Raw genomic sequence first — 1,153,433 nt, 5'->3', positions numbered from 1 at the left:
ATAATCACATTCACCGATGTCTACAGTTTCTATAATTGAATTGAAAGTTGCAAAGTGCGACATGGAATTTGTTTTTAAATGTCCAATTCGTAACTTTAGTTTCAAAAAAAAAAAAAAAAAATGGCTCTGAGCACTGTGGGACTCAACTGCTGAGGTTATTAGTCCCCTAGAACTTAGAACTACTTAAACCTAACTAACCTAAGGACATCACAAACACCCATGCCCGAGGCAGGATTCGAACCTGCGACCGTAGCGGTCTTGCGGTTCCAGACTGCAGCGCCTTTAACCGCACGGCCACTTCGGCCGGCTTTAGTTTCATCTGCAAAGCATTTGCTGTACTTATTGTGGCTGAAATATTACGATTTTTCCACTGAGATTGGAGGTTTGGTTCACTTAACTTTGAGGCGTCAGGCTTATCTGCCAAGAAAACCAAGTCTAGGAGTCAAGGTATCTCGACAAGATCTTGACGAAATTGTCCAGATGATGGTCTCAGAAACTCTCGTATCTTATCCGGAAGAATGCAGAATCGTTCCATAGTTTTGCCCCTACTAAGCTAACTTACATTTGCATGGAGTTTTATGTCACCATGCTCAAGATCTGATATATTTCTGAAGAATCGGTGACATGTAGAAAACGATCGAATGTAACTTATTGCATTTGTTAACAACTTTCGAATTCTGTGCACTTCAAAAACTGTGCATGTAAAGCGTCCTGGTGGACAATACAGCCATAAGAAAGAAATTTTAGATGTCAACAAGTTTAGAGAGTGAAAAGTTGCTACCTTTCGCAAATTTCAAGAACGCATTAAATATATCTTCTCCCCTAGTACGTTCATGAAGTGACCGCACTTTTACAAACTTAAACACGAAATCATGAAAGACCATTCTAATAAATAAACACAACTCTCCAGTGCACGCTTATTTTTGTATAAAAACCGATTTCGGAGTTTTCCTTTGTGCGAGATCGCGTGTAAAAGTTTCGTGTGGCCCAATTTGAAGTACTCGATTCTCATATTTTACTGTTTGCGTGTTTCTGCGTAATCTTTCATTGATTGTATCAGTACCCGTTTGTATTGTGATATACTCTGAAATTACTCGTAATATTGTCGTTAATTGTAGGCGTGAACATAATTGTGCCCTTTTAAAATTTTTGAGAACAGTAGGCCTATTTCATCGTTCAATTACATGAGAAATAGGTTATATTGAGAATTTTCGGACGCTTACAAAATTACATTTTCGAAAGTTACTGGTACGAGTGTTTTGGATACGAAAATTATTTCGTAGCAAATAAACGTTCGTGGTTCACAACTCTGCCAAAGAATACATCACCCCTGAACTTCATTGTATATCATCGCAAATAAACTTGCGTTTTTGAGAATTTTCGGAAGCTACCATTGATCTTCGTAACTTGCGTTTTTGAGAATTTTCGGAAGCTACCATTGATCTTCGTAAAATCAACGCGCAACTTATTGCAAATAGGCGTTTGTGGTTAAGTTACTGTAGCAGATTTTCTAATTAGCATATTGTGTTACATCTAGTTTTCCCTTAAAGAGGAGAAGCCCTACGTATGTTCTGCATTTATCGTAAATTAGGTCTGTTTTCGAGTTTGCTAACAATTATAATTAACCTCAAAACATTTTAGAAACTTACACTATTGGCCATTAAAATTGCTACACCACGAAAATGACGTGCTATAGACGCGAAATTGAACCGACAGGAAGAAGGTGCTGTGATATGCAAATGATTAGCTTTTCAGAGCATTCACAGAAGGTTGGCGCCGATGGCGACACCTACAACGTGCTGACATGAGGGAAGTTTCCAACCGATTTCTCATACACAAACAGCAGTTGACCGGCGTTGCCTGGTGAAACGTTGTTGTGATGCTTCCGACTTTGATAAAGGTCGGATTGTAGCCTATTGCGATTGCGGTTTATCGTATTGCGACATTGCTGCTCGCGTTGGCCGAGATCCAATGACTGTTAGCAGAATATGGAATCGGTGGGTTCAGGAGGGTAATACGGAACGCCGTGCTGGATCCCAACGGCCTCGTATCACTAGCAGTCGAGATGACAGGCATCTTATCCGCATGGCTGTAACGGATCGTGCAGCCACGTCTAGATCCCTGAGCCAACAGATGGGGACGTCTGCAAGATAACAACCATCTGCATCACAGACACACAAATCTGGAATGTTTATCGTGCAGTCATTCGGTAAATACAGATCTCGTCGTGGCAAAGTCCGCTGCTTGACATCAGCGGCGATGCAAGGTTGGTCCGAAGATGTGGCGAACAACGAAGGCATCGTCGCAGTACTGGTGGATACTTAGCGATTTTGCTCATGAAATGTTCGTGGAATTCACAAGCGCTTGTTCAGAGATGTTGTTGACATTGGTGAAGAAACAGTGAGTTTGTACCGTTTGTAAACCCAGCGTTCTCGATAGCTTAACCGAAGCTGCAGATTTTCGGCTTAACAGCAAAATCATGGCGCGACATGGAAATTTGGGGTCATCGCTGTGGGAAATGAGGTAGCAGAATAGTAACACACTATAGAGATACGATTTTCACGCTATGTATTACTGAGCAACATATACATAAGCGTACAGAGCGTACTAGCTCTCCTTGCCTCTCGGGGCAGCAATGTTGCTTTTCTCCAGTCAGAGGTGTTACACCTTCACTGCTTTTTTACTGCTTCCTCATCACTGAAAGGTGGAAAGTCATTATCAAAGTCTGTGTGACACACTGAAAACACGGGTCTCCCTCTGAAACCGACAAAATAATACTGCTCCTCCCAACACTGTTAAAATCACAGAATGAGAGTTTCACTCTGCAGCAGAGTGTGTGCTGATATGAAACTTCCTGGCAGATTAAAACTGTGCTCTACCTCATGCCCGCGAGAGGCAAGGGTCCCGAGGTCGAGTCTCGGTCCGACACACAGTTTTTATCTGCCAGGAAGTATCATATCAGCGCACACTCCGCTGCAGAGTGAACATTTCATTCTGGAAACATCCCCCAGGCTGTGGCTAAGTCATGTCTCCGCAATATCCTTTCTTCCAGGAGTGCTAGTTTTGCAAGGTTCGCAGGAGAGCTTCTGTGAAGTTTGGAAAGTAGGAGACGAGGTACTGGCGGACGTAAAGCTGTGAGGAGGGGGTGTGAGTCGTGCTTGGGCAGCTCAGTTGGTAGAGCAGTTGCCCGCGAAAGGCAAAGGTCCCGAGTTCGAGTCTCGGTCCGGCGCACAGTTTTAAACTGCCAGGAAGTTTCACTGTTAAAATTGTAATTTTTTGCCTTTTAGCCACATTGTATTAAGAATAATCGCGCACATGACTCGTAACTGAATGTACATTCACAAACTCCCCAGTTATATTAGACAGCACAAAAAACATTGCACAGGAAGAAGCTATCAGCACAAACATTAATGTTCAGAAACGCCGAACTTATTTGACTCATTGTTTGTGGCAAAGCTTTGTTGAGATTTAAGTGACTCTGTCACCAATTCAAAACAACTGATAGCTAATATTTGCTCAGGGAAATAATGAGTACAGCTCTGGGTGTATAAAAAAACACTTTTGTTCTGAAATTTAATTTAATATTAGAAATCTGCTTATGAAGGGCGCGAGGCTAATGTATCAGAGGCACCATGTCGCCCCCGACACTGCGTTGGCCAGCCCTGTGTCTACAAGTTAAAGCATCGATATCAGTCTGAAGCAGCTTTATTACTTCGTCTTTTTCTCTAATGGCATTCATTATTTCTTCTCGTACATGTATTTCTGCGATATAGGTTTGGCATGACCATGTAAAGTCGATCGTTACAAATTTTATACAAGCTTCTGAGCATTTCTCATGGAACCAACGTCGATATTCATTACACTCAATTCCTTTTTGATCTTTTTAGTGCAATCTTTACATGTATTGCCACTTTTAATTACACTTTTATTGCAGTGATTTTCAGCTGCGATGTTAACTAACGCCATCCTGACCTTGTCCTCACAACGAAGGGTAGAGCAACAGTATCAGACGTACTTATCAGTTTTGTTTCATCTAAACCGAATTTGAATGTGTACTGCAATTCTTTGTATTTACCACTTCTATAATTAATCAAAGTTTCAGAAAGAGCAAGACAAACAGTAGTAAGTGAAACATCATTATCATTTTGCATCGGTCATATATGGTTGTAAACTTTATCATGATATCTCTACGTAATCTTCTGTTTTGATGTTTCTTGAAACAAGTTCTGTCCCTTACAGAGGTCATGTTTCACATTAAACAGCACAAACACAGAAGACCAACAACAAATCGAATTGTGTCACTGGTGAAATCTCACCCGAGAATGAGATAAGGATGAGAATTAATAACGACATGGTGTTGGTTACAACGCTCTTTATGTACCATAAGGTACGAATACAAAAGCACATTACACTGATTGGCAGCCAAAGAGCGAAATGAGCCAACCTTAATTGGAGAGAACATAATGGATGCCCAGAGTTGTACAAGTCTTGTGGCATCCCCACAGAGGTGCCTTGCCCCCACCCCTGGTAGTGCAGAGCACTTGGGGGAGAAAGTAGCCTTGATCCATTGTTGCAAGAAGACCTCCCACGTGTTCATGGCAGAGAAGTGGTAGACTTGTAGGTGGGGTTTGGGGCCGACAGGAGTGGCCATAACGAGAATGACTGTAGATGTCTGACGTCAGGCTGAGGCTGGTGAAGTGGCGGCATTGGAGTTGTTATAGTGAGGAAACCATCGGACAATAGGCATGACGTGATACTGGCTGGGACAAAGTCATTAGGTATGTTGTAACTGCATGACAAATTGACAGGTAATGAATCTGTTCTGTTTGTCATTTGGCATGCTACCTCTCGCCCACCAGGAAACTGTCAACTAGTTTGATGTATAGATCAGCTGGCACATAGTGTTGGACGTTGAGGCACACTTCAAAGATGTCCGATGTGGAGGGATTGGCAGCCATGGCATCCATGTATGTAGTCATGGGCAAGTCGGTGTGGATCGAAGCAGGTAGTGCATGACCGATCAAAGTGTTGTTGCAGTAAGGCCCACATTGGCTTATGCTGGTTGTTTCTGATTGCCATAGGCTTCCCAAGAAGCAGGGTGTCAAACATGTGGGCCCTACGTTTTAGAACCTTGTGAGGGCTGTGTACAGTGGCTAGAGTACTGTCTGAACCATATTGCCAAGAAGCATGACGAAGTCATATTCGGCCAGTGCCTGTGGATGAAGGTTCTCGGAGTGCTGTGCGGCTACGGAGAGGGCAACCGAAGGCGTGCAATGTGCTGTTTGACATGTTTGATGAGGGTGAGCAGCTATGTACTCAACATCAAAGGTGCCTGGAACACGAAGTCTGCCAGCAGAGTGAGTCCTTTACCGTATATGATCTCTGCCAGAGAGTCATCATGGTCGTCCTTGTGCATAGTGCGAACGCCCAACACTACTCAGCCTCAGTCCACTAGCTCCTATGGCACGTAAGGACAGCTTTCAAAGTATGATGCCAGTGTTTAACAAGGCCATTGTTTTGTTGGTGTATGTGGAGATAAAGTACTGATGAACGCCGCAGGGATTGTATAGTTCATTGAAAAACATCTATTCAAACAGCTGACGTTGATCAGTGGCTATAGAGGCCGTGCAACTGAAATGAGAGATCCAAGTGTTGTGGACTGGCAAGACAGCCAATCCACTGTGACGGGTAGCCGAAAGGCACGCGTTTAAGCTCACGCAGGCTGGTGTGAGGTCTGGAACAGTTAAAGGAGGTGAGACTAGTAAAAAAAGGTACGTGGCTTCTGGAATACTTAACTTTAATCCATAATTGGTGAACATCGGTCTGACGGTACATGCATCATAAGATAAATAGCAAATGATAATGGCGCCTTGCTAGGTCGTAGCAAATGACGTAGCTGAAGGCTATGCTAACTATCGTCTCGGCAATTGAGAGCGTAATTTGTCAGTGAACCATCGCTAGCAAAGTCGGCTGTACAACTGGGACGAGTGCTAGGAAGTCTCTCTAGACCTGCCATGTGGCGGCGCTCGGTCTGCAATCACTGATAGCGGCGACACGCGGGTCCGACGTATACTACCGGACCGCGGCCGATTTAAAGGCTACCACCTAGCAAGTGTGGTGTCTGGCGGTGACACCACATTCCTCCCCCGCAAATCGGCGTACGGTTGTGTTATAAGGCTTCCGCCCGCCATGGGGAGGACCCCATGTTGACGTATGCGACGAGGTGGGGAGCCTAACAACAGGCGAGGCTGTGCCACCCGCACCCTGCCATTCGGTCCGAGGGGAGCTAGGAAACGCCTGGAAACCTAGTCCAGGGTGCACGCCAACATGCGGCGTATGCGCCCGTAAAGAGACAGGAGGGGCCGAAGGGTCGACCTCCATCGGGTCGGGGCACCCAACGGGCGAAGACGCCATGTGGTCCGGAGCGGGTAAGAAGTCCATGTTGGAGGACAGCTGGTCACGGGAAGCGGGAAGCGGGAGGTGCCCGGCGGCTGCAGCGACGCGTCCACGGCGGGCGTCGCCGGCGGGAGAACAGGCGGCCATGGGGCAAAATGGAAGGCAGCGTCGGTAACACCTGGAGATGAGGCGAGCCAGTAGATGGGTCCCCAGGGCGCTGACCGGACGGCACCGTCGCTGAAAGCAGACGGGGAGCGGCAGAACCCGTACGACGACAGAGGCGCAGCTGATTGAGATGCCGACGCACCTCACCAGACGCCCCCAAAACCAGATACATAGCGCGGCCGATGCAGCGAAGAATGCGCCCTGCGAGCCAACGCCGTGAACCTCGATAGTTGCGATAGTATACAACGTCGCCCGGAGCAAAAGCAGGTGTGCCGCTGCACAGGAACCTGATGCGGTGGATGTAGCAAAGACATCAAGGTTCGATGAGGGCGACCGTGTAGCAACTCAGCCGGCGAGCGACCATCTCGAGGCTGAGAGCGAGAAATCATGAAACTTAGTAACACCAAATACGAGAGCCAATGCTTCTTTCTCGATCTGTGAATAATTTCTTTGCGCAGACGAGAGCAATTTGGACGCAAAGGCAATAGGGCGATCGTGCGAACCATCTTTGTGCGCAAGCACAGCACTGATACCGAAATCCGATGCATTCACCATCAACAAAAGGGGTTTCTGGGGATCGAATGGCGTAAGGCAAGTATTGGAAAGCAACGCCGATTTCAACTGGTGAAAGGCGCGTTCGCATTCCGTCGTCCAGACGAACGGAACACCTGTATGGCGTAAGCGATGAGGCGGAGCTGAAATGGAAGAGGCATGGCGCACATAGCGATAATAATAATTGATTTTTCTCAGCACACTCTGTAGCTGCTTCAAATTCTGCGGCAAAGGCAAGTCGTGTATGGCACGGAGGTGCTCTGGACTGGGATGTATGCCTTGGGCATTGAGTACATGGCCCAGATAGTGTAAGTCATGAGCAAAAAACACACATTTGTCCTTCTGCAAGCAAAGAACATTTTGTCGCAAGACCTGAAATAATGTTCTGAGATTGGCTAAATGTTCTTCTTCCGTCTTTCTGGAGATCACAATATCGTCCAGATAGTTTGCTGCAGTAGGGACCGACGCACAAACAGTTTGCAGATATTGCTGAAACAATGCAGGGGTGGATGCACACCCGAATGGCAGTCGTTTGAAGCGGTACAAACCAAGATGCGTGTTAACCACCAAAACGTGCTGGGATTCTTCGTCCACCGGTATTTGCAAGTACGCATCTGCTAGGTTCAACTTCGAAAAATATTTACCCGGGCACAATTTGTCAAAAAGATCTTCCGGGCGGGGTAAAGGAAAAGTTGCAGTCACTAGTTGTGGATTCACTGTTGCCTTGAAGTCCACACAAAGTCTCAATTTTCTGGAAGGTTTTGGCAAAATTACTAAGGGTGATGCCCAGAGAGAAGCCTGCACATGTTCAATCACACCTTGTGATTCCAAATCGTGTAATGTTCTTGCGACCTCATCACGCAATGCATGGGGAACATTGCGCGCTCTGAAAAATTTCGGTTGTGCGTTGACTTTTAGTTCCAAATGTGCTTTATAGTCCTTAGCGCAACCGAGGCCCGGTGCAAAAATGTCTGCAAATTCTTCACATAGACGAGAAACACTGTCTGAAGGCACAGTCTGGTTCACTGATAGGACCTGATTGACTATAGACTAGTTAAACAACTGAAATACATCGAAACCAAACAAGTTCACTGCAGAAGAAGAATGAAGGACGTACATTGACACAAGTTTTGTTTGTCCCTTGTATGTTGCAAGAAGGCTGCACTGTCCTAACACAGGGAGCCCGTGACCTGAATATGTAGTTAGCTTAACATTTACGGCACGCAGCGGAGGTGTGCCCAGCTGTTTGTACGTGTCTTGATTGATCAGTGAAACTGCAGCTCCGGTATCGAGCTGGAATGGTATCACTTTGCCATGCATGTCCAAGTCTATAAAAAGTTTATTGTCCTGTTGACGACAAGAGCGACTGTCTCGTGCAACGTGAGCTGACACTGGTAGAGAATCACATGCGACTTGACGGGATTTCCGGCGATGTCGACGCACACTTTTTGTGGGACGAACACAGTCCCTGTGTGAGAGAGGAGCACTGGGCAGAGTGGAATGAACTACATGAATTTCCATGGGCGAAGGTTCATGAGCCTGAGTATCCTTGGTTCGCTCCGATTCCGGCATGAAGCAAAGGGCCTGGAATGGTTCTGAGTGTCCGATCTGAGCTTTTTCTGGCAAACACTTTGAACATGGCCTTTTTTATTACAGAAAAGCAAATAGCCTGGCGTGACAGGCAATTCTCACGAGAATGTCTAGTAGCACACCGCGGGCATGATTTTAGCACTGCAGTTGCTCGCTTGCGCGGCACACGTGGCTGAGAGTTTGGCGGCAGCTGCGCGGACGGGCGCGAGGACTGTTTACTGTTCCTCGCAGCTCACCCGGCGGGCCGGTTAACCTGACACACGGGTGGCGAAGTTTCAAATGATTCCTGAGCAAAGTCAAGTGTGTCCTGTCGATCCAATATGTCTATCACTTGTTGAAGGGAGGGATTGACTAGTTTCAAAATCTGTTCCCTTATACAAACATCAGAAACGTTCTGTGCAATTGCATCACGTACCATAGTATCTGAATAAGGGAGTTCACACTCACACTCAAAAGTACAATCCCTAGTAAGGCCTTGTAAGGTTGCAACCCACTCCCAATTAGTCTGACCTGCCGTACGTTTTGTACGAAAGAAGGTATACCTTTTTGCAACTACATTGACTGATTCTTTGAAATATGCATCTAATGCAGACAAAATTTCGTCGTAGGACAGAGTTGCTATGTCGCGTCGGGGAAACAATTTCACTATCACACGGTACGTGGCCACGCCGACGCAAGAAAGGAGAAAAGGCTGCCGCTGATTACCTTGAATTCTGTAGGCGGCGAGATGGAATCCAAATTGGCGTGACCACTCCGTCCAGCTTTCCTGTGCCGCATCAAAAGGACGAAAAGGTGGTGCAACTGCGTGTTGTGGCTGCGTGAGCGGTGGAGCGGCTGCCGCCGCATCGGTTTGCATTGCACGTTGACCCTGGACGAGCTGTCCAAGGGCATCCAGCAAGGCCTGCGTCTGCTGGTTCTGTAAGCGATAAAATTCGGACAGTACATCTGGAGATTGTGGCGAAGCCATTACACAAGTAATTTAGGCAAGATCAAAACGAACGCAAAATCCTCGTCGTCCTTCCTCGGCGCCACCAAGTATCGACAAAAGCTCTGGCTATCGATTCTGCCGTGACGTCTCTACGAGGTACAGCCTCCACTCACCGTATGACACAGTCAGGGACCGAGAGTATGTGTCAGTAGACATCAGAGTGACAGTGGCGCTACAAGGTGGAGGTGTACATGTTCAAAGCATCCTTTTGATGTCACAAACGAACCAAGTGATGGCTGTGTGTGACATCCACTTTGCTCCATTGACAGGCTATGCACACACGTATCCACTCTCTGCAATCATCTTTTACATTATATCGCACAAAGCATTCCATGACCGGTCGTGTCGTCAGGCAGATGCCAGGGTGTGACAAGTTGAAAAGCTGCTCGTAGATGAATTTCCACAGTGACTTGGGTACAAGGAGACGGTGCGATTTTGCAAACCGTCGCACAAGAGACGTTTCTCTGTACCTGAAACTGATCAAAGCTCCAGCCATAGGTTAGTCGTGACATTGTGAAGCACATCCTTGAGTAGTTGATCTTGCGGCTGTGCCTCTGCAAATGAACCATAGTCCATCAGTGCAGAGAAGATGTTGATGCATGACAAGTACTACACAACAATATTTTTTAGGCCTTGCAGAGGTCTAATGTCAATCATGAAATGCGCTATATAACAGAAGTGGTGGGATTGTGAAGGGCATATATCCTTCAAAGGATTACAAATCGAGTCCGCTAAAGCTCAATGGTCAGTACAGATGACGCGTGGTGTGCCCTCCAGCTCGTCACTGAAATGATGAACTGCTTCGCACACTGCCAGTAGTTCGTGGTGATAGGCCAACTAATTGCTCTGTGAAGTTATCAGTTTACTCAAAACAACCAGAGCAGTGCTGTATGCCTGCCACTTCTTGTTGCAGAACCACTCCAGTAGCGTAGTTGCTCACGTCAGTAGTAATCATGAGTTGAGGATGTGGAAGTGGATGCGCCGATGTCATGGGTTGTACAAAACAGTCTTTTATTTACTCAGAGGCGGGTGAGGGGTCCATTCTAGCTTATGTTTTCTGGTAGTATTCTTGCCCACAAGAACTTGTGTGAGTGGCTCCTAAATGGTAGCTGCATGAAGGAGGTGATGATGAAGACAGACAGAGCGTAGGGGACGATGCGCGAGACCCGCACTGCTGTACTAGACCAGATCCTAGAGGAGGCGGTTTGCCATTGTCTTCATCCGACCGTAATTGGGACGAACGATGATGATGAAGACGACACAACAATACTCACATCTCGAGGCAGGTGAAAATACCTGACCCCGCCAGGAATCGAACCTGGGACCCCGTGTTCGAGAAGAGAGAACGCTACGGCGAGACCACGAGCTGCGGACTGAACGAGGTGGCAAGGATGCAAATTTATCATCCCAAGGAAGTGACGTAACTCGTGAAAGTCCTGTGGTTGCGGCGGCTGGCAGATGAGGTCAGTTCACTGTGGTGTAGGTCGAATACTGGCTGCATTGATGATGTGCCCAAGAAGGATGACTTCGTGTTGCCAAAGTTGGCATTTGTCATCGTTAATTACTACACCATTGGCAGCAAGCGCATCGAGCTTGTTTAACAAGGGGAGGCCGCCAATTGTGAAATTCAGATTCGATTCATACTGCGCATAATAAAAGCTCATGGCCAGAGGTGTAATGTGGCAAAGCACCAAGATGCACTTCTCAGCCGTTGTCGAGAAAATCGACAGTTAAAAGAAACCGTTGTGGTGAAATACTCTCTACGATTTACAGCTTCCTACAGCGTCGTGGCGCAGCGGTAAGCGCTCGGGTTCGTAATCCGAAGGTCGCCGGATCGAATCTCGCGCCATGCAACCTTTTTTTTTTAGTATTTGTTTTATATATATATATATATATATATATATATATATATATATATATAGTGGGGTCTCTACTCTAATTCGAACGTTTGACTTACACTATACGTATTCGTTTCGGAATATCGTTTCTACGTCTTCCGTTAACTACACGTGTAAACATTATGAAGACAATTAATAACATTTGTGAAATACAACTTTGTTTGCGGAAAACATAATCATGTTCGAAGTCGCCAGTTTTTCCACGACAAACGACTTTCAACAACTTATTATATGCATAATTGCTGCAACTGATTGCCGGGAATTTTGTATTTGAATCACAGAAAACAAATACTAAAAAAAAAGTTGCATGGGGCGAGATTCGGTCCGGCGACCTTCGGATTACGAACCCGAGCGCTTACCGCTGCGCCACGACGCTGTAGGAAGTTGTAAATCGTAGAGAGTATTTCACCGCAACGGTTTCTTCTAACTGTCGATTTTCTCGACAACGGCTGAGAAGTGCATCTTGGTGCTTTGCCACATTACACCTCTGGCCATGAGCTTTTATTATGCGCAGTATGAATCGAATCTGAATTTCACAATTGGCGGCCTCCCCTTGTAAGATGCAGTTTTCACATTTCTTGTGTAGGGGAGAAGAGAATGTCGTCCTGGTAGGCGTAGCAAAAATGGAGTTCGAACAAAACACTGTCAGCAAGCTGCTGCCAAGTTTGAGCCTGTTTGTCATTTACAGAAATTCATATAAACCGGAAGGTTTGATAATCACAGTTTTGTGAATGTCTTCCGCAGTTATTGGTATCTGGAGGTATGCTTTCTTGCAGCCTGCTGAAAACTGAGGTGCCAGCAAAGTAATGCAAGAAGCCTTGTATGTTCGGCATAGTGTATTCCGTACTTAATCGGTGGTTTCTGGAACTTTTGACGCGAACACGCCGTTTCTATGAGGGAGCACTGTCATGCTGTATAATGACAATGTCCCAGTGCTAATGGCTAAACATTGTCTTGGCGTTTGTGGGGACGTCGGTATTGAGCTCCCATATAAGGTAGTCAAGTGCAGAGGCACCACAGATAAGTAATGTGCAGAATTTGGTAGGAACTGGAATCAGTTATTAAAATGAGTTACGTCGATTCGGAAAAAGGGAGTATTACAATTCTTTTGCGGAAAGGCATGTGGGCTTAATTAAGAGATTAATGGTTGATGCAGTGTCGTGTCTGAGAATCAGTAATTGTAGTGGAGAAACACTGATAGTAGGACATACATGAAGAGGCTTCCGTGATCAGTGATTGCCTGCTTAATTAATATGGAAATGCAATATACCAATGGTTGCTTCTGTGTGAATGAGAAACGAACATAATTGTTAAACGAGACTGAATGTATGTAGGCACTAATACGGAAGCATGTTATGTGCAAAAGGAACAATAATTCAAAGTAATTTAACTTGTACTGCTATTACTTCAAAGTGACGTTTATCATTCTAAAATTAAATAACTTCAATATTTGCACTGTATAAGAGACAGGTATTCTCATTAGGCACCTGGTCAGGCTATTTTCATTAAAAAAAGTGTGATCTCTATGTAACGCTACCAATACTTGAGTTCAATAGTCAGATAGCCACAAAAGTAAACAGGAAAGACAATAACGAGAGGACATTTGTCATTGTGACAGGGGCAGTAACTTTACAACTTGTGATTCAGCAATTCATATTCAAGCGAAATCATCACAAAATAAATTTGAGGTGGGAGCCTGACAACTCTGTGTGTGTGGTCTGGTTTCAGTTTGAAATCCACTATACTCTGTTCATCATAAGAATAAAGCTGATTTAAACAAATAATCGCGATGACTGGACAGAAACCGTAGCACACGTACACTAGTGTTGCTACACTCTTCGAGGTAGGTCCTTCTTATGTATTAGATATCTTATTACTAAGTTACCTTAAATGAAATTTTAAGATATTCTAATTTATTAATAGCCATCAACGTTTTTCTTAATCGTGCTTTAGCTATGTGGTCTTTATTTCAAAAATCGTGTACAGTCACAGTCTCTGTAGGCCACTGTTGTGCTCTAATTGTTGTTCTTAGTGCTTTTCATAAATTTATAGGAAAAATCTGTTTTCCACTTTTCCGTGGCACTATATTTGACACAGTTGAGATACAAATGCGCACTAGATGTAGAGCAGAATCGGTAGCGTTGTTGATTAAGCTGGTGTAATTCATAGCTGGTTGAAGTTATGCAATGGTCGTACTTTTTTCTTCGTAAACAGTTCAATTTTTAGGACAAAAATATTCTTTAATTGGACTGTGTCTATTGTTCTATACCACAGATGTAGTCTCACACGAACCAGAGTGATGAGTGTCGTAGAAACATGAAGAACAATCATTGTCACAGCATCGAGTACACTGTATAAACGCTGCATCTTTACATTTGCCGCTGTACTATTACAATGTGAACACAACAGAACTGATTTGGAGCCAATTAATGGATTTGTCGTGAGAAATAACAAGACCCTTAAGCTGCCAGGCGTACTGTAACTAACGCACGCAGCTTTTTCACTTGTCACTGCCGAGACCTGGCAGAATGTAGAACGGCATGTCACAAAAGAAAACGCGAAAATGCGTAGCTTCGTCGGGTCTGTTGTTGATCTCGACTTTTAAAACGTAGCAGATGACAGTTTCAGAACTGAAACGTATTTCTCGGATTCGGGTAAGGTAGGAGCTAAGAGATTACCAAACGACTGGCTCTAATTAATATCTTCAGTGGCTTCAGTATTCAGCAACACGATGAAATCCCTGCAGTATGCTTTTGCATCGTACATAGCTCGCTCAGAAAAATTAGCCTTTGTTTATGTTAGGAATTATCGTCACTGCTGTTTGTATTTAGAATACTATGTTGGGTAAGATCGATAGCATTTTATGCTTTCTGTCAGGTCACCTAAGAAGCGTGCTGTAGTGCTGGTGCTTTGCCGAATATTTTTCGATCTCTTTAAAAATTAAACAACATTCGAAGCTATATTGTTTCTCCGCTCGTCTCGTTTTATGTCTGAACTGCAACTGCTCACATCATTGCAGGTTAATTGGAGTAGCTGGCTGGCCAGTGCTGCCCAAATTAAATGCGCCGGCAAAGCTGTTGTCCCACTTTATCAAATGGTTCAAATGGCTCTGAGCACTATGGGACTCAACTGCTGAGGTCATTAGTCCCCTAGAACTTAGAACTAGTTAAACCTAACTATCCTAAGGACATCACAAACATCCAAGCCCGAGGCAGGGTTCGAACCTGCGACCGTAGCGGTCCCCCACTTTATCGCTCATTCTATGTGCGTGTAACACAGCATGAAACGTATGCTTCTGATCGTTCTTGACTGTGCAGGACACAGCTTGACTTCCTCTCCAAGTGAAACGAATTCCAATGAGATTGAAGCAAACGTGGAAGAATACATGGTGTAATGTTTACATTAGGTTTGTTTTTTGTGATGAATACAGTATAGTGCATGTAAATGGCACCAGAGCTTGAAAGCATCCTGTCCTCCAGTTGTTCGTTGTACATAACTTCTTGTAACTGTTGCTGCGGTATCTGGGAGTGGCGCTGGAGAAGAGCAAATTACATGGCAAGGTACTTATTATCAGCTGGGAGTGAAAGAATAATATTACTGATCACATCTGCATGCTCACCGAGGTGACTGAATAACGTGACGAATTTCTCACTTGCTATACCTTATGTGGCGAGGATGCCCTCAACAATTGCGAGCCTGAAACTGAGTTGATCTGGGCGAAATGGCGGCAGTTTGAGCACTGTAACGGACAGTGAGTCATCAATGAATAGTCGTGCTAATGACGGTGGCAAAATCATATACATTAATACAGGCCCCATCTCCACACGATCTGTGAGTGCTGGGCATCATGTCGCGCCAATACAAGTACCAGACCTTCATCACAACATCGCGGCTGTCATTTCTGCACAGTTGATGCCAGTGGATGCTACCTCTCCTAACCCTCACATAGTCCGCGATCTACAAACTCTGCCGGCCGGTGTGGCCAAGCGGTTAAAGGCGCTACAGTCTGGAACCGCGTGGCCGCTACGGTCGCAGGTTCGAATCCTGCCTCGGGCATGGATGTTTGTGATGTCCTTAGGTTAGTTAGGTTTAAGTAGTTCTAAGTTCTAGGGGACTGATGACCTTAGAAGTTAAGTCCCATAATGCTCAGAGCTATTTGAACCTACCAACTCTGCCACAAGCTCTGTCTCCAGGCTGTTTTCCGAAGCTGCCGCCAATACAAATGGACAACCCTGTGATGTGGTTTACCTTGGTGGATAAATTGTTGGACATACATGGAATCGTAGGCGACGGCACTCACAATTTTTTTTTCATTTGGTGAACCATTTGCATGACCACCCTCATTTTATTAGTGACTTGTTGCTACCTCACCCGAGCGTAATAAATACATTTCCGCTCATGCACTCCTCATCAAACGTCCTTCACGTACACCAGCAAATGCAATCCATGGCACCATTTACAATGAAAGTCTAGGTGAGAGAACCTTTTCCCAGCTGTGTCAACACCTGCGTGCTCAGGTCATGCTGGACTTTGCACTCCAGTCATTGTGGTTATTTACACTGCCACAGGAATTACAACCACAGTTGCTTCCTCATACCTCATCATCATGTGAGGATAAACTTCGCCATTATTCGACATTGCCGCCTACTTCCCTCACGCAGTGCAATGTCTGCTAATGATGTCGGTACACCAGGGCCTATACTTCCTCTGTCGGTTGGTAGAGGTTGGGCACAGGTTCACCTTGAGCAACATAATGAACTGCAGGCTCCTAGTGGCCAGCAACGTGAACCATCAGCTGCTTTTCGCCGAAGTTCACGGACTGCAGCCAAGCAAGCATAGGCCCCTCCTAAGCTCCCCTCTCTTGCTGCCATGGGAGGAGCAGCAGTCACAGCTGACTCACATGCGGCCCCCACCCCGTATATCCACTCTGCTGATTGTGCACAACTTTCGGGAACGCCACCCACTACTGCCAACTGCTCTGTGCATTCCCTGGTACTTTACGCGGACTGCAGTAGGCGTCACGGCTCATGAAGATGACGAAGGGCACCTACGGGCATCGCATTCTGTTCAATGCTTTACATCTTTGATTTATGCTCCCTTCGTCATTTCCTTGTCGGTACAGGAGCTGACATTAGTGTTGTCCCACTCTCATTCGCTGTAGTGGATGTAACACAAACCAAACTTTTTCTTTGAGCGGCGAACAAATCGACACTTCACATCAAACGCATGGTCGTGTTACCTATTAAACTCATCTCCGGTGAACTGTCCATGTGCCGGCCGGGGTGGCCGAGTGGTTCTAGGCGCTACAGTCTGGAACCGCGTGACCGCTACGGTCGCAGCTTTGAATCCTGCCTCGGGCATGGATGTGTATGATGACCTTAGGTTAGTTAGGTTTAAGTAGTTCTAAGTTCTAGGGGACTGATGACCTTATAAGTTAAGTCCCGTAGTGCTCAGAGCTATTTGAACCATTTGAACTGTTCATGTGGTCCTTCCGTGCTGCCGACGTTTAAGATCTGATACTTGGAATTGATTTCCTGATTCATTTAGGCCTGTCGCCTGATCTCCTGTCGTCTACTTTAGTGCACCACACTTTGGGTATGCATATAACATCCTCAGTCACTTCTTCAGCTCCACTTCACCATCAGCCATCCAATGATACTGACGCATGTCTCATCGAGTGCTCTTCTCTGGCGAACTGTCGTGCCACTTCTGTCATTCATCTCCAGTCTGCTCTGTGGCTGACGGTCTCTGCCCAACTTCTGTGGGCAAGCATTGTTCGACCATCAGACAGTGGTTGGTTTTCCCTCATTCACTTAGTTCCGGAGAATAATGGCAGAGTGTGCATCTGCAGTGACTCATCACCTCAATGTGAGGACCATACTAGACAATTATCCTATCCCACATATTCAGGACTTCACCCAACTACTTAGTGAAACACACATTTTCAGTGTTTCAGTCTGCTGCAATGCATATTTACAAATGCCTATGGAACAGAATGACATATTCAAAACAGCCTGAATCACCTCCTTTGACCTTTACAAATTTTGTGACATGTCTTACTGCCTCAAAAATGCGGCCTAAACTTGGTAATGTTTCAACGAATCACTTCTCTGTGATTGCTCCTACTGCAACACATACCTGGACGACATTCTCATTTTCTCCTCCTCTGGCGAGGAATCTGAGCAACACCTAGCCACGGTACAGGACTTGCTGGCATGTAATGCAGTAGAGATTAATCATGATAAATTACAGCTTTGACTCACCTCTGTTATCTTTCTTGGGTACATTGTGTATATCCTTCAAATTACTGGATCCACTGCTTTCGTGGTCTACCACTCCCTGTGACTTTTCACGAATTGCGCCGGTTTTTGGGGACCATAAGTTTTTGCAGACGCAACCTGGTGATGGCGGCAGCTATCCAAGCCTCCCTTACAAATGCATTAGCTGGCAAATAATTTTTTGGTAATTACCAGGTACATTGGTCTGATGATATGATGAAAGCTTTTGGGGATCTCAAAACAACACTTGAACGTGCTGTCACTCTTGCCCAATCCTTCACCAGACGCTCGCATCTCTATTATGGTGGATGTAAGTGATTTTGCAATAGGTGCGGTTCTTTGACAACACGTTGGTGGCACAACTCAGCTGCTCTGTCTTTTTTTTCCAAAAACTGGCTCGACGTAAGTGGTCGGCTTTTGACAGACAACGTCTCGCTGTGTTCGGGTCCATCAAATGTTTCCTCACAGACATTGAAGGAAGGAATGTAACAGTTTTTATGGGTCATCATCCCCTTGCAGACACTATTCGCATCTTACCAGTAAGCCTTCCTCACGCAGGTTTTGGCAGATGGATCTCACCTGTCAGTACACGACAGATATCCAATGTACCCATGGAACAGAAAATGTGGTGGCTGATTGTCTGTCAAGTGTCAGTGCTGTTTCATCTCGTATTAATTTTGACAAACTGGCCTGCTTACAGGACAATGATATCGCTGCAGAATCTACCTCAGGACTCTTTCACGTCCCTACAGATAGTTTTGTGCAACCACGGAGCTCATTCAGGCTGTTATGGTGTGCTAGTCTATGGGCGTTGGTTGTCCTATTGTCCCAGCTGCTTTACATTGCCATGTTTTCGCTGTTTTGCATAATCTTTTACACCCTGGCACTAAGACTACACATGTCTCATCACGGAACACTTTGGGGGGCCAAGCATGAAGAAGGACTGCCGTGTGTGGACTTGTGCTTGTGTGCCATGTCAGCGCAGCAAGTCAGCAGACATACGCAGCCTCAGCTAGGCAAATTTGATGTCCCTAGAGGCCGTTTCTGACACATACACCTAGACCTTGTTGGGCCATTACCTGTGTCTGATAGTTTCAGATACATCTTGTCAATCATTGATCATGAAACACGCTGGGTATAGGCAGTCCATCTTGCGGACATTACAGCAGATTCTGTGGCATGAGCATTTGTACCTTCCTGTATAGCTAGATTTGGATGCCCTACATCCATCACCACTGATTTTAGTAGGATGTTTGAATCACTGTTATTTAGCAAACTCTGCATGCTCTGTGGTGTGTATAAATTTTGCACTACAGCGTACAACCTTCAGAGAAATGGGCTCATCAAGCGTTGGCACAGGACTCAGAAAGCGGCCCTCATGTGCCACAGAAGTCAGTAGTTCAACACTCTCCCCTGGGTCATGTTAGGAGTCCGCACAGCTTATAAAGCAAACCTCCAGGCGGAACTTGCTGAGGTCTTGTATGGTGAGACACTAGTACTCCCAGCTGAGTTCATCAACGATGCTGCAGCCGTCGAGCTATTTCATCTCCTTGCTCTTGTTGAGCATGTCCAGTCGCACATAGACGGTCAAACTGTCCCCCTCCCTTGCCACACTCAGATTCTATGTATGATAATATGCTGCCAGTTCAAAAACACATTGTGTTTGACATTACATCATTGCAAGTGCTGTCTCCTGCTACTCCCCCAGTGCGTTCTACTGTTTCTCCTGAGCTACAATATTTTCCCCCTCTACTCCCACAGGGCCCACTATGCCTAAAATCGAAGAGATTTGGTTTTCAGTCAACACTTCTCGGTGTCCAAGCGACGACTTTTGTTACTGCTCCAAGATGGATGACTTTTCGTCCTTCGTGTGAGGGGCAATTCACCCAAGGACACACAAACACACACACACACACACTTCACATATGAATATCATGTGCACAGTCCCCATTCCAGATGAGGTGGATGCGGCGGGGATAACAGTGACACTCGGCGCCAATGGAATACTCAAGATATGTGTCTCACTCTTTGCCACTCCTCTGACACTGTCACCAGCTGTGCCGGTCCAGTTCACATGGTTGGGGCAACCAGTCCACCCTCCTTACTGGATAGTAGATTATACTTTCTCTAATTCACCCAGTGTGCACCTCCCTGACTCTGTGAGAAATGATTCACCCATGCCTTCGATTCAAACCAACCCTGGCATGGGTGGTCAATGCTACCTTACACAACCAACCTACACCCATCAAGTGGCACACAACACCTCTGTATTCAACACCCACTTCCGCTCCGCACTCCTAGGTGGGGCGGGAGGGTGGGGGGTGGGGGGGGTGGGGAGGAGATCTCTGTGGTGACCACTGATTGCCAATGACTCTAGAAAGAGGACAGATCTATCTTCAGATTCAGTGAGCTTTGGATCATGTTTTGAACTATGTTTGTTTTCACTTGATGTGTCTGATTTTCTGATTGTTATGCATGAATAAAGAGTGGAGTGCTTGATTTTAACTGTTGGTTATTTCTATCCAGAAACTCATCAATGTTGATAGAAAATCCACTGAGTAATACAAAAAATTGCGTTATTGTGGATTTGAACCAAACACTGCAATCACACTGTTGCTTTCTACTGCCCGTTTGCACCTGCACAACTTCTCATTGTGCCCCAAGTGCTACATTTTTGAAAATATTATGATACTAACCTAACCACAATGTGTTAAGCAAGATCAAACTAAACAATATATAGATTCTAGATACACCATGTGATCAAAAGTATCCGGACAATTGGCTGAAAATGACCTACAAGTTAGTGGTGCCCTCCATCGGTAACGCTGGAATTCAGTATGGTGTTGCCTCTCCCTTAGCCTTGACAACAGCTTCCACTTTCGCAGGTATATGTTCAATCAGTTGCTGGAAGGTTTCATAGGGAATTGCAGCCCATTCTTCACGGATTGCTGGACTGGGGTGAGGTAGCTATGTCATACGGTGAGGCCTGGCATGAAGTCAGCATTCAAAAACATTCCAAAGGTGTTCTATAGGATTCAAGTCAGGGATCTGTGCAGGCCAGTCCATTACAGGGATGTTGTTGTCATGTAACCACTCTGCCACAGGCCATGTATTATGAACAGGTGCTCAAACGTGTTGAAACATGCAGTCGCCATCCCCAATTTGCTCTTCAACAGTGGGAAGCAAGAAGGTGCTTAAAACATCAATGTAGGCCTGTGCTGTGATAGTGCCACACAAAACAACTAGGGGTGCAAGCCCCTCCACAAAAAACACGACCACACCATAACATCACCGCCTCCGAATTTTACTATTGGAGCTACACACGCTGGCAGATGACGTTCACGAGGCATTTGCCATACACATACACTGCCATCGGATCACCGCATTGTATACCATGATTCATCACTCCACACAACATTTTTCCATTGTTCAGCCGTGCAATGTTTATGCTCCTTACACCAAACAAGGCGTTGTTTGGCATTTACCGGCATGATGTGTAGCTTATGAGTACCCGCTCGACCATGAAATCCAAGTTTTATCACCTCGCACCTAACTGTCATAGTACTTGCAGTGGATCCTGATGCAGTTTGGAATTCCTGTGTGGTCTGGATAGATGTCTGCCTATTACACATTTCAGCCCTCTTCAATTATCGGCGGTCTCTGTCAATCAGCAGACGAGGTCGGTCTGTATGCTTTTGTGCTGTACATGTCCCTTCATGTTTCCACTTCACTATCACATGGGAAACAGTGGACCTAGGGATGTCTAGGAGGATGGAAATCTTGCATACAGATGTATGATGCAAGTGACACCCAATCACTGACCACATTCAAAGTCCATAAGTTTCATGCAGTGCCCCATTCTGTTCTCTTATGGTGACTACTGAAATCGCTGATATAGAGTACCTGGCAGCAGGTGGCAACACAAAGAAACTAATATGAAAAACTTATGTTTTTGGGGGTGTTTGGATACTTTTGATCACATGGTGTATATTTCTACGTTTAACTGATTTAAATTAATACAGACACATTTTTTTTATATGTTACACGAAAAATTACTTTTCGTGTCTTGAAAGAAGTGATGTAATTTGATCCAAAGAAATCCAAACATTTATTGTTCAAATCTGGGTAGCTATGTTCCTAATTAATTCCCCTTCCTGCCACAAAGGAATCAGCATTGTAGAGCTGGTAATTGTAGAGATAAGAGATATCTCTAACTGTGACCCATTCTGCCCTAACTCAGGCCCAAGCTTTGTTGCACTACCTCCTCTTGCATCTCATCTTCCAGAATGAAACCCTGCATACTCTGGGAACAAGAGCAACGTTCGCAATACCACTTCAAATAACTGTCCAATCAAATGACCTCATGCTACCATCTTGGACTACTGCTATCCATCATCAGTGCAAGGTTGTTGTTGTTGTGGTCTTCATTCCTGAGACTGGTTTGATGCAGCTCTCCATGCTACTCTATCCTGTGCAAGCTTCTTCATCTCCCAGTACCTACTGCAACCTACATCCTTCTGAATCTGCTTAGTGTATCCATCTTTTGGTCTCCCTCTACGATTTTTGCCCTCCACACTGCCCTCCAATGCTAAATTTGTGATCCCCCAATGCCTCAGAACATGTCCTACCCACTGATCCCTTCTTCTTGTCAAGTTGTGCCACAAACTCCTCTTCTCCCCAATTCTATTCAATATCTCCTCATTAGTTATGTGCTCTACCCATCTAATCTTCAGCATTCTTCTGTAGCACCACATTTCAAAAGCTTCTATTCTCTTCTCGTCCAAACTATTTATCGTCCATATTTCACTTCCATACATGGCTACACTCCATACAAATACTTTGAGAAACGACTTCCTGACACTTAAATCTATACTTGATGTTAACAAATGTCTCCTCTTCAGAAACACTTTCCTTGCCATTGCCAGTCTACATTTTATATCCTCTCTACTTCAACCATCATCAGTTATTTTGCTCCCCAAATAGCAGAACTCCTTTATTACTTTAAGTGCCCCTTTTGCTTATCTAATTCCCTCAACATCACCTGACTTAATTCGACTACATTCCATTATCCTCGTTTTGCTTTTGTTGATGTTCATCTTATATCCTTCTTTCATGACACTATCTACTCTGTTCAACTGCTCTGCCAAGTGCTTTGCTGTCTCTGACAGAATTACAATGTCATCGGTGAGGCTCAAACTTTTTTATTTCTTGTCCATGCATTTTAATACCTACTCCGAATTTTTCTTTTGTTTCCTTTACTGATTGCTCAATATACAGATTGAATAACATCGGGGATAGGCTACATCCCTGTCTCACTCCCTTCCCAACCACTGCTTCCCTTTCATGCCCCTCGACTCTTATAACTGTCATCTGGTTTCTGTACAAATTGTAAATAGCCTTTCGCTCCCTGTATTTTACCCCTGCCATCTTTAGAATTTTAAAGAGAATATTCTTCACAAAACCTGATTCACATCCCCTCATGGCCAGCAAAAGCTACCTTGTGGACCTACTGCATCTACCACACCTTCAAAAACACCCTCCTGCCACGCTAGAGAACCTAAAGCCCAAACAAGCCTGTAACACAGTTATGAACCTGTTCTCAAAAATCCTCTTCCCCTCCCCCTCCCCCCCCCCCCCCAACAAAATTCAATCACCCTAGGCTCGTTAAAGACCTTCTCGCCTTCTCCCAATTCCTGTAGTAAAAACGCTTTTTTGCTACCAACTCTACCAGTTAGGCCTAATGTGAAACCATTATTGAATCCTTCCTTACTCAGTTTCCTCCTCCATCTACCTGAATCCTCCCCATTCCTCCTCAATCATCCTCAATAACTTTTCAGAATTTCTGAACCTCAAATCTTGCTTCATCACCATTCACCAAATCCCTCTACATGAAACCCTCAGAAAAATCTCAATTCACCATCTAAAAACTGATCCCAACCTTATAAGCCTATATGCCAACAAAGGTTCCTTTACTGTGGCTGTGAACTGCAGGGGTTATTTGGCTGAGGGAGCATGCCAGCCATCATGCACATCCACCTACAAGCTCTATCACAGTGACCTCTTTCCAGAAATCCACCGTGTCTCCAGTTCCTCCTCAGATCTCTAGGTTCATCTTGAAACTCTCCCCTGAATCTATCTCCATCCTCATCCTCACAGTCGTACCTTCTACATGCTTCCTAAAATACATAAGCCCAACCACCCAGGATATCCTATTGTGGCTGGGTACTGTGCCTCCATCTCTGCCCTTGTGGACCAACATCTGCAGGCTCTTACCCCCTAATCCGCTCTCCTACAAGGAAGACAATATTCAGAGTCTCTACTGACTCTCCATAGTTCCTGTCTTTTTAGCACTTGGTGCCTTCCTCATCACCTGATGCCACCTCCCTCTCTCTACGCCAACATCGCCAAAGCCCACAGCCTTGCCTTTCCCAGTGATCAACTGACTCCAAACCTGTAACCTTTTCCTAGTCACCATTACCCACTATATCGTCAACCACAATTACTCATCCTTTGAAGGCATTACCAAAAAACACATCTGCACTACAGCCATGGGCACTAATATAACAACCATTCTATGCCAACCTATTCAAAGATTACCTACAGGAATCCTTCCTAACCACCTAGAATCCGAAACCTCTCATGTGGTTCTGGGTGACGTATTCACTATCTGGGCAGAGTCAGTACACCCTATCCAAATTCCTCCAGAATCTCAACAACATCTCACCCATTCACTTCAACTGGTCATCCTCGGTCCAATAAGCCACCTTCTCGTAGTCAGCCTCCACCAGCAGAATTGCTCCATCAGTGTTTCCATCCACATCAAACATACCAACCACCAACAATACCTCCATTTCAATGGCAGCTATCCATGCCACAGTATGAAGTCCCTTCCATGCAGTGGACACCTGCAATATTACATCTGAAGTGACAAGTAAAACTGTCTCCAGATATGCCAAGCGTCTTGCTGAGATCTTCACAGACTGACATTACCCTCCCCTCCTTGTGCAAAAACCATCTCCAGCACGTTGTCTCACCAGTCATTTACCATCATTCACCACACACTCAAAAGTAATGTTCCTCACAACTCAGCACCAACCAGGGCTGCAGCGACTGAGACACATTTTTCACCAGTGTTTCGACTACTACTTGTCAAAATTTCCTCCCCATCTCACAGTGTTATTTCATCATGCACTCAATCCACACAATATCCTTATCTGTCCCTATTCCAACCCCTTGTTACACAGTTTGTATCCCTGTATTGTCCTAGATGAATGACCTGTCCTATAGATCCTCCCTCTAACACCTACTTCAGTCCTGCCACAGGCATCCTACTCTACTACAAGTAGGACCACCTGTGAAGGCAGCCATGTGATCTGCCATCTTAGCTGCAAGTGCTGTGTGGTATTCTGCATGGACACAACCACAAACAAGCAGGCTGTCTGTATGAATGACCACTGTCAAAAAGTGGCCAAGAGATGGCTAAACCTCCAATTTACCAAGCCTGCCATCTAACAAAGTGTGCTTGACTTCAATACGTTTCAGTCCGTGCCATCTGTATTCTCCCGCCAACACCAACTTCTATTAATCATACACATGGGAGCTCTCCCCACACCATGTTCTTTATTACCATATCCCCACTGGTCTCAACTTTCTTTAATCCCCCCCACCTCCACCTGCCTCTTTCCCTGCTCACTCTCAAGCCTCATACATGCCTGCTATCCCTCCCTCTCCTCTACTGCACCAGCATAAATCTTTCCCCTTCTCTCTCTCTCCCCCCCCCCCCCAAATTCCTGATGCTGTGCCTAATAGCCCTCCATTCCTGCACACTCCCACAGGCAGCACTACTACAGCATCCTCCACAACTCCTACTCTGCCATCCTTCCCTGTCTGCACACCATGTTACTTCTGTACCATCACTATCCCCACTCCCTCTCAAAGCCTAGATCTTTGGTCACTGTGGTTTGGTCTTGGTGTCCAAAGACGACAGTGGCTGTGAAATGTACATGTAGGGTGGGGGGAGGGAGGGAGGGAGAGAGAGGGGGGAGGGAGGGGGGGGGGAGAGAGAGAGAGAGAGAGAGAGAGAGAGAGAGAGAGAGAGAGAGAGAGAGAGTTATCCACAAGTGAAAATGGCTTACAGAGATTTGTATGCCAAAAGTACCATATACTGGGGATTCTCCTACAAGAGTGTACAACACAAGTCCACAGTTCTGAGATATGTTATAGAAATTTTATCCTATGGCAGTTACTAGTGTAAGAAACACTGTAGTTGGTCTGTTTGCTTTACTGACCACAGCTTCATGTCCTCTACTGCCAATCGTTCTTTGTCTCATGGTTGCACTAGACTCTCACTCAACAGCAGGTTGACAATCTGCAGGTGAATGGCACATTGTCATCTCTATGGCTTCACAGTTATGCCAGGTTACTTGATTCCTCAGTTACCCAAATCTGGTGTCAGCAAAATTATACATGCTTGCAATTGTAGAAGTGTATTCTACGTATTTTGGGTTAATTTCTCTGTTGTATATGTTTGTAGAACACCAAGGGAATGGAAATAGTTTTAAACATTTTATGGCAGCTGACATGTAAACTGGTTAACTACTGTTTAGGAAGCTCACAATACTTACCTGTTTAGCACACCATGCCTGATGCAAACCGTAGGCCAATTACAATAATTACATTTGTATAAAATATACATTTTTTTAGTTTTGCATGGATTTTTTTCACCTGGGCAGTGTATATAAATTTTCTGTACACTGAAGTCCATTACTCACTTATCTTATGTTGTTATTGTAAGTCATTAATATGAAAAATAGTTACTGGCAGAATTGTACCTGGATAGCTCAGACGATATGAGCATTTGCCCATCAAAGCCAAAGGTACAAGTTTCAAGTTAAAATAGAACCATCTTTCACAGCTACCAGAAATGGATACTCAACTTAATGTTTCTTGAAGTTCATAACTGAGGTGTGTATGTCTTCGCTGCATTATACACCAGGTGTACTGAAAGTCTGGGATCTTTGTAATGTGACGATCAACACATCAGATTAACTACTTCTAGTAAATGATGTGGGTGCAATGAAAATGTACTTATTAACTTCTACATTTACACTGCAAAGCTGATGTAGCACTGACCCAACAAAATCTGAGACAATACTAGCTATACCACGACTGTTGTCACTGGTCTTTATTTATGTTTTAACAATTGAAATATGAAAGTGTTCATTGTTTCAAACAGTAATTTTGAAGTCTGCACTTAAAAGTGGATTGGTTTTCTAAAACAAGTTACAGAATTTAGACTTCCAATCTGTTACAATACTTTCAGAATAATTAACATGCTGGAATATTACAGTTTTTCATAGCCAAATTTCATGAGATGTCTTTCGACAATATTTTTGATTTAGAAATCTTAATAAAGTTTTAATACAGATTTGATTTTGACATGAACCCTATATTTCAATATTTAATGGTAGCTGAACAATAATTACAATCAGGTTTCTGTGTATGAATTTTGTAGGAACGAGTTGTAACATTTGTTGTACATATTTTCTGGTAGTGGTTATATACTATCACATTTTTATTATACATTATCATAATTATGTTCCACTTATTCTAATCACATCAATATATTGAATTTAGGGAATTACAGTGCATGCTCATGTGTTAACATTACTTCACGTACACATAGCATGACAATATCGGGTATTCTGATAGTTAGAATTGCAATTTTAGTTAAGAATTTCCAGATTCTGCAACTTTCAAATGTTCTGCCAGAACATTTCAAATTAATGCAGGGCAGTAGAAGTGATCTACAAAACTAAAGTAGAAGTGCTCTACAGCACTACCTTCCAGTATACTTGACACAGATTTGTTGTAGAATCTTAGCACATATTCTGAGCTCAAACATAATGAGGTATTTTGAACAGTATGACCTCCTCAATGCCAACCAGCATGGATTCCAAAAACATCGATGGTGAAACCCAACTTGAACTTTCCTCACATAACATACTGAAAGCTTTAGAACAAGGCAGTCAGGTAGATGCAGTAATTCTTGATTTCCAGAAAGCATTTGACTTAGTTCCACATGCACGCTTATTGTCAAAAGTACAATCATATGGGGTATCAAGCGAAATTTGTTAGGGAGGATGCAGCGTGTTATCTTGGATGGAGAGTCATCATCAGATGTAGAAGTAACTGCAAGTATGCTCCAGGGAAGTGTGTTGCTGTTCATGATGCATATTTGATGCAGTTATCTATAATGAAGTTCTATCTGAAAGAAGTTGTATAAATATTCATTCAGATCTTCATAAAATTTCAGAGTATTTCAAAGATTGGCAACATGCTTTAAATCTTCAAAAATGTAAAATTGTGCACTTCACAAAATGAAAAAGCACATTTTCCTAAGATTGTATTATCAATGAGTCACTGTTGTTATTGGCCAACTAATACAAATACCTGGGTATAACACTTTGTAGGGATATGAAATGGAATGATCACTATAGGCTCAGTTGTGGATAAAGCAGATGGTAGACTTTGGGTTACTGGAAGAATACTGAGAAAGTGTTATCATCTACAAAGGAGATTGCTTACAAATAACTCATGCAACTGGTTTTAGAATATTGCTCAAGTGTGTGGGACCTGTGCCAAATATGACCAACAGAAGAAGATACTGAATGTATACAGAGAAGGGCAGCACAAATGGTCAGAGGTTTGTTTGATCCGTGGGAAAGTGTCACAGAGATAATGAAGAAACTGAACTGGCAGACTCTTGAAGATAGTTTATGTCTATCTCAAGAAAGTCTGTCAACAAAGATTCAAGAACCAGCTTTTAATGATGACTCTAGGAATGTACTGCAACCCCCTATGTATCGCCCAAATAGGGATCATGAAGATAAGACTTTTATAATTACTGCATGCACACAGGCATTCAAACAGTCATTGTTCCCATGCTCCATATGAGAATGGATCAGGAAGAAACCCTAGTAACTGGTACAATGGGATGTACACTCTGCCATGCAGCTTATGGTGGTTTGCAGAGTATAGATGTAGATGCAAATGTCGATGTACATGTAAATGTAGATGCTTGCTGAGTGAAAGTTCATTCTAGCATCCATTATGTAATGGTGGTACTGGAAGTAGTAGCACTGGGTTGACCTGCGAGTGGACATTGGAATTTTGCCATTTATTTACTAGCCACATAAAATCTATGTTTGCAAAATTTCATTCAAATATTTCTAACGTGGTATCAATTACCTGGATACTGAAAACAACAACACAAATTTATTGGCAAGATAACACTACTTTGTCAGAAGCCAAATTCAAGAAACAACAGTGAGTAATTTAAATTTGTGGTGATTGTGCAAACACAAAGAATACAATCAGTAATAATTAAAAATATTAAAATCAGATAGTGAATTCACACTATAAAATAAAAAAAAGAAAGAAAAAGCAGAAACCTGGACAGACTTCCACTATACAAAATATACAGTTTACAGTAATAAGTAAAATATTAAAAGCAGAAAATAATTTTAGACTATTACAGTGAATGCAAATTAAAGCAGAGAACCAAACAAAATTAGCAAATAGAATATACAGGAAGTTCAGTATCAACTAATAGAGCCCAAGGCCCTGATGAATTATACACTGCAAATTGATCAGAATTGCCACTGTGCCTCACATATGTCAAACAGTCTATTATTGAGATATCTACATCTAAATCTATACTCTGAAAACCACTGTGAGGTGCTTGTCACTGTATCAGTTATTAGAGTTTCTTCCTGTTCCATTCACATATGGAATGCGGTAAGAATGCTTGTTTGGATGCCTCTGTACATGCAGTAATTATTCTAATCTCACCCTCACGATCTCTATGTGAGCAATATGTCAGTTCTTGAAACTTTGCTAACAGAATTTCTCAGGATAGTGAACATCTGTCTTTAAGAGTCTTCCAATTCAGTTCCTACAGTATCTCTGTGACACTCTCCCCTGGATTAAACAAGCCTGTGACAATTCGTGCTGCCCTTCTCTGTACATGTTCAATATCCCCTGTTAGTCCTATCTGGTATGGGTCCCACACACTTACGAGCAATATTCCAGAACCAGTCATACATGTGATTTGTAAGCGGGTCCCACACACTTACGAGCAATATTCCAGAACCAGTCATACATGTGATTTGTAAGCAATCTCCTTTGTAGACTGATTGCACTTCCCCAGTATTCTACCAATACACCAAAGTCTACCACCTGATTTACCCACGACTGAACCTATTTGATCATTCCATATCATATCCCTACAAACTGCTATACCCAGGTATTTGTATGAGTTGCCCAATTCCAAACATGACTCACTGATGTTACAGCCATAGGATACCACTTTACTTCATCTTGTGAAGTGCAAAATTTTATAGTTAACATTTAGAGCAATTTGCCAATCTCTGCACTGTGTTAAAATCTTATCAAGATCTAAAAGAATATTTATGCATATAAAAACAAAGATGAGGTGACTTACCGAACAAAAGCGCTGGCAGGTCGATAGACACACAAATATTTATGCAGCTTCTTTCAGATAGCACTTCATTATAGATAACTACATCATCTGCAAAAAGTCTGGTTTTACTGTTAATATTGTCTGCTCGGTCATTAATATACAATATGAACATCAAAAAGGATCCCAACACACTTCCCTGGGGCACACCCGAAGCTACTTCTGATGATGACTCTCCATCCAACATAACATACTGTATCCTCCCTGCCAAAAAGTCTTTAATCCACTCACAAATTTCACTTGACACTTTTGACAATACATGTACGTATGGTACTGAGTAAAATGCTTTTCAGAAATCAAGAAATGTTGCATCTACCTGGTTGCCTTGATCCAAAGTATTCAGTATGTCATGTGAGAAAAGTGTGAGCTGGGTTTAACGTGATCAATGTCTTCGAAATCCAAGCTGGTTGGCATTGAGAAGGTCATTCTGTTCAAGATACGTGATTATTGTCAAGGATACTGGACAGTAGTTTTGTGTATCACTTCTACTCCTTCTGGTAGACAGGTGTGACCTGAGCCTTTTTCCAAGAACTGGGCATGGTTTTTTGTTCGAGGGATCTACCATAGATTATAGTTATAAAAGGGGCTAACTCAGTTGCAAATTCAGTATAGAATCTGACAGGGATTCCTGGAGCTAAATTCAGTTTAATACATATGCTATGGTAAGGCAAAACCAACTTAATCACTGAGCACTGCCATGTAAATCTACGATCCAACTTCAAAGCATCAGCTCAAAATCAGTCTCGTAAACATTGAACAGCAGTGTAAATTAATACAGTCAGACTCACACACAACAATTGCATATGTTGGCTGTATAGTTATGGCTTCTGCTTCCTGTAAATATGATGCTGCCCAAGTCACAGGCAGACTTACAACTTGCACCAGGGCCTGCAGAGTGCTGCATGAGAAACAGGTGCACACATGCAGCTCAAGTCTAACCTCAGTTTCCATACTCCACTCCAGTAAGTGGACAGCAAAGACTGCTTTATTTACACCACACTGCGTATGCTGTACTTTCTTCCACCAAACAACATGTTGTGCTTCACAGTCATCAGCCAACCAACAGCTACCCCAATGTAACTACTAATGCTTCCTGCTCGACTGTTCCACTCTGCCTTGTATTGGTCAATGTTCTTCTCTTTGTGGCACTTCACGATCTCTCTGTAATTCACAGCAGCCTCCACATTGGCTCTGCGAGGCACTGGTGTAGCATCAGTCCCACTAGCAGTGCCCTTATGTTGAAATGCTGGCATGGCTGCAGCTCTGTTCATGCAGCCTTTAAAATTTGTCCTGGATGCATGACATTTAGTGATGGTCCATCTCCATCACAAATCAACCATCCATCCTCCTCCCACCACCCGGAGAGAGACACACACTGCCTGTAAAACCTTGAGATTATATACATACGATTACAAAAAATATCTTAATTTGACTAAATAAACTAAACTCTGTCCGAACAGACCATTAGCAATTTCACTAAGTAGTACCTAAATACCAAGAAATATCGTGGTACAGGATCCCTAAAGAATACATACAGTGAGATAATTTGGGTAAAATTTTTGTTACCTTTAAAACAGCCACCATCAAATATGGCATAGTTGCATTTAAAACAGCCTCCATCAATTATGGCTTAGTTAGGGATACATGGACCCTACTTATGTTTATCCTTTAGATTCCATACCAGTAAGAGTGGAGATTAACCAACAAATGCATACATGCTTCCCTGCAAACTAATGTGCATCGGATACCCCTTCAAAATAGCCTAAGAATACCAAACATTCCCTAAGTGGGGATTAACCAACAAAATGGGTAGACACCTCCACACCAACCAGCACAAATCAGTTTTTTTCTTTTTTTAAAATAGTTTATGGACTCTTGTTCCTTCACTAGTTGACATTTGTAACTATTTTGTAGTCATTTGTTTAACAGGACCATTTTCCTTCAGAAGAAGACAAATTTATATTTGTTGAAACTATGGTAAAGGGTTAATAAACTTTTATCGTGCAACTGGTTGGCTGTTACTTTCCAGTCCTATCAAGTTTCTATGCAGACTGCAGCTATGCTTAAAAAAATATGATGAGTATTAGTAATTGATTCATCCAAGGTTGATTTTACAATGATATAGCACTCGTTAGCTTAATATAGAGAAAGTCATATATACAGACATATGACTATGAACACATGTTTAATGAGGAGAGGATAGTGTTTGACCATGGTCTTGTTGGAGAAATCATCCTGGCTTTCACCTGAAGTGATTTAGAAGCAGCATTGAAAGCCCAAACTGGGGTGGCCAGACAGAGCACTAGTCTCATTCCTCCTAAATCTGAGACCATTGTTCTAACAAATGTAGTGCCTAATGTTACATCTAACATGCAATTTTATTATGTTTGTATATCATTGGAACGAGTTACCATAACAACACAAAAACCAATAATTATATGCTGTTCATTTGGTCTCTGAACACTAACACTTTTGTTACTACAACATGTCTTCCCTTCTACGTGTATATGAAACCTAATTAGCACTCATAATGCTGAGTGACATTCAGAACTTGGATAAATGATGAGACATTAATATTATATACAAGCAATCTTTCATGTTTGGCTTCCTTGTAAATAGGATTACAACATTATGATATGTTACTATGCGACACAGGCGTTTTAGTTATTACTTCATTTATGTTAATCTCTGCTCTTGAGTACTTCAAGTAATTGTTAATTTTGTAGGGTACATTATATAAGAGGTACACTTTAACACTGCAAACAAGTAAAAAATGACAAATGTGTACCAACATCTAAATCACTGGGCAAATATTGGATGAGACACAGTATCTAGGAATCCAGACAGCTAATAAACTGAGGTGGCACCAGCATGTGGTTAAGATTATCAAAATACTCAGTTTTGTAGTTACAACCCTCTCATTGTGTTGACCTGTAAATTTTATGTCTGGCATACTTTGACCCAATGCTAACAACTGAGCAAGGTCAGAACAGTATGTTATTTATTATTCACTCATCCAGGGCTCATCTTATAATTACATGGGATTTGCCACCATAATACAATGAAAATCAATAGCTTAGAAAATATACAGACACACACAAAATGCAAGGATGCTTTAAGAGGGTAGGACTGGTGGTAGGCCATAGCCTTGATGAAGGAATCATCCTGGAAGTTGCCTAAAGTGACTTAAGAAAACCAAAGACAAACCTAAATCAGGATGCCCAGACAGAACAAGCACAATCATACAGAATATGAGGCCAGTGTCTTAATGACTGCAGTGTTTCATCCATTGGTGACATCAGGACCTTGATCTTGCTGCCATGCCTCCTGTGCTCCCTTCTGCCTATCTGGAAAACCAACTCCATGACTATTACGTGTCATACACATCTCCATAACTTCCTTGCAGCCAGCCTGAAAAAACTTAGCCAGTGTCTCCCTCCCCCCCCCCCCCTAATGATGAGTGAAATGCTGAACTCAGGAGAACAGCTAGGCACTACTACATGTGCTGTAGATCTTGGCATACGATTTCTTGCAAAAGTGCTCTGAGGTGATGTAGTTATTCCCTTTCATTATTAACCCACTACTCTAAATACTCTAAGTAACCACTGACTGTGTAGTATGAATTACTTATAAAGAATATTTTAGCTGCCTTTTTAAAAACACGTTTTAATAATATTTTTCCCTAACTTTGGCGATTTGTTATATAATTTTATTCCGAAAGAAAATACTGTTGTGAGCTTGTTTATTTGTCTTTCTTTGGTAACTGTAAGTCCAGATTGGTTCTTGTTCCGTGATTAAGAATAGAGCTGTTACTGAAATGCTTTGTGATGTCATTCCTTGATATTCACAATAGATTTGTTGATGTACTCACTTGGAACAGTAAGGGAATCCAGTTTTAAGCAATTATTTAAAGTGTGCCCAACTACTATTTCTAGTTATTATTCTTAGGCCCTTTTCTGCAGTTTAGAAACTATATACATATTTAGTGCCTTCAATCCCCTGAAAAGAATCCCATAGCTAAGACTGAGTGAATGTAAGAATAGTATGTCACAACAAGACATTGGCTGGTGCAAGCAGATGATCAAATCCTAAGAGTAAAATATGCAGATGACATTCTTTTCTTCAGTGCCTTTATGTGTTCATTCCATGTTGTCGGTCATTCAATATTGATCCCTGAAAATCTTGTGCTTGCACACAATTTATAAATTTATCACCTATGCTTAATGTGACAGAATTGTGTTCCTGCTTCATGCTAATGAGCATACTGTTTGTTTTCTTTATGTTCAATGTTAATTTATTACATACTGTCCAATCACAAACATAACACCTTCAGCAGAAGATGTGTGAGATGAAATCACTCACTTGCTGGTCGTCTTACACAAATTGCTTCTAGCTTGTGTAGTAGTATTTTATGGTTAACACAATCAAAAGCCTTGGACAAGTCTAAGAATATGCCTGTGATAAATCGCCCGTGTCAAGAGCTTCAAGTACCACTTTTGTGTATTCTGTAATAGCCAATATCGCATCTCTCCCACTTCAGAAACCAAACTGTGCTTCATTAAAAAGGGTTTATTTATTCATGTAACTCATTAGTCTATCCTTCATTACTGATTAAATTATCTTCAATAATGTATATAGTAGTGAAGGTGGTCTGTAGTTTCCAATATTCTCTGCATTACCTTTCTTGTGCATGCTAAAGCACTTTGGAAAAATACCTGCACTGAAAGAATTGTGTTCCTTCTTTATGTTGAAGTGCATACTTTTTCGTTTCTGCATGCTCAGTGTTCATTTATCACATCCTGCCCAATCATTATAATCTTTAGAGCTTTTGTAAAGAACTGTGAAATTTAAGTGTCTGGGAGGACTTTTTAACACCCACAGTTATCCATCTACTAGAGTGAACCAAAAAATATTTGCTTCTATCCTTTTACCCAAAATACAGCTGTAAATGTGAAGTCAAAATATCCATTCCCAGCAGTGGACCTTTCTTGGACCAGACCACCGTTATTGCCAGTAGTTCCAAAGCATGGCCCTCCTGTCGATTGTTGAAGATGGTGGGTGTCCTCATGTCAATGGCATATGAGCAATGAAATATGATTCATTTTCAATGGAGCAAGGGATGAAAGTCCTTCAAAATCCACAGTAAAATGCAGCCCACATATGAGCAAAAGTGTCTTGTTTTGCAAAAAGTGAGATGGATATCATGTTAGTATGCAAAAGGCCATGAAGACTTGCATGACAATGAGCAATCAGCGGAGCTACATTCGTCACTGACAGTTAACAACATTTCCCGTCGGATGCTAAGGTGAAAGTGCATCAGTGTGTGCACTTCAAGAACATTTCCCCAGAGCTTGACATTTTGCATGGGAATGTTTCAGTATTGCTTTTGGGTCCTTAGAGTACTGGACGGTTTTATATCGGTGGGTGTCTAAGCAATTGAACTGGATGATTAAAGGCAAGAGAATGATCGATTCACTGAATCATCTGTAAGAATATGCCAATGAGGGTAACAATTTTCAGGATCACATGATGATGAAACATGGATATTGAATTTCATACTGTAATCGAAGCAGCAGAGCATGGTGTGGAAACATATGGGTCCGTATGTGACCCCTCCTACCAACAATAAATAATCGTTTACACTGGGAAGATGTCTGATCCTCCCGGCCGCTCCCATCCTTTCACTCGCCTCAGGGCGGCAGCTCAAGTGGCGGATGATGCGACTGCTCCCGCTGCAGTCTCCGTCCCACTCACCACCTTCCAGGAAGAGGTTGACTTGTTGGTGTAGAAGTGGTCTGTTCGCGGCGTGGACTGACCTGCTGCCATGGTCCGTCTCCTGTGTTTTGTGTGGCTTCTGGGGTGTCCGGTTCCGGTGCTATTACCGGAGTGGGAGACCTCAGAGGCAAGAGCGAGGGTAAGCTAGTATTGGCAGGTTGCACTGTGTGCGATGTGTTCATGTCTTTGTGTGATATGTCAGTCGCCACCATCAGGTCAATGATCGCCTGCTGCTCGGCTCCCAAAAACTAGTCAACCCAGTGTGCGTGCTCGTACACTGCTGAAGGGAGGGGGGGGGGGGGGGCTGTCGACTTGCAGGGTGAATGAGTGAGGCTAGGCCACCAGTCTCCACACTGGCCCTCTGCCTCGAGTGATGCAAACACATTACCACCTGCCACTCACACTGCTGTGAGGGTAGCTCCACTGTGTTGGATGCACTAGGAGGTGCCCCGGAAGCAGAGCCCGTGGGCAAAACATGCGACACCTGAGGTGTCCCATGCGATGCGCCAGATACTCGGCCACCGCTACACCTCGAGGCAGCAGCCTGAAAGAGACTGACTGCAGCCAAAAGCACATTCAGCTGCGGCCAGCCTCTCCTGCCTCCACATATGGCAATCACACATCCTAGCAACACTAACTGAAGAAGTGAATCATAAAATCAGACAATTCTAGGTATGCAACTCGCCACCCTCTTGATGTGTTGCCAATGGACACTGATGCGTTAATGAGCTATGTAGCTGGCTGTTCAGTGAGCACTATTTTGGTACAGACTGAATGAATTTACACTTACAAAAATGCAAGATTAAACCTCTTACATAAAGAAACATGCATGAAATTTAATAAATATACTATGAGGAAAAAACAACCAAACAACTTGCCACTCTGTAGTTGTACCAATACATCAGCTGAGAGCTGGGGCATCTGACAGCAATGTTCAGAAAGGCCAAGATCTATTATAAATACTTTACAAAATCCCCTGTTGATATCTGTAAATACATGGTGTAAGACCGATGCTGAACTTTAGGTGCCCTAGTAGCAGTTGTTACCGTACATGCTATGCCAAAAGTGTTGAAAATATTCAGTAAGCTATTACTAGTGTCATCCTCGACATCTGTGTTAATATTCATGTCTATATGTGATATGATGTCTGTTTTGGGGACCGAGACTCTTTCCAGGACTTCGTGTTTTTTTTTTTTTTTTTTTTTTTTTTTTTTTTTTTTTTTTTGGGGGGGGGGGGGGGGGGGGGGGAATGCACCCATACACCACTTCAGAGTGTAATGCCAATTATGAAGATATGAATTTAATGACAACTCAACATTTGGTCACAGAGTGGAGAAAATCTCTGCTCCAATCAGGGATTGAACCTGTGCCCATTTGCTTAGCAATCTGATACCCTGGTCGCACAGGTACCGAGGCAGACATTTCCAGAGCTTCACTTAATTTATTAAAGAAAGTGTCCACAGCACTACTAGGTGAGCAGTACACACACAAAAAGGTTAACTTTTTACAGATTCCTAACTTTGTAATTTCAGTGGTCACCAATTTAATTTGTTTACCCACACTAATTGTGATCAGATCTCCTCTGACATAAATACATACCCCCCACCATTTGAGGTAGTCCTACAATAGCAATCTGCACAGTCATACGACAGTAGCACTATATGCTGTGTTTCATTATATCTACACCAAAGCTCTGTAATGCGTACCATCATGCTGTTCAAAGACTAATTTATTCTACAGACATATGCAGTAAGAATAACTTTGGGCATCTTGAAGAAGCCTTTACAGAGATGTAAGGATTTCCTACACTAACTTGCCAGTATTTTTAAGGATAAGCTCAAGGAACAATATGTTAATCATCCCCTTAAAAGACCACATTTACAATTTTGGAGCACTGTAGGTGGTGCAGAACTGGTACCAGGTTGTCATGGGATCCTCCACTACTGATTTAAGTCATGGTGATGAGGTGGTATCTGTGTACCGGTCTATCATATGGTGGAATAAGCAAAGTTAATCAATCAGTGGAAAATCCCGGATGGAATGTAACAATATTATGAATGGTGAGTAGCAACTTTCCTTCTCATAAGCAAAGTTAATGTTAACTGATTGGGAGACATGGAAACGAAGTTGCCTGTATCAGCACGGACTGTCCAGTGTTTTTACAAGAAATTTTGCACCCCTCACACCCAGGCAACACGGCAGAAGAACAATGGTTGTGCAAAGATCTTAACTCACCGGGATCAGAGACAGATGTCATACCTTGGCACTGACAGTTGGTTTCAGACCATACCAGCATTGCCACTGTCAGTGAACAAAGGTCCTTTTTGACCAATTTCTGAATGAATACTGTGAAGGGAACTGCATGCAGTGAGCATTTGGAGTTTGGTACCATGCTAACTGTCACTGCTCACAGTGACACAAAAGGCCGTGCATTTTCAATGAGCCAAATTACACAAACGGGACAGTTGCTGACTGGAAGTGTGTACAGCAGTCTGACAAGTTGTGATTTTGCCTGTTCCCAAATGATGGAAAGCATTGAGTGCACTGAAAGCTCAAAAAAGCATTTAACCCACAATGTGTGGAAGGTGTGGTTAGGCCAGAGGTGGTTCATTCATACTGTGACTTTGGCCCTGTCATCAGGTTACCATGAACATGAGCCACGATACTGTGTACACTCATTGGTTTGAGAAGCACTCAGCCACCATACTCACTTCAAATAGCCTGCTATCTTACCCAATCTTAATCCTAAAGGAAAGTCTGTGGCAGCAAATGTAGCAGTCAACATCCTCGCTGTTTGGTAGCTCTAAGGCCCACATTACTGTACTAAAGTTGTTTGACAAATCTTAAATAAAAGCAGAATTATGCACTAACTTTAATAAAAGATGTGATACAATAACCCAGTACACCAACAAAGATTTTACGAAACATTTTTTATAAAAGATATTAGCAAAGATCCATAGAGTAATATGAGCCTGAGAAATGTTATCACCAGTTTGTGGCTTTGGCAGGATATCGCATACCTGAAGAAACTTTTTGGATGCTCTTGAGCCCATTATCAAGATTAGAGGCAGTGTTACACAGTATTAGTGCGATGTCTCCTGGGGGTGACTAATTTTTTGTCCATTGAACTTATTTGTGATGAATATCCAGCACGAATTTAGGGTGAGCTGTGCAATTTTGCAGTTTTAATACTGGAAGTAAAAGTAATTTCCATACTGGCTTCATTTCCCTATCTAGGATTCAGAATGGAGTTTTACACATTCCAGTCACATTAATGCGATCACTTATCAAAAGCCTGAATAACTACCTTTTGAAGTGTGGATTGTTACAAAGCATGCAGGAAGAGAGTCAGTGAGGTTCTGGAAGGTACAGACAGCAATGTAGAGCCATGCTGACTCCAGTGCGATGGCCAGCTGTGCTAGGTTTCTCAGGTGAGGATCCATGGCACAAACAGTGCAGTCAAGGTGGTCCCACAGATTCTAAATTGGGTTTAAATCTGGGGAGTTTGGTGGCCAGGTGAGTACCGTAAACTCATCTTAGTAATCTCTGAACCTTTCATGTATACTGTGAGCTGTGGGACAATTGCTTTGTCCTGCTGGTAGATGTCATTGTGCTGAGAAAACACAAACTGCATGTAGGGGTGGACATGGTCCCCAATGATAGGTGCATACTTGTTTTGATCCATTGTGCCTTCCAGAATGATGAAATCACCCAGGGAATGCCACGAAAACTATCTCCAGATCATAATCTTTCCAGCGATTGTTGCAGGATGTTTACCTACAGACATTTCACACTGTAAACACTGACAACCATCTGTCCGCTGGAGCATAAAACTTGATTCATCTGAAAAGGCCACCTGTTGCCATTCTGTGGACATGCAGTTGTGGTATTGGCATGTAAATTCAGTCTTCATCGCCAATGAACTCTAGTCAGCTTGGGTGCGTGAACGAGATGCCTGCTGTGGAAGGCCATACACAACAACGTTCACTGAACATCCACTGAGGCGACAATGTGGGTAGCCCCTTTGTTCATCTCAGTGGTCAGTTGCTCTACATTTGCACGTCTATTTGCCCATACCCATCTCTGCAGCTGTTGTTCATCCATCATCTACAGACCATGGTGCATCACAGTTACCTTGGTACTGGTTTTGGATAGTGCCATTTTGGCATGCACGGTACACTTCAACCACAGCAGCACGCAGACAGTTTACAGACCTAGCCGTTTTGGAAATGCTTCAACCCCCGGCCCAAAAGCCAATGATCGTGTCCTTTTGGACGTCAGATAAATCACTCCATTTCTGTATTACCACAACTGCACTGTTTTCTACATTTCCCCGGCATGCTTTATACACCCTCCACTGCTAGTGCTGCCACCTGTCAAATTAATGTGACTCGACCATGTATATTCTGGTGCAAACGTCTGTAATAGGTTAGTGGCAGAGATGAGGCTGGAAATCAAAAAAATTCCCATACAAAAAACAGTTGTAAAGTATACATTATTAGTGACTTATTATTTTCACTCACTGATGTAAATCCCACTTAACTTACATGTTTGTATTAAATGGGTTTTTATTTTGCTAGTATATACATAGCTGAAGATGTTTTCTGTAAAGTTACATGAGTGCTCTGTATCAAATAAAAACAGTAGCTGTGCAACATAAGAGGAAGGGAATTGTATTTTCTACAGGTAGCTTGGTTTTCCTCATAGCATGTGTACATAAAGTAAACTATGAGTAATTCACAGAGTATGATTAGATTGACACTAATCACAATTTGCAGTTAGTATACTTTACAGAAATTGTCTGCAGTGACTGTGTTTATGGGTGTTAACTTGATTTGTTTCACATCCATAAAGGGGAAGGGATTTCATGATTATATTTACAGAACATGATGTGTGATTGCTATTGAAGAACCCACGTTAGATTTACTTAAAACAGTTCTGTGCAAGTTAAAAAGATAAAACATTAAAAAATTTAGATTCTTAGTAGAATCTTAGATTATGATGTACTGCAGAGAGAACCTGTGCAAAGTGGTGTATACAGAAAAACCTCAAGGAGGGGGCAGTAAACATATCTTGAGCTACCTTTACTTTTACCGTAATAAAAAAAAATCAAGTCAAATGCAAAGTTTAAGAAAGTTTTATTTAAACTGATTATACACTCATACAAGACAATGCTATCTTATGATATAGGAAAGTTATGATTGTGGTTCTCTTCCTTAAATGATGAATGCTATGTGCCTATTCTTTCTGGCAAATTGGTTAATTACATTGTCAATGGGACAATCAATGTCAGGATGAGTGTTCAACAGTGCCAAGCCATTAAGTTGATCCTCCTTCATTGTCCACTTCAGCCACGTCTTTGTATGCCACAATGTTGAAACACTTCTTCCTACTGTAGCAACAGATGCAGGAAGACAAGCAAATAGTTTGTACAGCATGTGCAAAGTAAGATAGTCAGATCTATGACAAATAGACAACGCTTGAATGCTCATTTGCTTGTATTGAAGAATCTGTCCCATTAGTCTCTTTTTAACCACAAAGAGTGATTCTTCTTCAAAGAACAGTAGTTCCAGTTAAGCAGTGATTCGGTTTATGTGCCAGATCATTACTGTCACGTTTCAGTAGTTGTGAGGGCAAAAGTATGTTGAATTTTAAAAGATAAATATTTTCTTCAGTAAAACGTTCTCTCATGTCAGTTGTAACATGGTCCAGTGTTGGAATAAAAACAGTTCTTTTCCAATATTTCATAGCATCATCATTATGATTGTAGTTTTCCCCGTGTCATTGGCTGCCTGTAAGACGAGGAAAACTCGTCTCCATGTCTAACTCTTCCACTACTGCCTTCGTCTCTTCAACAATACGAGCAAAGTGGCTACCTATCGGTATTAGCTCTCAAGTGTGCGGGCTGACTGGCGGGGGTGGCGCATGCTCCCCATATGTATTCACCACTGCCTGTGCATGTTGCCATTAATGGCAGCTCCCTGTCTTTTGCTAAAATTTGTACTAATGAACTGCATAGCTAATCAACATTAAATGGTAGATTGCAAAATAATAACATTTTATTCTCAAAGATTCATTTCTTTCCTTTCTGTAATTCCTGTCCTACAAAGATGACCTGGAAACCTTAAGGGCTTCTCACCACAAAATATGGACGATTAAACAGAGTTCCACATTTTAAATGCCTGGGGGAAATTTTGGAACCCACTGGACTGAAAAGAAAATCTCAAGGAGCTCGAGCACAGAAACTAAAGAGAGCCTAGGTCGAACACACCAACTTTACAACAAAAAGTGTATGTCTATGCATGCAAAAATCAGGCACTACAGCACAGTCATTAAACCAGAGATGCTATAAGCAGCAGAAACCTTGTCACTCCGTGACAAGATGCTACTACAAAATCTACAAAAAGAAAAATGAGAACATTAGGAAAATCCTCGGACCATGAAAAACTAAAGCTGGATATAGACAGCAAACCAACAAAACCACAGAGGAAATTTCAAATATTGCTGCTGACATTAGAAAAAGACACCTTAAATTCTATGGACACATTCACAGACTTCCTGAGTATAGACTCACCCGCCAGATACTCACAGCCACTGAAAACCTTAAAGGTATGATATGGTCCGAACAAGTACGAAGAGACCTTACTGCTGCTCAACTTACCATTCAGGACACTGCAGACTGTAACATCTACCGAAGCAAAATAGACAAGTGGGAAGTCCAGCCAGAGACAAGAACCAAAAAGACTGGTACAAAATGGACAGATGAGCGAGAAAATGGTCTTGTGGAAAAACCACAGGAAGAACTGTAGAAGATTCACATGATCCACAAAGGGTCTAATAAGTGTACAATAAATAAATAATAAAATATTGTATGTGGTTGATACCAGGACAGTAATAAATGCCAAAAACATATTAACCCAAAATATAGCTGGGATGAACACGTAAACTCTAATGTGGTCACAGACAATAATTTTACTCTTAACTGTAATGAAGGCAAATGATTGCTTACAGACTATATGCAAAGTTTGGGTGAAATCTGCCAAGCCACTCCACCTTGCCCTCTGCATGTCCCTCTGGGAAGTAGTTCTTACCTAGATGGGTTTCTCCTACAATCAATGAACTTAAAATATAGAAAGATGAACAAAATAATAACTACACATTTTATGGCCGTGCTGTCATTTATGCCTTAACTCAAATTTGTTTTATCCACTTCCTGGTTGTGTGTACTCATGCCATGGTTCCTAAAACTATATGAGTGATTTTCAAGTGTGTGAGTGGTTGGGTGAACAAGAGGATGAGATTAAAAATTATTTAACAAACAGTCAAGAAACAAATGCCACTCTTAAACACTTTTGGTATCACACCACACACTTATTCCTGCAATAGGGCTGGCCACCTCGTCTAAATTGGCCTGTGTACTGTCATACCTAGGATGTATATTAGTTTGTGGTGATTACTTTCTTGCTTTTGCTTAGAAATTATGCACTGACTGACAGAATCTGTTCTGCAGAAGTGGAACATCCACTACATAATGAAGCAGTGCTGCGGTGAAATCATGTCTCAGTTGTGTTACTCCACACTACCACTGTGCAGTCCGGTACAGGACTGTAGGGTACCTAGAGGATGGTGCCCATCCTTGGTGAAATGTCAATATGAGATTTAGCAGCATGAAAGGGACCACAATCGATCCAGTGCTTTTGTTCACAGCTTGATGGTTTGTTGGCACCATCTGAGGCCCCTACCAAGTGTCACACAACTGGAGTGCCTTGCATGCTTACCAGCTACAGCTTGGTAGATGGTGACTGCCTGTATTTTAGTGGTGTTAGAGAACAGCTGCTACTCTGTTGCCCACTCTGTCACAGGCTTTCTGAAGTCTTTCTGTGTAAATGCAAATCATTCATACTCTTGGCATACATGGGTCATTCTGAACGCAAAGAACATTTTGTTTTGATGAGCCATCCAATTCTCACCTTCACCCCTATGGCTATGTCATAGGCCTCCATAATTGTTGACGTCAGTATGGTACTAAGAATGGGTATAAGCAGTCATTTACTGTTTATTTGTGCTATTTTGAAATGTGTAACAAAATTAACAATCCCACCAAGTGTGAGGCTTGTAGTGTAATAAAGTTTCTGAATGCAAAGGAAGTAGTCCACCCTACTGTAACTTGCAAGCAGTTGACCACAGGTTGTAGAATGTGATGGATGAATCATCAATTCTAAACTGGTGCATTATATTTAAAAGTGGAGTATGTTTGCAGTGAGTAATGATCAGGCTGATGAATAGAGACTGCACTTACTTTTTACACTTTGTACAACAAGGATGACAAGGAGTTTTTGAACTAGATTTTTACTAGTGACAAGACATAGGTTTTGCATAAAAGTCTAGAAACAAAATGCCAGTCAGTGGATTGGCATCATTCATGATCCATAACAAAATGAAAGAAAGGCATACAAATGCTAAAGACCAAAGATGTTATGGCCATAGTGTTTTGGATTGAACTCACATCCTACCATTCAAAACAAACAGTGTGGACTGCCAACATGTGGCATTGTGCCTATTATTGATAACATTTGCCCACATTCTGCTGTGTTGATGAAGAATTTGCTTCAGCAGTTTAAGAGGGAAGTCCTTGAAAATCTGCCTTATAACACAGACCTGGCCCAAGTAATTACCATATTTTTCTCAAACTGAAATATTTCTTGGCTGGAAAGCATTACAAAAATGACAATGAACTAAAAGAGGACATTAGTGACTGTTTCAATAACTCTGCAGCAACTCGGTATACAGGAGCCATAGGAGAGCTCATAGAGCATGACGACAAATGTTTAAATTTGAATAGCAAATATGTAGAAACTAGCTAAGGTGTCAAAATATGTTGTAAAATTAATTTTGTTTCATTGTCTCAAATAAAACTGTCTGGTAAAACAAGCATTTCTTTTGCTTTTAAAAATACCCTCGTACATGGCTGTGTCATCTGTGTAGAGCCCTCCATCTCCATTCCTTTGGAGAGGAGGAGAAGAACTGTGTGCAGGGGGAGGTTTTGAGTGCATTGTGAATTTGTGTCCGGGCAAGAGATGTTCTTAGGCAGCCTAACATTAAAGTAACTGCTTGTAAAAAAGCAATTAACCCAATTTGGTATTGACACACATTTTTAGATAGCACTTCAGACACGCTAGTAGGTGCAGTTCATACTGCTTTGTTCACACAGGTATATTAGACTGTGTTAAGATCTGTCATTGCTTATTCTTGGAAGAAAATTTTATGGAGTAATCATGACAATGAAAGTGTGATTTTGTGTTGGTAAGTAAGATATTTTCACGAGAAACTGGAAGCTTAGAGCATTGTGTTCTTGTTTGTATTGAATACTGTGGTATAGATAATGAATTGATCATGTAGCAGAACTTGCAGACCAAAGTAAACACAGCAAACAGTGGCATTAAAATAAATTAGGTCTGTGTGCACACAATACACTTAAGATTGTTGTGTATAAATTTCTTAGTTATCAGACAGGCTGTGTTTGTAGTTATACTATTCAGTCATTGTTTACATGTTCACCTTTACATTTGTGCAAAAATATTGACAGTTGTTGCTAATATGTAGTTAATGTGCGCAGACTTGATGTTCTAAGAACTTTATTCCTTTCAGTACTAACCAGTGTTTGTGGCCCCATGTTTCAGATAATTTACAGGATTGGGTGACAGAATAGTCCATTCTCAATTACCACCATTATTAATTACTACCAAAGGAGTTGCAGCATCATAGTGTCTCCTACATGTCAAAGTGGTGGACGCTTAGCTATACCAGAGAAAAGTCTGGTACCAATTTTTAGATTAAAATATGATTCACAATTTTCCCCTATTCCTTATTCTTGGAAACAATTACACTAGAATCTGTGGAAGGAAGATAAATATATTCGTTTTTTGTTAAATACAGTCTTCTTTCTTTTTGTTTTTGTGAAATTGTTGTTGTGGTCTTCAGTCCCGAGACTGGTTTGATGCTGCTCTATCCTGTGCAAGCTTCTTCATCTCCCAGTACTTACTGCAACCGTGTCAGAGTCCACATCTGCCCCTGGAAATGTCTTCAATTTAAACCCTGGTTCCTAAATATCTATCTTACCATTATATAATCTATCTGATGCCTTCTCGTATCTCCAGGATTCTTCCATGTATACAACCTTCTTTTATGATTCTTGAACCAAGTGTTAACTATGATTAAGTTATGCTCTGTGCAAAATTCTACCAGACAGCTTCCTCTTTCATTTCTTACCCCCAATCCATAATCACATACTATGTTTCCTTCCCTCCCTTTTCCTAGTCTTGAATTCCAGTCACCCATGACTATTAAATTTTCGTCTCCCTTCACTACCTGAATAATTTCTTTTATCCCATCATACATTTCATCAATTTCTTCATCATCTTCATCAAGGGCTTGGAGACAACCTTGGAAGGGTAAGGGGGGGGGGGGGGGGGGAGGGCGGCTGTGACAGGAGTTTCCTCCTTCTGAATTCTGCAAGGACGGAAATCTCGTCTTGAGGCAACACTCTCTCCGACTTGCTAACAACAGTATCAGGCATAACTATATTGCTTGTAGCTGCTACATTAGTTTGTAACTTTCCGAACTTTTTCTTATATCTGCTAATAGATGCTGAAATAAAACATCTGAAGCAGGCCTTTGAGAAAAATGGTTACTGAGGGGGAAGAGGTAAAGAGAATGTTACAACCAAGGAACAAAAGACCGAAGGACGAGGATGAACCACAACGACAGAAAAATACAGTTTCTCTCCCATTTATTAAAAAAGTAATGGATCACATTGGTAAGATTTTACAGAAACATGACATCAGAGCAGTCTTTAGATCAACAAAGAAACTAAGTCAAGTACTTCAATCCATGAAGGATAAACGACGTCCTCTGTCGACATCTGTGTATACAAAATTCCGTGTATGTGTGGTAAAGTTTATGTTGGAACTACCAAGAGGAGTGTAAATACACGGCTAAAGAGAACAAAAGTCTTCGTCGACCAGTAAAAATAGAGAAATCTGCTGTAGCAGAGCATGCTCTTCAGTCAGGAAACCACAAAGTGAAGTTTTCTGAAACAGAAATTTGATCTACAATTTCAAATTATTATACACGACTATGCAGAGAAACCATTGAAATTTATAAGCATCAGGATAATTTTAATAGGAAAGAGAAGGCAATTAAACTTAGCGACATATGGGTAGTGGCCCCGCAGAATAGCTAGACAATTTTATCTTTGAGAACAATCGGTAGTTAAGTTTTATCGCTGACAAGGATTATCTCTGCTCAGCATGTGTTACTTTGACCACGCCCCCTTTTCCTTCAGTATATATGTCGCTCTCGGACTTCCGACTTGTTAGTCAGTACGACTCAGCAGAGGAGCACCTCTGAGGATGTCCAGCAGTCCTGGACAAAACGTGAGGAACAGAAAGAGTTTCTTGGACTACAACCTCACATTCTGAAAAGTTTACCAAAGATAATGCTGTCATCCTGTTATGCCTTAGTCCTATCATCAGTGTGTAACAGCCAGTGTCTTGTGGTCACATACTACTTCCATGTACACTTAATTCATAGTATGGGATTCTTTTCTGGGGATAAAACACAACAAAACATGGACATAATTTCCACAAACTGCAGCAAATGGCTACAAGAACAATAACTACAATCTGTAGTAGAGCTCACTGAAAGGGAAAATTTAGAAAATTGGGTATCCTTACTGCTTCAGTTAAGTTTATCTTCCACTACACTGTGCATAAAATCAGGGTAAACTTAAATAAGTATTAAATTACTGGGGCTTTTATAGACACTTGCTAACCTACTACAACCCACACCATACCACTCCCATAGGGATTGTGAGGATACGATTACATTAATTACAAACATACAGTCATTTTTCCCAGGCTTAAAATGTGAAGAATCCCTAATAACAAGTACAGTGTGATGTACTGTCTGCCATGCAATCCACAGTGGTTCACAGAGTACAGATTTAGATGTAGATATATTATTTGCTGGTTTCTGTGTTCAGTTCTTTAGCCGATGTTTGACTATTTTTCTTAAGTTTCACCAGGATGAGTTTTGACAGTGGCAGCCACTCATGCAGGCAAAAGCCAGAAAAATCATCTAACAGCAACCGAAGAACATAAGACAGGTGCCAACATGTAATGTATCATTAGTAATTAAGTCGCACATAGTTCCAGACACTATATTCAAACAATAGCCAGTTTGGACTTAACATTTACCATGGAAATACAAACTACGAAATCTAAACAGAATTTTTATTAGGCATCAAAATTTGCTCAAGGAGATGTAAGAAAACTAAAATAGATTTGTTTTAAAAAGGCAGTAAAAATGCACACATCTTAGATAATGCATAATGAAAATTAAAAATTACTTTGAGAACTTAAAGCAGTGGTTAATTAAAAATGAGAACTAAAACATCTCTGTCACATAACAAATGGTAACAATGTTAGACTTCTTACATGAAAATCATACACACAAGCTTGTTATTGTACGCAGTATGAATAAGATTACTTAAAAAAATCTCATTCATGTTTGCTAATGATACAAGTCTTGTCGTCAATGGCCCCCAACTCCACAATACAGGATCCAGTCCTGACAGTCACTAACCAAGCACACAAATGGTTCACAGCAAATAGGGTAACCTCAAATTTTTCAGAAACTAATAGGATACTGTTTTAGAGAATAAATAAAAAGCTTCAAGTTCTTGAACTGGATATTAACAATTACAAAATTTATAAAAGCTCACGTACAAAATTCATAGGCATCCAGATAGACAGTTGGCTATGATGGAAACAACAAAATAGATCATCTGGTAAAAAAACTTAGCTCAACATGCTTTGGACTAAGAGCCATTTCTCATTTTGTTGAGAGAGAAGTAATGCTGTAGTCACATGTTGCATATTTCCATTCTATACTCTGCTGTGGTATAATCTTCCTGGGAAATGTTGCACGAGTTCAAAAACTCTCAAACTTCAGAAACGAGCAGCAAGATAAATTTATATGGAGTCTCTAACAGACATCTTGCAGGGGTCTCTTCAAGTCTCTTAGGATATTTGCTATTACATGTCGAGATATACAATGACTGATGAGGCTTGTAGCCAACAACAGGGAAATATTTAATAAAAATTCTGACAGTCACAGGACAAGTGAAAAATTTCCTCAAAGGCACTGCAGTTCTCTCAAAAGTACTCAGGGGAGTTACTGAGTCAGACATAAAATTATACAATAAGCTTCCCATCAATATGAAAAATGAAATTAATACTGTACACGTATTCAAAAGGAAATTATAAACATTGCTTGTAGGACAAACGTTTTATAAGATGAATGAATTCTTAAAGTTATAAGGCACCCTTTAGTTTAACAGCAGAGGACACCACTTAGTTAAAAACATATTTTTAAAAGACAAAATTTTGTATTTTAATTCAAATTATGATGATAAAATGTAAATTTCTTTATACCATTAGGATAAAATATGGACTCTCAGACAAAATTTTGTATTTGAATTTGAACATAAATTATTTATTTATGTATGTCATTAGGGTGAAAAGTGCACTTTCATTAATTTTATTATTTACACTGCAGGTTTCAATTTTATAAGCAACCAACGGTTCTTAGAAAATACATAAAATAGTATACCGGCTGCCCCTCCTCTTCGTCATCAGGTTCATTTTCTCTCATGTTTCTGCAGATATCGGCAATTCTGTTTTTGCAGTGTGTTGCTGGAGTCAGCCCGAACAAATCTTGAGCATCACACCTTTCATACAACATCGTCAGACAGCATCGGTCTGTTTCCCATTACAAACAAAATAATTTTTAAATTGGAATGTTGTGTGTGTATTTGATAACACGGTCCCATATTAGTCTAGTGTATTATTCGTTTTAGCAATATATATTACCGGGAACAGTGAAACACAAAGAGTAATCAGTACACCAGCAGCAACTTAGCAGAGCTTCTGCACGCTGGTAGCAGCCAGCACAACCAAGGCAGTGCTGTCACTGCTGGAGTTATGGCTATTCATTGTTTTTCACTGTCCCAGTTAATACACGTAGATACTACAAATATTGCACTAGACTAATTTGAAACTACTCTATTGAATGGGCATGTAAAATTCCACTTTAAAAATAATTTTGTTTGTGATGGGAAACTGATATTTTCCGTTGATGTTGGGTATTGCATGAAAGACTTGACGAGTAGTATTTGTTTGTGCCGATTCCAGTTACATACTGCAAAAGCAAAACTGCAAATATCTGCTGAAACATCAGAGAAAATGCATCGGACGATTCTCAAGACACATCCTGTGTATGCAATGTACTACATATTCATGTAATACTCTAAAATGGGGGAAAGGCAGTAACTCACCTATTGCAGAGCAATTCGTGGAACACACAAACACCCAACAGAAAACAGCATTCACACTAGCGTTTTCCCCGTGGCCACAGTAAGATTACTTATTGATCCTCTTTTATCATTGGAAGTAATTACGTGAGCTGATGGAGATGGTGGGAGTGGGCTAGGGGAGGATGCAAGCAAGGCACAGTGGGAAAGAGACAGGTTGTGGACAGATGGCTTCATGGCTGCACAACATGATGAAAAGAATACAAAGGATACAACAAAAAGACGTCTAGGAAGGGCCATAAGGGGCTCTGGGAGGGGGAAAAGGAGAGAAAAGTGAAAATGAAGTGGGAGAAAGGGAGGGGTGAGAGCAGGGAGAGGGGGAAATACGGAAGCGTCCGATCCCGCCCGTCTGCTTTGACCCATGACGTCACAAATATGGCGGAAACAAAAACAAACACACACACTTTCCACAAGAAGCCTAATGACACTAACGGGACAAGCGTGGAAAATGGGGTGTTTTGGGTGGGGGGTAAACTAAATATAAACAAATTTATACGCCTTGCATAGCTACAACGTGTAAGTGAAGACAGCCATGCATGAATACCCACCCACCTCCCCAGGGGTCGTAACCCCCGCAACCCATAGAAGATAAAGATGCTTCAGTAGCTGATTAGTGTTTTTTGTCTTTAAAAAAAAAAAAATCTCACGGGATAGAACGAACAGATCAGAAAGATAAATATAATAAACTAAAACAGAAATTGGAGGAAAAATAAGTAATAAGTGTTTTTAAATTTAAAAAAAAAAATCTCACGAGATAGAACGAACAGATCATAAAAGTAAATAAAATAAGATAAAACAGAACTGGAGACAGCCACACTCAAACCAAACTCCACGCCGTCATGACGTCACACACGACAACACCCTTACGTCACGGGTCAAAGCCGACGCGTGGGATCGGACGCTTCTGTCGACCCGGGAGAGGGATCTAAATGAAGGAGCGGGAGAGTGCCCACATGGGGGAGGGGGAGGAGAGGAAGAGTGGTGGGAAAATGCAGTGCACAATTTGTGCAAAAGAGGAGTGGTATGGACGGAAGACAGAAGGATAAAGGCAAGGTCAGGCAGTGGGAACAGGGTAGTGGAGGTTTAGACCAGGGGGACTGCAAGAGTGAAAGTTGCATTGGAGGGGCAATTCCCACCTGTATAGTTCAGACAAACTTGTACTGGAAGGGAGTATCCAAATGGCCCAAGCAGCGAAGTAGGTGTTGGAGTCATTTGTGTTGTGGTGTGCACGAAGTTTGGCAATTGGATGGTCAAGTTGGTGGCTTGCCACAATTTCTCACTGGCCATTCGTGCAAGTAGGCAGCTGGTTACTTTTCACAAATGACATGGAATGCTGTACAGCAATTGCAGCATAGTTGATATACACTATATTATTTCACTTCACTTATACTGTATTACTAGTACAATATTTGTACAGTACATAATCAATAGACCCAAATACACAAAATAACAATCAAATCTGATTTTCGTCATTTTTCAGAGTACAGAATCTCGCTCAACATGCGAGGATGTTGACTCAGTTTTTCAGACAGCAGAAAAAAGACATGAAGACTTAGCAGAACTGTGGCAGCACTGTTGTGGTCCTTAAGTCATTTGCAAGTGTGTTTGTATGGGGGGGGGGGGGGCACATACGGTAAAAAGAACAGACTAAATGAACAATTATTTTTATTTTTCACTTTACTAAGCTACCTTGTTTGAAACATACAAAGAGAAGACAATCGTATGTTAGACTTAACTGAATGTGATACTGGTATTTGTTAGGAGACTAATTTCAGTCTTGAGAGGATGGAGGCTCATGTTCTGTGTGGCCATCATGATTTAGGTTTTTTAAATCAGTTCAGGTGGTTTCTTCAGAAAGGACACAGCTGACCACCTCTCCTCAAACATGTGTATATACTCTTGTGTCTATATGTGTGACATATTTTTCCCCCTGCATTAAGTTGGCAAGTCCTACAACATTTGAAAATGATCCTTGGTTGAATAAACTATTAATACTAAGATCAAACTCATGCAGAACATACACATTTATCAGAAACAATGTGATTACACTAAAATGATCTGGTTTAAAGAATGATTAACACCTGAAGCCCAAAGAAACATCCATGTAGGCAAAATTCTTGAATTTTTACACTTCAAACATTTAATAACAATTCAAATTTAATAGGAGAAAAAATATAGATTGTAGATATTACCCATGTAGTCTGGATGGAACAATTGTTATGCACTGGCAAATTATGAATGTCTGTTTGACCTTTATAAAAGGAAGGAGGTTCTCTACAGTCCACTTCCCTGGCACAGGATGATTTAAAGACAACAATTACAAAAAATACTTTATTTCATGAGACCAGTATAGACATAAAAGCAGCTATTTGTTACTGCAGAATAAATTTAACCCATACTTTAGAAGGATAAACATTTTTGCATAATTATTATTTATACAACTCTGCAGTAAGTTATATAACAATTATTAACTACAGGGATAGACGGCAAGAACTTCTTAAGAGCATAATCTTTCTTTTTTCCTCCAGAGATCATTACATGTAATCTCTCTCTCTCTCTCTCTCTCTCTCTCTCTCTCTCTCACACACACACACACACACAAGTAACCCTGCAGCCAGTATCAAATGACTCCAAACAGTTTTCTTTCAATATAAAATAGACCAGTAAAACATGGTTAATTACGAATTAGGAGATGCCATTTTGACATAATAACTTTATGAACAGCTGAAAGTTTTAGCAAGAGTCTTATGCAATGAATCAATGGAAACATGATATCATACACAATGTCAGCTATATGAAACAGTATCATAGCAAATGAGAAATAACAGGAAAATAGTATGTGTTACTGTAAAACTGTCTCCTTGAGAGTTTTAAGATTTTTCAAAATGCTAACTACTTTCGTGATTTAGAAAAGCACTTTTACATATGATGTTAAAAATTGGGAACTATACCAAGGTCCTTATATATGGCAACGAAGCTCTATGTGACTGCATCAGCAGTTAACCTGTGGACTGATGAAATAAACTTCAAATAAAATTTAATTGATATAATTTTCCCCACTGTGGCTGGCAGACAGCTCTGTTGAAAACACTCAACTTTTTCTTGACATTTAAATGAATAAATTCCAGGTACACATATTCACACTTCATCACTGGTCTTCACTTTAAGTTGTAACAATTAATTTCAGACTTTTACTTCTCTGCAGTTTCACAGTTCAGTAATGTCACTGAACACTAACTTGTTTCTAAACATTAACAACTAACACACGCATGCCATTTATCACAGGGTGTACAAAAGACATAGCTTTGGTGTAAAGTCCATCAGAACATTATACAAAAATATATATGAAAACAAATAAATATACATAAATATGAAATAAACTTGAAATTAATTTCAGTGTCAGTATCAATTGATTGCACCAGTTTCGTGTGCATCAGCTGGCTGATTAGAAACAAGAGGATCTTCTAAGTCAGCATTTGACGACTGTGTCCTACAGATCATGGCTTTAATTTTGTTAAATGCTTGAGGAACAAGTATGTTGTTGTAAAGACACATCCCCAGAAGAAGAATAATGAAACCAATTACTTGCAGGTAGTGGAATGATTGCCACCGAAAAGATACTGAACCAATCCAGATAACAAGTGTTCTAACACTATCCAAAATCATTCTTGTAGTTGCAGATATTTCTTTAGTTGTGCTGATGCCAGCAAAGTTGAAAAATGCAATGCTCACAACTGTGCCTAACAGAGCAACAAGTATAAGATTGTTATCAGCCATCTGTGCAAATGCATCTGGTACATCTTCTAAACTAGAACTAGCATTGTCACTAAACGGCGGTGACACGTGAATGTAATAAAATGGAATCTGAAGCAAGCCCATTATCACCAAACCGAAGACTCCTTCCCAGCCAACTGCTTGCATAGGTGGTATATCAAGTCCAGAAACAAACTTTTCTTCCAAAACCATTTGTGTTGCTGCTATAATCTGGGCACCAATAATCAAAACGTCACCTAATATGACATTTGTTGTACCACCTGTGCTACCTGACGAGTCGCTGCCAAGGTCTGACAAACTTACAACCACCAAACCAAGAATAACAAATAGTATTCCAATCCACTCACGGATAGTCAATATGCGATGTAGGAATATGCGGGAGAATATCCCAACGAATACTATCACTGCACCACGTAGCATCTGAAAGGATGATGCATTCGTAAGATTGAGTCCGATGTACATCACTGACGTTGCTACCATATCACATAATGCTGGTGGAAGAAGAACAAATGGATTATAATCCCTTCGACCTCTCAAAATTGACGGTTCTTCGACGTTTTCAGTTCTTGAATAATAAATGCAAGAAATAATTTCAAAGGCTAATAAACATAACATTTCACCAAGGAACATGGCACATGACTGCACGAATGGATGATCGAATTTTCTTTCCACGCCGTCCGAGCCCTTCGCTGTCATACGATCAGCCCACTTTGTTGTCAGTGTGTTGATGGATCCGGTGACTACCAGAACGACGGCAAGCACAATTTGATATTTTGTCCAGGCCATTGTAATTCGTTCAGAGTTTAATTCACAATGATTCCACTAGTGCTTCACTATGCCTGTCCCATCCACTGACATCACAGTCACAAGACAATAGTATTACTCATTCGCTCACAATGAGCACTGTACTTCCTTATCATGTAACGGGAATCGACCGTAACATAAACACAGATAAAGCGTAGCGTCTTTAGATCAGCTGTAACAGTGGCACCAACTGGACATTGTAATCTCATGACTTTGGCGTAAAAATAAAAACGCTTCGCCCTTTTATTCAGCTGTAGATATTGGATTAAGTTGAAATCGTGTTTGAATGAAAAAGAAAAGCGCCGAAATCTTTCATACCCTGAGTCGTGCCACGTAGAAAGCGGTTGACATGAATCATATCGATTCGCGTTGGCGAATATATAATGAACGCCTCCTCATATAGTCCAGTCAACAAAGAAAAATTACAGGAAAATCCGTGTAGTCACAAATTCGTGTACATTAGTACACCTGCAGTACCTATAAAAACCGTGAACAATGGGGGATGAGCGTCTGGGAGTATATAGGGAGTGGTGGTGGAGGTGGGGGAGGGGAGCGTTTAAAGGTCATTGTTTTATGTATTTCTTGAATAACCCGACAACTACGGCCACTACCAAAAGTGTTTCTTAATACAAAATTAGACTACATTAAATTTCTTACAAAAAATTTCCTATTCATTATTAATGGGTTTCACATGGAATGTAAAAATGACAGATTATAAAAAAATATTGTTTTAACTGTATAAAATTAATGTTTATCTTTAAATGAAGTGGATTAAGAACAAACATTATACGTTTGACACATCCTCAATCACAGTAGAGCAGCATTATGAAATAACCAGCACTCCTGTTGTGTGCCAGGGTGGAGGGCGACGTAGAAGCTAGGTGGAATGTAAGCCGCCGGACTCGCTATTCTCCACAGCGTCACTCAAATAACGCACATGGCCAGAATCAGTACAAATCTCTGCTAACTGTTCAAGACCGCTGGAATGGAAATTGATTATTAGACATCCCATACGGCAGCTTGTGCACATTCTTCTGGGAAACATGACTTCACCCCCCCCCCCCCCCCCCCGCTTGATTATTAGACATCCCATACGGCAGCTTGTGCACATTCTTCTGGGAAACATGACTTCACCCCCCCCCCCCCCCCCCGCCCCCACCACCACCGAGTGCTACCTGATTTTCAATATACAGATGGACTTCCTCCCTACCACGTCCTTCCCAGTTCTTTTATGTGAACAGACAAAATAACTTTACTTAGAACGAGCATATGGTGAAGTTATTTTCGGTTTATTAAAACGAGTATCAGTATTTGTTTGCAGTTGTAAAGTGAGCTTTTATGTATAAAACGTCCCTACAAGCAATGGCTGTGAAGTGTTTAATTTGTGTGTGATGTTGTTAGTGACAACACTGTGATAGTGGGAAAGGGAATGGCCTGGTAAATGTGAAACTTTGCTGCTGCCTGTTGTTGATAGTGTATTGGACAGTTCTGTAATTATATTGTAATCACTTGGTGATGAATTAATGAATGATCAGAAAATTACTGCACATCTCCCACCATTAATTGTGTTACTGCAGACGGCATAAATCTACATCTGTCTGCATCTACATCTGTATTCAGCAAACCACCGTGAAGAGGGTACGCGAATGGCGGATTTACATATACACTATGTGATAAAAAGTATCCGGACACCCCCAAAACATTTTTTCATATTAGGTACATTGTGCTGTCACTTACTGCCAGATACTCCATAACAGCGACCACAGTAGTCATTACACATCATAAGAGAGAAGAATAGAAATAACCTAATTAGTGATGATCCTGCAGAATGGTGTGTCTGTGAATCAACAATCGACATTCTCTTACAACATGGCATTAATCAAAATTGTAATGGTGATTTTTCTAATTCAAGTAGATCAACATGTGATAAAAATAGATACCTGAACAAAAATGTATTTTATCGTAAACTTTAAAATGGTGAATCAACTTTGCATGATTTTCTAGTATACTCCTGTGGCGCCGACGCTGTTTTTGTGCACCATGTAAATTATGCAAAGGTAAGGCCACGATTGCTACTAATGGTATTGCAGATTGGAAAAATATTTCTAATATTTTATCTCATCGTGAGAATTCACTGGAACACAAAAATTCTTTGTCATCACTCTTAAGAAGAAAAAAGTTACTTGGAACAATAGATAACCATTTCGAGTCAGACGTTGAGACAGAAAAAATGTACTGGCGCAGTATGTTGAAAAGGATGTTTGCAGCAGTGAAGAAGCTAGAAAGTCGTGGACTTCCTCCAAGTGGACACGTTGAAAGATTCCATTCATTACATAATGGTCAATTTATGATGCCTCTAGCACTTATAGCCGAAACTGATCCTTTTCTCGCAGAGTACATTGACCGATATGGAAATCCAGGGCAGGGACATACAAGTTATCTTTCAACAATCTGTGAACAAATAATAGAGCTTCTTTTGAATGGAGAAAAAGAATTATCATAAGTGAAATAAAACACGCCAAATATTTCTCTATAATAGTACATGCTGCTGCGGAGATTGCACATATTATCAATTATCTTTCATATTAAGATATGTGAATAAGAATGGTGAACCTGTTGAACGTTTCCTTCTGTTTTTACCAAACCCGGTACACAAGTCCGAAAACTTAGCTGCCACTGTCTACAAATTCCATTGATATTACTGACGGTAGAGGCCAGTCATATGACAACACAAGCAATTGTCAGGAACCTACACTGGTTCGCAGGCATGCATTATGTGCCTTGTGCAGCACATTCTTTGAATTTAGTCGGCACTAGTGTTGCAAGCTGTTGTCGGGAAGCATGTTCATTTTTCAATGTAGTGCGAAACCTTTACAATTTTTCTCTGCTACTAGGAAGTCCTGAGATAAACTTCTTTCTTTCATGAAACCAGAAAGCAAGACGCTAAAAAGTTTATTAAAAACACGTTGGTCAGCAAGAGAGGAAGCGTGTGTAAGTCCACATGAAAACTGGGTGGGCGTTATCAATGCCCTCACACATATTGCCAATAATACGTTTGAAAAATCAATTGTACGAAATGAGGCTTGAGCTTTATTGTATCAACTCAACAGACCAGAAACTGTATTCATGAGGACAGTTTGGAAGGAAATACTCCAGAAATTTACTAGTGTAAATCTGATATTGCAAAGTGTAAATACTGATACTAAAATAGTGCATGAATTATGACTCACTTGTAGGATTTACTGCATTTATTCGTGGCATGTTCGACTATCATGAAAATAAATCCATGGAGATTGTGACTGATATAGACTATGAATGCACATATAAAAGATCACAGAAACGCATACTTCATGATGACGAAGAAGTGGACTCTGAAGAAGTTTTTCTGTCTGGAAGGGAAAAATTGAGAGTCGAGACATTTGTCCTAATACTTGATAACTTGTATGCCGAATTAGTGAGGAGGAAGGAAAGCTATAGAACACTGTTGGACGCCTTCATGGTTTTCAGCAAATTTAAGAACAGTAACCTGACGATATGGCTGAATGTGCAGCAAACTCGAAGTGTTATATGACACAGACTTAGAGCCTTCCTTCCCTGGTGAAAGTGTACATTTTGCTGTACTTTTGAAATCTACTGAGATTAGTGACATACCAGTCGAAATGAGTAAATTTTTACGAAAAGAGGGGTTACAGTCCGTGTTTCAGAATATTGACATTACTCTTAGAATATTTCTATGTATGGCACTTACAAATTGTTCAGCAGAACGCACGTTTTCGGCTCTTAAAAGACTGATATCGTACCTACGTTCTACGTTGTCTGAGGAGAGATTGAACGCCTTAGCCTTTTTCCTAACTGATAACCATCTGAACTATGAAGATATGATCAACGCATTTTGTGCCGTCGAACCCGGATGCAAACTTTGCTGACTGGTGAGTTTGTTTATTTATTCATATTAGTTTTAAAAATTTAAGATTATAATGTGATTTTTATTATAACTTAGAGCACATTATTGGACTTCCAAACTACGTATTGCATGTTAACGCGGGACTAAACCTCGTTTACCTGCAGACGTGACCGAAGGCGCCCGACAGTACTGAACAATACCCAAATGACTCAGGCCGCTCTTCGTTGTACAGGCTGCTGCAATGTACAGTTATCGTGGAAATATACGTTATGAGAAAGTACGCACAGATGAAAAAGTCTTAATAAATAACGTAGTTCAGTTCTGTCTATAAATACGTAAAAGCTCTGCTACCACCATTAGAAAGAGCTATGGTGAGAGCAGTAGCTGAAGTGCAAAACTGTTCAGCTCTTACATGGATTAAAGGTACTGTGTGTATTTATTATGCAGCATCTAGCTACACAGACCATAGTGCTTTACACAACTATTAGATAATAAAACAAATTTGATTTTTCCAAAGTAGTCTGTAAAATTATGTAACAGCAAATACAGTTCTGTGTTTTTTTCGTCTTTATTTCGTTATTAGTTTGTGCACAAAAACCTCTATTTCATTGTCATTTCTTATGCTTTCCTATAGATTCACGTATTAATACCGAACGTGTTTGTTTTATCTGCTACACATTCAAGTTATTAGATCGTAAAACGACAGTTTACTTTTAATTTTGAACGCATGTATGAGACGTTCGCTTCAATTTTTAGATCGTAACACAACTTTTTTATTTTCATTTTCAATGGTTTCGTGTAAAAGAACACATTAAAAGTAAATGTATAACAAAAATCCGTTGTCTCCTACACGCTCTGCTGAATTTTTAGACCATAAAAGAAAAGTTATTTTCCTTGTGTTCATGTCTGTTGTCTTTCGGCAGAAGTCCGCCCCTGTTACCTGAGCAAAAGTGAGGTAATTGTGGTATTATTTTGTGAATAGAAAATTTCCAACGAACTCCAGACTACATTCCATTCATCTGGCTGATTCCCTTTTCTGTATCATTTGCAACCTGATTGACACAGATGAACATCAATTTGTCTGTGGAAATGCAAACAACATATGGTTGTCAATCAGAAAAAAATAGCAACTATGCAGAGAAAACCGCCGCATTTGATATCGCCAACATGCCTTTTATACCCGGAAGAAGAACTATACCCCGCCTCGAAGAACAATGCCGTCAACTGGTTGATGGGACACGCGGTGTTCTACCTACTGTCCAGTAAAGAAAGGAGCGCAGGACATCTCCGACCAGCATCACAAGCTACTTCGCATCAACAATTACTATGATACATACTTCCTCAGAAGAACCGTCATGTGAACTCCAGTTTTCGATGATGCGATTCAGAACATGGAGAATCGAGAGACAATCCGATCTTTGTAAAACACATACGATCAAATGACGGACATCACATTCTGGTCTAGACTTGGGTTTCTTCTAAAATGTCAAGGAATGTGTAATTAATTTTAGTTTGTTTTATTACTTTTAAAAACCAGTTGAAAATTGTGTACTACTGTAGAATGTTATGAGCAATAAACTTAACATCTTTCTAAAAAAAAAAATAACAGTGCGACGGAATGCCATGCCAAGGGGCCCGGGTTCGATTCCCGGCTGGGGTAGGAGATTTTCTCCACTCGGGGACTGGGTGTTGTGTTGTCCTCATCATCATTTCATCCCAATCTCCAACGCGCAAGTTTCAATGTGGCGTCGAATGCTATAAGTACTTGCCCTCGGCCGCCGAACTTCCCTACTGGGGGACTCCAGGCCCACAATGCCGTATGCTCATTTACATTTCGACGGAAGAATGTGTTAACACAATGCAATTCTAAGTTTGTTTTATCCACTGCCGTACACCAAGTACTGTTAGGAACCATATTAGGTTTTGATTGAGGTTGACTAGATGGCTGACGCATCCTTCAGAACAAAGAATAGCAGAGTACGGAAACAGCTCACAGTGCTGACACCCAAAACGGCAATTGTGAAGTGATCAGGTAATATTTATTATTTAAAACATTTTTTTTTTTGGGGGGGGGGCATATAATATGGTGTGCCTAGGGGCACAAAATTTTTAAATCCGCCAGTGGGTACATCCTATTTTACCAGTTGTTAGGATTTCTTCCAGTTCTGTTCACATATGGAGTGCAGGAAGAATTATGGTTTGAATGCCTCTGAATGCATGCAGTAATTATTCTAATCTCATTCTCATGATCCCTATGTGAGCAGACTGTAGGGGGTTGTAGTGCATTCCTAAAGTCATCATTTAAAGCCAGTTCTTGAAACTTTTTTAGTAAACTTTCTCAGGATAGTTTATGTCTATCTTTAAGAATCTGCCAGTTCAGTTCCTTCAGTATCTCTGTGACACTTTCCCATGGATCAAACAAACCTGTGACATTAGTGTTGCCCTTCTTTGGATACATTCAATATCCCCTGCTAGTCCTACATGGTACAGGTCCAACACACTTGAGCAATATTCTAGAATCGATCAGATGAGTGATTTGTAAGCAATATCCTTAGTAAACTGATTGCAATTTCCCTGTATTCTACCAAGAATCTGAAGTCTGCCACCTGCATTAGCCACAACTGAACCTATGTGATCATTCCATTTCATATCCCTACAAAATGTTACACCCAGGTATTTGTATGAGGTGGCTGACTCCAACAATGACTCATTGATATTGTGGTCTTAGGATACTATGGTTGGTTGGTTGTTGTGGGGAAGGAGACCAGACAGCGAGGTCATCAGTCTCATCGGATTAGGGAAGGACAGGGAAGGAAGTCGGCTGTGCCCTTTGAAAGGGACCATCCCGGCATTTGCCTGGAGCGATTTAGGGAAATCACGGAAAACCTAAATCAGGATGGCCGGACGCGGGATTGAACCATCGTCCTCCCGAATGCGAGTCCAGTGTCTAACCACTGCGCCACCTCGCTCGGTGATACTATGCATTCTCGTTTTGTGAAGTGCACAATTTTACATTTTTGAACGTTTAAAGCAAGTTGCCAATCTTTGCACTTCTTCGAAATGACTGAGTATTTGTGTAGCTTCTTTCAGATAGTAATTCATTATAGATAACTGCATCGTCTGCAAAAAGTCTGAGGTTACTATTAATATTGTCTGCTACATGTCTGATAAACAATGTGAACAGGAAGGGTTCCAACACACCTCCCTGGAGCTCACCTGGAGTTACCTCTCAGTATTGGTGCAACCCGCATACAGGGCCACTCTGCATTGTTGCTAGATGTATCCAAGATGGCTGCTAAGTCGTCATCCAAGATGGCGGGTGTAGCCTTGGCAACAGTGCATGACGTCATCTAAGATGACGGCGATGACGTCATTCAAGATGGTGGAATTCGGCGGGAAGTTTGAATTTTTGTGGGGAAGTGCCATGCCCCCTCCCCCAGAAAAATGGTGGGAAGTTCAAATTCCAGCAGGATAATGCACCATAACCCACTTATCTCTATTAAGTAAAGAAAATCTCGGGAAGATAGGTCACTTGGGCTACCTCCACTAACGTAAGTCACCCGACCGGCACTTCCTGCTACGAACTGGCGCCAAGTTTGGGTTTTGGCAGTAAACAAAGGCCACTTGGGCTTTCGCTGCTAATCTAAGAAAATGGCGTGAAAGAAAGGACACTTGCACTAACCTCAGTCGCCTGACCGCCGTCTCTTCCTAAGGATTCCTGGGATAAGGATTTGGAGATAATTTTTTATTTCAAAAATTTCATGCAGGTGTGTTCGCCACGAGGGTCCGACTCCAACTGACTTAGTACACATCGCCACCACCAGAGGGCGCCCTCATCTGTGACATAATCCATGATGGCGACATCCAGTGTGTTCACCATGAGATCCGGATGCCAACTGACTTAGTATATATTGCCACCGCCAGAGGGCGCTTCCGTGATGCCAGGTGATGATGCAAGTACCGTGATCCGAGATGGCTGCATACACTTTGTTCGCCACGTGGCCCAGTACTTATCACCACCAAGACAACAGGTGATGACGCAAGTACTGTAATCCAAGATGGCTGTATACATTTTGTTCGCCACGTGGCCCAGTACTTATCGCCACCAAGACGTCAGGTGATGAAGCAAGTACCGTAATCCAAGATGGCTGGATAGATTTTGTTCGCCATGTGGTCTAGGACACATCCACTGCACGATCCCATTATGTAATTGAAGATTGTCCCTCGCAGTTCTTGAAACACACGTCACCCTGTAGTCAAGCACTTAGCGAGAGAGATGCTCCAATGCTTTCTCTCACACACATTTATAACGGGGTATGAGGCGCGTGTATATCCCATGAGCACGCGAGTCCTGATGTCATAACCTCTAGCCCACACATTCATACTAGCACCACAGATAGTCTTCTGGAAATATGCTAGTGAATATAACTGAACACATGTGGCACCCACATCGCACATCTAACATATGAATTATGTAAGTACTTAATTCCAATCGAATTTTAATGATAGTCCGTAACTGAATGTACCATTTCTATATTCAATGATCAATTGAGAAGTTCGAGATTTTCCCACGTCATTCATTCATGACGTAGCACCCCCCCCCCCTACCCCTAGAATGCTGCATTCCTATTGGCTACTGCTTAGTAGCATGATTCGACGTCATAGAACCTATATAAATCAAACTACAACCCAATTCGCCCTGACTCTGCTTCTGTACTTGATTCAGTGCATTCAATCTTATGGTATTTTCAGTTGCATCATGAAGCAATCAGGCTTCACCAGGAGCAGCGATAGTGTCAGCAGCAGCAAGCACTCCCAAGTAGATGAAGATCAATTACCTGATAAGTACATTTTCAGTGTTCAAATATCCGTTTAAGCCACAGACCATAGACTGCTGCATCCTTTAGCTGATTATATGCTTGTTATATCTGTTTTGGACCGCACTCTAGAAAGAATGCTGTGCCCTTTAATGGATTCTGCATCTGTGTGTTCAATGTCTCTGTGTTCATTGTCTCTATGGTATATCCGTTTTTGGACCGCATTCTATCCAGATTGCTGCGTCCTTTAACAGATTGTGTGTGTGTGTGTGTTAAAGGTCTATTTGTTCAATGTCTCTATGTTACATTTATTCTTGTACCGCATTCTACCCGGACAGCTGTGTCCTTAAACAGTTTTTGTGTGTGCTATATATGTTTTTTTTTGGACCAAAGGCTGCTGCACCTTTAACTGTTTGTGTGTGTGTGTGTGTGTGTGTGTGTGTGTGTGTGCGCGCTACAGAAATTTTTTTACATACTGGATATTATACTCAGTCTTTTCCATTTTTCTAGAATTCATCCCACGGATGTTAGCAGACCTAGACCAACAGCTAGAGGTTGACAGGACTGAAGCACAGTGTGAATGTAAGTAAATTTGAAAAAAATGTAGTTCTTACATAAAATAATTTCCTATAATATATATAGTCGTTTTCCAAGTGTCTAGATTGAGCTTTCTTACACATATTCCTTTCTTTTCTTTCTAGATGATTCCACGCATAGGGAGGGGTATGCCGAGGATGGTGTGCAAGGAGCCATGGAGCCAGAGTGGAGAAGGTGAATATTTTTGAACTTTATCATTACAGCAAATAATTACCATTATTTAGCCTTATTATTTACTACTCTTTTAGATCTAGATAATTAAAGTTATTTTTTTAATTTATGTTACAGGTATATCACACAACGTGCGCCGTATACCTAGAGCGGTGGTTGCGGGGCCGGGAATTGGGAGTACAACACCACAGAGGCATGCTGGGCTGTGTGTAGCCCCAATCAGAGCTGCGCGAGAGGCAGCAGCCCCAGTGCCACCCCCGCACCACCGCACACCCTCTGGTGCTCATGGGCAACACAGCTGGTGGAAGAAGAACAACAGATGCATTGGTCTTCCACCCCACCGGTCGGTAATGGGAACATCACACCCCAGGCTCACCCCTGCTGCCAACGAAAGGTGCGTGTACCCATCTGTATACCCCTCCCTACAGATGACGTACCATCTTCGACTGGCTGGACACCTAGCTGTAGTAGTAATAGTAATAGTGATTATCCTGTGGCTAGTGGCTGGAAAAAAGCATTAGTGTGTGCCTTTCAGAGGCACAGGTAGAAAAAAAAGGGGGCCATTATCCTCGCTATTGACATTCCTTTGTAGAAAGCATCGCAAATACGACACGCTCAAACTTGAAAACATATGATAACACTATGGAGCTCTTAATTTATGATATTTACTGAAATGCCTAATGAAATGACGAGAAATATTTTTATGTCTATACACCTGATTATGACTACTGTCTTTCTAGTTGAGAGATTTTTTTACTACCTTATGAAATGCCATATTGCTAATGAATGATGTTTCATGCCTTCCTTTGTACATATTTGCTCATTTTCTTTAATATCTAGTTTCTAGCTGCACTGCAGCATTGGTTATTATAAAATTTAATATATGTACTAATATCACTATTTTCTGTCTACAGATCCAGTAAAGAATACGTTTAAGGTGTACTTTCTTAGAAAAGAGAGCACAAATAGAGATTTCCCTTCACAGGAATTGCATAAATAATTTTTTTAATGACTTGGTAACTTTCTTGCAGAGTCAGGTTTTGTGATGCATCACTCTAGTGTTAAGATGTGACATAGGTATTAAACATGGCCATTTTACTGTAATATTTTTTCTGCTTGAGCTATGTCATGTTTAGGTATAAGTTATTTCATTTGCTGTTGCTGTTTGCCAGGCATAATGTTACTGAATTTGACTTTGTATTACTCTGTTAAGCCAGTTTTACCACGGATTTATTTTTCTTGTTTGCTGCACATTGCCTTATATTAGTTGTAATATTGCATTTGCTTTGCTAATTTATGCTGCTTCCTTTGACAATTTCCATTTTTTTCATTGCTGTTTGTATTAATTGTTTTGTGCTGCTGCATTGCCTCGTCCCTTAGTTTAGCATCTGACCTCAGTAGATTTAAGTTAGCTTAAGATGGGGTAGGGTATATAAGAGAACGAGTTGTGATGAATGGAAAGAAATGCATTGAGAAGCTATAAGAAAATGGTTTGGCCAAAAAAAAGTAGTGTACAGTGGAGAAAAACTATTTTTAAAAGAGGATGTGAACAGAATACAGAAAGCAGGTTTAGATATGACTTTTTGGGAATAATGATGAACGAAGGGAGATCTCCATGCAAAATACTGCAGTAAAACAAACCCTGTCCTTTCCTTTTGTGTTATCCTTCTATGTGTTCGTGTTCCCTTGTGTATTTGTGTTTTTCCTGTCTGTATGTGTCTAGCTAATAAGATTTATGTTGTAGAATTTTTCTGATAATATGTTATTTACCTTGTAAATATGCTTAGACAGTATTTATTCTATTTTGTTTTAATGCTCATGTGTGAAGTTGATGTTTCGAAAGTTATTCTGATCTTTTATGTATGTACTCATGTCATAATTCCTGTAACACTGGTGTATATGTTATTTCGATTCTTTTGTAAAGCCTGTAGTACAAATGTTATCTGTATTGTTATGTTCTTTAATGATGTATTTTGTACCTTTGTAATTGTATTCTTATGTTATAAAATTGTAATTGACACCATATTATTAACTTGTAAGTTCCATTTCACTGCACACGTTTCTGTTGGTCATAGTATATGGACAATATGTGAGAAGTAGGGACTGATAGTGTTTGCACATGTGTTAATAATTCAGCAAGGGACTGGATAACAGCATTGCTGGTTCTAAGGACAATTCCAGAAACTTTGTGAGTTCACAAGTGGTGGTTATGGACTTGCTATATTCTCCGCAAGACTCTTCGATGGTGATTGTGCACCTGCACAATCACAGCAGATGGCAGCTGGCCATCTCTACAAGAACTGCAGTGGGTCTGCATCTTTGATGACCCACCAATACCATTATTTCTACAAGGACTACAGTGGTTCTACACTGTTGATGACTCACCAATATCATTATTTCTACAAGGACTGCAGTGGGTCTGCACCTCTGGTGGCCCACCAATACCGTAATCTCCAACAAGACTACAGTGGTCTGTTCTGTGATGACCTACCTACCAATATTCTTCAAAACTTCGACTGACTCTGCGGTGGGTTTGCTCTGTTGTGGCCCATTACCTGTCAGCATGTCAAGAGTCAGCACTGTCTTTCCGTTGGAAGGACAAATCTACTTCTTCAAGACTGCATGGAAATCCACTACTTCCATGTGCATTCTCTTTTACTGCTCAGACTGTGAGAAAAACACTGCAATTTTACTGTGATGAACGATCAGGACTGTCTTTATGGACTGTGAGAAAATTCTAGCTTTTGACCAACATTGTCTCGATAAGTGTGTGCATTTCATTTCTTTGTTATTGAAATTATGAAAAAATTTTTCAAATTTGTATTGGCCACTGCCCAAAACAATTTGTAAAATTTTTTGTGGGGAGCATGGGGGCTATGTAAGTAGGCTGTTTAGGTTTTCTTATTGGTAACGCCACGTAGTACTCTGTATGAAAAATCACTGGCTGTGCTGTGTGCAGTCTGTGGCTAGTTTGCATTGTTGTCTGCCATTATAGTGTTGGCAGATGGATGTGAACAGCGCGTAGCGTTGCGCAGTTGGAGGCGAGCCGCCAGCAGTGGTGGATGTGAGGAGATAAATGACGGAGTTTTGAAATTTGTAAGACTGGATGTCATGAACTGCTATGTATATTATGAATTTTCAACACTATTAAGGTAAATGCATTGTTTGTTCTCTATTAAAATCTTTCATTTGCAAACTATGCCTATCAGTAGTTAGTGCCTTCCGTAGTTTGAGTCTTTTATTTAGCTGGCAGTAGTGGCGCTCGCTGTATTGCAGTAGTTCGAGTAACGAAGATTTTGTGAGGTAAGTGATTTGTGAAAGGTATAGGTTAATGTTAGTCAGGGCCATTCTTTTGTAGGGATTATTGGAAGTCAGGTTGCGTTGCGCTAAAAATATATTGTGTCAGTTTAAGCACAGTCATGTATAATTTTTCTAAGGGGACGTTTCATACCTTTTGCAGTGTACGCCACGTTTAAATGCCTGCTGGCTCCTATTACTCGTTGTGAAGCATACCCATAGTGTCACATGCAAATTTCACACAAAAGCACGTACCTTAAGCGGCAGAGTTCTAAGTTGTATGTGGATATGATTCTAAACTTAACCGATACCAGTCTTATGCAGGGGACAATCCTGCATTTTGGTTCCTCAATGAGCTTGAAAAACTGTCATTGGAAGTTGATAAGCTCTACAGCACCAACATTCCCATGACCAAATCAATGGAAGATGATGAATTTTATGAAAACGCAGTTAACTGTCATTTTTTTGGGCTAGCATTAGATAGAAAAGTGGAAACTCCTCGTAGGGACCACTATCATCTTATAGTTAAGTTCTGCGGTGCAGCTCACACGCATGCAATTTGAAGTGTAAGTTACCTAGACACATACCAGTCTTTTTTCATAATTTGAGTGGGTATGACGCTCATTCTCTCGTTGAGCACTTGGCTAATTTTGGCATGAAGAATGATCAGGTTAGTGTCCTCCCTTTCTCAAAACGAATGACGCCAAAAATTACGCTCCGATTTCTTGATTCTTTAGGCTTTATGCAGTCTTCACTCCAGAAACTCGTTGAAACTTTGCCTCAGAATGATATGCGTATCACTAGACCTGCATTTTCCGATGAGGAAAAGTTCCAATTTGCGACTAGGAAAGGAGTTTTCCCATATGAGTATGTCGATATTATGGCAAAACTCAATGAAACCGGACTTCCTGACATATCTACATTTACCAGTACTCTCACAGGCGATGCCATAACTACAGAAGATTTTGAGCGTGCCATGAATGGCTAGTGGGAATTCAACATCCCCAATTTGGGAGAATATGGAAGATTATACATGGACACAGATGTGCATTCCAGAGTGTATGTATGACCACGTACTCTCTGGATCCTGCCTTTTATTGCACGGCACCTGGGTTGTCCTGGGACACCATGCTCAAAAAAATGGGGTGCAGCATCAAACTTTTGACTGATGCTGCAATGCTTTTATTTTTGAGCAAGGGATCCATGGGGGACTTTGTCAATGCATTCACAGGCATGCCAAGGGAAATAATCCGCGGATGAGTGTCGGGTTTAACACATCCCTTGATTCGAGTTACATTATGTATTTAGATGTGAACAACTTATACAGGCACACCATGATGCAGCCACTGCCAGTTGATGGGTATTGATGGATGCCCAAAAACAAATTGAAGGGATTAGGTGGACAAATAATGGGTCTTGTGGCCGACTCTGATGTAGGGTATGTGCCTGAGGCAGACATCACATATCCTAATAATCTGCATGGAGAGACAAGCGACATGCTGTTATGCCCAGCGCAACAAATTCCGGGAGAAAGCACCATCCCTAAACTGTTAGCTACTGTTGGAGATAATCAGAAATATACACTCCTGGAAATTGAAATAAGAACACCGTGAATTCATTGTCCCAGGAAGGGGAAACTTTATTGACACATTCCTGGGGTCAGATACATGACATGATCACACTGACAGAACCACAGGCACATAGACACAGGCAACAGAGCATGCACAATGTCGGCACTAGTACAGTGTATATCCACCTTTCGCAGCAATGCAGGCTGCTATTCTCCCATGGAGACGATCGTAGAGATGCTGGATGTAGTCCTGTGGAACGGCTTGCCATGCCATTTCCACCTGGCGCCTCAGTTGGACCAGCGTTCGTGCTGGACGTGCAGACCGCGTGAGACGACGCTTCATCCAGTCCCAAACATGCTCAATAGGGGACAGATCCGGAGATCTTGCTGGCCAGGGTAGTTGACTTACACTTTCTAGAGCACGTTGGGTGGCACGGGATACATGCGGATGTGCATTGTCCTGTTGGAACAGCAAGTTCCCTTGCCGGTCTAGGAATGGTAGAACGATGGATTCGATGACGGTTTGGATGTACCGTGCACTATTCAGTGTCCTCTCGACGGTCACCAGTGGTGTACGGCCAGTGTAGGAGATCGCTCCCCACACCATGATGCCGGGTGTTGGGCCTGTGTGCCTCGGTCGTATGCAGTCCTGATTGTGGCGCTCACCTGCACGGCGCCAAACACGCATACGACCATCATTGGCACCAAGGCAGAAGCGACTCTCATCGCTGAAGACGACACGTCTCCATTCGTCCCTCCATTCACGCCTGTCGCGACACCACTGGAGGCGGGCTGCACGAAGTTGGGGCGTGAGCGGAAGACGGCCTAACGGTGTGCGGGACCGTAGCCCAGCTTCATGGAGACGGTTGCGAATGGTCCTCGCCGATACCCCAGGAGCAACAGTGTCCCTAATTTGCTGGGAAGTGGCAGTGCGGTCCCCTACGGCACTGCGTAGGATCCTACGGTCTTGGCGTGCATCCGTGCGTCGCTGCGGTCCGGTCCCAGGTCGACGGGCACGTGCACCTTCCGCCGACCACTGGCGACAACATCGATGTACTGTGGAGACCTCACGCCCCACGTGTTGAGCAATTCGGCGGTACGTCCACCCAGCCTCCCGCATGCCCACTATACGCCCTCGCTCAAAGTCCGTCAACTGCACATACGGTTCACGTCCACGCTGTCGCGGCATGCTACCAGTGTTAAAGACTGCGATGGAGCTCCGTATGCCACGGCAAACTGGCTGACACTGACGGCGGCGGTGCACAAATGCTGCGCAGCTAGCGCCATTCGACGGCCAACACCGCGGTTCCTGGTGTGTCCGCTGTGCCGTGCGTGTGATCATTGCTTGTACAGCCCTCTCGCAGTGTCCGGAGCAAGTATGGTGGGTCTGACACACCGGTGTCAATGTGTTCTTTTTTCCATTTCCAGGAGTGTATTTTACCCATGGTTAGTAACTTGATCATACCAGTAACTCGTATAGCATTGAAAAAAAATAATTTTAGTACATTGATTATAATGAGAGAGGTATGAAATAAAACATAAACACTGTTTGAGATTATATATCATTAGTTATTTCAAAATCATATATGGGGTGTAGTATTTCAGGGCTATCATTAGAATCTGTATGTATCTTCTTCTTCTTCGCACCTGTACAGTATTTACCAAATAAAGCTTTTTGGCAAGCAATAAATTCAGCATGTATTTCACTCAAGCCAATAGATGACTCACAGTACTGAGGTTTTTCACACAGACATTTGATCTGTTTGTCTTTGGGTTTAGGGTTCATGTGTGAACAAAGGTGTTGCTTAAGATCGTCAACATGTATACTATGCACATGTAGGGAGTTTACAACATCATTGTATGCAGAGTCTATGTTGGGCCACCAACGATTCATTCTGTCCAGTGCAAGACGTATGGCAGAGTCCAGATCGTATAACTTCATAATGTAGGGATTTCACACATAATGCACAGTCATCATACACTGTTGTAATAGAAAGTGTCACACCAGTAAGGCGAATTTCTGGGGGAGAATGAGTTGGATAATGTTCGGTAGTCGTCTGCTGATTTATGTAGCGCTCTGCACCGCATATTAAATCCCAGTCGAACTGGGAAATTGGCACTTTAACACATTTGGATACGTTTTCAATCTCCATTCTGACATGCAAATCCCATACATGATGCGCTTCTGTAGCAATGTTCACATGTTTCGATCCACTGGTAGTTAAATTGTACATGAAGGTAAAAAGCGTAGGTGCACTCGACACCTTCTTCTTATTCACAGTATCCGCACTCTGTGGGTGAGCTACCACAGGGATATTCTGCTGGGATGGGTCATATGTTGGCGACCAGTACTGACCTCCATCTTGTTGTTTAACACCACCAGCGACAGCATTCGATATGTCAGGGGGAGATCGCGTGTCCTCATCACATAAATCAATGAGTAGGATGGACAGCAGCAACTCTTTGTCCTGATCCAATAAGTGGGCTATGTGCGCTACCGGATCCCATGTGGTTGCTACTGGTCCAGACGCACTGGAGGCTGTTGCTGTAGGTATCAACGAGATGGCAGGCGAGGTTGCTACAGGTCTGGACGTGTCAGCAGAGCTAGGCATGTTGGTGCTTGACCTTGTTGAACAAAGACGAGGTAGCATTAGATATGGACCAAGACGTGAAAATTTTGAATAATAATAATAGTAATAAGGGTAACGAGAGAGAATAATGTGATATGGGATACTTAATTTTCCGTTTAATCCTGTTCTGCGTGACTTTGCTGGAGAGCAATTGCTATTGATGCTTCATGGTTCTTCTTCTTCTTCTTCTTCTGCTGACTGACTGAACAAGACTGAGGCCCCAGAGCTGCTGAGCCTCACCTATATCTCCTACAATGACGTCACGAGATACTTCCAACCTACTGGCTGACGTCGAACTTGTGACTGGATTAGGGGTTCCTATTGGTTCCCGCCATTTCCCGCACTCCAGAATGTCATCAGCTGACGTCAGGACAGCGCCCTCTAGTGCTGGTGCTGGGTACTAGGTCCAGACCATGTGGTGAATATACTGTTTGCCTCCATCTTGGATAATGGTACTTGCGTCATCACCTGATGTCATGGTAGTGCCCTTTAGAGGTGGCGAACAAAATGTTTGCCACCATCTTGGATTATGGTACTTGTGTCACCACCTGACGTCACGGTAGAACCCTCTGGCGGTGGCGATATGTACTAGGTCATGTGGCGAACAAAATGTATGCTGCCATCTTGGATTATGGTACTTCTGTCATCATCTGACGTCACGGTAGTGCCCTCTGGTTGTGGCAATATGTACTAAGTTACTTGGAGTCCGGATCTCGTGGTGAATACACTGGATGCCGCCATCTTGGATTCTGTCACAGATGAGGGCTCCCTCTGGTAGTGGCGATGTGTTCTAAGTTAGTTGGAGTCCAGGTCTCGTGGTGAACACACCTGCATGAAATTGTTTAAATAAAGAGTTACCTCCAAGTCCATTTCCCAGGAATCCTTAGGAGGAGGTGGCGGTCAGATGATGAGGTTAGTACAAGTGTCCTTTCATTCGCGCCATTTTCTTAGATTAGCAGTGAAAGCCCAAGTGACCTTTGTTTACTGTCAAAATTCAAACTTAGCGCCAGTTCATAGGAGGAAGTGGTTGTCGGGTGACTTAGGTTAGTGGAGGTAGCCCAAGTGACCTATCTTCCTGTGGTTTTCTTTGCTTAATAGAGATATCCGGGGTGTGATGCATTATCCTGCTGGAATTTGAACTTCCTGCCATTCTTCTAGGCTAGGGAGGGGCGTGGCAAAATTCAAACATCCCGCCAAAATCCGCCATCTTGAATGAGGTCATCCGCGCCATCTTGGATACATCTGGCAACATTGCAGAGTGGGGCCATATCTGCTTTACCCCAATACTCCTCTACATCTGAGACGATGACTCTCCATCCTAGGCAATATGGTGCATACTCTCTAATAAAAAGTCCTCATTCCAGTCGTAAATTTCGCTTAACATCCCATATGATCGAACTTTTGACAGTAAGTGTTTTTTAAGAAATCAAAAAATACTGCTTCCACCTGACAGCCTTTATCCAAAGCTTTCAGTGTGTGATGTGGGAAAATGAACTGCTGGCACTCGTAAGAGTGGGCTGCACTGAGTGGAGCCAGCTGCCATACAACCACATTGTATCTTCCAAGATGGGTGCGAAAATGTCTGATGGAATAGGACTGACCACATTCAAGTTTAGAACAATAACCTCCTGTAATGCATTTATTGACTCATGCTAAAATATGTGAAGTTTTATAACATCTAGGTGACCACCTTCTGTTGCAGAGGGAGCCAATTTAAGCCTCTGGGTCTCTTCAGATGTTGGGAGGGCTGGGGTGATGCATTTGATACCCCTCATGCTGTGTAAAGTATTCCAGACAGTGATAGTGGAAACAATGAAATTGCCATGGTGGAATGTACGCTGACAGCATGTTACACTTCGGGCAGGCTCTTCAGTGTGGTAGACAGTCAGAGAGGCTCCTCAGTTTGGTAGGCAGTTGACTGCTCCAGATGTTTTTTATATAATATCTCCTTTAGCAACTGCAAATAAGTGAGAATACTCACTTAATATACGAAAATAGCTCTACCACATTGATAAGACAAAACATTATGACCACTGCCCACCGCCACGTTGGATGTTGCGTGCTGGCATTGTGGACATGTGATATGGTAACAAAAGCATGTAAGAGGAGCAGACACAGATGAGGGATCAGTCTAGTGAAAACATGGGTTGAAAATGGAGAAATACATTGAGTTAAGAGACTTCGACAAAGGTCAGCTCATTATTATGCAGATCCTGTGAACGAGTATCTCGAAATCGGCGAAGGTGGTCGCATGTTCATGTGTTGCTGTCGAGAGCGTCACTGGAAAGAGACAGAAGGACAGTGAAAATACCACTAGGCGCTAAATGGTTGGACGACTACGATTCTTCTCAGAATGTGGGGTTCGGAGGCTTGTCTGCTCTGTGAATTAGGAAAGTATGATAGATGGTGATCTGTATCATCTTTGCAAAAAGAGCACAATGCTGGTGCATTCACAAATGTTTTGGAGCACACCATTTATTGTACATTGTTGAACATGGAGCACCGCAGCAGACCACCCATACATGTTCCCATTTTGACCCACCTACGTCGTCAAGTTACGACTGCAGTGTACATGGGACGAAACTCCGTCACGCCACTAGATTTTAATTTTGTACTAGTAGACAGCACACAGCTTAGATCAATGCAGTCTGGTTTGAATATTTATCTCGTACAATAAATTATTGGCAAACAGGATTTTTAATAACAGATTTCTGTAAACACATCAACTTCAGTAAAGAAATTTATTTCTGTTTAATAACTTGCGGTCTCAGAGTACAGCGAGAAATCTGCACAGCAACTTTTAGAGTTACTTTATTCTTCTTTGATATATTTTCAAACTGTCCGCTCCAATAGCTGAGTGGTCAGCATGACGGATTGCCATCCTATGGGCTTGGGTTCGATTCCCAGCTGGGTCGGAGATTTTCTCCTCTCAGGGACTGGGTGCCTTCACCATCATTTCATCCCCATCCAGCGCGCAGGTCGCCCAATGTGGCGTCGGATGTAATAAGACCTGCACCAAGGCAGCCGGACTTGCCCTGCAAGGGGCCTTCCGGCCAATGACGCCAAACACTCAGTTCCATTTCCATTTCAAACTCAGTAGCGCCATTAGAGACCTCATATCTATTTCATACACAGTATGATATGGTTAGGGAGTGTGCTTGTTTGAGCGGATACAAGGAGAGCTGGTTGCTGTCTGTAAACAGCTGGAAGCTGCGTTGGCTACTGTCAACAACCTCCTAGCAAATGCTCAAAGTTGCGGTGACGTTGGGGCGCCAGTTACGAGATCTGCGACACCTTTGGTGCCACTGTAATCCCATGGTGATCCGGACGTTGCTGCAGCTTCTGATATGCAACATCTGATCGATCTGTCCTCACTCCAGAGTGGGTGGCAGACAGTGGTGAGTTAGCGTGTCGCTGGGCGGAAGGCAAAAGAGGGAGCAGGCTGTGTGGCTGGCTTCCTGTCTTAGCAACAGGTACGAGGTGCTACCCAGTGCTGATTATAACTCCGAGCCAATACGGTATGCCTCTCCTGTTGGGCCAGAGGTCGATTTTCGTGCCCTGTCCGGACAAGTGCAGAAGATGGGTATGCTAGTCATTGGGAGCTCCAATGTTAGGTGGATGATGGAGCCCCTCATGGAGACATCAGGCAAGGCGGGAAAGAATTTCAGTGTGCATTCAGTATGTTTGCTAGGAGGTCTCATTCATAATGTGGAGGAGGCCCTGATGGCGGCTGTAGGGTATACTGGGTACAACTGGCTACATGTAATGGCACATATGGGCACAAATAACGCCTGCCGCTTGGTTTCTGAGGCCATTCTCGGCTCCTTTCGGCCGCTGGCTGATTTGGTGAAGGCAACTAGCAACGCACGTGGGGTACAGCTAAGCTGTCTATTTGTAGCATCACGGTCCTCATGTTTGGAGTAGAGTGGGAGGTCTAAACCAGACGCTATCGGATGCGAATTTCTCGACCTCCGCTGTCGGGTGCAGAATTGTAGGGTTCCCCTTAATAGGTCAGGCATGCTCTGCGCACAGGAAACGGCTGCTAGGGTAACGGAGTACGTGTGGCATGCACATGGGGCTTTTTTAGGTTAGAGAACCCTTCCCTTGGGATCAAAGACGATGAGCCCATTAAATCAGCCACATCGACCTCAGAGAATCTTGGTCCTCGCAGATCAGAGATAGAAAAGATTAATATTATTTTAGTAAACTGCAGGAGCATCCAAGGAAAGGTCCCAGAAGGTTATAATGCACAGATAGTATTGGGAACAAAAAGCTGTAATCAATGACAACGAAATCCTAAGTTCAGATTGGAACGCTTTTCGTAAGGATAGGTTAGTCGCCAATGGTGGCGGGGTGTTTATTGCAGTTAAAAATTCGATTAAATCTAGCGAGGTTATCACGGATTTCGAATGTGAATTAATCTGGGAGACGTTGAGTATCAAGGAACGGTCAAAAATGGTGATCGAATGCTTTTATAGACCAATGGATCAGTATCTGGAGTTGTAGAGCGCTTCAGATAGAACTTGCTGAGTATCATTAGTAATTTTTCTGATCATGCCGTTGTAATAAGGGGTGACTTCAACTTGCCAGAAATAGACTGGGAGAGTTATGCCATCAAAACTGGTGCCAGAGACAGGGAATATTGTGGCATTGTTCTGGATGTCTTGAGCGAAAATTACTTTGAGCAGATTGTTAGAGAACCAACTCGTGAGGGTAAGGTCTTAAACCTCCTGGCAACAAATAGACCAGAATTTATCGAATCAGTTAACGTAGAGGAAGGTACCAGTGATCATAAAGCTGTGACAACATCTAAGACGACGGGTCCTACAAGGAATGTTAAGAAAAGTAGGAAGATATATTTGCTCAGCTAGGGTGACAGCATACAAATTTCAGAATACTCAGCAGTCAGCAATAAATATTCGGTGATGAGGACGAAGATGTGGAGAACAAATGGAAAAAATTCAAAGACAAGTATGTTATGAGCAAGGTTTCAAGGGATGGTAAAGGTCCATCACAGTTTAACATCCGTGTTAGAAAAGCGCCAGGTAAACAAAGAGCCCTTCATCTCAGATTCAAGAGAATTAAAAACCTGGCTGACAAACAAAAGCTGAACGAAGCGAAAATGAGCGTAAGGAGAGCAATGACAGAAGCGTTCAATGATTTTGAAAGTAAAAACCCTAAGGGACTTTGGTCGTATGTAAAATCCGTAAGTGGGCCAAAATCGTCTATTCATTCTCTCAGCGACCACACCGGCACCGAAACGGAAGATAACAGAGAGAAGCCCGAAATAATGAATTCGGTCTTCCGAAGTTGCTTCACCGCAGAATACCGTTAACACTGTCCCTCGTTTCTATCGTCGTATGAATATCAAAAAGGCAGATATTGAGATAACCGATCGCTGTATTTTAAAGCAGCTACAATCGCTTATTAGCGGAAAGGTTTCAGGAGCAGATGAAATACCTATAAGATTCTATAAAGATTATGCGAAAGAATTTGCTCCCCTTCTAGCAGTAATTTATCGTAGATCGCCTGAGCAACGAAAGGTACCTAACGACTGGAGAAAAGCGCAGGTCATTCCCGTTTTTAAGAAAGACCGTAAGACAGATCCACACAATTATAGACCTATATCGTTCACGTCAATCTGTTGTAGAATTATGGAACATGGTTTATTTTCAAGAATTATGACGTTTTTGGAAAATGAACATCTCCTCTATAAAAATCATCATGGATTCCTCAAATAGAGATCCTGCGAAACTCAGCTCGCTCTGTTCCTCCATGAGATCTACAGCGTAGTGGACAACGGGGCTCAGGTTGATGCCGTGTTCCTTGATTTCAGTAAGGCACTTGACACCGTCCCGCACTACCTTTAATGAAAAAAAAGCGAGAGTACGGGGTATCGGAGTAGACCTGCGATTGGATTCAAGACTTTCTCAGTACGTCGCTCTTAACGGAACTAAATCGACAGATGTAAAGGTAATATACGGAGTACCACAGGGAAGTGTGATAGGACCGTTGCTGTTTACAATACATACAAATGATCTAGTAGAAAGCGTCGGATGCTCTTTAAGGCTATTCGCAGATGATACAGTCGTTTATACCAAAGTAGCAACGCTAGAAAATAGTACGAACTTGCAGAACGACCTGCAGAGAGTCAATGAATGGTGCAGGCTCTTGCAGTTGACCCTGAACGTGAATAAAAGTAACATATTGCGCATACACAGAAAAAGAAATTCGCTACTGTACAGCTACACTATTGATGACAAACAGCCAGAGACAGGGTCTCCCGTAAAATATCTAGGCCTAACTATTCAGAGCAACCTTAAGTGGAATGACGATATAAAACAGATAGTGGGAAAAACAGACACCAGATTTCATCAGAAGAATTTTAAGTAAATGTAACTCATTCACGAAAGAAGTGGCTTATAAGGTGCTTTCTCGCCCGATTCTTCAGTATTGTTCATTTACCTGGGATCCTATCAGGTAGAACTGATAGGTGAGATAGAGAAGAGCGGAGCGTCCCGTCAGGGGATCGTTTAGCTGGCGAGAGAGCGTTACGGAGACGGTAAAACAAACTCCACTGGCAGACGTTACGAGAGAGGCGTTGCGCATCACGGAGACATTTACTGTTGAAATTTCAGGACAGCAATTTTCAGAAGGAATCGGACAGCATGTTGCTTCCCCCCACATACATCTCGCGTATTGACCAAGAGGAGAAAATTAGAGAAATTAGAGCCAATACAGAGGCTTACCGACAATCATTCTTCCCACGCACTATTCGCGAGTGGAACAGGGTTGGAGGGATCAGATAGTGGTACCGAAAATACCCTCCGCCACACACCATTGGGTGGCTTGCGGAGTGTGATATAAATGTAGATGGGACCATCGGGATTAGATCGTCGATCGATGGAAAGGTGTCGGCTCTTCAGTTTTTTTTTTACTAAATTAGATCGATGGTCGTCTCCACAAACGCCGTCATCGAGGTGACTGGCACCTCGAAACGTGCAGCACGCCACAGACACAGGCTAGTGGGAGCAGTATTATGCTATGGGAGACATTCTCCTGCGCTTGCATTTGACGTTGGCAGCTGCGGACCACCTCCATTCCTTCATACTTGAATCTTCCCCGAAGGCGATGTCATCTTTGAGCATTGTAGCTGTCCGTGTCTCGGAGCCTGAACCGTGCTATAGTGTTTCGAGGAGCATTGTAGTGAACTCATGTTGATGTCTCGGCGATCAAATTCGCCTGATGTAAATCCTATGGAAGCCATGTGGGTCGCTGTCGGGCGCCATCACGGCGTACGCAAATCAGCGGCCCGTTATATATGCGAATTACATGACTTGTGCTTAGACATCTATTGCTACAGACCTCCACTAACCTACCAACAAACTGTCGCATCTCTGAAACGCAGAATCAGTTATGTATTTCCTTCCAAAGACGGACAGGAAAGCTATCAAGCAGATGGTCATAATGTTTTGACTCATCAGTGTATACAAACACAAGCTCAGTGCAGTTATTTTGCCTACTCACCTAAGAGAATGGTTTAAGAAATGTTGGGGAGGCATAGTCTATCTGTAAACTGAGAAGTGAGTAGTGCTTGTGGTGGTGGAAGTTGCCTTACTCAGAAGAACACTACAGCTACCATACAGGATGATTAAGAATAAATTTCCTCTCTAGCACTGTAGAACAGTGTGCAGACATCTATGTACACTCCTGGAAATGGAAAAAAGAACACATTGACACCGGTGTGTCAGACCCACCATACTTGCTCCGGACACTGCGAGAGGGCTATACAAGCAATGATCACACGCACGGCACAGCGGACACACCAGGAACCGCGGTGTTGGCCGTCGAATGGCGCTAGCTGCGCAGCATTTGTGCACCGCCGCCGTCAGTGTCAGCCAGTTTGCCGTGGCATACGGAGCTCCATCGCAGTCTTTAACACTGGTAGCATGCCGCGACAGCGTGGACGTGAACCGTATGTGCAGTTGACGGACTTTGAGCGAGGGCGTATAGTGGGCATGCGGGAGGCCGGGTGGACGTACCGCCGAATTGCTCAACACGTGGGGCGTGAGGTCTCCACAGTACATCGATGTTGTCGCCAGTGGTCGGCGGAAGGTGCACGTGCCCGTCGACCTGGGACCGGACCGCAGCGACGCACGGATGCACGCCAAGACCGTAGGATCCTACGCAGTGCCGTAGGGGACCGCACCGCCACTTCCCAGCAAATTAGGGACACTGTTGCTCCTGGGGTATCGGCGAGGACCATTCGCAACCGTCTCCATGAAGCTGGGCTACGGTCCCGCACACCGTTAGGCCGTCTTCCGCTCACGCCCCAACATCGTGCAGCCCGCCTCCAGTGGTGTCGCGACAGGAGTGAATGGAGGGACGAATGGAGACGTGTCGTCTTCAGCGATGAGAGTCGCTTCTGCCTTGGTGCCAATGATGGTCGTATGCGTGTTTGGCGCCGTGCAGGTGAGCGCCACAATCAGGACTGCATACGACCGAGGCACACAGGGCCAACACCCGGCATCATGGTGTGGGGAGCGATCTCCTACACTGGCCGTACACCACTGGTGATCGTCGAGGGGACACTGAATAGTGCACGGTACATCCAAACCGTCATCGAACCCATCGTTCTACCATTCCTAGACCGGCAAGGGAACTTGCTGTTCCAACAGGACAATGCACGTCCGCATGTATCCCGTGCCACCCAACGTGCTCTAGAAGGTGTAAGTCAACTACCCTGGCCAGCAAGATCTCCGGATCTGTCGCCCATTGAGCATGTTTGGGACTGGATGAAGCGTCGTCTCACGCGGTCTGCACGTCCAGCACGAACGCTGGTCCAACTGAGGCGCCAGGTGGAAATGGCATGGCAAGCCGTTCCACAGGACTACATCCAGCATCTCTACGATCGTCTCCATGGGAGAATAGCAGCCTGCATTGCTGCGAAAGGTGGATATACACTGTACTAGTGCCGACATTGTGCATGCTCTGTTGCCTGTGTCTATGTGCCTGTGGTTCTGTCAGTGTGATCATGTGATGTATCTGACCCCAGGAATGTGTCAATAAAGTTTCCCCTTCCTGGGACAATGAATTCACGGTGTTCTTATTTCAATTTCCAGGAGTGTAGATTCTGTCCATGTGTATTATTTGAGTAGTATTAGTAGTATCTCGTATCTGCATTCAATGCAGTGTTAATGCACTTTGTGTCTGGGCACTACATCACAAGTGATTCCGAATGCGCACTGAGGGGGCGAGGTGTAGCTTTGTGAAACAGCCTGTAGTTGCTTTTCTTGATGTAGTGGGGTAGACAGACTGGGGATCACCTGCTTGCTCTTTGGTTTGCAGACCTATGCAGGAGGGAAGTGCATGACCACAATCTGGTCAACTATCTTCTACCACGCTTGTACCACACATCCCTTGCCCCCTACACCGTGTTACACCTGCAGAACATAATTTATCCCTTAATACAGCTCTGCTGCACTTAGACGTGGCGCCAACATTTAATACTTGCTTTTAACCAATTTCATTTAAAGATAAACATTAGTTTTATGCAGTTAAAACAAGTATGTAAATTGAAGGGGGAGGAAGGAAAGGAAGGGGAAGGAACTAATGATATCAACCGCATCCGAACTTTGTGTGAAATCTGTGGCGATGAGTGAAAATTTGTATTGGACCGGGACTCGAAAGGGGGATTTCTTGTTTAACAGTCAGTTGCTTTAATCACTGTGTTTATCGCAAATGCGCCAAGTATCTCGGCATGTTCCCCGGCTGACTCACATTGCCACTTAGCGCCACCTATCTGCAGTTCCCGTAAATATCCTCTGTGCTCGCATTCGTGTTCTCGCATCCTGAGCACGGGGTCCCGGGTTCGATTCCCGGCGGGGTCAAGAATTTTCAACTGCCCTGAGTTGACTGCGCGTTTGTGTTGTCCTCATCAGTTCATCATCATTCATTGAAGTGGCGAGTTTGGACTGAGCAAAGGTTGGGAATTTGTACGGGCAGTTGAGCGCCCCACAAACCAAACATCATCATCCTCTGTGCTCACTAAGTTTAGATTCGCAATGGAGGTCGAATGTAAATGTGCATCTGCACCAAAGGATGTGGATTTATTGCTCATCAAGGTGAATGACATCTTACAAAGTGGAGATCATAAGTAATCAGACTCTTCCTACTTAGAAACAGTTTGCAGTCCATGGATAGTCGTTATCATCCGCCATTTTTTATCTCCTGTTGGGTAAAAGCTTCCTCTAAGACTTTCTTGGTATTAGTCAGCTAAATGCACCCACATTACACTTGCATACTATGTGATGTCATCTACGCATCTCCCATTAGGTTCTCAGTCCATATTTTTCTTATCTGTTGGAATCTATTGCAAAACTTCTGAATTCCATCTTATCCATCTACATTTCATTTGCACTGCAGTTGCAATTACGCCTTCCACTTAAGCTTGATTCCTTGATTCTATGTTTGATTTCGCATATTTACTAGTCCCAGTAATTACCAATATTTATTTGTCTGTTGTTCACTGGGAAGCAACAGTTTAGAATAATTTTCGCATTACAAGCCCATACCTCACTACTGCACATTATTGTTGCTGAACTGATTGATTGATTTTTATTTGATCTCATTTAATTATATTGTGTACAGATTATGTACTTGTAATATAGCACAAGACAACTTAATATAGTAAAATATTTAGCCTACATATTACAATATGTATATGAGTGTCATATATAATGCACCTACATTAATGCCTATACAATGTCATATATAATGCATATATCTTTTCCTCCCTTCTTTGTCCATTGCCTCCTTCCTTCCTCTCTGTCCATCAACTCCTCACACACTATCTACCATTCTCCTTCTCATCCTGTTCTCTGCCCACCTCGTCCTCACCTCCTCCCTGCCAGTTTTCTTCTCCCCCTCCTCTCAGCCCATCTATTCTTTCCTCCCCTCTTTCTGTCCACCTCCTCCTTGCCCCACTGTCTATCCATCTCCTCCTCACCCACTTTCTCTCTGCCCACACTTTCTGTCCATCCCCTCATGCTCCTTCTCCCCCTGTCCTTCTCATCCTTCCCTTCTCGATCTGTTCACTCCCTTCACAGTCCATCTCAACCATGTCCCCAACTGTGATCATCCGCATTTGCAGCCCCTGCACAACAGTTCAATGAAGCAAGTCGACATCACCCTCCACAAAAAGCCTGTCGTTCAGGGCAGACCATACATCAGGAGATTCAAAACTGTTTTTTGTCCCTGCCATACAGGCTGCCACTGCAGGACATCACACACAACTACCTCATCTGGCAACTCAGGGCAGCCTGCGTGTCAGGGGCTAAAAAAACTTTTTTGCCTATCTCTGCTGCCTTTTTTTCGGGTCATCAGTTGTCAGACTGGTTTGATGCAGCCTGCCACGAATTCCTCTCCTGCACCAACCTCTTCATCTCAGAGTAACACTTGCAACTTGCGTCCTCAATTATTTGCTGTATGTATTAGAGATGGGGGATCCGCTCCTGAACTGATTCATAGAGTTGAATCTTTCAAAGGAGTGAACAATCAGTGATTCAGAAAAAAAGAACGGTAGCTCCAAACGTTTCCCACAGCAGAGAGAGAGAGAGAGAGAGAGAGAGAGAAAAAGAGAGAGTTGGAGCACCTCAGCGGGGCCTCTGCTGGTCAGAGCACACTGCACGCCACACAACACAGCCAGCGCCGGTGTCTGCCCTGCTTCTACCTGGGCTGCCTGCATTGTGCAGTGCCCCATTGGATTTTGTGTTTCACATATGCGGTGCCGTCTCTGTGCTTCCTCTGCCGCGTGCAGTGTCTGGTGCAGCTTAACTTAGCATCGCACTCCGCCGGCGATCGTTTCAGTAGCATGTCCTGCCCTCTGGGCAGTTGATGCGAGCAACAGGACCGAGAGCCTCCTAGCGGAGAACATAAGAACTACTTGCAACAACCTGCTCACACGAGAACGGACGATTTGTCTCGGAGCGGGTGACTGGTGGCCGCTCACCGCTCCCCCCACCCTCGGAACTCGCCCGCTCAACCACCCCACCGTTCTCGACTCTAGCCAGAGCGTTGAGCAAAGCAACTCAGGTGTCACTCTGGTCTCTGCGGTCTTAGCTCACGCAGTAATACAGCTCGCAGCTCGACCTGCTTGACTCAGCGCCTCTGCATCGGAGTTCGTCTCTACTGGATATTGTTCTTCGTAGTAATACCGCTATGTATACTACATTATTATGTTATGTATACATCATTTGTTTTTATTTTATTTTTATTTGTTTAAACTGATCAGATTAGGTTCCTGACGACTCCTCGTACCATTTTTATTATGGACACTCGAATTTACACTTTAATTACGAGTGAACCGATAAACGTATCGCAAAATGTGATACACCAATATTTTCCTTGTTTTATTCTGCATAAGGCTATGTGCAGCACTTTAGTCTTACAGTCAAATTCATATATATTTTTTTCTTATTCTGGAACGGATTTTAGGCGTCTTCGGAAGGAAATGTTCACTTTAAAAATATACGGCTTGCGATGTATTTTTACGAGGTTAATGAAATTTTAATACATTATAGCCAAATATATTGTTAACGTAGATCTCAAGTTACATTTTCCGATCACCCAAAACACCACGATAGTGCAAAATAAATCAATAATCAGAAACTTTGTCTTATCGTGGAAATTTGAATAAACAATACAAAATTCTTATTCATTATCTGTGTTACTTCAAAATAGGATCAAATAAGATCAAAATACAGGTATAGTACTGAAATAAACCAAGTTTAAAGGGCAATGTGCCTTCCATTTATTTTCTATTGTGAATGAGTGGTGAGTCATGAAAAAGAGCTAGTTCATTTCAGGGAGTGAACAGTTCTGATCCGATCTCTGAAAAGAACAGTTTTGCCCATCTCTAGTATGTATTCCAATCTCTGTCTTCCTCTACAATTTTTGCCCACTACATTTCCCTAAATTACCATGGAAGTCATTCCCTGATGTCTTAATAGATGTCCTCTCATCCTGTCCCTTTTCTTTATCAATGTTTTCCACATATTCCTTTCCTCACCGATTCTGCGCAATACCTCCTCATTCCGTACCTTATCAGTCCACCCAATTTTGAATATCCATCTGTAGCACATCTCAAATACTTCGATTCTCTTCTGTTCTGGTTTTCCCACTGTCCATGTTTCACTAGCATACAATGCTGTACTCCATACGTACATACCCAGAAATTTCTACTTCAAATTATGGCCTATGTTTGATACTAGTAGACTTCTCTTGGCCAGGAATGCCGTTGCTAGACTGCTTTTGATATCTTAGTTGCTTCACCCGTCATTGGTTATTTTACTACCTAGGTAGCAGAATTCCTAACTTCATCTGCTTTGTGACTATCAACACTGATGTTAAGTTTCTCGCTGTTCTCATTTCTGCTACTTCTCATTACTCTCGTCTTTCTTCGATTTACTCTCAATCCATATTCTGTACTCATTAGATCGTTCATTTCATTTTGCAGATCATGTAATTCTTCTTCACTTTCACTCAGGACAGCAATGTCATCAGCGAATCGTATCATTGATACCCTTTCACCTTGAATTTTAATTCCACTCCTGAACCTTTCTTTTATTTCCCTCATTGCTTCTTTGATGTACAGATTGAACAGTAGAGGTGAAAGACTATATCCCTGTCTTACACCTTTTTTAATCTGAGCTCTTCGTTCTTGGTCGTCCACTCTTGTTATTCCCTTGTGGCTCGTGTACACATTGTATATAGCCCATCCCTCCCTATAGTTTACCTCTGTTTTTCTCAGAATTTCGAACATCTTGCACCATTTTACGTCATCGAACGCTTTTTCCAGGTCAACTAATCCTATGAACGTGGCTTGATTTTTTTTAGTATTGCTTCCATTATCAACTATAGCGTCAGAATTGCCTCTCTCATGCCTTTACCCTTTCCAATGCCAAACTGATCGTCATCTAACACATCCTCAACTTTCTTTTCCATTATATTATTCTTGTCACCAACTTGGACGCATAAGCTGTTAAGCTGATTGTGCGATAATTCTCGCACTTGTCAGCTCTTGCAGTCTTTGGAATTGTGTGGATGATATTTTTCCAAAAGTCAGATGATATGTCGCCAGTCTCATACATTCTATGCACCAACGAGAATAGTCGTTTTGTTGCCACTTCCCCCAATGATTTTAGAAATTCTGATGGAATGTTATGTATCCTTTCTACCTTATTTGATCTTAAGTCCTCCAAAGTTCTTTTAAATTCTGATTCTAATCCTGAATCGCATGTCCCTTCTAAATCGACTCCTGTTCCTTCTTCTATCACATCAGACAAATCTTCCTCTGCATACAGGCTTTCAGTGTATTCTTTGCATCTATATGCTCTCTCCTCCACATTTAACAGCGGAGTTCCCTTGCTTTTAATGTCTGACAACCCTTTCTTTTTCGATTTCTTCACATTTTTCATGCAGCCATTTCGTCTTAGCTTCCCTGCACTTCCTATTTATTTCATTCCTCAGCGACTTTTATTTCTGTATTCCTGAGTATCCCGGAACTTTCTCCTTTCATCGATCATCTGAAGTATTTCTTCTGTTACCCATGATTTCCTCGCAGTTATCTTCTTTGTATCTATTTTTTTTCTTTGCAACTTCTGTGAAGGCCTTTTTTTAGAGAAGTCCATTCCTCTTTAACTGTACTGCCTACTGAGCTATTCCTTATTGCTGTATCTATAGCCTTAGAGAACTTCAAGAGTATCTCGTCATTCCTTACCACTTCCATATCTCACTTCTTTGCATGTTGATTCTTCCTAACTAATGTCTTAAACTTCAGCCTACTCTTCACCACTACTATATTGTGATCTGAGTCTATCTGCTTCTGGGTATGCCTTACAATCCAGTATCTGATTTCGGAATCTCTATCTGACCATGATGTAATCTAATTGAAATCTTCCTGTTATCACCTGGCCTTTTCCTCTTGTGATTCCTGAACAGAGTATTCGCTATTACTAGCCGAAATTTATTACAGAACTCAATTAGTCTTCCTCCTCTCTCATTCCTTGTCCCAAGCCCATATTATTCTGTAACCTTTTCCTCTGCTCCTTCCCCTACAACTCCATTCCAGTCCCCCATTAGAATTTCACCTCCCTTTAACTACTGTATTACCTTTTCAATATCCTCATATACGTTCTCTATCTCTTCATCTTCAGCTTGTGACATGGGAATGTATACCTGAACTATTATTGTCAGTGTTGGTTTGCTATCGATTCTGAGAAGAACAACCCTATCACTGAACTGTTCAGAATAACATACTCGCTGCCCCACCTTCCTATTCATAACGAATTCTGATCCCATTATACCATTTTCTGCCGCTGTTGATATTACCCTATACTCATCTGATCAGAAACCCTTGTGTTCTTTCCACTTCAGTTCACTGACCTGTACCATATCTAGATTGAGCATTTGCATTTCCCATTTCAGATTTTCTAGCTTTCCTACCACATTCAAGCTTCTGACATTCCACGCCCCAACTCGCAGAACGTTATCCTTTCATTGATTATTCAATCTTTTTCTCGTGGTGACCTCCCTCTTGGCAGTCCTCTCCTGGAGATCCAAATGTGGGATTATTCTGGAATCTTTTGCCAATGGAGAGAGCATCATGACACTTCTTCAATTACAGGCCATATGCCCTGTGAATACACGTTATGTGTTTTTAATGCAGGGGTTTTCATTGTCTTGTGCATCCTCAGGTCGTTGATCATTGCTGATTCTTGCGCCTTTATGGGCAGTTTCCCACCCCAAGGACAAGACAGTGCTCTGAACGTCTGTCCGCTCCTCTGCTCTCTTTGAGAAGGCTGATGGCAGAATGGAGGTGACTTCTTATGCCAGAAGTCTTCGCAACTTCAAATTGTCCTCTTTACCTGGAGTTTCCTCTGTTTCCATTACTCCTTCACACAGTCACTAGGCTGTTGCTTTTGATCTTCCATTTTTTTCCATCCTTGTAGTAGGTTCTTCTTTCGAGTTGCAACCATCTCAAATTTTATACTCTGCTTGAAAATATGTCTCATTCTAGTATGATGGATCTTCTGGCAGACTTTTGTGTTGCTCTGAAGTTTCTGCTGGCCTCAGTCTGGATTGCATCCATGATTTTTTATTTGATTTTCCCTTCCAGGATCTCTCACTTCCCTAGTTTGTAGTTCATTGAGAGGCGTTCACTGAATTACTGTCATTCTGTTTTGATCACAGTATTGTAGTGTCTTAGTTTGGCATTCCAGGAGATGCGCTTTTTGTGGTAAAAGTTTTTAGTTAGTGCATAATGTCTACCCTCATTCTTGAGAACTGCTCGCCTATCACAGCTTTTTCTAGTCCGTTTTCTTGTATGTTTTCATCCCAGTACTTGAAATTCTTTACTGTCGTTATATAGTCTATTTCTGCTTCTAGGAATTTTGGTTCATGTGTGTCATCGATATTAATTTGATCTTTCCTGTCAAGATCCTCAGCCTTGTTGTGATAGTGATTCATTCTAGTAGGTTGATCAGTGTGGTCATTTCCTCTGGGCTTTCCATGAGTATCATGAGGTCGTCTGGAAAGGCCAAGCAATTGTTTTTAATTCCTTCCAAAATTCTGCCTAAGCAGATGGGGCTTATTTCTTCATTTTCAAGTTCTGATTTCCAAATAATCACGATCTTTTCAAGAACAATTGAATGGTATGGTGATAGTCAGTCACCTTGTCTCAGACGTGTCGTGATTTCAAAGTGCTGGGAGACTTCTTCCATGAACTTCACTTTTGAGGTTGTGCTTGTTAAGATTTCTTTGAATATGTTTGCCAGTTTGGGTTTGACCCATATTTCCTTGTGACAACTCAACCACCGATTATCTTAACAAACTCTTTGGCCAGCAGAACAGAGCTCATCCACAGCAATATTTTTGGCTGGCAGTTAGTTTTTAACAACAGCTGTGTGCCCATTCACACTCACGTGTACAGTGGTATTCGCAAATAAAGTGTACATTATCTGCACTTGCTGCCTGAATTATTCAGCTTCGAGTATCCCTATCTGTTTCCTCTCAATTTTGGTGACCTTAGACGAACATAAACACCTACAACAGATTGCTCAGCACACCTCGTTTCATACCCTATGCACCAACAATGGAGCCATCATGCATATGCAGTTCTGGTGAATCCAAGTGCAAGAGAACGACTTTCCTCGTGTTTCGTTTAGAGCTACAAATCAACAGCTATAATTTATGTTTTCTCATGCCCTGTTGGTCTCTGACCTTCCATACCACTGCATCCATGCCAGAATTTCTGTGGAACTTTTACTCAACTTGGAACCCATCCGAAAGTACTACCCTTTTGCCTGGAACAACTGGCAATGTGATTTGATATCATCGAGTGCATTTTGTACAATGATAGAATGACAGAACGAAAACTAAATTTGACTGATGAGCTTCTAGGCATCTTACAACACTGACAATACATGGATTTCTAGGACAGCTATTACCATCTCCAACCCTACCAGCGATCACGCTGTAGTATGAAGCCACAGGCAGCCAATCCACCCCAAGCAAGCATGGACGCTGTCATGGTTGATGTCACATGCAACTGCTGTGAGAGCAGAGACCTCAGGCCAATCGATAATATCACGCCTAAGGGTGACAACATTTCTTGATTGGGCAGGCACCTATGCTGGTTCCATGCACGCTTCAGCAGCAAAGTGTGCAACTGTGCGGCACATTGTTTTCACCCAAACAAGACGGGTGGTCCACAACATGCGCTGCAGATAGTGGCACAAACACAAATCACTTACAAACAAGACATATGGACAATCTAGTTTCGTCTCAGTTACGCATGGTGGTGCAAGACTCTACATGCTAGATCTACAACAACCAATAATTTCTAACTGACATAGTGTCAGAAGTGAGCACCAGTCTCCATGAGGAATCACTGATGGTGCTGTCTATATCGACAGTCCCACTTTGTGCTGTAAATGGTTTCTCCATAACAATTTACAGCACAAACTCTTGAACTGTGGACCTCAGGGTGAAGGACATGTTCCCATGGCAGGTTTTAGTCACCAACATCAGAGGATCTTTACTGGCAGCAGATTTCCTCCAACATTTTCATCTTTGCCCGACTTGGGATGGGAAACTCTCCTACACCACAACAGTGGATAATCTGCCACTGGCATCACCAGCTCATAACTGCCATGTGCACAACCGCCTTTGATGGATATTGATCTGGAGCCACCTCACTCCAACAGTCCACATGATAACTGCCGAAAGATGCTCCAAGACTGCCAGGAGTTGGAGTTGGAATTACGACCGATCACCCAGCATTATGATGACTTCAGTCGAGAGATGCTTAGCTAACGCAAAGAGAATCATGACCTGTATGCCAAAATTTGTTTGACTACAGACAAGCTTAACGCTGCATGTTCTTACCTGCAACAACTCACAAGTGAGCAGTCACATAATTTCAACATCGGCACTACAAATGAGCGCTGAGGCGCCAAGAACAGACACACACTCATCATCGAGGGAGCCTGCAACAGCTATATCATCACTGACAAAGTTCATAACAGTTAATTTTTCTCACAGTGCCCATCCCCTCCCACCCCTCAGAACTCACATTTGAAGTTTCAAAAAAAAAGTGCTGCATGACACAGAACTGCACATTTGTACATAAGATTAATACATTGCTGGCCTCCCCCTGCGCCCCCCTCCTAATTCATCACAAAGCACGATGGACAGCTTCTACACTTCTTGCAACTAAGTCAGCTACAGACGAATTATTACAAGCTGGAATCTTCGGACAATACAATAGTCCCTGAGCTTCACCCATCCATCTCGTCCCAAAAGAGGATGGCTCGTACAAATTGTGCAGCAATCACTGGGGTCTCAAGGCCTGTGTGATTACCGAGTGGCCGGCCGGGGTGGCCGAGCGGTTCTAGGCGCTACAGTCTGGAGCGGCGCGACCACTACGGTCGCAGGTTCGAATCCTGCCTCGGGCATGGATGTGTGTGATGTCCTTAGGTTAGTTAGGTTTAAGTAGTTCTAAGTTCTAGGGGACTGATGACCTTAGAAGTTAAGTCCCATAGCGCTCAGAGCCATTTGAACCATTACTGAGTGAGGTGGTGCAGTGGCTAGCACACTGGACTCGCATTTGGGAGGACGATGGATCAATCCCGCGTCTAGCCATTCTGATTTAGGTTTTCCAGGATTTACCTAAATCCCTCCAGGCAAATGCCGCGCTGGTTCCTCTGAAAGGGCACAACCGACTTCCTTCCCCATCCTTTCCTATCCGATGAGACCGATGACCTTGCTGTCTGGTCTCTTCCCCCCCAAACAACCCAACACAACCCTGTATGATTCTGGACAGCTATTGGATCCTGAATCGAGATTTCACTCATATCTTAGTGGCTGCCCTTGAGTTCAGTGTTTTAGATTTGTAGAGAGGCTTATTTCCAGATTCCTATGGACAAAGAAGACATACCTAAAATAGCAATCTCCATTTAGTCTTTATGAATTTATTTACATGCAATATGGCCTGAAATATCTGGTGCTGACTTGGAAGGGATTCATAGACAATATTCTCTTCAAGTTCGCCTTCTGCTACACATACCTCGACGATATCTTAGCCTTTCGCTCTTCTCCATACGAACATAAGGAACACCTCAAATGGAAACATTTTGATGTTCTAATCAGTGACAACAAGTATCAGCTGCAGAAACCGTAAGTAAGCTTTCAAGGTAATTCCATTAGCAGTGATTTATAAGTCTACTAAACAATGAATGGAACTCATCTGCCAGCTGTGTGGCCACAAAACTGCCATGAATTATGCCAATTTCTCAGAAAGGCCAACTTTTGTTGTTGGCACTTGCCTGACGCAACTGCCATTCAGACCCCATTAACAAACGCTCTGGTGGGAACTATACATCCAGCAAATGAGACCTTGTAATGACTCTGCAGATGCAATGAACACTTGACCAGATTAAAGACAGTTTCTCTCAGACCACGACTTTGGCACACCTACTTCACATTGCCCCTCTGTCGATAACTTCCGGCTCAAGTGATTCTGTTTATCAGCATTGTGCTTTGGCAGATGATAGCAGGTGTACAGCAACCTTTAAAACTTTTCTCTGAGAAACTGACCAAGTCTCAGCGCCAGTGGTAGGCATACATTAGGGAATTGTTCACAGTGTATGAAGCGGTGCGCCATTTCAAATATGATATTGAAGGCAGACCACTTACCATCATGGTCGCGTATACACTTATCATCTATACTTAGCGGACATCGTCTGCAGTCTGTCAAAAGACAGCTGTCTGCAGCGATTTCGACACCTAAGTTATACTGCACGATTTTCGGGCGAAGTCCAACTTCTTGACGGTGCAGACAACCTCATCGCAGTCTATTTCTCACAGATCAACACGCTCTCAGCTGGCCAAGACACAACTACAGGACACACAATTACTTGAACTCCTATGCAACATCACAACTGACACCAATCTAACATCGCATCTTTCCTGGTTCATCAGCTCAAGTCTTGTGTGAAGTATCACAGAATCGCCTAATGCTTGATGCACACGAGCCAGTAACAGTTGTGCGAGCTCGTAGCGAGATCGCAGCATCAGAAATCGTTTCGATGCAAACATGGCGAAATCGCAGCGATAATAGCGCAATAGTATTAAATTGGGAGTCAACCACTAAGTACGTAGGCAGAAGAAATAGGCAGTGTTTGCTTATTTCGTTTATGAATACATTAAGAAACGCAAGCCGAGTTTTTTACTCACTCAGTGGTTAGTTCACTGTTGCTGAAAGAAGTTTTCGTAACAGAGTTTGTACATTTAATAGGAGCTAATAGTAGATTTTGATTTTCCAATGAATGTACTGTCGTTTGGCCCAATGAACAGAAAAACGGCAGCCTTAACGTCAACTGTCTGTCATTTCAGTAATCTGGGCAGTGGCTGCACTCTAAATGATCTGCTTTATCGATACAGAACAGGCCAGAAAATACTGTGTAAAACAGTAAGAAAAGTTTGTAAAGCTGTGTGAGAAATGTTGGACAAAGAGTGCATACCGAACTTCACAGTAAAAAGGTGGCTGAAAAATGCTGGGGGATGTGGAAATCATGCCCTGTCATCTGGGCAAAGACATCCCATCAACCCAATGAGGTTGGGTTGATCTGATAGAAGAGCCTGAACGGCGAAGCCATCGGCTTCATCGGATTAGGGAAAGATGGGGAAGGAACGCGGCAGTGCCCTTACAAAAGAACCATGCAGGCATTTGCCTGAAGTGATTTAGGGAAATCACGGAAAACCTAAATCAGGATGGTCAGACGCGGGATTGAACCGTCGTCCTACCGAATGCGAGTCCAGTGTGCTAAACACTGCGCCACCTCGCTCGGTAACCCAAGGAAGACGTTTACTTAAGAATAGAAGAAATTACTTCGGTCATTACTTTATAGACAATGCTGGCGAAGTACAACGATCTCTGTCTGTTCATAACAATGTTAGTCAATGCTCAACCAATTTATTCCCAAATGTGAGAGACTATTCAATTTATTTCACTATTAAAGTGTGCAATTATTTTAAACTGATATTGTTAACTGAAGTTCGTACATTCCGATAAAAGGGGTCTCGGCAGGGAACAATACGTTTGCTGCCTACCGTTATTTTAACTTTAAATGACCACGAGCGAGCAAAAACGCTGCCTCTAGAATACAGACACAAAATAGTCTAATAATAATGGTTACCTATATCATTTCTCTCATTTCGCAGTAAAACTCTCATAAAACTTTACACACAACTTTCTTCTTAATGCTATTCTGATACTCATTGCGAGATTTCTTTCAAATTTTAGGGTGTTTTTTTCACCCTTTCAATGAACAATTTCCCGTCCAAGCCATGTGCATATATGGCAGGCTGACAGCAGCTGTGCTGCTTCACGATGATCGGCGAAAATCCCTGCGATGCAGCAATGATTGACGAGCGCAATTCTCTCGCCACGTCCTCGCGGCGAGTTCGCAGCGTTAAGCTCCTTTTACACGAACGACTTCCTTGTGCCACTCGTCTACTCACGGTGGTCGTGTCTACTGCAGCGCCCCTGGCAGCACTCGGATACAATTTTTTCGAATGGTCGTTTTCGTTTATAACGTCGGCCGGCAAAATCACACGGGTTCGTGCTGTCTACTGTGTAGTCTGGTAGCCGTACCTGTCGCGCATTTCGAAGCTGTTTGTATCTCGTTGCTGATTGTCGTGTCTCAATTCTGAAGGTACAAATTTATTTATGGACGTGCATTTACATTCGGTGCGTTCACACAACACACATTCGGTGCGTTCTGTGAAGTTATGATATGCATTTAACTGTGCACAACTATACAGGGTTATTACAAATGATTGAAGCGATTTCACAGCTCTATAATAACTTTATTATTTGAGATATTTTCACAATGGTTTGCACACACATACAAAAACTCAAAAAGTTTTTTTAGGCATTCACAAATGTTCGATATGTGCCCCTTTAGTGATTCGGCAGGCATCAAGCCGATAATCAAGTTCCTCCCACACTCGGCGCAGCATGTCCCCATCAATGAGCTCGAAAGCATTGTTGATGCGAGCTCGCAGTTCGGGCACTTTTCTTGGTAGAGGAAGTTTAAACACTGAATCTTTCACATCACTATGCGTGAAACTTGCCCGCACGCGTTCAACCGTTTCTTCGCTCATAGCAGGCCGACCCGTTGATTTTCCCTTACAGAGGCATCCAGAAGCTTTAAACTGCGCATACCATCGCCGAATGGAGTTAGCAGTTGGTGGATCTTTGTTGAACTTCGTCCTGAAGTGTCGTTGCACTGTTACGACTGACTGATGTGAGTGCATTTCAAACACGACATACGCTTTCTCGGCTCCTGTCGCCATTTTGTCTCACTGCGCTCTCGAGCGCTCAGGCGGCAGTAACCTGAAGTGCGGCTTCAGCCGAACAAAACTTTATGAGTTTTTCTACGTATCTGTAGTGTATTGTGACCATATGTCAATGAATGGAGCTACAGTGACTTTATGAAATCGCTTCAATCATTTGTAATAGCCCTGTATATTTGTTTAGTGTTCTGAAAACACAGAACTGGATAGGAATCTGATAGGAATCTCTGCAGCGACGGTAGCAATCGCTGCAATGGAAGAGTGAAAGAAGGATAGAAGAGGCAGAAAAAGAGTTCGTTGGGCATGTCATTGGCTGCAAAGACATGAAGACGGGAGTGGTATTCATAGCATGCTGATGGGCAAACTGGAACCATAGCACCCCAATTAATTCAGCAATTTTGTACGCATGGATAAATTATGTTATGACAAATTGGTGTCATTCTTCAGTGGCAGCATTCATCACAAAGACACCGTCATGGGGCAATCAATTTCTCCTAGTCGAAGGTAAGATCATATATACTGCACTATACCATATAGTTAGAATTACAATTTTTGTATGTGTACTGCTTAAATTTACTTTGTGCCGATTTCTTCAAGAATCCTGCAAGTGATCTCTCATTCAGATTCTGTGAATATCAATTAAGTTTCATTCATCAGTAGGGTAAAATCAGTGGCACCATAAACATAGTGGAAAAAGGTTATTTGAATAGATACCAGTTACACATATTAACTTTTGTAGAATATTTACTAAGACCAAACTGAATGTTTATGTTCCATTCCTAATACATCATTAAGCTGCTGAAGAGTTCTCTTATGCTACATTATTTATTGATTATGTAGAAAAATTACAGTAATTTAGCATTGTTAGATTTGCATTTTGGCCCACTCGTTTGTAATTCAAATGCCTTACATCCTGCATGCGCTGCAGCAGTTAAGTTTTCCATATATCACCTCAGACAGAAAACTTTGCACATTGATGTATACAGTGGGTTTTGAGTGATAATTTAGATTGCATTCCTGCTTTGAATATCTGATTACTCCTAATCGTAATACTGGTACATAATTTGTATATACAACACTATTCATTCTGCAACCATTAATGTAAATAAGTCTTCAGAATAACCTTGTAACAGCTCAGTTTGGCTTTTGTAAAGGTTCCTCTGCTGAGAATGCAATATATGAACTCATAAACTAAATTCTTGTAAAAACTCAGACAGAAAACTTTGCACATTGATGTATACAGTGGGTTTTGAGTGATAATTTAGATTGCATTCCTGCTTTGAATATCTGATTACTCCTAATCGTAATACTGGTACATAATTTGTATATACAACACTATTCATTCTGCAACCATTAATGTAAATAAGTCTTCAGAATAACCTTGTAACAGCTCAGTTTGGCTTTTGTAAAGGTTCCTCTGCTGAGAATGCAATATATGAACTCATAAACTAAATTCTTGTAAAACTAAATAAAAATTCTAATAGGCATTTTTTGTGATCTTGTAAAAGCCTTTGATTGTACAGGTCATAAAATTCTGTTAGTGAAAGTAAAACAGTATGGCATTAGAGGTCTCTCCCATGTACTGACAGTCATATCTTAACAACGGTAAATGGAGGCTTGCTTTAGTAAATAAAATGGGAATAAGAATAAATTCACAGTGGCGAAATACAAATATGCTGTGCTGCTAGGTTTAGTGCTTGACTGACACCTGTTCTTGGTCTACATAAACGATTTATGAGGAATGTATGACTTCAAAAACTGTAATGTTTGCTGATAGCACTATTGTACTGATAAAATGTCCAAAGATATCGATATTGGAGACAGCCAGCAGAATAATGAAAAAGGCCTACAGCTAGTTCATAACCAGCATCCTAAACCTTTATGTCAGTTACAAACATACCAAAATGACTTAATAGGTACCAGAAGTAATGATTAATAGGGCATTCAATTTATAAGACTCCAAATGTTAAGTTCCTGGGCATTAGATGGATAATCAGCTGAGATTGTACCTGCATGGTGGATATGTTAACCATTTTACAGAAGTGTGCAGTAACAGTATAATAAAAAATTGATAAGTGAACGTCTTGCTGAAGTTTCAAGGCCCTAGGGATTCTTACACGTCAGTAAATAAACTCCCTAATAGTACTTACTTTGAACTCAGTAATTCACAGCCACAATACTAAAAGCGGAAATTTGCATATAAACTGTACACTTCTCTTGCATTCAGAGTGGAGTTTTACATTCTGATGTCGTAGCATCTAACAAGTTAGAAGTGGACATCCAGCAGGAAACTGAAAATTCAATATATTTAAATACAAAGTAAACTAATGCCTCATTAGCCACTCTAAGATGCTAGAGTACTGGGACCCAAGAATGTAAATTCTGCATGACTGTAATGTTTGTATTAGGTGCAACCTTATTTTGCATGTACATATACAGCTTATACTGGTTTCTGTGAGGTATTATAGAGCAGCAGCTGAGTAGTTAAGTAGTTGACTGTTTCAAAATAGGTGTTTCATTGTAACATACATATGTAATCTAGAAGTAATTACCATAACTGAGTAGATTAGTGCTAGTCAACATTTTGTTGCCAGTATAGTATATAGAAGCAGGCAGTACATATTACTTCTGCCCCTTATATATGACTTGACTCGTTCAGTATGGGACCTAAAGAACATGATGTGTGAATGAATAAAAAAATCTTTTTCCGGCTTGCTGTTACTCTCAGATTCTTAACAAAAGGGAAAGTTACAAGAGTTTGGCATTCTTGCACAGAATATCTGTGCCAAGTATTTCACACATTATCATTCAAGTATGCACAGCAATTTGGAATGTACTGAAAGATAAATATTTGAAGGTAAATGTGTCCTTTATACCTGTAGTTGACATAACATCCCACCAAAGCCATTATCCTCAATCATTACTATGAAAATAATGTCGTCCGTTTCTCACTGCTGCCATTGTTCCATAGGGTCCAACAACAGAAAGAGAATGCCTTGACGAACTGTGGCAGTTTCCAAATTGCTTAGGTATCTCACTTAATCATGGAATTTGCATTTTGTGTAGTTTATTATAACTGTCTGCAAAGCAAGTCTACTTAAATGTAATTGGCAAATCATCTATGTTGCTAAGATCTTTGTTTTATTTACAGGTGCAATAGATGGGAAACATACATTTGTTGCACCGAGATCAGCTGGCACACTTTACTATAATTTCAAGAAATTTAATAGCATTGTATTACTAGCAGCTGATGATGCTAAGTATCAGTTTTCTCTTATTGACATTGGGTGCAATGAGCAAGTAAGCGATGGAGGAGTCTTTCAGCGAAGTAAAATAAGCTCTGCACTAAGGGAAAATTTGTTGCAAGTTCCAGAAGAAAAGGTGCCAAAAAACAGCAACAGATCTGTTCCATATGTTATTGTGGCAGATGATGCGTTCAGACTCCAGTCATATGTCATGAAGCCATACAAAGACTGTAATGAATCTCAGAAAAAGGTTTTCAATTACAGATTATCAAGGGTTAGAAGAGTTGTTGAAAATGCCACTAGTATTCTGGGCAACTGTTTCTGAATTTTACTGACAGCTATTAAATTTGTTGTAGAAAAAGTGGAATTAATTACAGAAACACTTTGCATTTTACATAATTTTATGATTAACGAAGCAGACAGGACATATATGTCAAGCAAGGACACTGTGCAGGTGCTATGTGGAGTAGCATACACCAACAGAATAGAAACAGAGCTGTAGGGGGATCAAAGGAAGTCCAGGACAGATATTGTGAATATTTTAATACGAGTGGTCTTATCCCTTGGCAGTGCAAGTCAATGAAGAACTTCAGTTTTTTAATATCAATGTATTTTCAAACTTATAAATACAAATTTATACAATTCAGGTTGCTTTGAGCATGGCTGCAGAGAGGACAAACCAGTAACTATATGACACTGTGTTGTATATATTTGGTCATCCATTATAATTTTCACTATTTTATGTTTTGTGTCCCTCATAATTGTTGAATTTGTTATTCTGTTCAATTCTTACATAATGAAACATCCCAGAGCATCATGTTGTGATGAATCTGGTGCCTTTTCTCTTAATTTTGAATTCAAGTTCTTCTGTACTGTATTTAGTAATGGACTACTGTCACTCTTTTTCCTCACACTTTTCGGTGTACTGGAATAGGCACTAGTAGCCTCTAGAGTGCTAGGGGCCTCAAAATCAGTGCTATGATTTACTATCACCACACTCAGATTCTGTGATGAAAAATGGCATTAGTGTTCAAGAGCACCTTTTGAGTTAGTTTAATTTCATTAATGGCTACCATTATCAGTAAAAATGACGCTGGGAAGTTAAGATTTAATCTCTGTATTGGCAAGGTGGAATAAACTTATTTGTGTAGAGGATTATGAGCATTACCTAAAGTGAATTTTTTACTTACATCAGTTGTGATATCTGGGCCTTCACTATCTGATGTACGTGGCAAGCTATCCACTTAAGAAAAAAAAGTTTTAGTACATCAATTAGTACTTACTGGACAATAAAAGGTAAAAATGCAATCAACCTGACTTACATTACTACTCCATCATAAAAGTTTATGATCTCAGCCATGTTGATTTCTAGCACTGAGTTGTCAGGCACCTTTCTGCTCCTGGGGATTTTTCTACCAGAGCTGTGAGGTACCTGAAAAATTTCCTCATTTTAGTTTCACATTAGACATCAGCTTGCCTTGAGCATGGCTGCAGAGAGGAGCGTACAATAAATCACCTGATTGAATTTTGATACTACAAGTATACTATTTGGGCAATAGCTTTCAAATTGTGCGCTCAACTTCGTGCAGTTCATGGAAATTACGCCAGATGTCACTGTGAGTTCATTGCTTCTGTTGTGAGTCCGCCATGATGGCAGACAAAGGACGATTGACTGTTGCATAAAAGACGAAGATTGTATTACTGTTTGTGGCGATGAACAGCATTACATTGACACAGAGAACATTTCGTGCTTATTTCGGCACATGGTGGGCTCCCAGCCCACAGACAATACGCAGATTACATCAAAACTTTGAAGGTACTGGATCTGCATTGGAGTGTCAGCGGCCACATACACGTACTGCACATACTGCACGTTCGCTGCAAAACATTGAAGCAGTTCGAGTGACATTGACTTGTAGTCCAAGTAAATCAACAAGAAGAGCCAGTGCTGAGTTGGGAATTTCACGCCGATCTGTACAAAGAATTATTCCATCTGATCTTCGCTTGTATCCATACAAGATGACTGTGGTGCATAAGCTTACTACGAGAGATTGGGAGTGGAGACTGCAGTTTGCAAGGTGGGCAATCGAGCAAGACCAAGAGGCAGTGCTACACAACACATGCTTTTCTGACGAAGCTTATTTTTACGTTAACGGTGTTGTGAACAAGCAGAACTTTTGATTCTGGGCATGTGAACCTCCGCAAATAATACACACGAAGGAAAGTGTGCGTGAGGGTCATGATATCAAGCCATGCTATCATTGGTCCTTTATTCTTCGATGCTACAATAACCAGTGAACGCTATTTACACATGCTGCGAAACCAGTTCTTTCAACTCATGGCTTCATATCTTCCACTCCAGACACAACCGTTCATGCAGGATGGAGCATGCCCTCATACTGCCAACGTTGTGCTTGATTTCCTACACGAAAGAGTATTGTCAAACAGATTTCCAGAGCGTTGTGCTGGAGAAGAAATGTGGCTGCCCCACAGCCTGGCCATTAACCCATGTGATTTCTTCCTTTGGGGGATCCTTAAAGAGATGGCGTACCATGGAAAACCCGAAATTGCATTGAAACTTACTGCCATTATTGTGGAGTTTTGCTGCGCCATTCCAGAAGATTTGTGTCAAAGAGTCGTCACAAATGCACATGTGCAGCTTGAAGACGACATAAGCCAAATTGGAAGTCATATTGAATATGTGATTCATTAGGTTGTATTTCCAACCTGTATTCTTTACTTATAAATCAATAAATTGCAAAGATTGTCAATAACAAACGTGCTATTCATGAAACAAATCAGGTGACTTATTGTGCGCCACCCTGTATCTGACACTGTGTTGTATGTAATATTTTATCAACATATAACTGAAATTGTTCCACACAGATTGAATAATCTGACATTTAATGATACATAACTGATGACTTACAAGGGTGCTAATATACTAAACTGACTACATAAACAATGAAGAGTTTTTTCTGCAATGTTTTTATTAAATGTTTTATTATAGCAACTGGAGTTCATTTCTGCATTAAATGGATCACGTATTTCAAAAGCGAATTTCCAAACTGATGAGCCTTATTGATAACACGTTTGGTCACTATGTATTTACAATATTATGTGTCATTATCCATCTCAACAACCACTTTTATCACATATGTTACCCATAAATTTACTGAAACCAAGTTTTCATGCCATGAACAGTTGCTCATGTAGTTCTGCTCTAGTTCTCTATTATCCACAATGAGTGATTTTAAGCTACCGTCTGGTGTGGTTACACCTTAATGACTGCGTGTTACTAAGCGAAACTCGTCAAGAAAAAGCTGTGTTTGTAAGCAGGTAACATAAATATTATACTGCCCAATACCACAAACTGTGAGCTTTCTCTACACCATTTACAGCTGAGAATCAAATTATTTCAGAACAATGGAATGTGGAATGCACATAATGGTTTAGTGTCCAGTGGCAAGTATACAATAATTGTAGGGGTATCATATTACTGTGCCTGGAGCAATTTTTTTGAAAAGTAATGAGTGAATTACAACCCAGAAGTACCAAAAATAGTTATCTAACTATAATAAGTACATTTCATTTAAGCTGGAAACGAATTAAGTGGTTAACTAATATGTAACTGGCCAGTGACGTGTCAAACTGCATATCCAGTAAACTAACCTCAACAAAAATTGAACACCATTTACCATCAGAGTATGTTAATAGTCACAGGTAGCAGAAATGGTATATATGATTGAAAGCCTTACAATAATTTGCTGTCTGCCATGAAACGTCACCAGAAACAGCGGTAGCGGTGATTGGCTGAGAAGAAGAAGGCCATCGGTATGTATGTTGCCAGTCCATGTCTAATTATTTTTATTGTTTTTATGTGTGTACACGTAGTTGAACTTAGAGCTTTGTTACTATTATTGTAGCAGACGAGAACACGTAGGTGGTGCACACGTGACAGCGGCGGCCATTCTACACAGGATGTCTTCCTGAATGTCGTTCAACTATGCAGTTGCATTGTCTCTGTAACAGCAGCAACGAGTGCCTGATCCAGTGCTGGACGAGCACACTCAGATGTTCCCGCCTGAACCACAGTGGCAGTAGCAGTTATTGTCCAGAGGATGTCTTCCTGACCTTTCAGACTTGATGTCATTAGACTATGCCGTAGCACAGCTACAACCTCCAAGTCACCCAAGAGTACTGTTATTCGCCAACACATACAATGTGATTGCTAACGGTACCAAGTGCGTGAATGTATGTCTCGTTCCTGACAATAACTTTAAAGTAGTTATAAACGTTGAATGTGCACAACGCAATGAATGCGACAATCGGTACGCATGCAACAGCATGAGCTACATAATATACTGTATTCGTATTCTAAAACGCCGCCTTTGAAAAGCGGGTTCCTCCCAGGGCTCACATCTCGGGTTCTGTTGGTGATAAAAAAGGTATGGTTCAATGTTCTGGATAGTTTTTGGGCTAGCGACCATTTGTATATTGAACAGAAGGATCATCTTAATGTCATTATCTTCACCTGTTTCCAGTGGCGTAGTGTGGCTGTAAAGGTTGGGGAGACTCTGCATTTATTATAAAGAGACAAAATAGCACAATAAACAATAATTTAAACAAATGAAACAAAATGCATCAAATAAGACAACAACAATAACTACTACTACTACTACTACTGCTACTACCACTATCACTGCCACTAACAATAATAATAATAATAATAATAACTAACTTGTTCAAGAAATGATGAAAAATTTGTAGAACTCCAGCAGCAAGAGAAGAAACACTTATATTTTCTTGTACACAAGCGCAAAGCGCCTGTCTTTTCTTTCCACAAATAAGTCTATAACTCGGTCTACAAAGATCTGATCACTGGATAACTCTCCAAGTAGAGTCTTTTCTATTGCTAATGTGCTCAAACACGACAGCCGGATGTTGGACATTGAATTCCTTAAATAGTTCTTCACTCGTTTAAGAGTACTCATGGTTCCTTCACTGCTTGCTGTTGTTGTGGGTAGGGTCAAAATCAAACGCAGGAACTTCGTTGTTTCTTCACAAATGGAGTCTAAATCATTCTTGACAATGTACTTTAAGAGGATTCTTGGAGATAAGTGTTTTTTCTCAACAGCCTATATGTTACACAGTTCATTTTCAAATTGTTCTTGTTTGAAAATAGGGTACTGTTCTAATAACTGAAGCAGTTTCAACTTTGGGAACTCTTTTTAATAGGTCGGGAACAGTTTTCGTTGAAAAGTTTAACAAACTGAATTTGGGGAAAGACTTGAAACCTTCTTTCCATGTGAACAATTTGCAAATCCAGTATCTCGTAAGTTAGTGCCCTGAGAGATGTCTTTTGACTGTCACAGAATGATAAGTTGCCACTGAAACACAAGCTGCATTTAATGTATTCATCAACGAATGTTTCCGTTCTTAATTGTCGTAAGTTTCTCAGAACAGTTCTTATTCCGTCGTGGCAAGCAGTTATACTGACAGATTTTGACTGAAGAACATTAAACAGATGATCAAAATAAGCAAAACACCCTCGGTAGAAGCAAAGTAAGTAGACAAACGTAGGATCAAATATCCGTCGTTTCATTCCCACAGCACAGCTCAAAGATTATAGGTCCCACTGAGAGCCTGTATCATTAAATATATAGTTAAAAACACTATATAGCCCTGAGAAATGACTAGATGTTGTTGAAACTGCCCTGGAACGAAAGTTCCAGCGAGTGTTGCTTGCATGTGGCAGTTCAAATCCTTTCTCAGTTAGCAATACAGTTAGTTTTGATGATCTGCTGAAAAAGGAATGCACTTACAGACATGCGTACTTGTCGTATGATTTTGGAGGCATATAACTGTACCAAATTCAGTTGGTGTGCATAACAATGAATAAACAGCTCAAAGGGACAGAACTGCTTCACCAATTGTTGTAACCCTCTTTCTCTGCCCGCCATTACTGAAGCGCAATCATATGTTTGACTAACCACTTTTCCTTCCACATTCGATTCTTTCAGTACTGCATGAATAATGTTTGACAAACCTTCAGCAGTTTTATGTCAAGAAACATCGTAAAATCCAACGAATCTTTCCTCCATTTTGTCTGCAATGCAGTACCTGAATATTATACTCATTTGACTCTTGCATGACACGTCTAATGTTTCATCAGCCTGAATCGAAATGAAATTGCAGTTCAGAATTTCAGATTTTATTTTCTCATTAACTGCCAGAATTATCATTTCTATTACATCATTCTGTATATCTGGAGATGTTCTTTTAAAGGTTGAAGATGATGACAGACGGCCTCGGATTAACTGCTCTCCTTGAGCTAGTAAATCCAACAATTCCATATAGTTACCTTTGTTGCTGGAGGATTCGTCTTCTCGATGGCCATGAAAGGCTAGTTCTTGTTCACAAAGAAATACAGTTGCCTGAATAAGACGAGCCAATACTCTCCTGTTGGACGTAACTTGTTCGTTGTATTTTATTGCTGTCAGACGAGCGGCTTCAGAAAGGGCGTGCTCAATTCCACTTTTGCCCAACAACTGAAATGATTCTTTGTTCTGCAGGTGACGTTTTGATATCTGATGCTTTTGTGCATTTCTGTCAAAGTTCTTTATTGTACAAATACCCTCATTGCATCATTCCTTTTCACCAGCTAACAGAAGACATAGATAACAATACAATCTGTTATTAACTGCATTTGCAGTCAGCCAAGCATACTTTTCGTACCAGGCTGTCTGAAAAGTGAGTTTTTGTTTGCCTTCAAAAACTACACTGAGTATAGGAGTATGTCGTTTGTCCTTCAATTCGCACTTTTTGTCGTACCTTAATGTAGAAAAAGGCGTTTTTAATAAAAAAAAATTCTGTAAGGGGTTCAGTTGCTGGCTCACTATGTTGGCGACACAACGAAAATATGCACTAAAATCACACAAGAATGACTATGAACACAAACCGCGTGACTGTTCACTTCCGTGTTAAAAGCCGGCATAGAAGCGGCGGAGACTAGTCTCGATACCTGCTAGCAAGTGCAGTCCACCGGCCTTCGTGGAAGAGGGGAAGTGGAGGGGAGCCGAGAACGCTCAGGCGCACTCAGCCAGACAAGTGAGGGGAGGCAGAGACTGAGAGCAGTACTGAATTCTCGTATTTAAAGAGTTCAGTGCTACATTGTTTTCTGTTATGTTTGCTGTGGAAGTACCTGGCACAGCTGAGGCCAATTGTGCACGTTTCTTGTAATGTGTCTTTTATCTACCTAGGAAAATTTAAGACCTAGCAAGATATTAATGTAACATTCACTCCAAGTGCAGCCGAACGTGGTAAGCCACGTGGGTCAACTGAAACGACGCCCAGGCGCCGAACAAAGACCGGGAAAACCGGGGGTGAGTGGGCGGGACTTGTTCCGGGTGAAATCCTAGCGCTAACGATTCCTGAGATAGAGGTGGGCCAAACGGTTATTCTGGAGTAACCGTTATCACAGTTCCAGTTATTCTTTGATAACCGTTATCGTTAACCGTTATTAATAACTGCCAAGTTATTTTTCGCTAGCGAATACCGAATACTCCGACAGTTAAATAACGACATAGTTGGAATCCATCAGTTTAGTTATCAGTATAACTGCGAGTAGTGTGAAATAGCAGGAATGTCGTATGAATCGTGTCATAACCTTAGCTTATTAACTCCGGGTACATTTTAGTTGATGTTAGAACGATTATTAGTGTTTCATATTATATGTTTGTAGGTTATCGGTCGCTATTAGAAATATTATCTTCGCAGCTGCGACAGAAAGTACGCGGAACTTCGCCAAAGCACTGTTTAAGTAAAATGTTAACAACGTGCGGTTTTAAGTATGAAGTAATATGTAAACTGAGTACTGTAGGTTAAATTCGAAGCTTAATTTCTTGTGCTGCTCACATAATAGAATAAAGTGTACAGCCTTGAAATACAACAAAAAATATACGTAATGTGACAGATTCGTTTACTCCTGTGCTGTAAAAGCTAGTCCTATTGGGGAAAGTGTGAGTACGCTAATCCAAGTTTTATGTCAGATTTGCAAACTGCTCGATTTCTCCAGCGACAGCATGTTTATAACATATGAAGACATGCAGATCGAAAAGGTTGACAGTGTTACATTTCTGGGACTACAACTCGATAATAAATTCAGTTGGGAAGGGCATACCACATTTTTTCATTCTATTATTTCATAAGGGAGCATATTCTGTGGTAACTTATCAAACGTAGCAAAAGTTTTTTGCATGTAAAAGCGTGTAATAAAAATCGTTTGTGGTATCAATTCAAGAACATCATGTAGGAACCTGTTCAAGGAACTTTGTATTCTAACCACTGCTTCCTAGTATATTTATTCCTTAATGAAATTTGTTACAAGTATTTCCACCCAATAGCTTAATATATAATATCAGTACTAGACATGGGAGCAGCAATCTACATAAAGACTTAAAATTACTTACCTTGGTCCAAAAGGGGTCCAATATTCAGGAACATGCATTTTCAATAAACTGCCAGCAAGTCAGCAACCATTAAAAACTTGGTTTCAGATAAGGCACGGTTTACAGTGTGTTTGAAAGACTATTTGATACAGAAGTGTCTGATTCCACCCGTCATCAATATGCCGGAAATGGCTATTTTAAGTGTGTCTATGACGTCACTACATACACATGGCAACAAACACGAAGATACATATAAATAATACAATAACATTTCCCACCAAAAATACAATCAAACCAATGGGACAACTGCAGGAAGTTGGGGGTTTTAGGGTGAGGACAAGCTAGTAAAAAAAACACACCATGACCCCAAAACACAAAATGAAGAACAAAAAGAAAAAAATACAGCATTCTGCTACACCAACAAAAATCTGCAGGAATCGGACACTTCTCTTGAACAATATAGGTCAACTATAGGTGACCATACCAAAACACCAATACCCACAACTAAAAGTACGAAAATTGGAATCAGACATTTCCCTTGACCTACATAGGTCAACCTCAGATGACGATACTAAAACATCAACACACACAACTATGAAAATGGGAATCGGTCATTTCCAGTGACCTATATAGGTCCACCACAGCTACTGATGCCAAAAAACCAACACCTACAACTGCGAAAAATAAAACCACAATCCCAAAAGTCCACAAATCAATCATCCCTACATAAATTAAATCACATTCAATACTTCATAAATACACAAAAAATCACAGCTAGAAAAAAAAATTAATTACCACCAGCAACTTCCGGCACTGCAACCTAGATCGACAGCCCCCCCCCCCCCCCCCACACACGCAAAAACCAACTCATAAACACCGTGCCGTAATGACATTCACACACCACAACACCTTTACATCGAAGCAGACGGGTGGAATCAGACGCTTCCATTGACCCCTCCTTCTACTCTGTAGATGAATATCGTAACAGAGACTGATTTGACCAGCTTAGGTAAAAATTCTGCTATATTTCAGTTTTGACAGCGCTTGGATCCAACAGTCAAGATCGGGTATTCTATGTACGATAAATTTATTAAAAGTACGTAACTGTGTTTTATTCTGTCAGTGTACCAATTCTGTAAATATTAGCAGTTACTGTGATATATTCACATGTTTTGACAATCTCCTGACAAATGATGAGGATAATAATTATTATATTCCACTGTATTATGTTATACTTTCTGACATGTTATTTGTCATTCGCGATGGCCAGCGGCTATTTCCGTAGCAGTACGAAAATATTTGTTCGTTCCAGTTACTATCCTCTCTGGAAATATCACCTGGAACTACGACCTTTAACTGGAGTCACCGAGTCAGGAACGTCTAGACACACAGTTATTCCGTTACCAGCTTCCAGGTTATCTGTGGCGGTAGCCCGATAACTACCAGAGAACTAGAACTACGAGCCAATAACGATAACTGCTAGAGGAGAATACCGGTCTCTGACAGTTATTTCCATAGTCGCTCGAATTCCTTAGTAACTTTCCTTGTACCACCCGTCCAAGCTAAATTAACACGTAAGGCGGTGGCTTAAGGGAACGACCGTACTTGTTAATGCCTGTACTGCAGCTCCTATCAGCCACGGCTCGGACATTAACTTTATTTAATTGTTTATGCTAAAAGTAACGAAGGCCCACGAAATAGTACACAGTTCTTATCAACAGATGGCGCGCAGTCTCACAGTTATTCCCATGGTCTATAGAACGCCTTCCAAATGCGCAGTACGATCTTCCGTCAACAGATGGCGCGAGGCACTGTTGACACTAAACAGTTATTGAAATAACTGCCAGAATCAGAGGAACGGTTATCGCAGTAACCGTTACTTCTCAGTAACCGGTTATTTCTATCAGTTACGCTATTTTTTGCCACCTCTATCCTGAGAGCAGTCGAGTTTCAAGCAGGCAGATACACCAATATTCAGGGTGCGGCGGCGCGGGCTACGACGTCTTCGCACATTTAGCGCTCTTAGTAGAAAGTTGTTTATATTTTTGTTTTGAATTAATTTGCATCATTTTTAAGCACGAATACAGGGGAGATTTAAGTCTCAAAGTCTCCCCTCACGCTACGCCACTGCCTGTTTCCGAGATATAGATGTTCAAAGCTGCCCTACTTCTATAGGTAAAATACGCACGTTAAATCCTGTATGAGGCGAAATCTAAAAAATAACCACAGAAAATTGCCCAAATTTTAACTGTATATTCTCTACACATTTGTCTAGAAGTTCCGTCTACTTGTTTTCAAACATGTTTATTAATTCATGGGCGGTTTCGTAGAAATCCCCCCAAAAGGGTTTTATTACCATTTATTCGTACCAAAACCGAACCGCGGATTCCAAGGCGGCTATACACAGCAAATGCCTGAAATTTTTACGATATTTATATGATCCAGATCTCGAACAGTTTTGTAACTTTTCTTGATGTCTTTACCCGTTTGCGAGACACAGAGGTGAAAGTTATCCTACTTGTTCAATTAAAATGCGCACGTATTTTTCGGTGGTCGGCGAAAACGTAGCTTATAAAGTGAAACATATTGTTAAGTGTCCCCGTTATCAACAGAAGAGTTCTGGGAACCCCATATTGTAGTACTGAAGCACAGGCAAAATTTGTGTGCACGTAAAATGTGGTCTGAGGTGAAAAATTAGTTTTGCGTTATTTCAGTTTCAGGTACGTAAACTATCAAAATTTTACTGGCCCATAAAGTTCTTTTCATATGAGTGACATCCACTACTGTCGCAGGGGAAAGAAGGGAACTAGCGGAAAAATGATTCTAGTGGAGCACAAAAAAGGCGGATATGTTCCTGTTTAAAGAACTTTGACTGAAAAGTGGAGTACTAGCTGTCTCAATCTATTTTCCTCAGCACCTTTAAATATTTTCCCTAAAATATTTTGCCTGTATCGGTTTCAAGTGGGGGCCCCCATGGCACAGGGTAGGTTCGGGAATGGATCAGGATACAGCTCGTAGGTGGATCCACCATATGTTACGTTAGGTATAGAGGTCGAGGGGGTTCGAAGATGGCTCCACCATTCCTTATGGCCGGGAATAGCGGTTGGAGGTGGATCCACCACGCGTTACGACCGGGATAGTGTTCTAAAGTGGATCTGCCACGCGTTATGGCTGCTATATGGTTCGGAGGTGGGACCACGACACGTTACAGGCGGGATACATTTGGAAGGTGAATCCACTCGCTATATGTCCGGGGCGGTGTCTGAAAGTGGATTCACCGGCGGTAGGTTCAGAGTATCGTCTGGGCGCCTCCACCTGAAACTGATACAGGCACACATACATACAGAAAAATAGTGAATTTGCGCTAGGTGTTGACAACTGTGCTACATTTACAAGCAATTTTAAAATACGTGACGAGAAGACATGTCATGATCGCATGGGCAGAAGTGGCATAAAATAGATGAAATTACGAAAATTTGTAGAAAATACGTGTCAATTGAAGGAGAGCACGCCAAAATGCGGGGGGAAATTGAGGGGGTATGAGGGAGAACTTTCATGTTTCTGCTTGGTGCAGGAAAATTCCTGTACATGTGAACGAGTATGCGACAGCAAGAATACGAGAAATGTTGACATTGAAGCATCAGGAAATAGGGAAACAAATATTTTTAGTGGAAAACGCTTAGGCGCCTGGAATAGATTGTCTGAAGTGAATGACCACCAAATTTAGAGCAATAAATTTATACATGTCGCATCACATGCTCACATGTGACCTTAAAGTTATCGGGAACCATCTTATAGATTTTTATAAAGCGTCCTTATCTAAAGAGTGTTGTATTACCAGCTGGGCTGACTGCAATACACAGTACATCTACAGAATATATCGTTTGTTTGACCCTGTGCAAGACTGTTTAGGTGTTTTAAACCCTGACAGTCAGTATTTACAATGAGCTTCTCTGTACCCTCCACCAATCACAACCATGTGGTGTCAGCTAACAAATACCTTACAGAACAGCTGCTGCATGGTTTTTAACAACGTTTTGCTGTGTGTCTATTGAGGTAATAGTGACACACGCAAGTTGACTGCTGTCTTTGACGCTTTCCTGGAAAAAAGAACCATCTGCCTCTAAACTGACATGGATCTACATTAAAGAATGAAAAAAAGTAGATGGAGTGATCGGTTGATGGGGGTTGTAACGAGGTATGATTTAATGGTACACTGATAATGCATTATAGAGAGAGGGAGATGTTGCTGCAGGTCATTTATCACGCATTTAGTCATTTTTTTCCACTGTTCTCTCGGGGTTGTGTGGTGTAACTTGTGATCGTCTCATATACAGTTGCTTGTTCTGCGTGTGACTTAGGGCGGTATCTACCCGCAGTCGTTAACAGAAAACCTCTCCATACCACAGTCAGCAGAGGACTTCCAATGCATATGTGATGTATCACGTCCATCGATGAAAACCTGTTTCAACACCCCCTTCCAGATGAATGAAGATGTATGTGTAGAACTCCATTTCTCTGTCACATCTTGGACATAAATCTAGTCTTCAGTTTCGTAACTGCAATAGGTGACGGATTTGTGAGATACTGCAATCCCTGTACGTAGATTTGCTTGACAAATGTTGTGTGTATGGAAGAGAATGTGTTCTGTCCACGGAGTTAGTGCAGCATGGCACATAGTTTCACGTATCAAACGCCATTGCTACCCATTAGAGGTTTTACAGTCATTCGTTCTTGGTATGTAGGGGAGAGCGGGGCAATGCCGTACAACGGGGTAATACCGTGCACCGCTTTATCCAGTTTCCCAGAGAGCGCTGCATGGTGCTGCCACATAGCGGAAGTAACTATAATCAGATACAGAGGGGTCTATATCGTTCAACGGCGCAGACGTCTTCGACAATCGGTTTCAACTGATTTCGACTGTGTTCTTATACAATCTGAAGATAATAAGTCTAGAGGTGAGCGAAATATGTTAATAACAACAAAATTTAAAGTAGCTCTGTTTAATTACGCATTTCTTGATCTTCTTTTAAACATCAAATGTTAGACAAATTTAGTGATTGTTGCGTTAGAATTTACAATGGCGAGTCATATTGTCTTGCGGCAATACCATGCCCGATGCACGTTATTGCCCCGTGGTGAACGGTATTGCCCCATATGGTAATTTCTTTTAGTATTTTCATGAACTATATATTTGGAAGAAAAGCAGCAGAGAGCAAAAAAGCAAAATTAATAAATAGAGAAAGAAAATCAGTGCTAAAGCCTAAGGGAAAAAGCAAGTTCAGAAAGTTTGCTTCAAAGATAAGACCTCAAAAATTTGAAACAAAGAAATGTCGACAGAATTTTTCTTTTGATTCTTCATCGGATGATGATTTGGACCTACCATTGCACAAACTTTGTAGTGACGATGAGATGGATGATGTTGACCCTTTCGGAGAAACTAGTGTTAGGCCTACGAGCAAGAATGGAACTTCCAGGGGCGACGACTCTGTTTGCATGCTTTGCAGAGAGTTTGAGAAAAACAGGGAGCTGTGGTTTCGATGTGTGATTTGCAGTGGATGGGTTCATTCAGAGTGCAGTGCACGTGGCACAGCTGAAAACTATATTTGCGACTACTGCCATTCAAACAGGGGATAAATGTGTTCAGAGACAAGTTGATACCATAATCCAACATTTTGTTTTACCAGTAAAAGGATTTTCTGTCTTTAGAAACTTTAATAAGTTGTAAAATTTGTTTTTCAATTCTAAATAAATTCTGAATTTAGAATTTCTTAATTTGATTTATTTTTACAGGTTTTTTGTCATTTTATGTGCTATGCTGTATCATAAGATATATTGCGCGGTATTACTGCACCCCTCGGGGTAATACCATGTAACGTAACACTTTTGTAAAACGGCTGTAGGAACATAAATCGATTTAATATAGCAATTATGAAGCCATAAGCGTGTAGGGCATTGATTTCTTGCCCAAAAAAGGTGTTCAGCATTTCAACTGAGTTCGAAAAATACGAAATATTTGAAAAATGGCTTTCGTGCACGGTATTTCCCCGCTCTCCCCCTAATACAAACACTATAACAGTTCTACAGAATCATAACACAAGAGAGCTATGTAAAATACATCAAACCCCTTCCGTCTGGAACTCCATCATGCATAACTCAAACGTTTCTTTTTCTTCTTCTTAACTGTCTGTTATATGGCCACAACACTCTCAAATGTTCCAGGCTCATATCTACCTTCCACCAATAAGGAGTGCTAAACTTCTCAGCATGCAAGCGTCCAGAGACGTGTGTAACTGGACAGGTGATGTGATTAAGAATGGTAGGAACAGTCTTCGCAGAAAGGCAGTTATAATATTGGAACTAGAATACCGGTTTATATCAGTTGCGCCGATCAGTACAAGTTTGAAACAGGCGTTATACTTTCCGAAAGCAAAATATCCAAGTGTATTGATTACGTGAAACTCAGCTCATTCTGTTCCTTTATGAGGCGACAAATGAAGTGGGTATTCTTCTGGTCTGTTTACCATATGTACAGAGAAAGGCTATCCAGAGTTTTGCTTAGAGTTCTTAGCCGATAGGTTCAACGAAGAAGTAGCTCGTTTCGAAATAGAGGGCTGAGTGCTAGAGCTTCGAATCTCCGACTTTATCCCTCGAATGCGAGAATACTTTGTGACTCCATACACGTAGGGGGAAATGGCAAATCGTAATAAAATCTTACCGAATTTATAAAGTGTATCGGCTAAGGAACATAGCTTTTACATCTCCTCATTGCTGATAAGTATTTCTTACACTAAGAACCAATATTTGTGTGATGTGGTGTAGGCTGTGTAACAAGTTTCTCGTTGTTTCCATATGCATATGACCCTCGCAAAATAATAGAGGGGTTGTTTAGTAATGATACAGAGACTGAGAACCATGCTGCAAGGTCATTGGTTCGTAGCATCACGAGATCGACACAATGAGACATTTTGTTGATGTGACAACTCATCGAGAGTAATTGAGTAATATGCGCTGAAATTATGGAAAACTTGGTAAAATTATGAAAATTGGTGGAAGGTACGTAAAACTGATGAAAATACAACATAAATGGGGAGGGACGAGGGTACTTACATACTCGCCTGGGTGTATGAAAATAATTCCATTCCTCCACGGGTGGGATTGACAACTGATGGTACGTACTACCTGTGCTATATGGGTTTAAGTTCTGCAGAATACCTCTTTGTTCCACATGTGGTTATACACTGTAATTCGTAAAAATGAAAGACGCAGTGTCCAAAGATTTGGAGGTCAGAATGACTGCCACCTAGGACACCAAAACAATGATCATATAGGCTACCTACGTGCAATACGCACCATTAACATGAGGAATCAAAGCACAGGGTCTCTTCAAAAAACTGATCACCGAGACATTTGCTACCCTGTCACTGTGGAAGGTGAAATTAAATGTAGAGGTCATCATCTACAGACAGCTGTTAGGAAAGGCTCCACAATTCCACAGACTCTTTCAATTTCCATATGTGGCGATGTTCTCCTCAATTTTTTTCAATAACAAACACCACCTCTGTCTTTCATTTCAGGTATCCTGTGTCTTGTGAGAGCAGCATAGTTTACACAATGCGATGTCCAGCTTTCTGTGAGAGCCAATGGATCAAAGTGTGTTAATGTCGGTTTAGCACCTAAACAGACCTTGAAGTCGTGGTGGGAAAAACAAACTGTGTGGTGGAGTGCACATCTGTAGTCATACCCTGCTTGTATGTGTTACAGCAAAAAACAGTGTACCAAACTGTTTATGAAAAACAACACAGGAACCCTCTCTTGTGGTTGTCAGTCTGTGGGATATGGTCGTCCTACAGTATGGGCGACGAAACTTCACATTGGTCTGCACAAGTGACTTTGATCATTGGCCACCGCTGCCAATGGACCAATATCTGTACATTTAATAGGACGGCCACATATGCTCGATGTCAGCACGCAGACGTTATTTGTTTTCGGTATATTCGAAGAAAGAGACGTAGTAATATCTTATTGAGTTCTCCACCAGTTGAAGTTAGCAGAGCTTTTATAGTTCATAGTTCTTCTCTATTGGTACAAAATAACGAGATAGAGAGAATGTTTGTGTAACAAGCATGAATGCAACGAGAGGGACGAAGATCTTCTTCATACTGCAGTACCTGTATGTAGTTTGGAAATGAACTGCATTGCAGTAGCAAAATCCTCGTCCTTCGACCAGTTCCCATATGATATGAAGACTTCCTAATCTTCCCAATAAGACGCACAACCATAACTGCCTGTTCTGTCTTTTCCACTACCTCGAGTTGCAGGAGGAAGCTTCAATTGGCGTTGGCCTTACACAATGTAGGCCTACACAGTTGGTGAAGCTACGACAGCATTTCCTCATTTCCATCAAATGGTCAAAACACGGTCCTGTCACATTAACAAAGCTCAGCCTGTTTCTCCATGGCATGCACATGGTGGTAGAAGTAGTGGGACAAAGCCAGTATCGCCCACTTTGTTAAGGTTGCATAAATTCAGGGATATGGTGTAATGAGTTTTCCCTAGCCCACATATGGGTCCCTTTCCCCCCTTCCCCCTCTCCTACCCACCCTCCCCTCCCGTTCCCCCTCCACCCACATCTGGGGAATGGTGGGAAATTGAATTTTGGTGGGAAATTCAAATTTATTGCCAGGAATATCAAATCTATGTGTTCACTTTGAGGTTCAGAGACCAAATGACCAAGTTTACAAAACTATCACCAGAGGGTGCTGTTGGCCTTGCCCCCCCTCCCCTCTCCTGACCACCCCTCCCCACCCCTCCCCACTCCTCCCCACCCAACTCCCATATCTGGAAATGAATGGGAAAAGTACTCAGTCTGTGCTGGGTTGCTGCGTAGGATGGACATAAGTTTTTATTATTTTGTATGCAGAGTGGAATATTGTTTAAATAAACCATTTGAGTTGTCATTCATCGATCACTAGAGTGTAGCGCCATCCAGTTCCTTCAATAACTGCTAGATGTGTAGTGGATGCTTTCGCTACTAGTGTAACACTGAAGAGTCGATCCTGCCAGTCTAGCTAATAGATCTTCATGGGAAGGATGGGTGATGATAATAGTAACAGGACATCAAGCAATCACTGAAATACAGCGGATTAGCCTCCTGCTAATCTACAAGCAAATAACGGCTGGAAGTGGAGAGGATATTTTCGCTGTTAGTGTAGCACTTGATAGTTGTTCCAACTAGTCTAGCCAGTAGCCAATCAGGGGAAGGATGCGTTATAGTGATAAAACAGCAAGCTGTAACTGTGTAACTGAAGTATAGGTGACTAGCCTTCTGCCGATCTACAATTCAACAGCTACTGCTGGAAGCAACGTAAGGATGGGTAACAATAATATTAGAACAACACCCACTGCACCTGAAACATCCTGCCCCTGTATACAGGACTCCTGCAGCAACATCATTTGGAAATGAAGGAAACTTATACCTAATTACAAGTCGCAAGTCGTATCCTAGCCAACAGAACATAAGAAATGTATCCCACGATATTTTTTACGAATGTAGTGCTGATTAACCTACCTGAGCAAAGAAAACTGACCAGTCACCTCCAGTCTAGTCTAGGGGTTACAGGAGAGATCTACTAAACTCTTCTGATGAATGATGTCACATCAACAGAGGAATTCAAGCGGTGCAAGCACATCAAGGAAATGCAACAGAAAAAGATCTGGACATAATAGGCATGACTGATCCCTATGGGAGTTAATGAAGACTCCATGACCTCGCCTCTCTCATACTCCAGGTTGTAAGAGGAGAGATACATCTTGTCATGGGAACCAGGACTATCAGGCCAAGTAAGGAAGATATAGCAGCCATTAATGTAGAGCACAGATGAGTATTTATGAATATGTGTATTGATCCTTAGCACAAATCTCTGTCACTACTTATAAGTATTGGGAAGAATGGACTTGGCCAAATACAGACTTATTTCACGACCACGAAACGACAACCCAGCACCAGACCAATGCAGTACAATCAACTTCACTGCCAAGTACAACACCCTGCAGCAGAGGAGACATTTGGAGGACAGAGGACAACACAGAGGTGTTATTTCGCTGTGGGCAGCTTGGACCATGACAGTTCTATTGACACCAATTAACTGCAAACGATTCCGTGACACAAAAGAGATTGTGCTGAAAATCGCAAATGGGAAATACATCAAATCGACAGGGACATTTATTGCAAGAATAACTATCAATGACATAAGATAGCCCTTAGAATTTGTTCGTTTGATCAGAATTTAGTCATAATGTTATTTCCATGTGGGATATCTTGCACATAACAGAAGCAATCATGAACTGTGCAAGAACAGAGCTCCATACTGACGAAACTATTTAAACATGCACATATAACAAAGGTGGCTCCAGGAAGTTGTTTGCTATTGAAAACACTGTTACCCTGCCATCATTAAAAGGTGAGTTCCAGTTGTCAGTCTAGACGATCAGTTAAAGCGTAAAGCTTTTGTTGATTGTAAAGACCTACTCAGGCTCACGAAAAAAATCTACATGCCAGTGATGGTTATAAGCAGTGTAGGTGGTCAAGCAGGATTTTGGATCACTAATTATCAATAGTGGCCATAACTCGTCCTGACAGGTAAGTGCATAGGGTCAAGTGAATCAGTCCAACAAGAAGGGAAACGTAGTGCCATTGATAAACAATTGTGCTCTGCTTCCACCACAGGTATCCAGAAGAGGGAGCTGCTACTGAACTGCCTATATGATCTGGCTTAATGGGAAAATAATGTCGATGATTGTAGCCTTTCTGCGCGAGTTTTCTGATGCTTCCAAATGTGGAACTGAGAAAAGACAAACCAAGTAGTCCATGCCAAAAAATCATATCAATACTGGAGATCGTCCACAAATTAACCAGTTCTTTTATGTGATGTCGCCGTCTGAGCGACGAATAAACCAGGAGGAAATGGAGACGATGCTGGAAGTTGAAATCACTGCAACTTCAGAGACTCCATGGTCCTCTCCTGTGGTCCTTGTGAAGAAACCGTCAGGAACGTTTATTGCAAGGCTAACTATCAGTGACAGAAGTCAACATTTCGAATTTATCATTCACAATGTTATTCTCAAATGGAATTTCCTGCAGGCATCACAAGCAATCATAGACTGTGAAAGAACAGAGCTCCATAGTTTTCAGGCTTGCATTTTTGTAGCGACTTAAGATGACTGAACGATATCATGAAGAATGATTTCCACCCATTACCATGGATTGATGACACCATAGACTGCTTGAAAGGAGCAAAGTATTCCTCAACTATCGACATGAAGACAAGCTACTAGCAAATCGAGATTGACGAGTCTGACTGGGAAAAGACTGCCTTCATAAATCCTGATTGTCTCTATGAATTCAAAGTTACACTGTTTGGACTATGTGATGCTACAGGCACTTTTGAACGTATCATGGAAACTTGCTTTGACACCTCCAAAGAATGATGTTGTCTTTTTTAAAGACATTTGAAGGACCTCTAAGCTACCTGACAGCCAAGCTACCTGACAGCTGTGTTGAATTATGTTCAGACTGCAAGCCTCTGCCTGAATCTGAGAAAGTGGCTGTTTGCCGTCCAAGAAACAAAAATCTTGGGGCAGCTAGTGAATGGCGATGTAGTCCATCTAGATCCAGAGAAAATAAGAGCAGTCACAGATGTTTCGACTCTTCGGCACATATGTGATGTGAGAAGTTTTCCTGGAATATCTTTATGCTACTGGCGATTCATAAAGGACCTCTGTAGCAAGGCACACCCCTTGCAAGAACCACTGCAGGGAGATGTCAAGTTTTCCTGGAATGAGTTTCAAGAAAATCTTTCCTTCTTCTTAAGGAGATGCTGACATTTCCTCCAGTCCTAACATACTATGGTGAGAATGTCGAGACAAAACTTCACACCAATGCTAGTGTTTATACAATGGGTGCAGTTCTAGTACAAATTCACGAATGTGCTGAAAAGTTGATAGCTTATGCTTCCAGAGTACTCTCCAAATTCGAGAGGAACTGCTCTACAAGTGAGAAAGAGCGCCTTACAGTTGTCTGGACTGTCTGCAAGTTCTAGAGATTTTATTTGGTGAACCACTGGTTTCTGTGTCAGACCACTATTTCTATGCTGGCTGATTAACCTGAAGGATCCAGTGGATCAAGTGGGAAGATCGCCACTGAGGATTCAGGAATACAGTGCCTGAGTGGTACAAAGGCAGATGTGCCTGAGTGGTACAAAGGCAGATGCAAACGCTAGGATGCCAACTACTCTATGTGATCAAAAGTAACGGAACACCCCCAAAAATATACGTTTTCCATATTAGGAGCATTGTGCTGCCACCTACTGCCAGGTACTCCATATCAGCGACCTCAGTAATCGTTAGACATCGTCAGAGAACAAAAAAATGGTTCAAATGGCTCTGAGCACTATGGGACTTAACATCTTAGGTCATCAGTCCCCTAGAACTTAGAACTACTTAAACCTAACTAATCTAAGGACATCACACACATCCATGCCCGAGGCAGGATTCGAACCTGCTACCGTAACAGTCGCGTGGTTCCGGACTGCAGCGCCTAGAACCGCACGGCCACTGCGGCCGGCCGTCAGAGAACGGAATAGGGGGCTCTGCAGAACTCACTTCCTTCGAACGTGGTGAGATGATTGGGTGTCACTTGTGTCATACGTCTGTACGCGAGAATACCACACTCTTAAACATCCCTAGGTCCACTATTTCCGATCCCAGACTGGAAAGGTGAACGGACACGTACAGCACAAAAGCGTACAGGCCGACCTCATCTGTTGACTGACAGCGACCGCTGGTACTTGAAGAGGGTCATACTGTGTAATATCAGACATCTATCCAGACCATCACACAGAAATTACAAACTGCATCGGGATCCACTACAAGAACTACGACAGTTAGGTGGGAGGTGAGAAAACTTGGATTTCATTTCAGAAAATTTGGGCAACAGCAAAATTCCCAGAAGAATGGGCCACAGCTAAAATTAACCGACGTTGTAAGAAAGGAGAAAAAAGCGATCCAGACAACTATAGAGGAATCTCGCTCTTGGGCAGTATCTACAAGATTTTTTCCAAGATTTTACACAATAGGATCAAAGAACAACTGGATAAGGAACTAGGGGAATACCAAGGAGGCGTCAGCCACAAATCACGCCGGTAAATGCCAAACGACGCCTCGCTTGGTCTAAGGAGCGTTAACATTGAACTACTGAACAGTGAAAAACGTTGTGTGGAGTGACGAATCACGGTACACAATGTGGCGATCCGATGGAAGGGTGTGGGTATGGTGAATGCCTGGTAAACGTCATCTGCCAGTGTGTGTAGTTCCAACAGTAAAATTCGGAGATGGTGGTGTTATGGTGTGGTGTGGTCGTGTTTTTCATCAAGGGGGCTTGCACCTCTTGTTTTACCTGTCACTATCACAGCACAGGCCTGCATTGATGTTTTAAGCACCTTCTTGCTTCCCACTGTTGAAGAGAAATTCGGGGATGGCGACTGCATCTTTCAACACAATCGAGCACCTCTTCATAATGTACGGCCTGTCGTGGAGTGGTTACACGACAGTAGCATCCATATGATGATCTATCCTGCACAGAGTCCTGACCTGAATCCTATAGAACACCTTCGGGATGTTTTGGAACGCCGACTTCATGCCAGGCCTCATCGACCGACATTGATACCTCTCCTCAGTGCAGCACTCCATGAAGAATGGGCTGCCATTCCCAAAGATACCTTCCAGCACCTGATTGAACGATTCCTACGAGAATGGAAGCTGTCATCAAGGTTAAGCGTGGGCCAACACGATACTGAATTCCAGCATTACCTATGGAGGGCACCACGAACATTTTCAGCCAGGTGTCCGGATACTTTTGATCACATAGTGTACCTTCCAAGGAACTTTTTAATGGAACACAACAGTGTGCACGAAATCTTAGTCATCACTGCATTAACTGACATTACTGTTGAACAGAAAGAAGATACAGCGCTTCTGAGAAATAGAAGTCTTTAAGAATAAGGAACAAACTAAAGGAGAAATCCAGTTAATAAGCAGAACATTGTAGGAGAGGAATTGCGACCCATGGTTGCTTGTCATCCCAGTTCATTTACAACCTTCTACTCTGAAGTTTTTTATGTAGCTCCAACATATGATCACCCAGGATTCATGAAGTCCCTAAACAGAATCAAATACAAGTGCCACTGACCAGGTCCCCACCGTTCTGTTAGACACTGTTTGAGCCACTGTAATGAATACTAGTGAGAGAAACACTCGCCTCAATTACCTCCATTCTATCTGGTACCAATTACGCTTGCAGCAGTGCTATTGCACCAGAATGGAATCGCCCTGTTGGGGAGGTTCCTGAAGTCAACAAAGGCGATGGATGATGGTCTGCATTAACTATCTCATCCACTATACTATTGCCAGAGCTATATTGATTGCCAAAGCTCTGGAAATTATAATGTTCCTTGCAGAAGACATTTTGAAGCATGGAACACCCCAAGTGATTATATCTTGCTATGGAAAGGGTTTCCAGCCAAGACTAGTATTAGATGTAATTTCACATTATGACATTATCCACAAGAAGACAAGTGCCTTGCATCCACAGATGAATAGCTTCACAGAATGATTTAATAAAAGATTGGCAGATATGCTGTCAACGTACAGTAATGTTGAACAGAGAGACTGGGATGCAATACTATCTGTCTTGACATTCGCATGCAACACAGTGATGTAAGACACTACTGGCTTCGTATCGTCCTTACTCCACAGTCATGAGGTTGAAATAACAATGGACACACTGTTCCTGTTGCAGCCAGATGATACCGAGAATGACCACATCAAATAAAAAATCACCAGGACTGAAGAAGCGAGACAGCTGCCTTGCATATAGACCCTAGACACCCATGAGAAAGACCAAGAGCGCTGTAGCTAGAAGCACCAACCCCTCAGATGCAGCCTGGAAGACTTGGGATATTATGCCTGTGCAGGAAGTGGGATCATTGGAAGAGTTAGTAAAGTGATTCTTTGAGCCATATCGCATCATTCAATACTTATCAGACACCACATACGAAGTCATGGATTATGACTCTTCATCAATAAGACAAAAGCACATAGACATCATTAATGTCCTCAGAATGAAGTCCTACTACAGTGTTGAGATGATGGGGGCATCTCATTCAAGGGAATTGAAGACTTGCTCGACAATCGCAAAAATTTGACTCTCATCATGGTGAAGAGGACGAGACAATATAACTACATTGCGAGGATCTACCAACACTGCCATACACAGGACCATTGACAAGATCTGCAGGGATGCTTGGTGCTGTAATCGGTTCCACTGACAACTTCTGAAATAGTGAATCACTGTTCATCCAGGATAGGGTGCAAAGCCATGAGCTGTGCAGTGTGGCATTATGGTTAGCACCACTTGCTTGTGTTCTGTGAGCTGCTAGTTCCAAAATGACCACCCAGAATTACTTATAATTTACTATTTATCAGCCCTGAAAGATACCAGAAATTTCTGATGTTTATTATGTTTGCATCTTCTTGTATATTCGATATCTGTATAAATATCAGCATTCCCCATCCTGGTTGCGCTACTGTTCTGTCTGTACACGAGAATCCATAATATATGTACTTCCAGTGCTAAGTGTTATATATCACTGGCGACCATAGTTTCGGATTTGGATTTGATTTCGATTGTAAAGTAACAGTATGATAGCTGAATCTCTTCTCTCAATAAATTTGTGACTCTTTCACAGTGGATTTACGTTAGCGATCTACAGATGACTGAAGAGCCAGTGAACTGTTACTCTACATGAAATGTGAACAATGTTCATTGCAAGAAAACAAATAAGCTTTGTTACTGTTACTAAAAAATATGCGCAAAACAATTATTTTTCTGGAACACACTCAGTGAACATTCCGCTGCAGAGTGACAATGTCTTTCTGGAAACATCCACCAAGCTGTGGCCATGTCTCTGCAGTATCCTTTCTTCCAGGAGTCCTAATTCTGCAAGGTCGGCAGGAGAGCTTCTGTGAAGTTTGAATGGTAGAAGACGAGGTGCTGGCAGAATTGAAGCTGTGGTGTTGGGTTGTGAGTCGTGTTTGGATAGCTCACTCGGTAGAGCACTTGCCTGCGAAAGGCAAAGGTTCTGAGTCCGAGTCTCTGTCTAGCACAAAATTTTGATCTGCCAGAAAGTTTCAATAACTTTTCTGGTGGCTACATCAGACATATTGTGTTAAATTATTCATCGTTATTGTTCACCATGAAAGACTTTCCAGAAAACATTAAAATGAGTACAGCAAACGCAGCAGTCAAAGTGAGCCATCTACCTCATAGAAAGATAGCTTGGTGTAGATGTTTGCTCAATTAGGGAGTGAATTTTGTCTCAGCTCACATTGAAACGGATGAAACAGAATTATGTCGTTGCAGGTATTCACAAGTGGCTGGCTACAGAGATCAAGTCATCTCATCATTACCAGTCTGCACAGATAAATGCATCGCAGCCTGGCTTATGTTTATAAACTACTCTTCACAACTAGCAGTTAAGCACCTTAAGAACTTACTTAAAAATCCAGGCAACTGTACACCATCTCTGCCTTTGGACACTGGTAGATAATGCAATCACTGCTAATATCCTAAGAACATTTGGTTATCACATCTTTCCAGCTGATCCATGAGGTCTGCAGATTATTGTATTTGGTTTGTGCTATCTTTCCTACAGCTAAAATAACACAACTTTTAAATGCAGATGGCACAGTATGATTTGCTAGACTGTCCAAGGTAATTCTCATTAATTGTAAAAAGCAGCAGCTTAATCATATTATGTCAAGTTTCGATTACATCTACTACATCTACATCAATACTCTGCAAATCCCAATGTGGTACAAGGCTGAGGGTATGACTCATTGTACCAGTTATTAGGATTTCTTTGTGTTCCATTCACATATGGAGCAGGAGAAGAATGATTCTCTGAGTACTTCTGTGCTTGCACTGATCGTTGTAATTTTATAATTCTTATGTGAGCTATATGTAGGCTATTTTAGTATATATCTAGAGTCATCATCTAAATCTGGTTCTTGGAACTTTGTTAATAGACTTTCTTAGGATAGTTTACGCCTATCTTCAAGAGTTTTCCACTTCAGTCCCTTTAGTACCTCTGTGACACTCTCCCAAGGATGAAACAAACCCGTGACCATTCCTGCTACTCTCCTCTGTATACGTTCCATAACCTCTGTTAGTCCTAAATGGTACAAGTCCGACACGCCAGAGCAGTATTGTAGAACTGGTCACATGAGTGCTTTGTAAGCATTTCCTTCCTTGACTATTGTACTTCCCCAGTGTTCTACCAATAAACTGAAGACTACTATATGCTTTACCCACTATTGAACCTGTGTGATCATCCCATTTCATATCCCTACAAAATGTTACACCCAGGTATTTGTATGAGTCGGCTGGTACCAACAGTGACTCACTGATGTTATACTCATAGGACACTACGTTTTTTCGTTTTCTGGAGTGCACATTTTTACATTTATGGACATTTAAATCAAGTTACCAATCTTAGCACCACTCTGAAATCTTATCAAGATTATTTATGCAGCTTCTTTCAGATAATACTTAATTATAGATAAATGCACCAACTGCATAAAGCCTAGTATTACTATTAATATTGTCTGCAAGGTCATTAATATACAACATGAACAGCAAGGATCCCACCACACTTCCCTGGCGCACACCCAAAGTTCCTTCTACATCAGACGACGACTCTCCCTCCAAGATAACATGCTGCATACCCCCTGCCAGAAAGTCCTCAATCCAGTGACAAATTTCACTTAATACCCAATATGACTGTACTTTTGACAATAAGCGTAGGTGTGGTACTGGCTCAGATGCGCTTCGGAAATCAAGAAATACTGCACCTATCTGGTTGCCTAGATTCAAAGCTTTCAGTACGTCATGTGAGAAAAGTGCGACTTGGGTTTTACATGATAGATGTTTTCGGAAACCATGCTGGTTGGCATGGAGGATGTCATTGTGCTCGAGATACCTCATTATGTTTGAACTCAGAATGTGTTATAGGATTCTGAAACAAATCGATGTCAAGGATACTGGATGGTAGTTTCGTGGATCACTTCTACTACGCTTACACAAATTGTTTAGAAAATGCCTAGCGAGTGTAGAGTTCTTAACGCATTAAGTGTATAATGTAGTTACGGACGAGAGCTTAATGGATATTTTATCATTTCGCCATCGCTAGTTTTCATATAATGTAGAGGCCATGCTATCTTTAAACATAAGGTCATTCTGATTCGCGAGGTGTTCAAGGATCACAAGAAGCATAACTTCAGTTTTTATCCCCATACTGTGAATATGACCAAGTCTATATCTCCCCATCTGAATAAAAATTCAACACCATATTACAAACTTTTGCTTACAAAAACTCGATAACCTCCCAAAAATCACAGTCCAGCATCCACAAGCGATGCTCTGACGCAAAGTCCAACTCTGTCATTCTTGAAAATTTCCAAGTTGAGCTACACAGTGATCTGGTCGATTTCTACTACCTGTCTTATACTGTAGTTTTACCAAATTTCGAGATCAGACCACCGCTGTTGTAATATTTCTAATTTTGCAGCCATCCTATTCAGGTACAAGAAGCTCTTCTTAGAGCAGTTGAGAAGGCAGCAGTGGCAAGATGATGTAATGTGCTGCGTGGTACCGCTGACAGACGGCTTATTTCGTGTGGGTATCGTGAGAAAGACAGCATAAATGTGATCCTTCTCCGCGATTGGCTGCTGCGTTCGGAAGTTGCGCATGACAATCTTCAGTTATTAATATTAGGGGGTTGGGTTGTTTGGGGGAGGAGACCAAACAACGGGGTCATCAGTCTCATTGTATTGGGGGAGGACGGGGAAAGAAATCGGCCGTGCCCTTTCAAAGGAACCATCCCGGCATCTGCCTGGAGCGATTTAAGGAAATCACGGAAAACCTAAATCAGGATGGCCGGACGTGAGATTGAACCGTCGTGCTCGCATCTCGTGGTCGTGCGGTAGCGTTCTTGCTTCCCACGCCCGGGTTCCGGGGTTTGATTCCCGGCGGGGTCAGAGATTTTCTCTGCCTCGTGATGGCTGGGTGTTGTGTGATGTCCTTAGGTTAGTTAGGTTTAAGTAGTTCTAAGTTCTAGGGGACTGATGACCATAGATGTTAAGTCCCATAGTGCTCAGAGCCATTTGATCATTTTTTTTTTGAACCGTCGTCCTCCCGAATGCGAGTCCAATGTGTTAACCACTGCGCCACCTCGTTCGGTATTAATATTTGACAAACTAAACAAAATATTTACTTGACGTCAGATTAAAGCATCTTTCAACAGCGTGCTATAATTCCATTATTTCACAAGAATCAATAACCAGCACAGTAATAAACAACTGCAGAACGAAAAGGCAGACGAAGCACTTCAGCGATCTTCGGATCACACCTAACTTGGATGACATCTACATCTACAGCTACATGGATACTCTGCAAATCACATTTAAGTGCCTGGCAGAGGGTTCATCGAACCACCTTCACAATTCTCCATTATTCCAATCTCGTATAGCGCGCGTAAAGAATGAACACCTATATCTTTCCGTACGAGCTCCGATTTCCCTTATTTTATTGTGGTGATCGTTCCTCCCTATGTAGGCTGGTGTCAACAAAATATTTTCGCATTCGGAGGAGAAATTTTGTGATTGGAATTTCGTGAGGAGATTCCGTCGCAACGAGAAACGCCTTCGTTTTACCGATTTAGAGCCGAAATCCTGTATTATTTCTGTGACACTCTCTCCCAAATTTCACGATGATACAAAACGTGCTGCCTTTCTTTGAACTTTTTCGATGTATTCCGTCAGCCCTATCTGGTAAGGATCCCACACCGCGCAGCAGTGTTCTGAAAGAGAACGGACAAGCGTTAGTGTAAGCAGTCTCCTTAGTAGGTCTATTACATTTTCTAAGTGTCCTTGCCAATAAAACGCAGTCTACGGCTAGCCTTCCGCACAACATTTTCTATGTGTTCCTTCCAATTTAAGTTGTTCGTAATTGTAATACCTAGGTATTTAGTTGAATTTATGTTTTTTAGATTAGACTGATTTATCAGCAACTGTATCATCTGAATTGAGAGGTCAGTAAAAGCATTCAATTATTATTTTTATCCGGTTGCCAATAATGACCTCTGCCCATATAAACGCACAGGAAGTATCTACTTCAATTTCGCGACAAGTTTAACGATTTCCTTTTAGTACTCATGTGGATGACCTCACACTTTTCGTTATTTAGGGTCAACTACCACTTTTCGCACCATTCAGATATCTTTTCTAAATCGTTTTGCAATTTGTTTTGATCTTTTGATGATTTTATTAGTCGATAAACGACAGCGTCATCTGCAAACAACCGAAGACGGCTGCTCAGATTGTCTCCCAAATCGTTTATATTGATAAGGAACAGCAAAGGGCCTATAACACTACCTTGGGGAACGCCTGAAATCACTTCTGTTTTACTCGATGACTTTCCGTCAATTACTACAAACTGTGACCTCTCTGACAGGAATTCACAAATCCAGTCACATAACTGAGACGATATTCCATAAGCACGCAATTTCACTACGAGCCGCTTCTGTGATACAGTGTCAAAAGCCTTCTGGAAATCCAGAAATACGGAATCGATCTAAAATCCCTTGTCAATAGCACTTAACACTTCATGTGAATAAAGAGATAGTTGTGTTTCACAGGAACAATGTTTTCTAAACCCATGTTGACTGGTTTCAATAGACCGTTTTCTTCGAGGTAATTCATAATGTTCGAACACAATATATGTTCTAAAATCCTGCTGCATATCAACGTTAATGATATGGGCCCGTAATTTAGTGGATTACTCCTACTACCTTTCTTGAACATCGGTGTGACCTGTGCAACTTTCCAGTGTTTGGGTACGGATCTTTCGTCGAGCGAACGGTTGTATATGATTGTTAAGTATGGAGCTAATGCATCAGCACACTCCCAAAGGAACCTAATTGGTATACGGTCTGGACCAGAAAACTTGCTTTTATTAAGTGATTTAAGCTGCTTCACTACTCCGAGGATATTTACTTCTATGTTACTCATGTTGGAAGCTGTTCTCGATTCGAATTCTGGAAAATTTATTTCGTCTTCTTTTGTGAAGGCATTCCGGAAGGCTGTGTTTAGTAATTCTGCCTTGGTAGCACTGTCTTTGATAGTATCTCCATTACTATCGTCCAGAGAAGGCATTGATTGTTTCTTGCCGCTAACATACTTCACATATGACCAGAACCTCTTTGGATTTTCTGCCAGGTTTCGAGGCAAAGTTTCGTTGTGGAAGCTGTTATAGGCATCTCGCATTGAAATCCGCGCTAAATTACGAGCTTCTGTAAAAGAAAGCCAATATTAGGGATTTTGCGTCTGTTTAAATTTGGCATGTTTGTTTCGTTGTTTCTGCAACAGTGTTCTAACCCATTTTGTGTACCAAGGAGGATCCGCTCCGTCGTTTGTTGATTTATTTGGTATAAATCTCTCAATTGCTGCCGATACTATTTTTTTGAATTTAAACCACATCTGGTCTACACTTGTACTATTAATTTGGAATGAGTGGAGTTTGTCTCTCAGGAAGGCGTCATGTGAATTTTTATCTGTTTTTTTTTTTTTTTAATAGGTATATCTTTCGCTTTTTTTCGAGGATTCGGGGATTACAGTATTCAGTCTCGCTACGACAACTCTATGTTCACTAATCCCTGAATCGGTTTTGAGTCTCGTTATTAACTCAGGATTATTTGTTGCTAAGAGGTCAAGTGTGTTTTCACTATTTGCGTGGGCTCATGAACTAGCTGCCCTAAATACACTCCTGGAAATGGAAAAAAGAACACATTGACACCGGTGTGTCAGACCCATCATACTTGCTCCGGACACTGCGAGAGGGCTGTACAAGCAATGATCACACGCACGGCACAGCGGACACACCAGGAACCGCGGTGTTGGCCGTCGAATGGCGCTAGCTGCGCAGCATTTGTGCACCGCCGCCGTCAGTGTCAGCCAGTTTGCCGTGGCATACGGAGCTCCATCGCAGTCTTTAACACTGGTAGCATGCCGCGACAGCGTGGACGTGAACCGTATGTGCAGTTGACGGACTTTGAGCGAGGGCGTATAGTGGGCATGCGGGAGGCCGGGTGGACGTACCGCCGAATTGCTCAACACGTGGGGCGTGAGGTCTCCACAGTACATCGATGTTGTCGCCAGTGGTCGGTGGAAGGTGCACGTGCCCGTCGACCTGGGACCGGACCGCAGCGACGCACGGATGCACGCCAAGACCGTAGGATCCTACGCAGTGCCGTAGGGGACCGCACCGCCACTTCCCAGCAAATTAGGGACACTGTTGCTCCTGGGGTATCGACGAGGACCACTCGCAACCGTCTCCATGAAGCTGGGCTACGGTCCCGCACACCGTTAGGCCGTCTTCCGCTCACGCCCCAACATCTTGCAGCCCGCCTCCAGTGGTGTCGCGACAGGCGTGAATGGAGGGACGAATGGAGACGTGTCGTCTTCAGCGATGAGAGTCGCTTCTGCCTTGGTGCCAATGATGGTCGTATGCGTGTTTGGCGCCGTGCAGGTGAGCGCCACAATCAGGACTGCATACGACCGAGGCACACAGGGCCAACACCCGGCATCATGGTGTGGGGAGCGATCTCCTACACTGGCCGTACACCACTGGTGATCGTCGAGGGGACACTGAATAGTGCACGGTACATCCAAACCGTCATCGAACCCATCGTTCTACCATTCCTAGACCGGGAAGGGAACTTGCTGTTCCAACAGCACAATGCGCGTCCGCATGTATCCCGTGCCACCCAACGTGCTCTAGAAGGCGTAAGTCAACTACCCTGGCCAGCAAGATCTCCGGATCTGTCCCCCATTGAGCATGTTTGGGACTGGATGAAGCGTCGTCTCACGTGGTCTGCACGTCCAGCACGAACGCTGGTCCAACTGAGGCGCCAGGTGGAAATGGCATGGCAAGCCGTTCCACAGGACTACATCTAGCATCTCTACGATTGTCTCCATGGGAGAATAGCAGCCTGCATTGCTGCGAAAGGTGGATATACACTGTACTAGTGCCAACATTGTGCATGCTCTGTTGCCTGTGTCTATGTGCCTGTGGTTCTGTCAGTGTGATCATGTGATGTATCTGACCCCAGGAATGTGTCAATAAAGTTTCCCCTTCCTGGGACAATGAATTCACGGTGTTCTTATTTCAATTTCCAGGAGTGTAATTTTCAGAGAATGTGTTTAGCACAATTTCGGATGATATTTTATGCTACCTCCGGAATTAAACATCTATTTTTGCCAGCATATCGAGGGTAAATTAAAGTCACCACCAACTATTATCGTATGAGTCGGGTACATGTTTGAAATCAGACTCAAGTTTTCTTTGAACCTTTCAGCAACTGTATCATCTGAATTGGGAGGTCAGTAAAAGGATCCAATTATTATTTTATTCCGGTTGCCAATAATGTCCTCTGCCTATATTAACTCACAGGAAGTATCTACTTCAATTTCGTGACAAGTTAAACTACTTCTGACAGCAACAAACACCCAACTGCCAACCGTGTTTAGCTTATCCTTTTGGAACACCGCTAGGTTCTTCGCAAAAATTTCGGCTGAGCTTATATCCGGCTTTAGGCAGCTTTTAGTGCCTATAACGATATGAGCATCAGTGCTTTTTATTAGCGCTTGTAACTCTGGTACTTTCCCAACACAGCTACAACCATTTACAACTGTTATACCAATGGTTCCTGTACCTACGTTCTTCCTGTGTTCTGCCTGCACCCTTTGTGACTGAAACCCTTCTTTTGTTTTCCTGAGACCCTCCAACCTAAAAAAACCGCCCAGTCCACGCCACACAGCCCCTGCTACCCGTGTAGCCGCCTCCTGCGTATAGTGGACACCTGACCCTCCACTCGTCTCTATACTAGAGGTCTGCAATCGGTCCTGTAGACTATGCTGCGAATGGTCAGCTCTGCTTTCATCTTGCACTCAAGACTGGCAGCCTTTACCACTTCTGTTAGCTGCTCGAAACCAGAGAGAATCTCTTCTGATCCAAAGTGACACACATCATTGGTACCGACGCGAGCAACCACCTGCAGTTGGATTTATTACGATTGCCCGGATCTTGCAGTCTGACTGGTTTCCTCTGAAACAGAACAGGCGACAGCATCTGGCTCAGTGACAGTGTCAGCCACAGACAGCACCTGGAACTTGTTTGTCAGACAAACCGGGGAGGCCTTATGTGCGGCCACCTGGGAAGTCTTTCGCCACTTGCTTGGCCCCGGGGCGACCTCTCACTCGACCACAGGTGAGGGGTCAGCCTCAGTGCGAGCAGTAACTGGGTTGGTCACTGTTGAGGACCGATCAGAGGACTCCGACCTGCTGGACGTCCGTTGGATCCCCACGGCTGGCCCACAACAGTGGTGCCCATCCACTGCAGCCTCAAGCTGTCTAGCCGAAGCCATCACAGTCTGAAGCTGAGATCGAAGTTTCACCAACTCAACTCGCATCCGCACACAACAATCGCAGTCCCTGTCCATGCTAAAGGCTGTGGAAAACTAAACTATGCAGATAAACGGACTATTGGCACGTGCTGCGTAACTCTACTGTAGGCCCAGACGAAAACGCACGAATTGTGTCTAGTAATATGCAGATATTCAAAAATCTATCTACCGAAGCACTCAGGTGAAACTAAATAATTTGGCCCTGATTAGGAACCTTTAATATGTCACAAAATTGGTTTACTTTCCGACGCTAACGAAAACGCGACAACTGTGGCTATTAGATATTAAATTTACATGCAGAAACACAAGAAACTGAACTATTAAAGCACGCAGATGGTATAATAAAATTCGCTCCGGGTCGCAAATGACAAATTCGGTTACTTCCCTGTTGCTGCATCTGTCTCGGCTGTAAGATCAGAGGTGGTTCAACAGTGTCAGAGGACAGACATGTCGTCTGTCACATTATCAGTTAAGGCTTGATGTTCAGTGTCTAGTTTGTAAATGTGATAGCTGTTCGGTAGTCTTGGAGGACAGACATTTTGTTTGCTGCGGTCGGCATAAGGTTAAGACTTTACTAGCAATGTATGGTTATATGGACATATAGTTGAGAACAGTGTGACAGTAATTACAGAAATATTCTGTTCATTATTTTGTTGAAGAATGGAAATTATTTGTGACTCTAAAGTGGAATCTAATTGTGCTGTTTCTAGTGTTCAGCCAATAAAAAGCGAGTGGCATTTGTATAAACAAATTAATTGGAAATTTAATTATACACATAATATCAATTCCTCACTAAGTTTCTTACAGCCTCAAGATAACGGATTCATGACCTACGTGCTGTTTCCTGTGCAGGGGACAACAACTATAGAAGATTGCAGGTTGGTGAACATTAATTAGAAATTTTGATTCGACTCAGGGCAGTGGAAGCAAATAGGCACCTCGCATGTACTGCAAGCTTAGTACAAATGAGATCAGTGACACGCTATCTGTGATAATACAGAGGAGGAATGAAGGAGAGAAATTGTCGAGGGAAGAGGTTTATTATACACATGTATAGAACACCCTCTCTCCCTGTCTCTCTTTTTCAACTTTGCATACTTGGCATCCCTGGTTGGGCTAATATTTGAAGTCGAAGTGCTATGGAATTATGAGGCTAGATTTTATTAGGTAGAACAGTGAACTGTAACTGACCAGCGAACTGTGCAAGGACTGTGATTCATGTGAACTGTTAATGACCAGAGAACTCCATAAGAACAGTGATAAATAGGCTTTTAACTGTGTTTCAACTGGTTTAAACTTTAGTTAAACTATAATAATTGATGCCTCAAAATCAAATTTTCAATTACAATGAAAGTAGTATCGGTGTCAAGCAGGAATGAGATGTGCGGATGTGCAACGAGAATAAAAGTTAACATTGTGTGCTCAGTCCATGGGATTACGTTGTTAAACATCACTTCAAGATTCTTCATGCTACAAGAAGGCGCAACGTGCAGAGCAGCGTGATGCAGCCACAGACAATAGGTGTGGGGCTCACTAGAAGACAGCGCATATTGGAAGATCAACATTGGTCCTACCAAAAGAGTGGAGAGGAAGACTATGACTCTCCCCAAAGAATCTGGCCTACCAGGCGATTTTGTGAAGAAGCTGAGACAGAGAGCATGTGTTAAACCGAGACTTTATAGGCTCCCGAAGGTACACAAAGAGGGAGCACCTTTACATTTGATTGCAAAATATCTGAAGGATATGCTTAGCCCTTACGCCGGAAAATTTCCACATCATATTCGCAACTCAATGGATTTTTCAGGGCGTCTTAACAACTTCAGACTTCGTGATTCGGACATCCTTGTGAGTTTCGATGTTGTCTCTCTTTTCATGAGGGGTGCCTTTGCGGGAATCCTTGGATCTTATTGGTCAGAAATTTGAGACTGAGACGACCAACCTTTTTAGGCACGTCCTGACGTCGACACACTTCCTCTTCGACGGTGGATACGGAAGGAGTGGCCATAAGGAATCCACCTTCGCTAGACGTTGGCAACTTGTTCATAGAACATTTCGAGGAGGAAGCCCTGGATTCAGCGCAGTGGAAATCTACCTGTTTCTTCCTCTATGTTGATGACACCTTTGTCACATGGCCACATGATAGAGACGAGCTGAATGATTTCGTCATACATCTCAATTCCATACCCCAGAACATCAAGGTTACCCCGCAAGTCGAGGTGGATGGAGTGCTCCCTCCTGGGTGTCTTGGCTAAAAGAAGAGCAGACAGCACATTGGGCCACAGCGTGTACCATAAGAAGACGCACACCGATATTTACTTGCATGCAAACTGCTGACACCATCCAGCAAAGAGGAATGGCGTCCTCAAAAGGCCTGTATCCTCTCTGACAATAAGAGCCTTAACCAAGAACTTCAACATTTGCGGTCGGTTTTCCGGAAAAATAGCTACACAAAGAAGGACATTCGGAGAACTGTATGTCCCACAGCAACTATACAACCGAAGGAAACAGAAGAGGAACCTCAACAGGATGGGGGAATAGTATTTATTCCGTTCTGTGGCGATTTATTGGGAAAACTAGGTCGAATTCTTGAAAAACATCAAGTGAAGACCGTCTTCCACCCAGCAGTTAAGACACAGGCACTGATTGGTAATGTCATGAACGATCTAGGACTACAGAAATCCAGAATCTACCAGATCCCATGCGAATGTAGCATGACTTACATAGGCCAAATAGTGCTTACTATCGAAGGTCATTGCCAAGAACATCAATGGCACACCAGACTGAAACAGCTTAACAAGTCGGCGGTTGCTGAACATTGCCTCTCGGAATTACACAGAATGAATTACGATCAGACCAAGATTCTGACACATACGTCCAAATATTGGGACTGTGACATTAAAGAATCCATCGAGATTCGAATACAGGAAGCACTGATCAATCGAGATAGTGGTAACATCCTTAGTAAGGCCTGGGAATCCGTTTTGAAACTGATTAAAAGGAGAAATAAGGCACCCCACCACGAACTGACTTCAAGAACAGGCAGAGATATTAAGAAGACGCCGCCGGCACGCGCTCCTGCGAGCGGACCGCAAACGGAACGGATGCTGGATGCTCCACGCCTGGACGCAGACTGTGTTCGGAACACCTCGAGGGAGAGAGAAGATAAAAGCCTGGCGGTCAGTTCACCAGAGTACCTGATGATGGCAACCTGGTCGCTTGCCGAAATATTGTGCCAGTTGTACACAAACATCCGGCTGTTCACTGTTTAATCATGAAGTAGGATGGGATAGATTTAAGAATCATATTGTTGACAGGTTTTCTGCGAATGGTTCCACTGCAAATTTTAGGACTCAATATATTCGGTTCTGCACATCTAGAGATATTACACTGTTGATATGTGTAACACATGGTCAGGAAACAATAAATAAGAGCGGAAATTTCAAAATTCTTGGGTTTCCATATTGATGAATTTTAAATTGAAAAAAAAAACACGTTTTGGAACTCATGAAACAACATAGTTCAGCCACATTTGTACTTAGAATCATTGTAAATCTTGGTGAGGGACGAATCAGTAAGTTGACTTATTTCCACTCAATAATTTCATATGGAATAATGTTCTGGGGTAACTCATCCTTAAGAAAGAAAGTCTTCATTGCCCAAACATGTGTTGTAAGAATAATATGTGGTGCTTACCAACAATCATCTTGCACACATATGTTGGAAATTCTGACTACTGCTTCACAGTATACTTGTACCTCCACTACAGCTGAAAAGGAAGAATGACATTCATATTTACAGCAGCAGAAGGAAAAATGACATTCATTATTCCACATTAAGGTTGCCTTTAGCACAAAATGAAGTACACAACACTGCAACAAAAGTTTTTGATCACTTACCAAGTGATATAAAATGTCTGACAGACAGCAAAGTAAAATCTGAAAACAAACTGAGAAAGTTATTCCTTGACAATTTCTTCTGCTCTATAGAAAACTTTTTGTTAGTGCAATGTGTAAAAGGTGGTGGGTAGGACTTACTTACTCACATCTGTATATCTTACTTTTTGAAACGTTCAGAACATAACCTTACATACAGATTAATTTGTGATGTGAATTTGAAACGAATTGTTCCAGATCATTACGATTTATCATGCAAAATGTTCCATGGAACATGTAACTACCTGTTTAACTAAGTAACTAACGATGTCATGTCATAATTGCTCTCAAATTCACATCCAAAGTGAAATCCATCAATAATTAGCACTGAAAGAACGTCTATTACGCATCCCAACACCCAGCCTGGACTCCTGGAAGGAGAGTACAGCTGCTTTTAAAAACGTACTGTATACCAGAATGTGTAAACATATAAGATATTTCGAGAACCTTCCAGATCTGATAAATACTGAATGATAAATAATTGCTGGTGGTCAGATTGGAATTGATGACCATCAGCATGCCACTAACTATACTAACCATTCGTCACACTCTGTGCAACTAGTCTAATAAATACAGTCACGAACCTCTCTGGTGGGAAAGTTGTTACCATTTGTCGGCTAAAGCGACACTAACACTCTGAGAGGTGAGAAAGTAGACAGTCGTATATGTCATAAGGATAATGTTTGCTTTTAATTATTTTCTTCTTAATTAACGGAACAGTTGTTATATTTTTGCGTTCCATGAATTAGTAAGTTACCAAGAGCCATGAATTACAGTGAAATACACCTAAAAACAGCCAAAACACACCAGTTTGGCTTTCAATCTGAACTATTGAAAACCAAAGCAGTTGAATGCCTCCTTAGTAATATATATGAAGGATATGAAAACAAGAAACTCACTTGTGCTACACTGTTAGATTTAACAAAAGGCTTTGACTCAGTCACACATGAAACAATGATAAAAAACTAGAACATTATCCTATTGTAGATAAACCATTCCAATTTTTTCAATCATACTTAAGAAGTAGGGTACAATTAGTAAAAACAAACTATCAGAAGTCAACACCCATGAAAGTAAAGAGAGGAATTCCACAAGACTCAGTGCTTGGCCCTTTCCTGTTAATTGTTTACATCAATGACTTCTCAAATTATAAGCCATGCAACAATGTACTGTATGCTGATGATATGACACTAATAACAGATGGAGAAAATATGCAAGATGTCATAGAATACAACAAAGTAGTAACTGAAATGAGCAGTGACTGGTGTAGAGCCAACCTTTTATCAATAAACAAACTGAAAACTGAAGAAATTTACTTCACCCTGAAACCATTTGAACAGAATACAAAAAATGTCAAGTTACTAGGTTTACATATAGATCAAAAACTTACGTAGTACAGACACACAAATTATCTATGTGGCAAACTTGCTCGAACTCTCTTTCTATTACACAAGCTGAGACATGTTATCAGTAAAAATCTGCTAATCTCCACATACTTTGCTTTTCTCCATTCACAACTGCAATATGGGGTACTTCTTTGGGGTAATTCAGTGGGTTCAAGTGCCATCTTCAAGTGGCAGAAGAAAGCAGTCAGGTGCATTTTAGGACTAGCACCAAGACAAAGTTGAAAAAATCATTTTAAAGAAATAAAGATAATGACACTACCTAGTATATACATTTATAATTGTTTAATATATGCTAAAGAGAACGTAAAGAACTTTAATTTAAGATCTGAAGCGCATGTTCATAATACTCGAAACAATAGCGACATAGACCTACCATACACAAGGCTGACATAAACACCTTAGCTTGAAATGTTATGATAAACTCCCAAAGGCTGTGAGCAAACTACCAATGAATAACTTTAAGCAAAGAATAGAAGTGTGGCTCAAATGTACGCCATATTATTCATTTGACGAGTTTCTAAACAGTGACACAAAAGAGATATGTTTCATGAAACAAAAAACTGCCATATGAATTATACCTACATGTTTGTTACAGTAATGTACCAACAAAGACTTTTTAGATCTATATCTACATACATACTCCGCAATCCACCATACGGTGCGTGGCGGAGGGTATATGAATACGTAAGATGTACCATAAATATATCTTGATACTATTGTATATTTAACTGTTATGATTTATTATTATTATTATTATTACTATCTTTACTTTCTCAGACGTTATGTCTGGCTAAATATGAAAAGTGACACGGACCTTGATCAAGCGTGACTTCCTTTTAACTGTACGGTATATGTTACATTGCATTTAGGAACTTTTGGGTAATTGAACATGTATCAATAATTACAGATTTCTGTACTTGTATATATACGTTTTGATGTAGCTGTATTGCGTTGATGTACTGGTGGATATTGTGTGGTATGACTCCTGTAGTTGATAGTATAATTGGTATAATGTCAACTTTATCCTGATGCCACATGTCCTTGACTTCCTCAGCCAGATGGATGTATTTTTCAATTTTTTCTCCTGGTTTCTTCTGTATATTTGTTGTATTGGGTATGGATATTTCGATTAGTTGTGTTAATCGCTTCTTTTTATTGGTGAGTATGATGTCAGGTTTGTTATGTGGTGTTGTTTTATCTGTTATAATGGTTCTGTTCCAGTATAATTTGTATTCATCATTCTCCAGTACATTTTGTGGTGCATACTTGTATGTGGGAACGTGTTGTTTTATTAGTTTATGTTGTATGGCAAGTTGTTAATGTATTATTTTTGCTACATTGTCATGTCTTCTGGGGTATTCTGTATTTGCTAGTATTGTACATCCGCTTGTGATGTGATCTACTGTATCTTTTTGTTGTTTGAAAGTCTGCATTTATATGTTGTGGTGTTGGGATCTTTAATAATATGCTTGCTGTAATATCTGGTGTTTATTGTTTGATCCTGTATTGAAATCATGAATCCTTCCATCTCACTGTATATATTATATATTGCCTTCTTAGCCATGTGTTGGATGCATCTTGATCAATGTGTGGCTGTGTTAGATGATACGGGTGCTTGCCATGTAGTGTTTTCTTTTTCCAATTTACTTTCTTCGTATCTGTTGATGTTATGTGATCTAAAGGGTTGTACAAGTGGTTATGAAACCGCAATGGTGTAGCCAATGTATTTATATGAGTGATTGCTTTGTGTATTTTGCTAGTTTCTGCTCATTCTATAAAGAATGTTCTTAAATTGTCTACCTGTCCGTAATGTAGATTTTTTATGTCGATAAATCCCCTTCCTATTTCCTTTCTGCTTAATTTGAATCTTTCTGTTGCTGAATGTATGTGATATATTCTATATTTGTGGCATTGTAATCATGTAAATGTATTGAGTGCTTCTAGTTCTGTGTTACTCCATTTCACTACTCCAAATGAATAACTCAATATTTGTATAGCATAAGTATTTATAGCTTTTGTCTTGTTTCTTGCTGTCAACTCTGTTTTCAGTATTTTTGTTGGTCTTTGTCTATATTTTTCTTTTAGTTCTTCTTTAATATTTGTATTATCTATTCCTATTTTTTGTCTATATCCTAGAAATTTATAGGTATCTGTTTTTTCCATCGCTTCTATGCAGTCGCTGTGGTTATCCAATATGTAATATTCTTGTTTAGTGTGTTTTCCTTTGACTATGCTATTTTTCTTACATTTGTCTGTTCAAAAAGCCACATTTGTATCATTGCTGAATACATCTGTTATCTTTAGTAATTGGTTGAGTTGTTGATTTGTTGCTGCCAGTAGTTTTAGATCATCCATGTATAGCAAATGTGTGATTTTGTGTTGGTATGCTCCAGTAATATTGTATCCATAATTTGTATTATTTAGCATGTTGGGTAGTGGGTTCAGAGCAAGGCAGAACCAGAAAGGACTTAATGGGTCTCCTTGGTATATTCCACACTTAATCTGTATTGGCTGTGATGTGATATTATTTGAATTTGTTTGGATATTAAGTGTGGTTTTCCAATTTCTCATTACTATGTTTAGGAACTGTATCAATTTAGGATCTACTTTGTATATTTCCAACATTTGTAGTAACCATGAGTGGGGTACACTATCAAAAGCTTTTTGGTAATCAGTATATGTGTAGTGTAGCGACCTTTGTTTAGTTTTAGCTTGATATGTCACCTCTGCATCTATTATCAGTTGCTCTTTACATCCTAGTGCTCCTTTGCAACAGCCTTTTTGTTCTTCATTTATAATTTTGTTCTGTGTTGTATGTGTCATTAATTTCTGTTTAATGACTGAAGTTAATATTTTGCATATTGTTGGTAGGCATGTTATGGGGCGATATTTAGCTGGGTTTGCAGTGTCTGCTTGATCTTTAGGATTCAGATAAGTTATTCCTTGTGTAAGTGTATCAGGGAATGTGTATGGGTCTGCAATGTAACTGTTAAATAGTTTAGTTAGATGTGAATGTGTTGAGGTGAACTTCTTTAGCCAGAAATTTGCTATTTTATCTTTTCCAGGGGCTTTCCAATTATGCGTAGAATTAATTGCTCGGGTGACTTCATGTTGCAAAATTATCACTCCAGGCATTTGTGGTATCATTTTGTATGTGCCTGTTTCTGCTTGTACCTACCGTGCATGTCTGTTATGTTGTACCAGGTTTGGTTATATGTTGCTCCAGAATTGTTCAATGTCTGTTATATTTGGTGGATTGTCTATTTTAATGTGTGTGTTATCTATTGTCTGGTAAAATTTCTTTTGGTTTGTGTTGAATGTTTGGTTTTGTTTCCTTCTATTTTCACTTTTTTGTATCTTCTAAGTCGTTTGGCCAATAATTGTAATTTCTGCTTCTTTTCATCTAATTGCTCTATCGCTTCTTGTTGTGAGATATTACCTAACCTTTTTCGTTTTTTGTCTGATATTTCATTTCTTATACATTGTGTTATTTGTCCGATGTCTTTTCTCAGTTTTTCTATTCTCATCTGTAGCCTGTGTTGCCATGCTGGTTTTGTGGGTTTATTCTGTGTGTTGGTTGGTTCTGATCTCTGCCTAGTGTGTATATTTAGTGTAGTGAGTGCTCCTATACAAACCAGTAGTTGTAACTCTTCCATAGTTGTATTTTCATTTATTTTGTTGTGTGTGATTGTGTTGATAGTTGTTATTGTTGTTTCGACTTTTAGGTTATTTGATGGTCTAATGTCTGTATTTGTGTTTTTGTATTCTATAAATGTCAGCTGAAATTTTTCTTCTATATCTAACATGTGTGCCACTTCGTGTTCTTTTTGTGCTTGTTCTGGTGGCTGTCTTAAGATTTCGTTTTCCTCTGATTGTTTAATTGATGCGTGTTGTTCTTTGTTTGTTTGCTCTGGGATGTCCATTACTGTATTTTCTTCTTCTTCTGATTACACATTATTTTGTTCCAGTATTTTTTGTACTTGTTGTTTGATGTTTTCTAATTCTGACTGGGTATCCTGTTATTTTTTATTATTACACGGATCTGATCAGCTAGTTGTTGTTCTGTTAAAAATTTTAATTCTGAGTGTCTGATAATAAATGTTGTGTATACTTGAGATCTGTATCTAGTTGTGTTGGTTCCTAGGTTTGTTGCTTGGTAATAACATAACATGAGGTGTCAGTTAACTTCATCTGACCGTCTCATCCTTTGTCTTTGTTTTCCTTCTAGGGTGGTTGCAGGAAGCATATCCTGGAAAACACCTCTATTTGGATTTAAATCATTTTCCAGTTGGCTAGCAGTGTCGTTACCATTGATGGACGGGCATAGGGTTCAAGCGTCATCCCCGACCATGACGGCGCTTGTCCAAGGCTTCTTTAGTTCTGTCCTGAACCAACTAATCACACTAAAAGGGGGGTTAGCCCTATTAGTGGTTTGTTCTTTTCGTCGCCTTTTACGACTGGCAGAACATACCGGAGGCCTATTCTTTTCCCGGGCCTCTGCGGGCATTATTATTATTATTATTATTACTATTATAAATGAATAATTGTTGTATTATCAATATTACTTTAGCATGCATATCTGCTTGCCCTGCACAGGCACAATTATGTACAATAATAATTACTGTAATTTTAAAAAAATGTATTGAACACTCTGACGATGCCAATTGTATGGAAAACATACGAAAGGTAAATAAATATTCTATTCTATTCTATTCTTCAGTGACGTAAGCTAGAACTCATTCATGAAGAAATACTTTCGAATACTTCTATTTTTACAGCTTATTCCGTTGAAAGGAAAAGAACGTAGACACATTTCATGTATAAGAAGCATATATGTTTCTGTTGTTGTCTGTTTTTATTATAATAGACACTTTCCCTGACACATAATTTTTTTATAGAGTCGAATGATTCGCCCCTTTTTACAATTCACTCGACTTCCTAATATATGAGTATTTTTGAAAATGTAATTATTTTTTTCAAAGTTGGATGTACTGAAGATTTTTGCTGTTAGTGGCTCACGTTTAGTAACAGCCATGCAATTGGTTTCTCCTGCGTTGGGAAACAGTTTTATTGCTTTTGATGATTTACTGTCACTTCTGTGTGGTCTTCCCTACAGCTACAGTTGTGGTGGCTTATTTTATACTTAAAATAGTGAAGGTATTACTTTTCATACAGGTTTCCTATATACCACATTCACTGATTTGGCTCTAAGTATAGCGAACAAAACTCTGCTTTGTTGGCTAGATGTATGACATCTTTCTGTAAAAGATTAGGTCTTCTGGAGTTTAGTAGCAGTTTTTTGTTGTTAAAAGAAAACGATATTATTCAGTAAATGTCCGAGCGTTTCAAGAGGATCGTAAATAAACTGTCCTGTAATGCACTATTTCGTATCCCCCAGTGACTTAGGAAACTAAAGAACACAAATGTGGTGTCACTTTTTTAATTATTGTCGTTTTTATGGAACTCTATACACTCCCTACCGCCAAAACTATCTTACATATCAGTATAAACGCTAATATTACCACTCATCCGATTTCGCATTCAGAAGTGATCTGGCTGTTTGGCGCGCTGCTATCGCTGGTCGTAACACAAACGTGATAGATTTTCGCAATCAGAATTAGATCAAACTGACTCTTTTTGTTAATTATGGACCCAGATTGTCACTGCAATATTATCTGACAAATTCGTTATCCGCTGCGTTTTGCAAAGAGATAGACTGTTTTATATCGTTGGTATGACGTATCCACACGGATAGTTAGGAAAGTCGACTTCCATTTGAAATGCATCCAAAGATAATAAATATCAGTACGTATGCTAGTTTCTTTGGTTTTGTGTTTGTATCCGTACGAAGTTCAAATATATTCGTTTGTTTGAATTTTGACAACGGTTGTGAGGGATGGCAGACATACAACAAAGTAGGTTTGAAAAATCACTGGGTTTACTAACCACAAGATTCGTCTCACTGTTGCAACAGGCGAGGGATGGTGTCCTTGATTTGAAAGTTGTAAGTATGTGATGACTGTAATATACATATGCTCTTCCTAATTGTTTGAGGTGTGTAGGTTATCCCTGTAAACAGTGGCCCACTGTGAAACTGACAGTGAACGAAAAACGGGCTGGAGATCTTTTTTCTTCATATTAATAAATTTAAATTCCTAGAGATAAATACCGTCCTAATTAATGTTCGCCAGGAGCATGGGCAAGCACATATACGAGTCATGAATATGTATAATACTGTCCTTTCTTAATGATCAAGACATGGGTAGATCTCTTTCTGTTTACGTTTCGTTGTGAATAAGGTTTTGTTTGAGTGATCACTATTGGGAAACTAGTATGTATGTTACTTCAGTGTGTATAAGTTTTTTGGCAGAAGGGAAACGGGAACTTGTCCTCTAATGTTTGAGATTTGCATTGAGGAGTAGCAAGCAACTGACGGAATTCTATGTGCACGAGGTGTTTTTCTTGTGGTGATTCAGTAGTAACATAACTAGTCTGTTTACCGTAATCATTTTCTAGTCTTGAAACTATGTTGACGGTATAGTATTATTGTCTCCTGTCTTTCGAGTTTTTGTGTTTGTGATCAATAGTTTTGTGATACACACCACCTATCACAACCGGGAAATTTTGCAGTTTGCTTTGTGTGGTAGCCTGCTTGCTACTTGGATGTGATTGTGTGTTGTAATACCAAAGACCTGTTTAGGGGCATGAAGTTCACAAATTACCAATAATATTCTAATTTCTCCATGCTGTAAATGTGTGTGTAATTTAGACACACATTGTGTAAGCTTTTGAAACATGACTTAAGTCATTGTAAACGTTAGTCCAAATGTTCATTTGTTTGGTTAACCAAATAATATAAATATGTACCAGTTGCTATCTGTTTAGAAGACTACTAATTTCACTTACTAATTTTGACAAATTTTGAAATTTGTAGAGTAACAAAAGGAAAATCAGTCATCAACATGAATTTATCATCGGTTTTGAACCTTAAGTACAGGTTGGTGTTTTCCATATACATGAGTTGAGGTGGAAGAAACAGTAAATTACAGAAAAAAATCCTAGGGCCATCTGTAGATTCAAGGACTTTCGATTTGTTTGACACTTGATTGCCTAGCCACTCTTCAAAGGAATTAGACTTCTATTTACTAGTTTCTGTGACTACACATATTGTACTTCAGAGAAAAGATTTGCGTAAGCAGCATCTTGTTACATCATAGTTGCACTATTTATTGACTTAATGATCTACCTATTTAGTCAAAAGATTGTTGGATTGTGATTTTTGTCATATGTTTATTCTAGGCAGCAGATATATTGGCTGTGAGGCAGAAGAGGAGGATATATGACATCACAAATGTTCTTGAGGGCATTGGTCTCATTGAGAAGAAAAGCAAGAACAGCATTCAGTGGAAGTAAGCCTTGTCTTTTATTTTCATAACTTAGATATGTAGGTGACTTTTTTTTTACAATTGTATTGACCAACTAGGATCACATTCTTAACAACTTCAGTTCCTCTTCTTCCTTTGTTGTTGTTTTCCTATTCTTCCAGTATTCCCTCATTTCCTCCCCAAATATGTAGTTATTGTATGAACATTTTCAAAATGTGTGTGCAACTGTCCCAGTGCTCAATCAGATGGTTTTTCTGCCACAGTGTTAACTCCATAACAACTTACTGCAGCCATAATCTGCAGCTTTTGTGTTAACTTTTCGAGTATATTAAAATTTCTGTCGCGTAATTGCCAACCATTTGGAAAATTGATGTAATTTGAGGTAAGCACAGATTGTGGGCAGTGTACTTAAATTACTTTGCACTTCACACTGTTTGCTGAATGCCACTTTGATGCATCAGTTTTTTTTGTTGTACTCGTAGCAAGTTCATCTTATCTCTGTGACTACTTCATTGTTTTGAAACTGAAGTTACTAGTGCTGTGGAAGCCACATGGGCCAGTAAAAGCTACGTGTTTTATCTCTGTTGCAGTTCTCAATATGTCATGGATGTAAAAATTAGGCTTCACTACTAGTCAGTTTGTTACCACAACCTCTATTTTGCATTCATATTCATTGGCTTTGCCACCTCTAAGCAATTTGTCACTATTCAACCTAACCTAGTCCTCGAGCTTTACTGCTGATCAGTCTTGTCACCACAACAAGTTTGGGGAGGGGGATCCAATACCGCACTTTATCCAGTGTGCCTTATGCCTTCTACGTTTTCCTAATACTTAGAACCTCATGGACTGCAAGCGAGATGATTTTAAGTGTGGCAAACTTCTTGTCATGTTTAAATGACTGCCAGTGGACATTATGGTTTCTGGGGAATGAGTATTTTGTATTAAATGCACAGATCAGGTATGATACAAACTGCTTAAGAAAAAAAAAACCAAGTGTACTGCACATGTGAGAGGGAAATGTTAAAACAGAACTGATGATAATAGATAACTTGGGGTGGTGGTGATTATATCTTAAAATTTTTTAGAAAATAATAGTCCTTAAACCATAAATTTATAGATGCAGCATCTTCTGCTTTGAGTTATATAAAATTTTTAATTGATCTTGACAGGATAACGTGTAGGATAATTTTCAGGCAAAATGTAACATTTGCTGTAATTCTGTGTCCATTGTTGATTTTTCAAATGTGTTTAGTGTAAAATCCTAGTATGACTAAGCGTTATCTGGAGAAAATTTCACACTTATCTTGTGCAAGACACTATATGTGTTACAAATTACTATAGGATTAACAGTTTGGCAGAAGCATGTGGAAGTGTGGAGGAGGGTTGCTACGTCCCACACAGAACACACACATTCCATTCAACTCATTCGAACTTGCAGAATACTCACTTTATAAATGTGGAACTTGCATCAGTGTGTTCAGAAAGAGCTACACTATGCTTTCATTTTAATTTTATTTGTGACAACAGATTATTTAGATGATATATAGACAGTTTACAAAAGTAAAATTTCAGTGAACACACTAAGCGAAAGAAATTTTAAGATTACATCAAATTTTCATTTACTCCAATCTGGAACTCTGTCAGAATTTAACAGGAGATAGTTTTAGTAGCATATGACACACTATGGTCCACTCGCATATCAGGTACTAAGCAGTCACCTGTATTGTTTTCTTGTGAGAAATGTATCGCCATGTTTATAATGAACCTGCACTGATCCACTCACTTATTTCTAACATAACAAAAAGATTTAGCTTATGCGTTTGTATAATGGTGAGAAAAGTCTCAAATAGACGGACAGGTGTTGAAACAAAGTACAAAAGTGATACAAAAACATTACTTCTGTATCGCAGCAATTATATTGTAAACAGTAAAGTTTACTGGTGAACTATCACTGTCCTCCTGCCGTGACTTTCTCCTCAGCAGGTATGCATGCAGATTGTCTGCCATGCATGGCCACTCATCCTATGCCTCCTTCTTTGGTGATTCCTTTGATCGCCAGTGAGTCTCTGTTACCTCCTGGAGTCCACTTTTGGCACTTGCTCTGGCAGCTTAACTTCACACTACCTGCAACTTTCCCAGTGGATGTGAACCCTTCACCACCTTGACTCCGTGAAGCAGCCCATGTTAACCTTGAACTTGATTTGCTTCCGAAGGACACTTCTCCAGCCTCGCTCTAGTGCCTTCAGTTTCACGATCTTCGCATGGAATTTTGCAAAAGTTCCTTTGTGTACACTGATGGCACTTGGACTGACCATGGTGACAGGTTTGCCTTCATCATTGGTGCCCACGTCTTTTGATATCGGCTTCTGGAACATCGCTTGATATTTACAGCCAAGCTCTTTACCCCGTATAAGGCCACTTAGTACATCCAGCAACACAGACTTTTCAGTTATGACATCTGCTCAGACTCACTCTGCGCCTTTCGGAGTCTATGTGCACTGTACCACCTATCCCTTAGTGCAGCGGGTCCAGGAAAACTGTCACTTGCCCACTCTTGGTGGAGCCACTGTGATGTTTCCGTGGGTCCCTGGTCATGTTGGTCTGCCAGGAAACAAGGCTGCTGTCAAGGCTCCAGTCATCGTACCCCATCCCACTAGTTACTGTATTCCCTCAGATGATCTGTGTTGAGTTTGTCAGGAGGTGGTGTCCCTTTGGCATCGCCATTGGTCCTCCCTTCATGGGAGTAAGCTTCAGCTAATTGAGCTTCTCCCAGTGGCTTGGATGACCTGCTCTTTGCCTTTGATGCGGGAGGAGGTCATTCTAACTAGGTTGCATATTGAATTGAACACTGCCTTTTTAGCCATTGTCACTTGATAAGTGCCGCTCCCCCACCACTTTGTACCCATTACGCCCAAGTTTTAACTGTCTGCTATTTCCTGACGGAATGCCCATTTTTGAACAGTTTACGTTCCAACTTAGGTTTGCCGTCTTGTTATCAGTCGTTTTAACAAATGGGTCATTCCATATCAAATCACCCAATAAAAAATAAATTTTACACCCACCTCCTTAGATTTTCATGAAATTTGGCTCAAATGGTTCTAATACCATTCTGACAACACCTACAATTTTTTTTGCTGTATCTCTTATAGTTTTTTATAAATTTTTAAAGTTTTTATGTTTTGCGTTTTCCGAACCTTCGGAAATGGTTAATTTAATTTGTATTCAAAACTTTAAAATTGCTTATCTTAAAAACTCTTTTAGATAACATCATGAATTTTTGCAGCAAGTTTATTTATTATACATATTTGAAGATAAAAATGATACTATTAAAATACATTAATACTTTCTATGAATATTTTCTATGAAAATATATATAGTTTTTTTTAACGGATGTTTTGTTTTATAAGAATTGCGATATCTAAGAGTCTCAGACCTAATATAATGCTCAAATTTGTTTTAATTTACTCATAAACATATAGGCTACTTGATAAAACAAAAATAACGATGGCTTTTTAACATGTTTATTAATTATAGTAGATTACATTAGGATTATGTACAAAGATAGTGTACTTACGACACTTATGTATAACCCAACTGATTGCTTGAAACATTGAATTTTTTGAGCAATTTTGTCTTTTTAATAAACATTAATGCTGATTCAAACTGTTTTTCCACTTCATCCAAGAGCTTTCAGTTCTTTTGATACAGTCTTTTTTGAAGTAATACATTCTTTCAGTGCCGCTTGATTGAGGTGTGTCTACTACACAGACTGTGCTCCAAAGGCACTATGCAAGAATCTTCTCTTTCAGGCCAATAAAATGATGCAGCTGGTCCTCAAGGGTGTAGAAATAGAATTTCTGCATCTTCCTCATCATTGAATATTAATAATAAATGAAAAGCACCAGTTTGCTTTTGTTCTACAACATTATTTTTATTGCTAACCAGTTTTCGGCTTACAAAGCCATCTTCAGGCATTTACTGAGTATTATCACCAAAGAAGTTAAATGTTAGCAGACAACATTGGAAGAGAAGTAACACATCTAGAGTGAAGTAGAAACATACAGTGAGTAACATCTTTGCAATGAAATAGTAAAAACTGAACAGTACGTAAATAACAATGGAGCTGACAGGAAAACCTTTAGCACAAAATAAGGATAGCATGCCTACATAACAATTTCTATTGATAAACAAAACTATTGAAATAAGATAAAATTAGTACTAGGCAAGGCTGCATCAAGAGGTATGAAACATGGAGAGTGATACACAACCAATTAAAAAAGAAGAGACAGTTGTCAATGTAAATACAGAATACACGAGGAACTTAAGCTATATCAATACGATAAACAGAAATTAATAAATGCAGGAAAATTGAGGTGTTTGAGGGAACCTACAGTTTGAGAGTGTGGTGGTACTGCATTTTAACATTAACATTATAATCAAAGCATTGGCTGTATACCAGTTTACATTAAATAAATGAGCAAAGTAAAATATGAACAGTATTTGATGAGACAACTACAAGGGGAGTTAAACATGGACAGTAATACAAGTACAAGTTAAAAGCAAACCCTTAACTATTGAAACTACAGCATATGTGGAATACAAAGACAACTGCAACAAATAAAACAACTTAATGACTACAGGAAAATGGGAATATGTAGGAAGAGAGAGTGTGGGATGTAATGAACAACAAAGATGATTATATGAAGTTTGGGAGAGGGGAAGTGTTGAGCTGTGTCTGGTCATTTAGGATGAGATCTGGACTGTGAGCAAGATGTTTGTTAATTTCCAGGGCTTCCAGCAGGTTGAGTTTATGGCCTTTGTTTGCTAACTGAAGTACATGGGACACTGGCTGGTAGTTGTGACCCTCACTCAGCAAATGCAGAGTCTGAATTCTGCAACCTCCAGCTGCGTTCATGTTCAGCCAGCCTAGTTGATATGTCTCTGCCTGACTGACCAATGTAAAATTTGTCACAATCAGAACAGGTGATTTTGTATACCCCACTGTTGGCTAATAATTGGATCTTATCTTTGCTATTAAAAACACACTGGGCTGTAGTGTTCCTGACATAGTAGGAAACCCTATACTTGCAGGATTTCAGTGCTTTGGCTATAGTCTGTGATACCTGACCTAGAAATGGGAGAGTACACCATTTCTTGCAGACAGTGGATGGGGAAGCAGGTGGGGCATAGAGGAGGGGTATAATTTTCCGTTTTTGTTTCCTATGCAAGATGTGGTCAGTAAGAACTGGATTGTAGCCATTGGCTGAGGCAATAAATTTTATTGTATCTAACTCTGCTTTAAAATCATCTCTGGACATGGGGATGGATATGAGATGGTGTACCATTGAGTGGAAAGCTGCATGTTTGTGAGCTATGGGGTGTTGTGAGCAAGAAGGTATTACTGTGTCTGTAGTTGTTGTTTTTCTGTAGATTTTGAAACTATGTGTGTGTGTGTGTGTGTGTGTGTGTACTGATGTCAATGGTGAGATCTAAGAAGTTTATGGATTTGTTGCCAATTTCCATAGTGAACTGGATATTTTTATGTTGACCGTTTAGGTTTTTCAAGAATGTGTTGAGTTATCTTGTAGTACCAGTCCACATACACAGGACATCATCTACATATCTAAACCAGTATTTGATGTTTGCACTCAAAGATTCTGCTTTTAGAAAATTTTGTTCAAAATGGTCCATAAATATTTCAGCCAACAGTGGACTAAGAGGGGAACCCATAGCTAAGCCATCAAATTGTTTATGAAGAGTGCCTTGGAACTGGAAATAGTTCTGTGCAAGGCGGGTCTGTGTGGCCAGTCTCAAGTCATTTAATTCCACAGGATTGACATTAGACTTGTGCATCAGCTCTGTCAGAATGTCAATACATTCTACTACTGGTATGTTAGAAAACAAACTGCTGACATCAAAGGATACTAATTTATCACTGTGTGAGACAGATATACCTTTTAACTTGTTCACTAGGTCCACAGAGTTTGAAATACCATGCTTTGGTTTAAATTTAGTTTTGCTCTTAATTAGGACATCAAGTTTACTGGCTAGTTTGTAAGATGGAGCAGTGAATGGTGATACAACTGGACGAATAGGAATATCTTGTTTATGCAGTTTAGGAAGGCCGTACATTCTAGGAGGCACTGGGTTCATATTAGTTAACAGTTTTACTTCAAATTCAGAGAATATGCTTTTGCATGAAATGATTGCATATTTAACATCCTCTTTGAACAATTTCTGTTTATCGTATTGATATAGCTTAAGTTCCTCGTGTATTCTGTATTTACATTGACAACTGTCTCTTCTTTTTTAATTGGTTGTGTATCACTCTCCATGTTTCATACCTCTTGATGCAGCCTTGCCTAGTACTAATTTTATCTTATTTCAATAGTTTTGTTTATCAATAGAAATTGTTATGTAGGCATGCTATTCTTATTTTGTGCTAAAGGTTTTCCTGTCAACTCCATTGTTATTTACTAAGTTTTTACTATTTCATTGCAAAGATGTTACTCACTGTATGTTTCTACTTCACTCTAGATGTGTTGCTTCTCTTCCAATGTTGTCTGCTAACATTTAACTTCTTTGGTGATAATACTCAGTAAATGCCTGAAGATGGCCTTGTAAGCCGAAAACCGGTTAGCAATAAAAATAATATTGTAGAACAAAAGCAAACTGGTGCTTTTCATTTATTATTATAATGTTGTTATACCAAGAACCGACGGAAGATTCTGTTAATATCATTGAATATTGTTTTTACCAGTCCAAAGTACCAGTTACCATCATAATTTGCAGCCACATAGCTATTTATGGATGGTTCAACACGAACCCAATCAGAAGAATAATGGAAAGAAAAGACTAAGGAGGGTTTTACACTATCTGTAGTTTTTCTAATTTCAAGGTTGTTTGTTGGAAGTGGTTTGAAGTCATGAAAACTTCTTGTTCCAGGAATGATTCGGGTTGCTGAAAAACGTTTTTCTAGTTTTAACCATAGCAAATCAGCTTCTTTTTTGTCAATAAAGTGAAAATGAATGTTTTCAATATTTTTTTCACAAAACTTGAACACATCAATTGCTGTCATTATTTGTTCTTCGTCTGAAAGCTGTGGACTGGCTTTCCTTCTTTTAATAGTTCCTCCTAGGCCATCACAAATTGACTTCCCATGACTTGTTGCAAAAAAAAAAAAAAAGTGTGTTGGGCCTTCAAATTAAAGTCTCAAGTGTTCAGTCAAATTTTTTAAAACTGTTTTTATTTTTGTACTGCCCAGCACAACCATATGTAAAGTAGTGAACTGAGTCAGTGTCAGTACGATGTAATGACAGCCACTTTGTAATTTCTTTTTGTACAAAGTTAACAGAACCAGTGTCATGTTCTTGGTCATCACTAATAAAACAGTGGTTGGAAACAAAAACATTGTTTTCCTCATTTCTTAGAAAAACTCCAACTGGGTGTAGAGTACACCACCTCTATTCCAGTGGTAACTTTGGATCTCATTTTGTATAACAAAGAAATAATTTTCACTGAAATCCATCACAATAATTGCTGTTTTGGGTGGTGGGTCTTCTTTCAATCTTTTAAAGGCTGCTGATTGGGATTTTGCTATAAATGAGTGCAGGGTGAGCTTTTCCTATGACCTAACCAATAAAGAAATGTAGTCTTCAATACTGATAGACTGTTTGATCATTTCTGCCCTGTCTGTGTTAACCCACTGACTGATTACAATTTCTTCTTCTAAATCATAATCTTCACTTAGTTTTTCAGTTAAGTACTCAGTTAGTGCAGTATTTGCAGGACAGCTGTCACAATGATGTTGCATGCAGTTTTGGTTTTCCGTGTTGCACACAAGCATCTTAATTAGGTCTTTATAAGATTCTTCAATATTCACAGCATCCAGTAATAGTTTAACATTCTGGTGGATACTGCATACACATACAGTGTGTGTGCCTGCAGCACGAGCAAGGATACACCATTTAGGTCTCAAGAAACAAAATTTTGAAAATCCTACTTCTACCTCGGGATTCTCCCATTTGAAAGAGTAATAGTTCTCTCAAGTTACACAAAATGAGTCTTTTTTGCATGTACACATTGTTTTGAACACTTACTTTGTCTTTTGTTCCATGTAGCACTCTGGAACTTTCATCCTTTTCATAAAAAATCTGTTACAAGTCTTACTGTATTTTCAGAAAGAGTTTTACCTTTTTTGTACCAGGAGTTTCCAAAATACCCTTTTCAGATTTTAGCTTTCTAGCTAATGTACTAGCACAATGTACTAACTTACATTAAATTCTGTCATCACTTTATTTCGACTCCAAGAATCTGGAGCCAAGGTCAGAATCTGGATTTTTCTAGACCTCCCAACAGATGAAATCTTCTCTTTCATAAGAGAAATCATTACATCAAAATCCTTTGCTTTCTCAACCACTCTTGTATCTTATTCGTCATCAGAACTTGTTGCATTATATTTTAATGCTTTTGGAACCGCCTTTTTTGCAGTCTTTTCAATACTGCTAACCTTCCTTTTCAAATAAGACCCTTTACTTTGTTCTGACAAGCCATGAAGCTTTATCGGTGTGAAACCTAAATTATCAAGAGCAATGTTTGTTTGTACGAGGGATTCATTTCTGGATTCCAATGATTCTAATTCAACCATGACTTCATCATCTGTTTCACTTTCATTGACTTCAACTCTTAATTGTTCCTCACAAAAGTTACAGCATGTTGAGCAAAGCTTTTGTCCAGGTTTTATGCTAATATTTTTTGTCAGTAATTGTTTAGAAAGATCCAAGCCTACACTTCTCAACGATTTTTTGATGGGCTTTTTGTGTTTTTTAGTGTGTCTACAAATGTTGTTTGATACTTTTCAAAAACATTTAAAAAGTCGTAGCTGTGGTGTGAACATATGTTCTTAAATTCACACAGATTAATTCCAGATTGTAAGTGGATCAAATCTTTTTCTTCTTCACTCAATTCAGATACCGGTTGTAACTTTTTTGAAGGTGTGTAGGTTGTTTGGAAACAGTCAGATTTTTTAAATAACCCTACGCTACAGGCTTGAATATCTGACATACTGATTTCACTTTTGGTCTGATTACTGTTCTGGTTACTTTTATAGGATATTGGAAAAGAATCTCTGTAAACTAAGTAACAGTACTTACTGAAAATTCGAATAAACTTAATAAAATACTATCCAAGCACTATTTAACACTGTAATAATTTTTTACTTCAAAACACAGGAGTAACAAAACAAAATCCAAGCGTACATTGTTACACCAAGAAGACAAAAACTTATTTTCAGTGTCTAAGTCACTTGGTACTTTTTACTTTTAAAATATAATTAATATTATTTTAAAAATTAGATAACTATTAAACAGGTTAAAAAGCCAGCACAATTTTTCTTTTTTCTAATAGCCTATACAATTAAGAGTATTTTAAAACAAATTTGAGCTTTCTATCAGGTCTGAGACTCTAGATATTGCAGTTTTTGTAAAACTAAACATTCGTTAGCTAAAAAAAAAAAAAAAGAAAGAAAAAAAACCTTGTAAATTTTTTTCATTGGGAAGATTTTAATATATCTTTATGGTATTTTTTTTTAACATTTAGATATAATACACAAACTTATTCCAAAATGTCATACTGATATCTTGAGTATTCTTTAATATACAAGTTTTTTTAGTTGTGAGGGCACGTTTAAGTTACGATTTCCGACTTCAGAAACAACGCCAAATCTAAAAACTTGATAAAAGAAGTAATTGTACCAAGTTTCATCAAAATCTGACATGGTTGGTGTCAAGGCCTGGGTGACTTGACATGGAATGACCCAAATAACACCTGCAGGCTGTTGACTGCATTTTACTTTTTATCTGTCACAGCAGTATGGCGACGACCAGTTGATTTTTAGTTTTGGACTTTTGTTTCTGTATGGAGTCTTGTAGCCTCATTTCCACATCCCTGTTCTTATTTGCCTTCTCTTATGTCAATTGGGATTGGTATATAGTTATTTTTACCTCGTCTGTGTCTTGTTCTATAGTGTTAACTTGGGCACATATGGCCCCATTGTTTCGCACCCTAAAACAAAACATACATAAACAAGAATTATTATAAAAACAAACACACAAGCATACATACCTTCATCAATATTCAGTAATGAAGAACATCCTGAGTAGTAACATCATCTGATTTTTAAAAAATCTGGTGTTGCAGATGGTGTTAATTGTTACTCAGATTAAGACTCCAGCAGCTCTCCCTCAGATTCATGATCCAAAATCTCATTTAGTGCGTTTATAATGTTCTCTTCTGTTCGTAGACATTTGGCTATAATAGATTTGTATATTGCAAGCACTGTTTACACAGTTAGAATGCACTACTGAAGCCATATTTCGAGAGACAAAGGACTGGCTGCGCAGTACTTGCATACACAGACAGATTTGTTTCAAACTGCTCTCCCACTCCTCCCGTGCTGGAAAACTGCAATGTCATTAGGCAGGCTACGGTCGCAGGATCGAATCCTGCCTCGGGCATGGATGTTTGTGATGTCCTTAGGTTAGTAAAGGTTTAACTAGTTCTAAGTTCTAGGGGACTAATGACCTCAGCAGTTGAGTCCCATAGTGCTCAGAGCCATTTGAACCATTTTTTGTCATTAGGCAGAAAGTTTTGTGATTGTTGACCAAACAATAAGCATAAAGCTACACGAAAAATAAAATGGTTATAGCAGCTGCAGCAGAGGCCAGAACTGAGACTTCCTCAGTTGTAGGTGAATCTTCATGTTTCTCTTTTAATGTTTCCCCATAAAATGTAAAAGTAAATATAATCACTAATTGCCTTGTTTCACAAAAACTCGCAGAAATTCAGCGCTCTAGGCAATAATGCCAAAGAGTTGCAAACGAAAGAATTAAGTAGTGAGGTCACAAGTGACCCAGCTGCACATCTGGTGTTAAGGCGTTGGGGGTCGCAGAAACTGCTCACTACACCAGACTGAACTGCTGCACAGTACTCCATCCACTCACCATTAATAAAATTCCCAGTCCTTCCCATTTAGGAAAGCAAGTAATACTCTATTTGGTATTATAGGAAACCAAATAGCACACACAGCCATCAATGATGAATTCACAATACGTACCAAGAGCATGTGCAATTACTTTCTGTCCTTTTACTTGTAGTGAGAGATAAATGAGCTTTTTAGATTGCAATTTACCCACCTTTGGCCACTGTGATTACATTTTCATAATGTATCTGTGAACCTGTTCGTGATGAACTTGAGTAATGATGTATAGCGTGTCACTAGTGTGAAATTTTTCAAATTCGGTTCTCTCTTGCGTCATGGCAGGTTGCTAGTGTGGGAATATAGGTGTTTTATTTGCAACTTGGGTTACACAATTTGAGTGGAGTCACATTTGTTGCTGGTCGGAATATGGCTTTGCACATTGAAATTCAGCAGTTGGGTGTTATGAACTTTCACATGTAATTATCTATCATTGTTGTATATGAAGACAAATGTGTGTTCAAATGTTGTGCTTGCTTTATCAATAGGGGTGCTGGTCCTGGCTGCAACACACAGGAAACGGCTGAACGGCTGTCAGTATTGAAGAAAGAAATTGCAATGCTTGATGAACATGAACAGAAGCTTGACACACACAAGCAGGTACGTTAAAGAAACTGGCTGTGATTGGATCATGTGAGGAAAGCTATTTTGCCAAGTGGTAACAAAAAAGGTTTATTTTTTTACATGTTAGATGACAGCTCATCCTACTGGATGGTATTTAGCTGTTTCACATTTTGTCATACGCTACTGTTTCAATATCCAATTAAAACATTTTAGTTAGTAAATGATGACTTTCATTTACTCACATTTTTTTGTGTATGCTTGATCACATTGCCCCTTCCAGGAGACACTGGCTTATCATAGGCACCTCCAGTGCTGGGTGAGTGGGTTTGCATGCCTCAATGATGCTGAAGGCTATGCTGGTTGCAGCATAGCTGCTGGGAGGATCACTCAACCCGGACAGGCCTCAGCAGAAGGGCCTAACAAAGTGTGTCCCACAATATAAGGAAAGGAGAGCTGATTTTTCCTCGTAGGGTATGGGCATGGTGGCCCTAGTTTCCCAAGTTGGAGACTGGCCAGTGCCTCCAGGCAACTGCAAACTCTTCCTGTCCTCTAGGGACGATCATTAGGTGTGGAAGTGGAACATTGGGAGTTTTAGAGAACCAGGGCATTGGCTTCACTGCATGGGCCGCAAGGAAGGTACACACCTATAAACAAATACTCAATAATAAGGTTTGTTACATGCTAATCAGGTGATTGACAGTTGTAAAACATTCTAGCAGGCATTGTCCAGGGCACCCCACCCCCTGCCGCCTGGTTGTACAAGACATACTCGGGCACAAGAGGCTTTGCCTGGGTTGATATTTGTTTCCCTAAAGGCTTCTGGAGTCCCTGTGAAGCGACCCCAACTCGCATCTACTACTGATGGGACAGGTGTATTTCCAGGTTGTTTCTACATCCATCCATCCAACAACGAAGGCACAAATGGTCAGTCCACCTGAATAGTAGTCTCAGATTTACAGCAACAGACTGCCTTAACACTTCCATCATAATCAAGAGAGTAGATGGAACCTTTGAGAATATCTCTCTCTATATTCGCAGTGGGTTGAAGTTTATTTTTGGGTGCTTACAAAGTGTTAAATGACTTCGTAATGGTACACTTTTAGTTGAAACTGGCCCATCACAATATGTACCTAAACCTAAACTTCTGAGGTGCAAGACCTAAGGTGACTACCATGTTGTCACTGAATAGCATAACTCCTTTAATTTCCATAAAGGCTGCTCCCATGTAATGAATATGGACCGTAAGCAAGTAGATGAATTTAAAACATGAGTGTCACAGAGGTGCAGAACAATATTGGGATAGTTGATGACACATTTGGAAGAAACCTGCATCATTTATTCTAACCTTCAATATTCCAGAATTATTTGAATGTATTCTTGCAGGTTCTATCTCTCTTTTCCCAATCCAAAGTGATGTTTTAAATGCCAAACATTTGATCATACCAAGGCATATAATGGGAGGGCTAAGAGAGGAAATAAATTGTGGAGGCACTGCTTACAACCAGGCAAGTCTTGTACACTTCCTCTAAAATGTATCAAGTGCTCAGAGGTTCATCCAGTATGAAGCAGGAAGTGTGGGGTTTATAATAAGGAAAGGATAATTCTGGAGTTTGAAGCTAAGAAGCGAGTTGCTAAGTTGGTTGCTTCCACACAAACTTGGACTACAGATTAAAGTACAGTGGAATCTCACTTAATGAGCACTGCCAATAATGCAAAATTTGCATAACGAGCAAAAGAATTGTAAAAGAAGTAACTCACTTAACGACAGATGTTTCACGTAATGAGTGACGACAAGTTAGTGTTGTGTCACTAGCTGTTAGTGTGTGGTGGGGGAAATATTCAACAATATGAACACCTTTCATTGTTGGCAGCAACATATGAGCAATGTCTTTAGAATATACTGCAGTCTGGATTTAGTGCTCTTTCTGCTACTATCTTTGTGCAACTTGTGAGCACACATTTTTCTCATCTTCTGTTCTCACAGTGTTTTTTGTGTGCATATTTTAATAACCTTCATAGAAATGTCCCTGAAGATAAAGCCTCAAACTGATGACCATAAGAGAAAGAAAATTACTTACAAATGAAATGTAAAATCATTGAAAAATGCAAATGGTGTGAGTGTTGCTGACTTAGGATGCACAGACAATCGGTCTACATTAACTATCTGCATTATCCTCAAGAACAAGGACAAGATTAAGGGGAGAGATGTGTCAAAGGGAGTGACAAGAGTATCTAAACAGTAGTTTCATATTCTGGAAGCTGTCAAAAGGTTGCTTCTTATATGGATAAATGAAAAGCAATTGGAAGGTGATGCTATTAACGAGAACATCATTTGTGAAAAGTCGAGTATGATTTTCGCCATCCTCGGTAAGAAGACACCTGGATCATCGATGACCAAAGATGTGTTCAACGGAAGCCATGGGTGGTTTGAGAAGTTCAAGGGAAGAACCGGCATCCACAGCATTGTGAGGCAGAGCAAAGCAGCCAGTTCCAACACAAAGGCAGCAGAGAACTTCATCAGCAACTTCAAGATGCTTGTAGATTCTGAGGGTTATCTGCCATAACAGGTTTTTAATTGTGAAGAGACTAGTCTATTCTGGAAAAGGATACTAAAGAACATCAATTCATCAAGATCGGATTTCTGCCTCCCAACACCACTCCGCTTCTCCAGCCTGTAGACCAGCAGATTATTTCTAACTTTAAGAAGCTCTAAACTGAGTTGACTGAAGCTTTGCTTTGAGGTGACTGAAGCTACCAATTCACTCTGGAAATGTCACTTCACCATTATTGCACCGTGCGAGGTGGCGCAGTGGTTAGCACACTGGACTCGCATTCGGGAGGACGACGGTTCAATTCCGTCTCCGGCCATCCTGAATTAGGTTTTCCGTTATTTCCCTAAATCGTTTCAGGCAAATGCCGTGATGGTTCCTTTGAAAGGACGCGGCCGATTTCCTTCCCAATCCTTCCCTAACCCGAGCTTGCGCTCCGTCTCTAATGTCCTCGTTGTCGATGGGACGTTGAACACTAACCACCACCACCACCATTATTGCCTGCATCAAGATGATCAAAAAGGGCATGAGAAGGGTTCACCAAGAGAACTCTCACTTCTGCTTGTAAGAAGCTTTGGCCAGAGTGCGTTGTCAAATGTAATTCTGAGGCATTTGAGTCAGTTCCTGTGGAGCCTATAGTCAACGAGATTTGGTCTTTGGACAAATGCATGGGACTAGAAGTGGGTAACAATGAAGTTGATGAGCTTGTGGAAGATAACGGCCAGTAAATGACCACTGAATAGCTTGCGGAGTTGCAGTGTGTTTTGCAGCAGGAAGTTCCTCAGAGGAGTTCTTCAGAAGAGGAGAAACAGTACAGAAAAGCAGCAATCTTCTGGCACAATAAGTGAAACGGTGAAAACCTGGGAATCGGTTGCATCATACATTTAAAATCATCCCAATAAAGCAGTGGCTATGCACATCAAAAATTTACTTGACGACAGTGCTCTGTTGCATTTTGCCAAGTGTTGAAGCATCAGCAGAAACAAATAACTTTAGATAGCTTCCTAGTAAAAAAGAATTAGTTATGTATTGTGAATAATAAAGTACACAATACTCTTATCTATACTTTATTTTAATAAATGGCATGAATTAGATAAAACTTCTAGTACTTTTTCTGCCCGGAATATATTATCGTATTTTACATTAATTGATACGGGGTAAATTGTTTCACTTAACGAGTGTTTCGCATTATCAGCAAGCTTCTGGAACGAATTATGCTCACTATGTGAGGTTCCACAGTACAAGTACATGCACTACCTATGGAAGAAACACCAGACTTGACCCCAAACCCTTTCAGAAGTCTGTCAGCAATGGTCTTGGAAGTTGTCACATACCACTGCACATGATCAGAGGCCTACTAAGCCATCTCCTCTACCTATACAGCCAACAGCTCCTATGTTGTTGTTGTGGTCTTCAGTCCTGAGACTGGTTTGATGCAGCTCTCCATGCTACTCTATCCTGTGCAAGCTTCTTCATCTCCCAGTACCTACTGCAATCTACATCCTTCTGAATCTGCTTAGTGTATTCATCTCTTGGTCTCCCTCTAAGATTTTTACCCTCCACGCTGCCCTCCAATGCTAAATTGGTGATCCCTTGATGCCTCAGAACATGTCCTACCAACCGATCCCGTCTTCTGGTCAAGTTTTGCCATAAACTTCTCTTCTCCCCAATCCTATTCAATACTTCCTCATTAGTTATGTGATCTACCCATCTAATCTTCAGCATTCTTCTATAGCACCACATTTCGAATACTTCTATTCTCTTCTTGTCCAAACTATTTATCGTCCATGTTTCACTTCCATACGTGGCCACACTCCATACAAATGCTTTCAGAAATGACTTCCTGACACTTAAATCTATACTCGATGTTAACAAATTTTTCTTCTTCAGAAAAGCTTTCCTTGCCATTGCCAGTCTACATTTTATATCCTCTCTACTTCGATCATCATCAGTTATTTTGCTCCCCAAATAGCAAAACTCCTTTACTGCTTTAAGTGTCTCATTTCCTAATCTAATTCCCTCAGCATCACCCGACTTAATTCGACTACATTCCATTATCTTCGTTTTGCTTTTGTTGATGTTCATCTTATATCCTCCTTTCAAGACACTGTCCATTCCATTCAACTGCTCTTCCAAGTCCTTTGCTGTCTCTGACAGAATTACAATGTCATCAGCAAACCTCAAAGTTTTTATTTCTTCTCCATGGATTTTAATACCTACTCCGAATTTTTCTGTTGTTTCCTTTACTGCTTGCTCAATATACAGATTGAACAACATCGGGGAGAGGCTACAACCCTGTCTCACTCCCTTCCCAACCACTGCTTCCCTTTCATACCCCTCGACTCTTATGACTGCCATCTGGTTTCTGTACAAATTGTAAATAGCCTTTCGCTCCCTGTATTTTACCCCTGCCACCTTCAGAATTTGAAAGAGAGTATTCCAGTCAACATTGTCAAAAGCTTTCTCTAAGTCTACAAATGCTAGAAACGTAGGTTTGCCTTTCCTTAGTCTTTCTTCTGAGATAAGTCGTAAGGTCAGTATTGCCTCACGTGTTCCAGTGTTTCTACGGAATCCAAACTGATCTTCCCCGAGGTTGGCTTCTACTAGTTTTTCCATTCGTCTGTAAAGAATATATTGTAATATATTATATATAATTAATTAATTAAAAAAAAAAGCTCCTGTAAGTAAGGAAAAAGTAGCTTGAAATAGAAGAAAGTGGCTACTAAATTGTCAGATCAGTGAGAGCTCCCCCTTTTTGATTGTTATTTTGCTGTTGAGGATATAGATGTCCACATGGAGAAACTGGAAAGTAGGGCACTGTCTTACATTCCCACTGATCTCTCGGGTAAATCACTGTCGCTGAGGGAGGAGGACATGGGCAACAATTGGGACGCCAATCGCATTTGGAAGAAATGCAGCTCCTGACACGGGAGAGGCCTTTCTGCATCTGCTTGCAAGATACTCATTTTAAAGTCACTGATACCTCTGCTTTGATTTTAAAGTCACTGATACCTCTGCTTTGATTTTATTCTGATTGGACTAAGGATGTGTTGCCCGTGGGTTTGGCAGAACCATCAGTGTTGAGCTTGTTAGATCTGGTCCACCACAGTGGCTCTGTAGACAGCTTCCTGGAGGAAGCTCATGTCCCGCCAGCAACTAACTCTTGGCAACCTATGCACAGCTGGTATACAATTGACTCTATGCAAGGACCTCCAGCTGCTACCTCTTGTCTGTGTTCATATAGTTCCCACTCAGAACCTCCCTAGATATCCTTATCTTGACTGGTTTCAAAAGTTGCTTTGGAGGTGAAAGTGTACCAGTGGCTTTTTGAAGTGTCCAGTGTGGTGCATGTTCCATTGGTTGAGAAAGAGAGAGTGATTAGGAAAGAGATCACTGTCACTGAGGTCACCATGGATGTATCTCTGGATGAAGAGTGAGATGCTTGAGCTGCAGATTGACCTGAGGCCATGGGGCCATACTGAATGTGCTGCATGGGTACAAAAATAAATCCTCTGTAATGTTATGTCCAGAAAATCACAGTGGACAGATTATGCGCCACGTAAAGTATTTACCCAGTCTTATGATTTGGATGGATCTCTTTCACGACTAGGAAGAATGTTGATCCCTCCATTCTGATGATGGCTTAGTTAAGTTTTCCACCACTATCCAAATTAGACACATCTACGTAGATGGATCAAAAATCAATAACAAGGTTTGTTTCGCTTTTGCATCCTGATGGGCACGAGAAATGTTCTCTGCCAGGTGCATGCAGTTTACTGCAGAGTTAGTGGTCTCATCGCAGGCTCTGCAGTATATTAAAACTTTCACCACAGAGAACTACCTGGTTTTTAGTGACTCCATGGGCTGCTTACAAGGCATATCTTGGTGCTAACCATTTGGTTGCTAAAATCAAAGACCTATTAGTTCATCTCCACAGCTCTGAAACAACAGTAATGTTCACCCGGACACCGAGCCACGTAGGTATTCTGGAAAATATACTCTCTGACAAATTAGCTAAAGAACCAACAACAGGAGACAAACTTGAACTGGGGTACCAGGCACAGACTTAATATTGCAACTGCAACATCAAATTTTGAAAACCTTGAGATATGGAATGGCGGGCTATCGTGACCCTCAACAAGCTGAGAACAATCCAGGATACAAGCAGTTTGTGGTGCTAAACACCATAGACCATGAATTTCAATATTGCAATTTCCTGAAATCTCTTGTAATTTAGGCAGTGTGTTCATTCACTTTTGCCATAAAACCATTACAGTTTAATTAACCTTTTTAAGTTTAAGCAAAACCTTGCAATGAATCGAAACATTAAAAGCTTTCGTAACTATAAAATTCTTTAAGTAACACTTTACAATCAATAAATAAAAATACGCCAAGACATTTCAGAATTTAAAAGAATAAAATCACTTGAAAGATTAGCAATAAAATCTCAAAACCAGGCCAGCCACTTTGACAGTAAGTGGAAGTAAGGCACCTTGTATCCAAAATGGTCATGTACATGACAGCATTAATGTTAAGATTGATCCCCCCACCCTGCTCACATCACTTCCTCATACTGCTATGACTGCCAGCTGGTCCGTACATAAATTTAATAGAACAACTTCCAGTACATAGCAATAGCTACTGCAACATAAAAGCTGTTAAACCTTATGGAAACCTAAATGACAATATACTCTTTCAATACTTAAAGCCACCAGGGCTTGGACATAATTAACTGATGCTTACTTTGTGTAATTTCAGACAAAGAATTTGTCACCAAGAATATTTATAAAGTATTAAGTATAATGATCAAGCTGATCACCAGAAGTACCTTGTGTGTTATCACTGCTTTAATCAACAGTTGCGCCAAATAGCTACAGCAGTAACAAATAATGTGTCACCAATAACACAGCTGACACCACAGCTTACTACCTATAAGAAATTGGGTCAGTTTAGACTTGAACAACAATAACAACTAGCAAATTTAAGTATTTTTAAATAGCTCCTAAATCACTTTATGCACTGCCATCTTTATAATTAATGAATGGCCTTTCTGTTGTTGCTATGCAAACACCTTCTGTTGTGTTACTATGCAAACACAGGAAGAATCACTTAATTCAAAGGTATCTATGTCTGGTAACCAGGATGGCAATTCTCGCATAGGTTTACTGCAACATATATATTTAGAACAGGATAAGTGCTTAACAGTAACCAAACTCTCGGTGTGTTCTTCACCATCAGTGCTGTGATTCTGTTCCCGTAGATGTCAGCACCCTTAGAGGCCCATCCAAAGCTGGCCATGTTACACCCCATATGGGCAGTAACTTGTTCCACAAGCCTTTAATGGGGAACAAACAGTAATTACATTTACTGGGAACTGTGATCCACCCTTCGAACTAGGCCGAGGTAACACACACCAAGTGCGTTATATGGAGATACTATGAATTTCATCACAGTTGGCAGAGCCCAACAACAACATATACAGCACAAGATACAACACACAGCTCTCTGGCGTACTGCTAGTCAGTGGCTCCTCCTCTATTCTCCGGAAGGAAGAGCATTCACTCTAGTCATGCCAGGTGAACTCCAAACCCTTACACTCTCTGTATCCCTCCAGGAAACTGGTCTTACTATCTCTTGTAGCGCCACTCTGCTTTACCTTTTAACTAACTGTGCCAGAGTCCTAGTAGTCAGAGCTCCAAAACTAGCTCGAGATATCAAAGAAAGATCACTACAGATATTGAGACAAAGTCAACTGTGCCATGGCTCACTGTCTACCTCAGATACTCGCAGACAGTGGGCTAGCAGCTACCAAAGACCTACATTTCCTGAGTGAAAGAGAATTTTATAACAAAATTTAATGCACCTCCACAGCTTCCTCTTGCTGGGGGGAGGGGGTGCCCTGAGTGGCCTCAGGCTACTTTCTCCCTGCTGTTGTGCATTTTTAAATTTTTATGTATGCATTTTACATATCTAACTGTTTCAGGTGACTAGCTCTCTAGTCCATTCAGTCTGCATTTTCTCATTCCTTTTTAGTTTCTTGCCCCATTTTAGTTCTACTGTGGTCATGCCTCATGGTGTATACTTTGGTGACCACCTACAGGTTTTAGCTGCCTGGATTTTATCTCACTTTTAACTATCTGGCTAAAGTTAGTATCACATACATTTCTGACATTTGGAACTGGCAGTTCTTTTCTTGTTTCATATCTTTTTACATCATTTTTGTTTAAATTTAGGGCTTGATAACCAACTAGTTTAAGCCCTTTAAACCAACAACCTGCCATCACCAGCAACAGCAGCAGCAAATATTTTTGCTGAAAGGGTTTTCCATGTATGCCTTCTCGAGCACCTTGCAAAGTATGATGTGGAGTTACATGCCATAATGATAGCACTGGAGTAGGTTCAGAGGCTTCACAGTGTGAAATTTCTTGTCTGCTCAGACTCATTGCAATACAGCTGAGCTACCAAATGTAAACAGTGGACTAGTTGATTCATATCCTCCATGACACCTTACAGCAGATCCAACACTGATGCAAGGAGGTGCTCTTTTGCTAGGTGCCTGGACATGTCGGTATACTGGGATATGCCACAGCTGAAGCAGCATGCATCATTGGGAAACAAAATGGTTGGAAGTGGCGAACAAACTGCGGTCATTCAAATTGACCACACAGGTATGGTGGACTTTGTGCCAGCCACACCAATGGAAGGAAGCGCTGCTCACCAGACTGTGCATTGAACATTGCCCAGTAACGCTTGGTTGCCTCCTCTGGCAGTATGATTTATCACTCTGTGAGGTTTGTGGTGTGCCACTTTCATTTCGATGTGACTAAATAGACATTAGGGTAACCCACAGTTTTGATGGAGATCTGCCCACGATCCTAACTGATGCCGACACCAGTGTAACACGGATTTTGAAATATTGTGAACTGCTGCACCTGATCCCTAAAGTGTTGGTGCTCTGGATGGGTGAATTGCCCTGGCAGTTTGGAATTTTTATTAATAGGTTTTTAGGATAAAAGTTTTGTGCATCATGACGGTAGTTTTTTATAATTGCCGAGTGGACTTTCATGTTTTGTAAGCACACCTCCACCTGTGGGGACAGCCTCCTTAGCCCCCCTTCTGCCCCAAGTGAATGGCATGCTGAACCCTTCATAAGGGGGCTGATGACCGTGCTGTTGAATCATCATTGGCCACATTGTGTGTGAAAGATTTTTTTCCTTGAGTGTATGGATTTAAATTACTCTTTGCAGTATGTAAAATAGATTAAAACCAGTATGAAAATAAGTTACTGCAAGTGAGAACATTTTTAATGTCATGCACCTGAATTTCATCTTTCCTGTGGTGCTCTTTTCCGAGGTTTGTTGATTTTACCCAACATATAAGAGACTATGGAATTGAGTAGAGACAACCTGACCACTCTGTTTAAGTTACTCAGGAACAGTTTTCCGCACCACCAAAAAATAACTTCCTCTGTGTAAGAAACTGTTTATGTACAATTGCACAATTAGAGCTTTCAGTCATTGTATCACCATTATAGTGACGCTAATTCATCCTCCTGCCAATTGCAAAGTTATGACTGTGATATTATTCTTGGACACACAGCATAGTACTATTTGGACTTTTTCATCAGCAACTAGGCAGCTTTCTGAAGCTTGTCAAAATTTAGATAATGCAAAACCCAGTGGGCAACTGTCGCTCATGAATGAGCAGATACACATCATATTATAGAGAATCATTGCTTTAAAATTGTGGGACACAGCAGACATTGTGATATATATTTACTCCTGTTGTATGGAATTACATGGAGAATCTTTTCCAGAAGTTATATGCCAGATGGATGCCGAGAATCTGACACATAAACACACATCCAAATATATGGTGCTTGCATTGACATTTCTGCAGTAGTTCCGTAATGGCAGTGCTTGGTTCGTGATAGGACAGTCGTAGGCGATGAAACAGGGTACACATTTTATTTCACAAACCAAGCAGAATAGTCATCGGCCTTACTGTTGATTTCCATGTAAGACTAAATTCAAGCACTGTGTCTGTGCACTAGATATTAATGGTGTTAATGGCTTGAAGGATATTCTGCTCATTGACTTCTTGTTCAAAGTTCAATTCTGACTTTTTTTGTGAAAATTGTGCTAGGCTGCTCAGGACAAGAAGCACGAGGTACTCTGTGCAAATGTTGTACTATATATATATTTCTTTTGTGTCAGTGGCTTGGTGCCAGTTTTCCAGTTATTGCCTCTCTGGGGGATTAGATGTACCTAACCTACTCCAGTTATCAAATTGGGGAAAGGGAACCTACAGTTTAAGGTGGAATCTGGACCACCTGTCATTTCTCTTGAACCTCCATACCATTGAGAGTTGAATATTGGGTTAAAAGGCAGACTGAAAAATCTGTGGCGCACTGGGATTCAACCCCACAACCTTTCAGTTTGCAGGCATGCACTTTACTGATAGACCACCAGGCACAATAAGAGATGTGCTGATCTATAATAATGCCCATCCACATATGACTCAATGTTATCCATTTAATGCAAGTATGGGTTTCGTAGGTGTTTACTATTCATGTTATGGTCTGTCTTGTTCCTATTAAGTTCTTTCTTTTTACTTATGAGTAAATATCCTGTTAATATTTTCATGGTGCAGTCAGCTGTCATATACAGGTTCCTGTCAAACGCAAAGGACATGTTATAGAATCCAGGCTAATGTGTTGATGTACCACTACTATTATTGTTATTATTGTATCTGTTTTAATAACTATTCTAGACAACTGTTTTCCTTTGCTTCACTGCTGATAAGAAACATGCTGTCTGGAGAATCCATGTAAAAGAGGTGATGAACATTAGGTAGAAGTGCCAATAAAAAGTTCAGCAGTGTATTTTGGCTTTCAGACTTGCACTTTCATTCATAGTGCACAGATATGACACATGCAGCTTGTGTCCGCAGCTTGTGGTCTAGGGGCTAGCTTTGCTGCCTCTGGATGATGGAGTCTCAGGTTTGGTTCCCAGCCAAGTTGGGGATTTTCTCTGCCCGGGGACTGGATGTTTGTGTTGTCCTCATCATTTCATCATCGTCATTTGTGAGCGTGACTGGATTGGATTGTGAAAAGAAAATGGACTGTGTAAAAAGTGGGACTTTGTATGGGTGCTGATGACCGCACAGCTGAGCACCCCACAAACCAATTATCATCACAACAACATGCAACTTGCCCAATCTATGAAGTAACCAAATCCAGTCTTTTGCCACCCCTACATCCACATGCATCAGATAAATGAGGTGCAGGCCTGTCCTGTGCATATTCCCTCTGTGCAGAAAGTTCTAGTTGTCACTGTTATATCCCATCCCACTGAAGATAGGACCACCTGCAGTAATACCCAAGTCGTACATTAGCTCCAATGCACTCACTAAATGGGTTTTTATATGAGAGTTGTTAAGGCACTAGAAGTACAGAATTCATAAAGTGCATAGGTGATAGTTGCCTCTTCAGGACATTCTTCAATCCAGCAGTACTGTCCTGCTTCCAGTGGGGGGCACTTCCATCCCTGTTGCTCCCGCACCACCTACCTAGGGAGCACTGCCCCCCCCCAACCAACGGGGAGACCAGTCCCCACTTCTCAGTTGGAGAAGTGTATGTCTTCTTCAGCTCCTCTCACTAGGAAGGGGTCCCTTCCCAGGTTTCTGCTAGTGGGTGGCTGAAAAGCCCAAAAGCAGCTGGTCGTAGGGCTTCATGATCATCCTCAGTCCCGGTGACTGAATTAGTGAAGCCCTCCCAGCCAGAGAAACCCAAGGAGCAGCAAGAGGAACCCAAAAAGATGACCCCCAAGACCAAGGGAATTGCGATGGCACCCACACCACTGCTACCTACAAGGTCTGCGTCTGAGGATGGGGTGGAGATTCTGGCGTCTGCTGAGGACCTAGATATCAGCGGATCCTCAGACACAATGGATATAGACTGCTCAGGGAAAAAAGTTGGTGGCGGCAGGTGACCCTGAGGCGTAAACTGCCTCATTGAATGTTTCGTGCTTTCCCAGCCTCACGATCACATTATCCTCAAGTGAATTACAGCGGTTTTTTCCACCACCTGGCTGAGCTACTACAGTGACCTGCTCTCTGCGTTGCCCTCAACAAAACCTGGTTCCCAGCAATGTGGACCCCTGCCCTTTGTGGCTACACGGGATATTACAAGAACCATAGCGAATATAATAGTGTAAGGTGGAGTTAGCATCTACTTCCTGAACTTGGTGTGTAGTGAGCCTGTGCTCCTTCAAACCCTCTTGAAGCTGTGGCCGTCAGGATACGGACAACGCAGGAAATAACTGTCTGCAATGTATATCTTTCTCCAGATGGTGCTGTACCCCTGACTTGCGTTGGCTGCACTGGTTGATCAACTCCCTAAATCTTTCCTACTTTTGGGAGATTTTAACACCCGTAACCCCTTGTGGGGTGGCACCGTGCTTACTGGCCGAGGCAGAGGTGTCGAAACTTTACTGTCTCTGTTCGACCTCTGCCTCTTAAATACTGGGGCCGCCACACATTTCAGTGTGGCTAGTGGAAGTTACTCGCCCATTGATTTATCACTTTGCAGCTCAGGGCTTCTCCCATCTATCCACTGGAGAGCACATGACTACCTGTGTGGTAGTGACCATTTCCTCATCTTCCTGTTACTCCTGCGACGTCATGCCCATGGATGCCTACCCAAATGGGCTTTTAACAAGGCAGACGGGGAAGCCTTCACATCTGCTGTCACCGTTGAATCTCCCCCACATGGTGCCATCGGTGGTCAGCAGGTAATTACAAGTATTGTTTCTGCAGCAGAAAATGCGATCCCTTGATCTTTGGGGTGCCCTCGGTGAAAGTGTGTAGCTTGGTGGTTGCCAGAAGTCGCTGAGGCAATTATAGAGTGTTGGCGCGCTCCACAGCCACATAAGTAGCACCCTTCCCTAAAGCACTTAATAGCCTTTAAACGGCTCCATGCCCGCGTTCGCCAGCTTACCAAAAGACGGAAACAGGAGTGTTGGGAGAGGTATGTCTTGACTATTGGGTGCCATACATCACCTTAAGTCTGGATGAAGATCAGATGTGTTTTTGGGTACCAGACCCCAACAGGTGTCCCTGGCGTTACCATCGATGGTTTGTTATCTACCGACGCAAACACAATTGCCGAGCACTTCGCTGAGCACTGTGCTCAAGCATCTGCATCGGATTATTACCCCCCAGCCTTTCGCATTCTCAAACGCCGGATGGGCGGATAGTCCTCTCATTCACTGCACGCCACAGTGAACCCCGTAATACCCCATTTACAGAATGGGAGTTCCTTAGTGCCCTTGCACATTGCCCCGACACAGTGCCTGGGCCAGATCAGATCCACAGTCAGATGCTTAAACATCTCTCGTCTGACTGCAAGTGACATCTCCTTATCATCTGCAGCCGGATCTGGTGCGATGGTGTCTTTACATCACAATGGCGGGAGAGCACCATCGTACCAGAGCCCTAACCTAGCAAAACCCACTTGATCTGGATAGCTAACGGCCCATCAGCCTCACCAACGTTTTTTGTAAGTTGCTAGACCGTATGGTGTGTCGGCTGTTAGGTTGGGTCCTGGAGTCACGTGATCTACTGGCTCCATGGCAGGGCAATTTCCACCAGGGTCTATCACTGATAATCTTGGGTCCCTCGAGCCTGCCATCCGAACAGCCTTTTCCAGATGCCAACACCTGGTTGCCATCTTTTTTGATTTAGGAAAAGCATATGACACGACCTGGCGAAAGCATATCCTTTCCACATTACACGAGTGGGGTCTCCGTGACCCGCTCCCGATTTTTATCCAAAATTTCTTGTCTCTTCGTACTTTCCGTGTCCAAGTTGGTGCTTCCCATAATTCCCGCCATATCCAGGAGAATAGGGTCCCGCAGGGCTCTGTATTGAGTGTATCTCTATTTATAGTCACCATTAACAGTCTAGCAGTAGCTGTAGGACCATTGGTCTCACCTTCACTGTATGTGGATGACTTCTGCATTTTGGACTGCTGCTCCAGTACTGGTGTTGCTGAGTGGCTCGTACATGGAACCATCCACAAGGCGCAGTCATGGGCTCTAGCCCACGGTATCCAGTTTTCGGCCGCAAAGTCATGTGTAATGCACTTCTGTCGGCGTCATACCGTTCATCCAGAACCAGAACTTTGCCTTAATGACGATCCACTCACTGTAGTGGAGGCATATTGATTCTTAGTGCTGGTTTTTTACACCCGATTGTCGTGGCTCCCTCACCTTCATCAGCTTAAGCGGAACTGCTGGCAGCACCACAATGCCCTCCGTTGCCTGAGCAACACCAGTTGGGGTGCAGATCGCTTTACACTGCTGTAGCTCTACAGAGCCCTTGTTCAATCTCGCCCTGACTATGGGAGAGTGGTTTACGGTTCGGCGGCATCCTCAGCGTTGGGTTTACTCGACCCAGCGAATCACTGTGGCGAGACTAGTGACAGGAGCTTTTAGGACGAGTCCGGTGACCAGTGTCCTGGTAGAGACTGGGGTCCCTCCATTGAAGGTTAGACATGCACAACTGCTTGCCAGTTGTGTTGCACACGTTCGTAGTTCTCCTGCACATCCAAAATACTGTCTACTTTTCCCACCGGTATCGGTTCATTTCCCGCATCAGCGGCCCGGTTAAGGGCTTACAATTGCAGTTTGTGTCCAATCCCTTCTTTCTGAACTGGAGAACTTGCTTCACCACCTATACTTGATATCCATTCACATACACCTCCATGGTGTACAACCAGGCTGCGGCTTTGCCTGGACCTATCACTTGGCCCTAAGGACTCAGTTAAACCTGCGGCTCTCCTCTGCCACTTCCTGTCAATTCTTGCCATGTTCCAGGACCATTAAGTGGTTTACAGCGACGGCTCGGTGGTTGATGGTCATGTCAGCTCCACGTATCTCCATTTAGGACATATTGAACAGCATTCATTGCCCAGTGGCTGCAGTGTATTCACTGCAGAGCTTGTGGCTATATCTCGTGCTCTTGAGCACATCCGTTCATGCCCTGGGGAGTCATTTCTTCTGTGTACTGACTCCTTGAGTAGCCTACAAGCTATCAACCAATGCTACCCTCAGCCTCCTTTGGTAGCGACCATCCAGTAGTCCATCTAGGGCCTGGAATGGTCCAGTCGTTCAGTGGTGTTTGTCTGGAATCCAGGTCATGTTGGAATCCCAGGTAACGAAATTGCCGACAGGCTGGCCTAACAGGCTATGTAGGAAACGCTTATGGAGATGGGATTCTCTGAACTTGAGCTGCGTTCTGTGTTACGCCGCAGGGGTTTTGGCTTTGGGAGAGGGAATGGCATAACAGTACGCACAGCAAACTGTATGTCATTAAGGAGACTACGAATGTGTGAAAGTCTTCCATGTGGGCCTCTTGCAGGGAATCAGTTGTTCTTTGCCGGTTCCGCGTTGGCCATACAAAATGGCTAACGCGTGGGTACCTCCTCCGTTTCGAGGACCCATCTCGGTGTTGCTGTGGCTCACAAATGACGGTCGTTCATCTCTTGCTGGACTGCCCACTTTTAGCCGCTCTGTGGTGGACTTTTAACTTTGGTATTGGGCAACAGTGCCACAACAGCAACTTTAGTTCCATGTTTTATTCGTGAGGGTGGGTTTTATCATTTGATCTAAGTTTTTGCGCATGTCCTTTGTCCCTCTGTGTCATTTTATTCTCGTGGTTGGCCAGCCACTGTAATCTGCTTTCTTGTTTTACTCTCTTTTAACTGTTTCTTGCGTGTCTCTGTTGTTTACTTGTCCTCTTTTGTTCATATTAGCGTTTCTTACCTTTTCTTCATTCTTGTGGTTTTTCCCTTCTTTCTGTTTTGTGTTGTATGTTTCATTTGTTTTATTCTCCCCCTGTGGCGTTGTTTTATTTGGAACTTGGGACCGATGACCAAGCGGTTTGGTCCCGTCCTCCCTCTTTTAAACTGACCAACCAATCCTCCTTCCATGTTCCTGCCCCCATTCCCAGGATAGTTGTCTTAATTTCGCGTAATCCACATTACACAAGTTTGAGGGCTTCCCAACACCACCATTGTAATAATCCGTATCTAAATTTTATGTAATGGATGATGCTATAGTTCCTTATATAAGGCAGAATTCCAATATAAGTATTACTTTTGAAACGTGGAAATCAGGAGGTACAATATCGTAAAGAGTATTATTTATGACAACATTTACTGAATGTTGACTGACTTTTAGAATAAAACATTTAAATTGTTTCAGTGGGTGCAGCAGAGTATTAGGAACATCACAGATGATGTGGAAAATTGTCGTCTGTCGTATGTAACTCATGCTGACATCTGCAGTTGTTTTGACGACACAATGCTTGCCATTCAGGCACCCAATGGATCAGAGCTTGCTGTACCGCCTGGAAATGATAAAGTGAGTAAACTGTGATTTAATATAGTACTTCCAATTTGTGGTACATATATTGGTTTCAGAACTGTACATTGAAATTAAGAAATAACTTGTCTCTTTGCATGTAAGGCAGTAGTGGAGTTAATGTATTGTTTAGCAACATATATGTAGGTGTTCAGATTAGAGGCACAGAAATGCTAACAATGAAATATTCTGGCAGAAAGAGCATGATTCAGTTCTTTAGCCTGTTTGTTATACCTTGAAATCTGTTGGTAATAATTTTACATCATACTGGAAACTTCTTGACGTTACACAATTAATGGAAGTAATAATTTAAAGATAACCACTCACCATATAAGTGAGACTTCAACGGATTCATGAACAAGATTGAAATTGTCACTAAGCTTTGACTGTGTCCTGCCGTGAAAGTAAGAGAATAGATGAAATATATATTGGCACATATGATTACATTATCTGGATTACACAGCGTAATTGAGGTAAGGTGTTATTGGGAGGAATGTCTGAGAGAAGAGAAAGTTAAGGGGGAGCATAAGGAAGTGAGGTGAGGGTGTAATGGATGGGGGAGGGAATGGGAATAAGGACATAGGCTATGACTGTGGCACCATTGAGCTTCCCAAGCTGCAGACTGGGGAAGCTGCATATGACACACAGTAAAGTGGAGTATTATTCTAATATTTTTTGGGAATGTTGGGCAAGGTAGAATATTGGAAGAGGGAGAGCACCGATAAGAGCAGTGTGTGAGTGGTATAGCTCAAGATAGACTGGAAAGAGTCGGAGGAAGAATCAAATCCACAGGGACAAGGTGGAAGTGGATGTGGAATGGGAACTAGCAGATATTGAGATGCTGTTTGGAGGAGTGGTACATTTGTCAGAGGTTGCAAAGCAACATTTGTAGTTTAATATGCTATTCTCAGCAGTACTCTGCCATTGGGTGGTCATCTCTGCTCTTTGCTGGTTTCATGAAGTTGCAGCAAAGTTGGCATATAACATGACTTTTCATATTTTCTGTTTGTGAGGATGATGCCTTAGATTTCCTAACAACAGACCTGAACTTTTTGAATCGGTTAATGTAGAGAGGGAATCTGTGATCATAAAGCTTGGATTGAATCAGTGACAGCAGGTTTTGTAAGGATTCTTAAAAAAGGAATTTTCTACTTAGCAGAGGGATTGGATACAATTTGCTAAGTATATGAGTACGCGACGTCAAATATCCAGTGCTGACAATGAAGATGGAGCAAAAATGGATAAAATTCAAAAGCATCGTCAGCAACTTGCACAATGATGTTCCAAGCAAGGCTTTAAGGGATGGGAATTGTCCACTTTGGTTTAATAGCCTTGTTAGAAAACTGCTACTTATACAAAGAGAGCTTCATCACAGATTTAAGAGAAATCGAAACCTAGATGACAAAGGATAGCTGAAAGAAGTGAAAATGGGGGCAAGGAGAACAAAAAGAGAAATTTTCAATGAATGTGAAAGTAAAATTTTGCCAACCAATCTGATTAAAAGCTTTGAGAGGTTTTGGTCTTGCATAAAATCTGTGAATGATTAGAATCATCTTTGTCAGTCACTGACCATGTTGTTGTTGTTGTGGTCTTCAGTCCGGAGACTGGTTTGATGCAGCTCTCCATGCTACTCTATCCTGTGCAAGCTTCTTCATCTCCCAGTACCTACTGCAACCTACATCCTTCTGAATCTGCTTAGTGTATTCATCTCTTGGTCTCCCTCTACGATTTTTACCCTCCACGCTGCCCTCCAATGATGTAGTGGTCTATAAAGAGGTAGCAACATTTTGAGTGATCTTAACTGGCATGACCACATAAAACAAATAGTATGAAAATCGGATACCATACTGAGATTCATAGGAAGAATCCGAAGGAAATTAATTCATCTATGAAAGAAGTGTATTGGTTTAGTAGAAGACAGGCAAGATCCAACAAAGAGTAGCTTGTTTAGTCACGGGATTGTTTGCTCCTTGCAAGAATGTTATTACCATGCTGACCATACTGACTGCAAAACGAGAGATGACAGAGAGCGTAAATACTGAATGTAGTGTTCCAAAACTGTTTCTATGTGCTAAATCATAATACAGTCCATCCATTCAATAATTGTAAATATGCCGAAATGGCAGAGATTGAGATAAGCCCTCACAGAATAGAAGAGCAATTGTAATAGTGGAAAGGCATCTGGGACAGATAAGGTGCTTGTGAGATTAAACAGAGATTATGCGAAAATCATGCTCCCCTTCTAGCAGCAGTTCATCGTAGGATGCTGTAGTAATGAAGGGTACCTAACAACTTGTAAAATGTGCAGGTAATTCGTGTTTTCAAGAAGGATTGAAGGACAGACACTCATAATTATAGTGTGATATCAGTCTATCACAGAATTGTGGATCTTATTTTATTCCCATGTACTACAACATTTTTGGAGAATGAAAATCTCTGTAAAAATCAATATAAATTTCGCAAACAGAGAACCTGCAGCCCTCTGCTTGCTCTGTTCCTCCATGAGATCCACGGCACTTGTGTGGACACTCTGTCGTCTTCAGAAAGACATTTGACACAGTCCTGCACTGTCGTTTACTGGGGAGAAGAAAAGGAACTTACTGAATATTAGAGATGATTTGTAACTGGATTCAAGTCTTCCTTGCTGAAAGAACTCAACACGTCACTCTTAATGCAATGAAATCAATAGACGTAAAGGTAATTTCGGGAGCACCTCAAGGAAGTGTGGTATAGGACATTTGCAGTTTTTAGTATAAATAAATGACATAGTGGACAACTTCAGAAGCTCCGTAAGGCTGTTTGCAGGTGATGTAGTGGTCTATAAAGAGGTAGCAACATTTTGAGCGATCTTAACTGGCATGACCACATAAAACAAATAGTAAGAAAATCGGATACCATACGGAGATTCATAGGAAGAATCCGAAGGAAATTAATTCATCTATGAAACAAGTGTATTGGTTTAGTAGAAGACAGGCAAGATCCAACAAAGAGTAGCTTGTTTAGTCACGGGATTGTTTGCTCCTTGCAAGAATGTTATTACCATGCTCAACGAACTACAGTGGCAGAAGCTACAAGAGATGTATTTCTGATCTGCAGGGATGAGCATTCTCTGAGAATAATGTGATTTGTGTATTTTGGATTTCTGCAGTTCATCATTGATCCCAAGGACAGACTCCTTGGAAAAAAAGAAATGATAAATAAATAAAAAAATGTACACGCCACACAGATTCCACAAAAATGTACACACCACACAGATTCCACTAAGCTATAATCCATTCATCATAAGAATAAACTTGATGGAAACAAACACAAACGCGATGATTGGTCAGAAGCTGTAGCACATGTACACTGGTGGTGTTACGCTCTTGGAAGTAGTAGATATCTTATTACTAAGTTATGTTAAATGAAACTTTTAAGATTTCAAATGTATTAACGGTCATCAACCTTTTTCTTAATAACGCTTTGGCTACGTAGTTTTCATTTCAAAAATCGTGTACAGTCACAGCCTCTGCAGCGTTGTGCTGTAGATTGTCATACTGTTAATGTGCAGTATAAAAATCGCTGAGGCTGCTTGCTGTTTCGTAGTGAAACACGCATGTGGAACACTGTTAAAAAGTGCCAAGAAATAGGCTGTTCTTAATGTTTTTCATAAATTTACGAAGATAATCGGCTTTGAAGTTTTTCCAGTCTTGTATACAATGCTGTTGAGTGACAAAAAAACATAGTTTGTAGTGCGGTCGGTAGTGTAATGGGATGTAAACAAAATGCTTACTCGTGCATTGGTTCAGATCTCTCCAGTATTTCCCCCCCCCCCCCCCCCCCCCCCCCCTCCCTCCCTCAATTTGAAATACCTACATCTTGTAATTATAAAACTCATAATCATTTTTATGAATAATGCACGACTTCTTGTTTCTAATTACATATTGGACACAAAATTCTTGTTCCCATTTCAAATATAAATTCATAATTATCAATATTTTATGAAAGACTGTTCATAAAAGTTGTTTAAATTAAGAAAACATAGCAATTTAATTTTTAAGGCAAAAATGAAAGTCCAAATCCTCTTTATTTGGACTATGTCCGTTGTTTTATACCACAGAGGTAGATAAGTATCGTAGAAACATGAAAAACAGTCATTTTCACAGCATTGAGCACATCAAACAAATGCTGCATTTTTACATTTGCTACTGTACCATTACAATATGACCCCAACAGAACTGATCTGGACCCAAGCTACTCCACCCGAGTACACAGGTTGATATACTGATATCAGATATCGTCACAGAATCGTTTGAGTCTGTTTTTTAGACCTTCCACTGTGTTGCAAACAGAGGAACCGAATCTGTGTTGGGTATGATGGTATAAATAGTGAGCTTAGCCTGCACCCAAGTGTGCAATGCTAACTGCCTTCACGAAATCAGCCATCTTCTGAAAGGAACTGAGTATAGTTCAGAACCCAAATGGCAGTTGGTTGAACATAGCGTCCTTGATAGCTGCTGACAACCTTGTCCACATCTTTTATGAGACCACCCAGCTAACATAAAGACTGTACAAAGGCATTCTTTTACAACCTGTCTGCTATTTCCCTCACTGGCTCCATCACCTGCCTGTATTAGAAATCCCAATGACAGCCAAACCCATCCTCTGCAGTTGTCCTGATTGTGCAGGAAAATTGGCCACTGGCCAACCAGGAGAGGCATCCCCTGCTGACTCAGATGTGTTATCAGAACTGGGTGGCACCTCATACCTATTCCTATGGGTTAAGGAGCCAGCCATGCTGTCAGTTCCCACCTTCATCCTCCACCCAGAGACATGCGAACCCACCACCAACTCATAGAGCGGAGAGAGGTTGTTCAGATTTGGTGTATCAGAAGACACAGCAACTGGACACCAATGCCTTCGAAGGTGTCACAGGTCTGATAGTTGGTGCCCAGGTGTTACTACAGCTTTGAACAGTTGTGTGAAGCTTTTCGACTGGCCAACACAGCTTCCAGCTGCTAATAGACAGCAGCCAATTCTCCTTGTGTCTCCACACAAGAAGCACGGTCCATATCTGATCTTATTGTGTAACAACATGTATAACATCCCAAAAATACAAAGCAGTCCAGAGTAACTGAGAAAGAACAAATGGACCTCATCAACAGAGAAAATTACTTGACAGTTGTATTACTGAAATTAGGATGTACACTAAATTATAAAGGAGAAGAATAAACGAACACTAAAATCTGTTCTACAAAGTTCTCATTTTTCCCTAATGTAATAAGAATTTTCAAGCAGTTGAAACAGAAATAAATTACACCACTGAAAACAGATGACTCAGCAGTTAATTTTCACTAGAAACTCTGGTCACACAAAAGCTAATGCTTGTAAAAAACATGCACAGTTCTTACAAAGCTCTCTCATTAAAATAAGGTTGCTATGTGACAGCTGGATGCACAACATTCCTGATACAAGTAGCAGCATGGGGCTGCATTGTCTGGTGTCGTGCATGTGAGCAACTGACCCCAGCTAGGAGATCTCTGTAGCCAGACAGTTTCTTAAAAAAAAACTGGTGCCCTTAATCTGCAGTAAGACGACACAATTAACTTTACTTACAAACTTACGGCAAAAGGAGCAACATGTATTAAGATTACAAAGGGATTAATCTTTATGGTGAATTTCATCTTTTATATCATCTGCTACAAAGATCGCCAGCCAATTTCTTCAAATGTATGAGCGTGAGCTTGTATACATTCAACTATATCATCTTTGAATTAGATACATTTTTTCTTATGTGGACCAGAACTTTCAGCAGCTGATAAGTACGTAGAATGACAATCGAAAATACAGAAGAATGACTGTTCCTATTATGGAGATGTATATGGCTCAGTGGTAGTATCTTTGACTAGTAATCTGGAGTCTTCTGGGTCGCGGGTTCGGACCCGGCAATTTCTTAATTTTAACTGACACAGTTACAGTCGCGTCACCTGTTAGATGTACTAAGTTGTATCTACACTCTTTACATGGCATCGCAAAGTATACATTGTAAGGTCTCAGCCTCTACATCTACATGATTACTCTGCTATTCACAATAAAGTGCCTGTCAGAGGGTTCAGTGAACCACCTTCAAGCTGTCTCACTACCGTTCCGCTCTCGAACGGTGCGCGAGAAAAACGAGCACTTAAATTTTTCTGTGCGAGCCCAGATTTGACTTATTTTATCGCGATGTTCATTTCACCCTATATAGATGGGTGCCAACAAAATGTTTTTGCAATCGGAGGAGAAAACTGGTGATTGAAATTTCACGAGAAGATCCATTGAAAAACGCCTTTGTTTTAATGATTGCCACTCCAATTCACATATCATGTCTGTGGCACTTTCTCCCCTACTTTGCAATAATACAAAACGAGCTGCCCTTCTTTGTACTTTTTCGATGTCATCCGTCAGTCCATCTGTTGCAGATCCCACACCGCACAGCAATACCCCAGAATAGGGCGGACAAGTGTGGTGTAAGCAGTCTCTTTAGTAGACCTGTTGCACCTTCTAAGTGTTCTGCCAATGAATCGCAGTCTTTGGTTTGCTCTACCCACAACATTACCTATGTGATCATTCCAATTTAGGGTATTGGTAATTGTAATCCCTAAGTGTTTAGTTGAATTTACTGCATTCAAATTTGTGTGACTTACTGCATAATCGAAATTTAGCAGATTTCTTTTAGTACTCATGTGAATAACTTCACAATTTTCTTTATTCAGAGTCAATTGCCACTTTTCGCACCATGCAGATATCTTACATAAATCATTTTACAATTCGTTTTGGTCATTTGATGACTTTACAAGACGGTAAATGACAGCATCATCAGCAAACAATCTGAGACAGCTACTGAGATTGTCGTGCCAAAGTACTCTGACACATTAAATGCCTAATAAAACATTGAACACACATTAATTTCCTAATAAAACACGAACACCTAGACACACACACTCAAGTTGGCCCTTGCTTGCGAGAATTGATTGGGGGAGGGAATTGTAATTTTGCTTGACTCTCTGTATCGTCAAAGTAGTATTACATAGACTGGTTGCATGGTGCAATCGCATGCACGTCTGGGTTTGAAACCTGGCAGGTGCTTTAAATTTTATTTTTAAATCTTTATTGAAATGTATGAAGATGGCATGAGATGGTATGTTCCCGAAAGAACAGATACCATTGATGACTGTGCAGTTTCTCTACAATGAAGTGATGATTAAATCGAAACCCTTAGCTGCTGACAGGTATTGTTGATATACATCAATGGGGACAGCTGAAAATGTGTGCCCCGACCAGGACTCGGACCCGGGATCTGCTGCTTACATGGCAGACACACTATCCATCTGAGCTCAGATGTATATCAACACCACCTGTCGGCAGGTGAGTTGTTGTTTTTGTTGTTGTTGTTGTTGTTGTTGTTGTTGTGGTCTTCAGTCCTGAGACTGGTTTGATGCAGCTCTCCATGCTACTCTATCCTGTGCAAGCTTCTTCATCTCCCAGTACCTACTGCAACCTACATCCTTCTGAATCTGCTTAGTGTATTGATCTCTTGGTCTCCCCCTACGATTTTTACCCTCCACGCTGCCCTCCAATGCTAAATTTGTGATCCCTTGATGCCTCAAAACATGTCCTACAAGCCGATCCCTTCTTCTAGTCAAGTTGTGCCACAAACTTCTCTTCTCCCCAATCCTATTCAATACCTCCTCATTAGTTAGGTGATCTACCCACCTTATCTTCAGTATTCTTCTGTAGCACCACATTTCGAAAGCTTCTATTCTCTTCTTGTCCAAACTAGTTATCGTCCATGTTTCACTTCCATACGTGGCTACACTCCATACAAATACTTTCAGAAACGACTTCCTGACACTTAAATCTATACTCGATGTTAACAAATTTCTCTTCTTCAGAAACGATTTCCTTGCCATTGCCAGTCTACATTTTATATCCTCTCTACTTCGACCATCATCAGTTATTTTACTCCCTAAATAGCAAAACTCCTTTACTACTTTAAGTGCTCATTTCCTAATCTAATCCCCTCAGCATCACCCGATTTAATTTGACTACATTCCATTATCCTCGTTTTGTTTTTGTTGATGTTCATCTTATATCCTCCTTTCAAGACACTGTCCATTCCATTCAACTGCTCTTCCAAGTCCTTTGCTGTCTCTGACAGAATTACAATGTCATCGGCAAACCTCAAAGTTTTTACTTCTTCTCCATGAATTTTAATACCTACTCCAAATTTTTCTTTTGTTTCCTTTACTGCTTGCTCAATATACAGATTGAATAACATCGGGGAGAGGCTACAACCCTGTCTCACTCCTTTCCCAACCACTGCTTCCCTTTCATGCCCCTCGACTCTTATAACTGCCATCTGGCTTCTGTACAAATTGTAAATAGCCTTTCGCTCCCTGTATTTTACCCCTGCCACCTTCAGAATTTGAGAGAGTATTCCAGTTAACGTTGTCAAAAGCTTTCTCTAAGTCTACAAATGCTAGAAACGTAGGTTTGCCTTTTCTTAATCTTTCTTCTAAGATAAGTCGTAAGGTTAGTATTGCCTCACATGTTCCAACATTTCTACGGAGGCAGGTGAGTGTTTAGATTTAATTATCATTTTATTGAAATGACTTTGATCACTGTTTTTATTCATTTAATTGGTTTAAATGTATTTTTTTTTTAATTTCTATTCCTATGTTACATCATTTTGATCATCATATCAACTTCTTCATTTGCTTTCATTTTTCTTCTTATGATGCTTGTTCTGCTTAAAATCGTTGTTCATGTTATTTGAATGATTATATGTATTAATTTTGATTTAATTTCTTCCATTTTATCATCCCTTTTTTTTCAGCCATGTTATTGCATTAATTATTTCTATTCCTTATTTTGCTTGAATTTTAATAACTTTTTATTCCTTATGTCATTTAAATCTTCATCTGCGTTATTTTGTCCATAGAGCAATAGGAATTAGGGTGTGTGTGTGTGTGTGTGTGTGTGTGTGTGTGTGTGTGTGTGTGTGTGTGTGTGGTTTTTTTTTTATGATTACCATGCCAAAAAATGCACGTCTTGTAATGAAAAATACATTTTTCACACCACTGCACAGTCAATATAAATAATTATCTTTTGTTTTTTAACCAATTGGTCAGCATTTTCAAATAATTGAATATTATAACAGATAATACAATTAAATCTGCGTTTACATAAATTCTGAGTGTAAAAATAATTGATACAAAGAAAAAGTGGAAAAATCATATGGTGGTTAAAATGTGACAATGAAAAAAAAAATAATGATCAAAGTCATTTCAGTAAAGATTTTAAAATATAACAAAATTAATGCACATGATGGGATTCAAACCCACAACCTTCTGCATGTGAAGATGTTGACCTATCCATTACAGCAGCAACCAGTCTATGTATTACTGCTTTTGTAACACTACTTAGCATCAAGCAAAATACCAAATTTTCTTGTCAGTTGCTTAGAAATGAGGGCCCACCAGGGCAAATGGCTGCCGTGTGTGATAGCTGGGATCTTCATCTACAGAACCATGTAGGTGATTTCAAAAAGTCGATCCCAGCACTGGGAGGCTTTTCCTATCAGACAAACCATTACACAAAACCTTTGGTCAATTTGTTTCATTTTCAAGTATTATTCAGGAAGCATTGTTTTATTGACATATCATTTGCCTTCTAAAGTCATCTGTTCGCAAACTGTCCTAAATGTAGTACTTGATTTGAAGAAAGCTGTCTTGACAGTTAAACCTCACACTAATGGATCTTTCTATTCACAAAATGGATAGGCCTTGAAGAGGTGAACTGTTTGACAGTTCATCTACATAGCTAGCAGTAGCTGTTCGTAAAATACTTAATTTTTTTTTTTCTCAAATGACAATTTAAGTTTTCCTTAATTACCGTGTGTGTGTGTGTGTGTGTGTGTGTGTGTGTGTGTGTGTAGTCTTCTTTTTGATCCACTCAGACGTTTGACCGAAACATTTAGAGTGTTAATCATATGACTAAATGCATCCCCTTTGTGTGCTGCCATTTTCAAAAAAACTCGTTTCAGTATGAACTATTCATGAAATTTGACTATTTTTAGGACCACGTGATTTGTGATGAACAGGAATGGAATTCCGTACACCATGTGTGACCCATTCACCACATATACCATCCAAAATCTTGAGAAATGAGAGAGGTATCATTCTGTTCCCAACTTTAAGTACAATTTTGATATGTTGACTACATTCTATTTGCAGAAATTTGTGACCTAAATTGAAATATATGCAAAGTCTACACAGTGCATTTCTTGCATCTGCAAATTCCGTGCAGTCATTTACTCAGTTCCCTGCAGCACAATAATTATGACGAATAACTTAAAGAAATTCGGTTGTTTATCAAGCAAAGATATCAAGCTGTAAGTTGCGAAAGAATCAAATTTTTTCAGCTGATAGTTTTTAAATTGAATGATAAGTATTTCATAGCAGCCGCCAAGTCCGCTTCAGTGCTTTGCAGAGAAGACTCCTAGCTGTAGTTGGCGCTGTCACTATCACTCGTGCTGCAGCAACAAGATTCAAAAACATTTGAACACAGACGTTGCCTGTTGTAGCGGATGACAAGCAGCGAGCTGGACACCACCAACCTAGGCCACTTCCATAGCTATACCAGTGGTCATGTTTTGTTGTCTGACGCTGTTGGCCACATCTGTCACTCACATAGCATGTGGCCTAAGAGGCAGCCACAAATAGTGGGTTCTCTTCTGGAGAGTGTCATGGTTTGTTACTGCACCTCTGTTGGATTTGCATCTCATAATGTGCACTTTACAATTGTAGTGTTCTCACTGTGTTGTCAGAATTGGACACTAGGGATTGCAGTAATATCGTACTTAGCAGAAGGGTATCACACTTTCCAGGACAATAAACATAAGGCACAGGTACTGTCATTAAGTCAGTTGGGTGAATTCATCTCAAATAACACAGATCTGTCACCTCACCTCATGGTCATGAATTTCTCTGGAAAAAATATCTATTGGACCTCTATATCATAAGTGTTCAGAAATAAAGTATTTTCATTTTATCTTCATTTCTGTAAATGGTACAGTCCTTTGAAAAATGCATATTTTGTAAATAACTCTTAAAACAGTAGATAACAAAAATATATAACTAATAAACCAAACGTTCTGAGGACCTGGCAGATGTTTTGCATTAAAGCTCCATCTTAATGTGTTGAAATTCAGTATACACCCGCACACTTATGGGCTTCCTTTAACTTAAAAATTTAAGTTAATTTTTCCACTTTTTTTTAAGTTGGGAAGTCACAGAACACTATTTTTCTGTCTTATTACCAGATACTACTGTCGTAATTATAAACAGTATCTTCTTGGCTCCAACTATCTGTATTATGTAAATATTCATTACCAAAAATGTAAAAAAATTGCATTTTTACAAGTTATTTACTCAAAAACTTTTGAGAATTAAACAAAATATTGTTTGATTCATATGTTAGTAGTCAGAACACATTGGGTGATATTTTTCTGTGTAAACAGGAAAAAGTTTTTTAATGTTCTGCATATTTCACATCACTGAACTTCTAGTTTAAAATATGCGTTTTGGCAACACTGTTTACAGTGCTCTTATGTTTGTAACAAACGAGTAAGAGCTTGCACATAAACCATTCTGCATCAAGATTTGTGTTTGGGTTGAACTTTTTGTTTGATACGTCAGTGAGGAAGTACGGTAGTCAGAGTGAGGTGTGTGGACTATAAAAAAGATGCAAGAAGGTGGCGTTTAAGAAAAGTGAAAAAAACTTCACAGTTGTTGGAAATCTGTCAGAAGTATTGCAGAAATATCATGGTCTTCAAGTAACGGTATCCATTGTGCAAGAATTGCTACAGTCACTACAAGAAGAAATTTATTGACAACCCATCTGAACGATCACCATCATCTGAATGTGAAACTGGAGAAGACAGTGCAGATGTTCATATTCCTGGGTGCGAAGTTGTTGATGCATTGAACATTAGCATTTCTGCTGTAGCCCCTACTATATCCCCTCATAAACGTCCAGGAATGATAAGAAGCCCAAGAAGAAAACAGTATGCAAAGAAAAGGGAAGAAATCGAAACAATTTTTACACAAGCAACATCTTCAAAACTTTGTGAATTGTGTGATACAGATGTACATGGTACTGAACCTGAAGATAGTGATATGTGCACGAAACGTGATGTGTGGTTTCAAAACCTAAATACTACTGTCTCAGCAGCCACCATTACTGAGAAGGTACAGTTCCCGGCACTGATATCAGCTATTCTAAGCAGCAGATACAGAAATACATACCCACTGCCTATATTATTTGATTTCAAAAGCTCGTAAAATAAAGAATTACAAAGGTATTTGGGCATGCCCAGATTTTACTCTGGGCAACCGTTGCAAGATGGTATGCTTACTGTTACTCTGGAATATTACCTAAGTGATGGCAAACATTGCAGCAGGCAAAGTCTTAACCAGGCTGATGTTATCTGTGTTAGTGAAAGTGGTTAAAAAGGTAAAAGATATGAGATCAATAAGAGAAGCATCTCCTAAAGAAATAGGAGAACCTGATTTAACTGGTCTCACAAAATTGTACTCCTTACGTTCAAAATGGGTAAAATGCCAGCCAGTGATGGAACTTGTGCACAGTTTTTACTGCACTAATTTGAAACTTTTTTGTTTCGCCATAAGAAGTGTTACGGAAAGAAGTACACGGAGATGGATGTGATGCTTTTGTGTGTATGTCAAGAGCCACAAGATAAATCCTGGTTGCAGGAGTGTGCAGTGTGTCCTGGTGCTGAAGTGACAACTATTGAAGAAGTATTACACCTTCAGGATACTGACAACAATGTAACCTATGTATTGTGGGAGGGTGGAGAGTTGGTGAAGAAGACACTAGAGCCAGAGAAGTTTGTTGCAGAGGTTAGGCATTAGCTCCTGAAAGGAATAGCTCACCATTATATCTGTAGAATTCAGAGACAGGTCATAGCAGAAGAAAAGAGGCTGCATCCCAGAATACTGACATATCAGTTCTTCATTTTGGTCTGTTGCCTTGCAGAAGAAAATTCAAAGTTACCATTGGCACACATCACAGGTATCAATATTCACACGTGTTGCACACTTCCTTAGAACATCGCTCTGTTTTGCTGTTGTCGGTGATTATCTCATTCATGAGAGTGCACATGCACGCTATGCTGTCAGTATTGATAATTGATGACATAGCAGCTAGAGGCCAAGCATTTCCTAAGCATGTGTATGTGACTGATGGTGCAGCATCTCATTTTAAAAACCGCTTTCAGCTTTGAGCTTGGTCAATACTGTAGTACAGGAATTACAGATAAATGGATATTTTCAGCAACAGTTCATGGAAAAAGTGAATGTGATGGGGTAACAGTTCTCTGCAAACATCTTGCAATAAGGTTTAATCTTCAGCATGAAGCTGTTGATGCTACACTGGTATAGGCATGCATATTGAAATACAGAGATATGTAAACAGGCAGAATACAGCGCTGCGGTCGGCAGTGCCTATAAAAGACATAAAGTGTCTGGTGCAGTTGTTAGATTGGTTACTGCTGCTACAATGGTAAGCTATCAAGTTGAGTGAGTTTGACTGTGGTATTAAAGTCTGTGCATAAGCAGTGGGACACAGCATCTCTAAGGTAGCGATGAAGTGGGGATTTTCCCATACAATCATGTCAAGAGTGTGCTGTGAATATTAGGAATCCCGTAAAACATCAAATCTCAGACATCGTTGCGGCCCAAAAAAGATCCTACAAGAATGGGACCAATGACAACTGAAGAGAATCTTTCAATGTGACAAGTGCAACCCTTCAGCAAGTTGCTGCAGATATCAATGCTCGGCCATCACCAAGTGTTAGCGCACAAACCATTCAACAAAACATCATCAATATGGGCTCTCAGAGCCAAAGGTGCACTCGTGTACACTTCATGACTACACGACACAAAGTTTTACGCCTCGCTGAAACTGTCAACACCGACATTGGACTGTTGATGACTGGAAACATGTTGACTGGTCGGACGAGTCTTGTTTCAAATACCATCAAGTGGATGGATGTTTACGGGTAAATCCATGGGCCCTGCATGTCAGCAGGGGGCTGTTCAAGCTAGTGGAGGCTCTGTAAAGGTGTGGGGTGTGTGCAGTTGGAGTGATGTGGGACCCCTGATGCTTCTAGATACGATTTTGACATGTGACACATACGTAACCATCCTGTTTGATCACCTGCACCCATTCTTGTCCATTGTGCATTATGATGGACTCGGGCAATTCCATCAGGACACTGACCCCCCCCCCCCCCTCTCTGCCCACCTCCCATGTCCAGAATTACTAGAGTGGCTCCAAGAACACTCTTCTGAGTTTAAACTCTTCCACTGGCCACCCAACTCCATAAACATAAACATTATTGAGCATATCTGGGATGCCTTGCAACGTGCTATTCAGAAGAGATCTCCACCCCCTTGTACTCTTGTGGATTTATGGACAGCCCTACAGGATTCATAGAGTCAATTCCTTCCATCACTACTTCAGACATTAGTCGAGTTTATGCCACGTTGTGTTGCAGCACTTCTGCATGCTTGCGGGGCCCCTACACGATATTAGGCAGGTGTAGCAGTTTCTTTGGTTCTTCAGTGTATAAGAGGTGCTCCTGGATTTGTACACACCACATCAACCTTGGTAACAAATATGAAACTCTTAATTCTAAATGAAAATACCTTAAGGAAATTCCGTGTAAAAAAGAGAAGAATGGTCTGCTATGAAGCCTATGGTAGGAATTCAGTCAAGTCACTACTGGGTTGCTTCCCGAAGTAGCACACACATTGCAAGAATGGCTCTCCTTGAAATGCAGTCTATTATTGTGCATGAAATGCAGTGACCACAGTTTACATTAGAAGACTTTTCATTTCTTGTGTGTGTGTGTGTGTGTGTGTGTGTGTGTGTGTGTGTGTGTGTGTGTGACTATCATATGTGGGTGGGACAGATAACAAGTGTCTCTCATGAGCTGCGAGATATAACTGTCTCCTCCATGATACCTCATGGTCCTGCTAATGCTTTCAAATGGCCATCATCAAAAGATCAGTGTGCAGTTCCCATTTCCCAAGTACTGCTCTTGTTGGATCATCCTTTTCCGCGTGCAACTTCAGCTTGGGTATAAAAGTTCAGTGAGAAGCAGATAAAGAAGAGAGAAAAACAAATGAATTCTTCAACAGTGAAGTGTTGATTGTTACATTGTAGGCAATTTTAATTTATGGGGAGTCATGAAGTAAAATCATGACAGAAGACAATAATAATTTGTGAATAATATCATAAAAAGAAAAATGGGTATAAGTATTCTATCTCATTTTTGTTATAAAATGCTTTTGTATAAAATTATGGATTGTTTTCCCACTCCCTTATAATGTAGTTAAGTAATTATTTTGATTCAGAAATACCAGTTTTGGATGACTTTATTTAAAATCAGCAATCAATTTAAATATTTAAGTGTCTGTGACTTTTTGACCTTGAGAATAGAGCTAGATACATGTAAAAAAAAATCTCACGTTTAGTACAGGAAAGTATTGACTGATTGTACATCCCCGAAGTACAATGATCAACTAACATACCATGAAATTTTTAGAAAGTTTAGGGTGGGGCTTTTGGAGAAAATTGTTTCTAAATAATCATAAATTTTGACAGTTTAAGAATTTCATACATTAATTATCATAGCTGACAGTTAGCAGTCTTTCCACTTCATCATTTCTCAAGGCAGTTGACATCCTTTGACTGTTCACATTTTTAAAACATAATTTTGAAGTTTGCTGAAAGTTACAAATTTTCATACTTTATTTTTCCAAAAAAAAGGGGGGGGGGGAGGAGAAGGCTCAGAAGTATGTATGTATGAATCATATTTGGTTTCTTTATTACAGTTTTCCAATTTTCCCTTTCATTAAAACATTTTCACAAATACTCTCACTTAGAGGTCTGTAGTGTTTCAAGAAATCATCAGAAAACCGAAATATTGCAGTTTTGAAGAGGTATCATGTGGAACTTCAACATATATTTTTTTTCTTTCAGCAAACTTTGAAATAGTGGTGTGACGCATTCACTCTTGACCTGTATGACTTGAGATGAAATTGCCCAGGTGTTCTGCTTTGACTTTTCAGTATGCAGTAATGCAATATTTCTTTTGTAACCATCACTTCCTCTGAATTTTCCCTCTCTTCTGAGGACCTACCCCTTTCTTCTATTGTAACTTATTTGATGTAATGAGAGAAATTTAAAGAGGAAACATTGCAATCTTTTGCAGGATCCACTTGGTAAACCCGTATATCAAATACACCTTAAATCTTCTATAGGACCTATATCGGTTCTTCTGGTTGACAGGAAGATTGAGGAGCCAAACATTAAAGAAGAAAGCATGGACAATGTGGAACAGGTAACTTTGTGGCTGTGAACAACATACTTGCAAGTAATAACAAGAGCTGTTAGTATAGCTCATTGAGTCAGTATAACTAGTTTAGAAGTAATTTAATGAAACAATGGAAAATCCAGGATGGAATGTTAGAAGTAATTTAAATTTTTATACTAACAAGCGTCCTCAATTAAATTGAGATTGGAAAAAGCCTACTTGTTACTGGTGTTTACAAAGATTGCATGTACAGTAGTTTCTTATTACTTAAAATGGGATGAGGTCCCTATAACTATTAGCTTTATTAGGATATTTGCATAATATGGGGCACAGGAATTTTAAAGTAAGGGTGCAGTATCTTTAGTCTCTGTGGAATCCAAGATTGTTTTGCTCATGCAATCAGTTTCATATGGAGAATGGTTTTTGGGCTTCTTTGTTGTGCAAGGGGGAGGGGAGTGGAGTGTACATGCCCATGCCCTGTTCCATGCTTGGTCAATTGTCATGTTTACACTTTTGTTGTGATACTAATTAGAATTCTAATCTATCCCACCCTTTGGACACTCGGGATTTATACAGTATTGTTAGCTTACAGCATATTGATAAAATGCTGTGGATTTTAATAGAACTGTGTTTTCATTTGGTTTGCCTTTGTGGAAAAGTATCTATAACAATTACTTAGATTTTTCTTTCTTCAAACATGTATGGTATAACTTACTAGGTGGACGAGGAAAATGCTAACTAAAAAATTTTGAAAAATGCTGGATGAGAAAGGACTGGCAGCTGCCTCTGAAACATTTCCCTTCTTCTGAAACTTGTAGTTGGCTGTGTGTTTTATGTAAAGATCATCCTTAAGACATTTCACTTACTTCATTTTTGTTTCTAGTCTTACTTGGGATATTTTTTGTCATTTTTCCATTCCAGTATCGAATTGCCAAATTGGCTGTTAGATAAGTTTTTGTATCACTAGTTCATGTCAGATGTGTTTTAAGAGTTTGTTTAAAATTTTTAACAATTAGGGCACCAGTGGGACAATGACTGAAGAGCAGGTATTGACAGATGCCCGTGAAAAGTTAGAAGCATACAAAGCAGCTATGAAAGCACCACCAGAAACATTAGCTGGTACTGCTCTTGCTTCTCGTACAACAAGATTGCGCAGTTCACCGCAGAAGGGCACATTACCAACAACAATGGCCAAAGTTCCTGTTAGGCAAGCAGCCACTACACAGGTAATTATAATTTTCTCTAAAGCGTAATAAATAACTACGTAGACTTACAAATGTATGTTCAACTACATAGAACCAATCATTTTAGCCTCTTTGAACAGTCTTTTATAAACCATATTGAATGGGATGTGAACTGCTGTGCATCTGAAATAATACATGTTCCTTGTGCCTTTAATTCTGAATAACTTATACAGGGCTCTGTTTATTTGAAATATTCAAAAATTTGTTCTATTGCTACCTCTCCTTGCTCTTGACAGTTCTCAATGCTTTTGCTTTTTCTATAATTTTATTTTTCAAAGTAACTTGTGTTTGTAACCTTAATTTTTTAGTTACATAAGACAAAGAATTAAGTTATCTGGGGTATTTAAATATGCATAACTAATTTACAGGAGGAACAAGTATCTCAGTCACCATCAAGCCCTAAACGTCGTAGAGGTCCAGGGCGACCACCCAAACACCCAAAACTAGACCTAGACGTAGAATTGGATATGGAATTGTTGGAGCCCGATATCATTCTCAGTGATGTTGTATCTGGTGATGGCACTGGTGAGGATCAAAAACTGCTTCAATTACATTATTGTAGTGACACTACTTCACGGTAAACTTAATGTTTTTGCAGACCCGTAGATATAGGGAAACTTTGAGTGGTTCAACGCTCTTTCGACATGCCCTCTTTTTTATCTTTCTATTTGCCTCGTTGTCATGGGAGAGTAGTTGCAAAGAAAGTAATTTTCTTAGAGACTGTCCATCTTACACATATCTGTTAATGCTTTATCTCTGCACTGTTGATTTCAGATGATGAATTGTTTTTATTATTAATGTGCCACAGGATGTCGCATGGATTTAAGATTGAATATTGTGTGAGACAGTATACATTTGTACTCTGCAAAAGCCAACATTGTGTTTCATTGAAACTGATTCTATTTATATGCCATTTTCAGATTTTATGCTAAGGGCAACAGTTAGGACACCTCTTTTGCAATCTTTGATATTGTCATTGCAATACCATTATGGAACTAGACGTTTTGTATTGACCATAGATGGGGAAGACTCAAAAATAGAACAACTGACCGAGAACCATCATATTAAAAAGGTTTGCAGATACTAAATCCAACAATGGAAAAGATAACCAGAATTTGCAGTTATAAACTGGCAACAAATGGATTGTGCTAGTTCACCACCAATATTAAATGTCTGCCCCTTGTAGCTGAGTGGTCAGCACGACAGTGTCATGCCTAACAGCCCGGGTTCAATTCCCGGCTGGGTTGGAGATTTTCTCCACTCATGGACCGGGTGTTGTGTTGTCCTTATCATCATCATTTCATCCCCATCGACACGCAAGTCACCGAAGTGGCGTTAACTCGAAAGACTTGCACCAGGTGAACGGTCTACCCGATTGGAGGCCCTAGCCACATGACCTTTCCATTTACCAATATTTAATGTCATAATAGTACCCAACAAAGCTGTACCTTTTTGTTTTTGTGACAAAGCAGTGGCCATGTGTCTAGATCTGCAAAGTGCTTGTCCAACTTGCAAGGCGTGCAGGCTGTACAACAAACCCACTTTAAGAAGGCAGTATACTAACACCAGGCTGGTATAATGTCATAAGCTTCTCAAAAGAATATAGAAATTCCAGTAAAAGAAAAACCTTGATTGCCTTCTTTATCGTAATACACCGGTCCACAAATTCATTAAAATGTAGGTCTGTCCTGAAGAATGCCTGATACATACACTTCTGCATTTCTCTTGTAGGCCTTCCCTATTCTGATTTTTCTGTATTCAAAAGTGAAAGAAACCATTTTCAATCATCGTTATTCATGACCAGACTCTGCTTGAGAGTAACTCTCTCCAGGTTGTATCTGCAACAGCTTGAAACTATTTTATAGTGTGCCAGTAATTTGGTTGGGAATGCATCTAGACATTTTAATTCTCTGATTGTTAAGGCTGAAGACCATCACTGCCTGCCACAAAGTTACTACTCTTTTCACACATTTCTACATAACCACGTAACATGATGAAAACTTCTTTGATGGAAACATAAAGCATCTGTTGTATGTCGCTGAGGTTCCTCTAAAGCCACAACAATCACCTTTGTTGATGTACCCAGCAGTGAAAGTCTGTAGCACATTGTGGTGTTCAAAAATTCTTTCTGTTGTTTGATTTGCATCACAGTCTAAGAAGCTTTTAGGGGATTGTCATTGGCAGCATCTCATTAAGTTGATGGGAGGTAGATATTGTGTGTTAGTCCAGAAATGACACAGTTTTAATTGACTAGGAAACTTAATTTCAACCATCAGTTAGTTGCAGAGCGAGATTTCAGTGCATTTAGGACAACAGAATCATTTTGTATTTTAGTTAGTGATGTATGTGTAGGTGTAATTTGAAACACTTTTGCGATGTATGGATGACTCGTCGTTTCGATTTTTGAGGTCTTCAGCATATCGATCTCGTGAGTTTCTTACAGAGTGTATAAGGGACTAGGCACTCCTTGGACTTCGCCGTGTGTCTTGACGGCGTCGTACACCAGTCTTCTGCTCACTACAGATTGTTTCCTCATATTCTCGAAGAGGCACTCTTTGTTCACCGAGAATCCTCGCTCCGCAGCTGCTTGACCGTGAGCGCGATTTCCATTGCCTTCTGCAGCTTGTGGCACGTTGCATTCTGGTTCTTGAGACATTTCATCCAGAACTCGTCTAGCCGTTGCTCCTTTTTGTTGAATGTTACGAATTTTGTTTTGCAGTTCTTCTTTACAACAGAAGTGTATTGCGCTTCTGCTTTATCGGCACATACACCGTTCATCCAATTGCTCTCCACCAAAATCTGTAGAAAGGAATGAAATCTTTTGGGACCAGCCTCCCTGCACGCTATTGTGGGATCAGAGCAGCTTACAGCTTTTGTCAACCTAAAGTGTTGTCCGCAGCTCGTGGTCGTGCGGTAGCGTTCTCGCTTCCCGGGTTTGATTCCCGGCGGAGTCAGGGATTTTCTCTGCCTCGTGATGACTGGGTGTTGTGTGATGTCCTTAGGTTAGTTAGGTTTAAATAGTTCTCAGTTCTAGGGGACTGATGACCATAGATGTTAAGTCCCATAGTGCTCAGAGCCATTTGAACCATTTTTTTGAACCTAAAGTGTAAGGGAGATTTCTCTATCAATTTTGACACAAGCTTGATCATTCCTCTTCTGCATTCGCTCCGGAACTTAGCGATTTCAAGGACTGTGAGAGACCTGCACTTTCTGAATTCATTCTTGACGGTGAACCCAATCTTGACGTGGTTCACACCCAAAAGATTGGATTCTTTGTCCAAATTAACTGAGGGCGAACTCTTCGTCGGCTGGACAAATCGTGTCATCGTTGTCTCCATTATCTCTGGCAAAGCAGAGTGGAGGAACGGTGCTAGCGGCCAATCGGATTGGAAATCCTTTAGGAAAGGTGTCAAGTCTCCAGCAAAAGTCTTGAAAAAGGCAATTTTCGGACCAAGTAGCTTGTGCTTGAGGTGATCCTCCACTACTCCGTCGGTAGCACATTTTGGTTTGTTTTTTTCTTCCAGTTTTCCAACAAATATTCGCAGAAACGGAAGCATTACTAGAGCTCGCTCAGCAACTTTCACATTCTCCAGCCATTGGATCGCGCAAAACTTTAAGGGAAACAGTTCCGATTCCGTTGTCGAAATATACAGAGCTCTTCTGGCAGGGACATCCTTAAAAAGATTGTACAAGGCACGTAAAAACTGAATTATCATCCACTGTGTTTCTTGAATTGTGGACTTGAAGGCGCCGTGAACAATGTGAAGCCCACACGTTCCAATTTCCAGTAAAACGGTGTCTACTCCTTCATTTTCTTTCAAAAAAATTTTAAGTTCCCTTAAGAACGCGAAGTTGACGTTAGGGCCGTCCATCGATACTTGTAAAAGTTTTTTCATTGCTTCGCCGGGAATTTTTTTCTTGAAGGACTCGAGTAGCTTAGCTGCCGTCGTACTGCCTAGAAAAGCCGATGCGTAGTAACGGGTGCACACTAGACTTTTTTTAATGTCCCAATAACGCACTAAAATGTCCATCTGGATTCTTTTGCACACCTTGTTCAAGGATTCGTCAAAACAAACAACAGTCCTTGATGCGTTTACGAGGTCAGATTTAATTTCAGACTCAAAGAAGGGAGCTAGTCCATATTGCACGGTATAACCGATTTTGTCCTTTTGTAAACGCATGCTCTTGGCTACTTCACTGTCGGGGAACATTGCGGGGAAAAGCAACACGTTGTTCGCAGAACTACGCAGTGACTTGTGTGAAACAATGCACTCCAAACACCACAGTATTTCCGCCTTTGTTACTTCGTCCTTTATTGCCATCCGATCAATTCCTCTCAGTTTATCCACGGGTTTTGACATTGCAGTGACATCCTTCTGCGGTGGCGCAACAATTCCAGCTGCCAACGCCGCTGTTGTTGACCCAGCTGAATCCGCAGGTGTTGTAGTGGAAGTAGAATCTGTCTGCTGGATTGAAGTGGTCGCTGCTGGTCGGGTGTAGATGTACACACTTGCTGTGCTTCTCATGGCAGCTGTTTCGCGACGTGCTTCTTGGATTTTGTCATGTGACTTGTAAGAGCCGATCTTCCCATAGTACGGATGTTAATGAGGGTCCTTGGACATAATCCACATTTAGCACTATAAAGGTCTGTAGGTACTTTCACCAACCAGTCCTTGAATGCTGGATCTGACAGCCAGCTATCTTGAAAACCAATCGTCATGGCGCAGTCGCAGTGGTTGTTGGTGGGCAACCTTTATTCGAGAAAGAACAACGGTGGATGTAAATAAGGCTGCGCCTCGTTATTATGTATAATGAAATATGACACAATGAGTGTTACCTACCTTGTGAGTTTATAAAATTTTGCCCCACACGTGCGCAGAACTGAATTCAACAGGTGAGCCGAGCACACTGACTACTGACAGACTGTGTGATTTGAAAATCGAACTTGACAACACTGTCTCTGCCAAGCAACAATCGGCGTTAATTACGATATTATTAGTAGTGCTGCGTTTGTTGACCCTTTAAGAAACTATGAATGACAAAACGTATCAACTAGTCTTACTCCAGTAATCTGTTGCAAGTTTCTAGCTAATTTTACATGTACAGAACAGCACCTCAATTATAAAGACGAAAGATATTAAGGCCACCGCGCTCATCGACCAAAGTTCTGAAGGCTTCGCCACCTTTTCGTTCTAGCTTATTTCTTACCATGAGGCTTCTCCTCCTCTCCCTTTCTCTTTCTATCGGCTGCTATTGGTTGCTTGCTCTCGTCTCCCATCCACAATTACTAAGTTATGAAGTCTGCCGATTACGAACGACTTGGCCTCCCAGTTATTTTACAGCTGAGGCGCTCTACTGTGTGTAAAATTTCCGAAGTGCTTTAGGACTTGGTAGACCTTCTGTTGTACATATACCAATTTTAATTTAAAGTCTAGATTCTGTAGCAGCGTACATGTTGATTTACTTGTAGAGGAATGATTTACCCGCTTAATTTTAAAATATGGTTTTACTTGACTTCCAGTACATTGATAATGTCGCTTTTTATGCATCCCTCCGTACCTAGAAATGTAATAAACCCTGTTCAGCTGTTATTGTTGTCTTCACGTTATGTTTCCTTGCTGTTCTTTGACGTACTTGCAAGCTCCCTCTCCATATTTTTCTGCTAATCAAGTCCGCAGTAAAGGAAACACTCTGGATGATAATTCAGTTTGTACATGCCCTGTAAAACCTATTTAAAGATTTCCATTCCAGACTAGCTCCGTATATTTGGACCATCGAATCGGAGCGTTTGCCCTTGAAGATTTGCGTGATCCGATGGCTGGAGAACTTTGATGTTGCAGAGTGCGCTCTAGTAACTGCTTCTGTATTTGCCAATGTTTGTTGCAAAGATAGAGCACAAAAAAACCCGAAACGTGCTAGCTACACGGCAGTCTAAGATCATCTAAAGAACATGCTGCTCGGCTCAATAAACTCGTATTTCAAGACTCTTGCTCCAGACTTTTCTTCTTTGACCAACTTACGTAATGTTTTCTTTACCATTTATTTGCCAGCTAGTATTTTCCTGTAATACTGTCTCGACGTTTTTTTTCTCTTTACATATACCAAGTTACAGTTTTTGGCATTGAATGTATAAACGGCAATTGTTTTATTTGTATTTAATCACGGTAACAGCGGCTGTATTATTACGGCGTTTCACAGAATTGGGATTTTGAACAGGCATGCAACAATGTTAGCTGCTGAAAGCGATGGCTCGTCTTTCGTGTGATAGATTGCTGGCTTGGTCATCTCACCTCGCCTCCTCAGCTCGCAGCGATGTCTCTTCCCACTTCATCCAGTCACTGGATCGCTTTGCATTGACCAGCTGACACAGTGGTGACTCCTATTCTGTCCCATCCTTCATTGCCACTCCAGTCCCAGTCAGGCAGAACGCAGAATGCTCTCAAAGATCCCTAGACCTTGTTGTGAGTGCTCGCAGCCTTATGTCAGTGGGTGTTTAAATGTTGTACAGTATATTCAGAGTTTCGAATAAAAACAATGTAAAAGTTGATGCATCACTCGTCGAGAAAACATGACACCGACTACAGCTAAGTATAAACTTAACTTCGTAATGGTTCTCCTAAATCGCTGCAGCTATAATCACGAAATAAAAACTAAATAGTGTTATTGGAAAATGGCTTATGGAAAGTTTAGGGTTTTTATACTTCCGAGCACTTTAGGAAACGAAATCCTGCAAAAAACAACGCGTTTTGGAAAGATCTTTGATTCGCATCGGCATTTGGACTGCATGTTTGCGTAATACGAGAGTATATGTATGAAATACATCAAATACAGCAGTTTAGTTTCCGAAGCATTCTTAGGTTCCTGCCTAACCACGCCCTTCGAGAAAAAGCAGCAAAACATTGTTAATGCCCAATACTATATGTGAAAGTTTAGCTTTTCGTGAAGATATAGTGTACTTACATTACTTTAACCAATTAACCTTTCGTCTTTGTATGGTCGTGCTACTTAACAATGATGCTGCTAGTAGTTGAATACATAACATGTATTACGCACTGATCGAGGCCCACGAGGAAGACAGGCCGCGGCACGTACGTCACGAAGAACGGCCTGAGCTCGCTCATTCCTGTAACTCAGCAGGCAAAATGTGTATTTAGATCTGTTAACTCGCAACCGGGTGCGTGCATACTAACGAGAATTTCATCTTGTACTGGAATCCGTTATTATGAAGTCTTACTGATTACTGTTCGTACAACAAAATTTTAAATCAATTCTCGATAGAAATGGTATAACCGTTCATTTACAGCATTTAGTCTCTTCTTCGTAACAGTTCTCCTTTCATAGAAGATGTGGTGCCTTACGCAACTGATAATCATTTTGGTATGATTTTAATTGCCAAATTAGAGCCTTTTAGTAGGCCTGCGGATTCCTATCATTGTAGGACTAATAATAGTGGATTCCAATAGTCGATGCAATTCACGTTCGTACATACACATTTAGTTACGTTAACCGGTGTAGAAACGCACTTTGCTGAGTTGAGCGAGCTCGACCCACATTCGTAACGTACGCGCCGTGCCTGTCTCTCTCGCAGGCCTCGTACTCTGAATAACTGCCGTCATTCGCTAGCGAGATCACGTGACATGAGCTATGACTGGCTGACAAAAGTGCATCGCTCAACGCAATCTCTTTTTTTAAGGCTTCGGAAGCTACCATGCTGTAAATTGTGGAATTTGTGTATATACTTTCGCAATACGAAAATAAAATCTGTCTATATTGTCTCGCATCAAACATCTTTCCAAACGCATTGTTTTTCCTGTTTCCTTAAGTGCTGGGACGTCCTCAGCCGGTATAAGACCTTCACTATTCAAAGGACTGATAGTTTTTACAGCCCGAGGGAAAGTATACTGTTGCTTAACACAGATGTATTTTCACCCGCTTTATACATAATTTCATCTGGGAGAAATTGTATTTTCATCCGGGATAAATTGTGTTTTTAACCGGGAAATCCTGGAAAAATCAGAGAATTTTTTTTTTCTTGTCCACGTAGACACCCTGCAAGGGTCAGCCTAGTGTTAATTGCGGAATGTGCAGGTGCACCATCATGCTGATGCCACATATGTCAATGCGTTTCCAGTGGGACATTTTCGAGCAACGTTGGCAGATCATTCTGTAGAAACGCGATGTATGTTGCAGCTGTTTGGGCCCCTGCAATGAAGTGAGGACCAATGAGGTAGTCGCCAGTGATTCCGCACCATACATTTACAGTCTACGGTCGCTGTCGCTCTACCTGTCTGAGCCAGCGAGGATTGTCCACGGACCAGTAATGCATGTTCCGTAGATTCACTGCCCCGTGGTTTGTGAAACCCGCTTCATCGGTAAACAGGTAGAACTGCAACGCATTCTCTGTTAATGCCTATTGACAGAATTGCACTTGATGATTAAAGTCATCACTATGTAATTGCTGATGTAGCGACACATGAAACGGGTGAAAGCGCTGATGATGCAGTATGCGCATGACACTACTTTGACTCAGTCCACTGGCTTTCGCAATGTCCCGTGTACTCATGTGTGGGTTCATGACAACAGCAGCTAACACACCAACTGCACCTGCTTCTCCTGTGACGGGCCTGTTACGGACCCGTTTTTGTGCTACGACCATACCTGTTGCATACAGTTAGTGGTAGATGTTTTGCAATGTACGGCACGTTGGATGCTCTCTGTCCAGGTACCATCATCTCCGCCTTTTCAGAGTTCGAATACACCATGGTCACAGTTCCTACAACACTGCACTATCACAGACGTCTGGTAACACGATGTACTACATTTGGTCTGCGTGCAGAGACGAATGCAGAATAACAATAGCAGCAAGCGCTACATGCGGACACTGCGACAGCTAGACCAAACCACAACAGTGCACTACAGCCACACTCGTAAACACGGTCGTCATTGTAAGCATGTCCCTGCAGATGCTGCTCGCTGACCATGGCCTGTGTTTGTTACAACACGCAATTGAACATCAGAGGTTTCAAGCGTCAACTTTAGGTTACAATATCTCCGAATGTAATTAACATTTTACAATGCAACAAACGGCATTGATTACGTATTTGTTTATATGTTCAGATGTGCTAACAAAACTAACGTGGTTCCATTTTAAAAAACGTAAGTTTGTGTTAAAAAAACATACTTCCGTGCATTTTTGTATGGTTTGTATTAAATAATTACACTAGCCACTCTCCTCGCGTTTGGTCTGTGGAATCGGTTTGTCAGTATTTGATGTGGTTTACGAAATATATCCAGCGGTAACGTTAGGTGACTCACCCTGTATATATAGAACATACATGGCAGTTTCTTCGTTTTCGTTTATTCATTTAGGAAATAAGTATAAGTCGGTGTTGCTTTATGTGACTGGAAAGTCTGTCAATCGGATCATGAGATGTACGCGATGTAGTGGCAACCTCCAAGTTTTGCTCAGAAGCAGCTACATGATCTTTTATCCACAAACTGGACACTTTCAATAAAAAATGATGAACCCAGAGACTCTTATATTGCCCTGTACAGAATGCATTAAATAAGGCAAAATTACAGAGGTACATGCAAACCTTTTTTTTTTTACCATTTTATAGTTTTTCTGTGTATAGGGTAATAACTCAAACATTGGTCTGCCTGATCCACTTCTTTAATGTATTTGTTGTAGTGTAATACACTTTCAGGTTTTTTGTTGAGTAATTGGTATTTCTACATTTTCTTTGAGTGTCAATCAAAGTGGCATTATGTATTGTAGAGATCATTCATATTGTTTTAGTTTTCTAAGCTCTCCATACCTGTGCAAGTACTTCACCTTTCCGCTGATGACAAGCTTCAAACACATTGACTTTTGCACACTTTAATTTTTCCGGAAATCCTCTTTTTTGCCGTATTGTCCCACAAACTCGAATTTTCATTTCAAGTAACTTCTCTGTAAGTTCTACACTGTTCTAATAATTATCCATATTGATGTGATGCCACTTTCCATAAGAAGGTGTCACTAGTTCCATCACTGTTTTTGCTAAAGGCTGCTCAGCACAAGAATATATCTCAAATGAGAAAATGTATCCCATACTCAAATCGCACAACAGCCGAATGAGTATGCCATGTTTCGTAATTTTCGACAGACTGTAAACTTTAAAATTTAATCATCCATGCCACGGTATCATTCCTTCATCAATTTAGATGTTTTGACTTAGATTAAGAGTTTCTTTAAACTTTTTGGAAAAATAATAAATTACGAATTGCACTTTGAAAGGCTAGTCGGCTTTATTTGGTTTATTGTTGTTGTCGGAAAAATGTAAAAATGATAATATTTGTCTGAATCAATTGTGGGACATCGTTTTGTGAAATGTTGGTGTGTATCAACGGATTCGTTGACCAATAATCATCGATCCTTGCTTTTTTTACAGTTACCGTAAGGATAGCGAGCCCAAACTATTTTCTAAGTTTGGGTCCCAGTTTCCTTCTATTGCAGTGTTGACTATAGTACTTGTTGGTTTTGTTGCTAATATATTCGTATAGATTGTGCCAAATATATAATTCTACAATACCCTCAACGCTCTGTGTATCTTTGGGAAATATGTTTGGACCCGGAGCCCTTCAAATTTATTATTGGTCCTCGTAAATCAGTCTGACCACTGTGCACGGTCTTCTTCATCGGATTCATCCAAATCAGTTGGCAACCTTAGTGTTCGCTGAATTCTTCTTGGCTTATTTCACTATCTTCCAGTGATTTCTGCTTCACTTTCATTTTTTGATATCCAATGTCTTCTTCCCAGTCAGTTAAGTTATCCAGAACATCAGACAAGATGTCCATGCATTCATCATAAATAATTGTATCATCTCTTTGGTCTGCCGTGATGAAAGGGCACAAGTAATTATAAAAACAAAAAACTTGTTGACGTGTGTTCTATTGTTACCCAAACAAAACACCAACAGAATGCAAAAGATACTAAAGTGCTGTCGTTGGCCACTGCGCGATACTATGCTCACAATACCACTGTGGTTTTGCCAACCACTGAGCGATATTACGCATACGACACCACTGTGGTGTCACCAAACAACATAGTGTTAAGGATGTTAAATGTTACTTTAAGAAGTTCCAGCAATGAAAATGCCAGAGTAACAGTAATAGTGTGTGTGCTGGCAGATGGAAGCTGCCCCCATGGTGTTCTTCACAGGAAAACCATACCAAAAGACAAACTGCCTGCAAGATATTTCTGTAGGCATTGAGAAAATGCTTGGGTGGCAAGTGATTTGGTGCTTCCAATGTAACTTTCTGTTCTGTTGGTCTGTCTCTGCATAAAACAATTGTTTGCATCCAGGTGGACCCACAGTGCCATATTGACCTGATGCTTAGGTTGCTTGAAGGTTGTTGGAAACAAAATGGGAGAAAGAACATCTAGTTTAACAAAACTAGCATATAATACAAATAAAAATGAATAAATAACCAAGAATAAAAGTTTTGAGTCATTAAATTCTCTTTACTGAATAGGACGAAAATGTTCATGGTGGATTCTTTCGGGGAACATCTCACCTAGAAAGTTAAGGTTGTGGTGTCAAAGAACAACACAGACTGGGTAATTCCTGGTGACACGACCTATGACCTCATAACTGTGAATAGCCCTTTCGAGGCTCACCAGTGACTGCTTTGCAGCGAGTGGCTTCAAGGAGACCATTTCTTCACTCCAGGAGGGAATCCAAAGAAATCCTGAGCATTCATGCTGGGCCAATAGATCCTTGCTACTTGGAACGCAATATCAATTGAATTATAGTGAGAGGATTTAAAAAATGCTGGCATATATGATGCCACGAATGGGTAACATGACGTATTATGGGAGGAGTGCCATGAAGGAAGAAATGACAGTAGGATTTTAGGTGATGAAATAATGATACTGTATGTCGTATGCAAAAAAAAAGTGTAAATAAAAATTAATGTATATTAATTCTTTTGGTTTATTTTAATCTTCCTTGTATTACCAAAATATGGACGATCAATAAATGGCGTAAGTTTATGGGAGGTTTGATAACGTTTTTAGCCAGATCTTCACTGTATATCAATAAAACAGTTTGTAATATTGATTAATCAGGACACATTAAAAATAAAATTTTCTAAGGAAGCATGTTAGTCTTAGTATAGTGATATTCAGGCCTAGTTTTGCAGTTGCTGTGTTAAGCTGTTACATTGGTAATGATTAGCACTGGTGAAATGTAAGTAATATAACAGATAAAGATAAATAGTAAAGGCATTGAAATGTTGAACAGCACATAAACAAGTGAGAACTCTGCCGGCTTTTGGCTCATTCCTTTAATTTTGTTCTACGAAGCTTCCCCCCCCCCCCCCCCCCCCCTCTCTCTCTCTCTCTCTCTCTCTCTCTCTCTCTCTCTCTCTCTGTTATGTTGTGACAGCATTGCATCTCGATTGGGGTGAAGGGTTGGCAAGTAGTGAGAGGGTGTTGGGGCAAGGAGAGGCAGCAGGTACATGGGATATGATCTTATAGCTGTATGCAGGTGGAATGTGTGCTGCAGCAGCCAGGTGGATAATTTTGACCACACTGGGCTGAGTTGGTAATATGTGTGGATAAGAAAAGGAAGAAGGAAAACTTGGAGAAATGTAGAGAAATATGTGGCTGCACAAGAGGAGGTGATAAAACACACGACGGCAACAAAGGATGGGTGGTATGAGGTAGAGGGCAGAATGGAGCCAAGTGGTGATATAAATGTGGTAATGGAATTGTTGACTTGCTATATCAGCTTTTAAATTCTGCTGTTTCTCTGCCTTCTAGTTACCACTATGTGGTTGGAGGTGGTTTTAGTGAATATCTTGTGTATAACAGTGAGAATACTGATAGGTCTGTAGTTTTTTGTGACTTACCTCCTTTCTTGTTCCAATTTTGGTGAATTGTCTTACTCTGCAAAGATTCTGTAAAGAATTTTTGTTTTGTGTTATTTTTACTTCAGTTTAAAGTATTACCACTAAACACTTACAATTTTCCAGTGCCATTCCATTGTTCATACGTCAGAATGGCTTTATTCATCTCATCTGGTGTTACTTCCAGACTGTTATTGTTAACCTGCTGTGTTTCTTATTAATCTCTTGAATGATATAAACATTTAAAGAAATACCCATATTCTTGTAGAATGTTCTGTGTCTTGTTAGCTATTGTGCCATCTTGACTGAAGAAAACACTTATGGGACTCCCTACATGGTGTGAAAACCCTTTATTTGATTTTATGATCTGCACAGTTTCATAATGCAGATAGTTGTTTGGCTGTGTGAGGATGAGTGGACCCTGTTCCAGATATTTCGCATGTAGAAAAATTTAATACATTAACTAGGAATTAAAGTTAGGACCTCTACTTCAGTAACTAGGACACTAACCTCTAGACATTGCTGATGTAATCTTAACTGATTAATTCTGGTGTTCATCCAACGTGGTTTTGTTTCTTCCATGTCATATTGTTCTCATTTTTTTTCGACCCTCAAATTTTCATTGTCTTCTCACATGCTTTGAAGACATTTCCAAATACTTTTATTTAGTTTCTCTTTTGCCTTCTCAGTGCTTGAAACACATTTTGCTGTTTGCCTGTATACCTTTGTTAAGTAATTGCCCCTTTGTCTGTAGCTGAATAAACTTACTTCTCTTGCTACTTAATTTATTTGGCATACCTCCTTATTCTTAATTAATCTATATTTGTGATTCATTGTCCGAAGGTTGGATGTTACCCCATCTTCCATCTCTCCTTACCATTAGATTTGATGATATGGAAATCTTTCTTTCCATTCTGAATTTCCCACTATCCTGCTGGTCTAGTGGTAACTCTACCAACAACATATTTATTCTACATTATGGTTTAGTAAGGAAATTTGTGACTTCAGTTATTCTGGCTTCAACATTACATTAGATTATGTTTAAAACTTGTAGCATCCAACAAACGATGTTTTTCTGTTCCATTTGTATTAGAGAAACTTTGGCAATGTGTGGTGAATAAAGCAAGTTGTTTATACAGAGAAACTGGCTTCTCTATGCTTCTAATCTCCTTATGTGTGGTATTATTTAAGGGATGTAGTTTCATTGTTTTGCACTGAAAGTAATTCCAAATGAAACAACGAACTAAAAAGGTATCATCCTGTGGATAATTTGTTATTAAGTGATGCGACTTTTATTACCATGAATATCCATGTTATTGAGTTTTTCTTCAATTGGATAAATATTGCCATTTTTAAAACCCATTGACATCTTTAATCGTTTTTATATGAATCAAGAACATAAATGGACTGCACCGTCATTGTTGGAAGTAAAACAGAATGTGAACAGCTTAACTTTTTCTTGGTTAGCTGAACTAAGATCCCATGTAATATCTGGTGAGGCTACCTCTTTTAAGTGATCTTTGACAACCAAAGTGTCACTTAGCACAACTTTCCCTGTGAAGTATATGTGTATCTTACAAAAAATTACTTTCTCAGAAATCCCCCCCCCCCCCCTCTCTCTCTCTCTCTCTCTCTCTCTCTCTCTCTCTAAGGCTTGTAAATGTATTCCATTGTTTCAGATGTGCCAATGGGTTTTGATGGAGAGTTCCTTGAAGATCTGATATCATCAGAACGTAAGTAAACGTGTTTACTTCACAATCAATATAATTGACAATGACTGACCAGTTCTTACATCAGGCGGCAGAATTCCAGTACAGCTAATAGACACATTTGAAAGTGAAAAAACTCTTCGTAGCTTTCATTAGGGTAAAAAGAGGGGTAGGTTTGCAGAACCAGAAATGATGGCTTTGTTTTTCAGACTTCAGGATGAGAGGGACCCACCTGTTGAGAGGATGAGGAGAGAAATCTGTCTTCACCCTCACAATAGGTGAAGGTACCATCTGAGTGACAACCCCTCCTTTCTAACTTTCCTGAGGAAGGAACCAATAATTTTGAAAGCTACAAATAGTTTTCCTTGCTTTTCCATGTGACCCTAGTAGTTTTGTAAAAGGAATAATGCAAAAGATCTGTTTAACGTGCTTGCTTCTTGTCAGTTTATTTTGATACAGATATTGAGGACTGGCAGTATTAGTAGCAATGATGAACAGTTTTAGAGGATTGTGAATTAAAACACCGTTATCCTACAGTCTGAATGACCAGTCCTCCCATTTTAACCTTCCCCAACCCATCTGTCTTTCCTCCAAATTCAGTAACTAATAGTTCAAAAAGCTAGGACAGTTCCTTGTACTTTAATTTGTGTCTCCTGTTGAAGGTAAGTACTGGTCAGTAATTTGCCTTAAATTATAGTTTCCTGAAGTGAATTTTCCTTTTGATACAATCAAGGCTGTTAGTATCCCGTGATGGTGATTGGCAAGCTGTTTCTGTGCCTTCTTTATAAAGTCAGTGAGTAATTTTAGCATCAGACCTTGTGAGGCAAACATTGACAGTATGTGTTACAGGGACAGTGCTGATATTTTACACTGGAAAAGATATTGCGGGCTGGCAAAACTTGTAGCTCCAATATACAACTGAGAAGTAGGAATGTGGCACTTCATTGCCATCAGGTAAACGAAGTAGTGAAGGACAGTTGTTTCCTGTGTTGTTACAAATTATAAAAATATGGTTATGAAATTTATCAGAATTGATAATTGTTCTTTTTGGCCTTCATTGGAACAAGTTCTGATTATTCAAAATCGCTGCCTCGTAGTTTCATACGCTTGACATAAATGATGTTGTTCAATGTGGCCCCCTCCTTTTTAAAAAAAAAAAAAAAAAAAAAAAAAAAAGTGACAAGGTGATGCAGAGATGAACATGTCCACAATTTGAGAGGGGGGGGGGGGGGGATGGAATGGTATGGTACATGTAAGATAAGCAGAATCAAAATATGTTATGCACTTTAAGTGAAATTGAAAATGTGCCATGATGAAAGCCTGTGGAAATACCGTATCTACCAGAGTATAGACAACCCTGATTATAGGATGAACCCCCTTTCTTTTTAAGAGGCTCCTTGAGAAAACTTAAACCCTACATACTCCATTTCTCATATTAAGCTGCCATTGTAAGGAAATAGAATTTCACTCTTCAACAAATTATTTGAATGTATTGTATTTTGTTGCATTTGGATTGGAAAAATAACCATGCGTCAGAAACTGATAATGCTGTTATTATGTTATTTGTGGTGATATTTAATTTCCTATATCAAAACTGTAACCATTATGATTTAGTGGCAAATAAAAAAGTGCAGGAACTACCTGAACAATGTCGTCATTCTTAGTGATGAAACAAAATAAATGATCAAAGTGAGAAAGTGTGTGAATTACCTCAAATTAGTGTCCTCATCAAAATAAGTTTATTTTCTGGTATAAAGCAATGTAATTTTGATTGTATGGTGTATCCTAATTTTATAATATCGCAAATTATTTGGGAATATACCAAGACTGTATTCAAACACAAAAGATGTCCAGTCCCAGTTGGTATGTAAGTTCATAAATAAGTTACAGGGTAATCAGCAACTCTATCATACATCATCTTATAAAAAGCCAAGAGTAATTTAATGATTTGACATTACGGTGTTGGGTTTCCCTTAATAAGTCATAATCTTTCTCATAACATAGTGGTTGTGTGTGGTGGTGGTGACTACTATGGGATATTGTTTACAGTGAATACACCATGTCACTATTGATAATTGGGAACAAGAAATATTGGTTTTATTTTATGACCAGTTTTTATGTTGAAAGTATACCTATCAGTTACATTTTTATTTATTGGCATTATTGATGGTTTAAATTATTGAAGGAAAAAATATATTGAGCCCATTAAACATAAACCATTAAAGAAAGAGTATCTCAGTGGTCATTCTCTACTCAAAACTGTTATCTCTGGAAACATTATGCTACCAATTAGTCAACACATCACTATAGTGTGGAAGCAGCCATCTACATTCATGCTCATAAATGAAGGATAATTGCAGAAATGTGGTGCCATACAACGTGGCACTACACAAAACTGTCGCTAATAGCATGGGCACATATGGAAAACACACGACACAGATCTGTAAGTCCATGGTATTGGTGATAAGTTGAGAAAACCATCCCAAAACACGTGCTACAAAATGCCACTGTTTCCTGCGCATGTACCCCAACATCAATATGGGATATGATCACCATGCACACGTACACAGGCTGCACAATGGGTTGGCATACTCCGGATCAGATGGTCGAGCAGCTGCTGGGGTATAGCCTCCCATTCTTGCACCAGTGCCCGTTGGAGCTCCTGAAGTGTCCTAGGGGTTTGAAGACGTGCAGCAATACGTCGACCGAGAGCATCCCAGACGTGCTCGATGGGGTTTAGGTCTGGAGAACAGGAAGGCCGTTCCAAGGTACGCCTCCAAGATGACAGCTCGGTGGGGCCATGCATTATCATCCTTTAGAAGGAAGGTGGAACCCACTGCACCCCTGAAAAGGCGGACATACTGGTGCAAAATAACGTACCGATACAACTGACCTGTTACAGTTCCTCTGTCAAAGACATGCAGGGCTGTAAGTGCACCAACCATAATCCCACCCCACACCATCAAACCACTACCTCCATACAAGTCCCTTTCAAGGACATTAAGGGGTTGGTATCTGGTTCGTGGTTCACGCCAGATGAAAATCCAGCGAGAATCACTGTTCAGACTACACCTGTACTCATCCCTGAACATAACCTGGGACCACTGTTCCAATGACCATGTACTATGTTCTTAACACCAGGCTTTATGGGCTCTCCTGTGACCAGGGGTCAGTGGAATGCACCTTGCAGGTTTCCAGGTGAGTAAATTATGTCTGTTCAGTCGTCTGTAGACTGTCTGTCTTGAGACAACTGTTCCAGTGGCTGCGGTGAGGTCCCGAGGAAGGCAACCTGCAGTACTCCGTGGCCATCTGCAGGCACTGATGGTGAGATATAGGTCTTCTTGTGGTGTCGTACACCAGACGTCTCACACTGTAGCGCCTGGACACGTTTCCTGTCTGCTGGAATTGTTGCCATATTCTTGAGATAACACTTTGTGGCACACGGAGGGCCCACGCTTCGGCCTGCTGTGTTTGACCAGCCTCTAAGTCGCCCTATTATTCTACCCCTCATAATGTCATCAACATGTGTTCTTTGAGCCATTTTCAACACACAGCCACCATTAGCACATCTACACACTTCCTCACTGCACCGTACTCTGACGTGCACCAACACACCCCTGCGTATGTGGACTGCTGCCAGCGCTGCTGTGTGACGACCGCAGGTCAAATGCACCGCATGGTCATAGTCCGAGGTGATTTAAACCGCAAACTGCCCACCAGTGTTGTTTCATCATGTATCAGCATTATCCTTAATTTATGAGCATGAGTGTACAACATGAGGCATTTGACAGCATTTACATTTCCTGCTGGCAAAGTTGCTTTCCCACTGAATTATGAAGAAATTACTACACAACATATTCTGTGCCAGGTCAGCATTAAGAGTTTGTCGTTGATCATCCTATGGCTGTTAAAAAGAAATCTGTGGCTGTGAACACAGCCTTGAATGGGTATCTGTGACTATAAGAGTTAGGCTACCTTGAAGGTGCAATCCAGTGTGTTGATGTTTTCTTCACCTTTGCCTGAAATGTTTGTTAATTCACTTTTTTAAAAGCTTGCCCATTCCATTACCAAAAATTCCTTTTCCCACAATTATCTTTAAATTTGGAATAGAGGTAATAGTTTTATCTGACGTTACATTTCCCAATATTTTTTCAAAACTAATCTTTCCAGAAATATTCCGTTTTGAAACATTTAATAATGTGATGATGCATTAATTAAGCAGAATATTTTTGTAGTACAGAAGTATAAATATGGTACCTTCGCATCACAAACACTTAAATCAACATGGCACCTACTCAGTTTGCTTGTGTAGGCCTGACACAGCTCAGGACCCATGTTTCTGGTGGTAAAACAAATCACTGAGAATATTTATCTGAATTTTGCTTCAGTATTATTTTTACCATTTTTGTTGATTCAGTTTCTGATGGCAGATTGATCAGTTTTGTGGCCAGAGTTCTTAGTTCGGTTCAGCGTTCCGAATTCAGAGGTGGTCCAGAGTTCCCAAAACCAGTGAACATGGTTTCATAAAAATCTATCAGCCATATTACTCACACAACTTCATATAATTTCTGCTGTCAGTTATATGCGACAACTGTGATGATTACTTGGTGTCAAGTATCCTGTGCACTGATCAGCTGATAGAAGCAAATCAAGCAGACACTATATTGATTTACATGTTTGAAAAACTAAAGTGCTTGTGTTTGGCTGTTTTTGCATTTATACTTGTGTTATGTAAGTACACAGTTTGATGGAGTACCACATTAATGAGCTCTAAAAATGAATTATTTTTGGTACAATTAGTTATGCAAAAGTGTCTGGAAATGTAAAGTCGACGATTAAAACTGTTACTGGCAAGTTCATCAGAAGTACGGTATTTTCGTTTGATGTCACATCAAGAACCATAATTCATTATGTGGGAAATGAATTGTCACATGAAGATTACATGCGAATCTTAGCAACGGGGGGATAAGGGCGGAATCAAAATCCAATTTCAGCATCAAGTATCTATCAGTTGGAAATGTGGTGAACTGTCATCCTCAGGTTTACATTTTTCATGGGAAAATGTTGAATTTTATGACGTTTTGTGAAAACAGCATATCTTTTGTCGAATTTTTTGGCCCGTATCAATAATGTTAGTACTACTTTCTGGAAGATAATTGCCATAATGAATAAAGAGGAGACACTTCAGCAGTGATAGTGATTATGAAGGGAAGCATGTTACACAACACTGTGGTCTGATGTTCACGTAACAGTGACCAGCAGTCCTGGTGAATAAGTTATTTGTGGTAAAATATGTAAAGAATTTCCTGCTGTGCCTACAGGAAAGTTGTTAAATGTCTGCTTTACAGATCGTGTTGCCTTTAGCTGTTTGGGAAACATCAGTGGCAAGGCTGGAGTAGATGGTGGCAGCTACTTGGGACAAGTCATGCATCTGGTTCCCAGGGATTTGGCATATGGAGCTGGGGATTGGTGGCTGGAAATATACTGCATAGAGAAGTTGAGCAGCAGAATATATGGTTTAAGGAGGTGCAAAAAAAGAATTCACATTTTTCATTGACTACAGATACAGTGTCCATGGCTAACGTGGCCGTTGGAGGGGGTTTGTTGAATGGATAGTAGTAGATGCCAAATTGAAGGTAATCGTTGGGGATCAGAAATGAACAGTGGAATGAGTGATATCCAGGAAGGTTGTTTGCTGAGATATTGATGAACTCATGAAAAGAAGGGATGAAATGTTGTGAGGTCACCGGATTGTTGATAAAATTTGCTTAGCCAGTGTGTAAATCATTAAGATGACGATATGAATCTGAACCAGATCAAGGTTTTCAGATTCTTTGTGGTTTGGAAGAAGTACGCTATATGATGTAACAACAGATTTATACAAGATGTTGCTTTGAGTGCCCACAGCATTCCTATCGGTTTGTTTTTAGATGGTACATTCAGAGAACAGTTATGACTGTGACTGAGTGACCAGTGCTAAAAGTGACATTGATAGATAGGCTTTTTACTCACTGCTTTGCAGTGTACAGTGAGCATGCAGAAATAACATTCTTTAAGTTGCTTCTATGAGGATTTGCTTATAGGGATTGAGCCAGACTGTTCTAGCATGTGAACAAGAATTCAGCAGTCTCACAGGCTGCTTCTGTTCTGAAGTTTAATTTTGTTGAACTAGAGCCTTGTCATTGACAACCAGTATCAAAATTATGTAGATAATACAACTAAGCAGCAATCCGTGGGTAGTGTTGGAGTAAGGTAATTGTCATAGTTTCCTTGTTATTACTTTAGCATTAAGGTGTACTTTACCAAAATTTCATCAGAAATGTACCATTCAAAAACTGGAAGTATAATTTACATCGATAGGGGATGCATTAGTATGTCACTGAATTATGAGTATGAAGTACAAATGGTTTAATTGTATAGTTAATAAATTTTAGGAAAGCTATATTGCAGTGGCCAACTATTCTTATATGGCAGTTAAAGGTCTGTAATATTACTGCTAAAGTCTTAAGTCCCGTCAGACTTAAATTAAATCCATTGTAGTAAGGTACAAGATTTTTTGAACTTTAGAATTGATGTAACATTTCTGTGTAAAAATGTCCTCTCACTAATGTGTGTTGTTTATTTTACAGTTTTCGGGCCTTTTGTGAGATTGAGTCCTCCTCCAAGTGATAAGGACTACTGCTTCAATCTCAGTGATTCAGAAGGAGTTTGTGACTTGTTTGATGTTCCATTGATTTCTATGTGAATAGTTCCTCCATACAAGCAGTTGCAACTCCATTATGAAACTGTTATTGACCGTTATGTCACAATGCTTAAGTGGTATATTGTGAATATAAATTTATATTTATACATTCCTTTGTTGTGTGAAACAGTTGTAAGAAAAGTATTCTTCTTGTACAATATATTTTTTATTTTTGCTGTTTGTGAACACTCAAATGATCATGCTGTGAAGAGTTTGTTTTTAAATTTTTGTGAATATTTGTGTGACATATACTTTTGTCAGAAGTATGTTATGTATAAAGCACTGTGTGGCAGCTTGTGTATATTGTACAAAGTTTTAGTATAGTTTTCTAATAAGTAATGTACTGAAGTAAAGCTTTATCAAGCAACATACCACTGAAAAGTACTCACCTTTACACCCTGTACCCTAATTTTACACAGGTATGTTGTCAGGCATAACATGAATGAATGTTGTGTGACATGAATGAAAGTGATTTGTGACGTCATATCATTCACTATATTATTTTGGCACGGAGTGGTGTGCATGGTAGGTTTAAAACATGTGAAACACGCTTTTATATTTTTGTAACTCTCCAGTTGTCTAACAAGGAAATGGTCCAATCTAATATTTTGAAACCAAGCCTGAGATGTTTTATGCAGGAAGAATGCAATGACAGAAATGTACTATCAAAATTTTAGCTACTAAGAAACACGGAAAAGATTTCTTAAAAATTGTTAAAGTTATTCATTTTTGTCGCATGAAGAAATGCATATGACAGCAGCTTGTACAGACCTTCCTGCCTCAATCGATAGGCCTTTACAAGAGTATAGTGCAGCATATTGCTAACATCCTAAGTGACACACGTGAATTTGAAGCACCTAAGCCATACAGAAATTGTCACATGTCATTGTTTTGAATAAGAGGCAGTTCGTATCAGCAGCTAAGTGGCGTACGTAATTCTTTAAGTAGCTGACTAGCAGAGGAAAATAAATTTAGTCAGTGTTGGATGTTAAATTGCAGATTTCCATCACTGGGACTATAATTTATTGAAATGTTTCTCACACATACATCATTTTATAAGTTCCAGTAGCCCAGTTCTTATAATTTCTGTATAACGTGTGTTTTTAGTAATGACACAGTTCTTTGTTTATCCCCCATAGCCATCATGACAAAATGTGAATCTAATGCGCCATCAAATGTAAGGCGCACCTCAATTTTAAAAATTAAAATCTTGGTTTCATACGATAATCTTCTCTGCTTGCCTTCCATTTTGTGACTACCTAATTCAGACACAATGTGGAGTACTGTAGTAGGCCAACAGCAATGAAACATAGTTGAGAAGTACAAAAATACATTGTAATGTACTGGCAGTACCTAAATTTTAACAAGCAAATAAAAACAAACCAAAAACTTCATGTTCTGTTTGAACTGTCAACTAAAGAAAATTTCCTCTCCTGGCAGTAATGGATTTTGTTCTGACACCTGCGAACAGAATTCAGAACTGGAAATACATACCAGCTCTTTTAACTCTATAACCTCGTAGCTGATTTATGTCGTCCTTTCTTTAATTCATAGATACTGTACCCATATTTTCGTGCCAGAGTTTAAAAAATGGTCTGCTATTTCAGATCACATAAGGTAAGAAAAACCAGTGAATAATTCAAGTTCAATACTCAAATCTAATGCACTATCGAATCTTGTGCATACTTTGTATGGTAAAAAAAAAAATTGCGCACAAGATTCTTGCAAGTACGGTATCTGAAAATTGAAAACAAACGTTTTCCTTGCAGCAAGCACATCTGATGGAAAAAAAAAAAAATTAATGCTTTCCAACATGTCACAGTAATTTGCAAGTCTTATTTAGACAGAACTGAAGTGAAGTTACAAGAAACTGTCTTGGCCATTGCTCTGCTTATTGTGCTGCATATGAGCATACTTGAGCACTTTGGAAAATGTGCCAATGCAGAAATGACAAATTTAAGAATACTGTTTCCCTGATAAACATCAATGACACAGAACTATCAGAAATTATACAATCTCTGTATCCTTACAAATTTTTTCTGTAGTTGAAAAAACCTCTTTATCAGAGGTGCCATTGATTGTTCTGGGAGGAATCTGATTATAGCAACAGTCCTATTGTCATGAAAGACATTATGTCCAGGCCAAAAGACCAACAAAAGCAATGAAATAAGGTCTCCAACAGGTTAAGAAGTGTTTCAAATGAAATGCTAAAAAAATCATTCTTTGCTATTTCTTCCAGGTTTTGTGAGGTTTTGCCACAAAAGGGATTTTTTCGCCCCTTAATTTTTATTTACACGTAAAGTTCCGTAGGAGCAAATGTCCAAGGTCATGGAACACGTCAGTACATGAAATTACAACATAAGAGTAATAACAGATAAAAATGAATGTTCATGAACCTTAAAGTCAGTTCATAAGTTTAACACTTTCACTGCGGCATCGGTGGAGGCGTGCAACTCTCCAGTGCGAGCTGGTAACAAGAAACGGCAGGTACCGCTCGGAGCCGACGCTCCTAAGCACACCTGAGCTACAACCTGACGTCAAGACCTTGTAAGATCTGTAGGATCATGTTCTATACTGACTTAATGCCACATTAGATGTATTACTTCAAGTAAGCTTCGATTGTATTGTGATCATGTTTTAAAGTCTGCTGTCTGACACCTATAGGGGTCACAGGTGTCATTCAAATGTTCGTTATTTGTTGATAATGTAACAAAAAATACAGTTCAAACAAGCAACAAATCCACTGTATTCAGGAAAAATTTGGATTCCAAAACGCAAATTCTTAAGAAGCAAAAAGAAAACTGGATTCATTTTATATATTTACTTCAAATGCGCGTTTTTAAGATTGACTGTGATAGAGGTCGTCAATTTAGTGTGTTTCTCCTGGTATGAGAGAATTAGCCGTCTACACTTTCGTAGACGCCCGGATGTGTAGAAATTAGTAAGCGAAACACACCCTACGTGGAGGCTTCTCTCGTGTCCCCCATCACTTCAATTGCGGTGCTATTAAAACAAATTTAGCACAACAAATTCTTTCGCAAAAAAACTGACGTGAAGTGAACGCTTTACAACGCAATAAGAAACAAGTCGACGTAACACAAAAGAAAACCTTATTTCTGAGTACTCGTGAAAAGAAGTTCAAACCTTTCACGTCATTAAAAGAAACCATGCAATGTCAAAAGAAATAAAAGTTGTCTTTGATAATCAGAATTTCCCCGATATCATCGCGTTTTTGCTACTCATGGGAAATTATACAGCAGTTCAAGCAGTATCCACGTTTGTCTGGGCAGGTTGTACACTCGTATGGTGTATCAGTACGCTTGCCTTGTTGCGCGCACTTCTTACACGCTTCCTCATAACTTGCATCTTCCCGCCTTTGCACAACGTGTGGTTGTTTGTGATGTTTCTTGCTCACATTTCGTGGAACGTCCATTGGTGGAAGGTAGCCCTTTATAATGCTCATTCTGTAATCGTATAACGTCATATTATTTCCTTAGTATATGTTGTACAGATATAGAGAATCGAAAACTAGCATCTCAATGACATGAAAGAATAGTTTCTTCGGCCAGCGGATAGTCTTTCGTTCACGTAAATAGTACGTTAACATCTGATCTTGTTTATCAGTCCCAGACATACACGCATTGTACCTAATAATAGGCAAAGGTTTTGTGACTATTTGCTAGCGCGCATTCGTCACTTGCTCCATAACATTTAGATGTTCTGTGTGGAAATGGAGGAAACCTCTCGTCGATCCTTCAATTTTCCAATCATAAATCCATTAGAATTCCGCGCAATTGTCTCTCCTCTCCCAAGTTTTGCCGATACTTCGTCTTCGGGGGTATATTTCCTATTTAATTTCAGAGTACCTGTGGAAAGTGTTTTTATTTTCAACAGAGTTGTAGCTAAAGAAAACCTGTTATAATAATTGTCCAAGTAAATGTGGTGACCAACATGCAGCTTTTCTGCCATCAAATGCAAACGACCTTTTCAGCGTGACTTTTTTCCCCCATATCTCCACTTCTTCCTGTGTACACAGCGCACTTATTTATGAAACCGTCTGGATTGTTGAGCATGTACATCTTAATACCATATTTATTACGTTTGCTTTTTATGTATTGTCGAAATGACAATCTTCCCCTCCAAAGACTCATTGATTCACCTATTGATAAATCTCTTCCCGGGTAATACACTTGAGACATTCTCGTGTTAAAATGATACTGCTTATTATGTGGTTCTTTATGCCAGGACTCACCTGGATTATCTCCGTGTGACAGGTCGGGCTCTTTTTCGTCGTCGATTTCCACACAATCGTCGTGATCCGTATCGTCAGATTCGGAACTGTCACGAAACAGATTCGAAAGCTGTGCTCCCACGCTATCATCACTCTGCAGTTCTTCTGCAGCCTCTAAATGACAATCTCCGTGGTATGCCTCGTCCTCAACACACAGAAAATCGCTGTCGTCTAGTACACAAAGTAACTGTTCCTCTGTCAATTTAACTCTTTTTTTTCCTGCTCCTTTTCACATTGGAAGGTCCAGGTGTCGGTTCATTAACCGCCATTACGAACAACATACGTTCGATAACTGACCACACAAAACAAAAGTTTACTCGCTTTGAGTTTAGACTCTGCAACTAGACTGAGTAATCCGACAGTGATGGCTCGTGGCTTGTTGTGACGCTTATAAGCGTCAGCCGCAGCGAAAGTGTTCAGTAAACACTATCAGCAATGAGGAAACTCTTCAGTTTCGATTTGAAAGTGCGTGGATTACTGCTAAGATTTTTGAACTCGAGTGGCAGCTTATTGAAAATGGATGCAGCAGTATACTGCACACCTTTTTGCACTAGAATTAAGAAAGTCCGATCCAAACGCAGGTTTGATTTCTGCCGAGTATTAACCGAGTGAAAGGTGGTTATTCTTGGGAATAAACAAATATTGGTAACAAGAAACGACAATAAGGAGTATACATATTGAGAGGCCAATGTCAAAATACCCAGACTCGTGAACAGAGGTCGACGAGAGGTGCCCTAACCGCCCGTTTCTGAAACAAAAATATCCTTGTAGAATGGAGTTACCCCAAAATATAATACCATACAACATAAACGAATGAAAATAAGAAAAGTAGACCAATTTTCATGTCAAAGTATCACTCACTTCTGATACCGTTCAAATAGTACAAATGGCAGTATTAAGTTTTTGAACAAGATCCTGAATGTCTTTCCACGACAGCTTCCTATCTATCTGAACACCTAGAAATTTGAACTGTTCAGTTTCACTAATCATTTGCCCGTATGGTGAAATTAAAACGTCAGATTTTGTTGAATTGTGTGTTAGAAACTGTAAAAAATGAGTCTTACTGTGATTTAGCGTTAGTTTATTTTCTACAAGCCATGAACAGAGGTCATGTATTGCACTATTTGAAACCGAGCCAATGTTGTGCACAACATCCTTTACTACCAGGCTAGTGTCATCAGCAAACAGAAGTATTTTAGAGTTACCCGTAATAGTAGAGGGCATATCATTTATATAAATAAGGAACAGGAGTGGCCCCAACACTGATCCCTGGGGCACCCCCCACTTGACAGTACCACACTCAGATCCCACATCACAGCCTTTATCAACATTGTGAATAATGACCTTTTGCTGCCTGTTGCTAAAGTAAGAGGTGAACCAATTGTGAGTTACTCCCCGTATTCCATAATGGTCCAACTTCTGGAGCAATATTTTGTGATCAACACAATAAAATGCCTTAGTTAAATCAAAAAATACGCCAAGCGTTCGAAACTTTTTGTTTAGCCCATCCAGTACCTCACTGACAAAAGAGAATATAGCATTTTCAGTTGTTACACAACTTCTAAAGCAGAACTGTACATTTGATAGCAAATCGTATGATATAAAATGATCAATTATCCTTACATACACAGTGACTGATGACCTCAGCAGTTAAGTCCCATAGTCCTCAGAGCCATGAGCCATACACAGCCTTTCCAATAACTTTTGCAAACACTGATGGCATAGAAATAGGTCTAAAATTATCTACATTATCCCTTTCTCCCTTTTTATAAAGCAGCTTAACTACTGAGTAGTTTAATCGCTCAGGAAACTGACAATTTCTAAAGGAAAAATTACAAATATGGCTAAATACAGGGCTAACATGTGCAGCACAGTACTTTAATATTCTGCTAGACGCTCTATCATAACCATGAGAGTCCTTAGTCTCCAGTGATTTAATTATTGACTCAATCTCACCCCTGTCTGTATCACAGAGGAGTATTTCAGACATCAGTCTCAGAAAGGCATTTTCCAGGAAAGTTGTATGATTTCCTGTAGAAACTAAATTTTTACTTAGTTCGCCAGCAATGCTCAGAAAATGATTGTTAAATACTGTACATATATCTGATTTATTAGTAACAGAAACATTTTTACTGCAAACTGACTTTATATCGTTGACCTTGTGCTGCTGACCAGAAGCTTCCTTCACAACTGACCATATGGTTTTAATTTTATCCTGTGAATTAGCTATTCTATTTGCATACCACATACTCTTTGCCTAATAACATTTTTAAGCACCTTACAATACTGTTTGTAATAGGCTACTGTAGCTCGATTGTGACTACTTCTAACATTTTGATATAATTCCCACTTTGTTCTACATGATATCCTTATCCCACTAGTCAGCCACCCGGGCTGCCCATTACTGCTAGTACTTTGTTTAGAATATTCTAATGGAAAGCAACTCTCAAAGAGCATGAGAAATGTGTTAAGGAGTGTATTGTATTTATCATCTATGTTATCGGCACTATAAACATCCTGCCACTCTTGTTCCTCGACAAGTTTTAAAAACTCTCTATTGCTGTTGGATTAACTTCCCTACATAGTTTGTAATTAAATATGACATTGGTTTAAGTACAAAAGCCTTTTAGAGTTAAAATTTGTGCATCATGGTCTGAAAGGCCATTCACACTTTTACTAACAGAATGCCCATCTAGTAATGAAGAATGAATAAAAATATTGTATATGGCTGTGCTACCAACATCCTTTTTCTTGCACAATCATATACAAAATTAATATTGAACCCACCACATATAATTAGTTTCTGGCACTTCCTACAAAGTGAATCAAGAACCCTCCCTAGCTTGAGCAGAAATGCTCTGAAGTCAGAGTTAGGGGACCTATAAACAACAACAATTAGAAGTTCAGTTTCACTAAATTCAACTGCCCCTGTGCAACATTCAAATATCTGTTCAGTGCAGTGTCGTGATACGTCTATGGTCTCAAATAGAATACTGTTTTTTACATACAGAGCCACTCCCCCACCCCGCAAGGAACTCCTTGAGAAACAGCAAGCTAATCTGCAGCCTGGTAAAGAAAGCCTCTGAATTGTCAAATTATTTAAGTGGTGCTCTGATATACCAATAATTTCAGAGTCGACATCTATAAGCAGTTCACTAACTTTACCTCTAATACCTCTTATATTTTGATGAAATATGCTGATTCCTTCTCTACTTGGAAACATTACATCCTCTGAAGATGAGCCCTTAATTAAAGGGACTTCCTTTAAGCAGGTATACCTATCAGCTGACTTCAGTCTAAAAAAGGTGCAGCTCTAACAGCAACTACTACAGGAATTTTTCCATGAGTGACACCACCACCACCCACTACACTGTCACCTATAAGATTAGCCAGCCTCCCCTTTCCATACCTATCGAGGTGCAGGCCATGCCTGGTGAAACCCGATCTACCGATAGACCCAACTGGAACACCTGAGATGTGACCCATGCCCTCTGCCATCAGTACCCTCCCCAGCCCCACATTAACATGCCTAACAGCCGCATTAAGATGAGCCCAATCATGACGCTGAAACAGTTGCACGAAATGCACATTAGTGTCACCAGTTTGGGTAACTATCTTAACCAAGTCACCACCTACATCATATTCCCCATCCCTATTGAGACTGTTCACTGCTCCACCCACTATTCCTACCTGATCCTCCTTCAGAAAATTCTTACATAACTCTCCTATGTTTTCAGTCACCTGAGCCAACCCTGCACTAGGGTTCACAATGCTGGTGACCTGGTACTCACTCCCCAACGCTTCCTGCGACTGCTGGCCCACACCTCTACCGTGGGAACTACCTAACAGCAGAACCTTCTGTCTGCTAGACTTTTCAACTAACCTAGGCCTCCTAATTGCTGAGGACTGCTGCAAGTTCCTTACATCTACAGCTACACGAGGCTCCTCTCCACTCAACTCTGACAGTTGGTCATATCTATTGCATATATGCAAAGTAAAACTGTCTGAATACCTCCTCTTCCTAGCTGCCTTCTTGCCAACTGCCAGTTTCCATTCCCCACCACCCTTCACCGGCCTCAACCTATCTAGTTCCTCCTTTGCGCATCATAACTGCACCTGAAGGGCACAGATCTTACGCTCCTGCTCCTCTATCAACTTATTTCTATTACAGATTCTGCATTCCCAGGAGAGGATCTCACTCTAAAATGACCACTGGCTTCCCCACTGCATTCCCCCCAATGAAAATACTTTGAACAAATCCCACACCGTAACCCACTACTTGCAAACCTACGACAGAGCCCACACTTTTCACTCATGGTAAAATTTTACAGTTACTGAAAAAAAAATATACGTCTATGTTACCAAAGTTCAGTTACACCAGTAAAGCTATTTAAGAACTAACAATAATGGTCTTGAAATTCTCTGCCTACTAAGAAAGCAACTACTTGTATTAATACTATTACACCACAGCTAATACCAATACCAACAAAACTTCACAAAATTATTAGTTAAAACCAAAAAATATGACTTGAGATCCCTAAAGACAGATATAAAGCTGCAGAAGGAGGGATACACTCATATTTGTATTGTCATTGTTGTATATTAATGTGTTGTAGCATTAATTGATTGCGCAACACTGTCTTTTTCATCTCTTAATTATAAATGGCAGTTTACTCACAGTTGTTCTGCGAAACCTGACTGATGGGTGTTACACGGCAGATGTTGGGATAACAGCAAGCTTCGTCTTCATGGCAGCTATGAATTAATGGCATCTCCTCTACACTTTTACTTGATCTAAACTCCATTGTTTTGTGACTTCCTATACTGTATGATTTCTTGAATCTTCTTAATGGGTTGAAGAAGACTCGGAAATCATTAACGTTCATATCAGTCTTCATTCGGAGGGCCCAGTCTCGTAGATTTCAATCAGTTACGGTGCATTACCTCTTACGAGCAGTTCTGCGTCATTCATATCTCAAGAAAACTCCTAAAGAACTTTTGTTCGAGTTATTTATTCAAGTTTGGGGGTTTATGTTGATATTAAGGGGGTAATGGGATTTTGTGGCCACCAGTCTTTCACAGAGTTTGAGAGTTTCATTATGTTCTGCCGTTGCTCGGTGAGTAGACTTTTCATCTATCCAATTAATTTTGTCAATAATTGATTCTTTTGGTTTTTATGTTATTTCATGTAAGTCTCTTTCATTTATACAGTTAACAATCAGATTTTACAAAGTAAAACCAGTTTAGCACACTATGTAACAGTAAGCGATAAACATAATGAATATTATTTCAGTTTTATCTTCATTGTTAACGTTTATGCTACAATGAAAGGAACTGGTAATTATGACTCTTAAATGAGAGGCAAATTTGAGTGAACAGTAACTGGGGACGATTGTTTCAGAGAAACTATCAACAAAAACTGAAATACACTGTACAAATTATGATCACACCGAATCGTGTTATTTTTACCAATGCACTGTCAAAAGGTATGTCCCTTCCACATTGTACATGCGCAGTCCACTACATCTCTGGTAGGAGTGTACAATTCTCCAGCCACCAGGCACGCTATGAAATTGTCAGTTTTCAACCTACTTTACACACACACACACACACACACACACACACACACACACGTGTGTGTGCAGTGTGTCTTATCAGCTTTTATTGTGATGGAGTCCTTTTTCAGTGTATTTTTCAAGTATAAAAAATTTTGGGGCATGGTTTGTTCAACATGTCGAATTGGACCATTCCCATCTACAGCTACATTTTGACTCTACAAACCACCATGAGGTGTTGAGGTGAAAGCAGAAGAGTAAGTACTTGGTCACACTGCCTAGCTCATTTAACTCATCACTTTGTGCCATTTTTTAGAGCACTGCAATGACAGGAAGTAAATACCATTAACAAATTGGTAGTGTAACTCCACTGCTGCATCTAAAGGTGTAACCTTTCATGATGATTCCTACATTACTATTTGTTTTAATTATGTGCACTTGGAATCTGTGGTAAATGGGTAAATGTTATCTAGTACACTGTTAACAGTGTGTGTATAAAGACACATGATAAAGCCATACTTTTATGAATGAGTAGGTCTCTTCAGTATTAGACTAAATGTACACGTATACTGGATAGTTATAATTAAACTTTCCCTGTTTAACACAATATAATATGTAAACTAATTACCATACAAGGATCAAAGGTGGTAGCATTAATGTCAAGGATATGGTGAAGAGAAATAATATAGAATCAGTTCAACTGAAATAATTTTAATGTGCTGCTACGGTACATCATACCATTACATACTGGTACCATTACTGCTACAAAAGGAGCTCAATCCGGAGCCCATCACTGTCCAGAAGAGTCTGAAAGCGCAGGATCACAGTGTGCACAGCAGAACGAAGCATGTCCGTAGGTATGCTGGCTACCTCTCCTGATATGCGTCACTTCAGATCAGCACAAGTGTGAATGTTCCTCTGGTAAACCATGTCCTTTAGGTAGCTCCACAACCAGAAATCACAGTGAGTGAGATCACGTGATCATCCTGGCCATGCATTTGGAAATGATTGTTTGATAATTCGATTGTTTCCAAATGTGTTTTGTAGAAGCAGATGAGCTATGTTTTGTGGGGCCCCATCTTGCATGAAAATTCCTTATTACAATGCGTCTCTCTCCTGTAGGGTGGGTATGACATACTGGCGAAGCATATCACAGTAAAGCTGGCCAGTCACAATACACATCTTCGGACCTTGAGCGCCAACCTGTTCGAAAAGGAATGGGCCAGTGATGAACGTAGCTGTGAAGCCACACCATTCAGTGACATGTTCACCAAACAGAGGAACTTAATACACAGTGACTGGAGGCAAAGATCCCCACACTTGGCAATTCTGCGTGTTCACCTCACCTGTCAGAGAAAAATGAGCTGCTTCTGTCCATAGGCTGGTCCAGGGCCAGCCCTAGGCAACTTCAAAAAAATGGAGAGCGAAGTCAACACATCATTGTGTGTCTTATGGTGTAAGCTGCTGTATGATATGCATCTTGTATGGATAACATTTGAGAATGGTATGAAGCACCTTCCGTACAGTGGACCACAAGATGTTCAACTTGTGACACAGCACACGCACTACCTGATGATCAGGAATTGTGTGCTGTGTTGTTCGCCATAGCAATAGCGATTTCACCAACCACTTGTGGTGTAACCGGTTGTCAGTCTCTTCCTGGAGCAGCACCCAGTTCTCCAGTTAATTCGAACCACTTCTTCATTCTCCTCACAGCAGGTGCAGAAAGAGGACCCTTCCGTAATTCTTTCAGCCAGCAATATTCTCAAAGTGCAGCTACAGCATTACTGTTGTTTTGATCATAGAGCTTCACCAGTAATGCCTCGCTCTGTTTGTCCAAGCTCATCTTGACATGTTAGTAAGTGCACTGTGACTGGTCAAGTGTGAGAGACTATGAATTGCAATGACTGATCACGGCACCTGGTGGCCATAGTTGGAACAGGATGGTGGTGCTGTGACGCATGGAAATCATGCACCCCATACTCTGGATATTAATGCTGTCAAGTTTGGTACTCATATGGTAATTAGTTTCAGAGTTCTAACATGTTAAATAGGGAAAGTTTAATTATAACCACCTGGTATTACAGCATTTCATGTTCCGTATGTTGTCAACTATATGATGTGGAAAGCTTTGTCTATATTCAGTTTGCTAGCATGGCGCACGGGAAAGACAAGCATTGACAGATGTCCATCTTGGGTGCAACCTGTTGAGCTTCAAAAGGAAAAAAGAATGTAAATGAATAAGTACCCACCAAGGGGGTTAAAATAAAGTTCTAAGAAGTGGAGCAGAGCTACATCACATGGAGGTTGATATGGACCATTAATCGCTTTGACCTTATGTCAGAACAGCCTCAAAGTGCCTAGATAAAGAAAAAATAAACAGCTTTCTTTTATGCAGCAGCAGGACTGGCAGTAATTAAACAGCACATCTGACCTAATCTTTTTCAGTGTGCAGAACTAAATAAATTAAAAGAAAAATGTATAGGTGGAGGAATATGGCTCGTGAAAGACAGTTGCCATGTGTGAATTTCTAATGTGCCAAGATTCAAACAGTAGATTTATAAATTGAAGGCTATCAGTAAACAAAAGGTAAATGTGAATAGTAGGAAGAAGCCACAAGATAAGAGTAGGGAAAGTTGAAAGAATGTAAGCATCAAACACATGCCTAGACTGGGACTAAAGAAAAATGTACAAGAACAAAGAAAGACAGAATTTATATAATGCCAAATGGATAACAAGGATCAATTATATGGTGGGAAGTCAGTTCATAGCTTCAGAGTTGTACTACTATTGAAAGAAGGAGAGTTCAGATTTACATCTACATAGGAACTCTGCAAGCCACCATATGGTGTGTGGTGGAGGATACCCTCACCGCTACTAGGTATTTCCTTTCTTGTTCCACTCACAAATAGAGTGAGGGAAAAATTACTGTCTTTATGCCTCCATATCAGCCCTAATTTCTCGTATCTTATCTTTGTGGTCCTTACGTGCAGTGTATGTTGGCAGCAGTAGAATCATTCTGCACTCAGCTTCAAAAAGGATTCCCATTTGACTTCCCAAAGCATCCCCACAACACTTAGTATTGTTTGAACCTGCCAGTGACAAATCTAGCAGCTTGCCTCTGAAATATTCCAACGTCCTTCAATCTCACCTGGTATGGATCCCAACCACTAGAACAGTATTAAAAAATAGGTCACATCAGTGTTCTATATGCAGTCTCCTTTACAGATGAACCACACGTCGATAAATTCTCCCAAAAGCCTGAAGTCAACCATTCACCTTCCCTACCACAGTCATTTCATTTCATGTCACTTTGGAATGTTACACCCAGATATTTAAACGACATGACTTTATCAAGCAGTACACTACTAATGCTGCATCTGAACAAAACAGGTCTGTTTTTCGTACTCATCCACATTAACCTACTTTTTTCCATATTTATGGCTAGTTGCCATTAACCACACCAACTAGAAATATTGTCCAAGTCATCTTGCATCTACCTGCAGTCACTCAACTTCGACACCAAAGCATCATCAGCAAACAACCACAGATTGCTGCCCACTGCGTCTGCCAAATCATTTACGTATATTTAAAACGACAGCAGTTCTGTCACACTTCCCTTAGGCACTCCTGATGGTACCTTTGTCTCTGATGAGCATTCACTGTCCAGGACAACATACTGGGTTCTATACTTAAAAAGTCTTCGTGCCACTCGCATATCTGTGAGCTTATTGCATAAATTTGTACTTTTGTTAACAGCCTGCCATGGGTCACCATGTCCAATAGTTTCTGGAAATGTAGAAATATGGGAACTGTCCATCACCATTCATCCATAGTTCGCAGTACGTCATACAAGAAAAAGGCAAGCTTAGTTTCGCATGAGTGATGCTTTCTAAAGCCATGCAGAATGGTGAACATAAGCTTCTCAGTCTCAAGAAAATTTATTATATTCAAACTGAGAATATGTTGAAGCAGTCTGCAGCAAACTGATGTTACGGATATTGGTCTGTAATTTTGCATGTCCGTTCCTTTTCTCCCTTCTCATAGACAGAAGTCACCTGTGCTTTTTTCAGCTGCTTGGGACTTTGCACTGGGCAAGAGATTAATCATAAATGCAAACTAGGTGATGGTTCAGTGCTGTAGAGTACTCTCTGTAAAATCAAATTGGGATTCCATCCAGACCTGGTGACTTATTTATTTTCAGTTGTTTCTCAATGCCAAGGATTCTTATTACTATATCGTCCATATGGGAATCTGTCTAATGGTCAAATGACAGTACATTTGTAAGATTCTCCTGTATTATCGATTTCTGGAACGCGAAATTTAAAACTTTGGCTTTCGTTTTCTACCTTACCAGACTAGTCAACAAGGGACAATTGAAGTGTTAGACCCACTTAGCATTTTTCATAGGACCAGTATTTTCTTGAGTTCTCTGTCCGATCTTTTGCTAAGGTATGACATTTATAGTTGTATGCTTCGTGTACAGATCTTTTCACAGACACATGAATTTCTATTAACCTTTGCTCATCGTCATTTGTATGTTCTCTTTTGATCCGAGATTGGCAACAGCTTCTGCTCCCTCAGCCTCTTCCATATTTCATTATTAAACCATGGTTGGTCTTTTCCATCCTTTATCAACTTATTAGGCACATAACTCTCCAGACCACGATTTATAATCTGCTTTAACTTTGCCCATAATCCATACACATCCATCTTACTTGAACTAAGTAATGTCAGTTCACTCTCTAGGTGAGATGCTAAAGACTGCTTGTCTGCACCCTATCTAGCAGTACCACCACTCTCTTAGCCTTCTTGACTGATTTATTAACTTTTGTGACCATGTTTGCTATAATGACATCATTATTGTGAATCCCTGTCTCTATACTGACATTGTCAATAATATCTGGCCTATCTGTAGCTACTAGGTCCAAGATATTTCCATTATGTGTGGGCTGCTAAGCTAGCAGCTCAAGACTGTTCATAAAATGTGTTCAAAAGCATTTTGCACGACAGTGTCTGTCCGCCCACAATGAACCCATAGACATCCCAGTCTATACTTGGTAGTTACAGTTGCCTCCAAGTAGTATTGCACGATCTGGATATTTATGTGCTACTGACTGTAGACTTTCTTTGAGTGTGTCTGCAATTGTCACAGCAGAACCAGGTGGCCGGTTAAAACATCCAACAATTAACTTGGTTTCACCTACACCTGTTATGTGCGATCAGATAACTTCACTGTCGCACTCTTCTCCGACCTCAGTAGAGAAAATATTTTTGGTAACTGCAGTGAATACTCTCCCTCCCATGACCTCTAATCTATCTTTCCAATATATATTTCACAACTCATTAAAAATCTCAGAGCTTTCCACTTTGGGTCTCAGGCAGCTCTCATTCTCGAGAATAATTTGAATGTGAGAGCTTTCCTGGAGGGCAAAAAAATTTGGGAACTTTGTTACAAATACTTCAACAGTTCACTGATAAAATTTTGGCAGTCAAACTGTCTTTACTCTGAATGCAGTCAGACTCCCCTTGCTGCCTACTGAGTGGCGAGTGTTTATCAAAGTACCTCAAACTACTGTCTATCCTAAAAAAAACCTCATGTGCATTCCACAAATACTCTGTTACCCGAGAAGCTGTTTCCTTCATGTAGTGTGTCCCTGACCTAACAAGGAGAGTGGTACAAATCCCCATCCAATAATGTGGTTCTAGAAATATGCAGCCAAGGCCATCACAAAGTCAATGAAGCCTTTGGTTGAAACCCTCCCCTTGCCTGGTAACCAAAGAACCTCAATCAACTGTGGGAACAATGCTGCAAATTGTGAGCTCTGCTTACACCCTGCACGCAATGACAGCAGTCTTCCCCCACCTCCGCTAGCCACCAATATGAACTGAGGATGGCCTCAGAACCGATTCAACAGGTGTCGTTGGTGCCGGCATGAGCCACAACTTGCAGGTGACTGTAACCTGCATGTTTGATAGCTGCAGGCAGGGCTGCCCCCACATCTCAGATGAGGCCCCCAGCAGACGCACAAAGTGCACATTGGCTTTCTTTCCTGCACTGAATGCCATCTGTCTAAGGCACTCCATAACACACCTGATGTTGGAGCTCCCAATAACCAGTAAACTCCTCCCCCGTCTGTGCCTGCTGAAGCTGGGGCCACATATCCACTTACGAGGTGGATGGGCGAGGTTAGACGGCCAGTCTCTGCATTGGCCCTCCGCCTCAAATGACGCAAACACCTTATCACCTGCCACTCACCCTGCAGTGAGAGCATATCCCAACGCGTCAGGTATCCTAGGAGGTGCCTCAGGAGCAAAGCCAAGCAAGTCACATCTGAGGTGTCCCTTGTGACACACCAGATTCTCTGCCACTACTATGTCTTGAGGCAGCAGCCTGAAAGTGACTGACCGTAGCCAAAAATGCATTCAGCTGCTCACAAAATGTGGCCAGCTTCTCCTGCATCCACACAATCCTAGCAAGACTAAGGAAGTAAGCTATAAAAGCAGACAGAATCCCAGATATGCATCTTGCTACCCTCCTGATGAGTCACCAGCAGATGCCAGTGCATTAATGATCCATGTAACTGACTATTCAGTGAGCAACCACTGCACTACAGACTGAATGCATCTGCCCTTAAAAAAATGATGGATTGAACCTCTAAACAGGAAAACACACACAAAATTTAAGAAATATACTACAAGGGAAACGTTTAACTGACTGCTTACTATGTAACTTGAAGTACCCTTCCACTTTCCATCACCATTACAAGAGGTATCATATTAGGGCACTAGAGCCATATTTGTGATGTTTGATTCAAATACCAGTCTTAGCAACCTAATTGAAGTTTTCTGTGATTTAGTTAAATCACTGCAGTTGTATGCTAGGTTAGGTCTTTAAATACAAACCAAGCAAAGCAGTACAATGATTAGCACATTGGACTTGCATTCGAGAGGATAACGGTTTAAATCCCCACCTGGATATTGAGATTTTGGCTTTATGCAATTTCCCTCTCTAATTTATGGCAACCTCATTGGCATTGTTACTGAAACAGAGAACTAGTTTATTTGGGAAATGGGGGGAAGGAAACAGCTGTGGAGTATTTCGAGGAAGCTCAAGTGCTTATCGTCCTGTTGACAATGAAGTTATTAGAGATGGAGCACACGCTCAAATTAGGGAAGGAAATTGGCTGGCAGTTGCCTTAAGTGATTGTGGAAAATCATGAAAAGCCTAAATCTTGATGTTCGGGTGGAGATTTAAACCATCATCCACCTGAATGCAAGTCCAATGTGCTAACCACTACATTAGAAGACCCAACCTAGAATATACCAGGAGTGATTTAACTAAACCACAGGAAGCTTGAATTAATTACTAAGACTGGCATTTGTCAGCCTCCCTTAATGGTTGATGGAAAGTGGAAGGGTGCTTCAAGTTACACAATAAGCAAGAGAGTGCTTACTGGTTTGTCTTATTCAGCAACAATGTTGTGTGTTGCCACTGTAAATAATTAGTAGCCACTCATTATTTTGCAGACCAAACAAAATTCACATTTTGACTGATAGATGCGTACATTTGAATATCCGCAGCAGTTGTTACCTTGCAGGTAAAAGTATGTCCTGTTGTGCTTATGCATGGGTTATCTAAAGATCCCCTCAGTAATAATTGCTTTGTAGTTAAATGTTAAAGGACAGTGCAGTGTGTGTGTGTGTGTGTGTGTGTGGCCTTGTGAAAAATGACCTGCAGAAATGTCCTACTGTGAAGGTAGCCACTATTAATTAAACATATTTGCTGAATACATAGATCTGCACTACTGGTCTCATTTTCTTTGTGTCAGACCTCGCACATGAACACATCTATAGTGAACTTTTTGCCTGCTGCCACAGAGTTCGTCAGTTTTTATGAAACATTGCACAGTGTAAGAACACAGTCCTCCACCAATTTGCTTTGACAAAATACAGGGTGACAATTATTAAAGTATATTAAATAAAATTGTCGTAACTTCTGAATGGTTTGCGTTAGGATGTTCAAACTGCATGGTTGTCTGCGGGGCACGATGGGAATTAGTATGTGCATGCACACACACCCTGTTCTTGTCAGCCATTTGCACATAAAAATATTACGATATAGCATATAGCATTTGTGAAGGCCTACTATGTGAGCAATAACAGCCCAACTGTGGCTCAAAGGAAGTTTGTCACCAAGTTCAAGCTGAAGACAACTGGTCCAAGTGTGCTAACAATTAAGAAATTGATTCACAAGTTTGAGAGAACAGGTAATGTTCGTGATGACAGCATTGGCAATGTGAATTTTCCAAAAAGGGTGAAAACATCGAGAAACGCTGGAGACACTGTGACAAATTGTTGTTGAAGGCACCTCTCCCCATTCAAAATTCAAACCCGCCAGCCTTTAAGCCCCAGGGCCACGGAACAGCAGTTGTTTTTAGCCAGCACTATTGTCCACGGAATTTACAAACAGGACTTTGATGTGACTATGGTTTGGTTTAGCAACGAAGCCCACTTTGATTTGGATGGGTTTGTCAAAAAGCAAATTTGGTGCATGTGGGGGACTGAGAATCAGCATTTTGCTATCGAGAAGTCCCTTCATCCTCAGTGGGTGACTGTATGATGTGCAATGTCCAGTCACGGAATAATCGGTGCGATATTCCTTGATGGCACGGTGACTACCAAAGATGAAGATGACTTCATTCCCATTATCCAAAGTAACCCTGATTTCAACAATATGTGGTTCATTCAAGACAGAGCTTGATCCCATTGAGGCAGGAGAGTGTTTGATGTCCTGGAGGAGCACTTTAGGGTACCCAGCGAGCACTGGCGTGGGCCTCGATTGGCCGCCATATTATCCAGATCTGAACACATGTGACTCCTTTTTGTGGGGCTATATTAAAGTCAAGGTGTACAGCAATAACCCCAAAACCATTGGAGAGCTGAAAACAGTCATTCAGGAGATCATTGACAGCACTGATGTTCCGATGCTTCAGTGAGTCATGCAGAATTTCACTATTCGTCTGCACCAAATCGTCAGCGACGGCAGGCATATCGAACATGTCGTAATCTGAATCTGAGTATCTGTAGTGACATTTACATGTTTAATAAAGTGTGTGTATTCCATAGTTTGTAATTAATTTACATTTTCTTCATATATTTCAATAAATGTTGCCCTGTAACTTCTTGTTTCTCATAGCAGTGTTCTACAATGAAAAGTACCCTTTGAAATGCATGTTATAATGATACAAGGCTCTATTCCTTTACCAATATTTAATACTAAAATTTTCGCAACGCTACACCATATAAACATGCTAAGTCTTTACAGCTACTCGCTTATAATCTCTCAAAGGTGCCTTTCAGTAACAGGATTAGCTCAAAATTGTTAAAGAAAATCCCCACTGAACAGGGTGAATTCTGCCTTAAACAGATCTGGGTAGATCAAGTGATCAGGGTTACCACAAGTTCTGGAAATCAAGGAATTTCAAATGTGGTGGGGAAATTTGGCAAAAAGGAAAAAAAACGTTGGAAAAACTTCATTTTTGTCTCAGTAGATGAAATGGTTTGTTTACTGAAGTGTCATGCATTATTGCTGGCTGGGCACAGCTGAGTAAGTGCACTGCTTTCCTACTCCCTCATTCCTACTGCTTCTCCCCTTCCTACCACTCTCCTCAGTGCTGCCATCACTTCTTTCCGCTACCCTAGCAGCTGCTGACGAGAGGCAGGCAAGGGTGAGGAATGGTTTGTTTGGATGTGATTCTCAGAGACTGTAGACACAGTGGCTGAAGATGGAGGGCATGTGTCTGAGTGATTGTGTGAAATTGCATGTGCTTTCATTTTCTGGCAAAGGCTATGTCCGAAAATTTAATTCTGAGAGTATGATTGTCTTTACCAAGTGCATGTCTGTTGCTCAGCGATCATCTTTACCATGAGTTGCTACCTATCCTCATTATTATTGATCCTCAGAATACTTGCACAAGTTAGCTGTTGCATGGACTGATCACCACTGCTTCATTTCATCAATATGCATCTGTGACTCACGAGTAGCTGGCCAAACGAGCAGATTCCGCGACTGGCCAAAACCACTAAAGTGCGGGCTCTGCCTGTCGGATCTAGTCTCACCAACATGCTTGCAGGCTGGGTCTGTTTGTGTGTGTTAATAAACAAGTTGAAATGCATCTGCATTTTTAAGCCATACCACTGCTGCCAATATGTTGGATGGTTTTAAGATAGAAACTTCTTATCTTAATCTTACCAACATACTTCTGGTATCAATGGCTGGACCTAATGCCAATTGGGCATTCGAAGGATTCGTGTCTTGATCTGAAGACAGTCGATCAACTTTTATTGATATGGGATCTTGTGGTCTTCATACAATTTATCAGAATTTCAAGACAGTAGCCTTAAAGACTAACTGGGGCATTGTACCTTTTCTGAGATTGATTATAATTTGTTGAAGAATGTACCTGCAAGAAGAGCTGATTACAAATGATTTAATAAACCTGAAAATCCGCCCTTCCTAGAAAATTTTGCTCCGTGCGCTGGCTGGAAAACAAGGATGCCACCGACTGGGGTGTAAACATCATCTCCTTTCTAAAGACTTACGTGTACAAAGTAAAGGAGCACAAGATTAAAACAGATACTTACAGGTGGCAAACAATGTTGAAGTACCTCAAAGATCCTCTGCTGCCAGATAAGGTGTCTTTTTATAGCTTTGTTTCAGGACAGATCACATCCTGTTTGAGGGAATTCCAATGTGTGGTCTCCATGGCCCCTTTCAGTTCAATGGTTTGTCATCTCTACTTGCTGATATGATGTCCTTAGTTGTTACGGCTGAAGTATTATCTGCCACAAAATCAGTGTGTGACATAAAAATTGAAAATAAAGCTGATGTTATTCCTGAAATAGACATGAACTTAGGTCATGCTGTACAGTCTGAGCTCAGAAAAGTAAGCATGACTGCCAAAGATATATTAACTTTCAGGGCTGAGAGTAGGGACACACTGATCAAAATGTGCTCAAACCTCCTTCTAAAGTCACCTTTGAAGTACAGCATTTATAGATACATCAGCTTTTGTGATCCAGTTGTGATAAATAGCAGCTCATGAACTGGCAAGGCTAGAATGTTGAATGACTTGCAGAAATTCTCTTCACAGAACTGGATAAGTGCTAAGGACTGTGATAAACTTGAGAAATAATTCATCTAACTTCTTGGTAAGAAGGTATTTTTTTGATCTCTGTGCAAACTACAGGAGGACTGAGACAAGAATCTATCACTTTTGGGGAGGCTTATTAGATGGTGATACCATCTGTCAGTATTTGTATAGCTTTCTTCAAAAGGTTCTCATTCTGAGCTATGGTCAAGCCTTTGTAAGGTTCTTCCATTAATAGAGAGTGTATTATCAAGTCAACCAAGAAACCAACTCATTGGTAGCCATACATCAAATTTTGAATTGAACTGAATTTTATTTGATCCTGTAAGATTACATTGTGTACAGTAAATGTATGTGTAATATAGGACATGTCAAAGTATTAACATTCATTATCACTTATTTTTCTACACCTTTAGCTTACATTTTTACATAATTGATAATGAATAACAATATATACAAATTTAATGGCATAAGTATTCTGCAACACTGTAAAACTCTTTTTCAATGAGATAGTCTTTAAGTTTCTTTGGAAAGTCATTGTGAAGTACGCTATCTTGCAGGTTTTTAGGCAGACTTCTTAGTAGTCTGATACCAGTTGTTTTGTATATATACAACAATCCTCACAACGGCTTCCATAGACCTACTCACTCCACCTGAGCCACGTACCCCTACCTTCTACCTATTACCCAAAATCCACAAAGAGAACCATCCTGGCCGTCCCATTGTAGCAGGCTTCAAAGCCCCAACCGAACCTATCTCAGCTCTGGTAGACCAGCACCTACAACCTATCACCCGCAGACTCCCATCCTACATCAAAGACACAAACCACTTCCTAGAACGCCTCAAATCCATTCCCACTCCTCTCCCACCTGAAACCTTTCTTGTCACCATAGATGCTACATCCCTTTACACAAACATCCCACATACCCATGGTCTCTCTGCCCTTGAGCACTACCTCTCCCAACGCCCACCCGAAGATCTTCCAAAAACCTCGTTCCTTATCACACTTACCAACTTCATCCTCACCCATAATTACTTCACTTTTGAAGGCCAGACCTACAAACAAATCAGGGGAATGGCCATGGGAACCAGGATGGCTCCGTCCTATGCCAACCTCTTCATGGGCCGCATGGAGGAGGCTTTCCTGAAGACCCAACAGCTGCTTCCCCTGGCCTGGTATAGGCTTATAGATAACATCTTTGTGGTCTGGACTCATGGTGAAGAAACACTCCTTAATTTCCTCCATAACTTCAACTCCTTTTCGACGCTGAATTTCACCTGGTCCTTCTCCAAAACCCAAGCCACCTTCCTGGATGTTGACCTTCATCTTGTTGAAGCTCACATCCACACCTCTGTCCATATCAAACCCACAAACAAACAACAGTACCTTCACTTTGATAGCTGCCATCCTTTCCACATCAAACGCTCCCTTCCCTACAGCCTAGGTACTCATGGCAAACGTATCTGCTCCAGTGACGAATCCCTCAACAATTACACCAATAACCTGACCAGTGCTTTCCTCTCCCACAACTATCCTGCAGACCTTGTCCACAAACAGGTTTCCCGAGCAATACATTCCTCCCTGTCCAACAACAATGTTCCTACCCCCAGACCACACAGAAGCATCCCCCTTGTCACCCAATATTATCCTGGCCTCGAAAACATCAACAAATTACTCCGCCAGGGATATGACTTTCTCAAGTCAACCCCTGAAATGAGATCATCCCTTGACAAAATTCTCCCCACACCACCCAGAGTTGCCTTTCGTCGCCCCCCCTAACCTCCGTAACATCCTTGTTAAACCCTACAATATTCCCAGACTACCTTCTCTACCCAACGGTTCCTACCCCTGTAACCGACCCCGCTGCAAAACCTGCCCCATGCATCCCCCCACAACCACCTACTCCAGCCCCGCTACTGGTAAAACATACACAATTGAAGGCAGGGCTATGTGTGAAACTACACATGTCATTTATCAACTGACACGCCTGCACTGCACAGCCTTTTACATCGGCATGACAACAACAAAACTGGCTGAGCGCATGAACGGACACAGATGAACTGTCCGCCTAGGAGATGCCTAATAACCAGTAGCGGAGCATGCCCTCCAGCATAATTCTAGGGACCTAGGAACCTGCTACACCGTATGTGCCATTTGGCTTCTCCCACCCAACACCAGTCCCTCTGAACTGCGGAGATGGGAACTTGCACTCCAACACATCCTTTCATCCCGCCATCCCCCTGGACTGAACCTACGTTAAACAACCTCACTCCCATTCACTCTTCAGTCTTCTCCTCTTTCCCTTTCCTCTTTAGCCATTCACGCATCTTTTCATCCTACATGGTTGTGTTTATCTTTATACTATATACCTCTTTACTTCTGTATGCATCCTCTTTGGTTTGAAGCTGGCACAGTACTTACAGTAGAATATCTTTGGCTTCCCTCTGACAATCATGCCTCCATCCTTGCTACCCTCCCTATTTTCCTTTCCCTGTTGCTTCATAACCTGGGTTGTGAGTAACTGAATCTCCTTTCCCTTCTTCCCTTTCTTTTCCCTCTCTCCTCCCCGATGAAGGAACATTTGTTCCGAAAGCTAGGAACGTAAATTTTCAGTTCTGTTTTATGTGTATCTATCGGCTGTACTGAGCTGAGGTAAGTACTGGCCAGCCCCTCTATCTCTTTGTTAGTATTTGTTTCACATCTTTATATGAGATTTTCCATTAATCATTTACAACAATGAAAAAGTTAAGATACATAAATTCTTGAAACAGTTTCTGCACGTTTCATAGGTCTTTCTTCTTAAAATGGTCCTAATTACTTTTTATTTGTAAGGTGAACACTCGTTTTGTCTCTTGTCTGTTTGAGTTTCCCCACACAGTCACTCCATACTGTAAGCACGGTTCGAAAAGTCCATGATACACTGTACACAGAAGGTTCTTGTCTGAATACTGTGATAGCTGCATCATTAAGAATATGACAGAGCTCAGTTTCTTACAGACATTATTAATATGTTTTTTTCCATTTCAGTTCATTATCCACAAGAATACCTAAGAATCTAGCAGATTCTACTTCTTCCAGCCTTGTTCCATCAACTTCTAAATCCATGTCTACAGCCTTTTCCTTGTTTTTAAACACTGCATACATAGTCTTTTTTAGATTTATAGCCAGTTCATTTTCCAACAGCCATTGAGCTGTGACATTTGCAGATATGTATGCTCTTCTCTCAAGCTGTTCCATATTTTGGTCACTATTTAGTATTGTCATGTCATCAGCATACAATATTTTCTTTTCTTCCTCCTCAACACCTATTTTTGTGGCGGCGTTCATAGCGACAAGCAATTCGCTGTAGAAACGGCTTACGAAGTCACCGCCACACTTTTAATAGCGGGCCGACCGGTCCGCTGGAACAGTGAACAGAAAGATGAAAACCCAAACACTCTGATTAAATAAAAGTCGGTACTTATCTTTATTAACGAAGATACAGAAACACAGTAGTGAACTCCGTGTCTACAGAAATCTGTCTAGTTCGAGTCGGAGCGGCTAGGTCAGCGTCGGCTGACGACAAACAACAACTCTGCTGCGATGAACACACAACTGACTAGCAAGTACACAATTCGGTGGCGAGTATACAACTGAGCGGCAAATACAGATCTGTCCTAGCGCTCGCGACTCCAGCGCTTAAGAAACCAGAAGCCAGCGGTGGCGCGCGCAGACTTGCGGCGATTTCCTGTCTCGCTGGCGCTGCTTATGCGGACGGCGTCCGGACTTTGATGCTGGCAACCTTTTGGCAGCGGGCTTGGGTGGCATTACTGGCTAGGATATAACACCTATATCATTAACAAATACATTAAATAACAATGGCCCCCATTACCGAACCCTGCGGCAATCCATATTTGATGGGTTTGGTTTCTGATTGGTATGAGTTTCCTAATGATACATACTGCTTGCGGTTGCACAAGTATGATTTTATCCATTCACCTGGTTGCCCTCGAATGCCATAGTTGCTTAATTTTTGTATCAGCATTTCATGGTCAATGGTGTCAAATGCCTTTGAAAGATCCAGAAACGTTGCAGAGACAAGTCTGAAATCAGCTGGCGGTGTCTTCAAGTTTGATGTTAACAAGAGAATGACTCTGGACAATCAAAGTGCTTGAGATTGGTATGGTGAGGCTTTAAAGCAGAAGCAACGCGAAGAAGATGAAGCGAAAAGAGCTACATGGGAAAGCTCCATCATCCAGCAAATTAAAGAATTGGAGGCCAAAAAGTTACGGATATTGGCCAAAAGGGCATCTGTACTGAGTGGAATTGATGAAGAGATCATTTCTCTCACAAAGGTGTTGTAATTGGTTTTCATTGATTGATTTGAATTGTTTGTTTGACAAAATACACAGTATTATTATCTGGCAGAGAAAAGCCACTAAACATACCCCAGTGATGTTCTTATGTTTTAAATTTTAATGTTATATTATACAACATATTTCTTTTATAGTTGTCTGTTCTGATGCATTATCTTCCCTGGAAGGTTCATAAATCCTATATGGTAGGATGAAGTATGAAACATAATGAAAATGGTGATTGAAAAGACCTCTGTCTACATTTTGATGTTCAGTTGGCAAGCTTGTCAGGATATGAATACACGTTTTATACACTTTAGTTTGTGTCCATTTTTTCTAAGCCCACTTGTAATATTTAGTGCCATAGCACACAGCCCATAACAATCCATAGTGAAATAATGGCCAAGCAGCTTATGTGGCATATGTACACTGCACACAATGAAAAGAAAATTCATAAGGAAATTGGTTACAAAATGTATGACACAAACTGATGCCAAAAAGTATTTCAAGCCATGTATCTTAAAACATTTGTTACTCACAACCATTTTGTGGATGAACATCTTACTTCACAGCCTTTTCAGGCGTGTCATTACCCACATCACCTCTTCAGTCTGTCAGCACCTACCTCAGCTTTTGAAATTCAGTTGGAGTTCTATGCAACCTAACAGACACTTCTAATCTGTCAGGATGGTGTGTGACACCTGATAATCCTCTGTGGAAAGAAAGATGTATACTAAAGTATAGTTTTTGATGTAATCTCTGAAGCAACATTTGTCCTCAGCTCATCATTTCAAGGATGGCTTATATGGTGTGAGACCAAACTTAAAAACAATATATTAGTAAATCAATATTGTTAATGTGCAGGTGAATTGCCATTTACACCAAGTGTTATGAGGATGTGTACTATAGTTATGATTTGAACTATTGTTAAAAACTCTTATTTTCTTCCTTAACAACTTTTCAGTTACATTGTGTATGATGTTGGGCAGGTAAGCATTCAGTATTTGCTGGAGGTTAACTTCAAGAACAAATTTTAAATTTCCTATGCCTGAATATAACAAAATATGTGATGTCCCTTGTATACAAAGGATGAAGAATTGTACTATTATTATTTTTATAAGTCTGTTTTGTTACTTTAGCACTTCTATACAGTTGTTCCGTTTGCTTAGTCCTCCAGTCCTAGATGGTAATTATTGGTACTGCTGGTAATTATTGGGTCTGGGTTTTGCATAAATACACTCTCTATCATTTAAGACTGAATATAATGCCTGAATACTTTGACCGCTCATTTTATACATGCAGTGTGTTTTCTGACAGCTTAAAATTTGTTTGAATTGTACACAAAAGGACTGAAAGTGTAACCTAATTTTCTGAAAATTACTGAATTTTACGTATTGTAACGCCTAATGAAAATGCAAAACTTCTGTTTAGTTCTCATTTAATCATATGATTGTCAGCACTTTAGACATAAAAGCAGTTTTAACAAACTTCAGATTTGTTGTTAATTTTAATCTGATGTACAGTTTTCTGTTCATGTTAAATTCTTGTACTGTGAATCAAACAATTTGTATGGTGATTTGAATGCCATCACATATTTTTAAAAGGTGTGATTCCACAAAAAATATGTTTTATCTTTAAAAGCATTGACAGAAACTATGGTCTTAATATAAACACCTTAAAATCAAAGTATTCAACATGAGGTATGAGACTGTAGAGTGATAAATTGTAATTAAATATTGGGTTCTGCCATAAAAATTTCTTTTAAATTATGATTTCATAATATGTCACTATTATAGCTATTAGATGAAAAACAATTTTAACCAATTAAAATTTTCTGTAATTCTTTGCTTTGCTAAATTAGTGTTTGTGATAAAACATCATAACAGAAGAGTCAATGTGTGTCAATATTTGTCTGCATTTGAAGAGGACTGATATTTCTGTAGCGTTTTTACCTGAGTGTTTTACAATGTAATGTTCCCCTCCCCACCTGTGTATTTAAAAATTGAAGAAAGCAACTAAAAAGTAAGCTAACAGGCACAGAAGAAAATCTCTTGAATAAAATGTTTTTGTCTCTTTTTTTTATTTATTTTATTTTATTTTTTATTTAGTGTCAGCAATTACAGGATTGCTGTTAATTCAAAGTTATAGTTAACTTGTTAGTAGAAACAGAAATTCTTCATCTAAAAATGGCTTTCATTTACACAACTTACCTGTTTACTTACGCTTCAGAGCATAAATCATGTAAAGGAGACAACTTGCTGTTCATTCAAAACTAGAGGGTTATTAACACATCATCATCATCATCATCATCATCATCATCATCATCATCTCAGCCTTTTCCCACATCATGTGGGGTAGGCGTTGCTTTGCTGGATCCTTCTCTTCCATAAATGTCCATCCAATGCATCTACTCTGAGCCATCCTTTCTCCCATAGGTCCTCTGCAACCTTGTCCTTCCATCTCAGTTTCGATCTTCCTCTTCTCCTTGGTCCTTCGATTTCTAGGTCTTCAATTCTTCTCCCCACATAGTAGTCCCTTCTTCTCTGCACATGTCCATACCATCTTAGCCTACTTTCTTGGATCTTCTTTCCTATGGGCTCCACTTTCACTGTTCCCCTGATGTACTCATTCTTTAGTTTATCCTTTCGTGTCACTCCACTCATCCACCTTAACATTCTCATTTCTGTCACTTCCATCTTTTTCTCTCGGGTTTTTGTAATTGGCCAAGTTTCTGTGCTATACAGCATCGCAAGCCTCACCACAGACTTGTAAAGCTTTCCTTTCATTCTGCAGCTAACCTTCTTATCACACAGTACTCCGCTCAGTTTCTTCCAGATCATAAATGGTTAAAAATGTCAGCACTGTTCATTGACTTAACCTCTTCATATGGCAGTGTGGTCAGACACAAGTTATTTGTGAACATCTACTTTTAAAAATGCACCTATACCACAACACAAATCCTTTGAGAGTGCTGAATATTAGCAAGCTCTTGTAGAGTTACTACCAAATTCTGAACTAGAAATAACATCCTGCCTAAGTTATGCAGTAAATACTGGGTTTCTTTTATGTCCACATTCTGTTCTGCCTTATGCTTTGTCTATTTCATTGCTGAGTACTGTTCTGGAAAGCTCAGCAACACACACACAGTACTAGTTGACAGACATCTCAGTGCACATAATATAAAGACTGACACAGCTCTTTTTTTTTCCTTGTCTCATATTCTACCATTTAAGACACACAGTAAACTACATTCTGAGGTAGTGTAACATTCTGCCTGAGGCTAGAGTATTTTTCTCTGTGTGCAGGACAATATATTTTTTTGCTTTGGTTGACATGGGCCTGCCATTTTCAGAACCAAATGAGGCATAATGAGTATTGCTTTATGTTGCCTGAAACACAAACTGGAAAAAAATCTCTGGTTATTCTAATTACAAGGAAGGCTATTTTAAACACTTGGAAGTGTGAATTTTTGAATGGATGTACTAATTACAATATCTGCAATTTTTAAATAAAAACAAAAGAGAAATTCATGTAGGCCTACAACTTTATGATATGTGTTTATGAGCCAAGACTGGCATGGGAGTTCTAGAAACTAATCATAATATCAAAGAGTACGTAACAAAACACTGTTCAGTCAGTGGAATAGTGGCTTCTCCTTACCACATGGTGGAGAAGTCCCCTTAAAGAAAAACAGTAGTGGGCAGCATGACATACGTATGTGTGTCACTGCCAAAGCTATACTGGCAGACAGGTGTGCTATATTTTGATGTGTTTACGACAGTGTTGGTCAGTGGTTCTGGGTTCCATAATCCTGGACTTGTAATAACAAAATGGTTGTCTATGTTAATTACAGAACAAGCTGCAAAAATTTGTGGTGATAGATTACAGTATGTTGTCGTAAAATGGATCAATCTGGCCACCACATTGCTTCACAGTTGTAATATTTTGGTACAAGTAACTCAGTATGGGCACTGAGCTTGACCGTGAGCCTCACTTGGCCATTTGCTAGTCCTTGATCCAGTCTGCATGAGACAGGTGATGTGATCTCCCAGCTTTTTCAGTGTCAGTTGTTTAATGTGCTTTTAGACATTCTGCCTAGTTTTTGTTTCCATTTACACACAATATTTCGACAGGCAACCAAGCCATGTTCTTCAGATGCTGCAAGTTTTGCTGTTACATGTATCTGCTGCTGGACCCTCACACCACTACTTATAGCTAAGTTTGACTCCTGATGTCCACTACATCCTTTGATGCTCTTTTGGTTTTCAGAGCTCACATTGATATTGTGTGAAACACAAATTCTTTCTGCATTTTTCAGCCTTGAAGGATGTTGCAGCCAGTGAAACCTTAGTAAATTAAGAGTGGGAACCCAGGCCTTGTTTCAGTTTAAACCTCCATCCCTGTTTGCTGGGTTTTCTGACATCTACAATATAAGGAAAAAGATAGATTGCTACTCACTGTAAAGGCGACACATGGAGTTGCAGACAGTCACAACAAAAAGACTGTTACACAGTCAGAGACTTCTTCAGAAAAGGAAACACACACACACACATTGATTCACAAAGTAAACATACCTCATGCACACATGACCACCATCCTCAACAGCTCAGACCAGAATACTGGAGATGGCAGTCAGACTAAATGTGTTAGCAGTCCTTTTGTTGCGCCTGTCTGCAACTCAACATATCAACTTTACAGTCAGTAACAATCTATATTTTTCCTTATATTGTTGATATTCCAACCTGGCATTTCCATTGTTTTCTGAGATCTTTATTTCAAAAGACTCCTTAATTAAATTATCCCAGAAACTTGGCATTTGCACCACAATAGTGGCTTCATCATATTTTGTTTCATGATTATATTCAAGGAAGTGCTCAGTGACAGATGATTTGCTTCGCTGTTGCAGTCAGGTTTGATGCTGTATTTCCTGCATCTCTCCTTGACTATTCTGACAGTCTGCCCCACATGATACATGTCACATACCTGGCTTTCAGAGACTTTTACCATTACAAAGAAAATTTTTTATATTAGTCGATGCGGGGTGAAATGCACTGGATGGTACATTTCCAAAGAAGCCTACGGATCTGGGTCAGCATAAGGTAGATAAATATTTTTGGCTTTTCTTCTTCAGTCTCTGCCTCTTTCTCAGGTGTTCACGATTTTGACTACATCACTCGTTTAATTCGATCATCTGAGTACCCATTCCTTGGGACCACTATTTGTAGGTGTCTTAATTCTCTGGTCAGACTCTCCTTGTCTGAAAGTGTTCAATCTCTATGAACTAGAGTCTTTAACAACAAATTTCTCTGTGATGGACAGCAATGGCTCGAGGCGTGAAGACAGAGATCAGTGTGCATAGGTTTTCTATATACACTGTAACACTGGGATCCATCCATTCTTCTCGTAATTAACACACTGAGGAAAGGTGGTTGGCCCCCATTTACAAGTTCCATAATGAATTTCATATTAGTACAGATAGAGTTTAAATGTTCTAGTAATTATTTGTTTTGTAAATAAAAACTTCCTTTTCTTGCTGCAATGTATTTTATTTATCCCAGACACATTTTGCCTTTTACTTTAAGGCTTTCATTATTTCTTCCAGATGCATTTCACCTTTTGCTTTAATGCCGTAACATAAAAGGCGAAACATGTCTGGGAGAAATAAAACAAATTGCAGCAAGAAAGGCGATTTTTATTTACAAAACAAATAATTCTGTTTCTTTATTTTTATTTTTTTGAGCGATAGCCATGCAAAGAAACTTGTTCTAGGAATTATACAAGTTTTTCCACTCCATGCCATGACCACAAATGTGTTATCCACTTACTGATGGAAACGGGTTGGTTTCAGCTTGGCTGATTCTATTGCCTTTGGATTTATGTATTCCATGTACAGTTTCACTACAACAGGTGATAACGTCTACCTACTACCACACCATCAGTTTGTTCACAACATTTTCTGTTGAACAGGTAATAAGCTGATGCCAGAACATGCATAAGGAGTTATATGAAACAATCATTGAACTTTTCATGATTAGACAATGGGATTCTTGTAAAGAGAGAGACTACATCGAAACTGACCATAATATCCATATCTTGGAGCTACAATTGACTGAGGTGGTATACAAAGTCAGTGAAGTTATGAATGTGCTGTTCACACTTCCCCACATAGTCGCTGAGAATGTGTTTCAGGTATTTTGTCAGCTGATATGTACGGGTACAAATATACCAGAAAAACTGATAAACAGGGACAGAGGATTTAATTTAACCAAGGCTTGGGGTCTGGCACTCAATTTATTAAGATCTCACAAGTCACCATATCCACCAGAACTGGAAAATGGTGACAGAACTTGGGCTTCACATAGTATCATTGGGAGCTCTGCAAAAGTAAAAGAGCATCAAAGGACATCATGGGCACAGGGAGTCAAACTCTGCTATAAATAGTGGTGCAAGCTCAACAATAGCTCAGTCTGTTTGGAGTCCAGGCAGTGATTACACATAATAGCAAAACTCACAGCACCTGAAGAAGGGTCACTCATTGAAATATTGTGCGTAAACAAAAACAGCAACTCGGTAGAGAACCCCACGCACAACATTAATATATCAAGAAGGGATGAACAAACTCCTTCTCTGTTAATGCCTTCATTTCTTCAAACCAGAAATGTATTTTACCTTGGATTTCTTGATTTCAAATTAATGGGATATGTATATATGAAGACAGTAACTGTTCTTGAAACAACAGATACTGTTGATGACCGTGCAGCTTTTCCCTGGAATAAATGATGAATTTTTTCCAGGGAAAAACTGCACGGTCATCAACAGTATCTGTTCTTTCAAGAACAGTTACTGTCTTCATATATATAGTTAAAAGGCTACCCAGCCATTGACCTTTGTCTGTGCGAATGCACACAGGTTGCCCAAACTCTTACGGGAATCGCCAAAGCGTGCACGAGTAATGAGTGGATGGGCAAATGTCTGTAAGGTACTTTACATATGTAGAATTAAGGACAGTTGGGAATGTGAGTCTCACGGAAAGCGTGCATGGGATAAGTCCCTGCAGTCGCGCTATTCATCTGTGTCCTCGGTGGCTCAGATGGATAGAGCATCTGCCATGTAAGCAGGAGATCCCGGGATCGAGTCCCGGTCGGGGCACACATTTTCAGCTGTCCACATCGCGGTATATCAACAACACCTGTCGGCAGCTGAGGGTTTCAGTTAGTCATCAATGGGATATGTCACCCAGCATTGTAAATATCAGCAACCGGCTGAGAATGACACACTGCACAGAAGACATCAAACATGAGTTTTTTGAAGATTTGCCCATTGCTGAAAGTTACTAACCTTTTTGGCAGTTACGAGTGTTGATAGTGAAATTCTTCAGTAGTTTAGCAGTGGTACGTTAGTTGTTTTGTCATTCAGACTAATTCTCTTAAAGAATGAGCAAGTTAATTAAAGGTCAATCTTTCCTTTAAAGAATCATCTTTTACAGCTGCTACTGATAAAAAAGGCACTGGGCACCAAATCTGCCAGGTGATAATGGCGTGTATTGTTTTCCTAAGTATAATTGGTTGTGTGCTTTCTGCAGCATATGAAATGTTTTTTTTAGCATAGACTAGCTACAGACTAATGAAGTCTATGCTGAGCAAACTTCATGAGGCAATAGTTTAACTCAAATTTTGTGAAGTAACAGACTAGTTCTTTTTACAAAAAATGTACTATGAACTGGAAGATGCTTACAACGGTAATTAAGAGAGGGAACCTTACCAAAATCACTGTTGGCATTGTGTGAAAAGGAGACAAAATATTCTCATATATTATTTCTATAACTGTTTTAGAGATCCTAGGATAGAATGCTCTTGCTGGGCTAGAAGAAGGCCAGAAGTTGTGCATGTCAGGCAGTATGGTTTTCTTTTCTTTTTTTTTTTTTTTTTTTTTAAATCAGTTGTATCTATATGACTGGACTGGCCCACCAGTATGACTGTGAGTAAATTTCCATCTTCCATGCTCTAGGAATAACGTTAACACTTAAAGAAAAAAGCTTTGTTGAAGAGAAATGTAAGAAGAGGCACTACGAATTATAGGAGGGAGGAGGGGGGGCATTTTGTTGTTGCTGTTGTCTTCAGTCCTGAAACTGGTTTGATGCAGGTCTCCATGCTACTCCATACTATGCAAGCTTTTTCTTCTCCCAGTACCTACTGCAACCTACATCCTTCTGAATCTGCTTAGTGTATTCATCTCTTGGTCTCCCTCTTCGATTTTTACCCTCCACGCTGCCCTTCAATACTAAATTGGTGATCCCTTGATGCCTCAGAACATGTCCTACCAACTGATCCCTTCTTCTAGTCAAGTTGTGCCACAAACTCCTCTTCTCCCCAATTCTATTCAATACCTCCTCATTAGTTATGTGATCTACCCATCTAATCTTCAGCATTCTTCTGTAGCACCACTTTTCGAAAGCTTCTGTTCTCTTCTTGTCCAAACTATTTATCGTACACGTTTCACTTCCATACAAATACTTTCAGAAACGACTTCCTGACACTTAAATCTATACTCAATGTTAACAAATTTCTCTTCATCAGAAATGCTTTCCTTGTCATTGTCCGTCTATGTTTTATATCCTCTCTACTTCGACCATCATCAGTTATTTTGCTCCCCACATGGCAAAACTCCTTTACTACTTTAAGTGTCTCATTTCCTAATCTAATTCCCTCAGCATCACCCGATTTAATTAGACTACATTCCATTATCCTCGTTTTGCTTTTGTTGATGTTCATCTTATATCCTCCTTTCAAGACACTGCCCAATCCGCTCAACTGCTCTTCCAAGTCCTTTGCTGTCTCTGACAGAATTACAGTCTCATCGGCGAACCTCAAAGTTTTTATTTCTTCTCCATGGATTTTAATACCTACTCTGAATTTTTCTTTTGTTTCCTTTACCACTTGCTCAATATACAGATTGAATAACATTGAGGATAGGCTACAACCCTGTCTCACTCCCTTCCCAACCACTGCTTCCCTTTCATGTCCCTCAACTCTTATAACTGCCACCTGGTTTCTGTACAAATTGTAAATAGCCTTTTGCTCCCTGTATTTTACCCCTGCCATCTTCAGAATTTGAAAGAGAGTATTCCAGTCAACATTGTCAAAAGCTTTCTCTAAGTCTACAAACGCTAGAAATGTAGGTTTGCCTTTCCTTAATCTATCTTCGAAGACAAGTCGTAGTGTCAGTATTGCCTCAAGTGTTCCAACATTTCTACAAAATCCAAACTGATCTTACACGAGGTCGGCTTCTACCAGGTTTTCCATTTGTCTGTAAAGAATTCGTGTTAGTATTTTGGAGCCGTGGCTTATTAAACTGATAGTTCGGTTTAATTTTCACATCTGTCAACACCTTTCTTTGGGATTTGAATTATTATATTCTTCATGAAGTCTGATGGTATTTCGCCTGTCTCGTACATCTTGCTCACCAGATGGTAGAGTTTTGTCAGGACTGGCTCTCCCAAGGCTGTCAGTAGTTCTAATGCAATGTTGTCTTCTCCCAGGACCTCGTTTCGACTTAGGTCTTTCAGTACTCTGTCAAACTCTTCATGCAGTATCATGTCTCCCATTTCATCTTCATCTACATCCTCTTCCATTTCCATACTATTGCCCTCAATTACATCACCCTTGTATAGACCCTCTCTATACTCCTTCCGTCTTTCTGCTTTCTCTTCTTTGGTTAGAACTGGATTTCCATCTGAGCTCTTGATATTCATACAAGTGGTTCTCTTTTCTCCAAAGGTCTCTTTAATTTTCCTGTAGGCAGTATCAATCTTACCCCTAGTGAGATAAGCCTCTACATCCTTACATTTGCTCTAGCCATTCCTGCTTAGCCATTTTGCACTTCCTGTCGATCTCATTTTTGAGACGTTTGTATTCCCTTTTGCCTGCTTCATTTAGTGCAGTTTTATATTTTCTCCTTTCATCAATTAAATTCAATATTTCTTCTGTTACCCAAGGATTTCTAGTAGCCCTCGTCTTTTTACCTACTTGATCCTCTGCTGCCTTCACTACTTCATCCCTCAGAGCTACCCATTCTTCTTCTACTGTATTTCTTTCCCCCATTCCTGTCAATTGTTCCCTTATGCTCTCCCTGAAACTCTCTACAACCTCTGGTTTAGTCAGTTCATCCAGGTCCCATCTCCTTAAATTCCCACCTTTTTGCAGTTTCTTCAGTTTTAATCTACAGTTCATAACCAATAGATTGTGGTCAGAGTCCAGGCTTCTTCCATGTATACAACCTTCTTTCATGATTCTTGCAACCAGTGTTAGCTATGATTGAGTTATGCTCTGTGCAAAATTCTACCAGGCGGCTTCCTCTTTCATTTCCTACCCCCAATCCATATTCACCTACTACGTTTCCTTCTCTTCCTTTTCCTACTATCGAGTTCCAGTCACCCATGACTATTAAATTTTCGTCTCCCTTCATTATCTGAATAACATCAATCTCTTCATCATCTGCGGAGCTAGTTGGCATATAAACTTGTACTACAGTGGTAGGCGTGGGCTTTGTGTCTATCTTGGCCAAAATAATGCGTTCACTATGCTGTTTGCGGTAGCTTACCCCCAACTTCTATTTTTTTTATTCATTATTAAACCTACTCCTGCATTAGCCCTATTTGATTTTGTATTTATAACCCTGTATTCACCTGACCAAAAGTCTTGTTCCTCCTGCCACCGAACTTCACTAATTCCCACTATATCTAACTTTAACCTATCCATTTCCCTTTTTAAATTTTCTAACCTACCTGTCCGATTATGGGATCTGACATTCCACACTCCGATCCGTAGAATGCCAGTTTTCTTTCTCCTGATAACAACATTCTCTTGAGTAGTTCCCGCCCAGAGATCCGAATGGGGGAGTATTTTACCTCCGGAATATTTTAGCCTAGAGGATGCCATCATCATTTAACCACACAGTAAAGCTGCATGCCCTTGGGAAAAATTACAGCTGTAGTTTCCCCTTGGTTTCAGCCGTTCGCAGTACCAGCACAGCAAGGCCATTTTGGTTAGTGTTACAAGGTCAGATCAGTCAATCATCCAGACTGTTGCCCCTGCAACTACTGAAAAGGCTGCTGCCCCTCTTCAGGAACCACAAGTTTGTCTGGCCTCTCAACAGATACCCGTCTGTTGTGGTTGCACCTACGGTACGGTTATCTGTATTACTGAGGCACGCAAGCCTCCCCACCAACGGTTCATGGGGGGGGGGGGGGGGCAATTATATAATTTAAATGTGAAGAACATACTTGTCCCTTCATGACTAAATACCCTGCCAGTTATTTTTCTACTAGTACCAAATGTGTATGTAGCCAAGGATGTGATATTTCTAATTTCAGAGTGATATGACAAAATTATGATAACATGTAAGAAGCTATTTTATTTCATTTATATAATAATTCAACTTTGATAATTTTCTACATCTACACACATACCATGCAAGCTGCTGTACAGTGTGTGATAGAAAGTATCCTGTACCACTACTGACTTCCTGCAGTCTATTAAGGTTTAACAGTATATTAAAGTCCTCAGACTGCTCTGGGGTGCTAGGGCTTTACTCTATTTAAAAAGAGTTTCACAGTTACCTGTGGTTACAGTGGAAAAACTTTTGAGTTTAAGTGGTGTACCAGAACACAGTGCAACTGAGCCAAAACAGTACCTGTGAGATTTAAAATTATGAATTTCATATTGTGACTAGCTCACATCCTACACAACAAAATAACTATTTATGGTATATTGTAGTCTATTTTTAATTTTTTTTACTGTAGAAACTCTCTGTGAAAGTAGGTAGATAAAAATCACATTTGTTACTAAACCAACATCTGGTGATTTATAATTTTTGCATTATTCGTCTAAACAAAATAATACTGCAGAATTGATTTTTTTAATTGCATTTAATACTGACACCTTTTATGGGATTGGGATGAGGGTGAGTGAGAAGTAACCAAATATATTTGTAGCTTTTTCTGTGGTGGTGGTGGTGGTGGTGGTGGGGGGGGGGGGGGGAGTAGACTTTTGACTGATTTGATGTGACCCACCACAAACTGCCCTCCTCTGTCAATCTCCTCAAATCAGAGTGGCACTTTCACCCAACATCGTTACAATGTTTGTTGTATACATTCCAATCTCTGTTTTCTCCTACAGTTTCCTGAACTCCATGAGAGTTATTCCTTGATGTCTTAATACTGTACTATCATCCTGTCCTTTCTTCTTCTCAATGTTTTCCACATACTCCTATCCCTGACAATTCTGTCAAAAATTTCTTATTCTTTCAGTCCACCTAATTTTCAACATTAGTGTAATATTTTAAACATTTCAATTATCTTCTTCAGCAGTTTTCCCGCAGCACGAGTCACTTCAATACAATGCTGTGCTCCAAATGTACATTCTCAGAATTTTCTTCCTCAGTTAAGGCCAATGTGTGATACCAGTAAACTTCTTTTTTCCACAAATGCCCTCTTTGCATTTGCTAGTCTGCTTTTTATGTCCGCTCTGCAAACCACTATGAACTGCATGTCAGAGACAGCATCCAATTGTATCAGTTATTAGGGCTTTCTTCTTTTCCATTCAGTTATGAATTGTGGGAAGAATAATTGCTTAAATGTCTCTGCATGTGCAGTCCTAAAGCATCGACTGCACACTGACCAGCGCAGCACCACAAAACAGCATCAAGAAGGCGTGCCAATGGAAAGAGCAGGCAGTGTGCCACATTCCAGGAAGACAGAGTTCAGCACCCCCCTGTCAATGATGATTTAACCAGCCACTCATCGCTGGTCAGCCCCAGTTTGGTCACAGACTTTGAGAGAAATAGGAAAATGACACTTTCTGCAAGTAGTCATAGACTGTCAAATTATTTGCACATAGTTCTGTTTACTTTCTTTTTAGAAATAAAGTGATCAGTTAACATTCAAGTGTTTTGTACAGATGATTTTGGGTTCCTGGCACTGGCCATCTCAGCTTCTCTCCTCCTTTGTCTGTGTTGGTGCTGACATCCACAGGAGCCAACACACAACATTATGCATGCTGTAATTAGCCTGATCTTATCTTCCTGGCCTCTAAGGGAGTGATAAGTAGCAGATTGTAATACATTGCTAGATTAAATACTTTAAGTTCTTTTGAAACTTTTAAGTAGATTTTCAGGCAATAGTTTGCATTCATCTTCAAGCTTCTGACAGTTCAGTTCTTTCAGCATCTTTGCGACACTTTGTGGCCAAACAAATCTGTGACCACTCATGCTGCCCTGCTTTGTATCTGTTTTGTAATACTTCTTCACTTTCACTGAGGACATCAATGTCATTTGTCAGTCTTTCTTTGATGCACCACTGAACAGTACAGGCAAAAGATTGCAACACCATCTTATATCCTTTTGTATCTAAGTGCTTTATTCTTGGTCTTCCATTCTTATTTTTCTTCTCTTGGTTCTTTTACATATTGTTTATTAGGACCACCCATCTTTTCCTACAGTTGACAACTACTTTCCTGAGAATTTAGAACATCTCACTCCATTTTACTTCTTCAGGCACTTTTCTTAGGCAAACAAATACTACGAGTTTTGCTTCCATTATGAAGCACAATGATGGAACTGTTCCTCATCAAGTACAATGACGGAACTGTTCCTCTGGTGCCTTTATCTTCCCTAAAGTCAAATTGATCATCACCTTAGAGAGCCTTGATTTTCTTTTTTATTCTTCTGCATATTATTCTTGTCAGAAACTTAGATTCATGAGCTGTAATGACAATTGTGTGATCTGCTCTGTCTGTCTCCAGACTTACAAATTTTATAAACAAACTTGAATATTCTTTGCATACCACTTCCTCCAATGAATTTAGAAATTCCAAAGGAATGTTGTGTACACATTCTGCCTTACTTGATTAAAAATCTTCCAAAGCTCTGTTAAAATCTTACTCTCAATACTGGATCACCTACGTCACGAACACTGAATCCCATTTCTTTTCCTATCATGTCATCATATAGTTTTTTATCTTGTAGAAGCTTCCAGTGTATCTTTTCCCCATACCTGCTATCTCATCTGCATTTAATACTGGAATTCCCCTTGAACTCTTAGTGTTTACACCTCTGCTTTTAATTTAACCACAGGAGTTTAGCTTTTTTGAATGTTGAAACAGTTCTGCCAAGCACCATGTCTTTTGCAGTTTCTTCGCATTCTTTCTGCGGACTTGGCTTCCCTGCTGTTTGTATTTATTTCATTCATAAGGGACCTATATCATTGTATTCACCTCTTTTCCTTAAAATTTTTGTAGTTCCGTCTTCTGTTGGTAAATTGAAGTACACTAAACTCTCACAGTAGTCTGGACTCTCAGTAATCCGGCCCATACCCAGCCTCTAGTTGTTCAAGAAGAAATGATGAATACAATAATGAATTCTCATGTGCAACAATGCTGTTAGTTAATTACAATGTTAAACAACACTACACATGTTTGAAATTGTGGCTACCTTTACAGTTCAGTACTTTGGCTTCTAAAAGGAAATACCTCATGCTACAACTCGGGCAGAAACTCGAAATTACAGATAAATTGAACTGAGATTCGTCGCAGAAAGCCATTGCTGTTGAGTAAAGTGTTGGATGAGCAACTATTTATGACCAAACTTTAACAGATGAAGGGATAATTAAAACCTCACAGAAAAGTTAAGAAGAAAGTGATGAAGAAGAGGACACAGGAGGAGAGAACATGAGGATATCTCACACTCCTGGTGCTGAAGCTGCAGATATCTTCCTGGAGTACATTATTCAGTACATGCAGTACTGATGTAATGCTTGTAAAGCCATTGTATGATAAAGCATATTGCCATCACATGTCATCACTACAACAACTAAAAATGTAGATTGTGTTTCATAATGCAAGATAGTACTGTATATGCACACACGAGGACTAATTTTTCTATGAAAATGAATGTATCTTTGGATTTAATAAAGTATAATCCTTGTGTGTTTACACTATACTAAAGACACTCTCAATAATCTGGCACTTCCCCTAATTCGACAAACATTTACGTGAAAGGAATGGCCAGATCTGCAAGTGTCTAGTGTACTTCTTCTGTTACCTTAAGTTTCTTTGCAGTTATCTTCCCCGTAGCTACATCTGTCTGCTTAACTTTTGTGATCCCCCCGCCGTGAACCATGGAGCTCGCCATCGGTTGGGTGGCTTGTATGACTCAATGATACAGGTAGCGTTACCATAAGTACAACCACATTGGAGAGGCATCTGTTGAGAGGCCAGACAAAAGTGTGGTTTCTGAAGAGGGGCAGCAGCCTTTCAGTAGTTGCAGGGACTAAAGTCTGGATGACTGACTGATCTGGCCTTTTAACACTGACCAAAACAGCCTCGCTGTGCTGGTGCTGTGAATGGCTGGAAGCAAGAGGAAACTCCAGCTGTAATTTTTCTCTTTGGCATGCAGCTCTACTGTATGGTTAAATGATGATGGCATCCTCTTGGGTAAAATACTCCACAGGTAAAATAGTTCCTCGCTTGGATCTCCAGGTGGGGGCAACTCAGGAGAATGTCATCATCAGGGTAAACAAAAGTGGCGTTCTATGGATCAGAGCGTGGAATGTTAGATCCCTTAATTGGGTAGGTAGGTTAGAAAATTTAACATTGGAAATAGACAGTTGAATTTAGATATAGTGGTAATTTATGAAGTTCAGCATTGGGAGGAACAGGACTTCTGTCCATGCGAATACAGGATTATAAGTACAGAGTCAAACAGGGGTTATGCGGGAGTGGGTTTAATAATGAATAAGAATACAGAAAGCTACTATGAACAGCACAGAAAACACATTGTCCTAGCCAAGATAGTCACAAAGTCCATACCTACCACAGTAGCACAAGTTTATATGCCAACTAGTTCTGCAGATGATGAAGAGACTGAAGAAATGTGTGATGAGGTAAAATAAATTATTCAGATAGATAAGGGAGATGAATGTTTAATTCTGATGGGGGACTATCGACTGGCTGGGGTAAAGGAATGAAAGAGGAAGCTGCCTGGTAGAATTTTGCACAGAACATAATTTACTCATCCTTAACACTTGGTTTATGAATCATGAAAGAAAGATGTGTATGTGGAAGAGACCTGGAGACTCCAGAAGGATTCATAGTGTCTGGGGGAGGAGGGGGGAGCAGGAGCAGGAGCAGGAGCAGATGTGGACTCTGACCACAATTTATTGGTTATGAACTGTATATTAAAACAAGAGATTGCAAACAGGCAGGAAATTAAGAATATGGGATCTGGATAACTTGAAAGAGCCAGAAGTAGTTGAGAGTTTCAGAGGGGGCATTAGGCAACAATTGACTACTGGGGAATGGGAAAAAGTACAAGACAAGTGGGTAGCTTTGAAAGATGAAATAATGAAGGTAGCACAGAATCAAATAGGTAAAAAGACTAGGGCTAGTAGAAATCCTTGGATAACACAGGATATATTGAATTTAACTGATGAAAGGAGAAAATATAAAAATGAAGCAGGCAAAAGGGAATAAAAATGTCTAGAAAATAAGACTAACAGGAAGTAAAAAATGGCTAAGTAGAAATGGCTGGAGGACAAATGTACGGATTTAGATGCATATTTCACTGGTGGAAAGATAAATACGACGTACAGGAAAATTAAAGAAGCCTTAGGAGAAAAGAGAAGTGGCTACTCGAATATCAGGATCTCAGATGGAAAACCAGTGCCAAGCAAATATGAGAAAGCTAAGATTGCATGTACAAGAAATATGAACTTGAAGGAAATATATGTAGGTGCAGATGATGTGGGAAACATGATACTGTGAGTAGAATTTGATAAAGCATTGAAAGACCTAAGCTGAAACAATGCCTCAGGAGTAGACGACATTCTGCCTTGGGAGAGCCAGATATGACAACTCTGTTCCATCTAGGATGTAACAATTCCAGAAAAAGCAGTTGCTGACAGGTGTGAAAACTATCTAGCTGTCATTTTAGGAAGCCAATGAAGGTTCCCTTGTAAGCTCGAACTGGGCATTCTTCTACTATGTGCTGGATTGTTTGTTTTTCAGCAGTGCAGTCGCTATTTGGAATTGCTTTCCTTTCCCATTTGTAGAGGATGTCAGCACTTCTTGTGTGGCCAGTGCACACACAGTTTACAGTTGTCCACATTTTGTGTGAGTGATTGAAGCTGAGCAGCTTCTCATTTTTCATGAAGCTTTGCATTTTGGTGGGCAGTGTTCTCACCAGTGTTGTTTCCGGAGATTGTGGATGTCAAAGTTGGGGGTTGTCATCTCTTTAGTAGTGAGTAGTGGTGGTCTTCTCGATCTAAGTTTTCTGTGCTCCAGATCAGCTGTACCATTATATATGGGCAGCTAAGGGTTATTAATTATCTTACTGTATTCTTTGAAGAGAGCATTTTTTCACCGTATCCCTGGTGGTGGTGGCATTTTGCTCAGGGTTGGCAGCCATACGGTAGGGGTAGATTTTATTGTGCCACTGATGATGTGCATGGTGTCATTTAATACCACGTCAATTCTGTTTGTGTACGGGCTATTAATCCATACTGGAGTGCAGTATTCTACCACTGAGTAGACAGGCCTAACTGCCGATGTGCAGAGCGTATCTTCTGTGGAGCCCTAAGTAGTGCCACAAAATTTACGGATGATGTTGTTTCTTGTCCTCATTTTGCCCACAGTCTTTTTCACATGCTCCTTCTAAGAGAGCATCCTGTCAAGTGTAAGTCATACTTGCAAATTACTAACACAAATTTATTACAGAAGAATGGAAAAACTGGTGGAAGCCAACTTCGGTTCCAGAGAAATACAGGAATACACAAGGCAATACTGACTCTACGACTTATCTTACAAGGTAGGTTAAGGAAAGGCAAAATTATGTTTCTAGCATTTGTAGACATAGAGAAAGCTTTTGACAATGCTGACTGGAACACTCAGTTTGAAATTCTGAGGTTAGCAGGGGTAAAATACAGGGAGCAAAAGACTATTTACAACTTGTACAGAAAACAGGTGGCAATTACAAGAGTCAAGGGCCTGAAAGGGACTCACTGGTTGAGAAGGGAGTGAGGCAGGGTTGTAGCCTATTTCTGGTGTTATTCAATCTGTGAAATGAACAAGCAGTAAAGGAAACCAAAGAAAAATTTGGAGTAGCAATTAAACGTCAGGGAGAAGAAATAAAAACTTTGAGGTTTGCCAATGACATTGTAATTGTATCAGAGACAGCCAAGGACTTAGAAGAGCAGTTGAATGGAATGGGCAGTATCTTGAAAGGAGGATATAAGGTGAACATCAACAAAAGCAAAACAAGGATAATGGAATGTAGTCAAATAAATCAGGTGATGCTGAGGAAATTAGATTAGGAAATGAGACATTTAAAGCAGAAGATGAGTTTTGCTATTTGCTTACATAACGATTTTCTAATCTGAAACAAAAAGTTTAGGTACACATGTTGTTCTCAGACAACCACTGTCATCCATTTCACAAGACATGCAACACACAAGAACTGGAAAATGTGCATAAAGACTAAATGCAACTACCTAGCACAAAGCCATTTGAGCCACTAACTCTCAAAGGATGTATGAGATACCACCTGACATCATTTCAGTGTACTGGTTAAACTTCACCAGGTACACATACATTCTGGGAAGTTTTGGATGGCACCTCATATTAAATGGTGATCTGAATCTCTATTTGCTCCTGGGTTTGCCTTGCAATACAATGTCTGATTTTGGAATCTTTGTCTGACCATTAAGTAACACAACTGGAGTCTCTTCTGTCTCCAGGCCTTTTCCCAAATATACCTCCTCCTCTTTTATGTAAAATAAGGGAAAGGGAATCAGTCACAATGGAGGACCAATGTGTGGTGCACAAAAACATGCAAAAGGAAACAGTATTCACACTAGCTTTAGGGTTCTTGCTCTCTCACCAGTAAAAATACACACTTTCACACACAGAATCACACAGGTGACAAAACACACACACTTGGGGTCACAGCGACACTGATCATTGCAAGCAGTCGCTTGGGTAGATGGCTGTCAGGTGGTGGTAGGGAAGGACACACAAGGCAATGAGGGGTTAATAGGATAGAGTGAGTCAGATGGTTTGCAGATGTCTCAGATGTTGCACAACAAGATGAAAGTAGTTCAGAAGGTAGAGCAAATAAGAGAGAGAATGGAGGGGGAGGGGAAGGAAAGTGGAGATGAAGAGGGAGACAGGGAGGGTAGGGAGAGGGTTGGAGATGGGGGAACAGGGGGGGGGGGGGAAGGAGGGAGGGAGGGAGGGAGAGAGAGAGAGAGAGAGAGAGAGAGAGAGAGAGAGAGAGAGAGAGAGAGAGCACATGGGAAAGCAGATGGAGGGCGGGCGGGGGGGGGGGGGGGGATGGAAGAAGGTGGCAATGATCTGGTTGAGGGAGGACTTGTGTGAACAGAAAAGAGAAAGGGAAAGGTAAGGTGAGGCAATGGGAAACTGGTTAGCAGAGGTAGAGGCCAAAGGGATTGTGAGAGCACAGGAATGCTGGAGAGACAATTCTCACCTGCATAGTTCAGAGAAACTTGTGCTGGAAGAGAGTATCCAAATTGCCCATGTAGCAAAGCAGCTGTTGAAATCATTTGTGTTGTGGTGTGCAGTGTGTTAAGCAACTGGATGGTCAAATTTGCAGTTTGTCACAGTTTGCTGGTGGCTATTTATGTGATTGAACAGTTGGTTACTTGTCATTCCCACATAGAATGCACAATAACTGCAGTGTAGCTAATACTGTATATAACATGGCTGCTTTCACATGTGGCCCTGCTTTTTACGGGATATGAAATACCTATGACTGGAATGGGATACGAGGTGGTGTGTGGGGGTATGGGACAAGTCTTGCTCCTGGGTCAACCACAAGGAAATGACCCACAGGATGCAGGATTATAAGCAGGGTTGAAACAGGGGTGGACAAGAATATTCTGTAAGGTGGGTGGGAGGTGGAACACAACTTTGGCTGATGTGGGCAGGATATCATCTCAGGGCACAAAGAGAGGTAGTTGAAGCCCTGGTGAAGGATGTGTTGAGCTTCTCCAAGGCCAGGGTGAAACTGGGTGATCAGACAAGTGCTGATCAGTGGCTGGTTAACAGGTTTAACTGATTTCAAAGGAGGAGATGGCACAGGAGATCTGTTTATGGAAGACCTCCTCTTCTGATTTACGAATGGTGTGACATATTTTCAGTTATATACCTCACATTCTGTGGCTACCCATTACGTGTTTTAACACAGTGTTTCCATTGTCTCTGAATCCTCAGCCAGTGATCACTGCTGATTCTTCCACCTTTCAAGGACAGTTTTCCCACCCAAAAGGCAATAGAATGCTCCAAGCCTGTGCCCACTCACTCACCCTCTTTGACAATGCCACTGGCAGAATAAGGGTTACTCTTTGTGCTGTAAGTCTTCTGTCACTATTACAGACAATTTTTATTCAAAAGTTAAGGAGAGGTAGGGATCAGAGCTGGGACTCAGGACATTTTGATTACTAGCCAAATATGCTTCCCATAGACCATAATAATTTCTACCTAAGACCACCTACATATTTAGTGTCAGCCCAGTATAAACATGAAACTATAATCAAAATATGTGTTTTTCTAAATTGCATTAAAAGTCTGTTTAAGCTGTTTGTTGTGTCCCCTTATTGTGAATTGTCTTCAATTAGTATGCTTCAAACTGAATGTTTAAAGAGATACGTCATAAATGGAGAGTGTTGTCAGAGCCAAGTAATTGCACAAAACATAAATGAAAAGATTTTTACTGTTAGTGTCCCACTGACCTTGTGTTGCTGGTCCATGGCCCAGCGAGAAAATATAGTGAGGATCATTCACCTACACCATGAGAAAAATCCTAATGTTCTTGGTATTAATCCATTATACTGACACTGAATTAAAAACAGTGGTACAGCTGTACTCAACAGTGTGTTATCAAAATATTGCAATTCTTCAGCTGTAGTGATTTAATTAATTTAAAACAAGAAGTGTGAGAAAACATCACCAATTTTGAAGTAGAATATATTTAATAGACATCAAGTTTTTAAATTGATGACTTCGCTATACTGGTCAGACAACTTTCAAGGCCTGCTGGAGAGCTTTGAACTTGACCACAGCTGCTAGGTGGAGCTGTTGTACCTGCCGGCACTAGCATCATTTCGGCGCAGTGACGCATAATATTCTGCTGGGCGAATTACAGCTCGCAGCTGCCCTGCAAGTTCTGCCACACAGTGACATGGGACTTAGTGCTGTATTTGCTATGCTATCATCTCACTGACATAATACACCATTGATTCTTGATCTTGGCTTTGTTACGGCTCAGGCTCTCTCTCTTTGTACAACTCATTGTGTTTTGTTTATCTGTAATACTGTCTACCTATGTCCGTTTCCTCATCGTCTTTTTCTGTTCATGCTCAGTGATTCACTGCTGACAGCCCTGAGGGTCCCATCCTCATAGGGTTTCTTTTAAGTTGTTACAGATATGCAATTGAATCTCAGTCACAACTGTGAGAGGCGTTGTGATTTATTGATCAATGTTTTCTTATTATCCTTTTTTTGCAAAATAATACTATATCACTTGATACTGTTAGTTTATGGGAAAAAATTACGGTTTGAAGGACAATGAAATGACAAAATAATGAAAAAATGTAGTTTCTATTTATGTATTTAAATTTTATTGAACTATTTAAGAGGGAAGATGTAATATGGCGAACATAGTAGACAAATGTGTTAAATGGGCTCTACAAAGTTTGATAAATATATTGGAAATTGGAAGTATCTCAAAGAAAGAGATGAAAGACGACATCTTAAAGGCAGTTAGTACCTTGAGAGAATGTTTCAGTGTAATAAAATTGGACGTGAGCATGGAAGATGCTAAAAATAAAGACAATTTAATTTGGAAAGTTAGTTTAGCAACCTGCAGATAGAGGGAGAGGACTGAAGCATTGTGGGACAAGTGGCACCATCTGTTGACCTAATACAAGAAACTGAAAGCAGTAACCATCACATACCGACACATAGTGGGACTACTTGCAACTATGACAACCCTGCGACAGAGGGAGAGGACCACAGCTTTATGGGACAAGTGGTACCATCTGTTGACTCAATACAAGAAACCAAGAGTGGTAACCATCACATATCGACACCTAGTGGGACTACTTGTAACTCCGACAGCTGGCCTCTTGGCCAAGACACAATATTAGAGGCAAAAATCACAGAAAAAGTTTGTTAATGAAGAACACTGAACTGAAGTTACCTATAAAAGAGAGAGGAGAACAGCTAAGCACCCTGGGTGACTGACTGGTGTTGGACCACGAGATGCAAATTTACAAGCTGCAGATAAGACAGTTTGGCTCTACAGAGGATGGCTCAAACCTGAGACAACACCTCATTCAATAAAATAATTCCTCAATAAAAAAGGAATCAAAGAAAATGTGAAATGTGAAGAACTGGCAAATGAAGTTAATACGAAATCCTTTAAAGTTGACATCCTTTTTCACAACTTAAGAGTTGGTGAACAAAGCTGAAAGGGGTAGGAACCTTAAAAATCCTCTTGTGGAATATAGAAGGTCTAAGAAGTGCAATGAACATAGCTCCAAGAGACTTTCTGAGAGGATATGGCATAGCAATCCTAACAGAAACATTTTTAACTGGAAACTGGCAACACACAGAATTTTACTGCACTCATCTCCATGCAAAACAAGGTGACATAGGAAGACCCAGTGGAGGAATAACTGTCCTCACAAAATCTGAATTAACACCAATAACTACAACTAGCAAACAGGAACAAACACTCCTGACAGAAACGAAACACATTACAATAATATCAGCATACTTCCAACCAAAAAAAAAAAGCCACTGACATAACAGATGAAACAGGCCAGCTGATCACTCAGAGTAAACATAATAAACAACTACTTATTGCTGGAGACTGAGACTGCAGAATGAATATACAAAACTACAAACCAAAAATAATAGTGAAAAAGCTACAGGAAGAAGCTTTATCCTATTAAATAATCCCAACATATATATAGAGATTTCCCACAATGGTAAAAGCACAATAGACATTGCATTCATCCAGGGGTAATATGTCACCTCTCTGAACTCCAAACCACACATCACATCAGAAACAAATCCCTCTGGAAATAAATCTCCAAGGAGAATGGCAAAAAGCACAAGAAAAAAGAGGAAGAAGCACTTTCACGAATAACAGACATTGGGAAAGGGGAAATAAAATAAGATGATATAAAACAAATTGAAATGGTAATATAGACAATTCGCAAATATAGAAAGCAACAGAAGTGATTGGAGAACTCAAAGGCAAGCTGCCAATTACATGTACAAAAGAAGAGAAAAATAATGGTTCAACACAGTCTAAGAAAATATGTACTAGAAAGCATACATCAACTAAAATGGTGCACAGGGAACCCTGCACTCCTCAGGACTAAACATAGAAGAACAATATACCTATAAGAAAACTCTAAAAGAAAAGAAGAGAACATTCTGGACAAGAGAAGAAAGAAATTAGTGGAGAAAGCAACAAGACCCATATATTGTGCTGTGCCCCAGAAAACAATCTGAAACATGTTATACTGATATGTAAGAATGGGAGATGCACTTCAACAACATACTGAATAAGGAAGGACTAAAGGGCAGACCAGAGGGCAGACAGCACACAATGAGACAAACGACTACGGAATGGGTCCCATTGGCCACAGAAGATGTCAAAGATGCCATTAACAGCACCAAGAACAAAAAAAGTTGCAGACCCTGACAGACTTTATAGCGAATATTTAAAAGACACTGCCCAAATACTAACACCAATGTGGACAAAACTCTACATTAAGTGCATGGAAACAGCCTCTATTCCAGAACAGCAGAGACTGTCAATAGTAAAAGTGCAATATACAGGAAAAGGAGACCCCAAGAATCCTAGCAAATACAGAGGCACAGTCCTAGAAAACTTACCTTTCAAAGTATTCACAGATTAGATTAGATTAGATTAATACAAGTTCCATGGATCATGAATACGATATTTTGTAATGATGTGGAACGAGTCGAATTTTGCAATACATGACATAATTAGGTTAATTTAACAACATACTTAAGTTAATATAACAACTTTATTTTTTTGTGTTTTTTGTTTTTCTTTATTTTATTATTTTTATTTTTTTAATATTTTTTTCTTAATTTATATCTAAAAATTCCTCTATGGAGTAGAAGGAGTTGTCATTCAGAAATTCTTTTAATTTCTTCTTAAATACTTGTTGGTTATCTGTCAGACTTTTGATACTATTTGGTAAGTGACCAAAGGCTTAAGTGCCAGTATAATTCACCCCTTTCTGTGCCAAAGTTAGATTTAATCTTGAATAGTGAAGATCATCCTTTCTCCTAGTATTGTAGTTATGCACACTGCTATTACTTTTGAATTGGGTTTGGTTGTTAATAACAAATTTCATAAGAGAGTATATATACTGAGAAGCTACTGTGAATATCCCTAGATCCTTAAATAAATGTCTGCAGGACGATCTTGGGTGGACTCCAGCTATTATTCTGATTACACGCTTTTGTGCAATAAATACTTTATTCCTCAGTGATGAATTACCCCAAAATATGATGCCATATGAAAGCAATGAGTGAAAATAGGCATAGTAAGCTAATTTACTAAGATGTTTATCAGCAAAATTTGCAATGACCCTTATTGCATAAGTAGCTGAACTCAAACGTTTCAGCAGATCATCAATGTGTTTCTTCCAATTTAATCTCTCATCAATGGACACACCTAAAAATTTGGAATATTCTACCTTAGCTATATGCTTCTGATTAAGGTCTATATTTATTAATGGTGTCATACCATTCACTGTACGGAACTGTATGTACTGTGTCTTATCAAAATTCAGTGAGAGTCCGTTTACAAGGAACCACTTAGTAATTTTCTGAAAGACAGTATTGACAATTTCATCAGTTAATTTTTGTTTGTCAGGTGTGATTACTATACTTGTATCATCAGCAAAGAGAACTAACTTTGCCTCTTCATGAATATAGAATGGCAAGTCATTAATATATAATAGAACAACAAAGGACCCAAGACTGACCCTTGTGGAACCCCATTCTTGATAGTTCCCCAGTTTGAGGAATGTGCTGATCTTTGCATGTTATGAGAACTACTTATTTCAACTTTCTGCACTCTTCCAGTTAGGTACGAATTAAACCATTTGTGCACTGTCCCACTCATGCCACAATACTTGAGCTTGTCTAGCAGAATTTCATGATTTACACAATCAAAAGCCTTTGAGAGATCACAAAAAATCCCAATGGGTGGTGTTCGGTTATTCATATCATTCAAAATTTGACTGGTGAAAGCATATATGGCATTTTCTGTTGAAAAACCTTTCTGGAAACCAAACTGACATTTTGTTAGTACTTCATTTTTACAGATATGCGAAGCTACTCTTGAATACATTACTTTCTCAAAAATTTTGGATAAAGCTGTTAGAAGGGAGATTGGACGGTAATTGTTGACATCAGATCTATCCCCCTTTTTATGCGAAGGTATAACAATAGCATATTTCAGTCTATCAGGGAAAATGCCCTGTTTCAGAGAGCTATTACACAGGTGGCTGAGAATCTTACTTATCTGTTGACAACAAGCTTTTAGTATTTTGCTGGAAATGCCATCAATTCCATGTGAGTTTTTGCTTTTAAGCAAGTTTATTATTTTCCTAATTTCAGAGGGAGAAGTGGGTGAGATTTCAATTGTATCAAATTGCATAGGTATGGCCTCTTCCATTAACAGCCTAGCATCTTCTAATGAACACCTGGATCCTACTATATCCACAACATTTAGAAAATGATTATTAAAAATATTTTCAACTTCTGACTTTTTGTTCGTAAAGTTTTCATTCAATTTGATGGTAATACTGTCTTCCTCTGCTCTTGGTTGACTTGTTTCTCGTTTAATAATATTCCAAATTGTTTTAATTTTATTATCAGAGTTGCTGATTTCAGACATGATACACATACTCCTGGATTTTTTAATAACTTTTCTTAATATAAAACAGTAGTTTTTATAATGTTTGATAGTTTCTGGGTCACTACTCTTTCTTGCTGTCAGATACATTTCCCTTTTCCGGTTACAAGATATTTTTATACCCTTAGTAAGCCATGGTTTGTTACAAGGTTTCTTACGAGTATATTTAACTATTTTCTTGGGGAAGCAGTTTTCAAATGCATTTACAAAAATGTCATGAAATAAATTATATTTTAAATTGGCATCAGGTTCACGGTACACCTCATCCCAGTCTAACTGCTGTAGGCTTTTCCTGAAATTCGCAATTGTTAAATCGTTGACTGAACGTACTACTTTGGAGGACTGTTTAGTATTGCTGAATGGAGCTATGTCATATATTGTAACTAGCTGTGCACCATGATCAGAAAGACCATTCTCGACAGGCTGAGCATTTATCTGGTTAAACTTATCTTGGTCTATAAAGAAGTTATCTATCAGTGAGCTGCTATCCTTTACCACCCGAGTAGGAAAATCAATAACGGGTGTCAAATTGAAAGAACCAAGTAATACTTCAAGGTCATTTTTCCTATTACCCTCTTTAAGAGAATCTACATTGAAGTCCCCACAAATAATAATTTGCTTCCCTCTGTCTGACAGATAGCACAACAAGGAGTCCAAATTTTTCAGAAATAGATGAAAATTTCCTGATGGGGACCTATATACAGTTACAATTATAAATGTGCCTTTATTTAATTTAAGCTCACAGGCACATGCTTCTATATGTTTCTCTACACAAAACTTTTTTGTTTCTATACTTTTTGCACAATGATAACTTTTGACATATATGGCAACTCCTCCTTTCTCCATATTTTCTCTCATTACATGTGCAGAGAGCTTATATCCACTTACATTTACCTTATCCATATCAGTAACAATGTGATGCTCAGACAGGCATAGTATATTTCATTCTCAGCTTCTAAATCTTCTAAACAAACCAGAAGCTCATCTACTTTATTCTTTAAACTCCCAATATTTTGATGAAATATACTTACATTATTTTTAATTATACTTTTACGAGAACCTTTCCTTATTCTATCATTTGCAGTACTCTCCTGTCTGAGTTTCTCATTGTGCTTAGGCCTAGTTCCTATACCAGTGGTCACATGGTGTTCAGAGAGGCAGATTATGTCAACTGGGTTGGGTGACTTTAATTCATCAATGCAATTACCTAGGACTGAGATACAACTTGGTGGAGATAAAATTTCTGGTGATTGGTGAAAATTTATAATTGACAGCTGTGATTGGTGATCCAATGTGCTAGAATTGTGCTGTTTAATTTCTTTCCTAAACTGAAGATTTGTTTCAATCCTAACCTCTCGTAGAACTTGACATCTTTCTGTCTTACCTATCCTAAAAAAGGTACTGCTCCAACACCTGTAACCACTGGTATTTTACCATTCATGGCAGTGCCTCCCCCCCTTAAATTTCCTGCTATTACCCCAGCCAGTTTCCCCTTCCCTTTCCTGTTGAGATGTAGGCCGTGCCTGGTATAGTCCCACCTACTGAGATAATCAACAGGAACCACACCAATATGAGCCCCCGCACCTGACCCAAGCAGCCGTTCCAACTCCAAATTAACTCTCCCAACAGAAGAGTTCAAATGAGGCCGGTCATGGCGTCTCAGGACAGATACAAATTCAACATTGATGTGTCTCGATGCCGACGCAATCTTTCCCAGGTCACACTCTATACTGTACCCAGGATCTCTGTAGATGCTGTTCCCTGGCCCTCCCACAATAACCACGGTGTCTTCCCTAGTAAATCCTTTACAGAGTGAACCTAAATCCTCTGTCACCTGACCCAGACTAGCACTTGGTTTGAAAAAATTTGTGACCTGGTATTCTGGTCCTAATTCCTCCTGCAGAAGTTGGCCTACACCTCTGGCATGAGAACTGCCTAACAACAAAACTTTCTTCCTTTTCGATGACTTTCCTACATTCTTTTTCAATTTCCTATTGAAAGTTTGTTGTGTCCTGTCTACACCTATCTCTGCTTGAGGCTCATCAGTTTCTAACTGAAGCAACAGGTCAAACTTATTTTTGACATTCACCACAAAACTGTCAGACTTAGTTCTAGGCCTGTTCCTTCTGCTACCTGTTGCCACTTCCCACCTCTCTTTGCCCTTCTCCCTCCTTAACCTGTCCAGATCTTCCCTAGCCTGATCTAGCTCAGCCTGAAGGGCAGAAATTTTCCCCTCCTGTTCCACTATCTTCCTATCTCTGCTGCAAATCCTACATAACCACTGATGAGCCTGACCCACTTTCCCAACACCCACGCCACTGCAGTCCCCCCAGTGAAAAAAACTACTGCATCCATCACACCAAACCCCGGAACTAACAATTCTACGGCAAGTCAGGCACTTCTCACTCATGGCAAAAATAATACTTTAGCTAGAATAAATCAATTAAATTACCGAAAATCAAAAAAGACGTTACAAGAATTAAGTCTATTCACAAATGTATATAAGCAAGTTTCTGATTTAAAATTCCGCTGTTTTTCTGAGATCTGTATTAAAACAATGAAGGTGTACGCTATTTATTATATATTTCACTCGATGGAATGAAAAAAAAGGACAATTAAATGAGATACTTTAACTTTGATTCTCCAAAAACGTTACGAGAATTAGGCCTATAAACAAATGTATATAAGCAAGTTTCTGATATAAAGTTACACTGTTTTTCTGAAATCTGTATTAAAACAATGAAGTTATTTGCTATTTACGGTAGTTTACTTATTTTTGATCGAGAAACTAGTTAAATTACCGTGAAACAAGAAATAAACACATTTACAAAATTTAAGCCTAAGCGCGACTTCGCGAAGTTACAATCTTTTCGTGTTTTCTGAAAAAATACGCAAAGAAAAGTCAAACCTTTAACGGCAAGACTAAACGATACACTAATGCACGTATTTAATTTGTTGTCGGCGTTAAACTAAATTATATTCCTGTCTAAATCACTTAACTTTCTGGAAATGGTTTCTGGTGTCACTTACTCGGCGGCCATCTTGCTCTCAAGATATAATAACAGAATAAATAAAGTAAACACCTCCCTGAGAGCCAAATGGGATTCAGGACAGGAAGACCAACTGTGACTGCAATAAAACTGCTAAAAAGAGTATTGAAAGCCCTTGAAGACAGTGAAAAGTTTTACGTAGTATTTATAAACTTCACAAAAGGCTTAAGAAACCCTAAGTGAAAACAACATATGGATACGAATTGTAAGCACAAGACTGTGACGGAACCAAATAAGGATCTCGGACAACCTCCCCCCACCAGAGCCAATATTCTGATCAAACAGAGTACTTAGGGAGACCCACTGAGTCCTCTGTTATTTATCCTTGCAGTGGAAGAAACTGTAATAATACCCCAAAGGGAGAGTGTAATCTCATATGCATATGCAGACGATGTTGTAATATGGGAGCAAAAACTGAAAATTGTTCCAGACTACAAGTATCTAGTGACCACAATGCAAACAACTGCAAAATATTTCACAAAACATGTAGAAGATAATGCAATACAAGCAATAATGGCAATCTATGAAACAGAATACATTACATCCCTCAGTCTAGAAACAGAAATGGCCCTGTTCAGAGCAAAAATCTCCCCAATACGGACATACGGCATAGATATTATTGGATCACATCTTACAGTGATAAACCTAACAACATTAGAAAGAGTAAAGGCAACCTACATACAGAAAAAAATTGGAGTGTACAAAACAACATGATCCAGACTTGTATATCTGCCACCGAGGGTACCATTATTCACTGAAGATCTACGGACAAACCTGATGCTACCCAACACCAGTGCTTTGGAAAGTCTACGTTGAAGGAAAAAAAAAGAGAAGACGTACCTCCAGAATTTTAATGCATAGGCACCATGACTGACCAAACATGGACAAAGGAAAACTATGAAATGAGACACGTGATCACCAGAATGACAATTTTTGGTTTCCACCACCTTATTTGCAACATGTTGATCATGAAGCAAATGTAATGCATGAGTGTAAACTGTGTCATCAAATATGCAAACCTTACCTTATAGAACACTGTAACAAAAGGACATGGTCAATAAGTGAATATGAAAACCACAATACATAAAATTTCTAATTTCATGTGTTATCATCATTGTACTTTGAACTCGTATAGCTATTTGTCTCCAATAAACTTATTACTATTAAATTTTATTTACTACTGATTACACTAATGATTTGTATTTCTTTTAAAGGTGATTCAGGCTTATTAGATATCACTAGAAATGCGTTTTTTCCTACCTGTGTGCCGAGCAGAATGTGTAGTGTAATTTTATGTTTATTGTGGTTTGTATGGCTTCCATCACTGTCATCATTACTAGCCATATGATGCCCGATATAATGTGAAAATCCTTTATTTAATCACTTGATTCTCTGTATTCAGGTGAATTTGATAGCAAGACTGAGATAGACAAGTGCATTATCTGTCAAATAACATTTTTGAAATGTTAAAATGTTTCTTTACAAGCTAGTATTTCACTGAGATCAGTATTTCACTGAGAAGATTGCACCAAATTTTAAGATGCTCACTTCCTGTTTACTTTTTTAAAAAAGTGTTTAACTCTTCAGATGCAAAACCAATGTGACTGCTCATAACGGTGAGGGAGAATGGTTTAACTGTGAGATGTTTATAGCTGTTACATTCAATTCAGCTTCTGAAAAACAACTCACTTTGTTTACTGAGTTCTGTCTGCAACCACAACTTCAGCAGAAAGGTTACTATGATAATCCTGATATGCAAGTTATAAAACTTGCAACTATAATTACTAGTCATCTAGATAAAATTCTGTTTATTCAGTACGTACAATAACAAACAAAAAAAGAAACGCTGCATCTTATACAGTTACAGTCCAAAACTTTGGTACTAAAAGAATTCTTACATTTGCTTTAGACGCCTGGAGACACCTCTTTACAACTGTGAGACAAAGAGAAACATAGATTGCAAATCAGAGCTGTATAAATGTAAATATTATGCTTTCAGAAGGTGAATTCACGTGATGCTGATGCAGAAGGACTGGGACTTGAACTTCCTGAACTTAGTGTCTCTTCTTTAACTTTCAGTTTGCTAGGTTCTTTCTTTTCTTTGGAATCCTTTTCTTTTTCCTTTTCTTTTTCCTTATCCTTATCCTTATCTTTGTCTTTGTCTTTCTCCTTGTCTTTGTCCTTATCTTTATCTTTATCTTTATCCTTCTCTTTTCCATGTTTATGATCATGTTTGTGTTTATGTTTATGCTTATGCTTTTTCTTGTCTTTCTTCTTCTTCTTAAGCTGAAACAGAAATGCCATGTAAAGAAAAAGATTACATAAAAATAATGTCATGTTTGAGTGTCCATATTTATTTGAAACACACACTCCAAGTTGACTACATCAAGGGCATGGCTACCTGTCACTTCTTGTCTATAGAAATATGTTTATTTCCTCACACACTCTTCAATCTTGAGCTATTCAAATGTAATATTTTCTCAAGATGTGTACAAGGCTGATTAAGTGCTAATTTATGTGATATATATGGAATGTGGCTGTGGGCTGAAATCTAACCCACATGTAATGATGTATTCCCAATAGTCAACATTTCTACAAATATAAATCCATTACTGGGCAGTCAAAATGGAATGTAAATAATTCAAGGAGTAAAGGTAACAACTCACTGAACTGTAGAGGTGTTGAGTCACTGAAAGGCATGTAAACAAGATTAAGAACTTAGCTAAATCTTACACGAAATCTTTTATGAACTAAAGCACACACACGCACACATACATGCACACGTGCATGTGCAAATTCACACACACACACACACACACACACACACACACACACACATTTCTTCTCACCTTACAGACAACATGCACTTACACGCACTTAATTTTATGAGCTGTGTATGATTTTCACAAACTTAACTTACATTCTTCTCCACCACCCATATGTAATATCATTTCAATATCAATTTCAAGAAAGCCAGGACATGGCAATGACTAGTAGCAGCTGTACCAACAACCATCTGTCATGAAATCTCTAAACTTTTTTATTGTTTGCTGCTATTATTTTTGAAACTGATGATGCCTAATGACTCAGGTTCTAAAATCTTCTAGTAGTACTGCAGCTTCAATTCACAATTTTTTTCCTCCAAAAATGCAAGTATAGAAAGTATTTTATAAATGTCTGAATGTCATATAGCAGACAGCAAAGTAATATGTGCAAATAGTGTACTTTTAAGTGTTCAGTCAAGTTGTTGTTTCCATTGTATGCACAATAGTTGGTGACTGACCCAGTCACCTTCTTCAGTTACTGCCAGTTTTGCTTTTAAGTGTACTCACTGCCTGGACTGCCTTTGTTAATTTGAAACCTTTGCCCTATTTATTAGGTTTTCTGATGCCTTTGTTCTGACAGACTCATTAATTACAGTGTCCCTGAAACTTGTCATCTGCACCACAATGCTGATCTTGTCGTACAGTGTTTCTTGATTATATTCAAGGCACTGCTCGGCTGTTGACCTGTTTCATTGTTTTAGATTGGTGTGTCACTGATGTTCCTTCCATCTCTCCTAGGCTGTTCTAATAGTCTACCCATGTACAACACCCTACACTCGCATTGAATGCCTGCTGCCCAAGTTACCAGCTATGTAAACAAAGGTGATCATATTGTGTGCCAAATGGCAATCCATGCCATCAGGCCATGTGCTAAGCTTATACGATGATGATGCATGTAACCTGGCAACATTCCTTCTCCTCAGGACTTCCACACAGCGATATGCCCATCATGATGATGCACACTGACCCAGGCTTGACAGAAATGATGGCATTGGACTAGACGTGTCCAGTGCTGTCACTGGCTGTTGTTGGTGCACCAAGGAAAGCTATGAGGATGGTAGCCATGCTGACAATCCCTGGTGCTCCAGGTTTCACCACACTGTTCATGTAGATACTTGTCTTGCTGCAAAATGACGCCATTTCCTAAATCAAGGTATGTATTGTGGCTGTAAGATCCTGCACAGCCAAGTGAACAAATCTGTCCTGTTGAGAACTAACTGTGTGCAGCAATTGAGATTCAGGTTGCCATTGAGTATGGCCCTCCTGAATCCACTGGATTCCATATGTGTGTGATAGTCTGGCAGCCTTCCCAATGCAAGCAGCAATGATATAATTTTAACCACAGTGCTGATAAGCCATGACCCTACTACTGTCAAATCCATCATATGCTGAGAAAAGTTTTTATTTCTGACAGGAGGCATAAAGCACTACCAAACAACATGCAACCATGTGGTATACTTCATGCCAATATGACGTTTCTTGCGTGTCACCTTCATGGTATTGCAGTTTTAATTGCCAGCACTGTAATATGAGTTGCGGGCCTCCCTCTCCCTTCCAGCTCAAATTCTAGGTACGCTCTAAGTTATGGATGTGAACTTAACACACCAATCCTATCAGTGTTTTCCTTAGACACTTTTTAAGTTCCCCTCAGAAGTTCTGTTAATCTATTTTCTCCTCCACAATTCCTCTGCCTATTGCCAGTAATACTTGGGCACTTTAGTATTTTTCAATTACAATTTATCAAAAACCAGACTGTTTTCTAAGACATATTGTTGCATTTATCAAACCAATGTGAGCTCCTCTCTCTCATGACAGTTTTACATACATGTAGAATAGCTGGCACATACCTTAGACACAGCATCCGATTTATGATGCTTGCTTTCACCTTCTGTTCCTTCCTTCCGGAACATCCCTGGTTCAAATCCAACTGGTCCTTGGGTTCCCATGATGCCAGGAAGAGATTGTGAGTTATCTGAGAAATATTCTGTTTTCACTTCTCCTTCTTGGACTGAATCTTGCCCCGGTGCTGGCACTGATGCTCTAGATGTACCAGGTACTGGAGCATTTGGTACCGGTGTCGACTCCTGCTCAAAGATAAAGTGGTATTTCAGAAATAAACAAAGTAATAAAAACAATCACATAACGGGAGTCACATATCTTATGGAATAATGTTCTTGGGCAGCGTACCTACAGTAAATGAAGTGTTTACTCAGCAAAAATGAGCACTACAAATAGTGTGTGAAACAGATAACCATACAACATGCAAAAGCTTTTTCTTAAAAATCTTGGAATTCTTGCACTCACTTTCCAATAACTTACTCCTTAATGGTTTTTGCCGCAGATGACAAAAATCAGTTTCAGCTGAACTGTGATACATAAAGTCACAATAAAAGACAAAAATAATTTTCATGTAGACTTCACTTCTTTGTCTAGGTTCAGGATGGAATTACGTACTTATGGGAAGGTATTCAAGAACCTCCTGTCAAACATTAAGCAATAAACTGCCAATCTCTACAAATTAAAAACATATTACATTAGGAATTCTTTTCTACAAATTATTTTAATATTTAAATTCAGAGGTTTAAAAATTCTTTTAGCTACACAGCAAGTAGCAGTATTCACTGTGAACCTGTATGATAAGTAGTAATGTGCTGTGAATATGACTGTATTTGCAGATGTAGGTGTAGGTGTATATTTTCTTTCAAGAGTACCATTGTAATCAAGTAAATATGAAGCTACTAATAGCAGGTAAACTCCAGCTATATACATTGCCTGACAAAAAACATTGATGCACCCAGAAGCGGAGCAGGTAACAAAATGAAACTTTGAGAGTTCAAGAGATGATACGGTTTTTGATTTTATTTCAATGATTATAATATTGAGCCAAATTTACAGAGAACTTGGCAATATGAGCCCATTATCACTGTAATGTTCCGACCCCTCTTGCCTGGGTGCATTCACTGATTCAGTTGGGAAGGGTATCATAAAGCTGTTGTATCCTGCCCTGAGGCAAGGTGGCCTAGAATCCTGAATGATGGTATTGGGATGGAGATGACGACTGATCTGGTCCCACACGTGTTCTACTGGGGACAGATCTGGGAATTTTGCCAGCTATGGGAGCACTTCCACATGGAGGTAGTTTATGGAGACACGGTCCTTGTGGAGACATGCATTGTACTGTTGGAAAATGGCACTATGATACTGTCACAGAAGAGACAACACATGAGGAGCCAGCGTGCCCGTGGCACAGCATTGTGCTGTCAGAGTTCTCTCAATGACCACTAGCCATGATCTGAAGTCTACTCGATGGCTCCCCACACAAGGACACCAAGTGTAACACTGCTGTGCCTCTCAAAAAATTTGAAGAATAGGACCTCTCCTCAGTTCACCGCCATACTTGTTGGCAACGGTCATCTGGCTAGTGCAGAACTGTGATTCCCCACTGAATGATATTGACTTCATTCATCAATAGTTCATGCCTTCCTGTCAAAGCACCACTCCAAACACAGCCATTTCTGTTGGGTTATTGGAAGCTTATCCATGGGACAATAATAACCTAATCTTGCTTCTTCTAGTCTCTGACCAATGGTATCGGATGACAAAGAACGTTACAGGGAGTCCATTTCTTGTTCTCGATGGCAGGCATATGTCGAACGGGTTTCGAAGTTCTTGGTGCGCAATACAGCGATCCTCCCTTGGAATGGTCAAACATGGTAGAACAGAAATTTGACAACGAGTAAGCCTGCTCCGTTGTTTCCATGCATTTCACCATCAGGCCACTGTCACATCTGAATGCCCCACAAATCTGGATATTGCATAATTCGATCAGCCAGCTAAATGGAGACCCAAGGCCTCTTTCAAATACTGTCAGGTGCTGATAACTCTGTCTCACACAAGTACACAGCATTTCCATATCCTTCACAGTGATCACTCCAGATCTGACGCCATTCGTGCCTCTTATGTCCTACAAAGCCTAGTAACAACACTAAACATGAACAACAGTAATGTACTCTGGTAGCCGTCCTACTTTTCACTGAGAATTGCAACTCTAAATCATTTACACACCCACTGATGGTGTGTATGTGTATGAAGTTATGTTGACCATGTCTTCTGGGTGCTTAATTTCTTTTGCTGGGCAGCATAATACAATAGAAGAAGCAGGAGATTTATTTCTAATTTATTCGGTTAAATTTAGATAGCATAAGCATGAACAGCATAGTACTAAACACTGACTCACGCTACCCTATTTTACACAAATCCGGAATTATGTGATTCATATGTTTGAGTGTCGCACACCTCTATTCCCCCACTCCGGCCACAAAGTGATCAGTTTACGACAGGTTCAGACACGCTTTGAGCAGACTCATCTTATCCACGGAACTGGTGTCATTGATAGGTTCTATGTCATTCAAACTAAGCGAATTAATTCATTTGCCTCAAACAAGAAAAGAAAATCATTCTCTTTGGAATGTAAACTTAATATTATCAAAGAATTTGATGCAAAAATTAAAATCTGTGAATTGACAAAGAAGTTTGATCTAATGGAATCAAAAATCAGAACAGTTATAAAAGGCAATGAAAAAAATCTCAAAGCTGTGAAAATTGCTCAGTCTTGGAATTCAAGTATCATTCATAAATGTCATGTTATTATCATGCAGATGGAAACAATGTTAAAATTATGGTGTGATAATCAAGTAAGAATGAAAAAGTGTCCTGATCAGAATATGGTGTGTTCTCACAGTAAGCTAATTTTTGAGGGACTGAAAGAAGAAGCTGAGAAGGCAGCCAAAGATGTCCAGGAACACTTTCAATTATTTATTGCGCAAGAACAAAACATTGTACAGATGACACACATATTGCATTTTGAAGAAAAACTCAAAGTTTTTTTTACAAACATTCGATATGTGAACCATGAGTGACCCGGCAGACGTCAATACGATAATCGAGTTCTTGTCACACCTGTCCCAGCATGGCATCATTGACTCTGGCAGTCGCTTCCTGTACTCTCTCCTGGAGCTCTGCAAAATCATGTGGTGGAGGCGGTACATGCACCAGTTTTTTAATGTGTCCCCACAGAAAAAAGTCACACGGAGTGAGAACTGGTGATTGCGATGGCCATTTAATGAAACAGCTGTACCCTTATGTAGCACGGCCGATCCATTGACACGGCAACTCTGTGTTCAGGTACCCACGAACTTCATAATGAAAATTAGGTGGAGCCCCATCCTGCTGAAAGATGGACGGAGAGTCCGATTGCATTTGAGGCATCAGCCATTGCTGCAACATGTCTAAGTAGGAATATCCAGTGACAGTGCTCTTGGCGAATAAGAATGGCCCGTACAGTTATCGACGTGACAAGGCAAGAAAAATATTTACCTTTGGGGAATCACACTCAAATTCAATGGATTCGTGTGGATGCTTTATACCCCAGATTTGACAATTAAGCCTGTTCACTTTCCCATTAATGTGAAAAGTGGCTTTGTCGCTAAAAATTAAGTGATCAACAATGCCATGAAGAGAAAAACTTTCCAGATTTTAAAGCTAGCTGAGAGCAATGGATGGTGAGAATGCAGCTAGTGATTGTAAATCAAAACCCCTCTTAGTTTATCACTCAGAAAATCCAAGAGCTTTAAAAAATAAATCTAAATCTGAGTTGCCCTGCCCTCCGTCTAACTCCTCGCTGCACCTAGCTGCCCTATCCTCTCTCCACCTTGTCCCTGTACACTCCCATAAGCAGCACTTTACAGTCCCCCACCCCCCATAAGCAGCACTTTACAGTCCCCGACCCCTACCATTCCGTCCCTTCCCCTCCCTGCCACTACCTCCTCCTTACCCCCACCACCCAGAATGCTTCACTCATCATGTGCAGGTGCTCACAATCTGGCCTCAGCAAGCAGGTTGTATCCGGTAGCAAAAATACAACTTTTACACATAGGTCAAAATTAGAGTAACGGGAGGATGATATGGTGCATTGTTGATTAATAGCATTACTTTAAATGGGATTTGTTTTAATTGGCAATAACTTTCAACTTCACATATGAAGGGTTGTCCAAATGAATGATCAGAAAGAGAAGCTGACACCCAGAAATGGAAGTCAAAGACTAGGTCTTGGGTGACAGCTTCTCCTTCTGAGCATTGGTTTCATCATTACTTCATATCGGAAGACAAACATTATCGCCAATTAAAACAAATCCCATGTAAAATGATGCTGCTACACAGCAAAACATCAGGTCATCTTCCCGTTACTCTAATTTTGACCCATGTATGAAAGTTGTATTTTTGTCCCTTGATACAGTGGAAGAGGATGCAGATGAAGATGAAATGGGAGATAGGATACTGCGTGAAGAGTTTGACAGAGCACTGAAAGACCTGAGTCGAAACAAGGCCCCTGGGTGTAAACAACATTCCATCAGAACTACTGACAGCCTTGGGAGAGCCAGTCCTGACAAAACTCTACCATCTGGTGAGCAATATATATGAGACAGTCGAAATACCCTCAGACTTCAAGAAGAATATAATAATTCCAATCCCAAAGAAAGCAGGTGTTGACAGATTTGAAAATTACCGAACTATCAGTTTAATAAGTCACAGCTGCAAAATACTAATGCGAATTCTTTACAGACGAATGGAAAAATTAGTAGAAGCCGACCTCAGGGAAGATCAGTTTGGATTCCGTAGAAATATTGGAACACTTGAGGCAATACTGACCCTATGACTCATGTTAGAGCTAGATTAAGGAAAGGCAAACCTACGTTTCTAGCATTTGTAGACTTAGAGAAAGCTTTTGACAATGTTGACTGGAATACTCTCTTTCAAATTCTAAACGTGGCTGGGGTAAAATACAGGGAGTGAAAGGCTATTTACAATTTGTACAGAAACCAGATGGCAGTTATAAGAGTCGAGGGACATGAAAGGGAAGCAGTGGTTGGGAAGGGAGTGAGACAGAGTTGTAGCACCTCCCCGATATTATTCAATTTGTATATTGAGCAAGTGGTAAAGGAAACATGAGAAAAATTCGGAGTAGGTATTAAAATCCATGGAGAAGAAATAAAAACTTTGAGGTTCGCCGATGAGACTGTAATTCTGTCAGAGACAGCCACGGACTTGGAAGAGCAGTTGAATGGAATAGACAGTGTCTTGAAAGGAGGATATAAGATGAACACCAACAAAAGCAAAACGAGGATAATGGAATGTAGTCTAATCAAGTTGGGTGATGCTCAGGGAATTAGATTAGGAAATGAGACACTTAAAGTAGTAAAGGAGTTTTGCTATCTGGGGAGCAAAATAACTGATGATGGTCAAGGTAGAGAGGATATAAAATGTAGACTGGCAATGGCAAGGAAAGTGTTTCTGAAGAAGCGAAATTTGTTAAGATCGAGTATAGATTTAAGTGTCAGGAAGCCGTTTCTGAAAGTAAATGTATGGAGTGTAGCCATGTATGGAAGTGATATGTGTACGATAAATAGTTTGGACAAGAAGAGAATAGAAGCTTTCAAAATGTGGTGCTACAGAAGAATGCTGAAGATTAGATGGGTAGATCACATAACTAATGAGGAGGTACTGAACAGGATTGGGGAGAAGAGAAGTTTGTGGCACAACTTGACTAGAAGGGATCGGTTGGTAGGACATGTTCTGAGGCATCAAGGGATCACCAATTTAGTATTGGAGGGCAGCGTGGAGGGTAAAAATCGAAGGGGGAGACCAAGAGATGAATACACTAAGCAGATTCAGAAGGATGTAGGTTGCAGTAGTTACTGGGAGATGAAGAAGCTTGCACAGGATAGAGTAGCATGGAGAGCTGCATCAAACCAGTCTCAGGACTGAAGACCACAACAACAACGATACAACCAGCTTGCTTCAAACGATGGATCAGGGAGTCATTATAACATTTACAGTTTACTACAGATGATGGTTTGAACATCTATATGAAGCTTTGAGATAAAACAATGAGCTCTGTGTTAAAGGCTTTTGGAAGCAATTCAATATTGTAGACACTCTGAGAATTATTGGAAATCTTGGAATGAAATTTCACAAATAACTTTAAATAGTGACTGTAAAAAACTGTGTCCATATTTTTTCACCAATGAAAATCAGGGGAAATCAGCACCAAATCCAAATTTATAATGTGATTGAAGAAGTGGTCAATCTTGCAGAGACAAATTTAGAGTACGGTGATGACGTTCAAGAACTGCTGGAATCACATAATCGGGAGTTGACAATTGATAAGCTTATAGAAATGCATGAGCAAGGGCAAAACACTAAACAATCTACTACTTTGGACCCAGTTCAATAATCAGAAGATCAAATGATGGTTGCAAACTTGACAAGGGGCCTTGGTTAAATTGCAAATAGGTTACAAATTTTAAACAAAATAGACTCCAATGAAAAGCAAATTTCTGCTAAAAAATGGGGAATAAAAATATTTGTTAGCATGCCATGAGGAAATTTTGCAAGGAAAGAAAACAAAATTCTCATCAGATGAGACTTAGATTTTATGGACCTACACTTCTATACTCTTATTTCATTTACATTCACCTTATAACCTCTTTGGAAGGCACTACCCAGTATCTTCAACTGATCTTTCAAGTGCATAATAAATTCATTTTATATTGTTGCAATGTATAATACTGCACTGTAATATAATTTGTTGTAATGTTGAACTTTTTATTAAACATTTTTCTTTTACAGTATACTGTTTTCTTTGGTATCTGGTCCCAACTGAACATAATTTGTATGTATTTATATGCAAAATTGGACCCCCATTTACATCCCACCTATTACATAAGTGTGGGGTATTCCTGTACATAAATTTCTTGTCTTCTGTTCATGTATACCCCGACAAGTTCCATATCTCTGGAGGTTCTCCTTTGTAATGGGCTCTATGGAACACAAAGAATGAATGACTTGCTGAGGACCCATAAACTAAAAACAAACACTCTGAATGAATGAATGAATGAAAGAGAATAAAAAGGTTATTATACATTGTTTAACCATTGTTTTCTGAAATCTGTTCAAGCACAACAGTAGGAGAGATTTGAAAAATGAATTACAGTTCAGAGAAGAAACAAAAACTTTGCAATTTTCTGATAACATACTTCTGGCTGAGATACAAAAGCACTTGAAAGCTCAGTTGAACATACTGGGTAGAGCCTTGGAAAGAGGTTATAAGATGAATAAAAATAAAATAAGAGTGTTTAGAGAGTAGCTAAATAAAGTCAGATGATGATGGGGAATAGATGCAGAATTGGTGGGTGAGTTTTGCTATTTGGGCAGCAAAATAACTGACCACAGAAGTAATGAGGATGTAAAATGCAGCGTGGCAATAGCAAGAACATATTTTCTAAAAAATATAAATTTAAGTGGCTTTTCTGACAGTACAGTGGAACTTCGCTTAATGAGCACCTCCCATAATGTGCAGTTCGCGTAACAGCCAAAACAAATTGAAAAAAAAAAAAAAAAGAGACTCACTTAACAATCGATGTTTTGCATAATGAGTGACAATAATTTAGTGTTACGTCACCAGCCGTTCGCATGTGGCAGGGGAAACATTCAACAATATGAACACCTTTCATTATCGGCAGCAGCATCGTACAATGTCTTTAGCATGTACTGCAGTCTGGGTATAGCACTGTTTCCCCTACCATGTTGGTGCAGCTTGTCGTCACACATTTTTCTAAACTTGTGTTTACACAGTGTTTTTTTTTTGTGCTAATTTTAATAACCTTCATAGAAATGTCCCTGAAGATAAAGCCAGAAGATAACCATAAGAGAAAGAAAATGATCTTAGAATTGAAAGTAAAATGATTGAAAAACACATATGTGGTGTGAGCATTGCACATACAATCGGTCTTCATCAACTATTTGAATTATCTTCAAGAACAAGAACAAGATTAAGGAGACAGATGCTTCAAAGGGAGTGACAAGAGTATCTAAACACCGGTTCTGTACTCTGGATGATGTCGAAAGGTTGCTCTTTATATGGACAATTGCAAAGGAATTGCAAGGCGACACTATTAATGAAAACATTATTTGTGAGAAGGCGAGAATGATTTTTGCCAACCTTTTTAAGAAGACACCTGGATCATCAATGGATGAAGTGTGTGTTTAAGTGAGGTCATGGGTGGTTCGAGAAGTTGGAAAGAAGAACAGGCATCCACAGCATTGAGAGGCACGACAAAGCAGCCATGTCCAACACAAATGGGGCAGAGAACTTCATCAGCACCTTCAAGATGCTTGTAGATTCTGGTAGTTTTTAATTGTGATCAGACAGGTCTATACCGGTAAAAGATGCCGAAGCGTACCTTTGTAACAGTAGAGGAGAATGTGTTGTCCAGTCACAAGCCAATGAAAGACTGTGTCACATTCCTATTCTGTGGCAATTCAAGTGGTGATTTGAGCATGAAAGCACTGCTTGTTTACCAGTCAAAAACTCCATGACCCTCCAAGAAGCATAAAGGCCAGAAGAGCAGGTTAAATGTGATGTGGAGGTCCATCAACAAGGGTTGGGTGACACAGGATCTTTTTTGTGATTGGATCAATGAAGTGGTCCTTTGGCAAAAAAATATTTGATGGAGATGGATCTGCCACTCCATGTCTTGCTTGTTATGGATAACACTCCTGCCCATTCTCCAGGTCTATATGACCACCTCATTGTAGAATTTCAATTCATCAAGATCGAATTTCAGCCTCCCAAAACCATTCCATTATTCCAGCCTAAGGACCAGCAGATTATTTCAAACTGTAAGAAGCTTTACTCCAAACAACAAGATTGTGTCTTTGGGCATGAGCATTGGACTACAAGTGGATAACAATGATACTGATGAGCTTGTGGAAGATCACAGCCAAGAAATGACCACTGAATAGCTTATGGTGTTCCAATGTGTTTCACATCAGCAAGTTGTGGACAGGAGTTCTTCAGGGGGGAGGAGGGTGGGAGGAGCAGGAGCAGGAGCAGGAGCAGGAGGAGGCAGTAACAGCAAAGCAGCAATCTTCTGATGCAATATGAGAAATGCTGAAAGCTTGGGAATCAGCTGCACCATACATTCAAAATAATCACCCCCAATAAAGCAGTGGCTACAGGCACTACAAATTTATCTGACAATAATGCTGTGTTGCATGTTCAAGAGGTGTTGGTAGAAACAAATGACTAGAGATAGCTTCCTAGTAAAAAAGAATTAGTTATGTACCCTGAATAATAAATTACATGATAATGTATGTATAACTTTCTTTGAATGAATGTCATAAATCAGATAAAACTTTCAGTACTTTGTCCACGTGAACCACATTATTAACGACTGCTTCACACTATGTGTAAGATTCTGGAACAAATTATGCTCGTCATGCAAGGTTCCACCGTATTTTTCTATGTTGTTGAGGTATGTGGAAGTGAAACATGAATAATAAACAGTACGGACAGAAAGAGAACAGAAGCTTTCAAACTTGACTAAAAGAATGGCTTCATTGATAGGGCACACCCTGAAGCATCACGGAATAGTTAATTTGGTAACAGAGAGAAGTTGAAAATTGTACAGGAGGGGCAGTGCTTCCTTATACAACTTCTTGCACAGGCTGCTAACAAAGTAACATCAGACGTCTGTTTTGTTTGGTGTTATGCACAAATCTGAGGTGAATTTTTGAAAGAAAGAACACAGAAAAAATATAACCGTATAAAACATTTTGGAAGGCTTATTCCAACAAATTTTTTTATAAATACTTTACAAACATTCAATGTAGCCACACTTGGTGTTGTTATACATATCTAATGGTGACTAACTTCATCTCATATGTGGATATATTATAACTTACCACAACTATAGCAACAGTAAGGTGGTTAGGCTATGTGGAAAATGGTTATTTATAGTCATTATATTATTTACTGAGCTAAATAGGTCACATTTGATGCTATTATTAACCCACAATAGTATTCTACAGTAAAAGTATACGTGATATTTTATGATTTCTCACCATGATCGGATGGACTGCATGCCTCACTAAAACAAATAACAGAACCATAGATGCAACCACACGAGATGGATATCTGTTGAGAGGCCTGGCTAACATGTGGTTCCTGAATAGGGACAGCTGACTTTTCAGTAGCTGTAGGCGCGCAACACTCTGGATAATTGACTGATGTGGGGCCTTGTAATATTCGGACAACATGACCTTGCAATGTTGTTGCTGTGAATGGGTGAAAGAAGCAGAAACTACAGCTATTCTATTTTCTTATAACACATATCTCTGCATGGTTTAATGATGATGGTATCCTTCTGGATAAAATGTTCTGCAGGAAAATAGTCTTCATTCTGATCTTCAAGCATGGACAACTCAAAAACATGTTGTCATCAGGAAGAAAAAATTTGATGTTTTGGGTATTATTGGGGGGAAAGTTAGCTCCCTTAATTGGTTAGGAAGGTTACAAAATTTAAAAACAGAAACAGATAAGGTGAAGTTTGATATAATGAGAATTACCAAGAGTGTGTTGGCAGGAACAACAAGACTTATGGACACACGAGTACAGATTTACCCACACAAAATCAAACAGGAGTAAGTCAAATAATTGGAAAAATAAATATTAATGTGTACAACCTACTATTAACAGCATAGTGGGGGCATTATGGTAGCAGAGACAGATACAAAGCCAATGACTACCACAGTAATAGGTTCACATAATACTACCTCTGCAGATGATGAAAAGGTTGAAAGAATGTATTATGATACAAAATATTCAGATCATTAAAGGAGATGAAAATCTGTGATGAGCAATTGGAATTCAATAGTAGAAAGGTAAAAATAGGAGAAGAACATGGACTAGGGTGAGTGTTATGGGCTTCACTCTGATGACTGGTTTGGTGCAGCTCTACATGCTACTCTATCGTGTGCAAGTCTCTCCATCTTTGAATAACTATGCAACTTACATCCTTCTGAATCTGCTTACTGTATTCATCTCTTGGCCCCCCTCTACAATTTTCACCCCTCACACTTTCCTCTAATACTAAATTGATGATCCCTTGATTTCTCAGAATGTGTCCTACGAACTTATTCCTCCTCCTAGTCAGGTTGTGCCACAAATTTCTTTTCTCCCCAATCCTGTTTACTACCTCCCCATTAGTTATGTGACCTACCCACCTGATCTTCAGCATTCTTCTGTAGCACTACATTTCAAAAGCTACTATTCTTCTTTTGTGTAAGCTGTTTATCATTCATGTTTCACTTCCATGCATGGCTGCACTCCATATAAATACTTTCAGAAAAGACTTCCTACAACTTGTGTCTATTTTTCTTGCCATTGGCAGTCTACATTTTATATCCTCTCTACTTTGGCCATCATCAGTTGTTTTTCTGCCCAATTAACAAAAATCATCTACTACTTTAAGTGTTTTGACTCCTAATCTAATTCCCTCAGCATCACCTGATTTGATTTGACTACATTTCATTACCATTGTTTTGCTTTTGTTGATTTTCATCTTACATCCTCCTTTCAAAACAGTGTCCATTCTGTTCAACTGCTCTTCCAAGTCCTTTGCTGTGTCTGACAGAATTACAATGTCATCGGCTAACCTCAAAATTTTTATTTCTTCTCCCTAAACTTTAAAATTCCTACTTCAAATTCTTCTTTTCTTTCCTTCACTGCTTCCTCAATATACACCAATGCTAGGCTACAACACTGTCTCACCCCCCTTCTCAACCACTGCTTCCCCTTCACACCCCTCGATTCTCATAATTGCTGTCTGGTTTCTGTAAAAGTTGTAAATAGTCTTTCACTCACTGTATTTTATCCCTGCTATCTTCAGAATTTCAAAAAGAGTATTCCATTCAACACTGTCAAAACCTTTCACTGAGCCTACAAATGCTAGAGATGTCAGATTACCTTTTCTTGACCTATCTTCTGTTGTTGTTGTGGTCTTCACTGGTAACTACTGCAACCTACATCCTTCTGAATTTGCTTAGTGTATTCATCTCTTGGTCTCCCTCTGCGATTTTTACCTTCCACGCTGCCCTCCAATACTAAATTGGTGATCCCTTGAGGCCTCAGAACATGTCCTACCAACCGATCCCTTCTTCTAGTTGAGTTGTGCCACAAACTTCTCTTCTCCCCAATCCTATTCAATACCTCTTCATTAGTTATGTGATCTACCCATCTAATCTTCAGCATTCTTCTGTAGCACCACATTTCAAAAGCTTCTATTCTCTTCTTATCCAAACTATTTGTCGTCCATGTTTAACTTCCATACATGGCTACACTCCATACAAATACTTTCAGAAACGGCTTCCTGACACTTAAATCTATACTCGATGTTAACTAATTTCTCTTCTTCAGAAACGCTTTCCTTGCCATTGCCAGTCTACATTTTATAACCTCTCTACGTCGACCATCATCAGTTATTTTGCTCCCCAGATAGCAGAACTCATTTACTAATTTAAGTGTCTCATTTCCTAATCTAATTTTCTCAGCATCACCCGACTACAATCCATTATCCTCATTTTGCTTTTGTTTATGTTCATCTTATATCCTCCTTTCAAGACACTATCCATTCCGTTCAACTGATCTTCCAAATCCTTTGCTGTCTCTGACAGAATTACAATGTCATCGGCGGACCTCAAAGTTTTTATTTCTTCTCCATGGATTTTAATACCTACTCCAAATTTTTCTTTTGTTTCCTTCACTGCTTGCTCAATATACAGATTGAATAACATCGGGGAGAGGCTACAACCCTGTCTCACTCCCTTCCCAACCACTGCTTCCCTTTCGTGTCCCTCGACTCTTATAACTGCCATCTGGTTTCTGTAAAAATTGTAAATAGCCTTTCGCTCCCTGTATTTTACCCCTGCCACCTTCAGAATTAGAAATAGAGTATGCCAGTCAACGTTGTCAAAAGCTTTCTCTAAGTTTACAAATGCTAGAAACGTAGGTTTGCCTTTCCTTAATCTAGCTCTAACATGAGTCATAGGGTCAGTATTGCCTCAAGTGTTCCAATATTTCTACGGAATCCAAACTGATCTTCCCTGAGGTCGGCTTCTACCAGTTTTTCCATTCATCTGTAAAGAATTTGCGTTAGTATTTTCTAAGATAAGTATTTCCTTATGTGTATAAGTATTACCTTATGTGTTCCTACATTTCTCTGGAATACAAACTGATGTCACCCAAGCTTGGTTTCTGCCAGTTTTCCCATTTTTCTTTAAAGAATTCATGTTAGTATTTTGCAACCATGATTTACTAAATTGACAGTTTGGTTATATTCACACTTGTCATCACCTGCTTTCTTTGAAACTGGAATTACTAAATTCTTTTTGAAGTCTGAGTAAGGGGTAAACAAATGAAAAGGGAAAGTGCCTGGTAGAATTTTGCACATAGCACAGTTTAATCATGATTAAGACTGGGTTGAAGAATTATGAAAGAAGATTGTCTATGAGGAAAAGGTTGGATATACCAAAAGATTTCCGACAGATTATAAAAGAGTAAGACAGAGGATTCAATACAACATCTACAGTACAGAACATTTCCACTGGTAAATGTGGACTATGACCATAGTTTATTGGTTATGAACTGCAGATTGAAACTGAAGAAGTTTCAGAAAGTTAGGAAATTGGGGAGATGGGATCCAGATAAGTTAAAAGAACAGAAGTTGTATGCAGTTCAGTTTAAGCACTAGACAATGATTTACTAGAACAAGGAACAGGAGAACAATGCAAGACAGATGGGTAGCTTTGAGGGATGAAATAGTGAAGGTTGTAGAGAATCAAATATGTAAAAGGACAACAGCCAGTAAAAGTCTTAGATAACACATGGTAAACTGAATTTAAGTACAAAAAGTAGAAATACAAAAACACAGCAAATGAAGCAAGAAATGGGAATAAAGACATCTAAAAGAAGAGATTGGCAGGAACTACAAAATGGCACAACAGTTAAGGCTAGCAAAGAAATACAAATTTGTAGAAGAATGAATGACCCAAGGGAAGTTAGATGCTGCCTGCAGGAAAATTAAAGAAAATTTTGGGGAAAAAGATGTATCTGGATGAACATTAAGAGGGCAGATGGCAAGCCAGCAGCAGTGAAGGATGAAAGTGGAAATAATGAACATATAGAAGAGCTACACAAAGGAAATGAACTTGAAGACAACATTATGTAAACAAAAAAGAAAGTAAATGAAGGTGAGATAAGAGATCCGATGTTATGAGAAGAATTTAACAGAGCACTTAAGTTTTAAGCTGAAAAAAAAGGCACCTGGAACAGAAGACATTGTCTCAGAATCAGTAAGATTCCTGGTAAAAATAATCCACCTAGTATGCAAAATATATAAGCAAGGTGAAATATCATCACACTTCAAGAGGAATGTAATAATTCCAGTTTCAAAGAAAGCAGGTGCTGACCATTGTGAATATTACTAAACCATCAGTTTAATAAGTTATGGTTGCAAAATAATGACACACATTACTTACAAAAGACTGAAAAAACTGGTAAAACCTGACCCCAGAGAAGATCAGTTTGGGTTCCGGAGGATTGTAGGAAAATGTGAGGGAATACTTATCATACAAGACACACTGAAAAAAATGTAAACCTACGTTCAGAGCATTTGTAGGTGGCTTTTAACAGTGTAAACTGGAATGACTTTTTGAAGTTCAGAGGGTAGCAAGGATAAAATACAGGAAGGAGAAGGTTATCTACGATCTGTACACAAGCCACATCGCAGTTATCAAAGTCAAAGAACATGAAAGAGAAGCAGTAACTGACAAGATAATGAGACAGGGTTATAGCCTGCATAGCTGATATTATCCAATCTGTAGACTGAGCAAGAAATAAAGGAAACCAAGAAGAAATTTGGAGAGAGGATTAAAGTTGAGGCAGAAGAAATTAAATTTTTGTGGTTTTCCAATCACATTATAATTCTGTCACAGATGGACTTGCAAGAGCATTTGGTCAGAATGGATGCCACCTTGAAACTGTAACTGAACACGGGATTCTTTCTCCCCGTTATGTTTTTCTTCCTACCACCATTTTTATCTTTGATAGTGTTATTTTTATGATGTACACAGTACCAAAAATCTCAAATATTGCCACAGGCTTTTCTAACTTAACTTTAGTATTTATTACATTCCTTTTGCCAAAACCATGATGATCACGAATACCAGTAACATACACTTTATTATGATTGTTCATGTGTAAACACACACCCAATAACAAACATCCTGATAAAGTAAATCAAAAATATATGAACACAAATGAAGCAATTACATAGCTAATGTTGAAAATATCATAGTAACTTTTGAACACATTTAGTAACAGAGTAATTAGCATTCACAGTTAAAGCATTGTTTCTGAAACAGAATTCCATTTTTTCGCAAAGCTAGCTAACATAATTTAATGGAAATTATTATTTTATCTTTTATATATAAAAACAAAGATGAGGTGACTTACCGAACAAAAGCGCTGGCAGGTCGATAGACACACAAACAAACACAAACATACACACAAAATTCAAGCTTTCGCAACAAACTGTTGCCTCATCAGGAAAGAGGGAAGGAAAGGGGAAGACGAAAGGAAGTGGGTTTTCTTCCTTTCGTCTTCCCCTTTCCTTCCCTCTTTCCTGATGAGGCAACAGTTTGTTGCGAAAGCTTGAATTTTGTGTGTATGTTTGTGTTTGTTTGTGTGTCTATCGACCTGCCAGCGCTTTTGTTCGGTAAGTCACCTCATCTTTGTTTTTATATATAATTTTTCCCACGTGGAATGTTTCCTTCCATTATATTATTATTTTATCTAATAGTCCACAGTCAAAACAAATCTTATTCCACTATTCAGTTATTCAGAAATGGAAATCTTTAACTGTAACAAATGGAAATACAGCAAGTAACAATAGCTGAATGTAATTTTAATTATTGCAAACTTATAAAAGGAAAATTTCAGAAGTAATTTTAGTCAGTCTGCAGAAGGTGCAGAGTTTTATCTAACTTTTGCATCCAGATCATTCTGTAATTCAGTGACTGTTTTTAATGACTGATGGTGAACTTGCAATTAATCTCATGAACTTTGTTAATCTTCAATAATGCATTCTGCAAACTGTGACAATAGTCATGGACCGTGAACTGTGTTATTTTCAAATTATACTTACTGTGCATAGTGCATTCGTTATGATATTACTACCTACTTGGAAGGACAGTGTAATTAGGCAGTATGTTAATGATTTATTGACTACATGTTAATTATTGTGTTCAATTATGTCTATGTTAGGCTACTGCTCTCGAACTATTGTCATTATAGGACATCAACCAAGTGCAGTATGTGACTAATTTCATCTGTGCATAAACTATGTTTGATGACACAATATCTGACCATAATGTGTAGGTTATTCAACATCACAGTTCAATTAAAGTGTTTGAACTGCAAACTGGTGCAGATCCTATTATTTAAAATAGCCTACTTCAGAAACCACTTTTCAGTCAGATTCGACAGAAGTGCTGCTATTGACCGCATATTACCACAGGTACATAACATAATGTTACAAAACTGGGTTGTAAGATGAATATCAACAAAGATTAAATAAAGCCACTAAAAGAAGTAGATAAGTTTTGTTATTGGCACAGCAAAACACCTGAAGATGGCCGAGGTAGGGAGGATACAAAATGCAGACTGGCAACAGCAATGAAATGGCGTGTGACGAGGGCCTCCCATCGGGTAGACCGCTCGCCTGGTGTAAGTCTTTCGATTTGACGCCACTTCGGCGACTTGCGCGTCGATGGGGATGAAATGATGATGATTAGGACAGCACAACACCCAGTCCCTGAGCGGAGAAAATCTCCGACCCAGCCGGGAATTGAACCCGGGCCCTTAGGATTGACAGTCTGTCGCGCTGACCGCTCAGCTACTGGGGGCGGACAGCAATGAAATGTTCTGAAAATGAGAAATCTGTTAATATCAAATATAAATTTAAGAGTTAGGAGGAGTTTTCTGAAGTTATTTGTTTGAAGTGTAGCATTGTGTGGAAGGAAATGTAGGTGATACAACAGTACAGTCAAGAAGAGAACAGAATCTTTCGACATGTGAGCTACACAACAATGCTGATGAATAGATGAGTAGATCAGATAAATAATGAGGGGATACCAAATCAAACAGGAAAGAAAAGAAATTTATGGTACAACTTTACTAAAAGACAGGATTGTTTTATAGAACATGTCCTGAGGCATTAAGGAGTCGTCAATGTTGTAATGTAGTGTAGTGTGAGGGCGCAAATTACAGAGGAAGACCAAAGCTTAACTGCAGTAAGGAGGCTCAAATGCATCAAAGCAATCGTAAGACAGAAGACAATGATAACAGCAGCAACAGTACCAACAACCACACATCACTGGTAACATCTGTTGCACCATAAATAATTTATTGGGCACAGCTGACTAATATTGGGACACATTCCACAGCCAGGCAAAGTTAAATCAGTTATTTTCTATCTACCTAAAGTCAACAGCCCTTATTGTTACAATTGTAATTTACCAGGAGATGATTTACTAAAAGATGGGCACACAAAATGCAAGTATACTTGTATAAACAATTTGAATCTTCAAGAATTCTGCTCAAAAGAATTGCTGCAGTCATACCATACAGGATTTTTGCAAATTGAAAAATGTGAAATGAGTTTCTACATGAATTACATGCAATATTTTCTCTTACTTTCTGCCAACAAACTACATCATACAGAGATACAAGATTGGAGAGTTCCTCTTTCAGTGACATAACAATTACCACACTCTGTCATGACATCTGTTTAGTATTATGATTTGAAAAATGATTCTCAGGGTACAGACAACAAAGTATCAAAGAAAACTATTCATTAGTGTTGTTTCATAGAAATATCAAACATGCATTGTATTGTCAGCTGTTATTCCTATGTCAGTTCTAAACTTGGAATCATTTTCAGATAAATTTCTAGGAAATTTTCTGGTTTATGATACAAAAGAGGATTAGATATAGGCAAATAATATGTAAAATACAATAGAACTGATAAACAGTTTATAACAACAATTAAAGCCATTCAACTACTTAAAGCTTGGAATACATTTTCAAAGTTACATAACACCAAAATATATACTTGAACATAAAAATATCTGATTTATTCTGAGGATAAAATTGTGTACTAAATGTAAAAATAATATTGCTAATTTTGTGCAATGTTATCATTTATTTGGGGTCATGGCAAAAACGTGTTAGACTGTAATATCTGATTGTAAAGGGAGAGATGAGTGATGAATAGATTATTAACAAACCTGATGTTATATAGCCAGTTCTATGAATCATATTAATGAATGACTGGAATGCGCTGATTATTTTTTCTTCTAGTGTTGTATTTGTAAATATCTCTGTTACCCTCAAACTGAAATGGATTGTTAACAACAAATTTCATGCTTGAACAGTCCACGGGTATACCGCCGGTTCATAGTGTCCAACGGGCACAATATTTCGGCGATCAGGCATGTCGCCATCGTTAGGTGCGCTGACGAACTGAGCTCCTAAGGGCAGGCGGCCGATTTAAATCCCCTCCCCCCGCGGGCCGCTCTCTTCGCCACCTGCGCCCGCACGCCGGCGGTCGCGAAGACGTGGGCGTCGGAATCTGTCATAGCGTCAATGTGCTTGCTACGTCCACCCTGGCCGCCAGTTCGTACTTCTTGCTGAGAGTCTTCTCAATTACATTCAATGCCATATCCCAAGCCTTGCTGAGATTGTAGCCGCAATCACGGTTGATAAGATCTTCCCTGGAGCGAATTTCGATAGCCTCCCTTATAACGCTGTCCCAATATTTAGAGGTCTGAACCAGGATCTTGGTACGCTCATAATCCATTTCATGTTTCTCGGACAAACAGTTCTCTGCTACCGCCGACTTATTTGGATATTTCAGTCGAGTGTGCCTTTGATGTTCTCAGCAACGATCTTTGATGGTGCGTACTGTTTGTCCGACATAAGTCTTCCCACACTCACAGGGAATTTGGTATATGCCGGCATACATGCTTTATGATTACTTTTAAATATGGATTATGTTGGATTCATGAAAGATTATTATTGTTTTTGTTCTCTCTCACTTGCTGGTGGTGAAGATAGCACTGCTGGTTGCAGGAGTGGAGGTTGTGGCAATGCTTATTGTGATTTCAAACTATTTTGATATGTTTAAAAGTGAATAAGAATGGCAGAAGAACAGACCACTCAATTAAGTACTTAAAATATTCAATTTTGTGATCATATGTGAGTAATGTTACAATAATAAACAGCACACATATAAGAATGCTAAATGAGAACCAAAATTTATTTTATTTGTCATTAACTCGCACCAAACAAGAGACTGTTTGCATACATGTACCAAAGGAAACTAAAAGTCAATGACATGCAATGTGTTCACCAGCACATGCACCAACACGCATCAGAAGATGTGGAACTTGAAGGCTGGCCTGGCTAGGTGATGTTGGCATTACCATTGTTGCTGTCTGCAGTTCAATGATGTTGCTCATTACATAAGGAGGTGAATGGGAATAGCACTGAACTGGCAGGTTGCCAGCAGGTAAAAGGTACACCAGTTTTACCCTTTCAAGCAACACGGGTGTCAGTTCACTGCTGTACAGGATTTTTAGAATATGCTAAAACTTGGTAAGAGAAGGTGTAAGGCAATTGAAGTGGGGTGTGAATAACATCTTTCTTCAACATTATATCTGAACACTTTTGTAAGTCTTCATGGAGAAAAACGTTGCTTTCTCTGTGGCGGGATGTCAGTGTAGGATGAAGCTTGGAGATTAGATGTTTCACCTATTACAGTAGAAACAGCAGTTCCTGTGCAGAGGGGAATTGTCATAGCATTAAAAATTCTGACAGAAGCCATAGTGTTTCCCTGTAGACCATTTCAGCAGATGATGTACCAATATCCTGCAAGACTGTGGTATGGAGACCAAATGACGTTAACAGTTGTGCCACTGTTCAGATTGTATTGTGGCACATAAGTGCTGCTCTTATCATATTGTACCAGTGTTACACTATCTTGCTGCTAGTGGGGTATTAATTAGTTGTATGATGGTGGAAATCGTGCAATTAAACGAGTTTGCTACAGCAACAAACAACAGGCCTATAGGAATGCTAAAAGAGTACCAAAATATGTTCACAATTTGCAAACAGAGATTCAACATAAACATGCGCCAAAAAAGAAACTGTTTGCATACAGGTATGAAAGAGAACTGAAAGTTTGCTTCAGAGTTCACAGAAATGCAAAGTGACCTCCAAGGACGATACATCTTCTCCCTGGGTGAATTTTTCCTGGTCACCCAGGTGGAGAACATAATCGAGCAGAGGTAACTTATTCAAAAAGAGTTCCGCATCTCTATACTTTGATGCTTAGAAATCATTAACTGAGATGCATCAAGTTGCTTTTCAATAAGGCAAAAATGATAATGCAGTAGGGTGACAATTAGCAAGACACTATGGTTTCACCAAAGATTCATCTTACAATTTGTGAGGCAGTACATGCCTTACAAGGTTATATAACTTACTGTAAGCTGTTATGTGGAAATAGCTGTCATGCACTTAGTGTCATGTTCCCCCAATGAGCATTTTTTTAAAACTGGTTTCTAAATAACATTTGTATCCCTACAATAGGAACATAAAAGCTAGCATGTGAGGTCTGGAATGGGATGGTCATTGCATGATAGGTTGCTACCCAACTCTTGCAGAACCATAAAATTATTTTAATTAAATTTCTTTATAAAGCTTTAGACAAAAGAAAGGAATGCTTGGATATGTCCTTACTGTTTTAAATAAAAGAAAATACATGAATCTTTTACTATTACCTTCACTCGAACTTTGCTCCCTTCTTCTCCAGAAACAATTTCTACAGTGACCAATCCAAGATTATCATCTGTCAATACCTCTGTTTCTCTCATAGGAGATGAACTTTTGCGTTTCACTCCAGTAGGGTGTGGTGTTTCTAGTACACCTCCCATCACAAATGGTACAGTCTGTATCGGTAGTTTTACCTGTTTAAACATCCATATATTCTGTGCACCATGGTAACCAAACAACAGGTAAATTTATTGGCAAACACAATTTCAAAGTACAATAGCCATATTTAGTATCAGAATTTTACTGAATGAACCAACAACAGGCAAATTAATGATATTAAAAAAGATACACAGAGTGCTCATTTTGAAACAAGATATCCTTATAATACAAGCCACACAAAATATAAAAAGCATTGGCAGAAAATGGGTTTTACCTCTTTCTCCATAACAGGACTACTTTTTTTTTCAGGCTTTACTGTGAGGACCGAGGCAAGCTCAGGTATGGGCAGGCACACAGGCCGACGAGTTCCATAAAGAGTGTAATAAAGGTCCACAATATCACACCGCAGTTTTGAATCATGTGACAGCATGCAACTAATAAAGTAAATTTATTAGATACAAATATAGACGTTTACAGGGTATAATGGAAGAAGAATAAATAAAAATATGCTCAACTGGGAGAACACAAGTGGGCTTTAAAAAAATGGAAAAAATATGTATACATAATATAATGGGCAAGTTGTTTGGAAAATACATTACTTTTATTCTTATGTATGCAAGTTGTTCTGTTTTGTGTATATAATTCCAGCATTTCGTGTAAATCTTTACCAGTATATTTGAATGAATGCCACCTGTTTATCAGTGAGTATCCCTTGTTTTACACACAGAAAACATGAAACACCAGAATACACACACAAAAAAACAGAATCACTTTACACACATTCATAAGAATAAACAAATATACACTGATGAACCAAAGCATTGCATCCATCTGCTTAATAGCTTGTTTGTCTGCTTTGGAACAAAATACATCACTGATCCTTTGTATCAGGGATTCAACAGTTTGTTGGTAGGTTTGGGGAGGTATGCGGCATTACATGTCTACACACAAATCATGTAATTCGTGTAAATAATGGGCCTCTGATTTGTGTACATGGTAATGTTGCCCGATACAACCAACATAGGTTCCGTAGGATTTACACCATGCAAATTTGGTCACCGAGACATCAATGTGAGTTCACTACAGTGCTCCTAAAACTGTTGTAGCATGTTTCAGGCTCAAAGACATGGACAATTATACCGCTGAAAGAGGACATCACAGTCAGAGAAGACATCAAACACAAAGGGGTGCAGGTGTTTGCAGTCATCAGCATGTCTTCGATTACTACCACAGGTCCCATGCAAGGGCAGGAGAATGTCTCCCACAGCATAATACTGCTCCCATTAGCCTGAGTCCATGGTACACTGCATATTTCAGGCTGCTGTTCATTTCAATGATGGCATTTGTGGAGACAACCGCTGACCTAATATAGTAAATATATGATTCACCTGAAGAGCCAACACATTTCCATTGATTGACAGTCGAATCCCAATGGTCCCACGCCCACTGCAATCATAACTGACAATGTAATAAGGTCAACTTGTGAATACATATGCGTGGTCTGCTGCAGAGCCCCACGTTAACAATGTACGATGAATGGCGTGCTCCAAAACACTTGTTGTGTGCACTAGAATTGTGCTCTTTCAGCAGAAATGCCACAGATCATCATCTATCCTATTTTACAGAGCAGACAAGCATCTGAAACCCATGTTCTGTGAAGAGTCATGGATGTCCAAGCATTTAGCACCTAGTGGTAGTTTCACTGTTCTTCTATCTCTTTCCATAAATACTCACAATGCTAGTATGTGAACATTTGACCAGATTTGTCATTTTCAAGATACTCATTCACTAACTCTGCATAATAATAATCTGCCCTTTGTCAAAGTTGCTTATCTCAATGGATTTCCCCATTTGCAGCCCATATCTTTTGCTAGGGTGATCCCTTGTCCGTGTCTGCTCCACTTGCGTACTTTTGTTATTGTGTCACGTGCCTGCAACACCACCAGGCTGCATACAAAGTCGCAGTGAGCAGCAGTCATAATGTTTTGGCTTATCAGTATATTTTACAAACACACAAAGCAGTTCACAGGCAAATAAAACCCAATAATAATGTTGAAACAATGGAAAGTAAGATGAGACGTGCATGCTACAATATAAATAAATTTAAAACTGTACTTTGTCATAAACAATGTAAATTAAGTAATAACACAATATTTTTTATTCTTAATCTTTTTCTCTGAGTTTTTGCTTTCTAACACCCATTTACACATACAGATTAAATGTGAACGACTTGGCTTGTACACTCTGCTGTAGCGAAAGGCTGCTCATGTTATGTACAAAATACATGAAAAATCAAAGAAAATCTTTGGATGGTTGGTATGTGTGATTGGGAATGGTTTGAAAAGAAATACAGTAAGAATGCAAGATGCCCTCATTAATTCTCATTACTCATTTTGAGTGCTTCTACTGGAGGCTGAGAATACATCATATTGAACGGAAACTCATGTCTGGAAAGGATCATTTCCATGCTACAGGAACAAATGAAGTAATTTATCTCACTCTTCTTTTGGATGAAAGAGTAACAATAATTTCAAACTTGGTAATCATTACAATTACAACCATTAAGCTAACTTGGTAGTAATGCCCCATTCTAAAGTTGTGTGCATGGAAGAAAGTGACTGCATGATACACTCTGCACAGAAAGAGATGAAGAATACTTCACAGTACTCCCAGTGTGTTCTCTGTCATTGTCCCATGCTTCACACTCCAGCCACTGGCTACCCTGGTAACCAGCAACACAGCGGTGAATGCTGGACTGAGTCGCTATTTCAGCTTCTGATTCCCCCTTGTACAATTTATATGCTCAGAAAAACTATCGCTGCTGCTTTTTAATATAATACTTTTGTATTTGCTTTATACCACCCATAATGAACACTGCAGTGGCTAAGTACTCTCATCATACGTAAACTAACTCGAAAATCAACACCAAATGTTTTCTGTACACCCCAAAGCACATTCTACAGGCAGAGGCAGCAGAATGGCAGTAATGGCTGTAGTGTCACGTGGTACAATGCTCCTTTCCACTGCATGCAGTCCCACCATGCACCTTGTTATGTGCATGCCACTATAATGACCATTGTACAGCTGAATTAGAATAACAAAGTGTTTGATACTGGAGCAGTCGAGAACGGAAAAAGATGATACTGTTGCTTCTTCATTACTCACACACAGAAGAAGGCTGTGGCATCAATAGGTACACAGTTCCATACCGATTATTTTCAATTGGTTCCTGTTAATATGCATTATTATGTTCACTTTTTGTGTTTGTAATAACCACAACATTTTTCTGCACACTTTTGCTGTTAACTTCCAACAATCTGCTGTGCATAATGAATATGTTGGACAAAGAAATGAATTACACAATGAAAATGAATCACAACATTTACTTTCCCAGCTGCAAGTGTTGTCTACAACTGACTGCATTAACCACTACCTGAGGAAGCAGAGTCATACATCAACCGTAAACAGAATAAGAGTAGGAATGCAGTACAGTCTATGACTGGAAGTTGCTATGATATCTATCTCATATATAATTAGTCTTACTTAGTTTGTTATTCTCATCCAGGTATAGCAGTAGAAGAGTATGTTGAAAGTCAGTAAATGATACAATAGCAAGTATAAAATGTCACACAGTTATACTGTCTGCTTCGACTGTCCTTTAGTAATGGGCATTGTTATCACATCAACTGGTTGTATATGTGACAATTAAGAAATTCACAATGAATTAATATTGCAGAATCACAAAGTAGATGTGAGAGAGTAGAATACATTATTTTACCCTTTTGTTACTGCAGGATGGAAACCATATGTTATAGGACAAGAGTTCGTATTCAAAATAATATGTACTTGTCCATATTACAGACCTCAAAGAGCAAATGTGAATTTAGAAACACACTGTACAGTGAAGAAAGAGGAATGTGATGCATGAGAGAATTTTTTAAAAAATTGACTTGTTGCCAGATCAAGGTACGTGAGCTTTAAAACATCTATATAATAATTTACTATGCCCAAGACAGCTTAAAATTTACTATGTTCACATTACCATTTTCAGCACTTGACTGCCACCTTTAGATGTGATTAATTCATTAAAAGCTTTGTCAAGATACATAACAATTCCAGTTAAGCATTCTGAAACATTATAAAATCTTATAAACTGTGAATGAATCCATCACATCAGCACATGTTAAGTGAGACTAAAATTAAAATTCTGCTGTGTGCTATTTATATATGGATTATGGAAGAGAGGGTTACAGGAAATGAGGAAAAAGGGGGGGGGGGGGGTACTAAGGCCATTGTGAAGCGGAGTGGATAACAACTTACTATGTGTTTACTGTATGCAAGTTTTTAAAATAATGCCTTAAAAGCATAAGCACAAATAAAATGTTATCAGATTTTAAATTTTTAAAGTTCTAGAATTTTTAAAAAGTAAGAAAACGAAGTCAATTCTAAGATCACAATTAACATAGACTTCAGAAGAATATGCACTGTGGATGTTTTCTGAAGGACAGCTAGTACAAAGATTATAAAGTAGTCTTCAAATGATAAGTAGCTTTCCTAACAAAGACCCTTTCCTTAACTACTCTGCTCAAGTTAGGAGGACCTGGAACCTTAGTGGAATTTTTCTTTGTGTGGGTGGTCTCCTCTCATAAAATGCAAAGTGTAAAAACAGTTGTACACAATTTACACATTCACATGTGACCAAAGCTGCTGTTCCTCAACATTTACATTTTACACACACACACACACACACACACACACACACACACACACAGGACACCTTCTGCTTCATAATTACACAGCTTAATTATTTGCACTATGTAAAAATGTAGGCTCTATTTCAACTTCAGTTCAGCTAATTTGGTTTTTTCTGTGGTTTGCATTGTTTGGTGGAGAATTTGTTCCTAACAAGCTACATTTGTAACTCATTCTGATTTCTGACTTTCCAGACAGTTGAAGCACAGCATCAATTGACCTCACAGGTCCAGAATTTTTAGGACAGATATGCTCGGAGCTTTCTACTGTTGTGGCAGTGGCTGATATACCATAAAAGAAGCTGTACTCTGGGTCTCAAGTGGATGTTTTGTTCATGTGTGATATAACTGTATCAGAATAAAAAAAATCGATAAAATTAATTCTGTGATACAAAAAAGATGAATGAATATTCTGAGTAAGAGTTTAAGTTCAAAAGATATATATATATATTTGAAAATCTTCTCACAGTTGTTTCCAGTTACTATGTGTCTTCCCATTAGGCAAATGACACTGTAGACTTAAAGAAGTGGTAACAGTTTTTTGAGCACAAAAAGAGACACCAGGATGTGATACTGCATGGTAGTAGCACCAAAAAAATCAGAGTAGTGCATCATTGCCAAAGACCTGCAAAAATGTCACAAGTCCGAGCAATATATTTGAAGTGCACTATTGTGCAGGACTTCAGAAATTTTATTGTAGACTGCTTGTGGTCAAAAGAATATTACACACATTTCTGTGAAGCTACTGTCTTTAAAGCAGCCAAGTATTAGTACTAATACATATAGTAACCAAGACACTTAAATAAGGGCAATAAAGTAGAAATGAATCGGAGTTCACAGGAATTATGATTTGCAGAAAACTCATGGTTGCACACATCACTAGATTTTTGAAAGCATTATTAGTTCAAAAAGAATCACACTGCATTGCTACAATACTCAATAGTTTTACGAGACAGAAAGAACAGGAGAAAAAGGTGGCCATGTCTATAAAAGAAGTGAAAGTAAATCAAAGAGGAATGAAAACATGAGAACGATCAACAAGCAGAGGAATGAAAATGGGAAAATGAAGATCAGGATGAACAGGAAAAGGCATGTCAGGAAGAGAAGAAAGAACAGGTGGAACAGAGCACCTAGAAAAATTCTAAAGGTAGAACAAAAATGATAGAAAGCAGAAAACCAATAACATCCAAGCTGAAAATGGGTCAGAAATTCAAGAAATGAAAGTGAAGACAGAACAACAGAAGTTCTGTGAAGACTCAACAAAGACATGTAGGGAAGAAAAAGTTAAGAGGTAATTCATTTAAGTACAGTTTTGAAATAAAAATAAAACACTGTACTTAGTAATTTTATTTTTACATGAAAGCCTGTGTTTTAATTTACTTTTCTACATAATTCCCACCAATATTAAGCCTCTCATTGTATTGTGTAACCAGCGTGTAATACCATTCTCATAGAAATCTGCTGCCTAAACACAACTTTCCGTAATTTAAACATTCTGTAGCAACTGCAAAAAGCACACTTCTGACACTTGAGGAAACTCATCACACAACACTGAAATCATAAAGTGTCAGTTCTCTCTCACTTTTTCATCAACTTTCTGCACCAAATCATCAGTAATGACTGAAGGTCACCCACTTCGTTCCTCATCATGTACGTTTATATGGCCATCTTTAAAAGCTCTCTCCCATTTCCACACCATCCCACTGCTCATAAGTGTCAAGAAGAGTGCTTTGTGGAATTGTTACAGAACATTTAAAGCATCAAAATTTATGCTCAGGCAGCAGATTTCTATAAGGATGGTATTCAAAGCTGGTTGTGTGATAAAGGAAGTAGCTTAATATTGATGGGATGCTAAGAAAGACACACCTCTCACAATTATGGAAGAATATGGTGGAGAAGATAGAGAAACATTGAAAAAGGTAGATATAGCTAGTTCTGAAGCCTCTGAACTGTCTTATGAAAATGAGAAAGTTTGCAAAGAGTTTAAAAAAATGGTGGTGTAGATCAATACCACGAAAACCAAGTTAAAAGAAACGAAGGCTGTGGCAGAAGAATAACGGATTTGCAAAAACATATTATACATCTGACATCCATGGATATTGGCACAATTAACTATGTAAGCTCAATGGCTCTGCCACATATGGCAGTAAAAAACAAAAGCTACTGCTGTCCACACCATCTGACTACAAGGCAAACTAAAAAAAAAAGTTTCATAGCTGGCTGAAGAGGGCGGTCAAAGCAGTTGCCCCAAGCAAGCAGCCTTCCTCAGCCAACCTCACACCTGCCACCATACTCTGCCACCACCTAACACCTTAGCATCACCAAACTTTGCCATGACTTGTCCTCCTGGACCTCAAAAGTGAACTTTGGCTGGTCAGTAGTGCTCTGTACAAGGTGATCAACTTGTTGAACGCCCATCAGTACTGTTTTTCAGTCCCCTTTGCCTGATGGCCTGCAAATCTTTGTCAGATATTTAAAGTATTCTTGACTGTTTTGGTGATACACACTAACATTTGTCAGAAACATTCTGAAGTGTCACATGAAGTTATGAAGTGTGGTATATCTGGGTATGAAAGATTACATTTTACAGTTATGAAGTGACTTTGCTTATATTGTAATCTGTCAACAGTGAGCCTCCTCCATAAATTGGGAACTTATTACCTGGTTAGAAGGCTCCATGTTTGTAACTGTTGAAGTTTACAACAAACAGGTCCACAAGAAAGTTCATTCCACAGCCAGTACTTAAACGAATCATTTCATGTTGAGCTATTGGGATGGCAAAGTTGTAAATTAAGAGTTTACAAATAGATGATGAGTTGAGTAGTTGCCAACAGTGCGAGTACGCATTTCTACACCATATAGGTCATAGTAATAACAAATCCAAGTACAAACATATGGCTGAATGACCCAAACCACCATAGGGAAAAAGCAAGATTTAAGAAATTTTGTAGAAAGGGAACATTCCAAAAATATTTAGATTACCCTTCAAGAGAAGAGATTTTACAACCAGCAGTTTTACATGGTTACCAACAGTCAGTATGAGAGAGGCTTTTAGGCCACAAAGAGACTTACTGGAAATGTATAAAACTTATGAAAAGGTCAGTGAATGATTGCTGAGAAGAGGCATGGGCTAGGGGCATAAGAGAATAGTGTGAAAGGAGAACTATGGTTTAATATTCTGTTGGTGATTAGATATTTAGAGACGGAACACTAACTTGAATTGAGGGTGGATGGGGAAGGAAATCATCCATGTCCTTTTCAAACAAACCATCCCAGTTCATACCTCAACAGGTCTACGGAAATTACGGAAAACCTTCATCTGGATGGGCAGATTAGGATTTGAGCCACTTTCCTCCCAAATGCAGGTCCTGTGTCTTACCATTGCATGACATCACTTGATATCACTGATGCAAAAGAGAGCATCACAGCAATAGAAGAAGATGAACTGGATTCTGAAGTAGTTGTAATCAAGTGAAAGCATAGTGTGCAATTTTACAGTGAAGTGATAGTTTCTGACATGAGGAGCAAAAGCCAGCAACAACTTAGTTGTCAATGCAGGACAGTTTAAGGTATGATTCTGGCCACTTAGGATGCTGAACATGGTACTGGACTGCTGATTTATTCATTTTGTAACTCATGAAAGCTGTATATGATAACTGATGTAAGTGTATGTGACAGATCATCATCATCATCATCATCATCTTCATTTTCATTTTCATTTTTGAGACATTTGTATTCCTTTTTGCCTGCTTCATTTACTTCATTTTTATATTTTCTCCTTTCATCAATTAAATTCAATATATCTTCTGTTACCCAAGGATTCCTACTAGCCCTTGTCTTTTTAACCTACTTGACCCTCTGCTGCCTCCACTATTTCATCTCTCAAAGCTACCCATTCTTCTTCTACTATATTTCTTTCCCCAATTCTTGTCAATCGTTCCCTAATGTTCTCCCTGAAACTCTCTACAACCTCTGGTTCTGTCAGTTTACCCAGGTCCCATCTCCTTAAATTCCCATCTTTTTGCAGTTTCCTCAGTTTTAATCTTCAGTTCATAACCAATAGAATGTGGTCAGGTTCCACATCTGCCCCTGGAAATGTCTTACAATTTAAAACTGGGTTCCTAAATCTCTGTCTTACCATTATATAATCTATCTGAAACCTTCCAGTACCTCCAGGCCTCTTCCATGTACATAACCTTCTTTCATGATTCTTGCAACCAGTGTTAGTTATGATTAATTTATGCTCTGTGCAAAATTCTATCAGGCGGCTTCCTCTTTCATTCCTTACCCCCTTTCCACATTCACCTACTACGTCAACCATGACAATTAAATTTTCATCTCCCTTCACTATCTGAATAATTTCTTTTATCTCATCACACATTTCATTAATCTCTTAATCATCTGCAGAGCTGGTTGACATATGAACTTGTACTACTGTGGTAGGTGTGGGCTTTGTGTCTATCTTGGCCACAATAATGCCTTCACTATGCGGTTTGTAGAAGCTTACCTGCACTCCTATTTTTTTTATTCATTATTTAACCTACTCCTGCATTACCACTATTTAATTTTGTATTTATAACCTTTTATTTTTCTTATCAGAGGTCTTGTTCCTCCTGCCACCAAACTTCACTAATTCCCACTACATCTACCCATTTCCCTTTTTAAATTATCTAACCTAACCACCCGATTAAGGGATCTGACAGCCCACGCTCCGATCTGTAGAACTATCATATGCTTTTAAAATATCTAGGAAGCCGTCAGTAGATCTATTCCATATTCGTACTGGTGTTCCTGTAGCTGTCTTACAGAGAAGACTAGATCTACTGCAGAGCTCCCTGCTCTGTACCCACGTTGTTGCTCTCTCATCCTTCCCTCTTTTTGTATGAATTTGAATTTGTGTTTCCACAACTTTCTCAAATATCTTTGCAAAATGGCTCACCAATGTGATTCCCTGACAGTTTTTGCATTCTTTTCTATTCTCTTTTTTGAAGATCAGGTCAATCATTCCTTTCTTCCAGTATATTGAAGATGTCCTCTCTTTCCACACAATTTTCATCACTCAATAGAACCACTGCATCCCCCTCTCTGCTGCTGCTCTCACCATCTCTACACTCAGCTCATCCAAACCAGATCCCTTCCTTTCTTTCAAGTTTCTCATTGCATTTTCTACTTCTCACCATGCCAAGTCCTTTTGTGTTTGGAGTTCTTCTTCTTTGTCCTAAATTTCATCCTCCACGTCGCTCAACATCTGCACGTCTATTCGCCTTCACATATCTCCACAGCTGTTGTTCACCCTTATCTATGATCTATGGTGCACCACAGTTGCCCCAATGCCGGTTTAGGATATCGCCATTTTGCCCTGCATATACTTAAATCACAGCAGCGTGCGAACAGTTTAGAAAATTAGCCATTTTGGAAATGCTTCCACCCTTGGGCCAAAGGCCAATGATCATGAACTTTTGGACATCAGATAAACCATTCCATTTCTGCATTATTGTATCCCACTGATATGCTTCATATAGCCTCCACTGTTAGCGTCGCCAACTGTTTCCTGCGGGTAGTTATTGCACACTTACGTGGAACATAGGTGTTCTTCACATTTTTCTTCCAGAATAGCAATTTCTTTCTGAAGACTGAAATATTATCTGGCCGTTGCAGAAATTTTGGTCTCTTACCTTGAAGTGGTACGTTTTACGCACTGTATTTTTAAATGATGCCACAAAGATGTGACAGCTTCAGGACAAGATCACTGCCTATTAATTTCTTGGATATCAAATGTTTCTCTTGAACAAGATAAGAATACAGTTTTCTAAGTTCATATACCCTTTTCAAGATGTTCTCACATGACGGCCAGTGAGAATTAGCCTACTGTGTAACCTGATGAAATGTGTTCACAGCCCACATATTAACACGTGTTGAAAACATATTGTCTTTGAAGTGGCTGAATTTTAATCAAGTTTGACACAAGGCTTATGCCTTTTGATGCCAGTGCTTCTCGCTGAACAAAACAGAATGTCTAAATAGGATGAGGAGCCTATTTACAGATCAGAGATTGCCACCTGGTGCAACAATGTGCCATACAATGACTCCAGTCAGTACACACAACTATACAATATTCCCAATTAATGTTGTTTTTTTCCATAAAGGAATGCAGTATTTCAAAAAGATCTGTTGCTTTTGTTCCAAGAATCATTTTCCTGCAGGAAGGAAGACCTTCATTACATTTGTTGCCATGTAAAACAGCTAGTAACAAATAGTTGTGCATCAAGGTGATTGTCTATAGCTTCAGCCAACCAAGCAGTGAAATAATCTTTACCTTTGAGTTTTTCAATTAACTAATAATTAATGTCATCAGCCATATCAAGTATTCAATGACTAATTGTCACAAAGGCACACTTCCCAGTAGCATGACAGCTGACTAACCTATCATAAAACACCATGTCCAGAGCAGTTGGTAAAAAGAGGTCTTCAGCTATGGTGTAACATTTCTTGCTTTTTGGTACACAGCAGGCAACTTAATAAGATGAAAGAAGAGCCTTTGTAAAAATTATAGTTTGTTTTTTACTCAGTCATTTATTTTAACTAATGAGAAAAGTATTCTTATGGTTTTTTTGCAAGACTACCTCAATATGCTCCAAACATTTTGTTTTATTAGGAAGCGTGCTTACAGTGCTTAGGACTTTAAAACAAACAAAACACCGTGGTCGTTCTTCATTTCCAACAGTAGTATATATAAAACCGAAATTAAAGTAACTGTACAGAAAATGTATTCACAGTTGCAAATTTGTACAATCATCAGCTTTTTAAGGGAATGACAACAATGAAAATTTGTGCCAGACCAGGATTCAAATCCAAGTTTTCTGCTTTAAATGAACAGTTGCCTTAACTGCACTGGCTATTTATGCATGACTTATGGCCAGACCCAAACTTCCATATGTTGTTGTTCTTGCATCTCAACCTGCAATTGTGCACATACTATGTTATTCCTGTACAGGGGAGGATATTTTAATTAAAAGTCGTTGCCCAGTATCAGCCCTTGCTGTTAAGAAGACCGATGCAGCATTCCTGTGGTCATGCACGCCTATCCAAAGACACAGGTACCGTGGTGACTACAACCATTATGAAGTTATTTGCAACTGTGAGTACATACAATCATCAGCTGTATAAGGGAATGACAACAATGAAAATTTGTGCAGTACTCAGACTCAAACCCAGGTTTCCCACTTAACATAAGCGGTCATCTAAACTGCATTAGCTATCCATGCCCAACTAACGATCAGGTCCAAACTTTCACATATCTTTCCTGTGTCACAACCTGTACTCATACACATGTCTGAAGGAAGATTGCATCATTCTTCTTAACAGCATGGGCATTGCTATATTGTAAACTAACTGTTGTCACACTTTCTGCATTTTCATCTATTCATATCTTTTGAACAGCCTGATACATTTAAAACATCACGTTTTGTACTTATTTCCAACTGATTGTTATTGAATTAAAAAGGTTCGACTGCCATCTACGACACTGCCATAGTAACAACACTTATTTACTTACCGGCCCACTAGATATCACTACTAGCTCACATGTTGTTCCTTTACTCAGAAAGTAAATAAATGAAAATTATTATTTTTATGAAACCACGACGACGGCCCTATGTAAGGCTATGATGCCCCTGGGGGTCACCACAAACAGTTTGAAACTCTTGGTCTAATCTCTATTTCACTTATTCCAGTGAGAACATGCATCACACACACAGTGGCCTTAGTGGCCAGAAACAGTGGTCATGTGTGTGTAAGTTGTGGCTCTATGAATGTGTGTGTGTGTGTGTGTGTGTGTGTGTGTGTGTGTGTGTGATTGTTTTCTACCTTAGAAGGAGGCCTTTTGCGCAAAAGGTTAATGTATAGCAGCCTTTTTGTTGTGTCTGTCTGCAACTCAACATCTCCTCTATATGCTGAGCAGTAATCTATCCTTTCAATAATACTGTCATTTTTTTTTTAAATCAGTTTTTCATCTTGTTCTTTGTATAATCTTGTGACACATGTTCGCCACAAAATAAGCTGTTTCAAGGCAAGATCTTTGAACTGACAATCAATAAATGTAGTATTTATTTTCAACTGTATTCATTATGGTATAACAATTCTTCAAATAAGATTTCCTGCACTTCTCATGAACAACAACAGTGGTGCAGTACACCAAAACAAGATATTTACTATCCTTTCCCACCTTAATCCTCTCAATAAATGTTGGTTTGCCTTTTTTCCTTTGCTGTGTCATGTACAGACCGACCACAACACTTTCACCAGAATTAAACATTCACACATCAAGCTGACTTTTACTGATAAACATAACTGAACAATGGTGAGATGCTGATGCCTCCTCCACTGCCGTATTTGGCAGTGGTTAATAAGAGACCTGGCAGAAAGAATACGTTTTCAATAACAGAGCAACAAAATCCAGAGAGTGATTGTAGTGATAAATAATTGAAGCAGCAAGAGTGAATACTGGGAAAAAAATTGAATGTAAAGCAAAAATTTGACAGTCACAAACCATGCAATTTCCATACAACTGATAATGGTGATATTTACTAAATAATTAAGTTTTTCAGTGCTTTCTCTGACTTTCTGAAAACACATTTTAATGTACTATAACTTTTCAACTAGAAATTTTTTCATTAAATTGGCCAATTCTCAGATACTGCACATTTTATGGTGATGAAAACAAGTGTTTATCAAAAGGCAAAAAACTCAATTTCTGATGTAGCATGGAAGGCAAGAAAGTAACAATGTTTCGTGAAAGGGCATTACAGATACATTCACATTCAAATGTGGTGGTTATCTGTAGTAATGAGGATGAAATTAAATTAATCCTGTTCTAATTATTCAGTTGATCGATAATGCATGACGACTTCTGATTTCTACAAAAAATGGTTCAAATGGCTCTGAGCACTATGGGACTTGGAACATCTGAGGTCATCAGTCCCCTAGAACTTAGAACTACTTAAACCTAACTAACCTAAGAACATCACACAGATCCATGTCAGAGGCAGGATTCGAACCTGCGACCGTAGTGGTCGCGTGGTTCCAGACTGAAGCACCTAGAACTGCTCGGCCACACCGGCCGGCTTCTACCAAAAAGTACCGATTAGAGAAAGGGGGACAAAAGTGCCAATTAAATTTTTACAAGCTAGAGTTGAAATCATTAGGTCTACATGTTGGTGAAAGTTGGAAAAATTTGTGCAGTAGCCCAACCATTGCCCACCTTCATAATCTGTCATTGTTACAACATTCTTAACTTAATTTCATATTAAGTACTATTAATACATACCACATCTGAATATAACTGTTGCTATTCTGCACTTTCACTAAATCATATAATTTTTGTCTGTCATTTCTACCACAGTACCTAATGTATATAATAGAGGGAAACATTCCACGTGGGAAAAAATATATATAAAAAACAAAGATGCTGTGACTTACCAAACGAGAAAGCGCTGCTAGGTAGACAAAATAAAAAACACACAAACACACACACAAATTTCAAGCTTTCGCAACCCAAGGTTGCTTCATCAGGAGAGAGGGAAGGATAGGGAAAGACGAAAGGATGTGGGTTTTAAGGGAGAGGGTAAGGAGTCATTCCAATCCCAGGAGCGGAAAGACTTACCTTAGGGGGAAAAAAGGACAGGTATACACTCATTAACACACACATATCCATCCGCACATATACAGACACAGGCAGAACATTACGGCCACAGCCCACCTGGTGGCATTGTGGGCACCTGACACAGTAACAAAAGTACATAAGTGGATCAGACATGAACGGGTGATCATCCAAACGAAGGCTGCAAATGGGACATCCATTGACAAAATTGACTTTGACAAAGGATAGATAATTATTACACAAAGCCTGTGAACAAGTATCTCACAAATGGAGAGAGACAGAAGGGCAGTGGAACTACCACTAGGCGCTAAATAAGTGGACATCTATGACTCTTCACAGAATGTGTGATTCAGAGGCTTGTCTGTTCTGCAAAGTACGATAGATGGTGATTGTGGCATCTCTGCAAAAAGAGCACAATGCTCGTGCAAGCACAAGAGTTTCAGAACACACTGTTTATCATACATTATTGAAAATAGAGCTTCGCAGTACACCACCCGTACATGTTCGCATGTTGTCCCAATGACGTAATCAATTACAACCGCAGTGGGCACCGGACCATTAGGATTTGACAGTTGATCAATGTAAATGTGTCGGCTCTTTAGATGAATCACATTTTTGCAACACTAGGTAGATGGTTGTCTTGAAAAATGCCATCATCGAAGTGAATGGCAGCTCAAAATGTGCAGCATGCCATGGACACAGGCTGGTGGGAGCAGTATTATGCTATGGGAGAAGCTCTCCTGCACTTGCATGGGTCTTGTGGTAGCAATCGAAGACACGCTGACAGCTGCAAACCATCTGCTTCCCTTCATGCTTGATGTCTTCCCTGACAGCAACGTAATCTTTCAGTAGTATAATCATCAGTGTCTCAGAGCCAGAACCACACTACAGTCCATGCCTTGACACCATAGCATGGAATAACTGCCAAGCCAGCAGGTATCATGAAACATAGTAAAACTGCCCTCATTATCCCGTATTTAAGACATGTGGCATCCATCCATATCCATTTACATGCATACATAATAACAAAACTTCCAAACAGATTGCAATTCTAAACTACTTAACCAACAAAAATACTTTTAACAGTCACAGTTATCGATTGTTGGTTAGGTAAACATTGGGTAACATGTCACTTTATTGAAGTGGTATATTACATCACACTCTGCTCCCCTTTCCCAAATATCCACAGCTGCTACAGTTCACAGCCTATGTCTATCTGCCTGTAATGTGTCTTTGTCATATTACTTTCCACAAAGATATATGAGTTACATATTTTTTCTGCTGTAGCTACTGTTGTTCACCATTAATTTTATTGTATAACTATTTTGAAGTGTTGGATTCCATGCTACATGTAAGAAATCTTATAACATTTGTTTCATAATTGTAATGATAAATTTGAAGCATGCCTGGCTAGATATAAGAGAGAGCAATAAAAAAATATGATACATAAATAAAAAGAAAGTAGTTAGCTTACTTCATTAGTGTCCACAATCTCTCAACAAGTTCTTCCTTATCAAGCCTATGCCTATGAGCACGATCAAAGGGTGGATTCTCAGCTAACATCCTAACTAACTGATGGCGAACAGCAGGATCTGGGTCATTCTCAATCATGTCGAGAAGGAACACTAGATCTTCCCATCGTCCATCAACACGAGTGAAGTCTACCAGAGCATCCAATGCAGCTAACCTAACATCTGTAAAACAAAAGAAAAAATTTTCATTTATGTCAAGAATAACTGTTTCTGTATAATTTGGAATAATATTTATTCCACAGTTACAAAAGACTACACAAAATACCAGCCTTTTATTTTGTTGGCCATTGTCTGATTTCACACATGATAAAGATTATCACAAGCCGATATAATATAATGGGTTCTATTACTCAAATATTCATCAAACCAATCACATATTTGTGAAGATGCTCCATATGATCATATCTTGATTACAACTTGAGAAAGTGGTACAGTGTTGAACACCTTTTGTAAGATGATAAAGTACCTGTTCAGCTGACTTTACTTTGTCAGCCATGTTGCGTATGAATAATGCAAGCTGTTTTTCACAGAAGTGGCTTTTCCTAAATCTGTTCTGATTCCTTGAGAGAAGTTTGTTTTTCTCCCCATGAACTTCATAATGGTTAAGCTTAGAATATGCTCTAGTATCCTACAACAGATGGTCTGTAATTCTGTGAATCCAGTCCTTATCCTTACTGAAACAGGAGTAACCTGAACTCTCCTCCAGTCACAATGGGCTATTTGCTGTGCAAGTGATTCTCAATAAAAATGAACTACGAAAGGAGCTAATTATACAGCACATTTGATGTAAAATTCAACTGGAATTCTGTCAAGGCTTTTTCACTGTAAGTAGACTTTTGTTTCTCAACGTCGGGAGTGGTAACATCAGTATCTCCTATTTGTGAGTCTATGGTACTGCAGCACGCTCTTGGGTGAATATATTTCTAAATGCAGAATTTAACAGTCCAGCTTTCTGTCTGCTGTCTTCAGTTTAAAGACAGCACTGACCCATAACAGACTGAGTGGAGGTATGAAATTGTTCATTAGCTTTGTACAGATAATCAAATAAAGTTTTGCATCACCTTGGTTACAAGAGTTCCGGAACCTGTACAGAAAATTGGAATAGAGATCAACATAAACATCATTTCCACCATTTTTCTTGCTCTTGAAAATCACACACGGCATGTTGTACCACCATACAGGGTGACCTTCAGAGGTGGTGGTCCAGATTGTTGTACACACCGGTACCTCTAATACCCAGTAGCATGTCCCCTTGCACTGATGCATGCCTGTATTTGTCGTGGCATAATATCCACAAGTTCATCAAGGCACTGTTGGTCCAGATTGTCCCACTCCTCAACGGCGATTCGGCGTAGATCCCTCAGAGGAGTTGGTGGGTCACATCGTCCATAAACACCCCTTTCCAATCAATCCCTGGCATGTTCGATAGGGTTTGTGTCTGGAGATCAGGCTGGCCACCCCAGTTGAGCAATGTCGTTATCCTGAAGGAAGTCATTCAGAAAATGTGCACAATGGGGGCACGAACTGTCGTCCATGAAGACAGATGCCTCGCCAATATGCTGCTGATACAGTTGCACTATCGGTTGGAGGATGGCACTCACATATCGCACAGCCATTACAGTGCCTTCCACGACCACCAGCGGTATACGTCAGCCCCGCATAATGCCACCCCAAAGCAGCAGTGAACCTCCACCTGGCTACACTGGCTGGATAGTGTGTCTAAGGTGTTCAGCCTGCCCGGGTTCCCTCCAAACACATCTCCGACGATTGTCTGGTTGAAGGCATATGCGACACTCATCGCTGAAGAGAAAGTGATACCTGTCCTGAGCGGTCCCTTCGGCATGTTGTAGGGCCCATCTGTACGGCGCTGTATGGTGTCATGGTTGCAAAGGTGGACCTCGCCATGGATGTCGGGAGTGAAGCTGTGCATCATGCAGCCTATTGCGCACAATTTGAGTCATAACACGACATCCTGTGGCTGCACGAAAAGCATTATTCAACATGGCAGCATTGCTGTCAGAGTTCCTCCGAGCCTTAATCTGTAGGTAGCTGTCATCCACTGCAGTAGTAGCCCTTGGGCAGCCTGAGTGACAGTTCCTGTCTCTCTGTACCTCCTCCATGTCCAAACAACATCGCTTTGGTTCACTCCAAGACTCCTGGACATTTCCCTTGTTGAGAGCCCCTCCTGGTACAAAGTAACAATGCAGGCACGATCAAACTGCAGTATTGACCGTCTGGGCATGGTTGAACTACAGACAACATGTGCCGTTCTCCTCCTTCCTGGTGGAATGACTGGAACTGACCCCCTCTGTCTAATAGGCACTGCTCATGTATGGTTGTTTACATCTTTGGGCGGGTTTAGTGACATCTCTGAACAGTTAAAGGGACTGTGTCTATGATGCAATATCCACAGTCAGCGTCATCTTCAGGAGTTCTGGGAACCAGGGTGATGCAAAACTTTTTTTGATGTATCTATATGACCAGGACTTCCTAGGATTTTCTGATCAATCTTTCACTAGGATTTGACTGTGAAAACTAATGTAGGCTTTAAGCAGGGTCCTGTCTATGCATATAGAAGTTGCTATCAAATTTTCTGTATCAGTTTTCCTGCAATCTGCTTTTTAATGTGGCTGTAGTAGTCTCTGTTTTATCAACCTTCTTTGAGTGATACCATTACCACTGGACTAGTAGAAAATGCGACACCCCTAGAACAGTGGAAAAGTGTCATTTAATCACTAATGGAACCTGCATTAGAAATCCACAACATCGTCAAAGTAAGACCTTTATTTTTCCATTTACTTGTATGTCATCTGCATGTTTCAATCAAAGCATTACCTCAGAGTTCTAACAATTTTAGATTACAGTTTTGGATACAAAAATAGCATTTCTACCAATATTTGTGACCTACTTCTAAAGTTTCTAACATTTCTTCATTACTTCAGTTGTTCATTTCCAAACACTGAAATCACACTTGTGCAAATTATTGGTGTTTTCTGTACAATTTTTCTGCATGTGACTTTTTCCATTACAGACAGATGTCATTGATCTTGTTTCCTTAGCACATACAAATTTGACACTTCTTTTGCTGTTTTCATATGTCCAGTCGTACAGCTGCTTCTTTGTTTGATTGGTTTTCTTGTTCCTGTCCCACCCTATGTTGTTTCCCGTTCACGAGTTAATTCAGTAGCTGGAAAATGAATGCTTTTCTCTTCAGATTATTTTTGGTTATTTGACTGTAGATGATCCCACATTTATTGTTGCCATGTCTAGAATACTGTATATAAGACATGCATCAGCCATCTTTTGCAAGCAACCATAGTTGAATATTTATGAACCATTTGATCAACAACATGCACACCACAATTTGTGGCGTTATAGAAGGTAACAATTTTTGTTTCTTCTTTCCTTCTCCATTCATTGGTACTTGAAAAGGCAGTGTGCTGAGAATAACATTCTTATTCCTCATCCCCGGTACACTGTTAGGGTGCACTCTGGCTCATCAGATTGTGGAAAATAAATCAGAACTGTTCTTCGTGCAGTTGGAGATTTCTTGGTGACTCTGGTACATCGTTTCCACTAACAACATTTTCTTCTGTTGACTTTTCTTGGTAAGCTGGAGGGATGTAAAAAAGTTGTCTGTGTATGCAGTAAGGAGAATTTATCGTTTTCTTTCACATAATATGATATCAAATGTACAGTTCGATTTTAGAAGTGGTTTAACAGCTGAAAATGCTATATTCTCTTTTCTCTGTGAGGTATTGGATTGATTAAACTAAAGGTTTTGAATGCTATGCACCTTTTTTTTTTTATTTAACTAAGGCGTTTGATTGTGTTGATCACAAAATATTTCCCCAGAAGTTGGACGATTAGGGAATACAGGGAGTAGGACACAATTGGTTCACCTCTTACTTTAACAACACACGGCAGAAGGTCATGAACTTCAGTGATGAGAATGGCAACAATGTAGAGTCTGAGTGGGGCACAGCTGAATGGGGAGGGGAGGGGGGGGGGGGGTGGATGTTCCCAATGTATCAGTGCTGGGGCCACTCCTGATCCTTATTTATATAAATGATATGCCCTCTAGTATTATAGGTGATTCTAAAATATTTATGTTTGCTGGGTACTATTTCAAATAGTGCAGTTCATGACATAAGTTCATAGCTTGTAGAAAATAAACTAATGCTAAATCACAGAAAGACTCAGTTTTTACAGTTTCTGACCCACAATTCAACAAAACCCAACATTCTAATGTCACAGAATGGACAGATGAGTAATGAAACTGAGCAGTAAAAATTTCTAGGTGCTCGGATAGATAGTAAACTGCTGTGGAAAGCCCACATTCAGGATCTTGTTCAAAGACTTAATGTTGCCATTTTTACTATTTGAATGGTAGGTGAAGTAAGTGACAGTTTGACACAAAAAGTAGTCTACTTTGCTTATTTTCATTCACTTATGATGTATGGTATTATATTTTGGGGTAACACTTCCCATTCTAAAGGATATTTTTGGCTCAGAAACAGGTGGTTCGTGCAATAAGTGGTGTAAGTTCGCGAACCTCTTGTCGACCCCCGTTCATTTGTCTTGGTATTTGACATTGGCCTCTCAACATTTATATATTTTACTGTCGTTTCTTGTTAACAATATCAGCTTATTACAAAGAAATAGCAGCTTTCACTCGGTCAATACTAGGCAGAAATCCACTTTGCATTTGGAGCGCATTTCCTTGACTCTTGCGTAGAAAGATGTGCAGTATACTGCTGCATCCATTTTCAATAAATTACTGCAAGAATTCAAAAATCTTAGTCGTAATCCACGCATTTTCAAATCGAAACTGAAGAGTTTCCTCTTGGATCACTCCTTCTACTCCGCAGAGGAGTTCCTCGGAAAGTTAAGCTTATGATTCATTGTATTTACATAAACTTATGGCTTGTCTTTTTTTTGGGTTCATAAACATTTTATTTTATCTGTTATTATTTTACATTGTAATTTCATGTGCTGACATGTTCCATGACCTCAGAGATTTGCTCCTCTATTTGGTCACACACCCTTATCTCATATTTCAGAAATAAAAGTGAAGGGATGTTTTGAGTTCAGGATGATTTCTCATCAAAGAGTAGGAATCTGACAAGTTCACAGACTCTCTCTCTATTTTATGACATATGGTATTATATTTTGGGGTAACTCTTCCCATTCTCAAAGGATATTTTTGGCTCAGAAATAAGTGGTATAAGTTCGCGAACCTCTTGTCGCCCCCTGTTCATTTGAGTATGTTCTTTTACACAAAACTGTTGAAAACGAAATAAATAAGTTGTGTTACAATCTAAAAATTGAAGCGGACATGTCATACATTAGAAATTAATATGTACTTTTACAGAGATGCATACAAAATTAAAATTAAACTGTCATTTTACACTCTAATAACTTGAATTTGTAGCAGATAAAAAAAACACATTCGGTATTAATACGTGAATCTATAGGAAAGCATAAGAAATGAAAATGAAATGGAGATTTCGGTGCGTGAACTAATAACTAAATACAGACGAACAACACAGAAATGGATTTGCTATTACATAATCTTACATACTAGGGTGGAAAAATCAAATTTGTTTTATAATCTAATAGTTAACGTGTAAAGCATTTGCATCTGTGTAGCTAGATGCTGCATAATAAGTGTACACAATTCCTTTAATCCATGTAAGGGCTGAGCAGTTTTGTACTGCAGCTACTGCTCTCACTATAGCTCTTTCTAAAGGTATTAGCAAAGCTTTTACATATTTATCAACAGAACTGAACTACGTTATTTATTAACACTTTTTCATGTGAGCGTACTCTCCGATAATGTATATTTCCGTGATAACTATACATTTCAGCAGACGCCCAGAATACACATCAGTTGTAATATACTACAGTATCAGTTTGACTTGACTGTAGAGAGCCGAGCGGCCTGAGTCATTTGGGTATTGTTCAGTATTGTTGGGTGCCTTCGGTCACGTCTGCATGTAAACGAAGTTTATCCCCACATTCTGTCATCGGCAATTGTAAAATAAACAGGTAATACATAGTTTGTAAATCCAATAAACGTGCTCTAAGTTATAACAAAAATCACATTATAATCTTAAATTTTTAAAACAAATATGAATAAATAAACAAACTCACCAGTCAGCAAAGTTTGTGTCTGGCTTTAACGGCAGAAAATTCATTGATCATATCTTCATAGTTCAGGCAGTTATCAGTTAGGAGGTCGGCTTCAATGAGAAGAGTCGACAAGGCGTTCAATCTCTTCTCAGACACCGTAGAATGTAGGTATGATTTCATTCTTTTAAGACCCGAAAATGAGCATTCTGGTGAACAATTTGTAAGTGCCATACATAGAAATATTCTAAGAGCAATGTCAACATTCAGAAACACCAACTGTAACCTCCCTTTTTGTAAAAATTTACTCTTTTGACTGATGTATCAATAATATCACAAGATTTCAAAAGTACCGCAAAATGTACACTTTCACTAGGGAAGGAAGGCTCTAAATCTGTGTCATATAACACCTGGAGTTTGTTGCACATTCAGCAATATTGTCAGGTGAACTGTTCTTAAGGTTACCAAAAACTGTGAAGGAGTCCAACAGTGTTCTATATCTTTCCTTCCTCTTCACTAATTCAGCATACAAGTTGTCAAGTACTGGGAGAAATGTTTCGACTCTAAATTTTTCCCTTCCAGTCAGAAAAACTCTTCTTCATTGTCATGAAGTTTGCATTTTCGTGATCTTTTATAGGTGCATCCATAGTCTATATCAGCCAAAATCTCCATGGATTTATTTTCATAATAGTCAAACATGCCACTAATAGATGCAGTACATCCTACAAGTGATTCATATAATTCATGCACTATTTTGGTATCAATATTTACACTTTGCAATTTCAGATTTACGCTATTAAATCTCTGGACTATGTCCTTCCACACTGTCATCATGAATACTGTTTCTAGACTGCTGAGTTGATTCAATAAAGCTGAATCCTCATTTCGCACAATTGGTTTTTCAAGTGTATTACTAGCAATATGTATGAGGGCATTGATAACACCCTCCCAGTGTTCATATAGACTTACACACGTTTCCTCTCTTGCTGACGAATGTGTTTTTTATAAACTTTTTACCGTTTTGCTTCCTGGTTTGATGAAAGAAAGAAGTTTATCCCAGCGTTGTGTAGAAGCCGAGGAAAAATTATAAAGGTTTTGCAACTACATTGAAAAATGAACATGCTTCCTGACAACAGCTTTCAGCACTAGTGCCGACTAAATTCAAAGAATGTGCATTTTCGTAAAGAAAATGGGAGTCCCTTTTTGGGCTTCTGTTTCCCACGTTGCCGGAATTTTAGCCAGGACGCAAATATGTTCTGAATATTCTTGATATTGCCTTTCTAATTTAAAAAGCAAATAACTTTTGCAGTTTCTTGCAGTGAGGTGCGCTGGATCAACTCTTATACCACTTATTCTTATAACATTTTAGAGGTTTCTGTGGGCAGAGAAGACAGACTACAAAGTTTATGTAGTCTTGTTGGCAGTTGATGCAATATGTTCTCATTTGTGTGAACACTGCTGTTATGTCTACATGCAAATGCACCTTTTGTTCCAACATAAAATAAAAATAACCTTTCCTTCAAGAAAAAAAGCTTAGTTTAGAAGTTTAATATAAAATTTGCAATGCCATGTACTATTTGATTGCACAGAGTGGGAACTTCAATATCGTGCAGGCTGCATCACAGTAAATGAGACAAACAAAAGTTGGTTTCTTCTTCTTTTTTCACCGAAACAAGTAACTAAGTAAATAAATAAATAAATTTTTAAACTGTTGTGAAGTGTATTTCACACATTATTAGATTTTCTGCTTATGTTCTTTTCGTACAAACATGTATTTAAAAATGTAAAACATTCCCAGTATCAACATGTTTTGTTAAACAGGTGTATTAAATCAAAGCTCAGATATTGAAGACCACAGAGCTTTCAAATTAATTACAGTAATGGAGGGTTGACATAATTCCTACAAGAAATTTAAGTAAAATCTGGTTTTACATACTGAGGCCCACACGTTTCAGTATTCAAGAAACTCCTGATTAGTTTATCACAGCTTTTGAGGGGTCCTGGTATTTTCACAGGGAAAATATGGTAGGGTTAAGCAGAAGCCGACATTCTCAAAATAATAATGTTTGAAACATTGTATTTTAGATTGCTGTCCTGACAGCTTACTTCAAAATATTTTGAACAATCATGAAGATAACACCAGACAGAAACCCAATCTTAAAATTCCATTCAGTCACCAAGTAAACTAGGTATATTTCCAAGCTTGTATTGTCGAATTTTGTTCATAAGATTTATTGAAACTAGCAAGTTATTCAACAATATTAAAAATTTTTGTCGTTTGTAAGCACACTTATTTTAAAGCATAAAAGGTTAAAATGAGTACGGAGCTCAAAATGCTGCCCCCTTAAGGTGCCGTCCCTGGGACCGTGCCTAGTGGGCGTACATATAAATCTGCCACTGCTAACAACATACCTTTAGCACAAAAACCACCTCTGGCTTACATGATGCCAATCGCTATCTCCAATTCCTCCGATGATAAGTGATACTTTTTATTTCATTATGAGCATTTGATTCTGTCTGTTTCTTTATGATACAAAGCATTGGTTCATCAAAAAGAAGTTGGAAAATACTCATGATGGAATCATCCATGCAGTGGAAGACATATGCAGTGAGCCATCCTCTTTCCTTCAAAAAATTCAAAGCAGCCCTTTTCCAGGCAATGGTATGTTAGCAACCTTCACCTCGATTCCATCTCTCTGCCATGTTCACTGCTACACAAGTTGATGCCTGAGAATGTTCTGGAAAGAACTGAGATGGGGAGACACCTACTGATGGTATATCTTCTCCTTAGTCTTGCTACTTTCATCATCAATTGATTCTGGCAGATAATCACCACCTGAATCTAGCAACACACTTTTTGATTCAATATCCAAGTTCTTTGGAATGCACTGACGAAACATGATTGAAAATGTCTGTTACAGGCCAAAAAACACTATCTAACCAATGAGGAGAGAAACTACAGGAACATATTAGAAACAATTGAAAAGCTACATCACAATGTCCAGCACAGAACTTTTCCGACAATCTAACATCATTCAGGACAACAACTAATGATCAAAGCAAAATGCAATGCAAGAACCTTTGGAATTATGAGAACTAAATTATTCTAAACAGGAGTTGCACCAGAGGTGAACTGACCCCTCATGCTGTTCTAGACATTCTTCATGAAATTTCCATGAAATCAAGATATTTCAGCAAATTTTAGTACACTATTGTCAAAAGCAGGAGAAATGAGGAAAAGTCATGATGTCTGCTGGAAAAAAATGTTAAAAAATAATTCATTGTTGTGGAAATAAAAGTTGAAAGATGTCTTTTGGCCTTTTCACTGTTCTGATGTTAAACCAATGTGGTTTTTTCCATTTTTTATTACTTTACTTTTACATACTTATCATGGCCACAGTTTCTACACATTTATTCTGCATTTGGAAAATCCAGGATAGAATAATGACAATATTATGAAAAGGACGGATTGCTGTTTACTATATAGAAGAGATGCTGAATCACAGGCAGGTGCAACAAAAAGACTGCTATACAGTTAGGTTTTAGGTCAGAAGGCCATCTTCTCAATTAGAAACACACATTCACACAACCACAACTCACACATACATGACAACTGTCTCTGGTCACTGAGGCTGGACCAGTCGCCCTAGAGACAATGGTCATATGTGTATGAGTTGTGCTTATGTGAATGTGATCCCTTGCTCATCTTCTATAATAAATATCTGTTCCTTTATGTACACTGTCCTTTTGTTACTCTTAATTATTTTTAATTTTTTTTTGTGGTACTTACCAATAAACTGACCATATGCAGCATAGCTTCGAAAGAGTGAGGGATTACTGGGCAGATGTCCAAATTTTTGCAGTTTTCTAATAGCACGAAGGCAGGCAACTGTCACAGTATATTTATAACATGGCAGAAGTTTCTCAAGATTCAAACATCTTGTAACCTCCTCCAAAACAAGTTTAGTATCTGAAGAAAGTGAATCAGCTGTAATTGGAGCTCTGTAAAAATATTTATAAGATTTTAGTGCAACTATGGTGCAGACCTGAATTCTAAAACTACACTTAAATATGGTAAAATCAGTAATGAGTATGATTAATGAAGTCTTATTCCAAAGTATGTAAAGAGCAACTACTACAAATGGACATGTGTATATCCTATCAGATCTCCTTCACACATAAGACAAGTCAAGGGTGAAGGGTGAGATGCTTCATGAAAGGAAAAAAAACGGTAAGGAAGAAATTGGAAACATGAACATCAGGAGAGAAAGAGTCCACCCCCTGTAGCTGAGTGGTCAGCATGACAGAATGTCAATCCTAAGGGCCTGGATTCGATTCCCAGCTCGGTCAGAGATTTTCTCCACTCAGGGACTGGGTGTTGTGTTGTCCTAATCAACATCATTTCATCCCCATCAACGCGCAAGTCACCAAAGTGGCATCAAATCAAAAGACTTGCACCTGGCGAACGGTCTACCCAATGGGAGGCCCTAGTCACACAGCGACAGGAGAGAAATAGGTTTTTACAAGCTGCAGAACATAATGGAATATTCGATATGCTGAAATGCCATATCATTGCCCATTACTATAAGATATTAACTGTACTGTGTATTGTTTGGTATATTGTGATATTTCAACTACTAGCCTGTGTATTTTTCACAAAAATATACTTAATCTACTGTTGCTATCTATATGCTTCTGTAGCCAGTGCTTACCAAAGGAGGAAATTGAAAAGGTTAAGGTTTAACATGTCCTTAATGATGAGGTCATTAAAGATGAAACACAGGCTTAAATTGGGGAAGGATGGTGAAGGAAATTTGCTGCCTCCTTTCCAAAGAAACCTTCTTGACATTTGCCTAAGGTAATTTATGCCTAAAGTAATTTAAGAAACCATAGAAAATCTAAATCTGGATGGTCAGAGAGGGATCTGCACTGCCTTCCTCCATCATCACTGCGTAACCTTGCCTGATCTATGATCTGGAGATGAAATGTGCTTTTTGTTGTGTCCTCCTCTCACTGTACAATTTCCCATCTAGTGGTAAAAAAAACTTAATTCCAAAATACTGAGAAAACATTGTAAATTATAATTAAACTGTACCACTTCTCTGTTGTTTCAGTACACTAAAATAAAATTTAAGTGAATATTGGTTGATAAAAACTTATCGTGTGATCAACAAAATGGTAGGGTCATCTTGTTGAAATGTTCCAATGAGTTTCATGCCCATCAGATTCAGTCAAAATGCCAAGATGCTGTGTTCTGCATATCTATACAGCAAGTGGACCACTAACATCTCCTGTGAGCAGGCCTACCACACCTCTCTAGAAGCAGGTGCAGCACTGGGAATGGGGGGACACAGCATGACTGGCGGTGGAGGAACGCGGTGTAGCCCTTGTGCAGGTGTTGGACCCTGGTGTCTGTCCATTCTGTCCGCAGACACTCTGCGGCTTTCAGAATGGAGCATTCCTGTTGTACTTTCATAATTGCAGAACCCCATGTTGTGCTGAGTTGAAATCCACTATTCCAGTTTATTAGGTTGTTGTACAGACATATTTCTACTGCCTCTTTGACAAATGAGCCTTGGAACTCACTGGCTCTGCATAGCTTCTTCATTTGTTCAAAATCACCAGTGTGTTCCTCGTTGATGCTATGAATGTGTTTCTGAGGCATTCTGTATGGAGCTGTGATACACATCGGTGTGTCTGCCCAATCTACTGCATCCCACCTTTGTGTTCAATACTATAAATAACCAGCTGGTCTTTGGTCAAGCCAAGTGTATCCTTAATTTTCTGCATTGCATGCAAAACGGTCGTTATTTGATGTTTCTCCATTATTCTCACGATATTGGCTACTGGCAGCCCTGCATATGACAGGAATGCCATACATTTGGGTTCTTCTTCTTCTTCTTCTTCTTCTTCCAGTTGTCCTCCCTCCTCTTATGCTTTTCAGACTGCTTCTGACTACCCCATTTATACAAACTTGCCTGGTGATTTGACAGAGGGATCTGTATTAGGACGTGTAGCCCATTTCCTTGCAGTAAAGGAGTGATAAAAGGAATCACGATATGTGGGCCAGAGCATCTAATTTGTGTGTGTGTGTGTGTGTGTGTGTGTGTGTGTGTGTGTGTGTGTGTGTCCATATACTGTACTATGAAAACTAGCCACGACATTATATTGTTTAATAAACGCTATTTCGGCTGCAGTATCTAGCAACTGGCATTACTGAACCTTTCGTCAAGGAAGAAAAGAACTGTTACTACTGATCCAAATTAATGGTTTTCATTCAATGTACCACTATTCTACAAGTGTTGGCAGATCCATTAGACAGGTTGTGACTAGTGCAAGGAACAGCCCAACTACACTTAGTCATTTTCACACTTCTTGATAAATACTTAGGCATCTGCATCACTCGTTTTGGGCGCACACATATTTCAGTAACATTTCTCCAATACTGGATGAGCTGACCAAAAAGATAAATGTGTCAATTTCTGTTGACATATTACAGGGAGTAATGGCTTGTTTCAATCTTTGGTTGCAACACCACAGTAATGTAAATAGTCTATTACTTGGATTTGTTTCAATGTAAATCGGACAGCAGTATGCATGAAACAGGAACATCATTCTTTGTAATCTCTTTTCTCATTCTCTGTATGTCAATGGTATCATAGAGTGTCACAAGATAGTGAACTTTAAAAGTACCTGTAAAACTTTTGAGTTTGATTTTTACAGCCTTCTGCATAAAGATACACTCAACTTCCATCATTTAATATCCTCATATTATTCTGAAGTTTCGGAAACAAGCTATACCAAAAATTACATGTTGAGGACTATTCAAATGGAATTAATTTTAACAGTTTCATGGTGATACAAATTTCTTGTAAAAAAGAACAAAAGCACATAAATCACACTTTTTCTAACCTAGATGCACTCAGCAAAATGTTTCTTAACCAATTACTAGCTACAGGGCGTTACAAAAAGGTACGGCCAAACCTTCAGGAAACATTCCTCACACACAAAGAATGAAAATATGTTATGAGGACATGTGTCCGGAAACACTTACTTTCCATGTTAGAGCTCATTTTATTACTTCTCTTCATATCACATTAATCATGGAATGGAAACACACAGCAACAGAACGTACCAGCGTGACTTCAAACACTTTGTTACAGGAAATGTTCAAAATGTCCTCCGTTAGTGAGGATACATGCATCCACACTCCGTCGCATGGAATCCCTGATGCACTGATGCAGCCCTGGATAATGGCGTATTGTATCACAGCCGTCCACAATACGAGCACAAAGAGCCTCTACATTTGGTACCGGGGTTGCGTAGACAAGAGCTTTCAAATGCCCCCATAAATGAATGTCATGAGGGTTGAGGTCAGGAGAGCGTGGAGGCCATGGAATTGGTCCGCCTCTACCAATCCATCGGTCACTGAATCTGTTGTTGAGAAGCGTATGAACACTTCGACTGAAATGTGCAGGAGCACCATCGTGCATGAACCACATGTTGTGCCGTACTTGTAAAGGCACATGTTCTAGCAGCACAGGTAGAGTATCCTGTATGAAATCATGATAATGTGCTCCATTGAGCGTAGGTGGACGAAACTAAAATGAGCTCTAACATGGAAATTAAGCGTTTCCGGACACATGTCCACATAACATCTTTTCTTTATTTCTGTGTGAGGAATGTTTCCTGAAAGTTTGGCCGTACCTTTCTGTAACACCCTGTATAACTGAAGGTACTCCACAACTTCAGATTACACTTAATTTCATCAACAAAAAGTCATTGACAACATTTGTGTGTTGTTTGACATTTCACTATTAGTTTCTGCTACTTGATATTGTCTTCAACTGAATTAGATACACCTACGCAGTAATGTGTAGTACCCAGTTTCATCTGGATGGCAAGTAATGCATTTTCAATTGACTTCAAGGACTAGGCGATGACAATCCACAACCCACAAAGATGGATTATAATTGGTTCTGAGGTATGCATAGTAGTTTGATGGCATCCCAGATGTACCGCACAGGACTGAAGCCACAAGCTGGGTGGCCACAAAAGCTTTTGCTGAAGGTACAGGTCAGTCGTGTGGAAATCACTAGGTAGCTCGTATTTTTCACCAGTGTATATCTCAGTGATGTCACTCATATTTAGGTCTTTCACCTAGGTGGCCATGTAATTACAGTTGGGGTGCAGGCAACAAATTAGAGTGCAGCCTCAGTTACAACTAAGGATGGCATCAAGCATATCCCCTGAGTTGATTAGTATGAGAAGCAGTCTGTGAAATATACTAATGTTTTGGAAAGTTGCCCTGCTGAGAGCTGCGTTCAAATCTGGACGAGGCTGATGCATCATCTGTCACTCTGTCATATCACACATAGCTCTGTCTGTACCTGAATGCTTCTAATAAGAGATTACTTGCACAACTAGTTGCTAGCAGCACCCAATCTGCCCACAATAATTACCAATCCTATACTACTGATTTCTCATGCTTTCAGCAGATCTTTTTTGGGGGCAAATTCTTACAAAAGACATAGCTGCAGAGTAACACAATTCTACTGGACAAACTAAAATGTTATAGTATTCATCACATCCCCCTTGCATGGATGGAGAATGCTGTCACATGAATGGAGGAACATAAAACATGGAGCTCTATGAGGTTTGGTACTGAACTGGCTCTTGTTCCTAATTACATAAATGACATTTCTATGACTTTAAAGGACTGTTAAAAAACTCATGTTAACTGATGACACAAGCACACCAGTCAAGGGCCCAAACTGATTCATATGACACATGGCAAAGATGATTACTGAGCATATCTACATACAACTGGTTCACAACAAACAGTCAAAGTTTTTCTTTCACAAAGAACCATATTGTGCAATTATGAACAAATGAAAATGATCTTCTACTATTAGACATTAATCACTAATGAATTATCAAATGTAACATTTATTGGGGTCCAGCTGCATAACAATCTACAATGGAGACAGCATAAGATAAATTAATGCACAGTCAGCATGGTTTTCTTTTTCTTCTTCCTCTTTTTTTCCCCCTAAGGTCTATTTGTGCACATTACATTACATTTATTTATGTTGAGGGTCAGTTACCAATCTTTGGACCATGCAATGATAATTTATAAGTCCCTCTGTATTTAATAAAAGTGACCAGTCAATTTTACCTTCCCGTACAGTACTGTCACCTGCAAACAGCTTTATCTGCCAGTTACATCCTATCAAACTACCTTGAGATGTGCTAGACACTGATTTCACTTTTGATGATGTCTTCCAATGAAGAATAGTGTATTGAGTATTCAGTTCTGTTCCCAAAGAGTCTTTAGTACAGCCACACATCTTTCCAGAAATTCCATGTGCATACATTTTGTTTGCTAGGCAATGGTATAGAACTGTATCAAAGGATTTCTTAATGCTCTGCTCTCTCCTGTCTTCTGTATCACATGAAGAAATCAAGCAACCTTGGTTTTTAAACAAGCAGCTGACTTCAAAACAATGTTGTTTTCTATAGAGAAGTTCTTCAGTCTCCAGACAAGTCATCATATGTAGGCACACAGTACTTACATTAGCGAAATTGCTCTTATAATGCACATTTCATCAGGCATCTATTCTTACGACAAAAAGACAACTACTGTTCTATGATAAATAATGTGTCCACGCAGATATTGCACTAACAACAGAAGACAAAATAGTCATGAAAACATAATTGAGGAAGTAGCAGCTTCTTTTAAAGTAGTGGCTTCCCTTGTAAATAATTTTATTATGTTCAATTTAGCTTGATTAGCTACAAATAGTTTTTTTAGCTGGTAAACAACAGTTAATTGTTAGTGCAATTTCTAACAACTGCTTTGCAAAACTTGAATGAAAGCTCTCCCTTGATGATGTGATCTAGAGAATACTATGAATGAATAAATGAATGAATGAATCAGTCAGTCACAGTAATAAATATTACAAAATAAACATGACACACAACAAAAATAAGAAAAATGAAGAAATTTAACTTATGAAAACTAAAATAAGTAACTTTACCCTTGTTGAACAACTGATATAACAGGTGTGACTGTAGCTCCTAAAGCTTCTACCAGTGCAGCTCTGTAATAATTGTCTGAGTAACGGTTTTTGCTGTTATCATTGTACTTAAATAGATCCAAGAGAAAACGAATGACATCAGGTGGGCAAATGCCATGAGCATTTCGTAGTCCAGCCATTGCCACTGGTATTGTCTGAAAGAAGCTGATATGAGTATAAGACACACACAGAGTTAAAACTCTTTTTAACAGGTCAGTTTTTCTGAAGGCAGCAGGTAAATAGAATGTTCATATGCCCGTAAAGTATTCTACAGTATTAAAATGAATACATGTTAATAAAAATAACCCATAGGACTTTAACACATTAAAATATGAACATACTAATTGAATTAATGTATCATAAATTCTAAAGCATTGGAATGTCAGTTCCTTGTCACTATATTCAAAGCGAAATAAATATCTGAAGCAGCTCATATTGAATTATGCTAAATTATTTTCAATGCAAGGAAAACCTTCAAAACTTAATAGATTCATTTGACGATTGGAGCATGTCCACCACTGATCTTCAACAACATTACAAGCTTATATAATCTCAACACATTCAAAAACACACTGACTATAGTTAGTTTCTCTACAGTATGAGTCGTATATATATATATACAAATAATTGCAGTACCTTTTGTAGAAAGTAGTGCTGTAGATTTGCAAAATTATTTTGCCGGATGATGTGTGGACATGAAAACGATCCAAATAGTTTACGGAATATTGCCAACATTGCTGGAGGACCAGCCCAGTTAGCCACCATAGCATTTGCAACCTGCAAATAAGTATATTAAAACAGTGATCACTGTTGTCTTCTGTAAAAATCCATTAGAGACTAACTGAAAACGTTTCTTCTGAAAATACTTCTGAAACACATGTACAAGTTAATTCTACAGAACTAGCTGAAAATCCCTCTACATGCTGTTTCAAAATTACACTGACAAACTTTGAGGGGAAGTAGAAGGTGTCTCGAGGAACAAAGTCACGATAGGAACCCGTGTCCGAAAATGTTATCCAGCATCACTATAAAGCATCAAAATTACAGGCACTGGCATCTGTGTATGAACGTATATACACAGGGTAATTCTGAAATGATGTTACAAACTTTCGTGGTTGATGGAGGAGGGTAAATGTATCAATTTTAGTTAAGGGATCCTGGTCTGGAAATGAACCACTCGAAAGCTATAAGCAAAAATCATTCTGATACCTCTGATAGTGTAATACATGTATCGGTACTGGTGTTGCTAAGATTGTAGGGTACACAACTTTCAGAGTCGTAGTACAGACCAAAACAAGAAAAAAAGGCCTGTACACATGGGCTTTACAATGCGTACTTGAGTAGCTATGAGCTCTTGTACATCTCTGTTACTGTGAAACACATCTCTATTGAGTGAACAAGAGCTCATAGCTCTCTCTCTCTCTCTCTCTCTCTCTCTCTCTCTCTCTGGACTTTGTATCCAGTCCAGATAGCTGTAGGGGACCCCAAAGTGTTAGAGCAAGACTCATGGAAGTGCCCCTCATGGTTGCAACTTAACACTCTAGTGAAAAAATGACAAAGCACTCAAAACAAAATTCCACAGTTTGAAACATTTCTAAAAAGCAATGGTGCTTGTGTAATTCAAGATACAGCAAATCGACTAATACCCCAAATTTGTAGTAATGACATTTTTGGAATTTAAAAAAAAAAAAGATGTAATGTGGCAGGAATATTTACATTAGTTTGTCTATTGCAAAAGCTATGTCTTGGTTTGTCTCACTCTTTAACATCAACACCATCTGACATCATGTTAATACAATATGGGCTTTGAGTTTGCTATCGTCAGTCTGGCATGTGAAGTCTCCAAATAACATCTTTTGTAAATATCACCTAATGGCAATTGCATATGAGACTGTATATTTTTCTTATATTGTTCACGTATATGAGGTTTCATATGCATATTGTAAGTACTTGTACCTACTATGCACATGGTGTACAACTTTGTTTCCGCCGTTTTTTCCCCAACATTTGAGGCTTTAATGAAACAAATTGGTTACACATGTATCATTCAAAGTATTTTCCGTTGCTGGCCACTACTTTCTCCCATCTTTCGGGCAGTTTACGAATCCTGCATTGAAAAAACTGTTCATCTTTTGAAACGATCCACAAATCAATCCAATTTGTGACTTCTTCATGAGATTGGAAGTGTTGGTCAGCCAGGCCATGCACCATTGATCTAAACAGGTGATAGTTAGAGGGAGCAATGTCTGGAGAATACGGCGAGTGGGGTAGGACTTCCCATTTCAACGTTTCCAAGTATGTTTTGGCCTCTTTTGCAACGTGGGGGCGAGCATTGTCGAGCTGCAAAATCACTTTATTGTGCCTCTCGCTGTATTGCAGCCATTTGTCTTTTCGTGCTCCACTCAAATGCATTAATTGCATTTGATAACGAGCACCTGTGATGGTTTCACTTGGTTTTAACACCTCATAGTACACGACGCGAAGCTGGTCCCACCAAATGCAGAGCATGATCTCGGAGCCGCAAATATTCAGTTTGGCCGTCAATGTGGAAGCATGGCCAGGATATCCCCATAATTATTTGCATTTAGGGTTATCGTAATGATCCCATTTTTCGTCCCCGGTCACAATGCAATGCAGAAATTCCTTCCGTTTTTGCCTCTGAAGCAACTGTTCACAAACACACAAACACCGTTCAATGTCTCTTGGTTTCAGCTCACATGGGACACTAGTTCCTTGTTTCTGAATCATGCCGATAGCCTTGAGACATTTTGAAATGGCTTGGTGTGTCACTCCCACTAATCGTGCCAATTCTTGCGATTCTTCACTCAGCAATGTCTCCAATTCTGCATCTTCAAAAATATTCTCTCTTCCACCACTATGCCGGTCTACGACATTAAAATCACCATTCTTGAAGTGTTGAAACCACTCACGACATATTCTTGCACTAATAGTGTCCTTACTATACGTACTTGAGAGCATTCGATGAGACTCAGCCACTGTTTTCTTTATATTGAAACACAACATTAACACCTCCCGCAAAGGATGAGAATCAGGCTCGTAAACTGACATTTTCAATCAAGAACAACTTTATTATGCAGACACAAATCGGCTAGTGTTTGAATGAGGTTATGTTGACCGAGGCCCAAACTAGCTGCCTGACATCTGCGATCTGTTTCTTTCAACCGATACTTATCGTTGTCGCCACCTATCGGCAAACAGCGGAAGCAAAGTTGTACGCCCACCGTTATCTGATGATGATGACTCAAAAGGCATCAGAAATAAAGTTTTTAATGATCATGACATTTCAATGGAATTACTACATGCCAAGTCTGTGAGGTCGCATACCTTACAAATGGAAGACTTCATCAGTGAAACAGAAGAAAGAGGATGACTTTAGCACCAGTTTATGCCAAAGAAAGGAGCGAAATTCATAGTGTAGAACAAAAAAAGTCTTCTACTAAAGGTGGCTAATTATATAACAGCTCCTGTTATATAATGTAATAATCCACATTTTGTCATTACTGTTGAGTGTTACCTGCCACCCCCTTTCTACACCTTCTAAGATTTAACTCTTGCTTTCCACTGTCTTTTCGTCCCCTGCTCAGCTGCCCCACTATACTCTCTCCCTATTGCTATACCTGTCCTCCCTCTAAAATCCGTCTACCCTGACAATTACTCATCAAGAGCCAGTGGATGCCACAGACATAGAGATGTGATGCTATCTGATCTTTGTACCTGCCTATACATTATACATTGTTCATCTACAGGTGACTGACTGACTGTCCTCTTTTTGTACACAGCAAGCACTCCTCGGCACTTGATTTAGAAACACCCACTCGGTAGTGTGCAGTACCCCAATTCACTCTGATGATGGCAGTGCTGGATCACAGCATGGGCTTCACAGGAAACCGACAACATTGGGAGCCACCCTGATCCCTATCACTCAGTGTGCAATACTCAGTGAGGGCTGTTGCACAGATGAACTTAATGGAATTAAGGTCAGGTGACATGGAGGGGCCACATAAGCACTCACACACATGGAACGCCCCTCAAATGAGTCTGGTAATAACTGGGAGCAGTCGAATATTGCTTTATCTTCCTGAATAGGCTACAACAAATAAATATGCTCCACATAGGAATATCTTTACCGTACTTCTACTGAGTGTCTGTCAGCAAGTGAATTGCATTGTCTCAAATAGTGTGTGATGTGCTTGTAGAGTGTTATTAGCTGGCATCAACATGCTTCATGACTCATCAGTCCTCGTGACCTTTCCCCACACTGCAAGCCTACAAAGACTGTTCCTTAAGCACATGCTATCCTCTGTGTCCAGTGACATGCAGTGAGCAAAAAAAATGTGCAAGGCAGTTGTTTGTATACTTCACAATGAGCATGTGGCACTTTTTTTTAGGTGTCTATCTCTGTAGGTCTTTGCAAGGACATTAGGAAATCAGGTGAGGAATTGCTTATTACTACAGATGTGTCCACACGTCTGAAGACTGTAAGAGGGAACATTTTGCAGTGGAGCACAAAGTGGAATGCACTGGAAAGGAGCTCTGGTTCACTCAGCCCCCTTTATTCAAGGTACCAATATCTTAGAAACCAAACTCCAGTCCTCTGATGGCTTCATAAGAAAGACTGTCCACATTTAACTAACCATTAAATACACTTGCAGTCTGACACTTAATATCCTTTCAAATAACCCCATGCCCCCTCCAGAAACTCATTCAGGTACACACACACACACACACACACACACACACACACACACACACACACACACTTGGTACAACAAGCACTCATTTCAGCAACAACTGGTATATGCCACATGACAAAAGATGCATCATGTGGAGAGGTATTCATTTCATAACCATACTCCTGAAGATACCTATAAAGTGTTGTAATGTAGAAAATTATTACAAGTTGTCACTTTGCATTGAGAACATAGGTTGCTGTGGAGCCAGGAGGAGAGAGATCATTTTCTCATGTTTGCACAGCTGACACTGGCTACTGGGCCGGGCAAGCAGTGTACTTGACAAATGCTGCATGCAATATGTTACACATACTCTCTATGAATCTGAAGAAGTACTATTAAATATTAATTGATATTTTTCGTACTTAGTGTACCAAATTCTTTGGATAACAGAACCATACTGCTAAAATTTCATATCAATAATTTCAGTACTTTCGGAGATATGAATTTTTACCTAAAACACATAATAACTGTGCTGACATTGTGAATCCAAGTTAGGGACTGTAATGTATTCATCTACTGTATCAACTGAAACTCCAGCCACGAGGACAGGATCATATAATCCAATTGCTGGAATTTTCTTTAGTTTCATTGCCACAGATTTCTAGTGTAATTAACAGTACATTGGAAAATTATTATTTCATTGAGTTTTGTTTGTGTAAGTGTTTTGGAGAGACTGAGAGAGTGAATGGAGGATATACGTAAAGTGGGAATGTGATATTTTATTAAAACTATGTAAATGTAAGCATGAGAAAGCTGTGTAATAGGGGAGTTTGTGACGTATGTCCGAGTGAGCTTGAATTAGCAAAAGGCAGCCAGAAGGGGCGTTTATTAAATTTATTAGTAATTTATTTTGTGGAAAGGTATCATATTTTGTTTGCATTAAATTTTATTTAGTTTCAGAATTATGAAATTTTTAGTCCACATTACTTGTGGAAATCTGATTGGCTGACATTAGAAATACCGTGAGTATAGAAGCTCTCCAGATGATCTGACCGGCTGCTTAACATACTAGCCAATAGGAATTCAGTGCTTCCTGCACATTTGAATAGGGCTTTGTGCTTCAGATCTATGAGTTGAGATAGTTGTTCAGGAACTGTCTTCTGTTAAACACCTGTGTTAAATCGCCTGATCAAATTTGTACCAAAATGAATAAATCCACACATATGATCTGTTCTCGTGTAGTTGATGAAGTGACTACAGTGTTGTATATTTTGAGAAAGTTTGAGCTTTGTGAGTGACTTATTTTAGGACATTTCGCATGTGAATATTTCAAGCCGTACATAAACTACGTGTAGTGTGTTTCGTGCAAATTACGAGACGTTACGGCGAGCATTTCTGTACAAGAAGACTATTGAACAACTGACAGTGTTAACTTGCAAGTAGTCATGGGTCAATGACTGTTTAGGACATTTAAAATACTGGGTCGGACGAAATATCTTCTGGCTGCTTTTTGGTGTGAACTTGTTACAGGCACAGTCAGTAACATTGCATAATTACTGTCAGGATATTAAATAAGGACTTGATAGCTATTTCCTGAGTTTCAAAGACAATAAACAAGCTTACAGGAAATTTTAGACATTTTTCAAATGAGTCATGCAAGAAGCCTGAACACCCGATACTTAAACTAACTTTTAAATGCTGCCCATGGACTGGAGTTATGTGGCCTTTGCGTGGTGGGTATTTAGCTAACTTTTCGTCAATGCAGAGTGAAGAGCAGACAATCTGAAACCTATCCAGGTAGGTGGACTGATTGTTAAAAGGGTAGTGAGAGAGCAACCCGCCCCACCGCAATGTAGGTCTTGGCAATGTAGGGTGACTTGCATGAGTCAATGATACAGACAGCCATACTGTAACTGAAACTGCAACAGAGGCCAGAAGCCATACACACCTGCGAGTCCTGAGGATGAGCAGCAGCTTTTTCAGTATGGGCAGGGCAAAACTCCAGTTAATTGATTGATCTGATCTTTTAACATACATAAACATGGCCTTGCTATGTTGGTGTGGCAAGTGCCAAAGCAAGAGGAAACTACTGCTGTCATTTTGCCTGAGAGTAGCAGCTCTACTGCATGGCTTAATGATGATGGAATTCTCTTCATTAAAATATTCAGGAGATAAAATAGTCTGGGTCGGGACCAGTCCACAGGATTTCATCATCAGGAAAGACAAAACTGGCATTCTATAGGTCGGAATGTGGACTGTTGCATCGCTTACTTGGGTAGGTGAGTTACAGAGTTTAAAAAAGGGAAATAGATTGGTAGAAGATAGTACAGTAAATTAAAAGAAATGTATAACAAAAACATAAGTGAACCATACAAAGATGAATAGTAAATTAAAAGAAACAAATAACAACTTATGTGAATAGCTCAGAGAATTCAAAGATCAACCGGGCAGTTAAACTAAAGAAATGAATAAAAGTATAAGTGAATCACATAAACAGTTAAAAGACAATTTGTACACTCAAATACTGGAAACAAAGTGAACTGAACTTTACTGCCAGAAAGTGGAAACAAATAACAAACTTTTATGGGCAAGAAACAAGTTAAAAAATGAATTCAGAATAAGAAGATCCAGTTTGCAGAAATTAAGTTAGAAATCTAAGAAAATCAGGGCAGAAACAGCCAAATTCTTGGAGTGGAATTTGGTTTAGAAGCTGATGAAATCTTTCAACAGTTATGGTGATTACTTCTGAAATAATAAACAGTTTACCTACTTTTTCTCCATTGTCCCTTATATAAAACCTCAGAAGCTCACTAAGTAAAAGAAGGCACAAATCCTCAAATTTGGCATTAGCAGGATCCAACTATTCTCTTGGAAGAATCAAAGAAAAAGCTGTGAAACAATTGCCAACAATTCAAAAGCAGATTGATCAAAACAGCATGAACACTAATCCCGCTACAGAAAAGGAAAAAAGCACTCTTCATGGAATGAGGAATGAGACCATGCAACCCAATCTCAACAAAATGCATACAACAATTGGTACAGCAATAAGACAGAGGGCAATAACAAAACATTCCTGACAGTGACAAAAAGAGACAATCCAAATTAATCAGAAAGATTAAAAGTATTGGTTGTTAGAACAAATCCTATGGCATCTCGAAATCATCAGTTTGGTAATGGAGGTGTAGGGGGAGGGAGGAGCGAGGGGGAATTGTAAATTGAGACAAAGACTTGAATACAGTAAACAAGTTCAACTGGATGTAGGTTACTGTAGTCATGAAAAGAACAGACTGTCACAGGATAGGCTAGCACAGAGAGGTGCACTAAACAGGCTTGGAACTGAGGGCACAACAAGAACACTTATTGAAGAGCAGATGTCACGCACTTGCATATACAAGGGTGGTTTGAAAAGTTCTTCGAATGGAATACAAAAAAAGTACTTACGTAACTGAAATTTATTTTATTTTTCACTGTAGTATCCTTGTAGATTAATGCACTTGGTCCAACGATGCTCCAATGCCTTGATCTCATCTTGAAAATGAGTTTCCTTCAGGCCTGCAAAATAGCTTGTCAACTCCAGGTATCAATTCTTCATTTGAAGTGAATATTCGTCCACCAAGAAAAATTTTCAGTTTTGGGAAGAGATAGAAGTCTGACAGAGCCATATCAGGTGAACACGGTGGGTGTGGCAACAATTCATACCTTAGTTAGTGTAATTTTGCCATGGTAAAGGCACATGTGTGTGGGTGAACATTGTCTTGATGGAAGATAACTTTCTTCCTTGCTAAACCTGGCCTTTTTTTTGCATATCTTTTGTTGCAATTTGTCCAGAATGTTAGCATAGTATTCTCCGGTAATTGTTAGCCCAGTGGGGAGATAATCTACAAACAGAATCCAATTCACATACCAGAGCACTGATGCCATGACCTTTCCTGATGAAGCAATTGTCTTTGCTTTCTTTGGTGGCAGAGAATCAGCATGTTTCCAATGCTTTGACTGTTGTTTGTCTCTGGGACATAGTAGCGCACCCAAGTTTTATGAGTGGTCACAAACCGGCGCAAAAAATCTTGTTCGTTTCTCCTAAAACGAGCCAAACATTGTTCTGATATGTCCATCCTCAAGCGTTTTTGATCCAGCATCAAGAGTGGCGGCACCCATCTTGCAGATAATTTTTTCATTTCTAATTCTTCAGTTAAAATGTGATATACCCTTTCAGATGACATCTGGAAAGCACAAGCAATTTCATGCACTTTCAATCCGCAATCGTCCATGACCATTTTGTGTACTTTTGCTACGATTTCTCGACTAGTGAGACATCTTGGCCGACCACTGCATGGGTCATCATCTAAGCTCTCCCGACCAAATTTAAATGCATTTGTCCACCTGGCAACAGTTGAACAAGAAGGAGCAGAGTCCCCCAGTGTATTCTAGAAATCGGCATGAATGTCCTTTGCTTTCATACCTTTCAAGTACTTAATCACTACTCGGATCTCAATTTTTTCCATCTTTGCAAATCACTGCACGGGAACAACAGAGCCACATCACTGCCACACCTCTCTTCCAAGAGCACTGACGTGGTACATGTTTACTGGCAACAGTCCAATGAATATCACGTGAACAGCTCATTGTGCTAGTGCTGACCTCTCATGGTGATTCCGAGAACTTTTCAAACCACCGTGGCATATGCAAGGTCTTCAGACCTATCTTCCCCTTACTTTTTCTTAGAAATGGTGCAACCGATTTTTTTTTAAGTAAGACACATTTTCGGAAATCCGATTAGGATGATCAGATGGTGAACCTTACAATGCCTGGAAACAGCTGGAAAATGGAGAAAATAAAACTCAACTTCAGTATTCCAAATAAGAACAAGGAAAAAATTAGTACCATTGAAAAGATATCTCAAAACTGAATATTTTTAGTCAAAAGGGATATTTTTGGATTTAGAGTCATTTGATGACATCATCAATAATTCTTTATGGAGCTGATGGTTTGAGCAACATTTGAAGAAATAAAAATAAAGTTGTATGTACTATTTAACATCATGGCCAGGACAATCTTTTCTTTTTTTACATTTTTTACTTTGAATAAATTTTATTTGCTACTGTAACAATTATAACAGATTATTATACAACATTGCAGTTTTAAGTTTAAGGAAAAATTTGTTTAAAATGCTTTTCACCTTGTTTCAAGCATTGTCACACCTCTCTTTGCGCATTTGAATATCCCAAAGTATGTCTGCATCGTCAAACAACTGACATGCTTTTTTAATTTTACCTTTCCTATGCCTTGTGGGACACTGTTGCTAGACAATGTCTTTCATGCTTTAATAAAAGTATGCTTAGCTAACAAGAGAAAACATTCTAGACACCCATTTTGCTGCAACCACATTACCAGCCATGATGCTAATGGAACATCTAACAACCCTGTCCGTTCATGTTGAAGAAATTCAGAATACCACTAATCACTCATTTGTTCATCAAGAAAATAAGGTATTTATGCTCCATACTAGCTGGTTTTTTTACTGACATAACCAATGAGGGTTTTCTTCTGACTAATAGTCACCATTGTTCATATTTACCTCACCTTTAGATTTTAAAGTAGTTTTATGAGTCCACAACATGGCAGTTTGTGTTTTGATATTTGAACTAGGTGACAAAGATGTTTCTTGTCTGAAAATCATGTACACTTAATGTTTTATATACACAGAAGTGATACAGACATAAAGAACTATCATGCAGAAGTCTTCAGATAGTACTTCTGCTTGCCCTCGAATCCCATGGTGTTCTTCCTCTAGAGAGATGTGGGCCAAGATTTATTGCAGCAGGCATATTGGCACTTTCATTGCTTATTTATTTATTTACATGTCTAGTTCCATCTCTAACATGTCTTCACTTGTTTATTATGAGTGTGGATTGGTTTTACCAGGCCACTACTGTGAATCAGTGCCTCCAGTCACAGAAAAATGTGCTGTGACCGGCATAGATAATCTTGCTATATCTCTGCACAGGCCTGCCCTATAAAATCACAGTTCAGGAGAGTTAATATGAAATTATGTTTGTCAAAGAAAGTGATTCATCTCCAAAAAGTCTAATTGGTTTGGTTTCCACCCATTACAGCTTTTACTACAAGACATGTAATTCACAGGAAGTAAGCATACAACCTGCAATGAAAGCGATGCAGATGGACAGACTCTCAATGAAGTAAGTATGGTATCGATAGCTACAATGCCACAGAGTAGGCACAAGTTCTTAGGTTGGCACTATGACACTGACACTGATGACAGCGCCCTCTAGCCAGCACTGTGCAGCTCTACGAGTGCCGCTCCAGATTCTCCCGATTTGATTCCGAGTAGATGACCAACCAATATTGTTTCATTTTCATAGTGGGCGAGCCACTACTAATTTTTCCTGTGTTAGCTCTGATACATCTGGCTTCGCACCTACGTGCTCCTCAGTACAAAGTTATGTATTCTCATATTTTAGTGTGCTGAGATATAGTAAAACCACTTTTACTTTAATAGCAGTACTGAGATTTTACCTCACATGCTCCTACTCACTTCCTACATTCTGCCTACCTTTCAGTTTACAGGAGCAGATCCACACTCCGCCTTCCAGGCAGGATATAAAAATAAGTATTTTATTTTATTTCATAATTTATATAATGTGGTACACTGATTTAGCTGGACTACAATGAGAAATATTAATTATTCATTTATAAATATGTAAGCCTGCCCGGCTAGCCACACAGTCTAACACACTGCTTCCCGAGCGGGAAGGCATGCCAGTCACTGACACGAATCTGCCCAGCGGATTTGTGTCGAGGTCTGGTGTGCCGGCCAGCCTGAGGATGGTTTTTCAGGCTGTTTTCCATCTGCCTCAGTGAATGCGGGCTGATTCCCCTTATTCCTACCCAGTTACACTATGTCGGCAATTGCTGCACAAACACTGTCTCCACATACGCGTACAACATAATTACTCTACCACACAAACATTTGCGGTTAGACTTGTCTGGTAAGAGACATTCCTGGGGGGAAGGAGGGGGGAGGGGCCCTGGGGGCCAAACCAGACAGTACACAATAACCCTGGGTTTGGTGTGGGGTGGCGGTGAGGTGGATGGACTGCTGTGGCCTGTGGTTGACCACTGACGGCTAAGGCGGAATGAAGCATCATCATCATTTCTAGGTCCCTTGGTCAATACACAATAAACACACAATACATATGTAAGGATTGTTTTTAATTCTAACCAAAAATTAAAGCATATATATACACAGTAAACTAATATTCCCTCATCCACATAGTAGTACTATACATTACAACAGAACCTTTCGTATCATTTTTATTTCTAATTCTGACTAAAAATTACATGTATTCATCTCATCTACATCTACATCTGCATCTACATGATTACTCTGCAATTCACAATTAAATGCATGGCAGAGGGTGCAGCAACCCCTATCGTTCCACTATCAAGCAGCATGCAGGCAAAATGAACACTTAAATCTTTTTGTGTGAGGTCTGATTTCTCTTGTTTCATTATTCTCATCACCTCTTCCTATGTAGGTGGACAACAACAGAATACTTTCACACTCTGAGGAGAAAGTTGGTGATTGAAATTTCACAAGAAGGTCCTGCAGTGGCAAAAAACGGCTTTGTTTTGATGACTGCCATCAAAATTTGTGTATCATATCCATGGCACTCTCTCCCTTATTTCACGATAATACTAAATGAGATGTCCTCCTCTGAACTTTCTAGATGTCCTCCGTCAGTCCCATCTGATGCAGATCCCACACTGCACAGCAATACTCCAGAAGATGGTGGACAAGTGTAGTGTAGTGGTCTCTAAAGTACATTTGTTACATTTTCTCAGTGTTTTGCCAACAAATCGGTCTTTAGTTTGCTTCCCCCATAACATTATCTACATGACTTTTCCAATTTAAGTTATTTATAATTGCAATCCCTAAGTATGTAGTTGATTTACAGTCTTTAGATTTGCCTGAGTTGTAGAATAACTGCAATTTAGCACATTCTTTTTAGTGCTTATGTCAATGACTTCACACTTTTCATGAATTGTCACTTTCTGCACCCTACAGATATCTCATCTAAATCATTTTACAATTCATTCCGATTAATATCATCTACAAACAATCTCAGAGGGCTGCACAGATTGTCTCCTAAATTGTTTTTGTAGATCAGCTGCATGAATATCAAGATCTCAGATGTGAAACCAGCCCTAAGCAAAGAATAGAAAGCTGAAAGGTGTAAGGAGTCTATGGAGGATCGGTACATGGGAGATAAATTTGAAGGCAATATTGTATAAAAGGAAGTGCACGAGGATGAAGATGAGAGGGGAGATACGATACTGCAGGAAGAATTTGACAGAGCTCTGATAGATTTAAGTTGAAACGAGGCCCTGGGAGTAGACGATATTCTGTTAGAGCTACTGATAGCCTTCGGGGAGCCAGCCATGACAGAACCCTTCCATCTGGTGTGCAAAAGGTATGAGACAGGTGAAATATCCTCAGACTTCAAGGAGAATGTAATAATCCCAATTCCAAAGTTAGCACGTGCTCATAGGTGTGAAAATTAGTGAACTATCAGTTTAATATGTCATGGTTGCAAAATACTGTAAAGTACAGAAAAATGGAAAAACTGATACACTACTGGCCATTAAAATTGCTACACCAGGAAGAAATGCAGATGATAAACGGGTATTCACTGGACAAATATATTATACCAGAACTGAGATGTGATTACATTTTCACGCAATTTGAGTGCATAGATCCTGAGAAATAAGTACCCAGAACAACCACCTCTGGCCGCAACAACGGCCTTGATACGCCTGGGCATTGAGTCAAACAGAGCTTGGATAGCGTGTACAGGTACAGCTGCCCATGCAGCTTCAACACAATACCACAGTTCATCAAGAGTAGTGACTGATGTATTGTGACGAGACAGTTGCTTGGCCACCATTGACCAGACATTTTCAATTGGTGAGAGATCTGGAGAATGTGCTGGCCAGGGCAGCAGTCAAACATTTTCTGTATCCAGAAAAGGCCCGTACAGGACCTGCAACTGCGGTTGTGCATTATCCTGCTGAAATGTGAGGTTTCGCAGGGACCGAATGCAGGATAGAGCCACAGGTTGTAACACATCTGAAATGTAACGTCCACTGTTCAAAGTGCCGTCAATGCGAACAAGAGGCGACCGAGACGTGTAACCGATGACACCCCATACCATCAGGCCGGGTGATACGCCAGTATGGCAATGACGAATACCCGCTTCCAATGTGCATTCACCGCGATGTCGCCAAACACGGATGCGACCATCATGATGCTGTAAACAGAACATGGATTCATCCGAAAAAACCCAGGTTCATCGTCGAGTACACCATCGCAGGCATTCCTGTCTGTGATGCAGCGTCAAGGGTAATCGCAGCCACGGTCTCCGAGCTGATAGTCCATCAGCTGCAAACGTCATCGAACTGTTCGTGCAGATGGTTGTTGTCTTGCAAACGTCCCCATCTGTTGACTCAGGGATCAAGACATGGCTGCACGATCCATTACAGCCATGCAGATAACATGCCTGTCATCTTGACTGCTAGTGATATGAGGCCGTTGGGATCCAGCACAGCGATCCATATTACCCTCCTGAACCCTGCGATTCCATATTCTGCCAGCAGTCATTGGACCTCGACCAACGCGAGCAGCAATGTCGCAATACAATAAACCGCAATCGCGATAGGCTACAATCTGACCTTTATCAAAACTCTGAAACGTGATGGTACGCATTTCTCCTCCTTACACGAGGCATCACAACAACGTTTCATCAGGCAATGCCAGTCAACTGCTGTTTGTGTATGAGAAATCGGTTGGAAACTTTCCTCATGTCAGCACATTGTAGGTGTCGCCACCAGCACCAACCTTGTGTGAATGCTCTGAAAAGCTAATCATTTGCATATCACAGCATCTTCTTCCTGTCGGTTAAATTTCGCATCTGTAGCACGTCATCTTTGTGGTGTAGCAATTTTAATGGCCAGTAGTGTAGAAGTCGACTTCAGGAAAGGTAAGTTTGGATTCCAGAGAAATGTAGGAATACACAAGGCAATACCGACCTTACGACTTAACTTAGAAGATAGATTAAGTAAAGGTAAGCCTACATTTATAGCACTTGTAGTCTTAGAGAAAGCTTTCGACAATGTTGACTGGAATACTATGTTTGAAATTCTGAATCTAGCAGGAGTAAAATATATAGAGCGAAAGGCTATTTACAATTTGTGCAAAAACCAGGCGGCTGTAATAAGAGTTGAGGGCCCTGAAAGGGAAGCATTGGTTGAGAAAGGAGTCAAACAGGGTTGCTGCCTATCCCTGGTGTTATTCAATCTGTACATGAACAAGTAGTAAAGGAAACCAAAGAAAAATTTGGAGTAGGAATTAAAGTTCAGGGAAAAGAAATAAAAACTTTGAGCTTTGTCGATGACATGTAGTTCTGTCAGATGCAGCAAACGACTTTGAAGGGCAGTTGAGCGGAATGGGCAATGTATTGAAACATGAGTATAAAATGATCAACAGTAAAACCAAACCAAAGGTAATGGAATTAGATCAGGTCATGCTTTGGGAATCAGACTAGGAAACAAGACACTTAAAGCAGTACACGAGTTTTGCTATTTGGGCAGCAAAACAACTGATAATGGTCAAAGTAGAGAGGATTTAAGATGTAGACCTGAAATGGCAAGAAAAGAATTCCTGAAGAAGAGAAATTTTTAACATCAAATATAGATTTAAGAGTTAGGAAGTCTTTTCTGAAAGTATTTGTCTGGAGTGTTGCCATGTATGGAAGTGAAATATGGACAATAACAGTTTAAACAAAACGAGAATAGAAGCTTTCAAAATATGGTGCTACAGAAGAATGTTGAAGATTAGATGGGTAGTCACATAACTAATGAGGAGGTACTGAATAGTATTGGGAAGACAAGAAATTTGTGGTACTACTTGACCAAAAGAAGGGATGGGTTGATAGGACACATCCTGAGACACCAACGGATCACCAACTTATAACTGGATGGAAGTGTAGGAGGCAAAAATCGTACAGGGAGACCAAAAGATGACTATAGTAAGCAGATTCAGAAGGATGTAGGATGCTGTAGTTACTCAGAGATGAAGCAGTTCGCACAGGATAGAGTAGCATGGAGGGGTGCATCAAACCAGTCTTTGGACCGAAGACCACAACAACAACAACAACAACAACAACAACAACAGATCAGGAATAACAGTGGGCCTATAACACTTCCTTGAGGTATGCCAGGTATTACTTCTGTTTTACTCAATGACTTTCCATCAGTTATTATGAACTGTGACATTTCCGACAGAAAATCATGAATCTAGTCGCACAATTGAGATGATACTCCATTGGCATGCAATTTAATTAGAAGTCACTTGTGAGGAATGGTGTCAAAAACCTTCTGGAAATCTAAAAATATGGAATCAATTTGACATGTCCTGTTGACAGCACTCATTACTTCATGAGAATAAAAACCTAACTGTGTTTTAAAAGAACAATATTTTCTGAATCCATGTTGGCTATTTGTCAATAAGTCACTTTCTTTGAGGTGATTCATAATGTCTGAGCACAGTATATCTTCCAAAACCCTACTGCAAATTGATGTTAGTGATATGAGTCTGTTAATTCTGTGGATTTCTCCTGTTTCCTTTCTTAAGGCAGGTCCACACTGAGCACGCCATGAGCAGAACGGCTCTGCGCGCTCAGTGTGGACAGCGAACTGCGCTGCACCGCGTCGTGCCGCGCAGTTTTCCGGCTGTTGTCGGTACATCAAAGGAAGTGGCGCGTTTGCGCGTGCTCAGTTTAGACAGGGCTTCGGCTCGCTCCATCTTCAGACCGTGCGCACGCTCCAACTGGAACATAGTGCGCGCCTCGGAGCGGCGTGGCGGGGCGCGGATGGCACACTCCTCTCTGTTACAGCGGTGCGCGAAGTGCAGCAGCACGGCGCGGCGTCCTTAGTGTGGACCCGCCTTTAGGTATTGGGGTGACTTGTGCAAACTTGTGGATCTTTCTATGCGTGAGTGGTTGTATATGACTGCTATTATATCGGCATACTCTGAAAGGACCCTGACTGGTATACAATGTGGACAAGGATCCTTGTCTTTCTTAAGTGGTTTAAGATGTTTCACGATGCTGAGGGTATGTACTTCTATGTTACTCATGCTGGCAGTTATTCTCATTTCAAATTCTGAAATATTTACTTCATCTTCTTTTGTTAAGGAATTTTGGAAAACCACGTTTAGTAACTCTGCTTTAGTGGCACTGTCACCAATAACATCATCATTGTTATTATGCAGTGAAGGTATTGACTATGTCTTGCCGCTGGTGTATTTTACATACGACCAGAATCTTTGGATTTTCTGCCAGATTTTGAGGCAGAGTTTCATTGTAGAAACTATTAAAAGCATCTCACATTGAAGTTTGTGCTAAATTTTGAGCTTCTGTGAAATTTTGGCAATCTTGGAGGATTTTGCATTCTTTTAAATTTCATATTCATAATATTGATTAAATTAGTATTTCCTCACCAGCATATTAATACCACATGTTATAACAGAACCTTCTGTACTCTCATTGTTGTTATTTATCTGACCTTTGCTGCTTGACCCAAGGTATAACCTGTTTCTTTTAATATTTGCCAATGACTGAATGTGCAAAACAGTTTGTTTACTCATGAATCAAACAAAGGGTGGCCAATAACATAAAAATGGCAGTTGACGCTAGCCACTTGCATTTGCACAGTCACATTAGTATTCATTGCACCAATACCCAACAGGAGGAAAAGCACAGATCAAAAAAACTACATGAAAGAATTAGTACAGGCACTTCAAAATTGAGATGAATTTGCAGTTTACGGAGAGCATGTTCCGAATAACTTCAGCAAGAAAATAATGATGTTTTTCTATAACTACAAATGAGATATTATAGAAGGATAATGAATTCAAATGTTCCAAGTAACACACCACTTGAGGTGACAGCACCTCCAAACCATTCTTCGCCATCAACATCCTAAAGCACAAATAGCAATCATTTATTCTCTCCTAACTCTTCCTTTCTTTTGTCGCAACATCATGAAACCCTCATCGGAAATTCAGAGGCCCCTCATAACCAAATTGTACAAGTACTGTTAGACATATTTAAGTAATACGCATAAATGTAGCTGATAAAGTTGTATTCTTTAAAGAATCATTATTAAAATAAAATATCCTGTCAATAAAAATAGTATTATCTTTAGCTTCACAGAGCCTCTCAATGAAATAATTATGGCTTCATGCATATCTGGGACTACACATGAGATGATTTATTTTGAAATTTTAAATATATACAACAGGCTGGTGAAATATTCACCACTGGCAAGAAACCAGAGTGTGACAGCTAGTTTGACTGAGGCTGGAATAGCTTCTCTACATAAAGTGTACTATTTTGAAATCTTTTCTGCAACCATCTGCAGAAGGATTTAGAAACTGGCAGGCCACATTCCTAAACAATTATGAAACTGATATCATCATACAGTTTCAATTTTTTTAGAAGATTCATGGCAAAAATAACACCACCTGAATGTAGAGCTCATATCCAAAAACATTTACGTTCTTCTTTTTAAATAATATTAAATTAGTTAGGCACAAATTAAATGCACAGAAATCAATTTCTTGAGATGTCACATTCTTATTTCTGTTGTGCAACTGTATCCCTAGGTGCAGATAAATGACTCTGTATAGTGACTGACACAATAAACTGTATCGCAAATGTCCCTATACAATATGTTAAGTAAGGGAAAGACAACCATTTACCTACAGCAGACTGGTGTGTGGTGTGCAAAAACACATAATAGAAAGCAGTTAACACTAGGTTTCAAGTTCATGCTCTTTTTCTAGTAAGAGTAGAAATATTCACACAGCACCCAAACCTGTGGTAGTGGCAAGACTTTGGGTGTCTGTGGCCATGTGCTTGAATGTGCATATTCTTACTAGCAAAAGAGCAAGACCTCAAAAGTGAGTGGTAATTGTTTCCTATTGTGTGATTCTGTGCACCACACACCAGTCCTCTACAAAAAAGTGGCCTTTCTCTTATTTTACATGTGCATTTTTGGTGACATTCTTGGAGTAGCCTAAGCACATCAAATGTCTCTTTGTCAAAATATGGCATGAGTCAAACTGAATACCAGCACAGAATGCTTTGACAATGTGTCACCAAAATGGCTCCTGTTAGGCCACAGTAATGACACTAGATGTGAAAATGCCAGTTACCCTTTCTAGTGTTCACAGTTCCCAATCACTTTAGTTTATTGGTATGGTGTGGCATGGCTTGGCAAGTTTCCAAGAAGTGTTTTTTGATAATATGATCACAACGGTGCAAATTCAGAAAAACTTAGACAAAAAGTGATCAGTTTTGATAGCTCTTTTCAACAACACTAATTTTTCCTCATATTCTCATTTGAAATTCTGAAGTTCCTTTTCTCATTTTTTTTATTTTCCAGTAGTTTTTAGAGCTTTTAAGGTTTAGCATTCTATCTGGCTTTATTGGTTTGCCTAAAAGAGATTTTAGCCAAAAGGATTGGATGTATCACTTCTAGGAAAAAGTGCTTGTACAGTAGCTCTGAAGCATCTTGTGTAGAGGTTATATTAGCAGATGCCCACTTCATCACTTACATGTAAAGCAGATTAATAGTACAAGGTCTTGTCTGAAACAAGCAAGTTACTAACAGTGTGGCTGAAGACCATAAAAAGGGTATGTTGTGTGATCTTCTCTGTGGGTGAGCACATGCATATTTGGATTCATAGCTTCATTTCTATGAAGGTAGTGTTACAGCCATGGTACAGTGAGGAACAAGAACTTGAACTCTAGTGCCATAGAAGGCACATGAGTGATTTCTGCTACTAATGTTTTCTTGTGGACTGTATGAAGCTTTCACTTGCCCACACTGTGATCACGAATTTACAATTGCATACACATACCTTTTGTACACATTGTTTTTCAAGAATTTTTCAAAGCACACAGTATGGACTGTAATCATATTGAGTAGCCCTTAAAGTCATTTGGTCTTGAAGCTATTGAACATTTTTGGTTTTCCACACACTCATATATTTAGTTACTTAGTATGCTCCCTGTCAATGTGTCAACATTTGAAGCCATCTGTATGTAAAGTGGTAGTCTACACACTATCAGAGTAATCTATTGAAGTATTGAAGGTCCTGGTAGAAAAGGGTGACAAGGGAGAGGGTGTAGATGGTGGAGGGGTGGGGAGGCTAATGTTTTCACAAATGAGAGCTATGTAGGTTGGACGAAAAGACTGCCTGGGTGATTTGTTTCTCCACAAACTCTCTAGGGTTGCTGTGGTAGGAAAGCTTGAGGGAGGTTATTAGTATAGGTGTTGAGGGATTTGATGTCGAAGCAGATATATTTACCAAAGAGGCACACGCTTTAAGAAATGCTCCATTCTCTGTCCACTCGTCTCTTACAGGGTGCCTAAAGGATGCTGCATTCTCGGATAGTTATTCAATAATTCAAGCAAATCACACTAATAGTTTTTACTGCAATAAAGGAGATTGACAATACTTAACTTTGTATTACAAGAATGTGTCACAAGCGATAGGCGACATTCAAAAAGTCGATGTCTTTCTCTATATACTATGTCTATACAAGCAATGGATATGGATCACTAATAACTGTTATCGTAGTGCTCTTCTAGTGTAGGTCTAGTACTGTGTGCCCGAATCTGGCAGGAGCTATTGGCTGACATTGTCTCATAGCCTTCCCTGCTCTTGTGTTCATCTTCATGCCGGCGCTTGTCGATACACCGAAACATACATCATCTAATTGATTGAATGCATCAACATACACAGATGAACTGTCTAACATACACAGATGAACTGTCTAACTTAGGGACATCCAGTTACTCAACATTCTTTACAGCATGCCTGCTATATCTCTATCATACTAGCCACCTGGATCAATCCACTAAGCAACAATCTCCCCCCAAACTAACTAACTATCTCTCTCTCTCTCTCTCTCTCTCTCTCACACACACACACACACACACACACACACACACACACACACACACACACATTCCCCTGCCACTTTCTCTCTGCTTTTTCACCCTTTCTTCCTTTTTATTAACTGCATTACTCTTACCACTTTTCATTTTCTCTTCCTCCATCAATATTTCCCAGACTGTCCTTCCTGTCCTTTCTTAACTGTAACATGCACTGTGCTTACCAATGTAGTATCTTTGATTTCACATTCTGACACTTTTCCTTTGTCTTTACCTTCTTTCCTTCTCATAACAGACACAGGGTCTGAGCAACCTATCACCTGTTTGCCCTCTTTCCAACCTCATCCAAAAATCTTGCTTTCCTTAAAAAAGGAAGATGTATAGTTCTGATGATGAAAAGTATAATTTTATTTTAAGTGTTTCCCTTACCGATACTTGGAATTATACCACCTGAAGCACAATTTTATTCCAGTCTGTTCTTTATGTGAGATGGTTGAAAAATTTCACAATTTATTTCTGACTCTCTACCATAATACGTTGTTGTTGTTGTTTGGTGTTGTGGTCTTCAGTCTGGAGACTGGTTTGATGCAGCTCTCCATGCTACTCTATCCTGTGCAAGCTGCTTCATCTCCCAGTAACTACTGCAACCTACATCCTTCTGAATCTGCTTAGTGTATTCATCTCTTCGTCTCCCTCTACGATTTTTACCCTCCACGCTGGCCTCCAATACTAAATTGGTGATCCCTCGATGCCTCAGAACATGTCCTACCAACCGATCCCTTCTTCTAGTCAGGTTGTGCCACAAACTCCTCTTCTCCCCAATTCTATTCAATACCTCCTCATTAGTTATGTGATCTACCCATCTAATCTTCAGCATTCTTCTGTAGCACCACTTTTCGAAAGCTTCTATTCTCTTCTTGTCCAAACTATTTATCGTACACGTTTCACTTCCATACAAATACTTTCAGAAATGACTTCCTGACACTTAGATCTATACTCAATGTTAACAAATTTCTCTTCTTCAGAAACACTTTCCTTGCCATTGCCAGTCTACATTTTACATCCTCTCTACTTTGACCATCATCAGTTATGTTGCTCCCCATATAGCAAAACTCCTTTCCTACTTTAAGTGTTTCATTTCCTAATCTAATCCCCTTAGCATCACCTGAGTTAATTCGACTACATTCCATTATCCTCATTTTGCTTTTGTTGATGTTCATCTTATATCCTCCTTTCAAGACACTATCCATTCCGTTCAACTGCTCTTCCAAGTCCTCTGCTGTCTCTGACAGAATTACAATGTCATCGGTGAACCTCAGAGTTCTTATTTCTTCTCCATGGATTTTAATACCTACTCCAAATTTTTCTTTTGTTTCCTTCACTGCTTGCTCAATATACAGATTGAATAACATCGGGGAGAGGCTACAACCCTGTCTCACTCCCTTCCCAACCACTCTTCCCTTTCATGCCCCTCGACTCTTGTAACTGCCATCTGGTTTCTGTACAAATTGTAAATAGCCTTTCGCTCCCTGTATTTTACCCCTGTCACCTTTAGAATTTGAAAGAGAGTATTCCAGTCAACATTGTCAAAAGCTTTCACTAAGTCTACAAATGCTAAAAACGTAGGTTTGCCTTTTCTTAATCTAGCTTCTAAGATAAGTCGTAGGGTCAGTATTGCCTCACGTATTCCAATATTTCTACGGAATCCAAACTGATTTCCCCCGAGTTCGGCTTCTAATACTTTATCCATTCATCTGTAAAGAATTTGCGTTAGTATTTTGCAGCCGTGACTTATTAAACTGATAGTTCAGTAATTTTCGCATCTGTTAACACCTGCTTTCTTTGGGATTGGAATTATTATATTCTTCTTGAAGTCTGAGGGTATTTCGTCTGTTTCATATATCTTGCTCACCAGATGGTAGAGTTTTGTCGGGACTAGCTCTCCCAAGGCTGTCAGTAGTTCTAATGGAATGTTGTCTACTCCCGGGGCCTTGTTTCGACTTAGGTCTTTCAGTGCTCTGTTAAACTCTTCACAGAGTATCGTATCTCCCACTTCATCTTCATCTACATGCTCTTGCATTCCCATAATATTATCCTCAAGTACATTGCCCTTGTATAGACCCTCTATACACTCCTTCCACCTTTCTGCTTTTCCTTCGTTGCTTAGAACTGGGATTCCATCTGAGCTCTTCATATTCATACAAGTGGTTCTCTTTTCTCCAAAGGTCTCTTTAATTTTCCAGTAGGCAGTATCTATCTTACCCCTGGTGAGATAAGCCTCTACATCCTTACATTTGTCCTCTAGCCATACCTGCTTAGCCACTTTACACTTCTTGTCAATCTCACTTTTGAGACGTTTGTATTCCTTTTTGCCTGCTTCATTTACTGCATTTTTATATTTTCTCCTTTCATCAATTAAATTCAATATTTCTTCTGTTACCCAAGGATTTCTATTAGCCCTCGTCTTTTTACCTAGTTTATCCTCTGCTGCCTTCACTACTTCATCCCTCAAAGCTACCCATTCTTCTTCTACTGTATTTCTTTCCCCCATTCCTGTCAATTGTTCCCTTATGCTCGCCCTGAAACTCTGTACAACCTCTGGTTTAGTCAGTTTCTCCAGGACCCATCTCCTTAAATTCCCATCTTTTTGCAGTTTCTTCAGTTTTAATCAACAGTTCATAACCAAAAGACTGTGGTCAGAGTCCACATCTGCCCCTGGAAATGTCTTACAATTTAAAAACTGGTTCCTAAATCTCTGTCTTACCATTATATAATCTATCTGAAACCTGTCAGTATCTCCAGGCTTCTTCCGTGTATACAACCTTCTTTTATGATTCTTGAACCAAGTGTTAGTTATGATTAATTTGTGCTCTGTCCAAAATTCTACCAGGCGGCTTCCTCTTTCATTTCTTTCCCCCAATCCATATTCACCTACTACGTTTCCTTCTCTCCCTTTTCCTACTACTGAATTCCAGTCACCCATGACTATTAAATTTTCATGTCCCTTCACTATCTGAATAATTTCTTTTATTTCATCATACATTTCTTCAATTTCTTCATCATCTGCAGAGCTAGTTGGCATATAAACTTGTACTACTGTAGTAGGCGTGGGCTTCGTGTGTATCTTGGCCAAAATAATGCGTTCGCTATGCTCTTTGTAGTAGCTTACCCGCACTCCTATTTTTTTATTCATTATTAAACCCACTCCTGCATTACCCCTATTTGATTTTGTATTTATAACCCTGTATTCGCCTGACCAAAAGTCTTGTTCCTCCTGCCACCGAACTTCACTAATTCCCACTATATCTAACTTTAACCTATCCATTTCCCTTTTAAAATTTTCTAACCTACCTGCCCGATTAAGGGATGTGACATTCCACACTCCTATCCGTAGAACACCAGTTTTCTTTCTCCTGATAACAACGTCCTCGAGTAGTCCCCCGCCTGGAGATCCAAATGGGGGACTATTTTACCTCTGGAATATTTTACCCAAGAGGACGCCATCATCATTTAACCATACAGTAAAGTTGCATGCCCTCAGGAAAATTTACAGCTGTAGTTTCCCCTTGCTTTCAGCCGTACGGAGTACCAACACAGCAAGGCCGTTTTGGTTAGTATTACAAGGCTAGATCAGTCAATCATCCACACTGTTGCCCCTGCAACTATCGAAAAGGCTGCTGCCCCTCTTCAAGAACCACACGTTTGTCTGGCCTCTCAACAGATACCCCTCCGTTGTGGTTGCACCTACAGTACGGCTATCTGTATTGCTGAGGCACGCAAGCCTCCCCACCAACGGCAAGGTCCATGGTTCATGGAGGGGGGGGGGGCATAATATGTAAGACAGTGAAAATCACATAATATATAAGACTGTGAAAACCACATCATTCTGAAATGATCAATATTCACCAAATGTGTATATTTTAAGGTAAGTTCATTTCTGAAGAGAAAGCATCATAATTTCACGTTCATCTACTTCACTTAAGAAATATACAGTGGTGTTAGAAGAATATTCAAAATGCCCTCATTTAACTTCAAAATCAGAATCATAGCAACCAGATGATGAGTTCTTTCTACTGTACTGTCAAATTTGTGATGACAGTAATTTTTTTAGAAAGCACTGTGAAAAACAGTAACTACCTCCCAGTCATATTGAACTGTACTGATTCACTGTTTTTAAAAATAACTGGTAACAGATAATATTTTTAAAGCATAACAGGATACACAATCACTCATATACATACCTTTGTAAGGCAATGTGCTGCACGGCAACGTACTTTATAATATGTCTGTTCATTTTCTATAGTATCTGTGAGAGCGAGACGAGTAGGAGGAGTGGGAAATCTTTCTAGAGCTGCTATAGCTTCTATCTGTGCAGTAACATCTCTTTCATGGCGGAGTTGGTACTGCCACTGGTAATCTGGCTGTTCTATTGCACAAGAGCGCAACAGTGTCATGTCTGGATCCAGTCTTATCCACAACACAGGTGAGTCAGCACTGTAAGTACATTAATTACTATTACACACTCAATTCATATCTTTCTAAGAGGAAATGAATCCTAACCCAAAACATGAAACATACATTTGCCTCCTAATAGTAAAAAAAATAAAATAACTTCCTAAATTTAAAAAGAGAGAGACCCACACAGGATGCACATGAAGATAAAAAACATAATTGTAGATTTTTTTCCAAAAAGCAATGTCTTGGTTGCAAAATAATGATTTTTTAATAAAGCATTTCTCCCTTTTGGAGCATCATCAGATTATGTAGGATTCTGAAAATAAGCTTTCATCACATTGTGCAAGATAGAGCAAGGACCTTAAACAAGCGAACATCAGCTTATACAGAACTGAAAAATAGGACCATGCTGCCACATCTGCAGAGGCTAGTGTTTTTAACGTGCACACACCATCTCACACAGTTTGATGAATGCTTATTTGTAGAATGCTACACAGTCTGATGATCCCCCATAAGGATGAAACACATAATTAAATAATCATTACTTTGCAACCAAAGCTGTTTCCTTTTTTAAATAATTTGTAAGAGTTCCTATATCGACCAGCCAATGGAGTGGTAAAGATTTTACGACTTTAGAGCATCCTGAACCCAGTTATACAAATGCCTTTTCCATAATGTATACTACCAACAAAGGGGTTGGGTGGGGTGTCAGTTTATATATGCCGCAAAAAAGTTAAAAAAATACAAATGTTGTTATCTATTTTTCACTTTTATTAACAATATATTTTCAAAAGTTTTACTAATATATAAGTAGGGTCCAGAGCCATGAATATCTTTTAGTGCTGTCTTAGCAACACCAACACATCTCCGATAAGATATGCTACCAACAGGGGGTGCAGGGTGTTACTTTGTAACCACAAAAAATTTAAATTTTGTTAATTGTTGTTGACTTTTATTAACAACATACTTTTCAGAGAGATACTGATGTCTATGAAGGGTTAAAAAGCTGAAAATATTGAATATGACAATCGTTGTGAAAAGTTGCATCTACTACTACATGCTAGTTAGACTTCGATATTTGGATTAAGTTTAGCTGAAAAAATTACAACATTTAAAGAATCTGATAGAAGCATTAATTTAAAACAATAAATATTTTCTTTAAAATATCAAGTACATGACTAAAGTACAGTATTTACAAAAGGTGAGCATAAAGTAGCACACACACCTCTCCCCTCCCTCTGTTGGTACTTCTAGGGTTAAAATAATCAGACTTCAGAGTGGAAGTGGGGAATGCAGGAGAAGTGGGTGGTGGGGGGGAGGAGGGAAGGATAGGGAGGGAGGGAGAGAAAAAAAAGGGAGCGGGAGGGGGAGAGGGGGAAAGGGGGAGAGAGAGAGAGAGAGAGAGAGAGAGAGGAGTGGGGACAGAATGAGATAATAAAACACGTCTAGAAAAAAAAAGAAAAGAGAAAGAAAGAGATAGGAAGGAGACACAGTTGGGTTGGGCACAATGACAGAGAGAAGCAAACAGTAGCTAAGTACAGTGATAAGGGAAACATGTGAAAGAGGTCTGAAGTAAAAGAAGAGAAACAAATAAAAGCAAGAGAAACAGTAAACACCTGGATAGAAAAAGCAGCATATATTTGAAAAGTGGCTTTTATCCACAAGTCTCATTAGTACTAGTTCTGGAGAAGGGAACCTAAATAACTTGAGTACTGATGAACCCAGCTAGCTTTTTCCTATCACAATATTGCCAGGAATTATTCAGTGATGGAGAACTTTTCTAGGTTCTCAGCAGATTTTTTTTTTTTTTTTTTTTTTTTTTTATCAGCTTCCAGTCAAGTACTGTGATTTGCAATTGTTACACCATTATACTACATTGAACAGACTTTGCTGGGTAGCTAACTGCAATATAATATGGGACGTTACGTTAACTAAACTGAAAGGCCACTACGTCAGACAGGTTTGACAATAGTATCTGTCAAGCATGTACAATCATTCATGCAGAAAAGTGAAACTGAACTGAACTTAAGGGGCCTTAGGCTCTCTGTAGTTTGTAACAGATTTTGTGAGCAAAGTTTTTCTTAAGAAGTTACGAGGTCATAGCATGTAGCTAATGAACAATACAGCACAGAAACTGTCAGAAGCTTCTCAAGGGTAGCATCTGAGTGCTGAAAAGGCCAGCCACTACGGACAAACTGACAATACTGTCGCACAGTGGATTTCGTAAAAAAGCTATAAGAATTTCTGCAAATGCAAATATAAGTTTGGATGATGAACTGACAGTATAGAACAGTATTACGCAGCTCCATTACACTCTGTGTGTGCCATTTGATGCAATAATTTTGACTCTATGGTAGCTGGTCTCAAGTCACAATTTATAATTCATAAATAAACAGAAGTTGCAGAATTTAAGTGTTTCATTAACAATGACCAAACAACTTTTCCCCTCACTCTCAATTATTTCACTGGGAGCTTCTCCTTCCGTGATCAATAAATTAAATTTTATCTAGCAGTTAAACAAATGTCTTCAGTACCTCCATGTGGAACCCCCAACCGTTTTTCTCTGATTGCTAGGCGCAATAATGAAATCAAAAATCTCAATAAACTGTCTGCTCTTTACCACGTCCTACAGATATGCAATTGTATCACAAACATTGGTTTATATATTTCTATAACATTTCACAGGTATATGAATACAATGTTGAATACAATATTGTTGACTTCATTGCAGCAATGAAACTGATACACACATTTCTTATCTATAAATTCAAAAAAGGACTGCAAATCTTTTTTACAGATGCTGAAGGGTGAATGTAACCAGACGGATGGAATTACAGAAGTGTTGTACTGTAAGGTAACTCAAAGCTGCACTCCCAGATGACAACGTAACAAGTTCCTTTTTTATTTTCATCATTATTGCCTCATATAATTTCAGACAGCAAATCTTGCAACTCAAATAGCATATTCCGTGAATGCTATTCTGCAATCAGTCTTACTTCAGCTCGTGAGCTTTGACCCTCTTTTGGCTGATGTATACATGGAGTACATCTGTTAAACATGCTCCTTTATCCTATATACCATGCGCGGGAAACTGGCGGCCCATGCGCTGAATACAGCCCATGACTGGTTTCATTCTGGCCCACAGAAAAAATGCATGGCAGAGAGAATGAAGCTCTCGCACTGTACTCAACCCATGATGCTCTTTTTCATGTTTGCCATTCTGTTGTTCACATTATTCCTGGTTGGCTCCTGTATAATACAGCCAGTCTACACTAACTTCAAGCTTCAACTTTTTAAAATGAGCAAACAAATGATGGCTTAATTTATTTACTTTTACAGGAAACAACTCATGCCTTTGCAATCAGCCATCAAACGTATTTTTAGAAAAATATTTTTAAAATGCTTGCTAACAGTGTTTGTAGATATTAACACAATAAGTTTCAAACAGTCTAATGAGCTGCCTGTGACTAAAAATTGCAAAGTTATTCCTAATTGTTTGCTTAATGGAATTACCTCTTTCAACACTGTATTTTGTTTTCATATTCTTTCTCATGTTAACACTAGCAAATAATTCTTGTACACTGTTGAAATATTAGAACAATGCAACTGTTGAAACTGAAGGTAATTTGTAATGAATTAACTGCAACCAGTTGCATTTATAAGAGTTTATTTTTCCATCATGATATTTCAAGATACCTCGCATTCACTCTACAAATGTTTACATTTATTTATGTATTCTGAGCATCATTTCTTTACTAATGATGCAGAATTTTGCAAAGGAAGTTTTTAAGGAAGCTATTGTAAAACATCCTAAGTAAAAACCAGCACTCACAATTTGTAAATAAGTGTAAACATCTGAAAATGGGGTGAACATAAAATGAATGCACTTCGAAAAATGCGTGTTTCGAGACACAATTTGTTGCCATGATGTGTCAGAAAAGGGGTGTCATTCATATCAGTATGTGATGAGCCGAACTGCAAGCTTAAGTAATTATGTCAACCAGGATCTGGGCCACCAAAGTCTGCCCATGGCTGCTCTAAACTTCTACAGTCAGCTGTTGTATCTGTGCAAAGAGGTCATCAGTCATCTACCAGAAACTTGGCTTTTGTTCCTGCAATTGTCATTTTAATGTGTACACTTCCTTAGCAGTCTTCCGTAGAGAATGTGACAATTCTTCCACCTTCCAGTCTAATGGTTTTGTATTTTTCCTTGTACCTGCTCCATTCTGTCCTGAAATTCACCTATACTCAATCCTTGCAATGATCCAGTGATTTTTTCAGTACTGTCATGTCCTTTTGTTGTTTCTTTATGTTTCTTTTCTGCATGTTTTCTTGTTCTTGCCATGTCTTGTTTTGGCATTCTCTGAAGAAGGCAATCAGAGTCCTGTGGGACTCATCTTGTACTTCCTTGGCATTTCTAGCTGCTTCATTCGGCTACATTACTCATTTCACATATTTTGTTCCTTTCTAAGAAATCCGAGTCTGAGGCAAGTTACATGGCATTACTAAGAGTTTCATGGATATCTTAATCACTATCTATTTGTACCTCTCCATCATCTCAGCCACGATCTCCACTGATAACTAACCTCCTCCAAAAAGTTACAAGTTAACTGTGTCCTTGACATTATTGTCACTCTATTAGTCCTCATGTATACTTAATTCACATCACAAAACATGACTATCAACGATAGAAGATGCTGGTCCCTATACATTGCAAGTCTTGCAGTCACTCACTGTTCTCCAATGAAATGTCATCCTCCTTCATGTCTTAAGATACAGCCAATTCCCACCACCTGTAGTTTACTGATGTAGTTGGCTACCTGTATCATCATTTGTAATGTCGTATATATTGAGTCCATATTGTTACATTAAATCCCTCTTGATGATTGGAGGTCAGAAATTAAATGTAGATCATGACATCTCTGTTAATTAAACAGCCAGATTGACAATCTGCTGTTTATTTACAAAATATACAGTTGCAATCATGGTCAAATAGCACAGACTCAAAACTGTTGCATCAGAATATGCAGAGGGATGAAAACAGCAGTACTGTACCTAAGTTCAGTTTCTAAACTATTAGTATTTATTTCTGCACAAAATAATACAATAATTCTGAAATACGATCACTGTATGATTGTACCATTGCTTTCTCAGTGGTGGGTGGCTTTTACTGCACTTGGATGCTGCCTTTGATTAGTTGCTGGAAGTTTCTTTGCCATATCATTCATTACTTCTATTTTGGGACCTCGCAAGATGTATGATGCGTTTCAATCAGTGTAAACCTCATTTCCAGGTAGACATTAAAAGAAAGAGTGACTCTCCTCCATTTTCTGAAATATCATTGATATTAGATTGAGAAGAACCAAAGACACACTGTTACAAGAGTGCTTTGTGCAGTGTAAACACTTGCAAGAGCCCACAGCAGCAACTTAAAGAACAGATTGGATGGTCCATGCTTGCGGCTCAACAGCCCAAGGTAAAAAACTGACTGTCTTGTCATGAAAGGTTTTTGGCTTTTGTGGAGCGAGACATTAATTCGTAGTTATAAGTACAGAAATGTACAGTTCCTGCTATTTTATATGGTATCCAACCACGTTAAGAAATATAACATGCAATGTTGTTAAACAAACTGCCAGGTAAAGCATTATGAGCTACTAAAATGTGTAACACATAGTGAAAATGACAAGGTCACACTTTGGGACATTTGAATTGATATTTTGGTACAGGTAAATGACAGTGGAGAGAACACACACACACACACACACACACACACACACACACACACAGAGTCATACTCAATGCATTCCGTAGTTTCTTTACATTATACATTATAAAGTAACCACCATGTGAATATGTGAATAAAGAAACACCACAGAAAATCAGCAAATTGGGAAAAGCCAGAACTGGTAAGAGGAGAGGAAACAAGAGAGAGAAGAAGAAAACAAATCACAAAATGAAAAGCAACAGGCAGAATCAAATGTTATTAACAGCCTCCCATACTACTTGGAAATACCAAGGAGACCAAGAAACAGAGAGCAGGAAATAAAGGGAATGAAGTCAGTGGAAATCAGTGAATTAAACAACGGTGAATGAAAAATGTGGCTCTTTGTGGGTAAATTACACCTGAGTATGAGACAAGAAGATGTGATTAAGTTACTCAAGGAAAATGGAATCTCAGAAAAAATCTGCTTTGACCAACTGCAAACTAAAGGCACAAATAAAGTACTCAAAGTAGGGTTATCTATCCAACCTCCACTTCAACAGCTGCCACCCATTCCATACCAAGATACCGAGAGTCTGACTGAGGCCTTCATGAACTGTAATTACCCTCCCAACCTTGTACAAAAACAGATCTCATGTGCCTTACCTCTCTAGTCATCCACCACCTCCCAAAGTCCCACTGTCTGGCATTCCCTTCATGATTCAGTATCACCCTGGGCTGGAGCAACTGAATCACAATCTCTGCCAAGGTTTCAACTACCTCTCATTGTGCCCTAAAATGAGGAATGTTCTATCTTCACACCCTAGCACAGTGGTATTCAGCTGCCCACGAAACCTCTTCCATCCCTACACAACCCCTGCTCCCAACCCCTTGCCTCATGGCTCATATCCCTGTAATAGACCTAGAGGCAAGATCTCTCCCAAACATCCTCCCACCACCACCTACTCCAGTCTGATCACAAGCATCATCTAGCTCATCAAAGGCAGGGATACTTGTGAAACCAGTCATGTGATCTACAAGCTAAGCTGCAACCACCATGCTGCTTTCTTCATGGGCATGACTACCAACAAGCTGCCTGTCTGCATGAAGACCACTGACAAACTGTGGCCAAGAAATAGCTGGACCCCATTGCTGAGCACACCACCCAACACGAAGTTCTTCATTTCAATGACTACTTCACAGAGTGTACTATCTGGATCCTTCCCACCAACACCAGATTTCTGAATTGCACAGGTGGGAACTCTCCCTGCAATACAGCCTATGTTCCTGTAACCCTCATGGCCTCAAACTTTGTTAGTCATTGTCCTTACCCATTTACCCATCCAGACCCTTCCCTGTTCCCATTCCAGCACTACACAGCCCTCTGTTCTACCAACAGAAAAAGTCACAATTAAGAAACACTTTCCAGTAGTGACTAAAGTCCAATCAACATAGAAATGCAGGAGCACACAGGTAAAAAGCTTAAATCACAAGTTTTGAGGTACGCAGATGAAGAAAGAGAGATAGCAAAGAAAGCAGAACAAACAACAATAATCTATATGATGAAGGAACGAACTTAGACATAAGCATACATGCCACAACTAAAGTAACCAGATTCAAAGGCACCACAAAGCTATGGTTTGTTGAAAAATGTTACCTCATGAGACAACAGACACTATAGCTCCTCCACGCTGCCAGGTAACATGGAAATGACATACTAACAGTGTGTGCTAAAGAATGTTGGAAAGAAAAGAAGATAACATATGATCTCCTCAATGAATAGAAATTAATTGCTGAGATAGTAATGAAGCCTTACAAAATCATAAGGCTCTGAAAAAAACAGATATCAACCCCTCTTTTAAACACGGAACAATGGGAACTGCACTTCAGTAACCTACTCAGGAAGTAGAAAAAATGTCAAATTCCTTCACACCACATGAAATAAACACAGAAGACCTAGACCTAATTATAGTCAATGAAGTTACCTGTCTTGTAAGGAATGGAAATAATAACAAGCTGGCAGGATCAGATGAGATATACACGAAACACGCGAATGACTCAGTCGAAGACCTGGGAGACTACCGGCATGCCTAGTCAATGGATGCCTCAACAAAAATCTCAATCTCACAATAATGGATGAAGACATTTATGACTGAGTTCTGCAAGGACAAAGAAAGGAAAGATGACCCAAGCTTCTACTGAGGAATTGCTTAGAGAGTGTTATATTTAAACTCTGCTCTAAACTCCTATTAAGGCACGCTGAACAAAGACCATGTGGTAATATCCCAACAAATCCATATGGCTTTTCCACGCAGATCAGCTTTGCATGCTGTTCAAGAATTCATTCAAGAAATAATGAAGACTCTAGTGCAACCCATTACCCCACTGGGTGCAATCTTTATAGCACGGGTGTATACAAGAAGAAACTCATCCAGAAGCTAGAGAATATACTAGGTAAATCAAGCCACAAACTAGAAATAATCATCAGTTCTAGGCACATACCATGTGACAAGATACAATCACATACTGATGTTGCAGGACATCATCCAAAAAAAGAGAGGTCATACAAGGAGTTCTGAGGAGTCTGAAACTCTTTACCATAATGACAGGGAACATCAGGCAGACTATAAACACAAGAACTGTAAAACTGCTTATGTATGCAGATGGCATGGTCATCCTTTCCAGGAGTCTAGAAGACCTACGAGCAGCCATGGATAGCACCAGAAAATGGACACTAGGAAAATAGATATAAATCAGCAGCTCAAAGATGAAAACAATGAAATTTAGATGAGAAGGAAGAATATTAAAGTAAGACCATCTCACATGTGATGGATCAGTATTAGAATTAGTATCCAACTTCAAATACTTAGGAGTAAAGCTACAAACGACTGAAACCACTTTCTGTCTGTACATACAAGAGCGAGCAACAGTTGCAACAAAAGCCATTTACAATATCCCTAAGCTATAAAATTTATCCCTGTAAACTAAGATAATGCTGTACAAGCTCAAAGTTATGCCACCTACTACAAGTGAAATTCAACTAATATGGATCTACTTGATCATGAAAAACCTTGAGAGACTAGAGAATGCTAAAGCCAGATCTTTCTTCATAGAAGATATCAGACAAAGTTTCAATATTCCAGAGATGCTAGCTTAAAAAACCATCATTGAAGGCAGACAGCACAAAGCCATAGACATAGCAAAGAAAATAATGGAAACAAAAGCAATGAATTCATATACTGAAGAACCAAACTTCCAACTGCACCACTTGTACATGCATTCTGCCACCCATGGTTTCCATGGGATGATGTCCCAGAGGGGACCACATTGCAATCCCAAGGAGGACTGCATCTGTAAACTACGCAACAAGCCAAACCACAAATTCCATTCAGTGAAGTGTGAAAACAGAAGCCAGCACTTCAGAAAAAGACTGGTGAATGTGTAACTCAAATGTAACTATAACTATATATACCAATGTATTTAATAAAGTTATTACATAGATATTAAACAATTTCTACCACGTTTTTATCCACTGACATATGTGAAGGACACACTTATACAGATCATTTTTTGTTCTGTCACTATGACCTACATTTATTAATATTAAAAGAGTATCATAATGCAATTATGTCACAATCATGTCTGTCATACTCCATTGCACTGAGATCCATGTCAACCTCCTCTCCTGTAACAAGTGGTATCTTCTTCTTCTTATTCCTTCGACTCTTTGAGTGACAAGTGATATCAGCCTTAGCTACAGTTCCTTCAACTTGCAATGTATGACGGAAAGTCCCATCAAGTTCCTGAATTGTAACTAACAGTGGACCCACATACTTCCTTATACCACGCTGCTGTGTCGAATCTTGTCTTATTTCCAATTCCACTGTATTCCTGTAAAAAATATGCTGTTCTTTACACTTACATATTTAATTACTCATTCAGCATGCAATCACAGACTCAGAGACAAATATTAAACAGATATGACAGCAACATAATTCAATCTGAAAAACTGAAATTACGTGATACTTTAATATAATACGCCAACCACAAGTGTCAAGTTATTTGTAGACAGAGTCAACAATGATAATGAAATATCATCACATCAATAACAGTGGAATGATATATATGAGTTGCAGCCACCAATAGTAAAAATAAAAAGTGAAATACTTCACGTATTTACTGTTTCACAGATATGTTTTCTACTTTAAAACTAATAAAAATATGTTTCATTATAAGACTACCCATCTAGAAATACAAGTAGTACAAATATGAACAATGAACATATTAAAAAAATCCATCATTACTCACCTTTTTCTATTGAAGACAAAGCTGAGACTGAATTTAGCATGACCCCCTGTGCGAACCCACTGGTCAATGAACACAGCCATATCCTTCCCTGTTACTGTAAAAATAGCTTTTGCAAAAACATTTGTGCTAATGAGCATATGACTCCAAAGACCACTTCCAATTTTTTGTTGTGCTGCATTTGATGCAAGAGAGAGCTGCTTATTGAAGACCTATAAAACATACAAATAAAAAATATCACTTACATAGTGACAAAAATAAATTTAAATAACAGCACACTTGCCACTTACATCTATAAGATGTAACACAAGAGAAAATCCCTACAATTAAAATGGGCCTGCAACTGCTACGACTAGTCATATAATGCTATTTTGTTTACGTTTAAATGGCAACATTTCAGCACTGCCACAGTGCAGGCAGCTAAGGCAATCAGTCAGTATTGCAGCAGCTATTATCACTTCATAGTTGAAAGTTAACAATAGCATTGTTAGTTGTCAGAGATCAGCTTTTGCTATAGAGAGACAGCTTATTACACATATAAATAATGAAAAGAGAGAATGTAATCACTCACAGCATAGGTGAAGTATGAAGCCATTATCAGGCTGAGCTAGCTTCCAGACAAGGTCTTTCCTTAAAGCTAACAGAGTAACAAAATATGTATGTACATAAACACAACTCCAATGTCCTAGTGATGTAACTCAACTGCAGTCAAGCTGCAGTGCCAGGACAACATAACTAGTCTGATCATTACAGCCATAAATATGTGTGTCTTTTGTTAGTCTATTATACTTTGTGTCATTTGAGATATAACTGAAATCTCAGCACACGGCACCAGGCAAGCACATGATCAAAACATGAGATCAATGTTAGCTTTCAGAATTAGTGAATTCTTCAACTGACAGAGGAAGGACTGGAGAACCTAAAACTACTCACGACAGAAATAATAAAACATAGGATGACATGACAAGGGAGGGTACAAGACATCAAAAGTGTACTTCGACAAATACTTTACAAGTCCTTCTCTCTGGATACAAACCAACTCTCAGGCAGACTTTTCAATATTCCCAATCCCATTTATATCTAGATATCACCCTATTTGTTGTCATTTGTACATAATATCCGCCACTTACCAAAAAGATAAATTCATGTTCCTATACAAAGTTCCACAATTTTCTGCCCCTATTATTTCCCTAAATTTTATTAAGCCATCATTTCAATCACAAACTGTGACAGCAGAACAAACACCACTTTAAAAAGTTGTTAGACCTTCTCCTTGTCTATATTAACAGTGATGTTCTTTCACCTGTCTCATTGATCTCCTGAACACCTTTGTCAGCAATCCCTTCTCTCATGCAAACATAAATAGGCTAAGATCTAAAACATCCCACTGCCTCCAACCTCACTCAAGCTTATGATGACACAGAATTACAGCACTCAGAAACAATACTGTGCTATACATCTGTTTTCACAGGCTCTCTTTCCTGATACGTTGTCACTATTCTATAATGGGCTCATTTTAGTCCTACACTTAAATGTAATCAGACTCCCCTAGTTAAAGATTTGTCAGTTCTTATACTGAATGTAACAATGAGCCAAGGGCAGATTTGTTGCTCACCGGAGCTCCAGTATTATGTAGGTAAAGGAGCCGCTTAGGGAAATAGCAGGAGTGTCAGGAAGGAAGCACAATGTCCACCAGGTGCACTAGCCATGCGGTCTCATCCAAGATATAGGGCTCTACCAGCCACTTCTGAGCACACTGGGCGCAGGTGGCCACATGTCAGCATGAATGACAGCTACTCACTAGGTTCAGAGCCCATTATCATTTCCTATAAGTGGCTGGCTGAGCTGGTCCAAAGGGCAAGTTTTGCAGGCTTCAGGCTGAGCTAGCATTTGTGAGGATCTATCCCAGAACCAATTGGAGACAGGGAAGAATATCAGTCCCCTCAATTACAGAGAGTATCATTTAATATGGCAGATTGCAGAAAGAAAATGTTAATGTATTATCATCATTTAACAGTTCATATAAGTATCTATCACTTTGAATGAGACTGTCAGGGTTACCACTGGATGTCTGAGGCCTACATCTGTCCACAAAATTTACCCACTTGTGGCCATAGCACCACCAGGAATTAGACAAAAAGTAGCCAGTGAAATATGGAGGAAAAACAACAAACTGACCCACTGCACTTTGTCTATAACCATCGAACAGTTCCAACCCGTTTTAAGTCAAGGAAGTGTTTCATCCAACAGACATTACTGCTAGAAGGCTGATTTGGTTAGACACTCTGCAAAATACAAAATGCACCCCAAAGAGGAAACCACACTAGGGCAACAAGCTGTGAGCTGTTATGGCTGATGATTGTAGCACGTGACAAATTCCACATAAACAAGTGAGAGACATAATTTAGAGATACACCCTATCTTCCATCACTGTATCATTCTTTACCTTGTCTTCAAGGATGGCTGTCACCTGCCCATAGCCTAATGTGCCCAGTGTGCAGCAGCCATGCACCTCACTGTTCTTGTACACCTGGAGATTGGCTTATCACTGTCCAAAACCGGTCATGATTTCAACCAATAAAAACTATTTACAACTGAAATGGTTGATTATATGACTCTACAGTATAGTAGACGAAGAGCTTTGAATAGACAAAGGACAGGAGTCACAAAATGTAAAATAAACATTATTAAGTGGGGCTGCTCTGAAGGTGACCACCAGTGAGAATGCAGAGAAACATGGACATCTGCTCATCATGTGCCCAAGGATGGAGTTTGCTTGCACACATGAAGTTCTATTTTTACACAATGACAAGACTATCAAGGCTGCAGAGTTTTGGAAGAAGAGAGTTTCAATGCTCTTGCTTGGATATGCAAGTAAAGTAAGTAAGTACTCAGGAGTTTCCATGGCAAGTACCCTGAATTTGCCTCATTTATAAATTGTAATAGTGCCCACATAGTGCCAGGAACAGGAAGCTGGCTGATAGAATTTAATAGCAATGTCAGTTTAAATTCTGATTGGACTGTATATCACATAGGTAGGCTGGACACCAGTGGTGAAGTTGTGTATATAGTTGTAAATAACATCTACAGTTGGAGTCCCAAATGAAGACAGTTGAGTTTGCCTTAGTCCGCACAACTGACATCACGCATTATCCGGCAGTCGATGAGCATTCAGTAGCTCTCTACTGTGAATGTCATAGCCAGAGTGAGCACTAAATGTGACTGTAATGACTTATTTAGTGAATGTTTATTCCACTTGTTGCGGGCTGTCATGGTCAATGATTGTGGTATGCGACCAATTCTACATAAACAAGTGAGAGACATAATTTACAGGATACTCGCTTTCTTCAAGTGTAAAGCAGAAAACTGGAACTGTCGACACTGTAATTCATTTACATACCTCTACCTGCATAGACCGCCTTCATTCATGCATCCAACTTAGCGAGGTTAGCACGGATTCTGAATGTGAAATAATGTGGGTGAAGATAAGTGTGATGGATGAAACATGGTTATTCGGTGCTATTATATGCCTCAGGAGTCATCATGGCTGAACAGTTCAAATAAACCTTTGAGAAGGTTAATCATAAGCTTCCCAATAATGTTACAGCATTAGGGGTAAACTTATCTACAACAGACTAGGAGACTCAAGTGAGCTGGGTCGGCAGTAGAGACATGAATTTGTGTAATAGCATTCCAAATGCCTTATCCAACAGTTAATCATGGGACCAACTCATGAGTGTAATGTCTTAGATTTCCTGCTTACAAACACACCCAAAATTTTTGACTCTGCTATTGCAGAACAGGGAATCAGTGATCACAAGGCCAATATAGTATCACACCTAAGGGAGTCAGAGAAGTGTTTGAAGTAGATAGCTATTTCTTATTAGTAAGTGCATTTAAAAAAAAATACAAATATCTGAGCAGCCAACATCAAATAAATGTTCATGTCTGAGACAATATGTTCGGTATAAATGCATAAATATAAAGAATACTGTGAAACATACTTTAGACAAGTATATGCCTACCAGACTTGTGAGGGGAGAGAAATAACTAGCAATGGTTCGACAGCTGTGTCAGAAAGCTGCTCGGAAAGCAAAAAGTGCTACACCATAGCTTAAAGTACTGCCAAAGCCTTGTGGACAAACAACATGTGAATGAAGCCAAATCAGTGTTAGAAGAGCAAAATACAAAAAGTTTTAAATCACTCACTGACCATGCTAGCACCAAACCAAAGAATGACAAGACTAAAATATTAAATTCCATTTTTTGAAGTTGTTTCACTAAGGATGATTGAATTGCACTTACCCCTTTCAGTTGTCATGCAGACACCAAAATTATATCAAAATAAGTGATTTTGTGACAGAAAATTAACAAAACACCAACGTTATCCATTGTGATACTGTACAATTCTATGAACAGTATGCAAAAGAACTTGTTCCTCTTCTAGCACAGCAGTCTTATCATAAATCACTGGAGGAACATTGTTTCAAGTACTTGAAAAAATATGCAGGTTATTTCCATCTTCAAGGATAGTTGTACAAGGAGATGTACACAATTATAGGTCTATATTAGTGGCATCAACCTGTTGTGGAGTTTTGTTTGGAACATGTATTCCACTCATATATTAAAACCTTTCCGAAGACCAGAAATCTCCTATGTAGGAATTAACAAGGAGTCCTCAAACAAAAACTTTAAGAAAGCCAGCTCACTTTGGTAATTCATGAGACTCAGAAGGTAGCAGATACTGACACTCAAGTTGATACCATGTTCCTTGACTTCAGGGAGGTGTTTGATAAATTCCTGCCATGCTATTGAACAAAATATGAGTGTATGGAATATCAGACCAGCTGAATACTTCCTAGCAAACAGACCACAGCATGTCATTTTTATTGGAGAGAAACTTCCGGGCCCAGTTTCTATAAAGTAGCTTCTGGTGTAGCCCAGGGGTATGTTATAAGACCACTGTTGCTCACAATTCTATAGAATTCTACTGTGTGAAAAAAAAGAACTATGGCCAAAGTTTAGAAGAAAGCACAAGTCACATCTGTCTACAGGAAAGATAACAGAACAAAACAACTGACCAATGTCACTGACATCCATCTATCATAAAATCTTAAAACAATATGAACTCGAGCGTAATGTGGTACCTCAGGTAAGAAAAAGGTAGATTGTTACTGAATGTAAAGACGACATATTAAGTTGCAAAAACATACAACAACAGTTACACATCAGCTTCTTGCCGAAGCCTTCTTCAGGAAAGCAAACACACACACACACACACACACACACACACACAAATTCATTCACACAAGCATGCATATCTCACACACACATGACCGTCATCTCCCACAGCTTGGAGCAGAATGCAGGTGTCATGTAGAACAGAAGCAGCAAGCTGGAGGGGGCGGGAAGGGATAGCAGGGAACAGGTGTGGTAAGAGAGGAGCTTGTCTGGCACAGCGTGCAGGGACTAGACTGCCAATAGGTGCAGCACTGAGAGGCTATGGGGCACAGAGGTGGAGAAGGGAGGAAAAAAGAAGAGGAGTGAGGAAGGGGAAATACGGGCAGAAGCATTGGCAGTTGCTGCAATCACCGCATAGTACGTTATACAGGTATGGGTATGGCTGCAAACCATCTTTCCACCAGTACAAATGCCCACCGCCAAATAGTGCTCAAGAACAAAGTAGACCATTCGGTGGCACAACATGCAGCTGAACATAACACACTTGATTTCAATGCCTGCTTCACTATCCAAGTCATCTGGATCCTCCCCTCCATCACCAGCTTTTCTGAACTGTGCAGATAGCGGTTATCCTTACAACACATTCTCTGTCTGCTCCCAAAATTATCCCAAGCTCAACCTACAATAACCTACTGTCCTCACACAATCCACTGAACAGTTCCCCCCCCCCCCCCCCCCGCACCTCTGTCCTATTACCTCCTCCCTATTCTCGTCCCCTCATCCTTTTTGTGTGCTGCCCTCTGGCAACGCACTTGCCTGTCTTTCCTTTTCCCTGCTCCTCTTCTTTTTCACTCCCCATTTCCCCCCTCCCTCCCCACCTCCTTGCCCCCCTACCTCCTCCCCCTCTCCCCCCCCCTAACACTGCACCTTTTGGCAGACCAGCCCCTGTGAGCTCTGCCAGGCAGCACTCTCTCTCCCCACCTGTACTCTGCTGTCCCTTCCCTGTCCTCCTCCAGACTGCTTCTTCCATTCTATGTGACAGTTGCATTCTGATCCGAACTGTCGGACACGGGGATCATGTGTGTGTGAAGCATCCTTGCTTGTATGAATGAATATTTTGTGTGTGTGTGTGTGTGTGTGTGTGTGTGTGTGTGTGTGTGTGTGTGTGTGTGTGTGTCCTTTTCTGTTTTCTGAAGAAGGCTTTAGCTGAAAGCTAATGTGTAACTGTCTTTTCATTGTGCCTGTCTGCAACTCCATGAGTCATCTTTACGGTGAGTAGCAATCTACCTTTACCTTATATTGTTGATAAACAAAAATAATGGCTATCCTGAAACAAAGAAAGCAAAGTGACAGGCCAGAGTGTTATTTGTCTCACTGTGTTTCAAAGTGTTACAAAGGGCAGTCAAATGAAAGTGAGACAAATGGAGAAAAGTAAGTAGATTGTTTATTATTTCAAAAGTAATTGCCATAACTCTTAACACATTTATCCCACTGTGAGACAATACAGTCAATGCCTTCACTGAAAAATGTTTGCAGTTGCCTACAGAATTTTAGTCCATTGGTGAAGTGATACAAAACAACAATTATGAAAGAGAAGCCCGTGAACTCAAAACAAGAAAGACAGAAATGACTCATCAGTTGACTTCAATATTAATAAAATAAGGGAAAAGCAATCACTTACTATTTAGGACTGGCACTTGGTGCACAGAAACAGCTCCTGCTCTTCTTCTAATGAGAGGATACGCATTCACACACACACAACCGCGGTGGTAAACAAATGTACACACTCACGGTAGGGGCAAGATTGATTATCATCAATAATTAAAAACAGTTGCCTTTGTAGACATATGTGAGGAAGGGGTAGGAAAAGATGTGCAATGCAAAGAGGAGGTAGCAGGGTAGTGTAAGGTAGGTCTTTCCCCAAATGGCTCAACAGCTGCACAAGATGGTCAAGCATATACGAGAGAGAGGGGGGAGGGGGGGAGAAGGAAAGAAAAGAGAGGACAGTGATTATGAAGAGGGAGGCAATGAGGGAGAGAGTAAGGGAGAGGACAGGAAAAAAGGGAGGAGGGGGTGGGGGGATCGGGAGAGGGAGGTACAGAGAGAGAGAAAGCCTGGATTGCATGGAGGGTGAGGAAGAGTGATGGGAGAACACAGTACATGATCTGCATGGGGAAGGAGTGGTATGGACAGAAAAGAGAAGGGAAAAGATAAGGAGGTTTAGATCAGGGTGACCGTGAGAGTTCAGGATATGCTACATTCTTGGAGTCCCCCTAGCCTGAACCTCCACTAATTTGTTTCCCAGTGCCCCACCTTACCTTTTGCATTCTCTCTTCTGTCAAAATCACTTTCTCATGCTGATTGTGTACTGTCTTCTCCCACCACTCTCCCACCAACCCTACATGTAGGCACTGGTTTGATAGGGAAGTGATTCAGTGTGCACTAGGCTGGGATGCTGCACAGGTGAAAGGAGTTACTGATCCATGTCACACTACAGGTGTCATCAATATGCACATTATCGTGCTGCTATTTTCAAGTACATTAGAAACACAGAAATCAAGAGTTTCACTGGAATAGGTGTCACAAAAATAAACTGAAAGGAGTTGTGTCTATATCTGTTTTAGATGGATCCTGCATATTTGTAGGTTGTAATTTTAATTTTAGTATTGCTAATAATGATACCTTCAGTCATGGTAACATTTGGTTTACTGTTACTTTTGTTACGAACTTGTAGTAGCACTCCTCCAGCTGCTGGACAGGAGAGTTTTGATTCTTGTAATGTGACTGCTTATCACACCTATCTTATTGGCAGGTCTTATTATCATTCTGATAAGGCCTCATGGCAGCATGGAGACAAAGTCAGATGTACTGACACAGTCATTAGATGTATGCTCAAGGACTTCACTTGATAGTCATACTGTTTGGCCGTATACAAGATCAGCAACATGGATGTGCTTTCTTCATGGATGTGCTGAGGCCTAGAACCTGTAAGGATTTTGGTTTGAAAGAGAGCACCTGTTGGAATATTCAAACCAGCCCCAACATAAATAATATGTTTCATAAATCGGCCAGATTTCTTGGACCAGGCTGTTCCAACAGTGGCCCAGGTAGGAGGAACGCTCCAGAGCACTCACTGCAGCAAATCGGAGCCCGTCTGATGGGGGAAAGCAAATTCACTGCTCGCTGGCCACATTAAGCCACAGCTGACACAACAAGCCATGTTCAATGGCAGCTATAATCAGTCGTGGAGGTCCTCAATTGGAGGATACACTTCTATTTATTGAGAGGGATGGACATCTGAAATGCCTTGTATGTCACAAAGTATTTAATTCTACTAAGAATTAACACACACAGCATCATTATACAAATTTTCATGCAGCCCATTACAAGTAGATAGAAGGAAAAGCTTGCAAAGACCTTGTGGCCGCACTTAAGAATGACATGCCAAGAGATTTAAGTTTAAAAAAGCATTCTCAGGACAGAAGTTATAGAAACATGTAGCATAGTTCATGTACTGGAATGTGTTTATACTTTTCAGATAAATGGCAATGAAGAAAATGGTACTGAAGCAGCAGTTCGTGTGAGCTTCAAAGTCACTCACATTATAACAACTAGTGGCAAGCCATTTTCTGTGGGACCTCTCATAAAATCAGGCATGGTAGCAATTGCAGGAATGTTGGAGTGTTTGAGCAGTGTTGCATAATCTGAAAGGCATTCTCACAAACTCAAAGAGGCCAAATGGCTTTGTAATGGCAATTTTGGCTATTTCTTCAGGAGCAATAGGTAACTGTTGATATGCACATACCAAGTCAACAAAAGAAAAGACGTGTTTGCTGTGTATGTTGTGTGCAACATGTTCAATGTGTCCCACAAGTCAGGGACTGTCCAGTGATTGAGTTGTTGGTAGCCATTGCATGAACGCAATATGTTACTCTTCTTTGGTATGGCTTGTAGTGGTGCATTCCAGCTACTGTTTGAAGGTTGTCAAATCTTTTGTCAACATGGACAAAAACTCTTGCTTCACTACCCTCCACTTCTCAGGTGTTAATTGATGAAGCTGTGCAAAGATCGATGGTTCTAGGGTAGTGAGTCCGCTATGTATCGTGGCGTGTTCTACATACCTTAGCATGGGTGTATTTTTTTTAGTTTAGATTAGATTTACTTTCATTCCAATTGATCCATAGTGAGGAGGTCCTCCAGGATGTAGAACATGTCAGAAAAACAAAACACATGACAAATATTTACAACTCAAACAAATAAGCTAATGTACCATTCCACAGGTCCCAAGTGGAATGATCATCATTTTTTTAATGAACACTATGTGAAAGAATCATTTTACAAATACTAATGCACTGAATTTAAAATAAAAAAGTTTTTTTTATTTCTTTAAAAGGTAATAAACGTGTAATACAACTACTATAATACTTATTTACAATGAACACATTACTGCACTGAAATGGTGCAGAAGTTAGATTGTACTTACACACACACACACACGCACACACACGCACACACACACACACACACACACACACACACAGAAAAACAACAATACATGACAAATATTTACAACTCAAACAAATACTTTGGTAAATTCTGGGAACTGTTTGAGAGGTTCTATCTATGGATTTTCATCTGTGATAGTAGGTACTGTAGTACCAGTGATACAGCATAATTTTTCTTGGCTGGTTAAATTAGTAGTAGTATCAAGGAGACGGTGACACCAGTGTTCTAGTAAAAGACCATAAAATGACAAGAAACTGGCCCACAGGATGGTGTATCCCATATCCTCCACTATAAACTGCCACTCAAACTAAGGTTGTAGACCTAGACTGGCAATAGTGTTACCCAACGGAAGTTTTGGATTGAAGATTCACTGGTGGTGAAAAGACAGTGGTCATCACAGCTGTGACATGGCAGATGTGTAGCTGGATACACCGACACCTCAGCTCCAGTGTCTACTAAAAACTGCTACTTCATATATTGCTGTATGACAAATAGGCAACAGCTGCCATTGGAAGAACCATTCGCCACCATCACAGATTCCCCCCCCCCCCCCCCCCCCACACACACACACACATTTCCATTTCATATGGAGGGTTGCATTTTTGTGATGCCAACAGATCTTTGTTGCTGATGGCAATGGAATGTGCCTCCTCGCCAATTGGGGGCACTGTGGTTGGTGGCGGGAGCACAACATTTGCAAAGTAGTGACTTGTGCCATAAGCTTGGCAATTTGTCCTAGGAAAGACATGAGGATCACTACAGGAGTGCCATCTATCTGTGGGCCTATAGCTGCAATGCTTGAGGTATGATACATTTCTGAAATGCAATCTGCAGTCAAGATAGCTGATGCAAACCCTTAATATTTTTTGCACATTGAGTTGTAGGCATGACAGCCAGATATTCCGAAGACACACCGTTAATATTTTCTGCGCATTAAGTTTTAGGCGTGGCAGCTATATATTCTGAAGTATGTCCTCATTGAAGGTGTTGCTCATAAGTGTCCACAGGCAGTTTAACAACTACGAGGGGTCATGAACTCCCATCTCTTCTGTGTTGCCTTGGACTGCGACAGGCAGGTGATCAAAGCATTCTTAATCATTCCATACTGACTGGGGCTTGGCAGCGCAGTGATTTCGCATTAATAACATCCAAATTTCATTAACAAAGAGATGTTATGAACCACTTGTATCAAGCAAATAATTAAAGACAAAATCCTATCCATATTGCCGTAATATTCCATTACCTAGCCTTTTTACCAAAGACATAACATGTAATGATATGATAATCTTTGAAATAGAATAGGATGATATGATAACCTCCCAGTTTAAAATCCTCCCTTGAGCTCTCATAGACAGCTTCTGCCACCTGCCATTTTGACAAAAAAAAAGCCTATCTTAAATGGTGTGAAAAAATTACACTTTACTGAAACTAGTTAAGCAGATAGATAAAAAAATCTACTTATCAAATGGCTGTAGATGCGGAAGGAAATAGAAAGCTACAGAAACTTATGTAACAAAACAAGAAAATGCTTCACCTGGCAAAACAGAGGAATATTCTCAGGAACGGGTCAATGGGTACAGCAGTGCATGGCAATATGGTAACCAATGCAGACAAGCAACATATTAATAACTATGCAAAATAAATTGTATGATCCTTGCCTTTAAGAAAATGCTGGCAATGTGAAAAACCCACTACCTAGCTATCTATCATCACTTACTTGAGCTCCATAACAGCACATGAGAAAATTAAAACTTAGATTATCAGTTTAATAGCAGTAGTGTCCAAAAATGAATGCAGACAGTGTGATTGCTGTGTACAGATGCAAGCTAAGCTGTTGACCCTGCACTCACAGCTCCATGCTATGTTGGCTTCCATCACACAGCTTGACGTCACCGCCAAGGGGCAGCATAGTGGGTGGGTCACACGGATATGAGAGGGGGTCGAGCACGTCCCATGTGTCACCCGATCGGTCCACTGCTGTGGTCGCCCCGGGTCCTGCCTGCACTGTGGTTGATCCCTCACCCGTGGTTGTGTGGGGGATCATTCCAAAGTCTGGCAGACAGAAAAGACTTTCCAAGGGGTCGATTGTAGGGCCTCCCTGGTTCGTTTGAAGAACAGGTTTCGAGTGTTATCTGTGGCTGACGAAGTCTCTGAGCTGGATGCAGTCGTCCACCCTGCTCCAGAGGAAGTTTCTCGACCTGCAAGGTCTGGGCATTCACAGAGGGTGGGTTTGCTGGTAGTTTGTATCTCCAACGTTAGGAACATGGCTGCCAAGGAGGGGGAAGGAAGCCAGCGTTCACTCCGTGTGCATACCGGAAGGGGGGGGGGGTTATCTGGATGTGGAAAGGTGTTTCTGGATGCCATGAAGAGTACAGAGTGCAGCCAACTGCAGGTGGTGGCCCATGTCGGTACCAATGACATGTGTCACTTTGGACCAGAGGAGATTCTCTCTGGTTTCGGGTGGTTGGCGGAAATGGTAAAGACTGCCAGTCTTGCCTGCGAGATTAAGGCAGAGCTCACCATCTGCAGCATTGCCGATAGAACCGACTGTGGTCCTTTGGTGCAGAGCCGAGAGGGTCTGAATCAGAGGCTCCAGCAGTTCTGTGACTGTGTAGGCTGCAGATTCCTTGACTTGCGCTATCGGGTGGTGGGTTTCCGGGTTCCGCTTAATAGGTCAGGAGTCCACTACACACAGGAAGTGGCTACACAGGCAGCGGGGGCTGTGTGCACGGACCTGGGTAGCTTTTAGGTTAGATGATCACAGGAAACCACAGAAAGGACGTCTGTCTAAAAGGGGGCAGGTAAAACACAGTAGTAGAAACGATCGGTATTATAGTTGTAAATTGTCATAGCTGTGTTGGTAAAGAACCAGAGCTCCAAGCCCTAATAGAAAGCACTGAAACTCAAATAATTATAGGTATGGAAAGCTGGCTAAAGCCACAAATATGTTCAGCCGAAATTTTTTCGAACAATCTAACAGTTTTCAGAAAGGGTAGATAAAATACAGTTGGTGGTGGTGTATTTATGGCTATCAGAACTAGTTTACCTTGCACTGAAATTGAAGTACATAGTTCATGCGAAATAGTATGGGTAGAGGTTATACTTGACAATTGGACTAAACTATTAATTGAATCATTTTACTGAACTCCGCGACTCACAAGATATAGTTGCTGAACAGTTCAAAGAAAACTTGAGTCTCATATCAAATCCGTACCCCACTCATACAATTATAGTTGGTGGTGACTTCAATCTACCCTCGATATGCTGGAAAAATTACACACTTAAAGCAGGTGGCAGGCATAAAACGTCATCCAAAATTGTACCTGATTTCTTAGAAAATTATTTTGAACAATTAGTTCATGAGCCCACTCGAAGTGTTGCGAAAGCATACTTGACCTCTTAGTAACAAATAATCCTGGACAAATATGGAGTATCATGATGAATAAAGGGATTAGCAACACAAGGCAGTTGCTGCTAGGCTGAATACCGTAACACCTACAACCATCAAAAAGAAACGCACAGTACATCTATTTAAAAAAGCTGATAAAAATGCTCTTAATTAAATAAAGTATTGGAAATTTTTTTATTATATACAGATGAAAGCCACATTTAAATACTACTTTTCTACATAGTTGCCATTTAAATTAAGGCACTTATCGTAGCGATGGACGAGCTTGGCAATTCCTTCATCGTAAAATTCGGCCGCCTGAGCCTTCAACCACGTGGTTACCGCTTCTTGAAGATGTGCGTCGTCATCAAAACGCTGCATAGCCAACCACTTCTTCATTGCTGGGAATAAGTGGAAGTCACTCGGTGCCAGGTCAGGACTGTACAGCGGATGACGAAACAACTCCCACTTAAAAGATTCGAGAACATCACGAGTGGCATTTGCAGTGTGAGCCCGGGCGTTGTCGTGAATCAGCAAGATCTTTTAGAGCCCAACTTTCCCCTGCGCTTGTTTTGTATTGCTCTTCTGAGGTTGTGCAGAGTTTGGCAATACCTTTGAGAGTTTATTGTAGTGCCTCTTTCCAGGAAATCCACGAAAATCACACCCTCTCTGTCCCAAAAGAAGAGGTAACCACGTGGTTGAAAGCGCAGGCGGCCGAATTTTATGACGAAGGTATTTACAAGCTCGTCCATCGCTACGATAAGTGCCTTAATTTAAATGACAACTATGTAGAAAAGTAGTATTTAAGTGTGACTTACATCTGTATATAATTAAAAAAAATTCCAATACTTTATTTATTTTTAATTCCAAAATGCAATGTACTTTGTGGATAGCCCTCGTATATACCGCATAAATTAATACGTGATGGTACTGATCCCCAACGGTACACAAAATGGGTCAGATCGCTGTTACAGAAGCAACAAGAAAAGCATGTCAAATTTAAAAGAACGCAAAATCCTCAAGATTGACAAAGTTTTACAGAAGTTCGAAATATAGCATGTACTTCAATGCGAGATGCTTTTAATAATTTCCACAATGAAAATCTGTCTCCGAATCTGGCAGAAAACCCAAAGAGATTCTGGTCATACATAAAGCACACCAGTGGCAAGACACAATCAATACCCTCAATGTGCAGTAACAACGGTGAAGTCACTGATGACAGTGCCACTAAAGCAGAGTTATTAAACACAGTTTTCCGAAACTCCTTCACCAAAGAAGACGAAGTAAATATTTCTCAATTGCAATCAAGAACAACTGTCAAGATGAGATACATAGAAGTAGATATCCTTGGTGTGGCAAAGCAGCTTAAATCACTTAATAAAGGCAAGGCCTCTGGTCCAGATTGTATACCAGCCAGGTTCCTTTCAGAGTATGGTGATACAATAGCCTCATATTTAGCAATTATATAAGTTCGCTCACGGAAAGTTCCATACCTAAAGACTGGAAAATTGCTCAAGTCACACCAGTACCCAAAAAAGGGAAGTAGGAGTAATCCGCTGAATTACACTAACACTAACAGCGATTTGCAGTTGGGTTTTTGAACATATACTGTGTTCGAACATTATGAATCACCTCGAAGAAAACGATTTATTGACACATATTCGGTACGGATTCAGAAAACATCATTTTTGTGAAACACAACTAGCTCCTTATATTCTTGAAGTAATGTGTGCTTTCAACAGAGGATGTCAGGTTGATTCCACATTTTTAGATTTTCAAAAGGCTTTCGACACCATTCCTCACAAGCGTCTTCTAACCAAACTGCATGCCTACGGAATGTCGCCTCTGTTGTGCGACTGGATTTCCTGTCAGAAAGGTCACAGTTCATAGTAATAGATGGAAAGTCATCGAGTAAAACAGAAGTAATATCCAGCATTCCCCAAGACAGTGCTATAGGCCCTCTATTGTTCCTGATCTATATTAACAATGTAGGAGACAATCTGAGTAGCCCTATTAGATTGTGTGCAGATGATGCTGACATTTACCGTCTTGTAAAGTCATCAGATGACCACAACAAAATGATTTAGACAATATATCTGTGGTGTGAAAAGTGGCAACTGACCCCGAATAAAGAAAAGTGTGAAGTTATTTACATGAGAGCTAAAAGAAAGCCACCAAATTTCGATTAAGTGAAAAGTAACACAAATCTTAAGGCTTCAAATTCAACTAAATACTTAGAGATTACAATTACAAGTAAACTAAATTGGCACAATTACACAGATAATGTTATGGGTAGACCAAACCAAACACTGCGATTCAATGGCAGAACACTTAGAAGGTGCAACGGATCTACTAAAGAGACTGCATACACCATGCTTGTCCGCCCTATTCTGGAGTACTGCTGTGCGGTGTGGGATCCACATCAGGTGGGACTGAAGAATGACATCGAAAAAGTTCAAAGGAGGGTGACTAGTTTTGTACTATCACAATATAGGGGAGTTAGTACCACAGGCATGACACGTGAATTGGAGTGGCAGTCATTAAAACAAAGGCATTTCTCGTTGCGACAGGATTTTCTCATGAAATTTCAATCACCAGTTTTCTCATCCAATTGTGTAAACATTTTGTTGGCACCCACCTACATAGGGAGAAACAATCATCACAATAAAATACCAGAAATCAGGGCTCGCACAGAAACATTCAAGTGCTCGTTTTACCCGCGCGCTGTTTGAGAGTTGAACGGTAGAGAGACAACTTGAAGGTGGTTCATTGAGCCCTCTGCCAGGCACTTTATTGTGAATAGCAGAGTAATCATGTAGATGTATACAATATACATGCTGAAACAGGCTTACTAATAAGTAGTGCCTGGAGATGGTAACAAGGAATTACAATGAAAAACTGTACATAATTATGAAATTACTGAAGTATAGGAATTAGTATAGACTGCTACTCTCACCATATACATGATGATTTGAGCAACAGATAGGTGCATTTAAAAGCAGACTAAGCTACCAGACAAAGTCCTTCTTCACACATTCATACAAGCACAACTTACACACACGTGACTTTTGTCGTCTCTGGGCACCGAGGTCCATCTGTGGCTGAGCTTTTAAATGTCATTTTAAATGTGTCTGCCACTCAGCACCACCTCTATATGGTGAGTAGCAATCTGTCCTAATTTATATTATTGTTATTCCATCTCAGGTCCACCCACTCAGCTGAAAGGTAACGTGTTTGCCTATCAAGCAGCCTGTGTTCGATTCCCAGCCAGGATGGAGAATTGCTCCACTCATGGACTGGATGTTGTGTTGTTCTTATCATCATCATCATCATCATCATCATCAACATCACCACTACCAACACGCAAGCTGCCCAATGTGGCATTGCCTGAAATAAGACTTGCAACTCGGTGGCCAAAATCCCATGGATAGGGTCTTCCGGCCATCAATGCCACACAATCATTTCACTTAATTCCATCTCAGATATTCCATTGTTTAATTACTGAATTAGATACACAAAATTTGTCATGCAATGGCACAAGATGATGTGTGTTTTAAATTACTTGGTACAGTCTACTTCATTGTTTAATTTACTTGCTCCAAGATTTTGTATCAGTTTTGTATACAAATAAGCAAGCCATAAATGTGCCACATTATTTGTCACAAATAATGCCAACACCTAATAGATATCTGTAAGAACTGCAAACTGATACTACTACTCCTACAACTTACTATTCCCTTACAATTTTTAGTTTACTAATAAATTATGACTGTGAGTTATTAAAGGGTGGCCTTCAGTTTAATAGGTAGGCTAAATAAAAACATGTGTAGAAAAATAAATAAATGAGATCATCCCAGATGTACAGTACCTCAGTTAGCTTTTAGTTGCTACGCAATTTTTCTCTCTTAATGAATAATTATGGAAACCATTAACGTACCTGCAAAAGGAGTTCCTGCCCAATACGATGTTCAAGCATCCTCATGACAAGATGTGCTTTCTTGCGCAGAACTTCAAGATATCTTGGAGACATGGTATGTAGATTACGAATGGGAAAATAAAAGCCCTGATCACTGTTTAATGTCCGAACTGGTGGTGCTGGAGAAGTAACAACTGATGGAATGGGAGCTGGAGCCTGACTTGGGTCAAGCACAATGCCTCCATAGTTCTCCTCATACTTTACAACTTCTTGCAGCTCCTGAAATAAAATTCAAATACTACACAACTAGAAGAGATCAGAGGGGCTATTAGACTATATGCATTAATTTATTCATAATGTAACTTTCAAAAAGAAGATGACAAAAAATGTTTAGAGAACACTGGACTCCATATTTTTCTCATGTTATATTTTTTTCAGTATATAGATACACTTAAAACATCAGTTTTGTGAAATTACTATGAGTACTGATTAACCATTTGGCACTCTGATCCAAAGTAGATAATAAAACTTTAATTTTTATATAGGTCTGTTCACAGAAATGAACATAGACAGACTGAACCTTTAGTAATATGAAAGATACGTCTACTCTCCGGGAGGGGACAAAAAGGTAACGAAAATTTGTTAGTGCAAAAAGTAGAAAGTTCTCGGTCGCTTAGTTATTTTTTTTATCAGCCCCCCCCCCCCTCCCGATGGCACCTATTTTTTTTAAATCCAGTTATTGTTCTCTACTACAAACTGCAAAATCTGTCAAGTTTCATCCCCAACAGAGACTCTTCTCTGACTACAGATAGATGTGGGAATAGTATACTTCATAGAATTATGCAGTATTCCACATTTCATTGGGAACACAATGTGATCCTAATTACTACATCTTCGGGACATATTCACCCACAAGGCTAATGTAACTGCATATCAGGATTATGCATGTACTGACACAACAAAGATAGTGACAGCAAACAGTAAACAAGAAGTATAAAATGTGAACAACAAAACTATTTGTAAAATAATGTTTTGTATTAATAATTTCCTTGGATTTGTAACAACTTGTCCTGCATTATGATGAGCTCTACAAAAGATCTCAACATCAGCACATATGAATGTTCCCACTAGCCAATGCAGGCATTAACATATTAACTCCGTCTTTAGCAGCACATCACAATGTAGAAAGTTCACAAACAAGTTAAAAATGTATGTAACAATTTTAGTGCATGACAAATTTAACCTTCTGCTCACATCACAGTTTTAAGAAACAAAACTTAGCATAGCCCATTCTAAAAGCCACTAATAATAACTGAATACAGTTATAGACCCAAGGAACTAGCTGTGTTCATGCCTGAATCATGAAGTGCAATTGGCCTCGCACTTCATCTGATACACATTCTGCAAGCTAATGTGTATACTGGCACTGTAGAAACACTTTGCAGCAAGAAGTGCTTTGAACTCTGCTTTGAAAGCTTTCAGTCTATTGCTTGGCTACAGCAAATATGGCTTTCAGCATAACATTTGAATCATTACACTTTTAGAACCATAAAACCATTAAACTTGATGCTTTGCAAATCTGTATACAACTATTTTTAGTCCTACCACCAGACGTGGCATTTGGCAGGAGAAATTGTTTTCATTGTCTAAACAAAAGTATTGCAATACATGTATCCTACACTAACTCAATAGACAGAATGCCTGGACAGGTGAAACCACGTGGGCTCATGAGTGTTTTGTCCCAATTTGAGTGGGCCACTACAAGTACTGCTAATAGGATATCCAATGGTAAGTCTGCGTCAGCAACAAGATGGGGTACATATTTACGTGTTCTTCAGAAATCTAAAGAACCAGCAACATTTTAAACCGAAAATTGGCTTAACAGATGCTATGTTTAATAAAATTGCACCACCATGAGATACCCAAAAAACTTACAGTGAATATAAAGTATTGGATGATATTCTGTTGACTGGTTGCATACTGACTGCAAACAAAATCTTCCGCACATTGGTGTCATATTTGTGTATTATCACAAGAACAAGAACATAAAACAAGAATTACTTATGTGGACTTACCAACTGTTCCACTATTTGCTGGATGTACACTGTATTATACAAAAGCATATACTGAGGGAAGGGAAGGTAAGGACAAAGCAAAAATTTTAAACAACTCTATGCTTCTCTACTGTGCTGTATCAATTTTTGTGTTGGCATAAATATAGTGGTATGAATTATTTCAATAATCTTATCACACTGTCTGTGCCAGTTTTAACAAAAAAAAAAAAAAAGAATCAGAAATGCATGATCAGCCAGAGTGCAGTATAAAAGACACTTATGGTGTTGGCAGCCTTTCCCTTGTATGCCGCTGCTGGTAAAGGTTCATGAGATGAATCACAGGAAGTCAACATGGCAGATCATGACTGAGATGTACATTGAGGTAGATTAAGATGTAGGTAACCAATGTTCTCATTTGAAATTTCCTACAGTTCTTAAATTTCAGCACAATCAGAAATGAGACACACAACTAGGTCATTGCATTGACAACTGTGTATCTCAAGCTATGCTACCCATGGCAACCTTATCTTTGTGTTGGGATTCATTGGCTCTGCTGACCCACAAGGGAATTATCACATCCCAACCGAACCAAAGCCTTGGGCTATACTGCAGATCAGTCAAGCACAACAACCAGGCTCTTTGCTGTCACATTCACTGTATTTATCAACTCACAACTAAACTGTCACATTCCAAAATTACCATGCCTCCAGCTTTGCTACAAGTCAGTTTGTGAACATATCTTGGTATTTTTAGTGACCAAAGATATATGAAAATCAATGCACAATCTTAAAATTCATAATAAACAGATCTGTAAAAGTTATTCTGGTGCTCTCCTTATCAAACACAAGTGTAATCAATCTGTATCTTCTGTCAAAAGAAATCACCACATTCAGCAATTCTCATTGCCTACCTTATACTATCACCCAAGTGGTTACCACCAACATCACCGTATTGCTAAAATCTGCAAACAATGCAACATTCGCCAACAACGTAAGTGCACTTTAGCCCTCTTTCCTTTATACCAAAAAAGGAATAATATAAATTACACCACTGACTGATACAACAAAATGTATCTTTTGTAGTATAGGGTATGTCATGTATTTGAGTTCAGCTCCATACCACTACATTACAATCAATAAGATTGTGGTTTCATTTAACTAATTCCTTAATAATTAATTTGTTATAAAATGACTGGCAAGTTAAAGAAGCTGTAAAACTACATTAATTTCAGGAGTAATTTGAAAAATGGTTCTTACAGACTGTATCCATTCTCTATATTCATTGTTTCCAAAACACTTTTTTGCGTAAAGGCTGCATAAGTAAGTGGATACGCCTTTTGGCAACCAAGTGTCAGACCAATTTTGCATTGAAATAAAGCACCCAAAGAATTGCTCTGCTATAGCTTGCGCCATAGCCTTACGGGTAATATATGTTTGATCTATGATTGCAGGTGAATGAAGTAAATTTGTACTGAAATAAAGCAAAAACGAGAGAATGTTAATTCACATTCAGTGACAAGGTATGTAAACATATTGCACACAGGAGAAACCTAAAATTATTATGATTTTAGTATATTAACTGAACATTACCTCAATATACTCATTGTAGCATATGCAGAAACATCTTGATCAACTTCATCAACAAACACTTGCTTGTAACATGAATATGGGTAACGATTAGCCAGTGTTTCCTCATAAAATTCAAATGCTTCATGCATGTATCTTGCTGAAACTTTCAGCGAGGGCATCAGCTGAGGTAAACAGAAGTGTGTAACCTCATGCATGTAGGGGTCAACAAATATTTCAAATGGCCTGAAAAACAGGTTATTATTATTATTATTTTAAATGTCAGGGTCAGAGTTATTTAGGCTCTGTTTTATAGCTTTGAACATTGCTTGTTAATTGTTTCCATAAGCTTGAATTCAGTGTTATAACACACAAAGAGTAACGGAATTTACCAGCAATCAGAGAAAAAATAAGTGAACGGCAATAATGACTACTAATTACAGGCCTTCTCACAGATCATATGCCATATTGAAATATAAGAAACTGTTTCAGGGTGTAAGAACCCTATTACTGATTAAGGCAGTAAATGTATATCGTATCTGAGACATGATGTCTCTGGGAACCAGGACACCATCTGGGTCACTTGCAATGTTCCATTTCAACTGCAGGTTTCAAGTTGTAATGCACATCATGTTCAAATCCAAGTAACTGTCACTGCCAAATGCAGCACGTTAGGATTCAGAGGAAAAAAATTGTAAATCCTTGACCTGCTAACAAGCTGCACTTCACAGAATAGTTATATGGATTTGTAGATGTCAAGTATCATGGGCTGGAAACAGAAATTTAAATAAAACATAAGAAATGACCCAGACAATGTTCTTTTTCACATAATGTATATCACTAATGCAATATAAATCACATCACACCCCAGCATTAAAGGATACAGTGAAAAATGTGACATGAGTGTGCTGCATACAGATGAATGGCCTTCTCAAAATATACAAATAAACTAACTAGATATAACAACACACAAGACACTACAGAGAAGATATATTACATCAACTTTCATCTTCTTATGTATGGTTTACATACCCTACAGCAAGTGCAATGTTGGGTGCACAAGCTGGAGTGGACAGTACATAGTGAAATGTCTTCCGCCGCATGTCTGGTGTGTATACAACTTCAATAAGATCACCACATGATACTGCAGTCATACTTTCATCAACTGTGAATTCTAGTTTCCAAGTGCAAGGTTCTGCATAACTATCAACACAGGGAAACCACAAACGGGATGAATTCTCATGTCCATATGTGAACATATGAGCTGCTCGCTAAGAAACAAACAAATTAATGACAGACATATGTCAGAAGTGTATCCTATAATTCTATTTCATGAACTAAAGTTTCATTGCTTAGAAAATATTTTGAAGCGGTCTTTTAAATAACTGACCTCTGCCAATGTTCCTTCAGTGTCCGGGATGACGAAATGTACTCCACCCTGTGGCTGTTCCAGAGAAAACTCAATGCCAACCCTAAGGCCTCTCCCTTCACCAACCAACTGACTAGCCTCTGGAGGGATACTAATAATAAGTTCACCAGCATTGTTATCAGGATCAATCTGTTGTGCAGCTGCCAGGTGAGCAGTAGAAAAATATTCCAGGCTTCTCCTGTAACATCAGTGCAGTAAATTAGTGTGAGTGAAACGAGCACAGTGAACTGGAGGTATGAAGGAGAGCACACTTACTGCTTAGAATCCCCCTGACAAATATCCAAAAACGGATCAAAATACTGGAAAGGGGCTTCAAAGGAATCGTTCAAGAGGACGCGATAAATGCGACATTGTTTTGCATTCAGTTTAATATGCTTTAAATTATCTTTCGATGGAACTATGGTCAGTTCCGAAAATCCCTGTACAACAACAAACAACATTGTTATTGGAGTTTAAGTATACCGAATTGATATTCATAAGTCATTTATTTTTTCGTACTTACAATAATACTTTGTCTCTGGAAGTTGATACCTGTAAGGCTTACAATTTGATGAGCTGTAAAGGTAAAAATAAGATTATGTACAGTGTTCCACCGGAAGTAATATTACTGTATGTAGGGGCACGGGTAAAGTATACTTATAATTTGAATGGTCTTGATTTGTCGGCTGTCTTTTCTTTCTTCATTGCAACTGTTACGCTTTAAAAACCTACCGTATTACAACAGTGTACTGTCAGCACCTTGTATATAAACAAACCCCCACCGTCGACGATCTGCCATTACCAGTCAACATCTTTGGAAAGCGCATTCTAGTCTTTTAGAGAGAAAGATATCACTGGGATTTGAGCAAAGAGGAAAATATTCATTTCACATGACTCCAGGCAAACGTGACGTTATATTGTTGTCATACGTTGTATCGACACGATCGTGTAGTATCGAAGACGGGAAGAGCATTCTATCGACTTTCGTGATCGTACGGTTCACAACACGTGAGATGAACATGACATACAAAACAATAACATTCGTCCATTATATAGAACAATAAAGAACACGAGATTTCGCTTTTTCGTTATTGGAGGATACGTCAACCTCGATGTCAAGTTGTTTACAAGTATGTAAAGTTCTGCATCCATCACTGGACTGGGCTGTGGATATGGAGAAGACCAAAGAGTTTGCAAGAATTAATTCCGAGACCTACTGAAAAAGTGGTACAATGATTTTACCTAATATGTCTTCATCAACCCTAAATATGGGACGACTTGCTGATTTTCAAGCAAAAAACAAGCTCAAACCATGTAACCTTTTAACATATATATTGAACATTGTTCATTAATCTGTCTCAACAAGGTAAGCTTAATTTAAGAAACCCCGAAATTAGTTTCAGGTATTGGTATGTAATTAAAAGAGTAGATAGCCGTTCTAGCAAACGAATTAAAGTGGTAGCCCATTTAACTCACGTTCTGTAAATAAATGTTGTTTCAAAACACCATCGCATTGTGGACCTCTGGAAAACCAGTAGGTTTTGATACAATTTGTTGTAATAAAATGTCGAAAAGCGTCATATTGGTGAATATAGATGTTTGAGACTGCCTTTTAATTCTAGCACACTACGTGGCGAACAGCGTAGGGAAGCGCTCGCTCCTCCTCAGTCGCTTCTCGCGCCTTGCGCAAGCACGTGACCTGCACTTTTCCCGTGGAGGTATTTTATAGACCCATGAGTTTTCCGCACTCGGCATCACGCTGTTTCACTTCCCATCACACGGCGCTCACCCACATACTACGAAACTTTCCCAGGTGAAAATACACGATCTTGATGAAACGTTGTTGGTGTGTTGAGCAGTCAAATAATGCATCACGTATTTTTTAGTTTTTGTCCAATTTTACTTTTAAGGGGTAAAACAAACCCTGAAAAGTAATTTGACCTATTAACTTTAGAGTGAATACCTTATAAACCACGAAATATAAAAAATATGTCTCATGTAAAAGCTGAAATGTAATTAATACTCTTGAAACCTGTATTATCAACTTTCATAAGAATTTGAAATTTTCCAAATACCCCACTACCATTAATTAATTTTGAAAAACGAAAACTTTTTGTTACAACATAAATCAAAGGAGCTTTTACGCCACTTCTATTAATGTGTAATAAATCTGGTTTCTAGAATACCATTTTTGGAAGATAATCTGAATACAGTGTGCTATTTGAATATTTTCTAATTAACATTTGTACATATGCATTATTATTCTAATTATTCGTTTACCTATTTTTGTTTTATGTTTTAAATTGTTATTTTATGTTTTAAATTCATGATTTTTTGCTTTTTAGTTTATATTTTCAATTATGTGTATTCTGTTAACTGAAAATAATAAGTAACTCATTATAATGATTCAGAATCATTATAATAATGATTATATTTAAAGAAATCCTGAAAACATGACGTTCTGTTTATACCATGCACATAGAATAAACGCAATTTCTTCACATATTACACATGATAGACAGCATGACATAAAATAAAATTCAGCAGCATTCGGGAACCTTTGCAAGAGGTTCTCTAAATATCCTGATTTGTATCATACATATATCAATACACTGAAAAACCTTAGTGAAGGGAACTAATGACTGCAGGTTGATTATATTGTTTCTCATGTTGAGGTTTACAACATAATCATTCAGCAGAACTACATTTGAAAAATCTTCTTGCAAAGTATATCCAACAACTTAAGCCATGTATGTCCAATGGCCGTAGCTGTCCTGTCAAGCTTTTTGGTATCACCAGGTAAACAAGTTCCTTGTCCTCAGGTATGACAATCAAAGTGATTTTTAAACACTGATCCTTTTCAAACTATTAAAATAAGGTAATGGAAAGCTTGGACCAAGAATTCTCAATTGACTGTTTGAAACCCTAAATGTTGTTCTGACAACATCAAAATCTTGTAAACTAACATTGGACCATGTTAAAAGATATCTGACAGCAGTTTTCTTTCCCAGTACGAGAGAAAATTTTTTATTATTGTTAGATGCTTGGGGTGGTCAAGTGACACTGGACAGAAACGAAAAAATATGTATTGCAGTATTTTGACTCCTCTACATACCTACCAAGTTTCAATTAATTTATTTATACCTGGGAATGTGCCCTTGTGAGTCGGGGCCAACGGACACATTCTCTGCCGAACTGAGAAGAGCATAAGTTGGTTGGTTGGTTGGTTTTGGGGAAGGAGACCAGACAGCGTGGTCATCGGTCTCATCGGATTAGGGAAGGATGGGGAAGGAAGTCGGCCGTGCCCTTTCAGAGGAACCATCCCGGCATTTGCCTGGAGTGATTTAGGGAAATCACGGAAAACCTAAATCAGGATGGCCGGACGCGGGATTGAACCGTCGTCCTTCCGAATGCGAGTCCAGTGTGTAACCACTGCGCCACCTCGCTCGGTGGAAGAGCATAAGTCTTTGTAGGTGATTGGAAGATTACTTTGAGATGACGTTTCCTTAAGATTCTGCAGAAGAAATAGCACATGGAGCATGTCCTGCACTTACGAGAGCTCCACCTCAGAAGAGAAACATTTCCTCCATGGAAAGGGCTGCACTACACAAGTTACGAGAAGATCCTCACATGATGGTGCTTCCAGTAGATAAGCGAAAGAGCACTGTGCTTTTACCACATGAGATCTACAACCAGAAGATTTACAGCTTGTTGAATGAACCAGCAAGCTGGAAGATCGTCAAAGACACCACAGGGAGAGTAGAAGGAAAGATGTCATTGTTGCTGATTCTTGTTCCCTTTGGCAAGAAGCTGTGAAACAATTAAAACCTCACAGTTCTGTTCCACCAAGGTTACATGGTCTTCAGAATATTCACAAAGAAGATCATCCATTACACACTATTATGAGCAATATCAGCACTCTAACATATATCTTACCTGGACATCTTGCTTCTTTACTGAGTCCTTATGGGTGGAAGTGCTTACGTCATATCCAAACCCTGGTGACATTATTAACAGACTGAAGTCACTTTGACTCAGTGAGACCGACTTATTAGTAAGATCCAGTGTCGTCTCACTCAGGATTGGTCTTAACCATCCAGGCGCCCTGGGCGAGTCACTTATTGGGTACCCTCTATTATGTAATAATATGTGTAATTAAAAATACTAATTTTGAATTGGTACCGTATTTTTATTGCTTTAGTATAACCAAGCAATGATCTTACATTGTGTTTTAGTCATCTAGAAACAATTTAATGAAAAACGAATATAAAAAAACAGCTTAAACTTTACTTTTCTAGTTTTCTTGTCAGCAAACTCTGATGAGATTAGCAAATTCTACATTATCTGCTAGTTCATTTTCAGTGGATGGTGAGGCCAAACTGGTCCACCTTATTTGAGACATTGTGGATTGCAAGTATATTTTTATCAATTTCAGGTTGGAAAAACTGCATTCCCAACTTGCAGCAATCACTGATATTGTTAACAAAATATGTAACATTATCAGGTGTTGGGATATAATTCTTGGAGATTATGCTTTTTGATAAAGTTTAAGGCTTCAAAAGGCATTGCCTGATAGCCTTTGAGATAATGTTGCAAGCTTAAATTTTCATTGCACAACAAATCCCCATGAATATCTGATTCCAAGTTGACACTTAACTTTTCTTGTAATTTACAATAACGTTGTATTAGCTCTTCTTTATTTCGATTTTTTATATTAAACAAGGAACTCCTGGTTGCAGAAAAATCTTACATCTGTTCCAATGCATCTGTCCAAGAGCATTAGAAAACTTTAATTCAAATTTATTATTTGGGTCAATTATTTGATCATCAACAGCCTCTTCACCCAGTCTGTGTTTAATACATCTTAGTAGCATTTGTGGTTTAAATAATGGCTGTGTATCAAGATCTGATGCTAATTCAGTTGCTGTCACAATAGCTTGTACGTTTCCAGATAAGAGCAACATTTATCAAGGATTTCTATAAACTCGATAAATTTCAATTCAGGCGACTGACTTGCTTTACTCACAATGTTAATTTGAAACAGAACATCATAGCATGTCACAAGAGAAACAATGAAGCTGAAGTCTTTTAATTGCCCTCCTAAAGTTATCACTTCATGTGACATTGCAGCCTCACTTTATTTTGGTAACACTGCCCAAGGAAACTAAAGCATCATGCATTTAACATAATTGATAACAAACCCTTTTGATGTTTTCAATTCGAGCTTCCCGATGGGTTTCACTCAAATATTTCAGGGTGTATGTTTTCAAATAGTTAGTCCGAATTTGCCATCTATTTACCTGTTCTGCAAATAAATTAAACACTTTTTGTAACATTCCAAACAGGGTCATAGATTTTACCGATGATTTTGCCGCATCACATAATACCAAGTTATAGCTATGGCATCCACATGGTACAAAAAAAGGCTAGTGGATTTAACTTCATAATTCTGTTCTGAAGGCCTTCATTTTTCCCCTTCATGTCCACACCATCATCGTAACTCTATCCTCTGCAGTCATTAACGTTAAGGCCTAAATCACTCAATGATTTTAAAATGTTTTCTATGAGACCTGCACCAGTTGTATCATCCACTCCCAAAAAAGAAATAAAATATTCTTCTATAATTATCCAATCCTCTTTTATGTTGGCACATCTTATAGTTACTGAAAGTTGATCTTTGTGGCTCATATTAGGAACACAATCAGCTATTATTGCTCAGTACTTTGAACCCTACTTACAGGATAGTATTGCAGATGTAACTTTTGGTGTCATGAGTTCTATTAATTCATTTTGTGTATTTTTGTCACAGTAATGGTCAGCCAAATCACTATTCACTGCCAATTTCTCAAGCACTTCCATGACAGGATCAAATTTTGCCAATTTTTGTACAAGGCCTAAGAATTTTCCATTATTTGGGGGTAAATAATTTATCCAAAACCCTCTGAATGCCACATTATTTTCAGCCAAAGTCAAAGTTATATACATCAATTTTTGAAGCACATTGTTCTGTCATAAATTTTCTTAATTAGCTTTTGTTCTTCTTTGTCAATAGTCAATCCTGCTTTAAACTTGATTTCAGATTTAGCCCTTTTGTAAATGCATTTTCAAAGCTTCACTTACATGTTTCCAATTTTTGAAACCCTCAGTGGCAGTGAAATTACAGTTGACTTTAAGTGAAGTAGTTGACAACAAAACCAAAAGATTCTATTGTTTGATACTGAATGAACTAGCCACCATCATCTGATAGTTTCTTCATTTTCTTGGGTAATGTGTTGAAAAGAAATGACGCCCATTTTCATCTTAGATATACTTGTGAGAATTACATGTGATCTATATCTCTCACATTAAGTGCTTTTGGCATGTACTTACATCAGAAACATTGTATTCTTTTATTCCATGTAAGCTGATACTTTCATCAACCACAGAAGTCATATTTTCCCTTTGACTTGGAGAAATATCAGAGAGTTTAGCAACGATTTAATGGGCTGGTCAATTGGTCATCTTCAATACATAATTGTATATTTTTAGTGCCTAATCGTTCAGAATCTAAAGAAATATAGGTTGACACATGAACTTCTGATTCAGTATCTGAAGTCTTTGCATGAGAATCTCCTTTATGGTATTTATGAGTGCTCATGTGTTTTTTAGTTTCTTCAAAAACTTCTTTTTTCTTTTTCAGCTTTTCTTTTCAGATATTCTGAACCAGAAAGCCTTTTTTAATCATTTTTCTCTCTCCTAGCATGATTTAACAATCTGGCAAATTGCTGAGTAGACACTGCTCTATTTTGCGACCACAGTATTACATCTACTACAAATAAAGAAAACAACCTATCATTACACGCAACTAGAAAAAAATGAACTAAAAGTCAAAACTGTTGTTGTGAGTTACCAAAAAATTAAAATGTTGTCACAGTCGTTTCAGTTACTATTACTCAGCCACGATACCGTGACCCCTGCTTCCGATAGTTACTGACTATTACCGAGTGTAAATCATAACTCTACCAACATGTGCAATCTAACAATGTATTGCACAGTTTTATTCCAGTACATATTCTTTCATTGTGACTGTCGATGAGTGAACATAAGTGAAATTGGCGTGACTCCTCAAACACCACATGTGATCTATCCACCTGGCTAGCCACACGGTCTAATGTGCTGGTTTCCGAGGGGAAAGGCATGCTGGTCCCTGGCACGAATCCACCAGGCGGATTAGTGTCAAGGTCCGATGGATGATTTTTAAGGTGGTTTTCCATCTGCCTTGGCGAATGCAGGTTGGTTCCCCTTAATCCGCCTCAGTTACACTATGATGGCGATTGCTGTGCTAACACTGTCTCCATGTATGTGTACACTATATCTACTTTACCATGCAAACATTGTGGTTACACTCATCTGGTATGAGACACTCCCGGGGGTGCAGGGGCGGCTGGGGGAGGGGGGTCCAGTGGGGGCCGAACCGCACAATAACCCTGGGTTTGGTGTGGGGTGGCGGTGTGTTGGGTGGACTGCTGTGGCCTGTTGTGGGGTTGTAAACCACTGAGGGCTACGGCGGGAAGAAGCGTCTCCGTCAGTTCTAGGTCCCCGGTTCAATACAATACAATACAAGCCAGTGATCCACAGTGAGACGTGAAAAATAATTCTGAATGTATATGAGCTGTGCAAAGAAGAAAGAACTTAAATAAATTATACTATCCTTAGGAGCAATCTGTGAAGCGTACTGCAACATACACAGAATTCGGCAATTTAGTCGAAATAATTCTGGAGAATCCCCCAGAAATACTGGAAGGAAAAGATAAGCATTTATTCAATATAATCATTGGACTGTGACTGATAGTTTCCTCCATAGTACAAATTACATATTAAAGTTTAGTTACTGACACTAAACTAGGCAAGCACTGTGCTATCATAGTAGCATATCTGAATTATTTAGCTTAGTGAAAAGAGTATTGTCAAGCAACCACTGCTTTAATTATTATTACGAGTAATGTAAGCTATCTTTTTGAGAGTGAGTTGTCGGTACTGACAATAGCCCGCTTCCCCTCATTTCTGTGTCTGCGCGTTCGCTCCAGCCCTGAGTTTACTATTCCCTGGCAATGGACCAGGTTTTCGTGGCTGAGTAGTACACATTATTATTTTTTGAAAAGTAATAAAATGAACTATTTACGAGGCCTGTTCAAAAAGTTTCTGGACCATGTCGTCAAAATTTTTTCGCGCTTACCTTTTACTTATTCTGTATGGTCTCCTTTGAAATACTCTCTTCCACAAGTCATATACTGCTCCCAACGCCGTTTCCACTTCCGGAAGCAGTCTTGGTACACCTCCTGATGCATCTCGCGAAGTGTCGTCCGCGAGTCTTCTTTTAACTTGCCTGTCGTTTCAAACCTTTGTCCTTTCAACGTGGGTTTCAACTTTGAAAATAAAAAATAGTCTGAAGGGGTCAGGTCTGGAGAGTATGACGGATAAGGCAGCAAAGTGATTTCGTTTTTTGTGCAGTAGTTATGCACCAACAGGGGTGAATGTGCTGGTACGTTATCGTTATGCAAGAGTCACAAATTGTCTCGCCACATTTCAGGTCGTTTCCTTCTCACATATTCTCGCAGGAGTCGCAACACGTCCCGATAGTATCACCGACTAACAGTTTGTCCCTGTGGCACGAATTCATGATGAACTAATTGTTCGAAGTCAAAGAGAACTATCAGCATGGCTTTGACATTTGACATGACCTGACGAGTTTTTTTGGTCTTTGAGAAAGTTTCCCGACACACTCTGAAGATTGAACCTTGGTCTCAACATCATAGCTGTAGACTCACATTTCATCACCAGTTATGATTCTTTTAAGGAACATCTCGTTGTCGTTTGCGCGACCCAACAGCTCTTCATAGATTGGGAGGTGAAAGTCTTTCTAGTCTTCACACATGAGACATGGGACAAACTTGGCAGCAAACTGATACGCTCCAAGATGATGTGTCAGGACTTCATGACATGATCCAACTGAAATGTTACATTCTTCTGCAATCTCTCCGACAGTCATTCTTTGACTGGCACGCACAATATTGTTGACATTCTTGACATGAGCATCGTCAGTAGGAGTCAAAGGGCGTCGTGAACGAGGGTCATATTTAACTTCCGTCCAGCCATTTTAGTAGGAGGGAAACACGAGTTTCTTGAATGGCGACGACATCGATATTGTTGTCCAGTAAAAATTTTGACAGGTAGTCACACTTTGCCCTGCTAATGCTTTCGATATTCAGTTGAAGGAGTCTGATAGTTGGTCCAACGTTTCTTGTTAATGAGCTCTGAAAAGAACTGTTTCTGATCTACTCCAGTTTATTGGCTTCCACTGTTAACCGGTATAATGCCTCCTGATCTACGCAGATGTACTGCCCTTATGAGAGAATTCCACAAGATCTCCAGGAATTCTAACCTACCCGTGCATTGCGACCTGCCACTTTTAAATCGCAAGAGACTGAAATCACGTTATCCAACTCTGTGCGATGCTGCTGACATGGTTGCTAAGAATTTCAAACCTCTTGAAGAATGGAGAGGTCGGTGGGAAGCAGTGACAGATGTGCACTTGCATAACATCTTCTCAGGTGCTAAACTTCCAAGTGGATTCGACTTACCATGCAAGACGTGGTCTACTCTCAGCAGAATCCGTACCAGCCATGGGCGATGCAGGGATGCTCTCTTTAAGTGGAAGAAGCTGCCTGATCCAGCTTGTGACTGTGGGGCTCCATACCAGACTGTTCACCACATTGTCAGTGAATGCAGGATTCGAGCCTATCACGGCGCCAAAGAGGACTTCCTGCTAGCAACTCCAGATGTAGTGCGCTGGATTGAAGGACTCGATATTCAGTTGTAAAGACAAACTTAAGTTTCTTGTGTGTCAATATGTACATATGTATATGTAATTTCATGATATGTCTGTATTAGCCATACGTTAAATAAAAGTAAGTAGGAGGGAAACATGGTTTCCGGCGTACTTTTGATATCAAATTAATTAAATTGATCAGTTAATTAACCCTACCCACTGTTGATGTCATGGTTTTTCCCTGGTTGAAACGTGGCCCTTCCACCTCAACCACCTCTCTGGGCAATCCCCTCCCCTTCCTCCAACCAGAAAGAAATACGGCGGGAAAACTCGCTATGTCTGTGTTGGACATTGGACTGGGAGGATCCCACGACACTAAGCTAATATAGCGTGCATAAGGCAGGTTAAACAATTTTCATGGGTGATATTGTTTATTTACAGCGCATAACCTTGTTTATTTAAACAATTTACATATTTATTTCTAAAATCACGATATACCTCGTAATTGATGCTAGTATTGGAATATTGTTTAACCAATTTGCGTAGATATTGCTTAAATGGGGGCCAAGGCAATGCTAGATACTGTATACTGTTTGAACAATACAGACAATGTGTGGAATATTGTTTGTTTAAACAATTGCAGCAATTTTTTACACCAATAGCGAAAGGAATACCGTCGTGAAACACTCACTGCACATAAGATCGTGCTAAATGTATCTGGTGATCTTGTCTTCCCATCCGCCGGTGCACAGATCAAGCCGCATAAGGCAGCAGCAGACCCAATGCCACGCTCCCGTCCACCCTGGCACACTTCCAGTGCTTTTGTGGGAAATATCACAACCTTTCCTTGTGGCACACTTTTTGTTGGAAATACCCCAGTCTTCCTCCCTGGCACACTTCCTTTCTGGCACACTTCACGCGCTTTTTCGAGAAATATCCCAGCCTTCCCTTTGTCGTTGAAGATGAATTGCTTCAGGAGTTATTAGATCTAGAGTTTAAACAATTTAGGCAGTGTGTGGAATACTGTCACACACATATCTTGGAGATGTCACAAAACTCCGCAAATGTTGCTTTAAAAGATGAGCCGCAGGGAATGTTAATCAAACAATTCGCTTCAGTAAATGAATACATCACAAAACGACTCGAAGTGCGCTTGCACCCAAAACACTGTGGCAGCAGTAGTTGGAATATTTAACAATGTTGTGCTTCACACAGTTTATAAATTGAATCTGATGCTCCAATGCACTTGCGCAGTAGTTTGCTTCATGAAATATTAATGCAGGGATGAATTTCATGAATTTAGCACGTCACGAATACCCCAAATAAAAAGATCGACATTGCTGTGAACATTCATCGAGTAATAAAGGGTGTAATAATATGGAATCTGTGGGTTCAGGAGGGTAATACGGAACGCCGTGCTGGATCCCAACGGCCTCGTAACACTAGCAGTCGAGACGATAGGCGTCTTATCCGCATGGCTGTAAAGGATCGTGCAGCCACGCCTCGCTCCTTGAGTCAACAGATGGGGACGTTTGCAAGACAACAACCATCGGCACGAACAGTTCGATGACGTTTGCAGCAGCATGGACTATCAACTTGGAGACCATGGCTGCTGTTACCCTCGACGCTGCATCACAGACAGGAGCGCCTGCGATGGTGTACTCAACGACGAACCTGGGTGCACGAATGGCAAAACGTCATAATTTCGGACGAATCCAGGTTCTGTTTACAAGCATCATGATGGTTCCATCCGTATTTGGTGACATCGCGTTGAACGCACATTGGAAGCGTGTATTCGCCATCGCCATACTGGCGTATCACCCGGCGTGATGGTATGGGGTGTCATTGGTTACACGTCTCGGTCACCTCTTGTTCGCATTGATGGCACTTTGAACAGTGGACGTTACATTTCAGATGTGTTACGACCCGTGGCTCTACCCTTCATTCGATCCCTGTGAAATCCTACATTTCAGCAGGATAATGCACGACCGTATGTTGCAGGTCCTGTACCGGACTTTCTGGATACAGAAAATGTTCAACTGCTGCCCTGGCCAGCACATTCTCCAGATCTTTCACCAACTGAAAATGTCTGGTCAATGGTGGCCGAGCAACTGGCTCGTCACAATACGCCAGTCACTATTCTTGATGAACTGTGATATCGTGTTGAACGTGCATGGGCAGCTGTACCTGTACGCGACACCCAAGCTCTGTTTGACTCAATGCCCAGGCGTATCAAGGCCGTTATTACGGCCAGAGGTGGTTGTTCTGGGTACTGATTTCTCACGATCTATCCACCAAAATTGCGTGAAAATGTTATCACATGTCAGTTCTAGTATAATATATTTGTCCAATGAATACCCGTTTATCATCTGCGTTTCTTCTTGGTGTAGCAATTTTAATGGCCAGTAGTGTACAGTTAAAAAGTTCTCACATCTTTTGTTTGTGTTACGTATGTTTCTGCATGATACTCGATGTTTGACAGAGGAGGAAGAATTGATACCCTCAGCCAAGTCACAGACCCCTGCTAACTCTTTCGAAATCGTATCACGTTCCGACAGCACTGTTCTGTGCTTAGAAGGCGGTCTAGTCCTCCATATGTAACTGGATATGCAGAGAGCCAACACAACGAGAAAAACAGCACACTAACTTACAGAAGGAAATTCGTAACCATGCAGTATATGCAGACTCCACAAAGAAATCAGAAGCATAATACCATAAATCCACCGATATTGAATATCTCTCTACACATGTCCTAATCTCCTTTACCGTATTCCTATGATTATCACGCTAGAAATATGACAATGTAATGGTGTCCAAGTCTTCGTTGACAGCACTGTGTCTGTCTCCCTCTTCGTTATTTCTATAACATCCAACGGAGTAAAACTACCAACTATAGAAACTGGGCAAACGTCACCTGGTAGAGAACTTAATAAGATTATTCTGCTTCTCTCTTTTCGAATCCATCGAAAACAAATACCGTCTACTTGCTGACATTGATCATATGTGGTGACCTCATAAAAACGTATTGGTCCACTGGGGCAGACGGTCAGAGATCGAAGTTGCGTAAACGGACTTGTGTGAAGTTTTATCGTCTGTACCGGAGGCAGACCCTACCCACATACAATCAATCGAAGGAAAGGGCTCTTGTGTTGTTCTTTCACAAACAGTTTGATACAATGTTTCTTGGAGTGACACAATGAACCAGTGTATGACTACAGTTACGTACACAGCCATACTTTTAGTTTTCTTGCCATCACATCTTTTCTGTGTCAAGGGCTAAACTGATATTAACACATTTCAATCCATTGGGTCTCACAGAAAACTCGACATCGCAAGGTGTAAACTATGATGCTCCCACAACACACAAGATGGTTGAAATAAAAGGCAGAGACGCTGTTTTTTATTGACTAAAATGTGAATGACATGGCCAACATATGGAAACTGAAAGTGTTTTCGGCATTGTGGAACGTTTCCAAACAGCGGTCCAAAGGTCATGGAATCTCATCTTTCACAGTGATGGTGTAGCAGATGTCTCGGCGTTTCGTTTTAGAAGAGACCCATTGAACCCAGGTGAATGATCACTGTTTCAGTGTCCTCGGTGGTAGCCGTCATAGCCTCCAAATCCTGGGTCACTGCGCCTTTCATTTTCATGACTTGCAATGCATAATCACACGAGGAACAAGGGGTATTTGTACATGTGCCAGTCCTACCGGTGGATTAGTGGAATGATTTTCATACATCCAGACGAGTATGTAAGTACCCTTATCCCTCCACATTTTTTGTCGTGTTTTCAGCAATTTTACGAATTTTCCATCAATTTCCGTAATATACTAGGTTTTGCGTAATTTCACCACACCACTACCGACGAGTTGTCAAGTCAACAAAACGTGTCATCGCGTGGATCTCGTTATGCTATCAGCCAATGACATTGCAGCACGGTTCCCAACTTTTGTATCATTGCTAACCACCCCCCTCCATTACTTTGCGAGGGTCATATACATGTGGACATATGGCGAACCTATTACACTGCGTATATCACATGACAAAATACAGTTCCTTGGTGCAGCAAATAGCCATCAGCAGAGAGGAAGTGAAAACATTTCGTTCCTTAGCCGAAACGCTTTATAAACTCGGTAAGATTTTATTACGATTTGCCATCTCCCCCCTATGTAGATGGAAGTCACAAAGTGCTCTCGCATTCGTAGGATAAAGTCTGAGTTTGAGAGATCTAGTATTCTGGCCTCTATTTCGAAACGAGCTACCCTTTCGGTCTCCAGATTTCACCATGAGTGCTGTGTCATACCTGATCTCTGCAAATGCGTGTGTGATGAGATTAGCACTCCTTATTGGTGTGTGGCAGATAAGAGCCCAATACATTTGAGACCGTTGTGTTGATATAACAGACGATTAAGAAGAAGAAGAAGGAGAAATGTATGACTGATGCACGATAGAGCTCCAGACAGAACGAATTTGAAACATTTTACGTAAACCACGTGTGCTATCAATTCTGTAATATTGTTGTAGTGTTTGGATTTCATACCAAGAAGGTACTGGAAAACTGCGGTGTTTGACATGCGAAATTACATGCCATGCTGAACTAATTCCGTCTCTTCCACACACACCAACCGTCATGAAAATGTATACACAGCGCTTGCAGTACTTCACAAGCCCTTGTCACTGACAGGATCACTGCAGTTATGAAACTGAAGACTTGATTTATGGACGGAGCGGTCTGTAAATCGATCCATTCTGTAGTTGCCATGGTTGAAAGTGGGAGACCTCAGAGATCGTGGAAACACATTCGTAGGGCAACAGGGCACTCACACAGGAGCCTTGAGGTAGCCTGTGCCTTAATCTGGAAATGTCCACTCATTCCACTCGCGCCTCGCTACAGATCGTGGCCAACAAACAGGTCAATGTGCCTCGCTGTATCGACTCAACTTTCTTTCTACACTTTGAAGAATTGTTCAGACCTCCTACAGGTAAGAAATGGGGTTGTTGTACTTTCGACTACCTGGTTTCGACTACTTTTCCAGCGCACCCAACAATCCGCTTTCTGCTGATTTGTACTACAACCATGCAAAATACGCATATGGATTATCTTACATAGGAGACTGTTTACGGATTTTTGGCAAGGCAAAGTGTTCTTACAAAGCAGTGTTTAGTTACGTGTGCTGGAAAAGTAGTCGAAACTAGGTAGTAGAAAGTATAGTAACCTTCGTTTCTTACTTATACGAAAAGTATCGAAAAGTAGGTAGCCAAAGGTATAGTAACCGCCTTTTCGTACTTCTATGAATTGTTTCAATGTTCGACAAAGAAATATAGTGATTTTCACAATTATTACGTGATTTTTTGTAGAAGATAGTGACATTACACATAATATTAACTATTAGTTAGACACTAACAAAATAAATACAGTTTTCCGAAGCATATACATATGAGCCATGCCATATGCCCTGCAGTACGTAAATTCATGCATGCATATCCCGGAGCTTGGGTTGTGATTTGGTAATCCGTGAAAAAAAGTGAGTGCAGTAGCTTTTGACATGTAACTTGACGAGCTTGTAGCAGTTTCCGAGACAAGAAAATTTCACTGGAGTCAAAATTAACTAAACTGTAATCTCACTTAAAAAATTAATAATAGATTTTGGTATACAGAGACTCGTTACCATACAGGCATTTCAGTTACTAACACAATCATGTATTCATTTAGTGCTGAATCCTCTGCATTGTCGGTCCGCATCATCATGAGGACGTCATCTGTCTCGTTAAATGTGTTGCCCAAACCTGCAGACAAGAGCAAAACTCTGTATTACATCAGACCTCAAAATTACAATTACATCTACAGATGAAAGCTGTTATTTATATAGCACACACACACACACACACACACACACACACACACACACACATACACATACACACAAACCTTGAAAGAATGGAAATTCTTCTGTATCTGCATTTGAGAGGGTATCCCGCCATGTACTAACACCACCACCCCACATAAGTAAATTACGCTTGGTCTGCATGGAACTAGAAAAGAAGATGAACGAAAAACAGTCAACTTCATTGACCTACATAGGTATGTATACGTTTTGCTGCTGTTGTTATGTGAATAATTACAATATCTTCTCCAGTCCATATTCGGGGCCATGACCACTAGGTGACTCCACAAATCCAACTGAACTGGACTGTTTTGATCTGTAGGGGTGTCTCTCAGAAGATGCTGTCATTGGCTAACAGCTCTGGAAAACCTACTACAAGAGCTATTGTAAATTATGTCGGCATGAAAGTGTCTGTCTATCCCAGGGGAGGTTAGCACTCGACGGAAATGGTAAGCTGGTATCTTGGCCGTGAGCCTGTCGGCGAGAAACCTGAGACAGAAGGCAACAGAAAAGTCCCCCACCCAGTCAGATCCTTTGACATGCTCAGTAAATGAAAAAAGAGCCGATAGACACTAGTGTTGGGGCCTTGCACCCACCTACCTCTGATCTATAATGAGCAAAATTGCTTTGATACCTTCCCAGACGATCTCTTGATCGGAAATACGTGTGTTGTGTCACTCTCGTTTTCCATTGCTCTGTTTGCTAGTGGAGCTGGATGAGATTCGTTAAAACCAACGCTACTCCTACCACTACTACTAAGCACGGTCTACACTGGAAGTGTGACAGTTGGTGTGAACATTCCCGTCTTAAAAGGTGTATAAAATTCACCAGTTTCCTATGAGACAGAACATTAACTTTCCGTCTTAAAAAGTGGCTTCGTTCTGGTTGCTTTATAAACGGTACTTTCATAGTGTGAATCAGCTCCGTCATCTCCTACGACACCTGCCTAAAAATTTATTGTGGAGGTAGAAAAGGACCAGCAACTACCCATTCTAGACGCGGTGGTTACAGGGAATGATGTCTGTGCATTGTGTAAGCTGTCAAACCTTCACCCAAGTCAGAAAAGATTACAAGCTATATTCTCTCTGCATACAGTTTTAACCTTTTACCTGTAAACTACGTGGACGTTCTTAACACTGGTGCCAACAAATACGACGTAAGTGCTACATTAAAGCAAGAGAAACATATTTTCCCACTCTAGGACGTTGTTCCCCATAATACCATCTAATACGGATGTCATTGAATTAGGGCTGGTACCCAAAAGCATTGTTATACTGCAAGTCTTAAGAAAAAGAATCAGTGTGTCGAGCAGGCTTAAACCATTCCCCACTAAACAAATAGTCCACCCTTTAAGCGCACACTGAAGAAAATAGAAAACGGATCAGGTCGAGGTCAAGAAACAAAAACATGGGTATTTAGTGAAAGAAACAGCCATTAGGGATGAATACAAAACCCCAACAGGAAAAAAGAACATGAACAAGCAAGGTTCACATATTGCGTTAAACATAGTGTATGGAGAAGCCTAGCTGCAAATGGGGATTAGAAGATACCAGCATTTACTGTTAAACATTTGTAGGTAGTTATATGTCGGAATACTTACCGAAACTGACGGATTCGAGCGCGTTTACTATGTTAAAGGACACAGGATAAATCTGTTTATGAAACTCCATCTGGATCTGCTTAAAAAGAATGAAAATATTGTACCCAAATGTAATAGATTACACGTTATGCGGCTAGCAAAAGAATAGTTCTTTGCGGAATGTAAGATTGATTAATCTGATCATCATTCTGATCGTAAATCGGTAGCAAGGGCTTCTACCTGCTCTATGCATGTATGAGTTTGCTTGACAGTTGTTGCGTTAGAGAGAGAGAGAGAGAGATTGTAATTAACTTGAGTTGTTCTTTGTCTTTCTAATATGGGGGATGCGCTGGATTTTATACAATTTCTCATCGAATTTATGAAGTGCTCAGACTAAGGAATACTGTAGTATTAAGCTGATATTTGCAACTCCTTGGTGCTGCTGTTGGTTATTCTAACTAGAATGCTTTGGTTCTGCGTCATATCCACTAGAGAGCATATTGACCATCTAGAACCTGTAAAGTGGTTTACTTGATAATCTTCGTTGTGTACATTGTGAACCAAAACTCGGCCGACAACATTTCGGAGGCTGTTCAAGGATATTTTCTGAGTATTTTCGTATAAGGGACTTGTGACCTCCTGTGGCTTGTTACGGAGTAGTATTGGGGACGGTTTCATCTTGCGTTATGTGGATTGTATTGATACTTATACAGGGTGTTACAAAAAGGTACGGCCAAACTTTCAGGAAACATTCCTCACACACAAAGAAATAAAATATGTTATGTGGACATGTGTCCGGAAACGCTTACTTTCCATGTTAGAGCTCATTTTATTACTTCTCTTCAAATCACATTAATCATTGAATGGAAACGCACAGCAACAGAACGTACCAGCGTGACTTCATACACTTTGTTACAGGAAATGTTTAAAATGTGCTCCGTTAGCGAGGATACATGCATCCACCCTCCGTCGCATGGAATCCCTGATGCTATGATGCAGCTTTGGAGAATGGCGTATTGTATCACAGCCGTCCACGATATGAGCACGAAGAGTCTCTACATTTGGTACCGGGGTTGCGTAGACAAGAGCTTTCAAATGCCCCCATAAATGAAAGTCAAGAGGGTTGAGGTCAGTAGAGCGTGGAGGCCACGGAATTGGTCCGCCTCTACCAATCCATCAGTCACCGAATCTGTTGTTGAGAAGTGTACGAACACTTCGACTGAAATGTGCAGGAGCTCCATCGTGCATGAACCACATATTGTGTCGTACTTGTAAAGGCATATGATCTAGCAGCACAGGTAGAGTATCCCGTATGAAATTATGGCGGTGAATCGAGGAAGTACAGTACATACTGACGAAACTAAAATGAGCTCTAACATGGAAATTAAGCGTTTCCGGACATATGTCCACATAACATCTTTTCTTTATTTGTGTGTGAGGAATGTTTCCTGAAAGTTTGGCCGTACCTTTTTGTAACACCCTGTATTTACTTCCTCCCAACACCTACATATAGCTCCGATTGTAATGCCACCACACACAAGCTGATGTGGTTAGAATGAGACAGATGTTTGTGAGTCACGCCACTACACCCTACGCAAGGTTAGATGACTGTTAACTGCGTAGGTTTTGTGTGTTGTTTTAATGGTAATAGTATATATTCACACGAGTCTAATGTGTAACTTCATTTAGTCATGTGCAGCTATATTGACACTTGTTCTTTGTTGTCCTGTCAGATCATTTCACGACGTTAGAGGCGGCACTGTTGAGTTACTGGGTCTGTGAGATACACCCTCCTACGTTGAGGGGACGTAATTATTAAGAGAACTGGTGTGTCTTATAACCGGATGGCCAAAAGAACATAGTACTATTTATCAGGTTTTGTTTCAACCTACAGCTAGAATCAGCCTCTGAGATCATGAGACATATTGACAGCATCCAACACTTTATGAGAATTTGGAATCGTAGTAATAACATGAGGCCTGAACAATTGTTTTAAAGTGTGACGTCTCAGGGGTTGAATGATAGTCAATGTGGAACGATGAATTGTGAGTGTCGAATGATGGTCATCACCACTTGCATTAAATATGGTGATACAGAGAAAGGTGAGTCTATAGAGTGAGGCACATTGACCAGTTTGTTGGCCGCGACTTGTGGCGTGGCGCAAGTGGAGTGAATGGGCATTTCCGGATTAAGGCGTGGGCTGCTGCTGGGCTCCCCCAAACCGGTCAGCTGGGTTGTGAGTGCCCTGTTGACCTATGAATGTGTTTCCGCGATCTCTGTGGTCTCCGACATTCAACCATGACAACTATAGAATGGATCGATTTACATAGCGCTCTGTCCATAAATCGAGTCTTCAGTTTCATAACTGCAGTGATTCTGTTAGGGACAGGGGATTTTGATCTGCTGCAAACGCTGTTTATACATTTGTATGACAGTTGTTGTGTGTGGAAGAGACTGTGTTCTGCTGACGGAGTTAGTGCAGCATACCGCGTAATTTCACATGTCAGACACCGCCGTTTTCCAGTACCTTCTTGGTATGAAATCCAAATACTAGAACAATATTACAGAACTGATAGCACACGTGATTTACGTAAAATGTTTGAGACTCCTTCTGTCTGGAGCTCCATCATTCATCAACCATACATTTCTTCTTCTTCTTCTTCTAACTGTCTATTATATCACCACAACACTCTCAAATGTATCGGGCTCGTATCTGCCACACACCAATAGGGAATGCTAATCTTCTCAGTAAGCACGCATCTACAGATATCAGAACGTCGCAACACCCATGGTCACATCCGGAGAACGAAAGGGCAACTCGTTTCGAAATAGAGGGCAGAATACTAGATCTTTCAAACGCCGACTTTATCCTATGAATGCGAGAGTGCTTTGTGACTACCATCCACGTACGGGGAAGATGGCAAATCGTAATAAAACCTTACCAAATTTACAAACTGTTTTGGCTAAGGAATGCATTTTTGGTACCCCCTCTGTGTTGACGGCTTTTTCCTATACTAAGAAACTGTATTGTGTCTTGTGATGCAGGCAGCGTAACAGGGTTCGCGATGTATCTACATGTATATGAACGCCGCAAAGTAATGGAGGTAGTGGTTTAGCAATGACACAGAAGTTGAGAACCATGCTGAAATGGCATTGGCTGATAGCGTCACGAGGTCGACGCTATGAGATGTTTTGTTCACGTGACAACTCATCGAGAGTGGTGGTTGGACATCGAGTAATTGAGTAAAAATGCGTTGAAATTACGGAGAACCTGGTGATATTAGGGGAATTGATGGAAAACTCGTAATATTGATGAAACCACAACAAAAATGTGGAGGGATAACGGTACTTACATGCTCCCTTGGGTGTATGAAAAGCATTCCACTGTTTTACCGGTGGAATTGACACTTGCACAATAACACCTTCTTCCACATGCGATTATGCATTGTAAGACATAAAAACGAAAGACGTAGTGTCCAAGGGTTTGGAAGTCAGGGTGGCTACCACCTAGGACACTGAAACAGTGATCGGTATACCTGGGTTGCAATATGCAGCACCTCTATGAGGAATCAACGTTCTGGATCTCTTCTAAATGGTTCAACTGGCTCTGAGCGCTATGGGACTTAACATCTGAGGTCATCAGTCCCCTAGAACTTAGAACTACTTAAACCTAACTAACCTAAGGACATCACACACATCCATGCCCGAGGCAGGATTCGAACCTGCGACCGTAGCAGTCGCGCGGTTCCGGACTGCGCGCCTAGAACCGCTAGACCACCGCGGCCGGCGGATCTCTTCTAAAAAGAAACACAAAAACATCTGCTACCCCACCATTGTTGAAGATGAGATTCAATCACCTTTGTACAGCTGTTTGGAAACGTTCCACAGTGCCAAAAACTCTTCCAGTTTCAATATGTTGCGTTGTCATCCACAGTTTAGTCAATAAGAAAGACCGCCTCTGTCTTTTATTTCAACCATCCTATGTGTTGTGGGAGCATCATAGTTTACACCTTGCGATGTCGAGCTTTCTCTGAGAGCAAATGGTTCGGAACAAGTTAATGTCAGTTTAGCCCCTGGCACAGAAACCAAGTCATGGTAGAAAAACTAAAAGTATGGCTGTATACACAGCTCTAGTCATACACTGGTTCGTTGTGTTAGGGCAAGAAAACGCGTATCAAAATGTTTTTGAAAGAAAAACACAAGAACCCTCTTCTTGTGATGGATAGTCTGTGCGATAGGGTCTTGTTCCCTTACAGAGAATAAAATTTTACACATGTCCATGGAAGCAACTTCGATCACTGACCGCTTGCTTGAGTGAACAGGCACGTCCATATTTAATGGGACCACCACCTTTTGGACCACCAACTGTGATCGATGTCAACACATAGACGATATTTGTTTCCGGTATATTCGAAGAGAGAGAAGCGGTAAAATCTTATTGAGTTCTCTATCAGATGACGTTTGCGCAGTTTGTATAGTTCATAGTTTTACTCCATTGGATGCTATAAAAATAGCGAAGAGGGAGACAGACACAGTACTGTCAATGAAGACTCAGACACCATTAAACGCTCGTATTTCTTGCAGTGTAATCATACGAATACGATAAAGGAGATTAGGACATGTACAGGGGGATATTCACGGACTGGCATTCGACATCGATGAATTGTAGGTGTTATGCTTCTGAATTTCTTCGTGCAGTCGGCGTATACTCTGCATGGTTCTGAATTTCCTCTGTAAGTTACCGTGCTATTTTTCTCGATGTGAGAGCTCTCTACCTAGTCATTAACAGATTGACGATTAGACAGCCTTCTAACTGTGGAGCAGTGCCGTCGCAACGTGACGGGATTTCGAAAGAGTAACCAGGGTTTTATGACTTGGTTGGGGGTATCAGTTCATCCTGCTCTGGCAAACACCGACAGTGGAGGGTAACTGTATCTTCTTACCCACACTGTGGGGTCCTTACATCAGGGGCAAGCATACATTCAGGAATAAACCTGGCTGATTCGTGACCTTAACCTATTGTTGTGCTAAGAGATTTGAGACCCCTGATGGTTGACTGATGACCCATTGGGAATAATCTGTCCTTCTGAGAACCACCCTCCCACTCCTTCTCCCCTCACCTCTCTGGGAAATCTCCAATCCCCCTCCCTCTCTCTGATACAAGCATACTTTTTATATCATATTAATTGACTAAGTAATTAACTTGATCAGTTAATTAACCCATCCCCACTTGAGTAATCCCTCAACACCCCACCCCTCCCCCATCCGGAAATTGGTGGAAAAAGGACTCAATCTGTGATGAAGAGGAAGGATCTCCTGACAGGAAATTCAATTACATAGCAGAGGATGTACTGTTTATTTATAAAATTAAATTTTCAGGGGTTGAATCTCTAATTTATTTGCTGGGAAAAGTTTACATCCAGCAACTGCATGTTCTAATACGTAATTACACTCTGGTGGATCCACCTACAAGCTCTATCCTGATCCTATCCGAAACCTACCCTGTGCCATGTTAAACAGTTTGTGGTAGAAAGGCAGTGTGTGGAATATTGTTTATTTAAACAATTTATGGGACACCAGGCAGTGTATGTAATATAGTATATTTCTTTATTTATAGAATTTGGCGGGAAATCGTTACAGTGTAAGGAATATCGTTTAACCAATTTCTGCTGTACAAGGCAATGTGTGGAATATTGTTTATTTAAACAATTTATGGGATACAAGGCATTATATGGAATACAGTTTATTTATTTATTTAAATAATTTGTCGGGAAATTGATTGCAGTCTGTGATATATCGTTTATTTAAACATTTTGTGGGATAGAAGGCAGTGTGTGAAATATTTAAACAATTTGCGTCTTTTTTTCCAATGGCACAAGCAATGCCGTCAACATAAAACATTCACCAAACGTAATTACATTGCGGTTACTTTATCCTGGGAAAGAAAAACTTGCGCTGCACCTGTGGCATAAGACCAGAAGCGCCATTCGTCCCTTGTAGCAGCTGCTTCATCAGTGGGACCGTGAGGCGTACACGAGCGTCGACACCACTGTCGGGACCTCACTGCCGGATCTATGCCCTGCGCTCACTGCAACCACAGCAGCCAGCTGCGGTGATCCCTTGAGAAACAGAACACCAGGTGGCGGCTACTTTCGGATATTGATACGTGACAACTTCCTGTCAAAGTACATGCTCTCCCTCTCTCCTTTTCTCTTCTCCTCTCCCTCACAAGTACCTGCACCCTGTTTCTGTGAACCAATGTACACAAACACACAGATCAATATGTTCCCCCACCCCTACACACTTCCATCCCTCTCCCTTGTCCCCCTCGCCACTCATGCGGACCTGTTGTTGGTAGTCAGCACATCCCTTAGTACTCACATTACCTCTGCTATGGAAACCAGTAGTGGATGGAATAAAGACATTCAAGAAGTAGATAGCGTTTGTCGTGTTCCACACTAACACCATCTGAACAATGTAGTGGATACCTGGTAAACCTCCCTAGCTGTGAATGCCTTGGAAATATTCCTTCACTCTGTTAGATTGATTGACTAATTAATTAAATCGATATCATTTGTGTGAGACAGTTTCTCCTTGGATCCTATGGATGGATACTAGGACTGGAATATTTGGTAGGATTCCTGCAACTACCCTACTGGATTTTTTTCACTTGCCTCCTATTGATGGAGACTGGCACAGTAATGTCAGTTACTAGGAAGTCCATTATGCTAGAGGTAGCTAAAAATTTCAAATTGCGGCTCAGTTGCAAACTACCTCCTTAAACAATTTGTGGGAGGGGCTGTACTGGTGTGTGTGCTGGCAATACCACTATCAGAAACGAAAAATTGATCACTCGGGAATTTGATGTTGCGATTAGGTTTTCAGAGCACTATATAACTCCTAAGTTAATTCTGTCAGCTTCAGCGAAGAATGAGCAGGAGGAGGAGGAGGAGGAGGAGGAGGAGAAAGAAAAGTACTATGTGACGGGACAGTAGCAACAACAAATACCATTGCCACCTTTCTGCCTCAAGGCAGAGTCCACTGGACTGTTTTGAGAAGCAGTAAACACCACACACTTAAAACTCATTCCATTCCATAGCAACAGTTGCCATGGGTAGATGATGGAGATTGCTGAAACACTCGTACATACCACACGCTCACGTCCCCATGTCGACACACAGCGCTCCAGGCCAGAGAGTCACACAGCTCTAGTTGCCTAAGTGTACACACATGTATGTCAGAGTGCACCACCCCCAGCCATGGAGGGCATCCAGGGATGATTGATGTGGTAGGAATTAGGATGTTTCAACACATCTAGCGCCAATACTTTGCAGTGATTCATACTGAATTGCTAAATTTTCTACGGAGAATACATACAAAAACGCGTTCGTGGGGACAGCCCATTGCATACTGAGTAATAGTTTGCTTTTCAGCTATCCAGAGCGCGCCGCCGCCAGGACTTGCCCGTTCAGTTGCAGGCATGAACCGACTAACCGGCCAGCTGGAATGTTTCTTTGTACCCGCGCTCATGGGAGCCTTAAGCCGTAAATGCTCATTTGTTCCAGTCACAGGCTACCTCCGCCACTCACCTTGCATGCCAGACGGTGTCGTCCTAGGAAACCAGCCACATATTTATCACTGCAATTACAGTGACGACATTCGAGAATGAGCAAAGTATCGGAAATACCTCCTCCTGATGGCTGTGGCTCTAGAAATAACAATATCACTATCCCTCTTATGACTGGACATAATTTTTCATTTGAAATCCTTCATTTCCTTTACGGCTATCGCTGAACTGTAATCACAGTCTCCCATATCAAATCCATATCTCACTTACGACTGGACATATTTATTTTCTTTACACATGTTGGAACAGTGACCACAGTAACTTTACACCCCAACGCAAACTTTATAAGCCTGTCGATTACAGCGAATCTATCACAAATCCATGTCTAAGTATAATACTTCACCATTAATTCAATGCTGATGGCATCAGACAAAACTCAGAGCGAAAATCCTTGATGGGCGGACATGCCTCACTTGTATTTCTTGCGAGTGGTACCAAACCGTCTAAGGAAAAAAGACATAATCGTCTTACAAGTGTCCAGATGTTGTAAACACGATCGCAGCGACCACGTTACTGTCACCCTGCAAAAAGAGGTCTTGGTTCTACAGGTACACACAAGTATCGCCAACGATATCCGTGTTAAAAACTACACATGCTTTATAAATCGAGGTATGGTATAGCTTCAGAATGAAATGGTCTTCCACAAAAATACCGCGACATTGAATGTAGACGGTGATCGCAGAGTGAGTATTAACAGACTGAAAGTGCTGATGTTCGTCACCAGCGGTGTAAGCTCGTAATAAAATCACTCTTGTCACCAAATTTAGAAAGTGATTCGGTAAGAAATGTGGTGTTAAACCGATATTTGCAACTCCCTCTTGCCGCTATTAGATATTTCTCATGCTAACAAACAGTATTTGTAACGCATTCTCTTTCGATACCATGTAGACAGTGTAACAGAGATTTCACAATATATCCAAGGGAGAGGATATAGGCATGGGATGATGATGGTTGATTGAGAACGATCACTTACAGTAGATAGTGTGCTACGTAAGGAATTACTTCAAAAAAGCAAAGCTGGATTGAAGTTGTGATTAATGTACAAAATCCTGTGACCAATGAGAGTACACTGGCTTTTCAGATCTATAGTGTTATGCTTTCTAGTAGACATGCTGCCTGCGATTTCAAATCAAGTCTCTCCATTCAACCACATGACACCATTGTATCCTATGGAGATGTCGTTTAATGATTACAGCCACTGATATTCGTGGCACTCCCACCTCTCGAAACGAGTCACCTTTCTCTGATCTATCTTCCAAGAACCCCACGCAGCAAAACTCCAGTGAGGTTTTTAGAGAGTCCCTCTGCATATTATAACTGTTCCTCAGTCTCTGTCCCACCCTCCATGCAGCTTTGCCCATGTGATTGGTCCGAATGAAGTCGGAACTGAGCAGAAGTCTGAGACCGCCGTCTCTAAGACCTTCTGCATCCCGTGGAGAAACAGCATGAGCTGAGTTAATGTGGCAAGATCGTGTTTTGACCACATGGTGAAAACGAGAACGTCTCATCATAATTCCGCCAACCGTGCACAATGTGTAAGGCCAGTGCCAAACGAAGCTTCCTCCTGCAACAAGAGGTAGTAGAAAAGACAGTACAAGCATTTACAGTGGTGTTTTTTATTAGGAAAATTAGAAAGACTCCACATCATACGGGATCTGGAAGAAGGAAACGATTTTGCTACTGTATTGTGATGCATCTCCAAACTATGTTCAGGTACTGCAGTCTGAAGAAGCTTTGCATCCCTCAGGGAGCATTCATAACTTCACCCTAACATTCTCACTATCCTCATTATTTTGTAACATCCAACAGAAAAAAACTATGAACTATAAAAGCTCCGCTAATGTCACCCAACAGGTATCGACGTGATATTACAGCGTCCCTCTCTTTCGATCTATCGCAAAAAAATACCGTCTACATCCTCATTTATGTGGTGATCCTCTTAAATGCACAAGTATTGATCCGCCAAGGCAGGTTATCAGCGATCCAAGATGCTTCCACAGACTAGTGCAAGGTTTTGTCACCTTTATTCTAGAAGGACCGTATCCCACAGACTATCAGTCATAAGAGAGAGTCCTTGTGTTATTCTTTCATAAGGAGTTTGATATGTTGTTTTTCATGGTGTAACTCATCCAAGCAGTATATGACTACAACTTTGTTTTTCCACCACGACTTCAACGTTTTTGTATGTTGCTAAACTGACATGAATAAGTTTTGATCCATTGGCTCTCACAGAAAGATAGACACTGCATGGTGTAAACTATGCTGTTCTCATAACACATAAGATGGTTGAAATAAAAGACAGAGGCGGTGTTTCTTATTGACAAAAATGTGGAATACAACACATCATATGGAAACCGGAAGAGTTTGCAGCATTGCTGAGCACTTCCAAACAGCTACCTGAAGGTGATGATCTCTGCATTTAATCTCATCTTCCACAGTAATGGAACAGTAGATGTCTCTTCTGTTTCGAAGAGATCAAAAGCATTGATTCCTCACATTGCTGTCATGTAAATGATCACTATTTTGGTGCTGGCCATCCTTGAAATGTGTTGCTCCCACCAAGACTCTCGCTATCTTAAACAAGTGGCGTCAGTCAACACTGCTGAGTGTTCCAGAGGACAGATAGGATGGAAGTGTTCCAGGGAGAAAGGCAGTGTGGCTCCCGGTCTGCTGTTGGCTCCACACAGAGTGATCAGTTCACCGGCGGACAGCAAGTCACAATCGCCAGATATATTTAACGTGATCTGTGTCAGTGTGGGACGAAGTGCTGTAATAAGCACAACAGTCGATAATGCGACTAATTTCAGCGATTGTACAAGTTTTCCCATATGAATTTCAAAACCAAACAATGACACAGCAGCATTCTTACCACTTCCTGTATCATCATTAAACCATCCCTTCAGTACTTTGTGCAGATCATACACTAGATTGTGAATGTAGAAAGATGACTGTACAGTACATCCATTCATGGTTAATTCTCGAACAGATACGCCAAAGTATACCAGAGCGTTCTTTACTAATGCTGATAGGTTATCTGCATATTCCTATCACTTCGATTATAGTGCTTGATTTACGATTAAGAGTAGCTATCTTTCCATACGTGGATGGTAGTCACAGGGTAATCTCATATTCTTAGGATAAAGTTGTAGGTTGAAAAATCTCCCCACATTGTCTTTGACCAAACGTCCCTACAACACTGTCACCGATTCAATTTGCAGCTGACCAGAAGTAGGAGAGTACTATACCCACTATGTTCCACATCTCATGAAGGAACACAGCAAGCTGAGTCCATAACTGCTATTCAGCAAAGACTGTAACACACCAGTCTTACTTACAGCACCCATCCAAGTGCACAAGACCTTTCCAGACGAGGGCAAGTTGAGGAGGTTAGCATCCCTTATCTATGTCTAATGGATATGAGAATGTTATGATAAAATAACGGAAAGTTAAGAGTAAATGTGAAGTATATGCTTATTGGAGCTCCATACAGATAGAGTTTTAAGCATTTTATGTAAATCAGCTGTGCTATCAATTCTAAAGTATTGTTCTAGTGTCTGGGTCAGTACCAGCAAGAGATAGGTGATCGCTGAACATAAACACACACACTCCTTAGCCTACACAGCCCTGCACTTAAGCACACTATAACGTTGAAAGGGATGGCTCCCATGCTGCATAGTAGACATGAGTTAGTGTTTGAGTGTTGATCCACCACGCATTATATCCAGAGCAATGTTCAGATGTGGATCCAAAATGTGCCATATCCAAGATAGGATTTGAAGCTGCATCTGCCACATGATATATCTGCATCAATGTTCAGAGGTGGATTCACAGTACACTACATCTTTGATAGGGGTGGAAGGTGGATCCACCATGCATTATGTCTGGAGATGTGTTCTATGTCTAACAATGGATCCACCAGTGGATGGAGCCATCTCTCACACACGAATAGTCACAGACATGCAGAAAACAGAGGAAATGCACTGCAACCATAGTATATGTGACTGGAGGAGACTGGATGCATTCAAGTACAGTGCTATACTATACCGTCCAACCAGAAAAAATGTGGGTTTCTGCAGGGTGTTGACAACTGTACGACATTTGCAAGCAATTTTAGTATAGGTGACGAGAAGTGATGTGTTGATCGCATGGTCAGAAGTAACATAAAATCGAGAAAATTACGAAAATAGTATAAATTGATGGAAATACACTACCATTCGAGAAAATGGAGGAGGAATGAGGGAGTACTAGCTTGCCTTCTGCTTGGTGCTGGAAAATTCTTGTACATGGGAATGAGTGTGTTACAGCTGGAGTATTACGAGAAAAACTTGACTGGGAACCTGGGAAACAGTTTTCGTCGACAGCAATATGACAGCTGGAATGGAATGTTTAACGTGGTGGCCACCAAATGTAGAGTAATAATTTACATATGTCGGATCGCAAGTGTAGGTGTGATGCCAAAGTTATCGTGTACCACCTTATAGATTTTTATAAATTGTCCTTAGCTAAACAGCACTGAATTACCAGCTGGGGGACTGCAATATACAACTACAGAATCGATCGACTTTTTGACCATGTGCAAGACTGTTTAAAACCTAACAAATAGTATTTACAATGTGCTTCTCTGTACCCTCCACCAATCACAACCATGCAGTGTCAGCTAACGTGTATGTTACAGAAGAGTTGCTTCATGGTTTTTTAACAACATTCTACTGTATGTCTATTGAGGTAATAGTGATAAATGTAAGCTGACTGCTGTCTGTGATGCATTCCTGGAAAACAGAACCATCTGCATCCAAATTGACATGAATCTGCTTTAAACGATAGTAGATAGTGTGATCGATTGAGAGGAACTGTAACGAGATATGATTAATAGCAGACCAATGATGCATTCTAGAGAGAGGTAGATGTTGCTGCAGGTCATTTATCACGTATTTAACCATCATTTTTCCTTTGTTCTCTCGGGGTGTGTCAGTTGTCTCGTACAACTTGCGATTGACTTTTATGCAATTGCATGTTCTGTGTGTGACTTAGAGTGCTATCAGCCTGCAATCATTAGCAGCAGACAGCTCCATACCACAGTCAATACAGGGCTTCCAATGCATGTGTGATGAACCACATCCATCAATAGAAAACCTATTCAACACCCTCCTCTAGATGGACAAAGATGTATGCAAAGTACTCCATTTGTCTGCCGCATCTCGGACACAAGTTGAGTCTTCAGTTTATTAACTGCAGTGAGTCTTTTTCTTTGGTGTAGAAGGAAGTAGTTATATCATCTTGAAGTCTATCACCATAGCGAGTGGGACAGAAAACTTGCAGGGTGGATGTATGTTACATGTTGGACATGTATGTCCTGCATTAGAGTATTAACAGTGTTGCACTCCACATGACTAATATTTCAAAAACAACACGTCTTTAACATTATAGCGTGTGGGACAGAAAACTTGCAGGGTGGATGTATGTTACATGTTGGACATGTATGTCCTGCATTAGAGTATTAACAGTGTTGCACTCCACATGACTAATATTTCAAAAACAACACGTCTTTAACATCATAGCGTGGTTAACTGCAGAACCATGTAGCCTTAGGAGTGTATGTGTTTACGTTCAATGTTTATTTCTCTCTTGCCATTTCTTGGTACTGTGAGGTAACGGGCGAGTTGTGGCGCCCTGAAAATATTCTAAGTTCGGAGTTGGCATGGCCAGCCGCGGCTCGTCGGCAGCCACGTGGTGCCGAATGTTAGCCGGGGTCCATCGGCTACGTGGCTGGGAATTCAATGGTGACGTTGTGTCAATGAAGGAGTGCCAAAGGTGGCGGACTTGTGAAACCTTAATGGCAGACATTTCACAGTTCGTATAGAAATTATTAGTAGCCAGATGAATCATGATAGCCCAAAAAGAAACATGTACCTTACCATTATTTGCACGACGATTCTGATAGTGTAATCAGATTTTCAATATCTTTATTAGTTTAAAGTTTAGTATCTGACAGTAAATTGTACAAGTAACACCCAGCAACGAATTTACAAGGAGACCAAAAGCATTGATTCCTCACATTGCTGTCATGTACATGATCACTGTTTCAGTGATGGACATCCTTGGAATGTGTTGCTCTCACCAAGACTTTCACTATCTCAAACAAGTGGCGTCAGTCAATCATTATCTGATATCAACAATGTACAAGTGGAACGATAGGATGGACACACAGAGTGATCAGTGGACTGGCAGACAGCAAGTCACAATCGCCAGATATATTTAACGCGATCTGCGACAGTGTAATTACGTCTGATGAATGTTCAGATCGGTATTCCTTTCACTATTGGAATAAAAAAGTGCTGCAGTTGTTTAAATAAGCAGTATTCCACCCATTGTCTAAATAGTTTGAACAACATAAAGTATTCTGCACTGCCTTGTCCCTGTAAATAAACAATATCCCCAAAACTGGTTAAATCATATTCCACTGCCAGCATCAATTTCGAGATTTATTGTAATTATAGAAATAGATATGAAAATTATTTAAATAAATAATCTTCCCCCTGCAAATTGTTTAGACAATGCCTTATGCACGTTATATTAGCCTACCGTCCTGAGGTCCTCCCAGTCCAACGCCCCTACACTGACTGAGCGAGTTTCCTGCCTTTTTTTCTGGCTATGGGGAGGGACGGGGAGGGGATTTCCCAGAGGGGTGGTGGCGGGGAAAGGGCCACGTGCCAGCAGAGGAAAACCTATGATGTCATCAGGAGGTAGAGGTAATTAATTGATCCATTTAATTTGCATAATTAATTTGATATCAAAAGTGCACCAGAGACCCTCTTAGCCCACTACTCATTTTTAAACCATATGAATCATTTGTAACAGTGAATACGGATTAAGAGCTCATCACAGCAGGCTTTATGCATCATTTGGTGTGTCTCTATAAAGGTCTTCTTGAGTTTCACGGAATATTTAATGCAGGCGCGTTGCTCCTCTAACTCAGCTGTCTCGACATTCGCAGACTGTGAGACAATTTTCTGCTTGATACAGCACTGAACAGCACGACAGACGCAGAGTCGCTAGAGGGACTTGGAGAGCGTGGAGCGTTTTACGCATGGTCGCGGCAGATAGAAATATTTCGCAGTGCTGACTTGTGCACTTGTGAGATTTCCCTGGCTTTTACAGTGAAGATGTAGTGTGCGCTTAGAAGTGAATATCTCGGGAGCTTTGTTGTTGTTCATAACTAATTACGTGCAGTAGGAATCAATTGTTTCCCTGTTATTCAACTTATATTTTCTTTAATTGCTGGACTATCGACACCAATAAGTGTTTTCAGAAATATATCGCATTCTCAAAAGTACTTCTAGTATCGTCCTCATCATTTAAAGTCGTTAAGATAGTACCTGCAGATTTTATTTAATTGCAATCTTTCATTTATAAATTTATATGTTACATTCATAATTCGCAATTGCCGAGTGATACAGGCCTTCGACCATTCGATTCATGTGTGTATTCTTATCGTACACTGTAGACTCAGCAGTATTTGGCCTGTAATACGGCAGCTACGTATCCCAGCAAATACACAATGAAACCAGCCGAAACTTTTAATATTGCAACGTTGAGTCGGAGGGTGCGTATTTATTATTTGAAAGCCCGCAACTGGCACCATGGGAAGTGCCCTAGACGTAGAATTTTGTCAACAAGTTATCATAATAATGAGATTAAATATTAGCTCGTAAAGTATAAGAAGAGTTAAGATCAGACCCATATTTTGTTCCTATAGTTACTTCATTAGAACAACAAACCATATTAGAAAAGAATGCACCAAAACTGTTATTGTACGAAGGCATTTACTTTGAAAAATAAACGTACAAAATTGGCATTATTTATTTATTCCTCACAATTACAGTCTATAATTTGGTGAGCTAATGTAGGCCATATAGCTCACATTTATGTGGTATAATGAATGTGTATACTAATTATTTATTCCTGGTACGTATAAGTATTACGAAACAATGATGATACTACAGATATGCTAATATTAAAACTACTCCCTACCACTACGAAACTACAATAAAAATCCTTCACCAGTCACCCAACTATTAATACTGCTGATAGTACTTCTATTCTGTTTTATGTTCTTTTATTAGGGCCAAGCGGTTCTAGGCGTTTCAGTCCGGAACCGCGTGGCTGCTACAGTCGCAGGTTCGAATCCTACCTCGGTCATGAATGTGTGTGATGTCCTTAGGTTAGTTAGGTTTAAATAGTTTTAAGTCTAGGGGACTGATGACCTCAGATGTTAAGTCCCATAGTGCTTAGAGCCAGTAGAAGCTTTTTTTTATTAGGATACATGAAAAACTGCAGACGGTTGTTTCCGCTACTAAATCCGCCCTCATTAACTTCCATTGTGTGCTTGATTTATTCGGCATAGGGCAGCACGTCAGCATCGTTTCCACCGTAACAAACGTTTTTTGAAAATTCATTGCAACGTGTTAGAATCTGCACTCCCATTATCACTTGCAATACAGGGTTGTAAAGTTCTGAAAAATCTTTTTGAGCCATGGTAAAAATTGTTGTTTTGGAGAGCGCGCCGCAGCGCGTAGTGTGAAGCAGTCGCCCTCCGTTTCTGGCGGTGGCGCCGCTGTGGCAATCGCAGCTTTGCAGTCTCCCTCTGGTAACCTGTTCAAGCGCGTTTAAGGGACGCGCTGAGGTCGCCAGTGGGTGAGTCTGAGGTGAGTCTGGGTCAGTCTCTCGTCCACATTTATTAGGCAGTTGGTGTCTGTCTGTCGTTCTTAGTGCTAGTATGTCTGTGGTTCGGATCAACCTTTAAAGCCGGCAAAATGACGGTCTTGCCACTCCGCCCGTAAGAGAACTCAGCGAGTGGTCGCCCGATCGGGGCTTGGTTCCTGCATCTGAGTCTGCACGTTAGGCCGCCAGTCTGCTCGAGTTTGCTCAGGCAATGGTCATTGGCGGTTGGATCGATCGGTTGGTCGGCCGCGCACTGAGACACAAGATGACTTGTCCGTCTTGAGCGTCGGCGCATGTCAGGTCGCCACCTGAGTCCAGTGGGCCGCGGCGCACAGCGAGGGGTAGTGACTTCGCGGTCGACACGAGAGCAACAGGAGTCAACCCACGACATCGGTCTGGCTGGTGCGAGCTGCGGCGCCGAGAGACGGGAGATGGGCGCGCCTTCCTGAAGCGGCTGGCAGCGGACGGTTCGTGAGAGCGATTTGGGGGTGCTGCGCCAGGTCTTCTCGAGAAATCGCAGTTTATTAGAAGTTAAGTGATTCGTGATATGTTGTGTGATTTACTCTTGTTAAATTCTATTTGTTTTCTTGGTCAGTCTCTCGTCCCCAGCTTGCTCGTCTGTCTCTCGTCCACATTTGTTAGGCAGTTAGTGTCTGTCTGTCGTTCGGAGCTGCCTCTGTCATGTTTGTCGGATTTGGTGTGTTAACGAATTTATTGCTTGGAGTGTAACGGCCTAATTCCTGAAATATGTTTTGATCTTGCCTATCATCTTGAGAGGCGATATCTGTGTACTGTAGAGCATGTTAACCTGTTTGGGCAACCTTGTATAATTTTATATAAGACTGCATTTCACGGACTTTTATTTAAATGGTCATTTTAGTATATGAAGTTGCCACCCTTCCACCGCAAGACTTTTCTTAGAAGTTAAAATCAAGTTGCACCTTCAGTGGCAAAGTTAATATTTTAATTTTAGTGTTTTGTACCATTTCCATCCTTCCTACGGGGTTCAAAATGGTTCAAATGGCTCTGAGCACTATGGGACTCAACTGCTGAGGTCATTAGTCCCCTAGAACTTAGAACTAGTTAAACCTAACTAACCTAAGGACATCACAAACATCCATGCCCGAGGCAGGATTCGAACCTGCGACCGTAGCGGCCTTGCGGTTCCAGACTGCAGCGCCTTTAACCGCACGGCCACTTCGGCCGGCTTCCTACGGGGTGCATAGTTTGTGTGCTTGTGTAAATTGTTAAAACTCTTAGTTTAAAGTAATCTGGTGTGTTGCAGATTTGCACCAGTGTATTCTTTCAGAGGCTGTTGTGAGCGGTCGTAAGTACGGCCGTGTCAAAAGGGAGCGGCAACATTCTCAGCACAAAAGCTCATACGGTCAAAAATTTGTTTCTTTCTCCCTCTGAATAAATTGTAACTTGATATTTAGAGGGTGCTTTCTGATTATAATTTTAAATCTGTTTCTTTTTTTAAAAAATGTTTAGGCACCATTAAAGTGAATAAATTACCATTTGTTAAAAACGAATTTGCTTATGATATCATCAGTTACTCCCTGGCAACTACTTCCACGCTCACATAGAGTGATTAAATGTGTTAACGTTCTTGATGAATCGCTAGTAAATAAAATAAATTCTTACGAATATTCTTTCAAAATAAATCCACGGTTCACTTTTCATTCGATGGTCGCCGATCACAGATGCCTCCTGTCCATCTCCAGGGTATATCGTCTAGCTGTTGTTGTTTTTGTTGTTGTTGTTGTTGTGGTCTTCAGTCCTGAGACTGGTTTGATGCAGCTCTGCATGTTACTCTATCCTGTGCAAGCTTCTTCATCTCCCAGTACATACTGCAACCTACATCCTTCTGAATCTGCTTGGTGTATTCAACTCTTGGTCTCCCTCTACGATTTTTACTCTCCACGCTGCCCTCCAATACTAAATTGGTGATCCCTTGATGCCTCAGAACTTGTCCTACCAACCGATCCCTTCTTCTAGTCAAGTTGTGCCACAAACTCCTCTTCTCCCCAATTCTATTCAACACCAACCCATCTAATCTTCAGCATTCTTCTGTAGCACCACATTTCAAAAGCTTCTATTCTCTTCTTGTCTAAACTATTTATCGTCCATGTTTCACTTCCATACATGGCTACACTCCATACAAATACTTTCAGAAACGACTTCCTGACACTTAAATCTATACTCGATGTTAACAAATTTCTCTTCTTCAGAAAGGCTTTCCTTGCCATTGAGAGTCTACATTTTATATCCTCTCTGCTTCGACCATCATCAGTTATTTTGCTCCCCAAATAGCAAAACTCCTTTACTACTTTAAGTGTCTCATTTCCTAATATAATTCCCTCAGCATCACCAGACTTAATTTGACTCCATTCCATTATCCTCGTTTTTCTTTTGTTGATACTCATCTTATATCCTCCCTTCAAGACACTATCCATTCCGTTCAACTGCTCTTCCAAGTCCTTTGCTGACTCTGACAGAATTACGATGTCATCGGCGAACCTCAAAGTTTTTATTTCTTCACCAGGGATTTTAATTCCTACTCTGAATTTTTCTTTTCTTTCCTTCACTGCTTGCTCAATATACAGATTGAATAACATCGGGGAGAGGCTACAACACTGTCACACTCTCTTCCCAACCACTGCTTCCCTTTCATGTCCCTCGACTCTTATAACTGCCATCTGCTTTCTGTACAAATTGTAAATAGCCTTTCGCTCCCTGTATTTTACCCCTGCCACCTTCAGAATTTGAAAGAGAGTATTCCAGTCAATACTGTCAAAAGCTTTCTCTAAGTCTACAAATGCTAGAAACGTTGGTTTGCCTTTTCTTAATCTAGCTTCTAAGATAAGTCGTAGGGTCAGTATTGCCTCACGTGTTCCAATATTTCTATGGAATCCAAGCTGATCTTCCCCGAGGTCGGCTTCCACTAGTTTTTCCATTCGTCTGTAAAGAATTCGCGTTAGTATTTTGCAGCAGTGATTTATTAAACTGATAGTTCGGTAATGTTCACATCTGTCAACACCTGCTTTCTTTGGGATTGGAATTATTACAATCTTCTTGAAGTCTGGGGGTATTTCACCTGTCTCATACATCTTGCTCACCAGATGGTAGAGTTTTGTCAGGACTGGCTCTCCCAAGGCTATCGGTCGTTCTAAGGGAATGTTGTCTACTCCCGGGGCCTTGTTTCGACTCAGGTCTTTCAGTGCTCTATTAAACTCTTCACGCAGAATCATATCTCCCATTTCATCTTCATCTACATCCTCTTCCATTTCCACAATATTGTCCTCAAGTACTTCGCCCTTGCATAGACCCTTTATATACTCCTTCCAACTTTCTGCTTTCCCTTCTTTGCTTATAACTGGGTTTCCATCTGAGCTCTTGATATTCATACAAGTGGTTCTCTTTTCTCCAAAGGTCTCTCTAATTTTCCTGTAGGCAGTATCTATCTTACCCTCAGTGAGATTAGCCTCTACATCCTTACATTTGTCCTCTAGCCATGTCTGCTTAGCCATTTTGCACTTCCTGTCGATCTCATTTTTGACACGTTTGTATTCCTTTTTGCCTGCTTCATTTACTGCGTTTTTTTATATTTTCTGCTTTCATCAATTGATCCTCTACTGCCTTCACTACTTCATCTCTCAAAGCTACCCATTCTTCTTCTACTGTATTTCTTTCCCCCATTCTTGTCAATTGTTCCCTTATGCCCTCCCTGAAACTCTGTACAGTCTCTGGTTTAGTCAGTTTATCCAGCTCCCATCTCTTTAAATTCCCATCTTTTTGCAGTTTCTTCAGTTTTAACCTACAGTTCATACCGAATAGATTGTGGTCAGAGTCCACATCTGCCCCTGGAAATGTCTTACGATTTAAAACATGGTTCCTAAATCTCTGTCTTACCATTATATAATCTATCTGAAACCTGTCACTATCTCCAGGATTCTTCCAATTATACAATCTTCTTTTATGATTCTTGAACCAAGTGTTAGCTATGATTAAGTTATGCTCTCTGCAAAATTCTTCCAGGCGGCTTCCTCTTTCATTTCTTCCCCCCAATCCATATTCACCTACTTCCTTTTCCTACTATCGAATTCCAGTCACCCATGACTATTAAATTTTCGTCTCGCTTCACTATCTGAATAATTTCTTTTATCTCTTCATACATTTCTTCAATTTCTTCGTCATCTGCAGAGCTAGTTGGCATATAAACTTGTACTACTGGGCTACGTGTCTATCTTGGCCACAATAATGCGTTCACTATGCTGTTTGTAGTAGCTTATCCGCACTCCTATTTTTTTATTCATTATTAAACCTACTCCTGCATTACCCCTATTTGATTTTGTATTTATAACCCTGTATTCACCTGACCAAATGTCTTGTTCCTCCAGTCACCGAACTTCACTAATTCCAACTATATCCAACTTCAACCTTTTTAAATTTTCTAACCTACCTGCCCGCTTAAGGGATCTGACATTCCACGCTCCGATCCATAGAACACCAGATTTCTTTTTCCTAATAATGACGTCCTCTTGAGTAGTCCCCGCCCGGAGATCCGAATGGGGGACTATTTTATCTCCGGAATATTTTACCCAAGAGGACGCCATCATCTTTTAACCATACAGTAAAGCTGCATGCCCTCGGGAAAAAATTACGGCTGTAGTTTCCCCTTGCTTTCAGCCGTTCGCAGTACCAGCACAGAAAGGCAGTTTTGGTTAGTGTTACAAAGCCAGATCAGTCAATCATCCAAATTGTTGCCCCTGTATAGCATCACAGACTATATAGAATTATTTTCGATTATCTTTCATGCACTTCGTTGTCCTACTTGTGTCATCCCAACTTTGGTATCCTCTCGATGTATCAAGCCCTGGTGTCTATTGTACATTGTCATTGTTTGAAAGCACTGACCGTGAAACGATTTTTATGCTGACTTCCTCGTATAAGGTTGCAAAAAGTATGAATTCGGACTGCGTAGAAAAGTAATTTTCTGGAAACCTCATTGTCTCATTACATGAAACAAAATATGAGGTCATAATAGCTTCACAGTTGGAGGGTAGTAACGGGGGTAATATTTTTTGTTTCTATCTGTACCAATACATTTGCTCACCAATCAATTATCCTACCGACTGAGATGTAATGACATTACATCTTCATAAACTTTAAGCCCAGATCACTTTCTGTTGTCCTTTGACAAAAACGTTTCAGTCACTTGCTGATCAATGCTTTGCTATGTGCTTTATCATATTTTGAAGAGAAAAAACAGTTATAGTGAAGTTGCATGCTAAACTGTGGTGTAACTAGCATTCCACAGCGAGAAATCTGGAGGAATGAATTCGTGCTACTAGCCAGTGACAATGGATGTTATGAACCTGATCCATCATTCTGTGACGTTTAATTCATACTTGTAAAGCAAGTCAGTAATATTACGCTATTGGTTGTCATGTATAATATATGTTCTAGTACTTTGGCTACCTTAAATATTTTACTTTGGGGTGTGTCTTCACCAAATATTGTTTTTTTCCTATTGATTCTTACAAAATCTTACACTTCAAATGCCACCAAAGAGCCATTGACGCTCCATCAAGCACTGTATACATCAAACGTATCAGTGATTCATGGCGTTTAGATTCAATTTTCTTACCTGAAGTCAAAGAGTTCAGGAGTGGAAGGAAAAAAAGAGAAAACCGATACTTTATAAGGAAGTTCTGTTTCTAAATACAATACCATCATTAATCTTACGTTTTTCATTGCTAGACATTGATTTCCAGGGGTATTTAAAAATTTCTTCAGTTTTTTTAGTGATAGTTGAGAGATTGCATTTTAACTATTTTCACGGGATCTTCACCTAATAGAGACAGTATCAATTATGTTTTCTCATCGGCCATTACCACAATGTAATGTGGACTTCTACACAACTCCCACAGTCTGTTTCTTGCACTTAAGTAGGTACACTCCTTCCATTCCTCACTGCTGATGGCGGTGATTATACGTTAGCCAAGAATTTTTCTTCTGCCTTTTCGTTAGTAGGCTGTTGAATGCTACATCCTGTGCAGCAGTGAGAGAAACCTCACTGGTAACTTGCTTGCTGTCTACAAGAATAGTAGCTGCTTGTTCTGGCATAAAATTATCTGCACCTTCTTTAAATCCCTGCAAGTCGACGTATGCAGTCATTCTGAAAAGAACGACGAAGACACCATTCAATCTCTTAATGTCATTGGCTACACTATGAATCAATCAATAAAATGATTACTATAGTGTTTCCTCTTATCTGCAACGTTATTCGATCTAACACATAAGTTAAAAAATTAAAAAATCTCCTTGTATTACATAATAGTTCTTTTTATTCCAAGTTGTTGCCACTATTCTGAGGTCACCCAAATGTTTCTATTATGTCATTTATTACATGCTCCACTATTGTAGTATGACTGCATTTGGTAGCACTTATGTATCATTTTATCTAGTTGTTGTAAATATTCCTTCACAACTTATGTTTTATTTATCACCTATATGGCTTTTATGTTTATATTGTGCCGCACCAGTAACGGGTTGCAATTGTTTTCTGTTCTGATTGTTGACTAAAGACTATCTCTGCAACGTCGTTCAAGCTGTTACCTAACGACGTACATTTCATGCTGTTAGTATATGAATTTCTCCTCCATAAAAGTACCATTAAGTTTCTTTGTCAAGTCGTTCACAAGGTTCTGACATGTACCTATCACCACCGAATAGTGCTTTCTGTGGTTAATGCTAGTGCCACCTAATGACCTCCGTTTATCTCTTTGATAGTTTAATCGCCGCACTCAGTTTGGTATTGGTTATAGGCGAACAGACAACGGTACTGTCAAATAATTCTGCATGAGATAAGATTTGTATTATATTCAGCCTACTTGCTCACTTTCGTGCTTTGTGCTAAAGTTTGATTTTAATGTAAATATGATACTAATTGCCGTTTCTGTATAGTGGAATACTTAAGATGTATGCTTATGTACATATTTGCTGTCGTTAATTTTCTTGTACACTTCATTCCACAGCTTCAGTCTGATGATGAAGTTTAGAAGTGCGTAACGCTTAACAAAGAACTGTGCGATCAAGACCTTTCTATATTTCAAAGTTGCGTCATGTCTGCAAAGTGTTTGTAAGGGCACTTCTTGCAAATGCTTACCCAGAAAAACTTCCGCTGACGCAATGCTAGCTGTTAAAGGCACCCCTTAAATAAACTGAAATTAATGGATTGTGATCGGTGTAGGGACTCTACAGTATTTGTTAGCGAATCTTAAAAGTGTGTATGAGTGTGTGTAGAGGGGGCAGGCGGGGGGTGGGGTGCGCGTGAACCAATGTTTTTCTAGTGTAGAACATGAATCGTAGCCTTCTTACTCTCCTAAAACGATGCTTGGTCGCATGATGAAAGTTCGTTTTTGTGCCAGCAGTGGAATGTAGCCTCAAGTAGGCCTAATATCGAAATGCCATGTCTTTGCATGTCTCACAACGTCAATGTGGAATTAACATTGTGACACTTAGTTTGACGGTTGATAGCCGTGTTTAAGTTGTCAAGCGTTCCTTAATATGCAAGTTGCACCAGTAGTGTCAGTAAGTGAGCCACCTGTATTTTGTACTGTTATAGAACAACAGTTTGAGGGTCCATTGTACCTTCCAACAAGTGGGGTACAAAGACCGAAGGGGGATATACAGAACAAGACGGCAGACTTTGAGGTATGTACTGATTGGCTGTTTCGTTTTAATGGTTGGTGAAATACTGGACTCTTATTGACTATTTCATTTAAATGGCTGCTGAAATAATGGGCTGTGATTGGGAGAGAAAAATTGTGTAAGTGTTTGTGTGTGTGTGTGTGTGTGTGTGTGTGTGTGTGTGTGTGTGTGTGTGTGTGCTGACAAAGCTGTGTGGCTTCTGGGAACGCTGTCAAGATGGTTGGTCTAGGGTACATACTGATTTCTGTGCATTGGAATACTTAGATGCATACTGATGTAAACATATCCTATCCTTAATTTTCTTGTACACTTCATTCCACAGCTTCAGTCTGATGAGGAACTTTTGAAATGCGTGATGCTTAATAAAGTTGAATACTGGGCTTTGATAGGGGGATCTAAGTAAGTGTGTCTGTTTGTGTTGGCTTAGGAGTTCTCTCATTGGCCTATTTCTACGACGGGGCTTGGCTTAGGAGGGGAGGAGGGGCGAATGGATATCAATGACATCCTACCATCGTCACTATCATTGTCTCTACTTGTCACAGTTTGAGGAACGGCCAGTGGACATATTTGATCCCAAGAGTACATATAGAAAGGCCAGTTACATAACTGCTATTGTTGTTGTTTTTAATGGCATTCTCCAATTGTATACCTGACTCTAATGTAACACAAGCCAACTTTATTTTTGTTTTATCGTTTATCCATTAATTCTAACCTATCTTCCGCCCACCGGACTCCCCCAATCAGAGCAAAATCACCGCGTCACATAATCCTTTGTGAAGCGGAAGAAATGTTAATGAAAACTTATTAAAAACAAAACTATAGGTGGGTTCCAGGTTCAGCAGTATACTTCAGTCTCTGGGCTGGTGCTGCGATATGCTGAAAGAATGGATCTGGCAGATACTTGAGAATAGATGTCGACCACCCCATGAAAGCCTAATTATAAAGTTTCGAGAACAAGTGTTAAGAGAGGAATCTAGGAATATAGTATAGATCCTACGAGTAGCTCCCACAGAGACCGCAAAGACAACATTAGTTTAGTCACAGCACGATGTTCTGTCCTGTTGTGGAACGAGCGAAATAAGTCTGTATACATGACTCAGTACGTGTATATTACCGCGTTCGCTATGCAAGACATACAAGGAGGTAAGGTGTAGCAGAACTGTTGAATACTTTTTCAAATATTTGTTTGCAAAAATTCATCCAACATATTTTTTTCAGATAAACATAGCCTTTCTTGCAAAGATGCCCACTTAAGGTCCCTGAGCGTCATAGTTACTCTTTCGTAGCCCGTATCTTCGCTAGAAGGATTCCCCATTCGTCTCTGCTCCTTGTGTATACTTTCCTCATCGTATCACGTGTCCGCAAAGTCACCACTTAGCCATCAGTCTCGCGGTTGGCAGTGGTCTCAATGTTTTGTCTCATCAGTATATATGTTTATTAGGTTCTCCCACAATCTTCTAGAAATGGCCATAGTAGTTGTATGAGAGGAATTCAAACTCATATGGAGGCTTTCCAGAGGCAGTGTGAACTCTGACCACAATTTATTGGTCATAAACTGCTGAACAGCTGAAGAAATTGCAAAAAGATAGGAGATTAAGGAGATGGTACCTGGAAAAGCTGAGAGAACCAGAGGGTGATGAGAGTTTCAGAGGGAGCATTAGGCAACAACTGACTGAAACAGGGGAATGGAATACAGTAAAAGACGAACAGTAAGCTTTGAGATATGAAATAGTGAAGACAGCTGTGGATCAAACAAGTAAAAAGACAACGTCTAGTAGAAATTCTTGGATAACACAAGAGATATTGAATTCAAGTGATGAAAGAAGGCCGGCCAGAGTGGCCGTGCGGTTCTGGGCGCTACAGTCTGGAACCGAGCGTCCGCTACGGTCGCAGGTTCGAATCCTGCCTCGGGCATGGATGTGTGTGATGTCCTTAGGTTAGTTAGGTTTAATTAGTTCTAAGTTCTAGGCGACTGATGACCTCAGAAGTTAAGTCGCATAGTGCTCAGAGCCATTTGATGAAAGAAGAAAATAAAAATGCAGCTGCTGAAGCAGGTGAAAGGCAATACAAACATTTAAAAAAAGATATTCATAGAAAGTGAAAAATTGGTAAGCAGGAACGCCTAGAGCACAGCTGCAAGGCTTTAGAAGCATATTTCTCTATGGGAAAGATATCGCCTACAGGAAAATTAAAGAGACCTTTGGAGAAACGACAAACAGCTATATGAATATCAGGAGCTCAAATGGAAAACCAGTCCTAAGCAAAGAAGGAAAAGCTGAAAGTTGCAAGGACTATACAAAGGGTCTGTACGAGGGAGACGAACTTGAAGGAAATATTATAGAACTGGAAGAGAATGTGGATGAAGAGGAGATGGAAGATGATATAGCGAGAAGAAGTTGATAGAGGATTGAAAGACCTAGGTCAAAATAAGGCACCAGCAGCAGACGAAGTTCCATCAGAACTACTGATCGCCTTGAGCGAGCCAACCATGACAGAGCTCTTCCACATGGTGAGCAAGATATATGAGACAAGCGAAACACTCTCAGACTTCCAGAAGAATGTAATAATTCCATTTCCAAAGAAAGCAGTTGCTGGCCGAACTATCAGTTTAATAAGTCATGGTTGCAAAGTACTAACACAAATTCTTTACAGAACAATGGAGAAACTGGTAGAAGTCAGCCATAGGGAGGATCAGTTTGGATTCCGCGTGAAACGTGGGAACACGTGAGACAATACTGACCCTACGACTTATCTTAGAAGATAGGTCAAGGAAAGGCAAACAATAGTTGTAGCATTTGTAGGCTTAGAGAAAGCTTTTGACAATGTTTACTGGAAAACTTCTATGAAATTCTGAAGATGGCAGTGCTAAAATACAGGGGCCAAAGGCTATTTACAACTTGTACAGAAATCAGACTGCAGTGATAAAAATCGAGAGGCATGAAGGGAAGCAGTGGTTGAGAAAGACATGAGACAGAGTTGTAGCCTATCCACGATGTTATTCAATCTGTACATTGAGCAAGCAGTAAAGGACACCAAAGAAAAATTTAGAGTAGTACTTAACGTTCACGGTGAAAAAATAAAATTTTCGAGGTTTGTCGATGACGCCGGAATTCTGTCAGAGACAGCAGAGGACTTGGAAGAGCGCTTGGACGGAATAGACAGCGTCTTGAAGGGGGAATACAAGATGAACTTAACAAAAGCAAGTCAAGGATAATGCAATGTAGTCGAATTAAAACAGGCGATGCAAAAGAGATTAGAGAAGAAACAGTTAAAGTAGTAGTTGATTTTTTCTGTTTGGACAGCAAAATAACTGATGACGGCCGAAGGGCCGAAGCAGAGAGGAAACAAAATGTAGACTGGCAACGGCAAGAAAAGCGTTTCTGAAGAAGAGAAATTTGTTAACATCAAATATAGACTTACGTGTTAGGAAGTATTTTCTGAAGGTATTTGTCTGGAGTGTAGACGTGTACACAACTGAAACATGGGAGGTAAAACAGTTTAGACAAGAGGGGAATGGAAGCTTTTGATATATGGCGCTGCAGGAGAACGCTGAAAATTAAATGAGCAGATCACGTAACTAATGAGGATGTACCTAACAGAACTAAGGAGAAAATAAAGTTGTGGCACAACTTGACTGAAAGAGGGGACTGGTTGTAGGACACATTCCGGGACATCAAGGGTTCACCAATTTAGTATCGGCTGGAAGTGGGGGGAGGGGGGCAGGGAGTAAAAATCGTTGAGGGAGACCAAGAGATGAATAGAGTAAGCACATTCAGAGGGCTGTAGGTTGCTGAAGGTACTCCGAGATGAAGCGCTTGCACAGGATAGAGTAGTATGAAGAGCTCCATTAAACCAGCCCTCGGACGGAAGACCACAACAACAACAACACCGTAAACCTAGTCTCCACCAAGACTATTTCCAGGCCCCCTTACTACCAATACCTGGTCCTCTTTAGTAGAACCCTTAAATAAAGCCCCAACCGAGCCTTCTGTCGTCTTATTGAGCGTCCTGGTAGCCATGACGTGTTATGTTACTAGAACGATGTTTTGGCGAATTGTGACTGTCGTAGCAATTTTAATTTTGACCTGATAACGCATCGCTCATTTCATGTTTTATGTATCCTGAAATTCAATGCAAAGACTTTTTGTTTACATGGCACAAAATGTTTGTAACAACCTTTATGAAGATCTAAAGATGGTAACTTTGTTTTACCGAAACCAGGTATCCACTATAAAGCTTTTTATAGCGATTTCGGCTAAGAATTTCTACTTCTTTTCCGAAGTAAACTTTTCCAACATGTTTTGCAGAAAGCAAGAGTAGAATTTACATAGACTTTTTACAATAAATTTATCGAATATTTTTACGTGGTACTAGGATATAGCATTTATGACTTACCTATGTATGCCTATTCGTGTACGGATATACTACATTTGTAGCAGTTTACGTAAATCTACATTCGTGCCATGAGTGTCCGAGTTGTCAACTACTTAAAGATTGATTAAAAACCGAAAAATTTTATAAGCAGCGTACGAGGTGTTATTGCAGCACTTCAAGGTGTCCCCAAAATAACATTATACCCAGGGTATAGGAGGTGTAACTTTTCTACTTGTTTATTTTTGTGAACTGAAACTGCAGTATGCTGAACTACTATTCTTTATACTCGTGTATCTGTGTTGTTGTCTTGAACAATACAAGTGGTGTAATTACGGAAGCGCTATCTGATAAATGAATCGCCAAAATTGAAATTTTATGACTTTTTAATTAACCATGCAATTACAAAACCAAAGCTGTAAACTAAATAACCTATCCCGTGAAACTGTGTACTGTACAGGAGTAAGTAGCTCTACAATGCGTAACGTCACGTTGCAGTTCCAACATACAAAGCTAACAGAATGAAATAAATTGACAATCGAATTTTGAAAGAATAACGAACAAAAATGTTGTTTTAAAAATTCCCTGCAAATTTATGTACTCGACTAAACAAAATTCCATTCCCTGAATAAAGCAAACGCAAAAGTAACTCTGCAATGTGAGAATAACCGTTTAGGTCTGATAAGCAAAGCTACCTGAATGATCTAACAGTAACCTAATTGTACTGTAAAACTGTCCCTAACAGATCTCGTCTGGCTTACCTGTGGTAACGAAGATTGCTGCTGCCCCTAGTGACGAACATAAAATATGCAGCAGCAGCAAGCAAGCTAAATAGATAAGAAAACCTGGCACAAGTGTAATACAAGGACGTGACACTATCCTAAACAGACCATTCTTTGCCTTTAGTCCATGCAATGCTGTGACACACATAATCAGAAAATAAAATTATTTTGTGAAGAGACGGTTCTGGAATTTGAATTTGTGAAATGATTGAAGGAAAACTGACCTTCAAAAAACTGTACTGCAGAAGGGAACTCATTGTCTGACTATAACAGTCGTCTTTATAAAAACTATCCTTTCACTTTGCCAAAATTATTTACTGAAATGATAAAGGAATGGTAACATTATAACCTCTGAGTGCAGGCCGTGTGAAAAAGAAACTTTACGTATTCTCGCATGAGCAATGAAACCGACTAACTCAATCCAATAAAGAGAGGTTCCAGTAAAACCTACCGTTATTCACACATATCATATTTAAGAGCAAGCAATCTAAACAGCAACACTTTACCTCGAAAAAATCTTCACTTGTCCAATTAATCTTTACAAAAATTATAATTCATCCTTCTCTACATCTTTATCTTTGAGCTCTACAAGCCACTTCCATCCGCTCAGTAGCACTGTCAACAACTCTACTCTTTCTTATCTGCTCTTAGAATGCAAACTACGACAATGCTACTAGCAACCAAAGATCACAATGCTTGTACTCAGAACCTCTGTGGCGCAACATATCGACTATTGAAAAATAGTGTTTGAAAAATATCCAGAGTACACGTGTGGCATATGACAAATCGAATGAAAATACAGTTTACATCATTTTTCTTGAATAGCAAAAATAAACTAGAAAACTTATAGAAGTTATCTAGAAGTAATCATCAGAATATAGTGAATACTGCATGTGATTAACTAAAATGAATCGTAAGGTTTATAAATTCTATGTATACGTTCGAAAGTACGAGTAGTGTTTCATACACCGAACAGTCTTCTGTGCTCTATATCATCTTAAGGCAGTATGAAGCAGGCCCATACGAGGAAGATAGTACATATGCGTAAGTCCACATTTCGCGTTTATGATAGCTTGAACACTGCTGGAAACACTTTCAACGAGGTGTCCGAATGTCTGTCGAGGAATGGAGGCTCATTTTTTCTCCACAGCCAAAGGCAGCCTTATGCGTCATTTAACTGAAGATTTCATGTATACCTTTTGAATTTAGATACATTTTTTTATCTATAAGATAACTGCACAGCAGTAACTCTTAATTTGGAACATGCTTTTCTGGATAAATATGATGATAGTATTGTATTCTCAAATTCCACTGAATGTGTCGTAGAACTCATACACCATCTGATCGAAAGTATTCGGACACCTATTAGTGGAAGGTATGAGGGTGAGTCAAATGAAAACCTTAAATTTCTAACAACAAATCGAAATTTCGCGCCGTTATCCTGTAAGTTGGTAAGAGTGCTACGAACAGCGTGCAGAATGGCCTGTAGGTGGCAGCACAGTGCAGATGCACACATACCATCGCAGTATCAGTATAAAGATGGCCGCCCCACTTGCGACTTACACCAGGGAAGAACAGTGTTCTGTTATTCGGTTTTTGCGTAGTGAAGGTGTGAAACCTATTGAAATTCATCGACGAATGAAGGTTCAGTACGGTGATGCATGTTTGTCACAGCAGCGAGTCTACGAATGGAGTAGGAAGTTTGCAAATGGTGTGACTTCAATGGAAGATACTCTTCGTCCAGGTCAGGCACAACGAGTTGTGACTCCACAGAACATTGCAGCAGTTGAACCCATAGTGAAGGAAAACCGCCGTGTGACACTGAATGACGTTGCAGCATGTTTACAGATTAGTCACGGTTCAGCACACCACATTGTGCATGATGTGCTCCAGTTCCAAAAAGTGTCTGCGAGATGGGTGCCACGGCAACTGACTCCTGAAATGAGAGAACGACGTGTTGATGCTTGTGAAGAACTTCTTCGGAGCTTTGAACGAGAAGGTGATGGCTTCTTTGCAAGAATCGTTACTGGTGACGAAACCTGGGTTCACTTCCACCGCCGGCCGCGGTGGCCGAGCGGTTCTAGGCGCTTCAGTCAGGAACCGCGCGACTGCTACGGTCGCAGGTTCGAATCCTGCCTCGGGCATGGATGTGTGTGATGTCCTTAGGTTAGTTAGGTTTAGGTAGTTCTAAGTTCTAGGGGACTGATGACCTCAGATGTTAAGTCCCATAGTGCTCAGAGCCATTTTTTTTTTCACTTCCACCAACTGGAAACGAAGAGAGCGAGAAAGGAATGGCGCCATTCCTCATCACCAAAACCAAAGAAATTTCGAACAGAGCCATCAGCAGGGAAGGTTATGCTGATTCTTTTGGGACGAAAAAGGCGTCATTTTGGAGCATTACGTGCCTAGAGGGACCACTGTCACCAGTGCATTATACACAGATCTCCTAAAAAATCATCTGCGGCCTGCAATCAAATCAAACAGACGTGGATTGCTGTCAGCAGGTGTCCTTTTGCAACATGACAATGCAAGGCCCCACACTGCCCGTACAACAGTTGCAACGATGTGATGTTTAAAGCTTTCCCGGCGTACTGATTGTTCCATAAAAACACGGTAGAACTGCCGGATATCAGTAACGTCCTGCCACGATATTTCGGCGCAGAGTCTTCTGGCCATCTTCAGGTGAGTGCTACTACAGTTCTCCCGTGTGAGTGCCACTGTAGTACCACTCACCTGAAGATGGCCAGAATACTCTGCGCCGAAATATCGTGGCAGGACGTTACTGATATCCGGCAGTTCTCCCGTGTTTTTATGGAACAACAGTTGTAACAATCACAGACTTGCATTTTGAGTGTCTTCCTCATCCACCATACTCACCAGACCTTGCCCCAAGCCATTTCCATATGTTTGGACCATTCAAAGACGCAATGGGGGGAAAGAAGTTCCGTTCTGATGAAGAGGTACGCCACGCAGTGCATGAAAGGTTGCGCGGACAACCAAAAGAATTTTTTTAAAGGTGTGTGCACTTTGTAAGCGCTGGAGGACTTGCACTGAGCGTGGGGGAGATTATATTGAAAACTGATACAGCTTTGTACCCCTTCTGCACAATAAATTATATTTTTAAAAAATTTAAGGTTTTCATTTGACTCACCCTCGTAAATAGAATGCAATACAAGAAAACTTCAGTATTTACCAGCCCAATACAAGAAAGAAGTACATTTGCATGAGTCCACCATCCATATTTTTGACAGCTTCAGCTCTTCGAGGACATTTTCAGTGAGGTGTTCTGAATGTCTGTGTAGGAATGGTAGGCCATTTTTTCTCAAGAGCCGAAAACAGAGAAGGTAGCGACGTTGGACGCTGGGATCTGGAGGGAAGTTGACTTTCTAACTCATTCCGAAAGTGTTCCATTGGCTTCAAGTCGGGACTTCCGGCAGGCTAGTCCATTTCAGGAATGTGGTCCATGAACGATTGCCTCACACATAGTGCTTTACAACAGAGTGCATTGTCATGCTGATACAGTCATCTTCTCTGAACTGTTCCTCTACTGCACGTATTACACAATGCTGTGTACTGTGTTCATATACTTCCACATATCAGATATTCTTCAACGCAATAACATCCTCAAACTTAATACTAACTCGTTCGTTCTTTTCTATTGGTACCACACGTGATGGCAAGTACCTTCTCCAGATATATGCCAAACCCAAATCCTTTCATCGGATTCATCACTTCAGATCACTTGTTTCGAGTCATCCACTGCCCAGTGGGCAACACAGGGTGTCGCATATAATTGACTACAGAAATGTGTGGTTTATGAGGAGCACATTCAGTGTGGTAGCCGGACACTGGTAGCACTTGGCGCCTTCCGTTGATTTCATGCGATTGTTATAAGCACCCTCATCAATGTTCGACGCTCCCTGCCCTTCATTACATGAGGTGCGGCTGGTTTCGCGTTTCCAAATCACAGTCCGTCACCAACAATCCACTTGAGTAGCTTTAGAAGGGTTGAAGTTTTCCTGATGGATTTGCTACTCGGCTGGCACCCAATGACTAGTACACGTTAGAAGTCACTGGGCTTTCCTGACCGACACATTCTGCTGTTTTCTGCTTTTCTATTGACAACACAATACTCCCCACCTCCTTTTACAATGGCATGTCCGCCTTTCGTAGCATCTTGTAATCTGTTCCGCATTATGTTGGAGGTGTCCAGATACTTTTGGTAAGTAGGTTAATTTAAAAAGTCTGTTTAAGTAATTTATCTCTGATTTAAAATTACACTTTAGGTGCACACTAGTATTTACATAGTCTTCAAGCAGGTGTACTTTCTTCCTCGTACTGGGCTGCTTAATACTGTAGTTTTCTCGCATTGCATTTCATTCTTCTGTGAAATCTGTCACCAAATATCGACTTCTAAATAATTTTATGTGACCCTGTAGGGCTTTCGTGAATTACTGCTTCCGATCCTTCTTTGAGGAGGCGACACATCGACTGCCCATTATAACAGATGAAAATCGACTTCGACGCAGTACCTAGCGCTAGCCCTTGTTATGCACCATGGCATGATGGGTGGGCAGACGAACAGGGAACTCTGCGGCCCAGATGCCAGAGATTGGCGTCCAGTTCTTCCACTCACCAATCTTCACTCACTGAGAAAAGAATGAAACGCCGTGTGTGTGTGTGTGTGATGGCGACCGCCCCTCAGGCCTCATTAGGAAATTCCAGCCGAGTATCTGGGTGTGCTTTGTACCTCGGCAGTCGGCGGCAAGCCTTTGTGTCTTATCAGAGAAAGCAGTGCTCTTCGTTTTCGGAAGAGGACCTCAAAACAAATGATAGAGCTATTATTGTCCACGTTTTATATTGTTTGCTGAACTTTTGACGTGTTGAGGACGTGTTTAAAAATTGGAAAAAAATACAAAGCAGGAGAGGAACGTATGAGAAAAAAGTTCACGACATCGCCCAGTGCCCCAAAATATTTTCCCGTATGACATGAAGAAATAAAAGGGTTGGAAGTAAGCAACTTTCAGTTCATCACTAGTGCAGGATATGGACAATATTCTAACAACAAAATTTCTGTAAAATGGCCTGAATATGTGGCTTCCACTAGATTTCATCTCCCCTCAGACCCAGAACTTTGCTACATTTGCTTTTTTAACCATGCATCATAAGAAAGCAGAATGTCCGCGAGGGCAAGAATGCTTGAGGGGAACTGTATGTAGTGTACTATGTTTCATTGAAACTAAGAGTCAGTCTATTGGCTTCTCTACAGAATGTGATTTGCTGTACTATTACACTTGTATCATTCGCAAACAAAACAGCTTTAGAGTTATCTGCTACAGTTGAAGGCATGTCATTAATTCATATTAAGGAAAAGAGGAACACTGTAGATTACTAATTCCATATAGACGCTTCCTCATCTCCTGTGATGTGACAGTGCAAAACAGCCATATGTTTCCTAATGTATAAGAATAAAATCAGGTATATTTTGCCTTATCCCGTAGTGTTTAGTGTGTTTATCAACATGCCTTGGTGTATACATACAAATGTATTTGCTATGTCGCGATAAATACCGAATGGCATCAGAGTTTTACAGATACTTTGCACCATCTCGTGCAAGAAGGAACATTCTGCCTGCTCTACTGAAGAGCATACAAAAACCTGAACTGCAGACCTGAAATAAGCTGTGTCCACAGAAAAGGTAAGTTCTTTATTGACCGTTGCTTTTACGACAATTTTTTAATATGCAGCAAAAATGATGTAAAGCAGTAATTACGAACACCATATTTTTTGTCTTTGAAACAGTGGAGGGCTCACTACGGAATATTTAGGTCTTTCTCGGAACATACGTAGTTGAAAAGATAACTGAATAAACTGATAATGTAGGGTAAGAAAACCTTCACTCTTCTACTTGGAATCTGATCATAAGAATACGGCTGTGCACTTCAGAGGTTTAATTATTGGTGAAATTTTATTTCTATTAGCCTCCAGCAGTTTTAGACAGTAATAATTTTCCATAGTAAAAAAATTCTGTAGTACATTTCTATTTGACCATTTGAGTGATCCCCTCTGTTGTTTCTTTGATTCTCCCTTCAGTATGTTTCATATGATTTTTATCTTATCTTTCATGCAGAGCTCAGTTCAATAATATTCCTGGGGGCAATGCCCCGGGGATGTATGATAGGACCGCTTTTATTTCCTATATACATAAATGATGTGGGGTGGGCAGCAATTTGTGGTTGTTTGTTGTTGATGCTGTTGTGTACAGGAAGGTGTCGAAGTTGTGTGAATGTAGGAGGATACAACGTGGCTTAGACAAAATTTCTACTTGCTCTAAATGTAGAAAAATGTAAGTTAATGCGGATGAGTAGGAAAACAAACCCGAAATGTTCGGATGCAGCATTAGCAGCGTCCTGCTTGACACAGTCCACGTCGATTAAATACCTCGGCGTAACGTTGCAAAGCGATATGAAATTAAACGAGCATGTGAGGATTGTGGCACGGAAAGCGAATGGCCAATTTCGGTTTATTGGGAGAATTTCGGGAAAGTGTGGTTCATCTGTTTTAGAGGCTGCATATACGAAGTTACTACTACCCATTCTTGAGTGTTTGGCACCCACACCGAGTCGGATTAAAGGTAGACTTCGAAACAGTTCAGAGATGGGCTGTTACATTATTACCGGTAGGTTCGAACAACAGCCAAGTATACGGATATAATTCGCTAACGCAAATGAGAATCCCTGGAAGGAAGCTAATGTTCTTATCGAAGAACACTATTGAGAAAATTTAGAGAACTGGCAAATGAAGGTGACTGCTACTGCTGACAGCATACTTTCGCGTAAGGACCATTAAGATAAGATACGAGAAATTAGAGTTCATACAGATGCATACAGACAATCGTTTTTTCCTCACTCTGTTTGCGAGTGACACAGGAAAGGAAATAATTAGTAGTGGTACAGGGTACCTTCCAACACGTAACGTACGGTGGCTACTGGAGTATGTATGTAGATGTAGAATATTTTTTGTATTTCCTAATGAGCTGTTCCTATTTCCTTCTCCTTGAAATTATGGTGCTTTTTTTACCCATATCAACAGCCCGTCGCTACTGATATTGCATTTTATGTATCTTTGTGGAATGCCACTTTCACAAAATATTGTAATGATAAGTACTTTTGGAGCCCTGTAAGAATCATTTAAAACATGAAAATTTCTGGTAGAGGAAAAGGTTTAAATGGCGTTGATAGCAACTGTTACTAAAGAGAAAAAGGGTACAATAGAGAGCTCTGCGAACGTGCAAAAGCAGTGAATTGCAGAAGAGATGGTTATAGTGGAACGAGGTACACCACTAACGTTCTTCTTGGGTTGTGAAAGTGGAATATCGGTCCCGGGCAGTTTTGTCAGTACGGAGTGCGCATGTAGCTCACTGACAGATAAGCACTGTTTCAGTTGCTTACAGGCGGACAGCACGAACTTCCCCCACATCGATTTTATTCATAGTGACAGTGTGTGTAGGGCATTTTTGAGAAAATGGAATTTGAAAATTTTAGGCTCCTTTATATACCTTTAATGGTCTTTTGTATTCCAGGTTTCCACAGCAGAGCGAATAAGCGCCTAGTTCCATAAATAAGGTCTCTGGGTCGAATCTCGCTCTCCGTAATCTTTTATTTGTTTTTCATTCCCACGTAGTTCAAAGAACAGGTTTATTACGACTGTACAAATCATCAGTATCTTATAAATCATTTGTTATTTTCAATATCTTCATTCTGAAAAAGAAAAAAAAGGCTTTTGTAAGGAGGCTGAACATAAAAAGTATATTCGAGAACTTTCCATCAAATCAGTATACTCATTTTATTTACCTTACTGTATCTACACTTGTGAAAAGTCTAACGTGTAACCCACGTAGCGCTGCACGAATCAGGATGTTCTGATCATAGAAACAACGAAAACAGCAATTATTGCAACATAGAGACATGTAATGAATGACTAACTTTTGCTTGTGCACTGTTTTCTCAAAAAGTCTATTTTTGTAAAAAATATTTACATTAGAAATTCTTCCAATCCATCTGTGGCATACAGCAAACCAGTGCTTAACAGTATTGGTTAAAAACAGTCTTGGTTGCAATTTTAGTTTTTTTTATTTTTCAACTACGTGCTTCACCTTATTTAGGCATCTTCAGGGTGATCTATATAGAAAACAGAGAACAAATACATCTATTTAAGAATCGCGATCGCGTTGTGCAGACTTGGATAACCTTAAAAGCATGTATAAACAGATCAAATACTGAAAGAGCAAATACCTTAATTTGGTATTTCTTAGAAGGATCCTTTAAACAGTGTAGCCAAAGGGCATTGTCGAATACATGAGGCCAACATCGCCTTCGTTGAAATCAGAAAAAACTTCCTAGATGGACTCAATCGACCGAACACTCGCGGCTGCAACACAATCGTTCCGAAAATCGGCACGATACATACCAATAAAAATGATGACTTCAATGAGTATCAACCACTAGGCACTACACATCGACACATGCTGTTGAGTTGGATCCTTCTTGTTGTCATGTACATACCGGAAATTAGAACGTGACAAAAATACATAAAAAACTATATTTGGAAGGTGGTATAAAGCTATGACCTTACCTAAAGTAGAAGGTCGTCATTGTTACGTAACTTACAACATTAGCCATGTGTCATATATAGGTATATATCCAGTGCTAATACGGCCACACTTGTGTTTTAATGTAAGGCGACTGACTGGTAAAAGTTACGCAGTCCATGTGTGGATGTAAATAAGGCGTGTCACTCGCAACTCACTACCTAAAGGAAATTGTTGCCCGAAAACAGTAACTGTCAGATGGCGGCGCTGCAAACAACAAATTTGTATAAAGTCATGACTCCTTGATATAATAAAGAATTGTAAGTACCGAACTTTCTACTAGATTTACGTTGTATCAAATGCAAGGAATTATGTTCAATTTCTACAAATCTGTAGTACCCATATATCGAGAGTCAGCTGTTCACTAAGTAATACAAAAACCACAGAAGGAAATTAACACAAGGTCACAACTGAAAGCAGTATAATATTTTAAAATACAAGAAAGTATGTACAGTGACGATGTTCAAAAAATTGTAAATCTGTAATACCGAACGATGAAGGAAAGTAATACTGTAACCTGAGATCTAGCTGTCAGTTAATTACAAACCATTAAATAGATGACTAAAACCTATGAGTACAATTGAGCCATTATATGTTACATTAAGGACGGTTACAAAGTTGAACATCATGAATACTGTACAGGGTGATTCAAAAAGAATACCACAACTTTAGGAATTTAAAACTCTGCAACGACAAAAGGCAGAGCTAAGCACTATCTGTCGGCGAATTAAGGGAGCTATAAAGTTTCATTTAGTTGTACATTTGTTCGCTTGAGGCGCTGTTGACTAGGCGTCAGCGTCAGTTGATGCTAAGATGGCGACCGCTCAACAGAAAGCTTTTTGTATTATTGAGTACGGCAGAAGTGAATCGACGACAGTTGTTCAGCGTGCATTTCGAACGAAGTATGGTGTTAAACCTCCTGATAGGTTGTGTATTAAACGTTGGTATAAACAGTATACAGAGAATGGGTATTTGTGCAAAGGGAAAAATTCTGGACGGCCGAGAACGAGTGATGAAAATGTAGCACGCTTCCAGCAAGCATTTGTTCGCAGCCCAGGAAAATCGACTCGCAAAGCTAGCAGAGAGCTGCAAATTCCACAATCAACTGTATGGAGAGTCCTACGAAAAAGATTAGTTATGAAACCTTATCGTCAACTACCTGAGGCGATGGATCGGCCGCCAGGCAGCCCGTGACAGAGCACTTCATCACTGGCCTCCAAGAAGCCCTGATCTTACTCCCTGCGATTTTTTCTTATGGGGGTATGTTAAGGATATGGTGTTTCGGCCACCTCTCCCAGCCATCATTGATGATTTGAAACGAGAAATAACAGCAGCTATCCAAACTGTTACGCCTGATATGCTACAGAGAGTGTGGAACGAGTTGGAGTATCAGGTTGATATTGCTCGAGTGTCTGGAGGGGGCCATATTGAACATCTCTAAAATTGTTTTTGAGTGAAAAAAAAACCTTTTTAAATACTCTTTGTAATGATGTATAACAGAAGGTTATATTATGTTTCTTTCATTAAATACACATTTTTAAAGTTGTGGTATTCTTTTTGAATCACCCTGTATAATCATGATACCTTATGCTTAGGTATTTGGTATAGAATATATGATCAAACAACAACATATAGGTCACATGTCAAGATTCGAATTAACTGATTAACAATAAGTACTATTTTTGTTTATTTTATAATACATGTTCGTGAAGTCAATCATATTCGAAAATCAACATCTAGAAGATGTAAACATTTATGTAATCCAAATGAAGCTTAAGGTCTAGGTGTTACACACACAGTGACGTACCGAGAAAGATAACTCATAGTTTTAGTGCATCATACAAAAGAAGTGAGCAGCTGAAGTTACTTAATGTTGTAATCTAAGGTCTAAGTGCCATGTATTATAATCTCTCTTTCGTTTAGTAAATTGTTAATATTTTTTGCAGTGAAAATGAAAGAAAAATTAGGGTGATTATAATGATGAGATGAAAGACGAACATCGGTGCAGCCTATGCTGTAGGGCTATGACGAGTGAACGTAGGAAGATGATTAACCTGTTTTGAGCGTCAGAATTAACTTTGCAAGAAAATGAAGCACGTAAATCGGCATCGGATTTCGTTGTCATGCAACTGAATGAAGATAGGCTCGTTTTCTGGAACGGACTGTGGGCACTGAAGGCTGTATTTATGTCGGCCGATCCATTGCATCATCGTATTAAGACGACCAACAACGAACATTTGCTGAAATACAAAAATTATTAGATGAGAACAAGGAGTAAATTATACAATACAAATGAATGAAGTAAATCTTCAGATTAATTTAATTGATGTTATTTAAACAGCCGTAATAAGATACCGCCCTTTAATCCATCCATTCACTAAGAGGGAGAGAGCGTTTGTCTTAAAAACAAATTAGGATCGAAAATAAATCATAGAATATATCTCTGAGATTGGGAAGCTGTGATAATAGTGATAAATAATGCGGTCACTATTATGAAACCCAACAAGTAATCAAATAATAGCACGCCTATAACAACACTATTATAATGAGAATATCAGTTTACTAGTTTTAAGAATATTCATCAAAGTTTTATTACTTGTTGTATGTAAAATAATGTTAAATAAGACGTGTAACGAATTGCGAGGAATAAGTGACTACATGTACTTTAACAATGTATCTAAAGAGATGTATCACAAACGTTGTGAGATTGTTTTGTAAAGCATGAAATGTACTTGTCTTTTCTTTTGAGTTAATACGTAAATTAAACTGCCGTTATCTTGCTGATGCAATGTGAGTTGGGTGATAGGAAAAATATTCGTTTCTTAGTTAAAATTGAACATAACTTTTCCTTCTGGTAGTTTGTGGAAACCCAGCTCCAAAAGCCCATTTTTACTAGTTTTCAGCTGAGTAAAATTTATTCTGTTAGTCCATATATCTGGCAAAATGCTTTGTGCATTTCAAAATTCCGCCACATGCTAAAGGTAGTTTCACTGAGCTTCGTGTAAGCACGATCGAAAAGTAAGTATATAATGTTTTATCCTCCCTCGAATCAAATTGGTCTTAACTTTAAACGTATTTACAAATACTTAGACCAAGGACATTAAAGATAGGAAGGGGGAGCGATAAACGCTGGATCCATTTAGTTTCCTTTTATTTTTAGGTTTTATGTGTCTGCATTGTTTTGCTTATATGCATTTTAATTACTGGTTTACGCACTTTCGTTTTTCGAAATTGTTCCTTAAACCGGTCACGCGCGCGTTCTGGCAACTGCTTTCCGCACAATACCTATACAGGCTAACAAGTAAGTATAAAACAGTGTGATGATGTGTAATTTGGGCCATAGCGTTTAAAATATTCAGAAACTAATTAATTTTCTGTTTCCAACAGTCCTCATAAATATTTTCAGCAAATTACATAAGCAAAACGTATCTCCTAAAATAAATAATAGTGACCCATAATAATCACAGAACTTTGAACAGCAGTTTTAAAAAGACCAACTTGTTATTTGATTTCAAAACTGAAAATACTTTGATTCACGATTACAACACCGTGTAGGTCCGAAAATGAATAACTATAATAAGTGAGGTGTATGTAAGCTTAATTGTGAGAATTGTGAACAGATACACGCGAGTAAGTGAATTATTATCCGCAATTTAGTTATATTTTTGTTTATTTTGGTAGTACTGTCGTTTTACGTTGATGCCGCATGCTTTGTTTATTTTTTGTTGTATCCTCTCAATTTTCAAGCTGCTAGATTAGTTTCTTTATCGCTGCCGTGCTGTTAATCATGAATGCTCCGCTGTCTGTTTGCACCAAAGAAAAGCAACGTTCAGTGATCCGTTTTTTGTAGTCTGAAGGCGTATCAGGGGCCGAAATTCATCGAAGACTTTCGGTACAGTACGTGAACAGTGTTTTGCCACAACGGAGTATCTACGGATGGATTAAAAAATTCCGAAATGGTCGCACAAGTGTTACGCACGATGAATGAGCAGGACGACCGTTTACAGCCACAAATGAAGAAACCATTGAGCGTTCACGTGAAATGATTCTCTTAGACAGACGATTAACTATTGACGAAGTGGCACATCGTCTGCAAATTAGTCACTGTTCTGCCTACGAAATCATCCACAACAGACTTGGGTTTCATAAAGTTTGTTGGGTCCCAAAAAACTGACACACTTGCATAAACAAACCGCTTGGACATCTGCAAAAAACGTATGGATCGCAATGGTACCGAAGGGGACAACTTCTTAGACAGGATCATTACTGGTGACCAAACATGGATCCATAACTAAGAGCCGGAGAGTAAACGGCAGAGTATGGAATGGAAACATCCAAATTCGCCGTGCAAGAGAAAGTTCAAGACCCAAAAGTCCGCAGGTAAACTGATGCTTTCGGTTTTTTGGGACGCACAAGGTCCAGTACTGGAACATTATGAGGAAGGGAGCACAACAATAAAATGGTGTAGGTTACAGTGACATGCTTACTGCCAGGCTAAAGCCTGCAATTCGAAGCAAACGGCGAGGATTGCTGTAAATATGGTGTTGTGTTGTTGCGCAACAATGCGTGTCCGCACACTACTGCCTACACTGCTGAAACGCTCTAGAAACTCAAATTTGAAGTACTGGAATCTTCCTCCGTATAGTCCCGATCTTGTCCCTTCTGATTATCGCTTGTTTCGTCCACTGAAACAGGCGTTAAAGGGCCGTCGATTTGCCTCGGACTAAGCAGTGAAAGAAGCGGCACATTCCTGGCTCGCAGCTCAACCGAGAACCTTCTTTTATGAGGGCATCAGGAAGCTTGTACAAAGATGGACCAAGTGCATTGAAATGAAAGGAGGCTATGTCGAAAAATGATGTTTTTGTACGTTTATTTCATTGCAATAACATTTTATAACTTCTTTGCGGACAATAATTGACTTATCCTCGTATGATAGCCAGGCAGGCTGTGTCTTTAAAATTTTAGGAAACACACAGGCATATAAAAGAGAGCCTTTTGCATGCACTTGAAATCAGTACGTCACACAATTCGAGATATAATTTGTAATATGAAAGTTGTATAATACGTGCTTTCAGGTAGAAAAATTGATCTTCTGGAAGAATTATAAATATAAAGCCATAATAAACATATGCCCGATCGTTTATCAAATAATCAACTATAATTCAAACAAAATATTTATTTCAGTATATTTGATGAATTGCTGTAATCCGTTTCTATTTTTGTTCTTGTTATGGCTGCATCTGGATCTTGATTGTAGCCGTAAAAATTGGTCACAATGCACCTTTTGTATTTATGAATATTTTAAACGTTATGGGCAAAATTACACATTGCCACACTCTTTGATACTTAGACATGTATAGTTATTGTTTTTAATTACGCAATGGTTTCTACTAGCTATGTTTCGGGCATTAGTAAAGTGATGGTCTCTGGGACCTAGACCTCGTGGCACAATAGCACCTTAGACTTTGCCCTACAATTAGCTCCTAGACCTGGGGCTACAGTTAGCACCTAGAAATTGTGCTACGGTATAAATTTCCTTTACGAATACAAACTTTTAGGGTCGCAATAACATCTAGATCTTTGGCTACAGTTCCATCTAGACCTCGGACTACAATATAAATTTGCCATGTGCATATATTGTTATGCCCCAGGAAAGTAGCACCAACGGACTCTCAAATTTGTGTAACATCTACTTTGGCAGCTTCCAGAAGACGAACCGCCTGTGTCAACGACTAATAGACCGCCAGCTTAGGGGGAAATGCTGAACAAGTTGCGGTGAACACGGCAGCTATCGCAGCATGAGAGAACGATCGAGCGCCCAACTCTGCAAAGGAAGCATAATGACATCATGGAAGTAGGAAATACCGTCATACTAGTGACAAAGCAGAGTGTCGTAATGAAGGCTAGCTACAACGCGACAATAACTGTTCGGGTACTGAACAGGCAGAAAAAAGCCTCTGAAAGGTGAAGCTACGAAAGTCTGAAGTCTGTAAGTGTCCGACATCGAGGGAAAACCAGGATACATGATATTTCCACCTGTACCGCCACAGAATGCAAGGGAAGCGCGAACATAAACAGCCCATCCCTCTTAACAAATGCCTCATTGCTTAGGGCAGTTTACTGATTGCTTAGTGCATAGTCTCTGATGGGGCGCAGAGGCCGCCATCACCCCACAGGCCGGCTGGAGACATGACCTGCCTGACCTGGACGCTGTCCATCATCCGCCTTCGAGAGAGAGAATGGGAGGAGGGTACTCTGCTGCTGCTCGTCCTAAACGGACTGAGAGCCGACCTCTGCGAGCCAGTGAGTACTTCATGTGGACCTGGGGCCTGACTCCTCAGTACAAATCTTCGACATCATCAAGTGTACTTTGGAGATCAAGATGTAGAGTTGAGGCCTCCGGAGTCGACGGTCGCCCCATGATGTAAAGCCGCATTTCCACCAAGGCAACGGGCATGCGGCTATGACGCATGCCACGAGGATCAATTCGACCAAGACGACATACAGGGTGATTCAAAAAGAATACCACAACTTTAAAAATGTGTATTTAATGAGAGAAACATAATATAACCTTCTGTTATAAATCATTACAACGAGTATTTAAAAAGGTTTTTTTTTCACTCAAAAACAAGTTCAGAGATGTTCAATATGGCCCCCTCAAGACAGACGAGCAATATCAACCCGATACTCCAACTCGTTCCACACTCTCTGTAGCATATGAGGCGTAACAGTTTGGATAGCTGCTGTTATTTCTCGTTTCAAATCATCAATGGTGGCTGGGAGAGGTGGCCGAAACACCATATCCTTAACATACCCCCATAAGAAAAAATCGCAGGGGGTAAGATTAGGGCTTCTTGGAGGCCAGTGATGAAGTGCTCTGTCACGGGCTGCCTGGCGGCCGATCCATCGCCTCGGGTAGTTGACGTTCAGGTAGTTACGGACAGATAAGTGCCAATGTGGTGGCGCTCCATCCTGCTGAAATATGAATTGTTGTGCTTCTTGCTCGAGCTGAGGGAACAGCCAATTCTCTAACATCTCCAGATACTGTAGTCCAGTTACAGTAGCACCTTCGAAGAAAAAGGGACCAAAAACTTTATTGGGTGAAATGGCACAGAAAACGTTCACCTTAGGCGAGTCACGTTCATACTGAGTTGTTTCCCGCGGATTCTCAGTGCCCCACATACAGACATTGTGACGGTTGACTTTCCCGTTAGTGTGGAAAGTTGCTTCATCACTAAACACAATCTTTGAAACGAAAGATTCATCTGTTTCCATTTGAGCAAGGATAAAATCACAGAAATCGATTCTTTTAATCTTATCAGCTGCAGACAGTGCTTGAACCAATTTCAGACGATAAGGTTTCATAACTAACCTTTTTCGTAGGACTCTCCATACAGTTGATTGTGGAATTTGCAGCTCTCTGCTAGCTCTGCGAGTCGATTTTCCTGGGCTGCGAACAAATGCTTGCTGGATGCATGCTACATTTTCATCACTCGTTATCGGCCGTCCAGAACTTTTCCCTTTGCACAAACACCCATTCTCTGTAAACTGTTTATACCGACGTTTAATACACCACCTATCAGGAGGTTTAACACCATACTTCGTTCGAAATGCACGCTGAACAACTGTCGTCGATTCACTTCTGCCGTACTCAATAACACAAAAAGCTTTCTGTTGAGCGGTCGCCATCTTAGCATCAACTAACGCTGACGCCTAGTCAACAGCGCCTCAAGCGAACAAATGTACAACTAAATGAAACTTTATGGCTCCCTCAATTCGCCGACAGATAGTGCTTAGCTCTGCCTTTTGTCGTTGCAGAGTTTTAAATTCCTAAAGTTGTGGTATTCTTTTTGAATCACCCTGTATGGCAACACGCCGCATGCGGCATTGTCGCATGCCACGCCAGGCAGCTTGTTGCCAGCCGCATGCGTCACCTGTTACCAACTATCCGACAGTCAGTGGATCTTTGCGGCTTGTTGCTTGCGACATGGAGTGGATGACCGCTAAAATAACTTCGTTTATTGAAGATTATCACAATGCGCGTGAGTTGTGGGACATTCGAAGTAGTAATTACAAAGACAATAGACTAAGATACGATAAACTGGAGCAGCTCGCCAAAAAATTTACGAACATCATCCCATCGTGAAAGTAAAAAAACTGCAAATCACGAAGGAAAGTGGTTCATCACCTGAAAAACGAGGAAAATGGTTTGCATGTGAGCTGTTGAGTTTCCCTCAAGACGTTGACGAACCAAGGAGAACAGTTTCAACTTTCAGCCACAAGCGAAGGGGATGACTGTTTGTCGCGTAGGGCACAAACACAAATGAAACATCACATAAATAATGTGTTACTCCTTGCGGCTATGGGTAGATACGATGAAGAAAATCCTCCCAGTAGTCCTGCAGTAGTATTCGTTTCTGATTCACTCTGAAACCTCTGCCAGCACGACAGATCAACATCAAGAGGATTCTGATTTACGAATACTGACTGACCTTTTTTGACTTGACCTAGCAGCATCGTGAACTTAAATGAAAATATACTACAATGGAATCTGAATAAAATTTAAAAATTATAAATGTACAGTGCGGCATTTCAAACAATATTTTATTTCTTCAAGATATTTCGATATCAAAAGTGTACTACACACAAGCATAAGTTTGTTATGACACTATTTCCTTGCTTACCTCTAAAAAATCGTGTAAAACACGTATTATAGCTGTGCATAATTGTGGAATAATTGTTGAAATACTTGGTTCTGAAATACGGAACATGTACATCAGTGAAGGATAGCTATCACCTGTAGCAGAATATCTCAAAGTCACTAATAGTCTGACATCGGCCGGTATTGCCTCACGAAAGTTGGTGTCTGATTTTCTTATAAGTGGTGCGATTTTATGCAGCAGGTACCTAAAATCTTCTAGACTCACTCGGGTAAAATTTTTAAACGAAGTTTCATCGTCACTCGTTAGTTTCCTGAAAAATTCGTTGCGAGACGAAATTAAATAAAAATAAAAGTAAAGTAGAAAAACAAACCTTCCAAAATCCGTTTTCCTTTTTTTCATTTTTGTTACAAAAAGTGGCTAGGATAGCTGGCTATTAAAAAAATGCCCATTTGTGTTACGTACGACAAAAAAATATGGTTAAAAAAACAAAACGAAAAAAAAAGATTGATAGAGCAAAAAAAAGAAACAAAAGAAAAAGATGGTAGAGCACTTGCCCGCGAAAGGCAAAGGTCCCGATTTCGAGTATCGGTCCGGCACACAGTTTTAACCTGCCACGAAGTTTCAAATCAGCGTACACACCGCTGCAGAGTGAAAATCTCATTCTGGAAACATCCCCACTCGTCGGAAAAAGATCTGCATTTGGATAACTTTTCTTTAACCAACGAAGAGTAGTGCATGCCCCATTCCGCAGGAACTGAGAAATTTAGGGAACAGCCCAAGGTTTCCAGACCTAAATTAAAAGCCCTCGATGTGGCTCACTCCTTTTGTACTTACCGCACTTCTTTTCAGATCTTTAAATCTTTTCGCTACATAATCTGCTAATTATTTGTGTTTACTGTCACAAATCTTTTGTTTTCGTTTTCCTTGTTCCTTTGTTACATTTTAGTTTTTTAAATTTAGTGTAGTGACTCATCACATGATCAAATTTCTTTTGATCACATAGTCCCACAAAGTCGAGGAAAATAAAATAAAACACAACTGCTCGGCCTCGAAGATAACTGGATGATAAAAAGTTAAGGATGTAATTCGTTGAACTATCTTGTGCAGTTGACACATGATCTTCACGATGGATGGGTAACGCTGTATGTAGTGAGCTAAATATGGAGCAACGTCAAATAAATGCCGTAAGACTGACCATGAAGAACGTAATTTAATGAGGGACCTTTTATGGACAAATCGCTAGCTTCTGATAATTCCAAAGATTCTGTTGCACGAACTGGTTCGAAAACACATCATCTAGACAAGTTTTTCCTAAAAAATATTCGTCCCGAACTACAAGCGACGATATCGTAATTCTGTTTTAACCTAAACGAAGTGAAAAACAAGTTCTCTCTAAATGTCGTATAGTCTTTTTTTTCATAGGTACATTAATTAGAGGGATATCGGCATCATCTTCGCTTTTTCAAATGGGACTCTCAATCACTTTCTGAAAAGATGCTATACGCCGTTTAGTGAGGACTTTCTCTCGGTTCATATGCGTGAAAACAGAATTATTATATTCTAAATGGTTCTGCAAACATTTGAGGTGAACAGCAAAGCTAAACCATTCTGTATAGTGACGCATTACGTTTATGTCCCCAATTTCTTAAGGAGAGAGTATGAAACTCCAGAATGAGATTTTCACTCTGCAGCGGAGTGTGCGCTGATATGAAACTTCCTGGCAGATTAAAACTGGTAGAGCACTTACCCGCGAAAGGCAAAGGTCCCGAGTTTGAGTCTCGGTCGGGCACACAGTTTTAATCTGCCAGGAAGTTTCAGAGTATGAAACTGTTCGCTTAGTTACTCTACATACACACTGCACATATTTTAATTACTAATTGGCTTTACAGCCGCTTAATAAATTACACAAATTAACACAAAATGAAAGTGTTGTGTTGTTTAACAACACAAACCGAACTAGAGCAAATGAGCTTAGAATCATTAAACAGCTCACAGCACAGCTGCCGGTATAAGCACGGGTAATGAGGAAGCATACACTACAGGAAGCACCCAGCCGAAATCCATTTTTGGTTAAATATCTAAGTATAAAGCCGAACTGTTATGACACACAGCACTAAAATGAACTTTACTCCACAACAACGTCATTTGCGAGGCGCATGTATCGGAAGACATTCTTACAATCAACTAAGGAATCTTAATCATTGTTGTGCACGTGTTTCGTAACCGCTCGATAGTAACCTGGAATGTATGTAGTGTTGATTTGTTTCGTAATAGTTTCTCGTTCAGAAAGTAAAAACCCCAAAATTATCATATTTTTGCGTGTAATCTTTCTCTTAGTATCATACATAGAGTGCCATCCGTCCCGCTATATCGGGACCGTCACCGTTATACACCTTCTTGTGCCGACATGACCTATTATGTCCCGATTTTGCAAAATATTGTTGCGAGGTTAGCTCAATCACTGAAGAATGGCATCTGTTAGCGATCATGTAAGTGCAGCCTCAGTTAGTTTTATGTCAATGGGTTTTATGTTGACAAGGCTGTCTCACAGATTTCATTGCATTCTGCGTATCCTATATCGACGATGCAAGCACCCTCTGGAACTAGCGCCATCATTCGAGAAAATAACAGACTTCTAAAGTAGTACGGGGCCAGAACTACCTAAGCAGCGCCATGCGGAAGAATTATATTAAATAACTGTTTTACTTTATCCCTCCCCCCTCCCCCCCATCACCCCATCTCGAAGGGCCCCGATGAGGGCAGAAATAGCAATCGTTTATGTGAAATGGAGGCTCTAAGTCACTGAGAAGGCAAACGGCATTGAACGAACGTTTCTGTTTATCTTCATTATCAGCGATTACATCACCATCACTGTCCGTATTTTCCGAATCTGCACTTTCACGAAATATATTTGAATGCTCTGCTTCCACACTATCATCACTTTGCAATTGTCTGTGTTCTCGAGATTCCAGCAGCCAGGGACGCCAACATCTAAAAAATATTGGGGGGAGGGGGGGGGGGGAGGCATACTGGGGGTCCTGCCACAGGAAATTTTCTAAATTTCAGATGAAAAATAGTGAGTTTTAAAGTTTCTTAATCATTTTAGATTCATATGATCAACATTAGAACCCCAAAAACTGGTCTCTCGATAACTCGACACTCTGGGAAACTCGACAAGCCTGACACTTTTTGGCTTTGAAAAAAACAAACACGCTCAGTATTTTCGTAAAAAGCTAATTTAATTTACAGTAATAATCATGCTTGCAGACTATTACAGAGCAGTTAATATACAGCTCTGAAAAGACTGAAATTATATTTAAATAAATGCAAAACTGTCATTAAAAGAATGAAACATAAAATATTGCTGTCGCACAGTAATAGCACTTTGATTAATAAGTGAAATAGCTGATTTAAGCTTACTCTGAATAAGACTCAGGGTTCATTAAATAAAACAATGTCTCAAAGTTAATGCTTTAATACAGTTAATGAAGTTAATACAGTACGCCTAATACTTTCAGTCAAAAAGTATGTAAATAGCGGGTTTTAATTGGGTGTTACACTCTAAAAAATTTAAGTACTTGAAAATTACTAATACAGTACCATAGTAATAAAGTAATACAGTACTAAACTAGTACTAATATTTCGAAACAGAAAATTTGACATTAAGTATATATTTAATCCTCTAATTTACAAAATTTTTAATGTTGCTCTAAATACCACTATTAGGGCTATAGTGTCTTTAGAAAGGTGCTGACTGGATTACTGAATATAAAGTCGTTGATGACTGGTCCGATATCCAATTCATCCGAAACATCTCGGTGGCCATGAAGAACAAACAGCCAAGTTGTTCAATCGCTTCTGACGCCCATTTTTGATCGGAGATATGACTTCAGACGTCTTAGAGCGCTAAATGACCGTTCTGCTGTTGCTGTCGTGATTGGAACTACTTGGAGAAGCTTAAGCACTTCACTGCTTCACGTAACATTTCCCCAACTGCAGTGTCTTGTGTAATGTACTTTCTTACATCACACATGTTTTTTAAGACCAGTTGTTTTTTATTAGCGATATCGCCTAACACATTCAAGTGTAAGCGCAGTCTCTCAACGTCTAGCTCATTTATGAAAAACTCAGCTGATTTTTCCAAATTTGTTTCACCTCTGTTTACTAAAAGCAAGCACTCTTGTTCAACTACAATGACCTGTGTAGTCCAGTTGAAGCAAACCGCTCAGTAATGCAAGATCGCACCGTTTCACAAACTTCAATGTAAACAGCTTTGTAGCATTCCTTTGGGGTTTTGAAAGTGTGCGGTGAGCTGGTTTCGTTATTTTCATACTTCTTTGGTATATTTCGATTCCGAGGAAGCGAAGGATCATCAACTTGTGAAGGTTTTTCTTTTAAACACAATTCCCAAAAGTGTTCAAAACTATCACGCCTTCCATTCAATATACAAATCAAGCCCTCATATTTTTTCCAGATCAGCGACGCTTAGATGAGGGCATTAAATTTTTTCATTGACATCCTCTATTGGGTTCATTGAATGGCAGTAAAGGCGTAAAATGAAATAAGTCTTGAATTGTAACATTGACTGAAGGTAGGCTGCACATTTGTAACCTGCCTCTGTTTCGTCCTCTGCAGAAAATGTTTCATAAAACTCTAGTTCTTCAAAGTTTTTCAACATTCTCAAGATACTAGAAGCTTGCATACTCCATCGGGTCGGGCAAAGAGATCGTAGACCAGCTTGGTCATTGGTGCTCTCACAGCGTATGCCTCTGAAAAGTCCCATCCTTTTGTTGAATTCTCTTACGGTGTTTATCAAGTCCTTGGCTAAAGCCATAATATCCCTCATAGGCGTAAGATGGCGGAGACTGTCTACAACTGCCAAGTCTAAACTTTAAGCAATGCAGTTCACATAACGTGCTTTTGGTTGTATATCCAAAACTAACTTTTTTAGTCCTTTGAACTTACCTCTCATATTCGAGGCACCATCATAGTACTGTCCTCTTAAGTTGTCAATTGACAAATCAAGACGAGCAAAAACGTTTTTTAAAATACTGAACAGAGTTTGTGATTCAGTGTTAGGGGGTCCAGTATAAGCCAATAGTCTTCATTGTTGATTAGGGAATCATCGACAGTACGAATACAAAATGACACTTGTTCGTAAATCGAAGAATCACTTGTTTCGTCAACCATAATAGAACAATGTTCAGTCTCCTTGATTGAAGCTAATACCTTTCTCAACACAGACTTTCCTATTACATCAATGATCTCCTTTTGAATATCGTGGGACGGCCACTTATACCCCGAACGGCCTAAACAATCTTTAAACTCAGGTACGTCATTCTTTTAAAGTTCCAAGAATTGAAAAAAAATTGAGTTTACATCTTTGTGCCCTCTAATTGCTAGTCCTTGATGGCATAGAAATTGCAAGGTAGTAAAAATTGTCTCAAGAGCTCAACGGCCTTTCTTTATATCACTATCTAACTGTTCATTGAATTGGAAGGCCACACTTCGGTTAGTGATAGAACTTAGTTTCAGAACACCTTCTTTATGTATAAACGTATTTTCATGAAGACGGAATTTTTCCTAAGCCTTTTTCCAGTTAGAAAACCTTACGGAAGTAAATGCATCTTCTTTTTTGAAGAAAATTGTAATAGATTTTCAGCATCTGCCTCTTTGCAGGTTTTGCAAAAAAACGTCTTTGGTGATTTGCTTCATATTCTAGCCATATATATTTGATCAACTGACGACACAATAATAGTTGGAGGTCGACTTGCAGTATCATCAACTTCCAAGCGCGCCTTTTTGGTAACAAACTTGTCCATTGCAAACTTAATTCGCAATACACTAAAAGACTAAAGTAAACGAATAAAATACAGTCATATAAAACAGTCCACTAAAGTCGGAACACTAAACACATCTGCAGCATGCAGTGAACGAAACTATGCACACTGAATTACTGTGACAGCAGGGTGGGCTTTATATAGCCGCGGCGTCGTAACGTCTCGAAGCGTAAGGCGACACGAGGCGGAGGGTTCCAGGAGCTTCCTCTCGTCCTTTTGATGTCGTCACGGCCGCAGTGCTGGCCAGCCAGTTAACTTGCTTACTACAGTAATAATTATTTGTTTTAACTCATTACTGAATGTATTTTAAAAGGTAACTATCGTCAAACAAGGGAAATAAAAAATTCCAACATAATTTTGTTATTTTAGAAAGACAATAAACCTAATAATTTTCTTAAATTATTGGGGGGGGGGGGCTCCGCCCCCCCCCCCTCTCCCTAAACGTATTTTGAGAGGGCTCGGGCCCCCTCAGACCCCATGGAGTCGGCGCCTGTGCCAGCAGCCCTCCTCCGATTATTTGCCATCGATCTCAAAATCGCTATTTTCTGATACATTCAGTTACTGATCGGCAGTGAATATTTTGTTCTTTCTACTCTCAATAGTGTTAGAAGATCCTATGTAGTTTGATGAGCCACAGTTAAAATAATGTGTATCACAGACAACGAACCCAAAAAAAACCTGTAGGCACAAAAAAGTTGCCGAAGACATCGTTCGTCGTACAAACACGTATTCACAGCTGGAAAGCTAGACTTAATGTACACCTGTAGACTCACACTCATACAGTGTAAGTGTCTCCAACGCTGGCTCGTTGGCTGCAGAAATGCTTATATGCGTCAGCAGCACTGGGGTGGGCTTATGTCGATGCTTATAAGCGTCAGCCCCAACGGACTTCTTAATCCACTAACACGTAGGTTGCAGGACTTACTTAGGCCATGTAGTTTGACACGGACAAGATTTCCGGATTTAAATTTCTTCAGAAAGGCATTGTCGCCACCGGAAAACAACCAGAGTCACACAAGGGTGTAGAGCAGACGGCCTAGTTAAAGGTCTGAAACAGAAACCCTACACCAGCTGCAAAACTGAGACGTGACAAATTCAGAACGCGTGACGCCAGTAAACTCAGAAGAGAAAAGAGAAACGTTTCTATTATCACACGCCCCACAAGTCATAATTCAGTGCATCAAAACAGCAAATACAGAGGCGAAAAGCAACGACGACTTGAAAGAGTAACTGGGCACCTGCTGCATATAGAGAAGAAGGTATAATGGCGCCCTATATCGCTAATTTTTCCAGTTACTCTAACTAGACTTCTCTATGAGAAGTCTATAAGTGTAAACGTTGCCGAGAGTTTTCTAGCAGGGACAGTTTGCAGCCCCAGCTGCAGTGACAAACATTGACAGTAGATGATAGATTACGTGCACAGTGTTACACAAGGTGCTGATGAGACAGATAGCATCATTCGACTTGCTGAAAAGCATGCGCACAAAACACTAGACACTCCACTGAAACTTATAGAATGACTAATAATCCAGCGTATCCCAAAACGACATGATTCACAACATTTGGATTCAAAAACTGAAGCAACAAATCGTCATCTGATACAAATGATAAATGAATTAAGAAATAAAAACTAGAGAAGAATCCTCTAAATTTTAAAGCGGAAAGACTAAATCGAAAGAAAGGTACTTTACAAATCTTCCACATAAGCAGAGCAGGAAAGAAACAGAAATGTGAAAGACAAAAATTCGAAGGGTCACCATTTGGTCTCGGCAAACTACTTACAGGAGTATGAGAGAGAATAAAGCAGAAGGCATAGGAAAGAAAATAGCCAAAACAGTGTAAGCGACAGTTGAGCATTGGTTCAGAGTAACAGAAAAGAAGAAAGAAGTAATCGAGGGATTAATGGTGATGTAGATCACAGAGTCGAAACAAAATGTGACAATGACCATCAATGCAGCCGTTTTCCTGTTGCTTTTGTCAATAATGCTGTCTCAGCAGCTACAGAATCTTTTGGTGGTGTAGCATCATAAACCTCAATAGCAACAATCACTTCAGTTTCAACGCTAACTAGTTTGACAGCAGAGAAAACTTGAACATAATACATACAATTTCAACAGGATCAGCAGCAATCTCAGAAACAGACCCTTCAGCAGCAACACCGTCTATTTGGACCATCCCAGCGAGAGAAGGAAGTCCAGCAGATCTAGTCAGAAGAAGCACGAGCCATCAAGGTCAACTGAAAGACATTTTGTTTCAAAAGTAGCAGCCACAACGTCAGAACAAGAAAGGATATAAAGGTAAATGAAGGCTGTACTATTGAAAGATCAGGAATTCTGACATCTACACGTAAAAACGAAATAGAACATAGAAAATAAATTGAACCTATATATATTCCATCAAAATGTTCAGTATGCTAAAAAAAAACTAAAGATGACAAAAGTGTTACCTACTGCTGAAGTGCCAGATATATTCACAACGACTGAGCATAATCTGACTGAAAATGAAATAAAGATATGCAGTTTACAGAGGTATGATAGAATGTCACATTTCTGTACAACTGACTGTAAAAGTTGTAAGGTGGTAGTATATGTGGGTGGAAGTACAACTGAATGTGTTCAATGGCCAATTACAAGCTGTAGACAAATGTTTTCAAGCAGCGGCAAGTTAAACAAATTTTCAGGAGGGCAAATTTCTTCTTCTGTCTTCGCATATGTCGCATACCTCGTACCACTCATAATCTGCTGCACGTAAGATACCCTTGGTCATCTCCAGCGATTCCTTCCCTCAATAGCTCCTTCTTTTGTTCCGTCAATATTATTGAGTCTCAAAATGTGTCCTACGATTTTCTCTCTTCTTATTTGGATGTATCTCTACAAACATCTGTTTTCCTATCTTTTTCTCAGTACCCCGTCATTGGTAAACCATCTCTCCAGCTGATCATCAACTCCCTGCAGCACCAAATTTCCAGGGTTTCTAACCGTCTTCTCTATCGTTTTCGTATTGTCCAAGTCTCACACTCATTTCGGTTCACACTGCAAGCAAGTGCTTTCGTGATCCATTTCTTTATGTCCAAATGACGATTTTGCTGGTGAGTAAATTCTTTCTCAAATTAAATGCAATTTTAACCTGCTGTATTCTGCTCACATCTTTTCAGCCTCTGCCATCCTTTGTGATCCCGTGTTTCTGGCAATAATCTGGTGGAAGCCCCTGAACAATTTGGATCTTGTTCCATAGAATTTCGGGAGTGCAACCGCACAAATTTCACTTCTTCTTGTGATATTTCGCCTCTATACTACCCACATATCTTCAGAGTGAGCCGGGTGACTGACGCTCCAGCACTTGTTCCGTCCTTTTAAATCCGCAGACAGCGCCACTGCACATGACGCCACAGACACACAAGGCGCCAGAAACGTTGGTCGGCGAGAGGTGTAACATACGCGTGAAATTAGATTATGGCTGCACAGTCGATCCACACGGTGCTATCGATGTATTACTGCGAGCTGCACCGTTGCACTACAGAAAGTGCCGGCTTTTTCACTACTTAGTCCCAGAAAGATGGAGCCAAGGCTAAAATTTCGACATTATCGTACACTACAGAGTTCTCAGTGTCGATACAGTGCTCTGCCACCGCCGATTTATTAGGCTGTAAGAGCAGGGTGTACCTGCGGTGCTCTGTGCATCTCTCATGGATTGTATTTATGGTCTGTCTGTTGTATGAAAGGCCGCACTAACAGGGGATCTTGCAAACCTCAGGCTTGCGAAGCACCGAAGCATCTTTAACGGAGCCCAGGCGTGCTGCTGTATTTGGTGGAGGGCGAAAAATCACTTTCACTTTGTGGTTGTGAGGATCCGTATTGTTTCTGACGATAGGCTTCCGACGTGTGGCAGAAAGCCTTGGATTTAAAACTTTGCTTATCATCTTCTGCATTCCTTATGCCCACCGTTGGTTTTATTCGTAGTGCCTTACATATCTGCTGTGGAAAGTACCCGCTGGCTTCAAAAACTCTTCTCAAGTGTAGAAGCTCGCCTTCCAGACATCTCTCGTCAGCACTGACGTGTGCGTTCTGTACCATAGTTCTGAGAATATCTGCGAGGATGGTAGCTAAATATAAATCCGTATGCATCGATTTCCGATATACTGCATGTCCCAAGGTGCCATCATCTTTGCGCCGTACAAAAAACTCAAAAAATGGAAGTCATCAGTCTTATTCGATTTGCATTGTGAACTGAATCTGTCTGTGGATGAAAGTCAGATGACTTAATTTTTTTTAAATTTATCATCACTATGGGGCAAACTACAAACGTGTCATCAACATACCTTCGAAATAATGTGGCCTTCAAAAATGGTTCAAATGGCTCTAAGCATTGTGGGACTTAACATCTGAGGTCATCAGTACCCTAGAACTTAGAACTACTTAAACCTAACTAACCTAAGGACATCACGCACATCCATGCCCGAGGCAGGATTCGAACCTGCGACAGCAGCAGCAGCGCGGTTCCGGACTGAAGTGCCTAGAACCGCTCGGCCACAGCGGACGGCACGGAGCAAGTACTGCAGCTTCAGTCAACCGGGTCCCTCTGAAGATGTCTGGGCGGTATAAAGCCGAAATATCAGAAGAAGAAGTGAAATTAATGTGGCTACACGCCCGAAATTTTATGGAACAATCGTTGCCACAATTTAAGAAATTTGCGAACCACTTTATGCATTGTACTCTTTGGCACTTGTGAAGCTCCCGCAAAGCTTGTCTAATCTATTTCTGTGGCGACCTCGACAACGCGGTTTGAAATGTCTGCACAGTCTCCTCCCAAACAGATGCTCTGCCGGTGTTTCTCCGTTTCTGAGCCGACCCCTTTGCTAAAGAAAGTTTCCATCCATGATCTAGTTACGGTTCAAATGGTTCAAATGGCTCTAAGCACTATGGGACTTAACATCTATGATCATCAGTCCCCTAGAACTTAGAATACTTAAACCTAACTAACCTAAGGACATCACACAACACCCAGTCATCACGAGGCAGAGAAAATCCCTGACCCCGCCGGGAATCGAACCCGGGGAACCCGGGTGTGGGAAGCGAGAGATCTGGTTAACTTGACGGTGGCGAAAGTGTTGAATGAGACACAGCTGTAGGAAAACTTCGTGGGTTCTCTAGTAGACCCATAAGAAAAAAAAACAAGCGTTACCATCATAAATATAATTAATATTTAATCCTGAAATCAGGGTAAACATTTATGGAAATCCTGTGCAGTACTATTGCATAAACGTTGACGAGTGGGCCGCCGGCAGATCGGATGGATGGCGGGTCGCATGAGGCCCGCAGGCCGCAGTCTGTGCATCCTGGTTTAAATTACGTCTTTTTTTAAAAAGCAAATACATCACTGCTTGTTACCAGAGACGACGCAGTTTGTAAGGTGCCTCTTACGTGAGGAAGACATTTTTATCAGTTTTAATAAATTATTGTCTCCTATTGATGTATTCACGATAGTTAGGAAGTGCTGTAGTCCGTCGCCGGCCATGAGTCGGAGAACATTTCCCACACTGGCTGGCAAGGTGACGAAGCGACCATATGTCGCGCGTAGTGTGGTGGGGCTCGGAGCTGGACCATAGCAAGCGTCAGCCTGGGAAATATACATGACGGGAAGTACCGCCATCTTGGCTCCATAGTCACCGATTTTGTTTATTTATATTTAATAATTAAAGTCATTTATGACAACATGAATACTAGGAGGAGTCTCTGGATGTTAAAAACTATTTATCATAATTTTGCCTCGTTAAATTTCACACCAGTTCATTAAGAGATACAGACTGCGCGCCAAAGTCGGCAGTCGGCGCTAAGAGCTCTTCCTGTCTTGTTCGATGGTAGCCATGCTCTCGGTTACGAGTAGTTTGTGACATGAGTGTTTCATTATTGATGTAATAGGAATAAAAAGTGATATTACGGCATTCTGAATGTTAATTTCTAGTAAATAGATACCCCTAAGTTGATCGACAGCAATTTCAGATAATTAGCTTCCACCGACAGACACATCCAATGCGCCAATGACGAATCCGCACGGGACGACATTTACGAGAGCTGCACCGCCACACAGGTAGGAGGAAATCCGACGACACGACCCACCAAGGCGGATCAAGGAAGGTCCGACTTACAGTCGCAAATTCCGGGTGGAAATACTGTACGTCACGTATACCACCCTCTACGGACTCGCGGCTAAGTTGAGTAATAACAGTATCAGTTTAAAAGCGAGGGGATCTTGCAAGTTACAAAACGCTTTTCTGAACATTGTCTCCAAAAACACGAAAACTGAAATAACTGATTCGCATTATCACTATCCGCACAATTTCTTCACAACAGCTGTCGTGAAATGTGTTCATTACGTTTCGACTATCCATGACAAGAGTGCGTTCGGCGAAACAGAGGGTAAAATGATGTGACACGCTAAAATTTTAATGACTCCGTTTCACGTGTGTCTCTTCGATCGCTTTACGGCTGTCAGCTCCGCGCAGCGATTCACGGGCTCGCGGCAAGACGCTGTCCTATCGACTGACCAATGAACGCGCGCCGGTCCGCCCCCACCCCGGTCGGCGCATACCGGCGCTAGTTGCGAGTGGCCGCCGCCAGAGGGCAGCGCGGCAGCTTCGAGAAGATGGCGGCGGGTTGGGGTCAGTTGTGCGCCGTCCGCGATGAAGTTTGCGTGTGCACCGGTCGGCGGGGCCGCCGCGGAACTGGGGCCCGGCGCCAGCTGTTGACGTGACCGCGTGCCATGAGCGGCCGCCTCAAGCGCGGGCTGCAGGCGCTCACCGTGGTCGCCGTAGCCGCCTACACGACGCTGCTCCTGTACCAGGGCGCCGCGCAGCTGCCGCCCTCGCGCCCCAGCCAGCAGGTAAACACGCCGGCCGCACCGGCCCGCCCACACCTGTTGTCGCTGACAGCAGCGCGATTTCGTGATCTGCTCTCGCTCGATTTTAGGCTGCGCATGGATATGCTTCTCCGTCAGGACGTGTTACTGCTAGAAGTAACTGTCACACGTGCTCGTATCGAGTGTTACACAGTGCAGTGGAAACTATTTTTATTGTGTTCAGTTATTGTCTTTTACAGTTAAATATGTGATACGAACTGCTGCAGGTAATATGGTGGGAGACAGCTTCCGCAGAGCCACAAACATCTAAAAGTCCGAATACGTAGCTTTTGTGTCTCACCACCTTCTGCGGCAGTGCGTTTTACAAGACATTGTGGGGCTCGTGGAAATCAATGCTTTGCGAAATTAGTATCATTACAATTTTTTCTAATAATTTGATACGGCATTTTTCTGATGTGTAACGAGGAAAGAAAGTACAAAGGGCGTATCGATTATGATATAGCCCGTACCTTTTTGGCTACCACCCTTACCATTAAATAATATTTCTTTAAAAGTGAAAGATGGAAAGCGATTAATGACTGTTGTGACGTTGACATGTATTATAAACAGTGGTGGACCCAGTTTTCCTCCCGCATAGCTTTTACGTTCTCTGGAATGACGCCGGAGTCTGGCTTGCATTCAACAGGCTGCAGGCGCTTAGCGTGCGTGAGGGAGCCACGGCTTCGCATGCGTAGGAACGCGCCGTTCGCTCCACCTGTTGGTGTCTCGGGGGCTGCCTTCCTGTTTTATTACCCACCTGTTCGCCCAGCCCTGGTCTGGCTGCAGCGGCCACGCTCCGCGACACGGAGGCTGTTAACGTCTCTGGCACGTATCAAAGTCTACTGCAGTAGTTTTTAAGTGACTTTATTGCCGGACACGCTGGGTAAAATGATTGCTGTGTATTGTTTGACAATTCGCGCTAATTATTGTAAATAAACAAACACCGACTTTATCACAACTTTTATTAGTGACTCTCGGTTTCAATCTGCGCTTCAGATCTGGCGCTAGAGTGCAGTTCGTGAACGGTGGTGTAAGCCTAACGTCGGGGTAAATATTGATGAGGTGTGTGTTATTCCGCGTAATATCCACATTGTCTGTAGTTTATTAAAACCAATTCCTTCAAGGTCTGAAACTCTTCCTTTATTACACATTTTTTCCGCATGTTGTAAACCACTTCCGTAAATCACAAACAACCGGAGATATCCTTTTCCTCGCATGTGGTCAATTAAATTTTCTGTAAAGCTTGTAGCTCCCAGCCATATTCTCACAAATTTTAAGTCGCATCATCCAATATTATTTCAGGTATGCATAAATGTTAAGATTTGTTTCTTCCTTTAATCGGAAATCCTTAATCTCACAGCTTCTTTCGCTCTGACGACACTGTTGACGCTTGTAATTTCAAGAATGTTGTGCGTTTAATAGTGTGAAAATGAGAAACGTTACTTTCAAGTGGTGCTGACCCACAGCTCTTACGCATTCGTATTTGGAAAAACGTATTACCGCCTTGAGGTGCTGGTAAAATAATTCATTTACACAATCAGGTTCATAAGTGTTCACAGCATCATATCAAGGGAAATATAAAATCATTATTGTCTGGTGATAAAACGGTGACAAATGAACAGTTAACATATAATATGAATTAAGTCTTTATAAATACTGTGCTAGGGCGTGTACTCATGTTAAAACTGTAATCGGCGCTAACGTTGTGGACAGATTAATATCACACAGAGACTTAGATTGACGACGAATTTACATTACGATATGTTAGCTGATTATTATTCATGGGTTTATCACCTGACGATAACAATTTTATATTTCTGCTAACATGATGCCGTGGATATTTTTGTGAAACGGACGGAGGTCAGGAAACGAAACTGGTTGTGTAAGTAAAGAATTTTTACCAGCAGCTCAGGGCGGTAATATTTCAAATAAATTATTTCAAATAAGAAACGTTGGCCCATTGTTGTCCATACATACTGTATCTTGCATTTACGGCGCTACGGAGGAAGGGAAGTGTTGACGTACACGCCCTTGCGATTATCTGACGAGGTCAGAAGCAGTCTTTCTAAATCCCAAGTACTTGCTGCAAAGGAACATAGTTTAAATTCCATTTCAATGCGTGTTGTGTATCACTTAAGAAGTTTTTTCCTTCTCAGGATTTTTACCACTCTCCATGCTCTTGCTCTTCGTTCGGCAAGTGCGAGTGCAATTCACACCGAAATACGTGTAGTGAGTGAAATAAGGCAAGGTATGCAAACAATATCGTCTTCATTCTGGAGGTCGGAGATGACACATGATGCAAATGTAAAAAGTTGGCATCTAATGTGGTGCTGACACATTGTTTGCTTGCGGAATAATGTTCCAGTATTGTTTTGGAAGCAATGAGACTCGTGTTAGCAGATTATACGATAATTCCTTCGTAACTGAGATGTTCACCTCGTGGTGTTAAGTATCTAATCACCCTCCCGATTTCAGTAAGCCTTTGCGCTTTAAGGGGTATGCGGTGTCCTGTTTCGTATTGTTACATTTCTTGAGTTAATGCTGTCTGCCTTAGGGATGGGAAAAAAACCGACCGGTTGAAACAGATACCATCATTTTTCTGAACAACCGCTGTTTTTCGATATTTATTTGGTCTCTGTTATAGGTTTTTCATTTTTTTAGTAAGGGAGTAAAAAACAGCATGGCAGTACCAGCAGTATTAAAAGACGAATGTTTTTTCGTAAAACTTCTGTCGCATTAAAATGTCGGATTATTAAAGTAATTGAGATAAGCGATCAACCCTGGCTTAATGACAGAGCGTACAGTTAGAAACTAGCAACAAACGCATGTCGGTACAGCATTGCCGTGACAATGTACTTGCTGCCATGTGGCGTGGCCTGACCTACTACACGGTACGATATACGTGCAGTAGTGTGCAAGACCTGCCAGCAACTTGTCTGAACGATAGTTTCTCGCCGTCGTCCTCGGACGTGTTTTATTGCAGAATGAAACCATAGTTTGGAAGTATTTTTTCGAAGTGCGGTGACAGTGCTCTGTTTGCTTTAAAAGACCAAAACCGGGAGGAGGCCCTACGAACTTGCGATGCCCCATATAAGGAGGAAATATCAGGAATGTTCTTTGGAAGAAAAAGTAGATTTGGTTGATATACCTATAATTTTTTTGACATACAATAAACTTGGAACAGTAACTGAATCCTTAATTTTGTTGGTGCTTCAGGGTGAAAAACTGATTCATCCAAAAGTGACGATGCAGGGAAGTCATCAACTTAGGACATTTCCCTTTCGCTGACATTGCGCCCGTCTCCTTCACCTTTCCCTCAGGCAATGAGACCCATCCGCAGCCACAAACCAAGAAGTTACTCCTTCACCTTCGTTAGAATCTATCATTATTGGAAATGTACATGTATTACAGGAAGTAATAACAATAAAAAACCGAAAATTGGTTATTTTGAGTGGTTTTAACAATCATCTACAAGGATACTCAGCAAATCACATTAAAGATTAATAGAACCATTAATAGAACCATTCCAATCTCGTACAGCGCGCGGAAAAGAACGAACACCTGTATCTTTCGGTGCGAGCTCTGATTTCCCTTATTTTATTATGGTGATCGTTTCTCCCCTATGTAGATCGGCGTCAACAAAATATTTTAGCATTCAGCGGAGAAAGTTGGTGATTGAAATTTCGTAAGAAGATTTCGCCGCAAGAAAAAGCCTTTGTTTTAATGATGTCCACCCCAAGTCCTGTATCATTTGTGACTCTCTCCCCTATTTCGCGATGATACAAAACGTACTGCTCTTCTTTGAACTTTCTCGATGTAGTCTGTCAATCCTATCTTGTAAGGATCCCATACAGCGCAGCAGTACTCCAAACCAGGAGACAGAGAAGCGTAGTGTAGGCAGTCTCTCTAGTAGATCTGTTTCCTGTCAATAAAACTGTCTTTGGTTTGCCTTCCCAGAACATTTTCTGTGTGTTCCTTCCAATTTAAGTTATTCATAATTGTAATTACTAGGTATTTACTTCAATGTACGGCCTTCAGATTTGACTTACTTATCGTGTAATCGAAGTTTAACGGTTTCGTTTTAGCACTCGTGTGGATTACTTCACACTTTTCGTTACTTACGGTCAGTCGCCAATTTTCGCACCATACAGATGTCCTTCCTAAATAGTTTTGCAATTTGTTCTGATCTGATGATTTTACTGGTTGATAAACGATAGCGTCATCTGCAAACAACACACGACGGTTGCACAGGTTCTCTCTTAAATCGTTTATATAGATGAGGAACGGCAAAGAGCCTATAACACTACCTTGGGTAACGCCAGAAATCACTTTTGTTTTAGTCGATGACTTTCCGTCGTTTACTACGAACTACCTCACTGACAGGAAATCACGAAGCCGGTCACATAATCGATAGTGAGACGATATTCCATAAGCACGAAATTACATTACAAGCCACTTGTGTGGTACAATGTCAAAATCCTTCTGGGAACCTAGAAATACGGAATGAATTTGAAATCTATTGTCAATAGCACTGAACACTTCGTGTGAGTAAACAGTTGTGTTCTGGTTAAACTCGAGACGGAAAGAACCGATGTGACCGAAAACGGGTTCTTTGTGTGAAAACGGCCAACCTACGACTTAGAAGATGAAGTAAACAAAACGAAAAGGACATTCTACACTAATGGCCATTAAAATTGCTACACCACGAGGATGACGTGCTACAGACGCGAAATTTAACAGACAGGAAGAAGATGCTGTCATATGCAAATGATCAGCTTTTCAAAGCATTCACACAAGGCTGGCGCCAGTGGCGACACCTACAACATGCTGACATGAGGGAAGTTTCGAGCCGATTTCTCATACATAAACAGCAGTTGACAGGCGTTGCCTGGTGAAACATTTTTTTTTGGGGGGGGGGGGGGGGGCGCAAAACTGCTATGGTCATTAGCGCCCGAGGTGGTGAAACGTTGTCGTGATGCCTCGTGTAAGGAGGAGAAATGCGTACCATCATGTTTCCGACTATTATGATAAAGGTCGGATTGTAGCCTATCGCGATTGCGGTTTATCGTATCCCGACATTGCTGCTCGCGTTGGTCGAGATCCAATGACTGTTAGCAGAATATGGAATCGGTGGGTTCAGGAGGGTAATACAGAACGCTGTGCTGGATCCCAACGGCCTCGTATCACTAGGAGATGACAGGCATGTTATCCGCATGGCTGTAACGGATCGTGCAGCCACGTCTCGATCCCTGAGTCAACAGATGGAGACGTTTGCAAGACAACAACCATCTGCACGAACATTTCGACGACGTTTGCAGCAGCATGGACAATCAGCTCGGAGACCATGGCTGCGGTTACCCTTGACGCTGCATCACAGACAGGAGCGCGTGCGATGGTGTACTCAACGACGAACCTGGATGCACGAATGGCAAAACGTCATTTTTTCGGATGAATCCAGGTTCTGTGTACAGCATCATGATGGTCGCATCCGTGTTTGGCGACATCGCGTTGAACGCACATTGGAAGCGTGTATTCGTCATACTGGGGTATCATCCGGCGTGATGGTATGGGGTGCCATTGGTTACACGTCTCGGTCACCTCTTGTTCTCATTGACGGCACTTTGAACAGTGGACGTTACATTTCAGATGTGTTGCGACTCGTGGCTATACCCTTCATTCGATCCCTGCGAAACCCTACATTTCAGCAGGATAATGCACGACCGCATGTTGCAGGTCCTGTACGGGCCTTTCTGCATACAGAAAATGTTAGACTGCTGCCCTGGCCAGCACATACTCCAGATCTCTCACCAATTGAAAACCTCTGGTCAATAGTGGCCGAGCAACTGGCTCGTCACAATACGCCAGTCACTGCTCTTGATGAACTGTGGTATCGTGTTGAAGCTGCATGGGCAGCTGTACCTGTACACGCTATCCAAGCTCTGTTTGACTCAATGCGCAGGCGCATCAAGGCCGTTATTACGGCCAGAGGTGGTTGTTCTAGGTACTGATTTCTCAGGATCTATGCACCCAAATTGCGTGACAATGTAATCACATGTCAGTTCTAGTATAATATATTTGTCCAATGAATACCCGTTTATCATCTGCATTTCTTCTTGGTGTAGCAATTTTAATGGTCAGTAGTGTATCTACCAACAAGCAGTGAAATCTCTCAATCCAACTTCAGAGTTTTATTTATTTATTTATTGATTTCGTGATCCGGCACGTTTACATTGTACGACGTAATACTAGACGATTTCATCGGCCCAGACAATTTACTTACCGTGGAAGATTTTGCTTTGCAGTAATTTAGGAAGTTCGAGTTGCCCGACTGAAGTACCCCGTTGAGGGAGCAGGTTGAGGCGCGCGCCCCTTTGTAGTGCGAGGCTCGCCTGCTCCTTTGTGGTCCTGGCTGCAGCGGCGGCGCGGCACCCCCGACCTGGTAAACACACGGCGCGGCGGCAAACACCACAGACAAACACCGCCCGGCCACCCTCACTCCCTCCTCTGGCCGTGGCGCTGCATAACTGCCTTATCATCTCCGGCTGGCGTGCCACGTATTTGTATTGCCCTGCTATCCACCGTGTGTGCGCTTCGTATCCTTGGAAGATTTTATACTTAACACGGCTAGGTTTTTTGTGATACGAAGCTGAAATCATCCAGAGACGTGAAGGTCTTCCACTTTCATTTGTGTCTTTTACCTTGACCATATTAGGACCTTGGCTCTCTCTCGGCCCTGTCAGTGTTAAGTTTGCCAGGGCAGGCGTAAGAAACTTAAATCAGAATTATTTCAGTAACAAAATAAGCTTATTTACGGATTCTTCCGTTATTTTTTGCTAAAGCAATTCCACATTCGTTGTTGAATAACAAACTGTGTTTGTGCTTCTGATTTTTGTTTTTGTAACCAGTTTTCGAATTATTGGGCCATGTTCAGGAAACGACTGACTAGTGAACGCAACGGCCGGCCGCGGTGGAGGAGCGGCTCTAGGCGCTTCAGTCCGGAACCGCGCGAATGCTACGGTAGAAAGTTCCAATCCTGCCTTGGGCATGGATGTGTGTGGTGTCCTTAGGTTAGTTAGGTTTAACTAGTTGTAAGTTCTAGGGGACTGATGACCTCAGACGTTAAGTCCCATAGTGCTCAGAGCCATTTGAACCATTTTTTTTTTGTACGCAACGGACAGTAGTTCTTAGGTAACCAAACATAAGCAAAGATACAATGCATTTGCATAATGTTGTGCATTAAACATTGTAATTTGCACTTCACGCAATCGACGATATTAAACACAATAAGTAATTAAGATACACGATACTACAGTTTATATGATATGCTTTGTAAGGTCGTGTATTTGTTCAGAACTATCTGAACACCGGTCACGTAATGCAACAAACATGTTTTAAATTGTAAATTGCAGTGGACAATATTACGCACAGTACGTGATTAAAATACACAATATTGTAGTTACTTTGTTGAAATTTGTGAGGTAAGGAATATGAAATTCTAGAAATTCTTCCAATCCATATGTGGCATACAGCAAACCAGTGCTTGACACTATTAGTTGAAAACAGTCTTGGCTGCAGTTCTAGATTTTTTATTTTTCAACGACACGTTTCGCCTTATTTAGGCATCTTCAGATTCTAGATGGACGCGAGAGGCACCAAGATCTGCGTAACGCTTTCCCGTTCACAGGACCGAGTGACTGTTTTTAACTAATACTAATATGAAATTCTATTGTTTTAATTTCGTGTAGCAGCATGTGTCAATTGTGAGGATCCGTGGGTATGTGGCTGGTTGAGTGCATCATGTGAAGCTTAATAGTTACCTAACAACTAGAGCCCCTCGCGGATGCTTGTCAGTTGTTTCTTGAAGATAAGCCGAAAACTCGTTAAAAATAAACAAAAATCTGGAGAGAAAGAACAGTTCACATGGTATTCGACCATAAATAACAAAGTAACGTTTTTTTCATGTTAGAATTTTCAAGTACTCTGTAGCTTAATATAGGTGTAACACCTTCGTGTGTAGTGTTCCGCCTCTCTCCCACGAAGGAAATCGCACAGATGCAACACATCATTCGTAGTGCTTGTTTAAGTTAAATCTCGTGACAGCCTACCGCTGCATGCCAGACTGCAGTAGGCAATTACAGCGCAGCCCTTTTCTTATCGCAGGTTCAAATGGTGCAAATGGCTCTGAGCACTATGGGACTCAACATCTGAGGTCATCAGTCCCCTAGAACTTAGAACTACTTAAACCTTCCTAACCTAAGGACATCACACACATCCATGCCCGAGGCAGGATTCGAACCTGCGACCGTAGCGGTCTCGCGGCTACAGACTGTAGGGCCTAGAACCGCACAGCCACTCCGGGTGGCTTTATCGCAGGTTGTGATGCCGCTTAGTATTGCGCAGACGTAAATCTGTACTTTCACTTGACTGTTTTGAGAGCTTACAAGGCCAAAAAAAAAAAAAAAAGCAGACAGAAAGCTATGGGCAAGGAAATGGTTAATGCGAATGTAAAGGAAGAAATTACTTAAGGAGTTGACAGGCGATGGTTTTCGTAATTATTTGATAATGGATGAAACATGCTTCTCGGAGCTGCTGAGTGTCGTCAAACCACATTTGGCGAAACAATCACGTACGAAGCTGTAAGGTGCGAGGAGAGGTCCATTTTCTAGCCACTGCACAAGTTACGAGAACCTGAAATCCAATGTTGTCGTATCCCCACAATTATCTAAAATGTTTCCTGAACTACTAACGTGATTTGTAGTTGCGTGACCGAGCGAGGTGGCGCAGTGGTTAGCACACTGGACTCTTATTCGGGAGGACGACGGTTCAATCCCGTCTCCAGCCATCCTGATTTAGGTTTTCCGTGATTTTCCTAAATCGTTTCAGGCAAATGCGGGATGGTTCCTTTCAAAGGGCACGGCCGATTTCCTTCCCCATCCTTCCCTAACCCGAGCTAGCGCTCCTTCTCTAATGACCTCGTTGTCGACGGGACGTTAAACAACACTAACCTAACCTAACCTGTAGTTGCGTGAGGAAGTACATTATGGTAAAGCAAAACAAATGTTACGTATTTATCAGTGTAGCGTAAGAGATGTTCCCTATAAGATTAACTCATTTCAAATTAGAAGCAGAAAGATTGCAAATGTTGATGGATCACATCACGTAATAAATACAGCAACGGACAAGTAAAAAATGAAGCACTTAACCATTTTTAGAACCGTAAAAATGCCCTACACTTCGGTCTCCATAGCAGATGATGTGGCGATTGGCTGGATTTTTAACACTCGTAACAAAGAAGCAACTATATTTTATGGCTAAAAGCCCATTGACTGTATATATTTCTGTTTGAAGGGATTGTTTCCGACGTGTATGGGAAATGTGAAATCTAAGAACCTTTCTGTAATTCAGTTTTTAGATTTCATTTGGGGTAAGTATCGGAAATAAAACCGAAATACAGGAACGTGACAGGCTTTTACTCCTGGAATATGTATCCTTTACGTCCTGTGTGTGCTACATGAAACCATTACGGATTCGATAATAAATGAAATAAGTGCTTCATTTCTTGCATCTCTTTTGTTGTACTCCCCGCACGACTTACCCCACAGATATATGCAGTTTTTAAAGTTCTCTACAAACTCTCTCACTAATGTTTCGTCGGTCTCGCCCGTCTGACGTGTTAGCCATATTCACGCGCGCAGTGACAGAAGACTAACTTTATTCGGGCGGTTGGGCACAAAAGCGCTGTGTACGGCGCAATTTGCAATTCATTAGATAACGAGGTCAGGGGTCGGCTGTCGGGTGGTCGTATCGAACAGACCGCCTGACAACTTCCTCGATTGGCGAAAACTCCTATTCACGGTCAATTTGTCGTACGGTCGGCGGATAAACTGGTGTGTATGTAGGGTCCTTAGGGGTTCGCGTGACGAATGCTACGAAGTGAAGACGATGAATCGTAATTCGGATGTGGGCAGCCAATCACATTACTAGTTCCTAAATTCCTATGCTTAGTAAATGAAGTTAGATGGTATTTTGTTTTACTTGCAGCTATTGAAGCTGAGCTATTAGGTCTCAACCTAACTAAAACTTCGCTGAAATCGTTACATAGTCGGGAGAAGCAACCAACTATTTATGACAATGAAGGTTAAATAATTTTCGTTGCTGCCTGTTTCACTTGCAACGATTTGACCTGTGCTATGAGGCTCCTAGCTACCCACAGCCACGGAAATCGTGACGTATTCGGGAAAAACGGCAATTTTTTTGTGACAACTAGGATTATAAAATTGAACGTTTCTCGTTGCCTACCGTCTAAAACACCCGTCTACGACCAACGATAGCGAACTGAAAACGGTGGCATGCAACGGAAGAGGATCCGACACCATAAGTGCTGGTTAGTAGACAGAAGTTAAATAGGTCTCTGAATTTATAATGCCTTGCCTGTCTCCTTTCTCATGAAGAAAAAAAAATGCCGCATTATTCTGACTTTGAGATTTCGTGCTCCACACATTTTGTAAGTAATTTTGCGAGTTCCTTTTGAATTAGATTTTCTAAAACCGTCTTCCGCTCACGCCCCAACATCGTGCAGCCCGCCTCCAGTGGTGTCGCGACAGGCGTGAATGGAGGGACGAATGGAGACGTGTCGTCTTCAGCGATGAGAGTCGCTTCTGCCTTGGTGCCAATGATGGTCGTATGCGTGTTTGGCGCCGTGCAGGTGAGCGCCACAATCAGGACTGCATACGACCGAGGCACACAGGGCCAACACCCGGCATCATGGTGTGGGGAGCGACCTCCTACACTGGCCGTACACCACTGGTGATCGTCGAGGGGACACTGAATAGTCCACGGTACATCCAAACCGTCATCGAACCCATCGTTCTACCATTCCTAGACCGGCAAGGGAACTTGCTGTTCCAACAGGACAGTGCACGTCCGCATGTATCCCGTGCCACCCAACGTGCTCTAGAAGGTGTAAGTCAACTACCCTGGCCAGCAAGATCTCCGGATCTGTCCCCCATTGAGCATGTTTGGGACTGGATGAAGCGTCGTCTCACGCGGTCTGCACGTCCAGCACGAACGCTGGTCCAACTGAGGCGCCAGGTGGAAATGGCATGGCAAGCCGTTCCACAGGACTACATCCAGCATCTCTACGATCGTCTCCATGGGAGAATAGCAGCCTGCATTGCTGCGAAAGGTGGATATACACTGTACTAGTGCCGACATTGTGCATGCTCTGTTGCCTGTGTCTATGTGCCTGTGGTTCTGTCAGTGTGATCATGTGATGTATCTGACCCCAGGAATGTGTCAATAAAGTTTCCCCTACCTGGGACAATGAATTCACGGTGTTCTTATTTCAATTTCCAGGAGTGTTGTTCCGGAAGACGAGAAATTGGTTGAGCATGTGTGAGATTCGTAGAAAGTTGATGTGCCGTTCTCACTGGATGACCGCCGTGAGACAGTGCGGTGATGTCAGCAACGTCTCGGTCAGCTTGTGCCAGCATACGAGGAAAGTTGGACGCATGTTACGAAGTACAGGGTGCAGTAACTTTATAGTGGATATTAGTTAGCAGCAGAATATGATTTTACACATGCGCAGGTTAACAGAAACCGCCTTCATTGTGCTTATTCTTGTCATTTTTCTTTCATTTCATAAGGCTTATCTTTTATTATCTGCTCACCTGTAATCGAAACCCGCACACTTTCGCATACAAGCGGGCGGTGCAAAATGTCGTTTGAGCCGTTTAAGTTCAAAGTCAGGGGCTCCTTTCTGCCATTTACTTGCGAGACTATAAACTTTACGTCGGCGGCCGCGACGTATTAAACCTTGTTCCCTTGAGGACCTTCATAGTATATCAGTAGTATAATCAGACCTACTTTCTACAGGGCGAGTGCTTCGTTTATCTTGGCAAAACTTACTGATCTATATCAGGTCTACAACTTGGATTCCCTCGAATTTCGAGATTTCGTTGTGACGATGTACAAAAAAATTTGATTCAAAATATCGTCCACAGCTGGCCACAACTTTCTCACATCATTAGGGCAGCATACGAATCGCGCGGTGGAAGAACTGGGCGTCTTTTTGGAAACTCCATGAATCGATGCAATTTTGCACTTTTTCAAAAATGGTTCAAATGGCTCTGAGCACTATGGGACTTAACATCTGAGGTCATCAGTCCCCTAGAACTTAGAACTACTTAAACCTAACTAAGCTAAGGACATCACGCACATCCATGCTCGAGGCAGGATCGAATCTGCGACCGTAGCGGTCGCCCCGTTCCAGACTGTAGCGCCTAGAACCGCTCGGCCACCCTGGCCGGCTTGTACTTGTTCATATGACCCGAAATGCTGGTCAGCCAGGCCGTGTGCCAGTGATCGAAAATGATGGTAGTCAGAGGGAGCAGTGTCTACAGAATACAGCAGCTTAGGTACGTACGGCTTCCCACTTCAGCAGTGTTCCCGAGACCGTTTTGACGGATTCTGCGACATACGGTTGAGCAATGTCATGCTGGAAAATCACCGTTTCATGTCTATTGTTGTATTGTGACCGTTCGTCTCTTAATGCTCGGCTCAGACGCGTCAACTGCATTTGGTAACGATGTCCTGTATATGTCTCCGCCGGTTTCAATAGCTTCGAAAACCATCTCTCTGCCACCGCCATGCTGCTCGTCGACGTCAAAATCATCGTCCTTGAAGCGTTGAAACAGTTCTTTCGCTAGTAGATGCATCATCATAAGTTTTACGTCAGCCGCTGATTCCTTCATGTTAAAGTAGAAAATTAAAACTACCCGCAAATGACGAGAACTGGCCTCGTAAGCAATATATTCAGTCGAGGATAGCTTTATGATGCAACCACATCTACATGTCCGTAATTACTCTGCAATTCACAATTAACTGCCTGGAAGACGGGTCATACAACCACCTTGAAGTTATTTCTCTGCCGTTCCACTCTTGAATGGCACGCGGGTAAAACGAGCCTGTAAATCTTTCTGTGTGAGCTCTGATTTCTCTTACGATGATCATTTCTCCCTATGTAGAGGAGTGCAAAAAATATTTTCGCATTCGGAGGAGAAAGGTGGTGATTGAAATTTCATGAGAAGATCCTGCCGTAACAAAAAAGCTTTTGTTTTAATGACTGCCACTCCAGTTCGCGTATCATATCCATGGCACTCTCTCTCCTGTTTCGCGATTATGGAAAAGGAGCTACCCGACCTCAGTCAGTCCCATCTGTTGCTGCTCCCACACAGTACAGCATTTCTCCGGCTTGTTTCGGTCGAAGAAATCCGTATAGAAGCTGTAAGAGTATTTATTGTCTCGCGCAAAGCCCTGAAAAACTAATTTACCTGTGGCTGAGAGAAATGCCATAAAACGCCTGAATGAGGACATAGTGTTACCATTCTCTCCGCTGACAAGGGAAATGCAACGGTTGTTTTGAATGTGATTGACTGTTGCAGTAAGATTAACGACTTATTAGATCCGCAAACACATAAGAAACTAAGTAAAGACCACACTGACAAATCTTAGAAATGTTACGCGGTTGATAAAGAAGTCCTCTATCGAACATGGCATTCGGAAAAGTCTGTTCAGTTAAATTGCGCAAGCATAAAGACTTCACGGGTTGCCGAAGGTACACAAAGAACATGTTCCTCTAACGCCTATAGTGAGTGCTATTGGATCGCCCACCTATTTAGTTACCAAGTTCTTGACAATATTATTACGGCCGTATGTGAGCCGATCGGATCCGTGTGTCAAGAATTCGGCACTTTTGGTCAGTAAATTAAACAGCATAGTGTACAGCTGGATGACATATTAGTTAGTTTTGATGTGGTATCGCTGTTCACTATAGTTCCACCCAATGAAATGTTGCAACAGATGGATCGAATTTTTCCACCCGACGTTGCAGAACTGTTTAAATATTGCCTCACAACCACGTATTTCAAATGGAACGAAAAGTTCTGTGAACAGATGGTTGGTGTCGCTATGGGGAGCCGCTTAAGCCCGGTTATAGCGAACTTCTGTGTGGAAAAATTAAGAGGATCAGACACTGGAAACTGCGAACCAGAAACAGAGTATCTGGTTCCGCTATGTGGGTGATACGTCTGTTCTGTGGCAGCGTGGCAGGGAGGAACTGAATTGTTTTCAAAAAACGTCTGAACGGGATGAATCCGAAGATTCAGTTTACCAAGGAGAAGGAGGCAGGGTGAAGATTAAATTTTTCTTGATGTGCTAGTTTTCAAGAAAGAAAATGGTAGCTTGAGCCACACGGTTTATCCAAAACCCACGCACACAGACCGTTACGTACATCTGGGTTTCGAACCACCACCCCCAACTAAAGCGAGGCATCATAAAAACGTTGGCGGATAGAGCAAGGAAAATCTACGAACTAGAGCTGTTTTACGCAGAATTAAAACATCTCACCAATGCATTGCTCAAGAATGGTTACTCGTCTACTGAGGTGAAAAGAGCGTTAAGACCACCGCGTAGAAATTATAGCAATTCTCAAGCGCCGGTTAAATCGAAAGTTTTCCTGCCATTCATTAAGGCCCTGACTGGCTGCATACGAAAAATTCTGGAAAAGCGGAACATCGCGGTGTTCTACATACCTACACAGAAGATACAAGATCATCTAAAATTGGCCAAGGATGCTCGCCAACCGCAGGAAAATGATGAAATTTGTAGGATTTCGTGTAGTTGTTGGGGGGGGGGGGGGGGGGGAGGGGGAGGTGTAAGTGGGCACAAAAAAGAGCTGTCGAAAAACGACTCGAAGAGCACAAGGGTAACTGCAGAAGAGGGGAGATCAACTGTTGTGGAACATGCCTTTTAGCCAGGAGACCACCACATACATTTTGATAGAACTGGCAGCCACAAGCGGATATCATGAAAAGCTATACAGAGAGGCCATAGAGATCGCGAAACATCCCAGGAAGGAAGAGGGCGTGAAGTTGAATGAAATTAGAAGTGCTGTGTTGAAGATGGTGTGTACCAGTCTCGACCATGGGATGACAACGGCAAATTGCGCTCGCATATTCAAAACACGAGAAGTCACGCCACTGTATGGAAGCGACATTTTGCCTTATTCACTAGCGAGCCAGGACGTGAATCGGACATTCAACAAAGCTACGATCTCCCTTGAAAATGTCCACCGCAGATGGGGACGAAACGTCGGTTTTAAAGTGAAATCCATTCGACCACGGCATAATGGCCCGGAACATTTTATAGACTGACATTTCCGCCCGTGAAAGTTTACATTTTATAATTGTGTGTGTGTTTATGTAGTGAAATACGAAATAAAAGGACCAACCAGACCCAGGATTCGGGATCCAAACACATAGAGAAAGAAAGCCGGACAAGGAATTTGAAGTGAACTATTTGTTGTGGCAGATTGGCAACTGCGAACGGTCAGGGCTTGCCGTTCAGCGTTCGGATTGGAGGAAACCAGCTCCAGTGCTTGAAGTGTCAACTATCAGGTAATTTTAATCGCACTGTAGTCGAGCAGTTGCAGTGTTGCAGACTGAATGCGTCAGTGCAGGTGTTGGCCGGTGGAGCCGCGACAGGGGGCGGCCCGTGTTCGACGCCTGTCGCCTGTGTGAGCTGCCGTCGCCTCCGTTTCTGATAGCGGCGCCACGCCTGGCCGGTGCTTAATCGCCGCCGTAACGGTCCGCAGATAAAGTCCTCACGTTTGAATGCCAGCAGGCAGCAGCCCGCGCCTGCCGCACAATGGAGGACAAGGTGGCAACTTCTTAGTCCGCCGCCGAACTGCCTCTCTCGCTCCAACTCTGTAGAGCTACTCTGCGAGGACTGCAGAATGACAGCGAAGAGCGCCTGGCCCGGTTACGTCAACACAGGAGTGGTGCGGAAGTTCGTAGAGGTTTCCCCCCCCCCCCCCCCCCCCCCACAAAATACGCAACAGATACATCCAACAGAGACTTCAGTCATCAATAATACAGAGGGGCCCAAAAAATGTATCCACTATTTAAAAATCCATAACTGGCAATCTAATTGACGGAGTTCTCATCTTTGGTAACGTAACAGTTTGTAGTTCCGGCAATCGACACACAAGCGTTGTATTGCGTTGCTTTGTTTTGTCAGATGACAGTCGCCAGATAGCGTTTTGTTCTTAGTTGCACCTAGTTACTCGAGTAAACATGGCTGGCGCAAGACTTACATTCGATGAAAGGAAATTAGTTTTGAAGTGGTATTTTAAGTACGAAAACATTAATGAGGTTCAACGGCAATGGCGAAATGAGTATCAAACAGAGCCACCGACACGTTTAACGATTCGTCGCATTCGAGACAAATTTGAAGCCGAAGGCTGTGCTAAAGTTGTACACAAACAACGATCTGGACGACCTGTAACAGTAACAAGTCCAGCTAACTCCCGTCGTGTGTTACACCTATTCACTCGCTCACCACAGAAGTCTGAGACAGTGTGCCCGTGAAACTGGAGCGAGTCGCTCAAGTGTTCGGCGAATTTTGAAGACAGCAAAGTGGAATTGCGCAAAATCGTGTTAGGGCGTATCTCGACGAAAATCTACCAGGAAGATGGATAGGCCGTAGAGGTGCTGTTGAGTATTCACCACGTTCCCCAGACCTAACTCCTCTGAACTTTTACCTGTGTGGAACACTAAAGGACGTTGTTTACCGACAAAAGCCGCGCACATTGGACGAACTTCGAGAATCCATCGTACATTAATGTGCAAATATCCAACTGAACACGTTGCAGTCAATAGTTCGTGCTGCAGTTCGGCGGCATCGTTTGTGTGTGGATGTTAATGGTGATCATTTCGAACTCCTACAGTGATATCTTTAAGGTGGACTTTTAGCTACACTTTCACCAAGAATGAGACAACTTCCTCAATTATTTTGCAAGTTAAGGGCATTTTAAACAGTGGATAAAATTTTTTGGACTCCTCTGTATATTCTCCTTCACTATTTACGACAATCTGCTAAAGCTGGGACAACTTCTTAAATTCCGCGACTGTAGAAATCACGTTTGTTTTGAGGATAGGAGCTCGTCGAGGCTTTTTCCGAGCGCATTTCACCCAGAAAGGAAGTTCCGTGAAGGTTATTCGATACAGAACGGAAAAGGTGAAAACATGAGGTCGCAAGATGAAGCGAATAAGGTAGGTGCGGAATGACTCCCCAGTCCAACTCCTGTATAGTGTAATTTTTCTGTCGGGCAGAATGTGGGCGAGCGTTATCGTGGAGTAGGATTACTTCATGCGGTCCTGGTAGTTGTTCTCGGACGCCGCCTACAAGACACCTCAGTTGTTGAGAAATGGCGGCAGTGGTGGTTGTACCTCGCAGAAGTAGTTAGCAGTACACCACACAGTCGCTGTTCTTTCAGCCCATCTTTTCTGGCTGCGTGCAGGTCTTTGTATGGGGAGTTACAGCTCTATTTGGGCTCAGTCATTCTCTTCTTTTTGTTGTGTTGGCGTAAAGTCATCATTTCTCGTGACAAGCAACGATACAGGACAGGAATAGTTAGATGATGATCACCAGCTAATTGATGACGAGCAAGCAGAGATGAACGTATGTCCACTCAGCGATTATTGTGATTTTAGCTTAGAGCATGCTGTACCCATTCACCGATTTCTGAACCTTCCCCATGGTATTGTGCAATGATCACAGTTCATCACATTTGCCATTTCTCGAGTACGCTGACGTGGTCATTTCGAGTTAACGCGTTTAAACTGTCTTCATAAATTGTTGAAGGTCTTCCTGAACATGGAGAGTCACTAATGTCAAAACGATCCTAGTTATAACTAGAAAACCATTTTCTGGCCGTGCTCTGTCCACTGGCATTATCCCCATTCAAGGCGCAAATGTCTCTTGTTGCTTCCACTGCCCACACCTCTTCCCCCCCAACCCCCGTATGGAACTCAAACAGAAGATCATGTCGGAAATGTTCTGATTTCTCCACTTGGTACTCTATCTTCTAGCGTCCACAGCGCTGCTCCCTATTTCCAGATGAGAGTATGACAAATAACAGCAGTGAACTACAAACAAAAAATGACAATCGATAAACCCATAGCAACCGGAATACCAACATAAAAACAAAAACGCTAAGAACTTTGGCACGAAGTCAATGAACGTGGACTCACCACTACACGCGACAACCAAGACAACAATCGAAACAGTGGACAGAAGCCGGTTCTTTGCCTTCAAGGAATGCGATGACTTAACAGTGGGGAAGGACATGAAGTCGTTGATTTCGGACGAGGAAGGAATTATCGTAGTTGACTACCCTTAGAAACGTTAAAAAAGTATTGGAAATATTATTCTATAATATTCTAACCTAACGGATCTGGATGCCCGTATTCAGGAAACAAGACCTGGTTTACGGAAGAAGAAAGTAGTTTTTCATGAAGGCAATGCAACTTCCCACTAAGGTTTCTTGACAGTGGGGAATATTGAGAGATCAGAGCTATGAAGAAAGATTCATTTTAGCGTCATAAGCTGCTTTTAGTGAATACTGCTTTATTGACGACTGTTTCGGTGGTAAGTAACATTTTCAAGTCGATGTACAAATAAATGATGAAATGGTCTTGGTAGCAGAAGTTAACACGCGATACATACCCAAGTTAACAGTTGTCTTGACAAGAAAATCTGCATCAAAACCTGGTGTCTTCTGCAAATGCGATGAGTTTCAGCTGCTTCCGTTGGTATGTAAATATCGCACATTGTGCCTGGCCAAAAGCAGAATATATCTGTAAAAGTTCTCCATACATTAATATATTTGAAGAAATTGTTACCATCATATTCTTTAGTGACCCATAGCACGTTTTACAAAAAATAGTTGGAGACTCTGCCAAGTCAAGCACGAAGTCCTTTACTTAGCTACTAGAGAAAGAAGCTGTAACTCATCAAATATGAAGAAAACGTTACCAGTACCGTTCTTCATACACTCATTCGATGTTGTCCTCTCTGTCTGTAATTTTTAACACCCTTGAGATGGCTTATTTTCGAGAAGACTAAGGCCATTTCATAACTGTTGAAAATGGGCAGACTCGTTGTAAACAATCAGGAACCTTAGGTAAATTGCCCTTTACGATAATCGACCTAAATGGATGAATGAAGTCATCACATACTACTTCAAAAAGTAGGAGAGAAAAAAAAAACATTTGCAGCTCAAGTTGGCAGTTACTGAACAGTGTGTGAAAGCATCACTGAAGAAATTTTTGAGATATCAGTGGCATCCTTGGCAGGACGCGTACATTTAACACACCCATCCTGACGAGGTTCCCCCCGGTAATAACTGACAATCTGTCGCCACTGCACGGAAAACGCAGATGCGACCTACGCAAATATCAAATGGTTCAAATGGTTCTGCGCACTATGGAACTTTATTTCTGAAGTCATCAGTCCCCTAGAACTTAGAACTACTTAAACCTAACTAACCTAAGGAAATCACACACATCCATGCCCGAGGCAGGATTCGAACCTGCGACCGTCGCGCGGTTCCAGACTGTAGCCTAGAACCGCTCGGCCACGCAAATATCGCTTCCCAGATTATTTCTATTTCCGGTGATGTTATCGCACTTTTATTCCTTATTCAAAACATTCTACTAGGTGCGGTATACAAACAGGTCAGTTCATCCTTTCTTTACCTGGATTCACTTGATGATACTGACAGTGTACATGGTATAGCTGCGGCAGGTTTTACTAAGATGGGACTGGTAGAGCTCTGTTCTGCACATCTCGGAAAGGCCGTTTCGTACTTTGGAGGGCAACGAATCTATTGGCTGCAGGAACATAATGAAATCAGAACTTTCTCATCAGTGGTGTTACATACCTCCAATGGTTGCAGGTATGATCAGCCAACTCGTTCATGTGGGTAATTAAAAATTTCAACGTAAATGGACAGCCATTACTCACCAAAGCGCCAGACAAATCTTTCGTGATAAACGTACCATATCTCGCCTGCCGTTTCGGCTTCAGTACTGAAGGCTTAAACTGGTGGTGGCAGCGGAAGCAACAGTGTGTGTGTGTGTGTGTGTGTGTGTGTGTGTGTGTAACGATCGCAACATACCTTGACGTTTGCAACCACTGCCGCGAAAGAAAGGCACAATAACTACACTCTTATCATAATAAAACGTGCACACTGCTTTACTGCGTCAGCGCTTCGAACGTGTGAAAGTTATAAACATTATTCGTAGTACAGGTTTTGATCAATTTACATCGGCTTTTGAATGTAGTAACAGTACTCGGCAGCGGCTTTTGGATTTAATAACAGTACTCAGCAATGGGAAAACAGCAGAAATTACACTGAGACTTTTCTGCGCAACTATATTTTTAATGAAAATACTTGAAGAAATGCAGCTGGTTGGTTAGTTTCACGTTCCATGGATCAGTTTCCACGATAAGTCTTAATGACACGGAACGAGTCATTTTACGTTTTATCGCAAATTGATTTGTAAATATGGCTACATGCTGAACATTTAAAGATTTTTGTTTTTTAAGGAGTTGTCAAGGAGAAACTTTTCAGTTTGTTTTCAAATTTTACTTTGCTGTTAGACATTTCATATCACTTGGGAAGTGATCATTTTTGTTATAGCATTGTGTATCCCTTTTTGTGCTAAGCATGACTTTCAAGTGGCGTACTGAATGCCATTTTTCCTTCTGGTATTGTCATTATGTACGTAATGTTCCTTTTGAACTGTAGTGAATTATTTACAACAAACTTCATGAGGGAATAAATATACAGCCAAATAGTTGTCAGGATGTACAACTCCTTAAACAGATGTGTAAAGGACGATCGTGAGTAAGAACCACATATTATTCTTACAGAGCGTTTCTGAGTATCGAAGACTCTTTCTGAAAGACGAGTTACCCCACACAAATATGCAAAGTATGTCAACCATCCCCAAGATTTGCAATGATCCTAAGTGCAAATGTGGCTGAACTAAGCTGTTATCGAAGTTCTAAGATGTGGTTTTTCCAGTTCAAATTCTCAACATTATGAAAACCTAATAATTTTGAAGTTTCCACCCTATTTGGTGCTTCTGCACCATCACCCCTAGATGTGAAGAAATGACTTGTCTTTCTAAAATTGAGGGTGACACCATTTGCAGAAAGCCAGTCACTGATACTTTTAAGAACCTTGCTTATCATTTCTTCTGTTTCTGTATGAATTTATGAATTTCTTAAAATATTACTGTCATCTGCAAGATGATCTGATTCTGCTTGTTCAATATTAGATGGAAGATCGTTTACGTATATGAGCAACAATAGTTGACCTACGATTGAGTCTTGGGGAAACCCGTAAGTGATTTTTCCCCAGTCAGAATTACGTCCGCGAATAATGTTGGTTGAATTACAAACTACACCTTTATGCATTCTTTTGGTTAGATACATTATCCATTGGTTTGTGTACCGTCAATCCCTCGAAACTTCAATTTATCGAGAAGAATACTGTGGTTCACGCAGTCAAATGCTTCAGATAGGACAGAGAGAATACCAACCGGCGCTCTTTTATTATTTAATGCCTGTAAAATTTGATGGGGAACATGTAAACAGCATTCTTGGTAGTGCAACTCTTCTGAAACCTGAAATGTAATTTGCTGAGGATATTACTGTTTCGAAGATGAGATACTATTCTAGAATAAATCACCTCAAAAATTATGGACAATTTTAGCAGTGAAATAGGGTGTGTGTGTGTGTGTGTGTGCGTGTGCGTGTGCGTGTGTGTGCGTGTGTGTGCGTGTGTGTGTGTGTTTATGCGTGTGTGTGTGTGTGTGTGTGTGTGTGTGTGTGTGTGTGTGTGTGTGTGTGTGTGTGTGTGTGTGTGTTAAGTAGTGAGTTTAGTCCCTTAGGAATTCACACACATGTGAACATTTATTCTATAATCGCCTTTCTTAAGGTAGTTTATCAACCCCGGCGTAATTCAGTCTCCTGGAAAAACGCCGTGGATTAGTGATGCAATACATATTCCAGATAAAACCGGGCTTATTATAGGGGAATAAACCTTCAGTACTCTATTGGGAACACCATCAAAACTGGAAGTACGACACGTGTAATGCAGCGATTGTGTTAAGTATTCAAAGACAACTGAAAGCAAAAGTTTAGGATGTATAGGTGAAATGTGCATCTAACCTAAAATTGTGTACGTCTCCTGGAACAAAAATAGAATGCTACTACAGAAGCATAAGCCGAAAATACGACAGTTCAGTTACAGACTTCCAGGTGCATCCTTCGTCGAAGGGAAGAAGAAAAGCACACGAGTCGTCGCCTAGTTCCTAAATATGTCTCAGTGAGCTTAAGAGTGCATGTAGATTTTGAGATTATTTAAGGAATGCAGCCGGAAGACGTCATCGACAACGGACGGTATTTCGACAGGAGCATACCTGACATTTTCAAGGCAAAATTGCAGCAAGAGCGCTGTGCAAGCGAATTTAATACGTCGGTTTTCACAGAAGTTCTCTAAAGATAACGCAAACATTGGAAACGCTAGCGTCATCACAAGTCAAAGGTAACCAATCTCAAAAGTTATCGATAGTGAAACTAATAATCCACAGTGAAAGAGCAGGATTCCACGCAGAATTTTACAGAAACCACCGTCTCTATTTGTAAGGTTATCTGCTACTTCAATTTCAACAGTTTCCTTAATAACACTGTCCCAGCGGCTGGAAGTGCATGCCCGGATCTCCATGTTACATTCACTAGGATGACCGGTGCCACGACGATGTTTTGCTATGGCGGATTTGCTCGGCTGTTGTAAGCGTGTATGTCGCTTATGCTCAGTACACCAGTTGCTGCAATTTTTCCTTGAAAATGAAGATGTGTGCTGCTGTCGAAATTTCGTCGGTTGTGGACGTCGTCACTCTGATGCATTCAAGTAGGTTATTCGAATATTGTATACGCTGGGAGAAACTAAGGTCTCACAGTGAATATAGACACTACAGAATTGGAGGTTCGTGTTAATTCTAAGTCTCCATGATCTATACAGTGTAGAATTAGTGTAATGAGGGTCAGAGTGCTGGAACACGCGAGCTCAAGTACTTCATAATAACCCAGGAGAACCGGGCCTGTGTGGTTTTTTGTTACTCAGCAACACGCTTACAAACATGGCGACCATCGTTCGGCACTTCTTGGGGAACCCAGAATCCACTTCCGCGACCAAGATGCTGCGCACATCTGTTTTACGTTCTTAAAAGCAAAATAGTTACAGTTTTCAGTCCCCGTAAGCGACAGTCTGCAACGTGTTCGTGAACAGCGTCAACGAGGTATGTCGATGGAGCTTCACTGCTTAGTTTGAGAGAGTGAACTAGAGCACACAACGCGGAATTGTACTTTTTATAGTTCATTTTCGGAAAAGAGGAATTTGCGTGGAGTTCGGTAGTCGCTTTCGTCTTAATCAAATTTTGTTTTAAATATTTGTCACCTGATGGAAAAATGGACAGCATTCATTGAAATTCTTAATCCATTATTCATCTGACGATGTAGTTTGCACCCTATATAGCTATCCATATTGAAATGGAATTTAAACAACTGGCGAATTGTTGAATTAGTGGTGCTCTTAGAGGTCGCAGTTTCTACACGAAATAGCGCCAATAATAGTAGACCTTTCCTAGTACACCCGAAGATCTATAGATCGTTAGCGTTTCATGTACTAGGAATACAACATAACGAGTTTAGAAATCAAAACGTTGATAAGCTTTGCTTGCAGTTGTAAATTCGCGAGTACTTTCATAGTATCGTCTCATCCAAGGTTATTTGCTATGCTGTTGCTAAAATGTCAAACGATACAAGAGAGTGACACTCATTACTGCTTGCTTGAATATATATGTATGATGTTACTAATTTATACATGATAATGGTGGCAAACTCTGTAGCTCTAGATTGACTTCAAGAAATACGGCACTCCGCCGCTTTTTTATGTAGCTTTATTTATGCTAAGACTTGGCATAAATAAAGCGACATGAAAGCGTCATAGCTGCTGCATTCTTTCAAGTAATCTAATCCACAGCCTCGGAACTCAACAACCATCACCACCATCATGGATAAATTGTTAACATTACATTGCCAGGTGCTGAGAGCTTTAAATATCCTCAGGAAGTGCAAATCTAATGAAATTACCTATTGCCTTCAAATTCAATAAAAGTGCTGCAATGAGAAAGCGATTCCAAAATATATCAAAGAGAAAATTATCAGAGAGAGTCGATAAAATAACAAATTTCTTCAATGAGAATTTAAAAACATGTATACCCACAAAGTCAGACCAAGTCTTCAGATACAACTTACTTCTGAACCATCTTCGGAATCCCGATACAAACGAATGAATAAGTCGGCCACGTGGCGAACGTTGCACTGCGCCAGCGACGCTAAAAGTATATGTGAGCTATGCATATAAATGCGAAAAAAGTGGTTACAAATTATAGAACAAAACTAAGTGCACCGAACTTTAAACGTTAGAGTATACAACTAGGGGGACTTGGTAACCAAAGGGACTGTTTTGCGCAGAGCAGCTGCAGCGTTCAAAGATCAGCCGACAAAACGTTGCAATGATGAAGATATGCCAGTTGAAGATGGGGTGGGGAGCTAGAATACCTCTTGACAAATTAAGCAATGTATACTGCAGTGCCAGTGTTGAGAAGTACAATGCTATGATCCTCCGGACATGCATCCATGTCAGAAGGAACGGGCGCTGCGGCGACTACAGCCGTTGTAAAATACATGAAATGCATTCGCCCTTGTCAATATGGACAACCTTCAGCTGTATAGTGGATTGATGACAGTGAAAATTTGTGCCAGACAGGGATTCGAATCCAGATTTCCCGCTTATCGGGAGCCGTAGCCTTATTATTATGCTATCCGAGCACAGCCCACGGCCAAACGTACATATGTCGTCAACTGTGTGTCTACAGCCTGCACTTGTACATTTATTATGTATATTCCGATGCAGAAATTGAAAGGCAGTTGCCTAGGGTCGGTGGATAAATATGGAATTGCTGTGCCCTTGAAATCCGGCCTCTAGTCCCTGACCGTATTCGCAACTGCGAATACATTTCATGTATTTCATAGCAGCTTTAGTCGCCGCAGTACCTCGTACTGCATAGCACTTCTGATCAACACAGGCACTGCAGTATCGTATTTATCCGCGAAAGCGACTTTCAATTAACATGGCTGCCCTGTACGGAAATATGAGGGTCACTCCAAAAGAAATGCACACTATTTGTTTTAATCTATCTTTTATTCTACAGGTCTGAAAGTTTTACAGTGTGTAGATACATCCTTTAGGAACAATATTTTCATTTCTGCACATAATTTCCATCCCTCTCAATTGCCTTAACGCCATCTTGGAACCAGCGCCTGTATACTCGCACGGTAAAATTCTGGACCAACCTGTTGGAGCCACTATTTGGCAGCGTGCACAAGGGAGTCAGCACCTTCAAACCTTGTTCCACGAAGAGTCTTTCTGTTTCCCGAAGAGATGATAGTCACATGGAGCCAGTTCAGGACTGTAAGGCGGGTGTGTCAGTGTTGTCTATCCGAGTTTTGTGATCGCTTCCATGGTTTTTTGACTGGCATGTGGCCGTGCATTGTCGTGCAACAGCAAAACATCCTGCTTTTGACGATGTGGTCGAACACGACTCAATCGAGCTTGAAGTTTCTTCAGTGTCGTCAGATACGCATCAGAATTTATGGCGGTTCCACTTGGCATGATATCCATAAGCAAGAGTCCTTAGGAATCAAAAAACATCGTAGCCATAACTCTTCCAGCAGAAGGTGGTTTTGAATTTGTTTTTTCTTGGGTGAATTTGCATGATGCCACTCCATTGATTGCCTCTTAGTCTCTGGTGAAAAATGGTGGAGCCATGTTTCATCACCTGTCACAATTCTTCCAAGAAATTCATCTCCACCATTGTCGTACTGTTCCAAAAGTTCGCTGCATAATGTTTTTCTTGTTTCTTTGTGAGCCACAGTAAACATCCTGGGAACCCACCTGGCACAAACCATTTTTAACGCCAACACTTTCAGTATTCTGCGAACACTTCCTTCCACTATCCCAATGTAGCGTGTCAATTCGTTCACTATGATGCGTCTCTCAGCAATCACCAATTCGTTAATTCTCTGCACATTGTCTGGAGTGTGTGCAGTACGAGGCCTGCCGCTGCGAGGATAATCCTCAATATTGCCGTGCCCGCTTTCATCACCTAACCTTCTTACCCACCGACTAACTGTGCTGCGATCGACAGCAGCATCTCCATATACCCTTTACAACCTCTTTTGGATGTTTCCCACTGTCTCGTTTTCACAGCACAGTAATTATGACAGCACGTTGCTTCTCACGAACGTCAAGTGTAGCAGCCATCTTGAAGACATGCTGTGACGGCGCTACTCACGGGAACAGGTTGAACTAAGTTTGAAAACATGCGGGAGGGATGTATCTGCACACTGTAAAACTTTCACACATGCAATATGAAAACTGTATTTTTACAAATATAGTTTGCATTTCTTTTCGAGTGACTCTCGTACATAATCAATCTTAGGTTGCAGGCTGTAGACACGTGGTTGACGACATGCAAGTTTGGGTCGTGCTCGGACAGCCTAATGGCACGGCAACAGTTAGGGATAAGCGGAAAATCCGGATTCGAGTCCCGGTCTGGCACAGATTATCATGTCATTCCATTACGCAGTTGACGGTTGTTCATATTCGTAACTGCGAATGCATTTCATCTATAAAAAATGTGGTTGGTTGCTGTATTTCTGCAAGTAATAGTGAGTTTTTTTTCTTTTACACGGTGGGGATAAGCGTGAAACGAAAGCAAAGGGGTGTAAAAAAATTAAAATAAATTATACTTTTGGCACGTTGCAAAAGAAACGGGATGTATCGGTCGTATCGAAGAGATTTTTCGCGCTTGACAGTGGATACCGTCAACAGCTGATCGAACCCTCATTGGATGACTACGTAGGAAGTCTTCGAACTGAGCGCTAGACAATCAGGTGGATAGAAAATATGCTCTTATAAATAAAGTAGTTACAGCTGAAGCGGTTTATCTGACCGCACAACTTACAACAAAGATAATTTCTTTCACCGCCAGAGTTGAAAACGGGTAAACCATTAATAGATATCGACATCCCGATCTAGCGACCACTTCCTCTGTTTCAAAGTTTACTTTGGCATCAGCTGCTCAACTAGGGCCACTGATATCAAAGTGAAGTGATGGATCTGTTTCTAATAGCATACCCATCAATACTTCTTGACTTGAAATGACGTAGATCGATGAGGTTGCAGCAGTGTTGGCCTAAAGTGTAAAATAACGAGACTCGATTCGCGATTAATGTGTTAGTGGTGGTGACTTCAAATCCTCGTTTGCACGGGGACCCGCATCCACGGTGACGCTGTGGTGCGTCGTGACTGTCCTCTTCCCTTCCCCCCCCCCCCCCCCCCCCCCTCCCCACCGAGCTGGCCTGGAGTGCGGTATCGACTCCTTCGGCTTTTGTGAAGTGTCAGCAACCTTACTGAACATGAGATCCGGATTTCTTTGAAGATATTTGCGCTAAGTTCTATTTAGAATGACATGTGTTTATTGAAAAGACTATGACAACATCATTAATTTTAACTTTGAAATCTTCAAAAAAATCACTAAGACTCATTTATATAAAAGAGGAGGTCGCCAAAGGGAAGAAGAGTGTCAGATATCAAAACTCAGTACAGGCGAATATTACGGACGAATATATTCCCTCGAGAAACTGTTTCCATATAATTAAAGTAAAGGAAAATGTTTAAGCTTCTCACTCTGCATGTGATTTAATCATGGTTCATTCCCCAACTGTCATCACCGAGACAAAACATTGTGACCATCTGTTCAGCAGCGTGTTGTTCCACATTCCAAACACGGTACAAAAGAGATTTTGCTTGACAGGATTCCAAAAGAGTGTGGCACATAATTTACACACATAGGTCAAGCGGTTCCCGCTAATTACGGGGTGGTGGTTTACGGGCACGTTGCTGGCGCCCTATATATGTTCCAGTGGTTACAGATCAGGCACATTTTCTGGCCAAGACATCAATGTGAATTCACTGTAATGCCCCTCAAACCACAGCAGCACGTTTCAGACCTCGCAAAGAAGGCGGTTACCCTGCTAGACGATGCCGTTGCTGTATGGGGTGACTTCAAGCATGAAGCGATGCAGGTGGTCCACAGTAATCACGTAGTTCACTGCCGCCTGGATGCCTTCGATTACCACCACAGATTCCATGAAAATCGAACTCAGTGTACCCCATAGCATAATTCTGCCCTCAACGGCCTGCATCTGTGGCGCGGTGCACGATTCGTCCAGCCATTCGCCTGGATGAAGGCGTGTAAGGATCCCAACCATCGATGTGGTGTAACAAGAGATGCGATTCGTTCGCGCGCGACACATTTCTATTGATTTACGGTGATAACTCGGTGATGCTGTCCCCACTGCAATCATAGTTGACGAGGTCGTTGGAGCAATACAGCAACACGTAGCGGCCGTGTGGCCTTTGAAGCGGGGTCAGGGATTTTCTCTGCCTCGTGATGACTGGGTGTTGTGTGACGTCCTTAGGTTAGTTAGGTTTAAGTAGTTCTAAGTTCTAGGGGACTGATGACCATAGATGTTAAGTCCCATAGTGCTCAGAGCCATTTTTGGCCTTTGAACGGTGCGCTCGGAAACTCCTGTGCCTGCACCAGCATTACACTGTGTCGTCAGGTCTGCCACAGATCGCTACCTTCCCTGGACTACACAATGGGAGATCCTCTACGACCTCCACGTTTCGTTATGAGTCGTGGTTGTCCAGTACCGTACGACCTGCTCGTTAATTCACCGTCCTTCACCCTCTTTCCGTAGGTGCTAACGATAGCAGTCCGCCAACAGGCGACCAGCTTCGCTGTTTCAGAGATTCTCGTTCCCAGCCGCAGCGCCACAACAATGTGCCCTTTGTCAAAACCCGCTTATATCAAGGAATTTCCTCATTAGTGGCCCGTATCTTCGCCATGATGATTGCCGATTCGTCTCTCTTCCGCTTACATTCTTTCCTTACTGCATCACGTGCCTGTAACGCCACTAGGAGGCATTCAACCTCGTGGTGGGCAGTGGTCATGTTGTTTTGACTCATCAACGTACGTGGGAAATACTTCTTACTGTGAATATAATGGGCTTAGAAATCAAATTTTCTTAGTATGTAGCCAATACGCAAACTAACAAACTAATTTGTTCTAATATCTAATCAGGTATCATCAGCTATTTTCCACTATTGCAGTTCTCCCTTGTAATTGTATTACTAAAAACAAAAATGAGCTTTTCTGTAACTGCAACTTCATCCTGTGAAGTTCCACAATATTTTTATAGCAGAAGGCTGGTTTTGTGGCCTGCAGACAAAACAATACAGCAGTCAGTAATCTGGTCCGTAGTGGGGACTTACCCGCTTCCTCATGCAGGGTTTGCACCGCTGCACCAAGTGCTCTTCGCATATCCCCAACCTGTCAGCGTAGACAATTTTGGTACTTGCTAGATAATAGATTTGCTCATTATCTCAGACGCCTGTGACTGTTGTAGTTACACTGCGGGAAGAAAATTCACCGATAATTATAGCTTATTTATGTACTACACTTTGCGCGGAAAAAGTTTCGTTTCGAACTTCATCGACGTATAGGTTTGAAGAGATTTTAAGAGCCACCAGAGCAACATTTGAAGGGAATTGTATATACAGGTTGCAGAATGCAGACAACCCAAGAAAAGAAATATCCAAACACTTAAAACGTTGAAATAAGTAGCAATCACTTGATATTGCGAAGTGTACGGAAACGTGTAACGTTATGTCCCTTAGGGGTTCATCTCGAGTGAAAAAGTACTTGGCACCGTTACAGGCACTGTAATAATGGAAGTACGTACCTGTCTTTAATAATAATCTGGATAGTTTTGGCGCATGAATACAATGTGTCGGTCTAGTATCGGCAATACCACTTCCAGAAAATTGTAAATTTTTCTCGTGTTGGAACGAATGACTGCTCCGCAAAGGATAGTGTGAAAGATCGTAATTAATGTCTGTATTACACTGTAAAATAACTTCGTCAAATATCTATACATGTTAAGAAATTACAGTGTCAGGAACTGCTATGGGGATTTTGATACAGTTTTCACTGACAGACGGATTGACTAGGAAGGTTTGTTTACATAATCTATTTCCGCTACGCCAAACTTCCCGTCGCATCGCACCCCCCCCCCCCCCCACCCACCTTAGATTTAGTGGTAAGGGGGCCCTTTGGATAGCACGTCAGAAACTGAACACAGATCAAGCATGAAAAGTGGAAGAACGTGTAATGAACCATGAAAGAAAGGTAAAACAGAAACAGTGAACGGTCCATGGACAAGAAGTGGAATATAGAGCAGACTAGAAGAGAGACGGCGTCGTGGTGAAGTGGTAACGATTTTGGACTGTCGTGTGGGTGGGCCGTGTTAAAACACTCCACCTGCATTTTTCCCGCTGTTCGCTGTATTAAAATTTGTTTGTGTCCTTGTGTAACGTCCATTCATAACAGCGAGGTGCAAGGAAGGGACCCATAATGACAGACGATTCTGCACAACTACTCTTATAAGCAGCCGAAAGGAAGTGGCTTTCGAATGGGAACAGCAAACGTTTGATGACAAGGCGACAAATTACCGAATCGCCACTGAAAAACACGTGTGGTGTGTCATACACGGCATTTGTGTGAAAGTACGTGTCTCATATGATAGGAATCTCTCACCGACGCACATAATTTGTACGCCTGCCTCCTTCACCGATTTAGGTGTTCTTATGAATGTGATCACTCCCAACGAAACGAAATGATGAAAACATAATATATCAAATGAAAGCAACAGTTTCACTATCAGTTATTCTGAGCTCTGACAAAACATATTTTTAACATTTTTGAAGTTGCTTCCCGTTTTGGAAGGTTTGACTCTTGAAATACTTTTGTGGAACATATTTCACATACGTTCATTCGTTGTTCTTGTTTCTGTGAGACGTCTATATGGTATTTCGCATGCTGTCACTATCCTTCACGTTTACTTGCGACGGTAACGTAATCTTACCACATGATTCATTCTATAACCAATGTATAATATGACAAGCACCAAGACTACACATGGAGAACAGACATTTCATTGACGAGACGGACAGTTCAAAGAGTTGCCAAAAAAAGAAAAAGAAACGGCACGAGGAGTTCTACACATGGCTCGTCAGCTTCACAGTCAACACCGTGATCACTTAACTACGACGCCGTGGCAGTTTATTTTCGCTAAATATGGTAAATCTTGAGCTTGGACCGTTCACTGGTTCTGCTTTTTGTTTTAACAGTTCAGCACACCTACTTCCTGTTTTCATGCTTGATCTGTGTTCAGTTTTTTACGAGCTATCCACTGGGCTATTTTATCATGCATTGGGGTGTTTTCCTAGTCAGTGCTACCCCTGCTAAGCTGGGGCGGGTCGATAGTCTGTTACGCACTCTTAAAAAGATGCGATGCACCGCGAAGGAATTATCCGAATGGGACGGAAATCGATATGTGATGTACATGTAAACGCAAACAAATCAGAATTTCAGAAAAACTGGATCATTTATTCAAGGGAAAGAGCTTCACAAAGTGAGCAAGTCAATAACGCTTTGGTCCAGCTGTGACACTTCCGCAAGCAGTTATTCTGCGTGATATTGATTGGTAGTTTTTAGATGTCCTCCTCAGGGATATCTTGCCAAATTCCGTCCCATTGGCACGGTAGATCGCCAAAATCCCGAGCTGGTTGGAGGGCCATGCCCATAATTTCCAAAAGTTCTCAATTGGGGAGAGATCCGGCGACCTTGTTGGCCAAGGTGGGGTTTGGCAAGCACGAACACAAGCACCAGAAAATGTCGCCGTGTGCGTGCGGGCGTTATCTTGCTGAAGTGTAAGCCCATAATGGCTTGCTATGAAGGACAACAAAAATGGGCGTGGAATGTCGTCGACGTACCGCTGTGCTGCAGGGGTGCCGCGGAGGACAACCAAAGGGGTCCTGCTATGAAATGAAATAGCACTTCAGACCATCACTCCTGGTTGCCAGACCGTATGCGCGGCGATATTGTTGTTGGTATCCCACCGCTGTCAGCGGCGACTCCAGACTTGTCTGCGCTGGTCCTCGTTTTGAAGCGGAACTACTCACCGAAGACAACTGTACTTCCATCATTCAGATTCCAGACGTGTCTGGAGACACCTTGGGCAGTGGTTATACTCACTTGACTCTCGAATGAGATTTTCACTCTGCTGCGGAGTGTGCGCTGATACGGAACTTCCTGGCAGATTAAAACTGTGTGCCGGACCGAGACTCTAACTCGGGACCTTTGCCTTTCGGGGGCAAGTGCTCTACCATCTGAGCTACCCAAGCACGAGTCACGCCCCGTCCCCACAGCTTTACTTCTGCCAGTACCTCGTCTCCTACCTGCCAAAAAGCTCTTCTGCGAACCGTGCAGGAGTGCTAGTTCTGCAAGGTTCGCAGGAGAGCTTGTGTAAAGTTTGGAAGGTAGGAGAAGAGGTACTGGCAGAAGGAAAGCTGTAGGGACGGGGCGTGAGTCGTGCTTGGGTAGCTCTGATGGCAGAGCGCTTGCCCGCGAAAGGCAAAGGTCTCGAGTTCGAGTCTCGGTCCGGCACACAGTTTTAATCCGCCAGGAAGTTTCACCTGACTCTCGTTCGCCAGACGGCCCGACAACCAGGAGTGATGATCTAGGGTGCCATTTCATTTCATAGCAGGACTCCTTTGGTTGTTGACTCAGTTCGGGAGTTTGACGATCTAACGAGCCAGTTGGACAGAGTTTGGTACGGTATCCCTCAGGAGGACACTCACCTATCAATGAATGCCAAGCCGAATAACTGCTTGCGTAAGTGCCATAGTTGGAACAACGCGTTACTGACTTGCTCAGTTCGTGTAGCTCTTTCTCTTGAATAAATTATCCAATTTTTCTGAAATTCTAATCATTTGTTTCTCTGTACAAGTTCACCACATCTATCGATTTTCGTCCCATTCGGATAAATCCTTTGTTGTACATCGTTTTTTCTTAGAGCGTATTACTATAACTTATCATCAATGTTGTAATAGTGACAATTTTAACCCTGTCTCTGAGGGACAAAGCGAGGATGGCGATCCTTATTGAGACAGTTTTGTGAGCACAGCAATGCCGAGAGTCGGTGAGGATCGCTGACAAGTTTCCTCGTTAGTCAGTGGTGCAATGCGTCACATGAGTTGCGTCGCGCGCCGCACAACGCCACGAGAGTATGGATTCTGCCCGCTGGCGCGTCTGAGACTTGGCACGACGCCGCCGAATCTATAACTAGACGAAGGAGTGCTTCAACGCGAGCAACAAATACAATGTGGTAGCCGTGAGCTTCACATCGCGAGACGTAGACTTAACAGCTTTTACTTCAGGGCAATCCTAGTGTATTAAGTCGTTGAAGAAATTCGTTGGAGACCGAAGCTCTTACCGGCTCTCAGACACGTTCGTAAAAAGCGTTAAGCGCTTCACCATTAGCCAGAGATTTGTAGGTCCGCTACAGTCTCCCCCAGTAAAACACAGCTACAGCTGCGTTGCCTAGTGGTGCATTTAACTGAATGGAAGTTGAATGTAGCTTACATTCGTCCAGTTTTGGTCAACATTAGCGATCTTAGTGAAAAACTAGCCAGAAACATATCTACAAATATTAAGATACAAAGCAACGATAATATTAGAACATTTTAAAAAATGGTTCAAATGGCTCTCAGCACTATGGGACTTAACATCTGAGGTCATCAGTCCCCTAGACTTAGTACTACTTAAACCTAACTAACCTAAGAATATTACACACATCCATGCAGGAGGCAGGATTCGTACCTGCGACGGTAACAGCCTCATGGTTCCGGACTGAAGCGCCTAGAACCGCTCGACCATACCGGCCGGCAGAAAATTTAAAAGAGCTGAATTACATATATCGGTAACCCTAGCAAAAGTTCAGTTTTCCATCAGCATAGACTTATGGACAAGTGCGCTAATTCTCTAGTGAATTGTCAGTGGGCGTCCCAGGACATAGAAACAACTAAACGGGCATGGTAAATGTGCAGGCCATTCATCGCAAGTCATTTGACACTCCAGAAAAGTATAGCAATCTTTTATTGCACAAAGACACCAAAAGCACTAATAAAATATAAATGATTTAGGCTCTTACTCCAAATTTCTTCAGCTGAGCCAGTTGATTAATTAGTTGAACGAATAAAATGGAAAAATTTAGGAAGTACTAACAAGCAAGTCGTACAACGCCCTTAACGACGGACAAACAATGACAGCAGTACGCTAAATATCACAATTCCAACGTTTGGCTGGCCAAAGGAGAGCTTGACATTAATGAATATAACTTAAAAGAAGTGTAGTATCATAAAATTTCACAAGTGTGCTATCAACACAAATACCCAGTATTTGATCAATCAGAGAAGCCCCTTGGGAATAATCAAGATACTGACGCAGAAAAACAATAAAATACCATTTAACAAATTGAGCATTACACCAATATTAAAAATGTTACGTTGAAACAAAATTTCAAACAGGGAAAACATGGTTGGGGAAGGTACGGGAGGCCAGGTCTGAACAAGATAGTTTAATTAACGGGCACTACTGGTTAAATTAACGACCGATTGCTGCGAGATAAAAACTCAACTTACGGGGCATGCCGTAGCACACCAGGAGATCCCAACGTCTCAGAAGCTACGGTGAGACAGGAAGCGGCGCACTGCGGGGCGCGCGTAACACAGCCGACGCGAGCAGGCTGTGCCCCATGAACCGGCGGGTTAACAGATAACACCCCGGGCAGCGCCTCCAAACACTGCGAACAGCTCGGAACGTAGAGAACATACAAGCAAACATATAATTCATGCATAATGATCATAGAACATATGAAAATTCTCAGGCCAAGACAAGAAACTCGGTGTGAGCGTGGCCCCAAGCCCTAACCAAACTTTATGTATTACAACAAGAATATTACAATAAGAACTACTAAACCGTAGCGGTCGCGCGGTTCCAGACTGAAGCACCTAGAACCGCTCGGCCACAGCGGCCGGCCGCATAGACATTAGGCCCAAGTATTGCCGATCACACAACTCTACCGACCACCATGTGTTTAACGAGCCGCTCCAACGAACAACTACTAAAGACAGAATTATTAGGTGACCGAAGCGCCATCCAGCGACTAGATCGAGACGGATCGTGCCAGTGGGCAAAGATGTAAAAGAAAAAGAACGAGCCGACAATGCCCATCTAGATTTCCATACTGGCTATAACATAAAATCTCTGTGGCTTTTAATGTGTTAATTGTCAAGCCATACCTATTACAGAAATGGTGTACTTTGTTTGTTTGTTTGTTTGTTTGTTTGTATGTATGTATGTATGTATGTATGTATGTATTGTTCCACATCTTCACCTAAACCACTGGTCAGATTTCGGCCAAACTTGGTACGCAATCAGTTACTGTTAAGAAACCGTATGAACCGCCTGTGTACCATATGTAGTTCAGGAGATATGACGTCATAAACCGTGATGTACGTGAAAAACTGCCACGTCACGTATGACGTGCAAATTTATTTCTTTCGCGCTACTAACTCTGTTCGCAGGTAGTTTCGCAGACAGTGCCGATACATGTCGCTAAATGCACTCAAAAAATTGTATCACGGTGCCACACATCGTTCAGGAAATATGGCGTCATAAACACATAGATGAGTGAAAAAATGCCGCACCATGCATGAAGTTTTAATACATTTGTTCTTCACTGCTAAGTCACTCTAACAAAGCTTAAGAAAATGTCTGACATCTGGCAGCGCTCTTGACAGCTTTCAACTGCGAACAGCGGTCGGGTGTAGGCGGAAACAATAGTCGCCCATACAGCTATCAAGAAATGTGGATCTAGACACATTTACAAAATCACGCTGTAGACAGCGGAGCAGCTGTACTTATACATTTGTACACTATGCATTTTCCTTTGCACGACTGTTTAATAATTTCGAAGGTGTTTTTACGAACATTTGGAAATGAATTTTTTTCAATATTGCGGCACACAGTTTTTTTTTTTTTTGTTTTCGGTTCTAATAGGAAATTGGCAAAATAAATACCCGGACAATGCCGGATTTGTCAGTTAGTACTGAATAATAAAGTTACTTATCGCTTTTATTATTTTTTACTTACCTTCATGGGCAATGACCTGACACCTGCTGGAACGTGATATTTATTTGCGCGAACTTGTTTAATTTAGATCTTGCACATTCTGCAAGAATTTTATGTCGAAATAGTCCATATCTCCCTGCATTTGCTATGGGTAATTTTTTTCTTATGTCGTCATCCAATTTTATTTTTATAAGGACTCGAGTATTCTCGAATGGAAGGGAATATACCCTCTATCTCGGAGGTCTGAAACCTTTTTAAATAGTTAAGCTTCTCTCTATTGTTACTTCACAGAAGTTAATCATACCTGACTAGCCGTTTGCATTGTTAGATCTTGTTCAATGTCTGTTATGTATATGGATACCTCCTGCGAGCATGCATGCATTTTTTTTTTTACATATTTACCGTAGTAAATGGAAGTGGCAGTTAAATTTGACTTCGCAGTGTAGTGGCGCCTGGAAATGTGTGAAAGCAAAATATCGATGAACAAGTGGGTCTCTTACTTTCAAAATTTCTGAAACGTGTAAGTTTATCAGGAAGAACATGAAAATTTCGAAGATACAAACTGATCCTTGTATGGTTTCCACAGAATGTCCAGGTTCAAAAGTTTCTGAAGAGGAAGGCGAAAATCTTTTAAGTTCTCCGTGTACGTTAATAATCTAGTCGCTGTATGATCTTTAGTCCGAAGATTCTATTGATACACGTCTCCACGCTACTCTAACCTGTGCAAGTCTCCAAATCTTAGAATAGCTACTGCCATCTATATCCACTTAATCTACTTACTGTTTTCATGCCTAGATTTCCCTCTACAAATTTTACTTCCACACTTCCGTCCTTAACCAAACTGATGACTCATTGGTGCTTCAGTATCCCTCCTGTCATCCAGTCCCTTATTTTAGTGAAGTTGTGGCATAATTTTTTGTTCAGTTCAATACCACCTCATTGGCTATTCGATCCATCCATTAATATTCAGCATTCGTCTATGGCATATTAAACTGATGGTTCAACATTAATCACACCTGTCAGCAACTAGCTTGTTTGGAATTGATTTATTACGTTGTTCTTGTAGCCTGATCGTATTTTGTTTGTCTCATACATATTGCACACCAGGTAGAATAGTTTTGTCATGGGTGACTCATACAAGGACCTCAATTCTGAGGGAATGTTGTTTACTCCCTGGGCCTTGTTTCCACTTAAGTTTTTCAATGTTGTCATTCTTCTCGTAGTGTCATGCTTTCCTCTCACCTTCATCTACTTGACCTTCCTATGACACTGTTTTCCCTTTATACGCTCGCATATATTCCTTCCACCTTTTAGCTTCCCCTTCTTTGCTTAATACTAGCTCGCCATATGGGCTTATGATACTCATACAGCTGTTTCTTTCTTCCTCACATCTTTAATTTCTCAATTTGTGATACCCTTCTTTCCCCTAGTCATGCAGTTTTTACAGACTTGCATTTGTCCTCTAACCATTCCTACTTACACATTTTATGTCAATTTCAATTTTTTCTCTGCCGGTTTATTAGCCGCATTTTTATATTTTCTCCTTTCGTCAGGGAAATTAAATATTTCCTTTGTTGCGCAAGGATTTCTACTAGGCCTTGCCTTTCTTTTCCTGTGCGATCCTCTGCTGCCTATTCCACTTCTCACAGCTTCCCATTCGTCTTCTACTGTATTCCTTTTCCCTGTCCTAGCCAATCTCTGCCAAATGCTCCTTCGGAAACTCTCAATAGGCTCTAGTTACTTCAATTTACCCATGCCCCATCACCATAATTATTTCCTTTCTGCGATTTGTTCAGTTTTAATCTGCGGTTCATAACAAATTATGGCCAGAGTCCTAGAAATGTGTTAGTGTAAAATCTGATTTCAAAATATGTCTTTTCCCCAGCTCTCCTCCACGCACACGACCTTCTTTCACGATTTTTAAACCAAGTATAAGCGACGGTAAAATAATGCTTGTGCAGAGTTCGAACAGGTGGTTTCCTCTGCCATTCCTTTACCCCTCTTCTCATTCCATTATTTTTTTCTTCTCTTCCTATTCCAACTGTCGAATTGCAGTCAACCATCACAATTAAATTTTTGTCTCCCTTAATTATCGGAATAATTTCCTTTAATATCATCGTACATTCATTGTCTCTTCACATGCGGAGCTAATTGGCAGATAAACTTCTAGTACTATGGAGGGTTCTAGCTTCGTGTTTATTTTGGCTAGGATAATATATTCGCTATGCTGTTCACGAGAACTCACTCACACTCTTACTTTCGTATTCATTGTTAGGTTTACGCCTACATTAGCCTTACCTGATTTTGTGTTGATATCCGTTTACTCATATGACCATAAGTCATATTATTCCCGGCACCACACTTCACAAATTGCCATTATATCTAACTTCAATCTATCCCTTTTGCTCTGTACATTCTATAGGATCTATAAAAGGGAGATGAACGAGAAGAATGCCACAGAGCACCGAAGGCCTAAAGCGAAATAAGGCGCCTGGAGTAGACGACATTTCATAAGAACTACTGATAGCCTTGCGAGAGCTAGCCATGACAAAACTAATCCATCTGGTGTGAAAGATCTATGAGACAGGCGAAATTCCCTCAGTCTTCAAGAAGAATGTAAACATCCCATTTAAAGTGAGCAGATGCTGCAGGTGTGAATATTATCGAACTATCAGCTTAGGAAGTCATGTTTGCGAAATACGAGGCGTGTTTTTTTAAGTAAGTACCATTTTGAAATTAAAAAAGACGCGCTAAGATATTTCAATTATTTTATTTTTACATGAAAGCCTGTACCTTAATCTACTTTTCTACATAATTTCCGTCAATATTGAGGCACTTGTCAGAACGTTGTACCAGTTTTTGAATACCCTCCTCATAGAAGTGTGCCGCGTGACTTGTTAACCACTGCATCACCACTGTTTTGACTTTGTCATCGTCTTGAAGACGCTGACCGCCCAGGTGTTCCTTCAAGTGCAGGAGCAGATGGTAGTCACTGGCCGCAAGATCGGGTCTGTACGCAGGATGATCTAGTTTCCTATCGAAAAGATGTGATGAGATCTTTGGTCTGATTCGCCACATGCGGACGGGCATTGTCTTGCAGCAAAACGGTGCCTTTGCTCAACTTCCATGGACTATTGCTTTGATTCTGGTGTGACGTAGGCCACCCATGTTTCATCCCCCGTAACAATTTGGCTTAAGAAATCATCACCGTCGTTGTGGTACCGCTCAAGGGAAGTCAATGCACTGTCTAAACGTTTGGTTTTGTGCACATCCGTCAACATTTTCGTTACCCAACGTTCGCAAAATTTTCGGTAATTAAAGTGGTCGGTCACAATGCCTTACAAAACACTACGAGAAACATTAAGAAAGTCATCCCGCAAGGAGGAAATCGTAAAGCGTCTGTTTTCTCTCACCTTATTATCCAATTCCTGCACCAAACTTCCGTTAACGACCGAAGGACGCCGCCCACTCCGTTGTTCATCATATAGATTTGTGCGGCCATCGTTAAATGCTCTCACCCACTTTCTTACCATTCCATCACTCATAATGTTTTCTCCGTAAACTGCACAGATCTCACGATGAATATCGATCACTTTTAGGCTTTTAGCACTAAGATATATTATAACAGCCCGCACTTCACAGTCGGTGGGACTCAAGGTTATCGGAGGCATCTTAAATACTCAGTACACAACGTAAACAAAGAAGAATCAGACTTTAATGGCGTCGGTGCGTAGATTAAGGTACAGGCTTTCATCTATAAATAAAACTGAGATATCTTAGCAAGTCTTTTTTAATTTCAAAACGATACTTAATTTAAAAAAAACACGCCTCGTAGTTGAGAAATAACTTCCGAATTTATAGGATCTCTGTTCTAGAGGAAGTCCTCCTTTAGAAGATGGGGGCTTGTACTGACCGTCTTTCTGGGGCATTTACACGCAGCCCCTCTCACGTCAAACGCCCTCCCCCCCCCCCCCTCCCTCCTCCTCTCCCTTCACACACCCAAACACCTTCAGAAAACTGAGCGAAAAGTAACACAGTATAAATTTTTTGATCTCTGAAGCTTTAATGTGCGTTTGTCATCTGAGATGTGCGACCGAAGTTTTAGCAGATACGGCACAGAGTGTGATGAAGCGTTGTACTCTTCACTTTCCGTAGCAACATGTCGAAGGAAACTGTTTTACGATTGTGGAGACGGACTGTCATAAAAACTCTTACCGAACGACCTCTTAAATAGGTGGGTCGTTGTAATTTTCCACTAGCGTTCCAGGTTCTCTGTCATTATTCATTATATTTCTGTCCATCTACTAATGGTATTTACGGCGCTACGTGCCAATGAACATCAAGAACCACGGAGCCCTTTCCCTAGAAAACGGCCCATTTAGACTAGAGCTCTTAAGACCTCAGCTGTATGGCACCATAAAGCAAAAAAAAAGTGGTGCATGGGAACTTAGTGACAAGGGACTGTAGATCTGCGTGAGTATCGTACAAAGTAGAAATTTGTATTCATACAGAAATAAGCGGAAATGACACAGCACGAAATTTTGTTTTCGAAAAAAAAAGGCATCTTCTCGAGAAACTTATTTGTTATCCATAATGAAGCAGCGATGTTCATATCATTTGCTTCACGAATAAGTAAAAGTGGAATTGTATGCGAAGGTCGACATTAGAAATTAGAATGAAGCGCATTTGCTGCCTGGATGACGTGATGGGTTTTGGCGTTACTCGACTACGACGGTGAATGACGAACACGAGTTTGGAGGGAAAGGGAAAGCGGGAAAACTGGAATCGTGGTTAATAGCCAATCGCCCAGAGCTATGGAAGTAATTATTGCGAAATGATGGTAGGAAACGGCCGGCAGCGGGAAAGTAGGAAAAAACTAATCGGTCGTAATAAAGTTTTACGGGCGCGCATTGTGTAAGCCTGACCCGAGGCCAGCAGCTGGAAGGAGAGCGGCCAGAACGGGTCCGCCGAGATAAGTCCTGGGCGGGGCCGGAGCGGCGCGGCGAAACCAGAGACGGCCGCCCGCCCGCCCGCCGGTAATTGGATTTCCTGGCCAAAAGACACAGAGGAGATCCAGCGCGCGGGAAGAGGCGCCCTGAGCCGAAAACAGCACTCATAACTTCGTTCTCGAGAGCTACCGCGATGTTGCTTCTGTCGTACTGTTGATGCGAAGACAACGTAGCAGAAATGTACGATGATACGCGTCTAAAAAATGGTACAAATGGCTCTGAGCACTATGGGACTTAACTTCTGAGGTCATCAGTCCCCTAGAACTTAGAACTACTTAAACCTAACTAACCTAAGGACATCATACACATCCATGCCCGAGGCAGGATTCGAACCTGCGACCGTAGCGGTCGCGCGGTTCCAGACTGTAGCGCCTAGAACCGATCGGCCACCCCGGCCGGCGGTACGTGTCTGCTAGTGTTGATAAATACTAACCGCTTACTTAGAAGCTGTTTATTCCACAAGGCACATTTTGTGGCTTTGTAATCACGCTTTTAAGTTTAAATAGATAAATCCGCAGCTTTGTTCTGTGGAATCTTCTGCCAATAATTATTTATGCCTTTCGCATCCGGAAATGTTTGTGTAAAGGAAGAACATAATAAAACCGACAAATTGCAGGGACGGATTGCTGACTGGAAAGGGAGGAAAAAAGTTCCTATGAACATGAGTTTGGAAATGCATCGTCGGCAAGGTAGATGGCGCTGACGACTGACAGTTTCTCTCGCCACATGTTGTGTGTTGCGAGCTGTGTGATTGACGCTGTGTGCTGTAAGCAGCAGAAAGTGTCCGATATGCATATCTGGAACAAGCCAAGATAGTGTTCGTGTACGGCCAAGCAGATGGAAACGGTCGAGAGGCAGTAAGGATATACCAAAACAAAGGACGCCAACCACGTCAAACAACATTTGAAGCACCTTTTCGGGCGTCTGTGTGATCATGAGTCCTTTCAGAAAGACTAACACGCAGGGAGGCGGCGGCCTTGGGTACACCAGTTTTGCAAGAGCGAGACCTACAGGATATTGAGACAAACCCAGTACAAGGTCCAGGCAAGGGGCCCGCCAACACATTTGTCTGTCTGAAAGGACCCGTGATCACACAAAAGCGCAAAAAGGGCTTGAAATGTTGTGTGATGTGGTTGCTGCCTCTGAGGGTACATGTTTCGGTAGAGCCGTGCTCCCTTCTGACCGTTCCCATCTGCTTCGCCGTACACAAACACCAGCTCGGATTGTTCCTGACGTGAATACTGGACCATTCTGTTGCTTACAGTATGCTGCGACAAGGGATGTCAAATTGATTCCAGATTTTCAGATTTCCGGAATGCTTCAGACACCGTTCCTCACAAGCGTCTTCTAACCAAACTGCGTGCCTCAGTTGTGGACTGGATTCGTGTTTTCCTGTCAGAAAGGTCACAGTTCGTTGTAATTGACGGAAAGTCATCGAGTAAAACAGAAGTAATATCCGGCGTTCCCCAAGGAAGTGTTATAGGCCCTCTATTGTTCCTGATCTATATTAACGACATAGGAGACAATCTGAATAGCCGTCTTAGATTTTTTGCAGATGGTGCTGTCATTTACGGTCTTGTAAAGTCATCAGATGATCAAAACGACCTGCAAAATGATATAGATAAGATACCTGTATGGTGCGAAAAGTGGCAATTGACCCTGAATAAGGAAAAGTGTGAAGTTATTCACATGAGTACTAAAAGAAATCTGCTAAATTTCGATTACGCGATAAGTCACAGAAATCTGAAGGCTTTAAATTCAACTAAATACTTAGGTGCAACAGGTCTTATAAAGAGACTGCTTACACCACACTTGTCCGCCCATTCTGAAGTATTGCTGTGCGGTGTGGGATCCGCATCAGGTGGGACTGACGGATGACATCGAAAAAGTACAAAGAAGGGCAGCTCGTTTTGTATTATCGCAAAATACGGGAGATAGTGTCAGAGACATGATACGTGAATTGGAGTGGCAATCATTGAAACAAAGGCGTTTTTCGTTGCCACGGGATCTTCCCATGAAATTTCAATCACCAGTTTTCTTCTCCGATTGCGAAAACATTCTGTTGGCACCCACCTACATAGGGAGAAATGATCATCACGATAAAATAAGAGAAATCAGGGCTCGCACAGAAAAATTTAATTGCTCGTTTTTCCCATTTGCCGTTCGAGAGTGGAACGGTAGAGACACAGTTTGAAGGTGGTTCATTGAACCCTCTGCCAGGCACTTCATTGTGAATAGCAATCACTTAGATGTAGACAAGGAACACACGGCACGTGGTGAGACGAACTTTCATTCGTCAGCGCCATCTACCTTGCCAACGACCCATTTCCGGACACATGTTCATACGAGCGTCTTGCCTCTATTTCCAGTTTGGTATCCATCCTTACAGTTTGTCATATTATTGTTCACCCTGTGTAAATATCAACTTGCACGTAGCTTGCCCGTAATATTAAACTGTATGTCTCATTAGATATGGCTGGGTGACACGGTTTTCGTGATGGACGAAGTCAAGGACGAACCACCGCTAATACGATCATGCCCGGGAAAGCACTGTACTGTTGAAATCAGTCTTCGTGTTAGTGGCTGATTTACATTTAATAAATCAACGATTTCTCTTGACCTTCCTCCAAGCCACTGGAGAGTAGACGGTTTACTCACTGGGGTAAGAAATTTCTATCACAGGGAGGTGGTGGTGGTGGTAGGATAGACACTGTTGAAGTAGCGATGAAGAAAGTAGATAGCGATCACGCACCATTCTCTCTAGAGCAGTTGAGAGATCCGGTAGTCAGGCCAGTTGCGACAGTTAATCCTCGTCCTCACAAAACCAGTCCTGGTTGATGCGATGAGGGTCCTGTTATCTGGGAACATAGCATCACCATTTGGAGACTGATCAGCTAAAATGGTCACGTAGTCCTTGGTAGTACTGCTACCTTGCAAGGTAACCATGGGACTCAAGAAATACCACTACATGGCTGCCATGTTTCGCTGTTAGGACGTGAATTCCGCCAGAAGTTGGAAATTGTGAAACAAGACTCGCCTGACCAAATGACTTCCAGTACTACGCAGTCCATGCCTACGGGTTCGGCACCTCGTTTTGCTGTTGAGGACATTTGCATCGGTGATGAATTGGTTCGAAATTCCAGCTCTCCCTGCAGTTGCCTGGTTATGGGGCTCCCTTCATGTAATTTTGGTGCTGACAGGGTCCGCGAGTAGGACATTTATTTCTGCAGTGAATTTCGCAACTGCTGTCACCTTATTTTTCGTCACAATCTTCCTCAACGACCGTCTATCACGATCACTCTACACACAATTTCGTCCGCTTTGTGACTTACCGCACGATGTTTTTCCGCGTTCGCTGTTTGCGATGTAAATCTTCGATATGGTGCCTCTTGGAATTCGAAATACGGGCTGCCTTGGTTACGGAAACGATCACAGTACGAGCACCAACAATTTTCCAACGTTTGACTACACTCAGCTCCGACATAATGCACTCACAACAACGCACAACACTGTTCTGACCACGAATAACACTCGTAACGTATTTAGGACAGTCTCCGGGTACCGTTCGCGGTCAAATACAACGGCGCGACTTGCAGGCCTGCGCAACATAGCATTTATGTTCAAGCATGCATTCCTCGCTGTTGATGGAGGAGTGTTTCGTCTTTGTAACCAAATGAAAGGCAGCTTGTTTTTCGTCGTAGGCGTTTCGCTTCTTTTATTTATGAGCCATCTTCAGTGGCGATTTGTAATGTTACTAGTTCACGTATGTAGATCCTGAGATGATGTGTTTACTCGGCCCCGATATTCAAACGGCCGATTACCTACGTTTTTTCACCTATACTTATTGCAATACTTCACTTGTATTTTTCATTGTGTGTGAACGTGTGCGTTCAACATATGCGATCAACTTACAGTGAAAAGTGCAAGTGTGTGCCAGGACACACGTTCAACACACAATGAAACGTGCATGTTAAGTGTTATAATAAATGTGGGTGAAAAAACGCCGTAAATCGACCATTTGGAGTGTGGATACAGAGTAGACACATCTCCACGACCACTCACGTGGACTAGCAACATTAGAAATCGCCACTGAAGGTGCTTCAACAATACAAGAATCGAAATGCGTATAGCGAAAAACAACCTGCCTTTAATTTACTCGCAGACACGGAAGATACTTCCATGAATATTGAAGCAATTAAGGAACGACGGAAAACTGAAAAAGACGATTTCTCGCTTTGTTTCCATATTTTTCTCAAACTCCTGTATGTCTTTCCTCCGCCCCTTCGCGATTTGAGAACAAAAGGAGCTGCTGGAAGTAATTTTTATGCAAGATCGATTACATAACTCGAGCTCTTAACCCATGGAGCTCTGAGGGTACTGATGTACTCGATAATCGCGAGAAAGATTGCCAGAGACGCTGAAAAATGCCGGTCGGTCGCCGGTGTATAGGTTAAGGCGTGGCGTGCGTCCATTAATTAGCCGTGGGCAGGAGAAGGCGGCTAATTGACTGCCGAACGGTCGGCCCATTACCCGAGAGCAGATGAGAGCAGCCAGGGCGTGTCTGCGGCCGACGGCCGTCGTCCCGCCCACGACATGTGGTCCAGGAATGCCGGCGACCACAGGGGTGCGGGGAGGCAGCAGCGAAAGGGGGCGCGGGTAATTTCTGCAGAGCTCGTTAATCACGGCGCCAATAGCGGCCACGGCGGGGGGTGGGCCCGCCTAATGAGAACGCTGGCCGCAGAGGCGGCGACTCTGTGGTGTGTACACTGCCGCTTCTGGGGGTCATCGAACCCGCTACAGCCTACAAGGGGCTGTTGGGCGCCGGCACTTCTTCTGTTTGCTTGACATCTTAGCTGACTTCAAGACTTAACTGGGTGCCAAGTTTACTTCACACTCAGGTGACAAAAGTCATGGGATACCTAATACCCTGTCGGACCACCTTTTACCCGGCGTTTTGCAGAAACTCGACGTGGCATGGACTCAACAAGTCGTTGGAAGTTCCCTGCAGAAATATTGAGCCACGCAACCTCTACAGTCGTTCATAATTGAGAAAGTGTTGCGGTTGCAGTATGATGTGCGCGAACTGACCTCTCGGTTACGCCCCATAAATATTAGTGATTCATGTCGGACGATCTGGGTTGCCAAATCAGTTGCTCGAGTTTTCCAGAATGTTCTTCAAACCAGTTGCGAACAACTGGGGCCCAGTGACACGACATCGTTGTTTGGGAACGTGAAGTCCATTAAAGGCTACAAATGGTGTTCCAAGTAGCCGTACATAACCATTTCCAGTAAATTATCGGTTCAATTGGACCAGTGGACTCAGTCCATTATATGTAAACACAGCCCATACCATTATGGAGTGACCACTAGCTTCGGCAGTGCCTTGTTGACAACTTGGTCCATGGCTTCGTAACGTTTGTGTCACACTCGAACCCTACCATCAGCTCTTACAACACAAATCAGGACTTATATAACTAGGCCAAGGTTTTCCAGGCGTCTAGGGTCCAACCGATCTGGTCACGAGATTAGGAGAAGCACCGCAGGCGATGTCGTGCTGTTACCGAAGTTCATCTGCTCCCGTGGCCGTTAACGCCAAATTTCGCCGCACTATCCTAATGCATGCGTTCGTCGTATGTCCCACATTGTGTCTGTCGCTTACTTCGCACAGTGTTGCTTGTCTATTAGCACTGACAATTCTACGCAAACACCACTGCTCTCGGTCGTTAAGTGAAGGGCATTGGCCACTGCGTTGTCTGTGGTAAGGTATTCTCGGCACAGTCTTGACACTGTGGATCTCGAAATTCTTAACGATTTCCGAGTGCTGCAGGGATTGGTAACGCGATTTAAATGTTAACTTCTCTAAACGAGAAACCATAGTAAACTAAGACTACAATATCAATCAGTCACAGTGAAGTCAGTCAACTAATACAAATAACTGCGTGTATCAATTTGTAGGGATTTGAAACAGAACAATCACATTGGCTCAGTCGTAGGTAAAGCTTAAGTTCATTGTGAGCTTACAGGGAAAATGCAGTCTCCGAAAGAGATTGCTTACAAAACTGTGGAATGACCCATTATCGATTACTGCAAAGTTTGAGAGATGCTGCCGAATAGGTCTAACAGAGAGACTGAACATATGCAAAGGATGGCAGCATGAATGATCACAGATTTGTTTGATCCATAAGAGAGCATAACAAAGATGCAGCAAGATCTGAACAGGCAAAAGCCTGAAGATAGACACAAACTATCCTGTAGAAGCCAAGTTGGTAATATCCAAGAACCAGCTTCAAATGATGAGTGTAGGGATTACGAGCCTTTACATATTGCTTCCGCTGGTGTTCCGAAAACACGATTAGACTAATTACAATGGGCACAGATGCATTTAAGCAGTCATTCTTTCTGTCATCTGTAGTTGAACGAAATTGGGAAAAGTCCTAATTGGTACAAGGGAAGTGCCCTCTGTCATGCACTTAACAAATGTTTGTGGAGTATGGATGCAGATTTAGAAATAATGTTCTGTTTTTTATGAAATGAGATCCGGTAGCCGACCCAAGAGTTTTATATCCTAATAAATATAAACTAGGATGTATGTGTGTATGTATGTATGTACGTACATACATATGCATGTATGCCCAATATCGCCTACTAGATAGATTTCGCATAGGTTGGGTGCAGATACTGCTTGCAATGTGAAAATCAGCACTGTCGTGGTTAGAACATCCTAGCTCCCGTAGGAACACAGATATGGGCAAAAATTACTTTTTTTCCCTACCATTGATATGTAGGCTGCCCTGGGAGTGGGGACAATGAGGTGGACAGAGAAAGGGGAGGAGGCGGGCAGACAGAGAGTGGAAAAGAGAGGAGAGGAGCAGGAGGAAGAGGAGGAGGAGGAAAAGGAAGAGGAAGAGGAGGAAGTGGACATGCTGACAGGGAGAAATATCAAGGCGCAGAGAGGAGGGGGTTACAGAGAGTGAGAAGTAAATGGATAGAGGTGAGACGATGAACTTGTCGCACAGGGTTTGGAAGAGATGGACACATGCGGGGAGGAAGAACAAATGTGTGCAATGTATGCGTCGAACGCCACACAGGTCTATATTTGATTTCTGTTGGACTCCTAGTGAAAATAGAACATGCAGAGTAATATATGTCTGCCTGTTATGTGTGTGTAGAAATTATATAAACAGCAAGTTTCACGGGGGAGTTTACTTCTCCGAATGGAAATGAATTTGTAAGTTGTATGTAGTCTGGATACCATCGGGGATAGGTTATAACCCTTTAAATTTCCCCTTTTCAATTACTGCTTCCCATTAAAGTCCTTCAACTCCTACAATAGCAGTCTGGTTTCTACACGAGTCTGCACATAATCTTAGGCTCACTGTATTTCATCGCTGATACCTTTCCAACCAACAAATGCTCTAAACGTAAATTTACCTTTCTTTGATCTGTCTTTTATAAGAAGTTCTAGTGTGAGCATTACCTCGCGTGATACTACATTTCTGAGAAACCCAAACTGATTTCTCGATGTAGCCTTCTGCGAATTTTCTATTCCACTTCAAATAAAGCATGTTGGCATCGGCCTCCGTACGCTACTATTATGCAGAGCCATTTACATAATGTAGAAGCACATTTCGGCCCTCACCGACCGGTCGGGTCCAGTTATCGACAAGTCTCTCTCTAGAAAACTGCCATGAAAGCATGGCCCTGTCGGTCAAGCTCAGGATTTATTAGAAGACTATCTTGATTTCCGTAGCCAGAAGACCCTCCTTGCCGTGATTAAGGTAATGAGACGTGCACTGCCTAAGCTTTCGCATATTAATCCCTTGCAAGATACAGGAAGCGAGAAAATGAGAACTCATCCGCAGTTTACCTCAACTGTTAAACACTGATGCGATCTGTCAGTGTATGAGATTGAAAGCTGTCCTATAGCACCAGATTCACTTAAGATTTGATATGTTCCAGGAATATGTTTTCCAACTATCATACCATCAGAGTTTCGCAGCCAAGTTTCGTTGCAGCTTCCTGATCAAAACGTGTTGCTTGTGCAGATTACAAGAAGGGCAACTAATGTACAACAGATGTGACCGAAGCCTTTTCAGTCCTTCATTTAGGCGGTTATTCCTGCCGTTATCCGTAGGTCAGTCGGAGAACACATTTCTGTGCCTCTGCGCCAGGTGCAACGCGCGTCGTACTGAAGAGGCGTAGAACGCAAGTGAACCGTGGAGCTCTTGACCGAGATTGATCCGCGCATCAGCCCGCCACAGGATCAGTTGTGGAGCACGTAGTCAATTAGGGCCGCTTCGTTAACGCAGCGCTCTGTGACGATGCTATCGTGGAGGCGGCGGCGGCGGGGACACCTTTCTTTGGCCGCTCGCTTTTTGTTTCTCTCGAATATCTCGCTTCATCCCCCTCCCCCTCCCCCACCGATCCTGGTAGAGGCCAGAAGGAAGACACGGGTGGTTCCAGAGCGCAAGGGTCGGCATCAAAGGTGCCGACGGCGGCGAGGTAATTGGGCCACCCGATTAGCCGCCTCGACTTACCGCCTACTGCGGAACATGGCCGACGTATCATGGTTCCGTCTATTCTGCGTAAAGAGGCTTACACACCTTCATTTAATTGCGCAGTTATCCGTGCCAGTCGAAATCTGCGCAGTAACATGAACAGGAGATGGCTACTTTTCTTCTGAGTACTGTTCTAATTTGTCTATGTTCTTACATTTGATGGCAGCGTTCGTGACGATTAAAGTAACAGAGGGCGACAGAAAAAGGTATGCTACGTTTTGTTGTGTGGTTGCAGCTATGTTTTTGCTTTAACACTTTCCAGAAAGCACATGCTTCAGTACATCCTGACAATAGTAAATGGCGCGGCTTCTGTGCTGGTGTTTATAAAGGTATCAAACGCCATAGCTACACCTATCAAGCCTAGCCAACCGCGGACTGCCATTACAAATAATTTTAACCTGTTTCACATGTCTTCTTACGTCCATATTTAAACTGGATGAAGGTGGGACACAGCTGGTATAATTTTTATTGAAAATCAAATTCCTCCAGCTGTACTTAAGATTTTCTATTTACTTCGCTGCTAGTTTCGACGTTGCGTCAACGCCATCTTCAGGCCCGAACACTTTGATGAAATCAGTTCTGTGTGGCTCCTGGGTTAAACTTCACACTAGTTACTGCCTGCCATCCATGTGGAGCACGTGTTGGTCTCACCGCGGACTGCTGGACTGAGCCACACACAACTGATTTCATCAAAGTGTACGGGCCTGAAGATGGCGTTGACGCAACGTCGAAACTAGTAACGAAATAAATATAAAATCTTGAGGACAGCTCGAGGAATTTCATTTTTAATGAAAAAAATATTACACATGTAGTTAACAGGTTAAGCATTTTACATGAGAACGGCTATACAGCCGAAATGTCGTAGTACGCAACATAAAAATAAAACTCAAATGAATAACAAACGACGCAGGTAATATTTCGTTGAAATTTATCACGGCTGTGGAACCAGCTATAACTGTATTTTCTGTTTCCCTCACTGCTCTATCAGGAACCGCGCCAGGTTCCAGAAAGTTTTCTTTTTTCTATTAAAACATCGTATTCGGCCGCTGTTCTTACACGATTGGAATATGGGTACATTCTGTATACCAAAGTTTAGAGAGATTCTGGTAATCTTCATTAACCTGCTTTTTCCGGGGGGGGGGGGGGGGGGCGGGCGGCGGCATGATAACAGCAGGTTAAGATTCAAGTGACTGGCGACAAGACAAGACTGTTCGACTACCGTGGGGGCGACACAGTTAACCGTCGCAAAAGATGAAATTCGCGCAGGCGAAGAGCCTGCGGTAATCGTACAGTTTTTCGCCCACATGTTATGACGTCACACATGATGCACTGCGCAGTTAGATTGAGGATGTGCAGTAATTTGCTATCGCAGTGTAGACGTTATATTCTTCAGCCTAAGTCTAATACTACATTTATATGTGTCTCCCAGACACTGGATTCGTATACCGGTACCGGTGTACAATACGGTCTCTGATTGGCCATGTAAACACTACAGTATCGATTCTGAAAATAAGTTTCTAGGTGTTGGACTTCTTCTCTCACAATAGATATTCGCTGAAAACATTTCTGAAATGTGTTTAGATATTCCGGTACTACCTACAGTACATGGTTTAAAAATTCTGGTTAGTGCGGAGGCACCGATTTTGTTGTGAAAGAAATTCGATTTATTTATTGATTTCTAAACATTTTCATGTAATTTATGACATGATTAATTTGATAATAAGTTTAAGATGAGAATAATATGACAGAAGAAAGGGGTTCCGAATTGTGTAGTACTACACACTAGTTACTAAAATATACGCAGTCAAATAGCAAATGCTTAGACGATAGTGCATTTGGTAAGGGTTTTATAGCTCCACACAATCTGTAAATATGGGAGAAGAGTTTCACGCTGAATAGGAAGTTCTTCACTTGAAGAGAAGCAACTGTTATCTATTTTAGTTAGAAAGAGACACATAAATCATGTATTTACTACACTGTAAAAATTTGAACTGATGGCAACAACCCCGTATTTAGCGTAAATGGCTAAACTGTAACGTGCTATATCCACAATATTTTAGCGACAAAGCTCGTGCATACAAATCAAAGACTATAAAAATACGGAGAAAACGTTCCCTAATTCTGTTTACACGAATGTGAACGTCTTGTACTAATTCGGAAATTTTCTGGCCATTCTAGATCTCCAAAATGTTGTAGTAGAAAATCTTCCACCAGTGAGTACGTCGCACGTAATTCAGAGTCTGTTCATAAAACAAGTTTCGAACGCATTAACTTACGTAGACAAGATTCTTAAACATCCCTTCTTTAACAGTTCCTTCCTCCCCCCCCCCCCCCTATCCCCCTCCTCCTCAAGAGTTTACTAACATCCAGAAGGAAATCTTAATCTCTCTTGAAAATATTTCATAACTACTGATAACCTTGTTTTATTGTGGAGGCGGAATCGGGTAGTTGATTTAGTCATCTAAAACAACTAAGGCCCAGAAATCAGTTACCAGTTATAAGATATTAACACGACAGCGAAACACGGTTTCGAGATTCGTTTTATCTACAGGAGGATTTTTTGCTTGTCAACTTTGCGCGTGTAAATTTATAAACACAGAAGATCATAATGAAATATGTGGCATAAATTAGAGTAAATGTCATCTGTAATTGTAAAGAAACTTCGATGGTCCTTTAAGATAAGTGCAGTGTACTATAATCTATTTTTGGGTCGTCGTGTGAAGAAATCATTCCATTTGTTTATCAAGCAATACCTTTAGTGGCAATACTGTAAGAAAGTTTAGTTGAAAGCGGCCTTATCTGCAACAAAAATTGCAGGAACTAGTAAGTAATTTAACAATAAGTGTCAAGAAACTCATATCGACGTGGAATTTACTTTATACCGGCCGGGGTGGCCGAGCGGTTCTAGGCGCTACAGTCCGGAACCGCGCGACCGCTACGGTCACAGGTTCGAATCCTGCCTCGGGCATGGGTATGTGTGATGTCCTTAGATTAGTTAGCTTTAAGTAGTTCTAAGTTCTAGGGGACTGATGACCTCAGAAGTTAAGTCTCACAGTGCTCACATCCATTTGAACCAATTTACTTGATATATTACCATCCATATCACACAGAAAACGTTGAAAAGTTAAGGAATTCGCATTGAAGTGGATGTTACGCAACATAAGGAGATGTAGTTTATTAATTTGATGTGTATTATGTGTAATGGAAAACACATCAGAGTTTAACATAATGCCAGAGAGAAATCAAAGATGCAAGAAACGATGTAATATCTTGGCTTTGGTGTGTTCGCAACGTACACACGACGTGGGAATGTAACTATTTCGTTTTTGCAGCCAAATATTTTATGACTTGTAGATATGTGTCTTTGTAATATGTAGAAACATGCCTTGTCCAAAATATTAAAAGTTACTATTACTTCAGTGTAAGCATACTAAAATTTCCTGACATCCTAGTATCTGGTTGAACTTAGTAGTTAGGTATGCCAGTATCTAGTATCATGAAGTTACAAAAATGGCTCTGAGCACTATGGGACTTAACATCTATGGTCATCAGTCCCCGAGAACTTAGAACTACTTAAACCTAACTAACCTAAGGACAGCACACAACACCCAGCCATCACGAGGCAGAGAAAATCCCTGACCCCGCCGGGAATCGAACCCGGGAACCCGGGCGTGGGAAGCTCATGAAGTTACATTCTACCGGAGATTTAGGTCAGTTCTACATACAGCCGTATTGTTACACATGTTAACATAAACAAATCTTTGAAAACTTACGAAATCTTGACAGGCCTAACGAGACTTACGAACACCGTTCTCGTTTCAATCCCAGCTACCCAGCAGCAGTAAAAATTTGACGGCTGTATTTCCATTTTATTTGTTCACTTAATTACGTCCGAGACGAGTTGCAAAAAAATTGAGTTGTCTGGTTCTGTGCAGCCCACTTTGGCAAAAATCTTCAGTTTCTCTTGTGTGTGAATCTGATTTTTGCCTGAAGTTCATTATGGAGAAAATCGTGGGTCTGTACCGCACAAGTGGAATGGAGGTTTCCTATACTTAATTGTATGTGATCGCGTATTCATAGCATGACTACTGGGGTGCTGATCCCGTAGCACGCATTTGCATCTAGGAAGACTCGGTATTTATCGGATCATTCGAGCAGCGCGACTTGTAACTTCCCTCTGGCGTCACTGGCTGCGTCCTGTAAGGCCAGCAGACACGTAGCAGCGAGCCCACGCGCAGCGGGAGAAAAGGCCGATTGCAGCGACAGGCCGCCGTAAACTGGCGGCGGGAGCAGGTGTTCCCGGATATTAATATTTAGAGCCCGGCCGGCCGCCATGTTATTTCAGAGCGGCGGAACGCGGCAATAAACCGGCGGAAGCGAGTCGCGGCTCGGCCGCGCAAATAAACTATGGCGCGACGCGGCTGCGCTCACTCGCCGCTACCGAGAACACTTATCATCTGGGCAAATAGTTCTGGGCTCGCGAAGGGCACGAGCGCCACAACGGCTTCTTTGAGCGACGGATGGCGTGGCTCGGCGCAGGTGTGTGTGTGTGTGTGTGTGTGTGTGTGTGTGTGTGTGTGTGTTTAGTGTCGGGACGCGGCACTGCTAATTTGTATGCTCGCGGCGGCTGCGGACACAAGGACCCATCTGTTCAGGAGTTAGCTGGAACGTGCTACAGTCGTCTCTGGGAATCCGAAAGACGTGCTACTAGGCGGAAAACGCTCGTTCTTTCATATGTCCCTGTCACAGCGTCGAAATTTAGTGAATACTGTAGACCAGATATGTCTGGCAAATGTCGATAGTGGTGAAAAGGCTTGGGCTAAAGATACACATCTGCGTCGATACTTACCAAGCCACCTTACGCTGTGTGGCGGAGGGCAGTGCTGTGGGCGCTAGAAAATGGAGTACCAAGTGGAGAGATCCGGACATTTCAGATATATTCTTCTGTTTGAGTTCAACCGACGGGTGGCAGCAGCAGAGACAGCCCTAAACTTTTGCGTCCTTTATGGGTTTAATGCCATTGGACACACCACGGAAAGAAAATTGTTTTCTCCAGCACGGAAAGAAGATTGTTTTTTCCTTTTGAGGAGGATCGTTTTGACATTAGTGGCTCTCCGCGTGCTTCATGAAGATCGTTTAACGCATCCACAATGAACCACGTCATAGTACTCGAGAACTGGCAAACGTGGTGAACTGTGATCATTCCACTATCGTCAAACACTAGTATGCAGTGGGGAAGGTTCAAATATCGGATATATGGGTACCGCATGCTCTAAACCAAAATGACAAAAATAAGCGGATGGCCGTATGTGCATCTTTGCTTGCTCGTCGTCAGTTGGTTCGTGAACAACACCGACCATTCGTATCGTTTGTCGGTACTGGTGTCGAGAAATGGTGTCTTGATGCTAACATCAGGAAAAGAAAGTATGACTGAGAGCAACCCAAGGAGGTAAACCGTACAAAGACATGTGCACATCCCCAAAAGATGTTACGCATTTGGTGATCACCGATAGTGTGGTGTACGAAAAAAATGCTTCCCTAGAGTTGTAACCATCACTGCTGACATTTATCATCAAAAGGTGCAATCCAAGACAACTACCAGAAAGACTGCGTTTAGTGCTTCTCCACGATAGCGCCTACCCGTTTCCTACTAGGCTGCCAAAAACCAGTATACGGAGTTGGGTTGGGTAGGCATTCTGGACTCCCGTTTTCACTTGATCTTGCGCCCTCAGATTTTCGCCTCCTCCGCTCGCTATGCAGAACCTTCAGGGAACTTACATTTTGGATGGAAATACGCCCAGAACAAGCCGCGAAAAGTTCACCTCAAAACCACGTGATTTCCCCAGTTGCAGAATCGAAAAGTTGATACAGCGTTGGAAGACTGTTGTAAATAGTGAACGACAATATATTTATTTATGATGAAAGTGTCTGATACGTTTATCTGTTGTGTTTATTAAACTTAGGGAAAACGCTGCGAACTTATTCACCAACCCAATATGTTGTCAGACTTTGCTTGGAAGCTACTCTCGGAATTTCAGCAATAAAGCACTCGGTGATGCATAACGCTTCTCTTTTAGCGTCTGCCACTGGAGATTTTCGAGCATATCTGTATCGCTTTCGTGTGGACTAAACGTTCCAGTGACGAAAGGCTTCGCTCTTCCAAGGGCTACCTTATCGTATTAATCCTACTATGCAAGGGTCCAGACTAATTAGACACTCTCAAGAATCATTCGAATGCGCGTTTCGAAAGTTACTGCTTTCTTTCATGGGTATCATGATTCTTCTAATGAATCGCTGCACGGCTTCTACTTTCCATAAACTAGTTTTATTACAGATAACTCTGGGCAGTTAAATCCTTGTATTTTATGCATTTTGCTGTTTCCACTGCTTTATAGGCAATAGCTCAAGCAACGGTAATAGATTTGTTCGTTTATCTGTGCGCAGTAAGATATATTTATACGTTCAGGGTCATCTGCGTGTCACCGTTACTGCGCAGTTCTTCCTGCATTTTGCTACAGTCTTCTGGAGTTGGGGTGTTTCTATAGTTTGTATTACCGTCTGCGAACACTCTCATGGGGCTTCCGATGTTACTCAGTAGGTCATTAACATTGTATTGTATTGAACTGGGCACCTAGAAAAGACGGAGATGCTTCGTCCCCGCCATAGCCGTCAGTGGTTCACACCTCCCAACAGGCTACAGCAGTCCACTCACCCCATCGCCGACCCACACCGAACCCAGGGTTATTGTGCGGTTCGGCCCCCAGTGGGCACCCCCGGGAACGTCTCACACCAGACGAGTGCAACCCCAAATGTTTGCGTGATATAGTAATCAATGTGTACGCGTACGAGAAGACAGTATTTGCACAGCAATCCCCGACATAGTGTAAATGAGGCGGAATAAGGGGAACCAGCCCGCATTCGTCGAGCAAGATGGAAAACCGCCTTAAAAACCATCCACAGACTGGCCGGCACACCGGACCTCGACACTAAGCCGCCGGGCGGATTCGTGCCGGGCACCGGCACGCCTCCGCGCCCGGAAAGCAGTGCGTTAGACTGCACGGCTAACCGGGCGGGCCAGGTAATTAACACTTGTAAACATTCCTTTGCGGTACTCTCGAAGCTGCATTCACATCTGTTAGTTTCGTCCCATTAACAACGGATCTAGTTTTGTTTGCTAGGAAGTTTAGAATCCATGTACAAAATTGGTCTGACATTGTTAGCTCCTATTTTGTTTACTAAATGACATAGCGAACGAAACTGTATCGAGTGTGTTCTGGAAGTTATGGAACACATCAACTTGGGCTTGGTGTCTGCAGCGCACTAGAACGCTTCGACGAACGTAGCTAGCTTTGTACCAAATGATGTGTTTGTGGGAGGGCAGCGTGGAGAGTAAAAACCGTAGAGGGAGACCAAGAGATGAATACACTAAGCAGATTCAGAAGGATGTAGGTTGCGGTAGGTACTGGGAGATGAAGAAGCTTGCACAGGATAGAGTAGCATGGAGAGCTGCATCAAACCAGTCTCAGGACTGAAGACCACAACAACAACATCTGTTTGTAGAATCCAGTTTGATTCCTAAAGACTTTAGTTTTCTTAAAACGCCATAATGTACCTAGAACAGATTGAAGTGAGCGATGGCCCTGTAAGCCAGTTGTCAGCATCTGTCTCACAGCGCCAATTCTGCAAAAAGCTCATTTATAAAGGTTGCAACTGAAATTAATATGAAAACCACTCATAATGCGAACAACAGTTACTTCATCTTTATTTCATCCGTTCATTTGTAAGTGCCTTATGAGTTAGTTTCTAAGAGACACTGATGCAATCGTAAAGATGTCTCAGCATTTTTAGCTGTCGACAATCGCTGTTCTTCGTCTAACATTGCACTGTGAAAGTGAAGAAAGAATGTAAAAAGGCGCATGTCGTTCAGATTCCATGTGGTACTGTAAGTCTCCTCAGGAAGCCAAACTGGGACGTCAGTTACCAGATCGGCGCCACGTCAAGTTAAGAGCTGTGGTATTTAAATTGAAATTCTGGTTGATGCCAACTTTGCTTTACCAGTTGTTACCGCATCGAACATTTTATAGTGTAAGAACTGTAGAAGTGTTTCTAAAATTCTACGAGAAATGATATTTAAAAACTAAGACTATAGTTTTTAATCTGTTATACATGTTATAGTTTGTGACATCGTGGGTTCAAGTGTTAAATGACAAATGAACGTTGTCTGTTTTAAGATATTTCCATGCAAACTGTACAGCTTGAAAACAATTCCAACAGAGCAAAGAACCTGAATTACATTACATCAAAGTTACTCTTGCCTTCTATTTATAACGCGAAAGTATGGACCTAGCAAGATGACACAGTGCTTAAAGCCCGGGACTCGTATTCGGCAAGAGCCACCTACTCTTCCCCGTCCGGTCATCAGGATTTTAAGTTTTCCATGGTTTCCCTAAATTGCTTAACATAGGTGCCGGAAATTCCTTAACGTAAGTGCCGGGATGGTTTGTTTGAAGACAACATAACATTTCTTTCTCCGTCTTTGCTCGTGCTTCATCTTAAATGGTCTTGTTGTAGATGACGGTTAATTTTTTTTGTTTTCATTTAAAAATTACGTCTTTAAAATTTGCCTAGCGGTACGACGCGCGGTGATGTGGATTTTGGAAACCAGGGCCATTAGTTGGGCTGCGGATAGGTGCTCAGTTTTGTTGCTACCGGGTTACGTGGACCGCGCTGCAGTCTGGGGATCTTTGTGGGCTCGGGAATACCTCAACATCACGCAGACATTTTGTAGATACACATGCCATGTGTGAAAGAAAATTGTCATGTTGAAAAATGCCACAACGATACTGTCGCACGACTCACGAGACCCGTGTTTGGCATTCAGAAACGCAGCGTTGCATTCAGCCTATCTCCTGCTATTGTAAATATTGTTTTGTCAGTGTTCGAAAATTACCCGCCAGAACATGTATTGCCTGACAGAAAGAAGTGAAGCACCGAGAAGAGGAGTAGGAAACGAAATGAAACTTCGCGGATTGACTACAGTGACTACAATATCGAGGCAGATCTGCAAAGAACTAGCCAGTATGAGCCCACTTGCCTTAATGACGTTGCACCCCTCTGGCCTGGATACATGCGCCGATTTGGCTCGGAAGCATGTCGTACAGACGCTGTATCCTTCCCTGAGGGAAGCTTGTTCAAAAATGTTGTAACGGCCTTCGATATCGTTGATTCTGGCTCTGAGACGGAGTTGACTTCCGAGCTGGGGATCTTGGTGGGGGCGGGAATAGCTCAACATCAGGCAGACATTTTGTAGATCCACGTGCCGTGTGTGAACGAAAATTGTCATGTTGAAAAATGGCATAAAGATACCGTCGCGAAAGAGGTAACACAAGGGAAAGCAGGATGTGGGTGACGTCCCGTTGTGCAGCCAGAGTTTCGTCAACCATTAAGCACGCTTGGCTTAGTCATATCCAGTGACTGCCCACACCATCGTACCAGGAGTGAACCGCAGTGCATCACGAAAATGTTGGAAGAATGTGGCTACTCCCCAGGTCGCCGCCATATTAGCCGACGGTGGGTACTCGAGGTAGTAAAAAACCTCAGTTCATCAGCGAACAAAATGCGACGCCTTTCATCAGTAGCCCACGCTTTCGGACGAGGCTTAACTCCTAACGCAGCCGTTCGTATTGTTAATAGCAGCCTACATACGTGACGGTAGTACCCTTTCCCTGCTATTGCGGGATGACAAAATGTTGCAGGAGTCCGTTAGTACCTCTCAGATGCCAGGCGCAGTCGTGATGGGATTACGATGGGCGTCGTGCACAATACTGTGATCTCCCCCTAGGGTGGTAAGACTTTGGCGACCGGAACCTCGAGGACGAGTACGCTTGTCCTCGCATTCCCATCCAGTCCACACATCAGGCCATTGTGCTACTGTCACATCTGAATGCCTCACGAAACTGGACACTGCAGGTTCGACCAGCAGGCCAAACGGAAAGCGACAATGAGGCCACTTCTGTACACTGTCGGCTTCTAATACCGCTGTCTCATAAGAGTATGCGGCATCTCCGTATCCTTCAGTCATCGTCTGACACTGCCCACTACATTTATACTCTCTACTAGCCGTGGTAACAGCAGTGAACACGACAACACTAATGCACTCTGGTGGTCGTTCTACGTATCAACAGATAATTGGGACTCTGTTTACGTACCCGCCGATGGTGTGTACGTGTACTAAGTTACAGTGACATCCAATCATGTCCTCTGGGTGCTCTACTTCATTTTTTGTTTGTTAGTTTGTCTTAAGGGAGCATTTTTCCAATATTTGATCCTTACAGAATTTAATTAATTTGGACTAAAGTTCTGCTTGTCATTAGATGACCTGCTTTGTGGTAAATTATAATCCACTGTGTAGAAACGTGTTGTTGTTTGCTAAAGACGTTCGTGGGTCGGCAGGTGTTCCGCGGCTGGCAGGAGCGCGCGCCGCGCTCGGTGGGCCGCGACTACGACAGCCTGAGCCTCAGCCTGCCCGAGTCGGCGCCGCCGCCCCCTACGCCGCCCACGCACCGCGGGCCTCCCCCGCGGCCGCCGCCCGCCGCCACCACGGCGCTGCAGGACGTCTTCATCAGCGTCAAGACCACCGGCAGCTACCACCGCGCCAGGCTGCCCCTCATCCTCAAGACCTGGTTCCAGCTCGCCAAGAAGCAGGTCAGTGCAGCCGAGTTGTCCACAGATTGATGGAGGCGACAGTGAAAAATAGGGTGGGTCTCAGTATAAAAGTGAAGTTAGGGAACAAAATAGCGCAGTGGAACCTCACTTTTGTCTGGACTAGGTGGGGCCGTATGTCAACCGGATAACCCGAGAATTCAGAAGAGAATTAGAATATCATGCGTTAAATGACCTAAACATACGCATTAAATATTTTCATTTAAAAGCAGAAATTTTAAATTATTTTCACATATTTTGCCCAGTCATAAAAACCGCATTGAATTTTATAGTGATAAGAAATGTCTGCAGGTCTGTCCATCTACAGGACGGTTGATGGACTTCGACTGTTCATTATAAGATGTAAAATCACACACACCTTCAACCGTCTGTATTTCGAATGTAGTTTATTTATGCGATCAGTTTCGGCATTTTACGACGCTATCTTCCGGCCCCCTAACCGACATGTAGAAGGAATTCAACCTTACGTGCAGTCCAGATACAGGCCAGCATTCAGTAGCTGGCATCCGTAGACTCTTTTTTCCTACAACACGCACATTCGTTAGTCAGTTGAAGTGTCTTCAGTTGATCAAGTCTTCATTTGATGAACGAAACGATCGCACTGTTGGAAAAGAAATCTATGAATACCAGTTACGAAAAGATGGCCCCTGTTTCGATAGCACATGCGATTGGATTATTCATACACTTTGGTCAGAGGGCCTGAAGATGGCGTAGTGAAACGACGAAGCAGGTTTCATAACTTTAACATTCGGAAATATAGGCGGCTAAATGTGTTACTGATTTTACATTTTGTTTGAAATAAGAAGTTTGTTTGCAGCCAGTTTCTGTAGTAGTTCACGTGTATGTGCAGTGCTCTGACGTAGGCGTTTAGACAGGAAGCCTGGCGTTCCAAATAAACCATAATTTTGTTCAGTTGCGTCGTTGCCTCGGTAATCGTCACATTGTCTTCCTAAAGAGAACCAACTTCGTCAGGTAATCCGTAATCATTGTCATTGTCTGCAGACGAAGAGACGGCGTACTTAATCAGAAACCATCATTTTGAGACTAATCTTCAATTTCTTTCCGGTTGTTCTTACAATCTGACCGTCACCTCAGCAGAAAATTCAGCAGCAGTGTTGTTCAACATTTCTCCTTTATCCATTCCAAGCTGCGCACGTAACTTTGTGATCATGGGAGCTACAACATTCCTTCCCTGTGCTGCCACTTCACGCTCTCACCAAACGGACCATTTAAGTTCTGTGCAACTCAGTGTTCCCTTATTCACTCACTCTGGGTCAGGATCCGTGTATTGTGACTGGCTGAATTTGATTGTAATGAGTGTCATAATCAATTAGCACAATTACTTTGGAGTATCAAGTGTTGTACAGATTCTGCACTAAGAAAAGGAGGAAAAACCCGATCCGAATGAACCCGAAATCCGAATTAATCAGGGTCCAACAAAGTAAATTCCACCGAATGGAGAAATAAAGCCTCGGCAGATGCTTAGAACATGTACCAACAGCGAGGGATTCATGTCGTAACAAGATGGTTCACACGTGCGCCCAGCGAAAGTTTCTCTTCTGTGAATGGAAAATACCAGATTTACGCGAAGTTAAGGCAATGATGAGCCGTTAAGTGATGTGTAAACGTGATAGCAACTTACCAATTTGCTTCATCGACGCCAATTAGCGCAGTATCATTATCGGAATTGTAACGGGGCAAAATATTCATCTGTGTTCCACTATCTACTTTGTTGTGTAGAACAGTGGGTACCTACGGTACTGAAAGCAGCGAGTAATATTTGTAGTGTTCGGAGTCAGAATAATTATTTTGAATAATATTGATCTTCTCATACGCATGTATTATAAGATGAAGGGAAATAATTAACGTAGCGTGGAACAGGCAGAAGCACGCCTCACGCCTCACGCCTCACGGTTAACACTACAAATCTCATTGCTGGAACATTTAAGACAAGAGGCAAAGGATCACTGCGAAGAAGCAGGACCTGGACGCTGTTCGACATACGGCTCTCAGAAAGTAAGTTCATCTTTTCAGATTCGTTTGAAGATGGGGAGAACATGTACTCTTAACCCAAGGGATTGGGGCGGTAGAGGCACAGACCTTATCCTGCGGGAACAAAGTTCAAATCTACTTTCGGTCACACTGATTCACGGGCGAATGAATTCAAGATGACAGCGGCGATTCACTTTTCTGTTACTACTCCATCAGAAATTAATAGGCCCTCACTATCTGCCAGTATGCGTGAAAAATTATTCAGTTGTCATAACCCCCAAATTCAAATTTTACGCAGAGTGTGATGTTCTACAGAACTAAATAGTGTTCGCTATCACTTATTATGTCTGATATTGTACATCTTTTCCAGTTTCTGGAATGAGGTTCGCGACGAAGAGTCGTTTACACCAGCACGAGTTTCGCGTACAAAGATTGAATCACTCCTAAGCAGCACACAAAAGCAATGGCAACGCAAGAGTAGAAAACGTAACTTTAGAAAATCAAAAAATTTTTCCCACATAAGCGTTAAATTCATAAAGATACCGCAGCATACTAGACTGAACTAGTAACGACTTCCAGCTGCCCCCCTCCCCCCCGCCACCACCACCACCACCACCACCACCACCACCACCACCACCACCACCACCACACATTGGTGCCCCCTTGAATTTTTTTCCCAAGTCGTGTTTGCGACGTACACACAGCCTTCACGTGCCGTCTGAGTCACATCACCAAGTGAAATGAACGATACTCTTCAGCAGTGGTTAAGAACCATCCCCTCAACCCCCCCACCCTCTTCGAAGGTGTTTATAAAGCGGTCGTTTCCGTCCATCTGTCCCCCCCCCCCCACCTCTCTCTCTCTCTCTCTCTCTCTCTCTCTCGCATATTTTTCCCGTTGTTCGCATCGCAAATTCTTTCAATGACTGGTAGCCCGCATTGTGCTACTCTCGCTCCGTCTTACGTAGTTCCGAATCTACATTTGCTCATTATGGCTGTCTGCTGACCACCAGTGGCGTGTATACTCATTATGTTTGCGTCATTATATTTGCACAAGTTTTTGGGAAACCTGTCAGTTTTTGCACGAAGTTTTGGTTTAACGTACGTCCGCCGGATGGGAAACTATTAATCCTAACAATTCTACGAATAACATTAGACCTGTCTAACACCGAATATTCATACTGCCTTAGTGGCACACGGCGTTACATTAGTTCTTTGGCATACATGAGACGACTGTCGCGCTACTGACGACCTCATCATTGATGACGATATCCTGACTTTTAGGGCGAGTGAATTCTTTAAAGTCGCATCTTAACACTTATTCAGTCAGCATGTATCTTGTTCACGAATATACGGTGTAGCATTATCTTCAGTGCTTTCCGGATATCAAGTAGCTTGGAATGTGTCCGACAGCTGCACTGAGAGGTACGGGAAATTTTAAAAGTTAATGTAATTACGTTTAGTAGTAACTGAATTTGTACCACTGCAGTGAAGAAACGACTCAGGAAACTTACAGTTGCTGCGCGAAGACTTAGTCTGTGACTGCGCTGACAGGAAGATTTGTGTTTGTCGGCGTTCGTTTATAACTCGCCCACTCGAGTCTTCGAAGTAACGTACGACATTTAACGGAGAAATGTTACGAACTCGAGGTCCACTGCTATCTGTAGTTTGTGTGTGTTGTATTGCCACACCCAGTAGATCACAGAAATCCTTAAGAGGCCGCACGGCGAGCCATGTCCGTATCCTCGTTCCTTTTCCCTCATAGTTTTATTCAGTGACCTGCATATGGGCAGTCGCCAGCAATTTTCCCCGAGAGTGGCTCTGAAACGCTCGAGCCATGTTCCACATTATAATAACAAATGGCTCTACATTGGTTCTGAAGCGTGGCAAGTGCTTAGAGAATTATTGAGTAGCTGCGCGCAACATTAACCGTTCATCTTTTCGAGTTGCGCAGTTTATTTTAGTACACGAGGCGTTGCAGATTAATAATTTATTTGAATCTTCTATTGTGTGTTCAGTCTTCCTGCTATTATAGAGACAGGTTGGATATTATTTATGCGTGACGTGCTGCTGAATCTTACTCGAGAATTAACGAACATTATGAAACAAAATTAAATTGCAGTGCGCAGTCAAGCGCGATAATCGTATTTGCAGTATGCGTTTGCCAGTTACTTTGCTTCATGCGCGTCGTTTCGTTGCGCTTCATGACGGGTAATTAACATCGGTATTTTCTGAATCGTTGATTATCCTCATTCAATTATGCTGAATGTATTGGCTTCTCACAAATAAACTTGTTGTAGAAACATTTGCACTTGTGATACAAATTTTAGCTCAGTGCCTTGTTGTTTGTGTACGGCACGTCAGCGGAAGGCGTCATCGTGCTGACGGATAGAAGTTTGCAGTAGTATATGATTTTTTGTCTGAAGTACCCAGAAGCGCCAAAGAAACTGGTATAGGCATGCGTATTCAAATGCAGAGATACGTAAACAGACAGAATACGCCGCTGCGGTCGGTGACGCCTGTATAACACAACAAATGTCTGGCCTAGTTGTTCGATCGGTTACTCCTGCCACAACGGCAGGTTATCAAGATTTAAGTGAGTTTGAACGTGGCGTTACAGTCGGCGCACGAGCGTTGGGGGACAGCATCTCATAGGCAGCGATGAGGAGGGGATTTTCCCGTACGACCATTTCACGAGTGTACCGTGACTATCAGGAATCCGGTAAAACAACAAATCTCCGGCATCGCTGCGGTCAGAGAACGATCCTCCCAAGAACGGGACCAACGACTACTGGAGAGAACCGTTGAACGCAACAGAAGTGCAACCCTTCTGCAGATTTCAATGCTAGGCCATCATAAAGTGTCAGCGTCAGAACCATTCAACGAAACATTATCGATATGGGCTTTCGGAGCTAAAAGCCCACTTGTGTACCCTTAATGACTGCACGGCACAAACCTGTACGCCTCGCTTGGGCCCGTCGACACCGACATTGGACATTGATGACTGGAAGAATGTTGCCTTGTCGAATGAGTCTAGTTTCAAATTCCATCGAGCGGATGGAGACAACCTCATGAGTCCATGGACCCTGCATGTCAGCAGGGGACAGTTAAGAGCCGGTGGACGCTCTGTAATGGTGTGGGGCGTATGCAATGGAGTGATATGGGACCCCTGATACGTCTAGATAAGACTGTGACAGGTGACCCATAGGTAAGCACCCTGTCTGATCACCTCCATCAATTCGTGTCCATTGTGCATTCCGACAGGCTTGGGCAATTCCAGCAGGACAATGCGACGCCCCACATGCCCCAGAGGGACTCCAGGAACACTCTTCGGAGTTTAAATACTTCTGCTGGCCACCAAACTCCGCAGACATGAACATTATTGAGCGTATCTGGGATGCCTTACAATGTGCTGTTCAGAAGAGATCTTCACCCCGCGTACTCCTACGGATTTATGGACAGCCCTTCAATATTCATCGCGTCACTTCCCTCCAGCACTACTTCAAACATTAGTGGGTTCCATGCCACGTCATGTTGCGGCATTTCGGCGTGCTCGCGGGACCCTACACGATATTAGGCAGGATATTTGACTCTTCAGTGTATGTAGTTCATTAACAACCTCTTGGTGAGTCTTGTCAAATAGAATTGGAAACTAAAAGGGATGCGCTTTCCTTAAGACGCTTGCAGAGGCTACTGTATTCATGGCCTTCGGCGCTGTCTGTTTTAGAATATGATTTCCGAGCGCAGTGCACCTAGCGTCTTGTATATTTGCTTTCCGCTTAAAAAAAGTTACTAAGCTAATTTCATTTGTCTAATCCTTTTCTAGCTTTAGCCATTGCTACTTAGGTGATATGACGCCACTTGCTGATTGTTTTGATTTTGGTACTGCGGTAACATGATTGGTGGCAAAAGAAGTGACTTTTAGTCTATGTACTGTTTCCAAATATTTTACGTTGAAGCTGAGAAGAGAGTAAAGCGGCAGACACCCTGCATCAGCAGCGCACTGGTTTCTTTACACAGAGCGTCAGCTGGCTCCGATAGTTCGTGCATGTGTGTGTCACCTGGACACTGGGACTAAAATTACGCCCCGCAATTAAGCGTCTGGGGCAAGGCCGCGTCCTTCTTTGTGCCCCTGCAGCTGACGCCGTCTGCCACAGGCATGCGGCATGTACACACAGTCCTCCCACGGCTTCCAGCTGCGCGCCTTTGTCTGCGAGGAATAAGCGTGCAACACTTCGTCCAACTGCGACAAGAAGTGGAGGACGAGGACGTGCACGCCGGTCAGTGCCGGAGGAATTATACGCACCGAGCACACTGTCGCCGAAAGTCGCTGTCGATATGCAGTGGGGCGCAAGTGGGGTTTCTACGTAATATCGTGAAGGAACTCAATTTCTGCATCAGTGTAGGAATTCGACGTGGTACCGAATGCACCATAGGCAGCAAACCACGGAAAGTAAGCTGAGGCTTGCTGGTTCGATAGCAACACGTAAATCTGTGGTTGTTATTGCAGTTGAAGGGATTTGTTTCGACCTGATAAATATGAAAATTATCTACAGATTTTTGGTGGAATTAGTGTAACAATTTAAATGGCATCCAGATTTTCCGGGCCGCTTCGACGTATGAGATGTTCGACCAGAGAGTAATGTGTAGGCTGCTGTAATTTATTGTTTGGGTGTTTTTTTTTTTTTATAAGTATGCATCCAATATACACCTGTGCGCCTTGTTTCATCTGTAAGAGGCACGGAAATCAGGGACGCGTTTAAGGCCCATTACCATAGCCGCTCGTGTAGTCGAACGCCTACGACCTGCTTGACGAGACAGTCTCGACAAAGTTGAAGGTAGAGCTAATAGGTTCTCCTCAATGAAATGGGAAAATCAGCGTCGTATACATTTATACCGGGGCCGTTGTTATCTTAGTTCAGCGGGAGTAAGCTTGGCTCAGTCCCGTTCTTTCTACCATCCTAGAGAAGAGACGCTACGGAATTCATTGAACCATTCTGCTGTGTGTGTCAAGGAGAGAAGGAAAAAATGTAATAATTTTCCTTTAATTTACGTCTACGGTCACAAACTTTTTGTTAACAGATTTCGGTCTTTAATGACCGCCATCAGATCTGCAGCAAAAATGGGGAAAAACATAAATACACTCGCAAACTGTCTACAGCTTGAGAACAATACATAGACCATAATGAATTGTTCTCAAGCTATAAACAGTTTGCGAGTTTGTTTTTTTCCATTTTTGCTGCAGATCTGATGGTCATTAAAGACCGAAACCGGTGATCTGTTAACAAAAAGTTTGTGACCATAGACGTAAATTAAAGGAAACTTATTACATAAACGGTTCACTGTTTTTTTTTTTTTTTTCGCGACGATGTCGCAGCTTGTGAAAAAAATGTCTGTTGGGGAGGGAGGGATGAGGCGTTGACCTCAGATATTTGGGAACGATTCCGAAAGAATCCCATAGGCTAAGGGCGGGAGAAATCGATCGGTATTTTAGTTCAGAATAATAGATGTTTTTCGGTATTTGTTTGGTCACCGTACGGCATGTCGAAAAATAAGACAGAGTAAGGGGTGGGATATTCATAAGTGTGTATGATAAATCCCTTCCCTCAAAAGTATTTCTCTTCTTCGTACCTCTTCTGTGTTTGCACAGGTAACGTGTCACAGATATCATTTCTACTAAGACTGCAGTATACACGAGGTGCCTATTAGCTTCCACCATCCAGAGTGAAATGCATACGTTCTAATGAAAGTTGACCAACCTGCAGTCTTCTATAGTTGTCCCCTGCGCAGAAAGCAGCACGTAAGTCTTGAATCCGTAATCTTGAGGCTGTGCAAAGCTCTTAGCGAGGAACTGCTTTACAAGCGATTAAATTTCCGATCAGTTTTACTCGGGATACCACTCGCTTGAACTGAAACTGCACAATTAGATTCCACTTCAGAGTCACATATATTCCATTCTTCAACAACATAATTAACTGCGTGTTTCTGTAATTACAGTCACACTGTTCCCAACTAGATATTGCAAGTCAAGTCTTAAATGATACCGCAGCAGACATCTTTCTCCGCCGAGGCTTCAAAACCAGCTCACACATTCAAGAACTAGACGTTGAAAATTAAGTATTAACTGATACTGCGGCGGACATGTCCGTCCACAGAGCCTGCCGAACGAGCTCTGATCTTACAGCCTTATGACTTCGCCCGCCATCCAACAGAGGCGCGATCCGAAGATCAGCGATGTGCTTCGTCTGACTTTTCGTTTTGCAGTTGTTTATTATTCTGCTGGTTATTAATACTTACGAAATAATGGAATGATAACACGCTATTGAGAGATGCTTTGATTTGAAATTCAAGTAAATAAGCCGTTTAATTTTTCGAACATCAATATTAGATTTAAATTTTGGCGCGCAACTTCCGAACGCAGCTGCAGCCAATCGTGGAGAAGGACCACAATTTAGGCCGTCTTTCTAACGGTACCCGTACCGAACAAGACATCTGTCATTGGTACCTCACACCACGGTACGTCATCTTGCCTTCTCAACTGCTCCAAGAAGAGCTTCCTGTGCATGAATATGAGGGCTGCAAAGCCAAAAGTATTACAACCGTTAAAACAGCTGTTTAATTTTTTTAGCAATAACTGAGTTAAAAAGGCAATATCAATTTTAAATACTTCTTTTTGTAAATAAAGGAGTAATATTTATTCGTAATATTTACTTTGGTTTGAAATATTGCGTCATTTTTGGAAACGTGAAATGCGGTCATCGCTATTTTGGTAACAATGCTGACAGACAAACGCATGCGGTAAGAACTGGTGCAGCGTTGCTGAGACAGCAATGCGCCTGTTGCAGTGTGTCATGGCTTAGGCACGCGTCTACGGGCAGATTGCAAGACTTCACCTCACATGGTCGATACGGTGTTTCTCGCTGTTGTTGCTGGGCACCAACTGTATTGCAGAATGGCAGCAACCCTAGTCTGGAAAATTTTTACGAAACGACATAGTACTGATGGACAATGCTTCACTTGCCTTAAAAGATTAAAGATTTATCAGCCATTTCTGTGAAATAATAAGAGGAAGGAAATTATGGTAACAGTAATAAACGAAAAAAATTTAATGCATTCATAGTATGCGATAAAAATACAAAATAACGGATCTGCTGCCGTTGTTGTTGTTGTGGTCTTCAGTCCAGAGACTGGTTTGATGCAGCTCTCCATGCTACTCTATCCTGTGCAAGCTTCTTCATCTCCCAGTACCTACTGCAACCTACATCCTTCCGAATCTGCTTGGTGTATTCATCTCTTCGTCTCCCTCTACGATTTTTACCCTCCACGCTGCCCTCCAATACTAAATTGGTGATCCCTTGATGCCCCAGAACATGTACTACCAACTGATCCCTTCTTCTAGTCGGGTTGTGCCACAAACTCCTCTTCTCCCCAATTCTATTCAATACCTCCTCATTAGTTATGTGATCTACCCATCAATTCTTCAGCATTCTTCTGTAGCACCACATTTCAAAAGCTTCTATTCTCTTCTTGTCCAAACTATTTATCGTCCATGTTTCACTTCCATACATGGCTACACTCCATACAAATACTTTCAGAAACGACTTCCTGACAAATCTATACTCGATGTTAACAAATTTCTCTCCTTCAGAAATGCTTTCCTTGCCATTGACAGTCTACATTTTATATCTTCTCTGCTTCGACCATCATCAGTTATTTTGCTCCCCAAATAGCAAAACTCCTTTACTACTTTAAGTGTCTCATTTCCTAATCTAATACCCTCAGCATCACCCGACTTAATTCGACTACATTCCATTATCCTCGTTTTGCTTTTGTTGATGTTCATCTTATATCCTCAAGACACCATCCATTCCGTTCAACTGCTCTTCCAAGTCCTTTGCAGTCTCTGACAGAATTACAATGTCGTCGGCGACCCTCAAAGTTTTTATTTCTTCTCCATGGATTTTAATACCTACTCCGAATTTTTCTTTTGTTTCGTTCACTGCTTGCTCAATATACAAATTGAATAACATCAGGGAGAGGCAACAACCCTGTCTCAATCCCTTCCCAACCATTGCTTCCCTTTCATGCCCCTATTCCCCTCAACTCTTATAACTGCCATTTGGTTTCTATACAAATTGTAAATAGCCTTTCGCTCCCTATATTTTACCCCTGCCACCTTTAGAATTTGAAAGAGAGTATTCCAGTCAACATTGTCAAAAGCTTTCTCTAAGTCTACAAATGCTAGAAACGCAGGCTTGCCTTTCCTTAATCTAGCTTCTAAGATAAGTCGTAGGGTCAATATTGCCTCAGGTGTTCCAATATTTCTACGGAATCCAAACTGATCTTCCCCGAGGTCAGCTTCTACTAGTTTTTCCATTCGTCTGTAAAGAATTCGCGTTAGTATTTTGCAGCTGTGACTTATTAAACTGATAGTTCGGTAATTTTCATATCTGTCAACACGTGCTTTCTTTGGGATTGGAATTATTATATTCTTCTTGAAGTCTGAGGGTATTTCGCCTGTCTCATACATCTTGCTTACCAGATGGTAGAGTTTTGTCAGGACTGGCTCTCCCAAGGCCGTCAGTAGGCCTAATGGAATGTTGTCTTCTCCCAGGACCTCGTTTCGACTTAGGTCTTTCAGTACTCTGTCAAACTCTTCATGCAGTATCATGTCTCCCATTTCATCTTCATCCTCTTCCATTTCCATAATATTGTCCTCAAGTACATCGCCCTTGTATTGACCCTCTATATACTCCTTCCACCTTTCTGCTTTCCCTTCTTTGCTTAGAACTGGGTTTCCATCTGAGCTCTTGATATTCATACAAGTGGCTCTCTTTTCTCCAAAGGTCTCTTTAATTTTCCTGTAGGCAGTATCTATCTTACCCCTGGTGAGATAAGCCTCTACATCCTTACATTTGCCCTCTAGCCATCCCTGCCTAGCCATTTTGCACTTCCTGTCGATCTCACTTTTGAGACGTTTGTATTCCTTTTTGCCTGCTTCATTTACTGCATTTTTATATTTTCTCGTTTCATCAATTAAATTCAATATTTCTTCTGTTACCCAAGGATTTCTACTAGTCCTCGTCTTTTTACCTACTTGATCCTCTGCTGCCTTCACTACTTCATCCCTCAAAGCTACCCATTCTCCTTCTACTGTATTTCTTTCCCCCATTCCTGTCATTTGTTCCCTTATGCTCTCCCTGAAACTCTGTACAACCTCTGGTTTACTCAGTTTATCCAGATCCCATCTCCTTAAATTCCCACCTTTTTGCAGTTTCTTCAGTTTTAATCTACAGTTGATAACCAACAGATTGTGGACAGAGTCCACATCTGCCCCTGGAAATTTCTTACAATTTAAAACCTGGTTCCTAAATCTCTGTCTTACCATTATACAATCTAACTGAAATCTGTCAGTATCTCCAGGCTTCTTCCATGTATGCTGCCTTTATCTATACTATAATCCTGTCTCTACTTGTATCCCTTGAAAACGGACAAATTAACACGAAAAAAGAATCCTTGAACCTCGGTTTCCACCCTTTACACTGACTGTGCGTAATGCTCAGTTCAAAAATCATATTGTAATCGCCGATCATACCATTAGTTGAGTGTAAAAAAATTAGAATCAATAGGACATTATGTTGATTTTTTTTCCTTAGAATTCAGTCACTTACTACTTTTCGAGTAAAGCAGCGAACGGTGGAAGAGCTAAGTTTTCTTTTATTTGTCTGTTTAATTTAATATTTTGATTTTGTGTATCTTGAAACTGAGTCAAACATGTTCAATTTTTGTTCGATTTCTACGGTCATATCAGGTAATTATAGGAATATAAATCCGAAAATCGGTTATTTCAGTAAACTGTAATTTTGAGCGGTTTTAAGATTCAGGTTAAACTGGTGTAGCTGAAAACCGGTTTTTCAGCGATAAGCGCCAGCCCTACCACAGGGATGACGTTGGCAGCTGCCCGGATGCAGGACGGGCCAACACTATTACCTAGCTGTAAGTTGCAGACAGTCTATGGCGTCGGATCTTCCGCATCATCATCGGCCGCCTGTTCAGGCACTTTTTTTAAATTCTTTTTTAGTAGACCTGCCTACGCAACTTTTTGGCTGCCGCTTCTACCTCACACCACTTAACGCTGCACTCTATCCGTCTTAATGCAGTCTCTCTAATGCCACGTGCCTTACATCATTGTCAAACCAATGCGTCTGTCATTCCTTGATACCTATATCTGTGAGAGTTTCCTTAGACCAGCAATCTCGCCAGCTACTTCTTCCTCTTATTATTATTATTATTATTGTTTTCTTCTTGTTCTTCACCAGCAGACATAAATTTTCACAGTTGATTCAGTAACTGGGTAGATACATCCATTCATAATTGTTATAGGATCAGATAACGTCAGCGTGCAAGGAAATTAATCCTTGCTCTCAGGCGCCCACTTCTCTGTACAAAACTTGCTTGTTCGTAACAAAACGGCTTTCTGTCTTTGTTTACAGACTCCTCGGGACAGAGTTCGTTAGAGACAGATCTCAAACCAGGATATAAGTACGGGGGAAGAAATAGGTCGTTTTCAAAGGAACTATTAAGGCTTTCGCCTCAGTCTGTTTGGGGAGACGACAGGATACCTATGTCCGGATCGTGAGTCGGGAGTAAGAACTCTCTTTTTTTCCGAATAAGAGTCCAGTGTCTTAACTACTCCAAAACCTTGCTCCGGAAGTTATTCTAAGGCCTTCACACAGTTTGGTAGATCCTTGAAAATATTACTTTTGCGTCTCACCTTAATGAACATCGGGGAGAACTCCAACTTCGACTGTAAAAAAAAAAAAAAAAAAAATTAAAAGTTGCACTCAATCCTAGAACACTGCTCACACATAGATACTGAAAGATACGAAGGGACAGCCTCTTGAAGGTTGACGCTAACTCTACCGTGAAAGTTACAATCGGTGTTAAGTGAGGAATTTAGGCAAGCACACAACCCCTACGTGTCGTTTCCCTCGGAACCGCGAACACAATATTACACTAATATTTCAGCATGCACAGACGCATTTAAGCTATCATTCTTCCCGCACTCAATAAGTGCATGTAACAGGAAAACCGCAATACTCCCTATGATGCACTTATAGTGGTTTCCATAGTGCAGTTGTAGATCTCTGCCCTATTAGTAATTATCTGTAAAGAAGGGACTGTCATTCATTGTTAAAGCCTGACCAAAAAAGTATAGCTTTGACTGCGAAGTGTCATGGAGGTGTACAACATATCGAAAGAGTTCAGTCTGACACAAACATATAAGATGGACTTCCGAAGACACTACGTCTATTGTATTAGTTTAGTTCATAGATACGTTAGGTCTTTAAACACGGCGAACAGAAACAGGAGCAGCACAGCGGCGTACAGGTGGACGGAAATAAGACGCGGTGACAGCAGCAGTGTGCGTCTGACGTCACGTGGGAGTGTGCAGTGCTGCCCGCCTGGCCTTCGAGCCGGGAAACCTGAGAGCCAGGGCGGCGGCACCTGCTCTGTCTGCGCCTGCCAACAGCTCCACTACACGAGTGCATATCTCTCTCTCTCAAGCCGTCGGCACACGGACCGTGCGGTCGAACGTCAACGTTGAGCGTGCCAAGTTCAACGTGCTGCTGAACGCTCAGAAACGATGCGACTTGTGCATACGGTACGTGGGCCCCAACGTGGTATACGCTATCATAACGCACTCTAGGGGCAGTTGCGGGATGTTTCTAGCTCGTGAATCACACTGTTTACTAAACGGGTGCCCGTAAAATTCCCACGTTAGCTCTATTAAAACGCACATTTCCTCCATCGTCCACGAAAAGGAAACTACCATGTTCAATCAATAAGGACACAGGCTTATAAAAGTTCCATTACAAACAGTGCGATAAGAATTTGCAATACTTCTCCACATACGATAAACATTATTTCATCATTCCCACATTTTAGTAAAACCCCAAGATCAGCCTTACTTGATCACTGTTCCTACCCAGTAGCAGAATCATTGCAACATATGAATTACGAAGCGTAAAAGGAAAAGGAGCAAAATATCTTTATACAAGTAGCGCAAGCTGTCCATAGATTAAGCCAATCTAACAGTCACCCCTCAAAAAAAGGTGAACTTATATTTACATAACATCAAATATTATAGTATATACTTATATTAAACTAATAATAAACTAACAGAACCTAATAAAAACGCAAATGTTAGGAAAAAATATGGAAGCGTCGAGCCGCGAACCACTGCCCAAATATGCTACTTCAGACGGATCACTGACGCTGCTCACTTCGCTATACCAACAACACACTACTGAAACTCAGTCGTAGCATGTTAGCACTTGCTGAAAACCTTAATCGTAGATATCTTACTAATTGAAATTTAATTATAACAAATTGTACCAAGAACAATGCGTTTTGGGCGGATCGTCAGCGTGTCGCTACCTTAAAATAGCATACTTTCATAATACGCAAGTTACAATAATTCTTTTGCCAGGAATATTTTATTGGAACGAATCACACAGTTAACAACGGGTTTTCCACTGATTCTCAATTTGCTGGTGCCCAGAAACGGCATATATATGTATAGGATGGAAATAAAAGCAAATATGGCGCCTCACAACTCCGTAATGAAGGGAGACGGTGTGCCATCTCATTGGTCAACGCTCAGACGCACGCTCAGAATATCTGACATGATAGACATTGCTCTGCACGTTCGGAAAGACTCCCGAACGTGCTATTCTACGCTATTGACGTCAGATACTCGGCACGCTCAACGTTCGGTTGCACGGTCCGTGTGCCGAGAGCTTAACCCTCCCCGTATGTCTGCCCTGCTGTGCTCTGTGCTTTCTTCAGAGGATCTAACTGTTTACGGGGAGATCGCTACAGTTTCGCTTTGTCGCCTGTAGGGCCTAGGGCTGCCACAACCTCTCTTTTAATGTTCTGTTTGCGGGCTTTTAAGTAAAATGAAATGATGTCGTGGCCCTCAACTACGCACCCACAGACTCAAAAGAGTTGAAATATTAAAAGTTTTGGCTGGTTTCGTTGTCTAGGGGCTGGGATACGTAGTTTCCGCATTACAAGCCAAATACTACTGAGTCTACAGTATACAATATGAATACACACACGAATCGAATGGTCGAAGGTTCCAATCACTCGGCAATTGCGAATGTAACGTAGAAATTTATAAATAAAATATTGCAATTAAATAAAATCTGCAAATCCCATTTTTAACGACTTTAAATGATGAGTACGATAGCAGAAGTACTTCTGAGAATGCGGTATATTTCTGCAGAACACATACTGGTGTCGATGGTCCAGCAATTAAATAAAATATAACTTGAATAACAGGGAAACAATAGATACCTACTACACGTAGTTAGTTATGAACAACAACATAGTCCGCAAGATATTCACTTCTAAACGCATACTACGTCTTCACTGCAGAAGCCACGGAAATCACACAAGGGCACAAGTCGGCGCTCTGAAATATTCTTCCGCGACCACGTGCAAACCGCTTCACCTGACTGTGCGTCCCCTTCGTGTCTCCGCGTCCACCACTCGCTACCGTGTCCTCTCCAGTACTGTCCCTCGCGCCGCACTCCTCAGAACTGCCCCTCCATTCACTTCGGTAGTCGCCTCCAATAGTAACGAGCGCTGTGATAGGCGATAGCGCTTCCGTCATGTCTCCAAGCCAACGCATATCCACATACATTTTGAAACACATTCGAAAGACTGGATTTACATTTAAATAACTTGACATTAAAAAAAAATTCCTACGGCTGGACCATAAACACGCTCTAACACACATTATTAAATACATAAACAAATTAAATAAACATATATCAAAAGATTGTGGTTTCTAAACGCAGTAAATATTTAAACAATTTCTTCATGAATAGTATATCTCAGATATAAACAAAGACATAGATGAATAAATATATTTATAAGCACGCTGCCACGGTTTTTTCGTGTCACTGTGCACTACTTACGGCCTGACGCGATCAATAGTAATCGGCCACTTTGACCTCCAATAACTCATGTACTATTCAAGTTACATGCCTGTAATTCATACCAATGTAGGTTTACACTAATAGCTTTCTAAACACACGTCAATCGACAAAATCGGATGAACCGTTTAGATTTTGGAAATTCGTTGCTGGGTGTTTGTATAATTTACAGTCAGCTACTAAACTTTAAAATAATAAAGACATTGAAAACCTGATTACACCATCAGAATCGGCGTGCAAATAATGGTAATGTACATATTTCTTTATAAGATGTCCTCATTCCTCTGGCTGCTATTAATTTCTATACGAAATGTGAAATGTCTGCCATGGTAGTTTCACAAAGTGCGCCATCTTTGGCGCTCTCGGCATACAAGTCTCTTTCATCGACACAGTGTCACCAAGGAATTGCCAGCCACGTGCTCGGCCTGGAGCACGCGCTGGGGCTACCCCTCTTGTCCGGCTAACGTTGGGCACCACGTGTTCGCTGACGGGCCCCGGCTTGCCCAGCGGCCCGTGCGGCCATGCCAACTCCGAACTTAGAATATTTCCAGGGCGCCACAACTCGCCCGTTGCCTCACAGGTTCCTATGACGCACCAGGGCCAGCGCGGAGAGAGATGTTCACGGCAGACGCATAAAGAAACAGTTCTATCTCTAAGAGGCTGTGGCCTACGGCTGATACCAGTATATGAGAAAAATGAGTTTTCCTATTTTTTCTTGCTGTGAAAAATAGTACGTAAATAAAGAGCAGCTGTACCTGCGCCTGGAGTAAGTTTCTCGGCAGAGGTTCCCTTCTCTCTTCCTTTTAAAAATTCATAATCACATCTTTGCGCGTTTTCTTCGCTATATAATACGTCTCATTAGATTTTGAGGAAATTAATTCTCGTATCCTAGTGTTTCACGCTTCAGTTTGATGAAATGGTTGTTTTTTTGATATTGGTCTTAGTTTGATTTGATCCATTATAAATGGTTTTTGAAAGCCTGCGACTGTAGATACAATAGGTTTGTTTATAAATAAATAAATCTTCTGCTACCAGTCACGATTTTCTTTATTTTACTATTTGCACGACGCGTTTCGAGAAATAATTCCCATTTTCAAGTGCGTTTTTATGATGTGTGTTAAGCCATTTCTTTTGATGTTGTCAGTGTGTGTGTGTGTCTGCTTCATTTTGTTGACTTTTACTGTAATACATAAGAAACGCGATTTTTAGTTGGGTATCAATATTTTCTGTGACGTTAGTGGCTAAGGTTTGAGAACAATTTGTACTTACAATTTTCTAATGTATGGAATGCCAGAGAAGAAAAAGAGAAAAACAAATATATATCTAGCATTCCATACATAGGCAATGTATCACAGAAGATTGCAAATATTTTCAAAAATCACAGAGTAAAAATTGGGTTTTCTACATCCAATAAACTACACCAAAAACTAATACATAATATAAAGTGTAATCATGATCCATATTCAGACTCTGGAATATAAAAGGTAACATGCCAGGAATGCTCCAAGTTCTACATAGGACAAACAGGCCGAAATATCAACACCAGGTACACAGAGCACATTAGAGCATACACCCACAACACACACGCTACATCAGCAATAGCAACACACATACATAATACAGGACACCCATTTGGAAAAATAGAGCAAAATGTGAAAGTACTCCACCGACTAGATGAAGGACATAAAATGGATTTGCTTGAAGAACTGGAGATATATTCACATTACAGAAAATATGAAGATAAAATATGAAGTGAAAAACTTGAAAGTGAATCAGTGAATTTCTTCAGATGTTTCGATAATATACTTAAATAAAAATAGTAAAACATAGAAATAAGCACAATTGTAAAATCAGTATAAGTAATTCATGAGCCAAATTGTAAAGATAAATTAACCTCTGTACAAAAGCATATCATAATCTGTGGAAGACCTATAATGTTATCTCTGTGAACTACCTATAAGAAGATCTTTGTAACTGTTTTGTTTATATAAGATATTTTCGATGTGTAAAATGTACAAGTTGTGTGTGATGTTAAGTGTGTGTGACTCTCTACACAAATGGACCATTAGAAAATTGTAAGTACAAATTGTTCTCAAACCTTAGCCACTAACCTCACAGAAAATATTGATACCCAACTAAAAATCGTGTTTCTTATGTATTACAGTAAAAGTCAACAAAATGAAGCAGACTCACACACACTGACAACATCAAAAGAAATGGCTTAACACACATCATAAAAACGCACTTGAAAATGGGAATTATTTCTCGAAACGCGTCGTGCAAATAGTAAAATAAAGAAAATCGTGACTGGTAGCAGAAGATTTATTTATTTATAAACAAACCTATTTATAAACAAACCTATTGGTCTTAGTTGTCTTGATACCTGGAAATTGAGTAAATTCATCGCATTAAATTTGAAACGTTCGCAATGAGAAGTGTGGTCCACTTCAGGTTCTAAACTGCTGCGTACAGAATATAGTTAACATATCCTAATTGTTTTCCGAGCTGCCAAGAAAGCCGTACGTCACTAGAAATTGAGGAAATGCGTAGAAGTATTCTATTTGCTGGTGCTACGCGCAATTAGCTTGCAGCTCAGCCTACTGATTGCACACTGTTACTAGGCCCGTGCCTAACAATAAACGGTGGAAGTCGGCTGACTTGGTGCCGGTTCCGAATGTTCACACTCGTAGCCAACCTTAGCTACGTAACAGTATTGTGCGCCGAAACAGAAAGCAACCGTCGTGAGTATTGTGTACATCCGTGTGCGCTGTTGTGGGTAGTAATTGTTAATACTATTTGCAGAAATGAGCGTAGAGGCTGTACCTGGTTCTTCCGGCAACTCATCAACCTTCGTGTCGCTTCTGCCACGCATTATATAGCCGTTTCTGCTGTAGGCTGGCTGCTGTAAGAGGAGGAAGCGGGCCTTGTCTCTGTACCCAATGTGTTAAAGAGTCGGTCACAATCTTTCGCTCCCAGCATACTCTACTCAGGCGCCAAGTAAAAGCGTGCCATCAGCAGTTCTTAGCTTCAGTCGTGAGCAGTTACGAGAACTGGACGCCACTGTCTGAAAATGAGTGCTCAGGATTTATTGTCGTCCTTGATTCTGCAAGAAAATCGAGGAGGAGGAGGAGAAAGTCTACGAAATGAAAAAGTTGGAACACATCCCATCTTTAGCAGAAGGCTTCATGAAGTTGCCTTTATGAGGCATAAATCGTCATTTATTGATAGATTACTAAACCCTCGTAAAATTTACGATCGCATTTCGTACCAACTGGCGGTTCCCGCTAATCTGGTATTTTCAGTGTGCGGTGTAAAACAGGACATTATGGACATGTTTTATAAGTGATGTAGCCATGGGGATCTTAAAATTGTAATTAACTAGTGCATAAATTATTTAAATTAGAACTTCTTTGAATAAAATGTGGTAATAAAATTAAAGGTGGTTTAGTAACAATATAACATTTTCCCCCCACTTTGGTGTACTGGAGTTAGTTCTTCAGGTTAAATATTGCCAAATTTAACTGTGACCGAGATCTGGTCAAAGATCTCCGGAAGGCTTCATCAAATGAATATTTGTATCCATCAACACATGATGAGAGATTGGTCATAACTAGACCTCGGACATGTAGGTTCTAAAAATCTTAAGTTAGGTATCTAAAATAGGTTCTATCACTTCCAAAAATAGGTTATAAAAATCAGAAAATAGGTGACTAAAATCTGACATTTTATTGTCTAGAAAGATAAATAGGTTGACAAAAATCCACATTATATTATTCTCCATGTCCATAATTAGTCACAGTAAATAACTAACATTTTCTCCAGATTTTTCGTTGAGAAACTATCTCTTGTCTGTTAATAGCACCTTACATGCCGGGAATGAGAGTTGCACGTCACATCTGATGGTTCACAGTGAGCGACAAAGCTCTGCGGAGCAGGGCGGGCTCCAGCAGCCTGGCGTATGCTGTTGTCGTCTGACTCAAGATTGGCGTTCACGCACGCAAACGAACCAGTTATCATTCAACTACTGTTTTCTAAGTAGCCGGGAAGACCAGAATAGTAGTTTTAGTCATACAAATTTTATTTTACCGGATTTTTAAAAATCAGATACAGTCAGGTTCTATCAATAAATTAGGTATTTTTAGGATTTTTAAAAATGAGGTAAAATCGGGTTCTGGAATGAAATGAGGTATTTTAGGTACTATAAAATTACAATTTTCAGTGAAATATTTGCGTAATTCTTAGCTGGGAGGACCACGAGAGAACGTTAGTCATAAAAATTTTTATTTAATTGGATTTTTAAAATTTAGGTATAATCAGGTACTAACCTGAAATTAGTGCTATTTGAGTTTTCGATCATAAATTGGCGTAATCCGTGTATGTAGAACTTTTATTGCCTTCATGTAAAATGGAACAAAATAGATTTTTACCTAAAATCCGAGGTCTAGTCATGACACTAAGGCAAGAAAAGCCAAAATGCTGTGTAGAATACAGTAGTTTGTTTACTGGGGGAATGAAAACAATGTGAGACATGCTGGAATTAATTAGCCTGACAGGCTGTTTTTCCGTCTTCAACCGTAAGTGACACTTCGGTAGCAGAAATTGTCAGTAAGTGGTTCGGTAACAGCAGAGTACTGCGCTCTGAGCTGTGGCTGCACTGCTCTGCGAGCGATATTGACGCGAGGCTGGTGCAGCCCACCTGTCGACGCAGCGGCAGACACCCATAAGGAACCGCTCCCTCCAATGGGGCACCCACCTCTCGTAGCAGTCAGCCGCGTGATACGGAAACGCACCATTCTTCCTCCACGTGTTTTTCAGAGCAGCTTCCTTGCGAGGTTACATAATAGATCCCTGTCACAGTCCTCCTACCAAGTAACATTACAAAGCTGTACTGGGTATCGACCTCTGATCGCTCAGAGCGTTGGTAGTTCAGCTGCTGAGGGGTCATTTTGTTGTCAACGCCAGGTTGGAAAAACGACGCCGTCACCAGGTGCCGCCAGATGGCGTGTAATAAATATTCATGGCGCATTTTCAGGGCGAAAGTCGGCGTGAAAAACCGCTGGTCTCACCATAGACGTAGCCTGGCATAAGGGGCACGTATCTGACTCGGTCTCGGAAAGTATAGTGTGTTTTAAGATGGACGTCCCAACGTCCCTCATAGTTAACCTGATACACTCATCACACCGTGCTATATCGGATGACCTAGTGGTACAGGCAGCGTTACCATATCCTAAAACAGAAAAGCCGTACTCGGTGTTAAATTTAGCTGAACATTTTGCCCTATATGTAGGGTTACCTGTTTTAAATAGAAATAGCCAGTTGGGTATTTTCAGTCGTCATTAATAATCAGTCACTTTTTTGCGAGGTCAAACATAAACGTGTTGAAACTGAAAAATAGTTGGTGAACAATCTTATAATTTGGCAGTTAAGATAGCAAAAAAGTGCTCAGTCTCCTTCGTAAGATAATCTTATATCAAAATAAACTAAACATTCTTCTGGAACGGAAAACGAAGAGATATTAGACACTTTGCCATTTCAATTACATTTATAAAGAAACAACAATCTGTAGTTGAGTTTTAATATTTCTCGTTTTAATTCGCTTCATCGAGAACGTATTGTCACTGCAAATCATTCCGCGGAACTCTTGACACGATAATTTTAAATTACACAACATCTTGTTTGTGTCAGTTTGCAATTTATAGCTTGGAACGGTACTTATTGTCCGTTCTTTACTCCATTGCTGAAAATGTGGTCTTAAATGTTTTAGGGTGGACACGAGCGTAAAAAGCAGCACATGTCCGGCTAAAGCTGGACAACAGGTAACCAACGCCCAGGGCATATTTACGGTCGAGAGAGAACCAGCTGCGTTTTGCTTAATGTCATTACCACGTATAGTTTCATATCATTTATGGGTTGTCGCAGGTTCGAATTCTGCCTCGGGCAGGGATGTGTGTGATGTCCTTACGTTAGTTAGGTTTAAATAGTTCTATGTCTATGGGAGTGATAACCTCAGATGTTAAGTCCCATAGTGCGCAGAGCCATTTGAGCCATTTATGGGTTAGTGTCAGCTCCATTGCTATCGGCAGATTAGAAATTCGTGTAAGGGAGCTTTTGCAATGGATGCAGGTAAACCCACACGAGTGATGTAAATTGGTTATGGAAAACTGCATTAATTTGGTACCTTATCAGTCGCGAATGTCGATAAGGGTTCAAACACTAGAGTTAACATTTTGCTAATAATAATAATAATAATAATAATAATAATAATAATAATATATCGTTTGTATTATTTACAGCTGCCACCGTTTCCCATTTTCTATTTCCTGGAAGCTTCTAGCCACCATTGCCTTCGACGCTTTTCTTCCATGTTTTATGTGAGCATCCTTTCTTCTTTTTCTCCCATGTGGACTTCATTTCCAAATTCGTTTTGGCCACCTGTAGTTAATCCTTTCTTGTTGGCCCAACCATAACTGGTTTGTTTCTGTTGAACTGATTATCGTCTTGCTGGTTCCCATATCTCTTACTGTGTAAAGCTTCATATTATCCATCCTCGAAATGCCACTTCTTCTCCCAAAAATCCATTTCCGGTGCTAGCAGCCTTTGTCCGTGCTATTCAGCTCCTGTATCTCTACACCTTAGATAGCAGTACTTTAAACAGTCGATTTACGAAAGATTTGTTTCACCTTTTTTAAAAATTGCTATTAAAAATAGAGAATTTTTCGAATCACGAGACGTGACACTGATGTGTAACTTATTATTGATCTGCACACACAGCCTTTGTAAAGCAGTGTGGATAGAAGTGCGGTACAAAACTCAACCTGACACGGATAGCTTAGTACGTTCGTCCCTTTGCAACTATTCACTTCTGTCGACCCTACACGTACCGCAGACTTTGAATGACGGTCCTTATATCTTCGTATACGAGGGCGCGCCTCCGGTTTTTTTGTCCTCTTTTCAGCGTCGGTTGAGGTATTACATGTCATGCATATTACACGGTAAACTTTCCGGCCTCGATGATGCAAGTTGCAACCGTCTGCCGCTAGAGGGCTTCGAAATTCAGCGAGTACATAGTGGTGTGTAACGTAACTACGTCGGTGCGTGAGAAATAGCGTACAGCAGTAGTGTTTCTAAGCGCAGATGAGTTCGTAGACACATGAAGCTCCCTCTCCTGCAGCATGAAAGTGGCTGACGACACACGAGCGCTGCAGCATCTGCCACAATCAGACACCTTGAATTCACTGTCATCGATTGTCCTCCATACAGTCCTGATTTAGCCGCATCCGATTTTCAATCCGTTTCCAAAACCTAAATAACATCTTCGAAGACTTCACTTTCATAATCATGAAGTGGTGCAATTAGAGGTGGGCTAGGGCTCCTTCAACAAAGTCAAACGTTCTACAGCGACTTTGTCAACAAACTGGTCTCTCGTTGGAAGAAATTTCGTCGTCGCCAGGGTGACTGTTGAGAAACAAATGCGTGGACACAAGCAGTAAACAGTTAATAAACTTCGTTTTACTGAAAAAAAGCTTTGAGTTTTCACATAAATTCGGAGGCATTTTTCAACATACCCTAATGGAGGAGGAGGAGGAGGAGGAGGAGAAGGAGAAGGAGAAGCAGAAGAAGAAACGACGCTGGTGGAGGACTTTTTTCTTAAAAAGTAGGGAGAAATGTGATGGGACAAAATTAATATATACCTTAAATGAATTTGAATATGGGCTACTTGACAATTTTTTTCCTAATGAAAGCAACAGACTTCGAATTATTGGACTGTACGGGCCCTAAAAATTTCAAAGATAAAATATCCTTTAGGAGAACTGTACCTGCAACAGAAAGTTAAATAACTCCCAGTTTTGTTTCTTTTTGTCGTTCACGAGGAAAGATGGAAATACACACACCATTTTCTTTATTACTGAGTTACTTCCCTCCAAGCGTCCAGTCTTCCAGTTTTTACAGTCGTAGTTGGTAGGGGCCCCATAAACATTCGCGTTCACGATAAAATTCCATCAGCTTTAAAGCTCTCTCCATATTCCAGTCTATACTACAGCACTCTTTAAATACAATAAATACACACAATGAGCGAGAACGGATATTGCCTGCAGGGAAAACAGGGACTGTCGAAGTTTTTTCGGGTCAGCCACAAGTAGCACTCAGTATGTTGACTGGTTTCGCCCTTTAATTTAACAGCCAACTACTGTACTTTACACTGTAAATAAGTGTTTCTGATGATGACAGTGTTAAAATGAAGAGCGAAAACTGAATGAAACTTAACTGAGTGCGCCGCGCGGGATTAGCTGAGCGGTCTGAGGCGCTGCAGTCATGGACTGTGCGGCTGATCCCGGCGGAGGTTCGAGTCCTCCCTCGGGGGGCGTGTGTGTGTGCGTGTGTGTGTCTGTGTGTGTGTGTGAGAGACTGATGACCTTAACAGTTAAGTCCCGTAAGATTTCACATACATTAGAATATTTTTTAACTGAGTGCGACTTGCGGCTGTCCTGAGATACATAACCGTTCGAGAGACGCAGCAAATCGCTACTGAACCAACCAACGTTCGACGCGGCGTACACACTAGGAGAGGGGTCGCAACGCCAATCAACATCTAACGCTGTGATGTGACCGCCCGCAGACTGAACCGCATCCAATGCCAATCGCTTCGCTGGCTATGATTGCCGCCCGTACACACTAAGCAAATCTTGGCCAACGAAGCGGTTGGCTGTTGTTTGTTGGGCTTCGTTGACCTTAGTACGTACACGCCTCTACAGTGACTTGGTAAAGTAACAGTTTCCCTGCGATATATCGACACCTCTCTCCCGCCTGCAGTTACGTGCCCCATTCCTCGATGAGCTCCAGCTGGCCATCTTCTGTTAAACTGACCATATGCCCTTTCCTTGAATGTAAACGATCGGAGTCGTGTTGCTGAAAAGCCGTGCAACTCGCAGTCTTTATCGGCGTATCTACTTCGATGAAAGAGTCTTGTGACCACTAAAGCGGTCTGAATGAAATGAAGCGTAAGAAAGTTTCAACATACGTAATGTAGATGTCAGTACCGGGTGTGACTGTTTTCCGGGCGCACCGTGGTCGCTCGCGCAGCGTTGCGGGCCAGGCGTGATTAATTGCAGGCGCGGCGCGATAGTCGCCGCTCTCCGGCGCCTAATAAGGTGGCCAGCATTAGCGGACACACGGCCGCCGCCTCCTGCACAGTACCGCAGATGCTATCGCCCGTCGGCGCCGGAACGGCTGTGGCCCAGCGGGTTTTTGTGCCGCTGTACGAGGATTTGCACTGCGCGAGCCGCGGGCGGGCTTCACGTGTCTTGCTCGCACTCACTCTTCCGAAGACTCTTCGTTCTTGTGTTTTCCGCTCATAACCTCGTGGACGCGCAGTTTCTATACGAAAGGAGAGAAAAGAGGGTACCTATGCAACGTGTCTGTCTTAAAGGAACTGGGCGCTGACGTACACCATTCCTGCGCCTTGTTCTGGACGGAGAGTAGAAATCTGACATTTGTGTACGCCACGGCGCTCTGTATCACTGTCTTTTTACGCACGCCTTACGGGCTTCTCGAAGACAGGGTCGCCAGATCAAAAACAAAAGATCGGACAGTTTGCTCTAAAAGTCGGACTACATATCTTGAATAGAATGGTAAACTGAGTATTTCCAATCGTTTATTAAGAATTAGTCATCTTTTTGCGAGATCAGTCCTAAATGTGTTTAAACTAAAACTTTCACTCTGTAAACAGCATTATAAAACGGCAGATACGCCCGCAACGGAGTGCTCAGTCTCTGTAATTGCCCTCTTCTTCTTACCAAAATGTTATGTCAAATTTTAGGGCCCATACATTCCAATAATGCGAAATCTGTTGCTTTCATTAGGAAAAAAATTGTTAAGTAGCCCATATCAAATTTATTTAAGGTAGATATTAATTTTGTCCCACCACATTTCTCCCTACTTTCTAAGAAAGAAGTCCTCCACTAGCGTCTCGTCGTCGTCTTCTTCTTCTTCTTCTTCTTCTTTGGGGTATGGTGAAAAATGCCTCCGAATTTATGTGAAAACTCAAAGCTTTTTTCAATAAAAGAAGGGTTATTAACTGTTTACTGATTGTGTCCACGCATTTATTTCTCAACATAGTCACCCTGGCGACGACGAAATTTCTTCCAACGAGAGACCAGTTTGTTGACACTGTCACTGTAGAACGTTTGACTTTGTTGAAGGAGCCACAACCCACCTCTAATTGCACCACTTCATGACTATGAAAGTGAAGCCTTCGAAGATGTTATTTAAGTTTTGGAAACGGACTGAAAATGGGATGCGGGTAAATCGGGACTGTATGGAGGACAATCGATGACAGTGAATCCAAGGCGTTGGATTGTGGCAGATGCTGCAGCGCTCGTGTGTCGTCAGCCATTTTCATGCTGAAAGAGAGAAAGCTTCATGGGTCGACGAACTCATCTTCTCTTAGAAACACAATTTCTCACGCACCGACGGAACACAAAGTGATACTGAATAACTTCGGTCATTTCAGTTAGACTTACAAAGAAATAACAATCTGCAGCCAAGTGTTAATATTTCTCATTGGAACCCACTTTATCTAGAACTCTATTTTTTTATTTTTTGGAAATCACGTCGTGAAATTCTTGACCGTGTAATATTAAGTTACGTAACAGTATCACCAACACCCTTGTGGCAGAGTCGGTTTGCAATTTAATGTCTTCCTTTATCCATTGGGCGCTTATGAAAGAGAACAGCCTTTCGACATTGGCATCATGGTCGGGAATTGGAAACCTATACCTTCCCAATTTCAACAGTTCCAAATAAAATTTATTATCCTGTCATTTGAAGTAAACCCTCCACTTCTTGCGTGGACATGGCGGGCTGGCATCGACTGTATCGGCTCATTCTACTTCGTTTCGCTCGCTCTGCGCGTAGCGAGCTTGTGACACAGTGTTCGGCCTACGAAGAAAAACATAGGACACAGACATAACAGCAGCACTGGTTGGTATATCTATATATTCTTATCGTATGTTTCATTATTCCTCCTCATAGTTATTCCTTCCGCTTACGTCGTTAGCGTAAAGTAATGCGGCAGCACGCCGAATTTAATGCATCTGACTCATTGGATCGGAGTCCTGTTCAGATCATATCAGTTATTGGTCCGCTGATGGCATAGTCCTAGTGAGCACCGTACTTAAGCACAGGAAGGATTCAACCTAGGACCCCAGAAAAAGAGATCGAAATGTTCAAGCGCAGAATGTTTACAGACTGGCGTGTTGCGACACGCAGAAGAATTATACCACAGTAATGAACGACCGAGGGAATCAATCAAGAAACGGTGCCTTACATTCTGTGGACCTTTTTATAGAACGGACGAGAAACGACTACCACGGTTTTTTAAAATTATGAGCAGGCATCTCCCACAATAATTCTGTTCCTGTCTGAGTAGTAGTGGTGCTCAGTCGTCTAAAAGCACATAAACAAGACTGAGTATTTTGTTAACTTCTGGACAAATCATTTTCCAGAGCTATAGAATTCTCTGGAAAAGAATTAGTCAGAGAGCTGTAAGTCTTGTTTTGTGTGCCTTTCGACGGTTCAGCGTCAGTAGTATTCGGTTGGTTGTTACCATTACCGTTTACATTATTCACATTGCACCAGGGCTTTCCCTCATCATAGTTCTGTGTGACCGATCGTGAAGGTATCATGAGAAAAAGTGGACATTATACGGCAGGAAACGGAAATTTAAATGATTGCTTCAGCCTGAGGTGCCAGTTAAGTGGTACAAAATTTGAGTATACGATAACCACTAAGAACTGCATTGTAGCATCCATATTTTGCCACAAAAAATCGCTGCAACTTCGATTATTTCAGAATGAGTATTACTTCGTGACGGGCTCAGTTAGCCATAACTAATATCAGTATCTATTCATTCTAGCAAATGTCAACAAAGGACCATGACAAGGATGATACAATGTCTCCCGTACTACACTGAAACCTTGCAGCTTCAAACACATGTGACAGATCAACTTCAGAGCAAGCAGTCGCCGCGGCTTCGGCCCTACATCTTACATAAGATAACGCAAGCTACTCACATTTCACATGTTGGGGTCATCAAAAACACGTAATATTTCTGGCGGCTTGAAACTTCATTCCTTTGTTTGTAATTTCTCATGTCTTTTTTTATATTAAACTGATAAATCTTTTGCGATGCCCTTACGCTGACAAACTTCAGTGGCAGAAGTTCTGGTAAAAAGATGCATTATGCTAACAAATTTTAAATAAATTTGGGTAACAAAACCAGCTCGTCATGACAAAGATACAAAGCCTTTGCCTGAAGGAAGACCCAAATGGAAACATTTCCTGTTCCGACGATCGATATATTCTTTTGTGCTGTGGATTTCTCCTTATGCGCGTTTTAATCGGTCGAGAGAGTTTTTTGTGACTTCGATGTTTTAGAAATCGGGACACCATTTTAAACGAACGAAATGCAGAAGAATCGGGCTCTTAAGGAGATATAAATCGAAGGACATAAAACGGCCGTTAAGTTCTCGTATCAAAAAATACGACCACATCTCTCCACCGGTTCTGGTCTGCCAAGTGGACCACTTTCGAAGAGTCATTTGTTATGTTTTAAGAATCAGATTTCGTCTGAACGATTCTAGTTTTTTGTTTACCGTATTGGGATTTCTGATGCACAAGGCGGCCACCCGAATCTGTTCTGTGCAATTGATTTTTATGTTAAAGGAGGATAAGCATTGTTATTTTTTGAAGAAACTTTTTACCGTGTACAGAAGCGAACATCCTAAAGCACAGGTACCCCTAAGTTTCTACAGAAGGAAGAATAAATGTTGTAAGCGAGTGAGGAACGCGAAAATCGTGCGGAAATTTTTGTCTGTCTATTGGGTTCCTTTTTCGAGAATATCTTTTCACATCAGATGGAAATAAAACTACTGTTTAGGAGGAAGGGTCAGTCTCCTCGTCGAGTACCTGTTAGACGCCTCTCCATGCGGAAGTCTATTTCAATATGTCAGAGAAATCGTAATAATTAATGGGAACCTTAATGAACACAAACAAACGCTGTAAGAAAAGTGAATGAGACATTCCATTTTAGGAGAATTGTTGAAAAGTGTCGCAAGTCTGTGAAGAAATCCGCGTACAGTACCCTACAGCTATTCCAATATTCTAAATTTACTAGCTTGGTATACAAGAAGATAGTAAAATGAAACATGTGCACTTGAGTCTTCCGTGGTGGCACAACTGGATAGAATGTTTCCGGTTTTCAAGCTGCTTCTATTGAGACTCCAGAGTTCTCGATGCTATCGAAAGGTCAAGAGTTTTATCTCTGACTAGCTGTACCCATCCATGCGTTGCTGTGGCTCTGTCTGGTTAAATGAAAAGAAAAAAGAAAACAGGAAGCACACGTTTCTAATATGTATTGTAGTTCGATGTACGTACGTCCTGATGTCATCCTACCCTCTCTGTCCATCTCGACCTTTGTGTTCTGTCAGTTTCCTCCCACCTCTCAGCCAGTCTCCCCCCCCCTCTCTCTCTCTCTCTCTCTCTCTCTCTCTCTCTCTCTCTCTCTCTCTCTCTCTCTGCCCCCCGTGGCCTTTCCTATCTTATGTGAAAACCGTCCCCTAGGAAGAAAACGAAACAGCACATAATTTTGTGTACAGTTAATGTTCGAAAATGTTTAATGATAAAGATATTATAAGAGAGAAACAATTTGTCTAATGGTTTAAATTAACAACTACGTAGTTAGAACAAACCGCACGTTTTTACACCAGAGCATTTTCTTTCTCGCTGTCAGTTTTACCAATAAACCTGAACCTCGGAATGTTTAACGGAGTAAATTGAAGAAAAACGGTCAATACCTTTCAGAGATATTTGGGTACAACATTTCTCTTTTATATATTATGTAAAGGATGGGGCAAATAATTGGCGAGGAGAACAGAATTGCAGAGTACAAAGAAACACAGCAGGGGAAATGAATTGCAGTACTAACCTGACTATAGAAGAGGCTGACAGTGACCACCATTTATATCTTGGCACTTTTGGCCCCTGGTCAGCAATTTGCTGCAGGCGGATCGAAGCTGAACTGCTGCAGTCTCATCCGAAATGTTATGCTGCAGGTCTTGACGCCTATGAGGTTTGTTGCTGTACACCTTAGACTTGAGGGTTCTCCCTACAAAGTAATCGCACACTGGCAGATCAGGTGACAGGTTTCAAGCTAGGTTCGCGACTAGACTGACCTCTGCTAACATCCCTGTTAGACGTGAAGATTGCGTAAATGTGCTCCAGAATTCAGCCGGCTGTGTGGGCATTTGTTCCATCCTATTGGAAATAACTGTAGGTCATTTCCTCCTCCCTTAATGCCGCCACAAATGGTTTCAGAATGTTGGCAATGTAATGCAACGAATTCAGCGTCTTACGGGAGAAAATGGCACCAACAATGCGGCGTGCAGACACTGCATACCAAATCCCGACTTCCTGGATCGTGCAGTGTTGCCTATTGAAAGTTACGCGGATTTTCCGCTACCCGGAAGCTGAGAGTCTGTGAGCTGACACAACCTTTCTGATGAAATCACCTTTATCAGACATAAAGAACAGATCCATGTCAAAGATGTTTTCAGTGAACAGCCACTCTCAAAACTGGAGGCGCTGAGGAGCACCGGCTGGTTTTAATGAATGAACGACAAACGCTGGGTAGGGATGCACGTGCAGGTGGAGGTGGAGTATTGGTCCGCATGTGCGACGTGATATGCTGGTCTCTAGCGGCAGGCGTCGAGTTGATTTGATAGGAATCTGAAGCATTTCTTGGTGAATTACAGCCACATTTTTTGATGTGCGGGCACGTTTTGGAATGATTTTTGACTTGCTCAAACAGATCCTGTCTGACGCTATTTTCGGATGAAGCGTTTCATGGCTCTCTTTACTGGCACTTAAGACGAGATTAAACGTCTTAGCAAACAACTAACTTCCCACAACGAAAATTCGCTTCTCCAGTATGAATACCATCGACCCCTTTCTACTGTTCCACTCACACTGACACAGTCCGCACTATGCTCTGACCCGGTGTGGATCACGCGACGGGTGTAAAAATGGTATGCGTGTCACGGAGTGTGGTTATATGCACACTTTCATGTCCAGTCGTATCCACCCAGTGAAGCCACTTTCGTATGCCCCATCCTATATTAGTTTCGCTCTCGCTCGCGCTCTCTCCAAATCTCCTCTTTAATCACTGAACCGCTTTCAACTAAAAGCGGTACACAAATCCCTCATTGTCAGTCAACAATTGCTGTCCGGATAAGACCAACCTACCTGTCAAAGGAGTCGGGGTGAAAAAGTTACGTAGCCGTGACACGTGAATTTCCAGACTTTATTCGCCCAGTATTTGAAATCGAGAGCACTTAGTGACTTGCAACAAACCTAACACATAATTTCAGAAATTTTTTCTCGCTACCCTACAAAAGGAGTAAAAGTACCTCACGAGGCATGACACAATAAGTTATTACTTCTTTACTACTAAAAGTATTTGCGACACATGTTGCAGACAGTATGTACATATGCCACTGAATGTACACTATGTGATCAAAAGCGTCAGGACACCCCAAAAAATATGCATTTCATTTCATATTAGGTGCATTGTGCTGCCACCTACTGCCAGGTACTCCATATCAGCGGCCTTAGTAGTCATCAGACATCGTGAGAGAGCAGAAAGAGGCGTTCCGCGGAACTTACGGACTTCGAACGTGATCAGGTGATTTGGTGTCATTTGTGTTATACGCCTGTGGCGAGATTTCCACACTCCTAAACATCCCTAGGTCTACTGTTTCCGATGTGATAGTGAAGTGGAAACGTAAAGGGACACGTACAGCACTAAAGCGTGCAGGCCGACCTCGTCTGTTCACAGACAGAGACCGCCGACAGTTGAAGAGAGTCGTAATGTGTAGTAGGCAGACGTCTGTACAGACCATCGCACAGGAATTCCAAACTGCATCAGGATCCACTGCAAGTACTATGACAGTTAGGCGGGAGGTGAGAAAACCTGGATTTCATCGTCGAGTAGCTGCTCATAAGCCACACATCATTCCGATATATGCCAAACGACGCCTCTCTTGGTGTAAGGAGCATAAAGATTGGACGATTGAACAGTGTAAAAACGTAGTGTGAAGTGACGAATCACGGTACACAATGTGGCGAGACGATGGCAGGGTGTGGGTATGGCGGATGCCCGGTGAACGTCATCTGCCAGCGTGTGTAGTGCCAACAGTAAAATTCTAAGGCGGTGGTGGTATGGTGTGGTCGTGTTTTTCATGGAGGGGGCCTGCACGCCTTACTGTTTTCCATGGCACTATCGCAGCACAGGCCTACATTGATATTTTAAGCATCTTCTTGCTTCCCACTGTTAAGAGCGATTCGGGGATGGCGACTGCATCCTCCAACACGACCGAGCACCTCTTCATAATGCACAGCCTGTGGCGGAGTGGTTACAAAATAACATCCCTATAAAGGACTGGCCTGCGCAGGGTCCTGACCTGAATCTTACAGAACACCTTCTGGATGTTTTGGAACGCCAACTTCGTACCAGGCCTCACCGACCTCTCCTCAGTGCAGCACTCGGTGAAGAATGGGCTGCCATTCCCCAAGAAACCTTTCGGCACCTGATTGAACGTATGCCTGCGAGAGTGGAAGCTGTCGTCAAGGCTAAGGGTGAGCCAACACCATATTGGATTCCAGCATTTTCAGCCAGGTGTCCGGATACTTTCGATCACACTGCAAAAAATATCACTGTAAGACACTTAGTTCAGGAGATATTACGTGAAAAACATGAAGCACAAGACCAAACGCTGCGTGGTACAGATGTGGACGCACAGATGTAAATAAATACCTGGGCAACGACTGTTTCTCTGCTAGTTTTTATGTGTAAATGAGATTCACACAGCTTGATAACAGAGAATGTTTCATCCAAATCAAGTACGCTTTGTTAGTTTTTGTAATCTCTCAGTTTTACCGACTGCAATGGTGCATTATAGATCCTCAGCTGACTCACTTGAGAGTACTAAAAGAAGTGCCTCTCCTCTAGAACAGTAACGGAGCAAATTCCGCGAGGCAGCAGTAGAAACATATGTACTGTATTCTGCCGAGGTCGACGACGGGGTGATTAGAAAAGGAACAGCTCTCTTATGGAATGGGGAAGCAAACCGGCCGTGTTAGTTCTACAAAGGAACCAATTTGTTTTCGGAAAGAGGAAACCGGCCGTGTTAGTTTTGCAAAGGAACCAACTTGTTTTCGGAAAATTACGGGAATCCTAGATCTAGATGGTGTGACAGGGATTTGAACGCTGCACCTTCCTAATTCCACTCCACCTTACCTACCAGCGATCCCCGACGGAGGTGATGGCGGGCCGCGAGCCGGAACGATGGCTGGTCTCATCTCTTTGACCACCCAGAAGCACCACCAAGCTCGGTGAAAGTACTGCACGGACGAGATAAGACAGAGATGCACCGACGCAGCCTGACTGCCTTCCCGCTCTCTATTCGCTGGTGGGCAGGGCGTGCAAGCCACCAACGTTTTCTCCCGGTCAGTCTCCAAAGATAACAAATTGCTTTTCCGTGAAGGGATATCGGCCAGATCCATTAAGCTGAATTCGTGCTGTGATATTTGCGTACGTGCTGACGGTGTCGGTGTCTGCAGCCGTCGGCTGGTGAGGCCCCCGGAGAGGGTAACGAAAAGTTCACAGGACTTCGTACAAACGTGACGTCATTCTGACGTCACCCGCACTATGAGTGTTGTAGGACACTTCTTTTCCAAGCAAACGTCTTCAATTAGAATACACATTTAACCACCATTTTATTACAACAAATTTACCAATAGGGACGTGTTTTCGAGACAACACCAAAGAGGTGATGTTTTGAAACCGTATTTATTCACCAGACATAACATAAATGAGCCGCTGCTTTAATTCGAATGCTAGAATGGCTGCCCACCATTCCTAATTGCTGACCAACCTCTGAAACTAGTTCTCAGAGATCGTAGAAATAAGTTTATTTTTGTTGAGATACCTTAAGAATAGTGTTCGCTATTGAATATACACGTTATTGGTTCAGTGCTATATACCGTGTGATCAAAAAGTCAGTATACATTTGAAAAGTGAATAAATCACGGAATAATGCAGACAGAGAGGTACAAATCGACACACATGCTTTGAATGACATGGGGTTTTATTAGAACCAAAAAAATACAGAAGTTCACAAAATGTGCGACAGATGGCGCTGGACAGCAAAACGTCAGTGACTGCGCATGACAATCGTCATGCTTGGCCTCCCAGGTCCCCAGACCTCAGTCCGTGCGATTATTGGCTTTGGGGTTATCTGAAGGCGCAAGTGGATCGTGATCGACCGACATCTCTAGGGATGCTGAAAGACAAGATCCGACGCCAATGCCTCACCATAATTTCGGACATGGGTTACTGTGCTGTTCACAACATTATTCCTCGACTACAGCTATTGTTGAGGAATGATGGTGGACATATTGAGCATTTCCTATAAAGAACATCATCTTTGCTTTGTCTTATTTTGTTAAGCTAATTATTGCTATTCTGATCAGATGAAGCGCCATCTGTCGGACATTTTTTGAACTTGTGTATTTTTGTGGTTCTAATAAAACCCCATGTCATTCCAAGCATGTGTGTCAATTTGTGCCTCTCTATCTACACTATTCCGTGATTCATTCAGTTTTAAAATTTATACTGACGTTTTGATCACCCGGTATATATATATCAGTTTTAAATAAGAAAGGCGAATTAAGAGAACTAGAAAAAAGAGAGAGGAAAATACTAAGAAAAATTCTAGGTCCTGAGAAAAACAAGGAAAATAGGTGGATTAAAAGGAGAAATGAAGACTTGTACTAAAATACAGAAAAGATCACAGATACGATGAGGAAGAGACCGCTAAAATTTTATAGACATTTAAAAAGAATGGAAGAAACACAGATTAAAACAAGAAAAGTTTTAATTACGTTAGTAAACTGAAAAACTGTAGAATCGATAGAAGCAGTAAGAAAGACGCCAACAAAATAGATGTTACAGAAGAAATAATACGTGACAGGAATCAGGTCAGGCTACTGATAGGAAACGCAAACTATGAAGATGAGCCAAAACCTCGAGATACTGAAGGCGTGTTAGGAAAAATAGTTGGAACGACTGTTTCAGTAATTTTCTCAGTTGAATCTTGTCAGCACTTAAATCTCCTTTATCCACAGCCCAGTCCAAATGAAAGTAGAACTTTACAGATTTATAAACTGTGTAGCTTCGGGTAACTTACGCTGCAGTAAAGAAAAAACAGTTATCTGTATGTAAGGTGAACGTTACCGTTTTGAACGTCATGTTCGTTTCGCGTGTTACGAACCAAACAGTCACGAAAGTCGGTAAACCGCTCTCTCCGTCTTCGATACAGCGCGTGACGTCAAAATGACGTCGCGTTTGCACGAAGTCTTACGAACTGCAGAGTCTCTCCCCCCTATGGAGAGCGAGAGCCCAACAAGAAGCCCGCAGCGCCCAGCGGCGTCCGTTGTCCGGCGTGGTTCCAGCCCATTGGCGGCGCGCGGCCCCGTACAGGCGGACTCGGCGCTCACTGCTGCGGAAAAGGCGCGAAGAGGAGCACCGACGAAACGAGTCCCTGTCTTGCGGCGAGGCCAGGCTTTTTCCCACCACGGTGAAGAAGATGCCTTAATCGTCTGACAGTTCAGAGGATTCATTGATGGTTAGGTTGACTGCAAAGGCGGCTAGCAAATCTCCGGCGGTACCGTACCGATGGACACGTAGCGGTAAGCAAAAGGTAATTTGCGCGTCTCAACCGTCATCTACTACCATCGTGAAGCAGATTATGAGATTCGATGAAAAAAAAATTCCGGTAATGGCGGGATGATTTCTAAAACAGGAAATGCTCCTGTTCAACCACTGTCCTCCTCCTGCTTTGTTACAGTTTCATCTCGGACCATCCCTATATCGACCAGACGTGTAAAAATCATCCTCGTGAAAATATTTTGTCTGCTCCTATGCTTGCAGGATGTCATGGCTAATAGAAATACGTTAATATTTCTGAGTGCAAGACATTCATTTCCAACTATGTACCACATGCCGAAACATTGCCCCGTTCTTTCTCGTAGTTTTCATGGCGTCGCTGAAAGTTCCGCTCGCGGTCGCGACCAAAATGACACCCACACAGCGCGCTAGCAAATGACGCGGCATAATATTCCGTACATTAATTCGGGATCGTTTATTAGGAGATGCGAACTTCTGGCGCTATTACAGCGTTAAAATAAATTTAAATAAAGGCTCCAGTCTTCTCTTAGTCAATACTACATGTTCAAATTTTACTACTGCAAAGTCGATTATAAAAGCCCTGTAGCTGTTTTCAGAAAGATTCACCGATCCGGCCACTGGACTACAAAGTCCACACAGCTGACACTTCTCACACAGCCTGTAGCTGGCTTCTAGCAACCCTCGCCTATTATAAAAGACGTCAGTGTAAAGCCAATAGGGGAAGGGTAACACGAAGATCATACTTAAATTTCCGAGGAACAAACATAATTGGCTTAAATTAGAACTCACTAGCTCTATGTCCTTCATAGAACACCATCTACAGTAACGCTGTCTGATCTAAAGTATCCGACGGAACTGGTGACTAGATGAGAGGCGGACAAGTGAGTATAAAAGGAGGTATCGAGAATTGCATTGTCAGTAGAGAAGCACGTAACAATAGAATGGGAGAGCTCAGTGAGTTCGAACGTAAACTAGTCACTGAATGTCACCTGAGCAGCAGATACATCACGGACATGTCAAACCCTTTTAAAGCTGCCCCATTCGACCGTTGATGTGACTGTAAAGTGGAAACGTGAAGGAATAACCGCAGCTAACTAATGACCAGTCAGATCTCGTCTGCTGACGGTCAGGGTCGGCCGAGCATTGCGGGGGGCCGGCCGGGATGGCCGAGCGGTTCTAGGCGCTTTAGTCCGGAACCGCGCGACTGCTACGATCGCAGGTTCGAATCCTGCCTCGGGCATGGATGTGTGTGATGTCCTTAGGTTAGTTAGGTTTAAGTAGTTCTAAGTTCAAGGGGACTGATGATCTCAGATGTTAGGTCCCATAGTGCTCAGAGCCGTTCGAACCATTGCGGAGGGTGATAGTTTCGGACTAATTCAGCGGAAGGAATCACTCCTGTATTTGTACTGCTGCCAGCAATCCACCTAGCACGAGTGCGCTTAGCGAGTTAAAAGGAATGGCGAACAGTGATCGAGCAGCTCTTAATAAGACATACATTTGTGTACTCAGTCCTGTGGAGTAAAAGTTGACACCACTGGACAGTGGATGGCTGGTAACGAGTGATGGAGTGATGACCTGTGGCAATCGGACTAAAGTGTTTGTGTTTAGCTAAAGTCTGAAGGACGTTATGTGCGATCATGTGTTGCGAACAGCAAAGTACGGAGTAGTGGACTTTTAGTATAGAAGTGTACTACGTGATTGGTTCCCGGGCCTCTTCTTGCGCTTTAGAAAAGGCTGCGTCGGAAGGATATGAATACCTTTTGCAACATTGTGTACCGTGTACAGTAGAGGATCAGTTCGGAGATCATTGGTTCAAATGGCTCTGAGCACTATGGGACTTAACTTCTGAGGTCATCAGTCCCCTAGAACTTAGAAGTACGTAAACCTAACTAACCTAAGAACGTCACACACATCCATGCCCGACGCAGGATTCGAACCTGCGACCGTAGCGGTCGCTCGGTTCCAGACTGAAGCGCCTAGAACCGCTCGGTTAATCCGGTCGGCTCGGAGATTATTGTTTTTACCAACATGACGATGCAATGTCTCATAAAGCAACCTCCATTAGGCAATGGTAGTTTTTTGTCAACGTGAGTCTTGCCTGCGTTCGACTTACCAGGTGTACCGGTATGAAATGAGCGTTTTTTGTGAAAATGAAAGACAAATTTTGAATTAAAAAGTAAAAACATTTTATTCAAAGTACTGACCATTGCTTTCTATACATTTTGACCACCTTTCTGGCAATTTGTTGAAGCAAGCCAATGAGACACCGAATTTTCGACTTCTTCGTAGGAATCTAAGTGATCCTCAGTCAGTGCGTGTCCCAATGATGAAAACAAATGGTAGTCGGAAGGGGCCAAGTCTGGTGAACACGGCGGGTGGGATAGCAGCTCCCAGCCAAGTGTTTTGATTGTATCCTGACCCAGTTTTGCTTTGTGTGCAGGTGCATTGTCGTGTAAAAAAATTACTTTGCCATGTCTTCTGGCCCATTCTGGTCTTTTTTCGATCAATGCATAGTTCAAATTGATCATTTGTTGTCTGTAGCGATTAGTATTCAGTTTCACCGGGTTTTAGAAGCTCATGATACACCACACCTTTTTGATCCCACCACACACAGAGCATTGTCTTCTTGCCGAATCGATCTGGTTTTGCAGTCGATGTTGATGGTTGTCCCGGATTAACCCACGATTTTTCCCGTTTAGGATTCTTAAAATCCATTTTTCATCACCAGTAACAATTCGATGCCAAATTGATTTTTTTTTCATGTCTTTGAAGCAAAATTTGACAGTTTTTCGGTTTTCCATCTATCATTCAATTCATGTGGCACCCATTTTAGACACTTTTGGATCTTTCCTATAGCTTTCAAACGGTCAGAAATTGTTTGTTGTGCATCATTTGCTGCCATTTGCTTCGGACTCAAAGTATCGCCTTCATTCAATATTGCTTGCAATTCGGCGTCTTCGAACGTTTTTGGTCGTCTTCCTCCTTCTTCATTTCTTACATCAAAATCATTATTTCTGAACCGTTGAAACCATCTTTTGCATGTTGGTTCTGACAGAGCATGATCTCCACATGCCTCGACAAGCATTCGATGCGACTCTGCAGTACTTTTTTTTTTTCAAATGAAAATAAAAAATTATTGCTTTCCGCAAATCATCAATTTCTGCCACAAAATTCGACATTGTTAACACGATGAAAACATATGATGATGTTTGTTCCATGACTTGATGTATGCTAATTATCTTTGACAGATGTCATACCAACCAAACAAAAAAAATGTGATTCTTAAGTTTCTCCCGGCGTATTTGATAGTCAAAATATCCACGGGTGTACTGCCGGTCTACAGTGCCCAACGGGCACAATATTTCGGCGATCATACATGTCGCCATCATCAGGTGAACTGACGGACTGAGCTCCTGTGAACGTGTCGGCACGGAGATCAGTACGCTATGGCTGCTCAGAGGGAACTGGGTTCGGTCGCAGATTTAAATACCCTCCGCCCGCGGCGCGCTCCCTCCGCCGTCCGCGCCCCGCGCCACGGTCGCACGGTGGAACAGATTGCGACAGCGTCTGAGATGACGTCGGAGTGATGGCTCTGTCCGCCGTGGTCGTCACAACTGTACTTTTGCTCGATTTACTCTTGATTAACCCAATCGCTGGTTCCCAAGCCTTGCTAAGATTATAGCCACAGTCGCGATTTATGAGGTCGTCATTGGTGCGAATTTCGATGGCCTCTCTAACAACGCTGTCCCAGTATCTCGACGTCTGTACCAGAATCCTCGTGCGTTCACACACCATAGCGTGATTTTCCGACAAACAATGTTCAGCGACCGCCGACTTGCTCGGATACGGATACAGCAGTCGAGTGTGCCTCTGGTGTTCACGGCATCGATCCTCGACGGTACGCATCGTCTGACCAATATACGACTTGCCACATTGACACGGAATCTGGTACACGCCGGCCGGCCTTCCTCAGACCGAGGTCATCTTTGGCGCTCCCCACCAGTGCACGAGTTTTATTCGGAGGGCGAAACACAGTTCCGACCCGATGTTTCTTCAAAATGCGGGCGATTTTCCCCGAGAGTGCGCCTGTATATGGAATAAACGCAGTGCCTACTTCCTCCCTCGTGATTTCATCCATCTCCACAGGTTGTGCTGTAGTGATTGAACGGAGAGCACGTTGAATCTGCCACTCTGAGAACCAAAAAAATAAAGGCTCGTTCACAACAAATGTTCCCTATCGACACATTTGTGTCTTAACGCTCGTTTCATACCGGTACACCTGGTAGTTGCAGGGCAGCAGTCGACGCGAAATGAGTTGAGTGTTGGCGATTGAGGGAATGCCAGCGCCAGCCGGGAGTGTGGCGAGAATAGGGCGAGATTGTGCCCTGAAGCGGCGCGGCGTGTGACGGTCACCGCTAGCGCGGCCTGCCTTGCCGTAATGGGACCGGGCGGAGGCGCGGCTGCGCTCGTAAAGCGGCGGCCCGCCACTCCCGGATCCCCGCAGTGCGTGCGCGCGGCTCACCGGCCGGCGCAAGCAAGCGTCGTCCGGCGCGCTTTATAACCGCTTGTTGCCCTATAAACACCCGTTTTACGGTGCCGGACACGAAATCCTCGGACAGCTGAATATTTCATAAAGCGCTACACCGAATGCCATCTGCGTTTCTCTCTTGCAAAACTACTTTGCTTTCCTTTGCACTCAAGACTTCTCGGAGCAGTAGCGGGGCGATATCAAACTCTGCATTGTAATTTGGTTTCCTGGTGGGATTAGCTACCGAATCTACATTTTTCTTTGCATTCGCGGAAGACGAATATTCAGTGAGGCACGTACCAGCTTTTATTTCTGCCTGACGGACCGTGCCGGCCGCGCGGGATTAGCCAAGCGGTCTAGGACGCTGCAGTCATGGTATGTGCGGCTGGTCCCGGCGGAGGTTCGAGTCCTCCCTCGAGCATGGGTGTGTGTGTGTGTGTGTGTGTGTGTGTGTGTGTGTGTGTGTGTGTGTGTGTGTGTTTGTGTTTGTCCTTTGGATAATTTAGGTTAAGTAGTGTGTAAGCTTAGGGACGGATGACCTTAGCAGTTGAGTCCCATAAGATTTCACACACATTTGAACATTTTTTGGACCGTGGAGTTTCATTTGTGAATGTCCGAGACACACTCGTTCAGACGGGATAAGGTACATTCCTAGACTCCATCTTCTGCGTTCAGGTATGTAATAACTTAAAAGTGTCTTGTAACGAGCTATACCAAGATGTTCCATGTCGGACTGATTTTTTCTCTGTCTCTCTCTCTCTCTCTCTCTCTCTCTCTCTCTCTCTCTCTCTCTGTGTCCGCAGCTCGTGGTCGTGCGGTAGCGTTCTCGCTTCCCGAGCCCGGGATCCCGGGTTCGATTCCCGGCGGGGTCAGGGATTTTCTCTGCCTCGTGATGACTGGGTGTTGTGTGGTGTCCTTAGGTTAGTTAGGTTTAAGTGGTTCTAAGTTCTAGGGGACTGATGACCTCAGCAGTTAAGTCCCATAATGCTGAGAGCAATTTGAACCATCTCTCTGTCTGTCTGTCTGTCTGTCTGTGTGTGTGTGTGTGTGTGTGTGTGTGTGTGTGTGTGTGAACACTGATAGAACAATGAGAAACACTGTACTGTTCCACTGACAATATATAAGGGATAGTCAAATGGATATCGAACACACGCCACAACGGGACCATGGAATTTTTCCACACTGAAGTGATCACCTCAGACGTTAAGACATTTATTCCACTGGGAGACGAGACGGTCAGTTCGTGTTTAGTAGAAACCGGTCGGCCGCTGACGGATCCTCAACCGCTCCAACTCTCGCACCATCTCGTCGGGGTGAAACTGACGTCCAAGCATGTCTTTCTTGATGTCGCCAAACATGTGAAAATTATACAGTGAAAGACAAGGGCTGAGCAGATAATGTTGCAGTGTTCTACAGCCAAAGCGATGAAACGTAGCCTTCGACGGATTGGCTGTGTAGGTGCAACTGCAGGGACACTCCGTTCCTAGAGCATGGACCCAACCACAACCAATGATCTCAGTGCTATGAAGACACTTCGCAGAAACTGCGACATGCCATTAAGTTCAAGCGGTCAGGTTGCACGATAACGCCTCCCCCCCCCCCCCCTCCCCCCACACTGCCAGTCAGACGAAGGTTACGCTTCGGGGTTTGGGAACCACTGCTACATCCTCTTTACACCCTGGATCTTCCACCAGGAGATTTTAAAATTTCGGACGATCTAAAGAAGTATACGCGTAGATGTCGGTTACAGGCGGACGAGGCGGTGCAAAAGTGGGTGCGGTCTGGATCTGTTAGCAGCTGACCGCGTTCTATGAAACAGGAATTGACGGTTTCGTCTCCTAGTGGGGTAAATGTCTTAAGGCGTACGGTGATTACTTCCGTACGGAACCGTTCGATGTTCCCGATGTGGCGGCTGTTAGGTTTTCATTTGACTGCCTCTCATACATTGAAATGGTCGTAAATGAAAGGATGAAACATTCCATTATTTACATCAGTTAATAAAAGCACCTTAAGATATTTACGATGAAAACTCCAAACGTGTACGTACTATCGTGTTTTTATCTGGCTTTTGTCAGGCGATGTGACGAACAACGCTGGAACCGAAAAATTCGGGAACTATATCGTTGACAGAGCAACAGTGACATCACAGAAACCTCATAAACCATTTAACCAATGAAGGAACGGGGAAGTGTGGGACACGACCGGTAGGTGGGGAAGGAGTCAATAAAGTAGACAAATCGGAAACAAAAAATAAAAGTTCTGCTACTGTAAATCTGAATTCATAAACATAGTTACCTACTGTTCTAAATTCTAGTATGGATGCGGGAAGAACACCGAACTGTCATTGTCCTTCGAAAGTACGAAGTCAAAAACTATCCGCAATGTAGCTATAGGTTTTATTGCAATACGAATAAGACACATACGTTAACATAATTTTTCAGTATAGTCCTTTTGCTTTCCAACGCACTCCGTTTATCGTTGCACAAGGTTCCTAATGGCCTCAGAAAAGGTTTTCGGCTGAGCAGCGACCCACGCGCACACCGCATCCTGCACCTCTTGGGCCGACGTGAATCGACGACCCCTTAATGCCTCTTTGAGGGAGCAAAAAAGTGGTGGTCGGAACGAGTTAGACAAGGATGGCGCGTTACCATTACTTTAAACATGATTGCCGGGACCGTTCCAGCGTTGTGTGTTGTGCAGCAAAACACCACCTTTCTGACAATAGTCCTGTGCTCTGGCTTCGGGGCTTGCAGGCTTTAGTCTGTCAATAAACATCCCACTGTAACGCGGACTTTCGATTGTTGTGCCACTCTCCTGATAATGCTTCGACACTGGGTCTTGTGCGTTCCAAAAAAACAGTAAGTATAAGTTTTTCTGTGGATGGTTGGATTTTGAACTTCTCCCTTCAGGCAGATCGTGGATTTTCCATTCCATAATCTGCCATTTACTCTCCGGCTCGTAATGGTGGATCCATGTTTCGTCACCATGAGGATTCTAACAAGCCGTCACGTTCGTTACCATAGCGACCCAAATGTTTTTGGCAGATGTTAAACGCGTTTGTGTGTGCAACACTGAGTTGCCTCGGGAACTGTCTTGCGCAGACTTTATGAAACCCTAATCTGTTGCCGTTGGTTTCGTAGGCAGAACCACGAGTTCTTCGCAGACGGTAAGCCACTTCATGAATAGCCGCTCGTCTGTCAACCAGAACCATGTCACGTGCACGTCCAGTGCTGTCATTTTGTGGCCGTGGTTGGTCGTCCGGTTCCTTGCTCATGCGTAACACTTGTACCATCATTTTTTAATTTTGCAGTCCATTTGTACACACACCGTTGCGCCAAGACCCTCATTGTGCCGAAAGTCTTTGATGGACTGGAGTCCCCGAACCGACCACAAAGACAGAATCACCGCTCGTTCCTCTTCGATGCAAACTTGTAATGGACCAGCCATGGTCTAGCTGCAACGAAAGGAAGACACGTGGAGGAATTAGCATCAAACTTTCATAGCAGGGCTAAAACAGTGTAACAACAAAATAAACAAGGACAGTCTGAACAATGTAAAAAGAATTTTATGTCAACATTGTGGATAATTTTTGACTTACCTCGTACGATCTAACCAGATTGAAAATTAACATTGATGATCAAATTACTAACAATTTAACATCGGAAAATCATTTAGCTTAAAAGCATTCCGACTGAAGCACAAGGACGACGATCTTTAAAGTTCCACTCGTAAAGTAAATACGTCCTCGTACAGTAAAAGGCAGGCAGCAACCAGCGCGACGTGTTTAGCACAGATCTATGGCATGGGAGCCAGCTCTCCACTTAGCTATTTCTGGACGAGTGCTATCGACAGGGGTCCTCAAATTGATTCCATATTTTTAGATTTCGAGAAGGCTTTCGACACCGTTCCTCACAAGCAGTCTTCTAACCAAACTGCGTGCTTACGAAGTATCGCGTCAGTTGTGTGACTGGATTCGTAATTTACTGTCAGAGAGGTCACAGTTCGTAGTAATAGACGGAAACTCATCGAGTAAAGCAGAAGTAGTATCCGGCGTTCCCCAAGGAAGTGTTATAGGCCCACTATTGTTCCTGATCTATATTAACGACATAGGAGACAATCTGAGTAGCCGTCTTAGATTGTTTGCAGATGATGCTGTCATTTACCGTCTTGTAAAGTCATCAAATGATCAAAACGACTTGCAATATGATCTAGATAAGATATCTGTATGGTGCGAAAAGTGGCAATTGACCCTGAATAGTGAAAAGTGTGAAGTTATTCACATGAGTACTAAAAGAAATCAGCTAAGTTTCGATTACGCGAGAAGTCACACAAATCTGAGGGCTGTAAATTCAACTAAATACTTAGGAATTACAATTACAAATAACCTAAATTGGAACGATCACATAGATAATATTGTGGGTAGAGCAAACCAAAGACTGCGATTCATTGGCAGAACACTTAGAAGGTGCAAAAGGTCTACTAGAGGGACTGCTTGTACCGCACTTGTCCGCTCTATTCTGGAGCATTGCTGTGCGGTGTGGGAACCGCATCAAGTGGAACTGACGGATGACATCGAAAAAGTACAAAGAAGGGCAGCTCGTTTTGTATTATCGCGAAATAACGGAGATAGTGCCACAGACAAGATACGTGAATTGGAGTGGCAATAATTAGAAAAAAGTTTTTCGTTGCGACGGGATCTTCTCATGAAATTTCAATCACCAGTTTTCTCCTCCGATTGCGAAAACATTCTGTTGGCACCAACCTACACAGGGAGAAATGATTATCACGATGAACTAAGAGAAATCAGGGCTCGCACAGGAAAATTTAAGTGATCGTTTTTCCCGCGTGCCGTTAGAGAGTGGAACGGTAGAGACAGCATGAAGGTGGTTCATTGAACCCTCTGGCAGGCACTTTATTGTGAATAGCAGAGTAAAGACGTAGATTAGACGACACCAAAATCGATATTTGAGAAGTTGGAAGAAATTTTCATACGAGAAAATGGGCCGCTTAAGAAGCTTGAACAGTTATAACTTACAATGCACTCCCGAGAGAATCCTCTGTCCTGTGCAATTATTGGTTGACGATGACGTACGAAGTGACAGCGTTCCACCCAACACGCACAGCAACCGAGGCGCAGAGTTGTCTGTCATTGTGTCGGAGCAATCTGTGTTAAGATCGTAAACCACGTGACACGGGCCGGAGCATTCCTGGGCGGGGCTTTGTGGGAGCACAATGCGGCCGGGGTTTGACCCCGCCGAGGCGGTTTTCAACAAGTGGCGGCCGACGTCTCCAATCTGGCCGTAGTGACGCGCCGGCCGGCCGGCGACGGGCGCCACAAAGCCTGCCCCAGCGCCCAGCGCCCAGTGGCTCGCCGGCCGCGATACCATCTAGCAGCGCGCCATTGTGCGCCTCGCATTCGATTGCCGTCCCCGGCTGCAGCGCCCGTCACACGCCGTCTGCCGCTGGACACGTAATAATCCGAGGGGCCAGGGGGCAGCTGTCGCGTCTTAAGCATTCCGTCACGCCAGTCCACCCACGTCTACATCGCCTGTATCCAACGGCTTACGCCAACTTTCCATTTGCACAGGTCATCACCACCGCATCGAGTAACCATCCGTCAACTTCAACACAGCAGCGACACACTGCGGGCAACGTCATGAGGAGGACACTGGAATACATAAGAATTTCTGAGACTGTCACGACTTCAAGCATTTGTGATAACACTCTTCGTCGAGCGGTATTTTAATGTCTCTAGAAGTCTGGTATTGTTTAAAAAGTAAGAATATGTCTAAAACGATAATCATAAAATGCTTTATCATCGTTAAGATTTTCGAAAAGATGCACTAAACTTGACACCATTAATATTGCCACTATATGTACATTTTCTTTCAGTTTTCGAGGTCATGTGCTCACCTATTTATTGCCTTCAGGTTTCTTAGGCCGACGTTTTTAATGATTTTTCTGGCGAGCACGAGCCACTCGTATTTTCCAAGATTGCTGGCGGCGAACTGGAGTCGAGCACATGTTTGGAAGTTACAATGTACTCTCCGTGCTAATGTCCGTGGCGCGGGGAGGGGGGGCTTGGTACTAACGTTTCTTTGGTTGGACGAATAGGCAGTACGTATTATATTTTTGTTTCTAAATTTCAACATGGGCACTTGTCGCTCAGTGGGCCTCAGTACGATATTCTGTTCTTATTTACGATCATATCAGCCGTGACATTATCAAGAGTTTCCCAGGTCATTTTTTCTGTTTTCCACCTTTCTCTAGTTGCTTTAAAATTCGTGGAGGTATGTTCCATCTATGCAACTAATTGAAGGCAGTTTGTTTATTGCCATATGCGTTTCACTTCCTGTACTTGTGAATGATCTTCAGTGGCCTGTAATACACGTTTGTTTATATTTATATATAATGTAATGAACGTATTATGTTGTAGTTACAATATGTTTTGTTACATTTTGAAGTGTTTTTCTCTTTTTTAGGCTAGAATCAACTTTTGTAGCATAAATTTTGTGATATGAAATTATCGTTCCGTGTTACATACGATTTCCAGCACTGTTAGCTCATGCGCGTGGTTCTGGAGAAACTAATGAATACATCTCCACGGCCACACGCATGAACTAACAGCGCTGGAAATCGTAACAGCGAACGATAATTTCACGTTAGGAAATTTGCCCTACAGAATTTCATTATAACCCAAAAAAAAAGAAAAACCACGAGAAAATGTAACATAGTAACATATTGTAACTACCACATAATACGTTCATTATATATAAAAAGAAACATAGGACACTGAAGATGAAGATGATTCACATATAGAAGCGAAACCCGTATGGCAATAAACAAACTGCCTTCAATTAGTTTTATAGACAGAAGATACCGACACGAGTTTCTCAGGTCTATTCTCAGTAAATTGTTACTTCTGTAAAAGCTAGTTGAACCATGTTGCTTAAACGAGCCTTTGCATGTAGTTGGACGATCTATTCATGACCGAAATTCTCCACGTGAAAGAAAGGAGTGATTATTAGTGATATGGCTGATAACTGTAGGTAGGTGATGTAATGTTAATGAAGATGGACTACTACTACAGGGCGCGGGGTAGCCGTGCGATCTATGGCGCCTGGAGGGTGGGGTGGGGGGGGGGGGGGTTGTCTTCTGGACTCCGAGACAGCTCAACGTCTGATTACCTTAACGTTAATACAGGAACGTCCCTCACATTAATGATTCGCAATACAGCTACATACTTAATTGACTTAAATAGCGGCTCACGAAGCCCAAGCAAGAGCACCCGCCCTCACACATGGGCTGCGCTACAAGTTGTCAGAGTAAATAAAACAAAGTAATGGCTTCCTGCTCTTACCACCAGTAAGCAAACACATACAATACTTAGTACTTTGGTTCGTCCATTCACTTCGTTACAATGGCTAAGGCTGATTAACCACTTCAATTAGAAGCCACAAAATTACCTTCAGTAATAATTATTGCTGTTTTAACTGTCCATGGGAAAAGGAAAATTGTAGTCTTCCTCTACGTCCTCTATACACTTTACAGTTAGGAAAAATATACCACCAGGAAAAAATTGAAATCACCGACCGAAAATTTAAGTTTTGTTGAAAAAAATTGTGTTTTTTATACTGCTGTTGCGGAATAATTATTGGACAATGGTACAGTATGGTTCAAATGGCTCTGAGCACAATTGGACTTAACATCTGAGGTCATCAGTCCCCTAGGACTTTGAACTACTTAAACCCAACTAACCTATGGACATCACACACATCCATGCCCGAGGCAGGATTCGAACCTGCGACCGTAGCAGTCGCGCGGTTCCAGACTGAAGCGCCTAGAACCGCTTGGCCACAGCGGTCGGCAATGGTAGAGTATGCTCAGATATTGATATAGAGTGTGTTCTTTATATTAGTCAGTGATTTAGTTAAACAGTGTTGATTTTCAAACTGTTTATATAGCATGCCCTAAAGAGAACAAGAAGAGTGACTATTTCTAAGGACTGTAGTAAGATACTGAAACCATACGTCAATTCTACAAGGGAGGGTGGCGAGTAGTATATACGAGTAAATATGACGTGGGCTTCAGTGTAATAATAAATGTAAAATTGAAATTTGAATTAAAGTTCCTTTCCGCGAGAATGAAACCGATGGTTTCGCAGTTACAGGTCTAGAACGCTACGCACTGAACTACAGGCATTGCTATTAAACCAGGCATTGCTATTAAACTGCCCGATGTGTAATAGACTTTAACTGGCTGAGAGACCTGGCGTTGGCCAGGTATTTACGAGTATTTATAGCTGTGCGGCCATGCTCGCACCACGCAGCGTCTGGCCTTGGGCTCAATGTTTATGACGTTATATCTCAGGAAATATGGGTCGTTCAACGATACAATTTTTCAGTTACACTCAGCGCCATGTGTGGATGTTGCCTGCAAAACGTGTTGCGAATGGAGCTAGTAGCAACGAAGTAATAAATTTAAGCATAAAAGCACGATACGGCAGTTTTTCACACATCTCACTGTTCATGACGTCATATCTTCTGCTGTTTGTCGTACAGTGATGCGATTTTGTAGTTACATTCAGCAGCATGTGTGGATCAGAGACGTACACATTCCTCCTTTTAACCTGCCCATGCTTGCCTATTAGTCAGGCTTGCAAGCTGCCGCACGTTATCAGCTGAACGGGCAGGCTGCTCTACCCCCATCCAAGCCAAGCTATTCCCAACCTAAGTAGGCTAAAGGTATCCGCTTACCTACCCGTCTTCCGACGGTGCTACGCTATGTAACAATTTATTCAGTGCGCTTTCACTGTAGTGTCATGAGTAGAGTTCGGATGTTTTCTACGTGAGTATCGCAAGGCGACGTCCAATACACTACATATATTCGTTTTGGATCATTGTAGCTCAGAATATTGTGGATTATTTATTGTGGATTTTTTGTTTTTGTTTTCCTTTTCGCCGTATTTCGGACATATTTCTTTACTTAGATATGAACGATTTTCTCTGCAACTTCACCCTCTTTCGACTAGTACTGACTCTTAGCAATTCGAACCATCGTCAGGGCACGTCTACTACATATTTTGTATAGTAAGTAGAACCACCTCTGAAAGTAGATATCCTTTGCCCGGATTGTGTTTATTACACTGCAACACCAACTCCAGTAAAGTTTTGGAAGTCTAGTTTCTGTAACCTTTGTGTGTTTCAGCCAAATATGAATCCAGTTACGACACTTTTAATCGCTTTTTCCAGGATGTGTAATGCAGGCTCGCTGAAGTGACCAAAATAATTAAATCTAGATTACCCAAATGCATTTTAGCAAACACGAAGTTAGTTTTTCATATTATGTTAATCTAAAAAGTACATCTGAAAAAGAAGCAGCTTTTCTTTCATACTAAGCTTTCTTCCCACTGCATTGCATATCACCAGAATGTGGTTTTCTAATGTCCACTGAGTACTTTTTCTATTTCTTTCAATGTTTGCCCTAAATTTAGATCTATATACTGCTTAATGGTCTCACGCCCTTAGCACGTATTTCCACATATTTGTCAGCCACTAAGTCTCTGCCTCTTAAAAAAAATTATGGCATGGTCAAATGTACAAACATGTTGTATCATACTCGAGGTTCCGAATGAGTTTTAGTAACTTGTTACACAATTTGCCTTGCGACACACACATCGAATTACTCGGAACTGCCTCATAAACACACGAAAAGTTTACACATTCTGGACTTACGCTGTCTTTCGTGAGTAGTACACATTCTCCAGTTCTTAATTTCTCCTCAGTCTCCTACAAGTTTGCTTTGTCATTTTGCTGCTCCCGCTGGTAAGATAGCTGGGTTGCAGTGAAACTAACTAAGCAAACATACATCTGCATATTCTATAGTCAGGCTAGAGTGACAGCGCAACCTATTGTCAGGTGCAGCAGGCTGAAAAGGCCCGTGAAGCTTTCCAGACTTCCGAAAACTCTTGTCAAGCTTTAAGCGCTGTGCGTCACTATGCATGCAGTCTTGTCTTTTGCGGGACGTTGAGCTGGTTTAACGATTGCGCTGGAGATAGGGGCGGGCGGGCAGGCAGGCAGGCTGAAAGGATAATTTGTACACCTGGTGTGATACTGCCTGTAAAATATGTTGCAAATACAGCTAACAATAAAAAAAATTAATAAATCATAGCGTCATGCCTCATGTGATACTTCTACTGCGCGAACAGGGAAAAAATATTTTTCCTTTCATTTTTTTGCAGAGGTTGTCACCGAGAAAAAATTACATGAATTATGTATAAAGTTCGTTACAAGTCGCTAAGTGCTCTCGTCCTCAAATAATGGATGATACAGTTTGTCAATTCAGATCTTGCCGGATACCAATCATTTTCACCCTCACCCCTTTGACAGGTAGGTTTCTATACCCCCACAGCGATTGACAGCAAGTTATAGACTATAGGGCCAAAGAAATTGGTATAGGCATGGGTATTCAAATGCAAGATACGTAAACAGGCAACGGCAACGCCTTTATAAGACAAGTGTCTGGCACAGTTGTTGGCTGCTACAATGGCAGGCTATCAAGATTAAAGTGAGTTTGAACGCGGTGTTATAATCGGCGCACGCGCGATGGGACTCAGCATCTCCCAGGTAGCGATGAAATAGGGATTCCCTCGTACGGCCGTTTCACGAGTGTACCGTCAATATCAGGAATCCGCTAAAACACCGAATCTCCTACATCGCTGAGGCCGGAAAAAGATTGTGCAATAACGGGACCAACCGACGATTGAAGAGAACCTACGTGACAAAGTGCAAACCTTCCGCAAATTGCTGCAGATTTCAGTGCTGGGCCATCGAGCGTCAGCGTGCGAACCATTCAACGGAACATCAAGGATACGGGCTTTCGGAGCCAAAGGCCCACTCGTGTACCCTCGGTCACAGCACGGCACACAGCTTTATGCCTCGCTTGGACCCGTCATCACCGACAGTGGGCTGTTGATAACAGAAAACATGTTGCCTGGTCGGACGAGTCTCGTTTCAAATTGTATCGAGCGGATGGACGTTTGCGGCTATGGAGACAACCTCAAGAATCCGCGGACCCTGCGCGTCAGCAGGGAACTGTTCAGGCTGTGTAATGATGTGGGGCGTGTGCAGTTGGAGTGATACAGGACCCCCTGATACGTCTAGGTAAGACTCTCATACGTGACAAATACGTAAGCATCCTGTCACATCACCTCCATCCATGCATGTCCCTTGCGCATTCCGACGGAGTGAAACACAATACGACACCCCACACGTTCAGAATCGCCACAGAGTGGCTCCAGGGACACTCTTCCGAATTTAAACACTTCCGCAGGCCGTCAAACTCCCTAGATATGAATATTATTGAGCATATCTGGGATGCCTTGCAACGTGGTGTTAAGATCTCCACCACGTCGTACTCTTGCGGCTTTATGTATGGTTCTGCAGGATTCATGGTCAGTTCCCTGCAGCGCACTACTTCAGGCATTAGTCGAGTCCGTGTCACGTCGTGTTGCGGCACTTCTGCGTGTTCGCGGGGGCCCTACACGGCAGGTGTACCAGTTTCTTTGGGCTTCAGTGTATCTGCTGAAATCGGTCCAGTGGTGTAGGAGGAACGTGGAAAATCACACACACACACACACACACACACACACACACACACCACCTGTACGGGTACTTAGCAACGTTCGGCAATCTTCAAAGTAGATCTTTTGGCGGGTTTTGATAAAAGCGTCGTTGTGCCTTACGGAGTTGATGTCTGGTTACTGAACTTCTGTAAATGTGAAGGAAATGGAAAATGATGTCCATAAGGTTACGGTAAATGGTGCGGCTGAGTGCTGGTAGTTTCTTTTTCTTTTCTTTTTTAAATTCTGTATTCAAAAGACAATTGATACATGAATACATGATTAACCCGCTACCTAACTACATTAGTGGGTCCAAATTAACATCTACATTACAATTACTGCAGCTATATACATTATTTACTACAAGGTTGTGTTTATATTTCTATTACTATTCCACTATGGGCATCTCTAGGTTTTTCTACTATTTTAAATCTACATGTTTCTTTGACTTATTAATTACCTATAAGGTTGGTGCATTGGTGTCTATTTCAATTTGTATACTACATTGTACAATACTTAACTAAACTACCAACAGCGTTCCAGCTGTGCCAGCATGATATACAAACCTACATTGTCGGTCGTATCCACTGAGCTAATCCCAGTGGAGATACCCCTGGCACTGGGGTGGCCCAAGATGTTAGATACTAGCAAATTATCCTGTCTTAACCTACATCTAACCTAATTCCAAATTCTACTGTAATGTTCGGTACTTTGGCAAGATCGGTGGGTTATACACCCTCTCCCTAATCAGAGATGTGGCGGATCCCAGCCGTGAGGATGCTGGCCAAGTCGACGCCCCAGCGTAACAGGATTGGTGCATGGAGTCTAATTAGAGTTTTACACTAGTTTTGGTTGTTCCTTTGGAATTCCCACGCCCTTAAACCGGTTGAGTCTGAGGCAGACACCTACATGAACATGCGGAGAAGAAGGTATCCCACAACACACTGTCTTTTTCTGCGGGGAATACGCGAACAATAGACATACACTACACTTAGACTACACAGATGCAGATACATATACCCAATAAGAGACGAAGAACAATGGGCACAATTAAACATATTGACAAACATTATTTCAGAAACACATGAGGAGTATATTCGGATACGACATGACCGTGTGCAACGTAACAACAATCTCCTGAGCGTGGACAGCGATACCCCAGTAACAGCGAAATGAGTGGCAATAAGGGGGAAGAGGTGGAACAAGCCGAGATGTGACAATAAATAAGCATAAGGTGCTGGCGATCTAGCAATGAAATCACCAAATGCTGTACACGTATGGACACCCGAAGTTAATACATAGGATTAGTAATAAACAGGATAAGCAATACTATTTCTCTACTAACAACCATTTGTGTGTGTGTGTGTGTGTGTGTGTGTGTGTGTGTGTGTGTGTGTGTGAGAGAGAGAGAGAGAGAGAGAGAGAGAGAGAGAGAGAGAGAGAGACTGGAGGTCAACGGCTCGAAGAAATCATTCCGAGGTATTCACCGTCAGTCATATTCGGTGATCATGCAAGTAGGCTGTTTAAGTTTTTATGTTGGTAACGCCACGTAGCGCTCATATGAAAATCACTGACTGTGCTGTGTACAGTCTGTGGCTGGTTTGCATTGTTGGAATATTTGCTATTGTAGTGTTGGCCAGCTGGATGTGAACAGCGCGTAGCGTTGCGCAGTTGGAGGTGAGCCGCCAGCAGTGGTGGACGTGGGGAGAGAGATGGCAGAATTTTGAGAGCGGACGATCTGGACGTGTGTCCATCAGAAAGAGTAAATTTGTAACATTGGGTATCATGATCAGAGATATATATATATATATATATATATATATATATATATATATATATATATATATATATAATGACTTTCGAACATTGTGAAGGTAAATATATTGTTTGTTCTCTATCAAAATCTTTCATTTACCTACTATTCCTGGCAGTATTGGCGCACGCTGTATTGCAGTAGTTCGAGTAACGAAGATTTTTGTGAGGTAAGTGATTCATAAAAGGTATAGGTTATTATTGGTCACGGCCATTCTTTTGTAGGGATTATTGAAAGTCAGATTGCGTTGCGCTAAAAATATTGTGTGTCAGTTTAGTGTTGATCAGAATAAGTAAAGAGATAAAAGTCTGAGTGCGTTCAGTTTTGCTCAACTGTTTGAAAAGCAAATAACGTAAGAGGTTTATCAGCACAGTCATTTATTAATTTTTCAAAGGGGATGTTTCAATGGTACTAACAAATCTTTCCTCTATCCTTTCATCTTTTTATCTTTTTAATAAACAACAATCTCATTTATATTTCAGCCTTAAAGTATTATTTTTAAAATTACATTTTGTAAACGGTGTAGATAAAAGAAAACTGCAAAAGATGCCAAACGAAAATCGTGAGATGTACGACCGTTTTAAAAATTAGGTAACAGGTCTATAATTCGGCAATAAATAAATAAAAATAAATTCCCCCAGGACTTTGATATTTCATTTTATAGTTCGTTCAAAATGCGTCCTGTTGCCTGAGCAGATGGTGCGTGTCGCGATTGGGTAGTTGCTGCCTTAGATGCGATGCCACGTCATGGAAAAGGGAGCACTCGTACACCACACGGTCTGGAGTGCCCTGTGCGATGCCGCAGGCACACGATGGAGTAGCCCGCTTCCCGAGGCGGCATAGGCACGCCGGGTACGGTCCATGTCCAGTAAGAAAGTGTAGCAGTGCCCTAGTCGGTTTAAAATTCCTGAGCTGCAGACGCTCCTCGATAGTCGGCAGCAATTCGTACGTTGTCCGCCCAGTTCCATCACCTGCTCCTGCCGTAATTCTTCCCTCCTCCTTTCGATTCCGGGAGTGAAGGACGCTACCGGTCCGCTTTCTGCACTGGAGCAGCGAGAAGGCCGGGCCGCGCCGTGCTGCGCAAGTAGCCCACGGGTCAAGGCGGCGGGCGTGGCGTGGCGTGGCGTGGCGAGGTGGCGCCTTTCTCACGGGCCGCGCCCGCCACCAGCGCAGCCTAGTTGCGATCGCCGCACAGTAATTACGACCGAGCCGGCCTTGCCTCGCTTTCACTCTCCTCGCACGGGCAGCCGATATCTGCGCCGCCATCGCCGGCCGCTCATTATGTCCGGACGCGCGCCGACTGCTTCGCGGGTACTGCCGCCTACCCAGCGGACGGAGCCTGCCACGCAGCCAGCCGGAGCAAACAGTCTCCCGGAACTCCCTCCGCGTATCTGTTTGGCCTCGAACGGACCACCTAGTCTCCTGTCGAAGGGATATGTCGCAGCGCCTCCGTTGAAGCATTTAGTGACACGTGGGAAAGGCGACACAGTAGTTACCAGCGTCCAGTGCACACTCAATCGTAACTAATGACTTTATCAATTTTATTTATTGCTAAATTACAGGCCTGTTACCTGATGTTTCAAAACAGGTCGTTTTCCGTTTTATTTTTATCTTCAACATTTCACAAAGAATAATACTTTCAAAATGACATTTTGAGGTTGAAATATAAATAAAATTTTGTTGTTTTAAGAAGAATCTAAAAAGGTGATAAGATAGAGCAGAGATTTTTAGTGGTGTCACAGACTATCTGGCGGTGAATGCCTCGCAATGGTTTCTTAAGCCGTCGGCACACGGACGGTGCATCCGAATGTTGAGCGTGCCCAGTTTCTGACGTCATAGCGTGGAATAGGACGTTCGGGAATTTTTCCGAACGTGCAGAGCAATATCTGGCATGTCAGATATTCTGAGCGTTCACCAATGAGATGGCACAACGCCACCTACGTCACACGCACGCCGTCTCCCTTCCTAGTGAGGCGCCATATTGGCGTTCATTTCAAGCCTATATGTATGTATGTATGCCGTTTCTGAGCTCCAGCAAATTGAGAATCACTGGTAAACCCGTTGTTAACTGTGTGATTCGTTCCAATAAAATAATGAGAAACATCATATTCGTGGCAAAAGAATTATTGTAACTTGCGTATTATGAGAGTAGGCTATTTCAAGGCAGCGACACACTGAAGATCCACCCAAAACGCATTGTTCTTGGTACAATTTGTTATAATTAAATTTCAATTAGTAACATACATACGATTAAGGTTTTCAGGATGCAAAGATAATATGATTAGATACCACGAGAGTCTTGTAGGTTTAGCGTTGAATAACGTCAATGTTTTGTATTGAGATGTTTGTTGGGGCGGAGGTTCGCGTCTTGGCCCATCCAAATTTTTTTTTTCTCTAACATTCGCGTTTTTATTAGGTTCTGATACTTTATTATTAGTTTAATATAAGTATATACAATAATATTTGATGTTAAGTAAATATAAGTTCACCTTTTTTTGAGGGGTGACTTTGTTCGATTGGCTTAATCTACAGGACAGCTTGTGCTACTTGTATAAAGATATTTTGCTCCTTTTCCTTTTACGCTTCGTAAATCACATGTTGCAAAGATTCTGCTACTGGGTAGGAACAGTGATCACGACATTGGGGTTTTACTATAATATAGAAATGTTTATCTTATGCGGAGAAGTATTCCAAATTTGTACCGCACTGTTTGTAATGGAACTTTTATAAGCCTGTGTCCTTATTGATTGAACATGGTACTTTCCTTTTCGTGGACGATGGAGGAAATGTGCGTTTTAGTAGAGCTAACGTGGGAATTTTACGCGCGCCCTTGCGCAAAGTGTGATTTGCGAACTAGAAACATCCCTCAACTGCCGCTTGAGTGCGTTGCGATCGCGTATACCACGTTGGGGCCCAAGTACCGTATGCACAAGTCGCGTCGTTCCTGCGCGTTCAGCAGCACGTTGAACTAGGCACGCTCGACGTTCACGTTCGACACCACGGTCCGTGTGCCGACGGCTTTTAGAGTTGTTGACCGCCAGTCACGTTCGCAAGCGGCTGGGCCAAGCTTAACGTAGTTACGTATGTTCCCGCTGTGCACTGCACGGCTAGGCGACAGAAACGCTTAAAACCTAGTTGTTTTAGGTCTGCCTGATTTTTCTTTCGTGGCAATACGTGACTGACAACTAAAATGAGGAAGCAGAAATGGCGTTCGGCTGTCGTTCAATCCACGTGATGTCGCGCTCGCTGTGTGGTGTGATCGTTGTCTTGACTGCAAAATTTATGCCAGAGTAAGTAACGATTCGACCGTAGATAAATATTTGGCAGGCTAGAGGGGCAGTAAATATGACTACTCCTCGTTTCATTCGCAGCAATTTAAGCTGCGATGTTAGGTGCCTGTCTAACAACATCCTCGGAAATCGCGACACGGTCGGATGTTTGTGACAAGAGACAGTATAAATCTCATTGTTGATTGTCACTCTCAGCAGTTTAATCTTCGGTTTTTTAGTCGCACCAAAGACACTAAACCGAAGTCTCTCATTCGTGAGAGTGTATGCTCTTTTGTGTGTGAATAACATCGAATACTGCTGTACACAGTTGTTACATAATAAGGAAGTCCCAGAACGTGTTACATGTGCGAACATGAAAAATAAAAATTAGTGTGTGGCAGGTCGCGAACCCAGTTCCTTCAACTCCGTCATCGTACGCCTCTAACTACACGACCACAGCAATAGCACAAATAATCGAACATCATAATTGTTTATCATTGTACATGGTGGGGCCAATAAAAGTGGCCCGGAAGAGTGGGTACCATTTAAGGCAGTACTAACAGAGGAGGAAAAGACCTGCAGTTACTTCTAGCAGGATGGAGCACTGCCCATATAGCCAACCGAACTTCGGTGCACGTTTACACAATCTTCACGTCTGACAGTCTTCAGCAGAGGTTCGAATAAATTTTGAAGCTTTATTATTAACTCACCCTAAAATAAGATAACCGAGACCATACTTCTAAAACAGAATCACAGATATTATAGAGCATGGGTAACCAAGACCACATAAAATTTGAAGACTTGGCCGCCGTGACGTCTATTATACGTTCTTATACTGGCGCGTATATGATGTAAATGAATTTTGCGTACGCGTGTTTACCTGGGGAGTCTGTTCAGGTATATCCCACTATACGGTATGTCGCTAGATCTGTATTACTCTTTCTTGAGAACCACTAGCGGTCTTATTTGTAATTGGACCAGCGTGTTGTGATTATAGATGTCTTTGTCGATGAACCTGTTTCAACTTCTACCGTAAAAGCTATGACCAGCAGGACTTCTGTAACGCTGTTAAAATTGCTTATTCACCATAAATAACGTGCCCCTGTAGTAAGGCCAAAATTTTATCGGTTGTTTATCGCCCAACGATCGTTGGCGCATTAGAGACTCACTTCCCAGGAAATTACACCTCACAGCTCAAATGACCAGTCGTTCCATCAATTTCGGCAATGAATCGGCCCAGAGATCGAAATCTGCACAACGCAGCACAACATCCCGTAGCCAATCGCAAGTAACTCGCCGGCCTCTCGGCATTCCCCGACACACCTGCTGTCCTTTCGCCACATCAGCCAGTTTCAGATCCACTGTTGCTCGATAGGCGTTCACGCAGCTCGCATCAAGATTCGGCATTTCTCTCGACTCGATCTTACAGTCGATTGGGGACTGACAAAAGGAGGGGAGGAACGAGTTTCTGATCACATCAGGACGGCACGTTCGTCGAATAATTCGAAGAACGATGCGTGAAGCTGAAGCTGGAGGAGAGGGGAAGGGTGGTGGTTCGCGGCCAGTTGGCGTGTTGGTGGGCCGTTTGCGCCACCAGATCGACCGCGTCGACAGCCGTAATCGATCACAGTCCACTGGATTGCCGGTGCAGCGTGGATCTTTCGATACGCAAGGGCTCCTGAATTATCGGATGAGCGTGACTGATCGCAGTTCACAGAATCGATGCTCTTGGGCATTGCGATATTTATCGACTTACGTGCGTTCATGACAGGCGGCGTTGGATATTTCGCAGTCACTATTGCTAGAAGAGTCTTCGTTTACAAGGGACTTTCGAATCGAATACTTTTTTCGAACACACGAAAGAAGTCAGTTAATGCATACTACATGTCATGTGTTCGGTCTACTGGGTGGACAGTACACTAGTACGGATGAGGACTTGTATGCATCGGGAGTCTGTTTCAGTTTGATAAAGTAGTTTCTTCTGTTTAGTTTCTTCCTGTAGTTCTGTTAGTCGCCTCGGGCGAGTAATGATATGGTTGCTTGGAAAAGGCACCATCGATTCCTTATCGTATCATAACATAACTGAAATTATAACCTGTTTCTATGATTAGGAGAAACACTCATTAGACAACGTGACGTACCTTCATGAAAAGGCTACATCTAAAAAATGAATGCTTCTTCCTGAGCTGGTACTTACAAGCAAGTCGCAGGCGATTTGTAAGTTAGTCATGGGACGTTGTGGGATCGATACAGGATGCAACAGAAGTAGGAAATTTTGTTAGATATTCCGTCTTCTTCCTGCTGCGCGGCGTCCTACTTCCCAGAAGAACAAAATAAAAAAATTATACGAGTACGATTTTACCATGTGAACAGGTCTCTTACTTTCACTTACTTGCAAATTATTTTGGTTTCTCTGTATACCTTAAAGAGCTGTGTTTTGTACAGCACAATTCTTACAATGAAATTAAATATTTCGTCCTTTATTTCTAAAATAAGCGCGAATGCAGTAATTCAAATGAAAGTTGAAATATATTACGCCTTGAATGTTCCTCGTGACATGTTTATATCGCCCAACGTCCTTAGAGAATGCTATGTGAGTAAATCATATGTAGTGTTTTCTTAAGTATTATGTTGACTACAACTTAAGATTTATTACCTAGATTATAAAAACAAATAAAATGGCTCATATGCCTGACCGACGTTGATGCCATAACAAGTCAACATGGACACAAAGCGTCCAAAATGGTACTGTGCGCGATTAAAAATTATAACAGTATTTGTGTGTGTCACTCCACAAAGCGAACCACAAACCCACTCGTGGCGGGAAGTAAACTTTATCTTGTTATTAGGTACATACTCCATCCGAATTGAATTAGTGCGCATCGCTACCTCAGTGCCGGAATGCAAAATGGTAGTACAAAATGTGTTGGTTGCTGTTAAGATAATTAAATTCATTGACAATTTGAAGGAGACGTGAATGACAGTCTTAAAGGAAAACGTGAGAAACGTGCAAGCAAAATGTGAAACTGAGTAAGTTGATGGTGCGCAAATCAAAGCAGCAGGAACACGATGGTAAGCGGAATGGGATTCAAGAAGCTTTCCAGTGCAAGAAGTACTAATTGGGCACACTAAGATACAGGTAAATGTGTTACTAGGCAGCAATTTCTCCAATATTATGAACAATACAAATAAGTACTTCCCGAAAACAACGTAGTTTTAGTACACGTAACTGGACTGGGAAGCTAGCAAGGAAAATCTGAGAAAAATCGTTGTCTGCCGGATCTCTGAAGACGACGACGAATTTTTTATGAAAAAATGAAGCATCGTAATTGTCGCGGCCAGTGATTGGTACACCGAAACGTAGCTTCACACACATTACAATATGAATAAAGGTTGACAAAATGTGACAGTAATGTTAATAGTCTGTTCTGTCTCATTGTACGTCTAATAATCTAGTAAAAAAGAAAATTCAAAAATCTAATTTTTTAATATTTCGTGTCTGAAAGGGTGCGAGGTGGTGTTTACTGAAAAATAAATAAATAAATTTTATCCATAGTGGATGCTGTCGAACTCAGTGACTGTTCCTTTATGGAGTGTAGAAAAATATCCGCTACCGGTCACAATAAAAAGTTATTTATTTGTCACACGACCGGTTTCGGGCTTGCGCCCATCTTCAGGTGTTTATACGTTCATGTACATGTTTGTACTTTCGGAGATCAATAAAGATGAAGCACTATTATTACAGTTATGCTGTGCTGATAGTTTTGCCACTTCGTTACACACTTATGGTGTAATAATTAAATAAATAAATGTGCGCGCATTGCACTGGCCTGGGTGACATGTTTTGGCTAGCTCGATGGGCTGTATCCAAAGGGGCTGCTGAGAGCAAGACTGAGCGTCGAATAGCCGACCGACCTGCTCCGTCGAGCCGGTGGTGCACCTGCCGAACGCTCCCTCTTCGAGCCAGTCACTACCTGCGCCGCGCAGCCGACAATAGCCCACCGCCAGACGGTTCCTCACCCCTGCTTCCTTCCTACCTGCCTCCTGAGCTGTCAGGGGATCACTGCCACTCTCCTCCCCCTCCGTGTCTCTCTCTCTCTCTCTCTCTCTCTCTCTCTCTCTCTCTCGCGTGCTTATCTTGAATTTGATTGGAATCACAAAAAACACACTTGACCTCAGAAATTCTCCTTTCTAATCCCTCCTCAAATTTTTTTAAAAATCATTCTGTATTTGTTCAAATAGTATATCTAGATTTTTGAGCTCATCCCCCATTTCCTTCGCAGATTTACTAATGGCTTCTACCTTGTTATTAACAGCTTCTTTCTTTCTACTCATTTCTTTGTTACCAGCTTCTGCCTGTCCACCCATTCCTTCCATTTTCGCTATCAGCAGTGCTAACGTATTTTCTATTCCTCCTTTCTCACCTCTTTGTTTTTCGAAACATGGTTCCACTTTAATATTTGGTCCTTTATCCACTTTTTCAGTAACAAATTCTTCTTCTTTGCTTTTTTTCCTTGGTCACCTTCCAATACCTTCAATCTACATATTTGTTCATTCTCTTTGACCTTCATATTGTATTTATTATAATGGCAAACACAAATAAAAAAAAATTTCACCTATTGCCAAAATTTCGAAACTTCGGTCCTCGTATTAAATTTCTAAAAGGCAGCGTCAGTATAATACCTCCCGTCACTACACAGTCGACATACGTACTGATCCAGCTACATACGGCTAACAAAATTAAGACCCAACCCGCCATGTTATCTAGTTCAGTTATGAATCAAGCCGTCTTTAGTGATAGTGTCTCAGCCATGCCACTAAATTTTCGCCAAACTACCATAAAACACTGAATCAATCCTGCTCGTTGCGAATCTGATGTGGTGTGCAAAAAACACACAGATTACTACTAACAAAAGTTGGTAAGTTTTGCCTAACATTTATCTCTGTGTACACAGTTAAGCACAGTACAACTGCATGCATATATGGTTATGATGATGTGGCAACAGGACATTTACTTCTACGTGTACACAGTGCTCAGTCTGACATTTGTTACCATGTTGACTCGCATCTGCGTATATTGCACCAATTGGGGTGTAAGCAGCTCTGCTGTCGTTGGCTATTGCATTCTGCTTAATGGTGGACGCCACACTTCGAACAAATACAATGACTAAATAACTGCTCATTAAATTCAGTCACAGAAATTGCGGTGCACACATCTTTCACTCTCACAAAAAATGCTTAAAATAGCAGGCAACGGCAGAAGTGCTAAAATTATGATTGAAAAAAGTAGGCATAGGATTGGAAACTAGTACATTAATGGGGGTCAACAAAGTCTACAGTAATAACATAATTTCCCTAACATGGCATTTATTTTAAAGAAGCAAATTAATGTTCAAATTTGTGTGAAATCTTATGGAACTTAACTGCTAAGGTCATCAGTCCCTAAGCTTACACACTACTTAACCTAAATTATCCTAAGGACAAACACTCACACTCATGCCCGAGGGAGGACTCGAACCTCCGCCGGGACCAGCTGCACAGCCCATGACTGCAGTGCCCAAGACCGCTCGGCTAATCCCACGCGGCAAGCAAATTAAAATTTACTTTCTTTGAACAAGCTGCAAATAGAAAGTTTACTATATTAATGTTGTTTTAGTCTTTGACGAGAGCTAAAGCAGCTATTCTTATCTGTTACGATGCAGGCAGTGAGCTGCAATGTCGTCGGCAGCGTATCATTGCAGCCAGCGTGTTGAAATCAGCTCCGTAATGTGTGCTGCAGAGGAATTATGTCATGTGGAATTAAGAATCAAAGAAATAAGTATTCTTTACCGGATTAACGGATTATATATGAACACCGCTGATACGCCTCTAGGACATTTACTGAGCAGTTAACTTGTAAGGAATCCCCGGTTTGCAAAGGTCAAAATCAGTTCACCTCTTTGCCGTGAGCGTTGGGAAGATCGTAGTGGGCGAGTTCATACTGGTGGCTGTTACAACGTGCATAACTGGCACTCGATAGCTATCAAATACTCGCATAAAAGAAATGTCAGTATCATTGGCTCAGTCCCGTGTTATCTGAAGAGCTCGTGTCCGGCAAAATCCCCACATTGTCACGTGCATTTTCTAAAGTAAATGCAAGAATCGCTCTTAAATAATTCACCTTCCCGTTGCCCTGAAAGCACTTGATGGCTGCTCACAGCGAGAAGACCACGAGCGCAATGCACCTCTTTGTATTCAAACACATGCTGCTTGCGTCCCAGATTCACGGTAATTATAGTCAGATTCCGTCACTCCTCGAGGTAGCCTTCTGAGGAGAGGTTTGGAAGTTAACTGCAGATTTTGGCTTGTGATGCGGTAATTACCATACACTACCTTCTTCCCTTTCGTGCTGGCCATATACTGCCGATAAAAATTAATCTGCCTATAGGTTTCTCCGTTAACGGCTTCGGCTATTGACACGGGTTTCATGGTTTCCAGTGTATTGTTACCTAGTTATTTCGTGGTATGTTAGATATATATCATCTCCGACACCATGACAGCTGTACCCGTAATATCGAAATTAATTTATTCGTTCGCCATACCGCCGTGGCGACTAATTCCGCGCGTATAGCAACGAATAACTAAGCTTTTGCAAAACAAATCACTCGAATAACGCAACAACTCACCACATATTGTTAAATGTGTGTTCCGTTGCTCCATAAGAACACTTCCAACACCAAATTTCTACGGAACACACATTTACTGACGTATTTGTATCCTTTAGTACCCAACATTAATTAAATCCAAGAAACCACTCCTGTTGGATTTGACAGTGTACGTAATGTCTTGTTGTAACTAACCTCGACGTACAATTATTATACAGTAATCATAGGGTTATATTTCATAGAAACTTTTTCTTATGCGATACTACAACTCATGTTTTCCGCACTCTCCTCCCCCCCCTCCCCTCCCTTTTTCTACGATCTTCCTATGATTCTTTAATGCACACGCCATTTTTATTGTAGTGTCTGTAAACCTCGAATGAGTAAAAGGTTATAAAGTCGCGCCATACTGTAAAATGATAAATTACAGAGTAGTTGTTACAATCGAATTTTAGTACCCTGCTACAGAATAGATGTTCTGGAGGTAACAACTGCTGTTTGGGCGTTCCGGTCGAAAGGTCGGCTTTTAAATTGGTTTACGATCTCGGCTGCGGGCTACTTCGTATAATCTGTCCAAAATTGAAAAGAATTAAGTTCACGCTCCAGCAAGGGTGACAGAAGTTGTACACACATGGTCAGACGCATATACTGTTTCAAGTCGATGTGGGTGCTTGCTCTGCCCAGCGACTCGTCGAGATTATGTGCCCATCACCTCTGTCGAAGACGCAGTGCGGCTTCATTAAAAAGCCATTATTCTCTTGACAACGGGACCATTAGCTCTCATCCGCCGCGGTGCGCCGTTTAAGGAGTTTTTCAATTTCGGAGTCATCGTTATGTCGCGTGATTGAATTATAATGTCGGCACCGTGGACCGGAGAAGGCACTTGGGGACAAATGGTCTCTTCGGTACCAATGACGCCGCCTCCCTTGCGCTGAAATCGCGCTATCACAAATGCGACTTGAGTGCTTGCATAATATTTCAGAAAACATTGCCTCTCTAACGCGACAGATAGATTAAACTGCCCGCGTTTTGTACTCTGATCGCTAGAAATAAATTCGTTAAAGACACTTGTAGAAACATCCACGGCGCGTTCATAAACATCATGTTAGATACTTGAGATTTGCTGTCTATGTGTGACGTTTAGTCAGTGAATCTTAGCAAGTATACGGCATTGATTGGTTTACGACATATCATGACTAACATTTAGAAATTGCCCTTCTTGCGAGGTAGGATAATAACTGATTCTCATATGCAAAATATGAGAGCAGCTGCTCTATAATCACAAAACAATTTGAACGCACATTTAAGATCTTTTACTTCCACAAAGGAAAGAAAAAAATTTAATGCTGTTCTTCGTATCGAGTGTGCACGTGTTTCCAAGAAGAATAACTTATCCTTGTTTTCTTCATTCTACGAAGAATGAGTGTCAGCTGTTTTCCTGTGAAAAACCCATCGCTGCTAGCAACGAATATCTTGCTCTTTTAAAAACTGAGTGGTTCGCCTTCCTGCCTTTTACCAACCTGTTTGACTGCTTCGTTTTCCTATGATGTGGATATAATTTCTGCCCATTTGTCAGTGCCTGCTCCTTTTTTGCGATACTCACTATTAGCATAAATTATTATTGTATCTAATGTTAACAAGTCGCGATTTTTATTGCACTTGTGCGGATAACATGAATCTCTTATTGCGTATCTTGTTAGTACGTTTCTCTCTTCCATCCACACACACGTTGTGCACTTCTTAGTATCCATGAATACACCAGAGACAGCACGCCATTGGTATGGAGCTAAATATTGGTCACTTTTTACCGACTCAACGCATCATCAATCTCAAGACTTTATTTCTGACAGCAAAACATTTAATAAGATAGTCCTCTGGTTGTGCAGCTCCACATTACGCTGTCGTCTTCCTCTCTGACGAGAGACTGCGCGCGAATAATAAGCAATTCAAAATTATCGTTTAGCGTCTGTGACATCCAAAGTATGTACAGATTCCAGAAATGCAAACAACAAACTCTCCGATAGACCACTTTCACTATCTGACGGCTTCTTCCGCCATAATTTTGCAGGACGTTTTTTGCATACGGCAAAGGTTACACTGAAAAATCATTTATACAGTATTACATAATAGTAGTATAAAGCTAGGAAGTAGTTCAGTATATCATAGAGAAACATAAAACGATTACAGACTATACAGTATGTACATGGGACGTGCATACATGCACTGTAAAGAAGTCATGAAAAACTTTTTTGTTTTCGTAGTAGTGGTGCTCAGTCGCACGTAAATGAATCTGCTAAAAGCGTTGTACATTTCGTGCTCAGGTGCACTCCCAATGTTGCATTTCGTTTAAAAGAGTGCACAAGTTAAGAGAAAATTGTCCATTACGTTAGTGTGCACTAGTCCGAAGTCATCAATCGTGGGAAAAAATGACTCTCATAGCAATATTTTTTTTGTACGTATTCTGCACAAAAGTTTGTGAGCCTGAGAGTGGTTATATTGTCTTCTAGTAGTAGCAAATATGTATCGAAGCAATGTCTTTACGTGATTGTTGTACACGAAGCTGTTGACATGAGTGTACACAGTACACTACCTAGCACATGTTGAAGTGTCATTTAGCACTTATATTGTTGTAATAACTCATCAATGTACCATGATTGTTTGTGAAGCGGCTAAGAGCAGACTCAGTGGATGCAGTATTTGTCCACTGTAAACCAAGTGACAACTCAGAGCCAGACCACTCACGACACGTACTTCTATGTCATTTTCACCAAATGTCTGTGAAGTCATCTGAAATCATAATAATCAATGTGAAATGTCGTAGTAAGGAAAACGTTCGTAATACGTGGAACACTCTCACAGTGCAGAGAGTAAATCTTTTGCAAAGTACACACATTCTGTTACAATATATTGCAAGAAAATCAAGCTAAAACATTTATCTAAAACCACGTATGGTAAACTATCAAATTACATGACAAAGAATAACAAACATTTCTTACGAATACCGAAGTTACATTTTAAACAGATGTGTGACGGTAGTGACATCTCAAAGAAAAATACAGTCATCGAAATCTCTTTTATGCTGTGAGAAGAAAGAAACATTAAAATATAGTAATTATTGCATGAACAATGCATTGTGAAAATATTAGTAGGCAAACATAGTCGGTCCTCTTACTTTTTACGTGAGTATGAGTGGACTACTAGTTTTGTTGTGCGAGAATCCAATCTTAATTTCTGCTGAATGTATATTTTTTGTAAACTCGAGTAATTGCGCATAAGTTTACAGGGAAAAGGCAATGAAAAGAACTGAATTTTCACAATGTCTTTCTGCTATAGAAAAGACATTACATTTGTCTGTCTACTGTCAGTCACAAACTTAAAGCAAATGAAAATATGCTCACAAAACCTTAACTTAGGCACGTACCAATTACTTAGAAAATGCAAAATTCAACCGGTATCAAGAAGAGTATGTAATCCTACAAACAAGCAAACATACAGCATGAAAATAATTAGGAAAGAATGTCTCTCCGATGAAAACGATTATGTCTGAAAAATAATGAGAAATTGTATTATCCTGTGAATTAGGAAAAAATCCATTAGCGGAAGCATAGTCACAAATTCATCTAGGCAAGTACCTGGCGATAAGCGTCTCCAACCGTTCACGTTGCTATTCTCAGAATAAAAAATTCATATTGTTGAAACAAAGTGTTTATCTTCTTGTAAATTCATACATTTGTATTTTCGTTTTATAACACCTTAACGCAAACCATTAGAAATACTACCCATCGGAGAAAACACACCAAAACACATTCAACAAGGCATGCGCCAAGGGTAAAATCAACGCGTAATCCCTAACATCAATATTCCATACTTCATGCTATAAATCATAAATGTGTGCATAATCTTCATAAAAAATTCGCTATCCCCACTTCTTATCATCTCATGATATCCTCCTCATAAAAATCCCTAGATCATCGCTTCACATAATTCCTCAACAATAAATCACCTACGACATTTGTAGTAAAAGCCATAGTCAATGAAGAAACCATGGTTATAGCTCAGTTTTAGAATGGAATGCTTCCACAGTAATCAGAGATCTTGACGTGAATGCCAGTCAATGTCTGATAGTAAACACATGTTACGCAGTGGAAGGCTTTGGTATTATGGAACAGCTTGTAAACTATTTATACTAATTGCTGGGTTTATGGACTAGTTCTTGTTTGTATCTTGTCGGTGAATATCTTTTCTAATGCTGGTGAGCAGCTTCTAAGAAAAGTCTCCTTCCATTCCAGTGAAATTACAAAAAGAATCGTGATCTTGAAATCTATGTGGTGAAGTACGTTATTTCGGTGTGATGATAGTCAACGCAACATCGAGAATATGGATATTATGCTTGCACAGTCTGCCATCATGTATAAATTCAGGGTCGAACCGAAAATGGGATGAAAATGCAATTGAGTTAACGAATAACAAGTACTACTGTGTGTCCCACATCGTTGAACAGCATCACGTAATGTTCCTCTGCCAGCAGTTCGCTGTTCTAGCTGTCCACGAGTCCAGAAACATTTTCGCGATTTTCTACAATCTTCGTAACAAAATCACCGCAACTGTTTTACGCTCGTCCGTTTTCGTAAAGAAGCTGTGGGGTTAAAGAGCCAAATAAAGCCGACAACGGCCGCTGGTCAGCGCAAACCACGTTAAACAACTCGTGCCGTATATCGACGACGATGTCTCTCGTGAGGTCGGGTGTGATCGTACACGTTAGCTGACTCGTCACGTGTGAGGATAGCCGTGCAGAAGGAAGACGACGGGTCCGGATAAGCTTGTAGCGAAAATTAAGAAAAGCCTTGTTAAAGATAGCCTTGCAAAGGATCATCATGTAATCGTTTTGCATTGCAAGTACCTTACTTGCGTATAAAAGAAGTGTTTCCCACTTACTTTGCGAATTGAAGCAGCTAAGGTGCACAGTAGAATTCATCTTGTAATAGCGGCATACGCCGCTCACGGCATAGGTTGCCCCCTTTGATGATAATCCTTGTACGACTGTTGAAGGTTGCTGCTAGGTATAGTATATAACGCAAGTTTAAACAAGACAGATGTGTAGTGAAGAGGGTAGCACGTAAAGATCATAACGACTGTGAACGTGAGAAAGTAATCGGTACAGAATACTTGGGTCATGCGTAGATCAATACAGGAGTTCAGAGGTCACGAGAGTCTGGGATGACTCTTCAATATTACAGAGACTAAGTTACCATCACCACACAAGGTGATCCCAAGTGTTTGATGAACGATCGTCGCGTCGCGAAGCCACAGGAAGCTATTTCTACTAGGCTTGGTTTCAGCTGCCGACGACCGGACAAACATATCCAGCGCTTTTTCATACATTTTGGCAACTCAGCGAGTATGGAGATGTAGAGATGTAGGATGACTCCATAGACGGTAAGGTCGGTTTCTTTGGTGTCGTCCCGGGGATGCCATGCTGTAGATACGACACCGCTGTAAATTTCAGCGTTCCTTGGACATCTAGTAACCTAGCCTTCGCTAATTTTTTTATCTTCCGATCCCGAGCTATTTGTATTTCTCTTTGATGAGTTAATCGTCGAAGTTTCTGGCCTTCTCCTTTTACTCTATTCCTGGTTTTATTCTATACCGTCCAGCGATCTTTCAATTCTTAGGCCGCGGTCGATAGTGTGTCTTGAAGTTCTATTCAGCCATCCTTCAGCGCTTTTCTTTCTGTCTGCGATTGTCATCTGATTGTGGGATTTGGTAGTGTCACTTAGAATCTAAGACTATTGCTAGCAGCGTCATTAAGTCATCCCGAGCGGTTCTAGGCGCTTCAATCCGGAACCGCGCGACTACTATGGTCGCAGATTCGAATCCTGCCTCGGGCATGGATGTGTGTGATGTCCTTAGGTTAGTTAGGTTTAAGTACTTCTAAGTTCTAGGGGACTGATGACCTACGATGTTAAGTCCCATAGTGCTCAGAGCCATTAAGTCATCTACTGTGCGGTAAAATATGGGCATCAGTGTGTTCAAATGTGCTTGGAATAAGGGCCGGGGCAATTGATGAGGAATCGCACGTTAAATTGGAGTTAATGGATCCTGATATGCAATCTAAACTGAGAGGTCAAAGATTCTCGAAGCGCAATCTCACTTCAAAGAAAAAACACTCAAAGGCGCTATGTTACTACAAAGTTAAACGGGCGCCTATGGTTGACTGTGAAAACAGTGGGAAGCACAACTGAATGTAACGCGCAACTCTGAGATGAATCTGATGATGAAACTGCATCGAACAAACTGTAGTTGAAATCAAGCAATTAGCAAATGCGACTGTGAATCTGGATTCTAAACTGAAATCAGTGAAGCTTATTGAGCATTCGTCGTCCAGTAAAATTCACTAACCACTAACTGTTGTTTTTTCGGTCTCACCGTATTAACTGTTCAGATGTCCAAGCATGAGATGGCTCCGAGCTGTGACATACTACGCCGCCTGGCGTCAACTCATAACCCCCCCGAGGGCTGCAATGGGGCACGTCAGTAGACAGCCACGGCAGGTGTCGCGGAGCGGCGCTTTTCGGACGAGGTCAGCGTCCTACTCGACGACAGTCACAGGAGTGTCATTTCTGAAGTTGAGATTTACCTTTTCAGTTTATAGGGGCGAGCTGCCTCTCAAATTAGGTGGAGTGGACATTAGCGAATCAGAATTGTTACTTTAATAAATTTCTCCTTCTTATCCTTCTTTTTAGTGCGATTAACCACTGATTTTTCATGTATCGGAAATGCCCTCGTTACTCCCACTCCGCTGTCTCCAGCCTGTGATAGTTCGTTTCAGGTTCTAAAATTTACCTTCCTACCACAAGTGTTCTCGGTTATAAATATTTTCCGTCTCCCTCTGCTCGACAGTTTGTTGCTTTTAACGAATGGGAAGCTTGCGTTTCAAGTGAAAAAAATCCCCGGATTCTGGTTCATTTTCACCTCGCTAAAATGGGAAAATCCTGTATTTCGGGTTCAACTTGCTCTCACAAGAGGCGTCAGGTGTATGCTTCTGACAGTCTTCCGGCTTGGGAAGCGAGCTTTGCGTCGCACTAGAGTGGTTCCATTAATCTTTCCGGGCGCGCATTGTATCCGAGGAAGCGGGAATGGCCCAGCCAGCTTCTCGCTTTTGATTTGAGTCCAGAGACTGTAAAGCCATCTGCACAGGAACCGTGCTTTTGAACGTGAACGTTGAGCGTGCCGAATTCAGCGTGCTGCTGATCTCTCAGAAACGATGCGACTTTGGCGTACGCTACGTGATCCCGAGCGTGGTGCACGCGTGCGCTTTGCGCACCAGCGGCAGTTGTCGTCTTTGTCATACTGTTTACGAAATGGGCACGAGTAAAATTCCTACGTTCTCTCTCTTTATACGCGCATTTCTTCATTATTCATATGCTTGTCGCTTTCCTCTGTATGTAGTATAACAAATAAACACTTTAATATCTATGAACATGTTTGAAGGCAAAAAGAAAAGTACCATGCCCAGTCAATAAGGATACCGGCTTTTAAAATTTCCTCTACAAACAATGCGACACACATTTACAGTAGATATCCACATAACATGAAAATTATTTCATCATTCTCACTTTTTGTGAAACCCTAGGGTCATTATAACTTGATCAGTGTTGCTACTCTATAGCAGGACCTTTACAACAAGTGAAATACAAAAAAGAAGTCCGCAGCTCGTGGTCTTGCGGTAGCGTTCTCGCTCCCCGCGCACGGTGTCCCGGGTTCGATTCCCGGCGGGGTCAGGGATCTTCGCTGTCTCGAGATGACTGGGTGTTGTGTATCTTTCATTATCATTTCATCATCATTGACACCACTGACTCGCAAGTCGCCAAAGTGGCGTCAGCTAACAAGGACTTGCAATACGGCGGCCGAACAACCCCGCATGGGGTCTCCCGGCCAACAATGCCATACGATCATTTCATTTTTTTGCAAAAAAGAAAAAAGGGCAAAATATCTTACTGCAAGAAATGCAAGCTGTCCTGTAGATTAAGCCAATCGAACAAACTAACTCGTCAAAATATGATGATCATAGTTTATACTTACATTAAGCTAATAAAGTATTAGAACCTATTAAAGTGCGAAGTTTAGGGGAAAAAACGGATGTAGCACGACGCGAATTACCAACAGATCAAATTTTCATTATGAATCTGTGACGCTACTCATTGCGCTAAAATCGACAGTTGACTATCTACCATCTTAACATCTCCCGAAAGCTTTAATCGTAGCTGTATTACTAACTGACATTCAATTATAACAAATTGTACAAAGAACAATGAGTTTTTAATATGTCCTCAACACGACGTGGCCTTCAGACATCGTGCTCTCATAATTTGCAATTAACTACGGGTTTTCGAGAGCTCCCTAGTTTGCCGGTGCATGTATATGTTATTTTGAAGCGAAACCCTGAAAGTTTCTTTCTTTTTTTTTTTCATGTATAAGGCCACAGCGTAGTTGGGTAATTTGCTGATAGTGAGCGCTAGTCGCAAACATGGCGAGTTCAGGTGCGGAGCGAGCTTTCTGTGTGTTGGATCCCCATCACCAGATCTCAATCCGTGTGGCTTTTTTCTGAACGGACACATTAAAGAGCTGGTGTATGTACCGCCTCTACCGCGTGATGTAGCAGAGCTCCGGGAGAGAATACGGAAGCGACTGCCACAGTCGGCGATGCCACGCTAGGACGCGTATGGCAAGAATTCGATTACCGCATTTACGTCTGCCGGGTCACTCATGGTTCACATGTCCAATGTTTACAAAAAATACTTTAAGAGTTTCTCTTCAAAATGCAATATGTATGACATCTGTACAATGTTTAGTTCTTGTGCAATAAATAATTGAAAGTGTTCCCGGGCTTTACGTGACTGAAAGCCAATATTGCGCCCCTTAAGTCTGTGGTGAATGGAGATGGCCTGCACGAGACGTAGAAGACGTTCTTCCGTGTCATTGGTCTACGTTCAACCGCACGCTCAGAATATCTGACATACTAGATATTTCTTTCCACGTTCGGAAAGGCTCCCCACCACGGCTGACTAAAGATACGTCTTCAAATCGCGCCCAGCCCGTTACTGAAGTCGCTCGTGTATTCCACGCTATGACGTCAGAAACACGGCACGCTCAACGTTCGGGTGCACGGCCCGCGTGCCGACGGCTTAAGCTTCCACGGCCGCGTAGCCAAGCTGCTTTTCCAGTCACTAACTCACAGGCTACTACTAAATGGAACTTCAACTTAAATAAATGAATCGTAACACTATGTACTGTAACTGTTGACTTTTTATCAAGCGAGATTGCATTTCATTCATCTCAATTTCGTATAACTCCATAGCACTGGGACAAAATAACGCTTTGACGTATTCTGAGAGGCTTGCACGTGGAGTTACTAGGAATTATCGTGACTCCCCAAGGCTACTGACCACCCTCTGTAATAATAATAAAAAAAACTGCAGTTTCAATTGATGCAGTTCGAAAGAAAACAGAACGATAAAAATAAAAACGACATTAAGTGCCAGATTACAGAAGCAAAAGTCGGCCGTTGTATCCCCGGTCGATTCTAGGAACTTAAGCTTTGCCTTTTCACCTATTTCACCTCTGGCAATGTTTTCTGACGTGAAAAATGCCCAGTTGAATTGTGGTTCGGAGTCCACGCCCAAGTGTAGATTCTTCCTAAAACTACCTGGCTATCTGAGTTCAAAGATCATAGGAACCAAAACTAAACTCCTTCCGAATAGGTCTTAGAAGGCCCAACGGTACCGACCAGCCGCCGTGTCATTCTCAGCCCACAGGCGTCACTGGATGCGGATGTGGAAGGGCATGTAGTCAACACACCGCTCCTGGCCGTATGTCGGTTTACGAGACCGGAGCCGCTACTTATCAATCGAGTAGCTCCTCAGTTTGCCCCACAAGGGCTGAGTGCACCCCTCTTGCCAGCAGCGTTCGGCAAACCGGATGGTCACCCATACAACTGCAACACCAGCCCGAAGCGCTTAACTTCGGTGATCTGACGGGAACCGGTGTTATCACTGCGGCAGGGCCGCTGGCATAAGATAGTAGGAAGGCAAGGTCTCAAAGTCCAATAGGAGAATGGTTTGTGAAGAGCTGTTGTGTTAAAACCAATATTCGGGTTCGTGACAGTTTTGTCCGTTACTGTGGCTCGGGTCTCCTTCTGTGGGCCAGTGTTGCTGAAGCAGTAAGGCGGGAAGCAGTGTGGTGGGTGCGTGCGCGCCGACCTCTGACTCCAGAGGTGAACAAGGTGGCGGTCCAGATCCTGGCAACCTCCAGAGGTTAACTAATTCCCATGAGAAGGCACCAGTACTTCCCTCGTCCCAGGTAAAGAGCTGGAATTTTACGAGGTCGAAACCTCTTATTTTTTCATGTGGGAGGGGAAAAATACTCGTGGGAAATTGTTTTTAAAAGAATACCAGCGTGCTATTAGGGCGCGTGGTTGCGTGCGCCTGCGTACGGGTGCACGGACGGCTATATAATAATGCGATAACGAGCTGCGGGCGATCGCCTAATGCCTGCGTCTGGAATTGGGAGCGGCGTATGACTGTTATTGTGCGTCGCTCGCTGATTTGTATGCGTGTGGCCGGCAAGGCTGTGGCGGAATGCCAGGACCCTCTTGACCTTCAGCGACAGCGCCTCTGCTGGCCAAGCATGGCTGCTGTGTAGTACGCGAAATGAATTTTTCAGCAGTTGCTAATTGAAATTAAAACGTCTTCATATTCAGATAGGCAGCAACGATAGGTAAATGGGAGATGTTTCTCAGTGGCGGGAAATTGTACTTTCTCGTTGAACTGTGTATAGGTGACATGAAATGATACCTGCGAGGATTGCCGGAAAAGACTTAACTGTGTGCAGTAAGGAATCCATTAGAGCTGTTCTAAATTTTGGAAAACGTTACAAAAAAAAAAAAAAAAAAATGGTTCAAATGGCTCTGAGCACTATGGGACTTAACTTCTGAGGTCATCAGTCCCCTAGAACTTAGAACTACTTAAACCTAACTAACCCACGGACATCACACACATCCATGCCAGAGGCAGGATTCGAACCTGCGACCGTAGCGGTCGCCCGGTTCCAGACTGAAGCGCCTGATGTTAAGTCCCATAGTGCTCAGAGCCATTTCTTCACATTAAGTTACGAGCAGCTGAAAATCTCTGTGGATGGAGACGTCTGGTCGAAGATTTCATTAGTGAAGGAATGAATCAAGAAATAAAGTCATGGCGCTCTGCAGTGAGTTAACCGACTAATGAAGACGAGTACGTCTCTCCCGTTATTAAATTCGCAGCACATCCCAGACCATTAAGGAGTGATGCACTGCTTGATCACTCACTACGCATGTACAAACAACACTGATGGTAGTAGTACATTAATTTTCGATAATCCGTTAACATTGATGTAAGAAATATTACACGACTGCGGAAACTTTATGGAAAAAGGATGTTGAACAGTCGGAAAACATCTTTTGTGACCGTCCCTTTTGTAGCTTCAGCCCATTATCTTTCCCATTTTTCTTTCTATGTGCATTTTCCTTCAATCACAGGCGAACGAATCTGTTGTAGCTTTCTCTTCCTCTTTCCTCGAGGTCCTTGTTTGGCAAGCTTGTCTGCCAGTTCATTCCCAGGATTTCCTGCATAGATTTTCTTGTCCATTCGAAGTTAATATGCCATTTCCTTTGACGCAGTTCCTAATTTTGTGTCTGATCTATCAAATAAATTTGATTCCTGAATTCTTTTAACGAATACAACGTAATTCGATTGCCCGTGCACATTACAGATATCACTCTTAACATGTATTTTTCGGAAGGTATTTACTTTCTCTAAAGCTGGTAAGATTGCTTATTGTACTGTTCAACGATACACCCATTCTGTAGTGTCTACTTTCAACTTATAGGCAAGGTATGCCGTTAATGATTTTTGCCACTGTTCAATCTGTTCCGCTCTCCGAAAAACTCCCATCGACATAAACTTCGCAATTTTCTACACGAAAAGATTTGAGGAAAAGCTAAATAGAAGTCAAAACTATCTTACAGCACACACCTTTTTGTAAAATGTCTTGTCCGTACGAGCGTATGTAATGTGTGAGTCCCAAGAATTAATGTTATGTGACGCGGAGGGAATTCTAATTTTTTTACATCCCTAATATGTTTTTTCACAAAATGCAGAAGATATAAACGTGAAAGCTAAGTTGAAGATACTAGTTGCATAAGGTTATTTTCTCTGCGCAAGTATGTGACTCAGTAAAACTTAAAATTTTAGAGAGGTTCTTCAGCCGTTAATGATGTCAAGAAAATTTCGGATGATGTGCAAAGTGGAAAAGGTTTTTCAAATACAGTCTTACATATGATTCCCACATGAATCTCAGGAAGGGCTAATCCTGTCAAATAAATCTTCTTTTTCCGTAGGCAATAACGTGAGCGCTGGATAACCGCAGTCTGTTTACAGTGCGGCTTCGTGACTTGTCGATGGACGTTTCCACCCACATAAATCTGCGGTCGTTCTGAATGCCGCCGGACTTCTTGGTCAGCCAGTATTAAGAAGAAACCGCTTACGATATATGTGCTTTGCTACAGCGATCGCAACCCGTCATTTCAGCTATAGTGGGGCGTGGCGGGGTAGTGGTGCTTTTTCTTTGCCATTAAAATGCGGCAATTTCGTTTCTGAAAAAATGGTTCGGTTGATTGCTGTGGACACAATAAGAGCATCGAAATTTTATTTGTGCTATGAATGAAAAAGAACAGCAACAAATATAATTAGAGACACGTCCCTACTAATAATGCAGAAGAGTAACAAGGGAGATCGGATGCGTGATTGCTCTAATGTAGGGTAGCTACAGTAAAGTGTCGGTCAGTCCAAAAGAAATGGACTGGTCTGAATGGTTCAAATGGCTCTGCGCACTATGGGACTTAACATATATGGTCATCAGACCCCTAGAACTTAGAACTACTTAAACCTAACTAACCTAAGGACATCACAAACATCCATGCCCGATGCAGGATTCGAACCTGCGACCGTAGCGCTCATGCGGTTCCAGACTGAAGCACCCAGAACCGCACGGCCGCGCCGGCCGGCTTGGTCTGAATGAAACTTATGCTTGAAATGACCAGATTTCGAGCTTTTCTTATCACTTGAGATGATCCCATACCGTCCACTCGCTTCGCTATTTATCCGGCCAAATCACCACCTTCTCATATATACTGCATTCATAATCTGCGCCAAGGCGCCAATCTCTTCTGTGATCCATTTGTTTCTTTTCTTGTCCTTTACAGTGATCACCAGCGCGCATCTCTCCATAGTCCGTTGGAAAAAAAAATTCAGTTATTGAAGGATTTTTGCATTAAAATCCATGTCTCATGGCCATTGTTTTTACATTTCGTTGCTGCTCATCTTATGAACTCTTTCGGGAGTATCAGTTCATATCAATTGATGTCTCTGACTGAATGACGTTGTTTCTGGCACACCGCAAAAGTTCTTAACTTCTCCATGAATTTCAGTTCTCCTTCCACATTTCTGCTAGGTTTTCCTCTGCTGTTTGCTCGATGTACAGTTTAAATAACGTCCGAGATAAGCTATAATCCTTCCTAACTCCCTTCTCAGCTAGTGCTTCCCTTTCATATCCGTCGACTCGTACAATTGCAGACTGTTTTCTGTGCAAGTTGCAAATAGTCGTTAGCTCCCTATATTTTATCTCTGCTAGCTTCAGTATTTCAAAGATTGTGTGGCGGTCGAGAACGTATAATTTGTCTCACGTAACAACCTTGAAAGCAGAAGATTCTTTTATCTGAAGTACTATTGTCAGTATCTCATCTTAAACTGTACAGAACTGTTTCTCAGAAACTGACGTTTAATTAGTCATCGCCATGACAACGCAGGTTGTACGGCGACGCGCCGTGGACTATCACACACGCCTGTACCAGCCCAGGAGATTGGCGCACTACTCAGGGGTTTTCATAAACCTAGGAGCGAAGCCGTGGATGTTCCTATTGTCCTCTCCTGAAACAGGTCGCATTCGGGAGGACGACGGTTCAATCCCGCGTCCGGCCATCCTGATTTAGGTTTTCCGTGATTTCCCTAACTCGCTCCAGGCAAATGCCGGGATGGTTCCTTTCAAAGGGCACGGCTGACTTCCTTCCCCATCCTTCCCTAATCTGATAAGACCGATGACCTCGCTGTCTGGTCTCCTTCCCCCCACAAACCAACCAACCTGAAACAGGTTTGTCTCTTGACGCCAGAAGAAGTTGAAGAAAGAGAACTGTCAAACTTGCGTAGAGATTTACTAGGACAGTGACAGTCATAACCGGTTTCGGCCATACAATGACCATCTTCAGATTCTAAAGCCGGCATACACTGAACACAGGTTCATGCGTTGTTGAGTTTGAAAACTCATGAACCTGTGATCAGTGTATGCCGCCTTGAGAATCTGAAGATGGTCATTGTATAGCCGAAACTGGTTATGACTGTGTCATAAACATGTGATTGCGTCTATAAATAAACAAAAAATTACAAAAGACTCTGTCACGTACTCCATTCCAACACACCGAGAATGCAGACAACAAACAGGTACGGTAGAATAGACGCAGGGGAAGTTCTGCTGGTCGGACGGAGTGCCCTGCATGACATTTTCATTAATTTATTGGCCTTCGGCATTAACCATTTGTCCAGAGAAGTGAGTCACTACAGATTTGCTCCGAAGCTCGTTGCTGCCTGTGGATCACGGGGTCCTGGGTTGGATTCCCGGCTGGCTTGGGGACTTTGTCTACGCGAGGACTGGATGTTAGTGTTATCATAATCATCGTCGTCATCATTCGTGATAGTGGTCAGATTGGATTGTGAAAAAATTGGACTGCGTAAAATTTTGGACTTTGTACGGGCGCTGATGGCCGCGCATTTGAGCGCTCCACAAACTAATCATTATTATCATACAATTTTGGTATACAGCTCAGCTTGACTTCGGCCCGGGATCTTTGCTGGTGCCTCATCGAAGAGCGCGTTTTACAAAGGCTGGAACTTCTCTGCAGCGTGCAGTGTGCGACGGGAGATTCTTGTGCTCGCTGCTTCCGAGAACAGCTTAGCTCTGTGTTGTGGCAGCCTGCCAGTGCAGCGACACGCTAGTATCGGGTGGGTAGGTCGCGCGCGACCATCTGGCGTCAAGTTGTACCCAGGCTTTTTGCCCTCTGACGCATCGCCATCTTTCCAATGGCAATTCTGAGCGCTGTGAGTGGATGTCGCTGGCATTCGGGCCGTTCTGTCTCCAGAACGAGTGCGTGCTCATACTGGAGAAGCAACAGACAAGTAACGTGTTGATAAAATCTTCTCGGACTTCCACGCGGGTGGCTGCGTTGAAGTTCCACGTCGTTTCAATACGATGAGAGTTCTGGTGAAGTGAATACGTTTATCGAACGCTTATGTCCATGCAACTGGGAACTGTGATGCATTCCGTGATGTCTCTTAAGTACCGACCTAATTATGGGGAAACTGAACTCCGCCTGAACAGGCCTCGGTAGGCCCAGTGGCACCGATCGACCATCGTGTCACCCTCACCGGTATGAACTAGTGGATGCAGATACGGAGGGGTATGAGATAAGCACACTGCTCTCCCTATCGATGTCATCTTTCGTGACCGGAGCCGCTGCTTCCCGACCAAGTAGCTCCTCAACTGGACTGTCAGTGGCTGAGTGCACCCCGCTTGCTGACAGCACTCGACAGAATCAGACTCTCACCCATCCAAGGACGACAACGCATAAGTTCGGTGATCTAATGGTGACCAGTGTTAACACTGGGGTAAGGTCTTTGGCAGTTACGCAAAAAATTTGTTGTCAGGCTGCACCGCTTTTGGATTTCACGCTAAGAATTTACTGGTGCCCCGCTCCCATTTTAAAGTGACATTCACTGCTTCGAAGCTGTCCTGCTCTTAAAACAATTTCTGCAGTCTTTCCATCTCCATATACGTTCAATATCCAAAGTCTTCAGTATTCTTTCGTTACTCTGTCTCCCCCCTTTCCTCAGCTTCCAATCCGTAGTTATTCAGTGACGCTGCAAATACCCAAATAACCCAATATCCAGGTTCAGGTGTGTGTGATCTGCTTCACTAGCCTAAGAAAAAGTACTCGCTCTCTCTGACAATACGTATATTTACACACTAATGTACCAACCCACTAACTTCTGTTAAGCTCCATTGGTGAAAATAAGGATTTGCGTCTACCTGTAGTAAATAAATGTTCCTTTCAGCCGGAAAAGGAACATCTTCATGCAACATATTGGCGCTGGGAAAAAACTGAATCTAAAATATCTGAAAATTGTGACTGCTATAACGTGCAAGTGTAGTATACACCGCCTGACAAAAATAAACACGCTGAAGACATGGTCGGATGTCAGCATAACTTCGTACATTTGCACACCATTGGCAGGTGTGTAAATGACTGTAGTTGCAATTCTGTAAGGCAGGTAGAACGTCCACCAGAGTGCATTAGTGCTGTTAGTGTTGTTACGAGCCGTTTTAGTATATTTAAGAGTAGTGAGCACCATCAGGAGTGGATGGGTCACTGTGAAGGACACGGAGATGCCGCGTATTCGTGTGAAGATACTATCAACACCTGACAGAAATTGCAAGGGGGCCTAATAGTGCGTTTCCGTTTGGCCAGCTGGTCGAATCGTGCATGTCCAGATTTGTGGCGTCTACAAATCTAATAGTGGCCGAAGTTGGAGTGCATGGAAACGTGAGGCCGGGTATACTGGTCGTCACGGTTTCGGTCGACCACGTATGATCGCCACAAGAGAGGACCGCCTTACTGTGTATCAAGCACACTGTAACCTCTTCACGTATTAGCCTGCCAATTGAGAACAAGTAATGGACTCAGTGCAGCATTGCGTCATCCCGCATCATTGACAGGAAACTACAGTCAGACAAGGGAATTGTCCCACGACTAGGATGCCGTTAATAACACAACACAAGCGGTTGCGATTGGAGTGATACTGTAACCGGGAAACATGGACTGCTGATGAATGGCGTCACATTGCATTCAGCGAACAGTGGCGTTTCAGCACTATCCCGGATGATCGTCGTCGGCGAATAGGGCGACGACCTGAGAAGAGGTCACATTCTTTATAGGTTTGGAGAGGCACGCCGATGTTACTTCTGACGTCATGCGCTCTTGCACACTGACTGCCTGATGTTGAGGTACTACAGTGGCCAGCAGGATCCCCCAGATCTGTCCCCGATAGAACGTGCGTGGGACCAGCTCGGATGTAAAATCCATACAACCATAAAAAATTCATTATGACAAACGGCCAAAGTTACAAAGCAGCTGTTTCTATTACATTGAAACGTCCCCTTAGAAAAATTGTACATGGCTGCTTAAACTGACACACAATATTTTTAGCGCAACGCAATCTGACTTTCAATAATCCCTACAAAAGAATGGCCCTGAATAACATTAACCTATACCTTTCACAAATCACTTACCTCACAAAAATCTTCGTTACTCGAACTACTGCAATTCAGCGGGCGCCACTGCTGGCAGCTAAATAAAAGATTCAAACTACGGAAGGCACTAACTACTGATAGGCATAGTTAGCAAATGAAAGATTTTAATAGAGAACAAACAATGTATTTACCTTAATAATGTTGAATCATAATATACATTGCAGTTCATGACATCCAGTCTTACAAATTTCAAAACTCCGCCATTCCTCTCCCCACATCCACCACTGCTGGCGGCTCACCTCCAACTGCGCAACGCTACGCGCTGTTCACATCCAGCTGCCCAACACTACAATGGCAGACAACAATGCAAACTAGCCACAGACTGCACACAGCACAGCCAGTGATTTTCATACAGAGCGCTACGTAACGTTGCCAATAAGAAAACATAAACAGCCTATGTACAACATGATAACTGGTTACGGGTTTTTAGCCATAATCCATTCTCACATCATCCATTCAGTCAGAATAATGTTCGTTCTCAATGGATGGATGATCTGAAAATATGCTATGAATAAAAACCCGAAACTAGTCATCATCATGCAACAGAGGGGGTTATTTCGCAACTTTGCTCGTTTGTCATACTGAAATACACTGAACCGTCAGAGAAACTGGTATAGGCATGTATATTCAAATAAAGAGACATGTACACAGGCAGAGTAGGCGATGCGATCGGCAACGCCTACATAAGACAAGTGTCTGGCGCAGTTGTTAGATCGGTTATTTCTGATATAATGGTAGGCTATCAAGACCCAAATGAGTTTAGTTTGAACGTGGTGTTACAGTCGGCGCACGAGCGATGGGACAGCATCTCAGAAGTAGCGATGAAGTGGGGATTTTCCCGTAAGACCATTTCACGAGTGTTCCGTGAATATCAGGAATCAGGTAAAAAACCAAATCTCCGACACCGCTGCGGCCGGAAAAAGATTCTGCAAGAAAGGGACAAACGACGACTGGAGAGAATCGTTAAACGTGACAGAAGTGCAACCCTTCCGCAAATTGCTGCAGATGTCAATACTGGGCCATCAGCCAGTGTCGGCGTGCGAATCATTCAACGAAACATCATCGATATGGGCTTTCAGGCCCACTCGTGTATTCTTGATAAATGCACGAAACAAAGCTTACACGAAACATAGCTTTACGCTTTACCTGGACCCGTCAACACCGACATTGGACTGTTGACTGGAAATATGTTGCCTGATGGGACGAGTCTCTTCAGAATGTATCGAGCGGATCGACGTGTACGGGTATGGAGACAGCCTCATGAATCCATGGACCCTGGATGTCAGCAGGGGACTGTTCAAGCTGGTGGAGGCTCTGTAATGGTGTGGAGTGATATGGGACCCCTGATAGTCTAGATACGACTGCGACAGGTGACACGTACGTAAACATCCTGTCTTACCATCTGCATCCATTCATGTCCATTGTGAATTCCAACGGACTTGGGCAATTTCAGTAGGCAAATGCTGCACCCGACAAGTCCACAATTGCTACGGAGTGGCTCCAGGAACACTCTTCTGAATATAAACACTCCCGCTGGCCTCCAAATGCCCTAGACACGATTATTATTGAGCATATCTGGGATGCTTTGCAACGTGCTGTTCAGAAGAGATCCCTACCCCCCATCGTATCCTTGCGGATTTATGGACAGCCCTGCAGGATTCATGGTGTCAGTTCTCTCCATCACTACTTCAGACATTAGTCGAGTCCATGCCGCGACATGTAACGGCACTATATTAGGAAGATGTACCAGTTTCTCTGGCTCTTCAGTGTAGTATAACTGGTTGCTCACACTTTAATATCCCAACATGTTGGAAGTCTATAGCCATAAAAATGATTTCATAGCTCGACCACTGCAAATGGGTGTATGTTTGGAAGCGCGTGGTCCATTTCTGTCCCTGCAGAGTGCAGCCCTCATAAACAGCCCGTTCTCTCACTACAACCACATAGCGACACACCTACACGCCCTCTCCCACCTCGCTTGTTCTGGCAAGAAGTAGGCTGCAGGAAATGTGTACATATCGAGATCATTTCACTACAAAACATGTATTCGTTACCAGAGATATGGTTTGCACAGACGTCGTTAAAAATCAAAGCTGATGACAGCAGCACTGCGCGAGTTCTTTTCTCGCGACCTCGGTATGTGGAACAGGGAGCAACGAGCGTTTCCCGGCCTGACTGGTGACGAGCAGCAGGTGCCTGTGGGGGTGCGGCGGCGCGCTGGCGCCAGCCGAGCCCTGCTGGTGTGGTGGGGACCACCTGCGAGGCGACACGCTGCGGTCGCACACGTGCGTCGCCACAGCCTCCAGTTTCAGACGCCTCGCTTCTTCCGTTACAGTCCGGAGAGTGCACGAGCCAGTATCTGCACACGGTTCGCTTCTCGTCAGCTCTACAGGGGAACCTTGGCATTACGTAACGTGCCTCAGCGGAGAGGGTGGTCTAGTTACACGGGTGCATTGTACTACTTCTTTTATCCTGGATAAATTCACTGCTGTAAGACAAACATTCCATTTTTTTAAATGTATTGCTTGTGGCTTACTACCACACCCAAGTGTGATGCATTTTGTATGCCTCTAGCACTTAGAGTAATAGCAAAAACAAAAATAACGCTAGTAGCTTAAATCGAAGTAGTAACAAAATGGTTGAAATGGCTCTGAGCACTATGGGACTTCTGAGGTCATTAGTCCCCCAGAACTTAGAACTACTTAAACCTAACTAACCTATGGACATCACACACGTCCATGCCCGAGGCAGGATTCGAACCTGCGACCGTAGCGGTAGCGCGGTTCCAGACTGTAGCGCCTAAGCCGGCCGGGGTGGCCGAGCGGTTCTAGGCGCTACAGTCTGGAACCGTGCTGCTGCTGCTGCGGTCGCAGGTTCGAATCCTGTCTCGGGCATGGATGTGTGTGATGTCCTTATGTTACTAAGGTTTAAGTAGTTCTAAGTTCTGGGGGACTAATGACCTCAGAAGTTAAGTCCCATAGTGCTCAGAGCCATTTGAACCATTTTGTAGCGCCTAGAACCGCACGGTCACTCCGGCCGGCGAAGTGAGAGTAGTTTACATTTGTGTATGAAGAGAACAGATTATTTTATCTAAAAGTAGACTCGAAGTGTGAGAGCGGTGAAGGAGAGGGAAAGGAGGCTTAGGGTTTGACGTCCTGTCGGCGGCGATGTTATTAGAGTCCAGCTCGAATTGTTGAAGAAAATCGGCCGTGTAATCTTCAAAGAAAGTATTGCGGCATTTGTGTTACGCGATTTTGGAAGGCCACAGATAACCTAAATATAGGTGGCGGAGGGTTATGAACCACATGCTTTCCCGACTGGGAGTCAAATGTCTTAGCTGCGGTGCCCCATGACGCTTCGTTTTGTGGGAAATAGATGGAAGATCGTTTAAAGGAATGCAGCTAATGGAGAAAACTTGGGATGAGAACAGAAAGAATACTGGAGGAGAATAATTTGCTAAATACACAAAAATTTGAGAGAGAACTGTCGAGTATGACGAAAGCAAACGATAAAGATTCGAATTCTAGTTTGTTTAAATTGGAACACCGTCAGTCGCCAGTAATATGGGACTGGAATGAGAAAGTGAAACTTACATTTGTGTACCAATATGGACTCAATACCGAGAGCAATTTTTGCAAGGATAAATAAATCAACGAAAAATCGATAAAGCGCAATAAATAAGTTTCTAAAACAGCTTCAGAATGGCGTTTGTTAACTATCTGCGCGTATTCACTCCACTAATCAATTACTGCCACTGGGGTACTTCTAAGATAAACGATCGCAAGGTATCTGTCAAATCTGTTTAATTCTCACGAAAGTGAGTATGACAGACGAAGAAACAGCACAAAAAACTTAACTGTGACATTTGCATTTTGAATAATTATGTCAGTCTGTCAGTAGCTGAGGCTATAGCATTAAGGTAATTTATCACTCAGCCATCTCTTGTAACTACATAATAATACGCATTCACGTCAGAAATTTTTCGCCAAAGTAGACGAAACTGGCGTACAGCACGAATTCCGTTTGAAGGGCGTACAGCACGAATTCCGTTTGAAGGTGCCTTCTAGAGTAGCACTTCACTAGGAGGTAAGGCAGTTGGTGTAAACGCCAACGCCTACCAAAATAACCAGAAACGTGACAAATACAGACCATCAGAGCCTTAATTACGCACTGAATTTAAACACGCAGCCTTCCACAGAAAACAAGAACGCGGGGACTGACGCATGGAACTATTCGGACTTCGGTTCCGTGAGTGACCTACAGCATGTTGAGCAAGGCTCTCTGAACTATCTGCTTGCTGTAAATTATGTGGACGGAAGCCATATTTGTAACGGTATACAGAGTGGGCAAGAGTGTCACTTGTAATGACGAAGCTTCTGTATTGTGATTATCGTAGAAGAGAGGTTCTTGTGGTTATATTTTCGTTTGTCTCAACAAGAGGATGTTCCGTTTCGAGGCGGTAATGGAGTGATTCCACGAAATGGAAGACATCCCAACGACTCATCTTGCTTTTGTTCACTGGCAAGTCTCCGTAAATATTCTGGAAGCGCCTATGAATATCTGTGATGGTCTGGCTTTTCCGCCAAAAGAAACTCAATGACAGCTCCGTTACAGATGCCATTTTGAAGACCACGTGTTCTATAGTGCCACCACGTATCGGAACACCATGAAACTACAGGGGCTGAAGCGGGAATATTACACGATGTCCCACAACAAATTTCGCATCTTTTCAACCAAAACTGGCCCGAGAAAGAAAGTGTTGCATTGCTTATTGAACACCCCTCTCACATTCGTGTTTTAAACAACACAGTTGCTCACTCATTTGTATCACCGCCACCTAACAGAATTTAATGCCGTTAAAACAGGCATTTTATTTCCCGTACTATTTTCTCCGTAAACTATATGATGGTTTCGCTGGGGCGACACTGTGAATATGAAATTTCTAATAGATCGTCAGTCTGAGGAAATGAAATAAAAATGACAATGATTGGATCGAAAACAGTATAGCATATGATGGGAGCTTCGCAAGGGGGCGAGAGGGCCAATCTCACACTGTCCCCAGTGACTTGGGTGCTGCATTTAGTACCCGCAGCTGGACCTTGCTAATGACCCGCATGGTTCGTACGGCTCGCCGCATTCCAGCCGAGCAGCTGATTTCACGCGCGTGATAAAGTGTTCGCAACAGCGCGCTGTCGTGCGTGTAAGGAATAAGTAGAGGGAGAGAATAGAGCCGGCAGTCGTGTATGGAGGCAGAGCACTCCAAGAGCCTAAAAGTGATTATTTTTGCAACAATCTGAAAATACGAGTAAAAGGGAGGGGGGAGGGGCTGTATCAAATCGTACAAAGGCCGTTTTCTAGACAATCGCTGGAAAGCATTTCTTATAACTGAATGTTTTTAAGGACTGAAACTCTTAAAAGAAGTTAATCTCCCTGGTACTGACAGTCCAGTGAGACTTAATTCAAATATTGTAAACAGTAAAGTTCAAAAAAATGTCTCTGAGCACTTCTGAGGTCATCAGTCCCCTAGAACTTCGAACTACTTAAACCTAATTAACCTAAGGACATACCACACACCCATGCCCGAGGCAGGATTCTAACATGCGATCGTAGCGGTCGCGTGGTTCCAGACTGTAGAGCCTAGAACCTCTCGGCCACTCCGGCCGGCAATACATTTCACTTCACACGATACAGTACAAGTAAATTTGGTGACCTTCGGGCTGAAGAAAGTTTTAATTGTCTCTTACGCTGACCTCCTTCCTGATTTCGCTGGCAGTTGCGAGCCTTAAATTGAGTAGCCGGTGCCTCGAGAAGAAATCTGGAGGAAGTACCGAAGGAACCTTTAAGTTCGAACTTTTCATCGCCATCTGTCATTAGAGGTGGAGCATTAGTTCATATGGGAAGACGTGACACTGCTAAACGTAGCACCCCTTAGTTCCCTCGAATTATTCAGCGAATGGGTATAAAATCTAAATCATTATCCATCGTGTGGCGTCACGTCGCCCTACCGCAGAGAGTGCGTTGACTAGCCTGCCACAAACAAAAGTATATCTTACTAAAATAATAAAAAAAATTAATGTAAAAGACTTCATGCGTAAACCGTAATTTTCAGTATACAGTTAAGCGCGATGACTTAGTTTAGATCTCAACAACCATCTTCAAATCGTTACGTCGTCATTAACTGTAGTTATGCAGTGAAATGCATTTATGTTTTGGACCAACAAGATTGACAGTATGTAGGTAAACAGTTCATCATGACCGAGCGAGGTTGTAAACCATTACCGCGCAAGATGTCGGTAATAAAGCAGGAAAATTGCCAGTTCCATGAGTAAAATGTGAAGCAAGTTTTACTGATGCAACCGGAAATTTTCCTTCTTTATTACCGTCATCTTGCGAGATAATGGTTTACAACCTCGCTCCCTAATGATGAACTGTTTAACCACATACTGTCATCGTCTTGTTGATCTAAAACACAAATACTCTCTGCATGATTACAGTTAATGACGTTTTTCAGTGGATGTGCACCACTCTGGAGATCTTCTTAGGAAACAATCGAAACTAGTCATAGTGCTGTAACTGCATACTGAAGATTGCGGTCTAGGTATAAGATGATTTACACATTAAAAAAAATTTTTAATAAATTACATTAGGGTCACCGTCTCGTCCTAATATTGTCTGAACTTGTACTTTGTAAATACACACAAATATTTGTTTCTTCGGGATATTTATTGGCTGTTCTGTCGTTCGTTCTGCATACTGTTACTCTGTGTGTGGTTCTTTTCGTGTAGCAGAATCATCGCCCATCGTACTTACCACACTGTACGTCTGTCAAGAACTGTGCTGTAAGGTCTTAAACGGCGTGATTCCCAGCTTATGAGTCGTGATTTCGAAGGAAAACGAATTTTCCGAGAATACGACCTATCCATCTCAACTGAAATGGAAATTATGTCGTCTCGTACAGAATTTGAGCTGCGGTGCGTTGATAGGTATTTGTGTGACACATTCGTGTAAACACGGAGAAATATTTGCGCCACGAAGGAGATGACACAGGTACTACGGGGTTGTAGAATGAGCGGGGGTCGGATGTGGAGGAGCGGCGGCGGCGGCGGCGGCGGCGGCGGCTCTTGTGGACGCGGCGCGCACGAGCACGGCTTCCGGTAAGCCTGGTCGGGTTCCACGAACACGCCTCCTGCCGCAGATAAGGGGCGCAGGTCGGCGCGGGCGCCCCCGCACCGCTGTTGGTCGATCCTGTTGACTTCGCGCGCAACGGACCCAAGTGACAACCCTTGTAGTAATCGTCTCGGAAGAACGTCCTGTTAAATTATGCTGGTATACAGAACGGCGACCGTTTGTTGCATACGCTGGAGCTAGACGGGCAAGAAATGAATCAGTCAGTTGTTCATAAGGCTCTGGCGGTACCATGTTCTCTCCAAAACGTCAAGAATTTATCACTTGTTTCGACTTTCTAGTTAAAAATAGACATTCCTGCGGTGTGTGTGTGTGTGTGTGTGTGTGTGTGTGTGTGTGTGTGTGTGTGTCACGACTATACTAGTCGAGGGAGCTGAGCGGTGATTACATTGGACTAATCCACATCACACCGTTGCTCCGCAAGAGAACGTACGATGTCTGCCAGAAGGTACCGAGTGTTCAAATACCCCCCCCCCCCCCCCTTACTATTCGAGAGAACAACAACTCGGTACCCTTTAGCTGCTGTCGACGTCTGTCTGAAGACTGATTTGATACAGCCTATCCTGTGCAAGCCTAAAACCTAGACTAACTTACGCAAATTACGTGCATTTGAAACTCCTTTCCTGTATCCATACCGTAGTTTTTACGCCCCGACGCCCACACTTCACCCTATAGCCAAAGTGACTATTATTTCGCGCCTCACGATCTTTCCTATCTGCAGATCCCTTCTTTCTGTTAAGTTTCGCCAAAAAATTTCTTTTTTCCCCAATTTCATTTAGTACCTCCTTATTAGTTACACGATATACCCATCTGATTTTCAGTATTATTTCGTAGCACCATGTTTCAGAAGTTTCTGTTCTCTTCTTGTCTTAACTGCTTTCCGTCCACAATTTTTGGGGAAATTTTAAAGGTGCTGAGGGAGGTAGAATGAGACAACTGGTTACCCTCCCTTTTCAGTCACTTTTAATCAGGAGTGTATTGGTCTTACTAGTGCTGCGATAGGAGCATTTTTCCGCTGACTCCCTTCTTTTCCCTGCTACGGCAGAGTATGACACTCATATGAGAACAACTAATAGTTCATCAAAATTTTGATACTTCACTTATGTAAAATTGAAAAAACGCTGAACTAATTTGACACCTTAGTCCTGATTTTACGTGCACAAAAATTATGCCTCCGCTACGGTACTAAACGATGGGGTCCCCAGAATCCTTCTGATAATGACGGAGACACTTTAGAGCATATTTCTCCGTGTTACGTCACTTTATAAAATATTTTCTCGCCCCACACGGAATTTTACGCTCGTATTTTACGTGTAGAGGTAAGGTTACTTTGAAGCTCTGTATCTCGGAAACTGTTAAAGATATCGAGAAAACTTTCAAGATTGTTAGAGATGGTAATCTTAGGAATATATTGTAATAGTCACAGCAATTAGTTGTGCATAACCGTTTTGGAATCTGCGTTTCGGTTTTGGTACCCAGAAACCATTCTTTTGAGGCGTTTCTCGATAGCGGGTGAAGATTTTTGAAACCTGGAAAAATGCCGAGGGAGTATAATGTTAAAATTGGAGCAATCTGCTGCGGGTGGTTATTTTGATATCCGATGCTGGCGGCGAAAAAATTGTGAAAAACTATTCTTTCCGGTTTCCTCAGCAACCACCCGAGAACTAAACGGTGCCTCCAAAAGCCCCATAGGGCGCATCGTAGACCACATCAAATCGGAAAAGAAGCAATAGATTTCCTCCATTTGCCTAAGATGGAGGCAGTATGTCAAAGTTTGTACTGTAGGATGGGTACAGAAAGACGATCTTACTGTTGAGTGTACAATTAGTCCCTAGGCAAAGTGCTATTCATAACACTAAAACCTACCTATCGTCAATAGAATACGAGGTATGAGCTGCGGAAAAATCCCATTTTTATGCGCGACGTTTTGTAGTTTATCGTAGCGAATGCTGTCAAATGCTTACAGACAGCGTATCACATTCAAATAATATACAACTTTCTTTTTTTCTTCAGGAGCGCAGGTTTCCAAATATGGACCAGCCGCCAAAGGTGGCCGTTTGGAACTGCTTTCCGATATCAGAATCCAGTCTCAAGAAAAACGAAAAGTGTACTCTGATGTTTTGTTGACGTCGAAGTCATTAGAGATAGTGCGTTAGCGCATTTAGACGAGTGTAAGAAAGGAAATCAGCCGTAACTTGGTAGGAAAGATTATAACGGCATTCGCCTGATATTTAGAAAAGTCACAGGAAACAATGTGGATGGCTCGATGAAAGTTCAGTCCCGGATCCTCCGGAAAATGTTTTCAGAGTCTTTTTCACTGCGCCATCTCACTCGGTTACATCTCGGTGCCGGCAGCTGAGATGCAATACAGGGCTTTCACGGATGCGATAAGAGCCGTCAAAGTGACACTTTTATCGTGGCCGAGGCCCTAAGGCGTGCTGTGTGTCGTGTGTGGCTGCTATCAGGAGCTGCGTCACTGGAGCACGTAGGTGCTGAGCACAGCCCGGCGCTTCCGGTGGCGTTTCCGCGAACACCGCCCGTGGCGTAGATAAGGCGAGCAGGTTCGCACAGGCAGTCTGTCCGGCCGCCCACGGCTCAGGGACCTGGTGGCTAACTTCGTGTGGCTTTTCAGCTAAACTCTTCGAAGAATCACTGCGGAGTATCTTACCGTGCGTATCGGTTCCTCCGTAACTAGATGTTTTTTATTTTTTTTTACCAGAGGTTGAAATACCGTTACAGTTGTAAGGTTCATTTATTTAGAAAATGACCGGTTTCGGGCTCTTTTACGCCCAGCGCAATGCTCGCTGGTAGCACACCGCGTCTTGTACTCGTCCAATGGGGCGCTCGGGGCCGCATCACAAAGTTACAACACCTGAAGATGGGCGTATAAGAGCCCGAAACCGGTCATTTTCTAAATAAAAGAACCTTACAACTGTAGCAGTATTTCCAGTCTTTAGTATAATGGTCAGTTGCAGGGTTGTTTGTAGAACTGTTTTAATCGCCTTCCACTGCCTTCGCTGCAAACGAAATGTTTGGCATTTAACATGCAGTAAATAAATAACCGGTGGAAGAAAGTGCAACCCCCCCCCCCCCCCCCCCAGTTTGATAAGCTGCATTTTTGAATGCAACACGTTTTGGTAACAAGTAGTTTTGTAAGCATTGCTCGGAAGTACTACTATATAAGTTTCATCATACTGTATTTATGTTCTTGTTCTTGAATTTAATCACAGTTATAACATGAAAAATAAAAACAAGCTCATCTGGGTTAACACCTCCTCCCGCTAATCCCATTCGTATATTTTGGACGTTTAACTGACATTTGATTTCTTTATTCGCTCGCTCTGTGTCTATGGCGGGGTGCTCGAGTAAGCGTTTGAAGTACGGGACAAAGGATGAAATTATTTGGCGAAAAGTACATACTTTCGCTCCGCGCGTGTCTCCTAGGGTGAATTTCGTAGAGTAGTTGAACAACTGGTTGATTAACCCATTTCCGTAACAGCTCGCGTGCTTTTCAAAGCGTCGTTACAAAGTTCTAATAAGCTTTTTCCGTTGGGTTAGCAGGCTGAACAATAACAACATTCTGTAAAGCGTTGCGACAGAAGAAAAAAATGTAACTACAAACTGTTAGTATTAAGTGCAGAAAGTTTTCTGTCGACGTGTACGTTCTCTGAGGGAATACACCTGTGTGTACCTAAGCTATCGGTTCAAGACTGATATGAATTACGCATATATCCTTCAAAGAATCGAACTCCCATGTCGAAAACAGCTTGAAACGTCTGATTACCTTACAAATGAATAAATGGGTCAAATCTTTGATGTTATGCATGTAAATGAGGAAAAGTTTAGGAAAGTTCCGAAATTATGTTGAATGGCGCTAAGTGCTATCTTTCTGTAATACCTGATGAAATACTCTGCGTAATTTGCGCGCCGTGAATTGCGCTGTTGCGTTATACCTGTACAAAAGATTATAGCTCTTAATGAGTAGATTAAAACAACGTTTAGACTTTTTGAATTCGTTCAATAAATGTATGAAATAACGAAAACAATTGTTGCCCGTGGGTGCTATATCTTAGACACTTTGCCATTGGAACTCAGAGCCGAAGGTTTAATTTTCACATAGCCTTTACTTCATCTGCCAGATCCCTATACTCGACCATCTTCTCATTGACGTGTTTTGAGTAAACTAGGACGGATAATATTTGAAACGTTCAAAGGTATTAGAGAATATTAACATTGTCCAAAAGACCGTAGGGGCATAGGAAGACTCTGGTACTCATTACAGAGTTTCGAGGAAACTGGCAAATAAAACTAAACAGTTCTACATATTTGCTACGTTGCATCGAAACTAGCATTATGATGCCAAGAAATGGTTTAGACAGTTTTATAATCCTTACAGATGCAGAAAAATATGTTTTCAGAATACGAGATACACCACTGTTTTCCGAATGTCCGCCTGTGCACAATGTCGGATTGCTGTCGCTGGTCCGTACCCCGCATTTTGGCGTAATTGAATTTTGTATCGACAGTTACTAGTAAGTCTTACCCTTCGCATCGTTACGTGACCAAACAGCTTTTATGACGTTTTCCCCGACTAGGAGCCTCCTTGGTGAGTACGTGACACAGTACTTCCCCGTCCGCAGCTCAGTATCCTCTCAGCAGCGTCGTGGACCGTTACGCAATCAAGCAAACAGACACACGGCGACCGCACGTCACGCTTCGGGACTCGGATGATCATACGTTGCTAGTTCGCGCTTATTCCTTACCACAGCGGAAAAAAAAGAAATATTTGGGGCTGCAGTAGCGCGTGAAATACACGCCACATGATGGCCCTTGGAGATCTGGTGCGGTCTGATGTGGCGTTTCGCTTCCGTTCAGTTTATGCTTAAAAAGTAGGGAGGATGAGCTCTCACCACTGACGAAACTGCAATTCTTTTCGGCAGCCGAGTGTAAGAAACTGAACAGATAAACTTCGTTCAATATAACTACCTTCATTCTCATAGGATCATGTTGGTATTGTGTGAGGAAAACCACGGGTATGTGTTCCCTCCGCCTTATATACATTACTTCGGGGTACATGTTTGTGACAAACGTCATCCTAAAAAAGTATAATTCATGACACGAATTTATGACGTGCTGCAATTACTGCTAGACTTCAATGAGATTCGTCCCGGCCTCCAAGCTGGTGATCTTGTCCTATTATTCCATTGCTTACGCTAGATACGGCCTTAATAGATCTCTTGTTTGCATTCTATCGTCACTATTTTTGAGTGGAACTCTCATACAACTTTAAAGTCTGTGTTCGGCCACAGTAGTGCAGAACTGCTTGCCGCACAGTAATCGCAAATGAAACTTCAATAACGAAGTAGGTGTAAACGTAATAAATTTGTAGTCACTGTCGAATGCGTGAGCACGGATTTGTGACACCAATGTAAAAGGGGCTCCAGAAAAATACACTCCTGGAAATTGAAATAAGAACACCGTGAATTCATTGTCCCAGGAAGGGGAAACTTTATTGACACAGTCCTGGGGTCAGATACATCACATGATCACACTGACAGAACCACAGGCACATAGACACAGGCAACAGAGCATGCACAATGTCGGCACTAGTACAGTGTATATCCACCTTTCGCAGCAATGCAGGCTGCTATTCTCCCATGGAGACGATCGTAGAGATGCTGGATGTAGTCCTGTGGAACGGCTTGCCATGCCATTTCCACCTGGCGCCTCAGTTGGACCAGCGTTCGTGCTGGACGTGTAGACCGCGTGAGACGACGCTTCATCCAGTCCCAAACATGCTCAATGGGGGACAGATCCGGAGATCTTGCTGGCCAGGGTAGTTGACTTACACCTTCTAGAGCACGTTGGGTGGCACGGGATACATGCGGACGTGCATTGTCCTGTTGGAACAGCAAGTTCCCTTGCCGGTCTAGGAATGGTAGAACGATGGGTTCGATGACGGTTTGGATGTACCGTGCACTATTCAGTGTCCCCTCGACGATCACCAGTGGTGTACGGCCAGTGTAGAAGATCGCTCCCCACACCATGATGCCGGGTGTTGGCCCTGTGTGCCTCGGTCGTATGCAGTCCTGATTGTGGCGCTCACCTGCACGGCGCCAAACACGCATACGGCCATCATTGGCACCAAGGCAGAAGCGACTCTCATCGCTGAAGACGACACGTCTCCATTCGTCCCTCCATTCACGCCTGTCGCGACACCACTGGAGGCGGGCTGCACGATGTTGGGGCGTGAGCGGAAGACGGCCTAACGGTGTGCGGGACCGTAGCCCAGCTTCATGGAGACGGTTGCGAATGGTCCTCGCCGATACCCCAGGAGCAACAGTGTCCCTAATTTGCTGGGAAGTGGCGGTGCGGTCCCCTACGGCACTGCGTAGGATCCTACGGTCTTGGCGTGCATCCGTGCGTCGCTGCGGTCCGGTCCCAGGTCGACGGGCACGTGCACCTTCCGCCGACCACTGGCGACAACATCGATGTACTGTGGAGACCTCACACCCCACGTGTTGAGCAATTCGGCGGTACGTCCACCCGGCCTCCCGCATGCCCACTATACGCCCTCGCTCAAAGTCCGTCAACTGCACATACGGTTCACGTCCACGCTGTCGCGGCATGCTACCAGTGTTAAAGACTGCGATGGAGCTCCGTATGCCACCGCAAACTGGCTGACACTGACGGCGGCGGTGCACAAATGCTGCGCAGCTAGCGCCATTCGACGGCCAACACCGCGGTTCCTGGTGTGTCCGCTGTGCCGTGCGTGTGATCATTGCTTGTACAGCCCTCTCGCAGTGTCCGGAGCAAGTATGGTGGGTCTGACACACCGGTGTCAATGTGTTCTTTTTTCCATTTCCAGGAGTGTAGTTTCTTTGCGCATGATAGCTTCTTACTTCACTTTGGAAACTTTTGGCATTTCAGTTTTTAATTTTTTAAATGTGTACGATCATAGTTCTAGACAAGGTGTTGTAGATGATACGCAATTTATTGGTGTGTTGTGGTGCATCACTCTGGGTAATAACAAGTGAAAAACACGTCAGTGAAAACTGAAAGCAACACAGGACATAAAAAGTTAAAGTAGGTGGAAACTGCAGTAGATTAACAGACATTTTAGTAGATATTCGCAGGTAAGGCGGAGGATACGAAGGGCAGTTATAAAGTTGTAATTAGCATCAAGGAAAAGTAGTCCAGCAATTAATTTTTGCATATACGAAAGGCAGTCGTCTCCAGTTTATCGTTGGGCTATGCCATCTTCGTTTGATTTCTGCAGACTCCAGCGACGACTTCAGACTGCAGATATGTACCTCCAGACAAACAGAAAACTGATTACACAACTTTATATTTTCGAGCTAATAGTTAAAACATTGATTACCCATCGCAAAGTTGTCATTCGCTGTGTAGGAGCTTACTAGCCCAGAAATACGCCTTAACGAGGCCTGTGCTGTGCTATGGGCCTGTGCTGCTGTGCTATGGCAGAGAAATACAAGGAATAGTGACGAAAGATGCGAAAAAACTTACCAGCTCGTGAAATGATGTTCTTCAAACATACATCTGCTTACATCAAAATAAGATCACAAAAGTAGTGATGTGTTGAAGGAAGTCACCACACGTTATTCGCCGAAGCGCCAAAGAAACTGGTATAGGCATGCGTTTTCAAATACAGATACATGTAAACAGGCAAAATACGGCACTGCGGTCGGCAACGCATGTATAAGACAAGTGTCCGGCGTAGTCGCTGGATCGGTTACTGTTGTCGCAATGGCAGATTATAAAGATTTAAGTGAGTTTAAACGTGGTGTTGCAGTCGGCGCACGAGCGATCTCCGAGGTAGTGATGAAGTGGGGATTTTTCCGTACGACAATTTCACGAATGTACCGTGAATATCGGGAATCCGGTAAAGCACCAAATCTCCTACATCGCCGAGGCCGGAAAAAGATCGAGCAAAAACGGATCAACGACGATTGTAGAGAATCGTTCAGCATGACAGAAGTGCAACCACTACGCAAATTGCTGCAGATTTCAATGCTGGGCCATCGACAGGTGTCAAAGTGTGAACCATTCGACGAAACATCGTCGATATGGGCTTTCGGAGCCGAAGGCTCCCTTGTGTACCCTTCATGACTGCACGACACAAACCTTTACGCCTCGCCTGCGCCCGTCAACACGGGTGGAGTGTACGGGTATGGAGACCACCCCATGAATCCATGGAGCCTGCATGTCAGCAGGGAACTGTTAAAGCTGGTGGAGGCTCTGTAATGGCGTGGGGCGTGTGCAGTTGAAGTGATATGGACCCCTGATTCGTCTAGATACGCCTCTTGACTGGTGACATGTACGTAAGCATCCTGCCTGATCACCTACATCCATTTATGTCCATTGTGCATTCCGACGGACTCCGGCAATTCCAGCAGGACAATGCGACACCCCACACGTCCAGAATTGCTACAGAGTGGCTCCAGGGTGTTCAAACACTACCGCTGGCCACCAAACTCCCCAGACACGAACATGATTGAGCATATCTGCGATAGCTTGCAACGTCCTGTTCAGAAGAGAACTGCACCCCCTCGTACTCTTGCGAATTTATGGGCAGCCCTGCAGGATACATTGTGTCATTTCCCTTCAGGACTATTTCAGACATTAGTAGAGTCCATGCCACTTCGTGTTGCGGCACCTCCGTGTGCTCGCGGGGGCCCTACACGATATTAGGTAGGTGCTTGTTTCTTTGGTTCGTCAGTATATACAGAACTACCAGAATAAGTAGAGAAAACATTTACAACGGACGAGCTCAAACAAAATCCTAAAACCCATGCTACGTAACCGCCACAACAGTGTTCGATCGCTAGATCGACCAATGATAAGGCTGCAGGAGAATTTCTCGACGAGGTGGTAACAGGTCAATAGGCCTAACACTTGCGAGGGAAGAAGGGAACTTATATATGAAGACTGACAGTATCTGTTTCTCTCCTCCTCTATCTTTCTTCAGAGTATTACTGTCGCCGCCAAGCCGTTAAGCAGTGAGTTACTGAGCGTTTAGAGCACGTAGAGCGAGACGTCCTCGGGAGCGAGCACGCGACTGCGGCCGTGATGAGCGCAGCTGCGCTGCCCGCGTCGGGCGGATCGAATGGCAATGGACGGGCGATGGATGGCGGCCGTGAGCCTGTCGATCAGATCGGCCGCAGGCTGGCCGCGCTCCTCTGGCGACGCGAACGCAGGGGTTGCCGCTGTCATCTGTGTGTGTGTGTGTGTGTGTGTGTGTGTGTGTGTGTGTGTGTGTGTGTGTGTGAGAGAGAGAGAGAGAGAGAGAGAGAGAGAGAGAGAGAGATGAGGCGATCAATTAGACGTCAAGAAAGAGCCAACTGTCCGCCACGCGTGACGAGGAAAAAGCAAAAAGACGGGAGGGGGAGGAGCAGGGTCTATTACATGTCATTAGGACGACATAAATTCTTGTTAGTTTCCCGACGACCGTAACGGATATCACCAAGACGCTAAGAACTTTGATGTTGTCGTAACTGTCATGCGCGTTAGCACCAGACATCGAATTTCGCCTTGCTTGACTAAGTTCCTGTTGATAAAAATGCGGATGTAAGATTTACAGGTATGACTTTTATGCTGTTAGTTAAAATGGCCATAGTAATTTCCTTCAGAATAATTAATTTGTTGCTATTGCATTTACTTAACGAATGGAGATAATGACTCAGTGTTTTTCACTTATAGCGTAACTCAGGTTAATGTAATAATTTCTGACAGTTGGCGTGGAAGATTCTGAATTTACGCAACTTTCTCACTTGCTCGTATACCTTCCACCTCCTTTCCAGCTTGTTAGTTCCCCCTACCCTAACAACCTGCAGCCGGCCGGAGTGGCCGAGCGGTTCTAGGCGCTACAGTCTGGAACCGCGCGACCGCTACGGTCGCAGGTTCGAATCCTGCCTCGGGCATAGATGTGTGTGATGTCCTTAGGTTAGTTAGGTTTAGGTAGTTCGAAGTTCTAGGGGACTGATGACCTCAGAAGTTAAGTCCCATAGTGCTCAGAGCCATTTGAGCCACAATCTGCTGGCACATCAGGAAATTGTTTATCGTTTAACGCCACGCGTCAAGAGAATCAGCTACACATTTGGGCTACCCGCTCAAAGTCTTAGACATTTTGGCAGGAAATCTTTTCTTGTAGGTGAACTGTTCTTAAGTGCATACTGTTTAGGTGTCAAAAGACGATAATAATAACGACAACAAAAAGGAATAATTATACTTTTTGCGATGTTCTGCGGCGATTCTTGCGTATAGACTAACCGATCTTCAGTCTTCTTGGTCGTGGGCTCCGCACATTTGTTTACTTACCAGCGATTCAGCAGATACTTTCCAGGCTTTTACACTCCAAGAGACAAAAAAGGCGCCACGAAGGAATTGCCCGAATGAGATGGAAGTTAGTAATGTGATGTACATGTAAAGACAGACAAATGATTCCAATTCCAGAAAAATTGTATGATTTACTCCAGAGAAAGAGCTGCAACAACTGCGGAAGTAAATAACCAGTTGGTCAACCTCTGTCCGTTCTGCAAACACTTAAGCGGTTGGGCGTTGATTGATAGTTTCAGATATCCGCCTGAGGAATATAGTGGCAAGTTTTGTCAAATTCGCGCGTCAGATGGTCCGAAATCCCGAAATGGTTGGAGGGGCGTGCTCATAATTACCCAAACGTCCGCAATTGGTAAGAAATCCGGCGAACTTGTTAACCAAGGTAGGGTTTGACAAGCACGAAGACAGGCAATTGAAAGACTCACCTTGCGCGGGCGGGCATTATCTTGCTGAAATGTAATCTGAGGATGCCAACAAAACGAGGCGTAGAATGTCGTCGACGTGTCGTTGTGCTGTGAGAGTACCGCGGATGACAACCAAAGGGATCCTGCTATAAAACCGAGCGAGGTGGCGCAGTGGTTACACACTGGACTCGCATTCGGAAGGACGACGGTTCAATCCCGCGTCCGGACATCCTGATTTAGGTTTTCCGTGATTTCCCTAAATCACTCCAGGCAAATGCCGGGATGGTTCCTCTGAAAGGGCACGGCCGACTTCCTTCCCCATCCTTCCCCAATCCGATGAGACCGATGACCACGCTGTCTGGTCTCCTGCTATAAAAGCAAATAGCACACCAGACCATCACACCTGGTTGTCGAGGCGTATGGCGGCCGAGAGTCAGGTTGGTATCCCATTGCTGTTCGGGGCCTTCCATATACATCTTCGCTCATCATCGGAGCTCAGTTCGAAGCGGGACTCATCACTGAAGATAATTCTACTCCAGTCAGTGAGATTCCAGGCCGAAGTTGTCTGGAGACGCTCCAGACAGCGGTAGAATAACAACCTGACAGAAGGTTTGGAGCATTATGGGTAGGGCCCTCCGACCAGCTTGAGATTTTGACGACCTAATACGAGAATTAGATAGAATTTGGCACAATATTTCCAGGAGGATATCCATCAACTCAGTGAGCCAATGCCAAGCCGAATAACTGCTTGCGTAAGGCCCAGTGATGGAACCAACGCAGTATCGACTTCCTCAATTTGTGAAGCTTTTTTTCTCAAACAAATCATTCAATTTTTTCTGAAACTATGATCTTCTGTTTGCCTGTTAATATACAACACATCTACCGGTTTCCGCCCCATTCGAAGACTTGCTTCGTGGTATGTCGTTTTTTTCCCTTCATTGCTTAGAGTGTATTTGCAGTTATGTGAATGAAGACACTCTACTGTTAAACCGTTGTCCACGACGAGGTCATTGGCTGTGCAAGGATATTGAAGGAAGTCAACCGTGCCTAATTCAAAGGAACTATCCCTGTATCCGTCTTACGGAAATCCATTTGGATGAACCGAATGTTGTTCCAATGTGCTGATCACTGAATCACGTCGCTCTGCTGCCTACAGATGAGAAAACCTGGCTGTTGACTCGTTGATTTGCTTGTGTTTTTGCGTGCAGCGCTGCTATGTGAACAACGTACTAAGATTTAGACTCCTGCCGGAGACACGCTAAGTGAATGACGCGATTGGTTCGTTACTACGATAGTGCAGTTTGCCCTGCGAAAGCGTTTTGTAAACAATTCAGTGACGTCGGAGATAATAGGAGCAAAACACGCTTCTTATTAGACGTGGGCTAAACTGTTAATTATGAGTAACTGGTTACAAAGATCGTATTGGGTTCAATGTGAAGATATTAATCTTTTTAAAAAGTTCAACGTAGGTCGTAAAACATGGTGAAATCATCGAAATAGCTCGCTATACTGTAAGTTAAGATTCGTTTTGAATTTGCATTTATTTTTATATTCCAATCATTGTATTCATGCTTCTTCAAGAAATGAATTACAATTTAAAAACAGAATTGTACCTACGTGTTCCTTGTTTGGCCGATACGGAGGCACAACAGTGAAACCATAAATTTATCGTTGCATGGATCTCTAAAGATGTTTTCGCAGCTTATCCACAAGATACAGGAAAGTAGGAGTTCAACGTCCCGTCGGCATCGAGGTCATTAGAGACCGAGATCAAGCTCTGATTCTTTCAAGAATGGGGCACCTGCCTAGAGCGATTTAAGGAATATTACGGAGAACCTTAGTCGGGATGACCGGACATGGATCTGAACGGTAGTCCTCCCGCATGAGTGTCCAGTATAGTAACCAACATGCCATACCGCTCGGTAGGTTACTCGGTCTGTTTGAAACATAGTTTACCACCAATATCGCACTGTGCAATATTGCTACATACGAAACAGACTGTAAAATTTAGTGCACTTCCATGCTGTCAGCGTAATACGCTAGTAGAGTACGTACTACAGCCTAGAACGTCAGAGACACTTGAAGGTGGACGCGTGACAGCATTCGCGTTGTAAGGTGGAACTGCTTGCGCGGTGGTATGATTTCGCCCGCACTCGCCAGTTTACTCTTTCTACCTGCGAGCAACAGTTTAGCACATAGTCACGCCTGCAGCACGGAACAGCTGTCCGGAATGCGGTGCGGGCGCACCAATAACACCCTGACGGCACGGAGCTATCTGTGCTTAATTTGATGCGAGACGGAAATCTGAGGCTGCGTACTACAGTGGCAAGTCGCGAATGGTATTGGTTTGTTTAAAACTACTGAAATTTTAACAGCAAGCAGAAAACATTGACAAAAATTGAGTAGTCTTCTCACTGCTACCCAGGAACAAGATGGACAGTGGAAACTGGCTTTTGCGTATGTAAGTGCTACCCTGCTAAAAATTTTCTAGGATACAGAGTGGAACATCTTGTTTGCTTAGTAGGTACGATTCGTTAAACGCGTTGTTTTTCTAGTTCGTTAAATATCGCCCATCCCAAGTTCTTACCAACAGGAAAGAAACTGATGGAGCTGTGATTGGTAGCTTCGCTTGAGCTGTGATACGAAAAACGACTATAAACTTAATTCGACTGAGTTCGTGTTTTAAACGCAGGTTGCTATATACTCCTGTCCACAGAGCTAATTGCCGTGCCGATGGCGAGATTGTGCTGGCCGGACGTGGTGGGGCTTGTCCGCCACATGTGGGAACATTAGCCCTCCGTCCGTCCCTTGTGTCGGATTTGCAACGCAAATGTGAGACTGGGGCAGGGGGAGAGGGGGCGTAGGCCTACTTGTCGGTGACGGCAACAGGAGCAATCGGACTACATAACATGACGTGATGTGACGTAGTGTGGCAGGCCCGCTCGCATTGTGGGAGCTACTCTTGAGTTGTCATCTCCCACGGTGGTCGGTGGCGTAGCTGTACATCTGTGGCTGGTCCTGAGAGGTCTGCATGCCTTACGAAGAATCCCGAAGCTGGTTGCATAATCCGATGAGGCCTGAATGACGCTTCTGTTAACCAACATATTCTCAATCGTGAAAGTTTCTTTTTCACGGGGTGATCGTATCAATTGCTGTGAGCGGTTACAGGTGGCGGTGACCTATCGTATCCGCTACTAAGTTACGCAAAATGAGGCAGAGTACTGTTCATAGAAACAGAAGTGCCCGAACGAAGTAACAGTGGACCATGTTGCTGCCTGAGAGTCACTTTGTACACTACTGCCCATTACAATTGCTACATCAAGAAGAAATGCAGATGATAAACGGGTATTCATTGGACAAATATGTTATACTAGAACTGACACGTGATTACATTGTCACGCAATTTGGGTGCATAGATCCTGAGAAAACAGTACGTAGAACAACCACCTCTGGCCGTAATTACGGCCTTGATACGCCTGGGCATTGAGTCAAACAGAGGTTGGATGGTGTGTACAGGTACAGCTGCCCATGCAGATTCAACACGATACCACAGTTCATCAAGAGTAGTGACTGGTGTATTGTGACGAGCCAGTTGCTCGGCCACCATTGACCAGACGTTTTCAGTTGGTGAGAGATCTGGAGAATGTGCTGGCCAGGGCAGCAGTCGAACATTTTCTGTATCCAGAAAGGCCCGTACAGGACCTGCAACATGCGGTCGTGCATTATCCTGCTGAAATGTAGGTTTTCGCAGGAATCGAATGAAGGGTAGAGCCACGGGTCGTAACACTTCTAAAATGTAACGTCCACTGTTGAAAGTGCCCTCAATGCCAACAAGAGGTGACCGAGACGTGTAACCAATGGCACCCCATACCATCACGGCGGGTGATACGCCAGTATGGCGATGACGAATACACGCTTCCTATGTGCGTTCACCGCGATGTCGCCAAACACGGATGCGACCATCATGATGCTGTAAACAGAACCTGGATTCATCCGAAAAAATGACATTTTGCATCCAGGTTCGTCGTTGAGTAGACCATCGCAGGCGCTCCTGTCTGTGATGCAGCGTCAAGTGTAACCGCAGCCATGGTCTCAGAGCTGATAGTCCATGCTGCTGCAAACGTCGTCGAACTGTTCGTGCAGATGGTTGTCTTGCAGACGTCCCCATCTGCTGGCTCAGGGATCGAGACGTGGCTGAACGATCCGTTACATCCATGCGGATAAGATGCCTGTCATCTCGACTGCTAGTGATACGAGGCCGTTGGAATCCAGCACGGCGTTCCGTATTACCCTCCTGAACCCACCGATTCCATATTCTGCTAACAGTCATTGGATCTCGACCAACGCGAGCAGCAATGTAACTATACGATAAACCGCAATCGCGATAGGCTACAATCCGACCTTTATCAAAGTCGGAAACGTGATGGTACGCATTTCTCCTCCTTACACGAGGCATCACAACAACGTTTCACCAGGCAACGCCAGTTAACTGCTGTTTGTAAGAGAAATCGGTTGGAAACTTTCCTCATTTCAGCACGTTGTAGGTGTCGCCACCGGCGCCAACCTTGTGTGAATGCTCTGAAAAGCTAATCATTTGCATATCGCAGCATCTTCTTCCTGTCGGTTAAATTTCGCGTCTGCAGCACGTCATCTTCGTGGTGTAGCAATTTTAATGGCCAGTAGTGTAAGTTTCATGCTTGTAAATTATCATAATTAAATTAACTTTAGACAATTGGAGTATTAAATTGGTTGCGTTAATTTTTCAATAGTATGATCGTGTTACCTAACCAATGCGACCACGGTTAAAGTCATTGATACTACTATGCGCTATTGTTGATTCGGAAAATATTCAGTAATAACTGTTAAAATTTGTCTACCTTTTCACACACCTAACTCCACTACCAGCCATGATTCGACGGAAGGTTCATTGGGCATAAATCACTCTGGATATCGTTTCATCTCTGCCCTGTATTATGTCCACTAGAACATCTTTAACGCGACCACACGCCTCGCGTCGATGCCATAGCCGCCCTGTCCCGCAAGACTGCCGACGACGGAGAAAGGGTAGGTTATACTGCCCAGGGTAAGGTGAGTTGTACGCTTAAATCACATTCTGCTATCTCTGCGTAACACTACTCGTGAAGACTGACCTCCCAAACCTCTTGCAGGAACGCACTGACTGTTATATCAAGATACAGCGGTCTGATAACGGTCGAAACGTCACGTATCAGGTAAACCACTGGTGCAAATAGACCTATGTTTTTTTAGTCATTTCTACATTCCACAGTTTCGGATTGGCTCTCGAATTGAAAACCGAGTAAATGAGTTGTAACACTTGCTTGTTCGAGCATTTACGTGTCAGGGGTAGTCCACTGAAAATTGTTTAACAAAACGGGTTGCTGCTAGTGAATAATAGCTATCACGACTGCTGAGGAACTAGGGTACTTTGTTCAGTACCATACAGTAGTTCTTAGACTACCAATTCAAGTACAATAAAAGCCATTCACTGAAGTTTTCATCCATTGCAAGACGCTGTTGATGGGTTTCTCGCGGACGTCAAAAAAAGGAAATTTTTTCCTCAAATTAAACTCAACTGTAATAGCTATAGGTGTGCTGCATAAAGTAAAATATGAAAATTTGGTCTAGGGAACCTGTTAGGATAGCCTGTGGTAAGGAGACTATCACCTATAACCGGAAAATCCGGGTTAGAGTCCCGAGCGGATACAACTTCTCATGTGTCGCTTTAGCTAATATATGCTCTCCTATTAAAGTTACGCCGAATTTCAGTCATAAATTTCAATATTCGAAATAATTGTTCATCAGATATAAATAGACAAAACTATGACCGTCTCGCCGCCTATAGGCCGCATGTGTTCAATAGATACCAAAGGCGAAACGCCTATGTATACCGCTGTGTCTAAATTGAATGTATATCTTAACAGACGGGAAGATTAATTATGAGACAATGGATCTTCATTAACACTCGTTGATGCATAATCCCCGGTAGCATTCGTTCTGTGACACAGGTAGAGGCAATCATTTGAAGCATAGGTATACCATGACTGGGTGAGACAGTAAAAAGAAAGTGTTAAGCTGCAGCCAGTCTTCCTTCGGTGGAGTACACTCTTGCTGCTCGTTTAGAGGTTTATTACCATCATTAGGTCCATTGCGTGTTGTAAAATGGGGAAAAACTGCCGCCAGTGACTTGAATTGTATCCAATATAGCGTACACGAGTAAAGTCTTATTACAAACTGGGGTATTGCTCCATTAGGAAAATGTCAGTAGCTCAGTGACTGTACACTAAAATTGAAGGTCTTAGAGACATGAACCTCTTTTCAGTCATTAGTTTAATGTACTTCCTATGTTTTATATATAATTAATAACTGGCTGCAGGTGTTTCAATGTAACTAATAAACTTTTTTTACGGATTCGTTATACAGTAACACTCTCAAATGTTGCGACACATATTAAATCAAGAATAGGCCCCCATTTCAAAAACTGAAGTTTGATTACTCAAAATACATGAAAACGGGTCTTTCGATATTTTTAGTACAGGAGAGTTTCTGATGTACACGTAGATTTCGTTATGTCAACATCACGAGGACGTGCCGAAACGCAGTGCCTCCCGAATTTCTTCAGGTGAAAACTCTTAATGCTTTCTAAATAAAACAAACTTAATTAACATTCTACATCCATATTCTTCATGTCTACATTTTTGCAGCACTCTGCCGCTAGAGGGCTCCGAATTGTCACGTGGCGGTGTGTGACGTAAGCATGTCGATGCATGAGGAACAGGATGCTGAAACTGAGTTTAGAATTCGAAGAAATCGCCAGTACACGGAGCACACTCTCCTTAAACATGACAATACCAGAAGACACAAGAGAGCTGCGACATCTGCAACAATCTGACGCCTAGGGTTCACCGTCCTCAATCGTCCTCCGTACAGTCCCGATTTGGCGTCATCCGATTTTCATCTGTTTCCAAACTTAAAGAACTCGTTCGAGGACTTCACTTTAACAGTGACGAAGCGGTGCAAACGGAGGTAAGGTTGTGGCTCCGCCAACAAAGTCAAACATTCTACAGTGATGGTGTCAACAAATTGGTCTCTCGTTAGGAGAAATATGTTCGTCGCCAGGGTGACGATGTTGAGACGTGAAGGACGTGAAGAATAAAAGTGTATAATGTTAATAACTTTAGTTTTATTGAAAAATCTTTTCCAGTTATCGTATAGAAAGATTCGAAGGCATTACTTTTCAGCATGTCCACGTACAAACAAATGCCTTAATGTAAGTCAAATATACAAATAATGATTCATTCCAAAACATGGATGTCAACTAACCTGAGAAAAGGTGAGTAGTAGCAATTTTATTTTGGTAACGGAAACATCACGTTGCCGCTGATAGATCCTTATTCCGTTACCACGTACACACATTTTTTTGCGATGACGATAGTAGTAATAGCCGGCCGAAGTGGCCGTGCGGTTAAAGGCGCTGCAGTCTGGAACCGCAAGACCGCTACAGTCGCAGGTTCGAATGCTGCCTCGGGCATGGATGTTTGTGATGTCCTTAGGTTAGTTCGGTTTAACTAGTTCTAAGTTCTAGGGGACTAATGACCTCAGCAGTTGGGTCCCATAGTGCTCAGAGCCATTTGATAGTAGTAATAACAGCTTTATTAATCTGCGAATCACATTTTGGAAGGTGTTTAAGTACGTTATGGTATTAAGGGGGGTAGGACGTCAAACGGGACGACTTGGGGCAGGAGAGGCACCAGAGGACATTTTAATTTCCACTATCTATACTCTTACGAATAAATTCATAAAACTTTGTCAAAATGGCCAGAAAGGATTTACACTCGTAGCAGTGAAAGTTCAAAAATATAAGAAAGTAATTTTTTTTACAACTGAAATTTGACCTTTTTTCACTTACCATTGGCTGTATTTGTTGTATAGGTACACTTTTCTTCATAAGTAAGGGAGATTCTTCGATGAATTTTGCACAGTATACAAATCATACTTACAGGTGTATGAAACTCTAGAATTTTCCAAATGTATCGTAAACTGTGGTAAAAATTGAGATTATTAACTATAACATTTGAGTTTTTTCTAAAAATGAAGTTTAAAATGTAACAGCACCTTCATTTTATCATAAATTAAATAATTTCTAGTGTTTCATACACCTGTAAGTAAGGTTTGTATGCTGTTCAAATTTCATCGAAGAATCTACCTTACTTATGAAGAAACGTGTACCTACAGCAACAAACGCAGCCAATAGTAAGTGAAAAATGATGAACTTTCACATGTAAAACGAAACTGATTTTGTTATGTTTTTGAAATTCCACTGCTATGAGTGTGAGTCCTTCCTGGTCATGCTGACAAAGTTTTATGAATTTATTCGTAAAAGTATAGACAGTAGGAATTAAACAGTTATGTGGTGTCTCTCTCGCTCCAAGACGACCCGTTCGATGTCCTACCCCCCTTAAAGATTAACAAAGGGAAACGATTCTAGTGTAGGACATTTACATCCTTACCGGTCTTGTTTGGTTGGAATGGGACACACAGTTGTTCCAATACTTCCGGAATTTTAGTTTCATCTTCGGTGATGTACCTCTTCTGCAGGATCGATATCGTTTTGTAATATTACTTCATCTTCAGCAGAAAAGACGAAAAGTAGAGATAAAGGTGGGCGACTTTCGCATCAACACTGTTACGGCGCAGAAGCTGTACTACAACAACGCTTCTGACGACCGAAGACTTGGGAAGAACCCGTAATGTATAGGCAAATAGCGCGGCTGCAATTACAGCGAGTGACCGGCGACTCGCGTGAGTGCGTTGCGGTTTTCTTTGTACGCACGCACCAGCAGGGCTGCGGCGGAACCGCCAAATTACGGCGATGGGCTTCTTCCCGCATACGGCGCCCTGACGACACGGAAGGTGCACGCAGCTTTAATTGTCGCAGCCAGTGGGCCACTGTGTCATTACTCGGGGACGTAATCGCGACGGCTGGTGGAAGAAACCGCGCAGGAACTGCGGCCGCGGAGACCTTCGGGGATTCGTGTGTGGGTCGCCGGCGGCTGCGTTTTTGCCGCCCTTTGTGTGGCCGCGTTGCGTGCGGGCCGGTCAGTGGCCCACGCTAGCTGCTCCACTACCTGCCTCCCCCACGTCGAGGCGCAGCCTTCCGGCTGTGGACAAAGCGCGGCAGTAGACACGGCGGTTAATGCACCGACCAATTACGGGAAGCAATTCCCCTTCGTCCTAATAGAATTTAGACGCAACAAATTGTGATGACATTAAGGAATAGTGAATGCCACATGAAGCAGCCTGAAATCACCGAAGGGATCCGGTGGTAAATACAGTGACAGGAGAAAGATGCCAGTTCCATCACAAGATTTTATTACCGGATGCGTGCGCTATTCTACGGCTTAAGCCGTCGGCATACGGACCGTGCTGTCGAACGTTAGCGTTGAGCGTGCCAAGTTCAGTGTGCTACTGAACGCTCAGGAACGATGCGACTTGTGCATACGGTACGTGAGGCCCAACGTGGTATACGCGATCGCAATGCACTCCAGCGGCACTTGAGGGATGTTTCTAGCTCGTAAATCACACTGTTTACTCAACGGGCGCGCGTAAAATTCCCACGTTAGCTCTATTAAAACGCACATTTGTTCCATCGCCCACGAAAAGGAAAGTACCATGCCCAATCAATAAGGACACAGGCTTATAAAAGTTCCATTACAAACACTGCGGTACAAATTTGGAATACTTCTGCGCATAAGATAAACATTATTTCATCATTCCCGCATTTTAGTAAAACCTCAATGTCAGTCTTACTTGATCACTGTTCCTACCCAGTAGCAGAATCTTTGCAACAAGTGAATTACGAGGCGTAAAAGAAAAAGGAGCAAATACTTTATACAGTTAGCGCAAGCTGTCCTGTAGGTTAAGCCCCTAAAAAAAGGTGAATTTATATTTACATAACATAAAATATTATAGTATATGCTTATATTAAACTAATAATAAAGTATCAGAACCTAATAAAAACGCGAATGTCAGGAAAAAAAATTCGGAAGTGTTAAGACGCCTCAACAAACAACTCAATACAGGACTGTGACGCTACTCTTTACACTAAACCAACAACATACCCTGGGCATCTAATCATAGTACGTTACCCCTTGCTGAAACCTTAATCGTAGATATGTTATCAATTGAAATTTAATTATAACTAATCGTACCAAGAACAATGCGTTTTGGGTGGATCTTCAAATAGCCGTCTCTCATAATACGCAAGTTACAGTAATTATTTTGCCACGAATATGATGTTTCTCATTATGTTATTGGAGCGAATCACACAGTTAACAACGGGTTTCCAGTGATTCTCAATTTGCTGGTGCTCAGAAACGGCATATATACACATAGGCTTGAAATGAATGGCAATATGGCGCCTCACAACTCTGTACTGAAGGGACACTGCGTGCGGGTGGCGTTGTGCCATCTCATTGATCAACGCTCAGACGCACGCTCAGAATATCTGACATGCCAGATATTGCTCTGCACATTCGGAGTCTCCCGAACGTGCTATTCCACTCGGCACCCTCAACGCTCAACGTTCGGATGCACGGTCCGTGCGCCGACGGCTTTACAGTTGCCCCGGTAAGACTTAATCATTGGTTCTGCATTCAGGGAGCGTTGTTGTTTGACGCAGACTTCAGGAGCAGGAGCGGAGCGAGGCGTGGCGTGCAAGTTGGTTGCTCCATGGGTGTGGCGTCTCATCTTATTAGCGCTCTCTCCATTTATAGATTCGAATGTATTGACAGTGTGATCGGATGGCCTAGAATCCTAGAACTACAGTACGCAGTTGGAACACACGAATTATTCAAACAGTCTACTAGCTGCGCTGGCTAATACCGCAGCAGAATCCGCATGTACATCTTGATCTTTACTTCGAAAATCACTACAATGTGTTAAGCGTTCGTCAGTTTGTGCTTTGGCAGGGCGACGCGGTAATGCAGTTCCTCTACAAACGATTTTGCTTATAAATGGCTTGTGCGACCTATACTCTCGTACTTCTCGAATGTATGAAATCCGTAGGAGGTTGCACGACATGTGAAATAGTGTATACAAAGCGATGGGAACAAGTTCGATTAACAAGAAGCAGATTTACAGAAATCTCATCTATTACGTATTAGGGACGTTCAAAAAGAAACGAACCGGAGGCATAGTTACAGAAACCAGTACCTGTATGTTAGAAGTATTGACCCTGGCCGTTGAGACACTTGCCCTACTGACACAAGGCGGTGAATAGCTGTCTCATAAAATACCCAGGGTGCGATGTGAACCAGTTCCGTACAGATGGACGTCGTCGTCCCCATCCACACGAGTGCAGGAAAGATTACGTTGACGTTCCTCTTTGACCAAGATGGTCTTCTTCTGATTCTTTTCCTGTGCAACACGGGACAACAGTGAATGCCCAGCGTTACTCGCAAACCTTGACCACTCTTCGCCAAAGTATCAAATCAAAACGTCCGGGCAATCTCACCTGTGGGGTTATTCTGCTCCACGACAATTCAAAGCCTCATACGGCCAACACAGTCGCGGCACTCCTGCAGAAATTCCAAAGGGAGGTTCTCGGCTACCCTCCACACAGTCCGGACCTCTCTCCCTGTGATTACGCCATGTTTGGTCCCCTTAAAAAGGCTCTGAGCGGCGAACGATTCACCTCGGACGACGACGTCCAGCTGTACGTGCGGGCCTGGTTAACGTCGCAGCCCCGGGAATCTTATGAGACAGCCATTGACCGCATTGTGTCACAGTGAGACAACTGTCTCAACAGTCAGGGTAAATATTTCTAACATACAGGTACTGGTTTCTGTAATTATACCTCCTTCTGATTTCTTTTTGAACGCCTCTTATACATGACTAAATATGCCTGTTACTTTGCTAATGTGTACTTGCAGTCGAAATCTACTTCGTTCTACGCTTTTGCACCAGGATGATACCTAGTCAAGGTCAGACTGAATTGTACGGGTAATATAGATTAATAATCTACAGAGACAACTTCAGGTGTGAAAAGTGCGAAGCTTTACCTAACAATGTTGAAACATCAGAAGTAATAGTAATAGCTCAAATAAGTGGAACATACGATGCGTCTAATTTAAAGCTATTAAACGTGTTCTTTATTTTTTTATTCTCTTCTTCTGAGATAGGCTACTGCTGAACGTTTCTTTTCAGACAAATATATCAGTAGTCTTGAAACAGGGCAGAAGGAATCCCAATTATTGATTTACCAATGTTTGGGAGGGGATTACCAGTTCCGATACTCAGCTGGATACCAAGGGAAAGTTGCCGAAAGTATGATCGAAATTGGTTTTATTTGGGCAAGTTGTCTGTAAATTTGGGTGTAGCACCCCTTGCTGTATTTTCACATGTCGCCGAAATGAAACCTTTTCGAAGTATACCTTATCCCTGGAGATGCTGAATTTTGTCGTTATTCTAATAACGCTTTTACGTCTTGTGCAATTCTAATGGAAGGCGCTGGCACTTTTTAGCTGCATTTTCTTCTCTTCCGTTGCTGATTAATATTTGTATACTGGTTTTCAGATAACTCAAGGAGACAGTGTTGCAAACGCTCTATATTTCAGTAAAATACAGAAATTTTGTCCTGAATTATTCAGACAGGTACCACTTAACGTGCAGCTCATGCGAGAACACAGAATAGACAGAAGAGAGAAAAAAATCGAAAATGTTCATTTTAATAAAGATCCGTTGGATTTCTCCGTTGATATTGTATGTTAAATTCCTTGTAAATCGTTATAGAACCTAATTATACATTGTCAATAAAATTGCTTTCATCATGAGTCCCTGTATCAGTTCTCATTACAATCATTCAGGAAGAATTACGCTATACAAAATATTAAAAATTATATATTTTTTCTCTTAGATTAGCTCTTACTACATGAATAAGTTCGTTGAGAAATGTACTTGTCATTTCATCTATACTTGTAAAAGGGAGCTTAACTTTAGAATTTGGCTCAAATGGCTCTGAGTTCTATGGGACTTAACATCTGAGGTCATTAGTCCCGTAGAACTTAGAACTATTTAAACCTAACTAACCTAAGGACATTAGACACATCCGTGCTCGAGGCAGGATTCGAACCTGCGACTGTAGCAGTTGCGCGGTTCCGGACTGAAGCGCCTAGAACCGCTCGGCCACTGCGGCCGGCTTTAGAATTTGGGAAGCGTTCCTTATATTTCATTACGTATACATAAATTCGATTTTATGTAAAAATTTCTTGACTTACGTTGTAATGCGCAGTTAGATTACTCTGAGGTGACGATAGTCACAGTGTACCTCCTAATATCTTCGTCTGATCTCGTTTTTTCCGGCGTAGTGCAGAATTTGGACGTGACATGGACTCCAACAATCACTGGAATCCCCCGCAGAAATATTGAGCCACGCTGCCCCTGTTGCCGTTCTTAATTACGAAGTGTTGCTGGTGCAGGATTTTGTGCACAAGCTGATGTCTGGATTATATTCCATGTGGTCAAATCATCCGCTCCAACTGCCCAGAATGTTCTTCAAACCAATCTCGAACCGTTGGTTTGGGCTTCGTGGAGCCTGCACCCCACTCGAACCGTACTGGCAGCTCTTACAAACTGAAATCGAGACTTAACGTGACTTGGCCACTGTTTTCCAGTCGTCTAGGGTCCAGCCGATATGATCACACGAGCCCAGGAGAGGCGCTGCAGGCGATGTCGTGCTGTTAGCAAAGGGACTCCCGTCGGTAGTCTCTGCCATAGCCTATCCGCCAGATTTCGCCGGAGGTACGTTCGTCGTACGTTCAACATCGATTTTTGCGGTCATTTCACGCAGTGTTGCTTGTCTGTTAGCACTGACATCTCTTATGCACAAAAGCCGCTGCTCTCGGTCGTTAAGTGAAATCCATCGGGCACTGCGTTGTGGGTGGTTAGAGGTATCTCAGCACACGTTTGACAATGTGGTTCTCGGAATATTGAACTCGGTAACGATGTCGGGAAACGGAATGTCCCGCACGTCTAGCTCCAATTACCATTCCGCGTTCGAAGTCTGTTAATACCCGTCGTAAGCCATAATCACGTCGGACAAGTTTCCACAAAAATAACCTGAATACAAATGACAGTTCCGCCAATGTACTGCCCTTTTATACCTTCCCTACGCGATACTACCTGCCATATCTACGTGTGCGTATGGCTAGCCCATGACTTTTGTCACCACAGCGTGAGGTACTTGCTCGACTCCTTATCTCGTTGAGTTACGTTTTATATTTTATAATGAAATCAGGACAATGTCAGGTATTATGTGAAGTAATTGTGTCTGAAACCTTCTTCTATAGTGGTCAATCCAAGGATTGGTTTGCAACAGCTGCAATGGAAGCTTGTCTCCATTCTGTGCGTCTTTGAGCTTTTCTCTTCATTTCTTTATAGGTGTTACATCCCACATCTTTCACGATTTCATCCATGTACCTCAGCCGTGGTCTTCCTCTTGGTCTTTTTCCCTCGACATATCCCTCTATGATTGTGTTCAGGAGTCCTTTATGTCTTAATAGATGATCTGTAAATTTCGCTCATCTTTTAACAATGAAACTCCAGAAGCTTCTCTTCTCACCTGCTCTTTCCAGAACCACTTCGTTCGTGACCTTGTCGATACATTTTTTTTGACCATGCGTCTGTAGCACCACATTTCAAACGAATTTAGCTTCTGGTCTTCCTCAGTTCCGAGAGTCCATGTTTCACACCCATAGCATGCCACACTCCACACATATGATTTCAAAAATCTTTTCCTGATTTCAAGGCTGATGCTCTTAGATGTTAAGATGTTTTTCTTCTCGTTAAAAGCAGCCTTTGCTTGAGCAATTCTACTTTTCAATTCTGCCTTGCTCCTTCCATCTGTGGTAATATTACTGCCCAGATAATTTATCAACTTGTTCAAGCAGTTGATTGCCTACATGAACTTGGACTTTCACTTCATCTTTTTTGTCGCATGCTATTACTTTTGTTTTTGCTTTATTAATTCTCATATTATATCCTTCCCCCATAACTTTATCCATTCTATTCAGTAGGACTAAAAGATCTTCTTCACTTTCAGCTAGGACAGCTATATCATCGGCATATCTTATCATATCTATTCGTTGGCCATGAATTACCACACCTGTCTGTGAAATTTCCCTTACTTTTTTCAGCGCCTCTTCAATGTATAGGTTAAAGATAACAGTGGATAGTGCGCAAACCTTGTCGGACACCTTTCCGTATCTGCACCTCTTTTTGTTTTGTCCGTCCACGGATAACTGCTGTCTCGTTTTCACACAGGTTCCATATCATTTTTCTATCTTTATAGTCTATTCCTACTTTTTTGAGTACCTCAAACATCCCATTTAACATTAACAAAGACTTTCTCTTCATCTACGAAAGCTATGTGTGTTGTCAGGTTCTTATCTAGTCGTTTCTCAATTATTAGTTTTAGAGCAAATATTGCCTTTCTGGTTCCTCTATCTTTCCGGACTCCAGACTGGTCTTCGGAGAGTGTACCTTCGACTTTTTGTTCTATGCGTTTCAGGATAATTGAGGTTACTATTTTAGAGGCGTGAGTAACTAGGCTGAGCGTCCTATAATTTTCTCATCTTGTAGCATTTGCCTTCCGTGGAATGAGGATCATAACGTCTGAAATCAAATAAAATAAAATGGAAACCAGTTACGCTATTGGGATTGCTAGATATTTCCGTAGGTGGTTTGTGCTCCTTGTACTAGAACAGAGCGGGTTGTTTTGTACTCATGACGACATTCGGCAGTGGTGCAAGTGACTGGCGTTTGTTGTAAGCACCGTAGAAATGTGAGGTCAGTAACGAGCCTCGATCCTGAGAAGCAGTGGTGCTGTCGATTGCCGATCGAGTGAGCTTGTCGGCTGGGTGTTGTCGAGCGCGCCCCTGTGTGAGGACAGCGGCAGACTGACAATGCTGGCTGGCTGTACCCCCACCGGCAGCAGGCAGCGGGCAGCCCCGTGTCGGTCGCGTGGCGCCGCGCTCTGTGCCGTGGCCCGGCCGTTCCCACGGCCGCCTGCCCGCGCCACGCGCCGCACCAGCCCTCGCTTCCAGCTGCCGCGGCACACTCGCTGCCGCTCCATCCACCACCCCACTAAACTCGACCACTTCACAAACTTGTCTTCCAGCCTCGACGTTGATATTGCTCCTATCCTCGCTCGTTTACCGCCACAAATGCCAACAACACGAAAAACCACAAAATGTACACGGCCTTATCTCGATAAAGGGCAAGGTACTTAAAAATAACATATTCACATCTGCACTTAGCAAGACACTGCGCGCTTTGTATGGCGGACGATGCGTGCACCGGACTAATTCTGCCCCCACGCGTCCTCTGCCACTATTCCATTCTCGAATGGCATGTGAGAAACGAACGAGATCCATGTGGATGCATCTCGTCTCTCACCATAGTTCAAACACGCCGACTAAACAAACTTCTGACGAATGTCGTAGCTCCTTGGTTTTCCGTAGCGTTCATCAGATGGTCCAAATGGCTCTAAGCACTATGGGACTTAACATCTGAGGTCATCAGTCCCCTAGATTTACAACTACTTAAACCAAACTAACCTAAGGACATCACGCACATTCATGCTCGAGGCAGGATTCGAACCTGCGACGGTAGCGGTCGCGCGGTTCCAGACTGAAGCGCCTAGAACCGCTCTGTCACGGCGGTCGGCTACCGTACATTCAAGATAGTATAGGTCCTACACTGACAAATAAAATTTTTAAAAAATGGTCAAATGGAGGATATTGTGAAGTTTTTCATGTGTGTATTACACTTCCTCGAAATTCTCGACCTAAATGTCAAAGTAGAATTTGTCTTCCCCGTCGCTAGATTTACGTGGTCGTCTGCTGTTAGCGAATAGTGCATTAGGCCTACATTTCATTAATTTATTTAACCATTTATCTTTACCCATTGTTCATCGCCTTCACCTCGATTCCGAAAATAGACCATAAATTTCTACGATGTTAAAAAAAGTGCAAGTCTGTGTACTCAATCGTCGTTCCCTTAACAAGTTGTGCTTTCAAATTTCTGTATCCTAGAGTCAAGGAAACTACCTAAAAGCAGCTGTCATTATACTTAAGTTCACTTTCAGATCATGAAACCATATCTGCAGTTACTTATTCAACCCGTAATGAGAAAAGGTAGAGAAGGTACCAGTTATTTGCAAATACGTAGTTATAAATTGTCCAAATGCGTAGTTAACCAGAAAACATTATTTATTCTTGTGGACAGTTGCATTTTTATTTTGTCTACGGACAGTATGTCGGGAATATGTATCATGGTGAATCAGCCTGTATTATTAACAATGTCAGACAACTTACTTGCCATTTCTGTGTGCTCAATCTGTATACTGAGCAAGCAGTAAAGGAAACAAAAGAAAAATTTGGAGTAGGTATTAAAATCCATGGAGAAAAAATAAAAACTTTGAGGGTTGCCGATGACATTGTAATTCTGTCAGAGACAGCAAAGGACTTGGAAGAGCAGTTGAACGGAATGGACAATGACATTAACAAAAGCAAAACGAGGATAATGGAATGTAGTCGAATTAAGTCGGGTGATGCTGAGGGAATTAGATTAGGAAATGAGACACTTAAAATAGTAAAGGAGTTTTTCTATTTGGGGAGGAAAATAACTGATGATGGTAGAAGTAGAGAGGATATAAAACGTAGTCTGGCAATAGCAAGAAAAGCGTTTCTGAAGAAGAGAAATTTGTTAATATCGAGTATAGATTTAAGTGTCAGGAAGTCGTTTCTGAAAGTATTTGTATGGAGTGTGGCCATGTGTGGAAGTGAAACGTGAACGATAAATAGTTTGGACAAGAAAATAGAAGCTTTTGAAATGTGGTGTTACAGAAGAATGCTGAAGATTAGATGGGTAGTATTGGATGGCAGCGTGGAGGGTAAAAATGGTCGAGGGAGACCAGGGGATGAATACACTAAGCAGATTCACAAGGATGTAGGTTGCAGTAGGTACTGGGAGATGAAGCAGCTTGCACAGGATAGAGTAGCATGGAGAGCTGCATCAAACCAGTCTCAGGACTGAAGACTACAACAACAACGTTTCAAAGTATGTGTGTGGGGGGGGGGGGCGGGCGACGATGGGGCTCAAAACTGAACATTATGTTCGCGCCAACTTGACGTACCACCGGACTGTCAACTAAAGAGCAGACAGTTTTGGAGTATTTCCCTTAGACATTGCGCCATTCTTTAACAAGTAGGTTTCATTCGACAGTATAAGAGATCAGTTGCTCCCCATCATGTCGCTTGCACTGCAGTTCAATCAGTTCTTAGTATCGCATTTAGCTGTATGTCGCTGGTTTGGAGCAGAGCCAGTGGGTTTCCGCGCAGAACGCTCGCCGGTCGTCGTTTGTCCCCGGCCTGGGGCGGGGCGGGGAGCGCAGTTACTTGCGTGACCACTCCTGTCCCGTCTCTCCCAGCTTCGCACAGACGACCACCACCAGCGCTGGCTGCCACCAAAAGCACAGGAGCTGTGCTTCTGCTGCACATACACGCGGTCCGACGTATCCATCACGTTGCACATACGGCTAGTTGACCTTCTACCCATATTCGCAAATGTTTTTAAGTGCGTTCCTTGGAGTGTGTCTCCAGCACTGAAGCCGTAGTAAAACGCTTGACATTGAGCACAAAACGCCGTGCTGTAAAGGCGAGCTGAGTCAGAACGTGAGTGTGGGAAAGCTGGCACGGCACGCGGCGGTCACGCGCACGGCCTGTGGGGCGCGGCGCTTGACTGCTCGCCGCCAGCACCTGCCGTGTCTCCCTGTGGCCAGGGGCGCATTTACGCGTAGACCACGATGACCCAGCGCGCCAGGATGCTTCGGTAGACGCTTGTATTTTCTGTCGATTTGCTAAAAAAAAAAAAGCGTGTAATTTGAAAACCTGGAAGGCAAGTAAGCATCTCAGTCGTTAGACTGGCTTTTGCTTATTTGTTGAATTGAGTTGGAGGGAGATTAACCCCAGATTACTAAACCCTCGTAGAATTTACGATTGAAGTTGGTATGTCATCGCGATTCTCACCAATTTGGACACCTGAACGACACTTGCACTTAGTACCTTCATGGCAGACATTGTTGTTAATAATGGCTCAATTATCGCCTCCCTCCAAAGGTCTTCTGACACTGGTGCTCTAGTAGTAAATAGTAAGAATGTTTAGTAAGGGTTTGCCTGTTTTCTAATTGTCGGCATATTTGTTTTATCGCTTAGAATTTATCTTAGTCTGGCCTCTTAGGTGCACATTGAATGCAGAGATGATACAGTGGTATATTGTTGTTCATGTGAACTATTTTTCTGTCTCTGATTACAAAGAAAAAGTAAAAACTCCTTCCGAACAGGCCATGAAGGCCCAGCGGTACCGACAGGTTGTCGTGTCATCCTCAGCTCATAGGCGTCACTGGATGCATATATCGAAGGTCATGTGGTCAGCACACCGCTTACCGGCCGTATGTCAATTTAAGAGACCGGAGCTGATACTTCTCAATCAAGTAGCTCCTCAGTTTGCCTCACAAGGGCTGAGTGCACCCTGCTTGCCAACAGCGCTCGGCAGACCGGATGGTCACCCATGCAAGTGCTAACCCGGCCCAACAGTGCTTAACTTCGGTGATCTGACGGGAATCGGTGTTACCATTGCGGCTGGGACGTTGGCCTCTGATTACAGAGAGATGGACGAAATGTTTAACATCAGCGCCTGTGTAGCTCATGCAGCCGAATTGCTATTGCATCAGCTCTTATTCTGTTGGTGAACGAGTTGCTTTAAAATTCTCTCTCACCACATTTTGCCTAGATACTTCGCTGAAGTTTACTTCCATTAGTCACGGCAGGCATTTCACCTAGGAATGTTAGTACAAATGAACGGAGAGAGTCTAGTCCGCAATGCGCTGAGCGCGTCGCGGCATTCGCTGTCGCGTGGGGCCGGAGGTTATCTGGAGGGTCCGCCTCCCGGAGTGATAGCAGCGCGTGCTGTGCCCACCTCCCGCCTCTGTAAACTATACCGACGGGCTGTCTCCAAACAACGCGTGCTCCTCGCCTCCTGTGTTGCCCTGGGCTGAAAACATCTTGTGGCCTGCATCAGTCCATTCACAGTTCTGCACGTTTTCCCTTTAAAGCTCTTTTAGATGAGTGCAGCGTGCTCAGAGCGAGCTAACTTCACTCCGCAGGATACGGCTTCGTCGAGTAGGATCTTTTCTTGATGGGAAGATTGGAAAGGGGTGCGCTCAACCTCGCGATGCCAGTTGAGGAGCTACTTGACAGAGCAGTAGCTGCTCCAGGTCGCGAAAGCTGAAAACGGCCGGGAGAGCGGTGTGCTGACACCACGACCCTACTTAGCGCATCCAGTTACGCCATTGGCGGAGGATGAGGCGGCGGTCGGACGGTATCGATGGGGACCGCTGGGGCCCGTATGCGGAGTCGAAGTTACCAGTGTAACACTGCCACGTAGATATTAGCGATAGTGCTGCATTAGTCCTCTCCACATCCGTTTATCCAATAGGCCAATCACAAGTATTTCTTCAGTAGCGAAACGGAGTATGAAAGATATAAACGACAACAATATGCCAAAACATACGATGAATTTCTTCATACTGAAACTTCAGGTGCACTGCAACCTTAGCGTGAATAATTAAACTGAATATATCCTCGATATGGGTGCAGTATCGTCCCGGTTATATCAAAACATAAACGTCTAAATGCGCCGCCGACCAGCTGGTAGTTACTCAAATTTTAATGCCACCGCGCGCAGAAGGACAACGATAATCTAAAAGACGTCGTGAGCAGGCAAATATTGTTTTCTTCGCTAGATACAGCGTAACCAGCTCCCATTGTTGAAGTTTATGCCTTCAGGTTTGGCATATACTTTCGGTACTGCATCTACGGTATGTCGCAGTAACGTAGCTCTGTAATCGTAGTTTTTTTTCTACACTCCATTCCATAACCAATTCAGAGTAGTGACACGTGAATACCTATCATCAGGCGACATTGCTCTCCTTAAAGTTGTCGTTATTTTTACAACACGTATGTTTCGTCCAACTAATTAATATTCTTAGGTTTTCGATAAACCCTTTCAAGTGTTTTCAATAAGACACTTCAAGTGGCTGAAGTAATTTATATTAAACAGCAAAAGGTATAGAATTAAACAACGTATAATTGCGGTCATGACGAGACTCGTCTGACCCATCATAAGCCACTCGGACGCTGAGGAACACCAGTGATGCCACCAGAAATACATTCATCTTCCCCTTTCCCCCCCTTTCCTAGTTTCCGTAGCTCTACATGTGCGGTCACATTACGCATGGTTTCCTCATTTCGCTGGGCGAAGCAATTTATTTAGCCATACTGACGGCATCGTCCTCGAATTAGCGTGAACCGAATAGAGATACTATATGGGAGCATTAATCATGATGACAAAAGAGGCTTGAACCGAGTTCCCCTTACCACCACTCTGCTGGGTTAAGTTATACTCCACCGCCGCTGCTGAATATTCCTGATATCGACTTGTAGATGCTGTACTGATAATAAGAGTTCTCCGTACGAGGGGTAAGAGGATCATCTCTGCAGCTCGTTGTAGTAGCGCAAACTTCAAAGTAGGCGTGGAGGCCATAAAGCGGTAAAATGCTCTGAACTTTCACAGTACCCACACCCCTTTCCAATAGCATAGAGCGAGTGCAGCTGATGAGACGCCACGGCCCGGCCTCCACAAAGCGCCCACTGTGCGCTGTGTTGGCGCGGCCGCACTCTCACCAGAGCGAGCCGAGCGCCTCGGCAGGCCCTAAAGCCCGCGCTATCTGCTGTCCTGTGTGTGACTTGGGATTAGGGCTGTCTGCTCAGGGAGTGGCTCTTCTCTTCTCTCCTCGCCTGAGACTCTCCTCGCCTGAGACTCTGCTCCCATCCCTGTACTGCTGTGGAAACACGGCTTTCCCGCCGTTGCGCTGTGCTGCCTTCCTCCGATTCGGCTCTGCCTTCATTAAAGCACATGCACCTGTGACTTCACTAATCCCTGGGACGCCGGAAAGATTTCTTCTCCCCGCAGCAGTACATCATCTGCTGGAAAAAGTAAAACACTTCTATATATATCTTTTACTTTGGTGGGTAGTATACTCAACAGTCATCTTCCGTACACAACCGATCTCTAAACAAAATGTTTCGCAATATTATCTACACAAATATAACACTGTCTCACGTCAAGGACGTACATGAGATCTGATAAAACATTGTATTACCATTTTGTCCTAGTAGCGTCGGAATGCTGTGGTTGCTAGTTTACTGGCGGTGACTTCATTAGCGATAAATGCCTTATATATGGAAGTCACACACAAGTATTTCTGTAATTTTACACGTCTACACGTGCAGGGTAACGCTGTTTAACTTCTGAGTTTAAAGTTACAACATAATTGTATCAAGTTGTTTTGTTTTATTGTTAGACTCATTTGTCACAGAATCCTGTAAGACAAAAAATTACTAACTACGTAATTAAGTTGTTACTAGGCCAAAATAGTAATTAATAGAGGCGTGCTAGTATTCCAGCTATTCAGGTTCCACATTAACTGAGAGCATAAAGCGGGTCACTGCGTGATTAATTTTTCAAACTATTTGCTTCACAGTGAAATGCCAAGCGGAAAATATCTTGTAATCTCGACAACAGTCAGTGATATACGTATGCAGTTCTCCTAAGGCGAAAGAGAAGTAGGCCGGCCGAAGTGGCCGTGCGGTTAAAGGCGCTGCAGTCTGGAATCGCAAGACCGCTACGGTCGCAGGTTCGAATCCTGCCTCGGGCATGGATGTTTGTGATGTCCTTAGGTTAGTTAGGTTTAACTAGTTGTAAGTTCTAGGGGACTAATGACCTCAGCAGTTGAGTCCCATAGTGCTCAGAGCCATTTGAACCATTTGCGAAAGAGAAGTAAATTCTTCCAGCAAATTTAGCCGGCCGGAGTGGCCGAGCGGTTCTAGGCGCTACAGTCGGGCATGGATGTGTGTGATGTCCTTAGGTTAGTTAGGTTTAAGTAGTTCTAAGTTCTAGGGCACTGATGACCTCAGAAGTTAAGTCCCATAGTGCTCAGAGCCATTTCGACCATCTGCCAGCATTGTGAGAAACACACTGCATATCCACACTGCTGTAAGTAATACTTACATGAGGGGCAGGCAAATGAAAACGTAACACTCGCCACAACAAGACAATAGAATGGTTCCACTCAAAAGTAATCAACGCACACGTTAAAACACTTATCCCACTGGTAGACGAGACGATCAAGTCTTGTTTTGTCGAACGCAGTGGGCCGCTGACAGATCCACAACCGGTGCCACTCCTGCACTTTCTCGCTGCACTTCCTCGTCCGACTGAAATCTACGTCCAGACATGTACTTTCTCGGGTCGCCAAAGATGTGAAAATCACACGGTTAAATATCACGACAGTACGGAGGATTTCGCAGTGTTTCCGAACCAAATCGCTGAAGTCTAGCCTTTGTCCGATTGGCAATGTGGCGGCGGACGTTATCGTGCAACGGGATGATTACATCAGACAGAATTCCTGGACGTTCTGACTTAATGGCGCGTCGCAGGTTCCGCAAAGTATCTTCATAGCGCTGCGCATTAATTGTGGTTTCATGCTGCACAAACTAGACGAGCAGCTTATGTGAACATTTTGGATGCTGTAACCTCCCCATTACTAATCGGCTTATCCTGCTTGCGATATAAAATATGACCGTGGATCGCATGTATACCTAATGGAATTTTTCTAATTGGATTAGGCTATCTTTCCCGAAGAAGTAATATCGATAAGTAGGGGGAAAGTGTACAACCGATCTTTCTGATAGAAAAGTCTACTAAAAATAAAAAAGTAATTAAACCGAACAGGGCTACAATCTGGAAAAATGAAAGTTATTTTGTTCGTTCACTCACGAACAACACTGGACAGAAAAGGTGTACCACCGATCATGAATCCAAAAGTTACACTAATGAACGAAAAGGAAATAATTCCGGTCGCCAGCCCACTAGGGCGATTTACATCCAAAATCCTGTACAAGATGATGGGAAAGAAAAACATTTATTATTAAACACTGACGTGGCAACTGAAGGTTGTCACGTTTTTTGACACTAATTTGAGTATGGCCGGCCGGAGTGGCCGTGTGGTTCTAGGCGCTACAGTCTGGAACCACGCGACCGCTACGGTCGCAGTTTCGAATCCTGCCTCAGGCATGGATGTGTGTGATGCCCTTAGGTTAGTTAGGTTTAAGTAGTTCTAAGTTCTAGGGGATTGATGACCTCAGAAGTTAAGTCCCATAGTGCTCAAAGCCATTTTAAGCATAAGTGAGTATGTAATGATAAAGAAAACTGGGAAGTCATTTTTACGTGAAGTTTGTCATTAAATTTTGAAAAAGGCAATCGAGTAATGATTTGGAAATATGCACTTAAACTATGTTAGTACTGAACATCGTTACGTGAACAATGACTTTCAGAGATCTCAATATAACGTCATCAAAGAAATTTAGAGAAAGGCAAGCACTTTTTACTTTGCAGTTACTTAATTTTCAAATTGTATTTCATATTATTGTCTGAACAACTGAGCCTTTTTTACTGACTTGAACAGAATTAAATACTAGAATACGTACCAAACCAAACAGCCATGTGCTCCAAGCTATATGTAAAATAAATAAAACTTCCGGACTCTTAATTTGCGCATTTTCTTTAGATTTGGATTTTTTCCAATGATAAGATTCTCAAACTTCGGTTAGCATATAAGGAAAAAAGGGAACAAGGATCCTGCTTGATAACAATGTCTGGGGGCAATGACGACACAGTCGCCCTGAATTTAACTGATTATTATTTAAATAAAGTTGATTAACCAAATCACATTCAGTTGTGCTGCTGGGTTACCCGTTAATACTTTCTACCAATGAACAGTCTTACTTCAGTGCTGTGCGTGCGACAAAACTCGAAGCCGACGACGAATCTGTGTTGCTGGAACTGCTGCTGTTGTTGAAGACGGTAGCATCTTGTGGGGCCACGGCTAATTACAGGAACGGGCAGTCGTAATTAATACAGCCTTTTCCGCCCGTCCACTGTCCTTCCTCCTGCTACTAGTCATCAAGCCAGCGCGCGTACATGATGCCGCCGAAGCGTTACTCTCTACTGCGAGAGCGTTAACACCACACTTCTGCTCACTACAAGCGCTGGAACCCGTCTCTCCTCTTTCCGCAACAACTCTCTACCCAAAGATTTTACAACGCACAAGCACTGCAATTATCGTATCTAGTCAATGCAAATAACAAATCCTTTGCCTTTTTCCCAGAGCTTGTAAGTTTTACAGTGAAACACAGACAAAAACAATGAAACGTCAACAGACATTCTACCTAAATGTACACACACAGTGAAGCAATGTCCTTACTTACTAAAAGAAAGCATTTAAATTACAAATACTTACATACAATTCAGAAAAAAATTATATCTGTAGCAGGTGCCATGCATCCTGCATTCTCGGTGTTGCAATATCTTTTGCGAGGGAGATGGGGGATGTTTCGAATGTTGCCTTTGCCGTTTGTCATCAGGCTCCAAATTGTGGCCCCACGTAAAGTGATCGACTGCAGGAGCCCTCTGGTCGTCGAATTCCTAAACTGTTGAACCACAATCAATGCAAAGCTCTATGAAGACGCTGTAGAAAATGCGATGCGCCATAAAGTCAAAACGGCAAGGAACGCTGTCGGACAGAAATCACCCTGTTGCACAGTGACGCCCGCCCCCACACTGCCGATCCGATGGATTCTACGCTTCAGCGATTTGGTTGGGAAACACTTCTGCCCGGATCTTTCAACACGTGATTTCCACATCTGACGACCTGGAGAAAGACATGCATGGACGTCGGTTTCCGTCGGACGAAGAAGTGCAAGAGTGGGTGCGCTTGTAAATCCGTTAGCGGCCGACCACTCTCCGTGAAGCAGGAATTGACCGCTCCACGCCCGCACCATCGTGGTGACCAAACCAAAAGTGCTTCTGTCACTTCTGTCAACATGTTAGTTATCTAATAGGCGGATCACAAGATGCTGGACTGTTATGTTATCCGTGCGTCTGGGTAAGATTACGCATTAACACGGTCCATTAGGTGATAGATAGTGGAAGAAACGCGAGTGAGGGTAGCAATTTGACGAGCAGAGGGAAAAAGGCTCGTGCCGTGGGAAAAAACCTCTGCGACAGTGGGATGGGTAGTAAGAGCAGTAGTGGCTTACTAGCTGCGATAGTTCATGCAAGGTGGGATTTCTTAGTGTGGGTATCATGCATCATTACCGTGGCAGGCATGGCGATGTGTCCCAGTTTTCTGCAGCCGCTGCATTCCTGCATCTAACTATGTGTGTGTGTGTGGGGGGGGGGGGGGGGGGGTAGCTTGACTGCGTGTATAGTGTACGGTACGGCTTCCCTGTGTGGTGCCAGTTACTTGGCAAGTCTGTTCCAACTGGATATTTAGTAATGGTGCCTGATAAACAGGGGCTCACCTGTACCGTTGTTTGCCGGCCGAAGTGGCCATGCAGTTAAAGGCGCTGCAGTCTGGAACCGCAAGACGTTACGGTCGCAGGTTCGAATCCTGCCTCGGGCATGGATGTTTGTGATGTCCTGAGGTTAGTTAGGTTTAACTAGTTCTAAGTTCTAGGGGACTAATGACCTCAGCAGTTGAGTCCCATAGAGCTCAGAGCCATTTTTTTTGTACCGTTGTTTGCGTGTACTTGGCCGTAGATGTAGATGTTAGGTCCTTGCAAGTATGTCTTTTGCTCTGTTATGTTTCCATCTATGGTTGTGGTCGTAGTTCGCCAGATTCAGAATAAACTGGTTGTGCGAATGTCTGGAGTTTCTGTATACTCTTGTAGTGAGTTTGTGCATTACCTCCGTGAGAGTCTCAAGTCGGTATTCCCGGTGAAGGTCCGCGATGCGTGTGTATCGTGGAGCATTGCTTATGATTTTGAGTACTTTGTTTTGTATGAGCTGCAGACGGCGCAGGCGTGTAGGCGCAGCGTATCCCCAGACAGGAGCTGCGTACGTCATCAGGGGTCGGATAAGTGTCATGTACATGGACCTCGACACCCGGCTGTTCAGTGTGCTACGCCTGTTGAGCATAGGATAGAGCTGTTTAAGCCTCGCCCTTGCTCTGTTGGTCATGTGTTGTATGTGGTCCCCCCAGAGTAATTTCCGGTCCAGCCAGACACCGAGGTATTTGACTTTCTCACGGAAACGTATGGGGCGTGCATGTAGAGTTATTGTTCTGCAGTACCGGTGTTTGCGCAGTTGGTTCGGTCTTCTAGTGAACAGAACGGCTAGCACGTATAATGATTACTTTTGAATAGAGCCATTCGGTGATATCATTGTGGCGGGTGTTGGGGTTTCATCTGACTACCGGTTTATAATAAAAACAAATGACTACGAAATTGATTACTAAGATGAATTCGGTTACTCTGAAATAAGTAATTACCTGCAGACCACAGCTTACATGACAAGAAAAATGTGATGAACACAGTTTTGACGTCTGCGCAAAAATAGGACAGGAGGAGGAGAACAGGAAGGTGGTTTGACGTCGAGGATAGCATGACAGAGGTAATGCCGTGGGGAATCGACCCGTCATTCCTGTGTAGTGAATTCAAAATGCAATGAGGAAATGAGGAAAAATCAAAACATCCATCTGAAGATCAGTACCGGTATGTAAATTTCTGTTCGTGTCTGGATCACCGGGCTCGTAATATTAACTAGACCGGTGAAAACAGGCGAAAAGACGTACATACGTAGTCAACGCGCAGACTGTGCTCTAAACGGAAGAGGTAGAACTGAGTTACCGGATTGCGAAGATGGAAGTCTGTGTGCATTCTAGCCGAATGGAGCAGCAGCGTATCGTGGGAGAGCAGCCGGGTATGCGGCTACTGTGCAGACCAGGGTACAGGGCGTCGGCTGTGGGCGGCTGCGGCTGCGGCTGATAGAGCGGTCAGCGCCTGTGACACCGGGGGCCTCTGTGTCGGGCGGCGGACCACCGCCGGCGCCGCGCACATGTGTACCAGCCGCGAACGGCGGCCCCGTCTCGCCGTCGTCGGGTGCGAGCACCACCTTGACGCCGCAGCTGATGCTGAAACTGAGCCGAGTGGCTAATACAACCTTAGTATTACAATACTGGCCATTAACACCACGAAGATGACGTGCTACAGACGCGAAATTTAACCGACAGGAGGAAGATGCTGTGTTATGCAAATGATTAGGTTTTCTGAGCATTCGCACAAGGTTGGCGCCGGTGGCGACACTTACAACGTGCTGACGTGAGGAAAGTTTCCAACCGATTTCTCATACACAGACAGCAGTTAACTGGCGTTGCCTGGTGAAACGTTGTTGTGATGCCTCGTGTAAGGAGGAGAAATGCGTACCATCACGTTTCCGACTTTGATAAAGGTCGGATTGTAGCCTACCGCGATTGCGGTTTATCGTATCGCGACGTTGCTGCTCGCGTTGGTCGAGATCCAATAACTGTTAGCAGAATATGGAATCGGTGGCTTGAGGGTAATACGGAACACCGTGCAGGATCACAACGTCCTCGTATCAGTAGCAGTCGAGATGACAGGCATCTTATCCGCACGGCTGTAACGGATCGTGCAGTCCCTGAGTCAACAGATGGGGACATTTGCAAGACAACCACCATCTGCACGAACAGTTAGACGACGTTTGTAGCACCACGTACTATCAGCTCGGAGACCATGGCTGCGGTTACCCTTCACGCTGCATCACAGACATGAGCGCCTGCGATGGTGTACTCAACGACGAACGTGGGTGAACGAATGCCAAAACGTCATTTTTTTCGGATGTATCCAGTTTGTTTACAGCGTCGTGATGGTCGCATCCGTGTTTAGCGACATCGCGGTGAACGCACATTGGAAGCGTGTATTCGTCATCGCCATACTGGCGTATCACCCGGCGTGATGGTATGGGGTGCCATTGGTTACACGTCTTGGTCACTTCTTGCTCGCATTGACGGCACTTTGAACAGTGGACGTTACATTTCAGATGTTACGACCCGTGCCTCTTTCCTTCATTCGATCCCTGCGAAACCCTACATTTCAGCAGGATAATGCACGACCGCATGTTGCAGGTCCTGTACGGGCCTTTCTGGATACAGAAAATGTTAGACTGCTGCCCTGGCCAGCACATTCTCTAGATATCTCACCAACTGAAAACGTCTGGTCAATGGTGGCCGAGCAACTGGCTCGTCACAATACACCAGTCACTACTGTTGATGAACTGTGGTATCGTGTTTGTAGCTGCATAGGCAGCTGTACCTGTACACGCCGTCCAAGCTCTGTTTGACTCAATGCCCAGGCGTATCAAGGCAGTTATTACGGCCAGAGGTGGTTGTTCTGGGTACTGATTGCTCTATGCACACAAATTGCGTGAACATATAATCACATGTCAGTTGTAGTAAAATGTACTTGTCCAATGAATACGCGTTTATCATCTGCATTTCTTCTTGGTGTAGCAATTTTAATGGCCAGTGGTGTAAAAAACAGATGCTTATTTTATTATACAGCTTACACGGAAAAATACTAGAATCGTCATTTATTGTCACATATACAGGCTAAAACATAATTAATAATTTAATTTCAAAAGTAACAAACGCTTACAGAATATGTGCTTTCCGAGCTTTAATATTCACAAAACCATTGAAAACATAACAAGTTTCAGTTCAAAAAGGTAGGTCCAATGGAAATTGAGTTAAATGTTTAGTAGCTTGTGAGTTCTACAAAACGGATATTAGCTAATATAATAGGCATGCGTGCAATGTTAGAATTAGCTTCAGTGATCTATCGTGCGCCCAGCCACGCCCCCCTTCCCTCTCCCCACTCCTCTCTCCCCAAAGTTGGCCCCCAGGTACAACCGCCTCTGCTACTAACCATGTGGCTCTAAGCGGTTGTTCACACTCGTTCATCTTAACGATTCGCTGCGTCTAAAAGTCTATCCAACGCCGACGGCCTGTGTTCATCTTGGACTTCATTCGCTTTCTAAGGAAACTACTCTGGATTCGACCTATCCCACGCAACTTAGCGATGGCGCCTTCGTGTACACTGATGGCTCTAAGACTGACCGTAGTGTAGTGTGTGCCTTCACCATTGGCACCGGCCATTTTCGTTACCGGCTTCCAGAACCCTGCTAAGTATTTACAGCAGATGTAGAACTCTCTATCAGGTCACCCTGTACATTCGGCGACACAGGCTTTTTGATTGTCATATGCTCCGATTCTCTAAGTGCGCTTCATAGCCTGTGTGTGCTGTACACAATCCATCCCTTAGTGCAACTTGCTCACTGTTGAGGGAGCCACTGTGATGTTCATGTGGGTTCCTGGTCACTTCGCTGTAAAGGGAAATGAGACTGCTTATGCAGCTGCCGAGGCTGGTGTCCTACTCGGTTTGTTAGCTCTTCCATTCCTCTGGATGATCGTGTTGGTGTCTGTCAGCAGGTGGTGTCACTGTGGCATTAGTTCTGGTCTTCTCTTCATGGGACCAGGCTCGGGGGAATTGAACTTCTCCCAGCGGTTTGGCCGACCTCGTGCCGTCACTCTCTCCGAGAGATCATTTTAGCTGGGTTGCATATTGGTCACGTGTCTTTTTAGCCGTCGCCATTTGTTAATTGGTGAACCCCCAGCACTTTCTGCCCATTGTCGTCAATCTTCGACGGTTCGACATTTCTTGACTGAATGTCTTTTTTTAAATCGGCTTACGTGCTAGTGTATGTTTTCCATCTGAGTTATCGGCAGTTTTAGCGAACGATGCGCGGGCTGTCGACCGCGTTTTGCTTTTTATCCGTGGTAGCAATGTGGCGAAGGACATTTAATTTTTGGTTCGGGACCTCCGCCGTTCCCATGGCGTATTTTTGTGGACGTTTCTCCTAGAGGAAGACCGTGTTTTTAGCTCTTTCATTCCTTTGATTGAGCTTAACGTGTAGTTGCTTTTAACTTGTTTCTTATTAGTGTTCTAAGGTTATGAGATGGACGTTTATGACCTGCCGTTTTTGCGCCTTAAAACAAAACAAAAAAATCTATATAACCTGTTTACGGTCTTGCGGATTGCTCATGTACGCAATGTTTTTCCAGTGTATTTGCGCTTTCTATATCATTCTAGTTATTAAGCTCAAAATATATCCATAATATGCAAACACGATCCAGAAAATTACATTTAACAGATTGACTTAAAATGTCACGGAAACAATTTCATAGAGATCTACTCATTGCAAATACTCCCACAGTTCCGGCTAACTATCAGCACATGTATGGCTCCGAATCTGCTGCATCACTTGACAAGGATGTTACACAACGTGACGCAACAATTTGACAATTGCTGCTTTTCATGATACGTGCCTCACATGCATTGGCAGTAGCTTCCAATATGCAAGGTGAACCACAGCTCCACCGACAACTTCCAGATGGTGATATGGTCCAAAACAAAAGAAAAAAGTCTCGGAAACATAGGCTGTAAAATGCATACGTTAAGAGCTATGAGCACTTGTGTTTCACAGAATCTAAGACGAACATCTGTTCTGTTGCAAACGCTTTGCTTTCCGCATTTTGGGAGGCGATAGTATGGACCAAAACAAGAAAAAAGTAAACATGGCCCCAAAACGAATACTGTAAGAGCAATGAGTAATTCAGTAGAAGAGACGCTTAACAGTAGGGAAGATAAAGTGCTTATAGCTCCTACGGTATTCATTTTAGAAACTATGTTTACCAGACATTTTTCTTGTTTCTGTTACTTACTGCCACTTCTGAAAGTTTCAGAAGTGGCAGTTCACCCTGTATAAGATATGCAAAGGGGCTTTACCTTTTAATCCTGTACAATTTCCACACATGGTCCCATTCACTATGACTCAAAGAACTAACATTTCACAGTTCTGTAGGCCTAGAAAGTAATATTGCGAAGTGAATAGCCTTCACGTAATTGGCCTTAAGCTTGAAACAATTAATTTGTACTCCGTTCCAATCAGTTGTTCGTCATGTTGGTTCTACGGTTGTCTGTGTATTAATTTTCATATTCTAGAGAGAACAAGATTATGATTTTCGATTTCATTGTTTTATTTTTTAGTTATTTTTATTGGCTTACATTGCCAGCAGTCCGTAATTGTAGGCGCTTTGTGCATTTAGGCTTTACTTCCTTATCATACACATTTGCTCTTACTCAAGAAAAATTATTTTGCCACAGATAAACAACAATCTATAGGCCGCTGTCAAGTGGCTCTTTACTCACGATGAGACCTATTTTTGCTCATTTTGTGTGTCTTCTCAAATTTTCGTCGCTGCCTTCCGTCACTATGTTCATTACAGCACCGTTCACTCCTCCCAAATACATGAAGTAGTTAATTATACAAAAATACTGACATACACGTGCTCTATTTCTCAGTACTCCTACTGATGATAAAACGATAGTTTGAGAGAGGCGGATTTAAAAGAGCCAAAAAGGGAACGCGCACCTGCAGTCGCCTTGACTAACGGTTTATTTAGAAATTAAAGGCTGCAATTAACAGAACGATACCAATCTGCAGCAGCTTCAACACGTATTCTCCTGCAACCGGCTCAGAAAACTGGACTTCGGTGAGCGCCTTCATAGCCATCCCATAGCAACATGTAAGGACTTTGATGGGAACACCTCGTCTGCGTACTTGTAATCGAGGTTGCAAAAGAAGTTTCGTATGCCAAGTTGTATCACCAAAGAGTGGATATCTTTCCTGTATTTCATAAGCAGAAAGAGAGAGGGGGGGGGGGGGGGGGAGAGGCGCGAAACCTGATTTCATCTCCGTTGTCCGTAGCTTATTCGAAACAGTTTTAAAGGACCGGTGTGGATGGTAGTTACTTGTGCTGGGAACCGAGCCCCACACGTGCTGTTCCCTGCGGTAGCATTTACATTAGGCGGGGGCGTCCTAAGCGGCCGAGCGACTGCTCCGCGGCTGAAGGGTGGTGTCGCGCGCTTTGTGCGCCGCCGGCAGCTTCTGCTGTGCATATGAAAGACCACGCTCTGAAAAGGCGGCCAACTGCGGGGCTGCCCTGCGCGTGCGTCTCGCTCTTGGAGGGTCCAGCCTCCCCCCGAGGCTGCGGTACCGGTTTAGGCAGCGCTTCGCGGCCGGTTCCTACCGACTAAGTTCTCGGTAAAGCCGTCCTCACAAGGGACGAGTTAGCCAGCGTCGATGTCGACGTGTACGAGTTTTGTGACATCACTTCCTTTTGTTTAATGAAACACAGCTTGCTACGGAAGGTTGGACCAGTAAGGAGCGACGCCTTTCCCGTCACAAGCAGAACTTCTGAGACACCATATTGGTCTTCGTTGTTTATGTTGTGGCGTAACAAGACAGCTACGCCACACTGAAGTAGCCGAAATGCACGCGTTATTTCAAGGAGGCTAGATAGAGGTCTGAAACAGGATACTTATTAATGTTATAAAGAAAAGTATGTAGCTACTAGAACACTTAACTTTTATATAGTCCTTTGGTATACAGCATTCTTGGTGATACAAGTGAGACTCTATCTTGAGGTACATGCAAGGTTACAAATGGCGCCTTGGACTTAGCTGAAGGCTATTCTAACTGTCTGCTCGGCTAATGAGCAATGCATGCTAACTATCTGCTCGACTAATGAGCGATGCTTCGTCCGTGTAGTCGCTAGCAATGTCGTCCGTACAACTGGGGCGAGTGCTCTTCCGTATCTCGAGATCTGCCTTGTGGTGGCGCTCGGTCTGCGATCACACAGTGGCGACACGCGGGTCCGACATGTACTAAATGGACCGCGGCCGATTTAAGCTACCACCTAGCAAGTGTGGTGTCTGGCGGTGACACCACAGTTTACAATTTGAGGTCATATTTGCTGAGTTTTATACTATAACTTAAATGTTATGAATATACGAGAGGTGTTTGAAAAGTCCGTGCAAAGTCCGAGAGATGGCACAACCGGCGCGTATCGAGGTCATGTTTAGTTAGTAGCATCTTTGGAAAGAGCGCACACCAAGTTTCAGCCATATTGGTCTATTTCCTTTTGTTTGGCGTTCGTGTGAATCAAGGAAGTCGAGTTGTTGTCAAAAAATGGACGAAAAAGAATTTCGTGTGGTGATTAAACATTACTTTATGAAAGGCAAAACGCCTGAGGAGACTAAAGAGAAGCTAGATAAACTTTACGGTGACTCTGCACCTTCAGTTAGAACAGTGTAAGTGGTTTCAAAATTTTCGGAGTGGCCAGACGGGCACAAGCGATGCTGAATGTTCTGGACGCCCTGTGGAGGTCACGACTCCAGAAATCATTGATAAAATCCATGATATGGTGATGGATGACAGAAGAGTTAAGGTACGTGAGATTGCTAGTGCTGTGGGATAAAACTATTACGGGTGCATATCATTCATCGTTGTTGGACCGTCTGAAAACAGAGCTGCAAGAAAAACGCTGGTGATTGGACCGCAAAAACGTCCTTTTCCATCGCGACAATGCACCAGCACACCCCTCAGCAGTTGTGGTCGCAAAATTAATGGAAATAGGATTCCAACTCGTTTGACATCTCCCCTATCCTCCAGACTTGGCTCCCTCAGACTTCTATTTGTTCACAAATTTGAAGAAATGGCTGGCGGGACAAAGATTTCATTGAAACAAGGTGGTGATTCCAGCAACTAATACCTATTTTGCAGACTTTGACAATCCGTATTATTCGGACGGGGTCAAATTAGAACAGTGTTGGACGAAATGTATAAGTCTAAAAGGAGTCTATGCCGAAAATTAAAAAATGTTTACCCCAAACACGTAAGTAGTTTTTATTTTTGCACCGACTTTTCAAACGTCCCTCGTATGTTTTTTATAAGCACCAAAGAATCTCTCGAAAACGCATCGTTATTGTTATGATTTGTTTTAGTAAAAGACAGGAAATATATTCACAGTTACAAATGTTCATATTTTCTTACACTGTCTAGGCACATTGTGTTTTTTTTTCCCCTTTTACACAACTTAGTTGTGTGGAGTTACCAGCGATTGCTTTATTTATAATCAGTTATTCAAAATGACAGTCACAATCGCATTATTTATTTTGCCGCCAACCAGTTTCAACCCGCGATGGGCTCATCTTCAGAGCAATTTACACCATTTGGTCGCTCGCTGGAGTCGTCACCTTGCCTGTGCGCGGTTGGTAACTATGCAACTTTGATGGTCTCCATATTGAGCCTCTGTTGTAATGCATCAGTCTGTTCTTTACGTACAGTATGCTGGGTTCTTTTTTGTTTTGTATTAATGTAAACACGTGGCGTTTAAGTGTTAATACAGACAGATGTGCTTAAGCGATAAATAGGTTTTTCGTTATGTTTATTTGGGAATTGTTACCTCAAATTCCACTGCGTCACGTATAATTCATTTCCTCAAGCAGAATTGGATGAGTTAAACATCTGATACGAAATCATTAAAGAACGGAAACAGTAAATTTCCCGACATGGGTTCGCATTCTAAATATTATGTACTCTCTCCCCTCTTAAAGATCGAAAGGTTGTAGCGGGAATTTTCGAATATTCGGAAGGACAGCAGTTAGAGTCCCCGACTGGCCAACAAGAAGTATCTTTTCGTGGTTTCTGTAAACCGCTTAAGGCAAATTGTGGGATGGTTCCTTTAAAAAGATATGGGCTATTTCCTCCCATAGCCTTCCTCAGCCTGAGGATGTGTTCCGCCTGTGAAAATAGTCGTCAAAGGGCACTAAATTCTGGTATTGCTTCATTCCTTTCCTGTCTTGTGCACTGTCACGCTCGCTTGCCTTGGGACTGAATGGTAAGTAAGAGGTCCCGGTCATCCTCGTCGAACGAACAGAGAAGCTGCTCAAATAGCGGAAAGTCTGAAGACGTATATCATTTTTGCAGGTTAATTTGACACTGAACAAGTGATGTATAACTGTTGCTGTCTGGTGTGGGTTCAGATTTCGTAGCAAGATCCATCTGTGTGACATCATGTACTTCACAGGAATCAGTGTTAATGGCACCCGCCTCGTGTGCCTTTCTTGGTGTAAGTGTCTCCGCAACGACTTTACAACTATGCGGTTTAGAAACCATTCGCGTGTTTGCGGAACAGCGTAGCTTTGCAGAGGCGCGGAGAATGGCGAGTGTCCGCTAATGCAGTGTAAAGCTGGGAGCGGCGGCCGTGTGTTCACACGGCGGTGGCAGTGGTAAGCGCCGGCCGCTCACCACGGGGCCTGGATTCCTGCGGCGCTGCGCCGGCTTCGTTAGGGCAATTAACGCCCTTACGTCGGCGGTGTGGGCGAGGACCGGCCGCGAGATGATCCCGCCAGATAGCTCTGTCCTCACCCTTCTAGGGCTGTGAAATCTGGTCCGCGCCCGGTGGAGATCCGAATCTCAACCTATCCGTATCATTAACGCGACGGACTCAGTACTACAAGTAACTGTTCTGGATTCTACTGATAGCGTCGTCTCAGGTTTGTTTGTATCTTAATGGTCTCACCTGTTAGTTACTTTCAGTAACACTGTCCAAGATAGAAACGCGTACAAAGATATGTGTCCTTTGATGTCGTAGGAGACAAACAGGCAGCCCCTCTCCCAACGAGAGACAAGTTTGTTGATACCGTCACTGTAGAATGTTTGACTCTGTTAACGGAGCCACAACCTTACCTCGTCTTGCACCGTATCACTGTCAAACTGAAGTCATCGAAGCTATTGTTTAAGTTTTGGGAACAGATGGATATCTGATGGGACCTTGTCGGGACTGTGTGGAGGAACGACGACGGTGAATCCAAGGCGTCGGAGTGTTGCAGATGTCGCAGCGCTCGTGTGTGGTCTCACATTTATCATGCTGAAGGAGAGGGTCGTCCATGTGTGGACGAACGTTCTCTGCGGTTAGAATCCAGATTACGGCACGCTGTTACTCACGCACCGACATAGTTATAAGTTACACACTGCCTTGTTACACACTGCATTTCGGAGCCCTCTAGCGGCATGGGGCTGCAAACATGTAGATTTTAGGAATAAAGTTGTAGAATGTTAATAACGCCGGCCGTTGTGGCCGAGCGGTTCTAGGCACTTCACTCTGGAACTGCGCTGCTGCTACAGTCCAACGTTCGAATCCTGCCTCGGGCATGGATGTATGTGATGTCCTTAGGTTAGTTAGGTTTAAGTAGGTCTAAGTCTAGGGGACTGATGACCTCAGATGTTAAGTCCCATAGTGCTTAGAGCCATTTGAACCATTTTGTTAATAACTTTTTTTTATTTAGAAGGCTTTAGGAGTTTTCACATATAAAAATTCGGAAGCATTACTTTTCAGCACCCACTGCTAGTTATGTAGCATTCGTGTTGCACTACTAGAAATGTTCACACGGCGTAGTGTCGAAAGCAAAATTCAGATGAACTTTTCGTTTGATAATTACTACAAAAGGTCACTTGTAGTGAATGGCAGGTCGACTTAAATATGAATAAACGGAAGATGGTCCACATAAACTGCGGAAAAACTACATGGTGTCCGATAACACTAATAATGATAAACATCAGCTTGTGATATGTGTAGGGAAAATGTTTCGAAACTATAGGGAACTGAAAGGAGTTGTGTAAATAAACCTATATATTGGACTTCTGTGGTCGCATTTAGTAAGACCTCTCCAAAATATTCCGGCGACCTATTAGTCAGTGTTACTACCAAGGGAAACTCCCAATCGCATCCCCTTCATATTTAGTGGTTAGAGGGCTCAGTGGACTGCATGTCAAATACTGAACACAGATCAAGCATGGAAACAGGAAGAACGCGAACTGAAATATGAAGAAGAGAGGGAAAAAAAGTGAACGGTCCAAGTACAAGAAGTACAATATAGAGCAGTCTGCAACAGCAACGGCATCGTGGTTAAGAGTATATATATATATATATATATATATATATATATATATATATATATATATATATAAAGTGTGTGTGTGTGTGTGTGTGTGTGTGTGTGTGTGTGTGTGTGTGTGTGTGTGTGTTGTGTGTGTTATTTTCTTCATTGCTGTTCGCCACATTCAGATTTATGTCCGTGTCGTGCTGTAAAGTCCGTTTACAACAGCGAGGTGTAAGGTAGGAACCTGCAATGACAGTTGATCCTGCACGGCTACTCTATTAGCAGCTGAAAGGAAGTGGCTTTGGAATGGGAACCGAAACGTTTGTGTCCAAGGCGACAAGTCAGCCGAATTCTCCACCGGAAAACACATCTGGTGTGTCACACACGGCATTAGTGACACTACATGCGACATACGATAGAAATTTCTTGTCGACGCATTTACTTTGTACACCTGGAGGGAGATATATATGCCTCCTTGCCCGATTCAGGTGTTGGTATGAGTGTGAATGTGATCACTTGAAAGCGAATGATAAAAAGTGATAGTTTGTCACATAATCTGCAACAAATAACTGCAGGTTTCAGAATCGCACAATTTCTCTGTGCTGCCAAAACATGAGTGAGTGTCTTTGATGTTGCGTTCCGTTTTGGAAGTTTGTTGTAACATTGTTCACACCCGTTTATTTGTTGTCTTCATTTCTGTGAGACGTCTATGTGGTATCTCGCCTGCTCTCACTATTCATTTCATTTACTTCTGACGTAACGTATTCTTACCACATGACTCATATTCTATGACCACTGTATAGTATGACAACTGCCAAGAGTACAGAAAGAGAACAAATATTTGAATGGTCGGATGGACGTTACATAATGTTGTGAAATAATAATAATAATAATAATAATAATAATAATAATAATAATAATAATAATAATAATGAAGCTTCCTGGCAGATTAAAACTGGGTGCCGGACTGAGACTCGAACTCGGGACCTTTGCCTTTCGCGGGCAAGTGCGCTACCAACTGAGCTACCTAAGCGCGACTCAGCCCCGCCGTCACAGCTTTACTTCTGCCAGTATCTCGTCTCCTACCTTCCAAACTTTACAGAAGCTCTCCTGGAAACATCCTCCAGTCTGTGGCTAAGTCATGTCTCCGCAATATCCTTTCTTTCAGGATTGCTAGTTCTGCAAGGTTCGCAGGAGAGCTTCTGTAAAGTTTGGAAGGTAGGAGACGAGATACTGGCAGAAGTAAAGCTGTGAGGACGGGGCGTGAGTCGTGCTTGGGTAGCTCAGTTGGTAGAGCACTTGCCTGCGAAAGTCAAAGGTCCCGAGTTCTAGTCTGTCTGGCACACAGTTTTAATCTGCCAGTAAGTTTCATATCAGCGCACACCCCGCTGCAGAGTGGAAATCTCATTCGGGAATAATAATAATAAGAAGAAGAATAAATGGCACGACGGTATTTTGAACACGGGTCGTTCGGTTTACAGCCCAACACAGTGACCACTTAGCCGCAGCGGCTGTTCAGTTTTTTCTCGATATTGCACTTGTTAAGCTTCACTCGCCGACTGTTTCCGTTCTGCTTTTTTTCCGCAGTTCAGTACGCCTTCTTCCTGGTTTCATGCATTATCTGTGCTCAGTTTTAGACAGTCTGTCGACTGTGTCATCTTACCGCTATATCTGAGGGGGGAGCTATTGAGAGTTTGTCTCGTAAGAAGACTGACATCTCCATCGAATCAGTGTGAAGACAAAGACTGACGTAAGTTAGAAAACTGTAGAACTGCAGCCGATTGCTTTATGTGCTTTACGTTTACAAGTGTAACAGTAAACTTTTGTGGAAGAGTTTTTTTCGGAAAACATTGTCGGATAAAATCTATTAGACTTGTTTTGCTAGCCAATGAAAAAGCCCTCTGCCGTCATATACAGGGTTATTACAAATGATTGAAGCGATTTCACAGCTCTACAATAACTTTATTATTTGAGATATTTTCACAATGCTTTGCACACACATACAAAAACTCAAAACTTTTTTTAGGCATTCACAAATGTTCGTTATGTGCCCCTTTAGTGATTCGGCAGACATCAAGCCGATAATCAAGTTCCTCCCACACTCGGCGCAGCATGTCCCCATCAATGAGTTCGAAAGCATCGTTGATGCGAGCTCGCAGTTCTGGCACGTTTCTTGGTAGAGGAGGTTTAAACACTGAATCTTTCACATAACCCCACAGAAAGAAATCGCATGGGGTTAAGTCGGGAGAGCGTGGAGGCCATGACATGAATTGCTGATCATGATCTCCACCACAACCGAGCCATCGGTTTTCCAATCTCCTGTTTAAGAAATGCCGAACATCATGATGGAAATGCGGTGGAGCACCATCCTGTTGAAAGATGAAGTCGGCGCTGTCGGTCTCCAGTTGTGGCATGAGCCAATTTTCCAGCATGTCCAGATACACGTGTCCTGTAACCTTTTTTTCGCAGAAGAAAAAGGGGCCGTAAACTTTAAACCGTGAGAGTGCACAAAACACGTTACTTTTGGTGAATTGCGAATTTGCTGCACGAATGCGTGAGGATTCTCTACCTCCCAGATTCGCACATTGTGTCTGTTCACTTCACCATTAAGAAAAAACGTTGCTTCATCACTGAAAACAAGTTTCGCACTGAACGCATCAAAAATGGTTCAAATGGCTCTGAGCACTACTGTGGTCATCAGTCACCTAGAAGTTAGAACTACTGAACCTGACTAACCTAAGGATATCACACACATCCATGCCCGAGGCAGGATTCGAACCTGCGACCGCAGCACTGAACGCATCCTCTTCCATGAGCTGTTGCAACCGCGCCGAAAATTCAAAGTGTTTGACTTTGTCATCGGGTGTCAGGGCTTGTAGCAATTGTAAACGGTAAGGCTTCTGCTTTAGCCTTTTCCGTAAGATTTTCCAAACCGTCGGCTGTGGTACGTTTAGCTCCCTGCTTGCTTTATTCGTCGACTTCCGCGGGATACGCGTGAAACTTGCCCGCACGCGTTCAACCGTTTCTTCGCTCACTGCAGGCCGACCCGTTGATTTCCCCTTACAGAGGCATCTAGAAGCTTTAAACTGCGCATACCATCGCCGAATGGAGTTAGCAGTTGGTGGATCTTTGTTGACTTCGTCCTGAAGTGTCGTTGCACTGTTATGACTGACTGATGTGAGTGCATTTCAAGCACGACATACGCTTCTTTCTCGGCTCCTGTCGCCATTTTGTCTCACTGCGCTCTCGAGCGCTCTGGCGGCAGAAACCTGAAGTGCGGCTTCAGCCGAGCAAAACTTTGAGGTTTTCTACGTATCTGTAGTGTGTCGTGACCATATATGAATGGAGCTACAGTGAATTTATGAAATCGCTTCAATCATTTGTAATAGCCCTGTACTTCCTGTCGGAATAAAACATACTCGCATTGTGTAGGAAGCGGAGGAACGGCGCCCCGATCAGCTGTCTCTTTGTGGAATGCGGGCCCCGTGGCTTGTCTGTGTCCGTACAATACAGAGGCTGGTTAGGCTAATGAGAAGCAGGGGAGATAGGAATCGGAGCGCGCAGCCGTTGGTCCGTGACGCGGACACACAAGTGTGTCCCGTGGCGGGGAACAAGACACGCTGCTTTGTGACTAGGTCCATTCTTCATTGCACGACGGTCGCCCCAAAACGAAGTGCACCCGCGAAAAAAATAAAATCAGCCTCGATGAGTGTAGTAAGCGTATCAGTAACAACAGAGCCATATACCAGCTCCAGAGTGAGGGGCGCGCCAAGGAGATACCCTTAGCTCACCAGTTATTTTAAACTATTTTTTTGTACGAAATTTGGTAAGCAGTATAAATTTTGGGTCTTGTAACGGTGGCACAGAGCACCTTGTGTATTCCTCACGGGAAGGTGCGTCGTGTTTATGTTGACTATTTTCTGTTCAGAATATAAAAAAGTATCAAGCGAATGATTAGCTAGCAGAGGAACATAAACAGAATCACTGCTTTTCTTGTAACTTCGTAAAAACAAAGCTATGAACAGCGAAAAGTCTTTTTTTTTTTAAATAGGACCGTACATCTTCTATTCGGTAACACCCTCCCTCTCCTCAAGACCTATTCAAAGGCGTATTAAAGCACAACAGGCGCGGAAACATGACGGTACTAAAGAGACAAAACGTATTTTGCGCCTCCTTCACTAGGCTACTGGAGGTACCGGCGTAATGTAACGAATCCTCTAAGCGGAATTTTAAGCAAGTGGAAACAAGGAAAATGCACACGGTCAGTCAGTCAATCATCCTCAGTTGTAGGTTTATGAGAGCGTAATGTACAGCGAACAAACGAAGAGAAGGTAGGAATACTACCCATCAATGGAGGACTGAAGTTTCCATTTTCCATGTGTTCCCGTTTGTTTACTCCCAGTTTCCGCTAGACGAGGAGTTTTGTTTCTCTTTGTAGCTGTACTGTGTGTAAGAAAAAAAGTCGAAGCTAGTTATTTTTTGTTACGTTTTCAATAACGTCATGTCCACGTGAACGATATTCTGTGGCAATTTTTTCAACAGGTCTTGAGAAAAAGTGCATTACCGATTAAAAAATATGGTATTATTTTAAAAAGACTTACTGCTGTTCATATCTTCGTAACTAGCAAGCTATAAAAACGGCAGTAATGCTGGTTAGGTATAGCTTGGTAGCTAAACATTTGCTTGTACATATATCTTTATTTTACTTGCGGACTAAACATTATTTGAGATGGTCAAGAAAATGGAACAACGTGTACACCTCTAAAACTGGGGCGGAGTTCAGTGTGGAAGAGTTGCGTGTTTCGTGCCAAGTGCACGCGCTCCACACGATTACAGAGCCTCCACCAGCTTGACCCTGCTGACATGGAGGGTCCATGTATTCATGAGGTTGAGTCCATACCCGTACACGTCGATCCGCTCGATACAATTTGAAGAGACACTCGTCCAATCAGGCAACATGTTTCCAGTCAACAGTCCACTGTCGGTGTTGACGGGCCCAGGCGAGGCGTAAAGCATTGTGTCGTGCAGTCATCAAGCGTACGCTAGTGAGCCTTCGGCTCCTAAAGCCTGTACCGACGTTGTTTCCTTCAATGGTTCGCACGCTGACAATTGTTGCTGGCACAACATTGAAATCAGCAGCAATCTGCAGAAGCATTGCACTTCTGTCACGTTGAACGATTCTGTCCAGTCGTCGTTGGTCCCGTTCTTGCAGGATCTTTTTCGGCCGCAGCGATGTCGGAGATTTGATGTTTTACCTGGTTCCTGTTGTTCACGGTACACTCGTAAAACGGCCGTGCGCGAAAGTCTCCACTTCGTCGCTATCTCGGAGTTGCTGTATCCCATCGCTCGTGCGTCGACTATAATACCACGTACAGACTCACTCAAATCCGATACCTTGCCATTGCAGCAGCACAACCGATTTAACAACTGCGCCATACACTTGTTGTCTCACATAGGCGTTGCCGACCGCAATGCCGTATTTTGCCTGTTTACGTATCTCTGTATTTGAATACACATGCCTATACGAGTTTGTTTGGCGCTTCAGTGTAGAAAATAATGCGACATCAGAGAGCAGTTACGCGTAAAGGGTGCGACAGGCCACGTTCATGGAATGTCGACACTCGAGAGTATACTATAGCCTCTCTCTACATGCTGCTCATAAAAGGGTTATGAGATTCAATTTGTTATAGTAAATCATCTTTACCTTGGAGGATTAGTGAATGTAATGGGTAAAAGAGGCCAGTTCTCAACTGTCAGAGTAAACTTCCCGCGCATTTGACAACTGTGTATAGCACGTGGAATTTCAGATATGTCAATACATTTGCAATGGGAAAACAGTGTACGGATGCTATCGAAAGCAATTTTGTCACGGAGTCGTACTGACTTTCATGTTACTGCAGTTTTAACGCGAACAAGTTGAAGGCGCCACGGCTGAGTACGTACGTATCGATTTTGGGTAACAAGAAGGTGAGTTGGCTACCGGCACGAAATGAAGCGGCGCCGCGCACTGTGGCGAACAGAGGGCCGGGGCCGCCCTCTTTTGTGTGTCGGCACAGGACACAGCAATCGCCCGCGCTCACCTGAGCGGCCGCGGCTGTTCTCTGCCTTTTAGTCACGCGGCCAGCGGCCTTTTTGTGCCGGAGTGTGCCACGGACCGCCAGCTCCCTGGAAAAAGTGCCGGCGGCGCGGGCCTGCGCCCGGCCCGATCTCCGAACTGATTACAACTTAACTTTTTAATCGGTAGCGAACGCGGATAGGAGGAAAACCGCGGGGCATGTAACTAATTACACGCAGCATTACGGCTGCTATCTCGATGTGACCTCGTTGTTGCGTCGACGAAACGAATTGATAGATCTCTGAAAAAATTCATTTCAGTAGCTACTCAGCGATGCGTGACAATTAATAAGTGTAGTATCTTAGACAGAAACACGGAACTATCGTCAGTCGACGTAGAGGTAATTAAAAACGGAGCACTACCTCAGTTGATCATAATGGGGAAGAAATCGCCCAGAGCATGGCATGTGAAATACAACTAGCTCTTTATACTAATGAAATAATAAGTGCTATCGACAGGGGATGTCAAATTGATTCCATATTTTTAGATTTCCAGAAGGCTTTCGACACCGTTCTTCACAAGCGTCTTCTAACCCAACTGCGTGCCTACGGAGTAACGCCTCAATTGTGCGACTGGATTCGTGATTTCCTGTCAGAATAGACTGAAAGTCATCCAGTAAAGCAGAAGTAATATCCGGCGTTCCCCAAGGAAGTGTTACACGCCCTCTATTGTTCCTGATCTATATTAACGACATACGAGACAATCTCACGAGCCGTCTTGGATTGTTTGCAGATGATGCTGTCATTTACCGTCTCGTAAAGTCATCAGATGATCAAAACGACTCTCAAAATGATTTAGATAAGATATCTCCATGGTGCCAAAATTGGCAGTTGACCCTGAACAAGGAAAAGTGTGAAGTGATTCACGTGAGTACTAAAAGAAATCAGCTAAATTTCGATTACGCCATAAGTGACACAAATCTGAAGGTTGTAAATTCAACTAAATTCTTAGGTATTACAATTACAAATAACCTAAATTCGAAGGATCACATAGATAATTTTGTGGGTAGAGCAAACCAAAGACTGCGATTCATTGCCAGAACACTTAGAAGGTGCAACAGGTCTACTAGAGAGACTGCTTGCACCACGCTTGTCCGCGCTGTTCTGGAGTACTGCTGTGCGGTGTGGGATCCGCATCGGGTGGGACTGACGGATGACATCGAAAAAGTTCAAAGAAGGGCTGCTCTTTTTGTACTATCGCGAAATAGGGGAGGTAGTGCCACAGACAAGATACGTCAATTGGAGTGGCAATCATTAAAACAAACGCTTTTTTCGTTGCGACAGAGTCTTGTCATGAAATTTCAATCACCAGTTTTGTCCTCCGATTGCGCAAACATTCTGTTGGCACCCATCTACATAGGGAGAAATAATTATCACGATAAAATAACCCAGGGCTCCCACAGAAAAATTTAAGTGCTCGTTTTTCCCACGTGCCGTTCGAGAGTGGAACGGTAAAGAGAGAGCTTGAAGGTGGCTCATTGAACCCTCTGCCAGGCACTTCATTGTGAATAGCAGAGTAATCACGTAGATGTAGATGTAGAAAGAAACCATTGCGGCAGTCCCCCTTAGGGGGTTGCCTTCTTTGAACGCATGAAAAGTGACTTTTGTGATCTCTCTTTCAGGAAAAATAAAAAGTAATGCTACATCTGCTTATTTAGTTTCATTCCCTAAACTTTTGTCTTTAAGAAATCATTTTTGTGTCCACTTGGGACTCTCTCTGTAACGTCTACGCCGAGTGGAATGACCCTTTCCAGCCGGGATATTAGTCATCGACGGCAATTCCCGAAGGCGCCCTATCGGGCCTCTAAGAAAATAATTTTGGAAAAGTCATTCTCAGTATATTTCCGGTCAGCATAAATCGTATTACCGAAAACATTAAGATCTAACGAAATGACGAGGTGTTGAAACAAATGTCATTTTCTTCGGCCACCGAATATATATTTTTGGTAATATCGGAAAACGCCAATGAACGCCGATAGAGAATTCAATTTAGAATGCCATCATAAAATTCCGATCAAAGTCGTATGTATCTTTCTGAAGTTATATCTGCCGCCAATTTGAAAAATAGTGTTTAGAGAAAAATGCGTTTAAAGGTTTGAGTCACATTTTTGTAGTTAAGTTAAACATAAGTGTAGCCAGCGATCCCAGGACTACAGAGCAATCCTCCTAGATCAAAAAGGAGGTTCTCCTCCTCCTTCGTGGCCATGGTGTTCCTGTGGACCTCCTTGGCAGCTTCTGTCATCCGCTGTCCTCTCACGATATGCTTTTCGTCACATTTTGTGCAGTTGTAAAAGGCTGCTCCGATCTCCCGTTCGAGCACGTTCGTAATTTCCAGAATACCTTTTTAGCCGTCGTTGAAATTTCATGTCTGTTGTTTTTCCCCCACTTGGACTGCTTTTCGGAGACATTTTTTCACAAATCGCCTTGTAATTCGATAACGGAGTTTCTGACGAACTTGTGATGAACGCAAAAGTAAAGTACAACCCTCAGAGGACATTTTAAGCAAAAAAAAAGTTTGTTTTAAATTTTCAAAGGGAACTACCCTCTTCAGCTTTTCAGCTAAATTGCGTAAGACTTACGTACTGCAGATGCAAAGGTCTCCGTTTCCATCCCCGTTCAGTAGAAAGCAATTTAATCTGTCGCTTATCACTGATTCACCTCTGGCAATGTTCGTTAATTACATAAATGCGGAATTACAATGACCTTCGGAGGGCAGGTTAAATTGTAGGTTTTCCTATAAATGGCTGGGTAAGGCGGTTCAATGTTCGGAACAAGGCAATGGCATACGACGTCGAATGGGACCATGACCTGTAGAGCACTGTGGTGCAATGCGACACACCAGGACAAAAGGAGATAGGGACTGCTCCTGGAGGAGTGTTCGCGCAGCCCGGCGAATGCTCGCGACCAGCAAGAAATTTTGGGTTCGTGTTCCGGTCCGCCACAAATTTTCTTTTGTTCTGAAATATTCCACAGCTGATGCCTAACCATAATCGCAATATGCGAGTTCATTCCTAGTAAAGGACTCCGGTGTCAAATGCAGCCTTGGGGTCGATGTCTACGTTACCCATACGGAAATCGTAAATCAGAAAGACTGGACAGTGTTTCGTATCCCACTCCTGTCGAATAAGTGTCTAACAAACGAGTTGAGCACAGAGACCTCGCGACCACTATTCAACTTTAATCGAATTTGCTGATATCGGATGCACAGGTTGCCAGCTGATGGTCAGAAATTTTCTTGGATTCTCATGCAATTAGTTGCAGTTTCACACGTAATATGGGAGTCATTCCGCATTTTCGACTGCGTAAAGTCTTATTTTGACCATACGACTTTAGCTTTACTTAACATCTTCAATCCCTGGGAACTGTACTCGAATTCCTGGCGCGCTATCTGTGCAGATTTCTAAAGTTATTCTACGCAGACACCCGAAGAAATTGGTGAACTTCTCACCGCAGACGGTAGGAGAAACGGGTAATAATGCGAATGGCACCGTTGTTTCGGATTACGGGGAGAGCTCATGGTTACGGAACCAATGAGCCAGGGTTAACATCTAAAATTCGTCAACGCCCGTCCGCTGTCACGTAACACGCCCCCAAGAAGTGACGGCTGAAGATGATTTAAAGCGATACGTTTCTGGTCCAAATTAGACTTCATACAGTCGCGACAGACAGAATAACTCCCGTATTACTTGTGGAATGTGTTAATTTAGGACCTGCTATTAGGTGAAAGAGTCACCTTCACTCCACAATCGTTTTGAAGACGCGTTAAGTGTCTGGTATCTGCAAGCAACGTTTAATATTCGACGCATTCAACTACCCTGCGTAGGAATACCAGCAGATCTGTTCCCTGATAGTCATGAAACCTCGCTCGCGAGCAGACTCCAAGGTAGTCAACAAGTAGTCTTGACAACCGAGGCCGCATGGCTCATGACAAAGCTGACATCAGTTGGAAAAATCTGGCACTGTATAACGACACTTAGCGACCTTGCGAGGCAAATCCAAGTTCTGTTGCATATTTATGAAAGGGGAGCTCTATGGCGACACTTTTCCTCGAAGATGGCGAAGACCGTCTCCTTTATCGTGCTACCGACACTAAACCGTGGTTTCGTTCGGTGTCAATTTTAAATTTCTCGAGCCGATTATCACTGTTTATTTTTGTTACGGTTACGAGATTTCTTTCAACGCTGACGGAGCTGTCCTAGTTTACGCTCGGAAGCCCCGTTCTATGTCAGCACAGCTGCCCTTGCCCGTGGAGGATGGTCACTGCTTTCAGTCTAGTACCCTTGGACGACGGCGGATCATATAGGCTTGTTCCCTTACTCCATCCTCATACGGGACGAGCCAGCTGACGTCGACTTGGACACGGACATAAACTCGTCGTAACGAGGTACATCGCCATCGGCACACGGAACAAACTGGTTAATATGATTTGCGCTATTAGCCTTGTCAATTTATTTGGCTGGCATGGCACACAATTTGTTCACGAGAATGAATGCGCGTAATATTCTTACGTGAGCTCTATTAAGACGCACATTTCCTCTCTTGTCAATATGCTGGTCATTTTGTTCTGCCTCTAATATAAGCATTTAAAAAGATCTATCTCCATGAACATATTAAAAGCCGAAAAGAAAAATGCAGTGCGGAGTCAGTAAGGACATCACAAAATCGGAAAAACATACTCCTGAGAGACAGCGCACTTATATTTCCGTCACATAGAGTATTACAGAAGTTATTTCTGTGAATAAGAAAATGCCACTACGTTTCAGAAAACGCGAAGGAGGGAAAAAAGTCTGGATACAGTGGAACGTAACTCCTCGGCTCCACCAACTACGATAGCTTGAAATTCTGCAGTTTAAGGCCTCGTATTTTATATTAAAGCACTGTGTATGCTTTAATCGATGATATATTGTTAACTGACATTTAATTATAACAAAGCCTACCAGAACGGTGCTTTTTTGACAAATCTCAGTGTGCCGCCGTCCTGAAACGACGCATTTTCATATCACGCGAATCATAACGCGAAAACAACTGAGCACGAAAATTCTTTGAGCACGAAAATTCTTTGAGCACGAAAATTCTTTGAGCACGAAAATTCTTTGAGCACGAAAATTCTTTGAGCACGAAAATTCTTTGAGCACGAAAATTCTTTGAGCACGAAAATTCTTTGAGCACGAAAATTCTTTGAGCACGAAAATTCTTTGAGCACGAAAATTCTTTGAGCACGAATGTGACTTTCCCCTCATGTCGTTGCAACAAATGGTACCAATAACGACGCGTTTTCGATAGATCCCCAACGTGCTGCTGCTCAGAAACAGCATTGTATATTCATAGTTGTAGTAGTAGTAGTAGTAGTAGTAGTAGTAGTAGTAGTAGTAGTTGTTGTTGTTGTTGTTGTTGTTGTGTGGTCTTCAGTCTTGAGACTGGTTTGATGCAGGTCTCCGTGCTACTCTATCCTGTGCAAGCTTCTTCATCTGCAAGTGCCTACTGCAACCTACATCCTTCTGAATCTGCTTAGTGTATTCATCTCTTGGTCTCCCTCTACGATTTTTACCCTCCACGCTGTCCTCCAATACTAAATTGGCGATCCCTTGATGCCTCAGAACATGTCCTACCAACCGATCCCTTCTTCTAGTCAAGTAGTGCCACAAACTTCTCTTCTCCCCAATTCTAGTCAATACCTCCTCATTAGTTATGTGATCTACCCATCTAATCTTCAGCATTCTTCTGTAGCACCACATTTCAAAAGCTTCTATTTTCTTCTTGTCCAAACTATTTATCGTCCATGTTTCACTTCCTAGGGCGTACGATGTAACAAAAAATGCACCAGATATGGGCTTCAGCTGGAAACGATAAATGCAATAAGGTGTCACGCAAGTTCTTAGTGTGTCGTAGAGCTTCTTACCGGTTGAAAGTGACGTGGCACATTGCCGAAATATCGCAGAACTTATTTTATATTTCACGCAACGAAATGACTACTCAACATGGAACAGTAGGAAGTGACGTAAGAAAACTTGCTCAGCTCCACGTCAGCCCTAGCTAACTTCCCACGTGTGAGGACGGCTTTAAGGTACCAATACCTGGCAGGTTATAGTTCCAGACACAATGGGTTTAATGTCGTACTGACGGATTGTTGTTGGAGGTGGATCACGAACTAGGGTTGAGGAAGTATGGTGGAAGCAAAGTAGTCCTACAGTATCCAAAGGAGCCATTCCGGTATCCACGTTAATAAACTTACAGAAACCATGGAAGAACCTAAATCTGAATGGGCAGACGGGGTTTGAAATACCCTCCCCCCCTTCCTGCTGAATGCTGGCCCAGTGTTTTCAGTGACAACGCCGCGCCGCCTTCGTCGATGTCTGCGGCTTCCGTTCCCATCTTGATTATTACAATCCGCTTTCTACTACGTTTCTTCTGCGGGTGTCTATCGCTTAGCAGTTAAGTTGTTTGATATTGACCACCACATTGCTGCAGAGTTCTGCAGTGTTGGTAAACATATATGACAAAGAACACTATCGACGTCGTCACAACTGCGGGAACATGATCATTCTCGCAGTTCACTACTGGTGCATAGTATGCAGCGTGCACATTCTCATCTGTGCGGTCACTCAGCGTACTCAAAACACTCACAACGATGTAGTTTGTATGAAATCTCTCGAAAGCGTAAGCAGATGACGTGTCGTCAAAGAAGTGCCGAACGCGTTGTTGCGAGGGAGGTGGCGTAAGAAAGCGCTCCTGTAAACAGCAGCATGTGTGTCGCGTGGGAACGGCCGCCGCAGCCACGCAGCGCGACACATGCGCCTCGTCCCGCCCCCAACCTCCCGATAACACACGGCGGGAAAAAATGAGGCGCTGCCACAACGAATATCGCAGCCACCCTCTTGGCGCGGCGCCACGAGGGGAGTCTTCGCTCTGAGTGGCGAGAAAGCGACCCTGGTGCGGCCGCTACCGTCTCTCTCTCTCTCTCTCTGCTTATTATCCGTCTTTCATTAGCCTAGCTACGCTGTCGTACAGACGACGATCCCCAAATGACAAGGTTTCAACCTTCCCCTTTCCTTCGCCTCCTTTCCTCCTTCATTTTCATTTGCTTCTCCTCTCTTTCCTATGCACCTCCTCTCTTTCCTATGCACCTCCTCTCTTTCCTATGTTTCTTTCTCTCTCTCTCTCTCTCTCTCTCTCTCTCTCTCTCTCTCTCTATCTCTCTATCTCTCTCCCTCTCTCTTTCCTATGTCTCTCTCTCTCTCTCTCTCTCTCTCTCTCTCTCTCTCTATCTCTCTCCCTCTCTCTTTCCTATGTTTCTCTCTCTCCCTCTCCCTCTCTCTCTCTCTCTCTCTCTCTATCTCTATCTCTCTCTCTCTCTCTCTCTCTCTCTCTCTCTCTCTCTCTCTCTCTCTCTCTCCTGCACATGTCCTCTGTCATGGTTATTCTGAACATTTTCCCCCTCTACTTCTTTCAATACCCGATTGACTTCTACTGGGAATAACCACATTTGGTCTAGGTTGAGTGCTTTAGGCCACTGTTGTTTATAATATAAACCAGTTTTCAATATAGCTGTCTTCATCAGTGGCATTTGCGAGTGTCACCCACGAAACGCGCGAAACAAGTCGATGTGACTAACAATAAATGTTTCATACTATGTTCTACCATATCTTCTTTCTTCTTATTTCCTTTCCAGTGCATCTACATTTCGTACTTTCTGGTCCATTTACCTTTCTGTATATTTCTTTTCCATTATTCCTGTGGTCCATGCTTCATTTCTATTAATTCCTCTCAGATGTAGACAATCGGAAATATCGCCTTCAGTTTCACAGCACCAGTAGAGATCTTAAGTTGGATAAAGCATTGTCCTCCTGCGCTAATAAGTTTCTCATTGATATATTACAGTTAGTTTCTAGCCACAATATTGAATACATTATTTTCGATAAGTGTACTAGATAATTCTGTAAGTGGGACAGTTTGTTTGGTACCAGTGGTAAGAGTGTAGAATGATGCAATTAGCAGTTACATGTTCTCAAAAATGTTTGTCCGTCAGAGGAATGTGTAGAACGGATTCCATTCAAGAAAGAGACGTGCGGTAAAATACATCAGTGAATGTTTCTGAACTGATCGCCGATCAAAAGGCATGAACAGTGGTGGCAGTAGAAACATTTTGCTATAAAGTACCCGCGCGGAATGGCCGCGCAGTTTGAGGCGCCACGTCACGGATTGCGCGGCCCCTCCCGTCGGAGGTTCGAGTCCTCCCGTGTGTCTGTCTCTGTGTGCGTGTGCGTCGGGGGGGGGGGGGGGGGGGGGGGTTCTTAGCATAAATAAGTTCAAGTAGTGTGTAAGTCTAGCGACCGATGACCTCAGCAGTTTGGTCCCTTAGGCATTCACATTCATTTGAACTATAAAACATTTATGTTCTCTCTTAAGTTTTCAGATAAACGAACATGTTTAATGAAAATATTTATGTAGGTAGTCTTTACTATTTATGTAGCGTACAGCGTACTTAAGTATATTTATTTTCTGTTTTAACAATTTCTAAAGGGGTTCAAAAATGATTCAAATGGCTCTGAGCACTATGGGACTTAACTTCTGAGGTCATCAGTCTCCTAGAACTTAGAACTACTTAAACCTAACTAACCTGCCCGAGGCAGGATTCGAACCTGCGACCGTAACGGTCGCGCGGTTCCAGACTGTAGGGCCTAGAACCGCTCGGCCACTCTGGCCGGCTAAAGGGGGGGGGGGGGGTTCATGAGTGGGGATAAGTACGTAAGAACAGCAAGACCAGCAACGCGTTCGCACACTCAGGCTATTGACCTCACTAGAAGGCCGCCTCTCAAAAGCTTTCAGGCGCAACGCGCCAGACATCCATCAGCCATTACTTAGACAGAACTCTCCAGCTGGCTTCGGTTGCTGTCAGGATCCGGACACGGCGGTGTCTTCTAAGGAACTGTCTGGCGGCGGGGAACGATTCCTTTATACCACGTCCCGCTAGTCATGCGCGCGGAAGATGACAGTTATGTTCAAAGCATGAGAAGAATCGTTACCTCAGCACACAGCGCAGTTTCAAGAGATGACAGTTACCCTAGTCGATTCGAACAACAACTCACTTTGCATTCGCGAGATGTTTCCCATTCTTCTGAATCCGAACGCAGACTATTATAATTCTGAAAATGCTCTTGGAAAATAATTTGCTCCTTTTGCTCAAACGATACTGACATCAGTCTTCATGGGTTAAAGGAAACACTAGTTCAGTATATACAGGGTGTTTCAAAAATGACCGGTATGTTTGAAACGGCAATACAAACTAAACGAGCAGCGATAGAAATACACCGTTTGTTGCAATATGCTTGGGACAACAGTACATTTTCAGGCAGACAAACTTTCGAAATTACAGTAGTTACAATTGTCAACAACAGATGGCGCTGCGGTCTGGGAAACTCTATAGTACGATATTTTCCACATATCCACCATGCGTAGCAATAATATGGCGTAGTCTCTGAATGAAATTACCCGAAACCTTTGACAACGTGTCTGGCGGAATGGCTTCACATGTAGATGAGATGTACTGCTTCAGCTGTTCAATTGTTTCTGGATTCTGGCGGTACACCTGGTCTTTCACGTGTCCCCACAGAAAGAAGTCACAGGGGTTCATGTCTGGCGAATAGGGAGGCCAATCCACGCCGCCTCCTGAATGTTTCGGATAGCCCAAAGCAATCACACGATCATCGAAATATTCATTCAGGAAATTAAAGACGTCGGCCGTGCGATGTGGCCGGGCACCATCTTGCATAAACCACGAGGTGTTCGCAGTGTCGTCTAAGGCAGTTTGTACCGCCACAAATTCACGAAGAATGTCCAGATAGCGAGATGCAGTAATCGTTTCGGATCTGAAAAATGGGCCAATGATTCCTTTGGAAGAAATGGCGGCCCAGACCAGTACTTTTTGAGGATGCAGGGACGATGGAACTGCAACATGGGGCTTTTCGGTTCCCCATATGCGCCAGTTCTGTTTATTGACGAAGCCGTCCGGGTAAAAATAAGCTTCGTCAGTAAACCAAATGCTGCCCACATGCATATCGCCGTCATCAATCCTGTACACTATATCGTTAGCGAATGTCTCTCGTGCAGCAATGGTAGCGGCGCTGAGGGGTTGCCGCGTTTGAATTTTGTATGGATAGAGGTGTAAACTCTGGCGCATGAGACGATACGTGGACGTTGGCGTCATTTGGACCGCAGCTGCAACACGGCGAACGGAAACCCGAGGCCGCTGTTGGATCACCTGCTGCACTAGCTGCGCGTTGCCCTCTGTGGTTGCCGTACGCGGTCGCCCTACCTTGCCAGCACGTTCATCCGTCATGATCCCAATCCGTTGAAATTTTTCAAACAGATCCTTTATTGTATCGCTTTTCGGTCCTTTGGTTAGATTAAACCTCCGTTGAAAACTTCGTCTTGTTGCAACAACACTGTGTTCTAGGCGGTGGAATTCCAACACCAGAAAAATCCTCTGTTCTAAGGAATAAACCATATTGTCTACAGCACACTTGCACATTGTGAACAGCACACGCTTACAGGAGAAAGACGACGTACAGAATGGCGTACCCACAGACTGCGTTGTCTTCTATATCTTTCACATCACTTGCAGCGCCATCTGTTGTTGAAAATTGTAACTACTGTAATTTCGAAAGTTTGTCCGCCTGAAAATGTACTGTTGTCCCAAGCATATTGCAACAAACGGTGTATTTCCATCGCTGCTCGTTTAGTTTTTATTGCCGTTTCAAATATACCGGTCATTTTTGAAACACCCTGTATTAAATCGCGTTCTCGATTTCAGATGACTATTTGCTGGACAGCTGTAAAATTTATCGGGTATACGTGAACTTACTTGGTCTGAAATGGTATCTTCATTTACTGCCAACCGCTATCCCGTGTGCTTTCTTAATAGTACCGTCATGAATGTTAGCATTGTTATTTGTTCTTGACGTTCTCGAGAGCGTGTTTACTAGTTGGGTCAACATAGCGGCTGTTCATGTATAATTTATTTCCTCCGTCAGTAAATCATGATAAATATTCAAGACTCGATGTGGTCACCGTACAGCTTTTCTCTCTGTTACTTTTGCTTCATATATTTTGAAAACGGATGTGCTTCGACTGATGGTACAGGACTTCAGTGCCATCGGATAATCTCTCTCTCTCTCTCTCTCTCTCTCTCTCTCTCTCTCTCTCTCTCTCTCTCTCTCTGGGGGAACATTCTAAGAGGTATTCCTTTGACGAATAACAATAAACACTCAGCGCTACTGATTAATCATGTAAATTACCATGAAAATTAAAAGGTCAATAATTCAGAAGTGTTCCCAAAAGCCGCGTAGCTGTATGGAGGTTATTTCACGTCAGTACAAGCGCATCTTAAGATGTATCTGCCAGGAATGCATATCACTGTATGAAATTTTGTGAAATAGTAGGACTATAGAACCATAGCTAGTGTTGGTAGTCAACTATAAAGCAATGACAAGTACTCACAATGGCTATATTTTCATGATGTAGCCGCCCGGTCTGAAGCGCTTTGCCACGGTTCGCGCGTCTCCTCCCGTCGGAGGTTAGATTCCTCCCTCGGCCGCATGGTTTTGTGTGTTGTCCTTAGCGTAAGTTACGGTTAGTTTAAGGTAAATTAAGTAGTGTGTAAGCCTAGGGACCGATGACTTCAACAAATCGGTTCCATAGGAACTTACCACAAATCTCCAAATTTTCATAATGTTCATCGACAATTATGGAGTCCCAGCGTCCGGAAAGTTATCCACGTTGTCATACCACACTGGTGGGTTGAGACAATAAAACTGAATACACTCAAAAGATGTTTGTCAAAAATGTACACAACGTAACTGCTGAATGGGCCAGGTCTTAAAAAGGCGGGTAAAAACAAATAATGAACAAGACAGCAGGATGGTTTTCACGTTACTCTAGAAGTGTGTAATACTCAATTACTACTTCTTTGGCAGTTTTATAATATTGAGGTGCTAATGTAAAGCAGATGTTTTACCTTTTATTTTGTATAAACAATAAACTGCGGATTTTTAAAGTTACGTAATACGTTTCCCAGCCTTGGGTTGTTTTACTAGTTTTGTTTTCCTCCTTGCGGCGGTTCATGTATTCACATTTTCCTCTTTGACACTGTGGCCTTCCAGTGTATTTCTAGCCTCCACGGGTTCCTTTCTCCATACCATCCTGTTAGTAATACGGCGTATGTACACACACCATACAGGATTTGTACTTACATTGGTTTTGTGGAGCCGATGTCAACTGAATCCTGTGATATATCCTACGGGACGTTATCATGTATGCTATTCTTCATATTTCTTTAGTTACCGACGTCCGGGACCATACTAACGTATTAATTTTTGGAAGACATCTCCCGCGTGCAAATAGTGCTTTACCTAGAGGTCTTTTTTTCTTTGGGCATCTTATCCCCGTTAACGTTACCGTCGCACTCGTTATTTGCCTTTTCACCGATTTTTTTCAAGGCCAGGCTCATTCAGCAGTCATATTCTGTACACTTTCCACAAACGTCTTGTTGGTGTATTCAATTTTGTTTATGATAACCCACCAATGTGGTTAGACTCTAAATGTGGATAAATTTCCGAATGCTGAGACTCTGTGATTGTCCATCTACATTACGTAAATATAACCATTGTGTGTAGTAAAAGTTTTTTGTTTGTTGTTGAATGATAACACTTTCTATGTTTCTATAATTCCACCATTTCCTTTAATTGTACCCTTCATAAAATTTCGCGTGATGATTTGTATTTTTGGCAGATACTTGTGAAGATGTCTGTACCGACATGAAACCGGTAGTTGCGAATAAAACACCTTCAGACAGCTATGCAGCTTTTGGAAACAACTCCGAATTGTTACCTTCTTGATTGTTAGGTTTCTCACGATAATTTAAATGGTTGTGTCGAGTGGTGTTTTTAAATTAACAATGTCTCTGAACTGTGGTTGCCCTCCCTAGAAAGTTTTTTGCATTCCGGTGGTACTCGTAGATACGCTATTGGTGATGCGTTGTGGGTGAACTAATTACATAAGACGCTAAAACTATAACAAACCCAGCACATTGTCTTCACTGCGCCGGCCGCGGTGGTCTAGCGGTTCTAGGCGCTCAGTCCGGAACCGCGCGACTGCTACGGTCGCAGGTTCGAATCCTGCCACGGGCATGGATGTGTGTGATGTCCTTAGGTTAGTTAGGTTTAAGTAGTTCTAAGTTCTAGGGGACTGATGACCTCAGCAGTTAAGTCCTATAGTGCTCAGAGCCATTTGAACCATTTTGTCTTCACTGCTTGACGATTGCTCATTCGGACGAATAAACATTTAATTTTTTACATTAGCATTGTATAAATGCAAAGCTTAGTGATTAGAATATTGTGTATTTCTATGTACAAAAACAAATTCATAAATTTCGAATAGTAAGCAGTTAAGATAATTGAATTATCGATGCAACGCATGATAGTTACACTGGATTAAGTATAAACACGGATTATTGAAGGAGCTAGGTCGCTGCATAAAGTTTTCATGAGTAGTTAATACTCCAGACATAATCACACGACGCCAGACTAATCACTACTCATTATTCAAAATAATTCAGACATTGAGAGCAGTATGTGACGAAATGTTGACAGCTGGTTGCCAGTAACATTAAATCAAGTAATATCCAGTATGGTGTTCTGTAAGATTTTACCAGTGAATGAGTGGCTGAAGGATTGAATGAGTTTTGGGGAACTTTATTGGACACGTTCAGGCTACAGCAAAGATTATTTTTCGCTAATGGTCAATAGAGTATTAATATGCTAACGTACTGTGAAGTAGTTAATCCTTGTTGTCCTGTCATTAAGCAAGTACGTGCGGACGTTGGAGAAGAGAAGAGTGTGTGCAAGCGGCGTACGTGTCCGCGCCGGACACCCGGGAAAGGCATGGCGAGGATGCGTTGCGTTTATGCTGAGCAGGCACTCACGGGGTCAATTGTTCTATTGGATAATGGTGCTTGGTGCAGGCCGCCGGCAGATTGGCGCAGATGGATGCTGATGCGGGCCGCGGCGTCAGCTCGTAAACAGGCCGGCCTGCTGCCTCACGGCAGGTTGACGCCGCGCTAGGTCCATTCTGACATCACGCGAGCCACCAAGCTGTGACTCGGTCACGTAGAGGAATTTCATTAGAGTTTCCAGAATACAGCTACCTACCTTCTGCATTACAAACCACATTAGCAGATTTGTTTTGGCCGGGTAAACTACTCATTTTTTGCAATGCATATTGAATTTTAACAACGAATCTAACTATGACGACCAATCGTGACAGTGGATGCAACAAGCAGTCGAAATCGCGAACGTGACAATAGGACGACTTGGTTTGTGGTCCAGTAGTGAGAACGATTGTGGTTTGAACGTGTGTGTGTGTGTGTGTGTGTGTGTGTGTGTGTGTGTGTGTGTGTGTGTGTGTGTGAAATTTCACCAACAGTAAAGCGTGATTATGCTCACGTAACCAATGATTACTGTCGACGTAGTATCTAGTGTAGATGACAGCGCGCGGTTTGCCAATAAAAGACCGGAATTATGCTGCAGTATTAATTGCTGTAAAGGTCTCGATTCAGTCACCTGTCAGCAACTCAATATGCTCGCCCTATTAATTAATTAAGTTCTGAAAATTTTGTCGTGTCAGATAATAGTATTGCCGCGAGCTGTGCTGCTGGTGTTGTGGAATAAGCGGCTAAGTGTTGCTGCGGGTCGTTCAAATGGTTCAAATGGCTCTGAGCACTATGGGACTTAACATATTAGGTCATCAGTCCCCTAGAACTTAGAACTACTTAAACCTAACTAACCTAAGGACATCACACACATCCATGCCCGAGGCAGGATTCGAACCTGCGACCGTAGCAGTCGCACGGTTCCTGACTGAGCGCCTAGAACCGCGAGACCACCGCGGCCGGCTGCGGGTCGTTACTTTCGATTGCCAGCAGTATTGTTATTTAGTGTTTATCTTTTCTGAAAGGTTCTCTAAAGCTTTTAGATACGTAATTTTTGTATATTCTGGAATATTGGACGTTTTTATGAATACCAGTCTCCGTTCAGGAACTGAGTTCAGTTTTCACTGTACGCTGGAGCTTGTGATAAACGTGCTTTCGGCGCAAAGTGTATACTTCATTGACGACGCTTCTTTCAGATTTGGATTTGATTCTGGTTGCAACGGGTCGTTGTTGTGCATTAAATATTTGCCTTCATAGCAGCCACAGAACTTGCATAACGTGTGGCAAAAGCATTTTATTACAGAATTAACTTTCGGGCTTTAACTTACCTGGCGACCCATCAGGTGACATTTAATCACCACTATTCTGTTCAAAAGCTGCCCTAGAAAAATGGTTCAAATGGCTCTGAGCACTATGGGACTTAACATCTATGGTCGTCAGTCCCCTAGAACTTGGAACTACTTAAACCTAACTAACTTAAGGACATCACTCAACACCCAGTCATCACGAGGCAGAGAAAATCCCTGACCCCGCCGGGAATCGAACCCGGGAACCCGGGCGCGGGAAGCGAGAACGCTACCGCACGACCACGAGCTGCGGACGCTGCCCTAGAAATGCCTTGAATATATGGCGTCTTGCGAACTTCTGATAAGTAGTTAGGTTCTCACTAACGGAACGGGAGTGCAGCGCTGTATTACCTTGTGATATAATACCAGTGATTAGACGCCCAGGAATCTGTAATAAACTGTCAGAAAAAAAACTGGAGAAATATTCAGTTAAGATTTCAGAGTGGCGAATGGATAGCAGTTTGCTTTAAATAATCGCAAATGTAATATTGGGCTCCCAGCAAAACGAAAAACGCGCGTATTATCCTAGGACTACAATATCAATAAGTCTTAATTGTACTTGGCCATCTCAAACAAAACTTTGGGTGTTAAAATTTGTATGGCTGTGAAATGGAAGGCTCACAGAGATTCATTTGCAGGTAAAATATCTTGCAGTCTTCGGTTGGTAGAACACAAAGAAAATACAACAGTCTACAAAGGAGATTGGCACAAAACACTTGTGCGGCCCATCCCACAACATTGCTCAAGTGTGTGCGACAAGCGCTGCCGGTGGGACGTAAAGAAAACTGACGGGGACATTGAATGTATACACAGCACGGAAGAACGAATGGTAATAGATTCGTTTGCGCCACCAGTGTGTCGCGGAGATCGTGCAGAAACTGAACTGGCTGACGGTTGAAGATTGTGGGGAAACTATACCGAGAAAGCACACAGAGTGTCAAGAACTAGCTCCAGGTGATGAGTCTAGGAATATACCACACCCCCTCATTGTCCTCCATGTGTCGCACAACTATGGACTGCAAGAAGGAAATTAGACGAATTGCAACGCACACAGAGGCATGTAAACAATAATTCTGCCTCCGCTCGATCGAGAATGGGGCTTGAAGGAGCCTTAGTAACTGATAAAATGGGAAGCACCTTCTTCCATGCATGTGGTAGTTCGCAAAGTATGCATGTAAATGCATACTTTGCCAAGCTAGGTTACGAACATTCAGTGAACCAACGACTGACGTCCTTGGGTCACCGTACACTTTCTAGGGCCAGATTTGGCTTGCGAGGACCCAGTACCGATAGAACACGATACCCTGAAGCCGTTCAACGGGAGTATCGTGTGTCTCCATGGCACAAGTTTTGAGGATGGATGTACATACAATCTTCTCTTAGTCGTTCACACCGAAAATTCGGTACGAGAAGTTCGAATACTTGAGGGGAAATGGTGTTTCCATTGTTCAAAGATACAAATTACTTTCATCAACTCTTCATTTGTGTGTGACTTTTTTTTTTATTAGTCTACGTAAAACTTTGATACGGCACGACTCTCCTAACCACATGACGATAGAGTTTCTGCACCCTAAGATGTTACTCTTGTTAAAAGACTTTACCTTGTTGTTGGTCAGATGCTGATTCATTATGACGTCATACATACAGCTTGACGTTATTATATTCAGTGGAGACAGACTGTACAAAGGTAAATGTCTTTAAGACACTAACATATTAGGAAAAATTGATTTCAAATCTCCTATCTAGTGTGTGTGTGTGTGTGTGTGTGTGTGTGTGTGTGTGTGTGTGTGTTTTTTTCGTTAGCTGAGGAAACAGTGCGGCTTCTACTACCATATGGAGGACCCAGGTTCGATTCCTGGTACTGCGAGGGATTTTTCCTTGGTGGGACGACTGAAACAGGTAGCACTCAACGTCGAGTTGCCAACTGAACAGCTACTTGACCGAGTCACGAAAACTGACAACGGGCGGGAGAGCGATGCGTTGACCCCATCCCTTCCACACCATGTCCAGTGACGCCATTGACAAAGGAAGACTCTTCGGTCGGTCAGTCGGTCCCCTACGGGGCCTGTGCCTGGGGTTTGTTGCGCTCCCAAGTGATTTTGAGGAAATATCAGGAAGAGCACCCAACTAAGACAATTCCTATTTCATATTATGTCAAACAGTCCTCCGTCTGTGATAACCACCTTGTAGATATTACTTCAGAACATCGACAAAAGGGACTGATGACTCTGTGGTTTGGTCCCTTTACTCCCCCAACCAACCAATCATCAGACATCGACAAAAAGAAAAACGTTTTCTTGGGGGCGTATACGTGATGCCCGAAAGAAAGCGAATTTACATATAAATCCTTTGCAGTTCAGGAAATGTTACCGTCTTACAAGGGGAGGCCGCCAATTGTGAAATTCAGGTTCGATTCATACTGCGCATAATAAAAGCTCATGGCCAGAGGTGTAATGTGGCAAAGCACCAAGATGCACTTCTCAGCCGTTGTCGAGAAAATATATAATTCCCGGCAATCAGTTGCAACAATTATGCATATAATAAGTTGTTGAAAGTCGTTTGTCGTCGAAAAACTGGCGACTTCGAACATCATTATGTTTTCCGCAAACAAAGTTGTATTTCACAAATGTTATTAATTGTCTTCATTATGTTAACCACGTATAGTTAACGGAAGACGTAGAAACGATATTCCGAAACGAATACGTATAGCGTAAGTCAAACGTTCGAATTAGAATAGAGACCCCACGAAGAGAAATTTGCTGTGGCAGGTATGAAATATAAACTCCGTTACTCGCTCGTTACACTTGAAGGACAGATGTTCAATGGGCCGAAACGAGCCGCCGCATAACAGCGTAGTTGCCTGCTAACTTCGAAAGAAGGTAGATGCGGTCCCTAGCGCAACTTATAACATCGTCGAAAATCAGTGCGGACGGGACAGCTTTGGTACACCCTGTTAAACAAACGGAAAAATGGAGGCGGTGCAATTGGAGAGCGATCCGCCTACACCAACAGGCATAAGTAATTCATTAATAGTGTATATATATATATATATATATATATATATATATATATATATATATATATTTGAATTACAAGAAACAAATACCAAAAAAAGCTTGTACGGCGCGAGATTCGATCCGGCGACCTTCTGATTACGAACCCGAGCGCTTACCGCTGCGCCACGACGCTGTAGAAAATTATTAATCGTAGAGAGTATTTTACCGCAACGGTTTCTTTCAACTGTCGATTTTCTCGACAACGGCTGAGAAGTGCATCTTGGTGCTTTGCCACATTACACCTCTGGCCATGAGCTTTTATTATGCGCAGCATGAATCGAATCTGAATTTCACAATTGGCGGCCTCCCCTTGTTAGACAATTAACGTTGATAATATCAACAGTTGGTAATATCGAGAAGAAGATAGGAACGCCACGCGGAGTGGCCGCGAGGTTAGAGGCGTCATGTCACGGACTGCTCGGCCCCTCCCGCCGGAGGTTCGAGTCCTCCCTCGCGCGTGGGTGTGTGTGGTGTTCTTAGCATAAGTTAATTTAAGTAGTGTGTAAGTCTAGGGACGGATGACCTCAGCAGTTTGGTCCCTTAGAAATTCAGACACATTTGAACATTGGAAAGAAACAATTTGTTGGAGATGTATGCTAGAAGCCTATAGGTGTACCAATATCAACAGAAATTTTTTGTAATTTTGGAAATGTAACAATATGCTCCGTTTAAATACTGCAGAATTGTATCACGGCACGTGGCTACGTTTTAGTGAAATGGTTCTAGAAAAATTTCGCTAATGTCTCAGCGCGTTGACATCTCGTTGCAGTGCCCCATAAAATGATGTGCACTTACAAAAATGTTCGATTCCCCTGAACTACACGAAAATTTCGCCGGAAGAGGTAAAGCAACCGGGGCGAATAGAACTGTAGAACCCATGGACATAGAAGAGCTAAGTCTGGAGTACTACAGTGTGCTGCGAGGGTGTTCAGGTCTCCAGCACAGGGCGTGCAGCAGGTGCCCGGCGGGCGAGCTGAGGCCGTGGCCGCGGCCGTGCCCGGGTAATTGGATCAGATAGCAGGCCGCGCCGACATCGAGATGGCGCGTCACTCACGCCGCCACCCAGCGCCGCCTTAATTGAAACGTGGCCGACACTCCGCCGGCTCAGGTGTGGGCGTGCCTGGGTCTCGGCCGCCCCCGCACTGCTGTTTGTGTGGCTTGGCAGTCTCGGTGATACTCAGATCACCGTCAGCTGCCGACTGACGTAATGTACTGGCGGAAAAGGCTGCAGTGATATCAGCTTCCACAAGGTGTAGACACACCCGCGGGTAGAGAAACCATTCCATTCGAGAGTATCGGCATCTCTACCATCAAGCTGGAAAATGGTAGGGAAGTGCCACGATTGGTTCCTCTTCAGTATTCACCTGCTTACGAAGCGACTATGGCGGATGTGCTGCTGTGGGCGGTGGGATTATTGACACGTTACTGACTTGTAACGGAAAGTGCCCCTTCGGACCGACTTGATTTGCAGCGTCATTTAAAATCTCTCCTCCTACCAGAAAGAATGCAAGCACCTGTGTCCATGTCAATGAACATCCCGTTACTTCTATTCAGTTTCCGGGATTGCCACGATCTTTCGGCTGACAGCTATTCGGCCACATTCAGATCAGTGGTTCACAGCTGGGACTGCCAGTGCAGTTGCTAACTTGACAGGAAAAAATGATCATGGGCGCGCATGCGTGTAGGTTATTGCTGCGCGCGCACGCTCTGTCGAACATTGGTCCATCTGAGGCGTGCAGCAGCATCCGTAATGGTGATACTGCATGCAAGCCCTCTGTCGATGTGCGGGCCGTGGAATTAAAATTCAGGTGTCAACATAGTCGAATTAACTGTCCCTAGACGTGTCAAAATGGTTCAGATGGCTCTGAGCACTATGGCCGGAACTTAACATCTGAGGTCATCAGTCCCCGAGAACTTAGACCTACTTAAACCTAATTAACCTAAGGACATCACACACATCCATGCCCGAGGGAGGATTCGAACCTGCGAACGTAGCGATCGCGCGGTTCCAGACTGTAGCGCCTAGAACCGCTCGGCCACTCCGGCCGGCAGACGTGTCAATTTTTTAAAGTGTTCCGCCATTACGATGATTAGTGAGATTTTCTAATAAACTTATTCCAAAGATTCCATAATAATTGACTACCAGAAGGATCTCGTTTCAGATTTCCGTGGCAGCGTAATCCGCAGAATGCCCTGTAGAGATACATCGCTCGATTGTGGCTAAATTAGTGGGCTACGAAACGGGAGTGTGGCTATCATGTTCTACGCATTTACACGTACTCTGTGTGTGCTCTGAACAATCCAAGCTTTGCCATACTGGCCTAGTATTATGTAGGCCACACTATAAAGTATCGTCTGCGCGTCACCAAATGACTATTGGTCCCAGTTCCACCTAACAGTGTGTCGCCTCCTCAAAATGAAACTACAGTGGAAACCGGTGATACCTATTCGTATGACTACATCCAAACAATATGTAAACGAAACACATTCTGTGTGTTCCGCGCAATACACAGAAGGTGTTGGCATGCGTATTCAATTACAGAGAGACGTAAACAGGAAGTACACGGCGCTGCAGTCGGCAGCGCCTATATAAGATAAGTGTCTGGCGCAGTTGTTAGATCAGTTATGCTGCTACAGTGGCAGGTTATCAAGATGTAAGCGAGTTTGGACGTGGTGTTATTGTTGCGTTCCGCCCACTCGTTTAATATAGGGTGCCTTCTCGGATCACTAGACAACAATTCAAGCAAATCGTGTTAATGAGATTTTACTACAGTAAGATAATTGACAGTACTTAACTTGGAGCATTCACAATGATGGGTCGCAAGCAGATGGAGACAACGCCTAATACGAGTGAAATATACAAATCCTAAGTCACTGTTGCAGCGTTCGTAGAACGGCTGGACTTAAACTGGGCCGCGACTAGGCGGCACGGTGCTTATGTCCTCTTCCTGTAGATGGCGCTTCTGTCTCATTGTCGTCCTAGAGAGGGTCGGTCAGCGCACCATCGGCTGACGACTCACATCCCTCTCTGCTCTAACGTTCTTGCCTGTCGTGCCGGCGCTGGACTTCACGCCGGAACAGTGTTAGTCGGCGCACGAGCGATGGGACATGGCATCTCAAAGGTAGCGATGAAGTTGGGATTTTCCCGTACGACCATTTCACGAGTGCACCGTGAATATCAGGAATCCGGTAAAACATCAAATCTCCGATACAGCTGCGGCCGGAAAAAGATGATGCAAGAACGGGACCAACGACGACTGAAGAGAATCATTCAACGTGACAGAAGTGCAACCGTTCGGCAAATTGCTGCAGATTTCAATGCTGGGCCATCAAGTGACAGCATGCGAACCATTCAACGAAACATCGTCGATATGGGCTTTCGGAGCCGAAGGCCCACTCGTGTACCTTTGATGACTGCACGACACAAAGCTTTACGCCTTGCCTGGGGGGATCCAGTCCGACATTGGACTGTTGATGACTGAAAACATGTTGCCTGGTCGGACGATTCACGTTTCAGAGTGTATCGAGCGGATGGACGTCTACGGGTATGGAGGCAACCTCATGAATCCATAGACCCTGTATATTAGCAGGAAACTGTTCAAGCTAGCGGGGGCTCTGTAATGGTGTGGGGCGTCTGCAGTTGGAATGATATGGGGCCCCTGAGACTTTTAGATACGACTTTGACACGTGACCCGAACGTAAGCATCATGTCCGATCTCCTGCATCCATTCATGTCCATTTCGCATTGCGACGGACTTTGGCAGTTCCATCAGGACAGTGTGACACCCTACACGTCCAGAATAGCTACACAGTGGCTCCAGGAATACTGTTCTGAGCTTAAACACTTCAACTGGTCACCGGAGTCCCAAGATATGAACATCTGGGATGCCTTGCAACGTGCTGTTCAGAAGTGATCTCCACCCACTTGTACTCTTACTGATTTATGGACAACCCTGCAGGATTCATGGTGTCAGTTCCATCCAGCACTACTTCAGACATTAGTCGAGTCCATGCCACGTCTCGTTGTCGCATTTCTGCGTGCTCGCGTGGATCGTACATGAAGGTATACCAATTTCTTTGGCTCTTCAGTGTATGATGTCCATATGGAAGTCAACTAAAAAAGGCAAAAGGGTCTGTCATGAGGGTGCAAAACTGTGATGCGATTTGTGCATTGCATTTCAGTGTGCTGACAACGCAAGGACGGGAAGGAATGTGTTCAAAAACTGACTCAGCAGTAAACATCTGCGTCGCATTCTACGGACCATAAAACAGCGCTGCGAATCCTTGGGAGACGGGCTGTCCATGAGTCAAGAGAAAGGCGTCGCAGCCAGAACACGGAGTCAGTGCGGGATTTGCGAGCACAGAGCTTTTTTCCCCCAGTCTGGTAGTGCCAAGACGGCCGCGGCGGCGCCGGCACGAACGTTCGCACAGAGCTGCAATTAATCACACCCGCCAGCAAAAAGCCTCTGCCGTCTCCGACAATTAGCCCACTTGTCCCGAGCGCCCAGTCTAGTCGGGAAGTGTCGCCAGCCGGGCAGTCGAAGCGAACGTTCGCCGCTCACGCTTCTGTGAAGCGGTCCATAGTGTCGGTGACGACGCGTCCTTGAAGAAACTTGGAGGGCAAACCATTTCAGGATCGGGTTGTAGTTCAACGTTTCGCCGAAACAGACGGGACGTGTACTGTCACACTTACGGGATAAGTCGTTGGCACCTGCTGGGCAGTTAATAAATGAACTATGCCAGCATTCGCCTGAAATGATCAGGAATCGATGGAAATAATGTCGTGTACTTCTGTGCTGCATATTTTGATTGGAGGTTCTTCTTTGGAAACTCCAACTTCACAGTCGGTGGCACAATTCGCGGATAATTGTTTGAGTAATGCAGATCTCCAAATCGTATACTGTTTCCTGCAGACATGGATAAATGGAAACAAGAACTAGCTTGTAGAGGTATCACGATTGTTTATTATGCTTCCTTGAGGCGCTGATACTACCTTCTTTGACATTAGGAATCTGGTGATGAGAAGACGAAAATGCAAAGTATAAATGAGGATGCAGCCACTCTTGCCTTCAGTTATCTGTGAAAGACTTTCTCCAACGATGGTGTGTGTGTGTGTGTGTGTGTGTTTGTGTTTGTGTTTGTGTTTGTGTTTGTGTTTGTGTTTGTGTTTGTGTTTGTGTTTGTGTTTGTGTAACTAAGGGTGCAAATTGCAATGGCCTGTGAGTTAATAACAAAACAAAAATGTTGGATTAAAAAAGGCTTGAGAAGACGAGAGATTGTCAACACTGTGTGGTGTTGCGATGAGGATGAGACACACAGTGTAAACGAACCTGATCGTTCCCAAAATTTGGACGCTTTTTATTTTTTTATAAATTCCCTTATGTTTGCAATCTGTGCATGATCTTAAGTTCTTTTTATGGTATGTATACATAATACTTCAGCAACTAGCAAATTCTGTAGACAACATTTCTTGAGTTCTTGCAGGCTGCAGTCATTATGTGTACGGTCGCTACAAATCTGTTAAGTACTTGCAATTTCAGGAAATCAGGGAGTCTGGTGAAGTAAAAACATGATGCATGTTGATGAAATAGATATATGGTAAGTTTGTTAAAGTAGTAAGCAGGACTGTATAAATCCAACCTCTCACTCTAGATGTGGCATTTTTGTTAAATAAAAAAATGAGGTGGTGCAGTGGATGATTATCAAACTAGACTTGCATTCGCAAGAAGTGGGCTTCAAATTACCTTTCAAACATGCGTATTCTGCGTTACCATCGTTTGTCCGAGCACGGTTAAATCTGAATACAAACAGCAGAAGTGTTATTAAATCGATTAGATTTCTGGAAATAAGATTCATCTGAAAGGTTTCCCCGAAAGCAAGCAGTTCCTTCTCCTGCCCATTGGACTGCGCGAAGGTAAACAAAGGGCGATGACAAATAGAGAACACAATAATCGTAAATTAATGGTTAATGCACATCTTGTGCAGTAGAATAATATTGCCCAAAAATCAGAGTTTGGCATGTCTTAATAATATGACATACGTGATTCATACTTCTCTTGTCAGTTGCTAGTATGAACACTAGCACGGGTAACTGGTAGTAAATAAAAACTTCTGCGACACAGCGACACAATACGTTTTGTTTAGTGGAGAGAACGCAACATTTTATCGTACATCCGGGCGTATCGCAGGAGCTTTCATTGGAACTATTGCAGTTCGTATAGAATATGAATGACCTGGCAAACAATTTTAACGGTTACTTAGGTCTGTCTTCAGATCTTGCAGTTGTCTCAAAAAAGCTATCATGATATACGTGAGTGCAGGCTTTCTTGCCGAATTTCATATATGAAGTCTTCACGGGTTGTCAGCCGACTGGCGTCGTCGTCTCGTGGCAACGTTTCGATGGAATGCGTCTCAATCATCTTCGCCTGAAGATGATGGAGACACATTCCATCGAAGCGTTGCCTGAGACGACGACGCCACTCGGCTGACAACCCGTGAAGACTTCATACAAGCTATCATGTTGTTTGATGAGGTGTGAAGTTTGGCATCTCGCTTTGATTGTTCATAAATTTGAAAGTGTGCATTTCACAAAACGTAAACCGTAGTATTCTATCACTACCTGTAGAATTAACCAGCTCATAAAAAACTTGGCCGTAACAATTGCTCAGGTGTGTGGGACTCTTAGGAAAAAGGACTAACACCGGATACTGTGTATGTGGAAGGACAGCACAGATGGTCGAAGGTTTGTTCGGTCCATGCCAGTGTTTTGTGGAGCTGCTGAAGAAGCTGAACTATCGGATGCTTGAGGAGTGTTTTTAGAACAAGCATTAAGCAACGCATCGAGGAATATACAACCCCTACGTATCGCTTCCATAGAGAGCCACGAAGGCAATACAGTTGTTACAGGGCCCACAGAGGCAATTAAGCAATTATTCATCCAGCGCTCCAGACGCAAATGCAACGGGAAGAAGTCCTAATAACTGGTGCTACGAATGGTATCCTCTGCCATATACTTCAGTGGCTTGCAGAATATGGAAGTACAGAATACAATTCAGTGCATGCGTGGGTAATATTCCAGCGACGTCTCTTCAGGTCTTCAGTCTCACATGTAGTGGTCTGAGAAAGAGTTGAGCGTTTGGAACAACCAGCCACGCATAGCGAACCGCCAGGAGCCGTGGGTTGGCGCAGCCTCCCCTGTGGCCAGCCGGTACGTCTGCAGACGCCGCCGGCGGCTTTTTACCACGCGGCGTCGCCTCGCGTCGCACCGTTCTCACGGCCGCGGCCACCTCCGCCCACCTCTGGCCACAGCTGTGCCTCCGTTTTTGTCGTCACCGGGATGTGCAGCCGTGTGCGCATGCGTGGGCGTGGGCGCGGGCGCGGGCGCGCGACCCGGAGGAGCGTCCCGTCCCGCGACTGCACCTGCCCCCGCCCCCGCGACCATTAATATCTCGTCACCAGTCACAGACCGAGTCACGGCAGCGGCAGCGGCAAACCCTTCCTCTCGCTGCGTACCCGGCTGAGAATTTTAATCCGACCGCCAGATGTTCTGGCTCTAAATTAGCACCGTGACAGTCTCTCCTCCTGGAGCGCGAGATGACATGTATGCATAATTTTTCAGTTTTTATTTTCATAAACACGACCAACTGTGAAATTAAGTGACAGACACAAGCTTCTGTCTGCAACCTCGGAAGTAGACTGTGCTTCAGGGCCTCGTAGACTGTAGCAGTGGTTATAAACTGAGGGCGCGATCAACATGGGTAGCATGCAGTGCCGTTGGGTTACGGGCATCACCCATGAGGACAGTATGTTGCAGTTGTCCAATATTCACACTTGTCTGCTTTGAAAGCGAGCCGAGCTGAATCGGAGAAAGATGTGTCGTAAATTCAAAGAAAATGATATATATATATATATCTCAGATTGGCGGTGTTTCATTAAAGCTCGAAATTTAGCGCGGACTTCCGTGCAAGGTGCTTTTAATAGTTTCCACAACGAAATATCATCTCGAAATGTTGCAGAACATCCACGACAGATTCTGGTCGTATGTAAAGTACACCGGCCGCAACACACAGTCAATAACTTCGATGCGCAATACCAGTAGTAATGTGGCGATGACACTGCCACTAAGGCAGAGTTTACTGAACAAGGGTTTTCGAAATTCCTTCACCAAAGAAGCAGTAAATATTGCTAGATTTCGAATCGAGAACAGCTGCCAACATGAGTAGCATGGAAGTAATAACAACGATGTAGCGATGCAACTCAGATCACCTAATAAAGCAAGGCCTCCAGTCCAGATTATATACTAGTTAGGTTCCTTTCAGAGAGTATGGTGGTACAATAGTTTCATACTTTGCAAATACATACTACCGCTCGCTCGACGAGAGATCGGTACCTGAAGTCGGGAAAAGTTGCACATGTCACACCAATACTCGAGAACGGAAGTATGTGTAATCCCTTTAATTATAAACCAACATCACTAACATAAATATGCAGTAAGATTTTGGAACATGTACTATGCCCGAGCATTATGAATTACTTAAAAATAAACGATTTATTGACAAATAACCAATACGGATTCAGAAAATACCGTTCTTGTGAAACCCAACTAGCTCTTCATTCTCACGAAGTAATGACTGGCAGGGGCATGTCAAACTGATGGTATATTTTTAAGTTTCCTTAGGGCCTTTGACACCGTTCCTCGCAAGCGTCTTCCAATCAAATTGCGTGCCTACGGAGTATCGTCTCAGTTGTACACGTGAGAACTAAATGGAATCCGCTAAACTTCGATTACTCGATAAATCATTCAAATCTAAAGGCAGTGATTTAAACTTAAATACTGACGGTTTACAGGTACGGATAACTTCAGTTGGCGATGACGTAAATAATGTGTGTGTGTGTGTGGGGGGGGGGGGGGGGGTAGGAAAGCTACCGACATAATACTTTTTATTGGCAGAAAACTTAGAAAATGCAACAGCGCAACAGGTTGACTAAAGAGAGCGCGTACACTTCATTTGGCCGTCCTCCGCTAGAATATTGCTGCGCAGTGAGGGATTCGCATAAGATAGGATTTTAAAGGGGGCCAGCTCGTTCTGTATTATCGCGGAGTAAGGGAGAGACTCCAACGGCTTTAATACGCGAACTGCGGTGGCATCTTGAAACAAATGCGGTTTTCGTTGCGGAGGAACTTTACACAGATATTTGAATTATGAACTTTCACCTCCAAATGCGCAAATATTTTGTTGGCGTGCACCTACGTAGGGAGAAATTATCAGTTTTAAAAGAAGAGAAATTAGAGCTCGCACTTAAAGATTTAAGTGTTCGTTTTTCCCGCGCCTTTTACTAGAGCGGAACGGTAGAGAAACGGCTTGAAGGTGGTTAGATGAACCCTCTGCCAGGCGCTCAGTTGTGAATAGCAGAGTAATATAGAAGCAGATGTAGTCTGGTTCAAATAGAACTAACTAGAATTCCTGTCTTTCGATATTTGGGGGGGTGGGGGGGGGGGCGGCGGTAATGACGCATCCTCCCATTAAATGTGTTGCTACGTTGTGTTTAGATTCAATTGATCATCCTTGTGGAGCTTCATTTCGGTCGAAGAGCTTTTATGCATCCAAATTTTCGACGTTTTCGTAGTTATGGACTCAGTTGAACAAGATGCTAATATTTGCCGTTCGTCAAAAATTATCAGTAACGACAAGATTTTGCGTCATGGATATGACGCGGAAACGAAGTAGCAATCGAGCCGTGGAAGACTCCTTTAGAACCACGAACAACTTTGTTCAGTCTATATGACTGAAATAATTTACGTTAAGATACCACAGAGAGAACGTATTGCTAGAATAAAATGATAAAACGATTGTGCGGGAACACTACGGAAAACTGGCCTGCTCTTTGGTGAGCAGGGGATTGGTTCCTGCATCAGCGTTGAGGTGTCAGACCGTCTTTGGCCAAAAAGTGACATCGGTTTCGCATCTGCGCTCCTCATCGAGTCTGTCTCCCTGTGAAATTGTAATTTTCCTGTTCCCCAGAACGAAAAGAGCCTAAAAAGAGAAACGTTTTTATAACATACAAAAACTGAAAAATGCATAGCCACCTGATTCACTCTGTACAGAAAGTCACTCTTACGTAACTGTCGCTTTAGCGCGTATGATGGTGAATCAAGTGATTCAAAACAGTGCGTAGTACAGGCAGGTAGCAGAAAAACCCAGGGGAGAATTTCTGATTTCTTCCGGTGTCCCCCCCCCCCCCCCCTCCGCCCCCGAAACATATTTACTTTCCTCTACTTCAGGTCTGCAATCCAAAAGGTGAAGAAATATCTCAGCAACCATCAAGAGAACTAGAACGTAAGCACGTCGAGCCACAGTACAACAAAGGTCAGCCTATGAGCGTAGACTGACCTGCAACACACTCGTGGAAGTCAAGGCTGATCTTTAAACGTGTACGCAGCATAATGCGTTAAATTTGGAATTCGGACTAACCAAGTGAAATTAACACGTGGAGAAATAATTTGCAGTCCCCGGTCTGACTGTTGTGATGCAGCACACACAGTCCGCCACGTAGTGATGGAATAGCAGTTCCTGATCTTTTACGGAAGGTACAAAGCGCTTTATACAGCAGTGGACACCGTTGGGAACTATGTGAATATTTAGGACTTTAAATAAGACTTTGCAATTATCATCTAGTGATACTACTGTCATATGAGTTGTGTGCATACAGTGTTTAGGTTGTATCATGTTACACCACTTGCTGCTGCTCTTGAAGATGACGGTGGTGGTGGTGGTGGTGGTGGTGGTGGTGGTGGTGGTGGTGGTGGTGACGACGGTGACGATGATTCATCACCACCATCAAATGGTTCAAATGGCTCTGAGCGCTATGGGACCTAACATGTGAGGTCATCAGTCCCCTAGAACTTAGAACTACTTAAACCTAACTAACCTAAGGACATCACACACATCCATGCCCGAGGCAGGATTCGAACCTGCGACCGTAGCAGTCGCGCGGTTCCGGACTGCGCGCCTAGAACCGCTAGACCACCGCAGCCGGCTCACCACCATCGATGATTCATCACCACCATCATCCACGAAGTATTTAGCAGTTTTGGACTTCGAAATGGTGTATAGAAGGGAGGTATAGAAGCTACTGTGAATTATATAGAGTGCTCACTCGAGACGGTATACTCGTATGTATGCAATCCGAATCCTGCTCTGAAGCCAAGAAGCCTTCACGTTAATTTTTCGAAGAAGGTATTGTGTAGAAAATACCGTTTACTGCAAATCACGTAAACTCAGATCAGTATATTATAACACTTAAACTATTTGCTAAAACGAGAAACATTCAGGCTTTAGCCTAAGAGGACGTTAGAAATACCTCAGAAACAACTATAGTTTCCACGTCCTGGCTGGAGTGTTACGCGCTCGGATTAATGCAAGTGATATGCATATATCGAGTGCGTGGTGTGCGATGGCTCTTTGTATTGTGAGTCTGACTGAGATGGCTGCATTTTCCTCTGAATTTTCGGATTTTACATACTCTAAAAAACCACTGTTGTGTTATCCCGTTCCATATTAGGCGGCACTGAAGAGTGACACAGAATTTTGATCGGTATTTGTGGGGAATAAATGACGCTGAACTGAAGTGTAAATGTCTGCTGTTCAGAAGTTTTCGGTAGACAAAAAATCCATTTCGAGGAAATAAACAGCGCTGTATGCTGTTCCACTACTAACAAGGTACCTCGAAAGACGTCGCTTGGCTCTCTTGAAAGCTGAAATCCGTGTGTGTGTGTGTGTGTGTGTGTGTGTGTGTGTGTGTGTGTGTAGTTCACCTTGCAGCCTCGCGACGCGACATGTGGCTGAGTGGCACTAATTAAGACAACTGCTGGAGGGGAGTGTCTCCAGCGTCTGGAAGTTCGCTCGGCGCTCTGCCCCGCCTCCCCCCCCCCTTTCCCCCCTCTCAGTCCTCTGTAGCAACCCTTCCTCCTGTTACTCGACACCCCTCTCCAAATTTTAATCGCGTCTCAGGCTTCTCCGGCCGTGAATCTTCTTATTGAGGACAGTCGTTAAGCACTTCCTGCCTCGTCACTATCTCAGATGACTTCTTTTTACTAAGCTCAGTGCGCCACCGAGTTATACCTCCTCCAAGAAAACTGTGCAGTGGTACAAGACCAAGCTGCCTCGCGAATGACGGAGGAAGCTCAGTGACATAGTCTTTAAAGCTACGTTAATTTTGTTAGAGTAATGAAGTAGGTGCTAACACGTCATTAAGCATATTCCGAGAATCAGAGACAATACTGACAGTCACAGTGATCTTGTATCTTCACAAACTTACTTAATGCATGATGTGAAGCTACCTTCACCGGCCAAGAAACAGCGAACACGCCAAATTCCATCTGACTTTGCAAACAAGTTGCACAAAGTACTTCATGGTAGATCACTAATCATAAAACAGCAAAATAATCGAACATGTCTTAGAATGAGCAGCGGTTTTCGCGGGGTCATTCTTGCCTACGCTCCTGTTTTGAAGCGTTCACGACGGACTCCCACTTCACCTTGAATCTGAATGCTAACATTGTACGTAAACACACAGGTCGACGTATTGTACAGACACGGACGCTTGCAGATTCTGGATGCATACTGCACGAAAGCTTCGTGAGATGTCTTGGTCACGTTCTGTCCTTATAAGGAAACTCTCGTCCTGATCACAAAATGTTACACTTCTTTCGTACGCTTTTCCGTATTTCGTCGTTGTCAAAAGAGCAGAACACTATTGATACAAGAAGAAAATAAATATTTTTTTGGTCAAGACGAGAACTTCATTATATGCTAGCAGATATATACAGGGTGAGTCAGGAGGAAAGGTACATGCTTTGAGGGGTGATTCTGAACAAAAAAACTCCTAATAAACGTACGCCCTTTTCTTAACCGTTTCCGGATAAACCAATGAAAACAACTAGGAAAGGGAAACTTTTAGCGTCGTTCTTACTAACCGTCTCAGTACGCAGCTCACGTGCGCAAGGTCTCAGTTCGACAGTGCTTGTCGTAGTGCACGGTACTACAGTGTTGTTACGTGAACAACGAATACATCTACATCTACATCTACATCTATACTCCGCGAGCCACCTTACGGTGTGTGGCGGAGGGTACTTATTGTACCACTATCTGATCCCCCCTTCCCTGTTCCATTCACGAATTGTGCGTGGGAAGAACGACTGCTTGTAAGTCTCCGTATTTGCTCTAATTTCTCGGATCTTTTCGTTGTGATCATTACGCGAGATATATGTGGGCGGTAGTAATATGTTGCCCATCTCTTCCCGGAATGTGCTCTCTCGTAATTTCGATAATAAACCTCTCCGTATTGCGTAACGCCTTTCTTGAAGTGTCCGCCACTGGAGCTTGTTCAGCATCTCCGTAACGCTCTCGCGCTGACTAAATGTCCCCATGACGAATCGCGCTGCTTTTCGCTGGATCATGTCTATCTCTTCTATTAATCCAACCTGGTAAGGGTCCCATACTGATGAGCAATACTCAAGAATCGGACGAACAAGCGTTTTGTAAGCTACTTCTTTCGTCGATGAGTCACATTTTCTTAGAATTCTTCCTATGAATCTCAACCTGGCGCCTGCTTTTCCCACTATTTGTTTTATGTGATCATTCCACTTCAGATCGCTCCGGATAGTAACTCCTAAGTATTTTACGGTCGTTACCGCTTCCAATGATTTACCACCTACGGCATAATCGTACTGGAATGGATTTCTGCCCCTATGTATGCGCATTATATTACATTTATCTACGTTTAGGGAAAGCTGCCAGCTGTCGCACCATGCATTAATCCTCTGCAGGTCCTCCTGGAGTACGTACGAGTCTTCTGATGTTGCTACTTTCTTGTAGACAACCGTGTCATCTGCAAATAGCCTCACGGAGCTACCGATGTTGTCAACTAAGTCATTTATGTATATTGTAAACAATAAAGGTCCTATCACGCTTCCCTGCGGTACTCCCGAAATTACCTCTACATCTGCAGATTTTGAACCGTTAAGAATGACATGTTGTGTTCTTTCTTCTAGGAAATCCTGAATCCAATCACACACCTGGTCCGATATTCCGTAAGCTCGTATTTTTTTCACTAAACGTAAGTGCGGTACCGTATCAAATGCCTTCCTGAAGTCCAGGAATACGGCATCAATCTGCTCGCCAGTGTCTACGGCACTGTGAATTTCTTGGGCAAATAGGGCGAGCTGAGTTTCACATGATCTCTGTTTGCGGAATCCATGTTGGTTATGATGGAGGAGATTTGTATTATCTAAGAACGTCATAATACGAGAACACAAAACATGTTCCATTATTCTACAACAGATTGACGTAAGCGAAATAGGCCTATAATTATTCGCATCTGATTTATGACCCTTCTTGAAAATGGGAACGACCTGCGCTTTCTTCCAGTCGCTAGGTACTTTACGTTCTTCCAGCGATCTACGATAAATTGCTGATAGAAAGGGGGCAAGTTCTTTAGCATAATCACTGTAGAATCTTAAGGGTATCTCGTCTGGTCCGGATGCTTTTCCGCTACTAAGTGATAGCAGTTGTTTTTCAATTCCGATATCGTTTATTTCAATATTTTCCATTTTGGCGTCCGTGCGACGGCTGAAGTCAGGGACCGTGTTACGATTTTCCGCAGTGAAACAGTTTCGGAACACTGAATTCAGTATTTCTGCCTTTCTTCGGTCGTCCTCTGTTTCGGTGCCATCGTGGTCAACGAGTGACTGAATAGGGGATTTAGATCCGCTTACCGATTTTACGTATGACCAAAACTTTTTAGGGTTCTTGTTTAGATTGTTTGCCAATGTTTTATGTTCGAATTCGTTGAATGCTTCTCTCATTGCTCTCTTTACGCTCTTTTTCGCTTCGTTCAGCTTTTCCTTATCAGCTATGATTCGACTACTCTTAAACCTATGATGAAGCTTTCTTTGTTTCCGTAGTACCTTTCGTACATGATTGTTATACCACGGTGGATCTTTCCCCTCGCTTTGGACCTTAGTCGGTACGAACTTATCTAAGGCGTACTGGACGATGTTTCTGAATTTTTTCCATTTTTGTTCCACATCCTCTTCCTCAGAAATGAACGTTTGATGGTGGTCACTCAGATATTCTGCGATTTGTGCCCTATCACTCTTGTTAAGCAAATATATTTTCCTTCCTTTCTTGGCATTTCTTATTACACTTGTAGTCATTGATGCAACCACTGACTTACGATCACTGATACCCTCTTCTACATTCACGGAGTCGAAAAGTTCCGGTCTATTTGTTGCTATGAGGTCTAAAACGTTAGCTTCACGAGTTGGTTCTCTAACTATCTGCTCGAAGTAATTCTCGGACAAGGCAGTCAGGATAATGTCACAAGAGTCTCTGTCCCTGGCTCCAGTTCTGATTGTGTGACTATCCGATTCTATACCTGGTAGATTGAAGTCTCCCCCTATTACAATAGTATGATCACGAAACTTCTTCACGACGTTCTGCAGGTTCTCTCTGAGGCGCTCAACTACTACGGTTGCTGATGCAGGTGGTCTATAGAAGCATCCGACTATCATATCTGACCCACCTTTGATACTTAACTTAACCCAGATTATTTCACATTCGCATTCGCTAATAACTTCACTGGATATTATTGAATTCTTTACTGCTATAAATACTCCTCCACCATTGGCGTTTATCCTATCCTTGCGGTATATATTCCATTCTGTGTCTAGGATTTCGTTACTGTTCACTTCCGGTTTTAACCAACTTTCCGTTCCTAATACTATATGCGCACTATTTCCTTCAATAAGAGATACTAATTCAGGAACCTTGCCCTGGATACTCCTGCAGTTTACCAATATTACGTTAACTTTTCCTGTTTTTGGTCTCTGAGGACGGACATTCTTTATCAACGATGATAATGTCCTCTCTGGTAAGCCGTCAGGTATTTTATCGTTTCGCCCAAGGGGGGGTCCCTCTAACCTAAAAAACCCCCGTGTGCACGCCACACGTACTCTGCTACCCTAGTAGCTGCTTCCGGTGTGTAGTGCACGCCTGACCTGTCTAGGGGGGCCCTACAGTTTCGTGTAGTGAAAATGCCACTGATCTTCACACGTGCAGAATAGTCTGCCATGGTGTTTGTCTATGGTTTGTCCATTGGGAATTACAGAGCTGCTCAGCGAGAATGCCAAAAACGATTTCAGAATCGTAGAGTGCCAGATAGCAGGGTGTTAAGCAGGGTGTTTCGCGCACTGCTTGAGAGTGGTACGCTTCCCAACGTAAATGTTGTCTCTGAACGTCCCGTAGAACAAACTTTTAATGGAGTTAAGAACATTCTTCAAGTAGTGGAACGCAACCCTACTAGCAGCTCTAGAAGAATTGGTGCCCAACATTGTATTCAACAAACATGAGTGTTACGCACAGTGCTCTAGCACGGTCTGTATCCTTTTCATCGGCAGTGTGTACAACATCTGCATGTAGGAGATGCTGCCGCCCGTCAAGTATTCTGTCAATGAATCATTGCCAATGATCGATTAATTCAAAATATTCTGTTCACTGCTGAGTAAACATTTACCCGCAACGGAATCAACACCACACGCAACTCTCATGTATGGGGAAAAGAAAATGTGCACGCTGCTGTGGAAACCAATTTTCAACGTTTCTCAGTCAACTTTCGGTGCGGTATTCCTGGCGACCAACTCTTCGGTCCAGATGTTTTACATAACCGTCTTACTGGAACACGGTATCATAAGTTTCTTCAAATTGTGTTACCAAAATACGTGGACACCCCTTTGGCAACACGAGCTCGTATGTATTTTCAGCATGACGGAGCTCCTACGTATTCCGTACGGCCAGTGACACATTATCCTGGTTGTTGGATCGGTCACCGTGGAGTCATTGCTTGGCCACCGAGTTCACCCGATCTTACCTCATTGGATTACTGCTTGTGGGGGTGGCTGAAAAGCTACATCTACAAGCGCAGAGTGAACTCAAGAGAGGAACCTCTCGCTCGTATTTTACGTGCTTGTGCCCAGGTAAAGGAATGCAAATCTGAGCTCCGATCGGCGACACAACACATGTCTAAAAGGGCAGCAACATGCATTGACGTTGAAGGTGAACTGTTCGAACATCTTCTGTGAGGAAGTGTACACAATTAAACAAACCATAACATAACAGTATCTTAATTTACTGTCACCTGCACCCTTCCCGTTCCTTTGCCCGGAGACGGTTAAGAAAAGGGCATATGTTTATTAAGATTTTTTTTCTCAGAATCACCAGTAGTATCACCCGTCAGAGCATGTATCTTTCCTGCTGACTCGTCCTGTGTAATAGAGCAGTTGAGGGCTAAATTTAGTTCTCACCCTTGCCGGCAAATTAAGCATCTCACATAGCAGCTGTTCAGAAATCCGTTTCCGCACACGTGTTATCCTTACCTGTGCCCTGGTTCAGTTTCTGATTCGACGTTAGGCTGCCTCAACAAGTGAAAAATAGAAAGTTCACTGCGTGCGTCTTGGTGCCATGGCACCTGCGCTGAAAAATGTTTTATTGACGTAGGTTAACACAACCCTACTTCTTATACGACAGTTTTCAGTATGAATTATTGTTAAAGCGAACGCGCTTACTCGCCTGAAGTATTTGTTCTGCAAAAAAAAAAAAAAGGAACCTCGCACTACTACTCCCTACGACCCTGCTGAGTTCAGGCCATTTTGCCGTTAAGGAAAATGAATACTAAATACGAGGTCTACCTCAAGTCCGGGAACCCTTCCAATTATTTATCGCACAAGAACCGAAAATTGTGTAGGCATCATACTTATGTCATTTTGAAGAGAAACCCTGAAAGTTTTTTTATGAATAGCGCCACAGCATAGTTCGGTAATTTGCCGATAGTCAGCGCTAGTCGCAAACATGGCGAGTTCAGGTGCGGAGCGAACTTTCTGTGTGTTTGAGTTCACTGTTTCATGAAATGGCCTCCCCCATCACCAGATCTCACTCCGTGTGCCGTAACAATGTGAAATTGGTTTCATAGCAGCCGATCTTCGAAGAGCTTCAGAGCTACCGCAGCAGGGTTGAACTTCAATGATGACAGCTTCGAAAACAGTGATACCGAATCAGTCTTACAACCACCCCGTTCAAAAAAATGGCTCAAATAGCTCTGAGCACTATGGGACAACTACTTAACTAACCTAAGGACATCACACACATCCATGCTGAAGGCAGGATTCGAACCTGCGACCGTAGCGGTCGCGCGATTCCAGACTGTAGCGCCTAGAACCGCTTGGCCAGTCCAGCCACCCCGTTCTGTGCGTTTTGTATAGAAGACACCAACCATATCTTTGTCGGTTGCATTAACTGATTTGATTCCGAAAACGATCTATTGTGAGGCCTGTTAAGAGCGAGCTAGTTCCTGCCAACGTCAATTATGTCATTATCAGAGTATAACTGAAATGTGTAAAGACTCGTGTAAAAGATTTTAGTCAAATTCTTTCTTTGATAGGAAGGCACTAGTGAACTGTGTGTAATATTGTGTGATACTGGGAACAAGTCGTTTTAAATTGTATTCTGGAAGTTGTATGCAATTTGTGTGAATACAAAGTACGAGTATTATTAGCAATCAGTATAATTGTATTGGCTGTAAAAGCTGCTTAAATGTCAGTTTCAAAAATCAGCTATGAAAGAGAAGTTCCTCCACTACTCTGATGACCGTACAGAGAGGGGTGCCTTGGCTCTTACTTTCCACATCCGGAGCAGCTTCTATCTGTACATCGGCCTCTGGAACCACTACCTACGATAGGGTTTTACGGAATGTAATCCATACCAAAGAGTGACTTTCACGTTTAGAAGGTGAAAACCCACCGGCAGTAGCGCCTACAGTTACTTAAGGTGGTATTAACTGTACCAGCAGAAACGCTATTCTCTCTCTCTCTCTCTCTCTCTCTCTCTCTCTCTCTCTCTCTCTCTCTCTCTCACACACACACACACACACACACACACACACACACACACACACACACACACACACACACTTGTTTAAGCGTCTGGTGTCTAAGGGGCGCTTTGCTCCTCTTCACTGCGTCTACGTCACAGACAAACATCTCAGTGTTAAGCGTTCACTGTGGCGCGATGTGGGTACCAGTGCGCATGCGCGTTCCGTCACATGTTATTGCCTGAGGGGACTCGGGTTTGTTCTTGCAGTGGCGGCGTAATGACTCCGTTCGTGGCAGCTTGCCTTCCGTAGTGCGATATTTTCGTCGAAATCCACACAATAACGCGTCCGTTTTCTTAGCGTTTGAGTCTGTAAGGACTAGCCGTAATTACCACAAAAGATACTCAGAGCTTACAACTTTCCTTAATTTGTGACTATGTACTATGTTATTTAATATATTTTATAGTTAATCATACCAATAAGATACTGTCCCCCATGTGAGTGACTAGTGTCAAACAACTGCCTGCTGTCAAATACTACCATTCAAATCTCTCTCGGCGCATGGTTCCAGAGTCACAATTCAGACTACAATTAACAAGCGGAATTAGGCGAATTAATTGTATGTCGGATGTGTATCTAACAAGACCGCGTACGAAATGTCATTTGTTCTATATCAACTATCCATCCTGGCGAACTGGTACTTCCAGTTACTGATTACGCGAAACGATGCCAGTGAAATGTGGCACGCCCTGACGAGCGATTACTTTGCAGTTTTAACGGATCTATGCAGCAACAGAACGTAGCTAAGAAGGCTCACGAATCTTTTACCTGATGTAACATCGACGGCGTTCTTATGCTGCTGGCTGTTGGAGATTGCAGTCGCCTAATCTTGAACACACAATTGTCTTTAGCCAACCACAGAGACGTTGGCCTACCATTTTATCCACGGTTCGAATAGGCACACCTGCTTGTAATCTTGTGGTTGCTGTAGAATTCCAGTCTCAATTGACAACATAGTGAAACTTACGAAAAATGCGAGAAAATAGAAACCACAATAGAAATAATACTTTATTTGCGGCATTTAGCTACACCTTCCAGTTACGTCTCTACATAGTCGCCGCTGCGACTCAGACATCTGTAGTAGTGGCGTACCAACTTCCCAACACCCTTGTCATGGAAGGCAGCCGCCCGTGATTTCCAATTTCGTACGCTTTTCTGCAGCTCGTTGTCTTTGTCAAAATTTTGTCTTCGTAGCAACGGTTCATGTGAGAGAAGAGATGAAAATCAGAGGATGGGAATCCTGTACGGAGGATGATCAAACACTTTTCATCGAAAACGTTGCAGAAGCGTCTTCGTTACCCTTGCAGTGTGCAGCCGAGACTTGCAGTGAAGGAGAAGACGCATGACAGTTAGGTGGGTTGCATGAAATCAGTCGTAACCCGTCAACTGATACTTTACACTTGCCAGGAGACACTAATGTTCTACTGTAGGCGTTTTGACAGACGACTGTGCGCTCAGAACTACGTGACGCGATACACTGGCGTACTAGAGAAAGTGCACAACACGTCTGCTCAAAGCACTGGAGTTTGACAGAAGTTTTAATGTCGCGACCGATCAGAGGTTGAAACAAAGCGCCCTCACTCTTCACTAGTTTAGCACTGTTGGCGATTAGATATACGCCTAACCGGTGCTAACAAATGCACCAAGATCATTGGGTCGAATATGAACTATTGGATGCATTTTAATGGCATACCTACCCTGTAAGTTAATCTGCACATTTATGCTGATTTTATTTCGGCAAGGCAGACAGGGTATATTTTCTTCGGCCCAAAATAACCGAGGCTGGGAGTCATCGTGTGAAACGTAGCGTGGACCTGCTGAGTGGTCAACTGTCAGCGCTACTTCCCCTGTTGTGGAGACATAGTGTACTGTATCATATACCAGTCCGTAGCTTGATAACCAAGTTGTCCAAATGTGGTATCTTTGATCTGAGAAATCAACCTGTTTCGGGCAGACATGATCCCATTTCGAAGTTCTATAAACAGGGAAAACAAGACTCATTATTTCACGTTATTTTACATACGCTACTGGATATTTGTCAATATTGTTAATGTAAAATACACCCCTAAAAGCACTATGACATTAGATACAGTGAAAAACTACGAAAATGCATGCAAAAGACTATTTTACATGCAGTATATCACTCAAAAATCTGACGTCTATTCATTGACTAACGAAAAGCCATTTGGTATGGAATGAAGCTATATAGGTTTGAATCATGCTGCACCATGTCTGAGTCAACGTTTTTTCGTTTACAGTAACAGAAGTCAGTCACATGAAGACCGATGTTAGTTCCGCCACAGTTCGCCACCTGTTCTGTTGTAGCCTTCTGCCCAGCCTACGACGTCCGACATCTGTAATGAGCCGTGGCCGCCCAGTCCCACGACGTCTGGACGTGGTTTCAGCTTGGTTTCGCCATGTGCCGAAGGCGCCACAGCACTCGTCCAACACCTGACAACTCGTGCAGTTTCCAAAATGCTCGTGCCGAGCACCGGGCCATCAGAATGTGCTCACACTCGAACTCAGATGGTTGGCGCACCTTCCGCATTCTACACACGGACAGAACGTTCGCTGATACTACACGCAGAATGCGTCTGTCCGACTACCAGTCTTTCGTCCTCCAGGTGACGCTGATATCGCCTGGGCGGGTTAATATCGATAGCAGGTCGGTGGCCATAATGTTCTGGCTGCTCAGAGTACATTCTACGATAGCTATGAAGCAACATTTCTTTTTTCCATCCTTTTAGCAGGAGGTCTCTGGGACGACCGCCGTTTACTATCGTGACAAGTAAATAAAAACACCTACAACCGTCCTTATGATTTTATTTTATTTTGTCGCTACCAGTTTCTACCAGTTTTTTACTGTGATTATGTGTGCTCTCTCTCTCTCTCTCTCTCTCTCTCTCTCTCTCTCTCTCTCTCTCTGTCTCTCTCACTCACACACACACACACACACACACACACACACACACACGCTCGCTTTACTGCAAGCGTGCCAAGGGAAAGATATTTATCCTCAAAAACTAATAAACCAGGCAATAAGCCTGAACCAGAAGCGAGACAGAGGGCTCGGTAAAGCGGTGCTGTGGTGGAGGCGGCTCTCGGAGCAGCGGTGGCCGGCACTTAATTGCCGCCTCACGACTCACGAGCAGCCGCGCCGCGCCGGCACACGACTGCCTCCTCCTCCCTCCCCCCCCCCCCCACCCTTCATTTCCCCCACTCCTCGTACCACAGACATCATCTGAGGCCCCTTTCGCCCACGCCATTCACTGTCCCCCCCGCTCCACCACACACCCGTCTCACTTCGTGAGCTGCTGAGTATAATCTCGCTCACCTGCAAGTCTCTCTTAAACCCACGGGGCAGTAAATGCTTTGCGTACGTAGCATTAGATTTTTCTAACCGCCTTATCCTCAACTGCTCGATTCAGGAGAGGACGCGCAGATGCTTCGGGACAGTAACCGGAAATGTCGGGATTTCTCTCGTATCATTTTTACCGCCAGTTCAGAACCTCGCCGCTGTTACCGTGCCGCAAAGCTTAAGCTTTATACCTCCCGTCTCCCTTCCCCTCTCGCTGTCCGGTGTGACAGTGTTCTTTTCATTTGCAATAGCAGCCTACTTCTGCTGTACACTTACACTTTGCAAGTGGTTACGGCTATTGTTATCTCTAAATGAAAGAATGGCCGCCCACTTTTTGATTTCTGTGTCAATACGTACCTTGCTTTTTTTAGATACGAAAGTTTAAAGAGCCACATTCCTAAAGAAAGATACGAAAAAGTTACGTGGTAATAGAAGAAAAGACAGTGAAGGACGAGGAGAGAGGAAGAAAGTTCCTAAATCTATACCTTTGTTATGCAGCACTATTCTGAAGCGAAATGTGAACATTACTAAAACTGTGAGTGAATATTTGAAGTGTTGTGCATTGTATTGGTGTAAAAAGAAAGTGAGCTTGTGAAGTACGTAATGGGAAGCTGTTGGACAGAAGCAGCGTATAACGAAATCTGTTTAATATCGTACCGGAAGGCGCGGAAAGTCATACCTCTAGCCCTATAAATATCGCAAGTTACTGTAATGTACAAAGCATACGTTAGGATTCATTCCCGTTCCATACACACATGGAGCGTCTTGCCATTAACTTCTCCCTTCTGTGCAAGCTGTTAGTCTAATTTTGCCTGCACCATTTGTACGGCATGGATACGTGTGGACTAAAGATTGTTCTTATTTTCTGCGCTGAAAGACGCCTCTTCGTGTTGACAAAGCCGGTCCGCGTGACATACACGGTCTGCAGCGGAAAAGGCACGGTATATGCTCACGTCGATCAAAATATTGCGCCCTGTTTATTGTATTTTGTCGCTACCAGTTGCTACCAGTTTTTGTGTGTGTGTGTGTGTGTGTGTGTGTGTGTGTGTGTGTGTGTGTGTGTGTGCGCGTGCACGCGCGCACGACATTCCTACATAGTATGTACAATACCCGGAAGATGTTCTTCGCAAATCACGACAAAACACTGGAGCTCTGCAAAAAATATTCTGTCGACAATAGACAACAATATCTTAATAGTGTAACACTGTGTGCTACTCATTGTGCATCTTGGAGCTTATGACGGAGTAAACATACGCATCACACTCTGATTTTACATTTGCTTGCCTCCCTTGAGGTACTGTATTTACGTCGCTATCGATTACTGTTTAAAGGTGATGATCCAAATGGTTCAAATGTCTATGAGCACTATGGGACTCAACATCTGAGGTTACCATTCCCCTAGACTTAAAACTACTCAAACCTAACTAACCTAAGGACACTACACACATCGATGCCCGAGGCAGGATTCTAATCTGCGACCGTAGCAGCAGCGCGGCTCCGGACTGAAGCGCCTAGAACGATTCGGTCACAACGGCCGGCTGGTGGTGATCCTCTTGTGACGTTGATGTGTAGTACCGTTAAGGAATACTCTGCGGTCGGTTAGTTTTCGTACCAAGATTCAATAGAACTACACTATACACCAGTCCGAAAACGAATTTCCGCTTGTCCACAGTAAGCCAATGCACACACAGTCCTCTGACAAGAACTCTCACAAAAATTCACTGTGTCAAAATATTCCTCTTCAATCACGAAATGGACCCATTTCAATAATTAGGAACGTCGATGAAATAAACAACAAATGTAAAATAAAATCACAAGTTTAACTAGTAAACAGGCAATGAATTACGCCAAAGTAACACATACATTTAATATAATCACAACTATATACTAAACTTGCGAAAAAGACCTCAATACTCCATGAGAATGTAAACAATACGCAATATACTGTACATCGCCGACTGTACGCAAGCCACCTAAATGTTTTTTATTTGACTTGTGAACCCCTTATAAAATGAAATAATAATATGATTTAAAACTTACAATAAGCTATTGAACACGTCTCAAAAGAGGTGGTTAATAGACAGCTTCTCGTCACTATGAATCACTAAATTTCAGATTGTTTAAAGATACTTGTTTGAAAAATTAAAGTGACAGAAGATACTTGTGCTATAATGCAACTGAAGGCCTGTGTTAATATTACGAAAAGAGGAAGGCTGCCTGAATGTCACTGTTAAGTAATAGTCACAGTGTACAGATTTAAGCTGGTATTTAACGTCTGCAAATTTTAGGACCGTAAGTCAGTCTTTACAATTACAATTCAGTTTTCTTTAATACTATCTATTACCTTCATTTCAGTAACGACACTTTTTCGCCAAACAAATAAAGGAAACAAAACCGTAACGCATGGCTTGTTACGTCACAGTTCTGATCTCTGCCTCGTTCGATTCTTCGTTGTTCTTCCGTCTTCGTATCTTCTCCTAGATAGCAAGCAGCCAGTAGTGTACAGTTTGCCGGCTTGTTCTAAAGCCGGGAAGCATCCGCGCAAAATAGGAATATCTTACTTCGTCACAGACAAGGGATTTCAGATCGATTCCGTATTTCTGGATTTCCGGAAGGCTTTTGACACTGTACCACTCAAGCGGCTCATAGTGAAATTGCGTGCTTATGGAATATCGTCTGTTATGTGACTGGATTTGCGATTTCCTGTCAGAGAGGTCACAGTTCGTAGTAACTGACGGAAAGTCATAGAGTAAAACAGAAGTGATTTCTGGCGTTCCCCGAGGTAATGTTATAGGCCCTTTGCTGTTCCTTATCTATATAAACCATTTTGGAGACAATCTGAGCAGCCGTTTTCGGTTGTCCGCAGATGACGCAATCGTTTATCGACTAATAAAGTCATCACAAGATCAAAACAAATTGCAAAAAGATTTAGAAAACATGTGAATGGTGCGAAAATTGGCTGCTGACCCTAAGTAACGAAAGGTGTGAGGTCATCCACAGGAGTGCTAAAAGCAATCCGTTAAACTTCGGCTTCACGATAAATCAGTCTAATCTAAAGGCCGTAAATTGAACTAAATACCAAAGTATTACAATTACGAAGAACACAAATGGGAAGGAACACACAGAAAATGTTGTGGGGAAGGCTAACCAAAGACAGCGTTTTATTGGCAGGACACTTAGAAAATGTAACGGACCTACTAAGGAAATTACCTACGAGTGTACGTCCTCTTTTAGAATACTGCTGCGCGGTGTGGGATCCTTGCCAGGTAGGACTGACGGAGTACATCGAAAAAGTTCAAAGAAAGGCAGCACGTTTTGTATTATCGCGAAATATGGGAGAGAGTGTCACAGAAATGATACAGGCTTTGGGCTGGAAATCATTAAAAGAAAGGCGTTTTTCGTTGCGACGAAATCTTCTCACGGAATTCCAATCACCAACCTTCTCCTCCGAATGCGAAAATATTTTGTTGACACCGACCTACATAGGGCGGAAAGGTCAGCACGATAAAATAAGGGAAATCAGAACTCGACGGAAATATATAGGTGTTCATTCTTTCCACGCGCTATACGAGATTGGAATAATAGAGAATTATGAAGGTGAAACTTCCTGGCAGATTAAAACTGTGAGCCGGACCGAGACTCGAACTCGGGACCTTTGCCATTCGCGCGGAAGTCAAAGGTCCCGAGTTCGAGTCTCGGTCCGGCACACATTTTTGATCCGCCAGGAAGTTCGATATCAGCGCACACTCCGCCGCAGAATGAAACTCTCATTCTGGAATTATGAAGGTGGTTCGATGAACCCTGTGCCAGGCTCTTGAATGTGATTTGCAGAGTATCCATGTAGATGTAGATGTAGATAAGTGGCGCAGGGCGCTCGAGAGTGCAAGCGAGTGCGGCGGGCGCAGCGTCGCGGCCCAAGGTCGTGGCGGGCGGCCAGCGGCGGCCGTCGCGTCCTCGACCGCCTTCTCGTCGCCACGCGTTGGCCGCGCGCCGAGGGGAACGGCCTCCACAGCTGGCAGCACGCCGCGCCTATCCTGGGTGCGACGCGTCCTCCCCGCTACCTGCCCGTAACGCCGCTGCCCTACCATAATGCGCGGCGAAGCGCTGTAGCCTCGGAACGACGGCTTCGTCACCGGACTTTAATGCGACGACATATACTTACAAGGAAAACTGCCCATCACACCCCCTCAGATTTAGCGATGAGTTAGCCCGTTGGATAGCCCGTCAAAAACTGAACACAGATCAAGCATGAAAACAGGAAGAAGGGGTACAGAACTGTGGAAAAATGAAGATAAACAGAGACAGTGAACGGTTCAAATTTGATCTGTGCAACACAAATGACCGTTGTGTCGTGGTTGTGTGGTCACGGTGTTGGACTGCGCAGCAGAAGATCCGGGATCAAATCTCGCTTAGTGTTTTTCATTAGCTTCCATGGAACCTGTGGTATGAACCGGGGACACTACGTGAACGTTACTGCGTGCCGCCTGCATCCCTTCGTGCTTCACGTGTTCGCAGGCAGCGATTGCAACAGGGTAACTGTCCGCGTCATGTGCTGTGGCCGAGCGGTTCTAGGCGCTTCAGTCCGGAACCGCGCTGCTGCAGTCGCAGGTTCTAATCCTGCCTCGAGCATGGATGTGTGTGATGTCCTTAAGTTAGTTAGATTTAGGTAGTTCTGAGTTCTAGGGGACTGATGACCTCAGAAGGTAAGTCCCATAGTGCTCAGAGCCATTTTAACCATAACCGCCATCTCTATTCCATGACACGCAGAATTGCGGCTGGTGGTCTCGATGTTTCGGCTCATCAGTGAAGATTTACTGAGAACACTGCTGAAAATCTTTCATCATAGTACGGAATGACAGAGTGCCGAATTGAGTAGCAGCAACTGCAAAACTGCGTTCAACATTTCTTTGACAGGAACAGCACCTTTATTTAAATTCCTTAAAGCGTTTATTAATGGTTCTGTCAACGGTTGCGGTATTTAATTAGGAGACCAGTTTTGATTGAACCTTAAAGGGTCATTTTCAAGCTTGCCCGACTGACGCTTCACTGACAGTGTCTGATGTTAACAATAAACAGCGGAGTGGCAACACATGCTTTGTAAGTGTTTGCAGGATGAATACCACAATCCACACATCGATTTTGACTTGGTAACGTGTATGTGCGATTGTGGCTTATTAAGATCAGGCACTTTCCGTGATACCTCAGTAGGCCACTCGTGAAAATTAACCTATAAGGTCGCAACTAGTTGGCAACGGCCTTGCCGCAGTGGATACACCGGTTCTCGTCAGATCACCGAAGTTAAGCGCTGTCGGGTGTGGCCGGCACTTGGATGGGTGACCATCCAGGCCGTCATGCGCTGTTGCCATTTTTCGGGGGTGCACAGCCTCATGATGCCAATTGAGGAGCTACTCGACCGAATAGTAGCGGCTCCGGTCAAAGAAAACCATCATAACGACCGGGAGAGCGGTGTGCTGACCACACGCCCCTCCTCTCAGCATCCTCCGTTAAGGATGACATGGCGGTCGTTAAGGATGACATGGCGGTCGGATGGTCCCGATGGACCACTTGTGGCCTGGAGACGGAATGATTCGCATACTAGTTCCCTCATGAATACTGCAACTGTGGACAGAACCATTAATAAACTCTGTAAGGAATTTCATAGTGCTGCCTGTTACCTCGAAGGGGAAAGATGGTTTCTGGGCTGTATGTTTATGACACATGAGAATGAATACGGCATACGCAGATGACTACTTCCTGAACAGGCCGCTGCCAGAGAAGCAAGTAATAAGATAAGTCATTTACAACGAATGTGCATTAACAGTTAGTAGATAACTGTATCTCTAACCACATCTGTGGTTACTCAGGGCAGGACACATGGCGTCGCGGGTTTTGCAGAACTTAACTGTACGCGAAGTATTGTAACTGAGCATGTAAGATCACCATTAGACAGTACCCTGACACGTGTTGTCATATCCGCACTGGCGCAGGACGGCTAAAAATGTAACGAGCTGTTAAACTAAGTCCTCGTCCCCCCCCCCCCCCCACCTTAACTTAGCGTATCTGAATGCTATACAACAGGCCGAGTTAGATTCCCGGCTGGGTCGCAGATTTTCTCCTCTCGGGGACTGTGTGTTGTGCGGTCTTCATCACCACCGACACTTAAGTTGTTCATCGTGTCGTCAGCTGAAGAGATTGGCAACTCGGTGGTCAAACTTGTCCAGGTTGGAACTCCCGGCCATCAGTGCCACACGATTATTTCTTTCACTAGGTTGAAATTAGACAGCTCGCTGGGGGTGGGAGTAAAGTTGGAAAAATGTACTCGTTGTTTCGTATTACACTGCTTACTGCTTGCCTTTCCACATCTAACAAGAAATAAGCGTATATTCATTCACATCATAAGCCGATAGAGTTTAAAGTAATGGTGAAGGCAGCCTTGGCACGCAGTGTTTACTGCCGGCAATAATTACTTTAGTTAATCACACGGTTAGAATCTTGTAGAACATTCCAAGTACGAAGGGAGAACAAATACTCTAATAAGAAAATGTCAACGCTATTAGGAAACTGTAGTGCGTTAGTTACAGAGATGACATCGCGAAGATTGCTGATACAGATTTATGTTCGGCGATCCGCCGGTACCGATAGCGCGCGCCATATCCAGTAACCCTATTCCGCGCAGGTGTTCCTAATGGCCCAGCACTGCCGTATACAGCGGGCTACAACCACCACAGGCCATTACGGCCTGCTGCTGCGCGCAGTCGGCCGTCCAGAGGAATGCTGCACGCCGTGGTAGCTCCGCCGACGGATGGTATCGAGCTGCTCCGTCCCCCGACCGGTGGATTATCCTTCACCAGTGGGCACACATACCACACAGTGCTGCGACGCGCTGATTCAGCACAAGTATTTGAACCGAGTACCTTGAGTACCTTGGCGGCATGCTCTATTAATGAGGCAGCTATAACTTTAATGCACGAAACGCCTTTGCATACATACAGTTGGTATCACAGTATCTAGCGGGTAATAAGACCCAGTTTATTCAGGAACTAAAAACTATCTGTGGCTCGTCCATAAACTGCGCGTTTTGCGTTTTCACGCCTGCGTCAATACTGGTTCCATAAATTTTCTTAGATTTTTCATATAAAATGGCGCTTGGGAAGTTATTTCTCCTAAAATTGATTTTGTGGGAGACTGTGCCGTTAATACTCAGCTAGCAATAACGTTGCCTTTCTGTCTCATTCATTAGCAAACGCGTTCATGACTTACATTAAAAAATAAATAAAATCTACATCTACATGGATACTCTGCAAATCACATTTAAGTGCCTAGCAGAGGGTTCATCGAACCACCTTCACAATTCCCTATTGTTCCAATCTCGTATAGCGCGCGGAAAGAATGAACACCTATATCTTTCCGTACGAACTCTGATTTCCCTATTTTATCGTGGTGATAGTTTCTCCCAATGTAGGTCGGTATCAACAAAATATTTTCACATTCGGAGGAGAAAGTTGGTGATTGGAATTTCGTGAGAAGATTCCGTCGTAACGAAAAACGCCTTTCTTTTAATGATTTCCAGTCCAAATCCTTTATCATTTCTGTGACACTCTCTCCCATATTTCGCGACAATACAAAACGTGCTGCCTTCCTTTGAACTTTTTCGATGTCGTCCGTCAGTCCTACCTGGTAAGGATCCCACACCGCGCAGCAGTATTCTAAAAGAGGACAGACAAGCGTAGTGTAGCCAGTCTCCTTAGTCGGTCTGTTACATTTTCTAAGTGTCCTGACAATAAAACGCAGCCTTTGGTTAGCCTTCCCCACAACATTTTCTGTGTGTTCTTTCCAATTTAAGTTGTTCGTAATTGTAATACCTAGGTATTTAGTTGAATTTACGGGAAATAAAAGGGACGCAGTTCACAGTTCTGTGCTAGCAGCTTTTGTTATGAAATGTAATCCTGTATTAGTCACCGCTGTCTTCATCAACTAAGTTAGATCTTCCTCAAAACTATCACCATGTAGAAATCACAAACCAAAGGAAAAAATCGTTCGAATCAACGTCTCACTGTGTATGGTTAAAAGGAAGTTTCTATGCGCAGAAATGTATTGATTCTTTCCCACTGGATAACAGCTAGCTTGAAAGAAACATTCGCACATCGTGTGTGCACTGCAAAGGATCAGAGATCAGTTACGTCGAAATAGTTAAATCGCTATTAACAGTTCCATAAAACCAGAGAAGTAATTTTAATAGTATTTGCTTATGAACCCTTCATATAAGAACGACCAAGCCTTACAAATATTGACAAAAAACAAGTCGGCAACAATTACAGTGTCAGAAGTTTGCATTCTCCAGTGGTAAAGTATCCACCAGCGATCCTGTTGATAACAGAAGTCTGTCTTAACTGTCGCTGTTCCACATTCGTTGGCTCCATCCATCGTGAGCAGGCCCGTCCTCTATTATGAACGAAATTGCGCCTATTTTGTTTTCCACCCATCCATATTACGTTAAACAGCTCAAATGGCTCTGAACACTATGGGACTTAACTTCTGAGGTCATCAGTCCCCTAGAACTTAGAACTACTTAAACCTAACTAACCTAAGGACATCACACACATCCATGCCCGAAGCAGGATTCGAACCTATGACCGTAGCGGTCGCAGACTGTAGCGCCTAGAACCGCTCGGCCATTCCGGCCAGCCATATTACGTTAAAAAATCGCTTTGCTTTTGATTAGTGTACGATCAGAGGGACCCGGCAGAGCACAACAGTATGTGGTTACCGCGCAGACAAGATATCCGCAAACGTCTGACTATTCAGGATCGTGGTAATCGACTCCCCTTACTACTTCGCAGCGCAGATTTTTTTTATATCTTCACTAGTGCGTACACACAAGCATGACTCTATAAGAACGTACTTCAGAAATCTTTCATTTACAAACACTGAGTTAGCGCGTAGAACTACTTGCACTAACTAAGAAACCAAAAATTTCATAGACAGCGCATGCTCAACTGTTCCAACACTACCCTAAAAACTCTTGAAAGCAGAGTCTACAAAGATTGTTATTAGTCACTTTCAACAAAGTTTTATTATGAAATAAGCATTCATCTAGAAGCTGTTGTCGACGCGGTGGTTTTTAAAAATGTTTCCATCTTCAGTTGATGTTCTTAAAAGTTTCGAATTTCCCGTCAACAACTATAAATTACGTTGTGGAGTGGTTCTCTGCGCAGAAGTTTTTCAGAGATGCCGTTGGCTTTGCATTAACACCAGTCGAAAATTGGGTTTGTGCATAATTTTCTTCTGAAATTTTGAAATTAGAACCTGTATAACTCTTCGGAGCACGAAACTTCGTGAAGACTACGCCTCTTTCTTTTTGTCGTCGGCATCGTCCATGTACCTCCTGACGACTGTCGTACAGCGAACGTAATCCCTCTATTACGAGCACGAGGTTCCGAGAAAAGAATAACAGGACGTGTTTTCGCTGACGAGGCGCTCTTGTTTGTGAAGGATTACTGTTCGCGTGACTTTGGAGTTTCCAGCGATGCGTTTTCTGTCCAGTTCATTTTTCTAAGATGGCGCCCATGTAATTCCCTGTGTGTGTGTGTGTGTGTGTGTGTGTGTGTGTGTGTGTGTGTGTGTCGCTCTGGGCAGACAGGAGCTGACCCGTAATTGGCTGCTGCTTCTTGCGAGGGCACGCACGGCCAGACCCTCTCGGTCCCCGCCCGTTGTCCCCACAGAACGCGTGTCCCCCCCGTTCCCCTAAAGCGCCGTGTCATCGCCTGTCCCAATTAGGTACGTGTCTGCAAGTTATTGTCACCGTGGCCCAGCCACACATCCCTGCGGGCACGTCCTCGTCCCACAATTCTCTTCTTCCGTCTACAATCACAATTTCCTCTCATCTTCGTTAATAACTCCCTCGTTTGTTCTCTACTTCCCTTTCTCTCTCTCTCTCTCTCTCTCTCTCTCTCTCTCTCTCTAGCTCGCTCACCCTCCTCCTTCTCCTCCTCCTCCTCTTCTGTTTAAGAAAGAATTAACGATGGTCTTGTTCTTCTGTTGCAGACGTGGTTCTTCACGGACACGGACGATCCAGAGTTTCAGCTGAAGACTAGTAAGTATAAGACATTCTCAGTCTTTGTCAGCATAAATGAATTAGTAATACAGAGTGTTCAATAAGTAACTATGCAATTCATAACTTGCTGTATTAAAGTCATGCAAGTTACAAGAGATTTTGGAAGTGTTCCCCTTGAACTTGAAGACACAGTTGCCACTTTTCTGCATGTTCTTTAAGACGTGCAGAACATTGAGAGTGATGTTCCGAATGTGACGTCAGTGCAGAATGTTCTTGTATGGTGTGTGGATTGCCTTCATAAGCCTTTCCCTTCAACGAACCCCATAGAAAGTAATCCGATGGAGCCACTCGGGTAAACGCGGAGGCCTGAGTCCTCGAGAGATGATGCGCTCACCGAAGATCTCCTTTAAAAAGTTCATCGCCTTGTGGGCGGTATGTGCAGTCGTCCCATCATGTTGGAAGCAGGCATTCTCAATTGTGGCCGAGCGGTTCTAGGCTCTACAGTCTGGAACCGCGCGACCGCTACGGTCGCAGGTTCGAATCCTGCCTCGGGCATGGATGTGTGTGATGTCCTTGGGTTAGTTTAGTTTAAGTAGTTCTAAGTTCTAGGGGACTGATGACCTCAGAAGTTAAGTCCCTTAGTGCTCAGACCCATTCTCAATTTCGTCCCCATTCAGTTCACCTAGGAACGGCTCCAGAATGCAAGTGCAGTACCGTTCTGCATTTATGGTGTCCCGAAAGAAGATAGGCCCAATGATGCGTTTACGAGTCCCCCCCTCCCCCCCCCCCCCCCCCCCCCACACACACACACACACACACCCACTCACCAACCTTTTGGTCATGCAGTGGGGACACCTTACGTTCTTGCTGATTCTCCGTAGTCCATACACCACTATTCTGGCTACTCACGTAACCGGAAGCATGAAACCATACCTCATCCGTGAAAAACGTTGTCTAGAATTCCCTCATCATTGTCCTGCAGGAAGAACAGAAATCAGTTGCAAAAGTTCACACGCATCGGGAGATCGGTGTGTCTCAGTTCATGCACGACCGGTATTTCGTACGGATACATGGACAGTGACGTCCGGAGAATCTTGTGAGCGGAACATACAGACACGTGGGCCTGCTGAGCTAGTTGTCTAACCGATTTCTTTGGGCTTTGCAGCATCATGTCTTGCACCTCCGCCACCTTTTCGGATGTGGGTGGCCTGTCTGATTTTAGAGCATTATGAAAGCGACTGGTCTTTCGAAACTTGGTGATGAGGTTCCGTACAGCATTGCTATTAGGCATTTTCACTCCTGGGAACTTTGCTGCAAATGGAGCTTCTACTGCTTAGGCAGACTTCTGTCTATTGCGGAACACATGCTCCACAAGAAACACTCTTTGTTCAGTCATCAGCATGGTGACCTGGATCACAAGACGTTGGTCTTCAGTCAAACCGGACATGCGAACAAATACAAATACCTGGTCAAATACGGTTCAGATATGTTAAACAATGGAAAACATTGTTTTAATAATTGACAATCATGTCAGTCATTGCTTAGAACACGACAACAAGGCACTGCATAGTTACTTCTTGAACACTTCCAGTTTTCACCCTTAAAGCATAAAGCATCCATTTCTCATATACCGGTATATTAACTTGAAACAATATGACACCGCTGTTTTCGCAAGGCCATACGAATCTTCAGGAGATATGGGACAGTCCGTGTGAACTTCGTAACAAGTCAGACTTGTGACTGACGAAGACCAGGAAATTTCAGAGCCGTATCACAAAACCCACGAAATGGTCATGCAAAATAAATGAATTCGTCAGTTTGATGCTTTGTTTGAAAATCACTATGATTTATTACACGTAGTCTTATTGGAAGTAATGTACTGTTCTCCTCCTCCTCGGTATTTTTCACATAGACAATGAGTTGCTAAGACGCTAAAGATATCATACGTACTATAAAAATAATTGCAGCGAGGGCTAGAAGTGAGAAATTTCCTATTTTTAATCAGTCGCCCAACTATATTTTAGAGAGTTTATGTCCACCTAATGTCAACGCACAAAGAAACAGCCCTTGTATTCCGATGTTAATCAAATATGGTGCTCAGACGTTTGCCAGAAAAGGACGTAGCGGAATGACTTGTCTGGTGTTTCTCAGAGAAACTGACACCGAATTTCATGGATGATATATCAAGAAGAGAAGTTAACAGAGGCCAAGAAGATCATTAAGTCCCTTAATTGAAACTCGGATGTAATAGATGGGCGATGTAATAGATGCAATAGATGCAGGCGAATGAGTCATATATAGGAGACGAAAACAGAATAGAATGTTTATACTAGGGATCCGGCTTCCTGAGTCAATTTGTGAAACTGTTATCGATGAGATGGGGTGGCTGCTTACTTATCATGTCTGGACAGCAACATTCGCCGAATAAACCCCTGTCCTACGGCCCACGTGTCGAACGGAGGAATCTGATTTCATAATTAAACATCTCGAAAAGTGAGATCACTAGACGAGTGCACCAAACGATATGTTTGTTGTGAAAATTATAAGAATATTCTAAAGAAGTTCTACAGAAGTCCCGAAATAGTTCGAAAAGTTAGCGCTGTAATCGCAATATGCTGTGCCTATAAGCAGTGCGTCGCAGCTCAGAGCTATCAGTTCCGTCATTAACACGTGATAGGCGGTTGGCGTACCGGAACAACGTGTTCTTCTGGCACTGGAATACCAGTTCTACGGCAGCAAGACGCAGTTTCAAACACGATTTTATGTTCTAAAAGGAGGCTATGCGAATATCATTCCCAAGTCCTTCGCCAACTAACAGCGGACAGACAGGGGGAATGTTCGCCCGGTCAGACTGCAGTTACTCCTGAAAATGTCACCATGGTTTCTGGAATTAAAAATCCAAGGAAATTCGTCCGAAGAGTAGCCGCAGTGACTGGGTTCGAAGCGTTCCAGCTCGCAGTTAATACTGAGACAGAACCTATACATGTTTCCATTCAAAATCCAAAGCCAGCAGTTCATGTCTATACGAGCTGTGCAACAGATTCCTGACTTTGCGAACCAGATACAATGATTGGTAATGAAGGATTTGATGATAACTGAATCTGGTTCACAGACGAAGCACACTTCCACCTGAATATACTCGTGAATAAACAAAACTGGCGATTCTGGGATTCTGAAAATCCCTACGTGGGTGAAGCGAAACAATTGTATACTCCCTAGGTTACTGTTCGGGATGCGGTATGTAGCAGAGACATTATTGGCCCTTTCTTCAAGCGAGAAATGATCACCACTGGACGTTATCTTGCAATTTTGGAACAGTTTGGCGCCAAACAGGAGGATCGACTAGGCACCAAGTGGTTTCATGCTAGGCAGGGCGCGCGGGGTAGCCGCGCGGGCTAGGGCGTCTCGTCACGGTTCACGCGGCTCCCCCCGTCGGTGGTTCGAGTCCTCCCTCGGGCATGGGTGTGTGCGTTGTCCTTAGCGTAAGTTAAAGTTAGATTAAGTACGAGTAGTGTGTAAGCTTAGGGACCGATGGCCTCAGCAGTTTGATCCCATGAGATCTTACCACAAATTTCCGTTTTTCCAAGGCAGGGCCTGACTGCATCACACCGAACAGGTGTTTCGCTTTCTAGATGAATACTTCCGGAAATGCGTTGGATTATTGCAAGTTAACTGGCGCAAGGAGGGATCAGCCGCCATATTCGATCTGACTCTTCGTGGCTACTTTTTGTGGACTACAGACAAAGTCACTTTCTATCGGAACCATTCCAAAGGGCGACTTGAATCGGCGATCTGTGTGGCATCTGAATCCATTTCCCGTGAGACACTACAGCATGTGATGGCAGATTTCACAGTTTGTTTGCGACACCTCTGTAATGCGCGTGGTGTACGTTTCGAAAAGATCGCGATGTGATTCCAAACACTGCTTGCAGAGTAGTAGCTCAGTTATGCACTGGCGCTGTGCGAGCTGCACTTTTTGAAAACTTATGTTTATTGTGAAAGCTGTAAGTCTTTTATACATACCTTCTGTAGCACTAGTCTATCGATACACGTTTCAAAAAATACGTAATTTTGAAATCAAGAACACCTTCCTAGATATCCTGTATATTCATATTCAGGCTATTGAAGCGATGTGGTCAGTAGTATTGACAGAGGAGGGCTATTAATCTTTTTTCTTCAGTGTCTGTAACATTTTTGTACGGCTGTAAAGTAATACGTAACTTACATTCCAATATTCTTTAATGTAAATAATCTAATAGTCGTATCATATTGTAATTTACTAAATGCTTTTTACAAATAACTCGTAAATAATAGATGCTGTAACTGGCGCTAACGGCGACGTCATGTTTACCATAAGTACCGAAAAAACTTTATATGCAGTAGTACGAATCGTATTAAATCGAAAACTTTCTGTGATACGCATTGAAGGCTCACGTGGTGGTGGTGTGCAACTGTCGGATTTAGTGAATCTCGAGTTAGAAGTGCAAAATAAGTTTTTTTTTTAGGGAGGGGGGGGGGGGCATGCATGATGTTTCACGTACGACGCAAGGGGTCACTTCGGCGTTGAGCGCAAACTAATAACCCCCGAAGGCTGCCTGCAATCTCTGCATGACGTACGGACCTTTGTTCGAACAGTATGTCCGGTAGTACGTCGGTTTTACCCGAGAGTAAACGAGTTAGGAGAGGCATCAGAAAGAAGTTCAAGAAATCTTAGCGCCATTTAGCAGTTGTGATCGGTACAAGTAGAGCCATTAGTTACACGGGCCTTGGCATTCGCTGTGGAATATGTTGACCACATCCCCACCGTGCTGATGAACGCTCAGAAACGAGCCGGCTTTTGCACACGGCATGCGCTCCAGCGCCAGTTATCGGCTTCAACTGGCTGGCAAATCACACAGGTAGCTCGAGGAACGGACGGTCGTAAAATTCGTTAATTCCGTTAAAACGCACATTTCCTCGAGTGTTTATAGGCTAGTCGTTCTGTCCACAGCACACAAAAAAAACTTCAGTATCCCTGAACATCTTGTAAGGCTAAAAGGAAAGTTCGATGTCCAGTCAGTAATCACATCAGCCTATAAAAATCCCATAAAATTCCATTACAAACAGTGCGAAAAAAATTTACTGTAGTCTTCCACGTACGATGATAAACATTTTGTCATTCTCGCTTCTTTATATCATTCTTTCTTGATCACTGTTTATACTCATTAGGAGAATCTTTAGAACATCTGAAATACAAGATTAGAAACGAGGAAGTGCAAAATATGTCACTGCAAGTAGTGTAAGCTCTCCTGCAGATTAAAACGATCGATCAGATTCACTCCTGAGGGAGAGCGCGCTTACATTTACATAACATCGAACTTCCATAGTTTATGACCATGTTTTTTCGAGTTACCACTTCCTGAAGGCTTTAATCACAGAAATGACACTAACTGAATTTATTTACAACAAATCGTACCAAGAACAATGCGTTTTTGATGACTCTTCGAAGTGGCATTGCGTTGAAACAGCATACTTTCATAACACGCAAGTTACAATTCGAAAGTTTTTTAAACACCAAAGTGGCGTTCCTCGTCATTTTACTAAAACATTAATAACAACGCGTTTTTCCGAGGTTCTTCAATTACCGTGTGCTTCGAAACGGGATGTATTGATATCACGTAAAGCAAAACCTACCAAATATGGGCTTCAACAAAAAACCAATATGGCGTCTCCGACTCTGTATTAAAGATACACATTCAGCATGTGAGGTAGATGCCGATTTTCCATCTCATTGGTCTACGCCCAAGCGCACGTTCAGGACATCATGCTTGTTATTGCTCTGCAGGTTCGGTAAGACTTGCCAGCGTGCTTTTTCCACACTGTCGTCAGAAACTCAGCACGCCTGAAGTTGACGTTCGAATGCCCGGTTCGTGTGACGACGGCTTAACACCTGCCCACAGATCTAGCTGTGTGCAAACCCAAACTGAAGCCCCACACTGACTGACCAGTTACGATGCTTCAGATCTACGTCAGTGCCGCAATTGGCTATTGCAGTCCGTGCATGATGGGGAGGTTGATAACGAAAAAGCCGCGCGGGGTTAGCCGAGCGGTCTAAGGCGCTGCAGTCATGGACTGTGCGGCTGGTCCCGGCGGAGGTTCGAGTCCTCCCTCGGGCAATGGTGTGTGTGTGTGTGTGTGTGTGTGTGTGTGTGTGTGTCCTCAGGATAATTTAGGTTAAGTAGTGTGTAAGCTTAGGGACTGATGACCTTAGCATTTAAGTCCCATAAGATTTCACACGCATTTGAACATTTTTGATAACGAAATACTTGTTTTTCCCTCACTGTTCTTGGTGCCATGCATCAGAATACATTAACTCTCAGCACAATCGATATTACATTTTTGAAGACCATTGTAAGTTACATTGGGAATTAATAACAACAGGACTGTGGTGTGCAGTTTATGCAGCACCAGTTACTGGGCGATATGGTTTTTTTCACATCAAACCATGATACGTACGTGAAAATATATCAAACTCTTTTTTAATGGAAATTTACTACTGACGAAGAGAGTTGAGTTATTTGATGCAGGACAGTGCAAGAGCACCCATTATGTAACGTATGTGACGGTTACCAAAAGTTGTTTTCGATGACATGAACTGAGAAATATTTTTTCACTTATTTTCCATTTTGCGTACTCCTGGACAAAATTTTTGCATTAGACATTGGCATAAGAGAGCACGACAAGGCTCTTCGGTAGAGCCAGTATCATTTTAAGCAAGTAAGGCGACATGGTTACAGGCGCAGTTGGAGAACTGTGCCGCTTACATCGGCAGTACACAGCCCTGCGAGCAAGACGCCAAGCTACATGCGTCAGGCGCTTCATTGGGAATGTCACCCGTAGACACTCAAGAGTGCGATAACCCGATTTCGCAGAAACTTCGCTCTGTGGAAGAGTGGTCAAAAAAAGCGAATACTTGTCATCTTATCTGTAGATACTATACCGTTTACGAGGTACTTCATGTGCCTTTTAGTGAGAAAAAAAGTTCAGCTAAAGCAGTGGCAGAGAGGCTAACGCGTTTGGAGCTTTTGCGTCCAGTATTGGAAACATGATATTATTTTCATGTTTGCGTTTCATTTATCTACTCCCCTGTCCGTAGAAGTTCATTGCACGCATGTTTTCCAATTTATGTTGAAATAACGTTGTCATTATTCCTCTACTACTGGTGAATATATTTTAAGAGGAAGAGAAGAAACCGATCAATGAATGAGAAAATTATTTGAAAATGTTTTCAGTGAAATTCTTGTAGTGCATCTTGATTCATACTCGTTTGCAAGCGCTAGTTTTCGGTAAATTGGGCCGTTATGCGTAAATTGCCGCTGAATTACTGCCAGAGCGTGAAATATTTAGCAGTGTTACCGACGTTTCTTTTTCCTGCGAAGAAGCGTCACTGTCGCAAACCTGCATTACCACGATGCTCGTCGTGTTCGGAATTCCTGTTTCGAATGTTTCCATGAACGGTTTCACCCAAGGGGATGCACCAAATCAACCTGTAGAATAAACTTAAGAATAAAATATAGGATGTCATATAAGAGTGAAATATAGGAACATGAGTATTTTAAAATATTTTAACCCATGAAAATGTGACACACACACACACACACACACACACACACACACACACACACACACACACACACACACACACACACACACAAACAAAGATATTATGTAATAAATGCGTGACACTTACTCTGAAACCCAGTTGCAATTTTACAGCAACTATCGCACTTGATCAGAAACATCCATGTAGTAACCTTCTGCGGACATGGGTACACGAATAAAAATAAAATAAATAAAAACAATAATTGTGTTTCGAACTCTGAATGCAAAAGTGAGAAGCGACGAGTCGGTAGCCACCGTGCCTCCATTTCAGCTGAGATCATCTTGCGCCAAACGGCATCTCAATTTAGTCGAAAACTTTTACCGTCGTTTCCTTAGAAACGATCGAATATGTATGGATAAGCTACCCCGCCCACGGAGCCATGGACCTTGCCGTTGGTGTGGAGGCTTCTGTGCCTCAGCGATACAGATAGCCGTACCATAGGTGCAACCACAACGAAGAGGTATCTGTTGAGAGGCCAGGGAAACGTGTGGTTCCTGGAGAGGGGCAGCAAGGGGAAACTACAGCCGTAATTTTTCCCAAGGGCATGTAGCTTTACTGTGTGATTAAATGATGGTGGCGTCCTCTTGGGTAAAATATTCCGGAGGTAAAATAGTCCCCCATTCGGATCTCCGGGCGGGGACTACTCAGGAAGACGTTGTCAGGAGAAAGAAAACTGGTGGTCTACGTATCGGAGCGTGGAATGTAAGATGAAGAAACTTGCACAGGATATAGTAGCATGGAGACCTGCGTCAAACCTGTCTCTGGACTGAAGACCACAACGACGACAAGCCGAGAGACTTTTTCGTTTATTTTGACTCGTCTTCCACTACGCAGAGTTTCTGGGAAATCTGATTATGACATGTGTCGTGTTCTCCTCACTCACCCGTTGATACTAAGACATCAACGGTTTCATCCCGCGGGGTCGAGAGCATTGTTCTGCGTCGCGTAGGCAGTGGCTGTAAATAATGGCAAAGTGAGAGCAGACGTGAGCGCCGCCAGGTCACGACACGCGGCAGAGTCGACAGGTTGGAGCACGGGCAGAGCGCTGAGGGGCGGCAGGTGCGGCGACCAGCTCCCTCCCCCGCCGCAGCCACGGCGTTCCACTCCGCCTGCAGGGCTCCCCCGCAAACAAACACGACCCTCTTGATTGGGCCCATATGCTGCTGAAGGCCTCCAGCCGCCACTGCGTGGGACGTCACGCAACGCTGGCAATATAACACGCGTGTGTTAGCTGCGTCCGACGACCTCCGTAAACGTCAAATGGTATCTCCGAAAAGCTCTGTGCCACAAACAACGAAGCGTTGACAGCTTTACTTACTTTATTATTTAAAGTCCGGAGCTCCTACTTTTCAGCCCAAAATAGGACAAACACCATTACTTTCTTGCTTTCCTACAATTATTCAGCGAAGATGCATTTACCGGGATAGTTAGAACAAGTCAGGAGACGTTCCATATGATGATAATAGCCACAAACAAATCTGTTGTCATATTCACAAATACATCCCCATTTGATTAGGTGTTATGCCCCATCTAATGAGGTTGAAGCACCTTCAAATGATCCATCTCGCTGTTGGCCATCTGCTGTAGTGAATGGTAATCAATGAGGGGCTCGATAAGTTTTTTATTCCGTATTAATCTCTGGCGGGATTCGTCTTACCGGTCTATAGGAACCTCCAAATAAGGACTGGCGTTCATAGAAGTTCTGCTCACGTCATAGAAGTTCTGCTCACGTTTTCAGTGTGTTGGTGACCGGCTTTTCGGAATTTGGGGGTCCGAAAACCCGGCAACTTTGCATAGTTTACCGAGCGGTGAAGATAAGGTTGAAATGAAGATTGAAGCACCTACAGAGCCACACACACACACACACACACACACACACACACACACACACACACACACACACACACACACACACACACACAGAGAGAGAGAGAGAGAGAGAGAGAGAGAGAGAGAGAGAGAGAGAGAGAGAGAGAAGGAAGCCGCCTTCTCACGCTACACCCAAGACTGAAAATGATAACTTACAGTAAAAGAAAAGGGAAACAAACCTCACAGTGATTCGTAGAATGTGTGTCTTTGTGTACGGGCGAAAATAAATACGAAGTATTCGGTTTGGGGTCGCATGTTACTGTCCTGTGGTTTGACGAGAACGTACCCCATATCGTCATTGCGCAGGACTAATCTTACACTTATTTTGGTTTCTCTCAAACCAGTCACTGATTTGTAGAGAAAGTGTTGGCAAGTTTTGATCGCAGTCTAATTCCCCGTAAGAGAATGGGGATGTAAATCAATGTATTTTAAAACAGTTCAGACTTAGAATTCTTTTAGATGTTTGTGTTAGAGATGAGCTATATCCGAAGTAAAGTTTTTTTGTTCTACTGCGGATTTACTTCGTCAGCTAAGTAACTAGCTACGGGGCATACCCATAACATAGCTACTGTCACATCTTCAACTGTGTTAGTTTTCCGTACTAAATATCGAAGAAGCTATTGGTAAATAAAAATGCAACTTTATGCATGATTCACTAAAAAAGTGTGTTTTAGCTTGGAACCTGATAGTGTTGCTTAAGAAATTCTGCAGCAGTGAGATATCCAGATTTCATTAAACGCCGGCCGATGTGGCCGGGCGGTTCTAGGCTCTTAAGTCTTGAATCGCGCGACCGCTACGGTCGCAGGTTCGAATCCTGCCTCGGGCATGGATGTGTGTGGTATCCTTAGGTTGGTTAGGTTTAAGTAGTTAAAGTTCTAGGGGACTGAGGACCTCAGAAGTTAAGTGCTCAGAGCCATTTGAACCATTTTGTATCATTAAACCTGTTTTAAACGTATTCTTTTTCGACGTGATGATAAACTCTAGCAAAAGGCCGAATATCATGCGAAGACATTGAAACGCCCCCTTAGAAAAATTAATGAATTACTGTGCTGATTAACCTCTTACATTATTTGATTTTCAAACAGCTGAGCAGAACTGAACGTACTCAGACATTTCGCTCTTTACCTATTCTGATCAACACTATTGTCACACAATATTTTTAACGCAACGCAATCTGACTTCCAATAATCCCTACAAAAGAATGGCCCTGACTAACATCAAACTATACCTTTCACAAAAATATTCGTTACTCGAACTACTGAAATACAGCGAGCGCCACTACTGCCAGCTAAATAAAAGATTCAAACTACTGAAGGCACTAAATACTGATAGGCATAGTTAGCAAATGAAAGATTTTGATAGAGAAGAAACAATGTATTCACCTTAATAGTGTTCAAAAGTCATAATATATATAGCAGTTCATGACATCTAGTCTTACAAATTTACTGTCTCCGAAGGACACACGTCCAGATCATCCGCTCTCAAAACTCCATCTCTCTCCCCACATCCACCACTGCTGGCGGCTCACCTCCAACTGCGCAACGCTACGCGCTGTTAACAGCCAACTGCCCCAACACTACAATACCATATACTCCAACAATGCAAACCAACCACAGACTTCCCACAGCACAGTCAGTGATTTTCATATAGAGTGCTATGTGGCGTTGCCAACATAAAAACCTAAACAGCCTACTTACAACATGTCCGAGCGAAGTGGCACAGTGGTAAAGGCACAGGACTCGCATTCGGGAGGACGACGCTTCAAACCCTGCGTTCGGCCATCCTGATTCAGGTTTTCCGTGATTTCCCTAAACTGCTTCAGGTAAATGCCGGGATGGTTCCTCTGAAAGGGCACGGCCGATTTCCTCCCTCCATCCTTTCCTAATCCGATGGCACCGATGGCCTCGCTGTTTGGTCCCCTCTCCCAAACCAACTCACATTCGTAAGGGCGAAGGTTCAGGTCCTTCCAGACATCCAGATTTAGGCTTTCCGTAGCTTCATTAAATAGATTAGGGTAATCATCAATATGTGTCCTTAGGAAAGGACGCGGCCGATTTCCTTCCCAATCGTGTGCTATTCCTAGATTGCGTTCCTTCTCTAATGACCTCGCCGTCAAAGCATGTGAAGGGGACTCCACTGTTCTGCTATTCTCGTAGGCTGTGGTATTGAGCTCTTTGCAATGAGAGAGGTTTTTATATGTGTCAGAATAGTCGTAGGATGAAAAGAGAATACTTCCCGTTGTTAGCGACACAGCAGTTGGCGACTGTGTGACACCGGGCGGTGTGAAGGTCGGCATGCCGGTCGCGCCCTTTCTGAGGTCCTCCCGCCTCATTGCTTGGGGAGCTTGTGCGGGCTGTGTTCGGAGCGAGACCTGGTGACGTAAGCTGGCAGGAAGCTGCCATTGTAAGGTAATTGCAGCTCTGGCGGGGAAACAAAAGAGCGGCGAGGACGCGGCTCCGGAAGTCTGACTGCGGCAGGTGCGGCGAGCGGCCTGTCACTCCGCGGGAAGAAGGGCGAGGAGGCGGCCGCCCCATCCTATTTACGCTCTGCCGCCAGGGCTAACGTGTGCTTTCTTAATGTCTTGTCTCGAATGATTACTAAAAGCTGCTCTCTTAACACTCATTTTTTTTCCTTTTCTTTGCAGATGGTCACATGATCAACACGAACTGTTCCTCTTCGCATAACAGGTGAGTTTTTGTGTCTTAGATTGTTTCTTATAATGCCTAGGAATAATTAGCGTTACTTCTCACAGACGATAATGGGAATGACCTTTTATGGAGGAGTTTCAACTTTCTCTTTCCGTATTCTGATGTAGTCTTGTAGCTGTAACTACCTGCTACCATGGCAGAGATCGCTAAGGCACGTTAGTGCGAAGAACGACGATCTAGATATAACCAGTGGGTATTCTGGTAATTTAAGAAATACGTATTCAGAATTTTTGTCCGGAACGGGAAGGACAAATAGTGGTATAAATTCCCGAACACAACAGCGTCTTAGGTTGGATCCCAAATCCACATGCAGTATGCAACGAAAATAATTTATAAAGCTCAGTTTGTGGTGACACATGGATCGCTTGATGCTACGCAAGAGGAAAAGGCTATGTTCTGTTTAGAAAAAATCTAGATAGAACAAATTCCGTTTATTTCTGACTGGTTTCAGTCCAAAGGCGAACCATCTTCAGACAGCACTCCAAATTTGATGTATGGAGACGGATTGGCGGAGCAGGAACTTCAGAAGTCTCCAGATGCTGTCAACGAGTGACACGCAACTTTGGAGTGCAATCTGGTCACAAATACACGTGATTTGTTTGATCTAGACTGTTATTTCTAAGTAAAATTGTGAAATTGATTCAGAGTTTTCGCAAAATGTTTCCGAAAAAAGGCTCTGGGGGTGGCACTGGGTTTCATTCTCCGCCAAACATACAACGTAACTTTCCTTAGGGAAATGGAATCATTAACTTAAAAAAGACGGTATTCCACATTGCAGATTATTTTGCTGCACGAAGATAGTGCCATAAACTTGTAATGAAAACATGAAGTAAGAGATGCGAGTAAATCTATTAACTGAAGGATATTGCCTCATTGATAATTTTATGGCTGTTACAATTAAAGTATCAGGCACATTTACACGCACCAGTGACACGGTTTATGAAGATAAAGGCGGAATACGAATACTCCTAAGCTGGTTCCGTGGGGCGTTTGTGATGCATGTGGTCACATCGCTGTTAAATACAGCTGGAATATTTAACGGCAGATGGTGCGTTACGCGAGCATAATACGTCGTACATGCATTTTTGCGTGCTCCAGCGACGGATGTGAGCGAAAATCGCACATTACTCCAAATCATAAGGAGAGGGCGATGTAACGACAAATGGACAGGATTATTAGCCACGTAATACCCAGCTTCAGCACGGGCTCGTACTAAGTTGCTATGGAGTGTCTGTGTGCCTGTTCACCGTTGTTAAAACTGATGTTTTAGGGCAGCTGTGAAAGTTCCACAAACAGGAAATAGAAGCCATAAGGGACGGAAGTAAGACTATCGTTTAATATCGTACTGACAGCGAGTTTCTTAGCGACAGACCACAAGCTCGGACTGGTGAAGAAAGTTGGCCGTGCCTATTCAAAGGAACCATCCCGGTATTCGCTTTTAGTAATGTAAGGAATTGACTGAAGACTTGACAGTGAAGATTGCACGTGAAATCATCTTTGAATACGAGACTGCCGTTTAATATGCAAATGATAAACAAATGATAACTTGGCTTGAAAGGAGGGATAACATACGCGTCCTGTCGACATCACGATAGACGAGACTCAACTGAAAATGGGTAAGAATACGGATGGAAATCAGCCTTGTCCGTTTCAATGGAACACCGGGGTATTCAGCTAAATGCGACATTGTAAAATGGTGCAAGATGTTTGAAATTATGGGAAAAATAGGCGTAAGCTATAGGGAAAGACGGGACGAAGCAAGAACATAAAAAGCAGACTAGGACTGGCAAACAGGGCACTCGTGGTCAAGAGAAGGCTGCTAGTGTGAAACATAAGCCTTAATTTGAGAAAAAAAATCTCTGAGACGTACTTGTGGAGCACAGCATTGTATGGTAGTGAAACATGATCTGTCTGAAAACCGGAATAGAAGAGCATCGAAGCATTTGGGATGCGGTGCAACAGAATAACGTTGAAAATTAGCTGGTATTATAAGGTAAGCAATGAGGTGGTTCACCGCAGAAGCGGCGAGGAAAGTACTAGGTGAAAAACACTGACAAAGAGGGACTGGATGATAATACATCTGTTAAGACATCAGGGAATAACCTTCATGGTACTTACTACTGGCAGCTGTAGAGGATAACAACTGAACAGGAAGACCGAGACTGGAATACAGCAAGCAAATAAATGAGGATGTAGATTGCAATTGCTGTTCTGAGATGAAATGGTTGGCACAGGAGAGAGATTCGTGGCGGGCCGCAACAAACCAGTCAGAAGACTGATGACTTAAAAAAGATGCAAAGAAAATTGTCAAACCGCCAAATGGTGTTAAAACATCCTCGATGTAAGACAGCGAGATAACTGAAAGGTGCTGTCACAGTCGAATGTGTTAGTTTTCGTGTGCTCATTTTACTTTAAGTAGCTGTATTTTTATCGCTAATGTTCGTCACACAAAGAATGTTGTCAACTAAATTTGCAGTTGCTGTTCGGCGATAGTGGCGGCGCCACGTCATCGCTGAGGGAGTAACTCCGTGCAGTTGTTCTGAACTCAGAGCAAAACTACTACGAAAAAAAACTGTCACATTTCAGTTGTGTTGTTCCGAAGCCCGGTGTGCTACATCCTTCATTCTTGGAACTTACGTCACTTTTATTCCTCTTCTTTTGTCACATAATTTCTTAGATCCTTTGTCTGTGAAGGCCGACGAAATACAAGTTGCGCTGCGACAATCATTTTCTTCAACGAGGTAACTCGACAACAAGAAGAGCCATCGTGAGGGTGAACTTTTATTTCTCTTGAATGTGAAATGACATCCGCATTTCAGTGCGGAAGGCCATTATGCTAAGCTGCCCACTGCCGCATCTGCAGCGTCACCGTAGTCGCTCGTTACTGCAGGCTCAAGACACTGGACAGCGCGACGCACAATCACGCTTACTGGCTCGGCGTGGAGAACGAGCGTATCTATAGAATACCTTCCCCCACCAAACTCGACTCTACTGAGGTACGGTATTCTTTAAAATTGGCCCGGGAGTTGTGTGTTTCCCCTATAGTCCAGTAGTGCCCTACATAGAGGGGCTCTGTGTATTCAAAGTACAACCCCGGAACAGAAATTTTGATCTGTGTGTCAGAACAGAAATAGTGTAAACAAAGTATCGATAACTTCAAATCATGATTAAAAGACCTTCGGTCTTGCGCGAGCCATCAAAAAAATGGGAAAAAACCGAAAGCGAAGAAAGGTATAAAATTGATTTCGTAGCAGGTGCGGAAAATGGCCATCCAAACAAAACTACATGATGTGCTGTTGCCGAGAATAACACAGCAGGCGACACAGTTTGCGCAAGCGGAGTTTGTTTAAAGGTCGTTAAAATTAGCGCAAGTTGGTATGAAATGAAGAACAGCATCCTGCCATATCAGGAAAAAAAGGGAGTCAGAAGGGAATCATGGTGTCAGAAAGTGCTGTACTTGGTGTAAAGGGGAAAACGCCAACGGGAGATGTGGACTCTTATCAACAGGAGGTTAAATGTAACGAATACATAGTATTTGTACACTTTAAGGAAGGAAAAAACAACGCGCCACGAAGGAGTATCTGAATGGGATGGAAATCGATAGATGATGTGTGTGTGGACACAAAAATATGATTGCCATATCAGAAAAATTGGATGGTGCATTCAAGAGAAAGAGCTTCACATATTCAGCAAACCAGTAACGACCTGTTCCACCTCTGCGCTTTGTGCAAGCAATTATTCGGCTTACCAGTGATTGGTAGCACGTTGGATGCTCTCCTGAGGGATGTCGCATCAACATCTGGCCAATTGGTGCGTTAGATGGTCAAAATTCCTAGCTTGGATGGAAGGCCCTGCCCATACTGCTCCAGACGTTTTCAACTGGAGAGAGATGCGACGACCTTGTTGGCCAAGGTAGGATTTGGCAAGCGCGAAGAAAGCAGTAGAAACAGTCTCTGTGTGCGGGTGGGCATCATATTGCTGATATGTAAGCCCACTAAGGCTTGCCATGATCACTAACAAAATGGGGCGTAGAATGTCGTCGTCGGACCGCTGTGCTGTAAGGGTACCGAAGGTGACAAACCAAAGAGATCCTACTATGAAATAATATGGCAACCCAGGTCATCACTCCTCTTCGTTCGGCCGTATGGCGGGGAACAGTCAGGTTGGTATCCCATCGGTGTTTGGGGCGTCTCCAGACAAGTCTTAGGTCTTGAACCTCATTGACTGGAGTAGAATTGTCTTCGGTGACGAGTTCCGCTTCGAACTCAGCCCCGATGACCAACGAAGAGGTGTCTAGAGACGCCAGAGACAGCATTGGGATACCAACCTGACTGTCACCCGCCATTCGGCTAGACGACAAGGACTGATGGTCTGGGGTGCCATTTAATTTCATAGCAGGACCCCTTTGGTTGTCATCTGCGGCACCCTTACAGCACAGTGACACGTCGACGATACTTTTCGCCCCGTTTTGTTCCCCGATCTAATGCGCCAGCTGGACAGATGTTGGCAAGATATCCTCAAGAGTAGCTCCAACATTCTATCAATCAATGACAAAGCGAATAGTTGCTTGCATAAGAGCCAGAGGTGGACCAACACATTATTTACTTGCTCAATTTGTGAAGCTCCTTCTCTTGAATAAATCATCCAATTTTTCCGAAATTGTATTTTTTTTTTCTCTGTGCATAACATCTACAGATTTCTGTGCCATTCTGATAGTTCCTTCGTGGTGCGTCGTTTCTCTTTTTCACCTTAGTGTGTATTATCGAGGAACGAGATTCAGTAAAAGTCCTCAGTAGTTTCATTAAATTTTTTAATTTAATTTAATCGTATGGCTAGGGCCCCGCGCCAGGCAGACCGTTCGCCAGTCTTTCAATTTGACGCCACTTCGGCGACCTGCAGTCGATGAGGATGATGATGATGACAGCACAACACCCAGTCCCTGGGCGGAGAAAATCCCCCGACCCAGCCGGGAATCGAACCCGGGACCAGAGGATTGACAATCCATCACGCTGACAATTCAGCTACCGGGGGCAGACAGTTTTATTTAATAAGTCCAGACTAGTACTACAATAATTCGTTTATATTGTTTCTCCCGGTCGTCTTCAGTTGACATTGTGTTGCTATGTAATGACCGCGATATCGACAGCAAGCTAACCTGTTTCGTTTCTCTTAAACGACGTACCAAAGAAATGCGCAATAAGACCTACAGAAATGAGACTTTTATCCAAAGACAATAATCAAAGTAACCGGGATTTGTGATGGTGCCCTGGACTTTCCAGAAGACGGAACGTGGTTCTTAGCAGGGTTCGTGATCACCACAAGGGCAGTACATGAGATCATAGTCAGGGAAGCGGGAAGGCTAGCGCATTCGCCGAATATCCTCTCGTTCCAAGAGTTCCTCCATCTACGTTCTTCGATGCGATCGCGCATTTTCACCCATAAAAGTGAAGACAGGGCTGACTGCACTTCTGAAAAGAAGCACGCAGTGAGGGAGTACAGTGTCACAATAGCGTTGATTGGTGAGTGTACCGTGTGTAAAGATGTGGAGGTCAGTACACTCGCACAACACTCTCCTCCTCGCAGCTGTAACACATGGACCACCAAACCAATCACGTTCGACAAAGTTCCTGGTGCATTACGTGCTTCCACCTCTCTCCATATGAGGATAAGTCCATCATTGTCAGTCATGATCGTTCTGGTGGTCCAGATGTTACGGTGCATGGAGGGGCGATGTTGCATGGACGCACTGACTCCCAAATCGTTGGACACGTTACACTCGCTGTACACGTTATTGTGACTCTGTACCCTTTTCCTATGTGCGTCTTTCCAATGCTGCATTCGGCCTTCACTATTTTTATGGGCGACAATGCGCGACCGAATCGAACACTGCATTTGAAGGAGCACTTGGAATGAGAGAATGTTCGGTGACTGGACTGGCCTTCACGTTCTCCCGACTTGAACTTGATTGAGCGCATCCACATGCACCAACGACCGTCCAGCAGTCGTCAGTGACGCTCATGGAGGAATAGGACGCGCTACCACAAGAACTCCTTAACAAGCTTGTGCCCAGCAACGGAGCGCGTTGCGAGGAGCCATTACCGTCCGCGGTGATTACACATCCTATTAAAAACCATGTCCCGCCTTCAGTAATGTCTAGGGGTCACCATGAATTGCGGTGACTCCAGCGTAATTATCGTCTTTGAATAAAAGTGTTATTTCCGTTCGTCTCATTGCGAATTTCTTTTCAGTTACCGTTTGTGCTTTACCGTAGCAGTTCTTCCTGTGTATGGCTAAGTTACCTACATAAGAAGGGAAGTATTCACGATGTGAAGAGCTACCGCCCCATTAGCTTACTTTCTGTTATATATAAAGTGTTCCCTAAAGTCCTGATAAGTCGCATTAAAATGGTAGTGGAGACTGCACAGCCCATAGAACAAGCTGGATTTCGCAGTGGTTTCCGTACAATTGACCATATAAACACACTGCGTGAGGTAATTAGTCGAGCCAATGAGTACGAAATGCCACTATGCATAGCCTTCATATTGTGCAACATCTATGACACGTCTGTAGCATCTATCAACATGGGAAAAACAAGTGCGAATTTCCCCATTGGAAAAGGAGTAAAGCAGGGCGATCCTATATCCCCGAAGTTATTTATAGCAGTTCTTGAGATGGCTATGTCCAAAATTGTTTGGAACAACAGAGGAATAAGGATAAATGGTAAAAGGCTCATCAACCTGAGATTTGCTGACGATATAGTGGTCCTAGCTAACAGTAAGATGCAAATGCAGTCCTCTATAAAAGACTTAACATATCGTCGTCACCGAGCGAGGTGGCGCAGTGGTTAGCACACTGAACTCGCATTCGGGAGGACGACGGTTCAATCCCGTCTCCAGCCATCCTGATTTAGGTTTTCCGTGATTTCCCTAAATCGTTTCAGGCAAATGCCGGGATGGTTCCTTTGAAAGGGCACGGCCGATTTCCTTCCCCATCCTTCCCTAATCCGAGCTTGCGCTCCGTCTCTAATGACCTCATTGTCGACGGGACGTTAAACAACACTAACCTAACCTAATATCGTCGTCAGGAAGTAGGACTTAAAATAAATCATTCTAAAATTAAGGTTAGGCATAATAAGTGGGTAGCTGCAGGACAAGTAACATTGAACAGCAAAATCCTAAATAATGTTACAGAATACGTTTATCTGGGGCAATTAGTAGACACAGAAGGGGATTTGAAACTTGAAATTTTTCGTCGAATTAAAATGGGTTGGAGGGCTTACGGAAGGAATGCAACAGTTTTCAAATCTAACATACCAGTCTACTTAAAGGAGACAGTTTTTTATCAGTGTGTGCTCCCGGTTTTAACGTATGGGTATGAAACTTGGACTTTAAATGAATTTTTCAAAAGGAAACTTAAAACTGTTCAGAGCTATGGAAAGGTCAATGTTAGGTCTCACTAAGAAAGATCGACAGAAAAGTGAAGACATTCGGCCGGCTGGTGTGGCCGAGCGGTTCTAGGCGCTTCAGTCTGGAACCGCACGACCGCTAAGGTCGCAGGTTCGAATCCTGCCTCGGGCATGTGTGTGTGTGTGTGTGTGTGTGTGTGTGTGTGTGTGTGTGTGTGTGTGTGTGTGTGTGTGTGTGAGAGAGAGAGAGATGTCCTTAGGTTAGTTAGGTTTAAGTAGTCCTAAGTTCTAGGGGACTGATGGGCTCAGATGTTAAGTCCCATAGTGCTCAGAGCCATTTTTTTTGAAGACATTCGAGCAATAACAGGAGTAAAAGATATTATAGAACGGGTTAAGACTCTAAAATGCGAGTGCGCAGTACATATTGCAAGAACGAAGGATGGAAGATAGACAAAATAAGTTTTAGAGTTGCAGAGAAAAACGAAGACCACCAGGGAGACCACCTGATCGCTGGGATAAGGAACTTACGAAAGTTGCGGGCTTCAACTGGCAGAAGAGAGCAGCGAACAGAGATGCATGGAAAAACCTCTTAAAATGTATTTAATAACTTAAAGAGGCGACATATTGTATAGATCGAATTAGCTGAACAATAAATAAATAAATAAGTTACTTGGTAGTCACACACAATGCGAAACTTAATTTGGTCGTTACTTTCTGGGCGCCAATGTACTAGCGACGTAGTCTGCTCTGCTAGAATAAATATTGCAGCACCTTGAGCGGCAATTGTAGCCGTGAAACCAAAGTATGCCAGCATAATTTGAAATCAAAGCGTCGTCTTAAGTCACTCGCAAAGAATTTATCGACACCTTAATATCGCGCGCCATCGTATCGTGACGAGGGCCAAAAAAAGGAAAAGCGGCCGGAGGATAGCAGCTAGTGCGGCCGTGGCCTGGGACAAGGCGCCGTGTGTTGCGACGAAGCGGCCCGGCGCTCCGTCAATAAGGCAAACGTTTGCCGAGGTGCCGGCGCTGTCGGCTTCCCGTTGGCCGCGATTGGAACTTCATACGGCGGCGCAGAGGGGACCTATAAAAAGGGGGTAGCCTCGGCGGCCAAGGTCAACAAGCGATGTAGAGGCCCTCGTGCGTCGGCTCTACCCTCGCTCGTGGCAGCCTAATAAGGGTGACTGTCCGCCGGGAATAAAAGCCGGGAAAAAAGACGGCGGCGACGTTATAAAGCGTTTTAGAAGTACATCAGCGATTATCACGTCGTAAAATTAGCCCGTCCGTAATTACGGCCGCGGTACCCCCTGCTCCCCCGCGCGGGCAACTCTCACGTTCGGAGTTTTTACGCAGTCGAGCGTGCGCGCGCTATTCGCCGGTGCTTTTTCGTAGGGTACGCGGTGCAGGGCGCTGTTATTACGCAGGTCAAAAGAGCTGCGAGGTCACGCGGTCTTATCGGGGGTCAGCTGCTAACGACGGATGCCGTAATGGTTCCGTGGAAGAAGAGCTGCGCCTGCAGGAATCTGAAGCATGGCGGTGGCTCAGGGTGAAAGCGAAATGAAATCTTCAACAAAACAATGGACTGAAATTGTACACTGCACCCCTCATCCCCCCCCCCCCCCCCCCCACGAAATAACAAATTATGAAACTGAAAAAATCAACATTTCGTTTCAGGAGACAGTGATTTCCTAGTTCATAATTTTTGTTCATTTTTTGACACGATCACTTTTTTACGAAACGATCATAACCGGTGTCAGCCACATTGGCCATCTTCATGTACTAAGAGCGACATTTAGTGAACAAATGTTTGAGTTTGACAACGCGTGAACATTTGTTAACTAAATGACGCTCAAGATGACCAATGTGGCTGAAGCCGGTTATGGTTCTTCCATAAAGAAGTGATTGTCAACAAATTATCAATTAGGAAATCATAATACCGTAAATTGAGGAGAACATGGGTCGCTTACACTGGATGAACGTATGAATATACCAGGTGCTTCAATCTGAATATCAGAGTTTATAGTTGTTGTAACATTTGTTACACTCAGCTTAAAATTATAAATAATGATGTACATCAAATGAAACAACAATTCAAAATTTTGTTGGTATAACTGTAAGCCAAAGGAAGAAAATGAAACGACGAAAAGTGATTCAAGAACATCTTGAACGAGTGAGAGTCTTTAAAGAGTAGCCCCAAGAAATTAGTGGTGAATTAGCGATTGTAGTAGTATCTGCTTTCGTATTTTAAGAGTACGCTTACAACTTTTTTCTTGTCGTTTGAAGCTGTTACAAGCTCTAACGCCTACTTTGAAAACGAATTGTTGCTGCACGACGATGAAGATTTTCTGGATCCTGTCGTCTTCAGTGATGAATTGACATTTCAGCTCAGCTAAGTGGAAATATATACACCTCACCCCCCTGCCCCTCCTCTGCGCGCGCGCGCGCACACACACACACACACACACACACACACACACACACACACACACACACACACACACACACACACACACACAGTGCGCAGCTGGAGGGGGGGGGGGTGTCAGCAAATACGTACGGGGTGGTAATGTTCCATAGAGATTGCCTTAAATTGAATGATTCTTGTGCCATACCAGCGAAATGTTTATGGGGCCTACTTTTTCGGTGAAGCAACTGTAACCGGTGTTTCTTGTTCTTGTCTCAATTGGAAGAAGCTGAACCGCAGAACTTCAGTTGGCAGGAAGATGGATTTCAATGAGGGATTGGGGTTACGAAACTACACAAACTTCGCCCCCACTTTCTCATACAAAATTTAGTTTCCTAAATTTTGTATGAGAAAGTGGGGCGAAGTTTGTGAAGTTTCGTAAAATTTCGTATATTTTTGCTGAATAAGTGTGTAGAAGGTGGGTTGGCCTCGGTCGTTTCGTGTGTGTGTGTGTGTGTGTGTGTGTGTGTGTGTGTGTGTGTGTATGTGTCTTAGGGACGTATCTGCCCGTGGTTGCAGTCGGCAAAGTGTTGTCTGACGCCATAGACCATACTTCCGAGCCACATAGGACGTCTTTAAGTATGAGCTGGCGCCAGAGTAGTAGTTTGCATTGGATGGTTATACTATCACCTTTCAGGAGTGGATATAGCTTACAGAAGAGGGCGCAGCCCTTGTTTCAGCAGTAGTGATGTGCCTGTTCCATGTTAAGCGGTGCTCTATGTCGAGCCCCAGGTAAATGATGGAGTTTCTCCCGGTTAGCTCTCGGCCGTCAGTTGTGAGTTGGCGATCCGGGAGTTTGATCTTAGGGGTAAAATAGATCGCTTGGCACTTTGCAGGGTTGATTTTAATTTTCCAACTGTTGCACCACTGGTTTATTTTGTCAAGATGTCACTGGAGGTGGCAGTGTATGTGGAGGAGGCGGCTGCGACTGCTTCTGTATATTGCGGTGTCGCCCTCATAGAGAGCAATCTCTCCACGCAACTGCCTAGGGATGTCATTCGTGTATATGGTATAGAGGACAGGACCAAAAACAGAGCCCTGCAGGACTCCTGCCGCAATCCGTCGTGTCTGGCTGGACTTGTCTCCGTTTCTTATGAACAACTGCCTCGCTGGCATAATGCGAATGGCTGAATAACGTTGTACCAGACCGCTGCGATGGCCGCAAGCGCCCGGATGACAGAGCGGATTATGATCTCCACGTTCATACGCGATACTTACCTTTGGCAATTTTTACCTTCGGCGATTCATGAAGTATCAGATGTGTGTGCCTCCGCTACCAGCTGATCTACGCGTCTTTACCAACAGCATTGTTGCAACAATTACTCCAGACACATTGATCAAGGTTTGGGAACAACTCAGCTATTATCGTCTTGATATGTGAAGATGGGTGCTCACACTGAACACTTGCAATAAAAGCTGTTTGAATTGCGCTTTCATTTGACGTATTATTTATAACTAAGTTGAATGTAATATATTCTATAAAGCCTTGAAGCTCGTATATTCATCTTCAAACATCCAGTATAGCGTATTGATTATAATATCTAAGAGTTTCGTCGAGTAACGACATAGTGCGTCATAATTAATAAAGAAAATATTCGATAGTTGAAGCACAAACGTTCACTAAACGCCGGTGCGCTTACGAGCCGTTGTCGAGATACTTGGGAATGTATTGTTAGCAGTCGCCACTGACTTCAGTATGAAATTCTCCTATAGTTAGTAGAAATGTAAACTCTTCGATTGTAATTGCACGCAAATTTCAGCCACTGGCGACTTAAAACAGAAGCACCGTACTGCTTCAACGCCTTTCATTTATCGTTCATACCTGTTTCGAGCTTGCCCCTGTCTCGCCCTCACATTTCAACTCAATACTGCAGCTATCGCCGCAGTTTGTTACGAATTCTATCAAACATCCTCGGATCGCCTAGTAAATCGTGACATGCATCATTCGCTGCTACAGTTCCTCAATCGTATCGACGGGTGGTGTACACTTCACTTTCGAGTTGATCTTAGACATAAATATTCAGAGGAGAGACGTCAGGCGATGTTGGAGGGCAAGGTATGGGTTCCATTCGGCTAGCGTAGAAGATCGTATTAAGTTTTGGAAAGAAATGAATATCGGATAGGGCCAAGTCGCGACTGTGTGCAGAATGATAGACGACAGTCAACCCAAGACGTCGGATTGTTGCAGACGGTGGAGTGCTCTACTGTGGTCAGGCTTTGTCATGCAGAAGCAGAGACATCTTAGAATTCAAATTCTATTACAGCCCGCTGTTTCCCATGCACCGACTTAGTTACATCACACGCCGCCATGTTACAGGCTACAATTCAGAGACCACCAGCGACAGAGGGCTGCAAATACACTGCCGGGGAAAAAATCGCACCACCAAAAATTTATTAATGCAGAGTAATGGAATTCAGGAGTAAATTTGTAGACATATTTACGTGAATATCATTGCAAGATCACAGGTAAGTGTAAGCTCGAGATATGCTATTGCAAATGTGAAATGCCGGTACATTAATAATGAGAGTAACCGCCAGAATGTTGAATGCAAGCATGCAAAGTGCATGCATTGTGTTGTACACGTGCCGCATGTCAGTCGGTGGGATGGAGTTCGATGCTTGTTACACTTGATCAATTCAGGGACGTTTAATGCTGTTTGTGGATGACATTGAGGTTGTCGTCCTATGACGTCCCATATGTGTTCGATTGGAGACGGATCCGGCGATTGGGCAGGCCAAGGTAACATGTCGACACTCTGCAGAGCATGTGGGTTCCATTATCCTATTGGAAAAAGCTCCCTGGAATGCTGTTCATGAATGGCAATACAACATTTCGAATCACCAGATTGACGTACAAATTGGCAGTCAGGGTGCGCGGGATAATGACGAGAATGCTCGTGCTGTCATACGAGATCGCACCCCAGACCTGGTGTAGGTCCAATGTGTGTAGCACGCAGGTAGGTTGATTGCAGGCCCTCAACTAGCCTCCTTTTAACGAACACACGGCCATCACTGGCAACGAGGCAGAACCAGCGTTCTTCAGAAAACACAACATATCTCCACCCTGCCGTCCAATGAGGTGTCACTTCACACGACTGAAGTTGTAAATGGTGTTGTTTTGGGGTCAGTGGAATGCACGCTATGCGGCGTCTGGTTCGGAGCTGTCCTTGAAGTAACTGATTCGTGACAGTTCGTTACGTCATTGTGGTGGATCAAAAATGGCTCTAAGCACTATGGGTCTTAACATCTGAGGTCATCAGTCCCTTAAGGACTAACAAGGAGACGGCACGACCGTGGGGTCGGGGATTTGTCCGAAATTTTGTGTGGTGAAAGAGGACCCCTAACAGCTCAAGTGGTTAAAATATTAGGACGCACTACTCGGAAAATCCCGGGAAAAATCAATCCAAAGTTTCTTAGGTGCCTTATGAGTAAAAAATGTTAGTCCATTGTCGACCCGCCGTCTGGCCTACATGGTTAGCGCTCGGACCCTTACGCCAGAGGTCTCGGGCTCGATTCTTCCTCCAGCACTTTTTTTTTTCCTTCTGTTGCTTGCAAAATTGCAGCGCATTGTTACAGAAGAATCGTGAAATTAATTCTCGGGAAGATTGTATAAAAATTCATTCTATAATTCACCGTCAATTATCGTCACCAGTATTCCTAGACATGATTCAATATGCCTGGTTTGCCTCAAAATTATCAGAAACTCAAAACATTTTCGTAAATGTCAATGGGGCATGTTTTTGTACAGATTTATTGCAAACGCCCTGTGATTGAAAAAAAATCAACTTTTTTATGTTGCGCAAAATGTGGCCAAAATTATTACTTTGTTTTTACGATAATTACCACTGCGGTTCTTGTTTATAATTATTATATATATAAAAACTAAATGTTTCCCAATCGACTTTGTTATTCTGATTAAAAACCAAATGTTTCCCCCTCATATAATTTAAAATTAAAAATGGAAAACCCACCACTATGAATTGTGTTGTTGGACAAAACGAAAATAATTTTTATTCAGTAATGTAACTAATTTGTTACAGATAATGTAGGTTTGAGAAACTTTTTGAATAATTGGTGGAATAATCAAAGAAAATGAAACAGAAGTAGTCCCGGAGGAGGAATCGAACCCGCGACCTCTGGTGTAAGACTCCGAGGCCTAAACATCTAGGCCAGACGGCGGCTCGGCAATGGACCAACATTTTATACTCATAAGGCACCTAAGAAACTTTGGAATGATTTTTCCCCGGATTTTTCTGGTAGTACGTCCTCACCACACGAAATTTCGGACAAATCCCCGACCCCACGGTCGTGCCGTCTCCTTGTTAGAACTACTTAAACCTAAGTAACCTAAGGACATCACACACATCCATCCCCGAGGCAGGATTCGAACTTTGCGACCGTAGCAGCAGCGCCGTTCCGGACTAAAGCACCCAGAACCGCTCGGCCACAGCGGCCTGTACTGTGATGGCAAATGTTGCTCAGATTGCTGCTGCAGATGCAGTATTATGCGCCAGAGCCATATCGCAAACACGATGGCCTTCCCTCTAGGCAGTGCTGCGCGGCTGTCCGGGTCCTGGTCTTCTTGCCACCGTACATTCTCGTGACCACCGCTGTTGTTTCCGCCAAGTCTTTTTGCAGTATCGCAGAAAGAACATCCAGCTTCTCGTAGTCCTGTTACAGGACGCCGTCCAGACTCGGAGAGGTATTGATAATGGCGTCTTTGCCGCCTTAAAGGCGACTTCAACTCAGCATGGCCTGTGTCAAAGGCAACTAATGCTCACGGCTGTTACAGCGCCTATTTAAAGCAAACTTTATTTGCATCCTCATAGTGTCGTTACTAGCGCCAGTCTTATGTGACTGGGGCGATATGTGATGTAGAAACACACCTACTAACTTATGTTAGTATCACACGGCTCCTCCTTGGTGCCGGCCGGTGTGGCCGAGCGGTTCTAGGCGCTACAGTCTGGTACCGCCCGACCGCTACGGTCGGAGGATCGAATCCTGCCTCGGGCATGGATGTGTGTGATGTCCTTAGGTTAGTTCGGTTTAGGTAGGTTCTAGGCGACTGATGACCTCGGAAGTTAAGTCCCATAGTGCTCAGAGCCATTTTTTGTCCTTTCGTTCCTTCCCTGCCAATTGTTTATCATTTTATGGGATGTTGTAATTGCCTCTTTTAATGTGGGATTTTATCAGTTTTAGTTAATCTCAGGTCGGAGGGACTGATGACCCCTCTTCTTCAACCAACCAACCAACCAATTAACACAAAATGAGAATTCTTCGAAAAAAAGTTTGGTAATATAAAACATAAGCTTTAATTCGAGGAAGAAACGAGTGAGAATGTACGTCCGGAGCACGGCGTTGTAAGGAAATGAATCACGGACTGTGAGAAAAATGTGAAGAAGAGAATCGAAGCGTTTGTATTCTGGTATTACAGCTGAAAATTAATGATAAGAAAGAAAATTTCGAAAATTCTTCGTAGAATCTGAGGGGACACTAACTAGGTGGTGGTACAGATTGATAGGACATACAGGACTTGAGGCAGTAGGTGTGTTTTAAGACGTCAGGGGAAACCTTCCATGATACTTCAGCGAGCCGTAGAGGGCGCAAACTGAAGTGGACGATGCACTGAAGAAATAATAGAGTACGTTGTGTGCAGCTGCTTCTTTGAGATAGAGAGATGGAGAAGAAATCACGAAGGCCGCTGTGGCCGAGCGGTTCTAGGTGCTTCAGTCCGGAACAACGCGGCTGCTATGGCCGCAGGTTCGAATCCTGCCTCGGGCAGGGTTGTGTGTGATGTCCTTAGGTTAGTTAGATTTAAGTCTAGGGGACTGATGAACTCAGATGTTAAGCCCCATGGTGCTTAGAGCCATTTGAAGAAATCAGGGCGGGCAGCATCGAACGAGGCAAACTGATGATCGAATAAAAGGTAGTTATACGTCTAGAGCAATCTTGCAAAATAATTTCTGCCCCTACAAATCGATTAACGTGGTAACGTAAGGCGTCACAAGGAGTCACTGTATTCCACGGTATCATCCACAGAGCTCTTCCCCCTTCTCGGTTTGTATTTATCGTGAAATCCTGCTTGTAATCGCGTCTCTGGTGGCGTGTAGTGGCTGCACTTGCTAGGCGGTGTAACAAAGGCTACGGCGGCCGGAGGCGCGAGCATGCCCCCGTTTTAATTGGCGGCCTGCGATGCTGCTGCGCGATGCCCGCAGACACCTGCCGCTCCTCACGGCCACCGGAAGGAAGCCGCTGCTCACCTCTGCTGCCCACTGCCGCCGCTTTCATCTACAGGCGCTTCTGCGCTACAGTTCGTAACGCACGGACAGGGGTAGGCTAAATAATGTGAGCACCTGTGCTTACTTGGGAGTGGTTTATTAATAAGGAGTTTGACCCCCATTTGCCCGTAGTACAGCCGCGCTTCTTGGACTACTGGCATTAATGATGGTATAGTCTCCAGATGAATCTCATGCCACTACGATCAGAACCTCTTCTGACTACTGTAGTGACGAGGGAGGCGGAAATTGCTCAGAAATCTGCGCTCCAATACCGCCCACAAGGGTTCGATAATGTTTTAAGTCCGGGGACTGTGCTGGCCAGGGAAGACGCTGCAGTTCAGTTGCATGCTCCTCATACCACGATTATACTGTCCTGCTTGTGTGAGTGGATGCATTATCCTTAAATATGGCATCATTGTTGGGGAAGAACATTTGAATCATGGGGTGCAACTGGTCACCTAAAATGTCCCCGTAGTCGCTGGCTGTAAAACGGTCTTTGAGAGTAATTATGGGACCAGCAGAATACTAGCTGCCTGCACCATCACACTTCCACATCCATGTTTAACCGTTGGAATCAAGCGTTCAGGATTGTAGGCTTCTTTTGGCGTCCTCCAGACGTAAACGCGGCGCGATGTTGGAAATCACGAAAACGTTGACTCGTCGGACCGTATGACTTGTTTCCACTGATCAACCGTCCAAGACTTACGCTGCTGACACAATGTTTTACGCTTCTTTGCGTTGGTTGTCGTCACTAATGGTTTCGGTATAACAGTTCGTCCATGAATGGAGTTCTCGACGGACTGTGTCGATAGAGCCAGGGTCTCGAAGATGACTAATTGAGCTCTGCAGTCACTTTAGTCGCCGTAGTTTTGTGTTGTTTTGACACAAGTCGTGTTAGCGTACGACGATCTCTGTTCTTTAGTTTTGATTTGAGCCCACTGTTGCGTTGATAGGCTGATGTCTTTCCATGTTTTGTGTAGGCTGTCCTGATTGTTGAAACAGTTGCTCTTCAAACATTCAATAAGTAGGCTGTCTTGGTTACTGATGCTTCAGCTAATCGGACCCCTACAATGTGTCCTGTTTGTAACTCTGTTAGGTCATTCATTGCACGTCGACCTCGGCCTCTGAATGCAGATACGATGTGTGCACTACTTTCAAACAACCCGCACTGAACACGCACAGTCCAGCGCGACTCGTGTCTTACCTGCGTTGTTAGCCGTCAAACACAACCACGGTTCAGATTATTTTGCGTATCCTCTGTACATGCTGTAATTGTTTTGGTTACATTACCAGCTGCTTATAGCCATTTGTACAAGATTCTGCAAATAAGAGATTGGAGAAAATAGGCAATAGAACAACATACAGCGAAAGAAATGTAAAGCAGAAAAGAGTTACATACATAAAATTTGTCTTCTACATTTTCACAACTGCCGTGCACTACTTACCATTTCCGGTTGAAAACGGCCTGAAATTTGCTTTTAAGGCGTTGTTCAGGAGATAACCATAAACTGCATCTCAATGCCATATTAAAGTTCACATGACGGTTGCAGGAAGTAGACATGTGGACAGTTACGAACTTCGGCGTTTATTAATGAGCTACAGTGTATTACATGTGAGAGCAAAATGAAGTGGTGTAAACCTGGCAAAATGACTACGTTGACAGCAACGAAAACTTCGTTTGAGTCATGATAGGACATGTTTCGCCTTGTGCAAAAACTTAAGTGAAAACGTTTTTTCAACACATGGTATTCATGGTACGGCAACCAAAGTACACGAGGAAGAAATAAGTTAGTCAGTCGTGGCTGCAGGGATGAATCTATTATTTATCAGCAATGTCAAGTTTCATCTCTTTCAGGCATTTTGAGATTGGCTGAATATTAGATGGTGTTGGGTACATGGAATACCTATCATCATCCAATCTGAAGATGTCTGAATCAGGCGAAACGCGTCATTGCTAAATAAATAATAAATACAACGCTGCAACCAAGATAGACTGTTTTGTTTCTCCCCCGTATGTGAAGTGGTCGCGTTACTCTAAGCGATGTTTGAGCCTATTTGTTTCCATGCAACAGCAACTTGTAATCGTGCCGAACGGTTTATTGCTAAGGAGAAGTTATTAAAGTTTGGTGAATGTTTTTAAGTAGTGTGTCTCTTCGATTGCAACGGGAATAAAATTGTCGACTGAATTCAAATGAGCACATGAAGTTTGTTCCAAAACTGCAACCGTGGAGAAAGTGCACAATATGGTAATGTGTGATCGCCTCCCTCTTAAGTGAACACCTGTCTACCACAGAATTGGGGAAGAAAGAAAACATTGGCAAGAAGAAAGGACAGGAAGATAAGACATGTGTTAAGACATCAGGTCCATGGTCCTGGACTAAGCTGTAGACGCGACTAACTGCAGAAGAAGGCGGAGATAGGAGTATAACCAAGAAATAATCGACGACATTACCCCGAGGTAAAGAAGTTGACAGGGAGAGCTAGACGTAGCGGGCTGCAACATACCAGTCTGAAACTTTACGGATGACGAAAAGGAAGACATCAGCAATTAATCTTAAGTGAAAGAGTGGCGCGTAGTGCGTTAAACGTATTACAAGGTTTCTGAATGAAGAAACCGTTTTTTAAAACTAACTATTGGCCGTAAATTGTATTATGCAAAATGCGTTTATTGAAGCCAGTAATATATGACATTAATGGTAATTTTCGAAAGTATTGCATCAGTAATGAGTGTGTCATATTTAAAATGTGACACACACGTGACCGACGCAGTGCATTTGAAAATGTTTAAATTCATGGTGAAAACCTCTAGTTTCCTATTTCTCACAGTGCTGCCAGCTGCTGTCACAGGCAATTGTCAAGCTTAGTATTAATGGCAGGAATGTTATACCATCACGTAAAAGATTATAAGTTGCTGTTGTAGGCCGACCATAGTCAACCAAATTATCAGCAATATAATAAATGTATAAGACTCTAGTCGCCAGAAGTTTATTCGCTTCGAAAGTCAATTAATGACTACGGTTGGCCTGCAACAGCAACTTGTAATCGTTCCTGCTATTTATTCCTGCTAAGCTTGAAAATGGTCTAAGACAGAAACTAGTAGAAATGTACCAAATAAGACGGCTAAAGGTTTCGCCATGAATTTCAACGATTATTTAGCATATCAATTGAAGACATGAAGTCTGAAAATGAATCAGTGATCATATTTTTGGCACTTTATTTTACAGGCCCATCTTCATCAGATAAATTTTTGCATTTCACTATGACCAGTTTCGGCTACTGCCGTCTTCGTATCACGAGATCTTCGTATCACGAGATCTTCGTATCACGAGATCTTCGTATCACGAGATCTTCGTATCACGAGATCTTCGTATCACGAGATCTTCGTATCACGAGATCTTCGTATCACGAGATCTTCGTATCACGAGATCTTCGTATCACGAGATCTTCGTATCACGAGATCTTCGTATCACGAGATCTTCGTATCACGAGATCTTCGTATGTAGTATGAACATCAAACTAAACATGTAGGTACATAGTACATGCTTACTTTCTATGTACCTACATGTTTAGTTTGACGTTGATACTACATCAGAATATTTTATGATCTGTAGATGGCAGTAGCCGAAAGCGGTCATAGTGAAATGTAAAAATTTATGTGATGAATACGGACCTGTAAAATAAAGTGATTATTTAACAGCTGATTATTCCCACATATATGCATATATTTGAAAATGGCCACACACCGAAAGTGGCCAGAAATGATCTACATATACATGGTGGGATAAAGCATCCCGCTTAATGGGACTGACAGGGTTGCGTACCTCAGACGCTATAAACGGAACCGTTATAGGATCACTTCGCTTTTGGCTGTCCGTCCGACTGTTGAAAAACCTTTTTTTTCTGCAACGGGAAGACACGTATCAATTTGAAATTTATTTCACGTGTTAAGTTCTACGTTTGTTTGGCGGTTTAAAAAAATGGAAGCTCCTAAGTCAAGGCTATCAAAAGATACAGCTATTTATGTCTCATTTTTATAATTGCAAACACATTCATCAAAACCTGTAATGTACTTCCCGTTGACCTGCAACCACGAAGTTTGGCAAGAAGCAAGGTTTTACAGTACAAGTAAAGGAAAAATCCGAAGATCTTGAATTTATAATTACATCACACGAAAAAAATATTTTTTGTCATTTGTGATAAACATTCTCGGAAGTCTTGGAATTCCCAGAACTGATGTCTTGCCGGTACCAATATCAGTACCAGGCAACACCTGTTACGATCCTCGATTCCCGGGGTGGATGAACTGTCTACACATACATAATTAAGTTTGTACGGAACCATCAGGGTGCGAGATCTACTCACACCTGGCCATTTTTTTTAAATGCTTCCATCTTTCAGATGAGAAAACATTAGTATGACAAGATGTCGAAGGGATGTAACAGGAATTACCATCATGTTGATGATAAAAGCAGTGACTATCCTATCATAAAGGTCTGCAGATCTGTAGACATATACACGCACGCTTTGTGTGTGTGTGTGTGTGTGTGTGTGTGTGTGTGTGTGTGACATCATAAATCGGTAGTAAAACAGCCACAAAAGCCCATAAACGTCGGTGCTGTACTGAGTTAGATCAGGTGCTGCGAGACTGCTTTAACGACGGAGCCACGACCTCTGGTGTCGCAGCGCAACTGCCGGCGGCCTCACGCTTCGGGTGTAATTAATTCACAGGTGAGCCCGGCTTGTTACGTCGTGCGTGGCGAGTGCTAGTTACGCATGCCCGCGGTGTAATTGGCGACGAGCATCAGAAACGCAAATGACTCACGAAGTGCGCGCTTGGTGTGCTTCCAAGCTTTTGTTTCCCGCGTCGCGACCAGCCACGCACTAACACGGGCTCGCTCTGTCCCCTCCATGACGCGACTGTCAAGTAGCAGCCGCGGCACACCGCACCTTTTGTCCGTGTCTTTAGTAAAACACCTGAAATCCCAATAATAAGACACGCGGATTTATGTAGGCGACGTGAACTGAGAAGACATTAGCCACAGCTGGTGTTCGGATTCCATACCTCGAAGTAAGATTTATGTTGCGATCTAGCGTTCCCGTCAGACGTGAATGTAACAAGTCGCCCTCCTGCAAACACACTGCTGTTCACACTGAAACTATCCTCGGGAACCATAAATGACGCTTCGCGTATGGTTCTGTAGCAGAGGTATATTCGTAGGTTGTAAGTCTTTCGTTTCGATCGATAAGTCGATATGTCATGAAAAATAGTACATGACGGTGTGAGTTATAATATAATTACACGTGACTGTTTCATACATATGGAGTATAAGAAAAAAAAACGGAGCATATGAAAAAGTGCCAATTTTGTTGCAGAATACCATGCAAAATTTCTTACTCACATGGTCCTGCGTACTATATTGAAGAAAAAAAAAGGTAGTAGTAGTAGCAGCAGCAGCAGCAGCAGCAGCATGAGTCGTCCACGCATGCCTCTGTGGTGACGCTGGATTGGGAGCAAGCAGTTTCGTATCCCGACGGTGAACGAAATTTCCATCATGAAGATGGAAAGGAGGCGTCGGCAGCGGAGGCGGTGCAGTAGTTTTCAAACACCAGCACTTATCTTGGATCAAATTCCACAAATTTAGAACCCGTGCTTGAGGTCTCGTTGAGCGCGAAGAAATGTGTGATCGCTGATGGTGATGGTTTCGTCGGGCTTGTTCGCTAAGTTCGACAGACGCTGTTCGGAAGCTGTGCGCCATCTCCCTGCCTTTCATCAATACAGCACTACACCGCACAACTCTTCCTAATGGTGGCCAAGATGCGTGGCACTTCGTAGCAAATCATAGGGAGACAAATACAAATAACGTCTCCCAGAATGTCAAGGCGTAACTCTCACATCTACCTCCAACGCCCATTTTCTGAGTTAGAAAGTGACATTGACTTTCTCGTATGACTCCCCTTTGCTTCCAGATTATGCGATTCGTGCTTTCCAAGCTCGAACAAACACCGCACATATAATACCTTCCGCTTATCTACATAAATCATACGATTTCGACTAGCTGAACCGAACCTCAAGGCTCCGGTGGTCGTTGTGTAAAAGGTTTAACTTGTAATTTTTTTTTTTTTGAAAAACATGTTTGAGTGAGAGAGAAATATTTCCTCAGCCTGGAGAATGTAACTATGTTAACTATGTTAAAAGTAATTGACTGGCGCTAAAGATGTGGCTGTGGCCTCCCTATTTTTTTTTCCTTTTTGTATGCCAACGCAAGAACAGTTACGAATGTGACACCATGGAAGAGATTCAGGAAGATATAACAAGTCAAAAACAAATAAATGAGTTTTTACGTTTGCTAAAATTCGGATATTCGTTAAAACCATGTTTTCAAAATGAAGCGATGTTAACGCGCCAAGTATGCAACATCCAATAAGAAGTATAAAAGTATTTGCAAAAACATTAAAGAAGGAAGCTATAATGTTCTGTATAATGGGCGATCAAAAAAATTTCTGTCGAAGTCTGCACAGTACAGAATCGGTGTGCCAATAAGACAAAATCGCCACGGGCATTGAGAAAATCGTCTGACCGGCGAACCAGGTTGGAGATACCCGTTTCATAAAACAGCGTGTCCTTCTGCGTGAAAAAGTCCGCAACTGCCTGTCGCATTCATGGTCCGACAGGAATCGTCGACCCTTCAAGGCTTATTTTAAGAGACAGAAGGGGAGACATTCGCGTGGGCCGATAGGGCGGGTGCTCGAATGCCCCCCCTCTTGTCCGTAATGGGTGAGGTCGACCTCCCAGATACATCTGTTCTTGAATCGCGACCAGCCGCACGAGTCCACAAAGGTGGTTTTCGACAAACATGCTGCTCCATACACGTTCTTCACTCTCCGGTGCATGTCAGCTGGCGCTTGCCCTTCGGCAATAAAGAAAATAATAAATTATAGCACGTTGGCTCTGATAATAATCGCGGCATAGTTCACGTTTCGGTTTCGGAAACACCCCATTGCGACACTGATACGTTGCCTACATACCGGTGCTTGTATACCCGCTACGTTGCATCGACCTGCAGCATCGCTCTCGAACGGAACCTTTTTGATCGTCCCTTATATCACCGACCGCTACGGTCGCAGGTTCGAATCCTGCCTCGGGCATGGATGTGTGTGATGTCCTTAGGTTCGTTAGGTTTAAGTAGTTCTAAGTTCTAGGGGACTGATGACCTCAGATGTTAAATCCCATAGTGCTCAGCCATCTTAATACAAAATAATCAATTTTCGGTTTATATTTAAGCAAACCTTGATAATTGTGGCTTAGGTCGAACATATACCATATTATTGGGACCACAGTAGCTTCAGAACATTAGTTTCCCAAATTTGTCACGGAACTGGAAGTATGTGACTTTGGTTAGATTTATTTCAGGACATTATCAGCTTGATTTTATTTCATGTTAAATTCTCCAATAGTGTGAAAGGTAATATTTACTACAAAATTGTTGAGGCTTTCGTGGCCACTTGTTGAGAAACTGCCTATTGGCTTCTGTCTCGGGTTCTTCGGCCGAAGTTCATCTAATGATTTTTACTGACGTTTCGCCAGCACGAGTGGCTGGAATTGTCAAAGCTTTGCCCTCCATTGCCGGTGGTGAACTGGAGGCAATGGAGGTTGAAGCTTTGACAATGCCAGCCACTCGTCCTGGCGAAACGTCAGTAAAAATCATTAGATGAACGTCGGCCGAAGAACCCGAGACAGAAGCCAATAGGCAGTTAGTAATATTTACTACCAGACACCTCGCCTGTGAGACAAGAATTACGTGCGTACCGGGCAGAATAACGGCCAGTGGTTGCATCACAAGAGGCGACTATCGAGAGTGCGGCCGCTGAGCGGCCCCTGCAGCCGCGGTCGCGGGGTCGCGCCTCGCTTGGGATTCCTGCGACGTGTGGAGGCTCCCGGGGCAACGGCCGTGTATCGCGCTGTATAAATATTTAAGGCGGCGCGCATTAAGCGGGGAAGCGGGAACCTACCTGCCTGCCTCTCTTCCTATCCGTCGCCTTTGCTTGCTTTCGGCGTGTGCGCTTAGGTCAACGCGCAAGTAAGAATCACAATGCACAACCCGTGCGAAACAGTTGTTAATTCTATTCCGGTCACCAGCTTAACGACACGGCATCTTAATCAGTAATGGTTCTAGTTGGCACGGTGTTGGGGAGCGCACGGAATGACATAGTGCTAAATCACTGCACTCGAGACCAGGCGGATTTGTGTTTGCGTCTTATCTTTTACCTGACTCAACGAATAACTTCGGGTTACTACTGGCACGCTTGGTCAAGCAGTGTTACTCATGGTTCTTTATTAACCTTAACTGATCCAGCAAGTGCTTCGTCTCAAAAGATTTCGCTCATCAGGAATGTTAAAACTAACAATAGAGATGACGGGGGGATGCTAGTTGGGCTGTTCACAAGAATATTGTAGAGAGTTGAAAAATTAACACATTTTCTTAAAAAAATGGAATTTGAAGGACAGTCTTTTCTTCATTACTCTTTACGTGCAACGCAACTACTATAATAATAATCCATGGATATAGAGCTTTCTTGCACTGGTACCATGTCCCACGCTGACGCAGGGTCGGCATTGTTAGGAACGGATTTGGCAAGGTTAGTGGAAAGCGGCGGCCGGATGCCCTTCCTGCCGCCACCCTGTACACTCCGGGACGGAATTAGTGTACCCCTGCTGTCTGCGTCGAGGTTAATTAATGGAATAGTGCGAGCGTGTTCAGATGTCTCCGAGTCGTGTAACTGAGGCGGAACGTGGGGACCAGCACGGTATTCTCCTAGCGGGATGCGGAAAACCGCCTAAAAACCACATCCAGACTGGCCGGTACACTGACCGACGACGGTAATCCGCCGGGCGGATTCGATCCGGGGCGGTGCGCCTACCCGAGTCCAGGAAGCAGCGCATTAGCGCTCTCGGCTAACCTGGCGGGTCAATCCATGGATATAGATCTAGTTAGTTATAAACAAGGAGAAAACACAGATATAAACAATGGAAGCAGTATACAGGAATCAGTTCTGTCAAAACCGTTGCGTAATACAGCCAGAGAATGCGATTACAAAAATAAATAAATAAAATTAAAATGAGGGCAGAAAAATAGCCCTCTCCGAGAGAACGGAAGGGCCATATGAAAGAGCAGAGAAACGAATCTGAATGCTCTCCATGATCCAGATGGGTCCATACGCAAATAATAACAGCATCGATAAAATATCTGCCAACTACAAAATAACACTTTTCTGGCGTCTGCGCTGTTTATCCACTGCTAGATACAGCAGTGCTACGCATATTGTAGCTATCCGACTACTGACAAAAATAAAGCTTAGCATACTCATCTCATTTGGTAGTTTTACTGTTTTCTATAAATACTGTTTTCAATAAATAATACGATAGTTGTAATAATTTTGATAATGCAACAGTAAATTAAATTAACTAAAGGAAGTAGCAAAACTAAAGAAACCGGTAGTGACGACAAAGATAGAATACGACACATACTCGTTAAATCATAATAATAATAATAATAATAATAATAATAACACAATTTATAAGAAATGAAATATCAGACAAAAACGAAAAAGGTTAGGTAAAATCTCACAACAAGAAGCAATAGAGCAATTAGATGAAAAGAAGCAGAAATTACAAGCATTGGCCAAACGACTTAGAAGATACAAAAAAGTGAAAATAGAAGGAAACAAAACCAAACATTCAACACAAACCAAAAGAAATTTTACCAGACAATAGATAACACACACATTAAAATAGACAATCCACCAAACATAACAGACATGGAACACTTCTGGAGCAACATATGGTCAAACCCAGTACAACATAACAGGCATGCACGGTGGATACAAGCAGAAACAGACACATACAAGATGATACCACAAATGCCTGAAGTGATAATTTTGCAACATGAAGTCACCCAAGCAATTAATTCTACTCACAATTGGAAAGCCCCTGGAAATGATAAAATAGCAAATTTCTGGCTAAAGTAGTTCACCTCAGCACATTCACATCTAACTAAATTATTTAACAGTTACATTGCAGACCCATACACATTCCCTGATACACTTACACAAGGAATAACTTATCTGAAACCTAAAGATCAAGCAGACACAGCAAACCCAGCTAAATATCGCCCCATAACATGCCTACCAACAATATACAAAATATTAACTTCAACATCAACAGAACAAAATTATAAATGAAGAACAAAAAGGCTGTTGCAAAGGAGCACGAGGATGTAAAGAGCAACTGATAATAGATGCAGAGGTGACATATCAAGCTAAAACTAAACAAAGGTTGCTACACTACGCATACATTGATTACCAAAAAGCTTTTGATAGTGTACCCCACTCATGGTTACTACGAATATTGGAAATATATAAAGTAGATCCTAAATTGATACAGTTCCTAAACATAGTAATGAAAAACTGGGAAACCACACTTAATATCCAAACAAATTCAAATAATATCACATCACAGCCAATACAGATTAAATGTGGAATATACCAAGGAGACTCATTAAGTCCTTTCTGGTTCTGCCTTGCTCTGAACCCACTATCCAACATGCTAAATAATACAAATTATGGTTACAATATTACTGGAACATACCCACACAAAATCACACATTTGCTATACATGGATGATCTAAAACTACTGGCAGCAACAAATCAGCAACTCAACCAATTACTAAAGATAACAGATGTATTCAGCAATGATATAAATATGGCTTTTGGAACAGACAAATGTAAGAAAAATAGCATAGTCAAGGGAAAACACACTAAACAAGAAGATTACGTATTGGATAACCACAGCGACTACATAGAAGCGATGGAAAAAACAGATGCCTATAAATATCTAGGATACAGACAAAAAATAGGAATAGATAATACAAATATTAAAGAAGAACTAAAAGAAAAATATAGACAAAGACTAACAAAAATACTGAAAACAGAATTGACAGCAAGAAACAAGACAAAAGCTATAAATACCTATGCTATACCAATATTGACCTACTCATTTGAAGTAGTGAAATGGAGTAACACAGACCTAGAAGCACTCAATACACTTACACGACCACAATGCCACAAATATAGAATACATCACATACATCACATACATTCAGCAACAGAAAGATTCACATTAAGCAGAAAGGAAGGAGGAAGGGGATTTATCGACATAAAAAACCTACATTATGGAGAGGTAGACAATTTAAGAAATTTCTTTCTAGAACGAGCAGAAACTAGCAAAATACACAAAGCAATCACTCATATAAATGCACCAGCTACACCACTGCAATTTCATAACCACTTCTACAACCCTTTAGATCACATAACATCAACAGATACGAAGAAAGTAAATTGGAAAAAGAAAACACTACATGGCAAGCACCCGTATCATCTAACACAGCCACACATCGATCAAGACGCATCCAACACATGGCTAAGAAAAGGCAATATATACAGTGAGACGGAAGGATTCATGATTGCAATACAGGATCAAACAATAAACACCAGATATTACAGCAAGCATATTATTAAAGATCCCAATACCACAACAGATAAATGCAGACTTTGCAAACAACAGATAGAAACAGTAGATCACATCACAAGCGGATGTACAATACTAGCAAATACAGAATACCCCAGAAGACATGACAATGTAGCAAAAATAGTACATCAACAACTTGCCATACAACATAAACTAATAAACCAACATGTTCCCACATACAAGTATGCACCACAAAATGTACTGGAGAATGATGAATACAAATTATACTGGAACAGAACCATTATAACAGATAAAACAACGCCACATAACAAACCTGACATCATACTCACCAATAAAAAGAAGAAATTAACACAACTAATTCAAATATCCATACCCAATACAGCTAATATACAGAAGAAACAGGAGAAAAAATTGAAAAATACATCCAACTGGCTGAGGAAGTCAAGGACATGTGGCATCAGGATAAAGTTGACATTATACCAATTATACTTTCAACTACAGGAGTCATACCACGCAATATCCACCAGTACATTAACGCAATACAGCTACATCCAAACTTATATATAAATCTACAGAAATCTGTAATTATTGATACATGTTCAATTACCCGAAAGTTCCTAAACGCGATGTAACATATACCGTACAGTTTAAAGAAGTCACGCTTGATCAAGGTCCGCGTCACTTTCATTTCGAACCAGACCTAAGGTCTGAGAAAGGAAAGAAGATAATAATAATAATAATAATAATAATAATAGTTATTATTTCTTAATATTATTACTGGTGCTGAATTAATGAGCTGGAGAATTACTGAGCAGTTAGGTGTGGAGAGAGCAAGACGTTAACAGATTTTTTTGATATTCATCTGAAGAGCTTTACCGACTGGTATTAAGAAAGCGGGAAAATTGTGATGAAACCCAAGTTCATGAATATTTTCTGTTGTTTTTGCAGTCCACTGACATCTACTAAGAATTACGCTGTACACGGGATGATAAGAAATAGCCTGAAAAGCTTGAAAGGTGTTGCAGGGTAGCTTGTGACGATAGGAAATTAAGGAAAAAAAAGTCAGTACGTTGCACCGTTTTCGAGTTAACTAGCACTGAAGTTTGCCAATCAAGCCGTTGGCGCTCGCAAATTCAAGCGGCCCTCCAGATACAGTAAGTGTCAGTTGTTCTCAAAGCTAGATCATAGCGTACATGATGGCGGGCCGCTTGAATTCGCGCGCACCAATTGCTAATTATATCGCGGGGAACGGCGCAGCGCACTGAATTTATTTATTTTTCATACTTACCTGCCACCAGGCGCTGCCCTGCAACACCCTTACAAGTTTTTCACACTGTTTCTGAACATCCTGTATACATGGCATATACAATGTTCATATCATTGTCTGTTGGCACGAGGCCATTGACCGTGACCCCCCCCCCCCCCCCCTCCCACTCTTCTCTCTCTCTCTCTCTCTGTTTTTCTTTCCCACACTTGGTGACACCACTCTCATTTTTTCTTTCTCACACTTGGTGGCACTACCTGTTAGCAGAAAGCAAGAAAACCCTCAACATCCGCATGGCGTTTAGGGATGACAGCTTGCACTTACTCCAGCGGCCCCCGTGTCGACTCGCTCCGCCGGAGCAGGTCTGTAAATTCCGCCGAACAATTCCGTGTAGCGTGGACAAACCAGTAACCTGTTCGGTGTTTTTGTTCGCAGGAAGGCGCTGTGCTGCAAGATGTCCGTCGAGTTTGATGTCTTCCTGGAGAGCAACAAGAAGTGAGTAGCCCACTCATTATAAAGCCTTGTTTAATTGAGTCATAAATTGGACCAGCTTATCGAGTTACGCTTGTTACAGCGCCGTACGGACTTTATCATTGCCATAAATACTGCCCCAGGATTACTTTCGCTGGGACACAGGTATCTCCCCGCGCGATGTGCCGTGCCGGCTGTAAAGTTGTTTACGCCGAGAGGAATCCTTGTTTACTTCGGGCTGTAGCTTAGGGGGGAGCTCGTCTTACCTTACTTTTTGCTCCTAGGGGACCACTGATCAGTGTACTCTTAAGCTGGTAAGCTCAGAAGTAAAATGGAATCTGTGACAGTGTGACTACGACACTACACTCGTCCGTTTTCTCACCTGGTGAGAGGTTGTGCGTTCAAATCTTCTGAATTCCAACTCTAGTTACGTGCTGTAACTATCACATTCTTTTCATTGGACGCCCGTGTGTGTCTGGCATGTATCTGACAAGATACTGTACAATAAACAGAATGAAGTATCTATTCTTCAATATAACGTTACTGTTGTCTGCTACACAAAAATCTGTAGCAGGTGTAACGTTTATAGAGAAGTGCTACTTGCTGAACAAATCTTCGGAACACCCTCCTCCCGTTTTGGAATTTTGTAGTTACCACCAGAAATGAAACAGATACAAATGCAATCTTCTTTCCACTTAGCTAGTATGTGACAAAAACGTACGTCAGCGAGCGATTTCGGCGACCACAACACTACTGCTTCACATGCGCGAAAAATATTTTATTGGTTTAAAACGCTGTTCAACTACCTAACGAAAAGCACTATGAAGATAAAATCTACTGCACTGCCTGTTAAAAAATCACGACCGGTTTCGCATCAGTGGAGATTAACGTGATAAGTTTCTTCATTTTTTAAACATCTGAAGATGCATCTCCACTGATTCCACTGATGCGTAACCGGTTGTGATTTTTTTAATAAAAGTATTTTAACAGGTATTTAAACAGCCGTTACGTAAGATTTTATTCACCATAGTGCTCTGCTCGACCTCTAAAATAATTTGTACAGAAAAGGATTATGCTTTACAAAATGTCATATATCGCATCTGGCATATTCGCACTCTGTTCATAAATACGGAAACATTTTGTAAATGTTTTCTCCTGGTTTCCTACAGCCTCTGAAAACTTATTTGAATCTTTTCATACGTTTCATACATATAAATGGAAGCTCATTTACGTTTCTGTGTGCAATGTTTCTCGTTTCGAAATTCGTTTAACGGATCAAAAGTGCCGTGTGATGCAACTGACGTAATAGAAAAGCGGTTGTGGAAGCAGTTAGGTTACTGGATCCCATCTAAAAACTTATTTAATGCAAAAGGAACATCAACCCAAACACTACTGCTCATAAAATGAGTGTATATACAGTGACAATATCAGTTTATCGTCGTAATCAATACTAATACATGCAAAACAACTGTTGATGGAGTACTGAAGGAAATTTTCTTTGTTTCATGAAACAGAACTAATCGTAGGGTTTGAAGGAACAAGCGAACACACCTTTTCGAATAGCGATTACACTCTTAATATTTGCTAGTTTTGTTTAAATTAATTTATCAGTAAAAGATAAATTAAGTAAATGCTGTGAAAGTATCAGGCGGTTTGCTTCTCTCCGCCCCCCCCCCCCCCCAAAAAAGGTTTCACACTTGTGGATCTGCTGCGGGAAATTGGATACTGCCTCCAAAAATTTCTTTGCAAGAAGAGTCCAGTCAAATTTGCTTCAGTCCGCAAGATTTCATGGAGAAGTACCGAAAACTCAATGAAAACACTAAACAACCGAACTAGGTTAATAATTGGCTCCTTTTACCGACCTCCCGACTCAGCAGCATTAGTGGCAGAACAACTGAGAGAAAATTTGGAATACATTTCACATAAATTTTCCCAGCATGTTATAGTCTTAGGTGGAGATTTCAATTTACCAGATATAGACTGGGACACTCAGATGTTTAGGACGGGTGGTAGGGACAGAGCATCGAGTGACATTATACTGAGTGCACTATCCGAAAATTACCTCGAGCAATTAAACAGAGAACCGACTCGTGGAGATAACATCTTGGACCTGCTGATAACAAACAGACCCGAACTTTTCGACTCTGTATGTACAGAACAGGGAATCAGTGATCATAAGGCCGTTGCAGCATCCCTGAATATGGAAGTTAATAGGAATATAAAAAAAGGGAGGAAGGTTTATCTGTTTAGCAAGAGTAATAGAAGGCAGATTTCAGACTACCTAACAGATCAAAACGAAAATTTCTGTTCCGACACTGACAATGTTGAGTGTTTATGGAAAAAGTTCAAGGCAATCGTAAAATGCGTTTTAGACAGGTACGTGCCGAGTAAAACTGTGAGGGACGGGAAAAACCCACCGTGGTACAACAACAATGTTAGGAAACTACTGCGAAAGCAAAGAGAGCTCCACTCCAAGTTTAAACGCAGCCAAAACCTCTCAGACAAACAGAAGCTAAACGATGTCAAAATTAGCGTAAGGAGGGCTATGCGTGAAGCGTTCATTGAATTCGAAAGTAAAATTCTATGTACCGACTTGACAGAAAATCCTAGGAAGTTCTGGTCTTACGTTAAATCAGTAAGTGGCTCGAAACAGCATATCCAGAGACTACGGGATGATGATGGCATTGAAACAGAGGATGACACGCGTAAAGCTGAAATACTAAACACCTTTTTCCAAAGCTGTTTCACAGAGGAAGACCGCACTGCAGTTCCTTCTCTAAATCCTCGCACAAACGAAAAAATGGCTGACATCGAATTAAGTGTCCAAGGAATAGAAAGGCAACTGGAATCACTCAATAGAGGAAAGTCCACTGGACCTGACGGGATACCAATTCGATTCTACACAGAGTACGCGACAGAACTTGCCCCCCTTCTAACAGCCGTGTACCGCAAGTCTCTAGAGGAACGGAGGGTTCCAAATGATTGGAAAAGAGCACAGATAGTCCCAGTCTTCAAGAAGGGTTGTCGAGCAGATGCGCAAAACTATAGACCTATATCTCTTACGTCGATCTCTTGTAGAATTTTAGAACATGTTTTTTGCTCGCGTATCATGTCATTTCTGGAAACCCAGAATCTACTATGTAGGAATCAACATGGATTCCGGAAACAGCGATCGTGTGAGACCCAACTCGCTTTATTTGTTCATGAGACCCAGAAAATATTAGATACAGGCTCCCAGGTAGATGCTATTTTTCTTGACTTCCGGAAGGCGTTCGATACAGTTCCGCACTGTCGCCTGATAAACAAAGTAAGAGCCTACGGAATATCAGACCAGCTGTGTGGCTGGATTGAAGAGTTTTTAGCAAACAGAACACAGCATGTTGTTATCAATGGAGAGACGTCTACAGACGTTAAAGTAACCTCTGGCGTGCCACAGGGGAGTGTTATGGGACCATTGCTTTTCACAATATATAAAAATGATCTAGTAGATAGTGTCGGAAGTTCCATGCGGCTTTTCGCGGATGATGCTGTAGTATACAGAGAAGTTGCAGCATTAGAAAATTGTAGCGAAATGCAGGAAGATCTGCAGCGGATAGGCACTTGGTGCAGGGAGTGGCAACTGACCCTTAACATAGACAAATGTAAAGTATTGCGAATACATAGAAAGAAGGATCCTTTATTGTATGATTATATAATAGCGGAACAAACACTGGTAGCAGTTACTTCTGTAAAATATATGGGAGTATGCGTGCGGAACGATTTGAAGTGGAATGATCATATAAAATTAATTGTTGGTAAGGCGGGTACCAGGTTGAGATTCATTGGGAGAGTGCTTAGAAAATGTAGTCCATCAACAAAGGAGGTGGCTTACAAAACACTCGTTCGACCTATACTTGAGTATTGCTCATCAGTGTGGGATCCGTACCAGATCGGTCTGACGGAGGAGATAGAGAAGATCCAAAGAAGAGCGGCGCGTTTCGTCACAGGGTTATTTGGTAACCGTGAAAGCGTTACGGAGATGTTTAATAAACTCAAGTGGCAGACTCTGCAAGAGAGGCGCTCTGCATCGCGGTGTAGATTGCTCGCCAGGTTTCGAGAGGGTGCGTTTCTGGATGAGGTATCGAATATATTGCTTCCCCCTACTTATACCTCCCGAGGAGATCACGAATGTAAAATTAGAGAGATTAGAGCGCGCACGGAGGCTTTCAGACAGTCGTTCTTCCCGCGAACCATACGCGACTGGAACAGGAAAGGGAGGTAATGACAGTGGCACGTAAAGTGCCCTCCGCCACACACCGTTGGGTGGCTTGCGGAGTATCAATGTAGATGTAGATGTAAAAGTACTGAAAATAGTTAGCTTTGAAGGGAAATTATTCATCTCTAATGGACTACTTGCAACCGTTTGTTAACGTTACATGCGTTTCGAAAAAAATTGTTTATTTTCTGTTTAGAAAGCACTACAGAAAGAAAATTTCGTGACCAGTGCACAGTAAAGTAAGCGCTGTGTTTCGTCTGATCAGAACAGCACTTGACTAGGCCTGTTTCTATTAGGACGAGCTTGCCTTCTTGCTACTTGCTAGCTGATTCATCCAGTCTACAATGCGGTTACCTGTAAGTTAAACATAGAATATGAAGCTTTGCGTAGTGCTGGGTTTTTCATACATCTTTCGTATGTTACCAGGAAGAAGTTTCTACGGGTACCCTGTAGTTGCAACTCAAGCCTTTGGGTTCATAGTCCACCGTATTGATAGTTATTTCTGTTTGGTCCGTGTGATAAATAGAGTTCGAAGTATTTATTTCAAATAAATAAATGCTTTCTTTTATTTAAAAGCCCTCTAGAGTTAAAATTGGATTTTCCAGGACCGGACAAGGAGCGTCGAACACGGAAGTCGTAACATGTGCGAACTTCCATTTCTGCACTTTCTGAAGTTGCAATAGGTTTTAAACATCAATTACTCAAAAACCAAGCACCAAAATGCTGCTCTTCTTTGCTTATAGAACTGCTGTAATGGTAACGATTGGATGAAAGCAAGTAATTGTGTGAATGTAGGGTTATTTCTCATATATAATAAAGATATTATGCTGTTAACACAGTTATTCTAAAGGAGAATAAATTCTTGAAACACACCTTTTTAGCACAATAAAGAAGTAACCAAGACGTGATTATAAACATACACTGCTCGACACTTCCTAAGCAACAACTGCCAAATGCTACGAACAAGTGCAAAATGCTACGGAACACCCGCCCAGTGATAGTAGAAAGAGGGCGGGGCGTGTTAACGGCAGCGAAGCGTGTTGGTTCAAATGGCTCTGAGCACTATGGGACTCAACTGCTGAGGTCATTAGTCCCCCAGAACTTAGAACTAGTTAAACCTAACTAACCTAAGGACATCACAAACATCCATGCCCCAGGCAGGATTCGAACCTGCGACCGTAGCGGTCATGCGGTTCCAGACTGCAGCGCCTTTAACCGCACGGCCACTTCGGCCGGCAGCGAAGCGTGTGCACAAGCGCTCAGCGCGCTGTAGTGGTTAATAAAAAAAAAAGAAGAGAGAAGAAAAGAGGTTGAAAAGGTGGAAAATGTGGGAAGAAATCGTGAATAAAAAGGGGGTTTTAAAATCGTAAATGACCGTGAAAAAAGGAAAGAATGAAATGCAAATCGGACTTCGTATTACAGAAAAGCTATAGTTGGGGTGATCCTTGTGGCGTTTTTGAGCAAAAGTTAAACCAATTTCCACTACAAAACTTAGTGAAAAGAAACAGATAATAACAAAATGTAACTGACAGGGGGAAGTGGCGTAGATAAATCATCCTTTACCAGGTTAACTTGTCTTCTTGTTTCGGGCGGCGTCCAGGTCTTCAAAAATCTCCTTCATTTCTGCGTGAAAAAATCTGCTCCGAAATCTTGCAATAGTCCAGGGATCACTAAGTTATACCAATTAAAATCATCTTGATACTGTATGCAATTTAATTCACTTTGCTACTTCCATCCACCGAATTTCTTAATAACTTCCACAATGTCTACACATTACAATCAGATCAAGATTAGCCATTAAGTTTTTACGTCCGCATCAGATCACGTCTGCCTTAAGCTACCGCTATCAAGAGACAATTAAAAACGGATAGAAAACAAAAAAGGTTACAATTTTGGTATTTTCTCTGCCGTCGAGCGCTCATACCGCTGCGACGGGATATTTTTATCTGAGGGAACGAGTGTAGCGCGGCGAAATTCAAAGTCCCGCTACAGCGCATACGACAGTTCATGCAGTAGTATGTTTGACGATGGGCGTTGTGAAACCGATCAGGGCGATACTTCGTGTCGTATGGCCACATGTCTGCAGGACATCATTTGAGTGCTTATGATCGTGTACGAGCAGTTGGGCGGCTCGAAGACGGGTAGTGTCATTTCTCTGGCCACGGTAATGGGAGTGTCCAAATGTATCATCTCTCGACTGAAAATGGCCGCAGAAGGTGGAAATGGTCTGCGAAAGCGTTCTGGTGGTCGTATTGGCGAAAAGGAACGACAGGTCACTCCTAGGCAGATCATTGCAGACCTTGCAACCGCAAACAGTACACGTCTCTTTGCCAGAACCGGCCGAAGTGGCCGTGCGGTTAAAGGCGCTGCTGTCTGGAACAGCAAGACCGCTACGGTCGCAGGTTCGAATCCTGCCTCGGGCATAGATGTTTGTTATGTCCTTAGGTTAGTTAGGTTTAACTAGTTCTAAGTTCTAGGGGACTAATGACCTCAGCAGTTGAGTACCATAGTGCTCAGAGCCATTTGAACCATTTTCTGCCAGAACCGTTTCACGGCGATTAAATAAGGCTGGTTTGTATGATCGGAAGCCTGTTAAATGTATCCCATTTCAACCACGCCATCGTCGACAAAGAGATAGTTGGTATAAAGAGCATGTTGGTTGGTCGGCAACATTTGTCCAGAGTGGTGATCTCCGACGAATCCCACTTCCCTGTGGTTACTGATCCTGGGCACTCGTTAGTGTGGAGAGGGAGGGTAACATGTTAGACACGACAGAATGTTCATCAACGTCATGTGTGTAGCTTAGTCGGTATGTTATGTGCAGGCATTATACACAGTGGTCGAACACCGCTCTATATCTTTACCCGAGTACCATTACAGCTCTGCGGCACTGTTGGGAGATTATTCTGGATCATGTTCGGGTGTTTAGAAGTGTAGTAGGTCCCGACTTCCCGTTGATCGACGACAATTCGCGCCCATACTAGACCGCTGAGATGTCGGACACACTGGAAAGTGAAGATAACGAACCGTGCAAGAACTGAAACAGGCCTTGAGAGAACAGTGGGACAATATCCCCCAAGGACCTCTCAACGGTTTGGTAGCCAGTATGAATAACAGGTGCAAAATGTGCATATTCCTTACTGAAAATCCGACATCGACCTTCATTGTGAGAGTCTGACCTTTCACAAACATGAATGTTTTTTGTGTTTGTTACCCTGCTTTCCCATGTGGTGAAATCTCTATCATTTCTCGTTATAAATACACCACCCCACCTCTGTTACATATGTACAGTGTTTCATGTGCCCCATCATTGTCTGTGATTATTCCTATCCAACAGTGTCTACGTTACTTAGTAATTGTCAACCACTGTAAACTGTTTACTCTGAGAGTTTTATGATGTAATGGTGGTAGTGAATCTCCCCCTGCGACCACTTCCAGGAAACTGTGAATATCATTTCCAACTTCCGTGGCCAATTACAGGATAAGGCTCCCCCTATTTCGAATTCTGATCTTAAATTTAAGATTTTCATTTGAGTTAGTCTCGCATCATCTTCTTTCACTAGACGTAATGCCTTTAAACAGAGGAAGAACGCTTCATCAGAAGGATACTGTACCCCTTTTATAGGCGTTGATTTGGCGTTATTGGATAGTCACATGGCTTAAGACAAACGCTGGGATGATCTCTTTGAAAAAGATACGTCCGATTTCTTTCCCTAACTTTGTTTCATCCTAACTTGAGCCCCATCTTTTAAACACCTCCTCGCCGACGGAACGTAAAACATTGTTCTTTCCTGTTGTGACTACGAAGGCTTTCCCGGCGTAATAATTGATAATATTCTTCTCGGGTATGCAGCCGGATCATAACGCCTTCATGACACAATATTTCCGCGGTCCAACTGGCCGCCATCTTCAGGTGAGAGTGCTGGTGCACGATCTCGCCGGAACTGACTTCCCAGCGCATGCGGCGGCCCCTGTATAGGATGGGAGCATTTCCTCGAAGATAGGAAGAATTCTGAAAAGATATCATATCAAAAGTATTTTTCGTCCGCCAGCCAAGATTGGAGCGCTTCCTGGCTCTGTTAAGGAGGAGGAGGAGGAGAAGATTAGTGTTTAACGTCCCATCGACAACGAGGTCATTAGAGACGGAGCACAAGCTCGGGTTAGGGAAGGATGGGGAAGGAAATCGGCCGTGCCCTTTCAAAGGAACCATCCCGGCATTTGCCTGATGTGATATAGGGAATTCACGGAAAACCTAAATCAGGATGGCCGGACGCGGGATTGAACCGTCGTCCTTCCGAATGCGAGTCCAGTGTGCTAACCACTGCGCCACCTCGCTCGGTGCTCTGTTAAGGTTTGGGTTTGAGGAAGCCCGGTATGTACAAGATCCCTTGCCACTGTGGGAAGGCTTATATTGGTCAGACAATCCGGACCATTCAGGACCGATGTGTTGAGCATCAGCGGCACACACGGCTGCTTCAACCTGAGAAATCCGCAGTGGCGGAGCACTGTCTCACCGAGGGACACAGAATGCTATATGATGCGACACAAATGGTTGCCCCTGCTTCTCGCTATTGGGACTGTGTTTTAAAAGAATCCATAGAGATTCATTTATCTGACAATCTTATTAATAGAGACAAGGGTTATCTTTTAAGTAAGACTTGGGACCCGGTGTTATCTGACATTAAAAGAACAACGGCCTGTGTTTCGATCGTCGGAATAAAATTTTTTTAAAAATTTTTTAATTTTTGACAGCGATATCTCGATTTCGCCTGTATGCACCACTGGCGGCGCGGTATGTTTACTGCGCTAGAGGGCAGTTACGGCACCGTCTCGCACACGCGTTGTGGGTCTTCTGCGGCCTATATAGGGGCCGCCGCTTGCGCTGGGAAGTCAGTTCCGGCGAGATCGTGCACCAGCACTTTCACCTGAAGATGACGGCCAGTTGGACCGCGGAAATATTGTCATGAAGACGTTATGATCCGGCTGCATACCCGAGAAGAATATTATCATTGTTCTTTCCTTATTAGGTTCTCTATCTGCTTCGCATCTCTTTGTTTAATTAATGAAAAGACTGCTTCAGTTACTCTGTTTTCATCTTCAGTTTTACGCATGTATACATCTATCATATGTATGGAAGTTTCAGAGCCACTTGAGAATGGCTTAGCAAAAAAGCTGAAACCGGTAGTGGACTAAATAAATGGGAGCAGCCTTTTTATTAATTATTTTTTCTTCAATTATTTGAGAGGGAAATGTCTGTGACAGAGTTTTAGCTTCTACATTGCATTTACTTCTGTATTCATTCACAACTACAACCTACAAGTCCTCAGCACAGTCGTACATACTTTACACGCTTTGCTGAGGTATTTCGGAGTTCCACGAACACGCATGAAAACAGGTCGCAGTGTCCGGTCTCGAAATGCAGACTCGACAATGTAATCATGCAACCAATAAGTTATGTGTAAATTAAAGCGTTTAACTGTGAGCTTTTTTTTTATTATAGCACTGTTTACGAGGCTGCAAATTACTTAAAGCCACTATCTATCTCTGAGTCGTCTCACATGTTTGAAGAATGTGTTCATCTTTTTTCCAAAAAGGGAGAGGATACACAACTAAGCCTGTTGTGAATTAACTTCAGTGAAAAATGGCTACAGTTGTGGGCGAAGAAGGAATTGCCTCGGACTGAGCGGTGGCCACCGACGCAGGACGTGATGAAGCGGGGCAGAAACAAGAACAATTAACCGGAAATTAGTCGGCCGCGGGAGCAGCGCTCAGCTCCTTTTGGGCGTTAATTAGCGGAGGAGTTTTATTTTCTACGGCGCTGTATCGCGATAAATTCTGTGTGGGCGGGACGCGCGCCGTAAAACACTGGGGCGCGGGCTGACTGAGTGGAACCGCATCAGGCGGGCGGTCTGCAGCTGCCCACGCGTCTCTGTCCCAGGGAGCCTACCGCCTTTTTGGCAGCGGCGTTTTCCATGACCGTGACTTCCTTACTCCGCCGAAATATTAAGACCGTGTACGTTTTCTACGATAGACAGTAGCCATCACCAGACATGACGTCACAAACGATTATCTCTCTTTACTTATCTTTCTCTTTACTTATCTTTCTCTTTACTTATCTTTCTCTACTTACTTATCTTTCTCTACTTACTTATCTTTCTCTACTTACTTATCTTTCTCTACTTACTTATCTTTCTCTACTTACTTATCTTTCTCTACTTACTTATCTTTCTCTACTTACTTATCTTTCTCTACTTACTTATCTTTCTCTACTTACTTATCTTTCTCTACTTACTTATCTTTCTCTACTTACTTATCTTTCTCTACTTACTTATCTTTTGTTGTGTTCACTGAAGAGTCAACACCGTGTTACTAGAGGAGGCCGAAATGCATGCGTTTAGCTCACGCAGGCTGGCGTGAAGAGGGAAGAACTATACTGACGTGGGGTCTGGAACATGACAAGAAATGAGAATTCAGAAAGCGTACGTAATTAGTTCCATACTTAACTTTAATCCAGTAATGATGAACGTCGCTCTTGACGGTACATGATTCACAGTATTATCTGCTCAGAATAGTAACTGAATATGGCGCCTTGCTAGGTCGTAGCAAATGATGTAGCTGAAGGATATGCTAAGCTGTCGTCTCGGCAAATGAGAGCGTATGTAATCAGTGAACCATCGCTAGCAAAGTCGGCTGTACAACTGGGGCGAGTGCTAGGGAGTCTCTCCAGACCTGCCGCGTGGCGGCGCTCGGTCTGCAATCACTGACAGTGGCGGCACCCGGGTCCGACGTATACTAACGGTCCGACGCCGATTTAAAGGCTACCACCTATCAAGTGTGGTGTCTGGCGGTGACACCACATCTTTGTCAAGTTTCTGTCTTTGGTGAATGTATATCACTGTAAAGTTGCCATTGAGAATTTTTCTGCTAGTTGACACAACAGTTTACACTTTGGATTCATTTTCCAAGAGGAAAATTATTCGGAGTTTGGTACTCGATAGTTTTCCTAAAAACTCCAGCTAATGCTAGTTCGTTCAACAAAACCACTGGTGATGTAGTTTCCTATAGATATGAAACAGAAATGGCGTGAACGTAACCACCGCTCAAGGATAGGTCCTTGGGCCTGTTCTGACAGGCCGACAACAACGGAAAAAGGGAAGCGATCTAGATCGTGGGGAATGTGATCTGCATCCAGCCTCCAGCCTTTATTCCAAGGAGATGAATCCTGATGATGTCGCTGCTTCTTTATTGAAGCAGTTGAAATGAGGACTGGTTTCTCGAGGCTGACTCGGAAAAAGTCCTTCCAGACCGAAGACAGAAGTGGTAACCATCTGCGCTGTTGTTTTTTTCCGGCTACAGAGTCGGTCAGAGCTAGTGTTAAGTCACTAAATATTTCTGTGGCTACGAGATGTTTCGCCCATACTCCTCATTTCAAATAGGAGTAAATAGACATTTAAAATTTCTAACAAATAAAATCATCAGACATTCACACCCACTATGTACTCCTGCTAAAAAAAACCTACAGAATTTACTTAATATTTCTTTCTTCCATGTATTTATTCTCCATTGCCTCTTTATTCTTCGGTTCCTGGTTTATACTCTTCGGTTCCCGCTTTTACCACGCTCGCGTTCCCCTTCAGTCTTTTCCTCTCTCACTCCCTCGTTATTTCTTTCTGTACCTTCTGATCTCCTTACCACTTCCTCCTCCTCCTCCTCCTCCTCCTCCTCCTCCTCCTCCTCGCCGGCCGTTGTGGCCGAGCGGTTCTAGGCGCTTCAGTCTGGAACCGCGCGACCGCTACGGTCGCAGGTTTCAATCCTGCCTTGGGCATGGATGTGTGTGATGTCCTTAGGTTGGTTAGGTTCAAGTAGTTCTAAGTTCTAGGGGACTGATGACCCCAGATGTTAAGTCCCATAGTGCTCAGAGCCATTTTTTGAGCCTCCTCCTCTTCCTCCTCCTCGCTGCACCCCGTCTCCTAATTCCTTCGTTGTTCTCTCCTTCTCTACACTCTCCTCTTCATTCTTTCGTTGCTCTTTCCTTTTCTACTCCCTTCTCCTCATTCTTTCGTTGTTCCCTCCTCCTCCATTTCTGGTTCCCACTCCTCACATTCCTTTACTGTTTTTATCCTGTTTCACACCCAAGAGCACTCAAAAGGTCTTACACCGTTTGCGGACAACAAACTGGAGCATGGAACGAAAGGAAAATAATGTAAAAAATTACTTGAAAGAAGTAGATTTCTCTGTGGCTACGAAGTGTTTCGCGACTGAGTTATTGGATAACACTTATCGTTAAACTAGCCACATCAAATTTAGATAAAATCGCAATCCAAATTTGACGCGGCAAATTTACCGATACCTTCTTATCTTACATTTCTTTCTGTGTTCCTCGGAAGTTTACTTGTGTGTGCGAATGGTGTTATACGTGGAACAGGCTAAGATACTGGAAGAGACTGTAGAATTCCTAAGCTTTCGTCGCGGCGTAGAGGGAGAGGTGGGTTTGAAGATTTGTGTGTTGTGGTGCTGCGGCTGTCTGGAGGCAGGAAACGTTACGCGCCTGGCGGCAGAGTCGCGGGTGTCGGACACGCTCTGGAGCGACAAAGGCGAGACGAATTGGCCGCGAGGGCGGCGTGTGGAGAGCATTCCTGGCGGCGACACGTGCAGCGCTAATCCCGCCGCGCGCTGCCACAGCACGCCAGACGTGACAAGCTTTGTCCGTGGCTGCGCAGCCAGTCACCACCGTCGGGGACTGGACGGCTTCTTCTGTCGCTGCAGCTGCTGCGGAGTGCGGACAGTCATGCCTCAGGTTCAGTCGGTAAGCTGTTCAGCTAATTCCCTTGGCTCTTTACATTCGTCGTCGTCGTCGTCGTAGTCATCATCATCATCATCATCATCATCATCATCATCATCATCCATTAGAACTTTTAGGTATGAGCTAAACTGTAATATTCTGGTATCAGTGATTTCTGTGAAATCTGCTTTTCGGTAACTGCGATTTTTAGTTGCAGTTTGTCACAGTTTAAAATGGCAAGTCACGAATTAACAACTTCTATTTCTCCGCCATCTACCAACGTTAAAATGCAACTCTTGCGACTAATGATATTTCTGCGACTTCCGCGATTTATCACAGTAGCAACTAACAACCACTGGCAACTACATCTGCTAACTGGAATTTCTGGCCACGTGAACTGTGACAATGTAACGAAAATGATAGGTTCTCGCGTGCAATGTGACTACTTCTACGGTGTGCCATTAAAGTCATTACCCGAGTTGAGACGGCTGATAAATGTGAAATAAACTGTGAGTGAATAAGGGTAGTTCAATTTTCCTCTTGTTAAAGAGGCCCCGTATCCCTAAATTTTCTACCAATTTTTGTGATGTTGATGATTTGCAGCCGGCCCCCGTGGCCGTGCGTTTCTAGGCGCTTCAATCTGGAACCGCGCGACCGCTACGGTCACAGGTTCGAATCCTGCCTCGGGCATCGATCTGTGTGATGTCCTTGGGTTAGTTAGGTTTAAGTAGTTCTAAGTTCTAGGGGACTGATGACCTCCGATGTTAAGTCCCATAGTGCTCAGAGCCATTTGAACCGCAGATTATCCAGTTAAAATTGACATTAAGTTCAATACTTGAAGATAAAAAGATTCAGGGCCTACCTGTGTATGTAGTAATGCTGACAAAATTTGCGTCTTACGTAGTGGACACCCACTTCCCTCCCCGCTCCTGCCGCGAGAGGTAGCCGCGCGGTTTGGGGTGCCTTGTCGAGGTCCGCACAGCCCCCCTCGTCGGAGGTTCGAGTCCTCCGTCGGGCATGGTGGTGTGTGTTAGTGTAAGTTAGTTTGTTGGATTAAGTAGTGCGTAAGCTTAGGGACCGATGGCCTCGGCAGTTTGGTTCCATAAGACCTTACGACAAATTTAATTTTTTTTTCCCGCCCCTCGTATTTTTGTAGTTTATGTGCAATATACGTGTATAATACGCTTCAAAATACTCGTCGGAGCCTTTTCAGTTACTAACCCAAGCTTTCTGACTTGCTTTACAGGTTTAATTTTAATGACGAAAAGTGCATTGAGTGTGTTTAAATATAACGCGAACATACACATTTCGCTACAGTATAGGTCAATCTGTTGCCGCAGCCTCCGTTAGGCATTCACATTCGTCGGTTCCAGCAACTCTGAATCGACCTATAACTTCCAACCTAACTTCGCTACACAACCAAGATTTCAGGGATGGGAGTATGCAGTATCACGTCACACTCTAGCCAAACGTATCAGCAGTGCTGCCACATAAAATATGAAGTGCAAAATCTTTCTCAGAGCGAATTAGCTTCTTGATTTATTTCTTCGAGAATAGTTACGTTACACACACGTGGATGAAACACGAAGCTCGTACCACGAAATACGAACTTTGCCCAACAGATAGTTCATGGTGTTGAATGTTAAATGTACAGGGCGAGGCAAATGAAAGTGGACCGGAGTTCAGGGTACAAAGAAACTCAGCAGAGGAAAGGAAATACAATACTAACCTGATTATAGCAGATGTTGAAACTGGCCACAATTCGTCCCTTGGGACTATTAGGTGGATCGAAGCTGGACTCCTAGAATCGCTGCATCCGAAATGTTCCGACACCTTACACTTCAGGGCTCCCCTCGCAAAGTAATCGCACACTGACAGATCAGGTGACGTCGGTGGCCAGCTAGGGCCACGACCAGACTGACCTCTGTTAACAACTCTGTCAGGCTTGAAGGTTGTGTAAATGCGCTCCAAGTTTCGGCCTACTGTTTGGGCAGTTGCTCCCCCTGTAACATGACATAAGGTTCTTAGGAAGAAGTGGGGACTTCGGCCAATAGAGGGCACTCGGTGTTTAACTTTAAATGCTACACTCCTGGAAATTGAAATAAGAACACCGTGAATTCATTGTCCCAGGAAGGGGAAACTTTATTGACACATTCCTGGGGTCAGATACATCACATGGTCACACTGACAGAACCACAGGCAAATAGACACAGGCAACAGAGCATGCACAATTTCGGCACTAGTACAGTGTATATCCACCTTTCGCAGCAATGCAGGCTGCTATTCTCCCATGGAGACGATCGTAGAGATGCTGGATGTAGTCCTGTGGAACGGCTTGCCATGCCATTTCCACCTGGCGCCTCAGTTGGACCAGCGTTCGTGCTGGACGTGCAGACCGCGTGAGACGACGCTTCATCCAGTCCCAAACATGCTCAATGGGGGACAGATCCGGAGATCTTGCTGGCCAGGGTAGTTGACTTACACCTTCTAGAGCACGTTGGGTGGCACGGGATATATGCGGACGTGCATTGTCCTGTTGGAACAGCAAGTTCCCTTGCCGGTCTAGGAATGGTAGAACGATGGGTTCGATGACGGTTTGGATGTACCGTGCACTATTCAGTGTCCCCTCGACGATCACCAGTGGTGTACGGCCAGTGTAGGAGATCGCTCCCCACACCATGATGCCGGGTGTTGGCCCTGTGTGCCTCGGTCGTATGCAGTCCTGATTGTGGCGCTCACCTGCACGCATACGACCATCATTGGCACCAAGGCAGAAGCGACTCTCATCGCTGAAGACGACACGTCTCCATTCGTCCCTCCATTCACGCCTGTCGCGACACCACTGGAGGCGGGCTGCACGATGTTGGGGCGTGAGCGGAAGACGGCCTAACGGTGTGCGGGACCGTAGCCCAGCTTCATGGAGACGGTTGCGAATGGTCCTCGCCGATACCCCAGGAGCAACAGTGTTCCTAATTTGCTGGGAAGTGGCGGTGCGGTCCCCTACGGCACTGCGTAGGATCCTACGGTTTTGGCGTGCATCCGTGCGTCGCTGCGGTCCGGTCCCAGGTCGACGGGCACGTGCACCTTCCGCCGACCACTGGCGACAACATCGATGTACTGTGGAGACCTCACGCCTCACGTGTTGAGCAATTCGGTGGTACGTCCACCCGGCCTCCCGCATGCCCACTATACGCCCTCGCTCAAAGTCCGTCAACTGCACATACGGTTCACGTCCACGCTGTCGCGGCATGCTACCAGTGTTAAAGACTGCGATGGAGCTCCGTATGCCACGGCAAACTGGCTGACACTGACGGCGGCGGTGCACAAATGCTGCGCAGCTAGCGCCATTCGACGGCCAACACCGCGGTTCCTGGTGTGTCCGCTGTGCCGTGCGTGTGATCATTGCTTGTACAGCCCTCTCGCAGTGTCCGGAGCAAGTATGGTGGGTCTGACACACCGGTGTCAATGTGTTCTTTTTTCCATTTCCAGGAGTGTATTTTAAATGCTACTTTTAGTTGCTACTTGTGACTTATAGTTGTGATTATAATCTGTGCCAGATACTGCGATGTTGGTGTTGTGAAAACTGCGACTTCTCGGTCAGTATGATTTGTAAAAGATACGTGCCTATTCTTAACGGGTAAGCTCCTATTCCGCGACTATACGCAACTACACAAACAGCTTGTTCCACAGCCGTCATGGTCTTCATAAATCTCTCCTTTCTTAGGTTTTATATTGGGTAACTTGGGGTAACATATTCTACAGTGTCCTAGTAATATGGTAGTGACGTTTAGCTTGATACGCCTCTTTGTCATGTAATAATGCTTCTGGCTAACATTGTACTATTATATTTTGCTTTCCATTGTAACGCTCAAAGTGCGCTACATAATTAACAAAAAAATCTGATGTGCACTGTTTATTCTTATGGTTTTTGGCGAATATTCAAACATTCTCCTCTGTATGAAATAATGAAGGCAGCGGTTTGTCCTCTATTAACGTCGAGAGAAGTGGTTTCTCTGTACTGAAGATTCCCTGTGAGCTGTCACTGTCTTTCAGGTCTTCAGAATGTTCGAAGTTGACAATCGGCCAATCTAGGGACGCTGCTGTGCTCATTCCGATCTATACCTTGTTCCCTACTATTCTCGTGATACTCTTTCCCCATTTGCCGACCATGACGTCGTACATGATAGATATCCACCATATAGTGTTGTTTATAGCGTTGCTATCTTGACGAAATTGTTTTGTGCGTGACCATATCATTTTACACACCTCAGCAAATGTTTGGGTTTCTCTGTTAGTATCTGCGAACATAAAATGCTTCCACCAAAGTACAAAAATTGTTTCGCATCTTGAGACTGGTGTGGGAAAGACTCTGTGGGAAGCTGGTCAAAGTTATCGTTCACACGATCTTTCGAAGTAACCGATCCTTTCTTGAGAGTAGCCTGTCTGTAATTTTTGTCGACATTCCAGAATGAGATTTTCACTCTGCAGCGGAGTGTGCGCTGGTATGAAACTTCCTGGCAGATTAAAACTGTGAAGGCGAGGTACTGGCAGAAGTGAAGCTGTGAGGACGGGGCGTGAGTCGTGCTTGCGTAGTTCAGTTGGTAGAGCACTTGCCCGCGAAGGGCAAAGGTCCCGAGTTCGAGTCTCGGTCCGGCACACAGTTTTAATCTGCCAGGAAGTTTCTTTGTCAACGTTGAAAGAATATCCAGTCGGAAAGAGATGTTAGTGAGCGACTTGTGCTTGGTTTATACGAGTAGAAAAGTATGGACTTCCAGATCTCCACCAGAAGGGAGAAGGTAACAGTCTGGTATTCGAAACGACTCTTACCTGCTGTTTCTGTTAATGTGATTTCACAAGTGGCGGCGGTTTTGTTCCTGCACTGCGTCACGTAGACGCATTGAACGGTGGGAAGTTTAGTCTCGTTTCGCTCCTTAACACTGGTGCCACTGCTTGTCCTAGGTATTACAGCATGAAGTGAATGGATAACTTAACATGTGAACGCTTTGTCTAGTAGAATTAACGATTTATAGTTCAGACAGACTTTCAGTGGGTATGTTTGAAACTTCAGTCAATCACTAATTTATATAGTCATTTGACTCACAGTCTTCGGCAACCGTTTCTAGTTATCACAACTTGAGTAGCTCTCTTAATGTTTCGTGTAGGCGACCATAGTGAGTGAGAGTGTATTGAGTGTTGTTACTTCTTTAAATATGCTTTTAATATGTAATCGATTCTGCGATAATACAATGTTATTTGTCGTTGTACAACTGCCCTATTCCCTAGTAAAACATGCCGAATACAGCATCAGTAACACGTTCCTAGTGACACAAAATAAAGTAGCTAACGGTAAAAAAATTCTTACGTCAGTCAGTAGTGAAGTCATTGGTTACGGTTGCAAAGACGGCAGTTTTCTTGTTTTGTAATGTTTTAATGTTACGTACCTAGTTGCACAACTGCTTTCCAGGAACACCAGCATGTGTACATCAGTATAATGTGCAGTACTTCCTGGGAACAGAGCACGGAGATCATCGTTCCTCTACGAAGCAGGTTTATTCTTGTGTGTTCTGCACTTGAGCCGTATCGTAATGGGCTTTCCACTCGCACAAGGGAAGGGGGCAAAAGGAAAACGAAGAAAACAGTAGCAGCGGCAGCTGGGGCCGAGTGCAGATTAATCCAGCTTAAGCTAATTTCGGGGTAAGTTATTAAGTCTTGCGCTGGCGCGCGGGCCAGAAAAAGCGGTCCCGGACGAGTCGAAAGCTTCCGGCACGGCGAGGCAGCCGGTGAGAGCCTGCCAGCCCTGCTGTAATGTACCGTGGATGGACGGCGCCCTGACTGATACGGCGTAATTACGTTCATCAGCCCGCGGATGCCAGTTACCGCAGCTTCTCGTCATGAATTCTCCTCTGGTTGCCGCTAAAACTTGGTGTCAGTCTTCGTTTCCGGGTAATTTCGGCGGTGAGTCTTCGACCGCGTCCTTGACGTGCTAGATGTCCGGTAATGGTTGAGAGGTTACACCACACTCGGCATTCGTAGGTGGCGAATTGCCGATGGCATTACCACGACTTTTCAGTTTCTGGTTACCTGGAGAAAGAAGAACACTCGAGAAGTGCAGTCCGTGAGAACAGAACGCGTGTGTGCGGTGTAAGCACGCTTGCGAAACGCATCGGGGGCCTTGGGAAGGAGGGGGCATGCACATGCTGACGCGTTGTTCTGCGGCTGGCCAGCATAACAACCCAACAAACACAGCTTCTCAATGTTCCAACCTACCAAAGTCGGAACTGTGATCAAAGTCAGTATAGCCTCTTAACGGGTTGTTTTATACACAGACATTCAGGATGCATGAATGGAGGAACGACTAAACTTAATTCTGTGTGTAACGGTACTCAATATAGTGCTATTTCTGGGTCTGAAAAGTCGAGTGTTTAGCACTTGTCATGCTCCGTTGTAAACGTAGACGAGCTCGGCAAACTTGGCGAAACGGATGATTTGCAGGATTAACGGCGACTGCCAGAAAACTGGTCAGCGTTATTTCATTTTGGTTAATCTTCGCTGAGGTTCTTATTGCGACGAATATTCAGATAATTGTGACTTCGGCGTTCAATGAGCAGGTTACAAATTACAGGTCAAAAGATGTGGTTATTTTTCGTTTTTCGCTAATATTATTTGTGTTACGCAGCGGCATTTATTGCTGGCAATTCCGTTTGTATGCGAGGAAAGCCAACTTGCACTGCGAATCAGGTTCTACGTGTAATTTAGGACTTACACAGTCACAAAAATCTGGATGAATTATACTGCGGGAAAGCAGTAGCCTGGCAACAGACTGAATGTATAATACTACAGGTACACCACATTACCTTTCAAGTTGGAGCCTCTAAAAACACGTGCCGTAACTCTTCTGTATTTTCTACCGACTGAAATTCGCTGCTGGGATACGGAGTTCTCTGAGGTCCACTGCTACCACCGAATCTCTTCTCTCACATTGCCGTCTCCTTTGATACTCCCTACACACCACCTTGTGATCTGTAAGCGTAAGATGCCGGCTGTACCCTCGGTGATTCTGTACGTCCCATCGGGAGTTGTGGAGAGATGGGTGTTGCACGCGACGTGTGGGGCGTTGGATTTGATCATCCACAAGAATCATCCACCAATTCGGACCTCAGTATTTTCATCATTTCGTGCAATCGCTTCTGTGGTTGGCACTAAAAAATGTTCTTCAGCAGAAAACATCAGGTGTAATCGGAGACCAAACATCTCTCAGTATTTTATAGTCAGGTCATGGGAAAGTTCTGACACATTCTTACAGAGGGTGCGTGACTGCTGAACAACATGTGGCGTTACATGCATCATTTTGTTGGCAGTCTCGATCTGGGAACTGTACCATTAATAAAATGCGGCAAGAAGGTGAATGTTGTAATCGTTCCATTAGACAACTGATAACCTACGAGGAGCTAGAACATAATACACCTCACACTTCAACATTTCAAAAATAGAATAAAGGTTCGTTACTAATGGGTCTTCATTTGACTGTATTTCGCGTCGTATTTTATCCCATCAGTTCTAAACAAAATCGTGAAAACCTTTGTCTATGATGCCTAACACATAATACAGAAGTCGATAAGATGTGCTCTCCGTTGAAAGTGAAATATCGTTTTCAGAGGAAAGTAATAAAATACATATATAAACGACATTCACGAGGTAAGAGCGGATATGGCTATAACAAAACGTACACAGTTTGCTGACCTTTATTTTATTTGACTTTCTCGTCTATCCTGCAGAATGATGCCAAGATCACGTACAACTCCACTCAGGAAAATACAAATTTTGGTATAGAAGTTCATATTGTAATTCAGATTAACATTATCGCAAAAAATAATTAGAAGTACACTTTACTCCAAACTTTTCAAGGACGCTATACACTGTCCACGTTAAGATCTATAATCCGAAAACTGCTGCAAAGTGTATCGCGGATGGCACTTTTCATTGTGCTGTATAATATAGTGTAATCCGTGTCGTTACTGGGCGGAGCATGGGAAAATTCCTCCGTGAAACATGTTAATTGTCTTATTTTATCTTCCAAGTCGAGAGATCTGCCGGTAGTGGACCAATGAGTAATGCTGCATAAAGTGTCCTACCTCCAGATCGTGTAATGCACTTCTCGTCGTTAATGTCTAATAAAATAAAAAGTAAAGGAAGAAAGCAAAACTGAACAGCATTGTAAGGTATAATGTGCTATATATACTAGTCTATCTTGTTAATTACTCAATCTACCATGTTCCTTCAAGTTTTGAAATTCAATATTTTCAGAAAGCTACCTTCAGACTCAATACACTTTATGCAGCAAACACAGTCTTCATCTGACGCAGTTCTTCGACATTTATAATTTAGTTTGCGGAAGATATATTTCAGATTGTTTCCCAGTCAATGTCCTGTTAACATTCGTTCATGTCTCTATGACTACTGCGATACCATTGTGCGTAAGTTTTTAATTGCCCAAGTCAGTTCATCTGATATCCAACCCCCACACAGCCGCGCTGGGTAGCCGTGCGGTCTTGGACGTCTTGTAACGGTTCGTGCGGCTCTCCCCCCCCCCCCCCCCCCCCCCCCCCGCCCCTTTCCGCCGGAGGTTCCAGTCCTGTGTGTGTGTCTTGTCCTTAATGCAAGTTAGTTTAAGTTAGGTTAAGTAGTGCGTCAGCCTAAGACCGATGACCTCAGCTGTTTGGTCCCATAGTCCTTACCACAAATTTCCAACCCACACTGTTGTCCAGTACTCTAGTAAAGTGTTACAAGAAATCTCTAGCGTACAGAAACTGCAGTTTATTGCAGAATCGAACCTGCCATTGGCTGAATCTTGCTCATTACTCAAATGTCATAAACATGATGTGGCTGACTGCGGTTTTGTACGAAATACCAGCACGTCTGTTTGCATGGTGAACCTCCGCAGCAAGCACAAAAATGTGTAGACGTTAAGTCTCAACATATAATTCATTAGGTTGACAACATGTACATAAACAAACCAAAGAGGATGAGACACGTACTGAACTCGCAGTAAAGTCTTGAAATCACAGCTTTCGATGAAATATCTGTAATTGGTGATAGAAGACTGATAGTGTATCGCAACAATAAGGACAAAAAGATGAAAAACGAGAAGATTCCTAACATGAAAACATACTTATGTTTCGTAAAAAGAACTGTAGTGCGACCTCTTGTGACCAGATGAGAGGAAACGCAGTGCCAAGGAAAAGCGTGAAGAACTATTACTAGTCGCTTATTTTCATAAAAAACGAGACGTGAACTGTTTGATAATCTACAAATAACACGTATCATAAAACTGTATGATTCTAGATGTCACTGATGATGCCTTAAAATGAAAAAGGCGAAAAACGCCTGAGAGAAATAAAATACAGTGCTGCAAGAAAAGTCGGTTCTTATGTAAAAAAACAAATTTGAAGAGGCAGATTTTTAACTTTTGTGAAGCTTGCGGCTGTTACCAGCTGTAGTTTTTAGCACGCGTTTCTGTGGATATTCCGAGCTCAAGCTTGTTAAAAAACGCGATGTCATCTACATCCGTACTCTGCAAGCCACCTGACGGTGTGTAGCGGAGGGTACTTTGAGTACCTCTATCGGTTCTCCCTTCTATTCCAGTCTCGTATTGTTCGTGGTAAGAAAGATTGTCGGTATGCCTCCGTGTGGGCTCTAATCTCTATGATTTTATCCTCACGGTCTCTTCGCGAGATATACGTGGGAGGGAGCAATATACTGCTTGGCTCCTCGGTGAAGGTATGTTCTCGAAACTTTAACAAAAGCCCGTACCGAGCTACTGAGCGTCTCTCCTGCAGAGTCTTCCACTGGAGTTTATCTATCATCTCCGTAACGCTTCCATGATTACTAAATGATCCTGTAACGAAGCACGCTGCTCTCCGTTGGATCTTCTCTATCTCTTCCATCAACCGAGCGAGGTGGCGCAGTGGTTAGCACACTGGACTCGCATTCGGGAGGACGACGGTTCAATCCCGTCTCCGGCCATCCTGATTTAGGTTTTCCGTGATTTCCCTAAATCACTTCAGGCAAATGCCGGGATGGTTCCTTTGAAAGGGCACGGCCGATTTCCTTCCCCATCCTTCCCTCACCCGAGCTTGCGCTCCGTCTCTAATGACCTCGTTGTCGACGGGACGTTAAACAATAATCTCCTCCTCCTCTCTTCCATCAACCCTATCTGGTACGGATCCCACACTGGTGAGCAATATTCAAGCAGTGGGCGAACAAGTGTACTGTAACCTACTTCCTTTGTTTTCGGATTGCATTTCCTTAGGATTCTTCCAATGAATCTCAGTCTGGCATCTGCTTTACCGACGATCAACATTATATGATCATTCCATTTTAGATCACTCCTAATGCCTACTCCCAGATAATTTATGGAATTAACTGCTTCCAGTTGCTGACCTGCTATATTGTAGCTAAATGATAAAGGATATTTCTTTCTATGTATTCGCAGTACTTCACACTTGTCTACATTGAGATTGAATTGCCATTCCCTGCACCATGCGTCAATTCGTTACAGATCTTCCTGCATTTCAGTACAATTTTCCATTGTTACAACCTCTCGATATACTACGGCATCATCCGTAAAAAGCCTCAGCGAAACTCCGATGTCATCCACAAGGTCATTTATGTATATTGTGAATAGCAACGGTCCTACGACACTCCCCAGCGGCACACCTGAAACCACTGTCACTTCGGAAGACTTCTCTCCATTGAGAATGACATGCTGCGTTCTGTTATCTAGGAACTCTTCAATCCAATCACACAATTTGTCTGATAGTCCACATGCTCTTACTTTGTTCATTAAACGTAATGATTCAGATAGGGTGAGTAACTACGATGATTACATTCCAAATTTCCTCATTACTTGCAACGGAGACGCGTGTTGTTATATCGCAAAACGGATGAGTACTTAGTATTCGCTCCGCTATATCTCGGTTATGAAAGCGGCAACGCCCGCCGGCCATTGTTTCGACGTTAATTACGTCCAATTACGCCGCTCGCAGCGCCCGCCAGCGGACGAGAGGCGAGTATGAGTTAGGAGGCCGCCGCTTAGCGCTAGCGGCTTCCGCTCAGGAGACAATAAGCGGCCGGATTCCAGCTCGGCGCCAACATTTGCATACGAGGCGCTCCCACCCCACCCCGCCCCGCCACCTGCCTTCACGCGCTCGGGCTGCCGTCTGACTGCGGCTACTCGCCTAACCGCTGCTGCCACTAACTTATTTTTCGTCTTCCTCACTTATTTCGCTCTTTCCCCCTGCGCAGAGATTTTTTTTATCGATTCCTCCTGTACTCTTACTCGTCATCCCTGTTCCACCCTCACTCCTTTATGCCGTTTTTGTGTGCTGGACCTATAAAGCATGACGTTTGCGCAGCGTATAACACTCCCAACACGAGCGGTATTTTGCTTCTCGGGAGGGTGTCCAAAAATGATTGGATGTCGTCACAGTTTCGAAATGTTATCACAACTGTAACACTGAAGTGTAGCAAATGGCACTACAGGTTAGCAAGCAAAGAATGAAGTAGTACATGATAGCGAGAGCAATTGATCTTCAACGAAGTTCGGATCCAGCCGTACAGTCGAAAAGATTAATTTAAAACTGAGTGAGGGAGAGGTACTGGATGGAAGTAAGTTCGGGAAAAGGAGAGAGGAATCAATTTTAGGAAAAAAAAACCCATTATAGTCCGTACTAGGATTTGAGTATAAAACAAGTGAAGTAACTAAAGTGACATTGTATTGATCTTCGTTTGAGAACACCGCAACTGTTTTCGTAAATTACACTGTAGGAAACATTGCAATGAGTCACAAGTTTTTTTAGAAATGATTTAATTGTATGGTTACTAGTTTCTGACCTGAGCCCATCGTTAGACGATAGCTTTGATTTCTTGACAAGTTTTACATTCGTGTCTGTATGAAAAGCTCTCCTTTATATGCTACAACAGAGGTCTGATTTTCGATCCACGCTATGATCCAAGAGCTCAAATAAATACAAGAAAGAAAATCTGATCCCTCTCTTATAATACGTAGAGAAGAGCGTTCCATGAAGAGAGAAATGTACGACTTGCCAAGAAATCAACGCTAGTCTGACGATGGGCTCAGGCCCGAAACTACTGACGGTACAATAAAATCATTCCTAAATACCTTCTGGCTGGTTGCAGTATTTCCTACAGCGTAAAGTGACGTGGCATAATATAATGCTGAGACGTGTAGTGGCATGGTGAAAGAATGTGACTCGGAAAAGCGGAAGATGGGCATTCAACTTCGTGTCGACGGCGAGGCCATTAGAAACAGAACTCAGTCGTTAGCATCGTCATTTTCCTTCTGTTTACGTCACTTGTAACCTATCAGAACAATAGCTGTTTGCATACGGATTTTTCCTTCGCGTTATCACATTGAAAATTACGGTGGAAAGTTCTAAACATTTACTAAATCACAGTAAAATTCACTCCCGAATTACGGTTATTCCCCTTCCTCACGAGCCTCGAGCACCAAAACTCCTCAAACTAGACAGTATCCTTCATTACCTGCCGGCGTGTGTGACCGAGCGGTTGTAGGCGCTTCAGTCTGGAACCGCGGAACCGCTACGGTCGCAGGTTCGAATCCTGCCTCGGGCATGGATGTGTTTACTGTCCTTAGGTTAGTTAGGTTTACGTAGTTCTAAGTTCTAGGGGACTGATGACCTCAGATGTCAAGTCCCATAGTGCTCAGAGCCATTTTTGAACCTTCATTACCTGGCTCTAGGAGACACGACAGAGGTCATTTAGGCCACCGGCAGACAATTTACCGTTGAACATCCTTAACAACGGTTTCCACAGCTGCCTTTGCCCACGGTCCTCTAAAGCGAGCGAAACCTCGCGCTACAAAATTAATTATGAAGAGTGAATGAAACCCACTTAATGAAAGACACATGGGTACGCGGCGACAAGAAGAGGTCAGAAGTTATTTATAAGCATAACTCGGTGGTGACGTTAGACACGTATAGTGCTTTATTTTCTAATACTGTATGCATCCGAATGCAGGTCCCACAGGAAGCTTGAAACAATACGACATATTGGCTGAAAGATGGATTTACTCGTAAAATAGTTTATTTGGTTGATGTAGACAGCCAAGAAACAGCAGCCAATCCAGTCTACATCCAGCCGATGAATGAATGGTTACATTATGAAAGGTACCACATTCTGTTAAAAGGTCTCAATATCACATCCCGCGCAAACTTTCAAGAAATAGATTTAAAGTATTTGATCTGCAACAAATGTTACGAACAGGTATGGACATCGGATTCAAGCGTCTGAGAGAAATAAAACGATCGCCACCGATTTTGCAATCGCACTGGCAACAGCAATAACCACCACCTCGATGGCCTAGACTTGATTTCTTCCCAGAGTGAACGGTGTCGCAGTCGGATACTGCGAGGACTTTTGTCTGTATTGAGGTGCCACGTAAAGCGTATCAGATCTGTTCTCAGCACGCCGTTGTCCTCGGTCGGCGCTTCACAGTGGGAAGGTGAATGCTGTCTCCTGCGGTTGACACGCGAGATGGGCTGATGTCTGTTTCGCACGCAACGCCCTCTGCTCCTCTCTTTCGCGCTGCTGTGTCCCCTTGCTTTTGTTTCCTTTATGATGGTCGCTTCTCTTGCGTTTCCTGTGTCGCCTTCGACTCCACGAGGCTCTTCCCACGATATCGTATAATGGTGGACAGATGGCCTCGTTTCGCAACACAACAGTCCAGATCTCCATTAACAGCTCGAACAAAGCAACTCGTACACGTATCCAGTGAAGAGACATCTACAATAAAGGAAGACAGAGCCCATACCAGAACACGCACGCTGAGGCTGCTGTCTATTGGCAGCCTCGTTTAAATGATGTGAAGAAAGAAGTCAACAGTGATTCAGGAGTAACACATGATTTTATAGTTAAGATAGTTAAAACTACTAATTATGCTGACGACATGTTGTTGTTGGAGAGGAAGACAATAAGGAATCTTGCAATACTTTTTAAATAGGGTGGATAAAGAAGGGAAGAATGTATATGTACTATATTGTCAAAACGCGTTATCCGCCATGTGTTTCTAAGGTAGCAGAATTCCACAATTTCGTCTTGCTCGCCAATCTTGATGTTGAGTTTGTCGCCGGCCGGAGTGGCCATGCGTCTCTAGGCGCTACAGTCTGGAACCGCGGAACCGCTACGGTCGCAGGTTCGAATCCTGCCTCGGGCATGGATGTGTGTACTGTGCTTAGGTTAGTTAGGTTTACGTAGTTCTAAGTTCTAGGGGACTGATGACCACAGCAGTTAAGTCCCATAGTGCTCAGAGCCATTTTTTTTAGTTTGTCGCTAATTTCATTTCTGGTACTCTCCACTGTTTTCATTTTTCCTCAGTTAACTCTAAATCGTTATTATGTACTCATTAGACCATCCAACGGGTCGTGTAATTCTTCTCCACTAATCTCTCAAAATAGCATGTCATTAGCGAATCTTATCAATGGTATCATTTCACCATGTATTCAGTCCCATTCTTGAACCTTTCTTCTATTTCCGTCATTGCTTCTTCGGTGTACAGATTGAACAGTGAGAACGATGTACAGATTGAACAGTGAGGGTAAAAGACTGCCTATACCCTTTTTAATACGAGCAGTTCGTTCTTGATCTTCTATCCTCATAGTTCGATCTTGGTTCTTGTAAGTGTTGTACATTATCCGTCTTCCCCTACAGCTTACTCCTATTTTGTTACCCAAGCATTCTTAGCAATTACCTTCCTTCTACACATGTTTGTTCAGTTTCTGTGATTCCCCTTTCTAGAGATGGTCATTCCTTATCAACTGAACTGCTTACTGTGATGTTAATTATCACAGTACCTGTATAATCAGAATGTCATCTTTACACAGTGATCCTTCCGATCGTTTCTCTAAAACATTAGCCTACACTTCATCATTACTATATTGCGATCCAAGTGTATATCTGCTCCTGGGTACGCCTACAATCCAGTACCTGACTTCGAAATCTCTATCTGACCGTGATGTAATCCAAATCTATCTCCAGGTTATTTTCAGGTATGTCTCTTCCTCGTATGATTTTTTGAACCGTATCTTTGCTATTACCAACTGAAATTTATTGCAGAACTCAGTCTTTTTCCTCTCTCATTCCCACTACCAAGCTCGTATTCTCCTGTAACCCAATCTTCTTCTCCTTCCCCTGCAACGGCATTCCAAAACCCCTTGAATATTAGATTTTCATCTCCCATATACTTTCTACACCTCTTTTACTTGTTTGTGACTTCGTCATATATACTTGTATTGTTGTTGGGGTTAGTTTGCTGACGATTCTTATGAAAGCAACACTAGGACCGAACTGTTCGCATTAACTCACTCTCTGCCCTACTATCCTATTCGTAACAAATGCTACTCGCGTCACATACTAAGCTGCTGCTGAAAATATTACTCTAAATTTGTCACATCAAAAATCTTTATCTTTATTTCATTCTATTTCACTGACCCCCTTTATGTCTAGATTGAGCCTTCTTATTTTCTATTTTTCAGATTCCCTGTCTTTCCTGCTGCATTGAAACTACTGAAATTTCACGCTCAGTCGCAATATGTTCAACGTTCATTAGTAATTCAGTCTTTATTTCATAGTTAACTCCACCTTGGAAGTACTCCGTTTGAAATGCCATTCTGATGTTCGAAGTCGTGGCTCTAGTTCCATCACGTAGCTGGTCCTCTGTTTAGAAATGACGAAGAACTACTCGTAGTCGGATAAAATATTTGTCGCGTGAGGATGCAACTTACGAAACAGGTTTTATCTTGGTACAAAAGATGTATATGTAATCACATCTTAATCAAACGTTTTTATTCTTCTTACTATAATTACAACGCAGTGCTGTTGTTCATAGCGCTGTTAAACTAGTTGTCTCAGTGGGTAAGACTCTAATCTCCCATCGTCAGCAGCAGGGTTCAGATCCCCTCCTGACTTCTCCAGATTTAGGTTTTTCTGTGGTTTCCCTCTGTCACTCAATAGGAATGCCTGAACAGTTCCCTCGAGAAAGCCACCACCGGTTTAGTGCTCCATTCTAGTTCGATACGAGTGAGTGGCCCGTCCCTAATGACCTCATGATCAAACCCAAGTTTCCCTTTGTCATTTTTAGCGTTGGAAATATTGTCAGCGCAATCATCTGCAACTTTGTTACGTAATTTTATCTTAACAACCGTTTGTTTAGAATATTCTCAAAATATGAACAGCAAAAATTAGCAAGTTACTGAATTTCCATTTCTTCTCCTTCTGGATTGAGTTTAATTTATTCCTAGCTTTGTTTACACTGTATTTGGACTCCTGGGCTAAGAATATGAAGCATCTTTTTTACCTCGCGTTTTACCATTTAGCCTAGGCAACTGAAAATCTGAATGTCAGCCACTAAACTATAACTCACTTCGCTGTACCTCCTATTGCTGTACCTTCACGTAAAAAAAATAAAAAAAGAGGGAGAGTAGTTTCTGATGCAAGACAATTATAATTAGTGATTGAGATTTAACTAAAAAGACACTACGAACCTATCTACATATCTACATCATGTCTGATTTCAGAGCCGTCTAGCACTTCGTCGTATGTTGTCCGGTACCGAAACGTCCATGAAACAGTTTCTTGCATGGCAGTATCTTCTACAGCTATTTTCTTTTTCACGACACAATGCAAAATAAGGGAGAGCCGAGGTGTCCATACTAGCCACGTGGTGACCACGTGAAACGACCGACCGAGGCAACTACTTCTCGTGTGTCAGGTAGCTAGTTTGGGCTTGTGGCTAGTTTTTGACGTAAACAAAAAAGCCCTCCCCTCCACACACAGCACGCGTGTGCTCGCCTCTGCTCTGACAATTTCACGCTATTCTTCCATAATGGATTCGATCCGCCTCGGATCAGATCCCGCACGAAAACTAGACTGGGACAGCCTCCTTCTTAGGCGTCAGCTGCAGAAAAAGTTAATTGCCAAAAATTCCTCCACGTCGTAGCGTGAGTCAGACCTCGCACTGCGACGCTCTACCTTGGCCGCAGGACCATACCTTTTGTATTGAGACGTTGGTGGTAATCACTTTCACACTACTACTTTCTGCCCCCCTCAAAATTTGAGGAAATGTAGGAAATGGAATTTGCACTGATGAATATCTGGAGATAATTTGCAGTTTCTACATGTTGTTGCTAGTATCAATTTCTTTATTGTCGATTTCCTTATGAACTAAATTTTGTTCTTCCGTCAGGAGACACCACTAAATGGGACCTCGTGAGGGAAGTGAGAACATATTGTCCCGACTTCACTACTGTTCAGTGCCGGCAGTATCATGATTCGATTCATAAAATTGTGTACATGCGTCAACACAGCAGCTCGAAAAGAATAGATATGAGACGAATATTTTCATGCATTTATCTTGATGAAATCAGTCTGGTGCGCAAAGACGTTATTAACAACCAGACTATCGGCGAAGTAGATTTTCATAATTTAATTATGCTCTCGATGACCATAGCAAGGCGTCAGATACCGATAATGTCAAAACATTGAATGCGGAGGTTAATTACCAACACATTTCATGTTTGGGATTTTTAAAAATCGTAGTTATCATGATTTGCGGTCTTTTCAAGATGTCTTATTTATTGCATTATCTGTTTCGGGGCTAGGGTCATTGAGGTATGGCTATGACCCCTGACTGACATCGAATTAAATTACCTGGGTATGCACTTGGTCATCTTAAAACAGGCCATGAAATATTAAGCAGATTTTTTAGTGTATTTGACAATATTTTGTTTTGTTTTGTAATGAAACTGTTAGTAAAAATTTTGCCTTACTGTTTTGGTCGCATTTGAAAAGAAAGTATGAAAAATCAGACATGTGTACGCAGTTCTGTGTGTGCTCTTTATGGAAGATGCAATGATTACAAAAAATTCTGATTGTAAGTTCTGAAAGATTTGGGATTAAGCGTTAATGGATCGTTAAAGCGTCACTCACATGTTGTAACGAGATTTGTGGCTCACTTAAACCGAATATCAGTGAATGTCATATTCTGACCAGAGTTCTGGATAGACGCAGGCAAAATTTCATTCTTTGCATTTAACAACCAACATATCCACTGATTAGCTGTTGTAGCGAGAAGCTCTATGTAACATACTCGTTGATACAGCAGCGGAAGCTCGAAAGTCGAAGTCAAAGAGAACACAGCTGTTGCAATACATGCCAATACCGAGAAAGGCTTCAGTAGCGATGTATTGGAATGTGTTTATCTCGTCCCCCGAGTTTTTGTTCTTTTGCTGCTGCTGCTGCTGCTGCTATAAATCTTTAGTTACTTAGAGATATTAAGCTACGAAACGGATATATAATCTACTTGCTCTGTGACAATTATTTCGTCATATCAAGATGATTCTATTCTTTCAACTGTACTTCACTTACGACAGTTAATTTACACGATGACCACTTTCTGAATAGAATAATTCCATTCTCAGGCGCCACTTAGTGTGGCAGTGCGCGTCTTCATCGATGTGAAACGAATCACAACTGCCACTGATTTCGCTGATGCAGATTTTGGTTTGAAAATTCCTGTCACAACGGGTGGCGTACGGGGTAGAATTGTAATATTCTGAAATCGGTCACACTGTAAATTAATTAGCTGTCGTTACTAAAGTGTGCTTGAACGGGGAGGAATATATTGACATATGAAACAGATTACAGCTGAGACAGCAATTATTCTATTAATTGCTGATAGAGGCAACCAACAATTAGTATTGGCTGGGTGAACCACGAACTCGGAATTGCGTTGTCGTCATTGAAGATACGTGGATCATAAGATTTAGATGGACAAGATGTTTTTTTCCGATAGATAACATTCAGAGGAAAGTAGCACCATACTGATGACGGTTCCAGTACATGTTGAGAGTGTAAGACCAAGAGGAAAATGGAAACGTTGGCTCAATTTCTGCACCTTTTGCTTACGTCAGGTCTTGTGTGTGGGGTGAGGCGGTGAAATGGAACTGTATGAATTCTTCAAAGACAAGTACTCGAAAATCCGCACACTATCTTACAAAATGTAGTTCCTAGCACTGAAGATGAGATTCATTCCCCCCACACCCACTCTTTTTTCTCCCTCTGTCTAAATGGGCCTCGTTATTCACTACGGTAAATGGGAGGCCGTCACAAAACTTGACCCCTTCGTCGTGGAGATGACGCACTATATTCTTAGATGATGGTATGTTGTTAAGGAGCTCTGCCGTGGAACTTGCACGTCGTAAATTGGCCTCCTCTTTCTCACTCTGCCTGTTTTGACAGCTCGGCCGCTTGGGTGTTCCCTCCTGTGAACAGCTCATATTCCTGCCACGTGTGTCGGAGTACCGACCCCCGCAGCTGACAAAGCGGCAGGAGCACTGCTGTCAAATTTTTCACTGCGCATGGAAATGAGCAAGGCGTACGCGGCTCCCCCAGGAAAAACGCTGCGGGCGATAAATGAGCTGGGAATGGAGACCGCCACATTCCTACTGCCCCCTGTAATTGGAATGTTACGCAAGATACCGGCCAGCTATGGCGCTGTGTAACAGTTTGTAGTTTATGTGGGGATCAGGACTTCGGAAATGTTCATAAAAGAATGTGTGGTCTGTTTCGTTCATTTTATGTTGAACCGTGTGCAACATTACTCGCCTATATTGTCATAGTACCTATCGTACGTTAGTTATTTCGTGTCCGACCCGAAGGTACGTGGGTAGCATCCCAGTCGTTGTAGAATTATTTTTGTTAGAGATCGCTCGCAACGGAGGAGATATGGTTCTACTTAGCTTAAACTACGAGGGACAGTCATAAAAATTATCTACACTTGTCGTTATACAATGGATTTACAAAAGCATGGTGCTCCAAAACCTACATTAGTTTTCTGTGTATTGTCCTTCGTTTTCAATATACTTGGTCCAGCGGTCCACAAGATTGTATATTCTTGCCAGGAAGGTTTTCGGTTGGTCGCGTAGCCACTTTCGCATCACTTTCTGCTCCTCCAGATCTGAATAAATCAACCACCTCACAGAGCATCCGTATGAGGCCTAAACAAATGAAAATCGCGGGGAGAAAAATCCAGGCTGTACGAAGGGCATTCCAGCTATTCATAACCCTCTTTCTAGATGGTTTCAAGGAACAGTTTGACAACATACCTCGTCGCTTGCTGGGAATTTACTGGCTTCAGTTTGTTTTCAAACAGTTCCCTGTAAACTCCCTGTTAAAGAATGTTCTGTTTGTCATGTACTCCGTCAGTGCAAGCACATTTGCGTCCGAGAGAAAGGCCAATGAAATGGCGGAGTCCTAATTCTTTTTTTTTTTATTGGTGATCCGATGTGTTTTCATTCCATACTCTGACGTTTTGATTGTGGCTGTTAGTCGTAAAACCGCGTTTCATCACCGCTGACTGCCCTGGTCAAATGGCTCTGAGCACTATGGGACAACTTGTGAGGTCACCGGTCCCCTAGAACTTAGAACTACTTAAACCTAACTAACCTAAGGACATCACACACATCCACGCCCGAGGCAGGATTCGAACCTGCGACCGTAGCGGTCGCGCGGTTCCAGACTGAAGCGCCTAGAACCACTCGGCCACCGCGGCCGGCTGCCCTGGTCAAAAATGAATCACCTTCCCTGTTAAACTGTCAAGTAAACGTTGGCAGATATCAGATTTTTCCTTTTCTTCAGTAAGCTTCTTGGAAGCAGAGTTTATAGTGAGCGATCTGATAGGTAGAACCATGGCTGACGGCTAAAGAAAGCACCACCATATCGACGGTATCTCGCCCAGTTTATAAAACCATCTCTTTAGCTCGCTGAATCTTCTGGACCTTGGCGGACGTTCATGGGCGTCCTGTCCTTTCTTGACGTGTCGCACTCGTCCGACCACTTTCAAATAAGTCGATCGACAAATCAACATTTGTACGTGACACGACGCTGTCCCGTAATGTGCTGAAAGTTTACTGTGAACTGTAGCTCGTTTCACCGCATCCTACCAAGAAATACAGGGTGATTCAAAAAGAATACCACAACTTTAGGAATTTAAAACTCTGCAACGACAAAAGGCAGAGCTAAGCACTATCTGTCGGCGAATTAAGGGAGCTATAAAGTTTCATTTAGTTGTACATTTGTTCGCTTGAGGCGCTGTTGACTAGGCGTCAGCGTCAGTTGATGCTAAGATGGCGACCGCTCAACAGAAAGCTTTTTGTGTTATTGAGTACGGCAGAAGTGAATCGACGACAGTTGTTCAGCGTGCATTTCGAACGAAGTATGGTGTTAAACCTCCTGATAGGTGGTGTATTAAGCGTTGGTATAAACAGTTTACAGAGAATAGGTGTTTGTGCAAAGGGAAAAGTTCTGGACGGCTGAGAACGAGTGATGAAAATGTAGCACGCATCCAGCAAGCATTTGTTCGCAGCCCAGGAAAATCGACTCGCAGAGAGCTGCAAATTCCACAATCAACTGTATGAAGAGTCCTACGAAAAAGGTTAGTTATGAAACCTTATCGTCTGCAGCTGATAAGATTAAAAGAATCGATTTCTGTGATTTTATCCTTGCTCAAATGGAAACAGATGAATCTTTCGTTTCAAAGATTGTGTTTAGTGATGAAGCAACTTTCCACACTAACGGGAAAGTCAACCGTCACAATGTCTGTATATGGGGCACTGAGAATCCGCGGGAAACAACTCAGTATGAACGTGACTCGCCTAAGGTGAACGTTTTCAGTGCCATTTCAGCCAATAAAGTTTTTGGTCCCTTTTTCTTCGAAGGTGCTACTGTAACTGGACTACAGTATCTGGAGATGTTAGAGAATTGGCTGTTCCCTCAGCTCGAACAAGAAGCACAACAATTCATATTTCAGCAGGATGGAGCGCCACCACATTGGCACTTATCTGTCCGTAACTACCTGAACGTCAACTAACCGAGGCGATGGATCGGCCGCCAGGCAGCCCGTGACAGAGCACTTCATCACTGGCCTCCAAGAAGCCCTGATCTTACCCCCTGCGATTTTTTCTTATGGGGGTATGTTAAGGATATGGTGTTTCGGCCACCTCTCCCAGCCACCATTGATGATTTGAAACGAGAAATAACAGCAGCTATCCAAACTGTTACGCCTGATATGCTACAGAGAGTGTGGAACGAGTTGGAGTATCGGGTTGATATTGCTCGAGTGTCTGGAGGGGGCCATATTGAACATCTCTGAACTTGTTTTTGAGTGAAAAAAAAACTTTTTAAATACTCTTTGTAATGATGTATAACAGAAGGTTATATTATGTTTCTTTCATTAAATACACATTTTTAAAGTTGTGGTATTCTTTTTGAATCACCCTGTAAATCACTGGTCGCCCTCCTTGGTGCAAACTGCTAGTGAAGTTGGCATAGGCATACAAGACTTCAGTGTTACCAACTGTAAACATGCAGCACAGAATACACTGTGAGAATTTTCAAGGTGTGTTATGACGAATGTGTAGATAATTTCTGTACTTCGCCTCGTAATTACTTGACAGAAGGTATGCCAAAAAGGATATACTCAACTGGAATTTATTTCTGTCTTAAATCTCGCATCTTCCGCTGCTGACATTTATATTTCTTGAACACTATGCTGTCAGGTTTCATGTTCTTCAAGAAAGATGTGTTTACAGCTGAAACTTTTATCGTGGATGGGAGAAAGAGGGCAGGTAGTAGGTAGTTGTACATGGTGATTTTTACATAGTGACCTATTTCAGATGCTCATTAGATACGGCAAGTAATGACGCTACAAGTTAATTGTATGTATGAGGACCAGCTATTTGTTGGCGAGCACTGTGGGCGAAGTGAAGCTACTTTTGAAACTCAGCAGTGAACGAGGTGACAAACACACTGGTCTCGCATTGCGCAGGTGCGACGATCGAATCCTTTCCCTGTCTTTACGTTTTCCGTGGGTTCCGTACAATGAATAAAGTAGATACCGGATTTCCTTATCCACGATGACTTGGGCTCCGTCAATAATGAGTTCGTTGTCCATGGGGCATTAATCCCTAACCCTGCTTCCTTCCCCGTTTGCAACGGTTCTACTCTATAACAAATCCTCAGTTGAATGGAAGACCTAATACGATTCACTCCAGTGTAAGAATATTGAGCTGGAAACATACTGTATGTGTAAACATATCTGAACTATGTATGATTCAGAATTCACGTTGGCATTTGAGGCGACATCGCCGTTCAATAGGGAAAGGGAAACCGTCAGCAAGTTTACAGTGTCGATAAGAAACTGTGTAGCTCACTACTGAACACTCCAAAATTAGCGACCTTGATTAACTACATTTTGAAAGATACGGTGTTAAGCTAGTGCGATTTCATCTTGCAGCACTGTAAATCAAACGTCACGTATGTCGTGGATCTGGGAAGTACAAAGTTGTAACAACCTCTACATCAGCAAATGGTTGACGAAAGAGGACAGTTTCCTTCCAAATTGATAAGATTGATTTTTCATAAGCGATGTGAAGTATTTTCCGTTGTTATTCCCATTGGGAGAACATGGAAATTGGAAGCTGTCATACTGGTTGCATTGCGTGCAGAAGTATGTGACGCATCGATTTTCGCCAATCCCAACAGTGAGGGCAAAGGAAAGCACGTTCGACAGTTTCAAGCAACCACTTTAGACACTTCACAGGAAATTGACTGTTACTAAGGTGCAAAATATATTTTATCCTGTTTACACGTTTCACTTGCAGTATAATGTTTCTTTCTTTGGTTATGATAACTATTGTTAGTAAGAGCTTAGTACATCGTAACGGAGTAGGAGTGCCGCTGTTACGCTGGAAGAATGGATACCATTACGTAGGCAGGAACGAATGTTGCGGGATTTGCAGCCAAATCCTTGTTGGTCATTTGCAAGTAAAAATTGAAAGCTTCTTCGTTGTGCACTACCTTCCGTAAAATGTCTGCGGAGACTTGCTGCTACAACACACAGCCTAAACTCAAGCTTACTGCTAACTGGAACAGTAAACATTTGAAGTTTGCGTGTCTTACCACATGAGACGTGTCGCCAAAGTACATTGTCTTGCATGACATGCAAAAAATTGTCAGTTTCGTTTATTATGAATTCGCATGTCATAAATGGCCCATGAGTATACCAGGTTAGAGCTCCAAATGGTTCAAATGGCTCTGAGCACTATGGGACTTAACATCTGTGGTCATCAGTCCCCTAGAACTTAGAACTACTTAAACCTAACTAACCTAAGGACATCACACACTTCCATGCCTGAGGCAGGATTCGAACCTGCGACCGTAGCGGTCGCGCGGTTACAGACTCAAACGCCTAGAAACGCTCGGCCACAGCGGCCGGCTTTCTGCAACCATTATGATTCTTAGTACTTAGCTTCCAGTCTGAAGACAGCTACATTATTTTTTTATATTTATTTTGCTTGCTTACATTAGTTCGATCGATGTTTACACTTTCCTCGCCCGCATTCAGATAATTGGCAGTTCCTGGCAGATTAAAACTGTGTGCCGGACCGAGCCTCGAACTCGGGACCTTTGCCTTTCGCGGGCAAGTGCTCTACCAACTGAGCTACCCAAGCACGACTCACGCCCCGTCCTCACAGCTTCACTTCTGCCAGTACCTCGTCTCCTACCTTCCAAACTTAACAGAAGCTCTCCTGCCAGGAAGTTTCATATCAGCGCACACTCCGCTGCAGAGTGAAAATCTCATTCAATTGGCCGTTGGTTATAAATTTATTTCCATACTCACGGCACGTGTAACGTTTAGAGTAATGTCCCATTGCTCTCTTCCTAGTGTATAATTTTAGGTAGCGATACTTCCAGGATCCCTTCTCAACATCAGTATGCACTTTTTTGACGAATTATTTAATTCCGTATAAAATGTGAAGATTTTCATTTCACTAATTTAAGCCCTAGCATTATTTAAGAATAGCAAGTATTTTCACAGTAAAATAATTTTTTTTAAGCACTACTTACTTAGGCTCTATGTACGTGAGAGCTGAAACTGTTTCACTTTGCTGTTTTCGTCACTTGGGACAGGGGTATAGCAACAAACTATTTGTAAGTGCACTTTGTGAACAATATCAAGCAAGTAATCAGTGTCTACCATTTCTAACGGAAGTTGGCGATTACTCACAACAGGCGACAATGTAACAGAACACACAGATAATTCTTCAGACAGTTTGTAATACGTAAAATTTAGTTTAATGAAACTGAATTACGTAGTACATGTTCATCAAATGTTCGAAAATGTACACAATTTTATGTGAATGAACAATTATTTCCAGTGCTTTCTAGATACTACTGTTCAGCAGCACACACACAACCCTAAACAATGTTATTGCGTATTATTTTCAGTTCATAACTGCGGACGCTTAATTTCCACCGGAAAAGAAGGCAGATAGAGAGGAGCTACCGACAGCGAGGGACCCGCAGCGTGTTCTACATGTGCTATACGGACAGCAAAGATCAGAAACAGAGTGAGTGCAAATCTAATGTTCGGGTTTGCATACTTCAAAAATTCCTCAGTTATATCAGCGCTAACGGGCGTTCTTCGTTCCCGCTGTAATTCCGCGAGTACGACTAGTCTGATAACTGTGGCGCTGCACTCGCTTCACGCTCGTAGACTTGGTCTCTCTTCCTGAAGCAAGTCGGAGTGTAAGGCTAGTCGTGACTAACTGTTGTACGGAAGATGCGTAAAGCAGCACTGACAAGGCGAAAGAATAGATCGCCAGGATCTGATGGCCTTTACCGAAGCTGTGTTTTGTGAAACTGTTGACGGTGTAAGACGAACCTTGACTGATGCGAAGTACAGAATTGCAAATGTGTACCATTAGACAAGCAGTGGAATAAGCTTCACGCTGTTGTCCACGCTTCATGCGAAAAAGGTACAAATTTCGTCCCATGCCTACGGAATGTTTGTATTCTTGTTTATACCACCTACACTATGAGAAAACACATGCGCTGTTCAAACGAAAAATGGGTAGAGAGCAACGCTGCAGTTGTATTTGTGCGACAAAAGAGCGTGATACTTGTGTATTCATTCGATCTTTGGTACTTGCTTTTATTGGCTAAAAGCGAGACGTGTAGCTTATCATTCATTTCTGTAGAAATTCTTCCAGTCCATATGTGGCATAGAGCAAACCAGTGCTTAACAGTATTCGTTAAAAACAGTCTCGGTTGCAATTTTAGGTTATTTTTCAACTACGCATTTTGCCTTATTTAGGCATCTTCAGGTTAACTTAATTTGGTATTTCTTAGAAGGACCCTGAAGAAAGGTTTAACGAAGGCGATGTTGGCCTGATATATTCGACGATGACCTTTGGCTACACTGACTAAAGGATTCTTCTAAGAAATACCAAATTAAGATAACCTGAAGATGCCTAAATAAGGCGAAACGCGTAGTTGAAAAATAAAAAACTAAAATTGCAACTAAGAGTGTTTTTAACCAACAATATTCATTTCTGTAATTTATTTTAATAATTAATCACTATTTAGAAATTTTACGTTCTCCTCGTGACATATTTTCTCGATTCCCTTTACAGACTCGGTAACGCCTCGAAACTGTGTATGTCAACGTAATTGTTAGACATTCCCGGAATAGATACTGAAATAAATTCACAGTAGTCTTACGAAAAGTTTCATTTATAAAAATGTACTCACAAGCAGAACAGTACTCACAGCTAACTGATCAGTCGTTATATTGCCATATATAACTTGCTTCTGTCGCTTACAGAAGTCAGACTGTTTGTGACTTTTCAACTTGCACTAGAGTATGGCTGTAAAGCCAAAATCTTGGAGTAAATGAATAGCAATTTTCAGTTCAATGTTGTAAATTCCCTTGAAAACGGTCGCGTCTGTAGTACTAATGCCACGAGTTCGCGGTACACTTGAGAGTTCGTGCACTCGGTCTCCTTTCTGAGAGATTCCAGTCGCCTTTTAGCCGACAAAAGACTCCGGTGAGTGGTGGGCTGCGGCGGTGACTCAAGAGTAGAGGCCACGCGCACACGGAGACGGCGAGTACGGAGATGACGTCACAGCACTCGCAGGCGAGTTTAAGGCGAGTGTACGGAGCACATTTCTGATATCTAAGTAATAGGCAGCATCTCAATACAGGCTGTAGCTGCTGATCTCTGACGAAGAGACCTGTACGTCAAAGAGGAAAACGGTGTGATCTGGACGTGCTTTAGGTACGGTATGCCCTTCGACTACAGTACCATACGGTACGAATAAGCTTTCTCCAGAGAGGAGCGTAAACCGGACTATAAAACGTTTTTGATTTATTCAGAGTGGGCAAAATGGTACATCTGTTTCTCTCGAAGAACAACTCGTAGTGATGGCCTTGTAAGCATTTAAGCGCTCTGCGGGTCTGGCGCCAGGTGCAGCGAGGCAGCGCTGCCCCAGCAGCGGCGGCGCCGGCAGCCCGCAGCACGCCGCCGTACGGCACGGCTGGGCGCGTGTTGACCGCGCGCCGCGGCAGGAAGCGAGCGGCCAATTGCCGGATGGGCCCAATGATGGCTGCCGCATCCGGGGAGAGCACGCGACCGCCCCAGCCTCAGCCGCTGCCGCGCAAGACCCGGACCCTTCCTGGCTGCCGCGGGTGGCTCTGTGCGGCACGGGAACCGCTCGACATTCAACCACGTTCCACTTTTCGGTAACAGTGCTGTTGCTATACTGTGCCGCTCAGCAGAAGTTCTGTGCTTGGTATATAGGCGACGACCAAATCTGAGAGAAAACATTAAACACACGGTCGGTCTCTTTCCAGGAGGTGTGTCGCGTCTCGGCGCAGCCTCACCATACCAGAATGAAATAAGTGCGAACTGCGTGACGCAGTCGGGACGTTAACGACAATGGGTTAGTTACTTGCTGTCAACCTTAATATCGAAGACGAGAGGGAGAGAATCTCCTTGGTTTGAAGCAAATAAGTTTAGTGAAAATAGGTTACAGAATTACAATACGCAGAAGAGATTGGTTAGTTTCTATCAAGTTTATTCTCACATATACTTATGTGAGGTGTTGGACCATAAACCCCTTAGTAAGATTCAGTCTATTTATTCGGACTTGTTACTTCAAAGCTAATTGCCGGTACATATAAGAAACAAGTACAAAGCAATCACTTGTTCTTCGTTAGCACTGAAATCTCTCTAAGTAATTGAGACAAAGAATGACAGCCTCTGTTCAACACTATTCCAGTGAAACTCTAAAAATCCTACTTGACCTGCAGTTCCTGCGTGTCCACCAGAGTCTATCACCGTCTTCTCGTAGTTGAAGTCCTTATGAACTGTATCGGCTGCTATGGGCCTACTCGGCCCCGCTGGCGTCTCGCTGTGGAATCTCCAAACTGCCGGCACTGGCTCTGAATCTTCATCTGAATCTTTGCCTCTAGCTATTCCGCTGCCTGGCCTTTTAATTCGTTTCTCATGTACTTGGGTGCACACGAGTTAATTTGTTTCACACGACCCTTTCATTTCTAAGTGATCGGCTTGCGCAAGAATGCCTTCGGTTCCACACGGCACTTTCGTTTCTAGGTGCACACAACTTAATTTGGTTCCACACGAGTCTTTTCCGCACGTGACTGACACTCTCTCTCTCTCTTGCTGTATTATTGCCATGGTGTTTGCGTCTTCCATTGCGCAAGTTTGATTCATGCTGCTTCCTCTGGCAGGAAGTCAAACACTAAATTATTTGATGAACAAAGCATACTTGGCAGCCTCCGCCGCTTATGTTGTCCCTACGTCCTGGTGGACTATTTCGTATTGTCGGCTGGCTGTTTGCCTATGGAGCCTGGGCTCTTAAGGTCACAAAAGCAAGAATAAAAATTAAAATTTTTTACGGTCACGACAGGCGAGCGATGTGATGCGGTAGTTACGTCGCTGGTTGCGGTATTCGTCTCAATGCCGGTTCAAATTCCGCCCGGCCATTTCTGTTTTAATTTATGGTTGTTTGTTGTTGTTGTTGTTGTTGTGGTCTTCAGTCCTGAGACTGGTTTGATGCAGCTCTCCATGCTACTCTATCCTGTGCAAGCTTCTTCATCTCCCAGTACCTACTGCAACCTACATCCTTCTGAATCTGCTTAGTGTATTCATCTCGTGGTCTCCCTCTACGATTTTTACCCTCCACGCTGCCCTCCAATACTAAATTGATGATCCCTTGGTGCCTCAAAACATATCCTACCAACCGATCCCTTCTTCCAGTCAAGTTGTGCCACAAACTTCTCTTCTCCCCAATCCTATTCAACACCACCTCATTAGTTACGTGATCTACCCACCTTATCGTCAGCATTCTTCTGTAGCACCACATTTCGAAAGCTTCTATTCTCTTCTTGTCCAAACTAGTTATCGTCCATGTTTCACTTCCATACATGGCTATACTCCATACAAATACTTTCAGAAACGACTTCCTGACACTTAAATCTATACTCGATGTTAACAAATTTCTCTTCTTCAGAAACGATTTCCTTGCCATTGCCAGTCTACATTTTATATCCTCTCTACTTCGACCATCATCAGTTATTTTACTCCCTAAATAGCAAAACTCATTTACTACTTTAAGTGTCTCATTTCCTAATCTAATTCCTTCAGCATCACCCGATTTAATTTGACTACATTCCATAATCCTCGTTTTGGTTTTGTTGATGTTCATCTTATATCCTCCTTTCAAGACACTGTCCATTCCGTTCAACTGTTCTTCCAAGTCCTTTGCTGTCTCTGACAGAATTACAATGTCATCGGCGAACCTCAAAGTTTTTATTTCTTCTCCATGAATTTTAATACCTACTCCGAATTTTTCTTTTGTTTCCTTTACTGCTTGCTCAATATACAGATTGAATAACATCGGGGAGAGGCTACAACCCTGTCTCACTCCCTTCCCAACCACTGCTTCCCTTTCGTGTCCCTCGACTCTTATAACTGCCATCTGGTTTCTGTACAAATTGTAAATAGCCTTTCGCTCCCTGTATTTTACCCCTGCCACCTTTAGAATTTGAAAGAGAGTATTCCAGTTAACATTGTCAAAAGCTTTCTCCAAGTCTACAAATGCTAGATACGTAGGTTTGCCTTTTCTTAATCTTTCTTCTAAGATAAGTCGTAAGGTTAGTATTGCCTCACGTGTTCCAGTGTTTCTACGGAATCCAAACTGATCTTCCCCGAGGTCCGCTTCTACCAGTTTTTCCATTCATCTGTAAGGAATTCGCGTTAGTATTTTGCAGCTGTGACTTATTAAACTGATAGTTCGGATATTTTCACATCTGTCAACACCTGCTTTCTTTGGGATTGGAATTACTATATTCTTCTTGAAGTCTGAGGGTATTTCGCCTGTCTCATACATCTTGCTCACACTGAGTTTCACTGAATAGACGAAACTGGTTGGTTGTGTGACTCTTTTACAAAGGCTACGACCGATTTTTCTTCCCCTTCTCTATTCCAACAGAGATTGTCATCCGTCTCGTCTGTTCTTGTCGACACTGATAAAAAAGCTGAACTACCTTACTCCCCTTTTTTTCCTCTGCCTCTAACGCTAATGTGATGTAGATGTTTCGGTTAATGATACATGTCGCTAACTAGTAACCCGGTAACCTTCATAGACTCTCGGCAGCCACCTCAGATTTTTGTTTTTTGGCAAGGTCAGGAACGAAAAATGCAGTGACATGCGTGCCGGTGGAATGTCATCCTGGGCAGTAAATGTTCACCATGCGAAGAGTAATAGGACAGCTCATGTGATCTATCTCCATGGACGGATTCGTGACTGGAAATGGAGGGAAAAGGTCCTGTGATCATGTGTCCGGAAATGGACGTTGTGCGTGCAACGGCAACAAATCTTCCCGGAACACAGTACAGAGTTGCATCGCATCTACGTCAGATGTTCAAGGTGGCCTCCTTGGGACTGCAGGTGGTAAGGATAGTAGCGGTTGTCATACAGCGAACACATAATCGTACTTTGGTGGGCCACTTGCTTGGAGCTTGCACTAGGGTTCGTCTCAATAGCCTGTAGAACTCGGTCCTCCATATTTGGTGTACTCACAGCCCGCCGCCTCCCTGAACGTCTGAAAGTACCCATGATCACACAAACGCCAAAAAGGGCTTGAAGTATTGTGTGATGAGGTGTGATTTGATTTGTGTGTGTGTGTGTGGGGGGGGGGGGGGGGCTATTCGTTTTGGAATAACGAATAGCCGTGCTGCCTCTCGACCATTTTCATCTAGTTGGCCGAACACAAACACCGTCTCGACTTGTTCGCGACACGAATATCGGACCATTCTGCTGCTTACAGTACGCTGCGTCAGTTACACAGCTGCAACACACAAGGAACACAACAGGAACTTTCATTAGTCAGCTCCATCTACCGCAGCAAAGATGCACTTCCTCCCTCCCTTTCCCGTCAGGAATCTGTTCCTGCAGTTCGTCGGTTTTTTTAATGTTCACCCTGTACATAAACAATCTGACAGATAGGGTGAGTAGCAATGTGTGATTGTTTGCTGATACCACTGTAGTATAAGGGATAGTATCGTCGTTGAGTGACTATAGGAGGAGGATACAGGATGATATTGTGTTGCTCTAAATGTGGAAAAAATGTGAGCTAATGCAGATGAGTAGAAGAAACAGTTCTGCTATGTTCGAATACAGCATTAGTAGTTTACTGCCTCACATTCATGTCTATTAAATATCGAGGTGAAACGTCGCAATCAAACGTTTATGGTCGATGTTAGGGAAGACGAATGTTCTACTTCCGTTTATTGGGGGAAATATTCGGAAAGTGTGCTTCATCTATGAACGTCACAGCGTGTGGAACCAATGTTGGCGTAGTTTTAGTGTTTGGGATCCCAAGAATGTCATAGAAAAGAAAGACCAAGAAGCAATTATGAGGCGCACTACTAGATTTGTTACCAGTTGGTTCGAGCAACTCGCGATTATAATGGAGATGCTTCGTGAGCTAATTTGGGAATTTCTAGAGGGAAGACTACGTTTAAGCCATTTTGACCAGCTGTATTTCGACCGCCATCTTGTCCACTGCACTACAGACCTGTTTGTGATCGTATTTCCAAGTTACTGCTGTGTTAGTGACAATTTGTGAACAGTGACCAAGAGAGCCACGGAAATGGAAACACAGCAACGCATCACAACGAAACTGCCACGCCAGAACAACAAAGATGACCGCAGCATTTACGAGAAGACTATGTAACATCAGTATGACCTTATTGTAGAGTTGTTTTTGTAATGCCATTTAGCCTGAAGATGAGGTTTAACCCTCGAAACATGTCTCTAAATAAATAATACAATAGTTGACAAAGTTTGTGACTGGTAGCGGTAATTTAAAAAAAAACCTTTACAGAAGACTACGTTATTTGCGCGGAACACTATTGATTTAACTTGGAGAAGTGGCATTTGCGGTTAACTGCAGAATGAGTTTACTGCCGCCAACGTACATTCCGCGTAAGAACCACAACGATATGTCAGAGAAACTAGGGTTCGTATAGACACACACAGTCAGTGTCTTTTTTCCTCGCTTCATTTTTGAGTGTAACAGAACAGGGAATGACTAGTAGTGGTACCCGGTACCCTCCGTCATGCACTGTATGGTGACTTGTGAAGTGCGAGTGTAGATGAAGTGTAGTTTTATAACCTGTTTACGTACAGACAGAATAGTATTTAGCGTGAAGGACGACGGAATGGCCGAAGCCTTTTTTAGGTACAGCCCCCCGGAATTCATCTGCATCGTTTGAGATATGTCACAGTAAATTTAAGACGCGATGGTGAGTAAGAGCGATTTAAACTCGTTCTTTTCTGCCATGTATAGTGCTTTAACCATTTCAGACTCGCTCGATGTCATGGAATAGGGAGAGCCACAGGAACTATTTTAACTGTACATCACATGCACTTCAAAATCTACTACATTGCATCCTCACGTTGCCTGCCAATTGGGATTTTTCAAAGGTAATGTTGTGCTAAGAGATGCATGAGTAATGGCATAAAAAGAATTCAGAACCGTTACAGCCCAGTGATAATGGAATGGCGCCATAACACTGACAGAGGTGACTGAATGTACGTACCGCTGGAGAACGAAATTACTCGCTAATTAGCCTTCCATAACCGTGGATTCTTTACGGGAGGTTGGACGTCAAACGGGTCGACTTGGAGCAGGAGAGGCTCCACCGGACATTTTAATTTTCACTGTCTATACTTTTACAAATAAATTCATAAAACTTTGTCAGCACAACCAGGAGGGATCCACACTGACAGCAGTGGAAGTTCAAAAACATAACAAAATATTTTTTTTGCATGTGAAAGTTAGCTTTTTCACCTACTATTTGCTGCATTTGTTGCTATAAGTACACTTTTCTTCATAAGTAAGAGAGATTCTTCGATGAATTTTGCACAGCATAGAAACCATACAAGTGTATGAAAAGCTAGAATTAATTTGTGAAAAAATGAATGAGCTTTTACATTTTAAATTTCATGTTCAGAAAAAACTCAAATTTTACATTGAATTACCTCAATTTTTACCAGAATTTTTAATAGATTTGAAAAATTCTAGTGTTTCATACACCTGTAAGTATGGTTTGTATGCTGTACAAAATTCATCGAAGACTCTTATTTATGAAGAACAGTGTACCTATAGCAACAAATGCAGCCAATAGTAAGTGAAAAAATGACGAAATTTCACATGTAAAAAAAATTTATTTTGTTATGGTTTTGAACTTCCACTGCTATGAGTGTGAATCCTGACTCCTTCCTGCTCATGCTGACAAAGTTTTATGGATTTAATTGTAATAGTATAGACAGATGATGATGGTGGTGATGTTTGGTTTGTGGGGCGCTCAACTGCGCGGCTATCAGCGCCCGTACAAAGTCCCAATTTTCTCACTGACCAATTTTTATCGCAGTCCATCCTAGCCACTGTCACGAATGATGAGGATGATGATGAAATGATGAAGGCCACACAAACACCCAAATCCCGGGCAGAGAAAATCCCCAACTCGGTCGGGAATCGACCCGGGACTCTGTGATCCAGAGGTAGCAACGCTAGCCACTAGACCACGAGCTGCGGACAGTATAGTCAGTGGAAATTAAAATGTCCTGTGGTGTCTCTCCAGCTCCAAATCGGCACGTTGGCGTCCCACGCCCCTTAAACCAGAGCACTGGATCAGCATACCTGAAGAATTGCTTACAGTTTCTGGCTAGCATTTAGTTATTCACAGTTCGGAAAAATTCAGATGTACTATAACTGGACTACCTGGATGAACCAGTGCGCAGGACGTGCTCTCAGTTTTGTTGAAAACAGGTGCCATTATCGTTCGCAGCACTGTGCTTATAGAAGGGGTTGGTGAAGGAATATGTAGTATGGGATCGGGGATCGTTGGGAGCGATTCGGAAGCTCAGCAGATGCGTTGACGTTGCTGGTAGGAGCAACGGGAGCCGGGACCCGCCACGTGGCCCGGGGCCCAGGCGTGTATCGGGCGCAGCGTGGTTATTAGGGGCTGTGATGAATAGCGGCTACTGCCCCCACGGTAGTCGGCCAGAATTATGCTCGCAGGCGGGGCCGTAATTACGGGCCGCTCCAGAGATACGGAGATTGTCTCCGGGAGGTAGCCGCGCTGCCTGGCGTCCCTTCTTTCGCGGCTGTTCGCTTAGCTTTTTACGACACGTCGGTTAGCCCCTTCCATTAGTGATCGCGGGACCTTCCATTTGTGCGTTACTGCTTGTTGGTCACTTCCTGCCTTTCCTCGTGTAATAGCTGTTGTAAAATATCCAGGATCGACGACATTTTGTTGAACGTTGTCAGTGCTCTCCAATTAGGTATTTTTCATTTAGACGTATGGACAAACGTCGAATAGCTATCGGGAAGAGACTCAGGACCATTATAGGCACTTACTCATGGTATGTCGTGCTTTCTCAGAACTAATTTTGTTTCAAGTACACGGAGAAAGATTGGCGATTTTGTTGTTAACATTGCATATTACTTAAACGTGCGTTCGTAGGTCTTTCTCTAAACGTTATCCTGTGCGGATAACTCAGATAGTTCCAGATATTGGGGGCAAATATTCGTGTTTAAAGAAAACTACATTACATACACCAGTTTCTCTTTTTGCAAGCATTACGATGCGTAAGTAAAGGAATACACGCTGGAACGACGGAATCTATAATACTGGCACAGCCCTTTTGTTGTCTGCTGCATGCAGGTGTAGCACCAGAGTTGCTGTTAGGTCAGCACGGTTGAGTAACACAGATGGTCATGAAGTGTCAATGAGAGCGTTGGAGGAAAGGGGACTATCATTCGAAACCCTGTTCAGAACATTTCAGAGAACCTGTACCGTGTAAATACTGCAAAAGGGTCACGCTGCTCCAATATTATCATGTAGGCATCATGAGAATTAGATGAGGTTATTGCACAGACAACGCCGAACGTTCACTGTTTCCCCGTTCTATACGGGACCGGTATAAATCTCAGAAAGACTCCTATTGCAACGCACTGTGCAGTGGTTGCGGAGTGCATGTGTAGATGTGGGATCATTAATGACTTAATTGTGACCTTTTCTCCCCTGCGCTAAAAGTATAAAAATTACGTGTTGGTTTTACCACATAGACAAGTAACGCCGGAGCAGTGCTCATTATATTTCTCTAGCATTCAGCACGTGATGTGCTATTCCTCTGAAGTTTAAACTACAATAATTCAGAAGTCATTATCATGCTTTAGTGTCAGATTATCCGTCGCAAATTTTCATTGGTGTGGTTCACTGTGCAGACGCAATATTGTATTACTGCGTTTTCTGAGAGAGTAATGTTTCTGCTAACTTCTCTTCTCTATCGCACAGAATTAGCGCGTTGATGCTGTATTTGCAGTTCACGTCGGGAACCCGAGCTTTTAGAATGGCGCTCGTTTCGGAGAAGACGTGTTCGAATCCTGGTGGCGAAAGAAAATTTAGTAGCTATTTGACCGAGAAAGGGAGAAAGAGTGAGAGAACGGTCCGGCCTCCGGTATTTGACTATGTCGTACATAATGTTAAGAAAAGTATTTACCTTTAAACCGCTTGAAATTATTAGCCGTGTAAGTTTACACAATGGTATTATTTTATTTTTACATAGCTTGATTTGTTGCGACGCTGTTCCAGTAACTTGCAGGATCGGTTCTTTTGCGTTTAGCATGTGAAGGCCAGGGAAGGAATAGCGCTGCTACACGTTAAGCCGTAGCGGAGTCATAAAGTTTTGTAATCTCGAAACGATCCAGCAATGACCATGAAACTCAGTGTTGGTGTTACTACGTCTCTACACGGTCACCGTCAGTACGATAAATTTTTTCCTGCGTCGGATGACTTGGCTGAGACCTAGTTTGTACAGATACGATATTGCAGTGCCTGTGTGGCTCAGAAGTACGATGCAGACATTGCAGCGACCACAGCCGTTATAAAATACATGAAAAGTGTGCACAGTTGCAAATGTAGACAACCATGACCCGTATAAAGGAACGGCAACAAAGAAAATTTGTGCAGGAGTGGGACTCTAACCCGGGTTACCCGCTCTTCGCGAGCGTTGCCACAAGGAACATTGCATCGTACTTCTGAACAACACAGCCACTGCAGTATCGTATTTATCCGCCGACACCGGGCAAGCTACTTTCAGTTAAAATGTCTCCGCTGTACGGGAATACACATAATGGGTGCACGAGTGTACGTTGTGGACATCTGGTCAGCGACGTACGCAACCTTGTGTCTGGCCGTGAGTCGTGCATCGATAGACATAGCAGTTAAAGGGACCTCTCGCGTAAAGCAGGAAATCCGGGTCGGAGTTCCGGTACGGCTCAAGTTTTCATTGTCGTCATTCCATTACACAGCTGATGTTGTCCATATTGACAGCTGCGAATACATTTCGCGTGGTTTGTAGAAGTCTGCGTTTTGTCCGTCCAGGAAATGTTCAGCCTCGAAAATCACCTCACTGTCTTTGTGGAAATGACTGCTTCGCAACGGTTCCTTCACCCGAGGAAAGAGGGAGAAGCCACTGTGTGGCATGTCAGGAAACAATGAGGCAAAATTTGGTAGGCTAAAGAAGCAGCATGTACGGTTGAGTCCTGCGTGAAGAATGAGCTGGAACAAAAATACCATCGTGGACAGTTATCAGCGACACTTCATCTTGGCATCGTCCCGTAACTGTCATGATGCTCCTGTAACACTCTGCCCCATCACGAGCGTATTGTGTTACCACTGTACCGTGGCAGTCCTAAGAACCACTGAGCATCGCCTTACCTGATGATGGTTATGACTTTCCTTTTTCGGCAGTGGTGAATGCACGTCTTTCCTTCCTTCCTTGCTTGGTTGGCTGCTTTATGTCGAGGTCTTACTGACACACCCAGCGCTCGTCCACAGTGATTAAACGGATAAGAAAGTCATCTGGAGTGTCCAGACACATCTGAAATATTTCCGCTGCTGCCACCGATCGGCGGACTTTTTTAATGGGTGTACGCAGTCACAGAACCCAACGGGCGGAGAAATTTGTCATGTTGAAAATGGTGTAAAAGATGAAAACTGATCCATGCTTGATTTACATTTTGTGCATTATTGCATCAGTCGTGATACGTTTGGCTTTGAGCAACAGGGCCCCCAATCACTTGCGGTTCTCGGTTCTTCACGAAGAGATGGTCTACCACGTGGTTGGGTCACTGATACTTATTTCGCCACACTGGAAGCGGTATGTTACACTTCCGCCTACTCAGCATGTTACAGCCGTGATGCTCCCGTTCAACAGCAAACAACGAATTACTACTTTACCAAGCAGGTACGCCATTTTTTGGCTTCAGTAGCGGCGTGCTGCGGTACTGTGGCTCCGAAATTTCAGTGTGTACCAAGACTGTTCACACGTACCAGCAAACAAACACAAATTAATTACATAGTATTATTTTTCGAAGTGGTAATTAAGACTAGCATTGCTAAGCGCGTTCAACTAGACGCGGCGAGTGTGTTTCGCCATGCCAGGCCAGGCTAGGCTAGTATATCCTAGGCCGGGCTCGTCTGGGCGGGACGAGTGGGGGTCAGCGCGGTGTCCGGTTGCCCGCGCCGCCGCGGCGTCCCTCGTGTAAGCGCGACGTCAGCGCAAAAAGCGCCGCAACCCGATCCCGCGCTGCCGCCTCATTGCCCTTAATCGCCGCCGCGCCCATCTCCTCCCACGCACGTACTCTGCTCGCAATTAGCTGCCTCGTTTGCCTACCGCCGCGGCACTTGGCGCAGCAGCGAGGACCGCCTTCCCGAGTCTTTCATTCCACGCGAGGACGGTGGTGAACAGCTCTACCCACAAACCGTTCATTATAATTCGCTATCAATTCTGTAGTAGTAGTAGTAGTAGTAGTAGTAGTAGTAGTAGTAGTGGTGGTGGTGGTGGTGGTGGTGGTGGTGGTGGTGGTGGTGGTACACTACTGGCCATTAAAATTGCTACACCAAGAAGAAATGCACATGTTAAACGGGTACTCATTGGACAAATATGTTATATTAGAACTGACATGTGATTACATTTTCACACAATTTGGGTGCATAGATCCTGAGAAATTAGTACCTAGAATAACCACCTCTGGCCGTAAAAACGGCCTTGATACGTCTGGGCATTGAGTCAAACAGAGCTTCGATGGCGTGTACAGGTACAGCTGCCCATGCAGCTTCAACACGATACCACAGTTCATCAAGAGTAGTGACCGGCGTATTGTGGCGACCCAGTTTCTCGGCCACCATTGACCAGACGTTTTCAGTTGGTGAGAGATGTGGAGAATGTGCTGGCTAGGGCAGCAGTCGAAAATTTTCTGTATCCAGAAAGGCCCGTACAGGACCTGCAACATGCGGTCGTGCATTATCCTGCTGAAATGTAGGGTTTCGCAGGGATCGAATGAAGGGTAGAGCTATGGGTCATAACACATCTGAAATGTAACGTCCACTGTTCAAAGTGCCGTCAATGCGAACAAGAGGTGACAGAGACGTGTAACCAATGGCACCCCATACCATCGCGCCGGTGATACGCCGGTATGGCGATGACGAATACACGCTTCTAATGTGCGTTCACCGCGTTGTCGCCAAACAAGGATGCGACCATTATGGTGCTACAAACAGAACCTGGATTCATCCGAAAAAATGACGTTTAGCCATTCGTGCACCCAGGTTCATCGTTGAGTACACCATCGAAGGCGCTCCTGTCTGTGATGCAGCGTCAAGAGTAACCGCAGCCATGATCTCCGAGCTGATTGTCCATGCTGCTGCAAACGTCGTCGAACTGTTCGTGCAGATAGTTGTTGTCTTGCAAACGTCCCCATCTGTTGACTCATGGATCGAGACGTGGCTGCACGATCAGTTACAGCCATGCGGATAAGATGCCTGTCATCTGGACTGCTAGTGATGCGAGGCCATTGGGATCGAGCACGGCGTCCGGTATTACCCTCCTGAACCCACCGATTCCATATTCTCCGAAGAGTCATCGGATCTCGACCAACGCGAGCAGCAATGTCGCGATACGATAAACCGCAATTGCTATAGGCTACAATCCGACCTTTATCAAAGTCGGAAACGCGACGGTACGCAATTCTCCTTCTTACACGAGGCATCACAACAACGTTTCACCAAGCAATGCCGGTCAATTGCTGTTTGTGTATGAGAAATCTGTTGGAAACATTCCTCACGTTCAGCACGTTGTAGGTGTCGCCACCGGCGCCAACCTTGTGTGAATCCTCCGAAAAGCTAATCATTTGCATATCACAGCATCTTCTTCCTGTCGGTTAAATTTCGCGACTGTAGCACGTCATCTTCGTGGTGTAGCAATTTTAATGGCCAGTAGTGTAGTAGTAAACATGTAAAAAGAACGAATTGTCTTGTTAGAAGAGCCAACTTCGTAGAGTTACAATGAAATGTGTGTAATAAATATGTATATACATAAATCACAGGCCCTGCAGGCGAACTGCTTCCATTCTTATATTTTGTTCTCGGTTCCTCTTGGTGTCTTCTCTCCTCAGCACTACCAGGTCCTTCGTCCGCCTAGCGCTATTTCGGTCGTCTGGTGCTTTTGTTCCCCCTCAGGGACTTCCTTCGCATGTCTTTCTTCTCATCTTCGTATGTCGTTCTTCTCGTCTCCGTATGGCTTTCTTCTCGCCTCTGTATGGCTTTCTTCTCGCCTCTGTATGGCTTTCTTCTCGCCTCTGTATGGCTTTCTTCACGCCTCTGTATGGCTTTCTTCTCGCCTCCGTATGGCTTTCTTCTCGCCTCCGTATGGCTTTCTTCTCGCCTCCGTATGGCTTTCTTCTCGCCTCCGTATGGCTTTCTTCTCGCCTCCGTATGGCTTTCTTCTCGCCTCCATATGGCTTTCTTCTCGCCTCTGTATGGCTTTCTTTTGGGGTACGGGCTACATAGCTCACACACTGGGTTCTTTTACTATTCAGCTTCTATAGGATTGTTGGTTGTTGCATCAAGAGGTACATTACCCCAGTCTTTGTCCTCTTCCTCCATTCTCCTTTATATAAGATGGGTCCCCATATCTTCCTCGTCACTCCTCTTCCAAACAACCTTACATGACTGATGAGCATATCACTGTGTTGCATATTCTCATCTATGTATTCGTTGTATTGATTTTGACCTGAGTTTTCCCCTGAGAGATTACATGTATTCATTCCCACTGCTATTCTATTCTTTCCTTGATGCCCATTTCAATGCTGTGTCGCCAGTCACACGAGGTCAGAAGTATTTGTAAGCGGTGAACTCTCTTGAACCTCATGCCATCTCTCTAAAGAAATTGTTGCTGCTCTTGTCTCCTTCCCAATTGCATGAACTCCGTTTTGTCTTGCCTCACTTGTAGCCCAACCTTCTGTGCGTGGTTGCCCATTTTCTGGTATATTTCTCACTATTTGATTGACTTAACAGTATTATATCATCCGCATATGCGAGACAATTTAAATTAGCACCCATCTGCACTCCTGTTGCCTACATTGTTTTATTACTCTCCCTACGATGACATTGCTCAGAACAGATGAGAGTGTGTCCGCTAGATGGAAAACTATAAATAAGTCATCAATTTATTGCGTTTCAGTGATAGCCGTTTGATGTTGCCAATGCCGTGTAGACGACGTGAAGCCTGGTATCGCCAAATTGAGCATGAACATTTATCCTGAAACAATGAATGGGTTGAGAGAAAATACTGTAATTTTTGCGCACATTATTTGTCAGTAAAGAAATGTCATGATGTTCATCTTTACAGTCTCCTTCTTTGTTGTTATTTTCTTTTCCCTAAGCTATTAATTTTCGTTTGCTGTACAGTACATTCATACACTTTAATTTCGAGTTGAGAGAGACTAGTTTCTTACTTCACATTGAAACCAATGTCTTCTGAGACCGAGCACGGCTACACAAGAACACACAAAAAAATTGCATGATTTCATTGAATCAACAATACCTCTATGAGCTTCAACGAAAAACAGAAATCATTGTGGCTGTAGCCCGCTCGTTCAGTTATTTGATGATTTAACTAGTTTTTCAATGACGGGTCTAAGTGCCCAAGTTCGTACTTGCCGGTTTTCAATACATTCTGTACAAAGGCGTGTTATTCAAGACATGTGTGTTTTATCGTCATTGGATCGCTTATCCTTGGCACACGCTTCGTTGTAAAGAGAGTGAGTTTTGGTAGATGTCCCGTTACATACGGCGGATAGCTCAGATTGTACAAGAATGTGGGTGGTAAATCTAGTCGTAGCCTGTTTGACGGGAACCAGTCCGGCGTTCGCATTAAGGATGTGTGGAAAACCTGTATGTGGGCTGCCGGACTGGAATTTTTGCTTAAGTCTTCCCGGCCTTGAGCCATTAGGCACTTCTCTTACCACAATGAATAATGAAGTGTACCCCCGTCAGCTTATGAGAAAACTGGTTCATAAGCGTACTCTGATTTCGGGGTGGCGTAAGAAAAGAATCCCCATAAGACACGCAGATAATACACACACAAGTAAATTTCAGTAAGTACATTCACAAGCAAGTGTTAACGTCGGCAACATTGTTTCCGCCCGGGAGGTCGTTGCCTAGAAAATGCCGACCGGCTGGCGGAGACTCGGGTGCGCGCTTGGTTCACGCTTGAGAAAACAAACGCGGCTTCCGGTGCAGCGCGGCCGCGTCAGCGACATTCGCGACACACTCACAGCTGCCGAGCAAGCGTGTCGCAGGGCGGCCGGATAGGGCAGCTGTCTGCCTCTCGAGGTAAACGGTGGACGGCAACTCTAAATGGAAAAATAACTGTGCCCACAAACTCTTCTTTCCGAACTGTTTACCTTCCGCTTTCTCCAGCTCTAAATTTATTGCTTTTGACTTTTAAAGCGAGAATAATTCCCTCTTTCTGGTTAATTCATCACACCCCCCCTTTTTTTTTAAATATTGTATCTGTGCTATCCAAATATAAAAAGGATCATTTTATAATTGTGGGTGTAAAGAGGAGGTAATTGATTAAGGTTACAAGAGTCGAGGGGCATGAAAGGGAAGTAGTGGTTGGGAAGGGAGTGAGACAGGGTTGTAGCCTCTCCCCGTCGTTATTCAATCTGTATATTGAGCAAACAGTAAAGGAAACAAAAGAAAAATTCGGAGTAGGTATTAAAATCCATGGAGAAGAAATAAAAACTTTGAGGTTCGCCGATGACATTGTAATTCTGTCAGAGACAGCAAAGGACTTGGAAGAGCAGTTGAACAGAATGGGCAGTGTCTTGAAAGGAGGATATAAGATGAACATCAACAAAAGCAAAACGAGGGTAATGGAATGTAGACGAATTAAGTCAGGTGATGCTGAGGGAATTAGATTAGGAAATGAGACACTTAAAGTAGTAAATGAGTTTTGCTATTTGGGGAGCAAAATAACTGATGATGGTCGAAGTAGAGAGGATATAAAATGTAGACTGTCAATGGCAAGGAAAGCGTTTCTGAAGAAGAGAAATTTGTTAACATCGAGTATAGATTTAAATGTCAGGAAGTCGTTTCCGAGAGTATTTGTATGGCGTGTGGCCATGTATGGAAGTGAAACATGGACGCTAAATAGTTTGGACAAGAAGAATATATAAGCTTTCGAAATGTGGTGCTACAGAAGGGAACCAAACGGCACTGGTGGCAGTTCTTTAACTGAGTCTGGTCCTCTGTCCTATTGGTCAGCTGTTATGTCTAGCCGAGGCAAATAGCCGACAAGATTTCTTTGATATTGTGAAGCCTTCCTGCGAGATGTGAAATTAAAATTAAGAGAATTTATATTTTAGAGATCATCATTTGGCATTTGAGAGTACTCAATATTTTGTAACCTCTGTCTTTTACCAAATAAAGCGGCTGCAGTTCACTTAGTGACATTTTCTGAACTGCGATCATTCGCTGTCTCTGGTCGACAAAGACATAACTAGTTCAGAGACCATCGCTAGATATCTTAGTTAGGTGGTAGTACTTCTTTTTAACCACTATTGGAAAGACTGTTATTTGTGCTTGTACCAGAAATAGTGAAATTAAAAGGGGAAAAAAAATGTTGAATACGACGTACGTAAACTGTCTGAAATCTAAATGGTATAATGTGTTTGAAAACTTTGTTTTTGCTTATAACCAGGTACTAATGAAAACTACAGTTGTTCCAATATATCAGTTGAAGGCAAAGATTGAAGCACTAAACTTAAAGCAAATATACGCTCTTAGTTTCTCGTAACGGAGATACAACGTTTCACCGGAGAAAAGGAAACTGAATGATAAACATGACAAATACTGGGTAATACAGTACAAATGTAGGCAACGTTTCGACGTGCTGAATGAGCTCATTAGTATAAAAAATATTGTCACTTGCATGAAAATTCCTGTCAGTCAGTCATATGTAACAACAGTAAGTTCAGTACAGTTCTGTTCTCTTGTCTGGTTGTGGTCGTTGTAGTCAGCCATTTCACATCCGTTGTTGGATAAAGGCTTCTTTCAGGCTTGTTCTCTTATTATGACCTTTTGCTCTCTGAATCCATTTTGATTCTGCGCGTTTTTTGCTATCATCTACTTTGCCTCTCTTTAACTCTTTGCAATCCCGCTCCAGCGCCTAGCGATTGACATGTCTATATGCTCTTGCGCTCGTATTACGCCTTCCGCTACAGTTTGTTTCCCCATCTCTCCATCGCTCGCTGAGCAACCCAGAGATTTTGAACGGTTTTCGCATCGACAGCCCCTCGATGATGGTAAGCCAGAAGGTGAGCCTCAATCTCTCTGTGTTGTTGGTATTTTCCTCAGATTTCAGTAAGAAGATGGAATATATAGGCGGACTCTTCTAGGAGCGTACACACTGCGATACTACCGTTATACCAGAAGCAAAACGCTTGTTGTACCGTCAGTCACTGTTGCTGGATGAACATCGCCATGGCGACGTAGCGCTTGCCACACGAATCTGTGACGAAACGCGCGAAGATCCTTCGAACTCCTCTGTCTCTTCTATAAAGCCAATCTGATAAGTGTCCCAGACTGATCAGTAATACGCAAGAGTCGGTCCAACTATAGCTTTCTAGATATGTCCTTCGTGGATGGACAACACTTTCCGACGATTCTTCCAATGAAGCTGTTCGGCATCTGCCCTTAACTATGGTCAGTTGTGTGTGTTCGGTCCACTTTAAATCACTTCCTACGAATACTTCCAGATGTTTAATTGATGCGACTACTTCCAGCAATTATCCGACAATCGTGCACTCACGTGATGAACGGGTATTTCCACAAATTTAGTAGCAGTACCCTATATTTGTTTAGAATTCAGCATCATCACGCGGCCACGGCTAGGTCATAAGGCAGGATTGCGGGCCCAGCACCGAGTCGGCGTCAGCAGCACCGGTTGCCTGCCTAGCAAGTAAGCACCACTTCGAGCAACGCTGCGCCGTTCACAACCTGTGGCCGGGATCCTGACAAAACGTTGCCGCCGGTGACTGAGGGTTCAGACGTCCATCCCCTGCTAGTTCTAACCTCGCTGTGACTAAATTTATACCTGCTCCCGCTAGAGCTAGAGAACCCGTACGCCTACGGCGAAGGCCGCCCTGACACGTCTACTCCTGACCCTGCCGTCCCCCAATGGGGTCGACGCTACCCAATACAGTCGACGCCGTTACACTGTGTTCTGTTAACTAGCAACAATTCAAACCAGTCTCAAAGCAGGCCTGATATTCTGTACGCTCATATTTTGTTCATTAGGCGACAGTGCAGAACTCTATCGAACTCTTTCCGGAAGTCAATGAACGCGTCATCAACCTGGGCGCCGGCATATACTTGGTTTCGTGAACGAACAGAGCAAGCTGGATTTCACACAATAGCTGCTTCCGGAATCTACACTACTGGCCATTAAAATTGCTACACCAAGAAGAAATGCATATGATAAACGGGTATTCATTGGAAAAATATATTATACTAGAACTGACATTTGATTTCATTTTCACGCAATTTGGATGCATAGATCCTGAGAAATCAGTACCCAGAACAACCACCTCTGGCCGTAATAACGGCCTTGATACGCCTGGGCATTGAGTCAGTGAGCCTGGATGGCGTGTACAGGTACAGCTGCCTATGCAGATTCAACACGATGCCACAGTTCATCAAGAGTAGTGACTGGCGTATTGTGACGAGCCAGTTGCTCGGCCACCATTGACCAGACATTTTCAATTGGTGAGAGATCTGGAGAATGTGCTGGCCAGGGCAGCAGTCGAACATTTTCTGTATCCAGAAAGGCCCGTACAGAACCTGCAACATGCGGTCGTGCATTATCCTGCTGAAATGTAGGGTTTCGCAGGGATCGTAAGAAGGGTAGAGCCACAGATACACGCTTCCCATGTGCGTTCACCGCGATGTCGCCAAACACGGATGCGACCATCATGATGCTGTAAACAGATCCTGGATTCATCCGAAAAAATGACGTTTTGCCATTCGTGCACCCAGGTTCGTTGTTGAGTACACCATTGCAGGCGCTCCTGTCTGTGATGCAGCGTCAAGGGTAACCGCAGCCATTGGTCTCCGAGCTGATAGTCCATGCTGCTGCAAACGTCGTCGAACTGTTCGTGCAGATGGTTGTCGTCTTGCAAACGTCTCCATCTGTTGACTCAGGGATCGAGACGTGGCTGCACGATCAGTTACAGCCATGCGGATAAGGTGCCAGTCATCTCGACTGCTAGTGATACGAGGCCATTGGGATCGAGCACGGCGTTCGGTATTACCCTCCTGAACCCACCGATTCCATATTGTGCTAACAGTCATTGGACCTCGACCAACGCGAGCGGCAATTTTGCGGTACGATAAACCGCAGACGCCATAGGCTACAATCCGACCTTTATCAAAGTCGGAAAGGTGATGGTACGCATTTCTCCTCCTTACACGAGGCATCACAACAACGTTTCACCAGGCAACGCTTGTTAACTGCTGTTTGCGTATGAGAAAGCGGTTGGAAACTTTGCTGATGTCAGCACGTTGTAGGTGTCGCCACCGGCGCCAACCTTGTGTGAATGCTCTGAAAAGCTAATCATTTGCATATCATAGCATCTTCTTCCTGTGGTTAAATTTCGCGTCTGTAGCACGTCATCTTCGTGATGTAGCAATTTTAATGGCCAGTAGTGTATGTTGGTTCCTACAGAGGAGATATACGACCTGCATCTGTGTGCATAAAACATATTCTGAAGTCGTACAGTAGGCTGACGTGAGCAATATAGGCTGTTAGACAACCCTTCTTCAAACTGGGAATGACCTATGCGTTTTGGCAATGAAATTCTGCAAAGTTTAGAGATGTGAAGGCGTGCGCATAGTGAGAGTCGTGGCCGGCTGAAAGGCCGGGGATGGGCTGGCGGGTCCAGCGGCCGCGTGGCCACTTTTGGAAGTGTAGCTGGACCGGATCCTGGCAGCGGCAGCACTACTGTGCGAAACCGCTCGGCCGCCCCACTGCCCTTATACGCCGTGCGCGGCCGGTGGCTGGCGAGTTCGCCTTCTGCGTCCAAGGCCGGAGCCGTCTCTCATTCTGTGGGGCTCCTCTCCACTAGGTGGCCGAGGAATGAACACCTCAGCACTACAATGCCTCCTTATTCAAGTGTTTAGCGGTGTTGACTACTAGCGAGGAGGTCCCGGTTTCGATTCCCAGTTATTGTAACTTAGTGATCTGGAACGCAAATAGATCGTGCTACATAGAGCGAGCCGATTGTAAAGGTCTAAATTGCGTGCATTATAAAATATTGAAATGTGATTAGTTTCAGTTGACGAAGCAGCCATCTTCAATTCGTGGGAAAATGAGTGTCGCATACACCGTATTTACAAATCCTGCATAGACTATGTAGCTTGGAGCATATCTGTATGTGTGACACTATCAATAAAAAACTGAATAACAAGTAATGTAAAACAAACCTATTTCAAAGTCTTGATTAACGAGATTGCAGTCAACTGGACGTGCTCCAAGCTACGTCGACGATGCAGTGTTTATCACGACGCTGTATACAGACATTTATTTTACCACAAGTGATCTGAAGATGTTGCTTAGTCTTCTGAAACTAATGAAACATTCTATAGTTTTATAATTTATGTGATCTAGACAACTGTAAAAAGCTGTTTTTTGTTTTAAGAAATCTGTATTTGATAGTTTTCTGCTTTTATTACAATGTCAGCTGTTACTCGTATTTGTATTACATTATGAGGGGACAGAATTTTTATCTATTAGAAGGACAAATGGCTTGCAGATTCCGCACCAATTAAATTAGCTAAATTCCAGATGTCACCGTTTATTAGGTGGTAGACTTAAGACAATGGTCATGGCGTTCTGTCTCTCGCGTGGGATGTCACATTCCACGACCACCTTTGGCGCTTTGGAGAGAAGTCGGCAGTATTCGTCAATCATAATACAAATTCTTTAGTAAGCTACAGGACAACTCATTACTATCATTATCAGATTACTGATACACATTTGAAACAAAACCCCAAAGATTGCGGATGTTCAACTGGAAACGGTCTGCCTTGCGACTATCTCTTACCACGAGGACTCGCCTCCGTTAAGTTACGGTAATGGTGTGGCGCTCATCCTGGCGGCAGCCAGTTCGAATCTTCGCGGTAGAAGAAATTTTCATCAGTTTCTTGTTCGCAGGTGTGGCATAAAGAGCCTGATCATCAGTCAGTGGAAGTATATTAAATCCTAAACCTTTCTACTCTCTCGTGCCGTGAGGGTATCTAAGCCAACATTTGTATCCTGCAAGACATCGTGCAGAGCGTAGGGGTGTACACATAGCGTTTCAGTTTTATCTCCTCCTCCAGTTCACGGAAGTTAAGCGGGAAGAAAGACTGCTGGTACCCTTCCTAATGGTCCTAAATTTCTCTCAGTTCTAACTCCGCAATCATTGCCTGAGGTTTATGTGAGAAGACGTGGTATTATTCTTCACTCGTTTTGGAACGTTAGCTTACGCAGTTCTGTGCATGAAGCATTCCGATATGTAAGGTACTGTAATCAGTGCTCAGAAAAACGCACAAATCCCATCTCAGGACCTAAAATAAAACACCACCTGCCTTCTCCACCCAGCTGCCTAACGCATGCCAAATAACCACCTTGGGAGATTGGGGAAGGGGGGAGCAAAGACTGCAAGTAAAAATTAGTAGGCACATAACATTAAACACTTCGGTTTCCCGGAACAACACATTTTAATTGCTTAATTAAGCCTCGAAAAATTCGTTCGTTATGACCATTGCCTTCTCCAGCTCGTCGGCAGTTCGTAGTCCAGTGGTTAGCGTTGCTGTCTCTCGATCACGGGTTCGATTCCTGGCGTGGTCGGGAATCTTCTCCGCCCGAGAACTGGGTGTTTCTGTTCTCATCATCATTTCGTCGTCCTTTGGGAAAATGGCGAAACTTGACAATGAAAAGATTGGAAATTTGTACTAGCACTGATAATCACGCAGTTGAGCGCCCCCACTAACCAAAACCATAATCCTTATCCTCCAGCTCGTTATTCAAAGTCGCTATTAGCAGACATCTTACACAGAAAAGTCTATCACCCAAGAAAAGATAGCTGTAACAACTCTAAACAGATCGTACATTCGCCGAGCCCTGTGCACCATGACCATCTCTTACTTAACACGAAGAATGCCTGTCGCCACAGCTAAACGCCTCGCAGGTCGTTCCGAACGAGGGGTAAGGCACCGGACTCGGTTGGAGAAGGCTGGTGGTTCAAATCTGTCCCGCTATTTAGTTTTACGTGTAAGTCAAGTTCTGGGATGCTTCCTTGGAAAAGGACGTGCCCGAATTTCTTCTGCATGCAACGTGATGCTCCGCCTCTAATGACCTTGTCTTCGACGGTACGTTAATGCCTGAACTTGCTTTGTTCTTCCTGCAGCTCCTCTAACGGAAATTCTCAGTAACACAGTGTGAAATCTCCCGCTGTAATACCTGCAACATTTTTAACCGAGCTATTCTGGACAATTCAAACAAACATCTAGCAACTCCGGAGAATTGTAAACAATTAGGTATTTCAGGCGATTAGTGGCGCAGATGCGGTTCTCATGGTTTTCGCGTCCGTCACTGATGTTGTACATCCATATTCTGTACCGACCGAGGTGGCGCAGTGGTTGGCACACTGGACTCGCATTCGGGAAGGCGAAAGTTCAAACCCGCGTCCGGCCATCCTGATTTAGGTTTTCCGTGATTTCCCTAAATCGCTTCAGCCAAATGCCGCGACGGGTCCTTCGAAAGGACGCGGCCGATTTCCTTCCCTAATCCGAGCTTGGGCTCCGTCTCTAATGGTCTCGTTATCGACGGGACGTTAAGTACCAATCTCCTGATCATCCTCCGTATCTGCACAGCACTGTGAAATGCAAGCCAGACGCCGTTGCGCCATGTATTAGGGTTCTGTTCGTGTACGGAGAGTGCGAAGAATGACTGCTTCAATGCCGGTGTGTATACTGTAATTAATGTAATAAAGTTTTCGCGGTCCCTACTGGAGCGATGGATAAGGCGTTGTTGTATGTTCCTAAATCCCTCGCTTAATACTGTCTTGAAACTTGGAAAGCAGGTTGTCACAGGATAATTTGCGTCCATCGTAAAGGGTCTGCCGCTTCACGTTTTTCAGCATTTCGTGGCGTTAAGAGATGGGCCAGTCTACGAAAGAGACTGATTACACCACGCTTCTCTGCCCTCTTCAGGAGCATTGCTGTCCGGTTTGGGATCCGCATCAGGTGGGACTGACGGAGGACAATGAAATAGTTCAAAGAAGGGCAACTCGGTTTTTATTATCGTGAAATAGGGGTAGAGTGCTATGGATATCCACATGAGTGGAAGTGGTAATTATATAAACAGACATTTTCTTTCCGACAGGATCTTATCGTGAAATTCAAGTCACCAACTTTCTTCTCAGGTAGCGAAAATATTTTGTTGGCGGCCACCTACATAGGAAGAAATGATCATCATAACTACTGACCATTAAAATTGCTACACCAAGAAGAAATGCATATAATAAACGGGTATTCATTGGACAAATATACTAGATCTGACATGTGATTACATTTTCACGCAGTTTGTGTGCATAGATCCTGAGAAATCAGTACCCAGAACAACCACCTCTGACCGTAATAACGGCCTCTATACGCCTGGCATTGAGTCAAACAGAGCTTGGATGGCGTGCAGGTACAGCTGCCCATGCAGCTTCAACACAGTAGCCGGCCGCGGTGGCCGTGCGATTCTAGGCACTGCATTCTGGAACCGCGGGACTCCTACGGTCGCAGGTTCGAATCCTGCCTCGGGCATGGATGTGTGTGATGTCCTTAGGTTAGTTAGGTTTAAGTAGTTCTAAGTTCTAGGGGACTGATGACCTAAGATGTTAAGTCCCATAGTGCTCAGAGCCATTTTTTTTTCAACACGATACCACAGTTCATCATGAGTAGTGACTGGCATATTGTGACGAGCCAGTTGCTCGGCCACTATTGAGCAGACGTTTTCAATTGGTGAGAGATCTGGAGAATGTGCTGGCCAGGGCAGCAGTCTAACATTTTCTGTATCCAGAAAGGCCCATACAGGACCTGCAACATGCGGTCGTTCATTATCCTGCTGAAATGTAGGGTTTCGCAGCGATCGAATGAAGGGTAGAGCCACGGATCATAACACATCTGAAATGTAACTTCCACTGTTCAAAGTGCCGTCAGTGCGAACAAGAGGTGACCGAGACGTGTAACCAATGGCACCCCATACCATCACGCCGGGTGATACGCCAGTATGGCCATGACGAATACACGCTTCAAATGTGCGTTCACCGCGTTGTCGCCAAACACGGATGCGACCATCATGATGCTGTAAACAGAACCTGTAGTCATTCGAAAAAATGACGTTTTGCCATTCGTGCACCCAGGTTCGTCGTTGAGTACACCATCGGAGGCGCTCCTGTCTGTGATGCAGCGTCAAGAGTAACGGCAGCCATGGTCTCCAAGCTGATTGTCCATGCTGCTGCAAACGTCGTCGAACTGTTTGTGCAGATGGTTGTCGTCTTGCAAACGTCCCCATCTGTTGACTCAGGGATCGAGACGTGGCTGCACGATCCGTTACAGCCATGCGGATAAGATGTCTGTTTTCTCGACTGCTAGTGATACGAGGCCGTTGGGATCCAGCACGGCGTTCCGTATTACCCTCCTGAACCCACCGACTCCATATTCTGCTAACAGTCATTTGATATCTACCAACGCGAGCAGCAATGTCGCGATACGATAAATCGCAATCTCGATAGGCTACAATCCAACTTTTATCAAAGTCGGAAACGTGATGGTACGCATTTCTCCTCCTTACACGAGGCATCACAACAACGTTTCACCAGGCAACGCCGGTCAACTGTTGTTTGTGTATGAGAAGTCGGTCGGAAGCTTTCCTCATGTGAGGACGTTGTAGGTGTCGCCACCGGCGCCAACCTTGTGTGAATGCTCTGAAAAGCTAATCATTTGCGTATCACAGCATCTTCTTCGTGTCGATTAAATTTCGCGTCTGTAGCACGTCATCGTGGTGTAGCAATTTTAATGGCCAGTAGTGTAAGATAAGAGCTCTCGCGGAATGATTTCCCCACCGTTAGAGAGTGGAACGATAGAGAAATAGCTTAAAGGTGATTCGATGAACCCTCTGCCAGCACTTAATTGTGAATTGCAGAGCAGTCATCTAAATGTAAATGTAGATGGGTCAGACAAACTTGCGAATATTCGTGCTGTCATTTTTTAATGTACGTTCAATATCTCCCGTTAGCCTCGCTTGATATCGGTTGTACAACTTGAGCAATAGTGTAGGATGGACCGCACGATTGTTTCGTAAGCAAACTTCTTTATAGACTGCCTGACTTCTCGCAGTATCCTTCTAATGAACCGTAGTCTACCTCGTGCTTTACCTATCTACATCTATACTCCGCAAGCCACCCAACGGTGTGTGGCGGAGGGCACTTTACATGCCACTGTCATTACCTCCCTTTTTTGTTTCAGTCGCGTATGGTTAGCGGGAAGAACGACTGCCGGAAAGACTCCGTGCGCGCTCGAATGTCTCTAATTTTACATTCGTTATCTCCTCGGGAGGTATAAATAGTGGGAAGCAATATATTCGATACCTCATCCAGAAACGCACCCTCTCGAAACCTGGACAGCAAGCTTCTCTTGCAGAGACTGCCACTTGAGTTTGCTAAACATCTCCGTAACGCTATCACGCTTACCAAATAACCCTGTGACGAAACGCGCTGCTCTTCTTTGGATCTTCTCTATCTCCTCCGTCAACCCGACCTGGTACGGAGCAATACTCAAGTATAGGTCGAACGAGTGTTTTGTAAGCCATCTCCTTTGTTGATGGACTACATTTTCTAAGGACTCTCCCAATGAATCGCAACCTGGCACCCGCCTTACCAACAATTAATTTTGTATGATCATTCCACTTCAAATCGTTCCGTACGCATACTGCCACATATTTTACTGAAGTAACTGGTACCAGTGTTTGTTCTGGTATCATATAATCATACAATAAAGGATCCTTCTTTCTACGTATTCGCAATAGATTACATTTGTCTATGTTAAGGGTCAGTTGCCACTCCCTGCACCAAGTGCCTATCCGCTTTGACCAAGCTTACGTAATCATTGCACTTTATGTCCCCATAAATTGTTACAAACAGGTGCTTGTAAAAATTGGCTAATTCCAAATCACGTTTCATTTATCGAATATCGGTTTTTTTCGTTCCATAAAGTATGTGACTTCACCCTCATAATCGCATCCCATTTTGGGGTACAGCCTGCTGGAAGAGCAGTGTTGTTATTCCGATAAGTATTCATAAAGATCCACTGGAGTCGTGGGAAAACAAGAGATATTAAAGTAGAGAGAAAAAGAAGAGCGTCCGAGGTACCTGTTATCCGGCCACATCATCCGCATATCTCCCTCTACTCTCTCCACAAAATTTCCACTCCAGGTTGCAGCTTTTTATATTTCGTGTAGGCCTAAAATTATAGAGTTGGTCCTAGAAGACTCTTATATGATATGTGGCAAAATTAAACGGTAAAGAATCCAGGCAGGAACGATACATGAGATTAAGCTTTCTTCTTTTTCATTTTTGTGCAACATAACTCTGCCTGATTTACGCATTGGCTTCATTGTCCGTAAATGGCTACGGGGGCTACAGCTTTGAGTAAGGAAGGAAGGAAGGAGGGGAGTAGCAGGTATGCAGAGCTTCTGTAGGCTGCTAAGCGGTGGTGTCGCTATCGACCACAGACGCGAGTGCGCAGCTTCTTAGTGGTCACTCGGCCGTGTGATTGTCCCCACGGCTGGAGGCGTGCGCTTTCGGTCTCGGATTATCCGCTGCGACGTGAGACCTCGTTGCGGCTCGCACACAAAGGCCGCAGCCGGGGTCGGCGTGTAATGCGGACAGGCGCCGGCCGCGGGGGCAGCCCGTGCCTAATGGCAGGCCCGTGTCTCCGCCGCCCTCGCGTGTCGGCCGGCGCCTCCACCTGCGGGCTGCAGGGGCAACAACCTGCCCGCCATAGCCGTCGGCTAGGCGTGCCCGCGAGTCGCCGCCAGGGACACAGTGCAGGAAAAACACCAGACTCGGCGAACAACTATCATCTAGCGAAAGCGACAGAGTCCAAATTATTCATAATTTTTGACATTTTTATGCAGCGACAGCAACTGACACTGTTTATATAAGAATATACAGCCTACAGTTGCAGGTTAACTTTATCGCTTACCTAGGTTTCAACGTTAGTAATAACGTCTTCTTCAGAACCTGCAACAAGTTAATATTATAATGCGCTAGTAAATTATATTAGATATGGCCATCCTACAGGATGCAACGTGGAGTACTTACATAAAATATTATTTAAATGTTTGCCTAAAACACGCCATGTCCTAAGTCAACTTTATAAAACTTGATGCATAACCATAAGGTTTTGTCACTTCATTAAACAAGCTGTAGCAGATTCACTTTAAGCACATTGTATGGGCCTCGTCGTGTGACTGGAGACTGCGGACCGCGAGGGCTTCGCGGTCTGCCTCAGAGGGCGACGCGCATACGCGAGTCGTATAGTATCAAACTCTTATTACGCACGCGTCAGATAACCTTTTTGGTATGAATTAATTTTATATTTTACTATTGTAAGTTATTACAGTATCCAGCATGACTACGTTTTGCGTTCTACTACAGAGCCTTATAAGCTGACCAACAAATCTCGTATGAAACGTATACTAGGTTTACAATAATTCATAATGCATGTGACCTCACAGTTTCTATAATAATAGATCCTTCCCTACAGTTTCATACGAGATCTGTTGGCGGTTGAAGGGCTCCCTCGGGCATGGGTGTGTGTGTTGTCCTTAGTGTAAGTTAAAGTTAAAGTAGTGTGTAAGCTTAGGGACCGATGACAGCAGTTTGGTCCCATAAGACCAGACCACAAATTTCAAAATTTCTTCGCAAAAGTAACATATTGCAGAAGATAGTCAAAAATGTTCAAATGTGTGTGAAATCTTATGGGACGTAACTGCTAAGGTCATCAGTCCCTAAGCTTACACACTACTTAACCTAAATTATCCTAAGGACAAACACACACACACACACACACACACACACACACACATACACACACACGCCCGAGGAAGGACTCGAACCTCCGCCGGGACCAACCGCACACTCCATGATTGCAGCGCCTAAGACCGCTCGGCTAATCCCGCGCGGCGGAAGATAGTCATGACTGACGAAATGTTTCAGTCGTTTAGTTGAGACAGAAACACCACTTTCACATTTCCACAGCTGAATGGTTTAGATCTTCACAAATGGTATTCAAAAATTCATACATCAAGCAACATGCTACCGTGTTTCTTTCATCCGTCCGTAGGAGCTTCCTGGGCGTCCAGAATCCATGCACTCCTAGCGCTGCGCTACGCGGAGACAAGCGACCTACTGCGGAACAAATTAAAAACATTTATTACCGTAATCAATTGTCAGATTGACTTTGTAACCACAGTGATACAGAAAATTAGTCTAAATAACAGATGAGAATCTACCTTTGACTCGCGAGGCTGGGCTAAGCTTCTCATTACTCTGAACACCATAACTAAAGCCTGGTAGATATGGTAACTACTTTAACGAAAATTCGGGCACCGCAAATAGTTCATACATCGCTTCCAAATGGCTCCTAGCAACGTGCGCAGATGGTCTCCACAACAATAAACATTGAGTTTACGTCCTACAATTAAAGCCAGCTGAGTCCGTCACCCCTAGCGGACACCAGCAGCGGCTCCACACTCTGCTCCGAGGTCTCTTCCCACCGAACTTGACCAGAGATGGTTAAAACCAATAACTTGCGAAAATCATGCAAGTGATTGCGTTTGACAATGAAATTGCTGAAGGTATAGTTCAAGGTTCTTATCAAGTTGTTGTGGGTGGAGAAGTTGAAGAAATCTTGACAACTGCCGTTCCGATCCTCACACATCAGCAAAGCCCATACGGAAGTCTAACAAATACGCTCATAAAAACATTAGAATAAAGATAACCTTGTTCCAATGAAATCCTGTAGGATGGAAGTAGAGAACCAGTATTACTTTTACTATGTTTGGTAGTTCAACGGCATAAGGATCACAAGAATGTGTTCATCTAGAGTTACAACGCAAAAAAGTAGATTCCTAGTTCAGTGCTTTGGGTATCCAATGAATACTTCAGTGACTTCAGTTTCGATGTCCGTTTGTCTTTTCGAACTTAACAACTACACTTAGATTTTCTGTTACATCACGCCACAGATAAAAGTTGTGGAGACATACATCTAGCCGTTTTCCCCTCGCTGCGGATGGAAATAGAGCAGTGTACTGTGTCTTTTGCATTAGTTGAATGCAGTCATTTACATTTGACACTCGGGAAGAGCACGGGACAAGTAGAGATAGATTATGTGCAAAAGCATGATTTCGTAAATGAACAAATCGTGCAAGATATTTGCTGTGCCTTGCAGCGCACATGTATATGTCGTGGCTGAATGAATTCATCTTCATTTCAGACGGTGGAAGAGCACTGGAGATTACAGATAGGTTACACAAATGAACAAACCGAGGAACATGTTAACTATGTGGCAGACCCTTGACCAATGTCAAGACACTTGAGAGGATCTTTATTTTTCACGTACATCATGTGAACTGCTGTAGTACATTGTTCTTGCTCATGCAACAGTTTTATCTGTGGCGTGATGTAACAGAAAATCTAAGTGTAGTTGTTAAGTTCGAAAAGACAAACGGACATCGAAACTGAAGTCACTGAAGTATTCATTGGATACCCAAAGCACTGAACTAGGAATCTACTTTTTTTGCGTTGTAACTCTAGATGAACTCACTATCAGTAATTTCACGATACAATAGCTACTGTGTACTGTGTCTCCAGACTCTTTAAGTTACTACGGAAAAGGGAAAGAGGAAAAAAGTTAAAAAAATGATTAGGAATGTTGACGCTCCTGCAAGATGTCTATCATGGTCTTAATTAAAAGCACGGTTGCAGTTTTATGAACGCAGTGTTTTCGACAGTTGTGAGTTGATCAATTTGGAGTATTCATCGGCAGGACGGGGCAAATCTACTCTGATCCAACTATGACAATACAATAGATAAACTGCAACTTTACTAGGTCAGTGAACACACGCCGGCCGGTGTGGCCGAGCGGTTCTTACAGTCGCAGGTTCGAATCCTGTCTTGGGCGTGGATGTGTGTGATGTCCTTAGGTTAGCTAGGTTTAAGTAGTTCTAAGTTTTAGGGGACCGATGACCTCATAAGTTAAGTCCCATAGTGCTCAGAGGCAGTGAACACACTCTCTGTGACAGGAGAGCGTAATGACACACAACGGTTAAGGGGTTGGCTTGGAGCAAAGAGCCGGGGAGTTCTGCGTTTGGAAACCGTCTTTAGTGTAGTAACAAGGGTATTTTAGTAAATCAGTTCAGTATCAGTGAAACTTAACCTTTCATGACAGGCATTCGTGTATTCGAGTATATTTACGGGTTTTATTCTTAAAACTTTGGAAGTGCTTGATAGCATCCGCGTTTCTGTGGCGTTTTTCTCGCAGCAGAGTTCCAGAACACAGCGCCGGGGGCCAGCATTACAAGCAGGCTGCGGAGGGAATCGTCGCTGCCCTATAAACGGACTGAGATGTAACTGGCGTGTAATCACACGTTCTCACGACGTCTGTTTCAGATTCCAGGTGGGGTAACCATGTTGCCTGTGGCGGGAGAGTAAAATTGCTGTTCACAGCCCACTGAACTCGACTTGGTTGTGAGGGTGAAGTGCTATCCACAGAAAGTGCTCTGCTGCTTCTTATAGTAAGCAGAAGAGATGTTTCATCGCTTCCTCAGTTCCGCACATGTCGAGTCTATCTCCTGTTTATCGATCGATATTTTTTCGTCTTTCTGGCCGATGGTGGGAAACTGTTCTACATGGTTCGTCTAGGTTCATTTACACGTCGTGTCTCAGAGGTAACATGATGTACAATTACAGTTCGACGCTTTGTTCGTTATTTGACGACAGACGAGATTTGAGAAAGTTCCCTATTGCACCATCAACGTTCTTTGACATAAATATTTGACATACCAACTTTGACAAAAGAAATTTGATAGTGCAATACCGGCCTACTCAGCGGACGTACCGTTGCGACATTGGCGTGCAAATTACAGCCTTCGTGGCTGACGATCAGCAGTCAGCATGGGTACACGAACCAGGGATCTGCTGCAGAGGGTCCGCAGCTCGTGGTCGTGCGGTGGCGTTCTCGCTTCCCGCTCCCTGGTTCCCGGGTTCGATTCCCGGCGGGGTCAGGGATTTTCTCTGCCTCGTGATAACTGGGTGTTGTGTGCTGTCCTTAGGTTAGTTAGGTTTAAGTAGTTCTAAGTTCTAGGGGACTGATGACCATAGATGTTAAGTCCCATTGTGCCCAGATCCATTTCTTTTGCTGCAGAGGCCCTCTCAACAGTTACACGTCTGTTTAATGGGGCAGCCGTCGTTTACCTCTGTCATCTGTGGTCTATAGCGGAGCAGAGTTGCCTCGGCGCCGGTAACGGATAGCGCATTTTGCCATGTACGGTCTACTAAAACACGGTGACTCGCGAACAGTTTACCGACTTAAATGTTTTGCACCGTTGTCCCGAAAGCCAATGATGATGATGTCCTTTTGAACGTCAAATAAGTCTCTGTTTCCACATCAGAACAACGATTGCACTGTTTTCCGCCTCCACTTGACAAGCATTATGTGCGCTCCATTGTTAGTGCTACCACCTGCCGTCTGTCAGGGATTATTGCACGCTGACGTCTAACGTAGACAGTGATCACATTAGGGTTACTTAACCGTGTGACTTAGAGTATTTAGAAGCTTAACCGTGTCTGGGGGGAGGGGGGCGGCTGACAACCAATATTTAGACTGACTTCAGTAGTGTAACAGTGCAGAGTGTTAAATCGGCTTCAACAGTAATGTTCCCACGTAAATGTGCGGAGTGACACGTCGATAACAGTGAGCGGATTCCGGTCGCTGTTGTGATTGGGAATGCGCGCGACTTCACGGAAACGTAGAGTTACGGCGAAAGAAATGTTTCAACCTTCCCGAAACAACTAAAAGTGAATCGTGGATCAATTATCGATGACTAACTAGAAAAACCACGTAGATCCGTTCTTAGACGGTTACCGTTCGTAGACGAGACGGTTACCGTTCGTAGACGAGACGGTTACCGTTCGTAGACGAGACGGTTACCGTTCGTAGATGAGACGGTTACCGTTCGTAGACGAGACGGTTACCGTTCGTAGACGAGACGGTTACCGTTCGTAGAGGGTACCATAATTTTTCAGCAGCATGGAAAAACTGTATATTGAAAATTTGTTTGGTGCTCGCCTTGTGCTGCGGTCGGTGCTCCAGAGACCAGCGAGTGCGGGGGCCGGTTACCCGGCGCGTCGCTGCGTGTGCAGCGGGGCCGGCAAGAAGCCGCAGGCAGGCGACCGGCCGTTCCATCTCATTTGTCGTCCGCAGCCGCAGGCAGCCGGGATGGCGGGACACGCGAACCGCCGCCCGCCGGCACCTCGCCTCGGCTCGCCACGCCTCGCGCTGCGGAAAAACCGGCGCCGTGGAAAAGCGACCTAGGCGCCCCACTTTCACGACACCTTTTTGCGCTCTGCGGCTTCCGCGTCTACTGCACGGAGCCGCCTAGGAAAAACGTGCTCTCGCTGTGGCTGGACAGGGAACTCTCCGTACTTCTGCTGTGCGGCATTCCGCGGTCAGCCCTAACAACCGGAGATTACATTTGCTGGATGATCTAATCTGCATTTATCCATAATGAAGGAGGTAGTGTTCGAAACGTAATAAGAAATGCGTCCTTCAGATGCTCTCCAAGCCACAAGCTATGAAGTTCTCTTAACGACATTACGTGTTATTTCTTATGTACCACCTGAGAATGAGTCGTCTCGAAACTAGTGAAAGCAACATAAAATAACAGAACACAAACATATTTTCATAAAGCGTTGTTTTGGAGCCACATCTTGTTAGTGACGGGGTTCTCCACAGTTAATTTTTTTTGAAATCAGATTAGATATTGCCGTTCTTTTAATAGTCGCTGATATTAGTTGAACCGCATAAACTAAAAGTACCTTGCAGTGAACACATGGTGTTTCGTGGGGCGATCGTTCTGTTTCTAAAATAATTGAAAGCCCCGATCGCTTCAATATCGTTTACTAGATGACCGGTTTCAGCACTCTGAAGGTGCCATCATCGGATCTGTGAAGGTATAACATAACAGGTTTGAGAGAGGCCTTACATGATTTAACTACGTACGTTACAATTATTACAGAACCACATACCTGAAACGTGGATTAACATTTATAAAACCATATGGACATCGTGGCACATGAGGCAGACCATCTGATAAAAATCGTTGTTACAACCAATAAAAAAATAACAAACAGCTCTCATGGTCATTCTTTCCATAAAATATAAAACTGAAGTCACCAGATCAAACTACCACTGCTCGCCTAACACCGGTCGGCATCATCACTGCCCTATTCCGCGCAGGCTTACCTGCTGTGGTTCTAGCGGTTCACAACCGGCCACCAGATAGCGCTGTCCAAGCAGCGCACACACAATCCCACGTTATAACCACTCATTACTACTAAAACACAACTTTACTATAACTGCTTGTCACCCATGCAAAGCCCACATTTGTGCATACATTTCCTGTAGATACTATAATCACTATAAAGTACGTCAATTACAAATAATTGTGATGTATATAGTTAACTCATGTAAGCCCTCCCTCAAACCTGTAATGTTACACCTTCACAGATCCGATGATGGCACCTTCAGAGTGCTGAAACCGGTCATCTAGTAAACGATATTGAAGCGATCGTGGATTTTCAATTACTTTAAATGTACCTTGATACTTAAATTACATTAACAGTTTAAGGTATTGAAAGTACGTTTTCGTCTCTTGATAACAAGCAAAGGCTTAGTTGTAACACCTACTTTCCTCAGACACTGAAGCAATTATGTTTCACTTTCTTTTACGCGTGAACATTCTACCAGTTTTAACGCCAATCGAAAACTATCGAGAACGAGGGCAGTAATATACACTGATGGAAAAAACTCACAACACCAAGAAGGAATTGTGCGACATAAACGGAAGTTGGTAAGTGTATTTCTACATCTGAAAGATGTCCATTAAAATTTCGCGCCAGTCGCATAATAGTGGCTCAGGTTTGCTTTAGTTGCAGGCTGTAACGGTGGTGAGCGTTAGTTACCTTTGAGATTTGACGTGGAGAGCTGACGTAAGTCAAGAATGCCTTTTACGCGACAAAGACGCCATTTTATAAACACCTCGCTAAGTTTTAACGACGCTGTGGAACGGGGCTACGAGAAGCTGGATGTTCCTTCAGCGATACTGCACAAAGACTTGGCAGAAATGTACCACACTGGCAGCGGTGGTCACGAGGAGGTTCGTTCGCAAGAAGGACCGGGCTCCGGACGGCAACGTCTGACTACCTACCCAGAGGGAAGACGATCGTGTTCGGCGTTTGGCTCTGGTGCCTCGTACTGCGGCAGCAATCTGAGCAGCAGTTGGCACCGCAGTGACACAAAGAACTGTTACAGATCGGGTACTTGAAGGACAGCTCCGAGCTAGACGCTCTGTAGCGTGCGTTCCACTGACCCCAAATCACTGTCATTTGCGGCTTCAGTGTTCTCAAGTGAGAGTTCATTGGAGAGCGGAGGTCTGTTGTGTTTCCTGATAAAAGCTGGTGATACATCGGTGCCAGTGATGACCGTGGATTGAGTACGAGGAAGCCAGTTTAAGGCCTGCAACCAACCTGTCTGCATACTAGACACACTGGACCTACAGTCCCGTCTTTATCACACACCTTGACTGCAAATTTGTTCGCCAGTTTGGTGATTCGACCAGTTGTGCAGCCATTTGTGAACATCATTCCAGTGGGTGTTTTCCAACAGGATAACGCTCGCCCACATACCGCTGTTGTAACCCAACATGCTCAACAGAGGGGCGGCATACTGCCCTGGCCTGCTCAATTGCGAGATTTGTCTCCAGTCGAGCACATACGGTACGTCATCGGACGGCAACTCTAGCGTCATCCGCTACCATCATTAACCGTCCCTGTATTGATCGACCAAGTGCAACAGGCATGGAACTCTATCCCTGAAACTGCCCTTTACAAAGCAATGCATGAACGTTTGCTTGCTTGCATTCAGCAAATTGGCGGTTACACCGGCTTTTAATGTACCAGCATTTCGCATTTGCAATGGTTTTTCTCGCGCTCATATCAACCTGTGACCTTCCAATGTTAATCACTTAACTATGTATGTTATCTAGACAAATGTGTTCCCGCAAATTCATTATTCTGCATTAATTATTTTTTTAGTATTTCGACATTTTTTCAGCGAGTGTGCTGCTTATTAAGGTTTGCGGCGTAACGCTCCGTTTTACGTAGCGTATGATAAAGCCAGAAAGATAGTATATAATTGTAAATATCGTAGATTATTCAACATCATAGCTTCAGATCTATTACAGTACGTACTCCGTACAGTTTGCAATATAGTGACAAGTTTTTTTAGCAGAAGGTGAATGACAGGATCGTTGCATTGTGTGATTAAGTTGTACTTTCTTGAACTAACATCTGCTAAAAGGGGCGTTTTTTCAACTCGTTTGAGTCCTAGTGTAGCATTCTAGACAGTTTTCGAATAATCAGTTTTTTCATTTGTATTTATAAAGTTGGTGAACGAGGCAACACAGCAATGAACATCCTGCGATCGAGTTGAGTAGAAGACCGTGTCATGCTACTGTCCGCTTTCCTGATTTAGGTTATCCATGGCTTCTCTGGTTCACTTCAGACAGTTCCTTCAGCAAGGCATTTTCCCACGCATGTCCACTGGACCTAGAGCTTAGCGAGCTCGCTTGGTCGAACAGTGAGCGTTTTTAATTCGTAAATTGTTACCCGCACAGCTATCAAGCAGAGGGCGTGAATTCCCACGACGCCTGACAACCCGGAGAAAAAGGTGTCGCCTCCAAAGTGCAGCAAATTTTTCAGCAAGCAGCGGCAGTTTGTGGCTGTTGCCGGACCACAAATACACAGTGTTAACTGCAAGTTGACCGATTTGAGGAGGGCGGAGCGGGTAGATGAGGAAACAAGCCCAGCCGCCACACCGAAAGCCACGGGGTGAGGAGTGCAGAAACTGCGCTTCATGCTTCCACAAAAGCATTAGCCACGCACGGAAATAACAATCTACATCTACATGGATACTCTGCAAATCACATTTAAGTGCCTGGCAGAGGGTTCATCGAACTACCTTCACAATTATCTATTATTACAATCTCATATGATGCGCGGAAAGAACTAACACCTATATTTTTCTGCACGAGCTCTGACTTTCCTTACTTTATTATTATGATCGCTTCTTCCTATGTAGGCCGGCGTCAACAAAATATTTTCGCATTCGGAGGTGAAAGTTGATGATTTGGAATTTCGTGAGAAGATTCCTCGGCAACTTAGGAGGCCTTTGTTTTAATGATGTCCATCCCAAGTCCTGTATCATTTCAGTGACACTCTCTCTCGCATTTCGCGAGAATAAAAAACGTGCTGCCCTTCTTTGAACATTTTCGATGTACTCCGTCAGTCCTATCTGGTAAGGATCCCACACCGCGCGGCAGTATTCTTAAAGAGGACGGACAAGCGTAGCGTAGGTAGTCTCCTTAGTAGATCTGTTACAATTTCTAAGTGTCCTGCCAATAAAACGCAGTCTTTTGTTAGCCTTCCCCGCAACATTTTCTGTGTGTTCCTTCCAATTTAAGTTGTTCGTAATTGTAATTCCTAGGAATAATAGTTCAAATGCTGTTCGTAATCAAAATAAAAATCGCCTTATGTATCGACATGTTTAATAAAGACCCTAACTGCAACAGTCACGTACACTTGTTGCCAGGAAAATGCAGATGAATAGGGAAAAGAATTCCGTAATGTTTGAGTACTCCATTAGTAGTGTAGCGCTTGAGACAGTCACGTCGATTAAATATTTGGGCGTAACATTACAGAGCGGTATGAAATGGGACAAGCATGTAATGGCAGTTCTGGGGAAGGCGGATAGTCGTCTTCGGCTCATTGGTAGAATTTTGGGAAGACGCGGTTCATCTGTAAAGGAGACCGCTTATAAAACACTAATACGACCTATTCTTGAGTTCTGCTCGAGCGTTTGGGATCCCTATCAGGTCGGATTGAGGGAGGACATAGAAGCAATTCAGAGGCGGGCTGCTAGGTTTGTTACTGGTAGGTTTGATCATCACGCGGGTGTTACGGAAATGCTTCAGGAACTCGAGTGGGAGTCTCTAGAGGAAAGGAGGCGTTCTTTTCGTGAATCGCTACTGAGGAAATTTAGAGAACCAACATTTGAGGCAGACTACAGTACAATTTTACGGCCGCCAACTTATATTACGCGGAAAGACCACAAAGATAAGAGAGATAAGGGCTTGTACAGAGGCATATAGGCAGTCATTTTTCCCTCGTTCTGTTTGGAACAGGGAGAGAAGATGCTAGTTGTGATACGAGGTACCCTCCGCAACGCAGCGTATGGTGGATTGCGGAGTATGGATGTAGATGTAGGAAAAGGAACAGAAGAAAAAAGATTGTAAGACAAGACAGTAACACAGCAGTCAACAATCATTGTCTCAAACACAACTGTAAGATGGATAACATTGACTGCAACCAAAAACAAATGAGTACCGACCGAAGCCTTCAACTTTCACAGACTGGCACCGATTCAGCACTAGGGAGCGAATCGGCCACTGTAATCTCTGGGTCCGCTGCAGAACTGGAAACCCAGGACAGAGCGGAGAGTGGGCGGGGCAGGTCTCTCTCTCTCTCTCTCTCTCTCTCTCTCTCTCTCTCTCTCTCTCTCTCTCTCTCAGAAACCGGCTTGTGGAGCCAGCTGCTCTCCACTTGCGGTAATACGCTCGCGGGCCTGCGATCTATCCTTACTAGTCCCCTGAAGTCCAGCCTTTCGCGGTTTTCGTGTAATCAGAAGCTCTTCATCTGACTAGGGGCTTATTGCTTCCACGGTGTTCTTATTTTACGGGATGCTGCAGGTCACTTTCCGCCTCTGCCTTTTCTCTCTGTACTTCCTGTAACTTTTAGAGGCTGGTGCGCTGACAGAACGATTTCATTCTCTACCATTTTCGTAGAGTAATTTATTTTGTATATTTTCGGATCATATAGAATGGAATTTTGAAGTGCTAATGACGTATTTAATGGTTGAAGAACATCGTAAACGGACAGGAATTCCGCAACCTAATCATTTAATGTTGGCCGTACCTTCTACACAGTAATAAAAAAAAAAAAAGATGTACGTTTCAGAAGCGTAAGAACAACTGGCAGTATACGCAGTGCTACTAAACAATGTTACAGCTCTGAAGTAGTAAGTTCTAAAAGCTAGACATTAGTATTACGCACATTCATCTGAGAAATATAGAAACTATTTCTACACACGCGAAAACACCAACACTCTGACCGGCTGACCGCGCTGTGGAATTGGTAAATCACTTATCTGTGCAAGTCTTAACAAATTACAGCTGTGCAGAGTTGGAGGACGTGCTTCTAGAACTGTTAAATGCTTGCAACAATAATTATGACTGGATCCCAAATATATCCGCGGCGTCTCATGAATTGAGAGTACGCGACACATTTACAGTGATGCATCCGCCAGATGCGGACATTAATCTCGTTCCAGCTTTCACCTTTCCTCTTCTCTTCCATTGTGTTTAACAACACGAGTCTCTCGACGCACACAACATGAAACTGGAATACTAGGAGCAGAAGATGGGACGATGTCTGTAACATGAAAGAGAGCTTTTCCAATCAGGAAACCACCTTTTTTGATCTCGCACCCAGCGCTTCCGTGCGATCTTTTCTTCCACATCGAAAGGTAGAACAGGCTGTGTGACATTCTACCCCTTAGAGAGGTCAGCTCTCTTCGGCCATATACGATGCGAACTGGTAGTGCGGCAAAGGTAGTCTCCCAAAGACATTGGGCGGAACGGCGAATGGGAACTGTTTTTGCATTTATGAACCAAATAAAATAAATCCAGTTCGAAGCAAGGTAGATATTGACAGGTGTGAATACTTCCGAGCCATCAGTTCAATAAATTAATATTGTAAAATACTTACACAATGTATTTACACAAGAATGGAAAAAAGCTGAGACAATTAGTTGGGTCCCAGAGAGACTCAGCCGCGCGGAGTGGCCACGCGATTTGAGGCGCCATGTCACGGATGGCGCGGCCCCTCCCGCCGGAGGTTCGAGTCCTCCCTCGGGAGCGCGCGCGCGCTTGTGTGTGTGTGTGTGTGTGTGTGTGTGTGTGTGTGTGTGTGTGTGTGTGTGTGTGTGTGTGTGTGTTGCTAGCATAAGTTAAAGTATTTTGTAAGTCTAGGCACCCATGACCTCAGCAGTTTGGTGCCCTAGGAATTCACGCACACTAGAGAGATTCAGGAACACACGAGGCAAACCTATGTTTACAGCATTTGTAGTTTTAGAGGCAATGCTTGACATTGTTGACTGAAATGCAGTCGTTGAAATTCTGAAGGTGGTAGGGATTAAATACAGAGAGCGAAAAGTGGCCTACAACTTGTAGGGAAACCAGACTGCAGTCAAAAAAGAATCGATGGATGTGAAAGGGAAGCAGCGGTTGAGATGGGAGTGAGGCAGGCTTGTAGCCTCCTGCGGATAGTTCTCAATTTGTACATTGAGCAAACAGTAAAGGAAAACAAGGATGTTTGGAAAGGGGATAAAAGTTGAAGGGGAAGAAATAAAAACGGTTTGTCGATGACATTGTAATTGTATCAGAGACGGAAAAGAATTTAAGGGATTAGTTTGAAAAGACTATATGCCTTGAAAATAGATTATAAGGTGAACATGAACAAAAGTAAAGCAAAATTAAAGCAATGTAGTCGAACTGATCCAGATTGTTGGATAAATTGGGTTAGGAAACGAGACTGAAAGTTGTAGATGAATTTTGCTATTTGGGTAGCAAAATCAATAATGAAGCTAAAGTAAAAACGATCCAAAACGCAGACTGTCAGTAGCGAAGAAAAGTGCTTATGAAAACGAATAATTTGTTAACGTCGAATATAAATCCGGTGTTACGAATTCTTCTCTGACTGCGTTTATGTGGAGTGTATCCTTGGACGGAAATGGAACTTTGACAATAAGTGTGTAACCTCCCCCTCACTTATCGACCTTCATGACAGTGAAAAATTAAACCGAGTGTACCTAGTGGAAATTTGGGAAAAGCAATCGTCACCGAAGTTAATCTGTCGGTAAAGAGGGAGGAAAGGGTTACATCTTAATGAAAGGACAAATGCAAATGAAACTGGTGGAAATTAATTTTGAAAAGGGGTAAAGTTAATAAAGAAAGTCAATGTGCGGCCGTTACAATTAACTAGCGGTAATTAGATATTTGAGATTTGGGGGAAATTACGGTCGCCAGTCCTATGGACAATTACTATAGTAACTGAAAAAGAAAGGTTATTACACGTATAATTAGCACTAGAAGCGTGGCAACTGAAGGTTGACTCGTGTAGTGTGAAAACTGAAAGTTTGTCAGAAGTAATAAATTTCGCTGCACTCTGACTTAATCTAGCAAAAGAATTAATAAAACTGGAAAATTGAAAGTTAATTTAGTGACTGAAATTAATAGTGAGCTTTCTTTCTGAAGCACATCGAAATTCAGTAAAATACGGTTAGTCTTGGGCTACCTCAACAATCATTTCAAAAGCTACTTGAATCTACGCAATTTAGAAATAAGAGATTTAACTTTGAACTTGAATTAAATGATTCTGAACGATTAACAATAGTAAAATTTAGTACGTACCAAGCTGAGCTGCAGTCACAGGTAAGCTAAAATTCGGTAACAAAACTCGCACTCGTAATTTGTGCTTGTGTAATCTAAATATTGTAGCCAGCTATGAATACCTTAAGTGAACTTTGAAATTAAAGCAGTGAAATCGAATGATATTACTTTAATGCTGGCGTTTGAATTTCAACGACACTCGGGTTCATTCCGGAAAAGGCAGGGACCCTGCTTGGTAATGCAATTGGGACAATGAGCAACAAAGGTTCATGCTACGTTGCTGTAATTTAGTGAGAAAAATTTAACAGTTTGAAAAGCTGAGGTCTGCCATGCAGTTCTAAAACTTTACGTGCTACCAGTCTTCCTTGTTGATTGATTGAAGGTTTGAAGTCGTCGATCGAGGAGGTGGCGACAGTCACTCATTGTCGGCCGTAGCTGTTGCAGAAGCTAGATGTTGGCGCGTCTTCTTCTCGACACGGTCTCCAGCCGAAACGGGCTCTTGATGTGTGCCAGCTAACGCTCCCGTCCGCGACACCATGTCAGAGGCTAACATAGCAAGTCGAGCGCAATTACATGCGGCCAAAACCCGAAAGCGCGGCAACTCGCGGGAGCGTCACAAAACACACCTGCTCCACTGCTCTCCTCCAGCCAGACTCCCTCTGCCCGCGCTCCACGCGGCCGAGTTCACACTACCAAAGATCCTAAACACTTTGGTTCTCCACAAGACCTATCGATGTATTCGTTCGATAGCAAGTTTTCCCTAGGCAAGACCCAGCGTAAAAATACAAATAGTATTTACAAAACAAAGCAATTACACATCGACATAAATGCGTGTATATAGAAATAGTGAAACAATTACAATATACAAAGACACAGAAACGTCATATCTTCAGGTAACAAAATAAGGAAAAAATTTATAGTACAATAGATGGAAATAGGATGATATGCATTTCCGGCGTTACAAGTGGTTTAGATAAGAAGGGAATAGAAATTATGGAACTGTGTCGCTACGGATGGATACCGCAATAGATGACAGGCTCGAATAACTAAAGAGAAGGTACTGAATCGAGGAACGATTAGGACACATTCTGAGGCGTAAGGTAGGCCTGTCTAATATCCTGTAGGGTCCCCACGAGCACGCAGAAGTGCCGCAACACGAGGTGGCACGGACTCCACTGATGTCTGAAGTAGTGCTGCAGAGAACTGACATCATGAGTCATGCAGGATTGTCCAGAAATCCGTAAGAGTACGAGGGGATTTAGATCGCTCCTGAACAGCACGTTGCAAAGCATCCCATGTATGCTCAATAATGCTCATGACTGACTGGGGTGTTAGGTGGCCAGTGGAAGTATTTAAACTCAGATGACTGTTTCTGGGAGACACTATGTAGCAATTCCGGACGTGTGTGATGCCGCATTGTCCTGTTGGAATTGCCCAAGCCCGCGGAATGCACAACGGCTATAAATGGATGCAAGTGATCAGACAGGACGCTTACGTACATATCACCTGTCAGAGTCGTATTTAGACGTATCAGGGGTCTCGTATCAGTCAGACTGCACACGCCCCACATCATCACAGAGCCTCCACCAGCTTGAAACAGTCTCCTGCTGACATGCAAGGTCCGTGGATTCATGAGGTTGTTTCCATACCCATACACGTCCATCCGCACGATAGAATTTGAAACGATACTCGTTCGGCCAGACAACATGTTTCCAGTCATCAACAGTCCAATGGCGGTGTTCACGGGCCCAGGCGAGGCGTAAAGCTTTGTGTCGAGCAGTCATCAGGGTACACGAGTGGGCCTTTGGCTCCGAATGGCGATATCGATGATGTTTCATTGAATGGTTCTCCCGCTGACACTTGCTGATGGCCTAGCTTTGAAATCTGAAGCAATTAGCGGAGGGGTTAAACTTCTGTCACGTTGAACGATTCTCTTCAGTCGTCTTTGGTCGCGTTCTCGCAGGATCTTTTTCCAGCCGCACCAATGTCTGAGATTTGATATTTTACCAGGTTCCTGATATTCACAGTACACTCCTGAAATTGTTGGACGGGAGAATCCCCTTTTCTTTGCTACCTCGGAGATGATGTCCCGTCGCTAGTGCACAGACAACACCACCACGTTCAAACTCAGTTAAATCTTGATAACCTGCCGTTGTAGAAGCAGTAATCGATCTAACAACTGCGTCGGACACTTGTCTTATATAGGCTTTGCCAACTGTAGCGCTATATTCTGCCTGTTGACATCTCTGTTTTTGAATACGCATGCCGATACCAGTTTCGTCGGCGCTTCAGTGACGAACATGTAGGTCTGTTTAATCCGACAGGAGGATTCGATTCGTGTCTCGTACACGTTCCTGTGTCACAAGCTAGCGCGCAACGCGTTATATTATGCGAGCAAAATACCAGAAAATACGCTGTGGTTCGATCAAAACAGATCAAGTTTACAAGACTGCCTAGTGGGGTCGCTGCGATCAGTAATACGTACAAAACGTGTCCCTGCAGAATGCTGTGGGAGTGTTGACCGTCGGCTTAATGCGAGGGCTTTTTCCTGTGGGGGCATTCCGGTAATAGGGCGGCGGTATGCCGGCACTGCGGACCGTGACCGCCTCGCGTCGCGTCGTGTCGCTGCGGTCTGCCACCAAGACTTGCCGTGCTCTGCCCTGTGCTGCCGTGGCGGCTCTTCATGGCGAGGCGTTGCGGGCCTCAACACTTGGCACTGAAGCTGGTATGTACACGCGTAGGAAAGGTTTTACCTATTATGTGCAGGTTAAAATCTCTCAAAATTCTACTTTTTACCACGGTTCTATTCGTTATCATCAACTTTTGTAGGGCGCTTAGACCACTGCTGCTGTGGATGGCAGTTTTTGGTAAAAATAATTTTTGTAATTCAGCATGTAGTTTATTTGACGCAGCCTGTAAATACATCAAAAAAAGTTTTGCATCACCCAGGTTCGCAGAACTCTTGAAGATAGACGTTGACTGTGGACACTGTATCACGGACACAGTCCCTCTGACTTTTCAGAGATGTAACAAAACTCGCCTAAAGATTTAAACAATGATGCATGAACAGCGCCTATTAGACGGAGGGGGTGCGACAACCGATCAGTTCCAGTCATTCCACCAGGAAGGAGGTACACGGCTCGTGTTGTCTGTAGTTCAACCATGCCTAGACGGTCAATACCGCGGTTCGATCGCGTCGGCATTGGTACTCTGTGCCAGGAAGGGCTCTCAAGAAGGGAAGTGTCCAGGCGTCTCGGAGTGAACCAAAGTGATGTTGTTCGGACGTGGAGGAGAAAGAGAGACACATGAACTGTTGATCACATGCCTTGCTCAGGCCGCGCAACAGCTATCACTGCAGTGGATGACCGCTGCCTCCGGATTATGGCTCGGGGGATCCTTGACAGCAACGCTACAATGTTGAATAATGCTTCTCGTGCAGCCGCAGGACGTCGTGTTACGACTCAAACTGTGCGCAATAGGCCGCATGATGCGCAACTTTACTCCCGACGTCCATGGCGAGGTGCATCTTTGTAACCACGACACCATGCAGCGCGGTACGGATGGGCCCAACAACATGCTGGAATGGACCGCTCAGAATTGGCATCACGTTCTCTTCACGAGTGAGTGTCGCATATGCCTTCAACCAGACAATCGTCGGAGACGTGTTTGGAGGCAACCCGGACAGGCTGAACGCCTTAGACACACTGTCCAGGGAGTGCAGCAAGGTGGAGGTTCCCTGATGATGTTTTGGGGTGGCATTATGTGGCGCCGATGTACGCCGCAGGTGGTCGTCGAAGGCGCAGTAACGGCTGTACGATACGTCAGTGCCATCCTCCGACCGATAGTGTAACCATATCGGCAGCATATTGGCGAGGCATTCGTCTTCATGGACGACAATTCGCGCCCCCGTCGTGCACATCTTGTGCAGGACTTTCTTCAGGATAACGACATAGCTCGACTAGAGTGGCCAGCATGTTCTCTAGACATGAACCCTATCCAATATACCTGTGCTTGAAAAGGACTGTTATCGGTCGACGTGACCCACTAAGCACACTGAGGGATCTACGCCGAATCGTCGTTGCGGAGTGGAACAGTCTGGACCAACAATGGCTTGATGAACTCGTGGATAGTATGCTACAACGAATACAGGTATTCATCAGTGCAAGAGGACGTGCTTCTGCATATTGACGGTAGCGGTGTGTACAGCAATCTGGACCACGACGTCTGAAGGTCTCGCTGTATGGTAGTACAACATGCAATATGTGGTTTTCATGAGCAATAAAAAGGGCGGCAATGATGTTTATGTTGATCTGTATTCCAATTTTCTGTACAGGTTCAGAAACTCTCGGAACCGAGGTGATGCAAAACTTTTTTTGATGTATTTTTCGCACTGCCTTGCTTCGCTGCCTGTCAGCCACCTTCTTGCTCGTGGCACGGTAAGGCTCTTCTCATTTATTGGGTTTGTACCATGAAATTGCCAAGTTGCGTTACTAGTCTACAGTTTTGTTTGCCCCGTTTCGTTTTTATCCAGGTTTTGCTTCTATAGGTTCTGCTATACCCTTCATTTTAACTATGAACTACTGCTTTTAGCACGCAGTTTGTTGTAAGTTGACAAGAACGATGATGAATGGCTCTAAGGCAGTCATCTTCCCGCCGTGACTTGTTGAAAAGAATCTCTGCGAGTATTGTTAAAGTACTGCTGTACAATACTATTCAGTAACTCTTTATGCTTCAGACAATTGTCAAGAATTCTTTGTAAAAAATATGTTCCGTAATTATTTTTGTACAGGTCACCTAATGATGCCTCTTCGATAGACGCGAAGCCGGTCGTGAGTTCTATTAAAAAGTATTTTAGAGCCATTGCAGATAATGTGCAAAATGACGAAATAACCTCGTAATTAGAAAACTTCTAGTCATTGATTTAGAGCAGATTTTAATGGATTTTTATCATTTCGCTATCTTCCCGTGTGATTACATGTGATGAAAAGACGGTGTTAAAAGCGCCGAAACAGGGACGTCTGATGAACTGCTCAGGATTCTTGAATAAATATACAATAGCTAAAAACACACAGAATTAAGACGTCAAATATAAGAAAATCAGCTGTCTGCCATCAGAGTACGGACACAAAGAGAGGAAGTAGAACCAAGTTCTCAAAAACAAGAGTAAAGCGAACCGCCATTGTTACTTGAGAGCGACACAAATAAAAACATTCATTCATTGTCTATTTGGACAGATGGCATTTCTGCTTGAAATTTCCTGAACTATGTGGTCCTCGCGATATTCACATTGTTTTTCATACTGACAAATACAGATAGTCGCTATGGAGCTGCACATTGCGAGTATCATGACGGAAAACAGCTATCAAGTTTTCAGCTTGAAACAGTTGTATGATGCACAGCGTGTTCGGTCTTGTGTTCTCATAATGGAATAGCTTGTTCTTCGTGCGAAACTCGCCTAAATGTTTTCTTCTCACACCACCTTTCAAATGCCTTCGAAAAAGACAGTAGAAACCTTTATTGGTTGCTAGACCAGAGAGAACCAACTCCTTGTGAAAAACTCGTCACAAGTACAGAAGCAGATTGTCATGGACTTAACTGCCGTTTCTCAGTATTTCGAATGTTTCACAGGCTGAAGAAGGACGAAGGAAGAATGTTCTAGCGCGGCAACTGGTACTGGTTTTATTGTCAAGAGCATAAACGTTCGTCGCTAGTAATAGGGTTTATTTTGTTGATTAGTACGCTCATGGTGTCGCTTTGTCCGGCGGCGTTGCCGGCTTCAGGAAAGGATGGACCACAAAACTGTAGAAATTTAAGATGAAAACCATCCAACGTCAGAGACAAACAACTTCGCCAATGCCGAAGTTTTGAAAGGAGAGCGAAAATAAATTGCTTAACGTGTCGTTGAACCTCGTGTAACGAGGTACACATTTTGTTGGTGTATAAGTAGCGATGCTGAATTAGTAATGGTCTTTGTAAGGACAAGAGGAAATGGAACGGCTCTAAGACATTGTACAACTGAGCGCTGTGGCGCAGTGGTTAGCACACTGGATCGCATTCAGAAGGGCGACGGTTCAAACCCATGTGCGGCCATTCAGATTTTTGTATTCTGTGATTTCCCTAAATTGCTCCAAGCGGTTCCTTTGAAAGACCACGATCAATTTCTTCCCCGTCCGTGACACATTCAGAGCTTGTGCTCCATCTCTAATGACCTCGATGTCGACGGGACGTTAAACCAATTCTTCCACTCTTGAGGACTCGGTAGAGTTTCCAGCGCTCTCTCTCTCTCTCTCTCTCTCTCTCTCTCTCTTTCTCTCTCTTTCTCTTTTCCAAAGCAATCTTCGTCCAGTGTTTCGGGTTGAGTTGCGCAAAATCCATTAGCCCGAATGGAGACGGAGGACGTGATTTGTGCATCATATCACTAATACCTTGCGATAAATAAGATGATGTTGGAAGTAAGCTAATTATGGTAGCGTTAATTTATTCTTCAGTTTTTTTTCTAAATTTAGGGTTTATCTTGCAAGTTTCACGAAAGAGGTTCTGAACCTAGACTTTTGTATGATAGTCGGCCGCTGTGGCCGAGCGGTTCTAGGCGCTTCAGTCTGGAACCGCACGACCGCTACGGTCGCAGGTTGGAACCCTGTCTCGGGCATGGATGTGTGTGATGTCCTTAGTTTAGTTAGGTTTAAGTAGTTCTAAGTTCTAGGGGACTGATGACCTCAGATGTTAACTCACATAGTGCTCAGAACATTAATGCACGATGATAGTGACGTTGAAGTCTAAGCAATAGTTTTCGCAAACTGAAGTGATGACGTCTTTCAATTACTCAAAGTAATGGGCAAAAATAGGGATCTATGAAGCCGAATGAGACTCTTGAGTACCTCAGAAAAAGGATGAACACATTACGAAATTAATACTGTGCGCTGGTTCGTGACGGACAGCTGCCTTTCATGCTGTTTCCTCTTTTAATTCCATCGAGAGGGGCAATATAGACAGACTTGCATTCCGTCTCTCGTCCCAAAATGTTAAAAGCATCGAAAAATTCACGACAGGCAAAATATTTCTAAGTAATTAAACTATGCCATTTTTCTCCAAATTCGAAAGCGGTCAATGATGCAGGAATGCCAGTAGGCGCATGCGCAAGCTCTCCTGGCGTTGCGAATGAAATTCAGTGCGGCTGAAAACGTGACAGTGCGACCTTACTTGACTCTCCTTGGAATATCCCATCCTGTAATCTGAAGGGACGGAACTGGTATTGTAAGTGATGTAGATGTCTTTCTTTTAAAAGATTCCTTGTGGCAATCTGATAGCTGGAAACGGCTAGAGCAAGCGATGTTGTGCGACAGTTTAGAAATGTATTGTATGGAAGTTTTCGCCTGTGCACCGAGAGGTTTCCACGGTCGCAGAAATTATTACTGGTGGCAGAGAACATGACGCAGGAGCACGATACGCATCTCGGCCCGTACTTCAGGGGCAGCGGGTTGGGTGTTTCCTGTCGACTTCGCGCCACCGAGCGGCTTTTCGCGCACTCCGTGTCGACGGTGAGAGAGAATCTCTTTATATACACTCTTCTGTGTACTCGCTCCACCTTCAAGACGCTGTTTTAAAACTCTTTCTTCGGTGACATACGGCTTCATTAGCTGTTTTTATATTTCTAAATATTATGTCGTAGGGTAAATGTCAGAGATTTGCGTTTAGTGTAATCTTTCCCGTTCGCGAGTAATACATTGCCGGAAAAATAAAGCAAAACCGTCAAGGACACGGTCATTTTATTGACAGGTGACGTGACAGGTAATGTATCGTTGTAGGAGTATATGACAACAAATTCACATCAAATGAAACACGCGTCACAGTAAAATGTCTCTTAAACAGTCGCATCAATACACAGTACACGGCCCTTGTATTTTTGCTTGCAAACAATCATCAAGGTGCCGAATGGCATCCTGCGATAGATTGTCCCAAACATCTTGCGCCTTTTGTTGCAGTTCGGCAATGGTTTGTGCAGGCTGTGAAGAACGAGTTAATTCCCGTTTCATCATGTTCCACACATGTTCGTTTGGTGAGATATCTGGCCCGTAGTTGTACATCACAAAGAGTGCGTGCTTGCTTGCAGCAGCCACATGTGGATGAGTAACTTCCTGCTGTAAAGGCACATCACCTTTCTGTTGAACAAACGGATGTGACGGGGGAATAGCAGCCAGAGTAATGTGGGCCGCTTTATCGTGGGGTACCCCTCTCAACTCTAGAGACCAAGCAGAAGTCCTGTCCCTCTTGCAATGTAGCGGACACTGATTAATTTATCCTGCAGGAACACCAAATGTGGCCGCGTGTCATAACTAATGACTCGCCGCACCATTAAGCCTGGGGATGATGGGACATGTGTGTCGTGGGCAAATTTATTCCGGAATAGGCAGCTCGCCAGGCCTACGGCATACACGTTAAACGTCCACACTAGCAGAAAGACAACCTACTCTCGTCGTCGGATCTTTCATGACACCACCGTAGCCATGCTAGGTTATGTCGTGGTGTCAGCGCTGACTTGGCCGACGCACACGATATCTTAGTCCTACTGCACGCAGACGGTTCCCTGGCTGACGTTCGGTCGGGCATAGCTGCTCGCATATTGCGTCGCTATTAACGTGCGTCTTACTACGCAGACGTCCAAAACCTAACTACGGGTGTGGGAATGTTTCACAGATCATTACTGAAAGCAGAAAGCAGCGACCTGTTACCAGTACATTGTGCCCAACACCTGTAGCAATACGTCGACACGTCCGTTTAGCTTCCTACGGAGCCACAAAGCGACCCCTTTTAAATGGCTGAAGCATTTCCACAGAAGTACGTCCTCGTCGGTGGGGCTTGGTTATGCCCTAGAGTAAATGTTGCAAACTCTTTTCATGTGTAAACAGCACAGTCACTACCTATGCGGTTAAACAGACGGTGCACAGACAGGCCCCCAGAGTGCCGTAGGATCGCCGATGGCCGTAACAAATTAATTACAAATGCTGAAATTCCTCAGGATACGTGTAATACACCCAGGTGCTTGTCTATGCTGCTTTGTTGTCCCGGGAATGTATGTCGTTAGATGTTGCATTAATGCTTTTTCTGGGCGCTCATACATTGTCAGTGTCTTGATCAGAATTTGTCAAAGCTTCGATCCTTTTTTCAGAGGTCACTCATGATCACCACATGGTGCAGTCACTAAGACAACTGACTAGTTTTCAAAAAGAATAGGGTTCAAATCCACGTTCAGCTAACCTATTATAGGTTTCCCATGGATTTCCTAATTCGTATGAGGCTGTGAGACGGTTATTAAAATTTGGTCTCTGCAGACTTCTACGGAACGATAAATTCTAATAGATCTTGCTTGTAGACTTTCTTTGCCCTCCGTCCTTAGAGTGTACCGTTGCCGCTAAGCCACCATAAGTGCGTCTTATCGAGTTAATGACGATAGATTCACTGGAGCAATGGAAACGTATTCTTTGAATGCTTTGCCATACGAGATAGCACTTCAGCTGCAGAATACGTCGGAATTGCCTTAGATGCATTGAACGTTTGCCCTTAGAACATGTTGCTAGAACTATAAAGTGACCTGTGCCAGGTAAATGCAAGTTGACCTGTTATTTCAGACTGATAATATTGTGGTGCTAGTTCCGCAGTCACCGATCTTTCCACTAAGTTCACTCCGTCCTTAATTTTTCTAGCTCTTCCCAACAACAAAAACAACAACAACAACATCATCATCATCATCATCGTCTCATATCATCATCGTCGTCATCTCTGAATAACTGCTGCCCCCAGTGTAATAAATAACGTGGGCTACATATTACAGTGTTTTTAGCCACTACCGGTTTTCCCGTTAATTATCAGGTCCATTTGTATTGAGCGCCACATTGAAGTTCCATCGACGTTTATCTGTTTTGCTAAGAGTTTGTAACACACGTCTTTCTTCATCTGCTATGACTTATACCTCTTAATTTTGTAATTTGGCTGTTCCCTTAGTTTTAGACATTCTTCTGAGGCGTCGTATTGGAAATGCGCCACAGTTACTTTCTTTTACTCATTTTCTCTGTGTCGATGTCGGAGTTCTAAGAAGTGCTGTGCTCCAGGCAACTCATTGCTTAGTTCTAAAACAACATATAATAAAGCCAAATTTATTCTGGTGAAGAAAGAATTCTCCATCTTTCTGATTACGACTGTTTCGGACGAAGCTTTCTAGGCTGAATTATGTCACCATGTCAATTGAATGGGACTCAGTTATTGCCATTGCCGTCGCTCTTCAGTTTTGTAGATTTGTTTTGTTCACATCCATATTCTGCACTAAACGTCCTATCCATTCAGTTAAAAATTCTTCAGCCAGAAGAATAATATCATTGAACCGTCGCACTAGTATCTGGTTTTCTTGTTCCATTTACTTTTGTGCCCTTGATAACTATCACTTTCATATTTAGTCTGACCTTTAACTAACGAGAGTTCATTTAGTTCAAGGCAAGTGAGTAAAACAAGCGTGATAGTATATAAATATACAGCCCTTTCGCTTCTTGGCGGAACTCTTCCCTGCTCAAAATACGAAGTATTACTGTTGAATGTCCGGCTGTTTTTATTTTTGTTGGGAACTTGATTTTGGCTTATCAAGGTCACCGTAGAAAAGCAATATTATTTTGATGACGCATTAAGTAGAAAACAGGGTAATAACAAAATAAATACTGGTGAAATGATAAAACGTACACCTGTATCCGTAAAACTGCCTTGAGGAAGCATCAGCGTTTTGCACATATAGTTCATATTTCACTAAGTCTATTTTTTTGTGATGTCAAATTAAATTCGCCTTATTGGCATGGTAGTACCACGTAAGATGAAAGAGTACCGGGAGAAATATTAAACACGAAAAAAGAGGAAGTTGAAGCCATGAGGTCACACAGTCGGTCACCATTCTGGAAATAACGTAAAACAAATAGTTTCAATATGTTTTACTTCACAAAGGAGAAAAATTGTTTCATAAGACGAGTCACTCTTAGAAATGCAGGGTATGTATCTGTAACTAAGAATGCTTTGGTTCTCCCGCGATGTTAGGGTATGTTACCTGCAAGATGTTAGATACCAGTCGACTGGTGCATTAGGAAGCCTCAAGGCTCACACAGTAAATTCGTCGGATGTAACTAAGTACTACACCGAAGTGCCAAAGAAACAGGTCTAGGCATGCGAATTCAAATCCAATGATATGGAACGGGCAGGATATGGCGCTGCGGTCGGGAATGCCTATATAAGACAAACAAGTGTCTGGCGCCGTTATTAGATCGTTTACTGGTGCTACAATGGCAGGTTATCAAGATTTAAGTGAGTTTGAACGTGGTGTTATAGTCGGCACACGTGCGATGGGACACAGCATCTCCGGAGTAGCACAGAAGTGGGGATTTTCCCGTACGACCATTTCACGAGTGTACCGTATCAGGAATCTGGTAAAACATCAAATCTCCGACGTCGCTGTGGCCGGAATAAGATCCGACAAGAACGGGACCAACGCAGCGACGACTGAAAACAATCGTTCAACGTGACAGAAGTGCAACCCTTACGCAATTGCTGCAGATTTCAGTGCTGGGCCATCAACAGGTGTCAGTGTGCGAACCATACTACGAAACATAATCGATATCGGCATTCGGAGCCGAAGGCCCACTAGGGTATCCTTGATGACTGCACGACACAAAGCTGTTTTCACCTTGAATGAATGTCATACCCTTTGTTTCATTAGTGGAAATGTTCGTACTGTATGTGAAAGCCAAGAAATTAAGGTTATAAACAGATCTTTGAAGATGATCTTAATTTTTTGAATTATTGTGTGGTCATTCACGTATTTAGTAGTCTCAGTAGTTCGAGCTGGACGGGACCGGGACCCCCTTGAACTGTCGCAAACTCGAAATATCTAAATTTATTTGGAGAAAAAGAAATAATGACGTTGAAAAGAGTAAACCACATGCACAACGCCTCACTACTTTTCCATACTCTGCGTCTGAGTTTTACGGCTAAGTGGTTGCTTATTATTTCAAGACAACTGTTCCAATTTCAATCGGCTTCTTCGCCAGTCACAGACAGTAATTTTGCCAACACCGCATTCGAGAGGGGGTTTTCTTTATTGTTTCTCATTTCTCAAGTGGTTTCAGTGCTTGTAACTTACCATTCGAAGTCGTACATTTTGTATTGTTTATTACAGTTCTAGGTTTTACGTGCAAGTCCGCAGCTCGTTGTCGTGCGGTAGCGTTCTCGCTTACCGCGCCCGGGTTCCCGAGTTCGATTCCCGGCGGGGTCAGGGATTTTCTCTGCCTCGTGATGACTGGGTGTTGTGTGATGTCCTTAGGTTAGTTAGGTTTAAGTAGTTCTAAGTTCTATGGGACAGATGACCATAGCTGTTAAGTCCCATAGTGCTCAGAGCCATTTGAACCATTTGAATTTTTTAGGTGTACAAATAAAAGCACTTGACAAAGAAAACTGAACACAGCACTGTACTGTACTGACAGTGACAGATCACCAAAAACACCACCTCCAGCAGAAGGTTTGTGTACACAATTAAAAACACGCAGAAGCGTATGCGTGGTGCCATTGACACCGATACGACGAGGAGCGAGTGGTTCCACAGGTGGTGCGCTATGGGCGTGCGGAGGAAACGGATCGACGAGGCTGGGATTTGCGGGAAACTCGTAAATCCTAGACTCGGTTGTCGAAACTCCAGAGTAGTTGAGTATTAAAACATTTTTCATCGCTGATCTTTATGCCGGAGGTGATTTTTTAAGCTCTGACTAGGTCATTCGCGTAGATGTTGAGAATACTGGGAACCAGGCTATACCGTTCCCAAACTCCGTTTGTTGTTAATTGTTTAGACATGTTATTTTCATCTTTGATTAAAATTTGTCTCATTGCAAAGAGTGTTAACACAGTTCATTAGATGCTTTTGGGAGCCTGTTTCATAATCTGCCGCAGTAGGTGACTAATGACTTTGTCAAGAGCTTTTTGGTAGTCTGCAAACGCTGTAAGGAGTGTGTCAGAACTCTCAATTACATATTACATCGAAAACAATAGAGCCAACTTAACGCTATATATGTAAACTTGGAAATAAGAACTCAGATATCAATAGTAACAATATGAGGGCGAAACATGGGAGCGTGATTCTGAACATTGTTGTGAGATGGTGTCTGTCTGCGAGAGTGGAAGTAGTAGTGTCGGCCGAGAGCTCGGTGACAGAAGATGTGTCATGCTGCCCTCACGTCGGAGATGACAGATCTCACCACAGTCAAGGCTTGATTTCATTTATATAGCTAGGAGAGATTTAGATGGCTTAACTACGCTTGAAGATGGAATTCAAGGTAAAATTCGCAAACATAGTGCAGAAGCAATTGCAGGGTTAGGCTCGTGATTGTTAGTCAGCGTTTGCAATAATCCCATGTTTTGCTTGTCAGTTAAAGAAGCCTTCTTATCCTCCAAATAATAATTATTATTCTCCACATGTAATTAATAAATATGCTGTGGTTATTAAATGTGAAAGTATCTTTGAAATTGAAATAATTCGTTAATCTGGCACTCAGCCATTATTGACACCTGTGCCTTTGCTATTATTGGTTCCTGAATTTTTAAGTAGACTTAATTTATGAAATCCCTTCTTACAATTTATTTAGAAGCTAACAGTACCCAAGCAAACTCCTATTATTAAATTCATTCTCAGTAACGAAAAGCTTTAGCCGCTGCTGCAGCATGCAGCTGTAAACCACATGGAAAAAGGCAGTCATCTGAAGAGGTGCATGCAAAACATGAGGACAAAACAGACACACTGACGCACCACAGGATGTCGTGTACTCTAAACTCTTGTTCAAAAACGCAGTCAGGCATCCATTGTTACCGGTTCATTTGTTTTTCATATTCAAATACGCAGTCAGATATCTTATCTAGATGTTAGTTTTAAGTTTTTCATGTAACGATCTGTTGAGGGCTGGAAGGACAGTGAAACTGACACAACAAGCACGCAGTTGTTATGCAGGTTAAGATTCCATTTACTGAAAGCTCAAGTTGCTTAATTTTCACAGAGAACATAGGCAATACTGGTTGTAGCTACATTGAACAAGTTGGTTCCATATACGTTACAACGCTACGTGATGCTGTGGGTTGAATTCTTTCCTTTTCTATAACAGTTGCTTCAGACTGAAGATACCGTATGTACAGAATCGTCCTTTTCTAAGATCCACGTGTTCGTCTAATAAAATTGTACTGGAGATAGGGCTGTCATTTAAGATTTCCTTTCTTATTGCATAGCCAGCAGCTACACAGGAGCAAGGACTCGCATCAGAAACAACTTCAGAGCGGCTTTTCACTGCGAGCGCTAGCGCTACCTCGCACAGTGGTGGTGGCTGCAGCGTCGGCGCCGGCTCGCGGGGCGGCTGGTTCGTGACTGAGAGCAGTTGTCACTGCGCGATCACGGCTCGGCGGCAGGCGGCCTGCAGTCACGGCCTCGTTACACTGCGGCAATGACCCGAGTCGAGCCCGCCGTACCTGGCCGCGACGCCCCGCCACGCCCTGCTTTCGCCGCAGCCGGCGGTCACGACGCTTGCAGCTGGGTGGGGCCGCGCCGCGCTGCATCGTGACCGGGGATCGAACGCGGACCCCGCCGACCGCAGCTTTCGCCGCTGCCGTTCCGCACTGTCGGGCGTGGCCGTGCTGCCTCCGTCCGGCAGATACTGTCCAGAGGGACAGCGCGCCGGAGGAAGTTGTTTTGCTCGGGGGGGGGGAGTAAATCGGCTCTAGTCTCAAGAGACAGAATACGGCAGTGCATTACTAGTCGTGCGTGGTCCTACAAGAGCTTGGACGCCCTTGGTTCTCTGATACAGCCATTACAATAAACTATCCATTGCTGAATAGAATAAAGAAGAAGGGAAAAAAAGCCCAGGTGCGAGTAGGACTCGGGCTTCGACTGTTGTGTACAGACGTAATTATCTATATGCAGAGCTCGTCCATCGCGGGACTCGAGGATATCGACGGTTTTTGCCTGTTATCTGTGCTGGCGTAAGCAGTCAGCAGCAAACCGGTCGGCAAAGATGTAGCGCGGAGATCGAGTAGGCGCTAGATCAAGCGAGCCTATCACGAGGGGGGCCAGAGACACACTGACAAGCAACAAGCCGCCAACTCCCTCTCAGCACCAAGTATTTAGGTCGCCGCCGCTGACTGGAGGGCCTCACTAACTCACTGTCACTGACTCTCACTCCAGTATGGCGCCTGTCAGTTGTCACCGCAGGCTACGACAGTTCATTGCGACTAGATTAATGTTGATAACGGGACTTGTACGTTACCCATAGCGAGACTAAAGTTTGTAATAGCAAGAATACCGATAATGAAACTTCCTGGCAGATTAAAACTGTGTGCCCGACCGAGACTCGAACTCGGGACCTTTGCCTTTCGCGGGCAAGTGCTCTACCACCTGAGCTACCGAAGCACGACTCACGCCCGGTAATCACAGCTTTACTTCTGCCAGTACCTCGTCTCCTACCTTCCAAACTTTACAGAAGCTCTCCTGCGAACCTTGCAGAACTAGCACTCCTGAAAGAATGGATATTGCGGAGACATGGCTTAGCCACAGCCTGGGGGATGTTTCCAGAATGAGATTATCACTCTGCAGCGGAGTGTGCGCTGATATGAAACTTCCTGGCAGATTAAAACTGTGTGCCCGACCGAGACTCGAACTCGGGACCTGGCAGAAGTAAAGCTGTGAGTACCGGGCGTGAGTCGTGCTTCGGTAGCTCAGTTGGTAGAGCACTTGCCCGCGAAAGGCAAAGGTCCCGAGTTCGAGTCTCGGTCGGGCACACAGTTTTAATCTGCCAGGAAGTTTCATATCAGCGCACACTCCGCTGCAGAGTGATAATCTCATTCTGAATACCGATAATATCCGCAAGAGGACTATTACTGATGAGATTGTACCACAGCACATGGACTCTACTAAAGTTAAATATCCAGTACAAGTAAATAAAGAACCATACTAATCCACGTGTGCATCTGTGTTGTAGAAAAAGGACAGCGGCCACCAATAACAACATCTTCTCTCCTGCTTCCTACGGTACAAGATTCTACATTATCGATATTGATACTGGCAAGATATCAGTCCCGGAAATTCTAAGACTTTCAAGAATGTTTTCATTTTTAGTGTCAAGTCTGATAACAACTAACGAGAGAAATATGTTTTTCATGTGATATAATTAAAAATTGACAATGTCTTGATTCGTTTTTCCTTTACTTGTACTCTGAAATCTTGCTTGTTGCCAAATTTCCTGATTCTAGGTAACCGGGAAGTAGTGGTATCTCTTGATTTCACTGACTTAGCTTCGGTCTTTTACACGGCCAAGGGACTGTAGACTTTAGTATGACATAAATATCAACTTCATACTTCTACGCGTTCGTCAGAAAAAGGTTTTTAACGGTCGAAAAGAAAGACAGACCGAGGGCCTACAAAGTGATTCTGTAATCTAAACTAACTAAGCTCCGTACGAACAGGACTTGGAAGCCCCAACGGCCGACCGTCCGTCATGTCATACTCAGCCGATGGGCGTCACTGGATGCTGATATGGAGGGGCATGTGGTCAGCGCACCGCTCTCCTTGCCGTTGTCAGGTTTCGTGACCGGAGCCGCCAGTTCTCAGTCACTAGCTGGTGAGCGGGTCTCACAAGGGATGAGCGCACCCTGCTTGCTAACAGCGCCCGGCAGACTCGGACGGTCACCCATCCAAGTGCTAGCCAGGCCCGACAGCTTCACTTCGGTGATCTGACAGGATTCAGTGTTACCACTGCAGCAAGACCGTTGGGAAAGTGATCCTATAAGGCTTCCGTTTTTACCGAGTGAGGTACGAAACCCTAAAAAGTGCCTTGGATGAAGACTGACCATAATTTTACGTCTTCCGATGGCAGAAAGGATTGGCATGTGCTTTTATTCGTCGCCAGTTAAAAGCTCATTATTAAACACGGACAACTGGTTACTAAACGGTCAGCACAGGTTTCACAACCTTGAAACTAATTCTAGTGTTGTTGCCCTTACACTATTCCTCACTATACGTTTCTGTAACTAAAGATTTTCTGTAACTAAAGATTCTCGTAGACTTCTGGTAGTAAACGGATAAATAACGCTTTAATTGACGCTAAAAATTATTAGTATCGGAAGCGTGTTCTAATCTGGGCATACCGTTAAAACGCCGGGTCTAAATTTCTGCACCGTAGGGTACGTAGTACGCCGGCACCAACCCCACTAAACGTCTTTATCACCTGTCACATATTCAAATTCCATGATTCGTGGTGTATCTTCCGTATAAGCCACAGTTTCTAGAATTCCATTGTCATAATCATTGCCCGATATAATGCATCCGAAGGAGTAATGTGTGTCTTGACTCGTTTTATAACGATCGGCCTCGAAGTCTTGAGATCAAACTTTTTCCGTAATGCATCAAGTGTTTCTTTCAGTGTCTCGTTCGGGAGACGGTTGAGCATTAGCGTGTCGCTCTCGCGTTGATTTCGCAAACCAGTAACCAAAACCGTAGCTATAGTATTAACCTTACTTCGCAATGGTACCAAAGTGAGGATTAACGCCCAAAACTGTACCGAACTTACGTTTCATACTGAATAAACTCCTTGAAGATTTTCTTCTGGACCTATGGGTCATCTCCCTTAAATAGGATAAGACGAATTATTTCTAGACATTTGCGCTTGTGACACATTCCACGGAGTGATTGGAGATGTGAGTTTTTCCCGGTACTTGCTCCACAATTCTGGAGGAAAAACTTCCGGCGCTACTGCAACAATGAGTTCAGTACTGCTACCAACGACTTTTCCATCTCTTCAGGTCCACTTTACCGTTATCACCTCCTTCGCCTTTTCCTTGTCCTCTTTCATATCTTCTCTTACTTTTATCTTTATTCGAATACTATTGCTTCAGTTGTTAATGAGGATATTGACGGTTCGATAGCTCTTCCGTTAGTTTTACTAACTAAAAAGTGGTGGGCTTTATTGAAGGGCCCTTCTCCTTTTGTAGTCTCTTTCATCGTGGAATCAAGATAAGATCAGTATACTTCTCAAGAAAATATTACTATTCCGTTCCATATAGTGTCGCTTTCCTCCTATGCAAACGGATTGCGGACGATAACTTGCAGGAATACTGTACTGCGGAGCGTGCGCGTGCGCCCCCTCCACCACTTCCCCCCCCCCCCCCCCAAAAAAAAAAACACACACACACACACACACACACACACACACACACACACAGACAGACAGACAGACAGACAGACAGACAGAGAGAGAGAGAGAGAGAGAGAGAGAGAGAGAGACGCACGCAAGTAATCTGCGGTGAGTGAGTGGCAACGCATTTCTGGGAAACGGTGCTGCTTTGGATAAACTGGATGCTACACATACGAAAGAAGCTTAAAAGCTACACTCCTCGTCCATTTCTTTTTGGACATTTTATCGCGCGTTCAGACCGAAATTTCAATGCTTGGAAACGGGAGAAACCAGCATCTTCTGAGGAAAAGTTGGCATCATTGTGTAGCTCCCTTTTAGAGGCCTTGTCCGAGGGCAGGCAAGCGGACTGTGGGCGGGACTACTTGCCCGCGCCTCCACGTTTGCGACTCGGCGCTCAGCAGGTACTTCCGGCGCGAAACTCGATACTTGGGCTGACCGTCGTTATTGAATTGTGTAGCGGCCCGGGCCCTGGAGCCGTGCGTGCGTGCTCGGGTGCGTGCGTGGACGGCGGGCGCCAGGTGGCAGGCGATGCCCGCGGCCTATTCAGGCCCGTTACCTGCAGCTGGGGCCGGCCCGCGGCTCATTAATTACCCACTCTTAAAATGGAAATGTTAAAAGCGACTTGATGGGGCGGACGGTCGCTTCGGCCAGCAGCGGGCGCTGCTTTTTGATCGAGGAATGTAACTGCGGTAAAACTATTAACAAGTGCCTTCGTAGGAATACTGAGTGTCCGTGTGTATTTCAGCACAGCGTAATGCAACAAATGTGGGTACAGCCATTACAGTTACGACACTACTGGCCATTAAAATTGCTTCGCCACGAAGATGACGTGCTACAGACGCGAAATTTAACAGACAGGAAGAAGATGCTGTGATATGCAAATGATTAGTTTTTCAGAGCATTCACACAAGGTTGGCGCCGGTGGCGACACCTACAACGTGCTGAAATGAGAAGTTTCCAACCGATTTCTCATACACAAACAGCAGTTAACCGGCGTTGCCTGGTGAAACGTTGTCGTAATGCCTCGTGTAAGGAGGAGAAATGCATACCATCACGTTTCCGACTTTGATAAAGGTCGGATTGTAGCCTATCGCAATTGCGGCTTATCGTATCGCGACATTGCTGCTCGCGTTGGCCGAGATCCAATGACTGTTAGCAGAATATGGAATCGGTGGGTTCAGGAGGGGAATACGGAACGCCGTGCTGGATCCCAACGGCCTCGTATCACTAGCAGTCGAGATGACAGACATCTTATCCGCTTGGCTGTACCGGATCATGCAGCCATGTCTCGATCCCTGAGTCAAAAGATGGGGACGTTTGCAAGACATCAACCATCTGCACGAGCAGTTCGACGACGTTTGCAACAGCTCGGAGACCGTGGCTGCGGTTACCCTTGACGCTGCATCACAGACAGGAGCGCCTGCGATGGTGTACTAGCCGGCCGGTGTGGCCGTGCGGTTCTAGGCGCTACAGACTCGAACCGCGTGATCGCTACGGTCGCAGGTTCGAATCCTGCCTCGGGCATGGATGTGTGTGATGTCCTTAGGTTAGTTAGGTTTAACTAGTTCTAAGTTGTAGGGGACTTAAGCCACAGCAGTTGAGTTCCATAGTGCTCAGAGCCATTAGAACCATTTTTGATGGTGTACTCAACGACGAACCTGGGTGCACGAATGGCAAAACGTCATTTTTGCGGTTGAATCCAAGTTCCGTTTACAGCATCATGGTGGTCGCATCCGTGTTTGATGACATCGCGGTGAACGCACATTGGAAGCGTCTATTCGTCATCGCCATAATGGCGTATCACCCGGCGTGATGGTATGGGGTGCCATTGGTTACTCGTCTCGGTCACCTCTTGTTCGCAATGACGGCACTTCGAACAGTGGACGTTACATTTCAGATGTGTTACGGCCCGTGGCTCTACCCTTTATTCGACGCCTGCGAAACCCCACATTTCTGCAGGATAATGCCCGACCGCATATTGGAGTGTTGTACGGGCCTTCCTGGATACAGAAAATGTTCGACTGCTGCCCTGACCACCACATTCTCCAGATCTCTCACAACTTAAAATTGTCTGGTCAATGGTGGCCGAGCAACTGGCTCGTCACAATACGCCAGTCACTACTCTTGATGAACTGTGGTATCGTGTTCAAGCTGTATGGGCAGCTGTACCTGTACACGCCATCCAAGCTCTGTTTGACTCAATGCCCAGGGGTATCAAGGCCGTTATTACGGCCAGAGGTGGTTGTTCTGGGTACTGATTTCTCAGGTTCTATGCACCCAAATTGCGCGAAAATGTAGTGACATGTCAGTTCTAGTATAATATATTTGTCCAATAAATACCCGTTTATCATCTGCATTTCGTCTTCGTGTAGCAATTTTAATGGCCAGTACTGTACTTGCATATCAAGCACCATTCTATGGGTCTAATATGTGAGAGCAGCGCTACTGTATTTCAGCAGCCGAGTTCGAACTGTTGCGGTTGCTGCTGCTGTAGTGTTCGAGATGAATTAATAATCACCTTAAGGAATTTAAGGAGATGGTACCTCGATAAACTGAAAGAACCAGAGGTTGTAGAGAGTTTTAGAGGGAGTATTAGGGAACGATTGACAAGAACAGGGGGAAGGTATACAGTAGAAGAAGAATGGGTAGCTCCTAGAGCTGAAATAGTGAAGGCAGCAGATGGTACAGTAGGTAAAAGATGAGAGCTAGTAGAAATCCTTGAGTAACATAAGAGCTATCGAATTTAATCGATGAAAGCAGAAAATATAAAAAAGGAAGTAAATGAAGCACTCGGAAAGGAATACAAAGGTCTCAAATGAGATAGACACGAAGTGCAAAATGGCTAAGCAGGAATGGCTAGAGGAAAATGTAAGGATGTAGAAGCATATATCACTAAAGGTAAGATAGGTGGCGCCTACAGCAAAATCAAAGAGGCCTTTCGAGAAAAGAGAACCACCTGTATGAATATCAAGAGCTCAGATGGAAAACCAGTCCTCAGCAAAGAAGGGAAAGCAGAGAGGTTGAAGGAGTATATAGAGGGTCCATAGAAGTACTTGAGGGCAATATTACGGAGACGGAAGAGCACATAGACGAAGATGAGATGGGAGGTCAGCTATTGCGTGAACAATTCGACAGAGCAGTGAAAGACCTAAATCTGAACAAGGCCTCGGCAGTAGACAACATTCTGTTACAACTACTGATAGCCGTGGGTGGGCCGGCCATGACAAAACTCTTCCATCTGGTGAGCAAGATGTACGAGAAAGGCGAAATAGCCTCAGACTTCAAGAAAAATATAATTCCAATTCCAAAGAAAGCAGGTGCTGATACGTGTGAAAATTACCCAACTATCAGTTTAATAAGTCAAGGTTGCAAAATTGTAACACTAATTCCTTACAGACGAATGGAAAAACTCGTAGAAGCCGACCTCGGGGAAGATGACTTTGGATTCCTTAGAAATATAGGAACACGCCAGACCCTACGACTTACCTTAGAAAATAGGTTACGGATAGGCAAACCTACGGTTATAGCATTCGTAGACTTAAAGGGAGCTTTTGACAATGTTGACCGGAATCCTCTCTTTCAAATTATAAGGGTGGCAGGGGTATGGAATGTGGTCCAATTAAATTAGTTGATGCTGAGGAGTTAGATTACGAAATGAGACACTTAAAGTAGTAGTTGAGTTTGCTATTTGGCCACCAAAATAACTGATGGTCGAAGTAGATAGAGAGGATATAAAATGCAGACTGGTAATGACAAGGAAAGCAGTTCTGAAGAACAGAAATTTGCTAACATCGAGTATAGATTTGTGTATCACGAAGTCCTTTCTGAAAGTATTTGTCTGGAGTGTAGCCATGTATGTAAGTGAAACATGGACGACAAACAGTTCAGACAAGAAGAGAATACAAGCTTTCGGAAAGTGTTGCTACAGAAGAATGCTGAAGATTAGATTGGTGGATCACGTAACTAATGCGTAACTAATGAGGTGGTACTGCATAGAATTTGGGAGAAGAGGAATTTGTGGCACAACCTGACTAGAAGAAGGGATCAGTTGGTAGGACACGTTCTGAGTCATCAAGGGACCACCAGTTTAATTTTGGAGGGAAGCGTGAGGGTAAAAATCGTAGAGGGAGACAAAGAGAGAAATACAATAAGCAGATTCTGAGGATGTAGGTTGCAGTAGTCACTAGGAGATGGAGGCTTGCACAGGGTAGAATAGCATGGGGAGCTGCATCAAACCGTTCTTCGGATTAAAGACCACAGCAGCAGCAGCAACAACAACAACAACAACAACAACAAGGGATTGCAAATTTATGCCATATCTGAGATATCTTATCCATAACACAATTTTAGCAATTGTACATACGCCCGTTGTCAACTGTTTAACACGTTGCTCTACAATACTAGCTGCAGTAGGTGGAGCCTGCTGCAAACTCTCACGAGGTTGGCTTCTCGAGAAACACTGGCGGTATCTTCCAGCTTGTTGCACTCTCACTCCCGTGTCCACCTTGAGCAAACAGTGCTGGCCTTCAGAGCGCAAGATTCCCTGTCGCTCTGCTGCGAGTTCCTCCTGGCTCCGCGGCTGGACTATCCAATCTCTCATATAGACAATTGATCGGCCGTTTTAACTTTCAGCAGTTGTCATGCCTCATCGTTAACACGTCAGAGTAAGCTACGTTCAATCGAGTAAAACGGGTGATGACCATTCTTCTTCGTTCCAGAACCGTTAAATGTCGATTGGTACTGGACGTGACGGATGGAACGGCAAAATATTCCATTATGCATTTCAAAAGGCTGCATTCAGATAAACCATCAGCGGAGTGGTAATGTCAAGGATTCACGAGAAAAAAGTTCTGAAGTTGATGAGGGACGGGAACGGCGACTGCTAACGTTGGTTATCAATCGTTTTCGCCGTGCTCGCTAATATAATAGTTCTGGTTATTATGATTTTGCATGTTTATTTTGTTGCATGTTTTGTTCTCGAAACATACTATCAAGGTTACACGACGACTTCACAATTTGCGTACGTGCGGTATCCAATGAAAAAGACTAATTGTCTGGAAGAGATAAGCGATTTAAAAATTACAATGTCTGAACACAGGTAGAAACTGCACGATCTAAAAGGAAAAAATAGGTGAAAAAGATTTTTTGGATGAAATTTTTTCTGCAATTAAAAAGTGAACTCTATTGAGGAAGGAAAATCATTTTTCAACGTTATTTGACTAACTAAAAGAAATTAAGTTGCAAAGGCTAAAGTAGAAATACACTGTGTAGTGCCTTCTAAATATAGTTCGATATGTATATATTTATGTATTCTTTCAAGTAAATAAATGTTGTTTTGAAATGTTTGAACGACACTTCACCTATTCTTTCATGACCCCAACATTGTGTAAACATAGTCAGAAACATAGATTGGGAATTTTCCTTTGATCATTCATAAACTGTACTACCATTGCTAGTTTTTACATGATGGTACTGTATTCCGACATTTCTTAGATGGACAGTCCCCCAGTAAATTCACTTCGACCGTTCAATACTGAGCCGAGAGAAGAGTTGTAGTAAACGCCCCGTCTAGTGTCGACACACTACACTTCGTTTCCGAGACAGCCCGATGTCGTCCAGCGTGAATCGAAGTCGAACCTTCTGGATCGTAATGGACACCTGGCTGCTGGTTGTTTTTGCTGTCTGTGTGGCGTCTTCAGGACTTTCTCAGCAGAACACGACAAAGCAATTTAGAAGCGTGCTGCTAGATTTGTTACCGGTAGTTTCGATTATAACACCAGCAATAGAAAGCTCAAATGGATTTCCTTGGAGGGAAGAAGACGTTATTTGCGCGAAAAACCCTTGAGAAAACTTAGAGCACAGGCATTTGAAGCTGACTGCATAACAAAAACGTATATTTCGCGTAAGGACCACGAAGACAAGAGGAGAGAAATTGAGAGTAGTACGGAGGCACATAGATAGTCGTTTTTCCCTCACTCCATTTGCGAGTGGAATGGGAAGGGGAATGGGTAGTAATGGTGCGACGTACCTTGCTCCATGCACTGTAGTGTGACTTACGGAGTATGAATGTAGATCTAGATGAACGGTAAACTGCAGATGCATACACCAAGATCCAGTGGCTATCGAATTCCGCCATGTGCTGGTAGAAGTTTCTCGTTATTACACGTGGCATGGCGCATGACACAAACAACATTCAAATTCGAATTATGGATGAGAAAACCTCTGCATTACCTTTCTTATATACAGAATGCGGACAACGTTTTTGCTACCTACTTTGTGCTGCTGCACTGAAATCCTAATTTTTGCGTATCCAACTATGTGGTACACTTCACGCCAATCCTGTGTTTGTTGCATGCCGCAGCCATTCTGCTGCAACTGTAATGACCAGCATTGTAGGATATTCGTTTGCATGGCTATCTTCCGCAACAGCTGTTGAAATGAGTTACTGGTTTCACCGTCTTACGCTTACTGCAATTTAACTAGCGAGAATTTCACATCAGATTCGTTTCGTTTCGGTTTTGTTTATAAAGAATCTTCTGTTGTTATTCTGGAAATTGGATACATATGTTTGTATATTTTTGGGTGTTTTGGATTAAAAATAGCATTTTGTTTATAATTTTGGTGTGCAATTTATTTACTGTGTGTGTGTGTGTGTGTGTGTGTGTGTGTGTGTGTGTGTGTGTGTGTGTGTGTGTGTGTGAGAGAGAGAGAGAGAGAGAGAGAGAGAGAGAGAGAGAGAGAGAGAGAGCATTAGGTGAGGGAGGTCAGAGGGTGAATGTGTGCGAGTGTCTGTAAATCAGTGAAAATATCTGGTATGTTCGGCGGAGATGTGGGACGATATGGGAAGGGGGTGATTGTTGTTGTTGTTGTTATTGTTGTGGTCTTCAGTCCTGAGACCGGTTTGATGCAGCTCTCCATGCTATTCTATCCTGTGCAAGCTTCTTCATCTCCTTCTGAATCTGTTTAGTATATTCATCTCTTGGTCTCCCTCTACGATTGTTACCCTCCACGGTGCCCTCCAATACTAAATTGGTGATCCCTTGATGCCTCAGAACATGTTCTACCAACCGATCCCTTCTTCTAGTTAAGTTGTGCCACAAACATATCTTCTCCCAAATCCTATTCAATACCTCCTCATTAGTTACGTGATCTACCCATCTAATCTTCAGCATTCTTCTGTAGCACCACATTTCGAAAGCTTCTATTCTCTTTTTGTCCAAACTAGTTATCGTCCATGTTTCACTTCCATACATGGCTACACTCCATACAAATGCTTTCAGAAACGCCTTCCTGACATTTAAATCTATACTCGATGTTAACAAATTTCTCTTCTTCAGAAACGCTTTCCTTGCCATTGCCAGTCTACATTTTATATCCTCTCTACTTCGACCATCATCAGTTATTTTGCTCCCCAAATAGCAAAACTCATTTACTACTTTAAGTGTTTCATTTCCTAATCTAATTCCCTCAGCATCACCCGACTTAATTCGACTACCTTCAATTATCCTCGTTTTGTTTATGTTGATGTTCATCTTATATTTTCCTTTCACGACACTGTCCATTCCGTTCAACTGCTCTTCCAAGTCCTTTGCTGTCTCTGACAGAATTACAATGTCATCAGCGAACCTCAAAGTTTTTATTTCTTCTCCATGGATTTTAATACCTACTCCGAACTTTTCTTTTGCTTCCTTCATTGCTTGCTCAATATACAGATTGAACAGCATCGGGGAGAGGCTACGACCCTGTGTCACTCCCTTCCCAACCACTGTTTCCCTTTCATACCCCTCAACTCTTATAACTGCCATCTGGTTTCTGTACAAATTGTAAATAGCCTTTCGCTCCCTGTATTTTACCCCTGCCACCTTCAGAATTTTAAAGAGAGTATTCCAGTCAACATTATAAAAAGCTTTCTCCAAGTCTACAAATGCTAGAAACGTAGGTTTTGCCTTTCCTTAATCTAGCCTCTAAGATAAGTCGTAGGGTCAGTATTGCCTCACGTGTTCCAATATTTCTACGGAATCCAAATTGATCTTCCCCGAGGTCGGCTTCTACCAGTTTTTCCATTCGTCTTTAAAGAAGTCGCATTAGCATTTTGCATCCGTGACCTATTAAACTGATGATTATACGAAATGATTATACGAAAGTAACTGGGAGGATATGGTAATGGTAAATGGAGCCTGTGGTTCTATATGTATATTTGCTGTATTAAATGGTCAATCAGTTTAATTGCAGAAAGGCAAATCTGCCAAGTGCATATGTGAAACGAAGTCTTTCAACATCAAACTGTGCTTACAAAGATAGAAGAAGCAGTTGTTTGGAGAATATGTAAACAAGAGGTAGAAACACTGTAAGTAAAGTGCACATCAACTTCATCTAAAACGACTAAAAATGTACAAACATATGTATTCAATTTGCAGAACAAGCACTCTAGATTTAATTGCAGTAACCCTAAGACGGAGAATCAAAAATGACTGACCAGCAGTGTATTTTATACTGCATGCACGGGGGAACGCTTACCAATGGGTAATTAATATACGTTTCCGCCGACACTTGGCGGCGACAGCGACGTGAAGTGAAAGCGAATCGGCCGGCCGGGGCACCTGTTGGAGGCACCCGACACCTCGCCGCGGCCCTGCATGGCGCTGCAGGAAGTGTGCGATCGGCGAGGCGCGGCGCGGCGCGGCTCGGGTGACGGCCGCCCTGGTAGGCAGCTGTCGCCCCGGCCGCCGTCTCCCGTGTCCGGGGAATCCCCTCCCGCTCCTTACATTTTTACTGCACTCGCTGACCGGAAGTCCTTTGTCCGAGGGGCGCTGCCACTGTTGACCTCCGGTGTCACGCTGTTCTTTATTTGTCTTGTAGTTATAAAGTGTGTTGAGCTGCGCACTGTGTCCAGAATGTCGTTTTGCTTCCCCCTGTTTAGTCCTTGTGCATATGGCTCGTTGTAAGTAGGGTGGATGAGGAGGAGGTCAAAATGGCTCAGATGGCTCTGGGCACTATGGGACTTAACATCTGAGGTCATCAGTCCCCTAGAACTTACAATTACTTAAACCTTACTAACCTAAGGACATCACACACATCCATGCCCGAGGCAGGATTCGAACCTGCGTCTGCAGCGGTCACGCGGTTCCAGACTGTAGCGCCTAGAACCGCTCGGCCATCCCGGCCGGCTTCACATGAATCACCTGAGTACAAGTGACATCTCCGCCATTGTAGTGCACTTTGGTGCCTTGTGTACGCGATACTACCGCCATCTGTATATGTGCATGTCGCTATCCCACGACTTGTGTTGCCTCAGTGTACCTCTCCCCTCGAAGTCGCCAGTCTTCAGATAGCCATCGTCATCCGTGATCTCCATCAAATATCCACTACCGGCGACGCATTCAGTCGTCAGTACTACAGCTGGTTCGTTCAGTGTTTCCCCCCATTATAACTCACTCAGGTGCCAACGAATGAACCAATTTTATTCTTAGCACCCTTAAGTAGGAACACATTTCATAGTTTTTTTAGTTCCTCTCTTTCCCAGTTTTATCACCATTCACTTCAGCTTTGATAAGATACAGTGCTTACAGAAACGTTGCCTCGATTTTAGGCCAGTGTAGGCTCTATTACCTTTATCTTTCTGAAGAACAAACATCTTGCTTCATTAAGTATATTGTTTATCTTTTTTTTTTTCAAAGATAACCGCACTTGTTAGTCTATCCTGTGGCGTAACGACGTAAAATTTTCTTTCAGGCTACGGTGAACATAAAAAATGAGTGGGAATTTTCACTTCCAGTCAGTGTGCATTAAATATCTGCGTATAACGGATGCACTACTATATGATGTTCGTCATACTACTATATGATATTCCTCAAAGCTAGTTACGCCATTCGTCAATTGTTGTTCAGAAAAGATGAACAATTGTGTAGCGTGGCTGACATGTTTTGTAAACATGTAACACAGGTGCTAAAGGCGGCGCATAATTGAACGTAATTAGTCAAGAGATTAAAGGATGCCGTTAAACGCTTGCGTGTTACCGGGAGTCAGAATGTTATAAATTTCAAAATAATAGTGGTATTGGTAGAAGGGAAGCGCAAATTCTTTATAGCGTAGTGCAAGTGTTCAGTCTGCATACCACAAGAACACGGTGTACATCCAGGCAGCGATTAAATCCCTCGCAGCCCATAACACTGCTACAACCAGCGTAACAGAATGCGTTCTCATTCAGCAGGAAGCAGCAGCTGCGATCGCTTACCGCCACTGGTAGCTACGAGCATGAAGGGCAAAGTATTTCGTGTTCATGATGTCTTAAACACGATTTTGTTCTGAGCATTCGGTGTTATTTCGTGACAGAGGCATTTCCAACTGAAAAACCGAGTGGACGTCTCGCGACAGTAGGAAGACAAGTGGGTAACATCCGACAAACTCACAGAGTACTCCCAAACTCTCACATTAAGTTAGGCGAGAGTGTATTGAAAGAAAAGAAAAAAAAACACAGGTCGGCGAATGCTACTCTTATACGTGTATCTTAATGAAGACCTACCACCTGCAGTCGACGTAGGACTGTGCCTCTCTCTGTGGATATGCTCAGACTAAAGAACGAAGATATTTTCGGTGAAAAGTTAGTGTTAAACGAAGGAATAACGCGCACGCGCCCACACGCAAACTACGGATTTAGCGATGAGAATAACCTGAACTCGTTAGTGTAACTTGAAATTCTCCAAAACCCCGCCTGTTTTGCGTCTTCGACCACCAAGATGTTTACGGGCCAAGTTTCTGCGCTGAAAACTGTGTGAAAGGGACTAATTGCCTTGCTGTGCTGCAGCAGTGACTACTTCCACAGGTAAATGAGCACATTGTTCACTCCATTTTTCATGTTATGATTGCCAAGTGGAGGACCATCTCGGTGAGTGATTGCTTCAACGACAGACTAGACATTGATCTGGTGGAAAGAACTGAATGCTAGTATCCTGTCATTTCTTTTTATGGGACCAAATGTTTGTAGCAACAGTGTGTGACCTACAAGCCTAAATCTCTGTAGATGTTACATTCTCTGGACAATATTTATTATGACAGATTTTGGGTGTGGTTAGTTATCGTTTTGTTACATTTTGTGTGACTTATGGGTTTCTTCTATTCACGGAAATTACAGTCAAATATTAAGGGTTAGTAAAAGGGAAACCTCCACAAGCTTAAAAAGGAAAAGTTAAAAGGATACGGGACCACAGCTCCCTGACAACAAGATTACATAAAATTTCAGATGCTTCAAGTCGCATAGAACGAATCTTCCCAGCCGCTGGCGCCAAAGATACGCCAGCCGCGCTTAAAAAATAACACTGTGAGCGGTAAGTATCATTTTAGAACGAGAGTAAGAGAGGGATGAGGGAGAGTGTCTCTGGAGCGTAGTGTCATGAAGAGCGTATAGTAGGCCCAGGGCATGAATTTACAACTGGTGCCTTGCTGTCTCCACTCACCTTTTCAAAAACAGTGCACAATTGGAGCCACTGAGATGGCGAGGTGCACTTCAACATCACACCGAGTCAGGGACTGGTGGGGGGAGGGGGAAATTGATTAAAACTCGGATGTAGACGCTCAGAAGATAGTCAATAGAGTAACGGGAGTTAGAGGAGACAGGAGTAGAGGATGTATAGAACAGGCACGTCTTAGTTGAAGTGAAGAGACACCAGTATTGGCAGAAACAGCCAAAGTTATTAGTCGAGCGGGACTGAGCGGAATTACACGCAGTGGTTCGGGACAGTAGACGGAATTGTAGCTAGATATCTGAGGACTCCTGCGTGTCATGTCGTGAATGCAGACGCAGTTCGTACTCACAGGTTCTTTTAATAGTCGGAACTATGCTGGTTAGTCACCGTCGCTGTGAAACGACTTGGTCTTCCGTGCATATAACTCATTTACATGAAATGTGTACTGAACTGAGGATATTCTCTAAGTAAAGTCGGACGTTGTAAAACACTCAGTGTTCGTCATTCAGAACTAATTCCAATCCTTACCTTCTGTAATTCGGGATTTTAACGACATAGTCAGGTCAAGACTCCGTCTCCCAAATCCTGCCGCCCAGTTCCAAGCACATTCACGTTTGGGATGCGACATGGTGCATAAATAAAATCTTTGTAGTGCACTGGGAGATAGATTTTGGCTTTCCGTTTACCAACACATCTTTTATAGTGACGTATATTATACACTAGCAGTGAGACAATTTTTCTCTCTCTGTAATCTGATAGTGCCTGAGTGCAGAAACGCTTTAGCTGTAGCGGTAGTAATGCATTACATCTGTTTCAGAGAATCTGTTGGTTTACCATTTTTTTCCTTATGGTCTCGAAGATTTTCAGCTGAGTTTTATGTTTTTAACATCGATCATATTCCGTGTAGAAGCGGTCAGGCAGGGAACGTTTGATAATAGTCATCTTAGACCCGAGTCACAGTTCCGCGACGTACCGATTATTGACAATGAAACGGCACCACAGGGTGAGGTCACTCCATTTGATCGGCAGGTGTAATTGTTAACTGTGGAATGCGTTCTCACATCCTTTCCTTTTAGCTGATATATCTCGAGGCCCCACGATGAAGGAATTTCAAGCGCTTCCTGACGGTCCATTGGATTTGTAACAGAAGATAATGTGATCAGATAAAAGGTATTACGCCCGCCTTAATGGAAGCCCAGACACAGTTTCAATGACTGTTAATTGCCCGTGAACGGCTACGAGGAGCAAAAGGAACTCCGAAGCGGGCGCAGCAGGGGGCGTTTATAAGCAATTTACCGCCGGCCACTCGGCTTGGTTCCGTTGGCAGCGCGTCGGCGCATTGTTCGCACATAATTGCGCATAATGGTACAGACAGCGCCCCGTGGCGCAGCCAGGGGTCGCGCAAGTGGGTTAACGCTGCCAAATTACACGGGATGAGCGCCGGGCAGCCGCTACCCCGCGCTGGCAGAGGTCGCCAGCCGCAGTGGGGCCACGCCTGCTGCGGACCAAAGCCGCTAAGGTGGGATTTTCTTTTCGGAAAGTGGACAGGGATGTTGAGGATGAGGCGGCTAACGTGTAAGTAACAACTCATAAATAGTACTCAAAAACACGTCTGATTAAAATAGAGGGATTCACGTGGAAGAATAGTGGGAGTAAAATGAAATATAAATTATTAGGGCAACAGGTTCAAACTATGCTCAGTGAACTAAATAGTGATCTTTCCATCAGAGTACACTGCTCGCTCCAAAGAGCCTCATAGATTGTGCAGAATTCGTAGGTGGTGTTGCCTTCATGCTATCGCCCGGCGTTTTTCCTGCCACCCTTTGGTCTCTTCCAACGACGACCTTCTCGCCGATCTTGGCGCAGCTGCTTGTTCGGATGATTCCTTTTGGCTTCCCCGCCACGTAGGTATTCCGGGTCGTGAACGTGCTGATCGTTTGCTTGGGTTGGCGACCAGCTGTCCCTCCTGTTCTCCATGGACTGCTTTCGCCTATTGGCCCGTTGCACTAAATATGCTCTTCAACTTTCCTTGACTTGGATGTTAGTGGACGATCCTCGCATGGTTATGCTTGTCCTCCGTTTCCTTCGCGAACGTGGTTTGCCGCCTCGGGTACAAGTCCTTCAGTTTTCCTCTGGAATTGGAGTTCCTCAGTTAGCACTGGCGTTGGTTATGGAGGCCTTGGCCTTGCCTCTACACTGGCCAGGTTCTCCCTGCCTTTTTCCCTACGTTTTGTTTGGCCTTTTGTGCAGTTTTTTGTCCCTCTCCTTGTGTTTTCTTCCCATGGCGTTGACCCCATTGGGTCGTGATCATGGTACGGTATGGGAATCAGGAGGGGGTCGGTGGCAGTCTTGATGCCCCACTGCGCGTAACGTTTCTGGAGCACCCTGCTCTCGCGGTTTCACCCCATACCCTTCCTGTTCGTTCTTCTTCCCGATTGCTGCCCTGACATTCCTTTTCCCTTTTTGTTTGCCCGTGTTTCTTTCCCCTTGACGGGACAGTGCTGTTTGTATTGTTCCAACCTTGATTTATGCCACCTTAAATCGTGGGACCGATGACCTCGCTGTGTGGTCCCAACCAACCAACCAACCAATCGTACGAATTGTTTGTGTCGTGGCAGTGAAGTGGGTCAGTGGGTTGTATAGAAACAGTGCCGTGGAGAGGTGACAAAACGGCACGAAAGAGACAACGTGTTTGGAATTACCTACGAACACCTCGCGAATGAAATTGCCCAATTTGCTACTCTGTCGGCGTAAGCTGTCCAGCATGGCTGTAAGAAGCGGTGTATCACTCGCAGTCATGTAACACAACGGAAGAGCGAGTGCTGGTAAAGACAACCTAATGGGCAGGGCTGGAGACGGAGCGTCACGCCTTGTCTATTGCAGTCTGTTTCCAACACGGCAGGTGTTGCTGCTGTCAGTGAACGCAGTTCCTTGTGAACCAGTTTCTGGGCGAACATCGCGAAGGTAACTGCGTGCAGTGGACGTTTGCAGTCGTGTACTTCTCCTGATGACACTGTGGTGTGCGGAAAGGTGTTGTTGAGTGACTGTACAATGCTACAAGATGACAGACAGAATTTCTAGTTGGTGTGGTGAATGTCAGCTAGCTGTAAATGTAGAAAACTGTACATTAATGCGGATGAGTTGGAAAAACAATCCTCTAATGTTCGAATACGATATTAGTAATATGCTGCTTGGCACAATGAGGTCGATTAAGTATCTGGGCTTAACATTGCAAAGCTTTATAAAACAATGCTCGAGTGTTTGGGATCCTTACCATGTCGGATTGAAGGAAGAATCCAAACAAACTAGAGCCAGGCTGGTTCGATCAATACACGAATATTACCGAGATGCTTCGTGGACTCAAGCAAGCATCCGTGGTGGGAAGACGACTTTCTTTTCGCGGAACACTGTTGAGAAATTTTAGCGAACCGTCGTTGGTAGCTGACGGCTGAACAACTCTACTGCTGCTCATTTTGTGTAAGGACGAGGACAACGAGAATAAGAAAAATTAGGGCTCATACGGAGGCATATAGACTGTCGTTAGTCCCTCGCTCTATGTGCGAGTGGAATGGGCCAAGGAAGTGAGTAGTAGTGATACCAAAACCCCTTCTGCCACTCGCCATACGTGGTTTCCGGAGCGTATATGCAGATGGAGGAAGTGTAGTTGAGGCCAGAGGTGCTTCTGTGATGTCTCGGTGGGTCTGTTTTTCGTACCTTGACTTCGAACCTCTGATTTCTTGATACCGCCGACAAGAAGCGAAATGTTTTATTTCGATGATGCCCTTTTATTACACCTTCATCGGTGTGGGGTGGTCCTTCCCTCTTCAAGATGGCAACAGCGGCGTTCAGAAGACGGCCCGCTAACTCACCCGATCTTTGTCTCACAGAATATGTGTGGGATTTTTTGGAACAATGGAAACGATTTGGTATTTCTACGGTATTTAATCATCTGCGTTGCTTCAGGCGGATACAGCATACCTGGAGAAGATTATGGACTCTTTCTCGCCGAGTTGAGGCCATTGTGATGACTAGAGGCAGTGTTGCACGATATTAGCGAGAGGTCCCCAGAGGACGAGTAATTTATTGTCTGGTGTGCGTACAGGATGCTGTTGCCATAAATTAAAATTCGTAGATGTAGCACCGTTCTCTAGAGAGCGACAGATTCGTTAGTACAGTCTCATAGTGTCTAGTAGCTTTCAAATAGCCCTCTTACAAATTACTAGTGCTGCAGTGTTATGCGTACACTACACACATTTCAGGAATCGGCATTTGTGCCACTTCGTCGCTTTCCTGTGATTGCGAGCGAGGTGGCGCAATGGTTAGCACACTGCACTCAAATTCAGAAGGACGACTGTTCAAATCCACGTCTGACCATCCAGATTCAGGTGTCTCATGATTTCCCTAAATCGCTGCTGGCAGATGACGATAGGTTCTTCAGAAAGGGCACAGCCGATTTCCTTCCCCATACTTTCGTAATTCGAGCTTGTGCTCCCCGTCTAATGAGTTTGCTGTCGACGGGACGTTTAATTCTAATTTTCCTTCTTTCGTGTGATTTTTCCATTTACATCTTTGTAATTTTACAGTCGTACAACGGGGCCCAAACGCATTGCTTTCAAACCCACAGAACAGTTACCTTGTTTCTGCAGTGCGGAGCCGGCCGGTGTGGCCGAGCGGTTCTAGGCGCTACAGTCTGGAACCGCGCGACCGCTACGGTCGCAGGTTCGAATCCTGCCTCTGGCATGGATGTGTGTGATGTCCTTAGGTTAGTTAGGTTTAATTAGTTCTAAGTTCTAGGGGACTGATGACCACAGAAGTTAAGTCCCATAGTGCTCAGAGCCATTTTGCAGTGCGGAAGCTCTGTTGAGCGCCAGCAGAGTGAACTGTTGGAGTCACAGCTCGTGACCAGGCGGACTCCTCTTCCTAAAAGCGGCATTAAGTCCTCGCCTGGACTCGTGGTAGGCGGCGGGCGGCGGTTTTTGGCGCGCGTGACCTCGCCTGGACAGAGTCTTCAGTTCGGGCGCGTCGCGCGAGTTCTGCGGCCACGTCACGTCCCGGCGCTCTTCTTGCACGGGCAACATTTAGCGCAGCGAAGGCTTCTTGCAGGGCCTTTCCCCGCAAAAAGGCTTTCCTGGTAGCGGCCAGCGGCGCGCGTGAGCGCGTCACCAGCCATTCGTCTCGCGCGGCGCCCGTGTCGCGCTGCCCCGCCATAACACTCCGGCGCAGCAAACCCTCCAGAACGCCGAGGGAAAACTAAAACATTAAACAGCTCAAACATTTTGCTCATGATTCAGTCTTTGTCATTGCATAAAATTGTGCCCGCGCACATGTGTGTGGGTTCCCGAGATAAATAGGTTTGCCTCTAAACGTTACCTACTTTTTTTCACGTGTAGCTACCGTGGAACTATTAAATCAACCGTCGTGTAGACAACGATGAGATGTCCACTCATCGGTTCTCGAGTGATTCCTCGACCAAGGAGCGGATTTCTAGTGTTGACGAACTGAGTGATTGGTAGAACATTCGGAAAGTTGTTCACGGATACTTGATGACTATGTTGAGAAATAGTCATGCGCCTGTGTCATTTTGAAATGTAGTGCTGTATTGAACAAATGTTACTTTATCAAGGCAGGCAAAGTATAACTAAGATTTCAAGTTTGCCTCGCTCCAAGTACGCCTGTCAGATGAAATCAAACATTAAGACAATGCTGATTTGTCTTTTCGATGTACAATCAGAGTTTTTTTTTAGCACGGACAGACTGTTAACCAGTGTGCGGCGGAGGCGGCCTGATTTGTGGCAGTCGGGTGACTCGGTCTTTCCATCATGACAATGCTCCAATTTACGATGACCTGTTTGTACAATTCTTGACCAAAAGTGGTATGATCCTTTTTTATCACTCCCTCCCACCTCCCCACACTCACCCAACCTAGCTGTGTGTGACGTTTTTTTCTTTCCGAGAATGAAAAGAGGCATGAAAGGAAAGAGTTTTTCTGAAATTGCTGAGGTGAAGACGGAGGCTCTGACAAGCATCACAAAAAAATTATTTAAATAATGTTTTGGAAAAATCAGACATGTATTAGTGGAAGTGGATAGTACTTTGAAGGGGACTGAAGGTTTGTGCTTGAAATGTGAATAAATAAGTTAACAAAGAAGTTCGGTTTCTTTTGGGTACTCGTATTTGTAAACAAAGGCGAGGAAAAGGTAGAGGATGATGGGACATGCGTTATCAGTGAATAAATTCCATGGCACTAGAGGGAGCTGTAGAGGATGAAAACTGTACAGACACGGATTGGAGCATACCCAACAAATAATTGAAGACGCTGGGTGTAAGTCCTAATCTGAGGAGGTTGGCACAGAAGAGGGAGTAGTTGTGTGCCACCAATCCCTAACCCCCTCCCCCTTAAGACACCAGTCTCCAGTTCGCACCTCCAAAAGAAGTGTAACAGAGAAATACAATTTTTCTTGCGTGTTCATGTACTTCTTTGTCTGGCCCATCAAAAGGCAACAGGGCTCCCTTTAGAGAGGTTGGTTGCACAGTCTTCGTACTGTTGAATATATAAGTAAGGCTAGTATAGTGAACGCAATAACTTAGTGATTGTCGTGTATCTTATCAGCACCTTCATCTGAAATTGTAAGGTGGGTGCAGACCAGGTCCAGAAAATCAACAAGGAAGTGACAAATTCCTCCAACGGAAGCACCTGAGCAAAAGTTTCAAAATTTCCACGCAATGGCGAAGGCGCGATTAACGCTTGAAACACACACACACACACACACACACACACACACACACACACACACACACACACACACACACGTCCTCCATTATTTGTTGTTTATATTCGAGTCTGCCTCCCCCCTACAGTCTTCATCGTCTAAAGCACCGTGCAAGCACTTCCCGGGAGTCTTAACACAATCCTATCATCCAGTCGCTCTTTCCACGTATTTTCCTCGCCGATTCTGTGGAGGACCACCTCATTTCTTAATAGTCAATTTTTAGCATGGCTCTGTAACACCATATCTCAAACGCCTCAATTATCTTCTTTTACTGTACGGAGAGAGGCAGTGCGTATGAAGCGTGGATAAGAAGCATGAAGTGTCAGGTTCCTGAAACACAGTCCGAGGTTCGGTGATCACCACCGGCAGCTGCTCGTCGCAAAACGGAACGTCAAAAGGTGTTGCCTCCGCTCAGCCTCCTTTCAAGTGCCTTGACAGTTACTAGCGCAACGACAATGTTGCAAAGGGTGCCAGACAGTCGTTATTGGAGAGAACTTTGTTCCCCCCCCCCCCCCCCCCCCATTGGAACTTAAATATGCATCCCGTCTTTTTGGCGGTCCTGAGTAAGTGGGCAAATTCACTCATAACTCTGTTATTTCTTTAAAATGTCTGATGATTGTTCGTTAGCGACTATTCTTTCCAAACGTTACTAACAGAGGCCCCATATGACCAGCTTAAGAAATTATTGTACTCCGTTTGATTAATTATTTGATGTCGGTTTTCTAAGAACTGATACTGAAGTAGTTTTCCTGTAAAACAATGTTTCCTGACTCAACCGTAAGCCATCTACCTTGATTCCACTGTTTCGTGGTCAAAAATCGTATTCCAAAACTATCTGCATTCGTAAATGGCGGTGACTTAAGGTAAAGAAAGCAGATGCTGCTCTTCTCCTTGAAAGCACTATTTGCAACTTCTTATGAACATTACGCTCTTAGACACTTGTGCGTTTCTGCGCACTACAATCAGTTTCCGGCTGCAACAGCGAGAGACTGTCGTCTAGTCTGTTTTTCGGAAGAGACAAGTGTTCGGGGACTACGTTACTGGCTAGTGCACGAATGCCCTACGCCTTGTCGTCTACTTGCGATTTCACTGTCCTTCCCCCCTCGTTGCAGCGAAGAATCTGAGACGGAAACTCTGGCTGAGCTGGTCAACGAATCGATGAGAGACGCACGGACAGCAATGAGAAGACGGCGGCGGTTCGGTCTGCCAGCGGCGCAGACAGGAAGGGGCGTGGCGGCTCATTACGGCGCGCGGCTTGTTGCCGCGGTGACACACGCCGCCGCCGCCGCCGCCTCTGGGGGCCCGTGCTTGATTATCCGCAGTGACTCGGCCGCTGCCGTGTCCCCCACTCCGCCCTCTCCTGCCGCAGCACTCGTGCCCCACATGCAACGTCTCCTGCACCTTCGTGTCACTGATACAAACATTTTGCAATGTTTATCTCGTAAGGCTAACTCGCGTATCGTCTTTGCTACATACACTATATTTATCCAGCGGAGGTAGTGTTCTGTCTAATGAGCTTCAGCTTAACGGGAACGTTAAACTGCAGCTTTGATTCTATATTTAGACGAAAGTTACACAATGTGATTGTTACATAAATGATGACATTGAGGGGGATGCTCAACTTACCAGAACGGTGCTACTTTTCTGCTGGGCTGTTAGTCGCCAAAGATTCAATTTTTGAGGAAGATCCTAACAGTAGCAGCAGCAGCAACAACTACAACAATAATAATAATAATAATAATAATAATAATAATAATAAACACCCGTAGAGGCCCGGGAAAAGAATAGGCCTCCGGTATGTTCTGCCAGTCGTAAAAGGCGACGAAAAGAACAAACCACTAATAGGGCTAACCCCCCTTTTAGTGTGATTACTTGGTTCAGGACAGAACTAAAGAAGCCTCGGACAAGCGCCGTCATGGTCGGGGACGACGCTTGAACCCTATGCCCGCCCACAATGGTAACGACACTGCTAGCCAACTGGAAAATGATTTAAATCCAAATAGAGGTGTTTTGCAGGATATGCTTCCTGCAACCACCCTAGAAGGAAAACAAAGACAGAGGATGAGATGGTCAGATGAAGTTAATCGACACCTCATGTTCTGTTATTACCAAGCAACAAACCTAGGAACCAACACAACTGGATACAGATCACAAGTATACACAACATTTATTACCAGATACCCGGAATTAAAATTTTTAACAGAACAACGACTAGCTGATCAGATCCGTGTAATAATAAAAAATAACAGGATACCCCAGTCAGAATTAGAAAACATCAAACAACAAGTACAACAAATACTGGAACAAAATAATGTGCAATCAGAAGAAGAAGAAAATACAGTAATGGACTCAAACATCCCAGAGCAAACAAACAAAGAACAACACGCACCAATTAAACAATCAGAGGAAAACGAAATCTTAAGACAGCCACCAGAACAAGCACAAATAGAACACGAAGAGACACACGTGTTAGATATAGAAGAGAAATTTCAGCTGACATATATAGAATACAAAGACACAAATACAGACATCAGACTATTCTTGCATAGATCACCAAATAACCCACAAGTCGAAACAACAATAAAAACTATCAACACAATCATACACAACAAAATAAATGAAAATACAACTATGGAAGAGTTACAACTACTGGTTTATATAGGAGCACTCACTACACTAAATATACACACTAGGCAGAGATCAGAACAAACCAACACACAGAAGAAACCCACAAAACCAGCATGGCAACACAGGCTACAGATCAGAATAGAAAAACTGAGAAAAGGCATCGGACAGCTAACACAATTTATAAGAAATGAAATGTCAGACAAAAAACGAAAAAGGTTAGGTAAAATCTCACAACAAGAAGCAATAGAGCAATTAGATGAAAAGAAGCAGAAATTACAAGCATTGGCCAAACGACTTAGAAGATACACAAAAAGTGAAAATAGAAGGAAACAAAACCAAACATTCAACAGAAACCAAAAGAGATTTTACCAAACAATAGGTAACACACATTAAAATAGACAATCCACCAAACATAACAGACATGGAACACTTCTGGAGCAACATATGGTCAAACCCGGTACAACATAACAGGCATGCACGGTGGATACAAGCAGAAACAGACACATACAAGATGATACCACAAATGCCTGAAGTGAAGTGATAATTTTGCAACATGAAGTCACCCGAGCAATTAATTCTACACACAATTGGAAAGCCCCTGGAAATGATAAAATAGCAAATTACTGGCTAAAGAAGTTCAGCTCAACACATTCACATCTAACTAAATTATTTAACAGTTACATTGCAGACCCATACACATTCCCTGATACACTTGCACATGGAATAATCTATCTGAAACCTAAAGATCAAGCAGACACAGCGAACCCAGCTAAATATCGCCCCATAACATGCCTACCAACAATCTACAAAATATTAACTTCAGTCATTACACAGAAATTAATGACACATACAACACAGAACAAAATTATAAATGAAGAACAAAAAGGCTGCTGCAAAGGAGCACGAGGATGTAAAGAGCAACTGATAATAGATACAGAGGTGACATATCAAGCTAAAACTAAACAAAGGTCGCTACACTATGCATACATTGATTACCAAAAAGCCTTTGATAGTGTACCCCACTCATGGTTACTACAGATATTGGAAATATACAAAGTAGATCCTAAATTGATACAGTTTCTAAACATAGTAATGAAAAACTGGAAAACCACACTTTATATTCAAACAAATTCAGATAACATCACATCACAGCCAATACAGATTAAGCGTGGAATATACCAAGGAGACTCATTAAGTCCTTTCTGGTTCTGTCTTGCTCTGAACCCACTATCCAACATGCTAAATAATACAAATTATGGATATAATATTACTGGAACATACCCACACAAAATCACACATTTGCTATACATGGATGATCTAAAACTACTGGCAGGAACCAATCAACAACTCAACCAATTACTAAAGATAACAGAAGTATTCAGCAATGATATAAATATGGCTTTTGGAACAGACAAATGTAAGAAAAATAGCATAGTCAAGGGAAAACACACTAAACAAGAAGATTACATATTGAATAACCACAGTGACTGCATAGAAGCGATGGAAAAAACAGATGCCTATAAATATCTAGGATACGGACAAAAAATAGGAATAGATAATACAAATATTAAAGAAGAACTAAAAGAAAAATATAGACAAAGGCTAACAAAAATACTGAAAACAGAATTGACAGCAAGAAACAAGACAAAAGCTATAAATACTTATGCTATACCAATATTGACCTACTCATTTGGAGTAGTAAAATGGAGTAACACAGACCTAGAAGCACTCAATACACTTACACGTTCACAATGCCACAAATACAGAATACATCACATACATTCAGCGACAGAAAGATTCACATTAAGCAGAAAGGAAGGAGGAAGGGGATTTATCGACATAAAAAACCTACATTATGGACAGGTAGACAATTTAAGAAAATTCTTTCTAGAACGAGCAGAAACTAGCAAAATACACAAAGCAATCACTCATATAAATACATCGGCTACACCACTGCAATTTCATAACCACCTTTACAACCCTTTAGATCATGTAACATCAACAGATACGAAGAAAGTAAATTGGAAAAAGAAAACACTACATGGCAAGCACCCGTATCATCTAACACAGCCACACATCGATCAAGACGCATCCAACACATGGCTAAGAAAAGGCAATATATACAGTGAGACGGAAGGATTCATGATTGCAATACAGGATCAAACAATAAACACCAGATATTACAGCAAGCATATTATTAAAGATCCCAATACCACAACAGATAAATGCAGACTTTGCAAACAACAAATAGAAACAGTAGATCACATCACAAGTGGATGTACAATACTAGCAAATACAGAATACCCCAGAAGACATGACAACGTAGCAAAAATAATACATCAACAGCTTGCCTTACAACATAAACTTATAAAACAACACGTTCCCACATACAAGTATGCACCACAAAATGTACTGGAGAATGATGAATACAAATTATACTGGAACAGAACCATTATGACAGATAAAACAACACCACATAACAAACCTGACATCATACTCACCAATAATAAGAAGAAATTAACACAACTAATCGAAATATCCATACCCAATACAACAAATATACAAAAGAAAACAGGAGAAAAAATTGAAGAATACATCCAACTGGCTGAGGAAGTCAAGGACATGTGGCATCAGAATAAAGTTGACATTATACCAATTATACTATCAACTACAGGAGTCATACCACACAATATCCACCAGTACATCAATACAATACAGCTACATCCAAACTTATATATACAATTACAGAAATCCGTAATTATTGATACATGTTCAATTACCCGAAAGTTCCTAAATGCAATATAACATATACCGTACAGTTAAAAGGAAGTGACACTTGATCAAGGTCCGCGTCACGTCCCATTTTTAACCAGACTTAACGTCTGAGAAAGTAAAGAAAATAATAATAATACCGGCCGGAGTGGCCGTGCGGTTCTAGGCGCTACAGTCTGGAAACGCGAGACCGCTACGGTCGCAGGTTCGAATCCTGCCTCGGGCATGGATGTGTGTGATGTCCGTAGGTTCGTTAGGTTTAAGTAGTTCTAAGTTCTATGGGACTGATGATCTCAGAAGTTTTAAGTCCCATAGTGCTCAGAGCTATTTGAACCATTTGAATAATAATAATAATAGCAATACTGTTGTGGTCTTAAGTCCAAAGACTGGTTTGATGCACCTCTTCAGCCTTACATGTCCTGTGCAAGCTTCTTCATCTTCGAATAATCACTGCAACCTACATCCTCCAATACTACACTGGTCCTCCAATACTACACTGGTGACCCCTTGATGTCTCAGTAGAAGAAGGGATCGGTTGATAGGACACATTCTGAGTTTCTGCGACAAATTTCTCGTCTCGGCAATTCTATTCAGTACTTCCTCATTAGTTACGTGAGCGATACATTCAATATTCAGCATTCTTTGCGGCACCACATTTCAGAACCTTCTGTTCTCTTCTTGTGTAACCTTTAGATTGCCCATGTTTCCTTCCATATACGGCTCCACTTAAAATACCTTCAGAAAATACTTCTGAAACACTTAATTCTATATTCGATAGTAAAAAATTTCTTTTCTAGAGAAACTCTGTTATTACCATTGCCAGATTATATTTTATATCCTCTCTACTTCGGGCACAGTCAGTTACTTAAATACCCAAGCAGAAAAGCTCATCTACTTTTAGCATCTCGCTTCCTAATGTAATTCCCTCAGCATCACCGGATTCAATTTGAATACATTCCATTATCCTTGTTTTGGTTTCGCAGTAATAATAATAATAATAAAATTTTGGTTTTGTTTCCTTCTATTTTAACTTTTTTTGTATCTTGTAAGTCGTTTGGCCAATGCTTATTATTATTATTTCTTTCTTGTCTCAGACGTTATGTCTGGTTAAAAATGGAAGGTGACGCGGACCTTGATCAAGAGCGACTTCCTTTTAACTGTACGATATTTGCAAACAACAAATAGAAACAGTAGATCACATCACAAGCGGATGTACAATACTAGCAAATACAGAATACCCCAGAAGACATGACAATGTAGCAAAAATAATACATCAACAGCTTGCCTTACAACATAAACTTATATAACAACATGTTCCCACATACAATTATGCACCACAAAATGTACTGGAGAACGGTAAATACAAATTATACTGGAACAGAACCATTATAACAGATAAAACAACGCCACATAACAAACCTGACATCATACTCACCAATAGAAAGAAGAAATTAACACAACTAATCGAAATATCCATACCCAATACAACAAATATACAAAAGAAAATAGGAGAAAAAATTGAAAAATACATCCAACTGGCTAAGGAAGTCAAGGACATGTGGCATCAGGATAAAGTTGGCATTATACCAATTATACCTTCAACTACAGGAGTCATACCACGCAATATCCACCAGTACATTAACGCAATACAGCTACATCCAAACTTATATATAAATCTACAGAAATCTGTAATTATTGATACATGTTCAATTACCCGAAAGTCCATAAACGCAATGTAACATATACCGTACAGTTAAAAGAAGTCACGCTTGATCAAGGTCCGCGTCACTTTCCATTTTTAACCAGATATAACGTCTGAGACAAGAAAGAAATAATAATAATAATAGTAATAAGCATTGGCCAAACGACTTAGAAGATACAAAAAAAGTGAAATTAAAAGGAAACAAAGCCAAACATTCAACACAAACAAAAAAGAAACTTTACCAGACAATAGATAACACACACATTAAAATAGACAATCCACCAAACTGGAACAACATATGGTCAAACCCGGTACAACATAACAGGCATGCACGGTGGATACAAGCAGAAACAGACACATACAAGATGATACCACAAATGCCTGAAGTGATAATTTTACAACATGAAGTCACCCAAGCAATTAATTCTACTTACAATTGGAAAGCCCCTGGAAAAGATAAAATAGCAAATTTCTGGCTAAAGAAGTTCACCTCAACACATTCTCATCTAACTAAATTATTTAACAGTTACATTGCAGACCCATACAAATTACCTGATACACTTACACATGGAATAACTTATCTGAAACCTAAGGTTCAAGCAGACACAGCAAACCCAGCTAAATATCGCCCCATAACATGCCTACCAACAATATACAACATATTAACTTCAGTCATTACACAGAAATTAATGACGCATACAACACAGAACAAAATTATAAATGAAGAACAAAAAGTCTGCTGCAAAGGAGCACGAGGATGTAAAGAGCATCTGATAATAGATGCAGAGGTGATATATCAAGCTAAATATTGGAAATACACAAAGTAGATCCTAAATTGATACAGTTCCTAAACATAGTAATGAAAAATTGGAAAACCACACTTAATATCCAAACAAATTCAAATAATATCACATCACAGCCAATACAGATTAAGCGTGGAATATACCAAGGAGAATCATTAAGTCCTTTCTGGTTCTGCCTTGCTCTGAACCCACTCTCCAACATGCTAAATAATACAAATTATGGATACAATATTACTGGAACATACCCACACAAAATCACACATTTGCTACACATGGATGATCTAAAACTACTGGCAGCAACAAATCAACAACTCAACCAATTACTAAAGATAACAGAAGTATTCAGCAATGATATAAATATGGCTTTTGGAACAGACAAATGTAAGAAAACTAGCATAGTCAAGGGAAAACACACTAAACAGGAAGATTACATATTGGATAACCACAGTGACTGTATAGAAGCGATGGAAAAAACAGATGCCTATAAATTCTAGGATACAGACAAAAAATAGGAATAGATAATACAAATATTAAAGAAGAAATAAAAGAAAAATATAGACAAAGACTCACGCCCGGGTTTCCGAGTTCGATTCCCGGCGGAGTCAAGGATTTTCTCTGCCTCGTGATGACTGGGTGTTGTGTGATGTCCTTAGGTTAGTTAGGTTTAAGTAGTTCTAAGTTCTAGGGGACTGATGACCATAGATATTTAGTCCCATAGGGCTCAGAGCCATTTGAACCATAGACAAAGACTAACAAAAATACTGGAAACAGAATTGACAGCAAGAAATAAGACAAAAGCTATAAATACTTATGCTTGACCAATATTGACCTACTCATTTGGAGTAGTGAAATGGAGTAACACAGACCTAGAAGCACTCAATACACTTACACGTTCACAATGCCACAAATATAGAATACATCACATACATTCTGCAACTGAAAGATTCACATTAAGCAGAAAGGAAGGAGGAAGGGGATTTAACGACATAAAAAACCTACATTATGGAGAGGTAGACAATTTAAGAAAATTCTTTCTAGAACGAGCAGAAACTAGCAAAATACACAAAGCAATCACTCATATAAATACACCGGCTACACCACTGCAATTTCATAACCATTTCTACAACCCTTTAGATCACATAACATCAACAGATACGAAGGAAGTAAATTGGAAAAAGAAAACACTACATGGCAAGCACCCGTATCATCTAACACAGCCACACATCGATCAAGACGCATCCAACACATGGCTAAGAAAAGGGAATATATACAGTGAGACGGAAGGATTCATGATTGCAATACAGGATCAAACAATAAACACCAGGTATTACAGCAAGCATATTATTAAAGATCCCAATACCACAATGGATAAATGCAGACTTTGTAAACAACAAATAGAAACAGTAGATCACATCACAAGCGGATGTACAATACTAGCAAATATAGAATACCCCAGAAGACATGACAATGTAGCAAAAATAATACATCAACAACTTGCCATACAACATAAACTAATAAACCAACACGTTCCCACATACAAGTATTCACCAGAAAATGTACTGGAGAATGATGAATACAAATTATACTGGAACAAAACCATTATAACAGATAAAACAACACCACATAACAAACCTGACATCATACTCACCAATAAAAAGAAGAAATTAACACAACTAATCGAAATATCCATACCCAATACAACAAATATACAAAAGAAAACAGGAGAAAAAATTGAAAAATACATCCAACTGGCTGAGGAAGTCAAGGACATGGGGCATCAGGATAAAGTTGACATTATACCAATTATACTATCTACTACAGGAGTCATACCACACAATATCCACCAGTACATGAATGCAATGCAGCCACATCCAAACTTATATATACAACTACAGAAGTCCGTAATTATTGATACATGTTCAATTACCCGAAAGTTCCTAAATGCAATATAACATATACCGTACAGTTAAAAGGAAGTCACGCTTGATCAAGATCCGCGTCACTTTCCATTTTTGACCAGACATAACGTCTGAGAAAAGAAAGAAATAATAATAATAATAATAATAATCATACCTGTGCTAATATCGGACACTGGTATCATCCTAAAACGTACTGTGAAGAGCTTACAGGACCTAAAGCTGTATTCTTCGTTTCAATTTCAAGTGCAGAAGACAGTTATGCTTAACACTTGTACGATAGCTCATCAGGTTCTCGGCGAATAGTGAACATACTGATAATTTCTTGCTTACTCCGTCGTCATTGTATAAATACCGTGTCAAAATGGGCGAAACAAAAAATTACAGCAAAAACAGTAACGACGACGGGGCGGGACTATTCTGATACTACATTCAGTTGCTTCAATAGTTCCATGTCTATTGTGTCCTTTGAAGACCTAGCACGCTCAGAAGCATGCTTATCTCCTCCAAGCATTTAAACGTTCCTTTCGTTTCAGAGATGTTTCTAAAGAAGACACTTGTGGCATAAACCAACTACGTGAAAATAAAACTTACAGAACTGCAAAATAGATCATATCGTTAATCGCCACGTTTTAGTAATAAAACAGCACAGACAGACAGAAGCAGTCACATACGCTCGGTTCAACATAAAATTAGATTAATTCAGATGAATTCAACGGAATTGTTTCAATGTGTGTGTATACAGTCCACACAGGAAAACATTCCCACGATTCTATCCTTGCTATGATCTAGTCAAAAGCGAAGGAAGCAACAATTGCGTTTCGTGTTTCGTCTACGGCGATAAAGTCGTTGATCATGGGGCGTAATGTTAGACTGAAGAAGAATGAAGGAGGGATTCGATTGGGTCCTTTACGAGGGAATCATCCTGGCATTCGTGTTAATCGATTTAGTGATACCGTGGAAACCTGAATGTGGATGGCCGTACGCGTCTCGGAACTCAGTTCCTTCGGTATGTGGGTCAGCTGCCTCAATCACAGCGCCACCATGGCCATTTAGGCGGAACCGCCACGGTTGCCCATCGGCTGTAACAGCTGATCTGGAAGCATAATACGGAACGTCAGCACTCACTACAAGGCGTAGAATGTCCCAAAGGAACACAAGTGTGACATTACATATCTATCACTCTTTTTCATATATCAAGAGTATACTATGCACCTGCAAACGTGAAGTGAGTGAGGAAAACGTTGTACAATCGACACCAATTGTCTAGAAGACCCAAGTGTATTGACCGACACTAGGTAAAACATTGTCTTCGCATTGAGCCATCAGCAGAGAAGAGAGGGCCTCAAGGAACTGCCCCCCCCCCCCCCCCCCTGTAGTGGCACTACGCCGGAAGTATCCTTTTAACTTAACTTTTACTTTACCATAAGCCGAAGTCCACACAGACTGGTTGGTTAGGGGTTAAGGTACTGAACATAGAGGTCGACAGACCCCCGGTCAAGAACGAGTTCATCAGGAGTCCATAGAGGCTGGAATGCTCGCACGTCAGTGAGGAATGTGTAACAATAAATCCTCCTTTTGTCTAGACGGGAACTATCAACGCTTCCCGACTCCAAGGCACCGTGGTCAACGACAACTGGAATGCTTCTTACGCCATTCCAAGAAGTCTACATATGGAATGCGACTGCATACAACGCCAACTCTCTTGGTATTTGTTAACTACGGAACGTTTCCTCTACACTGCTGTCACTTTGTAAAACTGTCTTCATGTAAAACAAAGATCAAATGATCCACAAGATGTCCCTACATGCTCTTGCTGAAAGAAAAAAAAAGCATGAAATCGTTGTGGAGAAGGCATCTCATTGCGCAATATTCGGCATATTTGTAGTCATAGGTATCACATGAGATACATCGATCATCATATCCAAATCAGATTTCCTGGTAAACTGTTTATGAAGTCGTGATGTAAATAGTATCTACTACGACGACTCTTCAGAAGGCAGTGTAAATTGGAGCACTGTCATGATGGAAAGAACGAGTCACCCGACTGCCATCAGAACGAGCTTTGTCTTCAATTGACATTAAACCATTTTTCAAACAGAAAACTCTAAAGTTCTCCCATAGGATAGCCCTTTTTGCGTTGTTTTTAACATTTCAAGAGTTTCTGTTCCAGTTTTTCCAAGAAAAAAGCAGTATTTTACCCCGCACGCTGTTGACGATAATCAGCCATTGCAAAAACAACAATTACACAAGAGAGTTGTCGCTGTATTGGAGTGTAATTCCGGCTTAGACAAGATATCTTTGTTGTTTTGTTTTCACTCAGACCTTTTCAGCACTTTTTGTGCTATCTTGAGTGAGTTTGTTTTTTCTTGTGCAAAATTGTTGTTATCTTTAAAGAAACATTTCGTAAAAATATTTACGTTTGTGAAATCAGTGATTACTGTCAAGTATGTTACGTTGTGTCCAAGCATTCTATGTTGTTTATTTACAATATGTCTAAAGGCTCTAGGTCTGTATTACATTTGGAAATAAAGAAATAAACATTTGTTTACATAACTTACTTGAAGCTATGGATGTTTATGGTAGTAGCTCGTTGTCTACTACGCAAATTACAGCTTGTCATCTGCAAACAGCAAAACGTTATTTTATTTTTACGTTAATTACGCATTTACGACAAGCTAATTAACGCGATACATAGTGATTCTCGGTCGAAAATGGATAAGAAACGGAAAAATAACGTTTTGCTGTTTGCAGATGACAAGCTGTAGACACAGCTACTACCATAAACATCCATAGCGTCACGTGAGGTATGTAAACAATTGTATATTTCTTTATTTCCAAATGTATTAAAAACCTAGTGCCTGTAGGCATATTGTAAATAAACTACACAGAATGCTTCAACACACTAATGTGTCTCAACCCTGTACTGTATGCTAACCGATGTAAAATACTTAAGCGATTATTGTCATTTTACAAATGTTAGTACTTTTGGTAAAAGTTTCTCTAAAGTTGATGTGTAACAACAATTTTGCAGAAGAAAAGTAAACGTATAACCCCACTGAAGATAGCATAAGAAGTGCTGAAACATGTCTGGGTGAAAACAAAACTACGAAGGTGTCCTGCATGAGGCGGATTTTCTCCCCAATTTTGTCGTCAAGCACAGTGTAGGGAAGCAGCCTACTCACGCCTTATAAAATTCACATCAGTCTTTCCATTGTGTGCCCGCCAGTCCGCTGTAACTAGCTCTGACGTCATAAATATTGCGCAATACTTTAAAATGAAGTAAATAGCCTGAAACGTTTCTAGCATGTCAGGAGTAATACAAAATCAGTATGTGTTGGACATCAGTTCAATAACTTTAACCATTTTCGAAATTCGGATGTTTTTCTGTAAAAATCATTGGCACAACAGAAAAGAGCTAGAAACTTAAAAATTTATAATTAGATTCCTTTTGCATAATAATTTAGTAGAAACAGTATTCTGGATCTCTCAAATTAAAATTTTAGTTGAAATTCATGATTTTCTGGTTTTTGTCTTAGAAATTAAGGAAGCAAGATAGATTAAGTAGGCGAATAAATAAAGCTAGGATGTTTAAATTTAAGTAGGAGGGAGATCCGCTATAATCATAAAAATGTGAGAAGTTTCAACAGAATAACTATAAAACTAAAGCTATAGCGTATCTCCAAGGAGCAAGTTTAGAGCTCTTCTACTGCGTGTAGTGTAATTAAATTAATTCTCTCGCCCAAAATATTTGACTTAGCCACGTCAGACTTATATTACGATTAATTACCTTGAGAGCTTCATCGGCCATCAGCAAAGGAAGCAACGATTTATTCGATAACTTAAAGTGGTGCATTACTAGCCCAGCGGCTAGTCGGGAGAGCAGATTTGATCAGGCGTTTCCTTAGCTGTCCGCACCGCGGCTTTATATGTAAGAACGCTGCGCGAGGAAAGGAAGGCCCCAGTTCTCTCCAGACGCTGATTGGCGCACCACCTGTGCCGGGAGTCGCGTCGCGTCGGTATCGTTGATATAAACAGCCTCGGGTGCCGTAATAAGTTACTCGGGATACGCGTAACCATGAAATCGTTTTCGAGTGAAGTGTTAATTCTGGGATGACTTTAATGATCTATCTTCAGTTTGCGTATGTCGTATTTTCACGTACCGCCGCAGGACAGACATTCTACCATTATTTAGCGTGGCGTTTGATGAACATTATCATCAAATTATGGCGAGCATTCACTTAAACATTTAATTTGAACAGTTATAGTGGCATCAGCGCATTAGACTCTGAACTGCTCTGGTAGTTGGATTGTGTGGATTCTTTTTGGTCTGTGACTTTCGGAATATAGTGAACGTTTAGAGAGAATGTCTGGGATTCATAATCAAAAACCAATCTCCTAATTCCTCAGAGCTATAAGCTGTGGCTATAAATGTATTTCTCAGACGAAGTGGGCACTAGGAATTCTAATTACAGGCTTCACGTTTTGCTAATCACTTTCTGGTTGCCAATATTGTAGTTAGAGTGTCAGTGCTGAGAACGGCAAACAGCACAAATACAAAACATTTATTCTATTATTCCACCCGCCGCCCCACAACAGGAGTAAGAAGAATTGCAAAATTCACATGATGATTAGTTGTCACTATAAACTCTGCTGAAAGTAGTCCGACCTTCATCGACGGTATTCGGCTTACTGAGGCTGGAATATCCGCTCTATGCGCTCATAGCGGCAAAAGGCGGCACTACAGAAGCTCCGGCCATCGAATTTTTTTTTTTTTTTTTTTTTTGGGTTCGCCCTCGTATACCTTTCCTCGCTGATTCTCTTACTTCCTGTATTCTGAAGTGCGCAAGGATCCAGTCGTTTCACCGAAACTGAAGTTGACAATCAATAGTCACAGTGAATGGACAAATGCGCTCTAAAAAAAAAAAAAAAAAAAAAAAAAAAAAAAAATCTTTAATGTCGCCACAGTTCGTTTTTAAGCAATCTGCTCATGTCGTAAAATAACATGCGGCTCTGCCCGAATAGCCTCTCCTCGCTCCTCGGTTCGGAGAATTAGGGACGCCCTGTTCGCTGTAAACAAATGTGGGTCCTGGTTGCCGCAGTCTCGGCGAGGGGCCAAGGGGACCCTTTATTCACCGGAGCGGTGCAGGGCGTCGCCTAGACCCGACTCGCGGGTTCTCCTTCGCTCGGAAACCGGTCGCGGGGACGGCGGAACAACCGGGTACGACTGTCACAGGCCGCCGCCCGGTCCATCGCTCACGGCGGGCTATCTGTGGCAGACGGCGGGGCGCTGCCCGCACACCGCCACGTGGCCGCCGACCCGCCACCTGGGTGAGAGCCGGTCCGTTCGTTGCGGAGAGCAGCCGACCTCACCTGCTGAAGCGGCTCGCTGGCTGCCCGGCGCTTCGCAACGCGTCGCTGCTTGCGCATACTTTTGCGTAAGCATTCCACGGCAGCCGCATTAACTTGCGCCCGTCACGCAAGGCGACGCGCCATTTCGGAGCGGTGACGGCCCGAGGCCCCAACCGCGCTAAAGTTACTCCTGGGTGACGATTATTGCTGAAGCAACCGGTTTTCGGTTATATCGCTTTATTTCCACCCCAGTTTAAGTTGACTGTTAAAACTGCTCAAAACGACCGGTTTCTGAATTAACAAATTTTCGGTTTTTATTTCTATTACTTCCTGTAACACACGTAAAAATCGAACGAAGGTTGAAAAATGTCGATTCACTCGGTTTCTAGATACATAGAATAAAGGTATTAAAAGAAATAGAAAAATAAAAGAAAACTTAATCTGGCCACCGTTCGCTGCTAAAAGGAGATAAGTGATAGAAGACAAGAACGTCACCAGTGTACTATTACTGACGAGGGGACCTTATGGGAGGTGCATCGAGGTATGAGCTCCCACTTCGCCTGCTTATAGTGTGGATAGGCACCTATCACATCCCAAAATTGTAGGGGCCACTGCGGCCTCGTTTTTGAAATATTGCCTGTTAAAGTTTGAGGAGCTCTTTATATACAGAAAAGTTTCTCTGTTGTGCTAAGTGAGCGAGTAGCCGAGTGGCAAGCGAGCGAGACTCCCGTCCAGGCGACTCTGGTTCGAGACCCGTCTATGCTACTTTCGTTTCCTTTTTTTTCAAATGTCTGTTTTAATTTATAATTAATCATGAAAATTCCGCAAGGAATTGATTAAAAAGAATTACAGGCATCTATAAATCAAAATTACACATTGAATGTCAAATTTTGTTTCAATCTTTTGCGTTTTTTATCTTAACAGGAAATTAACCTAATGTAATTTCTTGAAATATTTTATTATTTTTCTCAATTTTTTCGTCGTATTTTTATTTTTGTTCCGTTGAGGCAGGGAATATTAAAAAAACGCCAACGAATGAGGGATTAAAAATGTTTCATTTAATGGAAAGTTAATCGATATTTTGACTAGTACATTCCGACGGATGATACTTGTTATAAAAACAATCAAAACGTTTGTGCTTTCGACACCGCGAACATAGTACGAATGCACATTCATTTTCGTCGCAATCGCATCTGTATTTTCTCAAGTCCGCAGGAAAAGCCACTGCATTGACGTTATGGAATCCTGTTAAAATAAAGAAAAACGCAAAAGATTGAAACAAAATTTGACATTCAATGTGTAATTTTGATTTATAGAGGCTTGTACTTCTTTTTAATCAGTTCCTTGCGGAATTTTCATGATTAATTATAAATTAAAACAGACATTTGAAAAAAATAAGGAAACGAAAGGGTGTGATAGATACCTACCCACACTATAAGCAGGCGAAGTGGGAGCTCATAACTCGATGCACCTCCCAGAAGATACCCTCGTGAGTGTTATATAATTCTGCTGAAAAGTTATGCTGTAATCAGCGATCACACTGCTATTTGGGCATTACGAATAGTCATGGCTAAAGGGCGAAAACTGAGGTTGAAGTACTCTTTCCTTCGTGTTAATTTGTCCGTTTCCAGCGGCTACAAGCAGGTAAACATATGTTACGTAGACACAGGCAGAGTACCCGCTACTTTCTATTTTCCACTATGAATGAATTTGTTGGTTGGTTGATTTGGGGCGAGAGGACCAAACAGTGAGGACATCGGTCCCATCGGATTAGGTAAGGATGGGGAAGTAAGTCGGCCCTGCCCTTTCAAAGAAACCATCCCGGCATTTGCCTGAACTGGTTTGGGGAAATCACGGAAAACCTAAATCTGGTTTGAATCGCCGTCCTCCCGAGTGAGAGTCCAGTGTGCAAACCACTGCGGCACCTCGCTTGGTATGTGAATGAATTGTTCAGTTTTTAATTTATTAATGTTGCCATGAGTTCTTTCCTCTTTCCTATTTTCTTATTTCATAGAAATGGCAGACAAATAATTGTTTTGAACCAAGTGAAGCAATGTATTTCATTACTAAGTTGCTTCCTAAAAATAATTAAAGACTAGGGTTTGTGCCATTCTGCAATACAACGGACATCCGGCGAAGACAGCGAGAAACTGCCATATAGACCAGGTGGGGGAGGGGGAGGTCTTGCATGCTGCACGTACACACGTACAGGGTTATTACAAATGATTGAAGCTATTTCACAGCTCTACAATAACTTTATTATTTGAGATATTTTCACAATTCTTTGCACACACATACAAAAACTCAAAGTTTTTTTAGGCATTCACAAATGATCGATGGGTGACCCTTTAGTGATTCGGCAGACATCAAGCCGATAATCAAGTTCCTCCCACACTCGGCGCAGCATGTCCCCATAAATGAGTTCGAAAGCATCGTTGATGCGAGCTCGCAGTTCTGGCACGTTTCTTGGTAGAGGAGGTTTAAACACTGAATCTTTCACATAACCCCATAGAAAGAAATCGCATGGGGTTAAGTCGGGAGAGCGTGGAGGCCATGACATGAATTGCTGATCATGATCTCCACCACGACCGATCCATCGGTTTTCCAATCTCCTGTTTAAGAAATGCTTCTGCTTTAGCCTTTTCCGTAAGATTTTCCAAACCGTCGGCTGTGGTACGTTTAGCTCCCTGCTTGCTTTATTCGTCGACTTCCGCGGGCTACGCGTGAAACTTGCCCGCACGTGTTCAACCGTTTCTTCGCTCACTGCTGGCCGACCCGTTGATTTCCCCTTACAGAGGCATCTAGAAGCTTTAAACTGCGCATACCATCGCCGAATGGAGTTAGCAGTTGGTGGATTTTTGTTGAACTTCGTCCTGAAGTGTCGTTGCACTGTTATGACTGACTGATGTGAGTGCATTTCAAGCACGACATACGCTTTCTCGGCTCCTGTCGCCATTTTGTCTCACTGCGCTCTCGAGCACTCTGGCGGCAGAAACCTGAAGTGCGGCTTCAGCCGAACAAAACTTTGAGGTTTTCTACGTATCTGTAGTGTGTCGTGACCATATGTCAATGAATGGAGCTACAGTGAATTTATGAAATTGCTTCAATCATTTGTAATAGCCCTGTACTTTACGCCACGACACACGGCAACCCCGACGTTACTGTCTCAGTAATGCTGTGCCAATTCTTACGCCATGCGTTTGTTCCTAGTTTCTGTCGGCATTGTTGTTAAAATAGCACTGACCTTTTTCCGCATTTTCTACAATAACTAAAAAGCTAAAAATTATAGCACTGCTTCTATAGTTAATTGATATTTCGGTTCTTTACTAGCTTATTAGTAAAAAATAAAAAGCACGTGTTACAACCGAGAACAAAGAAATACCATCAAATACCGGTTACTCAGGCCTAAAATACCGGTATCGTTTTAACCGGGCGGTTGTTCCCGATTCTAAAACACGCACATGCCTGTTAGAGACCTTTCTTCGTAGTAGCCTGTTTCAGTCGTGCCCTGCTGTTTGTATTGCCGTAGAGTGGAGTCCTTTCTGCATCTTATTGCTCGGGGCCCACTGTCTGATTTAAACCAGTTGACATTTGACAGCTGGCGCGATGGACTGCGGCTCGCACTGCGTTGCTGCTCCTGCCGCGCGAAGCGCTGTGCCTACCGTGGCATTAGGAGATTTTTTTTGTATGCCTTAAGATGTGCATCGAAAGTAATCCAAGGAGCAGACACTACAGATATACATACAAAATCTGAATTTTAGAATCCATACTTGATTTTCAAGCAGATACTTGCAATTTCATGTTTGTTAAGAGTTAAATATTGACAAACTACAAAAAAAGTAATCATACGAAAGTTATACCAAAGAACGCAATGTGATACGGAACTTCTGATAGATCCATTTCTCAGTGAGTTATTTTGGTAACCAAAGAAAAAAAAATTGTTTCAGTGAACTCAGTAGTTTTGGTGATAAAACGCAAGTTTGAAGCCGTTCATCGTGCGCAAACTTTCACCTGCTTTATATATAAACTTTGACATTAATTTCAATGTAGTTTTCTTAAAAGATGCGGACGGGAAAAATGAACTAAAATTACTACTTGGCTTTTTAAGTCTGATTTCAGTAGTCAGTTTCCCACTCTTATGCAGCAAGATAGCAGGACACTGATTGGTAACATTTTTATCGACAGTGCTCAGGCCGAAAAAATTGATGTGTGCCCAGTTGCTAATGGGCTAACGCAGCATGATACACAATTAATGGAAAAAACCGTGACCCTAGTTCATACAAAGCAAATTTCTGAGTGTACATATTGATGAAAACTTGAATGGGGAGAAACATATTACTGAACTTCTCAAAACAATTAATTTCAGCTACTTTTGCTGTTGGAATAATTGCTAATCTTAGACACAAACGAATCAACCTCTTCATATATTTTGCCTATTTCTACCCAAACATCTCTTATAAAATGATTTTCTGGAATCACTCATCACTTCGAAAGAAAGTATTGACTGCAGAAAAGCGAATAGTATGTGGTGTTAACCCATGGCCGTCACGTAGATACATACCTATTCAAGGAGGCAGGCAAGCTTTATATATATATTCGTCACAAATATCCATCTCAATTTGAGAAGAACAGTGATGGTCATCCTTACAACAATTGAGGGGAAAATAACCTTTAATACCCATTGTTAAAGCTGCTTCAGAAGAGAATACACTATGCAGCAATAAAATTTCATCATCATTTGCCCAATAAAATAAAATGCCCGACAAGTAGAAAAGCAAGTTTTAAATCTAACTTAGAATCTTTTATCTTGGGCAGCTCCTCCTATTTCACTGACGAATTTCTACTTAAAGTGAGTGGGATGTGTTCATTAACGTTAACATTAGTCATATATATATATATATATATATATATATTCTGTAAACTGACTCGTTCCATATAATTTCGTTAAAAGAATTGTTAAAATGATGTATGAAATACGTAACTAAGAAACTTAATTATAATCAAGAAGAGATTTTTTTGACTAGCTTAGCGATACCATAAATATCGATTCCGCACATGAATTCAGACATTTTATGTAACTTTTGTAAGAGACGCACTGTTTCAGCTAATTTTCTGTCGCAGAGCGTAGCGTTCTGGCAGCTGCTTGTCTAGTGTACTAGCAGCCACAACGTCGCAACTTTGGACGTTAAATGTAAGACGCCTACTAATTCAAATCAGACTATAGCGACCTCATGGCTTTGACTCTGAACTTCCCACTCTGTAGGGAAGCAATACGCAGTGACACCGTGTTCGTATGACAGTTTTGCTGTACGAGCGAGGTAGCGACGTGAATCAGTCAGTAGCTAGAACGGCGGACTCGCATTCGAGAGTATAACTGTTCTAATGTCCGTTCTACCATCCATATTCCACTAAAATGCGTAAGGCAAATGACACGATGGCTCATTAGATAAAAATCATCCTTAATTTTTTTTCCAACCTCTCAGTAAGAGTATGTGCTATCGCTGTTTCGTGGAATAGTGCAATAATGTTGAACGGGTGCATTCAGCAAGGACATAGCGATGGCTGGAACAGTCGTGATTTGTTCTGAGGGCGTGAATAAGCCCTGTTTTCCTTATAAAAATAAAGCTCCGTTCATTGTGTCGGACTGTAAAATGCCGCAGCCTGCTCAGTGAACACCATAATCGATTTTTCTGTAGCCAAATGTAGTTGTCATTCAGTAACTACTGTCCATGCACACATAGGTGTGAATATGTAAACGTTAGATTAGTAGAAGTTTTTCTTCCCCCGGGCAACAAAAAGGTATACTCGTTACCCCAGTGCGACGTTTGTTGATTAATTAGCGCGGGGGACGCGGATGACACAATAAGATGTTCCACGAATAATTCGTATGTGCGAATGCACTCAGCCTTGACTTTAGGGGCTATATTTCCGGCTTGTTCGCTATTGATTTAGATTGTCAGTTTATTATACTGCATCATTTAGCATAGACGTTCACCGAAGAAATGTTGTTCTCTTCTGTCAATAGGTGTCTCTTCGAGGTGTGTCGATGGTTGCTTCTGTCTCTCAATCGAAGGACTTCCTTCGAATGGCCACAGTTTAAGTATCCGTATCAAATACCAGTACATCACCTCGTAAGCACACCACGATAGAGAGCTTACTGCGTACTACGCGAGACGTCCTGTTTTTGTGAGGAGCAGTCATCTACGTAAGGAAGACAGAGGACTGAGTCATGTAACGCAGACGACAGCGTTAAATTTCATAAAGTTCAGGAGGAGTTACATAGAGCAGTGTGAAGTCAAAAATTACAGGAATGCAGAAGTAGAACAGTGGCTTACTGTCACATGTGACATTGTAATTCACTTTTTGACAGTTGGTGTCCTATCCACTTGTTTCGAATTAGGCGAGAACATTTACACGAAGCGGATTCAGCCACAGGAGAAGCTGTGTAACTGAACAAATAACATCCTGTGACCGAGCCACAGGGTGAAATCCCACTGTTGTAAGATAGTCCCTCTGAAATTCTGAAGGTGGCAGGGACAAAATGGAGAGAATGGAAGATTCTCTACAGCTTGTAGAGGGACCAGATTGCAGTTACAGGAGTCGAAGGGCACGAAATGGAAGCAGTAATGGGCAAGTGGGAGAGACAGGGTAACAAACTATCAGTCTATCCCCCGTGAACTCAGCAGCCTGTGACGGAATCTGAGGTGAAACCTGGAAAAGGAATCAAAGTTCAGGACGTAGAAATTAAAACTTCGAGGTTTGGCAATGTCTTTGTATTTCTGTCAGATGAAAAAGACTTGAAAGATCAGATGATTAAAATTTTACACAGTTTCTTTAACAGAGGTTCTAAAATAAACGCCAGCAGAAGTAAAACGAGGTAGTGAATATTGTTGAATTGAAAGGGGCGGCGCCGAGGGAATTAAGTTAGGAAATGAAACACTGAAAATGTAGACACGTTTTGCTATTTGGACAGTAACGAAACTGATAGGATGCAAACTGCAGACTGGCTACAGCACGAACGTTAAACTGGTAGATTGGACAGCTAATAATACTCAGCTAAATCGAACTGGCGATAAAAGAAAGTTACCGCACAACTTCACTGAAACGAGTTGTTGATAAGACACGTCCTGAGGCGTCAAGGACTCGTCACTTCGGTAAAGCAGGGCAATGGAGAGAGAGAGAGAGAGAGAGAGAGAGAGAGAGAGAGAGAGAGAGAGAGATGATCGAAAAATGGCATTTCTCAAAACTAATTCCATGATGCATGTTGTAGGATGACGCAGTATTAAGAGCCGGCACTACAGTGTCACTTGGCAGAAACAGTTGCTGTCAGGGTCTGCGCGAAGGAGAATTTGCGTAGACGCTACAAACATCGTAGCACCTACATTTACTCGGACAGCCAAGCACTTATGGAATCTGTATCAGTCCCTGCAACGAGATCAAAGATAGTTGTAGAATGCCACGAAGTCCTTGTGAGACAAGGAGATAGCAACAGGGTAAACTTGCTGTGGGGTCCCTTGCCACTCAGAAATCAGTGGCAATGCACAAGCTGATAGGCTGGCCAGGACATTTGCGACGACTCTATTTACCGGACCGAAAACTGTCCTAACCATTAATAAAGGGATGGTTAAATCAAAGCTATGAAACTGTATCGGTTGGTGGCTTGTACGATATTGGACTATGATCCAAAAAGAAAAACATGATAAGCTAATGATGCAAAAGCTATGTTTTAAAAGATTTTCTACACACACAAGAGAAACAAGTCCGTAGATGCAGGCTGGGCTGTGTGGTGAATGGGATGAAACCACATCAGACCTAATCTTCCAGTACCAAGGAATAACATATCTGCGCTGTTATATTACGAGAGTTCCATGTTCACCTTTCTCTGTGAACATAATAATAGACTGCAAGTGCTGATCATTCAGGGAAGGGGATGATGACGGAATTGATTGAGAACAATGTTAAGAGATCACGAAATGTGTGTTTTATTATGGATACTCAAGACTTATGAACACTTTTAATTACACGCGGCTAAACCACATTCCGAATGTCACGAGATGTTACTGATAGAGTTCACATTGAAACTTGTATGATAACCGACCGTGGCGCGGTTAACTATTTTTGAACTCATTAGCAAAACAGCCTAACATTGCTCTGCTTCGACTCAAACCGCAGACTGTTCCGCTGCAACTACTGCACGTCAGTATGCAGTACCATTTCCGAACATATATTGTGTTCCTTGTGTTCGAACATTATAAATTACTTCGAAGCGATCGGTCTGTTGACACTCAGTCAACACTGATTTAGAAATCATCGTTCTTGTGAAACACAAATCCTCTTTACTCGAACGAGATATTGAATGCTATTGACAAGGGACTTCAAAACTGATTCCGTATTTCCGGATGACTTCTGATACTGTACCACACAAGCGCCTTGTAATGAAATTCATTGCTTATGGAATATCGTCTCAGTTACATAACTGGATTCGTGATTTCCAGTCGGAGAGGACAGAGGGGTAGTAATTGTCGGAAAGTTATCGAGTAAACGGAAGTGATTTCTGGTGTTCCCCAAGGTAGTGTTATAGGCCCTTTGCTGTTCCTTATTCATATAAACAGATTTGGAAGACAAACTGGGCAGCCGTCTTATGTTGTTTATCGACTAGTAAAGTCGTCAGAAGATCAAAACAAATTGAAAAAGATTTAGAAAAAATATCTGTATGGCTCGAAAGTTAGCAATTTGATCCTAAATAACGAAAAGTGTGTGGTCTTCGGCATGAGTGCTAAAAGGAATCCGTTAAACTTCGGTTACACGATAAATCAGTCAAATATAAAGGCCGTAAGTTCAACTAAATACCTAGGAATTAAAATTACGAACAAAGTAATTGGAAGGAATACATAGAAAATGTTGTAGGGAAATCTAACCAAAGACTGCGTTTTGTTGGCAGGACACCGAGATCTACTAATGAGGCTGCCTACACTACGCTTGTCCGTCCTCTTTTAGAATACTGCTGCGCGGCGTGGGATCCTTACCAGATAGGACTGACGGAGTACATCGAGAAAGTTCGAAGAAGGGCAGCACGTTTTGTATTATCGCGAAATAGGGCAGAGTTTGTCATTGACATGATACAGGATTTGGGGTGGACATCATTTAAACAAAGGCGTGTTTCGTTGCGGCGGAATCTTCTCACGAAATTTCAATCATCAAACTTACTCCTCCGAATGCAAAAAGATTTTGTTGACAGAGACCTGCATAGGGAGAAACGATAACCATAATAAAATAATCGAAATCAGAGCTCGCTCGGAAAGATGCAGGTATTCGTTTTTTCCGCGCGCTATACGAAATTGGAATAATAGAGAATTGTGAAGGTGGTCCATGAACCCTCTGCCAGGCACTTAAATGTGATTTGCAGAGTATCCATGTAGATGCACGTGTAGACACTCATGCTCGTGTAAAGCGACAGCAGTTACCGTCCCCTGACAACCATTGTCTGCGATCACAAATTATTTCGTAACATTGACCTCTGCTAAATCAGAGGTAACTGTAATAATCTCTTTATGACGTGACGGATCGATAACTTTGCCATTTAAATTAATAACTGATGTTAAATAGCTTGACATGTGATGGTACCATACCGTGACAAGGTGTTTGAGATCAAAAGGTACAGAAATTCGGATCACCGAGACCTGAAGAAATTGTGTCGAATAAGGAGCTAGTAAAGGGCCTCCTACTACTCTTTGATGGTACTGGTCTGCTTAAACAGAATCACAAGGAGTGAAGCTACACAGTAAACTCAATTTCAGTGCGAGCAGTAGTGGGCTAGGTCTGTTCTCGTTCCTGTCTCACTGCTCGGATCAAATTGAATCGTGTAACTCGAGTTTCTGCAGATCAGGATTGACGGCAGGGAGTGTAACGTATATGCTTTGATTGTGCTGAGAGCCAGTAGTAGCCGCAAGGTCTTCACTTCCGCTTTCGCCTTGCGCCTGCAGAACAGCAGACTGGCCACCCGCGCGACTTACAGTCGGCGGCAGGGCGGAGCATCTGTTGTTGTGGAGGGGCGGACCGCCGGCAGCCCCCGTCTACAACTAGATAACATAATAGGGCGGCCGTGAAAGGGAGATGAGGGAAAATTGAGGTGCCATTGTTGGCGGTCCAATTCAGCGCGAGATCCTTACAAAAACGCTGTGGCGGCCGCGTGGTGGAGCGAGGCGCGAGACGGCCGAGCCGAGGCAGAGCCGCGCCGCGACGTGACGTGAGCCGTGTGGTGGCAGTAATTGGGAGACAGCGGGAAGCGCGTGCTCCGCCATTACTCTGCCCCCGCGGAGGTCGGCCGCCCGCCAAATGAGCTGTCAGGCAGGTGCTACGGACTCTCCTGACTCAGCAGGTACCAGCCACCGAGCTCCTGTGTGCGGTATCTGCACCGAATGCACAACTTCCCCAATAAGTTCCCGTCAGCCAAACAGCGTACGGGACCAGACACTGTCACCATAGTACAAGGTGCATTCAAAATGAAACGAGCCGTAGGCTGTAAAATGAAAACGTCTGAAGTGGTCGTAAAAGCGAGGTCCACAGTATACGCTAGAGGGCACGGGCGCACACCCATCTGACGACAGTGACCACGTCCAAGCGTCGACCGTCCACTGCATTCAGTAGAGAAATGCAGGCTTCCAAAGAACAGCAAAGAGGTGTAGTGCGTCTTACGACAATGGAAGGAGAGCGGGGATCGGAAATTCATCGAAGAATGACACTGGTCTACGGAGCCCTCGCAGCGGCCAAGTCCGTTATCAGCGCTCTTATGTAACCAAGGTCATACGCTCAGTATGAAAGCGGCCAACGCAGACCAGCGGAATCATTCCGCTGTGAGCTATATCTGCAACGGCATTGAAGCACTTGCCTCGTCGACGTGTGTATCGTCAACGTCGCCATCGCATGCCAGTCTACAAACACATAATAAGTCTGGATAATAAACTTGGCACAAATGGAACTGCGCAAAGTGTCATATTGAATGGACCGATTTTTTTTTCGTGGATGTCAAGTTAATTTTAGTCTTGACGTTGCCACAGGGAGTACTGGAAGTGGATGGTTTACCCCTCGCTATCGTCCGATGTGAGAATGCCTCTCTACCTGGATTGGAATCATTCGCCGACCGAGGTGTTTTCACTTAAAAGACCTGGCATTGTTGAATAGATGCTAAGGCCCAATGAAGGCCTAGTAATGTATATAGTAATATGCCTTTTACATTGTATACCCGCTCCTGTCGTAAAGTTAGAAATGACGAGAAAATACATGTAAGGATGAAAGGACTTGGTGTACTTGCTCAGAATGTAACTGTAACTGGTGATGTAACCCTGTACTATAATTATTAATAAAGTCTGATCTGTAGCGTCAGCCGCCAATCGCTAGACGTACATCTGGTGAACGGGGGCATGCAAGGGTCAAAGCGTGACACGAGCGATTCAGGGGAGGACGGTCTGGAACGTCACACCGCATTATCTGTGCCACTGTCCAGCAGATGGATGCTCTAACTATAAGACCGGTTAATTACGACAGTAGCTCATTTTGCGGCGTCTGGCTCGTTTCTTTTTGAATCCACTCTAAGATTTCGATGACGGAGAAAACGTTGCGCAAATTTTAGACCTGCGTCGTAGACAATTTAATGAAGTTATTGTTACGTTTGTTGCAACAAAGTGTTCCAGTGTCCAACATCAGTGGCAGAACACACACGGATCAGCCAGAACATAGCGACCACCTATCTAATAATCGGTACGCCCACCTTCGGCACGGATAACAGCGGTCACGCGTCGTGGCATGGAAGCAATGAGGCCTTGGGGGGTCGCTTGAGGGAGTCGGCACCACAACTACACACACACACACACACACACACACACACACACACACACGCCACCTAATTATCGTAAATTCGGGGAAGGGGGACGATGAGCTGTGACGCCACGTTCAGTAACATCCCAGATGTACTCGATCGGGTTCAAATCTGGCAAGTTGGGGGGGCCAGCACATCAATTGGAAATCGCTACTCTGTTCCTCGAAGCTGTCCAATACACACTCCTGGCGTTCTCACATGGCCCATTATCTTGTTGAAAAATGCCACTGCCGCCGGGAAACATGATCGTCATGAAGCAGTGTACGTGGTCTGCAACTCCTACGCTACTCCTAGGCCGCCATGCTGCCTTGGACGAGTGGACCCATGGATGCCCACGTGAATGTTCCCCAGAGCACAGTGGAGCTGCGACCAGCTTGTCTCTGTCCCGCAGTGTAGGTGTCAAGGAGCTGTTCCCTTGGAAAACGTCGGATTCGCGCCCTCCCATCGGCATGATGATAAGATATCGGGATTCATCAGACCATGCAACGCTCTGCCATTGCACCATCGTCCAGAGCCGATGGTCCCGTGCCCATTTCTGTCGTATTTGCCGATTTTGTGGTGTTAACATTGGCACATGAATGGGTTGTCGGCTGCCGAGGCCCATCGTTCTGTGCACATTGTATTCACACATACTTGTATTCTGCCCAGCTCTGAAGTCTGATATTAATCTCGCCACATTTCGCAGCCTGTCTGTTTTACCAGTCTGCCCGGCCTACGACGGTCGACATCTGTAATGGGGGTTGGCTGCCCAACGTCTGGACGTGGTTTCACCTTGGTTTCTCCACATGTTGAAGACACCCATCGAAGCATTCCTCGAACATCCGACAAATCGTGTAGTTTCCGAAATGCTCATGAAGAATCTCCAGGCCACCACAATATGCCTTCGGTCAAACTCAGGTAGACCGTGTGCCTTTCCCATCCAACAAACTAACAGCACGCTCACTTACACGACATGCATCCGTGGGTGTCTGACTAACAGTCATTCCTCGACAGGTGCCGCTGCTATCGTCTGGACGGGTTTATATCGACAATAGGTCGGTGGCAATACTTTTCTGGCTGGTCAATGTATGTCGACACAATATCTTCAGCAGCCAAAATGTAGTGTGTTTACATAACTGTTCTGAGTCCATAAATTATGGCTAAACTGGGTACTGTGGCGCTACATGTTATTTAATCTCTTGTTCCTCTAACAAATAGAAGCCGAAGAAAGAGATTCTGTTCCGTCTTGCCTTTGACGTAGTACTTCTCGATTCTACTTCCAGTCGTGAATCAAGCAATTAATTGTCGTATTAAAATTAATCTTTGTTGTGTGGAAGGCCCTTACCACAATCATAACGCTGGGAAGAAACCAAATTTGACTGGATAATTGAAATAGTTTGTGCACCAAATCTTCGCGTTTACTTAGGCAAATAAATATTTTTTATAGGACTCTAAGGAAGTCACCAGTTAAGAGAGGTGTAATTTAAGAAAATATTACAAAGTAAATACCTCCTGAGAGAGAGAGAGAGAGAGAGAGAGAGAGAGAGAGAGAGGGGGGGGGGTAGGGGTAGGGAGGGAGGGTATTAATCAGGAGGAACAAACCCTGAATTTACTTCCTAAGACAAGTAACTGTATGTCCAAACCAAGATGGAAAAAATACCATCAGCTAAGAAATTATTACCAAAGTTTAACTAAAAGAAGAAAACTATGGATTCTTTTTTTGAAAGTAGGCAGTGAACAATGATGATAACCTCTGTACGTTTGTAATTGTATTTCGGCTCCATCTCGAACTGATGGGGATGAGTCACTGAAGTGGCGGGTCCATACACGCAATTAACCCTAGAAGAGTATTGGAAGGAAAATGTTAGGTTACTGCTGAGACATTTTATTCAAAGGAAGACCTAATTTATACGATACTGCAGTGCCTTTGTTGTTGAGAATTTCGACGCATCGTTCCTTCAGACATGCATTCATGCTTGTCAACAGGCACTGCTGCGACTACAGCCGATATGAAATAAGAGAAATGTATTCACAATTGCGAATGTGGACAACCATCAGCTGTGTAATCCATGTCCGAAGGAACATTCTATCGTAATTCTGAACAACACAGATTCTGCAATATCGTATTTATTCACCGACACCGGGCAAGTGCCTCCCCTGAACAGGAATATACGTAATGAATGTACAAGTGCAGGTTGTGAACACATGGTTGAGACATACGGAAGCGTGATCGGTTAATCTGATAAGGCGACTGCTCACGATAAGCGGGGACTCCTGGTTCAAGTCTCGGTCCGGCACAGATTTTCATTGTCCACATTCCTTTATGAGCTGATCGCTGTCCATGTTCCCAACTGCGGATACATTTCATGTACATAATTTATAGGTTATGCATTAGTTCATTACAATTATTAGTTCTCCAATGGTATGTTTCTCATCAAATTAAGTACAAAATGTTCTTTTGTGGACCCTACTGTGATCGTAATTTTTTGCGAGGGTTCTGCAATCTAATGTTAAGAGTCAGGCCATTACCATTGGCATGGGCCTAATTTGTTAGCTGTGTCATCCAGGTTCGATTCACATTACAAGTTATATGCAACACAGCGTGCGTGGTACGCTGTGAAGAATTTTCCAGCAAGGGCCGCGCCTGCTATCTCAGTAGTTTCGTTGCCGACCGGACGGAGATTGCGTGACCTCGGCGTCTCCTGCTGGGCAGGGTGTAGCCCGCCAGATTGCGGTGCGGCGGTAACTCCGGGTCACCTGGGGCAGCGCAGCGCCAGCGCCGCACACTAATTACGGCGGTAGGTTGAGCGCCGAGAACGGGGCGTGAGACGCCGGCCAGCGGCCAGCTATCGGCGAGGGCATCGGCGCCGTGACGTCAGCGTGCCAGGCCGGGGTGCGGCGGGCGCCGCGGCGCTTTCAATTACGGCCTGCCGTCCCCCGCTGCGGCCCGATGGCATCTCATCTGGAGCCCGGGACAGCGACGGCAGACAAATTGGCCGCGCGCGCAGGTGGCCGGCAGCCATTAGCGATAAGGGACAGTCCGGCGTGGGCCGGGCTGCGGGCTGCGGTGGGTGTCCGCCCGTCGAACGGGTTCGCCCGCCATTCATCACGCCGCTCGCTCGGCCGACCTGTTGCTCTCGCCCACAGCGACCAGCTTCTCTGAAAACTGCGCGTCACCAGCTGCGCATGCGCGACACGGCACAGCGCTCTCCATGTGATACCTGCATAACAACCACAGGCACTACTTCCTTCATGGAAGGAGCGAATAATCGGAATGCTTCAGTGATGAGGAAGAAAATGGTTCGTTACAATGAAATGAATACCCTCGAGCTGCATATAAGACGTTGATGCAAGTCAACGGGGACAATTGGAAATGTGTTCCCCGACCGGGACTCGAACTCGGGATCTCCTGCTTACATGGCAGACCCTCTATCCATCTGAGCCACTGAGGACACAGAGGACATTGCGAGTGCAGGGATTTATCTCTGACACGCCTCCCGTGAGACCCACATACCCAACTTATTGTCCCGCACTATATTCATAGTGCCACTGCCCAATATGCTCATTGCTCGCTGCTTTTTGCCGATTCCCGTAAGAGTTCGGGCACTGTTTGTGCATCCACACAGAAGAAGTTGGTCAAATGGCCGGTGAGCCTTAACTATATATGTATATGAAGATGGTGTCTGTTCTTTCGGACATGTCCGACAGAACAGTTACCATCTTTATATTTAAAATGGGACGTGACCGTTCAAAGGAACCATACCCGATTTGCCTGGAGCGATTTAGGGAAATCACGGAAAGCCTGAATCAGCGTGGTCGGATGCGGACTTGAATCGTCGTCTTCTCGAATGCGACACCTCGCTCGATACTACCCTCTTCAAGCAGCTGGCAACATTATAACGTCACGTATCATTTGATGCCCGTTATCCTTCCGTACACGTACAGCTTCGTTGACAGTGTTTCAGACAGTGCGTTTGTTATGGCGAGATGTGAAGTTCAGATCCCCGCCCGGCCATGCAGATATACATTTGGACTGAACTTACTACTACAGTAACTGAACTGAACTTATTACTACAGTAACTTCATCTTGTGAATTTAATGTATTAGGCCTTCGCATGTTGCGGTGCCCTTTCTCTTTCTTGGCCTTCTCGATTTCTTTGGCCTACTGGGTTGTAATTTGAGACTTCTTAAGGTAATCTGCCTCAATTCACTCTGTGAAGATATTCACCCCATTTTTTTCCGTTCTCCTCAATCTGCCTACTCTGGTACATCATTCCATAGCTCTAAGAAAACTTATTTCACTTGTTAATGGTACGCGGTCAATGTTAACGTCGTGTGACTAGGGCCTTCCGTCGGGTAGACCGTTCGCCGGATGCAAGTCTTTCGATTTGACGCCACTTCGCCGACTTGCGCGTCGATGGGGATGAAATAATGACGACTAGGAAAACACAACACCCAGTCCGTCAGCGGAGAAAATGTCCGATCCAGCTGCGAATCGAATCCGGGCCCTTAGGATTGACATTCTGTCGTGCTGACCACTCGGCTATCGGGGGCTGACCACGGGAAATGAAATATTACTGTCTGCAAGTGATCTGCTCGTCCTCATCTTTTCTTTGTGGTTCTCTCGTGAGGTAAACGATTCCAAGCATTCGATCACAGTTTAAAAACAAGTTCTGCAACATTTTTAAGCCATCGCCTTCACATCTGCCCTTAACGTTTCCAGAACGCTCTTGCTGATCTGAAGTTGTCCATTCACTCCCTTAAAATTTAGTTACACATTCGTGTAGTTTCATACTGCTTCCACGCTGTTTTCAAAATAATGTTACCGCTTTTTTTCCCTTTTAATCATATACACTGGTTTGAAATTATTCATAGTTAAGCCAAACTGTCATTCATTTCTGTGTTAACTCGAAAGTCATTCAGTATTAAGACGAGTGCACTGGAAACGTACTGCAAACTGGTTGGATTGTGTTTTCAATCGTTGAGTGTTGGTTGGTAATGCTTTAGGAGCATTTTCAAAATTTCATTAAATTTGTTCAAACTGATCAAATTCCGCAACGCTCGCGAAAAAATTCATAGAAATTTACAAGCGCTGCACATGTTCTCTTCGTCAGAATACTTCCTACTTGTAAAACATTTCCGATATGTGTCTTTTATTTAACTTCTTGAATTCTATAATCCTTAGCGCAAATAACTGACGTTCTTCATTTATCGTTTTTCTGATAAACGGAACATTCAGATATTTTTATCTGGTACGACTAAATTTAAGATCATAACTATAAAATACTGAAAAAATTGACAGTAAATTGGGCTAGAGCTTTGTCAGAAATGAAATTAAAGTTGCATCTTGTTCACTAAAATAGTTCGTGGGTGTGTGGAACGTGAAAGTAATTCTCGTTTATCGGATTGTAGAGACTGTATCAGAACTCGTTTTGGACCACGCATTTATATTCACAAATAACCCGTCATTCTTGTGAAGTTGTACATAAACAACTGAAAATATGTTAAATTTACAATTTTTAATGATACACGCCCATTTGCGCGGTCTAGGGCGCTGCAGTCATGGACTGTACGGTTGGTCCCGGCCGAGGTTCGAGTCCTCCCTCAGGTGTGTGTGTGTGTGTGTGTGTGTGTGTGTGTGTGTGTGTGTGTGTGTGTTTGTGTTTGTCCTTACAAGGGAACCTCCCAATCGCACCCCTCTCAGATTTAGTTATAACTTGGCACAGTGGATAGGCCTTGATAAACTGAACACAGATCAATTCAGAAAACAGGAAGAAGTTGTGCGGAACTGTGAAAAAATAAGCAAAATATACAAACTGAGTAGTCCATGGGCCACATATGCAACATCAAGGAGAACGTGAGCTCAGGAGCGCCGTGGTCCCGTGGTAGCGTGAGCAGCTGCAGAAGGCGAGGTCCTTGGTTCAAGTCTTCCCTCGAGTGACAATTTTACTTTCTTTATTTTTGCATAGTTATTATCTGTCCGTTCCTTCATTGACGTCTCTGTTCACTGTAATAAGTTTAGTGTCTGTTTTGCGACCGCATCGCAAAACCGTGCGATTAGTAGGCGAAAGGACGTGCCCCTCCAATCGGAACCGAAAACATTTGATCGCAAGGTCATAGGTCAACCGATTCCTCCACAGGAAAACACATCTGATATATTCTGTACGACACTGGTGACGGCATGTGCGTCACATGACAGGAATATGTTGTCGACCCACCTAACTTGTACACTTGGCGGATGGGTAAAAAGATTCTTCTACCTTGCCCAATTTAGGTTTTCTTGTGGATGTGATAATCAATCCCAAAAAAGTGATGTAAACATAAGAGTTTGTCAGATAAACTGAAAATAAAAAATTAAACTTTTCACACGATGGAAGATTTGAACCAAGGACCTTTCGTTCCGCAGCTGCTCACGTTACCACGAGACCCCGGCGCTCCTGCGTTCCTAGACTCCTTGTTGCCTATCTTGCCACGAACTACTCAGTTTGTATATTTTGCTTATTTTTTCACAGTTCCATACAACTTCTTCCTGTTTTCTCAATTGATCTGTGTTCAGTTTTTCAAGGCCTATCCACTGTGCCAACTTATAACTAAATCTGAGGGGGGTGCGATGGGGAGGTTCCCTTGTTAGGATAATTTTGGTTAAGTAGTGAGTAATCTTAGGGACTGATGACCTTAACAGTTAAGTCCCATAAGATTTCACACACATTTGAACAACACGCCCACTTAGTGAATAAATTTTCTTAGAAGTTCTTAATTTAACAAGTAAAAAATGAATAAAAATGGATGAGATTTCTATCGTATGAAATATTCCTCTAAACATGATTGCTGGTGGTGGTGTTGTGTGTGTGTGTGTGTGTGTGTGTGTGTGTGTGTGTGTGTGTGTGTGTGTGTGTGTGTGTGTGTGTGTGTGTGTGTGTGCGCGCGTCCACCGAGTTTGACGTCATCGTGCAATAATCACTCATACACCGCAGACGGGAGCGCTAGCGGTGGAGTATATAGAAAGCGTGTCGGGAGGAGGCGGAAAACAGGGCATCCGTTGTCGTAATGCGGAAAGGGAGCAATTCATCTGACTTCCAAAAGGGGATGATCATTCATTTTCGAACCAAGGGTAGAAACATTCCCGAAACGGCTAAGTTTGTACACAGTTCGCATGCCGCCATGGTTACCATATACCGTGTGCAGCACGAGCCTTAGATGATAGGGATGAACGACGGCTGCGGAGATCTGTTCGGGCGAACAGACGTGCATCCGTTGAGTAACTTTGTTTTATGCTCCATACCGAAACTGGAGGCCCACTGAGTGGCGGCAGGCGACCTTTTCCGATGGATTACGTTTTATGCTCCATACGACAGGTGGCCGTTGGCGTGTACGGCGTGGAACGTCTGAAAGCAAGCACCCTGCACCAACCGTCGGAACGGTGCCGTCCGGAGGAGGAAGCGTTATGGTGTGGGGAGTGATCCGTGGCATTCTCTGGCCGATCTCGTCATTCTGGAAGGCATAACAGATAAACAGAAGACTGCATCTATCTTTAGGGGACCGTGTCCACACCTACATGCAGTTTGATTTTCCTCGGTACGACGGCATATGCCATCAGGACAATGCAATTTGTCATGGAAGTTGGTACACAGTGTGTCCAAGTTCTGTTAGGACGTGACAGTGAAAAATAAGTCATGATTTATGTTCACAGAATCGTTGTGTTTATTTAAAACAGTCGCCTCCTGAATCAAAACACAGCTGAGATTGTTTTAACAGTTTTGAAAGAGTCTCTGTAGTCCTTTTTTGGAGTTGCATTTAGTACTGCAGCACGATTTTCTTTGATGTCCTTAGTTGCATCATAACGGTATGCTTTCACTGCCATCTTTAATTATTTAGGGGAACAATCAGAAGTCGGCTAGGGCCAAGTCCGGCGAATACAGGGAGTCATCCAGGACTGTAATCGATTTGCTGGCCACAGACTCCTTGTTGGCTGGGGTGTCGTCATGAAGGACAACCAAGAACCTGCCACTCGGTATTCAGGTACACGTTGACGGATTCTCGTCCACATACGCTGGAGGATTCAAAAACGCCGGCCGCGGTGGTCTAGCGGTTCTGGCGCTGCAGTCCGGAACCGCGGGACTGCTACGGTCGCAGGTTCGAATCCTGCCTCGGGCATGGGTATGTGTGATGTCCTTAGGTTAGTTAGGTTTAAGTAGTTCTAAGTTCCAGGGGACTTATGACCTAAGATGTTGAGTCCCATAGTGCTCACAGCCATTTGAACCATTTTTTTGATTCAAAAACATTGATGTTCCCTCAGCGCCCCATGCGATTTTCTCACGAGCGTCAGACATACACTGTTCCATTCGCGGTCAGGATAGCTGCTGCAGCAGGGCTAGCGCTTTAACTTTCTACCCAGCGGTTTTTTAACTTAAAACTTCGTAACGCCGCAACTCGCCACGAGATAGGATTGCAGTTTTCCAAATTTCACATAAGCTCTTCTAACGGAACTGGGACATTCTATGCGCGTCCGTGGTTCGAAGAGATCCAGGAAGAGTTAACCGTACTATTCTGGCCACCAAACCTGCCAGTTTTAAACCTAATAGAGAATCCGTGGGACCACCTCAATCGGGCTGTACGCGCCATTGATTCTCAGCCGAGAAACCTAGCGTACCTGACCACGGCACTGGAGTCTTCAGGACTCCATATCCCTGCCGGTACCTTCCAGAACCTCACTGACTCTCATCCTGCACGTCTTGCAGCTGGAAGCTGTATGTCAAAATACCTACATCAAGACACAAAAAAGACCAAAAAAAGCTGCTTGATTTACAAATAATGATTTAGACGCTGATCTGTAAATATCTTTCCATTTCATAATAAATATTTCCATGAACTGGTTTAAAACTGTAAACCACATGTGAAAATGAAAATATCATGTAATGTTTCAGGACATCCGCTGAATCTGCCTTGTAAAAACAAAAACAAAAACAAAAATTAATGTGCAGCACGCAACAGGCATTTTTCTTGTAAACTACTGCTTACTGAGGAAGTATTGAATAGGATTGGGGAGAAGAGAAGTTTGTGGCACAACTTGACCAGAAGAAGGGATCGGTTGGTAGGACATGTTCTGAGGCATCAAGGGATCACCAATTTAGTATTGGAGGGCAGCGTGGAGGGTAAAAATCGTAGAGGGAGACCAAGAGATGAATACACTAAGCAGATTCAGAAGGATGTAGGTTGCAGTAGGTACTGGGAGATGAAAAAGCTTGCACAGGATAGAGTAGCATGGAGAGCTGCATCAAACCAGTCTCAGGACTGAAGACCACACCACCACCACCACCACCACCACCACCACCACCACCACTGCTTACTGAATGTTGCCTTAGTAGATTCGAGATACAACTTGGAATTACCTATAGGAGCAGCACATTCAATCAAGATAAGAAATAGTCGGTTGACACGTACCAGTATTAACTACTGACAACTTCCGTTGCCCTGTTCGAACGCTCGTACGTCGTTAGCGGGGGCCTGTCAGGCAACCAGGCGCTCACAGATGACCCACCAGTCAGTCCTGAGCAGCGGGAGGCCTAACCAGGCAGGGGATCGCGGTTACGCTTCGTAGAGTTGTCTGCGCCCACTCGAACTGCACCGTCCTTATATGAATATCATTGCAGTCTTGACATTTAGTTCAGACTCTGGTCGACTACATGATAGTGGTAAGGTCATTCATATGTGATGAGTAATGAGGATAATGGACAAGGGGCACAACATTAGTAATGTCTAAGTTGAGAATTTGGGTCTGACGGGAGGCGTGCTAGGGTAGTCTGCGCAGGGCAGCTGTGTCCGGTTAGATTTGTGACAGAGCATCTGCCTACCAAGGAGACGATCCGAGTTCGTATCCCAGTCCGGTGTAAATTTTAAACTTCTCTCCACTGATTCCAATCATGAAATGTCCGAAAGATCAGTCACCATACATCATTCATATCTATCGTAGTACTGAATGCAATTGAATGCAATGGTATACTGGAGCTCTATTATAAGTAAAAGTGATCAATTTATTTTTGTTTATTTATGCCAGTTTTGGATATATTGGATATGAGTGACATTAAAAAGCCCTTTATAAATAATGCACATAGTCTTCCTGGACTCATTTCACTTTTCGACAGTTGCCGTAGATCTGCACTTGTGCTAAATAACATGTTACTGTGGCTTGCTGGTTGCGGAGAGGATTGAAAGACTAAACATTCGCTTGGTGTACGTGGAAAAAATAAGTTGCAATGTGGTCGTGCGAACTTTTGGGTTAATGACGGCTTTGGTTTCTGCGCAATAATGGTTGAAATGGGTCTAGTAATCTGTTTGCTGCAGTAAAATCATACAACGATAATCCTATAGTACTTCCGTATTTCGAAACGGTAATATTTCATTCACAACTTGCGCATATACTAAGTATGCCTCTAAGCTGTTTCTATTACTAGTAAGATGCTAACACTTGTTAAGGTTCAAATGGCTCTGAGCACTATGGGACTTAACTTCTAAGGTCACCAGTCCCCTAGATCTTAGAACTACTTAAACCTAACTAACCTAAAGACATCACACGCATCGATACCCGAGGCAGGATTCGAACCTGCGACCGTAGCGGTCGCGCGGTTCCAGACTGTAGCGCCTTTAACCGCTTGGCCACCCCGGCCGGCAACTTGTTAAGGAGGAGATGTATTTAAGTATGGGCTTTAGTGTCTTGATTACTCCAGTTTGCTTAGGATTGTTTTATCTGTAAACAATTTCAGTCGTACTCTCGTATGTTCCAGATACGAGAGTGCTACACGACGTGTATAAAATACTACTGTGATTCCCAGACAGTTCATATTTTTTTATTTCCGATGTGTTTTCATAATCTGTCTTTGGATGATATTGAGGGCTTTTAGCTGTTGAGACGAGAAATAATATTGTACGGTTCATTTTCTCCACATATTTAAACGACTTATCTGTTAAGGATAACAGCAGTTTGAGATTATTTTTGGTGACGACGCTGTTCTGTACGAGAAAGGGCAGACGTTGAGTGAGAGTAGGGAGATTCGGGATATGTGGGACGCAATTTCCATTTCATATTATGAGTAGCAGGTCACATTAAATGTGGGTAGGTGTAAGTTAATGCAGATGGATGGGAGAAACATTGTTGCGTTGTTCGAATTCAGTATCAATGGTATGCAGCTTGATTCAGCCTCGTTGGTTAAATTTCTAGGTGTTACATTGAGAGTCTACATGAAATGTAAGCACAGTTGTAGGGAAGAGGAATAACCGACTGCAGTTTATTGGGTGAGCTTTTTCTGGGCAAGCATAGAGTACCTGCAGAGGAGACGGAGCACGGAACGCTCATTGCGATCCACGCTTGGTAGGATGAGGCGAAATTATCGAAATGACCTGTTGTAAATCTGCCAACGTGTCTGTGGATTGCTTCGGTTAGTACAAGTGTGTTGCGGAAATGCTCCGTGAGAATAGACGAGAGTTTTCGGAAGGCAAAAGAAGATCTCTTCACGAAATGCTGTTGAGGAAGTTCGGGGAGGCAATATTTAACAGAGACGGCTGCCAACGTTCATCTAGCTTAAGCAAGAAATAAAGATACGATGTCGTGCAGAACCGTGCAAGCAATGACTTTTCCACCTCTCCAATTTGTGAATATGGCCACATTGTGATGACTAGCATTGATACAAAATACCATCCGCCACGTACGGCACAGGGCCCTGCGAAGCGGGATTGTGCGTGTAGGTGTAGACTCGCATACACGTGAATATTTCCTGGAACGTGTGATGTGTAAACAGTGTGTCCCAGGAGGAATGGTTAGTACTCGGGTATGTGGCTGGAACGATCACTCGAAGCAAAAGAGTCTATTAAACATGGGCTCTAAAATGCATACCTTAAGAGCTATGAGCACTTGTTGAACAGAAAAGATGTTTCACAGCAGTGGAAATGAACAAATGCTCAATGCTCTTTTTTACAAATGATGTTTACTAGACTTTCTTTTTGCTTCGAATGATCGCTGAATATTGACGGTTCCTCCTGTAACATCCGGTTTACCGAGAATGCGTTTGCTCGTACGCTACGGCAGGCTAGACAGCTACCACCAGGGAGGAGTTGGCGGTGAAGCGACGAAGGTTTCCGCGTGTGGAACGCCAGTGCGAGGGCCTGCGAGCGCAGGCGCGATCACGTATTCGGAGAGCGCGCGGCCTGGCCGCCGGTAATTTGTGGCCATTATATGCAGACGCCGAGGGGCCCTTATACCAAAGTCTCACTTAATAAGGCCCGCTGCGTCTGGAGACATTAGGTGGACAGCTGACAGCCGGGGGCCTATTTATAAACCGAAGGTAATAGATTTATCGTAATTGACGCGCAATTATGAAGATGACGGCGGAGCGGCGGCCGCGGCCATTACACGGTGCCCTGTCATTACGGCCACGTCAGCAGGGCCGTCGCCTAATGAGAAGCCGCCGCCCTCCGCCCCCGCCGCCTCTGCCGTCCATTTAATCACGTGCTCTCTGGCTGCCGCCGCTGCTCGCTCACAGCTCACGCGTGCCCCTTGCGGCCGACGCGAACGTTCCCTCCCCTGACCCTACAGCCGTCTGCGATCACGTACCAGCCGGGGTCGTCTGGATTCTCGACAGTAGCCTACGTCATTGCTTTGTCTTTCTAGAGACAGATCGGATAGAGGCCGTCAAAGGCAGTGCCTGTATTTCTGTGCACCGGTCTCCTAGGTAAGATTCAGTTTTAAGAAAATCTGTGCTGCGATGCGATAACACTACTGCGCAAGTAAAAACTCATTTACCTTTTAATTTCGTTCCGTGTATGCTGCACACGTTTGTATGCGGGACAGATACATAAACACCCAATTTTGAGCAATTTTATGAAATGCTTAACGCGTAGCTGCCTATACAGGACAAACGCTAAGAAAACCGACAAACTGCGGGGATGGGTTCCTGACTGGAAATGGAGCAAAAAAGATGACAGTGTGTTCCGAAATACATCGTTGCCCTGGTAGATGGCGCTGACGGATGAAAGTTCGTCTGACCATGTGCCACGTCTGTAGCCCTCAGAGGACGATTATGCCGACCGATGATGCAAATTCTGGTAAAAGTTGCTTTTTCAGTAAAGAGGACTGATGACAGAAATTCCATAAGTGTAATGGTGTGGTTCAAAAATTGACATCCATTCCGTAGAGGGAAACCGGCTGCTGATAATCATTGCACTCGTTGTAGGTTATAGGGACGGTAGCTGTTGTCAAGCAGGATACACCTAACCGTGCTTTGGCTTACACCATGTTGGCGGTTCACTTGGCTGGAGCTTGTACTAGGGATCGACTCAGTGTCCTGTAGAACTCGGTCATTCTGCTGCTTACAGTACGCTGCATCAATCTCACAGCTTGCAGCACACAAGTAGCACACGACACGTGGTCAGAGGAACAGTCGCTCGTCAGCGCCATCCTTCGTGTCAACTACGAATTTCCGGACACATGTCCATAGGATCTCTTTTCCTCCATTTCCAGTCGGGAATCCGTGCCTGCAGTTTGCTGGCTTCATTAATGTTCACCCCATATGTCCTTTAGTATTAGTACCGGTTTTGGTCAGTAACCATCAGCACAGTATAAAACTTCACCACATCATTGCATGTCATGTGAGTATGGCAACTTTATTAACCCTTCTGTGTTCGCCGAGCGGTTGTAGGCGCTTCAGTTCGGAACCGCGTGACTGCTACGGTCGCAGGTTCAAATCCTGCCTCGAGCATGGATGTGTGTGATGTCCTTAGTTTGGTTTAAGTAATTTTAACTTCTAAGGGACTGATGACCTCAGATGTTTAAGTCCCATTGTGCTCAGAGCCATTTGAACCATTTCTGTCTTTCACTCAGTACCACTGGGATCATAGAGACTTCAAGCAATTTATACGGGGTATTTTGCCAGTATTTTAATGAACTAACATAAAACATCCATTACAGCTGTTCAACTTAACAGTTATAATTCTGTTAACATTAGACACACGATCAGTCAATTTAAATTGGAGTCATATTGACTCCAGTAGTTTCCAGTACAAAAATGCTGAATAAATTTTTACGTTTTGTAATTATAAAAATGAACTAAGAATCATTGGATACAATTGAGTCACAGGAAAAAAGTCATGTGAGAACAAGGGAGACCTGTGTTTCCAGTATGCTTACGGAGTACATATTGACCACTAGTAGTACTGGGAGGAGTAACAGCCCCATCAGAACCGCTGGACATTAAATGAACGAACATGTATGCTTACTCTAGATGTCGTGTCGCATACCATGCGTTTCATAAAATAATTTACAGCTGCTGGCAATTGCCTTCAAAAAATGTTTGATCTTTTCATTAAACTCCGTGACACCTTTGTCCCATCCCTACACGTACTTTCACTTACCAGTGATTGTCTTAATGTAATGTTAACATTCAGTTCAATTTTTCTCTAGGATATAGCTTCAAAGCAATATGTGGGATTCAGGAAGTCATGTTTTTGGATAAAATTTTTTAAAAAAGTATTTCGGTAAGAAACATAGTTTCACACATTCGTGTACACACACACACACACACACACACACACACACACACACACACATATATATATATATATATATATATATATATATATATATATATATATATATATATATATATATATATATGGCACAGCGTTGGAAACTGAAGTACTTTCGGTCACCCCTGCGCCAAAACTTCATTTAATCTTAAAAAAATTATATATATATTAAATGCTTCAGTTTAAGTTGACTTCGAAATTAATTGATGTGTGAAAGCTTTACAGTTTTTTATTTACGAGTTTAAGTGTATAAATAAAAGAGAGAATATTAATTAACTGAAATTTTTCGGACATCCAAGATCAACTCAGCGCCATAATCAGTAGCAGTTCGCTCTGGCAACAGAGGCTGTCTGCTGTATACAGTGGCTTCCAGGTGACAGACCTTGAGCTGTCTTTTCTGGCTGCCTGCCGTTTCCTCAATCCGGATTCTGCCTTACTTCCTTGAATAAAATACCGAGACGACCCCGCTCCTCACTATTGCAACACCGCTCCTCACTACTGCTACATACATTTCCTCGTACCAGTGTGGGGTAAACTCCCAACACAATTTTCCCTGATGTCTTCCTTCGAATTCGTCATGTAGGTCCTCAAATCATAATCCGATTGTTAACTGGGACTTTCAAGATTTTTTTGCGTCTTGATTGGAGGCTGTAATGGTTTTCACAGGGGCCAGACGTCATACTCTAGCCGAAGTACACCAATGACAATGATCGTTTTCCTTTGTGCCTGCCCGGATTCCAATCTGGTAATACTCTACTGGCCATTAAATTTGCTACACGACGAAGATCACTTGCTACAGACGCCAAATTTAACCGACAGGAAGAAGATGCTGTGATATGCAAATGATTAGCTTTTTCAGAGCATTCACACAATGTTGGCGCCGGTGGTGACACCTACAACGTGCTGACACGAGAAAAGGTTCCAACCGATTTCTCATACACAAACAGCAGTTGCCCGGCGTTGCCCGATAAAACGTTGTTGTGATGCCTCGTGTAAAGAGCAGAAATGCATACCATCACCTTTCAGACTTTGATAAAGGTCCGATTGTAGCCTATCTCGATTGCGGTTTATCGTATCGCGACATTGCTGCTCGCGTTGATCGACATCCAATGACTGTTAGCAGAACTTGGAATCGGTGGGTTCAGGAGGGTAATACGGAACGCCGTGCTGGATCCCAACGGCCTCGTATCACGATGAACCTGGGTGCACTAATGGCAAAACGTCATTTTTTCGGGTGAATCCAGGTTCTGTTTACAAAAACGGATGAATCCAGGTTCTGTTTACAAAAACGGATGAATCCAGGTTCTGTTTACAGCATCATGGTGGTCGCATCCGTGTTTGGTGACATCGCGGTGAACGCACATGGGAAGCGTGTATTCGTCATCGCCATACTGGCGTATCACCCGGCGTGATGGTATGGGGTTCCATTGGTTACACGTCTCGGTCACCTCTTGTTCGCATTGACGGCACTTTGAACAGTGGACGTTACATTTCAGATGTGTTACGACGCGTGGCTCTACTCTTCATTTGATCTCTGCGAAACCCCACATTTCAGCAGGATAATGCACGACCGCATGTTGCAGGTCCTGTATGGGCCTTTCTGGATACAGAAAGTGTTCGACTGCTGCCCTGGCCAACACATTGTCCAGATCTCTCACCAACTGAAAACGTCTGGTCAATGGTGGCCGAGCAACTGGCTCGTCACAATACGCCAGTCACTACTCTTGATGAACTGTGGTATCGTGTTCAAGCTGTATGGGCAGCTGTACCTGTACACGCCATCCAAGCTGTGTTTGACTCAATGCCCGGGGGTATCAAGGCCGTTATTACGGCCAGAGGTGGTTGTTCTGGGTACTGATTTCTCAGGATCTATGCACCCAAATTGCGTGAAAATGTAATCAGATGTTAGTTCTAGTATAATATATTTGTCCAATGAATACCCGTTTATCGTCTGCATTTCTTCTTGGTGTAGCACTTTTGATGGCTAGTAATGTAGTTACGTATGGTAAGAAACCAGCTGAGCATTTGTCCCAGTTATGGCAGCGTCTGCAGGCTCAAGGTACTGATATCGACGTCTATTATCCCGTCTTCCTCTGTAGACAAGAACCAATTACGTATGGTATTCTCGGTTATGTAGGTGCCTTCTGCTACTATGCCACCGCCGATGACTGTGAGAAAAAGAAACGATGTTCACGTTGCCCTCACAGTTGCGCTTCGCAAATAGTCTCCTCCATACTGTGCTGGACTATGTCCCCTAAAAGAAACGATGTTCCAGAGAAATGGTTTAATAGTCGCTAAGGGATAGTTTCAACTGAATTACCCGCGAAAGGCAAGGTTTTGGGTTCGAATGTCTGTGTGCCCATTTGGCACGCAGTGCTGAAGAGCGATGGATTCATTTTGGGAAAATTTTCCCCAAACGGCTGATAAGCCTTTCTCCCAGGAGTATTAGTTCAGTAAGTTATGCAAGGCAGCTTCTTCGAGGTTCGGATGGGGAAAGGCACTGCCAGGAATAAAGTTCACTCGGTAGGAGTATTGACGCAAAATAAAAGATTCAGAGTTGGGGTACCAGTTCGTTGCACAGTTTTAATCTGACAAGAAGTTGCAAGACAGGAGACACTGAGTTGCACAGGTAGGGATTCGTTATGTAAAGTGTTTTTGTGATTCGTTGTTTTTTTTTCACTACCACCATTCCGTACAGAGTGAAAGAACTTAAAGTTATTACAGTAGAAAACGTTGCTGTTTCGTCAGTAGCAGGAGCACCCTCAGCTGTACAAACACGAGAAAGTGGCGCCCGTAATATTTTTAAAGGAATCACGTGCAGTCACTTGTACTCGACAGTTCAATTTAGAGAAGGCTATAAGAATTCTAACTCATGTTGTGATAACCAGAGCTGTGACGCTTCACCGCGTGCATGTGGTGGGTGACAGCGTTGAGTAAAGGATGCTGTGCAGTAGTTGTAGCAGTCCTAGTCGAATGACTAATATGGAGCTTTCGGTAATTGTATTTTGTCTCAATAAGCATTTAAAACAGAAGTAAGGCAATATTTGCTGTTGCTTGGATAGAGGTGCTCGAGCGGCGAGTAGCAGTGCGTCTGGCCACAAACTGGTGCGCCGTGTGCACGCGGCAGAACGACCGATAGCGGCGAGCCGGTCTACCGGAGCAGACCGACCGCTTAAATCACTGCCACGGCGGCGGCAGCAGCGGCGGCCGTGTTTCGTTATAATTGCTCTTGTTTGTAATTGTTTGTAAGAGCGCGTGACTGGCCGCGGGAGGCGTGGCGGAGCAGCCAGGCCCGTAATTACACCGGCAGCGGCATGAGCTGCTGGGGCGGGGGCGGCGGCGGCGGTCGCCGACCTCTCTCCAAACACTGTGCGCGAGCGGCTGTCCACTATCCACTGACGGGGCTGTCCACTCGCACTCTTGTAGCGCGCGCGCCTCACTGTGCTAAAAGACAAACATAAACACCGAAGTTCTAAGCTGCTTGAAGAAACCTACTTTAGCAACAAGCACCATTAGACCGTAAAAGAGTTAGCTATGCCATTTTCTCATACGGATATCAGTTCAGGTAAACAGGGCATAGGAACCGTCAAACTGAAGCTTTGAAGTCGGGCCGTAAGGGTTGCTCAGGTGGATCACTTGGAAAGAATATTGCCTGCGAAAAGCAATGGTCTGTGTTCGTGCTTTGTTTTCAAAATGGTTCAAATGGCTCTGAGCACTATGGGACTTAACATCTGAGGTCATCAGTTCCCCAGAACTTAGAACTACTTAAACCTAACTAACCTAAGGACATCACACACATCCATGCCCGAGGCAGGATTCGAACCTGCCACCGTAGCAGTCGCGCGGTTCCGGACTGAAGCGTCTAGAACCGCTCTGCCACCGCGGGCGGCTGCTTTGTTTTGGTAAAAGTCTTTCGTAAATACCTTCAATATGACAAGAGGTTCCATTGCAGCGTAGGGTACATTCTTTCTTTATTTACATATTTTGTGCCGAGAACATGAGAAAACGAATTACAGTAATAGTTCTGGGTCCTTCAACTCGTTACTCATGAATTTCCTATGACTGAATACAAAACAAGAACATACACACAGTTTGTGGGTACTAATTAGAAACGTCGAATTGAGAAATACCGTACATTTTTGAGCTGAAAAATTACTTCACATTTTTCGAAGGTGGGATCCACAGAAAACCGCAAAACATTATCAACGGAATGGTAATCCCTCGCACTTCCTATTGAACTGCGCACGCTGAACAATGTGAACAAGTACCTATCTTCGCACAGTTACAGATAATGATGCATAAATGTGGAATAATTTTGATACAGTTATAAAATTTTTCGGGCGTAACTAAAAAAACTTAGCTCAAGATTTTGGATTTTTGCGTAGGAATGTCAGCATCTAGTGGAAACTTCATATTGAATCCATTCATAGGTTCCCTACGATTTAAGTGAATCTCTTCTGTCCACTGCAGGTAATATTGATTTAATAAAGCGACGGGTAATACCTCCGACTTCCTACCGAAATAAGTCCTTTCCTATGATTACCGTAACACAATCATGACACTACACCCAATGAATACACATAAGAAACAATTCTCACGTATCCGCAAGGAAAGGGGCAGTGTGCGAGGAGGAAAAACGTGCTTTCCGACAATCGACTGAACTCAGTTCGTGACATTTCCCAGCCAACAATACGTAACTTGCACGGACGGGCGGACGGTTCATCTCCCGTCGTGTGACTGGGATTTTAGAAGTAGCCTACACACGAGGAAGGAGTGACCAATAGGGAATGAATAAGAAAGGAACATAAAACGGCGTTTAATGATTCGGATACGTTGGCTGAAGGTGTGGTCTATGTTAGAGGCAAGAGAGACTTTTAGTTGGAAGTAAGCACATCTGGTGAAGAATGTGATGGCTTTGCGTTGAATGAAGCATGAAAATGACTGTATGTTTACATTGTTGTGGATGGTTTGATTGGAAAGAAACAATGGGCATTGGTGATTATACGTAGGGCCTTGTTTTGGAAAATTTGGGTGTGATGAATGTTGTCGGAGGCCATACCCCAGAGTTCGCATCGTAACTAAGAGTGGATAAGATAACTGTTCCCGTAATATCAGTTTATTATAAATAATTAATCCTTATCCTTTCATATCTTATGGGATAAAGTTGGAAGAAGCGAGCTGAGGCTACTTTTGCATGCTTTGCTGGAGGAGGGATTAGGTGTGAGGTGACAGTCAAGGACTGGACCATGATAGGTCGACATCGTGTGACTGTTTCAATATATCAACATATCTACGTTGGGTGGTGAATCTGATGGCTTGGTTTTTATCGGCATTAATATTATTTCCATAACGTGTGGCATTGTGTGATGTTGTTTTCAGTACGCGTTTCCTTTACGCGACAGACTTTGTCCGTCGCTAGTTCATACCACGCATCTTATACTTGGTGTGCTAACATTTATTCTTCCCGCAAAGGAGTAATGGCGCATTCTTGTCTTTGACAAGATAAACAGGACTCGCGATATACATATTCTGCAGTGGAAAAACGGGAAGATTGTAAGATGTAGAGGAGCAGAGGACGGAAGTACGAGCGACAAGAGTGTGACGATGGGATAGGGAGGATGCAAGAGCTTCCCAGGTACCGAACTGGGGAGTTAGTTTAGCGTACTGCGTTCTCTATGAAACTGTCGTCAGCGCAGTGCTTATCTGGTTTCACGTGAACCCTTGTTCTCCGTGGCCACCGCGAGTGTTCTTGCTTGCAGCAGCTGGTGTTACTGTTTCACGTTACTGAGGAAAATAAGTGCAATGTGATGAGGGAAACAGGATGAACAACAACAATGGAACGCGCCGAAACCTTTTCTCTGGAAGCAATATCAAGTGTGTGAAGCAGACCGCGACGCACGAGAGGTGCGTTCAACCGCGGCCGGCTGGTACATTTTCCCGGCGCTCCCAGAACCGGCTTTAATGAAGTGAGTCGTAAAAAGTAATTAGAGCCGGGAGCGGGCGGCTGGCAATTGAAGGGAGGGCGGGGACAGGGGCCGGAGAAAGAATGGCCAGCGGGGGCATAAAGCAGCAGCCGCGATGGCCCGGATAGCGGCGAGGCCTATTCCAATTATCTGGACAATATCTGCCCGCCGCCATCTCCACACCTGCGCTCCCTCGCACAGGCCGTGCGCGCCTCCGTCCTGCTGCACACGCCGCCCACCCCAGGCGACTGCGCTGCTCGTGTTCGACACTAGAGTATCGGCGGGCACTGTGTACAATCTTGTTCGTTACTACTCAGCCGCCGCAGTCCCACGGTACAGCTTAAGAGCGGCAGGTGTTTCAGGAAAAACCTACGTCTATACTCGGCACACAACTCCAGAGTGCATGGCAGAAGGTACTTCCCGTACCAGTCAAGTACGGAGTGGAGGTCGAATAATCGCGTTGACACCTTTGTGTGCTGTGCAGCTAGTCTAATTTTGCTTTGCGCGCTGTTACGAAAGCGACACGCAGGAGTAATATTACACTACTGGCCATTAAAATTGCTAAACCACGAAGATGACGTGCTACAGACGCGAAATTTAACCGACAGGAAGAAGATGCTGTGATATGCAAATGATTAGCTTTTCGAAGCATTCACACAAGGTTGGCGCACAAGGTTGGCGCCGGTGGCGACACCTACAACGTACTGACATGAGGAAAGTCTCCAACCGATTTCTCATACACAAACAGCAGTTGACCGGCGTTGCCTGGTGAAACGTTATTGTGATGCCTCGTGTAAGGAGGAGAAATGCGTAGCATCACGTTTCCGACTTCGATAGGGGTCGGATTGTAGCCTATCGCGATTGCGGTTTATCGTATCGCGACATTGCTGCTCGCGTTGGTAGATATCAAATGACTGTTAGCAGAATATGGAATCAGTGGGTTCAGGAGGGTAATACGGAACGTCGTGCTGGATCCCAACGGCCTCGTATCACTAGCAGTCGAGATGACAGGCGTGTTATCCGCATGGCCGTAACGGATCATGCAACCACGTCTCGATCCCTGAGTCGAGAGATGGGGACGCTTGCAAGACGACAACCATCTGCACGAACAGTTCGACGACGTTTGCAGCAGCATGGACTATCAGCTCGGAGACCATGGCTGCGGTTACCCTTGACGCTGTATCACAGACAGGAGCGTCTGCGATTGTGTACTCAACGACGAACCTGGGTGCACGAATGGCAAAACGTCATTTTTTCGGATGAATCCAGGTTCTGTTTACAGCATCATGATGGTCGCACCCGTGTTTGGCGACATCGCGGTGAACGCACATTGGAAGCGTATATTCGTCATCGCCATACTGGCGTATCACCCGGCGTGATGGTATGGGGTGCTACTGGTTACACGTCCCGGTCACCTCTTGTTCTTATTGACGGCACTTTGAACAGTGGACGTTACATTTCAGATGTGTTACGACCCGTGCCTCTTTCCTTCATTCGATCCCTGCGAAACCCTACATTTCAGCAGGATAATGCACGACCGCATGTTGCAGGTCCTGTGCGGGCCTTTCTGGATACAGAAAATGTTAGACTGCTGCCCTGGCCAGCACATTCTCCAGATATCTCACCAATTGAAAACGTCTGGTCAATGGTGGCCGAGCAACTGGCTCGTCACAATACACCAGTCACTACTGTTGATGAACTGTGGTATCGTGTTTGTAGCTGCATAGGCAGCTGTACCTGTACACACCATCCAAGCTCTGTGTGACTAAATGCCCAGGAGTATGAAGGCCGTTTTTACGGCCAGAGGTGGTTGTTCTGGGTACTGGTTTCTTAGGATCTATGTACCCAAATTGCGTGTAAATGTAATCACATGTCAGTTCTAGTATAATATATTTGTCCAATGAATACCCGTTTATCATCTGCGTTTCTTCTTGGTTTAGCAATTTTAATGGCCAGTAGTGTATATTCGTAGATTCCTCACAAAGCTGGTTCAGTTATTGAGCGTATGTTAGTTCAAGTTTCTCAGTAGCTGTTAGAGGCTCTCCCATGGATCAATCACATCTGTGATCTTACGTAAATTGGAGATGGAGGGGGGGGGGGGCTGGAGAGGAAAAAGGAAATGGATTCATGATGCCTGCTGCATGGGAACTTTATGCAGAATCAGCGGCGCAGAGCGAAAATATGTGCCGGACCGGTACTCGAACCGGAGATCTTCTGCTTACTGGGCAGTTGCGTTAACTATTACGCCTCCTGGACAGACTGTTTATCGCACAATTGCGCAGACTATCGCGGTACGTCCCTCGACCGACTCACATTACCAACTAGCGCCTCCTGTCCGCCGCCCGACATAGTCTACGTAATTGTGATAAACACTGTGCCCGGATGGCGCAGTGGTTAAATCAACTGCCTAGTAAGCAGGATATCCCGCGTTCGAATCCCGGTACGGCACACATTTTCACTCGTCACCGCTGACTCCGCATAAAGTCCCGATGCAGTTGACATAATGAATTCCTTTGCTTCGCTTTGCTTTCTCCCCCTCCCCCCCCCCCTCCTTCAGTTTGCAGAATATATATCACAGCTGCGGATTCCGCATGGTGTCTTTTCTTTTGCACATACGAACTTAATGGTCGTACTTCTCGTGATATTTGCACTTAAGTAGAAAACTGCACGGAATTCGAAAAAAATTTCTGTGAAAAACAGGAGTCGTTATGATTTTGCGTTTGGTGCATATTAAGTAATATGTTGCTGCACAGGAAATTTGGCTACCATATTCAATTCTTCTTTAGACCTGGGTGGAGGTCTCTCTCTGCTACCAATCTCGAGAAAATTGATCTTATGTAGCACACTTATTTACGATCGAGCACACCAGCAGTAAAGCCAGAATGAAGTATGCACGACATTCCTCTTATTTCATAAATGGTTTGACGTATCGAAATGGGATTTTTGCAAATCATAAGATGCAAAGAGGAGAGGAGGAGAGTATTTTGCTGCATGGTAATTACGCAAACCGTCGTCATCTGTTTTGTTATTCTACTAACTACAGAAATTCGATGAAAGAATATAATTTTTAAGGGCCATCGATAGCTGGTCAAATGAAAATTGCTGTGGGTTTTGGAACGACATAAGTGAAGACATTATACGTATATTTTTGTACTGAGGATGTGCTTTTTCATACGCTTTTGACCTTACTTTTCCTCATTTCTTCGCTTAATAAACCACTATCTCAGAATTCTCGCACAGTTGCGTATACACAACACTTTAGTGAGGTGACATTCTGTAAACGTCTCTGTTTTGGCAAAAGAAGCAAATTTCAGCGTGGCAACAAGAGGTAAATATGTTTTACTCAAAATTCGCCACTCATAACGCCTCGTTGTAAGTTACAATTGTTAACATGACAGGCGAAAATAAATCACTTCTTTTGTTGCGTTTTCAGGGAAATCTGTTTAGATACTAACCAAAGGGGAGGTGAAGGTAGATCTTGAATATTCACCATGCAAGTGTGGGTGTGGAGAGGCTCGACTCACATTGTTGACCGTATGCTTCAGTTTAGAATGGAACTGGCTGTGCAGTGCCTGCCCCCAACCCTCAACACACCGCTCTCCCCATTCGTGCCCTGCCGAATGCGCATCTGCTGGCCACATTATTCTGCGGGTACTCTGCGTGGAGGGGATACAAAACGTGGTGCAATATCAGTGTCTTGGCTAATTTAACAGCTAGAGTAGATGGAGAAGATAAATCTCAAACCACCAAGCCTGGTGGAAAACCTGGAAAACTGAAATGACAATCGTGACAATTGGTGCTCCTTTCCTGCACGTCTTCCTCGTACTTTAGGGTTAGGGGCGAGGGACCAGCCGACGAAAAAAAAAGAGACGGTGGGCAGAATTTTGTAAAAAGACAGAAGCACGGAGAGCAGATTACAAAGTATTTGTGGTATGTTTGCGCTGCGGGCAATTCTTAAGTAGCCGGAACCTGGTGCGCGTTTAACGGACGGCAAAATTTTCACGGTTAGACAGTGAAATTGGCGGGCGGCCCCAGAAGCGCACCTCGCCAGTCGGCCGGCTTCAGGATTAGCGGCGGGCGGCCGTGGCCGATTCCAGGGCAGCGGCAGGTGTTTCCAGGGTCGCCGCGTGTCGTATCATATCATATACCCCCCCACTGGGCCGCGGGTGGCCCTCCGCTCTGGCGTAATGGCCGGCGTAGTCTCGCTCTGTAATGACCGACCGGCGCGTGATTGCAACGTGCGCCGACTTCATTTGCCGCGGGGTCCCGCATTAGCTGTAATTACGCGCTCTCGGTGTTCGTGATCGTGTCACTTTTTCCGTCTTCTCTTCCGAGACGTCCCCCAGCCTCCTCCGCCAGAAGCCGAGAAACTGACGCAAAATTCGCCGGATACATGACGAATTGCTAATAATCTACAATGTAGGCAAGTATGTCGGAATTGTTTTTAGGTTTGTTGTTGGGTACTCTGTACCTGCTGCTTTAGAAACACGTGGCTACCGTAGTTCTCTCCAGTGGCAAAGGCTGAATCGAGAGAGAATTTGTCGCTACCGTTGAATGTAAAACTATCCAATAAGTAGCCGGTCTATAATAGCGACGTCGGTAGCTTGCAAAATTCTAGACCGTATTGCTAAACTCGCCGCCGCCTCCGCCTGCGCTTTAGTAATCTCTTCGTACCCATCTTTCTTGCTAAAATATCTCCCTTGGACCTGAAATGGTGATTATTTATCTGCACTTCGATACTCCACGATCTCCGACTTCCTACCAAAAGGGTTTCCCGGTAATTTCTTTCTTACGTAATCTTCACATTCTAGTCCCCTTTTGATGCGTTTAGCCTGACACTCCCCTCGAACACTTCGTCTGCTGAGAAGAAATAGCTTACCGTTATGCTTTAGAAAACTGACATCTGCGTGTGACAACCCGCTCTTTTTAAACACGAAAGGTGTATTATATGTTTCTAGATTTCCAAACATTTCTGCTAGTTAAGGTACTGCCACTTCGCAGTACATACATTACATGTACCAGAACATACAGGATGGACTATTTTATGTGGCAACTTTTATGTATTAGTGTGAGAGAGTAAAACACAGCGGAAAGCTCTGCAATCGCATTGTAGGTTTACGCTGTGAAAAATTAAGTCGCTAGATTACGTCGAGGAACGCATTCCTGCAGCTTAAAGAAACAAACCCCCACGACACGCTACTGTAATGAAATTAACAGTAATGCGCTCGATATTGCGTGATTTTTCTTTTGTTTAATCACCTTCAGAAGACTGTCCGGAGTTTTCCGATTTTGAAGATCACTTAACCTTGAAACCCAGCGAGGTGGCGCATTGTTAGCACATTGGTCTCTTATTCAGGAGGACGGCAGTTCAAACCCGAATCCGGCCATCCACATTTAGGTTTTCTGTTATTTCCCTAAATCGCTCCAGGCAAATGCCGGGATGGTTCCCTTGAAAGGACACGGCTAATTTCCTTCTCAGTCATTGACATAATCCGATCTTGGGCTCCGTCTCTAATCATCTCGATGTCCAAGGGACATTAAACCCGATTTTCCTTCGTCTTTGTTTCTTAACCATGAAATATTTGTCTCCGAAAAATGGGTAGAGTTCAAAAATGGTTCAAATGGCTTTGAGGACTATGGGACTTAACATCTGTGGTCATCAGTCCCCTAGAGCTTAGAACTAGTTAAACCTAACTAACCTAAGGACATCACACACATCCATGCCCGAGGCAGGATTCGAACCTGCGACCGTAGCAGTCGCGCAGTTCCGGACTGAGCGCCTAGAACCGCTAGACCACCGCGGCCGGCGGGTAGAGTTCGTTGGTTCCGTTTGTTACAGTCGGAGTTCAGTTATTAGTCTGAAAAATATAAAGTTGTTACTGCTTATGGCCAAAACCTACAGAGCACACGATAAGAGGAATCTGTGTCAGACAGTGCGGACAGGCGAATTGAAGTTTCTCCCCTCAATTAGTCTACACTCAAAAGATGTACGCCAAGTGGGCACGACGCGTCTCCAGTAAATTCACCCAGTCGACTGTCAAATCAAACAGCAAAGGCTGCGTTATCGTGTGATGTACAAGCATTCAACTTTAACCATGCCCACCAAAATAAATTTTTACTACAGACTGATTACTGAAAGCAGTTCAACCAGGTGTGAAGTAAACTCGACGTAAAGTACCAATTATATAAAAAAGGTCTGTAATACTAGGAAGACTCAGTATTTTTAATATTCTTCTACAGCTCATTCTCAAATACATCTGTTTCGCTTTCTCATAGCTCATCAGAATTTCGAGGTTGGAATAGATCTAAACGGCGCGCTACTGTTTTAGAACAGGCCCTCTCGGTAAGTAATTTTTAAATAAATACACGTCACTTAACCCATTAGCTTATACACGAATCAGCCAGGACATAATGACCACCTACCTAATAGCACGTATGTCAACCTTTAGCATGGATAATACCGTCGGTGGGTCGTAGCATGGAAGCAGTGAGGCCTTGATAGGTCGCTGGGGAGGAGCTGATACGCATCTGCACATATAAGTCACCTAATTCGGGGGAGGGGGCAATGAGATCTGACGCCAAGTTCAATTACAAACCAGATGTGTTCAATCGGGTTCAGATTTGGCAAGCAAGGGGCCAGGACGTCAATATGACCTCGCCACTGTGTTTCTCGAAACGCTCCATCGCACTCCTGGCCTTGTGACATGACCCATTATCTTGTTGGAAAACGTCACTTCCGTCGGGAAACATGATGATCGTAAAGGGGTGTATGTGGTCAGCAACCAGTGTACGAACTCCAAGGCCGTCATAGTGCCTTGCACGAGCTTCACTCGACCCGTGGATGCCCACGTGTATGTTCCCCAGAGCATAATGAAGCCGCCGCCAAGTTGATCCCGTTCCACAGTATAGGTCTCGAAGAGCTGTTCCGATGGAAAACGACAAATTCGTGCTCTCCCAACGCCATGAAAGAGGAGGTATCGGAATTTATCAGACATGCACGTCTGCCCCTGCGCCAACGTCCAGTGTCGATGGTCACGTGACGATGGTCACGTGACGATTTCAGTTGTGGTTGCTGATGTCGTAGAGTTAACATTGGCACATGCAAGGGTCGTCGGCTGCGGAGGTCCATCGTTAGCAGCGTTCGGCGCACTCTCTCTTCAGACACACTTGTACTGTGCCCATGTTAGTTCCTTCACAATTCACCCCCTATCCTGTTTTATCAGTCTGCCCAGCCTACGACGGCCGATATCTGTAATGAGGGGTGGCCACCCAACCCCACGACGTCTGGACATGGTTTCACCTTCTACTGAAGACACTCACCACAACACTCCCCGAACATCCGACAAGTCGTGCAGTTCCCGAAGTGCTAGTGTCGTGCCTCCGGGCCATAACAATCTGCCCTCGGTCAAACTCAGATAACCGCGCAGTGTCCCCATTCTACACAAGGGCGGTACGCTCACTGATAGTACGTGCATAGTCTGATTAGCAGTAATTCCTCGCAAGGTGACACTGGTATCGCCTGGACGGGTTTATATCGATAGTAGGTCATAATGTTCTGGTTAATAAGTGTACAACCGGCTCACAGCCGGTCGCAGGTTTCAAGTCCTTTATTACGTTGCCGGCTGTGAGACGGGCCGAGCAGCTATAGTTGCTTGTTGGTGTTTCTTCTTCTGTGGTAATAGATGGCAAAACATGTTCTATACCATTGGAAAGCCGAGAAATCGATCTATTTAGTGGTATACAACACGCTCGATTTCTTTGGATATTTTGCTAGTTATAAGCAATCATTTTCAGGTTTTGTTAGGTATATCCTCCTCCCAGACCCATCAAGAAAACATCATCCAGAAATCGTATAGTGTGCAAAGCAAGGAAGAGGAAAAGTGGTACACGATATGAGAAATATATAGTGGCGTTGCACATGGCTGTAGATTTTCTGGTATGCCACACCACCAAAAACTTATAAAATAGTATTATATCTTCACTCTTCAACACTTCAATAAATAGCAAGGATAGATTTATAAAGAATTTCTATCAAAAAATATATATATATTTTTGACAAAAATGTGTAAGTTATAATATGCTGATTTAAATAGCAAATGTAGGGTCGATTATGAGGAAAAATATTAGTAAGTCAATGGGTTAATAAACTTTTGAAGAGCGTCTCCACCCCTCTCGGGAAAAACTCCCGGCAAAATTCTGAGAGCAAATGTTCGCGATAGACCGGATCGCTAACGTACCTCTTGGGAAACGATGGAAAGGCCTAGATAACAGAAAGTAGCATGAACGGAAATGTTGGGCCGGTGTACCTGCCGCTTGCGGACGCCGGCAGAAAAACGCCTCGTGGGAGCGGCCCCAGTAAAGTATCCGGCTCATTAGCGTGGCCCGAGATGGCCGGCATAGTCCCGATCTGGAGCGCCTCGTTACGGCCACAATTCGGCATTTTAATGACGGCCGCCCGACTGACAAAAGTCCTAGCGCTCTGATGTGCGGCATTCCGGCCGCAGCCGTTACGCTTTCGGGGCACTCCATGCGACCAATTAAATGCGTCCTTGGAATTCTACATTTTATTGAAATGTACTGAAGATTGGAGTTTCGTGGGGAATGTGTGGCATCCCGCTACTCAGTGGAAGGCTGTTTGAGAACGAAACTAATCAAAAGGAAAAAATAACTTTCTTCCTTTTATTTTCATCGTATATTCGAAATTCTTACTTTAGAAACAAGAGTATTACGTTTATCTTCAAATAAGACCTTCTAAATGAGAGGCGATTACGTTAATGTAAGTTGAGCAGTTAACAACCTTCACCCAGAATTTACGAGACGTCGTAGTCTACACTGTGTGTCTTGATAATTTCATTCGGGATATTGCAAACCAAATAGTGAAAGAAATTTTGATATTGCGGCCAATGACTCAAAGTGGTGCTGGTGAGGTAAAAGATCAAGCACCCATCCCTAGTTAAATACTGAGGGCAACTTGAAGTTCTCGGGGATCTGCTTCAGTGTTTTAAATCTGGAATCGCTGTCACAAATGATAGGATCAGTAGTTCCCCCCTCAACCGCACCCCACCCCCCGTTTCGAATATCGAATTCACAGTGAACTGGTCTAAAAGGGCAAACATCTATTAGGCGCACAACGAATGTATAGGTGTGGACATGTTGGAAATGTGGGTCTCACAGGGAGTATGCAGGGGATAAGTCCCTGCAAGCGCACTATCCTCTGTGCCCTCGGTGGCTCAGATGGATAGAACGTCTGCCATGTAAGCAGGAGATCCCGGGTCCGAGTCCCGGTCGGGGCACGCATTTTCAACGTGTCCTCAATGATGTATATCAACGCCTGTTTGCAGCTAGGGTGCCGATTTAATTATCAATTCGAATACGTTGATGGTAGCGATGGTCGCCAATTTGTGAAAAACATCTTATTTCTTCCGACTAATACGCTTTCGAACAGTACCTATCCACGCCTAACGCTTGTAATTATAGTGAGTTTTTCGTGGAACGTAGATGCTTCTCTTCTGTACATACGTAAATATTCCAATAGTCTTCATATCCAAAAGCATGCAGGATACGCTGGAAATAGGATATACCACTAGGTTTAAGAAATGTATTTCACACACAGTTGAGAATTTCGAGGCATACGTTTAGTTGGGCCAAAGAATGAGTTAGGACCTTGTTATAACGCGTCATTTCCCGTGTCTCGGACAGAACGTACGAATCTGTTTCTTGCTTTAAGCTGTATGCCCTTGAAATACGTAAACTTTTACAGAAAGCGATTTGTCATTTCTGCTTCTGTTACACTGCCTGTTAAGACATTTATGTATATATTTCCTCAATCCTAAGAGATAGTGGCTGAAACTAATGCAGTTTACTTAGTGTTTTCAGTGCAGTGTGCAGATGGAGAGAGGATGGTATCTTATTTCTATTCTTATTCATTCTATTTCTAAACTACCCAAGAAATTGTATTAATTTATTTATGCGTCACTTTTAAGTAGAAACTGCAACTTCCGAAAATTAGTGCGCTCTTCATCTTAAGGAGATGACTGACTTCCTGGACTGATGTGTGCCTCTTCATGAGGTGGCTGTGTGGCTTGCCTAAAGGTGGAGCGACGAGTGGCGGAAGGCCTCAGCTGGTTTCGCATTCGCAAATTGACAGGAGCTACGGAGTGTAAATGACTAGAATGATAACTGACCCTAATACCACCACTCCTATTTGTTTTGCTGACAAAGATCGAGAAAAATCTTCGGAATCTTGGGTTTCCCCAACCCATAGCTTGGTCACAGAGAGAGGGGAGGTCCTATTCACGAACAGTGCTACGACGAACTTATCAGATCGCACATAGGAAACGTGCTCTTGGTCTCACACACACAGATCTTTTGCTATTCGTTCAATTTTCTTGATATCGCAGTAGCTACGATTTCAGAGCCTTGCTGACAGTGGGCAGAGTACAGTGAGACAGAACCGACAGCTTCCTGCTCCGCGACTTCCGCCACGTCGCCTTGCTAGCTTGTACCGAAGCCCCATCGTGGACGCGGCTGTCTCTTGCGGCTGCCACTACAGTTAGGGCTGGATTCGCGTGCCGGCTCCGCTTCCTGTTTCACTGGCCCGTCCAGACGCCTGCATCTATCTCTCTCTCTCTCTCTCTCTCTCTGTCTGTCTGTCTGTGTGTGTGTGTGTGTGTGTGTGTGTGTGTGTGTGTGTGTGAGGGGCGCTTGCGCAGACTTTCTTGACCCAAATGTGAACGGGTAATCGACTGTGTTCATACGCCCGCACTCCGCTTGCTGTCTCTCAGCCGAATGTCATGACGCAGTGATATCGACGCTGTACCCTTACTATAGAAGAGTGATACTCAATTATCCATCCGGCCATACCTTTGGTCACATAAATGACATGAACATGCATTTTGGAATGGTTTCTTCGTAGAGGCTATTCATCACAGTTTCTTTCGCTTCTCTCTCCAACGTAATCATAGATACGTGTTAAATAATCCAATTTAATCATAAGATATATGGATTGTAGTGTCAAAGCTAGTGCGCTTTTGCATAAACGTGAATCGTCTTGTCGCTCGAGAGGCAGCCGAAATACTGCGAGAACATAATGGCTAGACTTATTTAACTAATTTACAGTCGTTCAACCGAAAGTTAGTGTAAAGCCAGGTAGAGGGAAAACAATACTTTCGTTTCGTTTCATTCTTTGTTACTACACAGCACAGGACTCACCCTCATGGAAGTTAAGATTCAAGCAAACCTGTCATTGATCTGGATGTTACTTCAAACTCGCGTTAGATGACATGGCGTTCCCTTCCTTCGATCCAATATCCTGTGCGGCCTAACGTTCGTAGTGGAATCCAGAGTGGGCTAGCCGGCGTGTATCCTTTCGGCGTAGGGCTGCGAGAGTTGAAAGCCACGTCAACTGGCACCGGGCAAATATAGGAAACGAAATCTTTCGTTTTTTAGTCCAACGCCTAAGCAGCGACCAGATCGCAGTAGTTCCTTATGTGATGTAACTGGATCAAACTGAGATAGTTACCACCTACATCCAGTCTAGAACGAAACTGTGACAAATAGAATCTAGGTCAAAAATAAAGGCCCAATAGAGACGTTCAACATTTAATAATGATGAAGACAAATATAATATTATATACTTAACTGTATTAGGTGATACGTGTGGCAGAAGTAATTTCATCGAATGTTTATGTAGTCCCTACCTCGCTTATGTCAAAGCAACAGATTCTTGTTGCAAGTAAGTTCATAGGCATATTTTGAAAAATATCCAGCAGCCACATTTTCATAACTGCTAGAGTTCTTATGTCTACTCAAGTACTCCAAATTGACCCAGGCATGAAGATAGGTAACATTGCCGTCGGTACCATAATGAAGCGATAACTCTTAGTTACAGTCCGCTTATGTTACGTATTGAGCTTCAAAGTATTTAACTCTTAGGTGAAATGAAATGATCGCATAGTGTTACTGGCCGGAAGATCCCGTTTACGATTCTTCGGCTCATCTGGAATTTTTTATTATTATTCTTTTTTTTAAGCATATGCGGTAAGGTTTTAATTCCAACTTCTGCTCTTGATTATTTTAGTGGGTTGTGTGCTCTAAATTCAGCATTCGAATACGGGTGAAAGTGTAGCAACGTGAATGAGTTTGCATTTACATACTTTAAGAGGTAACTTCCGCTAATATTAACGTCGTAAATGCTTTCCTTGTAGTGTGATTGCGGCATTAGGTGAACAGCATGCGCTCATAGTCTGTGGCTTAACATTTTCGCCTCCTTTCTGTGAAGTTTGATATAACGGAATAAAAGCATTCCAAAAAAGTGTAATTTACAGGGAAGCAGCATAACACACAAAGAAAATTTTGCCGTGCTAACTTTTTAAGAAGATGGATATTCGCATGGAGGTGCCAACTTAGTACCTCTTTTCGTTGCGTATTTCTCCTTATACCGCCGTTTTCGGGGCTTCGGGCATAACTGTATTAGGAACTCTTGTTTGGTAGTTACAACGTAATCGCTCAAGCGGCCCATTCTCAAAAACGTGCGGCTAAACGGCCGTTTTGCACAAGAGGAGCCAGTTTGTAACGGGCGGCAACCTTAAACAAATGGCGCTGCCTCCAGCATATGCCGTGCCTTTATCGGCGGAAAAAGTGCAGCATCGTAAATATGACAAGTTACAAAACGGCGCACGAATTCCTCCGAAAAAAGGTACTTCCTTTTTTCTTTTTTTACTTTGTACGGAAAAGAAATTAGTGTCGGTGATTTTGGTTGGCGCGTACGGTCGTAAATTGCGCTTAATTTCGGCTTAATCGGCCGCCACGAGGGGCAGCGATGCGCGCCGCGGGGGAGCTGCCGTAAATCACGTACCGTGTGTGTGTGTGGGGGGGGGGGGGGGTGAGGGAGGAGGGGGGCAAACGCACTCCCTGTCAGGGGCGCCACAGGGAGCCGGGCCGGGCAGAGCCGTGTCCAGGAGTAACCCAGAGAGTGCCTACCTTCCTCAGGCTTCCGCGGCGAGAGGCCGTGGTCGATATACGCAAACAGTCTGAAAAGCTTGTAAGGGTGTTGCAGGGTAGCCTGTGCTGAGAAATAACTGTTACGGAAAAACTTCCATACGCTGCGCGGTTTCCTGGTTAATTTCCATTGAAGTCAGCCAGTCCCGCTGTTGCGAGGGGTTGGGGGCGGCAACTCTAGCAGCCCACTAGAGACGGTGTCGCCAAACGTCTTCATTTGCTTTCCTAAAACCGAGTAAGAGAATGATACAAAAATTGGACGTTGGACGGTAATGAGGATCGAACCCGAGCCAAACGCTGAGCAGTCTCATGCGCCATGTCTACGAAAACAACTGAGACAACTGACACCGCTTGAATCTGTGCGCGCGACGGACTGATTGGCTCTCTTCAATGCTAATTAACGTGCAGAAAGAGCAATGTATGGAGTTTTTTTTTTTCGTAACAGGCATTTCTCAGTAAAACCAATTCTTCAGAACCCTTACAAGCTTCTCAGGCTGTTTCTATCATCCCGTATACAACTATTCAGTGACATTTCGTCCTCGTCTACAGCTAATCTCTTCGAAGATGCAGCTAAAACTGACGTCTCCGTAGATGTCTCCCGCAGATGAGGACGAAACGTCGGTGAACAGCAGTATATATCGACCACGGCCTCTCGGCCCAGAAGATTTAACCGTGAGAGAATACACAGTGTGTCCCAGTTCGGTTAGGACTGCTTGTATGAAGCTCCAAACTGCAATGCTATCTCATACCAACTTGCGCGTTACGACCCTTCGCTTTTCAACAACATCGCGTTGACCGCTGCAGCACACATTCTGGCTGCGAATGTGATAATACTTGTCTGACACTCGTCGTAAAGAGGCGGTGGAGCAGTGACGCAACATCAAGTTTTGTGTTTGTGGTCGAGAATTCGTCGAATTCGAACCGAACCGAACCTAACCTAACCTACAGGAAGATCGCTTCTTCCCGCCGACGTCCCAGCGCCCAAAGCGAAGATCGTTCACGAGTTTTTAGGCAGCAAATGGACCACGGTCCTTGGATCAGCCGCCAGATTTGGCCCCAGCCAACTTCTGGTTGTGCTCCAGATTAAAGATGGCAATGAGAGGACAACGTTAAGACGCAGTTAACGACGTCCAAGAAAGTTGTGCTGAAGTACTAAATGCAACTCTATCAAAGGGCTACCGTGACTATTACTAAACACTTTCATAATGATTTCAGCTGTGTTTTGACTCAGGAGAAGCCTGTTTTGAATAAATACGATGATTTTGTGAACATAATCCGTGACTTTCATTTTTTTATAGCCACAGTCCTATCGGAACTGGGACACACTGTGTGCGTTGTATAGGATACGAATTCTTTTGTGACGGAGTCCTTAGACAAAAAGTTCTGTGTTATTTGGCACATTAAATTCAGATAAAATCGCAAGTTTTCGATGGCTGCCCTCATCATCATCATCATCATCTCACACCCCGCTGTAGAGGAAGTTTTCCTACGACGGCCCCTGACGAAGATGGAGATAAAGTGTGGCAGTACTGTAACTGTCGAGGCTCCCACTTTTGTACCATACACGGGCAAGATGGGTTCTCAACAGGCAGGGGGGTACCACCTTGTGAACGTGCGAGCAGGGTACTCTCTACGGACAGTTGTCGATCGATGTTTCGATCATCATCTTTGTATATGAATTTTGAGAAATCAGTGGTGACGTAGTACAGCCTAATAAATGAAGACAAGGTTATGACTGAACATTAGAGAACTCTCGCTTACTCTTCCAAATATTCGGATTGTGTGATTATGGAGGCAGTGGAAATTACATTGGGGGTTATCTCAGTATGGGCATCGACTATGCAGTTAGAAATGCGGGGAAGCGTGTGTTTGAGAAAGAAAAGGCACGTAGGGATGATTCACTAAGTTTGCCACCTGATATGACTGATGGCGCAAAAAGCTGGCGCAATCGTAAACTTCCGAAGCAGAGGGCACGCACATCTCCGTGATATTGTAACGACATATAGTTGATCAGATGCCTTTCTATGGGCATAAAAGTGGGAGCCTCTCCAGTTCACAACTGCCATACTTTGCCTCTATCTTCGTCAAGGGCTGTCGTAGAAAAACTATGAAATTTCCCTCTGGAGCGGGTTATGAGCTGATTTTAAACTCCTTGGCAGAGTAAAACTGTGCTCCGGTCCGGGACTTGAAGGTGGGAGGTACTTGTTGAAGTGAAGTTCTAAAGACTGGTCGTTGAAGTAAAGTTCTGAGGACGGGTTGTGAGTCGTGCTTGGATAGCTCAGTCGAAGTCTGCGTTCGGCAGGGCAGCAGTGCGCACCGCGCTCGGCCGTCCACGCCGCTGCGCGCGCGGAGTGTTTTGTTTACTTCCTCGTGACAGCGCTTCTGCGTCGAACAAGCTGTAATGGCCAACTCTTACAGGAAGAACACTCTTAAGTTCACCTTCTCAAACGAATACGCACGACCCAAAGCACTGGCCGTCGAACGCTTCCTACGCGAAGACATGAAGATCCCGCGTGACGAACTCATCGGCATACACCTATCGATCATTAGCGGCGTCGTTTATGTTAAGATGACTTCCGACGCTGCCTGCAACGAGATCATTCAAAGGACGCGACGTGGACTAAAATTTCGGCACTCCGACGGAAACGTCGGGCCTGTGGATGTCGACCATGCAGGACTAGGCCTTCGGACGATCCGTGTATTCGAACTGCCTTTCGAGGTGACTGAAGATGAAGTCATCGCGGCGCTAAGCCCGTTCGGAAAAGTCCAGAGCCACTTAGCCGAGACATGGGCACAGTTTACGACGTATCCGGTGCTTAATGGTGTGAGACAAGTCCGAATCGATCTCAAACGGCACGTTCCATCGTACATTTCTATCGGCGGCTGCCGTGCGGTGGTCATTTACGACGGACAACCTCGAACATGTTCCGGTTGTGGCAAAGAAGGCCACGTCCGTAATGAATGCCTGCAACGCCGCATCACACAACTAAGGCCCGACGATACGAACACCGACAGAACCACGACCACCCTTCCAGTCACCTATGCGGCGACACTGCACGTCCAGCCCTCACAAGGCGCCGTTCATGAACGTCTCTCTGGTCCGATACACCCGGAGGCGTCCCAGCACCTTGACACCGGCGATGCCGCCCGTGAACATGTCCAACAGCCGGACACACCCACGATAGAAGATCACAAGGATACCAGTGAGAGTGTTCTGGAGAATGAAGACCGCATCATAGCACCCGCGGCTTTTGTACCGGAACGACGTGAATCTCTTCCTTCCTCAGACACCGAAACTCATTGCCGAAAGCAGAAGTCGCCCAAACGACGAAAAAAACGCCGCAAGACATCAGACTCGACCATTGAGCCCCCTCCGCAGGACGAAGAGATGCCACATCACTCCGACGGAGAACACGATAACACTTTCTCCTCTGCCACGGAGACGCGTCATCCACAAGACGGTGAACCGTCCGACAGAGATCGTGCGCAAGCCCCGCGCCCAGAAGCCATGGAACATAGCACGCCTGTTGTCACCGACGCCATTGAGCCGACTCGGCCAGCGCTGCCACCTCTCGTCGATGTCAAACCTGTCGGACACCTTTCATGGGCGGATGACACGGATTTCCCGCCTCCATCTGATGCGGAAATGAGATCTGTTTCTCCGTTAGACCAAAACTAAAATGGGGGAAGTTTCTACGACGAATCCTGCGACTTCTATGGACTTCCAGCATCCACCACAACAATCTTCACCAGCTACGAACCTATCAACAGCACGGATCTCCCATCAGGCGTACCGAATAGCTACTATCAATACTAACAATATCGGCTCCCATGCTAAACTTCAACTGCTCCGTTACACGCTCAGAGCAGCGGACATCGACATCGCCCTGTTGCAAGAACTGAGGACAGCGACTTGGACTGGGTGTTATGGATATGAGACGTACGCCGCCCCTGCAGCTATGGAACACACAGGCGCAGCCATCCTCCTCCGAGAAGGAATTGCAGTTTCCGATGTCGCATACCTCCCATCAGCGCGAGGGGTGGCCATAACAGTTGAAGGACTCAAAATCATAAATCTCTACGCCCCATCGGGCACTGACAAACGGAGGGATCGCTCCCAGTTTTACGCAGAAGATATCACGCCTTTATTCCTCGGTCGATACGATCATCTCATCGTAGGTGGAGATTTCAACTGCGTTCTCGAGCGCACAGACCAATACCCCCATTTCAACACATGTCCCGAACTTCGCTTCCTCGTCCGCCACCTTCGTCTCCTCGACACTTGGCGAGTGGTACACGGCGACCGCCCGGGGTATACACACATCACGAGCCACTCCGCCAGCCGACTTGATAGAATATACATCTCTAACGCTCTAAAATCAGTTCTCCTCGACGCGGAACGTTGGCCATCAGCCTTTCGGATCATGACATCTATATCTGTACCATGAACCTACGTCGACAATCTATATGGCGCAGTGCAGGACCTTGGAAACTCAATGTCGCGCTACTGCGGGACCCTGAATGTCGACAACAGGTCACCGACACGTGGCACACCTGTGTTCAGCGCATTATGCGTTACGAGACCACACTGCAGTGGTGGTTGCTGTGCGCCAAACCGGCCATCCGACGCACATTGACACACTATGGCAGAGCCAAAGCCAGGTGGAATCACCATACAACTGATTTCTACTATAGCGCTCTACGTGAACTCATGGATCATCCTCCATCCCCGGATCGCCTCAAAGAAGCTCAACGCATCAAGGCAAAGATTTTAATCCTTGACCAGATGCCGTCTAGAGGGAGCCATTGTACGAGCCCGCAGCCAAGATAGGATTAATGGTGAAGAACCTTCTATGCATCATATTGTTCAAAATGTTCGTCGATGCCGACAGGCTTTAATGACTTACCTGATGGACGACGGCTGACTTCGCAAGCTACCATTGCGGATGCATTCACAACGCACTATCGACTTTTCTATCAAGAAGTACCTGCCGGTGCAGAGGCCATTGCTGAGGTTGCCCATGAGACACTTGGTACTCTAAACGCAGCAGCTGCAACCCTCCTGACTGCTGAAGTGACCACCGACGACGTCCAAGGCGCTGTGGCCAAGGGGTCTCTGAATCGATCTCCCGGCCCGGATGGTTTACCTCTCGAATTTTACAGAACCTTCCAAGATTTGATGATGCCACGATGGAGGGACATGTACTGGGAACTTTTGTCCGGCGTGGCGAACCCGCCACCAATGTTCATGGAAGGCTTACTTGTACCGGTCCCGAAACCCGCAGGAGGAACACGACTCGACAGTTATCGGCCGATCACTTTACTCAATTCGGACTTCAAGATTTTCACACGCCTTCTAGCAGTGCGACTCAAACATGTCTTACGGGACATTGTTTCCCACGAACAAACATCCTTAGGCGGCGATCGTAATATACAGACGGCCCTCAGTGAATATCGAGATGTGATCGCTGTGGCAACACACTCGCGACTGCCAGGCGCTTTAATCTCCATCGACTTCAAACAAGCGTTTGACCGCGTCAATCATGCATTCCTCGACACAGTGATGGACCGAATGGCAATTCCCCCGACGTTCACGCAAGTGATTATGCGGCTCCTTCGTGGAGCAACGTCCAGACTTCTCGTCAACGGCAGACTTACAGAACCTATACGGATTGAACGCTCAGTACGGCAGGGTTGCCCTTTGTCGACGGTACTTTATGCCATTGCGATGGAACCACTCATTTGCGGATTACGGCGACGTTTGACAGGTATTCCACTCCGGGATCATATGTTCCGCTGCCGAGCTTACGCGGACGACTTGGCCCTCGTCGTACGTTCAGCGGCTGACGTACAAGCTGCGATGCAGTGGATTACCCGTTACAGTGCAGGGGCAGGGAGCGCTATGAACGTGGCAAAATCATGCGCCATGAAGATCGGCCGCGGCCTTCCCGCAGACAGCGTAGTTCCATTTCAACTGGTGGACACCATTCGTTGTCTCGGATTGGTGTACACGCGAGACATTCGCCGCACCTCGGCGATCAATTTTCGGGCGCTGCTGCAACGCATCCGGGCCAACATACAAAATCACATACTACGCCCGCTGAATATGTGCCAGAGAGTCACCTTCGTCAATACCCATCTGGCAGCTCGGATACCCCATATAGCGCAGATTCTGCCCATCACTGCGACAATGGCGGCCAGGTTACAGGCGGCATTCGGATATTTCATTTGTTCTGGACACATCTTCAAAGTCCAGTATGAAGCTCTCACCTTACCGAAGCGGGATGGTGGCCTCGGTCTGGTTAATGTGAGAGTCAGGACAACGGCACTTTACACCAATACTATACTCCGGTTATGGAAAAACCAAAATGCTAGTTTTACTGGAATGTTGACCACCGAGCTCGCGCCTGTTTCGAGACGCCCACCGACGTCTTTGGCACACATCCCACCTCCGATGTCACATATCGGCCGTTTCTTTTTGGAGTACAGCTACATATGCACCGAGCTCCCCAGGACCAGGAAGACTACCACCTGCGACATCTACCGCCTTCTCCGAAAGTCTCCACCCCGCAACCCCGTCGAAACACGTCACCCCCAGGTTTCATGGCCTACAGTTTGGAAAATGATCCACCAACCATATCGCACCACTGACACCACCTCTCTGTGGTACCTTCTCGTCAACGGCAAGTATACTACAAGACAGAAACTGCATCGCATCGCACTGGTGGACTCACCCCTGTGCCTCAAGTGCAATGTCGAAGATACAGATTTACATCGTTTTGAGTGTGGGCCAGCAGCAGCTGTCTGGACCCTCGTACAGAAGATTGTGGCTTTCTACCTCCGAGTACCACCACATCACGTTTCTCCCACTATGATGATATATCCCGACACGACCTACTTTCCACCGGCTAAGTGGCACGCCATCACATGGATCAGTGGCATGGCTGTCAACTACCTCTTCCGGGACGACATCGTCGATCCAGCGGACTTTTGGACACGCCTCCAAGTACATCACCACACCCTTCGCCGGCATCGACACTATCGGGCCACTTTCGCGAACTATTTACAGAGCATTTTCACCAACCCGCCTCAAAGCTGGAATCTCAACGAACCGTGCCAGCCAAGGCTGGACAATCCCACGTTCCCCTTCAATGGTCAATGATAGAATGCATTTTGTTCTGCTGGCGCGCCAAAGTGGAGCATGGCGCGGAAAGTATTCCTATTTTATTTCAGTTCTCTTTTCTCCTCCTCTTCTAAGTTGTTTTTTTTCTCCTTACACATGTTTATCCTTTTCACACATAGCTCTCTATCTGCACCCTATTTGTTTTCTTTCTCTTGTGCTCCCAAAAAAAAAAAAAAATGCTGCTGGTGGTGAGAAGACTGTATACTCATTTATGTTAACAAAAAACATACAAATACAAAAGAAGGCCGTTGCGGAAATATAGCTACCTTTTATGTTTTACGTTTTCACAGGATATTGTGTTATTTATGAAGAACGTCGTCTTTTATTTTCATACCCAACAAGAGGTTTTTATTTGTTTTCTTAAAAAAAAAACACTTAGTAGAGCACTTACATATAACACAAAAAAAAGGTCGGTAGAACACTTCCCCGCCAAAGGCAAAGATTCCAGGTTCGAGTCCCGGTCCGGCACGAAGTTTTAATCTGCCGAGAAGTTTCTAACCTAGAACTTTTTATACTACAGTGTATTATTTTCATAATAGCTAGTCATTAACAGACCTAAACAGACAGCAATTAATTAAAAGTCGCTTACATAGAAACACTCTATAGTATTTCATGTGAATAGTTGGATACCAAACGAATTTCGGCATACAAGGTAGTAAGATAAGTTTTTGGTGCAGTCTTCACATTTTTAATATTTTCGAATACACGGAAAGTACACCAGTGGCAAGACGCAATCGATATCTTCACTGCGTGATAACGATGGTAATAATACCTATGACAGAGCCACTAAAGCAGAGTTACTGAACATGATTTGCCGAAATTCCTTCTCCAAAGAAGATGAAGTAAATATTCCAAAATTCGAATCAAGAACATGAGTACTTAGAAGTAGATATCCACGGTGTACCGAAGCAGTTTAAATCACATAATAAAGGCAGGATCTCAGTTCCAGATTGTATACCAATTACGTTCCTTTCAGAGTATGCTGATATAACAGCTCCTAACTTACCAATTGTAGGGTGCATACTGTAAGACCTTCGGTACACACACCATCAGATTATTTGACTTGTCGCTCTAACGAAGTAGGCGAGTGTCAGCAATATGTCTCGTGGTCTTATCGTGGCGTGTTTATCTTCTGCCGTTAGGTCAGACGATAGAAATGCCACTTGCACGCTTAGAGTAGCAGATTGACGGCGACCAACTTTAAAACAGAACTTGATTAATTTTCACACACATTTATTAAAATAAAGCAATCATAAACCTTACTTAACTTAATTCTGGAAGCTATTTACAATTGACAGTCTGAAATTCCTTCGGTCTTGGTACGTTAATCTTATTCTCACATATCTCTGATACTTGACAAAGTGTATATACATTTCTCTTCATGGCTATGTACAGGAATATGATACTCTTATTAGGCGCAAACTGAAACTTGACTATAGACTGGTACAGACAAATGCAGAGCGTTCAGGTATTACTGCGCGAGTGTGATCCGCGAGGAGAAAAGGTTCTACGTTAGCAGCGATCTCATTGGCTGCGTTACATATTAATACGCGGATCGGCGGAAGCAGAATTTGGTCCGTCTCTAAGACAGCGCCATCTCGTAGTGCGGAGACGGACGAGCGCTGCGCCTGCGCTGTTGTGCTTAGCGGGGCGCGCTCTAGTGGGACAGTTGTGTACGCGCTGACTACGCGGAACTATGTACACAACACCAATCATTTACAGCAGCTCGCTCATCGAAAGAATACGTACCAAAAGACTGAAAAGTTGTACAGGTCACACAAATACCGATGGTTGGTTGGTTGGTTGATTGGGGGATTAGGGAAGGATGGGGAAGGCAGTCGGACGTGCTCTTTCACAGGAACCATCCCAGTATTTACCTGAAGCGATTTAGGGAAATCACGGAAAACCTAAATCATAAATACCGAAGAAATGAAACAGGAGTAATGCACTGAATTACAGACCCACATCACTGACGGCGGTTTGCAGTAGCGTTTTAAAACATACTCGTATTCTGTGTTCAAGCATTATGAACTACCTCGAAGAAAAAGATTTATTAACAAATAGCCAATACGGATTCAGAAAATATCGTTCGCCTCGAACGCTTGTTACGCTCCCAATGTAGCAATGTTGTTGGTAAAGTGCCGGACTACAAATACAAAGAGCTCGGGTTCGAACAGCGAACTTTCCTAGGATTTTTATTACCCATTTATCACCTCTGGCAGTGTTTATGTGAAAAACACCGAGAGTTCTTGTTAGTGTTTTGTTCATATAACTGGGCTTGATAAAGCATTTCAGATGTCTGATTACGGAAATGGCATGCCATCAGCAGTAAGACCACGCCTAGTAAAGCACTGTGGAGGTTAAACCGATCCTCGGATTGATGGCAATTTTACCTCATAGTTTCCCAAAATCACTTAAAATGTATGACCTAGTGAGATGGCGAAGCGGCAAAGACACTGTACTCGAATTCGGATACAGTTCAAATCGTCGCACATGTCGATCAAGATTTAGGTTTTCTGTAGTTTCCCTAAATCGCTGTATGCGAATGACGAGATAGCTCCTTTTGATTTCAATCCCCAACTGTGCACGTCTTCCGTCTCTAATGACATTGTCGCTTGTGGGACTTCAATCTCCAATCGTTCCTTCCGCTTTCAGATGGTATGATGGCTTCTTTATCAGTAGCTTTGTCAAGCTGCGCTAGGTTTCGTAGTTCAGTTCACATCGCAGGACGCTGCATCAGTTCGAGAAGAGTATCTGTGATAGTTATGCCAATTTATTTTGTTTTTTGAAATCCTGAACGTTGTAACCTCCCTTTTGTGTTCATAGGAAAAAGGGTTCACTCAACTCGACAAATGTAAAGTAGATGCGGTACATCATTTACGAAGTCGATTATTGTGTGAACTGTGTTGCGTAGACCAACCTGTACGTTGTTTCCTTTCAATGTAGGGAACTCGTCTTTTCCCAGATCTTAGCTCACATCTCTCTCTCTCTCTCTCTCTCTCTCTCTCTCTCTGTCTGTTTGTCTCTCTTCCCCCCATCTTGTCTGTCTGTCTGTCTGTCTGTCAATCTGTCCGTCCGTCCGTTTTCCCCATCCAATTCTCTGTCCAGCTCGTTTCTCCGCTTCTCTCCACCCAATCCTGCTCATCCGCGCATGTAACACCTGCGAAACATACCGATAATATCTGCACAACATGATTGGTTCAAATGGCTCTGAGCACTATGGGACTCAACTGCTGAGGTCATTAGTCCCCTAGAACTTAGAACTAGTTAAACCTAACTAACCTAAGGACATCACAAACATCCATGCCCGAGGCAGGATTCGAACCTGCGACCGTAGCGGTCTTGCGGTTCCAGACTGCAGCGCCTTTAACCGCACGGCCACTTCGGCCGGCACACACAACATGATTGTTGTGCAGGGCAGCCCACATTTCAAGTGTTCAAAAACCCTCTTTTGCCCGTATTTCCGCTCCTGTGGGAGTGTCCTGATTCTCAGTCTGTCCCCGATTTTCCGAAATCGCATAAGCTGGATACCAGGATGGTATCTTTTAAACGTCACGCCCTGTTTCCTTCCTCATCCTTCCCCAGTCCGGTTTGTGCTCCGTCACGAATTTGTCGCCGATGAGACGTTGAACCCTCGTGTACCTACCTTCCTTCCATCCATCCATCCATCCTTCCACTTTCACACAAGACAGGAACATGCCAAGTTGGCTGGCTGGGGCACAGAGGTGCAAATTCAATTCTAATCTACGTTAACTATAAACGTGAAAAGAAAAGATGTAGAAATGTGTACACAAATATTGGAAGGAAGTAATTTTGTATGTAGAACACAGTAGAAAGCAACAGATATCTGTGGGTAGAGTGCTGTTCAAATGAAACAACGTGATGAACTATAAACTGTCATCGAATGCGTTAATAAACTATATTTAATTGGAAGACGTTCATTTCAAGAAAACCATGACTTATAATCCTACAACTGGATGTAGACCTATGAATGGCTACCACCACCACCCTCCTCCTGAACACCTGGACCGTTTTAAACCAGATTTGGTACACACATTCCTTGCTGTGAGAATCAGGACACTCCCACAAGAGCGGAAATACGGACAAAAGAGGCTTTTTGAACAACTGAAATGTGGGCTGCACCTCTATGTCCCAGCCAGCCAACTTGGCCTGTTCCTGTCTTGTTTGAAAGTGGAAGGATGGATGGAAGGAAGGAAGGTAGGTACACAAGGGTTTAACGTCTCATCGGCGACAATTTCGTGACGGAGCACAAACTGGACTGGGGAAGGATGAGGAAGGAAACAGGGCGTGACGTTTCAAAGATACCATCCTGGTATCCAGCTTAAGCGATTTCGGAAAATCGGGGACAGACTGAATCTCAGTGGCTCGGCGAGAATCTTAACTCGTCGTCGTGAATAAGAGTCCCCTGCGTCACCCACTGTGGTGAAAGTGGAAACGCCCCCGTCTCTCGAGATGTGATACACTGATTTCCAACGTGCACTGGGCTGCGGTCAGAACGATAGTGAGCAGGTAGCCCACAGAAGCGCCGGCCCTGGAGTGGGCGGCTGCCGAGAGCCGCGGGTATCCGCGTGGCAATTAAAAACGCCGCCTGGCGGGAAACAAAAAGACCCAGGGGGCCGGCCCTCCAATAAAATGCTAATCCTCGGCTCTAGCCGCCGTGTCTTTTTGTGGCTGTGCTCTGAATTACTGCCCGCGTCGTTTCCAGCTAAGGCGATCGCCTGTCCGGCCCGCCGCCACCGCCGTGGGGGAGGGGCTGTTCTTTATTTGTTATTTCCCTGCCCCTTATAGAGATATTTATCTCGAATTTAATTGCTGTCACGAAAGAGGAAGGATCGCTCCTTCCGCGAGCTGATGGGGAGAAGTGCGGGGGGTGCCGTGCTTTCCGGACGGCGCCACGTTTCACACAGATTCGCCCTTAATAAGGACCGCAGCAACTGCACTATCCAGTGTTCCGCATATTGTTCCAGACACTTTGCTGTACTTTCGTATGCGTGTAGCCTTTGTCTTCTGGGCTAACGATACTTTCCAGATTTGCTGTGGAGACGAGTCTTTCATCGGTTCTGTGAATAGTTATTAGATTCTTTTACTGGAAGGCAGACGACACGGCAAAGCCTCGCAGGTAGAACAGGGGTAGGTAGACGGGTAAGGAATTGGTGTAGCAAATGGCTTTAATAGCCCATTTCTGGACTTCAAGTGCGTCCGCACAGTGACTCTGTTCTCTTAAGCAAGTGCTAAAGACAAGGAACAAAACTACTTGAATTAAAATTAGTAAAACGCGTTTCCATTAAAACGCCAACAAGTGACACTAGTATTACAGCACTCACCCATGTCATGTCACATACATTGGTTTTCTGTTTAGGATATTGGGAATAAGTGTCCATAAATAAGACACGGTTTAAAGTAACGCATTGTCCACAAAGGAAACGCTAGCAAAAACGCCTTGTTATCTGGAAACTTCTGATTCATGCTCGAGCGTAAGCTACTTATTTCGAGTTGCAAAGAAATCATATCTGACAGTGCGCAATTCCAACGCCGCTTTGACGTAAAGCGCTTTGTTTTCTGTCAGTTGCACATAATCTTTCATCGTAACTTAATTCGAAAGCATACATTCATTCCCAAAACATTGCCTGCATCTCTAATAGTTGACTGTAGCATAATTCCAGCGGAACATTCTGAAGACTTGGTCCTGCACCAGGTCGAACAGCAAATATCATTTGTTATTAAACTTCCTGGCAGATTAAAACTGTGTGCCGGACCGAGACTCGAACTCGGGACCTTTGCCTTTCGCGGGCAAGTGCTCTGTCTCCGCAATATCCTTTCTTTCAGGAGTGCTAGTTCTGCAAGGTTCGCAGGAAAGCTTCTGTAAAGTTTGGAAGATAGGAGGCGAGGTACTGGCAGAAGTAAAACTGTGAGGACGGGGCGTGAGTCGTGCTTGGGTGGCTCAGTTGATAGAGCACTTGCCCGCGAAAGGCAAAGGTCCCGAGTTCGAGTCTCGGTCCGGCACACAGTTTTAATCTGCCAGGAAGTTTCATATCAGCGCACATTCCGCTGCAGAGTGAAAATCTCATTCTGGAATCATTTGTTACATTTTACCTAGTGTATGAACAAGTCTTTCGAACGTTCCTTCGGAAATATGTTAAAGTAAATTATTAAAGATCAGGCAGTAGTTTCAAAATGGAACATTTGCAACTGTGGCAGGAAGCTAAATAAATAGTAAGTTTCCCTGATTGTTCCACAAACTGCAAACTACGTAAAAGAGCTTTGTAGTGGCAAACAAGTAAGACTGATTTTCTTACATTTTTCGTATTAAAATAAAGATATTTATTAAACTTATATTTAGATATTAAAAGACATTAATTTTTAAAAAGTATAAAAATAACATTTGAAGACATGCGCCGAAAAACGAGGTAAGCATCAAATGAAATAGCTTAGAGATAATTGTTGCTATCTGTTACTGAGAACGGGAACTATCAAAATTGACATTGTTCTCACCCCTAAATATCACTTAGGAGTGAGACCAATGTCAATTTTGATAGTTCCCGTCCCCAGCGAGAGAAGGCAACACGTATATCTAAGCTTTTACATTTGAGGCTTAGATCGTTTTTCCGCGCATATCTTCAGTTAAATCCGTTGCAAAATTATGTGATACTGGGGGTTGTTTGGAAATGTTATAGATCATATTTCGTACACATCTAGCCCCTCAACGAAGACAACAACGAAAGCGTACATTTGAAATTTGTCTCATCAGTGCCGAGAGTTACCAATTCAAATTATTTTATTTAAAATTTTACTGAGCGCCATTTTTCACTTGAATTTCAAATTTTTTTGATTAACAACCTGTCGCCTCTCATTTTTAAGGCATTTTAATGAAACGGACTCCGAAAACCTGCCGAACTCCTTAAGAAACATGTGAGCACCTTATGTTAGGTATTAATCCCAAGTAAGTAGTTAAAACAGAAAAATGACATATAGGCGAATCCACTCACATTTTAGGTCATATTTTTTTGGAAGATAAGTCGCAGGCAAATGTACCTGTACCTTATGTGATACATCATTTAGATTCATTACATTTCATTTAAGCGGTAATGTTTAGTGACCTTTGCTTTTTACATAGGCTATCACGGGGAGCAGTGAACAAAAAACTGAGCCATGCAGCACTACATTGCTATTTCCCCCTCCCCTCCCCATCCTGCCCCTCGACCCTCACTTTACCCACTGTCAGATACAGAGTTTTCGCCATTAAGACGAATGAATGAAAGTTACCCAGTCAGTCCAAAAAGTTTCTAAACCGAATTAATAAAAAATGGTGAAATGTCAAGATTGTGATTTTAATGTTTAAATGTTCTTCATAGTTCACTTCCGCCCGGCCCACACTTCAGTGCAACGCACAGAAGGTCCATAAAACTATGTGAAACTGTCAGGAAAGTCATTTGGGATAGTGTTCAACTCACGCATCACATTGGCTTGAATGCCGATTATGTCATCAAAGCATTGGCTCTTCATGTGTATTTTTACACTTCACCGATTTGTGATATAATACACATTCTCGTCAGCTGCGATGATTTTTTTGCAGATTAGAATTGTCCACTTTTTACGTTCAATGAAGTCGTGGCAGGCGTCCAGGCGGCGTCGTTTTTGTTCGGGAGTCAAGGAGCGCGGGGCAGACTTCGCACACACTTCTCTCTTCAAAATGTTCTGGAAGTTGTCAGACGGACGTGGTTTACAGATGTTGTTCCATTGCGATTTGTGACGCAACGACGTTGACAAACTACTGTCGCATGTCGACTGTTCAACACTGACTTGTCGAACTCACGTCTGTTGTTCACAGCTGTTAGCTCAAGCTTGCGCCGTAATAACTGCACTGACGTTCGTAGACGCCAGGAATGAAGTGAGTCTCGGAACATTTTGGACGAGCTGTGTATACTGCAAGATGTTAAACATATGGGGTTTCGCATTGCCCTGCTGGAATTACCCAAGTCCGTTGGAATGCAGAATGGACTTGAATGGACTTGAATGGATGCATTTGATCAGACAGAACGTGTTACCTGTTACAGTCGTATCTAGATGTATCAGGGCTCACATATCACTCCAACTGCACACGCCCCACACTATTACAGAGCTTCCACCAGCTTGAACAGCCCTCTGCTGAGACAGTGTCCATGGATTCATGAGGTTGTCTTCATCGTACTCGTATATCCGCTCGATAGAATTTGAAACGAGACCCGTCCGACCAGGCAACATGTTTGCAGTCAACAGTCCAATGTCGGTGTTGACGGGCCCCGGCGAGGCATAAAGCTTTGTGTCGTGCAGCCATCAATGGTAAACGAGTGTGCCTTCGTCTCCGAAAGCCCATATCGATGATGTTTCATCGAATGGTTCGCATTATGAGATTTGTTGATGCACGACATTGAAATCTGCAGCAGTTTGCGGAACGATTTTCTTCATCGTCTTGAGTCGCGTTCTTGCAGGATCCTTATCCGGCCTCAGCGATGTCGGAGACGTGATGTTTTACCCGATTCCTCATATTCACGGTACACACTTGAAATGGCCGTATGGGAAAATCTCCACTTCATCGCTGCCTCGGAGAAGTGTCTCCCATCTCTCGTGCGCCGATTATAACACCACGTTCAAATTCATTTAAGTTTGATAACCTTCCATTCTAGCAGCAGTAACCGATCTAACAACTGCGCCAGACACTTGTCTTATATAGGCGTTGCTGACCACGCCATATTCTGCCTGTTTACGTATCTCTGTACTTAAATACGCGTGCCTATACCAGTTTCTTTGGCGCTTCAGTGTGTAACGGAAATAAGCGGAATTCCTGTTGCAGTTTTGCGAACAAAAAAATGGTTCAAGTGGCTCTGAGCGCTATGGGAGTTAACAGCTGAGGTCATCAGTACCCCTAAAACTTAGAACTACTTAAACCTAACTAACCAAAGGACATCACACACATCCATGCCCGAAGTAGGATTCGAACCTGCGACCGTAGCGGTCGCGCGGTTCCAGACTGTAGCGCCTAGAACCGCTCGGCCACCCTGGCCGGCTTTTGCGAACAAGTAAACCGTTGCTGAAAAGAAGGCACAGCCAGCGCCCGGCGTTACAATACAGAGACAGAAAAAAATAATTATCTGGAACTTTGGCCCACCGTTAATAATTCGGCCGTAGCTATCGGACGGCCCCGGCGAACTGGGTGTCACGGCAGCTGTGATGAAACGAATGGACGGTGCGCAGTCGAGAGCAGTTCCCGGTACAATTTATCAGCGCAGGAGCATTATTTTTACGTAAAGGGCTGACAACCGTATTAATGGTTATTAATGAGCAGCGAAGAGTCGGGCCTAAGTCGGGGCGCTTTTATTTTGGTCGGCCGTGCTTACTTAATGGGCGGGCAGAGAGGCGGCTATTAGGTGGTGAGCGGGGCTGCGCTAGGCGCCTGGACGCGCCGTCGGCTACCGGACGCGCTGTCCGCTCCTGACAGCCCGTGGGCGGCCGGCGGCCGGCAGCTGGGTGCGGCACCGCCTCGGCAGCTCTGCTGCTGTCTGCGAGTCAGCCGCTCTGTTTCACAAACACTGATGCACTTGCTGAACTCCTCTGAGTAGTAGGCGAATATGGAGTGGGGGTAAGGAATAAAAGAGGAAGCCGCCTGGTGGGATTTTGCACAGAGCATAACTTAATTATAGCTAACAGTTGGTTCAAGAATCATGAAAGAAGGTTGTATACGTGGAAGAGGCCTGGAGACAGTGGACGGTTTCAGATAGATTACATAATGGTGGTGGTGTTGTTGTTGTTGTCTTCAGTCCTGTGAATGGTTTGATGCAGCTCTCCATGCCACTCTATCCTGTGCAGGCTGCTTCATCTCCCAGTACCTACTGCAACCCACATCCTTCTGAATCTGTTTAGTGTATTCATCTCTTGGTCTCCCTCTCCGATTTTTATCCTCCACGCTGCCCTCCAATACTAAATTGGTGACCCCTTGATGTCTCAGAACATGTCCTACCAACCGATCCCTTCTTCTAGTCAAGTTGTGCCACAAACTCCTCTTCTCCCCAATTCTATTCAATACCTCCTCATTAGTTATATGTGATCTACCCATCTCATCTTCAGCATTCTTCTGTAGCACCACATTTCGAAAGCTTCTATTACCACATTTCGAAAGCTTCTATTCTCTTCTTGTCCAAACTATTAATCGTCCATGTTTCACTTCCATACGTGACTACGCTCCATACAAATACTTTCAGAAACACCTTCCTGACATTTAAATCTATACTCGATGTTAACAAATTTCTCTTCTTCAAAAACGCTTTCCTTGCTATTGCCAGTCTACATTTTATATCCTCTCTACTTCGACCATCATCAGTTACTTTGGTCCCCAAATAGCAAAACTCCTTTACTACTATAAGTGTCTCATTTCCTAATCTAATTCCCGCAGCATCACCCTATTTAATTCGACTACATTCCATCATCCTCGTTTTGCTTTTGTTGATGTTCATCTTATACCCTCCAATCAAGACACTGTCCATTCCGTTCAACTACTCTTCCAAGTCCTCTGCTGTCTCTGACAGAATTACAATGTCATCGGTGAACCTCAGAATTTTTATTTCTTCTCCATGGATTTTAATACCTACTCCGAATTTTTCTTTTGTTTCCTTCACTGCTTGCTGAATATACAGATAGAATAACATCGGGGAGAGGCTACAACCCTGTCTCACTCCATTCCCAACCACTGCTTGCCTTTCATGACCCTCGACTCTTATGACTGCCATCCGCTTTCTGTACAAATTGTAAATAGCCTTTCGCTCCCTGAATTTTACCCCCGCCACCATCAGAATTTGAAAGAGAGTATTCCAGTCAACATTGTCAAAAGCTTTAAGCTAAGTCATAGGGTCAGTATTTCTACGAAATCCAATAGGAAGACAGAGATTTAGGAACTAGGTTTTAAACTGTAGGACATTTCCAGGGGTACATGAGGACTCTGACCACAATCTGTTGGTTATGAACTGTAGATCAAAACTGAAGAAACAGCAAAAAGGTGGGTAAGGAGATGGGACCTGGATAAACTGGAAGAACCAGAGGTTTCGGAGAATATCAGAGAGAGCATTAGGGAACGGTTGACAAGAAAGGGGGAAAGAAATACAGTAGAAGAAGAATGGGTAGCTTTGGGAGATGAAATAGTGAAGACAGCAGACGATCTAGCAGGTAAAAAGTCGAGGGCTAGTAGAAATCCTTGCGTAACAGAAGATATATTGAATTTAATTGATAATAGGAGAAAATGTAAAAATGCAGTAAATGAAGCAGGCAAAAAGGAATACAAACGTCTCAACAATGAGATAGACAGGAAGTGCAAATTGGCAAAGTAAGAATGGCTAGAGGACAAATGTAAGGATGTAGAGGCATCACTAGGGGTAAGATAGATACTGCCTACAGGAAAACTAATTACAGCGTTGGAGAAATGAGAACTACTTGTATGAATATCAAGAGCTCGGATGGAAATCCAGTTCTAAGCAAAGAAGGGAAGCCAGAAAGGTGGAAGGAGTATATAGAGGGCCTGTACAAGGGCGATGTACTTGAGGACAATATTATGGAAAGGGAAGAGGACGTAGATGAAGATGAAATGGGAGATAAGACACACGGGAAAGAAAATTAACCACTTTCAAGAGACATGCAGCGTGTGACACCGCCTTGATAATTCTGAGAGGAAGACACCAGATACACCGTATCCAGTTCAAGTCGTTCTTGATGGCTAGATACCGTCGAGCTACGGGAATGCGGGCATGTTGCGAACTTCACCCCGCTGTTGCGAACAGTCCCAGACATTTTCTGTGGGATGATGGGCTCAATGGTCCGGTCAGTCGAGGTGCAACAGTGCAGCTGAGCGTTCATCAAACCAGGAACTTATCTGCTGGTGCTGGTTCACGTTTTACATTTCCTGTTGGTTTATATTTTACAAATATTATGGTTACTTTCTGTAAATGAATGCAATGTCGTGTGGCCAGGGCCTCCCGTCGGGTAGACCTGTCGCCTGGTGCAAGTCTTTTGAGTTGACGCCACTTCGGCGATTTGCGTGTCGATGAGGATGACATGACGATGATGAAGACAACACAATACCCAGTCCCTGAGCGGAGAAAGTCTCCAACCCAGGCGTGAATCGAACCCGGGTCCCTTTGCATGGCATTCAGTCGCGCTGACCACTCAGCCACCGAGGCGGACTTTCTGTAAACGAGAGATCATTACATATGCATCTCTTCACATAAGAAACGACACGTTTAGATCCCGTTTTCTTATTGCAGTACGAAAACTGTGCTAGCCGTTGTGGCCGAGCGGTTCTACGCGCTTCAGTCCGGAACCGCGCACTGGACTCGCATTCGGGAGGACGACGGTTCAATCCCGCGTCCGGCCATCCTGATTGAGGTTTTCCGTGATTTCCCTAAATCGCTCCAGGCAAATGCCGGGATGGTTTCTTTCAAAGGGCACGGCCGACTTCCTTCCCTAACCCGTTGAGACCGATGACCTCGCTGTCTGGTCTCCTTCCCCAAACCCGGAACCGCGCTGCTGCTACGGTCGCAGTTTCGAATCCTGCCTCGCGAATGGATGTGTGTGCTCTCCTTAGGTTAGTTCGGTTTAAGTAGTTCTAAGTCTAGGGGACTGATGACTTCACATGTTAAGTCCCATAGTGCTTATAGCCATTTGAACCAAAACTGTTGCGAAGAAGCTTAAATTAATTCCAGTCGTATGTGCAGAGTTAGATAGCAATCACTGCAATAAGAAGCTTTATTGAGCAGTATCCGAGAATTCTAATGGTGACTGGTAATAGGAATGAGTACAAAATTTTATCTTGTCATCATCGGCTCTACTTTCTTTCTTGATGAAGGGTATTTGTGAATGCATCTATCCGGTGTGCAATAAATTATAGAAGAAAACCATACAATCAAAAGGCAGTCACTCTCCGTAAATCAACTGAAGCTAATATCGGGATGGTCCCCCAAATGAAACCACGGCCGGATTAGAATATCAAACCAATCATAGCTACTACGCAGTCTGTAAGAACCTCGACATCTGCTCGCAGTTGAAGTATCTTTCCTTTCCAAAGATCTTACAATCATAGACAGTCTACACACACACACACACACACACACACACACACACACACACACACACACACACTGTGTAGTACAGCCCGATCTAGTCTGAACGAAAGATCTGGTAGAAAGTTAATTGTTCTGTGGCGGGATGTGTTACAAGACTTGTAGCGGGAGTGCAAATCACTCGGATTAATTTTGAACTGAAATATGTTTTGGATAAAATTCCAACTGTAGGTGACTGCGTGTGTTAGTGTGTTTGGTCCTGCTCTGATGAAGTTAGGCGCAGAGATTGCTGTCGGATAGCGATAACTTGTGTTCTACGTGCAAAATGCAGTACGCGGCAAGATGTGAAAATGCTGTACAACCGAAGAGTAATCAAACTTCGTATTTAAGACAAATCAGACGGCACGTTCTAAAATAAATTATGTAATTAAACATACGGCAGTGCGCGGATCGCGCGGAATGATCCCAACATCAAATTTATGCTTGACAGCGGTAATAAATAGCTGAAATGTAGAATGCACTTATAAAAAGAATTAGTGACACATGACGCGAATATCTACTGAACATTTACTCATTGTATCTCAGAAAATATGGTTATTATTAGCAACTAGCTTGACAGTACAAATATGGACGTCTTACTTCTAAGAAAACAGATTAGAGAAAATCAGTCCAAAGGATTCGGAAGAGTCTCGTTTGTTCTATATGAAGGGCTTATTTCAATAATGGTACAAGTCCATTTTTGTTCATTCTGAGATACAGAGTCCTAAAGTTAAAAGAGCGCTGAAAAATCTGCAGTTGAGAGCGCTCAAGTATATATACTTGAATATTTCTGGTATCTCAACTGCAGATTTTTCAGCGCTCTTTTAACTTTAGGACTCTGTATCTCAGAATGAACAAAAATGGACTTGTGCGACTACTGAAATAAGCCCTTCATATACGTTTAATAAGTAATGCAACACCTTTCTTTCTGAAAGGAGGTTGGCTTCACTCAGGATTACTGTACACGATATTATGACACTCTTGTCTGCAAAACCCAAATTTTCAGCATAATCTCCGTTCAGTTCGATGGCCTTATGTAGCCTTACTGGGTGGACCTGTATGCCCTAATGGTAGCATTGCACTAGTCGACATACGAGTAGTAACCAACGTCTTGCTGAATCATTAATTTCCTACTCGTCGACTTATTGCTACCCGCGGATTGCGTCCTTCATTGGGGCAAGTAAGTGGAACATCTATACGGTCTTCTGTTAGGCGACGAGGAAACCAACGGGCGCACGCCTTTTGAGAACCCATGTGTTGGACGAGTGTGTTAGCACTACCAAGAGAGACGTCCAGTTGAGGTGTTTGATTGTGATCCGTCGATCACCTCAAATGAGTGTGTCCACACGTTCCAACATTGCAGGAGTCTCAGATGTGTCGCCACATTCGCGTACGGCCGGCCGGAACGCGCGAGATCGGACAGGTTTACGCGAACCTATTGGGATGATGACAGCCCCTCCCCCAACGACCGACCGTGCCTTTCTTCACCGTCAGGTCTCCGTAGGTATTCTGAAAGCGTGTGTGAATAGCTGCGATGCTCTAGTTTTCCGCCAAAAGAAACTCGATGACAGCTCTCAGCTTGGAACGCACCTCCCTTGCAGACACCGTATTGAAGGCTACATAGAGCGCCGCCACTTACGGGAACTTAATGAAACTATAGAGGCTGAAGAGAGAAGATTCCTCGGCGTCCCACAACAAGTTCAGCATTTTTTCAGCCGAAATTGCCGAAGGAAAAAATGTGTTACATTAGTTATTGAACTGCACACACACACACACACACACACACACACACACACACACACACACACACACACACACCTGTGTTCTGCAGATTACCAGTGTGTATTAAGTGATTTGACTGGCTTAGAGAGACACGTGTAGCGGATTTCCTGTGCCCTGTGGAGGGGGGATTGGCTTTTCCAGCCATCAGCTAACAGCCACACCATCTCTCGCACCGTATCTCGGCGTATCCACCTCGCGTTGTAATTAGGTGTAGTAAACAAGGATTTTTTTGCGCCGCCCTGCTCCGTATGTTCTCGCTCTGTGTGTAATTACGCGCCGGCGTAGCGCGCCCTTCGCCGGGTGCAGCACTTGGCAACAAGAACGCCTCGCCACTAGGTAATCGCAGTTCCAGCGGCCTCGTTACGTATTACACACTTAATCTCCCGCTCCTCGCGTTTCATTTTTTCCCCTCCGCTCTGGTGGATCCGAAAGGATAATATTTCTGCTGTCCCTCGCCCGGCAGTGGGGCCTGTAATCTGTGTCGTGCGTGGAGCGGCCGGTGGCGGGTTGCGGGTTGCCGCTGCGCGCGGCGCCCGCGGTCTGCGGTTCGGCGAAAGAAAAAGGAGAACGGCGGCCGGCCGGCCGGCTGTACGCGCTGCGGCCGCCTGCGTCGGGCGCGCGGCCGCTCGCCTTCCAGGACCTACGCGGCCCCCTCGCCGCAGCAATCAGCGAGCAAAGCGTCAATAAATCATAGGCGCTGTTAATTACGGCGCTTAGCCGACACCGCGGCGCGCGCCACGACTCGGGTAATGCGCGGCCTCTCGCAGCCGACCCCGGCCGCGATGGAAATGGCGCCGGGCAGATAAGCGGCACGGGTATTTGACCTCACACGGACTCGGCATTTATACGGGGGGCGTCGAAAAGTTCATGCCGGGATCCGTTTACAAATTACGTGTTCCTGTAGTCTTCCGTGGCGGCGCGACTGAATAAAATCGTCTCGTGGCTTGAAAGTCCAGATTATTTTATTCGGTGATGTATACGTTATGGCTGTGATAGTCAAACTGCCGCCCGAATGAAGTACTCTTGCCGCCCGGCGTTTTCAGTTTATTGTATACCGCAGTAATATACATCTAGCAACTAACAACAGAGTTCGGAAACGTTAAGTAACATTCTGGAGAGTTTTGTTTTCCTGATCTGTAACAAACAAAAATACTTAGACAAACAGCAATATTTTAAGTTTTACTTCATTTCAATTGAAGCTTCTGGAGGAGGAGGAGGAGGAGGAAGAGAAGAAATGTTGGCTGCTCACCTCAGAAGCGAAACTAGGAGCAGCAACAGGTAGAATTCTCATTTCGTCGTGAGCAGGAATGTTTTCTTTTCTTCCAGGACTGACAACTCATACGCGTGTGTGCCTTGTACTGATTACGTGTTCTATAAATTTCAAATGGAATTAACGTGGCTTCGTGGAGACGGTCATCTTCAATCGCTGTATATATTTGTAGCGAGGAATACAAAATTAAGGCCGTGAGCAGAAGAAAAACGACATTCAAAACATTTATACTTATATGGATATGTCCGAAAGAACAGACACCATATCCATATAAGTATATATATCTACATCTACATACATACTCCGCAATCCACCATACGGTGCGTGGCGGAGGGTACCTCGTACCACAACTAGCATCTTCTCTCCCTGACCCACTCCCAAACAGAACAAGGGAAAAATGACTGCCTATATGCCTCTGTACAAGCCCTAATCTCTCTTATCTTTGTGGTCTTTCCGCAAAATGTAAGTTGGCTGCAGTAAAATTGTACTGCAGTAAGCCTCAAATGCTGGTTCTCTAAGTTTCCTCAGTAGCGATTCACGAAAAGAAAGCCTCCTTTCCTCCAGAGACTCCCACCCGAGTTCCTGAAGCATTTCCGTAACACTCGCGTGATGATCAAACCTACCAGTAACACATCTAGCAGCCCGCCTCTGAATTGCTTCTATGTCCTCCCTCAATCCGACCTTATAGGGATCCCAAACGCTCGAGCAGTAGTCAAGAACAGGTCGTATTAGTGTTTTATAAGCGGTCTCCTTTACAGATGAACCACATCTTCCCAAAATTCTACCAATGAACCGAAGACGACTATCCGCCTTCCCCACAACTGCCATTACATGCTTGTCCCACTTCATATCGCTCTGCAATGTTACGCCCAAATATTTAATCGACGTGACTGTGTCAAGCGCTACACTACTAATGGAGTATTCAAACATTACGGGATTCTTTTTCCTATTCATCTGCATTAATTTACATTTATCTATACTTAGAGTTAGCTGCCATTCTTTACACCAATCACAAATCCTGTCCAAGTCATCTTGTATCCTCCTACAGTCACTCAACGACGACACCTTCCCGTACACCACAGCATCATCAGCAAACAGCCGCACATTGCTATCCACCCTATCCAAAAGATCATTTATGAAGATAGAAAACAACAGCGGACCTACCACACTTCCCTGGAGCAATACCGGCCATGACCTCCTCCTCCTGAGTGGATGCACACATATTCCCCGAACTCTTGCGGGACTTAGTAAGAATGTCTTCCACGAGTAATGAGTGTGTTGGGGGTGGGACACTACGAATGTAGTGTGTGGACATACAAGGTGAGAATGAGAGACTCGCGGGAGGCGTGAGCGAGATAGTCCCTGCAGTCGCAATATGCTCTGTGCCCTCGGTGGCTCGGATGGATAGATCGTCTGCCATGTAAGCAGGAGATCCCGGGTGCGAGTCCCGGTCGGGGCACACATTTTCACCTGTTCCCGTTGATGTATATCAACGCCCGTTAGCAGCTGACGGTAAGTGAAAATTTGTGAACGCGTCTCATGTTGCATAATGCATTTAAATGTAAGCACTAGTACTGTTATGAATCAATGAATCATCCGCTCACATACATTGAACAACACCAAGCAGTTGTGGTATAACAGTTCTGGGCTCGCTGAGTGTGGCAGCAGTTTGAAACCGACAACAGTCGAAACGATGTGTTCCGGATAGTCCCGACTTAACGGTCAGTACTTGTGAGCCGATGGCCAACATACCGCACCACCATAACTCGTCTTTTGGGGGCTTGGAAAATAGTAATTTATGTAGATTACCAATTAATAGGAATATCGGTAGATGTATGGCTCGATGTGGCACCCCACAAGGTTAGTATTGGCTCTCCAGCAAAACATTTTGGGAGTCACTGTCTTGTAATATTGCACAGACGCTCCGGGCACCGTCTCCTCATGTGATCTGAAATCTTGACCTGATGATAGTTACTGTAACCGAAATCAGTTACCTCCAGTAAAGCGAAAACAATACTATTCAAATTGGTACCTTTGTTTTTATACCCAGTAGAATTGCTGAAGTTGCAGATGAAAAAATTCTTGACACTAAAAGTACTTCCGTTTTGTACAGCGCCAATTCCTGCCAATTCGGCTACCTCGCAGCTATTTACAGCCATTCATGGACGCCGTGTTCCCAAGCAGTGGCATTTTTATGGATGACAAAGCGCCTTTCACCAGGCCATAGTTGTTCACCGTTGATTTGAAGAACATTCTGGACAGTTCGAGCGAATGATTTGGCCACCCAGATTGCCCGACATGAATCCCATCTAACTTTTATGGGACGTAATAGAGAGATCATAGAGCTAGCCAATACATACGTCCTGCAAAGAAAGGAATACCGGTAATCTAGTATTGCCTTTCAGCAATCTTATCGAAATGGCTCAATGTGGATAACCATTAGAGATCATTTTCTCTAATAGATATTGCCGGCCGGTGTGGCCGAGCGGTTCTAGGCTCTTCAGTCTGGAACCGCGCGACCGCTACGGCCGCAGGTTCGAATCCTGCCTCGAGCATGGATGTGTGCGATGTCCTTAGGTTAGTTAGGTTTAAGTTGTTCTAAGGGACTGACGACCTCAGATGTTAAGTCCCATAGTGTTCAGAGCCATTTGAACCATTTTATTCTAGTAGATATTAAATTTGGGCTACACGTTCTCGCTCTGTTTTATAATAACAATCTTTCTAACAGTGAGAAATAAACACTTCTTTTTCAGTAGTTCTAATGTCGCGTTCTGGACGTATAATCTAGTAACTCTGCTGTCATCAATATACACGTCGATGGCAACCTTTATCCAGGTCTAGGTAGAAAGGAGATGACATCTTTATTTCTCTCTTGCCTCCTCCTTATGGGCGAAGAGTGGAGGAATGGACATGCAAACGTGACACATTGATGTGTTTCGTTCATAGAATGAACTATTGAAATTAGTAGTAGTTCATTACTGCGTTTCAGTATAATTCTACACGAAAACTAGCTCTGAAAAAGAATCACATCCAGCATTCATGGCTTGCGCGTATCTGCTGTCTGTTCTAAAACTGAATGCGTCCTGTGACTTAAATATATTGTGCTAAATAAAGATCTGTGATTTTTGCTTTCAAATCCTTAAACTGTTGCATAAACATTCATTTCAGACACAATAATGGATCTTATTATACCTTCTCTCTGATTCGCACTTGAGAATGTGGTTTCGGCAGGCAGTTACCGCATCTGTTTCTTCCTCGCAAGCGGACTCATTTCCAAGAACAGATTTGTTACTAAGTTGACAAATGTATTCAGGTAGCATTGCTTTCTGAAGGGGTGGACGGAAAAACCTTTTCTTTGTCGTGAAGGGTATTATTACGTGCGGTCTGCGAACAAGGAGAGCAGTAATGACGGCAACAATAGACAGACAACTGCCAGGTCATTTCGCTTCCTGACAACGCACACACATGCGTGATCTGTGGCGGCAGCGGTGGGGGACGGGTCTCCTTACTGCCAGAACGTTTTGTGCACGCTAACCCTGCCAAGAGACCGTGAATCGTCACGCGCTCATTTTGTGCAGCTCTTCTTTTACAGTTGCTGTAACTGATGAGAGAACTATGTTTGCTAGATGATATTTGCCAGTAAAATACCCGGTCCAGCTGTAGTCATTCCGTACAAAAAGTACAATCAAGTAGCAGCTAACTCTGCAGCCGGAACGTAGCTGCATTGTTTTTTCTTTGTTTACATATTAGCAACACCGCAAACAAGTAAAAGGTTTGACGGTTTACAGTGTAAGAAATTTTGGTAATTTCCAAGAATGATTGCCTATCGAAGTTTGAGGGGCCTAAACGATACATATCGAACGTACGATAGTAAATCGATTATAGAAGTCTCGTGGCGCGCGTTATGAGTATGTTTCAAGTCGTCACTACAGCAACGACAAAAGAAAAGCGTTAGAGAAGCGCTTGTAAATTCAAAGGAGACGACTTACCTTACTCGTCGTCGGTGTTATCGTCTTGTGACAGTCCGTATGATGTATAAGCTACAGGGGCAATTCCTTTTTTCCCGTAGCCAGAGTAAATTCTGCCAATATCGCGTAGGAATATCGGCAGAGTCGCATGCGTCGACCTACCGCTGCAAACGCAAGTTGTGGGAGTATAGGTACTGGAACAAGTACAGTTTGTTCTTCTGTCCTGGACGTCCTTCTGTTTTTATTGTAGACTTGACAGACTTCCACAGCCGTTCTATATGCTGGGTGTGGACACTGGCGTCATCCGAAGAGACGAACTCCACAGAGTGGTTCATGAATTCGTGGTCGAACCCTTCCGCTATCAGACTCTGGTACGACTGAAACCCGTCTGTGAAGACTTTTGTTCCAGGCAATATGAAGTGTTTTATGAGACGCACTGAAGTCACCTTGTCTCAGGACAATACCCTCACAACGAAACACTTGCGGCAGTCTCTTTCTATCCCGCAGAAAACCCTAATATGATCTACTTCTTTTTTAGAAGGTCGTCCTCTATAGTTCTTTCGTCCGGCAAATATGAGATTCGTCTACTTCTACTATTTTATTCGGTCCACCAATTGGCACACTTGTCATTTGTCACTACCACGTAACACAGCTCTCGGCAAAACCGGAAATAGTTACACACGGTATTTGCCGGTAACTCAGTTTCTCTTGCTGTGGCTTGCAACGTGTAATCTCGAATCCAGCACGATACAAAATTACGTTCGTCTGAATCGATAATTTGGAGGACTCGAACCATGTATTTTTCCTGATGCTGGTTCGCTGTCCGCAATGAAATTGCAACGGTATCTGTGTCCACACTCCTCTCACTAAATATTACAGACTTCGTAACACCACAGTCAACACAGTCCCTCCTTTCCTCGTCCGGTAGAAGTCCATATTTCCGACAAAAAATCCAACATTTGTCTATGCTGGATATGCATGGAATTAGTTTTCCATGTCAGACAATCCGCAGAAGAAACATGAGAAGCAGCAGACATTACACTCGCTATCAACAGAAACCGTTTGGGTTTCTCAATCAAATCACAAATTATTACGGCGGGAATGTAATGTACACGCACTGAAGAAACAACGGAAAACTGATAAAAATGACGGTCGCAAACAATTAATCATAACGCGCGCCACGAGACTTACATAATCGATTTACTATCGCACGTTAGATATGTATCGTTTTTTACCACTCCAAATTCGATAGGCAATCTTTCTTGGAAATAACGTAGCTGCATTGTTTTTTCTTTGTTTACATGTTAGCAACGCCGCAAACAAGTAAAAGTTTTGACGGTTTGCAGTGTAAGCAATTTTCATCTGTATTTTGTGTGGATAAAAGCACTTACAAAAAAAAATGCACATATATGACCTAAGGTGCCCGTCCCTGTTTCAGGTGGTTCTGTCACGTAGACGATGACAACTACGTGAATGTACCACGGCTGGTGCGCGTCCTGTCGGGGTACAACCCGCAGCAAGACTGGTACCTCGGCAAGCCCAGCATTCGCGCGCCACTTGAGATCCTCAACAGGGACAACACCGCTGTAAGTACTTCAGCTCGCTACTCAAGTGTGTGCGTGTGCGTGTGCGTAAAGCATGATATTTCCATAGACAACGCATCCTGTATAACAGACAGAGAAATAAATTTGGTGCCCGCCGCGGTGGTCTAGCGGTTCTAGGCGCTCAGTCCGGAACCGCGCGACCACTACGGTCGCAGGTTCGAATCCTGCCTCGGGCATGGATGTGTGTGATGTCCTTAGGTTAGTTAGGTTTAAGTAGTTCTAAGTTCTAGGGGACTGATGACCACAGATGTTAAGTCCCATAGTGCTCAGAGCCATTTGAACCAAACAAATTTGGTGGGAACTTCGACGAGTGAACAAGAGAGGAACACCCTAAGTAGTTGCTATATCTTCGTGTTGTAAGATTTAAAAAAGAAATGGAATGGATTTCCTTGCATGAAACGATATTTCAGACGGGAAGTGGCTATACATACCGAGAAACACAAAGACGACACCTTACCTCGTAGCAACGAGACTTGCACATTTTAGAGACGGGACAGAAAGAAGCGCATGCCGGTGTTGGTTTAGCACTTTGCTGGTTGGTTTGAGCGCACTTCGAAACCTACACATTCTTTCCTCTGTTCTTTAACGAAGGCAGGAAGGCCGGAATCTATGGCGAGATTGAAATTTACACAACAATGTTCGTTGGTAACGACCTGCCAAATACTTGACAAGTTGTCTGCAGCTATCGCGGCGTCATCCAGGAGTGGCTCAGGGAATTCGTAGAAAATCTAACAAGCATAGTCACGGGAGAGGACAGGCGTCCTGTCAGGCTGAAGCTGAGGCGGCTGTCATGAGCGTTCCAAACGTTTTAAGATGTTCATTTGCTCTCATTAATTTGCTTTTAAGACGTCATTTTTTTAAAAAAAAAAAGACAACCTTACAAATATATTAGTACATCTCATATTTCCAACATCAAATTATTTGTGGTTCACTGGTGCTTAACCTCGTAACATGGTACTTACGAGGAATTGAGGAGGCAATGATTTCCATTCTTAACGTGTGCTGTACATTTATAACTCTTCATTCTTATTATAGAGCAAATACTTCGCTAACATTCTAAAACACCTGGAATTTAGCATTAAAGATAAGTGGCTATAGGTTCCGATACTCCAGGAGTGATTTACTACTTGCAATATTTCGAAAGCCAGACTATACGGTATTCCTGAAGACCCTTGTTACCTGGTAGGCAGTTCGACACCGGTTACATATAACCTCCGTCCCGGGAAGGATTCCAGTTCGTCGCCAGCACTGGAAGGTAAGCGTATAGATTAGCAACAGCTCGTGTCGGCAGAACGTAATAACGAACCTATCGCCGTATCAAGGCTCCTAAACGAACTTAAATAGGCATTATGATCACAAATGTTCGTGAAAATCGAAACAGTTCATACGTGCCTAATTTACTGAAAACATGGTAGCGTTGGGGCGGTAAGTCACCTCTGGTTTAACGAACAGGTCACTAGTTTCCTCAGTGACACCTTCGTGTAAGTATGCAAAATATACTTGACCAACAGCACTTAACAGCACTTCGCACGCGACTGTACGTAATTACAGATAAAGACAAAACTTATTACGCAAGTGAGGTGGAGCTACCGTTTGACACGCATCCTAACTCGCGTTCTCTCGAGGCAGTTGTCTGTCACCCCCCACTTCTAGCTTCCATTGTCTACAGTGACGTCAGACAATAAACTTCAATATTGTTTTCCCTTCTTGTAAATATAGGTTGCTCCAGTGCAGACACGTACGTAACAATACTTGAAGTAATTTTCCACCCAAGTTAACTTTTCCATAACGTAATTTTATGATGGACATATTTTCCTTCCGTGATCTGCGCAGCCTGGGATGGGTCCTTCAGTTCAGCGCCAAGGAGTGTCTGCTACTGCAGACTGCGTCGGACTTTAAGTTGTTGCCCCTTTTGCCTTCTTTGTAGATTTCACGACAGCACGTTGCAAGCTCCCGCCACAGTGATTTGACGTTTTCGGCCTCCGTCTCACCACACCATGCGACAATGGCTGCTTGCGGCCATCGCCCACTACGTCAATTCTGACTATCGCTCACAGTCAGAACTGAAATATCTCACGATCCCAAGCTTAGATCAGGATGCGATCATACCACTCTCTGTCCAATAAAGGGCCGCACTAATACAACTTGTGTTCTTATTTCTTACCTTAGCTGACTGGGAACTTTCACGTGAGCGAAGTCAGTGAGAGGACATTGTCGCTGGCACTTCTAAAGTAGAGCAGGATGATGGCGGAAACGTTGGTTATATTCAGTGACTTAATATGTAACTTCACGTGTCACCATACCCGGGAAGCTACACAGAGGCGCCAAAGAAACTGGTATAGACATGCGTATTCAAATACAGATATATGTGGACAGGCAGAATACGGCGCTGCGGTCGGCAAAGCATGTATAAGACAAGTGTCTAGCGCAGTTGTTAAATCGGTTACTGCTGCTACAATGGCAGGTTACCAAAATTTGAGTTGGAACGTGGTGTTAGTCGGCGCACGAGCGATGGGCACAACATCTCCGAGGTAGCTATGAATGGGGTTTTTCCCGTACGATCATTTCGCGAGTGTGCCATGAGTATCAAGAACACGGCAAAACATCAAATCTTCGACAGAGCTGCGGCCGAGAAAAGATCCTCCAAGAACGGGACCAACGACGACTGAAAAGAATCCATCGAAGTGACAGAAGTGCAACCCTATCGCAAATTGCTGCAGATTTCAATGCTGGGCCATCAACAAATGTCAACGTGCGAATCATTCAACGAAACATCATTGATACGGGCTTTCGGTGCAGAAGGCCCCTTGATGGCAGCACGACACAAAGCTTTACGCCTCGCCTGGGCCCGTCAACACCGCCATTGGACTGTTGAAGGCTGGAGACATGTTGCCTGGTCGGGCGAATCTCATTTCAGATTGTATCGAGCGGATGGACGTGTACGGGAATGGAGACACCTTTATGAATCCATGGACTCTGCACGTCGGCAGGGGATTTTTCAAGCTGGAGAAAGCTCTGTAATGGCGTGGGGCGTGTGCAGTTGGAGTGATATGCCACCCCTGACACGTCTAGATACGACTCTCACCGGTGACACGTACGTAAGCATCCGCTCTGATCACCTGCATCTGTTCGTGTCCATTGTGCATTCCGATGGACTTGGGCAATTCCAGCAGGACAGTGCGACACTCCTCACGTCCAGAATTGCGACAGAAACACACTTCTGATTTAAGCACTGTCGCTGGCCTCCAAACTCGCCAGATATGAACGTTATTGAGCCTGGGATGCCTTGCAACGTGCTGTTCAGATGAGATCTCCACCCTCTCGTACCCTTACGGATTTATGGACAGCCGCCGGCCGGTGTGGACGAGCGGTTCTAGGCGCTTCAGTCTGGAACCGCGCGACCGCTACGGTCGCAGGTTCGAATCCTGCCTCGGGTATGGATGTGTCTGATGTCCTTAGGTTAGTTAGGTTTAAGTAGTTCTAAGTTCTGGGGGCTGATGACCTCAGAAGTTAAGTCCCATAGTGCTCAGAGCCATTTGAACCATTTGTGGACAGCCCTGCGGGATTCATGGCGTCAGTTCCCTCCAGCACTAGTTCAGACACTAGTCGAGTCCGTGCCACGTCGTGCCGCGGCCCTTCTGCTTGCTCGCTGGGGCGCTACACCATATTAGGCTATAATCACGGAAGCCTACATCAGCGTTTTCCATGCTGATCAGATTTACATGCTAACGTAGTTTCAGAGGCTTCTCGGCCGTTGTGGATGCCCTACTACGATGAAGATGGTTAGGACGACACACGCTCCATTTGTAGGACAGTCTTCTCCCTCATACGGAGATTGCGTGCTTGAGTTCGCTAGAGAAACAACAGATCACAATTGAGAAACGACAGTGAATAAAGTTCCGTATTTTTCCTATTGCCTACTAGTGAACAGGTTGAAGTTGAGCGCGGATACTGCTGTCGCAAATACCCTACATGGAGGCAGCTGTAGTGAGAACCATTGGGAGGTAGGATTGTAGTTGGGGAGAGGTCAGCGATTTTGCGCGCGGCTTTACGTCGCTTGTAACAGCCGCTGTTATTGGCGCGACCGCAGAGCTGCAGGTGCCGGGTCGGGCTGTTATTGTTTTTCCCGGTGACGCAACGCAGCGGCCGCAGCATTCCCACAGCAGTCGGGGCTGGGCGTGGCAATGCGAGCGCCTGCCCGCGGCGGCCGCAGCCGCGCTCACATGCACACACGTGGCTGGCCGGCACCGCGTAACGCAATCACAGCGTCGCTGCCCCGCGCGCTCCTCTGTTTTTGTAGGCCCGCGGCCGAAAGGTGAGCCTTGTCTTGTGGTTTTATTATGTCTCTAAACAACGCCCTCGAAACTCTGTTTTTGTTCGGTACGTGATAGATTTCAGTTTGTACAGCCGCCGCGTACTTCGGCCACGCTCTGCCTGCGACTGTCTGTACTGCAAACCTTTATGACTTCTGCGAGCCTGACCTGATGCAGTTCCAACCTGTCATCTTAGACGGTTCTGTATTTCAATCGGTGAAAGCGAACCCTTCGGAAGCCACTTTCTGTCTGTCTGTCAGTCCGTCTGTCTGCCCGTCAGCAAACATCCCAATTTTTAGGGACCCTAAAAACGTACTTGTCAAATACTAAGGTCTACGATCGCTTTGCGATGTAAAAAATTAAGCTTCTAAGGCAAAGCCATATATGTTAAGTATACTGATACTGACCCACCAAAAACTATACAGGGTGAAAAATATTTAAACCGACAAACTCTGGGAGCTTATAGGGGACACCAAAACAAATACTTCCCCTAATGTCATTTTTTCCTATGAGCAGTATTTAAACCGGTAGAGGAAGATTTCTCTGGCGGCAAATTAATGGAACCAACAAAGACTTTTCCATTTTTTTATGACCAAGAGACAACGACTAGGTAGCAGATACGGCCCAATTAAACAGTCTCCAACAACACCGACCTACACATTAACGAAGAACCGCACTTGATGAGCGCTAGTAACTGTTGCATGTGGGTTATCCTCACTCCAAACATGCGAATTGTGCTTGTTGAAGACTCCATCACGCACGAACGTTGTTTCATCGGTAAACGACACATAGGATGGAAATGTAGGATGCATTTCACACTGTTCCAAGTACCACTGCGAAAACTGTGCTCTGGGTGGATAATCAACTTGTTCCAGGTTGTGGACACGCTGTAAGTGAAATGGACGTAACAATTGCTCTCGAAGGACTGTTCTTACTTTCGTATGATTCGTCCCCATGTGACGTGCAATTGCACGAGTGCTGATTGAAGGATCCCGCTCCACATGCTGCAAGACAGCTTCCTCAAATTGCAGCGTTCTTACCGTCCGACGGCATCCCTGTCCAGGTAATCTGCTAAATGGCCTGGTCTCACGCAGACGTTGGTACACAGCATCAAATGTCGTATGATGCGGGATACGGCGATTAGGATATTGTTGTTGATAAACCCGCTGTGCAGCTCGTCCGTTGTGGTGCGCTATGTAGTACGCACCAACCATATCAGTGTACTCACTCTAGGTGTATTGCTCCATTAGTAAACAGAGACAATGCGCTACTACAGTGGTGGACAGCAGTTGCCTACAACTGAAGATCGTAATAAGGCCTCTATCAACTGAAGAGCTTAATACGGCCTCCAACGGTTGAAATAATCCTCGTAGGAAAAAATGACATTAGGGAAAAATATTTGTTTTGATGTCCCCTAAAACCTTCCAGAGTTTGTCGGTTTAAATACTTTCAATCCTGTAGATCCTATAGATAAACTATATGTATCTACACTTATACTAATAGTAAAACAGTAAGGTCTGTCCGTCTGGCCATACTAATCACCAAAACCGCTAGACGAATTTTCGTGGCATTTCCACACGTAACCTGATCTTAGCGTCGTGCAGCGTATAAGCTTTATTTCATCAAAATCAGAACACGGAGGAAAAGAAATAGTAATTTAAACTTTTATCTAAAATCGTCTGCTCAGCTTAGTAGTTCAGACGTTTAATAATCAAGGCGTAGTACACCAAAGAACTAATAGACGGCACTCTTATTTTCGTAGCACCCCAAAGAATCAATAGATGGCGCTGTTGGTTTTTTCAACTTAGTCACAGATGTATTTTCCGAAGTTTAAGTCAGTAACAGAATTAAGCACCGCACTCTTATTTTTACGAATATAAACTAACAGCGAATTTACTTGCGAGGATATACGGATTTACTAATTATTCTTTATGCGTTAAAAACTTAACGACATTGCTTTGCCGCTTTCGATAGGTTTTATTTATATTCTTTGCTAGGAGAAAAGAATTTATTAAGTACGTTTCGTGATTTGGGTGCCCACTCATTACATTTCGATATAGTTTTGTTTTCGGATTGAAATACCTAGAAAACGGTCGAATCTCTCGGAATACACTAGAACGCCTAAAAGGCTGAGGATTTCGCGCTCTCAAGAATCCACTCGAGTTTGTGAACGGTTCCTGACAAGCTTACGTTATGACATTACGATAAAGCATAAGGCCAGACGCTGCGTGTTGCGGGCATAGACTTCGTGCCCGGGTAACGCCCGGTTCATTAGATAGCAATTAAGAGGGCGAGTCCTACTCCAACGTGTCAAATATTTTTGTATCTGTAGAAATATTAAAGCTCTCCTGATGATGCAGTGGAGCAATGACTGATGGTTAAAGCATGAAAACATGTACCGAGAAAACCTTAAATTTCAAATGTCCTTGATATTCGATTATCTAAGAATGCGAGAATGGTAGTAGTCCTGCTATGGTTACTTAACCATAAGAAAGTGTATTGTCTCGTATTAAAACAGTGATTTTCGTTTCTGTTGACCCGCCTTCATTTAAAATTTTTGATTACGTTTTCGGAGAAACTGAGTTTCAACGACTGAGGTCTACTAACTGTTCTGGACCTTCTTCTTCAGCTAGTAGTGCTATTCTGAAGATGGCCTGTGACTAGTCCGAAACCCGTCATTTTAAATAAAATAACCATTGCGATCTAGAGTTTTTCACTAATGTTATCCACCGTCATTTTATATTAAACAATACGATCGGTACAAGGATGACAAAAAGTATCACCACAAGGCAGAAACAACAAACCTTCTTTCTTGAACACCTTCCACCTTACCACTATCTCAACGAATGTTTAATAGTTGATGTGCGTGATATATAAAAAACATACAAAAAATATTCGCTAGAACTCTTCTCCCTGCACAGTAAAACTTGCATTAATTTACTTTGTTATTCATACAGAAAAGTGCATTAAATACTGTCTCGTGCTACCCTATAGATCAATTACGTTCACTAAAATTTCTTATTCACATTTGCTTGTTTCACTGACTACATCCAGAGTGTCACTTTCCAAATTAAGATAGGTTTCGTGCTGTGCTACAGATCAGTCGGTTCTCATAAGAAAAGGTTTCCAGGGGCTGCCGTAACACCCAGACAGACAAATCACCCACCTCCACCCTTCACGAAAACAACACCGTAAGTACAACCCTTCGCTAACAGCAAGGAAAATACGTGGCAAAATATCGTGTTCGCTGAATTGTGTAGGTACTTAATCGAAACATACACAAATGTTCCCCTAGTGAGGAATAAAAATCACAAAGAGCAACGTCCACCACATTGTCTAATGACATCTAGCTACATTCGTTGCTTTCTAAGCTGGAGAAGGTTTTCAACAAAAGAGCTTTCATCAGAAAGCAAGTCAGCGTTACAAAATAGGTATTTTTCACTTGTCAAACAGTTGTTTTTCAATTATAGGCAGCAAAAATATGGAATATATATTTAGAGAATGCAACATTGTTTCCAATTGATTTCCTTCTCAGTAATTTAAAATTACGGGTGGTAAGTAAAAATAGATTCAGTCCCTGGCGCTTATATATAAAAAATGAAAGTTCGCCATTGGTCTTGGGTGACGTGATAAAAAAGAGCACCGCTACTGGAGTGTGCCAAATATTCCTGCTTTCCATACTTCACATAAGAGTCGCCTTTGATCGTTACTCTAAATGTTACAGTCCCGTGTAACATTCATATTTTGAGCTGGAAGGATTTGGTGGAAAAAAGATAATGGTGGAGTGAGTAGAATTTGTGGTAGGACAAAAAAGTGCTCGTTACTATGACGTCAACCGAACCCTGGGTTTCCGAGAGGAAACAGGTCTGTACGATGTCGCGACTCAGCGGTCTGGTACCACATCCGCCGGTCTTGGTTCTGCTCCGTGAGCCATCCATTTCACTTCTTCATTTTCCCTGTCACCGTTGAAGCGATCATTATGCTTTCCTGAAGAACTTCGTGGGCTAATCGTAAATAAAGTAGCTGTGGCCTGTGAATCTGAAGAGAAGGCGTTGGTAGTGTCTGAACGCCTTACTATGTGGAGGAGACAGCCATAGAGACCGCAGTGTGTTTACTTTTTATATGTATTTCTCTTACAGCCCACAATCTCGGGAATGTCGATCCTATTCGCGTAAAGAGTGTATTCAGCCAGCTAATTGAAAGTAATATCAGACTTAATAGCAGCCGGCCAGGATGACCGAGCGGTTCTAGGCGCTACAGTCTGGAACCGCGCGACCGCTACGGTCGCAGGTTCGAATCCTACCTCGCGCATGGATGTGTGTGATGTCCTTAGGTTAGTTAGGTTTACGTAGTTCTAAGTTCTAGGGGACTGATGACCTCAGCTGTTAAGTCCGATAGTACTGAGCCATTTGAACCATTTGAACTTAATAGCAAAATATTGACTGGCACCGAGGGCTAGCAGCAGACTCAGCGATTCTGAAGGCGAAGGAATGACACTGCTGCTACTAGTTCATTGCAGCCTGACATAGTCCGGAATAATATCTTCTGTTCTGTCGATAGTTTTCTGAAGCAGAGCTAGTTTGAACGTGTTACATTTGCGGCGATAAAGTCTCGCATAACCGTTCAGCGTGGACTTCGATTGTAGATATGCTGACGGGGGAAACTCCCCATCGCACCTCCCTCAGATTTAGTGGTAAAGTGGCCCATTGGATTGCCTGTCAAAAACTGAACACAGATCAAGCATGAAAACAGGAGGAAGGTGTACTGAACTGTGGAGAGTAGCAGTAAAATGGAAACAGCGTACGGTCCAAAAGCAACATGTGCAACATTGAGCCGCTTTGATTGGCCATGGTGTCGTGGACATGGTATTGGATTGCGAAGGGGGAGGTCTGGGTTCAATCCTCCTTCATGTCCATCCGGTCATTGACGTGTCTGTTCGCTCTATTAATTTGTGTGTCTGTATTGTGGGGTAACGTCCGTTTGCAACAGCGACGTGTAACGAAGGGTTACACACATACGCACCTCCTATTCACTACACACAAGTACCATACGTTAAGCCTCTTGCATTCCGTTTTGGAAGTTTTAACTCTTGAATTTCATCGTTGTAACACAGTCCATATCTGTTTATTTGTTGTTTGAATTTCTGTGAGACGTCTATGAGGCATCTCGTCTGCTCTCACTATTCATCACATTTACTTGCGACGGTAATATGTTCTTACCACTTGAATTATATTCTATAACCAATGTGTAGTATGACAATTGCCAAGACTACAGAAAGACACCAGACATGTCGGTGACCGGACGGTAAGCTTAAAAATTTGTGAAAAAAAGTGAAGTACGAGGGAGATTTAAACACGGGTCTTCCGTTTCGTCGTCCAACCTCGTGACCACAAGACCACGACAACTTGGTTGCTGCCATTCGCTCGATGTTGCAGATCTAAAGCTTGCACTGTTCACTGTTTCTGTTTTCCTTCTTTTCTCACAGTTCAGCATACCTTCTTCCTGTTCTCATGCTTTATCTGTGTTCCGTTTTCGACGGGCTATCCACTGGGCCATTTTAACACCAAATCTGAGGGAGCTGCGATGGGAAGTTTCCCTTATGTGTGTTTCCTAGTGGGGACGAGTGTAGTTTTCAGACGCTGAATTTAATTACTGTTCATAGTGGGGGCTATACAGAACTATATGAAGGCCTTCAGTTAAAATATTCTGCTCCCGAATCTGGCTACTGGAATGAGCTGCAAAGCATCGAAACTGTAACAGGTTACAGCGCATCACATCTGCAACAAATGAAATATTGAAAGAACGTTTCGCGCTGTTGTGGTAGTAAACGACTGCACTCCTGGGAAAAGAGCAAGGCGTGTGTGAGACTGCTGGCAGAGAGTGATACTCTATCTAGACTTAACCGTGCATGCTGGCGCCTCTGCTGCTTCTCTTACAACGTGCACTTTGGATTATTTATGCGTAGAGGACCATGTACGAGGTGTACTCGTTAAGTTTTAATTAACATCTAGAGAGAGTAAAGTTATGTATGTGTTCTTGGTTTGCAAGTACCTCTGTGCGGTCGTGGTACGCTCGGAAAACCCCGCTCCACAGAACCGTAGCACGCCGCCAGAGGAACGAAACAGGGTTGCGCAGCCCGTTGCTACAGTGGAGACGGCCTGTGCCGTTTTACTTTTGGCTTCTGTATCGGCGTTGGCTTCAGGGAAGGTAAAGGCACCAGAGAGGCAATTCTGAGATTGTGACTGATAATGGAAGCAAGACTAAAGAAAAATCAAGGCACGTTCATAGAAAATGTCGACCTTGAAAAAGGGTTCGACAATGTCGAGTGGTGCAACATGTTGGAAATTCTGAGAAAAATAGGAGTAAGCTATACGGAGAGACGGGTAATTTACGGTATGTACAAGAGCCAACAGGAACAATAAGAGTGGAAGAACAAGAACGAAGTGTTCGAACTAAAAAAGGAGTAAGACAGGTATGTAGTTTTCGCCCCTACTGTTCAATCTATACATCGAAGAAGCAATTACGAAAACAATAGAAACATTAAATAGTGGAATTAAAATTCAAGTTCGAAGGATATCAGTGGTAAGATTCGCTGATGACATAGCTATCCTCAGTAGAAACGAAGAAAAATTTCAGGAGTTGCTGAATGGAATCAACAGTATAATGACTACAGAACATGGGTTTAGAGTAAATGAAAGAAAGACGACAGTAATGAGAAGTAACAGAAATCAGAACAGCGAGAAACGTAACATCAGTATTGGTGTTTATAGAGTAGATGTTAAGGAATTCTGCTTCCTAGTCAGCAAAATAACCCATGACGGACTGAGCAGGAATGACATAAAAAGCAGTCTAGCGCTAGGAAAAAGGGGCATTCCCTGTCAAGAGAGATCTGCTAGTTATCAAGCATAGACCTTAATCTGAGGAAGAAATTTCTGAGGATGTATGCTTGGAACACAGTATATGGCAGTGATACATGGACTGTGGAAAAACCTAAACAGAAGAGAATCGAAGCATTTGAGATGTGTTGCTACAACGTTAAAAATTGTATGGACTGATAAGGTAAGGAATGAGATGTTTCTCCGCAGAATTGGTGAGGAAAACAATATATGGGAAACACTGACAAGAAGAAGGGACAGGGTAATAGGACATCTGTTAAGACATCGGGGAATAACTTTCCTGGTACTAGAGGGAACTGTGGAGGGTAAAAACGGTAGAGGGAAACAGAGACTGGAATACATCTTGCAAATAACTGAGGACTTAGGTTGCAAGTGCTACTCTGAGACGAAGAGGTTGGGACGGGAGCTGTGGACCCGCGATTTCAGTATGTGCCACGACAGCAGATATGTACCTACAAAAAAATTAACCGCACAATACCTTTTTTTCTTCGTTTATAATTGAAACTTCGACCAACCCTCTTAATAGCATGAATGTGTCTTGTAATATGATAAGCGTGTATTCTTATTACAAAGGCTTGGTCTGCAAAGAATATTCGCCTTCCCTTGGAAGGATCCCGAACGGATAAAAGTGAATAAAAATTATTGGAAAATAGGGAAGTGTGTTCTATGACCCATCGAGGTCGTTTATCTGTAATCTTCTGCGCATGGGTACAGTCGATGTCTGAAGATTAACAGCTTTGATGAGACAGATGATGCTTACGAATGCAGTTTTATTATCGCCATATCGAAGAAGATGGAAAGGATAATAGCGAAATGAAACCTGTCGGTAGGGCACTGCTTAGACTGTTCCAATAGAACTAACATTTCTGTGACAGATAACTGTACACTTGTTCTGCAAGCCACAGAAGAAATCAGGAGCCGGCACCATTCTGAACCAGCAGAATATTTCTAAGCTTGGTAATTTTTGCCACTGATCCGATGCAGTATGCAGTCCATAGCAGTGACGTGACCGTCAAATAGCAGTTTCTCCGTCGAGGCGGCATTAGTCTCATGACTATTAAGATAGATCATCACACGCCCGCACTGCGCATGGAAAACTATTAAGGCAGAGCGGGTTATCTGCAGAGACTAAGGGTCTTTAGGTTCAGGTTGGTGATACACAGTCTCCGACGTTGCACTGACGCCAGTAGTAAGAATACCGAAACGATCGTTAGTTCCCATTAGTGCGAGTTAGCTTCCTGTAGCGAATTGCGCAGTGGCGTCAGAAGGTAGAGAAATAACGGACGAGATGCTGTTGCTCAACCACGATATAGTTGCACTTGGCGGATAAAGGAAACACGTGGTGGCGCTATAATAAACAAGTACAGTGGTGACTAAGGGAAACTCACCTCTCTCTCAGCGTATGAAGGTAAGTTGTGCATATACTATCAACTCCCATTACGCGCTGACTCAACATTAGCCGACCGAAGCGCCGTCACTCCCAGGTGAAATAAAAACCGTCTGTCTTTCTGTTTAGCATGGGTGTTAATGCGAGTGAAGTAAAGAATGAAGTACTGGAGTTGATGACGGTTTTAACAGCGCGCAAAATAAGAAAAATTACATACGTGGCTGGGTCCACATTGCAAAATCCGTACAATTCGCAGAGTCTCACTCCAAAGTAACCGAAACATGTACACCAGAGTCTACAGAACAAAACATACAATGGGAGGCAGATCTCGCGACTGGTTTAAAACGTCTCCTGGACCTATATAGCCTTACGAGTTGCCACTACTGATACATAGCACACGGCTGTGACGATGAGGTTTGTTTAGCGCATACCTTGCCATTATTTCCTTTCTTGGCTGCGACGTCGTCATCACTCAGCTATCCAACAACGAGTTGGCCATCCTATTAGTGCAGTGATTCATTTAATGTGCACTAAGTTTTGTATCTGCTCCTCACCCAGAAACACTACTACTAATACTTCATTTAATTTTGCCATTGTTGTCTGCCGTCAAGGGCTGATATGAGACAGTACGCCCGCAGAAACTGGCTTTAGATAGTGTTGACTTCTCAGTTGTCGGTTATAACGGTGCTGACCAATCACTGCTGAGAAAGAGACGCGTACATTGTGTGGAAATGACGGAACGGGAGATAACGCATTGAAAGTTGCTGAATCCTGCAGAAGAACACTACTGGCCATTAAAATTGCTACACCACGTAGATGACGTGCTACACCCCGAAATTTAACCGACAGGAAAAAGATGCTGTGATATGCAAATGATCAGCTTTTCAGAGCATTCATACAAGGTTGGCGCCGGTGGCGATACCTACAACGTGCTGACATGAGAAAATTTTCCAACCGATTTCTCATACACAAACAGCAGTTGACCGGCGTTACGTGGTGAAATGTTGTTGTGATGCCTCATGTAAGGAGGAGAAATGCGTGCCATCACGTTACAGACTTTGATGAAGGTCGGATTGTAGCCTATCGCGATTGCGGTTTATCGTATCGCGACATTGCTGCGACATTGCTGCTCGCGTTGGCCGAGATACAATGACTGTTAGCAGAATGTGGAATCGGTGGGTTCAGGAGGGTAATACAGAACGCCGTGCTGGATCCCAACGGCCTCGTATCACTGGCAGTCGAGGTGACAGGCATCTTATCCGCATGGCTGTAACGGATCGTGCAGCCACGTCTCGATCCCTGAGTCAACAGATGGGGACGATTGCAAGACAACCATCTGCACGAAGAGTTCGACGACGTCTGCAGCAGCATGGACTGTCAGTTCGGAGACCATGGCTGCGGTTACACTTGACGCTGGATCACAGACAGGAGCGCCTGCGATGGTCTACTCAACGACGAACCTGTGTGCACGAATGGCAAAACGTTATTTTTTCTGTTTACAGCAACATGATGGTCGCATCCGTGTTTGGCGACATCGCGGTGAACGCACATTGGAAGCGTGTATTCGTCATCGCCATACTGGCGTATCACCGGCGTGATGGTATGGGGGTGCCATTGGTTACACGTCTCGGTCACCTCTTGTTCCCATTGACGGCACTTTGAACAGTGGACGTTACATTTCAGATGTGTTACGACCCGTGGCTCTACCCTTCATTCGATCCCTGCGAAACCCTACACTTCAGCAGGATAATGCACGACCGCATGTTGCAGGTCCTGTACGGCCCTTTCTGCATGCAGAAAATGTTCGACTGCTGCCCTGGCCAGCACACTCTCCAGATCTCTCACCAATTGAAAACGTCTGGTCAATGGTGGCCGAGCAACTGGCTCGTCACAATACGCCAGTCACTACTCTTGATGAACTGTGGTATCGCGTTGAAGCTGGATGGGCAGCTGTACCTGTACACGCCATCCAAGCTCTGTTTGACTCAATGCCCAGGCGTATCAAGGCCGTTATTACGGCCAGAGGTGGTTGTTCTGGGTACTGATTTCTCAGGATCTATGCACCCAAATTTCGTGAAAATGTTCACACATGTCAGTTCTAGTATAATATATTTGTCCAATGAATACCCGTTTATCATCTGCATTTCTTCTTGGTGTAGCAATTCTAATGGCCAGTAGTGTAATAAATAATATTCTTGAGTTGAGTTACTGCTAAAACTACCGCCATCAGCATTGTTATAAAATACATTCTTAACCACAAATCTGAAATACTTGGTATTTGTAAGTGAGCTGAGTAGCATTTCGGACGAGTATCCTCCAGAATTTTTCAGGTTATATTAACGTCGCAGCATAAAAATCTGCCATCCACAATGCTTGTGTGTGAACAACTTAGAGACAGAGACGCAGGAGGGCTTGAATTGGAATCGCGCACAGTGTGCGGTGCCCTTGGCTGCGCTGCTGAGGTCCCTCGGGTGGGTGTCACGCTTGTTCGGCTGTAACTGGAGACGCCGCGCTGTCGCTGACACGGCGAGGAGTCGTGAGCAGCCCTCGCTCGCCGCTGACGAGGCTGCTGCCGGAACGTAGCCGCTACGGCACTCGCCTTGCACGTTCCCAGACCACCTCTACGGTAGCAAGACGCGCACGCTGCCTCTGCCACGGAAACTTAACACCAAGTCCTCAACAGTATTATAATCCGCGAATGGGAATTTGCCAGAAACCTAGTTGGTGCTTTCGCTGTCTTATTGTTGAGGCGATGTAAAGCTGCCATTCTCCACTTGAATATTTACATACGTATGAGGAACGTTCAATAAGTAACGCAATACTCTTTTATTCATTCTGAAAGCGGTTTGGTTGGTTTTACCCAGGATTGGATTGGGTTGGATTGGATTGTATAGAGGAGGACACCAGACAGCGAGGTCATCGGTCTCATCGGGTTAGGGAAGGACGGGGAAGGAAGCCGGCCGTGCCCTTTCAAAGGAACCATCCCGGCATTTGCCTGGAGCGATTTAGGGAAATCACGGAAAACCTAAATCAGGATGGCAGGACGCGGGATTGAACCGTCGTCCTCCAGAATGCGAGTCCAGTGTGCTAGCCACTGCGCCACCTCGCTCGGTTTTACCCAGGAATCCAATATACGATTCCGCACTCTTTTTAGGCCGGCCGTTGTGGCCGAGCGATTCTTGGCGCTTCAGTCTGGAACCGCGCGACCGCCACGTCGCAGATTCGAATCCTGCCTTAGGTTAATTAGGTTGAAGTAGTTCTAACTTCTAGGGGACTGATGACCTCAGATGGTAGTGCTGAGAGCCATTTGAACCATTTCTTGAAGTCTTTTTGGCTACAAAGTCGTACTTCTCAACATGTTCTCCGTTCAGTGTGATTGCTGTACGTCATCTTATTGGAAGAACCTCTATGGTTGGAGGCTGTCGCTCTACATCTACATCTACATCTATACTCCGCGAGCCACCTTACGGTGTGTGGCGGAGGGTACTTATTGTACCACTATCTGATCCCCCCTTCCCTGTTCCATTCACGAATTGTGCGTGGGAAGAACGACTGCTTGTAAGTCTCCGTATTTGCTCTAATTTCTCGGATCTTTTCGTTGTGATCATTACGCGAGATATATGTGGGCGGTAGTAATATGTTGCCCATCTCTTCCCGGAATGTGCTCTCTCGTAATTTCGATAATAAACCTCTCCGTATTGCGTAACGCCTTTCTTGAAGTGTCCGCCACTGGAGCTTGTTCAGCATCTCCGTAACGCTCTCGCGCTGACTAAATGTCCCCATGACGAATCGCGCTGCTTTTCGCTGGATCATGTCTATCTCTTCTATTAATCCAACCTGGTAAGGGTCCCATACTGATGAGCAATACTCAAGAATCGGACGAACAAGCGTTTTGTAAGCTACTTCTTTCGTCGATGAGTCACATTTTCTTAGAATTCTTCCTATGAATCTCAACCTGGCGCCTGCTTTTCCCACTATTTGTTTTATGTGATCATTCCACTTCAGATCGCTCCGGATAGTAACTCCTAAGTATTTTACGGTCGTTACCGCTTCCAATGATTTACCACCTATGGCATAATCGTACTGGAATGGATTTCTGCCCCTATGTATGCGCATTATATTACATTTATCTACGTTTAGGGAAAGCTGCCAGCTGTCGCACCATGCATTAATCCTCTGCAGGTCCTCCTGGAGTACGTACGAGTCTTCTGATGTTGCTACTTTCTTGTAGACAACCGTGTCATCTGCAAATAGCCTCACGGAGCTACCGATGTTGTCAACTAAGTCATTTATGTATATTGTAAACAATAAAGGTCCTATCACGCTTCCCTGCGGTACTCCCGAAATTACCTCTACATCTGCAGATTTTGAACCGTTAAGAATGACATGTTGTGTTCTTTCTTCTAGGAAATCCTGAATCCAATCACAAACCTGGTCCGATATTCCGTAAGCTCGTATTTTTTTTCACTAAACGTAAGTGCGGAACCGTATCAAATGCCTTCCTGAAGTCCAGGAATACGGCATCAATCTGCTCGCCAGTGTCTACGGCACTGTGAATTTCTTGGGCAAATAGGGCGAGCTGAGTTTCACATGATCTCTGTTTGCGGAATCCATGTTGGTTATGATGGAGATTTGTATTATCTAAGAACGTCATAATACGAGAACACAAAACATGTTCCATTATTCTACAACAGATTGACGTAAGCGAAATAGGCCTATAAGTATTCGCATCTGATTTATGACCCTTCTTGAAAATGGGAACGACCTGCGCTTTCTTCCAGTCGCTAGGTACTTTACGTTCTTCCAGCGATCTACGATAAATTGCTGATAGAAAGGGGGCAAGTTCTTTAGCATAATCACTGTAGAATCTTAAGGGTATCTCGTCTGGTCCGGATGCTTTTCCGCTACTAAGTGATAGCAGTTGTTTTTCAATTCCGATATCGTTTATTTCAATATTTTCCATTTTGGCGTCCGTGCGATGGCTGACGTCAGGGACCGTGTTACGATTTTCCGCAGTGAAACAGTTTCGGAACACTGAATTCAGTATTTCTGCCTTTCTTCGGTCGTCCTCTGTTTCGGTTCCATCGTGGTCAACGAGTGACTGAATAGGGGATTTAGATCCGCTTACCGATTTTACATATGACCAAAACTTTTTAGGGTTCTTGTTTAGATTGTTTGCCAATGTTTTATGTTCGAATTCGTTGAATGCTTCTCTCATTGCTCTCTTTACGCTCTTTTTCGCTTCGTTCAGCTTTTCCTTATCAGCTATGATTCGACTACTCTTAAACCTATGATGAAGCTTTCTTTGTTTCCGTAGTACCTTTCGTACATGATTGTTATACCACGGTGGATCTTTCCCCTCGCTTTGGACCTTAGTCGGTACGAACTTATCTAAGGCGTACTGGACGATGTTTCTGAATTTTTTCCATTTTTGTTCCACATCCTCTTCCTCAGAAATGAACGTTTGATGGTGGTCACTCAGATATTCTGCGATTTGTGCCCTATCACTCTTGTTAAGCAAATATATTTTCCTTCCTTTCTTGGCATTTCTTATTACACTTGTAGTCATTGATGCAACCACTGACTTATGATCACTGATACCCTCTTCTACATTCACGGAGTCGAAAAGTTCCGGTCTATTTGTTGCTATGAGGTCTAAAACGTTAGCTTCACGAGTTGGTTCTCTAACTATCTGCTCGAAGTAATTCTCGGACAAGGCAGTCAGGATAATGTCACAAGAGTCTCTGTCCCTGGCTCCAGTTCTGATTGTGTGACTATCCCATTCTATACCTGGTAGATTGAAGTCTCCCCCTATTACAATAGTATGATCACGAAACTTCTTCACGACGTTCTGCAGGTTCTCTCTGAGGCGCTCAACTACTACGGTTGCTGATGCAGGTGGTCTATAGAAGCATCCGACTATCATATCTGACCCACCTTTGATACTTAACTTAACCCAGATTATTTCACATTCGCATTCGCTAATAACTTCACTGGATATTATTGAATTCTTTACTGCTATAAATACTCCTCCACCATTGGCGTTTATCCTATCCTTGCGGTATATATTCCATTCTGTGTCTAGGATTTCGTTACTGTTCACTTCCGGTTTTAACCAACTTTCCGTTCCTAATACTATATGCGCACTATTTCCTTCAATAAGAGATACTAATTCAGGAACCTTGCCCTGGATACTCCTGCAGTTTACCAAAATTACGTTAACTTTTCCTGTTTTTGGTCTCTGAGGACGGACATTCTTTATCAACGATGATAATGTCCTCTCTGGTAAGCCGTCAGGTATTTTATCGTTTCGCCCAAGGGGGGGTCCCTCTAACCTAAAAAACCCCCGTGTGCACGCCACACGTACTCTGCTACCCTAGTAGCTGCTTCCGGTGTGTAGTGCACGCCTGACCTGTCTAGGGGGGGCCCTACAGTTCTCCACCCAATAACGGAGGTCGATGAATTTGCAACCATTATAGTCGCAGAGTCGTCTGAGCCTCTGGTTTAGACCCTCCACACGGCTCCAAACCAGAGGACCGCGATCGACTCTGGGCACTATGCTGCAGATATTAAGCTCAGCTTGCACTCCGCGTGCGATGCTGGTTGTCTTCACCAAATCAGCCAGCCGCCGGAAGGAACCAAGGATGGCCTCAGAACCCAAGCGGCAGGCGTCATTCGTTCCGACATGTGCTACTATCTGCAGCCGGTCACACCCAGTGCGTTCAATAGCTGCCGGAAGGGCCTCCTCCACATTACGGACGAGACCCCCCGGCAAGCACACCGAGTGCACACTGGCATTCTTCCCCGACCTACCCGCTATTTTCCTGAGGGGTTCCATAACCCGCCTAACGTTGGAGCTCCCTATAACTAATAGGCCCGCCCTCTGTGACTGTCGGGACCTTGCCGGAGAATCGGCCACTGGCCCAACAGGCGAGGCACCCTGTGGTGGCTCGGAAACGATGTCATCACCACTAGGAAGCACCCCGTACCTGTTGGAAAGGGGTAAGGCAGCTGCCACGCGGCCAGATCCCACCTTCGCCTTTCGGCCAGGCACGCGCGAGCCCACCACTGTCCGCCATTCACCCTGGAGTGATGGCTGACCGGTAAGATGCTCACTGCCGGAAGACGCAGCGACATCAGGGGTTCCATGTGATTCCAAGGCCACCGAAGTAGGCATAGGTCTCACCACAGTTGCCCCAACGCCACTACGAGCCGACGCCTGCGCCTCGAGCTCGATGAGCCTAACAGACAAAGCCTCCACCTGCCCCCGAAGAGTGGCCAATTCTCCTTGCGTCCGCTCACAACAACCACAGCCCCTACACATGACTATGTTTACCCTACTCTATACGGTGACAAATTCCCAAGATAATCTTTTGATGAGCTACTCTGATAATCAAGAAACACTCACTGAAATACGAGACGCGAAAACTACGCTAGGTTTTCCCAGAAAAACTATTTAAAAGCTAAGCGCAGCAAATAAGTACAAAAACGCTTTATACAAACAGTACCTGCTGCTGCTGGTGCTGTCGCTCTGGCTGTCACAAGACAACTGCTGATTCAAGTGACTAGTGGCTAACGGCCGCGAAACAAACAAAAGACGGTTTTAGGGCGCTTTCTGTTCTAAACGATCAAGAAAACACTATGAAATCTAACACGAAAACTACGTAAAGTTTTATCAAGAACTGTTAGTTACTATGCAGAGCAGATAAACACAAATAGAACCCCTTCCTTAGTGGAAGGTCGTAAACAAAATGCAAAATAAACGCTTTATACAAACAGTACTCGCTGCTGCTGGTGCTGTCGCTCTGGCTGTCACAAGACTACTGGTCGGCGTCGGAGCCAGCGTCGTCATACATCAATAATATCCCCATCGTCCACGCACTGCTTCCCACAGATTGCGTCCTTGAGCCAAACAGATGGAAGTCGGAAGCGGCGGGACCCGGGCTGTAGGTTGGATGAGGAAGAGAAGTCCAGTGAAGTTTTGTGAGCTGCTCTCAGGTGCGCAGACTTGTGTAACGCCTTTTGGAGGAGGAGGAGGAGGAGGAGGAGGAGGAGGAGAAGTTCCTTTTGCGTATTTGTGGCGGCTTAAACACTGAATTTCCTGGGTTAGCACAGGACACGTCAGAGTTTATCGATGCACCATGAGGGAGCACATGGAACAGAATACACCTTCAGAGTCCCAGAAGACAGTCGCCCTCACTTGCGGCTTTGAGCGTTTTCTTTGGAGGAGAGGTGGCGTGGCGCTACTCTGTTGATTGCTGTTTTGTTTCCGGTTAGAAGTGATGAACCTATGTTTCATCGCCCGTGACAGTGTTCGACAAAAATCTGTCACGATCAGCCTTGTAACACCCAAGACAATCCGCACAGACGGTCCTCCGTCACTCTTTGCCTTCCGTTAGGCTGCCAGAAACCCAGCGGGCGCCGACGTTTGACTGCTACAACTGATGGACGAGTGTGTCAGCACTTTTAACAGAGACGTCCAGTTGTGCAGCTAGGTGCTCGGTTGTGATCTGTCGATCTCGTTGAATGAGTGTGTCCGCACGTTCCATTTTTGCAGGAGTTACAGCAGTGTGCGGGCGGCCGGCAGGTGTGTGGTCGTTCATGTTTACGCGACCTCGTTGCGATGGTGACAGACGTCTCGCCGAACGACTCTCACAAGGGAACCTCCCCATCGCACCCCCCTCAGATTTAGTTATAAGTTGGCACAGTGGATAGGCCTTGAAAAACTAAACACAGATCAATCAAGAAAACAGGAAGAAGTTGTGTGAAACTATGAAAAAAAAAAAAGAAAAAATAGAAACTGAGTAGTTCATGCGCAAGATAGGCAACATCAAGAACATTGTAGGCTCTGGAGCGCCATGGTCCCGTGGTTAACGTGAGCAACTACTGAGTTAGAGGCCCTTGGTTCGTGTCTACCCTCGTATCCAGAATTCCAGACATGTTCAGATTTGCTTGGACGTATGCAGCATTTGACGGTCTATACACGGAAATATTTGAAAACGTTAAAAACACCTGTATTGACAGAGCATAAGGAAAACTGTGCGTCTGTGAAACTGTTGCATTCATTTGTTGCAGTTTATGTGACAAACTCTTATGTTTTCATCACTTTTTTTGGGAGTGATTATCACATCCACAAGAAAACCTAAATCGGGCAAGGTAGAGGAAGCTTTTTACCCATTCGCCAAGTGTACAGGTTAGGTGGGTCGACAACATATTCCTGTCATGTGACGCACATGCTGTCATCAGTGTCGTATAGAATATATCAGACGTGTTTTCCTGTGGAGGAATCGGTTGACCTATGACCTTGCGATCAAATGTTTTCGGTCCCCATTGCAGGGACACGTCGTTTCGTCTACTAATCGCACGGTTTTGCGGTGCGGTCGCAAAACACAGAGACTAAACTTATTACAGTGAACAGAGACGTCAATGAACGAACGGACAGATCATAACTTTGCGAAAATAAAGAAAATAAACTTTTCACTCGAGGGAAGACTTGAACCAAGGACCTCTCGTTCCGCAGCTGCTCACGCTAACAACGGGACCACGGCGATCCTCAGCTCACTCGCTCCTTGATGTTGCTTATCTTGCACATGGACTACTCAGTTTGTGTATTTTCTTATTTTTTTCATTGTTCCACACAACTTCTTCCTGTTTTCTCGATTGATCTATGTTCAGTTTTTCAAGGCCTATCCACTGTCTCAACTTATAACTAAATCTGAGGGGGGTGCGATGGGGAGGTTCCCTTGTCAGTGCTTTTGTTAACTGCCAGGTCTCCGTAGACATTCTGCAATCGCCTATGGATATGTGCGATGCTATGGTTTTCCGCTAAGAGAAACTCAGTGACAATCCTCTACTTCAAACATATCTCCGTTACAGACGCCATTTTGAAGGCTACGTTTAGCACCGCCACCTACCGAAACCTCATGGAAAGCGTTGGGGCTGAAGTGGGAATATTCCACGATCTTCTACAAAAAATTTCGCATTTTTTCAACTGAAATTGGCCTAGAAGAATGTATGTTGCATTACTTACCGAACGGCCCTCGTACTTTGCGGGGAGTACTCAGCATTATATCACGTGTTGGGGTTTCTTTCCGCTTCATGCACGTATGGATCACAGTAAGAATGCCTGCTTAAATGCAGTAATTAATCTAATCTACTCTGCGGGAGCGAATCGTTGGAGCTGAAATACATTTCTAGATTCTGTACTTAATACTGGGTCGTGAAAATGTGCTGTCACAGGATACCTGCCGTGTATCTTCATGTCTGACAATTCGGATTTGTCAGTATTTCGGTGACACTGTCCCGAGTCTCCGGCAAATCTGTGTCCATTTGTGCTGCCCTTCTCTGGAGACTTTCAGTGTCCTCTGTTAGTCCTAATTGAGTAATATTCTATGATAAGACGGCATGTGTTATTGTAAGCAATTTTCTTTGTAGACTGACTGTATTTAGCCACAATGCCGCGAGTGAACCAAAGTCTGCAACCTGCTTCATCTACGACCGAGCCTATGATACCAATGTATTCTGTATACCTACAAATTGTGATACCCAGGTATTTGTACGCATTGATTGAGCCCAATGGCGCTTCGTTGATGATGCAGTCATAGGAAACTATTTGTCTTTGTCTTGTGAAGTGCACAGTTCTACATTTCTGTTCATTTAACTCAAATATTAGGAAGGAGTGACATTCACACCCCATTCAGGCACCCTGTTAAGTTTTTACGTAGATTCTGTAAATTCATTTAAGCCTCCCTTTTCCTACGTCAGCCTTTATCCTTGGTCCCTAATGAGCTAGACGTCGACAAAACGTAGAGATGGCATTAAAACTTTGTCTTTCACTGAAATGTCAGACGGCTATGGACGTATTTACGTTTTATCTGCATATTGCAGTTCTTTTCAGAGACACAAAGCATGCTAGAAATTATTCTGGGACCAATAGCAAATTGATCACACGAACTCTATATTTGCAGACGCCGGTTACGTATGGAATCACTGTACGTCCTTCTTGAGCTATAGCTTTATTAAGAATGTGTAGTTGTGTAAAAGAGAACACATTCAGTACCCTGTCACAAATTGCTAGATTCCCTTCAAGGAACATTTTAAAATCAGATTGTTCATTTTGTTTCATTCGCGTTCCGGAATGTAACGGCGGGATAAGATTTTGTTTCATTTGTCCAATATTTTCTTGGTTTTCTTTTTAAGAAAGATGACTACATTTTGCAATCGTTTTATGTTTCGTTTGACTTCCTCATGTCAAAGATGTTACTCAGTAACTGACGAAGACGGAACCTATTATGAAGACTGTTTCCGCTACATTTTAAAGTAACAAATATGTGCTGTTAATAAAGTGGTGGCCTAAGATAAAATTTCGATGTCAAAACGCATTGAAACAGATGCACATCCATGAAGTGAATGGTATTTTGTGTCCTATTTTAGGGTTCAAAGTGCTGCCAACTCTTAACAAAGTTCACATTAATTATATGGGAAATACATACATCTAATTTCTTCGAGATCTTTATTAAAGAAGTTCATGTCTGTAGACTTGCACTTTAATGTGGCACGGGTGACACAGGTATTTTCTCAAAATCTGGTCATGCACATTCGTTCACACTTATTTGTGGTGAATCTAACAGGAAAATTGGAATGTAGCAGAGAAATCACTGAATTAATTGACGTATTGACGACATATATGTGATAAAGACCAGTGCATAATAACAGGGGTAACAACGGTGCAGGAACAGGCCACGCTCCAGTAGTTGCCCCCAGAGACAGCGTCAAAATAATGAAGTTTTCAAGCTGTCATCTGGCAAAGTTAAAATTTTTGAAATATATTTTACAGCAATCTGCAAGGAATCCGCAAAATAATTCACACGTTGTCGATAGAATAATGATTTATGATTTGCCAACGAAAAAAGGCCAGGTACTGGTCAAATGACACTTCAGACAGAACCATACTCGAAACAGCTGAAAAACTCGTGAATAAAATTTAAATAAAATAACTGAAATGACACGAAAATCTGATACGGATATTGCTCAGTAGATACAAGAGGGCTACAGTGTTTTCATTCACACACATAAAAGGAAAAATAAATCTAATGCATGAGGGACATTTACATATGCCGAACCATTCATTCATGATAGGAGTGGTGTCATTTCCCAGGTACTTCAGATGCAGACCGATATACAGTGGCTCTAGCAGGTAGCAGTATTAAGCATAATTGCTCAAGAATCTGAATCGAATTCTAGGCGATTAGGTCTTTATATATGCCGTAATGCAAAACAGCTTAGCAGCTCCGTAAGCAGCTCCAGGTAAATTACGTAACACAAAGACGTGCACTAAATTTCATGTACACTGTTATGAACTTCACAGACTTTGCTAACATTCTATCCATGAGCAGCTACAACAGCACAGTCCAGTCTTCGGAAGTAGTAATGAAATAGTATGTCTAAAGACATTCAGATTTTGCTATCTTTGACCCCTGATCTTGGCTGTATCTAGAACCAATAGTATATGTGGCTAATAGAGATAATTAAAAACTTACTTAATTTCAAGGCGACAGTTCGCAATGAACACACAAATTATATCGCCTGCGGACAAGGAATAGTATTGCCATAGTGGGGATTAAGCTCACTTCGCCGTGCTGATGATTACCGGCAGTGTTACTCCATTCGCGAGAGCTTAGGTTGTGCAGTTGATGTTCACTTACCGCTGAACGGCATAGTGTGTAATCAGTGTTACGGGTTTATCAGTAGGAAATGAACAAAGGGGGGCGGGGGGTGGGGGTGGGAAGAGGAGTTTCCGCGACCATTCGGTCAAGTTGTGAGCAAGATCATAACGGCCAACCACAAGCGTCATGATGAAGACATTAAACGCATCACTGGTGCCTAGTGTCGTGGAACTCTTGTCGCGAACAGTAAAAACCTTTGCAGGACATTGACAAGGCATAGACCGCACCACGAAGTTTCACAGGGATGTTGGAAAAAGACGGAGGGCAGATTGCAGCGACTGAGTTTTGTGTCTGCGAAGGACGTGCGGATAAAAATCGAAGACACAGAATCAATGTAAGACTTGGTGGTTGTTTTTAATAGATAATTTCCAGTCTAGATAACATCGTGCTCGTGGAACTACCTAGACTGATAATCGCCAAAAAACACAGATACGGTGTTCCGACAGTTTACTTGAATGAATGCTTTGTTTTGCTCTTTGCGCTAAGAGGTTTTACAGCAGCTTCCCAGTACACAACCTGCCAATATGGTTTGTCAGCTTATTAAGGGAAACAATAACCAATGATTGGCTTCGTTTTTCAAAGACGCTATGAAAACCATTTGCAAAAAAAATTGCTATATTGAGTTTAAAAATGAATTTAAGGATTTTTGATTCTGCCACCACCGCCTCCTTGTAGGAGTTACCTGTGAACAACAAGATCACTACATGTGGATCACTTTTAGAGGGAAGAGAGTAAGTCTAGCGAAAAATCAATCAATCAGATACCTCGGCCTTCTTCTCAAACAACTTAGATGAAATTAAAGAAACTCTATAACTTTAATGACAGACTGGGAACTGAACTGTTAATTGGGACGAATTGGAGTCAGTTTCGATACTGCGCAACGATACCGGTGATTGCGTGGATGCTCAAATAGTCATCAGCAAGCAGGACTGTCGTTTGCGCTGTATTACGATCTCGTTCCATGCCAGTGGAACGTTACATCACATAATTTTACTTATAAAATAGACTCGTATTAAAATCAATTGGTTTTCCGCAGTGTTTACGAGGGCAGTTCAATAAGTAATGCAACATATTTTTTTCTGAAACAGGGGTTGTTTTATTCAGCATTGAAATACACCAGGTTATTCCCCAATCTTTTAGCTACACAACACTATTTTTCAACGTAATCTCCATTCAATGCTACGGCCTTACGCCACCTTGAAATGAGGGCCTGTATGCCTGCACGGTACCATTCCACTGGTCGATGTCGGAGCCAACGTCGTACTGCATCAATAACTTCTTCATCATCCGCGTAGTGCCTCCCACGGATTGCGTCCTTCATTGGGCCAGACATATGGAAATCCGACGGTGCGAGATCGGGGCTGTAGGGTGCATGAGGAAGAACAGTCCACTGAAGTTTTGTGAGCTGCTCTCGGGTGCGAAGACTTGTGTGAGGTCTTGCGTTGTCATGAAGAAGGAGAAGTTCGTTCAGATTTTTGTGCCTACGAACACGCTGAAGTCGTTTCTTCAATTTCTGAAGAGTAGCACAATACACTTCAGAGTTGATCGTTTGACCATGGGGAAGGACATCGAATAGAATAACCCCTTCAGCGTCCCAGAAGACTGTAACCATGACTTCACCGGCTGAGGGTATGGCTTTAAACTTTTTCTTGGTAGGGGAGTGGGTGTGGCGCCACTCCATTGATTACCGTTTTGTTCCAGGTTCGAAGTGATGAACCCATGTTTCATCGCCTGTAACAATCTTTGACAAGAAATTGTCACCCTCAGCCACATGACGAGCAAGCAATTCCGCACAGATGGTTCTCCTTTGCTCTTTATGGTGTTGGGTTAGACAACGAGGGACCCAGCGGGAACAAACCTTTGAATATCCCAACTGGTGAACAATTGTGACAGCACTACCAACAGAGATGTCAAGTTGAGCACTGAGTTGTTTGATGGTGATCCGTCGATCATCTCGAACGAGTGTGTTCGCACGCTCCGCCATTGCAGGAGTCACAGCTGTGCACGGCCGGCCCGCACGCGGGAGATCAGACAGTCTTGCTTGACCTTGCGGCGATGATGACACACGATTTGCCCAACGACTCACCGTGCTTTTGTCCACTGCCAGATCACCGTAGACATTCTGCAAGCGCCTATGAATATCTGAGATGCCCTGGTTTTCCGCCAAAAGAAACTCGATCACTGCCCGTTGTTTGCAACGCACATCCGTTACAGACGCCATTTTAACAGCTCCGTACAGCGCTGCCACCTGTCGGAAGTCAATGAAACTATACGAGACGAAGCGGGAATGTTTGAAAATATTCCACAAGAAATTTCAGGTTTTTTCAACCAAAATTGGCCGAGAAAAAAAAAGTGTTGCATTACTTATTGAACTGCCCTCGTATTTCAGTATTAGCATGTTCGGCTGAAATTAGCTCGTGTTCTGTAACAAAGCTGAGTTTGGGTTCTTGCAGATATATTCGCTAAATAGGAGTAATAGAACTGTATTTCCACATAAAACAGTTAAAACCAGTTTAGAGAATCAGTGATGGTTCGTGTGTTCAAGTTGTTACACCAGTCTACAAACTTCGATAAAATTGTGGTTTTTTTGTAGTTCGCTTGAGAAACCATTAATTTAAATTACAGTGAGTGATGTAATCGAAATCTAGCTATATAATATTTAAGTAGACTACTATAGGGATAGACACTTGAGAGAGCATACTAAGCAGCTCATAAAAGAAGCTCGCATTCTTACTGGAGCAATGGTGCCAAGTGTAGTCTCCGCCGAGATGACATGATCCTGGATTGAGAAACATCCTGTATCACATGCGTTCCCATAGTACTGTCATTAGTGTCTCTTAGGCCTTCCATATCACCTCCTTACATACGATACGTAAAATATTCAGATACGTAGTATTTTCTTTTACAGTTCATTCAGATACTTGTTTTTCTAACTTACTCAACAGGTCCTCTCGAGAACACCACCTCATTTTTTCGTGTGAAAACTTAATCCAAACAGTAAAGAGATCATCAGAAAGCAGATAACGCCCTATTGGGTATTAAAGCAGCAGTTACGTGACAATAAAGTGAGAGACGTGGTTAATGGCAACAACGAATTTTTCTGGATCAGTTATATAACGTGACCAGAATATAACTACGAACAACTGCGATCGCAGCAAACGTTTTCGGATCATTTATAACGTTATCCCTGTTTCTTATGAACACCCGCCTTCGATGATTATGTACGGTTTCTGAGTTCCAAATACTCATCGAAACAGTTACGTCAGACGCAGATTGTTTTACCACCGCAGCTTTTAGTTTCAGCCATGAAACTGTTTTAGTTCTTTAATTTTCGCCTCGTGCAGCAGGAAACAGAATCAAAGATTGCGGAGTTCAGATAGTCAAAAGTTGATGTTCCTCGTTGCAAGAGCCAAGTGCAGCTCAATTTAATTTGAGGAACAACACTACCAATCCTACAATATGTCACTTCAAGCGATAATGAGCCTGCGTTGCATTCGGTGCGTATTTCCCTGGCCTTCTTATACTGGTGTCAACAAAGTCTTAATTTTTATGAGGGATAAAGATTTAGAGTTTCCCACAACAGGTAATGGAACTTGTTTTATTGACTACAATGAAGAAACGTTTACCTCTTATTTGTGCCCAGAGTTGTGACAATTTCCATTTTCTTTTACACTATATGACAAAAAAGAAACAAAGCAGCAAGGATGAATTATCCGAATAGAACGTAAACCGAGAGATGTGACGTACAAACAAATGATTACAATTGCAGAGAAATTGAATAAGTCATTCAATAGGAAGAGCCTTGCAAATTGAGCAAGTCAGTAACGCGTTAGCCTACCTCTGGCCTTTTGCAAACAGTTACTCGGCTTGGCTTTGATTGATAGAGATGTTCAGTATCCACCTGAAGAATATCATACCAAATTCTGCTCAATTGGCGGGTTAGATCGTCAAAATCCCGAGCCGATTGGAGGGTCCTACCCGTAATTCTCCAAACATTCCAACTGGGGAGAAATCCGGCGATCTTTCTGGCCAAGGTACGGTTTGGCAAGCACGAAGACAATCAGTAGAAACTCTCACCGTATGCGGGCGGGCATTATCTTGCTTAAATGTAAGCTGAGGATGGTCTGCCATGAGGACAATAAAAAGGGTCGTAGAATTTCGTTGACGTAGAGCTATACGTCGGGCCATATTCCCACCGCCGTCTGGGGCGTCTCCAGAGGCCCTATTCTGTATCGTTCATACCGATCGGTGTAGTAAGTTAGTCTCGGTAGCAACGTCATTTTCGGTTCTTTATCGAAATATCCTATTCAGTAAGCTTGTGAGACCTGTTACCGTACGGTCCTCCCACCGATTTTACGACAATTGTTCCGAGAGGTTTTCGATTTCGGTGTGGCCCTGTGGATCGGTGAGCTGTGGTTTATGTACACCTATAATTTGTTATTTTAAACATATTTAGCGGTTTTAACTTTGGGTTTAGTGATTGTGTTACTAAAGAATCATCAGAGGACGCATCCGGTTAGAAAGTGAGTTCCTAATACACTATTTTCCTTTGTTAGAAATATGGTTAGGTTAAGTTGTTACTGTGAATGATTACATAAAAAAACCTTTTCGGTCAATATTCTCTCAAAATACGTGTTACTTTTATGCAAATAAGAGTTTAAAGATCATTAAATATCAAGACATCGGCTCTGCTTACGTATATTCCATGAATGTGAACTGACGTTACTAGTGCCTTTGTGTAATGTTTCCCACAAATGGTTTAGTTAGTAATTATGGAAACGTGTGTACAACTTTCAAGGAACAATGGAAAGCAATTATGTGAAGCCTGATATTGGAAACCTTCCAAACTATCACGCATTTATGACTTACGCAGCACCGTTTGGCAACGAAGTCAGCCCACGTTCCTCCACGGAGTAAAAGAATTGAGCATTAGGTTCCAATTGTTTGGCATGGCTAAGTGGTTAGCGCGTGGGAATGCAGTACACTGGTTCGCGCACGTATAGGTGCAAATTTTTTTTTCCCCGTCTTCATGTAGGCAACACGTTCTGAAACATTGTTATTCGTGTAAGTTAAGATTTTTCTGCAATATTCGTTATTACTTACATGTAAGAGCGCGCTCCCTCAGTAATGATTTCGTGATTTCTGTGTGTTTAAAATACGAAATTGTTGTGAGTGAAACAACAGACAGTGAGCTTTATATTTTTTCTTGTCAGAAATAATTCACCATTTTTTCGGAATATGTAGCGATTTACGAGTATGCGGTTAGACAGGAATCTAAGAGCACAACTTAAATTACTGGGAATGTAACTAGCAGCAGTCATCTTCATAATCTTGCTCGTCACAAGTATTTATCTGCGATCGAATCCTCAACAACAGTAGACAGATATGAAAGATCTCCGCCGTAATATTTTTAGACTGTAGCACCATATACGGAACATTTTCATTCATGAGATGCATGTTACAAACTTCGACGAACTGCAGGAGCTCTCGAAAATCCGTTTTTCCAATTTTGTTTTTAAGACCCAAATCGTTGGCGTATCATATAGGGAAGTGGTCTACTTAATCATTCGGATCTCTAGGAGCGAGTTATAACCACATTCTGTTTATCATCTTATTTTTTGAAACTCTCGGATTAAATTTTTCCGGTGTTTTTATAGATGTATTAGTACAATGTGGTACTACACACTATTCCTAACTCATTTTCCGAAACGTAAAATCCAAGACACGATGTCAGTGTGAATGAGAATAAGATGACACAATGCGGCATTTACGACAATCTGCTGAATACAGTCAAATACGCTATCGTTATTATGCATGCATGGAAATATGCGGTCAGGGAAACTAAAAATTTCTATGCATTTCAGCTGAGAACCATGGAAATGGATATACTGCGCCTGATACTGTCGAGGAGGAGGCAAGAGCGTTGAAGGCGGGCACGTCAGCCAGTGCGCATGCGCGGGTCTGCAGCCGATTGCATTTGATTGGCTTGCGCGACACGAACCGACAACAGCGATTCGGTTCTCCAGACCCGAACGGTATCGCTTCCGAAATGCATACTGAATAACGCAGGGGCTCTAATTCGAGTACTAGACCGTTCGGTACTCTTGAGTACCGAGACGATCAGCACAATGGCGGAAAGATACAGAATAGGCACCCAGACACGTCTTCGGCCTGGAATCTCATTGACTGGAGTATAATTGCCTTCGGTAATGAATCCTCTTTGGAGTTAAGTCCTGATGACCAGCGAAGACGTGTCTGGCGACGCCCCGGACAGCGGTGGGACTCCAACCTGACTGTCGCCCGCCATCCGGCTCGACAACCAGGAATGACGGTCTGGGGTGCCATTCCTTTTCGCAGCAGTATCCCTTTGCTTGTTATCCGCGATACCCTCATAATACAGCGGTACCTCGACGATATTCTACGACCCGTTCTGTTGCCCTTCATGGCAAGTCGTCGTGGGCTTACATTTCAGCAAGACCAATGCCCGCCCTCACACGGCGAGTGCTTCTAATGGTTGTCTTCGTGTTTGCTAAGACCTACCAAGGCCAGCGCGGTCACCGAAACTGTCCCCAATTGGAACATTATGGGCAGCTCGGGATTTTGCTATCTAACGTGCCAGCTGTACAGAATTTGGCACGATATATCTCAGGAAGACAAGCAACTCCTACCAACGCTTTATTCACCTGCTCGGTTTGTGAAGTCTTTTCTCTTGAATGAATTATCCTTTTCTCTATAATTGTAATTATTTGTTTGTGTGTTCATCACATTTACAGATTTCCATCCTACGCGGATAATTCCTCCGTAGTGTGTCATCACTGTTCCGAGTGGTTAGATGCGGCCCATTACGACTTTGTCTGCTGAGCTACCGACTTCATCTCAGAGTAGCAATTGCCTCCAACTCCCCAATTATTTGCTGTATATAATCCAGCCTCTGTCTCCGGCTACAGTTTTTGCCCCCTTACAGCTCAAACAAGTACCATGAAAGTTATTCCCTGATGTCTTAGCACATGTCCTATCATCTGCCCCTTCTTGTCAGTGTTCCTGCAGAGAACATTCTCATTCCTTATCTTATCAGTCCACCTACTTTTCAGCTTCCTTCCTTAACACCACATCCTAAACGCAAAAATTCTCCTCTTTTTCGGTACTGTTGTTGTTGTGGTCTTCAGTCCAGAGACGGGTTTCATGCAGCTCTCCATGCTACTCTATCCTGTACAAGCTTCTTCATCTCCCAGTACTACTGCAACCTACATCCTTCTGAATCTGCTTAGTGTATTCATCTCTTGGTCTCCCTCTACGATTTTTACCCTCCACGCTGCCCTCCAATGCTAAATTTCTGATCCCTTGATGCCTCAGAACATGTCCTACCAACCGGTCCCTTCTTCTTGTCAAGTTGTGCCACAAACTCCTCTTCTCCCCAATTCTATTCAATACCTCCTCATTAGTTATGTGATCTACCCATCTAATCTTCAGCATTCTTCTGTACCACCACATTTCGAAAGCTTCCATTCTCTTCTTGTCCAAACTGTTTATCGTCCATGTTTCACTTCCGTACATGACTACACTCCATACAAATACTTTCAGAAACGACTCACTGACCCTTAAATCTAAACTCGATGTTAACAAATTTCTCTTCTTCAGAAACGCTTTCCTTGCCATTTCCAGTGTACATTTTATATCCTCTCCGCTTCGACCATTATCAGTTATTTTGCTCCCCAAATAGCAAAACTCCTTTACTACTTTAAGCGTCTCATTTTCTAATCTGATTCCCGCAACATCACCCCATTTAATTCGACTACATTCCATTATCCTCGTTTTGCTTCTGTTGCTGTTCATCTTATACCCTCCTCTGAAGACACTGTCCATTCCGTTCAGCTGCTCTTCCAGGTCCTTTGATGTCTCTGACAGAATTACAATGTCATCGGCGAACCTCAAAATCTTCATTTTTTCTCCGTGGTACTAAGTAGTGTAGGCGCTTCAATCTGGAACCGCGCGACCGCTACGGTCGCAGGTTCGAATCCTGCCTCGGGCATGGATGTGTGTGATGTCCTTAGGTTAGTTAGGTTTAAGTAGTTCTAAGTTATAGGGTACAGATGACCTCAGATGTTAAGTCCCATAGTGCTTAGAGCCCTTTGAACCAATTTTGAACTACGTAATGTAAATGGGCGGCGCAGCAGCGTCGGCTATATGCACCGCAGACCCACGTTGTGCCACCTGACCCTCCGCGTGGTGTAGCGAGGCGAGCGGCGGAAGCGGCAGTCCAGCAGTCAGTCGCACACCACGGGAGAGCGCTCGGACGGCCGGTGGCTGGCTTTCACTGCTGCTCTTTTTCCCCGGAGCAGAGTGCGGACTTTCTCGTGTCCCGTCGCCATCCATCTCGGCGGCGGCGCGGCGTACCGGCAGGCCGCGGACGTAACCTGGCCGCCGCTTCCTGCGCTAGCCTAATGCGCTCGCTCGCATTTGTCTTCGCGCCCTGCCTCTAAAAACTGCCGCGCTACTCATTAACGGGCGCGTCTATTCGTCGGGCTTAATGATATGCGCCCGTCTGAGCTCACAAAGAAACGATGCCCCTTCTGGCCTCGCTGCCGCGGTACCTGCGGAGCGAATGCTCTGTTCCAGGTTGAAACGAAATTTACGCTAAACCGTATGCCCACCACCACCACAACAACAACACCGACTGCTGTGGTCGAGCGGTTCTAGGCGCTTCAGTCTGGAACCATGCGGCTGCTGCGGTCGCAGGTTTGAATCCTGCTTCGGGCATGGAAGTGTGTGATGTCCTTAGGTTAGATTTAAGTAGTTCTAAGTCTAGGGGACTGATGACCTCCGACAGTGCTTAGAGCCATTTGAACAACAACAACGTGCAGAGCTATCGTAATCAGTTCTCAAGCATGAGTTGAAAGATATACGTAAGTCTCAATCGAGTTCCGATATTTTACATTTTCACTTCACGCTCTCATGCTATTTCCGTAATTATTTCATAACTATTCGCTGTTTCACATCGAGGGAGTTTCTCGCAACGATTAAGGGGAGACTCCACCCTAAAACTTAAGATTATTTTCAAGATGAATTTTAATGGCTATGTCACATCTTTGGAATGTTTACTCGTGGATCCGTAACGATTTGGCTGTACTCGAATTGCAAGTATGTCTAAGAAATGTCTGAAATGGGGACTGCCCGAGAGGGACCGTGGCAAACTGAGAGCTGCCAAACTGGTCAAAATAGTACCAGGCTATCACAGACTTGCATCTGATGCACAGGAACTGACGGCAAGACAAAAAAAATACAAATGAAAGTTTCGTCAGTGTCATTTGGCTCTTGTAGAAGCTGTATCTCAGTTCAACATGGGTTATTTTTGATGATTGAAGAAAGCAGGAATCCAAGCACTCCTTTATTACACACTCGGAAGATGATCTGCTTATCTAGTGATCGACGACGAGTCAAGCAGTCCACAATGCCTGAAGAAAGAACAGTTCAAGAAATTAAAACAAGGAGTGTTACGGCAGTGGGGAGGGAAAAGCTATGCTGCTGGTGAATTTTAATGGGCATGTGTGTTGTACTAGCATTCATTTTTTAACAAAATTTTAAAATCCATAAGCATTAATTTCGTAGAAAATGTAGTTTGTCTATTTTCATCGCATTATTCTACCGATGATGAAATAAAATTAAGTCTGAAACTTGAAAAAAAAATACTGGAAGTAAATTAAAAACTTTCATCATAAAATGAATGCATAGAACTGTTAAACAACGTACCGTGAATGTAGCTAAATATTCTGGAATGTGGAAATTGTCCGAGCACCACAAGTTAGTTTTCATAAATTTTATTAAAAATCATATTACACATTCGGAACTGGAAAATCAAACAAGTTTTAGACTCCAAAGCTTGAATATTGCTACGTCTTCACGTCGCAGTCATGATTTTAAAACTCAGTTGCAATCGGCGAAGCGGAAGAAAAGTTAAATTTTTGGGAGGAGTCTCCCCTTAAGTCACTGGACCCGTATTCGATAGGATTGAAATCCGCGTTCGACATCTTTATTTCATTTTTCCATCGATTCCATAAATAGCTACAGGAGAATATTAGGGTTGTTCTTTCATGACGTGCACCTCGATTTCCTTCCCAATATTTGTGGAACTGAGCAAGTCACCCAATTTTAATAATCTCGATGAGGACCAGCCGTTAAAGCGTACTTCTATTTAGCTATGTCGGATCTTTATTCCATCTAAAGTGTCGGCCCTGCACCTGCTCCAACATCGCACGCCCAGAAATAAGACATATTGTATTGGATGATGTGCCCAGCTGACGCGTACGGAAATCGGTTTTCCATAGGATCGATACGCAGAGTCCTGACGTTGCAACAAGCAAAACACAAATCGCTCGTCTACCTGTTACCTTAGACGTAAGGCCGGCAGATAAGAGCAGCATGTCCATACTTGTTGGGAACAAACGGTCAGTTAGGTAAAAGCCAACCACTTGTGCAATTAGAAACTCGTGACCTCGGACGCCACTTACCTGCCTGCAGGGGACATCCATAGAAAATTAATGATGAGTTTCCCGATTCATGAGACAAGTGCGTTGGCTACAGAAGCTTCACAGTGACCTGAGGGAAGAACACAAGACTTCCACACGTAACATTAGATGCAGCATGATTTAAAGATTGGTGTAAGAACACTGCCCTCTCCATACTGCGCCACAGTAAAATTTAAAAGATTTGGTTGAAAGCTACCACTCCACCTCTCAGTCTCGTGCCTAATATTTACTGCTCTCAAAATTCTAAAGGTGGCAGGGGTAAAATACAGGGAGCGAAAGGCTATTTACAATTTGTACAGAAACCAGATGGCAGTTATAAGAGTCGAGGGACATGAAAGGGAAGCAGTGGTTGGGAAGGGAGTAAGACAGGGTTGTAGCCTCTCCCCGATGTTGTTCAATGTGTATATTGAGCAAGCAGTAAAGCAAACAAAAGAAAAATTCGGAGTAGGTATTAAAATTCATGGAGAAGAAATAAAAACTTTGAGGTTCGCCGATGACATTGTAATTCTGTCAGAGACAGCAAAGGACTTGGAAGAGCAGTTGCATGGAATGGACAGTGTCTTGAAAGGAGGATATAAGATGAACATCAACAAAAGCAAAACAAGTATAATGGAATGTAGTCTAATTAAGTCGGGTGATGCTGAGGGAATTAGATTAGGAAATGAGGCACTTACAGTAGTAAAGGAGTTTTGCTATTTGGGGAGCAAAATAACTGATGATGGTCGAAGTAGAGAGGATATAAAATGTAGGCTGGCAATGGCAAGGAAAGCGTTTCTGAAAAAGAGAAATTTGTTAACATCCAGTATTGATTTAAGTGTCAGGAAGTCATTTCTGAAAGTATTCGTATGGAGTGTAGCCACGTATGGAAGTGAAACATGGACGATTAATAGTTTGGACAAGAAGAGAATAGAAGCTTTCGAAATGTGGTGCTACAGAAGAATGCTGAAGATTAGATGGGTAGATCACATAACTAATGAGGAAGTATTGAATAGGATTGGGGAGAAGAGAAGTTTGTGGCACAACTTGACCAGAAGAAGGGATCGGTTGGTAGGACATGTTCTGAGGCATCAAGGGATCACCAATTTAGTATTGGAGGGCAGCGTGGAGGGTAAAAATCGTAGAGGGAGACCAAGAGATGAATACACTAAGCAGATTCAGAAGGATGTAGGTTGCAGTAGGTACTGGGAGATGAAAAAGCTTGCACAGGATAGAGTAGCATGGAGAGCTGCATCAAACCAGTCTCAGGACTGAAGACCACAACAACAACACTCTGGTGTCATTTAGCACATCAGAGAGAGGCTTTCGACATTCTGCGGAAAGACAGAGTACAAAGACATAACGTCACATTCGTAATGAAGTATAATTTTCTATCTGTCAAAATTGTTCACATGAGTGCAGTCCGTCACGGAGAGTTTCATACGTGAAAGGAATATGCTTCGAATTCTCTTATGCCTAGACTTCTCTCAGTTCAATGTGACAACTAAACGCAGATGATGGTTATTGCCTCAGTTTCAGATGACATGCAGACGTGGTGCTGCAACGGTGAAAATGTTTCTTGATTAGTTTTATTTCTTCGTACCAAATACCAACACAAACGCTGCGCAGCTTTTCAGTGCATTCATATGTCTTTCTATGCATGATGTACGCCTATTGCAAGTGGAAATGACAGAATGCTTTGTGTCCGCTTTCTTGAGAAAGTGAATTACCGTTCCCCTTCTCTGACCTATGCGTCACGTGTTAAATGCGTAACTGTGCAGCTTGACTAGCTACCGGTGGTTAGAATTAAAGTGCAGCTGAGGCTCAGTGTGGGCTGGAATTGTCGTATGGCAGCGGAACTGGGTAGGTATGCTGATGCATTAATGCGGAACCCATTTGCGCTGGAAAAAATTAGCTCCAATTTTGGCAACCAGGTGCACATTTAGCGCTCTACACTGATTGTGCGACGCTATGACATTCACGCTGTCATTTGACAAGCCATAACGTGAGAGAACAGTATGGCTATCGAGAAGAGAGACCGTGAACTGTTAGTTCAACTGTTTTACGTGAACGTCAGCAGTCACAGTGCTGCACTGAGAGACTGTCGCCGACTGAAAGGTCTGAGGAGAAGCACGATCTCATTAAATGGTTTGTTGATGATGAATGCGCAACAAGGGTGAGCTTCCTGTAGAAGGTGGAAGAGGAAGGCATTCTATCCCAGTGGAAGTAGCTCTCGAGGTTTCTGTAGCTGTAATTGACCATGTAGCACGTGTCCCGGCTATTGTTAGTGCTCGTGCAGTGGCACGCGAGTTGTCCATTCCATGGTCAACAGCACTGAAAGTTTTGTTTTACACTGGCACCTGCACAAGATCCAGACAGTGGAGCAACTGAAACCTCATGATCCGCAGCAGCGTTCTTAATTCGGTCTTCGGTTTCTACCACGATTCGAAGTTGATAAAATACAGGTACGGCTGGGCAATATTCTATGGAGTGACGAGGCACATTTTACAGTACAATGTCCAGTGAATGTGCAGTTGGCCGGCCGCGGTGGTCTCGCGGTTCTAGGCGCTCAGTCCGGAACCGCGTGACTGCTACGGTCGCAGGTTTGAAATCCTGCGTCGGGCATGGATGTGTGTGATGTCGTTAGGTTAGTTAGGTTTAAGTGGTTCTAAGTTCTAGGGGACTGATGACTACAGATGTTAAGTCCCATAGTGCTCAGAGCCATTTGAACCATTTTTGAATGTGCAGTTGCGAATTTATGCGATTGTGTGGTGTGGATTCACAAGCACCTGTGTCGTGGACCCCATTCTTCAATACGTACAGAGGGCCTGTCAGGTATACCGTGACGTCTGCACGTTATCGAGACCTCCATTTACAGCATGTGATTCCTGCTTCGGAAGAGCGCGACTGAATGAGAACTACGATTTTCATTCAAGTTGGTGTAACACCTCATCTCGCTCGCCAAGTCAAAATCTGCTTAATGCAACCTGTCACGAACGTGTTGTATCAAGAGGTTTTCCAGCTACATGGCCTGCAGAACCGCCTGATCTGAATCCATTCGGCTTTTGGACCTGGGGGTATCTAAAAGAACGCATTTACCAGGAAAACGTTCGGTCTCTACAACCTGAAGGTCGGTATACAGGAGATGTTGCTCAGATTCCACTGGAATTGCTGCGAGCAACTGTTGATAGTCATTTTACGGGTACATCATCACGTCGACGTTTCCGGCACTCAAATTGTGTAAGCTGCGGTTAATAATGCCTTTATCACTTGTTTGACCTTTCCTGCCCACGTCCCGTTCCTAGTCCATTACACATAGAAGCATGTCTATACGTCTTGCTTACATACACAGCGCCAGATTTGCACCTGGTGGTCAAAATTGGAACTAACTTTTTTCTAGGGTAGATCGGTTACGCATTATCGCATTTCACTGCCAAACGATAATTACAGCCCACACTGGATCTCCGTGAGTAGTTGCACTTTAATTATAACCACGTGGTATGAAATTACTGTACTGTTAAGTGCAGTGGTGTGCTCGTATTACCCTGAGTTTTGAGCAGACATCGTGAATGCTGAAGCCATCACATAGCATCTGAAATCGCGAAGTCGGACGTTGAGCTAATTTCCTTCACCAACTAGCATTGTGCCCTCTCGTTATATCTAATCGAGGGACTTCGGTAATGTAAGCTAGGACACGGAGGCACAATTCCTTATTCGCACGCTGTCATCTCTCCTGCCTCTGCTGATCAGACCCGGGCATTAAAAATTTCTTTAATGCCCTGCTTCGGAAAAGCCGGCCGAAGTGGCCGTGCGGTTAAAGGCGCTGCAGTCTGGAACCGCAAGACCGCTACGGTCGCAGGTTCGAATCCTGCCTCGGGCATGGATGTTTGTGATGTCCTTAGGTTAGTTAGGTTTAAGTAGTTCTAAGTTCTAGGGGACTAATGACCTCAGCAGTTGAGTCCCATAGTGCTCAGAGCCATTTGAACCAACCTGCTTTGGAAAGGTGGTGATGTCGTCTTCTCTGACGACTCCACCCTGATTACAAGCGCATCACACGCAGTTCTGGGTGCGCGATGAGAATGGAGTACGAAAAGCTGTCTATTTAAATCGCTGAAAAACTGTTAACGTCGAAGCGCGTCGGAGAAGAAGTGATGAAAAAACCACGAAATGAATTTTGTTAACTTGTGCCACTGCTGAGGGCGTTACAAAAACACGGGCAGCTCCTTGTCCGAGGAGAAGTTAGGGCCGTGCTGGCGTGCGTGATGCACGCGGCCGCGGCGCGCGCACCCTGTACTCGCCCATTACTCCAGCACGGCTGCCCACTGCCCAAGATCCAGGACGGCCTCTTGCTCTTATTTGCTGTGGCGCGCAGCCCTCGCAGGGAAATTACGAGGAATATCGATTAACCGATGTACCGGGCCGCCTTAACGTCCGTTATTTGAGTATAAAGTCGGCCAGGGAGCCCCGGAGATGCTATCGCGGCTAACCATATAATGGACGGCCTGATGAATGGTGTGGCGTGTAGCGCGGACCGCCGGCCTCCGAAAGCGCGCAGTCACGCCACCGCCGTGCTGCTGCTGTGGCCGGCGCCCACCCCCGCCCTATTACCTTGATGTTTTCATTCAGGCCTTCGGCCAGGAGCGTCGCATTAGCTGTAGCCACATATTTGACGACATTAAATACGGAGATAAAATCAACAGGCGAGGCCCATTCGATGAAGTTTTGTTAGTATACAAAGCGTAAGCAACGGGCGAAATTTGTGTCCGGAAACTGTTCCTGTCGCCGGAGTTACCTTGTTCTAAGCTAGCCAGAGCCATCGCATCCGTACTTGCTTGTGAATTGTTTATATTCTACTATGATTTTTGTTTCTCTTCGTCAGGTAGAGAAGGGACCTCTGCCTGGCACATGCAACACTCCCGTCATATTTCTGGTGACTCGTTATGAACAGACAAAATTTGATCTTTCCGCTCTCTACACTTCTCTCTTCCTCAGCTCCTTCCACCAAATGATCACTGATTACTCTGAACTGTGGTAGATTCTTGTGATTTTAGAAGGTAGGAAGGAACTTCAATGTTCAGTGTCCCGTCCATTCTCTGGTCACTAGAAACGGGAAAAAGGATCGCAGTGTTTTCGTCGACAGCCCCAATGGCAAGCACTTGAACATAGCTCTGTATGGGCGAGAAGAGGGTAGAGTACGAAAGCTTTCTATGAGGGGGCGATCCGAGTGTTTCCGTTCGAAGGCCGCACTAGTATGTCGGTACTTAAACATCCGCATCAGAGTCGCGCTGGGTTGCACATACGCCGCAGCAACGCACTCAAACGGAAACTTTTTGATCGCCAGTGACATTTTGGTAGCCGAGGACACTGGAAAAGAATAGATCAGGAACTTGTACACGGTTTTTCTGGAGGAATCATCCCGACATTTGCGGAATTGTTAGAAGTGCCAGAGGACAGAGCATTCCCACTTCCCCTAAATATGAATCCACTTCCTTACTTCCTTGGGATTGCCCCTCGACACTATTTTAGAGAGAAGTCTTCTTGACATTCTGAGTAGATCTTGTGTTCTTTTTCTGACGAGTATAATAGTGCAGAACCAGGTTAAAAGTTAATGCATATTACTGCAACCTCTCATACATGTGGCTGAAAGTAATGGACGCAGCAAAAGATATGCTAAATGAACTAAACAACTATCACACGATGGAATACAACTTGTGACTGAGAAGAACGAAGACTTCAGTAATTTGGTGGAAAATAAACGGAAGTGACAAATTAAAAGTAGAGTGAAATCAGATGTTTCTAATTATGATTAAGATTCTTTGATCGAGTATGCTTAGCGCTCATATGTCCAATAAAACTAAAAATATTGAACCTTATGGAAAGCAATTTTTGGCTGCTGTTCAGTTAACAGAATTGTGTATGGTAACTGACGGAGCGTAACTCACAATAGAGTAAACGATTATTCGGTAACACGGCTTTAATACTTCGTCATGGAAATTAATCAAGGAAGTAACTGTTGATGATGCATTTTTTAGTTTTTGCTTCCACACAGTGCTGTGTTCCAGTGTAGTGGATTCGGGGAAACAAGTAACCTTGTTTACAAATTATGCAGGACTGGAAGGGGATTCGCTAGAATCTACCAAAAGAAGGGATAAGATTGGAGGCATACTGGGCTATTCAAACGATGATGGAGGGCTATCCTAACGGGAAGGTGGATAAAGGCTAACGGATCGCTCAGTCACGCAACGCTCTGGACAAATTTACCATGCATTGGAGAATGAGTCTTAAGAGGAGCACTTTTGGAGTTAGGAAATTATCGAACAGAGAAATTCTTTTTTCCAGTGGAAAAGCTACAGAGCCGAGTGGAGGGTCTGAATCAGAGGCTGAGACGGTTCTGCGACCGTGTGGGCTGCAGATTCCTCGACTTGCGCCCTAGGGTGGTGGGGTTTCGGGTTCCGCTGGATAGGTCAGGAGTCCACTACACGCAACAAGCGGCTACACGGGTAGCAGGGGTTGTGTGGCGTGGGCTGGGCGGTTTTTTAGGTTAGATGGCCTTGGGCAAGTACAGAAAGGGCAACAGCCTCAACGGGTGCGGGGCAAAGTCAGGACATGCGGGGACCAAGCAGCAATCGGTATTGTAATTGTCAACTGTCGAAGCTGCGTTGGTAAAGTACCGGAACTTCAAGCGCTGATAGAAAGCACCGAAGCTGAAATCGTTATAGGTACAGAAAGCTGGCTTAAGCCAGAGATAAATTCTGCCGAAATTTTTACAAAGTTATAGACGGTGTTTAGAAAGGATAGATTGCATGCAACCGGTGGTGGAGTGTTCGTCGCTGTTAGTAGTAGTTTATCCTGTAGTGAAGTAGAAGTGGATAGTTCCTGTGAATTATTATGGGTGGAGGTTACACTAAACAACCGAACTAGGTTAATAATTGGCTCCTTTTACCGACCTCCCGACTCAGCAGCATTAGTGGCAGAACAACTGAGAGAAAATTTGGAATACATTTCACATAAATTTTCTCAGCATGTTATAGTCTTAGGTGGAGATTTCAATTTACCAGATATAGACTGGGACACTCAGATGTTTAGGACGGGTGGTAGGGACAGAGCATCGAGTGACATTATACTGAGTGCACTATCCGAAAATTACCTCGAGCAATCAAACAGAGAACCGACTCGTGGAGATAACATCTTGGACCTACTGATAACAAACAGACCCGAACTTTTCGACTCTGTATGTACAGAACAGGGAATCAGTGATCATAAGGCCGTTGCAGCATCCTTGAATATGGAAGTTAATAGGAATATAAAAAAAGGGAGGAAGGTTTATCTGTTTAGCAAGAGTAATAGAAGGCAGATTTCAGACTACCTAACAGATCAAAACGAAAATTTCTGTTCCGACACTGACAATGTTGAGTGTTTATGGAAAAAGTTCAAGGCAATCGTAAAATGCGTTTTAGACAGGTACGTGCCGAGTAAAACTGTGAGGGACGGGAAAAACCCACCGTGGTACAACAACAAAGTCAGGAAACTACTGCGAAAGCAAAGAGAGCTCCACTCCAAGTTTAAACGCAGCCAAAACCTCTCAGACAAACAGAAGCTAAACGATGTCAAAGTTAGCGTAAGGAGGGCTATGCGTGAAGCGTTCATTGAATTCGAAAGTAAAATTCTATGTACCGACTTGACAGAAAATCCTAGGAAGTTCTGGTCTTACGTTAAATCAGTAAGTGGCTCGAAACAGCATATCCAGACACTACGGGATGATGATGGCATTGAAACAGAGGATGACACGCGTAAAGCTGAAATACTAAACACCTTTTTCCAAAGCTGTTTCACAGAGGAAGACCGCACTGCAGTTCCTTCTCTAAATCCTCGCACAAACGAAAAAATGGCTGACATCGAAATAAGTGTCCAAGGAATAGAAAAGCAACTGGAATCACTCAATATAGGAAAGTCCACTGGACCTGACGGGATACCAATTCGATTCTACACAGAGTACGCGAAAGAACTTGCCCCCCTTCTAACAGCCGTGTACCGCAAGTCTCTAGAGGAACGGAGGGTTCCAAATGATTGGAAAAGAGCACAGATAGTCCCAGTCTTCAAGAAGGGTCGTCGAGCAGATGCGCAAAACTATAGACCTATATCTCTTACGTCGATCTCTTGTAGAATTTTAGAACATGTTTTTTGCTCGCGTATCATGTCATTTCTGGAAACCCAGAATCTACTATGTAGGAATCAACATGGATTCCGGAAACAGCGATCGTGTGAGACCCAACTCGCCTTATTTGTTCATGAGACCCAGAAAATATTAGATACAGGCTCCCAGGTAGATGCTATTTTTCTTGACTTCCGGAAGGCGTTCGATACAGTTCCGCACTGTCGCCTGATAAGTAAAGTAAGAGCCTACGGAATATCAGACCAGCTGTGTGGCTGGATTGAAGAGTTTTTAGCAAACAGAACACAGCATGTTGTTATCAATGGAGAGACGTCTACAGACGTTAAAGTAACCTCTGGCGTGCCACAGGGGAGTGTTATGGGACCATTGCTTTTCACAATATATATAAATGACTTAGTAGATAGTGTCGGAAGTTCCATGCGGCTTTTCGCGGATGATGCTGTAGTATACAGAGAAGTTGCAGCATTAGAAAATTGTAGCGAAATGCAGGCACTTGGTGCAGGGAGTGGCAACTGACCCTTAACATAGACAAATGTAATGTATTGCGAAGACATAGAAAGAAGGATCCTTTATTGTATGATTATATGATAGCGGAACAAACACTGGTAGCAGTTACGTCTGTAAAATATCTGGGAGTATGCGTGCGGAACGATTTGAAGTGGAATGATCATATAAAATTAATTGTTGGTAAGGCGGGTACCAGGTTGAGATTCATTGGGAGAGTGCTTAGAAAATGTAGTCCATCAACAAAGGAGGTGGCCTACAAAACACTCGTTCGACCTATACTTGAGTATTGCTCATCAGTGTGGGATCCGTACCAGGTCGGGTTGACGGAGGAGATAGAGAAGATCCAAAGAAGAGCGGCGCGTTTCGTCACCGGGTTATTTGGTAACCGTGATAGCGTTACGGAGATGTTTAATAAACTCAAGTGGCAGACTCTGCAAGAGAGGCGCTCTGCATCGCGGTGTAGCTTGCTCGCCAGGTTTCGAGAGGGTGCGTTTCTGGATGAGATATCGAATATATTGCTTCCCCCTACTTATACCTCCCGAGGAGATCACGAATGTAAAATTAGAGAGATTAGAGCGCGCACGGAGGCTTTCAGACAGTCGTTCTTCCCGCGAACCATACGCGACTGGAACAGGAAAGGGAGGTAATGACAGTGGCACGTAAAGGGCCCTCCGCCACACACCGTTGGGTGGCTTGCGGAGTATCAATGTAGATGTAGATGTAGAAAATCAGTCTGCCAGAACAATTAACGGTAGTGAGAGGAGAAGGGACCACACACTACTCGATGTGTCTCGGTGTTTTGCAAAAGAACGTTGTCTGTTGGAAGCGATGAAAAGACCAAGAAACTTAAGTTTTACCAGAACATAGGAAGAAGAGCTGCCCTCAAATTTCCGAATTCCGGCCGGCGTCCTGTTCGAAATTCATAGTCAGCCGTTTACTAAATTTGTTCCCCTGTGTTCACCATACGCCATATCTCGTGACAGTTGGTCGTTCGGAGCTGGTGCAGGCCAGCCCTCGGCGGCAAGAAGCCTACAGCCATCGCCTGCAAAGCGTTGTTCACCAGTAGAGACAACGACCCGCAGTATCCCTCCTTGGTGCCTGCCAGATGCGCCCTCGACATCGGCGGGTTCTGCTGCCGCAGCGGCCACACGAGACCCCGGCCCCGCTATCGGCAAGAAATTGGTGGAGCCCTGCGGTCGATCGACTTGCAGGGTACGTGAGCGAGTCGCTGGCCACGCAGCAGACTCAATCACTGTCTGATTAGGGGTCCGGCCCTCGGTCCAGGCTGCCAGTACAAACCACGTTGACGCGCCGCTGCACACACAAATACGAACACGTACAGTGCGTGACTGTCGATATCTCACGAATGACTTACGTGTATGACTCGCCGCGGCGCTGCTGTCGGAGGTCACACGTAATGGCACTCGCCGAATGAGAGGGCTTGCCAATAAGAAATCTCTCCCAGTGGCATGATAACCATAACGTGTCGGTGTGGACCAAATGCGACGTGAAAAACTGTTCAATTTCAGGCGTTTTGTTCTCTTTGTGTTACAGAAAAACGTGTGTGCGTCATCACTAGTAAGAAATGGTCGTGGATCATTACATTCGAGGCGACGATGTAGTAAAAGTCATCAAAGGTACTTTTTACAAAGGAAGTTTATAGTGTGTCTCTATATACGGCACACCAAATTGTGTAGTTATGCGTGTTTTAGTGACAAAGCTGGTGAGTCAGATTACTGAACGTAATTTTTTCAATTTTGGTCTCTCATAAACCTGACAATTTTTTTCAGCCACCTCACCAGACGTCCGCTCTAGGAAAGCTGTTTGTAAGTGAAAAATATGTAGCTGTGTACTGATCCCGCTGCCACTTTACACGCGGTGTCCCACGTAAAACCGGTACGCCTCACGTACCGGCTAATCATCTCTAGTCGAATTGCTTGTGAAGTGGCAACACTGTCTCGAATGTTGGCTACACTGCATTTTATCACAAAATTAAGTACAATTGTATGTTGGTGCGTCAGATGTTGAGCTATTGAGCTGTTTGCATTAGAAGAATAAACTGATATTGTGGAGTGTTACTTAAATACACGTTCCATCAAGGAATGCAAGGAAATTTTTCAAGCGAAGTATCGTGGTAGGAAACTCTCCACGACCAGCACTATTCACGATCTGTAAAAGAAATGGAGGGCTGTAGGATCCGTTCAGGATGTGCAGAGGAATGGACACCTTGAAACTATTCGTATGGACCTTACGAAAAAACCCCGCGAGTCAGCAATTAGGTTATCGCAGCAGATTGGTGTACAAATTAGTAGCCAGTCGCGCGAGTGAGTTGCAAGAGCTGCAGTTTGAGAATCAGGAAGGAAATTCATTTTGTAACTGGCTGTTAACATCAATTGCTAACCGTTACTTGGACCCTTTGCTTTGCTCCATGTCAGATGAGGCCTCGTTTCAGTTGTCAGGGTATATAAACTCGCAGAATTCCAGATACTGGTCGCCGGAAAATCCACATGTTCTGCGTGAAGAACCTATCCACTCAGAGAAGATAGGTGTTCGGTGTCCGTTGCCAGCATGCGCGTTATATTTTTCAATTACACCTTAAACAGGGCCAGGTATCTAGAGATCTTTGACTCTTTCCATGCACAATTAACATGCAGAAAAGCTGTATGCGATATTCCAACAAGAGGGAACAAAATCCCACACGTCACATCAAATCAAAGTATGGTCCACATCACCAACGTGTTCCCTGAAGACAGGAGTGTCAGTAGAGATTTCTGGCCAGGACTTAACGTCGTGTGATTTTTATTTATGGGGCACACTAAAATGCAAAGTGTATGCTGACAATCCTCGCACAGTAGGCGATCTTAAACGGGACATTACTAGAGAAATTAACATCATCACGCCTGCTGAATTACAGCGAATTGCTGGTAACGTCTTTAGACGAAGTCAGCGATGCCTGGTTCCCCATGGTCATCACTTCCAGCATATCTTATAAAGAGGCAAATACGTTTTTCTTTAACGTTAATATCTATTCTTTTTTAGTTAGTTTGTTACTTGCATCTCGGACTTTTAGCGTACCGATTTTATGTGGGACACCCTATAGCTCTACGTTCCTTTGTATTTGGTGGGGATCTGGTTCTGGAGGAGGATAAGCCATAGTCTTCCAATCGATCTACACCTCCACCCCCCCTCCCCCGTACAGCCTTGTCACGATCAGATCAACTTTTGTGCTGTGGGCTATTTTGCAATTATTTGTGAGTGATAGGAAAGAAAAATTCTCGCACGGGGCCTTCGATTGTTGAGTAAGAATGTGTAATACGTGGCTATAGTTATTTTATGGTTGTGGTTGTGCCTGGAGTTAGTGTGATTTCCAAAGCAGGATACATAAACAGTTGTAAAGATAAGAAGCTATTTGTCAAGAGGATTTTTTGTATGAAAAAAGACGGTAGTGTATGGAAAGTCTGACGACTGAAATTTAAATAATCATTGTGATCAATATTAAGAATGATCAAATAGTAATCACATGCGTCTGACAATTGGCCATGGTTAAAATCAAAATTTCTAACATAGCAAGTAGGTTTAATGAAGGCGTTATTTAGTTACTGGTCTTACCTTTGACGTAACCTAAAATTCCATATTACATCGATTTATTTCTTGATTACTCATGCTATATAGTAGAAGATTAGATGGGTAGATCACATAACTAATGAGGAAGTATTGAATAGGATTGGGGAGAAGAGAAGTTTGTGGCACAACTTGACCAGAAGAAGGGATCGGTTGGTAGGACATGTTCTGAGGCATCAAGGGATCACCAATTTAGCATTGGAGTGCAGCGTGGAGGGTAAAAATCGTAGAGGGAGACCAAGAGATGAATACACTAAGCAGATTCAGAAGGATGTAGGTTGCAGTAGGTACTGGGAGATGAAAAAGCTTGCACAGGATAGAGTAGCATGGAGAGCTGCATCAAACCAGTCTCAGGACTGAAGACCACAACAACAACAACAACAACATAGTAGCGTTGATAAATTTCTCAACGGATGAATGATTTATGTATTGTCGTACAAAAATGTATTTTTCGTAATCCAGAATATTTGCAAAGGAAACGTGATTGTTAACGCTTATGTCTGCTTCAGAACGAGGTGGCTCAGTAACAAAATCTCTGGACTCGTATTCTGGCCGGGGACTGCTCCATCCTCGTTCCGTTCGAGTTTGATTGAACTTCATATTCTTCTTCCTCTTCGATCTCCAAACATTCGATTTTTACCCCTTCACTTAGCCTCCCGAGACGTGGAGCAACACTTTTTGTGAGTCCGCCGTTAGGACGTTTCTTTTTTCGCCTTAGGGGACGAGGTATGCGTCTTGGATCGCGCGTGAGCGCACTGCTGCTGAGGAAGACCACTCACTTCCATGTAAGGAAGCGGAGAGGTGTAGAAAGTAGTCCACTGATTGAAAGATGTCAGAGGGCTCCGCTGTCCCGACCGGCATCTCCTTTCTCCATTGATACCTGCTCGTGTAGACCAACGAAAGTACACATCCATCGTACGTGCTTCCTGGTTCCTCTAACTTCGCTAGAGGGCAGCGCTCACTCTGCTATGGACCTGACAAGAGGGCTAGCGCTAACAGTCACGCCTACTCGTCCTAAGAGATGTAGCGGAGAGTGCTTGCAGTGGATACAGAGGCGCTTGCCAGTTTAACTTGGAATCCGGATCGGCGTTAACTTTACATTATCCATCTGCACAAAAGAGTGCCAGAGGCGAATGTCACCTGAAGTGTCGTAAAGTAAGTGTGAAACACGGACCAAATCCTGATTATGATTCTTGGGCATTTATACTCCCAGCAACTTACTGTGACCTTTCCCTGATTTTAAAAAGTCGGACTTTTGGATGGGAAATCTTTTCCTAGGTCAACCATTGAAGATCGACATTAATAAGTCGTATATGAAAGGGAAATCTCGCAGATCAGAAAGCTATGTTTTCAAATAACTCATGGCAATCACTATCGAAAACAAGATGCTCTCATTCAGTGTTTTAGCCAACTCTGACGGTGTTTGTGGCAGTAACTAAGGACATGCGAGCAGTGGTGGATACATATGGAGGGCGCGCGGAGCGCCCCCTCCTCCACTTTGCGGGGCCGCCCGCATTGGCACCCGTGCCGCCCCCGCTAGTTAGCCCGTACGCTATTGTTATCGAGTAGTTGTACTTCCCTGTGTAGCACGCGCGTCCGCGTCATCGTATTTTATACGTTTCTGTCTGGCACAGAGATAGCTAACACATACTTACGAGAAAATTCGCGGCCTTCTAGTGATCTCGATACGTTAATCTGTCTGGCATTTGTTTGAGAAATGTCGCGAATATTTTATAGTTTAAATGAAACGTTCTTAAGCTTTGTATGTGGCTTGATTATTTTTTTTTTTTATTACGGCAAAAGTAAAGGTAGCTCAAGATACCTTTGGCGCCCCCTCCTTGAGATTTTTCTGTATCCGCCACTGCGTGAGAGTCATTGAAGGGTAAGTTTCATCTTTATATGAACTGAAGTTTCACATAGTCGCTATAGATTTTGCCTTTTGGGTAAAGAAAAATTTCTAATAGAAATAATTTCTTTCATATTTTTTATGGCTAATTTCAGTGCTTTTGTCTGCCCCAAACTACAAGTGCTGCTTGCTTTATTCTACAAACAAGGAACTTTCAACGCAAAAGTTCATTATTAGCTTGTGTTTTTAAGAACTACAGGTAAATACGATGGAATTTTAATTTTTTATTTACCTATCTAAATTCGATAAGGTAGATTTTTGTGCTAAATCTTTTACGAAAAATTTTTAAATGATTTTTGAGCAAAAAGATCACTTCTATCAGGCTATGAGAAATGTTCGGCACTGGTGAATATGTCTAGTATTACTTCGATAAAAGATTTTTAGACGCTCTAACATGATTTTCTTACAGATGTTACACAACATAGTAGACAGATTCCTCTGAATGTCTACAGTTTCAGAATTCACAGCATTTCTTTAGTACATGTCTGTGGTACACGCGCGGCATTCAGCCTGCCCTCTTTGGCGTGCGATGACTCCTGGTAGCCCTGCCTATCAGCCTCCACGTTGGGACAATATTCCATTAGGCTGAACGAACAAACAGAACCCAGCCAAAAGATGTCCCTGCTTCAGAATTATGGCTGTATTTTCATACTTAGTCGTTCTTAATGTTTGGATTATTTCACGGTGTTACTTACACCATTTTTAGGATTCCGTACCTCAATCGGTGAAAGAGAAACGCGTGTAGGATTACTATGTTGTCCGTCTTTGCGTCTATCTGTCTACTCTACTCTTAAGACCCCTCTTCCTCGGGAACGGTTAGACGTATCAAGTTGAAATGTATGTCACGTACCAGGGCCTGTGGTACCTTGGCGATGTAAAACATCTAAGCTTCCAAGTTAATTCAGTGAAAAGATACGGTCATTTATGTCACATATTTTGATACTCAAAAAGTCACTCATCAGAACCAGTAGGGTACTTCCGTTGACCAAGAATCATGAAATGTGGCACGAAACAAGGTTACACAGTATAGGTAAAGGAAAGAAATCTAAAAATTTTTAAATTCTCGTTGTATCACACGAAAAATATTTTTCCTTTAGAACTTACATTGTGTTCATCATCTGCAGAAGCATAATTGAAAAATATTAGTGCATGAAAATATAAAGTGTAAGTTATAGTTACGTTTTAATTAATAGACCCTCAATTCCTGGTATGGATGAACTACCTACACTGATAAGCCAAAACGTTATGACCGCTGCTCACCGCTAGATTGTGTGTTGCTTCGTGGCGCTGAGGGCATGTGACGCGGTAAGAGAATAATATCAGCAGAGCAGAGACTAATGGGGAATCATTCGAGAAATTGGAACCAATACAGAGGTTTACCGACAATCATTCTTCCCACACAATATTCACGAGTGGAACAGGGTTGGAGGGCTCAGTTAGCGGTACAAAAAGTAGCCTCCACCACACACTACTATGTGGCTTGCGGAGCAAGATGTACATTCTAGCGATGATAAGTGGCACAAATGCGCATATCCGCCGACTTCAGCGACTTTGAGAAAATCCATGTTGTTGTGGCCCAGTGCCTGGGAGCGAGCGTCTTGGAAACGGCGAACCTGGTCGGCAATTCGCGTGCTGCTGTCGTTAGCAACTATGGAGCCTGGTTGAAGAACGCTGAAACCACGAGTAGGCGACAAGAATTTGCACGTCCATACCTCACCACAGAACATGGGGATCGGAGGCATGCCCGCCCTCTAAAGCAGGGTAGGCGGCGATCTGTGGCAGATCTGACTGCACAGTACAGTGCTGGCGCAGGCGCACTTGTTTAGGAGCACACCGTTCAGCGCACAGTGCTGAACATGGTGGTCCGCAGCACAGGACCCCACGTGTTCCCTCGTTGACCCAACAACTTCGTCAGTTACAATTACAGTGGGCTCAGGATTCTCGAAATTGGACCGCGGATCAGTGGAATCGGGTCTCTGGCAGGATGAATCCTGTCTACCGTTGAACCATGTCGATGGTCGCATCCAAATACGCCGTCATTCAGGCGAACGGCTTCTCGCACCACGGACACATGCCGGTGGGAGCAGTATTATGTCATGGGGGTCATTCATCTGGGCTTCCACGGGACCTACGGTGGTGCGAAGGCGCCGTGACAGCTGTGAACTGCGTGAAGATTATTAAGGATCACCTGTAACCCCTCATGCTTGATGTCTTCCGCAACAGCGGTGGCATCTTCCAGCAGGATAACTGTCCGTGTCACAAAGCTAGAATCGTGTTGCGGTGGTCTGAGGAGCATGATAGTGAGCTCACGTTAATGTCTTGGCCATTAGATTCGGTTTATCTGACGCCAGTGAAACCAAATTGGCACGCTATCGAGCATCAGCTCCGCGCCTACAAACCAACCGCCCGTAAATTACGGGAAGTATGTGACCTGTGCGTAGGCATATGATACCACAAACTTCTGAAAACCTACGAAGTACTTGTCGAACCCATGGCATGTACAATCACTGATGAATCGCATTCCAGAGGTGGACCAACACACTTTTTAGTAGATGGTCGTAATGTTTTGGCTCATCAGTTTGTATACATATGTAAATCTGTACCAAACCCTCAGTACGCGAGCCCTACTCGCACTTGGCCAACTTGTATGTACACGTACTAGTGTTCGCATTATTAGATTGACGGGTGTTCAGCGTGATGTGTCGTCCTTGAACGACCTTTATTTTGTGGTTCATGTTGTTGTTGTGGTCTTCAGTCCTGAGATTGGTTTGATCCAGCTCTCCATCCTACACATCCTGTGCAAGTTTCTTCATCTCTGAGTAACTACTGCAACCTCCATCCTTCTGAATCTGCTTAGTGTATTCATCTCTTGGTCTCCCTCTACGATTTTTACCCTCCACGCTGCCCTCCAATGCTAAATTTGTGATCCCCTGAACATGTCCTACCAACCGGTCCCTTCTTCTAGTCAAGTTGTGCCACAAACTCCTCTTCTCCCCAATTCTATTCAACACCTCCTCATTAGTTATGTGATGTACCCATTTAATCTTCAGCATTCTTCTGTAGCACCACATTTCGAAAGCTTCTATTCTCTTCTTGTCCAAACTATTAATCGTCCATGATTCACTTCCATACATGGCTACACTCCATACGAATACTTTCAGAAACGACTTCCTGACACTTAAATTTATATTCGATGTTAACAAATTTCTCTTCTTCAGAAACGCTTTCCTTGCCATTGCCAGTCTACATTTTATATCCTCTCTACTTCGAGCATCATCAGTTATTTTGCTCCCCAAATAGCAAAACTCTTACTACTTTAAGCGTCTCATTTCCTAATCTAATTCCCTCGGTATCATCCGATTTAATTCGACTACATTCCATTATCCTCCTTTCAAGACACTGTACATTCCGTTCAGCTGCTCTTCCAGGTCCTTTGCTGTCTCTGACAGAATTACAGTCTCATCGGCGAACCTCAAAGTTGTTACTTCTTCTCCATGGATTTTAATTCCTACTCCGAATTTTTCTTTTGTTTCCTTTACTGCTTGCTCAATATACAGATTGAATAACATCAGGTATAGGCTACAACCCTGTCTCACTCCCTTCCCAACCACTGCTTCCCTTTCATGTCCCTCGACTCTTATAACTGCCATCTGGTTTCTGTACAATTGTAAATAGCCTTTCGCTCCATGTATTTTACCCCTGCCACCTTTACAATTTGAAAGAGAGTATTCCAGTGAACATTGTCAAAAGATTTCTCTAAGTCTAGAAATGCTAGAAACGTAGGTTTGATTTTCCTTAATCTTTCTTCTAAGGTAAGTCGTAAGGTCAGTATTGCATCACGTGTTCCAATATTTTTACGTAATCCAAACTGATTTTCCCCCAGGTCGGGTTCTACCAGTTTTTCCATTCGTCTGTAAAGAATTCGCGTTAGTATTTTGCAGCTGTGACTTATTAAACTGATAGTTCGGTAATTTTCACATCTGTCAACACCTGGTTTCTTTGGGATTGGAATTATTATATTCTTCTTGAAGTCTGAGGGTATTTCGCCGGTCTCATACATCTTGCTCACCAGGTGGTGGAGTTTTGTCAGGACTGGCTCTCCCAAGGCTGTCAGTAGTTCTAATGGAATGTTGTCTACTTCTGGAGCCTTTTTTCGACTCTGATCTTTCATTGCTCTGTCAAACTCTTCACGCAGTATCATATCTCCCATTTCATCTTCATCTACATCCTCCTCCATTTCCATAATATTGTCCTCAAGTACATCGCCCTTGTATAGATCTTCTATATACTCCTTCCACCTTTCTGCGTTCCCTTCTTTGCTTAGAACTGGATTTGTATCTGAGCTCCAGATATTCATACAAGTGGTTCTCTTTTCTCCAAAGATCTCTGTAATTTTCCTGTAGGCAGTATCTATCTTATCCCTAGTGACCTATGCCTCTACATCCTTACATTTGGCCTCTAGCCATCCCTGCTTAGCCATTTTGCACTTCCTATCGACCTCATTTTTGAGATGTTTGTATTCCTTTTTGCCTGCTTCATTTATTGCATTTTTATATTTTCTCCTTTCATCAATTAAATCTTCTGTTACCCAAGGATTTCTACTAGCCCTCGTCCTTTTACCTACTTGATCCTCTGCTGCCTTCACTATTTCATCCCTCAAAGCTAGCCATTCTTCTTCTACTGTATTTCTTTCCCTCATTCGTGTCAATTGTTCCCTTATGCTGTCCCTGAAACTCTGTACAACCTCTGGTTCTGTCAGTTTATCCAGGTCGCATCTACTTAAATTCCAACCTTTTTGCAGTTTCTTCAGTTTTAAGCTACAGTTCATAACCAATAGATTGTGGTCAGAGTCCACATCTGCCCCTGGAAATGTCTTACAATTTAAAACCTGGTTTCTAAATCTCTGTCTTACCATTATATAATCTATCTGATACCTTCTAGTATCTCCAGGATTCTTCCATGTATACAAACTTCTCTTATGATTCTTGAACCAAGTGTTAGCTATGATTAAGTTATGCTCTGTGCAAAATTCAACCAGACAGCTTCCTCTTTCATTTCTTACCTCCAATCCATATTCACCTACTATGTTTGCGTCTCCCCCTTTTCGTACTATCGAATTCCAGTCACCCATGACTATTAAATTTTCGTCTCCGTTCACTACTTGAATAATTTCTTTTATCTCATCATATATTTCATCAATTTCTTCATCTGCAGAGCTAGTTGACATATAAACTTGTACTACTGTAGTAGATGTGGTCATCGTGTCCATCTTGGCCACAATAATGCGTTCACTATGCTGTTTGTAGTAGCTTACCCGCACTCCTATTTTTTATTCATTATTAAACCTACTCCTGCATAACCCCTGTTTGATTTTGTATTGATAACGATGTATTCACCTGACCAAAAGTCTTGTTCCTCCTGCCACCGAACTTTACTAATTCGCACTATATCTAACTTTAACCTATCCATTTCCCTTTTTAAATTTTCTAACCAACCTGCCCGATTAAGGTATCCGACATTCCACGCTCCGATCCCTAGAACGCCAGTTTTCTTTCTCCTGATAACGACGTCCTCCTGAGTAGTCCCCGCTCGGAGATCCGAATGGGGGACTATTTTACCTCCGGAATATTTTACCCAAGAGGACGCCATCATCATTTAGACATACAGTAAAAGTTGCATGACCTCGGGAAAAATTACGGCTTTAGTTTCCCCTTGCTTTCAGTGCTTGTGGTTCATACTAGTTTTTAAATAACATAAAACCCTCTTCAATGGCAACCGTGTGTACTGATTTTGAATTATTATTGTTATTATTATTATTATTGACTTTTTTTTCTCAGACTTAAGTCTGGTTAAAAATGGAACGTGACGCGGACCTCGGTCAAGCGTGACTTCCTTGTAACTGTATGGTATATGTTATATTGCATTTAGGAACTTTCGGGTAATTGAACATGTATCAATAATTACAGATTTTTGTAGTTGTATATATATGTTTGGATGTAGCTGTATTGCATTGATGTACTGGTGGATATTGTGAGGTATGACTCCTGTAGTTGATAGTATAATTGGGATAATGTCGACTTTATCCTGATGCCACATGTCCTTGACTTCCTCAGCCAGTTGGATGTATTTTTCAATTTTTTCTCCTGTTTTCTTCTGTATATTTGTTGTGTTGGGTATGGATATTTCAATTAGTTGTGTTAATTTCTTCTTTTTATTGGTGAGTATGATGTCAGGCTTGTTATGTGGTGTTGTTTTATCTGTTATAATGGTTCTGTTCCAGTATAATTTGTATTCATCATTCTCCAGTACATTTTGTGGTGTGTACTTGTATGTGGGAACGTGTTGTTTTATTAGTTTATGTTTTATGGCAAGTTGTTGATGTATTATTTTTGCTACATTGTCATGTCTTCTGGGGTATTCTGTATTTGCTAGTATTGTACATCCGCTTGTGATGTGATCTACTGTTTCTATTTGTTGTTTGCAAAGTCTGCATTTATCTGTTGTGGTATTGGGATCTTTAATAATATGCTTGCTGTAATATCTGGTGTTTATTGTTTGATCCTGTATTGCGATCATGAATCCTTCCGTCTCACTGTATATATTGCCGTTTCTTAGCCATGTGTTGGATGCGTCTTGAACGATGTGTGGCTGTGTTAGATGATACGGGTGCTTGCCGTGTAGTGTTTTCTTTTTCCAATTTACTTTCTTTGTATCTGTTGATGTTATGTGATCTAAAGGGTTGTAGAAGTGGTTATGAAATTGCAATGGTGTAGCTGATGTATTTATATGAGTGATTGCTTTGTGTATTTTGCTAGTTTCTGCTCGTTCTAGAAAGAATTTTCTTAAATTGTCTACCTGTCCATAATGTAGGTTTTTTATATCTATAAATCCCCTTCCACCTTCCTTTCTGCTTAATGTGAATCTTTCTGTTGCTGAATGTATGTGATGTATTCTATGTTTGTGGCATTGTGATCGTGTAAGTGTATTGAGTGCTTCTAGGTCTGTGTCACTCCATTTCAATACTCCAAATGAGTAGGTCAATACTGGTATAGCATAAGTATTTATAGCTTTTGTCTTGTTTCTTGCTGTCAATTCTGTTTTCAGTATTTTTGTTAGTCTTTGTCTATATTTTTCTTTTAGTTCTTCTTTAATATTTGTATGATCTATTCCTATTTTTTGTCTGTATCCTAGATATTTATAGGCATCTGTTTTTTCCATCGCTTCTATGCAGTCGCTGTGGTTATCCAATATGTAATCTTCTTGTTTCGTGTGTTTTCCCTTGACTATGCTATTTTTCTTACATTTGTCTGTTCCAAAAGCCATATTTATATCATTGCTGAATACTTCTGTTATCTTTAGTAATTGGTTGAGTTGTTGCTGCCAGGAGTTTTAGATCATCCATGTATAGCAAATGTGTGATTTTGTGTGGGTATGTTCCAGTAATATTGTATCCATAATTTGTATTATTTAGCATGTTGGATAGTGGGTTCAGAGCAAGACAGAACCAGAAAGGACTTAATGAGTCTCCTTGGTATATTCCACGCTTAATCTGTAATGGCTGTGATGTGATGTTATCTGAATTTGTTTGGATATTAAGTGTGGTTTTCCAGTTTTTCATTACTGTGTTTAGAAACTGTATCAATTTAGGATCTACTTTGTATATTTCCAATATCTGTAGTAACCAGGAGTGGGGTACACTATCAAAGGCTTTTTTGGTAATCAATGTATGCGTAGTGTAGGGACCTTTGTTTAGTTTTAGCTTGATATGTCACCTCTGTATCAATTATCAGTTGCTCTTTACATCCTCGTGCTCCTTTGCAGCAGCCTTTTTGTTCTTCATTTATAATTTTGTTCTGTGTTGTATGTGTCATTAATTTCTGTGTGATGACTGAAGTTAATATTTTGTATATTGTTGGTAGGCATGTTATGGGGCGATATTTAGCTGGGTTTGCTGTGTCTGCTTGATCTTTAGGTTTCAGATAGGTTATTCCATGTGCAAGTGTATCAGGGAATGTGTGTGGGTCTGCAATGTAACTGTTAAATAACTTAGTTAGATGTGAATGTGTTGAGGTGAACTTCTTTAGCCAGTAATTTGCTATTTTATCATTTCCGGGGGCTTTCCAATTGTGTGTAGAATTAATTGTTCGGGTGACTTCATGTTGCAAAATTATCACTTCAGGCATTTGTGGTATCATCTTGTATGTGTCTGTTTCTGCTTGTGTCCACCGTGCATGCCTGTTATGTTGTACCGGGTTTGACCATATGCTGCTCCAGAAGTGTTCCATGTCTGTTATGTTTGGTGGATTGTCTATTTTAATGTGTGTGTTATCCATTGTTTGGTAAAATCTCTTTTGGTTTGTGTTGAATGTTTGGTTTTGTTTCCTTCTATTTTCACTTTTTTTGTATCTTCTAAGTCGTTTGGCCAATGCTTGCAATTTCTGCTTTTTTTCATCTAATTGCTCTATTGCTTCTTGTTGTGAGATTTTACCTAACCTTTTTCGTTTTTTGTCTGATATTTCATTTCTTATAAATTGTGTTAGCTGTCCGATGTCTTTTCTCAGTTTTTCTATTCTGATCTGTAACCTGTGTTGCCATACTGGTTTTGTGGGTTTCTTCTGTGTGTTGGTTTGTTCTGATCTCTGCCTAGTGTGTATATTTAGTGTAGTGAGTGCTCCTATATAAACCAGTAGTTGTAACTCTTCCATAGTTGTGTTTTCATTTATTTTGTTGTGTATGATTGTGTTGATAGTTTTTATTGTTGTTTCGACTTGTGGGTTATTTGGCGGTCTATGCAAGAATGGTCTAATGTCTGTATTTGTGTCTTTGTATTCTATATATGTCAGCTGAAATTTCTCTTCTATATCTAACACGTGTGTCTCTTCGTGTTCTATTTGTGCTTGTTCTGGTGGCTGTCTTAAGATTTCGTTTTCCTCTGATTGTTTAATTGATGCGTGTTGGTCTTTGTTTGTTTGCTCTGGGATGTTTGAGTCCATTACTGTGTTTTCTTCTTCTTCTGATTGCACATTATTTTGTTCCAGTATTTGTTGTACTTGTTGTTTGATGTTTTCTAATTCTGACTGGGGTATCCTGTTATTTTTGATTATTACACGGATCTGATCAGCTAGTCGTTGTTCTGTTAAAAATTTTAATTCCGGGTATCTGGTAATAAATGTTGTGTATACTTGTGATCTGTATCCAGTTGTGTTGGTTCCTAGGTTTGTTGCTTGGTAATAACAGAACATGAGGTGTCGATTAACTTCATCTGACCATCTCATCCTCTGTCTTTGTTTTCCTTTTAGGGTGGTTGCAGGAAGCATATCCTGCAAAACACCTCTATTCGGATTTAAATCATTTTCCAGTTGGCTAGCAGTGTCGTTACCATTGTGGGCGGGCATAGGGTTCAAGCGTCGTCCCCGACCATGACGGCGCTTGTCCGAGGCTTCTTTAGTTCTGTCCTGAACCAAGTAATCACACTAAAAGGGGGGTTAGCCCTATTAGTGGTTTGTTCTTTTCGTCGCCTTTTACGACTGGCAGAACATACCGGAGGCCTATTCTTTTCCCGGGCCTCCACGGGGTTTATTATTATTATTATTATTATTCTTATTCTTATATTGCCTAGGATATGGACGGTTCACCTACGGTGTGTATATTTAAGCATCATTAATACTAAGGAAGCAGAGAAATATTACCGTAAAAAACGGGCAACACAGTCTTCATCGAAAACAGAATGGTAATGTATGGTAAGGAATGCCTAGAATAACAACTGCGAAAAATGGTAGAGGCAGTGTCCAACAAAGTGTAGGGGAACTGCGTAATGTTGCGCACAGTTAACCGACATACATGTCCATTTGGTAGAATGCTGCGTGAGGAAGGAAAGAGAGGCGGAGGAAGCAGGTTGGAGGCAGGGCCGGAGCACCACAGCTGTAACGAAACGACGTGCTGCTTATGCACTCATTAAGCAAACTGTTGCACGGCGTCCATTGGTTGTAAGGCGTGATATTTTATGCGACCGGTGTTGCTCATGGCACTTCCTGTTCGTCGTTACGATCGGGATCGTAAAGGCGATGTGTGGCCTAGACAAATAACAACCATGTTAGACTTTGCTTTCCCAGTGTGAAGTGAGTGGCACACTCTTTGAATCCCATGAAATGAAGCCCAAGAACGCAGGGCTATCATTGGCATAATAATCTTCTGTAGTTTTCCTTATATGTCGCACCTGGAAACTGAGATGCTACACGTAACAGGGTGTTAAAAAATGTATTCCATATTTTGAGAGGCGGTAGTGTGGACCAAGAGAAGACAAAAACGTGTAGTGAATATGGGCTGCAATATAAAAGAGCTATGAGCAGTTGTTCATCTATGCTACTGTGAAACACGTTACCTCCACAGCAAGCTCTTTCCTGCAACGAACGAATTGCAAGCTGCAGTAAACTAAAGAGTACACGTTACTCTTTCGTCGTCGATGGGTACACCGTGCAGTAAACATCTGTCAGTGATGTTATTGTAAATCGTTTTCACAGTTCTGGATAAGTGCAGCGCGTGCATTGCTTCTAATGGGAAATGTTTGTGTTTTTGATAAGTATGTGAAATGCTTTTACATCGTAGTTTTATCTTTCAACTTACCAGAATATTGGATGCCTGTTATTCCACAAGGAATTGGCAGACATGCACATCTACTTCATTTAGTTTCAACGGTTAATTGCCAGTAACTGCACCATTAATCAGTTCTCTACAAGTCGTCTTTCAAATCGTTAGTCTTCCGGCATTGGTACCTTCTTGTATACAACTGTACATCCGCTAAAAGCCTTGAACAGTCCGGCCGTGGTGGTCTAGCGGTTCTAGGCGCGCAGTCCGGAACCGCGCGACTGCTACGGTCGCAGGTTCGAATCCTGCCTCGGGCATGGATGTGTGTGATGTCCTTAGTTAAGTTTAAGTAGTTCTAAGTTCTAGGGGACTGATGACCTCAGAAGTTAAGTCCCATAGTGCTCAGAGCCATTTGAACCCTTTGAATTCCTGCATTTCATCCATCGTCAGTACTCCTAGGGACAAAATATAGAAGGCTTGGGTTGTTTGGGGGAGGAGACCAAACAACGGGGTCATCAGTCTCATTGCATTGGGGGAGGACGGGGAAAGAAATCGGCCGTGCCGTGCCCTTTCAAAGGAACCATCCCGGCATCTGCCTGGAGCGATTTAAGGAAATCACGGAAAACCTAAATCAGGATGGCCGGACGCGAGATTGAACCGTCGTGCCCGCATCTCGTGGTCGTGCGGTAGCGTTCTCGCTTCCCACGCCCGAGTTCCCGGGTTCGATTCCCGGCGGGGTCAGGGATTTTCTCTGCCTCTTGATGGCTGGGTGTTGTGTGATGTCCTTAGGTTAGTTAGGTTTAAGTAGTCCTAAGTTCTAGGGGACTGATGACCACAGTAGCTAATTCCCACAGTGCTCAGAGCCCTTGAACAGCGCCGCGCGGCGCGGCCTAAGGCGCTTTGCCACGTTTCGCGCGGCGCCTGTGTGTGTGTGTGTGTGTGTGTGTGTGTGTGTGTGTGTGTGTGTGTGTGTGTGTGTGGGTGGTGTCAGCGTAAGTTACTTTACATTAGATTAAGTAGTGTATAAGCCTAGGCACCGATGGCAGCTCTTTGGTCCCACAGGAACTTGTAACCACCCGACACCTTTTGAAGAGCTTCAGAAGCATTCTACAAGAACAGTTACACATATTGTATACGGTAATGGTCGTATCACACTTCCTTGGGGACCGAATTCACTATTTCGACCTTCTATCTGCCATTTTATGTTTCGGTGCCATTATGGTCACTGAATGAGTATAGGTGATTTCGAATCGCTTTCTGAGTTTACTGAGTTCACGTAAGACAAAAACCTCTTACGGTTTTTAGTGAGATCGGTTGACAAAAATTTACTTTCAAAGTCATTGAACGCTTCTCTCATTGCTCTTCGTGCGCTCATTTTCGCTTCGTTCAGTTTTCAGCTAGGTTTTGACTTCTCTTGAATATCTGATGCTCTCCTTGTATATGTAGCAGTTTTCTAACACAAGTATTAAGTGGATCTTTCCTATCACTTAAGACCTTCCCCGGAACATATTGCTGTAAAGCAAATTCAACGAATCTTCTGAATTTGTTCCATTTGTGCTCCACATCTTCGTCCCCAGTACTGAATATTTGATGTCGACTACTCAAGTACTCGGTAATTTATATCCTGTGACTCTCCCACAGGAATACTCTGTGTTGACACAAGTCAAGGGATACCTCCTAGTATCGTGTAGTACCTTCTTCTGCGCGATGTAGTGCAGCAACTCGAACGTGGCATAGACTCCTCAAATCGCTGCAATTCTCCTGCAGAAATATTGAGACATGCTGCCTCAATAGCCGAGCATAATGCTGAAAGTTTTGCCGGTGCAGGATTTTGTGCACAGACTACACTCTCGCTTATGTCCCATAAATGTATGTTGGGATTCGTGTCGAACGGTCTGGATGGCCAGCTCATTCGCAAGGATTGTCCAGAATGATCTCCAAATGAATCGCGAAGAACTGTCGCTCGGTGACATGGGTATTGATATCCATAAAAATTCCATCGCTGTTTGGGAACATGAAGTCCATGAATAGCTGCGAATGGTCTCACCACCCCCCCCCCAACCCCCCCCCCCCCCCCAACTAGCCGAAAATAACCAGGGTCCAGTCCATTCCATGTAAACACAGCTCACGCCATTATGGTGCCACCACCAGCTTCCACAGTGGCTTGTTGACAGCCTGTGTCCCTGGATTTGCCGGTCTCTGCTCCACACTCGAAACCCACCATCAACTCTTACCAACTCAAATCGAGACTCATCTGACCAGATTTTCCCGTCGTGTAGGGTCCAACCGATGTAGTCACGACCCCAGGAGAGGCGCTGAAGGCGATGTTGTGCTGTTAGCAAAGGCACTCGCGCCGGTAGTCTGCTGTCATAGCCCATTAAAGCCAAATTTCGCAGCACTTTTGTACGGATACGTTCGTCGTACACTTACAACGCTACGCTAACGCCGCTGCTCTCGGTCGTTAAGTGAAGGCCGTCGGCCACTGCGTCGTCCATAGTGAGAGGTAACGCCTGAAATTTGGAATTCTCGGCACAGTGTTAACACTGTGGATCGCGGAGTATTGAAATCCCTAACGATTTCCGAAATGGAATGTCCTATGCCTCCTGCACCAACTACCATTCCGCGCTCAAAGTCTGTTTATTGTCGTCGTGCGTTCATAATCACATTGGAAATCTTTTCACATGAATCACCTGAGCACAAATGACAGCAGCGCCATTGCTCCTCACTTTTACAGCTTGTGTACGCTGTACTGCCTCACTCAGTGCATGTGCATAATGCTGTCTCATGACTTCTGTCAACTCCATGTATTTTCCAATTTTTATTCACATTCCTTGTGAAACACGTAATCACGGATGCTATCACAGCCTTATGATCACTGATACCCAAGAGATTTTCTTCTGTTATCGTCTGAAAAACGAAAGCAGCTTTCGAGCCCTCGTCCTGTATGCTGAAAAATATCCTGAACGCAGGGTATCATCTGCACAGTTATACAGCCTGCTTTTCCAGCGATTTGTGGACTCTGGGTCCGTAGCTCCAATAACAGCGTATCGTGACATACCCCATCGCAGGAGAGCTTCTGTAAAGTTTGGAAGGTAGGAGACGAGATACTGGCAGAAGTAAAGCTGTGAGCACCGGGCGTGAGTCGTGCTTCGGTAGCTCAGATGGTAGAGCACTTGCCCGCGAAAGGCAAAGGTCCCGAGTTCGAGTCTCGGTCGCGCACACAGTTTTAATCTGCCAGGAAGTTTCATACCCCATCATTTCTGCTCCTGTTGTGGAGGACTGGGTATTGCAACGAGTGAAAAACATCCTGAAATTAGTGCACGTGGAATTTCAGGCTCTGTAGGGGTTAGTTATCTTTCAGCCTGGGCGGTGCTTCACGAACAGTTGCTATACCCATATCGTGTACAGCGTCTCGCTGTACCCGTATCATGTACATCTTCTCCAAGCCGTTTGGCCATTAGATCAACGTGCCAGAAAGCACTTATACCAATGGCTGTTGCAAAGATGTGGTGAAAAATGGTATTTTCCACAAGAAATACATTGTTCACAAACGCGGCTGATTTAAAGTGATATGTAATTGTCGTGTTTCATAACCAATGGGTGTGAAGGCGATGCAGATTCATAGGCACTTTAATAAACAGTCATACACGGCTATTTTCAGTTAATGTATGACCTGTAATTGTTGACGATTGACTATTAGGGCCTTACATGCTACCACCAGGTTGACTGGTACAAGGTATCAGCAGTCCCTGTCAAAAGACCTGCCCGTCCTGCTAGAGAAGGTACCATTCAACAACGGCTGGAGATGCGTTGCATGCTTCATGGCGCAACAGCACGTTTTCTCCGAAATGTCCGACAAAGCTTCAGACAGACATTTAATGGGCAGTGGGTTGGTCGGGAAGGCCCAACACTGCAGGAACGCACCATCAATGGCTGCAAGTGCGTCCTTGACCAATCTGAAGTTCTTCAGAGAGAGTACCGTGCCCTAAGACGTCGAACAGAAGCATGCTTCACTACGAATGACACCATATTGAACGCCACCTTTAACGATGGCTCACAAGTGCAGGTTGTGTGTAATAGCGAACAGATAACGTTAGAAACTGTGCTCTTTCACAGTAACAGAAATGTTCTCAGTTGTTTACTGCGTTCTGTATGTAGTTTGTAATAACAAAAAGTTTACAATAAAATGGATGTTTCACTATATCGAGGATGAAAAAGTGTTCATAGCCCTTAAGGTACGCATTTTAGAGTTCATGTCTACTGGACTTTCTTGTAGTTTTGGTCCACAGTACCACCATTCAAACTATGGTACATAGTTTTTCAGCAGCCTGTATTTTCCTTTGGAAGGCTGTTACTCAATTCTGTGTGTCCTCTGCATTGTTATTTGTCGATCTCTTTGCTCCTTTTATGCCTTCGTTAGTTTTTACTTTCTGTAACAATACGGGATGGTAATTATCCACGTAAATAGCACACAGTTATGGCTACTTAACGTACAGATTGTAATACTGTGATGTGACATCTGAATGACATCAGTCTTGATTTATAATCGATTATGTGCTTCTGAAGGCGGTAATAGAGTGTTGGATCAATTCCCTGTACCTCCCTAGTTTATGGAGACATAAAATTTGCAGCGCAACTGCTTGGAATACTGAGGGATAATTGCGTTATGAGTGAGACTGAATTTTCTTCTGAACTGCGACTACGTATGGGAGTGAAACAGTATTCTGTGGTCTGTGATAATAGTGACAGAATAACATACGAAGTATGTTTAATCACTTGGCGACAAACGGATGAAAGACCAGTCTGATTTGTTTCACGCTTGCAGAAATTCGTCATAAAAGCTACCGAAATAACGTTTGTTTACGGTGGGTCTAGTGATAATGCTAAAACTGATAAGTTGCTGTTGTGTAGCTACCATGTGTGAGATAGTGGACGGAGTCGAGGCGTCAGCGGTTTGGTGACGAGACGTACGGCTAACCAGCTCCACATGTTAAAAGCGGATGTGCAAATAACCGCAATGGCAAGAAACTGCCCCAACCGGCCGGGTCATTCCCCGCGAGCGAGCAACTTGCGGGCAGAGTGGCGCTCGCTTTTTGTTTATGGGAGCAGGTGTAGGTGTGTCCGCCGAGGGCAGGGTTAGTGACCGGGGAGGACTCGGAAGTGTGTGGCAACCGCCTACCTCTCACCCGTCACCTCGCGACACTCGCTGCACGTGCCGCGGACGACACAGTAGCCCGTCACCGCCTCCTGCAACCTACTTTCTGTTTGGAAACCCGCTTTTTATACACCGCCTACAGTAACCGTCCCGTGATAGCTGCAGTAACTCAAAAAGCGACAAAACACGCTGGTTCAGATATGAAGCTCAAAGTTCAAATCTGTCCATTCAGATAAGTTTCTCTGTTTTTTTCCATGAACCTCCTAGGAAAATTCACGACTGGACTACTTCAACATGGTCATGGCAAATTTTCTTCGTTACGATTTTCCAGTTATGATACTGCTTCGTCCTTAATAACATCTTGCAAGTCGTTAAATTATAACGTGTTTGGAATGAAATTTTAGTGTATTTTACACTTTCGCGTTAACCATTTTAAGACTTTTTGGAACTGACCATTTAAGTAACATTCGTACATAGCAACGTGGAACTTATTATTATTATTATTATTATTATTATTATTATTATTATTTCTGTTATCGTAATGACCCGTTAGGCTCACAGAGCTTCAGTTCCCCTTTCTATGTCTTTTCGTACGTTTCTAGTTCTCTCTGTTCTCCCTATATATATAACTTCTCTGTTCCATACGTGTTGGTACTGATCGCTTATTTTTTATGCCTTCAAAGCCTTATAATGCACTATTTTGCCCGCATCTCGTGGTCGTGCGGTAGCGTTCTCGCTTCCCACGCCCGGGTTCCCGGGTTCGATTCCCTGCGGGGTCAGGGATTTTCTCTGCCTCGTGATGGCTGGGTGTTGTGTGCTGTCCTTAGGTTAGTTAGGTTTAAGAAGTTCTAAGTTCTAGGGGACTAATGACCTCAGCAGTTGAGTCCCATAGTGCTCACAGCCATTTTTTTGCACTATTTTATTGTTTAAGTAATTCATTTCTGTGATTTAAGGTTCTCTGACGATGTTTCTTTCCAATTCTTTCCTTTCTTTCTATAATCCAACTTATTGTCTTATTTTCACCGAAATACAGGAATATTTATTTTGTTGGCTTGTTCCCATTTATTGGGTTTAGATATCCGAATAAGGTTAACGTTCATTTTGCTGTTACTACTGATATTTTCTATGAATCAAAATTTCCAGTTCTCTCTCTTTTTATATTGTATCCATTATTATTGTTGTAAAGTAACGCTATTAAGTCCAACTTGACTCTACTATGGTATAGTAGCATGGATTTGCACTTCTAGAGATGCTTTTCTTGCTATATGTTTCTTAGTTAAACCACATGCTTCACTAGCTCTTAAATCTGTTGTAAATATTACTAGGTCATCTTACCACGTGGTCTTATTTACCAATCACTACCTTTTTAACCATTGTTATTTGGTAAGTGGCGCTACCCCACTACTTTGCACACATTCCGCTCAAGTTTCAACCGCCCATCACTTACTGACGGAATGCCCATTTTTTTAACTGTTTACGTTCCCGCTTGGAGTTGCCGTCAGAGTTATCGGCGTTTTAGCAAATGATGCGCGGACTGTCGACCACGTTTTACTTTGTATGCGCCAAAGCAATATGGCGAAGGCCATTTAATTTATAGTTTTGGACCTCTGTTTCTATATGCTGTCTCTTTTAGCCCTTTCTCCACTTTAGCTGTCTTCTCTTATGTCAGTTGGGACTGACGTATAGTCGATTTTTAACTCCTCTCTGTCTTCGTGTTATATAGTTTCGACTTGGGCGCGTATGGCCCCAGTTATTTTTTGCGCCCAAAAGCAAAACAAAACCAAAGCTGTCTAGTGCGGTTTACTGAACATGGGCACAATGCTCCTTCTCTATAGTACTGCTTGATCTCGAGAGATCTTCATATGGAACCAGAAACGAATTTACATATTTAAGAGCATTGTTGAAAATTTCGTCAGAACTCCTTCTGAAATTAGTCGGTTCTCTTGTGAATGTTGAATGCTTGCTGGTTGTGGGTTGTCACTGACGGTGCACGGGCGTTATGAAAGTGTACACACACACACACACACACACACACACACACACACACACACACACACACACACACACACACACACACAGACTTACAGGGTGTCCAGTGAAGGAGTTCGTGATTTCCAAATTTAATATCTCGAAAACTAAGATCGATTGTTACTGCACCAAACAATATGTTTATTAGAAAAGCTGTAAGAATTTTATACAGAAGTTTGGAAGCAGTTTCAAAAGCATCTAACAGATGGCGCCGTAGACAGTGCAGCTTGTACAGTATCAGTGTGCATAACTAAACTCATCCTCTGCATGCAGTTTTTGCATTCACATCACAGTCCTTCCGAAATGCCCGCCACTAGCAGTACGGAGATCGCGCAAACAGGGTGTGAAATTTGAGATCACATCCTGTAGATTCTCAATGGAAACTGATTCAGATGCCACACAATCGCCTCTTCATGCTCGTCTAGCGAGGTGGGATGGTGTCGGTAATAGTGTCTTTTCAATGTCACTCACAAAACGAAGCCACGATGAGTCAGATCGGGCGAATATGGAGGCCAAACTATTCCTGCACCTGCAAATTTGCAATAATCGAACACAGTGGCTCTATTCTCGAAGAAGTCCTCAAGAAATCGAAATATCTATTTGGTGCAATGTTGTCTGCTCTCATCCTACATGAACCACTCGGTGCCTGGTCGATCCTCCAACGCTTGCTACGGGGCGACAAGCTGTTTCAAAATTGCAACGTACCATTCGACAGTGATCGTTTCTCGCATGAAAAGAAGGATCAATAATGCCGCCGCTGCATACCGCAGCCCAAACAGTAACCTCGGAACAATGCAGTGGTTCAGTGGTTGCGCTTTACGCAAATGGGAATTTCCGGAACCCCAAATTCGCCAGTTTTGTTTTTTCAAGACTCCATTCAGGTGGAAGTGTGAACCAGATGCAGCCAGCATCAAATCCTCAATTACCAATAACCGAGAGAATCTGGTTCGCAAAGCCAGCCTTCTGTCTCACAGCTCTTACAGATACTGCCTGGTGGCGATGGTTTTTGAATGGAAACGTGTGTAGGCTCTGTCTCAGTATTTCTGCGTGCAGGAAAGCTTCAAAACAGTCTCTGCTGCAGGTCTTCGGACGGATTTCCTTGGACTTCGCTAATTAATTGCAAAAATCGTAGCAGTATTTTGAAGAGTAACTACAATTTGCCTGCGGCCAATTTCCCCACTACATTGTCAGCCACGCCGGCCGTCCGTTAGAATTTGGCTAAGAGTTTGCGAATGGTTTCCACATACGGTTCTTTGGAACATTACATGGTGTTTAAAAACTGCGCCTTTTTGCCATAGGACTGTGTTCTAATCTGAGGTATGTCGGTACCATAAAAAGGCGTTGTTCAATGGAATACGTGATTTCAGTCTCTCTCTTCAGTACGCTAACCTCCTTTCATGTATCAACGGTGGAAATGATCGCTCTGAGCTGCGGCGCACTATTTATATACACTACATATTACGGTTACAGCGCCATCTATCAGCAGGTTTTAGAACCACGTCGAAAATTCGTATAAAACTCTTAAGTGTTTCCCAATAAACATACAGTTAACTGCATTCGTCTATCAGTCTTAGTTTTCAAAATATTTAATTTTGTAATTAGGGTCTCCTTCGCTGGGCACCTTGTAGTAGTAGCGTAGCTTTTACACGACGTTTTATTTTTACTAAATACTCTGTTTACAGATGCTGTCAGATAAGCAACTTGCAGCTGTGAGCCTGCAAAACAAATTACACGTCAACATACTTTGGAAACAGGTTCACGGAAGGAGCAGTTAGTAAATCAGGTGCATCCAGAGTTGAAATTTGCCACCACGTGCTTACATAATCACGTGCCGCCCGGATCGGAAATACCGACCGGTCCTCCCACTATCGAATGCTCTGGACATTACTCGGATGATTAGTGGGGTTCTCCGCCCACAGCCGCATTCTTAACCGTGAAATTGGTCAGTCGTCGCCTGCCTTCCGCGAGGCGGCTTCCCTGCAGAGCGGGACCGGGATGTCACTTTTAATTTTCGGCGGCGGCACGTCAGTGCGGGCCGCGGCGCTCGTGCTGCCCCATATTTGGTGGATTAATACGGACCGGCTGGACCTGCGTGACGCGGCGGAAGGATTTTTACGACTGCTGTCAGCCTGCCGCGGGCCCGCTTTAAATTTAAATTAAGAGCGCAGTCCCGACTGGACTCGTCTCGGAATGCCGACCGCGTCCGCTTTTTCCCCGCCGCGTCTACACAATTCTTGCCACTTCCTAACGCCCGCGCCCGCAACAGGTTCCCGTCTCCATCTGTGGACCGCCCGGTTTTGCTGCAAGAAGCGTTCTCGGTCAGGTAACGGACTGACATCCTGCTGCGCGTAGGTTAATTCCTGTTTTCTTCTCTTTATTCTCTCTATAGTATGTCCGAAACCAACACATTACCAATAAAATACAGCATTTAAAACCCGCATAAAAGTATATATGTGGGGGGGGGGGGGGGGGGGAGGGGGGGGCGGGGGCGGGGCGGGACTTGCCTATCAAAGGAAGACACAGATAACGTAATCAAAGGAATTGTAAATATCGAAAGTCACGTCGTAAACTATGTGATTAGAAGTATCTGGACAACTGTTACTGGATATTAATATGGGGTAGTCAACCCTTTGCCTTTATGACGGCCATTTCAAAAATGGTATTGTCCACAAACCTTTGCCTTCCAGATGCTGCTTCGTAGCACAGTGCATTATAATGCTGTAACAAACCATCGTCGTCTCCGAACTATTCTTCTAACTGTACGCAATACACAATGCCGTAAAATGTGTTCACATCCTTCCACATTTAGACTTGTCCTAAGCGCTGTAACGGAACCGCACCCTAACCCTGAAAAACTCCCCCACATCATAACGGCACACTGTTCTTCACTTTTGGGTTTACCCATGATAGCAAGTAATGTTCTTCAGGTACCCACCAAACCCAAACCTTTGCATGAGTTTGCCATAGGGTATAGCGCGATTCATCACTCCAAATCTCTAGTGTCAAGTCATACGCTTTCAGGGACGTCGCTCTTTACGCAACCTCAAGCGTCGCTTATCATTGAGAACAGGAATGTGTGGCTTATGAGGAGCTGCTCGTCGATTGCATCCCATTATTTTTTTACTCCATAAGCAGAGTCATAGTGCTACTTGGCCTGCTGGTAGCACTTTGGGAACTCGAGAGTGATCCCTTCCGATGATTTCAGGCTTACTTTAAAAAAAAAAAAAAATTTACTACCACCATCTGCAATGTTCGATGGCCTGTGGCCTTCAGTGTATGAGGTCTTCATGGTCTTCGTTTTGCTGTGGTTTTTCCTTATTGTTTACATAACCACAATCACATCCCCAAAAGTCAACTTCGCGAAATTCAGAAGAGTCGAAATGCCCGTGATGAATTTTTTACTCAGGTGACATTCAATAACTAGCTTGCATTCGAGATTAATGGCAGTGAGATCTGACCACCACATTCTGTTGTTAACTGCTTCTCAACTGGTAGCACGATACTCCCAGTATCCTTTTATATTGAAGGTTCCTCTCTCGTGACGTCTAGTGGTAAATTCCGCATCACTTTAGGGTCTCCGGATACTTTTGGACAGATAGTGTATTTCAATTATTTACTGTTCGTTGGAATTTATAGCTCATTATAACGACATAGAGAAATGTTTGAAGGAAGGGAAATGTAATTAGGGTTTCACTACACTTTGTGCAAACCAAAACTTCAGTTAAGTCATTTCATACACAAACCAGGGAGTCAGAGTGAGTGGGGTTATGAAGTCACATAGGCTCACTCATATGTAGACAAAGAAATTGGCATATTTCGATATATTAATATGATGCTGGGAAACTACGGTTCGTGTACGAAACAGAATGCTTACAAAATACTTCTACGATTAATTTTCGCTGGGACGCTTCAGTGTAGGACGCGAGGTGGTCCTCCCAATGAGGGTGTCGACGAGATCTTAAGCGCTAACCGGTCTTGCTGCGAAGATACTGTTGGAGGAATCCCGTTCTTGCAACGTACGGACATTGGAATTTTATCTTTTAAGTTTAAAAGATGACAGAAAGTGAGCACAGAATGAGTCGTCTTATGCGAGAAGATAGGCGAGAGAAAAGGACAACTTGAAACCCCTTCCTGTTTCTCAGACCACCAATAGCGTACTGCTGTATGCTCTCTATCCAAAGTTTCAACTTTGAATGGTACACCACAATCACTACTCCCCTTTCCGCACGAATTTTGTTGCAGTAAATTCCTTGCAGTATCAGGATTCGTAATGGGTACTTCCAGGTCAGTTTGTACTGCGTTATGGCGAGTTATATGCAGTTCCCACAGATTTCGGTATATTATTTAACATATAATAAATAATAGCTTCACAAGACCAGTGCTAAGCAGATTAAACTTAGAGATTTCATAAACCGTTGTTCGCTAAAACCATGTATCAAGTCGTAAAGTCAAGATAAGACTTTAATGTTACTATCAGAGAATGCAAAACAAAGAATAGGGTTTGCATACTCTAATTTGCAAACGAGTGAGCCGTCAAAAACATAGTCACAGGTATGGAACTGACGCGATGTTAACAATATTCTTCACAGTAAATGTGTATTACGCTCTCCCGCCCTTACACAGAGCTAACTGGGGATGTATTTTGCCACCGAAATTCTAGGTGAACTTCCAGAACGATATCGTCTATAAATATTCTCCACATAGTCCATAGGAGTACTTCCAGGTAATTTAGAGATCCAGTAGAATGTAGACTTCTGCTTGTCACGATTTCTTGCGGATTTTACGTTGCATATTTAATCACAGTGAAAGTATTATACTGCAACTGTCCCTCAATGTTTCCAATTTTGCTGGTCGAAGTTGTTGTTTTGTAATTTTCTAAGTCTTTCGTTTGACTTCTATTGATCATTATGTCTGAAATTGGTGAAAAATCCTCTGGATTCTTCTAATAACATTCTACTTTTGTCGAACTCTGTATCTAGAAGACAAAAAAAAAAACCTTGCGCGAGCACATGTCATACGTTGTTCGTATACGATATTAGGTTCCTTTCCCGTAAGGGATAGCACCCGCTTATGACAGGGAAGATGGTGCAGGTGACTTAAGAGGAGGGAAGGGCGCTACAGTTCTATATGGTTGGTTTCTGGGAGTGTCAGGATGAAGTCGACGTCCAAACGCCACGAATATGGGTACGGAGGAGTTAGCATGCTGGCAGTGCGGCCGCTGCCTGGTGCCGGGATGCTGCCCCGTAAATCAGCAGAGAACGGCCGACCTCTCCCTACAAGGCTCGCTGCACGGACGTGCCCAGGGAAACTGCACACCTTCGCCTATGTCCCTATCGCATCTCACATGGCACCGCGCGGAGCTCTCACTTGGGTTAACCTCGATACTAGCTGTCTCGAGGAAACTACTTCCACTTTCGCCGGCTTTAGAATTCTGTATAGTGAACCGACTCTGTTCCCAGACGCACTTGGGGTCACGCAGCCTTGAGAAACTTCACTGAATCTGAAACTCGGGGGCAAAGGCTACTTGCTACAACACTGAAAGCGTTGGGCGTGTCATCAGTTCTAGTTACGAAGTGAGACGAGCGACTTCTGACGCATCTGTACGTTGAGGGTCTAGTCTTTCTGCGTAATCGGTACATATTAAAATGATGGGTAAAAGAAGCACAAGAATACAGGACATTCATAAGACCCCGTCGTACCTGTCATTACCTATGACACTCTTTCTTTGAGGATAGCAGAGTAGTGACGACCGGAAGTTGAATTACTAGATGGAATTAGTGGAAGGTAAAGTATTGATGAGTTTAGAAACCAGATGTGCTGCTTCTCCTTAAAGTTCCTCCGTAGTTGTCTCTGTGAACCTGACTGGAGCCCGCTGCAGCTTCCCCCGAAAGAATAACTCCATATCAGAAATGAGGATATAGGTCTTCCTCTGTAGGGTTGAGAGATAAGTATCCGAAACGTAAGTGAATTACCTTTTAGCAGTTCGTAACTCAGTCCGAATTTTAAGAAGGGAATTGCTATTACGCACATTAAACGTTGTACGAGAGACAGCAGGAGGTGCGGCATAATTTTGGGTCTCTGGCACGCTGTGGACCGTTGTTGGCCATCGACGAAAGGGTGTCCTTAAGCTACGTCAGTGTGAAGCATTTCCTTAAATGGGTGGATGGAATTCCTGTAAGCCAAGCAGACATAGTTGACTTCAGATACGTTGCCATTTCTCTTCGACTGTTCTTACAAGAGTTTCTGGGCTGTTTTAATTTGTCCAGAGGAGTTCTTATGACATTACCGAGATCCAAGGACGTTGGAAGGAACTGTTTAGAGGTTATTGAGAGACTGGTATAGGCGTACAATTTCCAGTCCATTGCTAGAACTGGGATTTCTTATGTGTGCTATCAAGCAGCAGCGGGACTCAAACCAGGGAGGACGATTTCTACTTAATCTAGGCTTATGAGTCAAAGCGGGGCTGGAGATTCATATTCAGAAAAATTCACAAGTAAAGAGGTGTACTAGATAAGATAGAATCTATCTATAAAATGATGCATTTTCCTGCCGAAGGATAAGAACGTTGCGTATTCGCGAGATGACGTGGAATGTGGTTGGTTATTCGACTAGAAGTGAACAAGGAAAAATAACATGAGACATGTAATTATAGACTTCAGTTTTCCTAAAGGTCATAATACGAAAACGTATATGATTTATTCTACGTGGTCTCAGTCGGTTTTGTCCCTCATTATTTTCAAATCAGATAGGTCTCTATAAGGTCTTTAGCGATCGAGTATGAAGACTTTAATCAATTAAAGAAACAATACCATTTTCAGTTGTAATATATATTTGAACCTTCAGCAACTACATCGTTAAAACACGGACAGCAGTTTCTTTGCTGCCGATGGTCTTTGCAAAGTTAACAAATCTGTTTAGCTACTACACTTAGCGAGATGTATTTTTACGATGTACTATTGGTTAGGTGTGCTTATTTTCTACTCCGCTTGTTGTTCTTCCGATTTGCGCGTTGGTAGATGAGACACAAACACTTTTTAACTTTTATCTTGCAAAAAAAAAAAAAAAAAAAAAAAAAAAAAAAAAAAAAAAAAAAAGAAAAACAGCGCAGTATCCGCCGTGTTTGCGACTGACATCTCTGTTTACAACAGAAAATCGTATCTATGGTCAAAGTCATATTTTACTTACAGGGTTTGAAAGTAACATTTCTAGTTTAATCTCTCTGTATGACTAAAAAAAAGCTATACTGAATATTATAAAAAATATGTAATACTTTTTTTATAAAAGAATAAATATTATATTTTTAAGTTTCAATTTTTTTTCTTTGTAGTCATGCAGAAGCTTAAAACAGAAACAGTAATTTCAGATCCTGTAAGTAAAATAGACCTCCCATCACAGCTATAATTTTCCGACGTAAACAAGGATGTCAATCCCAAACATGGCGGACACTGCACTGATTTAGTGTAAAATACAGTGGGAAATATGTATACCTAACCAGTAATACGTTATAAATATACATCTCGGGAAGTGTAGTAACCAAACAGAATTGTTAATCTTGCACAGAACAGCTGCAGCATCCAAACTGCTGTCCATGTTTTAATTATTTGCTGAAGATTCAATTATGTATTGCCCCAATTGAAGATTGGTTAAAGCCCGATATAAAAATAATGGGATGCAAAAATACTTGAAAAGTGCCTGGTTGCTGTATTTCTTAAAATACCATAGTCCACAGCCACGGAGCTCAATGACAAGTAAAATGGATGAATTGATGGGGAGAGTTTAAGAAGACGAATCTTTCACTGGGGAAGAAATAATTTAACTTTAAAGTAGCGTATGAGAATGAATCGCCGGCCGAAGTGGCCGTGCGGTTAAAGGCGCTGCAGGTCGCTACGGTCGCAGGTTCGAATCCTGCCTCGGGCATGGATGTTTGTGATGTCCTTAGGTTAGTTAGGTTTAACTAGTTCTAAGTTCTAGGGGACTAATGACCTCAGCAGTTGAGTCCCATAGTGCTCAGAGCCATTTGAACCATTTGAGAATGAATATTTGTTTTTGAGAGTGACTGAAAGCGGCCAGCCACAGAATCGGTCGTCGATCCTCTGCGTATCTTCATGAATGTCTGACGTTGGAACCTCACTGTAGACAAGAAAAACGTGCTCAGCCTCCTGAAACTTCCGACGCTCCCGTTACGATGTGTTTCATTCTTCAGCAGTTGTGCTGAAGTTAAGTATTTTTTATCTTGTGAGACCTTAGTTCCTCACGCCATACACAATGTTCAAGGGACATACACAATGTTCAGGGTATTCAGCTGGATGACGTTGTCGTCTATGTATCCGAAGGAAAAAAAATGCAGGATTCGGAGTCGGCTGCTGTGAAACCTGCGTGTTTTTCATATACGCAGACGATACTTTCGTTTTTGATCTCATGGCAGTGAGAATTTCATCGACTTTTTAGAACACCTGAATTCAATCCAACCGAATGTTTGTTTCACGATGGAGGTGGAAAAGGATGGGTGTCGTTCCTTCCTTGATGTGTTGATCAGGAGGGAAGATGGGTCAATTCGACTATCTCCACTAACCTAAGAAAATGGCGGGAAAGGAAAGTCACTTGGGCTACCTCCACTAACCTAAGTCATCGGACTGCCACCTTTTCCTAGGAACTGGCGGGAAGTTTGCATTTTGGAGGAAAGATAGGTCTGCATCTACATGTACGTGATTACTCTGCTATTCACAATAAAGTACCTGGCGGAGGGTTCAGTGAACCACCTTCAAGCTGTCTCTATACTGTTCCACTCTCGAACGGCGTGCGGGAAAAACGAGCACTTAAATTTTTCTGTGCGAGCCCTGATTTCTCTTATTTCATCGTGATCATCGTTTCTCCCTATGTAGGTGGGTTACAACAGAATTTTTTCGCAATCGTAGGAGAAAACTGTTGACTGAAATTTCATGAAACGATCCCGCCGCAACGAAAAACGCCTTTGTTTTAACAAATGCCACTCCAATTCAAGTATCATGTCTGTGACACTATCTCCCCTATTTCGCGATAATACAAAACGAGCTGCTCTTCTTTGTAGTTTTTCGATGCCATCCGTTAGTCCCACCTGATGCGGATCCCACACTGCACAGCAGTACTCCAGAATAAGGCGGACAAGCGTGGTGTAAGCAGTCTCTTTAGTTTTTGAACCATTTATCATGCCAGTAAAGAACTAGTTGTGTTTCACAAGAATGATGTTTTCTAAATCCATGTTGACTGTTTTCTTCGAGTAATTCATAATGTTCGAACACAATATATGTTCCAGAATCCTGCTGCATATCGACGTTAATGATATGGGCCCGTAATTTAGCGGATTACTCCTCCTACCTTTCTTAAATATTGGTGCGACCTGTGCAACTTTCCAGGCTGTGGGTACGGATCTTTCGTTGATCGAGCGGTTGTGCATGATCGTTAAGTATGGAGTTATCGCATCAGCATACTCTGGAAGGAACCTAATTTGTGTACTGTCTGGACCGGAAGGCTTGTTTTTATTAAGTAATTCAAGCTGCCTCACTACTCCGAAGATATCTACTTCTAAGTTACTCATGTTCTTGATTCGAATTTTGGAATATTTACGTAGTCTTCTTTGGTGAAGGAAATTCGGAAGGTGTGTTCCGTAACTCTGTCTTAGCAGCACTGTCATTGACATTACTTCCATTACTGTCGGGCAGAGAGGGCATTGATTGTGCCTAGCCGCTATCATACTTCACATACGACAGAATCCGTTTGGATTTTCTGCCAAATTCCGAGACAACGTTTCGTATGTTTTTTTGTTGTTAATGCGCACTATTTTTTTTTAAATCCGTCTTTTATTCTACATGTATGAAAGTTTTACAGTATGTAGATACATCCTTTAGTAACAATATTTTCATTTCTCCACATAATTTCCATCCCTCTCAACTGGCCTTACGCCATCTTGGAACCAGCGCCTGTATACCCGCTCTGTAAAATTCTGGACCAACCTGGCAGCGTGCACAAGAGAGTCATGATCTTCAAACCTTGTTCCACGAAGAGATGATAGTCACATGGAGCCAGGTCTGGACTGTAAGGCGGGTATTTGTGTTTTTTGTTGTTTTTCTTGTTTCTTTGTGAGCCACTGTCAACATCCTGGGAACCCACTTGGCACAAACCTTTTTTAACGCCAACACTTCTGCAAACACTTCCTTCCCCAACGTAGCGTGACAATTCGTTCACTGTGATGCGTCTGTCAGGAGTCGCCAATTCGTTAACTCTCTGCACATTGTCTGGATTGTGTGCAGTACGAGGCCTGCCGCTGCGAGGACGATCCTCAATATTGCCCAGCCCGCTTTTATCACGTAACCTGCTTGCCCACCGGCTAACTGTACTGCTATCGACAGCAGCATCTCCATACACCTTTTACAACCTCTTTTGGATGTTTCCCACTGTCTCACTTTCACAGCACAGGAATTCTATAACAGCACGTTGCTTCTGATGAACGTCAGGTGTAGCAGCCATCTTGAAGACATGCTTTGACGGCGCCACTCACGGGAACAGGTTGAACTAAGTTTGAAAACAAGCGAGGAGGAGGAGGAGGAGATTAGTGTTTAACGTCCCGTCGACAACGAGGTCATTAGAGACGGAGCGCAAGCTCGGGTGAAGGAAGGATGGGGAAGGAAATCCGCCGTGCCCTTTCATGGGAACCATCCCGGCATTTGCCTGAAGCGATTTTAGGGAAATCACGCAAAACCTAAATCAGGATGGCCGGAGACGGGATTGAACCGTCATCCTCCCGAATGCGAGTCCAGTGTGCTAACCACTGCGCCACCTCGCTCGGTCTCAAGCGGGTAGGATGTATCTACAAACCGTAAAACTTTCACACATGCATAATGAAAACTGTATTTTTACAAAAATAGTGTGCATTTCTTTTAGAGTGACCCTTGTAGCAACGTGTACTGCTGTTTAAATATCTGCGGTTATCGACGACGTTAGCGGGCAACATTCCTGTAAGTTATTTGAATCTTTCTTTGACTTACACGATATTCTTGGCTTCAGTTTCATTCTCATTGTAAGGAACTTTAAATTTGAGAATCTCGCAGTAACAGCAGGTGCGCCGAGTCAAGTGGCAGAAATCTGGAAAATCATTACGAAGTACTGTATGTTCAACGACGCAACCGCCAGTCCTCGGCACGCAGTGTTGTGCAGATATACCAGGAAAGAGGTGGCTAGCGCAGAGAGAGCAGCCAGCCTCGGCCGCCTTGGGGAGTGAGTGAGGTGTTGCCGGGAGGGTAGAGCGGCTGGAGAGAGGCGCTGGGCGTGTCCGCGGCCAGGGGTCGCGGTCGTGCCGGCCTCGCCCCGGCCAACGCTCGCCGACTCAGCCACATTTCTATCCGGCCAGCCACTGGGCGGACGCTCACTGCTCTGCCGATTACCTCGGCCAGGCCCCTTCTCCATTCCCGGCAAACCGCTTCATTACTGCCGTACTGGCCCTAATTCGTGCGTCGTTCTAGTTCACAGGAAGCCCTGTCAAAAATTATACGAAATATACATTTGAAGAGTTCGGAGTAGGTATTAAAATCCATGGAGAAGAAATAAAAACTTCGAGGTTCGCCGATGACATTGTAATTCTGTCAGAGACAGCAAAGGACTTGGAAGAGCAGTTGAACGGAATGGACAATGTCTTGAAAGGAGGATATAAGATGAACATCAACAAAAGCAAAACGAGGATAACTGAATGTAGTCGAGTTAAATCGGATGATGCTGAGGAATTAGATTAGGAAATGAGACAATTAAAGTAGTAAAGTAGTTTTGCTATTTGGGGAGCAAAATAACTGATGATGGTCGAAGTAGAGAGGATATAAAATGCAGACTGGCAATGGCAAGGAAAGCGTTTCTGAAGAAGAAAAATTTGTTAACATCGAGTATAGATTTAAGTGTCAGTAAGTCGTTCCTGAAAGTATTTGTATGGAGTGTAGCCATGTATGGAAGTGAAATATGGACGATAAATAGTTTGGACAAGAAGAGAATAGAAGCTTTCGAAATGTGGTGCTACAGAAGAATGCTGAAGATTAGATGGGTAGATCACATAACTAATGAGGAGGTATTGAATAGAATGGGGAGAAGAGGAGTTTGTGGCACAACCTGACTAGAAGAAGGGATCAGTTGGTAGTACATGTTCTGGGGCATCAAGGGATCACCAATTTAGTATTTGAGGGCAGCGTGGAGGATAAAAATCGTAGAGGGAGACCAAGGGATGAATACACTAAGCAGATTCAGAAGGATGTAGGCTGCAGGAGGTACTGGGAGATGAAGAAGCTTGCACAGGATAGAGTAGCATGGAGAGCTGCATCAAACCAGTCTCAGGACTGAAGACCACAACAACAACAACAACAACACATTTGAAGAGCCAAAGAAACTGGTACAGCTGCCTAATATGGTATAGGGGCCCCGCGAGCACGCGGAAGTGCCACAACCCAACGTGGCATGAACTCTACTAATGTCTGAAGTAGCGCTGGAAGGAACTGACGGCATGAATCCTGCAGCGCTGTACATAAATCCGTAACGACACGAGACGGTAGAGAAATCTTAAGAAACAGCATGTTGCGCAAGGCATCCCAGATATGCTCAATGATGTTGATGTCTGGGGAGTCTGGTGGCCAGCGGAAGAGTTTAAACTCGAAGTGTGTTTCTGGAGCCATTCTGTAGCAATTCTGGACGTGTGGGGTGTCGCATTGTCCTGCTGTAATTGCCCATGTCCACATGAATGGATGCAGGTGATCAGACAGAATCCTTAGGTACGTGTCACCTATCAGAGTCGTATCTAGACGTAGCAGATCACACCAGCTGGACACGCCCCGCACCATTACAGAGCTTCTGCCAGATTGAACAGCCTCTGATGACATGCAGGATCCATGGATTCAGGAGGTTGTCTCCACACCCGTACGCGTCCATCCGCTCGATACAATCTGAAGCGAGACTCGCCCGACCAGCCAACATGTTTCCAGTCATCAACCGTCTGATGTCTGTGTTGACCAGCCCAGGCGAGGTGTAATGCTTTGTGTCGTGCATTCATCAACGGTACACGAGTGGGCCTTCGGCTCCGGAAGCCCATATCGATGATGTTTCGTTGAGTGGTTCGCACGCTGACACTTGTGGATGCCGAGCGGTTCTAGGCGCTTCAGTCTGGAACCGAGCGACCGCTACGGTCGCAGGTTCGAATCCTGCCTCGGGCATGGATGTGTGTGATGTTCTTAGGTTAGTTAGGTTTAAGAAGTTCTAAGCTCTAGGGGACTGGTGACCTCAGAAGTTAAGTCCCATAGTGCTCAGAGTCATTTGAACCAATTTTGAACTTGTTGATGGCCCAGAATTGAAATATGCAGCAATTTGCGGAGGGGTAGCACTTCTGTCACTCTGAACGATTCTCTTCAGTCGTCGTTGGTCCCGTTCTTGCAGGATTTTTTTCCGGCAGCAGCGATGTCGGAGATTTTATGTTTTACCGGAATCCTGATATTTACGGTACACTCGTGAAATGGTCGCACGGAAAAATCCCCATTTCATTGCTGCCTCTTAGATGCTGTGTCCCATCGCTCACTTAAGTCTTGATAACTTGCCATTGTAGCAGCACTAACCGATCTGACAACTGCGTCAGACACGTGTCTCATATACTCGTTGTCGACCGCAGCGCCATGTTCTGCCTGTTTACAGATCTGTGTATTTGAATACATATGCCTATACCAGTTTCTTTGGTGATTCAGTGTGTATTTGCAGTTGCGAATATGGACAACCGAAAATTTGTGGCGGACCAGGATTCGAACCCTGTTTCACGCTTATCTACCGTTGCTTTTAGATTTTATTGTGATGTTAGACCATATTCCCAGGAAGTCTTTCATTTTGCGTAAAGGTACGCCGAAGGGAGTAAAAGGATTTATTTCTTTTTGGTGTCAAAAAATTCACCCCAAGCATTTTTGATACATCATGTAATAAATTCTCCAAGGTAGCACCTCTTGTATAGCACATCATGAAATGAAAGCTTTATTTAAAGAGTAGAACGAAAATTTGTAGTAGCAAGTGTACGTGATCACTATTTTATAAAATGACTCACTCGGAAACGTCTTTCGCCTCAAATTTACGATATGCCTTTGGTCATTCCAGTGAAATTTTTCATCTTGCGTTGTCATCGTGATAACATAGAACGTTTTATCTCTAGAAGTTACCTTGTCATTGGTGCTCAAGAAAAACCACAAAGTGAATGGATGAGGCTGTTGGAGTGTGAGAAAATCGCGACCTCCACTGGATGAAACAGACGACCACACAGTTTGCTGGCTATCAGCAGCAACCGACCATGCCACTTGTGCTAGTGGCGTATGCGTCACCCGCTCTCTCAAGGCCCCGGAGTAATAGCAGAAGGATGCTCGCATCGACGAACCCGCCCACACGGCGACATTCACACGCCTTCTTTTTCTGTCCTCCTCCTCCTGCGCTAAAGGTTCAGCTCGTGTTTATTTTAGCGCCTGGGTCAGAGTGGAGTTAGCTATTAGGCGTAGAATTAGCGGACGTAAAAAGTGTGAGAGTTGTTGCAGCGCGGTGTGACGTCACGGCCTGTCGAGCAGCCATTGCCAACGGCGCCTGGCCGCCAAGTGCGCGCCACACGGCAGTGGAAATAGCAACGTCCCTTTGTGGCTGCACCGGGCTGCTCCTACCCTGACAACCACATTAATATCACATTCGCCGGATTTCGGCCTGAACAGTCTATTTGGAGGAGCTACTCGATCGTAGAGGAGAAGTTTCGCCTTGCGGTTTCATGTTCCTATACGCTGTTGTAATAGCTCATCCTAAGTATTTCCTTTACTCATAAAAAAATGTTGAAGTGTGGGGAAATTGTACACTACTGGCCATTAAAATTGCTACACCACGAAGATGACGAGCTGCAGACGCGAAATTTAACCGGCAGGAAGAAGATGCTGTGTTATGCAAATGATTAGCTTTTCAGAGCATTCACACAAGGTTGGCGCCGTTGGCGACACCTACAACATGCTGACAAGAGGAAAGTTTCCAACTGATTTCTCACACACAAACAGCAGTTGACCGGCGTTGCCTGGTGAACTGATGTTACGATGCCTCGTGTAAGGAGGAGAAATGCGTACCATCGCGTTTCCGACTTTGATAAAGGTCGGATTGTAGCCTATCGCGATTGTGGTTTATCGTATCGCGACATTGCTGTTCGCGTTGGTTGAGATCCAATGACTGTTAGCAGAATATGGAATCGGTGGGTTCAGGAGGGTAATACGGAACGCCGTGCTGGATCCCAACGGCCTCGTATCACTAGCAGTCGAGATGACAAGCATCTTATTCGCATGGCTGTAACGGATCCTGCAGCCACGTATCGATCCCTGAGTCAACAGATGGGAACGTTTACAACAACCATCAGCACGAACAGTTCAACAACGTTTGCAGCAGCATGGACTATCAGCTCGGAGACCATGGCTGCGGTTACCCTTGACGCTGCATCACAGACAGGAGCGCCTGCGATGGTGTACTCAACCACTAACCTGGGTGCACGAATGGCAAAACGTCATTTTTTCGGATGAATCCAGGTACTGTTTACAGCATGGTGATGGTCGCATCCGTGTTTGGTGACATCGCGGTGAACGCACATTGGAAGCGTGTTTTCGTCATCGCCATAGTGGCGTATCACCCGCCGTGATGGTATGGGGTGCTCATTGGTTACACATCTCGGTCACCTCTTGTTCGCATGGACTGCACTTTGAACAGCGGACGTTACATTTCAGATGTTACAACCCGTGGCTCTACCCTTCATTCGATCCCTGCGAAACCCTCCATTTCAGCAGGATAATGCACGACCGCATGTTGCAGGTCCTGTACGGGCCTTTCTGGATACAGAATATGGTCGACTGCTGCCCTGGCCAGCACATTCTACAGATCTCTCACCAATTGAAAACTTCTGGTCAATGGTGGTCGAGCAACTGGCTCGTCACAATACTACAGCCACTACTGTTGATGAACAGTGGTATCGTGTTGAAGCTGCATGGGCAGCTGTAGCTGTACACGCCATCCAAGCTCTGTTTGACTCAATGCCCAGGCGTATCAAGGCCGTTATTACGGCCAGAGGTGGTTGTTCTGTGTACTGATTTCTCAGGATCTTTGCACCCAAATTGCGTGTAAATGTAATCACATGTCAGTTCTAGTATGATATATTTGTGCAATGAATACCCGTTTGTCATCTGCATTTCTTCCTGGTGTAGCAATTTTAATGGCCAATGGTGTATATACCGATAAAGGTACGACCAATGCATCTCAGTTAAAAATGTTAGTCTTCACCTTAAAAGAGCGCTTGGCGTTCTGGATGGTGTAGAACTGGTACTAGATGGGCATGTCAGTCTCCACTGCTGAGCAATGCAGCGTCAGTTAAGTAGTGTGGGTGTATATCAGTCGTTTGTATGCAGTCAGCGCAATGAAATGGGTCAGCTTTGATACTTGACACAATGGCAGAAAGGAACTATCGTGTTTGGACTTGCTCATTAGCTGCCCGATTTCTTGATGTATCAACGCCGACTATGCAGCGTGTCTACAAGGAAGGGCGTACCACTCGTAGCCATGTAATACGGCGTAAGAATTGTGTTCGTAAAAAGATCTTCATCGACAGGCACCGGAAACGTGCTCACTTGCATTGTGAATGACAGTCGGTTTCATACTCGATAGGAATAGCTGCTGTCAAGAAATGCAGGTCCGTCTCAGACACTTTCCGACCGAACATTACGATGGAATCAATATAACAATGGACACTGGGTACTTCGCAAGTGGCAGTTGTTCATAACACTACGTAATCTGCACGTCTTCGATGAGGCAAACAAGAGATAAACTGAAAACTAGTTGTACATTCAGTCTCCGCAAGTCACCTGACGGTGTGTGGCGGAGGGTACTTTGAGTACCTCAATCGGTTCTCCCTTCTATTCCAGTCTCGTATTGTTCGTGGAAAGAAAGATTGTCGGTGTGCCTCTTTGTGGGCTCTAATCTCTCTGATTTTATCCTCATTGTCTCTTCGTGAGTTATACGTAGGAGGGAGCAATATACTGCTTGACTCTTCGGTGAAGGTATGTTCTCGAAACTTCAACAAAAGCCCGTACCGAGCTACTGAGCGTCTCTCCTGCAGAGTCTTCCACTGGAGTTGACCTATCATCTCCGTAACGCTTTCGCAATTATTAAATGATCCTGTAACGAAGCGCGCTGCTCTCCGTTGGATCTTCTCTATCTCTTCTATCTACCCCATCTGATACGGATCCCACACCAGTGAGCAGTATTCAAGCAGTGGGCGAACAAGTGTACTGTAACCTACTTCCTTTGTTTTCGGATTGCATTTCCTTAGGATTCTTCCTATGAATCTCAGTCTGGCATCTGCTTTACCGACTATTAATTTTACATGGTCATTGCATTTTAAATCACTCCTAATGCCTACTCCCAGATAATTTATGGAATTAACTGCTTCCAGTTGCTGACCTGCTATATTGTAGCTAAATGATAAGGGATCTATCTTTCTATGTATTCGCAGCACATTACACTTGTCTACATTGAGATTCAATTGCTGTTCCCTGCACCATGCGTCAATTCGCTGCAGATCCTCCTGCGTTTGAGTACAATTTTCCATTGTTACAACCTCTCGATATACCACAGCATCATCCGCAAAAAGCCCCAGTGAACTTCCGATGTCATCCACAAGGTCATTTATGTATATTGTGAATAGCAATGGTCCTACGACACTCCCTTCGGCACACCTGAAGTAAGTCTTACTTCGGAAGACTTCTCTCCATTGAGAATGACATGCTGTTTTCTGTTATCTAGGAACTCTTCAATCCAATCACACAATTGGTCTGATAGTCCATATGCTCTTACTTTGTTCATTAAACGATTGCGGGGAACTGTATCAAACGCCTTGCGGAAGTCAAGAAACACGGCATCTAGCTGGGAACCCGTGTCTATGGCCTTCTAAGTCTCGTGGACGAATAGCGGGAGCTGGGTTTCACACGACCGTCTTTTTCGAAACCCATGCTGATTCCTACAGAGTAGATTTCTAGTCTCCAGAAAAGTCATTATACTCGAACATAATACGTGTTCCAAAATTCTACAACTGATCGAGATATAGGTCTATAGTTCTGCACATCTGTTCGACGTCCCTTCTTGAAAACGGGGATGAGTCACAATGCCTGCATAGTACTAGGGACGGAAAGTTGGCTGAAACCTGATGTAAACAGTAATGAAATTCTAAACTCGGATTGGAATGTATACTTCTGTGACAGCCTCCAAATGATCTTAATGTGATAGCACCACAATATGGCTTTCCTACATACACTCTGTATCACCTTGTTGGTAGGAACTGTGCTGTGGAGTCAAACTAATCGCCGTTTAGCACCTTCTCACACGGTGCCACGCGTCGAGTGCAACGACAGACAAATAAAGCGTCTAATCCGCAGTGTGTGAAATGTGTTGCTCAGGCCGTACCATGATTTGGGCCGACCAATTCAGGTTACCGTGAACATGAACCACGGCGTTGAAATAAATATTCTCGGTGAAGAAGTGTTGTCCATCTTGTACATCTTCATGATGGGTACTCTGTGGCACTCAAGTATTCCAGTATTAATAGCCGTGTTCACAGGGCTGTACATCAATGTTCCTAGCTTGACGAACACTTAGCTATCCTATCGCATTTCGACTGGCCCGCTAAGTTACCTCATCTTAATTCCGCAGTAAATGTATTGGGCTATTTGGAATAGCGGATGAAATATAGCAGTCAACATCCTCGCAATTTGGTAAGTCTACCGCGGGATCTAAGTATCAAAAGATTAGTTTCAGCAGGATGCAGCATACCTGAAGAAACTTGTGGACTCTTCTTCCTCACCGAATGGAGGCAGTTATCCAAAACTAGACGCGTAGTTAGACGGTATTAGCGCCCGATGTGCATGTAATAGACGTAACTGGTGCCCAAGTGATCGTAATGAAACGTGCCGGTGTTTAGCACGGTTCCCGCACTGCCGTTGTCGGGCCGAGTACCGCTTCTCGGCGGCGTGTAGCGGTCGGCGGCTCGGCTGCTGAGCAGGCGTGGCGTCCGCCGCAGATGGGGCCGGCAGATAGCCGCGGCTTTCCCCGCGTGACCCCGCCCTCGCCCTGCCGCCGCCGCCACCACACGCCTACCCGCTCCGGACACACCGAAGCCGCTCACCGCTGCCACCGCCCGGCGCGCCTGACAGCCTCCCGTGTAACGTTCTACGTACTCCAGCCGCGTTAAATAAAATACACGACGTTTCTAGAATTACGCCCCTCTTCAGGATGTAAGCTCACATCTTTCTCTTCAGCACACCTGCTGCATCCAGAGTCTGTTATAGTTTGCATCTTCCCCTCTCTTGCTCCCTGACTTGATCGCTCTGCGGGTAGGAATCGTTAAAAACCTTTATCACCTTGGGGAACAAGACCTCAAGCTGCGATCCTCAAATTTGGCAGAGGTGTTAGACCTCTATATGTTAGGCGTTCAATGCGAGAAATTTCAACGATGGATAACTTGGAGGAGACGTTGATTGTAGAAGTCTGTGTTTTGGCTGTTCAGGAAACCTTCCGCCTCGAAAATACCTCGTCGTTGTTCTGAAAATACCGGGTGATCAAAAAGTCAGTATAAATTTGAAAACTTAATAAACCACGGAATAATGTAGATAGAGGGGGTAAATATTGACACACGTGCTTGGAATGACACGGGGTTTTATTAGAACAAAAAAAAAAACAAAGTTCACAAAATGTCCGACAGATGGCGCTGGACAGCAAAACGTCAGTGACTGCGCATGACAATGGTGTATAAAAGGAGCTGTCATGAGAGAGAGAATCAGATGCGCCAGCAGTCGCAGCATGTTGACGTTACCTGAAAAGGCGCTTTTAGTGAAGCTGTATTATCAGAATGGGGAATGTGCTAGTTCAGCGTTACGATCCTATCCCCATAGGAAGGGGATTCGAACGGGTAGAGGTCCGTTGACAAATGCAGCTGTAGCGAGAATGATTTCGAAGTTCGAAGCCACGGGTTGTTTAGACGACAGACCCCGTAGTGGCCGACCGAGCACAAGGCGTGATGCTGCTGAGACGGTTCAGGAAGAAATGGAGATTGTAGCTGGTTCGTCTATGCACGGGGAAGTCAGCGCTCGTGCAGTCGCACGTCGCACCGGCATTCCATACACTACTGTTTGGTTGGCACTTGGGTGTACCCTCCGATGCTATCCGTACAAAATCCATCGCCATCATGAACTGTCACCTGGCGATTTAGTGAAGCGGAAGGCAATTGTGGTGTGGGCGTTTCAAAAGATGGCGAAAGATGACGATTGGTTGAGTAATGTGTTGTGGACTGACGAAGCTCATTTCACGCTCCAAGGGTCTGTCAACGCCCACAACTGCAGAATTTGGTCTACCGAAAATCCTAGAACTGTCGTGGAAACTTATTTTTTTCTTCGAGGAAATGCGTGATTCTGGTTTTGTAACTGCTACCGTGAGGGGTGAGATGTACGCCGATATGTTACAGAATCGCATCATCCCCAGGCTGGCTGATAAACACTTGCTGAAACGTACGATGTTTATGCAGGATGGCGCTCCACCCCGTATTGCTAGACGCGCGCAAGATCTCTTGCGCGCGTCGTTTGGTGATGATCGTGTGCTCAGCCGCCACTTTCGTCATGCTTGGCCTCCCATGTCCCCAGACCTCAGTCCGTGCGACCATTGGCTTTGGGCTTACCTGGTTTTCGTCTCTAGGGTTGCTGATAGACATCATCCGACACCAATGCCTCACCATAACTCCGGACATGCTTTACAGTGCTGTTCACAATATTATTCCTCGACTACAGCTATTGTTGAGGAAGGATGGTGGACACATTGAGCATTTCCTGTAAAGAACATCATCTTTGCTTTGTCTTACTTTGTTATGCTAATTATTGCTATTCTGATCAGATGACGCGCCATCTGTCGGACATTTTTTGAACTTTTGTATTTTTTTGGCTCTACTAAAACCCCATGTCATTCCAAGCATGTGTGTCAATTTTTACCTCTCTGTCTACATTATTCCGTGACTTATTCAGTTTTCAAATTTATACTAACTTTTTGATCACCCAGTACTTGCTATGCAATGGTTTCTTCAGCCGAAGCAAGAGGAGGAAGTCACCGGTTGCCGTGTCAGGAAAATGATAGCCAAAAGGCGTCGCTTGTGTGATACTGTCCCGTGGAGAATACGCCAGGGCCATGTCGTGGAGCACAAACACCCCCTTGGACAGATTTGTACGATGCTCCGTCTTGATAGCCGTCCGTAATCTCTTCAGGACATTTCGGTAGTACACTCGTGTGACTGCCTCCAAATGAGCTTAATGTGACAGCACCACAGTGTGGCAGTCCCTACATACACTGTGTATCACCTTGTTGTCCACAGCTGGTGGTCTAGCGGCTAGTGTTGCTGCCTCTGGATCACGGCGTCCTAGGATTGCTTCCCGGCCGGGTTGGGGATTTTCTCTGCCCGAGGACTGTGTGTCTGTGTTGCCCTCATCATTTCTTCATCATTATTCGTGATAGTGGCTAGATTGGGCGTGTAAAAAAAATTGGCCTGTGTAAAAATTGGGACCTTGTACGGTCGCTGACGATAGCGCAGTTGAGCGCCCACAAACCCAACACCACCACCACCACCACCACCACCACCACCTTGTCCTATGGTGGTTGGGTTTTCGCCTTATTCGGCGTTGGTGAATCCACAAGTTTGTACTGGTTGCTTTCCTCCTTCGTGTTGGCGTCATAGTGGTACATAGATATCTCGCCTATGGTGATCAGGCGGCTAAAGGATTCTGGATTGTCCTGACACAGCTGCAACATTTGAGCTGCTGCCTCATTTCCGTGGGGTGAGGAAACCCGGAACTCGACGGGCAGTGTCCATGTCGTCCAAGACGTTGAAAACTCATTTTCACTTTTTCCACTATCACATCGATTGTGATACGCCGTTCGTGGAGTACCAGGGTCTCCAGTTCTCTTTAGATTCCTGGTTCTTAACAGGGAGATGGCCTGCCACGTTATTCTTTTTCATTGGGGCTTGTTTCACCAATGCAAACGTCTGAGGCATGTAACCGCTGTGTGACGTGATGGTGCTTTGTTGCTATACACTTCTACCAACTCAGCATGCACTGTTGTTCCCCTCCAAATGCAGAAAACAAATAACCGCACGAAAGCTGCATCTAACAAGACTTCGGACCACCACCAACTCCGCTTTATAAATGAACTCCCGCAGTTTTCTTATGATTCTTCCAGTGGCGAGCTGCGCCATTGTTGCTTGAGAATTTTATTGTGTACAAAGCAAAAAGCTTAGCATTGTTTTGAATTAAAACCACTTTATTTGACTAAATATAATTTTGTACACGATTAGCTAGACTTTCGCAACTTGTAAGGCAATAACTTGTACTTGGTTTGAGCCACATCTGGAATTAGTTTCACGATCTTTGGTCAAAAATAGCCGTCAGTACTTGTCATAGGGGGTTTTTCACACCAATTCGGTGAACGTTGTGTTGGTTTCTCACTGTCCCATGATTTTCAATGTAGAAAAGTTTTCTTTCGACTTTTGTGGCTGTGAGCTGCACTACAGTAGTACGGGGATTTTATTGGGCACAAAGTCTGCAAAAAAGAGCTGATTCCGTAATGTTATTTTTTCGAGGTGATAATTACTACTTCGACTACGCCTCGCGCTTCTGGATGTTCTAGCGCAGGCGACCACCCTGCCCGTATTTCTGAAGAACCACTCTGTTTCTGTTATACCCATATATTGAACTCTTGACACCCTGCTGGATTATAATGTTCCAAATACCTCTACTTGTTTTCCCGTGCGATTTTCTCACTGCCTGTGTTTCATTGCGACAAAATGTAGTACACAGAAACTCACGCTTTTTGTAAATTATTTGACAACTGTCTGCTGATGTTCAGCAGGGGCAGAGCAGTCTGCTTCTTTAAGACTGCCTTGATACATGTACTTCGTTTCACTTTGCTTCCTACGTAGCATCACAGAAGTTCTTGCTCTTCTTTTTATGCTATTTCTTTTGACAGTGCTAATTACTTTTGCCATTTTTTAATCCTAAAGTACACTCCTTCCTAGAAAACGTGTCATTGCACTTGACAATTATCGTGACTATTATCTCCATGTAGCGCTTGAGACCTCCGTGAAACGGATGGCATTTTCTTTTCTTTGAGACGAGAATCATGCGGCCGATTGATTCTGCACCACTTCCTTCTGAGTGCGGCATGGATGCTGGCCTTCATCGCTATACCCAAGTGGTAAAGGTGAAATTATCTAACTTGAACAAAGTTTGTCTGCGCAAAGCTTCCCACCCGGCTCTGAAAGCTTTGTCCCAGTCTTTTGACCGGCGTGTCAGACAGTGGGTTTCGGCTAGTAACCATCATCACACTATAAAAATTCTTATATTAGAAACTTTTCCAGTACGCCGCGTCTTGCAGCTCTCAAATATTGGGAAAAGCCATTTTAGGAGGTGCTGTTATTTTCTGCGTGACTAGCCACGCTTTTTGTATTTAGGAAATGCTTCGTGTAGACAATTATATTTGTCGTCACACTTAAGTGTATCTCAGCTCTTCATTATCCAGCATGATGTGATCCACGTGACAACGATATTTTATATACAATGGAAGATTTGTTCTCATAGAACTACAATGTATGCCACGCTGACTTACGCATCGTAGGTGCTATCGTAATTTGGAAATTTGTGATAAAGTCTTATGGGACCAAACTGCTGAGGTCATGCCGAGGGAGGACTCTCCGACTGGGGAAGCCATGCTATCGTAATTATGCCGCATGTGTAATGACGTAAATAGAACTGTCCATTCCATACATACCCTAATATAAAATACGTGTCTTGTAAAAATTGGCAAAGTCCGAAACTAGTCACCCAGTAAATAAATATCAGCTTTTCTGTTAAACATTTAAAAATGTCTTTCCTTCAGTTTATATATTGTGTGTCATGACATGTCTTACGAATGTGGCAATATTATTAATATACCCTCATCAGACTCGCTGAACGTCAAAAGAACTAACAGGTATGTTTTCCCAACGGATAGAGTGTGATGATGTGAAACCGCAGTTGTAACTGTGTAATTGATGCGGCTGTGTTAAAAACATTGTCCCACTGAATTGTAAATAATACGAACTGAACAGAGTAGAAGTTCATATTCTGTGAAGAGGCTACCAAACGAAATCAGTAGTGGTAATGAAGGAGGACATCTAAACTGTGTGGGATTTCATGAAATAAACAACAGCGATCAGAGGTTTTGCGAAGAGGAAGTAATATGCAGATATATGGCGGAAGGGGGCAGGGAGATGCCAGTGTCTTATTACTGAGGCAAAACCCAATCTATGTAGCCACAACGTTAATACTATGACGTAATGTAGTTCAGACACTTAGTACTCCTGTGAAATGGTAATTATGTTCCCTTTCGTGGGCCGATACTGTGAAAGGGTCCCTTTGTAGAGATCTGAATTGTTTTATCCCAGGCACGTGGATATTTTCTGCAGCAGCGTTATGCCGTGATAGCTTTAGTTGAAAACGGTTTTAAAACTGAGTGTTGTGATTTAGATATGGTAAGTTTTGCGTTTTGCACTAAGAACTTTTTTTACAGTTTAATACTTATACTTTTAAACAATTTTTCAGATAATCCTGTATTCGGAAATTCTGATATCACAAGGGACCAGTAAAGGTTTCTACAGGAGACTGTTCACGCTGTATAATTGCTAGTTATGTGACTGGACCTTCAAAGTTTTCAGAATGCAGTCACGTCATAACATTAGTGTGCGGGTTGTTACCTTATCTCACTAAATGATTGTGTAAACAATCTCTTTGGTATGTTAGTTTATAAAGCTGATCGGCGCCTCGCCACAAATTTTTCCTCGCCCTGCCATGATGTAAGTAATTCGCGTAGCGAAATCACTCGATTCACATACCATCGCCACATAGACGGCGGCAGCAGACGTTGTTTTGCAACTTCTCGCAAGAAAAGCAGACAGAACGTTAGATTTATAAATCGATCCCATACGCTGCTAAAATGACGACGCTATTGGTCAACCTTTGGATTGTAATTTACGACACTTCACCATATTCATTGATTCGTAGGAGTGCCGTGTGTGTGGAACGGACGAAGTGCAGTTTTGCTCCATCTTTGTTCCCATCCCCTCAAAATCTTCACATGTAATTCCTCTACTCCGTATTTCATTGTTTTATCTTACATGTTTTCTTGAGACGGCCTTTATTTGTCTCCGCTTACTCTCATTGTATACTTAAATTTGTTGTCTCTAAATTGGGAAAAAAATGGTTCAAATGGCTCTAAGCACTATGGGACTTAACTTCTGAGGTCATCAGTCCCCTAGAACTTAGAAATACTTATACCTAACTAACCTAAGGACATCACACACATCCATGCCCGAGGCAGGATTCGAACATGCGACCGTAGCGGACACGCGGTTCCAAACTGAAGCGCTTAGAACCGCACGGCCACACCGGCCGGCTATAAATTTGAGAGAGAATGCTCGTTCGATGATAAGTGAGTCGGCGCGTGTGTTAGACGCTCCTCCTCGAGCTATGACGTAACCATAGAAAGACATATCTTCACTCGCACAAGCGGTTACAGTTTTCATGAAAGCACGAACAGCCGTTTCTCATTAGTGAGAGCATTGTCCGGCTGCTTGGTCCGTATAACTGTTCCACTAAAGAAAGGCGCTGTTCTGGGCCTATGCTAATCCCGACACATTCCTTGCGCCCGAGTCTTTCTCGGCAGGGAGCCACCGTAGCTGTCGGGCCGCGTCGCCTTCCCTAGTGTAAGCAATTCATTTACGACTGTTTCCGTGACCGGTTCGAGTCCCGCTTATGGGAATTATGCGCTCTTTATGGCCTCTCTTGGGCAATATTTCAGTGCCGTATGCGTCCGTGCACAGCGGGAAACCGCTTCTCCTACGCACACATTATCTTCAGTACCCCTAACCACGTGCACATACGGGCCGAACAGTATTCTGTCGAGGCTGCAATACAGAATCATAAGTTTCTGTAGCAGGCGACTGAGGTGGTGATGTGGGAGGACTGGAATGGGAAAGTGTTTGCGGGCAGCTACGTCTGCAACTATTGTAACAACTTCTGTTCAGTTACAGTTTCGAAAATCGTGATCCACAGTACGATGAACCCACTGTTATAATTACCAAGGACTTGAATTGGGATCATGACACAGAAACCTTTGTGCGGAAGGCGAACGAAAGTTTGCGTTCTATTAGCAGAACACTTTGAAGATAAAGATGAAAAAAATGCATTAAAGAGACTCCCTACACTATGCTTGTCCATCCTCTGCTAGAGTATTGCTGCGTGGTGTCGGATTCTTATCGGATAGCACTGACAGCGGACAGTGAAATAGTTTAAAGAAGGGATGTTCGCTTTATATTATCACGAAATAGGGAATAGTGTGCCACGGATATGATATGTAATGTGTGGCGGCAGTCAACAAAACAAAGATGCATTTAGCTTAGACGAGGTCTTTTCGACAAATAATAGGCGACTGAGGTAACGTTGTGGCCGACCTGCAATGTGAAAGTGTTTGCGGCCACCTATGTCTGCAACTTTCTCTTCGTAACGAGAAAATATTTTGTTGGCTCCCACCAACATAAGGAGAAATGGCCATCGTAGTAAGGTAAGAGAAATCAGAGCTTGCACGGAAATGTTCAGGTGTTCATTTTTCCGACGTCCACCTCGAGCTTGGAACGATCGAGAAATATTCCGAAAGTGTTTCTACGAACCCTCTGCCAAGAACTTGGGTGAACTGCAAAGCATTCATATAGACGTAGATTTCGTAGTTGCTCATTGTTGAAGTTTTCCTTCTCATCTAAATAGTCACATACGTCACCCCACTGCTAATCATTTGCAGATGTGTAGGAAATTGAGAGGTATTTCGTCGTTTTGTTACGAACAGAGAAATTTTCTGTACCGCCTCGCATTTCGTCTATGACTCGTTAAAAAACAGTTACGTAAATAGTGTAACGCTGCAAACTAAAATCAACATAGTCACTTGGTTCTATCTCTGTCTCCATGTGGCTTGTACATTTCCATTAATCCGAAAATACATACTTGCTTAAAATATTTTCCAACAGTTGTTAAACTTGTTTGTGTTTTTTATCTGATGGAATGATTTTTTTTTCTGTCTTGCAGCAAAAGATCTCGTTCTGGTTCGCGACTGGAGGAGCGGGGTTTTGCCTGAGTCGAGCGCTGGCGCTCAAGATGATGCCCGTCGCGAGGTAAGTTCATCCATTACTCAAATATTAGTAATCAAAAACTGCGGAAGGCATGTGACTGCGTAATTTACTTAAGGTGATTAAGTGGTGATATAAATAGCTTCCATTGCCCATCTCAGTGCCAGTAAACTTTTGATACAAATTTTATTTTGTGCGTCCAAACGAAGAGAGACCGGTTGTAATCATTCGTACGACTGATATCGAGATCAGCTTCTACACAGTACAAAGATTGCGTTAATGATGGAAGAGTGCACATGGTAAAATAGTGCTGACGCAAGAAAATTCAAGCACGTAAACGAATAGAATATCAAAAGCATTAGATATACTGTCATTTCGTAACGTCTCATTTCCTGGCCACACCTTTGTGCTAGTCCTGTGGCTGTGGTATTCGTCAGAGACAGTGTGCTGTTCCCCAGTCTGGAGGTGATGGACTTGTTTTTCTACAGTCATCTGAAAAGGTTGTCACCAGAGCTTACACGTTTGCTTGAGAGAATTGTGATTTACCGTGATGGCCAGTATTTTCCGATGTCCTTTACAAAGAAACTTCAAACGTGTCGCCAGCGATCAGCGATAATAGCAGGAGCAGGAAATGGCCAGTGAAAAGGCTGCATTCTGCTCCTGGTTCTGACTGGACGGAGTGCCTTAAAGTTCAACAATTTTGTGGAGCGTATTGGGAGCTCGTGAAATCTGAGGAGCCACCCGGAAGTCCTCTCGGGATATAGAAGTCGTGTGCCCTCTGTGCGCGGAGCTGACGTTTGCGAAGTGTTTCGGAAGTCAGGGGGAGGTGATCAACTGAGTTATTTCGTGCTGTGCAGGAAATGGAGAGAATACGCAGTGCATCGGCTTGGTTTTCGAGTGGAGTCATTCCGATTTTCTAAGCGTATGTTACCTGTAAGTGAATGTGCACGATAGGCAGAGTTCTTAAGTCGGATCGTAGAGCCAGTAGCTAGCTGGATAGTTCTATCTTAGTGAAAGATACGGACTGGGCGAGGTATGAGAGAAGCCTTTTAATTATTTTTGTCTCTGTGGAAATTCAAGAGATGTTCAGTGTGAGTTTTTCCTTTATTGACACTGAAGTTATGTGAAAATTATCAGCGGAAAAGCTGTTAAAAGCCAGTTGGAGGCTGTGTACATATTCCATTCCAGTGGTCGGGTCTCTGTATCTTTATGAAAGTGGTTGGGTTGCTTCAGGACTTTTAAGCCCTTGCCGTATTTGGATGAGTGCGGTTCGTAGAAACAAATGCGGACCAAACGTAAAAATTAAGAGTCACACTCGTGGAAACGAAAGTCGGGCCAAACTTTTTCAGAGTTGGGTATTGCTCTATTCAGGATGTACATTAACCAGAAAACAATAGAAGTACAGAGAAAGAAAGCATGTGTTGATTAGCATGTAAATAAAGCAGAAGTAATGTTAAGTGTCCAATTGCCGGAGAAACCATCACTAGGTGAAACACCACCTCTGCTCCAAGCACAATATTGGGGCCCCTTTTCACAAAACATGGGAAAGCACGAAGAGGCGCTAGATGTACCACAACTCTTTCGAAACTACCATGCCATGTAGGATTACCAATTTTTAGAATTATAGGTATTTTCCTATTAGAAATTCATTCAAAGTGAGTATTTCTTCAAATAATTACATTTTTTATTGACAGTAACTACGGTTATACGTCGTGTTATTATATTTCTCCTGAAAAAGTCACACCTGAAGAAGCCCATGAAGACTTTGATTTCTATTGAAGTGTTGTCTCTGTGTAAAAATTTATATTTTGAAGTATTATTTGAAATATTGTATTACAGAAATGTATATTAATAAGGAACAAGAATTAAATTAGTTTATGCCTACAAGGGCAGCGTCACGTGAAACAAACATGTAGCTACGTAACAGGTATCCTCATGTCGATTTGTATTGCGAGTGTGTCACGCATCACGCTGTCCCGTTTCGGCTGCGTGGTTTCCAGTCGCTTGGCAACGGATTTTGTCGAATTGAATGGAACAGCAAGGGATTAATTAACGACTTTGGAGTGCTGAGAAGTTTTAACAGTTGTTGGTTAAAGCGAGGCTGGCGACCCATATTTCAATTGCTTCTACATGCATAGCTGTGCATAGAATTAATCCGGGTCCGCTAGTAAATCCGCGGAGCGGTACATCGCATAATTTATCTCGCGCGCTGCATATCGCCAAGATTACGTGGATTCTGACTATGACCAGAGCCGGCCGGTGTGGCCGTGCGGTTCTAGGCGCTTCAGTCTGGAACCACGTGACCGCTACGGTCGCAGGTTCGAATCCTGCATCGGGCATGGATGAGTGTGATGTCCTTAGGTAAGTTAGGTTTAAGTAGTTCTAAGTTCTAGGGGACTGATGACCTCAGAAGTTAAGTCCCATAGTGCTCAGAACCATTTGAACCGTTTTGAACTATGACCAAAGTTTGTTTTCGCGTAACACTACGGAAGCTCCGAGGCGCAGACGAAAGGAACGTTAGCAAACTTTCTGAATACGCTCACCAATGAGACACACTGAAAGCAGACATAAGGTACCTTGCTATGAAATCCATCACACTGTAAATAAAATACAATGAGGTCACTAAAGTTATGGGACAGCGCACATACACTGACGTCGCATGCAAAAGGTATAAAGGGGTAGTGCATTGGCGGAGCTGTTATTTGTACTCAGGTGAGTCCTGTGAAAAGGTTTCCGACGTGATTATGGCCGCACGGCGGCAATTAACAGACTTTGAACGCCGAGTGATAGTTGGAGAGCTAGACGCATGGGACATTCCATTTCGGAAATTATTAGGGATTTTAGTATTCCGCCATCCACAGTATCAAGAGCGTGCCGAGAATACCAAATTTTAGGCATTATTCTGACCACGGACAACGCAGTGGCCGATAGCCCTTCACTTAACGACCGACAGCAGCGGCGTTTGCGTAGCTCGATAATTGCTAATAGCAAAGCAAGACCGAGTGAAATAACCGCAGAAATCAGTGTGGGACGTACGACGAATGCACCCGTTAGGACAGCGCGGCTAAATTTGGCGTTATAGGGCTATGACAACAGACGACGGTCGCGAATGCCTTTGCTGACAGCACGACATAGCCTGCAGCGCCTCTCTTGGGCTGCTGACCATATCGGATGGGCCCTTGCCGGTTGGAAAACCGTGGCCTGGTCAGCTTAGTTCAGATTTATGTTGGGGAAGGGTGAGATAGGTGTCGAGTGGGGAGCAGAGTCCACGAAGCCTTGGATCCAAGTTGTCAACAAGGCACTGTGCAAGCTTTTGGTGGCTCCATAATGTTGTGGGCTGTGTTTATATCGACTGGACTGAATCCTTGGATTTCGGCTAGTTGGAAACCATTTGCGGCCACTCGTGGACGTCTTGTTGCCAAACGACGACGGAATTTTTATGCCCTGCCACAGGGCTAAAATTGTCCGTGACTGGTTTGAAGGACATTCTGGGCTATTTGAGCAAATGGTTTGGCCACGCAGATCACCCATCATAAATACCATGGAGTATTTTGTTGCTGTTAAAAAAAAAAGAAAAAAAAGTCTCTGAGCACTATGGGACTTCTGAGGTCATCAGTCCCCTAGAACTTAGAACTATTTGAACCTAACCAACCTAAGGACATCACACACATCCATGCTCGAGGCAGGATTCGAACCGTAGCGGTTACGCGGTTCCACACTGAAGCGCCTAGAACCGCACGGCCACATCGGCCGACGAAGTATTGTTCCTCCTGCAACCGAACTTTACTAATTCCCACTATATCTAGCTTTAACCTATCCATTTCCCTTTTTAAATTTTCTAATCTACCTGCCCGATTACTGGATCTGACATTCCACGCTCCTTTCCGTAGAACGCCAGTTTCCTTTGTCCTGTTAACAACGTCCTCCTGAGTAGTCCCCGACCGGAGATCCGAATGGGGGACAATTTTATCTCCGGAATATTTTACCCAAGAGGACGCCATCATCATTTAACCATACAGTAAAGCTGCATGCCCTCGGAAAAAATTACGGTTGTAGTTTCCCCTTGCTTTTAGCCGTTCGCAGTACCAGCACAGCAAGGCCGTTTTGGTTAGTGTTAAAAGGCCAGGTCAGTCAATCATCCAGACTGTTGCCGCTGCAACTACTGAAAACGTTGCTGCCCCTCTTCAGGAAGCAAACGTTTGTCTGGCCTCTAAACAGATACCTCTCCATTGTGGTTGCACCTACGGTACGGCTATCTGTATCGCTGAGGCGCGCAAGCCTCCGCACGAACGGCAAGGTCCATGGTTCATGGGGGAGATCGAGTATTTATGGGACATAATCAGGAGGTCAGTCCGAACACGAAATACTGCAACGGCAAAACTTCCACAATTACGGACGGCTATAGAGGCAGCATGGTTAAACATCTCTGCAAGGGACTTGCAGTGACTTGCTGAGTCTATGCAACGTAGAGCTGCTGCACTACGCCAAACAAAAGGAGGTGCGACACGATGTTAGAAGGTATCCCATGGTCACTGTACTGTCGAAGCCAGTAACATTTAGACCTCCAGGAGACAGCTGACGAAGGCTTGCAACTAAAATTTTCTTATCGGCGCCTCCAAAGACGAGTGGTGAATATATTCCCGTATCCCGTGCACCTGCGGTGCGTCCACGGTGACCGGTTCCACAGGGACAAGTGAACGTGTCGCGAATGAAACTGGTACTATTTATTTGCCACCTGCCGCCTCAGCGCAGTTCGCGTAGCGAACCTGCTGAATCTTCTTCTGGAACTGAAATGGACCTGATTATGCAGGGAGATTAAGTACTCTGAAAATCATTTACTGTTGCTGGTGGAGATAGCTGCGGCAGACCTGCGTCCTGTTGCTGTTCCTAAACCACAGCAGACTGTTACAAGAGGCAGTAAATTGGGCACTTGGACACGAATGAAAAAGTCCGGTATATCATTATTCTCGGATTTTACAACATAAGTCTAGCGGAGGATGGCTCTGAATAACGTTGGCGTGCGGAAGAACTAGAAACAGGCATGTGGAAGTATACTGAGCCGTAACTGGATTACGGGAAAGAGGATGGAATAATAGAATCCAATAATGCGACATGGTCTTCCATGAAATAATTCATTTTACAGCTTGTTTTCTGTATCACTTTTTATTTTCACCTGTTGAATTTCCTGGAACAGACTGCGGTTTAACAGTCAACGCCACTCGCCGAAATCTCTGCTGCGGCGTCGGTTCCGAGTAGCGTACCAGGATTTCACTCCACTTCTGAGTTTCCCTGGCTGTTTCTTTATTTGAAGCAAAATTTGACGATGCGAATCAAAACATTCCTTTCACTATCTACTTTTAAGATACACATCACGCCTACCACCTAGCCTTGAAGAGGAAATGTTCATTGTATGCCAAACTGGACAGGTTTGACGTTTACGTGAAATGACGGGATGATATGGCCAGAGGAAAACAGTTTCATCTGGTCACAACTGCGGGCTCTTTGATTGGTATGGAAAACGCTCGTCAAACCAGAACACATCAAATATTAGTTCACTTTATTCATTAATGAATAAAAAATGTACTTAAATTTGACGCACTTCATTTGCCACATGAAGTAATGGATGATTTACGTGAACTAGTAAAGCATAACGGGATGCATTAATTAACAAACTGTTATCTTCAGGTGCAGTGTCCAACCTTTACGAAAGTAAAAGTTCATCAGAATCTTTAACAGCTCGTTGGCTCCACGCAATGATGTTGACCCCTTCAGATGAGGCCAAAAACTACCGAGCTCTTGCATGCTCGACGCTATATTGACCTCAGAGTGATGGCGCTGCTATGCTGGAGGGTGGGAGGCGTGGTCTTCTGGAGTGCCCCTCATGGGTTGCTATGAATTGCAACGAGCCACCCCCCCCCTCCTCCCTTCTAATGTACGTGGTATCGATTCTTGTCGACCCTGATGTGGCATCACGATCTCTGGACGATACCACAGAGGGAGCAAGTCTATTTAGGGCGTAAATAAACTGGTTATAAAATAGAGAGATCGAAATATCAACTCATTACGAACTCCCTGCATGAATTTCATAATATCGGTAACATGACAATGCAAATAGCAGAAAGGCCACGAATTTCGAACAATTTCTCGATTCAGAACCACTCCTGTGTGTGTGTGTGTGTGTGTGTGTGTGTGTGTGTGTGTGTGTGTGTGTTCCTAAGGGACCTTACTGCTGAGGTCATGAGGTCATCGGTCCCTAGACTTACACACTACTTAAACTAACTTACGTTAAGGAACACGCACGCACGCACGCACGCCCTAGCGAGAACTCGAACCTCCGGCGGGAGGAGCCGCGCAATCCGTGACATGGCGCCTCAAACCACGCGGCGAAGTATATGTGCAACAACCTTTGTTAAAAACCAAAATATGCCTTTGGAAAGAATTTGGAACATCAGAACTTGAGATGAAAATGACAGCGTAATCAGTCCAAATAATTCATGTTCTGGAATAATATGGGTGCAAAATCAGAGAAAACAGCGTCTACTGACCACCATGCTATTACATTCACGGTAATTCAACACCTTATTGTAACTGTAAGCAGTTGCTGTGTGGTGGTTTATGATCTCGGGAATAAGTATTTCTCACAAATCAAATAAATGTCGGAAAATGAAACAAGATCATGTCAGAGACTGCAAGAAAGTGGACCTGGTGTTAAATCTGTAAGGTAACACCCTTAAAAAAAATTTAAAAAAAACTGTTAAGACGCTTTGTTGCGTGGAATTCACTAGTTAATCTCTCGTGAAGGTGTCTTACCACTTTTTTGAATTAAAACCACTTCATTTGACTAAATATAATTCCACACACGATTAGGTAGCCTTCCGCAACGTGTAAAACGGTAACTTATACTTAGCTTGAGCCACATCTGGAATCCGTTTAACGACCTTTGAACGAAAAGTTACAGTAAGAGAGCACCAAAATAGATTCGTACACGCTCTTTTATAATAAACAATGGAATTTACGTAAGTCACCGACAGATGCCATTTCCAGCCGTAGCCCGTTTCAGTAAATGTCACAGGGATAACGGACGTATGAAGCGGAAATTAATTTAAAACTTATTTTTTATTACTGTGAATTGTGAAGCAATGTATGTGCGAACAGATGTTTCACACAGCATTGCTCGTTGCTTTGCCATGCTGTGGGATGTTGTTACCAGTCGTGCTTTGCTCAAATGGCGGCTGCAAGTAGGGACTTCTGTCACACTCGGCTGGTTTCTGGGGGCCGGAAGCCTTCTGTTAAACCAAGAAAGGAAGCGCGGCCTAGTTCCGGGGGCGCATTGTCTCGGCGGGCACGGAGAGACAACTTTTTCTCGACAAAAACTTGGAACGTTCTTATACGGCTTTTCACGCTCAGTGGGTTTATTGTTGTAATGTGAAGATCAGAAAGCGGAAAGATGAACGAATCTCTTAAATACTTTCCGCATGCTCATCCTTACTTGCCTCTTCTCGTTATTACCTAATACATAATTAATTCAAGAGTACCACCCACACGTCGGTTGATATTCATCATAGCTCATGCCGTTAATGTCAAAACAGTCTCTCTCTCTCTCTCTCTCTCTCTCTCTCTCTTTCTCTTTCTCTCTCTCTCTCTCTCATACATGGCTATCGAGATTGAAATTTGTCGTATTTCGACTACATTACTCTCACAAATGTGGAGATAGCTCTTTGCTCAAAGCCACGGTCGGTTCCTTTGGGACATTGGGTGGAGTATCACAGTCGATGAAGTAAAACTGGAAAAGTCGATTTATAGGCATGAACTACGGGCATGTCAAGGTGAACATGATTTGGACGAATATTTTTTGTCAAATGGCGTGTTTTTGAACTGTAACGGTACGTGTCGATACCCTGTCCTTTTATTTGGAAATCAGCGTTGTGATACGCCACGGTCCTCTAAAAGTACTGTTAGTGCTGCATTATTTTTCAAACCATTTGTCTTGTATGGCGGACGAAGGTCTTAGACTCTTTGAGTCAGCCATACATCCTCATTTTTCAGTGTAGGAAGAAGCCAGACTGGTTGAAATCGAGGTAGCGAGTACACTTGCAAGACAGCTCCCAGGACTTGAAGACGACGACTATGTCGGTCATCAAAATATAGTGTTGGAATATGGAATCGGGGCCCGCATCTCGTGGTCGTGCGGTAGCGTTCTCGCTTCCCACGCCCGGGTTCCCGGGTTCGATTCCCGGCGGGGTCAATAGATTTTCTCTGCCTCGTGATGGCTGGGTGTTGTGTGCTGTCCTTAGGTTAGTTAGGTTTAAGTAGTTCTAAGTTCTAGGGGACTGATGACCATAGATGTTAAGTCCCATAGTGCTCAGAGCCATTTGAACCATTTATATGGAATCGGGGATTCGACTGGACACCAAAAATTATACCATCACGTTTGCGTTAATGCTGGGCGAGATGCTTCCTGAAATGGCCCTATTGCTTTCTTCCCGAACAGGGGCATCTGAAGTGCAACTGACACAGAAAACGTCTGTAGTGCGTTGGCATATTGCTCCCGGCTAACTGACCATTAAACCCATATCGGGCAAGTAATAAATACGAAGTGAACACACTTCGTACACCGCGATCTCAGTGTAGACACTTTTATTGTTCTAAGAGGACCCGTTTCAGTAGTCTTAAGCTGCATCAGCTGATCTAAGGGGAAACATAAAGGTAATACGAGGAAGGTGAAGGAGGTCTATAATTCATGTCACATATTTTATAAAATACACGAAATTCTTCGTACCTTATGGAACTTGTTAACATTGGTATGTTACATTACGTTGAAGTCAAAGAATAAAAGACACTACCCACGTATACATGTCTTAATACAAATCCAGTTCGTAAAATGCACACAGATGATAAAATCCTCGCATCGTCTATGCATGTTGGTGGCGAAAATGATTCTCTTCAGCTTGCCGCACAGCACTACGTTGCCTGCGGATTGTTAACATAGAGGCGGCCGACACTCTATGAAGTTACTTATTTGGCCGCTGGTTGTCGTGTGTAGTACATACTAAGTGATCATTTGCTGTGGTTACAAGGAATGAATAGCGGTGCACCAGAAAGAAAGGTGGATTTTTCAAAATGCTCGATATAACAATTAAGAAGGCCACCTGACCATACATTTAAAATTACAATGGGCTTATGCTCCATAAAAATCTGTAGTAATTACATACTGTTTGCTCATTGAAAACGACAAAAAACAGTAATTATAAAAAATTACAGAAGCTGTCTCTGTAACTAAACAAAGAAACGTGGCATAAAAAGAAAACGGCACTCGCGCGAATGCTAAACCTGCCAGACCTGTAGGTCCCGCGAACGGGGTGCGCAAATACCACGCGGTGCTATGAGTACTTGAAAAGTCGTCGTACCCAGATGCAAGCCTTACTGGGTGCGAGGTGTCTACTACAGAAAATAATGGAAACGACTACAATAAAATTAAAGGTACGAATGAGTGTATATGCGAATAAGTCATGTCATACAACGCTTAGAAGATGTCTGTAGCCCATGCTGCATATCAAGAACTACTGTAAATGGAGGCATTTAAGCAAATAGGAATAACGAAAATCGAGTAGCTGGACAGAGTCTGTTAAATATGCAACATCTGGAGGTATATGATAACCAGGCTTTAAGTTAATGCAGTAGACGATGAAATAACAAATGACTGCCAAGTGAGATACCCGTTAAGTGTTGGATGCAAAGTGTGCATTAGTCATAAAATATGACTGTTACACGTGGAATGGGGTTACCTATAAGGTTTGCCGGCAATGGCATGGTACCTACAGGTTGTTCTACTGTAAGTGCCTACATGTCAGTATATGCACACCTTATTTACAAATCAACCAAACTTAGGAATATGTAGTGTCTTCCTCTGGCTTACCTAAACTTGTAATACACCATCAAAAATGCTAAAAAATTATGTCGCCCCCATCTTCTCCGGGTAGTAGACTAATTAAAGAATTACCGTGTTGCTAATGATTTAATATTAATTTGGGATAAGGCATCGAATCTGAAGTGAAAGTATTATCCGGAAGAAGTCAGGTGCTATCCTAACTTGACCGTTATTGTGCGATTTAGTTCGCGCAATAACGATCGGCAGAAATAAAAAAAAAAGGTCCGCAATAATACGGAAAGTAGCTAGTGAAACTTTGGTCCGAAATGACTAATTAATTTTAACTCTGGAAGTTACTGTAAATGGGCGGTCGCCAGCTCACTTAGTGTGAGCGAAATCAATTAAAACTCTTGACTTCGAATCAAATCACGTTACTGTTGTAGCATGTTGGCAGGCGTGGACAGTCGCAAAGGCACTGACTCGTGCTCATTATCAAAACACAATGATCACCCAGAAAAATTTCTCGTGGACTATAAGCAAACTTGCAACTACTTCATGAAATTAATTACTAGTTCTTTAGTTCAAATGGCTCTAAGCACTATGGGACTTAACATTTGAGGTCATCAGTCCCCTAGACTTAGAACTACTTCAACCTAAGTAACCTAAGGAAATCACACACATCCATGTCCGAGGCAGAATTCGAACCTGCGACCGTAGCAGCTGCGCGGTTCCGGACTGAAGCACCTAGAACCGCTCGGCCACAGTGGCGCACTAGTTCTTTACACTACCAGTTACGTAACAGCTGAACTACGCTTCTCACTGTAATGCAATCTGCTATTAAACTGCTTTGCAAAAGGTAAACTTCCAGAAAATAATAATTTTCGTATTTAAATTGACTGTTCTACAATAATTACTGGTTTTTAAAATGATTACGGAGTTCGCTGCTTTGACTTATTGTTACGTAAATTACTTCCCATACAAAACCGTCTAACAAAATGTTGTTGAATATACAGTACTGCTTTGTCAAATCACTTGTCAACAATCAGCACTTAATTAACAAGTCCAAAAAACTGTTTTGTTCACTTTCATTTAAACTATTAATCAGTTCGCTAAATTTCACTCTTCTTATGATTTGCATTCAGTTCATTAATGACACATTCGGTTAATTATTGATGTGGAGAGGATGCTGGTGTAGTTGTTACTGAGGATTACGCACCTTAGGGTAAATAAGCTGCTAATGTATTTCTTGTTGAACGATTCGCAATTAACCCTGCAACCCTTTTACAGTTCTAAATGATAAACTGGTCGGGTCTTACGCCATAGCGGTGCGGCGTCCGTTATACCACGTAAACGTACGGCCACAGGCTCTTCACCGCAATTAACTTTAGGCTCCCAGCGCTCTTCTTAAGCCTTGATGCTTTGCTCTGTGCTCAGTTACTTCTCCACATTATGCCTGGTATTATATCTCTTTAAAAAATTAATGTATAACTATTTATTTTAGAAGAAACAGTCTCCTAGTAAATTTGTTTGTCCTTTGATTTATCGTGATCTGTTACTGATTTTTAGTGAAGTTAGTTTTTACGTTTAGCTTTCAAAAAATACAAAAGAGATATAATAAGCAAAATAATGAATTTCGTAGGTTGCCAATTACGTATTATATCTGGTTTTATCGAGCGCCAGGTTCCCTACAAAGTACTGTAAATGCAATAGCGTAGTATTGCTTAGCTCTAGTTCACTGATCTGAAATTATTACTATAACAGAAAATAGACAAGTTTTAATAAAATTATTTCACTGGATTCCTTCAATTAATTTCGCTAAATATTTTTACATAATTTCTCCCGCTCCGTCTATGACATTGTGCTGTGAAAAAATTTTTAAATGTACCGCGTAATGGCGGCTAATCGTTAAGTCAGAGATCACTGTTACTCACTCCGCAGCAGCTGGAAACATGCTAAATAATTTTCATTAAATATTCTTTTCATAAGATAAATGTGGCGTATGTTCTTGAAATAACACACGGAGATCACTTTATACTAATACACTCTTACTAGGACACAGTTTACACCATTAAATATTTGCAATTACGTTACGACAGAAACAAATGCTAGCTGGAATAAGGTACGCAAGCTATTTTGCTGCGCTAACACCAGAACGAACAGAACAAAACAGACTAGACAGAAGAATGAGCATTGCATTGTGTTTTATACTCTTACAAAGATAATAATACTTCTTTTAATTACTTAAACATTATAATCTCATACAATAAAAATGTCTTTTCTGCATCTATCGACCTATATTGTATATTTTTGCAGTTAGTGTTATTACCTTTCGCAGATAAATCGATGTTTGCAGTTCATTTCGAGTCACATACAGTCATTTTTATTTATGTTTCACCTCGATAATGGTGAATATTGCAAAAGGGACACTACACTGGCTATACCGTACGTGGGATCTTGCAGTGAAACAAGTCTTGGGTACTCTCGCAGTAGAATTCCTGCTTTGCGTCCGACTCGCTCACTCGTTACTAACCGCCTCTCTCGACTACCACCTGATAGACAGTACTGCGCTCCTGCGCCCAGCGACAGTATGACAATGAGAGTAACCACTTTGGTTAACATAACGATATCCCCTGACTGGGCCAGTGAGTCTACTGCTGTTCTTTACATTCTCTTTCATTGGTTATTTTGCACACAAGAAATAATTAAAACATATATACATCACAATAATATACACAACATATTTATACACTTCATTTAAATGTAAATAGCCAATAAAGAACGAAAAAAATTGTTGGCATTATGTTGTTGTCTTAAAAGCTGACTCTTAATTGATGATTAAGATGGTGTTGTGGGTATCGCTGTTTATTTCTACCACGCCTCAGCATGTGCGCCTTACGTAATAAATACGAAATCTCGTTTACGGAGGGTACGGAAACGATACATTAGTGGTGACGCGTGTAGACTATCGTCCCGAACTGACCAGCCCTTCTGCTGGCGCAGTAGTTACCTTTATCGCAGTACAAAGCAGCACCATCTGGCAGCCAGTACGGTGTCCATTGCGACTCTCTATAAGGGCTCGTTGTGGCTGTTCCGAGAAGAGGAGCCTGCCTCGCCGGTCAGATGGAAGTCGTGGCCGTCCACAATGGAGGCGCGCCGAGTGCTAACTCGCTTTGTGGGCTAATTCCCGCACAAAAGGCGGCGCGCTTCGTGGAAGGCGGGTGTCGCGCGGCCGCGGCCGGCTCGCTCCCCGCGGGGCGCCGCTGCACGACCGCCGAGATGGTTCCGCTCGCTGGTCGCCGGTCGCTGCTCGCTGCTCGCCGACGCATTGTGTTTGCTCGGCGCCGAGTTTGTTTTTCTGGACATAGGCCACCGCAGGGCGCTGGACCGCGCAGTCTTTTTCCGCGGCTACGTGAGCGATCTGCGGCAGGTAACGAGGGGGAGCGGACGGGAGCAGGCGCCGGCGTAGGGTGCGTCCGGAGGCCAGGGCTCCGACGCGTCTGTGTCGACAAGTCAGCTGTACAGCAGTATACATCTACATCCAAACCTTGCAGTCTACCGAAAATTGCAAATAAAAGTAACTTAAAAGATGCTGAAACTTCCTGGCACATTAAAAATTTGTGTCGGACCGAGACTCGAACTCGGGGTATAGAGCACTTACCCGCGAAAGGCAAAGGTCCCGAGTTCGAGTCTCGGCCCGGCACACAGTTTTAATCTGCCAGGAAGTTTCATATCAGCACACACTCCGCTGCAGAGTGAAAATCTCATTCTTTAAAAGGTGCTGTTGGCAAGGATAAAAACCAGCCGCTCCGTGATTGCTAGGAGGAACGCTCAAGAAGTAATGCAGCACATTTTTCTCTCGGGCAATTTCGGTTGCGAAAATGTGTAATTTGTTGTGCGACATCGTGGAATATTTCTCGCTTCAGGCCACTAAAGTTGAATAAAGTTCCTGTTGGTGCCAGCGCCATACGTAGCCATCCACATGACGTCTGTGATGGAGGTGTGTTCCATACAGAGACCTGTCATTGTGTTTCTTTTGGCGGAAAACCACATCATAAGACATTCACAGGCGCTTTCAGAATGTCTGCGGAGACCTGGCAGTGAACAAATGCACGGTGAGTCGTTGGGCGAGAGGTGTCTGTCATCGTTGCAACAAAGTCGCGCAAACCTGTCCGAACTTGTGCTTGCCGGCCGGCCGCACACGGCTGTGACTCCTGCAGTGTTGGAACGTACGAACAAACTCCCACGAGGTGATCAACGGACCACAGTCTGACACCTTGCGTCTCACGCACTTCAAGCGCGTGAGTCTGAGGCAGACACCTACATGCACATGCGGGGAAGAAGGTTCCCCAGAACACACTGTCTTTTTCTGCGGGCAATACGAGAACAATAGACATACAGATACACAGATACACAGATATATACACAGCAATAAGAGACGAAGAACAATGAGCACAATTAAACGCACTGACAAACAGTATTTCAAAAACAACACATGAAGAGTACATGCGGACACGACATTAGACATGCCTATGTTTACTGTAATAACAACCTCCAGAGCGTGGACGGCGATACCCACAGTGACAGCGAAAATAGTGGCTCTGGCTCTGAGCACTATGCGACTTAACTTTTGAGGTCATATGTCGCCTAGAACTTAGAACGAATTAAATCTATCTAACCTAAGGACATCACACACATCCATGCCCGAGGCAGGATTCGAACCTGCGACCGTAGCGGTCGCTCGGTTCCAGACTGTAGCGCCTAGAACCGCACGGCCACTCCGGCCGGCAGCGAAAATAGTGACAATGAGGACAAACAGGAGTAGGAAGCTGAAATGCGACAGTAAATAAGCATAAGGTGCTGGCGATCTAGCCAATAAATCACCAAATGCTGTACATGGATGGGCACCTAAAGTAGTTAATACAGAGGATTAGTAATAAATAGGATAAGCAACATTATTTCTCTACTAATAATCATTTCTCTCTCTCTCTCTCTCTCTCTCTCTCTCTCTCTCTCTCTCTCTCTCTGTGTGTGTGTGTGTGTGTGTGTGTGTGTGTGTGTGTGTGTGTGTGTGTGTCGGTCAACGGCTCGAAGAAACCATTCCGAGGTACATTCGGTCATGGTACTAATAATCTCTCCTCTATCCTATCTTCTTATATTCTTCTTAAAAAACAAAATTTTATTTATATTTCAACCTTAAATTATTGTTATTTTGAAAAGTATCATTCTTTGTAAATGTTGTAGATAAAACAGAAGAAAACTGTAAAAAGATGGAAAACTAAAATTGTAAGAGGTACGACCTTTCTTAAACATCAGGTAACAGGTCTAATCTCAACTGGATGTCTTTTTTTCGTTGTACTGACCTACTTGTCCACCAATTGGGCTACCCAAAGGTTCATGTTCTACCTACCTCCCTAACACAAAACCATAAAGAGCAATGAAGGACCCTCTGAGTGGAATTGCATGCGCGTTATGAGGCTGATTGTGACTTTTTTTTTGTCTTTTCCGAACCACTTCGAACTTGGAACAAAACTTCAAGCCTCGGAGTGGCCTCGGATCACCTCTTCTCCGAAGAAACAGGTAAAAACCGCACCCTCGGCCAGTAAAGTCGGAGCGATGGTCTTCTGGGACTCTGGAGCGGTTATTGCGTTCCGTACCCTACCGCATGGTGCAACAAACAACTCTGAACTTTGTGTCACACTAAGGATATTGGGAAATGATTTCAGTGTGTTCGTTGCCACAAAAATGGAAACGAACTTCTCCCTTTCCATGACAACGCAAGAGGAGCTCACAGAACTTCACTGGACTGTTCTTCCTCGTCCACCCTACACCCCGGATCTCGCATTTCCCGACTAGCAGCCATTTGGCCCAATGAAACGTGCATTCTGCGGGAAGCTGTACGTGCGCGATGGGGAGCTTATTGGTGGAGCAAGACGTTGGTTCCGACGTCGAGCAGTAGAGTGATAGCTTGGGAGCATATCGGTCGTACCAGTAAGGTGGCGTTAGGCCCTAAACTTGAACGCAGATTATGTTGAGAAACAAGGTTTTGTAGTGGGGAATAATGTGCTGTACTGGAATCCTGAGTAAACCAACCAACCTGCTTGCAGAAACAAGTGTTGCTTTACTTCTCGAACGTCAGTCGTATAATTATATGCTGCCACTAATTTGCCGGCGATTACGTGCTTACTGGCGGTGAGAAATATTCTAATCTTCGAAGGCGATTTTTCCGAGTTATAGTTATGACTTCAAGAAGAATATACTAATTCCACCCCCAAAGAAAGCAGCTATTGACTGATGTGAAAATTACCGAACAATCAGTTTAATAAGTCACGGATGCAAAATACTAACACATTCTTTACAGACGAATGGAAAAACTGGTAGAACCCGACGTCGGGGAAGATCAGTTTCGATTCCCTAGAAATGTTGGAACACGTGAGGCAATATTGACCCTACGACTTATCTTAGAAAATAGATTAAAGAAAGGCAAGCCTACGTTTCTAGCATTTCTAGACTTAGAGAAAGCTTTTGATAATGTTGACTGGAATACTCTCTTTCAAATTCTGAAGGTGGCAGGGGTAAAATACAGGGAGCGAAATGCTATTTACAATTTGTACAGAAACCAGGTGGCAGTTATAAGAGTCGAGGGGCATGAAAGGGAAGCAGTGGTTGGGAAGGGAGTGAGACAGGGTTGTAGCCTACACCTGATGTTATTCAATCTGTATATTGAGCAAGCAGTAAAGGAAACAAAAGAAAAATTCGGAGTAGGAATTAAAATCCATGGAGAAGAAATAAAAACTTTGAGGTTGGCCGGTGACGTAATTCTGTCAGAGCCAAGGACCTGTAAGAGCAGCTGATCGGAATGGACAGTGTCTTGAAAGGAGGATAATGGACTCTAGTCGAATTAAATCGGATGATGCCGAGGGAATTAGGTTAGGAAATGAGACGCTTAAAGTAGTAAGAGTTTTGCTATTTGGGGAGCAAAATAACTGATGATGGTCGAAGTAAAGAGGATATAAAATGTAGACTGGCAATGGCAAGGAAAGCGTTTCTGAAGAAGAGAAATTTGTTAACATCGAGTATTGATTTAAGTGTTATGAAGTCGTTTTTGAAAGTATTTGTATGGGGTGTAGCCATGTATGGAAGTGAAACGTGGACGATAAATAGTCTGGACAAGAAGAGAATAGAAGCTTTCTAAATGTGGTGCTACAGAAGAATGCTGAAGATTAGATGGGTAGAGCACATAACTAATAAGGAGGTATTGAATAGAATTGGGGAGAAGGGAAATTTGTGGCACAACTTGACTAGAAGAAGGGATCGGTTGGTAGGACATATTCTGAGACATCAAGGGATCACCAGTTTAGTATTGGAGGGCAGCGTGGAGGGTAAAAATCGTAGAGGGAGACCAAGAGATGAATACACTAAGCAGATTCAGAAGAATGCAGGTTGCAGTAGGTACTGGGAGATGAAGAAGCTTAGCATGGAGAGCTGCATCAAACTAGTCTCAGGACTGAATACCACAACAACAACAACAACAACAACAACAGTTATTAAGAATTGCGTCGTATTGGTTCAGGAAATCGAGGTCCGGGCACTGGGCTTAAAATTCTAAAAGTATGGAGAAAACCGAAAAGGCGCGATTCGTGAGCGCTATTTAAATTGTTGGGTTTAACATGAGGCACGCCTCAAGTCTCTCGGCAGCAGCAGACTTAGACGGCGGTGGGCCCCGTCTGGTCTGGATGGGAGCACACCTGCCGGCGCTATCGGCCATCAGCATCAGCATCAGGTCCAGCTCGAGCGGGCGCACCGGGGCAATCAGAGGCAGACGCGGGGAACAAGTTCTCCTTGGCCGGGGCTGCGCGCGGGGCCGGTCTTCTTACCGCCGGAATGCCTGCTCCAGTGGCCGCCCCGGGCCTTTTTGTGCCCTAATTGGAGCTCCGGGAGCACCATCGCCGGCTCTCCAGATATGCGTCCTTGGGCTCCACCCTGCCGCGCGCCTCCACGCGTGTAGTTTCGCTCTTTAATTGCGGCCACCTAATATATCGGTACTGCAGGGGGGGCATTCAAATCCCCTACTCGCAGTCGGTCTGGAAACATTGGATCACGCTCACGTCTATGTCTTCGGGGTTTCTTGGCAGTATAGTACCTATACACATTTTCAGTGCTCGGAGTACTCAGTGAACCATCAATTAGGGCGGTTCACAAACAACTACTCAAGTACACATGTTATTCCAAAACGTTATCGTGCAAGTAAGGGCCAGGAGGTGCTGGTGAAATAACACACACTGCTCAAGATACCCTTTTATTTTAAAAGACTTTCTCAATAATAAATTTTTAAGTCTGACATTTTTAAAAAAACCATTTCAAAAAAAAATTTTCAATAGCTTACAAATTTTCTTTATGAAAAGGAGATTGCAAGGTATGACGTTAACAACTTCTCAATAATAAGATTTTAAACTTATCATATACATAAAAGAGAACAATTGCTAAAAAAACCTTTAAGTAGCTAGTTTGTACTAAAGTTAAAATAGTTATCTCTTGCCAGTTAAATAACTTACATTACACCTGTCAGTTGTTACTAGATAAATGCGACTAAGCCAGCACATAAACCTTCACATTAAATGCAGTCTCTCCCCCCCCCCCCCAAAAAAAAAAAAAAAAATTCCTTAGCTCGGCGAGGGAGTGACGTCTAAAGGGGCCCAGATCACAATAGTCGGAATAGTTATTGGTGGTCTACAGGGCCACAGAAGATCAGCCCCAAAACTTGCATTACAAGCCACCATCTCCCCGAGTTACCCAAAACCAGAAGATGTAGCAAAGGCGGTGCCTGTACAGGCTCTGAACCACAGAGACACACGACACCGACCCTAAATCACCCAATCAATGTGTGAATGAAACGGCCCGACCAAGAAGCAGTTACCACATTCCCGCGGAAAGGCAAACGAAAACTGTGGTGGGAAGACCCCAACAAAACCACTGGTGAAGAAACTCATACACTTCACTAGAACTTGAAAAAACCCTTTTATATACATAACTCTGTAGCGCCGGGAACACGTTGCACTTACTTATGCTCGACAGAGCCAACCGCTGCCAGATAAGAAGACATACGGTCCCACGCGCTGATCTCCTGCACCGCGGCTTCTAAGCTTCATAAGCCACGTACATGCGGGCAAGGCAGACTTAGCCCCTGACAGCCAAGAAGTCGGCCAAAGCACGTGGCGAGCAGTTGACGATCCCCAACAACAGGGCCCCGCTCGCGCCACCATCTCTCTTGGTCACCGCCCAGTACGTACTCCTCGATCGCCACGCGACCGTACACTTGCTCCACCTCCCGCCAGAGGGCGGTAGCGATCCAAACAGCGCGCCAGACCGAAAGCGCCACCGGAAACACTAGACGCGAAGCGAAAGCACTCCGCCTGGCGCGCTTTCCGGAGAGCCGGACACAACTACGGCTAACTCAGTACTACCTCTTGTATTTATCGTAGGACTGAGCACGTTTTAAAAAGCAACGTCAGACTGGGGTCGTTACGTAACTTCTGTATAACGCTCTTTATCTACAGGGGATGAACAGTAACATCGAAACACCGCGATAAATGTGTGCTTAAACATAAGTGCAGATGCTACCCAAGCCAGCGGGCTGCACTGTTATATTTGAGCGTGGACCATATCTGTGCAATGTCCTCACTACGTTTCAAGTATCAGTCGTGGTCAGAACAGCGTTCTTTGTAGATGTGAGTGGATTATGTCGAAGATCAGAACATTCAAACGTTGACAAATTGTTGGTGCTCGTCTAGTGAAAGCTTCCGTAAGCAATATAGCTGAAGTGTTTGGTGTTTAGAGGCACCTTATTGAAGGTATATATAGCGTACAGGGGACGCGGAAAAACATCCTGCGGCAAGTCATGGTGCGGAAGAAATTCTGTGTTGAATGAGCTTGATAGATGATCATTGAAGAAGCTTGTGACAAAAATACGGGAACGACAGCTGCAAGAGTCACCGCAAAACTGAAGGTAGCACTCGTGAATCCCGTCAGCACAAAAACAAAAGGAAGGGCAGCGTGAGCTGGAATTCCAAAACCACTCATAAGTGATACAAATGCGCGTAAAGGAAAACATGGTCTCAAAGCCGTAAAACCTGGACTGTGGAGCAATTAAAGAAAATCATTTGGTCGCATGAGTTTGACTTATGATCGACTTTACGTCCCAAGAGTGAAAAATGGCGGGGGTTCGGTGCTGATTTTGGCAGCCACATTGTGGTACTCCATGGACCCCGTAGTTGCTCTATAAGGTCACATTACTGCTAAGGATCATGTGACCGTTTTGGCTCATCGGACCAATCACGCGGTATAGTGTTTGTCCCCGAATGGTGATGCTCTGTTCCAAGACGACAGGGCTCCTGTTCGCACAGCTCGCGTAGTCCACGACTGGTTTTGTGAGCTCGAAGATAAATTGTTGCATCTCTCCTCGCCACTGTAGTCACATCATCTCAATATCATTGAACCTTTGTGATCTGCTATGGAGATAAGGGTGCGCAATCGCCGTGCGCCTCCATCATCGCTATCAGAACTTGCCACTATTTTGCGGGAATATTAGCCATAGTGCTGCGGTGGTGTAATCTGATTTGATGACCACCGTTTCCCTGCACCGTATTTTGCACGGTAATGGGTTATGTTTTTGGTCTTTCTATATTTTTCCCACCCTCATACGTTTTATTGTAAGTAAAGCCGTCATCAAACAAAGGTTGGTTTCAACACCACAGTGTTCTATAAGGCAACGGTCCCATAGGACGTAGTTCACGTCTATCTTCTGCGGTCATACTAACTACGAAAAGATCGTTTTGGCTTTAAATTTTTATGACTGGTTGCTACCTGACCCCAACGAGAATCCTACCAAGAATTGTAAACGCCGCCGTTGGCTTAGTACAGGCATTTCCGCCGGCGCCTCTTTTGTGCACTACGTCCTAAACACACAGTCCACCCCCAGCCCAAACTCCAAATATGTCGAAAAAGCCTTCCGATGTAGTTTTGTTAACGGAATTTATTTCTCCAGCCCTATTGTTCCGTGGCAGGTGTTTCATTTCCCTGCAGCCCTCGCAGACTCACACATGTAGGACCCTGGACGAGCACTCCCTGTCCGCCTCCCGGGTAGAGGCGTCCTCGAGAGCCCACGGCGCTACAGTTTACGAGACCAAAACGGGGGTATATGAACTGTAACGTCTCAAGAACGACCACCATTTCTAAACCACAGCTACACCCAGGTAATGCCCCTTACAGCAACAACCGATTAGTTCAAGTAGTTCGGATCGGTAATAACATTCGCAGCTTCCTCAGATAAGGACGTTGAATAGCTTATAAAAAGTGCTGGTTGAAATGGAGGTCATTAACAAGAGTTAGCTGCTGTGCAAGAATGGCAGTGGAAATCAAAAGAAACATGCAAGGTGGACCAGAACTCCATCGATAAACTATCAGAAGTGGCACTAACGACCAAAAAGATGAAAAAAGTCTGGTAGACATGGGCTGTAAAATCCATACCTTAAGACCGAAGTTTGCTGGACATTTTTCTCATTCTTTGGTCCATACTACCACTTCTGAAAGTTCTTCGGTGGAGTTCTGGTTCATCATGTATACAAACGAGCAGTAAGACCAGCTGTATGTCATATATTGACGACACAATGATTTGTGCGCTGTTAAGCTTAGGGATTTTGGAAGACAGCAAAGGCATTCCAAGATAGAAAATCAGCGACACAATGCAGAGGGAGGGCAAAAGTGGTGACATTTTTTATTACCGGAGGGAAACAGTAACGCTAGAGCCTTCCCGCGGGAGAAGGTTCACTGCAAAGAATTAACTAATAACTTCATCCACCGCCTAGACACTATTGTAAGGTGGCACAGTAGATTGTTACTAAAGGCATATCTTAGCAGAGGCAGCAGGCTTGATACTTTCCCCATGAGAACGGCACCATCAGTAGGTTTGCGCAGGTTAGGGTACAACAGCAGCGACCCCCAGTCAGGAAAGCCCTCTGCGCGGGGCCATGTGAGGTGAAACACTGTTGTTGGTAGCCATAAAGAGGAAGGGCAGTGACATTTGGCTTTCAGCTGAACGCTGTAGCTACCAAACTTGGAGTTCCTTAATGTGAAGTACAGAAGCATTCCTACCTACCGAGTAGGAGAAGGGGAGGAATCTGAATATGGTTGGCCAGAAGCGCCCTGGAAGTGCAAAGCCACTCGTCAGATTGACCGAAGTCTGTAAAACGAGGGTGGATTGGTGGACCGACTGTAGGAAGGAGGAAATAGTGCGCCGCCACAATCATTGAAAGACCCATCCATGTTTTTGCAGTCAGAGTTCTCAGTCAGAACGTTGAGGCTCCAACAACGTGTCCATCGTTGTCCTCCTCGGTAAGCTCCTATAAATCTGTTTTTCTCACTTGGAGTCCCTGCTACGCTGGTTTGTAGGATTTAAAACGTTTTTAATATTGCTGAGATGACTAACCAACTAACACTGGAATACTGACCTTTCGCTACGTCTGTGTGAAGAATATACTAACGCTCACTGTTCTTAACCAAAACTCAGATGACTGTCTCTTCACTGACTGCTGATCATTCGTAATAAATCTCAATTAAACAGATGTCTTCTTCGAACCAATATGTGGCCAAATAACAATTGCTAAGAAAACGTAATACAATAGTGTTCATGTAGTTAGGTAGATAAAACGTTTCATATCCTACGTGAAGTTGTAAATGTTTGACCTGTTTTGAACCTGTTCAAACTCTGTTAAACATCTGTGCTTCATTATTTGTAACTTAAGTGGAACCTTAATATGAAATAGCAATAACAAGGTTCCTATTGGTATGTATATAGTCGTGTATGACAAGCGTGGTCTTTCATTAAATACAGGGTGGTCCATTGATAGTGACCGGGCTAAACATCTCACGAAATAAGCATCAAACGAAAAAACTACAAAGAACGAACCTCGTCTAGCTTGAAGGGGGAAACCAGATGGCGCTGTCATAGGTCAAACGGATATCAAGAAATCCCTATTTTTAAATTCATATTCGTGTAGTACGCACGCACGCACTTCTATTGTTCCATATGCTCACACCTTTCTGACGAAAACTCCGTAATTCTCGTTCTCCCGGTCAGCCTGTTTCTTCGATCCTGACGATCTTATGCGTCGAATCTCTTTTGATAAATTTTATATCTTCTGTTCTTCTCCTGGTCTTCTGTATTGTTCAGCTCCTGCAGGATTTGAATAATTTATGTACGTAAAAGCTTATATAAAAAACTACTCGTACAACAATGCTCCGTGATGAGTCTGGGGAAGTTTCTTCATTACTGTCATGGTGATCGCCAGAGAAATGTTTCACTTTGTTTCTTGAAATTGTTTTCTTTCTTCTTCCAATACTTTGATCACTGTCCGTTTCTTGATTCAAGAATTAACTTGCCATTGTGTAATTACCGAACGCGAAAATTCCCGCGAACGCCAGAAAGACAAAATTCCCTTCCTCTCAGAGTTCTCCCTTTCAACACCTTCTCTACTTTTTTTCTTTAATTGGTGAGATTTAACTTTACCCTATCAGGCCATAGCACTTTTTACTTGCGGTTAATATTACATGAAATACGATATACATACATTTACATATGACGTTGGACTCATGGATATTTCTATTTATGTAGTAGTCTAGGATTTGTATGCTAAAAAAATTAAAACACCTACGTTTGAATTTGTATCAAAATGTTATATCATGAACGAAAGATATTGCAGTAACACAATGGAGAGTATCTCCGTCACAGACTGACCGTTAAAAGACAGGGTAAGCAACAACCACACCCAGGGTTCGTTTAAGATAGCAAACGTAGTCGTAAAGATTCAATAGGATCGCCTACGCCGGTATGGATATGTCTTGCGCCGTGACGCTGACTTTATAAGCACCTTAAGTAAATAGGACTGCATCCTGAAATGACGCAAATATGTTGGGAACAGAGTAACAAAACGAGTAGGGCAGAATCCGAGTGATTTGGGAAATAAAGCGGAGGAGGAGGTCCTAGGGGTGTGTTATGCCGTTGCTTCCCTACGACCTTTAAACTGACATACCCAGTCTGTCAGAGGAGGACCTACAGTGTAACACAGACTCCGAAACGCGACGTAACTCGGCATTGATTGCATTAACAAACATTGCCAGAGACGATAAAAGGGAAAAATGGTTCAAATGGCTCTGAGCACTATGGGACTTAACTTCTGAGGTCATCAGTCCCCAAGAACTGAGAACGACTTAAACATAACTAACCTAAGGACATCACAAACATTCATGCCCGAGGCAGGATTCGAACCTGCGACCGTAGCGGTCACGCGGTTCCAGACTGTAGCGCCTAGAAGCACACGGTCACACCGGCCGGCCTAAAAGGGAAAAGTGACAGGCAAAAATAGTCGTAACTGACTGGGTATCTAACTCCAGACCTTTGCATCCACAGTCTGACGCGTTGCCCGAGAGGCCAATCGCGGAACTTATATATATATATATATATATATATATATATATATATATATATATTACTAATGTGTGTGTGTGTGTGTGTGTGTGTGTGTGTGTGTGTGTGTGTGTGTGTGTGTGTGTCCTGTTTCCATGCATTTCTTAGTAACAGCAGTGGTGGATAACAGTTGCTGTTGCAAATCGAAATGTCAGGAGGAGGAAAATACTATAAGCGTCTAATCATGGTTGTCATGCACTGTGCATCGAAAAATCAGCCAGTATAATAATGAATTGATACCATGGTGATAATTTATGTGACTGCGTTACCGTATTTACGAGACAAATGATAGATGGTTACTGTATGTGGAAGACATCACTTCGGACGTGATTATGGCTGTACCTCGTCACGTACAAAGCTTCCTTCCTGCAACGGACGGGAGGAATCACACTTGGCTTCCGTAACTTGCGAATGTACATAGTGATGGTAACAGTTTGTTTACATCGGGTTATTATATGTTAGGCTTCTTTGGTAGCGCGATAACTACTCGCGCAGGTTGCGCGGACATTGACCTTTCTGTAGGTCCACTGTGTCTGTTGTATACCGCACGAGATGTACTTGTGAGCAGCTGCAGACAGCGCTCTGTCGGGCCACGCCCACTACTCGATCGTGTCCAGTAGCGTTTAACGAGAACAGTTCCAAACAACTGACAAGTCGAGCTGACTATCCTGACAGCAGAATTTAGTGCGGGAGAGACATTACATATACCAAAACGGGCAGTGAGACATTCATTAGCATTCTAGAACGACCAGAATGCACTTACTAAGAACGTCAGGGCCTCGTCTGGGCTCGCTACGACGCCCACAATCTCATTCTGGCGTACTTAGCGCGCCACCTCCTGTCTACGAAGGTCGCAATCTATAAAAAGATATACCCTCAGGTTGCTTCACCACCTGTATTGCTGCTGATGCGTCTATACTGGGAAACCTGAACATGGCACAGCAACAGCAGTAATATAGCTCTTTAAGGGGGACTTAGGCAATGACAGTCGCGTCACAAAAATATTGTAATGATACGACTTAAAACAGACGCTGTGTTATAACAACACTTCGAACTACATACAGTGTTCACTCAAATGACGAAATGTAATAATCGATTTGTTCGCCTCAGCTCACACATTTCTATTGGCTCGCCACCTCGCAGGGCCTAAATTAAGAACTATGCTCTGCCTTATATAAATATTTGTTGGTTCCTACAGTAATTCGGTTAGATGCTATTCATAGGACTTCACAAGCATTCCTCCTTACAATAATTTGCTTAGACGACGACCGATGATTATGATTATAATACCAAAACGTAACAAGAGAAGTTACGTTATTGGGTGGCACACAGGGTCCGTGGTCTGTGCAGTTCATCGTTGCAAGTTTCCCAGCGTGGTTACCTAGAATTTCTAGAACAACAATAGCACATTTTTTGGCTGCATCGATAGCCTCTCTCTCTCTCTCTCTCTCTCTCTCTCTCTCTCTCTCTCTCTCTTTCTCTCTGCCCACATCAGTGCCGTAGCACAAGCTTGCAGTCTCATACTGGGCTAAAAGCGTGGAAGAAAATCGGCCAGTTTCTTTTAAAAGGAACCATCCCAACATTCGTCTTCATGGATGTAGGGAAACAGCGAAAAATTTAAATTACAATACAAAATGTTCAAATGTGTTTGTATTCCTAAGGGACCAAACTGCTTAGTCATCGGTCCCTACACTTACACACACACTACTTAAATTAACTTATGCTAAGAACAAAACACACACACACACACACACACACACACACACACACACACAGACGCGCGCGCGCGCGCCCGAGGCAGGACTCGAACATCCGGCGGGAGGGGCCGCGCAGTTCAACCCGTGACGCCTCAAACCGCGCGGCCGCTCCGCGCGGCAAATTAGAATCCCCTGTCGGGATTCAAACCGCACTACTATCAAATGGCAACACGAGAGTTACATCGAAAATGTTAAAAACTGAAAGCTCTTTAGTAATTTACTCACTTTTCAATTTTAGCCAAAAAGAACTGACCCTGCAGTAACAAACTAAAACACTCCGTATTCCCGATAAAATTCAGTCACAAAAATAAATTTTTAACGAAAGGAAAATTACGATGTTCGATAAGGAAGATTTAAGAATGTAGTTGGATCACATCTGCACAAAGAAAACACACTTCGGACAATGGCAGAAAGAAAAGAGAACCAAACGCACAGAAGGTTAACGGAATGTACTTGTGAAATTATTACTGAACAGTTACTTGTCTTTGTTCCGGCTCATACTATCCAGTACGCCTGCGTGATCTTTGTCGCCATACGAACACAGAATTCGAGGTTTCGCACATAAATAATTACTTCTAAGAGGTTTACGTGCTATCAGAAACACACAACTGCAGTGTCGTAGGTCGACCGAATAAGAAGTGTCCTGCAATCGGCGAACTATGAACGAAGGGATATATGAAAAAGATCGTAAAATGTTTGGCTTGTTGCTGATCTACTTGTACATTTTCTCCTCTAAGGAGAAAGATGCCGACTGCTTCAGTTTTCATTCGGATAGAGGACCTGATTACCTTGCTCACGTACCGCGACACGGCATAAAGCCCCCCCCCCCCCCAAACACACACACACACACACACACACACACACACACACACACACACACACACACACAAGGCGCATACACTTGGGCGAGCATCTGAAGTGAGGAGTAATCAACAAGCAAAATACAAAATCACAATGATCTGATGTAATCTGCGTAAGTTCCCTTTGCAACAAAAATGTTCGTGGTCAAAATCTTTCATCTCGAAGTACCTGGAATCTGGAGTATGTTTACAGCACATACTCTTAGTCCTACCTTTTTTTCCTCCTCCACCACTAGCTCTGAGACAAATGCCCACACTGTCTAGATCTTCCACTCGTTTTTTTTTAAATTTATTTCTGCGTCTGTTTGATCTTTCCTGTTTTCCGTACCATTAGAGCGATAGCTGGAAGGTTATTAGGAAACCTGCCATCCTCCATTCACATTTTTTCCCAGAGTTTTGTGTAAAAGTCTACGATCAGAATTCCGAGTCTCCGCAGATGTCCCTCCAGGGAGCCGGCGCAGACACGTTAATGGGCGGGTCTAGGGACGACTGCCACGCACCGCTGCCGGACGCTAATTGGCAGGATTTATTCGGTGACGGCAGAGACGGCGACTCTCATGGGAAAGGCTTCTTGTTTCCTGCCGCTGTTATTCCAGCTTTCCTATTGATTAACTCTTCCGCCCCTCTGCACTGCCTCACAAGTTCGCCGCCGCATTCACCACTCCGCATCGCGTCCGTAGTGTTCACGGAACAGCTTGAATAAGTTTCTTTCATGTAACAAATTCCACGCAGTGAAACGTCACGAAGTGTCTTCGAACGTAACCTCGTCCGATTTGAGCAGCGTACTGAAATGACCCATGACGGAATCCAACACAATGTTGTTGCAACTACTTTCTCGTAGCTTCAAAGGGGAAAAACATAAAAATATTTACTACAAAAGCGACAGGGTTTCTTCTGCAAACTAAAAGAAACTAAGTTTAAAGATTTATCTGTACAATTAGATGCACTGTTTTACAGCCTATAAACCTAACTTCATATTCACTATTTGTTTCAGATGGGTAAATTTAAACGTTGTACGGTTCTATTAAATTTAACGTCCCTTAGCTATTAAATTCGTATGGATCGAGAACGCGGGTACATACGGGTTACCCTGAGTCTGTAGTGTGGAATAGTTCACTTCAGCTGTTACAACTTAAAGTACCAGAAATATCTAAGTTTGCAAAAGCTCCTTTCTTTAATTACGGGAATTTAATACTAAAATCCTGTTAGATGAACTACGTACCGTTCTTTTAATCAGAACATGTAAGAATTTCCGCAACTTTTTTGCCGAAGTCAGTTGGACTTTTTAGAGTTATGTCGCTTGTCCCGATGGTGTTTCGCCGCTTAAACTTAGGACGTTTTCTTCCTGCAGTTATTGTAACGGGATGTTTCTCGCGCATGTTGTGCTGTCTCCTTCCACCTGTGACGCCTGTTACTTCCGCGATGCAAGTGCACCTTCCTGTAGTAACTGCTTCAATCCACCTCTGGTTTAGCGTACCGGAGAAACACAACGATCATTCACTACCACGTAAAACACTCGAATAAATCACATGTCGCCACCGAAAAGCATTCACATTTTCGATATCAATATGGTTTTTCGATATCAATATGGTTTTTCGATATCAATATGGTTGATGCCCAGTGCGACATAACGTAACAGTATTTTAAGCTGCTGATAGCGAACTCGCACACCATGGAACTGGCGTGCACTGTAGAAAGGCGGTTGGCTAAGTGACACAATTTTACTGCTTCTCTTTATCATGAAATCGAAAATTATATTTGAAGTGTATATTACACACTGGAATTTGTGATTTCATCACACTCCGTACTACAAATTATCATTTATGCAGAGTGTACAAAAACTACATATACAAAATTTTAGGGTGTTTATGATCTCTAAACACTTTCTCTCTGATAAAAATGTTACAAGCACACAGTTTCCCCACAAGGAACCCACGAAAGTGTTGGCGCTATTGAAATTAGTAGACTTTGTTCAAATCTTTGTGTGATGGATACTGTTTTATAGATGTTTCCTTGTTTCTGTGTGTTTCTTTTTTTGGGAGCGAGGAGGGATGAACCGTTTGGCGTAAGAGACGGTGTTAGACACTCCACGAGAAGTGGTTGCCTATTTGCCTGAAGCTGCGGCCATTATTCGTGAAACACATGGCTCTTTTGACCTTTTAAGACAATCACCACCACGCAGATGCGTATTAATGTAAGCGGAAGAAATTTTGAGCAACGTCTCTAAAACACTATTCAGCACACGGCATTTTGAACACCGACTCTAAACATGACTAGCGTTGAAACCCTCATGGACGCTTAGCGAGAAAAAGAGTACACCTGTTGCATTTTTCATCAAACAGCAAAAGTTTCTTTTCACCGCCTCCAAACAATCCAACGATTTGTATACGTAGTTTTTTTTTTACACCCTGTATATCAAAATCTAGGTCAGCGCCCGCTGTTTCGCTCGCGTGGTCTGTGTGGTGTCTACAGATCTGTTTTCCTTCACTCGAATTTGTAAGTAGCTACGCCCTCTTTTATAGAGTTAGTGACCCTTTACATGGCTGCGAATCTTTGGATAATTAAAGTGTTCCAACGTGTTTAATTTTATATAGCGAGTTTATTTCGAAACTAGAAGCTAAATATTAGTTTTTAGTCCGCAGCTCGTGGTCGTGCGGTAGCGTTCTCGCTTCCCACGCCCGGGTTCCCGGGTTCGATTCCCGGCGGGGTCAGGGATTTTCTCTGCCTCGTGATGGCTGGGTGTTGTGTGATGTCCTTAGGTTAGTTAGGTTTACGTAGTTCTAAGTTCTAGGGGACTGATGACCATAGATGTTAAGTCCCATAGTGCTCAGAGCCATTTGAACCATCAGTTTTCAAAGATGTAGCTTCAAAAATGCTTTAGTAGTTCTTTAATAGTGATTTATTTAAAAAAAAGCTTTCACCCCCTTAGGGGTTGAATTTTACAAAAATGGTGAAAAGCGTACTTTCTTATTTCTTACTAGTCGTAGTTCTAGCTTCAAAATAGCCTTAATAGCGACATGTTTTCAAAATACCTTATATCTCCTTTTTCATCTCCTTAGGAGCGAAATTCCGAAAAGATCCTTCTGAAACTATGCCTACAGCATAACATCGTCTCAAAATTTCAATCTTCTATCCTTAGCGATTTGGGCTGGGCATGATGAGTCAGCGATCAGTCTTTTCCTTCTTTGCAAGGTCTCTCTCCTAAGTGCGCCAGGTCCTTTTCCTGTGGCGTTGCGGCGGATATTTACAGTTTTTGTTTCAATGCGTGGGTCTAGTCAGCCTAAACAAATACTGCTCATAGCGTCTCTCATGCGACTGCCAGTGAGGACGGAAACCGTCGGTTTGTTTCCCGTTACAAACAAAATGATTTTGAAGCGGAATTTTACGTGCCCATTGGATAGAGCGGTCACGTATTAGTTTAGTGCGATTTTGTTCTATCGATATGTATTAACAGGGACAGTAAAACATGAAGAATAATCAAGCACTCCGGTAGCGACAGGATCGTCCTGGCCTGCGCTGAGTGCTACTCACATGCAGTAGGAGCGCTGCTCGGTAGCTGCCAAAGTACTAAGGACTCTTCTTGTTCTACTGCTCCTGTTAGTAAATATTGATTAAACAAATATTGCACTAGACTAACATGTGACCGCTCAATCAAATGGGCACGTATAATTCTGTTTCAAAATCATTTTGTTCGTAACGGGAAACAAGCCAATGCCTTCCGCCCTCACTGGCAGTGTTTGGGCTGACTGCAGCTACACAATGAAAAAATTAAATTGAAATATCTGCCGAAACGCCGGAGAAAATGCGCCTGACGACTCTTACGAGACACGCGCTGTACATAGAAATTGCAGGAATCTAGGGGAGAGTTTTCATGTACCCTGCATCCCTGCTCGGCAATGGCCTTGCCGCAGTGGATACACCGGTTCCCGTGAGATCACCGAAGTTCAGCGCTGTCGGGCGTGATCGTCACTTGGATGGGTGCCCATCCAGGCCGCCATGCGCTGTTGCCATTTTTCGGGGTGCACTCAGCCTCGTGATGCCAATTTAGGAGCTACTTGACCGAATAGTATCGGCTTCGGTCAAGAATACCATCATAACGACCGGGAGAGTGGTGTGCTGACCCCACGCCCCCCCTATCCGCATCCTCCGCTGAGGATGACACGGCGGTCGGATGGTCCCGGTAGGCCACTCGTCGCTTGAAAACGGAGTGCTGCATCCCTGCTCGATATTAACTGTTAGGAAACCACCAAAATACTCAATCCTCGAACTTTCCTGCTTCCAAATACAGCTCAGGCCCATACACAGTCCTGAATCTCCAATGACCTCAGTATGGTAACTATGAAGTTCCAATTACTGTTAACCGAATGGCTCAATCCAGAACCACCGACAGACTAGCGGCATTCCTGTGTATGTGCCACCAAACAGCGAGAGTAATAAAGAGAAAGCTTGAAGAGATCTTCAACGAACGGCGCCGTTGACGTTTCGAAAGCGGTAAGCAACGGCGAATGGACGCGCTGGAGCCTGCGGAGAGTGCCGTCCGCCGCAGCGAGAGAAACAAATCGTGCTTCATACATGTTTAAAAGGCGGATCAATCACCACAGTGGCTGGCCGAGAAAAAACGGGTAGAGCGCCGGCCAGAGTGGGCGGGGCAGCCGGCAGCGGTAGCGGTCGGCCTCAGCTGTCGCGGCCGGCACGCGGCTGATGGATGGGCGGACGCAGCCCGTGCCGAGCGCAGGCAGGCAGGCGCTAGCCCACGCCCCGCCAGCTGGCTTCGCGCTATAAAAACTGCGATACTCGACACGTTTCTGACACTACTGGTAGCGAAATACTGGCTTTCATTCTTTGGAAATATTGTCCCTGCCGATACCACCCATACGTTTTTGACCCACTGCGTCATCGAAATGTTCTTGTTGTTGTTCTTGTGGTCTCCAGTCCTGAGACTGGTTTGATGCAGCTCTCCATGGTACTCTATCCTGTGCAAGCTTCTTCATCTCCCAGTACTTACTGCAACCTACATCCTTCTGAATCTGCTTAGTGTATTCATCTCTTGGTCTCTCTCTACGATTTTTACCCTCCACGCTGCCCTCCAATGCTAAATTGGTGATCCCTTGATGCCTCAGAACATGTCCTACCAACCGGTCCCTCCTCCTTCTCGAGTTGTGCCACAAACTCCTCCCCATTCTATTCAATACCTCCACGTTAGTTATGTGATCTACCCATCTAATCTTAAGCATTCTTCTGTAGCTCCACATTTCGAAAGCTTCTATTCTCTTCTTGTCCAAACTATTCATCGTCCATGTTTCACTCCCATACATGGCTACACTCCATACAAATACTTTCAGAAAGGCTTCCTGACACTTAGATCTACACTCAATGTTAAATTTCTCTCCTTCAGAAACGCTTTCCTTGCCATTGCCAGTCAACATGTTATATCCTCTCTACTTCGACCATCATCAGTTATTTTGCTCGCCAAATAGCAAAACTCCTTTAATACCTCAAGCGTCTCATTTCCTAATCTAATTCCCTCAACATCACCCGATTTTATTCGATTACATTCCATTATCCTTGTTTTGCTTTTGTTGATGTTCATCTTATATCCTCCTTTCAAGACACTGTCCATTCCGTTCAACTGCTCTTCCAAGTCCTTTGCTGTCTCTGACAGAATTACAATGTCATCGGCGAATCTCAAAGTTTTTATTTCTTCTCCATGGATTTTAATACCTACTCCGAATTTTCCTTTTGTTTCCTTTACTGCTTGCTCAATATACAGATTGAATAACATCGGGGACAGGCTGCAACCCTGTCTCACTCCCTTCCTAATCGCTGTTTCCCTTTCATGCCCCTTGACTCTTATAACTGCCATCTGGTTTCTGTTCAATTCTAAATAGCCTTTCGCTCCGTGTATTTTACCCCTGCCACCTTCAGAATTTGAAAGAGAGTATTCCAGTCAACATTGTCAAAAGCTTTCTCTAAGTCTACAAATGCTAGAAACGTAGGTTTGCCTTTCCTTAATCTCTCTTCTAAGATAAGTCGTAAGGTCAGTATTGCCTCACGTGTTCCAACATTTCTACGGAATCCAAACTGATCTTCCCTTAGGTCGGCTTCTTCCAGTTTTTCCATTCGTCTGTAAAGAATTCGCGTTAGTATTTTGCAGCTGTGTCTTATTAAACTGATAGTTCAATAATTTTCACATCTGTCAACAGCTCCTTTCTTTGGGATTGGAATTATTTTATTCTTCTTGAAATCAGGTTATTTCGCTGTCTCATACATCCAGGTCACCAGATGGTAGAGTTTTGTCAGGAATGTCTCTCCCAAGGCCGTCTGTAGTCGTAGTGGAATGTTGTCTACTCCCGAGGCCGAAATGGCGAACATAAACCAACAATCTAAATCTAATACGAGTAAAATACACGTCTTAACGGCAAAATTGTGCAAGCAGTAGAGGAAATCAAGGAGAGTGTGGAAAGTAATTAAGGTTCAAGAAGAAGAAACTGAAACTATAAGTACAGGAACGCAGCTGCGAATATGAACCCTCATCGTCTGTATATCGGAATTACAACATTGAAAATCGGTGCTAGATAGGGATTTGAAGATAGATTTCCAGCTTTACGCGAGCGGTCTCCTTAATCGCTTCGGCTATCAGTGCACGAACGACGGCCAGACCTAAGCTTCCATATTTCGTTGTCCGTGTGGCACAACCCGCACTCGTATGTTACACATGTTCCTGTCCAGGAGAGTCGACAGCCTGGCATTGGCGAATAAACACGAAATAGCAGTGCCTGTGTTATTAAGAAGTACGAAGTAATGTTACTTTGGACACGCATGCATGTATGTCCGCAGGAACACTGCTTTGTACTACTTAATAACATTGTCTCTGTTATTTCGTATCAAACGTTAAGGTCTGCTGCCGATACTGCAGTTCTGTGAGAGTCAAAAAAGGACGTGGAAGATCAGTCGAACGGAATGTAGAATGTCTCGAAACGAGGTTATAAGATAAACAATAACAAAAGTAGAACGAAGGTTGTTGAATTAAATCAGGCGATCCTTACAGAATTATATTTGGAAATGAGGCACTAGAAGCAGTAGAAAAGTTTAGCTACAGTATTTGTACAGTTAAAATAGCTTACGGTGGTCGTATTAAAAGACAGGACACGTCAGGGGTAGCCACATAAAAAACGAGACAGACGGGAAAAAGTAAGTAAGCTGTTTATTATGTCAAAAGTAATCGCCATAATTGTTAGTACAGTTAACCCACTGTGAGATAAGGCGGTCAGTGCCTTCTTGGAAAATCGTATGCGGTTGCCAACTCTGTAACAACCCTACCACAACAGAGGTCAAAGCTTAATTATGATTGTAGTGTTGCTCACGCTGCTAAATATTGCATTTTCGAGCGACAACAAGGTTATATTATGTGGCAGGTGTCTTTAGAGCACAGTTAATAAAGTCATTTCTTGAAATAATGGATAAACTAGGCACTCATCTTTTCGTGTTTCCCACGCTGGTCTTGTTGTGAACTCATGGCTCAATCGTCGAAAATCTAGGTAGTGATGATTCCAAGCTCGGATGCAAAGAGGCCTAGGTGTTATTCTGCTATATTCAAAAGTTTTTTAGATGTGTTTCATAAACCATTCTTGAAGATTAAACTTTTGCAAGTTAGGACAATGGTGATGCAAAAAAGTAATCAGCACTCCGAATTTAAGTTACACTTCTTTTTTATTACTTTTGTTGCAATATCACGTAACTCGTTCCAAAACATCACTTCACAATATAAAACATACTTGAAAATATCTTCCTCACTGTTAAAGTTCACATTTCATAAACTGACTACAATCTGCGTCTTTTTAACATGACGACCAAAGCTTGACTCTCTAAAATAACCGCTTACGCGCCCAAAAATCAGAGTTACAAGTACGTCAAAGATCATAGTGACAAAAGAAAGAATACACATAAGAATAATATCATTGCAATATATACATATCTATGTATCGAACTACCTCTACATTAATGAAATCAAATCTGAATGTTGTCACAGAAATATGTTAACTATTTTACAGAAACACAGTAGAATATTGCTGGTATCGAGAGGTTGAGGTGAGGTGCCGCAATGGTTACGTAATTCAAGTACCATTACACAACGGAACCACGATTGTGCCCAGGTGTGGATCTCTTCATCCGAGGCAAATCGTCGGGCATTAATGTCTTTCTTGAGAGCTCCAAAAATACGGAAATCGCATTGGGAGAGATGGAGACCGTGTGGAGGGCGTGTAAGGGCTTCCCGGCGGAAGTGCTGCGTCGTAATCAAAACAACTTTGGCGACATGTTGGAGGGCATTTCCTGCAACAGATGCTGCCGTCCGTCAAGATTCGTGAGAGTTTAGACTTCATTGCGTGCTTTAATTTTCAAGGAGTGTCCACGTACCGCTGTGCGTTAATCGAGGCGCGCCATGACGTCCAAATGCCCAGGAATGTTGACGCATGGTATGATTCTGTTGTGGGATAACGCCCGTCCAATGTTGCCAAGGTTGTTTCGACAACGCTGCAGAAATTCCGTTGCGAAGCGCTTATACGTCCTCCCCACAGTTCCGTCTACCTTTAGGAGTTCCATATTTTTGAAGTCCTAAAGAAAGACATTCGCGGCTATCGATTTGCTTTGGACGAAGAGGTCCACGCCTCGGTAAAATGGAACCGCAAACATTTTCTCGTGAAGGCATTGACCGTTTTGTTTCACAGTTGGATAAATGAATTCATAGTTATGGCGACTACTTTCGAAATAATAATTTACTTTTTTTCCCCATCCGTCTCTTCTTCATTTGACTACCCCTTATGAAATGTAGACTGGCAATAACAAGAAAAGCGTTTATGAGAAAAGAGCAATTTGTCAACATCTAATATAAGTATGATTGCCCTGAATGTAGCCTTTTAAGGAAGTGAAACGTGGGCGATCAACACTTCAGACAAGATTACAATAGAAGTTTTTGAAATGTGCTTTACAAAAACGTTAAAGATTAGATGGGCAGATGGGATAATTAATGAAGTAGTACTGAGCAGTTTGGGAAAGAAACGAATTGTACATGCCATGACTAAAAGAAAGGATTGGTTGATGGGACACACATCCAGGGGCATAAAAAAAATGAAAAAATACAGGTGACCGAAGTTAAAGCATGCAGGTTAAAATGGATGTGTGTTGCAGTAGGTATGCAGAGATGAAGACGCTTGTACAAAATAGGCTAGTGCGGAGATCTGCATTAAACCGGCATTATTCTGACGGACGACCAAATTCAATAACAGGTACTCCTATAACATAACTTTTTAACCTAACCTAGACACCTGGCTTCGCTGCAGCTAGTAATGTCACCACACGCATCATTCCAAATAAAAAAGCAAAATGATTATTGCCACTGTTCTGTTCTCCCTCCCTCTTCCCACAACCCCTCACCATTACGTCACGGATTACAACCGAATCCTGATAGTGAATACAGGTTCACTCCCTGTATTCTTGAAATTCCATACTCAATTGCAGGAACACCTTCAGAAACACTTCTTCTTATTGGTGGAGGTGTTGCGTGACACAGAAACAGCACCCTACTGAGCAAATGACAGTCCATGTAATTATTACATAGTACATTTGATGATTAAAACAAATTTATGTAAGTACATGAGCGGCACATAGTAGTTAACACCAGATCCTAAAAATACGTCATAGTAACAGGCAACGTCACTGTGAAGAAAAAGGTTAAGAACAGTCTAATGCAATAATTTGTTCTGGGGTGATGTTCCGAAATAATGTATTGTAGACCGAGGGCTTTTGTGACGTAAATATGAAGCAAGAGGGTGGACCAGTAGAGAAAAAATGTGCGAGTGCTAAACAGTCCAAAGTATGTTACAGAAGCTCTTAGAGGGAACAGGCATTCAGTGATATGTTCAAGGTTCAAGCTATAGTCTATAGTCTATTGAAATGTTCATGAAAGTTCTGCAAGCTGTAGCATTTTTTGATGTAAGGATACTGGTGCGAAATTGATGTATCGACGTCGGCTATATGCAGATGCGATACGACTCACAGGGATAGAATGTGTGAATTGAATCACTTTATGTTGTTGAGTTGCACGAACAAGTTGAAGATTCTCTAAAGTCTATTCTGTGAATGTAATTGTAGAAGTTCAGATGATGGAAAGGAATCCTTACGCTGAAAGACGGGTTTCGTCCACAACATGTAGCTTCCATGATTACTGTGTCATTTGCGAGAATTCTGTCATGTACGATCGACAAAACATATCAATTCTGACAATGTTCTCAATTCCTGTCGATCTTCTGACCTCAACTGCTCTAATAACGGGGAATGTTCGTCCCTGCTGTCATCCTTCTTCCCAGCCAGCGTCGAAACCAGTTAAGTAGTGTGTTAAGTCTCGAGGTCGATGACCTCAGCAGTTTGGTGTCTTAGGAATTCACACACATTTGAACATTTTGAGTAAATTGCAGCTTCAGGGTAAGATCAACTTATGCACTCAACGACGTAACCAACGTAAAGAAGCCGATATGTAGGAATATTGGGACATCGGTACATACTTACGCGTTAGATGTATCGTGTAATAGGGCTAACGAAATGTTGACTGTTCGACTATAGTACGCAAGGGGCGTTGGTGCAGACTTGGATACGACATGTGTGACGTGTAACGTTGGCTTTAAGGTTTCGGGGTATTGATGGGATGTACTGAATTCGGAGATATTTAAGTGTCTCTTACGTGGCGTGTCCTAGCGGCGTGTCGATTTTTAAAGGATATTGACTGTCAAACTGAGATTGAACGATTTGGATCATATTGGTAACGTGTGTGTGACCATTTCGCGATCCACTACATGCTTTCTTAAACTGCATTCGTCAGAATCATACTGATCCCAAGTAGAGTGTTGTGAATTGGAGTTACCTCTCGATACGTAGGGTAAAGCCTTGTTGTAATTGCCCCCTTTCATCTTTCTCTGTGGTCTGAATCTAAGTGCGAGGAAAGAGTCCGCGCCGGCCGAAGTGGCCGAGCGGTTCTAGGCGCTTCAGTCTGGAACCACGCGACCGCTACGGTCGCAGGTTCGAATCTTGCCTCGGGCATGGATGTGTGTGATGTTCTTAGGTTAATTAGGTTTAAGTAGTTCTCATTTCTAGGGGAATGATGACCTCAGATGTTAAGTCTTATAGTGCTCAGAGCCATTTGAACCATTTTTGAAAAAGTTCGCACTGACAAAGAGGGGTTGTTGCATTGCTGCCAACCTTTTTTTGGGAGCGTTTTTCTGTTTCTCGTACCGATCATCCAGTGAGCTAAATCTGACTTCGCGTGGCGGAGAAAAATGTTGTGTACAACAGTTGCGAAACTGCTTCTTCGAGGATTAATCTTGGAGCAAGAAAATACTAATGCATGGATGTTTTAAAAATCCACCAAACTGTTATTTTAGGTGCATTTGCTAAGCCATCCTCCGATAACTGACAGAAATGTGCGAGTGCGATGATTTAAATTTAGCGTTTTTAACAGTGATATTAATCAGCTGTGGGGAGCAACATGATAGTGTTAAGGCATGCTTGTTGGAATTTAGAGTGTCGTCGTCATCGTCGATAGATTAAGCGTTGTGGTAAACGTAAGAGGACGACGGACGGGGGCAGAAGTAGCCCGTTTTATGAAACGGCCCGTTGCGCGTTTGGCATGTTTGAGGACAACGGCGGGAGAAAAATACGACTGTGAGGGGCAGACTCCACTTCCTTTAGAATACGTGTCCGTGTCTTGGACACTGAGTCGTATTACGTGGGTCTAGTCGTGGAAGGTAAAGGACTGTCTTTGATCCCAGTAATCGGGAATAGTACAACAGGAGCACAGCAGTTCAGCACAGGTTAGCAGTAAAGGAGGGCGAGTGTACCTGCCGTGCGGACTCAAGCTGTTCAGAAGGTGAGCATAATGAAACAGTGGGGGTTAGCGGTGGAAATCGGCTTCAGGAATGTAAAAGCTGGTAGTACAAGCAGGGAAAAAGGAGGATAATGCGAGGAGGAGACGGCTTGGTAGCCGGGAGTGACGGGTAGAGTGCGGCCCAGCAGGGAGCCGGCAGTCAGTGGTGGCTGTGGCTGGGGGCTCGCTCCATAAATTAAAAAACCGGCCGGCCGGCCGGGCGGAATGCGGCCAGCAGCCGCGGCGGACCGCCAGTGCCGTAAATCCGCGCCCGCACGCGACCATCGCGTGCCCCGCTCTCTCCAGCGTGCCTCGTGTCTCACCTTACAGTATAGCGCACTTATCGTGCACCAGCCATTTACCCGATAATGATCGGGATCTACCGAGGGCGCACCACAATCTTAACGTACACAGTCGCGACACCACTGCTCTGGCCTAATGCCCGCTGGGTGCGTAAACTTGCGACAAAGCGTCGCACGAATTTTTACGTCATTGCGTGGATAAAACAAACACGTGCAGAGGAATGGGGGCACTACCACTGCAGACGATCCGATTGTCCGTTGTCGTGCGACCGTGCACAAGCTTCAAATCAGTATGAATTTTTCTAGCCAATCACGTGACACGGTGATGCATGGCGAAAAGCTAAAGAGCCTGGTACAAGCAAGTAGTTGAAACTTCCTGGCAGATTAAAGCTGTGTGCCGGACCGAGACTCGAACTCGGGACCTATTGCAAGGTTTGCAGGAGAGCTTCTGTGAAGTTGGAAGGTAGGAGACGAGGTACTGGCGGAATTAATGCTGTGAGGACGGGGCGTGAGTCGTGCTTGGGTAGCTCAGTTGGTAGAGCACTTGCCCGCGAAAGGCAAAGGTCCCGAGTTCGAGCCTCGGCCCGGCACACAGTTTTAATCTGCCAGGAAGTTTCATATCAGCACACACTCCGCTGTAGAGTGAAAACTTCATTCTAGAAGCAAGTAGTTGTTTGTGGGACCAGCAGCAGTCTCGGTATCACATGAGCAATATTACGTGCAAGTTGTGGGAGGTAGTACTGGAATTACAACAAAACAAGTAATTTTCTTCGATCTTGTGGTGTGTTTAGTGCCTGACGAAGGTTTTATGAAATGTGATTCCTCCTAGTTTGCTCCAAATTCATAAAAGCGTTTTGTATTATATTTAGAGAATTATTACGGTAACAATTCTTCCTCGTGTTGAGGAGGTGGTGTAGTCTGAGTCCTCTTCCCCTGTCCTATAAACTATCCTAAGTTAAAATTAACTGAGGCCGCTGGGACGTGCTAGCGTCGCATGTCAAAACTGAAGATGAATAGGCGGACGGAGCCTCATCGTCAGGTAGTTTCTTAGAAAACTTCCGAAGGAATCTGACAAGTTTATTTTAAATCCCATTTGTTTCTAAATAGTAAAATACGAGAGGAATTTTGTACTAATGTAATAACAAAAATGAAGACAAGTAAAATAATACTTTATCCTTAATTCAAATGGCTCTGAGCACTATGCGGCTTAACTTCGGAGGTCATCAGTCGCCTACAACTTAGAACTAATTAAACCTAACTAACCTAAGGACATCACACACATCCATGCCCGAGGCAGGATTCGAACCTGCGACCGTAGCGGTCAGTCGGCTTGGTGCGCCTAGAACCGCACGGCCACTCCAGCCGGCCCTATCCTTAATTAGAAGATTCGTTTGCATAAGAAATCTACTTACTAATTTCAGCTAATAGGAGAATTAGCTGTCTTGTAAAATCATTGCTAATGTTCTCTGCAGTGTCCCACCGCAGTGTTTTGTTCCACGTATCGACAAACGAAGATTAGATGGATAGATCACATAACTAATGAGGAGGTATTGGACAGAATTGGGGAGTGGAGAAATTTGTGGCACAACTTGACTAGAAGAAGGGATCGGTTGGTAGGACGTATTCTGATGCATCAAGGGATCACCAATTTAGTATTGGAGGGCAGCGTGGAGGGTAAAAATCGTAGAGGGAGACCAAGAGATGAATACACTAAACAGATTCGGAAGGATGTAGGTTGCAGTAGGTACTGGGAGATGAAGAAGCTTGCACAGGATAGAGTAGCATGGGGAGCTGCATCAAACCGGTCTCAGGACTGAAGACAACGACAACAACATCGACAAATAAGTTCCATTTTACAGTACCATACGTATTTAAATGATTATGTAACAACAATAAATGACTAATAATATAGTAAGTTATCAAGTGCCTGATACTTCGGAGTATAATCTTATTTATTCGTTACTTACCTTTCTCGACGGAAAGTGCTGGAAGCTTTTCTCTCACGTGTGATGCTACAGGAGTATTTCTATTATGCGATCCACAAAGTTGGTAATGTCTGTGCGCGTTGTTTGTTTCATCTGATACCATTAGAAGTCAGGAGAGCCTTCTTTGTATATCTCTGTGTTGTATACCAGAGTAATATATCGTACAATGTAACGATAATACACCTTCCAAGGAAGCGAATACGTCTGAACTGTGGCCTTTTTCACTTACGTGTTCTTCCTGACGGACACCATCAATCCAAACACCACTCTAAGCAGCATTGACGATGAAACGCAAGGCTCTGCTTGTGATCACGAGGATATAAGGTATAATGAGATTGATTCAAATGTATCCTGTCGTAGTGAAGAGCAGTTTACTAATAATGGAGATCATTTAGATGAAATAGGTGATACTTAAAGGTCAGAAGTTCCAATCTGAAACTCGAGCAACGCGTACGATACCAAAAAAAAAAAAAAAAAAAAAAAAGTTAAATTGCTCGTGAAGAAATAGTATTCAGAAGATTATGATGAGAAACTACTTGAAATTGAAAATAAGAAGCTTTCCTTTTTAGAAGAAAAGACATCACAAAGTAAAGATAGTTAATACCGATTTTTGGTGAGTACGTTGCTCCCTTGATGCTGTTAAAATGTGTCTAGTAATATGTCTTGACAGAAAAGCTGGTGTAGGGAGCCTCTACTACAGGGACTGGTAGTGTGGCCCTCGTCATAACTCTTCAAGAGCTTTCAGAGCTTATCGCCAAAACATACAGGCGGGGGAAGGTTGGTTCTGGCGCGGTAGGCTGTTCCGTAGGAGCGCTCCGTCAACTCATAGCTCAATGTATCAACCCCTCTTATTTTGTGATTCCGTTTGCGGTGGAAAATCGTGCGTATCTGAAAGGATGAATGACGGAAAAAGAGGAACAAGAAGCTAGACCAGAGGGTACACATAACTTCAACATAGCTCCATTTTTAATATCACGCCAATCTTCGACAATTTAGCCCCGGTTTTGCTATAGCAGTCAGAAGCAGCTGTCACCCGCGTCTAACTTGTAAGAGTTCGGAAACACCATACTATCGTATTTCCAGCGGTTGAAGATATGGCATTTGTTTGAATGTTTGCCGGGGGTACACGCAACTAAAATAACCTGGGTAGTGCGAGACAAATATACGAAATCGTGCAACATAATTATTAGAGCGTATAACAACATACGTATCTTCGGTTTAAATGAGAAATGAAAATATTAATTTCAGATTCAGAATACTGTCACTTGATGAGAGCGTGAACAGAAGTGCCAAGAATTACTCGAAGTTTATATAGAACTAAAAATTTGACGTCCGCAAGGAGAATGGGGAGGGGGAGAGGAGGGGGGCAGTAACGAGACGATACCTTGCCACTTCTTGGTATCTGGAACACAGAATTTTCTTTTCTTCCCTACAGAATTCTCATACAGACCTAGATATTGTTGTCATTGATTCTACTAAACTGCAGCTTCAGTCTGTTCTGGTATTACACTGCAGAAACAAATCAGAAACGCTGTGTCTGCTTTTCATGCTGTTCACAGCAGTTTACGCAGTTTCCTTTGGCTCGGCAATGGTTTACATGTTGTGCTACACTGAAGACAAATGTGAACTTTTGCAGGGCAGCACCACAATAGAATCCCTAAAGTTTTTTTCGTTGCTTAATTGTACCCATCCTTTTGAACAACTGAAAAGGATGTGTGCAACATACACAGTATGTTACTGATTTCCATGGGATTTCTCTCTTCACCTTACAAAAACAAGCATGACTGAAATATGAGCATAGCTGGCTAATAATTTTTACCAACTCCAACCCGCCTCCCTCCACAAACTTGTAGTACACACTGCAAACCATGGCCATTTTATTCCTTTCCTATGCTTCACCTGTGGGTACGAATGCATCTGTTGGTAATAAAGTATCCAATTTTCTGCAATTGAATTGCAGTTTTTATCAAGTTTGTAGGTGTCACCTCTGGGAGTTCTCTAAACCCCACAATATGTAGCATTGAAACAAGAAATGTCTGACACCAAATGGCCGTATTATCCTTCACTTGTATATGTACTTGCATAGACTCGACCCATAAACCCATAGACATCTGCAAGCTTTCAAGCACACCTGGACTGTCAAATGATTTTGCAGGAGTCCATGACACTTTGGTTAAATATTTGTGCATTAGGTAATAGCAATGACAAGTACAAATTGTGTTACGTGGTCCCACATATAATAATCAGATGGACTGAGTTCAACTGAGCACACAGATCGTAGAACTGGTCCTCCACAACCCATCCATACATCATCACAGAAGTCGCCCTCTACACTCCGAACAATGTGACTGAAATATACTGGAACCCCAAAATGCATAAAAAACTTCCTTCCTCTTATTGTTAGGTGCTCATATGCCTGAAAATCTCGAAGAGTACCTGAAGTAAAGTTCTTGTAGAAAGCAACTGTTAGGTGTGTTGGGAGAATATATGAACCTGAGAATTTTCTTCGTCTCGTAATAATTATTTGTGAAAGTTTAGGTATGTTACGCTGAGCCACTGTTGGTGATGCTATCATGGATTCTATCTCAGCAATGCAATGATAACTATGAGCTACTAGCTTCTACTTGGAAACATATTTTGATACAGCCCAATGTCTAGTAATTATTCTGCAGCATTACATAAAAATTTTGTATTACATTTATGCATACAATATTTTGATATATAGTACTTACTTACACTACCTACATAAAACGTTAAAAACAAAATGTATTTAAAATATACAGAGTGATTATAATTAAAGTCCCAGTTTCAAAACACTGAGGTAAACAAACCACTGCTCTGGATGACATCAAATTTGAATGGAATGTAATTTAAGAAGGGGAAAACATTACAGAAACAAAAAAAAATATAACGGAAAATTTTACATCTGGATAGCACTTCGAATGGCGGAATATGTAAAATGAGACACAGGGTACACTGTTCTGTAGTTTGCATCTGTCACAATGACACATGCAGGATAGTGCACTGGTGGTAGCTCTTTTACAAAAATAGTGACTGTGCGCCAGTAGCTCTCCAGAATTTTTCAAGGATATAAAAAAAAAAAGACATTATCTAATGTCTGCAGAGGGTCTGGAGGAAGTGAATACCAAGAAACAGGTCTCTTGAAGCACAATTTGGCAGGGGGAGGAAAACAATTGATGAGACATCAATAGATGATGTGGCTACATCGTTGCAGATGGAGTCGAGCGGTGGTGTGCAAACATGCAGTGCATGGGAATTGCCCAAACGTTGGACATACTGGGAGTGTGGTGCATAAAATTCTCCGAAACATCCTGCATTGCTATCCGTACAAAATTACTCCTGTTAAAGAGCTGCTTCATGCTGACATTCTAGCAAGGCAAACATTGAAACATCCTGGCAGATAAAAACTGTGCTGGACCAAGGCTCGAAATTGGGACCTTTGCATTTCGCGGGCAAGTGCTCTATCAACAGAGCACCCAAGCACGACTCAAGACCTGTCCTCACAGCTTTACTTCTGCCAATATGTCATCTCCTGCCTTCCAAGTTTCATATAAGCGCACATTCTGATACAGAGTGTAAACTTCATCCAAGACAAAAGTTTGCTCTACAGTTTCTTGTTTGCATGAAAGTGGATGATGAATGGCAATGGAACATTCTGTGCACAGACAAAGCCTATTTCCACCTCAAAGGACATGCCAGTACAAAGAATTGTAGCATTTGGGCAGCAAAAAAATCTGCTCGTACATAAACTGGTGGTACTATAGAGGGCAATGGACAGCAGCATGTCTTGTGCCAGTCTCATAACAAAAACAAGATTTCATTCTTGCTTTAGCAACACACCATCATTAAGTGTGAAAGAATGTTGTCTAATATTGATGTTATAACAAAATACATTGTTATTTATGGTAATATACTTCGTTGGTTTATTTATTACATTGAACATATTGATCGTACCTTGTAATTATAACTCAAAAACAGTGGATTTTTGGAAGCACAATTATCTGGCCTAGTTTGGGTTGTTTTGATAAGAGGAATAAGCCACCAAAAATTGTAAAAGTACTTCAGGAATATTCTGTAGATAGCATTAAACTTTATTTTATGAGCCACTCCATAATTGTACTTTTTAAGTGACATAGTACTTTACCTATGATAGGTATTGATAGGGAACTATGAATCATTTGGGCTATAATTAGTTTTGTGTACTTCCCCTCAACTCTATTTCTTGGGTCATGACATGCCATCAGTCTAATCGAATCAGTTACACAAAAAAATATGCCAATTTTAGAACACATCTCACTTGGCGAGTGAGCAGATGTAGCCAGAACATGTTTTTTGAACAATAGAATTTTTATTGTGTTTAAAATTTTATGATCAAATATAGCTGTACCAGATAATTGATACTAATTTTCTTATGTTTCAGTGGTGGCAAATTCATTAGTATTGGTGAGAAGATTAGATTGCCAGATGATGTAACTATGGGTTACATAATTGGTGAGTAGTACTCCTACAACATATTTGTAAGCAGTTATATAACTGTTTGTATGTTGTTAATTCTAGCTGTGTTGCTGAGTTTGTTTGTTATGTTTATTTACACAAAAATTCATAATATCTCATGTTAAAGTACTCAATAAATAGTTCTCATCCACAGTGGTTTGCACTCGTTTTTAGAATCTTCAAAAACATTTAATAAACAACATATATCACTACAAAACTTTTATTGCAGTTTTCAAAAGTTTAACATCCTTTTCTTTGGAGTGGGATCTAAAACATTGTTGTTGAAATATATTTTAAATTTTTTTTGTGTGTATGTACTATACAAAGAAGCAACTAATATTAACACAGATGTGCAGAACAGTTTTTTGTGAAGATTTTGAGAATTATTTGGATTTATTAAAACTGGCGAATTTCACTCCAGTAATCAGCTACTCAAATATGATGATTTTAGAGACCAAAATCCAAAACATAAAATTTATTAGTATTATTTCTTGGAAGGCTTGAATTTTGTGAAATATTCAAGATTACTGTTCACTGCAGTCAAAATATAAACTTTAGTAACAAATTGTTATTTCCTATCAAATGTCACTGTTGACACCTGTCTGTTTACCATTCACATTTCTGCTGACAGTATTGTCATGCATGCGTGTGAACAGTATTATTCCAGCGTGTTACTGGTAACTTTATAAGTGATGGGAAGTGAAACATATGAGAATCTATGACTGAAGAAAAAAAATTATATATCATGTGCACAAAAGTAGTTTGGATCAGACAAAACTCCAAATCTTCAATCCCCTTTATATTATTTGCATGAAGGTGGGCAAGAAACTACTGCAAATTCAGTTCAAAGGTCAATGTGTAGTTTACATTGCAGTAAGGCAAACTATCCTGGCAAGATAAAATATCCACATACACATTTAGCCTACGTGCCCTTAGACATATTCATTTTGAAATGTACTGCAACACTGTGAAATTAATGATGATTTGTTATGTCTTTTAAACATCACCTATTATATATTTTAAATGGCACTACATGTGTCAAGACTGCCATTTTTGTTATTTGACAACTGGTGATGGTCATTACCACCATACAATTATAGAACAAAATAAAAACCGTAGTTCTTATCACAATAATTTTTCTTTATTTTCAGAGCATATGCTTCAAAAACCTTTGACTGTAATAGAGCAATTTCATTCTCATCTTGAGCCAATGAAATTCTTGAGACCTGACACAATACAGGATCAGGTGAGTAGATACACTGTACAATATATCTTTGTATTTAAGTTTTAACACGTGCTTTCTTCCCATGTTGTTCACTTCCAGCAGTAATTCTAAATTTGGTAGTCTAAGCTCTAGCAGATATTAGCCATGGTCCAATGTTTAAGGCATATGGGTAGCAATGACATTAAAAGTCATTTTTATAAAACTTTATGGAATGCAGTATAGATTGTACTCCCCCCTTACCTCAGAGTAATACTGAGGGCATGGTGAGATATGACCCCACAAGGGTGCAGACACAGGGAGGTGGAAAATTGTCTGGGGATCAAAATTAAGTATTAACAAGTAGAGATATGCAAGTTATTCTACCCATCATGTTCTTACAGTCTGCCCAAGACAAGAAACCTTATCCTCAGCCCATGACTGTAAGTGCACACTGTTGTCATGTTATCCAAGTAGTATCGTGAAGAAATGTCTGTTACCAGACACATAGCTATTGATAACATCACTGCATATGGTGCACACAATAGCTGTACATGATCCACAAATTCAACAATGGAGTTCCTGCTGCCACTTCGCTACAGTATTCTAGGATCTAAATGGTCTGTAGGTGGGTGCCAAAGCAAATCTGCTGTTTCAATTAAGGCTTCAGATGTTGCCCTGATTTCTGCCAACTGATGACTGGTGCGAGGAGCAAGAAGAAAAGGTGGAGAATACATGTAATAAACTAGACCCACCTGCCAGTACTTGTACTCTAAATCTTGATCTTCTCCCGTTGTGCTGAATGTTCAAATAACTTACGGGAATACAACCCGATAACGCCCTTGACAACCACTGATATTTTGACAGGCGATCACTCCATTGTTTTCAAGATACAAATGAAATAAGAGATTGCTATGCATGGTAGATGATGCCAGAGTATTTTCCAAATAATGCTTCACCTTTATTAAAGCTATTTACAAAATAAAATTTTGTAGATCTGTAGGAAATATTACCAAAAGGTAGTTTTGCAGGGGAGGAGGGAACAGCTTTGTCACTTCAGCGAAAGGTGCTAGATGACCTTGCTATGGCTCTGCCTCCTTTTCCTCAGGGAGGAGGCGGCGAGGGGAGGGGAGGGGAATTTAAATTTCTGTAACACTTGAAGATACTCTTGAGAGCTACCATAAATGTTAAAGAAAAATTTATAAAAGTCGTAATATATTGATTCGTTGTACTGTGCTAAAATAGAGGGTGCATATGTTACTTCTTTTCACATTCTAGAGAGTAGTTTTCATGGAAATTGGCATGAAATTTGCCAATGAAGTTTACTGTATTCATCATTGTATTTGCTAAATACCATATTTTTATCTCTAGGGCTGACTTAGAATGTTGTTACAAGAAATTCAACTTATCCTTCAGTTTTTTTTATTGTCTTACTGACACTTTCTTGTGTCTATCACTATGACAATTGATGTTTTAGTCCAAAACTGGATTTAGAGATTGAAGATACACAATAATAACAATAAAAGGGAAACTGAAGTATTCAACAAAATTTGCTAGGACACAGTATTGTTAAGGCTAAACATAGGAGGATAATAAATAAAGAAATTTGGAACTGTAATTTTGTATTGTATGGACAGAACAAGACCAAGAGAACAAAACAAATAATTCAGAATGTAACTATAAGAATTTCACACGTTAGACTCTTTTCTTTCATGAACACAAACAACTTGTAGTATGAAATTTTACACAAGATTTCTATAATCATTCTACAGCTATATGTCTACTGATCATAAAAAAGTCATAGATATGTGATAGGATAAATTACACTTCATGGTGACATGTTTTTAAAATGCTCCTTCTATGATTGAGAAAAGAGTTGTACAACTGGTAATTCCAAGAGTTTTAATTTCTTTCTCATCTCTTGACTTCATTTCAGTATGCACTTAGAACAAAGGAAGTTAAAAATTCTGTGACTTATTTTGTTTATACTCTGTTGTTTGAATTCCTCTTTCTGTTGCCACTACTCTGATAGTCATACCTTCCATACATCACAAATTTTTAATGTTGTCCTCATTTCTGTCCAATATTAACATATTAATTTCCAGATAGGACCAACATTTGAATTACTCTTGATTATATGCTATGTTCTAATAGATCATGTTGAAGTGATACTGTAGTGATATTCTTAGTGCAAAATTCGAGCAGTTGCTGTAAAGAATTTGCTGTCAACATGAAAGTATGTTATAATGTATTCTGATGTAAAATAAGTAAGTACCTTAAAACAAGATCTTGTGCACAAACATATATTTGGTAGGACATGAGTAAGTTACTCACTGGGACCAACGACCTCAGCAGTTTGGTCCCATAGGAATTCACACACACACACACACACACACACACACACACACACACACACACACACACACTTGAAGTTACTCATTTAATGCCAGGTACAGGGTTTGATACCCAGTTCATATTAGGATTTTTCCTGTCACCAAACCCAAGTTTTACCTCAGGCAATGATTGTATTGTGATATATGCCAAGTTGTGCTGTGGTTCATAGTGCACTTTAAACTGTAGGTTGCCCTATAACTGGGTATGCAAGTAATTTCTGAAGTCGGAGGAAGACGCCTCCACCGGCCGCGGTGGTCTAGCGGTTCTAGGCGTGCAGTCTGGAACCGCACGACTGCTACGGTCGCAGGTTCGAATCCTGCCTCGGGCATGGATGTGTGTGATGTCCTTAGGTTAGTTAGGTTTAAGTAGTTCTAAGTTCTAGGGGACTGATGACCTACGATGTTAAGTCCCATAGTGCTCCGAGCCATTTGAACGATTTTTTTGAAGATGGCTCCAATAAGACCATGACTAGTAAAGCATTTCAGTTGGATGGACTATTCAACAAGTGCAGTCTGTGAATTTTGTAGTTGCTGGAGTTACAAAGTACATACAACATAACTGCTGATGTTCAGGTGAAAACAAAAGAAACTGTAGAAAATGGTGAATGCAAGAAAACGTCAAGGACCTGTAGTGTAATTTATCAGAAGTTTATATTATAATCCATTTAGATGGTCACTAATCAAGACACTAGGCATGTTTAAACTTGGTGTTCAGATAGCATGGGAATGTAAAGTCCTGGAAATAATGCCGTTGTATTTGTACCAGAGTATTTAATAAAAGAAAACTTGTTAATGTTATAGGTGGCTATTGTTTATTGTTCCATTTACAATATGTAGTTCATGACACAATTTAGCAATGTATGAATTTAGAAATTTCAACATAAATTTCAACTTACAATCCAATCGTTTGATTATGAATAATTCTACCTCTTCAATTTAAGATGCCATTTGTCAATACCTACATCCAATTTATTTTTTCCATTACTAATAATAACTACTGTATTAGTTTGACAGATTCCAAAAGAATTAACTTTTGTCATTATTTTTTTACAGATCACATTTAGCTACTCACATTATAGCAAAGATGAAATGAATGTTGTGAAAATTGATGGGTTTGACAAAAGGATAGACCCAACCAGGTATGTGAACTAAATACTATGTAAATGCCTGTGCAGTAGCATAGATTCTTATTAGAAGTCAATGTTTCATACTAATAACCATTAAAAAATTGCTGAGACTAGAAATTACTTTTGCTACTGAAAGTTTGTCACAGTGAGTGGTTCCCAAATCATCTCGATTGGCTAACTACCATTTCTGCTAATACTAGCTGAGATAGTACTGCTGACAACCTGCATAATATTTATTATAATTATGTGGTTTAAATAGACAGAAAATATACTCACTAAAATGAATAAAATTTAATTTATTTATAATTGTACCCTAAACTGTGGACAGTAACACTTAATTCTGTAAAGAGTTCCGGTAAATGTTAAAATAACATCAAATACTTCATTTCAGGCAACTTGTTTTCCAGTTACGTTATTCAGATTCCATTCATTATGTTATATTGTCCAAAAGGATAGACCCAACCAGCTCAACTAGCCTACAGCTGGTTTATGATAGTTTAAATTTCACTCTCAAAGAATCATTTTGAGCAGTTTGAAACAAATAAAACCAAGCAAGAGGTTCAGTTTGGCAGATTTTCCACTTTGAAGTGTGGTCTGTCAGTTGCTTCGAATACCGGGATGTTTTTTTTTTCCTTCACAGTTTCATTCTGTGTTATCTTCTGGATAAGTAAAGTGTCCACATATTGAAAGTATCAACAGATCCCAGCTTAAAGGTAATATTTTACAGTAAAATGTTCATGGGCACAAGGAATTTATAGAAAGGATGTAGACGAAACGATGAAGGAAATCAATGATAGGTTCACTGAAGGCAATCACAATCTATGCAAGGCAGCCTCGGACATGATGAATGCACACAGAAAGAAACCTTTCTCTTCTTTAAGTTTATGTGATTCAGATGACATTGACAAATATATTTTTTTGACATTGTGAAAAAAATTACAGGTACAGTCCTAGAGCTGAATGTGGATACAAATGATTTAAGCTCTCGTGGACAGTTCGTGCAATTTGCAGATAACTTTTTACTTGAATGGCATCAATGTTAGCAAGGCTAAACAAATGGCCAGAAGTTTCAAATGATGTGATAAAGGCGTGATTTGTTATAAATAAGATAAAAATCAGTGAAGAAAAAATGCAAAAATTGGTGAGAAAGGAGACTGGGATTACATAGGGACTGTGAAACTTGTGGGTTTTGTGGTGGATAGCAAATTTATTTGGCATGAACACACAGCACATGTGATGAACTGAAACTGATTGGTATCTGCTAATGGCACTGTTTCATAACCAGGTCAGCTATGGTCTGTTACTATGTGATAAGTGTACAGGCTGCAAGATCTTACTATTACTAAAAAAGCAATAATGATCATAACATCAAGTTGGAAACTGGACCACTGAAAACTTATCTTCACATGTCTAGGAGTGATCACAATTTATAGTCTATCTTCAGCTGTCTCATATACATGAAGGAAAATTATGAAACAGTCAGCAACAGGAGTGATATACACAATTATAACATGCACAATAAGGAAAACATAGAAATGCTGACCTGTCAAATATTGATGGCAGCAGACAGTTTTCCTGTAGTGGTTATTACATCATTGTCATCTACAGATTGAAATGTAGTCCTTAGAACCAGTGGAATTTTGAGGAAAGATATCACACAATCTATGCCAAAGACCACTGTACAGTTTGAACGAACTTTTTAACAGTAAAACAGCAAGTCAAACTGTATAAAAAATGCACTACTGTGCAAAAGTGATTGCTGGTTAATGAACACATACTTAAAAAATTGTCACTTTATATGTTACTATTCTATCACACATCACTGATTTGTTGTTGTGTTGTAATCTACATGTTTGTGTAATCTTAACTTTGTAATACTGATGCAGTCTGTCCAATCATGGCTACCAAATGATGTAATAATGGTAAATACTATTGAAAGTGAGCATTCTGCTGTGTAAGCAGCACCTTTTGCAGAAGCCAGTCCAAAGATCCTGGAATTCATTACTCCCTAATGGTATTTTTTGCTTATGATGATGTGTGCTTCGGTTAAATTATGATTTCCCAAACCAAAATAAAAGTGAGAGAAATTACCCATAGACTTTTGGTCCCTTTCCTAAGCTCAAAATGTGTTTGTTTATTCTAGTGCAAAAATCTTTAGCTAGCTCTCATCGGACATTATCTATGCATTGAAAAATATTGTAGTATCCACACTTTCTAAAAATTATCTGCTCATCTGGACTTAAGGTCTGAAGATGCATTTTAGCTTCACGATAGAAAAATGCTCGTTGTAAAAGAGTCATGCAGTGAATATTAATGTGCCTGTGTAGACATTAAGTAGTAATAGTAGATAAACTATAGCTATTGAATATAAATAATATAAATAAGGAAGTGGCAACTTCCATATCTATTTTACAATATGATGTTCAGCATGAAAATTAGTAAAAACCAATTAGTGGTTCACTTTAATGTACACCATAATTTTTTCTACACCCTTGAAGATTCTCCTTAAAGATGGAATCTATAGCATGTCGTGAATGACTTGTTCATGTTCTGTAGATCCATTCTGAAGGGAAACCTTCAGGGACAGACCAAGTCAAGGTACATATAAACAAAGAATAGTCAACTGACACATTTCATTAGTGAATTAAACTGTGATAAATACACATTGTTGCTTTTGTGTGCACTGGTAACAAATTTATTTGTTTCCTTTTCCAGGTTCCTATCAATACACTGCTTTTTATTTCCATACTTCAGTTTCTGCCCAAGGTAGCAGAAGAATGGGCAAAAAATCCGTGATATGACATTTATGGAAAGACTGTGTTCAATGAACAGCTTCTTTATAGGTCAACATTATTAAACCTTATCAAGTGCAATGTATTTTCAAAGCAAATTCGTCAGCATTACATATTATTTTGCATTCTGAGAGAGAATTAGTCATATTTTATCTGTTCACACTACTTAGTTGTTATTAAAAAAAAGGATGATTTATTAAGGCAGTGTTATTAATAATAGATCTGATATTTTTGAGAGGCTATGTACAATTTTGCAAGTGCTGGTGCTGAGTCCATTACTCTGAACTGCGACACAATGGCTGGTTTAACTGTTGGAAGTCTTTCTTGAGGCTTGAGGTGCTGTGATGGAAATTGTATAAAATTCTATAAATATATAAATTTATGTGACGTTGTATTAGATGTATATAGATATATTTATTGAAGTCGGTGTTCATATATGGTAAAAGTTGTATTTTGATGCAACATTCTTTGTCATTCAAAGTAATAGCATGTTTTAAAATTTGTAGCAATTGCTAAATGTGCATCATTATTCATTAAGTGAATGATCTCAGTGGCAGAGTATTCTGTTGGAGTCTGCTGATATGTTTTATTTTATGGTAGTTGTGACCTCCAAAATTAAATTTTAGTATGTCTTCAAGTTGCCTATGAATTCAAATTTAGGACATACTGCATTATGTATCCTGATTATCTCTAATACAGTTACAGGTTCTTGAAAACATGTGATAAGGGCCCACATTAGCACAGGTTGTTATGTATTTTAATAGTGTACCATTTAGGCATGCTCAGTATAATCTGTATTCGAAAAATGTATTACATTTCATAAGAGAATAGTGGAAGAGTGTAATTTGTGTCATTTTATAAAATTTCTTTTCACTCTGTATGCTCCAGTCAGCATCTTCTTTTACATTGTGAAAAGTATCAATGCTGCTGCTGTGTCAGAAGAAATGTGAATTGTTGATTTGAAAAAGATTTACTGGTTATAGAAATGCAATGTTTGAATATACTGAGAATCTGCTATTAAAGTCATAAAATTAGAGCATACTGATGGTTAAAATAGACAAAACAAATTTTTGGTTAAAATGGGAAATAGTCAAGTACATTTTATGTAATATCTTAGAACACATTTATTGATAAGTCCAGCAGAAATTTGGGCTTCAATTTAGCTTGTCATTGCAGACTACTAATTTTTTAAAAATGTGTGAACCTAATTTTTGAACATTGAACTTAACAGTTAAAATACTGAAAAAGTAAACTCTGTCTTGTATGCATGATTTTTATCTTCAGTATTTGTACACACCTTTACATTAAAAATGAGTGGTTCATGCTTTTCATTTCTCCCCTTGCATATAAATATTGTTGTAAATTGAAATTTGATTGTTTTATTTTTCTAATAACAAATGCTGAAATTATGTGAGAAACAAATGAAATCTTTTGATGGAATTGTCATGAGCTGTACATAAAATATTGTGTAATATTTTGTAAATAATGGTTTGTACATTCATTTTTATTTTGGTGATCCAATAGTGGTAATTCACCATAAGGTTTCATGTGAACCATGGAAATACTGAAAATTATTAAACAAATTTTCTTTGTTTGCAATAGAAGTCTATTCTGATATGCATACAGATGTTTCATTCACTCTAGTATTATTTTTGTAAAAATATGTTGCTCATAAAGATCTATATATGGAAGTTACAAATAAAAATGTTTTGTTACCTTTCTCTGACTTTTTATTTCAAATTTTTTGTATGCAATCTAAAATTTTATTTTGCAGAAATTTAGCACGCAGATACCATTATGAAATACAGATCTCTTATAAAATTGTCTAAAATGGTGGAAGAAGAACACTAGTTAATGAAGATAAGTAGTTAGTAAATAATACCTGTCGTAACACTGTTTCAAACAACGTAAACTCCAGGTAGGAATATCAACAATGTAGGAAAAGACAGATTGCTACGTACCATAAACAGGACACACAGAGTTGCAGACTGGCATGATTAAAAGACACTCACATATGGCTTTCAGCCACACAGGCTTCATCAGTAAAAACACACACACATGCACCACACAAGTGTGGTGTGCTGATGAAGGCTGTGGTCGAAAATTATATGAGAGTTGACATGCCTTCTTTACAGTAAGTAGCAATCTGCCTTTTCCTGTATTGTTGATACTCATATCTCATTGTTTCGTGGCTAAGTTCTGAGAGAGCTTGTTCGAGAAGAATGAGTGTACACACAATCACATTACAGTACTTGTCTGCACTTTTTAAACAAACGGCAAAACAGAAGTTTCAGTGAAGCTGGTAAGTGAAAAAAGAATAGAGTACTTCATAGAAAGTTTTGTTAATAAATAAGGCAATATGTATGGGACTTGTAATCTGTGATAACTACTGGTCTTGGTCCATCTCAGAAATAAAAAAGGGGTAAAACATAATAGAATAAGAATGAGCAATGCTCTCAAGATACTTTTTAAATGTGAATGCTAATGGAACTTGTATTAGAAATTCAATCACACACATCACCTGCACAAAAACAACACTCAAATACACTCCTGGAAATGGAAAAAAGAACACATTGACACCGGTGTGTCAGACCCACCATACTTGCTCCGGACACTGCGAGAGGGCTGTACAAGCAATGATCACACGCACGGCACAGCGGACACACCAGGAACCGCGGTGTTGGCCGTCGAATGGCGCTAGCTGCGCAGCATTTGTGCACCGCCGCCGTCAGTGTCAGCCAGTTTGCTGTGGCATACGGAGCTCCATCGCAGTCTTTAACACTGGTAGCATGCCGCGACAGCGTGGACGTGAACCGTATGTGCAGTTGACGGACTTTGAGCGAGGGCGTATAGTGGGCATGCGGGAGGCCGGGTGGACGTACCGCCGAATTGCTCAACACGGGGGGCGTGAGGTCTCCACAGTACATCGATGTTGTCGCCAGTGGTCGGCGGAAGGTGTACGTGCCCGTCGACCTTGGACCGGACCGCAGCGACGCACGGATGCACGCCAAGACCGTAGGATCCTACGCAGTGCCGTAGGGGACTGCACCGCCACTTCCCAGCAAATTAGGGACACTGTTGCTCCTGGGGTATCGGCGAGGACCATTCGCAACCGTCTCCATGAAGCTGGGCTACGGTCCCGCACACTGTTAGGCCGTCTTCCGCTCACGCCCTAACATCGTGCAGCCCGCCTCCAGTGGCGTCGCGACAGGCGTGAATGGAGGGACGAATGGAGACGTGTCGTCTTCAGCGATGAGAGTCGCTTCTGCCTTGGTGCCAATGATGGTCGTATGCGTGTTTGGCGCCGTGCAGGTGAGCGCCACAATCAGGACTGCATACGACCGAGGCACACAGGGCCAACACCCGGCATCATGGTGTGGGGAGCGATCTCCTGCACTGGCCGTACACCACTGGTGATCGTCGAGGGGACACTGAATAGTGCACGGTACATCCAAACCGTCATCTAACCCATCGTTCTACCATTCCTAGACCGGCAAGGGAACTTGCTGTTCCAACAGGACAATGCACGTCCGCATGTATCCCGTGCCACCCAACGTGCTCTAGAAGGTGTAAGTCAACTACCCTGGCCAGCAAGATCTCCGGATCTGTCCCCCATTGAGCATGTTTGGGACTGGATGAAGCGTCGTCTCACGCGGTCTGCACGTCCAGCACGAACGCTGGTCCAACTGAGGCGCCAGGTGGAAATGGCATGGCAAGCCGTTCCACAGGACTACATCCAGCATCTCTACGATCGTCTCCATGGGAGAATAGCAGCCTGCATTGCTGCGAAAGGTGGATATACACTGTACTAGTGCCGACATTGTGCATGCTCTGTTGCCTGTGTCTATGTACCTGTGGTTCTGTCAGTGTGATCATGTGATGTATCTGACCCCAAGAATGTGTCAATAAAGTTTCCCCTTCCTGGGACAATGAATTCACTGTGTTCTTATTTCAATTTCCATGAGTGTAAATTAACTGCCACAGCCAATTCCTATCTGAGAGGTTTTGGTTGTACACTAAGGTTGAAGTCCCTCAAAAACCTGTGTCGAGACACAAGATGTTGACACAATACTCAAAATGGATAAATAAAAAAATGAAAGCTGAAATTTTTAATTGCAACATCAAATATTCCTTCAAAAAAGAACTTCGCAGTTTTGCCATCGTACAAATGCTGTTCCATACCGACGATGAATAAGAAGAATATCAATATTAGTGGCATTAAAAAGTAGCTAAAAGCCATTAAAATTCAAAAGAGACTGATAGACTCTAAACAGAATGCACAATTTTATCTGCTATTAATTATAATTTATCAAAGTTCTTTTAACATGTTGACTGCCACACAGTTAGAGATGGACCTCGGCCACGTACAGAGCATGGGGCGTGAGGCTCCACTGTGGCAGCTGGCGGCAACACAGCAGTCAACAGGCTAAGCAACCAATGTTTCCCAGTAAATGGAACAGAGCTTGCAAACTGGCAACCAAATTAAGCAATGAAATACTGTGCTATAACACACCTCTAAGTGCAGTATAATTTAAAAACCTAATTTGAATTCAAACACAGTGACTGATCTGAGGGGAAAAAAGGTAGCTGCTACATGGAAACCAGGATGGAATCCCAAGTTATATAAAACTCAACTCCTACTATTCACATGTAATATCCAGTGGGTTATCATCCTCTCTGTCTATGTGAATTCTGCATTTCTAAATATCAGAAAAGCATTTGATGTGGTACCATACCAACTCCTACTAAATAAAAGTCACAGGGTGTAGATAAACAATGTGAGAGTTGAATGTTTTGTATTGTCAGTTGTAGTTTTGGCTATTTACACTGCTGTACAGCCAGATTAAATGCTGAAAAATAGCAATATTTATTAAAAAAAATGTCTTCTGAGGTCCATTAAGAAGCTATTTGGTTTGAATGAGGCAAACTGGATGCTTCAAGAGGATAATGATCCAAAACGTCACAGCCATCTCTGTACAGTGTGGGAAAAAGACAATGGATGTCAACCATGGATTGACCTGTAATGTCTCCGGATGTAAATCTGACCATAAAGGTTTGGTTGTGTTCTAAGATGAAGCATAAAGGAAAGCCAGTATATACTTTGAAGCAGCTGTCATATAAAATCAGGATGTTGTGGAGATCGTTTCTGAGAGAGCATGCACAAAATCAGGTGAAAAGCATGCTGAAAAGGTGCCAAGTTCTAATCGATAATGGCAGTGATTGGAGTAACAATTAGGTAATTGTGCAATTAGTAATAACGCATGGCTCTGTAAATTTTAAGGGGTATCCTTTATCCTTTAAGTGAGAGTTGGAACCCTGTTCTGTTCGACATTAAGAAACGACAGTCCTTGTCTCAGTCTTCAAAAACTGTCAATAATGTTTGTAATCGATTTATCATTTCCATGAGCTTTTACCACTGGTGCGCTGTTGTGCACGTCAGTGGAGGGCAGTTATGTTTGCACATGCGCGGTCGACCCATGGTTGGTGTATGAAGGAGCCGCCGTGGCGTGTTTGATTCAGTTCTGGGGAGATAGTGTGATGGCCTACTCACCGGAAGGTGGCTGCCAGGTGGACCGCCGAAATATTGTGTCCAGATGACAAGATGTTCCAGCTGGAGACCTGATATGAATACAACCAGTAATAACATGTATTTTCATGTAAACGTATATTTAAAATAGTGTCTTTATTTCATACAGATAACAATGGACACTTTCTTGTGGAACTGACTGTTTATTATGAAATCATATTAAAAGGTTCAGAATTACGCACATCTTGACAGAAATGAACAATACTGAAAAGAAATATGAGGGGTGATCAGAAACTAAGATTACAAAGTCTGCAGTGAAACTTGTACATTTTATTCCATACAACCAATATAGCCAACTGATAGTCATACATTAGGCTCTTTTTTGACAGTTTCCATACTGATTTAAGCACTTGGAATGAGCTTGAAATACCCTCTGGTAAAATTCCTGTCCTCACATGTTTAAGGCATTGTTATGAAGTGCTTTATCTCCTGGTTCAAAACAAATCATTGCTAGATTCTCCTTCAAGTGATCCTCTGGTTGTCTTGAATCAGCTCCTTCACTGTGATCCCTTTGACATCCTTCTGTGGCATGCTGGGTTGGTGAATTTCAGCTATGGTTAAACATTTTACTCAAAGAAATTGAATAACTGAGCAGATTTCTTCCAAACAAGCTGCCATTTGTATTTATCTAAACCAATGCTAAAGGTGACAGGTGGCCAAACTTCTGCATAATTGCCAACCACAGGTATTAAAATTACTGCACATTACTAATTCCTTTGTAACAGATGAAATTCTAGCAATATCAGGCTTGTAACCTTACTTTCTGATCACCCCTTGTACACTTGCAGGCCACCTTACAGTGTATTTGTTGGACAATACATACTGCTATCATTTCTGATTCCATTTGTGAATGGTTCATAGGAAGAATGACTCTTGAAAATACTCCAGCTGAGATCAGATTTCTCTTATATTATAATAATAGTGTTTTGGCAAGATGTATATGGTGGAAACTAATGAGTTGGCTCTTCGAAAATGTTCACTCTCATAATTTTATCAAATGCAGCAAATCTTTTGCAGTGTGGACCATTGGGTTTGAATGATTATCTCTGTGACATTGCTTTTACTAAGTCAATCTGACACAAAGCTCCCACCTTTTTCTTGCATTTCCTTTATCATCCCTTGGTAAGGGCCCCAGACTGACAAGCAGTATTCAAGAATCAGTTTTCTTTCTTTATTTCCTTTCATTGTTTTTATCGGTATTTGTACATTGTCCTATGGCCTTCCATTACATTAATGCCCACTCTATTGTGCATTTTAATAATTGGCATTTGCAGGAAGTATGAAGACATGAACAAATAACTGTGACGTCAGACCACTAGAAAACTGTGCATTAAGTAATGGCATTGTAAATAAAAAGAAACACAGCTAACATGCAAAACATCAATACACATGTACAAATTATTTCTAGATAATTAGACCATACTTATCATGTGGTTGAACATCACATTTAATGATAAAAAAACTCTCAGGTTTCCTATCAGGTAGCAGCATTAAGATGCTATGACATTTTGGCAATTGCTGTATTCCTCTCCTTCTGGCAAAGAGTTGAGATACTTTGTGGATGTCTGTCTTCATACTTAAGTTGGGTCCCATGAGGCCAGTGAGTGAGAAGGGGTGGGGAGCAGATGCACTGATGGGGTTGGTGGGTGGGTCAGAGCCTGTGCCCTAATCTCTGCATGGGCATTTTGAATGTGTGTTGTGTATTGGACAGTGCAGGGTACACTCCTTTCATATTGCCACTAATATGAGATTCCATGCCAGAAGATGTTGAAGAGGCACATTGTTGGTATTCTTAGTATTAGGTTCGAGCCGTTCCTGTGAAGAGTTCTTCATCAACTTGAAAGACATGTTATCATGTATTCTGATGTATAAGAAATACTGTCCTCAGCATGTATGTCTAAATATTCAAACCAGTCAAGCTGTGACTCCACCTCCTCATACTTCTCCATTATCTTTGGCACTGTTATAGTGTTTCACGTTGAATTTTGTTGCAAACATTAACAACAGCATGAGGCTTGCTTTCACCACTAAGCATGTCGTAATCGGTTTCTTTCTTAGGACTTTGTCCATCAGGGAGAGCTAGTGGTGGGAAGCTACAGCAGAAGCAGCAATTACAATGACTCTGAATTACAAGCCCAAGGATAACCAGATCAGGTACTTACCTCGTAGATGCTCTGTGGTGATGTGGCTAGCTGCATCTATGTGCTGCTTTGATGGAACTCTTCACTGCCGTTTCACCAGTGGCTGTCTGCCATTGCACTTTCTTCATTGAATGCATCATGATGTGGCCCAGAAGGTCCAAAATGTTTACATCCACAGAAGAAAATGGAAATTGCAAATGTTACCAGAGAACTATGAATTTAGAAGGATTGTATAATGTTTCAGATCCATTCAGATTATAATGAATGAAGACAGCTGTAAGAGTATCTCTTACTCTTCACATTAAGTTAACACTGACAAATAAATATGTATATGATGCCCTTGGAGGGGTAGCTTGCTGACTATTGCCCCTCAGGTACCGAGGACTCAAGAGAAGGCAGAACCTTCCAGTAACTCGGTTAAATGCAGTGATCGAACAGATTGTATGTAGCTGGTCGCAGATGCTACGCACCAATTTGGTTAGCCATTGGTTGCCATTTTTCCCCAATGATTTTAAAGATTCCAATGGAATGTTATCTGTCTTATCAAATCTTCCAAAGCTCTTTTAAGTTCTGACTCTAATACTGGATCCTGTATTTCTTCCATTTTGACTGCAGTTCCTTCTTTCATCACATTTCAGACAATTGCTCCTCTTTGCAGAGGCCTTCGGTGTACTGTTTGCACATATCTGCGCTGTGTTCAACAGTGGAATTCCCATTGCCCTCTGAATGTTGTTGCCTTTGCTTTTTATTCCACTGAAGATTGCTTTGAGTTTTCTATATGCTGAGTCAGTTCTGATGGTCATTTCTTTTCCAATTTCTTCACATGTTTCCTGCAGCGATTTCACCTTGGCTCCGTGCACTTCGTATTTATTTTGTTCTAAGTGATTTATGTTGCTATATTCCTGCCTTTCTGTGAACATTTGTGTACTTTCCTCTTTTGTCAATCAACTGAAGTATTTCAGCAGTATGTTGTTGCAATGCCTGTGTTGTTAAGAACGATATTGCTATGTTCCTTTAGACATGCATGCGTATCTGAAAGAATATGCACTATGGCAACTACAGCTATGAAACTACGTACACAAAATGAATTCGAATTTGTGAATATGTACAACAATCAGCTTTGTTATTGGTTAAACTCAGCATTTCCTGGTAACAAAGTCTTTCATTTAGGATTTTGACTAATTTGTTGCTCATTTGGCTGAGCTGTCCAGTGTGTCATTATGAAAGGTGCCACTGTCAGTTGGAACCCACAAAAACTTTTTACCATTTCTGTTGGTTCCTTGGAGTGACCTCTTTAATGATACAGGGTGTACATACAGTCCGGGAACACTTTCAATTATTTATTGCACAAGAATCGAACACTGTACAGATATCATACATATGTCATTTTGAAGAGAAACCCTGAAAGTTTTTTCATGTATACTGCCACAGCATAGTTTGGTAATTTGTCGATAGTCAGCACTAGTCGCAAATATGGCGAGTGGAGGTGCCATGCTACAGAAGGGGACAGTTGTTTCATGAAATGGCCTCCCCGATCACCAGATCTCACCCCGTGTGACTTTCTTCTGTGGGTACACATTAAAGATCTGGTGTGTGTACCACCTCTACCACATGATGTAGCATAGCTCTGGGAGATAATATAGGAAGTGATTGCCACAGTCGACAATACCCTGCTGGGATGGGTGCACCAAGAATTCAATTACCGTATTGACATCTGCTGAGTCACTCATGGTTCGCATATCGAATGTTTGTAAAAAACATTTTCAGAGTGTTGCTTCAAAATGCAATATGTATGACATCTGTACAATGTTTAATTCTTGTGCAATAAATAATTGAAAGTGATCCTGGTCTTTATGTACACCCTGTATATATATTTGCAGCTGTCATTATTTTTTTAGGGTTAAAGGGATTAAAATTATTCGCGGGAGATTTCCCATCTTGTACTGCCTTCCTAGGCTGATCATTGCTTTCTTAGCCAAGGAGTATAGGGCAAGAAAATTTTCAGCAAAGTTGTCAACATTAGTGGTCTTCATTCCACTTCCATAAATCTGCATCAAATCCAAGAAGATGGTATTAAGCAAAATGGATATTCCAGTCTTCAAGTTTGGAGCATCTTTAAATTGGATGATGTTATTGAGGACCAATATATTTACCTCTTGGTAACTAAAAGGGCTATGGTTTCTGGTAAGATTTTGTACTCCATTTTATTTTCATACTAATTCCATCATTCAAGCGATTTTATAATCGGTGACCTCCTTATATGTATTTCGTATTTGAGATTTGTTGAAATAGGGATTTGCTTGCAGGTTTTTCCCTCCTGAGACTCAGTGATACTCCTGCCTCAACAAGAAGTTGATGTGAATCACAAGGCTCTAATGCATATTTGAATACTGTGATCTTGAAATCTGTTCAGTTTGGCTATCAAATTTCTTGCTTTGTCATTAGAAAATGATAATTATCTTGTGTGTTCATAATCTAAGGCTGATCTCACTATGGTCTTATTCAAGGTGAGCAGAGTTTCTGATCTCAGTGCATTCATCCTTGATCTTACTAGAAATACTATTTCCACACATAAATTTCAAGTCAGTTTTCATTCCTAAAATCAGCTTGACTCCTGAATGGGACAATCATTCCACCAGCTTCTTCTTGGAGTAGGTTCTTCTTTCTGACAATGAAGGTTTCAAGCGACAGGTAAAAAATGTAAATGTTCTGTGACTATGGCCTCCCATTGGGTAGACCGTTCGCTGGATGCAAGTCTTTAGATTTGACGCCACTTCGGCAACTTGTGCTTCGATGGGGATGAAATGATGATGATTAGGACAACACAACACCCAGTCCCTGAGCGGAGAAAATCTCTGACCCAGCCGGGAATCGAACCCGAGCCTTTAGGATTGACATTCTGTCACACTGACCACTCAGCTACCAGAGGAGGACGCCACAGGTAAGTTTAAGTGATAATCTGGTTGAATCAAGGCTTCTATGTATAATTTTGCTTTTTCACACTGTCAGAGGATAAATACAAGAAATCGATGGTTTCTGTTATTGAGTTTTCAACAGAATCATTCATTCAAAACAGTACTCATGGAACACAAACATCCCAAAAGTGACAGTTTATGAATAGGTGAAGTCATTATTAAAATAACTGACTTGGTAAGTCAGTTGAAAGGTCCGAAGTAGGCAAGGACATACCACATCCAACAAGACCTTGTACAAACCAACTTTTGGCTTGACAGCAGTTGTAATTTACTTACAAACACTATTATTATTATTTTGCAAAACTGGGAGTAATACTATATCGGTTTTGTTATATCTGTCACCAGAAGTGACCCTCTTTGAACTACTGCCAGAACAGTACCTTTTTGGCTGTGGTAACTAATTGTACACTCTCTTAATTCATGTAATATGTTGAAGACCATAATATAAATCCAATTGTTGAGCTGGAAGACTCTCTGTTAAAGAGTACAACCCAAGCTGGAATGTAAATTGGCACCCAAAGAAAGTATGTGTGTTACCCATTCAGCTACAAAGTGTATCAACAGAAAATTTTCTATTTAGTTACTATGTATTATAACAATAGATAATAACAGTATATTCCATTTGCAGAATAGTATTTGTATTTTCTTGAAAAACAACTTGAATACTAATGAGGCCAATTTGTGTAATTTTTAAAGTAATTTTCCTCTTCTCATGCTAAGGGAATGTTAATGGAAAAACTGACATATTGCATTTCACTAGTTGTAGTTGAATTCTTTATAGCAATAAATATGCCTCCATAATTGGCTCTCCACCAACTATTACAATATAAATTCCAATCAAAATTTAACTGCTTCTAATTTCTTGTTAGGTGCAAGGCCTGTCCAATCTACCTACCCTGAACTTCCTATTCCAGTTCTGTCACAGGCTTATCCTACCCCATAAGAAGACAGGCCACCTGTGAAAGCAGCTGTGTCTTATACCAGCTCTGCTGCAATCATTGCACTTTTTATATGCGTCTGACTACCAACCAATTGTTCAGCAGGATGAATGGCCACTGCCAAACTGTGGCCAAGAGCGAAGTGGACAATGTGGCCCAACATGCAGATAAACAAGATATACATGATTTCAATGGCTGTTTCACAACTCAGACCATCTGGATCCTTCCCCCCCAACCTCATCTTTTCTGAAGATGGTAGTTACCCTACAACACATTATCCACTCCTGAAATTATCCCAGTGCACCCCATCCACACACCTTCCACCAATCAGTTTCCACACCCTCTGTCCTATCACCCCCTCCCAATTCACATCCCCTCACCCTCATCACGTGCCATTCTCTTCCAACGCACCCAACAGTCTTCTCCTATCTGTGATGCTCTCATATTCCTCCTCCCCCCCCCCCCCCTCAAATCTCCCAATGCTGCACAATACTGCATCTGGCAGCCCTGCCCTGCTGCCTTATAGCCCTGCACACTTTGTAGACAGCACACCCATCTCCACCCACTTGTATCCTCATGTCCCTTCCCATTGCTTGCTCCATTCCAGATTGCTGCTTTCATTCAATGCAAAAGTTGCTATCTGGACAGAGCACTCACAGGTAATGGTCATGTGTGCGTAAGGTGTGACTGCTTGTGTGAATGTGTGTGCATTTTCTCTTTTCTTTTCTATAGAAGGCTATGTCTGAGAGCTCAGTGTGTGACAGTCTTTTCATTGTGTCTGTCTTAAATGCAGTGTGTCATCTGTATGGTGAGAAGCATTCTATCATTTTCCTAATTGTTAACAAATTATATTAAATAGTCACACTGTTCAAATGATCATTTCATCATTGCTAAATTCCTTCATTGTGTAGTAGCATTTTTCCACCATGACATCATGTAGCTTTCTCTTCAGTGAATCTATCTCCATGCTCAGTAAATTTCTGCCCTTGAGTTTATGGTAGATTTTTATTGCCCTGTTTCAAATACTCCCGTGGGCATTATTATCATTAATGAGTGAGCCTAATTTTGGGGTCTTACCATGAACACTCCTGCAGTTAGCTAATACCATATGGAAATTTTTACCTAGTATATTGCAAGAATGAATGTTGGCTTCTATACTTAATGTTGCTGGAATACTTTTCACTCTGAATGGGGCACATCATTCACAGCGGGTGTGCAAGGGGGTTTTCTAATGTAAAAATCCATATGTAGATACCACATGACCCTGCTACCTGTGTTGCTGCTTCTGTTTTGTGTAAGGACAAACCTGCCCCATTCAGAGTGACTGACTATTCTCCACCTGACTCTAAACCAGACATCCATGCTTGCCCCCCTCATCACGTGCCACTCTCTTCCAATGCACCCACCAGTCTTCTGCCCCCCCCCCCCCCTCTCTCTCTCTCTTTTTTTTTCTTAGTTTTTTTTTCTTAGTTTTTGTTTCTGATTGGTTCAATGTAGCCTACCAGTTATTCTTATCCTGTGCCATCACTTTCATTTTAGAGTAGCACCTGATGCATCCAACGACCTCAGTTATTTGTTGGATATATTTCAATCTCTTGTCTTCCCCTACAGTCTTTGCCCTCTACAGCTCCCTCTAGTACTATGGAAGTTATTCTCTGATGTCTTAATACATGGCAGGAATTGTGAGGATGATGTCTTTCGGATCTCCTGTCTCACACAGTCTATAAAACATCTTAAACAATCATTTGGTTGCCATTTATCCCAGTAATATTATAAATTACAAAAGAATGATATCTATGCCATCCACCATATTTGACCTCAAGCCTTCCAAAGTTTTGTTAAACTCCAACTCTTATAAGGATCACCTATACCTCCATATTGATTTCCATTTCTTCATCTATCATGTCATCAGACAGTTCCTCCTCCTCGTAGAGGCCTTCAGTGCACTCTTTCCTCCTGATCATTCTCTCCAATGAGGTAAGAGTGGACTGCTTCTTGCACTTATGTCACTGTCATTGCTTTTAATTTTGTATTTATTTGACTTGTAAGTTAGTTATATTGCTATATTACTGTCTTATTCCTAAAATTTTTGTATTTCTATTGTTTGTGATGAAGCAAGTTGTGATATTTTTACTTGCCCACTTCTTTTGCCATCTGCCTCCTTAAATTCGTTTTTCATTTTTGGCTAATTACTGTTAACATATGGGAGTATAATCTGCATGTCCATAAAAGAGAAAGGTTGTTCCTCAGTTTTAAAGAATATAACACCAGATCTAATTTGGTGCTTAGTTTTATGTATGTAATTGATTAATTTCAATTATGCCTAGTTAGTATCTTTTGTTATAGGGTGAAATCAGTAATTGATTTGTAAATTAAATTCTATTGTTAACTTATAAACAAATATAAATTCTATAATAATTATAGGCATTTGAAAAATGAAACACTAGCATTCTTTAAGTATTTATTTGGCACTATTAAAAACATGTTAGCAAAGCCATCTCGTAATTAATTCTAAAGTAATTAACAGTTTTTTCAAAAGCATTGTCTGCATAACTACATATGTTAATTTCATGATTTCAACAAATAATTCAGCTTAACCTGTGTAGTAGAAGAAACTATTAAAAAGAACCAATTTTTCGGTGTATTCAGTTAATTTAATGAGTTAAGTTTTGTAATTTCTGTAAATTTAACTTGGAACAATGTGTAGTTTCAGTATCTATTATTGTGAGAATATATAAGGGCCCAATTTTTGATCCCGAGACAGTCAGTCCACGGACGAGTTTCAGATGAGAGAAACCTGTGTTGGTTAGAACAACAACAATACTTCAACTTAACTGTGAAATAAGTGTTACATAATTATGCCATGTGTTAAAACAATGACAGTATCTGCTCCATACATAGGATTCTATTCTTCAAGGACTGTGATATTTGTGGTTAGGTTTTTAATGCTCGCAGATGTTCAATAGTAAACTATTGTAGCAGTATGTGAATGTTTGCCTGCAAACTATTAATGAGGCTTATGGAAAGTTAAAACAACAGTACACTGGCCATATAAATGTGTATATGTGGGGGTTGTGAACAATGAACAGTGAAAGTAAACAGCTGTGAGACACAAATGTGCACCTGTCAGCTAGATAATTCAAAGTAGTCCATGTTTGACTTCCACCCCTCATTTTTCATCCAGTATAGCAACGCAGTACATTGACATCAAGGACAACAAATGAAGAAATAAAGAAGGCAAACATCACATGTTGATGAATTGAAGTATTTCTTCTGTTACCCAAGGTTCCTTTGCAGTTACCCTCTTTGTATCTATAATTGTATCTCCAACTTCTCTGATTGCCCATTTTAGAGATTCCCATTCCTCTTCAACTGAACTTTTTGTTGTGGTATTCATCTACAGCTTAGAGAACATCAAATGCACCTCATCATTCCTCAGGACTTCAGCGTCCCATTTCTTCCCATGTTGATTTTTCTGGGCTGCTCTCTTGACTTTGTCTACTCTTCATCTACCAAATTGTGATCTGTATCTATATCTGTTCCTGGGGATGCCTTATGATCCACTATGTCATTTCATAATCTCTGTCTCATTATTTTGTAATCCAGCAGGAATCTTCCCCTTTTCTCCAGGTTTTTTTCCAAGTATATCTCCTCCTCCTTGTGATTCTTGAACAGCATATTCACTATTACTAGCTGAAATTTATAGCAGAACCCCAATTCTTGTTAGATTTTCATCTCAATTTATACACTGTATTATATGTTCAATGTTGTCATATAATTTTTCTCTCTCTCTCTCTCCCTCCCCCCCTCCCTCCCTCTCTCTCTCTCTCTCTCTCTCTCTCTCTCTCTCTCTCCATCTCCATCTCCATCTCCTGCCTGTGACATTGACATGTATACCTGTACTATTGTTGTTGGAATTGGTTTTCTGTCAATTCTGATGAAAGCAACCCCATCACTGAAGTGTTTGCAGTAACTCATTTTTTGCCCAACCTTTCTACTCATAATAAAATGTACTCCCCTTTTATGATTTACTGCTGCTGCTATTATGACCCTGTACGTGCCTGACCTGAAATCCCTATCTTCTTTCCATTTCACTCTGATAACCTCCATTACATCTAGACAGAGCCTTTGAATTTACCTTTTGAGATTTTCTACCTTCCCTACCAAATCCAGACTTCTGTTAAATCTTTTTCTTTTAGAATCTTTTTCTTTCGAAACTTTTTGTTTCAGTCATCTCACCTTTGGCAATCCCAACCTAGAGATGCAGCTGGGGCTTAATCTGGAATCTTCTGTCAATGGAGAGGTCATCATGGCTCTCTTTTTTCAATTACATCCATCTGTCACATAATAATAATTAACTAATACTTAAGGTCAAATAAACTGCTCATACATAACATTCAATCAATAATCAATAAGTGTTATCCCATTATGTAACATTACGAAGTATAACATACAAATAAAAATGGGACACAATAATAGAAAATATCTGGAATTAGCAAATTTTGTAAATTACTACTTCTCAGGCATTGCAGACAAGTTGCAACAGAATCTTTCTAAAACACACGTAGCTCCCGCAACGACTTACACAGCAAGCACAGTGATGGTGCTTCCCACAACAGAGTTTGAAGTCAGGAAGACAATACAGAAATTAAAAAATTAAGAAGTTGGCAGATATAGATGATGTTCCACTCTCTATACTGAAGGCAAGCATAGATTAGATTAGATTAGATTAGGTTAATACTTGTTCCATAGATCATGAATATGACACTTCGTAATGGTGTAGAACATGTCAGTTTAACAAAAACATGACATAGTTCAGTTTTTTAAAAAGTTGTAAAATTACTGATTTACATCTAAAAATTTATTTTTTTAGTAGAAAGAGTTGTCATTCAAAAATTCTTTTTTTTGTTTTTAAAAGGCTGGTTGACCTTTCTCGTTGTGTTGTAGGTATGTACATTGCAATTGCTTTTGAATTGGGATGGGTTATTAATAACAAATTTCACAAGTGTGTGTATGAATCTTTGTCAATACAGAATGGCAAGAGATTAACATATATTACGAATGATAAGGGCCCCAAGACTGAACCCTATGGGACCCCATTCTTTATACCTCCCCAGTTTGAGAAATCTGCTGATTTTTATGGATTACGTGAACTGCCTCTTCTTTCCAGTCTTCTGCACTCTTACAGTTAAATATGAATTATACCATTTGTGTATTGTCCTGCCCATATAGCAATACTTAAGCTTATCTAGAAGAATCCCATGGTTTACTGAATCAGAAGCCTTTTAGAGATCACAAATAAAATTAATATTTGACCAGTGAAAGCAAATATAGCATTTTATGTTAAATAGCCTTTCTGAAAACCAAACTAACATTTTGTTAGGACTTTATTTTTAAGTATGTGTTAATCTACTCACGGATACATTAATTTTTCAATAATTTTTGATAAACCTCTCAGAAGTGAGGTTGGGCTGTAGTTGTTGGCAAGGACCTATCCCCCTTTTTATGCAATGGTTTAGCAATAGGACATTTCAGAAAAAATACCCGATTTCAGTGAGTAATTATATATGTGTCTGAGAATCCCACTTATTTGTTGGGAGCAAGCTTTTAGTACTCTTTTGGAAATGCCATCAATTCCATGCAAGCTCTCTTTTGCTTTTGAGTGAGTTTATTACACATTACATCCGAGACTTCCAGAACCTGTACAGAATATTGGAATAGAGATCAACAGAAACATCATTGCCACCCTTTTTACTGCTAATGAAAACCACACATTGCATGTTGTACCACCATACAGCAGGGCCTTCAGAGGTGTTGGTCCAGATTGCTGTACACACCGGTACCTCTAATACCCAGTAGCATGTGCTCTTGTATTGATGCATGCCTGTATTTGTCATGGCATACTATCCACAAGTTCAACAAGGCACTGTTAGTACAGATTGTCCCACTCCTCAATGGCAATTCGGCATAGATCCCTCAGAGTGGCTGGTGGGTCATGTCATCCATAAACAGCCCTTTTCAATCCATCCTAGGCATGTTCAATAGTGTTCATGTCTGGAGAACATGCTGGCCACTCTAGTTGAGTGATGTCATTATCCTGAAGGAAGTCATTCACAAGATGTGCAAGATGGGAGCACAAATTGTTGTCCATGAAGAACAATGCCTCACCAATACGCTGCAGATATGGATGAACTATCGGTCAGAGGCTGGCATTCACATATCGTACAGCCACTACAGCGCCTTCCATGACCACCAGCGGCATACATTGGCCCCACATAATGCCACCCAAAAACAGCAGGGAACCTCCACCTTGCGGCACTTGCTGGACAATGTGTCTAAGACATTCAGTCTGACTGGGTTGCCTCTAAACCCGTCTCCGACTATTGTCTGATTGAAGGCATATTGGTGAAGAGAACTTTATGCCAATCCTCAGAGGTCCATTCGGCATGTTGTTGGACCCATCTGTTAGTGCTGCATGATGTCATGGTTGCAAAGATGGATCTCGTGATGGACGTCGGGAGTGAAGCTGCGCATCATGCAGGCTATTGCGCACAGTTTGAGTCATAACATGACATCCTGTGGCTGCGCGAAAAGCATTATTCAACATGGTGGCGTTGCTGTCAGGATTCCTCTGAGCCATAATTCATAGGTAGCAGTCATCCACTGCAGCAGTAGCCCTTGGGCAGCCTGAGCAAGGCATGTCTTCAACAGTTCCTGTCTCTCTGCTTCTTCTCCATATCTAAACAACATCGCTTTGGTTCACTCCGAGATCCATGGACACAATGCGGATGCAATCAAACTGCAGTATTGACCATCTAGGCATGGTTGAACTACAGACAACAGGAGCCATGTACCTCCTTCCTGGTGGAATGACTAGAATTGATCGGCTGCCGGACCCCACCCATCTAATAGGTGCTGCTCATGCGTGGTTATTTACATGTTTGGGTGGATTTAGTGACATTTCTGAACAGTCAGAGAGTCTGTGTCTGTGATACAAAGGGACTGTGTCTGTGATACAATCTCCACAGTAATCATCTATATTCAGGATTTCAGGGAACCAGGGTGATGTAAAACTTTTTTTAATGTGTATACGTTGCTAATTTCAGGAGGAGAGGTGGGTAGAATTTCAGTTTTATCAAATTGCATAGGTATTGGCTCTTCCATATATAGCCTTGCCTTTTGTAGAGAGCATCTGGATCCTATTTTCTCCACAAAATTAAAAAACTGATTATTAAAGATTTTTTGACTTCTGACTCTTTGTTCATACGATTTTCACTTTGATGATAATACAGTCTTCCTGTGCTGTTGGTTGCCCTGTTTCTCTTTCAAACAATACTCCAAATTGTTTTAATTTTATGATCAGAGGCGCTAATCTCTAACATAATACATATATTTCTGGACTTTTTAAAAACATTCTTCAATATAGTACAGTAGTTTTTATCGTATTTGACTGTTTCCAAGACATTACTCTTCCTTGTTATTAGATACATTTCCCTTTTCTGGTTACAATATATTTTTATCCCTTTAGTAAGCCATGGTTTTTACATGGTTTCTTACAATTATATTTCACTGTGTTTGTAGAGAAACTGTTTTCAAATATGCTCATTAATGTATCACAAAATAACTAGTGTCAGGTTCTCCGTACACCCCACCCCAATCTGCTACAACCTTTCCCTAAAATTTACAGTTATTAAATTGGTAACAGTATGTATCATTTTGGAGCACTGTTTTGTGTTGCTGTATGGAGCTATGTCATATACTACAATTAGCTGCACATCATAATCAGAAGGACAATTCTTAACAGAATAATTGTTTATTTTATAAAATTTATCTTGATCTATGAAAATATTATTTATCAGTGTACTTATTTCTTGTACTGCCCACATAGGAAAATCAATAACTGAGGTCAAATTGAAAAAACTGAGTAATAGTTCAAGGTCATTCTCCCTATCAGACTTTTTCAGAAAATCTACATTGAAATCCCCACAAACAATAGTTTGCTCTATGCTGTCTGACACATAGAGCAACAAAGAAACCAAGTTTTTCAGAAATAGTTGAAATTTCCCAGATGGAAATGTATTGGGTCCAGTACTGTCCTTAATGTCTATCAATGACTTTCGAGACAGTATAATATTAACACTGAACATAAAGGAGACAAACCGTATGCACATCAGCATAAAGAGGGAGAAAATTCTGTTGCATTAAGAATAAATGATAAAATTATATGTGGTGTAACAGGTGCAGGGGTTTTATGGATGAATATTGATTGCCAGTTAAGGTGGAATGAACACACTAAGATGCTGGCAGAGAGACTGTCACCAGCATGTTTTGCTCTTAGGGGATTCTATCATCTGTTTGTAACAGCCTGTGTCTTTTGGTTACATACTATTCTTCACACACTTGATTCTCAGTTATAGGATTCTTTCCTGTGGATAAAACACAGATACAATTGTTAAACTGCCCAAGGGCCATAAGGATAGTAACTACGACTAATAGTGGGTTTACTGCACAAAACTGTTTAAAACAATGGGTGCTCTTACTGCACCAAGTCAGTACATCTACCACTCTGTTGTTCATATGAAGGAAGACATTACAAAGTATTTCCACTAACAGTTCTACACTTAATCATGAAACAAGAGCCCGTTTGGACATAAATTTACAAATTTAGTCTCACGGGTTTCAATTCTGGGTCCACACCTATGCCTTGTATACATACATGTGAATAACCTTCCACTTAACATTCAACGAGTAGTACTGCAACTTTTTGCAGAAAATAGCAGTGTTGTAATAAATCCTGTTAGAGGGAGAGCCCAGAAGAGATTGTTTATCATGGTTTTCAAAGAATTATTTAACTAGTATAGGAAACAAATGAGTTAACTTCCTAACATATTTTGCATATTTGTACTGTGTAATGTCTTATGGAATAATTTTGAGGGTAACTCATCACTTACAAAACGAAATACCAACTGCCCAAAACTGAGCAGTAAGAATAATGTGGTGTTCACCCACAGTTGTCATGTAGGTACCTCTCCAAGTAGTTAGACATTGTAACTGCACCACTGCAAGACATTTTAACTGCACCATTGCAATAAATGTATTTGCTAATGTGATTCATCATAAACCATCCATCACAATTTGAAAAGAACAGTCATAGCCATAACTACCATACTAGAGGAAAAAAATGACCTTTATTCCCATTACTAAAGCTGTCAGCTGCTCAGTAAGGACCTCAATATATAGCAACAAAACTTATTGATCATTTGTGCAATACCATAAAATGTCTGACAAGTAGCAAAACAAGTTTTAAATCTAACCTAAAATATTCTCTTTTGGTCGACTCCTATTCCACAGATAAATTTCTATTTTAAAAACTGGCTGCCTGAAAAAAAAACCTTGATTTAAGTGTACTTACATGAGTAGAACTAAAAAAAATTCATTAATGTTAACACTAACTGTGTATACATATTTTGCAAAATGACCCATTCCCTATCATTCTGACAAGATAATCATTTAAATGATCTATGGATCATGTCAAAAGCTAACAAACATTTATCAAGGAAAAACAAACAAAAAGCTTGAACCAGCACTTTCTCTCAGGGAATAAAATTGTATAATTAATTGACCAAAGAGATGAAAAAAAAATACTTCAATAATTATGTTTAAAAAGACAACTGAAACGTTCTTCATATGTAATGCGTACCACACAATCAAAGATTGCTTAGATGATTGAGATCAATGGTTAATACTGAAAAGGAATAATTACAATACCTCCTCACAGTACAGTGCTCTAATGCTGTTGAAAGAAGACCCATATGTTGCCAAGTTTGTTTCAACTATGCTGCAGAAGGTTTGCAGGGAAGCCCTTACACATCCTTCATACAGTCCTGATTTCTACCCCATGTGATTTCCATATTTTTGTTGCTCTGAAGAAAGATATTTGTGGCTGTCAGTCTGCTCCAGATGAAGATGTGCAGGCCTAGATACAGTCATGGTTCCGTAGGCAACCCCAGACATTTTTCCATGAAGGCATTACCTATCTTGACTCATAGTTGGATAAATGTATTAACAGTTATTGTGATTATTTTTGATGAGATGAAACTTTGAAATATAGTAAGATCTTGATCACACAATTTTTTTTATTAAACATCAAGTGTTTCAAAATTTCATCAGAATGAAGCTGTGGAATGAAGTGTAACTAACAGTCCCACCCCCCCTCCCCCTATTGATGATCAGTACTCAAGAACAGGTCAAACAAGCACCTTCATAGATGAATTACACTTCCTTAAGGTTCTTTCAAGGACCTATGAACCTCCATCTGTCATCTGCTTTTCTTACTATTTGTTTTATATGGTCATTCTACTTGAAGTCCCTCTGGATAGTTACTCCTAGATATTTCACAGTAGATATTGTTTCCAACAGTTTCTCCTCGGTAGTGTAGTTGTACAGTGGTGGTTTTTGTTTCCTGTCTGTGCTCAGTATCTTACATTTATTTATGTTTTGGGTCAACTGCCAGAGCCTGAACTGTTCATCAACCTTCTCCAGGTTATTCCACAAATATATACTGCCTTCTAGCACAGCTACTTTGCTACAGACAACTGTATCATCTATACAAAGTCTTAAAGAGCATCCAATATGTTGTCTACCAGATCATTTGTACATGTTGTAAACAATAATGGTACTATTGCACTTCCTTGGTGTACCCCAGAAATTACCTTTACATCTGTCAATTTTGTTTGCTTTAAAGTGGCACGTTGAGTTCTGTCTGCAAAGAAGTCTTGAATACAGTTGCAAATATGATCTGATACTCAATAAGCTTGTATTTGTTTCGCTACACAGCAGTACAGGATGGTGTCAAATGTCTTCCTGAAGTCAAGGAACATAGCATCAACCTGAGCACTGTTGTCTTCAGTTCTTTGGGTCTTAAGGAGGAACAGAACAAACTGAGTTTTCCAAGATCTCTGTTTGTGGAATCCACATTGGTTTTTACAGAGAAGATTTTCATTCTCCAAAAATTCATAGTTCATGAGCATAAAACATGTTCAATAATTCTATAATAGACTGACATCAATGATATAAGTCTGAAATTGTGTGCCTCTGTCATATGGTTCTGCTTGAAAACAGGAATGACCTGCACTTTTTCCCAGTCTTTTGATGCTGTTCGTTGCTCCAGGGATCTGTTGTAAACTGCTGCTAAAAGAGGAGCAAGTTCTTTTGCATAATCTTTGTAGAATCTTGTAAGTACCTCATCTCATCCTGATGTCTTTACACTACTAAACAAATTGTAGTTACTTTCCTACTCTGTGATAGGTTATCTCAATATCTGCCATTTCAACATTCATATGGTGACTGAAAGGAAGAACTGTTTTATGATCTTCTGTGGTGAAACTATTTTGGAAGACAAAATTCAGTATTTCATACCTCTCTCTATTATCTTCCATTATGTTGCCAGTGTGGTCTCTGAGTGAATGAATAGATGATTTCAAACTGCTTACCAATTTTACATAAGACGAAAAATTCTTAGGGTTTTTACTCATATTGCTTGACAAGATTTTCCTTTCAAAGTCATTGAACAATTCTCTCATTGCTCTTCTTAAATGCTCATTTTTACTTTGGTCAGTTTTTGATTGTCAGTTAGGTTTTGGTTTTGAACTGTTCAACAGCCCAGGGTGATGGATTTATGAGGATTGCAAAATGGTACATTTTAATATGGTCCATAAGGATGAATTAACCAAGACAATCAAAGCTTTGCATAAATGAAGAAATGTGGGAATAAGTTGGAATCACAAATTATTCATAACACCTAGTGCCTTTACTGGAAATTATCAATGGTATTGAAATGCTGGAGTTGGTCACCTTCAGTGCATCTTTCAAAATATCAAAACTTGCTAGTCACAGTGTCACCAACTCAGTCTCTACCATGTGTCTGCACAACACTGAAACATACCTATGTCAGCGTAAAAGGCCCTACAGAAGCAAAAACCTTTCTAATGAACAAATAAAGATGAATGTCAGTTCCTATAAGCAATCTCAAACACCTATAGCAGTATCACTGAGAAAAATACTTTGTACCAAATAAGTAAACAATAAGCAAAAAATGCTCTGCCCATCACGCAGCATAGAGTTTTCAGTCTGGACATTGTGATTAAGTGGTATTTACCCATGGAAAAGGTGGGAATTTAAGGCGATGGGACCTGGATAAACTGACAGAACCAGAGGTTGCAGAGAGTTTCAGAGGGAGCATTAGGGAATGATTGACAAGAATGGGGGAAAGAAATACAGTAGATGAAGAATGGGTAGCTTTGAAAGATAAAATAGTGAAGGCAGCAGAGTATCACCTAGGTAGAAAGATGAGGGCTAGTAGAAATCCTTGGGTAACAGAAGTAACATTGAATTTAATTGATGAAAGGAGAAAATATAGAAATGTATTAATTGAAGCAGGCAAAAAGGAGTAAAAACGTCTCAAAAATGAGATCAACAGGAAGTGCAAAATGGCTAAGCAGGGATGGCTAGAGGATAAATGTAAGGATGTAGAGGCATAATCACTAGGGGTAAGATAGATACAGATACTGCCTACAGGAAAATTAAAGAAACCTTTGGAGAAAAGAGAACCACTTGCATGAATATCAAGAGCTCAGATGGAAACCCAGTTCTGAGCAAAGAAGGCACAGCAGAAAGGTGGGAGGAGTATATAGAGGGTCTATACAAGGGTGATGTACTTGAGGACAGTTGTTTGTTGTTGTTGTTGTGGTCTTCAGTCGTGAGACTGGTTTGATGCAGCTCTCCATGCTACTCTATCCTGTGCAAGCTTCTTCATCTCCCAATACCTACTGCAACCTACATCCTTCTGAATCTGCTTGGCGTATTCATCTCTTGGTCTCCCTCTACGATTTTTACCCTCTACGCTGCCCTCCAATACTAAATTGGTGATCCCTTGATGCCTCAGAACATGTCCTACCAACTGATCCCTTCTTCTAGTCAAGTTGTGCCACAAACTTCTCTTCTCCCCAATCCTATTCAACACCTCCTCATTAGTTATGTGATCTACCCATCTAATCTTCAGCATTCTTCTGTAGAACCACATTTCAAAGACCTCTATTCTCTTCTTGCCTAAACTATTTATCGTCCATGTTTCACTTCCATACATGGCTACACTCCATACAAATACTTTCAGAAACGACTTCCTGACACTTAAATCTATACTCGATGTTAACAAATTTCTCTTCTTCAAAAACGCTTTCCTTCCCAGTGGCAGTCTGCGTTTTATATCCTCTCTACTTCGACCATCATCAGTTATTTTGCTCCCCAAATAGCAAAACTCCTTTACTACTTTAAGTGTCTCGTTTCCTAATCTAATTCCCTCAGCATCACCCGACTTAATACGACTACATTCCATTATCCTCGTTTTGCTTTTTTTGATGTTCCTCTTATATCCTCCTTTCAAGACACTATCCATTCCGTTCAACTGCTCTTCCAAGTCCTTTTCTGTCTCTGACAGAATTACAATACCATTGGCGAACCTCAAAGTTTCTATTTCTTCTCCATGGATTTTAATACCTACTCCAAATTTTTCTTTTGTTTCCTTTACTGCTTGCTCAATATACAAATTGAATAACATCGGGGAGAGGCAACAACCCTGTCTCACTCCCTTCCCAACCACTGCTTCCCTTTCATTCCCCTCAACTCTTATAACTTCCATTTGGTTTCTATACAAATTGTAAATAGCCTTTCGCTCCATGTATTTTACCCCTGCCACCTTCAGAATCTGAAAGAGAGTATTCCAGTCAACATTGTCAAAAGCTTTCTCTAAGTCTACAAATGCTAGAAACGTAGGTTTGCCTTTCCTTAATCTAGCTTCTAAGATAAGTCGTAGGGTCAGTATTGCCTCATGTGTTCCAGTATTTCTACGGAATCCAAACTGATCTTCCCCGAGGTTGGCTTCTACTAGTTTTTCCATTCATCTGTAAAGAATTCGCGTTAGTATTTTGCAGCCGTGACTTATTAAACTGATAGTTCGGTAATTTTCACATCTGTCAACACCTGCTCTCTTTGGGATTGGAATTATTATATTCTTCTTGAAGTCTGTGGGTATTTCGCCTGTCTCATACATCTTGCTCACCAGATGGTAGAGTTTTGTCATGACTGGCTCTCCCAAGGCCATCAGTAGTTCTAATGGAATGTTGTCTACTCCCGGGGCCTTGTTTCGACTCAGGTCTTTCAGTGCTCTGTCAAACTCTTCACGCAGTACCTTATCTCCCATTTCATCTTCATCTACATCCTCTTCCATTTCCATAATATTGTCCTCAAGTACATCGCCCTTGTATAAACCCTCTATATACTCCTTCCACCTTTCTGCTTTCCCTTCTTTTCTTAGAACTGGGTTTCCATCTGAGCTCTTAATATTCACACAAGTGGTTCTCTTTCCTCCAAAGGTCTCTTTAATTTTCCTATAGGCAGTATCTATCTTGCCCCTGGTGAGATAAGCCTCTACTTCCTTACATTTATCCTCTAGCCATCCCTGCTTAGCCATTTTGCACTTCCTGTCGATCTCATTTTCGAGACGTTTGTATTCCTTTTTGCCTGCTTCATTTACTGCATTTTTATATTTTCTCCTTTCATCAATTAAATTCATTATTTCTTCTGTTACCCAAGGATTTCTACTAGCCCTCGTCTTTTTACCTACTTGATCCTCTGCTGCCTTCACTACTTCATCCCTCAAAGCTACCCATTCTTCTTCTAATGTATTTCATTCCCCCATTCCTGCCATTTGTTCCCTTACGCTCTCCCTGAAACTCTATACAGCCTTTGGTTTAGTCAGTTTATCCAGGTCCCATCTCCTTAAATTCCCACCTTTTTGCAGTTTCTTCAGTTTCAATCTACAGTTCATAACCAATAGATTGTGGTCAGAGTCCACATCTGCCCCTGGAAATGTCTTACAATTTAAAAACTGGTTCCTAAATCTCTGTCTTACCATTATATAATCTATCTGAAATCTGTCAGTATCTCCAGGCTTCTTCCATGTATACAAGCTTCTTTTATGATTCTTAAACCAAGTGTTAGCTATGATTAAGTTGTGCTCTGCGCAAAATTCTACCAGGCCGCTTCCTCTTTCATTTCTTAGCCCCAATCCATATTCACCTACTACGTTTCCTTCTCTCCCTTTTCCTACTACTGAATCCCAGTCATCCATGACTATTAAATTTTCGGCTCCCTTCACTATCTGAATAATTGCTTTTATTTTGTCATACATTTCTTCGATTTCTTCGTCATCTGCAGAGCTAGTTGGCATATAAACCTGTACTACTGTAGTAGGCATGGGCTTCGTGTCTATCTTGGCCACAATAATGTGTTCACTATGCTGTTGGTAGTAGCTTACCCATACTCCTATTTTTTAATTCATTATTAAAGCTACTCCTGCATTACCCGTATTTGACTTTGTATTTATAACCCTGTATTCGCCTGACCAAAAGTCTTGTTCCTCCTGCCACCGAACTTCACTAATTCCCACTATATCTAACTTTAACCTATCCATTTCCCTTTTTTAAATTTTCTAACCTACCTGCTCGATTAAGGGATCTGACATTCCACACTCCGGTCTGTAGAACGCCAGTTTTCTTTCTCCTGATAACGACGTCCTCTTGAGTAGTCCCCTCCCGGAGATCCAAATGGAGGACTATTTTACCTCTGGAATATTTTACCCAAGAGGACGCCATCATCATTGACCATACAGTAAAGCTGCATGCCCTTGGGAAAAATAACGGCTGCAGTTTCCCCTTGCTTTCAACCGTTCGCAGTACCAGCACAGCGAGGCTGTTTTGGTTAGTGTTACAAGGCCAGACCAGTCAATCATCCAAACTGTTGCCCCTGCAACTACTGAAAAGGCTGCTGCCCCTCTTCAGGAACCACATGTTTGTCTGGCTTCTCAACAGATAGCCCTCCGTTGTGGTTGCACCTATGGTACGGCTATCTGTATCGCTGAGGCACGCAAGCCTCCCCACCAACGGCAAGGTCCATGGTTCATGGGGGGACTTGAGGACAATATTATGGAAATGGAAGAGGATGTAGATGAAGATGAAATGGGAGATATGATACTGCGTGAAGAGTTTGACAGAGCACTGAAAGACGTCAGTTGAAACAAGGCCCCAGGGGTAGACAGCATTCCATTAGAACTACTGATTGCCTTGGGAGAGCCAGCCCTGACAAAACTCTACCATCTGGTGAGCAAGATGTATGAGACAGGCGAAATAACCATGGACTTCAAGAAGAATATAATAATTCCAATCCCAAAGAAATCAGGTGTTGACAGATCTGAAAATTACCGAACTATCAGTTTAATAAGTCACAGCTGCAAAATACTAACACGAACTCTTTACAGATAAATGGAAAAACTGGTAGAAGCCGACCTAAGGGAAGATCAGTTTGTATTCTGTAGAAATGTTGGAACAAATGAGGCAATAATGGCCCTACAACTTATCTTAGAAGATAGATTAAGAAATGGCAAACCTAGAGACTTAGAGAAAGCTTTTGACAATGTTGGCTGGAATACTCTCTTTCAAATTCTGAAGGTGACAGGGGTAAAATACAGGGAGCAAAGGGCTATCTCCAATTTGTATAGAAGCCAGATGGCAGTTATAAGAGTCGAGGGGCACGGAAGAGAAGCAGTTGTTGGGAAGGGAGTGAGACAGGGTTGTAGCCTATCCCCAATGTTAATCTGTATATTGAGCAAGCAGTAACGGAAACAAAAGAAAAATTTGGAGTTGCAATTAAAATCCATGGAGAAGAAATAAAAACTTTGAGGTTCACTGACGACATTGTAATTCTGTCAGAAACAGCAAAGGACCTGGAAGAGCAGTTGAATGGAATGGAGAGTGGTAGTAGGTTGTGTTCCAAAAGTGAACAGCATAGAGACAGAAGTGATGACACTTTCTGCAGGACCTAACCATCATTTTGCAGGACAATGCTCAAGCACGTACAGTGCAAGCTGTTACTGATTTGTTTGACTGATGGGGCTGCTAAGAGCTGTAACATGTACTGCACTCCCCTGACTTAAGCCCTCGTATGTTCAACTCGATTTCTAAACTGAAAGAAACACTTCACGGCATTCGCTTCAAAACTGCTACAAATTCGTCGGGCAGTAGACCGTGCTGCTCGAACCGTCAACACAACTAGCACTGCTAAGAGTATCCTACGACTTCCACATCGCTGACAATGGGTTATACACAATGCTGGTGACAACTTTGAAGGTCAGTAAAACTTTGAAACACGTATCTGTTTTGTACGAGCTGTAAATAAATAGTTGCCACTATTAGAGTTCCAACCCTCATATAACATGCAGACTGTCACAGACAAAGATGGAATTCTTTGCATAAAGAAGTCTATTAGTATCAAACACAGGCATTTAGTTACGGAACACATTTCGGGGAATGTATGTCTGGAGCGCAGCATTGTATGGTAGTGAAACATGGACTGTTGGGAAACCAGATGAGAAGACAGTCGAAGAGATTGAGACAAGCCTACAGAAGGATGTTGCAAATTAGGTGGAGTGATAAATGAGGAGGTTCGCCATAGAATGGGCGAGGACAGAAATATGTAGAAAATATTAACAAGAAGAAGGGCTAGAATGATGGGCATGTGTTATGACATGAAGGAATAACTTCCATGATATTTGAGGGAGCTGTACAGGGTAAAAACTGTTGGGGAAGACAGATTGCGATATATACAACAAATAATGAAGGAAAACTTTTTCCAACTCATAGCAGGGATGGTATATGAAACAGTAATATACGATGAAGAAACGAACGGTCTTCATGTAAACTAATGATTTCAGTTTTATAGCTATTCTCAAGTGCATGTAAGCGTGAAAATATATGTGACCTGTCTGTGACATATCATCGTCAATAGACCAGTTGTTGTATTACAGGATATGAATACATATCGAAGATACACAATATTGCTGACATTATGCACCGTGAATAACTTAACAAACAGTATGGCATATTTAACAGTCAATATATATTGAGATGACAGGTGACAAGTGTCATGAAATAGCGATATGCAAATATACAGAAGGCGGTAGTATCGTGTACACGAGGTATAAAAGGACAGTGTCGCGGCAGAACTCTCATTTGTACTCAGGTGATTCATGTGGAAAGGTGTCTTATGTGACTGGCCGCCCGACGGGAATTAAGAGACTTTGAGTGCGGAATGGTGGTTGGAGCTACAGGCATGGGAGATTCCATTTCAGAAATCGTTATACAATTCAATATTTCAAGATCCACAGTGTCAAGAATGCCTGACGTGAATGCCTATGGTAGCACCAACATCACATGCAGCGACTCTCCTAGGCCCGTGACCGTATCGGTTGGACACTAAACGACTAAAAAATGGTGGCCTGGTCAGACGAGTCCAGATTTCAGTTGGTAAGAGCTGAAGATAGGGTTAGAATGGCGCAGACCCCACAAAGCCATGGACCCAAGATGTCAACAACACACAATGAAAGCTGGTGGTGGGTCCGTAATGGTATGGACTGTGTTATCTTGGAATGGACTGGGTCATCTTGTCCAACTGAACCGATTACACAGCTCTACAAAATAAAATTTTTTTTTCGTTGCCAGGGAAGTTTGAACGAAAATGGGATATTGTTATGATACTCATTCCGAGTATATTTGAACTTTTTCCAAATTGGCTCTGGTTTTTGAGATATAGGTTATTTGTGGAAATGAGAGTTTTATGTGGATAATATCGACTGCAGGGTCCATATATGGTGTAATGTATTTGCTACCTGTTTTTTAATTAGTGATATCGTACTATCTTTATTAAACAATTGTGCTCAGGGAGTGCATCTGTGTGGTTGAGGATTACATCATGCAAACATCACACTGTCAGCATGTGTTCAGTCCTGTTGTGCGGTGCGTGTGTTGAAGATATTGAGGGTTGTGCAGATTTGAATTCGGCGGTACTCGACATTCATTTGTTGGCCGAGGTAATCCCCGCAACAGCCGATAGGTAGCGTTCAGTGTAAACAAGAAAAATGGCGATGGTTGAAAGTCACACACATGTGCAGTGCAGCTTCAAGGAGATAGAACCTTTTCATCGTGACGTAGCAAATAAGAGGTGAGTATTCATTTCACACAAAACAATTAATGATGTTTGTTGGATGTGATTGACATGCAAATACAAGAAAGTTCTGCATAATATGTAGTATTTGTGCAATTTTGTTTTAGGAAAACATGAGTTCTTCACGCCGTCTTTGCGTGAACCATCCAGATGAGTTCTGCTACATTTGTGGTGAATACGTTCTTCAAAAGAACAGGAAGAATATCACTCCTTTTGTGAAGGAAGCGTATCTGGCATATTTCGGAATTAAACTTGGAGATCAAGACAAGGCGTGGGCACCCCATAAAGTTTGTAAATGCTGTGTGGAGTGCTTACGGCAGTGGACAAAACGAAAAAGGAAAAGCTTAAACTTCGGAGTGCCTATGGTATGGCGAGAGCAGAAGAACCATACAGATTATTGCTATTTTTGCATTGTTAATGTGAAAGGTTTTAATAGGTTCAAAAAACGAAAGTGGGAATATCCCGATTTGGAGTCAGCAAGAAGACCGGTGGTGCACAGCAACGATGTTCCTGTACCAACCTTCACAACATTACCCACGCTAACATCATCAGATGACGATGTGCACGGCGAGGAATGTACAAGTAGTGGTTCGGAATACGAAGGACGTGAGACACAACCCCAGCAGTTCGACCAGAAGGAGCTCAGTGACTTGATACGAGAACTCAATCTTTCAAAGCAAGCATCAGAACTCTTAGCATCCAGGCTTAAGGAAAAGAACTGTCTTCATCCAAGTGTTAAAATAACAGCTTACCGGACGAGAGAAGAAAACCTTCTTCCATACTTCAACCAAGAAGAGGTTATAGTGTATTGCAGCAATATACCTGGACTTTTACTTGAATTGGGGCTGCCGGAATATAGACCAGAGGACTGGCGTCTCTTCATAGACAGTTCCACTAGAAGTTTAAAATGTGTTCTCCTACACAATGGCAATCGTTATGCATCTATTCCAATTGCCCACTCAACAAAACTTTGTGAAGCATATGCTAACATCAAGATGGTTCTGCAGAAAATTCAGTATATGCAGCACCAGTGGTTGATTTGTGTTGATTTGAAAATGGTGAACTTCTTGCTTGGACAACAAAGTGGATACACAAAGCACCCATGTTTTATCTGCATGTGGGATAGTAGGGCAAAGCACGAACATTGGAAGCAGAAAACATGGCCTCCAAGGGAACATATGGCTGTTGGTGAAGCAAACATCATTAATGAACCTCTGGTTAGTAGGGACAAGATTGTTCTTCCACCATTACATATTAAGTTAGGACTAATGAAGCAATTCACCAAAGCTTTAGACAGAAATGGTAATTGCTTCACATACATCTGCAATACGTTCCCTGGACTCAGTAGTGAAAAACTTAAGGCAGGAATATTTGATGGTCCTCAAATTCGCAGGCTCATCAACGATACCAATTTTACAAGTGTCATGACTGTCACTGAAGCATCGGCCTGGAACAGTTTTGTCGCTGTTGTAAAATGTTTTTTGGGCAATCATAAAGCTCTCAATTACGAGGAACTGGTCAAAAACATGCTCACTAACTTTCAAAACTTAGGAGCTAACATGAGCATAAAATAGCACTTCCTTCACAGCCACTTGGATCGATTTCCTCGTAATCTAGGTGATTTCAGTGAGGAACAAGGAGAGCGGTTCCATCAAGATATGAAAGGAATAGAGGAAAGATATAAAGGAAGATGGGACAGGCATATGATGGCAGATTATTGCTGGAATCTGCAACGTGACTGTTCTGAAGAGACCTATAAAAGGAAAGCGTGCAGGAAGCGGTTCGTCATGGACGGAAAATGATATAGAGAAACTTTTCAATTATGTTTTATACGTGGACAAATGCCTATCAGGTTTTCATAGAAGCTATTTATAAAGATTATTTTCTTTTTTCATTGTAGTTTGTAACGCTCGAGTTCAGTAGTAGCAATTTTTTCTAATTTTTTGAATAAATCATGCATTATCTCAAAAACTAGAGCCAAACTGCATAAATGGTTGCTATATTCGTCCTCAGCACCACTAACCCATCCTAAAGCCACTCAAGTATCCTTGGCAAGAAAATGAGTGTTGACCAGTGTTATCGACTGGAAATGGTTATGTTCGGTTACTCTGAGACCATTTCAGCTATTTGGGGGTTATGTTCCCAAACTGAGATGACTTGTCACCTTGCCACAATTGTTCGCAGTTGGTTTGAAGTACATTTTGGACAATTCGGGCGAATGATTTGGTGACCCAGATCGCCCAGTATGAATCCCATCGAATATTTATGGGACATAATCGAGAGGCCAGTTCGTGCACAACTTCCTACACTGGCAACACTTTCGCAATTATGGAGGGCTACAGAGCCAGCATGGCAATATTTCTACTGGGGAGTTTCAATGACTTGTTGAGTTCCGGCCACGTCGAGTTGCTGCACTACACCGGGCAAAAGAAGGTCTGACACGATATTAGGAAGTATCCAATGAGTCGACACCTCACTGTAGTCCTCTGACCTGCATTTATCACTTCTGTTCGTTGGCTGAATTGATGTACCGAAGTGTCGAATTAGGTCACAAGAATATACTGGCTGTTAAATACGCCACACTGTGTATAAATGGTTGTTCCTTGTACACAGTGTCTGCCATATTACGTATCTTCGACATGTACTCTTCCCGTGTAATACAACAATTGGTCTTTATGACCAGAAATAAGTTTTACGATGATGACATGTCACAGACAGGTCGGGCATATTTTAATATTTCAGCATGCACTTGAAAATACCTATAAAGCCGAAATCTTATTTGTGTAATTAAATTAACAATTAACAGCCAAATATCGGAAATTTCTTTCTCTACATGACTAGTTCCCCATGAAGGAAAGATCAGCAGTGGTCTCTGTAAAATTAAACAAGGCTTTGTTTGAAGTACTAGATAAAAGTATCATTGAGTGGCAGAAGAAGAAAAGCAGTGGATCTTTTTGGAAGTAGTTCTCTCTCCTAATAGGCGAGGTGTGTTCAGTTTATTCATCTGCACATACACTTCTGGAAGCGATCTTTGAGAATAACGTTCGTTCGCTAAGTGCTGTGTTTTTCTTTAATCTTTTGTTTTTGAAATGGCGGCCCTTTCAGTTTTCTTTATTTTGGGGAACCTGAAGTCACATGGACCATGACTACCGAAGATGTAGGCTGTGGAACTATTACGTTATTGTACTTGGCCAAAAATTCGCAATCACCGAAGTGTGAGCAGCTGCATTATCGTGGTACAAAAGCCAGAAATTATTTCGCTACGAATCCAGGCTTTATTTCGGACTTTTTCACACGAACGACATTGAACTTGGAAGTAGAACTCTTTAGTGGCAGTTCTATCTTTTGTCAAGAACTCTTTGAGCATTATGACTTAAAATCGAAGAATTTGTCGAGCTTTATCTTGGCGATTCAGAATGCTTCCACTGGGACGACTGAGTCTTAGTTTCGACGTCGTATCTGTAAACCTACGTTTCACTACCTTTTATGACATGTTTCAGTAGTTCTGCGTCGTTGACTTCATCTAGCGATACCTGAGCAACTTGCATATCAGCTGTTTTTGTTCTTAATTCAACAGTTTTGAAACAAAGTTAACTGCAAAGTTTCAAATGCAAAACGTGTGAAAGAAATGCATGTCATGAGTCAACTGATACGTGAACATCCTCAGCGACTTCTCTGATTATGATTCAACGATCGTTCATAATCACTTCTTTCATTTTTTCACGATTCCATCGGTCGATGATGTGCTCGGCCGTCAAGGAGCTCGTTAAAATGGTTCAAATGGCTCTGAGCACTATGGGACTCAACTGCTGAGGTCATTAGTCCCCTAGAGCTTAGAACTAGTTAAACCTAACTAACCTAAGGACATCACACACATCCATGCCCGAGGCAGGATTCGAACCTGCGACCGTAGCGGTCTTGCGGTTCCAGACTGCAGCGCCTTTAACCGCACGGCCACTTCGGCCGGCTGGAGCTCGTTATCTTCAACATCTTCGCGGTCTTGTTCGAAATGCTTATGTCACTCAGATTCTAGTTTTACTCATAGTCAGGGAGTTTAAGAAAGAATGACCTGATTTTGGGCGGTAATAATTACGAAACATACGATGTGCTGCCAAGGAAATATGTATTTGGATGGACGTGGCCTAGAGATTCAGAAAATCGCCATTAGATGTCAGTCAATTCGTCTTCTCAGTTTGCAATAATTCAGAACTTCAGAAGTAAGACGTCCGTTCAAAAGAAGGCGCTGCAGTTTGTGAAGAGTGAGACAGCGATTTTGGCCCAACGTTCTTTTCCTCCATGTTTTCGCCACTGATCCGCGTGGATCCAAAAACATTCGTCGTCGTTGTCACCAATCTGAAGGTGCAAAGGTAAGACATCGCATTTCTGATGACATAGTGGAAAGAATTCGGCAAACATTTGAGCGGAGTCCACTGCCGCTACCCCGAGGGCTTGTCCAACATTCTTGGCTCCCAAGAACTCCCCTTGCTACTTTTTGAGAGGATATGGGTAGGAAAGTGTGTCCACCTCACCTTTACGTAGTGACATACAAAAAATGAAGCACAGAATAGCAGTCATCATAACTTCTGTAAAAGCAGATATATCGTGTAAAGTTTATGACGAATTTAGCTGTCGACTAGATGTTGTCTGTGCTGCTGCTGGTGGACAAAACATTTGTAATAGCATAGCAAAAACTAAGATTTTGTGAGTATGTTGCAATTAGTACATGTTTACAGTATGTTTTTATCCATAAACATGGTGTTTTGAAATCAGGCCATTCTTTTTGAAACACCTTGTAGATTCAGCAAAAGCCATATTTGATACTTCTAATACTTTGCTGCATATTCTTCTGATATTACAGCAAAATGTAATACAAATTAATCCTTTTTAAGCAAAATAAATAATCGCCAATACTACAAAAACACATGTAGCCTTTTTGACAACTGACAAGACTATGTATCTGATATGAATAGCACTACAGAGATACGTTTCAAACATGTTTACCAGCACAATAACTAAAAAATTGTACAAATCGAATACAACATGCGATATTACATAATCCCATCACTTTTTTAAAAACCCTCGTACAAAAATTCCGCATTCTGGCTCTAGACGTTTAGAAATGTAAAGAACATGTACGAATTGTGGGGAGGGCTAATGGCCGACTTTGGCTCATTGGAAGAAGAAGGTGTGGTCCATGTGTAGAGGCAGCCACATTGGTGAGTACTGTTCGAGTGTTCGGGATCCGTAGTAGGTCGGATTAATGGAACACATCGAAGCAACATGCAAGTATTACGGAGAAGCTTCGGGAACTCAAATGGGAATCATTAGAGGGAAGCCGACATTCTTTTCGAGGAGCATTGTTGAGAAAAATTTAGACAACCGGCATTTGAGGCTGGCTGCAGAACGATCCCACTGCCGCCAACTTAGGTTTCTTGTAAAGACCACGAAGATTAGAGAGATTAGGGCTCATGCGGAGGCGTATAGGCAGTCATTTGTCCCTCGCTCTATTCGCGAATGGAACATGAAGAGAAATAACGTTGTGGGTCCAGGATCGCCTGCGCCCTACCATGTGGTGGCTTGTGGAGTATGTTTGTAGATGTAAACGTGCCACGTTAACATACAATTGTCAGTGTGACTTCATTAAGTTCTTGGTTCTTTATTATTTACTAGCTATCAAACTCGGCATTGCCGGATTATTTATATTGCCAATTTTCTATTAGAAATGAAAACAAAAAAACTATTTTCCCAATCAAGCGTCGAAAAAATTTCATTTCCATGTATTTACGAAAACACCATTGAGATTATGAAACATTCGTAGAAAGAAATATACATAAGAAATATACATAACGTGCGTATACAGTACCCAAATTAAGAAACATGATCCCGGACAGTTTCTTTAAGCCACGCGCAGCTGCTTCGCCTGTCTATAACGCGATTTCGTAAGCGTCTTTGTGACAACGCCTGTTCATAACTCTATAGACGCACGCACGCACACGCACACTATACATCCATTTTTATAGTATGCATGAATCAAATAATTTTCAAGCGTCTGTCACAAACAGTCTGTAGTTTTTCTAGAATGACAAAAAATGGCTCTGAGCACTATGCGACTTAACTTCTGAGGTCATCAGTCGCCTAGAACTTAGAACTAAGTAAACCTGACTAACCTAAGGACATCACACACATCCACGCCCGAGGCAGGATTCGAACCTGCGACCGTAGCGGTCACTCGGTTCCAGACTGTAGCGCCTAGAACCTCACGGCCATTACGGCCGGCTCTAGAATGACAGTCATGGTCATACCTCTATTATGCTAAATTGTTACACAACCATTCGGTTTACATTTGCGAGTTGCACTGACTGATTGATGCTGGAAATGCGTGCACACAGCAAGCTAAGGATTTTATTTTTCATTTGTTTGACCATAGCGTCCGTGCTTGCTTTTCAGTCATTACAGGTATTTCGTATCCATCTTTGCAAATACTAAAAAATGTGTATACGTGTATTTATTTTATCACACAAGTTCTTTTTCTTTCACTTAAAGCATAGCGAGAATAGTTTTTAGATACAGAAGCGAATCAAAATTGTAAACATGTTTCATTCCACACTACTGGTGATGTTTTAAATGAATGAAACGAGATGCGTAGGATAAAATAAGGATATATTTTTAGTAGTTGCAACGACTGATTTGAAATACCTGTAATGATGATTATATAACGCACAATAGTGTTGTACTTCAAGGAGGTATGATCATGTGAAATTCTTTAACAGCAGCCAGTCAGCGGGAGTGGATACTCAAAACTGACTTTCATTAACACGTTAGAATTAAGAAAAAAACATTTTTTTTAATTATTCGTTTATACTGTACGTATCTGCCAGTAAATTAAGTGCTACAAGTAGTATTTGTGCCATACATATTGCAAGTATTTAGTTTTATGGTGTGTGTACAGAAAATCTAACACTGGTAGTTTACTTGTACTTAGTACAATCTCATATCATATTACTAATATAGTGGGTGATTTCGAAGTCATGTCCCATAGGACAAAGGCTGCATTGGTGATTCAACAGTCTTGGCCCATAGGACAAAGTCTCAATTAGTGGAGATAGCGAAAATACAATGAGACGAACACATGTAAGTGATGTGCCTTAATCGTACAAACAAAACGTGACATCATCGGTCAGAGACAACCTGAAACTCAACTGTACAATGCAACCATCATCCTCTGGCAGTTCACACACAGATCTAAAGTACAAGGTGATCAAACTGACTGTCGTCCTGCAGACAATACATCTGAACAGGACGACGGGCACTACTAGATACCGATCGTAACTTTACTGTTGGCATTTCAATACAGGCAAAAGTACTCCATGATCCATTTGCAACACATTGGCCTGTTCACGCAACCTGATCAAAAGTCACAACAATTCTAGTAACTCCAATGCGACTCTGCTTTTAGAATTGCCATGGGTGGATTGGGTAACGGGTTGCTAGGTTTGGTTTCACACCTCTCCCCATTGGTATTAATGTCAACACCTTGCTCCTGGTCCCCCCCAAATAAGAAACAGCATTTACTGTTGCAGGGCCACAACTCCATCCTGAAATTTTTGTACTTCGGGCAATACTCAAGGGTTTTTAGTATCACTACGTATATCGCGAATTCTGTTTGCTAGATGGTCTGACAGAGCTTGAACACGACATATTTGATTTTTAGATGAGGGGGGGGGGGGGGCAACTTCGAAAGCTGATATGTCGTCCTGAAGAGCACCCAACAACTCCTTACAAAATTCAACAACTTCACTCACCTCCCTGACGGATTCGATGGTAATTTTTAGCAGAACCGTCAAAGCAACATGTAAGCGGTGGGAAAGTTCAGCCATGCTATCCTCTTCGCAATGTGCCCATATGCGGAGCTCATACTGTGGACATTGTTTCTGAGGTTTGCCACGCCAATGACCTTCCTAACCGTTGGAGTATCCACGCTGTAACACTACCATCACCACCACCACCACCACCACCACCACCACCACCACCACCAACAACAACAACACGGTATTCCACTAAGGTGCCACCAACACAAAAATCACAAAAAAATTAATATACTAATTGAATCACTGATTGGAAAAGGGAGGAAGTCCAATCACCTCTGTTTAGGGAAAACTAAAAAAGAAAAGCGCGTCAACAGTTCCGGTATTGTTCTTACAGTTTTGTGATCCATTACAGACTTGTAGAACTAGGTTATCTGTACACAGTGATGAGTCGTGCCAGCGCATTCGATAAATATTTTTGAAGTTATCCTCTTTGGAAGTTGGTGGACATTCATCCCTTTTCCAGTAAATGATCCTCTCGTGGGGAGTTTGCAAAGAATGTCACAGTAACACAGGTCTACACAGATATTTATTTTTATTTATGTTACTAACCATTTCAAAACATTGATATTTATTAAGTAAAAAAACTTGAGAACAGCAATGCACTGTGATACAATTTAAAAAATTCTCATTAACAATGTTCGTTAATACTTTTTAATCTTCATCGGATTGTACTATGTTGTCTTTTTGGAAGTTCTAATCTTCTCCATAGGACTGGAAAACATTATTTCCTGTGGGTCACTGAAGAATGTTGTTAAAAATATCTCGATACTCTAATGGAATGTAATTTACTATTTTATTAAGATCTTGCAGCTTCTTCGTATTTATAGGAATCTTATTGTTGTATGCCACAGTTCTGGGATAATCAGGTATTTGTTTTCCTTTAAAAACCTGTATGTGTTGCGAAGCAGTCCATCTATCCATTCTGAACGAACATCATACCCAGGATTCTGATGGATTTACGTCAAATGCCGAAATTTAGCGAACGAAAATCTTTCCTTTGCTTGACTATTTTTGGCAAATGAAGATTTTTTAAAGTGGTGTGGCCATCATTCCTTAAAGTCAGTAATATCTTTACGTTCAATAATCTTGACTGGGAATGAAGTCATTGTTTTTCTTGAATTAACTATCTTCTCAAGGTACTGTTTGACAGAGTAGATTCTATGTTGTTGTCGTATGACTCTTTATTACGTAACAATCCTCACATGGGAGGAAGGACTGACCTCGAACAGGAAAATAATACTGAATTATTTCAAATTTCCCAGTCCCTGTGAGATACATCAGGTACGGTACAACATTGTTGTTTTCATTTTGTCCACCACAAGAATCACTGAACACATGTAGTTCTTTCACTGAGTCAGGTAGTCCAGTTATGTAGTCACTGAGAAATGTGTATACTTCATTGGGACCTCTATTGCCTTGTCCTTCATGGTAGCAGTAAAACTGTGATGTATCGTCTTTCACATTATGGATTCCATATTCAAAAAGCCACAGATTTTGTAAGTAGAACATTTTCTGTACAGGAAGACAAGGAAGCGGAACATTTTGCATATAAATCAAACACTAGCCCGAGTACATCATTCCTTTCAGCACACAGTTTTATCCCTCTTGTTGTTTTTAATAAAACTTGCATGCTCGTCGCCCGTGAACCATCAATTCTGCGACAGCCACTCATTTTGCAACTTCATTCAGGAACGGAGATTTAATTTTGGCTAGAAGTTCCTCACAGGCAGAACATATATCTACTTGTGGGCGACCGAATCTATGACGAAAATTTTCATTGTAGTATTTGAGATAATATTCATACTTCACTGTCAATGCTGGGTTTATATCAAAAAACAAGCCACGTTTAAGTTGGAATCCAAATATAAAATACGTTTGCCATTGCAGTGTGACTGGTGGGCTGGGAAAGATCGAATATGAGCATCAGTCTTAGCGATGACGTCAGATCCAACCGTATTTCCCCTGTTAATATGCTTTCCTCTACGGTCATCTGGTGACTGGCCATTAACAAGGAGCGATGTTAAGCGTACAACAGCCTTATCACTCACAACGTGCAAACTACAAAATGCTTTGTGACATAACTGTATCCTCTCAGTCTGTTTCATAACAAAGAATCTGTATGCACCTTCCATAACAAATGTCGGATTTTCTTTTCTGCTCCTTCTCCTTTGTACAGGAGAATGCCGTATCAGTCCCATTAAACACAGATCGTTCTCCCTCTTAGTTTGAAACGTCCCCTTTGAACAATTATACAAGACTGTGCTTAAACTGACACACAACATTTTTTAGCGCAACGCAATCTGACTTTCAGTAATCCCTACAAAAGAATGGCCCTGACTAACAGTAACCTATACCTTTCACAAATCACTTACCTCACAAAAATCTTCGTTACTCGAACTACTGCAATACAGCGAGCGCCACTACTGCCAGCTAAATCAAAGATTCAAACTACGGAAGGCACTAACTACTGATAGGCATAGTTAGCAAATGAAAGATTTTAATAGAGAACAAACAATGTATTTACCTTAATAGTCATAATATATATAGCAGTTCATGACATCCAGTCTTACAAATTTCAAAACTCCATCTCTCTCCCCACACCCACCACTGCTGGCGGCTCACCTTCAACTGCACAGCGCTACGCGCTGTTAACATCCAACTGCCCAACACTACAATGGCAGACAACAATGCAAACTAGCCACAGACTGCACACAGCACAGCCAGTGATTTACATACAGAGCGCTATGCGCCGTTACCTATATAAAAACCTAAACAGCCTACTTACAAGTTTTACCATTGTACACTCTCCTAATTATTTCCATTTGATCCTCATCTTTGAAAGGTTCAAAACACATCTTGGAACAGCTGCAATAAAAAAGAATTTTGGAACAAGATACAATATACCGGTGCTTCACTTAGATATTTGCCGGCCGGTGTGGCCGTGCGGTTCTAGGCGCTTCAGTCTGGAACCGCGTGACCGCTCCGGTCGCAGGTTCGAATCCTGTCTCGGGCATGGATGTGTGTGATCTCCTTAGGTTAGTTAGGTTTAAGTAGTTCTAAGTTCTAGGGGACTGATGACCACAAATGTTAAGTCCCATAGTGCTCAGAGCCATTTGAACCATTTGAACTTAGATATTTAGCAGTAAAATGAAGGCAAATATCACATGAAAACATTTATATAAAACTTACTTGCATGGTGGACCAGACCGTTTTGCTGGCACAACTAACGCTTTAGAGGTTATGTATTCCTGCCCAAGTGATCTACCACTCTTGCCTCTTTCTTTTGACATAGTCACCTGCATTTCTTACACCTTTTCTTCTCCCGTGCACTTTTTCAATTTCAGAGACACTTTCACTCATTATGCTACGAGTCTACAAACGGCAACTTACGTAAACACACTAACAATAATGTGCGACCATAAAACTGAAACAATGTTTTTAAATGCCACTTAGTAGCATTGTTGTAACATTCTTTGCCTGACATCTGGTGATGCTGCTTACACTAGTGAGTGGAAAACATAAAACTGTCCGGACATTCTTCTCTATTCCACTAATTACGAACTTTAAAATGCTGTACTTTCCGTGTTATTACTGGTTTTTGCTTCCCGTTTCCACTCTTCAATGAGTGGACAGCTCCAAACTTAAACGTATATCTCAGCTTATTTTCGAAAAAAATGGACTTTCTACCTTTTTCCAATCAGTGATTGAATTGCTACTGCTGTTACCAGTGTTCTAAACCTCACACTTATAAATATCGCAACCATGCACTGCTACCAATGATATGTTGTTAGCAATTCTCGAGGCTGTGGGGCGTGAAAGGACCAACCATAGAGGATTCTCAACAACAAAGTTTATTTACCACAACAAAATAGCATAGCATTGACATTCAGACTACAATAACCGGTTTTTCACTGGCGAACTTTATTTAAATATAATGTAACAAAAGGAAGAACTAAATAGACAATATACTGAATTAGCCCGTGAAATATAACACACTGAGTAATTGAAAACGTAAATTCTTAGAAAAAAATAGAATGTCTATGAGTGCATCAGTGAAATTTTATCTCAACTGAATTTAAACTACAGAATCAAATATAGCAATTCCATTAAAAAAAATTAATTATCACAACGATACAAGCAATCCCTTGCAAGGGGACTTTAATCAAGAAAATTTTACTGCACATAAATAAACTTATTTTAGAGACAAATAGAAATACACCGAATCCTTCGAACGTCAATTTTAGTTTGTGTGTTGTGCAGCCTGATGGGCCCAGTAGAATCAGAACCCTCTACTTCCTCTTACTTAAAATAGCATGGTTTACAACTAAAAACTTTTTTTTAAAGAGAGCAGTTCCTGATCATTGTGTTGTTACAGCACGGTATCCTTGAGAGAGCGTAGGCCCCACGGACTGCACCCGACGGCGGCAGCACGTTAAGCCCCGGACGAGACATACAACACATGGAAACCAATAAATTTATAGCCAAGCGTAGTGACTCTTGAGAAGCCGTGAGCCTTTTACATAACACTACATTAAGGTAGCAAACACTGAATTAACCGATCAGAGGAGTCAATTATTCATTAAGTACCACACATCTCGTTGTGTGGCTCATAAATACCAACTTTCAGACAAGAAGGTTAAAATTAATTTAAAAAAATGTGGTAAGGTCTTATGGGACCAAGCAGCTGAGGTCATCGGTCCCTAAGCTTACTCAGTACTTAATCTAACTTAAACTATTAAACTAACTTACGCTGACGATGACACACACACCCATTCCCGAGGGAGGACTCGAAACTCCGACGGGGGGAGCCGCGCGGAACGTGACAAGACGCCCTAGACCGCGCGGCTACCCACCGGGGCTAAAATTAATTATGACTAATCTGATTCTAAAATATGGTTTAAATGGCTCTGAGCACTATGGGACTTGACATCTGAGGTCACCAGTCCCCTAGAACTTAGAACTACTTAAACCTAACTAACCTAAGGACATCACACACATTCATGCCCGAGGCAGGATTCGAACCTGCGACCGTAGCGGTCGCGCGGTTCCAGACTGAAGCGCCTAGAACCGCTCGGCCACTCCGGCCGGCTAATCCGATTCTACCTATACTCTTTAGATAATCACAGCGTATTGGTATTTAATTACACAATACAAGTTATAGAAGTACTGGGCGGTTAGAAGGCTTAACTAACCTAGGTAACTCCGAACACCAGTAACGTTCAGCAGAAACATTTGAAAATTTCCGTGTCTATAATGACAATCCAAACTGAATATAGTTTAAGAATTACTAACAAAACTACAGGTACTTAGCATTTATTCACTGACCTCACATTAAAACATTTTATATGGTACGTGCTTGACACGCCCTTAGAAACTCATTCTTAAGACGCAACTGTTAACACAGGCGACTTGAACACTTACAATAAACTGGATTAAATATGAATAGCAGTATAGAAGAGGCAGAACTCGGGTGGTGGTGAGCCAGAAAGTAAAGCAGTACAATCACAACACGGTAAGGTTTCCAACTGAAAAATAACCGCCAACAACTTGGTATAATGGAGCACGTAACTGGAATACAGCCCCCACCTAGGCCTTAATCGCCCACGGACAGCAACGGCTTCCACTGCGGACGCTGCTGACCCCAGTCACAGAGTAACATATAACAGCGGCCCCGCGGCTGACTGTTCACTGTGGCCGCCGTTGCCGTACCACACTCGGTACACGAGAGTACTCCCCTCTCCCGGGCAGCTCGTAACTCCCTCCAACCTCGCTGGAGACCGACCTCCTTTGAATCGTT

At 42.4% G+C, this 1,153,433-nt stretch overlaps 4 protein-coding genes, 1 non-coding gene and 1 pseudogene across 5 annotated transcripts; 4 read left to right on the top strand and 2 right to left on the bottom strand.

The window, feature by feature from the left end:
- Positions 1–52,934: 52,934 nt before the first annotated feature.
- LOC126485381 (solute carrier family 35 member F6) lies at positions 52,935–55,447 on the bottom strand. Its single transcript, XM_050108868.1, has one exon. The coding sequence runs from the start codon at positions 55,175–55,177 to the stop codon at positions 54,023–54,025; it is 1,155 nt and encodes a 384-aa protein (XP_049964825.1). The 5' UTR covers positions 55,178–55,447; the 3' UTR covers positions 52,935–54,022.
- Positions 55,448–142,595: 87,148 nt separating this feature from the next.
- On the top strand, positions 142,596–212,118 carry LOC126485364 (transcription factor E2F5-like). Its single transcript, XM_050108867.1, has 9 exons — positions 142,596–142,776; positions 144,072–144,181; positions 155,681–155,792; positions 172,573–172,731; positions 189,056–189,184; positions 190,174–190,383; positions 190,770–190,926; positions 204,976–205,029; positions 211,635–212,118. Exons 1-9 carry the CDS (start codon positions 142,669–142,671, stop codon positions 211,748–211,750), a joined length of 1,155 nt encoding a protein of 384 aa, XP_049964824.1. The 5' UTR covers positions 142,596–142,668; the 3' UTR covers positions 211,751–212,118.
- A 55,849-nt stretch (positions 212,119–267,967) lies between these two features.
- Positions 267,968–382,230, bottom strand: LOC126485348 (transcription initiation factor TFIID subunit 2). Its single transcript, XM_050108866.1, has 19 exons — positions 381,984–382,230; positions 381,846–381,900; positions 381,599–381,762; positions 381,305–381,521; positions 380,947–381,185; positions 379,939–380,160; positions 379,606–379,819; positions 376,317–376,574; positions 359,308–359,516; positions 358,651–358,890; positions 349,085–349,337; positions 324,742–324,882; positions 324,067–324,260; positions 317,817–318,028; positions 307,837–308,056; positions 292,228–292,387; positions 291,803–291,988; positions 270,847–271,083; positions 267,968–268,460 (listed from the first exon to the last, which is right to left on the bottom strand). The coding sequence occupies exons 1-19, from the start codon at positions 382,025–382,027 to the stop codon at positions 268,170–268,172; spliced, it is 3,756 nt and encodes a 1,251-aa protein (XP_049964823.1). The 5' UTR covers positions 382,028–382,230; the 3' UTR covers positions 267,968–268,169.
- A 75,396-nt stretch (positions 382,231–457,626) lies between these two features.
- On the top strand, positions 457,627–1,110,734 carry LOC126485332 (fringe glycosyltransferase). Its single transcript, XM_050108865.1, has 11 exons — positions 457,627–457,843; positions 518,021–518,272; positions 712,204–712,252; positions 724,369–724,411; positions 753,823–753,882; positions 960,543–960,690; positions 1,055,742–1,055,827; positions 1,101,428–1,101,498; positions 1,102,653–1,102,747; positions 1,106,149–1,106,234; positions 1,108,938–1,110,734. Exons 1-11 carry the CDS (start codon positions 457,724–457,726, stop codon positions 1,108,990–1,108,992), a joined length of 1,065 nt encoding a protein of 354 aa, XP_049964822.1. The 5' UTR covers positions 457,627–457,723; the 3' UTR covers positions 1,108,993–1,110,734.
- LOC126430102 (5S ribosomal RNA) lies at positions 707,407–707,524 on the top strand (annotated as a pseudogene).
- Trnas-cga (transfer RNA serine (anticodon CGA)) lies at positions 1,095,518–1,095,592 on the top strand. Its single transcript has one exon. It is a non-coding gene; the product is annotated as a tRNA-Ser (tRNA).
- Positions 1,110,735–1,153,433: the final 42,699 nt, after the last annotated feature.

Source organism: Schistocerca serialis, chromosome 1, assembly GCF_023864345.2.
Source record: "Schistocerca serialis cubense isolate TAMUIC-IGC-003099 chromosome 1, iqSchSeri2.2, whole genome shotgun sequence".
Classification (NCBI taxonomy): Eukaryota; Metazoa; Arthropoda; class Insecta; order Orthoptera; family Acrididae; genus Schistocerca; species Schistocerca serialis.
The sequence above is the reverse complement of the archived record's forward strand: the minus strand, read 5'-3'. Positions and strand labels throughout refer to the sequence as shown.

Coding starts and splice junctions, on each gene's coding strand:
- LOC126485364 (XM_050108867.1), top strand. CDS start 142,669: ATGGCAGACATACAACAAAGTAGGTTTGAAAAATCACTGGGTTTACTA. Junction 144,182..155,680: donor AAGAACAGCATTCAGTGGAA/GTAAGCCTTGTC, acceptor CTTTATCAATAG/GGGTGCTGGTCCTGGCTGCA. Junction 190,927..204,975: donor TGTATCTGGTGATGGCACTG/GTGAGGATCAAA, acceptor CCATTGTTTCAG/ATGTGCCAATGGGTTTTGAT.
- LOC126485348 (XM_050108866.1), bottom strand. CDS start 382,027: ATGAAGAAAGAAAAGACAGCCGACAAATCAAGACCATTCAAATT. Junction 381,901..381,983: donor AAATCAAGACCATTCAAATT/ATAAGTATACTT, acceptor TTTTACCTTTAC/AGCTCATCAAATTGTAAGCC. Junction 349,338..358,650: donor ATGGATCTCAGTGCAATGGA/GTATGACAGACA, acceptor ATGTACTTACAG/TGCTGACTCACCTGTGTTGT.
- LOC126485332 (XM_050108865.1), top strand. CDS start 457,724: ATGAGCGGCCGCCTCAAGCGCGGGCTGCAGGCGCTCACCGTGGTCGCC. Junction 457,844..518,020: donor CCTCGCGCCCCAGCCAGCAG/GTAAACACGCCG, acceptor GTGGGTCGGCAG/GTGTTCCGCGGCTGGCAGGA. Junction 712,253..724,368: donor AGAGTTTCAGCTGAAGACTA/GTAAGTATAAGA, acceptor TTTTCTTTGCAG/ATGGTCACATGATCAACACG.
- LOC126485381 (XM_050108868.1), bottom strand. CDS start 55,177: ATGGCCTGGACAAAATATCAAATTGTGCTTGCCGTCGTTCTGGTAGTC.